Raw genomic sequence first — 1,082,960 nt, 5'->3', positions numbered from 1 at the left:
TGAGATTATGTGTAAAAGTACTTTGCAAACCTTAAAGCACTATAGAATTTAGATTTGTGTTGCAGTAGCTGCTCTGCAGTTTTTATGGCATCTAGACATTTAAAATTAGAGCCACTCTACCTAGAAACTTCATTCCAAAAAGATCTCATCACGAGATCAAATGGAACATATTCCACACGAAGTTAAAGTGCAGCAAAAAGGAAAATGTTGCAACTTTTGCACTAAACAAGACAGAAATTAAAGGATTTAAATGATCTAGAGAACAGAAACATGAGTGCACACCTAAACAATGGGTATCCCAGGTTCCTCTTGCCTTCCAGTAGCCTCCAGATAAGTGGCTTTCTTTCATCTTCTGTCCTAACTTATGGTTCATATTCTGTAATCTATACCATTATAGTGACTTCATTGTTAGCATTATGTAACTCAAAATTAAATTGTAATTGTGGATCTGGAACTGTAATCATGTAATCCATGGGATAAGCCCATGTAGCCCCCTAAAAACATCACTAGGTAATTCATGACCTAAATCAGCTAAATTTTTATGGAAGCCTTTTCTCCTTAAAAGTCCCATTAACTGTCCCAGTAGTGAAAGGAAAAGCAGAGGAAACACTCATAACACCACATTGCAAATAGAAGAAAAAAGGGTATGGAATCCTTAAATACTATCAGAATATTCACTCCATGAGGACAGGAATTATGTCTTATCTAAAGTCTATATCATCTTTAGCATGTTATACCATACTCTGCCTACAATTCACATTTAAATTTATTGAATTCCACTGACCATTAGCACTGCATGAGTCCCAGGAATGCTGATCCCAAAGGGCACCCAGTTTGTAATACAGACTTGGTCTCCAGAAAGAGGCTTTTCCTGACCTGGAAACTCAGTGAGCTCTTTGTCCCCTTTGCACCCTTTTTGGGCATTTATTAACTTATTTCTTTGTGTCTTAAATTATCTTTTCACATAGATACATCTTCGCTCCCCAACTAGACTATAAAGATCCTTGAGGGCAAGGAGTATATCTCACATTTCTTTATATTTTCCACAAATTCTATCCTAATAGGTCTTCAATAAGTATTGATTGATTCAACTGAAATCTGGGCTTTTCTATATGCATCTAGGATTTGGAGGAAGCCACAAAACTATTTGGGGCTGAAGAGAGAGAGAGAGAGAGAGAGAGAGAGAGAGAGAGAGAGAGAGAGAGAATCATGCCAATTTTCATTATATTTCATATAGCCACATTACTTTTGGGATCTCTTTATGGGACCTCTACATTCAGAGTAAAATATTTCATATATCAACAAAACATACATGAATAAGTGTTAAGTTTCTCATCATTCTAAATAGTAATGACAGTTCCATTGATTAGAGCCTGTGGCCTGACTAATTATTTGGTAAATGAAAACAGGACTGTCAAAATTACACATGGTCAGAGCACAGCTATAGTAAGATTGACTGGAAAAATAATATACATTTTTTTTCCAGTGGCAGTGGTGGTGTGCAGTAGCTTAAATGTGTTTTTCATTGTTGGAAAGGTCTGATTTCTTTCATACGGATATTGTTAGTAGGTTGGTGGTAGTGGGGGTAGCATAGAATTAAGATGACAGAAGATGAAACCATAGTAGAAAAGATACTACAAAAACATTTTAAGTTTCCCTTGTTAAAGATTTTGGCCCCATTGGCTCTTTGAAGCATGGATGGGGTTAGTATTTGGGGTCTCCTAGTTCATTTTATTGAAATAGAAGTGCCCCCCAAAGTTAGGAGTATTCTGGTTTTTGGCTGTCTCTTTTCTTTTTGAGAATGCATACCACACATGTTAAAAATGGATCTTGAGGAAATTATCCATAGTGGTTTTGAGGCTTTGAATAAGGGAACGACAATGAGGAAATTGCATATGCACCCTGATTCACTTTAAACATTGATTGAATTCCTTGATTACAGAAATCAGTGAAAAAGAGAGACAATTTTCACATTTTCCTTCAGAGTTTTTGAATCTTGATAATTTTTATTCCAAACTCTTAGCATTGGATGGGCCACGACCTTGCTTATAAAAATATCTACGTGAACTCTCGCTGATATAGTTTGTTATAGAAAAGACTACTATTCTTCACATGTGTGATTTTGGCATGACATTACTATTCAAAGTTCATTATATGAAAATAAAAGCAAAAGTCATCATGAAAATTGGCAGATTTTAAGACTTGAAATTAAAACCATTCTTTTTCTTTTTACAATTATTTCTTTAAAATTTATTTATTCACAAGCCCATTGATTTAAAAAAACTGTAAAAACAAATTGAGATATATAGTACATAACTACAATGGAGTATCACTGAGCCTTAGAAATGATGACTGCAAAGAATGAACTGAAGCATGAAAAGACATTTATAAATTGATGTACATAAGCAAATGTAAGATATAGTAGTAAACAGAAGTAGTAAGTTGTAAGTAAATATAAACTGATGTAAATAAGCAGAACCAGGAAAACAAAATACAGAAAGCTACACAAAGAAAAATAGTTAAGAAGCAACACACACAAAAAGAAAGAATGCCACATAATGGTAATGATCCAGTTTATCATGGAAGAAAAAAAGGAGGAGGGACCATTTTTCCCTTCATTAGAAGTAGGGGACTATGGTTGGGGAGCATTGCACATGCTATCATAGCTTTAGGTGATGTGTTTGTTTAGTTTTGTTAAACTTTTTGTTTCCTCTTTCTTTCATATATTTTTTTTTTGTTACAAGAGCTGTTTCTCTGGAAATTATGTTGCATTAAGAAATGTGCTTCAGAATCTCTCTGCTTCTATCTATCTGTCTCTGTCTCTTTGTCTCTCTTTCCCTCCCTCTAGCTCCCCCTCTTTTCCTCCTTCCCCCAACACTGTCAATCACATCTTGTAGATTTTCTGGCATAACTCCAATTACAAAAAAAGTAAAGTATTTCTTTAAAACATTGTTCTACAAAAGGACTAACTCAGATGATATGCTCTGGTTTGGGGTACAGAAAATGTGATTACCACACCCAAGGTAAACTTTTTAAAAAATAAAAATTGAACTTACTTCATATTGGGCTTTAAGAGAGAAGGGACAAAAGAAAAGAGGTGAAGAGAGGTGGGGGGGGAGAGAGAAAGGAGAGAGAGAGAGAGAGAGAGAGAGAGAGAGAGAGAGAGAGAGAGAGAGAGAGGAGAGGGAGAGGGAGAGAGGAGAGAGAGGAGAGAGAGAGAGAGAGAGAGAGAGAGAGAGAGAGAGAGAGAGAGAGAGAGAGAGAGAGAGAGAGAGAGAGTCAATTTCCCTGACTCTCAGCACTTCTAAAAGGAGTTAGGTGAAAACGTTCACCAAATTGGCCAACTGAGCAGTACCAAAGTAATCACTGTCCTTTGAAAAATTTCAGGACACACAAGTAGTTTTTAATCTCGTTGAATAAATAATAGCACATGTAAAAATCACATACAGCTTTCCATCCCCCTCCCCCCAAATCAGCTCTGTGAAATCACCTAGTGATTATTTGGGGTTTTTTGGATTTGAACAGACCGGGTGGGTGGGATGGCCAGAACATTCATAATCTGATTTGTAATCCTTGTAATTGAAAAATCAGTTTAAAGGACAATGACAAAATTAGTCACCCTATTATGGTTTGTCATAATGCATTCCCAGGAACCTTTTAGCAGAGGTAGGGCAGCAAGCAAACAAAGGACCAAAGTTTAAAATAACAGACAGGGACCAATTATGAAAAATAGATAGTGATTATGTAACTTTTGTTTTAAGTTTTGAGATGCTGCTTTAACTGCCAAGCACACACGTAAGAGCTCACATTGATTTAGTGATTTACAGTTTTTAGAAAGTGCTTTCCTCCCAATTCTCTGACATAGGTAATGCATAATAGGATGAGAGGAGTTGAAGTGAAGATAAATATCCATCCAATTGAATGCCTATTTTAACAGATGAGTAAGCTGAGGCTCAAAGAAGTGGTGCAAGGTCACATAGCTCACATTACAATAGCTTCCTAATTGATTTTCCTGTTCCAAGTTTCTCCCCTTTATAACCCATTCTCTACACAGCTGTCAAATTGTTCTGCCTAAAGCACAGATCTGACCAATGTCATTCCCTGCTCCAGAAAATGCAATGGCACCTAATTGCCTGTAAGAGAAAACATACTCCTCTGTTCAGCATTGAAAGTCCCTCACAGTCTGGCTCCGGACTATCTATCTCCAGGCTTATTGCACATTATTCCCCTTCATGCATTCTGTCTCCTGCAAATTTGCCTACCTGTTGTTCCTGATGCAGAATATTCCAATTCCTATGTCTTTTTTTCCCAGGTTGTCTTTTACACCCAGAATGCCTTCCCCTAGAATCCTTTATTTCCTTTAGGGCTTAGCTCACGTGCCACTTCCTCTGTGAAACATATCTTCATTCTCCTTGTTGCCCTGACCCCAGAAATTATTTTGTATTTACCAAGAATATATTTAGTATTTACCTATCCAAGGACATATTCCAATCATACAATGTAAACTCCTTGAGGGCAGAGACTGTTTCATTTTGGTTTTGTATCTGCGGAGTTTAGCACATAGTTGGGACTTAAATCTATGTTGAATGAATGAAGAGTTAGAATCTAGATAATTCTCTCTTGTTTTCTGAGTCCAAATCCAGTTCTTTATCCAGTATGTGAATCACCTGTCATGCTTATACTGTACTTCTCCCTCTATTCATGCTGTACTGATATAAATGTCCCCTTAAATTAAATACAACAGCAGCAACAAAAAAACAATCCTACAAACTGAGGAAATATAGAATTAAAAGTTCTGATCTACAGGTTTCTACTTTTCACCAGTATGTTCAGACCACATCAAGGTCAAGCAAGTCTTAATAACTGACAGGATTTACTACATGAAGCAAGGAAGGACCAGAGAGTCTAGCTTGGGGGTGGGGGGGGGGGGGGAAGATGGCAGTTGCCAGACAGATACTCTCAAAATGGTGGATGATTGATGATGATGATGATGATGATAGCCAACATTTATGTAGTGTTTCAAAGTTTGCAAAGCTCTCTACAACTATTATCTCAGATTTTTCACAACAATCCTAGTAGATAGATATCATTATGGTCCCCATTGTATAGATGAGAAAATCGAGTCTGAGAGGTGTAAAGTGATTTGCCCAGACTCACACAGCTAGTAATTATTGGAGGACAGATTTGAATTCAGATTTCCTGACTTCAGGGCCAGCACTCTATCCACTCCACTCATTTCTCCTTCTCTACACCCCCATGCATTCCCTTCTGAAAAAGAGACATTGTCCCTTTTTGGGAATCTTGTTACTAAATGCAAAAATGGAAAGTCTCAAGTTCCAATTTTTGCTGATCTGTGAAGTCTTCCCTGACCATCTTCTCTCTGGATTTCTACAGAAATGATTACTTCGTGGCTACTTCCAAATTATGCTGCCTTTACTCTGGCTTCTTTCTCAACCTCCTCACTTCCCTCCCACTAGAACTTCTGTACCCTCTAATAACTCATTTTCATTTATACACATTCTTTCTCTTGTGCCTTACACTTTTTGTGTAAGGCACAGTGTCCAGTACACATAGAGTGTTGGACTTGGAGTCAGGAAGACCTCATTTCAAATTCTGCCTCACTAACTATGTGACTTGGGCAAGTCACTTAACCTTTAACTGCCTCAGTCTCCTCATCTATAACATGGAAGCCATCATAGCACCTATTCCCAAGGTTGTTATGAAGATCAAATGAGATAACAGACATACATTTTTAGCATTTTGAAAACCTTAAAACATTATGTGAATGCTAGCGATTACTGCTAACTTGTTCAACCTTCTTCTCTGGACTTCTTTAAAAGCAAAATCCAGCCGGGTAGCCTGGCACTTTGGGCTATCCAAACATAAAATGCATGTTGTCATTTCTGGACATCAGCATCTCCACCAGGGATTGTGTCCTAATGAAAACAGACTCTACCAGGAGATATGGTTCAGATCCCACCTCCATATCTAAATAGCTGTGTGACTTTGGGTAAGTTACTTCAATCTCTGTTTCCTTTTCTGTCTAGTAGGTTTGATAATACCTGATAAATACCACAAGTTTTCTGGTAAAGATCAAAAAAAGTAACAGACATGAGAGTATTTGAAAAGGATAAAGCAATATAAAGATCATGGGCTCTTTCTGCATTTCATAAAAATGAACAGGTGTGTAGCAAGAAAATAGAATCAATCTGATGTCACATTACACTTTTAGCTATTGAATCTCTAACCATAAGCAAAGGTAGAATCAGTGTTTCTTTTTGCATTTAACAGGTTTATGGACACTTCCCTCCTCCTAAAAGCAGAACCTGTTTGTTTTTCTGATTTAATTGTCTTGTGGCACTATGGCAATTTTCCTCATTAGCAACTAATATAAGTTGTGAGAGATACATAGGTACTATCTTTCAGAAGAGCTCAAAGTGTTTGGTCAATATAAAGTAATCTCATTGCCTTGGGTGGAAATTTTTGCCATCTGTAAAAACAAACATCTCAGTACCTGTTCCCTGGGTGTGTTATAAGGACTGACGTAACAATGTTTATAAAATCCTTTAAGTTCATTGGAAGGAAGATTCTATATAAATACTAGCATTATTATTGTTGTTATCCTTACTGTTACCATCTGTCTGAGGTTAATGGTAACAATTACTAACAGCATCTAGAAGATGTAGAAACTGAAGCACAGAAAAATGCAGGCATTTGTTTTTAAGATTTTGGATCATTATGTAACCATAGGAATTCTGATACTAGGACGTAGAAAGACCCATGATAAGTTTAGTAAAAGGGGAAAAGATGATGATGATGATGATGATGATGATGATGATGATGATGATGATGATGATGATGATGATGATGAACAAAACAATTTATTAAGTTCAATTTCAACCAGGAACTGGGCTAAGTCCTGGAGGTATAAGTAAAAGCAAGTAAGACAGGCTCTGCCCTCAAGGAACTTACATCATAATAGAGAAATACACCACATAAAAGGGAGCTAGAAGGGAGGTGAGGCACACCTGTGGTTTAGAAATAGCTGGGAAGTGATGTGGAGGTGTACTTGTAGGCAAAATAAGGCAAAAAGCTCGTCTATCAGAACCCAGTATCCTAGGCCAGAGTCCAAGGTTCTGGTGGGAAGGAGGTGAGGAGGATGAGAAAGATGCTGGAGTGGAGGCAGCATAGTTTGAGAGTAGCCATGAGGTAAAGATATTGCCAAACAGAAAATTTAGCAATATGGGAACAGACAAGACCAGTCCACCTTTTATTAGTCAAAAATGTATTCTGGAGTTAGAGAACAGAATTCAAATACTGCTTCCAGTGCTTACAGCTGAGTGACCCTGGGCAAGGCGCTTAATCTCCTTAGGCCTCTGTCTTTCTCATCAGTAATAAATAGCTAGCATTTACATCAACAATCAATCAATATTTATTAAGTGTTTACTATGTATAAGGCACTGTGCTAAGCACTTGAAAATAATATGCATTACCTCATTTGCTCCTTGCAACAGCTCTTAGTACTACTGTTATCCTCATTTTACAAATGAAGAAATCCAAGTTGACAATGTAAGTGACTTTCTCAGCATCACAAAGCTAGTATCAGAGAGAGAACAAACTCAGGTCTTCCCAATTCCAAGTCTAATATTCTGTCCACTGGGCTACCTAGCTGCCTCAATAAAATGTGAAGGCTGGATCAGATGTCCTCTGAGGACCCTTCCAGCTCTAAATTTACAACGCTATGGTCCTACCTCAAACTTAAGCAAGGATTTATGTGGACTCAATATGGTAATTGACTGAAATCAAGAGGTTCCTAAGAACAGGTTGACTGGAAGTTGTTGTGACTGATGACATTCATCTACTGCATTACTGAATACGTAGTTCAGACCCTTCAGACACCATCTGACAACAAAGCCACAAAGCCTCAGGAAACAAATAGATTAGCCATGGTTGTTGCAGCATTGAGATGATTTTGCTGGCACTGCCTCCCCAAATTCCCCTGAGATCATAACAGGAACTTTGGAATGTTTGCAGTTTCAGTAGAATGGCCACAGAAATTGACTTGGCCAGTGTTAGAAAAATGTCATAACAGTGACTGACCTTATTTCAGAAGCATGCTGCTCTTACCATTGCCACAGGGTGAACTTGTGAGGAACCACAGTGAAGATAAAAAATGCAAGATACAAATGGCATCTGAGCAAAAATATCTACACAATACAAAAGAAGGAAAATCTTGTGTACCACAGACCCAATCTATCATCCTGTTGGGGGTCTCAAGTGATTTGGGATGTAAAGCTAATCACAGTACAAAGAATTACACCAGACATCTGAAAGGATGCCACGATCCCAGGGTGCCCATATTAAGTGTGAAACTTTTAGATTGGTATCCAAAATGAATCTGTGTCTAGACAACTGAAAAAACACCAGGTCAAGACTCAATCAATTAAGTGTCTGTGGCTGTTTTGAGGATGCTACAGGGAAAAGAGACCTGGCTCTGGAATCAGAAAATCTAAGTTTAGCTTCCACCTCTGATCAACACTACCTAGCTCTCTTTGAGCAGGTCACTTAACTTCCGTGGGCCTACATTTCCTTAACTATAAAATAAGGCATTTGGATTTGATAGCCTCTGAGGTCCCTGCCTTCTCTAGAGCTATGATCCTGTGATTATGTGGGAATAAGAAGTTAATGTAAATGGAGGAAAAATGAGTTATCTGTACCACAGTAAAATCCATCTTGCTCTATAGATATCAACAAAGCACTTAAAGAAATTAATTCATACTGTTCACTGAAAGGTCAAATACTGAAAGTGAAATACTTTGGCCACATAATGAGAACACAGAACTCACTGAAAAAGACCCTGATGTTGGGGAAGATTGAAGACAAAATCAAAAGGGGATGGCAGAGGATGAGATGAATTTTTTTGTTGTTGTTTAGTTGATTTCTTGTTGTTTTAGTTGTTATGTCTAACTCTTTGTGACCTCCTTTGGGGGTTTCTTGGCAAAGAACAGGAGTGAATTGCCATTTCCTTCTCTAGAAGGATATGGGGTCTTTCTCTATTATGATGTCAGCTCCCTGAAGGCAGAGACTGCCTTGTTTGTTTTTATTTATATCTCCATTTTTCCAGATGAGGAAACTAAGGTAAACAGGGTTAAGTGACTTGCCCAGGGTCACACAGCTAGTGTGAGTTCAAAGTTGAACTCAGATATTCCTGACTCTAGGCCCAGCACTCTATACATTGCACTACCTCACTACCCCTGTGAGATGGACAGATAGTGTCATAAAAGCAATGAACATGAGCTTTGACAGAATTCAAGAGACAGTGGAGGTTAGAAGAGCCTGGTACTGTGGTTCATGGGGTCATGAAGAGTCAGATACAAATGAATGACTGAATAACAACAAAAGGTGCTTGGACTAGATGGTCTCTGAGGTCTCTTCCAATTTCAGAGCTACAAAATATGAAAGTCTATTATTCTATAGCGTACACATTGCAGGAAGTGATTTCCTTCATTTTCTGTGGGAACAGCAGCATTGAGTGATGCTATAACACCAGCCAACCTGGTTTTTCCGGCTCTGAAGCTGTCAAATCAAGGCTACAAAAATCTGGTTTATTGCAGCTCATACCAACCTACTAGTACTGTAGATGTGGCTTTAGAATCAGCCCTGTCTAAAATTAACAATTAAAATGGAGATAAAATTTTCTTACTTCCTAATATATTCCTTTGTGGGCATCATGTCCTATTAAGGAGAAAACAACTCATTTAAAAAAAATAAGTTTGGGGGATTTATTTTGGTTTGACAACTTTATATATTCAGTAGGCACTGAACTTTGTGGGCTCCTTCCTTTCCTTGGAATGTTGACTTAGAAGGCCACCTGTCTCCGATTTTCTGAACACTTTTCCAAATTCAGGACCTAAAAGCCCTACCCTTGGGAAGCCATCCACCATATGGCTAACATTCTGGGTCCTTCATCTTGCCTAGTCCTGTCTAAAAAATCCCAGAAAGAGATAAATTAGTAAGAACAGAAATATCCCCATTAATTTTCTTAAATTACAGGGCAAAATGAAAGAGTTGGATACAAATATTGCACTCCAATGTCTCAAAACATCTGTGACAGACCCAGGAAAGACTCAGAAATGAAACTGATTAGAAGCCAAAGTAAAATTTCTCAGATGGATTTGTTTTCCTAACCTTACTAGGGAAGATTAAATATTAGCAAAAAAATAAAAAAATAAAAATTTCAATGAAGGGGAAAAAATGGCTATTTCAAATATATGTTCAATTTACATGAAGCTTTACATCAATTCATTCCTTAGGTTTACAATATATAGGATTCCTTTCATTTCAATTTTATTGGCAATATAAGAAAAAAAAAATCAACATTTACCAAATGAAAAAAAAATGTTGGAAGGGAAAGAATTGCTTTTCCCCAGCTAGAGAGGAAATCTTTCCATCTTTTATAATAACAAGAGGGTTAAAAATAAATTTTTAAAAATTAAAAAAAATGTTGTCCTTTCAATTCTGTTGATGAAATGTGAAGTCCACCTTTCACCATTAATGTAATTCTTTATGCCTTGTTCAATTCTGTCACCTTTTTTAAACACTCGAGAATGGCATAAATGTTTTCTTGTCAAGTCTTTTCCTTTTGCTTCTGTATGGAAAGATTGTATTTCCATTGGAGAGTAATTGTATGTATTTTATTTCCATTGGAAAGTAACAGTAGGTATTTTATTTCCTGTTTGCGAGGAGGACCAAAAAGAAAAAAAAGCCAAAGAACTGATCTATGAGCCTTTTGGTAAAGACATTTTTCCTCTTTCCACTACCTAACTCCATCCCCCTTTTTAAAAATGAATGATAAATCCTAATGGAAATAGAAACTGCTTCTGCCTTATTTCAGATACGGAAATTGTCCCTGCTCTGAAAAGCTGCCCATGCCCATGAGGAAGCTATACCCTTCCTGCAAATCCCGATGGTAACGACTTCAGTCATACATTCTGCCAGCCAGCACAAGTCTGAGGGTTAAACAAGCAATTTGCTCTCTTCCTGACATACATATGGAAAGACAATACTACACTATGGCTCATAAAAAAATATTTTAATTGGTGATGATTTCCAGACAACTATGTCAAAATTAACTTGCAGTCCATGCCCACTGGCTTAAATTTCATTCATTTGGAGTCCAATTATTTGCCTCGGAAGGGGAAACATTTCCTTCTATACACACTGGTTTCGACATCCAAAGCCATTGCTAAAAATTAGTCTCAACACCCCAGCAGGCTGCCTCAAAAGCCAAGCCCAAATCCATCACTGTATTGATGTCAGTAACAAATAGGCGGCTTTAAAAACTTTATTTTGAAGAGCAACATTTGTAGCCATCCCATATGTCACTGGAAACACACTACTGAAGCCTCAGAGCCCTGACTTGTTAAGTTATTTAAAACCATAACCTGAGACATTAACAAACACTACTAGATAGCTTGTTTTCATGCTTCTTGAAGATTGTTTTAAGTATTTCATCCATCAGCTCCTCCCAAAGTTCATTTATGTATGTGTTCTACTCTTATCTAAATCTAAAGTCCCAGACACACTCAGAGGTGGCCTTCCTATATATCCCTTACTGAGATAAACATTGCACATATTAGGATATAACTACCACCCACACACACATGGCTGATAGGATGATGTTGATGACTAACTACATCAGATCAAGTTATAGGCTATTGTAAAGAGTGCTGGATTTGGCCTCAGAACACCTAGGTTTGAGTCCTGATACTGTGTGACCACGGGAAGTCACTTAACCTTTATGAGCCTCAGTTTACAATTAATTCTAAATTGGAGATGCTAACACATTACCTACCTTAAAGGGTTCTTGGGAACCCTTTTCTGGGCCTTAAAATGCTATGCAAATGTGAGCTATTATCACATCCCTAACTTACAGTTGTATTAATTATGGCCTAGAACTTCTACCCTTCTTAGTCATGCAACAGGCATTAAACTAGCACGTCTCAAAACAGTATTAAGGGTGAGTGGGTGTCAGACATGACTTCAAATACACAGACCATTTTTTTAAATCTAAAGGTAAAAATGTTTCATCTAGTTCTGGGGCTCTGCATCCTATCTTTCATCACCATGTACTCTAAGTCAGTATTAAATATACTGGAAATTCTCTGTTGTGTTCAGGGCTAAAGGCAGGAATTTTGCACTGATGAAACCTCCAAAATACTAGGGAGAAGAGTTCTTCCAGCTGAGGCTGGATACCCCCAAATTAGACAATGTACCCAAATGCCCCAGGGTGGTTAAAGGTTCAGGCTGTTTCTAGTAGATGGAAAATGCCTGTTGTGTCACTGAGAAGTCCTGGATAGCCTAAGCACCAGCTAAATATATTATCCTGAGCTAGACTAGTGAATTTAATTGACCAAAATTCCACCAATCATGCCTCAAAGGAAGGTCACACCTGCCATACTACTGGCCTGTGAAGACAGAGATTATAATCCAACAGTACAGAAAAAAGATTTAAGATGATAACAACCTACAAGAAACAACTGTACACTTTGGAGATCTTCATATCAGGGCCCAGATTCTTGCCTGCTTTCCCAGATCCTCCAAAATCTGACCCCCATTTTCCCTCCCCACCCACCTTGTTTCCTGATTAGAGGAAACTGAAGGTGGGAAGGTGAGAAAGGGCAGGCTAGTCCACCGAATTGGAATCAGGAAGGCCTGAGTTCAAATCCAGTTTTAGACACTTACTAGGTGTGGGACACTGCTCAATTTATTTAACCACTGCTTGTCTCAATTTCCTTATATGTAAAATTAGGATAATAATAGCACCTATCTCCCAGAGTTGTTGTGAGGATATAAATGAGATGATACTTGTCAAGCACCTGACAAAATCTTAAAGCACTATATGAATGCCAGATATTATCGTTATTGTCACAGATTTATCTGGATAAAAAAAATTCCCTAATATCCCGATGTAATAGATCCCTCACTTCATAAGATGTCTGGAATTACCACCATTATAGAGAAGATAGACAAGGCAGGTTACTATTGCCAGAGGGCCAACTGTTAAAATCTTAAATCTTACCAATATAAGGAAAGAAGGTTTAGGGGTAGGAAGAGGAACTGGTTTAAATTAGCATAGTTTAGTCTTCAAGAAGACCTAATTGGGTCATCTTGGATGGATCAAGATGTTTAATGGTCATGATTTGATGGAATGAGCATTGAACTAGGTATAAAAAAGACTTGAGTTTCAGAAAGAGTTACAGCTACTGATCTTGCCACCAAAGGTAGGCTCCACAAAATGCTGATAAAGAAGCACAAGACATATGCTCCAGTCAATTCTTTAAGATAAATTTAGTTGACGATGAGAAGATCCCAGAATGCAAGACTCTATATGGGAAAAGAGCTCAGGCTATGGGGAAGGAGGCAAAGAAAATATAGCATACCCATCTGACAATGTCCCATTTTAATTAATTATTCTTGCTAATTAGGTGCTGAACCAAGTTTTACTAATGATTGGATCCTCTAAATTTTGGTAGTCTGGGTCAAAGTCAAGTTGCTCCAATTTGACTTTTAGTTCTGGTTCTGGCCTCTGTAAGTTACTAACCATGATACCATAAAAAGTCATGCAGCCTCTTTGAGTATCAGTTTACTCGTCTGTTAAATGAAGGTCATACCTACTCTGTCTTGTTCACAAAGATGATATAAACTGATGGGGGATTTTGGTAACTGGCTGATAAGTTGCTAGAAAGCAGAGACTATATTTTATACTCCTTTGTATCCTTTACGCTGTCTATCACAGTGATTTATAAATAGTAGACACTCAATAAATTTCTATTGATTGATTAACAAATAGTTAAGTTCAGGTTTTGTGTGTGTAGCAAGGGAGCTTGAATCCTAGGGTCAGACCCTTTAAAATTACCTACTGGATTTGGAGGAGGTTGGTACTTGATTTAATCTAGAACAACAATGGTATGCCCAGGCTAGGAGTTTGAAGATGCTTGGGAAGGATGGAGACTCTTAAGACAAAAGACCAGAATTCAACACACAGGAAGCCTCATTCTAAAAAAGAAATCAAAGAAACGACAAGCTAGCGTGCATGATGATGTGGCCAATTGAGTAGGGACACTGTTGATGTAAGTGATTCTTTTTGCTCCCTCCTCCTCATGATGGTCTGTGCTGTCATGACTTTATGAAACCTGCTATATGGAGAAGTGCTGGTAGCCCCCTCGAGTCAAAGGCGGTATTGGCTTCTTAAGAAATCAGTAATTAACAATGTCAAAGCTTTAAGTTTGCTTTTTTGTTCCTTCCTCAAGACTCATTTCTAATCCTTCACTTCCCACTCTACTCTACCCCTACCTTCCTTTACAGATTCCTTCCTTCTATATAGTCCACACTGACTTCATTGATAGATAAATTTCCAGATGTCAGGCTTAATATTCTTCTACCTCAAATAGGATAATATACATAAAGTTGTTTGCAAACATTAAAGTGGAGCATAAATGCTAGCTACTATTATTACTAAGATTACTACAATAGTTTCCTGTGGCTGGCCTCCCTGCCCCAAATTTTTGCTCCCCAGCTAATCTCCTTAACACTGATAGATTAAGCTTCCTAAAATTGATTTCATCATGTCACACTCCTGCTCAAGACTCTACAATAGCTCCCTCTGTCTGATTCTCCAGGCTCTCCATAATCTAGCACCACCAGGTACCCTCCATCCCAATCAGGTGTGTTTTTTCACCATGCCTTCTCCACGCTCTACTCTCATGCCTATCCTCATACTCTTTCCATTGAACCAGAAAGCCCTTTCTTTCAATGCAGATCCTACTGATAACAGTTTCTAAAGGTTCAAATCCATCTCCTCCAAAAAAAACCCTAACTACTCCACCCCACATTAATTTCTTCCTTCTTTGAATTCCAATTGTACTCACAACCAGTACCACAGAGTAGTCTTTAAATATCTCCCTAACCAGATTTTGGATTTCTTGAAGGTCAGAACCTCTTATTCCTTTTTTGTCTGTCTCAGCATTTTGCATTGGGCATTCAATAAATTGATTTGGAATAAATTGATATGGAACAACCTGGAAGAAGAAAGGAGTAAGGTCAAGAATATCCATCAGCTGCAAAACGAAATGAGCAGAACTAGAACACTGTACACAGCAACAGCAATATTGTACATTGATCGACTGTGAATAACTTAGCTATTCTCAGTAATCCAATGATCAAGACAATTCTGAAGGACTTAAATGATGAAAATTGCTATCCATCTCCAGAGAAAGAAAAGATGGAGTCTGAATGCATTTGGAAGCACACATTTTTTAACTTTGTTTTTCTTGGGTTTTTTTGTCTGTTTTCTTTCACAACATGACTAATTTGGAAATACGTTTTGCATGACTGCACATGTATAACCTATATCAAATTGCTTGCCTTCTCAATGAGAGGGGAGGGAAGGGAAGAAGGGAGAGAGTTTGGAATGCAAAATTAAAGAAAAAACAAAATGTTAAAAATTTTTATGTGTAATTGTGAAATAAAATATTAAATTATATATATGCATATATACATACATACATATATATATCAAATGACCAAATAAATTTTCTTTTAAAACTTAAAAAATGTATATGTATCCATCAGTCATGTTAGGTAAACTGATACTATCCCTATCCTCTAACATTTTAGTTTTATGATAATAATGGAAATGAGAAGTGATATGGATTTAAAGATCAAGGACTGACTTGTACTCAAGTAAAACTAGTTTTAAGTTCTACCTCTGACATACAAATCAATCCAAACATTTACTATGGGTCAGGCATTGTGTCTAGATTAGAGAAGTGAACTAAACTTGCCCAGGGTCACACAGATATTATGTATCTCAGAAGGATCTCGAGCTCCGTTCTTTTGGGTCTCGTGGCAGTCTCCCAATTCATTATACTACCCCTCTCCCAACAGAAGAATACAAAAACAAAATCAAAACAATCCTTCTCTGCCCTCAAGGAGTCTACTCTCTAACGGAGAAGGAGGAAGAACATGTCACTTAATCTTTCAGTATCCCAGTCATCCAAGACTCCCAATTTCAGAAGAGCTTTCTCTCTAAACCAGTGGAGGGAGTTTCTACACCTGAATGGAGTTCCCCTTACTGATGAAATCACAGATTTGGATCAAGTAAAAATGGAAAACCATGCTGCACATATTTATGAAGGAACATACTGCAAACCTTCAACACATTGAGGAAGGTCATGGCAAGAACAGAGTTCCCAAATGCATTTTTTCCTGAAGGAAAGCACAGTAAGGGTTGAGACTAAATGAGTGGAATAACTAGAGAAGTAAGATCTTTTCATATTAGTAGATTATAGATAAAAAAGCAGGACTAGAACAAGGGTATAGAAGGAAAAGAGAAATGGTTTGGAACTGAAGACTATTGTTGGGATTTTGAAATAGAGGAATCTGGCAACTCCTCTCTGTCTTAGCCAAGGATATTTTAAAAAGATGAAATGTGGATCTCAAGGAATTCCCATTTCCATCCTCCACTATCAACTATACCAACCAAAGTAGGCACTGAATAGCTCAAGTCAAAAAGAGCTTTAAGAAAAGGGGGCAAAATTGGCAAACTACCCATATACCCAATCTTCCTTTAGCATTTCATTCCCACTCTCTAGATTACTAAAGGCAAATGTTTATTGAAAAAGTAAAAAATGTGAAAGTTCATAGGCTGACTGGGCTAACTGGAAGGCTCTGTTATGGGTTTGTTGTTGTTATAATTTTTAATGGAATTTAGTTTATACTAGAGAAAAAGGAAAATAATCAACAAACTGTTTCTGGTTGACCTGATTTATTTGTGTGGGAAAGAAGGATCAGTAACCACCGGTGGTTACACTATACATTGCTGGCACTGAATAGATATGCTGTATTACCATTCAAATATATATACACATCATTACTGTGAACATTACTGGTTCCTTGGTGATTCAATGTTTCTTTTAAATTGTTGTGTGTGATTGGAATTGAAGCGCAGAGTCTAAATAATTGGGCTAAGGATTTGAGATATTTAACATAAAGCAGTTCAACACATTTCCAGTACCTGGTTTTTCTTTTTTCCCAGAAATGCTAAATGCATCATCTATTCTTATTTACATTCCAGAGTAACTAAAGAGATCATCTTCATATGTTTTATATCTGTATTTTTAGGATTCCTACCTATGCCTTCTCTTGGAACCATCTGTGACAGCTACCTATGGGGAATGGGGTTTGGAGGAAGGGGAGGGAGGAATATCCTAAGACCAAGACAGCTAACTATCTCTTCTAGTTGACCACAAACCCTCCTCTGTGGACCCACAAATATTCTGTAACTCATGAAGCATTTATTTCTACAGCATTCCTGGTAGTTCCAGTGCTTAGCACAGCACCTAAAACATACTAAGTAACTAAGAAGTACTTGCTGACTGACTAGTAGTCTAAAGAAGAAAGTGTCCTAACCTAGAAGAACTAACCCAGAGTTGCTGTCTTCCTTTTCTCACTGCTGACTGTTCCTCCTTTCCTCACGTCATTTGGGTTTCCCTGATATATGGAAGTCAAAAAGTAGGAGGGTTGGTGTCAGTTTTGGTTTTTTTTTAACACGCTCTGAATTTTCAAAAATAAACCTCAAATTACATTTCCAGGTAGGCTGAGTGGGCAGTGGTTTGAAAACAAAGCATATGCCAGACAGAATGCTTCTGACTCTCCAGACATCCAGATAAAATGAGGATTATTATAGGTTTTCAGGATTTGCCCAGGGTCTTGAATCTGGGACTAGTCTTCTACAGCTTCTTCATGATTCTAAGAATGGGAAGATAAGGAAGGTCTGTCAGGGGACCTGTTTTCTGCCCATTCTCCACCCCCTAGACCCAAGTCCTGTAGCTCTGAGTGAAAAATAGGAGAGAATAAGAAACAGCTCCACCCTCTGGTTCTGCTGCCCCTGCCCTGCATGCCCCTTTTCTTGGAGAAGGTTCAAATCACCTTGCCTATTCCTTCTTCCTCTGTGACTGAAGCAATGGCCAAAGAGCTAATCTGGGGGTACTTGATGGCCTTTTCCTTTAGGTTTAGGCTACCTAATGTAATCTCTCACTTTCCTCTTCCAAACAAACAAATAACCCACACCTCCAAATCCTTTTAAACCTTTCTCCTCAGCTTGCACCTGATCTCTAATCACTTTCCAAACAAAGGGCTTGTAAAAACTGGAAAACTTCTAGGCAGAGTCATCTGACAAGGCTCTAAACTGGACAGGGTGAATTAAAACTGTGTAGATAGAGTTTTCTCCCCACCCCTCCCTTTCTTTCTTTCTTTTTTTTTTAACTCTTTTCAGATGGAAGTCTTTCTTTCCCCTTAGACTTGGTTGGAGGCACACTGAACTAATTTTAAAATGAGGATGTTTAAAAAAAAAGACATTAACCAAAAATGACAAATGTGTGTGCATATGTGCAAAGATGTGTGTGTGTGCACGCATGCGTGCATGTATATAAGGTATAATGATTTTCAGGAGAATTTGCCGTCCAAGGTTCAGGGTCTCTGCATAATGAACCATTTTTTGGCAATAGAAATAAAGGAAAACCCATTCAGTTCTCATTGAAGGGCTACTGTATCACACGTAAAATTTGCTGTGATGTCTTGCAAGGTGACTAAATGTTGGGTTCTAGGTATCCTTAATCCTGGCTATTACTACTCAGGGGACAGTGGTTTTTATTAGCTCTCAAAAATAGTTGTTTTCCAAGAAGGACATTGCAATGAGAAGACCAACTTTGCTCATCAAAACAGGAAGAAGGGAGACAGAGAAAGGAGAGAGGAGTAATTGGAAATTAAGAAAAGACCTAGAGAAGGAGGTGAAAGGTAGAGCCAGAGACAAAGGAAAGTTAGGCAACTTGGCATCCTAGTAGTCACAGTAGATTTAACATCAAAGGATATGGGTTCAAATCCAAGACTCTCTTCCTCTATCTCCTTTAGACCTCTGCTTGTTGTAGCAGCAGCAGCAGCAGACACAACAAGAAAAAGAAACTGAATTAGATTAGAAATTCTTAACTTTTTTGTGTCATGGACCCCCTTTGGCAGTTTGGTGAAGACAATAACCCCTTCTCAGAATATTTTCAAATGCATAAAGTAAATTACATAGGATCACAAAAGAAATCAGTTCTGGAGGTCAGAGCAGTTTTATGCCATTAAAGCTTAAAACTACATCAAGACTTCTAGGATACCCTAAATTAAATTACAGTTACGAAAATATTTTTTTAAAAAACAAGTTAAGGGACCCCAAGTTAAGAACCTCTGAACTAGATCATCACCAATATCCATTTTAGCTCCTCTCCCATAATTCTCCTATGTACTTCCAGAGACCATAGAAACAAAGCAGCATAGACCATGGTGAGGTATTTAAGCAGAACTGACAAGTGACTGGAGATCTGGAACATAATAATTGTATACTGGGAGTGATCTGCGCTTCGCAAATAATGTAAACAGGAGAAAGAAGCCGAGAAAAATGAAGCCCAACTGCACAGTTAAGCATATGGTGTGTGGTTGATATGTTAGCTGATTTTTATCTTCTAAGAAAGCTTCTGGCTTTAAACATTGCTACACAATGAACTCTGAAGATTTCTGAAAAGCAAGAATAGGATGGTTTCACCCAGTCATTCTCTAAAGTGCTTACCTGGCATTCACCTTTATTGACTGTTTTGAGATTAAGATTTAGAATGCAGCCCAGTTCTTCCTAGTAGGAATCAAATGAAGTCAATTTAGAAGTAATCCAGATGCTGGGCACCAGATGCTCAGGTAAATCAAGGACATGTGACTATATAACTATTTGCTGCCAGTACTATGAACCTTGGGGTCTGACCAAACCACAACTTTGCCCCCTTACTATGACCCTAATTATCAAGCTAATAAGCATTAATATTAATTTGGAAGAACAACACATGTACACAATCCAGAGGCTCAAAACTTACAGGAAAAAAAAGTTAGTAGGAATATTCATTAAGGAAGCTGTATGACTCATTCAAGGCACTAAGATTCAGAAAATGTGCTTTTCTTACCAAGTGATTTTAGATAGGCAATTCAATTAAGACAGGGACTCACAGGTATTGTGACATCTCTACACTTTCAATATTTGCTAGTTTATTTACATTGCACCCATTATAAGAATAAGAGCTATGAATAATATTTAAAAGTAGCATAATCTTCTTGTCAGACTTAAATTAATTCGAGGGCCAACCCCTTCAGGAAGCCTTTCTTGATTCCCCACTGGCTTCTGCTTTTCCCCATCCTTTTTGTATATATGTGTCTATGTTTATATATATTATACATAGATATATTAATACACACATATACATGTGTATACATATATACACATACATACATATATATATACTTCTCTGTGTGTATATGTGTATAGTATGTGTGTATGTGTGATATAATGTCTGTAAAGCACCTAGCAGAGTGCCTGGTGCACGGTAGACAATTAATGCTTCTTCCCTTCCCCCTGTGTTTAATTATCTGTGACAGTACCTAATTTTGAGATTGATTGGTGTTGGATCCCCCATTGAGAGCAGGGGTCTCTCTTTTATATTTGTAGCTCCAGCACCTAACATAGTACCTGACACATAGTAGGCAATTAATACATGTTTGTTAAATAACTGAGTAACAAACTAATGTAGTTTAGGCTTAACTTCTGGTCTCTAAAAAGCTTTCTCCTCAAAACAATTTATAGGATCAGAGCACTTGTTATTTTGTAAACAGGTCTGTGATTCAATGAAAAGGTAGACATCTCGGAATCAAGGAACCTGGATTCTAGTTTTTGCTCTGCTACAACTAGCCATGTGATCTTTGAGCAAGTCATTTCATCTCTGTGTATATTAGTTTCCTGAATTATTAAATACATTTGCTTTTGATAATCTAGCTCTGACATTCCATTATTCTAAGCTATATATATATATATATATATATATATATATATATATATATATGTATATATATGTGTGTGTGTGTGTGTGTATATATATATATATAATATAAATTACTGAAAGGGAGAGTGCCACTCAAATCCTCAAAATGAAGGATGCAAGAAAAAATGTTTTTTTTAATTTCTGTTTATATTTGAGAAAATGATTTACTATTCCTCAAAAATTGGCTTCAATAGATACTAGAGATTAAATGCTGCATAAATAATCATGAAAATAATGAAACTGGGAAATTAGCTAACTTTGTCTACTAATTGAGTTTATCCATTCTTGGGAACTCAGATGAATGCTCCATGTGAACTTTATTTTCACTCCTGACTCCACCTGAAACCAAGACAAAGTATCTGATCTCTTAAAGCCAATGTTTTCCCAGCCAACATAATGGAGTTAATAGAGCTAATTTTTGTTCCTAGGGCTATAAGAGAAAACCAGTTAGCTTGTTTTGATAACTAAAAGCACTAAGAAGGGCTAAATCACAATAATAGCTCTAATTTACGTACTACTTTAAGTACTTTCTCACCTGTGAGTCAGGTAATCTACCTATTATAATCTCTATTTTACAGAATAGGAAAAGTAAAGTGATTTGCCCAAGGTCACGTATTATTAGAGCCAGAACTCAAACACCAGTCTCCAAACCAGCACCTGTGATTTAGGTTATTTAGTATTGCTTCTTTAGCACTAAGACAGTTGATCTCACTGAGTTGCTACCAATATTTGATAAGTGCATAGGACTAAAGACCCAGAGTACAAATTATTTTATTTAATTTTTTAAAAGAACTCAAACCAGAACTTTCAAACAATTTACAAAACCAGGACTCAAAACCTCATCCATCTTCTATTCCACTGTTTTATACATAGAGGATGATATATAAGAGGATCTATTCCTTTTCCAAGCAAGTCCCTCCACTCGTGCCTTTGATACATCAAAGACTCATTTTCAATCTTTCTGCCTTTATGGGCATCCAATATCCTTTATGACCAATCCAATGCATACAAACATTCAAATAAATCTCTGATTTTTAAAAAATGAAAACAGAACAAGAATGCAAACATTTCATTTGACCCTTTATAACCCTCCCAAGCTATATTCATATATCTCTCCTACCTTCATAATTAATCTTCTAGAAAAAGTGTCCTACACTTGATGCTTCTAAGTCTTCATCTTTCACTTAATCTTCAATTCCTTGTAATCAGGTTTTTAATTCCACCATAAGGAGGAATGGTACTACTCTCTTCAAGGTCACTGATTACTACTATACCACCAAGTCTGAATAACCTATTCTTAGTCCCCAACCTCTCTGTCCTTTTCTGTTATACTACTGAACACTACCATCCTTCTGTTTACCCTTTCATGATTCTGCTCTCTGATGGGTCTCCAACTTTCAGAGATATCCCCCAAGTCTTTGGTTTTGGCCATATTTTCTTCTCTCTTCATATTCATTCTCACATGACTTCAATTTTCACTGCCAGACAGATGACTCCAAAAACTATATCTGTTGCCAGACTCTTCCCCTGAATCTCATTCTTATCTCATCTACATCTAGCCCCTAGACCCTCAGTCTTCCTGTATTATCCTATGGCTCCCCCACATTCAAATCCAAATTCCCAAAATTCAAAAATATGAAGAAAAATTCATATCCAAAGCTGAACACATCTAACCAAAAAAAATTGCCAACTTTTCAGTTCCCCTTCTTTTTATGAATAGTTCTACCCCCATCCCCTCCCAAGTCACCCATATTGGAAAGCTTATAGTTATCTCTGACTTTTTCTTCTTCCTCAGTCCCACATCTAATCAGTGCCAAGTCATATAGAGACTGCCTCCATAACATCTTCCATATCTACTCCCCTCCCTTCACTCCCAAGGATTCCATTTTCATCTTCATGCCAGTGATCACCAAATCTGTAGGTCCATGCCCAAATTACTCCCCTGGACTCTCACCCCACACCTACAACTAACTAGTTTCCCATTGAACATCATCACGACACTGTCTCATTGGTATTTCAAACTTAATACATCCAAAGCATGTCTACCATAAATTTTTCCTCTCCCCTTGCATAGCTACCAACTCTCACCCTTACTATCGTAATATCTTCCTAAGTCTCCTTGCCTCTAGTCTCTCCTCTTTGCTAATGTATCCCTGGCCTAAGTAGTTGCTAAAGGAAGCTTCTTATTGTACAGGACTGAGCATAGCCCTCCCCTACCTCAAAACCTTCACTGTTTCCCATTGCCTATAGAACAAAATGCCAGCTCTTTAGCCTTGTTTTTAAAGCTTTAAACAGTCTGGCTCCTACTTTGCTTAATCTCATTTCACTTTACTCTTCTTCGTGCATTTGTGCTTCTGGCCCACCAGCTACAAGCTCTTTCGACAGCATCTTGTTCCGCACTCTCCATCCTCAGTACCCTTTCTTGCAAAGGCATAGCGGGAACACTCTTCCTCCTTATCTTTACATATTTAAGTTCTTCTCTTCCTTTAAAGCCCAGCTTAAATACCACTTCCTCTACACTAGTGATTGATTCTTAAACTGTGGTCTGAGGACTCCTGGGGGGTCCCTGAGATCGTTTCAAGAGGTCCTCAAGGCCAAAAATATTTTCATAGTAATCCTACAATACCCTAACTCCTAATACAACAAAATATCAATAAATATCACTAGGGCGTGTGAGAGCTGAATATTAAATTTTCAGTGTGAATCTTTATAGCTCATAAACTTGCAAATGCCACAAATCAGGATCTGATTTATTGTTTTGTTGCTTGTCTAGATTAAAGTGATGGAGAAGGTATTCATAATGCAGATTAAATAAGTGTGTCATGTCTACATTTTTTCTGAGAGCCAGTTGTTAAACATTTACCAACACAACATACCCCTGGATGTAACCCACACAAACAAAAGTTCTTTTGGGTCCTCAATAATTTTTAAGCATGTAACAGAGTCCTGAGACCAAAAAGTTTGAGAACCGCTGCTCTACACTTTGAAGCTTCCCTCGATTCACTCAAATATTTTCTCCCCCTAAATTTTTCTAGAGTATTCTGCTGCCCCTCCTTTGCCTTCATCATATTCACACTTGTCTGAGAGTTATATTAAATTGTAAACTCTCACATGCAGGAAATATGCCATATTTTATCATTACATCCCCAACATCTGAACATAGTACCTTGCATATAGGAGGTGAATTATAAATGTTTATTTAGTTAGAATTGAATAGACCTTCAAAATAACCAAGTCAGGTAGGTAGATGGTCAGGATGACCCTGTTTGAGTGAAATGAGAACTGAGCTCAATCAAGCCCAAATGACTCCCTAAAAAGCAGAGGAACCAGTATAGAACCAGGGAAAACTCTGCTTGTTTATGAGTGTCAGAGTCCCCTGAAGCTAAAACAAGTGTCTTCCCTAGGAGGGCCTCACTACAATAATTCATTCTTATTTGGAAAAGAATTGAAGGAAAGATTGACAAATTCATCAAAAATGCCATTTATGCTCAGTCAAGCTCAGTTTTTTTTTTCCCTGACCCAAGTAAAATGGATGCTTCCTTCTAAATATGTGTGAGTCCTTCTTTGGAACTCCTGCAATAAAGACAGCCAGAAAGAGTGATAATAAGAGTCATGATACCACCAAATTTCCTTTTTCCAGTCAACCAATGCCACCACAAATTTAATGGTGCTTGAGACTGTTTTACTCTTCTATCTCAGATTATCACCACCACCATTACTACTCCCAAACCAATTGGGAAACTGTATTCTCTTCTGTCTCGCTTTTCTCCCCCAAACTGTAGACGTGGTCTCATACCCCATACCAGCTTTTCCAAAGTTATAATTGACCAAAGTGCAGAAATATATGTCAAAGACTCTGAAGAATGTGAATGGTTGACCCAACAGACCATAATGGATGCTTTGAAACTCTTATGGTCTATCATAGAAATCCTCTTTCACTTGCGGAGTGTTGTTTGTCCTCCATTCTTTAAGAGGACCGTGACATCAGGAAGGAGATGTCATGACTTGTAAGTGGATTGGACTTTAGTGAGGGAGGGCTCTGCAAAGTTACCAGTCACACTCTCTCCTCTGGAGCCATCTGAGTCCAGTGGCAAGATATAGATCAGGATGACTGGAGATGACCCCCATTTCTAGGCCTATGGCATGTCCACATAACTGCAGTCAGGTACAGACCATCCCTAGGTTCTTTGCTCTCAGCACAATTCCCAAATGGTCTCGAATAAAGCAAAAGGAGAAAACATCTCTTGTCTTTGTTGCTCAGGTAATTATGCCAGTCATCTTTACCCAGGAGCTATGATGATAAGGTTCACACCACTAATAATAGAAGACCATGACAAGTCCAAACAATGAGCAGAAACGTTCCATAGGACAGAGCCCAGGCACACTCCTTGTAAGCTAGATTATTGTTTTTGTCCAGTTGCTGTCTTCTGCAAACTCATAACTCCATAAAACCAAATATGTTTGTTCCATTCAATCGGTGTCATAAATTCAATGTGATTTGTAAACCCAAAAGAGTTTATAAACTGCATTAAAAATTCCTATTAGAAATGAGAGCAGGGCAGCTAGGCAGCCCTGGAGTCAGGAGGACCCAAGTTCAAAGCCAGCCTCAGACACTTACCAGCTATGTGACCCTGGGCAAGTCACTCAACCCAATTGCCTCCAAAAAACAAAATAAAATGTCACTTTAAAAAAAAAGAAACAAAAGCAAAGTAGGCAAAAGTCTATAGCATTTTGAAATCAGCATGTAGACCTCAACCCACTATGTCCTTTAATTAGTCTTCCTCAAAGTCTATATTCTTTCTTTTCGATCTTAACTAGATTTGTTGTATATCCATGTTCCAAAATTTGACCTTATATGGATGATATAGTGGAAAAGAGTGCTGAACTTGGAACCAGGAACCAGGAGAGAACTGGTTTCTCACCCCACTTCTGTGCTTAACTATCTATGTGACTTTAGGGAAGTTACCAGACCTCTCTTCATTTAATTTCATCAACTGTAAAATAAAGGGACTATATTACTTGATCTCTAAGGGGCCTTCTGGCTCAAAATCTCATGAGCTCTCACCCTTGATGACTCATTTTCTTATTATTTGCCCCAAGGAAAGGTGGTCATTCATTCAAACATTTGTTAAATGTTTTCTATGTATAGCACCATGCTAGGCACAGAGGAAAGTGCAAATTTAGATAAGACAGAGTCTCTACTCTCCTGGAATTCAGAGTCGACATGGTTCCACAAGACTGTAGTTAAATCTCAGGAGGAGTTATGGAGAAAGACAGGCTAAAGATGGTGACCATTTCCCTGAGAAATATTTACAATGTAGAGATAGGCCTACTCTCAACACAGACAACATGATACAAGATAAACTTAATGCCTGTACTTAATTTCTCCTCTGATTATTGCTCCATATTACCAGATAATGAACCATATTACAGTTGTTGGGTTTTTTTAATGACTGGCAGAAAACAAGTAACAATTTCCTCTCCTTTGCTGTTGTTCTCTATGCACATGAATGTAACAATATACGTATAATGTATATATGTATATATAATATGTATGTATGCATATTTGTATAAGTAATTAGAGTTGTAGGTGCATATGAAATGCATATATGTGGAGTTTTGGGGAGGAGGGGGAAGGGTTGCTCATTATTGCTTCTTACACTGTGACTCAGTTAAAAAAATATCCTTTCCCTCCTGACATCTTTAGAAGTTTCTCTTTAATGGTGAGTAATATGGGGAAATCCCCCACAAATCTGTCTTTTCAGGTGGCTTTCTTCTGCCCAGTAGGCATCAGAAAACCATAAGGGCAGCAATCAGGGGCTATCGTTCCTCTGCAGAGAGATCACTGATCTATAGGAAAGACAGAACTGCTCTTTTTTCCCCAAGTGCTTTTGAAAGTAAAATGTCTAGTTGCTTGAGGGGAGGGGAGAGGTACCAAAATTCAGAAAATTAGGAGGAGGGTGTGAATAAATAAAGTCTAGAAATGCCAAGGCGAATCATGAGAAAAGCATGGTGGATCAGAGAGAATAACCACAAAAATAAATAGAAGAAAGCAGTTTGTACCTCTTCTGACCCAACCCTGGGCTGCTTGTGGAAATTCAATAGCAGTGAGACCTTGATAAAGATAGTATGTAGTTGTTCAGAGATTCCAATGTCCTCAGTGAATTGAGGAGCTCAGGTTATTTGGGGGAGAATGAAAAAAATCTGTTTTTGAATGTTTTTCCTTTTCCACTGCTGTGTAGATTTGCAGCTAACCCACTAACCCCCTGGCCAGTTGTGTCACCTGTTACAAATGATCATGAATAATGAAAGCCTGCTTCTCTTATCTCCTCCCTGACCTTTTTTTTTGCTTAGTTCTTTAGAAAATGGTTATGTCCACAGAACACTGTGGTAGACATTGGGGAAGGAGTCTTCCAGGGTCTGATCAGCATGGGTGCTTGCTCTCCTATGAATACCACAAAACTCTTAATACCATGGTCCATAGTTAGGCCATTTATATGGCATGGAGCACTAGTCTTGAAGTCAGGAAGACTTGAGTTCAAATCTTGCCTTGAATATTTATGAGCTATGTGACCCTTGAGCAAGTCATTTAACCTATTTATGTCAGTTTCCTAGTCTATAAAATGGGCATAATAACAGCGCCTACTTCACAGAGTCAAATGAGGTAATACTTGTGAAACGTTTAGCAAACCTTAAAGCGCTATACAAATGTGAACTGTCATTATTAGTAGAGAGCCTTTGTGAGTTACTGTAGCCCCATAATTTCATTGCATGGTAGCCAAATCTCTGGAAATGAGATGAGCCTCTCCAAAATTAGCTAGGCTGGTCTTTGGACAAAAGCTATAACATCTTATCATCAATCCTTTACTCAAAGTTATCTCCCATTGGTAGGACCTGCCAAAGCTTTTGTTGTACTGGAACAGTCTTCTAGAACCCAGGGTCACCTCTATAATGATGAAGCAAGACTTTAATGGGGGAGGGGGAGGGTAAGATAAAAATAATACTCCAGTTCACATCACAGCTCCTGAGGTAGCTATCACAGACAGTCTCTGGGAGATGATCTGATTGGTTTAGAAGGAAAGTTTTCCACAGAGAAGCATTTGACAAGCAAACTGGTAGACTTGTACATAAGCAATCTTTCGGAAAGCAGCTATAACAGGCCATTAAGCTATGATCTCTCTGAAATGTTAACCTGGTGAAGGAATCCCTTTATTTCCAAGTAGCTCATATCTCCAGAATTTGGAGGAATTGTGTAAGAAAAATGTAAGGGAAAATCAAGTCAGGAAGTATCCTAGCCAATCCTACTGTTCCATGCTCCTCTCTGTTTCTCTGTGTTCCTGCCAGCTCTGAAATGCATAAGGGTTTCTGTTTTCAGAAATAAATCCTTCACATTTCCTCTCTCTTTCCTTCACTGAGAAGATAAATTCCTTTAGGGTGATTTTTCTGGGCTGAATCTCTCGAGCTCCATGTTACAGAGGCTTTGCATCACACAACGATTTGTAATATCCCTTGGTCAAGGAAGTAATAAAGAAAATTCACCAATTTATAAAACATCTCTCCCAACAGCACTTCTATAAAAACACAGAAAACAGAGTCCAATCAAGTCTAACTTTGGAGGCTAGCACTTATATGTCAAAGAAAGTGAAGGGTTTCTAATCACGGCACATCCTCCATTCATGTTAGACTCATCCAGTCAATCTTGGAGAAGTATTTTCTTGAGCATCTGTCAGATTTGTTCATGTTTTGGTCATTTTTTTCCAATTGAATTTAAGATACTAATGGCAGCCAATGTAAGGCAAATTACCCTCATCATTTATGTTTAAGGTCCCCTGTGGCTCAAAGCTGCAGAGCCATAATGGGAAACAGAAATCATGTCTTTGATTTTAATAGCAGGAAGGTAGCCCTTTGTTGCACTTCAGCATACACACATAAAATCAACTGGTATGGAAGGAAGCTGAAAAAGTCAAGCAAGCCATTCCTCTGCCTTCAAAGAACGAGGAACAAATCTAACTTATTTTCCTATGGGCAGGTGCCATCCATTTGTGAAAAATTTCCAGGGAAGGCTATTCCACAAACTCCTTCAGAAATCAAGGTCAATGCTCCCCTTCAAAAAATTCTTCCTTAAATCTAACCTAAATCCTTCATGCTTTTTTCCATTAAAGTCCATTTCCTCTTTCTATGACCTTAGTAGAAACAAAGAACAGCTGGTCACCATACACTGTATAATAATCTTTCCTAATTTGGAAGGCTGTTATTAAGTCATACTCTAGTCTTCTCTTCTTGAGACGAAATAATCCCACTTCTTTCAACCATTCTTCATAGGTCCAATTTTCCAACCCTTTAATCATCATCATTAATTTTCTAAATACTCTCAAGTTTTCTATGTTGCAGAACCCAGGTCACCTTTGGAATTTCTTCTTCTGATATAAGAAGCTCTGAATTTTTTCCCTTACTTTCACATTGCATGTTATCTGGGAAGAATGATATTTAGTCATTAGCAGCTATTAAGAATTATATCAAGTTCCTTTAGCAGATTAGTTAACAAAGTACTGAGGGGAGAAGCTGCATGCCAGGTAAATAAGAGGGAGGAGGTTTGGAGATCAATAAAGATTTGGAGAATGGGTATTTGACTGCTGGTAAAAGTAGAATCTGGTGAAGTACCACCAGAAAAATATTAGGCTATATATCAGATTACATGCCATCTTGAGGAGGGGGAAAAATTTGGAACTCAAAATCTTATAAAAGTCAATGTTGAAAACAAAAAATAAATTGAAAGAAAGAAAAAATAAACAAGAAACAAAAAAAGAAAAATATTAGGCTATTGGGTGCAAGTGAACAATAAAACGGAGGAAAGAACAAAGGCAAAGAAATGAAAACACTACATTCTACGATTTTGCTCAAGGCACCCCTCAGTCACACTCTAAGGGCCAGTACTAGGCGAAATTGTGAAATAGGCAACATTTGTCTTAGGTACCCTCAGTCTCCTTTTTCTGCAACCTTTCTCCCTCTTCTCACCTCCTGCTACTTTTTCTGAGGATATTTACAATTTAAGCCTTATTTCTCATTGTGGAATGAGAGGTCTGTCCCCTGTTAAATATCAAAGTATGAGGAGATAGGAGAGGCTGCCAGTTTGTTAGAGTGGACTGAGAACTGATACTGCAGCCAGCAAGATCTGGGATCAAGCTCTCTCTCCAACTCATACTGCTGTGTAACCCTGGGCAAGTCCCTCAAGCTCTCAGTCACTACAGCCATAGATGTGAAACTCAAGGTTGCTACAGCAAAACTACCAAGTGTGTCTGGAACCAGATTAAAATGTAATTAGGAAATATCTAACAAAAATAAATTAAAACACAATATAATATAGATAATGTTAATTTGTGGTTTTCTAAGTAAATATGTGGCCTACAGGGACCTGTTTCAGTTTGACACCATTGCAGTTTGGTCAACTCTTTAAAACTATAATTTCTAGGGAAATCAGTGACCTGCAACAATAAGACATTTCTTCACTAACTGTCCTCTCCCAACGAAATCACAGGCCTAGACCTCCCCTAACTGTTGAGGGGTTGGGAGAGAGGAAAAGAGGAGGAGTGCTGCTGATTGTGAAAGGAAACCTTTTCAAATCATATCACAGAGGTGAGACCAAGTCTGGACAGTATTATGGACAGTTAGATGGTACAGATAATAAGAGTGTTGGCTTGGTATCAGGAAGACCTGAGTTCAAATCCGGCCTAGACACTTCCTAGCTATGTGACCCTGGGCAAGTCACTTCACTCTATTTGCCCTAGTTTCCTCATCTATAAAATGAGCTAGAGAAGGAAATGACAAACTGCTCCAGTATTTTTGCCAAGAAAACCCCAAATGAGGTCATGAAGAGCTGGACAGGACTGAACAACAGGGACAAACAATGTTATTCCTATTTTGAGCACTGGTGGCAGCCGGGTAGTAAAGCTCAGTCTCATTAAGCTACTTATGCTTCCTCTTCTGCTTCAATGAATCATTACCACTTTATTTTCTAGTCTTTTCTTAAAGCTATTTTCTATTCAATAACTGCAGCCTGAGAAGTGACTGCTGGGATGTGAAATGATCCTCTGTCGGGAGCGTTAAGTTGAGCAAGGTAAGTGGACTATTCTCCAACAGCAAAAGCCCCAGTGCCTTAGAACTGACTGTATGATTTAGCAATGCTGCTGCATCAGCAGGTTTGCCTCTCTCGCAAAAACTATCTCAAAATGCCATCCAAGAATGAAAGGGGCAGGGGAAAGGCTCAGTGTTGACTGTTGTCTCTCTAATCTCAGAAAGAAAGGCATCAGGGAGATGTGACGGAACAGAGTTGGGCACCAAGAACTGTGGTGTGGGCTACATGATTCTCCACCACTTGTTAACTTACATCATGTCCTGAGGCAAATTACTCCTTTAATATTCTACTTATTTTTCACTTGTCTATGCCTCAATTTCCCCACCTGTAAAATATATAAAGTCTTCCTCACAGAGATGTTAGGAGAATTCGTGAGGTAATGTCTAAGTGCTTGGAGCTCCTTGGCAGAAAGGCGCTATATAATTACTATTTAGTATTTACGCTGCCCTTCATGTTTGCCAAGTGCTTTATGATCATTCCTCAGGAGCTACTCCTCAGAGCCAGCCTATGAAATCAGTCTTCTACGTGACTCTCCATATAAAGGAGGAGGAAACTGAGGCAGAGTGAGGCAGAATACATATGCATAGAGGTCACTAAAAGAGCAGCAGAAATTTGAAATCAGCCACTGCCAAGCTCTCAGTAGCCCGGAGCCAGACCCAATCCCCCACTGCATATACCACTCTTATCATCTCTGAACACTGAGCTGAGGCAATACTGTTTTGATAAGAACAGTGAAGGAGAGGTTCAGAGGCAACTAAAGATGCTGTTGAACAACTCAGTGGTCATTAGAAACCTAAATTCTAAGTTCAGCATTCCTAACTTTTTCTGTAAAGTTGGCAAGTATCCAGACTCCAGTCTCCACATTTATATATATTTATTCAGCACTTACTATGTGCCAGGCACTACGCTAAGCACATTACAATTATTATTCCATCTGATCCTCACAACCCTGGGAGAGAGGTACTATTATTGTTCCAGTTTTACAGATGAGGAAACTGAGGCACACAGAGTTTAAAATGACTTGCTCAGGGTCTCACAGCTAGTAAGTATCTGAGCCTGGAGCTTGAACTCAGACTGGACGCTCTATCCACTGCCACCTAAACTTCCCTCTTCTGCTGAGAGAATGTGTATAAAGGAGGAGGGCTGCCAAACGTGGAATCACTAGACTTGAGTTCTTCCCAACTCAGCTACCTGTGGGACCTTAAAGTCACTTAAACTCTCTGGGCCTCAGTTGTCTCATCTGAAAATGGGGGAGCTGTGGGGTTGTGGGACTAGACAATCTCTGTCATTCCTTCTGGCCCTACATGCGTGATTCTAAGAGCCTCGTACCATGGAGTCAGTCTCAGCTTTTCCTTGATTGTGTGTACATGAGTACCTTAGGTTTTGTTTGTTTTTAAAGAAGTACCTGCCACTTCCAACAACTCCGCCACCCCCTTGCAACTCCAGGTTCTTTTTCAGACAGTTCAACAGCTTAGTCCCCAAACATGGAGAGAGACTCCCTCATCCCCCAAAAGATACAAAGAATGGGTTATTATTCAGGAGGCTGCCCTGCCCTGGAGATGGCTCTTTCCTCTTAAGAAATGGTATAAAAGAAAAGAATATTGGACTTAGGGTCAGGAGAGCACTGGAATTTAGATCCCACTTCGAATACTCGCTGGCTTTGTGACTATGAATATCACCTAAACTCTCTGAGTCCAGTTTCCTCATCTAGAAAATGGGAATAATACTGTCCATAGCACCCACCTCCCAGAGTTGCTGTGAGGGTGGCATGAGATAATAATATCAAGACTTTGTAAACTTTAAGGCACTATACAGATGGCAGCTGTTATTATAGTATCTTCTTCAATCCATGTACTTTAGCCATCTCCTTCTATTTCAGTGCTTTTTATCTGACAGAAACATCTTCTGGCTTCAAAGTCTGACCTCCCCCCAAAAAACCAAAGTATAAAGGCATCACAGTAACCGAAATGCAGTTAGTTGTACACAGAGATAGATAACACTTGCACAGATTTCTACTCCCATTTTCCCAACACCCTCAGACACACCAACATCTACACACTATAATAATACATCCTATTCCCAATTTGGGAGAACTATCTGGAAAACAGAGGAGTGCTAAAAACTTTCAACAATAGTCCTGGTCCCAAATTAAACTGCTGGGGAGGAGACCTCTGAGAAGCAATGGTAATAAGCTTGTTTTGGCTGGCCCTCCAGTGGGTGAAAGGGCATGAAGCCTGGGGCATCAACGACTGAGTCGTCTAGCCCATACAACAGACTATGCACCTCAGGGTCAGTTCATGGCAGTTCTTAACCTAATGTCCCTTAACTTTAAAAAGAATAACTATCTGAATATATTCATTTCCTTTGTAATCCTACATATTTTATTTTATATATTTAAAATTGTGATTATAAGAAGGGGTCTATAAGCTTGATCAGACTGCAAAAAAAGTTAAGAACCCCTGGCTCAAGTTCAGTCAATAAACGTTAAGTACCTCGTCTATACCAGGCATTGTGCCATGAGCTGGAGATACAGAGAAAAGCAAAAGACAGTCCACATTCTCAAGGAGCTCATAGTCTAATGGAAGAAACAACATGTACAAACAAGATACAGACAGGATAAATGGGATACAATCAACAGAGAAAATCACTAAAATTAATAAAGACTGGGAAAGACTTCTTGTAAATGGGCCTTTACCTGAGACTTAAAGGAAGCCAGGAGGCACAGATGGCCAAGGCTAAAGTGTTAAGTATCTTCGTCATGCCCCACTTTCTCTTCTACTTTTTCCCAGCACACTCTCCTCTACCCATCCCCTCCAGCTGCTCAGTGGTCCCACACTGACCCCTGACCCAAGAACCCTTCATGGTAATATTCCTATAGTCCTGAATGGCACTCCCAGTTCAGTATCTTTCCCTTATCAATAGGATATTTCTGTCCTGTGTTCTATTACTTAAGGGTCCTACTCTCTGATAACTAATTTCCCAAATTAATGTGAGATGAAGCCCTATACCAGAAATGACCAAGGACAAGAATTTTACATACTGATGGAAAAGATGTTTTGTGAGAGGAGGATTTTCAGTGCCCTCCATCACATTTGTAGATTAACTGCCTGTTCTCTATACACATTGGGTTTCCTTGATATATTTTATGACAGAGGTTCTTAATAAAACTTTTTTTGTTTCATGAAACCTATGAATTCCTTCTCAAAATAATGTTTTAAATGCATAAAACAAAATACCTAAGATTACAAAGGAAACAATTATATCGCAATATAATTATCATTTTTTAAAGTTCATGGAGTCCAAGTGCAAAATTCCTATAATCTATGGGAGAGTCACCAGGGAAATATCTAACCCTATAGCAGGTGAATTGCAATGTATATTCTAAATATAACAAGGAAAAAAATTATCTCAATGGAAAAGAATAAAAGTCTCACACATAATAGCTTCTCAGAGTTAAAATGCATTTAAAAAAACCAAAACTTTCCTATCCTAGGGGGCTCCATGCTGAGCAAAACTGTAAAGTCTTCAAAATTTGTTTCCAGTACCATCCCCCCCAACCTTCCCCTTTCCAAATCCCTTTCCTCCCTCCCCATATTCAGATGCTCATTACTTTTTGCTATTTCCCTCTCTTTTCTCCTCTATAAAAATCTACTTTGAGGGAATCAGTTATTTTACACATTCCTGGGAACTCAACTCAGTGAGTTAGAGAGAAGCAGAGACCATTTCACTCAATACACTTGTGAGCCCTAGGCAACTTTTGGAAAATATGTTCCCTATAAGTTACTTTCCACCAAAGGCTTTCAACCTTCCATATAACATGTGCAACTTGGATTTATCACAAAATAAATAGCATTAAAGGGATAATTTTCCAGCATTAAGAAGATATGTATTTAGAAAAAGCATTAAGAATATATGTATTTAGAAAAAGCATTATTAAAACAGTATTGTTCCATCCCCTCACCCCCCAACTTCTTTGCATGTAATACTCTAGCAAATGCCTGTCTTTTCTACCCCTATTTCCAGGTGTAGCTAGATGTTATATTATCAGAGTTAGAAGTCTCCTGGCTGGAAGTTTAAAGGGGAAGCCAGAAGCACCGGGGTCAAAAGGCTGCAAAACCACACTCTGTGTCTTCTAGGCTATTTCGTGTGTGTGTGTGTGTGTGTGTGTGTGTGTGTGTGTGTGTGTGTGTGGAGGGAAGAGAGAGGGGTAGGGGAGGCGCGGGTGGGAGGTGGGAGACAGGGACAAGGACAGGGAGCAAAAGAGAGCTCCTAAGTGTCAGCATCAGTGTTTTAGGGAGGGGAATGGAGAATAGAAGCAGAAATACATGACTGTTATTCCTGGTTATCAACAACTCAGACAACATTCCTCAGACTCTAGTATCTCAACACCTACAATTTGTGTAGGGAGTCCTCTGGGCCAGATGACACTGGCGTCAGATGGTGAATGTCTAATACATTTGCACTTGAAGACAATTTTTCATTGCAAAATGAAAGACTTTTCCTCTTGGTAAAGAAGCTTGCTAGCAGCAGCCACCACAATGGGAGGGGTATGCGTTGAGGGACCTTCCTTGTTCCTACCCGCCAAAACAACAAGCACCAGCTAAGCAGTCACCTTCTTGGCCCACCTCAAAGGCCTTCGACGCTGCCCAGGATCCTAGAATGAATGTTTTGAATACAGCATAGTCTTGTGGGGAAAGCGTCAGAGGGATTTGGCAGACAGGTTCTAGTCTCACCTCTGACACTAACTACTAGTGTTACCTTGGGCCAGTCTCAAACATTCTGCAAAATAACGACATTAAACCAGACGACCTTTAAGCTGCCTTTCACTTATGAAATTCTATAAGCTATCTGAATGATTTGGGACATCTTGTCTCAGTCTTGGAAACCGACTTGACAATTCTAAGGGATATTTTCTCCACCCTAAAGCCTCTCCAGAAATAATACAGTAAGATTTTAAGTGAATAGTAATGCATATATCCATGTTTCAGTTTATAGTATATCTATAATGGTTTATAGGGTTTATATTATATTAAACAAGAGTGCTCTAAATGAACACTGTCAATTTCTATGAATACATGCTTCTCAAGCAATAGAAAATCTCAGAAACTGATAGTTTCATATACTTATGAAAAAATATTTAAGAAAATCAACATCTATTTTTCTGTCTTACTTTGTACATGGAAATGCCCAGTTATTGGTGTTGGTTAAGTCCAAAATTTTAAAAATCATTTTTTTAAAGTAAAATATATACTTCACTTCAGGCTTAACTCAAGGACTGGCTACATGGTACAATGGATTTGGAGTTAGATGACTGAATTAGAATCTCTGCTATTTAACCTTTGTATGACCTTGGACAAGTTACTTCCTCTCTCCGGGCCTTAGTTTCCTCATCTGCAAAATTAGGAGGTTGGTGTAAGTGACCTCTAAAGTTTCTCTCAGTTCCATACTAATAATTCTAACAAGTGTCATAGTACCAAAAAAAAAAAATCACCGATTCAATTTCCCTCAAGAATAAAAATAACAGTTTTTGATCTGCTCCAAGAACATGACTGAAAGGATCTCCTTTGGAGAGGGCTGGGGGGAGCTTTGGAGCAAAATTCATCTCACAAATGTTTTACATGGCTTTAAGAATGAAAAATTTCTACCCAACTATTACCCCATCCAGAAACTCACATACATGTGCTTTCTCTCAGAATACTTATCACTTGAAAAACTGCCCTACTATATTTAGCATAAAATAAATATATCAGCTGAAACATATGTACATGGAAAATGTTCTGAAAATGACAACTCCTCATGAACATGAGCTTACCCCAGTGGGAAAAAAAGTGTATTCAGATGACTAGATACCAGGTTATGTCTTCATTGTTTCTGAAGACGGACCAGGGAAGCCTCCAAAGAAGGGACAAAGCATGAAGTATGTTTTAACTGCTGTGATAATTTGCTAGGAAAGGATGTGAAGGGTATAGCTTTCCTTGCTGTAGCATGCCATGTGTTACTGAATTAAATTACTGCCATGCAGTCTTCTAGTGGAGGAATGTGTAAACAGGCTATATATCCTTGCATCAGTTCCCCAGAATGTTGCACAACACAAAATGCCTCTCGATGTGTCATTTCCTTCTTGGCTATCTTCCCGGCTCCTGACAGTCAGTCAACAAAAAAAAAAAAGAAAGAAAGAAAGAAAAAAAAAACCTCTGAAAGAGATTTAAAGCTGTTCTACTCATGAGCACATTCCACCAACACCAGACATAACCTCCACCACCACCTCTGGCCTCCTCCTCCTCCCATTCTCCTCTTGGGGAGAAGCAGGGGTGGAATGAAGGCACGTGGGCAGGGATGGGGGCAGGGAGTGTCCTAAGAACTATTATTACAGTAAGTCTAAAAGACAAAACTCCCCACCCCTTAAAAAAAAAAACACCTTTCAAACATTACTACATGTTTTATAAGTTGGTTGGTCAAATGGTTAACATCCATTCCAGATAAACTCCTATTCATCTGTGTTGACTACGGAGTACATAAAGAGTATAGTATTTGATCATGCTCAAGATACATTTGTGCACATCACAGGTAGTGGCAGCAAAGAAGTCAGGAAGAGTTCTATAAGTCAAGGAAATCAAGGTCCTTTCTGCTAACATCTTTCATTCAAAACTAAAGAACCAATGTCTTCAGAGGTCTAGTCCAAAGCTTGTAATAAGATTTCCAAACTGTTCCAGCAAACAGAATGACTCCGGATGCTGAACCTGTTTTAGTCATACCATCTGCCCTTGGTAGCTTCTTTAATCCCTTCAACCAACATATTTTGACTCACTCTCTATCTTACCTCACATGTGGACAGCATTTAAATAAGCATCCATCAGTGATGAGCAACCAAATGTCATGGAGCCAGTCCCTCACTGAAAAATCTAAAAATATTCATCTCCCTCATCCCACAGGACTCCTAGAGGATCTGAGTACCACAAAAAGAAAGGAAGGACTATGGCTGAGCTTCTACAGATATTATCGGAAATAAGGAGTAGAAATTCCTTAACCCTCAATTGCCTGCATTCCCTACCTATCACAATCATAGTCACAAGAATGAAATTAAATTGAGATAAATGTAAATTTCTACCCTTAGATGCAAAAAGTCAACTACAAGATATCACACACACACACACACACACACACACACACACATATTTATAAAGAATGAGAAAAAGGTAATGTGGAAAATATTTTAAATTGCAAATTCAATATGAATTAACAGATGTGACATGGTAGCAAAAAATGCCAGAGATTTTAAAGCACATTAATAGATGCACAAAATTTGAAACAAGAAAAAGATAGTTCCTCTATATTCTGCAATGATTTTAAAATGTGGTTTTCATATTTTTAGGATATCAATCAGCTAGATCCTGTCTAGAGGAGAGTGCCCAGTATGGTAAAAGAACTAGAAATCATTCCACACGAAGACATTTTAAAGGAACTGAGAATGTTTAGACTAGAAACCAAAAAACCTAGGGAAGATGTGATAACCATCTTCACTTGACATTGAAGGAGAGGATTAGACCTGTTCTGCTAGGTCCCAAATGGGAAAACTGGAGGCAATAGGTTAGAAGCTGCAAAGAAGGAGATTTCAATGCCACATAAGGAAAAATGTCTAACATTTAGAAATGTCTTAAAATGGAAGGGGCTGCCAATGAGATAGTAAGTTTTCAACCACAGAAGGCCTTCTAAGAAGTAAAGGCTTGTTTCAGATAGGAGTAGAGAGGATCCCACCTTCTACAAGAAGTCCTCCTTAATCTTAGTGTCTTCCAATGAGATTTCCTTCAATTTACTTTGTATATATCTTGATAGTACATAGCTGTTGACATGCTGTCTCCCCCCATTAAATTGTAAGCTTCTTGAGAGCAGGAACTGTTTTTGCCTGTCTTTGTACGCACAGAACCTAGCATTTCCTAAGTGCTTGATATGGACTATTGTCTCGACTTCCACAACTGAGATTCTATGAAGGGAGATACATTGTAGAAAAATGAGATGATGCTTTGTTCGAACTATTCTGTCTCAGAACTCAATACTTAAAACAGTAAACCTTACTTCTCTTTCTGAAAACGCCTCCAGAATAGAGAGTAGAGAAAATTTCTGAGGAGTTAAGTAAATAATCAAAGACCAAGGGAGCTGGGCATGCAAGGGAATGAAAAAAATAACACACAGCGTCAGCTGAAATACTCAAGCTTCTCCCCCTAGCAGTACAAGCCAGTGGACTAAGGCAGTCCTAACTATAAAAACAATACCAAATACTTACCCTCCCAGGTGGCCTCCCACTCCCCTAAACTCTAGACCCATTTGAAAGTAGGGAAGACAGCCAAGCAGAAGCAATGTGGCAGCCTAAGCCTGGGACCATCGGCCTGAAGGAACAGAAAGAAGAGAAGGAAAAGAAGCATTTGAAGGGTTTCATATCTTCGATACAGATAGTACCTGGGGAGCAGAAAAAGAATAAAGAGACACAGCAGGGAGGAAGGTATAAAGAACAAGGGTTTTCTTTCTCCTTTGGCAAGAAACATGATTCGGCTCCCCAAGGTATACATAAGAACTCTCAGATTCTCACTTGTCTATGCTGGAGATTGTGTCTGTAAATATGTAGGAAAAAGGCATTTTCTAAACTAGAAGGTATAAAAAGAATAAAATTTCCAGGCTAGTCCATTCAAGAATGTACCACACTATGCAGCCAGATTAATTGCTTCACATTTTTGTGGTCTAATGACCACCCCTGTATATAGAAAAACAAATTTAAATTTGCAATGTTCAGTATATACCTTTTCCCTAAAAAAATCAATCAAGTCTAGTTCTTCAAATATAAAGTGGCATTAATAGGGCAAGAAGTGGCCATAAGTATTTGTTAAATAAATGAAAAAAATGGCCTCCACATTGATTACAATGATATATAACCTACCCAAAATGAATTTGATCTGCTCCAAAGATATTCAAATCAAAATAAGGCCACCATGACTGAAAATGATATTTCTAAACTCAAGTGGAAAGGGGAGGAAAAGAGGTGGAGCTATGACTTATTCCCTCCCACAAAGCAAGGAAAGGTATGTTAAAATGAAATTTGGAATATAAGTAGTTAAAAGAAATTAAAGGTGAAGGCAGAAAAGGAGGGTTGGAACTTTTTTCTTAATATCTCCTATATCACCAACAGAGGCAATATTCTCAAGCGATTCTGTTATTTCTTGCCTAGAAGATCAAATGTAATGCCCTCTTTTTGGCATTTAAAGTTATTCATAACTCTGCCCCTTCCTATCACCCCAGTTTTCTTACTCCTTATTCCCTTCCACCTACTTTACAACTACATAGACCTATTTGCAGTGTCCCAAATAAGATGCTCCATTTTCCATCTCAGTACCTTTATACTGGCTGCCTCCCATGTGTGGAATGAGCTTCCTATCTCACCACATCTGTCTCCCGGCTTCCTTGAAGCTTCATGATAAGACCTACCTTCTACAGGAATGTGTTTTTGCATTTCTTTATATCCCTAGCAATTAGCAGAGTGTCTGGCACATAGTAGGTGCTTAACAAATATGTGTTGAAATGACTGACTAGTTCATGAAGTCAGGAAAACCTGAGTTAAAAATCTGCCCCTGACATGAAATAATTCCGCAATCCTAAAAAGCCATTTTCTCTCTACATGCCTCAGGCAAGAAAGTCTCTAGTACTTAACTTATGTCATAGATGAACTGTTAATATGAAGGAATGGTACATGTTCCCATATGGGGAGTTCTCTCACGCTGACAAAACCCTTTATGAAAGATCCTAAGTAGTATATTTATGTCTACTACGAATTCTGCTACCCTTCTCTGGGAGCACCACAAACTATAGATTCTGCTAATAAGCTTCTCCTTCCTTATGTGAATCCTTTAAATTAGAGAGGTGAAACCAGGTGTTAAGCAGATAGCAAACTGCTAACAGAAACTGATATCTGACCAAGTAAGTTGTCCTTGGTGACATTATTGATGCCACCACTGAAAATGTCATCTGCAGGAAAGTACATGCTATTGATTCTCTCAAGTTAACTCGTCAACATAAGGTCAAAAAGTCTTGCCCGAAAACAAGACTTACAAATTTGAGATCTTCGGCATGATGTCATGTCTTAAAATGATAAGCTGGCAAAGAAAGTAAATGACATTCTGTAAAGATGTGCACCGTTTTCATGTTTATGCTACTTAAGATGAAGGTCCTAATAAGTCATCGGCTGTGTTCCTTTAAAGGGAAGTTTTATAACTGAGATGAATCACAACTGCAAAAGATCAAAGTCAAAAAACATCAATGATGCCATGGGGTACTTTTTAATCTTGTAATGAGTGATGATCATGTGCTCTTATGAAGTTAGTCCAACTGCCAATGCCAGATGTGTATATTAAGAAAAGGAGTTATTTGTGAAGTGACAACACCGGTTCAGCTGCCAGGGACAGAAAACATAGAAAGATGAAGCCCTTCAGATTTCTGAATAAAAAGATCTCAACAGATGTGACAATAGGCCAAACCTCAGAGAGGAGGCATTGTTTGGCTGAAGTAGCCCCAACTGCAGGGAATTTGGTCCTTGTTATTTTGTTTTGTTATAACAGAATCATAATTAGCATCTGTTTCACCTTACTTTCCCCAGGCCACGTGGATGCAGGCTTACGGCATTATTTATATCACTGATCAGTGTCACTTACTAATGTGCAGAAATTGGAACTGACGTCTCACTAGGAGAAACAAGCACTTGTGTAAAACCCGCAGTCTACTTTACAGAGTTATTTGCCTTTTAAAAGTGACATCCCATCAAGAGAATTTGAGGGCTTACTATAAAGAAACCTCCAAAATGACAAGACATTTCACCTGTCATATACAAAACTTCTGATTAAAAAGAAAATCCATACCAACTAAAACCTAACTCTCCAATTCTCTACTTAGACAAAAGCTGGATGGACGAGCTGGTAGGAAAAAGAACAAGTCTTCAACAGATAGTCAAGCCATTTTAGGTAAGAGTGACATTCCATTAACACTAAGTCAGGAAAGCAAAATCCTCAGTTGGTTCAACCCATCACAATGAACTAGTTTCTGTGGCAAAATTTTGCACTGAAAAAATGAAAATTCTGCATTTTTAAGAAATCTGAAACTTTCTCATCAGTGGACTCATTCTCTAGTTCTCTCTCGGGAAATTTCTTGTTAAAGGTTTTTCCACATTCTTTGCAAGAGAGAACTACAAAATTAGACAATATGAATTTTGGAGGGCTCCAGTTCACTTAACTTAACACTAGATGAACTCTCTCTAAAATAAAATACTGCTTAAGTCATGGTAGAAAAATGTAAATGACTCTTCATCTTAAGACACCTGCCCTCTTTGAAATTAAAGAAAAAGAGCAAGGAGAAAGCAGAATACCAAGCATGTTTGATGTCTACCAAAGCTAAGGTTGGTAGGAAAAGGAAGACAGAAAAGAATGGATGCAGTGCTGAGTAATCCAGTTGAAAAAGCTGGTCCTGTTCAAGGTGACTTCTGATGGAGTTACCAGGAAATTTGTTCTGAATTTGCTGAGTCTTCAATTTCCACTTCCTGTTCCCCTCCTGAAAAGTACTCCATGACATCATAAACAGGATATCTAGTTACCCATAGACACTTCTTGGATTTCCATGAAATATCATTCAGGAATGTTGGAGCAGGAATTTAGTCAACCAAAAACTTTGGTACCTCATCCCATTTCTGGGTCATGGCTAATCTTAAACATAAGTTCATCCCAAAGTGACTGCTTCACACACCCAAACCTTATTTTCTCCAATAGAGCATTTTTCAGTTTGAAAGTATCGGTGTTCTTGATAAACATCAACTAATTAATTCCCACAACAAATTAGGACTGTGAGTTTAAAGTTGGAAAGGGTCACTGCTAGGTGGTCTACTTCGCCCCCTTCATTTCTATAAAATAATACTACTACTCTCATTTCACAGAGAAGCTAAGTGAATTTCCCAGGGCAACAAAATAATATTGAAAAGCAATCATTGTTGATGGAACTGTTAACTGATCCAACCATTTTGGAGAGCATCTGAAATTATGCCCAATGAGTTATAAAAGTATGTATATATAACCTCTGACCCAGAAATACCACTATTAGATCTTTTCCCCAAGGTGATCAAGGAAAAAAAAACCCTATATATTCAAAAATATTTATAGCAGCTCTCTGTGGTAGTAAAGAACTAAAAATTGAAGGGATGCCTGTCAATTGGAGAATGGCTGAATAAATTGTATTATATGACGGTGATGTAATACTAGTATGCTACAAGAAATGACCGGTTTGATTTTAGGAAAACATGGAAAGTCTTGCTTGGAATAATGAAAAGTGAAATGAGCAGAGCTAAGAGAACATTGTATATAGCTATACGTAGTAACAGTGTATTATTCAAAGAGTAAATGTGAATGACTAAGCTATTCTGAGTTATATAAAAATTAACTACAAAGGACCTATGAAGGAAGATGTATCCACCTCCAGAGAAAGAAGCGATATATCAAACTATGTACTTTATAGTTTCTCATATATATCTGTGTCAAATGTTGGCTTTTTCTAGTGAAGAGTTGGGAGAGAGGGAAGGAAACAGCTTGGAAATCAAATTAATCAAAAAAAATTTTAAAAGGCAGTCACATAAATATGACCTCCTGTGTTATTCCTCCTAAGTGATCAGTTCCTTACCAGGTCACAGTACCTTCTCATCTTTTGTGATGTCTTCAGGAAAACTGATTCCAGTTAAAGGCATACCTATCTTTGCTTGTATTTATCTTCTCAGTACTCCTAACTACCAACACACATGCACTTATCCCTTATATTTTTGTTCCCAAACCAAGATAGAAAGCCTGAGATCAGTAAGAAACACTTTTTTCAAAAGATACGTGTTATTTAATTAAGGACAAATACTTAAAAGAGCAAGTGTCACGCTTTATGCATTTTACAAGTGAACTTCCCTGCCTCTCCAGGACTTCAGGGGTTGGATAAAATGCGCAAATTGGTACTCTCCAACACAGGTGGTCATCTTTGACTGCAAAGTCAGGGAAAGCCTCAAGTCCATTCAGATAAGAATCCTGAAACTATCCTTTCTGCATCTCCATGGGCTAACCTCCTTTATAAGTCTAACAACCTCAGGCTCCTACAGATGTGTGGGTCATCCACCTCCGAATAGGAGGATCCCAAGCTGAAAAGGCAGAGCTAGCACTGACCCAACTTTGTGAACTTGGAAGGACGCCATGCACATGAAAGGAGGAGAAAACAAAAACCTCAAAGACTCAGTTTTGAAGGAGGAAACCTCCCCAGCCCAGGCAAGCAGACAGCCTTCATGGAGAGAGGGCAGCCATAGGAGGAGAGGTATGTGGTTGTTCTCACAACTCAAGGAGATGCTACGTGGTCCTAGCAGAGACAGGACCTTGCTAGCCTTTGTCTCCCCATTTTAGACGAAGGAAATGTGGTCAGTTTTTGCCATCTACGCAGGTGTGCTGCTCTGCGTCAAATAATTCTTCCAACTGTACCTCTGCCACAAATTAAACTCGTTAAGAACAATGGCTCTATCTCACGCGTATTTGCTCATCAAAAGCAGAGTAGTGAAAATGATGCTTCCACTGACATGATTTTTTAATGTGGTTTGTACATCGAATAATCTTTAATCTCTAAATTTATTTAAATATAGGTAGGCCAAGTTTGTTCTAATCAGTTTGTCTGAGGAGTTTTGAAAAAAATCTGCTTTAATTTAGAGTAAGGAAAAAAATGCATATTGGCCCATGTGGAGTATGTGCAAGATATAAAAATGATTGCTGGTTAAAGCTGCCGGATGCCCAGACAGACAAATAAACCAAGACAGATTAAACCAAATCAGACTATATCTGTTAGCAGAAGCTATCTATAACAATTACTGGAACAAGACCAAACAACTGTGTTGTAACAATCAAGCAAGTTATCATTTGCAAATAAATTTTTTATAATTAAGGAGTGTGCTCTTTATAAAGGGAATGAGTGGGCGAATAGAAGAGTTAAAACACATTCTTAGGCCATGGGAAACATATACAAGTGCTTTCGACTGAGCCCAAGATTTTTTAACGGTTTGTTGTTTTCCACCTTGGGTCTTGGGGATCTAGCCCTTTCATTATTATGAAATACACATATTGAAGTTCTTATAAAACTTACTTTCAGCTAAAGAATGACTATGAATTCTCTTCCCAGTGTCTCAGAAGCATTAGTAGTCTTGTGGCAAAAGATGGGTCTGTAATTTCATTTCCCACTAAGTGGGAATTTTTTCTAATAACTGAAGTTAGATGGAACTAGTGTACTTGGTAAAGAAATCATACATCCAAAACTATGTTGCTCATTCAGAAGTGTACATTTTCCACGTATCTATATGTACTATCGTTTCATTCAACAGAAAGACAAGTACTTACTTCTTGGTTCCCGAGGCCCATCTACTGTAACTTTAATAGCTCTGTGGTAGGTGGCAACTTGGGGAGGATTTGTGAAGACAGTTATTGTCAGGGTGAAACTCTTTCCTACAGAGGCAAAGACAGAATAATCCATAATAAATACAAGAAATAAGCAATTATCAATTTTAATGCAGTTATGAAGGTTTTCAAAATATAATTTTTCTCATCTCTGAAGAGACATTATACAGTAGAAATAGCAGAATTTAGAATCAAAGGACCTTGGTCCCCAGATCAGAATCCCAGCTCTTCCACATTAGGCATTTTGCTTAACCTCCCTTCCCCTCTATTTCTTCATCTGTAAAATGAGGAGGTTGTACTAGGTAGAGGACCTCTGTGCTCTAAAACAAACCTACAGTCTGTATGAAAATGTACTCCCATAGTCCAAACCCAAGACAAAGCATTTCTAATTCTCAAAACCCTCTCTCTTCCTGCAATTTTAAACAGTCACTTGACTTGTCTGTCGATGTAACCCCAGCCTCAGCATTAGACATGACTGCCTTGATCCACCGTGCAACATTAAGAGTAAGGCAGTTCCAGGTTTTAAAAGTGCTGAGCAGTAGCAATAGTGGTAATAAAAACAAAAGCCACAGTCCACTCTTGGAGTTTTCTCTTCCTTTCGGTTTTCTGTAACATCAGGAACGCATCCAAACCCAGACAATTTTAGAAGCCTTTATTTAGGTTTGGGTCACAACCCTATGAGAGAACAATAGTAAATCATCGTTGATTATGTTATTTACTTCACATGGCTTTAACATTTCATTTGCTTAACTGCACTACAATAAGAAGATGAAAGAGTCAAGTTCTTATGGGAATCATTTTAACAGGGAGCTAGTGTCTCCTGTCCTGGCCTTAATGTGCCTGTGGTATGATGATGATTTCACCATTACTGGAACAAAGTTTTCCTCCACCCCCAACTACAATCCCCCTCTTACATATGTCCCCACTATTAAGTCTTGAAACAATTCTCTGACAGTGGCTTATTGTGTGCCAGATATATGTGGCATCCCCCAAATGTACATTTGAATTTTAACTTTTAGGAGGGAGACCCCATACTTTGTTGAAATATCACAACTGATGATTCAGATTCCTGGGCAGAAGGTGATGAAAAGAAGGAAAGAAAAGACAGGGGAAATTGCGATATGAGCTTTGAATGTATGTTCTCCCTGTAAGAAGACACCAGCCTCTGTTATGCAGACTCACTGACAGTTGTAATCTGTTAGATATGCAACGGTTAGTAATGTCAGATAGTCAAAACTGCAAACTGTTACAAGACAGGAAAGGGTAGGCGTATAAGAGTGACTCAATAAAACATTCAGCAATCTGAGGCCTCGCTGCCCACTGACATGGCTTCTGGACTAGAACCTTTTAAAAAGTTGCTGCTGCTTCCTCTTCTTTTTTTTTTTTTTTTTTTTTTTGACCAGTGACTCTTTCCCTTCATTGAGCTCTGAGAGCATTAAATCAAAACACAAAGCTTAAACAATATGTAGCAATGCAAAACTTAATGCAATCTTTTCAAAGCCTAATATGGAACAGGTTATATATAAGGTTTAATGCAGAACAGGTCTTTGGCTGTCAAGTCTAGTGACTGGGTTTTCTTTTCAAACCAGGCCGTGGAGGTTCCTAAAATCTGTTTAAGACACACATCATTTGTTACTGAGCATGTGGCTTTAGGTCTCTTAGGCTATATTTTTCCAATGGCCAAGAAATTGAAGGAGAATATTCCTTGGAATATTAAAGAACTTTTTAAGAGGTAGAGAGCCCAGTTCAGTGTGTTTTAATGAATAAATGCAAAAATCTAGAGCAAGGTGATGAAGACACCTACTTTTAAAGTATATCCTTCAATACATCACATTTCAAGTGACTGTCAATTAGGAAATATATGCTTTAAATAATTCAAACTATCTTTCTCCAAACTAAAGTCCAGTTGATATGATTTAAGAGAGAAATAGGATAGAAAGAGATCAGAGATGATCTTAAAATACATATATATATATATATATATATATATATATATATATATATATATATATATATATATATATATATATATATATACATACACACACACACATAAATTTCCTTAATGTTCAGTGTTTAAAAATTGGAAATTTGGTAGTTGAATGAAAGGATTGAGATTAGTTTTCCAATATAGAAAAACCCATATAAATGTGGATCTCTGAGATAAAACTGATTTTATCTGGTGAAATAAATTTAGAGTTAAAAAGACCTCGGTGGTCAAGTCCAATCCTGACGGTTTACAGATGAGGAAAGAGAAAAGTTAAGGGATTTGTCTGATGTCACATGAGGTAGCACAGCTAGATTCTGAATCCAGACTTTTGACTTCAAATTCAAAAATCTTTATACTTCACCATCCTGGCTCATATCAATGTTTCAAGTGGACCAGATGTGCAATTTCTAAACATTAGCAATATCTGATGGCTTTTGGAGAAAGATAGTATTTGTTTCTACAACATTGATCTCAAAAGTCTACAGACACACTACTGGGCATATACCCTAAAAAGATAAAAGCCAGAAAGAAAGGTTCCATATACTGCAAAATATTCATGGCAAAAAACTGGAAACAATGTAGAGATGCTATTGACTGGGGAATAGCTGAGCAAGTGCTGTATTTTATAAACATGTAATGGAATATTATTGTCCTGGAAGCAATGGCAAATATGAGGAATTCAGCTAAACATGGGGATGACTTATATGAAGAGATGCAAAATAAGGTGAACGAAGTGAACAACATAGGCAATGTTTACAATAACGTCAAAGACAAGAATACTAAAAGGAAATGGAGTCTGAGTAATCAGACTAACCAAACTTGATCCTGGAGGACAGATAATGAAATTGACTTCTATCTTTTAAAAAATAATAGGAGTCATGGTATAGTAACAATAGAAACAGTAATAATTGCAACATGTATATAAAGCTTTACAAATATCATCTCATCTGTTCTGTACATCAAAACTCGTAGGTAGGTGTTAGTATTATCTTCGTTTTATAAATGCAGAAACAGAGGCAGATGGAGGTCAAGTGACTTGCCATGGGTAATAAAAATACCTGTCTTGACACAGGTCTTCCTGATTCCAGGTCTAGCACTCTATCTCCAGAGGGGAGAGAAAGGATTTATAGGGGCAGACTGTCACATACTAAATAAACATGGTTACTCAGTTGTGACAATTATTATTTTCCTTTTTCGCAAGGGAGGAGAGGTGGGAAATTTATCCAAAAAAGCTGTCACGTGAAAACAAAAGGCATAAATAAAACATTTTTAAAAGGCTAGGGATGTGCCCCAAGTAATCTTATATTCTATTATTAACTGATTATAGGCATCAACTGCAAACTTAGCTAAGCTTGTTTTGAACCTATTTATATTTTGAAACCATCTTAAGAATAAAAAGCATTATTTCCTCCCCTAATTCAGAGGCAACATTCTATGCAAGAGAATCTACACCATTCCAGATATTTACTCTATGATTTAAAAATTAATGTAAATTTTCAAAGTGGAACCAATTTCCTATAACGTCCCAATTTATCCTTCTCAAATAAAGATGTGGGTAGTGTTTCTGGGAAAGAAATAAGCATTTAAATTACAACTGTTCCAAAATCAAATTCCAAAGAACAAGATGTGCTTCACATTTAATTTTTTTTTAAGGAGATTCCTCCTACTCCTTGCTGGTCTTTTGAAAAGATATGTAGGTAATACCAAAGACAAACCCAAGGAACATCAACCAACACAGAAATTAATACTCTACTTCAAAATAATGGGCATTTCATAAGTTATATTTTTATGTTGATATTTATGCTTTCCTCAAACATAGTATTGCTTTATTTCCTGGATATCTTTCATCCCAAAAGAAGCATCTTTTCCACACGTCCTTTTTTATTAATCTTTGACATTCTCTTTAAAAATATATGTTCTTTTATTCTTGGAAACTAACAACTAATTTTAGAGTTGATTCACTAATTTCATCACTCAGAGACTTATTTGGGGGTTACTTCTGAACTATGTCCTCAAGTCCTACATTTTCAGTTGTAACCACCAGAGACTAGCATTGACAATCATTATGGTAGCCTGAGGGACTGTCAGACATGACAGGGAGAGAATGCTGTTTTAGAGCAAGAAATACCCTTCTATTTTGGCTCTGTTCTGTCTTAGACTAATACAGTATTTTATACACATATAGTAGGCTCTTTAAAATGTTTATTGACTTGAATTTAAAGTTGTGTTTGACATGAAAAAGAGTATGAGTTTTGCTGGGACTTTTTAAAAATCCCATTGATCTTATGCAAATGTAAAGACAGAAAAAAGAACATGCAGGGAGTGACCAGTCATGACTGGAGAAGGTTAATATTAAATGCATCTTGGCAGAGAGATGATGGAGGTACTAAACTAGTACAGAATGAGACAAAAATTTTCTGACACAGCCAAAGTGTTAATTGGTTTTGCTTAATTAAATGTAACTGTTATGAGGTATGGGTAGTAACTACCAGTGTTTAATGACAGAGAAAGGAAGGAAGAAGGAAAAAAGGAAGGAAGGAAGGAAGGAAGGAAGGAAGGAAGGAAGGAAGGAAGGAAGGAAGGAAGGAAGGAAGGAAGGAAAAAGATTGTAGCAATAAAAAATTGTTTAAAATACACAGAAGAAAACAAAAAGAAATTCAGGAGGCAGAGCGATTTTGTTACTACTCTCTTAAATTTAAGTACACCTAAAAATAACTGCACTAACAAGTTCAAAGTTTCATATACAATCCTCTTTCGTTGTTCCTGGAATATCAAAATATTCATGTTTGTTGAATTCATGATGAAAAAAGAAAAATGTTAAAAGAAAAGAAAAGCATGACCTGAAACTATGTGCATTTCTCAACCACAGGTGTACAGGAGAGGTTTCACTGAAGCCATTATCTAACCAATATCTGATGCAAAACAAGTCCAAAAGCATTAGGCATCAGTACAGTTTTGCATGGCCCAATTATAATAGTTACATGACTCTCTGTAATGTGTTGTCATGAAGTAGACTTGGTTATCTTTCCCAAACTGAAGGAAAAGTACAATATAGCCCTGGAAAATTCTGGCCATTTCTTTAAGAGCAGAGAAAAAAAAAATTATACATATATATGTATATATATATACGTATACATATATACATATATATGTATACACACACATATATATATGAATATATATATGTGTGTATATATATATATTTATATGTATGTATGTATATGTGAGGGGTCAGAATTAGAAAGATATGGTGGTAGCAGAGTATTGAGTTAATTTTCACAACTTAAGAAAAATCTAGTTCACAGGCTAATAGATCTAGAAATGGAAAGGACCTCAAAGATGTTCTAGGACGGCTCCTTTATTTTAGAGATTAAGATGCATGATTATCAAAGAGGAAACTGGAAAAAAAATGTGCGATAAACCAGGTCAGGTACAAAGAGATGCAGGTTAGAGAGTTTCCTGTCACTGAAAAACAACTTACTCATTTTAAAAACAATGTTTGATTCATCTTATCAATATTCTCTTCATGATATTTTTCCTCCTGACTTCTGTTTGCTGTTAACTGTTTCCTTTAATATATTGTAGGTACAGATATAATAATCTATTATTAGTGTTCTCTCTCTCTCTCTCTCTCTCTCTCTCTCTCTCTTTCTCTCTCTCTCTCCCTCCCTCTCTCTCTCGTAGAAGTTTCTAAGACAAGTCTGGACCAATTTCTCCATCCTGCCTCTGGCAGCAGACTGTAGCATTTCAGATCCTCCACCAAGTCCCGGCTGCTTCAAAGGAAAAGCCCTACTTTCTTCAGTTAAGATCATAAGAAATATAGGGGGAGGGGGTCAGCTCTGTTTGGACATAATTACACTTCATCAAAAGAAGCTTTCTTCATCTTCCATGCGTGAAAAGTCTGCAAGCAGTTAAGTCTGTCTTTTTTTTTTTTAAATATAAAAATTGCTATTTGGGAAACCAGCCAAAACTCAGAAAGCCAATATAGTAAAACAGTGCACACCCTTTGTTTCTCTTTGAAGTTTCTTAAATAAATACGTTGAGGGTTTACAAAGTACACTATCACTTTGCCATAGTTTCTACTCAAATTGATCAGAGAAAACTTCTGCAGAGTCTATATAATACAAAAGGCACTATAAATGAAAACACTAGCCTGAATATGAAAAGTAAAATAAAAACTGTGTTGATTCCTTAAATACTAAACTCTATTTCCTCTCTTTTAATAGAAAAGAATATTTCATAGGACTCAAATGATATTGAGAACACACAGGGAGTCCAGCATATTCTTATATGTGCTTATTAGAGAAAAGAAATACTGTACTGTACTTTTAATGTGAGGCTGTGCTAGTGACTGAGTCAAAGAGATTTTAAAACCAATCATTCGATAGTAAGATAAAAGAGTTCTTTTTTTTAAAAAATGAAGCTAACAAACATGATGCAGAAATAACACCTTTTGCTTTGATTCAGTGCAGAGATCCAGCTTCATTTTATTTCAAATGACCTTTCTGTGACAGTATCTCATTATCATGCATAATTGTTCTTTAAAAAAAAAAGTTTAAAAGTACAACTTCTTGGCCATGTTCCTAGAAAGTAAACTAAAACTACTCATCGGAAACAGCCCTTCTTGAATCTCCCTTATCAAGCTTTTACAATAGTAATAATGTGACATCTGATCCAAACTTAAGAGCAGTTAGTTTGGACTTTGTTTAAAAACTGGAGCCTCTCATTTCCTATGATCCACTATTCTGTTCCGGCTACTCCAGAAGAGAATTTGCATGTTTTTTAAACTGAATTTGCAGCACACAGTGGGGTTGTTTTTTCTTTCCTTATAAGAGGGCTTAAAATGAAAATATTTGTTTAAATAAACAAGTAAATACATTAAACCTAATAGGGAGATGATATATAGGATTGTCTCGGGAGAATCCTGTGAAAACTGAAGAGTTGGTTTCCTTAGAGACATCCTTTCCATCATTAACTCCAATTATGAAGCAGCTGCAAAAAGGCTAAAAGGAAATTATTTTCTATTTACCATCTTTTAAAAGGCTTCCTACAATTTCAGTATAGATTTCAGATGAGAGGAAATCCTTAAATACCAAAGGGACATTCAGAGTCATGACCATTTATCAGGCTCACCAATTCCACAGTCATGCTGAAGTAAAGCAAGTTGATGCATTAAAGGTTTATGCTTGATCCAATTTTTTTTTAAAAATCCTACTGCAAAGGTAAATGCCAGTCACTGATGGAAGGAGAAGGCAAGTGCTTAGAGCCTTAAATAGAATGGGGGCAACTGGGGTTTTGCACACAGGATGTCAAATTTAGAAAATCCTAAAAATACTTATAGATCTAGAGTAACTTGGCAAGAAGAATCAGTTAAAAGCAGGAAGCTAACAGATGATCTGCTTCCCACTTCCACTCCACATCCAAGATGACCTCCTTCCCATCTCTGACCTGCCTGCTTCTTTCTCCTTGTCAATGGACTCCCCAACCGTGGCTTCTCTGTGGCCCCAAGTTTCTACCTCTTCCTCCAGTGGCTTCTAGGATCTTGGCTTTAAAAACAGATTTAAGGGTTCATTTCATGCTCGTTATCCTGAGGTACAGTTTGTGCTGCCCCAGGTACAAAAATTAGTAGTTATGTCTCTGCCTGTGCATTCTTACTTTGAGAGTAAACAATGATCATGTTACTTTGCTGTCTCTACAGAACAGGGATTCTTAACCTGGGAAATGTAAGCTTATTTTAAAAAATGTTTTGATAAATGTATTCAGTATAACTGATTTCCTTATATATTCTACTTTATTCATTTAAAAACACTGTTCTGAGAAGTTGATAGACTTTACCAGATTACCAAAGGAGTTCATGATAGAAAAAAGGTTAAAAACCCTTGTTACAGAATCATATTCCAACTCCAGCTCTCAATCTATGCTGCTATGACACAATAAATAAAGAATATAATGACTAATTGTTACAACTTAAGAAAAATTGGGCCTCCATCAAGAAACTAAAAATATGTATTTCTCTTTCCCCTTTGCCACTCAATGAACTCCATTATCTGACTCCCTATAACCTAGAACTTGAACCTACGAAAACTTCCTTCCCCTGTATCTCACCCTCATGTACACAACAAATTTAGCAACAAGTTCCTCTGAAAATTTTTTCAAATTTTCAAACTTATGAAACAAATCCAAAAGATTAAAGGAGTCAAAAAGATAATGAATGTTACCTGGACTAGGTCTTCAAATAAAACATGAGCCACCCCTATTGGGGAAAAGAGGCTGTTGCTTTATTTACAAAAAAGTTTATATGTATTTTATTTCAGGATTCTAGTGTTTTGATTCCACCACCACCACCATCATCATCATCACCACCACCATCATCATGACCATAGCTGATTTTATATAGTGCTTTATGGTTTGCGAAGTGTTCTAACATATATTATCTTAAAAGCCTCACCTCTTCCACTCCGGCCCACAAATCTCAGGTCATTGAATCTTGCTACTTGGTTTTTCATGACAGCAGATGCATTTCGGAGCTCAGCAGAATAATTTTCGTCATTACCAGCCATGACGGTGACCACAGTCCCATCTGGTACTTCTCCTAGAGCCACCACCTACAAAAATTAGGAAATGAACAACAAAAATAGTGCATCAGGCAAGGTCTAAAATATGTGAGTCACTCTTCTTAACTGTAGTTTTTATCAAAGGCCTGTCAATACCGTGGCACAGTTGTGGCCAACTATAATGAAGCCTGGTACACCTAAGCAAAGATGCCACTTCAAATAAACCCATATTTCAGGGTTCACCCATTTCAAAGTTGGACTAAAAGAAAGTTTCCTTTATTTCTCTGCAGAATTCTTCAAAAAAGATACGTATATTTTATGAACTCTCCATGCTAAAATCATCCCTAGGAAACATGCCACAATAGGAAAGCTAGTGCCTACATGAACAGGTTGCATGCCACTGGCTATCTGCAATCCACAAAGGTTTCAGTTATGATCTAATCAGGGTCACTGACTAAAGAAATTCTAGCCAGCGCATCACTTAGCTGAAAGACATTCAGCCGAAACATTATGGTTCTTGACTGTAACTCTGGACACCTATCAGTTCATTTCAGCTACTTATTTTGTGTTGCTTCCTCATCTTCACATACAGTCAAAAACCCAAAATCTTAGCAAGTACCTATGATAAGCATTATGTCAGGGGTTGAGGAAGTGTAAGATACAGTTTCTGCCCATAAGAAGCTAACAAGTCAAGTTGAGGAGATAAAATGTAGAAACATTAAAAGGTAGTTAATAATATAAGGCAGTAAATGATACATTTAGGCAACTAGGTGGAACATTGGAAGACCCGAGTTCAAATCCAGTCTCAGACACTTACTAGCTGTGTGACCCTGGGAAATTAATTTCAACTCTTGTTTGTCTCAGTTTCCTCATCTGTAAAGTGGGAATAATAATGGCACCTGCCTCTCAAGGTTGTTATGAGGATCAAATGAGATAATGATAATCAAAAAGCATTTAGTACAATGTTTGGAACACAGTATGCACTATGTAAATGTTAGCTATTATTATTATTAACAATGATTATTATAAGTAGCAATAAGGTGGTGGGAACAGTAAACGTGCCTCCAACAGCATTACCATCTGTTTGCTATCTTGGGATGATTTTTGAGGGCTCTTTGTTCTTCAGCTTCCACAATTAGTCTGTGGCTAGTCACCGTTGTTTGTAAACTCAGTATATTCTATGACTCCTCCCTTTTCCTCATCTTCCACATCCAGACAGTCACCAAGTCCTGTTAATTCTCCCTCCATAGCATCTCTCATTTCTGTCCTCCTAGTCCCTCCCCTTCCATTACCACTGCCTTATTCAGGCCCATCATGCCTAGCCCATCCCAACAGTCTCTTAACTAATATATATCTACAGTCCTTCCTCTCTCTAATCCATTTTACATAACAGTGCTAGATTAATATTCCTAATTCACAACTCTGAGCATATGACTCATCAATACGAAAATATTAAATGATTCCCATTAGACCACTGAATAAAGACAACACTTGGTCTTGAATTCAAGGATCTGGCTCCAACCAACTATCCCCATCCTTACCTCACATTACAATTCATGTGCTCTTCATGCCACCTAAATCAGACAGATTCAAATATTCTGTAGTCTCCCACCCTCCCACCCTACCTTCACTCACAGTATTCTCTAAACTAAGGATGCCTTAGGCGCCCCCAATCTTAAGCATCCTTAAAGGTCCAGCTCAGTTTCTACATCCTCCATGATGTTTTTCCTGATTTGCTCAGTGAAAAGGATCTTCTAAGAAAGGGTTTATATGCTTCAAAAAAACTGCCAAACGGGTCCATGACACACAAAAAAGGTTAAGAACCTCTGCATTAGACAGAATAAAAATATCTTTATCACGTGCACTTTTTTTTAAAGACTATATATAATCCATTACCAAGTCCTATTACTTTATAATAACACAGTTCCATTCATTTCTCTTAACTCTTCCCCCCAAATTCCTGTCCAGACTCTGTGAACACATTCAGATTATTTCAACCTTTTCTTCAGAGGGCTTCCAGACTGTCTCACTGAAATCATCAAATATTCTCCTGCAAGATTACACATACACCAACATGTGCCATATGTGGTATGAGTGCCTTGTGTGATAATTTACTTGTGTAAATTGATTATGGATCTATTCATATTTATCCAATGGCTCCCCATTGCCTAGAATAGACTCTAATCTAGAGGATTTAAGGTTCTAAAACAACCACCATTTCTGGCTTCTTCCTTTTACCTGCAGCCTTTATACTAGTCACCAAAACTTGTTGTGCTTACTAACTCCTAAACCATTTTGATCTCTTCTCATTCACACAAACTACTCATCATATTTAAAAGACCTTGCTCTCTTTTCTAGTATTAGAATTCAAATCATGATCCATATCCTCTTAAAGCCTTCCCTTCTTTAAGCTATAATCTTAAAATAACCTCCTGACTTCAAATTATCCTCAATTCAATGTACATAAATCCATTCCCCTCTGAGAACCATGTAATTCAATTCAACAAATATTTAATTAATCAATAAGCATGTATTTCTTGGGTGAGAAAGGCAATCGGGGTTAAGTGATTTGACCGGAGTCACACAGCTACTAAGTGTTTGAGGTCAAATTTAAACTCAGATCCTTCCAACTCAAGGGCGGGTGCAACACCTCCACTGCACCGTTTTGCCGTCCCCCAACAAGCCTCAATTGAGCACCTTCTTTGTGCCAGGCACTCTACTAGGTGCCAGGGAATAAAAAGACAAAAATGAAACAGACTTTTCCCTCAAAAAGCTTTCATTCTACTGGGGGAAACAACAAGCACACAGAAAAGTAGATACAGGCTATATACAAAGGGAATAAAACATAATTTCAGTGGGAGAAGTATTCACAGCTGGGACAAACTAAAAAAGACTTCCAAAGGAAGTGGGGCTAGAACTGAATTTTGAAGGTAGCTATGGATAATAGTAGGCAGAAGTGAAGAGGGAGTGTATTCAGCCATGCTACTCAATCTATGAAAAACATAGAGGTGAGAGATTCGAAGTTGCGTGTGAGAAGAGCAATTAGGTGAGTTTGGCTAAAATGTAGTGTGTATAAAGGGCAGTAATGTATAGTAACTCAGAAAAGGGAGGCAACCAGAGAAGACTGTATTTAACCTAAATACAATAGAGCTAATTAAATACCTAAAATAGCTTTGGGAGCAGGAAAGGGATATCTTGTACACTAACTTAGCATCTGTGTACAAGATGGAATGTAGAGAGACTTGAAACTGGGAGATCAATAAGAAGGCTACTACAATAGTCCATGCAAGAGGTTATGAGAGCCTGAACTAAGATGGGCATCAGGGCTGGAGGACCCACATATAAACAGAAAAAAGGGGACAAGTGGAAGAGATGTGCAACTAGAATCAAGAGAACTGATTCAAAATGTGGGGCGAGGAAGAATGAGGAGTTAAGAATGACTCTAAGGTTTTGAACTTTGGTGACTAGAAGGATGGGGATACCCTCAAAAGAAATAAGGACAATTAGAAGAAGTGTGGGTGTGAAGAGAATAATGATGAGTCCTGATTAAGACATTCTGAGGCTGATACCTATGCTGTTGGAAATGTACACTAGTGATGTGTATTTAGAACTTAGCAGAGAAATTAAGGATGGATATGATCTCACGGAAATGATCACCGAATTCATGAAAGTCAAATCAAGATTTCACCACGAGACTAGTGATTTATTAAACACCTGTTAGGGACAAGACAATTTATTAAGCACTAGGGATATAAAAACAGAGATATGAAATAGATTCTATTCTCAAGCATCTTATTGGGGAGGAAGAAAGTTAGTTTAAGGAAAAAATAAACTATGACACAAGATAGAAGGAAAAGCACAATGTATTTGGAATTGGAGAACCTAGAATTGAATCTCTGCTATCACCATGGGCCAGAGGTTACTTAACCTCACTAGAACTCAATGTCTTCATCTGTTAAATGGAGATGGAGTAGAAAAATCTCTAATCTCCTTTCCAGTTCTTAATCTTATGATCCTGTGAGATATTAATAGCTGATGATATTGCATAGTTTATGAGCAGGGAGTATTAAGAAATGATTCATGAAAGATATGACTGTGTAAGCTGTGCCCTGAAGAATGGTTGGGACTTTGAAGATGATGAGGATTGGGGAGAGAATGTAAGGAAGATAGACATTTCAGGCATTAGAGGACAGCCTGGGAGGTGAGAGGTAAAGGAGGGAAATGTTGTAGAAGTTCCAGGAGAACAATCTCTTTTCTGTAGCCAAAGATAACAACAAAGAACTATACAGTAAAGCACCAGAACCAGCTATGACCTTCCTTTTTCTGGTGATCAATTCCTCATTGGAAGGCCATTATTCTATCTTATTCTTTAATTTGGAGAGCACAGATTCATGAAGACTTTACTTACATACATTCTATGTGTGTCTTATTATGCAAGAACATAAATTATGTCTGTGTTTGTGTGACCTGACAACCCACTAAATGATATATTTCTTGGTGGCAGATCATCTTCCAAAAACAGAGACCTTTCTGGTGCCAAATAAGGCTTAATATTCTCCCTAGGCACTCAGTAAACTTTGGCACTGCTGCTACCATCAAGGATGATGGGGGTGATAGCCGCTGGCACCATCATTTTCCTAATTTGTATACATATTGCCAAGCTTCTAAATATCTTGCAATGTCCAGAAAAGAACTGACTACATTTTTCAATTTTCATTTGAATATTTGGGCCTTCTGCAAATACCACCTGGAGGGGATAGGGGTTGACTTAATCCTCTGTGGTTTTCTTGGTTAGAGGGACAGGGATAAAGGCTTGATATGTGATTTCATTGATATAGGGAACTCCCAGGTGAGGAAATTCTCTCTTCAAAGACAAGTTAGTACCTACCTGCTCTGCTAACTCACAGTCTTAGAGAACTGAGAACTTAAATGACTTGCCAGATGTCATACAGTCACTTGTGCCTGTGCCACAGGTAAGAAGTCTTCCTACCTTCATGGATGGCTCTCTGTCTACTAAAGCCCACTGACTCTCATTCTTTGTCGTGCAGAGAGCAAACTGCATTTGTAACTAATAAAACCATTGTTAAGGGAAAAGAAAAGGTGTAAAGACTGTATAGTATTAAGGATCAAAACACTGGAATTTTAATTCCAGCTCTGCCACTGATTTGTTATGAGACCTCAGGCAAGTCACTTGATCTTTAGGGGCCTCAGTTTTCCAACCTATAAAATGGGAATAATAAGACATTCCCTCCACCTATTAGGGATTAATAAAATAACATCTGTAAAATGTTTTGACTCCCTAGAAGAAAGATGTTATATAAATACAGAGAGGATAATTATGACATTGCACTCTGGGTAAGACTTGGAGGGCTAATGTTGTATTCTAACCAAAGTCCAATTTGCACTAAATATAGCCTCTTGGTATAACCATCCCTTGAGGCTTCAACTTGGTATGTTATTCTTTGCTTTATATCCTGGGATAGTCTATAGAGTTGCTGAGAGGTATGGAATGGCTGCTGGGTTTCACCCCAGACCTGGCTGCATTTCAGAGGGAAGTAAAGTAATTTCCCCAAATATAAGGTTTTTCAAGAACTCTGAGACATTATTATTATACTGCATATTTTTAACATAATGGATTTTTTTTAGTTAGAACAGGAAAATTGATTCAATATGGGAATATATAAAAGTAAGGATTCCCTAACAGTAATATATATAAATTCATTTTGCTTTGCCTAAGCATTATAGTAATGACCACATTAATCATTGGTAAGATTTATATTGTTTTGTACAAAACAAATAATATAATTACAGATTTTAAGTCTTCTCTAACTTAAACTTACCTAAAATAGGCAAATTTGCCTGAAAACTGCCAACTAATAAGATTTACTGCAGACTTTTCCCTACATGGCTAAAATTTAGATTGATGGTCAAATATAATGTCTGTTCTAGTATATTTTTTTATCTAGTATTATTTTTAAGAGACTACCTAATTATTCCTCAAGATTTTAAAAAGGATATTTGACTTTACATAAGTCATAAAGCTTTAGTGCATATGTAAATATATATATATCTGAGTCTAAACAAACATCCCCCACTGACACCCTCAACTATTTGAGAGTAACTATTTCATCAAAAAGACAGCCAAAACAAGAGTCTATTTCAACTGCATCCACTGTAAGTCATCAAAAATGTATTCTGATGAATGAATTGAAGCACTTCTTTTATGAGTTAGGAGCAAGTATGGAGCCTGAGCTTGTCCTGCAGATTTATCAGTCAATCAGTTATTGAGGAGTATTATCTAAAAATACTACTATGGGACAAAGAGTAGTTTGAAATAAAAACTTTTATGATGAATAAAATGCTTTTAAGAACCAAATCCACATATGAAGGGCAAAGAAGGGAGTGACACTCTGTCCTGGAGATTGTAAGGAGGTTAACTAACTTTTGTTCTTAGCTCACCTCAAGGTAGCAAAGTGCTGAGATGAAATAACAAATAGCTTGAACACGCTAAGGTAAAAGAAGGCTGCCCTCCATACACTAGTCTGAAATTCAACATGGAATTCGGTGAATGAAACTATAAACTCCTTCATATGAAGGAGAAACAATGAATGAGGTAATAGCCCAGGCCCTTACATTTTTTTGTACATGACTGTTCATTCAGGTTCATATGGTCTTAGTAAATGAAAATAAAAATTGTCCATGAAATTTCCATGATTAGAATGCTGTTTTTAGCTAATCAATTACTCTTCCTGGTCCACATCATTTAGCACAGTGTGTGGTAACAATGCCGAAATGCAGTTCTTAACAATACAGAAACTGACTGAGGCCTATTAGCTATAGTCTGTATACTTCAAAATATGAATTACTAGTACCAAAAAGAAATATTCTCATGAAATCAAAGGCTTTATTTCAAAATAATTTAAAGCAAAATACCCCAAAGCTTTCACAAATGTTCCAGCTACTTTCAAAGTTCAGGCCTAGAATTTAGGAACAGTCAACTGAATTCCAGAAACAAAAAGTAAAACAAATATGATGTGCCACTTTATAACTTTTAAAATGCATTTCACAGAGTAGAATAATTTTATGGAAAAGATTTTGATTCAAGCTGGCAATGTGTGTACCAGGCATCAACTCAAATGAAAATGTCTAAAGATTGGCAATCTGTGATTTTAAAAGCGTTACCTTGGTAGTAAGGCCAAGTTGGGGGGGGGGGGGGGGCGGGGGAAACTATATAAAATATCTATAGTAGCCATTTTACAAATATTCTTATTCTGATCTTTTAAAAATATTTATTTTCCTAGCTGTCCAAAGGTATATTTATTCTGCTTAACTTATCAATAAGGTATTTTTTTAATCCAAATTTAAACTATTAACTCACAGAAAGTAACACAAAAATATTGCATTTAAAGGCAAAAAATGAAAAGGTTTCTTCTCTGGCTCTACAATTTGAAATTTACATAACTTTGGCATAAGAATTCACATCTTTTTTCATAAACTACATTTTTGGTTTAGGTGCATGATATGTGAAAGGCCTGAATATGGGAATGCAAATATTCAGGAAAAATACAACAGAACAGGGTCAGGTACAGTTTTTTAAGATAAAAAAGAGTGTCCAGTCATGTTGAAAAATGATTTTGAAATGGAAATGCTCAGTCATTTTGAAACCCTCTTTTTGAGAAATACTGAAAGGCATCATTTAAAATGTCAAATTAACTATGTGCGATATGTCATATCTAAAAGTGTCTGTTACTTTGAGTTTTCTGGAAAAGCATTTTAGTGAGAACCCTAAAAAATATAGTCCAATGTACACTAACACAAAGCAGCAAAGTACTGCTTTGTATATAAAAAATACATCTGGAATTAGAGTTTCTACACTGTACTTCAGCTTGAAGCTATCTAGAAAAACAGAGCAATGAATTCTGAAAACTGGACTTTACAATGGATACATGGACAGACTACTGTGCTGTGATGGGCAGCTAATTTAAAGTGTTTGCTCTCCGTTATTTCTGCATAGTATTAACTAAAGGGTTGAATTTGGAAGTCGCTTACAAAGTGCCCTGAACTAATAAGTCAGACTATTTTAAGCTTTCAGTAAGATGGCCCAGAAAGAAAAGTTAAAAATATTTATCTCCATTTCCTTGACACCTGGGCTGACTGAACATTTCAAAACTGCAAAGTTTGGTTTAAAAAAAAAAGGATCCCTTCCCACATGCTGATAAATAATGTTTGTCTTCTTTGCCTACTAGTCTTATTTTTTCCATTATATATTTCTAATCCATTTAAATTTTGAAAATATTATATAACGATTGTCCTCAAAAGTCTTTCCTTAGCTTACAAGCATGATAAGATTCATTGCCAATATCACTTGGTAAGTGACATCCCAGCTTAATAGATGAAGGGAGATAGAGTCTATTGCAGTTTCGTACAATTAAATTCTTTGATGAAAAAAACCTGAATGATCTACCCATCTTTTGTGAGCATTAAAAAACAACAATCCAAAGTACAGGGATACAACAACTTCATATTTCCTTCCAAATACTACCACCAAATTGTTGTCTCCAAAGAAGTTGATTCATTTTAGGCCTTCAAATTTGCCTGGATGTGTTTACTCCCTCATCACAGGTAAATTCTGCCATACTGAAAAAGCGTACTGCAATGTCTCTTGCAATAAACTTAGCTCTTCTCTGAATGACTAGAAAAACAGTTTTTATCTGCACAGCATTCAGATGGAAACTTAAAATATTTGGCAAAATTCTGGATGCTTCCCGATACCTGGATGTTTGAGGTCAAACATCCACATTTTAGGCAGAATTGTTGTTTATATTCAGATGTTTGCCATTCTATAAATGCATAGGGAAGTGAGATACGAAGAGAAGGGTAAGTAATTTTTATTTCAATTAATTCAATTTAGTACTGTTACTGTGTTGTCTGTAAATTCAACTTACTATTCAAGAATATCTTATCCCCTTAAAAAACAAATAAAAAACCCTAGTTCATAGTTAACTATATCCCTGGACAATAAATATGATTAACAGCACAGAGTAAAAAGTAATTATAATAAATAAGTAAAGTGTTGGGGGAAAAATCATCACATTCAGTGAAAAAAGTATCTACGTAAAATATTTTGTTTAGCTACCTGTAGCTACTTTTGAGGGGTTCAAACACTTATCTCTTAAATTATATCATTTCTGTGTTAGAAAAAATAGCATTCTATCCAAAGCATATGTGTATATATTTATGTTTATACATACATGTATGCAATATCTTATCAGCATTAAGTTGCATAAGGTAATACCCTGAGATTAATTTACTATCCCTGATCTTTCATTTAGTGTACCAAACTCTTTATGGATCTCCAAATATCGGACAAATATGGTCAAGCATCCAGATGTTTCTAAATGTGCAGATTTCTGGAATCAGAGAGCATATGTAGCCTAATCACTGGACTTACAAAGTTTTACTTCAGATGCTTGGTGTATCTGACACTGCATATCCATCTTTTTATCTTATATTTCTAATAAATTTAAATTTTACAACTCTTTAACATGTTACCTTCGAATCTAATGAGAATTCTGGGCCTTTTGAGTTGGCAGATTAAATACTTATTATTATTCACAAATATTCCAAGATTTTCATTTTTTCAGGACACAAAATGCTAATCATTAAAAATGACTAATTAATAAGGGAAGATGGCAAAGACTAAAAACAATTTGATGAGCCAGTTGCAAAGTGAAACTTGCCCCCAAGTGCAGCATCCCTTTCCCATAATACTCATTCCGATTTCTGTACTGATACTAACAATATAAAAAAAACCTATCTAGATAACCAGTGCTTTTAATTGACCTGGAATTTTCTTTCTTTCTACTTCCACCCACACACTGCATCTGAATTGTTGAGTGGGGGAAAAGTGATCAAGGACTAGTAGCTGCGATTGGCCTGTGGGAGTTTTGGCACCAGCCCCACTACGGGAATAACTGGCATAACCTCCTCCTTTTTTCATTCCCGGAACTTTCCTTACTTACCCCAATCTCTATTGACAGTACCAACCCAAGGGACCCAAATCCAACCTGTACAAGTTCTGCTAATGAGGGGTGGTGACGATTAGTATAGCCTTTGGGAGAAAAAAATGCTTCGGTCTAGTTTACGTTTTGGTTTTGCAACTCAGAAATCTAGGCCCCAGGGGTGACAACATTTGTTTTTTCTTTCAGGATCTCCTCTTTATCTTGAACAAGTCCCCAGGTTATCCCACTGCCTGGGAAGGTGCTTCATTCCTGCCTCCACAATTTTTGGGCAGCCCCTGCTTGTCCCGGAGCCTTCATCTGGGCTGCTTCACTCCGTGTTGCAACAGGCTGAGGACCACACACTCCTCAACCTGACAGGGTGTTTTCCCGAACCCAAACTCACCCCTAGAACTGATATTCTAACCCAGATAACGGTATTTGCTAGGCGAACTACCAGGAGCGACAGGGGGAAGACGGAGAGAAGACAGATTGGTAAAGCAGTTAACTTGGACTTCTCCCGCTGTTGCCGGGTCCAGTTCCCCTAGTTCTTCAAGTTCGTATCTCTTCCCGCAAAAAAGGTGAGGGGGTACTAACCCACCAGCTTAACTCACACGGCTTGCTGGAACTTAAAGCGATGTAAAGAGAAAATGGGAATGAGAATAAAGGAAGCAAAGCTGTTTTTTAAAGGCTATACTGAGTTTTGTTCCAAACTTTTAAAGTTAGAAGTAAAATTTTCAAGTGATTTCTCCCTCCCCACCAACTTTCCCAGACTGAGCTCTAAGAAGAAAGAAGAAAATTGGGACGGGGGCGTTCAGTACGTGAGGATCTCTGTTTAGTCCAGTGGCACCTCGGGGGTGTAGAAATGGAACTCACTCCGAATCAGTGCGGACGGAGCCCGGGCACACATATAGCCCCTTTGGGGGCCAGATCCTCGCCCGCCCAGCCCACTCTCGGCCCTGGAATACCTCAGAAGGCTCCCCTCTCCAGCTCTTCCACTTCCCCCTTGAACCCCACAGGAAGACAGGAGTTTTTCTGGACAGCTGCAGAGAGCCTCCAACAGCCGCCCCGCCTATCTCTTCCCAGCCTCAGGGACTGAGCGAAGCCCGTCGAGAGTCTAGAAAAGCCGGCATCCTTAGCTTGACCTCCAGGGCTTTCCTGCCCTGGGGCCCAGCTGCCCAACTAGCCCAATGCCAGATCCTCTAAACCTCCTCGGGTAATAATGGGTTTCGATGCTCTCGGGCAGAGTCCCTGGGCATCGACAGAGAGCCCAGCCCGGGTAATGATTTCCCCCGGAGACCCTCTGGCATGATAAAAGAGATGGCACTGAGAGGTGGAGGCGAAAGAGAGAAAGAGAATACTCTAAGTGGCTTCGACTCTTAGTTTTTCCTTAAATCAAATAAGAGACTATAAAAACTGTGCTGAAGGAGAGGGGGCAAATAGAGCCTATATCCCTCGCCGCCACTGCGTGCGAACACAGATGGAAGTCTGGGCAAGGGAGGGGGAGCAGTAGAAACTGAGCACTGGGGGAGTGGGTTGGAAGCGAAGAGGTGACGAACGGAACCGTGGAGAGGACACTGGTCCCGGGATGCTATGAGAGTTAAGGACGGTGAACGAGGGAAGGCTGGCGGTGTCGGGGCTTATAGCGCCTAAGTGATTGGAAGAAAGTTACCAGGGGCTGAGCGAGGAGTAGGACTAAAGCAAAGGCAGAGAAGCAGGGAGGACTACTGCTGGAGAATGAGGGGGTGAAGTGGTAAATGAAAAGGTTGAAGGGGGAAGAGGTCAAAGAAAGAAGGTGGGACAGAAGGTAAGGGGGGGGGGGGGGGAACTAGACATTTGGAAAGGTGGCTTAGAGTCTAAAGAGGTGCACTAAACTACCCTGGCGGCAGAGAAGGGAAAGTGGAGCTGGGATGAAGGGAGAAGGGATTAAAAAGGTGCATCATTGCGAAGTTAGGGGAGCGAGCCAGCCGGGAGCTGGAAAGCACCATGCCCTTTTTCAGTTCGGATTAGAAGAAAGGTACACACGGGGGTGAGGGATTCTTGGTTAAAATGGGAGAGTCAGATCTCTTCGGGAAGGCGTTGGGGCAACCCTTACATTTGTGATAACTGGTAAGGGATCAAGACAGAAGAATGCATCGCCCCCTTCCTCTGAGGGAATCTGGGGGAGCCGGCTTCCTCACACAAACACACACACACGAACAGGCATACGCACACTCACTGCCTGGTGATGGGGAGTTCAGACGGGCTGCGGTACTGGGTGAGCAGGAGGGTGGAGGCAAGGGTCAGAAGGGCAAGGCGGCAGAGAGAATCGGCAGCCCCTTCCTTACCTTGAACGCCACGGGCAGGGTCTTGTTACAACGCCAGTGAGAGGGCAGGACGGAGCACAGGAAGTTGGGGCTGTCCGTGCGGACTAGTTCAGCGGGGTGGTCAGCGATGATTTCTACCATGGTGCGGTTGTCGTGCGGCGGGCGCAGCCTGGGCACCGCGGCCGCCGCCGCCGCCGCTGCTGCCGCCGCCGCCGCCGCAGCCGCCGCCGCCGCGGCCGCCGCCTCCTGCTGCTGCTGCTGTTGCTGCTGCTGTTGCTGCTGCTGCTGCTGGGCAGCCACTACCGGGCTCACGTCGCTCATCTTGCCGGGTTGCAGGCTGCTGGAGGGGGGGCTGAACCGCCGACTGGTGCTCGGATCTACGGGAATACGCATCACAACAGCCACAAGTTAGCGAAGTGGCCGGGGGGGAGGGGAAGCCGGGTGAAAAAGAAGGGAGAAAAGGAAACCAGGAGGGAGAGAACGAGGGGAGGGGGAGAAATGAGGGGTGTAGGCAATGGGGTGGAGGAGATAAACGAGATCAAGTTCGATGGAGCCAAAGGCCAGGAAGAGTCTGACACTAGGCGTGGGGAGGGGGTGGGGGAGGGGGAGAGTGGAGGTGCTGATCAGTTCGGATTGGCGGGGTGGGGAGAAGAGGACGAGCAGTTCTTTTCCGGAGTCTTTGGAAAAACCGAGGGTGGCAGCCGAGAAGGGGCGCGTGGGTGTGTGTGGCGGCTGGGGGGAGCTTGTGGTTGGAATGGGTTTAAATGGGGTCCCCTCGGACGCCTGGGTTCCTGGTCCTCCCTGGAGCCCCCCTTTCCCCAAGTCCAGTTCTGCAGACGGCTTCTTGTTCAGCAGCGCCCAGCTGGAAACAGCATAGCCCCGGGACTGCCTGCTGCCGCTGCTGCGGCCGCGGCTCTTCGCACAGCTGCCCAGCTGCAGCCCTCTCCTCCGCCTCCGCCTCCTCCTCCTCTTCCTTCGCCGCCTCCTGTTGCCGCTGCCGCAGATGCTCCCCCCTTGTGTTCTAGCTCACTCAGATTACGGCTGCCGCCGCCGCCGCTACCCTCCGCAGCTTCAGGCCTCCTCCACTCTTTCTCTCCTTCTCCCCCCTCCTCTTCTCTCTCGCTCACCACCACCTCCTTGCTTCTAAGTGCAAGAGTTTCTTTTCCTTATGATTTTCAAGGTGCCGGGAGGTAAGTTGAGTCGCAGACGATCTCTAGTCCTAACTTTGCATTGTTGCTGTACTGCTGCTGTCCACCAGCGGGGGAGAAACACCAAGGAGGACGAGACTGTCTGTGCCGCAGGTTCGGGATACCGAGCCGGTTTGGGTGTCGGTAGATGTGAGAATGGCTCCCAGAGAGAGAGAGGGTACCTCTACTTGTCCTCTTCCGGTCTCCCCTAAAAGACCGGGGAGAGCTTTCCTAACCAAATGTATTTAGGAAGCCCAAGAGGTGGTGGCTTGATCCGACAGCAGTGAACTTTTCGTTTTTCTCAAAGTCTTTCTGCTGACTTCTTAATCTGTCTCTCGCTCTTCACCCCCGCCACCCTACCCCACCCCCACCACAGCCAAAAAGGCTTGAGGGAGAAAAAAAGTTCTTATTTATTTGTTTTTAAAGCGGAAAAGGGAGTGGGGGTTGAAATATTGGTCAGAAGAATAATTAAAAGAGAAAAAAAGCGTGACTGATGACAGAGGATAAGAAATAAACTTTTTTTCTTACACACTCAACCTTGTGACTGCCAAAGAAGAAGGAAGGATTAAAAACAGTTGGAAAACTGTCAGCTTGGTGGTTAAAATAGGTCGCAAAAAACTTGCGGGGGGGGGGTGTGCGCAAATAGGCAGTTCCCGGTGCGTTTTCAGCCCCTCAAATCTCTGCTGAGTCTAAAAATGAATAAATTAAAAATCCCCCCATAACTTTCTCCCCCCCAAATTCAGCGGGTGTAATTTATTTATTTGTATATCAGAGTTTAAAGGGGGGGAGAAGCTACTTTGGATCCCCCAAAAAATGTGGTCGAAAGGATGAAGGAGCGAGAAAAAATGCCTCAGTTTTTGTCCTAAAATGTGGTTTTTGGAGGCTGGGATTTCTAATGATTAGGTTTTTGTGGTTTATATAGACAGGACTCTCTGGCTAAGGCGATCATTATGCTGATGAGAGTCAGAAGCACGTGGGTGTCTCCAGCCAGCCCTCATACTCCGTAGCCTTCAAAATAAATACAGCGATGTGCTTCGCCCACAGAAGCAGGGTGGGGGTGGGGGAAATGGGAGGGGGAGAGAAGAATCTTTTGGCATCAATTTCACCCACAGGAAGGGGGCGGGGGGGGGGGGGGGTGAGAGAAGGACCGTTTTCTCCCTTTGCTCGATTGTTACTGCTGCTCTCCCGGCTTTTCATGAACATTTTCCTCTTAACAACTTGAAGATCTTGTTTTTCACAAAATGAAAATCATGAGTTGCCGGCGGAGTTTCTGAGACTCCAAGTGAGGATCCGACACAATCTACATTTCCTTAAGTGAATGAAAATTCTGCATCATTCCTTAGACTTTAAAGATAAAGTGTAACTGTTTTCTCAAAAAAATAAAAAAGCTTGCTGAAAATAATTTACATACCCAATAGTAATTTTTTAAAAATATGTAAACACCTCCCCCATATCGATAACAACCTATGAAAATCTTCCTGGTAATTTCTAAGGCTTCGCTTCAATTTACTGCTCCAGTTAAAAGGTTGGATTGTGTTTAGGCTAGAGGGGTCTGCGTTTGAAAGGTGTTGGGGTGGTGGGGGAAATGCAGAAAGCGTAAGTGAGGGGCATTGGGCTCTTGGTGGTGTTGACTTTGAAACTAGTTTCAAGCCCGAGATAAACTCCGAGGTCTATTTTTAAAGATACACGGAAACAAGAATCGCCCCAGTCCTGGAGGACCAAAAGAGAGCCTAAGAAAGAAGTGTGTGTGTGTGTGTGTGGTGTGTGTGTGTGTGTGTGTGTGTGTGTGTACGCAAATCAAAGGAATGAGCTTCCTCGGACCCAGATTGCACATACCAAAAAAAAAAAATTCCTCCTCTTTGGGGATATTTTTTTCCCTTTCTTCCCTGTCTATCCCTAATTTCTCCTTTCTTTTTTCCATTTTTGTTTTACTCTTTTTACTAATTTATTCTTTGTGCATCCGCCTCTCGACCCTAAACCATACACACAGATACATATACACATGCAAGCACAAACTTCCTTCCCTTTCCCCTCCCTTTTTCTTTCTCTGCCTTCCTACAGTTGCTACTGTCGCTGACAAGTTCTCCAAAAAGAAGGATACAAAAGCAACAACTTTCGGAAACAACCCCCTTTTTCCCATTGCCCCCCCACTCCGATCGCCATCCGTAAGTCAGTTCTCCCCCACCCTCCAAGCCTTGGCGGGCGCAAGTTTGTGGGATTATCCGAGTCGAGTTTATTATGCATCGAATTGTTTGTACGTCTGTATGTACGGTTTTTGTTTTGTTTTTTGTTTTTTAATAATCTTTTTAGTCACAGGGGAGAGCTCTAATTCTGGGCACTGTTCACTATTTGCAAACACCGCGGTCAATTTTCCCCTTGCCTGAGGCTGCTGTCCTGGAAGAGGAAATTCTATTTTTTTTTTTTCAAAAACCAAAAGATACCTCTCAGTTTGTCACTGTCCCTTACCCCGTTCCCCACCTTTTTGGGGGATGAGGAAAGGACCAGACAATACCATTCCCTACATTGGCAGAGATCTCTTGGTATCAATCAAAATGAAATTGCGCCAGGGATGCAAAATGCAAAAGAGGGGAGGCGTTGCAGGAAGTGAAATTATTCCTCTGGTTTAAGGGAAATAGGAAGCTTAATAACCAACAAGCCAGATGAAAACCATGCCTTCTCCACCCTGATGTCCTTGCCCAGGAGAACTACTGAATTAGAAAAAGGTGAAGGAGAATTTCAACACCCATTTTCAAATATGGGAAAGCTGAACTTTTCTTTTTGTAAAAGAAGATTTAGATCAGTTGGAAAGTTTAACCAATAACATTCAGGACTTTCCCTCTCCTTTTCCTTCAGTGTTTTACCTTTCAATATACTTTATATGTCAAAGATAGAATAGGAGTATTGGAATAAATAGTAGAAGTCGCTAAGGTATAATTTTACCCTATTTACAAATAAAACTCATGGAAGAGAGAGAGGGCAGTTATGGAGAATTTAGTGAATGTCAAAATTATTTATTTTAATTAGTCACATCCGGTAGCTGAGTTTTATAGACACCTTCCCTGTCTTCCCCCTATTTCACATTTCTGTAGAGGGAATATAATCAGCTATTGGAAGGTACTTGTCTCGATCTCTTAAAATATCCTACAGTTATTTATAATGTGGAAATGAAATTTTCCACTGAATACTCTAACAAAGTTTCAGGTATCTGGCACTGGTGATTTTTCAGGCTCCTTGCAAAAATATCCTGCTGAACATTTACACTTTCAACTGGAACTGAGTGAAGCCTGGAACGGATCTCTTGGCTCAAAGCATTATTTTTAAAAGAAGAAAAAAATTTAGAAACCCCTGAATAAAACCTCCCCTGGTAATAAAAGGCACATATGAAAACAGTATGGAATTTTAAATATAAATGTACATATATAGTTATAGTTATAAATTTTATGATCTCACAATTTGGTTATGATTTTCTCTTCTCAGAAAACATAAGGTACACAACTTTCCTTAGATTCTTCTTAGAGAATACTCATTTTCTTGATTCTACTTAATGGGGTCAGAAAGCAAATAACCTTAGTAGAAATGTAGCAGCATTGAAAATTATGTTCCAGAATAGGATGTCAGTGGAAAGATAATCCTCTTACAATTAGTACAAATGTCTACCAATGATACCGAGTGATTCTGCTATTCTAACTTTACAATGAAAAAAGTGAGGTATGAAGAGATCGGATTATTTGTCTATTCAAGTAAAACAATCCCAGAAATGGTAATAGATCACATCTCTGCATCCAGCTTGTTGGTCCTAAACTCTTGACAGCATTTTATATTTTTTGTGATGTGAATTTCATCATCAAAATGGCAGACCATAAAAAGTCAACTTCAATGGCTTTCCAAATAAAGTAAATCTTTAAAGCATTTTTCAAGGGATCAGCTAATAAAAACTTACAGTTCCTAAGTGGAAAAACCCTTCAGTACAATGGAAAATTACAGATGTGTTAATGGGGCCTAAAACTCTGCATGTATCAAATGGGAAGGCTTTGTAAACAGGAATTCACTTACAGGGCTTTACTTTGTACTGGATGGTGTGATTGTAGTATGGTCATAAAACACCTTCACTAAGTGTGCTTGTAATATTTGTATCATTACAAACTCTTATATTAATTAATAGCTCACATTTATACAGCCCTTTGAGGTTTGCAAAGCACTTTCCATATGTTAACTCATTTGATCTTCACAACAACCCTGAAAAGTAGGTTATATTGTATTGTCCCCATTTGACTGAGGTCAAGAGAGGATAAGTGACTTGGTAAAGGTCTCCCAGCAAGTAGGTATCAACATCAGTATTTGAACTCAGGGCTTCCAGATTAGAACTTCAGTACTGTATCCATTGTGCCACCTAGCTCCCACAAAGAGAAAACACCTCAGGCCCACAGCAGAATGTGACAGCAGTAAAGATCAGGTATTTGATATGATTAATCAATCAGTCAACAACAATTTATTAAGTACCTACTATGTGCCAGGTTTTAGGAATATAAATTTGAGGTAGTCCCTGCACTGAAGGAGTTTATATTTTTACTAATATACACAATCTCTGTCTGCAGTCTGCATAAAATACCCATTTAAAAATGAAGAATTTGGAACATGAATTAATTATTTGGTGCATGATTCCAAAATTCATTCTTGACTGATATTTTTCACTGTTTGCCAGTTCTTTTGAATGTCTGTGTATACTATAGAACTTTCATTTTTTAAAATTAAGAAACTGGGAGAAATGAAGAGAAGAAATTTGGATATTATTTGAAAGTAAGGAACAGGGCTCTTTGCTGGATACCTTTATCAATCAATCAGTCAGCAAGCATCTATTAAATTTATTCTGTATTCCAAGAATTGTGCTAGGTAATGAGGATAAAACTCAATAATGAAAGAGTCCCTGCCCTCAAAGAGCTTAATTCAGAGGTAAGGTTATGAGGGGAAAGGACAGTAAATCTTACCAATGCTTTTACTAGTACATAGACTTCTCACTAGCTTCATCCTCACTAAATAACAATAGCTCACATTTCTATAACACTTAAAGGTTTGTATACTGCTTTATATGAATTATCTCAATTCAGCCTTGTGACAACTCTGTGAGTTAGATGCTACTATCATAGTCCACATTTTACAACTAAGGGAAATAAGAATCAGAGAGGTTAAGTTACCTGCAGAGTCACACAGCTAGGAAATTGCTGAGCCAGGATCTGAATGCAGTTGTTTTCTACTCCAAGTCCAAACCTCTTTGACATCATGTGTATAGGTCATGTTGTATATTTTAATTAATTTTTCCACTTACTCTTTCTCTGGATTATTTTTAACAGCTAATTTTTTCAAGGCCCATCTGTAGTTATAATAAGAAATAAAATATCTGTAGTGGGAGACTCAGGATTGTAATACTGCTCTCAGTTAGTTATCCTGTTATTTTATCCAGTGGTCCATGGTGATCTTTTATAATAAAAGCATGCAGTGTTATTATTAAGGTAGATATGAACTTTAATTATTGTACTTTATCATCAAGTTGGACACTTGTTTAGTTGATCTCTAAGTATGGTGCTCAAAAAATTGTAAACTTTGCATTACCCTAAAAGAGCAACACACTCAAAGGTACCCTGTTGGCATGACAAAGTTCATGCAGTTTCCAAAAGCGTATCATCTTTCATCAGTTAGTGGAGGGAAAATAATAGCAATACACTTTTATAGCACTTTAAAGTGGGCAGATCACTTTCCATACATGGTAATACTGATCAGTACTAATTGTATAGTATACAAAATCAGCTCTGTGGTTGGCAGCATTCCAAGGTACTACAGCAATGCTGGAAGGGTGCTGAAATATTGAAGCAGTATTTTGTGAAGCTCTGCAATCAAACCGTGAAGCGTTGCCTCAAATCGAAGGTTTCTTTTGCTATTCCTTACAGCATGATAAGGGTCCATCATCATCATATGCCATAATTTGTTTGGTAATTTCCCGATTAATCAGCACCTCCTCAGTTTACATAGTATGAAGAGGATGGTTTCTGAGAAACCTGGGAAGACTGCATGAATCAATGCAAAGTGGCATGTGCAGGACCTGGAGAACAATTTAGGCAATAATGACAGTGTAAACAAAACAACTTTGAAAGACTTTAAAATTCTGATCGATATAATCACCAAATGCAGTTCTGGAGGATGGATGAGAAGGAATGCTCTCTGCTTCTTGAGAGAATTGGTGGAGTCTATTGCAGAATGAGATATATTTTTACATGGCCATTGTGGGGATTTGTTTTGTTTGACTATGCATCTTTGTTACAAGGGTTTTGTCTTTGTTTATCTTTTTTTCCCATGGTAGGCGAGGGGTGATGGAAGGAGGGAAAATAAATTCTGCTAATTGAAAAAATAAAATGAAAATGAAAAAAAAGAAGGCTCCCTGAATTTTCCTCTATTCAGTATATTGTCACTACCCAAAGGATTGAATTGTTTCTCCTCCTTAGAGATTTTGACTATAGTCTGACCTCTTTATTATCTCCTGTGATCTTTCTTCAGAATGAGTCATACACATCATAACTCTTTCAGGCAGAATGTAAAATCCACTTTACTACAGGGTAAGTAATATATTGGTAAGCAAGATTCAAACACAGTTTAGTCTACTAGAATTTGGTATGCCTTCACATATAAATTCATCTCCTTGCTCCAACCCCAGTGAAGGCAAAGAGTTATCTAAACTTTTTATTTCACCCAGTACTGTGCTCTGCACAAAATAGGGGTTTAATAATTTTGATTGAGTTTTTGAACCTGTCTCATACTTGAGTTAACTAGACCTCTTAGCCTCAGTCCTTGGGGCTACCAAGGTGTCTTTGGAAAGCATTTTTAATTAGAGGTCAAAACTGCTTGCCTTTCAACTCCTCAAGGTGGTGGTGGTCCTTCTAGGGTGGCATTCACAAACTCTTCCACAAGGTTCTTTTCTTAAGCTCCCCCTGTTTAGGTTAAGTTCCAGAATAATTTTCCTCCTTCCTCCCTAGCCTTCATTAAGTCCCACAAACAAAAATTTTTTGCTATAATTTTCTGGCCTTGAATTATCTTCCTGAAGCTCCTTTTTTTTTTAAATTAAAAAGACTTTTCTTCAGATTATCTCTATCAAGTCATGTTTTCTTCAAAGCCACATTTCTTGCCATAGAGTTTTATCTCTCTGACCTCAAGACCTCTACACCATTATTCTATCTTTATTCAGCCAACTCTGGGTCATTATAAAATCATCTTCTTCAAAAATTTCATTTATGTATCACATGTGCAAAATAATTTTTGCCTCACTCAGTAAAACACAGGTAATTAATTGCTGTTAGGATAAGGAAGGTCCTTGCATTTGAATTTCCTTTAGACTTGGCTTTCTGCATTCTGTTAATGCCTACACAAGAACTCACCATACTAAAAAGTAACTTAAATCTCTTCTGCCAGCTTTCTGTTGGACCTAGTTTTTGTCAAAGGATCTTTATCCTCAACTGACCTCAGTGATGTACTTAGACTGTACATTCTCACAGGAGAAGAGACAGAGAATATTAAACATAGGGTTTGATTATAAACATCACTATTTTCTACCCAGTGGGCCTCATATAGTTCTGACAGATGAAAGATCAGGAATAATGGAGCCAAAACACCACCAGTGGGAAAGAAAGTGTTAGGACCAGAAGAATAAGTTGCTACTTCTAAAAGAAGAGAGGAGGGAGGATCAGAGAATGGTGCTGTGGAAAGAGCAGTGACTTTAGAGTCAGAGGATTTGGGTTCAAATAATGCCTCTGATACTTTCTAAATCATTTAATCTCCCTAGGCCTCAGTTATCTCATTTGCAAAATTAGTATTTGCAAAAAATAAATAAATGAATAAAATCACTTAGTGGACCAGATGGCTTCTAGTTCACTTCTAGCTGACCATATAGTGCTGGGTATGATTGTGCTGTTAGAGTAAGTAGGACTGTCTTCCATGGTGCCTTTTCAGTTATTCAATGATCCATCCATTCTCACCTCAGGAATCTAACTCAGATTAACAAATGGTTTATTCCTCTAAAGAATATAATTTATTGAGTTTTGGCTGGGGTGGAGTGGGTGTCTTCCTATTAACTTTCAGTCTATTACTGACTAGTTGTAGTACTTCAAACCTTAAGGTCGAATTTTCTTCCAAGGAATGAATGAGTGAATTATATGAGTGGTGATTGTGAAGGTAACTTTGTTGAACTGAATAACAGTTAAATAGCTGAAATATGAAAATTAAGTGAAGCATACAGCAACTATAAATTTTAACTAAATTGTTTGCCAGTGCCATGGAAGATATGTTACATAGAGTTCAAGTAGAACAGTTCCTCCTAGAAAAGTGGTAAAATCTTTGGATTTAAGATCTGGATTGTTTTCTTTGTAACTTCAAATCTCTAGAACTTTGCACAGGGTCTGGTACATTAATCGGTGATTAATAACTACTGGTTCATTAATTGATTCGGAACAAGAAAAACTCATTTTCAATCCTGTTTCAGCTATTTCCACCTTATGAGGCTGGGTAAGTCATTGAACTTGTCTGGTCCTTGGTTTCCTCATAATCAGTGTGAGAGAACTGGCTAGCTGACCTCAAAGATCTCTTCTAGCTCTAAAATGTTATTCCTAAAAATATAAATAAATAAATAAAACTATGCTCCTTTAGGTTGAGTCTTTTGACAGAACACAAAGTAAAATGGAGATTTGTTAAGTGTTTAATTTACTTGAAGGAAGCCTATTCATAAACTGCAGACATTCGGGGGAAACTTTTTTCCAGTCACCTAGATTTGCAAGCCGAGTAGCATCCTTGACTCAACACTCTTCCATACTCCACATAGACAAGTAGTTGCTAAAAACTTGTTTCTGTCTCTACATCTCTCCAATCTTTTTCTCCAACCTGGTTTAGGCCTTCGTGACTCACTTGGACTTTTGCAATAGCCTACTAACTGGTTCCCTTTCCTTAAACTGAGGCCACCACCATCTTCCCTGAAACTCATATTTGGCCCTTCATTCACACTCACCCCACATATCTAATCAGTTACCAAACCCTGCCTTTACAACATATCTCAAATACTTTCTTTTGTCTTTACTCCCACAGCTACCATCTTAGTTTAGGACTTCATAACCTGTCACCTGGATTTTTGTAATAGCTTCTCAGTTGTCTCTCTACCTCAAGTCTCCCTCATTTTAAATTCATTTTCTACATAGCCAACAATATGATTTTCTGAAAGTACAGGTCTGACCATGTAACCAACACTCCACTTGAAACTCCAATGACTTCCTATAATTTCTATAGTCTAATATAAATCCCTCTGTTTGCCATTTAAAGCACCTCACAGGTTGGCCCTATTTTGCTTTTCCTGCTTTATTACACATGACTCCCCTACATGCACTTTAAATTTCAACTTAAGTTGCCTCCATGGCTCTTCTTCACCCCAGCATACTTCAGCTCTTATTTTTGTAGTTTTGTCCCCATGCTTGCATTAGCTCCATGAGGCCTTTACTGGGGCCCCTAGCTACTGATCCTTTTTTTCCTTTACCACCAAAGTTACCTTGAATATGTTTTATATATACTACAGATATGCATACAGATCAAATATATGCTCTTTGAGAGCAAGCAGTGTTTTTATCACCAGTGTTAGACACCTAGAAGGTTATTAATAAATGATTACTGATTGACTGAATTATATAGTCTAGAGGTCTACACTACTAATTTAAAATCTTGACCAAAAACCTGTTTCTGGTTATTCAGGAATATGACATTGTTATATATTCTGAAATGTTCATGGATAATTAGCAAATTATTATAAACAGAGAAAAAAGGTAAGAAAAAATGGGCAATTTCTGCTGGGGATGGAAGCTCAATTCCATGTGGACAGTCTCGGGTGGGTAAAGGTGGGAACTTCTAAATCTTAGAGTTCTCATGAGGCCCCCCATAAACACCAGGGAATCGAGGAGTGAGACCGAGCAATCTCGTGTATTTCCGCCTCTTCCCGTGAGAAACGTGATGGGAGGAGCATCCCCCTCGAGACTGTCCCGGATCTGGGCACACCTATTGTTATCTAACAGGCACGGCATTCAGGTGCAAACTATGAGGCAGGAGAGCTTAATTACGGTCAGGAAAGCCTGAAGGCACTCTTAGCTCGGGAGGGGTCGTTACAGGACAGAAGGCTCCGTTTTTCCTCTCTTCGCTCCCCCCTCCCCCTCTCTCCCCACTTACACTTCTACTTCCAATCTCTTATTGTAAGATCTTTGCCTCCTTGGGAGATTCCTCGCTCCCTCCTAAGGAAGAATTCCCCCTGCACTTGTAACCAGGACCCTGAATAAAAGCCTAACCCTTGTTCGACTCCGTAAAGTCTCTTCTCTCATACATTTATCCGGTTTGGCCAGCCAAAGACCTGCGATACAGGTAAGGTAAGACTCGGGTAGCCCTCAGGCCTCTAGGCCTGGCAAATTTCTATAGTGAAAAGGTTGATAATATTACTGAAATAACATTTTTTGATCACTTATAGGTCTGTCCTCAACTGTACTTTAGAAAACCCAATCTAATTCTGCCTGCAAAACCATCCTTGCCATCAAAAAACTTATATTCCTTTGGGAGAGAACATTATTCATACAAAATATATGCTAAGTAATTTCTGGGTCCAAGAAACTAACAACTGCAGGGATTAGGATGTACCTCCTGTAGGAGCTGGCACCTCAGGTGAGCTTTGACAGGGGCCAGGGGAAGCAGAGGTGAAGGATGGACTTTAAGTATGGGGGACAGCACAGAGATCAAAGATGGAATATCATGTACTGGGAATAGCATATAGGCCACTTGCACTGAAACTTAGAGAGCGTGAAGAAGAAATACACACCAAGTAGTGGGATAAGGAATGAGACATTAGCAATTGGGGGAATAGAATTTCTGCTTCATTTTGTTCTGGAAATTGAATCAGCAAATCAACAATTGTAAATGTCAATAAAAAAGTCTTATTGTTTATTTGCTGGTTGCACTTCATATTTAGATCAAAGTAGGAAGAAGAAGGTTATCAACTTGAATCATTCAACAATGGAGATTTGTTTTAAAAAAAAAGTTTACTAGAATAGCCCTTGGTTTTCTCATTGTCTCTGGATGATTGAGGTTCACAGAAGGATAGAAAGAAGAATAAAACATAGAACTGAAAAGAACTTTAGAAATTATTTAGTCCAAGCCCCCTTATCTTGCAACTCAGGAAACTGAGGGCCAGAGAAATAGAGCAACTTGCCCAAGGTCACATAGGTTGTAAGTAGCAGAGTCAAGATTCAGGTTCCAGGGCTCTTTCTCCTACAATATATGAGAATGACGATGTAGGAAGTGGGGTATACGTGGTTGGAGAGTGGGGACTAAGGAAAGATGGTAAGAAAGAGAAAAAAATGAAGGGTAAAAGAAGAGAAAAGGAATTATCTGGACTAGCTCACCTCCCTGCAGAAATGGGGGGGGGGAGGTATCATGAGGGCATAAAGCTGTCAAAGGAAGTAGAATATCCCATCCTTGAGAGTCCCTCCACCTTCATCTAGTGATGAACATTTGGCCAAAATCAAGCATCAGTTTATCTAGTTAGAATTGAAACCTGATGTGATTTTTTTTCTTAAGTCTTGACCCATCTAGGTCAGATAAATTGCATTCTGGGAAACTGATTTCTGGTTTGTTTGTTGGGACCACAGAAAATCCAATGACAATTGAATTAAGTTTTCTTTAAAAAAAAAAAACCCACAAAAAACAAACGAAAAAACTTTTGTGTAGGGTTGTCATTATTAGACATGAAGAACTATTGAAGTCCAATCTTGTTTCCTTAACATACAAAGTCTAGCCTCAACATGCGAGATCAAAGAAATAGTCATCAGTTAATGATGGACAATGGCAATTGGGTAAAAGTATCTCATATGATGCTAATCTATGATGTTAATAACAAAGAATAATATAGACTATTGAATACAGATTTTGGATCTGATTTGATATCTTTTTTTCACAAATAAAATTTAATTCAACAAACATATTAAATACTACTAAGTACAAAGCACTTTTTTTTAAGAGTTGTGCTCTTTATGGAGAATCTATGGCTATGTGAATGTGCAAATCTCAGGATGATACAAGTTTTTGCAAAACCATTGAGATGAGTGTGATTGAATGAACAATCAAGAGTACAAGCATAATCCATCTCATTTCATCACAATGCAGGAAATTTAATGAAAATTAAGAAGACTGCTAATAGTTATTGTTTAGAACTCATGTATACTTGTCCTTTCATTTTTATCTAAAAATATAACCCAAGTCATAATTGACTACTATGAAAATGTCTATGGCTCAGTTTTAATTACAGTCTTTAGACTGTAATTCCATGCAAGGTATAAGTAACTACAATGTTTTTAGAAAATGATACTGAGTTCACAAAATAGCTGAATAAATTTGAAAGCCCAAATCCCTTTTCTGTGTCAGATACTAAGTTGTCCTAAATAGATGTGTGTGTGTGCGTGTGTGTGCGTGTTCATCCTTCATTGCCGAAGAACACCATGCCATCAGAGAAATAATGACATAACTTGCACTTGACTTTGTTTTGAGTGAGGGAGGGCTGTGGAGGTCACCAGCCTCACTTCTCCTCCAGAGCATTCTGAATCCAGTGACCAGATATTCATCAGGATGACTGGAGATGACTCAGGATGAGGCAATTGGGGTTAAGTGACTTGCCGAAGGTTACACAGCTAGTGAGCATCAAGTGTCTGAGGTGAGATTTGAATTCAGGTCCTCCTGACTCCTGCACTGATGCTCTATCCATTGCACCACCTAGCTGCCCCTAAATAGATGAAAGGTACCAATGAGAAGCTATTCACGTGAAGAATCCTGACTGTCAGATGCAAACAGTTAGTGATTTTCTATGGGCCAGAATATTCTTGAAAGAGGGAAACAATTCACCATGATCAGAGAGGCTAAGCCTTGGTAATGGAGATATATCCTGGGATCAGGTTCACAATTACCTACTATCTCAGCTTGTCAGAGAAAGACCTTAAAAGTTTCATTAGACCAAAAATACCAGCTCTTAAACTATATTATATGGCAGTAATTATCAAAACAATCTGGTACTGACTAAGAAATAGAAAGGTAGATCACTGAAACAGAGTAGACATACAATTTACAGCAGCAAATGACTATAAGAACCTTTTATTTGACAAGTACAAAGACTTAAGTTTTAGGGATAAGAATTCATTATTTGATAAAAATTGTTGGGAAAGCTGGAAAGCAGTTTGGCAGAAATTGGGCATAGACCAATATCTTACACCATTTACCAAGGTCAAAATGGATGCATGAACTAAATATAAAGGGAGCTATTACAAGAAAATCTGAAGAACATGGAATATATTACTTATCAGACTTATGGATAAGCAAACAATTTGTGAAAAAAAAGAGATAAGGAGAACTGGGAAATGTGAAATGGATAATTTTGATTTCATTTAATTAAAAGGTTTTTGTACAAATAAAGCCAATCTTAATCCAAGATCAAAAACCAAGATCAGAAAAAAAAACCCCAGAAAATTGGCATGGGGGGAGGGGGAGTAAGGTTTTTATAGACAGTTTCTCAGTTAAAAGTCTCATATTTCAAATACACAAAGAACATTGTCAAATCTATAAAAATATGAGTCATTCCCCAATTGATAAAGGATCAAAGGATAAGAAGAGACAAGAAGAAATGATTTATAATCCCAAGAAAAAATGCCCTAAATCATTGTTGATTAGAGAAATACAAATTAAAACAACATTGAGCTATTATTTCACACCTATTAGATTGGCTAAAATAATAGAAGTGACAAATGTTGAAGGGGATGTGAAAAACTTGGGACACTAATTTACTGTTGGTGGAACTGTAAACTAATCCAACCATTATGGAGAGAAATTTAGAATTATACCCCAAAAGTTATAAAACTGCCTATACCTTTTGACTTAGCAATAATACTCCTACTAGGTCTCTTTCCCAAAATGATTAGGGAAAAAGGAAAAGAACCTATATGTTCCAAAATATTTATAGCAACTCTCTTTGTGATGACAAACTGGAAATTTCAAGGATGCCCATCAATTGGGAAATGGTTAAACAAATTGTGTTATATAATTATGATGGATTGCTACTGTACTATGAGAAATTATGAGCTTGATAGTTTTAGCAAAAAGCATAGAAAGATTTGCATGAAAAACTGAAAAGTGAAAAAAGCAGAACCTAGAGCACATTGTATACAGTACCAGCAATATTATTTTAAGAACAACTTTGAGCAACTGAGTCATTTTGACTATCATAAACACCCAAATTAATTACAAAGGATCTATGAAGGAAGACGCTATCTGCATTCAGAGAAAAAACTGATAAACGGAAGTATGTATAGCATGGTTTTACACATATACACATGTACACACATACAGACATATTTGTGTCTAATAGTAGCCCTTTCTAGTGTGGGAGTGGGGGAAGCAAGGGGGAATAAAAGAAAGTTACATGATAACTTTATTATATATTTAAAAGGAAAAGCAAGTAGTAGATAACTGATATGCAGTTTCATGTGCAATCCTCTTTATTTCTATTCTACTTTGTTATGGAAATGCTTGTTTTATTTCTTAAGTTCAGAATTTTTTTAAAAAAGAGTTACCTGCTCAAACAATCTCATAGCAGCACTATTTATAATGAAAAACAGGAAGCCATCTAAATGGAGTAATGGTTAAATAAATTATGAAACAATGCAATTAAAACTACCGTGTTTAAGGAATATAAAGAAATTTGGAAAGGATCTCTATAAAGTAATTTGAAGAAGGAAAAAAAAGTAGAACTAGAAAAATTCATACTGTAATATATACAAGAAAAAGTGAATGAGGATATATGGCAAGGGGCAGGGGGGAAGACTCCTAAAATAAACTTTGAGGGAGTGACTGAAAAGTAATGTTTTAAGCACTGAAATGCATATACATAAATGTAAAGTTACAAAGCAAGTATAATTATTTGTATTAACATGTTTGTAATAAGCTATTTTAAAAGATAGGTGCATTTATGTAACAATAATAGATCTTACCACTTTTCCTAATTATTCATATATCTTTGGAGTCAGTTCTTCCTTTAGTTCTGAGAAACAGCTATTTGGCTATATTCTGCCCTGACCTTGTGATATCTTGACTATTGTGTTCAATTTAGGGCACCAGATTTAGGAGAGCTTTGATAAACATCTAATGAACAGGGAACCCTCATGAGGAGGGTGTCATGATAATGAAGGGACTGGAGATTATTCTATAGAAGGATAGATTGAAGGAATTGTGGATGTTAACTAAAAGAAAAGACTTAGAAAAGAAGGGAGAGGAGTATAGAAGTCAAAAAGGAGCACAAAGATGATTGGGACTTGGAGTCAAGAGACCTTGAGTTCTAGTTCCTGTTCCATGTAACCTCAGGCAAGAAATATAACCTCTTTGAATCTCAGTTTCCTTATCTATAAAATGGGGGTTTGTACTACTTATCTCATGGTTTGTTGGGGAACAACATTTTGAAAACCTTAAAGTGCCATATAAATGTGAGTTGTTAAATTAAATTGGGCAGGTAGTATGTGGCAAAATAATTGGAAACCTTGAGTCAAGAAAATCATCCTGGTTGTGTTAGGCATTGAAGAGTTAGTATAGATTCTTGAGTGGGTAGTATGATTTTTTATCTATGTCCTGGTTTACAAGTAGCAACAAAGGAATAAAAGAATATTCTCATGTCTCTTGGAAGGCCCTCTTCCTCCTACACCTCATCCCTGTGGATGTTCTTATTGATAGGCACATGAGATATTACATATAGCTCTATCCACACCCAGCATTAAAAGAGTGACTCTTTATTCTCTGACATCATGTTTAAGCAAACATAAAATCCTGACAAAATTGGGGGAAAACAGGCTTACTATTCATATTTCCCAGGTAGGAAAACCAAAGTATTACTGGTTAAAAAACAACACCAACAACACCATCCCTCCCCAATAATAACAACATGCTTCTAGCTGAAGCACTATTTAATTAAAGTCTAGGGAGAAACTGAGTCATAAGCGGATTGATTTAACCCAGGATGAATATCAGAGTTATGGCAAAATATGGAATAAATGCCTGTCTTTCTCCAGTATTTCCATTCCTTTCTGATACAGTGAATTTCCAGAACGTGTAAGTTATTTTGAATGCTATTAAAATAAAATTTACTCTCCTACTCAATTCATAGACTCTCACAATGAATACATGCTCAAAACTCAACATGGTTAACTGTTTAACTAATGGTAATTCTCACTAGGGTTGAAAATAAAAGAAGAATTTGGTCAACAGTATGCATGTGGAAAGTATCTGCTTTTGTGTATGTGTAACAAGTTTGTTTGGTTGTAACTTCTTTTTCAGAAGAAACAGAAATACAGATGATTGGTTTCTGATTCTATAATTTAGAAAAGGCAGAAGAGGTGCCTTTTTTTTAGTGTCTACATGCCTTTTAAAAGACTGTATTTTGTATGAAGAGTGAATCGGAAAGGGGAGAGACCTGAGGCAGGAAGACCAATTGCAGAAATGTAGAGAGGCTTTTGAAATAATCCAGATGAGAGGTGAGGAGGGTGTCAACAAGAGATGGTGGTTGTATGAGTAGAGAGAAGGAGACAGGTATGAACAATATTATAAAGGTAGAAAGGACAAGACATATCAACTGATTTTAATTTAATTAAAATAATTCAATTAGTTAAAATACTTTGCCAATTGACTATACTTAGAGCTTTCTACAATATTTAGCTTTTTAAAGTAGTTTGTTGGTGTTTGATTCATTTTTCAATCAGGTCTGTCTCTTTGTGACTTCATTTAGGGTTTTCTTGGCAAAGATAGTACCATTTTCTTCTCTAGTTCATTTTACAGATGAGGAAACTGAAGCAAACAGGATTAAGTGACTTGCATAGGTAGTAAGAGTCTGAAATCAGATTCTAACTCAGGAAGACTAGTCTTCCTGACATCAGGCCAGCACTCTTTCTGTACCACATAGCTGCCCATGTTCAATTCACTAGATGCATCTTTTTAAATAAACAAAATAATTTACATGATTAAATGTTTACAAGGGAGTTTGGCAAGAAATAATCCTACTGGTATCACTGCAAAAGTGAACTTTCACCAGGAAAAAGCAAAACAAAACACACAGACATAAATAAAACCCTCTTGAGTTTAATTCCAGTGTTGATATTATTTTTCTTTCTGTATCAAACAACTACATAATTCAATAAATCACCTGTAATGTTGAGGTAAGGTTAATGGTGGGTGAGGGGAAAAGTTAAAGATCTTTCCAATACATTAATAGACCTCAATACTTTTTGTTAATTTCTATTAAGGCACTGGGTCAGAGGGTATGCCCTCTGACTCTGAAAAGTGTATAAATACTCTGAAGTGAGGTTTTACTTTGGGGCTTACTCATTGGAAGTGGTTGTTTGGCCAGATGAGACTCTGGGTGGCTACTAAGGTTCCCCTCACACTGCCCCCCAGCTTTGAAAACCCAGATGTTGGTGTTTCTCTCTCTGGTAACTATGTATATATGCAATGGTCAGACAGTTGGATCTGTCTGTTGATCTATGATATATGTCCTATGGTCAGACAGTTGGAAATCCTGTCTGTTGGTCTTTATTTCTCTGCACTTTCTCTGAAGTCCAGGGTGCTGACTTTTTCCCCTGAACTAAGTGAATGATATATGTGCTTGATTCAAGGAGATTGTTGACCCCTCAAAAGTTGCTTTCCTTTCAGAAAAACAGATCTAAGAACCAGTACAGAAGGCCCTCTTGTGTATGCTGGGGTCCTTGCTATTAAGTCACCTCAAATCAAAGTTTACAGAACTTGACAAAAGTCTCTAAAAAGGAAGAGAACCAAGATATTTTAGCTCTAAGTATAGTACTCATTCTAATATATCACACTGAGTCCCTAATACCAGTCTCACTATTTTTAAGATGTTAAGATGGCTTATAGTGCATATAATTGAGCAAATGTTTTGGATGTATTTTTGATTTTCTATGGTTTCACAAGTCCAAATATGTTTTATTTTCTCCAGCTTTGACAAAAATCTGGATTGAATCTAGAAGATTCATTTTTTAAAAAAGCTTTAACTTTTTCTACTTTTTTTCAATCAATCTTCCAACAAGCATTTAAGCGCTTTTTTATATGCCAGGTACTTTGCAAGGTACTGAGGATACAAAGACAAAAATTGGACTTCCTGCCTTCAAGGAGCTTATATTTGGTTGATAAAAATGTGTACATGTAAAAGTATATATGAACAATGTAAAATATAAAATAATTTTAAGAGGGAGGGCACTTGTAATTGGGAGGATCAAGAAATATATCATGCAGAAGGTAGTGCTTAAACTGAGCTTTGAGAGGAATTATGGATTCTAAGAGGCAGAGGTAAGAAGGGGTTCATTTCAGGCATAGGAAACAGCCAGTACTAGAAGCATGGAGACAGAAAGAAGACAGAGTGTCATGGATGAGGAGTGGAAGGCCAATCTGGTTGGACAGTGCAGTGCATAAAGGGGGAAAATATGATAAGGCTGAATGGGGAAGTTACAACAAGGTTGTGAAGAATTTTAAATGCCAAGTAGAGGAGTTTGGACTTGATTCTAAAGGCAATAAGTAGTTCTTGGAGTTAATTGAATATATAATCAGACCTATGCTTTGGATTCATTTTGGCAACAGTATAAAGAGTTGAGTGGAAAGAGGAGAGACCTGAGGCAGAAAGACCAATTGCAGAAATGTAGAGACTTTTGAAGGTATATAAAGGCAGAGCGGACAAGACGTGTCAATTGATAAGATACATGGGATGAAAGAGAGTAAGGAGTCAAGAATGACGCTGAGGCTATGAATCTGGATAACTAGAAGTGGTGGTACTCGCAATATAAACTAGGGAGTTAGGAAGAAAAGTGAGTTTTGCAGGAAAAGATAATGAGTTCCATTTTGGACATGATGAATTTGAGATGTCTACTAGACATCTGGTTCAAAACATCAGCTATGTAACTTGTGATGAAGAGATGTGAGGGTTGGATATGTAGGTCTGGGAGTAATCTGTATAGAAATGATAATTAAACTCATAGGAGCTTATGTAGTTACAAAGAGAAAGAACACAGACAGAGAAAAGATAAGAGGCCCCAAGACAAAGCCTTGGGGAACACCCACCATTAGCAAGTAATATATATGAACCTTGAAAGGAGACTGAAGAGCAGTCAGATGAATGGTGAAGAACCAAGACAAGGTAATTTCATAAAAACCCTGGAGAGGAAAGAGAATCCAAGAGAAAAGAATTTTCAACAGTGACAAATGCTACAAAAAAATTGAAAAGGATCAAAATTTGAGAAAAAGCTGTTAGATTTGGCAATTAAAATCTTTGGTACCTTTGAACAGAGTAGTTTCAATTGACTGATGAGGTTGGAAACCAGATTGCAAAGGATTGAGGAAATTAAATGGGAGGAATGGAAAGACAACTAGAGTAAACAATCCTGCAAAAGGGACATATATGATGGTGGCTTAAGGGGATGGCAGGATTAAATGAGGTTTTTTTAAGGATGGACTAGATATAGTAGACCTCAGCAGAGAGAGTAAAGGCAAAGGCTTGAGAAAAGAAGAGAAATGTGGGGACATTCGCTATGGAGAATGGAACAGGAAATTGATTAGGAAGGACTGCCTTGAAACAGGTCTCAAAGTGAGATGACATTATTCTGTGGAAATCATTCATTATTGTCAAATGATATGGCTCTTGAAAAGTCCAATAGCACAGTTACAATGGATTGGTCATGGGAAGGATGCCACACTTACAACTTTAGACTTGGAAGAGGCTTAAGAGATCATCAAGTCCAACCCCCTGAAAACTTAGAGTCAGGAGATCTAAGACCTGGCTTCAAATTCCAGGATCAACACTAGTTCAGTGACTGAATAAGCTCAAGTGACTCCCAAGCTCTTTGAGAGAGTTTTTTCATCTGCTAGTTGGATAGAATACTGGACTCAGGAAGACAACATCAAATCTAGTCTTAGATGCTTCCTAGCTTTGTAATCCTAGGCAAGTCATATAACCTCTATTTGCCTCATTTCCTCACCTGTAACGAGGATAATAATAGCACCTACCTTGCAGGGTTGTTGTGGGGATCAATTGAGATAATTATTGTAGAGCACTTAACACAGTGTCTGGCGCATAGTAAGCACTATATAAATGTTAAAACAATTATGCAGTGTTATAACAATAACAACTAAAATACTGCATACAAGAAAAAGCAGCATTTTATTCACAGATATCTCTGCTGGCTCCCAAAACTGAAATTTGAAAAATGAATGGATGACTTTAGTGTGATATATAAGAAAATATAACTAATAATATTGTCAGCATTATAGTTTTTAACTTTTCTTTGCAGAAGTTTACCATTCATTTATAATAATCCCCTCTAAGAAATGTGGCACAAAACGTTTCAGGGCAAAGCTAAACTTTATATAGCACTCTTCTTAGTGGCATTGTTAAAATTATAAAACTGGAAGAAAAATAGAAATTTTGAACATTTCTGTTGCTTTGCACTTCCATCACTAAGAAAAAAGAATGCAATTAAATTGTAATTCCAGATAATAATCAGCAATTTTGATGAAGCCTCTTTTAGAACTTTTTTTTGGTCTTAATCCACTCAATCAGATCACCTTTGAATTACTATTACATGAAAAACATATGTGGCTTCTATGGTTTGAGCATATTGAGAATTTTTATATGTTACTCAATTCTTTGGAATTCTCCATTTGAAGACTGGGCTGTTTTAAACTTGTAGAGGACAAATTCTCCAAAGGTTTACATTGGGGTGGAGAATTTCTCTCCTCCCTTTGACCTCTTTCCAAAAACAGAACAACAGTCCCTTATGTGAACTATGTCTGTCCTTTGCACATTCATTAAAGAAGCCTGTAAGTCTCATCAAAGGAATATATGAGAAGACTACTACTTTTTTCTTTTTGCTGAAGAAATATGCATTTTCCCAGTGCAGAGAGAATAATTCATTTCAGTATTTTTTTTCTATCTTCTTTAATTCCAGTGATTGGTTCTGTTAGTTAGAATGTGGTGTTAGTAAAGTCCAGGCTGTAAATTGGATCCTTCAGGATGAACCAGTTTACTGAAAAATATCTATCTACCAACAAGTCCAGACAATCACTAAGTTACAAACAAGTATAATCTAGAAGTTTGCTTTTAAACTAGCTGTTAGAACTTAGAAAGCATTCCCCCATGGAACCATGCTATAAATGACAGTTAGATTTGATAGAAACTGGCTTACATAAGTCTATCCATAAATGACAGTAGCAATAGTAGTTTCTTTTCTTCTTCTTCTTTTTTTTATGAGGAAATTCAATCCAAGTTCCAGCTGGGAACTTGGGACATCAAACACATATTTCCTCATTCCCTCCACACTATAATCCTAACCCCTAAGACAGAATCTTTTGTCTTTTCCTAAAGCTATCCCAGCAACAGAAGAGGATTCCTTCTCTTCCCTACAACTCTCCCTATGGGCAAGAGGCAAGTCCCAGAGAAGTTGAAAGGTGAGGCAAAGTGTTATAAATATCAATTCTTGTTGTGGGATCCATGTAAGAAATACTCATGAGTCAGTTGTTCTATCTTGAGGATTTGTTAAATGCCTATTTTGTGTCCATTATGAGTCACCTAGGTGGCACAATAATGGACTACGACTGGAGTCAGGAAGACTTGAATTCAAATCTAGCCTCAGATGCTTACTAACCATGTAGTCCTGGGTAAGTCACTTAACCCTGTTTGCCTCTCAGTTTCCTCTGTAAAATGAGCTGGAGAAGGAAGAGGCAAGCCATCCCAGTATCTTTGCCAAGAAAACACTGAATTAGGGTCACAATGAGTCAGACATGACTGAAAATGACTAAACAGCAAACATGTGTCCATTACTGTTCTAGACACTATAGTAGATAAAGAGAAATATAAGACATAGTGTTCCCTGTATTAAAGTAATTTGAGATCTAGCTTGGGAGACAGAAGTTTATATAATATGATCATTAAACAATATAATTACATCTAATGTGAATTTATATTATAGTAGCTATAATTGCTATAGTACTCCAAAGAAGGGAAAAATCAGTGAGGTAATATATATCATATACTTAACTAACCTAAAAGTGCTACATAAATGTTTATAACTATAAAAATAGTAATCATGACAATAATGAAAGAGAACATGGAACACTAGGTAGAGAACTAGCTTCCTGGTCAATAAAACCTGGGTTCAGTTCCGTTTCTGATATACATTGCCTGAGAGACCCTGGGTAATTTGTTTAACCTCTCAGTGTCCTGCACAACTCTATAAGAATATAAATTGCAGAAGAGTGGCTGATTTGAATTATTAGAGGAGCTTCCTTGTCAAAGTGAGTTGCCTACACCAATGAAATCACAAGCTAACACCAAATAATAAGAAGAAATGAGGAAGATAATGGCAGTGATGAAGACTGGAATAGTTATAGAAGGCTATACTGTGAAGATGAGACTTAACAAAAGTTGTAAAGGATGTATAGGATTTGCGTAGATGGGAAGGAAAAGAGACAACATTTCAGATGGAGGAAGAATATGTGAAAAGGCACAGAGGAAGACTTGCTCATGCCATTTTGTCAGGAGTAGTATGGAAGAGGGAAAAATAGTGAAAAGGCTGGCCTGACTATAGCAGAAGGTTCATAGATCAAAAGGAGTGGGAAATAAAATTGGATAGTAGTGTCAAATGCAGCATGGAGATCTTAGTGATTGATTATGGATAGCTTGGTACAAAACCAATACAATATACTGAAGAAAATCAGAAACATCTCAATGGACATCTTCTATTGCTGGGAAAACATTAGGTCAGTTTGTTAAATAGGCTTAGGTCCTATACCAAGATCTTATAGTTTTTTTTATTTTTTCCTAGGTATTTAGAATTGTTAAGAAGACGAATGTCTTATAAATGTAGTCTTTGTATCATCTTTGTATCATCATCAAAGTATCATCTTTGTTATAAAATAACAGTAAGGCAGCAAAAAGTCACTGCTGTCTATGTGGTAAAATTAATTTTTTAAAAAATCTGACCTACATTTATGCCTTTCTCACAAAGAATGATTAAATACTATCTGTCATTTCCAAGATTTTTACAACTCACTGGAAACGATGTGTATGTCATGGTATTATTTGAAAGCATTCTGTAAAAGCTATAAAGACATAGAAATATTAATGTGTACTTAGCCAACTCTGGTGAAATTGCTTTAAATATGTTTAAAAATCTCAAAGTCTTCTTTTGGTTTAAAATTATTTGTTCTTCATGACCCTTTTAAAAATCAGTTTTGGGCTTATGAAACTGAGATATCTGCAACTCCACATTCAATAACAGAGAAACCAGCTAAGAAAGTTTGGTTTTGTTTTGTTAGGTTTAAAGAGGAGCTGTAGATTAGTAGTTATTTAAACTTTCTTTTCTAAAAGTCAAACCAACAAGGAAAATTCTAATTGAGAAAATAAAGTTCTAGGGTGGGGGTAGAGCCTAGTGTTACATATGACATAATTGGAATTAGTCAACAGATAATTAATATAATGCATTTAAATGGGCCAACCAGCCCAGCTGCTCCTGGAACTTTCAGTTTTTTCCCATTGCTATTGGAAGATTTCCTTTCTTCTTTTCCTTAGGATGCAGATTCTAAAGTCATTTTGTGGTGGGGGGGTGAAGTGATGGAGTCTGTAATATTGGGAAGAAAAGGGAAGATGAGGGGAAAGATCAAGGAGGAGGGGAAACAAAAGATTGTGGTGGACCTTACAGTTTTGGTCTTACTCCCACTATTCTCCCAGTCATGGCCTTAATGATTAGTAAAAGAAAGGAAAATGGAAGGAAAAGAAGTGAAAATCTTTTTTACTACTCTTCATGTGGCTTCACCAAATCAAGGATTCTTGCCTCCTTTTTTCAAATTTCTTATTGCCTTTCTTTTCCCAGATGCTGGCCCAAAAAGATATCCCTAGCATCTAGTTGTAAAGATAAAATAAGAATGTAAACATGTATGCATATATAGACACAAAGAGACACATGTATATGTATGTATATGAATATGTATCCATTTAAACTTGCAAACCTAAAAGCATCATACGAATGTGAATTATTATTATCATTATCATCATTATCATTTTTTTATTGCCAGGGTCCAAACTCAGTTCCCAATCTATCAGAATACCTGCCCCAGGCCAATAAATCTACCTCTAGCTACCTGGAAAAGGGAGAGAAAGTCTCTCTGATACTGACTGGGAGAAGGGTTGGAATTAAAAGAAGGAATTCCTGTGTCTGCTGCCAGGATTGAGGGAAGAGAGGGTGGAAGAGGGCAATAGTAGTGCTGAGATATGTTCCTGGCTTCCCAAGTTGAAACTTTAAATTCATGTTATTTTCTATGCAGACATTGTTATACATGGTGGTTAGACTATATATTCCTATTAGTACTTTATTTCATCTACATTACAGATTAAATAGGCTTTTGTGGGCTAACCTAGCACTCTAACCACCATGTATAATATTGTTTCTATGAGAAACTCTGTTCCAAGTTCCAAATAACCAACTTACAAATGAATTTTTGGAATATAACCCATTTGTAAGTTGGAACTTCCTAACCATGTTTTATGTCTTTGTTTTTAATTCTTATTATATTTTATCTTTCTCAATTACATGTAAAACATTTTTAACATTTGTTTTCTAAAATTTTGAGTTCCAAATTCTTTCCTTCCTTCCCTCCATCCTCTCCCCTCTCCTTGAGAAGGCAAACAATTTGACATAGCTTATACATGAGAAGTCATTAAAACATATTACCATCTCAGACACATTGCAAAAGAAAACACAGACAAAAATATAATAAAAATTTTAAAAAGTTTTAAAAAGCATGTTTTGATCTGCATTCAGATTCCATCAATTCTTTCTCTGGAAGTGGATAGCATTTTTCATCATAAGTCCTTAGGAATTGTCTTGGGTCATTGAATTACTGAGAATAGCTATGTCATTCATAGTTGATCACAGTAAAATATTGCTATTACTGTGTACAAAATTCTTCTGCTTCTTCTCACTTCACTTTGCACCAGTTCATAAATGTCTTCCTAGGTTTTTCTGAAACCATCTTGCTTTTCATTTCTTATAGCACAATAGTATTCCATTATAATCGTATAACAACTTGTTCAGTCATTTCCCATTTGATGGGCATATCCTCAATTTCTAATTCTTTTCCACCACAAAAAGAGTACTGTACGTTTTTTTGTGCACATAGGTCATTTTCCTTTTCTGTTAATCTCTATGGAATACAAACCTAGTAGTGGTATTACTGAGTCAAACAAAGAGTAGGCCCTTTTGTAATGCTTTGGGCATAGTTCCAAATTACTCTCCAGAATGACTGGATAAGTTCAGAACTCCACCAAGAGTACATTAGTACTCAATTTTTCCACATCCCTTCCAACATTTTTCATTTTCCTTTTCTGTCATTGTAGGCAATCTGATAGTATTTCTTATACGTTTAGGCATTCTTTAATATTTGCAGTGCATTTCCTGTCTCCCCAACTAGATTCTAAACTCATCAAGGGCAGGAGCTATTTTATAACTATGGTGATCCATCATGGCAGTCATTTAGCTTTCCTGGGCCTCAGGTTAAGGGAAATGGCATGACAAGATGTGTTAGAAATATTAACTTGATATCTGTGTGGAGGATGGATAGTGGGGAGATCAATTAGGCGGCCTTTGCAAGAGGTGATGAGGACCTAAACTAGCATAGTGGTCTTATGAATTGAAATTATGAGAAGGATTTGAAATATGTTGTGCTTGTCAACTGGTTATATTGAAGTGGAGGAGCGAGAAGAAAAAGTGAAAAATGGTTCCAAGCTTGTAAGAGCAGATTATAAAATATATTAAAAATGATAAAACCGTTGATGGAACTAGGAAAGTTTAGAGAATAGGCAGGTTAAGAAGGAAAATCCTCAGTATTCTGCTATGTAGAGAAAAGAGCAGGAGAGGCAGAAGGAATGGAATATCCTTCTAATTGATAAATACAATTGTTAACTAAATATAAATACTATGCAATAAACATTTATTATGTGCCTATTATTTACAGGACATTTAGAACCCACTTATCAGAGAAATAGTATAGATTAAGTTAGGTTGAGAAAAATCCTGAACTTGACTCTGAAGTTACTAAGAAAGTTGAGGAAAATCTGTTGGGGGTATTTTTCATAATAAATTGGCCTGACTCAAAGAAAAGGATTCAGTTTAAGTTGCAAAGAAATACTTGACTCAAGTCTGAAGATAAAAGATTAATAAGTTACTGAAAAATTAAGGACTAGTTAGAAAGGTGTCAACATAGAGGTAGTTATTCATTTCCTTAAAATCTTTCTTTTTATGTATAATATTTTAACACAGCATGCTTGAATGCTGTAAATAGTTAGTTGCTTTGGTAAAGAGCTATTTGTTTAAAAGTTTATAAGAGGACAATTATCTGAAGGATCATGCTAACAATTTTCTTTCAGTTAACCACATCAATGCCTGCATCCTGGCTAATCAAACCTAAGGCCATATAATAAAGTTGCCACTGCTCACCTGGTGGCAGTATACTCTAATTGGTGGAAAAATGCTTAAGAAGGAAGAAAATAAACAGCCTCATATAGTGCTGGATTTGCAAAAGTAAATCTTTAAAAAGAGAGTTTTATCATATTAGTGCAAAAGTATTGATAATCTATTTGTAATTCTTATACTTGGTGATATTTTTATTTATTGTGATTTCTTCACAAAGGAGGCTAATTCTGTGCAATGTTTTAGCAAATCAAATTGCTTACCTAAATCTATTTCCCCGCATATTGTGTACTTTAAATATATAACAAAGAATCCAAATCTCATCAATATGGGTACTTACCCAAATGGCTCAAATCACAAACCAATCACAACTTTTCATTCTATGTAACTCATATCTGTCTCCTCCCATAAACCTTCTACCCAATGAGCTACAGGCTTTCCTTTGCATCTTTCAAAATTATGTGGGTACCAGTGTAGTACTTGGGCTCTCCATTTGTTTTTCTTCCTTTAACTTCTCCTAGAGAACGTATGGTTGCCTCTTCTTGTACAAAAGTCATTATTGGCTACATGACACCTAGTTACATCCACTGTACACCTTCCGTTGCCCTTTGATTCACCTCTTATTTTGATTCCTAGGAGATTATTTCTATTCCATGATTCATAGCATTATGTGAAGAACACTGGTGTTAATAAGTTGGATTTTTCCTTCAGAGCATCTTAGTGTCATTGAAGTCACTGCACAAGCTCTTGCTATTATCTTCTTAGTCATTTCTAGGTGTAGTTCATTGTTCATTTTTAATGTCTGTCAGATATTTATTGATGAAAAATACTATGGATCATCTATCTAATAGCTTTTTTTTTTTTTTTTTTTTTGGACAACAGCAATTTTGGAGACTTGGATTTAGAGGTGGAATAGATCTCTGAATCTAGTCCAACTCATATTACAGATGAGGAAACATGCTAACAGAGAAGAAATGTTCTGCATGTCCTAAGTATCAGTCAGGACTCAAACTCGGATCCTCTGTCCCTAAAGTTTATACGTTTAATACCACACCACCCTGAATTTTAATGTATAGAACATGCTCTGTTAAACTTAAGGCACTGTATGTGTCAATTGTTTTTATTCCTGTGGCTGTTGTTACAAGGAGTTTATAGACTCTCTCCTTCCATCTCCAAAACTCTCTGTTTATTTTGGACTAGTCTGGAAAACTAGGGACTAGTCATAGTTAGATTTTTTCCTGTGTACATTGTTGAATTGAACTATTTTTAAGCAGTGGGGTGTCTCACTATGGAGGCTTCATTCAACCAGCACAAAGTTAGCTACAAACAGGAACATTTTGAAGACCTTACATCTATAGGTAATCTCTCTTCCATTTTGACTCTGCTTTGGATATCCTCTATGACAATGGTAAACATCTTTAGTGTGCATATGTGCATATGCCTCACTTGTTATTTAAAATTAGATAATTACTGAATTATTGCAGTCCTAAATATGCATTGGAAACCCCTTGTTGGAAGAAAGATTTTTTAAAGCTGTATTTTGCTCTTCCAAGACAAATAGTTTTTGATAATTTAACTAACAGCCAACTGATTGGGATCTTTCAATCACTATATTTTTCAGTTACTTTTGTGATTATGAAGATAGTCTCCTGTAGAAAATAATTTTTTAGAGCCCTTCATATTTTCATCAAGAATAGTCTCAATACACGAATTTCATCATCATCATCACAATAACTAACATTACTTTTGAAGCTTTCATACATTATTTTATTTATTGGTCACAACAGTCCTTGGAAGTACATACTCCAGGCATTATAATGCCCGTTTTATAAATGAGACAAGTGCAGAGAAGTTAAGTGAATTACCCTAGTAAGTGTCAAATTGCTCTAGTAAGTGTCAAAGGTAAAATTGGAACCCGAGACTCTTCTGACTCTAAATCTGACACTCCCCTGTATACCATGCTACCACTCAAATTTGATAGAAATATCTATAAAGATGAAAAGGTAAGTATTTTGACCGATACTTACCAATATTCTCACAATCATTTTAAGGCAGTAAGATTATCTCTGATTCCCCCCCAAGTCATTTGACATCTCCCTTTCTTTCCAAAGCTTGAGAATTGTTTTCCATAATGCTTTCAAAACTATGTATACCCCAGGATGGATCTGTGTGTGTGTGTGTGTGTGTGTGTGTGTGTGTGTGTGTGTGTGTATGTTTACTCTGTTTGTTCGAGTTAGTCTTCCCATCTGCATCTTTGGTATTATTTCCACCTCCTAAAACAGCAAACTGAGGACTGACATGTTAGAGTTTAAAACTTATGACCTCCTTGTCATTAAGAATAAAATCGTTAATGAAATGCTGATGGATCTGTTCCGTTCTTTGTCTATTTGTTATACTCTTTCAAATTTTATTTATAAATGCTCTTGAGATAATCTAGGTAATTGAGTTTCATATCAAGCTTTTTGCAGGCTCCTTTTCCTCTTTAATGCTCTTCTACTTATAAACTTTTACTACCCTCCTCTTTGAGATTTTGCAAATGAGTCTCTTCTAAATTGACAGTGCTTTTGAATGTGTATATTTCTCCATTTGGGAAGGAAATAAAGGATCTGCTGGTGAGGTGATTTCTAGATTCCTCACTGTAACTACTTTCACTGCTTAAACTTTGGTTCAAAACTGTGATGTCTTTTTAAAAAAATTTTTTGAAAATTGATAGCTGTTTGGAATAGGTAATGTTGGAATTTTTCTCATTGCAAGCCAAAACTTCAGATCTTTTTTTTAAATCATTTTTTCTAAATGGATATTGATTCTGACCTTTGCTATAACAAATTGATAGTATAACTGTACATGATATATAAGAATAAGGCTTCTGAATAATGTGCAAGCCATTGATATGTTTTGTTTCTTAATTCTGAAGTATATTTTCCAACATGTTTTTTGCTCTTCTGGCTTTTCTGACTTCCTTTAAGTCTCAACTAAAATCTCACGTTCTACAGGCAGCCTTTCCCTCTTAATTTCAGTACCTTTCCTTTCCTGTTTATATTCTTTTTTATCCTGTACATAGCTTGTTTGTAGATATTTGTTTGCTTTTTGACTCCCCAATTTGATGGTGAGCTCCTTGAGGGCAGGGACTATTTTTTGCCTCTTTTTGTATGCCCAGCACTTAGCATAATGCATGGCATATAACCAGCACTTAATAAATCCCACCTTTACAGTTAAATACCAAGAAGTAAAGTAGTTTGAAGAATCTCATTGAGTTCTTCATAGGATTCTCTTCTTCATCATCTGCCAAAAAATGTTGGCTGGTACATAAACTGCAATTATTTTCATGATAATCTTTCTGCTTATGTTTATCATGAAAACTGAAAAGTAAAATGGCCAAATATCTTATGAAATGATTTTCCTTCTTATTTGAACACAATTTCGCCAACCCTTTTATTTTTCCCCTCCAAGAAGAATTTGTTAGCTTTTTTCCTTATGTTTTTTTACTTCCTTTACAGTGAAATTGTCCATATTGATAAGGTTAAGTTTCTCCGTGCTATTGTATATGTTGCATGTTATATAATAGGAAAATTTTTTTTTTAAAGATCATAATTTCTAAGCAAAATTTAAGCAATGAAAGAATTTAGATCAAAGAGTCAGAAGTCACCTCAGTCAACAATGTTTGCAGATGGGCTGAATGTTATGATTCTTATTACATGCCTCTTTTCTACCACTCCAATATCATTGCTTCAAAAATTGAAAGGAGTCATACACAACCAAGGGGCCTCTGTGTGTATGTGTGTGTGTGTGTGTGTGTTTGATGAGTTGTCAGAGAAAAATAATTTATTTCCTAATGCTTAGCTTATTATTGATAAGACTTTCTGTATTTAGCTAGGCTGGTTGTTTAACAGCACATACAAACTATTTCTGTGACTATATTCAGAATCTTTCAGCTGTCAGAGCTTGTGCTTGACTGATAATAGTTTTTAAGAATCCAGAGTAACTTCTATACTACCATAAAGACATTGAAGAGGGACATTTATGGAAGATTTAACTAAGTAAGGCAGTAATATTGATATTTGATAGCTCTTAAGGAGCTACAACTAGTTATATAGCATAAATAGGATACAGAATATTATTATGGAATATTTGATATAGCATGCTGTAAAATGTTAAATTTCTGTCTTACAATTTAGTATTCAAACTTCATTTGTGGATTTTTGGTTCTTGGTTTTTACTTTCTTATTTTTTTAGACTTCCTATTTTCATCTTAATATTCATAGTAAGCATTAATATAATTTACACATGTGAATGACTTTAAGTCATATGCCCAAAACTTTTAACTTTCAATCATGAAATAATGCCCTTTTTATATATGAGAAATTTGACTTTTGAAAGGGAAAGAAATTAAACTTTTGTGCAAAAAAAAAACTAAATCAATTTGTAAAAAATATATGTACTGCCCTTTTCATATCTAAATAGCTTTGTTGTAAAAAGGAGAAAAAAAAGAATTTGTTTATAATACAAGTTGCAAAACTCAAGTGTGAAGAAACAGTTTTCCAATGAATTGTGAGAAGAGACTGTTAAGAAGACTGGATAAAAAAGTAAGAGGATCTGTTTGATGAAAGAGAAATGATGGACGATACAGGATATTATGACATCATTCCTTATAACTATTTTTTAGAGTTTGAGAGATTAAAACTCACAAAGTTGTAAATTAAATAAGCATTTGGAGACTATGAGATGATTAAATGGAGATAGCTGGTTTTATAACTAACTGAAAGGCTGATTTTGGGTGACAAGGAAGGCCTCACTTCAAATCCTACTTCAGACACTAGTTATGTGACCCTAGGCAAGTCACTTAACCTCTCTCAATTTCAGTTTCTTCAACGGTAAAATGAGATAAAACTAATACCTCCTAGGACTGTTGTGAGGTTCAAATGAGATGTAAAGCATTTTGCAAATCTTAAATTATTATTTTGTTAGTTTTATATCATAAGGGAAAGATGAGTTGCTGAGTACAAGAAAGTTCTGATTTGAGCCACTAAAAGTGTTAAGTCAGCAGGAGAAGAATGGAAGAATTAGGTTAATGAATCTGAAGTGAGGAAGTTAGCAGAAAAAAAGTGGATGAACTAGCTGGAAGGAGCTGAGTGAAGAAGACCAGACAATATGCAGAAAGGAAGACTTCACTTCCAAGCTGGATGATGCTGATTGATTGCTATTTCTGTCTGGATAGGGAGAATGAGAAGGGAAAAGATTAGTTTTGCATCTGCTTTACTGTAAGAAAAACTAATAACTGATTTATAATATAGAATCCATTTGAGTGAAGAACTGGGTGGATTTATTTGCATTGTCCAGAGAGCCAACTTGAGAAAATTGATTTGGGCTTTGTTTTGTTATAATTAAATAGTGAAATCTGATTCTGCAATGCAGAAGACCTGGCCGAGCTTGTCTTCATCATCTAGAGAACCAACCTGAGTAGTCTTTCACTTCTTTGCATTAAGAATTACCATTACCATTTACATTACCATATTAAATTACCAATCACATTACCATAATGTAACAGTTCCTCAGAACTCTTTTATGAGTGATTATTAATTTAAAAAACTTGCCATTATTTCATCAATTTGAAAAGAGGAATGGATTCACTCAGTAGTAGAACAGTGAAGATCAGAAGGAGAACAGTTGTCAGAGAAGCAGCTTCACGTGATGAAGATTGTTTCTGAAGGGACCAAGGTCTACTGTTCAGGGTTGTGAGTTGCCCCAAACACAAGGATTGTCCTCACTCTTGAATTTCCCGGCTCACTCTTCCTCACTGATATTTAATGCCTTGGTGGGAGAGTATGATCTAGGTTTATATGTGGACTATATGTGGATTATTATTGTATTTACCATATAGTAACTATGATATTATATAACTATTTGTGCATTTGCCTTATTAAGTAAATGTTTCATGTTTAAGAATTCATGGGTTGTATCATTATAACTGATTTTATGTAGATGGGAGTTATACCAGTGTGGACTCAGTAGAGCAAAAAGTAGGTGGAGTTTTCCCTCTTCCCAAAGACTTGCCCCTAGGACTCTGAGAGTGTGTATGAGTTGTAGTCTTGTGGTAGTTCTCCTTTTTTTGGGAGACCTGTCAGTGTGAGGAAAGATTGGAGTAAGTCAGCTCAGAGAACCCCATAACAACTTCACAACAACAACAAAAAATATTTTGCTTAATCATACAATTTTATAACTGCAAAAAAGCAATTCCTAAGGGATCATCTATTCTAATCCTTTTTTTTTTCAGAACAGGGAACTGGGGCCCATGGAGATTAAATGAAACTCAAGGTCATATAGTCTGCTTGTGGGTTCTGAGGGCAAGCCAAAAATTTATTTAGAATGGTGTTATCCTCATTTGAGGAATGAAAAACTGAGTTTTCTGTTGAACTACCATATTGCACTTCTTTTTAAGTTTAGAAGCTTCATTAAATTTTTACTATAGTGTTCATTAGTTAAGTACCTGTCAATTGATTGATTTTCAAAAGATACACTTTTTAAAATGGGAAGTTCTTCAATTCTTCAAAATATTAATGGTTTCATTGGTATGGGTATTTGCTCTACTGATTTAAATCATAATTGCTCTCTGCATTACTAGATGGTCTTCATGATTTGCTGTGGTCAAATGTCCAACCTTTTGCTGATAAACCTCTCTAAAATTAGTTGGGTGGGCCCTTAGGCAATATATGTGAAGTATATTACTAATCATGAACCCAAACCCTTTCCAGTTTGGTGGGACTGACAAAACTTGTCCTTTGGTAGTTTGGGGAAGGGGAGGACTTCAATGAAAATTAAATGGAAATATAAATGAATATGTAAAATGGAATATTAACATGTGACACTTGTGTTTAAGATGCATCAATATGGCTAAGAAACCAAAGAAGTTTTTAGGAATTACAAACTAATATTCCAACTTTTTTTTGTGTTGTACTGATTTATATGGGGATTTTGTCTGAGGCCTCATTAATACCCAAACAAACAAACTGACCTGACTGGCAAAAAGTAAATAAACATGCAAGAAGTGCAGCAATTTTTAAAATTAATATTCCATGAGATTGGGGAACCAAGGTTAATGTATAAGAGGACATGACTGCATTTAAATCCTTCACTATTGCACAACAGGGTATTTAATTTCTTGTTTCTACAGTTTTTGCCTGTCCTTTGCACTTCTATTTCCCTGACTGTTCTCCTATCCTTTACAATCTCTAATTAATGCCCTTACTATCCTTTTTTCCTTTTTCTCTTCACAGACTCCTCATAATAAGTTCTTAGGGACTGGTTCTTTCCACAGCCTGACTCACACTTCTCAAAGTTGTTTCTTAATTCAGGCAACTGCCTTTCTATACCTTTTATCTATCTGGAGTGAATGTCTCCTACTGGTTCCTTAGCTTCTCTACAAAGTGAAATGGCTGATGGTGATGGGGAGAAATTCTCTCCCCCTAGAGTTCAGGGATTTCACTCCGCAAGTGCTCTGAGCCTTGACTGCTAAGATTTGATGGGCTTAGCTATTTAAAGCTCCTAGAGGTTTGACTAATTAGCTTTGTCAGGCAAATTTCTTCTTCCCTGAATTACAGATGCATTCCTACCTCAAAAGGAGACCTGATAACTTTATGATTAGATGAGAAAGAGATCTCTATAGTTAATTTAATATCTCATGACTATTAACTGATGTCGGGGTAGGGCCTCCCTTCCTGATATTTTATAAATAGATTATATATATATATACATATATATATATACATATATATATATGTGGCCTATATGTATATATATATATGATCTCTATATCTCTCTCTCTGTCTACCTATCTACCTACCTATCTATCTATCTATCTATCTAATCTATCTAACTACAGTTTTAGAGAGTTGCGTGAAGCTAAATAACTTGTCTTTGGTCAAAAAAACAGCTAATAACTGAAACCAGGTCTTTCTCACTATAGGTGTAATAATCTGCCTTCTAACTCCAATTATCTTTCTTTGCATTATTCTTATTCTATTAAATTAATTCTGCCAAAAGTACTAAATGACACCTAAAGTATTAGCAGAAAATTCTTAACTGAAGCCCAGATTTGACATCCCCTTCATAGATTTGGTTGCATTTGGAATAGGCTTTTTAAACATGGTGTACAATGAAATATTTCTCAGTTCCTTTTCTTAAAAGAGAAATGAATAAATTGGCATACCTCCTCTGAGAAGTTGCCAATCTCCATTTTAATGTTTCTTGAGTACTGCAAGTGGTGCTTCTCGGTTGGTCCTAGCTGTAGCAAATTAGACAAAAACTTATGGTCCTACTAGACCAATATGTCCACATACATAGACAGGCTTTTAAATTTCAACTTCCTAGAGGGCAAGGGCCATATTTGTTTAATTTGCTTTATAAAGTCTTGCACAATTAGGCATGCAATATATTCTTTTAATTATATTGAGGATGGTGAGGTTACTGCTGCAAGGTTGGAATTTTTGTTTAAATGAAATAAAAAGGCTTTTATCCATTGCCAATCAAGGTATTAGGCTACTACTCTTTTTCTGACACATCATGTTACTCTTTACCATGGTATTGCAGTGAATATTCCTTCTTGGCTTGCATATATTCTTTTTGTATTATTCTTTGGTTTCCATTTAATTTACAATTATGATAAGAGCAAATGAGCTTATAATTCTATGTTCTACCACTGTACTTACCCACTTAAACATTGGGACTATAAGAAAACAGTATGCTTTTAATTCAGATGATTTCCAGGGAATGGTTGATAAACACAAATGTCATAGGAACATTACATTTTGAACTAACAGGAACCATATAACTTACTCAAATTCCTTTATTTTACAGATAAAGAAACTGAGGCTCTAAAATGTTCAACGAATTGTCCATGGTTGCACAGTAAGATCTCTTACTACCTAGTAAGTATGAGAGCAGGCATTCTAAGCCAGGTCTTTTAACTCCAGATTTACTACTCCTTTAATTACACTACTATTCCAAGTTAAATAACTTGCTTGTTGTTACATATTGGTACCTTTGAGCTAGTACCCAGAAAGTTTCTGAGTCATTTTCTTGCTTCACTGTAGGTATAGCATTTATTTCAGAGTAAAGTGAATTTATATCAAGAAATTTTTTTGTATAGGCCATTTCTGAAGCATTTATGAAACAAAAGCTACTACAGTATGTACATGCTGAATATTTTTTTTCTGCATACAGTCTCTGAAAGTTAGATTGACTTCCTGATTGCTTAAGTTTGTGTCTAAAAGACTGGTATTTGCAGACCTAGTTTTGACATACATAATGCAGTTTGAACTTTTAATGCTTTGGCCATTCTACTATTGCTTTTAGTCTAAGTTTGGGCTGTTAATAGAGCCTTATGGGGGATCTTCTATAACTGGAAATGGTTTCTGTGTAAGGAGGTATTTGTTAACACTGTTGGTAGTACTAAGTTGAGTATGTAACTTCAGGGTCTACTCTTTGGTCCTCTTTGCTTTTAAGCATCACAGAACTCGAGAATGTGAAGAGGTCCCAATTCTGTTTTGTAGATGAGGTGGTTGAATCCTAAAACAGCTTAAGTACCTTGCCCAAGGTCATATAGCATTTTTATTGGCAAAGCTGAGGATCCTTCTCAGTGAGAGAAATCTGTATCTAAAACAAAGTCTAATACTTGAAATTGATATGTTTCAGCTTAGAGACTGCAAATGCTACATTTCACTATGATTCAGATACTCAATGCCAGAAAATTAAAATAAATTAGATACAGCCAAGTTCTCTAATTTTCACATTCAACTTTTTTTGGTTACTACTTAAACATTGAAGAAAGTAAAGGTAGAAAAGAAAAAAATAGCAAAAAACCAAATATGTATACATACACGTGTATGTATATATACACATATACATATGTCTACATAGAGGTATGTACACATTTTGTCTCACATGTATATGTACATACATGCACACACACCCCTGAAAGGCTTCCTAAAAAACAAGACAGTCGCACATCATCAAAGGGTAAAAGTACTTGTAGGACAACATCATTTGCAGGTCATCTGAAATGAATTGTCTACATTGGCATCTGCTTTGACTTGCTGGCAGAAACAAAAAAACCACTCCATCACACTGCAGACGGCTCCTTATTAGTTGTGGCTTCTGCAGTGGCTCCGACTCTTCTTTGGAGCATGGAGGACTTCTTTTATTACATAATCTGGACACTTTTTTTTTAAAGCAGACATTTTAACTTAAATATGTGCAATTTCTCTTTGCACCAGTGCTTCTATATTGAAGTTATTATGCCAAAGGAATGTAAAAGTCTTCAGAAACAATGCTTCATTTTTCTTTAATGACTTTGTCGACAGGACGGAGACATTTTTGTGGTATGATGAATTCACTTGGTCTCCTGTTGTGTATTCCCCACATGCTCTGGAAATCACTTTTTCTGAGACCAGTAGTAACCAATGCCTTAACTTCAGCAAGAACTTCACTGTTTTACCTTGTTGTACTTAAATGACACCCCAGTAGCATTTATATTCTGGGATAATTGATGTTAATGATATGGTATTTAGTGGAAAAATTTTTTTCTGACCCTCTAGGTTCCACAGTCCTGTAAAACTGCAAGCAAATCATGACTATTCTAAAGTAAAACTTACTCTCCTCTCCCCATCCCAGAAAATTATGGCTTTAGCAGGCTACAGGAGGTAGAAACACAGCTCATAAATGACTTACATTCCAAGACCTTCTAGAATTCTGGCAATATCACAAATTTCATACCATGTTTTACTGTGTGATTTCTTTAACTTCCACTATTCTGTATATATGATTTCCTCCTGAAGTTCTCACTTTTAAAAACTTCTTTTGTATATAAGATAATAGGAACATTGATTTAGAGCTGGAAGGGGCCTCAATAATCATCTCTTCTAACTTCCTTATTTTACAAATGAAAGAACTAAAGCCCAGAGAGAGGAAGTGCCTTATCTAGGGTTCCCCAAGTAGTAGGCAGCAGAGCTAGGATTTGGACCCAACTTCTCTGACTCTTGAGATAAGTGATTATCAATAACCAATAATTTGGGGAGACCTAGAGTTCTCCCCTTCTAAAGTCCTAATTTTAAAAGTTCAGTCTCTTAAATTACATTGTTGATAATGAGATTGGACTTTCTTGTTCTGGGGACTAGCCATTGTGTTCTGCTCAGACTTAGGTGGGGCATTCTTTGAAGAGATGGCCCAAGGTTCGGGGGTGGTCTTTGTATAGAGATAGTTTCTGGTCCAAAGATGACTGGACTTTCAGCCCCTCATTTTAATATAGCCCACCTCCCATTGTGTTATGAAATCAGAGTTGATTTACACTTCTCTTTCAAAAGACCATATAAGCCCAGAACCCTCCACCATGATTGTCTTTGGCCCAAGAGAGACCATCCTTTTATTACTAACATGCTGCCATTACAAATAAAATGATGAAATTATCCAGAAACTATATCTCTTGAAACTTTTTAATCATCACATTCTAAATTCTCCATGATTTTCATGATCCACTGCCTCTATTTGCATGTAAATCTTAAAGATCTGGATCGTGAGGTTCTAATCATTGACTAGTTGTGTTACCTTTAGCAAATCATTTCTGTGGGACTCAAGTTGTTTATCTGTAAAATGAGATAGCTGGACTAAATGGGGATGCAAAAATGAGTATGACACTGACAGTATCTAATTTAAAAAAAACTTAGCCTGCAAAAACATTTTATCGTTCCTTTTCACCACATTTGTTAATGTCATAATAAAGTTGTATTTACTCTCCAAGTCAAGAATATTTAAACATGAAAGCCTCTTTTCCAAAGTCAAATGGTAACTGGGGCATGAGAGGGAAGAGTACAGATGGAAAAGAGTACATGAGGGAAAGGTTCTTACTCCTAAAGTTCTGTTTCAGATTAAGTGAATTTCCAGTGTTGGAAGTATCTCAAACCCCCAGTGTACATCCCAAAGAAATACCTACTTCATCTGCATGGAGCTCTAACAAATTTCCTGGGAGCAAAGTTGAGAAGTCTCCAGAGAGACAGTGTCATGGGAAAGAGCACAGCTATCAACTAGTATTTCTGGGGCCTGTGGAAAACACTGCAAAACCTACTGAGGGCAAGCAGTATGAAATGCTCTCTCAACTTCTAAAACTCACCCTCAAGTAGGGTAGGGGTGAAGACCTCAGATATTAGGACATGAAACTTTGTATGGTTAAAAGAGAGATGGTAGGACACCACCTCAAGGATGGTACTGCTGGGAAGGAGCTCACTTAGATGTGTAGGTGTCATTTAAGCATTCTATTTTGGCTAATGATTCCTGCTAACTAGGAACTAAGTAAACTTCACCTGCTGAAATAGTACAACCGCTGTCAGCCCTCTCTAAATTTCAGGGCCCTCGGGACAAAGTCCTGGTCAAACTTGCCCTAGTAATAGATCTGGGGATGAGACCTACAGGTCTCTTTAAATCAAGAAACGCTGTCAAATCTCATTTAATGAAATGTTCATTAAAATGTTTTGGTTTAAGATGACTTCTTTACATCTATCTTGATTTCAGCTAGTTGCCTCAACTTCACATACAGGGTAACACCCTTTGTTACCTTTCTGTAGATTCTACAATCTATATTGTACAATCTACAATTGTACAAATTGTACAGTTCTACAATTGAGTCTCCAGATTGTTGCTATACTGGAAATTCCTTATTCTTATGATCACCCTGGTATTTGGCATAAACTGAAATATTGTGAAACCACTAAAAGTAAAATACAAAAATGAAGTCTTAACCATATGTGTAGGAAGTGAATGATATTGCACATGAAACAACAGGATTATTATAGAAACGGAAATCAGAAACACTAGTCTACACCCTGCTCCTTACTTTCAGAAGAGGAAATTGAGGCAGACTAGTGACTTGCATAAGGTTACGTTGACAGTGATGACAGAAGGATGAAAAGGAAAGCTAGTTTCTTTCATTTCAGTGTTAAATTTCCTTCTACTGTATGAGGCTTCCTCCTTACTATGTATTTATGTAAAAAATTAATCTGGAACACATATCACTGGGAGATAACTGTAGAATAGTAATGCCAAAAAGAAAAGAGTCACAGTATTTCATCATGTGTAACATTGTAACTATGAGTATCATTGTATCATTGTTGAAATTTAGGCTACATGTGCAGGAGGGCTACAAACATGATTATCCTTCTTTCTAGGCAGCATGGAGGAAAAAAAAATTAAAAACCAGTTTCAAAAAGACGAGTTAATTTTAAACAACATAGAAGAGTAAAAGGAACCCGACTGATTATTTCTAATTTACCTATGTGTTTATGTGATTGGGACTGATGATTTGGGAAACAGTTTGTGTACAATTTTTCATTCTAAACCTCAGGTCATACTCAAGGACAAAACTAAGAAAAGCACACATGAGGACAGATTATCCAGCAAAATTTTCGTATAGAACCAAGCTCCCAAAGGCAGTACTATGTATGTTAAATATTAATTACGTAAAAAAAAATTTTGGGGAAAATGTTGAGGCTATCGAAGCGAATGGTGCAGTAGCCAGAAACTGTGTGGAGAGGATTGGTGGCCCAGAATTGCGGGTAGTTTGGGGGTTGGCTGTCAGAAATTCCCCCCACCCCCATTCTACCATGCCACACCCACTTCTACTTCCCCATTTTAGCTCCAGGGCAAGGCAGGTGGGGGAAGCGTGGATTTAGCGGCATAAGGTTTGTTAGAGACCCTTCATTTTTCCACAGGAAACTGAGGGGAGGCAGGTACTGAACCCAGGCCCTCCTCAGTTCTAGTCATTACACCTCGTTTTACCCTAGGCGCAGCCAGCAGGAGTTTTCTGTACTCTCAGCCTCAGTCTACCCTCGGGTCCCAGGCCCCTGAGTCCAGCCTGGATCCCTATCCTTCGACGCTCAGCACTGCGCCTGGCACACAGCTGGCGTTTAATACATGCTTACTGATTTGAGTCACAAGAATCTTAATCAATTCCTCTAATTCCTCGAAAACTCACGGCCCTTCCTTAGGGGCCCACGCCCAAACACTTCCATCCTCTCCATTCCCGCAGCCACCTCCCGGAGAATCTAACCCCCCCGCCCACCACCGCACAGTCGGGGCGGGCTCCACATGAGCGTGGCCACAGGCGGCGGGTTCCAGCCCTCACACCGCCCCCGCCCCTCCCTCCCAGGCCCGCCCCCCGCCTCCAGGAGCGTGGCGGAAGTAGCTCCAGAGATAGCAGCGAACGCCCGTTGGCGGAAGGCGCATGCGCCCGCGCCTCAGTGCTCTCTAGGTCTGTGGCTTGGGGGAGTCCTAAGTCGTTCCCTTTTGCTTCTGCCCCCTCCCCCCCACAGTCTAAACCGCGCACCTCCCCCCCCATCAGAGCAGAGATTACGCCATCTTGTTCCCCCCATCCACCCCCTCACGACCTCGGTCGCCCCCCTTTCCTTTGCTACACTCCCCTCCCCCCCACCCCCCGGAAGAGTGTCCTGGACGGCCGCGGCGGGAACAGAACCAGCTTCGGCCGTCCCCACCTCCGCGGCGCAGGACTCGCAGCTGTCCGTCTTTCCGTCCGCCCCTCCAAGGGTTCATTAAAGCAGAGGTTGGAGGGGGAGGGAGCCTGTGGCGAGGAGATGCGGAGGGAGGGGGATGGGAGGTTGGAGGGAGGTGGGGGGTGAGGGGTGGGGGGAGGACGTTGGTGGTGACCCGGGAGGGAGGCGGAGTGAGGCACGTCTCGCGACCTCCCGGAGCAGCGGCCGCCGGGGTGGGGGGGGCGAGGGGCGAGGAGCGGCGCGGGCCCCGGGCTGGCAAGCGGGCGCCGGGCTTCGCGGGGAGCTTTGCACCGCCCCCTTCTCCCCCTGCCCCGGAGGCTCGCGCCGCCCCCTTTCCGCCCCTCCCCCCGTTCGGGGCACCTCGAGTCTCCCCGTCCCCTGCGCCCGGGGATGCTCACGTGGGAGCGAGGACTGCCCTGTGGGTGTGCTGGCACCGAGCATCTGCCCTGGACCCAGAAGCGGGACCGACGGGCCCGTCTGGACCAGGGGGAGTCGTAGTTGGCAACGGCCCTAGCTCTTGATTAGTGAAGAGACCTTGCCCGGGCGAGGAAGGTAGTTATGTAAATAGAGAGCTGGAAGGGGACCCCTTGATTTTACAGACGAGGAAAGTGAGGCCAGAGGGATTTAATGACTTGCCCAGGGTCGCGAAGGTCATAGTAAGTGGCAGAGGTAACAATTGCACCCAGGTCCCTTGACTGCCAAGTCCTGTGCCCTTTTTGTCTTCGGGTGAGAAGTTTGTGAAAATTTGGACTCCCTTAATTTTTTCAGTGCCTTAAGCAGACATTTATTACAATTGTACTGTATGCCAAGTACAGTGCTTTAGGTTCTGATTTCACAAACCTGCCCTGCCTTCAAGGAGTTTGCATTCCAAGGGGGAGGGGCAAATGAGTATATACAAAAGTATAAAAGTATATTATAAAAGTATAATTTGAGACTAGAGGAGGGCAGCTGGGAAGAGATCTAGAAAGGCTTCTTTTGGAAGCAAATGAGGGACTTTGCCTGTGGGAGGTGAAGGAATGCATTCCAGGCCTGGGAACATCCATTACCAAGACAGGTAGAGATGGAATATCCTTTTGTAAGAGTATCAAGAAGGCTTGTTTGTAGGGAGCGTAGAATGTGGCAAGTGAAGTGATTGTGCAGTAAACAAGGTTGGAGAGATAGGTTGTGATCAAGTTATGAAGGGTTTTAAAATCTGAATAGAGAAGTTTATATTTGATCCTAGAGGCAGTTGGGAACTGATTGGAGTTCGATGAGTGACAAAGTTAGACCTGCACTTAAGGAATATCACTTTGCTGAAAGTGAGTATAGATTGGAAAGTCTTCAGGCAGAGAGAGCAATAAGTTGTTATAACGATCCCTGCTAGGAGTGATAAGAACTTGAACTAGGTCTTGTGATTGTCTCTTTTAATTAGTGTGTCTTTACACCCTTATCCAAATGCAGATACTTACTCCTCTGGCTTTATTAGGTTGACTGTGGCATGACTGCAAAAGGAAATTTGTAACCCTTCTGTCTAATAATTGAACTTTGATTAGTCATCAGAGGACAGACATATCACTGGACCCATACTCATGTAGTTCAACAATAGTAAGTAACCAACTTTATGCAAATCACTGTGCTAGATTCTAGGGGATACCAGCACAAAAAGGGAGCTCCCTGACCTCAAGATGTCATTATACTGGAAAGCTTTACAGCTTGGTTCTACACTGTTCGCATCTTGTGGTCTGTTCCATAGTCTTCTAAAAATTAATAAATGCTTACTGATTTGATTCACAAGAATTTTAATCAATACCCCCACACTCCAAGGTGTAAGAGTAGGACTTGAGTGGTAGAATAATAGTGCATTATGTTTTATAGAATTCTTTGCCAATATTAGCATAGTGAAGTGGAAAGCACATTGGACCAGGAGTCAGAGGACTTGAGTTCAAATTCTAACTCTGTTACTCTTGGAGTGGTCTTGGGCATTTAACCTGTCTGGTTTCAGTTTTCTCATCTATAAAAAGGAGGCCTGGATTTAGATTACTTCTAGGGTCATATCCAGCCCTAAATGTATGATCTTATAAACTTGTTTGATCTTTGTAACAGTTCTGTGACATATGTAGTACACGTATCATTATTCACATACTACAAAAAATTAGACTTGGAGAAAATGTGATTTCTCCAAGGTCTCAGGGCTGTTTGGGTACTGGGACCAGGTCATCTAACTGACTACAAGCATTTATCAAGTTGCACTGTGTCCTAGGCACTTTAAGTGCTGGGGATACAAAGAAAGGCAAAACCTTTGTCTCTGTCCTCAAAGAGCTAACAATAAAATGTATGTACAAAATTATATAAAGCAGATGAAGGGTAACTTCAGAGTGAAGAAAAGGGGGATGTGTGGGTGGGGGTAAGGACCCAGAAAGACCTCCTGAAACTAGTGGAATTTGAGCTGAGTCTTGGAGAAGCCCAGGAAGGTGAGAAGGTGGAGGTGGGGAAGGGAGCATTTCAGACATAGGGGACAACCAGTGACAAGGTAAGAGTGGGGAGATGGAGTATTGTGTGTGACGAACAGCAAGGAGACCAGTGTAGCTGGATCACAGAATAAGTGAAGGGGAGAATAAAGTCTAAGAATACAGGAGAGGTAGGAAGGGGTCAGGTTGTGATTGGCTTTAAATGCCAAACAGAGGATTTTATATTTGATCCTGGAGATGATAGGGAGCCAGTGGAGTTTATTGGGCAAGGGGAAGGTGTGATATGATCGGACCTGCACTTTAGTTAGATGACTTTGGCTGCTGAGTGGAAGATGGATTAGATTGGAGTGGGCAGAGACTTGAGGCAGGGAGACCAACCAGTAGGCTGCTGCAGTACTCCAGGTTGGAAGTGATGATATCCTGAGCTAGGGTTATGGCTGTCTGAGTGGAGAGAAGGGAATGCATGCAGTAGATGTTGTGAGTGAAGAAATGACAAGATTGATAACTTATTGACTATGTGGGATGTGTGAGTGAGTTGAGAATGATACTGAGGTTGTCATTGGTGACAACCATAAGCTTGGGTGTGATTAGGAGGATGGTTGTGCTCTCTATAGTAAGCAATAGGAAAGTTGGGAAGAGGAGAGAGATTTTTGGGGAAAGAAAATGAGTTTTGTTGTGGATATATTTGAGTTTGAGATGCAGATGCGATATCCAGTTTGAGATGTTCAAAAGCTGATGTGAAACTGGAGCTCAGGAGAGAGACTAAGGCTGGATGAGTAGATCTGGGAATCATCCACAGAGAGATGATTGGTGAACCTATAGGAGCTGATGAGATCACCAGGTGAGGCAGGATAGAAAGAAAAGAGAAGTAGCTCCAGGACACAGAGCCTTGGGAATCATCTACTATGATAGGGCATGACATGAATGAAGATGTAGCAAAGGAGATTGAGAAGGAGCAGTCAGAGAAGTGGGATGAGAAACAGGAGAGAAAACAATGTCATGAAAACCTAGAGATTTTCAGGCAGAAGAGGGTGATTAACAATGTCCAAGGCTGCAAAGACGTCAAGAAGGATGAGTACTGAGAACTGGCCATTAGCTTTGACATTTAAGAAATTATTGGTAACTCTGGAGAAGAATTATAGTTCAGAGTTGGGTTGTTTTTTTTTTTTTGCATTAAAAATTCCATTGTTAATGCATCCTCTATACTGATCAGACTGCTTCTGAAATACTGTATTCAGTTCTAAACCTGCATTAAAAGACAGATGATAAACTGAAGTGTCCAGAAATCGTGAGGAACCTGAAATACTTTGTCATATGAGGTGAACAGTTGATGAATCAATGTTTATTTTGCATAGGAGACTAATGGTTCCTAAGGGCCCTTCTACCTTTGATGATCCTGTTCTATTAAAGCAAGGCAGGGAATGGAGCATGATGGCTCCTTTCAAATATTTGAAAGACATTATGTAGAAGAGAAATGATTAGACTTACTCTGTAGCTTCTGGGGAAAGAACTAAGACCACACATTATCAGGGGACAGATGTAGCTCAATATAAAGATTCCTCCAGCAAGTAGAGATGTTGAGAAATGACAGTGTATGATTTGTGGGCACTGCCTGTCTCTGGTTGAATTTATGCAGAGGCTTGATAACTTTTAGGAATATTGTGTGTGTGTACACGTGCATTACGTATACATACACTCATATACACATGTGTAGATGGTCTACATAGGTCAGGTTATCTATCCTATCTATCTGCAGGGGATGATAAGTTGGATTAGATGACTTTTAAAGGCCTTTCTCCTTCAAGATCTGTTATAATGAAATTACAAAATTCTTGCTAAGTCTTTAGAAAATTTCCTGCCTTAGGTGATAGTGATAGTTTCTTAGTAATTAGTTATAAATTTTTTCTCATTCAAATATGACAGTTCAAATTATGTAGTGATGTTTTCTGTGATTTATAAATAGATAAATTGTGGAACAATATGGTTGTGACTTACTTTCCTAAGGTCATGCAACAAATTAATGCCAGATTTAGAAGTTAGCTTAGGTGTTCTGTAAAGTCTCTTCCAGATCCAAATCCAGTGATCCTTATGAATTATTTATTGTGTCACCTTTATTCATTCCTTAGTTTCTACCAAAAACCTGAAATGAAAAGCAAGAGCTATTTCATCAAGACACTGCTTTTTGCCTGTCTTGGAGATTCCTTCAGAGAGATCAGGAATCTCAGACTCATGAAATTAGAGGGCACATTAGAGGCTATCTAGTTCACCTTGCATCTGAACAAGAATATTCTCCATAATATATCTACAAGTGGTCATTTAATAAGTGAGATAGAATCTCCTGAGGCAATTCCATTTTGGAATAGCTCTAATTTTTAGGTTTTTCCTCTTGTCTGTTCAGTTTCAAAGTGAGGGTTCTGAAGAACAGATGTTCACACTCTTGTATTTTTTTAATTTAAAATTTTTATATTAATTTTCCCATTTCCATTGCCACACTCATCTTTAAAGTTGGTGTGATTGATTATATAGTCCTTGAAGGTGGGGAACCTGTGGCGTCAAGCCACATGTGGTCCTCTAGGTCCTCAAGTGTGGCCCTTTGACTGAATCCAAACTTCACAGTAAAAATTCCCTTAATAAAAGGATTTGTTCTGTAAAACTTGAATTCAGTCAAAAGACTGCTATTAAGGACCTAGAAGGCCACATGGGGCTGTGAGGCTGCAGGTTCCTCTCCTTTGTATAAATAATAGACTTAGATTACCAGAAGAGACCTTAATGATAATCTAGATCATGCCTCATTTTATAGATACAATTACATACTGTAGTTAGTTATGGACAGAGCCAGGAACCAAACCTAGATCTCCTGACTCCTAGACAGTGATATCACAAATCTATTCTGTGTTCCAGACACTAGACTAGGTATTTTGAAGGATACATAGTTGTGAGAGAGTTTAGTTTCTTCTCTCAAGGAATTTATGGCTTAATAGGAGAAATAAGATACATGCATAAATAACTACTGCAAAAGCATTTTTAATGTCTTACTTGGAATTCAGTTTAACAAACATCTATTAAGTCTGTAGTTTGTTCAAGTCTCTGTGGTAAGAAGGAATAAAGATAGATACATATAGACCATTCTCTTTAAGTAGCAATGTTACAGCATAGTTGGTTAAAAAAAAAAAAAGACCATTTTAAACTTGTACAATTTTTGAAGAGACTTGGAACATCTAGACCATTTCCTAAAAATCATTTTCAATTCTAGGGGAAACACTCATTTTAATTAAATGTTCAGTGTTTATTATAGGTAGCAGATAAGTTTTAGGTTCAATTTATGATATAAGTAGGGGTGTATTTTTTATGTCATGAATGTATACTACATAGTAATTTTGGGTCCCTTGTACAAGCATTGTATACAGTTCATTTATTCCCATTTTCTGTGACTTAATAATTTTATTAGTTTAAAAGATATAAACTTGTGGTGGTATATTTGCTCTTTTGAAATTTGGTTATAATATATGATTTATTTGATATCCTTGGTGAGGAGTAAAACACTCAGTTATAACGTTCCTACAGGAAGATAGAATTTGCTTCATGGCAATCTCCTTTATGATGTGGTTTCTGACAGTGATTGTGGTGGAAATTAGTACTGCTTGTATAAGGCATTGTACCTGACTATAAGTAATTTAGAGTATAGTTGGAGAACATTTGATTCTGATTATTTAGCTCCTATAGAAGATGGGAGGAATTGTAGCTTTTTTTGGCAGGGAGAGTGACTTGTTATATAGAAATTAACGAGTAACTCCCCTTCCCTCTCTCTACAAACATCAAACTCCTTCTCCAAAATCTCTAAAATAAAAGTAAATATACAACACTTGAAGGAGGAAAGGTGTGGCTTGTGTGGATATGACAACTTAAAACTTTCTAACTGTTTATTCATTTAAATGAGCATGTTTCATTTCCACCCATTTAGACCGGAATGTGATTTTTCACACTGTGAAGTCATTCACTAAAGCATCTTATTTGATGTTTAAAGAGTTAATACCTTTATCTGTATCCTCAATGAAGGATACCTAATCAAATATCAGGTGTTATCTGTATCCTCTAATGAAGAGGGCACATTCCATTGGCATTTTTTTAAAGAAACTTCAGAGGCAACAGTAAGAACAACTTAGGAATAGTTGAATTTCATCTGTACCATTCTCCAGAAAGGGATTCTTTTTTCCATTGATTATTTTGATGAACAGAAGCACATATAATTTGGGACCCTTAGTCTTGATCATTAGTTCTATGCCCTAGAACACTTGTATTAGAAACTCCATTGTTCAAAAATCTGCGCTGAGGTACCTTTGCCAGGTGTTTCTGCTTAGCATTGTGACTCTTACTTTTTGGGAGACAGTTCTGGAAACACTTTTACATCTTGGATGTTTGGTGGCTCTTTCAATGAAAGTGTGGACATGAAGAAAAGGAATGCTCATAATCTGATCTATGGATCATGAGTCTTCATTCTTTCTGAGCAAATGTTGGCAGCTCCTCAGTTTTAAGTCCAGTGGCAACTTCTTCAGAGTCATTAGTAAAGCCCTGTAAAATGAAGGATGTTGGAAGAACCAGATGATAGTGATGTCCCCGTTCTAGTAGCCTTTGGAAAGCTATTGCTGCATAACCTTTTTAGAAGGCAAGTGTAATTCAGTGGAATGAATATTGGATTTTAAGTTGGAAGAACTAGGTTCTAGTCTTGGCCCTACCAATAATCAGGTGTTTCACCTTGAGAAAGCCATTGCTTCTCTTTGGGCTTCAGTTTCTTTGTCCATGAAAAGAGCTGTCTTCACCAGAAAAGAAAAAAAAGGGAGAGTTATTCCATCTCCCTGTATGACTTCAGAGGTTCTTTCTAGCACTAGAATCTATGAAGTGAAATGCTTGATTTCTGCTAAGTGGAATTACCCATTTTTTGACCAGCCCTGCAAACTTCCTGACCTTCTCTCAGATCTAGATTACATCAAGGAAACCTTGGTTGAGGAACAAATGAGAGTCCGACAGATTGCTCATCTTCCAATCATGCTCTCTTCTGCCTGTTTCAAATAAGCCCCTCATTCTTGCAGGACCTGGGCATTTCTGATTGCACTAAAATTATAATAGATGTCATACTTTTCTTAAATATATCCAGTAAGATCCCAGAATTTTAAAAATAAGATGCTTTACATAGAAACATTTTAAATGTTTTAAGATAGTTTTTATATATAAACAACTATTCTCACATCTTCTACTTTTTAACACTATAAAATACCCTTTTAAGCATGGTCAAATATTGACTATTTTAGCCTAATATGAAACTCTGTGGTCTTATAATGTTTGCAGTCTCAGAAATTACAGCAGTTTGGAGTTGGAAGAGACCACAGACCCCAGTAGACCAATTTGTGACTATATAAGAATCTTCTATCAAATAATAAACATTTATCAAGTGTGCCCTATGTGTCAGGCACTTTGTTAAACTCTGGGGATACAGAAAGAAGCAAAAAACAACCCCTGCCTTGAAGGAATTTACAACATAAAGACAACATGCAAACACATATACACAAAGAAAGCTATATAAAGGATAAATAGGAAATAATTAACAGAGGGAAGGCACTAGAATTAACTGGGATTGACGTTTATATTGCAACAAGTGTTCATTCAACCTTTGCTTGAAAACCTCCAGTGAGGGAAAACCTAATACTTTCTGAGGCAGCCCATTTCACTTTTGCATAGTTAGCTTGAATAATTAGGAATTATTTAGATTCTTTTATTAGAATTATTATTTCTCTTACATCAAGCCTAAACCTGTGTCTCTGCAACTTTCACCAGTTTCTCCTAATTCTTCTCTCCTTGGCTAAAGATACCAAGTTGAATTCAGCCTTTTAAATACTTGTTCGTATCCCCACTGAGTCTTATCTTTGCCACCCTAAAGATCCCTCCAGATGATCCTCATGTAACATAGTCTAAGGCCACCATTCTATATGATGTCCAGACTTGTTAATATCATCTTTAAAATGTATTACTGAGAACTAATCACGATACTGTCAATATAGTTTGATCAAGGCAAAGTGCAGTGGCATTTCCTCTTGTGTGCTCAATACTTCTCTTGGTGGAACATCAGCTTTTCTTAACTTATTTGCTGCCGTGAAATGATTTATGACTTAAACTGAATTTCCAGACAAGCAGAACCCCCATATCTTTTTTCAGTGACCTGTTACCTAGCTATAACTTCTCCATCTTCAACTTTTGAAGTTAATTTTTTTTCTCATTCCATTGCTTTTATTTGTTAAGATCTTTCTGGACCCAGGCTGTTTTGTCCATTGTATTACTGTTTCCTTCCAATTATGTCATTTTAAAATTTTATAAACAGATTATATTTGTCTTCATTCAGATGATGAATAACATTATTAGATAGCCCAGGGCCCAAGAGAAACTCCACTAGAGATATTCCTTAAAGTTTAAATTGAACCATATTCTTTAAGTGTAGTCATTCAACCAGTTTTGAATCCTGATTGTACTGTAGTCTCGCGCACATCCACTTCCTTCATGACCACAAGAATAATAAGAGAGAAATAGATACTTTGTTGAAATATAGGTAACTGTTTTTTAGTATTCTCCTTATAGCACCAGTCTAAATTTAGGAAATGAGATTAGTCTGATGTTAAAGGACCTTGATGAAGCCAGTACACTTCTGTTATCACTGTTTCCTTTTCTTAGATGTTCATTAACTATCCCTTTAATAATAGAGAGTTTTGCTAGAAATTGGGCAGCTAGATGCTGCAGTGAGTAAGAACTACAGGCTTGGGGGCTTGGAGTCAGGAAGACCTGAGTTCAAATGCAGCCTCAGACACTTACTTGTTGTGTGACCCTGGGCAAGTCACTTAACCTTGTTTGCCTCAGTTTCCCCATCTGTAAAATGAGCTGGGGAAGGAGATGGCAAATCACTCCAGTATTTTTACCAAGAAAACCCCAAAATGGGATCACAGGGAGTTATACACAACTGAAACGATTCAACAGAAACCATCCCTTTAATAATATAGAGTTTTATCAGAAATCAAAGCTAAATTCATTTGGCTTATAGTTTTCTGATTGTGCTCTTTCTCATTTTTTAATTGAGACAAAATTTATGTTTTTCTAGCACTGTGGAACTTCCACTAATCTTGTAAAATCTTTCAGACTATCACAGATAGCTCTGGAATCATATCCCTTAGTCCTTTTGTTACTTTGGGCTGTAGATCATCTCTGTAATCTGAACTCATCAGAGGTAATTAGGTTCTCTCTTAACATTTCGTTACTTATTTTGACTGTCAACTCCCTTTCTGCCATTTTTGTTCTATTCTTTCCATTCTCACCATACCCTTCAACAACAGGCATCTTATTCCCTTATCTTTTTTTAATTTTTGTTCACTGGCACTAAATGGGCCTTCTTGGTTCTTAGTGTTTGTTACTAACTTCAGATTATTCTGAACTTTCAGCAGTCCTGAAACTATTCTTTTTACAAGACCATGCCAGGCTTTTATATTCACTTTTCATTACCTACCCTTAATGCCATTTTCATTGTATGTCTTTATAAAATCTTAGGATCAGAGATTTAGAGCTAGAGAGACCTTGAGAAATCATTTAGAACAAATACCCCCTAACCCATTTTATAGATGAGGGAACAATCCCACTTAAGACCAGGGAAGTGAAATGATTTTTCCAGGGTCACAAGGTTGCAAAAAGCAGAGCTAGATAGATTTGGACCCAGGTCCTCTGACTCTTAATGCAGCACTCTGTGCATCCAGATTCTTCTCTTTTGACAATTCCTCTTTTTTCTCAGTGGAATTGTTTCACTTCTTGGCTTCAAATTGTAATTTTGAAAGCCTATCCCTGTTTTCTTAGAGAATTTTAGTCCAAAGGTCACGCTAATTCTTCTTTGAACCCTTTGAAATAAGCTCTTCTCAAATTTAGGGAGCTGATTGTGCCCAGCTTTCCTTTTTTTTTTTTCCTTTTCCCTCTCATTTTCAAAGATAGAAGAATGATCAATTTCTTCTAAAATTCCTATAATTTCCATTCCAGAAACTGGTCCCTACTTCAGAAATAGTTTGTGGTATAGTTGATAAGATTGCCAAATTTGGTGTCAGATAACCCAGGTTCAAATTGCAATTCTCAGTTTTTATATGACTTTGTGTGAGTCATTTCTCTGGACCTTAGCTTCTTCCCCTGTAAAATGAAAGATCAGTGGTATCAAACTGAAGTGGAAATGGGTTCATATATATAAGAATTCCTGCAGGGCTGTATGTTGACTTAATTTTTAAAAATGTAGGTGTTATCTTTGCTTTATTGTATTTTTATTTGTTTTGATAAATATTTTCCAAATACATTTTAATTTAGTTTGCGCTCAGGAGTATTGTGGGCTGTGTGTGCCTGCTATGTGATTGACACCTCTGGACTAGATAACCTCTACGATTTACCTCCAGTTCAAATCTGTAATCTGAACTTCCTTATTGGTTGTATATCAGTTATAATGGGGAATTAAGTGTTGTATGAAAGTACTGGAAAGAGTACTGTACTTAGAGTCTTGATAAAACTGGGTTTGAACTTTGATTCAAAACACCAGTGTATGAGCATGGGCTTTTTGAACCTCAGTGTCCCTATCTTTAAAATGAGGATAATAATATTTGTAATACTTTCTCTGTGAGGTGCTGTTGGATTAAATAAGATGATATATGTAAAAGTCCTTTGTATATCTTAAAGTGTTATATAAATGTCAGCTATTGTTATCATTATAGGCATAAGACATGTATCCTACTGTAATATTAATTGTACTTATTTTCTTCAAAAATAATCCATGTTTTTCTTATACTTTTAATTTTCTCCTTATACTTTTAATTTCTCATCCCTGTCTGACTTTAACCACCTTTAATCAAAAAGCTTCTGTCAGTTCAGTTCAATAGGTATTTGAGTGGTTTACATTTGAGTTAGCAATGTGCTAAATTCTAGGACTGGGGTAAGATAGAAAAGAAGACTAAAAGTATACCCTGGAAGAACACAGGATATTTTTTCTGGAAATAATATAGGAAGAAAAAATGAATTGTACACTCCTTATTATCACAGCTCAGTAAAGAGAGATCATATTGTGGGCTGGAGTTGCCAGAGAAGGCTTCATGGAAGAGGTTAACAGGCCACTAATGAAGAAATTATAGCTGTGGGGAAGAGAAGGAATAAAAATTGACAATGTGTAGCAGATTTGAGGTACAGTTAAGAAATTTTCCTTAGTCAAGTGGAGTAGGCTTGATAGGTGGGGATAGATTGTAGAAAGACTTGAATCTCAGGTTTAGAAGTTTGATTTTTATTCTTTGGTTAGTGTTGGACTACTGGATATTTTTGAGTAGGGGTGGGACTTGATTAAAGTGGTGTCTTGGTAAAGTCAATCTAAAATCATTTTATAAGGGTGGTTGGAGCGGAGAGACCAGATAAGTTATTTTTGTAGTAAGATACAGGACTAGAGTGTTTTCAGTGCAAATGGAAAGGAAAAAATGGAGTTGAATGATAGTTGTTTCAAAGGAAAAAGTTACAGGACTTGGTGACTGAATATAAAGGATACAGGAGAGCAAGAGTCAAAGATGAGCCTAGGTTATTGATAGGTAAAATGTTGCCATGAATGTTAATTGCCGTACTTAGAAATAGGTGAATTAAAAAGGGAAGATGGCTTGGTAAGGGGAAATGGGTTAAAATAAAAAGCCTCAAAGGTGTGTTTGTCACCAAAGGAGAGAGTTTGGATAGGTATGCAAAAAGGGCGAGATGGGGATATTTTAAGATGAGAAATATAAGTAATGGTGCAAGTGAATGTGTAGGATATGGGTGAAAACAATAGTTTTCCTGTACAACAAGATCTTTAGATATTGTTTTAAAATAGTGCTTCTACTAATTCCATTAGGAGAGTTGGTATTTTTTTGGGGGGATCATTTGGGGGTCATCACAAGTTAACTATTTAATTCCCTCCAATTTTTATACCTATAGTTACAGTCTATGAGTGATGGGGCTGATATATTTTAAAATGCATTGTTTTTCAAGTGCTTTCATATTTATTATGTAATTTTATCCTTAGTAGATTTGTGAATTAAGGAAAACTCAACAGCTATTAATTTTTATCTATAATCTAATCATAATCTCAACTTTTTTGGCTTATACGTGAATTTAAAATTCTGAGCCCATTTCATAGAATGTCTAGCAACTTTTGACTGGCTTCACCTTCTACTTATATGGTCAATTAAGAAAGACTACCTTATTAGTGTGACTATAGGCTGCTCTTAAATATAAGGTACATGCCTAAAATGATACATATATTGAAGAAAAACAAATACAGGTATGTTACCTCAACATGCATTGAGAAATGACACAAAACTATTGTGTAAAAAATATTTTTCATGGAAGGGTTTTGCTTTCCAAATTTCTTTCAGTTAAGTACAGATGTTTGATTTATTTTTGTATCATTACTTTTTGTTGTACTCTAAAATCAATTTTGAACATGCCAGATTTGGGAATGGGGTCAACTGTGACATATTTAGACTGATTAAATAATTTTAATATTTTCATAAGAATAAAACCCAGGAGGATGAATGTGTTCAACATAATTCCAAAACCAAAGAAGTTATTTTTGAATTACTGTTATGTTTATCCATATTACTGCTCCCTCCTGTTATATTTGAATTCTTCAGAAAATCATCTTGGATCTGCTTATTTATAATGGTGATGATTTTTGTTCTGTGTAATGTAAGGTCTTATTCTAGAGACTGGGTTCAAATTAGGCAGTAGTGCTTCACTGAAGTATTAACTATCCACAAGTAGATTTTTTGTTACAGTTGTAATAATTTATGTGTATCACATATTTATTGCTGTGATGAGATCTATTTTACGGGGATGGAAACCTTTATGCTTATATTCAATAATTCATTAAACTAAAATTGTTACTACTGTTCTGGCCATGAGTAGATATTATAAAAGGGTTCATCTTGACCACTCAGTGATATGGATTGCTTGCTAGGATTTTTGCAATAGGGCAGGTGTATTGCAAGCCTGAATTATTTTTAGTTGTCCATGAAATATAACTAGGAAGTAATAATTATATTAATAGTTGGCATTTATGTAGCACTGAGATTTACTGAGTTCTTTACAGTGGATTCCTTTCTTTTTCAGAAGTTTTTTGAAGAAAGAATATTTTGATTATCAGACATTTGGCATAATTATTAAAAAATCACATGTAAAGTTCAAGTTATGTTAAGAAGGGACTCTTTTATTACAACAGAAAACTAGAACCATTATGTAGGTCTACAGAATTAATTTACTTCAAGAGTGGTTCATATGTTCATGCCACCTTAAAAGAAAAAATAATGACATCCTGTATGCATTATTTCTTAATAAGTGGGTGGGAAGATGGATTTGACCTATTTTTTATTGTTGTTAAAGAGAAGTAGAAAATGGCTGTAACTAGAAAAATCAGGGTCCTAATATATTTTAAGTTTAAAAATTTCTTTATGATTACTTGTCTTTGTTCCAGGCTACATTAATTATCAAAAATAGAGTGGCCAATTAAATGCAGTCACGTATTCAGAGTATGTTTGATAAATCAACTGCTCAGATAGTCTAAATTTAATAAAATAAAATTATTTTACTGCAATATTTTCAGTGTAAAAGCCATCTCTTTCAAAATTCAGTTCTTTTAAATTAGAATACAAATGCTAGATTTTCTTCAGAGGAAAAATTACAAATGTGACATAGATAAAATATTTTTATAATGACTGGTTTTAAGTAGTGTTGATCAGAACTGATCTGCTTAGTAGGGTTCATATTTAAACTACTGCATGTTGAAGTAATCTGTGCCCCAATCTGCACATCTGAATTCAGTTTGCAGAATATGGCAAACAGCTGCATTTCAATTGGAAAGCTATAACAACTGTAGGACATTAACCCGTTGAGAAGATTACAGTAGGTTTTCAGTTCCATGTTAACTGTATTTATTAGAGAAAATTGACTTGAGTGCTTCTGATTTTGACTGACTTTTTTTTAATGTCTTGAAGAAAGGAAATAAAGCATTCGTGTGATAGGACTTTGATGTGTAAATAAGTTAATATACAAAGAAACTAATTATCACAAACATCAAGCAAAACTATAGTCCAGGGAAATAATTATTTTAAAGAGTTTGATGAGCTATTGGCTCATATTGTCAAGAAAATACTATACACCTGTTTGATTTGTAAGTTAAATAATTTGTGAAGGATGACCATAGTTTCAAGAAAGTATTATTGGATCCTTTCCTTTCACCATCAGTGGTTCTAATGTGAAACACTTGTACCAAAAAGTTGTGGTTTTGTCAAAAGTATCAGTGAGTAAGCATTTATTAGGCACTTACTCTGTACCAGACACCATCAAGTGCTGGGGATACAAAGAAAAACTAAAACATAGTCTCTGCTCTTGTAGAGCACAAAATCTAACGGGAAAGACAACATGTGAATAACTGTGTACATACAAAATTATATACAGGATATGAAAGGTAATCTCAGAGTGAAGAAAAGGGGGATGTGTATGTGGGGGGAAAGAACTGGAAGTCCTGAAACTGGTGGAATTTGAGTTGAGAAGCCCAGGAAGGTAAGGAGGTGGAGATGGGGAGAGGAGCATTCCAGGCATGGGGGACAACTAGTGAAAAGGCAGAGAATGGGCAAATGGAGTGTTGTGTGTGAGAAACAGCAAGGAGACCAGTGTGGCTAGATCATAGAGTAAGTGAAGGGGAGAATAAAGTCTAAGAATACAGGAGAGGTAGGAAGGGGTCAGGTTGTGATTGGCTTTAAATGCCAAACAGAGGATTTTATATTTGATCCTGGAGATGATAGGGAGCCAGTGGAGTTTATTGGGCAAGGGGAAGGTGTGACATGATCAAACCTGCACTTTAGGAAGATGACTTTGGCTGCTGAGTGAAAGATGGCTTAGATTGGAGTGGGGAGAGATGTGAGGTGGGAAGACCAACCAGCAGGCTGTTACAATAGTTCAGGTTAGAAGTAATGATACCTTGAGCTAGGGTTGTGTCTATCTGAGTGGAGAGAAGGGAATGCATGCAATAGATGTTGTGAATGAAGAAATGACAAGATTGATAACTTATTGGCTATGTGGGATGTGTGAGCGAGTTGAGAATGATATTGAGGTTGTCATGGGTGACAACCATATGCTTGATTGTGAGTAGGAGGATGGTTGTGCCCTCTATAGCGAGCAATAGGAAAATTGGGAAGAGGAGAGAGACTTTTGGGGAAAGAAAATGAGTTTTGTTGTGGATATATTTGAGTTTGAGATGCAGATGCAATATCGGGTTTGAGATGTTCAAAAGTTGATATGAAACTGGAGCTCAGGAGAGAGACTAGGGCTGGATGAGTAGATCTATGATAGGACATGACATGAATGAAGATGTAGCAAAGGAGATTGAGAAGGAGCAGTCAGAGAAGTAGGATGAGAAACAGGAGAGAAAATGTCGTGAAAACCTAGAGATTATAAGGCAGAAGAGTGTGATTGACAATGTCCAAGGCTGCAGAGAGGTCAAGAAGGATGAAGACTGAGAAAAGGCCATTAGCTTTGACATTTAAAAGATCATTGGTAACGTTAGAGAAAGCAATTTTAATTGAATAATATAAGAAGGCAGATTGCAGAGAATTTAGAAGAGAGTGAGTGGCCCTGAAGTAGAGCACTGAGTTTAGATAGCTTTTCTAAGGAATTTATCTGAGAAGGTGAAGACATTTGAATGATAGTAGATGGATGGAGCAAGGTTTATTTTATGGATGTGGGAGACATAGGCATGCTTGTAGATAGGTAAGAAGAGAGGGAGAGATTGAAGATTAGAAAGTGACTGGGGAGTTGCTTTGAATTGGATCCACCTGCACAAATGATCCTGTTCGATCCTGTCTTCTCCAACAGAATGCCACTTCTATTGTTACCTTCTCTCAGTTATCTTCAATCTCTGTGTACTGCCTTCTCATTTATCTTAAATCTCTCTATTCCCAGCTGCCTAGAAACGGATCCACATCTCCCCCATCCCCAAAAAACCCTCACTTAATCCTTTCATCTCTGTTAACTATCATGCTATATCTTTTCTGCCCTTTGTGGGTCAATACCCAACTAAAACAGGTACTTCCATTTCTCTCACTCACTTCTTAACCTCTTACAATCCAACTGCAGACCTTATAATTTCACTGAAATTATTCTCACCAAAGTTACCAGTGATCTCCTAGTTGCCAAATTTAATATCCTTTTCTCAGTCCTTATTCTTCGGTGCTCTGCAACCTTTGACACTGTCAGTGACCTTTTTCTCTTTGATATTCTTCTTCTCTCTAGGTTTTTACAACATCATTTTCTCTTGGTCTAAGAGACCTCTCTTTCCTTTTCTGGATCTTTATCCAGGTCATGCTCACTAACCCCCGGGGTTAGTGTTCTACGTGGCACTGTCCTGGGCCCTCTTCTCCCTTTATACTACTTTGTGATCTCTTCATTTCCTATGGATTCTATCCTGATGATTCTAAAATTTGCCTCTCTAGTCTTAACCTCTCTGCTGATGTTCATTCTCATATCTCTAGTGCTTTTCAGACATCTTGAACTGGACATCTAGTAGACATCTTGAATTTAGTATGTCCCAAATGGAATTCATTATCTTTCTCCCCCAAAACCTCTTCCCCCTTCCAAACTTCCCTATTACTGTCAAGGACACCTCCCAGTTCTCCAGGCTCAAAACTTAGATGCTTCCTTCCCCATATCCAATTTCTTGGCAAAGCCCGTTGATTTCCCATTTGCAGTGTCTCTCAAATAGTCCCATTCTGTCTGGTACTGCCACCATTCTGATATAGGCTTTCATCACCTCATGCCTTGACTATTGCAGTAAGATTGGGCTGCCTTCCACAAGTTTCTCCTCACTACATTCATCCTCTATTCAGCCATCAAAATGATTTTCCTAGATTTCCTAGAGTGCAGGAATGATCGTGTCATTTCCATACTCAATAAACCAACCTTCTGTTTGACATTTAGAATTCTTCATAAAGCTCCCTCTCTCCCTCCTTCACCCCATTCCCCTTTCTTCTTATACCTTAAAAACATACACATCAAGTGACTGTGTAAGCTGCCATGGGTTTAATAATAATAATTAATAATAATCTATATTCATCTTCATATAGATGACTCTTAAACCTTTAGATCCAGCCTTGTTCTCTGTACTGAGCTATACCTGCACATTACCAGCTATCAATTGAATATTCCAGACTAGATATCTCTTAAGCAGTTAAACTCATATGATAAAACTCATCTTTCTCTCAATCTCCTTCCAGGTTTTGAATTTAACTTATTCTGTATAGGACACTTGGATTTTTCCATTGCTTTAGGTACATAGTATTAGAATTATCCTAGACATCTCACTCTCACCCCCACATATACAGTCTGTTTCCAGATCATATCATTTCTACCTCCACAATATCTCTTACATCCTTCCCCTTTTCTCTGCTCACATGCTCACTATCTCATCACCTCTTGCCTGGACTGTTGCAATAACCTCTTGATTAATCTCCTCAATTCAAGTCTTTGCCCTCTCCAATCCATCTGCCACACAGCTATCAAATAATTTTCCTACAGTGGAGATCTAACATTTTCACTTCCTTACTCAATAAATTCCATTGGTTTCCTATAGCTTTTAGGATCAAATACAAACTTCCTATTTATCTTTTAAATCCCCTTTACAACTTGGCCCCATCTTGTCTTTTCACTCTTACTACTTCCCTTCCTCCACTTTATACTCTGGCCAAAACTGGCCTTGGATTTTATTTTGTTTTATTTTATTTTATTTTTTTTTACTGTTTTCCACACATGATGTACCATCTCGATGCTCTCATGTTATTGTACTGTCTCCTGTGCCTAGAATATACTCTCACCTGAACTCTACAGATTGTTAGAATCCCTAGTGTCTTTTAAAACTCTCCATAGTTGATTCCTCCAAATAATTACCCTGTATTTATTTTGTATATTCTAATCAGGCCTCAGATCCTTACTAGCTGTGTGACTTTGTCCAAGTCACTTAATTTTTTTAGTGCCTCAGTTTCTTCCTCTGTTGAATGAAGATAATAGCATATACTTCTTGTTGGTTGGATTGTTGTGATGATAAAATGAGGTAATATTTGTAAAGTGCTTTGTAAACCTTAAAATCATCATATACAAATATTATTCTCAGAGCAGTGTTTTTAAATGTAGATATAGTTATGAAAATATAAAAAACCCCAAATAATCAAAGCAGGTTAGTGGATCCTAGATTAAGAACTCCTGCCCTAAGATTTTGACACTGTAGCATCTTGGTGGAGGTAGGGGAAGGGGAAAACAAGTCAAGGCCTCCTGAAGAAGCTGAATCATGAGGGAAACTGGGAATTCTAAGAGGCAGAGAGGTAAGGATGGAGAATTCTTCAGGCATGAGAGCAGCTAGTCCAAAGTCACAGAGCGGGTAAATAGAGTGTGTAAAACAGCAAGTAGATCAGTTTGGATGGACCAGAAGAGTGGGGCCAGAGTTATATTTGATCCTGCAGGAAATAGGGAGTTATCAGAGTCAGAGTAAGCGGCAGAGGGGGGTCAATGGCATGGTCATTTCTAGATGTTAGGAAAAAACATTTTGTCACCTGAGTGGAGGGTAGATTGGAGTGGAAAAGATTTGATGCAGAAAGACTAATTAAAAGTTTATTGTAGTATTCCAGGTGGGAGGTTATGGATCTCTTATTAGGGTTGTGGCTGTGTGAGTAGAGAGAATATAAAGAAGAGACGCTGTAAAGTAGAAACAACAGGATTTGGCATCTGATGTGATATAAACTCTCTTTATCAATACAGATAGCAAGTAAGTGCTCTGCCAGAATTGCATTTCTTACCTACATGAATTTTGTATCAAATTCTGAAGGGATATTTGCTTTCTTGAATGAATATTGTAGTTATAATCATTTATTGTGTAAAATAGGACAGACTAATTTTCTTGTGTTGATTTTGTAGATTTTTGTAGATTATACTAAGTAGGATATTTAAAATAATTCATGCTTTATTAAAAGTTTTTCAACTGCTGCCATTCTTCATATGCTTTTATTTACAATTAAAACACTTTTGCAAGCTTTGTTTTTTCTTTTTGTTTATATAGATGAATAATACTGCAGCTAGCCCCATGACAGCTATTGCTTCCTCAAGTAGTGGAAGAGCCACAGGGAAATCTACAAGTTTTGCTCTTGAACTGCAGAGTATGATGTAAGTATTGTATCCACATAAACTTGAAACTATTTAGAAAGTGTTCTTGGGAAGGACATAGATCTAACAAAAATAAAGTATTGAAAAATAAGTTTGGAAATGATTAAGAAAGAAAACCATGCTGTATAGTCTTTATTAGTACATTTAAAATAAATTTCTAGCAGGATAAAACTGCATATCTATAATATTCCTTTATATGATTATAATGAGCACTTGGTTCTACTTTGAAAAAGTTAATATAAGTGATTAATGTTGACAGACTGTGACTTGTAAGTGGTTTCAACATTTAAAAGACTTTGCTTTACTTTTTCAACAAATAAATGCATGTTATAGGTTCTGCATTTATGAGAAAGTTCAGATATTTTTGAAGCTGTTGAAATTGAAACCATTCAAATCCATGATTACAAAAGATAAAGAAATGTTTGGTTTTTAAATGGCATCTGAATCATAAAAAACTTGATTAATCCAAAATTTTTAATTATGATAATATTGCTAGATATCAGAGCTTAGAATTTTGATTAAGAAGACTCTAATCCGTCTTTGAGAAGTTGCCTAATTGGGAAGGTCCCTTTCCTAAGGTTCTGTTTTATTTGATTACTATTGCATTGCCACCTGCCTTGGCCAAGGCAAGTAATTCCTGATTTGGTGGTAGGGAAGCTTATTTCTCTTAAACGTTTGTCTGCCGACGCATCATTTTGTTTGATCTTTGGAAAGAGGACAAAATCTTCTTTTCCTGTGTATAATTTTTCATAATTTTTCAGTTCAAAGAGAATGTTTCTTCCTCAAAATGAAATGGTTTCCCTTGAAGACTTCATGTTGTCAATTCAATTGATAGCTTAATTATAGAGTTCATGTATTGATTATTAATTAAACATAAAGTGAATTTAGGATTTGTTCAGAATTTTCTAGTTGATTGTACCTGGACCTGGTATTATAATGATATATACATTCTTGGGGTAATTTTTGAGCAGTTTTGGTGCTTAGTGAGGCAATTAGGTGGTGCAGTGGATACGGTGCTGGGCCGGGAGTCAGGAAGGCCTGAATTCAAATGTGGCCTCAGATACTTACTGTCAGTGTTGCCCTTGGCAAATCACTTCACCTCTGTTTTCCTTTGTTTCCTCAGTTGTTAAATGGGGATAATAAAGCAGTCACCTTGCAGGGTTGTTGTAAAGATCAAAGGAGATAAATATTTGTATGCCTCTTAATGCTGTCTAAGGCGCTCTGTACGTATATTTCTTTCTACCCTTCCTCCCTTAATGAAAGTATTCTTGGAGAGTTTTTTACAGTTATGGCTTAATTGCATTTCTAACATTGCTACTGTAGCATTATTACAGTTCTGATTCATAGCACTAATATGTAAAAATTCTAGGTCATTCATTTATTTCAGGCCCCATTTAAGGTTCATGAAGTCTTAAGATAGGCCTTTTAAAGAATAGTGTACCTTTTAACGCAGAACTCAGCTTAATTGTGTTTTTCTAACTAGAAAAACAGGAGGAAAAGCAACCCACAAAAGTTGTATTTTATATTATTTCCTTCGACTGATGAGCAGCATTTAGATCTGCTTTCAGTAACTGAAGCAATTTAGTGTTAAGACAGGGCATTGAACCAGTTGGCCTGTGTGACCTTGTTTTATATTCTAGGATTGTATGATGTAGAAGTAAATTCTGGTGTTTGGGAAAATGTGTATAACATGAGCTACTAAAGGGTATAGACATTGTGGTGAAGGGATAGCTTTACTTTTGATATGGGTATCTCACTTTAAAGATACACACAAAAGAGGTCATTGGAAGTAGTGGATAGTGAGCTGGCTTCAGAAACAACAAGACCTGCATTCAGGTTTTGCCTCTGGTATACTGTCTGTGTGACCCTGTGCAAATTGCTCTGAGACTATATTATGGAAAGGAAGTTCCTCACTGAAAGATTTCCACATGGACAAAGTCATAGGACTGGTAAAAGAAAAAAATACACACTTACACATATCTTTCCCCCAGTTCTATTTAGTTATGTTTGAAAAATGAGAAAGAATTAGGGGACCTAAAAGAAGAGACTATATAGGCTCTGTATTTGAAACATTTGGTGGCTAGAGAACCAGCAGATGGTAAAAACCAAATTAAAACTTGACGTTCCAGAAAATTTTAATTATAAGTTTTTTAATCATTGGAGATTTTTTTTCAAAAAAAAAAAAACCTGCTCTATGAATCAGAATCATTCTACATGATGTTAGTTCTGTTTTTCTTTTTGGTATTAACAGGTATTTTGTTGTGGGTTTTACAGCATCAAATGTCTTAAATCCTCACGAAGTTGGGGCTAAGAATTTCCCTTCCTAGTCATTGCATCTAAAAAAGCTTTAGGGAAGAAATTCTAGAAATAAAGGATTTCTACACTGTTCTATATCTACGGGCACCTGGTTGACACGTTCTTGTGTATCTTCTTGTATAAGTTTTCTCACTCACTGCCCCTCTACTATATAGAAATTCTGAGATCTTAAAGTAACTCTAAATAATTTTAGAGAATGTGAAGTCCTTTGAAATTAGGTAATGAATTTGAGACTTTAAGATGTTAGATTGTTGGAGGAGTGAGCTGGAATCCTCATGCTGTTTATTTTAATTGCTGTATTTTTGTAGTGTTTATAGATAGGAATCATTAGAAAAAGTTAAATATTTTGAAAATAAGAATAAAGATGAAAATATACTAGCTGGGTAAGAGGTGTTTGATTTGAATGATGTATTTTTAAGGTAATAGACATTTATATATTTAGTGGTCCTGTTTAGTTCTGGGCTATATCAGAGTGTACCTAGAAGAGGTAAGGGGAAACTAATTGTTGCTGTGGGAGTGAGGTTGAATGACCCTGGAATGTTTTAGCTTGAAGAAGAAAAGACTTGGAGAAGGAATAAGAGGGGCATATGATAGCTATGGTTAGGTATTTGAAGAAGTACTGTGTTCTGCTTAGTTTTAGAGGGTTGATTTGCAGTAGAAGTTGTAGAAAGGCAAATCTCAGTTCAACAAAAGGACAAGCTCTCTAATAATTAGAACTGTTCAGAAGTAGATTGGACAGAATGTAGTGGTCTCCCTATCACTCCCACTGGAAGTCTGTAAGTAGGGCTGGAGTTTCACTTGTAAAGGATGCTTTACATGTATAAAAAGTCCGTCTTAACAGATTCTGAGATTCTGTGTATTATTTAAGTGTCCCATGATTTTAGAAATGGAACATAGCTGTAGAGCTGGAGGAGATCTCAGAGGTCAGTCTAAACCCCTTCATTTTACAAGCCTTGAGGTCCAGAAAGGTGAAGTGCTTGACTGAGGTCACATGGAGAGTAAGTGACGGAGCCTAACTTCCAACCTAAATCTTAACTTTCAGAATCCAGTACTTTTTCCATTGTCCTAGGGAAAACTTTGGGTAAATCTGTAAAAGCATAACTTTTGGTAATACATTTAGTGCTGAAAATGACGTCCAGCTATTTTTAGAATAAGTTTTAAAATGTCATTGAGTTTTATAAAGTAATTTATAATTTTAGAGTGGAAGTTTGCCACATCCTGGTTTTAAAAGAAGCAAGTAAATGAAGGCTTGAATTTCAGTTGATAAATTAGGGAATGATTATTATATGAGACATTACATATTCACATTATCTTTTTATCTTAATCTAAGGGTTTAAATATTGAATTTGCTCTATAAAATCTATAATAGATAGATAGACATTTTAGTAGATTAGTACCAGATAGAGATGAGAGACTAACAAAGAGTCTGAATATTTAGTGGTCATAGTTTTTGAGATGTCAAATTGGCAACGTTATTTCTTTTTCCCATTTTTCTTTTTCCCATTTTTTATTAGTGAAGAGCACTTTGAGAGAAAATGCCTATTTGCTCATAAAATTTGTGTTACTGGAATGCCACCCAAAGCATAGTCTAAAAAACAAATACCTTTTGATAGAAAAAAGGAGGGGAGTTTAGAGTGGAGATTTGAAGGACACAAGTGTGACTTGTTTGTTTATACATCTTGATTTTTAATTTAGAATTTATAGGACACAATATGAATTGATTCAGTGTAGTTTTCTCAACCTAAGTAACTCTAAAGCCCACAGTGGACAGTAATTAAAGTATGTACATTTAGGAGTTTCTGATCAAAGATCACAACTTTTGCAGGTGAAGGTATCAAAAAAGAAAGTAACCAAATCACTGGGAAAAATATTAATATTTAACAGTTTGGTAAATAATGTGGTTTTAAAAGGAACTGTATTATCTTGAAATTATAGTCCATTCCGACTTGAGGAAAATTATTTCTGATAAATTAAAAATTGACTATCCCATTGGGATCATAAAATCATGGAGTATTTGAACCAAAAGGGTCTTTTAGAGGTAATGTTCAGTCTTTTCCTTTTACAGTTGAGGAAACTAAGACCAGTTACTTGTCATCATGCAGTAAGTTAGAATGCAGATGAGAATCTGAATTTTCTTACCCCTCTTTCTCTGCTATTAGTAGGAAAGTATTGTTTGACCTTTACTGTTAAAATGAAACCTAGAGAAATCATGTATGTATAAAGTGAATATACTTTAAAAAATTTCTTGTGTATTTTATGTTTGTGTGTTTGACTCACTTAAGGGTGTACTGCTGAGGGAACAAGTTTAATAATGAGGCAAGCATCATTGGTAATATTTCTTTCTGAATGTGGGTAATGCATGTAAACAATACTGTAGAATGCTTAAAACATGAAACAGTTGCGGAAAAAGCACTAGCAGAGAGAGAAGACCTGGGTTCTAACTCTGTGTCTGCTGTTAAAACCTTATCTAGTAATGTGACCCCTGTCAGGTCATTTCACTTTTTTGGGCCCGAGTTTGCTCCTCTGTAAAATGAGCTTATACATATATCAATGTTTCCCAAACTATACTTTTTGGCATAGGGTTATGGTGGAGACAAAGCCCTCTTTGGGTTTCCTCAGTTTTTTTATTTGTAAAGTGAAATGGATGGCCTAGATGATCTCTGAATTTCTTTCTAGCTCAAGTATATGTGATTCTAGAGACTGATGGAATATTGGGATAAAATACATTAATACCTGAATGGATCTGTGATTTCATCCATGTAGGCAATTCCTCCAGCAAATTGTGCACCCCATCCATGCCTGCCCATCCCATGTAGCTATTGACTTTGTCTTCTTGTAAGTTCAACTTGGGAAGTCTGTACAAGGTGGACGGTTTTCTTGCCTTATCTTGATGTCGTTTAGATAGCAGCAGAACATATAGGTCGCCACACACCATCCCTCCATCTCACTATGTGATTGGGCTATCATTTTTTTCCTTTTCTAAAAAAATATATTTTATAACCGCTTCTCCTTTGTAAGTCTGATATGTAATATCGTGCAGCTTGCTCTTATCTGTCATGGGCCTCTTCATTGGCCTTTGGGTCATCTTAAACTCTTGTTTCTTCAGAAATTGTGGTGTTCTATGATACACAGCCAGAACAACACCACTGGAAGAGTATCAGTATTAGAAGATGAGCCCTTTGTTTCAGGGGAACGCTTGGAGTTAAAAGAACTCTAGTAATTCAGCCTACTTTGGGGCAAAATAGAAGTGTAACAATAATAACTCAGATGGTGCTTCAAGTTCGATTGTTGCCATTTGTTTTTACATTGCATTTACATTTGGATACAGTATCCCCCACACCTGTGGGAGTTGGACCTGTCCTCTGTGGAGCAGAAAACTTACTTTAATACATCTGCATCTGAGAAAGTCTATGACATTCTGACTTCTTAGTCCCTTTGTCTTTCTACCAAGAAGAGGGAGGGGGTATCTTTCATTTTCTGTTCTTTGGGACCAAGACTGATTTTTACAGTTATTTGGAGTTTGGCTGCATTTTAATGTTCCTTTCACTTACATTATTGACATAACACTCTGAGGTTACAAATTATATTCATTCAGTAGTCTTGTGAATTAGTTGTGTAAGTATTACACATTTCAGTTTTCTAGATGGAGGAAAGTGGTTTATACGCCTAGTCAAAGTTTCAGGTGCGATTCGAATCCGGTTCTTTCTGTTCAAAGCATGTTATTCTGTAATTTATGCCGTGCTGCCTCTCTCCACCCTCCCCATGATAGAATATTTGTGATGCTTATACTTTAGAGGGAAAATTGTTACCCAGAACCGAAATATTCTCATTTAAAGCGTTGTATAAAACACCAAGTTTGAGAAACATTGACCTCCTAAGGTCATAAAGTTCTATAGACACAGTTTTTGTCTGTGTATTTTCTATTTTTTTTTATATGTGACCTCTAGTCATAAAGTTTTATGATATATGATTTTTTTCTCTAATATAATAATAATAGCTGATATTTACATAACACTTGAAGGTTTGCGAAATGCTTTACAAAATGATGTCATTTGCTCCTCGCACAGTTCTGTGAGGTGGGTACTGTGCTATTGTTGTGATTTTATAGCTAGGAAACGGAGGATTAGAAAGAAGTGGATGACTTGTCTGTGTCACAAGCCAGGAAGTATCAGAGGAAAGATTCAAATACAAGTTTTTATTACTCCAAGGTCATCATTCTCTACTATGCCATAGTTACTGGAAATATGTTGTTTTGAGATGGGGCTTCAGAACTTCCTGTAGTTATACTAAAAGATAAGTTTATTTTACACTTAAGTTCACCTTTGTTATTGACACCTATTATTATCTCTGACTAAAGAAATTGATTACAAGCCTTATGGTAGCTGGGGCTGTCATCTTTGTACATTTTCTAATCTTTAGCATAATAATTTGCATATAACAGGTACTCAGTACATGTTTTAATTAAATGAAATAAGAACTGACCAAATTGTTATAGAAGAATTTGTAACTAAGAGGAAAAAACCTGTGTACTTACTCAAAGTCAGATCTTGAAATAAGAGGAAAGTGAAACACATATAAATCATTTGGATAATTCAACATTGTAGGTAAAGCAGAGATAATAATATTTATATTGCCTGTTTTTGTAAGGATCTATTGAGATAATGCATCCAGACTTGGCTAAGCTAGTCTTTGGAACTATACTTAATGCCTTCCCAATTTGATAGAACCTCCAAGAACTTGCAGGCATAGCCTTTGATAATCTGAGTTCATCTCCATCCCATGGTGAAGCATTAGGCCGGGATTTTAGTAGAGGCATAATTAATTATACAATATAAAGAGTACTGCACTATTATGAGCTAATAACATATTTATGTAGCATTCAGCACTTACAAAGTGCTTTCATCTTAAAAATCACATGAAGTAGTGCAAATATTTTCTTCATGAAAAAACTGAAGCTCAGAGCTTCAATGGCTTGTTCAAGTTTTACAGTGCAGAAATTGGGATTTCAACTCAGGTCTCTTGATTGTAAACTTTTTTTTAATAGTTGATGCTTTAAAAATAATTACTTCCTAATGCCCCTCTCCCTCTTCTCTCCCAATAATCTTTCCTAGTAGTGAATAAGTACAAGTGAGGAAAACAAATCACTACTTGACAATACCTGAAATACATATCTCATTCCACTCTGCTGACAGGTGGGAATCATGACTTTTATTTTAGTCAAGTAATTAGACACCCAATGGTGGCTTGCCCATAGTAGGCCCTCAGTAAATATTTGCTGAATGAGTACTCTGTTTGTTTCAACAATTGTACATAGGAGACCTACTGCATATTTTAATGGAATTACTTATTTCACCCAGTCTACCTTTTGAAGATATTTTGAGTTCCTCGTTGCTGAGGAAAGGTATTGAATGATAAAACAGTATGTAAATTCAGGCTGTTGGGCTTTGTGTTGTTCGGGTACTTTTTTAGTTTCCATGAAATACTTCTTTGTGGTACATGATGTAGGTATTGTTATTATTGTTATAACATTGTATGGCATGTGAAAGAACTATTCAAGTTATCGCCTATATTCAGAAAGTTACTTATTTCAAAAAAAGACACCTTTTTAAAAAAGTTTAAAGCCTAATTAGGCCTTCCAAAGTGAATTCTAATTTGACTGATTCAAGTAAGATAAACCTAAAATTCACATAGCAAGTTGTCATGAGTCTCCCTTACCCCTCCTTTTTTGCCTTGAAATATATAGGAAACACTAAAATCCTGGAAAAGGAAATAACTGCTAACTTTCAGGTGTGAGGAACAGTATTGTATTATGAAGTTATACCCTAACTATATTGTCAAATCACAAATACTGGGCTTGGAGTTGGGAAGAGTTTGACTTGAATTAAGCCTCTGACACTAACTATATGGTCACAGGTACATGATGACCTCATTGGATCTCATATTCTCATCTATAAAACTGGGATCATAGTACCTAACTCTTAGAGTTATTTATGAAGCTCAAAATGCACTGAGGTATGTAAAATACCACCTTACAGTGGTCTGTAAAAATCAGCTATTATTTTTTTATTCACTAAAAAGAATGTGACTGTGGGAGATATTAAGTATCTGTATGATTTTCTGTTGGGAGTACTTGATGAACTTCCATTTTTATGTAGTAAATTTTCATTTTGGAATATTTTCAATAGAAATTTAAAAACATTTTGTAGGACTGAATTTTGCTAATATTATAATTTGATGATTTAAATCTGTCACTAGGCTCTTGTACTTACTGCATAGGCTAACTTTCATTCTCTTCACTTATTTAAAAAAATGTATTTTTAAAAAACTTTGAGTTCCAAATTCTCTCCTTCCCTCAAGCCCTTTCCCACCCATTGAAAAAATAAGCAACATGAAATCAATTTTATGTGATCCTCACTCATTTTTTTTAAAAAATAGGTTTTTATTTTGTGGTATGTTTTTATTCAAACTGAGTCTTTCTTTTTTTTAGATTGTGACTGGGAAACTCTTTTCAGGAACCTGAAAAATAAAATTGCATGTATTTGAATGATGATATTTTTAAGTCTGTTTACATTTATGTGATTCTCCATCACTTTTTTTGTTTAAAAACCTTTGTGTTTTCTCTTAGAGCGGGTTTCTCCTTTTCTTTTTGATGTGAACATGTTTACAGGTAAACTTGTTTTAGAAGTGAAGAACTGAACCTTTGTATATCCTATTACTTACATTTAATTTTTAGAATATTTTTATCCTATTTCTTTTAAAGAAAATCAGGCTATATAAAACTTTGAATTTGCCACTTGAACGTAGTTAAAGAAAGATTTTATAAAAGTGAATATAGAATATTTGCTCATCATAACCTTTAAGGGCTATTTAAATGCTAACTCTCATAACTGGTCACCTTAATTACTCATATTCTTTGGCATTATTAGTTACCAAAACATTCAATGAACATTATTTATGGACTGTGGTCCAGAGAATCATTTAAACATAAATAAGTATGACATCAGCATAGGAAGGTTGAGTCTTTCCTGGCATATTGGACATGGAAAGGTTCAGTTCAATATGGCAGAAATAGCAGTGTTTAGCCTGAAGAAGAAAAGACTTGTGGGGGATATGATAATAGTTTTTAAATTTTGGAAGGACTCTCACGTGGAATATGGTTAGACTTGTTCTACTTGATGCCAGAGGGTAAAACTAGAGAGCAATCAGTGGAAATTACAAAGAAGTAAATATAAGTTTTATCTTGTATAAAAATTATGTTATAAAAATTATATCTTATATAAAATTTATAACAGAGTTATCTAAATGGGAATGGACTGTTTCATGAGGTAATACATTCTCCTTCCATAGAGATATTTGAACAAAGTTTGAAAAATCTGGCATATTGTTGGAGGATTTTTATTCAGATATAGGTTGGACCAGAGGACGTTTTACATTTATTCCATTTCTGAAATTCTGAAAAGCTTTGTATTTGAATTTATGGATTGGGTTGAAGTTTAATAGGATTATTCAGCAAGTGATTATTAGCTAGAAAAAATTGAGATTAGGCTGTTTCCAAGGTACTTCTGCCAGGGAGGAAGAACGTTTAATAATTGTTGATAGGGATAGATTATGAAGAATGCTAAAAGAACATCAGAAGAATGGGAATTAGGCAGAAGTCCATGCTTTTGGCACTGCCTAAAAAAAGTCTCCCACTTTATTCCTTTGTGTGTTTGTTTTCTTGTCGGCTCTGGTTTGTCTCTGTTTCTCTGGTTTGAATTACTTTGCAGCTCTAGCCATGTTGTTACTGTCTCTCCAGAAACTCTCTCCTCTTCACTCTTTCTGTTATTATATTAATATGGTTATGGTATCAGTAAACTTGATTTAGTAAAACCTTCCTTTTCACATATTGTATGTTCAAAGTGATACTTGTGAGGTGGTCTTGGTCAGAGGAACAGGCATATCCATAGGTAATCACTCAGGAACACTGATAAATGGAGATTAGGGAAGTGTTTGGAACAATTAGGCAAGGGAATAAAATAGAGGTAAGGAGTCAAAAGCTGTCTTGATAGTGTATGGTGAGTGGTAGGCCAGTTAAGATTAAGAAGATGTAGAGATAGTGTCTTCTATTAAGGTTTAAAAGCATATGTCCTTATGTCCTTAAATGAGAAAAAAAAGGTGATTTTCATGGTTAGGAGAATTGATCAAGTAGGGATTAATGTGTTTACATGATCAATTTTTGTAAGGATTAATGTGTTTACATGATCAGTTTTGTATATATATTATAATTCAAAAATACTGCAATTTAAAAAATTCTCTAATTTATTTTTAAATTATAAATGAATAGTCATTACTATAATAGATTATCCTTTTGAAGATAACACTAGCTAAGATATTCCATATAGTGTCCTGAAGAATTGAATTTTAAAGAAAATGCAGTAAGAGAATCAGATGGCTGAAGAACATTACACATTTTATCACTTGTTATGATATATGAATATACACCTGTTATGTATATGAATGCTTTCAACTACTTTGATTTCCTCATTGTTTTCTTTTTTTTCCTAAGAAACTAAATTGGTTTTTGTTTTGTTTTAAGGTATTAAAGAGCAATGGATTTTTAGTTAGAGGACTTTGAATGGTTTCTTTGTTGGTTGCTCCTGGTGTGACTACAACTATTACTTAGTATGGGCTTCAGTTTTCTTTTTCTTTTCTTGATGTAAATAGTTTCTTTTTACCTTTTCTTAACTTTCACATTTATAAAATGAGTGGCTTAGATTAGATGACCTCTGAGGTTCCTTCCAGCTCTAAAACCTATGAAATCCTAGTATATATAAAGAGGTTTTGATTTTTGAATTTTTGTCCAATGTTTACTTTAGAAAGATTGTAAAACATATGATGACGGACATATATGAATAGGGGAAATTATAGTGAATTTGTTTTTTTTTTCCCAAGTGAAATATCACGAGACATTTGAAATTATATTTTTTGTTTCAATTACTAATATTTTTAAATGGCTTCAAAGATGAAAATCTCTTTCTTTCATTTTAATTTTGTTTTTATGCTTATGTTTTATAAAGTCCTGCATTTTTTTAGCCTTTTGGAACTGGCTTATCAGATGTGCTTTTCTGTAAAAGATGACCAGAAAAATGATCTTCAATTTAGAAATTTCATTTCAAATAATATTGTTGTCCAAGTAACATCAGTAATATAACCAGGGAGTAAGGTGGTTAACCAGTTTGTAATTTGTAGGTAGAAGAATTTTCTAAATTGTATTTAATATTTATATACCATATTTGACCGCAAAATGTTTCTGAGACTTCCATTTATGAAAATAACTGATTTAATCTCCATAAGAAGATAAGTGAAGAATACAAAGCAAAAGCTAAAAAGAGAACTGATGAGCTTTTATTTGTAGGCAGGAAAAATATTGTTTCTTAGTCAAATGCCATACCAAAATGTGTATAGAAATACAAATATAAATACACATATTCATATACAGAGTAATATCTTCACTTATTTGACATTTTCAAGGATTATTAATATATGCATATATTTCCTGGATAACTAAAACTTAGCCTTTCCTCCATGCCATCAGAGGTCATTGAGGATTATGGGGTTATTTACTGTTGTCTTAAGTGGTCCCATATCTGATGGTGTTTTGAGTTCCTTTTTTGTACTTTATGTATTTTTTATTAGGCCACCCACATGTCATTCACTAATTTTTATTGATATTAGTATATGCTGTAGCCCCTGTACAGTTTGCTGCTTATGAATTGCTATGGCCTAGGAATAAGATAACTAAACTTAAAAAATAACAACCAAGTTCCCCCAAATAAAATGTAAAATATACACATATGTATATTTTATGTTACTGTCACTAATAGCTCCCATTCTACAATAAAGCCTACCTTATAATAAAAAACAAAATAAAAAAAGTAAAGTTAAGCTAAAGAAACCAACATATTGACTTTGGTTGCCAGTGTATGCCTCATCCTGCCCTCGTTTGTCATCAGTTCTCTGAAGTCATGGCTGGTTATTCTATTGATTTAAATTCTTTTGTCATCTAATATTCTCTTCCTAGACATTATTGGGATCATTGTGTATTATATTGCCTTGTCAGCTTACTTGCTTCATTCCATATCAGTTAAAATAAGCCTTTCCTAATTTTTATGATTTTATTGTATTTGACATTTAGGTACAATAAAAAAATCAGAGCTTTGTTAAACTAAGACTAAGTAGACTCTTAAGTAAAAGTCTGAGGAATTCTTCTAGGAGTCAGATATGTGAGCTGTGGTTCATTTCTTTTAGGTTTTTTAGGCTTTTCTGGTTCTTGACTGTATTTTAGTAATATGAGCTTGCTAGGTAAGTTACCTACATATGCGTGAGGTATTACATGGTTTCTAATTTAAAAATTGGTTGTGTTCTAAACATTTATTGGTCAGTGTGGAGCTCAGAATGAATTTTCTCATAGAAATAATGTCATTAATGGTGGTCAGGTTCCCAGGCCAGACCAACAAAGCCTATATAACCATAGCCACACCTAACTTCCACTTATAACAATTTTTCTGAGATAATGAATTTTGATTTCTTATTTCATCCCCCGTCTACTGTCAGATGGCTAAGACTTTCCTGGAAGCTGTATTTGAGAGCAGTAGGTCTTGGGGAAAATTTGTTAAACATAAGTAGTAAGTTAATAATCAGGGAAGGATTCTTTCTGTTTCTTTCTACATCAACATCAGCTAAAAGACCTTTCTGTGTTTATATTTGTATGGAAAAAGTATCTTTTTGGGTTTATTATTATTATTTGGGTTAGTTATTCTGAATTAGAAAATATAGGGCAGAGGAAAAAGCAAACTATGGTAGATATTTAATGAATACTAATGTAAAAATACTGAATAAAATGTTAGCAAAATTGGTTCAGCAGTATTTTAAAAATATTTTATTCTATTAGCAAGTTGGATTTATATCAGGAATTCAGGGTTGGTTCTGTATAAGAGAAACTAGAAATATAATAAGACATATTAACTGAAACCACATGATTATTTTTATAGATGTAAAAAAGTCTTTTTATAAAATAACACCCATTTATGTTAAAAACATTAAAATGCATAGGAATAAATGCTTTTCCTTTATATGGTATATTATATTTTTTTTAAAAACCAAGAGCCAAAATGGAAAAACATTGGATGGCTTTCCAGTAAGATTAGGGATAAATAAAGCACTCTTATTTGATAAAGTACTAGAAAATCTAGCTGTAGATATAAGATTGGAAAAAGGAAATGAGGGAATAAGCACAGGCAAAACAGATAATTATTGCTTTTTGCAGATACAATGATTTACTTAGAGGATCCTAGATATTAACTAAAATTAATTGAAATGATTACATCAGTAAGGAGCAGGATAAAAAAAATCCATAAAGTGACTAACTTTCCTTTATATTACCAGCAAAACCAGAAGAAAGTGATAGAAGAGAAATTCCATTTAAAATAACTTGAGAATATGTAAATTTTTTGTGAGTCCCACTACAAGGATATATATTACACATATTTATAATATATTTGTGAATTATATGAATCCAACTATAAAACATTGTATAGAAATAAATAATAATAGTGGTTAGTATTTATATAACACTTTAAGGTTTGTAAAGCTCTTTACATAGATTTTCTCATTTGATCCTCACAACCACTCTGAGACATAGAAGCTATTATCCCTATTTTGTAGATGAAGGAACTGAGGCAGATAGAGGTTAAATGACTTGCCTGTAGTGACACAGCTTGTAAATGTCTGAGACAAGATTTAAACTCAGGTCTTCTGACTCCAGGGCTGGCACTCTATCTGCTACGCTACTTAGTGTCCCTTGCTATCTTAAGGAAGACTTAAATACTGGGAAAGATAATTGCTCATGATTTGGCTAACATATTAGAAATGATAAAACTGAATTAATTTATAGATTCAGTGTCATGTTAATCAATATGTTTGTCTCCTAAGAATTAACTAAATAACATCAGAATTCATCTGGAAGAACATAAGATCAAGAATATCCAGAGAAATAATGGAGAAAAAAAGAAAAAAGAAAACCAGGACAGAAGGTGGGAGGGAGGCTTTTAGTATCATTTTATACTGTATTGTAAAGCAGTAGTCATCATAATTATTTGGTACTGTTTAAAAAAAAGAAAAGTTGATTAGTTGAATGTGCCAGGCAAATAAGATCTGGAAGCAATTGAGTACAGTAATATATAGTGTTTATTAAACTCAAGGACACCAACTATTTGGGTAATGATAAACTGTTTTAGAAAAACTAGAAAATAATCTGGCAGGAATTAGGTTTAGACCAATATTTTACAGCGTATGCCACACTCAGCTCCAAAGTAATGTAGATACAAATTAAAGGTGGAAAGGAGATATCCTTCACTATTATGAACAAGAGAAGCATTATTATCCAAATAAAAGATAAAATCATAGGAAATAAGTTGGACGATTTTAATTACATAAATTGTAAAATTTTTGCACAAAAATCAGTGTAGTCAGCAGTTAACTTGGAAAAAATATTTGCAGTATGTTTTCTGATAAAACTCTGTTCTCCAGGATACTTAAGGAATGGATACAAATATCTGTTAGGGAATGGTTCTTTTTCTTGTATAAAAGGTCAAAAGATATTATAGACAGCATTCACAAAAATGAATAATTTTGAACAACACACCAGAGGGGATCAGAAGGTAACAGAGACAAGTGAACAGTATTGGAACTATTATTTTAAATTTAATGCATTCTTTAAAAAACCTCTGTACATAATAGAGATTCATGGTTTCATATAAATCTTCATTTTCCCTTCTTTGTTCATGGGTTCTGTTCCTCCGATGAGTGAGATCCTGGCTAGTATTGCCTTTTCTTGAGGAGGCCTACTAGGCACACTTGATTTATTACCAAGTCACTCATTTTCCTTTTGGGTCTTCATTTTGCCATTAAATATATAGCAAATGCAATCACATTTTCCTGGAGAAACTTGTCTGGATCCCTTTTTTGCCCATTTTACATCTGACATTGTATTCTACTTGTTTGTGTAGATACTCCTGCCTCTACTTCCCAGTAAACTCTCTATTTCTTGGGGGCAGGTGGTAGATCACTTTTTAGCTTTGTGTTCCTCAAGCCTTGTATAGTACCTTGCACGTGCAAAGCACATAAATTGTTGGATTTAATTTAGTTAGGTAAGTCTTGGATAAATATCTCAAAATAATCATTTTAATTAAGTTGAACGTATATGTACATTTATATATTGAGAATGTCTATAGTGATGTGATTTACTTCTCCAGTAAGAAATATGTTAACTCATTGATGGTTGGACAGGTATTTCACATAAGAGTACTAAGTTAAGTGAGTGCTGTGTAGACAGTGTAATACTGTCTAGTTTTTCCCTTTCCCACACCTCCCATACCACAAAACCGAGGAACATTTTGTGTTTTTTCTTTCTTTCATGTGTTACTTTTGACCAAGTAGTTCATTACCCAGTGACTGTCTTACTAGTGATGAATGTCTTCATATCTGTCTGGACTGATTGGTTGGTTTCTGGTTAGTAGATATGGTTTGTTACTGGGATAGTATCTGAACCCATTCCACCTTAGTAGGAATGACCAAAGTATATTTGCCAGCATAGCTTTGAGAACCTAGAGTTAACTCTGTCCCATGATGAGATATTAGAGTAGAACTTTTATGGAAGTCAGCAGTGTGGGATTCATTCCTGAATAGGCTTAGTATGTGCAATCAGACCATTGACTTATTTTATCAGAGGTGAAAATCAACAACAATTTGAAAGAAAGAGTAAAGATGAGAAGATGCTGCAGGCACTTACAACAATTTCAACCTGAATTATTCAAACAAACTATTCATGCTCAAAAATGGGAAATAGATATAAGAAAAGACATTGACAGAAATTTCTAGGAAATGGTGATAGTCTAATGTAAAGCAATTTGAGCTAAAAAACAAAACATGGCAACAAAAATGACTTGGTAAGCAAATACTTGCTTTCTTTCTAAGAGGAGAGACATGGTGGATAAGGATCATATTAGCTTAGAATGCAAACTGTTTTGCAAAATAGTATGGGGGATGGTAGTAGAAAATTAACAGCTGTGTTGCTTTAGAAACTTGCAAAATTGTAATGGGGAAAATGAATCTACAGAAAACTTGTTACGATATTCAAGTAAGTCAGATCACAGATAAAACTTAAAGGAAAAGAACAGGTGAAAAATGAAACAAATCTGTCAACATTTTCATAACAACATATTCCGTCATTTATTAGAATGAAAGGACCACATTTGAGTTAACATCTTAATATTTGATGTTTGAAAAAAATGAACTATATGAAAACTATATGAAAAAAATGAATATATGAAAACAAGAAAAGCAGTTAGATTATAACAAAGACACAGAGAAGAATCTGGTCACAACATGATTTTGAATGCCTTGAGGAGGCAATTCATCTTCAAAACATCTAAAGAAAGAGAAGGTAGAGAATGATTTTTAAAAATCAATAAACTAATATTTAAGTGCCTACTGTTTGCTAGGCCCTTTGTTGCAGGTACTGTGGATATACAAAGAAAGGCAAAAAAAAAAAAAAGCTCTTGCTTTTAAGAAACTCACTGTCTAATGGGTTAGACAACATGCTGACAGCTATATACACAACATACATATAGGACAAATTCTGGATAATAGTCTCAGAGGGAAGGCATTAAGATTAAGTAGGACTGAGAAAGACTTCTTGCAGAAGGTGAAACTTTAGTTGAGACTTGAAAGAAGTAATGGAAGTCAGGAGAGAGAGTTGTAAGCATGGGAGACAGTTATCAAAACTAAGAATAAGGAGATGAGTGTTCTGTAAAAGAAACAGCAAGGAGGCCAGTATCATAAGAAGACTAGAAATGTAGGAATGGGTCATGTTATAAAGGGTTTTAAAAGTCAAGTCAATAAACATATTATTTTTTCAATAAACATTTATGAAGCACCTGTCATGTGGTAGCATTTTACTAAGTTCTGGAGCTACAAACACAAATAAAAACAGAGTCTCTGATGTCAAAGAGCTTGCAGTTTAATTGGAGAAGGCAGTGCACAAAAGGGAACTGAAAAGTCATGGAAGTAGGAGCATGTTGGAGAAGTCCACAGAAGTCCAAAAAGCATTGTAGCTGATTGTAAATGAGGAGAAGCCTGCTATGCTCCTTTCTTAATTAGAAACTTGTTAGCCTATGGTTTTTGCCCTAAGCAGAGGGTATGAATGAGATGTGAATACTAAAGATTTTGTTATTACAGAGAAAATTTTACATTTGATCCTCGAGGTAGTGGGAGCTATTGGAGTGTATTGAAAAGTGGAGTAATACTTTCAGATTTGTACTTTTCAGTAATATTATTTTAATAGTTGACTGGAGGATGGATCAAAGTGAGGAGAGGCTTGAGGGGAATCTAGGCAGCAAATTATTACAATAGTCAGTGCATGTTATGATAAAGACCTGGAGCAGAGTGTTAGCAGTCAGATGAAAGAAGAGGTTATATATGAGACATATTTTGAAGATGGACTTAATAGGACTTAACTGTTTGAATATGAGAGTGGTGAGAGACTGAGGAACTGGGATGACACCTAGGTTGTGAGCCTTTACTGGGGAAGGGGTGGAAACACAAACAGTAAAAAAGGAAGTTAGGCAGAGGGGAATGTTTGGAGTGGGGAAGAAGATGATGAATTCAGTTTTTAACAAGTTGAATTTAAGATGGCTATAGAATGTCTAGTTTGTGATATCTAGTAGACAGTTGAAGATGTGAGACTGAAGGTCAAAGAGAAAATTGGGTTAGACAAGTATATCTTGAGTCATCTGCATAGAGGTGATAATTGAAACCATAGCAGCTGATGAGATCACCAAGTGAAATAGTATAAAAGGAGAAAAAAGAAGACCTGGAAGGCAGCCTTAGAGTACCCCTGTGGTTAGTAAGTATGAAAGTGATAAAGATCCAACTAAGGAGACAGCAGGAAAAATAAGATAGGTAAGAGGAGTACAAGAACAGAGCAGTGTCATGAGTTCTAGAGAGAAGAGGTTTTCAAGGAGCAGAGGGTATTAAGACAGCATCAGAGGCTGTAAAAAGACAAGAATTCAATCGTAGATGGTATTGTTCCCCAGAAAAGGTGATCGAGAGTACATCAGTAGCACCAAATCCACTTTCTTACTTTATAACCTTTATAAAATCTTTATGGGAATGAGTTACTTATTTAGCAAAGGTATTTTTGATGAAAACATGAGGAAAGGGAAGGAATGGAACAAGCATTTATTAAGTGTCTACTGTATGCCCAGGTACTGTAAATGCTTTATTTCATTTGATCCGAGAATTCTGAGGTAAATATTATTATTCCCACTTTGTAGATGACAAAACTGAGGCAATATGTAGTTAAGTGACTTTCCTAAGGTCAAATAGCTAGTAAGCTTCTGAGGTAGCATTTGAACTCAGAACTTCCTGAGGCCAGACCCAGTAACTCTGTCCATTGTACAAAGAGTAAGGTTTTTGCAAATTTTCTGTAGCAGATCAGATCTTCACTGATAAACGTTTGCCTGAAAGGAGTAGAGAATACTCTAGATCCCTCTGTGTTTATTGTCTTGAGTGTACAAAAGCATTTGACTCAGCAGAGCAAAATTCAGCCTCTTCTAACAAGATGTGTCTTATGCATATCTTGAGATAGGATTCAATGGTAAATGAAGTCTCAAAGGTACCTTTGTTTAGTGATTCTTTGATTATCAAATACGTATGGAGATGGAGAACACACTTTTAAAAAAGGCATTCGTGACTTCACCACTTGGAAAGATGTTGTCTGCAGCATCTGAATTCAAGAGGGCTCCTTATCCTGTACATAGTGAATTTCTCCATATACTCCTGTTTGTAGTTGACTTGTCAACTTCTTGAGGGTTTTAGACAGATTAGCAGCAGCTTAAGGTCTTAGGCACCAGAAGCTGTTGATCTAATGCACCCATATTTTATAAAATATTAATCTTCCTCTGTAATTGCCTTTTTAAAAAAAGTTTAGATTAGTTTTTCCCTTTTTTTATTTATGTAGTTATTTGACAGCTTTCCATGTGGCTTTGAATCCTCCTAGACTTTTACTTGAAATGATTATTTCTGAAAAACTAACTTTTTATGTAAAAGAAGATGTAGAAGGAGTTAAGTGTACATAAAAAAGAACTTTTGACAGCCTTTAATTGATTTTGTGGTTTATTTGGAGGGAACAATAAGTTAAGGAACCATTTTTTTTTTTTGGTTGACCTTTTTTATATTATGACCAGATGTTCTGTTTATCTGACTTCAGAGTTTTTTAGATAAGTTTAAACTACAATATTAAAGTTTCTTTGATGAAATATACTCCGATAAAACAAAACGATGATGATAGGTCCTGAAAGCTACCTGTGTTTTTAAGAATATGAACCCTATAGTACATTGTCTAATGGCATCCTGATTAAGTAGCAGATGACTGGTTTGCATTAATCACAAATACCCCAGAGCATAACTTAAATAAATTAAGTGACTAAGTTCTGAATTTAAAAGTTCAGAAGAATAATCTGACATTTGCCTGAGTTCATATTTTAATAGTCAAATTCAGAAAAGCTCAAGGTAAAAAACTCAATCTGTGATTCTAAATCTGGGTTCAAGTTTCACCTCTGACACAATAATGGTTAGGTGTTCTTGGGCAAGTCACTGAACTTCTTAGTGCGTCTGCCAACTTTCTGAGCATAGTAGGTCACATCTGTGTTGGTAGAAGAAATTCTTCACTAAGAATTTCCTACATGGATAAAATCATAGATATGCTTTAAAAAATATGTACAGTTGAGGCAGAGTGGTGTATTAGAAGGACATTAGATTAGAATGAGACTCCAGGGGTTCAGGCTATGATGTTGCCCTTAGTAGCTGTATGTTTGTAGGTAAATTGTTTAACTTGTCTGAGCCTTCATTTTCTTATCTGTAGAATAGAGTATTTGCACTATGTGTATCATATTTTTTGTGAGGAAAACATTTTGTAAACTATAAGAACAAGTTACTATTTTCACTCTAATAATAATTGAGACCAGATGACTGGCAAAGATTTCTAAATATATTTTTAAATTTAGTAATTAATTGTGAACAACTTTTAGTAGATTAAAAACAATGCTAGAACCCAAATGAGAGGAGCAGAAAAGAAAAAGGCTTGGTTTGGTACAAATGGCTGGACTGATTTCTAGTCCTGCCCCTGGTAGTTATTGGGCACTGGCAGAGGTATCCCTTATTTACTTATGAGGCAGGATTCTTAACCTGGCATCTAGGAACTTGTCAATTTGATTATACGGTTATTCCTTCCACACAGTGACTTCCCTCATCTCACTTTTGATATCCCACAGGTCAGCATAATAAATTAAATGGGAATTTTTTAGGAGTTTTACGCAAGCTGCAGATGACACACAGAGGCTATCAGACAACACAGAAAAAGTTTGGAAACTCAGAAATGCATAAAATATATGTGTAGTATTATATAATATCAGCATAGTTTATCTTTTAATAATGTAATATTCAGACTTCTTGTCTGGTATGAAGGAAGAAAAAAATTTACATGGATTTTCCAGATTGTGAGGCGCTGTGACCCTAACCCCTATGATATGGAAGGGATAACTTGGTTTTTTTAATAGTCATATGTGCTGAAAAAACCTTTTTCTGAGAAAAGGGTCCATAAGTTTCACCAGAATGCAAAAGGGAAATATGAGAACAAAAAAGATTAAGAACCCATTCCTGCATATGAGGAAGCTAAGATAAACAGAGGTTAAATGATTCACGCAGGTAGAATGTGACAGAAGTGGTATTTGAATTCTCATCCTTTGACTCCAAGTCCATTATGTTTTCCATTTTAAGAATTATCTTTTGATTGAAATTAGTAGGAGCCCTTTGGTCATTCAGGAGAAAATGGGATTCGAAATAGCTAATACAGCATGGAATTTAAATAAAGAAAGGATGAAGAGAAAGGACATGATCAGTGCAGCTTTAGCAATGTACATCGAGGTAGCAGGTCCTGATTCCTTTAAACATATACCCCTTGAATGGAAAAATATGTCTGCTTCAGGTTACAGAAAGAACAGAATGATACCAAAGTCTAGTAACCTATTGTGTAGCAGCCCAATGGCTTAAAATTAGACATTTTGATTTTCTCTGATTATATATTCATCAAATTCCCTTTTAGGCCTTACACTGTATTTTTCTTAATACACCTGGCAGAACAATGATTAGTAACCAGATTTTCAAATCTGATAGTCTGACACATGATAGCAAAATATTGATATCATCTACAGGTAAAGAGTAAATGCATTTTAGGGATGGGGAATAAGGCTATAAAAGTAAGAAGAGTATACTGTTTAAGGTAACAGACATGAAAAACATCATTTTCTGTGTGATTGAAGGAAAACTGTCAGTTGTCCTCTTGAGGTCAGTATGAAAAGACCTAATAATGAAAGTATGACTTTAATGACTTCCTTATTGGGCTAACATTAAGTATATTATTGATAAAAACAGTTCTTATTTATATAGTGTTTTGGGGTTTGTAAAATACTTTATTGACAATAACTGACTGAGATGGTGTTGTCATTTTCATTTCACATATGAGAAAACTGAGGCATAAGAAGTTAAGTGATTTGCTGTGGGTCACCCAGCTGGTGTCAGAGATGAGAACTGAGCCCACATCCCTGACTCCGTTTCAAGTACATTCTCTGCTGTGCTATGCTGCTTCATGTGAAGGTCCCTCATCTTTTTAAACTGGAACTTAGAATAGAGTTTTAGCATGATAGTTTTCTAAACTTAACATTTGTCTGTCCAATTACTATGATTTACTTTGTCTCTAGTAATTGAGGGAAAAGTCAAGAGTAGGAAACTGTGATTGTAAAATATCCAATAATGCCTAAAACATTTTTCTCCCTTTGAAAATCAGTTCAAAATAAATTACTTAAATGGTTTCCTATTTCAAAGCATAATTTGGGGCATAAAGAAAGTCTTTGTTGTACCTACTTTTTAGCATTGCTATGGAAAAAGTTTCCTATACCTTTAAAATGATACCATGTTTTTAACCCAATGTTAATGACTAAGACAGAATCTTTCCACTTAAACCTTTTCCCAGCTTTTTTAAGGTTGCTGGAAGCATTGCCACTTTCTTTTTGAACTTTAGAATCAAACTGTAGAATCAGAAATCACAGTCAGAAAAGGCCTCAGAAGAGATCCAGGCCAATGTCCTTGTCTTAGAGACAGACATCCAGCCCAGCAGATGGAGACCACGTGACTCACCCAACTGAGTTCTCTCAGCAGTAAGCTTCAGATGCAGGATTTGAATCTGTCAGCTTGTTAAGTCTTCATTCCATATTGTTTAATTTTTTTAAAAAGCCTATTTCATGCACTACCCAGTTAGAACGTTAGCTGATGTGTGTTTGTGTGTGTGTGTGTGTGTGTGTGTCTATGTGCGTGTGTATGTGCGTGTGTGGTTTCCTAGTTTTCACTCCTGCTTTTTTCCATTAACAATACACTTAATTATATCAATGAACTTAGTGACAGGTTAGACTAATGAATATCCAAATCATTCTTCAGTCTGTACTGTATGCACGTTGGCACACATAGAGTTTTAAATCACAAGGTCCCTTACCTTCAAAATTCACTTCAGTGGTCCCTGGTTAAATTTAAGGCTGTGTGCCTGTGTTGGGGGGAGGGGGCAGATGGGTGACTGTGGGAGAGAACGTGTAGAGTGGAAAGAAAACTAGATTTGGAGTTGTAACTTGGGCTCAAACCCTGATTCTGCTACGTAATTATGTAACCTTGATGAGGTCATTTCATTTGTCTGGTTTTTAATTTCCTCATCTATAAAACAAAATGTAAAAACTAACATACAAGTTCCCTTCCAGCTTCAAAATAAAATGAAAAACTTCTTCTCCTATGGCTCTGTTTACCTCTTAGTACATTCTTCCTTTGTTGATGGGGCTATTTATACACCTATTTTCTCTCTCTTTCATGGTCCTTACATGTGTTGCTTAAAACTTTGAAAACACTTGGAAAAATTTGTCTCTCTGTTCATTAATTTGATGGTGTAGGTATGTTTGTCTGCATGTATTTTCAGTCAAGATATTCATTTACCTAAAGTAAGGTCTTAAATATAGATACATATATGCGAATGTGTGCATGTTATGCATATAAACACATACATACATCTTTATATACATGTGATATACATATTAACATCCTTTAGTGAATATGTTTATATTTGAATACATTTGCTTATGCAATATACATATGTAAATATGAGTAAAATAATGAAGTAAATTAAATTTTTTTTAAACTAACATAAGAATTTGCACATTCAAAGGAGTTGTACACTTCAAAGTAGTAACCTTTGGAAGGTGTACATATGTTCTAACAATGATTCCTTTGATTACAGCATTTTGGGAACTTTGGTGTTGCATTCTAAGCCTGAAACAGATAATATTTTTATTGGTGACTTTGTCCTTTGAAAGTGAATTGAAAAATTAATTTGGATCTAGGTCTTATAAAGAAGGTACGATCAAACTGGGCAATGCTGGTTTTAGACAAAAATGAAGTATAATTGTGAAAAAAAGTCATTTCTTTATGTGGCTTATGAACAGCTGGTGGGAATTCTAAAAGAGATGTTTGAAACATTTCCACCAGTGGCTTTATTTCTGGAAAATATGGATATCCTGAGAGACAGCATGCCAGACTTGGGTTCAGGTTCTCCTCTGACCTACAGTAACTGTGTCCCTCTGTGCAAGCTAAAACCTCAGTGCCTTGTCTATTCTCTAAGAATGTAAGTTTCATAATAGTTGATGAATTGCTTTGGTAGAGGACATTTCTTTACCATAGGGTTCCCTATAGTGGTGAAATTATATTGCTTCCACCAATCAACAAAAACCTTCTAAGTTTCTAAGTTGTTTTCTTTGAAAGAGACAATGCTCATTTGGATATATAATTTTGGGTGTATTCTTTTAAATTCTAATCAGTCTCACTGTTCTACAGCAACATCTAGATATAGCAACAGCTATATCTACGTATTCTATACTGTCTGTGAATTTCCTTGTTTAGTATATATTTATGTGCAGCCCAAGTTTGTGAATGGATTGTTTTAAACATTCTTACATTCTTTTGTTTATTGTTTTGTAGCAAGAACACATGTTCTCATAATTCTGTTCTATATGCTGGTGTAGATTAAACGACAAGAACCAATTTCACTTAAAATGTACATGAAATATAGAATTAATAAAACCTATAAAACTGACCCACCACATATACAAGTTTCTGTGGGAAAATGCAGTTTTGGAAGCCAGAAGTCTACCTCTACTAGGGCTCTTGGCCATGGTACTGGGAACTCCTCTTACTACTTTTCTTGTTTGGTAGTAGGAATTAAGACTCCCTCAACTCATATCAGTGGTGGTGGCTTGGAATGGGGCCACTGATGGGGAATTTTGGCAGAGGAGAAGTAATGAAGGGTAGGAGTTACAGAGGTTCAGTGGTGAAGATTTGCATTGGAGACTCTGGAATAAGTAGCAGGAATAGAGGCTATTAGGTAGGGATGTGTCAAGTCCATCGGTCAATAAGCATTTAAAACTAGTTATTTTATGCCAGTTACTGTTTTTCAATGGGAATACAAAGGTTCCAAGATAAACAATGTGAGATTTGGGTCATCTGAAAGTATAGACTACAGGGAATACCTTTTAGTTCTGGAATAGTTCACTAGTTATTCCTTTGTTTTTCTCCTTTTAGTCCTATGGACTGGCTTTCCTGTTATCTTTTCACTGCCACCATCTATGATTTCTGACGAAGACTTTTCCCTTTTCCTTGTATGTTGTGAAATACAATGTGGTCTTACAGATTCTCCCCTTCTCTTACTGTATTTTCCCTTTAATCTTTTTTTCTTATGGTTTTTATTAGCAACAAGAAGGCTAAAAGGTTCTTTATTATTCACCATACTATAAAATAAGAGAATTTGAGAGTTAAAAGGGATCTTAGTGACTCTAGTGCAATCCATATATAAGAAGGAATCCCTGCTGAAATATACTCAGCAAGTAGTTACTCTGCCCATGCTTAAAGACTTCCAACCAGGGGAAACCCAGCACTTCTCTAGGTAGTCCATTTCACTTTTGAATGGCTCTCACTGTTGGAAAGTAAATTGAGCCTTAATTTGTTCCGCTGCAACTTCAACCCATTGCTCCTATTTCTGCGTTCTGAAACAAAAAGAAACTAATCTGTCTGGTCCCTTGAGGATATCTGCCATGTTCCCCCTAATAAATCTTTTCTTCTCCAAGCTAAACATTCTCAGTTAATTAAGGATACGACATGAAACATATGACTGACATGGCATGGACTTAAGGCTATTCATTCTGGTTACCCTGCTCTGGACATTCGGCAGCTTACTATTATCTTTATATTGTGGTGCCCAGACCTGAATAAAATACCCTAGATGAGGTCTGACAAAGTCGCCTTTTACTGAAAATTATACTCCTCAGTGCAACCCAAGGATACAGTAGTTTTTTAGCTGCTACATCATACTACTGATTAATATTGGGCTTGCAGTTCACTAAAATCCCTGGATCTTTTCCAGCACAAATTCTATCTGTGACTTCCCCAATTTATACTTTTGAAATTGATTTTTTTTTTGTACTTGAGTAAGACTTTACATTTTTCCTTATTGAATTTAATCTTCTTAGATTCAGCCCAGCGCTTTACTGTCCTTTTGGATTTAGTCATCCCCCGTGTTAGCTATCTTTACCAGTTTTGTGCCATCTGTAAATTTTATGAACACGTTGACTACTCCTTTATCCGAGCCATTGATGGAATTGTTAAACAACATAGCACCAAGCACAGATCGCTGTGGGGTAATTCAATGGAGACTTCTACCACATTGACATTAAACTATCAATCACTCATTGAATCTGGCCCATGCAAATAGTTCTAAATCCCTTATCACCTCGACACTCATTTTTCTTTTTCCATATATTGGCAAAGATTGTAGTTAGTATACAAAAGTAAGCCCAGAATCAAATCACATTGGACATTTCAGCATTGCTAGAGCTCTATCTATGATCATAGGATTGTGGCAGTCAAGGTTTTGCCATTGGAGAGGGCAAGGAAGATAGCAAGAGGATAGAATTGGTAATTATTTTTATAGTTAGTTATTTTAATAAAATTTATTAGCTTTAAGATTTATTAATGCATAAAAAGCTAATATAAAGCAGAAATTGTGCCATGAATACATTTGTACTTGGAAACTCCATAGAATTATTCCAGGATAATTTGTAATGGGCCACAGATTATCATGTGATAGTGTGTGGAAGGCAGGATATTTAGCACAAACCATATCAAGTTAATTTAGACAGTTATGATGTGTAGACTTCTTTGGATCAATAATATATCTATAGATATTTCTTAGAAGGTAGACATTGAATTTTTAAAAAATTTGTTACTTTTCATTCAGGTGTTTCTCATCCTGTTGGATTGTCTATCCCTCCTGCTTCTCCTTTCTAATACTTTTAATTTGTCCATGTCACTCTTCATTAAGGAGAGGAGGATGGAGGGAAGAGAGAGGAAGTGAAACCCCAAAATATTTGTTCCTTAGAAATAGTTCTTGCAAATGTTTAGTGAGAGAAAGATATGGAAACTAGTGGATTTCATTGATCTATTCTCTGTCTTCCTTATTGTCAGGCATAAATGAGAGTTAAGTATATCAGATCACATAATATCCCATTAAATTAAAATTGGAATATATTTCTTTACTTTCTATGTTTTCAGTCAAGACAACAAGTATTTATTACCTGTCCAGTTTGTACTAAGCACCTGGCTAAGAGATGGGAATATAAAGAAAGGCAGACATCAGACCCTGCTCAAGGGACTCTCTTTTTTTTGTCCAGTGGGGTGGGGGATGACAACCTGCAAACAACTACATACAGCATAAATTGGAGATAATCAACTGGGAGAAGACACTAGCATTAAAGGGCATTGGAAAAGTCTTCTTCTAGAAGGTGGAATTTAATCTGCTACCTTAAAGAAGCCAGGGAAATTAAGAGGTAGAGAAAGAGGGAGAGAATTACAGAGATGGAGGATAACCAGTAAAAATGGGAGTTGGAAGTTGGGGTGTCATGGGGGAAGATGACCAATGAGGCCAGTGTCATTGGGATTGCAGAGTATATGGAGGGAAGGTGTAGAAAGACTGGAAATATAGGAAGGGGCCCTTTAAAAGGGCTTTAAAAGTCAAGTAGGATTTTATAGTTGAACTTGGAGGCAATAGAGAATCACTTGAATTCAATGACTAGAGAAGTGACATGGTCAGATCTATGTTTTAGGAAGACCACTTTAACATGTGATGAACTGGAATGTTTAATCAATGGACTTGTGGCAGGCTATTGCAGTACAGGTGTGAGATGATGAGAACCTCAGCCAAGTTGGTGGAAGAGTCAAAGGAGAGAAGGGCCTATGTTCAAGAGGTATTTTGAAGCTAGTATCAACAAGCCTTGCAAACTGATTCGAGAGGATATAGGAGTAGGAGTGGGCAGTGAGAGAGAATGAGTAGTTGGAGTGACAAATTGTGAACCTGAGTGACTAAGAGTATGGGGGTACTCTTAACAGTAATATGGAAATTAGGAAAAGAGAAGGAAAGATGATTTTAATTTTGGACGTGTGTGTGCGTGTGTGTGTGTGTGTGTGTGTGTGTGTGTGTGTGTGTGTGTGTGATAGTTTCAAGGTCGAGTGATAATGTTGTAGGGGCAATGTAGTCTTAGAAGAAAGAGCAGTGGGCATGAGTCAAAAGACCTGAGTTTAAAGATTGACTGAAATTTCCTAACTGTGTGACCATGGGAAAATTATTCAACCTTTCTAAGTTTGTTTTTTAACCCATGAAAGGGGATAATAATACTTATACTACGTACTTTAAAAGATTATTGTAGGGAAATGGCTTTGTAAGCCTTAAAACATCATCATAAATGTGAGTTGTGATTGCCATTGTGGCAAGAGATTGGGGGGGTACTAGTCTTATTTAATAAAGAATTACAAATTATTTGTGTTACTCTAGAAGCACTTTGAAATATAAAAGGTAATATTACTCGTTTTAAACTAATGGTCTTAATTTTTAAATGTTAATTTAAGTTTAATCCTGAATTCATTGATTAAATGAGAAGAGAGTTCACTTTTCCTTTTCTTAAAAAAATGCAAGCCAGATAAAGCACAAAGCTTTTAAAGTACCACTTTCTAATTTATATTTGATTTTTGTGTCTGTATTTTCTCTTAATTTTTTACTTAATTTTTTGACTCAATGGTCTGCTTAGTTGAATTCTCACAGAGTGATGCCCAATTACTTCATAAAATTTTTATCTGACTTGAGTGTTTAATAAATATTTGGTAACCATTAACATTCAGATATTTTATTTGAACTCAAATTTGTATCAAATGGAAGAAGAAAAGGTACTTTTTTTTAAAGGATAGAACAAAATTTTTTATCTTACATAAATACTTCCCAAAGCCCAATGCTATGAACTGTATAATTTTGGTATAATTTATTTGCTATAAAGTCGCAGTTCTCATTTGCAATAGTCTCCAACAATCAGTGTAGAAAAAGTAATTTTACCTATTCATAATTACCTGAAATCTATGTCCTGATAGCTAACACAGCTTTCTTAATTTGAAATGGGCTGTACTGAGCTCCTATTTCAAGTTTATGTGGTCATACTTTAAGTATTAAATAGTAAGTACAGTCTTATTCTATTAAACTTTTTATTAACAATTTCAGCATCCTATGAGAAGATTTGCTTTTGATTTTTACCCTTCTTTCAGTAATACATCTGGAAATGCTCAACAGTTGTTTGCCATATTTGAGAGAACAGTCTGCAATGAAAGTATAACCTCTTTAGAGGTGAGGTTCAAATTAACTAACATTGAGCCATAATGTAAGGAAGCATAATATTGTGAATTATTGTTTGGCAAATATAAGTAATGTCAGCATTAGCTGCTAAAGTAATTTGAAATGTACCACTTGCAGAAAGCTAAAGAGATATGCTATACAAAACTTTCTCTGTGAGTTCTCTAAATGTAGCTAGAGTGCTGTTTAGTTTGTTCGGTAAGGGCTGTAAATTCTGTAAGTTTAAGCTTGATATGTTTGTAAGTTACATGATTAATATCTAACTCAAGTATGAAAGAGATGTTTGGAGCTTGAAGGTGTGGGCATTGTCACACTTAAAGCTAGGACATGTTTAAATGTACATATTTCTGAATGCATTTTTATTTCCAATCATACCAATCCTTTAGACTAAACCAAGTTTTCACAAATAGGATCATTGAGTAGTATGGTCAGTTAGTACTCTTAAAAAACAAAATGAAAACAAAACAACCAAGGATAGAGGAGGTGTATTTGTTTTTAGCCTTTTTTTTCATGGCTTTTCAGAGGTGTATCATATTATAAATACATTAGAAATGTTTTGCTCTGAGGATATGTAGCATTCCTATAAAGGTTAAATCAATAAAAATGATTTGGCCACATTCCTAAGCATGGCTAGAACAGGTAGCCCGTTGTTTTAGGTACCCTTGAGTTTCTGGATCGGATCATTATGGCGCAGCAAAAAGGACTTACTAAATGCTGCTTGCTTCATGCAGACATTCTAGAAGATGCTATCAGCCTTAAAAAAAAGTCAGGCAGATTTTTCTCGGCTTCTAGAACATTTCAAAACATCCTTGTACATATTATGTCTTTCATGTCATATTTTGTATTCTCTAGTAAATCATTTAAGGATTTTTATTTTTGGCTACCAGAGTGCTGAGGATTCTTCCATAATTGATAAGAAACAGGTATGTACAGGACAAGATGTAATACATAAGACTTTGAAGCCTATTTAGAATGAGTGATAATTTTAAAACTGATGAAGTATATAATTCCATAGCAGCCAAATTTAGCAGTTAGATGCTTTTAGTCCTATGGGTATATAAGAAAATGCAGTAGTCATTCAGCAATGATAATTTTGTTGTTTTGGGCAGCTAAAAAGTCCAGCATGAATTTTCAAAGTATGTTTTCGTAGGTTTATTGGAAAAATGTCTGTGTCCGTGTGCACTTAGAATACCCTGTACTGAAGCAACTACAGAATGTTCGTCTTGCAATATGGAGCTCCATTTTGTGTATTTGGTTTCAAATAAATGTTAGTGTTTTATTGTTGATTTTTCTGCATTCAATGGTTTTAAGACCAAACTAATTTTTTTTTAGGATTACTGTTTAAAAAATACTGCCTCCATTCCAGCTAGTAGTAATAATTAATGAATGTATTTCTAAGATTTTTAAGATAGAACATTTTTAAAACTTAAAGTAAGGGTAACAACTACTAGTGATTATTGTTTATATTTTCTAATTATGAAAACTCAGTGACTTAACTGTTTACTTTTTTTGAGTATACACTCAATCTTAATCATATGTGTTAATTAGTTATATTAAGACAGTCTCTTACTATGTATGGTGTATATAGACTTTACATTATATCACATTTTATTGTACACACAAAATTGTATTTATTGGAGCACATTTTCCTTAATATTTCATATTTGAATGATAAGCTAGAAAACAGGGTTAAATTGTTTCCTCAGAAGATATTTTTGCACATGTATATATATATATATGTATATATATATGCATTTATATGTTTATAAGGACCTATTTGAACTTTTTAACATTCTTAATAACATAAACTTAGATTTTTATTTTTAAAATTTTGAAATAATATTAATTAAAAGTAGGTTGCTTTATACATAGACTACTATATAAAAATTCAGACGAAAATTATTTTTGAAAAAAATGAAAAGAGAAACTTCAGTTCATAATCACCGTGCAACTGTGTGACTTTAAATATGCTTTTTAAGATGTTTGAAATATATAAATTTATCTTTTTTTGTAGTCATATTGAATGCAATAAATAATTTTGTTGTCTTACCTTTTAAATCTCAGGCATGCTTTTGTGAATGGAAAGAACATTTCCTTCTCTTAATTATTACTGAAGTAAACCAACTCATTGTATACTTGTTTAGTACCTACTGTGAGCAAAGAAATCTAATGGGCTCTACTGATTTACCCTATCAAATTAACATTTCTTTTAATGAAGTTGATGGTATCAATAAATATGTCAAAAAGTATTAGTCTGTGTCTTTTGAATTTTTAAACAACTTAAAAAATTGGGAAAATGTGAATATTTATGTCTGTTATAGCTATCTTTATAGAGTAATGCTAGCAAGTAATGCTACAACACAGGTAGATTAAAAAGGTGAGATTAAGATGTGATGAACAGGGAAGTGAATGTGTGTGTGTGTTTGTGTGTTTGTGTGTATATGTACGACTTAGAAAGTTTGTATGCCTTTTATATGTACTTATTTTGACAACTATTACTGAGGAACTTACAGAAATTAAAGAACAGCTTCACTAAATTGCTTTCCTTTGTAAAAACAATATAGCGTCTTCATTGTTAGGAAATTGTTGTTTTCAGGTCATTTTCTCAATGAAAATTTTATAAAATCTAATATTTCAGTGCTGGACATTTAAATCCTTTGACGTTCAACACTGTAGGGATGGTATGTCATACTACTGGAGTTATCACTTTTTTAAGAACCATTTTTCAAAAACAGATTATCAAGATAAAAGGTAACATATGTTACTAGTAGATTTATGGTTGAGGTAAAACTTGTTTATGAAGTAAAGTTGAAATTTACTCTTTACCCGTAATATTTTTGCTATTTCTTAAGGAGTTTTTATATGAAACCATTTTTATAATACAGTTATTCATACTGATGAAAGGAATTTGTTTAGTTCTGGACATCAAAGAGGCCATTTTCTAGGAACAAATTACTTCAAAATTAAATAAAAGCTACATTTGTTTTTTTCATGATGCATTGAAATACTTTGTAGAACTGACTAGATGTACAGTGTAGTAAAAATTTTAAAGCATAAGTTCACTACTGAGTTTATAAACTCTAGCCTGTGTTCATGATTTTAAATGCTAAATTTTAGAGTAGTTAGCATGCTGAATCTGTAGTGAGGAAGATCTAGGTTCGAACCCTACCTCATACTCTACTTAGCTTTGTGACCACGGGCTAGACATTTGATCTCTCTGAGCTTGTTTCCTCATCTGTAAAATGGAGTTAATAATAACTGACATTTATGTAAGACTTTAAAATTTTATACACATTATCTCATTTGAGCCTCACAATAACCCTGTGGAGCATATATTACAGATTTTATTTTCTATGTTTTACAATTGAAGAAACTGAGACTCTGAGGTTCTGTGTTCCATGCAGTAGTACCAATAAACTTATTATTACGAGGCTCAAATGAGATATATAAAGTGTTTTGCAAATTTTACAGCACAATATATATGTAATTTATTATTATTTAAATTTGGGTTCATTTTTAAATAGATATAATTTGAAAGATGATTCATTTTGGAATTTTCAGATGATTAGAGGAAATATAAAGTTTTTTTAAATAGTTAAAATGAAGTATAAGTTAACATTCTCACATGGCATCAGAATATAATTAAAAAAAATTATTTGTAATATATGTCTCTGGGGCCTATCATGTTTTGTATATGTGAATGTGAATGCAAATAGAAAACATATACGTTAAGAATCAAACTAGGTTGGAACTTAGGGCTGATATTATTAATCATTTTCATTAGACTCATGCAGTTAGTCTTGTCAAGTACAATAACTTATTTTATCTAAAATCTCCGTAATATATTATTGTCATTACTACCTCTGAGAGGGAGAGAATGCATTTGAATTTAGGCATTGTAGTTGTTCAAGAATGTTTTTCCTAGTAAGTTCCTACTGTTAGTCAATATTTTCATAGGCTGATAGTTCTCTAAGATATGGTTAACTTGTATAATTTAGTAAAAGAACTAGAAGAACTCACGTGTTTACTCATAAATTATTCTTAGTTTACAGATAGGAGCCCAGGTTCTTTAGCTGTAATGTAGATATGTAACACACATATGTAGCACATACATGTGTTAAACTGTGAATAAAAATTTTAAGCTAGACTGATACAGAAGAAGTTCAAGCTGAATATACTTGGCAAGATGTTTTCTTTTAGCTTATGAAATGTACTAATATTACATTTTTCTGAGAAAATCTCACCTCATATCTCTTTTCAAAACAAAATATATGTGCCTTTTGTTGATTTTACTGTTGATTGTCATTGTTATTTGGCAATATTTTCCCCCTAGAAAACAATAAAACATTATATGGCTGTCAACTTTTCTGTCTTTCTCTTTTACCTAACCACAAAGTGGATTTAGATGTTGGGTATCTGACCACAAAGGATAAGTAAACAATGGTTTGGCATACTCATGGTTCACATAAATTCAAGAGAAAATTAAAATATATATCTTAAGACCTTGAATTTTTAACTTTTCCTTTTTATTTGAATAAATTTTGATGAGATTAGTTGGATGGTTCTAATAGATTAGCTTTTAAAAACAGTAAAAATATTCATTTCACTGAGTTTAAGATGAAAACTCTTTACTTTGTAACACAAAGGTTATCTCTCTTGTTGAAATTGAAGACTATTATTAAGTTCTACCTATCAAATGAATACAATTTACTAAAATGTAGATGGCAACTATTAGAGATAAGATAGCCTTTAAAGTTTTGGCCAAAATATTCCTAAATAACTTTCCTGAGAGCAAATGTAACTGGGAAAATTTTTCAAGTCAGAGTAATATAAAAGATACTTAAAACTTGATATTATAGTATAGTTACTTTTAAATCTGCATATCTAAAAGATACAACATCTGAGGATGTTACTTAGAAGTTTATTTGGGATAATTTAAATGTGAAAATAATTTTTCCAAAATAAATTACTGTGTTGGTTGTCTCTTTTAGACAGCTACTATCACACTTAAGATACCTGGTTGTGTGATAAAGGTTGACTCCTTGTGCTAATGAGAATTAAAAAGTACATATAGTCTAGGAAACTGCTATGTAAAGAACCATTCTTAAAAATTGAGTAGTTAGTTACACAGTAGTAACTATTTTAACTCATTTAAAATGCATGTGTGTGGTCATCTGCTTCAAAATATATTAGGTGATAACATTTATTTGTAGAAAGAGAACACTTTCATGAAAGGAAATGTATTCTTAGTTTTAACACCTCCATTGAAAATGAACACCTAAGGTATTTGATATCCTGCTTAACATTTCTTGTTACTCCATCCTTCAGTTTCTCATCCTTCATTAAGCAGTATAAAGAAACAAGAATATAAAATATTCTAAACATTAAAAAATATTGTACTAAAGATAACCAAATAGCTGTTCTCTCTCTTAATAAGTTTCTTTTAAGGACCATATGGTAATGATGGAGTATGTATAGTTTATTTTGTGGGTATTTGCTTTTGAGAGGACAAAAATTGTGGTTGACTTCCTTAAGCTTGATGAAATTCACATGGAATAGTGTTTCCTCGTTATTTTTCATATTGTAATGCATCTGTCATAATAAAGCAAGTTTTAATTCCTCCTAGGCCAACTGAAGTCCAAAATCTGTTTTTCAAATACAATAGAATATATCAAGATAGATATTTTCAGCATATGAAACTTCATTTTTATAGGGTTTGTGTTTTCCATAAAACCTGAAATGTTTTTTTTTTTACACTCCTGAGGCATCTCAATTAGAAATATTTCTTTAGTGTGTCGTAAACATTGTAGTTCATTGTAATTCTTACTGAAGTGCATTCTTTTGCTTATTTTCTTTGGGAAGGGTGAAGTATCCTATCTATGAGAGAAGCTATAGTATTAATTATTGTAGGAGAAAAAATGTAGTACATTTAAAATTCCTTATTGGAAACCACAGCCTAAATAACTATAGTGTTGCTGACATGCAGTAATACATTTTACAAAGTGAATGACCATTAATTCTTAAGAATTACATTTATATTTAAGAAATAGCAAATTTTAAAATGTTAGTGCTCTCAGAAAAAAAAAGTTTTTGGCAAGTTCACTTGAGTCCTTAGGTATTGGACGCTTTAACAAAAGTGAGACAAATGAATTATTTATGTCTAATATATCAGCTTGTCTGATAATACAGTTATTCAAATCAGCTATTTTTGTAAATGTTGCTCCTTAAGACTGTTTGGTTAAAAACATATGAAATCTCATAGCTTTTTAAGGAAATTTTGCATTACTTTGTTATTTAGTTACTGAATTTCAATTTCTAGTACACAAGTTAGTGCAGCACGGAAGCTTCATATTTGTACAGTTTGGCAAGGAATTTGAGGTGTTACCCTATTTTGACTTCTGTTTTCAAGTATGCACTGGTGCATCATTAATCATAGGAAATGCAAAAATAAATAATTCAGTCCCATTGGATTTTTCATGTGAATACTTACCTTTTCCTTTTTTTGTATATACAGTTGAGGTATTTAGGTAACCCCTAACCTTTTGCTTCAACAAAGAGGTACAGTATAAAAATATTACCACAGTTTTCATATGAGCAGCCCTTTTTAAGAAAACCTCTAGATGGATATTTATTGAAAAAAGAAAAGTTGTGATACATTAGCTCAGCCCCAATACTATATTTTAGACCACCAGTGTATAAAATTAAAAGCACATGAATTTTGAAGCACTAGAAAAGGTTTGTAATTGATTAGCGCTGCTTGAAAGAATTGAAGTGTAGTAAGTTTTGATTTGTGAATGGTTCTATTCAATAAAGATTAATCCTATGTGTTTGATAAAATCTTAGTGCCTCCAATGAGATAGTTTTTTTTTCCTCTGCAGTTTATTTAACCATCAAATATTTCAGTGTTCTTTTAACTAACTGGAACATTTTCTATCTTACTGAATTTAATTTTAGCATGACTGATTTAAACAAGTCAGACTATCAGTGATTAGCTCAAAGGAAGTACTTGAATAGATCATATTTTGTCCTTTTAAAAACAGTTAGAATGTATTATGATGTAATCATGCATATTTCATGCCTTTCATGTCAGAGTCTATCATAAGCTATACACTAAAGTGAAGAAAAAGGAATACTGACTCTTTCAAAGTATATCTAGTAAGATCTTTCATAAATATGATATGTATTTATAAAATTGAGTTTAATTGTTACAGTTAAAATACCTTATAGTGTAACCTCCTGGGAATTGTATTAATAGTCATTTTCCCCGTCTTAGTAGACCACGAAAATGCATATTTGCATTTTCACTTCCTTTCCCTGAATTTTGGAATGTAGTATTCTAATTAGCATGAAAGCTATGAGACTTTTTAGCTGTTAAAATTTCAAACTGAAAAGTTATTTAGTGCATTATGGAAGATGGACAGAAATCAATGTTCACTTCCTTTGGTTCGATTATAGTCAGTTATAAAAACTATAATATTTTATTCTTTTAAAGAGCTTCTTTTCAGAAATATGCGTTAGAAGTATTGCATTTAATCTTCCATCATTATTGTTCAAGTTGCTATTGCATAGCATTTGTGTTGCTTGTAAGTAGCTGATAGACTTTGAATAAGGAGATTCTGGATTGTATTTGAAATAAATAGCATATTACCAGTTATCTGAAAAAGTGGTACTATCCATCCTGAAAACATTCTGCAACTTTTAAAATGTGAAATGAATCAATTGATTAGGCCTATGCTATTGCGTTATCTTGAAAAGAGCATGGAATGCTTATTAAACAAGGGTATACAATTCTTGATAACTCAAGAAATCATTCTGGTGATTTTAGAATTTGGAGGTACAAGTGAACTTATTAGTACTTAAATAGATTTGAGAATGTAGAAATTCATCTAAAAAATATAGTGATAGTTATATATAATTGCCCCACCTACACTTCTAGCCTTCTATAATTCTTTTGGCGTATTAGTACATTGGAAAACTTAAAAAACAACAACAGCAGCAAACCTCAAGAACTCCAAAAACAAAACAGAGCCCAAGTTATAGAAGATGAAGGAAAACTTGGTTAACATTTAATCTCCTTTACCCCTAAAATAATATAGAATCCTCCAAGTAATACAGTGCCTCCCTTTATCTTTTATTTTCATTGTTTTGAAAGTATTAAATGTATGCTTGAAACATGATGAAGAAATAATTATTACTTCAAATGGTGAACAAAATGACTCTGTATTCAATTAAAAAAAATTAACAACAAAAAATCCAAACCTTCTCTTTAATAAATATAATAAATATTTTTTGAGATTAGCCCTAATTTTATTTTTCAGATGGCAAAATATATATGTAGTTCTTTGTAAAGTCTGTAGAGGCTATCAGTATTATTAATAATATTAAAATGTTGCTCAGAATAGAATTAGAATAGTGATTCCAACATATTTAATGTGCTTTAAAAAAGATTTGAAATAGGTACATGAAGCAATTAAGACCTGTATATTATTATTTTAACCAAGTAAATATTTGTTGGTCTCTTTTGGAAGCAAAAGAAGTTCCCATTTATGAAAGCCATATTGTCTCCTATGAACCTGAGGATATGATTACTCTGAACTTGTTAACATTCATTATTGTAATAGTTTTCTGTCGTAGAAATGTTAGCTTCTCTCCACTTCAAAGGATCATTTCCTATACCATCACTGTGAGATTTTATGTACTATAACTCAGTAAAACTCCTTTAGACATTAACTATGCCATAGTTTAGAAGTTTTGTAAAACATATAAAATCATTTTCCCCATCCTTTTAAGATCAAGCTTTTTTTTTTTTAAAGGGATTTAATTTTCACTCACTGACCCACACCAGGACTGATCCTTAAGTAGTAGCCAGTTAAAATGTGTGAAGTAGGAGGAGTGAAGGAAACTCCAATCATTAGTTATGTTACAAAGCAAAGCTAATCCAGGCATACACAGTGAAAAGATGTCTAGTATCTTTCCCTTTTCTTCTTTTTCAAAGATAGTGAAAAAAAAAACACCAGTTGTAAACTCTTCTTAGTTGGAACATCATGGACATCATAAAGAAAATCTTGTAAGTTTTTAGATACTTTATCAGACTGTGTCAGATGATGAAGTAATTTGCGGACATTATCAAGTATAATCTTGTTAACATGTCGGATTATAATTAAATGTTAATGGGAAACTGACATTTTATCACATCTTAAATTCATGCCAGTTATATAGACTGCTTAAATGATACATTATCATGATTTTCTATGTAATCCTAATGGCACTAATGGCATTTTACTTGAGACTGAAAGATAATCACTTTGACAGATCTGAGAATTTAAGATTTAAAGTTCAGTGTTCACTGTTGTCTATTGTAAATACCAATATACTTTAATGTATGTAGTGCATGTATGTGGAGAGTTAAACATGTGGAGAATTATTTACATGTTTGCATGGAGGTATTTTTTTTAAGACATCTGTGTTTACTGTTCTGAATATCTAAGCCAATATTTAGCGACATTCTGTTATACAGAGCTCTTAAAACTGCTACTATAATTCAAGCATTATTTTGTATGGCTTTTCCTTTCTTCTCCTTTATAATCATACATCCCCCTTATATTCATGCAGCTATGTAAACTATACGTATGCCTTGATTATTCTTATATAAAATTGTAGAGTATCTGTGCCAATATTTCTAGAGTCATTTTTGTTAAAGGATGAATGCAGATTAATGATACTGGCTAAACTGATAACTGTTGAACAGGAGTTAATTCCCTGTTTAAAGTATATTATAAACATAGTAGTTTCAGATCATGTATTAGCAGAATATTTTTGGTAAAAAATGCATTTTTTTGAAAATTTGATCAAATACTAGTTCCTGTCAGAGGACAGATAATTCTCGGTCATCTGATTAGCATGTTAGTTTTAGTGGCTAATGTTAGTTAAATGCATTAGGTAAGATATAAAAGTATTCTAATATTTTATATAATGTCTTTTTCAGTTCAGTAGTTGTAGACAACTTTTCATCTTGTTCTAAGGAACTTCCTATCTTCTAATTTGAATCATTAGTCAGTGAATTAGATAAGTGGCAAAAGGGTATGCCTATTGCCAAATGCAAAGATTTACAGTGATAATTTTTCTTTCCAGCTTTCCATGTAACAAAGTACATTACATGTTTACTTATCTTTTGTATCCTCATACATTATCCCTAAAATCAAATATCTTATTTAAGAAACAGACCTTTCTACTTAACAGGTTCATATTTTGATAACAAGCAAAATTACTTTTAGAACTTAAAAATATTGATAACACTTACCCCAAAAGAAGTTTTGCTGACATGGTGTTACAGTGCTGAAGAGGCTGTTTGATGCCATAGTCCCTCTTTTTTTTTCAGATAGAATTTGTACCCTCTGGTGTAAATACTGCTTGCCTCCTTAAACTGAAAATACAAACCATAGCCAAACCTTGTTTTAGTTTTACAGTATGCCTGGAGTGCATAGATTTTATATTTGTTTTTTTCTGTCAAGAAATTATGTAGCTGGTAACATGTGAAAAGCAAAGAAACAAAACAAAAAAGAGAATGAGCAAATATTTGAAGGACCTACTATTACTGCATAGACTGTGGTTAGAAAACACTCACTGACTCTGTTGGTCTCGGTGGCTGGTAGTGACCTGCGGAGATTAACCATTTAAAAACCAGAGACTTCTTGCTGTCCTCCTGGAGAAAGTTTGCACCGCACTTGTGGTTCTGTGGTTGTTTGTGAGGCGAATGAAGCATTCACACAATCCAAAAAAGCAAAAGCTTTAAAACTCCTTTTTTTTTTGCAAGCACTATTACTGGAGAGACAGAATCATGTGGTTTGTGACCTCACAGTACTCAAAGTAAAGTGGGACTGCCTACCACTGTGGCTTTTTTCCTTTTCTTTTTCTTTCTTTTTTCCCTTTTTTTTTTTTTTTGACAAAAGGTCTGTGGTAAGGCCCTTCCTGGCATCCAGAAGGATATAGCTTTTTAATTTTGTGACTCATGGGGATTTGGAGAGAGTACAAATGCTGAAGGAGCCCAAACTCCTGTACAGTAAAAGCATATGTAGAGCAGAACTCTATTTCTACTCTGCAGTTCAGGTTTTTCCCCCTCTTTTGCCTCTTCTCTTTAGTTCATTATTGTGTCTGTGGAAAAGTGAGCAAAATTGGCACAAGTGACTGTGTGAAATTCTGAACAACAGTGATGATTTACAATAATTTACATCTTTGGACTGTATCACAATCTAGGGTCTGCTTCATATTTGCTGGGTGGCTGGATTCCTTCTGTTTTTCTTTTTCTTCTTGTCTTCTTGGACTTATGAATCTGTAACTCATTGTAAGAAGTTTTACCTTTCCTAAGGTCTGGTAGCAGACTTGCTGGGCTGTGTTTTGTGCTGTAATTGGCTGTCATGGAAGTGTTAGTCTAGGGATTCTTTTACAAATATTAAATCACGTCTGTCTAGCTTATGTATCATCAAAACTATATGGCAGCTTCCTAAAAAGAAAATTAAATATAATTAAACATCTCTTTTCATATGATGCACAGTATCTTACTTATCACTTCTGAATAGTTTGAAGATTGTATAAATTGTGAAATTTAAATAAAATGAGACGGTTTAGAGAACAGAACTGATCACTTTAAAAGTTTGATTGTTTATATTAGCTTCTTTAATGATTTTGACAAATATAATTGACTAACTTGTTGCTTTCTTCTTTATTCTACTATTAACTTTAATAGATTCTTTCACAGAAAATCTTCTACATATATAGGGTAAAATATTGATGTTGTCATTTAGATTGTATAATGCCGGATTTTATAGACTTAGGATGGAGTGGGTTAACAGAAGCTGTATTTTTTTGTTTATAATAGAGGCTTTGAAATAAATTACAAAATGCTGTGTGTAGTAAGGAATAATGCACACAGACAGAGTGTGTTAGTCGTCTCGATTTGCTAACTCTGATTCAGAACAAAATTGGAAACATCTTTGGGAAACTATCTCCTTTTTGCCCCTTTGGACATGTATGTGTAGAACTCATTTTCTTATTAGGATGATTATATATCATAGGCAGTGAATTTTATATTTATGAATAGGGCTTCCTGTTTTCATCAGTTGAGAGAGATGGGGTATTTTTCAGCAAAAATTGTAAAACTGAGCAGTCCAATTTTCTAGGCATTTTTCACCATTTATTCATGCCACTCTGAATTTGCATGTCTCTAGTTGTTAGACTTCTTCCTAGTGTGATTTTAACTAGGAGTGGCATAAAGTTAATGCTGAGAGAGTGGGTGGAGACTGTGATCTGCAGTACATTTTTTAGGTGTATAGTGAATGGGGTGAGGTCTGGGGAAATACATGTGAATAATATAGTTAACTGTAGCTAAATATATAATAAATCTATATACTCTTTTAGAGGAGACCATTATCTGTTCAATCACCTTAAAGGGTATAAACACATTCTTGAGATTTGGTTATGGAAATGTGATTTCAGCATTTCAAAGAACATTTTAAGTGCATAATGTGTGCAATACTGTGATATAAGACATATTCAAAAACACAAAATGGGAAAATGTTAGAATCAGTTTTTTTTTGGTTTGTTTTTGGTTCCACATTTGTATTTCTCTTTTCATAATAAACTAACCAAGTTAGGAAACCAGAAGCATTTTAAACTGTTTAAAGTAGGGTTCTTATGCCTATATGTGTGTTTTATTTGAAAGAAGAAAACTTTAATTTCTCATAGAGTTGTTCATAAAAAGAACAAAAGAAAAAAATTAATTATCCTATTAGCATAAGCAAAGTATAGTGGTATAATCTAGGCAGCTAATAGTGATAAAAACTTTTTTAAGGTTTTGTTATAATTTGTGAATTTCTAATTGAAATTCTAAACGTTTTTCCCATGTGATAATGACACAGTCTGGTGATTAGATAACTTTAACTGTTGCATTATGCTAAGTAATTTGTTTTGAACAAATTTTTTATTTCTCTATCAGGATTGGATGTTCTCTGATATTCTCATGCAACTTAAAACATTGATTTACTTTGGAACAAACAACAAAAACTACCGAACTCTTTGTTGCCTTCCCTCTTTCCTTCTTCTTCTCCCTTCCTTATTTCCTCCCTCATACATTTATAATTTGGACCCTTACACTGGTATAATCTTCAGTCCTAGGTAAAGTTGATGATTATTGAAAAATATACTTATCATGTCATGTGATTGCTTGCATAATTTTCCTTGTAATGACCTAGGCTAATACCAGTACTATTCATCAAAATCTAATAGATGCTTGTTAAGTATTTGTTGAATATATCTCTTTGATAATTTCATTTTTGCATGAGGCCCATTAAACTCTGCAAAGGATAAAACAGTACCAAGTCATGCTTTAATATATTTTGGGCATGTTGTGCTTATTGTACTTGTATGTGCTTTCTTTAAATTAATATATATCTTCTTTGGATCAACTTATTCCATTGTGATCAGTTTTTAAAGACAGCAGTTATTTGTATAATTTGGCAATTAATGACTTGCTTCACTGGGAAAATTTTACTAAATGTAATAATGAAGAGATGAATTCTGAAAAGAGTCACTGTGCAAATAAATCTCTTGATTGCAGATTTATATCCATGAAGTATTATGTTTAAAATCAGAACTGAAAACCACAGTTCAATTTTATTTAAAAAAAAAACAAAAACCCTCTTCCTCTGGGAATATTTTGGTAACTGGTATGCTTAAGTAGCAAGTTTAGATCTACTGTATAAATTATATACTTTAATTTTACGGACATGAAGTATAGCTTTGAATTTGAAGTAAATCACAAAAAAGTAAAGACGTTGGTGTCACTCTCTTCTATTCCCTTGAGTCTGTTACATGTTTTTTTTCAGAATTAGATGGGTTGCATTTTTCTTTTAAAAAAACAAAACATTTGGAAGTAATAGAATATTATATATCATAATGTTTAAATGCTAAGTATACCTATGCTTATTGCTATTTTAGCTGTGTTTTTGGTTGCAGCTGATTATCCCTGTGAAAAGATACTACATTTTAATAGTGTAGTTTTACATGGTAACACTGTGGGATGCAGTATATTGCTATACCTTAAGAGAGCCTCCCGATCTTTTATAAAATTGAAAGGAACATCAGAAACGTATAATTTGGGAATTTTACAAACAGAAGCTTTTGTTTTAATGAAGCAAGCATTTATTTATTTGGTTAATAGCAAATTTGGATCTACGGTTTAATTTATCACTGGCATTTCTAAATTTATCATTTCCACATAGTTTGTATGGTGATATTTGTCTAGTATGATTTGATGTGTTCGAATTTTTTTTTCTGCAATACCATTTTGTGCCTTGTAATAGTGGCTTTAAATAATTCAGTTATTTCATGTTATTCAAACACTAAATATAAATATGTTTTAATTGATATTTTCATTTTGGAAGAGTAGAAACAAAGAAGCTTTCAATTTTCCTATATTAAGTCTTTTAAAATGTCATCCATAGATCATTTATGGAAACTTTTGATTTGATGGGCCATATTTCTTGCTTTGTTGATCTGCAGTAATACTAATAGATACAACTCTAAAGCTTTATTGATGTAACTAGATTTATAGATATATCACTTTATTCCCTCCCCAGTTTTCAGTCTGTTCAGTCCCCTGTTTTTGTCCTTTCTCAGGTATATTATGAAGAAATTGGAGACTAGTTAACATTTTTAGTAGTTCACTCAAATTCAAACATGCATTTTTGCTGTGTATTGTTTTAACATTTTATTAAGTACTGAAGTACACCTTTTAAAAATTGACTAAATTATAGGTGAAGGTGACATTAATCGTCATAATAAGTAGTTGGCATAAATTATAATCATTAGCAATGTTGTGTACCTCATTTTGCCTTAAAATATTAAGACTCATTTGTCAGATAGTATTAGGAAAGGACACATTTTAATGAACATAAAATACATATGCCCAATTTTTCTTAACATGCTAATACTTAAAATTGATGGTAGATACTTTTTATTGACTTGAACACTTCATTTATCATTTTATTAACACTTTATTGACCAACACTTCCTTTTATTTGACTTTTCCTCTGCTGGTTATTAAGTGTGCAGGATAGCCCAAACTTCTTAAAAGTAGGTGTAAAATCTGTGCTCCTTATAATTAGAATACTTTTTACTACTTCTTTAATTTTCTAAAACATAAAAAAAGAAAACTTGCAGAAAATATGGGAAACTTGTCTCATATAACAGCTGAGGATGTGGCTAGGCTTTAGCAGGAAACTACTACCCACAATGCAATGTTACATACACTACCACTTAATAAAATTTATTTCAAACATGCTACTGACAAAACCAAAGAAAATAATATCATAACTATGCTAGTTAACATACTAAATATATCTAGGGAAAAGTGAAACTAATGTTTCTTTCTGTAGCCTTTGTCCTTATTGACCATAATAACTGAATCTCTGGGCCATCATAGTACACTGGAGCCTAGTTTAGCTCTGTCTTTTAGGGTCATGTTGTAGATCTGGTTTTTAGTTGAGACTCTTATAATGAGGTACTTTTGGTACTTACTAAACCCTCTTGGATAGGGGCCAAGAAGGCCCTGCTTTTTAGTAAATTCTATGTGGCAAGTTGTGTTGTGGTGCGGTTCTGGTGTGGTTGAAACATTGTATTATATTTTGTCTTATTCGCTGAGAAATGTTTGAATTTAAAAAGCTTGTGTTCCTTTAAATGTTTTTTTTTGCATTAATTTCTTGCTAATTTGGGGGACTGTGAACTTACACTGAGACATATATATATATATATATATATATGTATATGTATTTCTCTCTCTTATTATTTGCTTGATTTCTACTTTTATTTACATTTTAGTTTACCTGTTTCCAGTTTAGTTGAGGTCCTCTCACTCCATTTTCCTTTCTGCGTCTCTCAAGAGAGATAATAGTAGGCCAGAATGTTTCTGCTAAAATGTAGCTAGAAAAGATATTAATGTAGCCCTTTAAAAAACTGGGTGTAGTACATTTCTAAGTAGCATCATTTTGTAAAAGTTTACATAGGGTTGATTCTGATAAACTTTGTGATTTGGTAGAACTTGAGATTTAAAGGAAGTAAAGTAAGCTCAATTTTTGAATATAAGTATTATATAATTTTTGAATGTACTGTATATACATTTTATCAGGGGATCAAAAAGAACTTTAAGGTTATGAAATGACCCTATAGGCCATTCCAGCATAAAAATCAAAAATGTTTTATTTGCATAGAGGCTACATTCCTTGCTTCTCATTGTTTTCAAATGAATGTGTATTAAGGATGATTCTCTTAACAGTAGAAAATTTTTGAAGTATTTTCTTTAGTTAGAGAACGCTTATCAAGAACAGCTGTAGGACTATGGATCCTATCCATGGACTCATGGTGGTCTGTTGAACAACGTTCTTCAACTTTGACAGGTGAGACAGAGACTCTCCAGTGCCACTGCTTTTGGATGAATCTAGCTGTGGTTGGAGAAAGTGCATCTTGCCAAAATATATGGGTGAGACCACACACAGTCTTTAAAATAGTTATTGTAAGCTTATTTTTAGGCAATATATGTCTTGACAGTCCTTTTATTTGCATGCCAGTTTCATTTCTGCTTATAGTTTTTTTTTTCATTTGTTTTAGTAATGGCAATTGCAGATTTAGGTCTGTATTTGTAAAACTCTTACACATTTTGCAGAAAATACTCTGTTTTCAGTCATAATCAAGTTTATAAAATAGACACTTTAAAATTCAAGCAGTAGTATAGTAAATTCATGGTGTTGTGCATTTGTCAGTGTTTCTGTTCAGTTGAAGTGCTTATTTTCCAAATTAGTTCAACAACACAAAATTGTTCCAGGTTAAAGAATTCAGGAGTGAGCTTTTTAACATGTATATCTTTAATTATATCACTTTTGATATGTTCTGGGATAGCCATTACTCTTTGGGTGTGTATATTTAAAAATATTGCCAAAAGCAAACCTTGATAAAGGAATTTTTAGTTTATTTAATAACAACTAATATTGGAATTCATTTGCTTAAAAAGCTAACTTTTCGATATGTGTATATAGTTTATGGCAGGTACCCAATTTGGAGATGGGTGATTCAGAAAATATGCTTAATTAGGTTGATTCATGATGCCAAATGAATAATTTGATAGATTTTTAAAGTAACTATTGAAGCTTAATAAACATTTTCTTCAAATCACATTCACAAATATGTAACAAAATATGATAATTTGTCTGAATTATTAGTATTAGAAAGGCATAGATATAAAGGTATTATCACTAAGCTTTTTGAGATCCAGCTGGTTACTAGACTTGAGCCTTTTCACTTTAATATCAATGATTTGAATGTTTCTCAGGTAGACTTTGACTGTAAATTGTAACCAAATGTTTGGTCTATGGGAGACAAGATTAAAGTTTCAGTTCTGTTCCTAGTTGACAGTAAATACTAATGAATACCTTCTTAGGTGGTTTCATAGTGAGAACATGATCTGAATAGATGTATGGAGATTAAATTTTCCTATATTTTGTAAATTTCATATTTTGCTATTTCTGAGTGAAACAGAAAGTGTTTAAAAAACTTATTTTGATGAAGCCTTTGCAATATCTGTTAAGCAAGGCCAGATAAAATAAGAATAGCATAGATAGCATGTGCATGATGTCTTAAAAAAAGTTCTCAAAAATTAGTATTATTTGTAGACTCTTCATATTAGATTATAGTCTTAGCTTTTTCAGTCTTGACTAACTTGAAAATATCAATATGAAAGACATGCATCATAGGACATTTTTTAAAATGTAGTTTTGTTACTTAAAGTAGCTGTAGCAACTTAACTTAGGCACACCCTTATTCACTAAAGATCTTTAGAAGATCTGTTCATAAGTACTTATAATTTTATAAACTGTTCTTTACTGAAAGGACATTTAAAATTTTGGGTCCAAACATTTCTTAGAAATTTGTTTTTAGTGTTGATTTGCATTGCCGATGTAGGTTTGGTAAGTAGAAAATGGATATCAGTCTACTTTTATCCAAAGTAAAAATTCAGAATTTACGGATTCCAAATGAATAATAATATTGAATTTTATCTGAATTAGTTTATTCATATACTTTAGTGAACACTAGTGTTATGTAATTAGCATGTATTTTTTTTGGTAAACTTTTTAAAAAAGATCCCTAAAATTTCAGAAAATTTAATCATTTCAGGCAATAAATATACCTAGAAATTGTATTACACTGTATTTGAATTTTCAGAAATTATGAAAATGCAATTTGAGTTATCAAGATTTTTTACCAATGGTATTTTGTGGAATAATGGAAAGCATCACAGTCTCAAAGTTTGAAGAGACTTCACAGGCCTTCTAATATAGTCCATATAGAAGATTCTTAATAATAATTTTTTCTATAGTATACCCAGCAAATGGTCATTTAGCTTTTGCTTGAAGACCTGGGATCTATTACAGCAGCAAACATTTTTAGATAACTTTAACTGTGGGAAAATGTTTTCTTGTATATAACCTAAATTTGGCTCTTTCCAGCTCTGTACCATTGTACCCTCTGAGGCCAAACAGAATTATGAAATCACAATAGGGCCAGTCTTTTTCCTTTTCCATATTGCAAACCTTTTAGATACTTGAATATAGCTCTCATGGCCCTCCTAAATCATTAATTCATTCATTCAAAAAGCATTTATTGAGTATGCACTATGTGTTTGTTAGGCACTGTCTTCTCTTTTCCTCACTAAACATCCTCAGTTCCTTCAAGCAGTCCTCTTACAGTAAAATATAGAGACCCTTTACCATCTTGGTTGCTCTTGTCTGGACACTCTCTAGTTTATCTGCACTCTTCCTCAAATGTGTTGTCCAGATTGGAGCACAGTGTGCTGCATGTGCTCTGATCAAGCAGAATATACTGAGACTTTCAGCTCTTTTATTCCCAGACTCAGTGCTTTTTAAAAGTACATCTAAAATTATATTAACTTTCTTAGCTGCCCCTTTACATTGTTGATTCATATAGATCCTTCTTTCCACTAAAACCCCAAGACTCTTTTTACATGAACTATTCTTTAGTTATGCCTCTTGTATTTGTGAAGCTGATTTTTTTCAATCTAAGTGAAAGACGTTTCTTTTTATCCCTGTAAGATTTCATTATATATGATTCAGTCCAATGTTGTAGCCTGTCAAAATATTTTAAAATCCTGACTTGGTCTTTTTAGCATATTAACTTTCCTGCCTAGAACACTGGTTTTGTAGTCAGGAAAAGACCAAATTTTAATCTGTCTGTAGAGCTAACTAATTGTGTGGCCCTGTTAAAATTACTAAATCTCTGAGTCTCTTTTTCCTCATCTATGAAATAAGGACAGCATTATTTGCACTTCCTACCTCATAGGGTTGTAAGCCATAAAACTCTAAATTTATCATTTTTTATTAGGTTAAGTGGTTCTAAATTTCTGTGTCTAAGAATTGCATGTTGTTTATCAAAGCTGGGTCCTATCCCCAAGGTCATTCTTACCTCTTGTTAGTAGCACAAAAGATTTAATGCCCAGAGTTAAGTTTCTGGTAATGGTAGAGGGAAGTTTTCTGATTTCCCTTCCATGTATGAGGAATCCTATGGAATTCATGTGAAAAGTAAAGATAACAAAATCATGAATTCTTCACAGTATTATTTATTCTCCTGTTGGATATATAGGACTATTAGAAATAACATAAACCAAATTACTTGTATGACCCATATTTATTTATTCTGTGATGATGGCTGAACTGTGGGGAAAAATAATTTTCAGTATTTTTTTTCCAGTAGCAAATAGTGAAACCAGTAGGGAGTAATTGGAATTTTCAAAAGCCAATATGGTTGTTAAAGCAGATTCATTTTTATTTTGAGACAAAAACCCAATGGTAGTATTAGAGTAATAGGTTAGTTATAGTATCATATGACTTAGAACTAGAAAAAATGTTGGAGGTCATCTAGTCTAATGTTAGTCTAATTTTATAGGTGAGGAAAGTCACACCCAGAATGCTGAGTTTATACAGGTAGTAAATAGCAGAATTGTGATTCAAACTCAGGCTTTCTGACTCCATCCCCAGGGCTGTTTACAATTCAGTTTTCCAAAAGTCACTTGTGTAGCAACCTCAACTGTCTAAAATATTGCTAGAAACCACAAGTAAGTTAAAAAGTCTTATGAGTGGTCAAAATAGATACTATGATGTTCATGCGCTTTATTCAGAGGAGAAATACCTCAATAATGCCAGATGAATGATGTGGTATGGCAATTTTGTTCTGCAGTAACTTTGACCTAAAAAAGTCCGATGTCTTAATCAGATAGAACACCACATTTTTATGTTTTGTTTAAGGTTAGGAAGTTAAGTTCTAGCTAAATTCATAAGGTCACATTTTTAAAAAATACATTTTTATTTATAGCTTGTGTTTTTCTGTTACCTGCATTTCCCACTGTAGTCCACCCTCTCTACCCCACAATAATTCTTTGTAATAAAGAAAAAAGAAGGAAAAAAGCTTCAGCAAACTAAATAATACAGCAAAAAAGTCTGCTATCATATGAACGGTTCCACCCCTAAATTTAGTGATTGTAATATTATGTAATTTTTGTTTTTGTTTTTCTTTCCAGTTTCATTGTTACGCTAATTTTGTATGTTTTCCTGGTTCTCTATATTTCACTTTGTATAGGTCTTCCCATACTTCTTGATATTCATATCTATCATATCTTGTAGCATAGTAATTTTAAGCTGTTAAATCTTAAAGCTAAAGTTTCAGTTCAGCCCAGATTAGTTAGGTTTTTGAAAGAGCTAGAATTAAAGTCAATTTGTAGATATTTGTTGTTCCACTGGACCCAACTTTTTGTGACCCCGTTTGAAGTTTTCTTGGCAAAGATTCTGGAGTGATTTGCCATTTCTTTCTCCAGTTCATTTTATGGATGAGGAAATTGAGGCAAGCAGGGTTAAGTGACTTGCCCAGGTTCAGAGAGCGTGTAAGTATCTGAGGCTAGATTTGAACTCAGGTCTTCTTGACTCCAGGACTGGCACCCTATCTACTCTGCCACCTAGTTTCTCCAGTTTGTAGATAAAGTTCCTTCTAATTTATTAAGATTTTTTTATTCTGTAATTATCTAAGGGGGAAATTTAGAGACCAGTCTGTTCTTATCTTGTTACCCTGCATGCCTTCTATAATTAGGTATAAAGACCTAAGGAAATGCTCTGTAGTTTGTACAACCTTTGAAAATTATTAAGTAGGCAAATTTGCTACATATATAAGTTTGGAACTCTGTGAATGCCATATTCATATAGTGATGCATTTTGAATTATTTTTGGTGATCTTTATTTGAGATATCTTTGGTATCTTTATATGAAGTGATTCTCACTTTAATGCAAACAATGAGAGTAACTTTTATGGTTAATTATCCATAGTTAATCCTAATGAAAATGTAGGCAATGCTTAGGAAGAAACTTTTAGAATATTTAAATAAAGGTTACTTGGTATGAAAATTGAAAGGATTATCCAAAAATATTGAATTTTGGAATGTACTGAGAATCACATTCAGTTCTCTTTCTGTATAGTGAGATACACTGGTTCTCTTACCCTCTTCATATTTGTTGGTAGCCCATGATCCAGTTGGGTAGAGATAGGACAATAGGAAGAAACCCTTGCTTCACTTGGAAAATCACTCTCTGTCAGTATGTCTCTGGTATACACACATACACATACATACATACATATACATATTATGTGCATGAAATGCATACAAATAATCTGTGAACATTGTGTGTACTTATTATACATGTAACTTGAGTAAAGTATGATCTTTTTGAGTATCAGTTTCATCATCTGTAAAATGAAGGGATTAATTTAAGGTCCTTTCTGGTTCTAAATAAAATATTTTCTTATACATGGTTGCTAGTGCATAGTAGACGTTTAATAAATGATTGTTGATTTATTGATAGTACGCCAGTAGATTTGTGATATTGTCAATGTGAATACTCTCCCAATGATGCTGATCATAAACTATCCTTGTCTAATAATAATCACAATACCTACTATGTGCTAGTCACTGTGCTAAGTGCTGAAAAAATATTATCTTATTTGATTTTCTCAGCTACCCTGGAGGTAGGTGCTATTATTTACTACCATTTTGCATTTGAGAAAACTGAGGCAAAAGAAGTTAAGTAACTTGCCCAGCTAGGGTCACACAGCTAATAAGAATCTGAGGGTGAATTTGAACTCCACTCCACTATGCCACCTGAGGGCAAGGGTATGAAATCAAATGAAACAAACATGAACATGAAAGTGGACAAATGGAATTTACTTACAAATGAGATCAAAGTGCCCTACAAGATACCATTTTTTTCTACAATCTGGTTCACTGCTAAAATCATTTTAATCGGTCAAAAAGCAAAGTCAAATGTCACAGCAACCCTAGGGAATTCGCTATTGAAACTTTTAGTTAATTTTCAGAAGACTCAAGAATACAAAAATTTTCAGTAATCCATGAAATGTGCATCAGTTTACTAGCATTTACCACTACTATCCACTCTTAATATTTTACGTCTTAAGCTTCTTCAATTCAGTAATTCAATTTTATTTCACATTTATTAGTATCTACAGTCAATCAGCTGTATATAATAGACTAATAAAAACATTATAATAGTTCTATAAGAAGTTTCTCTTCATTAATATGAGAACTGCTTCTCCGAAGGTGCGAATTATAACTCAGCCATGCTTTCTCAACCTGTGTAACATTTTTTCACTTGCTTCCATAAATCCTCTAAAGGAAGTCTTCCCAACTTTTTGCAAGAATACCAATGGAGTGTGTGGGCTGTCCATCCAAGTTTTAACTTTATGAGGTGTCTACCTCCTTTTCCCATTAAATTGTAAGAGATTCTTGACAGGAAAGACAGAATTTATTCTACTTATTTTCATTTCAAAAGAAGCCATAGCACAAAGAATGGAAAGATAGACAGAACCAGGAAGACTGGGTTATAGTATTATCTCTTAATACATATTCTCTAACACATAGTAGAATCCTGGGAAGTCACTTAACCTCTTAAAGCTTTAAAAGGCAATTCTTTAACATGTCCATTACAGAAAAGATGCTGATTTGCACTGGTAGTTTCTCATCTTAAGAATGTCCTTAACCAATGAAATTACAAGACTAGTCCCTCTCCTTTGGATAATGAAATGAGGCAGCTAGGTGACACGGTGGAGAGAGTGCTGGGTGTGGAGACAGGAAGACTTGAGTTCAAATGTGGCCTCAGACACTTACTATTGTGTAACCCTGGGTAAGTCTGTTTGCCTCAGTTTCCTCAGCTGTAGAATGGGGATAATAACAATTATGCCTCTCAAAGTTGGTTGTAGGGATCAAATCAGATAATGTTTTTAAAGTGCTTAGCACAGTGACTAGGACTAGGACTCCCTCTCTTCTGACCCTTCGTGTTAAGGACATTTTATTGCTTTGTGAGGTCTCTTTGTGTGGCTTTGAAGTCACTTCTGGTAGTAGTCCATGTTAGAGTTTTAGGAAAAATGATGCTAACCTTTTACACAACTGGAATGCTTGGAATAGTAAGTTGCATATTTACAAGCTAAATATGATAAATAGTTGGGAAAAACCCTCTATAAATTTGTTTATATTTTATGTTCATTTACATAAATAATAATAATAATTGCTAGCATTTCTATAGTGCCCACTATGTGCCAAGCACTGTGCTGAACCCTTTACAAATATTATCTCATTTAGTTCTGTTATTCCCATTTTAAAGTTGAGAAAATTGAAGCAAACAGGTTTAAGTGATTGGACTAGGGTCACACATCTACTAAGTGTCTCTGACTGGATTTGGACTTAGGTGTTCTGTGATACAATGTGATTTATTCTTGAATATCAAAGTAATTTATGTTTTTTTAAAATTAATTACTTAAAACAAATACAATCCATCATTACCTTCAATCAGAGTGTTTTTGGGGGAGGGTTAGGGAGAGGAAAGGGACAAAATTGTAATTTGGAAGGGTAGCTTGAGAAAAGTAGATTTTTATCTCTTACATATACATGGTGAAGCCAATTTAAATTTTTTCTTTAAGTGGTTAGATCAACAACAAAAAAAGACATGATTGAACACTGCAGTGACTTCTTATGCTCTTGGGAAAATATTTACAAATTACAGTATTTTCCATTTAAAGCATTCTCTTTGCTCACTTATGACTGCCTTTTCATTTCTCCTCAGTTCTTTATTTCTCATCCTTTGTAACTTGAGATATCTCTATCTGTCAGGCTACCTAAATTCTTTTTTGAATATGTGCAATCAACTCTGCCTCTCTGAGAAAGAATTATATAATATGGGTTTTAGGTCACCAGAGAGAAAAATGGTGGAGTGTTATTGGTTGCTTTTTTAATTTCTGTCTGGTTTAAGCCACTTTGATAATATTGTACAGAAATTAATATCTGGTACTTCCTTGCACTTTTAAGAATTTCTTGACAGCAAGACATGTAATCTGTAAGTTCATGTCAAATTTTTTATTTGTACTTTTTGATTTTACAGAACCTACATAAATTTGTATAGTTCTATATAAGAACTTACTAGTTTCTGAAACATTTATTGAATAAATTTATCAAATCTTTGATTAGTTGCTAAATGAATGGCAGAGACTTAGAATGGAAGAATTGGAAGGATTTGGTCATTGATTATGGTATTTATGTAGTAAAAGATAATTTTGAATGAAAGAATGTTGGTGCCTTTAAAAGTATTTAATGTACATTTCACATAGATGTGAGATATATATGTGTATATGCATATGTGCGTGTTTGTGTGTACATATATATATATACACAATATGTATATATATATATATGTATATATATAAAGCTTGTTAAAAGAGGAAACAGTTTGATATAGTACATAGAATATTGGACTAGAAATCTGGAAACCTTGCTTGTAGTTTTAACTCTACTGCTTATTTGTGGGCAACTCACTTAAAATTTCTGGACCTCATTTTTCTTATCTTTTAGATAAAAAATGAAATAATTATTCCTTCCCTATCTACTTTATACATTTGTTATGCGGATAGAAAGAGGCTAGGTATAAAGTAGCACTTAAAGTAACATTACAGATTTTTATGTATATTTTTATGGTGACATTAAAGAGATTGCTAAATTTACAAATGCCTAATGTCAAATTTTATTGTTTATTTGCACTTTTATTTGTAGGACCTCTGCATGTTTATGTACATAGTAGGTTTTCAAATATTTGTTGAATAAATTCATTTATTCAATATTTAATTAGCTATGAGGTGTATGGGAAACACTTAGAAAGGAAGTATCCATTGATTCCTTCAGCATAACTTACTGTCTTTACAATAGCACAATAGGCATAACTTGTATATGGACTGTCAGGTTATTGAAAAAGCCTTGTTACATGTGATATTTTAAAAATGGTTTTATTGGTAATTAAAACAATTTGGTTTTACTATGTTGTGATTTCCCCAGTTAGAAAAAACTATCGTATTTTCATCTTTACATTTTGAGGAAAGGCCCATACCAATCATACTTTGCTCTTTACACTTTGCTCACCATTCTTTAGTGGTGTTCTTTCTCTGCCCTTGTGACCCTCTTAATTCATTGATGAAATCGGTCAGGAACTTCTGTTTTTGATGTAGGCCCAGATCATCCTTTATTATCCTGACTTTATTATCATACTGCCATGTGAGTATTCCCCTAATGTCCCCCCACCAACCTTTTTAGTTCTTTTATATGTTTGCTTTTCCCGTTAGTATGTAAATTCCTGAGGGCAGGGGCTATCTTTTTTCTTTTTTTGACTTTTGTATTTGAACTCTCAGCGCTTAGCACAGTACCTGGCACATAGTAAGTACTCAGTATGAGTTCGTTGACTTAACTTCACATAATAGCTTGTTCTGCATCTGTCTGGTGTTTATATATTTATGTATTTTATTTATATAATTTATATATTTATCATATACTGTGTATTATAGCTATCCTTATTTGTGTTTTATCTCTCCACTGTAATTTAAGCTCCATGAGATCAGGGATTTTATCTTCTATAAACTGTTTCCCCCATACTGCTTAATGCTAACCTCTGCATACAATAGATATATGAATGTTTTGAATGAATGCATGAATTTAGTGACATCCTTTGAGATAACTGAGGCAACTTGAATAACAAAAATGGACATTTAAAATCATTGTTACAATTTTATTTATTAAAAATAGCAAAATAGGAAATTTGAATTAAAGGAAATGGAAAATAGCTAAGTCTTTTCTCTAATTTCTATGATTCTTATCTTCGTAGTATTCCATATAAATGAGTGAATTCACCTTTCTTTAAAATTAATGAACAAATTCCTGAGTGGGCATTCCCATTTTTAAGCCTACAGAGTCAGGTCTAACTAGAGATTTCATATAAGCTTCTTCCTGATTCCTCATTTGGAAGATTCCCTAGGGTAGTGGAAATTTAGTACTCTTTTTTCCTTTCTTGCCAGATTTCAATTCAGCATTAGATAATAATTGTTATTGTCTCTATTCCTAGAGTATTCTGCAGCTGAGTAAAAATGCTCTAAGCATCTTGGATGCCATCTTTCTTACTGTTGGTTCCATTGGTCTTCCTAGGCCAGCCTAGACTTGTACTGAACTCTCTAAAGTGAGTTTAGGCCCCAAATTAGGTGTCTAGGTTGGTTATCTGATCTGGGAAGCCCTCAGGTACAGTTGTCTCAGTGTTTAAAAAATTGACTTATGGATACCTGGTAGCCATAGCCAGGCTAGAAATTTCCTGCCACCCTTTTGGCAGTCCTTAGCGTATGCCAAATTGTCATAGTATTGTTGAAGTAATTTATTAATTAATTTTTATTTTTTTTAAAGTTGAAGAATTTTAATAAACTATGTTGACTTTCTTATTTCGAACATATTTTTTAGCACAGACTTGTCAGTTAAAACATTTATATGTCTTCTGCTTCAATCATATTTTCCCTTTTGGCTTTGTCTATTTTTCTGAAAACTTGTATGATCATGAAGGGGAAAGATCTGTTTCAGAGTGACAGTGATCTCTTTGAGACTACAGCTATTTGCTGATGAACATGAATAATGAATCCAGTGAAGTAGTTATTCAAATTCACATTGCTTATTGCTATTGGTCTGGAACAAATTAACAGATTTTACAAAATTGTAAGTAAGAGTAGTGAGAAGTTAATGATATGGTTGCCCTAGAGCCACACTTCTTAAACTGTGGGTCATGGCCCCATACGGGCAAAACATTTGGCAACAGTGAAAGGTTTCTGAACGTGCAATGACCAAAAATTAATTCAAAATCAAACATGTCATGAATATGAAGTGTTTACGACATCATTGCATTCTACATTTACTGCAGTTTGCACTGTGCATGCCCTCACTCCATGCAAAGCCAAGGAACCCCTGTGAAAACGGAAAAGGGATCCTGAATCTCGTGAAAAAGATTTCAGAAGCTCTTCCCTAGAGGATTCATTGTTCTCATTAATGGGCCTGCCTGTGCTCAGTCTGTCTCTACAGTATTTGCTTCTTTCCAGTTTCTTGCCAACTCTTCACACTCATAAGGGGACTGGGGATTGTGTTTTCTGTACCCATTGTCTGTCTTTGACTAACTGATGTTAGTATCATTTACAATGCATGTAACTGTTTGCTTATAGTCCACAAGTCTTGCAGCTAAGTTTCACGTTCTGTGCCCTTCTTTGTGGTCATTTTATTGAACATTATCCATATATAGTCATAGGTTTCATACTGTATTTCCTCATTATGTCTTGTGCCCTCAGAATGCAGTGTTTTGTAGTTTTACAGTTCTTTTGGGGGAAAAAAGACATTTCAACTGAAGCTAATATATAACTGTTAGAAACTGGATAACTGCTATCACTTTGTAAGCTACTGTTAGTGGCTTTGGGGGCTAATTGTTAGTTAATATGCTGAAGTCATTTTTCAAAAGAACATGTATCATCTGCCATCAAGTTTTAGTAAGAGAATGAAGACTGCTTTGACATACGTTCTCAAATTGTACTGCGTGAGAAGTTTGCTTGTATGTTAGGTTATTATTTTCATAACCCAATTTTTGTATTTTTCTGATAGTATTTGACTTCTGAAAGGCTATTTGAATTTTATATTTTCAGTCTATGTTTCTATTTTCTGTTATGGTTAGCAATTGTGTTCATCCTTTGTTTTCGAAGAGGACTGTGACATCAGAGAAATGATGTTACAACTTGCACTTGACTTTGTTTTGAGCGAGGGAGGGCTGTGTAAGGTCACCAGCCTCACTTTCTCCTCTTGAGTCATCTGGATCCAATGACCAGATGTTCATCAGTATGACTGGAGATGGCCTTTTCTAAGGCCTTTTCAGGTACTCACTTAAAGTGAGGTAATGTCCATTCAGTGAATAGGACTCTTTAAAAGGTAGTCAGAGGGGTAGCCCCTTTAATAGAAAAGAAAAAAATAAATCGATAACTCAATCTTTAAGGGCCAGGAGCCTCATGGTTGTTATTTGAAGAGAAACTGTTACTATTGACATTCACTCCAAGCCAGGATGGTCCAAAACCAGCCTCTGAGTGGAGGTTGGGCAGAGACACCCTTTGCTGTTCAATCCATGGGCTTCAGAGTGCACAGGGTCCAAGGATTTAGGGGAGACAATAAGGAAGGAGAGAAGGAAAGCGAAGGGAACAGAAGGAAGGGGAAGGGAACAGAAGAGAAGGGATGATTAGCAATAGGCTTTTGAAGGATGGCATTTATTAGCAATCTTTAGAAGGTGGCTGATAGTCACTGTCAGATGGCATAATATATGCTAGATATGTGTGTCTCTCCACTGGGGTTTCTAGAAAGAGTTTTGACCTTGTATCTTTCTGTAAGGTTGTGACCTAATCAGGATCAACATATGTCATCTACTGAAGTTACCTATTGGTATCCCATGAAGGTCATTCTTTGTTTTTTCTATCCTTTCTCAGCTTTATATCCCTAGACCTAAATATAATGTGAAGTAAATGTGGGAAAAAATAGAATTAACTTCTCTTCATCTGTAGCCTTCTTGCTTCTGCAGAATGAAATCCTTCTGGAATTTTTACTTCCTTTTTAAGCCTCATGATGAATGTACTCAGAAGTACTAATCCTATTTTTTTTCTTTCTCAGATAACGATTAAAGGTTGGGCTTCCTCTTCTTTGTAAAGAAAAGCATGGCAATATCACTTACTTAATTTCTATTTAATCTTTGCATTGTCTGTATCCATGTTTCAGAGTGTGTGTGTGTGTGTGTGTGTGTGTGTGTGTGTGTGTGTGTGTGTGTATTTGGGCTCTGTCCTGGACCTTCTACTTTCTCTAAACTCTCTTTGGGTGATTTCATTAGCCTCCTGTAGGTTCAATTATTATCTTTATACAGGGAATTCAATTCAGAATACCTGAATTTGGATCCTGAACCTGCTGTATGACCTTGGGCAAGTTATTTAAACTCTCTAGATATCAGGGAGTTTAAGCCCCCATGGTCTTTTTAAACTCTGAATCTGATTATGTCATCCTATGACTTACAGTTCTACATATCCAATTCTTAAGTCTCTCCTGAAATCCAGTCCTATATCACAGATTTCCTGCTAGACTTCTCTACCTCTGTTCCATAAGCATCTCAAACTCAGTATCTATAAAACGATGCATTATTTTGCCTCTTAAATACACCCTTCTAATTTCTTTTTTTATTAAGAGAATCGCCTTTTTTTGCAAATTTGCATTCTGCAAGTCTTCTTCAACCCCTTTTCTCTCTCAATCAGTAATAAACATTTATTGGCGTACTAAGTGCCAAGCATTTTGCTAAGCCTTGGGGTTACAAAAAAAAAAAAAAAGGCAGTTCTATTCTCAAGGAACTTAAAGTCTAATGAGGAGACAACATGCAAATAAATATATACAAAGCAAGGTATATACAGATTGAATAGGAAAGAACTAACAAAGAGAAGGCACCAGAATTAAGAGGTATTGCAGAAAGCTTCGAATAAAGGATGACATTTTAGTTGGGACTTAAAGGAAGGTCAACAGTTAGAGTCGAGGAAGGGAGAGTATTCTAGCCATGGGGGATAGCCAGAGAAAATGCCTGGAGCTAAGAGATGGAGTGTCTTGTTCATGGAACAGCCAGGAAGCTAGTGTCCCTGGATTGAAAAGTACATATCAGAGAGCAAGGTGTAAGAAGATGAGAAAAGTAGGAAGGGGGCTAGGTATTTGCTGCTGTAGGCAGTAGGAGCCACTGGAATTATATTGAGTAATGTGTGTGTGACATGAATAAACTTGTTCATTAGGAGAATTACATTAGTGACTTAATGGAGGATGGGTTGGAGCAGGAAGAGACTTGAGACAGACAGACAACCAGCAGGCTATTGAAATAGTTCAAGGTGATGAGGACCTGCACTGGAGTGATGGCAGTGTCAGAGGAGAAAATGAGGCATATTTGAGAGATAGTGCAAAGGTGAAATCAATGGATCTTGGCCACAGATTGGATATGATAGATGAGATGTAATGAGGAGTTTAGGATGACTTCTAGGTTGTAAGCCTGAGGGATTGGGAGGATAGTGTTACTCTCCTCAGTAACAGGAAATGTATATGGAATGTTTTAGGAAGAATAGTACCTCTGATGTGATTGCATGCTGAACCCTTTTCAGAAAGGGCTGCTCATCTGTCTTTGGTGGACATCTTTCACCCAACTTTATCTGTGGCTCCAAGAAGCTATAGTATGCACAATGGCTTCACTTTGGTAAACTGTTTTGGCAGATGAGTAAACCTTCAGTGGGTTAGGGAGATGTATATCCCAAGCATGCGAAGACTTCTTTTGGTAGAGTGAGCGAATGGAAACAGTTTGTTCCAGTGGCCATGAAAGTAGCTGAAACAGGTACTGAGTAGCTTAGAGCCAAACTTTGAAGGCATCAGGGTCATCCACTGCATCCTGTGCCATCACCAATCATCTTGACTTTTGTCTTGCCACTGGATTTCTGTGACTCTGGAAGAGAGAGTGAGACTGATGTCTGTGCAAATTCGCCTTGTTTAAATCCATTTCACCTGTGATGTCATTGGTCCACTTTGAAAATGGACAAATAACAATAGGGAAAGTCCTGTGAGAGGATTTAGGGGGAAAGGTAAAGAGTTATATTTTTGAACATATTAGATATGTCTAAAAGACAGTTGGAGATGAGAGATTGGAGGTCAGCAGAGAGTTTGGGGCAGGATATTATCAGGAGCATCATCAGCATAGAGATGGTAATTAAATGAGCTGATAAGGTCATCAAGTGAAATTGTATATGGAGAGAAGAGGGCCCAGGATAGAATCCTAAGGGTCACCTACACTTAGCGGGCATGAGCTGGAAAAGGATCCAATAAAGAAGACAGAGAAGGAACAGTCAGATAGGTAGAAGGAGAACCAGAAGACCTGGTGTCCCAAAAACCTACAAAGAAGAGTATTCAAGGAGGAGAGAGTGATCAACAGTGTCAAAGGCTGCAGAGAAGTAGAGGAGAATGAAGATTGAGAAAAGGTCACTGAATCTGACAATTAAGAGATCATTGGTAACTTTGGAGAGAGCAGTTTTGGTGGGATGACAAGGTTGGAAGCCAGATTTTAAGTGATTAAGAAGAGAGTGAGAGAAGAGAAAGTGGAAGCACCTATTATAGATGACTTTTTCAAGTGTCTTCTTCTTCTATAATATTAACTATAAAGGGAGAAGAGATATATAAGGAAGGGTTAACTGGGAGTTTTTTTCTCTCTCTTCTCATATTTATTAGTTGCTACCTCTTGGTCAATTCTGCATCAATAGCTTTTGCATCCACCCAAATCACTGAATTTCCGTTGGCCACAGTTTTCTTGTCTATAAATGAGGCAGTTGGCTTCTGTTGTCCCTTCTAACAACCAGCAGGCTATTGAAATAGTTCAAGGGTGAGGTGATGAGGACCTGCACTGGAGTGATGGCAGTGTCAGAGGAGAAAATGAATATGGGGTTTTCTTGGCAAAGAAAGTGTAGTGGTTTGCAATTTCCTTCTCCAGTGGATTAAGACAAAAGAGGTTAAGTGACTTGCCCAGTGTTATTCAGTGTCTGAGTCTGAATTTGAGGTCAGGTCTTTCTGACTCTAGGCCCAGCATTCTATCCACTGAGCCACCTACCTGGTTCCTCGTGTAATTTAGAATAAGCCAAATAGAAAGCAGTGATTTCGGGGTTGGGGGTAGAGGCACATAGAAACTTAAGTAGGTAGCCAGTGGAGTGGGACTTGGAGAAGCTGGGGGCTGACCCTGACCACCAATGATACCAGAACACACTTTCAGCAAAAGTCCTGGACCAATGTCTCCCCTGCATCTCCCTATCCCAGCCCTTGCTGAGTCCCTAGACCCCATTTCCTCCATGCACTTTTTAATTGGGGGTATCTGCTCGGCTTGACCAAAGACTCTAGGGCCCTCCCCACATACACCCTTGGGTAGAGGCAAGGACCCCTCCAGCACTTTGTGCTCTGGGACAGTTGGGGGGTGGGGGTGGTAGATGAGGGGCAGGAAGTAGAGTTGGCAGCTGAAAGCCTAGGAGTTCCGTGTGAGTGGAGATGAGAGTTGAGCCTTTATCAGTTTGTCTGGATCCTGCCATCTCAACACCTATTCCATCTCCTCCTCAATCTCAGTCACTCAGTCCCTGCCCCAGTATCTCTCCTCCCTAATTCCCAAGGCTGAACATGACTCCCAGCCTAACCTCCTTCCTACCCCCATCCTTGGGGCAAGAAGCTTGATCTCTGATGCATCTCTGAAGCATTTTGTACACACCTTTAGGGTTTGGGTTATTTTAGGGAAGTGATACCAGGCCTTCCTGTGATAGGTCTAGAGGTGGGGACCTTCTTGGGATTAACAGGGAGGTTCAACAAAGTCATCTCCCTCCCATCCCAGAATTGACCTGGGGGAAGCTGGTAAATCTTGTGCTGTCCCAACCCCACTCCGTAAAATCAGTGGGCCCCCACAACTCCAAGCTCTGACTGTCCCAAACCAACTAGGACCATTCTTGAACAACACTTCAGATTCCTTAGACCCCTAAGATAGCCCAGGAGCATGATGGCCAGACTGATCCTCAACGGCACAGATGGACAGGCTAGCCCTTTGGGGAAAGAGCCAAGGAACAGATCAGAGGTGGGCTTGAAAAGCTAAGCTCTTGGGGTGAAGGATAGAGGAAGGCTGCACAGCCTATAAAAGTAGGAGCACCCTCAGCCTTTGGGAATGGTAATAAAATTTTACAAAAGATATTGTAAGCTTTCTGGACATTACTTTTTAGGTACTAAAAGAAAAGAATACATATTTCTCAGCTCTGCCTGGCACTTTTGCGAAAATTGACCATATACTAAAGCATAAAAATCTCATAAAGTTACAGAAAAGCAGAAATATTAAATTTTTTTTTACTGATAATGCAATAAAATTTTATTTAGTATAGAATCTTTCAAGAAAGGAATAAAAGTTAGAGACTAATCTTATGAATTGGCAGATCAAAGGATAACTCACAAAAATAATAGAAATTCATCAGAGAAAAATGAGAATAATGAGATTAACTTCTAGTCTACAGCTAAAACACTCCTTAAGGAAAACCTTATGTCTCCTAACATTTTCTTCAATTGAAGAAGATAAACAGATCACTGATTGACCATGCAACTAAAAAACTCAGTAAATCAGAAAACTCCAACACCAAAGGCACAATTCTGAAAATCAAATATTTTTATTTTTAAACATTTTTTAAGGTTTTGAGTTCCAAATTAAATCAGATATAGGTTATACATGTGCAATTATGTAAAACATTTCCATATTAATCATTTTGTGTAAGAAGAGTCGAATAAAAGAAAAAAATGAAAAAAGAAAGTGAACTATATCATGCTTCAGTCTATATTCAGGGAATATCAATTCTTTCTCTGGAGGCAGATAGTATGCTTCATCATTAGTTCTTTGGAATTGTCTTGGATCATTGTATTGCTGAGAGTAGCTAAGTCATTCGCAGTTCTTCACTGAACAGTATTGCTGTTCCTATGTACAATGTTCTCCTGGTTCTTTTCACTTCACTGTGGATCAGTTTACGTCAGTCTTTCCAGGTTTTTCTGAAATCATCTTGCTTGTCATTTCTTGCAGCACATTAATATTCCATTACAATCATATAGCACAACTTGTTTAACCATTCCCCAATTGATGGGTATCTCTTTGATTTCCAATTCTTAGCCAGTATAAAAACAGCTGATATAATTATTTTTGTAGAAATAGATCCTTTTTCCTTTTTTTGGATGTCTTTGGGGTATAGACCCAGCAATGGTATTATTGCTAAATCAGAAGGTATGCACAGTTTTATAGCCCTTTGGGCATAGTTCCCAACTGCTCTCCAGAATGGTTGGATTAGTTCACAATTCCACTACCAGTGCATTATTGTCTTAGTTTTCTCACCTCCCATCCAACATCCAACATTTTCCTTGTTTATCATTTTAGCTGTGCTGATAGTTGTGAGGTGGTACCTCAGAATTGTCTTAATTTGCATTTTTCTGACCAATAGTAATTTAGAGAATTTTTTCATATGACTATACATAGCTTTGATTTCTTTGAAAACTTATTGTTCATATCCTTTGAACATTTATCAATTAAGGAATGACTTGTATTCTTATAAATTTGACTCAGTTCTCCATATATTTTAGAAGTGAGGCCTTTATCAGAGACATTGACTGTAAAATTTTTTTCTCAGCTTTCTGCTTCGCTTTTAATCTTGGTTGCATTGGTTTTGTTTGTGCATTAAAACCTTTTTAATTTTATATAATCAAAATTGCATATTTTACATTTGTAATGCTCTCTATATCTTCTTTGGTCCTAAATTCTTCCTTTATGTATAAATCTGGCAGATAAACTATTCCATACTCTCTTAATTTGCTTATGGTATCACCTTCTGTGTGTGTAAATCATGGATCCCTTTTCAAAACCTTATCTTGTTATATGGTGTGAAATGTTGGTCTGCCATACTCTTTTCTAGTTTTCCTATCAGTTTTTGTCAAATAATGAGGTTTTGTTCCAGAAGCTTGGATCTTTGGATTTATCATATACTAGATTACTATAGTCATTTACTATAATGTAATTTGTATCTGATCTATTCCAGTGATTCAGTACTCTATTTCTTAGCCAGTACCAGTTTGTTTTAATACTTCCATTTATAATGCAATTTGATAGCTAGTATAACTAAATCACCCTTATTTTTGCATTTCTTCCCACTGATTCCCTTGATATCCTTGAACTTTTTGTTCTTTCAGATGAATTTTGTTATTTTTTTCTAGCTCTAAAAAATATTATCTTTGTAGTTTGATTGGTATGGCACTGAGTAGATTAATTTAGGTAAAATTGTCATTTTTATTGTATTGGCTCGGCCTACCCTTGAACAATTAATATTTTTCTAGTTGTTTAGATCTGATTTCATTTGTGAAGTGTTTTATAGTTGAGTTCATATAGGTCCTTGGTTTGTCTTGGCAGGTAAATTTCTAAGTGTTTTATATTTTCTACAATTATATTAAGTGGAATTTTTTTTTTCTATCTTTTGCTGCTATGACATTGTTGGTAATATATAGAAATGTTGGTAATTTATGTGGATTTTTTTTGTATCTTGCAACATTGTTAAAATTGTTAATAATTTCAAGTAGTTTTTTAGAGGTGATAATGGGCCTCCTTGCTTCACCCCTGATTGTACTGGGGCAGCTTGTAACTTGTCCCCATTACAGATAATGCTTGCTGATGGTTTTAGATAAATATTACTTGTCATTTTAAGGTAAATTGCATTTATTCCTATGATTTGTAGCATTTTTAATAGGAGTGGGTGCTGTATTTTGTCAGAAGCTTTTTCTGCTTCTATTGAGATAATCATAGGATTTCTGTTGGTTTTGTTATTGATATGGTCAGTTATGCTGATAGTTTTCCTAATACTGAATTAGCCCTGCCTTCCTGGCATATATATCCCATCTTGTCATAGTATATAATCATTGTGATATATTGTTGTAATCTATTTGTTAGTATTTTATTTAAAATTTTTGCATCAGTATTTTTTAGGGACATTGGTCTATAATTTTCTTTCTTTCGCCTCTTTCTGGTTTGGGTATCAGCACCATATTTGCATTATAAAAGGATTTTGGTAGGACTCCTTTGCTTATTTTTCCAAATAGTTTATGTAGTTGGGATTTTAATTGTTCTTTAGATGTTTGGTAGAATTAGCTTGTGAATCCATCTGGTCCTGGATATTTTTCCTTTGGAAGTTTATTGATGGATTGTTTAATTTCTTTTTTTTAAGATTGGTTTCTTCAAGTATTGTATTTCTTCTAACTAACTAACAGTTTGGGTAATTTATATTTTTGTAGATATTCATCCATATAATTTTGATTGTCAGATTTATTGGCATACAGTTGGCCAAAATAGCTCTTAGTTATTGTTTTAATTTCTTCTTCATTGATGGTGAATTTACCCTGATTTTCAGTTTTGATACTGATAATTTGGTTGTCTTCTTTACTTTTTTAAATCAAATTAACCAGTGGTTTATCTGTTTTATTGGTTTTTCCATAAAACAAGTTTCTAGTTTTATTTATTCAGTGACTTTCTTATATTCAATTTTTATTAGTCTCACCTTCGATTTCCAAGATTTCCATTTTGGGGTTTAGTTGGAGATTTTTAATTTGTTCTTTTTCTAGTTTTTTTGGGGGGAGAGGTGCATGCCCAATTCATTGATCTGCTTTTCTTTATTGATGTAGCAAATAAAGTTATAAAATTTCCACTAATTACCACTTTATGCATCCCATAAATTTTGGTATTTTGTGTCATCATTTTTTTTCATGAAATTATCTATTGTTTCTATGATTTGACCTTTGATCCACTTGTTTTTTAGGATTATTTTAATTTGCAATTAATTTTTTATCTTTCTGTTGTCTGTTGAATGTAATTTGTGTTATATTATGATCTGAAAAGACTGTTTACGATTTCTCCTTTTCCACATGTAGTTGTGAGGCTTTTATGTCCTAATACATGGCCAGTTTTTGTGTGTGTGCCTTGTACTGCTGAAAAAAGATATACTCCTTTATATACCATTCAGTTTTCTCCCTAGATCTATCATATCTAACTTCCCAGAATTTTATTGACCTCCTTAATTTCTTTCTTATTTTTTTGTTAGATTTATCCAGTTCTGAGAGGAGAAAGTTGAGGTCCCCCAGTAGTATAGTTTCATTATGTATTTCCTCCTGTGACTCATTCAGCTTCTCCTTCAGAAATTTAAATACTATACCATTTGGTGCATACATGTTTAGTATTGATATGACTTCATTGTTTGTGGTACCTTTCAGCAAGATGTAGTTTCCTTCTTTATCTCTTTTAATTATGTCTGTTTTTGCTTTTGCTGTTTCTGAGATCATGATTGCTCTCCCTGCTTTCTTTGCTTCAGCAGAAGTATAATAGATTCTGCTCCAGCACCTTACCCTGTGTTTATCTCTGCTTTAAATGTGTTTCTTGTAAACAACATATTGTAGGATTCTGATTTTAAATCTAGTCTGCTATCCACTTCTGTTTTATGAGTGAGTTCATCCCACTCACATTTATAGTTACAATATCTGTATATTTCCCTTTATGCTATTTTTTGCTTATTTATCACTCTCTTATCCAGCCCCCCCCCATCCTTTCCCTCCTCAGAAGTGTTTTACTTCTGATCATTGTCTTCCCCAGTATACCCTTACTTTTATAAGTCTCCTCTCTCCCTTCTATTATTCCTGTCCCCTTTTACTTCCTTAAAGGGTTAGATTGACTTCTATATCCACCCAAGTGTGTATGTTATTCCTTCTTTGAGCCAATTTTGATGAAGTAAGATTTAAGTTTTGCCTATCACCCTCAACCCCTTTCAGTCTCCCCCTCTCCTTCCAATTTTCTTTCTCACCCCTTTATTTTGTTTTTTTTGGGGTATTATGCCATCAAAGTCACTTTATATTCACACCCTTTGTCAACACATATTCCTTCTAATTGATCTTATAATACTAAAGTTCTTAAGAGTTACAAATATTATCTTGCCATGTAGAAATAGAATTAGTTTGACCTTATTGAATTTCTTATGTTTTCTCTTGCTTCTTTTTTACCTTTTTGTGTTTCCCTTGAGTCTTATATTTGGAGGTCAATTTTTTTATTCAGTTTTGGTCTTTTAATTAGAAATGCTTGAAAATCCTCTACTTTGTTAAATGTCCATTCTCCACCCCACCCCCCCCACTCAAATATTATATTCAGTTTTGCTGGGTAGATGTTATTTGGTTATAATCCAATTCCTTTGACTTTTGGTATTCCAAGCTCTGCGTACTTAATATAGAAGCTGCCAAATCCTGTGTAATCCTGACTGTAGCTACATGATATTTGAATTGTTTCTTTTTGGCTCCTTGCAATAATTTCTCCTTGATCTATGAGTTATGGAGTTTGTCTGTTATGTTCCTGGGGGTTTTCATTTTGGAATCTCTTTTGGGTGGTGATTGGTGGTTTTTTTCACTTTTTATTTTGTCCTCTGGTTCTAATATATCAGAGCAGTTTTCTTTGCTTAATTTCTTGAAAGATGTTGTCTGGGTTTTTTTTTTTTTAATCATGACTTTCAAGTAGTCTGGTAGTTTTTATATTATGTCTCCTGGATCTGTTTTCTAGCTCAGTTGTTTTTCCAATGAGAAATTTAACATTTTCTTGTATTTTTTCCTTTGGTTTTTTTTTTTTTTTAATCATATCTTGATGTCTCATAGGATTATTAGTGTCCACTTGTTCAATTCTAATTTCTAAGGAATTATTTTCTTCAAAGTGCTTTTGTCATTTCTTTTTCATTTGGCAAGTTCTGTTTTTTAAGGAGTTATTTTCCTCAGTAAATATTTTGTACATCTTTTCACATGCTATTGACTCTTTTTTCATGATTCTCTTGCATGACTCTCATTTGTTCCCCAGTTTTTCTTCAGCTTCTCTAATTTGCTTTTTAAAGGCCTTTTAAAGCTCTTCTTGCAATGCTTTTTTGGGCTTGAGACCAAATTAGATTTTTCTTTGAGACTTCACTTGTAGCCATTTTGACATTATTGCCCTCTTGTAAATTTATGCCTTGATCCTCTGTATGTCTGTAGCAGTGTTCTAAAGTCAAGGTCTTTTGTTTGTTTGTTTTTTGCTAATTTTTTCACCCTTTTTTTGTTACTTGATGTTTTTATGTGGGAATTGAGCTCTGGTCCTGTATTATCCCAAGCTTTTTGTGCTATGGCTCTGGGTTTTACCTCTGACTTTTACTGGGCTTCAGGGCTGATCTGTTTGCTTTCTCTGTAGGGTAGGTTTCCCTTCTGGATTGTACTGGGTGGATGGAGCCTTCCTGTTGGCTTCTCCTGGGTATGGAGTTTAGCTGCTAGTCTGCTCCAGGATTAGGGCTTTGCTATTGGGCCGCTATGGAAACAGAGTCTCTCTTATGGTAGGCCCCAGGGGTGGGGTCCCCCTGTTGCCAACCCCAAGGCAGAGCTTAAATACTGGTCAGCAGTGGGGTTAATTCCTATCTTATAGTTTAAACTGGGTGTAGGATTGCTAGAGTGCGCCTTGCTAAGCTGCACATACTGTTCACTTGCCTAGAGAGCTGATGGCTTGCAGTGGAGCAGGACCTGGCTAGTGAATTCTCCCAGACTTAGAGTCTTGTTGTAGACCCCCTCCTGTGAGGCTGGTTGCTGTTGCTCTTGGACTTTGTTCCCTTCCCATTCCAGTGAGACAGACCTCTTCTGCTGGGCTGGTAAGCTGCTTCTGTGCTCCTAGATCAATTTTAAGGTGCTTTTCTAGTTGTTTGCAGGGGAATTTTGGAGGGCTTTAGAGGTTTCCTTCCTCACCCTACAATTTGGGCATTGGAAAATCAAACATTAACAACATTGAAAGGAAAAAAAATAACGCAGAGATTGTTTTTAAGAAAAAAAATTTATAAAGTTAGTCTTTTCAAAAAATGGGGAACAAAACATTATCGATATAAAAATGGGAGTATTTGCAACTGAAGATCAGATAAAGGAAGCTATTACAAATTATTTTACCCAAAAGAATTATTTTGCTAAGAAGATTTATAACTTGCATGAAAAAATATAAGTAATATATATTTAGGAAAATATATATTAGAAAAATTAGTATTAGAACAATTAAAAAACAAGAAATAGGCTATTAACAAGTCGTAAATGAACTGTCCTTCCCCTTTACAAGAAAAAAAGAAACCAGGGACCAGATGGTTTATTAAATGATAATATGAAACTTTTAAAGAACAGTTAATCCCAATATTATGTATATTGTTTTTTAAAAAGAAAAGAGATCTTACCAAATATAATCTTGATTCTTAAACTAGGAATTGACAAAACAGAGAGAGGAAAATATAGACCAATTTCTATTCTGAATATCTAAGTTTTAGAAATGGTAGTTATCCTAGTAAGGAGAAAAATATTAATGGAATAAACATAGGCAAAGAAAAAATAGAGCTTACTTTTTGCAAATGATATAATGGTCTCTCTAGAGAACTCTAGAGGTTCAACTAAAAATTATCTGAAATGTACTCATTTCAGCAGAACATATACTGAAATTGGAAAAATACAGAGATTGGCATGACCCCTTCAGAAAGATGTTATATAAATTTGTGTAGAATGTCTTATTTTTTGGTATTTAATAAAAGGTTAAAAAATTTTAAAATCAATTGAAGCAATAGCTTTAGCAATGTAGTAAGTTATAAAATATACCCACATGAATCATGAGAATTTCTGTGTATGACTTCTGTATTTTGTCAAAGGCACTAACTTCCATCCCTTATATCCAAAGGTTTATAATCTCAGTGTTATCCTTTCACTCAGCATTATCTCAGAATTATCCATTCTCTTACTCTACATATTCAGTAAGTTGTCAAATTTTGACGTTTTTACCTCTGTAATATCATTTACTTCTGACCTCTTTTCTTTACTCAGCAGGTCCTCATCACTTCTCATCTAGATGATTGCAACAGCCTCAATTCATATCCCTGTCTCAAGTTTCTCTACAACCCAGTTCATCCTACATGTTGCTGTCAAAATAAATTTTTTAAGTGCAGATTTGTTCATGTGATTCCTTAATCAATTTCAGTGGCTTCTCTTTACCTCTTAGATAAAATAAAAACCTGTTTGTTTAGCTTTTAAATCCCTCCACAATCTGGCCCCAACCTATTTTTTCTGCGTCATTGGAAATTTATCTTCTTCCCTTTGCCCTGTGAATCAGCCAAACTGTCCTTTTCTCAGTTTTTCATAAAACCACTCATAAAGTCTCCCTTCTCTTTGCACTTGTACTGGCTATCCCACATGCTCTTAATGCACTCCTTCCTTACCTATGCTTTATTTAGTTCTCTTTAAGGCTATAAGTTCCTTTTGGGTAGAGTTTATTTTATTTTTTTGTACCCTTTGCCTGGGACCCCAAGCACCTAATGCTTTCTGATTACCAACAAAACTCAGTAGAATAAAATGTAAAGAGACATTTTGTTCATTATTATCTGTAGTATGCATAAAATATTTGGGAATCTACTTAACATGAAATATGTTGGGATTACGAGAAAACAACTACAAAGTCTTTTAAGAAAGAAATATCTAAATAATTGGTAAAATGGTATCACTGGTAAGGAGACCATGCCAGTATAATAAAAGGCATGGTAGGGGCAGCTTGGTGGTAGGGTGCTGGCCAAGGGGGTAGAAAGAATCAATTTCAGATTTCTCCTCAGAAACTTACTAGCTGAATGTTTTAGAAAAGTCCCTTAACCTCTCTCTGCCTTAGTTTCCTCGTTTGTGAAATAGTCATAATAATAGCACCTACCTTTGAAGATTGTTGTGAGGATAAAATGAAATATTTGTAAAACATTATACAAATGCTAGCTGTCATTAAAAATGGCAATAATATTCAAATTAATTTTCTAATTCAGTGCCATACCAACTAAGAATAACTGATAAAATTCATCTAGAGGAGTAAAAAGGTCAGGAATCTCAAGGAAAATAACAAAAATGTTAAGAATGAAGGGAGCTTTGCTGGACCACTGGACACCAAACTCTACTGCTGTGTTGTAATCATTAAAACTGTTTGGCACAGGTCAATAAAAAAAGAGTAGTACATGATGTAGGAAACAAATTAACATAGTTTTTGATAAACACACATCTCCTTTCTCCTGGAATATGTATTAACCCTTCAGAGGAAACTTATACAATTAGGTACACAATGACATGTCACACCATATACTCAGATAAGCATTAAGAGGATATATTGTTTAGATAAAATGATTAGATAATGAATTAAAGTATCAAGGAAGGCAAAACTTTTTGCACAGGGATAGAAAACTGATTAATAATCAAAAAATGAGATAGAGGATCATAGGAGAGAAAGTGGTCTGTTTTGCTTACATTAAATTATATACTTTTTGCACAACTATCATGTAGTTTATTAGAAGGCAAATAGAGGAAAAACATTTTTCAGCATTTTTCTCTGCTAAAGGTGTCATATCCAAGATAAATAAGAAAGGAATTCAAATACGTAACAAGAGCTATTCCCTAGTAGAAAAATGATCAAAGGATATGAATTTGTAATTCTCAAAGGACAAATTCTAAGATTTCAATATATGTATACATAAAAAAATGCTTCAAATTACTGACAATTAAAGAAATGCAAATTGAAACAAACTCTGTGGTTCCATCTCACACTTGTCAGTTTGGCGAAGATGACAATAAGGGAAATTATTATTTATAGAAGAACAGTGGGAAAACTGGCACAATAATGTACTGTTGAGGGAACTGTGAATTAGTTAAAGTTATTCTTGAAAGCAGCATGGAACTGTATCCCCCCACAAAGTCACTTGCAATGCCTTTGACCCAGAAATTGTACTCATAAACGTATTTCCCAAAGAGATCAAAGAAAAGGAGAGTCATCTACCCACACAAAATTTTTTGTTACAGTTCTTTTTGTTATGCAAAGAAATAGAAGACAAAGGAGTACCCTTTAATTATGGAATGGCTGAACAAAATGTTATAATGTAATGTTTTTCCTAAGAAATGACAAGTGATGGTTTCAGAAAAACCTGGGAAGACTTATATGAATTGATGCAGGATGAAATGTGTAGAACTGCATGTCTATAATTCCAACATTATAAAGAAAACTTTGTAAGATTTAATAATTCTGATCAGTTCTGTGACCAACCAAGATTCTAGAGGACTCAGGATGAAGCTTACTACCCACTTACTGATAGAAACATGGTGAATTAAATGTGCAGAATGAAATTTACACATTCTGGGCACGGCCAATATGGAAATTTGTTTTGCCTGAGTTTGATTATTTGTTATAAGGTGATTTTTTTTAATTGGGGCAATGGTGGGAGGAAGAGGTTGGATAGGGATAGAATTACATAAAAAACAAAAATAGATGACATTTGTATAGGACTTTGAGATTTGCAGAGCGCTTTGAATGAGTAATCACATTGGTTTCTCCCAATAACCTATGGGGTAGGTTCTATTATCATGCCAGTTTTACAGATAATGAAAGTGAAGGTGAGAGAGAAAAAAGAGAAGAGTCATTGGAGAATTAAAAAAAAAAAATACAGAAGAGAATAGAAGGAAAGCCAGAAGGAAATATAGACAGTGTGAATTGCTTTGAAGGACTTGTGTGTTTTAATTCAATATGTATTTAAAAGAAAATGGAAGTTGCACTTAAAAGTTTTAAATTTATATGTAAAAGCACTCTTTTTTCTTGTTCTTATTTGTATACATAAATACTTTTTTAAAATTTAGTGGTGTTTTGAATAAAACAGTTAAATTGAAAACAAAAACATTTACAATCTGACTCCATTCTGTTTTTCCTGTTCATTTGCAAATTACATAACCTGTGCACTTTAGCCAAACTGACCTGCTCACATCTTATATACAATATTAAGTCTCCCCCATCCATGCCTTTGCACTGGCTAGTCCTCTGTTCCTGGAATGTTTTCCTTCCTCACTTATGCCCCATAAAATGTGAATCTTTTTCTAAGCTCTATTTGAGTTCTATCTTCTCTCCGGCCTTTCTTTACTCTCCCAGTTTTTACTATTCTATCTGGAGTTACTTTGTATTTATTTTGCATCTTTTTTTTGTATTTACTTATTGTTAAACATTGTATTCTTGTCTCTGACAGAATGTAAGCTTCTTTGGGGCAGGGCCTTTTTAGTTTTTGTATGGTCACCTTCTGAAGCTATAGTGCTTGGCAAATAGCAAACAATAAATGCTTGTTGAATCCAATTTTTATGTTAGCTGCTAGACGTTTATTTAGTTGTACTATGTGCCAGGCAGTGTGCTAAGTGCTGAAGATACAAACACGAAAAATAAAGACAGCTCTTGCCCTCATGGCTTACAGTCTTATGGGGGAAGACAAAAACAAAAAAGAAACTAAAAAGGGAAAGGGTAAAGAAAGTACCCAAGTGGTGGGACATAATAGAGAAGAACAAAGGAGTGCATGGGGGTAAATGAAGTATGGCAGGCTTGGGTACCCTCCTTAAAGGAAGATTCTGGGAGGAGCCCTTGCTCCACCAACCAACCAGAGGGTGATTAATGTTAAACACTGAAAGAATTGTGTGGATGACAGAAATGGGTTGCACATATATCTGTTTCTCTTTCAAATATAATTGGTGAAAATACTGTACTGATAAAATGAAAGCCAGTCATTGTAATTGATCCTTTGTGTTATTATAAGTATTGGGCCCTTTTATGAGATTCATCAATGAATATCATGCTGTCTTGTTTATAGTGGTTTTGTCAATCTAAAAACATAAGATCATAGATTGAAAGATGGAGGTATTTTAGCAGTCATCTAATCCAACCTTGTCATTTTGTAAACAAAGAAATAGGCGCAGAAGGGTTAAGTAACTTGGTCAGGGTCATATAGGTAATAAGAAAGCAGGATAGGAAAGGCTATTAGAATCTCTAGGTCTTCCTTTCTCAAGGATCTCTCCTGGACACTCTTCTGTTCTATTTCTATACTCCTTCTCTTAGTGATCTTAATAGCTTCCAGGGGTCAGTGATCATATCTATTTAGATAGCTCCCATATCTTTATGTCTGGCCCTAGTCTCTCTCCTGATATAACCCCAATCTATATCATCAGCTCTTTGTTGGATATATATCACATGTCACATAGATATCTCAAATTCAACTGTCCAAACCACTCATTATCTTTTGCCACATGGTCCTCCTTATCCCACAGGTGACTTCCTCCCTGCGCCAACGTGACTTTCCTTCATTCCCTTCATGGCTGTACTTATTCTGACTCTTTGGACTTAGACTTAAAATTTGTTTTTAATTTATTTTTAATTTTCAGCATTCACCTCCATAAGTTTTTGAGTTTCACATTTTGTTCTCATCTCTCTCCTTCCTTAACCCCAATACAATGTGCAAACCAATATAGGCTCAACACGTGCATTCATATCAGACCCATGTTCACATCAGGCATGGTGTACATAAGAACTAGAACCAGTGGGAGAAACCATGAGAAAAAAGAAACACACACACACACACACACACACACACACACGTTCACATACACAAAAGGAGAGAGAAAATGATTTTGATCTGCATTCATACTCCATGCTTCTTTTTCTGGGTGTGGACAGCACTTTCCATCAGAAGTCTTTTGGAGTTGTCTTAGATCCTTGCATTGCTAAAAAGAGATGAGTCTGTCACTTAGTCATCACACAATGTGGCTGTTACTGTATGCAGTGTTCTCTTTATTCTGCTCATGTCACTCAGCTTCAGTTCATAGAAGTGTTTCCAGGCCTCTCTGAAGTCTGCCTGCTCATCATTTCTTATAGCGTAATAGTATTCCATTACATTCATATACCGTGACTTGTTCAACCATTCCCTGGTTGACGGGTATCCTCTCAATTTCCAGTTCTTTGCCTCCACAAAAAGAGCTGTTATAAGTATTTTTGTACATGTGGGTTCTTTTCCCATTTGTGTGATTTCTTTGGGATACAGGCTTAGAAGTGGTATTGCTGGGTCAAAGGGTATGAACAGTTTCATAGAACTTTGCACATAGTTCCAAATTACTCCCCAGAATCGTTGAATCAACTAACAACTTCACGAACAATGCATTAGTGTTCCAATTTTCCCACATCTTTTCTAGCATTTATCATTTTCCTGTTTTGTCATGTTAGCCAATCTGATAGGTGTGATGTGGTACCTCAGAGTTGTTTTGATTTTCTTTTCTCTAATCAGTGGTGATTTAGAGCATGTTTTCATATGACTATTGATAGCTTTAATTTCTTCCTCTGAAAACTTTCTGTTCATATCCTTTGACCATTTATCAATTGGGGAATGACTTGTATTCTTAAAAATGTGACTCTCTATATTTTAGACATGAGGCCTTTATCAGAGGCAATAGTTGTAAAAATTCTTTCCCAGTTTTTTGCTTCCTCCTAATCTTGGTTGCATTGGCTTTCTTTGTGCAAAACTTTTCAATTTAATGTAATCAAAATTATCCATTTTGCATTTCATAATGTTCTCTATTTCTTGTTTGGTAATAAATTCTTCTGTTCTCCATAAATTTGACAGGTAAACTATTTCTTGCTCTCCCAGTTTGCTTATAGTATCAGCCTTTATATCTAAATTCTGTGCCCATTTTGACTTCATTTTGGTATATGGTACAAGTTTTCCAGTTTTTCTAGCAGTTTTTGTCAAATTATGAGTTCTTGTTCCAGAAGCTGGGGTTTTTGAATTTATCAAACAGTAGATTGCTATTGTCATTAACTACTATGTCTTATGTACCTAACCTGTTCTACTGCTTCACCACTCTACTTCTTAGCCAGTACCAAGTAATTTTGTTGATTCCTGCTTTATAATACAATTCAAGAGCTGATATGGCTGGGTCACCTTCCCTAGCATTTGTTTTCATTAATTCCCTTGATGTTCTGGACCTTTTGTTCTTCTTGATGAATGATGTTACTGTGTTTTTCTAGCTCTATGAAATAAATTTTTTAGCCTGATTGGTATGGCACTGAATAAGTAATTTAATTTAGGTAGAACTGTAATGTAATTTTTATTGTATTAGTTCAACCTATCCATGAGCAACTGATGTTTTCCCAATTATTTAGATTTGACTTATTTGGGTGAAAAGACTTTTGTAATTGTGTTTATATAGCTCCTGGGTTTGTCTTGACAGGTAAACTCTCAAATATTTTATTATGTCTACAGTAACTTTAAATGGCATTTATCTATCTTTTGCTGTTGGACTTTGTTAGTAACATGTAGAAATGCTAATGATTGCTGTGGGCTTATTTTATATCCTGCAACTTTGTTAAAGTTGTTTCTTATTTCAAGTAGCTTTTTACTTGATTCTCTAGGATTCTCTAAGACCATCATATCATCTGCAAAGAGTGATAGCTTTGTTTCTTCTTTGCCTATTCTGATTCCTTCAGTTTCTTTTTCTTCTCTTATTGCTAAAGCTAACATTTCTAGTACCATATTGAATAATAGTGGTGATAATAGACATCCTTGTTTCACCCCTGACCTTATTTGAAATGTTTCTAGCTTATTTCCATTACATATAATGTTTGCTGATGGTTTTAGGTAGATACTACTTATCATTTTAAGGAAGACTCCATTTATTTCTATGCTCTGTAGAGTGTTGTTCATAGAAATGGATGTTATATTTTGTCAAAAACTTTTCCTGCATCTATTGAGATAATCATATGGTTTCTGTTAGTTTTATTGTTGATATGATCAGTTACACTGATAGTTTTCCTAATATTGAACCAGCCCTGCATTCCTGGTATAAATCCTACCTGATAGTGTGTTATTCTCATGACAAGTTGTTGTAATCTTTTTGCTAATATTTTATTTAAAATTTTTGCATCCATATTCGTTAAGGAAGTTAGTCTATAATTTTTTTTCTCTGTTTTGACCCTTCCTGGTTTAGGTTTCAGTACCATGGACTTAGATTTTAATACCATTTTCACTGCCAGTACTTCCTATCTCTTCCCTTCTTTTCTGCTCCTTTTTGCGTATTGTATAGTGTGACTCTGATGACAGGGTCTGTTTTTCTTTTTGCTTGTATTTTGTCTTCCTAAAGCCTGCCCATTAATAAATGCTATTTCCTTATCTTGGCTTTTGTCTTCCTTCTCACCCATGTCTTTTCAAAAGTGTCCTTCATTTTTGCATTTAGTGTTTTTAAGAAAGGTTTTAGGAGTGTTAAATATTTTTCATAATGAGAGTTACCAAGTCCAATTTTCACATTCACTAATCCTCCATCCTCCATGTTTCCATTTATTTCACATTTAAAAAAATAATTAAAAAAAAGCCAAAAACAAACTTTGAATCTATTGGGAGAAGGGGAAAATGTAGGAAATATTTTAAATAAAGATAAAGGATGTTACACACTGGATTCTCACGAGAACTTTTTGTAGTAAAGCAGAATCATAATCAGGCAAATCCACCTTGATTTATATATAGAGTTGCTGAATTTATGTAAATTCCAACTGACTCTACTTTAAGGTGTTTTTTTTTTTAATCTACAAGGTGATCTAAGGGCATAGACCACTATTATCTTTAATATTAATGATGGAGTTTAAAATAAATGGTTCTTAAAATGTATTGTAGGTATTTTGTATGATGCATCTATGTCTTATCACCAAAAGACAGTCCTATCTGTTATTTGGCCCTTCTGTTTTTCTGCAAACATGTCTCTCTAATTTGGTGACTTCCATGAATATTTGCAGCATATTTGCTTTCTTAATTTAGATTAAAAAAGAAAACCCAATGTTAATTAAAGCTTAATGACACATCCTAGGATAAAAAATTGTTAGTTGCCTTTCTTGTAAAGGAGATAGCAAAATAGTGCAGTGGATAAGAGCGGTGGGCCCAGAGTCAGAAAGACTTAAGTTCAGAGTTGGCCTCAGACCCTTACTATGTAACCCCAAGGAAGTCATTTAGCCTTAGTCTGCCTCACTTTTCTCAGCGGTAAAGTGGGGATTATAATAGCACCTACCATGTTATGGGTTTCAGCTCTGCTTAAATTGGGTAGTATATTGAATCATATGCCCTTTTTAGGTAGATTTATGACATTCCAAAGCTAAGTGAAATGGAATGTTTTCTTCTTACTATATTCCTTATCTATCTTAATTTACTATTTGCCAAGTTTACTTATAAAATAATAATTATATTAATGGTTATGAAGATTAAATTTGATACAGTATTTATAAAGTTCTTAATACAGTGCCTATTAGTAGGTACTTGATGATGTTTGCTTCCCCTCCCTTTTCCTCTTAATAATGTTTATGATAATCACTCATAGTAGGGTAATTAATTTTTCATTCTCAGTATCAGTTTTCTATTTTTCTTTTGTGCTTATTTACTATTTGGAACAAATGTAAGAGGTATCTTTTATTATAATATGGGAGGAGTACCAACCCTTATGTTAATTGAGATCATTAACTTTCTATCAATCTTTTTTTGACTTAGTTTGATTAATATCCAGATTACCATAATAATAAACCATATTATGGGTTTTAGCTCTACTTAAATTGGGCAGTATGTTGAATCATGTGCCCTTTTTAGGTAGATTTATATTTCAAAGCTAAGTGAAATGAAATGTTTGCTACTTTTTATATCCCTTATCTATCTTAATATTTTTATTATTTGCCAAGTTTACTTGTAATTTTGTTATGTTTATTTCTAGTCTTGACCTTACTTTCATTCCAATTAAAAAGTATGTGTTAGAAACAGAGGAAGTCATCTTGAGTATCTCCTTTGTGATTTGTTGTTAGCCCTGTTTGTCTTAAGACTTCTGACATCCAGACCAAATTAGACTGTCTGTGTAAAGTATAATGTAAATGTCAGTTATTGTTATTACTCATTTGCAAAACTATGAATAGTTACAAAATTAAATAGAATTAGTCTCTCAACTTTTTCCTTTAGTAATTTTATATTTCATAAAGGTACGTCTTATAGGAGAAATTACATTAGTAATGTATCTCACACAATAGAGATTGTGTGACTGTATATATTTTGTGCTTCTGTGATACTGATAGTGAGAAGGAGGTGATGTTTCAGATAGCTGTTTCCCATTTATGATATATAGTAATCAGGAATTTAAGCCCTTTAGTTTCAAGGTAAAAGGAGGACAGTGCTGTACTCCCAAAGTAATACTATTGCTATCTCCCCCACAAGGTTTCCAAATTATAAATCCTATATTGCTTGGCTGAAGGGAATTTGAAAGTAATTTGGGGGAAGTAGTAAATGGCACCAATTAGCTTTTTATTTTATATGCTTGCAAATTACTGTTGTCTTTAATAAATAACTTTCATCTTCTCTGGACAGATTAAGCTACTCTGTTGATATTATATAGAAAAGGAATAAAAAAATGATGTGAATGTGGAGGGTGAGGTAGGTGTAGGAAATAATAGTAATAATGCAATGTAGCATTTATGTAGCACTATATAAATATACAATAATACCATGTAGCATTTATCTAGCACTTTTAGCTTTGCAAAGTATTTTATATTTTTTTCTTATTTATCCTTATTTTATGGATGAGAAAATAGGTTGAGGAAGATTATTTGATCTGCCCAGAGTTAGGTATCTAATAAATGTCTGGGGTAGTTTTTGAACTCAGGTCTTCTTGACCCCTGGTCTAATGCTGCCTGCATTGAACCACTGAGCTGTGTAAATATTTTTCTTCATTTTCTTATCAGAATCAGTCTCTATAGGAAATGGATACAAATATGGTATTTCAAGTCATATATGTAGCATGTAAAATGGAATGTGTCAGTATTTTAAGAATAAGAAATAGCAGTTTTAGAAGTAGCAGCAGGGGGTACAGTAGATAAAGCACTAGATCTGGAATTAGGAAGATTTGAATTCAAATCTAGCCTTAGACATATACTAGTCATACAACCCTGGGCGAGTCACTTCATTGTTATGTGCCTCAGTTTCCTCATATGTAAAATGAGGATAATAATAGCACCTAATTCTCAGGGTTGTTGTGAGGATCAGTTTAGATAATATATATAGACCACCTAGCACAGTACCTGGCAGATAGTGGGTGATTAATAAATGTTTTTATTATTATTGTTATTACTATTATTATTAACTAATTATGAAATGTGAAATAAGAAAAACAATAATTGCTCTCACCACATTTTTTATATATACATATATATATATATATATATATATATATATATGTTGGACATATAAAAAATTAACTGTAATAGTTTTGGTCAAAAATTGAAACCTGTTGAACTCTTAAATTATATTTGGGACAGTAAATATAAGGAGATTTCATTCACGAATTTTCATTCATGCTTTGATATCTTAGTCAATAGAGAAATGCATCACCAAATTTCCATCTTTTCTCCTTGGTCTGTAGCCCAAACTTCTGATATATATTCTTCATAATAATTTCTTTAGTGTGGTATGTTTTCAAATATTTCACTGCAAAAGACTAGGAAATAAAAACTTCCTTTCAAGAGATTAATTGGTGCAAACATAATCTTGCATGCATAATATATTCAAAGCCTGTATTCAGAGAGAAGTTATAATTTGTGTTGGATTGCTGAAGGGACCACACAAATTTTATGTGGTTCTTTCATGCCTGTGTGAGACACTGTTGATTCTTTTTTTTCTTGAAGACTTATTATTTCTAAATGCAGGAATTAAAAATCCTTAGTTTATCATGCTTCATTTATTTAAAATTTTCTTAAACAGGCTTGACAATATATTAGTATACTAGAAATTTTTACTCTATTGTTCATGTAACTTAATTTTTAGTCCCTTAGTTACCACTAAGTTTTGAACACTGAGAAACTTAGTTTCCTAGAAGGAATAAAGGACTTTTTATTTAATATTTACCACATCAAACAAGGGACCTTTGCCAATTTCTCCTTGACTTGAAGAAGATAACCTATGTGGGCTTTGAAAATAAAGGAACTAAGAATGAATATACATAGGAAGGCTTCAGTGAAGATGCAAAAGGAACAAACTGGCAGAAAGAATGAAGTTGCCATGGAGTTTTATATATTTTTTTATCCTGTGCGTAACATCTTGATCTATGTGTTGATCAAGTCTAGCGTCCAGGTTATTTGTTATGTTTTATAAGGAATAAATAAAAAATAATTTTGAAGCACCTTACTGTAAGTCAAACACTGTTCTAAGCACCATGTATACTGGGAAAGGTAAAAGTAGTCTCTTCCCCAAAGGAACTCACTCTCTGAGGGGGGATGCAACATTTTGTTTGTATATTTGTTATATTGTTACTTTGTTATATTTGCATTTGTTATATTGCATTTCGACATAAATATCATAAAATTCTGAGTCAAATAAGACGTCTGAGGTTTATGAAGGGACAGAGGGGGAATAAACATTTTTAAAAGCACATGCTGTGTGTTAGGCACTATACTGAGTGCTTTATAAATATTATCTCCATGTGAGCAATCTATCTTTTTTACCTTGCAAAGATGCCTACCAGTCAATCAGAAATATTTAGTGAGATTTTACTCTCTTGTAAACTCTGTTGGAAATTTTTTAGAGACATAGCTATGTGCTATGGGGCATTACAGAAGTATGCAATGGAAGCTACTTCTGCTGCCAACCTCCCAGTGTTCTTTAGAAGGAAACTTACTAATTCTTTCATTTCTCTAGCTTTTATGCCATTAGTGATGCAAAAGCAGCAATATCTCTTACTTTGTTAGCCATGTCAAGATGTGTCCTTTCAGTAACTTTTCAGTCTTGTTTACCTTGTAGGGTAAAGATGAGAGTTGTCTTTTGCTAGTAGTGTTTTTATGCTTTTGTAATAGCATTCCTTAGAATAGTTTTCTTAAATTCTTTTCGCGTTTAATGGACAGAGAAGAGATGATTGTTTTTTTTGCAGGTAGCTCATTTCTACCATATTATTAAAGGGACTGTATATTTTAATGAGGTTTTGGCATTTTTTCATAAAGAGGCTTAGTAAAATTGCAAGTTTAATAGAACCTAAAGTCTGGGTATAGTAGAACCTTAGCATGTTGCAAGGTTGTTGATGATTTGATAAAAAGTACTTAACATATCAGGGGCAGGTAAGTAGCACAGAGGATAGAACACTGGGCCTGGAGTCAGAAAGCACAGAGTTCATTTGTGACCTCAGACACTGGGCAAGTTATATAGTCCCTGTAAGCACAGACCTGGAGAAGCAAATGACAAAGCACTCTAGTATCTTTGCCAAGAAAACCCCATGGACCATCAGTCCATGAGGTCACAAAGAGTTGAACATGAGTGACACAACAGCAACTCAACATATCACAAACTTTGTTGAAGACCAATCTTAATATTTTTTTTAACTTTTAGAGTTTGAAAAATTAACCCTGTTTCTTTTTATCTACCGCACTAGTGAATAAGTGAATAGTAAGTTGTCAATAAATATTTCTTAAGCATATGCCAAGCTAAGTACTGACCATACAAAGAATACATATGCTAAGCACTGAGGATATGTATGACATTCCCTCCCTTAAAGTAGTTCACAATGTAATACAATACATAAAAAGAAGCTGAAAATCTGGATGAAAGGGATGGGAGTTGAGGCCTGGGTATGATGAAGTCCTGTAGCAGGACTTGGGAATGATCTGAAAGTTGTTTCCATCTTGAAGAATGCTGAGTTTCTAAAGATCATGAAATCCAGGAGATCTTCAGGATGGGAAAAGATGAGGTGGATACTTTCGTTGCCCTTCTCAAACAGAAGATCTGGAGGAGTCCCTTATGGAAAATGTCCTTTAAAAAATTACTAAGGGTACATTTCCCCATTTTTTTAAAGTTAAGATGCTAGGTTTAGTATTGCTATGTTTACTTATAATTAGTTGATCAATGCTAATGCTGGGAAAAACTGTACAGTGATAGGTTGTTTCCCTTTGGGGTCTTCTTCTCCTCTCTTCTCTATATCCTTATCCTTTATTATTTTCAGGCTACTAAATATGTAAGAGATTTAATTTACATTTCAATCCCATCCAGTCCATTAAGAATTTTTTAGGTGCCTACTCTGTGCAGTGCACTATGGGTACAAAGACAAAGGGAGCAACAGTCCTTCTTTCAGTGAGTTTACATTTTCTCAAGGGTGTTTGTTCAGGGCCAATCTCTGATGCATATTGGCTCTGTGACCATGAGCAAACCACTTAACCTCTTAGTAACCACCAATCAGCTCTAATAGTTGTAGCACACAGTTGCAGGGTGCAGGAGGCAAAGGTCTTGTATTTGGAGTCACAGGATCAGAGTTTGAGTCCAAGGTCTATGATTTACCACCTGTGTGACCCTGGACAAGTTACTTCACTTCCCTTGGCCTTAGTTTCCTTGTTTGTAAAATGAGAAGGTTGACCTAGATGATCTCAGAGGTCCGTTCTAGCTTTATATCTTTGATCGATTCCTGATTCTGCTTCCAGTTCTTTCCTGTACATCTCCAGCACAGCTGCCACAATATTTCTAAGTCACAGGTATGACCGTGGAACTCCCCTGTCAAAGCATTTTGTGTGGCTCTATGTTAACTGTAGGATAAAAATATAATCTCAGTCTTACAAACTGGCCACAATCTGCTTCCAGCCTACATTTTTGGGCTCGTTTCACACAAGTATCCTTTATAGCCTTGCAGTCAAATTGTCCATGTTGTTTCCCAAATGTGGCATTACATCTCTCAACATTTTGCCTTTGGAAAGGTTTTCTGTAATGTACTCCATTTTCACCTCCGTCCCTTAGGATCTTTGTTTTCCTTCTGAAATGAACTCAAGTGCCACCAAAGTACCTTTACTGATGTCCCCTTAGTTATTAGTAGTTTTTCTTTTGCTCCTTGAGGGAAAGATCTATTTTTCATTTTGTCTTTGTGTCCCAACGTTTAATACCATACATTGTACGTAATATGCACTTAATAAATGTTTATTGAATTGGCTCCTGAGTGCAGCATTCCAGAAAATGTCACTCAGAAAAAAAGATTGATTGGATGTATGGAATGAGGAAGATTACAGAGTCTTGGAGGTCTCTGGGACTGCTTAGTTTGAAATGTCCAATAGGTAGTTGGCAATATGGGACTATCATATAGAGGGAGAGACTACATAGAAAATAGATAATTGTTAAACACATGGGAGCTGCTGTGGTTTTCAGTATACAGAGAATGTAGAGGAAGAAGGGACAAGGGCCTTGTGCAATACCTCTGGTAAGGGATATGATATAGATCAGGGCTTCTTAAATTTTTTTCCACTTGTGATCCCTTTTCACCCAATAAATTTTTATGCAACCCTGGGTATATAGGTATATAAAGTAGGTATACAAATCAAACATTTACTGATAATAAATCATAAATTTATTTTAAAACAATTCTTTGTTGTTGTACATGTAAATTTACTATTTATTAAAGATGAAAGCAAATTTGCATCCTAGTGAGATGGATGTACTTGTCTATTTTTACATAAAGAATTAAGTCCTGGCAGAATATTTGATAATGCAGGAGGTAGAGCATCCCTAATGTTTTCCAGAGTAGATTGATACTTTGACTTTATAATCATCAGTGCTGAGAATGTCACTTCATATAAATACATAGTACAAAGTGGCAGAAGTATGTTTAGGGCCATTTCAGAAATTGTTGGAAATTCTGTCCTAATCCCAAGCCAAAATTTCATTTTTACAATTTTTTAGGAAATTCAAGTTTTAAGCCTATGTTATTGATAACTTGGCAAATTCTTCTTGAACTTTTAATGGCAGATGACTGATATTTTTTATTTTAATTGAGTGTGGTTTATGAACTCAACTTAGTTTTTTAGATTCAGAATTTGAAGGGAAGTATTTCTGAAACTGTGTCTGTAGGTATTTCAGATGATTAATTATAACTCTTACAGTTAAATCTTTCGGAAGATTATTTTCAATTACAAAATCATCTTCTACTTTTAAAGAACCATTTTCTACCTTATTCCATATGTTAACTTTTTTAGTAAGCTTTCAATTTTATCTCTTAACATAAACGTTACAATTTTTCCTTGGAGCAGTATGTTTAAATCATTGAGTTTTTCAAAAATAAGCAACAAATAACAGTTTTGAAAGCCATAAGTTGTTATGAAAAAAATTAACAAAATCAGATTTTTGCTTGGTCAAAAATATAGCAAGTTCACCTTTTAACTTCAATAATCTGTTTAGACTTTGCCCTCTTGAGAGCATCTAGTAATGCATGTAGTAATAAACTTTTGTAATTGGAGTTCATGTCTTTCCAAAGGTTTGAAAACAAATGACTGTTAAGGGTGTGACTCTTAATGAACTTAATGATTTTGATAGTATCATGAAACACATCTAACTGGTGATATTTTTTTGGCTATAAATGCTTTCTGATGGATCATGCAGTGAGTGAAAGCGATTGCTAATTGCCCCCAGCTTTAAATTTTGCTATAAATCCTCCATTCTCACCCATCATTGTTCCAGCATAATCTGGTACAGATTCCAGTGTAATTTTTCCATTGTAAATCTTCATTTGTGAAAAGTTCATTGACTTTAAGATATACATATATATATATCTTCCCTCTTGTGTGTCCTTTCCAAAGGATAACGGAACAATATTTCCTCATGTATGCTTCCTTCTTAAACATACCTTACATAAAATAATAACTGTGCCATATTAGAAATATCAGTTGTTTAATCTAACTGAATTACCAACATTGGGCTCCCCTTCAGCCTGGTAATAAGCTGCTGGAATTGGTTATTACTAATTTCAGAAATTCTTTTGGAAACAGTATCATTTGGTGAAGAAATTTTACAAATTTCATCCCATTACTTTTTCCCATGAACTGTTTCTGATATTTTAATAGCAATAGGTAACAAGAGATCTTTTCTTATCATGTAGGGCTTTTTGTTTTTTTCAATTAAATAATTAAATATATTTTTATTAATTTAATTAATATGAATTAAATTTATTAAATTTTGTAAGATACAAGTGAATACTTTTTGTTGACAGCGACAAATTTCTCAAAATATTGTTTTTATTATTTGAAGATTTTAAAAGTTATTCAAAATATCCCTTTGGTTTATTGTAGTATATTGCATGCTTGGTATTAAGATAACATTTTAGTTTGGCTGGTTTCATGCTCTCTGCAGCCAGAACTTCATTACAAATTAAGCAAAGAGATTTTTCCACACCATTATCCTTATTAGAAGTAAATCCATCTTGCAAAAATGATTTGACATGTTTTATTTTTCTTGTCAATTTAGGTGTGCTACAACCTGATAGTGAAGGCTGTGCTGCATTGTCATCAATATTTTTACCTCTTCTGTCTAAATTTAGCCACTTATCCATAACTGAAAAGTATTTTTATCCTAAAATATAAATATTGCTAATAATTTCTCAAATAAATACTAGCTTTAGTGTATGAAGTTACATTTGTTTGTCCTTAATTTTAAAAATTGATGTACATACTTACATACTTATCCAGTGATAATGGTGCAGAAATATAATTAAAGGGCTTTTGTCTTTATTTGCTACAATTAAACACTTATGTTTCTGTAAAAGCAAGCAACAGCATTTTAAAAAATGAAATATTCTCACACAATACAATCCAAAGATATATTAATTTGATACTTACATGCTGAAGAATGATAGGAAAATATCAAGTCTTGATTTTCCATAATTAAACTATTATGTTTCTGTAAGAGCAGAATACTTTGTATGCACAGTAAAAACACTGCAATTCATAGCATACAATAGTCTTGAATCTGAAACAAGGTGTTTTTGGCCACCTTCATTGATAGTGCATGGCATGGTGCAGTTCAAAGAGCACGTTATGTGTTCCAAACCAAGCCTGCAATGAAATTATGAGCTACAACATGGGAAAGTATTGCCAGAAACACCTCCAATTCATTATGCATTTGATTTTGAATTAATTTTTGATCATTGCGTGTTCAGAAACCTTATACTGTTGCCAAATATTTTGTGACCTCCACATTCAGTTATACAGCTCTGTATAGGGTCATGACCCAGAGTTTAAGAAGTGCTGAAACTAGATGATGAACCAGCAAGGTGAACAGAGAAGGGGCAGTCAGAAGGAGAACCAGGAAAGAGGTGTTCAGTCATTTCAGTTGTGTCTGACCCTTTGTGCCCCTTATGGGGTTTTATTGGTAAAGATACTGGAATGGTTTGCCATTTTCTTCTCCATATGAGGAGCTGAGGCAAACAGGGTTAAGTGACTTGCTCAGGGTCACACAGGTAGTAAGTGTTTGAGGCCAAAATGAACTCAGGAAGATTCCTGTCACAAAAACCCAGAGAGGAGAGTATCCAGCAGGAGGTGTCCAACAGTGTCAAAAGTTGAGGAGAAAGACTAAGAAAAGACCTTTATATTTGACAAGAAATCAGTGGTGACTTTGAAGAGAGCCATTTCAGTTCATTGATCAAGTTGGAATCCAGCTTACAAAGGGGTGAAGAGGAAGTGAGAAGAGAAGAAATGGAAGCAACTAATGTATATAATTCTAAGAGTTTGGCTGAGAGAGTGAAGAGAGGTATAGAGCAATAGCCTGAAGGGATGGTAGGGTCAAATGAAGATTGTTTTAAGGATTGGGGAGATTTTGATGTGTTTGAAGACAGTGGAAATGAAACCAGTAGATTGAAAAAAGTTAAAAGATTTGAGAGAGGGAGAGGAGAAAGGGAAAGTCAGGAAGAAAGGATGATTGAAGTTATGATCTATTAGAGTTTGAGTGGGTAGGGATAGGATAAAGTATGCATATAAAAGTCTTGGTATTGGCCAGGAGAAGGACATTGTCAAACTGGGAATGATGGTATGTGATTTTGAGGTGAAAAAAATGGGAGAAGAGGAACTTTGCATCTATTGTCCTTAATTTTCTTAGCAGTGTAAGAAAAGCCCTTTTTCTTATTTGAGGAAGAAAAAGGAAAGAGAAGTATGAGATACTTGAGGAAGGAAGAAAAGATTTGGAATATCTTCTGTTGTGAGTGAAATTAGAAACTTAATCAGGAAGGAACAAAAGACTTGCCTCCCTTCATTGTGGTCCCAGTTGAAGTTAGGTAACAATTTATAATGTATCTAGTATAATACTTTAAGTCCTGTACTGTAGATAGGTTGTAGAGACAGTAGATTATTTTATACATGTATATATGTATATATGTGTATGTGTGTGTGTGTGCGTATATGCACACACACACACACACACACTCCGATGTACTTTTCTCTCTGGTATTGACTTTTCACCCCAAACTATTCTCACACTAGCAGGTTTAAGTTCCCAATGACAGATTACTGCCACACACTAAATTCAACTTACATGACACAGTGAATAGAGCACTGGGTCTGCAGTCAAGAAGATATAAATTGAAATCCAGCTTTAGACACTTATTAGCTGTGTGACTGTGGGCAAATCACTTAACCTCTGCCTCAGTTTTCTCAACTGTAAAATGCACTTACTTTGAAGGGTTGTTGTGAGGATAATTTTCTTTAGACTTTAAAATTTGTTGCCAAATTTGAAGGAAAAATAAGTAGCATCACAATGGAAGTAGAGGGAGTAGAAAAACAATCCTGTTTTCCTAATCCAGTGCCTATACCTATCCATCATATCATGAAATCATAGATCTGGAGTTGGAGTTACCTTAGAGATCATCTAATTTAGTTCTCAGAATTTTCAGATGAGGAAACTGAGGATCAAAGAGGTTATAAATAGCTTGCTCATTATTACCTAGGCACATATCAGAAGCCATATTTTAATCTAGGTGTTTTAACTTTAGAGTCAGTTCATTTTTCATTTTATAGTATATCTTTTACTTTATCTTTTCCTCTCCTTTTTCAACATGATATAGAGCAGGCTTGCACAACATACAGTTTATCAGGTGGCCCGTGAAAAATGTAGGCAATGTAAAAGAAAGTAAAGATGTAACAAGTGCTTTGTCCATGCTCTGCGTAACTGGCCTTCACTGGTCATTATTGTGTCCATCATGTAACTTGGTGGGTGAGTTGCCACTGTGGACTCTCTCCTGTTTGTCATGTGATCACCCGCAGCCAAATATTGTCAGTTGGTGTCTAGTCTGAGAAGAGCATGAATCATTTCTTTTCACTGTGTTTTTGGTCAGTACTGGTATTAAACAGGGGCAAAGTAGTGCAGCCAGGCACCAAAACAGCTGATGCCCACTATGTGATGAGTGGCTACAATATGAGTGTTTCTTCCCCTCCTGCACTGCACAGCCACCCTCCAAGTTACATGAATGTCTGGCAATGTCAGACACTTGGTTCAGTATTTCTTTGTATGTGAGCAGTTGCTGTGGTGATTTTTTGGTTCCAACCTTAAGGTTTTTGGGGTGATTTTATAAAATGGATGATAAAAGGAAATGGAAGATCGAATCAGAACATAGAGTGATTAATCTGAAGTGGGCAAATAGATTCTTGTTTACTTATACAAGAGACAAAATATCATGCCCTGTTTGCAGAGAAATAATTTCTGTTCCAAAGGAATACAGTAATCTTTGTCACCATTTCGAATCAGAACATCCTGACTTAAGCAAATTGGGCATCAATGGGAAAACAAACTAAAGCATCAAATTGTTGAAAAATCTCAGAGAGGAACAATTGTTTTTCCAGAAAGTAAGTTCAGAAATTCAGAAAATGAAGCTAATGTTAGTTTTCAGATATCTAAAGAAATCGATTTCAAACATGATTCCAGAGTATAATAAACTGACTGCCGGCGAGAAGTGTAATACATCCCATTAATGAATGTAAACAGTAAGAAAACCTGAAAATTGTATTAAAACTTGCATCACTTAGCAAAGTAATTTTTTTTTTAACATTAATGTGATTTCATGATAAAAATCTTAAGTAATGAATGTAATTAATTGATATTAATTGAAATTTCCCTTTTTAAAATATGATTTATTTGCAAAGTAGTATAATCATTATTTATACCTTTACTTGAAAAGTGAGCTTCTTAAAAACTATCTGTAGCCCAAGATTAGCCAATTTTAATTTTGTCCTTTACTTACTTGGTCAAGTTGTGCAGGTCTGATATAGAGAATAATGTTGGACTTTGAGCCAGTATACATGGGTTCTCATCCTTTCTTTCACACTGTGATCTCTATGAACTTCCTCATCTGAAAAATTGGAGTAGTAATGATTTTGTACTGCCTAAATGATGGAAATATTGTGAGGAAAGCCTTTCAAAATGTTAAAGCATCATATAAATGAGTCATGTTATTCCTATGGTTTTCATGCTGTACTTATCTTGTAGTGTATTTAGATTTTAATTTCAGCTTCTAATATATATCCAGATCTTTAAATACACACTGGAGAAAGGGAGCTAGTACAACGGTTGCCTGCTCCTCTTGGGGAGAAAAGGTATCTGATTCGGTGACACCGGCATCCTTGCTGTTCCATTATCAAGCTTCTTGGTCTGTTGGCTCCAGGCATTTTCTCTGGCTGTACTCCATACCTAGAATACTCACTCTATCCTCAGCTCTACCTCCTGTCTTCCCTGGCTTTCTTCAAGTCTCAACTAAAACCCCACCTTCTACAGAAAAACCTTTCCCAGTTCCTCTTAATTTAGTGCCTTCCCTGTTAATTATTTCCCATTCATTCTCTGTTATAGCTTTTTCACACATATTTATTTCCTTAGATTTAGTTTCCCATTAGATTATAAGCTCCTTGAGGACAGAGACTCTTTTGGCTCTTTGTATATAGCTCTTATTAACTGTTTAGCATAGCACTTTTAAGTGCTTAAAATGCGTATTGACTGATTGTTATTTGCCTGAAACTTTTAAATAGCATTTTTTTCCCAATTACTTGTAAAGATAATTTTTAGCATTAATTTTTAAATAAAAGTTTGAGTTCCAAATTTTTTCCATCCCTCCTACCTAAGATACTAAGCAATTTAAAATAGGTTATATGTGTGCAATCATGTAAACATATTTCCATATCATTCATGTTGTGAAAGAGGAAACAGTGCAAAAAGGAAAAACCTATAAAAAAAATAAAGTGAAAATATTCTGCTTTTATCTGCATACAGATTCTATCAGTTCTTTTTATGTACATTGATAGCATTTTTCATCATGAGAATTTTGTAATTGTCTTGGATCATTATATTTCTGAGAAGAGCTAAGTCAATAATAGTTGATCATGATTCTGCTCATTTCACTTTTATTTGTCTGAAACTTCAAAGGAAAGGAAATTTGCTAAATGTCAACAACACTTTATTAACTTTGAAAATCACTTTATAATTAATCCCCCTTTTCCATCCTTGTTCTTAGCACAGTACTTGGCATATAGTAAGTGTTTAATAAATGTTTATTGAAATGAATGAAGAAAACCAGCATGCTTAAGAGTTCATATTGAATTGATATTGGAATTTTGTCCTTAATTAGTATTTTCCTTTAAGTCAGAGATGATGATACAACAATACCTGCTTCCTCTAAATATCAATTTCTCAATTTTGTAAATGTCAATTAATAAAGTACAGAGTTAACTTTGATGCGTAGACACTCTTCTGTACTTTGAATCAGGATGACCTAGGTTCAGATTAGCCTGTGACATTTAATAGTTTGTATAACCATGGGAAATTCACTTATTTAAACTTTGGTTTTCTCATCTATAGAATGACTGGATTGATTAAAATAAGAATAGTAACACTTAAAAAACTACTCATGCTTGTTGTCTGTTGTCATGTTAAATGAGACAATGCTGACCCTAAATTGCTTTGAAACCTTTAAAGCATTGTGTAAATGTACATCATTGTAGTTGAAGGCCTCCTAAAACAAAAATCATTACACCTAAGTTTTTTCTCAATGTGGCAACCGACAACTTTCCATTCGTATTTTCCTCCTAATCCCTTTTAAAAGGTTAAATAACACTACTCAGGACTTTTTATGGATTGAACACTTACCTGTTATAGCTTTGATTTCACTGATACAGAGAATATGCTTTTATATCATTAGTGCCTTATATTTTGTTCCTACAACTATGAAATTTGTAGGATACAAAGAAGCCATTACTGTGCCCCAATTGCGTCAAACTCTTTTTTTCCAAATGGAAAAACTAGGCAAATAAGATGCAGGATTTTCTATTAATGCTGTGGAGTCAAGGTTATATAGCAAGGAACAGGTTAGACATCATGACATCTGACAAAAAGTAGGGCAAAAAAAAAAAAAGACTCAGTGCATAGGTATTGTTCAGAACATTGCCTAAGTCTTCTGAACATTCAAAGTTTAGAATAATGTGAACTTGTAAAATTGCTGATGACAACAGTGTTTTCCCAAGCCATTGTTTCCCCAAAACCGAGTTTATAGAAGATGCAAGTACACTCTTTGTCTTAGTGTAACCTGTTAAAATGGACTGTGATAGAATGATTACCAGAATACCTCTCCTAAGTAGTTGAGATGTCATTACTTCCAGAATACATTATTGGTTCTGTAAATATGATTCTGTAGTCAAAATGAGTATTCTACTGGTAACAGTTCTGGAAAGCCTCAAATAATCAGCAGTGTAAAGCTCACTGTACAAAAGTATCACTTAAAGCACACACATACACACAAAGGTGGTTGATGAACTGTATCAGAGATACACTGAATTTTCAGTTCCTCTTCAGATATACTAGAAGTTTTAGCCATGGTCACATAAGCAAACCATGGCTAGCACATAAAGGGCTTTGGGTCTTTTAATGCCCACCCAGAGTGGGCAGGCTCTCAATCTGGAAGTTTCCACCTAATAGACATTCCCCATTTGGCCCCTTGGAAACCTCCACCACAGTACACTACATAGACTTAAGTTTATTTACCTCAGGAGAAGGAATGGTTTAGTCAACTCACTGGAGATAAATTTGTGGTTCCAGGGAGTCTAGGTGTTGTGGAGCAGGTTTTTAAAACATGATACCACCATGTCAATTTGCTTATTTTGTTTAGAGCTATTTGGTGATATAGAAATTTTGTCAATAATACTAGAAACTCTACTTTAGAAATACCATTTTGCATAAGGAGAATCAGTTTTATTAAGAGTTTAGAATGCAATTCCCACAATACAATCTTCAATAAATGTTTTCTAAATGTTATATTCAAAACTTTCTTTCAAAGTTGAAAACCTTTATCTAAAGCATTAAAAATGGTTGGTTAGCATCTTATTTTAAAGAGACAATCTGGTGAATTGATGGAAATCTATATGTCCCATCAAACTAAATGAGATGGATAGGCACTAAATTCTGTTAAATTCAATGACAGAGCTCACTGTGTTGTTATTCTGGTTCCAACCAAAGCCCAGACTGGGCACCAGTATTGCTGCATTTTACATGGCTTGATTAAAAAAGAGGAGGTTCCTATTGACCAAATTCTCTCTTACAAAATGGGCATATTTCCCAGAACAAATATGATACTTCTACACTAATCAGGATGGAGCCTTATCCTGCAATGGGACCTACATTTTGGTCTTTTTACCACATCATTGCTGTTTTCTAGTTGGACAAAAATAGATATAGAGTAAACCAACCCAAAAAGTCAATTACAGGGTTTTATAGTGATGTACTGTGAAAAATTTGGTCGTGTTTTTCATTATACAGAATGTTCTTTCCGAAGACATAAACAGAAAAGGCACATATGTTTGATTTTAAAAATAACTTTGCTTAGCTCTTTAAAATGCTAGAGACATTTTAGATACTTTCAAATGATCAGCATTATAATTATATGATAAAACTTCTGTCTAAAGGAAGATCTTGTTTATAATTTATTTTTAACCCATGTTTGGTAGAAAATGAATGCTTTGAAAAATTTTTTCTGCAGTGCTGAAGATCTGATAATTTCATCTTTTTCATTTCTTTCTAGGAAGCAAATGTTAAGTTTATCATACCACTTTGGAGGGAAGTAGTTGTTAATTTGCAAGTATTAGTATATAAAATATAGGAAATCTAAGCCATTTGCTTTGCTGAATATTTTAATACCATGTCTATTGCAAGATAGAATTATATTTTATTCAATCATAATTAATAGATATCAAACCAAGAAACATCAGTATGAAGTAATTAGAATAATTATAAATTAAACTAAATTCTTAAATTCTTTTTAGTCAAAGCCACACACAGCTTTGAAAAGAATGAATTAGAAAAATTTTTAAAGATTCTTTTCATCAAAAAGATACTTTGATCTTTTGCAATTTAAAATTTTTCCATTAATAGTCATTAACTATTGTTTTCTTCTAGTTATTCCCTATCTTCTCTTTTTGTTAGAAACTGTAGACATGGATATGCTTACTCAACTTCTTTGACATAGTCAATTTTCAGTTGTTTACTGGCAGGTTATGGGCATATATGGACATATTGGTGCATATCTTACTTCCAGCAAAAAAAAAAAAATGTCAATCAGTTACTATGTCCAAAACACTGTGCTAGACATTGGTGAAGCATTGATAAAATGTACAATGCCTGGCTTCCCTTTTTGGAAATGATGTTATTTTTGTCCTCATAGAAATTTTTTTTTCTACTTTTGTTATACTTTGGTTTTCAAATATTGGAATAATGTGATCATTATGCTTTTATTTTTAATTAGCCATATAATATAGTTTGTTGCACAATGGGAGCCAGAAAAAGAAGACTTTTAATAACAAAACACCTGAAAAGGAAGACTGACTTTTTCTTTAGTCTCCCTATCAGATCTTAACTTTTCTCTTGATTTTCACTATCGCCTCCTGTCACATTCTTTAGCACTAATCTTTTATGCCACCATTTGGTACTTTCATGCCCTTTTTTTTTTTCTTTTTTTGCTGTCTTTTTATGTACGATATAAAACCTGAGTTCATCTCTTGCTTAGATACTTACTAGCTTTGGGATCCTGGGCAGATTACTTAATCTCTCTCATCCTTAGTTTCCTTATTGATGAAATGAAGGCAGTAGGACGTACTTTGTGAGGATCGAATGAGATACATGCAAAGTGCTTTACAAACTAATGCTTATATACATGCTATCTATTAGTAACTCATTGCTCTTAAAGTTGGATTATTTTGAATGAAAAAGCCTTTCAACTTCAGATTGGTAATTAATTACAAATTATAAACATCATTTGACTTTTAAATGCTATATTTGCAGAAAATGTATAGAGCACTATTATAACCCATTATTGTATGACTTTCATGATATTTGGGCACATATTCAGTGATTTACAAAGTGTCATGATGCTTATTTCTTGGCGATATTTCTTGCACCTGTCTTTTACCATTCTGATGGCAATTTCCCTATTTTGAACCAGAATTACCCTGTGTTTGGACTATTTCAATAATCTGTAAAACATTCAGCTCATAACCTTGCCTTTAATTTCTTCCCTGATGTTCTCCTTTTCCCATATCTGTTTTATATACGGCTACCAGATAAATCTTCCTATAGCAGCTCTTTGATATGGCAACTGCCTACGGGAAAAGTTCCTTTTTTTTATTCTAATATTCAGAATCCTTTCTAGAAAGTACTTCAAAGAATATAGCACTTCTATAAAGTACTTTTAAGAATTATAGAAAAGTGAGTAGTTATTATTACTATTATTGTATCCTGGTCATTTTCAGTTGATCTTCCACCAGACTTTCCTAGCCCCCATATCCTGTGCGCCATTCAAAGTGAAATTATATGTTCATACATATAATTCACAAAAGATTCTTAGGTTGTCTGTGCCACTAGTCTGCTTTGTTTGGTAATTGAGAATTGACTATCAGTTCATTATAAAACATATTTTTAGCAACAATATCTGTTTGCACACTGTAATTTTATTTGGGACTCTGTTGCTAGTAGAATGCAGATGACCTGTCTTTACAGATCCTTTTCAGTTCCATATTTGTGTTACTCTCTCATTGACAAAGTAATGTTGAGTTTTTCTATTCATATTATCAGGAACATTGCAAAATCTGCAGTTTATGGCAGTTTTTTAAAGTGGGTGGGAAAAGCAGTATTATAACTTTATCTAATTTAATTTTTTATCCTTTATTTAATGCTAAAAAAGTGAGCATTACTATGAATCATTTTTCTATACCAAATGCATTTTCTGAGTGTATATAATAAAACCTGCTACTTTCAAAATTGACCTGCTTGTCTGTGCTTACTTTTGAAGCTCTTTCACCTGTGTGCATTTTTGAAAAATGTTTCAGCCATCCTCCTATTTCTTCTTTTTTTTTTGTTCCTTCTTAGTCCATTGTTACCCCCATGGGCATGTCCCATTGCCCCTTTTAAAAGCAGGAGAAAAAACAAACCCTGGTATATAATACAGTTGTCCTTTCCACACTGCAGGAGTTAGGTGTGTGGCACCTCTGCAATCTGGAAAATTGACACAAAAGTTTTTGGCTGTCCCTTCCATAATGAGAAAAGAAGTCTGAATTATTGTGGAATTAAAAGATAAAATATTGCTATTATACAACACTATACATAAATGTTATGCATTTTTTAGCTTCTAAGTTTTTTATGTGCCATCTGCTGATGTCTGCAGCTGTGTATTGTGTATTGTCTACAGCTTCTGCAAAACTCCCCCTAAATTCCCATTTGATTAATTATGCCGACCCACAATCTGTCGAGACTGCAATGGGGAAAGTCAAGATGTGGAAGAGATAACTGTAATATAATAAGTGATCATAGTCAAGCAAAGCAAATCCACAACATAGTCATGTCCAAAAATTTATGTGTTCTTTCATAACATGAGTCCTGTTATGGTAACATTTTTCATACTATATCTTCTACAGACTTCATTAGTTATTTCTTTAATGAAAATTTTAAAGTTTTCCTAAGTTGTTTGATTTTATAACTTTGTTGTCATCTTTTCTTTTATTGCAGAGTTGTATTTTTTATTTTTTTTATTTTTTGCAGTTGTATTTTTTTATTTTTTCATTTTTATTTTCAGTTTCAAATTCTCTCCCTTTACCTCTTCTACCACTCTTTTGAGAATGAAAGCAATACAATACCCTTTTTTTTTGACATTTTTGCCAATGATAGGTGTAAGGTTGAGCTTCTGTGTTTAAAATATTCTTATCAATAATTTTTCATAGGTTGTTAATAGTTTTCATTTCTTCTTTTCATAACTTTATGTATACATATCCTTCAATCACTTGTCTCTCTGCTAGGGATAGATTTATATTTTATCAAATAAGCTTAATGATGCAAAGACTGCCTATATCTCCCCATTTTTAAATATCTTTTCCTCCTGTTTAGCTGTTTAGATATTATTTATACAAAGCCATTTCATAACATAGAAATTGTTTACCTTTGTCTTTAACAGGCAACTATGTTCCACTCTCTGTATACTCATTCCACTTTGCCCTCAAAAAGTCCCATTAATTTATGCAGGAAAAAGATATAGCTAAGTAGTACAGTAAATGGAGTATGAGTTTTTGAGTTTTCATTTTTGTTTCTTGTTCAGTCATCCAATCATGTCTGATACTTCATGACCCCATGGACCATATCACACCAGACCTTTCTGTCCTCAACTATCTCTCAAACTCTGTTATGTTCATTGTTTCTGTGACGTATACTAAGCACAGATAATTCTTCCTTTTTCAAAGAGTTGAGTACCTCCATCACTCTGTCTTCTTCTCACAGTTGGGGCAGGTAGGCGGTGCATCTAGATATAGCACCAGAACTGTCATCAGGAGTATAGGATTTCACATAATGGCTTCAGACCTTTAAGAGCTGTGTGACCCGAGGTAAGTTACTTAACCCTCTGTGCCTTGGTCATCTCATCTGCGAAATGCGCTGGAGAAGGAAATGGCAAGCCGCTCTAGTATCTTTGCCAAGAAAACCCTGAATGGAGTCACACACAATCACACATGACTGAACAATGACTCCATAACCACTTCTCCCATTCTGCCCTTCAGCATTCGTGCTGGCGCTCCCTCAAACACTCTGCAGTCTGGTTCTTTTATCTACCTGAATCCCATGATATGTTCCTCCCTCCCAAGTCAGTCACACGTTCTGGATCTCACCATTACTCTCAAGCATTCACATCCTTCAGAAATTCTGACATTCCTCTAGTTGACCACAAACTTCTATCCGTTTTACCCGTCTGGATTCTGTGCCTTCAGTGAGACCCCCAGACCCTCATTACTCATATTGCACATGCTCTGCCTTCGCCTTCCTCCCTTTCCAATCTTTACTCTGTAGTTAAGCAGCACGACTACACAATGTCTTCTGCCCTTCTGTTGAATCCTTCACATGTACCTCTTATCCTCTCATTGCTCATCCCTTGCCAGATTCCAGTCCAGGATTACTTTCACTTCAGCTCCTGCTACAAGCTGGTAAATAAGGCTGATGGAAGATAACGTCCCAATACCGTGCTGTCTGGGTACACTACAAATTTGTTATCTAAACTCAATTGGCCTTTCCTTGCAGTGAGAGAATTCTTTATGCCTTCTCAGTGGGGATGGGTGGGGAGAGAGGAAAGAAGAGAAGTTGGAACTCAGAGTTTTAGGAAGAAATGTTGAGAATTGTTTTTGCATACAACTGGGAAATTAGAATTACAAGTAATGGGGTATAGAAATTTATCTTGCCCCACAAGACAAAAGAGAAGATGGGGATAAGGGAAAAGAGGGGTGTTGGAAGGGAGGGCAGATTGGTGGAAGGGGTGATCAGAATGCTTAGTGTTTTGGGGTGGGGAGAGGGGAGAGATGGGGAGAAAATTTGGAACTCAAAATTATGTGGAAATGAATGTTGAAAACTAAAAATAAATAAACATTTTTTTAAAAAAATGATAATTCTTTATTCTTCCATAATTAAGTTCCCATCTCATTCCCCAAAGAAACTATTCTGAACTTTCTCTTCTCAAGCCTCCCTAACTTCCCACCAACCTCAGTCTCCCAACCCAAAACCTAATTCCTTATTTCCCTGAGAAAGCTGAAGCCTTCTTTTCAACTTCCTTTCTTCAAAATATCCTGATACCTGTCTCAGCTCTTCCTTGCTTTCCTGTAGTCTCTGATAATGTGTCCTTTATCCTTGACAAGACCAACACCATGATGGGTGCTCTTCATATCATTCCCTCCTGCCTTCTTCAGAGGGTTGCCCCTCAATTCTTCCTTCTTTTTCCTCTCCAATCTTCAATTACTCAACAAACGTTTATTAATTATTACTCAATAAACATTTCTTAATTATTATGAGGCAGATAGCATGCTAACCACTGGGGATTAGGAAGAAAGGCAAAGTAGTTCCTATCCTCGAAAAGTGTACATTCTAATGAGGAAGGCAAGATGGAAATAGGTATATACACCAAATATTTGGAGGGGCATCTTAGCAGAGAAGCCTTTTGCAGATAGAGGGACCAGGAAACATCTCCTGAAGGTTTTGAGATGAGTGTCTCTTTGTTTAATGGATCCTTTCCTCCTGCCTTCAACATGCCCAAGTCTTAAACATCCTTAAAAAGCCCACACTAGACCTACCAGTCCTTCATGCTACTGCTATTACCTTATATCTCTCCTCCCTTTCTCAATCAGAGGTCTAGGGGGAAAAAAGTCTGTTCTTGCTACTTTTATGTCCTCTTCCCTTCCTACCTCAAAACGTTTTGATGAAATTGGCTTCCAACATCATCATTCAACTGAAAACTTATCTCTAAAGTTATCAGTGATTTCTTTATTAAATCTGACATCCTTTTCCTCAGATCCTACCCTTCTTAACTTTGCCAGTGCTGTTCATATGTTCCTTCTGGGTTTTCTTTCCTATCTGGCGTTTCATTCTCTCCTATTTTCCCTTGTACCCATTTAACTGCTCTTCAGTTTCCTTTGCTGACTTTTCATTTATATTATTCCCTCCGTCTCTAAATGTGGGTTGGATTTGCCATGGTTCTGTCTTGGATCCTCTCTTTTTCTCCCTCTATACTCTTTCTTTCGATCTTATTAATTTCTCAAAGATCTTTATATGTAGCCCTAGTCTCTCCCAAGAGCTGCAATCCTACAACACCAGTTACCCACTGAAAAATTCAAACTTTAGGTTTCCTAAATCCAATATGTTGAAAACAGAACTAATCTTTCCCCCAAAAACTCATCCATTTTTCAAACTTCTCTATTTTTGTCACAGGCACCACCTCTAAATTAGGGTTAACAAGTTCCCTAAGTCTTCTAGGTTTGCAACCTCAGTACTATCCTCAATTTCTTACTCTCTCTTACCCATATAACTAATCACTTGCTGAATTTTTCCACTGTGGATTCCTTTCTGGTATCAGCTGGACTCCTCATTTTCCCTAATTCCACTCATCTAATCAGCTGCCAACTCTTATTGTTTCTACCTCCACAGGATCTCTCACATCTGATCCATTTTCATTACTTGCACATGTACCACTATCATCACCTCTTGTCAAAACTATTAGGCAAGATATCTTAACATATACAAAACTGAAATCTTTTATCTTTCCCCCAAACTCTTTACCCTTACAAACTTCCTTTCTGCCAAAGGCACTGCCATCCTTCCAATCTCTCAAATTTGTAACTTTAGTCTTATTCTCAATTTCTCATTCTTCTTATCCTATATATACAAGGAACCAAATCTTCTCAAGTCTACCTTTATAAGAACCCTACTCATATCAGAACCCTGTTCTTGATTTACACAGTTACCATTTTATTTCACATCAACCAGATTTTTGCAACTGCTTCCAATTTGGTCTCCTTATCTCAAGTCCCTCCCCATTTCAGTCCATCTTTCAAGCAGCTGCCAATGTAATTTTTCTTTAGTGCAGATCTGACTATGTCACCTCCCTACTCAATAAATTCTAGTGGCTCCCTATTACCTTGAGAATAAAATATAAACAGTTCTTTTGAGCTTTTAAAATCCTTCAAAACCTGGCCCCAATCTATCTTTCCAGCATCATTAAACATTACTTCCCTTTCTATAATCCCCAGGATTAAATGTGTTTGGCATTAGAGGTCTTTAACCAAGAGGTCTCCTTTCCAATCTAGTTACACCTTACTGGGCCTTCACAACATATGACCCAGGGCTGCTTGTGGCATGCCAAAGGATTCCAGGTAGTCCATGAAAAATGCAGATGTAGAAAAAAAGTAAAGATGTAATGAGTACTTTGTCCATGCCCCACTTAAGCCACCTTCCACTAGTCACTCTTGTGTCCAACATATAACTTGGCAGGTGGGTTGCCACTGTGTACTCTTTCCGGTTTGTCATGTGATCCACCACAACTCTGAGAAAGAGCATGAATCATATCTTTTCACTGTGCTTTCAGTCATTACTGGTGTTAAACCGGGAACAAAGTGAGTTCAGCCAGGTACCAAAGCAGCTGATGCCCACTATGTGATGAGTGTCTACAACATGAGGACTTCTTCCCCTCCCTCACTGCACAGTCACCCTGAAAAGTTACATGAATGTCTGGCACTCTCTCCTAAGTCAGACACTTGGTTCATTATTTCTTTGTGTGTGAGCAGTTGCTGTGGAGATTTTTTTGGTTCCAACATTAAAGTTTTTGGGGGTGACTTTGTAAGATAGATGATAAAAAGAAGTGAAAGATCAAATCAGAACATAGAGTGTTTAATCTGGCGTAGACAAATAGATACTTGTTCACTTAACACAAGAGACAAAATGTTGTGCCTGATTTGCTGAGAAGTAATTTCTGTTCCAAAGGAATACAATCTTTGTCACCATTTTGAATCAAAACATCCTGATTTAAGCAAATTGGACACCAGTGAAAAACAAATTAAGGTCTCCAAACTGTTGAAAAATCTCAGTGGGGAACAATGGTTTTTTAAGAAGGTAAACTCAGAAAATGAAGTGGCTACTAAGATTAGTTTTCAGATTCCTAAAGAAATTGATTTCCAACATGATTCCAGAGTACAATAAACTGACTGCTGACAAGAAGTGTAATACATCCCATTAACAAAATGTAAACAGTAAAAAAAAAATCTGCAAATTGTATTAAAACTTGTGCCACTTAGCAAATTCTTGTAAATGTGATTTCATGATAAAAATCTTAAGTAAAAAGTGTAATTAATTGATATTAATTAAAATTTCTTTCTTTTAAAATGTGATTTATTTGCAAAATAGTTTAATCATTAGTTATACCTGGAAAGTACTTGGAAAGTGAACCTCTAAAAACCTATCTGTGACCTGAAGAAAGTTAGCCTATTTCAAATTTGGTCCCTATCTACTGCCAAGTAGTGCAGGTCATTCTTACACACTTCTCCCTATCCTTCCTTTCCTGTTCATTCCAGGAATATCTGCCTCTTTGCTGTTCCTCAAACAAGGCAATCCATATCTTGACTACAGGTATTTTCAATAGCTGTATTCTCCAAGCCTAGAATGCCTTCCTTTCTCATCTTCACTTCCTTTAAGCTCCAGATAAAAACTTACCTTCTGAGGAAGCCTTTCCCAATCCCTCTTAATTCTAGTGACTTCCTACTGTTGATTATAACGTATGTAGCTTGTTTGTACATAGTTATTTGCATGTTATCTCCCCCACTGAATTAGGAATTCCTTGAGGGCAGGAACTGCCTTTTCCCTTTCTTTGTATCCCCAGTACTGAGAATAATGTCTGGCTCGTAGAAGGCATTTAATAAATGTTATTGAATCTCATACTTTCCAAGGAAACCAAACTGGATTCCTCTCTATTCCACAGACATGATACCATTTCCTATCTCCTTTGCACTGGTTTTCCCTTGGGTCTGGACTGAATTCCCTTCTCACTTCTATTCTACTTTATAGAATCTTTTTCTTCCTTCAAGATGCAAGCCCAAAACCACCTTCTGCATAAAGTATTTCCTGAATTCACCCTCCCAATCTTTTTATTTTAAATAACTTTTTATTTGTTCTTTTTTATCTTTTTAAGATTAGTTCATTTATTTTTAGTTTTAAACATTTGTTTCCACAAAGTTTTGAGTTCCAGATTTTCTCCCTGTCTCTCACCTCCCCCCCAATCCAATAGAGCATGCATTCTGATTATCCCTTCCCCGAGTCTGCTCTTCCTTTTATCACCCCTCCTTTTATCCCTTCCTCCCTTACTTTCTTCTAGGGCAAGATAGATTTCTATCCCCTATTGCCTATATATCTTATTTCCCAGTTGCATGTGAAAACAATTTTTAACATTTGTTTTTGAAACTCTGAACTCCAAATTCTCTTCATTCTTCCTTCCCCACCCACTCTCATTGAGAAGGCTGGCAATTCAATATTGGTTATACATGGGTGATTAGGCAAAACACTTCCATACCAGTCATGTTGTGTAAGACTAACCATATTTCCCTCCATTCTATACTCTCCCCCCCCACTTTTTCTATTTTCAACTTTGACTCTCTTTTTAAAAGTATTTGCTTCTGAGTACCCCCTTCCCCAACTTGTCCTCTTATTAGCGCCCACCTTTGTCCCATTCCTCTTTACTTTATTGTAGGGTAAGATACCCAATTGAATGTGTATATTATTCCTTCCTTAAGCCAAGCCCAGTGACTCACTCATTCTCTCTCACTTTCCCCTTTTTCCCTCCACCGTGAAACCTTTTTCTTGCATCTTTTTTATGTAAGATAGTGTACCCCATTCTATCTTTCCCTTTCTCCTTCTCCTAATATATTCCTTTCTTACCCCTTAATTTTATTTTTTAGACATCATCACTTCATATTCAACTCACTGTGTGCCATCTATCTGTCTGTCTGTCTGTCTGTCTGTCTGTCTGTCTGTCTATATCCTCCGACTCCCCTAATACTAAGCAAGGTCCCATGACTTACAAATATCATCTTTCCATGCAGGAATGTAAACAGTTCAGATTTAACAAGTCTCTTATGCTTTCTCTTTCCTGTTTACCTTTTTATGCTTCTCTTGATTCTTGTACCTGAAAGTCAAATTTTCTATTCATCGCTGGTCTTTTCAGCAAGAATGCTTGAAAGTCCTCTATTTCATTGAATGCCCATTTTTTTCTCTAGAAGGATTATACTCAGTTTTGCTGGGTAGCTGATTCTTGGTTTTAATCCTATTTCCTTTGACCTCCAGAATATCATATTCCAAGCCCTTAGATCATTTAATGTAGAAGTTGCTATATCTTGTATTATCCTGATTGTATTACCACAAAACTCAAACTGTTTCTTTCTGACTGCTTGAAATACTTTTACCTTGACCTGGGAACTCTGGAATTTGGCTACAATATTCCTTTTGGGATCTTTTTTTCAAGAAGCAATAGGTGGATTCTTTGAATTTCTATTTTACCCTCTGGTTCTAGAATATCAGGGCAGTTTTCCTTGATAATCTCCTGGAAGATGATGCCTAGACTTTTTCTTTTTTTTATCATGGCTTTCAGATAGTACAATAATTTTTAAATTTTCTCTTCTGGATCTATTTTCCAGGTCAGTGGTTTTTCCAAAGTGATATTTCGCATTGTCTTTTTTTTTTCATTCTCTTGATTCTGCTTTATAATTTCTTGATTTCTCATGAAGTCATTAGCTTCTATTTGTACCATTCTAATTTTGAAGCAATTTTCTTTTTTTATACTTTTTTATTAATTTGTTTTCAGTTTTCAACAATCACTTCCATAAGTTTCAAATTTCCTCCCCCTCCTTGCTGTCTCCCTCCCTAAGACGGCATGCAATCTTATATGGGTTTTACACATACATTCTTATTAAACACATTTTCACATTAGTCATGTTGCATAGAAGAATTAAAATGAATGGAAGAAATCGTGAGAAAAACCAAACCAAAACAAAACATAGCAACAGAGAAAATAGTCTGCTTCATTATGCGTTCGAATTCCATAGTTCTTTTCTCTGGATGTGGATGACACTTCACATCAAGAGTCCTTTGGATATGTTTTAGGTCCTTGCATTGTTGTGAAGGACTAAGTCTATCAGAAATAGTGCTCGCACACTGTGGCTGTTACTGTAATGTTCTCCTGGTTCTGTTCAGTTCATTCAGAATCAGTTCATATAAGTTTTTCCGGATTTTTCTGAAATCCACCTGTCCATCATTTCTTATAGTACAGTAGTTTTCCATTACATTCATATACCACAACTTGTTCAGCCATTGCCCAATTGATGGGTATTCCCTTGATTTCTAGTTCTTGGCCACCACAAAAAGAGCTGCTACAAATATTTTTGTACATGTGGGACCTTTTCCCATGTTTATGTTCTCTTTGGGATACAGCCCTAGAAGCAATATTGAAGGGTAAAGGGGTATGCACATTTTTATAATCCTTTGGGTATAGTTCCAAATGGCTCTCCAGAATGGTTGGATCAGCTCACAGCTCCACCAACAATGAATTAGTGTTTTAACTCTCCCACTTCTTCTCCAACATTTATCATCTTCCTGTGTTGTCATGTTAGCCCATCTCATAGGTGTGATGTAGTACCTCCGAGTTGTCTTGATTTGCATCTCTAATCAATAGTGATTTAAAGCATTTTCTCATATGACAATAATGGAATTATTTTCTTCAGTGAACTTTTGGACCTCCTTTTCCATTTGTCCAGCCCTGCTTTTTAAGGCATTCTTCCCCTCATTAGCTTTTGGACCTCTTTTGCCATTTGGGCTAGTCTATTTTTTAAAGTGTTATTTTCTTCAGTATTTTTTTATGTGTGTCTCCTTTAGCAGGCTATTAACTCATTTTTTCATGATTTTCTTGCATCATTCTCATTTCTCTTCCCAGTTTTTCTTCTCCTTCTCTTACTTGCTGTTCAAAATTCTTTTTGAGCTCTTCCATGACTTGTGACCAATTCATATTTTTCTTGGAGGCTTTTGATGTAGGAGCTTTGGTTTTGTTTTCTTCTGGTTGCATGTTTTGATCTTCTTTGTCACCAAAGTAAGGTTCTATAGTCAACATGTCCAAAACTGAACTCATTATCTTACTGCCTGAATTGTCCTTCCATCCAGACTTCCCTCACTGTCAAGGACACCACCATCCTCCAAGTCCCTTAGGCTCCTAGACTAGGTCTCATCCTTGACTCTTCACAACCTCTCATCTCCCATATCCAAACTGTTGTTAAGACTGGCTAATTTCACCATTTGAACACTCTGAAATATACACCATTTTTCTTTGACAGTGTTACTACCCCAGCGCAAGCACTCATCACTTGACATTTATAAAAGTTTACTGATTGCCTGACACAAATCTCTCCCCATTCCAGTTCATCTTCAATTCAACTGCCAGAAGGATTTACCTCAATAAATTCCAGGGGTACCCAATCAACTCCAAATACTAAATCCTCTGTTTGGTATTCACAGGTCTTCATTCTACCACCCTTCTAGGCTTCACAGTCCCACCTTCAGCGCCATGGCCTCATCTAGTCATCTTTTCACTGACACAAAGGTTCTGATATTGACAAACAAGACACTTCATTTCTCAGCTCTGGACATTTTCTAGAGGATGAAGATTATTCTTGCATTATTTGAATGCTCTTTCCATTTTATTTGAAGATCTTTCTCTTGAAGAACTTGTTGTTTCTCAGTTGAATAATTTAACCATTATGAGTTTGCAGCTATAGGTTTTTGGTTTGTTTTTGTTTTGTTTTGCTGGAGGTAATCTGTCAGTTCCTTCAATTGGAATTTCATTTTCTGTGTTGATGAGTTTTAGGCACTTCTCTTCTATTGTTTCCTTCATTATGTTGTTAAGTGTTTTTGTTCTGTCATGTTCTTCTGGGAGACCACTGATCCTTAGGTTGTCTCTGCATGTCCTATTTATGAATTCAGTATGTTTTGCTTACATACTTGAGCATATTTTCTTTTGCTTTTATTTTTTCTTGTTTCTCTTCTTCTAGGTTGTCCTTCACTTCTGTGTATTTGTGCCTCCATTTTTGTGTTTCTGTCATGAAGCTTTCTGTTGCAGATTTTAGTTTTTCTATTCCATTTGTTGTTCTATGCAGTTTCATAAATCTCGATTCTATTAAACCATTCAAGAACAGTGTATCCTTGTCAAATCCCATAGGGTCCTCTTTCTTGTCAAGTGTTGAATCTTTTTCCTTTATTTTACAGTGTTTATTCAGACACCCGAATTCATTTGCTAGTCTTTAAGTGATACTTACTTCTGCTGATTTGTTGACTGATTTGTTCAGGTTCAAGGTCTTTGGGTTTTCTTTTACCTTGTAGTTTGGGTTTCAAAGTGTCCCAGTCACCTAGCACTTTAGTTAGTTCACAGTTTACCAACCTAGGTCTCTGCCTCAGTTGATTTTGGAAAGGTCAGAACTGACCCCAAATGGATACTAAACTCTAACCTTCAGGCTTGGTGGAATGCTCTACAGCTTCTCCAGCCCTTCCCTCCTTCTTACCAATGCATGGCTTCCTGTTTTGGTGACTTTTCCCCCTTCCTTTGTTCCTCAGTTTTCTGGGATAGCACCAGTAGTTCAGAGTCTGCTTTCCATGGCACCAGTACTTCAGGATTGATCAAAAAGAGAGAAAAAAAATCTGACAAACCATTGAAAACCTTTCTTTAATAAAAAAAAATATTAATTATTTATAGCAATTGTGAAATTTCCCACAAACGTTTTGTTTAGAAGAGAATAAGTGCCCAAAGAGTTATAAAACTGGGTTTACTCTATGACCAAGCAATATTCAAGGTAATCAGGAAAAAAGTAAGAGAAACTATGTTCTCTCAAATATTTATAGCAACTCTTTCTGTGGTGGCAAAGAACTGGAAATTGAGGGGATGCCCATCAAATGGGGAATGGCTTAACAAGTTCTGGTATATGATTGTGATGGGATACTACTGTGCTGTAAGAAATGATGAGTAACATGGACAGCCTGGCATGAAATAATAAAAAGTGAAATGAGCAGAATCAATAGAACAAGGTATATAGTAACAGGAATAGTGGTCAAAGAAAATCTGTGAATGATTAAATTATTATGAATATTACAAATACTCAAATCAGCTACAAAGGACCTATGAAGGAAGATGCTCTCCACCTCCAGAGAAAGAAGTGATAAATAGAAGTATGGTTTTATATATGTATACATAAACATACATACATGTGTGTATTGTATACACACGCACATATATGGATACCTGATCAGATGGTGGCCATTCTCTAGGGCAGGGTGAGGAACGGGGAGGGAGACAGTTTGGACCTTAAAATGTAAAATTAATTTATCAATTAGTTGAACCAAGGTTTGTATATTATAGGACCAAAAGGCCCTGACAGCAAAATTTAAATGGCTTCCCCTGTTTAGCACATAGTCTCAGAATGAAATTTTTAGTTACTTTATGATACAGTTTGCAAATTATCCCCCTTTGATCTTTGTGACACTCTATTCATGACTTCTGAGTTCCCTTTTGCCGTCTTACTTCCTGCTACTGTTACTTTATGTTGCCTATTTATAAACTTAGTAACTATACTAATCAGAAGGTGTTGGGTGGTCAGGAGGATCAGAACAAAATTCAATTTTAACATATCATAGGTACAAAAGTATTTATAGCATGCCTTTTTGTGGTGGTAAAGAATGGGAAATTGAAGGGATGCCCATCAACTGGGGAATGACTTGTTGTATATGATTATGATGGTGTTATACTATTGTGCCATAAGAAATGATGAAGGGGATATTTTCAGAAAAACCTAAGAAGACATATATGATCTGATAGAAAGTGAAGTGAACAGAACCAGGAGAATTTTCTACAGGGGAAAAAAGTAATTTTGTAAAAATAATCAGCTGTAAAAGACTTAGCTACTGTGATCAATACAATGATCCATGACAATTCCAAAGGACTCATAATGAAAAACTGTATGCACCGCCATACAGAGAAGTGATGGACTCTGAGTGCAGATTGAAGTTTTCTTTTTGGCTTTGTTTTTCTTGCTTTTTGTTTCAAAGATAATATGGAAATATGTTATGTATGCCCCACATGTATAAGGGGTATTGATCTCTGACTTAGTCCAACTTCACAGAAAAACAATTTCAAGCTCCACCCGCATTATTATTAAAATCTTACCTCAGTGATACTATTAATTGGCCTAGATTGCTAAGAAATCAAAGAAAGAGGGAAAGGAACCATATGTGCAAAAGTATTCATAGTAACATTTTATGTTGTAGCAAAACACTGGAAATAAAAAGATTGTCCATCAATTGGGGAATGATTAAGCAAGGTATCATGGGTACAGTAGGATATTATTGAGTGGTTTGTCCTTCATTCTGAATGAGGACCATGACATCAGGGAGATAATGCCATGACTTGCAAGTAAATTGGATTTAAGTCAGGGAGGGTGCAAAGTCACCAGCCTCACTCTGTCCTCTAGAGCAATCTGGGTCCAGTGGCCAGATATAGATCAGGACTACTGGAGATGGCCCAGGATGCAGTGGGTAATCTTGACCTTTTTAAGCTAAAGGCAAGGGCTGTTTAAGAAGTGAGCCAAGGGGTGACCCCTTTATTCAGAAAAAAAAAAAAAAATCAAACTGGGAGGGGAAAACCCTCAGGGTTCCTGACCAAAAGAGAAACAATTGCTATTTACCTTCACTCTGAGCCATCAAGGACCAAACAGTAACCATTAAGTGATTCTTGGGTAGGCCAATCAGTGATCAATATAGGGACATTTTGGCTAGTAAGTACTGGTTCCATATAGCTTGAAATGCCTAATACCCTGAGAAAACTTCACCTGAAGGCCAAAACCCTAGGGATGTGATAACTCAAACTAATTTCTTAATGATCAACAAATTCCCACTTATTCATAAACCTCTCCATTGCAGGGATTTTGAACTCCTGGCAATCATGATTCAAACCCTATTCTCCATCCCCTGTAACCTAACCTTCTCACAATGACCCCCTCTAAAACTACCTGCCCTCTAACACTAAGCTCTCTAAAACATCTGCTCCATAGAGTACAACCTTAATTTCACCTTAAATGGTAAGCTTTTCAATTACAGTTAAGGTTATCACTGCCCTACTTATCTAATTCTCATCCTCAATTCTTTGTTCTTACTTAACCCACTATACTCCATATGTTGACAAGTCCTGTAGACTACCTTCATAACATCTCCCTGTAAAACTCTTTCTTTTCCCTGATAACTATCAGCACCTTGGTGCAGACTCTCTTCCTAAGACCTAGATTATTCCAATAGTTTTTTATCTGTTTCCTTGCCTAACTTTTTCCCTACACTGCTCTGTCTTCCTCTCAACTGATCTTCTTAAAATGAAGGTCTGCCTATTAAGGTTTAGGGGTGCTGGGACTCCAAAATAACTACCTGGATCCTGCCTGAATGAATTCGACCCAAGCCTTCTTTCAGCCAGAGACAAAGTTTATTAGAACACTGATCAAGGTGGGCATTATTCTAAAAATCTGTCATGTTGGCCAGACTCTTAAGGAATCTGAGCATTTGTATCGCTATTGTAAGCTGGCCAGATTGAATCTGAGCCCTTTCCTAGAAACAAGATGGATCTTATATACATAAAGACTGTTGGAAGGATCTAGGAGTGGCCATGTGGCCTAGGGTGACTGAAGGGAGTCTAGGGAAGATGTTGATGGGAATGGCCAGTAGACTGAAATGACTGGAAGTTGAACTCCTGGATCAAGAGAATGGGCTCTAGATAGTATCAAGGGTGGGAAGTATCTGGGGCAACCTGGAGGTAACACACAATGGAGGGCTGGACAACAGAGAATTGGGAGATTAGGTGTAGGCTACAATGAAAGGCCAGTTGAGCAGATTACGGGGATGCCTCAGGTGAACACCAGAAGCTTGACCATTTGGGAAAGTTCAAGAAGAGTTCAAGAGGGTTTCCAGAGCCTGTATCCCATCATGACCATATGACCACCGCCCCACTCAATTCGCTGTTATCTGTAAAATCAAATATAAAATCCATTCTCATTCAAAGCCCTTTGTAATCTGCCCCTCCCTCTAACTTTTCCAGTCTTCTTAAATCTTAATCAGTTCCTTATACTCTATAATCCAGTGATACAGGGCTTCTTGCTGTATCTCCCACACAACACTCCAAGCATATGGCAGGTGCTCACACAGAGGTGATACAGGACACTTTCAAAGTTTCTGAAGAACTTTGAAATTGAATATGAGACATGGGAGACATTGGTATAGGACTCTCTAGTGTGGCGCGTTTGTACCAAAGAAGACAGGTTGCTCTATGAACAAAGCAGAATTGCAGCAGCTCAGAAGAAACATGAGATGGGTAAATTTAGAGCCATCGCCACTCCAAATGTTCATATGGCTTATTTATGCCCAACCTGTTGTAGAGCCTTCTAAGCTCATATTGTTCTAATCAGCCACAGTTGGTCACACTGTACCTTGACCCTGACAACAACCAACTATCTGCTGGGCATTGGGCTAAGCCCTGGGACTACAAAGGAAGGCAAAAAACAGCCTCTTCTGGGCAAGAACTCTTAGTTCAGTGGAGGAGACAACGTGCAAGTAACTATGTAGAAACATTTTATTTACTAGATAAATTGGAAGTCATCACTAGTGTGAAGGTTCTAACTTGAAGTGAGATCCAGAAAAACTTCTCGCTGGTGAGATTTTAGCTAGGATTTGAAGGAATTGAGGAAAGCTAGAAGGCTAACATAACAAGGGAGGAATATTATTGAGTCATACAGTGGAAGGATGGATTCAGAGTAGCCTCGGAAGACTTAAATGAGTGGAAAGCAATTAGACTCAGGAAAACATTCTATACAACTCATCACATTGTTAAAGAAAACAGCTTTGAAAGATTTATTTCTTATCTATGAAAACTGAATAGCCATGATTCTGGATTTCAAATGATGAATCATTGAGTGATGTACTTTCTGATATAGTCGATATGTAGTTTTATTTTCTTGACTTCACTCATTTATTGCAAAGAGACCATGTTTTTATGATGAGGAGAATTACTTGTGCATGGGGTAATAACATTTATGCCAAAAGAAACAAAAAATAGAGCATTAGAGAAAAATAAACACAGAAGAGAGCAGAATGAAGTTCAGAAAGAGACACAGATGGGACAGTATTGGAACAACAGTGTGATATTTATTATGTACTCAAAAAAACAAATTGCATAATTGTGATTCATTGTTTCTTACACTATTCTTTTTTTTCCTGTTCTTTGTATATACGAATGATCATGTCTGTTGATGTGAAATGTCCAAGTAGGCAAGACTGGAGTTCAGAGAGATAATAATTAAATCCACAAGAGCTGATAGAGTATCAGTGAAATTTCACACGAGACATCTCATACTCAGCATGTCAAAATTAAAACTCAATATCGTTTCCCATGAACTCTCCCTCTTCCATACTTCTCACTTGGGCTCAAGGTACAGATATGCTTCTACTCTCTCAGGTTCATCACTGAATTGTCTCTTTGCTTGCTTCTTCTCTCACCCCACATTGCTAGTTACTTGCCATATCTTGCCATTTATACTTCCACAAATCTCTTGCAACAGTCCCCTTCATGCACACAACTCTCACTCCAGTCCACATCATCTCAACCTCTCACTTAGAGAGTCACAACAAGAGTTTCTTCATTGCTCTCCCTTCTTGGAGGCTCTCCCTGATGCAGTTCAGCCTACTATTAAAATACTTTTCCTTTAACTAAGATTTGACCATGTCACTTTCCTACCCAGAAAAATCAGTGGCTTTTTATTGTTTCTAGGATCAAATATCAACTCCTTTATTTGTCTTTTAAAGTCCTTTACAGTCTGATCCCAACCTATTTTTCCAGTCTCAGTAAGGTGTTACTCTGCCTCCCACAGCCTATGATCCAACCAGACTCAACTTCACCTATTCTCCTCTATCTCCTGTTACCATGCCTTTCTACTTGCTGTCCCACAGACCAGGAATGTATTTCCTCCTTCTCTCTGGTTCAGACAATCCCCTTAAGTGAAAGCTCATGCACGAGCTTCTCCATTAAGGCCTTTCTGATTTCCCTAACCAGGGCCCTTCTTCCCCAAACTATTTTGCATTTAACTGTATTTTTTATACTAAGGTATTTTTTCACTTTATATTCATGTTGTGTAATATTTTTTATGGCCACAAGGTGGCGCAGTGAGTGCTAAGCCGGAAGTCAGAAAAGCTCTTCCTGAGTTCATTTCTGGTCTCAGACACTTATTAATTGTGTGAACCTGGGCAAATCACTTAACCCTGTTTGCCTCAGTTTCCATATCTGTACAGTGAGCTGGAGTAGGAAATGTCAAATCCCTCCAGTATTCTTGCCAAGAAAACCCCAAAGGGGGTGAAACAACTGAGCAGCTACACAATAACCATGATGTTTCTCTATGTTCTTACTTCACTCTTACCATTTGGAATGGAAGCGAGCTTCTTGGGAGTCAGGTTGTTTCCCTATCTGTACTTGTGTCCCATGTTTTAGCACAATACACGGCATGTGCCAGGCATTTGATTCACACTTGCTCACTGATTTCCCCAGATCTTGTAACTTGCTCTTGATAACGCTAAGTAATAGTTTATATTTTTGTGGGGCTTTAAAGTTTAGAAAGTCCATAAATGATCGGACAGACTATAAATACAGAGCTGAAAAAGACCCAAGATGTCATCTAATCCAAACCCCCCTATTTACAAATGAGAGAACGAAGAGAGGTTAAATTGTTTGCCCAGATTCACGCAAGTCAGGTGGCAGATCTGGGAGTCATCAAACCCATAGCATCATTGGATCTTGGCTCAAGAGTGGGGTGGGGTGGAGCAGGAGCTGTCTAGCTATCTAGGCTCTCTAGCATTCTCCACTTATTTCATAAGAGTGACTTGTCTGTGGTCATGTGGGCAATGGAGCTGGAATACATGCTCAGATCTTCTGACTCTGAATCTATGCTTTTTTCCATTGAACCATGCTGCTTCTCCTAAACTGATCCTTACTGATTTATGGCTTATTTCATTCCTATCAAGTGGGGAATGGAGATAAAGCAAGAAAGAAGCACATTTATACCAAGAATAAATAAATACTTTCCTTATGCTTTGTGTACTTGACATAAAATAGGATACATTTTAAAATGATTGATACTGATAAGATGTATATGAAGGTTAAATCAAGTCAACAAACATTTAATAAGTACCTACTATGTGCCAGACATTGTGTTAGGCTCTGAATAGATTTTATTTTAAAATTTTAACTTTATATGTATAGGTGTGTGTGTGCATGTATGTGTATGTATAAATATATATATATGTATATATATATACACACACATAGATGTCTTTCTCTCCATATGTATATATATATATGTACCTTTCTTCCATCAGAAAAAATTTATGAGAAGACAAAAGAATGTTCAGATTTATACCTTATAAGTCTTATGTTATGAACTTATTTTTTCCAGCTGTTTGTATGTTTATGTAGTTTTTTTGTTTTGTATGCTTTTTATTGAAAGATTCAGAAAAGTTGAGGTATTTTTTTTATTTTGTGCTGTCACTTCGTCTCCAAACTGTAGCTTCAAATGATCCATATGAGATGGTAGATTATGAGATAAATCAGCAAGCATTTATTAAGTACCTAAAATATACTAGGAGCTAGGAATACTAATAACAAAACAGATCTTGCTCTCAAGGAGCTTCTTCTGTCTTAATGATGAATATAATTATAGTGATCATAGAGAAGTGTTTTGTAAAAATTTACTATTAACTCACATGACAAATGTGGCAGTATATCTTGTATACTTGTCTGATTTCATTGATTAGCAGCAAATGTAGCATAAGTGACAGAAGGAGCTTGATGACTGTTATATGTCTGCTTGCTCTTTGGACCTGTGATGATCACGTTTATATTTAATAATAAATAATATATTTAATATTTAAATAATATCTGTATGAACTATAGAAAAGTAGCGGTCTTATGGAAGGGGTTTGAATAGTGATTTTGCTCTACCCCTATATCTAATTTTTCTTCTTTTTAACCCTCTACCTCACCCTCTTCCTCCTCTTCTTTACCCTACTCCCTGTTCTACTCCTATAGTCTTCTGCTTCCTTCTTCTCCCTCTCCCTCTCTTTATTCCTCCTCTGTCCTCCGTTGCTCTTTCCCAAATCTATGATTCTTTGAATCCAACCTGAATTCCTTCAGGAAGAGTTCATGCCATATAGACCCAGTGGGACCACTTTCATTACTTTTAATTTTATATTAACTTATTAACTCTACATAGTTTATTTCCTATGGAGCACCAGCTCCTAAGGTTAGAGACTGTCCTGTTTTGTCTGTGTATCCCTTCCAAGCCCATTATATTACATATAGCAATAAGAATAAAAATAGCTAGCACATATATAGCACTTTAAAGTTTACAAATAAACTTTAAAAATATATAATTTTATACTTTCAACCTTTTGAGAGAGTTGTTATTATCTCCATTTTATAGAAGGGAAAATTGAGGGACAGAGAGGTTAAATGACTTACCTGGGTTCACTTAGTGTTGGATTTCAACTTAGAGGACTTCCAGAGTACAGGTTCAGTGCTGTGCACACTGTGGTATTTTGTTGTGCTGCCTTGATGCATATATATAGTAGACATTTAATGAATTGATTTTAAATGAAGAAATAAGTGAATGAAGGCTCTATTATTACACAACCTTTCATAAGTTTGATCTTCTTGGAAAAAGGTTCTTCTTTTATGATAAATGAAGTAAGACATTTTAAAGAAATATCCAAAATATAGATATTTTTGTATATATGATATTTTACCTTTTCAAATAAAAGTATTAGAGTTCACATGTAATGAGTTGAGTATTTACTTAGTCTTTGTCATTTTCTCCTAAATAAAATATATTGATATACTCTTTTTTTCCTCAATTATTCTTTCAACTACCTTAATCCATGTGTGAAATGAGGATAATATAAAGAAATAGAATATTCTGAGATTCTTAGAAAATGATGTATTATGTATAGCACAAAATATCAGTGCTAAATTTTTTGAGTAGTAAACTATATGTGTGTGGTGGCAGAACCACACAGCAGGAAACATTCTTTCACTGTGCCATAGTTTATTCTGTACATGTCATAAAGTACTGTGGATCTGATAATAATCCCATTGAGAGAATTTCAGGCTACTTAGGGGGGGAGTACTTACATATGGGTAATGACAACATCTTCAAGCAGTCTATACAATGTATACAGAAGAGCCATAGAAATAGCTGATGGTAGTAGATTTTATATTTCATATATGTATGTAGATATGTATATATTATATATTACTTCAATACATATTTGAAACTTTATTTCCAAGGTTCCTATATTGAACCTTTGTAATTTTTAAAAAATATAAAATTTATTTTCAGTTTAAAACATTCACTTCCACAAGATTTTGAATTCCCAATTTTCTCCCCATCTCTCCCCACCCCCTATCCCAGGACAGCATGCACCCCATCCACACTTTCCCTCAGTCTGTCCTCTCTATAACCCTCCCCCTCCTCCTCCCCCTCCCCTTTATTTTCCTAGAGGTCAGAATATATTTCTGTATCCCATTGTCTGTACATCTTATTTCCCAGTTGCATGGAAAAACAATTTTTAACATTCATTTTTAAAGCTTTGAGTTCCACATTCTCTCCCTTCCTCCCTCCTCACCAACCCTCATTGAGAAAGCAAGCAATACATACATGCGTAGTTATGCAAAACACTTCCATAATAGTCATGTTGCAAAAAACTAACTACATTTCCCTCTATCCTGATCTGCCCTCCATTTATTTCATATACTTCCATGAGCTATCTCCCCACAATAGTGTTTGCTTCTGATTACCCCTTCCCCCAAATTCCTGTTCCTTCTGTTTTTCACCCTCTCCTATCCCCTTCCCCCCTGCCTTCCTGTAAGGTAAGATAGATTTCCATACCAATTTAATGTGTGCTATTCCCTCCACATAAGGCTCCCTTATTCACTTTCACTTGCCCCTTCTTCCCTTCCATTGTAAAAGCTCTTTCTTGCCTCTTTTATGTGAGAAGATTTGCTACATTCTACCTCTCTCTTTCTCTCCCAATACATGCTTCTCAACAGCTAATTTTAATTTTTAGTTATTCTCCCTTCATATTCAGCTCACCCTGTGTGCTCTCTCTCTCTGCATACATATATATACATATATATGTATATAAACAAACACACATATATACCTATACACATATATAATACACACACACGCACATACACACATTTATATTCCCTCTAACTACCCTAATACTAAGAAAAGTCTCATGAGTTACAAATAGCACCTTTCCATGTAGGAATGTAAACAGTTCAACTTTAATGAGTCCTTTATGGCTTCTCTTTCCTGTTTACTTTTTCATGTTTCTTTTGACTCTTGTATTTGGAAGTAAGATTTTCTATTCATCTCTGGTCTTTTCAACAAGAATACTTGAAATTCCTCTTTCATTGAATGACCATTTTTTCCCCCTGAAGTGTTATACTCAGTTTTGCTGGGTAGGTGATTCTTGGTTTTAGTCCTAGGTCCTTTGACCTCTGGGATAGCATATTCTAAGTCCCCCTGATCCTTTAGTGTAGAAGCTGCTAAATCCTGTGTTATCCTGATTTTATTTCCACAATACTTGAATTGTTTCTTTCTGGCTACTTGTAATATTTTCTTCTTTACCTAGGAACTCTCAAATTTGCCTACAATATTTCTAGGAGTTTTCTTTTTGGGATCTCTTTCAGAAGCTGATTGGTAGATTTTATCCATTTCTATTTTACCCTCTGCTTCTAGAATATCAGGACATTTTTGCATGAAAATTTCTTGTAAGATGATGTCTAGGCTCTTTTTTTGGTCATGGTTCTCAGGAAGACCAATAATTTTTAAATGATCTCTAATGGATTTATTTTCCAGGTCAGTGAATTTTTCAGTGAGACATTTCACATTGTCTCCTATTTTTTCATTCTTTTGGTTATGTTTTATAATTTCTTGATTTCTCATAAAGTCATTAGCTTCCATTTGTTCCATTCTAATTTTTAAAGTGTGTGGGTTTTCTTCAGTGAGCTTTTGGACCTGCTTTTCCATTTGACCAATTCTGCACCTCTTTTGCCATTTGGGTTAATCTATTTTTAAAAGTGTTATTTTCTTCAGCATTTTTTTTTTTGGCTTTCCTGTTGTATAAGCAAGCTGTGAGCTCATTTTTCATGATTTTCTTGCATCATTCTCATTTCTCTTCTCAATTTTTCCTCTACTTCTCTTAATTTTCAAGATCCTTTTTGAACTGTTCTATGTCTTGAGACCATTTCATATTTTTCTTGGAGGCTTTGGATGTAGGAGGCTTGACCTTCCTTCTCTTGTATGCTTTGATGTTCTTTGTCCAAAGACAATACTTTTTACCAAGAAAGTAACCTTCTATAATCTTATCCCCCCCCCCCTTTGGTCATTTTCCCAGACAATTACTTGACCTTTGAGCTCCTTGTTAAGTGGAGGGTACCTTGCCCCAAGTTTCAGGGGCTTTATGTAGCTAGTTGCAGAGATATCTCCAGGGACCTGTAAATTCTCAGCTCCTCCAAAGTGGTATGATCAAAGGAGAGGTGTTTACTCTTTTTCCTGTCCTGCACTCTGGTCTGTAAGCAACCACAAGCATTCTTTTTTGCCCTGAATCTTTGAGTAGGATTCCTTCTCCACAGCTGCCACAAGCTCTGCCAAGCCAGTGCTCTTCCTTGCCCCAGGGCCACCACTCAGGATTGGGAACCCAGATAAACTGCTGAATTCCTCCACTGTCTGTGGGAGAAGAGTTCTAGAAGCTGCTACCGCCCTGGGGCTGGTGCCAGGGCTAGGGCCAGACCAAGTTCCTCTCATCCAGGTGAAAAAGCTTTCCCACTGACCTGTGAAGTTGTCTTTGGTGCTTGTGGGTTGAGAAGTCTGGAAACTGAGGCACAGTGATTCAGCTCCCTAAAGTCTGCTCTAGTTCTGTCTGTGCTGGTGCTGCTGTTGGGCCATGCACAGGCCTGAGCCCAATGCAATAGACCCCTCCTATCAATCATCTAGATTGTCTTGGGCTGGAAATGTGTTTCACTCTGTAATTTTGTGGCTTATGCTATTCTTGAATTTGTTCAGTCATTTTTAACAGGTATTTTGAGGGGTTTGTTGCAGAGCTCCACCATCTTGGCTCTGCCTACCCAGACATCCCCAAAGAGATTTTTAAAAAAGAAGAGAAGTATCTACTTATACAAAATATTTATAGCAACTTTTTTCATAATGGCTAAAGACTGAAAACCAGGGCAATATCCATTAATTGTGGAATGGCTAAAGAAATTATGGCTTATGAATGTAGTGGAAAATTCTTCTGCCATTAGAAATGATAAAATGGATAGTTTCAGAGGAAATTGTGAAGATTTCTGCAGACTGATACAGAGTTAATTGAACAGATCTAGAATAATGTTATAGAGAAAAACAACTATGAAAGACTTTATGACTGATGCAGTGATAAACCATTAACCTAGAGTACTAAGACGAGATATGCCACTTATTTCTTGTCAGAGAGTTTGTGCACTTAAAGTTCAAAAGGAGACCGACGTTTTTGGACATGACCAGTGTGAGAATTTGTTGTGTTTAGTCATGCATATTTGTTATATGAATATTTTATTTTATTTTTATTGCTGAAGAGGAGGGGCTAAAAGGATAGGAAAAGAAAGCTTCCTATCAAACTTCTTTCATGACACAAATATTGCCTTGATACCTAAACCAAAGGGAGAGGAAACAAAAATAAAACTGTGGATCCATATTTCTAGTGAATATGGATGTAAAGTGTTCAGTAAATATTGGTAGAGAGATTATAGCGAGAAAGATTATACAGTATGATCAGGATGGATTTGTTTTTATTTACTTTTAATTATTTTTTAAAAATTAGTTTAATTTTAGTCAGCAATACAGAGATGTTTCAATGTTAGAAAAAAGTGTAAATGTAGTAGGCCATAGTAATAAGAAAAAAAATCCATGATTATATCACTAAATGTCTGACTGTTAAAAGTCTAAACGAACAGGAATAAAGAGACTTTTACAAGTTAGTATGGTAATTAGTATCTATCTAAAGCCTACTGGTTCTATCTGAAGCACATTTTTAGACATTGTAAATGTGTTGTTTTGCTTGATTATAACTATTAATTACAATGGATAATTATACTTTATTTAGAGGAGAAACATACCGGAAGAGAAAGGGTTATGATAATGATAACTGTAATGCCTTAAAAAAGAAAGGAAGGAAAAGAATGTCAATTAAACATTTTTTAAAACACAGCATGATGAAGTTCAGAATGGAATATGCACAAGCAGGAAATTTTAAGTGCTAATTTTTAAATTTCATATGTATTTAACAGCCTTATATAATAATGATACATCTTTCCATATTCAACCATTTTCCTTTACATATGGAAATATTCATATTTGCCTACTTCATAATACATTTTCAGATAAAGAAGGGAAGCAGAAAGGAAAATGAACATATGAGAATTTGGAAAATTATCCTTAGAAAGTGAGATAAAGCTGACTATTAAGTAATTTATTTTATCATATTCCTCATATATTTATTATATATTCCTCCCATCAAGAGGGCATGTTCATGAGAGCAAGTCTGGTACAGTGGAAAGAGTGGTGCCTCTGGATTCAGTCTTCTTCTGACATTATCTCATGGCCTTAGACAAGTCATTTAATGGGTGGTTGGAGAGAGAGCCTCTGAAATTTCTTTATAACTCTAGCACTATGGTCTTATGATCTTTTCGAACTACAGAGCACTGTGACTATATTAAATAGTGAATGAAAGTGAACAGGACGTAAAAAGTGCCAAGTTGTTTTATAGCTTGATATTTTGGAGAGGATTATGGCTATGCTTATGGCTGTTAATGTTTCTGGTTTTTGGAAGTCTGGCAACTTCACTGAGATATTTCTCAATAAGTAGGTTTTCAAGGAATTGAGGATAATAAATTTTCAAAGATTTCATCATCATTTAATCATCTTTGAAAAAATTTTACTGTATAACTTCACTTATAAATATAATAAAAATACAGCAATATCTATATTCTTTCATGCTCCATCATTGTAGAGGTGGCAGCTAATTTTGTAAAATGCTTCTCTTGTTTTTGAGGCATATCACTCATTAGGCAAATTTTCTTCCAAGCCAGAAATTCCCCTTTTAACTATGCTCAAATGATTTTTAAAAAAAAAAATAGTTTTATTTTATTTTCAGTTTCAGTTCTTTTCTACTTTTCTCCCCTCCCACACCAATTGAGAAGACAAATAAAGCCTATATCACATATGTATATATACATACATACACATGTATATATAGTCATGAAAAACAAATTCCCATATTAGTCATGTACTTCTTTTCCCTTCCACCTAAAAAAAGAAAAAGAAATAAGAGAAAATACACTTCAGTCTACAATATGAATCAATCACTGTCTAAGATGGATAGCGTGTTTCATCATGAGTCCTTTGGGATTGTACTTACTCATTATGTTGATTAGTTACTGATCCTTTCAGAGTTTATTATCTTTACAATATTGTTATTCTATGAATTGTTCTCCTAGTTCTGCATCAGTTCATACAGGTCTTCTCAGGTTTTTCTGAAACCATCATTTCTTAAAACACAGTAGTATTTTATAACCTTCATATACCATTCCTTGTTCCCCTCTTCTCCATTTGAAGGGCATTCCATCAGTTTCCAATTCTTTGCCACCACAAGAAGAGTTACTATAAATATTTTTGCACGTATAGGTCTTTTTCCTCTTTTTTTCATCTTTTCGGGGCATAGTCTAGGAGTATAATCTCTGATCAAAAGATATTTACAGTTTTGTAGCTTTAAGGGCTTAATTCCACAGTGCTTTCCAGAATAATGGGACTCCTTCATAGCTCCACCAGTAGTGTACTTATTTGCCACATCCCCTCCAGCATTTGTCATTTACCTTTTTTGTCATCTTATTCAATCTGAAGGATGCAAGATAATATCTCGGAACTGTTTTAATTTATAATTCTCTGGTTATTAGTGTTTAGAGCATTTTTTCCATATAATTCTTGATAGTTTTGATTTTCTCCTCTGAAAATTGCCTACTTATATCCTTTGACTGTTTATCAATTGGAGAATAGATCTTGGTTTTAGAAATGAAACTTTATCAGATAAGCTTACCATAATAATTTCCCCTCAATTTCCTGCTTTTGTTTTTTGATATTAGCTACATTGGTTTATGCAAAACCTTTTTTGTTCTACAACTTTGAAGAAATAGTTTAGAATGATAGCCTATATGACCACCACCCCCATGTTTTAATGTCTACTGCTGATTTGTTAGTAGACGTAGAGTGTCTTTTCCTCTTTCCTACACTTTTTCCTCCAGTGTCACGATCAAACTTGTTTTGTTTTCTGTCTAAGCAAATGCATTTATTATATTCTTTTTTATCTCTGTGAGCCATTATACATTTAGTAGCCTAGCAGGGATTGCCTTTTTATTTTGAACTGTAATTGTGGCCTTATATTTTAAGCTCCTGTGGGACAGGAAAACTGTATTTGTTTCAGAATTCTCAACTGTTCCTTGTACAATTTGCACCTTGTCCATGTATTGTCTTGTATCACAGACAGTGATAGTGGTTGCAATATTTGGAATATTAGTATTTTGATTACAGTTTTTCTGAAAGTTTCTATCCTTCACAGCTAATTTTTTTTTTTTTTGGCAGGGGGAGGTATTTTATATCAGACTAAAATGGTAGCAACAAAATCCTAGGATTTAAAAGCTTGTGTAACTGGAAAAAAGTGTTCTCTTTAATAGTTAGCCTTTACTTTTTCTACCACATCCATTTGGAAAATAAAATCTATTATCTTTTTTTTGTACAGCTTTAAAGAAGTAGTTTAGAATAATAGGCTATGCAGGCGCCACTTCTGTGTTTTAATGTCTACTAGAAGTTTAATTTTATCAAAGATGTGATTTGCTGAATGCTTTGGTGTATACAAAGTAGATTATATCTGTGGATGGTTAGTTCTCTCTAAAATCAAATTTTAAGGAGTATTTGTAGATGTGGGATGTTTTAAGGAAATAATATTTTTGGTTGCAACTTAACTGAAGTTATTTATAAAATAAAGGTAGACTGTTAAACCATCAGTGTTTTTATTTTTACACTAGTGATTTTAGTTTTGTAGACCTTCTTTTTAGATTAAATCTATACCCAAGAGGAGTTTCAATTTGATTTACATAGGCAGAAAGCCTTTCGTGTTTTTTTTTTTCTTGCTTGCCCAAATCTTTGGCAGTTTTTAAAAATTCTGAAGAGTATTCTAATCAAGAGTTTTATGCTATCTTGGGTCATAGCTGCTTTTTAATCTGTTTATAATTTAATAGTCCTAATTGTCCACAATGTCTTATGTTTTGAACAAATACTTTTTTGAGAGTGTTTTGAGAATATTTGGGTTTAATTTATGGTTCCCAAAGCTACAAGTTTTGTAGAGAGTATCCTCCAAATGTTTTTTTTTAAAATTTCTAGAATCATGTTCATTTCATTCCTTGCTCTACTGTTTATTTCTCTATACTCCTCAACCACCCCACCAGCAACCTTTTCAACTTACAGATGCCTCTGCCCTGTAACCTTCTCTTCTGGTTGATGAGTTGTTGGTTTGAACTACCATTTCATGAGGGAGGCAGGCAGTCCAGGCTTGCTTCATTTCTGGTTCTACTCCTAACTCTGGACTTTTCTCCTTTATCAGAAGCCTCAAGGGATGGAAGTATTATTCCCATTTCATGAGTCTTTGAATCTGCAGGTTTCCTACCCCTAGTTTGAGGCATGATCCTTAAGAAAGAAATCTACCCTGTAAACCCCAAGATATCTTCCTACCTTTCTGAAGAGAAAGGAGAGAGAGAGAGAGAGAGAGAGAGAGAGACAGAGAGAGAGAGAGAGAGTGCAAGAGAGGGAGGGAGGGAGAGAGAGAGAAGAAGGAGGAGGAGGAGGAGGAAGAGAAGGAGGAGGAGGAGGAGAAAAAGAGGAAGAGAAAAAGAAGAATAATGAAGATGAGTTATATTGTCCAATTGACCAGTTCTAGTGGGGCAGCTTCTAGTGGGGCTGCTTCTACTACTCACAAGGTTGTTCTTTATTCTCCAAGAGGACCACGACATCAGGTAGGTGATGCCATGACACACTGAATTGTGAGTTTGACCATGTGGCTCTCCTCCTCCAAAAACTCTTATACTTCCCTGTGGCCTTTCAGATAAAGTACAAATTGTTTTGTTTAGCTTTTAATTTCCATCTTATTTTGATTTCTGTCAAGCTTTCAAGATTTATTATAGCTGATTGTATTTCATTTCCTCTATAATCTAGCCAAATTATTCTTCCTGTTGTTCCTGCAGTTGACATGTCACCACCAATGAGCGTATTTTTGGATAGGATGTTCCTCATTCCTGGAATGTGCCCCATCTCTACTTCCACCTCTTAGAATTCCTTGTTTCCCTTCAATTTTTAGCTGAAGTGCCACCTCCTACATTATACACCACTTTTTTGTGCCTCTCCCATAAATTACTTTATATAAATTTTGTTTCTACATTTTTGCCTATATATTTTCTCCTCTGATAGAATATAAGATCACTGAGAGCAGGAACTTTTTTTTTTTTTTTTATCCCCAGCTCTTTTGTCTTTGTATACCTAATGTCTAGGATAGGATCTGACATGTTGTCAGATTTTAATAAATCCTTTTTGATTTATATTTCCCCTTCACATTTTCTGTGTGTCAGTCAAACTGGCATACTTGCAATTCCTTATCCGGCACATTCTGTCTCCATTCTTCATACCTTTTCACAGACTTTTCTGTGCCTAAAGTGTAATACCTCCTTATATATGAAGTGTCTATATAAAATACCTCTGCTACCTCTGAGAATTCTTAGCTAGTGCTCCATTTACTACCCACGCCAGTTACTTTTCACTTAATTAGCATATATTTTGTATTTTCCTAAATTTTCTCAGTAGATTGTTAACTCTTTGAGGTAAAGATTTCTTTCTTTTCTTTCTTTCTTTCTTTCTTTCTTTCTTTCTTTCTTTCTTTCTTTCTTTCTTTCTTTCTTTCTTTCTTTCTTCCTTCTTTCCTTCCTTCCTTCCTTCCTTCCTTCCTTCCTTCCTTCCTTCCTTCCTTCCTTCCTTCCTTTCTTTCTTTCTTTCTTTTCCTTTCTTTCTTTTCCTTTCTTTCTTTTCCTTTCTTTCTCTTCTCTTCTCTTTTCTCAGTATCTAGTATGGTGCTTGGCACATAGTAATTTATTTTAAAATGCCTGTGACTGAATGAAATAACTATTCTTACTATGATTAATGTTGTCTTGAATGAGGAAGTAACAGTGTACAATTTAAGAAACTTGTTATCACTAATGTATGAGAAGGTATAGAAACATGTACAAAATTTAGTTCTCCAAAATCATAGAGCCTGTGGTTAGTGGGCAAAGAGAAGCAAAGATATTTTAGACCTAAACTGACTTTAATACAGGAGCATAGTACCTTAGTGGTATAACCCTTACTAAGTTTTGTGGAAAACTTAAATAGAAAAACAGGCATATGAAAGTCTTTGATTCTGATTTCATCTAGGCAAAAGACTAAATAAAAGGAAGTAGAAGCAATTGAGATTCTTTATTACTTGTTTCTTGTTTGGAAATTGAACTATGCATATAGGAAATAATGATGACATTGGAAACTTTTCATGGATTCACATCTATTTAAATGATAAGTCAAGCTTTTGTAAAATTTTCCATGATTCGCTTAAAAAAGGCATGTTTCTGAATAAATTAGGACACATTTAAACATTTTAAGTTTGTCCCACTTCAGCAGTATCCTGGGTTTTTAATATCTAGAAATGAGTTGGTTAAGATAGTTGACAATATCTTGGAATAGAAGAAACAGACTGTCAGACTTGTGTGTTAGTTCTAGCACTGCCAAATACTAGTTGTCTAACCCAAATTAAACCATTTCAGTTCTCAGCCTTAATTTGTCTTTTCATCTGAAAAGTGGAAATAATACCTCTTGTAGTTATTTCATATGCCTGTCATAGACATTTGTTGCAATGAAATTGATAAAAATACTTTGAAAAAGGGTTAATAGCGTTCTGAAAATAGTACGTATTGGTGAATGAAGGCTGACTCATCCACTAGGAGAGAACGCATTAAATGGCTTAGATATCACAGTCACTTTTCATTAAATGTTAAAATAACATCCCAAAACTTGGGAAAATGTGATGTCTTGAAATTAATTTAGATCTGAGATCTACATATTTGTACAGTATAACAAGTGTTTAGAATGTGTGTATTCATACACATATACAACCTATGTGACTATCAGCTGATTTGGAACTCATTAATACTTGGCCACCAGGTGAAACAATGGATAGAGCCTAGAGTCAATTAGACCTAAGTTCAAATCCAGCCTCAAACACTTATATGATCTTGGGCAAGTCATTTAACCTGTTTACCTCAGTTTCTTCAACTCTGCAATGGGGATAGTAACAGCACCTATCTTGTAGGAGCTTTGTGAGGATCAAATAAGGTAAGCACTGTGTGCTTATCACAGTGTTGTAAGTGCTATATAAATGTTTATTCCTGCTCTCTCTCCCTATTCTACGTGTGATTATGTCTATTGAAAAATTATTTTTTTTTCATTTACAAGCAAAGCATTGCTAATTATGTTGTCTTATAGAATCAGAATTAATAGCAGTCTCTCTTGCTTTTAGATTCATTAGACTATGGATAATTTTCTCTATCGTCTTTCTGTGCTTTGAATTTTTTTTTACTTGATTGGTGATTTACCTTATATATGGAAATACTCATTTCCTTTTAATTTTCTTGGTCACCTAAAAATAAAGCTTGAGTAGGTTAGTAGATATGTGTAGTAGACTAGTTGTAAAAGAAGATAGTGAACAATTTGACCCTCTGCAGAATATGGAACAAGTTCCTTCAAAGAGTATTCTTTGGCAAGGTATTTAAAAATTTTTGTACTTATAATCCCATGTTTTACTTAACTAAGCGTGGCTATATCCTGTAAAAATAAAATATTAAAAGATAATAGACATTATATCCTTAGTATTTTTGGATTTTGGCATGTCTTTTTGTAGTGAATTACTCTAATTGAGTTGTAATGATAATAATAGTTTAAATACCTGTATAATGCTTTAGTATTAAAATAATATCATTACATTACAATAACTCTGAAGTACATGGGATGAGTATTATCTGATGAGGAAATCAATTTCTAGGTCAAATAGATAGTAAATGATAGAACACTTTCAAACTAAGGTCTTACTTCAGTTCTAGTCCTCATTCCACTATAACAACACTGTTTTTAAGACTGAAGTTTGTGCTTTTGAGCAGGTACCCTCACAAGTAGAAAAGATTGTGTATTTTCTTCCATTTAAACACCACAAATCAGTTAAGTATGCCTTACTCCACAAAATCTGGTAAATATGGACTAGGTATCAAAAAATTAGTATATGTCATGCGTGTTTTTTTGCCTTATTGGTCAAGAACAGTTTTCACCATCTCTGCAACCCAATAATAAAGTTGTTTTTTAAACATTAACATTTACTGTGCAGTTATTGGTAGGATCATTTAGATGGAGATGGGAAAATATTTTTGGTGTGCTATATTGGCAATTAATATGATTTTTAAACATGAATTGCATAGTTTTATTATTATTATAATTAGAGAGCAGCTACATGACCACATGGATAGAGCACTAGGCATGGAATCAGGAAGACTCTTCTTAAGTTCAAATCCAGTCTCAGACACTTATTAGCTTGGGAAAGTCACTTAAATCTATTTTTGTTGTTGTTGTTGTTACTTAACTCTGTTTGACTCAGTCTCTTCACCTGTAAAATGAGCTGGAGAAAAATGTAAACAGCTCCAGTATTTTTGGCAGAAAACACTGAAAGGGGTCACAAAGAGTTGGAAATGACTGAAAAACGACTAAACAACAACAGTTATTATAAATAGCAGTGTTTGAGTTTTCTTTGAAAAGAGTTTTCAATCACATATATGTTTCAGCTTGTTAAATTCATATTGTAAAGCTACTGTTGTTTCCCAATGCTTGGGGATATCCTGCCTGTGTAATTATAGGTTTATGTAGCAAATATGCAGACGTGATTATTAGCAATAGCATGAATAATTGTACTAGTTGCCTGATTTGTGGTTAGACTGTCTAGATGCAAAATTTGGGGGATTGGGGAGCAACCCTAAACAATAAACAAATATTGCCACTGCTAACGTTTACAAAAAAAGACATCACATTTCAACTTATGTAACATTTGTGTTAAAATTCAAAAAGTTGCTTTTGAGTGAGTTTTTTTGTTACTCCTTTTTTTCTCATTCATTTTTGTTTTTCTTATCTTTTCACTGTTGCTTTCTCTTTTTCTGTTTTCTTTTTCTTACTTTTTGTTCTGATACATTGAGATGTAGTTATGAGTAAATTCAGGTTAAACATTTGAGAGAATTGGAAGTTTCCTCTGATGTTTAGAAAACAGAAAACAATTTGAAAAATTGTTGTTTTCTGTATAGAATGATATCAGAATGCAGAAGCAAGAGGAAACTCCTAGCGATCATGTAATCCAGCACTTAAGTTTTCTGAGGCTCAGTTGTCATGCACATAAATAAATATGACGTTTTCTAGATAATAAGGATAATGTTAGTGACAAGAATACAACTAGAATACAGGTTTTCAGATTCTCATTCTAGTGTTCTTCCTATTATAGTTGTGTTCAGTAATATTGGTTAAATTACTCAGAATGAAAATAAATGATCTGAATAATAGTTCAAAAATAGTTCTGTCTAGTACCAATTAGGAGATACTAGTATTTTTAATTTTTATCTCTTAATTTATTTGCCATTATTTTTATTTTTAAAAATAATATTTTTCCCAATTACATATAAAAACAATTTTTAGCATTTGTTTTTAAAAAAGTTTTGATTTCCAAATTCTGTCCTCCTCTTGCTCCTCTACTTCTTCCCTGAGACAGTGAGCAGTCTGATTTAGATTATATATGTACAATCATATAAATATGTTTCCATATTAGTCATTTTGTTGAAGAAAACTTGAGTCAAAAAAAAAAGGGAAAGTGAAAAATAGTATGCTTCAGGTGGTATTCAGATGGCATTAGTTCTTCCTCTGGAGACAGCATTTTTCATCATGAATCTTTTGGGAATGTCTTGGATAATTTTATTAATTGACTAGCTAAGTCATTTACAGTTCATCATCCTATGATATTGCTATTACAGTTTACATTGCATACAGTGTTCTCCTGCTTCTGCTCACTTTACTCTGCATCATTTCATATAAATCTTTCCAGGTTTTTCAGAAATAATCTTGCTCATTTCTTATTTCTTTTTTTCTTCTATACTTATTTGTTTTATTAGTTTTTAAAAACTTATTTAGTTATTTTTAGTTTTCAACATTCACTTCCAAAGACTTTTGTGTTTTATTCTCTGCCTCCTTCTCTTTTCCCCTCCTGAAGATGGCATGCACCCTGATATAGGCTCTACATATGCATTCTTATTATACCTATTTTCACATTGGTGTTACTGCAAAGAAGAATTAGAACGAATGGGAGGAACCATGGGAAAGAAAAAGCAAAACAAAAAACAGAGAGAGCAAATAGTAGACTTTGATCTGCATTCAGAGTTCATAGTTCTTTCTCTGGATGTGGGTAGCATTTTCCATCATGAGTCTTTTGGAGTTGTCTTAGATCCTTGCATTGCTGAAAAGAGCAAAGTCTATCCTATCACATGATGTGGCTGTTACTGTGTACAGTGTTCCCCTGCTTCTGCTCTCCTCACTCAGCATCAGTTCATATATGTCTTTCCAGGTTTTTCTGAAGTCTACCTGTTCATCATTTCTTAATAGCATCATTGCATTCATATACCACAACTTGTTCAGTCATTCCCCAATTGGTAGGTGTCCCTTCAGTTTCAAATTCTTTTCCACCAAAAAAAGAGCTGCTATAAATGTTTTTGTACATGTGAGTCCTTTTTCCATTTTTATGATCTCTTTAGGATTCAGCCCTAGAAGTGGTATTACTGGGTCAAAGGGTATATACATTTTATAGGCCTTTGGGCATAGTTCCAAATTTGCTCTCCAGAATGGTTAGATTAGTTCACAACTCCATCATATTTCTTATAGCACAATAATATTCCATTGCAGTCATATGCCATAACTTGTTAAGCCATTCCCCTATTAATGGACATCCCTTCAGTTTACAATTCTTGGCTCTATCAATTCAAAAAAAATTTATTAAACATCTATGGTAGGTGCATGTATAAATACTCTGCTAGGTACTGAGGATGTAGTCAAGTGGATCTCTGTTCTTATGGATTCAAGAGTTCCTTCTAATGATATCAACTCATGCCTCCCAATCCTGTATGACTGTCATAGATTCACCATAAGGTGTCCAGAGACCTTCCTAGCTTTCCCTGGACTTTACAGCCCTTCAGGTGTCCATTTGTTGTGCTTATTATTTTGTTATTTCTTGCTATTTGACTGCACATCTTCTCTTTTAATCATTTAGCTTTCTGTCATTCAGGTTCCTAGTGATGACTTTTACCCTGGTCTTCTCTAGGGTTTTCTCCCTGGTTCAGCATTGCCTTTTATTTTTTTTTTCAATTCTTTGTAGGCAATTATATTTAATGTCCTATTGTCACATAGCAACATGGTGAGACTGTTAGATAAATAAAGCATTTGTTAAATGCTTACTATGGGCCCAGAACTGTGCTATATTTATATTAAAAAGATATATGTTTTCTTTTATGGGGGTCAGTAAAGAAGTTGTGCAATTTCCCTAAAGTCATCCAACCCACTTTCTTCCTCCTGTTCAACTCTTTGCCCAACCTTTTATACATCTATACTTTCAGTCCTGTATTTAAATATTGATGGATAAGTTCTTAATCTGGGGTCCAAAGAAGCCCAAAGGTGTATAAATAGATTTGAACAGACCTGGGAACTTTAATGAAATAAAAAAAATACATTTATTTGTCCCTAACTGAAATTTGGCATTCCTTTATTGTTCCTGTATATAGCTTATTTATACATAGTGTTGCATGTTGTCCTCCCCATTAGACCCTAAGCTCCTGGAGAGCAGGGACTATTTTTTAAAAACTTTTTTCTATATCCCTAGTGCTTATCAAAGTACATGAACATAGGAGGCACTTAAATGTTTATTGATTGACTGAGTTATGAATATATACAATAAATATTATTCTGAGATATGGTCTGTGGGCTTTATTAAACTGCCAAAGGTATCTATGACTCAAAAAAATGTTAAAAACTATAGGCTTTTGAACCATGTGCATATGGATATCAGAGCAATGACTGTTTTTCATTTATTTGACCTGTGCTCTGTGGATCGACAGAACAAATTTCTTTGAGTGATTATTGATCTTTTTAATATGCAGTGAAAAAATATACATACAAATATTAGTAACAAGAGAGTATTCTTTTAAAAATTTGTTTATTTTTAGTTTTCAACATTTACTTCCATAAGTTTTAAATTTTCTCCCTCCCCCCTCCCCAAGACAGCATACAATCTGATAATAGACTCTACATATACATTCCTATTAAACATATTTTCACATTAGTCATGTTGTAAAGAAGAATTAGAACCAATGGGAAAAACCATGAGAAAGAAGAAACAAACAAAAAGAAAAAAAGAGAGGAAGAGCAAATAATATGCTACAATCTGCATTCAGACTCTGTAGTTCTTTTTTTGGTTGTACGCAGCATTTTTCATCATGAGTCCATTGGAGTTGTCTTAGATCCTTGCATTGCTAAGAAGAGATAAGACTATCAAAGTTAGTCATCACACAATATGACTGTTACTGTGTACAATGTTCTCCTGGTAATGCTCACTTCAGTCAGCACCAGTTCATATATATCTTTCCAGGTTTTTCTGAAGTCTGCCTGTTCATCATTTCTTAATAGCACAATAGTATTCCATTACATTCATACACCATAACTTGTTCAGCCATTTGTTCCCCAACTAATGGGCATCCCCTCAATTTCTAATTCTTTGCCACCACAAAAAGAACTGCTATAAATATTTTTGTACATGTGAGTCCTTTTCCCATTTTTTAGCATCTCTTTGGGATACAGCCCTAGAAGTTGTATTGCTTAGTCAAAGGGTAGCATATTTTTATAGCCCTTTAGAATAGTTCCTAATCACTATCCAGAGTGGTTAGATCAGCTGATAACTCCACCAATAATAAATTAGTGTTCCAGCTTTCCCACATCTTCTTCAACATTTATCACTTTCCTGTTTTCTCATGTAATCTAATCTGATAGGTGTGATATGGTACCTAACAGTTGTTTTGATTTGCGTATCTCTAACCAATAGTGATTTAGAGCATTTTTTCATATGACTATAGATAGTTTTAATTTCTTTCTCTGAAAACTGTCTGTTCATATCCTTTGACCATTTATCAACTGGGGAATGACTTGTATTCTTGTAAATCTGACTCAGTTCTCTCTATATTTTAGAAATGAGGCCTTTATCAGAGACGTTAGTTGTAAAAATTCTTTCCCAATTGTAGCAGAGAGCATTCTTAGGAAAATTTGTGAATTAGCAAAAAAAATCTTTTTATGAAATTTATCTGATAAAGGTTTGATTTTTCAAGATATACACAGAATTAATACAAATATATAAAACCAAGCCATTCTAAAATGGATAAATGGTCAAAAGATATGAACAGCAGCGTTTGGCTGAATATTGCTTTGTACTTGAGTCAAGAAGAAATGCATTTAGATTCTTCCTTAGATACTTATTAGCTCTGTTCCCCTAGGGAAGTCAATTAATCTTTGCCACATTTACCCCATCTTTAAGGTGAAGTGATTGACCTTGATGGCTTCTGAAGTCCCTTCTAACTTGAAAGCATATGACCCTCAGAACAATAGTATGAAAGTTACCTCACCTCACTAATAATTATAGAAATGCAAATTGAAGTAGCCTGGTGTTTTCATCTCACACCCAAAACATTTTACTGTTTTGAAATAAGAACATTCAGACCTTACATTTTGTACAAATCAAGAAATGATTTAGAGGTTTGGATTTATTGGAAAAATTCTTAACCTTCTCGAGTAGGTCAAGCTTTTTGAGTTTACTTGAGCACAGCATTCACTTAATTGATTTAGCTTTCTTACTGAATTAATGATTGGTTATATATTTTAAAATTAAAAATGCTGCCTATGACAACTGATTTGTAAACCAGTTTTCTAAGAGTCCCATCCATTGATAGACACATTTTTTGTTTATTCATTCACTCACTCACTCATCTATTTATCTTCCTATTTATATTAGCTGTTGGTGTATTTATTTTTTAATATTAAAATTTTTTCCCCAATTGCATATAAAAACTATTTTTCACATTTATTTAAAAAAAAAAATTTGAGTTTCAAATTTTCTCCCTGCCTCTCTCCCCTCCCCTTTCCCTGAGACAGTAAACAATTTGATATACATATGCAATTATGTAAAACATTTCTATATTAGTCATGTTGTGAAAGAAAACACAAACCAACACTCTCACGCCTACTTACCCCCACACACAAATAAATAAAGTGAAAAATAGTATGCTTTGATATGCATTAAGACTCCCACCAGTTCTTTCTCTGGGGGTGGAGAGCTTTTTTCATGAGTCTTCTGAGATGGTCTGGGATCACTGTATTGCTGAAAGTAGCCAGGTCTCTCACAGCTGATCATTGCACAGTGTTACTGTTGCTGTTTACAGTGTTCTCCTGGTTTTGCTCCCTTCACTTTGTGTCAGTTCATGTAAGTCTTTACAGGTTCTTCTGAAACCATCTTGCTTGTTATTTCTTATAATGCAATAATATTGCAGCAATTCCCCAGTTGATGGGCATCTCCTCAATTTCCAGCTCCTTGCCACCACAAAAAGAGCTGCTGTAAATATTTTTGTACATATAGGTCACATAGGTCACCCTCCTCCAGCCTTTTTAAAAAATCTCTTTGGAATACACACCTAGTAGTGGTATTTTATAGGTCAAAGGGGTATGCACAGTTTTATCACCCTTTGGGCATAGTTCCAAATTGTTCTCCATAATGGTTGTTTCAGTTCATAACTCCACCCAGAATACATTAGTGTCCCAGTTTTCTCATATTCCTTCCAACATTTATCATTTTCCTTTCCTGTCATATTAGTCAATCTGATATTTTCCCAGTGGTTTAGATCTGACTTTATTTGTGTGAAATGTGTTTTGTAATTGTATTTATGTAGTTACTGGGTTTGTCTTGGAGGGTAGATGCCCAAATATTTTCTATTTTCTACAGTCATTTTAAGTGAAATTTCTCCATCTTCTAATACTGGACTTTGATGGTAATATATAGAAATGCTGATGATTTATGTGGATTTATTTTATATCTTGCAATTTTGCTGAAGTTGTTAATTATTTCAATTAACTCAATGTGAGTCATCATTGAGAATTGGTAGATAAAAATGCTAATGTGATGTTAGCTTGCATCCAGTGAGACTGTGTGAAAGATGAAGAAAGTGATGGTTTCATTGTATTCTCTCCTGATTAGATTACATCTGAAGAATTGTTCAGTTCTGGGCAGTGTAAATTAAGGAGAATGTAGGCGAGATGGAGTATGTCCTAAGGTGGACAACCTGTGTAGTGTGGGGACCTAAAAGTAATTGATATTTGAGGCTAGGTTGCAAATACAGGGAATGTGAACCTGAAGAAGAGAGAATGTAGGTGTTGGACATTATAATGGTCTTCAAGTATTTTAAGGCCTATCATTTGGGAAAGTCTTATTTTGCTTTTCCATAGAGGGCAGAACTGGGAGGAATGAATGGAAGTTGCAGGATAAGTTTCTGTTCCAGTGAGGAAAACTCTAAACAATTAGATCTGTCCCAAAGAGAGAGGGCTGACTCCTTAAGTAATCAGTTCCCTTTTACTGGAGCCTTTAAGCAGCATGTTTATTTTGAAGATTATGTAAATAAAATTGAATAGTTTTTAGCAATGCATTTTATTTTCACACTGCCTAAAATTCCTTGTTATGAGAGATTCAGAGAGAAAACTTAGTCATTAGGGATATTATAAACAGAGTTCCTGATGTAGTCTTTTCCTGATCACTCTAGATGACATCTGAAATGACTTCCATCTTTGTGATTGTGTGAAATAAGTACACATGAAAATAGTTTTTAGAAAATGTTTTCTTTTGAAAACTATTTCCACACAATAAGCTCTGAGTAGATGTTATTTTTATCATTATGCATTTTTTTCACAAGTGAATTCAGGATAATGCAACTATAACCACAAAGTTAATCTTGCCCCTAAAAGCTTAAAAGCTTTATTTAGTTTTCTCATTTTGCTTTGACTCTTGAATACTTGAAATTTCTTAGAAGTGTTGTTTGGAGTTAGCTAGTTATGGGAGCACTGGATACCAAATTTTGGTTTTTGAAAAAATCATTGGATTGGGAAAAAACTTTCAAATGAAGGTTCAGTCTAAGTCAATTATGTATCAATTAAGTGCCTACCATGTTTAGATATAGATGCTATATAGATACTTGAATAGATATAAAATTTGATGAAGTCCTTTATGAAGCTTGTGTTCTAGGAAGGGCATAGAACGTCTACAATAAAAAAAAAAAAAAGCTTTTTTTCTTTCAGTTTCATTCATCTCTGCTTGGATTCAGGGTATCTGTTTTGATATTTGATTGGGAAGTTTTACTCTTTTTGATTTTCTAGCTTTTTAAAATTCTGCGTGTAATTCTTTGATTTTTTTTCTCTCCTTTTATTGATGAAAGTGTTAGAGATAACAAAAATTTCCCCAGAATACTGTTTGGGTTGCATCCCACAAGTTTTGATATGTTGTTTCATTATTGTCATTCTCTTTAAGGAAATAATTGATTGTTGCTATAATTGGTTCTTTTACCCACTTGTTCTTTAATATTGTTATTTTCCAATTTTTAATCTTTCTCTAAAGGTCCTTTATTGAATATAATTTTTATTGTACTGTGATCGATAAATATTCATTAATCTTTCTGTTTTTCTGCATTTGTTTGTGAGGGTTGCCAGTTTGTGTAAAGGTGCCATGCACAGCTGAGAAATAGATAATGCTCCTTTATATTTCCATTCTGTGGCCTTCAGGGGTCTATCATGTTAACTTTTCTAAAATTCTGTTCAGGTGTTTAATTTTTTTTTTTTTTGGCTAGATATGTTAGACAGCAGTACCCACTATTATGGTTTTACTATCTATTATTCTGTGTAACTCATTTCACTTTTTTCTTTATCACTTTATAGAAGATCATTTTATTTATATTTAATATTGCTATTAATTCATTTTCTGTTTTTTTCACCAAAAATGTAGTTTTTCTGCTTATTTCTTTTAATTAGATCTATTTTTGCTTTTGCTTTGTGTGTGATTATGATTGCTACTCTTGTCTTTTGTATTTCAGCTTAGTTATAATTGGTTCTAACTCTCCTCTTATTGAACTTTGTGTATTTTTCAGTTTCATCTATGTTTCTTGTAAACAACATATTGTTGGATTCAGGTTTCTAATCCATTCTGCTGTCCTATTCCATTTTGTAGGTTAGTTTGTCCCATTCACACAGTTATGCTTACTAATTTTTTATTTCCCTCCATCCTAATCTCTGATTCTAAGATAGCTGGAGAATTTTATTTTTATTATGTCTTGAAAAATATTACCTTAACTCCTTTTTTGTTTATAGCTTTCATAGAATGATTCTTAAATTTTTCTCCAGGACCTGTTGTTTTTCTTATAAGATGCTTCCTATCTTCATAGTCATCATCTCATCTTTTTATCATCATCATCTTTTCTTCCTCCTTGTCTTTTGATTTTATTATTTCTTGATGTCTCGTGTATTCATTAACTTCTTTTGGGTTGGTTTTTATTTTCTTTGAGTTATTTTCTTGGTAAAGTTTTGACACTCTTGTTTCAAACTATTAATTCTGTCTTCATCTTTCTTCTTTTGTTCTTTGACCTCTCCATTTTTTCCTTTATCATTCTCTTTGAGATTTAAACTAACTTTAGCTCTTTTTTAACTCTTGCTTTAGCTCTTGTAGTAATTCTTGTTGGACTTACTCTAAGTTGTATTTTTTTCTGAGGTTTGCTTTATAGATGTTTTTGAGTCATTCTTTTAGGTGTGAACCTTGAACTTCCCTGTCATCGTTGTTAGCCCATTCTTGTGGTCTTGAATTCCTGACTTTGAAATTTATATTAGTATAGGGTTCTGCACACTTGGGAAAGGTATCTCGTATGAGTTACTGTCCTCTACTTCCTTCTATTGCTTTCATAGCTCAGACTGGTGGCCTGTAAGCTTCGAGTGCTCTAAGAGTGATGTGATCTGGTTCTGTTTACTGACTTCCTGATGTGAGCTCTCTGTGCTCCTGACCCACATTTGCGTGTATCAACTTGTCCCTGCATGGGAATTTCAATTGAATACTGCTGCTGTTGGACTCTGCCACTGTAAGCTTTCTAGGAAGCTCTGCAAGTTCAGAACAACTGAATTGTAGCCTCCCTCTTGGCATGGGACCACTGCCCCAGATATTCTCTTTCCAGTCTCTCTTTCTCTCCCTTTTCCTCTCCTTCTGTGCATATAGAGTATCATACTCTTACCTGCAGGTGTTCTGCCCAAAGGAATATAAATTTTTATCACTGAAACCTCACAAGATATCTTGGGTTTTACAGGCTAGATTTCTTTCTTAAGGACCATGCCTTAAACCGTAATCACTCTGACTGTCATTGAGTGACCAGTAATAGGTTCCAGACCAAGCCTCCCTTGGTTCTCACATTGTTCTAGCTCAGATGGCTCAAAGTGAGTGTAAATAACTATTGTTTCTATTTTGGCCAGAATCCCTGAGAGTCTTCCCCTCCCAGATTGATTTTGGGGTTTTGGTTTTTTGGCTATTAGAGGAAGTCATTCTTTGCCTCATTTCTTACCTAGCCTTAACATCTGGGGCCACCTCCAGCTATCCTGATCTATATCTTGGATGGCTCCAGAGGAGAAAATGAGGCTGGTGACTTTGCACAGCCTTCCCTTTCTTAAAATCTAATTGACTTGCAAGTCTTGGCATCTCCTTCCTGATGTCATGGTCCTCTTTAAGAATGAAGGAAAAACAGCAACAACAATAACCACACTATATTCAAGGCTGCTACTGAGTCCCACACAAGTATTCTACTTCATAGACTTGTTCCTTGCTCAGCATACAACTTATGACCTTTTCTCTCCACCCTGGATCTTTGACACAGAGCTACCAGATTGTCCCTGTTCCTGCACCCTGTCTTAGTTGCAGAATCCCCGGGATCATTTTCTGTATCACTGCTTTCTTCGCTAGTGCTCACTCTCAGCTCTCCTTCAGTCTCTGGATGCTAGAATGCTCTCTATAGAGTACTTCTAGTCATACCTCTTGCTCCATATCCACTCTCTCTATGTCCCTCAGCTGGAAAAATGACTCACTGTGATTTTTGCTTGGCTTTTCTGATCCAAATTTAGTCTGGTGTGGTTACTAGATCTTTGTTGAGGAGATTAGGGGTGCTAGACTGTACTACTTTCTTTTGGTCTTCTATCTTGACTCTGCAGCCCTCCCAGTGGTTATCCTGGTGGGGTACAGACTCTGGGAACCCCTTTGAACTCTCCATGAATCTTCCCACTCAGGCATTTGCCTGAGGCCACAAACCTTTCATTATCCCTTTGTCCAGTTGCCTCTCACTGCTTCTCACCCTTGATTCTATCAAAACACCCTTAACCTAGCCTAGCTCTCCATTTCTCCACTGTCTGTTACCTCCCGGATTGCCTCTAGCTGTTTCCCACCCTTGATCACATCAGAATTGTACTGTCTAGGTGCTGACCTCTAGTCACCCCCAGTCCCATCAAGATCCTCCTTAGACTCCTCAAGACTCTCCCTAAACTCCTCCCATCACCCCAGATTATTTGGTCACCCCTAGATCCCTCCCACAGTCTTTCTGTATATAAGCTCCATCCTGCCTCCATGAAGGCGCTCAGATTCTGTAGAGCTTCTTAAGAGTCAGTCCACCATGGCAGATCCTAAATAAACTTTATGATATTTTTGGCTAAAAGAAGATTTGAGTCGAATTTATTCAAGCAGGACCCAAGTTGTTGGTATTTTGGGGTCCCAAGCATGGCAAACCTCAACAATCCTTTTTGACTTCTCTGTAGCCTTTGACACTTGGTTGCCTTCTCCTCCTTAATGCCCTCTTCTAACTAGGTTTTTGTGACAGTAATCCCTTGTGGTTCTCTGTCTGTCTGACTATTCCTTCTTGGTCTTCTTTGCTAGATATTTATCTAGGGCATACTCAATCTGTTGGGGTCTCTCTTCTCTCTGTACACCAGAGATTAGCAAAATTCTTAGGACCCCCAGGGTTTTGCCCCTCCCTTTCAGCCTCCCATTCCCACCACCTCCCCAGCCAATCTCCCACAGTCCTTCCTGCTGCTCCCCAGTCTCCCCCAGCATCTCCTGTTTCCCATTCCCACCACTTCCCCAGCTCCTATCCCCACTCAATCTCCCCCAGCACCTCCTGTTTCCCATGCCCCCCATTTGTGGCCACTCCCCTTTCCCGTTGGTTTCTCTTCCCTTTTCCTCTAGCCCAACACCCCTCACTTCTTACCTCCTTCACCTTCCACATCTCCTACCCTTCATCCCATCTCCTCCCATGGCCTCTCCTCCCTCAGTAACTCCTGCTCAGATCCCAGTCAGGATTCTTGCAGATGTTGCTCCCTCTGCAACCCCTCCCCCTGAGGTGACACCCACTCAAATCTCAGGCCCTGCCTTCACAGCAGTATCTTCTGTATCTCTCCCTGTGACTCCTATCCTTCCTTAGGTGCCAGCTGGTCTTTCCTCTTCCCCTGGTCTTGAAGTCTAATCCAGTTCAGTCAGCATTCCCCAGCCCCTCCCTCACAAGAAGTGGGACTTCCTGTCTCCCTCCCCAAGCTTTGGTCCCCACAGCTCCATTACCAAAATTTAACTCATGGGCCAACTTTTTGTATGATCTGCAAGCTATGAATGCTTTTTTTCTTTCAATTATCCTCTCTATGCTGATGATTGCCAAATCTTATCTAGCCCTAACCTTTCTGCTGAACTCCAAGCTCATATCTCCAACTTCCTATTAAATATTTCAAACTGGAAGTCCAACAGATATCCTAAAATCAGCATATACAAATAAGTTCATTATCTTTCATTCCAATTCTTACCCCCTTCCAAATTTCCTTATTATTGTCTAGGCTTTCATCATCTTCCCTGTTATTCAGACTTATGCCTTAGGTCTTAGATGTCATCCTCAACTCTTCACTGTTCTCTCAACTTCTCTCCCTTCTCTCTATATCCAATCTATTCCTAAATCTTATGGAATTTTATATTTGTAGTTTATAGAGTTTATCCCTTGAATATGCCCTTTCTTCTCCTCTGATAATCAGTTAACATTTATTTTTTTATTTTTTGTGTGTGTGTTTATTCTTTTTAATTAATTTATTTATTTAACTTTTAACATTCATTTTCACAGAATTTTTGGGATCCAAATTTTCTCCCTCCTTATCCCTTCCCCCCACCCCAAAACACCGAGCATTCCAATTGCCCCCATCACCACTCTGCTCTCTCCTCCATTATTCCTCTCTGCCCTTGTCTCCATCCTCTCCTCTGTCCTGTTGGGCCAAATAACTTTCTATACCCCTTTACCTGTATTTCTTATTTCCTAGCGGCAAGAACAGTACTCGACAGTTGTTCCTAAAACTTTGAGTTCCAACTTCTTTTCCTCCCTCCCTCCCTCCCCACCCCCTCCCTTTGGAAGGCAAGCAATTCAATATAGGCCAAATCTGTGTAGTTTTGCAAATGACTTCCATAATAGTCGTGTTGTATAAGACTAACTATATTTCCCTCCATCCTATCCTGCCTCCAATTACTTCTATTCTCTCTTTTGATCCTGTCCCTCCCCATGAGTGTCGACCTCAAATTGCACCCTCCTCCCCATGCCCTCCTTTCCATCGTCCCCCCCACCCTGTTTATCCCCTTATCCCCCACTTTCCTGTATTGTAAGATAGGTTTTCATACCAAAATGAGTGTGCATTTTATTCCTTCCTTTAGTGGAATGTGATGAGAGTAAACTTTATGTTTTTCTCTCACCTCCCCTCTTTTTCCCCAAACTAAAAAAGTCTTTTGCTTGCCTCTTTTATGAGAGATAATTTGCCCCATTCCATTTCTCCCTTTCTCCTCCCAATATATTTCTCTCTCACTGCTTGATTTCATTTTTTTTAAAGATATGATCCCATCCTATTCAATTCACTCTGTGCACTCTGTCTCTATGTGTGTGTGCGTGTGCATGTGTGTGTGTGTAATCCCACCCAGTACACAGATACTGAATAGTTTCAAGAGTTACTAATATTGTCTTTCCATGTAGGGATGTAAACAGTTCAACTTTTATAAGTCCTGTATGACTTCTCTTTGCTGTTTACCTTTTCCTGCTTCTCTTCATTCTTGTGTTTGAAAGTCATATTTTCTTTTCAGCTCTGGTCTTTTCATCAAGAATGCTTGAAAGTCCTCTATTTCATTGAAAGACCAATTTTTCCCCTGAAATATTATACTCAGTTTTGCTGGGTAGGTAATTCTTGGTTTTAGTCCTAGTTCCTTTGACTTCTGGAATATCCTATTCCATGCCCTTCGATCCCTTAATGTAGAAGCTGCTAGACCTTGTGTTATCCTGATTGCATTTCCACAATACTTGAATTGTTTCTTTCTAGCTGCTTGCAATATTTTCTCCTTGACCTGGGAACTCTGGAATTTGGCCACAATATTCCTAGGAGTTTCTCTTTTTGGATCTTTTTCAGGTGATGATCGGTGGATTCTTTCAATATTTATTTTGCCCTCTGGTTCTAGAATCTCAGGGCAGTTTTCCTTGATAATTTCATGAAAGATGATGTCTAGGCTCTTTTTTTGATCATGGCTTTCAGGTAGTCCCATAATTGTTAACTTGTCTCTCCTGGATCTATTTTCCAGGTCAGTTGTTTTTCCAATGAGATATTTCACATTATCTTCCATTTTTTCATTCTTTTGGTTTTGTTTTGTGATTTCTTGGTTTCTCATAAAGTCATTAGCCTCCATCTGTTCCATTCTAATTTTGAAAGAACTATTTTCTTCAGTGAGCTTTTGAACCTCCTTTTCCATTTGGCTAATTCTGCTTTTGAAAGCATTCTTCTCCTCATTGGCTTCTTGAACCTCCTTTGCCAGTTGAGTCAGCCTATTTTTCAAGGTGTTATTTTCTTCAGCATTTTTTTGGGTCTTCTTTAGCAGGGTGCTGATCTGCTGCTCATACTTTGCTTGCATGTCTTTCATTGCTCTTCCCAGTTTTTCCTCAACCTCTCTAACATAATTTTAAAAATTTTCTGAGCTCTTTTTGAGCTTTTCCATGGTCTGATCCCATTGAGTGGGCTGGGATACAGAAGTCCTGACTTCCGTGTCTTTCCCTGATGGTGAGCACCTCTCTTTCTCATCAGAAAGGAGGAGAGGAGAAACCTGCTCACCAAGAAAGTAACCCTCTATAGTCTTGGTTTTTTTCCCTTTTCTGGGCATTTTCCCAGCCAGTGACTTGACCTCTGAATATTCTCCTCATACCCACCTCGCCTCCAGATCCTCCCAGCCAGCGCTTGGGGTCTGAGACTCAAATGCTGCTTCCCAGCCTCAGGGCTTTGGGTGGGGGCAGGGCTGCTATTCAGTGTGAGATCAAGTTCAGCTGCCCAGGTTGGGGCAGGGCCGCCTCACAGGCTCAGTTCCCTCAGGGGGTTTATGTAGAGACCTTCAACAATGGATCCAGACTCCTGCCTGCTAGGGGAGTCCCGGTCTGCTCCCACCTCCGCTGGTGCCTCCGGAGGGGGCCTGAGTCATGGGGGTTCCCCATTCCCCTCTCGACCCGCCAAAGAGACCCTCTCACCGACCCTTGTCACCTGTGGGTGGAGACACCCGTGTGGCTGCTGGAGATTCTGTCCCTGAAGCCTGCTCGGATCTGCTCTCTGCTGGGATCTGCTCCTCTCGGCATCGGGTGGCCGTGGCAGGGCTGTGCTCGGCTCCCAGTCCGCGGCACGAAGAACCTTTTGTGAGAGGTTTTCAGGCTCTCTGGAACAGAAATCTTATCTGCTCCGCTGTTATGTGGCTTCTCCTGCTCCCGAATTTATTGGCAGGTCTTTTCTACAGATATTTCATGGGCTGTGGGTTCAGAGCTAGCGTATTTGTGTGTTTCTACTCCGCCGTCTTGGCTCTGCCCCCCCCCCCCCCCCCCCCGCAGTTAACATTTATTAAATTCCTGCTATAACAATGCTAAGTCTTTGGCAAAAGATTGTCCTTACCCACAAGAAGTTTACCTTCCAGTGGCAAGGACAACATGTAAACAAATATATACAAAGCCAACTATATACAGGGCAGCTAGGTGGCTCTGTGAATAAAGGACTGGGCCTGAAGTCAGGAACACTCACCTTCCTGAGTTTGGATCTAATCTCAGACACTTACTAAATATGTGACACAAGGCAAGTCACCTAACCCTGTTTGCCTTAGTTTCTTCATCTGTAAAATGAGCTGGAGAAGGAAATGGTAAACCACTCCAGTATCTTTGCCAAGAAAACCCCAAATGTGGTCTCTAAGAGTCGAACATGACTGAAACAACTGAACAACCACCAAAGCTATATATAGGATAAATGAATTAATTAACAGAAGGAAGATACTAGAATTCAGAGGGGTTAGGAAAGGCTTCCTGTAGAAAGTGGGACATAAGTTGATACTTAAAGGAAGCTAGGGAGGTCAGTAGTCTCAGAGGAGGAGAGATTCATAGTGGACAGCTGGTGAGAATGCTTGGAACCCAGAGAAGGAATCTTGTTTATGGAACATCCAGGAGGACAGTGTCCCTATAGTAAAGAGTATATGTTAGGGAGCAAAGTATAAGAAGATTGTAAAGTTAGGAGGGGGTTGGGTTAGGAAAGGCTTTGAATACTCAACAGAGCATTTTGTATTTGATCCTGCAGGTAATAGGGAACCACCGGTTTATTAAGTAAGGGGTGATATGATTGAACATGCACTTTAGGAAAGTCACTTTAGTGGCTTATTGGACAATGTATTGGAGTGGGGAGAGATTTGAGGCAGGCAGACCCACCAGCAGGCTATTGCAATAATGAGGGTGTGAAGTGATGAGGGCTTGCACTAAAGTGGTGGCATTGTCAGAGGAGAGAAGGTAGCATATCCCAGAGATGTTGCAAAGATGAATTTGACAGGCATTGGTAACAGATTGGATATGGAATTGTGTGGACTTTATGAGAAATCCAGAATAGCTCCTAGGTTGTGAGCCAGAGGAACTGGGAGAATGTTGTTGGCTTATACAGTAATAGGGAAAGTAAGGGGGAGAAAGGGTGTGAAGGATGGGAAATATTTCTACCTTACTGGTGCAAACCTTTGTCACCTCCTGTCTGAACTACTGCAGTAGCTAAGTAGTTGGTTTCCATTCTTGAAGTCTTTCTCTACTTCAGTCCATCCTCAACTCAGTTGCCAAAATTAATTAAAATTCCTAAATTAATTTATAAATTCATACTTTATATTTATATATAATGTTTATTAATTTACATATTATTTTTATATTTGTAAATAAATTAAAATTCCTAAATCTCAGATCTGACCTTATCATCCCCACCTCTGCATCCCTTTCACCTCCAGAATCTAATATAAAATCCTCTGTTTAGTCCTCAAAGCCTTTCACAACCTTGCTCTGCCCTCCACCTTTCTAATGCTTTTATATATACCTCACACACCTCAGACTTTCTGCCCCCCAGCCCCCCATTTCTCACCAAGTACTGTTATTGTACTCTAATGACTGTGACATTGGCTTTCTTGCTTTTTCTTGAAAATAATACTCCATCACCCAAATCCAAGCGTTTTCATTGGTTGTTCCTCATACATGGAATATTCTTCTTCCTCAACTTTGCTTCTTCACTTCCTTCAAGTCCAAGCTATAATTCTATCTTCTACACTAAGTCTTTCATAATCCCCTTAATACTAGTGCCTTCCTTCAGTGGATTATCTCTCATTTATTCTGCCTATAGCTTGTTTGTACATAGTTGTTTACATGCTGTCACCATGTTGTTTCTTTGAGAACAGAGACTGTCTTTTTGCCTCTTTTTGCATCTGTTTCTTAGCCTGGTATACAGTAAGGTTTCACAAATGCTTATGGCTTATTGATTTTTTCTTTTTTTTTCTTCTGTCAGCCAAGTAGCTTGATTATTTTCAGAATATAGTGTTAAGAGATTTTGAACTGGAAGATACCTGAGAAATCTTCTTCAGTCCCCTAGTTTCTTAAACCAGAGAGCAGGTGTAGAGGGCTTAATTGACTTGTCCAGTCCCACTGTACTAAAAAGTGACATTGGATGCCATTGGAGGTCTTCTTGATTCTACATTTGGTACTCATTCTAATGTACCATACAGTAAAAGCTTGATTTACTAGAAATGGGACTGTCAAAAATCACTCGTTTCCTTTTGGAGACTCATACAATAATACATATAACATATTTTGTAAACATTTAGCATCATCTTGAAGAGCTAGCCTTGGAGTCAGTAAGCTCTGATTCCATTACTGCATTCAAAGCATCATATCTCAGTGATCCTTGGGAAGTCACTTGACTTCTTAGTCAACCATGAAACTGTCTTAGAGTTCCAGTTATAGATGATTGCTGATCTTTATTGGTGGAGGGAGTTTCTGTAGGGAGTTTTGTATATGTCTGAAATTAGAGGTATGGACCTTTTCTCTGGTGCCTCCACCCCCTTAAAAGTCACCCCACTGTAGAAACCTAAGATTTTTATGTGGTAGTAAGGTTATAATTTGTTTTTTTCTTCAAATCAGTGTTTCAAATCATTGATTTTTAATTGACTATAAAAATGAAAGTCTTTTTATTAGTCCCTCAAGCTCTACTATCAATGACTCATGTGTCTCTGAAAAATTCTTGAAGCAGATCTCACAAATTTGAGTTTAAAGAAAATAGACATTCATCATGTACTTTTCTAATTATTGTAATATATTATGAGAAATTGCTTCTTTCAGCCTTTTGAGAGTTTTACCATTTGATGATATCATTAATTTTCAAGCCACTATCTACTTTTCTTCTTAAGCTTTCCTTTTTGTGAAATTTAGACTTCAGGAATGTCGACATTAAATATAAATATTCCTGCTTTGCCTTGCCAAGTATTTCAGATTTGTGTTCTAAATGCTGATTGTGTGGTGAGTATAGTTGTTTTTGCCAGGACCACGAGATTTCTTTTTACTGTTGTGTGAAGAATGTCCCTTAATTGTTGATATCTCTTATTATATGTTAGATACTTTTCACTTTCCTTCAAATGTGATCACATGCTGTTGTATCATGTTACATTCATTTTTTTCATTGACTGTTTTACTCGTGATTTTCTGAAGTCTAAATGAGCAGTACTGAAAGTGAATTTATAAAAACTTAATTACATTGCTTTAATCATTTTTGTTTTAGAAGGAAATATCCAGGCTTCTTTTACTTTTGTGTAATTAACTTTTTGTTTTTTGACTTTTATCTCAAAGAAGTAGCCTAAAGGGTCAGATTTTCAAAACCTGCTTCTGTATTTGCATAAGCATATTGGTTGGTAAAAACTGGATAACTAGACTTGTACACAAGTTGTATAAAACAGTGTATGTTAACTAATAAGCAGTGCCAAAATGAAATTAATACTTTAATCTCTCAGTAGTCCAAACTCTTTTAGAAAATCAGTGATAAGTAATGATTCCTTTTTAAATGGATACCAGAGAAATAAATTAACTTTGTTTCTGAAGAAACATTTTTTGAGATTTTTTAACTCAGAGCAGCTTTAGTTTCCCAAATTACAGTTTTGTTGACCAATTGTCTATTATGTGGACTGTTTGCCTTTGCATATTTTGAATTGGGGAAAATAGCCAAGTTACTTCATTTATAAATATGGCTTATTGTACATGTAGTTTGAATAGATATATTTTTGTGAGTAAATTAAATGTTTATGAATTAGAAAAATTCATAGCCCTTTTTTCCTCTCAGAATAAGTATGGACAGGTGTTCCAAATAGAATTTTTTGCATCCCTATCTCTCATGCCATTGGATCACCATCTTGCCCTGTGGCATCTCAGTTTTAAATGTGGGTTTCCTTTAAGAAAAAATAGCCATATGGGGAAAATTAATTTCTGTTCACAGTTTTCATTTTATACTTTAAATGAATTGAATGGTAATCTTGCTTTGTTATTTAGGTAAAAAACTGAGCTCACATCTGTTGTGTAGATGGTATGGGAATTTACATGGTCCACTTTAATGTATTCCTTATTTAATTAAGTAGATATATTTCTAGAAAATTGAGTTTAAAGTTAATTTTTGTTAAACTGGTTTCCAATAGGAATGAAGTCTCAAAGAATTGAAAAATATATAATATGGCAGCAAAATTCATTACAAAAAAAATTACATTTTACAATGTAGGATCATAAGACCATAGGATCATAGAAACAATTTTAGAGTTGGAAGGGACTGTGCAATTCAGTCTCCTTATTTTATGTCAGATTCCATATTTAATGGCAAAATACTCTTTGTTAATAATATGGGTGAATTTCATTTTATATATCTTAGTTAGCAATGTCAATGTTAGGGGAATATGCATGTAAGATGACCATAAATTTCATTAATATGCATTTTGCAGTTTGGTATGTAAGAAATCTAATTATAGTATTCCTCCCCCCCTTCTACTTTAATAAGGTTATTTTATAGTCTCCCTCATTTTTTCCCTAAATAAATATAAGTGGATATATCGGGGAAAAAAGTAATTATGGTTTTTCCTACTCTCTTCTCTTTAGCTTAAAAATAAAACAAAGGAACAGAAATAAAAACTCGCATTTACTAGAACTCTTAAGTTTTGCAAGACACTTTACTTACCTTAAGTGCATTTTTATTAATTTGTTATCTCAGGTAACTAGCATGTTTGAAAATATGATTCTCAGAACTCTGTTTTGTTTATGTATTGAAAATGAATTAAAGTGCATGAAGTAAAAAAGATCTTTCATAAAACTTTCACTTACGGATCAAGTCTGTTTCTTCATCTCCCATTATAATTTTAAACAAAGTGTTCATTAAATATTTTTGAAAGAATAAATGGATGAATAATATGTTGAGGTCCTGTAGAACCTTTTCATGTATACACATTTATTTTGCCTTGTTATATATTATTAAAAAGATATAATACTTTACAAATAAAAATGATGACTTTTCTGATCTGTTTATGCAAATGCAATCTCTCCTGACATCTAGTTTGACATCCTCAGTTTCCTTTTGACATTTTCAGCAGCATAGACTTAGACTAGATTATCTTAAATGATACATCTTAAACTCAATATGACTAAAACTGAACATGTTATTTTTCTCTCAAAACCCTGTTCTCTTCCTAACTTCCTATTATTCTTAAGGGCGCTACTCACCTATGTGTCATCCTCAAGTTTTCATTCTCACTCTCCATTTCCCATATGCTGCTAAGTCATGTTGATTGTACCCTAGCAGCATCTCTTTGCCTTTTCTCTCCTGCTACTAATACCAAAATCATTCTGACAAAGATTCACATCACTTCATACTGGACTGTTGAAATAATCTCCCCAACTGCTGGTTGGTCTTCTTGCCGGAAGTTTCTCCTTAGTCCAGTTAATCATCTATTTAACTACCAAAGTGATCTTCTTAAAGAGCGGATCTGAGCATGTTACCACCCTGTTCAGTCAGCTCCATTAGCTCTCTAATATCTCCAGGATCAAATATGAAATTTTCAGTTTGTCTTTTAAAACCATTCACAGCCTTGACCCATCCCAACTTTACACTATTTTTGTCCATCTCTCCTCTACATACTCTGCTACTTGACAATCCAGTGACACTCTGGCTCACCTTGCTGTTCTTTTTACATGAAACTCTATCTCCCCACTAGGGATATTTTCACTATTCATCCACATCCTCATCTCTACCTTCTGGCTTCCCTGGTTTCATTCAAGTCACAGCTAAAATCCCATCTGCTGCAAGAAGCCCTTCTCAATCCTTCTTAATGCTAGTGTCTTGCCTTTGAGATCCTCCCGAGTTTATCATGTATAGTTCTTGTTTGTACATCCTTGTTTATATCTATTGTGTACATAGTGATGTGCATGCTGTTTCCTCAATTAGATTGTGAATTTCTTGAGGACCAGGACTTTTTTGGCCCTTCTTTTTCTCCTCAGCTTAGTATCTGGTACCTAGTAGATGCTCATTAAATGTTTTTTGAGTCAATATTGACTAAAAACTGACCAAAAAATGATCCTGTGTTGTTGTAGTTGTTTTGATTCATTTCAAATTTCCTTGGTGTGTATTTCGATGACTTTTTTAATATGTTCCTCTAAACTTCCGTGTAGTATCAATTCATTGAAGGCCTTTTTGATATTCTTTTAATATTTCTGAAGTACTCACATAACACTCCAAGGCTTCTCTCTGTCTTATTATTTAACCCTGACTGAATTACCTGCTTTTCCTATAATAGTTATTCTGGCTAATAATTCATTTTATACCACATCTCTAATGTAGGTCATTACTGGTAATCTACTTCAGCCTTTTTTTTATAACCATCAAAAATCTTTCCTTATCTTTTGTATTACTTACAATTTCACTTTTCTTGAGATCATTGTGTCCTACAATTCATACCACATGACATCATTTGTGAGATATTGATGTCAAAATGAAGAATTTTGTGGTAGCCAACATCATAGGGTAATTGAAAGTTTTGAAGAGTTTATCACATGCAGTCTATTATGATCTCTTCCTACTAACTCAGTTTTATTCCTAGATTTTTGTCTATCTTCATTGCTTGTCCAAGATTATATGTAAATGGGCTAACCAAATAGTAATTGTTTCTCTTTTACCCAGGAACCCTGAGGTCTTCCCCTCCCAGTGATTTTTTTTTTTTATTTAAGGGGCCATTCCTTAAGTAACTTAAAGATGCCTATTCATCGAATGGGTGTATCTCACTCAAAGTGAGATTGTGATAAGACCTTAGCCTGAAAGGGCCAGGGTCTCACATTGCATCCTGGGCCATCTCCAGTCATCCTGATGAATATCAAGCCACTGGATCCAGATGGCTCAGGAGAAGAAAAAGAGGTTGGTGACCTTGCACAGCCCTCCCTCATTCAAATCAAAGTCAACTGCAAGTCATGTCATTATTTTGATGTCGTGGTCCTCCTCGAGAACAAAAGGCAAACAGCAAGAAGATAGGCTTCTTGTCACCTGTAATACAACCAATCCTTTTTCATCCACTTTGATTTCCATTGTGAGCAGTTAAAATGATTCTTATTTAATTATTGAAAACTTTATTTTGGAAGCTATTGTAGGGTTGGAGGTAATCAATACAATAAACATTTGGAGAAACTCATCAATAGGAAAAAAAATTTTTACTTGGATATTGTACAGTACCTATATATAGTATTCTGTCAGAATGAAAAACACCTTTGAAAAACATATCTATCCACATAAGACTTTTTTTTAATACTTAACAAGTTGTTGAAAAAGTTGTACCCATGTCTCTGAGTCTTTTATGATTTTGATGTTGATATATGAGATGATGGCAGTTTGCTCTATGAAGCCAAATACTTTCTTAAAATTAGCATGCTAATGCTAATTAATGCTAATGAAGCTACTGTGGTAGATGGTCATTCATTTTAAAAGCATTTATTGAGTGCTTACTATATACAATGTACCTCCACTAAAGTCCTTCAGTGCTTCTTTATGACTTTGAAGTGATTCTGGATTCTCAAAAGCTATGCCAATAAAGCATTAGTTCTGAGAGATTCTGCCAGCCTGTAAAGGCATCAGGTCCCATCCAATCCAACAGGTAAAATGTAGCAGTACTCCAGATGATGCCTAAGCAAGGCAGAGTATAGCAGCACTTTTGCCTTCTTTGTTTTGGATCTTATGCCTTTCCTAATGTACACTCTGAACTCATTAGTTTTTTTGGCTGTCATAGTCATACCAATGACTCATACTGAGCTTCTTTTCCATTAACAGCTCTTGGTCTTTTTCTGACAACTGAAATCTAGTCACCTTATCTGTATTGTACTTGGGAAGTTTAGGTCTATCTAGAATAGGAAGAATTGGTAATTGTGTCAATCTAACCACAGTGCCCACAGTTTTTAATAGACACCTAATAAAAATCTAGTTAATTTCTATTCTTACTATCCCAGTAGGATTTTCTTGGAGATGTTAACCAGAAACCATAACCCAGTAAGACATGGGTAGTAACTTGATTTATTATAAGGGAAAGGCCCATGCATGTGGGAACTCCTCATGCCTAGGAGCCTACCCTACAGACAATGCCATGAATATTTATTGGCTACCACAAAAAAGGGAGGTCTCAGGAAGGACTGGAGGGCAATCCCCTCCCAAAAAAGAGGTGTTATGGGATAAAGAAGGGGGAGTAAAGATGGGGGAGGGAGAAGGAACAGGAGGGATTGGCAACATTGAGCCATAGAATGATGGTGTTCTACTTATATGAAAGGGTGCCATTTGCACAGTTTATCAGTCTGGACAGACTGGCTGGAGATAGACTTGTAGTTGATAGCTTCAGAGGCACTGAAAATATAAGAGTTCAGTTGCAAAAGATCACTTATGTTAGTTTAGGGGCTTCATCTCTAGAAAATAGGGCAACTCAAGAAAACAAGTTCAGAAATACAAGAAGTCAAAATGTTACTGAGAAGCTAAGATGATGTGGCAAAGAGTGGGACAAGCAGAAAGTTGTTTGTTAAATTAGAGTTAAAGAGTGAGCAAAGAGATACCAGTCCCTTCTTGATTATTAGTTAATGTGTATATCGAAACTATGGACCTAAGTGGATCTTTTCCAGGTACAAGACTACAGTTTCTATAGGCTGAAAACAGTGAATGAAATCCTCTGAAGTTCTTGACAAATGAAAAGTAAATGAGTTAATAATCAAGTTGTCTCTTCATCCAGGCAGGTAAGAGTTTAGTATTTTGTTTTGTTGCTTAGGCTTTAGTTCTCTACTTGGTTTTTTTTGATCCTTGGTGACTGCAGTTGACGTGTGTGTGTGTGAGTACACATATATATATGTGAACTGAGCACAAATGCTGAACTTTATTTTTTATCTGAAGATTTGATGTACTGAAGAAGTCTATTGAAAATTTGGTAGATAGCTTTTAAGAATGAATCTCTTGTGTTTGGGCCTTTATTCTTACAAATACTGAAATTCAGATGGCTGTTTATATGGGGTTTTGATTGCCTAAGATAACAGTGCAACTGCAAATCGTATTTATAAATGATTGCTTAGTAGTTAATCAAGCATGTATTAAATTCTGTTTCAGGCGTTGTGCTAATTCAGGATTAAAAGGCAATAGAAAATAGCCACTGCCATTAAGGAACTTACAGTCTAATGATGGAGACAACATGTAGGCACATGGGTATGTAGACAATACAAGCTAGGTACAAGGGTGATTTTAGAAGAGAAGGTGCTTCTAGCTTGGGGATTCTGGGAGGGAGGGTGGTGGGAATAGGCTTTTGTAGAAGGTTGCGTTTGAGTTCAGACTGGAAGGAAACCAGGGTTATAAGAGGTCGAAGAGTAAGAAGACTGAAAATGTAGAAAGGTGGAAGATTCTGAAGAGCTTTAATGTCGTATATTTCATCCTTATTAGGGAGTTATTGAAGTTCAGTGAGTCGTGGTGGGAGGGAAATATGACATGGTCAGACCTATGTTTAAGAAAAATCATTCTGGCCATTTTGTGGACGTCGGGGGAGTAGCGCCACAGCTGCGGGCGGACGGAGCCGGGAGGAGTGGGAAAAACCCAGTCGAGAGGTGGGAGTCGGATCCCCGCCTGTTAAACCGCAGCACCTGAGATGCATCGTGACTCTTGTCCACTGGATTGTAAGGTTTATGTAGGTAACCTTGGTAACAATGGCAACAAGACTGAATTGGAGCGAGCTTTTGGATATTATGGACCACTCCGAAGTGTGTGGGTTGCAAGAAATCCTCCCGGCTTTGCTTTCGTTGAATTTGAAGATCCCAGAGATGCAGCTGATGCTGTTAGAGAACTAGATGGAAGAACACTTTGTGGCTGCCGAGTAAGGGTGGAACTGTCGAATGGTGAGAAAAGAAGTCGTAATCGTGGTCCACCACCTTCTTGGGGTCGTCGCCCAAGGGATGATTATCGGAGAAGAAGCCCTTCACCCTGACGCAGGTCACCACGAAGAAGAAGCTTTTCTCGTAGCCGGAGCAGGTCCCTTTCAAGAGATAGAAGAAGAAAGAGATCCTTGTCACGGGAGAGAAATCATAAGCCTTCTCGTTCCTTTTCCAGGTCTCATAGTCACTCTAGGTCAAATGAAAGGAAATAGAACATCTGACCTTCAAGAGGAGTGGTGTACAGGAAGTAGCCCTTCATTTGACAGGAGCATGTACAGAACATTACAAGTTTTGTTTGAGCCTTCATAAGCTCAGTGCATTTTAAAAATGTTTTAGCTGTTAAAATTTGTTTATTGCCTTGTAACGGTGACACATGTAAAGATGTGTATCTCTCTGGTTTGAAACAGATCATATAAGGCATGTAATACCAAGAATTTGTTACTTTACAATGTTCCCTTAAACAAAATTTTAATTTCTTTTGATTACTATTCAGTTTATTTTGCATCACTTTGCAAATAAACCTGTAAAACCTGCAGTGGCAAAAAAAAAAAAATCATTCTGTGTCAGTTATGTGGAGGTTTGATTGGATAGCTAGCATTTATATAATGCATTAGGGTTTGCAAAGTACTTTACGTGTATAAAGTGTATAAAAAGTCTTAATGTTCTTTTAAAGCTTAGCTTTTAAACTTTACACACACTTTGTTACTTTAATTGAACTTCATGGCAATTTTATAATTTAGGTGCCTTTACTCCCATTTTACCAATAAGGAAACTGATGCTAAAAAAAAAGATTAAATGACTTGCCCCAGGTCATAAGGATAGAATATGAACTCAGGTCTTCCTGACTCCAGGTCCAGTACTCTTCTTACCAACCACATTTAACTACCTCCCAGCTGGAGTGGGAAGAGACTGCAGACAGACTAACTTTTGAGAAGGCTTCTGACAGAGTGTAAACAAAAATGTCCTGAATTAAGGTGGTGTGTTGTGTGTGTGTGTGTGTGTGTGTGTGTGTGTAGAGATGGGGGTAATACATATCAGAGATATTGTGTAAATAGAAGTAACAAGAAAGTTTTTTTTAAAAGTCTGTATATTGCCATCTGAAATAAGTGTTATCAGAAAGTATGGTGTATACCTAAGTGAGATTTTTATATGGGGATCCTTGTTTTATGTTGAATAGACCACTGGTTTTAGAGACAGAGGTCGCTGTTCATTCATATTCTACTCTTCACGACCCCATTTGGGGTTTTCTTGGCAGATACTGGTTTGCCATTTCCTTCTTCAGCTCATCTTACAGGTGAGGAAATAGGCAAACAGTGTTAAGTGACTTGCTCATGGTGACATAGCTTTTAAGCTATGTCTGAAGTCAGATTTGAACTTAGATCTCCAGGTTTGGCATTCTGTCCACGTTGTGCACAGTAACAGTTATTGTATGGTAAAGAATTGTGAATGCCTTAGCTATTCTCAACAATACAGTGATCCAAGACAGTCTCAAAAAACTAATGATGAAGCATACTATCTGCCTCCAGAGAAACAATTGATATTGATTGAATACAGATTGAAACATGCCATTTTTCACTTTCTTTCATTCTTTTTCTTTTATTAGAGTCTTCTTATACAAAATATTAATATGTAAATGTTTTAGAAGATTGCACGTGTATAACCTATATCTGATTGCTTACCGTCTCAACGAGGGAGAAGGGAAGGGAGGAAGGGATAGAATTGGAAACTCAAAACTTTAAAAAAATGTCAAAAATGCTTTAATATATAATTAGGGGGAAATAAAATATGTAAAACAATAAAGAAAAAAAAGAAACTGAAGTTAATAAAAAAAATTTAAGTGATTTGCCCATGGTTTGACTTGTAGTGTCTAAGACTGAGACTCAACAAGCTGAAGTTATAATAGTGATTGCTCTCTGCAAGTCAGATAATTAATTACTTTAAATATTCCTTATTATACCTTATTAGTGTTTATTTGAATACTGTGAATAAGTTCACTTACCTTGGTGTAGTGTACTTTCCAGGGATGTACACATTGACAATGAAGTTGATACACGAGTTGTCAGAGCCAGGTCAGTGTTTGGGAGGCTCCAAAAAAAAGTTTGAGAGAAGAGGTGTTAGACTGACTACCAAACTGAAGATCTGCAGAGCCATTGTGTTGACCTCATTGTTGTATACCTGTGAAACATGGACAGTCTACCAGTGCCATGCCAGGAAACCGAATCACTTCCATTTGAACTGTCTTAGGAAGATTCTGGAGATCACCTGACAGAATAAGGTACCAGACACTGAGGTCCTTGCTTGAACTAAACTACTAAGCATTCAAACTATCCTTCAGAGAGCACAACTCTGTTGGGCTGGCCACATTGTTCGAATGAAAAATGTAAGCCTGCCAAAAAGGCTATTTTATGGAGAACTCACATAGGGCAGGTGGTCACGTGGTGGTCAGAAGAAATATTACAAGGACACACTCAAGGTCTCTCTCAAAAACTTTGGATTTGGTTGTGGGACATGGGAGACACTGGCACAAGACCACTCAGCATGGCATACCCACATCAGAAAAGGTGCTTTGCTCTATGATGAAAGCAGAATTGAAACACGCAAAGGAAATGTAGGATGCGCAAATTTGGAGTAACCACCCCAAATGTTCACATGAACTTTCTGTGCCCGATCTGTGGTAGAACATTCCAACTTGTATTGGTCTGATCAGCCACAGTCATATACACTGAAACTTCTCTTTATCATGGTGATGTCATTTTGGTCCTCTTTGAGAACGAAGGACAACGACTAACTAACTAACTATGTGGAACCAAGATGTAAAAATCATCACACCAAGGAGAGTATTTTGTGTCCTGGAGGCTGTAGAAAGCCACTGGAATTTGTTGATTAAGGGGAGTGACCTTGTCAAATCTGAGGAAAATCATTTTAGTGGCTCAATGGAGGTTTGAATTGGAGTGAGCAGAGATTTGGAGCAGTTAGACCCACCAGAAAGCCATTGCAATAATCCATGTGATGAAGGATTCCTTATGAGTGGTCAGAGGCAAGGAGGAGGTATATTCAAGAAATGTTTGCAAGCCTTTCCCAACCACTCTTACTTCTTATGCCTTCCCTCCCTTATTTCTTATTTATCCATATATAGCTTATTTCTACATATTTGTTCACTTGTTGTCATCTCTATTAGAATGTGAACTCCTTGAGTTCAGGGACTGTCTTTTGCACCCCCCTGTTTGTCTCTGTCTTCTCTTTTAATTTTTATCCCCACTGATTAGCACAGTGTGTGGTATATAGGTTCTTAATAAATGTAGTTTGTTTTTGAATGGACAGATCATCAAAAGAATAGCAGAAAAGGAGTAACTAGATGGGAAGAATTAGGAGAATGATATCTCTGAAGCCAGATGAGGAGAAAATATATAGTAAGATGAGATGGTCAATATTGTCAAAACCTCAAGAGAATTTTAGAGGATGAAGACCGGGAAAAGAGCTTTTTAAGAGCTCATTAGTGAATGTTGTGAGAGTTTTGTCAGTAGGATGATAATGATAAAGCTTAGATGCAAGGAGCTGAAGAAAGAGTAGTTTGTGATAGGTGGAGGTATCAGTTTTGGCAGTTTTTTCTTTCTTTTCTAGACGATTGAGATTAACTGACTTGTCCAGAGTCACACAGCTAGTAAGTGTCTGAGGTCGGATTTCAACTCAGGTCCTCCTGACTCCAGGGCCAGTGCTCTGTTCTCTACACCACTTAGTTGGCCCTTGGCAGTTTTTTCAAGAAGATTAGTAGTGAAAGGAGATAGATGAAACTGCTGGATGGAGTAAAATGGTTAATGGAAAACATTTTTTAGGATTGATGAAACCTCAATATGTTTATAGGCAGAGGGGAAAGACAGAAGAGGAAGGCTGAAGATTTATGAGAGGGGTGGATAAGGTGCAGAAGAATGCAAGACTTGAATTAAGGATACAGATAAAGTGATTATTCTTAGTGAGAAGAAATACCTCCCCTTCTGTGAATGAAGAGAAAGATTATGGAGTTTAGAACTCAGTGGATTATTATAAATAATCTAGTCTAACTCCTTTACCTTTGCAGTTGTTAGGATTGAGGCTTAGCGATTTTTTAAAAATTTAAAACTATATTTTTTGTTTTGTTAAATGTTTTCCCATTGCATGTAAAATTTTTAACGTTAATTTTAAAAAATTTTGAGTTTCAAATTCTCTACTTCCTACCTGTCTCTTCTCCTTGAGAAAAACAATTTGACATTGATTGTACATGTGAAGTCTTTCAAAGCAAATATCCATATTAGCTATGTTGCAGAAGAAAACAGACAAAAACCGCAAGAAAAATAAAGTAAAAAAAAGTGTGCTTCAGTCTACATTCAGAATTCATTAGTTCTGTTTCAGAAGAAGCGTAGCCTCTTTCATCACGAGTCCTGTGGAATTATCTTGGATCATTTTATTGCTGAGAATAGCTAAATCATTCACAGTTCATCATCATACAGTATTGTAATACTGTGTACAATGTTCTCCTGATTTCTGTTCATTTCACATAAATTTTTACAGGTTTTTCTGAATTCATCCTGCTGGTTTTCCCGTAAGAACTGATTTGGCTGCATCCCATAAGTTTTTGATATGTCGTCTCATTAGTTGTCACTCTCTTTGGTGAAATTATTGTTTGACTCATTCATTACTTAGGATTAGATTATTTAGTTTCCAGTTAATTTTTAATGTCTTTCCATGGCCCTTTATTACTTGTAATTTTATTGCATCATGATCTGAAAAGAATATATTTAATGTTTCTGCCTTTCTGCATTTGATTGTGATGTTTTTGTGCCTTAATACACAGTCACTTTTTGTGTAGGTACCATGCACCACTGAGAAAAAGGTATATTCTTTTCTATCCTCGTTCAGTTTTCTTCAGAGGTTTATTATATCTAACTTTTCTAAAGTTCTATTCACCTTCTTAACTTCTTTCTTGTTTATTTTGTGGTTAGATTTACCTAGTTCTGAGAGTGAGAGGTAGAGATCCCCCTCTGGTATAGTTTTGCTATCTCTATTTCTTCCTGTAACTTACTTAACTTCTTCTCTAAGAATTTAGTTGCATATATGTGCCATATTGACATTCCTCTGTTGTCTATGGTACCTTCTATCAAGATGTAGTTTCTTTCCTTATCTCTTTCAGTTAGGTCTACTTTTACTTTTGCTTTGTCTGAGGTCAAAATTGCTATCCCTGCTTTTCTTTTGTTTCAGGTGAGGCATAGTAGATTCTGCTCCAGCCTTTTACCTTTAGTCTGGGTGTATCTCTGTGCTTCCAATGTGTTTCTTATAAACAAGATATTGTAGGATTCTGGTTTTTAACCCATTCTGCTCTCTACTCTCATTTTATGGGTGAGTTTGTCCATTCACATTCACAGTTATGATTGCTCATTGTGTATTTCCCTCCCTCCTATTTTTCCCCCATATGTACTTTTCTCTGTCCTTTCACCTTGTCCCTCCTTACCAGTGTTTTTCTTCTGATCACCACCTCCCTCAGTCTTCCTTTCTATCACCCACTCCCTTTTCTTTCTCCTTTCCTCTTCTACTTTTGCCTTCTCTTCTGTCAGTTCCCTATCCCCTTCCCTTTTCTTTCTCCTTTCCCTCCCACTTCCCTACAGGGTAGGATAAATTTCTATATCCAACTGAGTATGTATATTATTCCTTCCTTTAGCTAAATCTGAAGAAAGTAAGATTCAAACAGTGTTCACCCCCTCCCTTGTTCCTCTCTACTGTAATAGGTCTTTTGAGCCTCCTCATGTGATATAATTTGTCCTATTCTGCCTGCCCCTTTACTTTTCTCCCAGTACAATCCTTAATTCACCCTTTCCCTTAATTTTTTTATATTATCACATCAAAGTCAACTTATACCAACACTCTCTGTCTGTCTGTCTGCCTGTCTGTCTGTCTGTCTATCTGTCTGTCTGTCTGTCTGTCTATCTATCTATCTATCTATCTATCTATCTATCTATCTATCTATCTATCTATCCCTTCTACCTGCCCTAATATAACTCTTAAGAGTTACAAGTATCATCTTCCCACGTGGGGATGTAAACAATTTAACCTTTTTGAATACCATGTTTTTGTTTTTTTTTTTTCTGCTTACCTTCTCTTGAATCTTGTATTTGGCTTGTATTTGAAGATCAGACTTTTTGTTCATCTCTGGCCTTTTCATCAGGAAAGTTTGAAAGTCCCCTGTTAAATGTCCATCTTTTCTCCTGAACAGTTAGCTCAGTTTTGCTGCATAGTTGATTCTTGGTTGGAATCCAAATTCTTTTACCTTCCAGAATATCATATTCCAAACCCTCCAGTCCTTTAACATAGAAGCTGTAAAGTCCTTTGTAATCCTGATTGTGATTCATTAATATTTAAATTGTTCTTTCTGGCTGCTTGCAGTATTTTCTTCTTGACCTGATAATTCTGGAATTTGGCTATAATATTCCTTGGAGTTTTCATTTTGGGATCTGTTTCAGAAGGTGATTTCAGGAGGTGGATTCTTTCAGTGACTATTTTACCCCCTGATTCTAGGATATCAGGGCAGTTTTCCTTGATAATTTCTTGAAAGTTTTTGTCCACGGTCTTTTTCTGATCATTGCTTTCAGGCAGTTCAATAAATAATTCTTAAATTATCTCTCCTGGAGCTATCTCCAGAATAGTTGTGTTTCCAATGAGATATTTTACATTTTCTCCTATTTTTCCATTCTTTTGATTTTGTTTTTACTGATCCTTAATCTCTTAGAGAATCATTAGCTTCCACTTGCCCAATTCTGATTTTTAAGGAATTTTTTTTTTTCAGTTCACTTTTGTACCTTCTTTTCCATTTGGCCAATTATACTTTTTAGGGAGTTGCTTGCTTCTGTGGATTTTTCCCCCTATTTGGCCAATTAAGGAACTGTTTTCTTCCATCAATTTTTGTGCTTCCTTTTCCAAGTTGTTGACTTTTTTCATAATTCTTTTGTATAACTCTCATTTCTTTTCCCAGTTTTTCTTCTACCTGTCTTACTTGATTTTTAAAATTCTTTTTGAACTTTTCCAAAAGGACTTTTTGGCCTTGAGACCAATTCATAATCCCCTTTCAGGGCTTTACATGTAGGCATTTTGACATTGTTGTTCTCTTCTGAGTTTGTGTTTTTGATCTTCCCTGTTGCTATAGTAGCTTTCTGTGGTTAGATCTTTTTTTTTTTTTTTTTTTTTTACTCATTTTAAAGAGTTGAGCTCTATTCCTGGGGCCCAGGGGCTACTGCCTCAAGCTTCTTGTACTGGAGGCCAGGGGCCTGGTCACTGACTTTCTGTACTGGTACCTCTAGGACATGACACCTTGCTCGTTGCACCATAGTGACCTGGCCTAGTTGTGCCTATTGTGCTGTGGATTCTGGGGCTGGCAGCTTGGCTGCTGTGCTAGGACAGGAGGCCTCACAGCTGGCCTGCTTTGCCACTGGTCTGCTGAGCCAGGCCCACTGGGTCTGATGTGTGCTGTGGCTAAGAGCTTTCCCTTGGCTTGCCCATGCACTGCCTACTCTGGGCTGTGCTTCCCTTTTACCCAAGTGAGACAGACCTTTCCTGAAATCCTTTTAAGTTTTCTTGGTGCTGTTTCATTCTGTCTTTTTCTTGGTTCTGTTGCTCCAGAATTGTTTTAGAGGCTTGATTTCACATTATTTCCCAAGGAAAGTAAGGAGAGCTCAGGCAACTTCCTGGCTTTTCTTTGCCATCTTGGCTCTGCCCCTTATGTTTTTTTTTTCCCCTAGAGTTTCCTGTTTTCCTTCCTTCCTTTCCTTTTGGCTACATTAGTTCGTGTGTGTGTGTGTGTGTGTGTGTGTGTGTGTGTGTGTGTACATGTTCTCACACACAAATGCTTTTTAATTTTATGTGATCAAAATCATTCATTTTACTTCATATGATTCTCTCTGTCTCTTGTTTGGTCATAAACTCTTTCTGTTTCCATAGATATGATAGGTGCATTTTTCCATGCTCTCCTAATTAATGTCACCATTAATATCTCAGTAATTTATCTGTTTATTGATATTTTATTATTTGCCCAAAGTCCCTAAGGTGCCATAGCCAAGAGTTGAACTAGATTCCTATCATTCCAGCTCCAAAGGGCTTGCTAGTACATTATGTCTGTTTCTCATGATGAGAGGAGAGGGTATGATATAAAGCTTTCGGAAATGGAGGGATGAGAGCAGAGGGAGTTCAGGTTGAATGTCCTCAGTCATCTTTATGAAGTAGCCATCTTTTATCTATCATCAGTGTGAGGAGAGAAAAGATGTGGAAGAGTTGCTATAAGAAGTGAGAGAATCAAACAAAATGAAAGTTTGTCAGTACACCTGTAGCTTCATACCATGAACATGTAGTTGATAACCTAAAATAGAGATTTTGTCTATTTACAGCTATTCTAGAATAGTAGTAGGAAGAACATCCATGGGGATGAAGATTCATGAGTCATGAGAAAGGCTAAGGATAGTAGGAGTTGAATGAATGAATAAATGAATTTAATGAATAGCGTTTATTAAGCACTTATGCCAAACACTGTGCTATCTTGCTGAGGTATTCTCTTGGATCACCCTGGGTGTAGAGTCAGATGAGGGAAAAGTGAAGCACATGCTGTGGTAGAACTGGAATAGATCAAGGGATCTGAGTTTAGCATAAGGGGGAAAATTGGGTTTAATGTAAGTGAGCAAATGGATAAGGTGGAAGGACAAGAGATGAACAACATTGCATTGTGGCAACTACCATTAAATTTCTCCAACCTGGGATAGTCTGAAACATTGACCTAGGGTTTTGTCAGATGTATGGTCCTTTTCCACTTGATCAAAGGCCTGTAAGAATTAGATCTGGAACTTGTAAGAAAACCTTAAGAACAAAAAAAACCACCAAATCTGTCATTTAATACTCTATATCCTTTCCTCTCACCCTAAAGTAATCACACTTACAATCACTTCCTAACATAATATACACTTAATTATGGGAATGTCTATTGGAATTCGTTTTTTGATAAAGCCTTTTTGAATTAAGACAAGTGTGATGGTAGACATAATTCCTTTGTTTTCCTGGCTGAAAACAGCACTAGTACATGCTACCTAGAGAATATCCAGAGAATTAATATGAAATATTTATTTTATCTGTGGATTCTTTAGTTTAATTTTATGTATTTAGAATTTCTGGTCAGTATTCTTCCATTATTTCTTACATTTTGGTGTTTAGGATTTTTTACTTTTTCTGTTCTTCTGGGGAGGCAAGCTCTTAATCCTTAAATTGTCTCTACATTTACTGTCTTTGAGATAAATGTACTTATCTTGTGTAGAGATAATTGTACTTATCTTGCTTTTTGCTCTTCCAGATTATTCTTCATTTTAACATATTCCCAATTAGTTTTTGTCTCTATTTTTTGGTGGGGAGAGACTCAGTATCTGAATTTATGTTTTTCCATTCTGCTAATTATTTCTACTGTGCTGTCTTTAAAGGTCCCTATTTCTTGAACTTTTGGGGAACATTTTGCTCTCTCTTTTCAACCCACTGTATTCTCTCTTTTATTAGTTGTTTGTTCAGTTTTTCTTTCAATATTTATTTAAAGATGTTGATAGTTATTTAAATAACTTGCTGGCCACCTTCCCTTCTGTTTTAATATTTTTTCTGCAAAATTGTCTGCTTGTACTCTAGATTTTTAACTGAGCTTTCTTCCTCTTGAGATTGTTACTGCTAGTCTTTGTTTATTATATTCTCCTATTAATCGCTTTCTGACTATGTCTCCTTTGATTGTGACTTGGGGACTGAACCTCAAAGTTTTCAACGTAGTATCACATCAGGGAATTAACTTTTCACCCACTTTAGTCCCTGTGCCAAATGTTTTCTAAGGATGGCAGAACTAGTTCCAGCTAGATGTCAGTTCTCTTTCCTTCAGGCCCAGTGCAGTTTCACATTCTGGTGTTCTGTCCCAGTTCACTCTCTTATTTACTTTTCTGACTGAATGCTACCACTCCAAGTGGAACATCCTCTTACCTTCCTATACTTATTTTTCCCTTCTTGATGAGGAGTATGGCATATTTGATGCTTGCTGTGACTGAATAGTAGAGTGAGGGCACAGACAGAGAGTATGTAGCAGCAGAGACTTTCAACAGCTGGCCAGTTGCTAAGTATATCCAGTTAGGTGGATCAGGTTGTATCCCATGCTAGGGTATGGGACCTATTGGAAGGAGTAGTTAGTGAATACATTAGGTGTCAGTGTTCTCTGCTGTTAATTCATAAAACTGACTCTTAGGGTTCTTCATAGTTTTGCCTAATAAGAAAGCCGTAATTTTTGCTCCATCTCTGGTGTATAATTCCTCTTCTGGGGAGAATTTGAGTTAATGAGGAACAGTGAAAATGTCTAGTCCTCCGTCTTGTTCACATGCAGGAATATAGGGTTGGATTGTAGAATATCAAAGCAAAGTAATACTTGTTTTTTGTTTTGTTCATTGACATCAAAGGTAACGCTTATTTGGTTACATGGCTTTTTATAAATTTTTAGTAGAATACATATGAAACATAAAAGTATTTTTCTGAAGTCGATAGCCTGGCAATTGCTTGGGAAATTTATTTTTCTGTGTAAATAATCCAAATAACTGGGGTATCATTTCTTATTTGCTCATGTGATTTTGAGCTTCTTGAAGAACAGGGATACTGTCATTTTTTCATCTTTCCATCTTCAATGTTTTAGCATCATACTTCATAAAAAGTTGAGTGTTGAGATGGATTGTTGAAGTGCTACTTAGATTGATAGATCAGAACTACTTTCATATTTGCACCTGTAGTTTTGTTACATTTTTAAAGTGGCAGTTTTTCATTTTAAGAAAATGTTTGCCATGTGTAGTATATTCTTTTTGTTTTGAGAACATATATTTTGTAAATGAACTACTTTAATATTCCAATGTAAGCAGATCAATAGATGTTTTCTTGTTAGTAACAGTATTGAATTGTGGCTCTTTTGCCAAAACCGTGGTATAAGTTTGAACATTGAGCAAAATATGTCTTTCAGTTTAAAAAAATTACAGTATCTTTAAATGCGTTTAAATATCTTTAAAATGTAATGTTTGTCTTTTTGAAGAAAAAAGAAAAAAAATTAGAAGCAGTTGTCATCATTTTACAATTGATACAGTTTTGTTATGGTAGAAGAATAGAGCCAGAAAAATAATTACTGGTGTAATGCTACAGTTTTTTTTCTCAGTTATATGGGAAAAGAAACAGTAAAACATTGTGTGAATTGGCTAGAATGTGAAAATGTAGTTTTATAAAAAGTTTTCACTAAAATATTTTCAGTAGTTCTTATTTTTCCTAGTATTTGTTAGAACTTTTGTTACTTAGATATATCTTAACATCTTGAAATTGAATTTACACACAGTATTTTGCATATCTTTTTTATGAATTATTGTTAGGTGCTTCATTTTTGCCAAGTGATACTTTGTATTCAATGACTATGCTTTTATAAATCAGTTTTTCCACCTAATTTGTAAATGGCATTAAAGGAATAATATTAGTGGTTCTTTTAATATGGCTCAAGTGGTATGAACAGATGTCTAGTGCATACTTATTTTTTTATGCTGAAAAGTAATCACCTTGAATGAATCAATCATCAAATATAGAGATTTTGTAGCAGAATTTTTTTCATCCTGAGAATGTTGACTTTTTTACCATGCTCTCAGTATGTTCCCTTTCTAAATGCTATCAGTCAAGGCATTTTCCTGTTCTATAAAATTTATACATTTCCTTAATTTTTAGACTGTTCTCTGATTTTTTTTTTCCTGCCACACAAACCGTGTGTGGTCAGAACTTTAATTTTTTTTTTAACAGATTGTTGTAGGAAGCATATTTCTTGTTTCTGAACTGTTCTATGCTTGGGTGGTCACTCAATTGCTGGATATTGTAGCTTTGCTTACTCATTTATACATGACTTTATTGTTTAAATCTCTTCCTGTAGTTAATTGCTTTCATTCTCTTGGCATTTTATTAAAATCAGTTTTTATAAGCTCAGAAGTCTTTGGGTGTTATTAAGATGACGTTTACATTTTACTATGTGGGAACCAATACTTAAAGAACAAATTATGTAAATTCAAATTTTTAGGACCTTCTAAATTTAGTACCATTTATAGTGGTTTCCTTGATATAGTCATCTAGCTTTTTATTAAATACTTTATGATGAAAACATTACAATTGAGTATCAAAATATAAATATTTTTAACCTTGATGTCACAGGAATTAGTGGTGAGATCTTGAACTTATAGGGGTTAATAATTTTGTTAATTATTTAGTCTTAAAATAGTATTTGTTATATTAGCATCCATTTTCTTTGACTCATATGAATACACACTCTTTTTTAATTCAATTTTTTAAAACTATAAAATAACATTTTTTTCCCTCCTGCTCCAATGTTCTCCTCCATTAGGGTGGTGGTATGGGGTTTAGGGGAGATAAACAAAACCATTTTAACAAGTAATCATCATCAAACAAAGCAAATTCCCACATTGGCCAAGTCAAAAAAATGTGTATTTGAGCCACCACTTCAATCAGGATATAGATAGCATTCTTTTTCATTGTTTCTCTATAATCGTCTCTATATGATCATCATTGTATTGGTCAGAGCTCTTCAGTCTTTCAAAATTGTTCCATTTTTACAGTGGTGATGTTATAGTATAACATTTTCTACTGCTTCCGCTCATTTCCCTATAGATCGTTTCATAGAAAGGTTCTCTGATTTCTCTGAAACCATTTCTTTCATCATTTCATATGGCAAAATAGTATTCCATTACATTTTATGCCTCATATTTTATTTAGCCATTCCACAATTGATGTACTTTCCCTTTAGTTTCCAGTTCTTTGCTGCCACATAAAAATAGATTATATTATATTATAAATATTTTGAATATTTGTGATATTTTCCTCTTTTTAAAAAAAATCTGTGATATATATATATATATATATATTTCTGGGTCATACTGTATCTTTGGTAATTATCTGTGCAAAGTTCCAAATTACTTTCCATAATGGATGTACTTATTCACACAGCTCCACCAACTACATCAAAGTACATGACTATATCTTTTCTCCCAATTTCTCCAATACTTGCTCTTGTTTTTTGTTAATTATGTCAATCTGATGAGTATAAGATAGAGTTGCTTTAATATGCATTTTTCAAATTATTTGGAGCATATTTCTTGTGACTATAGCTATCTTAGATTTCTTTCTATGAGAACTGTCTGTTCATATACTTTGACTATCTATAAATTAAAGTATCACTACCTATTTATAAATGACTTGATAAGTTAACACAGTTGATATTGTTGTCCAATTTTAAGCTATTTTGCATTTTAACTTAGAGGATAAGTTCAGTCTTGAAAATAGACCAGAAAAATCATAATATGGACATAAACAGAAACCAGTAACAATTTTTAAATGTTTGGATGAACTTCCACTATGACAGCAGTAATGTTACATAACAGGAAAAAAGCTTTACCTTTCTTTGTTGATATCATAAGACCATAAGATTTAGAGATGGAATGGTCCTCAGCAAATCGAGTTTAGCCTTTTATTATACACAAGAAGGAACTAAGGTCCAAAGATATTAAACGGCTTCCTTAGAATGTTGAAAGTAGTGACTGTAATATTTGAATTTGGAAATTACCTGCCAGAGTTAAATGTATTATAAAAATGATTGACTTTCTGGGCACATTTCCATGAATTATATTCATCAATGTGTATTTGAATTAAGATCATAGTCCAAACATATCATGAAGCCTAATTTATGTATCATTTGGCATAGCAAAAAAATGAAACATTTGCTATAATCATTTGTGATGAGTGATGTTTTCAGATGATCCAGAGCTAGAATTTAATCTTAATTTATAGAAATCTGGACATTTAACTCCTTTAGAACTGGAAAAGAGTTTTTGTTTATTGCTTTACTTCCCGAATCAGATGATATATAGCTAATGAATTAATGAATACATATAAGTTACTGTTCTAGGTAGTATGGAGAATAGTATACTAGCTCTGCTTTCAAAAAGATTACAGTTTAGTTGAGAAAAATAAGAAATGTACCCATGAAAAATATCTAACTTAACATATGTTGAAAGCCAAATACATAATTTGATATAGAAAATTGCTAGAAGAATGACATAACTCTAGGTTGCTGTTGTTGTTGATGATGATGAAGAAGTGAAGGAATAGTAATTATTTGTTGTTGTTGTGGAAAGATCCACATGTGGGAATTTCTTTCTATCTGTTTGGATGGAGATCATGTATTCTGCATATGACTTACTAGGTAGTTGCCTGAGATACCCAAAGTTGTAGTGATTTCCTCAGCTTAAGTCACATAGCTAACTGAAACAATAACATATCACATTGTGATAACAAAAGTAGAAGCCTCTTATCAATTTTAGGCAGGAGCTTCATACTTCTTTTGTCAATGGTGCAATCATCTCTAAAGTCACACAATAATATCTTGCCAACTAGTACAAAGCAATCATAAAAAAACAAAAAACTAACAACCCTATATATCCCTAAGACTAGATTAGGTGCAATCAAACTTGAAATTGAGGAGTTGCTAAAATACGAAGAGGGAAAAGTTTAAAACCCTGAAGATATTGGAAATCTTTACACTTCAGAAATTATACCCCAAAATGAAAGAAAAGGGAAAAAAAACACTGATGTTTAAAATGATTTTAAAAGGCAGTAAACATACTTAGACTCAAGTTCCAAAGAAGTCTTTTTTGTTTGATAGCATAAATGCAATTAGCAGACCAATTATACTAAAACAGTTTGGCTTTAAAAAATTTCTTATATTCTTTAACCAACTCAAATGAATACCTTTTCCAACAATATTTGAAAGGAAGTGTAAAACCTTTTCAGGATATTCATATAGTAGTGTATGGTTCTGCATAGTGCAGTTTACATTGTTGTAGTAAGAAGCATAGAAAGATTAATGCAGAGCTGCCAAGAAGTGAATCTAAGGACAGATATCAAAAGTACCAGAGAAAGATCAACTTAAAAGATCTACTAAAGATCTGTGCAAAGCCATCAGATGATTAATAGCAATAGAAACTGGTATAAGTGGGAAATTTGAGTACCATGTTTCCAGGGATGTGCTGATGAATATTTAACAACTGGCTCCTCCCTGAAAACAAATGGCAGGACATACTTTAAAGGTTAATCTGAATTATTAATATTTTTTCTCATTCCCTTCTTAAGTCTAGACAATTAACAAAATAAATCAAGCGCTGAGTTTTAGTGTTTGCCAATTTTAGAGGTATAAATGCTTACAGTGGAAATTTAACAATAAGCTCTTTGAACTGGTCTTGCCACACACTAATATATTGCCCAATTAAAGCCATCAAAAAAGAAACTAGGGCAAAGGAATGCAGAAAATAAAAGCTCTTCAGAAATTCTAGATTCATTAATTAGTCATTTACTTTTTGAGTAAAAGTCAATACATTAAGATGATATAAGGAGTCAATGTAGAACAAAATAGAAAAATAAACAGGTCAGCATCAATAAAAAAAAAAATTTTAATACAGAGACCTGAAAAGAAATCAGAGGTGAGAGAAAACAGTGAGAGAAGAATGTGAAAAATTTCTTTTCTTTGTATTTGTATGATGTACAATACAATGAAAGCAGAAGTTCGATCAAATGAGAACTAGAAAGCTTGTGAGCTACTAATATAATGAAGGACAGGAAAGCTATATTAAATGACAACAGAATCTGAGATTTATAACTGAATGTGACATCTGGTCTACTCTTAGTTCTTGGACTATACAGCATCAGATGGCAAGCCAGATTTGACCTGTGGGCTGTAGTTTGCCAACTTTTGGGTTAGACAATGTCATTTAGTTTTAAACTTTTGAATTTTAGCAACTTAAAAAAATAACTGGGAACATAAAATTTTACTGAATAAATATATAATATTGTAAACTTAGTGGTACCTGAAGAAATATCACCCTAGTAGTTGGCATGTGCAAGGTGGGTCATGCCACTGGTGTCTCCTCAACCATGTTCTTCTTTTAGACTCCAGTGGATGCATCTCAGAACCACGAACCTAAGAGTCCTGAGAATAGTGGTACCTTCCAAACCACTAGACTTGATTTCTAGCCTGGCTCTTGCAGCTATCATCCAGGGAAGCAGCCTCTTAGGAAGAGGTGTGTCATTTGTATGTTCCCAGAGTCCTTGGGACCTGTCATGTTTCAAAATGAGAAAAAAGGGGATTAATGAAAATGACATGAAGCAATTATGGGGGAGAGGGGCAGAGCCAAGATGATGGAATGAGAGCTCCTACTCACCTAAGCTCTAGGACAAACTCCTTCAGATACCTCTAGAAAGAGAATCTGAACAAATTTTAGAGTGGCAGAATCCAGTAGGAGACAGATGGTGGCAGATTTCCAACCCAGGACAGACTGGAGGGTTGATGCGAAGGATCTTTTGCATGGGGCTGGAGGAGCGCACAGTTCACAGGCTGTACCAGTGTGGACCCTGTCATAGTAAAGCTGAGCAAGAAGCCCCGGGCAATATGGAACAACCATTGCACTGCAGAATCTCAAACGTATCATCCCAGGACCAGAGTCCAGAGGAAGTCAGCGAGAGAGAACCGTAGAACCTCAGGCAACTGCAACAGTCACTCCTGAGACTATGAGTCCACACATTTAATGTCTGTAAGTCACCTACTTGAACTTGCGGGAGCCAAGAAGGGCTAGTGATCTGTAATTGCTATCTCCTCCCCATGTAGACCTTGAAAAGCCCACAGAATATTTCCCCAGGAAAAGTCCTGGAACAGTTGGATCAGCTGAAGGGGTAAACAGTCTCTTAGCCCATGAGGCTAGGAAAATCACAAAGGAGGTCCCTCTTGCTGTAGCTGAAAGGACCAGTGCAGGATTGGAGCTTTCCCATACAGCCCCACCTCCGCGAACCAGATGGAGGTCCTGAGCCACAGCGGGGTGGAGGTTGCAATTGTCAACACCAGGACCCCAGGTGTGCTTCAGCACCCCAGGGAAATCAGGAAGACATTAGTGCAGATGGATTCACCAACCACTGAGCTTGCCTATGCTCTAGCTCAGCAGAGGAGACCTCCTGTGGCCAGACCACCCCTCCCCCACACTTAAAGCAGCTAGCTCCAGGGTAACTCTGGGAAACTCAGAAAGACTTCACCTAGCCTCTGTTTTTCAACACCAGCCAACTCAGCACCAGGTAAGCTGCAGCATTTTACGTTCTAGCTGAAAGAAGCAGAAGCTACAACACACAAAGCCTCAAGTTCTAGGCACAAGAACTGTGGGACAGAGCCCCCTGTGCCCCAGCAGCAGAGATCTACTTTAAAAGCCAGGAAAAGGGTGATCATCATGAGCAAGAAGCCAACCAGAAAAAAAAGACCATAGAATCTTTCTGTGGGGACAAGGACCAAAACACGAATACCAAAGAGGTCAGCATTGAGACTGTACTCCCATCTGAAACTTCAGAAGGGAATATGAACTGGTCTCAAGTTTAAAGAGCATTCTTGGAAGAGCTCAAGAAGGATTTTAAAAGCCAAATTAGAGAAATAGAAGAAAAACTGGCAGTGATTTTAAAAATATGAAAAAAGAATTCACCGAAGAGAATAGTTTCTTAAAAAGGAAAACTGGACAAATGGAAGTACAAAACCTAACTGGAGAAAATAACTTCTTAAAAGGAACAATTGGACAGACAGAAAGGAAGATGCAAAAGTTAACTGAAGGAAAAAATCTATTAAGAATTAGAAATGGGCAAGTAGAAGCTAATGACTTGATGAGACATCAAGAATCAGTCAAACTAAAGAATGGAAAAAATAGAAGAAAATGTAAAATATCTCATAGGAAAATGACATGAAGCAGTCAGGTAATAATTGTTTCATTCTTTGTACTAGGAGATCCTAGCGTAGTAAACCACATGCCAGTTACTGTGCTAGGATCTCCTAGTACAAAAAATGAAACAGTTCCAATTTGTAAGGAGCTTACATTCTAATGGGGTAGACAATACAGTAAATATGTATATGTATCATATACATAAGTATGCACAATATGTATGTATGTATGTACAATGTACAAGTATATACATAATATAAAATACATACAAGTATAAATATAAAGTATAATTTGGGAGAAATGGAATAGCAGTTGCCAGGATCAGGATAGGGATCATGTAGAAGATGGTAATTGACCTGCATCTTGAAAGAAGAGGGAGACTCTGTAAAGTGGAAGAAGATGGAAAACAATTTTACAGAAATTATTTTTAGACTAGCAACTTACATCATATACCATATTAAGCTGAAAATGTATACAAGGCCTGAATATAAAAGGTCACAACATAAAATAATTAGGGGGGAAAACCTAGTCAAGTCCCATTTAGAGTTATAATGAGTGAAAATGTTCTTAACTGAAGAAAATCATTTAATGTGATATAGGTTCACTTCAATTCAGTAAACATTTATTAAATGCTTTTTATATGCTAGGCCCTGTACTTAGTGCTGGGGGTACAAATAAGAAAAAAGCAAGATAGTCTCTGTCTTCAAGGAGCTTATAGTCTGCTGGAGGGGACAACACCAGGAAACATCTTGTTCTGTAGAGAGTTGAGACCAAGCAGGGCTGCAAATGAAAAGCCAAATAAGCTGTGCAGTTCAGGTTCTGCACTCTGTAAATTAAGGTTTTTGGTGGAATTGAGTACTCTACCTTCTAGTCCTTCAATCCTAAAGGAGGTAATCACAAAAGATCAAATAGATAGTTTTAATTACATGAAGCTGAAAATCTTTGCCACAGGCAAAATCATTGATTCTAGAATTATTAGGGAAAGCATCAATTTGAACAAAAAAACCCCTGTTTCTGATAAGAGTCTAATATTTATGCTTTATAGGGAATTAAGATAAGTATGTATAAACAAGAGCCATTCCACCATGGGTAAGTGGTCAAAGAATGTGGACCAATGGATTTCAGAAAAAATCCAGATTTTTAATATTTATATGAAAAATTACATCAAATCATTCATAATGGACATACAGAAAAGAACTCTGAAGTTTCATGTCACAACTAGCAAATTGATAATGATGACCTAAGACAGAGGTGTCAAACTCAGATGAGGACCACTCATTCATACATAAGTATCCCTGTGGGCCACAGATTGATTTAGTTTTTAAATGGAATATCAATATTTTATTACATCACAATTACCTTTTAAACTAAAGCCTCACTTGGGAGTGTTATGGACTGCATATAGCTCACAAGTATGTTACACACCTGTAGCCTAAGTTACGAATAGTCAGTGTTGGAGGCATTTTGTAAAAATAGGAACATATCAACTGTTGTTGTAGCTATGAATTGGCCAACTTATCCTGAAAATCATTTTGGAATTTTACTAAAAAGTGCCTAACGTCCATACTCTTTGACCCACAAATTCAACTGTGAGATATATGCTTTATTAAATCCCATCCAATCTAAAATTTGTAGCAGGACTTTTTGTGATGATACAGAAATGAAAACCGATTAGATACACACCAATTGGAAAATGACTAAACAAATTGTTTTATGCTTTACATATTACTCTGTTGAAAGCAGGGATAAATATGAAGAATTCAGAGAAGCATTGGATGACTTACATGAACTGGTGCAGATTAAAGTAAGCAGAACCAGGAAAACAGTGCTACAACAATGTTAATACAAAGAGCAAAAAATTGAAACTGAATTCTGTGTAATTATAATGACCACAAAGCTTCAACCTAGCGATTAGTTGGGAAAACACACATATTAAACTCTTTACAGAAGTGGGGGCCTGTGAGTGTGAAATACTAAACTGATAAAAGTGATTGTTTGTACTAATTGTTTTATTTCCTCTTTTTTTTTTTTTGTTCTTTGTTTCAAGAGATAACTCACTGGTTAGGAGAGTGGGAAGGGATATGGTTGGAAGTCAAGTTAATATAAAGACAAAATATATCAATAAAATTAGATTAAATTTTTAAACATATTCTAGAATTTTGTCAGAAATCTAAATTAAGCTCATGGTTCTGCAGATTTCCCTTTCTTATCTCCCCCCCCGCATTCCATACCTGCATCATTTTCCAATCTTGTGCTCTCCTGTTCTCCATGATCTTTGATATGTACTTCATGGTATTTTTACAATTACATAAAAGATTTTTTTCAGTACTTAAGAATGTAATTTATCTAGGTCATTTAAACAATTAATTTGTTGAAGTTCTCTCAGGACTCTCTTAATAGATACTTTCTTATTTTGGCTGTCAACTCTGTAGCCTATCTTGTTAAAACTCTTTTCTACTCCAAAGATCACTTTCCTTGGCAAAGAAAACATGCAAAATATGAATGAAGTATCTCTTTCTTCAGTCTGTAGTTATTTTCCTCCCATTCACCCTGAGCGCTGTCGCTTCTTTGTACTTTTTCTTTCCCAAATTAACTGTACTAGTTTTCATTGAGAGTGGATGAATAATGTAAGTATTTTTTATCAGTCTGGGACACTTTAGAAGGATTAACCAAGCTTAGTTTGAGATATTTCTTGGCAATATGAAGGCAATGAATGAAGAATGAGAAAAAAACAGAGATGGGAGAACTCCAAAGACCAAGTGCAACTGTTTCAAAATATTTCATAGGAATGACCCTCTTCCCAAGAAGAAGACAGGACATACCTCTTCTCTCCTGTAACATAAGATGTTCTACTCTTAGGGCTCAGAAATCAGGCAGGATTATCAATAGGATACTGTAGCTACAAGATGAGTTAAGCAAGCTTTTGTGGGTTTTCCTGGGAGCACAACCACCATTGAGATTATTATTTCTATGGGAAAATGTGTTCAGACTTCCAAATACCATACATAGAAATAAACTTTTGAAACAGCCAACAAACATTTCTTAAATGTTCACTATGGGATTTTCTTTTCTTTTCTTTTTTTTAAAATTTTCTAGCACAGGGTGACTTTTAGACAAGTACCGCTGGTCTCCATTTCCCAACTCTAAAATAGATGCATGTGAACTAGAGATGAGAGGTAATTGAACCCACTGTGCTAAGTGAGAGGCCCAATGTACAGTGTGCTAAAATGCAAACTCTACATATAATTACATATAATTAATTTCCTTATCATTCATTGATTCACTGAGCCATCCATTCAGCATACACGGATTAAGTTTCTGTTGTAGGATGCTAAAGATAGAGACCAGGAAAAAATGAGAGGGTAAGAGGGAGAGAGATGAGAAAAACAGGGAAAAGAGACAAAAATATGGAAAATAAGTCAATATAGTTCAGTAAACTTTTAAGCTATTAAATGACTGCTTTGTCCTGATGGTTCTTGACTTCATGAAACTTTCAGTCTCTAAACACACAAAATAAGAAAACAAATACACAGAAGAGATGGGATAGAGTTAGAAAGAATGAAAAAGTGTTTTAGGAAAAAGAAGACAAGAGAGTGATACTGAAGTTAACAAAATTGTTAAGTAAAACAAGCAGAAGGAAAAGGAGGGAGGGAAGGAGAGAGATGCAAAAAGAAAACAGAAATAGACTGAGTTGTCTTATGTTTTTGAGGTAAATACTCGAGCCTTCCACTTTTTGAGAAAAATAATGGTGATGCTGCTAACTAGTGTGTTAGAACTAATAGCTTTTGAACAATTTGCTTTTATTTCAAAGTTTAAAAAAAAATTGTCTCTATCAATTTATTAGCTATGCCTCAAAATCTTTTTAGCATTCAAAACCTCTTTGTTACCTTATTGCAGTGCCTAAATGTTACATTTAGTATGTGTGCCAGTATGTATGCAATTATTCAGCCTTCTCAATAAAATCTAGTTTGTCTAGCTATGTTCTAGTAGTGATAATGTGTACTATAGGGAAAAAATAAAAACATAAATCCTTAAAGATTCAACAAGACAAAATTAAACATTGTTAATCTAGACTGTCAGTTCCATTTGAATAGAATAACCATGTCAGCCTATCAAAAATGAAAAGAAATTGTGCTTTGAGCAACAATCCTTTGGTCAATTCCATGAAGTAGTTTGCATAAGAAAACTAAAATTTAACTGTGGGTAAAATTGTTGTAACTTAAATGGGAAGTTCTTTCCGATTCATTAATAGGCCCATGTAACCTGCTTAAATCACATGGAAGCCTGAGTCTCATGTGGCGGGAGGAACTTGCTGAATGAGTAGAGCAGAAAGGGTGGAGCAGAGCTGGGAGAAGGTGAGTGAGAGTGGTTGGGCTGAAGGAGAGAGGACACAGACAGGCACAGTTAGTGTTGTGTGTGTTTGCTTGTGGGAAGGCCCCAGCAGGAGTGGGAACGCTTGGGAATGGCTTTGTCCCTTGTAGTACTAATGTGTATTGATCTCTTGGTTACTATAACAGATTTGGCTTTCTGGTATTGGGATTTAGCTTTCTAGTGTCTGAATAAATGTCTTTCTTCCTTTCTTCTGCCTTCTATATGGAGAGTCTGTTATACTTCGTGATTTAGTACTATGCCGGTATATTCATAGTCACCGCCAGTGCTGTGAATATTGCCTTGGCAATACAATTGTATAGGCTCCAAACTTCCCACTTTTGGACTACAGTCAAGAACTTTACAATCTGATAGGATGAGTACACGGAAACCTAGAAAGTTGATAAGCATTTTTTACCACCTACTATATGCTGAGCATGGGGCAGGGCAGGGAGTACAAAGAAAAGCAAATAATAGGACATGGTGTCAAGGAGCTGACAGTCAAAAGAGTAATACAGTGGAATGTTAGCTCCTTGAGGGCAGTTTTTGACTGTGTATCTCCAGCACATTTTGTGTGTCTCTGTGTTTGTGTGTGTGTGTGTGTGTGTGTGTGTGTGTATGATGCTTAATAAATGTACATTTGTTTGGAAAAATATAAAAGAACTTAAAAAATATGGAAGTTTTATTAGTATTAAAAAGAATTAAATACTAGTATATACTTAGTCTCTTCAACCTACAAATATTATGGCTAAGGATATATTGACATCTACTGTCTACAAAGGATTAAATACTCTACAGTTAACATACAGAGTAAAAGCCCTGTCCTACTGTGCTAGCTACTCATTGGCTAGTTCAGGACAGACTTTACCCCATATACCTTTATTAGAAGAGACTTGGGTCCATGATATTTATTCAGTGTTTGAAATTCAGTATGATCTCATGAATTTCTCTGTTACATTATTTCCTCCATCAGGTCACATGATACTTGCTTTCCTCTTTGTTGTCTTTATAGCCCCACCAATTTAGTGCTTTGCACATAGTGGGTAATTAATTAAATTTATATGGTTTTTTGTATAACACGTTGTATGAGAAGCAGCCTGTACTGTGCATAGAGATGGCCTTTTAGTCAGTAAGATCCAGGTCTCAGCCAAGTCCTAGTTCTCATACTTGGTGTGTGACCCTGGTCAAGTTATTTAACCTCTCTTCTAGCCCTAGATAGCCCCCTCAGGCTATAGTATGTAGAATAGTTGGGCATCTACCTTGATAGCGGAAATTTTTATGAACGGAATACCCTACACCAGTGAAATAATAGGTTCATATCCTCCCTTTCCCCCACCTACTCTTAATTTGTTATATTAATTTTTAATGCTTTAAAAGCATGGAAATGTATTTTTTAAAAACTATTCTTTCAGAATCCCTATTCAAATGAACTTTGATGTGTTGATATTTATATTTTTGAGTGGATCTGTGACCTCATTTCTTTGGTTGTTCTCTCTAGTAATTTAGGTCACAACGCTTGCGTGCCCATTCTGTGTGACTCTTGTACAAATCCTTTCAAAATAAATTCACCACAGGGCATTCATCAGGTAGGCTGAAGGGCCTCTTTGCTTTCTTTTTGACATCCTGAGGATACTAATTCTGTACTCTGGTTGTAGTATTGTATCACAAAAGCAACACGTACTCCAAAGAGGTTGTTGCTCTGTTTGCCCTTCGAAGAGGACTATGACATCAGGGAAATGTTGACATGACTTGCAGGTGACTTTGGTTTCAATAAGGGAAGGATGTGCAAGGTCACCAGCCTCACTTTCTCCTCCAGAGTCATCTGGTTCCAGTGACCAGATATTCATCAGGATGACTGGAGATGGCCCAGAATGCATTATCTGACATAACACATATCTTATCCAGCAAATTAGTTTCACCTATTCATTCTTCCTGTCCCCATCCCTATAACTCTGGTGAGCACCAATTTCTTCTTGATACTCTTGCTTTTACTATATATCATATAGCAATTAGCCCTTCACAGTATTCATAGGATCATAGATCTACAGCTAGAAAGGATATTAAAGGCCATACAGCTCAACTTCCTAATTTTACATATGGGAAATTGAGATCCAGAGAGGTTGAGTGATTTGCCTAAGGCCACACAAGTAGTGAATGTCTTTCCATAAAATAGATATGTTTTCACATTGGTTCACATGTAAAAGTTTGATCTGTCTAATAAGACTGCCAATCTTCTTTAGAACAGGAACCATATTATTTACACTCTTTTTCTGACCAATTTATAAACATTTGTTGAGGACCTGTGCCTCCTCTTGCAAGTGTGCTTTGAGCCATGGACACATAAACAAAAATGAAACAGTTTCTGCCCTTAAGGAGCCTCCTAAGGAAGACAGTACTATAAACATAAATAAATATAAAATCAATTTAAAATATGTATAATCGTATTTATCATATTTATATAAATATGTTTAAGAGTGCCAGGAGGCTGTACTAACAAGGCGGGGAGGATAAGATAAGGTAACACATGGGTGGTGGCACTTGAGCATGTGGCCCTGATAGGAGGGCCAGACCATGGGCATCAGGAATTAAAGTTTTTTGTCCTAAAGGACCTCTAAAGTTCCTTTCAGATCTGAGATTCTGTAATTGTGTGATTCTCTGATAAGACTTGTTAACATATTGGGATATATGAGCTAAAAGAAAAGCAGTAAAATTCTAGTGATTATTATATTTAAAATTTGGGTGATTGAGAAAATGATGGTATCATTGAGTATCCATTTTTACCTCATTTTATTATTCTTTGGCTAAAAATACATTGGAACAGTGTTTCATTTCTCGTCACCTCATACCTGGATTGCTGCAATAACCATATATTAGTCAAACCATCAATCAATAAATACTTCTTAAAGTGCACGTGTTCAATACTAGCTCTTTGAGGGAAAAAGAAGATCCATGGCCCCTGTCTCAGAGGGGCTTAAAGTCCTTAAAGAGATAAGACTAATAGCACAGTAGCAAAGAGTTTAATATTTATAGCCAGAGAAATATCAAATTGTGTGCTTAAGATTTTAGCTTCGATGCAGAAGGAATAGCCATGAAACAAGTCAGGCTTTTATGGAGGAAGCTGGGATTTAGGTCGGACTTTGAAGTTGAGGTAAAATTCGTGTAATGATGATGATAATAATAGTATTTACATAGTGCTTTACGGTTTGCAGAGTGTTTTTAAATATGTCATTTTGTCCTCACAGCAACCCTGTAAAGTAGATGCTACTGACATCTTGTTTTACAGGTGAGGAAACCGAGGCAGGTGGAAATTAAATTACTTGCCCAGAGTCACACAGATGTATTTGAGGTCAGACTTGAACGCTTCTGGATGCTAGGCTCAGTGCTGTATTCACTGGACCACCTAGCTTGTTGTAAAATCAGAGAAGAGATCCTCAGTTTTCTAAGTGGGAAGAATAATGAGAGGCAATAATAAGAAGTGTGAAGGAGACTATGGCTCCATGGGGCAGTAAGGAATCTGGCTTGATTAGACTTTGTCTTTGAAGACTTTATATGGGTACATTAGGTAGATTAGGTCAAATTGAATATGAAAATTACCATTAGTATAAATATAGCCTTAAAGCTTTTCTGATGCAGATACTCAATCAATTTACAAATATGCAAGCAGTGTAAGTACTTCTTACATATTCAGTCCTCCTAGGAAATCCTATACTTTAATATAAATTTGATTTTGGTTAATGATCTTAGCCTCCATTACACATAGTTGTTATATCTATCAAATTAGAGGGTTTGATCTCTAATGTTTTTTCTTGCTGTTATGTCCTATGACTCTTTTAAAATGAATCATCAATTTAAGTAGTTTTTTAATATGTTTTATGTGCTGCGATATATAGTGCATGATTAGTTTTTCCTTTCCAAAACCAGATAGCTCCACAGAAAAAGTATATGCTGAAAATGCAGAGCAGTGGTTTTCATTCTTGGTTTTTAGTGTACTGGGGTATCTCTAGTTATCTCAGAAGGTATAGTGAAATATGTATACTGGAAGTAGAATTAATTTAAAATTTATTTCTGTTTAAAAGAATCCATACTTGCCATCTACCACTTTAACGAGGAAACATTGGTAACCCTTAAGCAAAAACAATAGTGTAACTACTTCAAAAAGTTTGGGAATCAGTGATCTAAAATAATGACTTGATTTACATTGTGATATATTAAAAGTATTATTAAGATATGAAAAGAGTTAAATATTTAAAACTGAATAGTTATAGTTATGCAGTGGTAATTTCAAACAACAAAAAACAACCTCATCAAACACAATCTCTTAGAAACTAAGCTCAGGACAAAACTTTTCTAAAGTTTGAGAACATTAATGTTTTAGTTGGAACTGATGTAAAAGAAGTATTATTTTAAAGGAAAATGAAGTCTACAGCTATCTGGTTGAGAAGGTCTTTCAATTACAGTGGCGTCCATGAATCTTGGATCTAAATGAAAATTTGGCTATAAGTTCTCCACATCCTCCTCTCTATTTCCCTCTGAATAAGAAACAGCATGTGTGAAATGCATTTACTATAATCCATTCCATACTGGGTAATAAAAATACTGTTAAAAATTATTAGAATTGATATAAAATTATACTTATTATATTCTTTTTACTTTTAGCTGAGTTTCTTTTTTTTTAAAAAAGCTTATGTAAACCCAATAGAATGTGATGATATTTTAAATTATTTTTCAAAACATGAATATGGAATAAGTAACATTGTAGATAATCACATTCCAATGGTCCTATAACTTCCTCTATTTGGCCTAATATGAAACATTATTCACTGAAAATGAAAAATACTCTTCCTGAGAGAGGGCAACTCAAGCAATTAAAATGAAATATGGATACCTTTAAGTTGAGCATTTAATGAAGAATTTAGTGAGATTATCTGTGTTTTACATTTCCCATATTAAAACTTAAGGAACAAAAAATATAATAATTTATGCATAGAGGAGAGCTAAATCAATGAAGCAAGTATCTGGTTTTTTTATTAAAGGATTTTAAAAGGAAATTGATAACTATTGTAAAACTATTAATATCTTTTGAACCAGAAATGTTCAAACTATATTAGTAAATACACTGGAGATAGCTGTAAAATGAAATATTACTATATTATCTAAATTTATGGGTCACCAAAGGCATTTACAGTATTTGATTGGTAAAAAAAACTGAGTTATATTGATAATTATTTTTTTACTTGTAAAGAAGACTTTTTTTTAAGTTAAAGGACAAAATTTTCATAGAGAAACCTGTTTAGTCAGATTTTTCAGGAAATTGAAATTGAAGACAACAGCACAGTATATGTAACAGTTTAATCCAAATTTAAAATGTTGGTTCTACTTTTTAAGTGTTTTAACTGCAAATTTAAGAAAATTTATTCTCCTTTGACTTTTATTGGGAGAATGATTCTGTTGTAGCACGTAATTGTTTTTACAAATAAAAATTTAATATATCCTATGGAACATTTCTTTATATTCAAATGAGAGACCTTTGCATATTTGAATCAGGAGTGTATATGTCCTATCATGAATTTCACATTTCTCAAATGCGAAAAATAACATCATATTGTATATTTTATAAGGGCAGACCATTTTAATCAAAATTCTACTTAAACTTTAATGAAGATCTAAAACATGATCAGTGTAAAGTCATTTCCTTGTAAATGACTACTTAGTTAAAACTGTAGATTATTGTTTAATTGGTTTAGTTTGACCACTAGATGCCTAATCTTCACTGATGAATAGTTTCCTTGTGCACTAGGGAGATTATTGTATCTTGTCTCTGTCTCTCTGTCTTTGTCTCTGCCTGCCCTCTCTCTCTCTCTCTCTCTCTCTCTCTCTCTCTCTCTCTCTCTCTCTCTCTCTATCTATCTATCTATCTATCTCTCACCGTACATATATTTGTGTGTATGTGTATACATATACACACATATTTATACACGCATATATGTACATATATACCTGTTTTCTCTTAATCATAAGTAGCTAGAACAGAACCACCAAAGCTCTCAAAAATTTGTGTTGTTTCCTATTTTGCTATGCCTCTCAGATTTTTAGAAGATTGTGAAATGGGAGACTTTAGCTTTTTATTTAAAAATTAGCTTCATTTTACTTATCCTTATTTTTTGTCTGAAAAAAAAAACACCATACTCTACAAATACTTATACATTTAGGAAGTATGTGTTATTAATTTTTTTGGAAACCTACAAATATTTCCTTTCCATCCATCACTGGCTTTTCATTTTCTCCTGTCTTCAACCCAAAGTAATGAATCATAGAAATTATTATTGAGATGTCAAGATGATCTAATCTAATATATCTTACTGACTCTCCTGCATATGCCTATCTGGTTTGAAACTGGATTATGGTATTTAAGAAACAAACTGCCTGCCTTTGACTGTGACAGAAAAATCCTTGTCAGTTAAGCCACAGACTCATGTAAATAAGGCTCTGGTCTTAAAGCAACATATAATGTTCAAGTGATCTTTGAAAATCTAGTTCAAAGCTATATATTTCATAAAAGGAAAACATTTTTGGAAATATAATTTTTTAATGATGTTGATAGATAAAGATACTCCTTTTTTTAGGGTTCAGAGTATGAAAAATAGCCAAACAGAAACAGAAAGATGTGTTTTACTAGAAGTGTAAAATAGCATCAAAAATGGTATTACTGTGAGAACACAGAATCATCAGAGGAATAACGAAGTTACTAAACATATTGATTTTGGCATTTGGGAATAGTTCATCTATTTAACAATCGCGATGAGAAATAATGTTTTTATTGTATCTTTTGGAGTATCAGATATTTTCACAATAGGAAAATTAGAAGTCAAGCAAATTATCTTAATGCAGTTTAGAAATATGTAGGGAAAATTAATTTTATTATGAAATGCCCCAACATAAATCTTATTATCCAAACTTTTCAATTGAAACTGTACCATATTGCTCTATTAAATAGATTCAGTTATAGTTGGTATATAATTCATGGCAAATTAATATTAAAATGAGAAAAATAGATTATTTCTCCTGTATGATATATACTCATTCAGTAAAGCACTTCAGTAAACATGCTCCTCAATAGTACATATAGAATTACCCCTTTTAAAGTCGTATGAAAAATAAGTACATTGTAGATTGTTTTAGGGATTTAAAATTTTCAATGGATAATATTATCTGTTACTTATAATAATATAGTGTGATTGAATTTTTTTGAGATTTTATCTGTAGCATTCTCTATTCCAAAAATAGAATTGAATGTATATAGCTAGAAGTAAAATATGTAATTTTAAAGAAAAAATATAATTCTAAAATAATTTATAGTATTTATCTTTTAAGCTAATGTAGTACACACACATATTAGCAACCTCAATAATAATATTTTGTTGTAAAGGTATTGCCACGAGAACCTGATTAATACTTATTCTTTACTTCTGCTAAGAATATAGTGCTCCATGCTGGAAAGTTTAAGTGTAATACATATAATAAAAAGTTGCGTTTGAATAATAAAATTATAAATTTCTTTTTAATTTATCATGACAGATTTCTCAATAACATTACTTCATAATAACCTAAAGACCATATTATATAGAAATGAAAAGAAAAACTATTTTGTAGATTCAAATAAACCAGTTATAAATGCAACAACAAACCCAAAATCATAGTCATTGGCCTGAAAGTATAAAATTATATATTTTGGCTTGGAAATTTGAATTCTTTTGATATGTTATTATTATGTAATAGTGAAGATATGGTTAATTTATTGCTATAAGGCTTGTCACAGATTCATTAAGTTAATAGTTTATAGATGAATTTCACAGCCTCATTAAAAAATTCGTGAGAGACTGGTAACTTGTAGGAAAGTGTTGTTTCTTGAGAATATAAATGATAATTGACTGACTTGTTCAGTGTATCCTAGTTGCTTTAGTCTTGTTAATGGAGAAGTTGCCTGAAATTTTTATTTCACTATTCAGTCATGTAAGGCTATTGTTATTTCTAGTGTTTAATTAAAAATTATATTTTTCAAATTTAGTTTTTGTCTGGTAATTTTAACCATAATGCTGAGATTGTCAAAGTAAAATATTATGGTTATTTTATTTACATTAATTTTAGTAAATATTTGAAGGGTAAATTTAATTATAATGTTCCTGCATAATATTATAGCATAAACCTACATTTTCATATAAACATATTTGCTAAACAGTGTTCTCTTTTGTAGTTTAAGCAGAGAAAAATAAAGCTAAAGTTTTGTTTTTCAAATACACATTTTTCATCTTAATACAATATTAATATCATTTCTCATCAGTGAATGCTCTATTATTGACTTTTGATACACTTTAAGAATTTTTATTTAAATCCTAGGTTTTCCTATTCTAATATTTTTCATTTTTCTTATATTATATCTGAAACAAATACAAATTGTTTGATTCATATAAATTCAAATGAGCATTAAGTAAGCACCTACCATGTGCAGGACATCTTGAATACAAAGACAAAAGTGAAAGAGTCCTCAAGGAGCTTACATTCTACTGGATAGAAAGCATTGTAATTTGTAATTAATTTATAATACAAATAAGTTATTATAAATGATAGAAGGCACTAAGGATTTTTTTTGAGTTTCACTAGTATTCCTTTGTGTTTGTATCACCTGTTCCTGATACATCGTAGGTACTTACTAAATATGAATTTATTAATTAATTTTTTTGTAGGCTTGTCTGCAAGTGTTAAATTCTTTATCACCTTCCATTGCAGAGCTTATGACTCCTGCACGGGATATAGACATATATCTCCTGTTCCCATAGCTCTTTCATTTGTGAAGATAAAATGACATATGGGATCTTTGATTATTTATCTAACTTCAGTTCATTAAATCTTGAGTTAAAGTATGTTCTCAATATGAAAGGTTTTGGTATCTAAGTTTTGTCTCTGAGTATCATTTTGATCAATGTACATTGTGTTTCATGGAAACAGACACTTTATGAAAATAATAGTATGCAGTACAGAGCAATCTGACCTGTGCCTTTGGAATGATATTTTCTGTTTTATACATGTTTATTCATTTGTTCCTTTTTAATTGATTCATTTTGGTTTGTTTTTTTTTTTTTTTGCATCACTGACATTTTCCCCATCTACTGTACCACTTTCACTCCCACATAGCTCTTCATCCAGCTTACCTCCTCCTTATAACAAAGAACATAATTAAGCAAACCTAACTGACTGAATGCTGATGGCTTCAAAAAAATTACACATACCTGTTTTCATTCATATCTTTACTGAAAGGCATCTTAAATGTTTTTCCCTCTTCTTTAGAAGCAAGATTGATCATTGCAAATAGTTGCCATTTACTGTTGTTTCATTAACACCATTGCAGTTGTTGTGAATGTTACATCTCTTTGTTTTCTTTTCTTTATGCTTCACTTCATAAAAATCTTCCCATGTTTTTCTGATTTTTTTCATATTTGATGCTTTGTAGAATGTGTTCATATTCCCTTATGTTCATATGCCACAATTTTTTCAGTCATTTACCCATTGAGATGACGCCTTTGTTTTCTTTGTCTTTCCCTTCTTTTTGGCTACCCCAAATAGAGTAATATTAGAATATTGAGTAAGACCTTTCCTTCTTGATGATATCTTTTCTAACAGAGTGATTGGTTAAATTATCCAAGATTTTAAAAAGATAAATAATAATATCATGGAATTCTTGGAGAAATATTCCTAAATCTTTATTGGAATTGTAAATGCAGTGTGGTTAAATTTGAATTTTTTAAACATTTTCAAGCAGTTAAAAATTAAATCTCACTCTTTTAATAAACAAAAAATAAATAAGTCTAGTGAATAACTAAGAAGCTAATTATAGACTTGAAAGGTAATTTTAACATCTTATGCATTATAATTTACTCTTCAGTTTTTTAGAAATATAGTTTTTTAGAATTTATTTGGCACTTAGCCAAGTTTAGACTTCTAAACTTGGCCAATTTATGCTTTGGGAAGTAATGTAATGTAGGAAAAATATCTTTAGTACAACAATAAGAGGTTTAAAATTCAAAATGCTGAAACATTTTAACAATCTTGAATTTTTGTTCTGCAAATTTAAGCAAGAAGTTTTATGAAAATGGGGACAGAAAAGCAAGTCTTTGGTGTCAAAATGTTTGCTTCATAACTTTCCTACTCAATTGACTTACATTTTGCTTGATAGTGTTTTTTAGATGGTATTCCTGCAGGTATTTCTTATTAGCATGTATCTTCTTAAAATAGTAAAAGAACAGTAAAAATACATCACACACACACACTTATATGTTGGGTAGGTATGCGTGGTAAAATGGCTTATAAAAAGTAGTTTCCATGATTCATGAACAATAGCCACTTTTTAAAAAACTGCATTTTTTTCGGAGTATCCAAATAATTGGTTTACATTGTGAACTAATTGCTTGTCAGATTTCTGTTTTTAAAAAATTTAGTCATTTTTGAATTATGTTAGGACTGGAAAGAAGAAATCCAAATCAGAGTACCATTTTTTTCTTCTTGTTTCCTTAGTGATTCTTTGAATACTATTTTAATAAATATTTATTGAGTGCCTCAAAGGTTATTTTCAAAAATATCTTTCACTCAGCCTAACATTTGCTTTTAACTGTGTCAAAACTGTCAGGATCTTAACATGTGGAAATAGGAACATTAAATGAAAATACCGACCCTGCAAGCTTTCATATTATAAGAATCGTCACTATGGCCAGAGGGTCCCTCACCAGCCATCATCCTGAATTGAACACAATTGGTGTTTTTGTATGCTTGCTTTTTTCCCTATCTCTTGAGTACCTGTGAGCATGCAAAACCCAGGGGATAGTATTATCTGTGTCTGAAATTTGCCATCTCAGTGGGTGGTTCCTTGATGGCACCTTATCTATAAAATAAATGCTTTAGTTAGCTTTTGATCTTTGTCATGTAAATTTAAATCCAATTTATAGGAAGAAGATTGGCTGTTTATCTGCATTTTTTTGTTTTCTTGAAGTATTTCCTTGTAATGTTCCTATTTCCAGCAATAAATTTTAAACCTTTTTTTTTCAGGAATCCATGATTCCAGAAAAAATTAACTGCACACATTATCTTTGAGGAGTCAGGAAAAATGTGATTTGTATGCTTAATGTTATCCAGAAAGCATAATATTCTGAAAAAATAATATGCCCAGATTATTTCAAATTAAACTCTCTATTGGAAGAGGATATCTAAGGTGAAAGATGTTTGTGTAATGCTAAACATAACCAAAGAAACTGTGGTTTTTAGCAAAGGTACCATTGCTCTATTTTATCGGGTGCCAGAAGTTGCATAATGAAAGTCTTTCAGTTAGAGAAAATATAAGTAAAAAACCCAAAAATGCCACCCAGCTGGTAGAGATCTTCCTAATTTTTACCTGATTGTATTTCTGAAGAAATATGGCAGAACCATCGTAAATTTTCAACATGAACTGCATTTTTGTTGCCAATTTCCATATCCTTTAAAAAGTGCTGAAGCGTGCATTTGCTATTTATGTTTGCAGTAGACTGAGTACACTTTTACTATTTGTGGTTTTAGAAATTGGAAACAACCAAACAGTGGTGCTATGGTCTAAAAAAATAAATTTTAAACAGCTGTGGGACAGTATTTTTAGAATGGTAGAAGCCTTTCTAAAGCAGTATAACTGCTTTCTGATGAAAATATTACTATGGATGTAATTCAAAAGTTAATTGTCTATTGTCTTTTCTTGTATTGTTGTTTAAATGAATGTAAATCAAAATGTTGTTCATACAAAGAAATTATTTATCTAAACATCCTGTTATAAATTCTTTAGAGAATATATACCCATATGGGACTCTGAATAAATAAATATATCTAAATTTTTTTTTGTTATTCTGAATTTGACAAGCAAGAAAAACATGAACATTTACATGTACGTATATGAGCAGAAAAATAAGATCATATAGAAAAACAGGAATCTGTTTTGAAGAGCTTGGCATTTTAAAAAAATGTATATAAAAATTTCAATTCATTGGTGCCAAAGCTCTCCTTCTTGTCTAGATCTCTTCTCAGAACTTCCTTCAGGTATCTTCTGTGGATTTTTTGTAAAGATTTCATTCATGCTCAACTTTCACCCCTTCTGTGCCAACCCCCTCCCCGCTTTTGCATGACTGTCATAATTCCTCTCTCCTTCCCTCTAACAAACAATATACCCCCCTCAACTCTCCCCCCACCCCACGTATAACAATTAAGCCTAGTCAAATAAAAGAAATCCACTCGTTGACCATGTCCAAATTGTGTCTCACTCCTTTAGTTGATAATTTTCTCAGGAGGTATGGCATGCTTCATCATCTGTTCTCTGAAGTCATGGTTGATCTTTGTATTGATTAGAATATTTAAACATTTCAGCTTTTTAAAAATGTTATAATCATTGTATAAATTTTCCTCCTGCTTCTCCTTACTTCATGTTGCATTAGTTCATAGAAGTCTTGCCAGGCTTCTCTGAATTGAACCCTTCAGCCACTTTTTATAGTGCAATACTATTCTGTTCTGTTAATGTGCCATATTATTTTGAGCCATTCCTCAGTGGATGAGCATTCTTAGTTTTCAGTTCTTTACTACAGAAAAAAATGCTGCTATGAATGTTTGTATATATTAGTCACTTTGCTTATTAAAAAAAAATTCTTTAGGTTGTATGCCTTTGACCAGTAGGTCAAAGAGTATGAACAGTTCAGTGACTTTTTGGATATAGTTTCAAAGTACTTCCAGAAGAGTGTGACCAATTTACATATCTACTACTAGTACATTTGTGTCCCTGTCTGTCTAGATTCCCTCCAACAATAGTAATTTTCTGAGTAATTCTCCCCCTGCCCCAATCTGATGGGTCTGACCTAGAGCCTCAAATATATTTTGTTTTGCATTTCTCTTAATATTTGTCATTTGGAGCATTTTTATATGACTATGGACAATTTGTTCATATCTTTTGACCTATGAAGCAATGGCATTTGTGTGTGTACATATATGTATACATATATATGGTATGTATATATGTATATAATATATATTTACGTATCATATATATGTGGGTGTGTGTATATATATGTATATATATATGTATATGTGCGAGTGTATATCTCAGTTCCCTATATAGCTTGGATATGATACCTTTATCAGAAAACCTTTTTGCAAAGATATTTTTCTTACGTTACTGTTTACATTCTAATTTTACCTGTAATGATTTTGATTATGAAAAAAATTAATTTAATCATTATTATCTTCTGTGATGTTGTCTATGGCAGATAGGTGGGTAAGTGAATAGAGCACTGCGCCTGGAGTTAGGGAGTTAGGAAGATCTGAGTTCAGTTGTGTGACCCTGGGCAAGTCATTTAACTTTGTCTCAGTTTCCTCATCTGTGAAATGAACTGGGAGAAAGAAATGGCAAGCTGCTCCAGTACCCAAGAAAACCCCAGATAGGATCATGAACAATTGGACTGGACCGAAAAGTAACTCAACAACAGCAACAACAACAGTCTTTAAGAACTCTTCCCCTATCTGTAGTCTTTCGCTGATCTCTTATTTGTTTATGATGAACCTTTTTTGGCAATCAATCAATAAACATTTGTGAAGTACCTCCTATGTGCCAGGCAGTGCTCTAAGTTCTGGTCAAGTATTCATATCTCGGTCAAGTATCCATACAAGTAACTAAGTATCCATTTCGAGCTTGTTGGAGTATTGGTGTTCATCTAAACCAAATTTCTGCTACACTATTTTTCTTGTTTTCCCGGTAGTCTTTGTCAAATATTAAGTCCTAAACCTTATGATTTAGTGGCTTTGGGTTTATTGAAACTTTGCTTCTATGTTTATTTCCTTCTGTGTGGTGTGTTCCTAATCTGTTTCACTGATCAACTTTATTGGTTTGTGTTTTATTTTTCTTTTTAAAAAACTAATTCCAATTAATTTTGGTGCTTAATGAAGTACAATATTGTTTGAGATCTGGTTCTACTAGGTCCCCCTCCCACGTTTTCTCATTATTTCCTCTGGAAATTCTTGAACTTCATTTCCTCCAGATCATTTTTGATATGATTTTTTCTAGTCCCAAAACATGTAGTTGGTGTGGCAATGAATAAATAAGCACAAGACGTTACTTTCCCCTGCATTTACTTAGATCTGTCTTTTTTTCTCAAAGGAGTGTTTTGCACTTGTAGTCATAACTCTGTGAATGTCTTGGTAGATGGACTCTCAGTTATTTTATACATTCCATATTTATTTTTGAGTAAAATGTTTCTTTCTCTTCCTGTTTGGTTTTATTGATAGCATTATGAAAAATGTAGATAATTGTATGATTTTTAATTTATGTCCTACTTTGATGCAATTATTATTTCAATTAATTTTAAGTTTTTCCAATTACCCCATTATATAATTTGTAAAACATGATAATTTTGTTTCCTTTTTGCCTTTGCTTATTGCCTTTGTTTCTTTTAAATGTTATAGTTAGTATTTTATCAAATATCAGTAGTGACAATGAGGATCTCTGCTTTATTCTTGATCTTATTATAAAGGCCTCTAGTATTTATGTTTTATAATTAATTCTACCTATTTTAGACAGACAGTATAATATTAAGGAAAGGTGAAATTATTCCTTTGCTCCTAATAATTTATTAGACATGGATGTCTTATTTTGTTGCAGACTTTTACTGCATCTATTAATTTATTCATGCGCTTCTTACTATTTTATTGTTCATGTAGTCTATTTTCTTTACGCTCTTCCTAATAGTGAACCAACCCTCCATCTTGGTGTATATCTTGTATAATGTTTTGCTTTAGCTTTTTTTTCTAATGAATTATTCAAAATGTTTGCACTAGTATTCATTAGGGATATTGATCTACAGTTTTCTTTCTGGCTTTCTTTGCTTTGATGTAAAGATATTATTTATTTCGTAGACAAATTTTGGTATTGTCCCTTCTTTCTCTTTTTTTTAAACTAGTTTACGTAATTGTGATTTTCACTGTTCTTTAGATGTTTGCTGATAAATTAGCTTGTAAATCTAATTATCCTTTTATCCCTTTCCCCCTTGGAAATTTATTAATAGCTTATTCACTTTTTAAAAATAAGATACATTTATTTAAATTATTTTTTCTTGTTCTGTTATACTGTATATTTAATTTAATTTTTTGATAAATATTCATTCATTGGATTTGTTTACCAATCTGAAGTGCAGCACTGTCTCACTGGTCTAGTTCTACTGCTTGAAACCCATGGAGACTTTGACCTGCTTCATTTCTGACCTAGTTGGGTTCACCCCTCTTTAGGTAGTCTAGTGGCCCTTCTTTTTTGGAAGCTCACCACACTACAGTGAGGGTGGACGTAGTTTGGACACTCAATCAACTTTAGCTATATTGTAGCTCAGAACTCTTAAAGTCAAGCTACCCTTCATCACAGCCTCTCCCAGTAGGAGGGATTGTAGATGTAGGCCACCATGCCTAGTTTGCTATGTAATTTTACAAACTATTTTATACAATATGATTTCCTTCATTTTCTCTTTATTTCTTGTGAATTCTCCTGTTATAGTTTTGTTAGTGCCAGTTTGATTTTCTCTCTTAAAAAAAATTAATGTAGCTACATCTTCTCAGTTTTATTAATTAAAAAAAAACCTAGTTGTCACTTTTATTAGTAAATTAGTTTTAAGCTTTCAATTTTGTTAATCTCTGATTTTCACCATTTGTGATTAAGGTTTTTTTGATTTGTTGTTTTTGTAGTTTTTTTGAAACTTCATATAAAATTTATTGACCTGTACTTTTTCTCTATTGCTTCAAAGTATCTAGAGATATAAAATTTGTTGTCTTCTTCTGATTATTCACTTATGTGTATAAGTGCGTATATGTAAAAATGTGTGCATGTATGTATTTAAAAATATACCCTATGTTCTGCGTTTGGATTTTAGGGCCAGAATTAGGCTCTGCCTCCTTTCATTCTCAGGGCAGGTAAAGGGTACAGTGGATAGGGTCCCAGACCTGGAATCAGAAAGAGCAAAGTTCAAATTTGATCTCAGATTCTTACTAGTAGTGTGACCTTGGGCAAGTCATTTAAGCTCTGCCTATATAAAACTGGAGAAGAAAACGGCAAACTACCCCAGTATCTTTGCCAAGAAAACTCCACGGATAGTTGGTCCATGGGGTCACAAAGAGTTGGACACAATTGAATAACTAAATAACAATAGCCTTTCATTCTTTTGACTGGGATGGTTCGGTCCATTTTATATTGACCTTGATTTTAAGTACCTTTGCCTCCCCTCATGTGTCTTCTCTTAGGGCTTGGCATGCTTCATTCTTCCTAGTTAGAATTCTCTTCTCTTGTCCCAAGTCTGGGCCCTATTGAAAGCCTCCAAGTTCTTGGAACTTTGGTGTCTTCAGTCCCCATCCATTCTTTCAGTCTGAGCACGGATATGATCTTCTACTCCTTTGACAGAGATGCTTCTTTAAGCTTCTAGTCTCACCTGCACTCATGTTGTCTTTTCTTGAACAGATTAATAGGTAGCTCTTTGTAGCTCCCTTTTTGTTCAGTCCTAGGCTGATTAAGGTTTACTGATAAATTTCTTTAGATTCCTTGATCATTAAGGATATGTTGCTTTTTTTTTTTTTTTGGTATCATTAGAGCATATATAATTGGAGTACATATGGGAGATCTGCTTCCTCTGTGACCTCTCACAGTTATTTTAACCAGTAGTCAAGAAATAGAATGAATGCTATGAATAGACTTTTATTTGAAGTAGGTATCTGGGCTGGTTGAAAGGGATGGCAAGGAGGAGTCTGATTGGAAGACTTCAGAAGTATATCCTTATTGTTATTACATAGTCAGATTTAGGTTTCATTTTTATACAGTGCAGCTATCTCTTCAGTCAGAAAATTAAATGATGGATGATGCTTTTTAGTTATTAAAGTTTATTGATACATATACTTGTAATTTATTTAGAGATGAACAACCTCCAATTTAGCAAGTTAATAATAGATATTTACTTAACAATTTCTCCCCACTGAGTTAGGAATGTAATTAGGAATGAAAATGAAGAAATATTAAAATAAAAGCTTACCAAGTTTTTACCCCTTTTCATTAAGCATACTTATTAAAATCTTTCTATGTAGAAGGCAATATACTAGGTGCTTCAAGGAGTTTAAAAAATTTAGGTACAACATAGTTCCTGCCTTCACAGTACTTACATTTTAGTATAGGTAAAAATTCTTGGTCTGATACATGGGGAAAAGGATTCCCTGAAATAATAAAGAAAAACTTTAAGAGGGAAGTAGCACTTGCAGATTGAGTAGACTTATCATGCCAGGGAGAAGTCTAAGAAGAACATTCTGATCATAGGAAACATCAAAGACACAGAAGTGAGAAAGTGAAGGGACATAAGGAATGTTTAGGAGCCCATTTGGCGGCAGTGTCGTATAACATGGAGAGAAGGGAATAGCATAAGGCAGAGTATTAGAGTGGTTTCAGATTGTGAAAGGATTTGAATATCAGGAAAGTAATCTGATCTTTACTTGGTGTACAACAATGGAGCCACTAAAGGTCTTCACACAATCATATCTCTTTGTTTAAAGAAAATGTCTGGCCACAGCAGAGTGGAAGATTCATTGGAGAGAAGAAAGAATGGAGAAAGGAGGACATGTTGAGACGCTATGAGGGAGAAATCTAAGTGAATATTAATGACAGTTAATATTTGGCCGGTGTCAGTGGGAATAGAGAGATGGAGCAGAAGTGGGTTTGATAATTTATCACAGGGAAAGAAGCCACTTCTACCTGCACTCTTGATTGATTTTCTCCTGTCTTTTTAAGCAACTTGCCCTTTCTGTTGTCTATACTATTTCACTAATATTCAGAAATTTCTTATCTACTGGCTACTTCATGCTTCCTATACAGATGCTCAGGTCTCATTTTCAAAAACACCTTACTTTTTTGACCATCTTTAGTGGTTATCATCCGATGTCTCTCCTTTTCTTCATGGCCAAACTTCTTGAGAATTCTGTCTTCACTCAATGACTCCACTTCTACTCCTCTCAGTCTGTTTTAAATGCTCTGAAATCTAGCTTTTGACTTCAGTGTTCCCCTGAAACTTCTTTCCAAAGTTAGGAATGATCTTTTAATTTCTAAATCTAATCCTTTTCTTCTGCAGTTTTGAGCACTTGTCATTCATCCCCTTCTTGACGTTCTCTTTTCCCTAAGTTTTGGTCACACCATTTTTTCCTGGTTGCTCTCTTTCTGTTTACCCTTTCTTTTTTAGTCTTTATCCTGATCATGCCCACTCACCATGGATGTACGCTAAGTCTCTGTCCTGGGCCCTCTTTTTTTTCTTAATTGGTAATCTCATCATCTCCTATAGGTTAAATGATCTCTATCCAGATGACTTCCACATCTATATATTTGACTTTAATCTCTCTCGAGTTTTATTCTTGCATGACCTTTTGGACATTTTGAACTGCATATTTCAAGCTTAACATACCCAAAGCAAAACTCAACTTTCTTCGTGCTCTTCTAACCTTACAATCAAACACAATTGAGTTTTTGTTATGCTTGACTCCGAATTCTCATTCCCCCATTTTATCGTAACATTTTGTTGTTTATACCTTTTCAGCATCTCTTACATATCCATTTCTCTCCATTCATATAGCTGCCATCCTCAGGCATTTCCAGATCCTCATCACTTCTAGCCTAGAGCATCCCACAGTTTCTTGTTGTGCCCCTTCTTCAAGTCTCTCTACACTCCAGTCTATCCTTGTAAAGGTAATTTAAATGGAAAATCTTTCAAATTCATTAAAAGTCCCATGCAACCTGCCTGGGTCACATGGAAGCATGAGTTACATGAGTCTGAGTCACAGGAGCCTATGGTGGGAGGAGTTTGCTGAATGGGTGGAAGAGGAAGAGGTACAGCTGGAGTAGAGCTGAGAGGAATTTAGTCATGAGAGTAGTCAGAGCTAGGAAGGATGCAGGCTGCTGGCTAGTGTGAGCGATTTTGTGATTGTCTGTGATTTTGTTTAAGGGAGCCTGCTTGGGATTTGTTTAATGGACTTGCTTTGTGGGAAGCCTAGGAGGTGGAAGGCTTGGAGATAGTGTTACTCTCTCCATTGTTATTATGTATAGATTTTTGTTGCAGTGATGGGTTTGGATCTGAATAAATGTTTTAGTTCTGCTTTTGGTTCTACCTCTGTGTGTTATTTTGTGATTCAGAATTGCACCATGATATTCATGGCCATGGTAGGTGCTGTGAATATCGCGTTGGTGCTGTAATCCTCCATTCATCTGTCAAGGTAATTTTTCTTTTCTTTTTTTTAATAATTAATTTTTAGTTTTCAACATTCACTTCCATAAGATTTTGAGTTTTAAATTTTCTCCCCCTCCTCAAGAAGATGTGCAATCTGATATAGACTTGATTTATATATTCATATTAAACATTATCACATTAGTCATGAAGTAAAAAAGAATTAGAACAAATGGGAGGAAACATGAGGAAGAAGAAACAAAACAAAACAAAAGGAGGGCAAATAGTACACTTCCATCTCCATTCAGACTCTAGAGTTCTTTCTCTGGGTGTGGATTGCATTTTCCATCATGAGTCTTGGAGTTGTCTTAGATCCTTGTGTTGCTGAGAAGGGCTAAGTCTGTCAGTCAGTCATGGCACAATGTGGCTGTTACTGTATGCAATGTTCTCCTGGTTCTGCTCACTTCACTCAGCATCAGTTCCTGTAAGTCTTTACAGGTTTTTCTGAAGTCTGCCTGTTTGTCATTCCTTACAGCACAATAGTATCATACACCACAACTTGTTCAGCCGTTCTCCAATTTATGGACAGCAGCTCAATTTCCTATTCTTTGCCTTCACAAAAAGAACTGCTGTAAATGTTTTTGTACATGTGGGTTCTTTTCCCATTTTTATGAACTCTTTGGGATACAGCCCTAGAAGTGGTATTGCTGGGTCAGAAGATATGCAGAGTTTTATAGCCTTTTTGGCATAGTTCCAAATTTCTCTCCAGAATGGTTAAATTAGTTCACAACTTCACCAGCAGTGCAGTAGTGTTCTAATTTTCCCACATCTTCTCTAAGATTTATCATTTTCCTGTTTTGTCATGTTAGCCAATCTGATACATATGATGTGGTACCTCAGAATCATTTTGATTTGCATTTCTCTGATCAGGAGTGATTTAGAGCATTTTTTCATATGACTATAGATAGTTTTAATTTCTTCATCACAGAACTGCTTTTTCCTATCCTTTGACCATTTGTCAATTGGGGAATGACTTATATTCTTATAAATTTAACTCAGTTCTCTATGTACTTTAGAAATGAGGCCTTTGTCAGTGACGCTAACTGTAAAAATTGTTTTCTAGCTTTCTGCTTCCCTTCTAAACTTGATTGCATTGGCTTTGTGTGTACAAACTTTTCATTTTAATGTAGTTAAAATCATCCATTTTGTATTTCATAATGTTCTTTATTTCTTGATCGGTCATAAATTCTTCCCTTCTTCGTAGGTAAACCATTGACAGATAAAAACTATTCTTTGCTCTCCCACTTTGCTCATGTTATCAGTCTTTATGTCTAAATCATGTACCCATTTTGACTTTATCTTGGTATAGGGTGTAAGATGTTGGTCTATGCCTTATTTCTGTCATGCTATTTTTCAGTTTTCCCGGTAGTTTTTGCTAAATAGTGATCTCTTATCCCAGAAACTGTAGTCTTTGGATTTATCAAATAGTAGATTACTGTAGTCATTAACTATTATGTCTTGTGTACCTAACCTATTCCACTGATCCACCACTCTATTTCTTAGTATCAAATAGTTTTGATGATTGCTGCTTTATAATACAATTTATGATTTGGTACATCTAAGCTATCTTCTCTTGCATTTCTTTTCATTAATTCCCTTGATGTTCTGGACCTTTTCTTCTTCCAGGTGAATTTTGTTATTGTTTTTTCTAGCTCTATAAAATAAGTATTTGGCAGTTTGATTGGTATGGCACTGAATAACTTACGTAGAATTGTCATTTTTATCACATATTTTCCCAATTATTTAGATCTGACATTATTTGTGTGGAAAGTCTTTTGTAATTGTGTTCATATAGTTCCTGGATTTGTTTTGGCAGGTAGACTCCCAAATATTTTATAATGTCTGCAGTACCTTTAAATGGAATTTCCCTTCCTCTGTCTTGCTGTTGGACTTTGTTAGTAATATATAGAAGTGGCAATGATTTATCCTGCAACTTTCCTAAAGTTGTTTATTATTTCAAGTAGTTTTTTACTTGATTCTCTAGGATTCTCTAAGTATACCATCATATTATATTCATAGAGTGATATCTTTGTTTCTTTATTGCCTATTCTAATTCCTTCAAATTCTTTTTCTTCTCTTATTGCTAAAGCTAGTATTTCTAGTACAATATTGAATAGCAATGGACATCCTTGTTTCACCTCCAGTTTTATTGGACCAAGATGATTTTTCTAAGGTTTAAGTCTGGTCATGTCACCCCTCTATTCAGTGACCCCCTGTTCCCTTCAGCAACAAATATAAACATTTATTTGGCATTTAGTGTTCTTTGTCCCCTGACCTCTTCCTCTTTTTTCAGTCTTCCACTTCCATGCCCTAAATAATCCTGCTATGCTGGACTACTTCATGTTCCTTGACTTTTCTTTCTAGACCCTATACTTTTGTACTGGCTATCTCCATACCTGAAATAATTCCTTTGCTCATCTTTGCCTCCTAGCTACCTTCAACACTTATAAAAGCCAGGAGGCTTTTTTTGATCTCCCCCACTTCTCTCACTTCAAGAGCTTTTCCTCTGCAATTGCTTTCATTTCCTTTGTATACTTTGCACCTACAACGTTATTTACATGTCTCTTTTTTTGTTGTTGTTGTTATTAGCGGGCAAAGGTAATGTCTTTGCCTTTCTCTATGTCCCTAGCACTCAGTAGAGCAATTAGCACTTATTAAATGCTTCATAAATGCCTGGTGAATGACTGACTTTATCAATTTAAAACCATAGAATATATATATTTTAACTCACTTTCTTCTGTATAAATTGAAAAGTCTTACACTATAAAATACTAACAGGTAGCATTCTGGTTCTGCTACTGTAGGACTTGGGTAAATCCTTCTCACTGTCCTTTTGTTTTTTCATCTTTTAAACGATTTCATTTTTATAAAGTGAACAAGTTTGTAGCATATGCCAGGTGTGAAGGTAACATTGTTAAAAGGAGACATGATTCATGCCTTTATGAACATTCTATCCTAGTAGAGGGGACATTTTATGTAGAGGGGAGAAAACCCCATAATAATTTAGTATCTGACTCAGTGTCTAGAAGGAGTCAAAGAGAGTGTGTAGCACTAGAATTTCTAGGAGGAAAGATCATTTCAGCATTGTGGAGTGAAAAGAGAATTAGAAAGAGGCAGAAGACATTTGTTTGAATACCACATCTGCTACTTACTATAACAATAGTGATTCTTTATGATCTATTAAAATATCATCTTCTTTGTTCGTTATTTGGTGTTTTCTAGTATCTACCTCCTAGCAAGTTTTTTTCTTCAAAGAAAATATTTATGATATTGAGGTATGAGGCATCTATATAATTCGCCAGTCTTTGTTCTCTCATTCCATTTTCATGAATCATGCTTTACCATGTATTTCTTGTGTTTTCTCCTAGCTTTTCAATGAAATGACTACATATTGGAGTGCATGTTGATTTGTTTTGGAGAGTTTTATAATTTCTTTTGAGAATTTATTTGCTACTTTATCCTTAGCAATTGATGTTGTGCATATGAAACTTATTTTTATGATGCTCTGTGAGTAGGAGGCAAGTGACATGACTGCTGCTAGAGAAGATACTCATCTTCTTCAGCCTTCTCACTTTGTAAGCTGCCTTTGACATCATGTTTCAGCAGTTTTCTCATGCTGGAAGAGCCCTCCACCTCGGGGCCCCTTTCTCTTATTGAGTATTTCCTCCTGTAACCTCAATTTTAAGAAACCCACCCCTAGGCCATCTATCTTCACTCCTCAATTTCTTTATGAACCTAACTCCTGGCTCTCTAGCCTGCTTTCTCCACTATGAAAGATCTCTTCTGTCCCATTGTGGTTTTTAGATTCTTTTTATGTGTTGTCTCCTAGAATGTTGTCTTCTTGAGGACAGGAACTGCCTTTTTGCTTCTGTTTTTCTTCTTAGCATTTAGTATAGTACAGTTCTTGGCATATAATAAGTACTTAATGTTTTTTAGACAAAAGCAAAGAAGATGAGCATGATGGGTAGGAGCAGGTGGCAAAACATAATTGGGAAGTCTTAAAAATTGGAGGACTCATTAAGGAATTGTTTAATCGGAAGAGAAGATGATCTCCTCATTCATATAGCTAGAATCAAAGATGAAAGGTTGACAGCCAGAGTGCTCCATTGCTATTAGGCTGACTTGCAGTGAACTTTGGGGAGAATGTGGACAAGAGCCTACCTGACTTTAAGCCTAGTGCTTGATCCAGTGAGCCACCTACCTACTTGGGAAGCATGCTGTACTTGAAAGAATGCGCAATTTTTGAGTCAAGGGAATGAGGTTTGAATTCTGATTATGATTTGATCGCCGTATGACTACTTTTGGACCTCGGTTTTCATTTCTGGAAAGTGGAGTATTGGAAGAGTATCAACTAGATAATTTCAGTGTTCCCTTCCATCTTCAAATTTATGATCCTTTGACCTGAGTCTAAAAGTCATTTTTCCAGTAATATGCTTATTATAGGTGCTTAACAAATATTTATTGCTAATTTTAGAAACAAGTTAAATATCAGATACTTGCTTATTTTTCCCATATTCTCATATTTTTCCATATTGCCTATAATTTATGGGTAATAATTTACAAATCTGAAATGGTAATTGAGTAATCAGGGTTTTGATTAACAGGATTTTTCCTGTTATTTTTTTCTGTTTTTCTGTCTCAATAGAACATGTTCATTGGGTAACACTGAGGTCATATGGTGAATAAAGGAATTTTTCTATGGAAATAATTTCTATTTCACATTTATTTAAGGTAGCTGATACTCTAGGTGTTGTCTGGCACATCAAAGAAATCACAGTTACTACTTAGTGGCTCTCCAATCAAAATAAAATAATTATGTTATTCTTGTTCAAGAAAGGGGTCTCAAACCTAAGGTCTTTGGTTTGTCCCACAAATAATTTCTTCTGGAAAGAGTACTGTTTTCTTTGGTGCTGAGAACTTCCTCTCTGATTTTCTAAGTTTTGACCAGTTAAAATGTATTTGGGTGGTCCTGTAGCCTGGGGGTTTGAGAAAGGAACTCTCTACTTTTCCTGAGAAATAACAACTACAGTTCTCCTTATTCATACCCCACCTTTTAATTTCTGTTATAGTTTTAACCCAATAACTGGAATTAGCACTGGCTTTTTGAGGGCCCCTCTTTAAAAGGATCCATGTTATATTGCAATCTTGGTTTGATGATGAAGTTTAGAAAAGTTTTTTTTCTTCTTCATATCAAATTCCTGTTTTTAGAAGCACTTTCTTGAAAGGCTTTATTAAAAGTTTAAGGTCTGAATCTTAACATTGTTTTTTCCTTTTTTTAAATTGAGATGCGTACCAGGAGAAAATATTGCATTTTTTGCTTGTATTTTCTAAATTTTAAAAAGTTTTAATTTTGAAACTAGTAGTTATCAACAGAGAAAAAATTTCAATATACAAAAAGTCAAGCAAAATTGGAAAATATACCGTGAACTTATGTTATATGCAATTTTTAGAGACATATTTAAGAAGGTAATATTAAAATTGCTGTATTTGTGTATTCTTATAAGATTTTTAGATTTAATTCTCCATCTAACTTTTTCCTTGTATTATCAGATGTTTCAATTTAAAAATCAAATTATTTTCTGTCGGTGAAATTTCCTCAATAAATACAATTATTTATTGGATAATTTTCACAAGGTATTCAAATCACTTTTGTTTTATCTTTAATGTTTCTAAATGGAGAAATACTTCAATAGTTACTGGAAGTTATATGATAGGCCAAGTTGCATCTATAAAAAGCCTCTTGGACTAGGAGTAAGATCAACTTGATGTTTTTAGCACCAAATCTGCATTGACTAGGTTTATGACTTTAGGCAACTCAGTTTCCTTATTTGTGAAGTGAAGTGTTTGGACTAGCTCATAGCTAACTAAATAAGTTTTTTTCTACGTCTTTGAATCTGTGATTCTATGTTAGGATTGATATTTTGGAATTTTCTTCTCATGATGTCTTTAAAAGTAGGATTGATGTTCATTTGTGAAGTTGGTTTAGATTTACCCTTGCCTAGAGATAGTTTCTTTTATCCACTTAATAATTTCACTGTGAGAGTTATAATACAAACAGGAGTTTTCTTGACTTCATGGAGCTTATATTATAATAAGGATGGTGAAATATATCCAAATAGCTGTGGTATGAAATAGAATTTTAAGCAAAGAATAACCTTTCTGATTGGAGGGGATTTGGAAAGACTTAATGGAAGAGATGGCCTTTCAGACCACCTTCCAAGGAGTGATAACTTGCAGAAATGGAGTTCATTTCAGATATAAGGAGCAATGTGTATAAAAGTTTGGTAATAGGAGAGTGTAGATGTATTCACAGTATGAGTAGCAGTCTGTAGTGTTGGAATAGCCTTCCCTTCTACTATACCACTCAACTTGTCCTAGCACCAGCTAGCTGCCTCTTTCTTTTAGGAAATAGTTGCCTTGAATGTAACTCAAATCATCTTACTACAGTTTGTTTTCTCCTATTATTTTTTCTAAGTTCATGTACAGAAATCCTTTACCATGTAATAGAATTTGTTTTACATTAATACAGTGCTAAAGAGTTTGAACTTTATTCATTATGTTTGGTGTAAACAGGAAGAACAGTGGAGTGGTGTGATTAGATGGTTAATCTGGCAATGTTTTCTAGGTGATTTTTGTAAAGTTCTTAGTCGTTTTCAGTCATATTTAACTCTTTACAACCCCATTGGGTTTGTTTTTTTTTTTCACATGGGGTAGTTTGTTATTTCCTTCTCCAGCACGTTTTATAAGTGAGGAAATGGAGGCAAACAGGGTTACACAGCTAGTAAGTGTCTGAGGCCAGGTTTGAACTCAAGAAGTGAGACTTTCTGATTCCAGGCCCAGAACTCTATCCACTGCTAAAGCAGATACTTAAATGCTTATTCTCTTCCTTCCCTTTTAAGATGGATTGGAAAAGATATTGAGTTGTAGAGTGAGGTAATGAGTGCCTGGACTAGGTGGTAGCAATGGAAGTGGAAAAAACCGCTTAAATGTGGAATCAAGAGGTTTTAGTAGCTTATGCTGTATGTATATGAGAACAAGGGAGTAGTAAGAGCCAATGGTGACAACGTTTTAGGATAAGAGTAACTAAGAGAAATGATAGTACCCTTAACAAAAATCAAAAAGTCGTGAAGTGGACCAGGTTTTGCAAGTGGATGGAAGGGAATTTGCTTGAGATTAAAGAACTGACCAATTTGGTTGATTAATTCTAGAGTCTGTTTTCAGTTATCTGACAATGCAAATCCATGTCTAGGTGACTTAATGGATAGAGTACTGGCCCCGGCATCAAGAAGTCTCATTTATCTTCCTCAGTTTAAATCTGGCCTCATACTTACTAGTTGTGTGCCTCTGGACAAGTCACTTCACCCTGTTTGCCTCAGTTCCCTCATTTGTAAAATGAGCTGGAGAAGGAAATGGCAAACCACTCCAGTATCTTTGGCAAGAAAACCCCATACAAGTTCACAAAGAGTCAGATGCAACTGAAAAATGACTGAACAGTTACATCTCTAAGACTCTTTGAACTCCTCTTCCCCAGTGTCAGCATCTATAACAATGTTTATATAGTCCTTCTTTTCCATTTATTCCATTGAAACTATGTCATTCTGTTGCCTTTAGCAACAGCAGTAATTTTAATTCTAATTACATTAATTTTAATTAACTCTTAGAAATTTGTCTATTTCTTGTCTCTCTTTGTAATAAAATGTTTTTGGTAACCCAAATATGGAGACTTTTGACCAAGATTGATAGAATTGTGTGTGTGTGTGTGTTTAAATATCTGGGTATTTGATTAGTGTAAGTAGGATATAGAAGTACTAAAAACCCATTTTTCTCATCTTACCACTCAGTTGGCCCTCACTTGAAACCTCTTCTCTAACCAAATAATTTTTCCCAATTATACCATGAAAGTGGAAGACATCTTACCTTCCCTCATGAGGTTCTTTCTAACTGAAATCACTTTCTCTTTTCTGCATGTTTACTTAAGATTTTCTTTTGTTTCAAGGTCCAGGTCGTCATACTTTCTTAGGGGGCCTTCTTTGGTCCCCTGTTCCCAGTCGTTATACGCCCTTCTGTGAGAATTCTCTTAATCTAGAGTCTTCTCTTATTCATTTGGCCACCATCACATAATACTTTATAGCATCATTTGTCTTTGTACGTATGTGTCCTGTCTCCTTTATATTATAAAGAAGAGGTAGTGTGTTATGATTGTCTTTGAATAAACAGAACTGTTATTTGTTTGCTTTGTTGTCATTGTAGATTCAGTTTGAAATAAAAATTCGAATTAAAGAGTCCCACTCTGCACCAGCATCAGTGGCCTAGTAGCTCATCATCTATGTAGTAACTACCACCAACCTGTCCTTTTGAAAAATGTTGGGTTTTATTTGAAGTACTTTATTTGTTTATTTAGCACCTAAAAAGCAACAAGATGTTTGTCTGTTTTGAAACTGCTAAAATATTTCCATCTTATCCTCACCTGTTGTTCCTTAAAAACGACCAAGTCTCAGCCTCTTTCTTTCTTTGGAACTTTCCTCAGCGCCAGGCGCCTATTACTGCCTTATTAACCTGGAACATCTTTCTGCCATATTGGCCACTTTCTCCCATTTGTGAGTTCCACCTGGCACCTCCATTTTAGGTAGAGGCCTAGGCTGGCTAATTGTCTAATCTGCTTTGCCTTTCTTGCTCTGCTTCTGATTGTCTGTTCTTCACCCTCCCCAACATGGTACCTATCTACCTTTCATACATCCCCTCCTCCCCCCTTATGGGTTTTTAAGCTCCCTTTTGTGTTTTGTCTTTCTTCGTCAGAATGTAAGCTCCTTGTGGGTAGAATTGTCTTTGTTTTTATTTGTATCACAAGAACTTAGCGCTGTGCCTAGCACGTTATGAGCACCTAATAAATGCTTCTTGCCTTGCCCTGCAAATATAATAGACATTGAATTTGGGAAACCAGTTTTCAGCAACAGCTTTTTGACTTTTCATCAAAATTTTGATAACAAAATAAAAATACAGAGCACCCTTCTGAACTTGTATAGCCTTGGGTTTTCATGGAAATAGTATAACATATTAGAGGATATTTTTCTTATATCAAGGTGAAATTTATTCTTTGCAGTATTCATTCATTGTTTCTAGATCAGCCCTCAGGAGTCAAACAGAACAAGTCTCCACTTCTTCTTAATAGACTTAATATAAGCCTTTTAAGTACTAGAAGATATCTTTCATGGTGCTTCCCTCCACAACACTCTTCTGTTCTTTAGACTAAACACCTCTAGTTCTTTTAACTTTTATTCACATACTAATGTGTCTCATCTATTTCATATCCTTGACATCCTCCTCTAGACAGATTCCATCTTGTCAAAATCCATCCTAAAATATGGCAACCAGAAGTTAGTACCTTATTTAAAAAGTATGATCCAACCAGCGCAGAACATAGAGGAACTATCATTTGTATAGTCTTTGGATACCAAGCATTTTTTAATGAAATCTAAGACAGTTTTTTGTTTTGTTTTGTTTTGTTTTGTTTTTTGCTACCATGTCATTTACTATTGGCTTGTTAGATAAAAGGGAATTCTTATGTAATTTATATGGGATTCCACTACTGTTCCTCAGGTGGATATCACATTCTCATGTGTATTAAATGTATTGGTCTTGTCCCTGTAAGCTTAACTCTTAGGAGCCTAGAGCAGGTAAAGGTTATACAAGTTCTAGGTGACCCACTGAGGTGAGGATGATTCCTGTTGGCAAAGCTGGTAAGGAGGGGACAGACCCACATTTAAGGTATTACTTGGAAGGAATTCCCTTTTCTGTGTCCTTAGCTTATTTATACTTCTGTTTATCTCTCAGAGTAGGGGTTTTAATTTATTTTACACTGAAAATTTCTCCCCACTCAGGTTCTCTTGCTTATAAAACATTAGCTGCATGAAGAGTATTATCTTCATATACCCCCGGTGATTTTGTGACCTGGAAGATAATCAATGTCTGCCACTCCTCTATCTTTGTCAAGACCCAAATCCTCCTCAAACCCCTGTGTGTAATGTTAGGATTAACAATTACTTGTGGCTGTCAGATTTTGTTTTATATCATATGTAACAAACTGTGGCCACAAGCAGAAAGCAAAAGGGAGAGGTAATTTGCTGAATATTTGCAGAAGCAGAAATCATCTCCTTTTTAAAAAAAAAAACAAAAACAAAACTCCTTCCCTTTTCTTTGTAAAGAAGTAGGATGGTAAATGGGGAAAAATATAAGCTTTAATGTGAGAAATATATAATTAATAATCATAATAGTGGATGTGACTTAAATGAATTTACCCTTAAAATGGTAGAAGATAGCTGACTGAATTAGAAAGCACTATCAAACTGGATATTATTCACAAGAAACACAAATGAGACTTAAAGATTCACAGAGTTAAAGTGAAAGATTGAAATGGAATTTATTACTCTTCAGGACTCAGAAGTGGGGAACTTGTGGCCCTCTACGTCTTTGACCACATCCAGACTTCACAGAACAAATCCCCTTAATACAAAGATTTGTTCTGTGAAACTTGGACTTAGTCAAGAGGCTATACCCAAGGACCTAGAAGGCCACAGATTCCTCACTCTTGCTTCAGTTTACCTCAAAAAAAACCATGGAAAATGGTTATGATCTCAGATAATGCAGTATTAAATAGAGCCATAGTTAAATTAAACTGGGAAATTGCATTGTTGACAAAAATATCTATCTGTCTGTCTATCTATATCTATGTATATCTACACACACACACGCGCACGCGCACACATGTCAAATGGCATAGCATCTATATTGTTAAAAGAAAAGTTATGTGGGCTACAGGGAGAAATAGAGAGCAAAACAGTAATTGTTTGGGACAGTAATATGTACCTTTCAGATGTAGACAAAACTAACCAAAAAATGAGCAAGAAAGAAATTATAGACTTGAATAGAATTTTAGAAAAGATAAATGTGATAGCTCTTTGGCAGTTAGTAAATGAGGACCGAAAAAACTGTACTTCTTACTGAGTTGTGCATGCTTCCTTTACAAAAATTGGCTTCCTGCAAAGGCATAAATTCCTTTAAAACAAATGGAGGAAAGCAGCAATATTAAACACATCCTTTACTGATCATAAGGCAGTGAAAATATCATTAAAAAAGAACATCCAAAGAAAAGTTTTTGATTTAAATGCTGAATAATTTAATCCTAAAGAATTTTTGGTCAAATAATGAATCATAGAAAGATTACATAATTTCATTAAAAAATTACAATAATGATGCAGCATACCAGAAATTTTGACATGCAGCCAAAAAGCCCTTAGGGCAAAATTTAAGAAAAAGAATAGATCAACAAACTTTAAAAAAAAATAAAAACCATGTAATTAGAATAGAAATTTTGAAATTCAAAGATGAGATAAAAATTCAATCTAAATAAAATGAGGAGCTGTTTTTGTTGGCAAAAAAAATAAAACAGGCCTTTAGATAATCTGATTCAACCAAAAAGAGGACAATTAAATTGTAAAAATCAAAAATGAAAAGTGAGAGTTCATAATAAAGGAAAAGGGAAAATGGTATTTTTAAACTATTTCACCCAATTATGTGCCAATAAAACTGAAAAATGAAATATATGAAAATGTGTATGTACCAAGATTAATAGGACAGGAAATTTAGACTCTAAATAATTCAGTCTTCACAAGAGAAGCAGCATGATATAGTATAGAAAACTGGCCTTGATGCCAGGAAGACCTAGATCCAAGTTCTACTTGTGACATATACTGCATATGTGATCCTGGGCAACTTGTTTATCTTTACAGTACTCTAGGTAATTCTCTAAGATTGTAGATTACAGAGAAGTATCTTCACTAGTAGAGTAATTACTCACCAGAATTCACTACATCAATGAAATCACAGATCCTCTCTCTATTTCTATCCTAGTCTTAGAATATAATTGAATAAGCTATAAATTGAACTGCCAAGGGCTGGTGGTGGGATGGTCCAAACTCAGGACCAGGTGTATATTTAAAAGTGAATTCTAGTATTAGAAAAGTAAATAAAATCCCCTATTAGACTATTGTAACAGTCTTCTAATTGGCTTACATGGCTCAAGTTTCTTATTACTGGGCTTCCCACACACTGCTGCTAAAGTTATCTTCCTCTTAAGCAGAAATCTGACCAAGCAATTACCTCTTCAGTCACCTCCAGTGACTTCTTTTTGTTTCTAGCCTAATTTGTTAACTCTTTTTAGCTTTTAAAGCATTGTCTGAACCCAGCCTTTCTTTCCAGCCTCATTGGGCATTTCTGCCCTTATGATCTGCAGTGTAGTAAAACTTGCATGTTCTCTGTTCCTCATGCATGATACTCTATCTCAGTGTTTTTGCACAAGCCTTCCCACCTTCTTAGAATGCATTCCCTCCTTCCCTCTGCAGCATACAGTCTGTCTTCTTTTCATCTCAAGCATATTATTCTCTCTCTATCCTTTATTTATCCCCCAACTGTTAGTGACCTTCTTCCCAAACTACACTGTATTTAACTACTCTGTGTGTGTTTGTGTGTGTGCACACCTGTGCATGTCACACACCTATATATCTCTCTCCACCGCTAGTAAGTAATCTCCTAAAGGAATAAGAAAAAGCAAAGAGGAAACAAAATTATGATTTTTTTTGGTAGATGGTATATATTTATTTAGAGAACCCTAGAAATTCAACTAAAATTCATAATTTCAGTCCCCAAAGGAAAGCTTCAGTACAGTTAAAGGACATAAAATAAAGTTACATAAATTATCACTCTTTATATATATTACAAACAAAGCCCAGTAGGAAGACATAGCGAAATTGCATTTAAAATAACAATAGCATTTCTAAAACAGTTAAGAGTGCACCTAGTGGAACACACAACTACAAAACACTTTACAGAAATAGAACCAAATCATTGGTGTCATTTATTCTTGCTTGCACCATATCAGTGCTTAAAAAAAAAAAAAAAGACAGTACTTCCTAAATTAATTTCCTTATTTATTGTTATCCATCAGACCACCAAAGCAATACTTTATAGAGGTTGAAAAAATAATAAAATTCATCTGAATGAATAAAAAGTTAAGAATCTCAAAGGAAATAACGGAAAAAAGGTGGGAATAAGATGGCCTAAACATTCTAGACCTCAAACTACAATCATCAAAATTATTTGGTACTGGTTAAGAAAACATAAAGGCTTAACACTGAAACAGATTACATAAGATTACATACATAAAATTCAGAAGGGAATGCATAAAATAGCATAGATTTCATTAAACTTGAAGACCCTAAATTCTGGGGTAAAGTATCCCTATTTGACAAAAAGTGCTGGAAAAACTAGAAATTGATCTGGCAGAAATTATGTATAGACCAACCTCTCACAAAATATGTCACAATAAGCTTCAAACAGATACATAACCTAGATGGAAAAGTTCATTTCTTTTTTTTACAGAACAAATCCTTTTATTTTTTTTTTTTAAATATTAGTATTTTATTTGTTTTGGCAAAGCAGGTACATCCCAATGAACAAACACACCAAGTGTTCTCCCCCCAAAAGAGTTTTAAAAAAAACTAGCTGAAAGAGTGGTTTTGGCTGATAGTGTACATCTCTTTCTTTTTTTCTTTCTTTTTTTTTTTCAAGAGAAAATTGTTGGCTTTATTCTGCATTCTGATGCCTTAGTTCTTTCTTTGGATGTGGATGGCATTTTGTATCATGAGTCTTTTGGAAATGTTTTAGGTCCTTGCATTGCTGTGAAGGGTTAAATTTATCAGAAACAGTCCTGATACACTGTGACAGTTAATGTGTGTAATGTTCTCCTGGTTTTGGTCACTTCACTCAGCGTCAGTTCAGATAAGTCCTTTCAGGCCTCTCTGAAGTCTTCCTGTTCATCATTTCTTTTTTTCACTCTCAATAATACATTTATTCACTCCAAATGCCTTAGCATCCAAATTTGTAAAGGAAATCCAAGCTACAAGAAGACATATATAGTAACACAATAGTGATGGGAGCCCTTTATCAGTTTTAGATAAGTCTAACAGAAAGATGATCATAAGGGAAAATATGGAACTGAAAAAATTGCTAGAGAAATTTAGAGGTTAAAGAGTTCTGACATCTTCTAAATGGTAATGTAAAAGAATATACATACTCCCTAGTATCACAAAAAGCTTTTTATAAAAATTGATCATGTACAAGGGCGTAGAGGTATTAAAAACCCATACAAAAAGGCAGAAATAGTTAATCTATCCTTTATAGACTATAACATAATAAAAATAGTCATTGGTTCAGGAACCACAAACAAAAAATACAAACCAAAATGAAGACTTGAAAATGAGATCCTAAATAATTAAAGTTCCCTTTGGAGGCCCTGGAGGCAGGGACCTTAACTTCTTCTGACATTATGCCTTGTTATTTCTCATCTGAAAGGATGGGGGGAAGACACCTGTTCACCAAGAAAATAACCTTCTATGGTCATATTTTTTTCCCTTTTTGGGGCATTTTTCCAGGCAGTTACTTGACTTCTGAGTTTCCTCTCCACAACCACCTCACTTCTAGTTCCACCAAGCCAGCACTAGGGGCTGAGATTCAGAAGAGCTGCTCCAATCCTGCAGGGATTTAGGGAGAGGCAGGGCTGCTATTCAGTGTGAGATTAAGATCACCTGCTCAGGTGGGGGCAGGGCCACCACACGGGGCTCAGATCCCTCAAGGGCTTTATGATGAGACCTTCAACAATGGATGCGGGCTACTGCCTGCCTTGGGAGCCTCCTTCCACTGTTGATTCCACTGCTGCCACCTGAGGAGGACTGAGTTACAGGGACACCCTACTCCCTTCTCAGCCAGCAGAAAAGACCCTCTCACTGACCTTTAGGGCCTTTGGGTTGAGGGTTCTGCACTGCTGCTGGAGATTCTGTCCCTGAGGCCTGCTCAGTTCTGCTCCTCCTGGTACCACGTGGCCAAGGCTGGGCTGGGCTCTGCTCCACGTCCGGTGCGACAGACCTCTCCTGTTGGTCTTTCAGGTCACTCTGCGCTGGAAATCTCCTCCACTCCCTTGATCTGTGGCTTCTGCTGCTCTAGAATTTGTTGAGTGCTCTTCTTTATGGGTATTTTATGGGCTGTGGAGTAAGAGCTAGTGTATGTACGTCTTTCTACTCCGCCATCTTGGCTCCACCCCTGAAAAGTTCATTTCTTAACCAAATTAAAGGTATGAAGAAGGAGATATATTTTATAACTCTGGATAAGGTAAGAGTTTTTGCCCAAAGAAAGTATGGAAAAGATCACAGAAGACAGAATGGAGAGTTTTCATTAATTTTTTTCACAAATTAATGTGTACAAAGTGAGAAAAGAAACAGTTAATTGAAGTCTTTTAGTAAGTTTCTGTGGTAATGATCTGATATCCAAGATATAGAGATAAGTGATCAGATGTATAAGAACCAGAAGGTTGAAGGATATTAAAAGGCATACCTACAAAGAAAAAATAAAACTATCAACAATCTTATGAAAAAATGTTTCATAGATCTAAGTTCAGAGAACACTGAAAATTTTGAATTTTCACTTTATTCAGAGAATAATGCAGCCTCCTTTTTGGACAATATATATTTGGAAAGAACTATAGCACATCTTTTCTTAGAAGTGCTCTACTTAGGGAGCCAACTTAACTTAGGAGGGATTTTCACTGAGGCAACAAAGCACAGTTTTAAACAGAAAATTTGGACCAATTTGAACCAGTTTTGTTGCTTAAGTAACAACTTGAGCTAAAAATGTGCAGTCATTTTGATTTATCTGTATTTCACCTCTTCACACTAAATTTTCTACTGAAAGGTAAAATTTAGATCACCCAGATGGATTTTCAGGTGAGAATAAGTAGATACCTATAATCAAAAATCCTATAAAAAATTCTGTTAAACCTCATGCTAAGGGATCATCTTTCTTTTCTTTCATCAACTTGCTTATTTTGTGTTCATTATGGTTTATGAAAACAGACTCAATATTTATTGCATGTATAAACTTAAATATTTTGTGTATATAAAGTAATTGAAGGGGAGTATAGTGTTGTAGCAGAGCGTGATGAGGTGTCAGCATTATAGTTAGGGCAACTCTAAGATCAGTTGTGTGACTCTGAACAAGTCATTTACCTTCTTGGTCCCTCCGTTTCTTGTTTTGTAAAGTGGTTGAACTAGTTGATTTTCTATATCCCACACAGATCTAAAATTTTATGGTCTATTTCAGAAAATAAGCAGTTTTTCATCATACTTATTTGCAGGAGTTATAGACTTTTGACCTAAAATATGAAAATGGCATATTTGGACAGAAATTGGAATGATTATATGACATTGGTAATTGTTCACTAAGGAATGTGCCAGTCACCTCATATTAGGACTTGGATAGTATTGAAAATATCTCATCATCCATAGTAATGAATCTCTTGAACATTTAGAGAAAGTGTATAACTAGGAGCAAAATTTAGTCTTCTGCAACATGAGCGCAGGCAGCCTTAGTTTGGAAGTAATTTCATAATTGAAGAATGAACCCACCAGCAAAGACGTATATGACAATGTGAATAGAACCAGATGTTACTAGACATCCAGGTACTCAACAGTTTAGGGATTGAAAGTGGTAGTACTAAGATAATAGTAATATAAGAATGTGAGCTCCTTGAAGGCAGGAACCATGTTTTTACTATTCTTTGATTCCCGGTTCTTAACATAGTGCCTTATATGTAGTAGGAGCTTAAATGCTTGTTGACTTACTGGCTTATAGGATTTCTTTACTTCTTGAGGTCTAATTATCTTGAGTAGGTGGTCCTCTACCTTTTATCCTGAAAAAAATTCTTTCATATGCCATTGTTCACTTTTGCTTGATTCATCGTGTGAAATAGGATGTCTTTTACTTTTTAACATAGCCAACTGGCATTTATTAGAGGCTTACTATATACATCTTTTCCCCCAATAATGTCATGTCCTATTCTTTGTGACCCTGTATGGGTTTTTTTTTGGCAAAGATACTGTAGTGGTTTGCCATTTCCTTCTCCAGCAGATAAAAGCAAACAGAAGTTAAATGACTCACCCAGGGTCTCATAGCTTGTGAGTGTCTGAAGTTGGATTTGAATTCAGGTCTTCCAGATTCCAGGCCCAGCATTCTATCCACTGATCCACCCACTTAACTACTTCTTTCTATTTACTAGTATGCTTATAAATACCTGTTTCTTTTTCTCTCTCATTTTACAATTACTATTTACTAGTAATTGTAAATAAAGAGATAAGAAGAAACTGTGGCTGTCCTCTAGGACTTTTTGAGGGAAATAACAGGTATCGTTGTCAATAGATACAAAAGAAGATATAAGGACTTATGATTCCATTGGGATAGGGAACTATATTGGATTAATGAAGCTCTTATCCCTGTAAGCCTGAACAATTCTGAATGACAGGTTCTATTATTATCCATATTTTACTGAGGAAGAAACTGAAGCAAAGAAGTTAAGTAACTTTCCCAGGTTCACACACCTAGTGTTTATGTGAGGTAGTATTCAGACTTAGGTCCAGATCTCTCTCTCTCTCTCTCTTTCTCTCTCTCTCACTCCCCAAATTCTCTAAGCACAATGAATTTCTATTTCATTCTAGATATTCTAAGGAGCCACTGGATTTTATTGAGCAGGGGATTAGATTAGATTGGAGAGGTGAGGAGAAACTTGAGAAAAATGAGATTAATAGTAGTATCCTTTCATTTTACTTCAGAAAAAAAATAAGATTTTTATGGGAATTTATGTCTTCTTTTGTTCCGTGGATCCATCATGTCATTTAGAAGGTCACAACTGTGCTGTATGTTGGCCCTCTGGGATTATGGTTGATCACTGGATTCGAGTTCTGAAGTTTTTCCTAAAGCGTTGTTTTTCAATTATCATATAAATTGTTCCTCTGGTTCCACTTCCTTCCTTCTGTGTCAGTCCACAGGAACCATCACAACTTTCTCCGCAATACCCCTTTTCTTCATTTCTGTTTTATTTATATACCATGATTATTTCAGTTATTTTTCTAATTGATTAGGGTTTTCCAGTTTGCTGTAGTAAAACTTACGCTTTGCTTTATGTGGTAGTTTCCTCAGTTTCTTTGTGCTCTTTGGGCTTGCCTAGTAGTTGCTATCACTAGATTAAAGGGTGTGAACTGTTTAGTTATATTTTGGGCATAGTTCCAAATGACATTGCAAAATGTCTGGACCAATTAACAGCTCCACCAAAATTGTATGACTGTTTCTGTTTTCCAACATTTGTCTGTTTTGATTTGCTATATTTGCCAATATAATGACTGTGGGGTGGAACCTCAAAATTGCTTTTAATTTGCATTCTTCTAATTAGTAGGGATTTATCATCATATGCCTGATGATAGCTTAGATTTTTTTTCCTTTAGAAACTGACTTTTCATATTTCTGCTCATATATTTTTTGGAAACTGGCTTTTTTTTTTTTTTATTTTTTATTTTATTTATTTTTTTTTTATTTAGCTTTTAACATTCATTTTCACAAAATTTTGGGTTACAAATTTTTCCCCTTTTCTCCCCTCCCCCCCCAAACGCCAAGCATTCTAATTGCCCCTATGACCAATCTGCTCTCTCTTCTATCATCCCTCTCTGCCCTTGTCTCTGTCTTCTCTTTTGTCCTGTAGGGCCAGATAGCTTTCTATACCCCTTTACCTGTATTTCTTATTTCCTAGTGGTAAGAACATTACAGTTGATCCTAACACTTTGAGTTCCAACTTCTTTAGCTCCCTCCCTCTCCACCCCTTCCCTTTGGAAGGCAAGCAATTCAATATAGGCCAAATCTGTGTAGTTTTGCAAATGACTTCCATAATAGTTGTGTTGTATAGGACTAACTATATTTCCCTCCATCCTATCCTGTCCCCCATTACTTCTATTCTCTTTTGATCCTATCCCTCCCCATGAGTGTTGACCTCAAATTGCACTCTCCTCCCCATGCCCTCCCTTCTATCATCCCCCCCCACTCTGCTTATCCCCTTATCCTCCACTTTCCTGTATTGTAAGATAGGTTTTCATACCAAAATGAGTAGGCATTTTATTCTTTCCTTTAGTGGAATGTGATGAGAGTAGACTTCATGTTGTTCTCTCACCTCCCCTCTTTATCCCTCCACTAATGAGTCTTTTGCTTGCCTCTTTTATGAGAGATAATTTGCCCCATTCAATTCTCCCTTTCTCCTCCCAATATCTTTCTCTCTCACTGCTTGATTTCATTTTTTTTGAGATATGATCCCATCCTCTTCAATTCACTCTGTGCACTCTGTCTCTATGTGTGTGTGCGTGTGTGCATGTGTGTGTGTGTAATCCCACCCAGTACCCAGATACTGAAATGTTTCAAGAGTTACAAATATTGTCTTTCCATGTAGGAATGTAAACAGTTCAACTTTAGTAAGTCCCTTATGACTTCTCTTTGCTGTTCACCTTTTCATGGTTCTCTTCATTCTTGTGTTTGGAAGTCAAATTTTCTTTTCAGCTCTGGTCTTTTCATCAAGAATGCTTGAAAATCCTCTATTTCATTGAAAGACCAATTTTTCCCCTGAAGTATTATACTCAGTTTTGCTGGGTAGGTGATTCTTGGTTTTAGTCCTAGTTCCTTTGACTTCTGGAATATCCTATTCCATGCCCTTCGATCCCTTAATGTAGAAGCTGCTAGATCTTGTGTTATCCTGATTGTATTTCCACAATACTTGAATTGTTTCTTTCTAGCTGCTTGCAATATTTTCTCTTTCACCTGGGAGTTCTGGAATTTGGCCACAATGTTCCTAGGAGTTTCTCTTTTTGGATCTCTTTCATGTGGTGTTCTGTGGATTCCTTGAATATTTATTTTGCCCTCTGGTTCTAGAATCTCAGGGCAGTTTTCCTTGATAATTTCATGAAAGATGATGTCTAGGCTCTTTTTCTGATCATGGCTTTCAGGTAGGCCCATAATTTTTAAATTGTCTCTCCTGGCTCTATTTTCCAGGTCAGTTGTTTTTCCAATGAGATATTTCACATTATCTTCCATTTTTTCATTCTTTTGGTTTTGTTTTGTGATTTCTTGGTTTCTCATAAAGTCATTAGCCTCCATCTGTTCCATTCTAATTTTGAAAGAACTATTTTCTTCAGTGAGCTTTTGAATCTCCTTTTCCATTTGGCTAATTCTGCTTTTGAAAGCATTCTTCTCCTCATTGGCTTTTTGAACCTCTTTTGCCAATTGAGTTAGGCTAGTTTTCAAGGTGTTATTTTCTTCAACATTTTTTTGGGTCTCCTTTAGCAGGGAGCTGATTTGCTGTTCATGCTTTGACTTCATGTCTCTCATTTCTCTTCCCAGCTTTTCCTCCACCTCTCTAACTTGATTTTCAAAATTCTTTTTGAGCTCTTCCATGGCCTGTGCCCATTGAGTGGGCTGGGACACAGAAGCCTTGATTTCTGTGTCTTTGCCTGATGGTAAGCATTGTTCTTCCTCATCAGAAAGGAAGGGAGGAAATGCCTGTTCACCAAGAAAGTAGCCTTCTATAGTCTTATTTCTTTTCCCTTTTCTGGGCATTTTCCCAGCCAGTGACTTGACCTCTGAATATTTTCCTCACACCCACCTCACCTCCTGATCCTCCCAGCCAGTGTTTGGGGTCTGAGATTCAAATGCTGCTTCCAGCCTCAGGGCTTTGGGCGGGGGCAGGGCTGCTATTCAGTGTGAGATTAAATTCAGATGCTCAGGTGAGGGCAGGGCTGCCTCTCAGGCTCAGTTCCCTCAGGGAGTTTATGCACAGACCTTCAACAATGGATCCAGGCTCCTGCCTGCTTGGGGAGCCCTGGTCTGCCACTGCCCCTCAGCTTCTGTCTCCCGAGGGGGCCCGAGCCATGGGGGCACCCCACTCCCCGCTCGACCCGCCAAAGGGACTCTCTCACCGACCCCCGTCACCTGTGGATGGAGGTACTTGTGCGGCCGCTGGAGATCCCGTCCCTGAAGCCCGCTGGGATCTGTTCCTCTCGGTGCCGCGGCCACGGCAGGGCTGTACTCAGCTCCCAGTCCCGGCGCCCAGTCCGCAGCACGAAGGTCCTTTTACGAGAGGTTTGCAGGTCTCTCCGGAACAGAAATCTCCCTCGCTCCAATGTTCTGTGGCCTCTGGGTGCAGAATTCGCCGTGAGTTACTTCTTTGTAGTTGTTCTATGGGTTGTGGGTTCGGAGCTATGTGTATGTGCGTCTTTCTACTACGCCATCTTGGCTCCCGGTCGGAAACTGGCTTTTTTTTTAAAGAATTAATTTGAATCAGTTTTTATATATCTTAGAAATTATACTATTATCAGAGGAACATTGCTGAAATGGTTTTCTTTCTGTTAAACTATTGACTTTGTAATTTTAGTTGTATTTTAAATATAAAACTTAAAAAAAATCATTCAATTAAAATTGACCATTTAATCTGTAATCCTCTATACCTTGTTTCATCAGGAATTCTTCTCCTGGCTATTTCTATAGAAGGTAATTTCCTCTTTGCTCTTTAATTCATTTATGATTTGACTTTTTAAAAATCTGTCATGTGTCTGTTTAGTGCCTATGTCCTTATTTAGATAGCTAGGTGGCTCAGTGGATACAGTGTTTGATATGGAAACAGAAAAACTTTAGTGTAAATCTTGTCTTAGGTACTTCCTACTAATGTAACTCTGGCAAGTTGCACCTTCTCTCAGCCTCTGGTAGCTAATTTAAAATATACATATATATATGTACATACACACACACACATATACGTATATGTATTTATATACATTGTACTTTTTCCAATTACATATTAAAACAGTTTTTATCATTCATTTAAAATTTTTTTGAGTTCCTAATTACATCATTTTAAAAGTGAGGGTGATAAGAGATTTACTTCATAGGGTTGTTCAAGGATTGAATGAGGAAATAAATTTAAAGTGCTCTGCAAACCTTATAGTGCAGAACTATATAAATGCTAACTCTCACTTCTTTGACTTCTTTCATTGTATCCATTTTGGATTTGACTTCTCTACCTTGGCCCTGTGCTAGCCTCCCTCATATTCTTGTTCTCCTACTATTCACCTTTTTTTGGGGAATTGTCTTTGAACATTAGATTATAACCATCTTGTGGGCAGGGATAGTCTTTATTTTTTTTGTATTTAGATTATTACAGTGTCTAGTATATATCCATATATATGATATTTAATAAATTTAAATTTATTGACTTATTATTGTTGTTGTTATATGGTATGGCATATTAGTCTCTACATGTTTTCTGCCATACTGTAGCAAAACTGTTTCTCAGTAGTTTTTGTTGAATAATGTGTTCTCATTCTAGTATCCGAGGTCTTTGGACTTATCAGATATTATTAATCAATTAGTAAGTATTTATTAAGTGCTTTCCCTGTACTAGTTACTATGCTAAGTTAGCACTGGTGATAAAAAACAGTTCTTTCCCTCAAGGACCTCACATTCTAATGGGGGAGATAAATCCAACTAAGTTCTACAAAGAAGATATTTACAGGATGAACTGGAGGTTCATCAAAAATAAGTTTCTTTTCATTAAGTCAATAAAAAAATGGCTTACCTGTTTTTTTTTTAAACATCAAAACTCTAAACATTTTAGATTTTGTCTAAGTAATAACACAAATATATAGTCTGTTACATGTTTTCTTTGGGGGGGGGAATTTCTTTTTTTAAATTTTATTTATTTTTAGTTTCCACAAGATTTTGAGTTCCAAAGTTTCTCCCCATCTCTTCCCTCCCCCCACCCCAAGATCGTGCATTCTGACTACCTCTTCCCCCAATCTGCCCTCCCTTCTGTCACACCCCTCCCTTCTCTTATCCCCATTTCCTCTTTTTTCTTGTAGGGCAAGATAGATTTCTGTACCCCATTACCTGTATTTCTTATTTCCCAGTTGCATGTAAAAGCTATATTTAACATCCATTTTTAAAACTTTGAGTGCCAACTTCTCTCCCTTCCTCCCTCCCCACGCATCCCCACTGAGAAGGCAAGCAATTCAATATAGGTTATACATGTGTAGTTATGCAAAAGACTTCCATAAAAGTCATATGAAAGACTAACTATATTTACCTCCACCCTATCCTGCCTCTTATTTATTCTATTCTCTCTTTTGACCTTGTCCCTCCCCAAAAGTGTTTACTTCCAATTACCCCCTCCTCCCATTTGCCTTCCCTTCTGTCATTCCCCTCACACCCCACTTATCCCCTTCTCCCCCACTTTGCTGTAGTGTAAGATAGATTTTCATACCAAATTGAGTGTGCATGTTATTCCCTCCTTAAGCCAAATGTGATGAGAGTAAGCTTCACTTTTTTCCCTCTCACCTCCCTGCTCTTCCCATCCTTTGAAAAAGCTTTTTCTTGCCTGTTTCATGAGAGATGATTTGCCCTATTCCATTTCTCCCTTTTTCCTCCTGATATATTCCTCTCACCCCTTAATTTTATTTTTTTTAGATATCATCCCTTCCTATTCAACTCACCCTGTGCCCTCTGTCAATATGTATATAATCCCTCCAACTACCAAAATACTGAGGAAAGTCTCAAGAGTTATAAATATTATCTTTCCATGCAGGAATGTAAACAGTTCAACTTTACTAGGACCCTTATGATTTCTCTTTCCTGTTTACCTTTTCATGCTTCTCTTGATTCTTGTGTTTGAAAGTTAAATTTTCTGTTCAGCTCTGGTCTTTTCATCAAGAATGTTTGTAAGTCCTCTATTTCATTGAATGATCATTTTTTCCCCTAAGTATTATTCTCAGTTTTGTTAGGTAGGTGATTCTTGGTTTTAATCCTAGTTCCTTTGACTTCTGGAATATTATATTCCAAGCCCTCTAATCCTTTAATATAGAAGTTGCTAGATCTTGTGTTATCCTGATTGTATTTCCACAATTCTTGAATTGTTTCTTTCTGGTGGCCTACAATATTTTATCCTTAACTTGTGAACTCTGGAATTTGGCTGAAATATTCCTAGGATTTTTTCTTTTTGAATTTCTTTCGGGAGGCAGTTGGTGAATTCTTTCAATATTTATTTTACCCTCTGGTTCTAGAATATCAGGGCAGTTTTCCTTGATAATTTCAAGAAAGATGATGTATAGGCTACTTTTTTTTGATCATGGCTTTTAGGTAGTCTCATAATTTTTAAATTTTCTCTCCTGGATCTGTGTTCCAGGTCAGTTGTTTTTCCAATGAGATATTTCACAGTGTCTGCTATTTTTTCATTCCTTTGGTTCGTTTTATAATTTCTTGATTTTTCATAAAGTCATTAGCCTCCATCTGTTCCATTGTAATCTTTCAGGAATTTTTTTCTTCAGTGAGCTATTGGATCTCCTTTTCCACATGGCCATTTCTGCTTTTTAGGGCATTCTTTTCATTATTAACTTTTCGGATCTCTTTTGCCATTTGGATTAGTCTATTTTTTAAAGTATTATGTTCTTCAGCATTTTTTTGAGTCACTTTTAGCAAACTTTTGACTTGCTTATCATGATTTTCTTATGTCACTCTCGTTTCTCTTCCCAATTTTTTCCATGCTTCTCTTACTTGATTTTCAAAATCCTTTTTGAGCTCTTCCATGGCCTCAAATCAATTCGTATTTTTCTTGGAGACTTTTGATGGAGGTGCTTCAACTTTGCTTTCTTTTGTTTGCATGCTTTGGTCCTCCTTGTCACCAAAGTAAGATTATATCATCTGATTCTTTTTCTGGTTGTTGCTCATTTCCCCAGCCTTGACTTGACTTTAAATCTCTTTGTCATGGTAGTTCTCTGTTTCTGGTGGGGGGGGGGGGTGTACTGTCAGCTGCTTGATCCCCTCACAATCTGTGGGACCTAGAGCTTCAGAAACAGTCCCTGTCTCTGCACCTGCTGCTGCTATGGCTGCAGCAGTTTCCTTTGTCCCCTCCCCCCTCAGCTGCCCTGGGGCTGGAGCTGGACTATTCCACTCTCCTGTACTGGTCCCACAGGCTTTTTCCACTGACCTTCCAATTTTTCCTCCGCGTTTTGGGGTCCTGAAGTCTGGAAATGCCACTGGTACGAGTGATTCAGTCTTCCCTAGGCCTGCTCAGGTCTAGGCCTGCTCAGGTCTGGGCTGGCTCAGACACGATGGACTGGGACCTGCCCCCAGCATGGCACAATAGACGCTTCCTGGCGACCTTCCAGGCTGTCTTGGGCTGGAGATTTGCTTCACTCCATCATTCTGTGGGTTCTGCAACTCTAGAATTTGTTTAGAGCCATTTTTTACAAGTAGTTGACTGGGCTTGGGGGCAGCGCTTTAGAAAGTGCGTACTGTTATTTCTCCCATCCTGTTTCATGTTTTCTCAACAATCTTCAATTTCATGGTGTGAAAGAAATTTCAAACTGAAAATTACCTTAATGCTCCATGGTATTTTATAGATGAGGAAAATGAGGCTCAGGGCACTCAAGCAATTTAGTGGAAAGCAAAAAAGACATTGAAAATTTAGGCCAATGCCTATAACCTCAATCATACTCTTCATACTTAGTGTATGATCAGTTGTTTTTTTGGTGAACAAATTGTTCACTTTTTAACTGATTCTCTTTTTTTATATTAATGGTTTCCAGGATAATTAACTGTAGTGAAAAAATGGGCCAGGTGTTGTTTGATATTGATGAATTGAGGATTCTATTCACTGATTTTGATTTGGTAGATGCTATTAAGCACTAGCTGCATGCAGGGCATATTATGCTAGAAGCTAGAGATACAAAAATAAATGGAGTGAGGCAAAGATTGCTTCAAAGGAATTTTAATGTTCTTTAATAAAATATAGACCTATTTATCTTTGGCCAAAATGAATATTAATTTTATAATTTACACACACATGTAATTATGTGTTATGATACTTTGAAAAAATTGGAAGGGAAATGGGGTTCTCTTGAAATTAAACAAAATGATGTCCCAATTCCAGAACGGTTCTCGATTCCTTTTTCATAATCCAAAAAAAAAACTTTATAATTTATTTTACAGCTCTTTATGCTGTGAATTTCATAGCAGGATTGGTTCCAGTGTTCATCACCTTGCTATTAGTTCTCACAAATTTGTGTTCCTCTACATAGAGCAGGCTGAAGCTTCAGTTAAAACTAGGTGTACTTTTTTCTTCATAAAAGTGAATAATATTTTTCATTTTTAAAATGCTTCTTTTCCTTCTGCAGCTTATGCCTATTCTTAGAATGCTTAAAATGTTCAACCTATGTTCTATCCTTGGATAGAATTTTATTTTTGATTTATTCACCACAAATTCTTTCTGTCTTGGCATACTAATATTTTTAGGGCATTCCCTGCTGAACTGTACCCATACACTTAAAATCTACAGTAACATGGTTCTTGCAGATTTGCATATGTGGAGCAACATTCACGTGTGTGTGTGTGTGTGTGATTCTTTCCATTTATATTGTTGTAGACATTGTATATATTGTTTTCTTGGCTTTGTTTATTCAACATCAGTTCATATTTTTCTCCCTGTGCTTCTCTGTGTTCATCACATTAATACTTTCTGAGGGCACAGTAATATTTCACCACATTCATATATCGCAGTTTGTTTAGTGTTTCCCGAATAGATGATTGTCTATTTTGTTTCCATTTTTTTTACTCTTACACACACACACACACACACACACACACACACACACTAAATGTTGCTGTAAATATTTTTCTGTATTTCTTATTAATTGCTTATGTAGGGAATAAGCCCTGTATTGGAATCTCTGAGTGGGAATATTTAAGTCACTTTATGCATAATACCAAATTTCTTTCCAGAATGGTTGTACCAATTTACTGTTTCATCAACAATGCATTAGTGTAGCTGTATTGAATATTTTCAGTTGAATACTGAAATTTGAAATTGAAAATTGAATATTTTCATCTTTTGTCATTTTTGTTAATTTGAAGGGTATAAAGTGAAACCTCAGGATGATTTTGCTTTGCCTTTCTTACATTAGTAATTTGAAGCATTATTTTCCTGTGGTTGGGTTTACCTTATAATTCTTTTGAGAACTATTTGTTCATATCCCTTGACCATTTATCTATTGGAAAATAGTTTAATTTTTTTCTTTAAAGACCTTTTGTTGAATATAATTTGTAATACATTTTGGTAGTAATATGTTTACCATTTCTGCTTTTGTGAGATTCAATTGGATCTTTTGTAAATTAATATGGATGAGACTGTATTTGACTCTTTGTCAGTACTTACCATTACCACGGTGCTTGTTACATTAAATGCTTGCTAATTGATTACCCAACTCTCCAATCAAATAAGAAGTGTACTTCTGGAATAGGTAGAGAAGAAACAAAAGGGTAACAGGAAAAGTTTCATTTTTATTGATATAATAATTGGATAGAAAGTGTGTATATGGGTGTGTACATATATCTAATAACATAATATTTGTGTCTGTATCTAATAAGATAATACTTGACCATTAATATCAATATTACTGTTAAGATAACTACAGAAGATAGATATTTTGAAGACCTGGGCTCAGTTCAGCATCTTTTACTTACTATCAAAATAACATTCTGAATGACCTTATCTAGTTACCAGATGTTATCATGCCTAAAAAGGAAACTATATACAGAAAATAGTACTGGATTTGAGCCAAGGAAGATCTATGTTTAAATAATGCCTAGACATCTAGTGACTTTATGATCTTAAAATCATTAATTTTACTTTTTTTGACTCTTTTTTTTTATAAAATGGAGATAAATAATCATATAATGCCTATCTCCTTTGGATAATTAGAGAGAATTCAGTGTAATTAGATACAAGAATATGTGCTCAGTGAGTATTTTAGTATTTTTATTAGATTGCATAATTATAGGTAATAATGACATTAATTTATCATTAAATTTTAATTCTTTCAATGTGATCTTGTTTTATAAAATTTATTTTTAAGAGAAGAATACACAAAGATTTTGTGGTATATTTTTTTCCCTCAGTCTAAATTTATTACTTTGGTGTTGGAACACAAGCAGCATATGTCGTTTACTGAAGATGGATGTGTAGAATCTCCAACTGTTGACTTTCTTGTCCATCTTTTCAGGGTATGAATATATTTTCCTATGTCCATGTTTTATTTTTCATTTACACTCCACCCATAGGGCTGTGCATATTTTTTCTGAAAATATTTTTTTATGAATTGAACATAGAACTTACACACTAGGTTTTCAAAGTCCTTGGAAAAATGCACCTCAGCATGTATTAATTGCTCTTCTGAAACAGCAGCAAATCATTTAAAAATGTATGCAGCATCAAAGTCAAGTACTGTGAGAATGAATTTTACTATCAATGTGTTTTTTTCCCCTACTGATTTCAGAAATCATAGTATGCTTTATTAAGAAGTGAGAGAAAAGTCAGCTAAACAATCCAATACATTGATATAATCTGATGTTAGAGCCAACATTCCACATTTGTGGAACTCCTCCTTCAAAAGAACTGGGCAAAGTATCTTTTCCTATCTCTTCAGTGCTAAACTTGTTCTTCATAAATTCACAGCATTACTTTGATAATTTTATAGCTGTTCTTTTCATTTGCACTGATGTAGTGATTATATATATATATATATATTATATACATATAAAATTTCTTGCTTTTGTTCACTTTCATTCCAGTCTTTCCATGCTTCTCTATATTCATCATGTTCATCATTTTTTATGTTGAATTCCATTGCATTAGTGTACCACAATTTGTTTCACCTTTCCCCGGTAGATGGGCACCTACTTTGTTTCTAATTCTTTGCCACCATAAAAGTGATGCATACATCATATACATAATACAAACTGTTATTGTGCTGTAAGAATTTACAAATGTTATAAGTGCAGAAAAGCATGGAAAGATCTACATGAACTGATGCAGAGTGTAACAGGCAGAGATAAAAATATATACGAAATGAATATAAGAATGTATGCAGAAGGAATATCCATAGAAATAATCAAAATATTTCAGAATTATAAGGAACATGCATAAACTGAAAGAAATTATGTGTATGAGAAGTCAGTCTCAGACCATTTCCAGAGATGAAATGCCCACAAGTATATATTGCACATTTTTTTTCAGAATTTTTAAATGAATTGATAACTTATGCTAATTTCTTCCTTTCCTTTTTTGCTTAACCTTAAAAATACTATTTTTATTTTATATTTGATGAGTTTCTTGGAAATAGAGGAGGTTGAAAACTAGTAGTGTTTTTTAAAAAATTCAAAAATATCAATAAAAACTTATTTTGGAAAAAAAATATTGCTACAACATTTGGTGTATCTGGTGCTTTTCTTTTTAATCAATGATATCCTTGTAGAATATGGCTACTATCATACTCTTTGGGTTAAAGAGTGTGAGACACTTTATTTGCATAATGCAAAATTGCTTTTCAGAGTGGGTGTGCCAGTACAGTGCTCCATCATCATTTTGTTTCTTTCTACATCGTGTTAGCATTGATTATTCCATTATTTGTCATTTTTGCCAATTTCTGAGTATGAGGCAAAACTTGAGGATTGCTTTTTGATTTACAATTTTCTTATGGTTAGTGACTTGGAGCATCATTTCATGTGTTTCTAATAGTTTACAGTTGTTCTTATGAGAACTGTTTGTTGTTTTTATCACTTAACTTTGTGAATTGTTTTGCTCTTATATATTTGATAGATGTCTTTATATCTTGAATATCAAACCTTTATAAATGATCAATGAATGAGTATTTATTAAATACAACCATGTGATAAGAACTGGTAGATACTGAAAGTAAAAGTACAAAGAATGAAACAATTCGTACTCACATATTTGATATTTGATAAAACATTTTTTGCAATTTAATCCCAACCTTCCTATCTTAGAGGCATCAATTTTATTTATGCAAAGGCTTCTCAATTTCATGTAATAAAAATTATTCATTTAATCTTTCTGTAATTGCTTCTATCCCTTATTTAAGAATTCATGTCCCATTTGCTTCTCTCTTGTTTCTCTCTCTCTCTCTCTCTCTCTCTCTCTCTCTCTCTCTCTCTCTCTCCCCTTTTCTCCTCCCTGCTCTCTCTGTAGTAGTGTCTTTAATAATCAGAACACATAATTATTTTCAATTTTTATGGTATATAGTATAAAATATTTGTCTAAAATGGAATTTATGCTAGACCACTGTCCAGTTTTGTTAGCAATTCTTTTCAAATAGGGAATTCTTTCCTAGTTAATTTAAATTTGGGGGTTTAGGGGGAGGAGCCAAGATGGCGGAGTAGAAAAATACACATATGCTAGCTCTGAACCCACAGCCCATAAAATACCTGTAAAGAAGAACTCTCAACAAATTCGGGAGCAGCAGAAGCCACAGAACAATGGAGTGGAGGAGATTTCTGTTCCAGAGAGACCTGAAAAACTGACACGAAAGGTCCGTCGTGCACAGGACCTGGAGCAGAGCCCAGCCCTGCCTTGGTGGTGCAGCACCGAGTGGGGTAGATCCAAGCAGGCTTCAGGGAAAGAATCTCCAGCAGTCTCGCAGGTCCCTCCACCCACAGGTGCCAAAGATCAGTGAGAGGGTCTTCTCCGGTCACTGAGAGGGGAGCAGGGTGTCCCCATAACTCAGGCCCCCTTGGGAGACAGCAGCAGAGGCAGCAGCTGACAGGGGCTCCCAAAACAGGCAGGAGCTTGGATCCATTGTTGAAGGTCTCCTCATAAACCCCCTGAGGGAACCAAGCACTGTGTGTGGCCCTACCCCCACCTGAGCACCTGAACTTAATCTCACACTGAATAGCAGCCCTGCCCCCACTGACAGCCCTGAGGCTGGGGAGCAGCATTTGAATCTCAGACCCCAAGCACTGGCTGGGCGGATCTGGAGGGGAGATGGGTGTGGAGAGGACACTCAAAAGTCAAGTAACTGGCTGGGAAAATGCCCAGAAAAGGGGGGGAAAAAAATAAGACCATAGAAGGTTACTTTCTTGGTGAACAGATATCTCCTCCCTTCCTTTCTGATGAGGAAGAACAATGCTTACCATCAGGGAAAGACATAGAAATCAAGGCTTCTGTATCCCAAACATCCAAAATAAATATCCAATGCGCTCAGGCCATGGAAGAGCTCAAAAAGGATTTTGAAAATCAAGTTAGAGAGGTGGAGGAAAAACTGGGAAGAGAAATGAGAGAGATGCAAGAAAAGCATGAAAAGCAGGTCAACATCTTGCTAAAGGAGACCCAAAAAAATGCTGAAGTAAATAACACCTTGAAAAATAGGTTAACTCAATTGGCAAAAGAGGTCCAAAGGGCCAATGAGGAAAAGAATGCTTTAAAAAGCAGAATTAGTCAAATGGAAAAGGAGGTTCAAAAGCTCACTGAAGAAAATAGTTCTTTCAAAATTAGAATGGAACAGATGGAGGCTAATGACTTTATGAGAAATCACAAAAGAAAACCAAAAGAATGAAAAAAATGGAAGATAAAGTGAAATATCTCATTGGAAAAACAACTGACCTGGAAAATAGATCCAGGAGAGACAATTTCAAAATTATGGGACTACCTGAAAGCCATGATCAAAAAAAGAGCCTAGACATCATCTTTCATGAAATTATCAAGGAAAACTGCCCTGAGATTCTAGAACCAGAGGGCAAAATAAGTATTCAAGGAATCCACCAATCACCACCTGAAAGAGATCCAAAAAGAGAAACTCCTAGGAACACTGTGGCCAAATTCCAGAGTTCCCTGGTCAAGGAGAAAATATTACAAGGAGCTAGAAAGAAACAATTCAAGTATTGTGGAAATACAATCAGGATAACACAAGATCTAGCAGCCTCTACATTAAGGGATCGAAGGGTGTGGAATATGATATTCCAGAAGTCAAAGGAACTAGGACTAAAACCAAGAATCACCTACCCAGCAAAACTGAGTATAATACTTTAGGGGGGAAAATGGTTTTTCAATGAAATAGAGGACTTTCAAGCGTTCTTGATGAAAAGACCAGAGCTGAAAAGAAAATTTGACTTTCAAACACAAGAATGAAGAGAAGCATGAAAAGATTAACAGCAAAGAGAAGTCATAAGGGACTTACTAAAGTTGAACTGTTTACATTTCTACATGGAAAGACAATATTTGTAACTGTTGGAACTTTTCAGTATCTGGGTAGTGGGTAGGATTACACACACACACACACACACACACACACACACACACACACACACATACACACACATGGAGACAGAGAGCACAGAGTGAATTGAATAGGATGGGATCATATCTTAAAAAAAATGAAATTAAGCGGTGAGAGAGAACTATATTGGGAGGAGAAAGGGAGAAATGGAATGGGACAAATTATCTCTCATAAAAGAGGCAAGCAAAAGACTTTTTAGTGGAGGGAAAAAGAGTGGAGGTGAGAGAAAAACATGAAGTTTACTCTCATCACATTCCACTAAACGAAGGAATAAAATGCACACTCATTTTGGTATGAAAACCTATCTTATAATACAGGAAAGTGGGGGAAAAGGGGATAAGCATAGTGGGGGGGAGGATGGAAGGGAGGGCAATGGGAGGAAGGAGCAATTTGAAGTCAACACTCCTGGGGAGGCACATGATCCAAAGAGAGAATAGAAGCAATGGGGGGCAGGATAGGATGGAGGGAAATATAGTTAGTCTTACACAACATGACTATTATGGAAGTCATTTGCAAAACTACACACATATGGCCTATATTGAATTGCTTGCCTTCCAAAGGGAATGGGTGGGGAGGGAGAGATGAAGAGAAGTTGGAACTCAAAGTTTTAGGAACACCTGTCAAGTTCTGTTCTTGCTACTAGGAAATAAGAAATACAGGTAAAGGGGTATAGAAAGTTTTCTGGTCCTACAGGACAAAAGAGAAGATGGGGACAAGGGAAGGGAGGGATGATAGAAGAGAGGGCAGATTGGTGATAGGGGCAATTAGAATGCTTGGTGTTTTGGGGTGGGGGAAGGAGACAAATGGGTAGAAAATTTGGAACCCAAAGTTCTGTGAAAATGTATGTTAAATGTTAAATAAATAAATTTTAAAAAAAATTAAAAAAATTTTTAAAATTTTAAAAAAAGAAGAAAATTTCAAAAAAAATAAATCAATTTTGGGGTTTATCAATTTTTGGGATTATTGTGTTCCATATTTTAGAGTCTTTCCATCAATGTAACCTTGTCATTTTTGGAGTTCTATTTTTTGAGGGTTTTTTTCCTGATCTTCTAGACATTTCTACTAAAGTATCCAATATGAAATGTCAAGTAGCAATGCATATGTTTTATTCTTTTTAATTTCGAAAAATTTAATTTGGGGCAACAAATTATATTAACATATGTAAATATATAACATACATATATTTTATATATACACAGTTATGTTTCATTCATACATATGAAAGGAATGCATCTATATACATACATATGTGTATATATAAACATATATATGAATTCCATATTTATTATAAATATATATGTATTTATATACACATACACACACACATACACAGAGAGAGAAACAAACACACATAGAAAAAGAGACTGATTTTCTTTTGGGCAATTTAATATTCTTATACTTTTCTTCAGCTTTTATGGTTCACTATAGGTAGTTTTTGGCTAAGATTAATTATTTTTAAGTTTTATTTGCTTTTTCAATTAAAAAAACTTTTCTATATTCCATATCATTTATATATTTTTCAAAGATATCCTTACCTCAAAATATATATAGAACGTATACTACATTCTTTTCTTGGCAGCATGGCAAGGAAGGAAGGCAAGCTGAAGGAGAAAACACCACCCCCACTTTTTAATGTAGTCTGCTTTTTAACGTAGTTTGCTTTTCCTTCTATCAAATAGCTATTTAGTGTTATTGAATTATATTATTCATAACTATCTTGGAAGAACTAGGACTATAGTTAAAGAAAATAGCCTCTTTGAGTGCAACATTGAGTTGTGTCCCTTTGTATAGGGAGAGTCAGGAACTAATAAAGAATGTTTTTTAATAACATTTTTCTTAAAAGTATAAACTTTTAATGCCAGAAAAGTATGTTCTTTTTAATCTAGGAGTATTTATTTTCTTACATGTATTATGATAAACAAGGTTCACAATTTCCAAACCCAAGAAATAGTACCAAGAAATAGCCTTGTCTTGATTTTATATCTTAGAATTCACTTTTTTTTTTTTTTAATCTTTGCTTGCCCTTTCCTGTGAACCATTCTTCTTTAGGAGTATATGTCAGGGAAAGGCAGGGCAGGACTAGGTTGTAACAAAACATTTTGTATTTGAGCCTAGAAGCAATAGGGAACCACTTGAGTTTATTGAACAGGTCCAAGGTGGTGTGTAACATGGTGAGACCTGGGCTTTAGGAAACATCTGTCACTTTAGTGGATGAATGGAGGGTATATTGGAGTGGGGAGAGATTTGAGGCAGGCAGATCCACGATCTGGTTTTTACAGTAGTCCAAGAGTGAGGTGATGAGGGCACGTACTACAGAGTGGTAGCAACATCAGAGGAGAAAACAGAGCATATGAGAATTTATTTTGGACATAGTGAGTTTAAGATTTTATGGGATATTCAATTCCAGCTGTCTGAAAGGCAGTTGGAATTGTGAGATTGGAGGTCAACATAGTGGTTAGAGAAGGATAGATAGATTTGAGAATCATCAGCATTAAAATGATAATGAAATCCATGGGAGCTGTTGAGATCCCCAAGTAGTGTATAGCAGGAGAAGAGAAGAGGGCCCTGGACGGAACCTGTGAGACATCTGTAGTTAGAGGAGTAGTCTCCATGGAGGTCCAGAAGAGAGAGCAATGCCCTGAAAAACTAAACAGATAGTGTCTAGGACAAGAGGGCAATCGAACAGCATCAGAGGCTGCAGAGAAGTAGAGAAGAATGAAGACTGAGAAAAGGCTTTTGGATCTGGTTACTTTAGAGACTGTAGCTTTAGGGGAATGATAAGTTTGGAAGCAGGATTGTAAGGAGTTAAGAAGAGAATGAGAAGAGAGAAAGCAGAGGTACCTCTTGGAGGTGGCCTTTTCAGGGCATTTAGCCACAGCAGATGGAAGAGATACAGAATGATTGTTAGCAGTGGTGGAAGTTGACCGCTGACCTTTTTTGAAACTTGACACTGGCTTGATTTGGATTTTCATTCAAACTCTAGTCATAGTTTGGTCTGTTTTAATTTAAATAAATTTGTTCCCTTAGCAGCATATTATTGATATCTTTTTTTTGTTGTTTCTCATTCATCCCATACATACTTTAAGTGCCTAGGCACCGTGCTAATACCCGACTCTCAGGGAGTTTATATTCTGTTGTGGGAAGACAACCTCGGTATAGATAAGCAAAAGTAGCATATATACAAACTAAATACAAGGTAATTTCTGGGACACATGAGAAAGGTCTGTGTACAACAAGTTACACACAGGATAAAATGGAAATATAATCAACAGAAGGAAGGTGCCAGAATTAAGAGATCATGAAAGTCTTCATGTAGAAGTTAGGATTTTAACTGGGATTTGAAGTAATCCAGGAGGCAGAGATGAGGAAGGAGAGAATTCTAACTCTTGATAGCTACTTGAAAATGCATGGAGTTGGGAGATTGAATTTCTTGTTAGAGGAGCAGCAAGAAGGTTAGTGTCACTGGATCAAAGAGTACGTGCGGGTGTTGAAAAGTGGGAGTAAGACTTTCCAGAAGATTGGAAGGTGGGACAAGACCAGATTATGAAGGGCTTTGCACACCATGCAGAAGGCTTTATTATATTTGATCCTGGAGGTGATAGAGAGCACTGGAGTTTATTGAATAAGGGGATGACATAATTGGACCTGTACTTTAGGAAAATCACTTTAGTGGCTGGCTGGAGAATAGATTGGAATGGGGAAAGACTTGAGGCAGGCAGAGCCACCAGCAGGCTATTGTAGTTCAGGTGTGAGGTGATGAGGGCCTGCAGTAGAGGTGTGGTAATGTCCGAGAAGAGAAGGGGTATTATTGGAGAGGTGTTGCAAAGGTAAAATTGGCAGGTTTTGACAACAAACTGGATATGGGAGTTGAGACATAGTGAGGGATCCAGGATGACTCTTAGCTTGTTAGTTTCAGAGACTGGGAGGATAGTCTTGCCCTGTAAGGTAATAAGGAACTTTAGAAGTGGGGAATGTTTAGGGCAAATATGATGTTTTTTGGTTTGGATATGTTGAGTTTAAGATGTCTTTAGGATATATAATGTGAAATTTCCAAAGGCAGTTGGAGATGTGAGACTGGAGGTCAGCAAAGAAGAGAGACCTAGATAAGTAAATTTGAGAAACCTCAGCATAGAGATGGTAAGAAGCTGATGGGTTCATACAGTGAAAGAGTATGGCAGGAAAAGAGAAGAGGACCTGGACAGATATTATATAGTAATCTAATGATAATATGAGAAGTGATAGAGAGCTGAGTTTAGAATTAAGAAGACTCAGTTTCAAGTTTTGCTTTTTAACTGTCAGCAAGTCACTTAACCTCTCACTGTCACAGACTCTAAGGCATTAGGTTATAGATGAATTTTCTGTCTTTATGGGTTGAAATAGTTTTGAGAGTTTGCCCACATTAGCAAAATCACAGATCTAGGACCTTCTCTCCCTCCCTCAGGGATTACTAAAATTTAGGGTAAACATGTCACAAGTCAAAATGTGGGCCTTGTCACAATAGGTCAAAATAAGGTAGCCAGTAAATCAATTTTACTTTAGAACAAATTGAGATGAGTCTGGCTAGGATTTTTAGAAAATTTAACTGGCTACGTGCTTTAAAAGTCATAGCCCCTTTTTAGACAACACATGAATTAACTTGCCCTCTTTGCTTTGCTACAAGTCATTTTGTAATCACTCATATTTTTAAAACTCAGGTGTAGTGAAGTATGTTGTACCAACAGAGTTTGACAATGTTTCTAACTTTACCTTCTTCCTATTTGACTCTTTAGAGGAGAGGATCTCTGGGTACACTTTGTTAAGATGTTTCTCTGCATGTTTCTATGCTACTTTGTTAAATGGCAACCCTCATTATACACTTATTACAGTTATAGTAACACTCTCTTTTTTAGACCTGTAATTTATTTGGGGCCCTGTTCTAACAAGAATAGATGGATGAGATGATTTCAAAATCCCCTTCTAAGTAGTAGCCTGTAAGTTTCTTATAGGCAAAGACATCTTCATAGCTTCATCATCTAGTACATAGAAAATGCTTCACAAAATAATTGAATTAACTTTAATCTTTTATCCTTATAATTTATCATGTTATAAAGTTGTTAAAAATGAGTCAGGATTGACTCTGAAAGGATTTGATTTCATTTCTGCCAACTTAGAAACATCATCTCTCCCCACACAAAATGTAGATGTATAGATTTACCATTGGAGTGGGAGATGAGGGAACCTTTAATAAATAATCTTGCCTAATACTTCCAGATAGCTGAAAACCTAAATCATGCCAAACAAAGAACCTGTCAGTTTACTTCTTAAGATCTTCAGGAATACAGACTACAACTTTCCTTAGGACCTCAGTCTATCAATTCCTCCCTGGGTTAATTAAAATTTTTCCTGTTCTAATTTAGTCCTATTTCTCATATGTGTTTCATATTAAAGAATTTTACTCTTTATTGTGCATAGATGGAATAATTCAGTCACCTCTTATCTCTTCTTTATGTTAAATTGTAGCTAAGGACCTAGTTACTTAGACAAGATTTCTGCGGTGAGGTTTTCAATATTTATCCTAACCCCCCTTAATTTGCATCTTTTTTTGGTCTTTTTCAGTTGCTCTTCTTTTTCTGTTTCTTTAATTAAATGTAGTGACCCCACTTGAATACAGCATTCTAATAAGAGTTTTAGTGTTTTTCCTTTTCTCAGCCTTTACTAGGCTTAATCCCTTCACTTAAATTAAGTGCTGTACAAACTGTAATTGTGGGTAGCTCAGTAACTATTTTGGATCAATTAGTTATATAATGCTAGGATAACACATTGAATATAATGTCAGCATTAAGTTAAGGCTAAGTTTTAATTTTGTCTGGTTCTTTGCTTTCACTGGTTTATAGATGTCCCAGTGAGGAAACTTCCTCTACTATGCAATCTATACAGATTGGCAACTGTTCTGCAATTTAAAGTCTAAGTAGAGTGTCTGATTTTAGACACTTACTGACTATGTGACCCTGTACAAGTCACTTAACCCTGTTTGACTCAGTTCCTCATCTATAAAATGAGCTGGAGAGGGAAATGATAAACCATTCCAGTATCTTTGCCAAGAAAACCCCAAATGAGATCATGAAGAGTCTGACACAACTGAAAATGACTGAACAACAAAAATAAATTTTTTGATTCATTAAGAGGTTCAGTAAATTGTCCTGAGTCACATGAACTGTGTATTGAAGGCATGGGACTTGAAACCCCATGATAATTTGAAGTTTTCCCTATTCCAAGCATAGCTCTTTATCCTATAAACTGTTTTCCCCTCATAGGTTAGTTAATATGTAGCAAAGACATTAAAATAATTATCATGTAGTATATATTGTATTAGATTGTATAAAGCAGAAGTGGCATGGATGCCCGAATGTAGGAATATTCCTAACAATTTGAGAATTAAATTGGGAGGTGTGTGGAGTGGAGGAGGAAGGTACGTAGATCAAAGGTTGACTGATCTAGAGATATTTTAGAGTTCAAAGAAACACATTTACTGTGTTGACAAAGCCTCATAATAATTTTTTAAAACCCTGAAAAGTAGGATTTTTAATTTCATTGTCAAGACATTGAGCTTTAATGTAATTCGTTCCTCTGGTATAAGATGGGGTGATTGATTTAAAAGTTTTATGTCTCAGGGCTTCCTCAATATGAAAATTAAGTGAAAATACATAGCATATAATTAGTCTAATTCTTTAACTCAGGAATTAAAATGTGATGGAACAACTCCCTAGAATACTGTCAAACTGAAGGTTCTTATTCCTCTCTAGTGAATACTTTAAGGGAACCAAAATTTTCTCATCATTAGACTGTGGCTTTGGAATGGCTGCCTAGCTTTGCAACCTTATTTTTTGCTGTAGGTTCCCAATAGTGAGTCTTTAGATTGTACTTGACAAATGTGAAGTTTGGGGTCAAATTATAAAGATCTCTGAATGGCAAAATAAACCATTTGATTTTGTCTTAGAGGCAGGATAAGCAATAAGCCTTTTTAGAGATAGAATCCACATTTTAATAATATTATTGTAGTAGTTCTATTTAGGACAGATTGGAGAGGAAGGATCTGGGTGGCAGGAAAAGTAGGAAACTGTTCCAGTAATCTAGGCATAATGGGATGAGAGTTTAGGTTTGCAGGTGGCAGCAGAAATAGGGGGTGGGGAAGGAAATGGTCAGATCAGGTAAATTTCTAGGAGAAATTTTTAGAGAGGGTATTAAGGAGGAGAATGAATCAAAAAATGACACCAAGGTTTCAAGTCTGAATGAATTGCAATGGACACTTTTAACTTCAAAATTCTTTGCATTATTCTGATTCTTTTTGGTCTTCTGGGTTCTTGTATGAAGGTTTATCATGTTGGCTTTGTTCTTTATTCTTAGAGTATTCTTATACTTCCACTTATATATTTGTGCAGCTTCCAACTTTTCTTAGTGCTCTCTTATTTATCATTTCATTGTATTTCATTTCATGAGAAAAGAGTTCTTCAATTATCTTTAAAAGATTAGATTCCACTTGCAACTCCTCAGTCACAGATTCAATTCCTCAACTTTCTTTTCATGAGTAAAATCATTGATCTAAGGTCTGAGGGAGGAATAAAGATATCTGGTAGATGAAAAGTGAAAAAGGTAGGATGAGATATTTAAAGATCCAGAAGACTGAAAAGAATATGGTGCTGGAAATGCAACATGGACTTTTCTTTTGGAAATACATAAATTATCTTTAGTATTTGTATGTGTACAGTGTGATTATCATACATCAAGGCTTCAAATTGGGCTTACATTTTTCAGACATATATGAATAGCAAATTAGATCAGTAACAGATACTTCTGTATTGGTGAAAAGTTCTTTAAGTCACACTTTTCATTTACTTAATTAACCTTTATAAAAATTTCCTAAGTAAAATGAAGACAGTAATGATATCTGGAACCAACCTTATGCATGGTTAGTTATGTCAGGACCAGAATACAGTGCTGAAGTTTCCCAGAGAATATTAGTTTGAGCATGGCACTAGGGTATAGGTACCAGATAGTACCAAACTTATGATCATTCTTTGGAGATTTAAACTTTTTAGGACTTCCTTATATTTTCCTACACTCAGCAATTCAGTATTTTCCCGATATCACTCTAGATCTAAAAAGAACGTATTTAATGTTGCTGTGACCTAGAGTGACCATGAATCTACATGGAATATATAGTATATCTATCTAGTTATCATAATTTATCCTTGTTTCAGAGGTTCCTAGACACTGCAATGGCATCTAGCGTTATTTTTGTTTCAGAAATGAGGAAATATGTTAACTGATTAAGAAAGCTTTTTTTCATCTTCCGAAGGAAGTTGATGCTCAGATCCATAATAGCATCGGGATTCTACATCTTTGGTCTTTCTGTCCTAATTCCAAAGCATACCATCTTTAATCAGGTCATCATACCCACCTCCTTCCCACAGGAAACTTGGATATACCACCAGGAATCATCCTAGGCTCTGATAGGTGAGCTTTTGTTTTAATATATTTTCACCCCCTCTCTCTTCCTTTTCCCCCATTCTGTTCCCCTCTTGTTATATTGAAAGTAATATGTCTCTTACACATATTTTCTTTGCTTCTCTGAACAGTCTTGTTAATTTTATTTCCTTTACTTATTTCACATTGTATTCACATTGATTTTTGATTCTTCTCTCATTTTAAATCAAAAAGTCTTTCTAGATATTTTTTCAGTTTCAATTCATTAGTAAGTCTTCATTTCAGGCAGTTAGGAAAGTCATCATAATTCACTAACATTCGTAAAAAAAAGTTGTTTTTACCAGCTAAAACAATATTTTTAGTTTCAAGTTTTGCTGTGCTTGCAGAAACCATGTATGTTGTGCTCATTCATTTTAATGGAAAATCTTTACATTCAGCCTCTAGACGTAGTACTTACATAGAACTTTTGGTCTTTTAATTTTAGATTTATTTTTAAATAAGCATTTGATCAGACATTTAAAAAATCCCCTTGCCTACTATGAAGTCTTCCTCCAAGTTCATGTGTAAAAATATGACTAGATAATCTTAAAGTCTAAAATATTTCTAAATCCTGTGGTCTTATGAAAGGGACTTTATTGTGAAGTCCATCTTGGTGTTTCATTACCTCAACTAAGTAGATCAGAATCCAAATTGAAACTTTCTTGTGCTACATTGTTTTCTATAGTGAATGGTCATACTGAATCTCCATGTCTTAAATGATATATATATATATATACGTATATGTAAGATACATATACATATATATATGTATAGATATATGTGTGTGTGTATATATATATATATATATATATATATTCTTTCAAGAAAAGTAGGAACGTGTTGGTGGTCATGGAAATTCAGTTTTAAGTTAGAAGAACATGTCATGCTGTGATATCTAAGTTCAGTATGTGCACCATAAACAGGGCTTTTATCCTGGTTCCCTGGGAAAGTTTCTTGTCATTTAGCTTATCCCTACACATGTTCTCTTTCCTACTAGCTAGGACTAGTTGCGGATAATTTTGACAATCAATATATGAAGTTTTTCTACTGTCTGTTCAGTCAGCCAAAAAGCCAACCTGACCATCCTTTTTAGCACTGATGTATCTCCATGGAGAGAAGGGGAGAGGAGAAAGAGAAGAGGGAGAAGGAGAAGAGAGAGGGGGAGGGCAAATAAATGGTTGTTTTTTTGTCAGTCCTGGCTCTGATTGAATGTAAATAGTAACTGTTTTTCTTTTGGCCAGCATCCCTCAGGGTCTTCTCCTCGCAGTTTGATATTTTTAAAGAGGCCATCCCTTGACTAACTTCTTAAAGAGACCTATTCATTGAATGGGTATTGCCTCACTCAAAGTGAGAACCTGAAAAGACATTAGCTTAAGAGGGCCAAAGTCTCCCATTGCAAACTGGAGTCATCTCCAGACATTCTGAACAAAATCTGGCCATGGGACTCATGTGGCTATGGAGGAGAAAGTGAGGGTGGTGACTTTGCACAGCCCTCCCTCACTCAAATCAAAGTCAATTTCAAGTCATGTCATCATCTCTCTGATATCATGGTCCTCTTTGAGAATGAATGACAACTGCTCCACCCCCCAAACACACACACACACAAACACACACAAAAACAATGCATCTCCAAGACTTTTCTTAGCTGTCAGTAATGCATGTTACCTCAGCGCTCTCAATACCTGGGCAATTACCTTATTTGCTTTCACTCATGGCTTCATATGTAATATCTTTGCTTGAAATGTGAAAATTTTTTTTGTTAAATCAGTTAAGGTGGATACATCTTATACATTGGCAAATATAGTACTACTTAAAATTAAAACAGTATTCTACAACTCTATTTCTTTTCTCCAATGACTGTCTCATAAATCAGATCGTTGGACTAGACATTCTTTTGATTGCTCATAACCCAGAAATATTTTTGAATGTTTGACAAAAATTAATTCAGCCATTTTTGAGAAATATGGGAATTTAGAGAAAAGTGGTGAGACATTTTGGCATATATTTTAAAATTTGCATTTTGCAATGGCATACTTGGAATTTCAAATTCACCTTTACCTCCTGCCCCAACCTATCCACTGACTTCTAATCTCACACCTTCAATTGCCTTTCAGACATCTCAAACTGGATGTCCAGTAGACATCTTAAACTCAATACCACCAAAACAAAATTCATTATCTTTCTCCCTAACCCCATTCTCCATCTTTCCCCCATCTTTTCTGTTACTGTGAATGGCAACAACATCCTATCAGACTCGCAAGTTAGGAATCATCCTGGATCCTTCGCTATGTCTCAACTCCCATATCCAGTCTGTTGCCCAAGCCTGCCAATTTCACCTTTGCAACATCTCTCCAATAATGCCCCTTCTTTCCTCTGACAGTGCCACCATTCTCCTGCAGACCCTCATCACCTCACACCTAGATTATTGCAGTACCCTGTTAATGTGTCTGTCTGCTTCAAGTGTCTCCTCACTCCAATCCATCCTCCATCTAGCCACTAAAGTGATTTTCCTAAAATGAAGATCTGATCATGTTGCCTAACTATTCAGTAAGCTCCAGTGGTTCACTCTTGTTCCCAGGAGCAAATACTAAATCTTCTAGTTAGTATTCAAAGCCTTCATAACCTGGTCCCCTTCTCTTTTCCAGTATTCTTACACCTTATTTCCAGATATACACTCTTTTATGAAGTGACACTTTTATGCAGTCTCCTGGCTGATCTATGAAAAACTCACTTCCATCTCTTAATTTGGGGCATTTTCTCCGGCTGTTGTACTTACCTTGTACAATCTTTCTTCTCTGCTCAGTCTGCTGACCATCCTGGTTCCCTTTAAGTCTCCCTTCCCCAGCCGTGTTAATTCCAGTGTCTTACCCGTTATTATTTCCTATTTATTCTGTATTTAGTTTGTTTTGCGTATATTTGTTTGCATAGTGTTTTCGACATTAATCTATAATCTAAGCTCCTTGAGGTTAGGGACTATCTTTTGCCTCTCTTTTTATCCCAGATGCTTAATACTGTGCCTGAAATATGTAGCAGGTGCTTAATAAATATTGATTTATTAATTTCATCATTTTCCCAAGTTCCATTCAACAGCATGTGAATAGGAACAAAGCCATTGGATGGTGGGAGTAATAGATCTCTATCCAGAATCCATCAATTAGCAAGCCCTTTAACATGCTAGGCACTATGTTAAGTAAGTCAGTTTTTTCCTTCAAGATGCTTAAATTCTAAAGGAGACCATGTGTATACACATAGGTAAATGCAAGACACATACAAAGCAAAAGCAGTGAAACCTTGAATGAGAAGACACTAATAGCTAGAGGGAAAAAAAGAAATGCTTCCTTTAGAAGATTGCATTTAAGTTGATTTTTGAATAAAACTATACCATATCTCATATAAGGCCAATGTAAGAGATGAGCCAAGAATTTATCTCCCTCCTTCTCTCCTTTTCTTCCACTTCCCTTCTCACTTCCTCTTCCTCTCCTTTGGGAACAGGGCAAGAGATATACTTCTGTTGTCACTTTTGGAGTGAAATGGCCATACCTGTGATTATGCCAGTGCAGTGAAATAAATCCCTGTTTAGGAAATTCCATCTACTTGTGCAGATTTACTATTATGGAACTTATCACATGAGATCCTTGTCTGAAGTAGTGAGAAATTGGTTGGTTGGTTGTTGTGCTTCATCTTTGAAGAGGACCAAAATGATATTACCATTGTAAAGTGAAATTTCAGTGTGGCTAATCAGCTGTGGCTAATCAGACCAATATGAGCTTGGAATGCTCTGCCACAGGTTGGGCACAGATAGCCCATGTGAATATTTGGAGTGGATATCCTGCATTTACTTTGTGCTGTCTCAATTCTGCTTTGCTCAAAGAGCACAGCACCTTTTCTTACGTGGTCATGCCATGCTGAGTGGTCCTGTGCCAGCATCTCCCATGCTGCACAGTCAAATTCAAGTTGAGAGAGGCCTTGAGAGTGTCCTTGTATTGCTTCTTCTGGCCACCCTGTGATGTCCTGCCCCTTGCGAGTTCTCCATAAAATAGTCTTTTTGGCAAGCATACATTTTGCATTCGAATGACGGGGCCAGCCCATCAGAGTTGCACTCTCTGAAGCATCGTTTGAATACTTGGCAGTTCAGCTCGAGCAAGGACTTCAGTGTCTGCTACCTTATCCTGCCAGGTGATCCTCAGAATCTTCCTAAGACAGTTCAAGTAGAAGCAATTCAATTTCCTGGCATGATGCTGGTAGACTGTCCATGTTTCACAAGCATGTAACAATGAGGTCAGCACAACGACTCTGTAGACCTTCAATTTGGTAGTCAGTCTAATACCTCTTTTCCCCCCAACCTTTCTGTGGAGCCTTCCACAGAAGCTAGCTCTGGCAGTGTGTGCATCAACCTCATTGTCAATGTGTACATCCCTGAAAAGTATACTACCAAGGTAAGTGAACTTATCCACAGCATTCAAAACTTCTCCATCTGTTGTAACTGATGGTTCCACGTATGGATGATGTGGTAGTGGCTGACGGAATACCTATGTTTTTTGGGGGTTAATTATTAGGCCAAAATTAGCATAGGCAGCAGAGAATTGATCCATACTTTGTTGCATCTCAACTTCAGAGGTTGCATTGAGTGCACAATCATCTGTAAACAGAAAATCATGCACCAACACTCTCTCCACTTTGGTCTTGGCTTGTAACCTTTTCAAATTGAAGAACTTATCATCAATATGGTAGTTGACCTTCATGCCGTGTTCATCCTCATTGAAAGCATTTGTTAACATGGCTAAAAACTGAAAGTATTTGTCAGCATGGCTGAAAACATGAGAAATTAAACAGCGAGAAATTAAAGGGCTGATGAAAGAATCATAATAAATATTATTAAAGTCCTGGGTAATTCTTATCTTTGATTTACAAGTATAAATATAAATGAACTGAGGCATCAATATCACACAATCTTATTTAGTATGGAATTTGTTATATTCCAGGTTTATTCTTTCCTTCTAGTCATTATTGGAAGTACCAGAAGGACCTGTTTGACCCATAGCACTCTTGTGTGGTATGGACTCCCAAATTCTTACATTATGTTTTAAAATGTTATTATCTCCAATAAATGCTATGGTAGCCTGAAAAGTCTCTGGTTTGGGGGATGTAACTTTTATGGTAGGATGTCTTTGTTCTTGAGATGCCCCCTTCTACTACTTCGTAGCTCTACCCTTCTTCTTGTCTTGAGCCCTTTCCCCCATTTCTTAAGTGGAATCATCTTTGCTGGAAACTCCATCTCTTTATGTCACACTGCTAATTGATGGCCATCTCTCCTATTGCTGCTGAAGGAGATCCCTATTCTCCCATACTTTCCTTTAAAAAGCAAACAATTCCCCCTCCCCCCAAAGATACACTAAAAAAACAAATTTTGATCCTTTATAATTTAGCCTTACCCCTACTGTATCTTATAGCGTAATAATTCAACAGACTGAATAACCAGACAGAGGTGTGATCAAGTAACCAGCAAGGCAAGAGATGCCTAATAATTATAACACAATTTGCTGAGCTAGAAGATCATCTAGTAAGATGTACAAGGCCAAACCATTTCCATCCTGTCCTAGTTAGTATCAAATTGTATTTATGGAGATAGTGATCTGGATTGATCCCTGAATCTACTTCGCTTGCCCTATTCTTAATAACCCCTGGATATCTAAAGGACTGTCTTTTGTGTGTGATAAAATGGGTCAAAAATAAGTAGCCCTATGACCAACATTGGTTGGTTTGCTGCTTCTATGGAAATTACCATTAATTTAGCAAACTTGACTGAGTGCATTTGTTGTTTCTTTTTGCTAGTGATAAAAAAAGAAAAACAAAACAACTACTATCTTTAAGGAACTTACTTTCAGATGAAAACAGATCATGTGCACAAATAAGATTATACAGTAATATTTACAGAAGGCCAAGTAATTTTGTGGTTATATAGGGTATAGCAAATACTAGCAACTGGGTGCACCAAAACTGATCCTCCTTCAGAAGGTGGTACCAGAGCTGAGCTTTGAAGGAAATTGGTAATTCTCCTACATAAAGGGAAGGAAAGAAGGCATTTTGAGCCTGAGGGGACAGCCTGTGCAATGGGATGAGGGATGAGATGCTATATCCCCAAAATAATCTCTAATGGATCTGGAAAAATGTCTTTGCAGTTGTTGGTATTAGTGAATTACTTTCTTCAGTGTTCCTGTACATTGTGTATATTGTGTATATTGCAAGGGTCTGGTGCCTCAGACAAACTGAGACCTGAGAAAGACCTTAGCTTAAAAAGGTCAAGGTCTCCTACTGCATCTAGGGCCATCTCCAGTCATCCTATTCTATATTTGGTCACTGAACCCAGATGACTCTGTAGGAGAATGTGATGCTGTGACCTTGCACAGCCCTCCCTCACATCAATTCAGTTCGCTTGCATGTCATGGTCTCCCTGGTGTCATGGTCCTCTGAGAATCAAGGATAAACAGTAACAACAAGGGTCTAGTACTTGTGAGATAATTAACTGTTGTTTAATTGAATTAAATGACTGTGTTCGCTTGACAGAGCCTAAGATTCCAAAAAATTTCTGAATTTTCTAATTTTGAAGGTAAAGAATTGTAGTGTGAAAAGTTTTTAATGTCATAATTTAGGGAGTAATAGAAATGTGCCTGACTTAGGCAATTTGTTCAGCACAAATTTTAATCTGCTGAATTTTATAAGGCAAAAGATAAAGTACAACAAAAACAACTGAGTCTAGACATTACCAAAGACTATCATTTGCTGAGCCTGAGATAATAGACTCCAAAATTCTGGAGGTGTTTCTTAGAGACTTTGGGATGACCTAATCATTCATGTTATTACATTGTTGAAATTATAGAACTAGAAAAAAAATCTGAGTTTTTTTACCTCTATAAAGTTAACACATGCATTCCTTTTAAAGGAGGAAGCGCACTTGGTTGCATTGTCTGTGATGTAACAACTTGGCTTTGGAAAGATAAAGAGAAGGATTTGTGTTAATATTTTTGAACCAAAAATTATTACATTTAATAATAGAAAAATAATTATAATAATATTTCAGGCTCCTTATGGTGGTAGCTTTTAGAAGAATATAGACCCCCATTGTAGAAGTAGGTTACAAGTACTTGTTAATTGTTCATTATGATCCAGGTACTGTGGTAAGGGCCTGGAATACTAATACAAGAAGAAAGAGGACAGTCTGTGCCCTCTTACACTGTAATAGAGGAAGATGACATATAGAGGAAACTGAAAGGGGTCTGTGAAGGAAGTAGAAGAAGTCTGGAGAGTCAGGATTGCAGCCTAGAGAGGAATGGAGGCATGGCAGAACTGAGCAAAATAAGAAGGAAAGTAAACTTAAGTTTATGTAAAAAATGGGCATCTAGGTGGCACAGTGGATAAAGTGCTGGTCCTAGAGTTCAAATGTGGTCTCAGACACTTAATATGTGTGACTTAAAGTGGGACCCTGGGCAAGTCATTTAATCCTATTTGCCTCAGGTTCTTTGTCTGTAAAATGAACTGGAGAGGGAAATGGCTCTCTACTTCAGTATATCTGCCAAGAAAATCCTAAATGGCTTCATAGAGAGTTGGACATGACTGAAAAATGACTGAACAAAAACAACATATAGAAAATAATTATATATTTTATAGAAAAATTATATAGAAAGCAAACTTAATCTAATGTGGGTAGGAGAGATGAAATTTGTCAAACCTGTAGTAAACCAATCACTTGGAAAATAGCATGAGAATATTTTTCCATCCTTCAAAATTTTATTATTTAGTTTAAGCATTTTTTTCTTTTTAACATTTGATTTCCAAACTCTCTACCTTTCTCCTACCCCTCTCCGACCCACTGAGAAACCAAGCAGTATAATATCAACTATGTATGTAAAACCATGAAAAACACACTTCCATAATAGCAGTATTTTTAAGAAGCAAGACAAGTAAAGAAAGTGAGAAAATTATGCTTCCTTTTGCACTCAGAGTTCATCTAAGCTTTTGTTCATCATGACTCCTTTGGCATTGTTTTGGATCAGTATATTGATCAGAATAGTCAAGTCTTTCATCATTGATCATCATTATAACATTGTTGTTATCGTACAGAATGATTTCTTGGTTCTTCTCACTTTACTTTGCATCAGTTCATATAGGTATTGCCATGTTTTTCTGAAACTACTCCCCTCATCATTTCCCGCAACACAATAATGTTCTATTGTAATCATATGCCATGACTTGTTCAGCCGTTTTCCAGTTGATGAGCATCCCCTTGATTTCCAATTTTTTGCCACCACAAAAAGAGCTGCTGTAAATATTTTTGCATACATAGATCCCATTTCGCCCTCTAGTATAAACACTGTTCCTTGAGCACCTATTTTATGTGAGAAAATTTTCCTCATCCTCAACCTCCCTCTGAGTGCTGCTCTCTCACCCCCCCTTCATTTTTTAAGGTCATTTCAACATTCCAACATAATCAGATGATATCCCATCTCTGTCTATGTAAATGCATTTTAATTGTAATGATGATAAAGTTCTTAGAAATTACACGTATCATCTTCTCATATGGGAATTTAGACAATTTACATTTATTGAATCCTTTCAGATTACTCTTTCATGTTTACCTTTTATGCTTCTTTTGAGTCTTGTGTTTATCAAATTTGTCATTTAGCTATGGTCTTTTCATTAGGAATTCTTGAAAGTCTTTTATTTCATTAAGCATTCATTCCCCTCCCTCCCAAGTTTTGCTGGGTAGGTCATTCTTGGTTGTAATCCTGGCTCCTTTGCCCCCCTGAATATCATATTCAAAGCCCTTTGCTCTGTTAATATGGAAGCCACTAAATTTTGTGTGATCTTGACTGTGGCTCTACAGTTTTGAATTGTTTCTTTCTGGCTGTTTGAAATATTTTTTTCTTTGACTTAGAAGTTTTGATATTTGGTGATAATATTCCTGGGAGTTTTTATTTTAGGATTTCTTTTAGGAAGTGATCAATGGGTTCTTTATATTTCTCTTTTACCCTTGGTTCTAAGATATTGAAGCAGTTTTCCTTGATAATTTCTTGAAATATAATGTCTAGGTGCTTTCTTTGATTATGGCTTTTTGGCCGTGCAACAATTCTTAAATTATCTCCTCGATCTATTTTCTAGGTCAGTTTTTTTTCCAATGTGGTAGTTCACATTATCTTCTATTTTTAAAAATTCTTTTGACTTTGTTTTTTTTGCTTTTTGATATTTCATGGAGTCATTAGCTTCCACTTGCTCAGTCCTAATTTTTAAAGAATTATTTTCTTCAGTGTGATTTTGTACCTCTTTTTCTATTTTGCCAATTCTGCTTTTTAAGGAGCTCTTTTGTTCAGTGAATTTTTGTGCCTCTTTTATCCTTAGGTTAATTCTGTATTTTTAGAGTGTTATTTTCTTGTGTGTCTGTGTGTGTGCGTGCGTGTGTGTGAGTACATGTACTTTTCACCAAACTGCCAATTTTCTTTTCATATTTTTCTTGTATCGCTCTCATCTTTTCCTGATCTTTTCTCTATGACTCTTACCTTTTTAAAATTCTTACAGAAGTTATTGTTAGGCTTATTTGCAATTAGCATTTTTCTTTGAGACTTTATTTGGACTGTTTTCACATTGTTATCTTCTTCTGAGTTTGTCTCAGTTTTTCTTGCCACTTACGTGGCTATTTATAATAAGATTCTTTGTTGTTTGTTCACTTTTTCAGTCTATTTCTTGACTTTGAACTTTGTGTCAAAATTGGACTCTGCTCATCTGGGGCTGGGACAGCATTGTGCTAAGCTTTAGGTTTTTTTGTGCTGCTGTTTTTCGAGCTACTTCTTGGGGTCTGCAAGTTTTGGGTGTTTTCAAGGCAGTATGGAATAGGTGGGGTCACTACTCACCTGTGTCATACCAGGAAGGACCCTTGGTCCCCTGTAACTGTAAGCTCTAGCACTTCCTTTGCCTTGGAACTGTGACCAGGGCCCCTGCTCCCTTGTAATTGACAACCAAATGCTCCATTTTCACCCTGGTACTGTTACCTTAAACTGAGCATAAGCAATAGAGTTGCCAGTCAGTGCCACCTGTAAAGGGTCCCCTGTAATCTTTCTCTGGCCAGTTGTTGGACCCTTTTACTGTCTCTGAGCTGAGAGTTTTTGAAGTTGCTGTTGCTGCCACTCTGTGCTTGGGCTCTGGACAGAGCTTCCACCCTAATGTCACAAATTTTTCCTACCAACCTCCTAAATTTTCTTAGGTCAGGAAAGTATCTCACCATGATCTTTTGTTGACTCAGCTGCTCCAAAATTTGGTTTGAGGCATGACTTTATACTTGTTTGGTGGGGAATGTGAAGAGAGTTCATCTGGGTTGCCACTAATTTGCCATCTTGGCTCTAGTGTTCTCAAGAATATATATTTTTTAGTAATCTAATAGTAATAAGAACCTTGATCATGTGTGTCCTCTCCTACTTCTCCAGTGACAGTGGCAGAATCTTGGAAAAGAGAGCAGACGTTGTTAAGAATCACATTTGTTAGACTATTTATTAACTGACTATTGGTCTTTAAATATGAGAATCTTCTTTTAGTGACCAAATGGATGTATGTCTGGAGGAGTTTCATCTAATCAATTTTGACAGTTTGGCTGAACCAGAAGAAAGAATGCTAAATGAAGAAATAAATCACAGGTTCTCCTTAGAAAGACAAAGAAAGGAACTCTTAAGTAAACAAAGACAGTAGCCAACTTTATTTCATTAGAAATTTGGTCATCTTCTATTGCAATACTGATAAAAAATACTTGTTAAAAAACTACCATGAAAATGGTTTTGCTTGTTAACAGTTTCACCAGCAATGCACTAGTGTTCACATCCTCTCACAACTCATCCAGTGTTGACTATTCATACCTTTTATTGTTTTTGCCAATTTGCGGAGAAATTGGAGAAATCTTAGTATCTTTTTGAATTGCATTTCTCTAATTAATGGGTTAGATCATTCTTTCATATATTCTTAGTAGTTTGTAATTTTTCCTTTAAGGGTTATTTATTGATATCCATTGAGAATGTTCTTATTGGAGAATGCCTTTTGACCTTCTATACTTCTATGTCTTTATTATGTGTTCTTTCTATTTGACTTGTATTTTTCTGGGAGATCTGTCATCCTTAACTTGTTGCTATGTATGCAGCAACTTGTCTTTGAAATCAATATTTGCTTGATATTATATTTTCTTTATATTTATTGGTTTTTGCTTCTCTTCTTCTTTATTACCTTTCTGTTCTGTGTAGCAGAATTCCCAGTCCATTGTTATCTTTTGTTTTTCTGGTCAGTTTTTGCACCATACATTGAATTGTTTTCTATTCTGTTGATTATTTCTGCTATAGAGGCCAACTTAGCTCTTGCAATTCTTATTTCATTCTTAAATCATTCAAGAACATCTTCATATGATCCTAGTCTCTCTTTGGAATACACAGGGTCCTTTGCCTCATCAAGTGTTGATTTATTTTCCTGTCTTCTAATATTTATTCTTAAGTGTTTGGAGTAATTTACATGATATGGAGACCATCCATTCTGTTAGCTAAATCTGTTTATCTATTTGTGTTCAAAATCTTTAACTGAGTTTTCTTCTTCCCAAGATATTTGGTGATTTAAGTCTTTTTTCCCCTTATACAATGTGTCCCAAAGTTCTTAGTACAGTCTCAAGTTTTAATAATAATAGTAATAAATATTAATAATAATAAGCTTTAAGCCTTAAAAGCTTCAAGTTTCAATAGATTAAAGCCACACTAAGACTTTTGGGATACCGTCTATCCTTTGTCACTTGGTTTATGACTTCAGCTGTGCAGATGGCTGAAATTGCTTTGTCTCTAACACGTAACATTTATTTTGGAAGGGTTTGAGAGGTCAGAAGTTTTTGAAAAAGCATCTAATCCTCCATTTGCTTGGTTGTGACTTGGAACTGTTTATGTATCTAAGACATCAAACCTATATAAGAAAAAATGCCATTTTTTTCATTCAGTTATTACCCTTCTTATCCTTGATGCATTAATTTTGTTTGTGCAGAAGCTTTTATGTTTCTTCTAACCAAAGTTGTCTATTCTGTCTTTTGTGATTGCTTCTATTCCTTATTTTTTTAAATATACATCTCCTGTGTAGGGAGAAAGTCACTTATCCATTTACACTATATTGTGGAATATGATGCAAAGTGTTTACTTAAGCCTAATTTCTACCAAACTATTTTCTTAGCAATTTTTAACAAATAGGGAGTTCTTTCCTAAGTAATTTATGTTTTTCCATTTTATCAACAGTGGTTTACTGAGTTCTAGTGTTTCTTTTTCTCTATTGTCTAGTCTGTTCCATTAATCTTCTTTGTTTTTTAACCATTACCAACTGGTTTTTCATAGCTTTATATAGTATAGTTTGAAGTCTAGAAGTACTATTCCCCTTTAACCTATACTTAAAAAATTTTTCCCCTTAATTTTAAATCTTTTATTTCTCCAAATGAATTTAATGATTATTATTCTGTTGAACACTGTATAGTGTCCATTTGATAACTTGATGTGTATAGTATTAAAACTGTAAATTGGTTTTAGTTGTATTTCCATTTTTATTACATTGGTACTTTAAAAGAATTAGTACAAAAGTTATTACCAAAAAGTAAGAAAGAAAGCACTACCAGTATCCTTTTATTAGTCCAGGTACCTGAAAAGCAAAGAATAATGTATAGGAGGAAGTATATAAGAAATTTCATTTAAATTCAATTAAAATTTTTTAAATACTGTTAAATAGACTAGGGCAATATATAAAAAAATTTCATTATGACCAAATTGTATTTATGTCAGCAATGCAAAGGTGACGCGTCATTTGGAAAATACTCAACATAGTCATTAAAAATGAAAAAAATCTAGAACCACATAATTATCTTCTAAATAATAATATTAAATATTTAATTCTGAAAAATATTTGACAAAGAATAAAACTCATGATAAAACACTATCAAGTTTAGGCATATAAGGCCCTTTAAAAAATCTAAAGCAAATTTCATATGAAATCAGGATACACTAGAAATCTTCTCCTTAAATAGAGTAGAAAAACAAGGATGCCTATTATAGCCGCTATTATTTGATAGAGTTCTTGAAATGCTAGCAGTAACAAGCAAAAGAAATTATAGGTAAAGAGGAGATAAACTGTCTTTGGGTTTGCATGATGAATTTCCTTAGGAAATTCTAAAGAATCATCAGAGATGCTGAGATAACTAATATTTCCAGCGAGGTTGTAAACCCACAAAAATTAGCAGCATTTCTGTTTACTATCAAAACCCAAGAGACAATAATAGAAAGAGAAATAGCCATTCAAAACTACACATTGCATAAAATACCTGGGGATTAATCTACCAAAGTTTGTAAAATACTTACATAAAGTTGATTACAAATTGATTCATTCTTTCATTGACATAATAATAATTTAATTCTTTGATAGGAAGGAATAAAAGAGAGGAACTGTTTTCTAAACCTGATTAAGACCAATAAGAAGTGTTTTGGGAGGGATTTGGAGGGGTTTCCCATCTGTTGAAGTGTATTACTTGGAGCCCATGAGTTCAAGGGGCTAAAATTGGTGACTTTCAAGGGCAGCCCTGGGATTCTATGATTATATTTTAATGGACAGGAAAAGTCTCATTATAAATGCAAGGTTCATTCTTGAAATTATTGCCAGTTATTGCTTTTTGCAGTAAGACCATTGACTAGTCAGACAAAGAATCAGAATTAGTACATGGTTAAGAGAAAGAATAGTAATGAGAAAAAGACATAGCGTAACATTGAAACAACTCAGTGTTGAATTATTTAAACAAGTAATTGATGGTGAAAATGAATAATGGACAAGAGAAATATACTGGACACTAATTATATTAATTTTATACAAAAAGTTAACCAATGTAAATTAGTTTCTATAACAAGGAGGCCAAAACTGATTTGAATAGATCTCCAAGAGTATCTTAGTCAGCAAATACTTATTTGCCAAGCAGGGATAGAGGTAGTCTCAAAAAACAACATTGATTTAGAATATTAACTCATTTGCACACTTATATTCTTAGTTAGAGTTTATTTTGCTTGGTACTAATACCTCCCTAAATATACCTTTCCTTCTCTGATTTCCCTGTTGAGTATTTCTGTCACTTAAATGTGTGATCCTATTAAGGTTTATATACAAATGAGAAAGATTTTCAGAATATGGGCTCTTCAGTGAGCCCATTGCCCAATAAGCTGGGTGATCATTGATTATTTGGTGGTCATTTGTTGTGGTAAGAGATATTGTGGTGTAGTGAATAGAGAGCTAAAAAGCTTTGTATTTAAATCAGACCTCTTGTACTTACTGTCTGTGTGACTTAAATATTGTGTTATAAACAACTTTCTGAGATGATAATTTGTAGAGATGACTGACGTGCATTGATAGAGGGGAGTTTCCTCACCTGGGATTTCCCTATGCCAATAAAATCACAAGTCTAGTTCCTGTCTTTGATGTGGTCTATTCCAGTGGTATCAAACTCAAATAAAAATGGGCCCCTAGGTTCTTTGTTGACTTAGAAAACCTCAAATTAACATTATTGATGGTGGATTGTATTTTTATTTATCTTATTTGACATTTCTTAAGTACATTTTAATCTGGTTCTAGCAACAATGAATTTAGCATTTCTGGTATATGTTATAGAGGGTATGTTTTGTGTTTGGGGGGCTTAAAATACAGGAAAATGGAACAACTGATACCAAACCTCTATCCAGGTGATGGTAGAAGATGGTGTGACTTGCAAATATAAAGGATTTATATTTTAAAAACAAATGTACCTGTTTCGGAGAAAGAATTTAGTTCACCCCTCTTTCCTTTCATTCTCCATTAGAACATTTGAAAATAGGAGAGGATAGCTAATAGGAAAGGAAAAGTGGTGAGATAAAGGAGGGAGGGAAGGAGAGAGAAAGAGAGACAGAGCTAGAGAAAGAAAAGAAAAAAAAACGAATAGCAGGAGGAAGGGGAGGAGGAGGTGAAGGATCAAGAAAAGGAGGAGGAGGAAGAAGATTTAATCTATGGCTTTGATCAAGACAGACCTCTTTGTATCTGACATGGGGTAAGATTTTTTCCCCCTGAAAGCACTGTGCAGACAGGCTGAGAAGTGGTTCAGAAAGGAGTTTAAGGTTACAGAATAAAACAAGAACTGATAATATTACTGATAATTTTGTTTCTGAGATGGTCTCTGGAGAAGTCACCACTACCATAGGAATACAGAAATAATAAATACTAGGAGAAAATGAATATGCAATAGCTTTAATTTTGAAAAGTGAACACTAATATATTTAATTTGATGTTAAAATTGAAAAAACTATGAAATGACTTTGGGGAAGGTACCATACTACTTTAAATAGTAACATAAAATGGTTTGCCATATGTGATATTTCATAATTTAACAGATTATATTACAGCATGATTTTTGATGCATTTGCAATTGAGAACTATGTAAGAAGTGTAAGGGTAAATGTAAAATAATGGGTTCCATTGTTGGTGATTTAATGAACATCAGTAAGCATGCCAGTAGAGTCTACTCATTAGAGTTGAAAAAGAATTTTGGATCCAACTTTCTGCATTTTATGGATGAACAAACTAACTTTGCTTGCTCTGTTGAGAGGGTTGTTCTGAGATGCACTCCCAGCTTTCGTGTTTTGCAGGTATTGATGTGAGAAGTTATTTGCTAGTAGAGAGGCAACCCTTCTGAGCTGCCTATGTTTTTCTCTGCTTCGTAAGTAATTTCTTGTCAGCATCTCTTACTATACACCCTCAGAAAGTACTCTAAATGTGGAAAAAAAATTTAATATGTAGAGAATTTTTAAAAGTTAGATGGACAAAAGACTTTGGGTAAATAAGTCCATCTCAGAATGAGGAAGAAAGATTATTTTCACTAAAACGTCTTGTGACTCTGCATTCATCAAGAGAAAACAAATGAATGAAAAAGCATTTATTAAGTACGTATTATGTACAAAGCAATTTGCTAAGTTCTGGAGATACAAATTAAAGTGGGATATAGCTCTTAAGTAGCTCACATTCTAATAGGGTAGGAATCATTTTTTTTTAAATTTTGTATTTAACTTTCAAAAATTCAGTTTTATTTTATGTTGAATTCATAATTCTTCTCCTCCTCCTTCCCCACCTTATATGGTTGCAAATATGAAATGTCATATAAAGCAAATAACTCTATTAGCCATTTAAAAAGTTAAAAAAGAAGAATTTAGAAAGAGAAAATATTCTTCATTTTGTCGTCTGAGCTCATCTTTTTTATCTGGATGTGAATTGCATTTTTCATCATGAGTCCTATGGAATTGCGATGGGTTATTGTTTTGATGAGAATTACTGAGTTTTTCAGAGTTCATTATCTTTACAATATTGTTGTGACTGTATAAATTGTTCTGATTCAGTTCATGTCAGTATCTTAGTCTTCTCAGTTTTCTTTCTGAAACCATGCTCTTCATTTTTTACAGTGCATTTCTCTGATGTCATGGTCTTCTTCAAAAATGAAGGATGAACACAGATAGACAATAGTGCAATATCTTACAATCATTTCTTACAGCAAAATTTTTTACAGTCATTCATATTCTTATACCATAGTTTATTCAGCTAATCTCCAGTTGACAGACATCCTCTCAGATTCTATTTCTTTGAACCATAAAAAAGAATTGCTATAAACATTTTTGTACATACAGGTCTTTCCCCTCTTTCTTTAATTTTTTTTAGGGTATAGATGTTAAGAGCATTACTGCTAGTTCAAACAGTGAGTACTGTTTAATAGACTTTTTTGCCATAGTTCCAAATTGTTCTCCAGAATGGTTGGACTAGTTCATAGTTCCATCAATAGTACATTAGCTATCTGTTTTTTTCCCCGCAAATCCTCAAGCACATAATTTTAAAAAATGTTATCTTAGACAATCCAATAAGTATAAAGTGGTACCTTGGAGTTGTTTTAATTTACATTGCTTTAATGATTAGTGATAGAGCATTTTTTTCATACTACCTATTGAGAGCTCTGATTTCTTCCTCTGAAAACTGTCTGTTTATATCCCTTGACCATTTATCAACTGATGAATGGTCCTTATTTTTATAAATTTGACTCAGTTCCCTATATATCTAAGAAATGAGACCTTTATCAGAGAAATTTTCTATGAATAATTTTTTCTAGTTTCCTTATTTTCTTCCAATTTTGGCTGCATTGGTGTTATTTGTATAAAAACTTTTAAAATTTGTATAAACAAAGTTATACATCTTATCTCTTTTATATCAATGTTATCAGTAATTTTTTCAAGGTTAATTATTTTGATTATTTTTTTCTTCTTTTTTATGTTTATTTTTAGTTTTCAACATTCATTTGCACAAAATTATGAGTTCCAAATTTTCTCCCCATCTCTCCCCTCCTTCCACCCCAAAATGCCATTCATTCTGATTACCCCTTCCTCCAATCTGCCCTCCCTTCTATCACAACCCTCCCTTCCCTTATCCCCATCTTCTCTCTTTTCTTGTAGGGCAAATTAGATTTCTATACCCCATTGCCTATATTTCTTATTTGCAGGTTGCACGCAAAAAATAATTTTCAACCTTCATTCCTAAAACTTTGAGTTCCAACTTCTCTCCCTACCTCCTTCCCCACCCATCCCCACTGAGAAGGTAAGCAATTTAATATAGGCTATATATGTGTAGTTTTGCAAAAGACTTCCATAATAGTCATGTTGTAAAAGACTATGTTTCCCTCCATCCTATCCTGCCCCTTATTTATTGCATTCACTCTTTTGACCTTGTCCCTCCCCAAAAGTATTTACTTATAACTACTCCTTCTTCCTATTTCCCCTCCCTTCTATCATCTCCCCCACCCCACTTATCCCCTTCTCCCCTGTTATTCCCTCCTTAAACCAAATGTGATGAGAGAAAGCTTCATTTTTTCCCTCTCACCTCCCCCTTTGCCCTCCATTGAAAAAAGCTTTTTCTTGCCTCTTTCGTGAGAGACAGCCTACCCCATTCCATTTCTCCCTTTCTCCTCCCAATATATTTCTCTGTCACCCCTTGATTTTATTTTTTTAGATATCATCCCTTCCTATTTAACTCACCTTGTGCTCTCTATCCATCCATCCATCCATCCATCCATCCATCCATCCATCCATCCATCCGTCTATCTATCTATCTATCTATCTATCTATCTATCTATCTATCTATCTATCATGTATCTATCTATCTATATCTGTCTGTCTGTCTGTATCTGTCTATCTATCTATCTGTGTGTATAAACCCTACAACTACTCAAATATTGAGAAAAGTTTCAAGAGTTGCAAATATTATCTTTCCATATAGGAATGTAAACAATTCAACTTTAGTTCAGTCCCTTATGATTTCTCTTTCCTGTTTACCTTTTCATGCTTCTCTTGATTGTTGAGTTTGAAAGTCAAATTTTCTGTTCAGTTCTGGTATTTTCATCAAGAATTCTTGACAGTCTATATCATTGAATGACCATTTTTTTCCCCTGAAGTATTATACTCAGTGTTTCTGTATAGGTGATTGTTGGTTTTAATCCTAGTTCCTTTGACTTCTGGAATATCATATTCCAAGACCTGCAATCCCTTAATGAAGAAGCTGCTAGATCTTGTGTTATCCTGATTGTATTTCCACAATACTTGAATTGTTTCTTTCTAACTGCTTGCAATATTTTCTTCTTGACCTGGGAATCCTGAAATTTGGCTACAATATTCCTAGGAGTTTCTCTTTTTGGATCTCTTTCAGGAGGTGATTGGTGGATTCTTTCAATATTTATTTCACCTTTAGGTTCTAGAATGTCAGGGCAGTTTTCCTTAATAATTTCATGAAAGATGATGTCAAGGCTCTTTTTTTGGTCATGGTTTCAGATAGTCCAATAATTTTTCAGTTGTTTCTCCTGGATCTTTTTTCCAGGTCAGTTGTTTTTCCAATGAGATATTTCACATTATCTTCTATTTTTTCATTCTTTTGGTTTTGTTTTGCAATTTCCTGGTTTCTCATAAAGTCATTAGCTTCCATCTGCTCCATTGTAATTTTTAAAGAACTGTTTTCTTCAGTGAGCTTTTGGACCTCCTTTTCCATTTGTCTAATTCTGCTTTATAAAGCATTTTTCTCCTCACTGGTTTTTGGACCTCTTTTGCAAATTGAGTTAGCCTATTTTTAAAGGTGTTATTTTCTTCAATATTTTTTGGGGTCTCCTTTAGCAGGCTCTTGACTCACTTTTCATGATTGTCTTGCATTGCTCTCATTTCTCAATTTTCCCTCCACCTCTCTTACTTGATTTTCAAAATCCTTTTTGAGTACTTCCATGGCCTAAGACCACTGCACATTCATTTTGGAGGTTTTGGATGCAGAAGCCTTGCCTTTTACGTCTTCGTCTGATGGTATACATTGTTCTATCTCATCTGAAAGAGTGGGAGAAAATTTTTTTCCCTTTTTTGGGCATTGTCCCAGCCAATTACTTGACTTTTGAGTCCTTTGTCAAGAGGAGGGTATACTCTGGGGACTTGTAAGTTCTCAGTTCCTCCAAGATTGCACAATCAAGGGAGAGGAATTTACTCCTCTCCTGGCCTTTGCTCTTGTCTGTTCTGCCCAGAATCTGTGAGTACAGTTCCCTCTCCACAACTGCCTCTAGCTCCACCACACCAGCACTCTTCCTCAACCTAAGAGAGCCACTCAGGGCTGAGATCTAGATCAGCTGCTAAATTCCCCCAGGGGCTTTAGGCTGAGGGCTCCAAAAATGATGCTGCTGCTGCAGTGGCTGCTGCCAGTGAGGCCAGACTCCCCCACCCCCTCCCCATTCCCTTCACACACAGGTGAAAGAGCTTTTTCACTTACCTTTGAAGCTGTGTTTGGTGTTTGTGGGTTCAGAGATCTGGGAACCACAACTGGAATTCTGCCCCCTGAAGCCTGTTCTGATCCCGTCCCTGCTATGGCGTGTCCAAGGCCTGGCTGCTCTCTACTCTGTGCCTGATGCGATAGGCCTTTCCTATCGGCCTTCCAGGCTATCTTGGGCTGGAAATCTCTTTCACTCTGTTGTTTTATGGCTTCTGCTGCTTTAGAATTTGTTTAGAGTCATTTTTTACAGGTATTTTGTGGGCTTTGGAGGGCAGCTTCTACAGGTCCATCCTTCTACTCCGCCATCTTGGCTCTGCCTCTGATTGGTTTTTTTTTTTTTGACTCTCTAGAGTTCTCTAAGTAAACCATCAGATCATCTGCAAAAAGTGAGTTTTGTTTCTTCTTTGCCTATACTCATCTCTTCTTTGTCTCTTTTTTAGTCATGAATTTTTCCATTTACAGAGACCTAACAGGTAATGTCTGTGCTCCACTAATTTGCTTATGATATCACCCTTTATGACTAAATCATGTACTCATTTTGAATTTATCTTGGTATAAGGTATAGTAGAAAATAGGATGAAAAGAAATGGTATGAAGGGAAATGTACAATTAGTAATCATAACTGTGAATGTAAATGGGATGAATAAATTGACAGGATGAATGAATTAGAAATCAGAATCTAATAGTATGTTGTATGCTAGAAATACCCTTGAAAAAGAAACACACACATACACACATACATACACACACTTAAAATAAGGGACTGGAACTGAATCTATAGTGCTTCACATGAAGTAAAAAAAGGCAAAAGTAGCAATCATAATCTCACATAAAGCAAAAGCAAAACTAGACCTAATTCAAAGAGATAAACAGGGAAACTGCATCTTGCTAAAAAGGAACCATGGACAGTGAAGTAATATCATACTAAACTTATATGCTCCAAATGGTAAAACACTCTATTTTTTCTTGAGCATTCAAATTTTTACAGGAAAAGTTCAGTTAATTACAGGAGAAAAGAGTAAAACTGTACTAGTGAGACCTCAACATTCCTTTCAGAGATAGAGAAATATAGCCATTAAGTAAATAATTAAGAAGGTAAGGAGATGAATAGAATCTTAGAAAAATTAGATATGCTATATCTCTGGAGAAATTTAATGAGAACAGAAAGAGGTATGCTTTTTTCTCAGCTGTATATGGCACCTTGACAGAAATTGATCATGTGTTACAGCATAAAAAAACCTTACAACCAAATGCAGAAAAATAGAAATATTAAATACAGCCTTTTCAAGTTGCATTCAGTAAAGGACTATTGAAGCATAGATTAAAAATTAATTACTGATTATATGACCTTATCTTCAAAAATGAGTGGATTAAAGAATAAATTCTAGAAATAACCAACAATATCATTAAAGAGAATAACAATGAGACCCCATATCAAAATTTATCAGATGCAGCCAAAACAGGACTTAAGGGAAAATTTATATCTTTTTTAAAAGTGTCCATCAACAAAAGAGAGAAAGAGCAGTTCAATTAATTAACCATGGAACTCAAAAAATAGAAAAAGAACAGATTAAAAACCACAAATGAGTATCAAAATGAAAATCCTGTATATCCATGGAGTGATGAATAAATGTGCACAATGTTGTACAGAATGAATGATACTTTCTTCACTTTCTTTTTCTTTTCTTTTTTGTCTGGCTTCTTTTGAAAAATACCTAAGATGGAAAGATAAGTTACGTGTTTTCATCATAGGTATATTTTGCTGATATTGCTTGCTTGCTTTTACAAGAGGAGGGAGAGGTGCCATAGGGTGGAATAGAATTTGGAACTCAGAATATAAAAAAAATGAATTAAAAGTTTTTTAAATGTAATTGAGAAATATTTAGCAAAATAGATAAAAATACATTTAGAAAATATTAAACAGTCATAGCAGTAATGGACATCCTTTGCTTTATTTATCCTTTACTTACTGGAAAAGCTTCTAGCTTATTCACATCATAAATGTTTACTCCAGGTTTTAGTTAGGTACTACTTATCATTGTAAGGAAAGTTCTGTTTATTCTTATTCTTTGTATTATTTTTTAAGGAATAGGTATGTTGTCATTTTGTCAGAAGCCTTTCCTGTATCTATTATAATAATCATGATTTTGATTGTTTTTGTTATAATATGATGTTATGCTTATAGTTTTTCTAATGTTGAACCAGCCCTATGTTCCTAGTATAAATTCAGCCAGGTCAAGTTGTATGATCTTTGTAATATAGTGCTCTTGCATCCTTGAAAATTTTTACATCTGTAGTCTCTGGTTTTTATTCTCAGGTTTGACTGTCTCTGGTTTTGTCATAAAGGCCCTATTTATGTCATTGGATGAATTTGACAGGATCTCTTCTTTAATCCTTTTTTCAAATAGTTCATGTAGTATTGGAATTATTCCTGAAATGTCTGATAGAATTCACATGTAAATCTATTTGGTCCTGGGAATTTTTTCTTAGGGAGTTCATTTAGGCCTTATTCTTTTTTTTGTAATCTGAAGTTACTTAAGTATTTCCTCCTATTAATCTGGGCAGTTTGTATTTTTGTAAATATTCATTTATTCAGTGTAGATGGTCAGTTTTGTTGGCATGTAGTAGCCAAATTGTTCTTAATCATTATTTTTGTTTTTCATTGGTTGTGAATTTACATTTAAAATTTTTTATACCAATAATTTGATCATTTTTCTTTCTTTTTCTTAATTCAATTAGCTAGTGGTTTATCTATTTTTTTTCTCAAAAGCAATTTCTAGTTTTATTTATTAATTCAAATTTTTTACTTTTGATTTTGTTAATCTCTTTAATTTTTAATATTTCCATTTTGGTGTTTGGTTGGGGGGTTTTAATTTTTCTTTTTCCAAAGTTTTCTTTTTTTTTAACTTGCATGCCTAATTCATTGACCTGCTCTTTCTCCTTTTTATTAATGAAAGAATTTAGATATAAATTTCCCTCTAAATATTGCTTTGGCTACATCCTATAAATTTTCTTATGTTGTCTTATTGTTGTCATCTTTTATCAAATTATTGATCATTTCTATAACTTCTTCCTTGATTTATACATTCTTTATTATTATTTGATTTTTAATTTTTATTCTTTTTTTAAAGACCTTTTATTGAATGTAATTTTTATTGTATTATCATCACTAAAAGATGAATTTAGTGTTTTTGCTGTCTTCCATTTATTTATGAGATTTTTGTGCCAAATACGTCATCAGTTTTTGTGATTATGTCATGTATAGCTTAGAAATAACTGGGTATACTACATTCTGTTCCAATTCAGTATTCTCTTGAGGCTTATCATATCTAAGTTTTCTGAAGGTCTATTCAGATCCTTAATGTCTTCATTGTTTATTTTTTGGGGGGTTCCATTTATCTGGATGCAAGTGGAATAAATTGAGAGTCCCATTACTATTATAGTTTTATTCTTTCCTTTTATAAACTCATTTTTCTTTTCCTTTAACAATTTAGTGCCTATATGTTCATATTCATTCTCTATGGTACTTTTCAGCAAAATATAGTTTCTCTGTTTATCTCTTTTAATTAATTATATTTTTGTTTTTTTGTCTGAGATCATAATTACTATTGCTGCCTTTTTTAATTATGCTGAAGCATAATAGATTCTGCTCCAGTCCCTTAATTTATCTTTGTGTGTATCTTTCTGTTTCAAGTGAGTTTCTTGTAAACAATATATTGTTGAGTTCTGGTTTTGAATCCATTATACCATACTATTCCATTTTATGAGTGAGTTCACTCCATTCATATTTACAATTATGATGAGTAGCTATATATTTTCTTCAGTCCTTTTTAATACTCATCCTCTTCTTCTCCCTTACTTCCTCTTTATGAATCTCTTTTGCTTCTATTGTCTTCTTTAATCTCCTTCCCTTTTATTCCCTCTTTTTTCTTAAACTTCTTCATTTCTATTTTCTTGTTTGATAAGATGTCTTCTTCAATTGAGTTCTGTGTTTATGTTTTTTCTTTCCTCCTTTAACCAGTTCAGATGAGTGATTTTCAAATGTCCTTCCCTCTCCTCCCCTCCCACACTGTCACCTCTTTTTGGTATAAATTTCTTTTTGTGCACTTCACTTACGTGAGATAATTTTCCCCTTATTCTCTTCTCTCTTCCTTCCTCTTCCTGTGCATATTTCCCCACCCATTCCATTTTTCTTTTCAGATTTTCCAAACACAACAGAATTACATCCAGGCTGTCTACCTAATTAGACTCACTCTAAAACATATAAAATTAAGTTCTGAGGGGTTTACATATATCATCTCCCCATACAGTTTAACCTTGTTTGTTCCCTTATAATTTCTCACTCCTGTTTACTTTTTTTATACTTCTCTTTGTTTGTATGTTAAGTTTTCTATTCAACTCTGATCTTTTCCTCAGGAATGCTTTAAAGTCCTATATTTCAGTAATTACTTTTTTCCCCTTTCCTTTACAGCATTACTCAGTTTTTGCCAGGCCTAGAGGCCTGAGGGCTACCCGAGTCTTACCTTACCTCGCAGGTCTTCGGCTGGCCAAACCGGATAAACGTATGAGAGAAGAGACTTTCTGGAGTCGAACAAGGGTTAGGCTTCATTCAGGGTCTCGGTTACATGTGCAGGGGGAACTCTTCCTTAGGAGGGAGAGAGAAATCTCCCAAGGAGGCAAAGATCTTACAGTGAGAGATTGGAAGCAGAAGTGGAAGTGGGGAGAGAGGGGAGAGGGAAGAGCGAAGAGAGAAGGAAGAGGGGCCTTCTGTCCTCAAAGGGCCCCTCAGTACTAAGAGAGCCTTCGGGCTTTCCTGACCCTACTTAAGCTCTCCTGCCTCATAGTTTGCACCTGAATACCGTGCCTGTTAGATTACAATAGGTGTGCCCAGATCCGGGCCAGTCTCGAGGGCGGGGATGCTCTCTCCCATCACGTTTCTCACGGGAAGAGGCGGAAATACACGAGATAGCTCGGTCTCACTCCTCGATTCCCTGCTGTTTCCTGGGGGGCCTCATGAGAACTCTAAGATTTAGAAGTTCCCACCTTTACCCGCCCGAGACTGTCCACATGGAATTGAGCTTCCACCCCCAACAAGTTTTTCTGGGAAGGTTATTCTTGTTGTAAGTTTAGCTCCTGCACCTTCTAGAATATCATATTCTAAATTCTTCTCTTCTTTTTAGTTGTACTTGTTAAATTTTGTGTGATCCTGATTGTGATTCTTTGGAACTTGAATGTTTTCTCTCTTCCTGCTTGCCTTAGGTCTTCATCCTTAAAAGGAGAGGGTGGGAGTAGGTGACCTTTCAAGTCCCTTTTAGTTCCAAATTTTTGATCCTCTGAGCCTAACTGTAGGAGATTGCCTGCTGACTCCTAGAGGTTGACAGCCTGCACCAGTGGAAGCAGTACCTACCACACAGAGCCCAGGGATCCTTTCAGCACTGGAGAACACTGTAGGGAAATTCCTCTGTCATCATAGTGTTGGAAGAAAAGAAATAGGGAAAGTAATTCAGAAGCTATTACAGTTTAATTTTCAAATGTTAATGATTGATTTTTAAAATTGTTTTAATTCTCCATTTGCCATCCTTAAACCTATCCAGAGAACTTTTTTTTTAAAGAGGGGGAAAAAACAGTTCAGCAAAACTCAGGAGTTGATGAGTCCTGTGTGGGTATGATCTGCATTTATGGTACTCACCTGCAGAAAACAGAAGGATGTACATACGTGCAGCCCTTCTTTGTGGCCAAGTTTGATCGTCATAATTACATAGAGTACAGTTTCTCTTTAGTTGTTGTTCTTCTTTCTGTTTGTACCATAGTTGATCTGTATATTGTTTCCTTGTTTTTCTTACTGTCCTTTACCTTAGTTTATATATCTTCCTCTGCCTCCTTGTACTCTGCAGATTCACGTGGTCATATGATCATTGGAGATCTTAAACCTGAAGGGATCTTGGAGTCCATTATGTCTAACTGCTACCTTTTATAGACAAGGAGATGAGGCCCAGGGAGCCTAAAATAGTAAGTGTCAGAGATAGAATTTGAATCGACGCCTTCTGGTCCTCTGACTCTGGAACCATTGCTCATTCTTCTGTATCCTGCCGATACTACATCCTTTCTTGTGCACAACAGTACTCTATTATATTACTGTCCCGTGATTTGTTTGGGTATCTACTGACTGGTGTCTGTTTCATTTCCAGTTCTTTGCTTACTCCCCTGCCCCAGAATGCTGCTAAAATGTTATGGTGTACATTCTGCCTTTATTTCTACCTTTGACCTGTTTGGAGTACATTCATACAAGTTGAATCTCTGGACCAAGGAGCATGAACATTTTATTTTCTTCACAGAATTCCAAATGCTCTCCAGAATAGTTTGACTAATTATGTCACAGCTTTGCATTAAATGTGTTTGCACTCATTCTTCCAATATTGGCTATTTTCTTCTTTGATTATCTCTGCCAACTTGTCTGGTATGGGATGAAACCTCAAAATTGTTTTGATTTGCACTTCTCTTATCATTAGTTACAATTACAGTTAAAGTAGCATTGTGGAAATGTGACTGGAATGGGGACGGCTCACTGAGGCAGAATCTTCATGACTTGCAAATTGATTGGATGTAGTAAGTGGGAGAGAAAAATGAAGAGTTGGTTCAGAGTATGACTAAGGACCCTGAGGGCCCCATAGCAAGAGAACATTTTAAGATTACTTAGAAAGGTAGTCTAGAGACAGGAAATGTGAGTTCATGTTCTGGTAATTCTTTTAAATGAGATGTATTTATTTGCTCAAGTTTCATAACTTTTTTGTACTGGGGGGTGAGATAATCTCTAGGTTACTTTCTACCTTTGACATTCTGTTTTCTGTAATTTCTATAAGGATGAAAACACACACCCAGGGAAGTAAGTAGTTCTATAATTTTATGATTTGTCAACATATACTATGTAAATGTTTGCTATTGCTTATGCTACCTTGCACTTTCATGGTACTTTATACTTTTCCAATTGTTTCCCATTATTTAAAAATTATTGATATTAGTTCTGATAGGAGTTCTGACTTGGAATATCTTTTTAAAGATTTTTGGGGATAATTGTCAACAGACTTCAGTTACATAAATTATTTTTTGAATGAAATTTTATGACATATACTTTGCATTTTGGATGTGAATACAGGAATTATTTGTCCTTAGAACAGTGTATAGAACTCCTTCCACTAAGAAATCTATCTAGATGGTTCACTGAGTAGACTGCTAGACCTCAAGTCAGGAAGAGCTGAGTTCAAATATGGCTTCGTATTCTTACTAGCTCTGTTACTCCGGACAAGTCACTTAAACTCTGCATGCTTCAGTTGTCTTCTCTGTAAAATGTGGATAATAATAGCACCTCCCTCCCAGGGTTGTTGTGAGGATCAGAGGAGATCATATTTGTACGTGTTTGTCCTTCATTGCCAAAGAAGACCATGCCATCAGAGAAATAATGACATGACTTGCACTTGACTTTGTTTTGAGTGAGTGAGGGCTGTGCAGGTCAGCAGCCTCACTTCTCCTCCAGAGCCATCTGAATCCAGTGACCAGATATTCATCAGGATGACTGGAGATGACCCAGGATGAGGCAGTTGGGGTTAAGTGACTTGCCCAAGGTCTCACAGCTAGTGAGTGTCAAATGTCTAAGATGAGATTTGAACTCAGGTCCTCCTGACTCCTGCACTGGTGCTCTATCCACTGCACCACCTAGCTGCCCAGATCACATCTGTAAAACATTTAGCATAGTAGTGCCTGGCACATAGCAGATATTTAATAAATACTGGTCCTCTTGTTCTGTGATTTAGTAAGTTAAGAGATTTGTCTGAAGCATAAACAAGTTAAGTGACTTGCTTTGACTCAGTCAGCTAGTTAAGTTTTAGAGACCAGGTTTGAAATTATATCTTCCCACTATCCACTACATAGGATACTCTTAGATTTAGAGCTGGAATATACCTTAAAGGTCATTAATACCTGTGCCCTCATTTTGCAGAACAGGAATGGGAGTCATAGAAGTGTTCCCCAGGATTACACAGGTCTTAATTCAGGTCTTCCTATTACATTCTCCCCACTAGTAGTAGTTAACTAAATAAATATAAGATGGTGTGATAATAGGATAGAGAGTATGGGGTTTGAGCAATGAAGGTCAGAGGTATGAAGCTGGGTGTAACTCACTGGAATAGAAGTTAAGATTTTGAATAATTTCTCTGACTGGCTTTAAAATGTGCAGTTTTGAGATGCACAATTTAAAATGATACCCATTTTCTAGAATAGGTAGATACCCATTTTCTAGAATCCACTATAAAGTAAAAGGATAAGACTGAGATATTTTAAGCTTTTTCAAAAACAGGTTTTAAAACCATTAAATTTTCTTTAAAAAAAACTGAATTTTAAGAAGCTAAAACAATGATTCTTATATTCAATCTAAATATCTGTCAAGCAGTCTCTAAACTTTTTAATGGAGTTATTCAAATTGTTGGAAATACAACCTATTAGAAATTCTAAAACCTGATAAACAAAGTTAAAGTTTTTGATGATTTAAAAAATATCAGGTATCAAATTTGGGCCAGATGACTCCATTTTTCATAGTAAAGTATTCTAAGTTGCATTCTTTTTGGGTGTTAATGTATTGTGATTAGATTAATCTAGATCAAGTGCAAGTGATGATATCTCTTCAGTTCCTTACACATGTAGCTGGGCTTTAACTAGATTATCATCATGCCACATTCTTTTTCCACAAGAACCATGAAAAACTATGGTATCAATAAATCATGAGGTTATTTTTTATCAAAAAATTGGCAAACTATCTTTAGCAGTTATTTAGTAATGCCAAAAATTCATCTGATTAGTAATAAGATTTGTAGATCGTTCCAAAATACTTTTTAAAAGGAAATTGCCAAAATTTTTTATGTGAAAAAACAAAACAAAACTTTTCTCAGACTTGTTTATGATTATTATCATGAAATCAGGTCCTGAAGTATCTTTTTCTTTAATACTTAAAAAAAAAATGCATGTGTTCAGAGTTTGCTAGGTTAACAAATAAGTGCTGGAGGATTGGAATTGATTTAAATGTCTCTTAAAACAAAGATTAGCAATTTTTAAAAAAAATACGTTCAGTCTACTACTGAAATTGAAAGGAAAGCAAGGAAAATGGGAAAACATGAACTTGCATGGTTTTATTGAAGAAACTGTCTCTTTAAATGTGGTTCACAGATTAACTTAAGAAATGTTTGCATTGAACATTCTGACTAACCTAGAGAGCTCAGGAAGGATGCAGCAGTTTTGTTAGTTAAAAAACACTATACAAATGTTGAGGGTGTCTGCATGACATTAGTGAATTGAAAGCATTTTGTTATCCTGTGATAAGGGCTAGACCAGGTGGCTCTATTCTGTGGCTTAGGATGTGGGTTTCTTTGGTCCTGCTTGCCCCAGACACAGGGGAAACAAGTTAAGTATGCAAAATGAGCAGTATTTTAAATTTCACTGTAGTTAGGTAATGATCTCACATAAGTATTGACCTTGTAACTTCCCCTGCTGGTCATTTTCAATAAGTTAACAGGGACTTAGGAAGCATTGTGCTATTCTGTATCGAGGATACAGAAAGAAACAGGAAATTGTTCCTGCCTTCAAGGATCTTAAATTCTACTTCATGGGGGGAAGTGCAATTGTGACACCTATTTTTGTTATGATAGTTTGCATATATTTCTAGTATGTTGTTAGTAATCTATAGCAAACAAAATATGTTTTTTCTATAATTAGGTTCTTTGTTACATATGTGTTCTATGAATTGAAATATGCCCATTTTCAGGTGGCTATGCCTGTAATGAAGCATCCCCAAATACTTTCAAACTAAATACTGTCTTTGGCATGTACCAGGTATTCTTATTGCCACTACTCAAGAAATCAAGAGGTTTATTATGTTTAGATACTTTGAAACTTAAGCTATGAATCATCTAATCACAAGTATAATGCAAAGAGCCCTTGACTCTGAGTGTCCAGAGGTCTGGATCTCACCTGGATATTTACCTGCTATATGATATTGGACAGATCATTGAACTCCAGAGGCTTACCTTCCCTGTCTGTAAAATCAAGGTGTGGCCTAGAGAGCATGCCTCCTACTATCCTTCCAGTCCTAAATTCCCATATTTTAGATAGATGAATCAGAGCAGAAGTTCCTACTTTAGTCACCTTTTCTGCTTCATACAAGGGGCATGTTCCCCCCAACTCATTTTGCTTCTTAAACTGTGAGTTGCAACCCCATATGGGGTAGCAAGTGCTAAAAGAGTCTTGAGTGCACAAAGTTTAAGAAGCCCTGAATTAGGGTCTCCTTATTAACTCTAGTTCCAAAGTCAGGGCCTCATTTCCAACTTGAATTATCTCCATAGCCACTTGAACTCCCAAGTTATTTGTTCACCATAACCTTGGCTCTAGACCTCCTAGACTAGATCAGTTTGAACGAGATGCTTCTGAGAGATAACAATGTAATCCTAAGAGTAATAAATTTAGAGACAAGGTCTGTATTTGCGATCTGACTGTTCTATTATTTGCTATCATGGGATCTTGGACAAGTCATTTAACTTCTTTGAGCCTCACATTTCTCTTGTATAAAATGGGGATAACACTACTTCTTTGAGTTGGTGTGGAAAAAGTATTTTGGAAACCTATCTCCTGATTATCTAGTTTGTTTTTTTTTTCATTGCTATACTATATTGACTGCTTACTTTAGCACTTTCTATTACTCTAATTCATTTTCTCACATCACTCAGATGTTTCCTTAATAGCCCTTAGTTGACCTATTCTTAGTCAATGTCATACTTATTTTCCTCTCTGGTCACTTTCCTCCTCCTCTAGATGCCATTTATGCTTTCCTTGGAAAAGTCTGCATTTTCATTGCCCTAGGTACTTCAGTCTTCTCCAGATACATCATAAAATTAATATCCATAACACTTGTACTTGCATTAATAAGCATAGGATAATTTTTTAGGGGAAAAGAACACAATTACAGTACAGAATAATGGGAGAGCAGAAATCATTTACTGCAATGTCTATTTGTAAATGACTACATATGTGCCACTGAGCCACAGTGATTAACCCATTCAAGACCATTTGAAAAATATCTTTTGAAAAGGAGCTATTAACAATACAAAATATCAACTTAAATTTTGACTTGAATTATTCACAATAAATAAAATGGTTTACCCAAAAGACTTTAAGAGATTTACTTCAATGATTTTGAAAGACATGTGAACTCCTTTCAAAATAAGGTTTATTTACTTGGTGTAGATCCAATTAGAGATAATAGCTCTCAGGATTTTGAATGACCCTATATGGTTCTTTTCATCTGAGCATATTTCTCTACTTGGGCCTGTAATATGTTCATCAATAAAATCTACACACACTTAATAACTTTCTTTTTTATCTCTGATATTATTATGATCTAGTTTTAATATGGCCATTTCATCTCAAAATGAATAAGAAATAACAATTCTGAACACATTTTGTATGAGCTTTTAAAAGCATAAATAATTACTTAAATATAAGATTCTTTAACATGGCATTTCAATACTTTTAAATTATACTGTTGTAGCACCAATGCAATACCCACAGCAGCCGCTATGGATGTGCATCCAGGGTAAATTCACAAAATAGAAACCCACTTCCTCCAAGACAGAACCAAAATACTTATTCAGATACCAGAAAGCCAATTTCACCATGGTAACAAAGGAATTTGTACACATTGTCAATGAAGGGAGCACCACCATGCCCAAGGCTTTCCTCTGTCAGGCTCCCCACAAACAAGCTTTCTTCAACAAAATCACTCCCTCTCAAACTACGTTCTCTCTCTCTCTCTCCCCCTCTCTCCCCCTCTCTCCCCCTCTTCCCCTCTCTCTCTCTCTCTGTCTCTGTCTCTCTCTCTCTCTCTCCCCTCTACCACTACTGCTCTACCCATTTGGCAAGCTCCTCCCACCATCCCATGTGACTCAGGCTATGGGCTGGGTCAAAGCTCAAAGACGCATGTCTATTAAGGGGCAGGGAAGATCTTTAAATTCCCTTGCTATTACAAATGTCAAGCAAAAATGACATTTCTACCAAGTTTAAATTACTGATAAAATTAAACTGAAGATTTCAGTTAAAAAATAAATTCAAGTTTACCCCCACTGCCTTTTTCTCTTTTTATCTCCAGCAATATCTGGCACATTGTAGGTACTTAATAAATGCTTTTGGATGGTTTAATTGATTGAAATGATTTAATTGAGCTCCTGTTATAAAACTAAGAGTTTGTCCTAGTTGTTGGTCCCTTTTCAGACTTTTTTTTACATTGTAAAATGAATCATCATTGACCTTTTCCCAAAGATGGCCATGGGCCCTAAAGGCCCCTAATGTCACTCCAGGCCCTAAATTCTTATAATCCCAGAGTACTTAACCTGAGGTTGGTGATCTTATTTTAAAACATATTTTGATTGTTATATTTCAGTGTAATTTGTTCCCTTTGTAATTCTGTATATTTTATTTTATGTATTTTAAAACATTATTCTAAAAGGGCTTTGCTAGACTGCCGAAAGGGTCCATGATCCACAAAAAAGGATAAGAATCCCTGTTCTAATATACCACCGTTGCATCTAATGCCTGCTCAAGGTTTTTTTTCAATGTATACTTTTTATGATATTAGAAAATGGGGAAAAGCTTTAAATATAAATAAATATTTGAAGTATGAATATTTAAGTCATTTGCCTGAAAATAGACATATATATGGTCTGTGATAAACCCAGAGTAAACTAGTTTATTCAACAATTGTTGTATTTTAGGAAACTTGACTATTTTTGTTATGAAAGTGTTGTTGTTATTAATGATTTATGGATCATTCATTTCACTTTTTTGTTCTGTGTTGGGGGTTGGGAGTGTTGTTCCCACTGTACATATATTGTAGCCTATGTAAATGTTTGTTCTAGCTTTATGGCTAAATCAAGCTTGTACATGTTATTTAAATGACTTTCCAAGAAACAATAGAATGTAGATCATTAGAAATTACTTTTAAGCATCATCTAGCACTAGCTTTCTTAAGTAAAAACTCTTACCAATTAATTTACTTTTATAGAAAGTAAGGAATCTTAAATCTGTGTTTTTTTAGAAAATTTGTTTCCTAGCGGGAACTGAATTTATTTTTATAAGTTGCATATATGATGCTTATACACAGTTCCAGCTTAGGTAAAACATTTAATCTTTCCGGGTATCTGTTTCCTCATCTGTGAAATGTGGGATTGGATTAAATAACTACTTAGGTTGTTTCTAGTGCTGAAAAACACGATGAATATAAATTTTGTAAATATTATGATGAACTGTGATTCAGTCCCTGCCCTCCAGGATTTTGCCATAAACTGTACTCATTTCATTTTTCCAGTGATGGACGAATTCAGGAATTAAATAAAATGCATTATTTACAAGCAACTGTATGAGTAAATTTTGTGTGGTAGAGGTGATTCATGCACGTTGCGTGTTTAGACAGGGTGGGGTTAGGGAAAATTCCCCATCTCATTTAGTGAGGGTGAGGACTAGACATAATGGAGAAGGTAGGGCTTTGGAAGCTGTTTTAATTGTGGGCCCTGGAGCTGGTGCCACGGCTTGTGCCCTTACTTCTTTAGAAATGCCTTTTGAGTTACCTTTATCAAAACAAATGGATGCAGTTGGTTTTTTTTAAATTACAGTGTAACTTCGCTAGTATGACCATAGTTATCTGTATTTTTATTTCTCATTTTTTATTATTTTAATTATAAAAAATTCATCCTTGGGAAAATGTGAAAAATATGCATATTAAGATATACAAAGATGACTTGTTCACAGCTACACCAACCTTGTCCATTCAGTGCTAGAATTCTCAAAGGTGATATAATAAAGAAGGACCAAAGGACAGGACAGATCTGGATTCTAGGCCCAGCTCTTGTTCATTCTTCAATCTTATATATCTATCATTGTATCCAAGAATTATTCATTATAGGTATTCAACTAATTGAAATGAATGAGTGTGCAGTTGAGTAAGACACCTGCCAGTTACTGAAATGTTTTTTTTTATTTTTTTTATTTTTTTATTTTACTTATTTTATTTTATTTTTTATTTTTTTTAATGTTTAACAATTGCTGCCATACAATTGAGATTTTATCCCCCCCACCTACCCCCCACTACCCCCCTCCCTCCCCACGACTGCATACAATTCTGTATAGATTCTATATATACTTTCCTGTTGAGTATATTTTCACTATAGTCATGCTGTGTAGTCAGACTAAAATAAATGAAAGAAATCATATAACAAATCAGAACATGATACACAAACACATACACATACACAAACATGATCTGCTACATTTTGTGAGTGACTTCCATATTTCTTTCTCTGAGTGTGGAAGGCATTTTGCCTTGAGAACCACCTTTGGGATTTTTTTTTTTTTATAAGAAGTTTTTGCGTTATTACAAAATTCCAAGTCTACCAGAAAAAACTCTCACACACTGTGGTTGTTGCTGTGCATAAAGTTCTCCTGGTTCTGCTCCTTTCACTCAGCATCAGGTCATATAAGTCCTTCCAGGCCTCTCTGAAGTCTTCTTGTTCATCATTTCTTATGGCACAATAGTACTCCATTACATTCATATACCATAATTTATTCAGCCATTCCCCAATTGATGGACATCCCCTTGACTTCCAGTTTTTGGCAACTACATAGAGTGCTGCTATAAATATTTTTGTACATGTGGGACCCTTTCCCATTTTTATGATCTCTTGGGGATATAGTCCTAGTGGGGATATAGTCCTAGTAGCGATATTGCTGGGTCAAAGGGTATGCACATTTTTGTAGCCCTTTGGGCATAGTTCCAAATTGCTCTCCAGAATGGTTGGATGCGCTCTCAGCTCTACCAACAATGAATTAGTGTTCCAACTCTCCCACATCCTCTCCAGCATTTATCATTTTCTTGTTCTGTCATGTTTGCCAATCTTATAGGTGTGATGTGGTACCTCAGAGTTGTTTTGATTTGCATCTCTCTAATCAATAGTGATTTAGAGCATTTTTTCATATGATTATAGATAGCTTTAATTTCTTCCTCTGAAAATTGCCTGTTCATATCCTTTGACCATTTATCAATTGGGGAATGACTTGTATGATTATACATTTGGGTCAGTTCTCTATATATTCTAGAAATGAGGCCTTTATCCCTGAGCTTAGCTGTAAAAATTCTTTCCCAATTTACTACATCCCTCTGGATTTTGGTTGTATTGGGTTTGGTTGTGCAAAAACTTCTCAGTTTAATGTAATCAAAGTTATCCATTTTGCATTTCATAATGCATTCTATCTCTCCTTTAGTAAAGAATTCTTCCCTTCTCCATAGATCTGATAAATACACTATTCCTTGCTTCTCCAGTTTATTCATGGTATCGATCTTTATACCTAAATCATGTACCCATTTGGACTTTATTCTTGTGTACGGTGTCAGGTATGGGTCTATGCCTAATTTCCGCCACACTGTTATCCAGTTTTCCCAGCCATTTTTGTCAAACAATGAGTTCTTATCCCAGAAGCTGGGGTTGAAATGTTTTTTAAAGCACAAATCAAATACATAGCAGCAAAAACAACAACAAATCCACAATTAAAAAGCAAAAACAAACACCAGCATAAACTTTTTTTTTTCCCCTTGGCCTGTGACCCAACATGTTCTTGCTCAGTCAGCCAACAAGTATTCATTAAGCACTTGGTATGTACCAGATAGTGTACTAGACCTGGGGATACAAGTATGAAGAATTAAACAGTTTGCATTCTAATGTGGGAAAGAATAAGCACATATATGAGTACATACAGTATACATATTAAGTATTATATTGTTCAGTGGTTAGAGTTCTGGCCTTCAGTTGGGAAGAACCAAGCTCAAATTCAGCTCCAGACACTTACTAGTTCGGTGACCCTAGGCAAGTCACTTACCCTCTGTTTGCTTTAGTTTGATAAATTATAAAATGCGGATAACACTAGCATCAACCTCACAAGGCTCTTGTGTGGATCAAATGAAGTAATATCATAGCACTGTACCTGAAACACATTAAGTGCTATGTCAGTGCTTAATCACTTCCTATTGCCCTTATATGTAACACAGTTAAATACAAGTTACTTTTAGAAAGGATCCTAACAGCTGGGGATCAGCAAAGGCATCATTCATCAATAGAGAGATCCAATTAAGGACGAAATGTATTCCTGTTGATGAGGAATGCACGTCCCTTGCCCCTTTTCCCAAAAGAATTTGGTGTCTGTTTTTTGAGGTGGGAGATGATGAGATTCAAATAGAGAGGATAGTGAGAAGTACATTATCTCAGGTACCACTTAAAGGCACTTTAGGAGACAGAGATTCTAACAGACTGGTCAATGAAATACCAAACTGTTGGGATGCAAGGTCATCTGAAAAGAATCTAGTAAAGGTGTTTATTGGTAGTAACACATCACAAAACAACACAACACACCAAACACAACACACTGTGCAGGTTCCTTTGCCTCTGAAGGGATATACAGCTTAAGGGTGGGTGGCAGTCTCTCAAGGGAGATAAGTCCTTATCAGAGATGCCCATCAAGGGAAACCCCAGCTTAAAGAAGATGCCCTAGTAAGGGGGATGCCCCTTAGCTAGGAGAGGCTGGGGCTTATTGTAAAGTAAAGCCTGCCAAGGGCTGGAAGATATGTGACTGAGGAGTTTAGGGCGTTATCTATTCCGTTGCTCACCCCAGGGCCTCATTAAGTGGTGCTTGAGATAATGGATTCTCACTGACCACTCTGTTAGAATCTCATCAAGTAGATCTTTTTTTTTTTTCTTTTTTGCTATCTCTATAAGCTTCCTATATTATGGCTAGTGTGAAAATGTGGTTCTGAAAATTTATGAATTTTATTACTCTGGATTTTTCTGTGTTGTATTGAAATCACTGCAAATAGATTAGACAGAGAACTTCTAAAATCAGACTTTTCAAAGAGAACATAAATGTCGGTGAAGAATAGGACTCAATTAAAAAAAATGTTGTAGCTAATGACAATGACATTTTTCTTCATACCAGTGCCAGGTTTATAGATAATCAACATTCATAGAGGATACAATTATAACATTCTAAATTTATGTATGAAGAGAAGAGGAAAGCTAGAGAAATAATTTAATTCCTTTCATAATTATTTGTGAAACTCCCTGCCTAATAGGAAAACCGAGTTTCTTTGATGAAAAATATTCTGTATGTTTTATTTAACTTTTTAAAAGTAGACAAAAGATTACAAAAGCCACTGAGTATAGATTGTGCTCAGTTCCTTATGAAGGAAAAACCCCAGAGACTGAGTTAATGAATAATTAATGATCAGTTTATTAATTGTGCTAGCTAATAACCAACAAATTGATAGTCAGTGGCTTCTCTTGGTGACCAAAGATGGAGACACTGAATGTCTTAATTTTATTTTTTGAAAAGGAATGCCCCTGAAAGGAGAAATCAACTCTGATTGGTGGACATTTAATAAGGAGATGGGCTAGGAGTTCTCAGCTTCTCTGCTGATCATGAGACTAGGCTACCTCCAGCAATCTGGAAATGAGAATCCATCTCCACTCAGATCACTCTAATTGGTTTTCTCCTTCATAAGCTGCTTCACCTTAAATTCTAACGGGAGGGTTGTTAGGACCAGTCTTTTTTCCTTAGGTCAAAAACTAGTCCAGACTGGATTCTGTTTACACTTTAAACAGAAGTAAAGTCTCTTAGTCCACCCCAGAGAGTGGAGCATATTCTCTGAGGATTAGGGACATCTCATCAATCAGCCATGTGTGACACTTGAGAGACTGGCTGATCTACTGGAGCTAGACTCTAAATGAGGAAATAAAGGAGAAAAAAACCCTGGATCCTAGTTTAATAATTGGTTATTAATATAATAGCAAAATAACAGTTTCTCTCATTGCTAAATGTTTAGATAAAATGTTCTCCTTTTGGGATATTTTCTTGCCTTTCTCATTCAATTCTTTTTAATAGGTAAGTTCTAACAAGCTTTTATTTATTTCATTTTTGATCTCTAGGAAAACAAACACTTTCCAGGAATATTAATTCAAAGTGAAATCATTCATCAGACATTTCCAGGTCCATTTATCGGATGATCTGTCAAGTCTTGACATTTTTTTGGCAGTTGTTATTTTGAATTCACAGCTGTAGATCCAGATCTGAACACTACTGAATCTGAATACTACTGAATTAGGAAAGACATTGTATGTAAAACCTGAGACTGACTTGGTACCACATATATCCTTAATACTGGTTTTAAGATCAGAAGACCTGAATTTGAAACTTCATAAAATTATATTTAGAGAGATGGAGCAAAACCTAGCAGTCATATGAATGAATGAATGAACAGGCATTTATTAAGTACTTACTACATGCCAGATGCTATGTTAAATGCTGGGAATGCAAATAAAAGCAAGAAAGATAATCACTTTCCTTATGGAGATTACATTCTAATGAAGGAAGACACCACAATAAAGGAAGCTAGAAAGTATATGCATGGTAGCTTGATTTGGAAATGACCTAAAAGTGGAATGGGAACCATATTTGGGACCAGAAAATGGAAAAGCTCTGGCATCAGAAGTCAGGATACTGGGGGCAAATTCCAAGTTCCAATGGGAGAGGGATGAAGAGTGACAGAGTACAGGTAGAATGATTTGAAAGTGGTCAAGGAGACTTAATCTTATTCCCTATTTTTTTACACATAAGGAAACTGAGGCCTGGAGAGATTAAGTGACTTGCCCAAGGTTGCATGAGTACCAAGTGTCAGAGTTTAATTTGAATCCATGTCCTTTGACTAGAAGTCTAAAGTTCTTATTATCTGTCCAACCTTGGACAAATCATTTAACTTATCTAAGCCTCAGTTTCTCATCTCTTAACTGGAGATAATAACTTATACTTCCCACTTCATGAGAATTTTATAAGGTTATAAGGTTATTTTATAAGGTTTATGCTTCATAAACCTTAAAGTGCCACAGAAATGTGAATTATTACTTATATCTTTATTTCAAGATCCACATTACACTTGTATGCAGTACAATGATTTAATATTTCAGTAGGTTTAAGCATCCATAGCCAAACCCCAATTCTAAATACCTGTAAGTCATCTGCTATTTGAGGGATAGATGTCTCATTAGAAAATTATATTTGGATTGGGTCAAATTTATTTCCTCTTCTTAAGCTTGGAAATAGTAATAATCCTCAGACTGTCTGGATTGATATAAAAAGTGCCAAAGAAACCCCTTGGGGATTACAAATAGGAGATTTCCTTTCCAACATACCTCTAGCCACTGACTATGAAGGATGAAAATATAAAAGGAAGGAGAACCCAAATGCCATCTAAAGGCTGTTTCTAAATTTGTCATTTCTTGTCCTGTGTCTCTAGATAAATATTTCACTTTGAATATTCTAAGTCACATACAACTGAAAGTCATAGTTCATTGGCAATGGTCTTATTATGAAATGATAATATAACTTTACTTCCTCTTCTGATAATGTATCTGAGTTGTACTACAATTTATATGATTTTACAAAAGAATCATGGAGTTGGAAAGGGTTTTAGAGTCCTTGTAGTCCATACTATATATCCATGTAAGAATTGACTCGAATATTTTCATCAATTAATCAAGCTTTGTTTGTGATGTCTTTGGAGGAGGGAAAACTGTTGCTTTCTCAGGTGTACTATTCTACTTTTAGATAGCTCTGAGAGGAAAATGTCTTTTCATTTACCTGAAATCTGCCTTTCTGCAACATCTACCCACTGTTCTTAGTTTTTCTGTCTTGTGCTAAGCAGGGAAAGGTCTAATTCCTTTTCCATATGGGTAACCCGTCAAGGAGATGATTATCATATCCTCTGTAAATCATATTTTGTCAGATCTAAATATCCCCACAGCCTTTAGCCAAACTTCATATGGAATAATTTCAAGGATTCTCACCATTCTGGCTGTCTTTTTTTTTTTTTTTGATACATTCCAATTCAATAATATTCTGTATTTCTATTCAGAAATGAGCTAAACTTAAAGCAATTTCAGCTGTCTAGGATACCCAGAATTCAAAAGAAGGTTAAAAAAACCAAACAAACCAAAAAAATAGGAACTCACTGACCCTGAACTTACTTAGCACTTCTCTGCCATCCCCACACTAACTGCTGTGAGGCTTCACTAACACATCCAGTGACCTGCAACAAAAAGCCAACCCTACACCCCACTCCCTCTTTCTTCTTTCCAGAGTTATGGAGACCCCAGCTCCAGGCTGTGGAAGTTTTATTGGGCAGTGACACATAACGTAAATGTAGGTGTTAGCCTTTCGGGCCTGCTGAGGGGTATGGGGGGCACAATCCTGTAGCAGTGCTGCAAATCTCATGGTACTCCCATAGCAAAGCTTTGAACTGCTATTGCCAGGGTGGACAACCCTTTTATTAAGCCTGAAGAAAAGAACACAATATCCAGCTGGGGCCAGTTCTGGTCATTCAAAAGTCACTTGGGGCAGAGAGTTCATCTCAGCTAGTGAGCTATGAATTGCCTAGCATGGGAAAAGGCTGAGATGTTTTGAAAGGAAACCATTTTAAGAGGGGATAGAGTAAGAAAGTAATAAGGAGAAATGGGGAGCAAAGACTGATATTACCAAAGATCTCAGGAAGAAGAAAACTTCCTTGAACACAAGCAGATAAATTAACAAGGAAAACATTAACAACAGAAAGAATTATGACCTCCAGATCTGGTTAATGAGTTCAATCATCTCTGAATAAATACTATAGAACAAAGGAGAATAATCGATACTTTATGAGATAAGGAACCTTGCAGAATGTGAAGAGAACATCCCAGCACACTTTTTTCACTGTTCACTTCAAAGAGGTTAGCAGAGGGCAAGAAAGGAAATTAGATTCTCCTGTAAGGTTACTCGCCATTTAATAGCAAATGCTTTTCTAAATGGATGATCCTGTGGTAAGCCAAAAATCAGTAGCAAAGTAACGAATGACAGGTTTTGCACACACACACACACACACACACACACAATTTTTGTATCTTAGCAAAGTTTATTGAAAAATGTTTAGTCACAAATAACAGAGCTCCTGGTTTTTGTTTGATTACCTCTGTGAGAGTTGTTCTTAACTGGATTATGGGATTCTCATGCCCTCTTTCAACTGGTGACAAAAGCAGCCATGAAACATGTTCACTGGACACATTTTGTAGAATGATAGCAACATGACTTCCTGTTTTCCCCTTATCTACAAAAAAAGCCCAGTCTGTGATGGAGGCAGGTGTTTCTACATTGTTTTTTCTGCTTCCCAAGGATTCTGAGACAATGATGTGTTGTAATACAAGGTGTCTCCAAATCTTTTCCTTTATTATCTGTAAGCATTATAATTCACTTTGGGTTTGAAGGAAGAAAAAAAAAAAAGGAATCAGGGAGAATCTGATTCAACCTATAGCTGACCCTGCAAATGAGACTCCCCCTCTGGAGTTCTTCCTCCTCTTTCACCCTTCCTTCATAGTTGGGATCTCTACGGATGTTGGCCCTCTACTGTACCTCTGCCATTAATACCTTGTTCCCCCTGATGTATCCATAGCATCCTGGATCCTTGCCTTTCTTCAGTAAAGACCCAATAGTAATTTAAAAATAATCTCTGGACAAATAGAACTTTTTTTCCAGGTGCTTCTCTTAGAGAAAGCAGAAATTTAGTTCATGTTCTAGTATCAAGCTTTTTCTGTAAAAATAACTTTATTAAAATAACAGACTAATTGCTCACTAGTTGCTAGGTATAAGTCGGAAGGATTCAATATGGATCAAGAAAAAAAGATACAAACAAACTATGGTGTGAATGAAATAACTTACTCAGTAAATTTCAAGTGTCGGTTATTTCTTTTTTTTTTTGAACAGTAGAGAGCTAATGTAATATAGTTTAAAGAAATAATGCAATGCAGCTCAAAAGACCTAGGTTCTAATGTCTGTCCTTCTGTTAACTGATGAGTATGATCTCTATGTTTAATACCTTTTATACCCTGGTCTGTCAAATGGGAAAAAAGTCACATGATGTCTTGTGCAAAACCACTGCCTTCTTATTCAGTTTCTCTTACTCACTGCCTTGTTACAAATCATAGAACACCTGATTATCCAAAAAAAACAAAAACCCAACCCACATCTCATGACAGTGTGTGATCCAAAGGAGGCATGATAAGTACGTTAATAATGACTTCATATTACAGTTAAAAAAATAGTACCTTTTGATCAGGAAAGGAGTTTGGTTGTTAGTACAACCAGAATGATGCATAACAGATAGTAGCTTAAGTACTAAACAATTTCCCACACAATGTTAAAAGAATTCTTACTAAGATCTCCAGTGTGTTGGATTATGTGTCGGATTTAAAGGGGTATTCAGATCAAAGCAGCACAAAAGTAAAGGCTTACTTTCTCTTACTGTCTTTGACATGCTCTACATCTAAAATGGTCTAAGCCCTAAAGCTCAGTCTTGGGCTTTCTTTTCTTAGTATATACCCTCACTCTTTTGGTGATCTTAGGTCCCAAGAGTGTGTTCATCATCTCTGTACAAATGACTCAGATGGCTATATTTAGCTCTTGTCTCACTCCTGAGCTGTAGTCTCGCATTACCCACTTCTTATTACGCATTTCCAAGTGGGCATCCCATATGTTAAACATAACTTGTCCAAAAGAGAACCCATCTCCTGCCAAAACCACCCCTCTTCCTAATATCTCTCATTCCTTTAGAAAACATCGCCATTCTTCTAATCACTCAGTAACACAGCCTGAATTGTCCTCTGTTCCTCTCACTCTTCATATCAGAGTACTTGCTAAGTCTTGAGGATTCCACCTCTTCCATCTATCAGATTGTCTAAGGTGTTAGAAAAGGATAAATGCTGGAGTGGATGTGGAAGAATAGACACAGTGATGCAGTGTTGATGAAGTTGTGAAGTACCCAACCATTCTGGAGAACAATTTGGACTTAGACCCAAAGGACTATAAAACTATGCATATCCTTCAACCCAGAAATAATGTTTTTGTTCACCCTTCGTTTTCTAAGTGGACCAATGGCACTACAGTGTGTTGTAATGTGATGTCTTATCTTGTGTGTGATTTAGATTTAAATGAGGCAGAGTTGCACAAAGTAGTCAGCCTCACTCTCTCTTCATTGGCATCCAGTGGCAAGACAAATTTAAGATGACTGGTGATAGACCAGGATGTATTGGGTGACCCTAGCATCTTCAATGCCTGACCAAGCTCTAAGTGCTCCACAGTGCCTGCGTCAGCACCTTCATGGCTATTGGAACTACTCTCATCCACCCATTCCATTGGGGAAGTCTTCGCATGCTTGGGGTAGACACCCCTCTAATTCACTGATGGGTTTGAGGATTAGCAATGTCACTACTGAATCTGTACCCCAAAGAGTTCATTAAAAAAAACCCATATATTAAAAAATAGTTATAGAAACTCTTTTTATTGGGGGCAAAGAATTGGAAACTTAGGGGATATCCATCAGCTGTGGAATTACTGAACAAGTTATGGTATATGAGCATGATGGAATAGTACTGTGCTATAAGAAATGATGAAGGGGATAGTTTCATTAAACCTGGGAAGACTTAAATGAACTGATGCAAAATGAAGTGAGCCAAACTAGGAGAACAATAAGTACAGCAACAGTACTATATTGTTAAGATAATCAGTTGTGAAAGATTTAGTAACACTGATCAATACATTTAGCCCCCACATTCCCAAAGGACTCAGGATGAAAAATGCTGCCCACCTCCAGAAAGAAAACTGATAGATGTGGAATGCAAATTGAAGCATATATGTTTTTTCTTTCTCTATTTTTCTTGCTTTTTTCTAGATCATATCCAATGTGGAAATGTGTTTTATTTGACTGTGTAGGTACAATGTGTCATGTTTTTTGCCTTCTCCCTGGGGGTGGGGGGACCTAGGGTGAAGGGAGGTAGAAAATCTGAAACTAAAAATTAAGAAATATTAATTTTTAAAAATGTAAGCAGTTAATCTTTGTTTAGTTCCTTATGATCATTTGCCTTTACATTTTTATGTTTTTCTTAACTACTGTGTTTGAACATCAGAATTTCTACATAGCTATGGTCTTTTCATCTGGAATGCTTGGATAGCCTGTTTTTCTTTAAAGGTACACTTTTTTTCTTCTATAGCATTTCACTCAGTTTTGCCGGACAAATTATTCTTAGCTGTAAACCTGTATCCTTTGCCTTCTGGAATATCATATTCCAAGCTCTCTGTGTAGTGGTAGCTGTGAAGTAATGTGTGATTTTGATTGTAACTCCCTGGTATTTGAATTCCTTCTTTTTCACTTGCTTACTGTATTTTTTCTTTTACTGGAAGTTTTGGCTTTTGCCTGTGATGTTCTTGAGAGTTTTCATTTTGAGATGTCTTTCAGGAGATGATTAGCGGATTCTTTATTAACTTTCTCTTCTCTTTCTAAGAGATCTGGGTAGTTTTCTTTTATTATTTCTTGAAATATAATGTGCTAGCTCTTTTTTTTGGTCATGGTGTTCAGATAGTCTAATGATTCTTAAATTTTTCTCTTGAATCTGTTTTCCAATTCAGTTGTTTTTGCTATTAAATACAACTTTTTTTTCCCAGTCTTTTGACTTTGTTTTAATATTTCTTGTTGTCTCATTGAGTATTTTGATCTATTCCAATTTTCAGGAAAGTTGTGGCTTGGGCAAAGTTTTATAAAACCAAGCTGTTAATTTCTTTTCCCCTGTCATTTGTTTTCCAACTTTCCCCTAAAATGTTCTCATTTCACTGATAAATAAAACCATTTAAAAACTTTTCTTTCATCTCTTCCAGGAATTTGAGTTGAATTTGTTTTCTGCACTTTTCTCTGAGGCTTTGCTTTTAGAGTCATTCTCTTTTCATGGGTTTGTGTTTCAAATTGGAGTTGTTCTTTTTTGAGTTTGTGTCTTGAACATTCTTGTCATTGTAATGGTTCTTGGGAGTAGGGGGTTCTTTTTTTGTCTTCTTTTCCTTCCAGACTTATTAATGACTTTGGACTTGATGTTAACAGCTGTTTCTGCTTTCTTGGGCTACTGGCATTGTGTTCTTTTATCATTTCATTAACAGCATAGGCTGTAATGCTTTCATTGCTCCCCAAGTGGTCAAATTCAAAGCAAAAGTTTGATCACTGTCCCCCTCAGTCTGAGCTCTTGCAAATTTCTGACTTAGGTTTCTGGTCTGAGACTGCTGGATTCAGCCTCTATCAGCCAGCTAAGAAGGAAAAAGTTATGCTTGTTCAGTGACAGAATTGTGGGCTTCCCTTTGGTCTTAGATTCCTGCCTTGGTTATTCCTATGTAGACTTCTGACTTTCCATCCAGGATCTGAGGCATGCCACTGATGCTTCCTTCTGAACTTATCTAGGGCCTGTAGCTGCTCCCTCCATGCTACTCCTCAGTGCAGACCACTCTGGATATGTGACCCAGCCCAGAGTAGTGGGTAGCAGAGCTACCACTTGGCACCTGTTGCCACACCTTACATGTGGAGCCCAAGCATGGGTCTGGGACTCCCTCTTGTGTTGATGCAGCCCCTTCCTGACTGTTGTGGCACTCCATGTTATACACTTATGTCTAGACCTCTTCCCCATCATTCACAGATCTCTCTATCTGTCTCTCCATGTCAGCTTGGGCTGGACAGATGAGTCATTGTGGCTTTTTTAAAAATTTCCCCATCAGTATTTGGGCTGATTAATTTCCTAGATTTGCTTGGAGGAGGTATGTCTTGCTGCCAGTCAGGTATATTGCCTCTACCTCTGGGCAAATTTGCTCTAGTTGTGTTTTTAATAATCTTCATAGTACCTACCTCATTGGGTTGTTATGAATGTCAGATGAAATAATGAAAACTTCATTCACAAATATTGAGGCATCACATGTCAGCTTTTATTCTTTGCACATTATTTAACCTCAGAAATGCTATTTTATGATTTTTCTTCATTTCAGTTCATTTTCATTTGGAAGTGGTACCCGCCAAAACTGGTAGATAACATGGAACAGGATTTCTTCAGCTGCTCTTCTTAGAGAAGTTTTTTGGTGATAATTGCATAATATGTGTTAAAGAATCTCTGAAACCTTCAGTCTATTTTTCTTTCCCTAATTCTGTAGTTTACCATGTCTAAAATTTTGTAAGCAGTTGTCTAGGGACTTTGATGTCTTTTTGCAAAGTATGAGCAGAACTGATCTAATATTGGTTGGTTTCAGGACCTGCCAAACTGGTGTTGTAGATGGGTAGGGGTATCTTGTAAACGTATTTGTGACTGGAGCAAATGTGGTTTGGAAAACCATTTTGATAAAATCATGGTTGAGCTGAGCTAAGCTAGTTCCAGGGATTGGAGACAAATGTTTTGGTGCAGAGTTTGATCATAATGTCTTAATGTTATTGATTAGAAAGGAAATACTATGAGTACCTGTGCCACTACCATCACCACTGTCACCCCATCATCACTGCTACTACTGCCATTACTATTACAGCCCATAATAGCTACCATTTATATAACGTTTTAGAATTTTTTAACTTATTCATATTATTGCACTTGATCATCTCAACAGTGCTGAGGTAAACAATTCCAACATTCTCATTTATTTTTTGTACAGTTCACATGATCATCTGCTGTTATGTTTAAGGGGAGGGTGCTTCTCTTCAGTATATAGGGCTTGCCTTACAAATGGCTGTTGTGAGGGAAGTTGGTAAAGCTTAAAGCATACTTTAAATTTTAATTGCTGTCATCAATATTTAGCTCTAAGAAAATAAAAGCAACTTTTTGTAGTGGAGAGAGTGCTGGATTTGGAGTTAGATAACTAGAATTCAAATCCTTGCTTTTCCGCTTACTGTCTCTGTGACCCTTTGTGAGTCCCCTAGCTGTTCTTGGCATCAGTTTCTCCATCTGGATAATGAGGTGGTTAAATTAGATTGTCCATAAGTGTGTAGAATGATAGAATTCAAGTCAGGAAGGTTCAAAAACTTACTACCTGTGTGAACATGTGCAAGTCACTTACCCTATTTATGCCTCATAGAGCTGTTGTCAGGTGATCCACTGAGATGTTTATTAAAAGCATTCCTAAGTATTTGTCCTATAAAAAAATTCTCCAGGAAAGTGACTCCTGGGAATAATGGGAAAGGCATTGAATTTATATCAGAAGACCTAGGTTTGAATGCCTCCTCTGATTACTCTACCACTTGTGTAGGCAAGTCCCGTTACCTCCAAGAATTTGATGATCTCTCAGGTCCCTACTAGCTCTAAACTTAATGAAAGAGAGAAGGAAAGCATGTATTAAACCCTTACTATGTGCCAGACACTGTGATAAGTGTGGAGGATATAAAGATATGCCAAAAGAAGGAGCTTGCATTCTAATAATGAGAGCATGAAAGTATCTGGTATATGGACATGATTTTGAGCTCTGGAGAAAGTACAGAATAAGGCTGGAATGAGAATGAGAGCAGCCTGCCTTTGGCCTCCTCATAAAATGAAGGCTCCAGGAGGAACTCACCAACAGGAAAAGGGTCAGGCTTGGCCTTGTGGAGGAATATACCAAGTGCATCAGACTGGGAGTAAGAGTGTTGAGCCAGCTGCAGAGGGGTCAAGAACAGGGCCGACCAGGGAATGACAATGATTCCCGTGATCAGTTTTGCCCCATTGGCTAGCTTATCACTAGTATAACTAACCTCAGGTAGAGGATGAAGCTGCTAAGATTCCCTGATGGCAAAGGAATTGGGAGTGGAGTTGTTCCCTGGTTACTGGCTGTTGATCCCTTCAGCATTAAAAACCTTGATCCATGGGGTCTCCTGCTGCAGGGAGCAGAAAGTCTGGAATTAAGGGACTGTTTTGTGGTCTGTCTTCTCTTGCTATGGGTCAGATTTTAAAAGTTTTTGCACCTAAAGTGAGCTGAAGCTTCTGTCATTATCTTGGTTGGGCCAGAAAACCTGAACTTCCATCGGCTGTGCAGTGGCTGTTGGGAGTCTAAACTGATCACAGTTAATACGCTTAAATACAAAGGACAACTAGGTACAGTGAATAGAGCACTGGCCCCGGAGTCAGGAGGATCTGAGTTCAAATCCTGCCTCAGATACTTGACACTTATTTACTAGCTTGTAACCTTGGGCAAGTCACTTCACCTGTATTGCCTTGCCTTCCCCTCCCCCTCAAAAAACGAAAAGGGAACATTTACTGTGTTCTTTATTAGGCTACTAGTTCACTGCTGTAGGTTGCTTACAGTTTCAAAATATAATCATGGTGGTATTGCTCATATTTGTTTGATTTGTTTGTTAATAACAAGCTAGATGCTCTTATTTACAATAAAATTTTGAAACTATTAGTTTGTGATTTCAGAAACCTTTTTTCTTAATTGAATGTGCAGATTGTGGTGGTATTTTATTCTTCTATTAAGTGGAAATGATAACCATTCCCACTTTGTAATGTAAAACATATGAAAATAATATGAGGAATAATTTCAGGATAGCATTCTACTGTAGTCAACATCTGTGAGTTATTTAGCATATTCTTTTTCATTAACACGCATGGAAGAATTTATATCAGTGACATCTCCTGGCTGAATTTGTATGTATTTGTCAGTCTGCATATAATATTCATATCATTCATTTTAACTAAAATAGCGAGCATTGTGATAACCAGACATTAATCTATGGTATTGCTAAATTATATTAACTGGAATTCATTTCATCTGTCCTTTATTTTTGATATTATTTCTTATCTGTATTCCTTATATTGTTTGCATTATGTGATTGGTAAGATTGTTTAAGCATATAAATTTAATATTTTTTATATATTTAATACAGTGTTTATTGAATAATTTGTTTCTGTCATTCCATTCTCTTATGTTGTTCTGTACTGTATTCTTAATAGTTAATGTGGAATACTTTTTTAGTGCGATGATTTAATCCAAAAGAGGATTTAATACTAAAACATCCTTTTTGATAATGTTAGAGAGATATCTGTTAGGCATTGAAGCCTAGGAATTATTTGACAAAATCATTACATCAGCAACACTTGTCATTTAAAAGGCTATTGATTGCTTGTGGGAGGAAAATAAGAGATGGTCTGTCTTCTCTATGCCAATTAGCCAAGAGGCTAAAATGAACCAGGCTGATCCTAGAACAAAGAATGTGTTAGGAAAATAAGCATTTATGTCAGAATTGAAAGAGATGAGCTAAAGCATCAGTACAACTGTCAACCAGTCAACTGAAGCTCCTTCACTAGCAAGAAATAGTGTATTTGTTTATATCCCTACCATCTCTACCTCAACATGTACAAAACAGAACTCATTTTTTCCTGTAGAACCACCCCTCTTTCAAACTTCCCTGTCAGGGACACCACAGTCTTTCCATTTACCCAGGTTTTCCAGCCTTGTGGTCAGAATCCTTACTTTCTCTGACCCCATATATCCAATCAGATGCCAGATGTCTCATATCTGTCCCCTTGTTTCTCCTCATATGGCCACCAGCCATCTCTCTTGTGGGCCATTGGCAATGGCTTCCTAATTGATCACCCTGTTTCAAGGCTCTCCCGACTTCAGTTTCTCCTCCACACAAACACTAAATTAAAATTTCTAAAACATTGGTCTGATGTGTCACTAACCTGTTACCTGATTAAGCTCCAATAGCATTTCCTCTGTGATCAAAAATCAATACTTTTGTGACATTTAAAGCCTTCTACAAACTGCTTTCTCTTATTTTTCCAGCCCTCTTCTATATTATTCCCCTTCATTCACTCTTAGTTTAGCCACACTGGCCTTCTTGCTATTCCTTTGAATGACACTCCACCTTCACCTCTGCTTCTTATAATCTCAAGTTTTCTTCAAAGTTCAACCCAATCTGTGTTCTACATTTGGTACTTTTATATATCTCCCCAGCTGCTAATGTATCTCCCCAAAATCAATAGTATTTCTTTTGTATGTAATTAATTATTTACATGTTATCCACTCCACTAATAGAATATAGAATCCTTAAGGACAAGGGGCAATTCATTTTTCTCTTTGTATGCTGAGCACTTAGCACAGTTGCTGGGATGAGTAGCCACTTAATAAATGTTTTTGATTGGACTTTCTCCACATATCAAATTATGTTTTTTGTTTCTTCCTAAAAGCAAAAAAACCACTATTTGTCATATAGGATGGCTCAGGGAGTGAGAGGGAGAAAATGGGATACTATGGTGATGTAAGAAACAGAAAACATGAATAAAAATTATTTTGAAAAAATAAATATTTTATTGATTAATTGGTTAATTGATCCAGAGGCAGCATAAGAAGTTTATTAACTGCATTGAAAGAGAGCATTTCCACACTAGAAATTTCCTATTCTAATAATGAAGTCACAGATGCCCCACCCCCTCAAATGTCCTAGTCATTGCATTGAGTTATAATGATACAAAGAAAGGTATGTATATCATCCATATAATATAATTATCATTGACATCATCATAATAATATTTGACATTTTAATAATGATTTAAAGTGTAAGATGCTCTTTGACCTACATTATCTTATTTGATCTTGAGAACCAAATGCTAAGGTCAAAAGAGCATTAGAAGCATTAGGATCATAGACCTCAAGAACTGGAAGGACTTTTTAAGATAATTTAGTCCTCTCTGCTCATTTTATAGCCGAGGAAATGAGAGAGTCATTTTAAATGACATCTTGAATTTCTCCTCCTCCAGGATCTGTGATCCTGTTATTCTGTGATCTGATTTGGTTCATTGGCATGAAACTGTGGAATTCAGAATGTAAACTTCCTCCTCCAGTATATATCAGACACTCACCTGTAACTTATAGTCTTGGAGATGCAGAGAACCTGACAAGTTAATTGACTTCCAAGGGTCATGCATTTTCTTAGTAACAGAGCCAGATCTTGAATATAGGTTTTCTTGATTACAGAGCTGACTTTCTCTGCACTATGCCCAGTTATTCCCACCTTTGTGTAAATTAAAAAATCCCTTTGCAGTGTGTATGAACATTTCAGCGTGATAGTTTAATCCCGATGAAATTGTTGTTAAAAGCTCTGTATCTCCAAAAGAGTTTATTGCTTTGAACTATTTAATTTTTGTGACTGGTGAGTAGTTTCTTATCTGAATATCTTATTAATTTTTCTTTAGTTCAGTTTATGATTCTATTCTTTTAATCAGTTCTTATTTTCAAGGTTAACTTTTTAAAAAGGCAGTGAAATGTAATAGTACTATTTGTGGTTTTGGCTTGTGTGTAACAAGTTAGTTTTAATGGATTATTTTATCAGAGCTGGCATGTAGCATTAATATTTGTGTTTGAGTATTCTGAGATTATTATTAGATAACTCATATATTGAGTCTGGGTTCAGTGGTTTCATTTAGGATTGAAATATGTCCTATTAAACTGTTAAGCAAAAAAAAAAAAGAAAGAGAGATAGTTCCAGTTTATACCTAAGCTGACTTCAATCACATAGTAAGTCAGGCAGAACACTTGAGAAAGTCAATAGTGAAATTTTTTTCCTCCACTACTATGGCTCACAAGGCTTGTATAGGGGCTTTCTCTTGGACTCCCAAAATGCATTTCTATTTCTGACTTAACATTATAGACCTTCAGAAATGGAAATAACCTTAGGAAATAATCACCCTCATATAGCAGATGTAACACAGAAGTTTTTGGTACACAGAAGCCCAGAAAGGTTGAGTAACTTGCACAGAATCACACAGTTAATTAGGGGTAAAATCTTAACTAGGGTCTATATTTCCTTCCTCTCTAAACAGTATTCCTTTTTTTAAAATTTTCTTTTAGTCTTAATCATTTATTTCCACAAGATTTTGAGTTCCAAATTTTCTCCCCATCTCTGCCCTCTCCCCACCTGAAGATAGCATGCATTCTGATTATTCCTTCCCTCAGTCTGCCCTGCCCTCTGTCATGTTCCCTTGCCCTCACTTTCTTGTAGGGAAAGATAGGTTTCTATATTTCATTGCTTACGTATCTTATTTCCCAGTTGCATGTAAAAGCAATTTTTAATATTTGTTTTTAAAACTTTGAGTTCCAAATTCTTTCCTTTCTTCTCTCTCTACCCACCCTCATTGAGAAGGCAAGCAATTCAATATAGGTTATACAGGTACAGTTATGCAAAACACTTCCATAATAGTCATGTTGTGAAAGACTAATTATATTTCCCTCCATCCTATTCTGCTACTCCGTTTATTCTATTCTCTTCTTTGACCTTGTTCCTTTTCAAAAGTGTTTGCTTCTGACTGTCCCCTGTACCAGTCTACCCTCTGTTCTATCATTCCCCCCCATCCCCTTCCTTCTGATTTCCTGTTGGATAAAATATCAAATTGAGTGTGCATGTTATTCCTTCCTTGAGCCAAATGTGATGAGAGTAAGCTTCACTTTCTCCCCTCTCCCCTCCCCCTCGCCCCGTCCATTGTAAAAGCTTTTTCTTGCCTCTTTTATGTGAGATAATTTACCCCATTCTATCTCTCCCTTTCTCCTCCCAATATATTTCTCTCTTACCCCTTAATTTTATTTCTTAGATATCATCACTTTGTATTCAGCTCACTCTGTGCCCTCTGTCTTTCTGTTTCTCTGTCTCTGTCTCCATATATATTCCCTCCAACTACCCTAATACTGAGAAAGGTCTCATGAGTTACAAATATCATTTTTCTGTGTAGGAATGTAAACAGTTCCACTTTAATAAGTCTCTTATGATTTCTCTCTCCTGTTTACCTTTTCATGCTTCTCTTGATTCTTGTGTTTCAAAGTCATATTTTCTATTCAGCTCAGGTCTTTTCATCAAGAATGCTTGAAATTCCTCTATTTCATTGAATGTCCATTTTCCCCCCTGAAGTATATTGTACTCAGTTTTGCTAGGTGATTTGTGGTTTTAATCCTATTTCTTTTGACCTCTGGAATATCGTATCTCAAGCTCTTCAGTCCCTTAATGTAGAAGCTGCTAGATCTTGTGTTATCCTGATTATGTTTCCATAGTACTTGAATTGGTTCTTTCTGACTGCTTGCAATATTTTCTCCTTGACCTGAGAACTCTGGATTTTGACTACAATATGCCTATGAGTTTTCCTTTTGGTATGTCTTTCAAGAGGTGGACTCTTTGAATTCCTATTTTACCCTCTGGTTTTAGAATATCAGGACAATTTCCCTTGATAATTTCTTAAAGGATGGTGTCTATGGTCTTTTTTTTCAACCTGGCTTTCAGGCAGTACAATAATTTTTTAAACTATCTCTCCTGGATGTGTTTTCCAGGTCTGTTGTGTTTCCAGTGATATATTTCATGTTTTCTTCTATTTTTTTATTCTTTTGGTTCTGTTTTATAATTTCTTGATTTCTCATAAAGTCATTAGCTTCCATTTGCTCCGTTCTAAATTTTTAAGGAATTACTTTCTTCAGTGACCTTTTGGACCTCCTTTTCCATTTGACCAATCCTGCTTTTTTAAAGACATTCTTCTCCTCCTTGGCTTTTTGGATCTCTTCTGCCATCGGGGTTAATCTATTTTTGAAAGTAATATTTTCTTCAGCATTTTTTGGGGTCTCCTTTAGCAAGCTGTTGACTTGTTTTTCATGATTTTCTTGCATCATTCTGATTTTTCTTCCCAATATTTTCCCTACTTCTCCTGATTTTCAAAATCCTTTTTGAGCTCTTCCAGGACCTGTGACCAATTTATATTTTTCTTGGAAGCTTTGGATGTAAAAGGTTTGACTTTGTTGTCAAATCACAGCTGCCAGTGGTTCAGTCCCCTGGGGCCTGCTCTGGGTTTGCTAGGTCCCAGTCTGTGCTAGTGAGGCCTGCACTGGACTGAGCTCCTCTCACAGCCTGGTGGAATAGATCTTTCCTTCCAGGTTGTCTTAGACTAGAGATTTGTTGCACTCTGTCTTTTTGTGAGTTCTGCTGTTCTAGAATTTGTTTAGAGTCATTTTTTTTTTACAGTTATTTGAAGTGGTTTGAGGGAGAGATCTGGTGAGTCCTTGGTTTTACTCCACCATTTGGGCTCTACTCCCTCTTGAGTTTCTTCTTAACCATTGTGTAAAAAACTCACTTTAGTATTTTTTTGGAATAGCATTATTCGGACTGTTCCTTTTTGAGCCATAAATGATTTCTGTTCATGCAAGCCATCTCCTTTTTTTTTTTTCATTAGACCAGAAGTATCCCAGCTATTAGAGTATGAAGATCCTTTTGTAACATCAAAAATTTTGCTACATGACAGTGCTGTCTGATCTTGCTATTCACTGAGCAAGGAAATACATGATAACAGAAAGCTACTATGGATTCAGGAATGCTTTAAAATGAATTTTCATTTTATCCATTGTATTATACATATAAATATTAATATGTTTTGTCTAAGAAATATAATACTCTTTAAATTATATTTTCTTATTTATTTACAGTGAGCTATTCAGAGGTGATGTTTTGCAGCTTTCAGAGAGATTGGAAGTATAATTGATGCAATGAAAGTTTCAGCCCTAGAACTAATTCTATTCAAACTTTTTTGGGATTGATATTTCAAAGCAACAAGTATGGAAAATCCACCTTCTCAAATTTATGTTTTGGAAAAAGGCATCATGTTATTAAAGCTATAATAAATAGCTTTGGGTACTCAAGAATAATGTTTAGCCAGAAATCAGAAAGTTCTTTTGTATAAAGACTCATTTTAAAACCTTTTTTCCTACCAGATGCACTCATAAAGCATAAGTAATATAAAGTCAGCTAGTTGAAACCCAATATCTGCATTTTGTGGAAGCTAAAAATATTTGAAAACAACAGTGTTTGGTGAAAATATTGATTCTCGTGCTCCTTGTAGTTACTCTTTAGCCATCTAGGTAGTTCGTTAACTGCTTCATTAGAATATTCTGTCACATTAGAAGTCATTTTTGGTTCTTCTGTTTGATCAAGATTGTAAAGACTCCTCATCAAGGAAATCATATAACTGATTGTGCCTGGTCTCAGGGAACTCCTTATTGACATAATTGAGATTAAAAGTAGTTTAAAATTTTTTAATTCTGTTACCTATGTCATATTTTCTTCTCCTATTTTATGTTTTCTGCCCAAGCCTATCATGAGGTGAAGGTAATTTTTTAAGCATAAAGATAGGCTAAGAGGAGGCAAATCTATTTCTCTGTACTAATGACATGATGATTTATCTGCAAAAATCTAAGGAAATGAGCAAAGGAACTGATTGAAACAATTAATGGCTTTAAAAGTAGCAGTGTAGGAATAAAAACCCAGAAAAATAATCAACAACATTCCCTTATAGCGGTAACAAAACTGAGAAGGGCATAACAGAAAAGGAAATTCCATTCATAATAATACTAGTGACATTAGCTTATATATTCATTGGTATACCATTCAGACATCTAAGGTGATACTTTATAGAGCTACACAAAATAATAATGTCTTTGAAAGGACAAAAAAATCTAGAATATGAAGGGAAATGATGTAAAATAAGTTTTAAAATAATAAAATAAGTTTTAAAAAAGGGAAAAGTACTTCTAGACTTCAGACTATATGGTAAAAAATCATCAAAACTGTATCCTTAAAAAAAATACAAAAGGACACCAATAAAAAGGCTTAAACCAGGAAGAATAAAAAGTAATTGATTTTAGTAAACCAATTTCTGATAAATTCCAAAATATAAGTTACTAAGAATAGAGCCCCCATTTAACAAAAATTGCTGAGAGATTGCAAATCAGTCTGACAATTAACTTGAGATCACAATCTCATGCCATATGCCTCAGTAATCAAAATAGATACATTTTGAATATTAAAGATTATATGAATAAAGTATTAGATGAAAGTCATACCATACACCTGTCGTGGTTATGGTTAAGGGCTGAATTCTTAACTAAGCATGGAAGATAAAAATAAAATTTTTATCACATGAAATTGATCAAAATTGCAGTTCATCAAAAGCAAAAATGCTTTTTTATTAGTAGAATTACTACAGTTAGCATAAAAAAAGGAAACATTAGACTGGAAAAAAAAATCTTTGTATCCACATCTCTGATAAGGATCTGATGTCCAAGATAAATTGATAGTTAATAAATATTGTTCAGCCTTTTTTTAGTTGTTTCTGACTATTTGTGACCCCATTTAGGGTTTTCTTGGCAAAGATACCAGCTTGGTTTGCCATTTCCTTCTCCAGTTCATTTAATAGGTGAGGGAAGTGAGGCAAACAGAGTTAAGTGACTTGGCCAGGGTTGCTAAGCAAGTAAGTGTCTGAAGCTGGATTTGAACTCAGTAAGATGAGTCTTTTTTGATTCCAGACTGAGCACTCTGTCCACTGGCCCACCTAGCTGTGACACGCACGCACACACACTCACACACATACACACACGCGCGCATGCACACACACACACACACACACACACACACACACACACACACACACACACCCATTCCCCAGTTCATACGTCTTCAAAGGGTACAAATAGAGTTCTCAAAAGAAGAATGATGAGCAGTTGTTCAGAACCATGTAAGAGTGCTCCAAATGACTAAGAGAAGTACAGACCAAAATAACTCTAAGGATGTGCTGTTTTGTATCCTTATGTTTAGTCTTTTCACTTCTAAACAATTAAAAACTTAAGGCTGTTTTCTGATAATCATTCTCTTAAAAGTTTCATTGATGTCTTTTTTTTATAACAATACAAAGAGGTCTCCAACCTGTAATCTACCCCAGTGAACCTTCCCTTGTAATAAGCAAAACAACGCAACCAGCAGACCACAGCAACCATGTCCCTCACCTCTAAAATAGGAGAGAGCTGTATTTCCTCATCTCTTTGGGAGCAGGATTAGTTATTACAGTTACAAAGCTTTTGGATTTGTCCTTTTCTTTTACATTATTGTACTTACTGTGTAAAATATTTTCCTCATTCTACTTATTTTTCTCTGTTAGTTTATGCAAATCTACCCATGTTTCTCTTGTTTCCTTGTATTTGTAATTTTTATTGCCTAATAATATACCACATATTCATATGCCCACAATTTGTTCATATATTTCCTAGCTAATAGAGTTGAATATTTTAATATATACTTTTTTTGGTACCACAGAAAGTGCTGCTATGATTATTTTCCTATACGAGATCTTTTTTGTATCTTTCTGAATGTGACCTGCTTTCATTATTTTGACAGCAGTGAGATGTCTCAAAGAGCACAAATAATTTAGTGACTTTTCTTAGATTAAATTTGCATTAAATAGCCATTTGTAGGCCAAGTTACTTCACAGAGTTAGTGTAAGAAAAGTGATACACAAACTATAAGTGCGAATTATCAGGCTGGCCACCTAACCATCATTTCATAGTACTATTTCTATGAAAATATATTTTCCAGCTTTCCAAACAGCTGATTTGGAAATGAACTTTAAGAACATAAATTGATGACTCTCTTTATATATTTTAGCATTTTCTCTTTTTTTGTGTTTCCCAGGTAATCATTACAATAATAGAACAATAATATAATCACATTTGTATATCCTTTTAAGATTTACAAATTCTTGTTTTCACAATAATCCTGTGAGATAGGTAAAACATTTCAAACATACTAGTCCCAGGGATACAGAAACAGCAACAGTCCCTGCTCTCAAAGAACTTTTACTCAACTGAATGAATGTGGCACATACACAGATAACTAAGTACAAGATACGTATGAAATGATGCTAAATACTTTCAACAGTTGGGGAGATCAAGAAAAGCTTCATATATGGAAAGAAGATAAGACAGGTGAGGAGAGAATGCATTCCATTCAAGTTCTTTGTGTTAAATATACCCTTCAGTTTGTTTGTGTTAAATGGTATAAAATGTAATTTTTGTGAGCTATTCCTTTTTTAAAGTTAAAAGTTTTAACATTTAAAAATCAACCCTAATTTCCTTCACCTATTTCCAATGTGTCAGAGAAACATGGAGTTTCTTTATGATTCTTCCTCAAAGCTGCTTCTTCCTTGATCTTACCCATATTAATTAACTCCTGACTTGTGCTTGGGACCCTTTTCTTTCCTTATCCACCAGGTTCCTGTTTGGAGAATGAATTGGAGAAGCAGGTAGTCATTGCCACAGTTAGGCACTCAGAAGTCATTGGGAGTTCCATTGTCCCATGGGACTCCAAGGAGAAGAACGAGGAGAGAACTGCAGGAGGACTCTTTGGTGCAGGGTGATCACTTCTCACCCTATAAAAACGGACTTCGCAGTCCGTGGTCTGTACGCGCCAGCCCTCCACACGGGCGCACAAAGTTTTCTTGGCTTTTGCTAACTTCAGAAACCCGTGAAATCACGGAATAAATTTTTTTTTGGTAAAAATTTAGTGGACTGTGACTAAGCACCTTTTAATAGAAGGTGCTGGCATTTTAATTCCAGAGGTCTGACTGTTTACGGATGGTTATATTTTATAAGGTGCTTTGTCAGAGTTCACAAGATATTTATGGCCAATCTTTTTTTAGTGACTTTTTCATTAAGAAAACTCATGAGAATTTCCTGAGCTACAGAGTAGTCTCCTGATCACATAGGAGGATTACCTAAAAGAGACTTCTATTAGGTTCTATTAATAGTCTTTTTGGCACCATTGTACATTGTAAGGGAAGGGTGAAAGAGACTCAAAAAGAAGACAAAAAAAATGACTAGAAAAATTATTAAACTATTAGACAAAATTCATAAATCTTTTTAAGAACATGTTTAGAAATTCAGAGAATGTAAAATATATCAGTTTTTGGTCCTTTGCTATTTTATTACTGATTTAGATAAAGATTTCAATGACATATTCATAAAATTTACTATTGACTCAAAGTAGGGTGACTAACTGACACATTAGATGACAGATAAGAACCAGAAATATACTGGAACAATGGGCCAGGTTTAATAAGATAAAATTGAATAGAAATAAAGGTGAAGATGTAAAATTGGGTTCAAAAAAATCAATTTCACAAGTAAAAGATGGAGTGACGGAGAGAAATATAGTTAAGACATTTGTAAAATAGCAGATATTTAAGTAAATTTCAAGTTCATATGAATCAGTAGTTTTTTTCTTTTTTTTCTTTTTTGGCAGTCAAAAAGTTAATAGGATCTTAGGACACATTGGATTGCATTGTGTCCAGCAGAAGGGAATCGATTCAGTGCATACTTGGACCATTCATTGTGTTCAGTTCTTGAATGAAGAACATTTATAAACGAGTTGTCTAGGGAGGAGCCACCTGGGTACTCAAGGGCTTAGAAATACAGTTCAGAGAATAAGTTAAAGAAACTGGGTAATGTTTAGCTTGGAGAAGAGAAAATTTAGGGGGAGATGATAACTGTCTTTAAGTATTTGCTGAGCTGTCACATGGAAGAAGGACAAGATTTCTCCTGCTTGACCTAGAGGGTAGAAGTAAGATAATGGATAGAAGCAACTGAAAGTTAGATCTTTGGCTTAATGTAAGGAAAAGTTTTGTAATGATATCCAGAATTGGAATGATCTTACTTAAAAAGTAATGTTCATCTTCAGTGGAGGTCTGCAAGTCATGGCTGGATGCCCACTTACGGGATTCCTTTTTCGGGTATTTTTTTGGGGGACCATTTGTTCTCTGAGATTCCTTCCCATTCAAAATTCTTTAATCCTCTCATGCAAAAATTAGTAAAATTAATGTTTACTGACTTGTAAAAAGAGAGGAGAGTAAAAAGAGTGTGAGGAAAGGCAGAAAAGGTCCTGCCTTTCTACTTGGTAAGATCTGGAACATGTGGAAGAACAAAGTATGAACATTATATAAGTAAAAAAGTATTGTAAAGAAAGACTTCCATATATTTTAGCTGTAACTTTCCTTCCTTAGTTTATATTTATCAATAAAAATTGATTATTTAGGATGATAATTTGTCTGCTAGAATGTAGCAGTATAGATTAGATTCATGTTCCTAAAATTTTAGAAACACAGCCAGTTAGTCAGTAAACATTTTGAGTGCCTACTATATACTAGGTGCTGTGCTTAAGTTCTGGAGATAGGGAGAAAGACAAAAGAAAGTCTGTCTCTAACCTTCAAGGAGCTCACAATCTAATGGGATAAGACAACGTGAAAAGAAGTAAGCGTTGGGGGCAGTGGAGAGGAAAGAAAGGTGCCCTGCAGGGGATTGCAACCTGGTAGGAAATGATAAGAGAGATGCCTTGAGTTCCTCAAGTGAAGGAAGAGCTCTCTAGTATGTGCCCTCTACCCTCTCTAATCAGAAGGAAGGAGGTATCCCAGGGATAGGGGTACTAAGGAGGTGTGAGTTTCAAAAACTTTAGGCTTCTTTTGATCACCACCACCTCCATTATCACCTACTTTCTGTCACTTCTCAATCATGAAACATAAAATTAAACCAATGTGGTCAACCATTTATCTGTAAATCAAGGAACCTCTGAAGTAGATGAATCTTGGACTTGTCAACACATTTTGCATATGATTCATGTTTATCTCTTTCTGTTTTCTCTTTTGCCCCCACCAACAAACAGATGTTACTATATCACTTTCCTTCTTCATGGAATAATTGACTAGAATGACCTTTTCGGACTACAGAATCCAATTTTCTAAAACATTTGCAGAATGCTGTTGCTTACCATCTTTTCATTTTAAAAATATATATCATAAAATCTTCTACATTTGTAAGCTGTGCTATAGTTTCCCCATTTATCACAGGAGTTATTTTTTTTTTCAAAACTTTCCATAAGTTAAAAAAAAAAAACCCTCAGTACTTTTGTGTTATTTTTTCTTTTTAGCTAATTCTCCCACTTACCTGTCCTGAAGAGGCTATCAATCTCCCTGTTAGTATTTATAAGATGGTGATAACTTTATCCCTTACTTTTCCATGTAGCAGTGTTAACAATTATTAATAATGCCTATCAAAGACTTTGATTACCTCAAATAACAAGAATTCTGATGAAAAAAAGATTTGCTGCTGTAGTCAAGGTTTTGACTTCAGCCTCCTTTTGTACTATATAGGTAACTGTGCTGTTCCATATAATTATAAATGACATTTATATAATGCTTGAGGGCAGCTGAGTGGCACAGTGGATAGGAAGACTCATCTTCCTGAGTTCAGATCTGGCCTCAGACACTTACTAGCCATGTGACCCTGGGCAAATAACTAAACCCTGTTTGCCTCAGTTTTCCTATCTGTAAAATGAACTAGAAAAGGAAATCACAAACCGCTCCAGTATCTATGTCAAAAAAACTCCAAATGGGGTCACGGAGAATTGGACACAACTGAAACAACTAAACTACAGCAAAATATAATGCCTGACAATTACAAGTGCTTTATACATATTATCTCATTTGGTCATTATTATCATCATTATACAGATTAGGAAACAGTTCAAGTTTAAAATGACTTGCTACCTAGTTAAGTGATAGGGACAGAATTTCAATCCAAGTCTTCCTAATTTCAAGAGAACTGCATTTGCGTCCCAGTCCTGACACTTAGTAACTCTGTGACTATGGGCAAGTCATTTAATGTGACCTTAACCTCTATTTCCTCATGTGTGAAAATGGTGGGTTAATATTACTAACTTTACTTTCTCTGTGTGGTCATTGTGAGGAAGTGCTTTGTAAATACTAAGTGTTATAGGAGTGTGACTTGTTATTATCATCACAACATTTCTGTGGTATTTAATTCTATGTTTCCTTGTTTGAAAGTATGTTTGTTGCAATTTTTCAGGATAGTGTTCAGGATAATCCCTTTTATAACTAGAAATGGATGACCTTTTTTTTGTCCCCACAGATAGTGTTACTTTTTTTTTTTTATAGGTAAAAGAGAGGAAGGTTCAAGCCCTGGAAGTGTTATGGACAGATAATTACATAATCCTGCATTGAATCTTTCCTCAGTCCTTTGAATATTCTGATCGCTACATAAATCAGTCAATAAGTATGCATTAAAGCCCCTGATATGTGTGCTTCCATCCTATTGGGAGTACATGTGAACATGTAAGTAAGTACAAAGTATATGCAAAGAAAATACAGAGTAATTTTGTTTGAAAGATATTGGCCAACAAAGAACTGGATTTCTGTGAAAGGAGTAATATAGAATAAATGGACAATATTTTGTAGACATGTTTGTTTCCTTCATACTTTTCTCTCATTTAATAAAATATTTAAGCAGGATAGAAAGGAAGAGATACAAGGGCCAGTGAAATTGAGGCAGTGGTGTTTATCAGCTGCATTAAGAGACTCAAGCCTTCTTTTGTATAGTTTTATTTTCATGGTGTGACCAGAGGCTTAGGAAACACAAAGAAAAAAGTAGATTTTGAGAATTTGTTTTGCTGAGTTTCATATCCTCAATATATCACCCTTCTGGATTTCCCTTTAATTGTCTCAGCTAGAACCAAATTATGCAGCTTATTAATCATCCAAGATTTAAAGGAGAATTTTGCCAAAATCATGATGATTAGAATCTAAGGACTTAGATTTGTTGACATATATAACTTATAACATGTACATACTTTTTAAGAACAATGACAATTCTTGATCTTTAAAAGAAAGGGCAGCATTTTTAAGTAGTACACTGAAAGAGGAATCAAGCATTGGAAGAAGTTACTGATTTTAATAAACCTTGATTTTTAAATCCCTAGTAGGATGTACCTAAATTTCTGGAGGCATTGATATATTACTAATACTAAATTTGTCAAATGCTTTGAAACAAATGAATAAAATATATTATAGAATAATAAGGTAATACCTGTCTTCTAGTTCATCATCACTTGACTTTACCAAGGGTACCACTTATTTTCTATCTTTTGTTATGTAAACCAGCCATCTGATAATGCACAAGTATACTCAGAGTTCTTTAACTAATGTATCAGACTTTATCTCTCATATCATTACTAGGGAGCCTTTAATTGTCAAATACTAGCATATACCATAAATCTTCATTAGGAAATTCCTTGTGAATTTTTTTTGCTGAAAAGTAGTTACTGTGCAGTGTGTGTAAAGCAGCTGTTTGCTTAAGTTTTTTTTTAAAAAAAGCACATTTTAATTTGCTTTAAAAATATCCACTGGCACTGGTTCTCATTATAGATGTGCGGTTGTAACATTTCATTTTTTAAATGTGTATCTTTTTTTTTTCAGATCTAAAGGAGTCCAAAGAAACCATCTAAAACTTTAAAAATAACCACGAAACTTACAGTGCTTTTGGTTTTTAAAAATCCTTAAGGGAAGACATTTTTTTGTCTAGGACTTAAGCTTCACGCCGGGTGGCCCATTTAAAACAAGCCCTGCACACAGCCACATTATTAAATGGGAATTGGTTTAAATGGGCCACCTTGTAAATCAGATTTTTTAAAATGGATATTTACTTCTTCATAGGCAGAGTGATCTGGATATAAGTTTTCAGTTACTCTTATTTAGGAAATATCCCCCAAATTCAAATCTGTGCACTCAGGTGACATTGAAATGGGCAAATCTCAAATTCAGAGAAATGCAAAACCTTATGAATTCAAAATCTGAAAATTGAGGTTTGACCCTCTTTGAAAATTTAGCCAACATTTTATGCCAATCTTCTATTCCAAATATTTTTTTATGGATGAGATACAAACAATTGAAAATGGAAACTTTTAATATAAACAGTAATACAATTGTGGCACCTCCTTTACTGGAAATCTTTAAAAACACACTAATACTTATTCGTTTAGAGTAGTTTAGGGTCAGTAGTCCTTAATATTTTTCATCCCAGTTTCCAAACCCAACATCATTCATACAGAACGAAAAAAATATCTGTGCCAGAAACAAGGCTGCAGAGATTGTGAGAATAATAGTACCACCATTGTGTAGTTTCAACTGTTTAATGCAATTGCGTACTTTCCTGAACTATGATTTTGTCTATCTAAAGTTGATACTAAGACTCATGCACAAGCTCAATTAGTCACACATGGCAAGCATTTTCCCTTTCCAGTAATCACCAAATTATATTGATTAAGTCCACAACAGATTTGTTACATAATCTCAATTGGTCCCTCAATGCAGCAAGGCAGTCCTTTTATGCCTCTGAATGCTTTGCTGTCCCGCTCACCACAGTCATTCTCCCAAACTTTTTCAACCTTCTGTAAAACTTTTATGGCACCCCCACACACACTTTACCAGCTCAAAACTTTGCCTCATATTTCACTAAAAACATTAAGACCATTTGCCTAGATTGCCGTTTCCCATCTCCTCTTCATTTTAAGTTACTCAGATACTTTCCATCTCCTCCTTCACCCCTGTCTCAATGAAGAGATGACCCATGTCCTTGCTAAGATAAACCCCTCTATGTGCAAAAGTGATCCCATCCCATCACTTCTTCTCCAGCAGATTGCTGTCTCTGTCATTCCCATTTTCTCACTTATCCTCAATCTTTCCTGGTCTACTAGCCACTTCTTACTGCTTATATACATGCTGATGTCCCCCTTATCCTCAAAAAAAGTCATTTGAACTATCCATCCCTGAAAGCTTTCTTCTCGTCTCTTCTCCCTTTTGAGGCTAAACTTCTTGAGAAGACCATCCACCATCAATACCTCTGCTTCCTTTCCTCCTACTCTCTTCTTAGCTCTTTTTAGTTTAACTTCTGAACTCACCATTCATTTGAAACTACTCTCCCTAAAATTACCATTGAGCTCTTAATTGCCAAATATAATGACTTTTCTCAATTCTCGAACTTCTCCACCTCTGTGCTGCCTTTGACACTGTTGATCAGCCTCTTCTTGACACTTTCATCTTTACCCTTTAGTGATGTTGTTCTCTCCTGGTTCTTTTCCTTACCCTTCTGACCACTTCTCAATCTCCTTTACTCAGTCTTCATCCAGATCTCTACCACTAACCATGAATGCTCTTCTCCTCTCTCTCTATACCATTTCACTTAGTGATCTCATCAGCTTCCATAGAATCTATTATCTTCTCTGTGCTAATGATGATCTGCCTTCTTATTCAGCCCTTACAGCTTTCATCAGTGTATTGGACATTTTGAACTGGATGTCCTATAGAAATCTTCCAGTCAGTATGTGGAAAATGCTACTCCCCCTCCCCTCCAAGTGTTCCTCATTTCTTTATTTTCCTTTTACCGGCAAGGATACCCCAGTCTTCCCAGTCACCTAGGCTTGCAACTTAGGTTTTATCTTCAGCTCCTCACTTCCTCTCCCTCTGCATATCCAAACTGTGACCAAGCCCTGTGATTTTCTTTTAACATTTCTCATATATGTTCTTTTATTTCCTCTGACAGTGCTACCACCCTCATTTGGCCCTCATCGCCTCATGGGTGGATTATTGCAATAGCTTTGTGGTTTGTCTCCCTGTCTCAATTTTCTCCCCATTCTACTCCATCCTTAACTTCACTCTCATTGATAGTTTGAACATGTCATGACCTTATTCTATAAATTCCAGTGTTCTCTGTCACCTCTGTTTGGTGTTTAAAGCCATTCATAGCCTGACTCCTTTTTCCTTTTTAGTCTTCTTGTACCTTCCACCCTCTGCCATGTATTCCAGAGATACTGTGCTTCCGTGATGTTCCTGCCATAAGATATTGTATCTCCTGCCTCCGGGTATTTTCATGTTCCTCATGCCTGAAATTCTCTCCCTACTCAAACCTGCTTCCTGACTTAGCTGAGTATCTCCAGGACCTAGCCAAAAATCTCATTTTCTATCAGAAGCCTTTCCTGGTCCCCTTAATCCTTACTGCCTTGCCTCTGTTGATTATCTCCAATTTGTCCTGTATATATCCTTTTTGTAAGTAATTGTTTGCATGTTCTCTCCCTCCATTAGATTGTGACCTCCTTGACAGTATGGACTATCTCTTGTTTTTCTTTGTATTCTTAGCACTTAGCACAGTATCTGACATATAGTACATGCTTGATGACTTCTCTGGCTATACTGTATTGATGTTGCAGAAAACCTTAATTTCCTAGGCTCTCTCTCAAGTGCTATTAATTAATTTGAAATAATTATTGTATTATAAATGATCTCCAGTGATTATTTGATACTTTCTCCTTTTTCTAGAGAACCTTCCTGTAATTAATTGGGATATTAACTGATTATCACATGAAACAATAATTCAGTGTTTCTTGGAGTTCAGTTTCCCACTTGTGTATTTATCCTTAGATTGCCTTTGAATGTAAAAAATACCCCCCAAAAATGAGTCTTTACCGAGGAAAGACTAGAAAAGGTTCAGTAAATAGTGTAGCATGAAAAGGACTGGAGGAAATAAGTAAAAGGCACTGATAAGCTGGAGGACTTTTGGAGGAGGGGCCCCCAGTATTGTAAAGAGACTTAAATGAGTGCTGTATGGCCCTCAGTGGAATGAACTAACTGGAGATTTTTAGCTTGGAGAAGGGAGGTATGAGAGCTTTCTTCAAGTAGTGTAAGCTGTTTGAGGGTAGGAAATGATTCATTTTTGTCTTTGTATCTCCTGGGCCAAGCATGATTCCTGGCAGGGTCTTAAATACTTGTTGATTGATTGCTTAAAGTTAAAATCAGCTGAAAGAGGGATTAATTTGTTCTTTTTGACTCTAGAGGTCAGAACTAAGAGCAATGGTAGAAATTGTGAAGGAGCAAATTTAAGATAGGATTCATTAAAGGAAAAAACTAACAAATAATCAGGGTGGAATGTCATGTGTCAGGGAAGCTCTATGCCAAGGTTATATGACTGCTTTTCAAGAATGTTTAGAAAGAATTCTTTTTCTTGTATGAGTTGCATCATGGTCTCTCAGGTCCCTTCCAACTTGCAATTCCTGTATAGCTGATTTATTTGTGTATGTCTTGCCTTTTCAATTAGATTGCAAGTTCCTAAAAGATTGGGATTTCTTTTTCTAGAGAAGTGCAGTTTTAGACAGCCAGCAAGTGATAAATTGTTGTTGAAAAGGGAATAGCTCTTCATATCTGAGAAAGTTTCATATTAAAACAAGGCTTGAAACAAATTCAGAACATTCTTTTTGTTTTTTAATTCTAAATGTAAATATCATTTGGATAATATTAGTTTTTTCCAGCTATAAGTTTCACTTTCTAGGAGAAGAGGGTTAGTTGGACTATCCTCAGTTGCTTTATCTTCCAGGGATGATGTAATTGTCCTAATGTGGAACCTACCTCTGCTGAAAACTGATAGATCTTCATCTTCCCATTTTCCTGTGTCAGTGTTTGTCCCTACTGATTTCTTATTTGTGCCACTGGAAAGATACAGTGTTGACCCAAGGAAGTAGCACGGGATCTGAAAATGACAGTGACCCTAGTTGGTATGGATGTGGTTCCAGCTGTAGTACCAGTAGTGTTAATATTCATCTCTTGGTGGGAGGCAGATTCCTATCTCTTTATTAGCATTGTCATACCTTGAACAATAAAGTAGAAATGGCTTCAAACATTGGAAATCAGGAGTCACACTATCCATAGATGGTCTGGATCAGTCTTTTGGAAGAATATAAAGAAGCTTTTATGATATGCTTATTTTTACAAATATATTTTCATGTCCATACAACAGAAAGCATGATTCAGCATTAGAAAATCTTATGTGTTAGGACCATGCATCCTATCTTTTCCTTATCTGAAGATAATGTTTCAGAGACTTAGAGGTAAGGAGGAAGTAAATTCTAACTGTTGAAGTGACATGCATTTAAATAGGCAAAAATAGACTCTCAAGTTGGCAAGCAGCTAGTAGTCCAATTTGACTGGAATTTCAAGCTCATAAAGGGGCATAGTAGGAAATAAGGCTGAAAAAGAACTTGGGATCCAGATTGTGGATGGCTTTAAAATGCCACTGGTTTGTGTGTTAGTTCCCTAAGTTGTTCATTTTCGGGTAGATCCATAGTCCCACAGAATAGAATAATATTGAATTGCATCTTCAAACTGGTCCCTGGCAATACTGAAGATGACAGAATTGTTCCCAAGGATGAAGCAAACAAACAAACAAGAACGTAATTATAACAGTTTTGACTTATCAGGCCCCAAAGAGTTTTGCCATATATCTGGCTAGATGTCTACTGAATCCACTCAGTGAAATTATTTGTGGAGATAAGCTCCAGTATTAGAGCTGTAGCTGAGTATGGTTGTCCTTCCTGAGAACCTAGACAAGTAATGGTTGGTGAGGCACCACAAATTGAGACCTGTTGCCTATACGGTTACTACTTCTCCCCCAACATCCAAGTTGCTTCCCTTCAGTCCAAATGGTAGATTACAAATTTTGAAAGTGTAAATCCTTCTCTGTTTTTCAGTTTACCTCATGTAGACCTCATTTAAGAACTGAAGTATCTCATAGGTCCAGTTACTGCTCAGATCCCATTTCTCTAATTTGCTCATTTCTCTTCAAGCTTTGGGTGACTTTAACCCACAAGAAGTTGAACCTACCTCTTTCATTTCACTCTAGAGTTTGACTCATACACTTGAGCAAGGGTGTAATAATCCCGTCATGCCTAATTTCTCCTTCATGATGTTCCTAGTTTTCTTGAGGGTTACATAGTTCTAGACTGCTTCTCATTTTTCCCTCGCTTCCATTCCTTTGTTTTCTGTCTTGGGACTCAACTAGGGGTGTTACTCATGCTGGACACCAAAAATACAAGAACATCTGAAAATCCTTGGGTACTATTGTAACCAGAATTGCTTGATGCACTGGAAAGATTTCTGGATTTCTAGACCTGCATTTGGATCCTGCTGCTGCTGCTTACAACCTGTGTGACCTTGAGAAAGTAGTTTAACCATTTAGGGCCTCAATTTTCTCACCTGTAAAGTGAAGGGATTTATTTGAATGGCCTTATAATGTCCTTTCAATCCCTGTCTGTGATCTAAGATGGCATTCTAGAATTAAGTATACTACAAGAAGAAATAGCTGAATTAATTTGATACAGGAGCCATCTTAACTATATTTGTGTGTATGTGTATATACACATATATTCATATATGCACACATATATCTGTATTATAGATATGAGTGAAATATAAATATACAGAAATGTATATGCAAATATACATTTCACTCTTCATTTTAAGGAAGGGATGAGGAGAAAAGGGAACAATTCTCCACATGTTTCTGTTTAAACCTTAAAAAGAAGCTTCCCAATCCTTCTTCCCCCTGGAAAAAGGAAAAAGTTGACATAGACCCAAAGGACCTGGTGTCATGCCATACATTTGAGGGTAAGTTAGCCTTCGCTGGCATGACTCAGATCTTTCATTCCCTTATGCCAGTATGGAACATTCAGAAGCCTTTGCTGTGACTGGGCATAGCGATGGAGCCAGCCTAATTAACTACTAGTTTTCTTCACTCAGGAAGCTCTCATCTGACATCTTCTGTGGCAACAAGAGAAATTGAAAATGTTCTTCTATTTTTCTCAGCCTGTTACCACTCTGTTCAGTCAGGGCACATCTGGCTTCTGATTGAGAAAAGAAAGAGAATGAGAGACATGTTTAGTGGCTGCACCATGAATAAAAACATTCATTTTAATTTCAGCATGACAAGTACTTTTAACATGTGCATTATTTTTTTGCTCTAGTTCATTAAATGGTTAAAGTATTTTTGAAGAGTAGTATACTGTTCTTACAAATGGAGAAATGTGAGAATACTTAATACTTTGAGATGCTTATTCTTTATGTATAAAAATGAAGTATAATATAGTTAATCCACATGCAGCAAGTCTTTGGTAGGAATCATATGTGTTTTCATTTATCAGGTAGATGCTTTGGCTTTCAAAGTGCTGAGCAGCTCAGTTTATTCATTCACTAAACAAATCATGAAGCACCTATTACGTACAAGACGCAGTGGAAAATGTTAGGAATATAGAGAGAAAATGAAAACCAGTCCTTTCATTCAAGGAAATTACTTTCTAGTGGCATGTGTGTGGTATTCAGTTGTTTGTTTTTTGCTATACTGTTTTGGTAAATCAGTTTACTTTTTAAATTACAGGAATGGCCTTTTTGTGTGTTTGTCAGTTAGAGGAAATGAGTAGAGGCATTGTTTTTTTTTTTCTTTTCACAACTGGCCACTTCAACCAAATCGTACACCTCACTGAGACAGGCCAAGGACCTCATTTCTGATATCTTTCAGGTTGTCTATTACAGATCTGAATATATAGTAGTAGCTTATTCTTTGTAATACTACTTGTTTTATTCATTAAAACCATGCAAAATATGTGGTGTTACAGTGGGAAAAACTGATGTGCATGTGATCTTATTATATATCTCTTTAGCTTGCTAAAGAGGGGAGGGATGCTATGAGAACACAGATAATACTATTTATATTAGAACCCTTATGGGGTCCCAGAAGAAAGGATACTTTGTAAGACATAGTAAAAATATATATGTGTCTGATATGTGTTCATCATTTTCATCTTTGGGCTCTAGAATGACCATAGAGCTGTATTTATTTAATACATTCATTTTTAGGTGCCAACTTTTCCATCAGGCCTCCTTTGCTACCATCCTTTACTGATGGGGTAACTAAAATAATTATTGACTATGGTTAGGGCATTTACCCCAGATCACAAGGCATTGTTCATGCAGAGCTAAAGGAAAAGCTTTTAACCTCCGAATGTCTCTACCACTTTCTATATAGGAGATTGAAACTTCAAACCAGAGGTACAGCATGGAAGAATTCCATAAAAATACAGATTAACACTATCCATTAGTACATGAGTTAGAGGACATCACTGTGATTTAAACTTAAAATTTATATTCTCCCTTGGTTGATAAAAAGAAACTCCTTCTGATGTGATTTTTTTCTACAGTTTCCCTGAAGTTTAATTAGTGTTTCTTTCCTTTTTACAAAAATTAATTTAAAAGGGGAGGGGAATAGGAGAGTAAGGGGATGAGAGCCTCCTTCTTATTCTTGATATTTTGATTAGCCAAATTCAGTGTAAATTACAGGAACATTGCTGTTGGAGAGATTTTAGGATAAAGTCATTCAAACAAAATTTTCAGATGTGGATGTGGTACCCTTCCAAGGTCTATGCTTTTGTTATTGTTTTTAGCAAATGGGTCAAAACTACTTTAGTTTTCAAACAACAATATTTTTGAAATCTGTTTTCCTCGTTCCAAAGATTCTGCCAAATTTTTCTTAAATACAGTCTTCGAAGGGGAAAACACGTGAGGGTTGTTAACTATGAATATGTGTTTGTGATTGTTAAGAAAAGTGAATTACTTGTAATAGATTAAACCAAGATTTCTCTGTTGTACATTATCTTTATAATGTGTACTACAAAGTGTTTTGATGCAACACCATTATTGTAACCTGCTCTTCATTTATGTTGTCCCATTTCTTTGGAACCTATAATACATTATTGTGCGCTATTACATTTTAGCATATTATAAAATTGTCCATTTGGAAAACAAAAAGAAAAAGTGGCATCCATGTGAAAGAAGCAAGGAAATATTTTGTCCAAGTAATTTCCTTTAACAAAATAAAAGAATATCTTGCAAATGTAATGAAAGATAACTAGCTAGAAAGATAATTACAAGATAGAAAGCAATTAAGTGCTTACTATGCGTCTGGCTTTGTGTCATTTCGGCTCTTGAGGAGTTTATATTGTTGTGGAGGAAGATAAAACATAAAAGAGAGGAAAAGTTGGGAGGGGACATTCCTTAGAGGAAGGGCTTGGCAGCAACTATGGAGGGGAGTCAGACCAGTATGGTATGTTGTGGAACATAATGGAGGGGGAGCTACAAGTGGAGAATGTAAAGTGTGGCTGGACCTTCTCATGATATGGCTGTTCCAGGTGTGGATCCTCTAATTATTGAATCATCATCCTGGTGGCCACAGGGTTCTCGAGTGAGGCAGCATATTTAGAGGTGAAGCAGACCAGTATGGTGGTAGAAAGCTGTTGATTGCACTTTAAACCATTTTTATTTACTCAGTTTCTCCCTACTACTTTCTGTCTTTCGCTTCTTATCTCCCTTAACCTCTTAAAGCCATCATATATATACATATACACACACACACACACATACATATACATATAAAGTAGAATCAAATCCTGTGAATTTGAAGGACTATTGAATAATTTGTTGTGAGCACAATTTCAATGTGAAACCAATAGCTGTATTTAATTTGTACCATGTCACACATTGTTATTGATTCACTCATTGTCCAAAATACATTTTGACAGGCAAATGTAACCTTATACTCTTTACAAGTTTTGGGGGCAAATGTTAGAAATGAGAAGAATTTGTATTATGGATTGACCTTTATTCACTAGAACTAACCCCAAGGCAGGCATGCTGTGATCCTAGTTTGCCATTCATCCATATTGGGGCATCTTGGCAATTAAGATGAGTTAGAATGCACGTCTAATCCTATAATTTTGTACCCTCAATTAGGAGAGGACATTGTGAAATCAAGGAAATCCTCACTTTATATAAACCCTTTATTCTTACAGCACAGTGCTAGATCCATAGTTCTTACTCTGTTACTCTGTATTTCAAAGTCCCTGGTAGGTTCCACGTACAAAGGTAGAATAGAAACTTAGAAGACCTTGTGGGAAGTGAGTTGTGGTTTTAAAGTGGTTTGTTAATGCATTGGCCTTCTATTCCCTGCAAAGTGTAAAGACAAAGCAGAAATTTTCTCAGACTTTGCTCTTGCCTTCTTCAAACCTTCAGGCTATTATCTGTAGTGAATTTGAGCTTACTTTATGTGCTCAGTGTCCTCCACTGAAGATGAAGGACTCGTATACTTAGTAAAGATAAACTATTCCCAAATGATTGGTATTACTTTGGGCATAATTTTTAGATTATAAAACCTATAGCACAATCAGATTAAAAAACTTTTCTGTCATTTCTACCCAGAAATATTTTTGTAATTTTTTTGTTTGTTTGGAGGTTTTTACATTGATATCAGTTAATATAATAATTTTCCAAATTGATCAGGACATCCGAGATTTCTGTGACGCTTGTAAAAGCAAAGTCTCCCAGGAAACTGCAATACTAGGAAACGCTTAAGATTTCATTAGCTTTGGTTTTACACCTCATCAGTACCCATTATCCCTCCGATTAGAGAGCTGAAGGGCAGAACAAAGAACTCTTTTCTCCTAAAGGTGAAAAAAAAATGTGTCTTTAATGAAATAAAGGAATTTCAATCATTCTACATTAAAAAAAAAAAAAACCAGAGCTGAGTAGAAAATTTGACAAACAAGCAAAGGAATCAAGAGAAACATATAAATATGAGTGATCAATCATAAGGGAGTAAAAATGGTTAAATTACTGCTTACTTTCTTATAAAGGGGGGATGGTACATGTATCCCCTCAGAATACCATGATCAGAAGTCATAGAAAGAGTCTAATTAGAAAGTCTAGGAAGGATTCTGCTATGTTTTGTTAATATTAAAAGAAGAATGTGAAGAGAGAAGAAAAGAGAAATGCTGTAAGAGAAGGGAAGGGAAAGGAAAGATGAGTAAAATAATCTCACATATGTAGGATACACAAATAGAAGTTTATTTGACAAAGAAGATGGAGGATGAACTTGAACCTCATTCTTTGTGTTTGTCAAAGAAAGAAAGAACACATACACACACAAATACAAAAATATAGTTGGGTACAGAGATACATTTTATCCAGTAGGGAAACAGGAGAGAAAAGAGTTAAAGGAAAGGGGCAAGAATAGAAGGGCTTGTAGATAGTCATTAGAAGCAAACAAACTTAAAGAGCAGAAAAGAAAACAAAGAGAAGGAAAAGCATAAAAGAATAGAATAGAGGGAAATGCACAATTAATTTTAATAGCTGTGAATATTGATAGGATGAACTCACTCATGAAATAGAAGAGGACAGTAAAATGGATTAGAAACTAAAATCCAACAATGTGTTGTTAACAAGAAACATAATTGAAGCAGAAAAATACACACATAGTTAAAATAAGGCCCTGGAGGAGAATCTATTATACATACTTTAGCTGAAATAAAAAAGGCAGGGATAGTAATCATGATCTCAAAGAAAACGACAATAAAAAATATGCCTAATTAAAACTACATATTGCTGAAAGGTCCCATAGATAAATAATTAATATAAGTAAGTATTAGATATATGCAACAAAGTGATAAAACATTTTAATTCCTAAACAAAAACATACCAAATTCTTTTTATGATACAAATATGATACTGATACCTAAACCAGGAAGAGTCAAAACAGAGAAAGAAAATTATAGACCAATATCCCTAATGAATATAAATGCAGACATTTTAAATAAAATATTATCTAAATGATTACAACAACTTGTAATACACTTTGACCAGGTAGGATTTATATTGGGAATGCAGGGCTAGTTCAATGTTAGGAAAACTATCAGCATAACTGATCATATCAATAGCAAAGCTAACAGAAACTGTGTGATTATCTTAATAGATGCAGAAAAAGTGTTTGACAAAATCCAACACTCATTCCTATTAAAAAACACTAGAGAGCATAGAAATAAATGGAGCCTTCCTTAAAATGATAAGTAACATCTACCTAAAATCATCAGCAAGCATTATTTGTAATGGGGATAAGCTAGAAACATTTTAAATAAGGTTAGGGCTGAAATAAGGATGCCTATTATTACCACTGTTACTCAATATTGTACTAGAAATGTTAGCTTTAGCAATAAGAGAAGAAAAAGAAATTGAAGGAATTAGAATAGGTAAAGAAGAAACTAAGCTATCTTTCTTTGCAGATACATGATAATGTACTTAAAAATTGTAGAGAATCAAGTAAAAAACTACTTGAAATAATAGACAAAAACAATTTAATTACCTGGAGAAGTAGAGAATAAAACTATAATAGAGGAGATCCCAATTTACCTCCCTCTGACTATAATTAAAAAGAAAAGAAAGAAATGAAGAACATGAATACAATTTTGGAAAATTAAGATATGATAGCTTTCTGGAAACTGTTGAGTGGGAATACAAAGGATTAGTCCTATATGCAGCTATGCATGGAACCTTATGTATTAGGGTATAAAAATCTATCCAGAAAATTCAGAAAAACAGAAATATTAAATGCATCCTTTACTGACCACAATGCAACAAAACTTACATTCAATAAATGACCTTTGACATACAGATTAAAAATTAATTAAAATTAAATAACTTTATTCTAAATGATGTGTGGAACTTCCAGAAAGAGATAGACAAATTCTACTTAAAATAATTGCAGATGGCATTAAATACCTGCAAGTCTACTTTGTTAGACACACACAGAAAATATGTAAACACAGTTATAAAATACTCTATCCAAATAAAGACAAATGTAAATAATTCGAGAAATTGCTGTTGAATAGGCTGAGATAATAAGAAATAACAATGCTAACTAAATTAATGTACTTATTCAGTGCCATATCAATCAAATTACCAAAGACTTACTTGATGGGGTTAGAAAAAATAATAAAATTAATCTATAGAAACAAAAGTCAAGAATATCAAGGGAATCAATGAAAATAAAACAAGATTAGCTATACCAGATATCAAACTATATTATAGATTCTTAGTCATCAAAACAAAAATCTGTTACCAAGAAGAAATAGAAAGGTTGATCAAAGGAACAGATTAGTTATACAGTACACAGAAGCAAACAAGCTCAGTAAGCCCTATATTTGATAAATCTAATAGTGTCAATTTTGGGGGCAAGAACTCACTGTTTAACAAAAAGTGGTGGGAAAACTGACATGCAGTCTGGTGGGAACTAGGTATAGACCAGCATTTCACAAGACATGTTCCAAATGGGTATATGATTTAGACTTAAATGGTGACAATATAAACAGATTACAGGAGCATGATAGAAACTACATATTAAATCTGTGGATGGAGAAGTGTTCGTTACCAAACAATAGATAGAGTTTTATAAGAAGTAAAATGGACAATTTTGGCTACATAAAATTAGAATAATGTTATACAAACAAATCAATGTTGTTAAAATTAGGAGTGAAACAGGAAGTTGGGATATAAATCTTTGCAGCAGGATTCTCTGATAAAGGTCTCATTTCTGAGATATAAAGGGAGCCCATTCAAATTTCTAAGACCATTTCTCACTTGATTAAAAGATATGAATAAATTTTTCGGGGGAAGAAATGCAAAGTATCAGTAGCCATGAGGCAAAAAATGGTCTAAATCACTACTAGTTAGAGAAATAAAAACAACTCTGAAGTACTATGTCAAACCCATTAGATTGTCAAATTTAACAAAAATGGGAAATGACTTGCTGGAGGGGCTATAGGAAAATAGATATATTAATGTGCTGTTCGTGGATCTGTGATCTAGGTCAGCCATTCTGTCTCTATCTTCAACAAGTAGCTTTATCTTCACCAGTCTTGTGAACATTATTTACCATTTCCAAAAGAAATTTGGAGTTATTTTGATTTTAGATGGATTCAGATGGCTCTGGAGGAGAAGTGAGGCTGCTGACTTGCACAGCCCTCCCTCACTCAAAACAAAGTCAAGTGCAAGTCATGTCATCATTTCTCTGATGGCGTGGTCATCTTTCTCAACAAAGAATGAACACACACAATTTAGAGGCTTATTGAGTATATTTTTTTAATGAGATTTCTTTAAATATCTACATAAATTGATACTTTTAGATACTAAAATTCAGAATTAATAAAATATAATTCAAATTACCATCTCAGACTTTCAAGGGTAGTCTAATAAATGCAGGGTGCACATTCTGTATTAAAAATTATGTTATATATTGTTGTATTTTGATGTCCTCATTTCTCATCACTTTTTCATTGTGTTCTTTGGAGAACAAACTGAAAATTCTTTTCTTTTGGACTATTCAATTCCTTTGTTCCTTAGGAAAATTGTTGAGGCTGTAAATAAATTTTTCTCTGTTTTACTCATAATGAAAATGACTGATCATTGTCCAGTCTGCGTATTCTAGAAAGGCAATTGTCTTGTATACTTCCTGATTCAAACTGAAGCTTTTTGTTGAGGAGCAAATGGAATGTATTATGTTGTATGAATGGATTAGATTATACATTTTTCCTTTTGGCAAGCATAGCCGTTTGTAAAATTAATGTTTGAATTGCTTAATGGGAATTATAACAGCTTTGTACAATTTGCCCGTATTTTAAAATTTACAAGTTGATTTGGTAGACGTGTTTTATGTGAAAATGAAGCCATTTTATGGTTTATGGAATAAAATGAATCCTAGAAATTCATTCACATGATATGAGATGTTATGTACAGAAATAATAGTACTATATTAATTAATACCAGGTGGTTTTTCTTAAAAGGCATTTTATTTTATTTTTAAAATTTATTTATTTTAACTTTTCGACATTCATTTCCACAAAATTTTGAGTTCCATATTTTCTCCCCATCTCTCCCCTCCCCCCCAAATGCCATGCATTCTGATTGCCCCTTCCACCAATGTGCCCTCCCTTCTAACACCCCTCCCTTCCCTTCTCCCCATCTTCTCTCTTGTCCTGTAGGGCAAGATGAATTTCTATACCCCATTACCTGTATTTTTTATTTCCCAGTTGTATGCAAAAACAATTCTCAACAATTTTTAACATTCATTTTTAAAACTTTGAGTTTTAACTTCTCTCCCTTCCTCCCTCCCCACCCATCCCCACTGAGAAGGCAAACAATTCAATATAGGCTATGTATGTGTAGTTTTACAAAAGATTTCCATAATAGTCATGTTGTGTAAGACAAACTCTATTTCCCTCCATCCTATCCTGCCCCCCATTTCTTCTATTCTCTCTTTTACCTTGTCCCTCCCCAAGAGTGTTTACTTCTAATTGCTCCCTCCTCCCATTTGCCTTCCCTTCCATCATCCCTCCCATCCTGCTTAAATCCATCCCTTCTCCCCTACTTTAAAAGGTATTTTAAATAAGTATAAATTAAATTAAAATTTTGGTATGAGAATGCTTCGTTTTAGCTCAGTGATGACTTTCTGGGTCCATGTTAGGCAATCTGAAATATGTGTTAAAGGATGATGAAATTACATTGCTTCATTTTTTTCTTTTTATTCCTCCTAGAAGTTTAGTAGCAACAGTAGTAGTTTAAGTATCTTGAATAACATTAATTCTTAAGAGAGGAATCTGTGACTTGCTATTTTTTTTTCTGGAAATAATTTGCACTTTCTATGAGAGTAGAAATATTTGAATATTATCTGGCCCCAGAAATCTATTAACATCAAAATTCAGAATAGCAGTAATATCATTCCATTACTCTATAGCCCACTACTAGCTTGGCATTTTTAATATCTTAAAAATTGCTTGCACATCACACATGCAAAAACTGGAATAATATCATGAAAAAAATGCCCCTATAAAGTAAATATTTTAAAAATTGCAATTTATTATTTAGTTGTGTTAAAAAACAAATTAATTAACAGTTGAATGAAAATGTTTACTAGCAATTCTATGATTAGAATTCAGTGTTGTGTATTTAGTAAAAAGTCAACCTTAATCAGAAGACTTGGGATCAGTTTTTGCCTTTGACACATACTGATTGTGTCATGAATGAATGAAACATGGGAAGTCACTTGACTTCTCAATACTCCCAGGAAACTCTCTAAAGTTGGAAATTGCAGCACAGTTGCTCATCTGCATTGTCAGAGGGGGTTTACCAATGAAAATCCAATGAAATACCAATGAAATCGCAGATCTATATCCTTCTGCTCCCACCCTTCAAAAAAAAAGTTACCACCTGAGTTTAAATAAACTTGATCATGGCATGCCAATTTCAGCTTTCTAGTGTTGATAAAATGAAGGGCTAGCTCATTTTACTTCCTGACCAGCTCCTCACTTAGCTGCCTCCTCTCTTGCAATGATTATTCTCTCCCCTCCTCTTCCTTCCTCCAGCCACAGCCTTAGCCTTTGCCCTCTAGACCTCTCAGTTCTGCCAGGAACTAGGCTTCCATAACTTCTTTGCACCATGCCATGCATATTTTGCCCTCACGTTTCTATGTATTCCCACTGTTCATAGCACTTAATGTTCTGTCTGTTTGTCTTTTCACTAGTCAAATGTGTTGAGTAGTAAGACTTTTCGGAGTATAGCACATCATAGATCAGTTATTTGGCTGTATTAGGCCAAGTTTGATCTTTGTAGATTGACCCTCAAGAATCCCTAGGTTAAAAGTAGAGGGAAGAGACATGAAGTCAGCGGGGGCTTCCTAATCTTGAGCAAAATTTTTATGGTCCAGAAAGGTTGTCTGATAGTGGAGGGGAAACCTAGATAGAGCTGGTGAAATAAATACAAGATTGTGAGGAAAAGTACATTGTGTACTATTAAGTAGATGTCAGACTTTGCATCAAATATTGCTTATAAGTATATGTCATCAGATGAACAATTTTAAAACCCTTTGCCTAAAAATTCATTTTTGTCTTGGTTACTTATTATCCTTTGGGATTCATCTCCTATTTCCTACTAGAAGTCAGTGGAAAACAATTTTATTCTCATTGTTTGCTTACAGTTTGTTCTTCATTTTTGAAGAGGACCATGACATCAGGAAGGTGATGTTATAACATGCAAGTGAACTGGATTTAAGTGAGGAAGGGTTGTGCAGTCACTAGCCTCACTTTCTCCTCCAGAGCCATCTGGATCCAGTGGCCAGATATAGATCAGGAAAACTTGGAGATGGCCCAGGATGCAGTGGGGACCTTGGCCTTTTCAGACTACAGTCTTTAACAGGACTCAGTTTGACTGAGGCAATGTCCTTTCAGTGATCAAAGGAAGGAATACAGCTTCTGTTCTACAAGACTGACTTGTCACATTTGTCATATTTTATAGTGTCTTTAATTTGCTTCCCTTCAAAATGCAGAAATAAGTTTTGAGAGACTTTTTGGCAAGTGTTTTAAATTATATGTGCATTAACTGTCCTCTTAATAGTGCCAAGTTATTAATATTATTTGTTAGAGCATTGTGTTAAATACCCTTCCAAAAGGAAACCATGAAAAAGAATAGAATGCATAGTCATGATTCCAGACAAAGAAATAAATCTTAGATCATTCATGAGACTTGAATAGTCTCCAAATTAAGAGCAGACTGACTAGCACAGAGGGTGATGCTCTTTGTCCAGAGAAGAACCTAGGCTATAAGAAGAGAAGCCACACCAAGAGACCAAGAGAACACAAATTGGGTAACCAAGAGAACAATGACTAGCACAGACTCTGAAGTCAGAGTTAAGGAGGAAGATGAAGGGGGGTGAAGTATGGATTGTGAAAGGCTTCATGAAGGTGCTGCTTAGGGTAAGTCTTGAAGTAAACAGAGAATTCTTTGAGTCAGAGTTGGGGAGTACTGTGGAGGTTGAAGCTGGAAAGTTAGAATCGTTAAGCATGGCTATGCCATGAAATGTGGGAATGGGAAGTTGGAAAGGAAGGTTGGGTCCTGATTGTGAAGCTTGTTTTCCATGTGCTCACTGGAAGTATATTCAGGACAGCAGCAGTAAGTTGTTACTGTTCTCTTCTTCTCCTATTCCTTCTCTGTGTTTCACATAGACAGAGTCCTCCCCTTCCCTTTTCCCACTCCTCACTGCATTAATGATGGGTCTTTGAGGGAACACGTTGTTATTCCTATTGTTGTTCTATCTCACTGGATTTGAAGAATGCTGAGCCTGCAACTTCAAGATTAGTTACTATAGCTGGAGTAATTACTTCTTTTGCCTCTGTATCTATCCTCTAGGATTAGATTATTTATTTTCCGATTAATTTTTGACCTATGCTTCTATAGTCCTTTATTAAATGTAATTTTTGCTGCACTATGGTCTGAAAAGGGTGCATTTAATATTTCTGCTCTTCTGTATGTGGTTGTGAGGTTTTTATGCCCTAATACACTGTCAGTTTTTGTGAGGGTGCCATGGACAGGTGAGAAAAAAAAAGTATGTTCCTTTCTATTCCCTTTCAGTTTTCTCCAAGGGCTATCGTATCTGAAATTTCTAAGGTTCTGTTCTTCTCCTTGACTTCTTATTTATTTTATTATTATATTTATCTAGTTTTGAGAAAGGAAAGTTGAAGTCCCCCACTAGTGTAGTTTTACTGTAAATTTCTTCCTGTGTTTCATTTAACTTTTCCTTTAAGAATTTGGATGCTATACCATTTGGTGCATATGTGTTTACTATTGATTTTACTTCATTATCTATGGTTTCTTTTGGCAAGATGTAGTTTCTCTTATAACTTTTCCTTTTTGTTTCCCTGTTGGCTAAGATAGATTTCTATTACTAATTGTATGTGTGTGTGCATGGGGGGGTGGCAGAGTTGTACATTTCCCTCTTTGAACCCTCTTCTGTAAAAACTCCTTTATGTGAGATAATTTCTCCCATTCTTTCTCTCCCTTTTCCCTCCTCCCAAGGCATACATGTCTCATCTATCCATTTTTTTCATTATCTGAACATTATCAGCTCACTTCCACATCTTATTTCTATGTAAAATTCTTCTAACTGCCCTCAGTCCTTATTAGAAAGGTAAAAATTTAACTTGTATTGAGACCTTTATGATTTCTCTTTCATGTTTGCCTTGTTATGCTTTTCTTGAAGCTTGCATTTGAAAGTCAAATTTTCTATTCCACACTAGTCTTTTCATCTGTAATACTTTAAAGTCCTCTAGTTCATCGTGTCTATTTTTTCCCCCTAAAGGATTATACTCAGTTTGCGGGGTAGCTTGTTCTTGGTTTTGATACCAGCTTCTTTCCTTCCAGAATATTATATTCCAAACCCTCCACTCCTTTAATATGGTAGCTACTAACTCTTGTATGATCTAGAATGGGGCTTCTCAGGATTTGAATGGTCTCTTTCTGACTGCTTTGACCTTGGAGCTCTGAAATTTGGTGATAATTCAGGGAATTTTCAGTTTTGTTGATTAGTGAATTCCTTCAATTTCTATTTTACCTGTGGTTCTAAGATAGCAAAGCAGTTTTCCTTGCCAGTTTCTTGAAATAGGATATCCAGACTCTTTCTTTTATCGTGACTTGCAGGTAGTCCAATAATTCTTAAGTTATCTCCCCTCAATCTGTTTTTTTTCAAGTGAGTTATTTTTCTGACATTTCACATTTTCTTGTATTTTTTTCATTCTTTTGATTTCATTTTATTGCTTCTTGAGGTCCCATGGAGTCATCAACTTTCACTTGCCCAGTTCTAATTTTTAAGGAATTACTTTCTTTAATGAGCTTTTGTACCTTTTTATTCCATTTCCTCAATTTAGCTTTTTTAAGAAATTATTTTCATGTGCATACCTTTTAACCCATCAATACCACTTCTAGGACTGTATCTCAAAGAGATCGTAAAAATGGGGAGGACCACATGTATAAAAATATTTATAGTAGCAAACTTTGTGGTAGCCAAGAACTGGAAATTTGGGGATGCCCATCAATTGGGGAATGGCTGAACAAGTTGTGCTATATGAATGTAATGGAATACTATTGTGCTATAAGAAATGATGAACAGGCAGAATTGAGAAAAACCTGGAAAGACTTATATGAACTGATGCTGAGTGAAGTGAGCAGAAAGAGGGGAATATTATATACAGTAACAGCCACAGTGTGCAAGGACTGTTTTTGATAGACTTAGTCCTTCACAACAAATTTCCAAAGGACTCATGATGCAAAATGCCATTCACATCCAGAGAAAGAACTGTGGAGTTGCAATGCAGAATGAAGCAGACTGTTTTCTCTTTTGTTATGTTTTGTTTTGTTTTTCTCATGGTTCCTCCCATTCATTTTAATTCTTCTATGCAACATGACTAATATGAAAATGTGTTTAATAAGAATGTTTGTATAGAGCCCATATGAGATTGCAGGCTGTGATGGAGGGGAAGAGGGGAAGGAGGGGGAGAAAATTTAAACTTAGGGGAGCAATTGTTGAAAACTGAAAAAAAAAATTAATAAATTTTGGGAAAAAACATCAAAAAAATAAAAGAAAACACACAAAAAGAACCAAATTATTTTCATCAGTGAGGTTTTATATGTCTTAGTTTTATACCATTTGACCAATTTTGTTTTTTAAGGTGGTTTTCTACTGCCTCTTTTACCAAGCTGATAATTGTCTTTTCACAATTTTCTTCCTTTGCTTACATTTCTTTACCTAAAATTTCCTCTACCACTCTTAATTGATTTTAAAAATCATTTTTAGTTCATCCAGGAATTCTTATTGGGCTTATTTCCAGTTTACTTTTTTCTTTTGAGACTTTGTTTATTGCTCCTTTAATTTCATTGTCTTATACTGAATTTGTATCTTGAACTTCCCTTGTCATCATAGTAGCTTTTTTATGGTCAAGTTCTTTTTGTTGGTATTGGGGGGGAGGAGCCAAGATGACAGAGTAGAAAGATACACATATGCTAGCTCCAAACTCACAGCCCATAAAATACCTGTAAAGAAGAACTCCCAACAAATTCGGGAGCAGCAGAAGCCACAGAACAAGTGAGTGGAGGAGATTTCTGTTCCAGAGAGACCTGAAAAGCTGACACAAAAAGTCCGTCGCGCACAGGACCTGGAGCAGAGCCCAGCCCTGCCTTGGCCACTCGGCACTGAGAGGAGCAGATCCGAGCAGGCTTCAGGGACAGAATCTTGAGCTGCAGCGCAGGTCCCCCCCACCCACAGGTGCCAGAGGTCAGTGAGAGGGTCTTTTCAGCTCGCCAAGAGGGGAGTGGAGTGTCCCCATAACTCAGGCCCTCTTGGGAGGCAGCAGCAGAGGCAGCAGCTGACAGGGGCTCCCAGAGCAGGCAAGAGCTTGGATCCATTGTTGAAGGTCTCCTCATAAACCCCCTGAGGGAAATGAGCCTTGTGTAGTGTCCCTGCCCCACCCGAGCACCTGAATTTAATCTCACACTGAATAGCAGCCCTGCCCCCACTGAAAGCCCTGAGGCTGGGGAGCAGCATTTGAATCTCAGACCCCAATTGCTGGCTGGGCAGATCTGGAGGCGAGATGGGTGTGGAGAGGACTCTCGGAAGTCAAATAACTGGCTGGGAAAATCTCCAGAAAAGGGGGAAAAAAAATAAGACCATAGAAGGTTACTTTCTTGGTGAACAGATATCTCCTCCCTTCCTTTCTGATGAGGAAGAACAATGCTTACCCTCAGGGAAAGACATAGAAGTCAAGGCTTCTGTATCCCAAACATCCAAGATAAATATTCAGTGGGCTCAGGCCATGGAAGAGCTCAAAAAGGGTTTTGAAAATCAAGTTAGAGAGGTGGAGGAAAAGCTGGGAAGAGAAATGAGAGAGATGCAAGAAAAGCATGAAAAGCAGGTCAACACCTTGCTAAAGGAGACCCCAAAAAATGCTGAAGAAAATAACACCTTGAAAAATAGGCTAACTCAATTGGCAAAAGAGGTTCAAAAAGCCAATGAGGAGAAGAATGCTTTCAAAAGCAGAATTAGCCAAATGGAAAAGGAGGTTCAAAAGCTCACTGAAGAAAATAGTTCTTTAAAAAGTAGAATGGAACAGATGGAGGCTAATGACTTTATGAGAAACCAAGAAATCACAAAACAAAACCAAAAGAATGAAAAAATGGAAGATAATGTGAAATATCTCATTGGAAAAACAACTGACCTGGAAAATAGATCCAGGAGAGACAATTTCAAAATTATGGGACTACCTGAAAGCCATGATCAAAAAAAGAGCCTAGACATCATCTTTCATGAAATTATCAAGGAAAACTGCCCTGAAATTCTAGAACCAGAGGGCAAAATAAGTATTCAAGGAATCCACCAATCACCGCCTGAAAGAGATCCAAAAAGAGAAACTCCTAGGAACATTGTGGCCAAATTCCAGAGTTCCCTGGTCAAGAAGAAAATATTGCAAGCAGCTAGAAAGAAACAATTCAAGCATTGTGGAAATACAATCAGGATAACACAAGATCTAGCAGCTTCTACATTAAGGGATCAAAGGGTGTGGAATATGATAATCCAGAAGTCAAAGGAACTAGGACTAAAACCAAGAACCCAGCAAAACTGAGTATAATACTTTAGGGGAGAAAATGGTCTTTCAATGAAATAGAGGACTTTCAAGCATTCTTACTGAAAAGACCAGAGCTGAAAAGAAAATTTGACCTTCAAACACAAGAATGAAGAGAAGCATGAAAAGGTAAACAGCAAAGAGAAGTCATAAGGGACTTACTAAAGTTGAACCGTTTACATTCCTTTTTGTTGTTATTGTTTCCTCATTTTTCCTACCTATTTCTCGATTTTGAACCATATGTTAAAGTTGGGTTTTGTTCCTGATGTGCTGTTGGTGAGGACACTGTCTCTAGATTCAGGATGTTTTGCACTGCTGTTTTCAGAGCCAGTTCTGGGCATTTGTAAGTTTTTGGTGCTATCAAGGTGATGTGATTTGGAGAGAGTATGGCCTCTGTTCTTTTTGTCTGTACTTCCTTATCCAGGAGAGCCCCTGATACCTTGGGATTGCAAGGTTCCTCAGAGTCTCTGATTCTTTGGAACCAAATGGGATATTCCTTCTCAAAAGTTTCTGCTCCATCTTGATCAATAGTCATCCTTTCAACCCTTGAACTATGACCCAGAAGTATAGGTACAGGCAATTGAGGTACCAAACGACATCTGGTCCTATGTCTGATACTAGCCAGTTCCCCTTACTGTCTTTATTTTGAGAGTGGCCAAAGCTGTTGTTGCTCCTGTCACCATTTCCTGATCCTACCATGAGTGTTAGATCCAGTGAGCTTTGGGTCAGTTTCCACACTAATGCTACACATCTCTGTTTCCAACCTCTTAAGTTGTCTTGGGCTAGAAAAATGTTGGTTCTTTTGTTGGTTCTCCCACTCTAGATTTCAATTTAGGGCCTTATTTTAAGATTGTTTGGAGGGGAATGTTGGGAAAGCTCAGCTGAGTGTTTCTCTACTCAGCTATCTTTGTCTCTGTAATGGAAACTGAAAAGAGAAAGGGATGATGTTTTCACTGTTTTGCTTGTATAACAGTAAGATAGCTCAGTGCCTCCACCCCAGGCCTTTTTCTTCCAGGATCGGGAAGGTGAACAAGCTTAGTTGACTTGATGTCAAATAAGCAGTGGTAGACAAAATCGGATCTTAGTCAAAATGGCTTCCTTCTCGTATTACCATTCACAGTGCAACCAAACAGTGTATCCCAGCTCAGACAAATATACTTGAATATCTTTGATGATTATACAAGGAAAAAATGCCAAGGCCCATTTTTACCTCCCATTTCACTAATTGAATCTCACACCTATTAAGAATATTCAGTTTACTTCAAGCACTGACCACCCAAAGCAATTACTATACCAACACAGGTCACAGTGATTGAGTTACCTGCTCTGCAGTCTTTGTGTTTCCTGGTCTTCCTAAATACCCCCAACGAATCACAATTATTCAGTCATTTGCTTCCCTTTCCCTCTCACCTTTTGAAGGTGAGAGCTGTGGAGAAAACTTTCTTGTGTTATATAGATGGTCTACTGTGGGTTTCTGTTTTCCTAGCCTCATAGCATCTCAGTACTCTGCCATTTTTTCATAAGCCCTTTCCAGGTGTTTTTTAACAAAATGGAAACACCAAGCATTCAGATTTGAGATAAGTCAGTTATTTATTTAGGGCTTTGTTTTATTTTGTTTTTTGCTGCATTACCTCATGATGAATTGGAATATTGCTTTTATGAGAGGCATTCTTGTGTAGTGGATAGAACCCTGGACTTGAAGTTGGGAAGATGTACTTTCTAATTCTGTCTCAAATACCTATGTCACATTACCTATGTGGTGATGGGCAAGTTAGCTATTTTCTTTAAGCATCAGTTTCTTCATCTTTGAAATGAGAATAAGAATATTTGTACTTTTCAACAAAGCAGGGCTGTTGCAAAGATAAAATCATATAGTGTCTGTAAAATACTTTGCAAACATATAAAGTATTATTATTGTTGAATTCGTAACCTTAGTTTAATGATTATCTTTTGATATTTCCTCAACCTCAGGGATATATATTCTGAAAATCCTCCAAAGATGTCAAAACAAAATTTATCCCTTTTTTTATTTTGTTTTATTTTTTATTTTTTGAACTGTTCCAATAATAATTTTATTTATTTATTTATTATTTTGTTTTCAGTGTTCTACAATCACTTCCATATATCTTAGATTTTTCCCCCTCCCTCCCCATACTTCCCCCCTACATCCCCATTTCCTCTCCGAGATGGCATGCAATCTTATATAAGTTCTACACAATACATTCCTATTAAATATATTTTCATCTTAGTCACATTGTGTAGAAGAATTAAAATGAATGGGAGAGACCATAAAACAAATCGGAACATAATACAGGAGAAAATGGTCTGCTTCATTCTGTGATCCAATTCCATAGTTCTTTCTCTGGATGTGGAAGGTGTTTTGCCTCAAGAGTCCACTGGAATTTTTTAGGTCCTTCCTTGCATTGTTATGAAGGACTAAGTCTACCAGAAAAATTCTTCACACACTGTGGTTGTTGCTGTGTACAAGTTCTCTTGGTTCTGCTCCTTTCACTGAGCATCAGTTCATATAAATCCTTCCAAGCCTCTCTGAAGTCTTCCTGTTCATCATTCTTAAAGCACAATAGTATTCCATTACATTCATATGCCACAACTTGTTCAGCCATTTCCCAGTAGATGGGCATCCCCTTGGTTTCCAGTTTTTATCTACCACAAAGAGAGCTGTAATAAATATTTTTGTACCCATGGAACTCTTTCCCATTTTTATGATCTATTTGGGATACAGTCCTAGAAGCGGTATTGCTGGGTCAAATGGTATGTACATTGTTGTAGTCCTTTGGGCATAGTTCCAAATTGCTCTGCAGAATGGTTGAATCAACTCACAGCTCCACCAACAATGAATTAGTGTTCCTTCTGATTTTGTCATGTTAGCCAGTCTGATAGGTGTGATGTGGTACGTTGGAGTTGTTTTTATTTGCATCTCTCTTATCAATAGTGATTTAGATTGTTTTGTTTTCAGGAACCATTTTAAAAGAAAATGTCTATTGGACTGAAAGCTCCAGCATTTGATAATTTACCTTATCTAATGTTTTTATTACTCCAAGTATCTAAAATAGAATTATATACAAGATAAATGATTAATAAATTGTTGTTGTGATACTTTGTTGGAGAAAACCAAGTGAGCAAGGATAAATTGTCACTACCCTGTTCCAAACAAGTTTGAATTTGCTATATGCTCATGATACCTGTGATGATCCCTTCTTAACTGTCAAACTTATCAGTCATACATATTCATTTAATGAGGTCATTCTTTCCTTTTTGCATGAAGTAGGCAAAATCATATGGTTGTATGTGGTTGGAAGTAGTGTAAATTCAAGAGTAGTGATAATTTACATGTGTTTATGACCATTTCATTGCCCTAAGCAGCCAAACATAACCAAACTTCTCCAGTTTTTTCCTCCCCTAAACACAGTGGGTAATTTGGGTTGGTCAAATATTGGATCATGATGACATAAACAGTATGATGTCTGTGTTTGCATGTGCTGTCTAGTGCCAGAGTGGATGACTAGAATGCATATTAGGCCTCAAGCCTGGTATTCACTCTAATTATAATTATGAGAAATATCTTGGAACTATAGTGATAGTTACCATATAAATATCCAGTCAAACATGTGGGCAGAGGAAAAAGAAAAGCTGTTTCTTTTAGAAGGAAAAGTCATCCAGGGCCTTGTACCAAGTGATAGTCACATACTGTCCATTCCAAAGTAATGTCAATTACCTGAGGTAGGAAAAAGACTGAAAAGCCAGAACTAATAAAAAAAAAAAGTAACTAGCAACCAAGACCACACCAATTATTTAACCACAGCATCCAGAATAATTTAACCACATTAGAGTTTGTAGCCAGCAGTAAGTACTGAAATGTTGGAAGCAACTAAAGCATCCAAAAAGACACACACATGGAACTAAAGAAATGTCTCTTTGTCCTTACTTTTCTGTTTGGTTCCTGGATGCCCTATGGGAAAGATCTGCTTGGGAGACTTGTATTCTTGGGGGCTGGTGTGGAACTGGTTGTTGATTCTGCCTGTTGCAGATTATCACCAAACAGTCAACCCTTATTTTTCTCCCTTGTAATTCCTGTGATTAAAAAATAAATTACATCTTTCTCCATTATCCTTTTTTTATTGAATTATTTTATTTGCTTTTGGTGTTTGACAATCAGTTCCATGTATCTTAGATTTTTTTTCTACTCCCTCCCCCTCATTCCTCCCTTCCTCTCCACTCCCTCCCTGAGACAGCATGCAATCTCATATAGGTTCTATATGTACATTCCTATTAAATGCATTTTGCATAGAAGAATTAAAATAAATAGGAGAAACTATAAAACAAAACAAAACATAATACAAAAGAAAACGGTCTGCTTCTATCTGCAATCCAATTCCATAGTTCTTTCTCTGGATGTGGAAGGCGTTTTGCCTCAAGAGTCCATTAAAATTTTTAAGTCCATGCATTTCAGTGAAGTACTAAGTCTACCAGAAGAATTCCTCACACACTGTGATTGTTGCCATGTACAAAGTTCTGGTTCTGCTTCTTTCACTCAGCCTCAGTTCATATAAGTCCTTCCAGGCCTCTCTGAAGTCTTTCTGTTCATCATTTCTTATGGCACAGTAGTATTCCATTACGTTCATATACCACAACTTGTTCAGCCATTCCCCAATTGATGGGCATCCCCTTGGTTTCCAGTTTTTGGCCACCACAAAGAGAGCTGTGCTATAAATACCTTTGTACATGTGAGACCCTTTCCCATTTCTATACGATCTCTTTGGAATAGAGTCCCATAAGCAATATTGCTGGGTCAAAGGGTATGCACATTTTTGTAACCCTTTGGGCATAGTTCCAAATTGCTCTCCAGAATGGTTGGATCAGCTCATAGCTCCACCAACAGTGAATTAATGTTCCAAGTCTCCCACATCTCCTCCAGCATTTATCATCTTCCTGTTTTGTCATGTTAGCCAATCTGATAGGAGTGATATGGTACCTCAGAGTTGTTTTGATTTGCTTCTCTCTAATCAATAATGATTTATAGCATTTTTTCATATGATTATAGATACTTTTAATTTCTTCCTCTGAAAATTCTCTGTTCATATCCTTTGACCATTTATCAATTGGGGAATGACTTGTATTCTTGTACATTTGACTCAGTTTTCTATATATTTTAGAAATGTTTCTCCATTATCCTTAATCAAGGCCTTCACATTTTGAAAATGGGTTATTAGGGAACAGTGGTGTGTTCCATTAAGCATGCATAATAGCAATTTCACAAAACATAATGCTAACACTCCAGGAAACGTTTCCATTCTTTTTTCTCTTTATGGGGCTATGAAATGTTTACTTGGAAAATGCTCTTATATGTATACATGATTTGATATAGGGATTAGACCTTGTGATTTCATCATTATAGGGAACCGATAGATGAGGACACTCCTTCTTGTAAGGCAAATCAGCCCATGCTTTGTAATTTACATCCCTAGAGAGCATTCAGTGATTTGCCTAAGGTTACACATCCAGTAGGAATCAGAAATGCAACTTGAACCCAGGGCTTCCTGGCTTAAAAGCCATCTCTTTCTTCACTATGCCATGCTATCTCTTATATAGACCTATGAGGAAATAAAATTGATTAACTCTCCTATCTCATTTTGCACTAATTTTCTTTCATATCCATTTATCTTTTCTCTTAATTTCATATTAATTACAACATTTACAATTAAATAGTTATCCTCATGGTCATGCCTTAAATCAGAGTAGTTGAAAAACCTGGGGACTGATAGATAATTAGTGTTATAAAATAGAATCAAAGGACATTTTTCTTTTGGTCCAGACTTTTTATGATTTCACCCATGTGATCAGCTCACTACAGACTAATGCAGATCTATCATTTATTTCCTCTTGTAGAGATTCACCTATTAATAAATTATATCTCTCCCATCCTTTCACTCCATGTACACTACATCCATTCTAGTCCAGTCCCATATCACCTGTCATCTGGACCTTTGCAAGACTCTCCATGCCTTGATTCAGTCTTCTCTGCTTCTAAGTGATATTGCTAGAATCCATGTCTGCTCCTGTCACTCCCATGATCAGCTTATTCCAGTGGTTCTCTGTTATCACTCGAACAAATATAAGATCATCTATTTTAAACTTCTTCACAACTTGGCTTCAACTTGTTTGTCAAGCATTTTTACCCACTATTACTCCTACTGCCCTTTACACATTCTTTAAGATACATTACATTATTTTTGTATATTGTATGTGGCATTAATTTTTCCAACCAAACTTTCCTTCTTGCTGTTGGGCACAAATGGCCATATCCTCTGCCTTCCCATGCCAAATCCTATTTTTCATCCACAATATATGTTCCAGTCCCTCAATCCCTCAGTTTTCTCTGAGACTAACTCTCCTAAACAAGCAACTCACCCTTTTTTCCCCATCTTGACTCTTTGGTAAAGCAGTTCAGTTCTCCACTCTCCTCTTCTCTTGAGTTACTAGACTTCTTAATATATTTTCAGTTGTTCTCTATCAAGCCTCAACCTTGGACCACTCACACTATCTTCTGCCTTACTTCCTATACATGTGTTGCTGAATGAAAGTGGAGAAAATCATGTACCCATTCTGATTGGGTGCACTACAGATTTATGGCACACAACTTATCTGGTCTCTCACTGCTGCTAAACAGTCTTATTATATTTCCCTTCTCAACTAACTATGCTACTTTCCACAGCATCTCTTCTAAACCTTTTAATCCCTTCTCAAACTTCCCTTGGCTCCCCATCCCCCTACTCTTTCAAGTTCAAAACTTGCTTTCTGTTTTACTGAAAAAATTGAGGCCATTCACCATGAGCTACCTCTTCTCCCTTTTTTCATCTCATATCACTCCTATGCCTCTGCCACTATCTCTTCTTTCATACCTGTCTCACATGGTGACTTAAAAAGTGTAACCCATTTACCTACTCAAGCAAATTCCATCCCATCTTTTCCAGCAAATTGACTCATTTTTGTCATTCCATCTCTGTCACTTATTTTCAATCCTTCCTTGTCTTCTGGCTCTTTTCCTGTTATTTACAAACAGGCCCATGTTTCCTCGCATCCTCATAAACCTCCACTTAGTCCTTCTGTCCCCATTAATGATTGTGCTATATATCTTCCCCTTTGTTGCCAAACTGTTTTAAAAAGCCTTATGTGATAGGTGCCTCCACTTTCTCTCCTCTCATTCTCTTTTTAACCCCTTACGTTCTGACTTCAGACCTCATCATTTCATTCAGGTTGCTCTCTGCAGAGTAATCAATGATCTCTTAATTGCCATACTCAAAGGCCTTTTTTTCAGTCTCATTCTCCTTGACCTTTTGATACCCTTTGACAATGTTGATCACCCTCTTTAGGCTTTTCTAAAGTAGCATTGGTACTAGAGCAAGCATTGGCCAAGGAGAATAGTTAATTCAGTAGTTTTGATGGCAGAACTCAAGATGGCAACTTCCTAATCAAAAAAACAAAAGGTGTGCATTTCCAAATACTCCGTGTCAGTTCTGAGAAAATATTCCAAGTTCACCAGCTACTTCTTCCTGGTTATGCATCCTAACAAATGGTAGTGATCCGTTGAAACCATTTTCATTTGCACCTGGTCTTCTTCAAACCAGTTGGAAGCACTTTTAACCTTTGTTTCCATCATCAGTCAGTTCCATGGTCTATGTATAGTATAATTTCATTTCTTAGAAAAGTGCCCAAGGAAGGGCGAATAAAGAAAGAAAAATTCAATTCAACAAATAATTATGAAGCATCTAAACTCTGCTAGGTGATAGGGATATGAAAAGTGATAAGACTTTGGCCTTCAAAGCTTACACGTCTGCAGGAAGAGGGTAGATATGAGATATATACAGCTAAGTATGATACAAGGCAGGAACTGATGAAGACAAAATGCTGTACAGAATTTTCAGGGAAAAGTCACTTTCCAATGAGGTGAAGGGGAGGTCAGAGAGGGCTGTAGTCTAATGGGTCTAATGTAGTCTAATTCTAGAGTTTACTAAATGATAGGTGATATAATTTATTGGAGTCATGAGAAAGAAGACTATATAATGACACAAAAACTGCTATAACATGGGGTAGATGACTAGGGTATTTAGGGGAGGGATTTGTCTTTAAACTCAGCCTACAGATACCTGAGTGACCTTGGAAAAGCCATCTTTTGACCTTTAGTTTCCTTATCTGAAAAATGAGGTTAATAATCTCTAAGGCTGTTTTCAGATTCTTTGATCTTTAAATATTTATTCAAATATTAAATTTAAAATATTTATTTTTTTATTTGTTTTCTTTGGTTCATCACCCACCTAAGCAAATTTTATATAGGTTAGTTGAATAATCTTTGTGAATTGCTGTGGCCAACAAAATTCCATCACCTGCAGCCTGATTCTCTAGTACTGAGCTTCCCCAAACTTAGCTTGTTTGATCCTTGCAAAACAAATAAGTGGATTGATATGAAGCCTTTCTGATTTTGTGCTACCAATGACAATTTTTCCTCTGCTAGCATAGCATAGCCTTCAAGAACTGAGTGTTAACCTCCACACCACAATGAAATATTGGAGTGACATTTCAATAGAGTATTATGGTTTCATTTTGTCAACAGGATTTGATTTGTAAAAACGTGATTTGCATGCAACTTTTGAGAAACACACTGCATAAAGCAAGCTACATATGTACACGACATGTTTTGTGTAGCAAAATCATTTCTAGCACATGGTTGATACCGAGTGCTTTATTTAACTGATTACAAATAAATCTCTTACAGTAAATATAGCCTATCACTCATTGGAGGGAAAAGTGTTATTGACTTACAGCTGAACTTTTCATTATTTTTTCGATCACATAACAATTTACTCTTTACCTCTGCCCACCCTTTCCCATTTTAGACACCTTATAGAATACCCACAAGGTCAGTTCAAGTGCTAGTCCAAACATTCCATTCCATTTTGATTTTCTTTAAAGGGTGAACAGAGTGGTTCTTCATTAAATTGGCCCCAAAATGATAAAGAGACATAGCCCTATATTGTCCTGAAGTTGAATTTAACAATTATTTTATTAAATACCTAATACTTACAGAGTCCTAGAATAGTTGGTAAAAGAGAACAAAAGATTAAATAAGTGAAGACCCCTATCCTCATGGGATAAAACACACATACAGCTATCATACAAAATATGTAATAATTACAGAAGAGAACGAAGCCTCCTCCATGGATCCAAGGGAAGTAAAAAGTATTCCTTACTTAAGAGACCAAGGAAAATGTTTTGAAGGAGATAGCATTTGACTTGTGCCTTGATAAGTAGAATTTCAATCAGCAGATATGAGAACTGGGGTAAGGGTATTCTGTGTTTGGAGACCAGTGTCCATGCAAAGGCATGGAAGTGGGACAGTAGAACTCTTTTGCAGTGCAGGAAGGTAGGGCCAAGTTCCATTTGGCTGAAGCTTACAATAATACATAGAATGGAATAACATCACAAAGCTGCAAAGGTAGGGTAACAGCAGACTGAGGAGGGTGTTCAATATTAGGCTGTGGAATTTTGTTTTTTCCAGATGTGGACAGACTTTAGACCAGACTTTGCACAAGTATTTTACACCTGACCAGGACCCAACCCCAATCCAGTTATGCCCTTTATCCTTGGGATTGACTAGCTCCCATTGAAGGTTGGAAATGCATGGAAGAGTAGAAACACGTTTCATGAAGTTACCTAATTATGGCATTTACATTTATTCTAAAATTGAAAACAGTTATTTTAAATATAGGCAGAATTTGGGAATGTATAAAATGTGGATATCAGTTTTTTTAAGTGCAGGTTTTGCTTATTACTTAAAATGTCTTGGTTTAGTACATGGGAAGTATCCATTAAATATGTCTTCTTTCTAGATTAATTTTTATGTGTAATAATATAAACTGCCTTAAAAGCATATTTCTCTACTTTAACAGGTGTTTATTTAAAGGTCATCTTCCAATTTGTGTCTATGTTTTGGCACATACACGCAATTCTAATTTAAACCCACAGTGTTCTGTAGCAATTTCCTTTGTAAAAATGCTGAACTGGTTAGTCTTAAGTTCTTATAGAGTATTGGAACACAAACCAATGATTTCATTCAGTATGTGGAATCCCATTTCTAAATAGAAGCACACAAGTAAAAGAAAGGAGTCTCATCTTACCTTATAAATGGTGTCAGATTTTTAGGCATCTGTCTTCCACTCAGTAAGTGAGAAGCAGTATTAGAGTGTTAGGCTAAAAGAAGTGGTCATTAAGCCATTTGGCACATGGGTTAACTTGAGATGATGCTCCCTAGAACTGAGGATGAGTATCTAAGAATTAAGGGTGATCACAGTGCTTTTGCTATGTATCCAGAGTCCAAGTCTCCTCTGGCTTCACTTCTTTGCCATCAACTATTGCCACTAGAATCACAGCCCTTCCTTCTGTGTCTAAAATTAGAGGAAGTATGGTGGAGCATCAAGGATAGAAGCAGAAGTAGTACAGGCTATGTGCCAGTTCAAGAAAGCATACTGGAATAGTGATGAAGAAATACAGAAGAAATAGCCAAAAACCATTGTCAGTCTGAGAAGAGAAGCAGGCAAAGGTGCCAGCAATAGGAAAAATCCACTGGACAGATACTTCAGATTGTCCACTATGGCAATCAGTAGATTAGCAAGTCAACTGTATTATTTTCAATACTAGGTTAACTAGGGCTGCATTTCAGTGATTGGTAGGAAATCAGTGATTTCAAATACTTTCTGTGGCTTAAAAATGCTGAACACATTTGCACAGAAAAAAATGAAGCAACTGTGGCTAGGTATAGCAGTTTTCATTTTTATTTTGCCAAAACCACCATGCCAATATCTAGCTTTCCATGTGTGGGGAAGAAATTGGCAGAAGTAATGTGGGAAAAATCATGGGAGAACAAAAGCTGAAATATCAACAATCTTTTATAAATTAACTGAACACACATAATCATTCTCTCATTCATGCATTGAGCAAATATTTATTTCTTACTGTGTACAAAGCACCATACCCTGTACTAGAAGAGAAAAAAATTTCAGAGGCACAAAATTTAGATTAAATAGAAGCTCTCTAGCTTCAGGAGTTTATATTCTGTTAGTATATATAAAGGACAGACACTTATGAGTGGTTGTTCCCCACAAGTATCTATGCGATCTTTTCTATAATTTCTATTGTTTTGAGTTATCTGAGCCACTGAGAAGTTAGGAGACTTGTCCAGAGTCACCCAACCTGGATGGGTCAAAGGCAGGATCTGAGCCGTGCTGTCTATGCTTTTTGCTGCTGATATTCAAATTTTTTGTGTGAGTCAAATGACTTTTGCCTTTGCCCATAAGGTCCCCATACCTTTAAATCCTTCCCTAATCAAGTCTGTTTCTTTTAAGGTTTAATCAGTTTTAATTGTTGGTGATCCTTCCCTCTACTTATACTTTTGTATATACTTATATGTTTACATTTTGTGCCTTCTCCTCTGTCTTCCAGTAGAATGAACAACAGCTATTTTTTTCTCTTTAGTGTTTGTGTCCTTAATGCCTTGTACATAAGGAGATATTACTTGTTGGACTGGACTGTAGGTAACACGTTTCCTGAACCAATACTAAACGAATAAATAACTAAAACTACTCAGCTTATGCAGGTTGATGTCTTCGGGGAAGAACAGTATGCCATTTTAGGATGTGTAAATTAAGTTCAAGATGAATGAAAACTGTCTAATATCTTGTACATCTCAAGTGCTTCCTAAGGCTGAAGTTGTTGAATTGCTTCATGTGTTATGATGTTAATCGGCTGGTTTCCAACCCTCTCACCCCAAAACAAAGCAAAACCCTCTATTTTTCAAATTCCTTTGTGTTTATTTTATTTTAATAGTTGTTTTTGTTTGTTTCTAGGTTTTCTTTAGGAGATGCTAGAAGGCCACTTCATGAAACAGCAGTTTTGGTAGAAGATATTGTTCATACCCAGTTGATTAATTTGGTAAGAATATATATTGCCCTGTACAGAATTTTATTTCACTCACCACATACAACTCTCCATGAATCCTTCTTTCCCCTTCTCTTTTTACTGTGTTAGCTCTATTCATCAAAAGTAGCTTTCTTCAACTGGGTGCTAAGAAAAAAAAAGCATTTTTGTTATCTAATTAAAATAATTACTCTTAAGGTTTAACTTTTCCTAACGTAGTTGCATTTCCAAAGAAGAAGATGCTGAACCAAATGAAGATGTGGAGGCAAGGCAGCAGGTGGTCCAGAAGAGAGAGGGCTAGGACTGGGGTTAGGAAGATCTGAGTTCAGTTCTAACCTCAGACACTTAATTGTATGACCCTAGGCAAGTCACTTAACATCTACAGACAGATCTTGCTTTACATAAATGTACCAGTTCTTCAACCTCTACGTAAAGCCTTTACATAGTGTGAATTTGCTCATGGACTTGAAGAAAAGATGGTTGGAGGGGGAAGCTATAAGGGTCAGGCCAACCATGTGGGGGCCTGCTCAGCCATGTGAGAACAGGACTAGAAGCAAAAGGAAGAAGAGGTGTTGGGGACATGTGGAAGAGGGGACAGACACATAGTACCCCAGTGGGGACAGACATAAGATAGACACATGGGGACCTGACCTGTGGGTGGAACAGGGCAAAGATGCTGAATTTGAGATCAGGATACCTGAATTCAAAGGCAGTATGGTATACTGGACAGGATGCTGTCCCTGGATTCCCAGGCCTGGGATTCAAATGTCAGCTTGTCCCTTGTCAGCTCTGTGACCTTGAGTAAGTCACTTTTATTCTCTAGGCTTGCATTTCCTAGTCCATAAAATACAAGATATAAATTATATTATATTATAAAATATAAATTCATATAAAATAAGAGGGCTGGACTATATAGCCTTTGAGGAATTTTCAAGTTCTCAACCTACATTCCCATAATTTTCTGTGATCTATATTTGATATTTACTATCTGTATGATCAGAGATATGTCGCAACTTCTCTGAGTCTCAGTTTCCTCATCTGTAAAACAGTGATACCTACCTACCACTCAGGGTTGTTGTGAGGAAAGCACCAGGTAAATCTGCAAGTGTTCTATTAGTATGAACTATCATTATTTATTTAAATTGCATTTTTAAAAAATCAAATAAACTCTAGTTATTCAATTTATCATTCAGAAAAATCATAGCTCAATTTATTTTTCTTCAAGATTGATTTAAAACTAATTTTTTATTGTTTTTATGAGCTTTCAACAAGATATTAATGCCTGTTATTATCAAGTAGGAAGTTAATTCTTTTCCACAATTCCTGTAAATAATTTTGGTCTTGGAGTCATTAAGGTTTTATCTGACCCATATTATACAGGTTAAGTTAAAGATTTCAATTACTCTCACGAACTTCAAGGTTAACCTGGTTCCCTGATCTTTTAAAAAAATGTATATAATCAAGCTATGATAACCTTATTGTTATTGATCAGTAAGCTGACAGAAATATGAGAAACACTTGTTCTTTGATTTTTTCTTTAAGTTGAAGTTTAGGTGAACCAATAATCTTAACAAACTGACTATTGTTTGAAAACTTTTATTCTCTGACTTGGCAATCACCTTAGAACATTTATTGACTTGGATGATCTTCATGTCTTCATACTCTTTTATTTGGGGATTTGGGGCTTTTTTTTGCCAGCATGTAAATAGGACCTTGACTACTGTTTCAGGAAGATTTACAGAAGACAAGCATTAATTACAATATAGAAATAGGAGCAACTATTATCCAATCACAGTGTAATGAAAAGACAAATGAACTTGGACTTGAATTCCAACATGGGCTCTGCTACATGCTGCCTGAATGACACTTCATCAAGATGCTTCTTCCCTCTAGAGTTTCCTGGACTGTAATATTTGGCATTTGGATGTTCTGGTTCCTTCCATCAGGGATGATCCTTGGATCATATTTTACAGTTCTTCCTTCCAGCCTTTTCTCTATATGTGGCTTGTACTTGGACACATGCACACATGCACACACACACACAAACATACATGTACACACAGATTTTCTCTATAGGTAAACTTTCCTTCCTGAAAAGTCCTTTGTTGAGGCATAGTTGGACTTATAATAGACTTATGCTATAGAATTATCAAACCTTCCCTGGGGAAGTAGTTGATTAGCATCTCCTTATCTCATTAGGACAATCAATCAGTAAACATTTATTAAGCGCCTACTATGTGCCAAGCACTGTGCTAAGTGCTGAGGATACAAAAATTGGCCAGAAACATGTTGCTGCCCTCAAGGAGCAAGTAATATACTGGCCAAAGGATTCATTAAAGGCATGATAAATAAGGAAAGTTTGGCTGAAAATGGCTAACAACCCTGTCTTTGATATTTTTTGAGCAAGGGTCAGTAATGGAGAATTGTGTTTTAAGAATATCAATTTGGTAGCTGTGAAGAGGATAGATTGGAAAGGAAAGGGATTTGAGGCAGAGGAGACTATCGCAGTATTTTAGGTACTAGCCTGAATGAAGGTTGTGATTCTGCGAGTATAAAGTAAAGGAGGGAAATGATAGGTATTAAAGAGGTAGAGTTAATAGGCCTCTGAATGCATATGGAGAGAAGGAAGAAAAAAGAGTTGAAGATGACCTTCCCTAAAGTTGGGAATCTGGATGATTTAGAAAGATAGAAGTACCTTTGAGAGCATCAGGGAAGTTAGGAAGAAGGATGCATTTTTGAGGGGCAAATGAATTCTGTTGTAGATATATTGAGTTTCAGATACCTATAGCACATTCATGTGGAAATTTCAAGCAGGTAACTGGTTGAATTTGAGGTCTGAAGAAATATGAAGACTGGATAAGTGGATTTAGGAATCATTTGCACACAGAGTAAACCCATAGAATTTGTTGAGATAGCAAAGAAATAAGATTGCAGAGAAAAAGGGCCAGAACAGTGCACTGGGGACACTTATGATTATCAGGCATGACATGGATGATGACTGAATAAGTGAGACTGAGAAGGAACCATCAGACAGTTATAAAGAAGACCAGGAGAAAGAAGTGTTAGAAAAACTCAATAAGGAGAGGATAGCCAATATGAAAAAGTAGTCATATTATACTCTGCAGTGGTCAAGAAAGATGAGGACTGAGAAAAGGACTCTGGAATTTACAATAGAAGAAGCATTAATTAGGAAGAGGAAGCATCTACTACATGTCAGGCACTGTGCTAAATGTTTTACAAATATTATCTCTTTAATCCTCACATCCTTCCCTAACTGAAAAATGGTCAAAGGATATGAACAGGCAGTTTTCAGAGGAAGAAATTAAACTATCTATAGTCACATGAAAAAATGCTCTAAATCACTCCTGACTAGAGAAATGCAAATCAAATCAACTCTGAGGTACCACATCACACCTGTCAGATTGGCTAACATGACAAGACAGGAAAATGAAAAATGTTGGAGAAGATGTAGGAAAATTGAAACACTAATGCATTGTTGATGGCATTGTGAACTGATCCAACCATTCTGGAGAGCAGTTTGGAGCTATGCCTAAAGGGCTATAAAACTGCATACCCTTTGACCCAGAAATACCACTTATAGGTCTGTATCCTAAAGAGATCATAAAAAATGGAAAAGTACTTATTTGTACAAAAATATTTATAGCAGTTCTTTTTGTGGTGACCAGTAATTGGAAACTGAGGGAATGCCATTCAGTTAGGGAATGGCTGAACAAGTTGTGGTATATAAATGTAATGGAATACTATTGTTCCATAAGAAAAATCCTGGAAAGACTTACATGAACTGACACTGAGTGAAATGAGCAGAACTAGGAGAATACACAGTAACAGCCACACTGTGCGATGACTGACTTTGATAGACTTAGCTCTTCTCAGCAATGCAAGGATCTGAGACAACTCCAGAAGTCCCACGGTGGAAAATGCTATCCACATCCAGAGAAAGAATGCAGATAGAAGCATACTATTTGCTGTCTTTTTTTTGTTGCTTGTTTCTTCTTTTTCATGGTTCCTCCCACTGATTCTAATAAATGATTTGTAATTTTTTAAAAAAGAATAATAGCTTCTAACAACCTAATCTCAAATCATTTAAAGTCAGTTCACCATTGATTGAGAAACACTGGAGGGGTTTTGTTGGATGGTGTAATAAACAAATACCCATAATTATATTTTTCAGAAAAATCCTTACATCCCTGATAGGTGTTATTATATTGTGTGCAGGTAGATAGATAGGAAGGAAGGAAGGAAGGAAGAAAGAAAAAGAAATATATCTTCATTGGTGGAAGGAGGAGCCACAATGATGAAATCAATTATTTCTCATTATATTAGAATATTTTTTAAAGTATTTTACATAGAATAATAGGATTTCCAACTATAATAATCTTTGAGACACCTTCTAGTTCAATCTCATCTTACAGAAAAGGAAACTGAAGCCCAGGGAGGTGTAAATGAGTTGACCAACATCGCATAGTAAATTTTAGAGGCAAGAGAACCCAAGTCTCATTGCTTCTTTCTACTTCGTGTATTTCTAGGATGTCAGATTGCTCAAGGTAGTTTAAGAAGTCATAACATTTATGTGGATAAAGTAAATAAACACACATATAATCATGTAGTAGATTTAGAGCTGGAAGGTATCTTAGTGGCCTAGTTCAACTTCTTCACTTTACAAATTAGGAAAAAGAAGGTCTAAAGAGATTGTCACTTATCTAAGATACCATAGGTAATGTCAGAGCTAAGATTTGAATCCAGGTCCTTGGACTTTATCTAAATCAAATGTTTTTTCTATTTTTTTCTTACTCTCAAATGTTGTAAATAAGTAACAACACTTAATTTTAATTTAAATCATGGTGACCTTAAGATGTTACCTCTTTAAAGTACAAAATAGATTTTAAACAATTTTTGTGTGTTTTACAAATAAAGCTGAGGATACACAAACTGCTTTGTGAGCTTCTCAGTTTTGCTCAAGAGTTCTTTTAAGGGAAGTGAAAATCACTTTATTGACTCATTGTTTGACATAGAATGGAATAATTAAATTATAGACTTATATTCTGTGAAGTCTCTTTGTACATTCTGTACATTCGCATTTATTGTTGGAACATTATCTTTTATCATTAAATATAGTCTCTCATCTTCATCTGATTGTTCCTTTTGTTATGTCAATTTTGAAAATGAAACTAAGGTACTAAGGAAAACCACATTTAGGGGGCAGAGCCCAGATGGCAGACTAAAAGCAGGGACCTGCTTGAGCTCTTCCCCGAAATCCCTGCAAATACCTGCAAAAAATGACTCTAAATAAATTCTAGACCTGCAGAACCCACAAAGAAGAGGAGTGAGGCAAATCTCCAGCCCAGGACAACCTGGAAGGTCAACAGGAAGTGTCTGTCGCACTGAACTGGGAGTGAAGTATGGGATGGGTCTCGCCAACACAGACAGGGCCAGAGTAGGCCTCAGGGGACTGAATTGTTGGCAGCTGTGGCAGTTTCCAGACTTCTCAAATTACAAATGCCAAAGACAGCATCAAAGGTCAGTGGGGAAGACTCTATTAGACCTGAGTGATGGAGGGGCAGGTTCCTATTGGGGTCCAAGTCCAGCCCCAGGGCTGAGGAGGAAGTGGTTCTGGCGGCAGCAGCAGCTTCTGGAGCTCTGGGCCCAAAGATGGTGGGGGATGGAACAGCTGATACAAAACTCTCAGGGGAAAGTACACCCACCTCCACCCCTACTTGAAGCAGAGTCCTACCTTGACAGAGAGTTAGAATGTCAAATATTGGGCTGGGAAGATGAGCAGACAGAGGAAAAAGAATCAGACTATAGAATCATATTTTGATGACAAAAAAGATCAAAACACAACCAGAAGACAATAAAATCAAAGCTCCTACATCCAAAGTCTCCAAGAAAAATGAATTGGTCGCAGGCCAAGGAAGAGCTCAAAAAGGATTTTGAAAATCAAGTAAGAGAAGGAGAGGGGAGATTGGGAAGAGAAATGAGAGTGATGTAAGAAAATCATGAAAAATGAGTTAACAGCTTGCTAAAGGAGACCCAAAAAAATAATGAAGAAAATAACACCTTCAAAAATAGACTAACCCAAATGGAGAGGTCCAAAGCCAATGAGGAGAAGAATGCCTTAAAAAGCAGAATTGGGCAAATGTAAAAGGAAGTCCAAAAGCTCACTGTAGAAAATAATTCCTTCAAAAGTAGAATGAAGCAAATAGAAGATAATGACTTTATGAGAAATCAAGAAATTGTAAAACAGAACCAAAAGAATAAAAAAATAGAAAAAAAATGTGAAATATCTCTTTGGGAAAACCAATGACCTGGAAAATAGACCCAGGAGAGAGAATTTAAAAATTAATGGACTGCCTGAAAGCCATAATCAAAAAAAGAGTATAGACATTATCTTTCTAGAAATTATCAAGGATATGCCTTCATATTCCAGAACCAGAGGCTAAAATAGAAATGGAGAAAAATCTATCACCTCCTGAAAGAGATCCTGAAAGGAAAACTCCTAGGAATATTGTAGCCTAATTCTAGAGTTCCCAAGTCAAGGAGAAAATATTGCAAGCAGCCAGAAAGAAACAATTTAAGTATTGTGGAAATACAATCAGGATAACACAAAATCTAGCAGCTTCTACATTAAGGGATCGATGGACTTGGAATATGATATTCTGGAGATAAGAGGCGGTAAGATTAAAACCAAGAATCACCTACTCACCAAACTGAGTATAATACTTCAGGGGAAAAAATGGAATTTCAATGAAATTGTGGACTTTCAAGCATTCTTGATGAAAAGACCAGAGTTGAATAGAAAATTTGGCTTTCAGATTCAAGAATCAAGAGAAAAATCAAAAGGTAAACAGGAAAGAGAAATCATAGGGGACTTATTAAAGTTGAACTGTTTACATTCCTACATGGAAAGATGATATTTATTACTCAGGAGACTTTGCTTAGTATTAGGGTAGTTGGAGTATAGATAGATAGATAGATAGATAGATAGATAGATAGATAGATAGATAGATAGATAGATAGATAGATAGATAGATAGATAGATAGCACAGGATGAGTTGAATGTGAAAGGATGATATGTAAAAATAAAATTAACAGATGAGAGAGGAATATATTGGGAGAAGGAGAAAGGGAGAGATAGAATGGGGTAAATTATCTCACATAAAAGAGGCAAGAAAAAGGTTTCACAATGGAGAGGAAAAGGGGGGAGGTGAGAAGGAATGAGTGAACTTCACTTAAGGAGGGAATAACATACACACTCAATTGGGTATCTTACCCTACAGGAAAGTAAGCGTGGGGGTGGGGGAGGGCATAACAGTGGGAGGATAGAGGAGAAGGCAAATTGGGCCACAGGGTAGTCAGAAGCAAACACTTTTGAAAAGGGACAAGGTCAAAGTTCAAATAGAATCAGTGGGGGCAGGATAGGCTGGAGGGAGATATTGTTGATCTTTCACAAAATGACTGTTATGGACTTGTTTTGTGTGACTACACAGGTGTAACCTATATTGAATTGATTTCCTTCTCTGTGACGGTGGATGGGGAGGGAAGAAGGAACAGAATTTGTAACTCAGAATTTTAAAAACTAATGTTAAAAATCGTTTTCCCATGCAACTAGGAAGTGAGATGTGTGGGTAATGGGTATAGAGGTCTATCTTGCCCTACAGGAAGGTAAGGGTGAGGAGGTGCCTGGAGGAAGAAGTGATCAGAATGCATGCCATATTGGGGTGGGGGGAGAGAATTTGGAACTCAAAATCTTTTATGAGCGTTCAAAGCTAAAAATAAAGAAATTAATTTAAGAAATGAAAAAAACCATGATTCTGAGGGAAAAAAAGAAAAACCATATTTATTAGAAATGGCATAAAATAAAAAGTAGTAGACTAGGAGGCAGAAGACCTGGGTTCTAGCTCAGATTTTACCACTACTGGCTATGATTTTTAAAAAATCATTCAGATATTCTGGGTCATAGTTAACTTCTCTCTGAAATAAGGGGATAGAATTATTTCACCTTGATAGTGCTTTCACCTCTAATGATTTCACTATAAATCTTGTAAAAATGAATACATCAGAGAACTAGATTCCTGTTTTCTTTTTTCTTCACATCTGAATTAGGCAGAATTTTTTCATAACACATTTGTTCCACAGTTGAATCTAAGAGACTTCTTTTTTCCCTGCCTAATGTGAAGTCAAAGTATATTACTTCTCTAGTAGGAGTTCATTTGCAAGAAAATGTAGCAGTTGATCAAGTCCAGATTTAAGCTTCTGAATTCCAAAAGAAGTTGCCTATTTGATTACTTTTGATGGCAAGCTCTTCATATTTGGGAAGCTATTGCTTTAGTTCTCAAGGTTTAACCCTATAATGTACAGGCCCAGTTGTAATCATCTTTTCTTTTTAAGGTCAGTGCTGCACATCATTTTACATTAGCTCTGGGGACACTGTGCAACTTGAGTATCCTAAAAATTATAAACAAATGTGTATAAAGCTTTGGTATATTCAGGTTAATCCATTATCAAATGACCAAATATTATACTATGTCTGTCAGCTATTATTAGTATTTGTAATTATTTCTATTAGAAAACTAGTATTCTCAGTACTGTATTTTCTTCCGAGGTACATCTCACCATGCTGAATATACTGGTGATGTGTTGTTCTAGTAATACATGTCAGACCATGTCCAGCACAGTAGGAGATACATACATGTCAGCTCTTGAGAAATATATTTTAAACATTAGTCTTGGGGAAAGAAAGTGAGAAATATGACATTAATTTTCTGGACTCAATGAAAACTGTTTTGAGTACCTGATAGTCATTGCTGGAAAGAGCAACCATTAATTAAATAAGTGATCATATGCTTTATAAAAAATATTACCAGAAAACTAATTTAATCATTGCTTTATAATGGACGTTTTAGTTGTGATGTTCATTGAGAGGCAGCATGATGTGATAAATAGAGTGCTGAACTAGAAGAAAGACCTGGGTTCAAATCCCATTTCAGATACTTACTAATTATATGATCATGGACAAGTCACTTAACCCTCCCTTAGCCTTAGTTTCCTCATCTATGAAGTGGGGATAATATTCTCTATAGAATGTGCTCACAAGGTTGTTGTGAGTTGAAATGAGGTCATTCAATTCAATTAAATAGGGATGTAATAAATGTATATAAAGCATATGCAAACTAAGGCAATATAGAAATGATAGTCATTATTTTTTTATTGACTAATGGATACTAGTTATGGTATGTCCCTTCTTCTTCCCTGTTGGGTAATATGAACGCACTGTGTTTGCCTGCATGTTCTTCCCTCCTTGAACAAGTTGAGATTTGAGTGAGATTCAAGTATTGCTCACTCTCCCCTTTCTCCTCTCTACTGCATAAGCTTTTCCTTTTATGTCACATTTATGTGAGATAATTCTCCCCTGTTCTTTTCTCCCCCCTTCTCCCAGTGTATCTCTCTTTTTCTTCCCTTCTTCTTTTGAAATCATCTCAACATAGTAGAATCACACACATGGCCTCTGTATAAGAAGACTGCCTCTCACAGCCCTAGCCATGATAATGTCTTGAGGGGTTACATGTATTATCTTTTCATATAGGAATAGAAACAATATAGCCTTGTTTAATCCCTTATGATTTTTATGCTTCTCTTGAGTCCTGTGTTTGAATGCCACATTTTCTGTTCTGCTCTGATTTTTTAACCAGGATGCTTGAAAGTCTTCTCTTTTATTAAATATCGATTTTTTCCTCCCATAAGATTATGCTTAGCTTTGATAGGTAGGTTATTCTTGGTTGTAATCCTAGCTCCTTTGTGTTCTGGAATACTTACTCCTAGGTATCCATTCCTTTTTAATGAGAGTTCCTAAATTTTGTGTGATCCTGGCTATGCCTTCATGGTTTTTTTAATTGTACCCTTTTGTCTGCTTATAATATTTTATCCTTAACCAGGGAATGCTGGATTTTGGCCTCAATATTTCTGAAAGTTTTCATATTGGGATTTCACTTAGGAGGTGACCAGTGGATTCTTTCATTTTCTACTTTTTCCTCTGGTTTTATCATATCTGGGTAGTTTTCATTTATTATTTCTTGAAATATGATATCTAGGATCTTTTTTTTTGTTGATGTACATGCCATTCTTTTTAAAAACAAAACATATTTCCACATTAGTCATGTTGTGAAAGAAGAATCAGAATGAAAGGGAAAAACCTTGAGAAAGGAAAAAAAGAGAAAGTTCCATCATGAGTCCTTTGGAATTGTCTTAGATTATTGTAGTGCTGAGAAAAGCTAAGTTTTTCAAATTTAATTCTTGCACAGTGTTGCTGTTACTGTGTACAGTGTTCTCCTGGTTCTGCTCATTTCACATAGTTCATGTAAGTTTTTTCCATGGTTTCCTGAAATCTGTTTGCTCATCATTTCTTGTAGAATAATAGTATTCTATTACATTCATATACCTCAACTTGTTCAGCCATTCCCCAATTGATGGGCATCCCCTCAATTTCCAATTCTTGACCACTACAAAAACAACTGCTATGAACATTTTTGTACATATGGGTCCTTTTACCATTTTTATGATCTCTTTAGGATACAGACCTAGTATTGGTATTGATGGAACAAAGCGTATGCATAGTTTTATAGCCCTTTGGGCATAGTTCCAAATTGCTTTCCAGGATGGTTGGATAAAAAGGTGGAAGATTTTTTGGGTTTGTTTTGTTTTTTTGAGGCAATTGGAATGACTTTCCCAAGATCACACAGATAGAAAGCGTATAAGGTCAAATTTTAACTTAGGCCCTCCTGACTCTAGGACCAGTGCTCTATCCAGTGTACCACCTAGCTGTCCCCCAATCATTCTTAAATTATCTCTCCTCAGTCTTTTCTCTAGGTCATTTTCCTATGAGATATTTCACATTTCCTTCAATCTTTTGTCAGGCTTTTGACTTTGTTTTACTGTTTCTTGATGCCTGCTCATTTTGGAAGAGTTATTTTCTTCAGTGAGGTTTTGTATCTCTTGTTACCATTTGACTGATTCTGATTTTTAAGGAGTTACTTGCTTCAATATTTTATGCCTTTTATCAAGCTTAATTTTCTTTCTTAGATCTCATTTTTCTCCCAGTTTTTCCTCTATCATTACAAAGTCTTTTCCCCCCTCCTTTTTAAAATCTCTTTGTTTAGTGCCTCTAGGAATTCCTATTGGTTGTATGTCTAATCTGCATTTTTCTTTGAGCCTTTACTTATAGATGTTTTCAAGTCACTGTCTTTTTCTGTATTTGTGTCTTGAACTTTCTTCTTACCATATTAGCTTTTTATTTCCATGTTCCTTTTTGTTGACACATCTTTCCAGTCTATTTATTGATTTTGGACTTTATGTCGTATTGGGCTTTGCTCCTCTCTGGGGGTGGGGGATGTCTGGTCTGAGCTTTTATCTTGTATGTTCTTTTGCTACTTTCACAGCTCAGTCTGGGACCCTCTGAGTTTTTGGTACTTCCAAATCGGTATGATTCAGGGAGAGATCTGTTCATTGCTCTCTTGGTCAGTATTCTGTAAATTCCTGACCCAGTCTGAGTCTGTTGGCTTGTGCATAGTTGAGTGTCTGTAGAGTGCTGCTGGACACAATCACAGTTAGCCTTCTTGGAGGTTGTTTGGGTTTAGAGTGAATGAACTGCTGACTATCTCTTGGTGCTGGTCTCCTGCCCTGATTTATTCTACTGTAGGCTTATATGTGAGGCTAAATGTCAGAACTGAGTCCCTATTATGCTCTTTGCCCCAGAGCCATACAACTGTGATTCTGGAACTTGTTCTTTGCTCTTTACAAAGATAGGGCCTCTGCTTCCTTAGGATTCTGACCTCTCGTTTTTATCATGCCATATGACCCAGAACTGACTAATGGGAAATCACGCTGCCAAATGGCACCTATTTTTGCTTTCAATGCTAGCAGTCCCTAGGGATCTCTTTCTGCCTATGTTTTCAGTCCCTTTACTGCCCCTAAGCACTAGGCTGATTCTGCCTGCTGCTGCTAGGCTGCACTCCTGGCCAGTGCTAACCTGAGTGTTCTCAGAGCTTCCCTTCTGTCTTCCTAGGCTATCTGTGTCTGGACAAATGACTCACTCTGACTTTTTCACATCTTTCCCAGTCAGATTTTCTAGGTCACATTTTCTAGGTCATTGTCAAGAAGGATATGAAGCTAAGAAATAATTTCTACCTCTCACTTCTGCCATCTTGACTTTTACCCATCAATAGTGGATATTTTAAAATATTGAATTATAGGTAGCCCCATAATTATTTTTAATATTGCTGTCACCTACCTCATATCTGTCACCCTGTCCATCATATCTGTAACCCTAGAATGTTTCTGTAAGATTTGAGAAGAAAATATGGGGGGGGGGGGAAGTTTTTCAGCAGTTATGCTTATTACAGAAGTTCTCAAAGGAGGGGAGTGGGGTAAGGAGTTGAGTTAATGTTCATAGATTATATACTATATATAAAACATTAGAAGCAAAATGTGTTAGGGACTAATCTCCATCTCTCCAAGGGCTTATAATCAAGTTGGTATCTAACCATAATGTTAAGTTCTTCCTCTGGTATTTACTATTATTACTCCTATGGAGAGAAGAGGTAGATCTCAGATCCATATTAGACATAGGTGGATTGAGCCCATATTAGAGTAATTTTTGTCACCATCTGCTTTTTGTTATAACCTAAGAAGGCCAGGTTATACCCTAGCTTCTTCCCATTTCCTGTATACTAAAAGCACAAAAATACCCCTAACCAGAGATCCCTATTTTTCAGAACACAAACAGGATCAGCTCCTTGACTTCTGAATCTCAAGAAGTAAAAGAAATCCTAGAGAGTTACATCATCTCACACAAAATAATGAATAATGATATAGACCACTATGATCAAAGTTACTTTTTCTATTCTTCTCCAGATCACCAACACAGTTCATGAACTTTTTTCAGTATAAATGTTTTTCTTCAACACCCCCCTAATTGCATCTGAGGCTAACATTAGAGTCAGGTACAATTGGAAGGGTTCGAATAAAAAAGGGTTCACATACCCTAAATCCAGAGGGATGCTTTGTAATTTTTTTTAAAGAGGGTGGGAGACCACTTAAGTTTGGGAACCTCTGCTCTATACCATCTAGCTTCCTGTATATTTTACAAATGAAAAAACCAAGATTAGGCCTGAGATTACACAGCCAGCTATTGGAATTAGACAAATGTCATTCAGAGTCTATACTGTTGTTAATATAGGTAGGCACTTAAACTGGGTAATACACATCTGAAAGAGTCCAAGTTGAATTGAGAATCTTTATCCTTGGTGAGATCTTTCAAGTTCTTATATTTGCAGTTGGCTTCTTGCTGGTTTAATCAAGCCTGAGAGCATTATAGAACCTCCCAAAAACTTTCCTTAAGCAATCAGAAGAGTTTGGTCTAGCCACCCATATAGGAAAAGAACAATGTCCATTGTCTAAATCATGGTGTGAAGTTGTAATGAACAAATGTGGCTCATTGATCAGTATATATGTGTATGTAATTAGGAACACATTTTATGAATGACCGAAAACTATTAGATGACCTGTGTGCTGCACTTTATCCTGGAAATCTCAAGAGAAAAAAAAGAAGGTCTCTAACACAGTCTGTAGACAGACACCTTTTTAAAGACATGTATATGGATAAGAGACGCATTAAATGGACAGACACGGTAAGGTGGTGATTTGTGTCACTGAGGGGAATCCTCACATGGATGAGATTTTAGATGCATTTAACTAATTGTACAGCAATCATATAAACATAAATCCTGGGCTGAGTCTGATCAGTGGTCCATGTAATCTGTTTTTCTGTTTTCATTCACTCTTTCATTCATCCATTAAACATTTATCTTATATTTAGATATTATCTTCTATGGGCTAAGATATTGTTCCTCTTTTTAAGTGCAAATACCCCAAGAAGAGGGCATGATAGCATATCATTCGTTATCATCCATTGATACCTTACTGTGCATTAGTTTATCTGATCATTTTCTTTATTACTAGCTAATTTAATATGCAAATTAAAGAATGGAAGATTTGATGGGTGGTCACTCACAGTAACTATTTTGTTAAAGAATGACTATTGCCCTTTAAGTTATGAAATTCAAGAGGTTAGGTACCTATACCTAAACATGTATCTCTAACCTATTTTAAGTCTGCCATCCATTAATTTATCTAAGCCCTTCTCAAATCTCTGTTTTGAAAGCGTAACAGTTCTTATTCCTTTGAAGTACCTGTTGTACAATAGAATGCTAATTTTTATTTATCGTAAATGTAAATATTTTCTATGTTGATCCTGTCACTGGCCTATGTAATTTTTTTCAATTGTAAGGAACCTCATCATCATCATCATTATTACTTTTATATCTTCCTCACATGGGAGTCTCCTTTTCCCAATTCTATTTAATGTCCATTTATAAATCATTTCTGGTTTAGAGTAGTTCTGATCATAATATTCCAAGTACAAATGCACAGTGATCTTTTTTTCTTGATACCTTCTGTTTTTGCATTATATTAAATTCTAAACCCATCCCTCTCTGTCCACTGCAAATTTGGAAAAGTAGGAAGGGACCAGGTTATAATGGGCTTTAAATGCCAAACAAATGACTTTATATTTAACACTGAATTTAATTACCATCTCTATGATGACGATTCTCAAATCTCCTTGGTCTGCCCCAACCTTGCCACTCACCTGCAGTCTCACATTTCCGATTGCTTTTCAAACATCTCAAACTGGATATTCAGTGCACATCTGAAATTCAACGTATCCAAAAGAAAACTCAATTTTCTCTACCCCTAAAGATTCCCCCCCTCCTACTTTCCCTGTTTTTGTAGGGGACACCATCATCCTCCCACTTCCTCAGTCTTGCCATCAGAGAGTCATCCGCAATTTCAACTACCTCTCTCCACTCCCCTCCCATATCCAGACTGTTGCAGTGACCTGTTAGTTTTACCTGTACTACATCTCTTGAATTTGCCACTTTTTTTCCTTTGGCATTTGCCACTACTTTAGTGCAGGTTCTCATTACCTCATGCTTAGATTGTTGCAGTAGTCTTCTGGTGAGTCTGCTTGTCTGAAGTCTCTCCCTGCTCCTGTCCATCCTCCATTCAGCCACCAAAGTAATTTTCCTAAAGTGCAGATCCTACTATGTCCTCTTCCTACTCAGTAAATTCCAGTGACTCTGTATTGCTTCCAGGATCAAATGCAAAATCTTTTGTTTGACATTCAAAGCCTTTTATAACCTAGCCTCTTCCTGTCTTTCCAGACTTCTTATACCTTACTCTTCACTGTGTACTCTTTAATTTAATGACACTGGCCTCCTAGCTATTCCATTGAGAAGATGATCCATATTTTGGCTCTGGGCATTTTCTCTGGCTGTCCCCTGTGCCTGGACTGCTCTCCCTCCTCAATTCTTCTGCCTACTGATTTCTCTGATTTCCTTTATGCTCCAACTAAAATTTCATGTTTTACAGGAAGTCTTTCCCAATGCCTCTTAATTCTAATGCCTTCCCTTGGTTAATTATTTCCTGTTTACTCAGTATATAGCATACCTTGTTTGTTTGCATGTTTTCTCCTCCATTAGCTCCTTGAGTACAAGGACTATCTTTTTCCGTTTTTTGTATCCCCATTATTTAGCATGGGCTCATGGAAAGCCCTTAGTAAATGTTAATTGTTTGACTGATGACAGTTGAAACCCTGGGAACTGATGAGATCACCAAGGGTGACAGTATAAAGGAAGAAGAAGAGAGGGCTCCGAACAGAGGCTTGGTAGACCCCTAAAATGAATGAGTGTGACGCGGATGAAAATCCCTCAAAGGATGCTGAGAAGTGGGGAGATAAAGGGAAAGAGAAGCAGGAGAGGGCAACATCACAAAAACTTGCCCAATAGAGAGTATCTAGGACAGCGGTGGGGAACCTATAGCCTCAAGGCCACATGTGGCCCTCTAGGTCCTCAAGTGTCACCCTTTGACTGAATCCAAACCTCAGTTTGTCCTATGAAGTTTGGATTCAGTCAAAGGCTGCACTTGAGGATCTAGTGGGCCACATGTGGCCTCGAGGCCTCAGGTTCCTCACCTCTGATCTAGGAGATAGCTGATAGGGTCAAAGGCTACAAAGAAATTAGAAAGGATCACTTCATATTTCATTTCTATACATATTCAAACCCAAATTTATGAATTAAAAAGCATTTATTTTCAATCTTTTGTCAAAATTAACATCTTATTCCTCTTCTAATTCACTTAGTTCTAGTGATTTCTTTAGACCAGTGTACTTAGTCTGACAGAGATTATTGCCTTTACAGTCTTGTCCTGTGATATTCTGTAGTTTTAGAAAATAAACAAAGAATTATTTTAAATAAATGGTGAGGTCTTGTCTTAGCTATCTGGTGGCAGAAATGTCCTGTGAAATACACATTCATTCTTCTTCAACAGTTCTATGTAATAGTCACTTATGCTACATCAGCAATAGCTTATAAGTGGGCTTTAAAACAGTAATGAAGTTTCCTGTGTATGACATTAGTTAAAAGAGTTATCAAAATAAGACAAAATTAATATAATTTATGATTATATTTTTAAAAAGGAGGTGGAGATACCACGGGACCTAATGAATCATAGCATGGAAACAATCTTCTAGCTAACTAAACTTCCAGATATTATAGTAAGTCAGAGAGACAAAGACAGAGAAAGTGAGAGAGAGAGATGTATCTCAGTAAATCAGAACACATTCTGTATTCACATGAATGGAATAAAGGAGTTCACAAAAACCTTCTGGGGAAAAAACTCTGGAATATTTTCTCTCTTCCTACTGTGGGGTAAAATGAGTACTACATGAGTAGTTAAACCAGATTAACATACCTGCCTTGAAACAACTCATAGTGGACCCACAATATATAAAACAGAATGATAGTAAAGATAGTTGTGTGTTACTTCTGAGTTTCCTTTCTTATTGGTGTTATTAGAAAAAAAAAACATTCTTTTTGGAAGCACTAATTATTGAGTATGTTTTCTTCTTTCCTTTGTGCTTTGTGTGTCATATATTATATGAATGTGGCATAAAATCAGATAATTTTTAAATTATATATTTTTTGTTCTTACATCAATCTTTTTCTGCTTATATTCATCCTTCTTTCCTTCCCCAGATAGCCATCACTTATAACAGATAATTAGAAAGGTAAAAAAAAGATCAGTAAAACTAGCACATCAATTGGGTCCAACAGTATATGTAACGTTCCCCTATCAATGGTTCCCAACGTATGCAAAGAAGAAGGGGAGGTGCTTTTTAAGAACTGCTTTGGTCAATATGGTTCCACAGCATTCAGTTTCAAGTTTTGTTTTTTAACATTTTCTCTTTTATCATTATATACTGACTGTCCCAAAAGTCTTAGTGCAGTTGTAGGCTATTAAAATTTAAGTTTTAGGTTAATCTGTATATTTCTTCCATGCATCTGCTTACTTTATATAAGTGAATTTAAGGTTTTCAATACTTATTTAAATAATTAATTTTCATTTTTCTTGTGGAGTAATAATCTCACAATTTGTTGATATATTCCCCAATAGATGGGCACTGACTTTGCCTCTAGTTCTTTGTTACTCTAAGAAGTATTTCAAATGAGTATTTTGGTATTTCTGGAATTATTCTTTCTTTGCTTTCCTTGGTGGTAGAAAGTAGTATGGAATTTTAGGATTTTTCTTAGCATAATTCCAAATTGTTTTTAAGAATGTTTAGACCCATCTACACACATATTTTACTGTGCCTATCTCAGTGCCTGGCTTGTGATAAACTCTTAATTAATGCTTATTGACTAACTCTTTTTTCTATAACTCCTCTAACATTTTACTAGTGGCAGAAAGAATCATAAGAACATAGATTTAGAATTGGAAGAGACCTTAGAAGCCATGTAGTTCAACGTTGTCATTTTACAGATGAGAAAGCTAAGAGCCAGGGAGATTAAATGATGTATCCAATGGCAGAGGCAGTATTTGAAACTTCAAGAGCCAGTGTTTTTCCACGGTACCAGGCCTGCACAACCCTCGGCCCCTCTACAGTTTTCCTGGGTTACCTGAAATCCTTTGGTATGCCTGCAGGCCACTTACGGCCCCAGGCCACAGTCCTTCCTGACTAGTGTTTATATAGGAATTTTAAAGTGTGCCAAATGTTTTAGATATCACCTCATTTGGTCACAGCGTTAACTCTGTAAGGTAGTTGTTAATTTTTATCTCCATTTTACAGCTGAACAAACTGAGGCTGAGAGAGGTTTGATGACTTGCCCAGAGTCACATCCTTAAGCTACTACATGTCTGGAGAGATTCAAACTCACTCTAAGATCAGCACTATTTATTCCACCATTTTTGGAGTTGTTTGGATTTATTTCTTTGTTATTTTGATTGAGAGCAAATTTTCACATTTTTATAGATAGCTTGTAATTTTTATTTTTGTGAGTTTGTTCCTATCCTTTGATTTCTCCACTGTTTCTACCTTTTACCCTGCTACCTGTTTGATCATTGTTTGTTTGATAGTGTAATGAATAAACAGGTGGACTTGGTGCTGAGAAGACCTGAGATTAGATCCTACCTAAGACACTTACTGGCTTTGTCACCTTGGGCAAATTGTTTAACCTTCACCTCAGTTTCCTCATTAGTAAAATGGTGGCAGTAATCGCGCCTATCTCAAAGGTTTATTGTCAGGATCAAATGAGATTTCTTATGTAAAACATTGTCCAGATCTTAAAAGTGCTATATAAATGATAAATATTAGCCACCCTCATTTTCTCATTTCCCCCCCATTTCTTTGTCTCCCCAGTGTCTGGGACATAGTAGGTGCTAAATTAATGCCAGTTGACTGACTGTCTCATTCCTAACCACATCATTCCCCCAACAGTGAATATTTTCCAAGACTCTGTTCTGGACTCTCCCCTCCCCTCCCCTCCCCTTCCCTTTTCCCTTCCCTTCCCTTCCCTTCCCTTCCCTTCTCTTCTCCTCCCCTTCTCTCTTCTCCTCTGTCTCTCCCCCTCCTCTACCACCCTCTTCCCTTCCCTTTTCCTTCCTCTCCTCCCTTCCCCTTTCCTTTCCTTGACTTCTCTTCTCTTTTCTCTTTTGTTCCTCTCCCACTGAACTCTTACTGAACTTCTCAGCTCTGGGAGTTTTATTATCATCGCTCTGCAGATGACTAAGATCTATATATCCATCCCCACTATCTCCTGAGTTCCAATCTTGTGTTATTAACAGCCTATTGGATATTTAAACTAAATGTCCTAGAAACATCTCACTCTCAACATATGCAAAGAGAACTCCTTATCTTTCCTTCCAAATGTCCCCTTTTTAATGAACTTTCCTATTCTTTTTTTCCAGTCTCCCAGATTTGTAACTTCAGCATTATATCTGACTCATCAGTCTCCCTCACATCTGCATATCTAGTCAGTTGCCGAATTTTCCCATTATGAACTCAACAACATCTCCAGCATCTGACTCCTTTTCTCTACTCACATGGCTGCCACCTCTTGCCTGAACCAATTTGATGACCTCTTAATTCATATCCTTGCCTCAAAGCTATCCTTCGTCCACGTGATTACCCAAGTGATTGTCTTTCAACATATTCTACCACATTACTTTCTACTCAGCAAAATGGCTCCCTATTGCCTCAAGGATAGAATATCAACTCCTCTGCTTGGTTTTACACACCTTGACAATTTGACCCCCACCTACATTCCTAGTCTCATCACATACTCTTCTGCATACATTATAAAACTGGACAAACTGGCCTTTGATGTGTTCCTCACATGTATAACTTCATCCCCCATCTCCTTGCCTTTACCTCAGTAGTCCTCCCTGCCACTCAGAAGAGTTCCCTTTTGCCTTACAGAATCCCTAACTCCTTCAGTATGTAGCTCAAGCCTCATCTTATAGAATATTTTTCCTGATTCCCCCCAACTACTACTGCCCTCCCTCATTAAATGCATTGTATTTAACTTCCTTATATTTATTTTGTTTTTATCCCATACACATATTCGTTTTATATGTTCACTGATGTTGTACAGGTCATCTCCCCCAAAGTATTGTAAGTTCCTTGAGAACAGGAATTTTTGATTCTTTGTATTTGTATCGTCAAATTGTATCATGGTGCCTGGTACTGTGTAGGTTTGGTTGATCGCTTATCTATGGTATTATGGCTCTTGGTCTTGTATATTTGTATTAGTTCCTGAAATACCTTGCATGTCAAAACATCTTCAGAGCTGTTCAACTCAAAAAAAACCTTTTTCTACACAGTCCAGAGCTTTCTTTTTTATTCTGTTTATATCAGTTTTGTTAGTATGAAAGCTTTTCAATTTCATATACTCAAAATTATATCTTTTTTTGTTTTGTGGTTGCCTATATCTCTTGTTTAGTTAAGAATGATCCCCTTAACTGTATCTATGAAAGTCGGTGGATCTGGTTATTTTCTCATTTTTTTGTGGTATGTTTTTTCATATGCTTCTTAATAGTTTGCTGTTCCTTGGAGAACTAGTTGTTCATATCCTCTAACCACATATCTATTAAGGAATAACTACAGTATAATATGTATAGTATAGTATGTATCATATATTATGTATAATACTACTTATTTTATGTAGATACCAAACCTTTATTAGTGAAATTTCATACAAAGATTTTTTTCCCCATTCAACCATATCCCTTCCTTTCCTAAGTACATTGATGTTCAGAAGCTTTTCCATTTCATTTCATCCAAGTTATCTGTTTATCTTTTCTTAAACTTGTTTCTATCCCTTGTTTAGTTAAAACTATATTTCCTACCCATAATTGTGAAAAGTTCTCTTCTAATTTTGTACAGTTTTTAATATTATGGTCATTTAATCATTTAGGCTGTACATAGAATATGGTATAAAGTGTTAGTCCAAGCCTAAGTTTTATCAGATTGCTTTCAGTTTTCCCCGTGTTTCTAATCAAATAGGGAGTTCTTTCCTAAGAAATTTATGTTTTTGTATTTGTTAAGTAATGGGTTACTGGATTTCAATATTTCTGATTCTCCCTATCTTGTCCCATTGATCTTCCTCTCTGTTTTTAAATAATAAAGGTTAAAGCACAGGCAACTATGTGGCCCATTGGATAGAGTCAGGAAGACCTGAATTTGAATCTTGTCACAGGTACTAGCTATGTGACCCTGGACAAATCACTTACCTCCTTAGTACCTCACTTTCCTCATCTGTAAAAATGGAATAATTATAGTACCTACCTTATAGGGTTGTTGTGATGATCAGATGAGTTAACATATGCAGAGTGTTTGAAATCTTAAAGAGATTTGTAAATGCTAAACAATATGAGATGGTTTTGAATATTGCTCTGTTATTAATATACTTTGAGGTCTGGAAATGCTATTTTCCTTCATCTCTCCCTCTTCACATTATTTCCCTTGATATTCTAGATCTTTTATTTTTACAAGTGAATTTTGTTATTATGCTATGATAAGGCATCGGAGTAGGATTTGACTGGAGAAGGTAATGCTTTTACAGTTTTTCTGCACTGGAAAGTCTGTATCAGAAATGACCGTCTGCCATAATTCTACCCTATTTTTCTTGCCCTATTCCTGCCCTCAGTTCAGTACTTTACTCGTAAAAATAATTCATTAAATATTTGCAAATTTGAATAAATATAGTTTGATATTTGTATTTTTATGGGAAAAGTATGCTATAGAAATTTAGAAAATAATATGTTTAGGAATCTAAAAAAGTAGATATTTATCCAGGTATTAAATTTGGAAAGCATTTAATTGAATAATTTTTATGGCAATATAGTTACATAGTAATATGATTCATTAATGTTTTCATAACTAAATTATATTATTCCCTGTGATATTTTAATTTATCCATTGTCATTAATTACTTCTTTAGAATAAGTAATATTTTTGAAACTTCAAATGGTATTGTAGCTAATACCCAAGAATTATATATAGGGAGCAGTTCCTCATGAATAGTGATATCAAAGTGAGAAATTTTGGGGTTTTCTATATCAAAGTAAGTAGAAAGTGAAATCAGGACCTTTAAATTGAATTTGCCAAGTACAAAAAGTTTTAGTAATTGCCTCCTGAAAATGATTTATCTTTATTTAGAAAGTAAATGGCTTTGAATAAGTTGAATAATAATACAGTAACATGTCATTTAGGACAAGACTTCTTGTCAGGCAACCACAACTCTTCAGCACAGAACCAAGAACCAGGGAGCAAGCCAAAAGGACCTGAGGAGCCAAAATAAATATTTCAAAGTCTTTTGAAAAAGCTCTGACTCCTCCCCGTCACCTACTCCTCAACCTCTAACTCAGAACCTTTTTGCTCTTAATTTAAATATGTTTTAAATAGCTTGGTCATCAGTTTTCTTAGCTTGCTATACAAAGTAACAGATTAAAGGTCCATGCATATTAAAGGGTTGTGATGGAGAAAGAAAGCAGGCTTGGAATGTGCTACTTCTAAGGCAAACTGAAGGCAGCGATAGCAAATGGCAGGGGAAGAGACCTTGGTGAAACAAAAACTCCTCTTTTTTCCCTCTAACATAAGTGTTAACTCTGGTGATGTTATTGGCTAAAAATCAGGTATACCATAGTGTCACACAAATTAATTCAGTAGACAGATCACAAATATAGCAGAAAAATACAGTGTGGGTATAAATTGACTTCATAATATGAGCAACAAAGAATTATACAAAGTAGTATAATTATTGTCACTATATAACCAGAAAAAGATATGGATTAGATTTATAGTGAGAACAAAGAGATAACTAAAGTATAGTCTGTGAGCTCCATTACTATTTATACAATGTCAAGAGATCTAAAGGAAGCCCCAGAATATTTTGAGATCTCTTTGTGCAAGATTTATGGAAGGACATGGACAAGAGTAGCACAGATTGAAAAGGTGTGGTTAGGCTGTGATCTGCACTGGTGCAGTTAGTACTCCCATTAATAAAATCACTAATCTGTACAAGATTTGATTAAAAAAAAAAAACGTTTATAGAGCTAGAAAAAATAATAACACTCATTTGTAAGAAAGAAAAGTCAAGAATATCAAAGGAATTAATGAAAAGAAATGCAAGGGAATATGGCCTACCCATACCAGATTTAAAACTGTATTTATTATAAAGCAGCAGTCACCAAAACTGTTTGGTACTGACTGAGGAATACAGTGGTGGATCAGTAGAATAGGTTAAGTACATAAGACAAAGTAGTCAAAGACTATATAGTAATCTACTGTTCAGTAAACCTAAATACTCCAGCTTCTAGGATAAGAACTCATTATTTGACAAAAGCTACTGGGAAAACTGGAAAATAGTATAACAGAAACTAGGCATAGACCAATAGCTTACACTATATACCAAGATAAGGTCAAAATGGGTACATGATTTGAACATAAAGGATGATACCATTAGCAGATAACAAGAGCAAGAAATAGTTTGCCTGTCAGATCTGTGGAGAAGGGAAAAATTTATGACCAAACAAGAGAAAGAGAACATTATAAATGCAAAATGGATAATTCTGATTATATTAAATTAAAAGGGTTTTGTATAAATAAAACCAATGCAACCAAGATTAGAAGGGAAGCAGAAATCTGGGAAACAAATTTTTCAGCCAGTGTCGCTGATAAAGTCCTCTTTTCTAAAATATGTAGAGAACTGAGTCAAATTTATCAGAATACAAATCATTCCCCAATTGGCTAATATGACAAAACAAGCAAAATGATAAATGTTGAAGATGTGGGAAAATTGGAATGCTAATGCATTATTAGTGGAGTTGTGAACTGACCCAGTAATTCTGGAACTATGCCCAAAGGGCTATAAAAGTATGAGACCTTTTGATTCAGCAATGCCAATACTATGTATGATGATCTCAAAGAGATCATCAAAAATGGGAAAGGACTTATTTGTACAAAAATATTTATAGCAGCTCTTTCTGTAGTGGCAGAGAATTGGAAATTGAGGAGATGCCCATCAGTTGGAGAATGGCTGAACAAGTTGTGGTATATGAATGTTATGGAATACTATTTTGCTGTAAGAAATGATGAGCAGGTGGATTTCAGAAAAAACTGGAAAAACTTACATGAATTGATGCTGAATGACATCAACAGAACCAGGAGAACATTGTACATAGTAACAGCAACATTGTACAAAGACTAACTTTGATAGACTTATCTCTTCTCAGCAATACAGTGATCTAAGACAATTTCAAAAGTCTTGGGATAGAAAATGTTATCCACATTCAGAGAAAAAATCTATGGAGTCTGAATGCAGATCAAAGCATACTATTTTCTCTTTTTTTCCTTTTCTCGTGGTTTTTCTCTTTTATTCTGATTCTTTTTTCCTAAAATGACTAGTATGGAAATATGTTTAATATGATTGTACATTGTATAGTCTATATCTGATTGCATGCTGTCTTTGGGAGGGTGGAGTGGAAGTGGGGGAAAAATTTGGAATTCAAAATCTTACAAAACTGAACATTGAAAAGTATTTTGACATGACATTAGAAAAAATAAAATACTATTAAGTGGGAAAAATAATTAAAAAATAAAAAACCAGCAATTTTGATCATCCTTGGAATTTCATTATGTCATAGAATAATATAATAATTCTGTGTTCAAGGCACTCTGTTGAAAAGAGAGTTGTGTGGTGTATTTTAGAATATGTTCACCAAAACTAATTAAATTTTTTTTTTAAAAAATTGAAATCCTGGCAGCTGAAGAGGTTTACTTCGCTAACTAAAATTTAAGTTCCGTAGAATATGCCTCAGCTAGATGGAGTGTCATAGTATTTTATATATCCATCCTGATTTTACTTCAAAGAATGATATTTAGATAACTATTCTTTCAGAAATGATCTGCCTGGCAGATTTCACATAGTACTCAGTTAATTTCTTATGTTCTTATCAAACATGGGAATTTGCATGGTATAATTGAAAGATTGCTTGCTTTGGGGATTTTGTTTGAGCCTTAAATGTGACCCTGATCAAGTTATATCTTCCTCTGTAAGTAATTCTTATAAAATAATTCATCAGTAATAATTCTTATATTACTTGTCAGATATTTTCTAACTGCTTTATAGTTATTATATAGTTATATCTGTTTCTACAAAATATCTTCATATATTATGAGCTCCATGAGTATGGGGACTATGTTTTAGCTCAACTTCATATCTCCCGAGCACCTGCACCTGGCACAATGTTCTGAGCCATATTAAGCTCTTAAAAATATTTATTAAATTAATTAATAAATGAAATAGAGTTTGAGAAAGGTTCTGGAACCTTTATGTGAAAAGTACTGTTTTTATTAAGTATATCTACACTACCAATGAGAAGGTTAGACTATATCTGTAAGGTCCCTTTCTGGACTGTTGCCTTGTGATTCTGTGAGCCAAGGCACACAGAAAAAGAAATATGGGCTGTGACTGCCCCAGCGTAGCCACAACAAATGCTAATGTATTCTTTGTGCTTATTATAATATCTCATAATTTTACCTACATCCTCACTTAGCACAACTGAAGTTTCTGATTTATGGTTTCGTGTGTTGAGAAGATTGAATGGACAATAATGAACAGAAGGAAGAGCTTGAAAAAGAGGTGACATGGAGAAAGATGAAAATAGTTGGAAAGAAGTGGCAGGGCCTTTAAAACATAAGGCAATAGAATGACTGAATATTATATTTGTAAAAAGAATAGTCAGCCATTTTATAACAGGAAATGTGTTCATCTTGCTTTAAGATATGTCTAGATTAGAAATAAAACACTCTAAGAACAGGGCAGGAGTTTATCAGATCCTAAAAAGACAGTGTAAATACAGAGGTGGCTTCTGAGTCAAGACCAATCTTCTTTCAGATACTGCTTCTGATACCTACTGGAAAGTGCCTCAGTCAGCTCTCTAAGACAAATGCACTTCTGCATTTTTAGAGGAAATGTCCACATTAAAAACTTCCTCTACAGGTAAAATCACCCATCTAGATGTCTTGCTTTCCTCCTTTCAAAAAGGAAATCAATTCTGGAAGAAATTATTTTAGTAGATTGTAGAATCACTTCAGATTTGTGTTATTTTTAAAATATAATTCAGGCAGTCAGTTGGTAAACATTTCTTAAGTCTAGTAGCAAAAGCTGCGAATGGTGTGAGTGGTCCAAGGTTGAGGCTTGATAGGGTACAATCAGCAAAATGAGAAGGGGACTGAAGAGAAAAGAACAGTGTCCCCCAGTGGGTCAAGATGGGGAAAAGCGTAGAAAGTGGCGAGTGCTTTGGTGACGGCATGGGAGAGAATTGTGGGGTCAAGGGTTTGGAGGTCATGATATGGATGAAGAGTAGGATTGTTTAAGAGGAGACAGAGTAAAGCCAGTAGATTATGGTCAGTTAAGGGGATTTTAGAATTTTTGAACATGGAAGTGGTGCACTTGTGGGTGATGGCAGAGAGCAAGGGTATGACCATCTTTATGTGTGGCTGAGATAAGGTAGATTTAGCACTCTTGTGAGTATTTAAATCATCTAGTGCTACTACTAAAATATCTAAAATTTTAAATTATTTTGACTCAGAGGGCGAAGTTTTCATCTGAGAAAGAGCCCTGCTAATTGCCTGAGAAGTTGAGAAATGTGATAAGGTGGGTGAGAATCCTGATCAGTGGAACAAGAGGCCAGGTTACAGACACACTGAACAGCATCAAGAGTTCATAAAAAGTCAAGAGTGATGTACTTATTGCACTATGATTCTCCAGCCTTCGGTTCTATCACTGACCCATTTCCCTCCACCTACACACTCCTTACTCCCAACATCCGGGCTGAAAACTTGGACCTCTAAAACCGTCTGAATTGCCCTGTTCCTTCCTTACCCATTCCAATGCTGGCTTTAAGTTTCCCTGCTGTGAAACCTGCCCCACACAGAGGTCCATTGTTAGTGTATGTATTTTACATCCTTACCCCCAACATCCTGGCTCCATTCTTAGAACCTTAAGTTGTCTAAATTGCCCTATTAACGAAGTTAAATCCTGGGGCTTGAAAAGCCAATCCAAAAAAAATCCTCATGTGTTCTCATCCTGATACTCTGATTGAAATTATTTGTACATCAGTGAAACAAGAACAAAACGCTGAATCAAAGCATTTTTCCCACAAATTATATAGCAGTGTTTATACAGCTTCTTGAGTTGTATTCTTAAATGGCTTTCAGTGAGTCCTGGGAAATTTGTATTTTATTGATGACACTCTTTTTTTACGTAGTTGCTTTTCCTGTCATAAGTGTGTTTTTGATACACCGATTCTGTGATTTATTTTCCTTGTCCAAACATGACACTAATTCTGTGCATACTGTAGATACACTTGAAAGACTAGATGGCATAAATTGATGAGAAAATATCTGACTTGATATTTGGGAAACAGTAGATGAGTGACTGGACATGGTTAAGGAAGAGAGGTGGTCTATGAGGGTAGGATAGAAGCTATGTATGGAGTGCTCTTAATTCCCTCTACCTCTGGGGAAAAGGGGACCAGTCTGCACCAGTACAATCTTCCCATTGCCTCTGCCCCTCTCCTACATGGATGAGAAACGTTAGCAGCAAGGCTGGGGCAGTAGCATCTCAGGATGGCCTTCCCAAGGCCCAGCCCTGGCACAAGACTTTCTGTTTGCCAGGAGTCCAGCAACACTGATCCCCTCCCCACTTCCACTGGGACAAATAGGTGAGAATGATTAAGTGCCTGCATTCCCACCTTTGCCCATCAAACAATATTTCTTGTAGATAGTGAACTTTATTTTTCATCTACCACTCACTACTATCCCTATGACTAACAGTTTCTGACCACTTATTTCTCACCCTGTCCCTGTATTACTTTTATCACCTGCCCCATAACAAAACACTATCTTTAATTAATTATTTTCTCATTCCAATCCTGCTTAACTGTCCCATCTGTGCCTCACTCTAGTCCCACCCATTCTTTCTACTGTGAGCTCTGGAATCCCTTTTTCAAACTTAGCATCTTTGTCTCATTCTTCTTTGATCTACTGGTCCTCACTGGCTCCTCCCTGACACTTCTCTATTCCTGGAATTCTTTTCTACTACTGACTGTCCCTTCCCACTACTGTGTTTTCCTATACTTCCTCTGTCATCTGCTCTCAAATCCCTCTACCCATTTTCCCTTTGCTACTCATCCATCTGAGGTCTGGCAAAACCTCAGATCTGAATTATTCCCACCATCTGCCTCCTGTACTCCTATTTATACGCTGTAGAGTAGAGCTGGAATAAGTCACACAGCCATGTCGACCAAGTATATCTTAAATTTATATTATCAAGTTGGCCCCTCACTGCAGCAAGTTAGTCTTTTTATTCTTTCCTAATTTACTCTTTATTTCGCTTTCCACAAAAGCTTTTCCAAACCTTGTCTTCTCTTAAATCTCCCTTATTTCAACTTCCCGCCTCTGTCTCAGCTGAAAACTTTACCTACTTTACTAAGAGAATCAAGGCCATCTGACATGTACTCCTTCTTCCTTTCATCCCAAACTTGCAGCATCATTCTGTACTCTCTCCTCTCCCCTAGTTTTTGACAACAACCGGCCTTTCTCTTTACCAATCCCAATCCCCATACATGTGGCCTCAATCCCTGATTGCAACTTTAGTTGTCCCCTGGTTCCTAATGTTCATCCTCTTCATAGCTACTGGTTCTATCCCCATTGAATTCAAACATGCCCAAAGTTCCTTCATGCTTAAAATGTCTTTTCTAGATTGTACTATTCCTTTACCCTGTCTTCCTGTAGCTCTCCTCCCTTTCTTAGCCATACTCCTATGAAAAAAATAAAACTCTCCCTGCCCCTACTTCCCTTCCTCTGACGCATTCCTTAGCCTTTTGACTTCTGACTTCATGTCTCAAATGAAACTGCTCTTTCCAAAGTTACCAGTGATCTCTTAGTTGTCTTTTTTCATTCCTCATCCTTATTTACCCATTTGCTGAATTTGGTTCTTTTATCCACCATCTCTTCTTGGATATTCTTTCCTCTTTGAATTTCCATGACACTACTTTTTTCTGGTTTTCCTCTAACCATTTATTTAAGTCACTGGTTAGTGTTTGGCCACTCTGTAGCAATCTCTTTTTGATGCTGATTTATCATCTGGGTCATTCTATTTAAATGTGAGTGTTCTTCAAGGTTCTGTCCGAAATCCTTTCTTCATTCTCTGCACTCTCTCCTGGTGATGGAATTAACATCTTTGAGATTAATCATCTCTGCTGATATTTCCAAGTTACACATGTGAATGAATGGATAAATGAAAAAGAAATTTGCAAACATGTAATACATTCATATAAAGCATATATGTAGCACATTTCAAAGCACTCTTTAGCATTGAGGACACAAATAGAAAAGCTAGACACTTATTATTCTCATGAAGCTCATTCTAATAGGGGGAGACAACACATATACGAGATTTTTGGTGTTAAGTTGGGTAGAAAGTCACATTGTTTGTTAGGGTGCTGGAGGAAAATGAATAACATTGTATCTTTAATACTATTTCAACTGATAAAAATAGATCAGTTTCTTATGTTGAACCATTTGATAGTGCCAAGATTTTTGATAATGTTTTCTTTTCTTCAGTAACTGTAACTGCTGAGGACTCAAAGGTCACAGTACATGCATTAATTGTTGCCAAGTCATATCTTCATTAAGAATGAATACCTTGGATGCCGACTGTTGGGCTTTAAGGTGATTCAGTCCTTCATCACCAATTGCCTATTACACATTTCAAACTGATTATCCTACAAGTATATCAAACTCAGTATATCCAAAACAGAACTGATTACTTTTGTCCATAATCATACTCCTCTTCCAAACTTCTGCAGCTCTTTAAGAAGGTCCTCCATTCTTCCATGCTCCCAGGTTTATAACCTTGGTGTTATGCTATCCATTCTCCTTCATTCCACATATTGAATAAATTACTACCTCCCCAACATCTCTCACATTTAATACTTCTCTTTACGCACCTACCCTTTTATTTCTAGCCATTGTCACCTCTTACCTAGATTACTGCAACAGCCACTTAATTAGTCCCACTGCCTTAAGTCTTTCTCTCTATCCTCCATGGAATTGCCAGAATGACCTCCTATTGCCTGTAGAATCAAATATATATATATATATTTTCCTCTACTAGGCACAGTGCTCATTACTGGGCATGCAAAAGGAGACAAAGTCCTTGTCCTCAAAGAGTTTATAATCTGATGGGGGAAAGAAACAACATGCAAAGCAACCTATATACAGGATAAAGAGAAGATAATTAACCTAGGGAAGGCATCAGAATGAAGAAATTTGGCGAAAATTTTCCTATAGAAGATGGGATTTTAGTTGGAACTTAAAGGAAGCCAAGAAGGTCAGTAGTTGGAGCAGAGGAGGGAGAGTATTTGGAGCATGAAAGACAGCCAGAGAGAATGCGTGGAACTGAGAGATGGAATGTCTTATTTATGGAACAGCCAGGAGGCTAGTGTTACTGGATCAAAGAGTACATATTGAGGAGAAAGGTATAAGAAGACTAAAAAGGTAAGAGTGGACTAGATAATAAGGGCTGTGAACACCAAAGAACCATTTTGTATTTGATTCTAGAGAGCCAGGCAGTTGACATGGTCAGACCTGTGCTTTAAGAAAATCACTATAGGGGTTAAATGGAGATGAACTAGAGTGGGGAGAAACTTGAGACAGGTGGACTTAACTAGCAAGCTATTGTAATAGTCCAGGCATGTAGTGCTAAGGGGCTACACTAGAGTGGTGACAGTGTCAGAGGAGAGAAAAGGGCAATTTCAAGAGATGTTACAAAAGTGAAATCGATAGGCCTTGGCAACAGCGTGGATGGGATGGGGGGGGGGGGGGCAGAGTTGAGAAATAGTGAGGAATCCAGAATGACTTCTAGGTTTCAACCTGAGGGGCTGGAAGGATGGTGTTGCCCTCTACAGTTACAGGGAAGGTTAGGTGGGGGGAGAAGGAAAGATAATGAGTTCTGTTTTGGCTATACTGAGTGTAAGATGTCTAGTGGACATTCACTGAGATATCTGAAGAACAATTGGAGATGTGAGATTGGAAGTCAGCAGAAAGATTGAGGCAGTGAGAAATCATCAGCATAGAGCTTGTAATTAAGTCCATGGGATCTGATGAAATCACCAAGTGAAATAATATAGAAGGAGAAGAGAAGAGCCCATGTTTTGAATGAGAGTCCAACAAAGGAGGCTGAAAAGAAGCAGTCAGATCAGTAGGAGGAAACCAGAGGAGACAAGTGTTTATGAAAAGTATCAAGGAGGAAAGAGTCATCAACTATGTCATAGGGTGCAGAGAGGTCAAAGAAAAGGAGCCACTATATTTGAGCCTGCATACTGGACACATGATTTCAGGAATTTTCATGTGGCAGAGGAACAGAAAGAAAAAATTCTCCTTTAACGAAAATCCTTTGTTTTTCTTAAAGAAATGATGTAAGTTAAATTTGTTTTGTTTTATTATCATAAATAACATCCAAATATTATATCAGGTAGGATTTGGGGACAGCAAATCATTTTACTAACATTTGTTTTTTCTTATCCCTCTAGAACCGATAACATAAATATACTTACTTTTAGTAAAAGAAAACCTGCCCATTCCACATTGGTTCTCATTTTAAGGGCCTCTTATTTATAGGGAAAAGTTTAAAATACATTACCTACCTTTATCCTTTTTCCAAGTTCATTATTTTGGAAAATAATTCATTTTTATGTTTGACTTAAGCTAAGTGATGGCATTTCTCTGGAATGAGCCTATGTTTAATACCAAAAGGAAATTATACACATTCTTTAAACTGAAAATTATTCTTTATGCCTCTTATAGCTGATTCACGGAAGATTTGTAGCTTTGAATAATCACCTTATCTGATTTCAAACACTTGATGGTTTTAAAGCAGCATTTTTTTAAGAGGAAGATTGGCTTGTTAACTGAATTATGCAGTTATAAGTAAATGTGGTCACAGCTGCTTTTGGTTTCTTGGCTAATCCACCTGATTGGAAACAACAGGTTTTTGACAGTTTTCCATTCCTTACACTGACACCTAGTGTTCACTATTCCTGAGATCTCAACTATTAAATTTTTGTTATTAATAAATAAGAGGATAAATTTAAAAAAATTATTCTTAGAGCAGAGAGCTTGTCACCAGATCAAAGACATACATTAGTAATGCAGGTGCTAACAGAATTTTTAGAATCTCTCCTATGTCCAGTTGGCATGCCTTCTTTTCAAATTCAATAAAACTTAAAGAATCTTATAATTTTAGAACTAAAAGGAATTTTAGGGATCATCTAGTCTAAACTTTGTTCATTCTTTTGTGCAGTGGAAAATGTGACTGGCTTGTCACTTCAAAAACAGTCTTTAAGAAGAGTAAAAAATTCACCCTGTTGAAAACCCCAGTACTTTTACATTTCATCATTTAATTTAAGTGAATTGAATTGTTCTCCATTTTTTCTAACCTTGAGTTATAGAGATAACCAAATCATATGTTGCCATGCAAATGGTAACATTTTGCCTTTACTGAATGTTTTGTAATGAGTCAAAACTAATTACTTCTGATTCTTGAAAACAATGATATTGTAATGTGATGAATTTATCTCCATTATAGTGACTGAGGATCACTTAAGTCCTTATATTTTTATTTTATATATATTTGCTTCTACAGTCAACAGGAAGTCACTGGATTTTGCTGAGGAGAGAGTGACAAGGTCACATCCATACTTAAGGAAAATTTTACTTTGGTTGTTATGTTGAGGATGGAAAGAAAGACTTAAATCACCCCAAGACATAGATAAACTCTAGGTTAATAGGAATTAAGTGAAACTAGACCATTCTAGAGGAATATAACAAATCTGTAATGCACTTAAAACAGAAAATCAGGGTGTTGATAGAAGTTCCCTGATCTGTTTTTTCATTTCTTATATTCATTAAAATGAGTTAAAATATTAGTAAAATTTAAATCTTTAATTTTTCATGAAGATTATACCATAGATTTTATAAAAGTGTAGTCTGTCAGGTATTTCAGGAATCAGTGCAGAAACCTATTCAGTTTCTATGTATGGCATCACATTGTAGAATCAGAGGCTCATTTTAAGACTGAAGGGGCCTCAGAGGCCATTCAGTCCAACCCTCGCCTTTTATAGATAAGAAAACTAAAGCCTGTGGAGCTTGGATGACTTGCCTGAGTACTGCGTTATTTTTTTTAACACACATAAGTATGGTAAAGAAAGAGAATTTGAATTCAGATCCTCTAATTCTAGAGCTAGTACTCCTTCTAGTAAACTACACTGAATGGTCTTCCCCATACTTGTAGTTGTGTTTTCTATTAACTTATTTTTATGGGGGATAAGGGGATACCAGAGTCAGTAACGACTTATTGAAATTAGTCATTCAACCTATTAGCATTTATTAAAATCCTGCTGTATATCAGGTTCTATACTAGGTCCTGGTTTAACCAAATCTATTTTAATAATAGTCATTTGGAATAGTAGAGCTAATTCCAAAAATCAGAAATAAGCAAATATAACTCTAAGATGGTTGATTTTTAATTTGCAGAGTTTCTCATCCAGAGACAATCAGACAAACTGAGACCTGGGAAAGACCTTAATTTAGAAAGGCCAGGGTCATCCACATCCTGGGTCATTGCCAGTTATTTTGACTTTGGTGACTCTGGAAGAGAGAGAGTGGGTAAAGCTGATGACTGCAGCCTTGCCTCACTTAAATCCATTTCACCACAGGTTGACATCATCCTATGATATCACAGGCCCTTTTCAAAAGTGAAGGATAGACAATTATAATAGTGTGGCACATAGTTGATGCCTAATTAATTGCTTCTTAATCAATTAATGTTATTTCATCATGGCAACTTCTTTGGTAAGTTGAAAAGTCAGAAAATAACTTTGGACTCCCTTCCTAGCTAAATGGTATTATATTTAGGATTCAGATCTATACACATTTTCTGCTGAAAGGAATAAAAATCTCACTGACAAATACTCAATGACAGAGTGACTAGGTATCTGCACAGACACCCTGTTCCTCTACAGATGTGAACTCTGTCCTTTTAACACATATCCCTGTATTTAACTGTCGGCAGCTCATTGTCCTGTTGAACGTAGTTGAGGAAAATGTAAAATTGCTGTGTTTTCTTTATATTTAACAAAATTTATAGAGGCATTTACAGAGATAATATTTTGTAGCAAATACAAATCAATCGGCTTCTTTTGGGGGGTAAGTTAAAACAAAAGAAAGTTATTCCTTTGAAATGAACACGCTAAAAGTAAGTGAAAGTTGTTACATTTGTTTTTCCTTAACTGCAGGTACAAAAGTTGACTATCACCACTAGGGCAGCACTTCTTGGTTTCATGTTTTCTCAAGCCTGAAAGTAAAATATTGTGCAGCTACTGCAGCTTCGTAATACAGAGCCAGTGAAGTAGAGTTTGTGTGTTCATTGGTTCAGATAGAGCATAGAGTAGATTAAATCACAGGCCCCCAAATAAAACTGCATGTCTAGGAAGTCTAATGTAACAAAGTTAGATCGTACAGTGGCTAACAGTGTTATCTCTGAACATCGCTGTTAGAAAGGATTTGTGTAGTGCAACATGATCATTATATTGAACCTCGTACAAGAATGATTGCTTCTGTTGTCGTTCCTTAACTACTTTTCAGGAACCACAAAGGTGGAGCAAAAGTTCTTTGCCCTCATTCATTTTCTCAAAATGATTGTGTTTGGAATTGGTTTAACTATATGCATACATGTGTGTGTTTACGTATATGTAAAATTACTGCTAAATCTAGTTTCTTACATCTTATTTCTTGAAAGATAAATGTAAAATATAGAAGTCAAAATGAACCACAGTGTTATTTTTATCTTTAGAGTAATGGAAATTTTACATTGGATTTAAATTTTGGAGAGGTGGGGATTTTATCCACTCAAAAAAGTTATATAGAGATATTTGTGCTAAAAATCTGAGATTCACTTCAGGCCTCTATCTGCTAAATTTGGAACAAGTAGAATTTATGAATGAATGAAGCATTTATTAAGTACCTCCTGTGTACAAAATGGGCCGCAAAATTGGTTGTGTAGTGGGTAGAGCCCCGGGCCTGGAGTCACAAAGACGTAGTAAGTTCAAACCTGATCTTAAGCAGTCTCCTTGTGACCCTGAGGAAGTCACTTAACCCTGTTTGCCTCAGTTTCCTCATCTGTAAAATGAGCTTGAAAAAGAAATGGCAAATCACTCCAGTATCTTTGCCAAGAAAACCCCAAAAAGAGTCCTTGAAGAGTTGGACACACCAAAAAAACAACTAAAAACAAAAATATACAAAACATTGTTTTGGGATACAGATAGAAAAGTAAGACAGCTTGTGTTCTCAATGAGCTCCCATTCTGATGGATGAGACAACGTGTAGGTAAGGTTTTAGCTGCTAAGTCAGATAGAAAGATCTCATGATCTTCAAGTGCAGGAGCAAAGCTGATGTTAATGCCTCTTCTTTCATGTCATTTCCGCTGATGAAATCATATCACTTTCTGACATTGAAGCATTTCACAATGCCAGGGACTTTAATGGGGAGAACTTTCTTTCCTGGGTCTTCAGTAGTTGTGGCTGCAGCCCTACAGGAGCAGTGGCCAGGCTGCATCTCCACAGGGGCTTCCCAGGACACTTTCCAAGGCTCTTGGGTTCAGGGTCCTGGGCTGTCTCCATCCAGACCTGAGGAGAAAGGGTAGTCAAGGTCCTGACATTTTCTCCCTCCTATGTCTCACTCAAGGTTCCTTGCTGCATTAGCCAGTCTGGCCTGCCTGTGGGTAGCAATTAGTTTGTAGTGGGTGGGGGATGTCTACTTCTTTTACTGCAGGAGCTGCTTCCCCAGATGGTGATACTGAGGACTGGGCTGGAAATAGTACTTATGTTCCAGGTGCATGTGTAGGGTGAAGAAAGGGAGGGTACAGCAGAAAGTATTACTTGTATTGTTTTACTTCCAATAAGAGGAAACATTTTGTCCACCTTTTAAAGAGAAAGAAGGTGAGGACCCAAGAGATTGAGTTACTTGAAATCACACTTACTCTGGGATTTGCAATTCATTTCTCTCTTGGTACAGTATAAAGTACCCTGACTCCAGAGGCAAAAAACCTGATTCACTCCTGCTTCTCACACTTATTATCTGTGTAATTTTGTAAGTCACTTTCTCTGAACCTCAGTTTCCTCATTGGTAAAATGAGAGGAAAAGGAACTGGATCTTTTATTTCATTGTTATCAGGAACTCTCAGGTGAAGAAATGCCCTTTACCAGTGCAGGTCAGCACTTTCTCTGTAACCTACCCTTAGAATATAAGAGGTGTCTTACCCAGTGTGACACAGAAGTGGGACCTGAATTCAGCTCTTCCTGACTCCATAGCCAGCTCTCTAAGCACCACAGGTAGGGCTATCTCTCCATAAAGTGAGAACACTGGACTAAATTTCTAAGGGCTTTTCCTCCTCTGAAATAGTTTGAATTGGAGGATCTGGGTTCAGATGTCAGCACTATTGCTTATTAGTCATGTAACCTAAGGTAGATCACTAGCTTTCAGTGTAGATGACCTCCAACTGTGGTTCTGATCATCTTCTTGATAACAAGAATGAAAGAGCACTTGCAGGCATGAAACAAGACCTGGCAAAGGGACTCTCTCTGCCTCTGAAATGAGATGATTTCAGTTTAACCCCACCTTTCATATATGCTTCCCATGGAGCTTTGGACAAGTCACTTAATTTCCCTGGCTAACATGAGAGGATTGGACTAGATGACCTTTAAGGGCCCTCACCACTCTAGGGATGTGGTCCTATCCTTGTGCTCAGCTTAAACTGAGAGCAAAAAACAAACTGGAAAACTCTTGAATTAGTAAAAAATTATCACTTTTAGTAGAATATCCATCATCTAAGTATAATAACTGTTAAGATGAGCTATTTAAAAGTTGTCATTTTTCTTTAATTTTCTTTAATCTTTATTTACATAGTATCCAGAAATGAAAAACAATCATATTCAAATATTTTCACTAACTTTTCACTAATTTTAAAGAATTCCTTTTCTTATCTCTTTCTTTCACTTCCATTTTCCACCCTTCTATATATTTCCTTGAGCCTTTAACTCTTACTGACATCGTTATGCATATTTGAACTTCTCTTAAACTAAATTTTAAAAGTTATTTTATTGTTTATGCAAAACATTTGAAAATGTTGTAGTAACTGCCTATTGGGTAGCTTATCAGGAAAAAAATCATGTTGGAACTTAGATACGTAAAAGCTTATGATTATTCTCTAACATTTACTGACTACCCAACAGATTAACTTTATTTTATTCTTTATCTGTCACAAAAATTTCTCATTCTAGAATTTTTTGAAAGTTTCAGATTACAAAAAGGAGTATTTTCTCCCCCAAAATTCCATTAGAGATTCCTTGTATAAATGTAATTATTTCTGAGTTGTTGCTATTCACCTTTATGTCAATTTTGTTTTAAGTCATGAATTGCCTAAACAAAAGTAAATTTTTACACATCATGTAAGCCTTATTCCTGTGTCTGATTTCCAGAGCCATTTTTTGTTTTATTTATTAGAACCTAAATCTGCCACTGTAAGCATTGTATTATTTTAGTAGATGGAAATATTCTTGCTATTAGCATACAGGCCATTCAGAGATTTTACACACTATATATAATGTCCCAGAAATATCTCATTTATTTAGCAAACAGTTATTAAGTACATGTGTTCTGGGAATTTTGCTAGGTGTGTGATAGAGGCTTTGTTCTTGCTACTCAAGGTAGCTGCATAAATAACTGTAGTACAAGAGAAGGTGATAAATACAAAAAAGAGATCCATGAAAAATGCTATTAAAAATCTAAAAGATATCTGTTTTATCAGGAGATGGGATTGTGGGGACAAAGGGAAAAGAAGGTGTGTTAGACAAGATGGTGGTATTATTTGAATCAGGCCTCAAGCAGAAGACCTTTAAAAGATGACGTTGGAGAGGAGGGAAAGGAGTAATCTATTTCTAGGATAGGAACAGATGAGTAAAATCATGGAAAGGGAGAGAACAGAATAAGAAAGTAGACAGGTAATCGCATAGTTAATTGGAGTAGGTAAATTTCAGCAAGGAATAGTACAAGGTAAGATTGGTCAGACAGGTTGGAACCAGATTGTGGAAATGCTTTGCATGCAAGATTCAAGAGTTTATATTTTATTCAGTAGGCAATGGGGAGTCAATCAGGGTTTGTGTTGTTATTTCTTACTACATCTGATACATACTACCTGTATGACCCTGGGCAAGTCACTAAACCTACCCAGAGAATTATAAGGTAGCACTAGGTGGTTTCCGAGAGCCCATCTTGCTGAATATCTGTCATCCTATAAACTGATGATCATAAATGTTTAATAGGCAGAGTACTCAGTGGTGTGGAGGGGGAGTTGGAGAGGAGGTTGGATTTAAAAAGACCACTAGGGGGCTGTTATAATGTTTTAGGCAAAAAGAACAGGAGTTTGGACTCTGGATGGTTGTACTGAGAATGCATAGGAGGGACCAGATAATAAAAGATAAGTTACCCTTTTGGGTAGGTTGTAGTGACACAGCACAGGATGTACTTATGGCATTGCTGTTGTTTTTCCTTTCCCCCAAATTTCCACCTTTCAATCTCCATCTAAATTATAGGGCAGTCCAAAAGCCTGAGTATAGTTTTATAATATTAAGGCTTGTATGATACTTGTATAATGATACCTAGTAATACTAAAAAAAAAAAAAAATGCCTTTTACAAATTATCTCCATCTGTACTTACTTCTACTTATTTGCATTCTCCTAACACTTATTAAGTGTTTACTGTGCACCGAACATTGTGCTTTCATTATATATGTATATATACCCTTTGCTAATGCCAGCTATAACCCTCTCACAGCTTAGTAAATGGTCTTCATGAGTTACTGTGGTTGAATAAAAACTGCCTGGTGTACAGACTTCTGGTGATGAACCTTTTTACATTTAACTAGGCTAGTTCTCAGATAACAAATATATAATTCATACTTTACTCAAAGTCCCTTTTATCTTACGGTAAAATATACCAGTTAGCAAACATTTATTAAGTGCTTACTATGTCTCAGACCCTGTATTAAATACTCAGGATACAAAAAAATGCAAAAAATATGGTCACATTCTAATGGAGGAGACAGCGTCCAAAAAAATCTTACATACAAGATACATACAGTGCTAATAAAAGATAATATCAGAGGTAAGGTCCTAGTAGGGTTGACAGAAATGCTCAAGACACAAAGCCAGAAGAAGAAAATGGCTTGCAAGACATTTACGAGCAAACTCTCAAAGAAAAACAATAGTTTGGACTGAAATTCCACTCCAGTTCCTAGAAGAGATGATGTAAGAATTTTTTAAAAGAACTATTAAAAAATATCATTGAAATGAGAGTGGTAGGGGGAAAATTGAAAAAAACATGAGAGCTATGGAGGAAAGAATTGGAAAAGGAATTAATAGTTTGACACAAAAGGTAGAAAACTATTGAAGCAACAACCTCCCTAAAAAGTGGAAGGGAGCAATTAGAATCCAGTGATTCCATAAGACAAGATTAAATATTAAAACTAAGTCAGAGGTAGGAAAAATAGAAGAAAATTTGATACACATCACAGCAAAAACAAATGACTTGGACAACAGTTTGAGAAGAAAGAAAATTAAGAACCATTGCACTACCTGAATTCCATAACAACACCAAAGAGTCTTAGACATCTTATTTCAAGAAGTAGTTAGAGAAAACAGCCGAGATCTAGAACCAGGAGCCAAAGAGGAAATATAAAGAATTCATTGGTCACCTCTGAAAGAAACCCCAAAATGAAAACTCCTAGAAATATTTTAGCCAAAATACAGAGCTCCCAGATCAAAGAAAAAAATACTAAAAGTAACCAGAAAGAAGCAATTTAAGTGGTGAAAAGCTTTAGTAAGAATCACACACAATTTAGCAATTTAGCAGCCACTTGAAGGAGTGGTGAATTTGGTATATGACATTCTAGAAGGCAAAGGATATAGGCCTACAGCTAAGAATAATTTACCCAGCAAAACTGAGTATAACTCTATAGAGGAAAAAATGGTATCTCTGATGAAATAGATGACTTTTAAACATTCCAAATGAAACTACCAGAATCATGTAAAAACTTTGAAGCTCAAACACAGAAGTAAAAGAAATATAAAAAGGGAAATACAAATGAACAATGATAAAGAGCTAAGTAGGTATAAACTGCTTAAATTCTAATTTTATGATACATTGTTTGCCCTCTGAACCGTATCATTCCAGGTTCCCATTGGAAGTCTAGTTAGACAAGGCCTGGGAGTGTTTCTGTTATGTCTTCATGATCTTAAGAGAAAAATGGAAAGAGAAAAGGGAAGAGGAGTATACTTGAGGGGGAAAGGGAAAATTATGGCCCATAATCAGGGAATACAAGTAGGCATACCTAATGCTCCCACAGTTGTTATCTGTTTTGTCATTATAGAAGTACTATTCACTTTTCTGTATATCAGTTCATAAGTATCTTCCCAGGTTTTTCCGAGCCCAATAGTATATCACATTAATATACCAGGACTTTTTCATCCATTCCCCAATTTATAGGCACCATCTCAGATTCCCATTATAAGCCACCTCAAAAAGAGCCAGAAATGGTTTTGTAATCTACCCTCCCTTTAATTCATGCTTATCTTTTCTCCCCTTTCCTTCCAATTTCTCTATTGAATGAGATGTACTCCTGTACCCAGATATTTGTGTATGTATAGTCTTCCTTTTTTGACTAGTTCACTTGAAAATGTGATTCAAGTGTCAGCTACTTCCCCTCATCCTCTTGTTTTTGTATAAGATGCCCAATTGTATAGGCATAATAATCCACCAGGATTCCAGAGGACTAATGATGAAATCTGTTGCCCTCCTTGAGTCTGGATTTTTTTTTTTTTTTACACATAGCCAATGTGGAAATTTGTGTGGTTGGACTGTGCATATTGTAATGGGTTTTGTTTTCAATGCACCGGTAAGAAGAAAAGAAGGAAGATTTTTGGTAAATCAAAAACATATATATGTATATGTGTGTGTGTTTTAAAGGAGGCTATTGCAGTAGTCCAGGCAAGAGGTGATAAGGAGCAGGTACTAAGGAAGCAACTGCAAGAATGGAGAGAAGGGAATGGATGTCAAGCATTATACCAAGGCTGGGAGCATGGGTAACTAAGAGTATGGTGATACACTCAGCACTAATAGGTAAGTTGAGAAGAGAGCAGAATTTGGCAGAAAAGTAAACACATTCTGTTTTGGACACGTTGAGTATTTGAAATAGCTATAGGACATCCGGTTTGAAATGTCTAAGAGGCAAGACTGGCACTCTGAAGAGAAATAAAGACTAGTTATAGAGATGTAGTAATCATTTGCACAGAGATGAGAATTGGAACATGAAATTTAACATGTTTGGAGGAGTCAGTCCTGAACCTAATGTGTTGGGCTCTTTGTATTTCCCCTCGTATCTTTTTTGTTTCTGACTCCTCCCTTGGATATCTCCATTTAAGTCACAAGCCCTTCCCTTTTGGACCTTCACATAAACATGCCAAATGAAAGGACCTGTTAGTCTGAGCAGTGACTAGTTCCTCTAATTGTTCTTTAAAGCCCTTTTAGTCCAGCAGTGGATTAAATGGTCTTGACGTAGCCAAAATGTTATTTACCTATGATTTTCTTAATTGATAGTTTTACCTCATTAGCTTATATATTGTACAGTGGCTTATTAAAATTAAACACTGTAATAAAAAGTACTTGATACTTTAAAATAAAGCATTTATCCAAGTTATACTTACCTAATTCTTTCACAGTTTTTAAATGTTTTGAGAAAGATTTATTATTTGTTCTTAATGAGTATAACACATTACAGGTGCTTGATTTTTTAAAATAATCTGTGTAAAAGTGATACATGTGACTTGGTAATGCTTTGTCAAAGTATGTCCTTTAGCTGGATGCCAATCCAGGTATTATAATGCAAGCACTGAGAGATTTTAGAAAGTCTTTTCTTTTCTCATAGTTGTATTCCCTCACCTCAGATCAGTTTCTCTGAGAGAGACTATTCTCCTCCTAGATTTGAGTGACCAGCACTCCCGCTGCTACATACTCCATTGGAGAACTGACAAGTGTTGATGGTGGCATTATGCCAGTTGCCAGTGTACCTTTTTGGTATTTCCTTCTCTGTGTTCCACATCTGCCTTTGGTAATTTTCTTTTCCATTGGTGATGTTGGCTCTTATGTCTTTCATACAGTGACTAGTAGAGGGGATGGCATTTGAGAGGCCTCTCTGTGTGTTTGGGGAGTGTTTGCCTTCTGTTTCTCTTTCAGTAGTCCTTCTTCAAGACAAATTCTTACATCACTTGCCCTTTCCTCCAACAACAACCATTTTTTTCGTTTTAACTATGATCAAGCAGACATATCAACAAAAAGAAAAGTTGAAGTAACAATATGTTTACCAGAAGGAGAAGTGAGTAGAGCCAGGAAAAGCAGAAAGTAGATTTTTAGCTACAGCTGCTATGACTACCTAATCAAAGCTGACTGTTCTGAGGCTTTCTCTTTAGGGGCAGTATCCTGAGAGGGTGTAATGAATCCAGTATGGCATCAAAGTTACATTAGTAGAAAATAAAATAAATAATTATGCATTCAGTTACCCAGTCTTTTACCTCAACCAGCACATTTCAAATCAGGGCAAAGAAAAAACATGTATGTTATAATTTATGTGTGAAAACTGGCCCATGTCCAAATGGTCCACCCACCTGCAAATTAGCTGATGAGATCTGCCTAAGTGCAAAGAATGGCTTGATTCAGGATTTAAAAATAATGGCTGTCATGAAAAACTACTTTTATTGTATTGAAAAATAATGAATACAAAGCAGTTAAATTTTTACATAGCATAATAAAAGTCTCTTGATTTTTTAACCTAATGTGTTCAGTAATTTATCATTTCAAAATGGGTCAATTAAAATGTGAGGTTTAAAAATGGATTAAATAGGTATGTGGTAGTAGTGGTGATGATGGTGGTGGTAAGCCATAAAAGAGGCTGTTAGACTTATCTAGTCATGAAGTGATAATATTAAGCAAGAAGAAGAATGAATATTTTGGAACTATTTTTAGTGAAGAATGGCTGAGGCTCCATGATTGATATAGGAAAAAGTGAATAAACAATTCATAGCCTAATTTAAAATTTTTTCAGATAATAAGCTTTTATTTTCATTTGCATGAGACCCCCATAAAAAAAGCAAAAAGGAAAATTTTAAAACCCTAGTAGCAAATAGTCAAGCAAAACAAATTCTTATCGTGACTAAACCCAAAAATAATGTTTTATTCTATAACTTGAGTAAATGATTCAGAGTTTGATCTTGGATAATTGCATGAAAGGTAGAATCAAAATATAGGAAAATTGGGAGAGAGTTCATTTATGGAGGAAGACAATGGATTTAGCTTTTTCTATTGGTTTTCTGTTTAAGGAAGCAATAAGTAAAATCATTTGCATAAGAGGAATCCTTGAGGTGCAGTGGGAAGATCCCTAGATTTGGAGTGAGAAAAGTGGAGTTCAGATCCTGGTTGTCACTTAATATCTTTGTGACCTTTGCAAACCTCAGATCCTTAGTTTCCTTATCTTCAAAATAAAGGAGTTGGACTAATTCTCACTTCTAAGGTGCCTTCTAATTCTAAATCTATGATCCTGTCCTTTATGTTGAACCCCCATGTATTTGAGGGAGGAAGGAAAAAATATCAATCCTTATCTATGGAAAGCTTCTGATAAGACTGTCTCTGGGATTATTGGTGGTGCTAGGTGTCTCTCAGAAAGTCATCTTCTGCCTGGATGTATTATGCAATGGAGTACGTCCCATCTCTCTACTTCCCCCTATTTTCTTCTACTTTTTTCTTTATTCTTTCTTCTCATATCTCCTATATAAATTCAGTATTTTAGAACCTTATTCACCAAGAATATGATATTTATTTGAAATGAATGAAGGATAAGGTAAATTGCACAGCTTATTCATTGTTTATGTGGTGAACTTTTCCCCATAATTTTCCCATTGCATTATGGGTAACTTTTATGCAAGTAAATTCAATTTATGTCTTAAAAGCACTTTGGGAGTGCTTTATCCTACATTTTTAGGCATATTTCACATTACTGCCTTTTACGTAATCTATGTTCCATCCAAACTGGCGTGCTTGCTGTTCTTTGAATTGGATGTTCCATCTCCGGCCTCTGTGTCTTTACATTGGCTGTCCTCCAATCCTGGAGTGCTCCCTCTTCACTTATCTCTTAGAGTCCATAGCTTCCTTTATGTCTCAGCTATAAGAAGCCTTTACACATCCCCTGTAGCTATTAAGTTGTTATTGCTCTCTCCTCCTCTTCCTGTCCCCAGTCTTATGTAAGCTTCTTGAAAATAGGGATCATGGGAGGAAGGCAGTTGTCTTTGTATTGTCAGGACATAGTCTATGCCCTTCATATAGTTGGTCCTTAATAACTGCTGTTAGATTGGAGCAGGAGGATAGGGTTTGGAGAATAAGGTGTCAAATTCAAATTAATAGGTTATTACAGTTCCAGAAAAGTTTGGGGTATTGTTTCATAAAATTGTGGTAAAGTTGAAACAAATTATGATGCTTCCTTCCTCTTTAAAGTATCAGATCTTCAACTGATGAGGATTTATTAAATATCTACTCTATATTGAACACTTGGAGATACAAAGATACAAAAATGAAACTATTGTGTGAGATAGACTTTAAGGAAAGAGTGATATAGTAGAAAAACTAATGAATCTCCAGTCAGTAGATCTGGGTTCAAATCTTAACATTACTACTTATGTATATTAGGACAAATTACGGGCATACCTTAGAGATTTTGCTGGTTTGGTTCTAGACCACTGCAATAAAGCAAGTGACATGAATTTTTTGGTTTCCTAGTGCATGTAAAAGCTGTAGTCTATTAATTGTGCAATATTATACTTTAAAAAAATGACAATGTATACACTTTAATTCAAAAGAGTTTATTACTTTAAAAAGTGCTAACCATCATCTGAATCTTCAGTAAGTCATAATCTTTTTGCTGGTGGAGAGTCTTGCTTTGATCGATGTTGATGGCTGCTGACAGGGTGGTGGTTGCTGCAGGTTGGGGTGGCTGTGGCAATTTCTTAAAATAAGAAAACAACGAAGTTTGTCTCAGTTGACTCCTTTCACTTAAGCGATTAGAGGCTATTGTGGGGTTATTAGTTGGCCTAATTTCAATATTGTTGTGTCTGAGTGAACAGAGAGGATCAGCGAAAGGGAGAGAGATGAGGAACAGCCTTTGGGTGAAGCAGTCAGGCCATATTTATAGATTAAGTTCGCCATCTTGTATGGGTATGGTTCATGGTGCCCCAAAACAATTAGAATAGTAACATCAAAGATCACTGTGACAGCTATGATAATAATGAAACAGTTTGAAATATTGTAAAAACTACTAAAATGTGACACAGAAACATGATATGAGCACATGCTGTTGAAAAAAATGGCATCAGTATACTTGCTTCACACAGGGTTGCCACAAATTTTCAGTTTGTAAAAGATGCAGTATCTGTGAAGCACAATAAAACAATGTATGCCTGTACTTTCAGTACTTAATATTCCTTCTTCATTTTAAAATGAGAGCATTGGAAATGTTCTTTAGGGTCTTTTCTAGTTCTAAGTTTTATGATCTTAATCAACCTATAGCTATATTCAAGTTCTTGGCTTTGTTCCCTTCATCATTTTTAAGGCAGTGATTTAGAAGAAGACACAGATGTCATGTTCATCAAATTTGTGGAAGACAGGAAGCTGGGAGAGGCAGTAAATAATACATAGGCTCAAAATCATAAAAGATCTCAAGAGGCTGAAATGATGGGCCAAATACAATAAAACAAAATTTAATGGGGATATATGTATAATCCTGCACTGAGGTTCAAAAAAGCAACTGTATAAATGACAGGCATTTGGATTTCTGTTTTAAAAAATGACAGCACTGGGAGATAGGGAAAATGATCGTATATGTGGGTGGGGAAAAAAACCTATGAGTTTTAGGCAACTTTAAGGCAACTCAAAAGTATGATATGGTTGCTTAAAAAAATGTAATCCTAAACTAATGCAATTGAAGTATGATGGCTAGAATAATTAAGAACCATGCTCCAAAGAGGGCAGCTTGTGTTTTAGAAGATGCTGAGTTCCCTCTTACTGTAAGTCTGCTGGTCATCTTGTAGAACAGATTCACACTTGAGCTTAAGGTTGCCTTTCTTTGTCTTTGAGGCCTCATCTAACTAGAAGACTTCATGATTCTCTTTTCCTTTTTTCAATCAGAAGAAAGAACTCACCAGTAGGGGAGGAAGACTGATCCCGGGGACTATTGAGTCTCCATCTCATCTGCCACAGGAGGGTAGGGTCCTCCTCACTTTGACAGCAGAAAGCAGCTAATAATGAAAGGGATCATTTTGAATTTAATTAAATGGCTGTGTGTGATCACTATGACATTATATCATTTTTCTCTATTTTAAAAACTTGAAGCCTTTTTTTCCCCTTAAGAGTCTGTGATAGCTTGTTCATCTGTGTAAGCTGCCACCTGAAAAATTCCAAATTTCTGTCAAAATCATTCCTACCCTCACCTTGACCCAGGAACAGCTTTCAGGGAGAACATCCCATCTGGTTGCCATTACCTGTAGGATATGTAGTTTGTCTGTGTCTTTTGGAGGTTAACTCTTAATGTTAAACAAAGGAAGCTGATCAAAACCAGCTGTAAAACATTTTCATAGTTCATATTTTATACAGTAAGTATTGAGTTACCATTCACATGACTACATGTCTGATACAAAAAAATAAGGTAAATCATTTCCTTTTTTAAAAATTAGACCAATACTGATTTTATAGTTAAAATATATTTAATTACTTCTTTATTCAGCAGAAAAAGTTCATGCTGTTGATATCACTGTACATGTTTTTAATACACCTCAGAAAATAATAGCTCGTTTATTGACTTTATGTGCCACTATTAATACATTTTTGGATTCAGTTAAAATATAAACAGAAGGTTAAAATACAGTTTTCGTATTTTAAATTAGGTGGTTAGAAGGTGCATAAACTTGCCAGCTAAACATGTAAAAGACCATTAAGATTATTACATAGAATAATTACATGAAAATTGGAAATTACTCTAGGAAAACCTAGTTTGGCAAAGTGCCTCTATTATAAGGCTAGATGCATAAAAATATGGATATTCCAAATCATTGTTACTTGTGATAAATGACTTAATGAATTTTGAAATGAGGTAGGATTTGTTATTCTCTAAATTTGGATTATTATTTTAATTTTTATTTTGAACCCAACAAGCACCAAATAGAATGATCATTTGCATATACATGGGAGACAAAGAAAAGGTTACTTATAACAAAGAATGGGTTAATGGTTTTCAAATGGAGAAAATATTTGTTGACATCATACTTGAGGAAAATTCTGCTGTGAACTGAAAAGAAGTAGTTCATGTTAATTTAGGGCAATCACTCAAGAAAATGTTAAATAATTAAAATAGATTCTTCTGCCTGTTATTTGTATTTATTTTAAAAGCAACAATTTTGAAAGAAGAAAGGGTCACATGAATTCATAACAACTGATATTTTTCAAAGACCCATAGCACCATTACTGGTGCATGGAATTTCATGCCTTGCTAAAGCTCCAGATAATATGATGACTCAGGCATAACAATCTAGTAAAAAAAAAGAAATAAGTACTTTTTTTCAGAGGAAATATTTTGAAATTCAGTAGATGTTTTGGGAATGATTAGTACTGTTTTGTTCACACTGTTCTTGCAGGAAAAGACTGAATATTGCTCACAGGCAGACAGGCCAAGGGCGATTGTGATCCATGGGACCAGACACAAGAGCCTTGGTGAGACATTAGGTTTTAGGGAGTCATTGTGGATGATTTTGCCATTCTCCTCTTCTATTGCGAAGTAAAAGTAGCTGATAGTAGCATAAGTAATTTTTAAATTAATACAACAGAAGGAATTTTCATTTCAATAATTAGTTTCTTGTTCAGTTCAGAAAGATATTGATAATCATACGAACATACTGATAAGACAAAAAATTGTTTTATAATCTTAGACATGACAAGTCCCAGCATTTCATAGGAATATGGTTTAAACAGCATTTCTTAAGTGTATTTTAACACTAAAAGTGAAGTTAAGTTGCATGAAGTTTAACTTTATGTAATTTTTTTTAAACAGTGCACCTATTTCTAAGTAAAAGTACTCTTCACTGAAAAACTTTTGTCTTTATAAGTTAGTCAACAAGTGTTAATTAAGTATTAGCACTGTACTGGGCTCTAGGGATATAACTACAAAGAATCAAAAAATCCCTACTCTCAAATTGCTTAAATTTTAATTGAGGAGACAAGTGTATGTTAAAATATAAACAGAATGAATATAAAGAAAATAAATAGAAACTAGCAAATGTAAGATGTTTCAGAAAAGAAGATAGATCAGGAAGTGCTTTACATAGGAGATGCTACTTCAGCTCTTAAAGGAAGAGAGATATTCAGAGAGCAGAAGTATGGGAGTGCAAAGCCTAGGTTTGGCGTATGGAATGTCACATATGAGAAACAATGAAAAGGCTAATTTGGCTGGACTGCAGAGGGTAAGAAGGAGACTAATTTAAAAGTTAAGCAGAAGAGTTTACCTTCTATCCTAGAAGTAACTATACTTAACAAAGTCACTTTGTCCATTGTGTGGAGGATGAACTGGAATGGAGAGAGAGGCTTGAGGCAGGGTACCAATTAGTTATTGCAATAACAGGTGAGAAGTGATGAGAACTTGAACTAAGGTGGTATTTGTGTGGATAGAGTAAGTAATGGATATGTGGGTTGTAGAGGTAGAGATGTCAAGGTTTGGCTCCTGTGTACATATATTGAACAAGGGGAGTGAAGAGGTGAAAATAGCAATGAGGTTATGAACTTTGGAGATTGAAAGAATGGCAGTCCTCTCAACAGAAATGGGAAAGTCGGGAAGACAGGAGGGTTTGGAGGAAAAGATAAAGAATTTGGACATTTGTTAGATGTCTAGTTTGAAATGTCCTATTGGCCTTTAGTGATACAGGAGGGAGACTGGATGGATATCTGTGAATCATCTGCATAGAGAAGATCATTAAACCCTTGGGTGCTAATGATTTCACCAAGAGAAACAGAGTAGAAACAGAAAGGAAGGCCTAGGACATAAACTTGAGAAATATCCATAGTTAGGGAGTATGAAATGGATGATGAATCAGCAAAAGATTCAGAAAAAGAGAAGTCAGACAGATGGGGAAGGACAGGAAAGAGTAATGTCATGAAAATGCAGGTAGTAGAAACAGTCCAGGAGTAGTCAGCAGTGAGAAATGCAGCAGATTGGTTGAGAATGATGAGGACTGAGAGCTGACAATTAAGAGACTACACTGGACATGGCTTGCAGAAACAAATAAATATAGGAACTTAGTTTTGGATAAGTTCAAAAACTCTAGCTCCTGGGGTAAAGAATCACTATTTGACAAAAATTCAGCAGAAAAACTGGAAAGTAGTCTTAACAGAAATTAGGTTTAGACCAAATTTTCTTGCCATTTACCTAGTTAAACTCCAAATGGTTATATATCCTAACTATAAAAATTATTTATACAAATTTTAAGAGAAAGTAAGAAATTAACTTTGATATCTGTGAGAAAGGGAAGAGTTCTTATTCAAAAAAGGACTAGAGAGGATAGGAAAGTCCATAAAGTGGACAATTTTAATTACATAAAATTTAAAACTTTTTGTTCAAAGTCATTACAGCTAAGATTATATAAAGGAACAACAAAGGGTGTAGTTTCAGAGGAGACTTGGGAAAACAAGAATTGGTGCAAATTATGAATTGGTGCAGAGTGACGTGACCGGGACCAGGAGAACAATTTATATTGTAGCAAAAGCATTTTTTTAAAAAAATGAGCTGAGTTGAACTCCAATCAACATAACGATCAACCATAATTCCAGAGAACTTATGATGAAGAATGCTATAGACCTCCTGACAGAGATGTAGTGGATTAAATATGCAGAATGAGACACACTTTTGAACATGACCAATATGGTAATTTGTTTTACTTGACTATTTGTTGCAAGGATTTTTTTCTTTTTGAGGAAAAAAGGAGGAAAGGAAGAAAAATAAAACCCATTCATTGAAGAATAAAATAAACCTTAATTTATAAAAAAGATCTTCGGTAACTTTGGAGAAAGCCGTTTTTATTGAGTGAGGTCAGAAACCAGATTATAAAGGGTTAAGGAGTGAATGAAAGGAAAGAAAGTGAATGCAATGAGTATAGATAGCTTTTTCTTCAAGTTTTGCTGAGAAAAGAACTATAGGAGGATAGCTTGAGGGGATAGGAGGGCTTGGTGATAGTTTTTTTATTTTTTTAAGTTTCAGAGAGACTTGGGTATGTTTGAAGTAAGTAAGAAACCAGTAGATAAGACAAGATTGAAGAATTGAGAGAAAAGAGAGGTTGCTGTCTTCAGAAAAAGACAGGAGGGGATGGGATCAAGAACACATGTAGAGGAGTTGGCCTTGGCAAGGATAAGAACAACATTATTTTCAGAAGAGAATAGAGGTTGATGTCTTGGGATTTTATGATAAAGAGAATGGGAGGAAGGAGGGCTCACATCAAATGGCTTCACTTTGTTCAACAAAGAGATGAGTTCCTCAGCTGAGAGATATGGGAGGTGAAAGGGGAGATGTATGGGAGACCTGAGGAAAGATGAGAAGGTTTGAAATAGCTTCTGTGGGAAGTAGAATGGAGAATCAGCTAGAGAGGATTAAAAGGACTACCTTGTGAAGGACCGGCTGAAGTTGGATACTGTGAATTTATAATGTACCTGGTCAGGATGGTTCTGTAACTTCCTCCAGCTTTCTTCTGCTGTCTGTGAGTAGGAGTATATGGCAAATGATGGAAATAATCTAAGACTGAAATTTGCAAGAGATGAGTAGCAATAGGACAGAAGGGCAAAGGGATTTGAGAAGACAGTGTAGAGTTTAAATGGCTAACTGCTCAAAATTGGAAATAGAGGAAAGTGAAGTCAGAACAGAGTTAATGTCCTAAGAAGGTACTGAGGTGTAGAGAGACTGATGGTCTTAATGAAAGTAAAGAATAGGTGTCAGGGAGGGGTGAGGCATAGAGAAATATGAAATAATAAGAAGTTATGATCAGATAGAGGAATGTCAGGGTTTCTAATTAAGGAAGTGGAATATTTTGTGGGTAATGGTGATATCTCGTATGTGACCATCCCCTTAGGTGACTAAGTTTGAATGAAGGAGTAGTTCATGGAAAGGAAACTGAGAAATCCAAAGATTAGTGAGTTTGAGGGAACATTAGTGTGAATGTTTTGAAGCCCCCAGTGGAGAGGTGGCAGGAGTTGGTTAGAGGGTAATAAAATGGGTGCTCAGCTCCTTGAGAAAGGAAAGAAGAATGTCCTGGGGGCCAATCAATAAAACTGCCACCTCAATGTGTAAGGAGAGTTTGTTAACTGAGAGTCTAGAAGTGGCATTAGGGAGCAAAGAGTATTGCAACATTCCTTCCAGGATCACTTATTGAGGTTCTGAGAGAACACATAGCCGGTCTTGGAGGGTGTGGCCCAGGGAGATGCTGGGTCTCTGTGAGAGCTTTCAGATGGAAGGAGCATGACCACAATGTAGGGAAACATATTCACACTAGAGTGGGAATGTCAGAGGGGCATAGTGGAAGGGCTGGTTGTGGTTTGTAGTGAGACACAGGGAGGACAGGGCTAAGGAGAAAGTTTAGGAGGTGAGGGTAGCATAGAATTTGCTAAAATATGATGACTGATTAATACAAAGAAGTGATTGATTAATACAAAGAGAAACAAGATGTGGGAAGTTTTCAGCTTTTGGGGTAGAACAGTAGGAGACGAGTAGTTATAAAGCTTGCAGCCCTTGAGGAGCGTTGCAGAATGTGTTAGTTGCTTTGGCCTAGGCTTAACTAGTCATTGCACTAGCTCCTGCTCCTGCTGCCTCTCCCTTCTTCCCTCTCCAGGGTGACTGAGGAAGGGGCAAGGCCAAGGTAGGGGGTGTTTGGCGGGGAGAGGTAATTGGACTTGGTACCTCCTTTATTGTCCAGGCCTAGATCTGGTTTGGACTCTCTTGCTGCTGCTACAGTTGGTGTTGCTCCTCCTCCTCCTCTTCATTATTGTAAATGAGTGTTTTGTCAAAGGAAAAACAGTGCTTCATGCTAGTTGATCTTTGAATTCTTAAATTTTAAAGTTAAATTGATCCAAATAAAAGATTGCAGGAGAGCCTGATATTCTGAGAAAATAGTTCCTAACCGTGTAAGTTAGGAGACAGGGACCATAGGACTTTTAAATTCTATGCTTAGTGGATCTGTATTTCCATGTATTTAGGACTCCCCTGTAGTAAATTGTAGTTTGCACGTTAGTGAACCCTTTCAAGTCTGGCTCCCACTATCCTTTGAGTGTTTTGTATCTGTCACACACTCCAACTCTCTACTCCCTCCCAAGGACACACAAAACTATAATGCTGTAGTTTTCTCCATTGTCATTACACTAGGTACTGCAGAAAAAATTTACACCCTCCGCTAAATCTTTGACTTCCAGCACCTCTCTCCCCTCCCGTCTTTCTGTTATATGTCTTTATCTTTCTCCTATCTTTTCTAACCCTGAACTGGAAGAACATAAACTATTTTGTAAACTTCTGTGCTCATCTACATCCTCCTCCTTCCAAAGCTACAAGGTCCTAATTGTTGTCTTTTGTGATTTTAGTGATTCCTGGCTGGTTGTTGAAGGCTTTCCTCAGGTGGAGATCTGTACCTTGATGAAATTACTGTGACTACAGGGCCATATCTTCAGCTTTGGATGTTTAGACCCCAGCTGTTATCAGTTTTTAAAAAACAAAAACAAAAATACCCAGTAACCTTAGGTACCATCTAATCCAAGGCCTTTCCTTTGACAGATGAAGAACTTGTCCAAAGTCATACAGGCATTAAGTGTCAGAGCTAAGGTTCCAACTGAGACCTTTCCACTTAGCAGATGTTCTTTCTACTCAGTCCACACTGCCAAACCCTAAGAGACTGATTTATAAACTGGAATACCAAATTGTTGATTTTCTGTGGGATATATACTCAACCTGAAAATCAAGACTAGTCAACTAAAAAGGGCACCCCCCCCCCCAGGTGGAAACTTGCATTCAGAAGACCAAATTATAGATCAGTGTATTGTTTCATGAATCTAGAATTAAAGTGACAAACTTGAGGATTTTTCTGTCAAGTCTCTTCAATCAAGCCTAAACATACAATAGTATAAATAGTGCAATATTACAATACAAATAATACAGTAATCCAAATAATGAAAGTTTGGAGGCCAGCTAATTGATACTTACATTTTATAGATTAGAGTGTTTGACACTTGTCCATGTCCCCTCATAAGATGGCTGGAAGAGATCCACCTACTGTATTCAAACCTTTTCTTATTTCCTCTTGACAATCTGAGCAGCAGAACATATGAATTGTCAGTTAGCCCTTACTCTTGCCATGTGACCATCACATCTTTTTCAGTTATTCATTTTCTTCATGACGTTCTTTGCTCCAATTCCTTTTTTTTTTTTTATTGTAGGCTGTTCGCACCCATCATGCACCTCTTCACTGCCTTTTACATCATACTTATTTTTAGTAACTGATGCCTGGTGCAAAGTAGGTGTTTAATATATGCTTATTGGATCGAACCTTGTTCTCTTTTCTGAACTGGATGAAGTTTTTTCCTTCCCTTTCCTGGTCCTTAACTCTTGGTTTAGGTGTATGTGTTCCTGCTTTGAGAACTACAGCTCTTTACCCACTCCTTATTGTGGGGCTGAATTCTCACACAAATAGTTCAGGAAACTAAAATCACCATTGCCAACTTTCTTTGAACTATACATGTTGGTCTCAATGGAAATTAGGCTAAGAAAGTGCAGCTATATCAATGGAAATTATTATTGAATGATGCTGTATATTTTCACTTTTTTTGATGAATTGAGTAGTGAAATATAGGATTTTAATGGTTACTATATCTTGAATCAACCTTAATTTATTTCCTATACAAAGTAGTTTTACATTTTAAAAAAATCTTCATAATATTTTCAGCAAACCTGGACTAATTGTGTTTCATGTAAATTTTAGGAGAGCACTGAGGATTTTTTGTTTTAGTCTGTTGTACTGTAGATTTGGTTGTGTTGAATGTAATTTATTTCTTAATCATTTAAAAATTGCAGTAATATGGTCTTCCACATACATTATCTCTCTCCCTTAATCTCTTAATACAAAAATAAGTATCATTCTCATTTCACATGCAAAAATACTGTTTAGTTTATCAGCTGTTGCTAATGATATTGGTTAAGCTGTGTTTATCCTGTATGCCAAGTGTTAGTGAAAAGAGTGTCTTGCCACATAGACTTCACATCTATACTGTGTCATTAAGGAATGCCACTTTTCCACAGAGTTGTAAGGAAAGTGCTCGGTAGCCTGCCAGGTATTATGTTAAATGCCTTGTTGGTGTCTGTGTGACTCATCATTGTTTATTCCGCGTGATAGTTCTGCATAAATGAATTTCAGTTGTGATCATTTCACATTTGAAACTGTTGTAGTTTATTGCATGTTACTAAGTTTCTTAAAATTATACTTCATTTTATTCATAAGACTTTCTTTTCAATCTTCTGCATTTTCCCTCTTTTGAGTTCACATTGTGACTGACAGGTTTTGAATGTTGATGTCCTGTTTTCCTCACTTAGTCTTCATTTCAGTGCTTCATTTGAGTTCCTTAAAAGCATAATTTCTCTCCTAAGCCTAACATAATTAAAAGTTTCTTTATCTACCTATGAAGAATACTTATGAAAATCATCATGTGTCCAAGGCTCATACCCATTTTATAGACATTAACTAATGCCTCCTCTTTTCAAGGATGTTGACCCTCAGTAGCTAGGAAAGGGGGTGTTGTGATTAACCACATTCTCAAATCACCTGAAGGTTAGGAAAGGTCCTTGTACAAAGGTTATAGCGAATCTGAGCTAACAAAATCCTTCCAAATGCACTCAGTTATATTGTTTGAATTTTCAGTTTCTTATTTGCAGAAACATGGCATGTTACCACCCACAAATCTGCAGTCTAGGAACCAGACCATCAACCACAGTTTCAACATGTGTTTAAACAAACCTAATGAAAATAAAAAGCTAAAGTTGACTCTGAAGACTTGAGCTAAGCAGAATAAATAAGAAGAAAAGTAAAATCTTTCCTCCAAACATCACCCAGGTAGAAAGCTGAAAGCTTCAGAAATTCTTGGGCAGTGGCAAGTGCCTGAGCAGTGTCTAACTGGATTTGAGTGCTTGGGGTGTCTTTCATCCATGGTATTGACTTTCCAACTGTAGTAAAAATCATAGTTTACCTAACCTTTACCCCCTAGGAAATAGTGATACTTCCTGGACTTAAAGAAGTTTCTGCCCCTGCCTGCTTTGTAACTCTTGATAGTTACAATAAACTTGTGAAAATTTCTTTTTCTTTTTTTCTTCCTTTTTTTAAAGACAGTTTTTGAATGTAGATCTGCTTGATTGAGTTTTTCCCCTGTCTTCTAGGCTCACTATGGTGTTTGGGTTTTTGTGTTTTTTTTGTTTTGTTTTGTTTTGTTTTAAGTTGAGGTTTCCCAGATGCTACTTATTGTAATAATCAAGTCCCTTAAGTTACTTTTCATTCACTTGCTTAACATGAAACTTAGTATCTTTTTCATTCCTAATATTGTCTACCAGAAGATATGCTGATTTTGTAACTATGTACTGGTTATCTCTTGGTGCACCAGTTTCTTTCCATATTCTAATTTCTAAAGCGAGAAACTGAGAGAGATTAATGGAAAAACTCTTGATTTCCTTTCATGGGCCTTATAACAGTTTTTCATTTTAACAATGAGATGAAAAAAAAGCAAATATGTTAGTACTAAATGGCAAAGAGAATTTAAATAGAATAGGAAGTTTGTTCTACAGCTCAGATTTTTGTGGCCTCAGCATCTGCCCTATTTCCTGTGACTTCAGTGGTCATTTTGAACTCAGTGATATGGGCCGTTTGCCATATACTGATAGTGACACTTGCTTCCGTGTCATCACTCCAGTTTGTAGAAAGAAATTACTTCCATTTTGGGATCAAAGGATTTCATTTTCCCAGCTGTTGACCATGCCATGTTAGCCCTCCAGCAGGAATGTGTACCTCTGAACACTGAAATAAGAACAGATTTAATCCCTAGAGTTTCCAGATAGGATTCTGGGTGGTCTGGGGAGATCAGTAATTCCTTTCACAATCTGACAATTTCTAGATATGGTTTTACATGTTGGAGTTATAATCTTGACAGTGAAAGCTTATTAGAAAACATTGACCTATTTGATTATCATTTTTAATTATACTAAAATAAGAGAATTTACTTGTTTGGCACTTTTTATTTTTCATAGTGCTTTCCTCATCTCTACCTCCCCCCCTAAAAAAACGTTCTGTGAGGATCTGTGATGAGAAAGTTTACATATTCAATTTAAATGACTTGCCTGGAGACACAAAGCTAGTAAGTGAAATTACTAGTTTTGAATGCAGATCTTCTAACTCATAGTTTAAGTTCTTTTTCCTGTACCATATCATACCTCGTTATTCTAAAGTTTGCAGATTATATGATGATAATGCACTGCTCTCATTTAAATCTAATGAGTCATTTATTGCTTGGGTGAAAAATGGGCCCTCCCATAGCCCCATGATGGGGATGGACATAGAATTTAGACATACCTTGAGGAGATTAGATGTAGTAATGACCTTGCTATATGAGACTTCATTATTTGGTTGCTCTGTGGAGGTGACCATGTGTTTTCCTTTTAAAAATTTGTTCTTGGGGGCGGAGTAGAAAGACACACATGCTAGCTCTTATCCATAGCCCATAAAATACCTGTAAAGAAGAACTCTCAACAAATTCTAGAGAAGCAAAAGCCACAGAACAATGGAGTGGAGGACATTTCTATCCCAGAAAGACCTGAAAGACCGACAGGAAAGGTCTGTCATGCACCGGATGTGGAGCAGAGCCTAGCCCTGCCTTGGCCATGTAGCACTGAAAGGAGTAGATCTGAGCAGGCTTCAGGGACAGAATCTCCAGTGACAGCGCAGATCCCTCAAATCACAAGGGCCAAAGGTCAATGAGAGGGTCTTTTCAGCTGGCCAAGAAGGGAGCAGGGTGTCCCTATCACTCAGGCATCCTCAGGAGGCAGCAGTAAAGGCAGCAGTGGACTGGGCTCCCAAAGCAGGCAGCAGCCTGCATCCATTGTTGAAGGTCTCATTGTAAACCCCTGAGGGAACTGAGCCCTGTGTGGCAGCCCTGCCCTCTCCTGAGCAGCTGATCTTAATCTCACACTGAATAGCAGCCCTGCGCCCACCTAAAACCCCTGAGGCTTTTGAGCAATTCATCTGAATCTCAGCCCCCAGTACTGGCTTGGAAGAACTGGAGGCCAGGTAGTTATGGAGAGGAAACTCAGAAGTCAAATAACTGGCTGGGAAAATACCCAAAAAAGGGAGAAAAAATAAGACCATAGAAGGCTACTTTCTTGGGGAACAGATGTCTCCCCCCATCCTTTTGGATGAGGAAGAACAAGGCATACTGTCAGAGGAAGTTAACGCCTCTACCTCCAGGGTCTCCAAAGGGAACTTAGACTGGGCTCAGGCAATAGAAGAGCTTAAAAAACAAGTTAACAGCTTACTAAAGGAGAACCAAAAAAATGCTGAGGAAAATAACAACTTTAAAAAGAGGCTAACTCAATTGGAAAAAAGGTCCAAAAAGCCAATGAGGGGAAGGAGATTTTAAAAAGCAGAATTAGCCAAATGGAAGAGAAGGTTCAAAAGCTCACTGAAAAAAATCATTCATTGAAAGAGAGAATGGAGTTCAGGGAAATGAATGACTTTGAGTTAAACCAAGAGGTTAGTAAACAAAACCAAAAATTTGAAAAAATAGAAGATAATGTGAAGCATCTCGTTGGAAAAACAACTGTCCTAGAAAATTACAGAAAATTACATATTTGGCCCAAATATATGGACTAATGGATGAGCTCCATAGATTGTACATCTAATTGTATGTAAAAGTCTGTATGACAACCATCATTTATTCACTTTTTTCCCCTGTGTATATAGTTCATATACACTCATTTGCGTGATCATGGTTCTCTTTCAGAAGGCTTTATGGCATTCCAGGGTTTGATGCAACCAATGCAATATATCTACAAATGGGAACATCTGGAGAATCTCACCATCTCTAGAGACATCCTCTTTGATTTGGACTGTCCTGGCCCTTCTTCATTGCCTTTCACCTCTGGTGTGCAGGAGAATTAGAGATTTGCAGAACTTGAGAGTTGAAAGGAAATTCAGTAGTCATTTAGTTCAATCCTTACTCAAAGACATTTCCATTATAACACACTTGACAAATGGTTATCCAGTCTCTGTGTAAAGATCTCCAAGAAGGAGGATTCCAGCACCTCTGAAGGCAGCCATTACAATTTCAGATTCTTAAATTCAAGGTGCTTTACTACAAAAATGCAGTGAACATGTGCTAAGTGAGTGGCAGAAATTATAAGGAATTAAGAGGCATAAAAAGTCACCATGGCCATACAGACCTAAAAAAGTTAAGAATGTATTTCCCAGGTTTCTTCCAAATGTCATCAAAAGGGCTTGAAACTAAACAGGAAGGGCTAGAGAGAAGACTGCTTGTACATATCGTCAAAGCTACGTAAGGAACAGCTTCAAAGAAGGAAGAAGAATAGCAGCTGAGAAACTCAGAAATCCATAGGAGATAAAAACCAACAAAGAAGCTAGCAATAACACTTACGGCCACAAGCGCCTACAGATAGATGCTCCAAACTTAGGTACCCAACAAAGAGACCTAGAGGTCATTTCCAAAGGGCAAATTTGACCTCACAGACATGACTGAGACTTGGTGAGATGAAACTCACGACTGGACCATAGCTCTAGAAGGGCATAACTTATTCAAAAGAAATCAAGAAGGCAGGGTTTGGTAGCATTATATACTCATGTGAAGACACCCCAAAACAAGAGGGAAAAGCACTGAAAAGAATACTTGGACTAAAGTTAAATAAGGGAGAAACAGAAATTGTTTCTGTCATTGATGTATAGAGACCTCCCTGGGTGAGGTATTATCACAAGCCCAGCACAGAGGTGTGGCATAGGACTGATGGGATCACTAATTAACCAGTTATTTTCAGTACTTCTCTCTCTCTTTGCCAAAAACAGAGTGGTTTCTTCCCTGGCCTTAATAATAATTTCATCCTTCATAAGATAAATGAACCAACAAAGAGAAATTCTATTCTGGATCCAATTGTCATGAGGGAGGATCTAGTGGCTAGGATAGAAATGATGGGGACTTTGGAGAAAAAGTAACCACTCCATCCTAGAAGAGGAAGGCAGGCATAGTCTGACATATATCCTAGAGTATGAGAAAACATTTCATTGGGTTCAAAGGAAAGGATCCTATGATCTAAAAGTGCTTTAGGGAGAAGTCAGATTAAGAGATGCCAAAAAAATGAAATTCTAAATCCATAAATGGAAATAATTTCCAATGAGAAGGAAAAATAGGATTTGTCTGAAGACACTAAGGCAGATGTAAAAAAAAAACCCAAACTCCAAAACTTTTGTTTTTTAAAAAAGAGAAATGTACAGTGGATGGAAGCAAAGTCGTATAAAGGAAGATAAAATTAAGAGTGTTACATGGTCCTGTAAAAATAATATAAGAAACACTAAAGCTCAGAATCATTGAAGCTGGTATGAGAAGCTGAGGACCACAAAAAAGGCTTTAAAGCACAGAGGAAAACATGAAGTTCAGAAAAGGACACATAAAGGGCAATTTTGATACTACCTTGTGTTAAATTTAATATATTGTTTAAAACTGTATAAAACAGATTTTGCAGGTTCATATATGTTCCTTTGTTTTGTTCCTAATTTTGTATAATGAAATATTTGTATTAGTGTATTGTTAATGTATTTTTGCTTAATTCGAAGATCTTTCCCACCCATTAATAAGCCCATGTGATCTGCTTAAATCACATGGAAGCCAGGTCACATTGATGAACTGGTGGAACAGGAAGGGTAGAGCAGAGCTGGGAGGAAGTTGGTGAGAGTAGTTAGAGGGAGGAGAGAAGACAGTCAGAAATGAATAGTAATAGAAAAGCAGGTTGGATTGCATTTGGAAAATTTTGTAGTGCTTAAACTGATTCTCATTTTGTTAATTCTAGTATAGCTGTATTTGTCTATTATATTGTATGTCTATGAGACATGCTATACTATAGTCTTAAATAATTGAATAACAACAACTTTGTAAATAATGAAACTGTTTACAAATATAAGATATCTTCCTCATTCCTTACCTTTTTACATCAGTGTCTTGTCTTTCCAAGTAAATTGTAAGCTCTCTCCTCCCTATGTCTTCACATGCTTTTTAATGCATTCAGGAACTTGCATAGACTCAATATATTATTTCTCACAAGAGCCTGCCTTTACTGTTCTACTGGAAAGAATTTGGGAAAAAAGTTTAATTAAATATAATGTTCCATTATATGTACATTTTCAGAACTCATAGGAAAGCATTAATCTGCTTTTTGTCAGCCCCTTCTTGCAAAAGAAACTCAATTATTAATGATTTCTTTGGATTCTATGGTTATTATATTGAAAGTTGAAGATCCAGTCAACTTTTATAATATGAACTATATAATTTGAGTGGCAGAAGTTTTAGCCATGATATGTAAATTCTCATTTGTAGTACTTATAGGCTTAAAAATATTTTTTCATAATGATTCCATAAGATATTTGTTGTAGATATTATTGTCTCTATTTTATAATTGCAGAAACTGAGGCTCAGTTTAGGTTAAGCAACTTGCCCAAATTTTCACAATTAATATGTGTCAGAGCAAGTCATTTTCCAGACCCAACTCTGACTCACTTCACCATGGTGACTTTCAGTTAGTTCGGTGCAGTGTTGTTGAATACATCATGAAGTGTACAAAAGAAGAATCTGTGCTGCTGAATAGATCAGACTCTGACTCCAGTTTGAAATGAAGTATGTGTGTGTGTGTGTGTGTGCGCACGCATGTGTGTGTCTGCACAGGCATGTATGTGTAAACAATATATACATAAGCAGTGGAAGATTTTCTTACTTTGCACTTATAAAAGGAATGAGGATCTTGCCTGGTAATGCTGTTTGTGTAAGGGCTTTGGGGCATTCATGAGTAGTGTAGCACCTTTATTTTAACAACCTGTGGGTGCTCATATGGCAAATTATCACCCCAGTGGATTCCCTTCATTTTGAATTTGAGCTCTTGCCAAGAAAAACACCTTGATGATAGAAAGCTGGCTGAGGCACAATTGATTTTGGATTACAACCCTGAATTTAACAGCTCAGGTCAATGGATGCTTTTTCCCCCAAGAAACCATACTTATAAGTCTATTAGAATTCAGCTTAAAAAGATTAGTCTAATCAATTAGTTAACATGTTTATGCAATGGACTTTTTATAAAATCTTACATGTAGATTCATTAAGAGTTGAGAAGTATTTGTAACTTGTAATTCTGTCAGACTTCATTTAGTGTTTTTAGTATAAGAAGCTCCTAGTTTAAGGATGAGTTGTATTTAAATCCAAGTTGTCAGTTTAGAGCTCAGTTCATAGAGTCAGCATTTTAAATGGCAATTAATTCCCCAAACCAGCCAGGTGAAACCTGTTTAATTCAATGTGGTCTACCTGTACAGTATTAACTTGACTCCTGGATCCTTGTATTTTTAAAGTATTTTTAAAATAGATTCTTGTGAATCTAAATGAATTTCTGATATATGTAATTTTGAGCACTTCAGCAAAGTAAAGTACAAAAGTATATGATATGGTGAAAATATTTTTGGGTAGAGATACTCTCCCTTAGATAGCACCATCCATTAGACAGCTCTTATCCATTCCTGGGGTCAGCTCCTCTCACCTGTTCAATTTTTTTGTTTCTTCCAGTTCCCCCAAAAAATCTTAAAGATTTTCCTAAAAGCTTCAAGATTCCCTCACTCACCAGACATATTTTTGTTTGTGACAGTGAGGGCTATCCAAAGGAGTGTCAAGGAGAAAGGACAGTATTACACCATACCCAGAAGCTTTCCTAAACCTTCCCTTCTTCAGGCACCTGCTCCTTTTCAGGAGATGATGTGGCCTTATAAACTTCACTGTCTTAAATTCCATCTCCTCCCCAGGTACACTATCAAATCATTTTAGCATCATCCACCATCTTTTTCCTGTGCTCCAGCCTCAGAAGGTGAGGTGGCCTTGCTAATGCCAACCCTTCTGCTTATTCCCTTGATTTCATTCTTAACACAAACTTGCCTTTTTGACCTTTCCCCCTTTTCCCCCTAATTTGTAGCCTCTCCTTATTTACTGACTCCTTCTTTGATGCTATGCCCAGATCTCCCTTGTCCTTAAGAAACCTTCACTTGATACTGTCATCCCTCCAGGCTGCTGTCCTATATCTTTTTTCCCCTTCTACAGCAAAATTCCTCCAAAACAGAATAGCAGAAAACAGCAACAAATTATTTATATGCATTGCCTCTGCTTTCCTACTTCCCACCCCCTTACAATCTGGTTTCCACAGGGCATCACTTGGCTGAAACTGCTTTCTTGAAAGTTACCTGTGACCTCCTAGTTTTTAAATCCAATGGCCTTTTCTCATCTTTCTTTTCCTCTCTGCGGTGTTTGAAACTCTTGACTACCTGCGCCTTTTTTTGGATACCCTCTTCTTCCTGGGCTTTTACCAACACTGCTGTGTAGCGCTTCTTCCCTTATGTGTCACACTCATCCTTCTGAGTCTACTTTGTTAGGTCATCTCTGTCCTGACCTTTTAGTATGAGTGAATTCCAGAGCTCTGTCCTGGCTCTTCTTTCTTAATATTTCTCCCTTGACATTCCCATGAATTTGACTAGCTCTAAGCAGCTGCAGTTCATTCAACTAGCTTCTCTATGCAAACACTCACAAACCTGTGTATTTAGGTCTCATATCTCTCCTGAGCTCCAGTCCTGCTTCTCCAAATGCCTGCTAGACATCTTTACCTGAATGTGCTATAGGCGTCTCAAACTCAACATGTATAAAGCAGAATTAATCTTTACCCTTAAGGCTACCTCTCTTTCTAATTTCTATCACTGAGGTTCACAAAATGAATTATCCCTCCTTCTTCCCTCTTTACTAATCTTGAGCCAATAATTACTTACCAAAGCTTCTTTTTTCATTTAGGATAAAATCCAAACTATTCTCTTTGGCATTTAAAGGCATTCCTTCCTGATCTGACTCTTGTATATCTTTCCACACTAATTATATATTATTTCCTCTCATGTATTCTACATGTCATACAAACTAGCCCATATAAAACATATCATCTCCTGTCTCCATGCCTTTAGAGAATCTGTCCCCTAAGCTCATCCTCTTCACCTGTACTTCTTAGAACGCTGAACTCACTTAAGGGCTCAGGTCAGTTCTCCCGCCTTCAAGAGGCAATCGATTATCCCTCCTTGTAAGCCTGCCACCCATCACTTTGTACATGTTTATGTGTGTATTTACATATATGTGTGTGTCTAGGTGTAGTTATTATTAACTGTATACATGTTATATACTTCCTTCAGCCCTCCCTGGATAAAAGCATAACTCTACAGGGACCAGAGCTGGTGTGCTTTTGTATTTGAATCCTTAGTGTTTGGCATATTATAGGCACCTAATAAATATTCATTAATTGATTGATTACCATGATTGTATTTATGGGTACTCTGTAAGTCAGGTGCTGGTAAACCTTTGACCGCCTGGATTTATAAATCTGTTAAATCAAATTGTATTCTTCTGGCTAATGTTAATGTTTTCATTGCTCTTATTTTTCTCTGTGTTATATAGATGGAAGGTAACTCATAGCATTTAGACTTGGAAGGAACCTCAGAGATGGTAGTCCAACCTTCCTAGTATACAGAGAATGCGCCTAAGGCACAGGCCCCTTACGGGACTAGCCAGCATCACCAAGTAGTACTTAAATGGACTTAAATCTGTGGTTCCTGAATCTATATCTGGTTCCTTTTCTAAATCTAAATAATTACTTGAAAAATACATCAGCACAAGGAGATTATTTACAGCGTGAGACAGAAGCAAAGATGGCAATCAAAGAAGGATACGCGAGAACTGTATGCTCTCCATTATTCAGTTTCTTTCGGAGTGACCCATGTCTATCAGGTGTATTTTTCCAAGAGAAATAGTCTAAGAGTCGTTAGTGTTGTGTTAGACAGCTTACAGGCAAATTGCCCACTGAGTTTTCCCAGTCCCTACTAAAGAAATATTTGAAAGGATAACAAACTACATCAGAAATCATCCTGTAGTCTGAATACTTAATGTAAAAATGTCTAAAAGGTTTATAGTCAATTTATATCCCTTCTTACCCTCAGAGAATAAAGGATTTTTTTCATAAGTAGTCATGAAAAAGAGTACACTTCTGAAATTGTAAATAACACCCCTAGCCTTACTTTGAGAGCTTCAAGTTATCCATAAGTTTCTTGGCAACTATTTTTGAAGTTTAGAAAAAGTGCTAAAATAATGAAAAATGTGCATTTGACAGTTAACTTGAAGTTCACTTGCAGTATCCAGTTCTCTTCAGATGGACTGTTGACTCCTCAATATAATATACATGACCTTCTTGAGACTCATTTTCCTCATTTCCTTGAGATTATACTTATTGTTACTACTTGCATTACATATTTCACAGGGTTTCTGTGACTAGTGAATAAAATAGCATGTGTCTTGTGAGAGCTGTTGTTTATGACTGTCATATACTTTATCCAGAGATTACCCCTTTTTGAGATCAGTCTTCTTGAGAAGTCTCATTAAATTCTACACTCCACAGAATGTCCAGGAGGAAGGGTGATGGATATCCCTTTGAGTTAATTCTTTGTGGTGAGAGGATTCATTTAGAATGTTCTCAAAAGAGTAGGTGATTTTTGGACAGCCCTATCTACTGATCTTCTACATACCTTTACATTTGGTTGATGAGGAGTAGTTGAATCAAACTTGGTTAAGCAGGTTGATGTCATGTGTAAATCTTACATTTTCCTGTTCACACTGGTGTGAAACATATGACTTTTGTGAATATTTGTGTCCCAGGTTATCTTAATACATCATCAGCATAATATACATAGAAAGAACCTGTAACTGGGAGGCAGAGGATCTCTTTTCTAAATCATTCTATGCTACTTATCTATGTGACTTTAGGTGAGTCAAATTACTTCTCTAAGCTAATTTCTGCACCTGTGAAAAGAGCCTGAGAGGTCAGATGATTCATTTAAGGTCACAAGTAGTAAGTAACAGCACCATTATATACATAACCAGTTCTTTTATTTCTAAATCCATTGCTTTTGCCACCATTTTCAAGATGAGCAACTCCATAAGGGAAGAGACCTTTTGTATCTACACTGAATTTCTCCTAGTACCTAGTACCTACACCTGAAATACTCAGGGTACAATAGGTGCATAACAAAATTGAATGGATGAAAGAGTGAATGAATGAAACCATCACTTACTCTCTAGTTTAGCCTATTTGTCCAAATTCCTCAAGGCAAAAAGCATTGATGGTCAGAATTTTTTAAAAATGACCATGCCTTAAACAAATTTTATTCTCATTTAAGTAATAAACTGTTGTTATTCTCCTTCAGGTACTTATAAGTTGGGGCAAGCTACTTAACTTCTCTCTGCCTCAGTTTTCCATCTATAAAATGGGGATTAATAATAGCACTTACCTCACAGGATTGTTGTGGGGATCAACTGAAATAACATTCATAAACCACTTTGTAAACTTCAAAATACTGTATAAATGCTAGTTTTTATCTGCCCCATTATTCTTCAAATCTATGCACAAGCTACTCACCAGTAGCTTCAGGTACTTAGTGTGATTTTAGCATGCAGTCCTGATTGCAAAAAGTGAGTAAGTTCCAAAGAACAGTAACAAGTGGCAAATACCTCACATGATAAGCAATTTTAGTCCTTGGAGTGTCATTGCAAAATATAGGCTGTTTTGAAAACTCTTATGGATCCAAGTTGAAACTGTGCAATTTATCAGCATCTGTGTGCTGTAAGCTTTATACAGTTAACTGGCATTGGGATCAGGACACAGAGATGATATTTTCCTAAAAACCACCCATGCACATTTCATTATCTAATATATTTATATCTGCTTAATGTTGACAAGTGGCAAGCCAAATCTCTACAACCAATCGCCTCGTATTAATAGCAGCCTTCCTGATATTGACAGTGTTGTAGCTTGTATCTTAAAGCTAAGATTGCATGATCAAAAAAAACCAATCCTCCATTTTAAGTATTTTACATTTCTTGATACTTTATCAAATAAAAAAAATTAACAGCAATTCATTTTAAAGAGACACAGAGAGTTTTGGGTGCGGTAGAAAGTTGCCACATTTAGAGTCAGAAGATCTGAGCTTGAATCATTCTTCTGCCTTGTCCTTCTTTTCGGACCTTGGACAAATGGGTAAATCTCTATGGACCTCAGTTTCTTCATCTGTAAAATGAGATGTTTAGACTAGATCACCCCTAGGGTCCTTGCTAGCCCCAAATCAGTCATTAATAATAGCACTTGATAGTTAATCCTCTATGTTCAAGGGTTAATTTATGGATTGTAATATTATTATATACTGCAAATGCATAAGGAATATAAAAGAAAATCAAAGAAATCTAAGAGAGATGAACTATATGAAACAAGTTATTATTGTATTTGAATCAGAACAGTTAGGTATTGTATAATAGTTGCAATTTTACAAAGTTTAAGCATTGAGAACTAAATGTTTGCTCCTTTTAAGAAAAATTTTTTCTGTTTATTTACCTGTATGTTATAAGATTTCTGCATATAGTTCTGAAAATCGGCAATTCAAGCATTGAGCTCTTCTCTAAACTCATCTTTCCCTCCCTTTCTGCCCTCTTCTCTTCCTCCCTTTCTTAGATTTTATTAAATATATGTGCTATTACATGTTGTAGTTATATGATAAATAAAACTATTGATAGCTGATATTTGAATAGTGATATAAGGTTTGCAGAGTGATTTACATGCATTATCTCATTTGATAAGTCAGAGTGGTATGACAAATTCAAGGTGGGAAAGATCAATGATAAGGAAAGCCTTCATGAAGGAGATGATCAGGAGCTTAAAGGAGGGATGAGATTTCAAGTCAGAGAATGAGGAGGAGAGGAGTTGCCTTTAGAGACATAGAAGGTGGCATGCACAGATGCAGGTGAAGGTGCCTTGCAGTCAGCGGGAAATGTAATGCCTGGAACACTAGTTTGGGGCCAAAGTTGTTGGGTCCCTGAACACCAAGCACAGGAGGTTGTATTTCACTCCATAAACAATGAACTTTGTGAATCTGTGTGAGATAATGAGTTAGACCCTGTGACTAGGAAAGTCAGGTTCCCTGCTGCTAAAGGACAGATTGGATGGTGACAGACACAGGGACATTTGGGTGAGGAAGTTATTAGAAGAGTTGAGACAGGGAGTAATGAGGAGCTGAACTCAGGTGGTTTCAGGGAAAGTGGGAAGGATCAGAGGTAAAGCAGCAATAATTGACACACGAATGAGTATGGAGATAAGAGGAAGAGTCAAAGATGGCTCCGGTTTTAGGTCTGGGGTGCCTGTGGCAATGATAGTCTTTTAAAATAGGAAATTTAGGAAAAGGGGCCAGTTTGTGGCAAGTGAGGATAAATTCTTTGGCTTGGGACATGTTGCGTTTGAGGTTCTAGGGAGCATCCTGACATAGATGTGGCAGCTAGGTGCTACAGTCAATCCATAGACGTTTATTAAGCACCTACTGTGAACCAGACACTGTGCTGGGGCTATTAAAAAAAAAAGCAAAAGGACAGTCCCTGCCATCAAGGAGCTTAAGTGGATAGAGTGATGAGCCTGGATTCAGGAAGATCTGAGTTCAAATTCAGCCTCGGACACAATAGCTTTATAACCCTCGGCAAATATCTTAACTTCCGTTTGCCTCACGTTCTTCATCAATAAAATGGTGATGATAACATCACCTCTCAGAGCTGTTGTAAGAACTAAATGCAATAATGTTTGTAAAGCATTATGTAAGTGTTTACTACTGCTGCTCTTGTAGTTACCATCATTATGTCCAGAAGACAGTTAGAAATACAAACTAGGATCCAGGGGAGAGAGGTCAAGGTATTAGACATGGATACAGACATTGGGAGTCAACCACATATGGAAGGAATTGAATCCAGAGCAGTAGCTGGAACCACCAAGAAAGGGGTGAGAGAGAGAAGAAAAGAAAGTTGAAGACATCTATAACCTTAAGAGCTCCCCGCTTTGGAGAAGGGAGAAGAAGAACAGGAACTCCTCCCTAGCCTTTGAAAGGGGCAGCCAGGTGGCACAGTGTACCGCGGAATTACTGCTTGACCTAGACCACGCCACTTTTCTTGGCCACAGTCTCCTTAGCTTAAAAGAGAACTGTATTTGTGCTACTTGTGAGGATCAAATGCGATCATGAAAGGGTGACCTTCCACATATACAAATGGATTGTGTTCATGAAGAACATGGAAATGGATGGTGTTATTATCTTCTCACAGCCCTGCACCGGAGCTGTTTCGTGTTACAGAGGCCACCCTTGCTCATGAAAGGTCACACCAGCAAAGGACAAAGTCTGGCAGATTCTACCAGAACCAAAAAGCTTTAAATATGGGCCTGGCAGTGGACTCCTCATCTGTTTTCCATGGGCCTGCCTAGCTGTGTTTGGAGAGGCTGCTTAGCTGGGATAATGTCTTTGGTCACCGCAGCTGGTGAAACTAGTCTGCTCAGGACAGAAGCTGTGGCCTGTGTCAGTGGAAGGGGAGAGGAACCCAGACCAATGAAAATCACGGATCCTTTGAAGTATTATTGTTGAACTCCTACTGTAGCCATTTGCAGAACCATAAAATCATAGAAAAAATATGAAATCTTAGAGTGTTTTCCTGGAAATTTAATAAGACCAAATTGGTCTTCCCCATGGATTGTTTGCCCCCATTTCTTGGCTGCTCAGTTGAGCTATTTAATCTCTGAGGAAAATGAATAGCACTGTTTTTGCAGCGAGGATAAAGTTTTGAAAGCTGAATATTCCAGTGTTGCCACTTTAAGTTTAGGCCCAAGCAAGTTTTTAACTCTTCACCTTTCAGTGAGATTTGTAGAGGCAGCCAGGTTGTGGTAGATCGTTGGGTCTGGAGTCAGGAAGGACTTGAGTTCAAATCCAGCTTCAGATATTTACTGGCTGTATGACTGCGCAAGTCATTTAATTTTCGTCTATCTTAGTTTCCTCGATTGTAAAATGGGCATAATGAATAGCACCTACTTTCCAGGGTTGTTGTGAGGGTCAAATGAGAGAATATCTGTAAAGTGCATAATACGGTTCCTGACACATAGAAGGCCTTTAATAAATGCTACTTTAGCCATATTATAAAGAAGAGAGATGAATTCATCAGAAGAAAGACATGTTACATTATAATAAGTACAAAGTTTATACATCCTTCTAAGTTCATGTATTACGTTCCTCTGTCACCTCCATAGTCAGTATGATCTTTTTTAACAGGATGGATTTTTTTTCCTCCTCAAATTATCACACAGGATTTTTGGTACTTGGAACACGGTCCTCCTTCTTAGGTTGACAGGGATTGGGAAGGCTTCTTAGGAAGGAAGAATATTTGGTTTTTCTTAGCAGTATTTGTGAATGGCTCACCAAGAAGTTTATTGAGGTACTTCGAAATAGTATCAACATGGACTAAAAATGTAGGAAGACGTAGGGAGTTTTTTACCAGTGAAGTTTCATTCCATTTTCTTCCCTTTTTTCATCCTTTGGGGTTTTTTTAAGCTTACTACATATTTGCCTTGTGTTGGACTGTTATTTATGTATCCTTTTCTATTCTATACTTCTAATATTATTTTCATTATCCATCATCAAAAATTGATGGTGATTCATGAGGATCATTGAGAGAAACAGTAGACACCTACGCTTGCTCACACTAAATAGTTTCCACAGGAGGCCAAGACATTGAAAAATGCAGCAAATTAGATAGAAAAAAAATGAGATTGTCTAGACATTTGAATTCTGATCTTATAAAGCAGTGATCATCTAATATTTGTTCTGGGAGAAGAGAGGAAAATATTTTCACATGACAAACATGGTATGCTTATGCATTGCTTTGAGAAAAATAATGAAATAACTATCTGAAGTTAAGGAAAAATTAGTGTGTGCTTATTAGCAAAAAGATTCTGTCAAAATTAGCTGTAGTTTCCTATAATTATCTGTTTTTGGAAAGTCAAATAATTCTTTAAAAAATTTATAAGCAACTTTCAAGCATTATATGTGGTTTTGTTTGCTCAACTGCTTTTTTTCCTCTTTTTATTTGCTATTAAAAGAATGGTTTCCTGGGTAGGGGATATGAAGGGATTTATTCAGAAATGAAGGTGGTATAAAAAAATATATCAGAAAAATATTTTTAAATAATTATATGTTCAATAAAGATGGGTCAACATACATTTTATATACTTTAATTAAGGTTGCTATTAAATGAATAACATTTTTGAAATTAGAGAGATTTTAGCAGTTGTCTGTAATCACTTCACTTTAACAAATACTTATAAAGTCAGTGCCACTCTGTGCAGAGCAACTCCTCTCATTTTCAGTCAAGTGATCTTTGAGCTCCACCATGTCATCGCTTTTCAGGTTCTCTTCCCAGGTGTTAGAAGGCCTTTGATAATGGATATGATGGTCATCTCAATTATGAGGTTTTCATCCTGAGCAAGTGGCCACCTTCAACATACCCCATGCCATTTTTCTTTCACCATTAAAGTTCCTAGTTCTCTTCTCTCCCAAATATGTTTTACTAAAACCCCAAAAGCCATAACAGATTAAAAAGACTCAGTGCCTTTAATGTTATTACCTAACAGTTGGACTCAATTTGGTACATCTAGTAAATTTTACTCAAGCATAACTAAGGCAAATCCTATGTGGCTAATAAAGTTGTGGTTGTATTAGCCATACAAATTTAGAGGTTTTGTAGTAAATTAATGAAAACAGTTCAATATTAAAAAAATTACAAAGCTAGTGATATATATTAATGTAACAGGAAGCTATGCCTCTGTGTAGACTTCATCATGAAGAAATCTAAAGCATCAGTTGCTATTCTCCCACAGCCTTTTGTGTTTTGATAGCTTATCTTTTCCTTTTCTCTTTCTTTTTGAACCTTCCACTCATTGGCAGAGAGAGCTGTTAACTGATCATTAAGCATGGACTGTTTGGGATAGTTTATGTCTGTACTCACCATGACTTTTACATATGGGTATTTATTAAGATAGGGATACTAGGACTTGAGTACTGTTTTCCTCTTGTCTCTTGACTTAATATAATTTAATAGATTTTATTTCATTACTTTTTTAGTTACAACAGGGAGAATATTATTTTCACCATCTTTATTTTTTTCTTTGCTTTTCTGTGGTATAAAAGGGATCTTTTCCCTCCATGCAAAAGTGAAATGAAATAGCCCATTCCAATACATGACCTTGGGAAAAGACTGCTAATTTTTAAAATATATTGTAAAGAATTTCTAAGTCCAAATACAATTTTTCCACAAGCATATTTAATTTCAATTTGGAATCCTGTTCTATTTGGGGAAAGATGTTAAGATTTTAATAATCATTTTAATATTCATTGAATTATCATAATGAAATTAATGATAATTTATATAAATTATTCAAAGTCCTTTTTGACAAAAAGGAAATGTGTTCACTTTGAAGCCACTGTTCTCAGATATGTGCAGAATATTTTCCCTTTTTATCCATGCACGGAAATATTACTAGCTTAATGTTCATAATAAAAGCTGAAGATTGAAAAGCGGACTTGGTACCTTGTGCTGAGTAAACAGTAACATTTTAGTTTATATACATAAAGTGTCGTACGCACATGACTATGACAAAATCTGCTGCCAAACACAATCCAAGAAGCCAGCGTGGTCATCTTCTTATTGGAAATGGCCTGCTGAATGCTAATGTGAACAGAGTGGCCAATAGCAAACAAGTGACAAAATGGGACCATGTTTCTATCTTCCCTCCCTGATCAGATTTTTGAGGAGATAGGTGTATAGAGGCCTGACTACCTCACAAATAATAGCCTCTCTATATCGTTTGACAAGAAGCTGCTAATTGCTAAAGACAACTGAATAAGTTAGCATCACTTCCAGAGGTGGAGGCAGAGGTGGGGTGAGAAGCATAAGCATCATGAAAAACAAATCCTTGCTCAGGAGACTCCATTGAAATGGACGTGCATGGCAGACTGGCAGCTTGCTGCGAGAGCTGAACGCAGGCTACCAGTAACAGTGACAAAGGCCTGACTATCACACTCTTCTAGGAATTAGGAGGCACAAAGAGTATTTCATAGGGACATGAAGAGAATATTCTGGTTTTGTTTTCCTGTCAGTGTAAAGAATAATTGTGTGCCTAAAGTATGTATTGGTGGTATGTATTTAGTATAGACCTGCTGCTTAGAGTGTCTGGGATGATGATCTTGGGCAAAGAACAGAAGGTGGAAATAACCAGTTCTCATTTTGCTTCTGTTTTCTCTGTCAAAGAAATGGTTCTTTGTAAAAGGGCATAGAACTTTCCCCCAAAAAAAATTTAACAGGGATTTGGAAGCTATGATGAGTGAACAAACAAGAGAGCATTTAGCTACTCTCAGAAAATTTAAGTTACCAGACCTGAATTAACTCCTGCAACCCAGGACGCTGAAAGAACCAGTGAATGTGATCAAACCCATATTATCCCAATTTTAAGACAAATCATGGCCAACTCTTTGTTACTCCATTTCGGGTTTTCTTTGCAAAGACACTAGAGTAGTTTGCCATTTCCTACTCCAGCTCATTTTACAGATGAAGAAACTGCAGCAAACAGAGTTAAGTGACTTTGCCAGGGTCACACAAATGTCTGAGGACAGATTTGAACTTTGACTCCAGGCCTGGCCTTCCATCCACTACATCACTTGTGAGTCTTATCCATGTTGTTTTAGAAATATTTGGAGGAGCTTCCCAGTGTCCTCAATGATTTCCTGCAGACCTTTTATATTTCTTGGATTCTAGTGCATCAGTAGGCCAGTCCATCCATCTTCCCTCAGGCTTGCTACATGGACAGCCCTACTCTTTTTTCAATTATATATTTCCCAGATAATAGTCCTTATACCACTTTTTTCATGAATGGGCATTACTGAAAATATTTTGCAAACTCTTTACATCTAATGGGCATTTCTCCATTGTCCTTTGTATCACCTTCATCTGTGATTCTTCAGACTATGGTGTTTCATGATTCATAAAGTAGTACTGGTAGAATATTATATAAGAAAGGTTGGATTTTTGTATTAGAAACAGCTTGAGAAAATTGAAGACACTCTCTTTCCCCAGATATAATCAAACCTGCTTTCTTCTTCCTATTCAAGTCTAGGCTCTGCTGATATATTAATTCAGTGAACTGACTATCCAACTAAATATCACAGAATGGACAATAATCATTTTCCATCAGTTTGATTTTTCTCATGGATTATTAGGTAGCTCTTTTTTGAGTGTTCATGGGTCTGGAGAGTTGGCAAGTATACATCTTTATTTTAGGTTTTGTTTATATATTGATAATTAGAACATAATTATCTCTGTTGGCATTGATCAGAGAATCTTGTATGATTTTAACAGTCCCTGTCACACATTCTGTAGTCTAGCCTTGCTAGCCTGTCTGCTGTTCCTGTCTTCCTGGATCCTCAAGCCTGGAATGCCAGTCTTCCTTCCCTTTCCCTTTTGGAATCCCTGTTTGTCTTCAAGACTCAACTCAATCATCCTCTTGTATATGAAGTCTTTCATGACAACCCCCAGAACCCCGCCAAACTATTTAGAGTTTCAGTTGACATCTAGGCCCAGGCTCCAGCCATACTTCACTTTATTACCTGTCCTTCTCTTTACCAACTGCCCTTCTCCGCTGCCATAATCAAATCAGCTATAACCCCATTCACCATCCCTGTAACTTTCCAAATCACAGTTTCCCTCCCCAGCCACCACTGTTTTTATGTGTTGTGCCCCCCATTAGAACTTAAAGTTCTTGAGGATAAAGAGTGTCTGTACATTTGTATTTGTATCCCTAGCATTGAGCATACAGTTTGGTATAGAATAAGTGCTTCATAAATGCTTTTTCATTCATTGTATTTAATTAGTGTCTATTATGTATATACTTTATACTTCTGTATAAAATATTGTCTTCGTTTTATAATGTAAACTTCTTGAGGAAAAGAAGTATTTTCCTTTTGTGTTTGCATTCCTAGTCCTTAGCCACTAGTATTTGTTTGATGAATACTTGCTCCTCCATGAGGAAAGGACTCCTGTGTGTAGGAGAGCCTTTGAAGCTGCATGTTGTTTCACCAAGCAAACTTTTTTTTTTTTTAAGTAATCAGAATATCATAAGCACAGTAAGATCTTCTGTCTAATCATTTCTAAGATTCTGAAGGTGTGGTCTGTTATAAAGCATAATTAATAAATTCTGTACCCTTCCCTTCTCATATTTTCATCATTAAGTATATAATCTCACACATTTTATAAAGATTAGACAATATACATGTTTTTATAGTTATTGGTATTCTCTAAGTTTTTTTTTCTTCCAGTTTTGGTAATAATATTTTCTGTTCTTTTTTCTGTTCTCATTAGTTTATTCCCTTCCTTGATATATCTTATACATAGCCCCCAAATCCTAAGATACTTTGCAGAGTATAAGTGATCAAAATTTATATACCTTTGAACAGAGCACCCATATGTAAGGGTATGACTAGAGAGTTATACCAGAGAGAGAAGCACCAACCTCTGGGTTTTCAAAGTTGGGGGTCGGCCTTAGTGACTGACCAGAGTCTCATCTGGCCAAACAAATGCTTCCAATGAGTAAGTCCCAAAATAAAACCTCACCTCAGAGTATTTATACACTTTTCAGAGCCTGAGGGCATCACAACCCTTGAGAACCAGTGCACTAGAAATTAACAAAAGGTGTGGGTCTCCTCAAATCAAGCTTCCCTTTAGGGGTGTGGGGAAGATCTTTAACTCTCTAATTAACATTACAGTGAGCCCTGCAAAGCAATCCACCTCCCTCTTTTCTGTAAATTGTAGTTGTTTCTGTTCTGACTATAAACTCTTGAGCATCTTCCCCTCCTGGATTGACTCTTTTGTAAAGGCAAATCTTTTCCTCCATTCTTACCTAGCCTTTAATTACTGAGTGGATGTTGCTTCAAACAAATTGAGACCTGGGACAGACTAACTTAAAAAGGTCAAGGTCTCCCACTACATCCAGGGCCATCACCAGTTGTCCTACTTGTGTCTTGCCACTGGACTCCAGTGATTCTGGAGGAGAGTCATGATGACTTTGCCCAGCTCTGCCTCTCTCAAACCCAACTCACTGGCAAGTCAAGATATCACCTTCATGATGTCATTGGTCCTCTTTGAGAATTAAGGATCAATAACAACAATATCTTATACAGTACCTCTCATATTTTCAAATTTCTTTTACTGTCAGTATCAGTTCTTCCTTGCGTACATAGTCCTATCCAATTGTTGGTTCCCAGTTTTATCTTCATAAGTTTCATTTCTATTTGCTCATTATAAAATATGAGAAAAGCATGAAGTGTTTTCTTCTAAATGCAGTACTTCCATTGTCTTGTCACTAATTATGAAAGTAGAATGTTCTAGAAATGGTAACAAATCTATTCCATTTTTCATGTTTTTGTTGTCTTCTTTCCAGTTCCATCTGTAATCTTGGGTTTAATAATCTTTGATTTACCTAGCTTAGTTCTATCTAATGCCTAATTTTGTTTCGACTTGTTTTTGCATCTATTGACTTTCAGCATTTAGTGTAGTGATACTCTCCTATCTGTTTGGCAAGATCAAGGGTTTGCTATCTAAGAGCATTTGTGGATTCTCTTGGCCTCTTTGGCCCTATAAGTATGAAACTTATATCGGGAATAATGATAATCCAGAGAGATATAACATTTTCCCGTTTCTCTCTTTCTTTTCTTTTCTTTTTTTTATGTCAACAGCTTGTTTAAAGAGGTAAGGCTGAAACTGTTGCAATCATATGCCATCTTCTCATCTCATTCATATTTGGTAGTGAGTTTAACTTTCAAATCGTTGAGGGGCTTCCTATAAACATTTAGCTGATTTCACACTGGCTTCCACATCCGTAATCAATTATTTTGTGACAGTTAAGATATAGTCAATTTCATGTTTTGTCTTATTGTTCATTGTTTGACATGTACCAATGCCAGTCTGTCTGATTTATGAAGAAAGTATGTTTAAAGAAAGTGTGAGTCTCCATGGTTATCTATAAACTGTTGAACTGTCTTTTTTCTTTTCTCTGAACCATATTTTTCAATGTACACTTGTATATTTCTTAAGTGTCTGCTATGTGCCAGGCCCTCACTACAAGGTGAAGTGAGCCACCCTGACATGATGTTTCTTATTGCCTTTGGATGTATGATGAAACAACTCCACCAACTTGCATTTGCCTTTTTTTAAGGAACAGCTGTTATCCATTCTCCCATTTAACTGCAATCACTTCATATTCTCTGGTTTCATTTATAGCTAGAATATCAACACTACTGATTCATTTCTTTGATGATACATAAAATTGATGGTTATTGGACAAAGATTTCATATTCAGAGCTTCACTATTTAAATTAATTTTTATAAATGGTCTAAAAACTCATTCTTAGCACCATCTGCTGCTTTTTCCACCAGGTCACTATCGTCAGTGCAGAAGAAGAAGAGATGTGCATAGTACTGAGGGGCATTTGATATTTATCTTGAACTTTCTAGTCATGACAGTCCATGAAGTAGTCACTTAGATGTGTACCTGCCAGTGATGAATCTTTCCACACCTAGAGAGGTTTGATACATGAAAAGTAGTGTCAGTATGAAACCGTAAGCCTTCCAGCTTAGCAGAGTCAGAGGGAACTTGTGCTCTGCTAGCATAGTCCTTAAGTCAAGGTCATTTCCATGCCTTGATGACACCTTGTATTACGACTTTTGTCAGGGTGAAATGAATAGCTTTTAAAAATATCTTTTGCCTCTACTTTGTCACTTTTTTCCCTCTCAAATTCAGGCTTTATATCACTTTGTCTTGGCTGCCCCATGAGAGAATATTGATATAATTTAAAAATCATGTAACTCATAATTTTTGAAAAATCAAATAAGCATTTTCTGTTTTTGCTTTAGATGAAGTTAATTTTAAATAAGTAATTTAAATTTCTTCTGAACAAATACTTTAGTGAGATAACTGTAAATATTAGTGACTTCTCCTTTTAAAGGATCAACAATTAAGGCAGAAGAGCAGACTTTGAGTTTATCATCCTAAGTATTCCCTCTATCGGTATACATTACAGAGCCTCCCTTCATAATTTCTTATCCTGTGTATTTTGTGTTTCTGTCTTTATATAACCCCTCAGTAGAAACAGCAAGATGTCATAGACTTTCTTCTGATTCTTTTCAGTAGTCTGTGGAAACAATTAACAATTTTGAAATGTTACCTATGAAATATGAATATCACAACTTTTTGAAAACAGCAATGTAAAACTACTCATTTTGATCTCAAAAAGGGAAAGTTACCTATGAATAGTGAGTAATATTTGTAGAATATCTTAAATGTTCTTAAATTACTAATTAGAATTCTTTAGTGTTCCATCAATGATTAGTTTAAGTCAGATTATTAGGTAAAAGACACAATTGCCAATTTGTCATGACATAAATTTTACTTTTGACATGAGGTAGACATTACTCATAAACCACTCAGTTGACTGTGAAAAACTTATGCATACATTTTCTTCAGGCAAAAAAGCTATCTGTGTGCTAAATAAATGTTTGATGAAATCTTCAGTGTTTATAATATATTAGGCTGTGTGCTAGGAGAGATACAAAGCCCAGTTACAGTAGTAGCTCTCATGCAGCTTATAGCCTTACAGGGAACAAAAAGGCAAATAAAAATGACTAACACAAAGTACTACATGATAAATGTGTCATAGAAGAACAAAAGAAAGTGCTTTGTGAAATTTCAGTGGAAAAAGATCATTTTCAAATGTTAGGGATTAGATTGTGATTAAGTGCCTACAGCTATAATTTTTCTTTAAATATATCTTAGAGGCATCAGGTTAGAGTTTCCAGTTTATTTCTGATACTCATCAGAGATAGTGGAAAGGATATCATTTTTACATTTAACTGTGAATTAATCAAATTCTTAATGTCATTTTCAATCTGTGGATAAAAGCTGTGTCTCTGATTATATCCATTATAGTAAGGAATTTCCCTCCCCCATTTTCTTTTTCAAAAATTAACTAAGTCCTTGGTTTGATAGCTTTGTTTGCCCATAAAGGAACATTCATAAAAAGTTTTCAGAGATGGTAAAAGCTCCCTTAAAAATTCTCTTTATGTGCTCATATGAGTCATACCCATTTCATGTCACCTTAAATTGGTTATATCATCAGTTAATTTCTTGGAGAATTTTTGTGTGACTTGCTTTGAAGTGCCTTTCTTGAAATGTCTCAGTTGTTAGTCTCAGGAGCCCTTCCCTTTCAAAAGGCAGTGACAGTAATATCAACAACCGTGTGAGAATTGGTGAGAACAGCTCTTGCTTCAGCTCCCAGGATTTTGTGTGCCTATGTGTACACCTCTCAGCCACCTAAAAGCATATCTTTGCTGGCAACAAGTGGCATGGACCTTCTTGCCGTCCTTGAACACCACAGTCCACCTCTGAACTTCATGCCTTTTCCCCTCTTCCTGAATTGTTCTCCCTGCTCACTTCCATCTTTTGGCTTCCTTCAAGACTTAGCACTAATCCCACCTCTTACAAGAGGCCTTTCCTGATGTCCCTTCCTTCCAGTCCCTTCCCTCTGGGATTAATTCCCATCTGTCTCATATTTTGTGGGTACATAATTGTTTGGCTGTTGTCTCTCCCATTGGAATGTGAGCTCCTTATGGCAGAGACTGTGTCTTTGCCTTTCTTTGTATCCCCAGCACATTTCCTTTTGCATAGTGAGTGCTTAATAAATACTTGTTAAGTAGTTGACTATATAGAGAAAGAAGGAAAGGCACTGGAAAGAAAATAAGAATTAACTGTCTCCTTTCAGATATCTCAAAGATAGAAAAATGGTTTGTGACCTATAAAATTGGAGGGCTTAGACTAGATGATTTCTAAGACCCTTTCTAGTTTTAAAGCTGAGTAGTACAGTAGAAAAAAAAAATACTGGCCTTAGAGTTAGAGGATCAGAGTTCAAATACTCTGTTACTTAGTGCCTGTGTGCTTGGGAAAGTGGAAACTTGGGAAAGCTTAAACTCAAGGGGGTTGAACAGGATTGCTTCTGAGATCCCTTCCTATTCTAAATGTGGTCATATATCATAAAATCAGAGTACTACGAGAAATTATGAGCAAGGGGAGCACAGCTTTTCTACCTCAGTGTGAGTGGAACATACAGTCAGTCAACCAACAAGTATTTATTAAAAGCCTGCAGTGTGCCAGGTAGTGCTGATGTGCTAAACTCTGTGGATGCGAAGAAAACAAAAGGTGCCTGCTCTCAAGGAGCCAGTAGGATAATGGAGGGAAGAGAGAAGATAGCCTTCTTGCTTGGCTTCACAGATGAGTAGGGGAGAGTTCATTGCTGTTCATATCCTCTTTCCAATCAGATTCTTGGATTCCCATCTGCCTGCTTTGGATAATGACACTGGTCAACTCATGGGAGCCCTATTGCTCTCTACCCTAAGGAACAGTGCCTCCCCTGCTTCCCTTTCTGTCTACATTAGCTTCTCCCTGGATGTGCTCTGCTCTCAGCCCCAGACACTCTTTCTTCAAGTTCTTCATGCCACAGGATCTTGTCCCCAGCCCCCAAATCTCCTGTGATCTTTCAAACTCCATCATCTTCTGGTCCAAGGTGAAACAGCAGGTGAAACAGAAGTACAGTTCCTAAGTTCCAAGCTGCAGTGGTTTGCAACTATTGCCTATGTGAATTTTAGCCAGAGAGGTATTACGCTCATCTTTGTACTCCCAGCACAGGCACACAGTAGGCACTTAATAAATATTTGTGGATTAACTGACTGATAGTTTTCCAATACAGTTGTGTTTACAGAAATTGTTTTCGTACTGGATTTATAGTCAGGCGAATTTAATTTGAATCCTGTCTTTGACACTTAGTTGTGTGCCTTGAACGAATCATGCTCTAAGACTTTAATTTCTTTGTTTCTAAAATGAGATTAAATGTGATACCATATCATAGACACAGTATATAATAGTATATGACTATATCACAGATATAGTATCATAGCCCAGAGGCCTTAGTGAACCTAGTGGTTCCTTTAAAGAATATCTGTTGTCTAAATATATAGAGTTAGGTCCTGTAGGCCCTGTTTAATGCTTCTCTGAGTCTTAGCAGCACTTTAAATTAAAACTGTTTTAATATGGTTGGAATTTTTTTAAATGAACCAGAAATTGTTTTGGCAAAAAAAAAAAAAATCAGCTGAAAATCTTATTTTTTTGAAAAGTGACTTAAAATACCCTTTACCAATTTAGCTGTGTCCTATAAAGTGTCTTGAAACTTTTCTTCCCCTTTTTCTGTTATGGATATCTTTCTTGGTCTAGCACTTTTTGGATCTTCTGATCCCAAGAGATAAATATTAAAAACCTGGATTCTCGATCAAGTTCTATATAACAAGATGTGACCTTGGGCAGGCACTGCACCATTTTGGACCTCCTTTAGTCATTTGTAAATTCGGAGGATTAGACTGCATGGTCTCTCAGGTCATACTTCCATCTCTAAAATTTTATGATTCATTTGTTTTACAGAAAAGCCTTGTGACTCTCAGTTCTACAAAAGTAGCTCAACATTAGAACGTATTCTCCAGTAAATAGCAATGTTGTAATTACATGCATCCTGTTTGGCATCCAGCACACAAAGCCCTTTATAGACTTTAAAGTGCTACGTAAAAATGAGTTGTTATTATTGGAATTATTGAGCATTTGGTAACAAATAAAAGCAGTCATTCTGGAATCCAGATTTCCCAGCTTCCTTGTCTAAAGTTCGAGACCATCTACTATGGATTGTTTCCATTTATGACATGTGTTATGTCTTCTTCATGGTCCCTCTGCCCTGACATCTGATTCCAGGGAACTGAGCCCTTTAGTTTTACATATCTGGAGTCTAATTTGATAAAGTCTATATACAATACATATTGGTTTTCCTATGCAAGCAGTCTTTGGATACAGGATTTGAATAAGCACTACTTTTTTTTGACAACCTGAGGAAGAAGCATATACAAATGATCACAGTTCTTCATGAGACAGATTGGAAACTGACAGAAACTAGTCTCCTTTGTGCAGTTAGTAATTACACTGCCGTAATCCTAATTTGCAGCTGTCTTTGGCTTTCAAATGTGTTTTTAATTCTAGGAGGGGAAACTGGAATAGTTATCCATGTCACCTGCTGATTTGCATCCCCTGGTAAACATTGTGGTAGAATAAGTTAGCAGTGGGTTCCACCACCCTTTCCCTGCTCTTCCCTCCCCCGACAAAGTGCACATTTGGCACCCGTGAGTCACCTCACTGCACCCCACTCACAGCTCCTTTTCTCCCCTTGTCACTATCACCTTCAGAAATTTCACCAAGTTGTTAGAATCTTTTTTGGTACCTGACTCTCTGAATAGAAAATGTAAACCTCTTTAGTTTCAGATGGAGGTTCTGGAATTATCTGCCTTTAACCTCACTTTCTTCTACTGTTAAATTGAGGATCAAAATAGCACTTACCTCCCAGGTTTGTTGTAAGGATTAAATGAAATAATAAAGAGCTAAGCACAGCGTCTAGCTGATAGTAGGACTATATAAATGCCAGTTATTGTTATTATCATCGTCATTGTCATAATTATTATCTACCCGAGCAGAAGAGCTAGTAACTTTTGATTTGTTTTAATGATTAGGGGGGCTGACAAGAGGAAATTCTATTCTGGAACTGATTCTCACTGATAGCAACTCACTGGTTGCTGGGTTGAGAATTCACTACCAACTTTTATTTTTAAAAGACACCTATGTGATGGAAACAAGGACAGATGATAGAGAATGAATAAAGAAGTGTGGCATAGTACTGTAAGAATAGTGTCCAAAGTGCTAGAGCTCAGAATAAGCTGATGCTAATAATAATATCAAAGGACCATAAGAAGAGTGTTTTTAGCTCCACTAGGGAAGAGAAGAGGATCAGTGAAGTGATAAGGCTGTTTCTTGGGATAAATGGGCAAGAACTGCAAACAGAAAAGGCTGAGATGTTCATCACTAGTTTTACTTCTGTTTTCTCTTCTAAAGAAAATAGCCTTTGTACTAGAAAGGACCAAACAAAAATGGCTAAAGAAGAGTTGGTGACCACTTTTCATGAGGAGATAGTAAGACAGTGCATGCTGCCCCTTTTATGAATTAATGTGACCTAAGCGAAACCACATCCTTGGGTACTGAAAGAACTGGTGGGTGTGAGTTCTGAGCCATTTTCAGGGATATTTGAAAGATCACAGAGAACAAAATTGGAGAGGGGCTCAATGTGCCAATTTAAAAAAAATGGGCTGGGGAGGAGAATAGTCTGCATAGTATAGACAAGTGAGTTAAATTCAATTTCTGACAGAATTCTAGAACATATACAACATATTCTTAAGCATTGGTTAGTGAACATCTAGTAAATGAAGTGATAGTCACAGGAACTATCTTAATTTCAGCAAAAACAGGTCTAACTCTGGCTCCAATTTTGATCGTCACTAAGTTGTTAGATCAGGGAAATGTCTTAGGGGTATTTTGCCTAGACTTTCTATCTCCTTGTTCTTGTGGAGAAGATGGAGAAAGATGGACAGTTACACAATCAGATAGAGTTGAACCTTGCTTAAAAATGGTTTGATGTCAGCTTGCCAAAGCTCATCTCATCCTCTTCTCATTTTTGTCAGTTTACGTGGTACAAGGGCAGACCTCAGGGTGCATTTTATTTGGTTGGAAGGTCTGTGGGGCCTCCTGCCTGATATCTCCTTCTGCTCCATATAATTTGCTCCCTATTCCAGTCCTGGGATAGCAGTGCAGCAGCAACTGCCCTTGCTCCTGTTTTCTCTTTGTTCTTCTCTGTGCTTAGTCATAGGCCAGAAAAGAGCAAGTCTTGGCAGTCACAACAGCAGTAGCAGCTTATTTGTCTTCTCCCTGACTAAATCTCTATGATCCATTTCAATATTACTAAGTCACAGTAACTCCTTGTGTTATGAAAGACTCATAATTTGGAGTCAGGAGGCCTGGATAGGGAATTTTGAATTGACTTACCCTCCTTTTGTGATTTCAGATGATCCTTCTACTTCTCAGGCCCACAGTTTGTTCCTCCTCTGTATAATGGGGGGATTAGCTGAGGTCTAAGGTTCCTTCTGGCTCTGAATCCTATGGCTTCTCATCTCAGCTCCTAGGAATAAATACATGGCAGTGGCACATATTCTTCCATCCCTTTCTATCCTTTCCCTGGGCAGGCACATGCAGATTTCAAAAGTCATGAGGCAGCTAGTGAATAGAGCACTGAACCTGGAGTCACCAAGTCCTGAGTTCAAATTATCCTCAGGAACTTCCCAGTTATATGACTCTGGACAAGTCATTTAATTTCTACCTGCTTCTGTTTCATTATCTATAAAATAGGGATAATAATAGCATCTATAGGGCAGCTGGAAGACACAATGGATAGAGTACCAGACCTGGAATCAGGAAGACTCATCTTCCTGGTTCATATCCAGACTGTAGACACTTACTAGCTGTGTGACCCTGGGCAAGTCACTTAACCCTGTTTGCTTCAGTTTCCTTATGTGTAAAATAATCTGGAGAAAGAAATGGCAAACCACTCCAGTATCTGCCAAGAGAACTCCAAATGGGGTCACAAAGAGTTGGACACAACTTAAATGACTCAGCACCAGCGATAGCATCTACTTTATAGGGTTGTTGTAAGTTCAAAATGAGATCAGATTTTTTATTCTGTAAACTTTAAAGTGCTACATAAATGTTAGCTGTTATTTTGACAGTACCAGCTATGGTCCCTCTACTGGCTTCCTATTTTTATGTTTTTATTGTGGTTTTTTGGCTTATTTGTGTCTGTTTTGTCATCTTTCTAGACATTTTTATTCTTTCATTCTTTCGTATTTCTTGCTTCTACCCATATAAAAATAGTTCCACCTTTCAAACAAGGTATCAGAGGCCCAAATTCTCCCAGTACTAAAATCAATCCAAGTTCCCTAAACTGTGTGCTTCTCTGCTTTCTGCAAAAGCCCCAAGGAAGATAATTCTCCCTTTTACTGCTTAGGTTATACCCCCACATTAGATCTCTGATGAGTTCTTGTTTAACATCTCAGTTCTCTTTCCCTCTCTTTGCTTTATATCCCCATTTTCTGACGCATAGTAGGTGCGTAATAAATGCTTCTTGACTAAGTGATTGATTGCAAAAAGCTTGTTGTTACAACACTAACACCACCTTAACCCTGTCCCTGCTGCACCTTTCATTGGCTGATAGTATCACATAGCCCTCAGATACCTTTAAAATACCACCTTTTTCAAGACACTTTCCTGATCCCCACTAATGCTAGTGCTTTTCCTTTTTCCGTTTGTCCTATGTATGTGTACATTATATACATAATTTGTGCATAGTTGTTCGCATCTCCTCTACTCCATGAAACTGAGTTCCTTGAGAGCAAGGCCTGGTTTGTTTCTTTTGTTGTTGTTGTTTTTGGGTTTTTTTGGGGTGGGAGGGAATGGGGGAGTTGTCTTGTTTTGCTTTGGGTGTTGTTTCTTGTTTTGCCTTTCTTTATTTCTCCAGTGTGGGGCACAGTGCTTGGGACATAAGAGGTACTTAAAAAATGCTTGTTGTCCCATCTGACTTTGGGAAACAAATCTGAGTCAGGACTCTTTCTTCTTAGTCCATCCCTACCAAATATCATTATTAACAGCAAAAACCAACAAGATAACTCCAGTCTCCAGTAAAAAAACAAAATTTTAAGAGTAGGAGGTAGGATTAGAGTCATAGAAATTAGATCTAAAAGAGACATTAGAGATTACCCTGCCAACTCCCTCATTTTACAGCTGATAAAAGTGAGACCAAGAGAGGGGAAGTGATTTGATTAGGATCATGAAGGTAATAACTGACAGAGGCAGCTTTTAAACCCAGGTCCTGTGCCTCAAGGAGAGAGAGAAAGAGAGAGAGACTATCATTGACATATGTGCATATTCTTGGTAAACAAACAATCTGTACCATGAGTTTGTACTTTTTAGTCCACAGGAACCCTGTAGAACAGTGTTACAAATACTGTGCACACACAGAAGAACCAAACGTGAACTTCTGTTCTCCAGAGTCAAACAATCTACATTACATGATTAATGAAAAAGGAACAAAAATTAACAGCACTTAAAATTTGCTGATTTAAATGAATTTATATGCAGGAATAACAAAGAGATCCTTTAGGGATTTAGTCACACCATTAGATGGAAATAATAGTCTAAATGCTCTGAAACCTTGCTCTAACCTAATCCTTGGGGTTTATGCCACTGAACCATGTCACAGCCACAACCGCACCATAATGGGTTTTCACAGCTGGACTTCTCCCTCCTAGAGGTGAAGAAGGATTCTGAGGACACAGAATGTTTATGTCTCTTTGATGTATTTTTTTGTGTGAGAAAATTTAGTCGTGACAAGCCAAAGGGTGAGTGGTAAGCATCAGAGAGGTAAGTTTAGAAAAAATCTCATCTGAGTTCCAGTGTTTATTTATTACATTATTGTGAAGTATCTGTAAGATTCTCCCCACTCACCTCTTCCTCCCGCTCATCCCTGTTTGTTGTGTCTCCCCATTCCAGGGCAGCACATGGCTACAGCTATGATTTCTATCTCCCTTTCCTCTTGGTCCCTTCTATCCCTAGGTCCTGGACACTTTGTCCTATGGTAAGGTGAGGGGTGGGGAGGAAGGTCATTCAGAGGATGAAAGAGAAGAGAGTAGTGAGAAACTACATAGTGGCATAAATTACAAAAGTAAGTTTGTGTTTTTTGTAATCATTCTACATGAGTGTTTTTAGTCAAATATAATCAAGTGTTTCTCATACACTAAGCTAGAAGGTTAGTATGGAGCCTTTGTGTTTTTTGTGTTTGGTCCTCATCAAAATCAAGCAAGGGGTGAAATGAAATCAGTCTTCTTACATATGAAAAACCAGTCATGGGTTCTACCACAAAATAACTCTGTCTCTCCAGTCTTTTGCCTATTAAGTTTTCATGAAGATTTTCGTTTTGGCCAGTAGCTTTAAGTGTTGGCTAAGATAAAATGTTTTTTGTTCTCAGCTTAATGAGAAAGAAGCCTGCCTACCTAGTTTGGAAAAGTAGTGCAAATTTGGGGGCCTGGTAAAAGATTTTGGGACCTGAGACCTTTTTTTTATTGATTCGTTTTGGTTTTCTGTTCGTTTGGTTTTCTTCTTTATGTCAGTCATTTTCTAATATACTTCCCTTACCCATGCACCTGTGCGTGCACACACACCCATGTACGTGCACCACATACATACACACACACACACACACACACACACACTCTCTCTCCCTCACCATTGAACCTTCCCTTTTAACAAAGGGAAAACAATCAAGTGTTTTCAGTCAATATTTTATTGAATGACAAAACAACTAAATTTGGTGGCATATGCAGCATCTACACCTTTAGCCTCCCATCTTTTTATTGAAGGGAGGCCTGAGTGACATATCCTCTGTTCTCTGGAACCAGTATTATTCATTGAAATTTATCTGATTCCAGTTTTTTTACTATTATTTTTCTTTACATTATTGCAGCCATCATCTGTTATTGTTTTGCTCTAGTTTCTTCATTTTGCATTAATTTTGTATAAGCAGCTCAAGACTTCTTTTAAAAAAATCATCTAGAAGGATTATGGTATTTCATATTTACTTTACACTTTAAGTTTTACAAAATATTTCCCCAGCATTCACCCTCTAAAGCAAACAGCGCTTTTTTACAGATGAGGCTCAAAAATTAACTGATTTTCCCAGTCACACAGCTAGTAAGTATCAGATTTGTACTTGAACCCAGGCCTGCAGATTTTAAGATTAGTGTTCTTTTCATTGTATCAGGCTGCCTCTTCCTGGATCTATGTAAATCCGTTATTATTCATAGCTAAATGGTGCATTATATAAGCAGAATAAAAGTGAAATTCCTTCTTTAGAGGTGTTGTTCCATTTTAAATAGAAGGCACTGTACCATGAATTCTTTCCCTGGAGTCCACACGTGAGAACTGAATTTCAGTGTAATTGACTTTCTTTGTAATCTGTGTATTTCATTTCATACATTTAAAACATTATCCTCAGGAGTCTGTGAACTTCACCAAACTGCCGAAAAGGTGCCTTTCACAAAAAAAGGTTAAGTACCCCAATGTTTCATTTTTAATACCCACATACTTTTACCTTAATTTCAACTTCTGAATATATTATTAAGATGTATTTTTGCTTACTTTTAAAACTTGGATACTTTTGGACTTGAAAGCTGCTTGTAAATAACTCGTATACAAAACAAGATAAAAGAAAACACTCAAATGATTCTTGTTTGTTCTTCTCCTAATTTCACATTTAAATAGAGTAACTGGAGAATTAGTCCCATGTCTAGCTCGCTTTCTTCTTACAGTAAATACATAGTCGGTGTTTATAGGGCCTGTCCATAAGCTTTGCAGGCTTCCATTGGCTGTGGTTTGGTAATTCTTTTAGAAATACATAAATAAAAATGGATTCTTTGAATCATGTGATGCTGATAATTATAGCTTTATCGTACTTCTTCAAAATTCTGCTTAACTGTATTTGACTTACCCTTCCAAAAAGAGGAATTTAAATGAGGCTCTAAAAATGCTAGAAACAGCTTTTATCAATTTACATAGTGTACTTGTTTTGTTTCAGATATCTAAAACAGTGAAATGCCAGTCAGCTAAGAAGTGGATGACATAGTAGAAGAAACTGAAATGACTTTTTACATTTACAGAATGCTGCATTTTAACTATATTACATCTCACCATTTTCTTTCATGTGTTCTCTCTCCCTTTCTCTTTTCCTTTCTTTCCAAAGTATTTGTTAAGCCCTTACTGTGTGTAAGAAATGTATTTGGTACTAGATATACAAAAATACATTTGTCACAAATGTAACTCTTATGAAGCTTACAGTTTAATGTGGAGATAGAAGAGTGTAAAATAATCACCATGCAAAGAAGGGTAACAGAAGTTCAAAGAAGTGTTGGCAAAATGCCCAGAGACATTGAAGGAGATGTCACTTATCTCTGTTTCACAAACCAGACTGTTCACAATCCCTCATTCTCTTCCTGTCTTGTCAGGTCTCTGTGCCTTTCCCTATATCATTCCCATGCCTAGAATGGTCTGGTGCTTCCTTGCTTACTTCAAAGCCCAACTCAGATGTCACCTCCTCCATGAAGCCTCCACCACCCCCTTCAACTAGAAGCAGTCTGCCTCTCCTCAGACTTTTCAGCATTCTGTCTGGCTCTCTCTATCACATTACCTCTGTCTGGTACTTAAGGTACTCCTCTGGTTGTTTGTTATACACCTCTCTTATCCCCTCCTGTTAGATTGTGAACTATTTAAGGCCAGGGCCTCTGGCTTACTTAAAGAGTAAGAGAGGAATTGGCATATCCATTACTGTGTTATAAATCAGCACTACAGTTCTTGGTGAGAGCATTTCAGTCAAGTGCCCTAAGACTCCAGTCATCATTTTCTCACTTCCTAAATCAAAACACTCCCCATTTGCCACTACTCATTATGGTTATCTTTTTCTTTTGGAACATAAACTCAGCAGGGAATGTCCTTCTTACATGTATTTGTATTTCCAACATTTGGCACATAGTAATTGCATGATAAGTGCTTTTTCATTCATTCATTTTTGTGGCCATTTAGGAACCTTCCATTTGCCACCATCTCTCAGCAACTTATAGGATCATAGATTTAGAGCTGCACAGAACCTTAGAGGTTGTCCAATCCAAAACACTCATTTTATAGATCAAGAAACTGAGGTTCAGAACAAAGTCGCACAGCTAGGAAATGGTAGAGGCAGAATTTGAGCCCAATTTTTACTAATTTTAAGTCTAGCACTCTATGAATCATGCCATGCTGCTTCTTTCCTCCTTTAGGATTCAATCCATTCATCTTTATCACTATATCCATACTCTCATAGCAGATATTTGCTACCTCTAAGTAGCTACCTTTCTCCTTTCTCAAGGTGCTTCGTACCTGATTCACATATTTTACTGTCTATTCTAACCCCTGTTAGGGGATTCTCTAAGAATTCTCATCCTTGAGGATTTAAATATTAATGTTGATTAGTGGCATCAAACTCAAATAGAAAGAGATCCATCCCTGTGGTCTGCATACTAACTTGGAAAACTACAAATTAACATTATCTTATATTTTTAAATTTTATTTTATTAACTATTTCCCAATTATATTTCTAATCTGACAGTTATTATAGTAGCTTGGAGCCCCAGGAAGTGAGTTTGACCCCTCTGATGTTGATGGCCCTTTGAAAGTCCTAAATTCTCAGTTTACCCACTCATTTAGCCTCTGTGACCTTCATTTCATCAGACTTATGCCACCCACAGGGGTAGTCATACCTTGGACCTCACGATCATGCCAAGCTATACCAACTCTATGATCTGAAACACAGTAATTTTCTTTTCTGATGTTAATTTCTTGTCATTTTATATTTTTCCTATCTCATTCTTTTGAAAATTACTTTTCTTCAACTCAACCTCAGTAGGCAGTAATAGTTTATTAAGCACCTACTATGTGCTGAAGCACTGGGGATACAAATACAGGAAGGGAAGGGGAGGGAAGGGAAGGGGAGGAAGGAAGGAAGGAAGGAAGGAAGGAAGGAAGGAAGGAAGGAAGGAAGGAAGGAAGGAAGGAAGGAAGGAAGGAGGGAGAGAAAGTTTTAATCTAATGGGGAAAAACAATACATGAAAGGTAGCTGAAAAACTTTAGGAAGTAGGGGAGGAAGGTACCCAATGTGAGAGCATGGTAAAGAAATCTGAGGAGTCCCAAAGTAGTAGAGCCAGGTGAGAAATGAGATATCTGTGTTGAATCCCTTCTTAAATGGACATTTTTCAGAGTTCAGCCATTGTGGAGAAGTCAGAAGAATCCCATAGTGGTACAACTGGAATGGAAACCTTGTCTGCCCTCTTCTCCCAGACCATCAGTGCTACTCTGACTTTACTCTCCTATCTCCATAGTCTTGACACTATAGTATATGATGTGAACCACTCTTTACATTGATTTTCTTGCCCTCTTGTAGTAGGATTCTTTATTCTCCAACTATGGTTTATTCCCATCATCCAGCCTTAACTGTTTCTAATCCTGAGCTGCTAATTGCTAATGGAAAGAGTCATGCACCTGAGGATCAAGTCTAGTACAAACTAGTGATATCTAATCTCAGCTTGACCCTCACTACTTGGTGGCAGTCATTTTTATTATTTTCAGATTTTCTGTTTCATTCTCTTCAATGACATTTCCAAATCTCTTTCTCTTTACTTAAGTTTACAACACCGCCCTAGATTTCTTCACAACAGATGGCTTTGTCTTTAATATTAGGGACATCTACCTTGAGTTTACTTGTCCTTCATTCTCCACACTTCGTTATGTTTCTTCATTATCCCCAATTAACCAGTCAATCAGTCAACAAAGACAAGAATAATCCAACCCTCAAGGAACTTACATGTTGTCAGAACAACTTTTACTTGCATGCATATTTGCAAAATAAACACAAGGTCATGAGGTAAGAAAACCATTAGCAGATGGGAGATCTGTTGAGCAAAATTTTGGAGGAATCGAGGGATTCTAAAGGCACAGTTGTGAGAAAAGAGTCCATGTCAGACATAAAGGACAGCTAGTACAAAGACTTAGAAATAGGAGTTGGCATTTTCTTGGTCTGCAGCAGCAAGAAATCCCTTTTGGCTGGACTATAGAAAGAAAGTGGTACTATAGGGTTACACTGGAAACTTAAGTTGAAGGCAGACTACAAAGGAATTAATGTTTTATTTCAGAGGAAGAGACACTGGAGTTTATGAAGTACTCTAGTGGCATAATCAGAATTGCACTGTAGGAAAATCATATTAGTAAATGTATGGAGAATGAATTGGAGTTGAGAGAGACTTGAAGCAGGCTTTTGTAGTAGTCTAAGTGGAAGATGATAAGGATCTGAACTCCAGTAATGGCTATGTGAGTAGAGGAGAAGGAGGTAGATGCATGTGAAGAAGGAACCAATAAGATTTGGCAAAGTATTAGATAGATGTGGTAAGGGAAAGTGAGGTTGCAAACTTGGGAGCCTGGAAAAAATTGAACCCTCCACAGGAGTAGGGAGGTTGAAAAGAAGAATGAATTTTGGTGGAAAGATAATAAATTCTGTTTGGGACGTGTTGAATTTCAGGTGCTCATGTGAAACCTGAAAAAATATAGGGCAGATTCATGTCAGTATATATTCATAGGCACAGAAAACACACATACGTACATATATATATATATATACACATATATATACATACATACATATACACACACAATTTGGAAATATAAGTTAAGGTCCTTCAACCTTAGGTTGCTTTCATTTGCAGTGACATCTAGTTTGGTTTAAAGTTTAGGTGTGACAAACTAGATGTATGATCAAAAAACCATAAAACTCAGGCCTTTTGCCTTCAGGCAACCTCATGGCTGTGTCATCTAAAGCAGCTCTGTTTTTAAGGACCCCCAGAGATGGGGATTATACAAACTCCTGCGAGAGATAGTGTTTTAATCACTCTGACAGTGAAAAAACAATTTCTTCTTTCTCTGCACTTTAAGTCCATTCTTACATATTAATTCATTTCATAATCCTCAAAGCATTATAGAAGTATCAGCTTGTATTATATTTTACTTTTTTATACATTTTAATGTCCTTTGACAGGTACATGTGTTTGAACATGTAAACAAAAGTACATGAAAATGAACAAACAAGCAAAAAGAAAGAAATTGTAAATAATAGAGGAGTAGGTTGGTAGAGCCTGAGGAACTGGACTTGGAGTCAGAAAGGTGTAGCTTCACACATCACATCAGACTCTTAGGAGTTCTGTGACCCAGAACAAGCCATTGAACATTTCTGTGCCTCTCTTTTTTCTTAATTTATTTATTTTCAGTTTTCAATATTCACTTACATAAGATTTTGAGTTCCAAATTTTCTCCCCATCTCTCCCCTCCACCCCCTTCAAGACATCTTGCATTCAGATCACCCCTTCCCCAATCTGCCCTCCCTTCTCTCTGTGCCTCTTTTTCTCCATCTGTAAAAATGAAGAAGTTGGATTCAGTATTCTCTGGGTTTGCTTGCAGCTCTGAATCCATGATCCTAGGATCCTATAATCATCTACGTGTCTGTACGCTTTGGTTATTTACTAATTTTTAAACCCCAAACAAAATGTATATATTGCATTTAACATGGTTAGACCCAAAGCCTCCTGCTTGTTTCCAAAACCTCTTTTGAGCTTCCTTTTCCTGTGTATTTAGCATGCATTTGTTGCTGTTATTATTGTCTTTAATTATATAGTTGTTAATTATACAGTAATGTGTATTTTTTTTGGTTTTGTTTTCTTTATTCAGCATCATATCAAGTAAGTTTTCCTACATATCTTGCAGTCTTCATATGTTTTTTTCACGAGACCCAGTAATGTCCCATTGCATTCATATACCACAGTTTATTCTATCGTTATTCAGTCATTGGGTATCTGTTATTTTGGGGGAGTGGGGAAGAGGAATTGTAGGATTTTTATTGCCTTATAAATACTATTACTAGTTAGGTGTGGTTTTTTTTTTTTTTAACACATCAGTCTCTTTTTTTCCCCTTTCAGTAACTTGATTAGGTTATCATCTGAGTAGTGGTACCCCTGTGTCCAAGAGTATGAACATTTTTATAACTCCTGTTTTATAATTACATATTGCTTTGCAGAAACCCAAATCATAGCTCCACTAGAAACAGGATATTAGCATATCTATTAAACACACTGGTATACTAGTATCAAATTTTATTATCTTTGCCATTTAGGTGAATATTAGAATCTTAGAGTAGTTTTCATTTATATTTTTCTAATTATTAGAGATATTGAACTTTTTTTAATGTGGTTAATCATTTTGACCACTAATCAGTTGGAGAAGCTCTTACTTGAATAAACATGAGTAAATTAAGGGTTTTACATGTACAATTTTTATTACAGATATTTAACACATGCACTTTAATTTTTCTCTCCACTTTTTCTTTCTTTTCACATTCTGGGCATAGTTGTTTTTGTTTTGCAAAAATATGATTTTTTTAGGTTATATAACTTATATGTCCTAAAATGTTATCAAAGTCATAGTTGGTTAAGGACTTATCCCATCTTCACTATTTGAAAGATATAAAAGTTTGTTATTCTATAGTTTTTTAATGATCCTTTTTATATTTAAGTCATTGTCCCACAAGTGCCATATGATTATGATAGAATACTATTGTGCTATAAGAAGTGAGAAGGTGAATGATTTCAGAAAAACCTGGGAAGACTTACATGAACTGATGCAGAGTAAATAACCAGAACCAGAACAATTTATATGGTAACAACAATATTGCAATGATGGTAAACTGTGAAAAACTTAGCTATTTTGACCAGTACAATGATCTATTACAGTTCCAAAGAACTCATAATGAAGAATGTTGTCCACCTCCAGATAACTGATGAACTTTGAATGCAAGTTGAAGTATAATTTTTTTCAATTTGCTTTCCTTTTCTTTTTTTTTCCAACAGGGATAATATGGAAATATGTTTAATATATTTTTACATGTATATAACGGTGTCATATCACATGCCTTCTCAATGTGTGGGGAGGAGAGAATTTGGAACTCAGTTTTTTAAAATGTTTAAATAAATAATAAAATTTTAGAAATTAAATGAAAAATGAATTAAGAAAAAATAAATCATTATTTTTAGGTCAGAGTTATTGTGATTTGTGATATATTTAGAATCATATAGCTAGTTAGTGCCCATGCTGAAAGGAGAAACCAAGCCTATGATTCCCAGACAAGTTTTCTCTTCATTATATCCCACTTTCTTTTTGCTAGATCTAGATTCTATTTGTAGTATAAATCCAAGTCAGTTCTTTAGGAAAATGTGATTAAAATGAACTCAGTAGACTTGGAATTCCTTATACCACTTTACTAAAATATCCTGAGCTATTATTTTGTAGAATAGTAGCATTTCTTTGCTTGCAAAGAAGCTTCTCTTAATCGTTGTTGGGATGACATGGCTGAATTTTTTTCAGACTTTTGAAGGCCCTGGATTTTAAGCTCTATTACAGCACTCTCCCAGTTAACTGCTAAAATAGGATAAGTCCCTGATACATAGAAGAATTTTTTGTTTGAGTCTATGAGTATTTCATTTTCTCTCTCTGAGCATTGGTTTCTTCATCTCCAAAAATATGGGAATGTACTAGTGCTATCTTCCTCACAGGAAAGCTCTTTGTGAATCTTAAAGTACTATGCCTACCAGTGAAAGAGGGGTGATTTGAACCCAGAACTTCTTTTTAAATTATTTTTTTTTCTGCATCCATTTCCACAAAATTTTGAGTTCCAAATTGTCTCCCCATCTTTCCCCTGGCCCCCACCCCGAGATAGCATGCATTCTGATTACCCCTTCCCCCGGTCTGCCCTTCCTTTTATCATTCCCCCCCCCCTTCTTATCCCCTTCTCTTTTACTTCTTTGAAGGGCAAGATAGATTTCTATACCCCATTGCCTGTATTTCTTATTTCCCAGTTGCATGTAAAACCAGTTTTTTACATTTGTTTTTAAAACTTTGAGTTCCAAATTCTCTCCTTTCTTCCCTCCTCACCCACCCTCATTGAGAAAGCAAGTAATTCAGTAATATTGATAATACATGTGTAGTTAGGCAGAACACTTCCATAAGAGTCATGTTGTGAAAGACTATATTTCCCTCCATCCTATCCCATCCTCCAATTATTCTATTTTCTCCTTTGACCCTATCCCTTTTCAAAAGTGTTTGCTTCTGACTACCCTCTACCCCAATCTGCCCTCTCTTCTGTCATCCACGCTGTTATCTCTTTCCCTTCTACTTTCCTCCATGGTAAGATACCCAGTTGAATGTGTATGTTATTCATCCCTTAAGCCAGATCCTGTGAGAGTAAGTTTTACTCATTCCTTCTCACCTCCCCCGTCTTCTTCTTCATTGTGAAACCTTTTTCTTGCCTCTTTTATGTGAGATAATTTACCCCATTCTAGCTCTCCCTTTCTCCTTCTCCCAATATATTCCTCTCTCACCCCTTAAAATTATTTTTTAGATATCATCCCTTCATATTCAACTCACCCTGTGTCATCTAGCTAGCTAGCTAGCTAATTGATCTATCTCCTCCAACTACCCTAATACTAAGAAAGGTCTGATGAGTTACAAATATCATCTTTCCATGTAGGAATGTAAACAGTTCAACTTCAATAAGTCCTTTGTGATTTCTGTTTCCTGTTTACCTTTTCATATTTCTCTTGATTCTTGTATGTGAAAGTCAGATTTTCTATTCAGTTCTGGTGTTTTCATCAAGAATTCTTGAAAGTCCTATATTTCATTGAATGTTCATGTTTTCCCTTGAAGGATTATATTCAGTTTTGCTGGGTAGGTTTTTCTTCATTTTAATCCTAATTCCTCTGACATTCGGAATATCATATTCCAAGCCCTTTGATCCCTTAATGTGGAGCTACTAGCTTGTGTGTTATCCTGATTGTATTTCCACAGTACTAGAATTGTTTTTTCTGGCTGCTTGCAATATTTTCTCCTTGACCTGTGAGCCCTGGAATTTGGCTCCAATATTCCTAGGAGTTTTTCTTTTGGCATCTCTTTCCAGAGGCAATTGGTAGATTCTTTCCATTTCTGTTTTACCCTTTGGTTCTAGAATATCTGAGCAGTTTTCCTTGATAATTTCTTGAAAGATGATGTCTAGGCTCTTTTTTTGATCATGACTTTCAGGTAGTCTAGTAATTTTAAAATTATCTCTCCTGGCTCTATTTTCCAGATCAGTGATTTTTTCCAGTGAGATATTTCACATTGTCTTCTATTTTTTCATTCTTTTAGTTCTGTTTTATAATTTCTTGATTTCTCATAAAGTCATTACCTTCCATCTACTCCATTCTAATTTCATAGGTATTTTCTTCAGGGAGCTTTTGGACCTCCTTTTCCATCTAGTCAATTCTGCTTTTTAAGGCATTCTTCTCCTCATTGGCTTTTTGGACTTCTTTTGCCATTTGGGTTAGTCCATTTCCTCAGCTGCTGCTGCCCAGGGCTGTGACTTGACCAAGAGCTTCTCTTTCACCCAGATCCCACAGAATTTTCCTGCTGACTTTTTTGGCATTGGTGGGTTGAGAAGTCTGGAAACTGCCACAGCTGACAATGAATCAGTCCTCTCTGGCCTGTGTGTGCTACTGTGGCCCACACGGGAATGCACTCAGCTCCCTGCGCTGTGTAATATTTCCTTCCTGTTGACTTTTCAGGTTGTCTTCAGCTGGGGATTTTTTTACTCTGTCTTTTTTTGGGGTCTGTACCTCTAGGATTTGCTTAGAGTCATTGTTTGCAGGTATTTGGAGGGCTTGGAGGTGAGCTCAGGGAAGTTCCTGCTTTTACTCCTCCATCTTGGTTACATCCCTGAACCTAGAAATTCTTATAGTAAATTCAGCTTGGTATGCCATGCTGACTCTCCTGGCTACTAGGATACATGCTGGATTTCATACTTAGGAACTTAGAAATCATACTCAAAACTTTCATTTAGTCTGTGCTTAATACTTCTTACCATACATCTGGAAAAGTATAACTTGCCCTCAACTCTCTTTCTAGGTTCTTTCCTCTTATTAGACTCGTCTGGCAAAATATGTCTCAAATTTCTGCATCAGCTGCTAATTTAGAGGGTACTTTTTGTTTGGGTAGGAAAGTAAGTGAATAGTTGATTTTGGTAAATTCTTTCTAGCTACCTTTATCAAGATGTGAATCCTACACCAGATGATTCAGGGGTATGCGTGGGTGTGGATGTGGGTGTGTCTGTCTGTCCTTTAGCTTGCAGCTCTAAAGTAAAGATTTTAAATATGCTTGTAGAATTGGAATTTTTGTTTGTTAGTGAACATTTTTCTTAGCCTTTAGCTAAACATTTACTGAAATGTGGGTATTGCCATTTGTTCATTTTGAAAACAATGGAAAAATTATTAAGCAAAAAGCTGAATTTCAACAAAGTGAATTGCAATCACTGTGGAATAAATACTTCTTTTTGCCAAATCCATAATTTGCTAAAGTTGCTAAAGGAATTACTGTAAGGTTACTATTAAATATACCTTAATTCATCTAGCCAAGAAAGTTAACTTCATAAAGTCATTAAACTAGTGATTAAGCTTAAAATATCATTTTCCCCCGTCGTTGCTTGTTAAGCATTTTAATACAATTACAGCATATACTGCTTTCTTTGTAATGTACAGAATTGTAAAATGTTATAATTCTTCATTAATTATTAACAGAAATATTCTCCTGGGCCTGTACCTCTAATCTCCTATTTTTAAGCATATGAAACTTGACAGTAAATAGTTCTCAGAATACTGCTTCTAACAGTTTTACATGGTATCAATGGAATAATAATGATAATTGATAAATAATAACAGCAGCTAGCATTTGTATAGCCCTTACCCTGTGCCAGACCCTGTCTCTTTTGATCTTCACAACAGCCCTGGGTGGGGCAACTGCTGCCTCATTTTACCAGTGTGGAAATTGCCCAGAGTCTAAGGCCAAATTTGAATGCAGCTCTTCCTGATTCAAGGTATGCTCCATTCACTTCACTCCCTATTCCAAGGCCAGTTGTTTTAAGTTTATAATGTCTTTTTTTTTTCTGCATCAAATGCATTAATACAAGGATTGACAACTTTTCAAGAGATGGATGCCAAGCTTCTTTCTTGATGTGATAGTACAGAACTTTGATGGCAGTGCCCTGGAGTAAGCAAGGGATACACAATAACCCTCTTTTGTTTAAAAAAATGTAAATAATCCCTGGAAATTTGAGTTTTTGCATCACTCATACCTTAATATGAATTAGTTTAATCAGATAGATAATTAAATTGTAATACTTGTGATAGACTATAGGAGGTTATTCTGAGTGCTGGGCACATTGTCTGGGGTGGGAATGGGGTGAGAAAGAGCTGTGTGAGATGTAGGGGTGATGATTTTGGAATGGTTCATAAAGAAGAGCCCATCGTCTAGAAGAAGGAGCACTGAATTTAGAGTCATCAAACCAGACTGAAAATAGCACTTATTAGCTATTAGATTGTGAACAAATTGTTTTACCTTTCTGAGACATCTTTAAGTTGTGATAGTACCCATCTGACATTGTGAGGACTAAATGAGATATGTAAAGCATTTTGTAAATCTTAATGTGCTATGTAAATTAGGTTATTATCTTTATTATCCCTAGTTTTGACACTTAATAGCTATGTGATCATGAGTAAGTCACTTAGCTTCTCTGAACCTCAGTTTCTTCAAATGTAAAATGAGGATAATAATATTCATACTACCTTCTTCATTAGGTTTTTTAAAATATTGTTGAATCATGAGTTATGATTCAGGGCACTGAAACGAAGTGTGCAGTTTTGCTCATGTCCTCATATGTTCCTGACATATATTACTTATGCCTGTACTAACTTAAATATTTCACACACATATACATGCATAAAGGCAGCCAGGTGACAGTGTGGGCTAAGAGCTGGAGTTGGAGGCCTTAATTTCCAGTCCTTCAAATACTTAACAGCTATGTGACCTTGGGCACGTTATTTAATGTCTCTTTCTGTTTTGTCCTTTGTAAATTGGGGATGGTGATGGCGCCAGGTTTGCTGTGAAGTTTTTCCGAGATAACATGTGTAAAGTGCCTTGTCAACCTTAAAGCACTATGTAAATAAATGCTAGTGATGGTGATGGTGATGGTAATTGATGATGATGATGATGGTGGTGGTGATGGTGATGATGATGGTGGTGGTGATGGTGATGATGATGGTGGTGGTGATGGTAATTGATGATGATGATGATGGTGGTGGTGATGGTGATGATGATGGTGGTGGTGATGGTAATTGATGATGGTGATGATGATGGTGGTGGTGATGGTAATGATGACGGTGGTGGTGATGGTGATGATGATGGTGGTGGTGATGGTAATGGTGATGATGATGATGGTGGTGGTGGTGGTGATGATGATGGTGGTGGTGATGGTAATTGATGATGATGATGATGGTGGTGGTGATGGTAATTGATGATGATGATGATGCCGGTGGTGAGGGTGATGATGATGGTGGTGGTGATGGTGATGATGATGGTGGTGGTGATGGTGATGATGATGCTGGTGGTGATGGTAATTGATGATGATGATGATGGTGGTGGTGGTGGTGATGGTAATTGATGATGATGATGATGGTGGTGGTGATGGTAATTGATGATGATGATGATGCCGGTGGTGAGGGTGATGATGATGGTGGTGGTGATGGTGAGGATGATGATAGAAAGCCAGGCTTAAAGCCAAGAAAGACTTTGGTTCAAGTCCTGGCTCTCCCTCTAACACGTACTGGCTTTGTGACTCTGGGCAGGTCACTCGTAGTGCTCTAGACGATTCTCTACGATTATAAATCTCAGGGATAGGGCTGTTTTGCATTGATAGAGGGAAGTTCCTGTGTCAGTTAGTCAATAATCATTTATCAAACACTGTTTTATGCCAGGCATTATGTTAGGTGCGTATGATGCACATGCACATGTAAAGAATTCATCGTTCCCTGTTTTCAAGGCGCTTGCTGTTTAATGAGGAAGATAGTAAGTAGAAGTATTAAAAGAGATATCAATAAAAATAAATATATGATCATTTATGTCAGGAGGGCCCTAACAACTGGGCAGGGCAGGGCAGGAATTCATATATCCGGTTCCTCTCCTCTAGAAACGCATAACCATATTTGAAAGCATGATTAATAAGCTATTATTTTTATGTTGGTTTATTAGCCATTTTCATTCTCATGCTTACCATTTCACTCCTCCACTCAAAAATTTTCAGTGACTACTAAGTAAAGCTCAAACTCCTTTGCCCAAGATTCAGAGCTTTCCGAAATCCAGCACCCCATCTTGCTTTTTAGTCTTATCTAATGTTATTGTCCACCTCGGTCAAACTGGAACGTCCCCTAAACAGCCACAGCATCTTCATGCTTTCATCCCCTTGTTCCCAGTGTTCTCTGTCTTCCTTCTCATCATCAGCTGTGGAATTCCTCCCCGTTTTTTCAAGCACAGGTTAAGGCCACCTCCTGCAGGCATTTCCCTTGACTCTTTGCCTCCAGCCTCCACTCTTGGGTCCGGAATGGCCTCAGACCTCACATAACCATTTATGGACTATTGTAGTTATAACAGTCTTATTATAGTCATAAATTCTGTAGTTGTATGATATTAGTAACATGGTCACGTGGATTCAGAGATAGCCATATAGCACATGTATATGTAATCACATACGATTATAGTTATTTGTGTTTTTGTTTTATGTCCCTATTAGATAGTAGGCTCTCTAAGAGCAAAGATTAGTTAAACTTTTAATATCCCCTGAGAGCTGTGCACAGAATACTGCACACAGAAAGTGATGTTTATTAAAGGAATACTGAATGCCAGTGTAGTAGATCCTGCCAGTCAAGATGTTGTAAAATAAAGAAATTTAAATATGAACGGTAAGAAATGATGTTTTAAATTTTGAGAAGCTATTTTGAGTCATGTAGTTACAACACCTTAATAGAAAGGATGACACCTCATTTATATAGTGCTTTCCAATGTTCATAACATCACCCTATGTATTAGGAAATGTTTCTTGACATTTCTACCTCCTGGGACTCTGTGTGTGGCCAAAAAGATTGATGCACAACTTATATTCCTTTCCAGACTGATTGCATGAATTGTGCACAGGGATAGAAATATTTTTGTTCAAAAAGCATGTGTACCTAAAAGCAATCCCAGTCTTCAAAAAAAAAAATCCCTATTCAAAACTCTCTCTCTCTCTGTGTCTCTTCCTATATCTCTTTTTTTAACCTTTCTTTCAAGATTTCTTTTTAAATGACTGATGGTTAAAAATAAATTTCTATATATAGATAGAATCATGTTTTTGTGCCAACCACAGTAGCCAGGAAAGCGAGTGCTATAGCTGACACCCTGAGAGCTTAATCTATTTTGTAGTTTGTATATGTGGAAGGAGAATGAGTCTGAGTTGGAAAAATAACTTAAACACTTGTGGAGTAGTGTTTGTTCATCAGAGATATTTTATTTGGTCTCATATAAATGGTAAGATAACCAAAAACATTGAACCCTCTTTTAAAGAGCTTTTCATCAGGATATTGTTGAGTGTGTGTGTTAGATGTATTACTTTCAGAAAGATGCATTCAGGGATAGCTTTTGAATATAAATATTTTTACAGTAATTTCAGATTGGATAGAGTGGGTTTGGTACAATCAGCATGGTATGATCAAATTTGGAAGAAATTACAGATGCATTTTTATAGCATTTTCTCCAGCATCTTGATTTTTTTCAGATGGAAGTATAAGCATTTTATGTTCCCTCAAACTAATCAGAATAAGAAACTGATTTTGCCTTTGCCAGAAAAATAGAACTATCATTTTTCACATTCTTATATTTTCCAGGTCAGTTTCAAGTAAGATTATATTTCTAGGACTTCTGAATTCCTGAAAACTCTAGTCTCTGTAGCAAGAAAGGCCCAAGTGAGCATTTGGGGGTGGGAGGAATCTGTAACTTTTTATGCAGTATGTTTTGTGTTGTGCATTCCAGATACAGTTAACTTTCTGTGTGCGTGTGATTAGTGTGGAAAGAAATTAATGCAGTCCAGTATTATGATTTATGGACTGAATCCTTTGCCCACTGAAGACTTGCCAAAACTAAAAGTACTTTTTTTCCTTTGGATATTAGAAACAGCTACTGTTTTTGTTGATCTTTTTAACTTCTGAATAGGCCTATTTCAAGTCATACCAGCATGGGAGCTCAGATTAATAATATACTTATTCAACGAGTGATACTGAGTGAAACCATTGCTCATATGGGTATGAAGGATAAAATTTCATAAAATTATTTTCAGGTGCATTAATGTAATTTAGGAAGCTGAGCGTCAAGATTTTTTTTGCATGAAAGAAATCAAAGATTTCTGTTTATTGTATCATGTTGCAGGTGTGCTCATAAGTTTAATCTAATTGCATTTTTTGGCATCCTAAAACACAGGGCGTTTGGCTTTTAAATTCTTTAATGTATTTGCTGAATATCCCCAAAGGTTTTTCATTCTTGGTACATTTTGAAGTTAGAATTTGTCTTTCCTGAGACATCCTGCCTGCTTTGTGTTTACCTTTAATTTTATCTTAACCTAATAAGTAAAGCACATGTTGTAGAAGTGGATTCCACATTTCCCTCTTGTTTTTAGTTGCAGCAAGCAGCTGAAGTTTCACAGTTACGAGGAGCCAGAGTGATTTCTGCGGAAGATCTTCTTTTTCTGATGCGCAAAGACAAGGTAAATACAAAAATGATCTTCTCACTAAAGTATGACTTCTGAAGGAGGTTACCGATGGTAAGTATAGTGTTCTGGGCCTTGTTATACCTGAAGTACAAAATGCGCTTATTGTTAGTTGATTAATTTGTTAGCTAATGTTGTTCGTTAATTCTTCTTTCATGAACACTTCTGGAAAAACTGAATTGAGTTTTAATCATCTGGTCACTTGTCCTTTAAAGTCATGTTTACTCAGCACCAACGCCAGATTTGGTAGGCAGCTCTTAATGACTGTGTTATTACTAGCTATGAGACAACTTTTCTCATAATACTATCATCCTTATCATTATTGTCACTGACCCTCTTATAATAATTAACTATATAATAAAAAAGTGCATTCTTTTGGTGCTGATGCACTGGCAATGAAATCGTGAAAAGCAGACAATCAGTGGTCAGTGTCTTGAATGTGTAGATGTCTGTAGTATCTTCTTTGGTAATGGGATATCCTGGAAACAATGCTGAATTTATAGTCAAAGTACCTTGACCCAGTTCTTAGTGTTTTTACTCTTTGTGTGAGTTTGGACTTAGCTCTCCGATCCTCAACTTCCTCCTATGTAAAATAAGAGACTAGATGATATCTGAGGTCCCTCCCAGCTGAAAAATCCTTGTTCTTATGATCTTGATTTTAATCTCTTTAAGATAATTTTATCTCATTTTTAATTATGATAATAAATTATGTAAACTTTGAATAATTCAAAGATATACTCATGTGTGATTTTAATACTTTGAAATAAGCCTCTAAGTCAGTTGACCCACTGAAAAATACCCTAGTGTTATGACTTCAAATAAAGCATTTTGTCTAAAACACTGAACTATATGAATTCTTATTGAACAATCATAGTGCACTAAAATGGGTATGTTTCTAATAAAAATTTTTACCTTTTGGAGAACCTGGGTTACTCCTTGTGTTTTTCCCAGGTTTCTCTTTTTTCCTTGCTCATCTGCTGTTCAGCCACCTTTTTATATGTAAGCCACCTTTCTTCTAGAACAGTGTACCCTTTTGGTTAGTCTGATTAACATCCTTTTTCATGTTCTGTCGTATTCAACAAAACTTTTCATTTGAGGTAACTAAAGATCAAATTAGACTAGACCTTTCACACAATGTTTTACCTGTGTTTGTGAGAAATGTGTGAAATTATCACATAATCTGATTTGAATCTAAATTTAATTCAACATACATTTAATCTATGGGGAAGCTGGGTGGTCCCATGGATAGAATGTTGGACCTGGAGTCAGAAAGACTTATCTTCCTGAGTTCAAATGTGACTTCAGACACTTACTAGCTGTGTGACCCTGGGTAAGTCACTTCACCTTGTTTGCCTCAGTTTCCTTATCTGTGAAATGAGCTGGAGAAGGAAATAGGAAACCATTTCCATTTCTTTGCCAAGAAAACCCAGAAGGGTCACAGAGAGTCAGACATGACTGAAAAGCAGCTAAACAAAAATTTATGCTATGCCTCCTACTGCTTGTGTAGTAAGTACTCTCTTGGTGACTATTGGGTTACAAAGGATAGACCAAGAGAGGGCCCCTCCCCCCAAGGTTCTCATAGCCTATTTCAGAGAGCTAGATTTGGGGAAGCTTAGCAATCATTTCAAGCTCCTGAGGGTTTGGTACAGACCACATAGCACTGAGTCCTTCTGAGGCAGGAAGGAATTGTCCCAGAGAATTCTTGAATACCACAGAGCTGGGCATATAGGGGATGCTTAGTCTTTGAAGTTCTAGCTTTGTGTGTTAGATACTATAGATTGTAAGTGCTGGGAACATATTGATTAATTTGTGCTAATGGAATTCAGTATAAAGCAAAGGTTACCATGGGATATGAGATTAGTTGGAAGATTTCTAGAAGGAGCTAAACCTTAAAAGAAAAATATGTTTAGTATCGTAGAAAAGATGAGAGGAAATCTTTTGGGTAAGGGAAACAGCATTAGTGGAGATGAAGTCATAACTGGGGTTTGTGTAGAAAGCAGGCAGGACATCTGTCTCAGTGGAATGAAGATACCATTCTGGGAAGTAGCAAGATGTGAGTCTAGATAGGGAAAGGCATGTTGGTCCATAGGGTGTTTATACATTTTTCTCCCACCTGATCTCAAGGGAGAAATACTTCTTTCTTATTATAAAGTCAAGTCACAGCATCTTGTTGCTGCAAGGGATCTTGGGATTGGCCTTTGGTATGCTTAACCAGGTTCATTCACTTGGGTTATATCACCAGGTTTACCCATGCTCCATAAGGAAGTCTCCCAATCAGCAAAAAGCTTTTGGTTCTCCAAAACACCTTGTAAATAGTAACAACAACATCTGACATTTATTTACCTGGCATTTTAAGGTTCAGGTTATCAAACATTTGAGTGCAAGGCATTCTGATTCCTCATAAGAACCCTACAAGTTAGGGTCGTACAAGCACAATTTCCCCCTTTTTACAGATCAGGAAACTGAGCTTCAGAGAAGTTAAGTGATGTGCACATGGCCATATAGCTAAAAAGTTTTAGAGACAAGATTCAGATCCAGATCTCTCCAGACTGCTTATCCTATCCATCACTCCTTCTTTACTAAGCTGCCTCACTGACCACTCTCTAAGTGACCACTCTTTCTCTCACCAAGGAAGAGCATCCAGAATTCTGGCAATCTTACAGTCAAAGAATACTTATTTCCAAGGTAAATCAATTAATACAGAGATATTCCCCATCAAATGCTTTTCCACACTTCTCATTACAATAAATCTTACAATAATGCTAAATTTCTCAAAACAATCAAATTTAGTTGCTGCCAGAGTCCAAGTCTACTGGTAGCATTAAATATATTTTTTTTAAGGTTGGTGCATTCTACACAGTTATATACAATTTAAATGGAGAAGGCAGTACACAGTGTTCCTCTAACTGCTCAATTCACTAGCAAATCATGACATCACCTTCCTGATAGCACTATCCTCTTCGAGAACCAAGGACAAACAACAAACTGTTAGTAGTAGTAATAGCTGTGCCACTGGGTACCAAACTTGTCAGTTCCAGCTGAGCAACACAGTTCTTTCCTTCCTTCCCTTCTTCCTTCGTTCCTTCTTTCTTTCTTTCCTTCCTTCTTTCCTTCCTTCCTGCCTGCCTTCCTTCCTTCCTCTCCCTTCTTTCCCTCCTCTCCCCTTTATCTACATAGGGAATGATACCCTTACCTGCAGGCGCTCTGTCCAGAAGAATATAAATTTTGATCCCTGAAACCTCGAAAGATATCTTGGGGTTTACAGAGTAAATTTCCTTTTTATGGACCATGCCTTAAACCCAAATCACTCTGGCTCTCATTGATTGGCTAACAGTAGGTCCCAGCCCAAGCCTCACTTGGTCATTGTTTGACTCAGAATGAGTGTAAATAGCAATTGTTTCTGTTTTGGCCAGAAACCCTGAAAGTCTTCCCCTTCCAGATTGAACTTTTATTTTTGACTAGGTAGATTCTTTGCCTCATACTATACCTAGCCTTAATCACTGAATGAGCATTGCTTCACACAAACTGAGACCTGGGAAAGCCCTTAGCTTAAAAAGGCCAAGGACTCTCACTGCATCCTGGGCCATCTCCAAACATACTGATTTGTATGTTGCCAGTGGACCCAGATGATTCCAGAGGAGAGAATGAGACTGATGACTTTACACAGCCCTTCCTCACTTAAATCCAGTTCACTTGCAAGTCATGACATCACTTTCCTGAAGTCATGGTCCTCTTCATAAAGGAAAGACAAAACAAGAACAGTGGACTGTGTCCTTCCACTGCCCAAGAAGAGTGTACTGGTCTTCTGAGCATTGAAGTTCAGGGGCAGGGCAAGGATAGTGGTCAAATTTTCTTATACTTCTTCTAGAAGATTAATGATGTTGGTACCTCTGGAATCCCCTCTTTGTGCTTCATGCCCTGGAAAGATCTCCAAAAGTGTATAACATTCCTTCCTTCTACCTTAAAAATCTTCACCACCAAGGTATGAGTTGTTGGAATTGTATAGCTCTTCACAATTGGAATAGTGGAGCAACTACTTTATGCCACATCCATGCCAAAGAATCTGGGAGTTGCTGCCATGTCTCTTTTATAAAACAGGAGGACACAACATCATCCAGGCATCATTGGATCATAAAAGGAATACTGAATGTGAAAACTACAAGTTCTTATCCCATCACTCACTAACCAGACACATCGTTTAAATATCTAGGAGCCTTTGTTCCCTCACATGAGAAAACTGGAGTTTTTGTAACACCTGCCCTTCTCCTAGGAATGCTCTAAGGATTGTTTAAGGTAATATGTATGAAAGCACTTTGTAAATTCTAAAGCACTGTGTTATTTTAACATTGGCGGTCATAAACAGAAGTCCCTTCATCACCGTGTAAGGATTGGGTGCCAAAGATGATGCTTCTATAACCACACACAGGGTGTCTGTACCTTGTACTGAGCCAGGTGATAACTAGTGATATAGCTCTAAAAAGAAGACCATTAGTTAACCAGCCATAATCGAGAAAATACTACATAGGTATAGCCAAAGATTTTGCACACTGACATACAGTGCTATGTAGTTTTTACTACACTTACCCTTTCAGCGGATATATCCTCTAAATGTCCAGGAAAAATGGATTCAAGACAACCAGCATTTTCTTCTCAGGGATTTATATTTTTAATATATAAAGTTCATTTAACATATTCTTTAAGTTTGCATATGCCTATGTAGATCAAAAATACGTTTCAAGCAAGATTATTACCAGCCTGTTGTCATGTCATAATTTTAGCCTGTATTGTTCTTTCTCCTGTTCCTTCTCACAGACTATACCGCTAAAATGAAAGAGTCTGAGAGTACCCCATTGTTCTGTCCTGTGTGGGTATATCCTCCAGTGATGCAGCTTGTACCCCACCCATGCCCGCCCACCTTTGTGATTCTAATCCACGTTTCCCCATTACTTCATAACAGGAAGTCCATTCAGCACCAGAATGAGACCTCAATTTCTCTTTATTTATACTGAAGCTCATGGATTGCCCATTGGTTTTCCCTTTATTCTTACACAGTGACCAGCCCATCTTAGCCAGTCTTACTTACATTTCCTTGATGATATGCTACTTCCCCTATCTGATTCCCTGTTTGTAATGTCTGATAACCTGTTTGCACTCACCACACCCCTCTTCCCAGCCCTTTGGGTGATCATCAGAGAATAGTATCTATGATTCTAACCCAGTATCATCAACTAGAATCTTTTCTAAGTTATAGTTGGAGCAGAAAAAGGTTCTTGGTGACAAAGAAAATAAAATCCTAAGTTAAATATAGTGATTAAAGACAGTTTTTCTAAGAAATTCGTTGACTATATTTTTATAAGTAATTTCCTTGAACCTTAGAGGTACAAGCAGGAACAGAATAGAATTAATTCATAATAAAAATTATTCTATCCTTACTTGAAGTTCTTAAACAAGGGCTGCATGATTACTCCTCAGATAAATTATAGAAGGAATCTTTTTAGGGGGTATGAACTGGATTAGATGGGCCCTCAGATTTCTTAGAACCCTGAAATTCTGCTGTTCTACATATCTCTGTTAATGTCTGTAATGTATAATATAGTAACATTCCATTATGTTCATGTACCATAATTTGTTTAAGCATTCTCTTATTGATGGGAATTTAATTCATTTCCATTCTTTACTGCCACACACAAAAAAATGTTTTGTTGTATATTTGGACTTTATTCTTATCAATTACTTGCTTGGGTTATAAGCCCAAAATGGAATCTCTAGAGGACAAATATTTTAGTCAATTTATTTGCATAATTTCAAATTGTTTTCCAAAGTGATTGTGCTGATTCACAGTTCCACCAATAATACACTTGTGTGACTATTCCACAAGCTCCCCATATTGATTATTCCCATCTTTTGTCATTTTTGCCAATTTTCAGAGTGCAAGGTAAAACCTTGGGGTTGTTTTGAATTGCATTTTTATTATTATTTCATATTTGGAGCATTCTTTAACGTGGTTCTTAATAGTTTGTAATTCTTCATATCCTTTGCTCATCTATTGGGTACTTGCTTTTGGGTAGAGACATATCTGTGTTAATTGTTTATATATTTTGATACCAACCATTATCAGAGAAATTTGATATAAAAGTAGTTTTTTTCCCATTTGATCATTTTCCTTCTTATCCTTAGGTAGATTTTCTTTGTATAGTTTCATATAATAAAAGTTATTTGTTTTATCTTTTCTAATTGCCTCTATTCCTTGTTTTTTTAAGAATACATCTCTTACTCATAGCTATGAAAGGTATATGATCTCTTTCTCTTCTCATTTTTTATAATACAGTCTTTAATATAATAAGATCATGAATCTAATTAGAATATATTGTGGAATGTGGCAAGGTATTGAACCAAACATAATTTCTTCCAATCTGCTTTCTAGTTTTTCCAGTATTTTTAAAAATAAAATAGGAAGTTCTTTCCTAAGTAATTTATGTTTTCTGGGCTTATCAAACACTGATTTATTGAGTTATGTTACTTTAGATTCTCCTTTGTGTAGTTGTTTCATTGATCTACCTCTCTTTTTAAACTAATACCAGATGGATTTGATGATGGTTGTTTTATAATGTATTTTGAGATCTAGAATGATCTATATGCTAGAAGTGAAGTCCCCCTTTATCCTTACCTCTTTTCATTATTTCCCTTAGTATTCTAGAGCTTTAATTTTCCCAAATCGATTTCGTTATTTCATTGAGTTCTATAAAATACCCTTTTGATAATTTAATTGGTATAACATTAAAACTAAATTAATGTTGATAGTATTGTTGTTTTTATTATGTTGGCATGGCCCATCCATGAGGACTAGCTGTTCCTCCAACTTTTAAAGTTGTTCTTTATTTCTTAAAGGAGCACTTTGTAAGCTTGAGTCCCACATGTTTTATCCATTTTGTAGTTATTTAGAGTGAGATTTCTCATTCTGTTATTACCTCTTGGATTTTATTATTACTATGTAGAAATGATATTGATTTGGGGGAGTTTATTTTGTAGCTTATAACTTTGCTGAACCTATTGTCTCAAATTTTTTCTTTGCTTATTTCCTGGTATTTTCTAAGTAAACCATCATATCATTAACACTTAAGGATAGATGAAATTTTAATGGTTATTTTTCATCCTTTTACATTATGTATAATGAGCCAGGTACATTACTGTAAATGATTATTTCATGCAGGTTCATTAATTTTATTTATCTTAATCATTTTAATGGTTTTTGCCAACATTTCATTTTCTTATTTATTTACTAAACACCTTGCACATAGCAAGCATATAATAATTACTTTAATTGAACTGAATAGTTTATAACCATTAATATAACACTTTGTATAATCTTTCCTAATTGGTTTATATTTTTCTTTAATAGAAAAAGCTTAAGAGATTGCTGAAATACATGTTTTTCCGAGACTACAAATCTAAGATTGTCAAAGGTATAGAGGAGGATGATCTTCTGGAAGGTAATTATATATACACCCTATGAATGTATGCACATACATACTCCCCCATACACATATACACATAATAACAAGTAGCATTTAATTGCTCTTTATAGTTTCAAAGTGCTTTATATACATTATCTTATTTGATTGATTTGTGCACATATTTTTGAATATAATGTGTATGTGGTATGTATGTATATACTGTACTATAAGAACCTTCAAAATACTGAGTTAGCAGTTTAAACTTAATATTTTCTGATTAAATGACTTCAGAAAAGGAAATATTTTCATTCTTCCTGTAAATGATAAGTGAACTGCTTAGTGTCAGAATTTCATCCAACTAGGAAATTGGTATTTATTGACAGGAGAATTGATCTCAGTATGTGTAATATTAGTGTGTCATCTATGATGAACGAAAATGCATACATGCAAACCTCTGAAATTCTTTGAATTTCATCTTGAATAGACATTTGTTAGCCTAGTATCAATGGTACTGGACATATTTTATGAAATAACTAGATTCTAAAGTCATTTAATTCTGATGTATGACTGCTATACTCTTCTAGTGCTGTTTAAAGGAATATGTAAGGTATAATTTTTTTATTTAACTTTCTTCCTACTAACTCAATTCCATTTTAAAGACTCCAATCTGACAATCTGAATTTAAGTCCTGGCTCCACTATTTACTACCAATGTGACCTTTAACTCTTAGATATTTCTGGGGAACACTTTTAGATGCAACACATTTAGATTTACTTGATTTTTTCTTGGTTTTATTGAACTTCAACTGAAGGAGTATTGTGTTGTCAAAATATTAATATAACATATTTTGTACAGAGTTAAAAATTCTTATTTTAAAGTTTTGATGTAAAGGGACTTAGCCTTAACCTGATCACAGTTCTGACCATGAGTTCAAATCTAATGCTCCTTCTACTATATTATATTTCCTTCTCTGAGTGTCAGTTTCCTCTTCTGTAGAATGAAAAGATGAGATTCAACTATCTTTAAGATCCCTTTCATCTAGCATACTGTGATTCTCTAAGCTTAATCATTTGAAAATAGATATATCTAATAGACATGTTTCTAATGATAACAGTTCTTAAAGTCATTTTACTATTATAGATTTAAAGCTTGAAGGGATCTTATAGGTCATGTAGTTGGAGGATCATGAATCTGCAGCTGGAAGGGACCAGAGATTAAAAGGAATTTAGTCCAACCCTCTTATATCACAGATGAAGAAATGGAGGGAGGGGGAGGTTGAGAAAGCTCACCTGCAGTCACACAGCTAGTAATGACTAGGGAGACAGATCTCTGATACTAGGACTAGAACCAGATCTTCTGATTCCTAAGTCTGCTGTGTTTTCCATTATACTGCATTGCTCCATATCTGGTTTACTAATTTTAGGATAAAGGCAAAAATTATTTCATACTTTCAGGATTCTCTTGTTTATAGGCTTCCATCTTATCAGTGCTCAAAGTTTTTGTCAGATGAGTTTATACGATCAACCCTTCCTTCAAGAATATATGTGTGTGCATGTATGTATGTATGTATATGTATATGTGTATATATATTTCATATATACACACATCTATATCAAAGAGAAGTTGTAAAAATTATCAATTAAGTAATTAGTTTTGATCAAGATAATATTAATGAAGGATTTGAGCAATTTTTTGCTTTTTTTATTAATCTAAACTGACATAATACATGAGGAATTATTTCTTTGTTGAGGCAAGTTGAACATCAGGTAGCAACATTATGTACGTCATGTAAATTAACTGTTTTGAAAATGATTAGATCATCTCATACTCTGGAAGAAATCATTTACTAGCAACCTTCACTTCATAAAACTAATTCTTCTTTGGCTACAAGATCATTCTTTTTTGTTTTCATTTTGTTATCGAATAATTTATTTTTAGAGGGCGTACTTCTTTAAAAATTAGATTTTATTGATGCCTTTTGTCTTGACATCAGTCATTTCTTCTCCCTCCCCATTCAGATGGAATTCCAACTCATCACTTTAAAAGAAAAAACTTACACAAAAACATCTGTACTTGACATGTATTCAGTGTTTTGTTCTAGTCCCCCACCTTTTTGCTATGAAGGAGAATTATTCAATGTTCAACTTCCTTTAAAAAGAGAATTTTTAGATCAAATTCCTTCACAAGGGCACACTCTCTCTTACCAACACTCTCCAATAAATAACATACAATATAAACAACTTTATTTATATAACACATAGAGTGTTCTCTCCGTGGCTCTGGGACTCACCTGCTTCTGAGAGCCTCCCAATTTGTCAGCTCCAGCTGTCTGGTATCTGTGAAGCAGGCAATCAGTGAATCTCCAAGTAACCTTGTCACTAAAGTGCCAGTTACTTCATTCTCCTCTCCCTCTTTTCCAATGTGCTTCATCATTCACATTGGCTACTAGTTATCTCAGTATCCTTTGTTTTTCAAAATTTGTGCCATAACTAGTCTCAGAAAAATGAATGTATTTCTTTCTCAAGGAACTATGTAGGAAAGTCTCATTCAGTTGAACTATACCATGATCATTTAAACATGATTAGGAGGGTGATGCTAAACCTGGCACTTCAGTGCTAATCATTCTTGGAAATGGGGAGGGAAGGAAATGCTGAACCAATTAATAGAGTAATAAAGACATGAAAATTTTTAATTTATTTAAGAAAACTTTTCTTTTTATGGCATCTTTTTCATATTAAAATTAGTATGCCAATCAAAAGTTAAATTTGTCTGTTAATTCTAACAAAGTATTTAATCTCTCTAATTGGCAACATTTTGTTAGCCATCATTTTGGGTAATAAAACATACTTGAAAATAATAACTGCTTCCTTTACCCTCCCCTCTCTTCCTTTCTTCTCTACCCTATCCTATCCTCTGCCATCCTCTCCTTTTCCTTCCCTTCTCTTTTCTTTCCCCTCCCTTCTGCTCCCCTCTCTGCCCAATCTCTGTGTCTTGTCCTAGACTGCAAGCACAGCCACCAGCGATCAGTCACTGATTGGCCCAGTCTCACAGCTTGTCAGCGCAGAAACTTTAACTTGCTCTGTTTTTCCAATCTGAGCCTGTTGTCCACTCCTTAAGCATCCTGGTGGTTCACTGGTACCCACCGCATGATGCCAGAGTTAATGCAGATATCTGATTTTCTTTAGCCCTACTGCAGGTCAGAATTCTCAAGCTCAAACAATCCACCAGCTTCAGTATGTCCAGCAAGGGGTGGAGGTGCAAGGTTCAGTGAGGGGAATACATAATTATATAATGCTCCTGTGTTTAGCAGTTGAACAAATATTATGTCATCCGACCCTTACAACAACCTGTGAGGTGGGTGCTATATTATCATCATTTTGCAAACAGCGATTAAATGACTTTCCCAAGAGTTACACAACTAGGGTGTATCTGAGGCTCAATTTGAGTTCAGGTCTTCCTAATTCCAGGCCCAGCATTTTGTTGTCCACTAAGCCACCTTGTTATACCTGTAGCAGACCCCAGGCATGTGCCACTATGTTTCTTTCTCCACCTATTCTCCCCTCATCTCCAACCTCTCTACCCCACCTTTTAAAAATAATTCTGATATATATATAATCTTAGGACTTTGGGCCTTACACAGGGACCTTACAGGTCATTTCATTAAGCATTCTTCTCTTTTGATAGAAGAAAAAAATAGACACTCAGACAGATGTTATGACTTATCTAAGGATCAGATTATTTAGTAACAGACTAGTAGCAGAAGATATTGAGGTATCCAGTGTTCTTCTGACTTCTAGTTCTGTGTTCTTTCTATTCCTATTCGTTTATATTAGTTTTCCTGTCAATTAATCTGACATTCCAGTAAGATGTAAGTTTCTTGAGAGTTGAGACTAGTTCTGTTTTTAATGCCCCTAGAATGCTGTTTTGTGCCCAGCAAACACCTAACATGTTTTTTAATCAGATTGAATTATTTAGAACTATTAAAATATAACTGGATTCCATTCCAATTTCTTAGAAGTGTTCTTTATCCCCTTTAGAATAAATTTGTTGGGGGTTTTTTATGTCTGATTCTTCATGACCTCATTTGGGGTTTTCTTGGCAGAGATACTGGCATAGTTTGCCATTTCCAGCTCATTTACATATGAGGAAACTAAGGCGAAGAGGGTTAAGTGACTTGCCAGGGTCCCACAGCTAGTAAGTTTCTGAGACCAGATTTGAACTTAAGTTTTCCTTAAGCAGACCCAGCAATCTATTCACTGCACCACCACCTTAAAAATAAATTAGATACATACAAAACTTCCCTTGCTTCAGGTTTTATCCCTTTTAATTCTCCCAGGAGCTTTCCTGTTCCTCTCATTCCCTTACACTTTTTTTAAACATCTTTTCTCTTCTAGAGTAAAAATCTGTTATAGACTGAGTAGAGATAGATCCATTGCTGATTCTCCTCTAAAGCTATCACATTCAGTTTTGTCTTTCCTCATTGTCACCACTTGTAAATTAGATATACAGTGAATCTTTTAACTTAGGAGTCTTACAAAGAGATATTAACATATACCAACTAACCTCTGAGATCACTGTTTAAGATGGAGATTGTCAACTTCTTAACTTTTAACTGCTAAGTAATGAAGCCTTAGAGCTGAAAGGGACCTTAGAGATCATGGAGTTCAGTCCCCTTCTTCAAGTCCCACCTTACTCATTGCTTTATAAAATATTAACAGGACAGCACATGGAAGCGATGTGAGCCAGTCTTTAAGATAAATGCATCCTTGGGTAATGCCATGGAAAAAACTGAAGATTAGAAACGCAGGATTTTCTTTTTTTCTGCAAATATAACTTCTTTTGACTTTGAAGCAGAATAGGTCAGATCTTTTCAGTTTAAAAAACAATTCATGAATCTGGTGAATGCCGATAATTTTTGAACACCAGATATAACAGATCTCACATTTATCAGCCATGGACAGAAATTTTTAAAATACGTTTGAATGAATGAATTTATTCCAGATCACAGGTGGATCAGTCATGGATTTACGTTGTAAAGGAAAAAACACCAGGCTTAGTTGAAGGAAAAATTAGGGACCGAATCTTACCCCAGACCAACTTTGTGACCATTGGGGCAATTCACTTAGCCTCTCAGAGACTCAATTTCCTAATTTACAAATAGGAATATTACTTGTCATATCCCTAATACATGGTTGTTATGAGGAAAGTGCTTTATTAATCATTAAGGTTCATTACAAATGCTGCCTCTTATTCTTTTTTAATTCACACAAGAGTAGAGTTAGAAAGGCTTACTTAAAAATCATTTCCCCTTATCTTACAGATTTTGGATGTCCTTTTTAATCCTGGACACTTAGTAAGTAGAGGACCATCTTTATCTTAGTATTCATATTATCTTGCCCAGCCAAAAAACAAGTTTGACACAATCTTAAATTTTAAAATTTGTCTCTTTTTTTTTCAAGTTTTTGCCACATTCATTTAATTTTCTCCTATATTGCTGCTTTCTACAGCAGCAGAAAAAGGTTAAGAGACCAAAATCCAAATGATAATTTTCACTAATTTTCTCAGCTGTGAGGCCTGAAGTGGGCTTCAATTTCCTCATCTATAAAATGAATGGAACCAGCATAAAGCACTGGTAGGATACAACTCCCTGGGGTCTCTTCTGGTTCTGCATCTATGATCCAATGTCCCTGAGTCTTAAAGCTAGTGAAGTATTACAGAAACAGTTGGACTGCCCAGCATGGATTAGACAGCTCAAATCTGAAGACAGGTGGGGCTACATTTTTTATTGCCTTCATGTTCTTGTAGATTCTTCATATATATACAGGCTAACAGGGAGCTTTACTAGTGAAGACTTTTCTGTAAGTAAGAATTGGTAAGAACTGACTCACATTTGGACAAAATAATAGCAGCAATAAAAAAACAAGGAGCAAAGTATTCTGCAGACCTGTGCAGTATAATATTTTTCTTGCCCCTGTAAGGTAAGTAAGCAGGTCATGTTGTCACCATTCATAGAAGAGAACCCACAATACCAAGTGATTTTCCCAAGGTAAGAGTGTTCTTGATTCCCCTTCACTGATTTAGGAGAAAGACAAGAACATTCTCCTTTTTAAAATTCATTTGATTTGATTCCAAAAGAATTATGTACAAATTCCACATGGAATAATTGATTTTGTTTTCCAGAGTCGCTGACAAAATTATCTTTGTTTTCTTATTTACATGAAGACAAATTCAGCAGCAGTAGCAATGTCAACAAAAGGCAGAAAATCGCCCAGGACTTTCTCCACTCTATCGATCAGACAGGAGAACTCTTGGCTATGTTTGAAGATGATGAGATTGATGACATTAAGCAAGAAAGAATGGAGGTACGGTACTTTCTCTCTTCTTCCTCCTTTTCTCCAGTCTGTTGTAGTATATGATTGGCCTAACAGTATTTTTTCTTACCCTCCTTTTACTGATTTCTTTCTTAATCTTTGTATTGTCATTAATTTTACATATTCCATCCTGAAGGAAAAGTAATGATTTCCCTTTGCTTATCTTCTTCAAAGCAAAAAATGGCCTCCAAGAGTATTTAAAATGCATTCTGTCAACTACTGCTTAATATTCCTTTCTTGTGGTCATATGAGCAATGTGGCTAGCTCTGTATTTAATTAGCAGAGTATTTCTGCCTACTCTTGCCATATAGATAGACAGACAGACAGACAGACAGATAGATAGATAGATAGATAAATAGATAGATAGAGGTAGATGTGTAGGCCTTCCCATTTCGGTGTGTAGACATTTCCTCTGCCCATGTATCCATTCGTGTGTCTGTTCCTATAGCATGGTTGAAGATTATATTTACAAAGTCATATGTATATGCATGTACAGCTCAGAAGTACTGACATTGTGTTTATTTTTCCTTGATACTTCTATTTTGCTCATATCTTATTTTTAGACTGCATCAAAAAAACTTCGGGTTTCCTTTTTCCTCCCATTGTGATCTTTTCTGCCATGGCAGTAGGAATTGTCTCCATCTGGCATTCTCTCCTTTGCTCTTTTCTTCTGTTATTCTTGCTACTCCTCAATTCTCCTTTTATTTATAACCTTCTCCTTTTTCCTCTAACCTGCGATCTGCTCATATTTGCTTCTCACTTTGCCCTTCCCCTTTTCACCTTTTTTCCTTACTTTTTCTCTAAGTCATTCTTTCACATTTTCCTAGATGAAAAATAACTACATTTTTATCTTTCTTTAATCATAGGAGACATCTCCTGCTGATCTTGAAGAAAAAATTTCTTGTATCAATGGCCTTTTTGTCAATGAAACAAGTTTATCCATTTTTCCATTAAAAAACAGATATTATGTAAAAGTTAATGTAAAGAAGTCATAATATATTAGAGGCAGAAAGGACCTTTCCATTTTCCTACCCCTACCCCCATTTTGCAAATGATATAACTTAGACTTAGAGAGGTAAAATGATTTACCTGTGGTAACACAGAAAAAAAAGTCATGGGTTCAGGAGTTATGGCTTCCATCCTGTTCTTTTTTCCTAAAAAATGTATTGACTCTCTTGTCACTGTGAATATAGTATGCATTGCAGTTCATTAATGACCACTTTTTAAATATATATCTACTTTTTTAACCTAATAGTTAAAAAAAGATAAATTTGATCACTTTAGGTATAGGCCTATGTGATAAAAAATTAATGTTCAGACAGCATTTGATATTGGGCACTCAGCCATCTTTCTCTGATTTATATAGTTATATTGCTGTAACTTCAAGTTAGTGATAGCTGTTTGCTAGCAGCAGTTCTGAACATCAACCTATCTCCAGAATTGAAGGCTTGATTCTGTTCTCTTGATGGCTGCTCAGTTTCCTCACCTGTAAAATGGACTGATAACATTCCTTTTCTCTATCTCAGGGGAATTTCATCATGGTTAATTTTGTTGGTACATCTTACAGATATGAGAAATATTAATTCTTATTGCTATTATTATAATTTTGCTTTCAAGAAATCACTAATTCTGCCCTGCTTTTTTAAGTGGGAAAACAAGGTAATGCCAGCCCTCCAAAGGATGGGTGGCTATTGTGTTAAGTTGCCTACTTTATCATAGTTTCTCCATGCAGTGGAATATAATTATCCCATGTTAAGTTTTGGAGGAAGTCCAATAGACATACATGCTTTATAAACTTTAACAACCTTCTTTAAAGAATTAGTATGCTTAGATCATGAACTGTGATCTAAAGGCAGTGTTCCTTTTAGGTATCAATTACCTCAGAAATGTGTGGTTATCTTGGTTTTGGACAACTGCAAATGGTTTTAGTTCCACTTTGCCTTGGGCCAAAAACATGCTAAGTTGTCCAAAGCAGATGATAAACACATATTTCTGATGTCATTATGTCCTAAACAGGATATGATTGTTTAGTGGCATGGTTTCATTTGTGATGCATTATCCAGAAAGAAAATATTGTTTATGCTTTATTTTTAAAACATTTTTTTAAAATTATATTTTCAAGCCAGCAAAATGTGTCATGAGCTTCTGCACTACTTTACATTCGTTTTTCACTCCTGTGTATTGAGGAATATTTAGCACGACTTGTGAGCATTAGTGAAATTGAACAAATAGCTTTTCAGTTTTGCCTGGAAAATCTCTATTAACCAAACCCATTGCCTGGAAGGGCGTCCCACCACAACCAGAGAAAGAACAGATCCTGAGATCCCCATAGCAAACACTGAACTCCTGATAATGGTCCTGTTATTCTGGAAAATGATGAGTCAACAAGGTGCCAGTAAACTCATAGCAGTGCTGAGATTTACAAGGTAGAAAGACCAAGAATGTACTCATAAGGTACTTTGCCTTGGTGTATAGCTAATGCATGCATGCATGCACATACATGCACAAACACGCATGCACACACACATATTATGGACAGTGTAACCAGCATATTCATGACCATCTTAAATAGTTAGAAAACTAATTCAGCTCTGTGAAGGCCACACAAATTAGATGGGTCACTTCACGAAACTTTGCTTTGTTATTGTAAAAACCTTTCTTGCCTGGATGACAAAGAGTAGCCTTGAGATGCTCCTTGTCCAAATAACAAACACTGTAGCTGGGGGGTGGGGGTAGGGGAAAGCTGAACTTGTAGACATAACTTTACTGTAGACAGTAAAGTGGAACCGTTAAAGGCCTAAGACATTGCCTGCTTCTAATTTGACAGGTTACAGTTTCAAGAGTAAACCACAACTGTGGCTGTCCATATGAAACCACTTTGGGTTCATAGATGGCAGCCTTTTGCTTTTAAAGTGCAGTGGAATAATCAGTTCTGGCATCACTCAGTGATTTAATTTTCCTTTAAGCATCACTTATGGTTGCAGAAACTTTGTTTACTACATTCTCCCCTAGACTGCATGAACACAGTGCAGATCTGCAAACAGAGCTTATTCTTGTTTTTCTTTTTTCTCTTTTTTGGTCTTTTATGATAGAATTTAGAAGAGGAAAAAAATTGCTATAGAAGTAAAAACTCACAAGAGAGCCTAGATTTTGCAGGGTTTAGTGAAGATATGCTGAACCAACTAAGGCTTCTCTGTTACTTTCTGTCCATTTATATGAAGGATGAATTTTCTGTGTGCTCCTCATAATTTACTGTTATTACCTCACTAAGTTTTTATTATTAAACACCCAATGATTTTAGACATGAGTAAGATTTATTAATTTTCATTCAACAAACATTAATAAGCTTTTATTTGTGCAGTGCACTATTTTAGGCACTGGGGAAACAGAGTCTAATAAAGGAGATTATAGATACCCCCAAATAAAGTACAAAATAGAATATAAATGGTAAGCGTTTGAGAGATCTGAGGAGAGGAAGTCAACTTCAGGCTGAGAGGATTAGGCTTCTAGATGCATTGTTCCCCTCCTTAGAACGTGAGTTCCTGGAGAGCATGTCCTACATTTCTATTCTTACTCTCAGCACAGTGCTTTGTAAACAGTAAGTACTTAATAAATGCCTTATGCATTCATGCATAGGAAAAGGTGATATTTCAGCTGAATTGTAAAGGACAGATAAGGCTTCATCAGCTAGAGATGGTTTTTTGAATGTTCATCGTTATCACTGAAAGTTTTTGGAGCATACACCTCCCCAGTATATGTGTACATATGTGTGTATATATGTATATGATTATTTATAAAATATATACATATATGCTAGTAAACCACCATTCTTTCTCTATTATAAACCTCACAAAAATAGAAATTTTTCAAAAAGAAGACTGAAATAAGATTTTTAAAATAATTATTTATTTGTTAATGGTACAAAAAGTAGATGACTAAAATTATCAGTAATGCTGTTTCTAAAAACAGCATTGTTCTCACTAATGAGAACAATGTAAATATACTTCATTATTTTTTAAATCTTGGTTCAGTACTTAATGATAGAGCTATTTGAAGATCTAGTTCTAAATTCAATTTATTTTGATATTAGTTTTAATTGTTGTCATCACTGAAAAAAGGACATCTCAAAGAGATGTAGGTTTCCAGTGAAAGAAGCAGTTACTAAACTATGGTACTCATTTTTCAAATCCATTTATCAAGAATGCAAAAAATTTTTGTTATATTCCAGTTAGTAAATTTCCATTTTCCTTGGTGTCAACTAGTTCTTGCAAGTTAAACTAGTCAAAAAATTGTTTCTAGTTTTGGAGTTTTTTTAAAGGGTAAAGATGTGGAAGTTTTTATAGATGACCCACTTTATTTTAAGCAAAAGAAAAAGAAGTGATGGCTTTTAAGAAAAAAGAAGAATATTATCATTGTTTATTACCTGAAGGCACAATATACACTTAAGGCAATAGAGGAGCATATTTCAAGTAATTGTGACAATTTCAGGGTTTTGTTGTTGTTGTTGTTTCCCTCAGCAATGATTAGATTGTCATTGTTTTTGTCTAGTTAATGTGACTGATGAAGAGCTTATTCTGGGAATGTCTCCCAGCTGCAAGTCTCTTCCCACTCCAGTCTGCCTACCACTTATCTATCACAGGGATCTCCCTAATGCATACAACTGACCAGGTCATACTCTATTCAGCAGATTATAGTGGCTCCTAACATCCAGGATCAAATATAAATCCTATGTTTGACATTAAAGCTCTTCATAACATGGCCCTTTATGCCTAAAGACCCTCAACGTACTTTATGATCTGGTGACACCAGTCTCCTGGCATTTTCTTGCCCAAGATCCTCCATCTCCAGATTCCGAGCATTTTCACTGTCTGTCCTTCATGCCTGGAATGCTCTCCCTCTTTATTTCTGCCTCCTTGCTTTCCTCTGAAATAATCTTCAACTTGTCCTTTAAATGTCCTTGTCTATTACATAGTTGTTTGCATGTTGTCTCCCTTATTAGATTGCAAGCTCTTGGAGCTGGAACGGTTTTTGCCTTTCTTTGTAATGCCTAGAGCCAGAGCCCACTGTAGCACCTAAGATAAAACAGACAGTTAAGTATTGTTGACTTGTTTTCAGTCATGCTGACTGGGTCCACTACAAGTTTCCTCAAAATGCTCAAACGTATGTTATCTCCTTGACTGATTCAGGAGTTCTCTATAGTGATGCAGGTTGCAATCCATCCATTCCTGCCCAGCTTGTGGCCCTTTCATCTAGGTGCTCCCCAAAGTTCACCACAAGGGATCTACAGAATACATTGAAAGCCTTCTTCACCCTCACAACATGACAAGGCTATAGCCTTTTCATACCATTCCTTGACATCATCCACACTCCTAGTCTTTCAGCCTGGCTTCTGGCCCTACCACTCCCTTGAAACTCCTCTTTCCATGACTATCACCAGTCTCTTAATTGCTAAATCCAGTGGTCTTTTCTTAGTTCTTATCCTTCTTGTCTTCTCAGTGGTGTTTACTTATCAGTGTTGAGTATCTCTTCCTTCTGGATGCTCTCTCCTCCCTAGGTTTTCATGTTACTCTTCTTCTGGTTCTCCTCCTACCTATCTAACCATCCCCTCAATCTCCTTTACTGGATCACCATTCATCCTCCCCATCCCACCCCAACTTCGTATCTGAGGCTCAGTCTCAGGCATCTCTCTGCATACTCTCTCTCGATGCTTCCCAAATCTAAACGTCAGTTCTGTTATTTCTTCTGGGATCCAGTCTTGCATCACCAAATCCCTACCAGATATCTCTGTGTAGGTGCACTCAAGTCACTCTCCTCATCTCCTTCCCACTGAATCATAGGCTGCCCTGAGACTTTGGCCTCTGATAAGTGGACTTTTGCCTTATTTTGCCCAGAAGGGGGCCTCTTTCACTTCCCAGCCATGCAGTGTGTGTATGTACCCTACATACTTCTAGCTCCCCTTTGTGCATTGCCCACCATTCCTCATTAGAATGTAAGCTCCTTGAAGACATTGTTTTCTTGTATGTTATCCCCAGCAGTTAGCAGTTAGCAATTCCCAATATAGAGTAAGTACTTAATAAATATTTTTTTTATTCAATCAAGTCCCTTAGGAATCTCAGACTCAGAATGTCCAGAAGAGAATTTATATTCCTCTCCCCACTAAATAAATGAATAAATAAATGAATAAAATCCCACCCTCTTCCTAATTTTTCTTTTTTTGCTGAAGGAACCACCATCCTTCCAGACGGACAGGTTTATAACCTCAGAATTATCCTTGAATCTTTACTTTTTCTTCCCTGCCACCACAGTAGGTGGTCAAGTCTTTTTGATTTCACTCCCCTAACATCTCACACAACCATCCCCTTTCTTCTACTCACATGACAAGTGAGGTGAGTTCATGTCTCATCCCTTCTCACCTTCTACTTTTGTAGTTGCATCTTAATTCTCCCTGCCTCTGACTTCTCCATATCAAGTCCATCTTTCGTACAGCTGCCAAATTGATATTCCTAAAGTACAGATCTGACTGTATTACTTCCCTGTTCAAAAAGCTTCTCTGACTCCCTCTCACCTCCAGGGTTTGGGATTTAAAGTACTTCCCCCTCTTTCTCCAGCCTGTCTTTCCTGACTGATTTTGCATTACTCATTCTCACACATATTCCCTATACTTGCTTTTCCCTAAATGTAGCATTTCATTTCTTATCTCTGTCTTTTCACAGACTTTCCCCCCATTCCTAGAACACTCCCTGCATACTTCTCTGCCCCTTAGAATCCCTGGCTCCTTTCAAAACTCCAGTCAAGTACTACTGTACAACTGTAACGTTAAGGGAATTTAAAGATCTTCCCTGCCCCTTAATAGACCCATGTGACCTGCTTTTAGTTTTGGCCCAGCCCACAGCCTGGATCACATTGGAGCCCATAGTAGGAGGAGCTTGCTGAATGGGTGGAGCAGGAAGTGAGAGTGAAGCAGAGCTGAGGCAGAAAGCAGGTAGCATGAGTGAGAAAGAGAGGAATTTTGCCTAGGGGAGCTTGTTTGTGGGGAGGCTTAAGGGAGGGAAGACTTGGGGATATTGGTGCTCCCTAGATTGGTGATGTGTATAAACTTGTTACTATGGTGGATTTGGCTTTCTCGTATCTGAATACATATCCTGGTTTCATCTTTGAGAAAGAGTTATTTATATTTGTGAATTTACCCTGGAAATATGCCTGCATATCCATAGAGGCTGCTATGGCTATTGCATTGGCATTACAACATCCTACAGCAGACTTTACTGAACCCTCTGGTTTTTAGTGCTTCCACCATATCTGTCATTTTGTATGCTTTGTATTGATTTACCTATGTGTGTGTTGATGGGACTTGTTTCATTTTGTATCCCCAGTGCCTAGCACAGTGCTTGGCCCACAGTAGATGCTCACTGAATGCTTGAATTGAATCCTCAAAGAAAAACTATTATATTTACTGTGGGCTGAATGTTAATTATATTTTATAATTTTCTCATGTTTTTGACTATTAGTATTCTATATGCAGTTACTCACCAGCACCTAGAATACATCTAAGTTATAGGATTTAGAAGAGTCTAGAAGAGGCTTTGGTGATCTAGTTCAGCTCCTTCCTTTTAGAAATAAGGAAACTCAAGCTGAGAAAAGAAGACAGGTAATTTTTGTTGTTGTCCAGTTGTGTGTGACTCTTTGTGACCCCATTTGGAATTTTCTTGACAAAGATACTGGAGTGGTTTGCCTTTTCCTTCTCCAGATCATTTTACAGATGAGGAAACTGAGACAAAGGAAGTTCAGTGACTTGCCCAGGGCCACATAGCTAGCAAGAGTCTGAGCCTGAATTTGAATTCAATTCTTGCCACCTCTCGATCCAGCCCTCTGTCCACTGCACCACCTAACTGCCCCACAGAGGTAATAGGCAAACTCATTGTTCACTTGTGTGTTGAAAAGATTCAATGCAGTATAGTTGGAGGCATGCTGGATGTGGAGTCAGGAGAGACCTGGGTTTGAATCATATTTCTTAATTCCTATCCAAGTAATCATGAACAGGTCAATCAATGTACCTCTTTGAGCTGAATTTCCTCACTTATAAAATGGAGGTAATAATGCTATAGTAGCTTCTTCAAGAAGCTATAGTACTACTGTAGTAAACAGCTACTATTGTGAAGCTGAAATGAGGTCTTTGTAAGGCATTTTATATATTTTAAAACACTATGTAAAGCCAGCTATTATTACATGCATTAAAGAAGCAACAATGAGACTTGAACCTTGGTCCTCTAACTACAAATCCAGTTCCTTTCCTACTCAACCACATTACATTCAATACAAGACTAATTCAAAAAACTTTTATTGAATACCTGCATTTACCTACATTAACATATCTCAAACTTTTTGATCTCAAGACTCCTTTATATTCTCTAAGGTTATTGAGGACCCCAAAGAGCTTTTGTTTTATGTATTTTATCTGTCAGTATTTGCAATATTAAAAATTAAAGTCTATACATTTAAAAATATTTATTTAAATATTCATTTAAAAGTAACAATAATGAACCTATTACATGCCCCAAAACTATATATATTTTTTATTTAAAAAAAGCAAACTTTTCCAAAACAACAAAAAAAATGTAGTGAAAAGAGTGGCATCATTTTACATATTTTTGCAAAATTCTATAGTGCCTGATCTAATAGAAGACAGCTGAATTCTCCTATCTGCTTCTGCATTCAGTTCTATTGCAATATGTTGTTTTGGTTCAATTATATGAAGAAAATGTGACCTCACACAGTGATGTACTTGGAAAAGGGAGGAGTATTTCAATGGCAGATATTTATTTGTTTGTTTTGAGTTTTCAACATTCATTTCCAAAAGATTTTGAGTTCCAAATTTTCTCCCCATCTCTCCCCTCCCCCACCCCAAGACACTGTGCGTTCTGTTTATCCTTTCCTCCAATCTACCCTCTCTTCTATCACACCCCTCCCTTCCCTTATCCCAATCTTCTCTCTTTTCTTGTAGGGCATGGTAGATTTCTATACCCCATTACCTGTATTTCTTATTTCCCAGTTGCATGCAAAAACAATTCTCAGTATTTGTTCCTAAATCTTTGAGTTCCAACTTCTCTCCCTTCCTCCCTCCCCACACATCCCCACTGAGAAGACAAGCAATTCAGTGTAGGCTATACATGTGTACATGTGTAGTTATGCAAAAGACTTCCATGTAGTCATGTTGTGAAAGACTAACTATATTTCTCTCCACCCTATCCTGTCTCCCATTTATTCTATTCTCTCTTTTGTCCTTGTCCCTCCCCAAAAATGTTTACTTCTAATTACTCCCTCCTCCTATTTGACCTTCCTTCTATCATCCCCCCACAGCCCACTTATCTCCTCCCTACTTTCCTATAGTGTCAGATTTTCGTACCAAACTGAGTGTGCATGTTATTACCTCCTTAAGCCAAATGTGATGAGAGTAAGCTTCACTTTTTCCCTTTCACATTCCTCGTTTCCCTCTTCATTGAAAAAGCTTTTTCTTGCCTCTTTTATGGGAGATAATTTGCCCTATTCAATTTCTCCCTTTTTCCTCCTAATATACTCCTCTCTCACCACTTAATTTTATTTTTTTGGATATCACCCCTTCCTATTCAACTCATCCTGTGCCCTCTGTCTATATGTATATAATCCCTCCAACTACTCAAATACTGAGGGAAGTCTCAAGAGTTACAAATATTATCTTTCCATGTAGGAATGTAAGCAGTTCAACTTTAGTAAGTCCCTTATGACTTCTCTTTGCTGTTTACCTTTTCATGCTTCTCTTGATTCTTGTGTTTGAAAGTCATATTTTCTATTCAGCTCTGGTCTTTTCATCAAGAATGCTTGAAAGTCCTCTATTTCTTTGAATGACCATTTTTTCCTCCTGAAGTATTATATTCAGTTTTTCTGGGTAGGTGATTCTTGGTTTTAATCCTAGTTGCTTTGACTTCTGGAATAGAATATTCCAAGCCTTTCTATCCCTTAATGTGGATAATAATAACAATAATCTTGTGTTATCCTGATTGTATTTCCACAATACTCAAAATGTTTCTTTCTGGCTGCTTGCAATATTTTCTTCTTGACCTGAGAACTCTGGAATTTGGCTACAATATTCCTAGGAGATTTTTTTTCAGATTTATTTCAGGAGATGATCAGTGGATTCCTTCAGTATTTATTTTACCCTTTGGTTCTAGAATATCAGGGCAGTTTTCCTTCATAATTTCATGAAAGATGATATCTAGGCTCTTTTTTTGATCGTGGCTTTCAGGTAGTTCCATAATCTTTAAATTGTCTCTCCTGGATCTATTTTCGAGGTCCAATGAAATACTTCACGTTGTCTTCAATTTTTTCATTCTTTTGGTTTTGTTTTGCAATTTCTTGGTTTCTCATAAAGTCATTAGTTTTCATCTGCTCCATTCTGATTTTTAAAGAACTATTTTCTTCAGTGAGCTTCTGAACTTCCTTTTCCATTTGGCTAATTCTGATTTTTAAAGCATTTTTCTCCTCATTGGCTTTTTGAACCTTTTTTGCCATGTGGGTTAGTCTATTTTTAAAGGTGTTAATTTGCTTCAGTATTTTTTGGGGTCTCCTTTAGCAAGCTGTTGACTCACTTTTCATGATTTTCTTACATTGCTCTCATATCTCTTCCCAGTTTTTCCTCCACCTCTCTTGTTTGATTTACAAAATCTCTTGAGCTCTTCCATGGCCTGAGATCATTGCAAATCTATTTTGGAGGTTTTAGATGAAGAATCCTTGACTTTGTTGTCTTTCTCTAATGGTATGCTTTGTTTCTTTCTCATCCAAAAGGGTGGAGGAAAATACCTGCTCATCAAGAAAGTAACCTTCTATAGTCTTATTTTTTCCCCTTTTTTGGGCATTTTCCCAGCCAGTTACTTGACTTTTGAGTCCTTTGTCAAATGGAGGGTATACTCTAGGGACCTGTAGGTTCTCAGTTCTTCCAAGGTGGCATAATCAAGGGAGAGGAGTTTACTCCTCTCCTGGCCTATGCTCTGGTCTGAGAGCAACCACAAGCTGTATTAGCTGACCTTCCTAAGTTGGTGTCATCTGCAAATTTAATGAGCGTGACATCTATGCTTTTATCTAAGTCATTGATAAAAATGTTAAAAAGCACAGGCTCAAAAGCTGATCCTTGGTGTCATCCAGGGAGATCTATCTTTGTACTGAAATTTTTAAATCCTGTAGGAACTTGCTCTCTGATGGTAGAACTTCTGAAATATTATAGATAAACCATGGATTTCCAACATCAGATGATTAAGCACTAGAGGAGGATTTCAGCATAGATCAATAGTTCTCAAAAGCATGGTCCAAGGGGGATTCCCAAGAGCCTTTTAGGGGTTCTCTAGATACACTTTTTTCATATTAATATTAAGAAATATTTGCCTAGGCACAGCCAAGATGGTGGAGTAGAAGAACATATCTATGCTAGCTCTCCCCAAAAATCCCACAAAATACCAGTAAAAATGATTCTAAACAAATTCTGGAGCAGCAGATGCCACAAAATGACAGAGTGAAAGAGATTTCCAGCCCAAGGCAGCCTGGAAGGCTAACAGGAAAGGTCTGTTGCACCAGGCTCAGAGCGGAGTGCAACCACAGAGCACAGCACAGCCTTGGTCATGCAGCACTGCAGGGACAGAACTAGAGCAGGCTTCAGGGCATGGAATCCTGGGTAGCAGCTGCTGTTCCCAGATTCTTCAATCCACAAACACCAGAGACAGCTTCAAAGGTCAGTGAGAAAGCTCTTTCACCTGGGTGAGAAGGGAATAAGGTCCTGCCCTAGCTCTGGCTCCAGGCAACTGCAGCTTCCACTTTTGGAGCCCTCAGCCTAAAGACCCTGGGGGAATCAGGAAGCTGATGTGAATCTCAGCCCTGAATGGAGGCCCTGGGATGAGGAGGAGCACTGGCATGGTACAGCTGGAAGCAGTTGTGAAGATGGAACCCTTCTTGCACATCCTGGGCAGAAGAGCTTGTGGTTGCTCTCAGACCAGAGCATAGGCCAGGAGAGGAGTAAACTCCTCTCCCTTGATTGTGCCACCTTGGAAGAACTGAGAACCTACAGGTCCCTAGAGTATACCCTCCATTTGACAAAGGACTCAAAAGTCAAGTAATGCCCAAAATTTGAGCAGTGACTAAAGTCTTTTAATAAAGTATCTTATCATTTTGGGGAGAATTAGAGAAATGCAGATTTAGACAATTAGATGGATTCAGAACTAGTCAGATAGTCAGACTAAAAAAGATTTATCATTCAATTTCAGAATCCAAATGCAAAAAGACCAGTAGAAGATTCAGTTGAAGCCAGTAAGGTGAAATTCATCAGATACAAATGTAAAAATCATATTCTTGGATACCAAAATGAATTCCACAAGAATAAGATGGGGGAAGAATAGTTAGGCAACAGTTGTCTGAAAAAGTTCTGAAAGTTTTAGTGGACTGCAGGATCAATTTTCTTCTTGTCTACTCAGCTTTACAGATTTTTTTTTCCTGCATATCTGCCCTGCCCTTCCTTTCCAAGAAGTTGGTTTGTGATAAAATGTGGTAACTTATTAAAGACTCTCAGGATGTTCCTCAGATTTGATTTGTGCCCCCAGTTATCCATCTTGAAACAAAATGATAGTAAACAGAAGTTTTTAAATAGCATTTCTTCTGTAATTTTTAACAGATTTATGTGAAATTTGCTGTGTGGCACCACCACATGTGGCATTGTACAAAAACCTGTGTCTGACAAGCCAATGTGTTTTAATTGTGGTACATATTGTGTTTATAAGTGATAAGGGAAATAGTTAAAAAAAAAGCAAATGTACCCTGGTAATACCCACTTTTGTTTCATTATAGTCATCAAAAGCAGCTTATATGTGGTATTGAGTAATATGTTATGCTAAACTAACTTACAACCTCAAAACTAGACTTTCTTCTCCCAACCTGTCATGTGGAAAGGTAGGTAGATCTTCATCCTTCCCTTACAAGGCTATCCCAAAATATAGCACACAACCAGAGTATCCATTTTTAAGATGTTCGTATATCACTGGCCCTGCTTATCACTATGGGGATGTATCCACCTATTTTAAAATTGTCTTACAAAAGAAAGATTTCAAAGTTGCGGAGTTTTTAAATATCTGCTTTTGTCTGTCTATGTAAGATGTAAGAAGAAATAGTCCTCACTCTTTCTTAATCTTAACTCCTTGCTATATTCTAGCCAAAACCTTCTTCCTGATCTTCTCCTGGGAGTTCCAGCTCTATTTCAGTGTGAGTTAGGTGTGGGATCAAAGTGTTTCTAGCCAAAGGCCAAGGCTGATATTTTTAGAATCTGCAGCTCAGAACTTTGTCTCTAGCCCCTGGCATTTAGAAGGCTGGGCTTTGGGTCTTTTTTTGCACTAAAGGAGCATCTCTGATGCTCTTGAAGTTTTCAGTGGTTCCGGGTCCTTTTGTGGTCCTATCCTCACCTGTTACTCCGTCAGTGAAGAGGTACCCTTCCCTTCATTTATTCAAAGATTTCTGTCCCTGGATTTCAAGCTTTCTTGCAGTGAATGACCTAACAGAAGCTTCCTTTACCTCCTAGACATTTTTATGACTCTGACTCCTTCAAAATCCTATCTTGCCTTTGCTTTGTTCCTTTCTGTCTCAATTAGTTTGATTTAAGAAGGTTCACTAGCTGTTAGTTAAACCTGGTTCTCCCCTTTAGGTGAAACTTATGTTTTCAACCTCTTTATTTAAATTGGCACCAGGTCCCCAGTATCTGAAACTGTCAGTCAGACTTCGTGTCTCATGAACCAGAGATTTTACATGTTTTATGCTCTTATAGACATGCTTGAAAGTCTTATCTCTTTAGCCAGAATAATTGTAAATATTTCATCTTTATAAATCTTACTCTTTGTCATTAATCTCAATGCATGAAACTGTTATGTCGGAAGTAAGGTATCTATATTACCCTACAACTTCACCACATTAAGGAACCCTTGTACCCCGGAAGGCAGCATCAGCTGAAAAATCACTTCTCAGCATAGACACAAGTCCTCTCTTCCTATGTCAGTGCCCTACTTCCTAGAGGCTGAGGCATGCCTTGATCTCTGTGTATGTACGTGTGTTACTTTGCAGCCTAGAGTCCCTGAAGGTGTTTCTAGACACTGCCTACCCAGAGTGGTACAGCCACTCTGGGCTATGGCAACAAAACTGATTGCTCAGCTTTTACACAAAAAGTTCTACCTTCAACACAGAGTGTCAAAGGCTCAGATTCTCCCATAGACCAGAAATCAGTCCTGATACCCTACACACCAGATATGTCTTTATATCCCTAGAATTTAGCACAGCATCTGGTATGGAGTACCACAATAGACACTTACTAATGCTTGTTGGTTGATGGATTAATCGTGCATCTCTCCTTCCCTGTCACTCCCCTCATCCTACTCTTGGCATTCCTTATTTGTAGGTTTTACATGAGAAAAAATGCTTTTTACATGCAGTAGTAAGTGGCAGGTCATTCCCCCATTTCTCTAATTAACGAAGAGTTCTAGTCCCACAGTTACTCTCCTACTCACCTTCTTCCATCCCTCCCTTCTGCTGCCTTGGACCTTCCTCTGGCTATCCAGAGGCCTCTCTCACAAGCCAGGCTACATTTTTTCTCCTAGGTTCCTCCTCCCTCCACCCTGTTATTTGACATTAGAAATCCTATTTCTTGAATTCTGCTGATCTGATTAAGATTAAAGTCACTTATACTTAGGTATGAATTAGGCTTAACATTCCAAAGGGACATTTGCATTTTCAAAGAAGAACATGCTAATTCATATTTTTCTCTAGCGTATATATGAAAGGAGGTGCCTCCTCTCCGATTTTGGACTGTTAGAATCATCTCCTGACCTCCCTGAGAGCTGCCTTCTCCCACATCCACTAAAATAGGCTGCCGTGGATAAAAAATATGGAATCAATGTTACAGACTCGTGCTGTTCGCCACCGTCTGCTCCTATCCCATGCCCATATAAATACCTTTCTTGCCTTTGCAAGGAACTCAGTGCCCCCATGGGATTTGATAAAGCAAAGAGGAGAACTGTTCAGAGAGAGGGCATGGGCTGGCACAGCTCAGTGCAAATATTCGGAACAAATCCTGAATCCACACATGCTGAAGGCCTTCTGTTCCAGAATAGCAGTGATAAATGCTTGTCTGACTTTTCCAGGAGAAGTTGTTTATCATTGGATCAATCAATACTACCCTTTCCAAATATTTCAATTTGTTTTTCTTAATGATACCTCCACTACTAAATATACAGTTCTGGGTTTTTCTCAGATATCAATCCACTAGCATGTTTATAGAAACACCTTGGCAGGGAGCAGTTTAAAAATATCTAATTTGGGAATACCACAGGAATGACCACCAATTTACATTTCACATTTATAGTTCTCAAATTGTGGTGGTTGTAATAACCAAAATATTTTTCCGTGAATACTTGATGGCTCACATTTCTCCATTCTTTTCCTCTCTCACCCACATTCCCCAGAGGAGGCAGGCAGGTTATGGTTAGATAGTCAGATTTTTCTTTATCTTTGTTATTTTCATCTCAACATTTTGGCACTTCTAAATAGGAACAAAAGTGTGTTCTGAGCCAAGCTTTTTGTATTTTTTTAATATTTCAACATATTTAATGTAATTTAGCTCATTTACAAATAAGCTCTCACTTACTACTGATAGTTTTATCCTGTTCATTCATTTACTTTTCTGATAGAACCTGCTTTTAGGCCTGTTGTTACTGTTCCTGCTGCTATGTAGCAATAAATACGTCATCTATTAGCAAATTAAATCAGTTTTGTTAACCAGGTATTTTTTATTTAGAATTTGAGAACCGTGGCCTCTCTCTTACACTTTGTGTAGTAAGCATACATGTTGTAGTGAGAAGAACCCTGTCCAGGGACACAGAAGACCCAGGTCCACAAGCTGGCTTTCCCCCTGACTCTGAGACCTTGGCCAAAGCCAGAAACTTGCCACATTTCATCAGTTTCTGAACATGTAAAGCAAAACATTTGGTTAAAATGGTTTTTTTTCCTAAGGTTTCTTCTAGCCATATAACATTTTCATACTTGAATTTTTTTTTCTTAAATGATTGATTATCCCTAAACCTTTAATATTCTGATCTATATAAATTCCTGTGAATTTTCTCAGTAGTTGACAGTTCTTTAATTGTTATTCTCCTCAAACTATAATAGATATTCTCTTCAAAAAATCAACTTTAAAATGATGACCTTAGAGTAGATGAGTCTTTAAGGTCCCTTCTGGTTCAAAATCCCATGATCCTATATATCATTATTTTGTTCACATTAAGTGTAATTGTGACTAATGTATTTGGGGGAAGATTTGGAGTTTGTTTTGCAGATACCATAAATGAAGGCATTATTTCCAACTCAAAAAGTATTTACATAAAGAATTTTTCAGTGGCATGATATACTTTTATGAGCAACTTGTATAAAAAATTCTTTATTGTCATATCCTGTTATTTTCTAGTTATTGATTGCTTTGATAGCTCCAGGAACTTTCTACAGAAATTGACTTTTCTGTAATCATATTAAAGTTTTTTTTTCTTCTCATAGCCACATTGCTTCAATTTTGACATTTCAGACTTCCAAAATACTCGGAATTCCAGTACTTTTTAAAGAAGTGGCACAATCACTCCAGGTGTATTTTGGCTGTTGGAAATTCCAGTAGATTTGCTTTTGCTTCTTACAGAAACATTTTATTTTTCTTATACTGGATTTCCAGGGGTAAACCTTGAAATCCAATACAATTCTTTATATTTGTATCTAGTTGTAACATCCCAAAGCTGACCAGTGGTCACCTTAATAAAAGGATTTGTTCTGTAAAAATGTACTCAGTCAAAAGGCCGCATCCAAGGATCTATCTAGAAAGCCACATATGGTCTTGAGGCCACGGGTTCTCTACCCTTAACTGAAAAAAATGCTAAAGAGCACCTGGTGATTTTAGTGTTACCCACCCCTCTGCAGAGCTTTTTCCTGGTCATTTCCTCCCATACTCTGTACCATGAAATTCTGTTCTGCAGTTCTCTGAGCTGGTTCCCTGGTCCTAGTCTTCTTCTACCATGCATGTCTGTCCCCTTCTTTCCATGCTGAAGAACTGGCTTTCATTCACTTCTTATTGCTGCTACTGATACAAAATAAAGTGCTTTGCATATTCCAGGTCACATAATTTTTTTTATATTGATCAGAACCTGAATACTTAAGTCATTTATAATGACTCGTTTTTTTAAAATTTTGTATCTCTGAGAGCCCTGGTCATTTTATAGAATTAAAATCCTTAAATATAATCATAGTTCCATTAAAATGGTAAATTATTTTTATACCTTTATTTTTCATTCAGTCAATGCTGACTCTTCCTTTGTTCATTTGCTTTGTCACTCATTCAGCCAACATTTATTAAGTGTCTACTGTATGCCCTGTGCTATAAGAAGGTAAAGCTAAATAAGAAATGACCCCTTACCCTTATGGATTTTATGGTCCAGTAGAAGATATGATGATCTAAGATAATCTGCTCTTTGCTTTCTTTTGCCCCTCAGTGAGGTCCCATCTAGTGCATGTTCCAGAGTAGAGAGTTAGACTCCTGAAAGGAAGGAAAGAGGATGGGGATGTCATCTTGACTTTGAAATTTGACAGCAAACTTTGAATTCTCTAAATAATAATCAAATGACATAAAATATCAAAGAGTTTTAGCCATTTTGTTATTTTTCTCTACTTGCTTTAGTCAAGACCAATAATTTCATTGACATGAGATACTCTCAATATGGAAAAAATCTCTCTATTCATGTAGATCAGTATCTCATCTGTACTTTAGAAACTTAAGGAGGGAAAAGGAAGGGCTGATGGAAGCAAAATCAAGATGGAGGAACAAAAGGAAGTAAGGAGATGAGCGGCTGTTCACAAATTCCTACAAATTGACTCAGAAATGCACCAGACTAAATTCTGATGAGGAAATCCTTAGAGTTCCAGCAAGTTCTTTGTCTAGACCAGGAGTATAGGGAAATAGAGAGGGAGACTGCAGACACTAGGACCAGGGTTAGGCCAGGAGCCCAACCCCAAAAAGCCCTCTAGTACCCAGGAAGAGGCTGTGTACCAGGGCAGGAGGGGAGTCCAGACCCAGACCAGGATATTCTCAGACTATACCAGGGCATTATGACAGGGACAGGTGCAAACTGGCATTTTCTTCCCCGCATCTGTGAGTCACAGATCCAGGGTAGACCAAGAAGGGGATTTGTGATCTGGGGTGAGGAATGGGGAAGGAGTTTGTTTCCTGGGTAGGGAGGATGTGGATAGTGTACAAAGAAAGGAAGAAGTTCAGAAACAGTTTATTTTGGACCTCAGACTCATAGTAGGGACTCAATTCCATTTCCTAGTTTAGCCTACGGAGGCAAGAATCCTAGACCATAAATGAGCCTATAGTTCTGCCATTTTGAACCAGCAGAGTTTTCCAACTGGTTGATAGAGAATAAATTTTACAGCAGTGTACTCTTGCATAAACCCAAACCTAGGTCAGGAACTTCGAGAACTCAGGCCTGGGGGGCAGCAATCATACTTTTTCCTGGATCAGACCACTTTGGGAACACTGAAAACTTGCAAGTTTCCAGCCCATCTCTGAGATTCTGGAGCAACACTGCACATATCCCTAAGAAAACAACAACAGGACCAGCCCAGACCTTCCCTCCAGAAGTACCACTAAGTCCAGCCACCTAACATCAAATCTAAAGTCAGGAAATAGGGAATGAGAAGAAAACAAACAAAAAAACAAAAAACCCACCATGATAAGCTATTATGTATGGGGTTAGATAGGGATGTTTAAGACCCAAATGCACAAGATGAGAATGACTCCAAGACATCTTCAAGCAGTACCTCAGAGAAAAACACAGCTTAACATAAGCTCAGCTGGAATTTCTGGCAGAGATGAAAACAAAGCGTTTTAAAATATTTTTTTAAATGGAATGAGAGCTCTAAAAAAAAATTAGAAAAGAATTGAAATTTATGGAAGAAAGAATTTAGGAAGGGAATCAACAAAACCTTGTCCAAGCAGCAAACGCCCTGAAAAATTAGAATAGAAGCCAATTGCTTAATAATGAATGAGAAATATTAAAAGAAAGTCAACAATCTGAAAAAATAGAATAAAATGTAAAACCACAACAAAAACAGTGGACCTGGAAAACAGCTAGAGGAAAATAAATTAGGATTTATTAGCACTGAATGCTATAAACCCCCCCTCCTCAAAAGACATAATTTATAAAGAAGTATTAAAAGAAAACTACATAGTAGAGGACAAAGAAGAAATAGAAAGTATCCACTGGTCACCTACTAAAAGAAACCCCAAAATGAAATTCCCAGGAATATCATAGTCAAAATCCAGCTCTTCCAGGTCAAAGAAGAAAATACTGCAGGCAGTCAGAAAGCAAGAATTCACGTACCAAGTCAGGATCATACAAAGTTTAGCAGCTACTGTTATAAAGGCGCAGAGAAAATGCAATGCAGTGTTCCATAAGGGAAAGAAGATGGGCTTGCAACAAAGGATAATTTACCAAGCAAAACTGAGTATACAGTGCTTAAGATCTTTAATAAAATAGCTTCCAAGCTTTTGTGATAAAAAAGATCAGAGCTGTAGAAAAACTTCAAACACAGGAGTAAAGAGAAACATGAAAAGATAAACATGAATAAACAAATATTAAGGATTAGACAAGGATAAACTGCTTTCTTTCAAACATTGGGAGATGATGTATGTGTCCACTTGAACCCTATCTTCATCAGAGTTCATTGAGGGAATCCAATTAAATCAATTCTGGGATGGGTTGCATTAAATCTTGATCTTAAGAAAATGATAGAAAGAAAAGGAAAGGCTCGTACATTGGGAGGAGGGTAGAAAGGGAAAAGAAGATTAGAGGAAATAATCTCTTCTAATCAGGGTGCATAATAGACATTTAAACAAACAAAGGGGAGGGAACAGGGGAGAATATCTTACACTTATATGTCCCTTTCATCTGAACTAGTGAAAAAGAGTGAAGAATATACACAGAGAGACTCACACATACAGAATTGGATATAGAAAGACATTTCACTGAAAATGGAAATAGAAAAAAAGAGAAGAAGAAGGGATGGAGATTTAGGAGGAAAATGGGATAAAAGAGAGATTAGTCCCAAGCAAAACAAATTCTAAGAATGTATAAAAATATTTATAGGTCTTTTTGAGGTGACAAAGAAAACGAATTTGAGGGAGCACCCATAAATTGGGGGACAGATGAACAAGTTATGGTATGTAACTGGGAATGGCAAACTGTTGTGCTGAACTCTTATCAGTGTGATGACTGACTAAGATTCTAGAGAACTCATGATGAAACATGCTACCCAGCTCCAGATAGAGATGTGAAGGACTCAGAATGTAGGAGATAAGTATGGTTTTTGGTAATGGTCAATGTGGAAATTTGTTTTGATTGACTATACATATTCATAATGAGATTGTTTTTCTTGTATTACCTATGGGGAGTGGAAGACTGATTGAGAAGGGGAGAATGTAGGTCTGGGCTGATTAAAAGAAATGAAACATATTTTTAATTAAAATAAATGCATAGGGTTGCCTGAGAGTTGAAGTGATTTGCCCAGGGTTATACAGCTAGTCTATATCAGGGGCAAGACTTGAATCTAGGGTTTTGATCCAAAGGGCAGCATCCTTCCATGCTATTATCTTTACAGAAACTTCCAATGAATCTTAATTTGAAATGTCCTAACTGAAACATTAGCTATGCCTAGCTACCTCAATTAGTGGGAAAAGTTCATTGGTTTTGATTAGAGGACAAAGAAAAAAAGAATACAGCACGGCTTGTGTTATGAAAAACTGCCATGGAAATACTCAGACTTCCAAAAACCAAAATATCATTCTACATGTTAGAAACAGAAAACTTACTTCACAACAGAAACCATTAAAATGTTCGTGAAAATCATTTAAAATGACTTAATTTATGAAAAATTTTATTTAAATGAGGAACTTTTCAGAACTTCTCTGTTCTTTAAAACATGGCTTCCTATAGAATATTGACACTACTGTAGAAATGGAAGCCATGAAAATATGTGTGCATATGTGTGTGTGTATGTGTGATTATGAGTGGCTGAATTTTTTTGTTCTAGATAGTGGTTCACTGTGCAATGTTGCTTCATATATCTGGCACCACAAGTATCAGATAATAGGTACCACAGTTGAATCTCAGTTAAAATTGTTCTTTGAGTCTATAAAATCCAGGTCCTTACAAGCAGTACAATGAAAATGACCTGAATATCTGTTTTTAAAAAATAACTTTCACTGAAAAAACAAATGAAGTAACAATTTGGGGGAGTTAGCAGTTTTCACATTTCACATGACATTTTGAAATAGAAAATGCAGTCCTTCAATTGTGTCTTTATAGTGCTGTTGAAACTGTTCAAATGAATAGAAGACATTTATGAAGACTTGCAATGATAATTTAAAGTTAATGGTGGATGGGGAGATTTTCCCCACTCATTAACAGATCTCAATACCTTTTATTAATTTCTGTTGATGCGCTGGGTCAGAGGGTCCTGCCTCTGACTCTGAAAAGTGTGTAAATACTCTGAGGTGAGGTTTTGTTTTGGAGCTTACTCACTGGAAGTATTTGTTTGGCCAGATAAGACTCTGGGTAGCAGCTAAGGAGCCCCCTGACTTTGAAAACCTAGATGTTGGTGCTTCCCTCTCTGGTAACTATATGTGTATAGACAGTTGAATCTGTTGATGATCATGTTGATCTGTGATGAATGTACTGTTTATGGTCAGACATAAGCCCTCTCTGTTGGTTTTTATTTCTCTATATTGTCTCTGAAGTTCAGGGTGCTGAGTTTTTCCCCTAAACTAAGTGAATGATATATGTGCTTGATTAAAGTTGATTGTTGACCCCTCAAAAGTTGCTTTCCTTTTAGAAAAGCAAATCTCAAAACCTGTACAGCAGGCCCTCCTGTGTATGTGTATTTGCTGATACAAGCCTTGGATTTTAATTTAATGTCACCAAAGAGAGGTAGGTAGTCTTTGTCAGTGACCTGAAATTCATTCCCTTATAATTCTCAGCCAACTTTAGGATTCATCAGATCATTTAACAGATTTTCTTATCAATGTCAGATAGTATTACTTAAAATAATTTCATCCACTTTTATGAGGTACCTACCCTGTCACATATAAACGATGACAGGATAGCTGTTATTATAGCAGGGTATTATTTAGTGAATTGTGGGTTCTCTGAGGCTATAGAAATTTGTAAGAAAAATTGCAAACCATTTAGAATACACAACAAATAACATTTCAATCCCATTTCTTCTGGAACTATTATGATTTTAGGCTAAAGGCATAACATTTTAAATTAATTAGAGAATATATTTTGCTGAAAATGGATCAACAGTAATTGTTATCTCATGTCCAATTCTAATGACATTGTTATAGATAACAGCAAAGAAGCGTTGGATTTCCCTGATTTGGTGAAGGTATAGAGTGGTTTCATATTTTAGATTTTAAAGGAGATATAGACGGATAGAATGGTGGGCCTAGAGTCAGAAAGACTCACCTTCCTGAGTTCACATCTGACCTCAAACACTTACTAGTTGTGTGACCCTGGAGAATTCACTTCACTCTATTTGCCTCGGTTTCCTCATGTGTAAAGTGATCTGGAGAAGGAAATAGCAAACTACTCCAGTATCTTTGCCAAGAAAACCCCAAATGGGGTCATGAAGAGTCAGGCACGACTGAGCAATAGACTACCTTTAGGTTTTAATAAATCCAACATCAAGCATTCAATCTTTGGCTATACTATATGGACTCCGAATTCTGGCCAATTATCTTACAAATTCACATTGTTCATATATTTTTTTTAAATAGGAAATGTTTTGTATATGTACAAATCAGCATGTATCCTACCATGATACTAAAAAAAAAAAAAATTCAAAGTATATGCCCTGATGACAGTGAGTCAGCAGCATCATCTTTGTCTCTTTAGGGCAATTATAATCTTATTGTACTCACTTGTACAGTACTAAGCATTTTTGATTATTTTTACTTTGATATCTCTTCTCCATATTTCCTCCCAGTATGAAAGAAGTACAGAACACACTGACCATGTCTTACGTGATATACCTTGTTCCACATTTTTAAACTAATACTCTCATTATCAGTCCACTGGAGTTAACATTAGTCATTGCAATAATCTGATTTCTCATATTTTATGTTGGGTTTTCCTTCACATTATATATACATATATATGTAGATAAATAGTTATAAAGAGAAAAAATTTCTAGGTCTGTGTTCTTTGCTCTGTATCAGTTAGTAGACAACTTCTTTTAATCTTATGAATTCTTCCTATTAATTATTTCTTAGGGCATAATAATATTAATATATCACAGTTCAACTACTCTTCATACAATGCCCCCTCCCCCCTTCTTTTTTGCTATCGTAAAATATCCTGCTGCACATATTTTGGTATATATGAGAACTTTGCCACTGTCTTTGACCTCCTTGGATTATATGCCTAGTAGTTATATCACTAGGTTAGCAATTTAATCACATTTTAATAATATGATTTTATCACATTTTAATTGTATCACATTTTAATAATGATTTTATCCAGCGTGATGAGTTCTTTACTAACTGGCTCTTCTGCATAGTTGTATAATACCATGGCAATTGAGGTTCATGACAATGATAAGGTCCTCAAGGGCTTTCTGAGCCATCAGAGATTAAATTATGTTCAAGAGATATGTATTTATGTATGTGCCTGTGTAGGTACATAAAATATGCTAATCCTTTTATGCTTCTCAGTCAGTACATGACAGATAATGGTGATTTTCTACTAAACAAAATATGTGATACACGAGACTGTCTCTTTGCATCTCGGTTATCTCCTCTGTGGAATGAGGGCTTTGCACTAGAGGACCCTGAGGTCTTTTACAGCTCTAGTCTATGACTTTATGACCAAATCCATTAACCATGTAGCATAACATTTTATTGTAAGGTTATGCAAATGTATATGATCAGTATCATAATAGCTGCTTGATCACTTGGAACTATTCTATACTCAGTTTCCTTTCCTAAGGGCAAACAAAGTTCCCTTTTCCATGGGGTAAAGTGGTTGGGCTGGTTGACATCTCAGGCTTACTATCTCAAAAATCATCTATTACACTGATGATTTTTGAAATATCTATAAAGGATGTTTTGATTGAAAACAAATGCATTTGACTATGACTTACATTGCTTGACAGGAAAACTCAGCAGTCATCTTTTTCTACCAGAACTACATATCTTAAAATATTATTTATTACTGTCATTAGCTGGCTCAGTTTCCTTGTGGGAATTTAAATGATTTTTCTAAAGTTATCTGGAAAATCATTTGATGAAAAGTCACTAACAAAAGGAAGTAAAAACAAAAAAAAAGTCACACTAAGTTTAAGTAAAGAACCTTAAGAACAATGAGAGAAACACAAAATAATAAAAATTGATCTCTTGAATGAAATATTTTTGCTGATAATTTCTAAAGGTTTCAACAAAACTTTTCTTCAAACATTGTTTTAAATGTTTTCTTACTTAAGGAAATACCTAAATATTTTATTATTTTTTTCAATATACTTGACAGATTTGATTCTGCATTCTTGTCAAGTACATTGGAATCCCATACCAACTTTAATTTGCCAGGATCAGTGTTTGTTTTGTTTTCCCACATGATGCTTTCTTTGAAGTGTTATAAGTTTATTGCTTGCATTGTTTTACGTTGCTTACAAATCTTATTGCTTTTTAATTGTGGAGAGGATAGGCTTTGCTTGTTTGTTTTCACTAGTTAACAGACTAGACTATCAGTAATACTTATACCAAGAAATCTATAAGATTTGCTCCATATCTGGCCCCACCAAACTTTCATTATCCAAGGGAGGGGGAGGGGGGAACTAGTTTTCCTTTAATCTTTTGTAATTGTAATTTTGAAACTGACAATTCAATTTTCTCTCCCTTTGAAAAAAATACTTTAAGCCTGTTTGCAGAGCACTTTGCTGTGCACAACAGAAAATTAAGTAATATTTACTTGCCTCTATGGAGGGTTTAGTAGAGAGGTCAGCACACCTATTTTTGTCTTACCACTGAACTGCGATGGCTGAAGGAGAGAGTGAGGCCGACGACTTGGCCCAGCTCTGCCTCACTTAAATCCAATTTATGTGCAAGTCAAGGCATCACCCCCATGATATCATTGGTCCTCTGAGAACCAAGGTCAACCAACAATAAGTACAATACAATAACCACAATACTATGGAAACTTGATAAGTCCTTAAGTGACCATTCCATCCTGAAGAAGGAAAGGACATTACTGATTGGGTCATTTAGGAAGTGACTTTAAAACTGAGCTTCACAGATTGGCTGGGAGGGAAAGGGGAAGAGAAGGGAATAAGCATGTATATAATGCCTTCTGTGTGCCAGGCACTGTAGTAAGTGCTTGCAAATATATCATTTGAGCCTCAAAAACCTATGAGGTAGGTGCTGTTAAAGTTGAGGAAACTGAGGCAATCCAAGGTTAAGTGATTTACTCAGATTCACACAGCTAATAGGTGTCTGAGGCCAGTTTTGATCTCAGGTCTTCCAGACTCTAGACCCAGTGCGCTATTTTCCTAGCCATCTTTCTTTTGGGGGAAGGAAATGGAAAGGCAAAGAGTGGGATATCTTAGATTATCAGATCTTCTACTAAGCTATAAAATCCATCAGAGTAAAGAATCATGTCTTCTCACAGCACAAGACACACACAATAGACATCTTAATGTTGGTTGATTGACTATCTCCCTTTAATATTTGGATCCCCAGGGCATAGCACAGTGTTTAATAAATGCTTTCCATTCATTCATTCAAAAAATTAATCAGCAAATCATTTAACTGCTTTTTGAAGCCTCTACATGGTTAACTTATCTTTAAGAACAGTATGGCCACTGCTTACTTGCATGTTGCTGAGCCATACTGTTCTTTCTTCTTGCCTGAATTCCTCCTCATCTATTTTTGCCTGTGGGAGAAGACATAGGCTTTTTCTTTTTCTTTCCAGCCTATCTAAAAAAGAACATACAACACATCTTTTAGTTGTCTTAGTAATTTTACTATTAAATACTACAGGAAGGTACACAGGGAATTAAAATAACCAATAGAGGGGAAATTATACAAGGGTATAAAGGTCTTAACAGTTAGCCCCTGTTTTGCAAGCCAGTGTCAGAAAACTAGGGCTTCATCTTTCTTAGGTACTCCTCTGTTATCTGACAGAACTTTTCTTCCTAAGTCTTATTAATGCAGCAGAGTGCACCCAAAATTTGTAGTCTCCTTTCCATCATTCTGACTGAGAGTTCTCCTGGACTTTGTTCAGTTCTCTACTCGGAGAAAGAAACAGAACCATATTACTTTGTTCAGTCTGTAATAATCACTTTGTAACATCATAGACCATAGAGGGGATCACAGATGGTGAGAGGATGGCTCTGGGTCTACACAGAGTTTATTTAGAGGACCTGGGTAGGATGGGGTTTCTAGATTCTCAAGCTCCATATTAAGCATACTTCTTTTCCCTTACCCCCATTCCCCCATGTTTCAGTGAAAAATATGAGATATTTAAACACCTTAGCAGGGGGAGGGGGAGACAAAAGAGGGGAAAATATGTTGTCATACTCACTGGCATTCCACTTTTCACTTTTTCCTTATATAGAAAGATATTCTGTTGCTCCTACTCCTCTTATCTTTAGCTTAAACATAGAAAATTTGAATACCTCATTTCTTAGACCCAAAACAGTGGTGCATTAGGACTGGTTTAAAGTAAGTTCAGTTGTAAGGACTTATGCACACTCAAGTAGTCCTCATTTTATTAACAGTTTGGTAATATAATTCACCAAACTAAAAACTCAAAAGACATTCCTTTAGTGGCTCCTCATTGCCTATAAGACAGAATACCAGTTCTTCATCATGATGTTCCAGGTCTTCCACAATGATGACAACCTGCCTTTGTATGTTATTTTACACTAACCCCATTTATGCCGTTTGTCAAATTAGACAACTTAGCCATTTTCGATATCTTTTTGCTACATCCTGCTTCTGTGCATTGGTTTATATCAGTGAATCTTAATGGTCTATGGACCTCTGTGGTCCCCTAGACCCTTTTAGGGGGCCCATGAAAGCACTAATAATACTAAGATATGGTTTTCCTATTTAAAATACTCCTCCTCTTTTTCTAACTATGTATCTATGTGAGGCCAGATTTTTTACATATACTTCACCCAGCACAACATATCACAACAGACTGAATGCAGAAGCAAAATGGAGAGTGTAGCTTTCTCCTATTAATCCAGACATTGAAGAGATTTGCAAAATATATAAAACAGTACCACTCTCCTGACTAAACTTTGCTTTGAAAAATAGTTATTTTTCCATAAAAAATATCTTGTTTATGTTAATATGTAATGTATTCATTATCATATTTTTAAATGAATTAATAATTTTTTAAAATCTTTCATTTCTAATAGGGTAAATATCAGTAGATATAACTCACATGAACAAAATCTCTTTGGAATCCTCAGTAATTTTTTAAAGGTGTAAAAAGTCCTCAATAATGCTAGCCTTGTAGACACGCAGAAAGAGTAGGCTGGATGTGCCATCAAAAGTAATTCCTATGCTTATGCTTGCAATGGTTTAACATCTCTCCCTGTTGAAATCCTTCTCTTCCTTTAAGATCCAGCTCAGGTAATACCTCCTCCATAGAGCTTTTTCCACCCCACATCAAGAGATTCCTTCTTCCCCAATGTCCCATATCTCTCTATTTGACTTTTTGCATTTTTATTTATAGTTACTTGTTTACATGTTATCTCTCCATTAATAATGTTCTGAGAGTCTTGAGAATGCTCAATCAATCCTTGATAGAATGACTTTCTTTGGTGTCTAATTAAACTTTGTTATAAGTTTAAGGGTACAAGGTGCTTGAAACCATGGTCAAAATGAGCTTTAGTGATTCTATATTCCCACTGCCTCTATTGTGAAGTCAATTTAGTTGATTTAAATTAAGAAACTTCCTCCTCCTCCTTGAAGTGTTAGGAAATAAGAATTGGGAATCATTGTTATAAACACCACAATTGAATATATTTTAATCATTATTCATATTTACATGTAAAGAAATCCCTCTGGTTTCTAGAAAGAAAAGGTTGCAAAGTACTTATGACATTTAGAAATGAATTATTAATACAGTATGACTCAAACAACATGTTATTTTTGTAAGCACATTGGTCAATGAAAGGGGTTTATTTAGTCTTTTAAGTTTATCTGGTGTGATTGGCTTATACTTTCTTTATCCCACTTTACTTTGTCTGAAAGTTTATATTCTAGAATATAAATCTTAGTTCTCTCATCCAGCCTTATATGTGTGTTAAGTTGTTTTAGTTCTTGTTAATGATTTCTAATACAAAAATTCAAAGATATACAATCTACATAACAGTGTGCTGGGTACCAGGCAGATTAGACAAAGTCTCTGACCTCAAGAAGGTTTAAGCCCAGTCCAGTGAAATTACGTCAGTGTAAATAATCATAATGTACATACTAAGTGTTTTAAACAACTAATCCAAGTCCTTTCCAAGGTCTGATGAGAAAGAATGTTACCAAGCCCTAACAAATAGATTCAGATTGATTTCTTGGTGTATCATTGTATTGTAATTTTTCCAAGCTAAGTACTCCCACCACCATCATAGATTGAAACTTTTCTCTAGTTGCACATACCGAAAAAAATAAATAATTTTTAAAAGACTATCCCTGTGACAAATTTCATAATAATCCTCTTGAAATGTAGATAGATTGGTCCTTGAATTAAATATATCCAGTATGTCATCAGACATATATTCAAAGCTTTTCTGACCTGCCAGAGTTTATGCTTTACTGGTAGAAACCAGAGTTGATAAGCTTTCCCACATTGAAGCATTGGAGCATTTAATTCTATATGGCAAAGAAGAATTTCTAACTGCCTTGGGGAATTATTCTTCAGGACTTTAAGGGAGTTCTTACCGCTGTAACAAAAGCTGTTTGAATACACATTCACAAGTGAATGCACACATATACATGGACCAGGACTGTAAACCCCATGAGATTCAGTCATATCCAACTGTTCATGAGCCTGGGCACCATACTGCCCATGAGATTTTCTTAGTAAGGATATTGGAGTGATTGGCCATTTCCTTCTCCCATGGATTAGGGTAAACCCAGGGTCTCATAAGTGTCTGAGGCTGGATTTGAACTCAGGTCTTCCTGATTCCAAGCCCAGTACTCTATAAACTAAGCCATCTAACTGCCCAAAACCCCACGGGGGAGAGACTTCTTATCTGGGTTTTATATATTCCAAGAAGAGCTTTGCAACCAAGCACTTAAATGTTTGTTGTCATCATTGAATAAATTTCTAGGTACTTCATTTCTGGGTGTCTAGAACTTTTATTTTCTCCTTTCCTTTTTCCCTGAACTAGTGAACTAGTTATTTCCCAATAACAAACTAAAAGTCCAAACCTTGTATTCTGAGATTTTTTGGTAGTACAGTTATGACTGAAGGAATGGTCGCAGTCATAAGACAAGTATTCTTTGTTTTATGTTTTGCTCTGAGAACCATTTAAATTTGAAGAATATTGTTCGCAAAAAACTTGCATTATCAAAATATTAGGGGACTATACTCTATTTATTGAACTTGTAATTTTGTATTCATTTATGTTTTTGAGTGTTTTAAAGTTCAGTTTGAGATCTGAATACAAATATTGGTTAGCAAAGGAAATAGGGCCTATCTCATTTAATTTTTCTTAAGTGTATATTTTGCTTAACATAGTGAGTGCATTTTTTTCAATTATGAAGTATTTTCATTATTTTTTCAGTTATTAAGTATTTTCACCCTTCTATTCCATTTACTCAACCCCAGGAAAATAAAAACAACCCTTGTACCAAATAAGTATAGTCAAATAAAACAAATTCCCATGTTGTCCATGTGTCAAAATGTGTCTCGTTCTATAGAATAGGTCATTATCTCTCTGTCAACAGGTGGGTAACATTCTTTATCATCAGCCTTATGGAATCATTGTTGATCACTGTGCTGATTAGAATTCTTAAGTCTTTCTAAGCTGTTCATTTTGGCAGTGTTGATTTTCTTGTATAACTTGTTCTCCTAGTTCTACTCACTTAGCTCTGCCTCAGCTCTCTCTGAAATCATCTCTTTCATTGTATCCCATTATATTCACATACCATAGTTTGTTCAGCCATTCCTTAGTTGATGGACACCCCCTTAGCTTTCATTTCTTTGCCACTACAAAAGGAGCTACTATAAAATTTTTTGCATATATAGAGCTTTTCTCTCTGAACTTGCAATTAGGAAGACCTGGGTTTGAATCTTACTTCTGACTTAAGTGACCCTAGGGAAATCACTTAACCCTTCTGAGTCTCAGCTTCTTCATCTGTCTGGTGAGAATGGAGTGAGCTAATGCAAAGTGCAATAAAAAAGTATAATATGAATAAATTCCATTATAGAACATTGCAAGATTATAAATAAAATAGGAAATTAAGTATAAGATGAAATATTTAGTAAATTAGAGTTCAACAAGTTTGGAGTATTGGTGTGAAGGACTTTGGGAGTGGAGAAGGTCTAGGAAAAGACAGGTTCAAGTTTCAGAAAGTATAATTATTCATGCCTCAAATTTGGGAGATGTTTTGAGTAATAAATTGCTGCCATCTGACAATATCAATCACCAAAGGTACTGTCACTGGTTTCTTAATCTTCTCACTTTGCATCAGAAGGAACATCTGCTTACAAATATGTTGCCTATCACTGAGTTTATTCTCTAGAGGTAAAATTAAAAATTATCTGAACTGGTTGACCCACTGTCAACTGAGTTTGAACATGGTGTAGATGAAACTGCTGATCTTTTTATCAGAATCCCTTTCTTATGTTCATGAACTCATGAGAGTGGGCACTGCTATTTTATTTCCATCAATCCAACCCTAGAAGTAATGTTTAACTCGTTTTCATTCTTTCTCCTTTCTATGCAGTATCCACTTCCTCTGTACTGCCATAGACTTTGGCTAGAAAGCCATGATCTTTTGCGATATTGTCCTTAACAGACTCTGCCTTCATTCTTATCCCCTCCAAATTCTCCCCCCTGCTGCTGTTCCTCTCCTTGCAGCTCTGTGGTTACTTCCCTGTGAAGCAAATCCAAAAACCTCACCCTACACCTCAAAGCACAGGGTGCCCTGGACTGCCTCCTTTCCCTCATCTCTTCTAGAAATTCGTCACGCCTTCCTCAGACCTTCTATGGGACATCTACTCTCCACGCTTTGACTTGGAAATTGGAACTAATTCATGACCATTTACTTTTAAAACAGATTATAAGATATTTACTCATTAGCAAATGCTGAAGAAACTTCGGGTATTGACATCTAAGAGGTTGGGATCTATCAGCAAATATCTGAAAAGAAGTTGTTTTGTTGAATAGCACCATAATTGCATGTTTCATGTTCGCCTGTCCCAGGAGGACTCTGAAATGTGTCTTTTCTTGAAGGCAAAGAGAAAGACACTATTACAATGCCTTTGGGATGGCTAGACTGGACTTGAGTAACATATTAGCTGCCAGGACTTTTTTAGGAAGTTCATGTTACTTATGAAGACTTGGAAAAAAGTTCTTAGGACCAAAGTCACTGGCACCGTCAAATGGTTTAGCATTGGAAATAAATACAATTTTTTAAAATGGAAATGGCATTAAAAATGCATTCTTTCAGCTTTTTTGTAGCACCCTAAGATTCATTTGGTCTTCTCATCTAATTTATAGCTGAAACTTTCTGCTCAAGTTGTCTCCTCCATTAAACTATGACAGCAGGGTCTGTTTAGCTTTTCTCTTTTCCCCAGTACTGAATGCTGTATTTTGTACACAGTAAGCCCTGAAAAAATGCCTTTTCATTCATTCCTTATGCAAAAAAACTTGTTCGCCTCTAGGCCCATGTCCTATAATTTATAAATATCTTTTTCTGTATTGTGATCAAATAACCACTCCTTTGAAATGGTATATTATCTTATTTTGTATTAGGAATGAAAAGATAGTGAATTACTATTTTTGAACATGGGTATCTTTCAGCATTTTTTCTTCTTGAGGGTAGTTGACATAGTGTAGCCTAGTAAAACTTTAGAAGGTAGAAGTAGAAGCAACCTAAAAAGTCATTTGGGTCAATTCCTTCATTGTACAGTCTGGGAAACTGAGATTCAAAGAGGTGGATTGAGTTGCTCAAAATTGTAATTAGGTAGCTAGTAATAAATTGTTAGGGGAAAAAATAGAACCCAGATCTCACTTCTGGTCTAGTACTCTTTGGCACACAGCCTCTAAGAAATCAGGGTCAACCAGATCACAAATGACTATTTGACCTTTGTCATCCACTTGTGTTTAAATGGAAATGTGGTGTTGGGGGAGGTTACTCAATGGCTATTCTAGTCTCATGATAATTCTACTTGGGTAACTCCATCTTACTGTCTTCTGTCTGGTTTTCTTTCATGACTAAGTCTTGGCATGATCAGAAGCTCATTTTGTTCCTTTTGTCTTGTCTGAACTCAGGCTTTAGCTAGAGCTGCCTGTGTGGCAAGATTCTGTTGATGAATGTGCTCACTTCTGACTCATGAAAACAACTCAGTACAATTAGGATAAAAGAAACGTCAACTTCCAAATGATTAAGAACATTCCCTTTAGGGGACAAACAATTCAGTTATATTTTGTTTTCTTTCTAATCTTGATTCAGATGGCAACCAGTTGTAAGAAGTCTATTTTTATCCTAATGTATTCACTTGAAATTTTCACTAGACTGGTGACCTCATGTCACTGATAAATGATATGACGCCTCTTCATTATTCAGGCATATTTTGATTTTTCCCCTGTTTTTTCAAAATGTGTGACTAAGATTTAGTGTGAGACACAGTTTTCAAGGTCACAGTCCGTTACTACTGCTTCTTCCAAAGTTTGTGATGCAGCAACATTTTGATTTGATCTCTGGCCAATTTCTAAGGAAATAACAATCATTCTTTGTTAATGGTACTTATCGTATATTCAGGAAAGCTTTAGAAAGCATTTTACCAAAAAGAAACTGCTTGAAAAGAGCATTTAAAAATATTTCATTTTAAAGATTGGAACAGACTCAATTGGTTGTTCCAGTTGATCTTCTTGTCATTTATTATATGGTTACTTTGATAACCTATCAAGTTATACACACACACACACACACACACACACACACACACACACACACACACACAATCAGTTAATCAATAAGAGGTAAAAGTCTGGCTCGCCAAAATATAATTTTTCTTTTATCTGAAATTAGGGATGGAAGAAAAGTGACACAGAAAGACAAGAAAAGTGAGGGCCCATTTTATTGAACCAGGAAAATGGAAGCATACTCTTGCTTCCAACATACTATTGCTTTCAACTTCAAGAAAACTCCATGAAATGAATTGTACAACCATGTTATATCCATATTTTGTCCTAGGCTCAGATCTGTTTTACAAAGAAAAAAAAATGTGGAATCTTTAAAAACAACCAAAAAACCCTCTTTTCCCCCCTAAAAGTTCATTTAAGACACTCATGACAGTAACCATTCACATTTTTATGATGTTATAAAGCCTTGAAAAATATATGAAAGTCTAGCTGAGCATTTTTAGAGGCAGTATGTTTTAGGGAGAATTGACTGAAATCTTAGTCTCATTGTCACAACAGCTGAAATCAGAGAGTAGCAATTAAGGAAATCCCAAAAAGGACTTTCTCTGGTTTTGTAGTTATTTCATTTCCATTGTAGTTTTTTACAATCTGTCAATCCATGGAGAAAAAAAATGAAAGAGAATTTAACCTGCCAATAAGGCTCAGCATTTTTGTGATTATATTTTAAATGTTCTAATAACTCACTTAAACAAAAAGTTTACTAGTTGTAGCCAAGTTCTAGCAAGTGACCACTTTGAACTACTTAAATATTTCTTCTGGGCTATAATACAGTGTTATACAAATGAAATACAAAAGGAAAGGCTGTAGTTTTATACTTGGAGTTCAAGAAAACTCCATGAAATGAATTGTGCAACCATATTATATCCATATTTTCCAGGCAATGTTCTGGAGTTTTACCCTAAGTGACCAAAATATTTAACTGTATCCATGGACATTTTGCTATATTCAAAAGTTATGTAGGTTCAGCTGATCTAAAAATTGTGTAAACCTGTGAGAACTTTTAAGAATGTGATTCAGGAGGCTTAAAGGTCTTACATGTATTAACCTGGTATGTGAAGTTTTTGATGTACAGCCAAAGAAAAACCACAGAAAAGGGTTACAGCATCCTCCATCAGGAACGTAAAAGGAGATCATTTTCCATTTCTTTAAATTCACTAGTCTGGTCATAAATACACATAACCTCTTGTATTATTTGCTAGTTTGGATACCAAAAACATGCTTGCAATTTTTGGTAAACATTAATCAAAATTAGTAATAATTTTTAATATGTAGATTTTTCAACTAAACATGGTATTAGCATATGTAGTATTAACATATCATTGAAAAAGTGAGATTTTTTTCCAAGAATGTAAAATATATTCTCACTGTATTTTGTTGTACAATCCAGTTGTGCTCCTCATATGATAAATGCAAATAAGGAATCTTAATATATAATATGCTAACATATATTATATATTAGTATGTAATATATATAAATAAATATGCATATAATGCTTATAAAGCATTTTCCCATTGGGAAAAAACCCAGGTATATTATAACAAATTCCTGATGAAACAATAATAAAAATATGCCAGGCATTGATTTATTTAGTTCAAGTATACTTATACTATGAGATTTCTTTTCATTCTCTCTAATACAACTGTTTCTCTAGAAGACTTTATTTGAATATACCATCATATATTTTAAAAACTTAAGCATGTTTGGTATATTGAAAAAACAAAAGCCACTTCTTTGTGATAAATAATGAACAATATACATTTTTATTCTTCAGGTTGAAATATAGACACTGTTCAGTATGTTGAATTTCCTTAGATATTTTAGAATGCATTCTGCCTCCTGTTCATTTGGAAGTCCTATTTCAAGAGTAATTCAGAATTAGAATCTGAGGTATATGTTCCTTAGAAGTTGATAATTGTGCCCCTTCTGCTTCCACTGTCACATACATATGCTTTTTTTTTTTTTACTGTGAAAATGTAACTGGGGCTATAATGTTATTATATTCTACTACTTTTCAAACTCCCTTGGTTTCCTTGTGTATCTTATAGTCAGTAGCCAACTATTAGGAAGCATTAATGTGTATCTTAATGCTCTGTATTCAGTATCCTGCCAAACTTATTCAAGTTCAGCCCTATCATATGTGTACTTTGCATTCTTTGTGTTGTAATTACTTATTAAATAGCTGGATCACATTTTAAAAGAAGAACATGCAAACAAGTCCTGAAAGCATTAATTGTTATCATTGTTCTTGTCAGTCCTTCAAAGATGTGTGATTGAGTAACTCTGCACCAAGGATGGGGTACTCCCTCCCAAGATGCCAATCACTACCCCTCTATCATTTAGCAAATTGTCTTCAAGAATCCTTGTGGTCTCACCTTTTGTCATTCTTCAAGTCAGCCTGTTCATGAGCTTCCCTGAACTTATCTAGTCTGTTCCTCCCATAGCAGGCATGTAGTTAATTATATGACCCTTTAAGTTCTTTATTTCATTCTTATTTAAAGGGGGTAGAAGTCCTAGGTCACTTCCTCTGTCTTCTTCCCTCTATACTTTATGTTCTACTGTATGCATGGAATTACCATTTGATCAAAATGTAAATATTTGTCTTTAGTATTGGAATCCTTCCCTTTACTGTCAGCTAAACTGCTCGCAACAAAGCCAGTAGGTTGAATTTGTGCTTGGGTGTAGAGATGAAGTGGGGAGAGAAACTCACTTCATTCATTCATTCATTCACTGAACAATACTTATTAAGCATGTGCTTCAGAGACAGAATGTCATGGAAAGTATCAGCTGATGTCAGGATTGGAATTTAGCCTCTGATAGTGCTGTCATGATCATGAGCAAGACATTTAACCTCTATAGATTCAGTTTCTTCATCTTTAAAATGGAAATGATATCTGCCTTCCATAGAGTGGAAGATTTCATTAAATTTAATGGATTTGGTCCTTACAGTGAAGCTTAAAGTGAATTAGGAATTTAAGTGGCAGTGCATAGTATCATTTACTATAGTCCTGACAATATCAGGAGTGGGGGGAGTTAGGAAGAAAGAAATAGACTATATCCCTGTATTGAAAATGAAATGTCCATCCTTCTCTCTTGGAAGACAGTGCTTCATGTGCTTTAAAAAGTTATACAAAGAAAATATTTGGTAGATCTTAGGACACTATGGAAACATGAGGAGAGCATTCTTGGGGGACAGGTCAGCATGAGCATGGCAGCCATAGAGAGCAGTGAGGAGGCCAGCCTGACCAGAGCAAAAGGAAGTTTATTGGGTTGCATGGCTAAGATGGGTCAGATTCAACAAGATCTTTGAAAGCCAGACACAAGCACTTGGATTTGAGGTTGCCATTATAGATAATTGAGCTGAGAATTGAAATGGTGAAAGTTTGGTGTGCTGGAGAGCATGAGACTTAGAGGCCAAATGTCTGAGTTCTGGTCCTGAGTCTGCCATTAATTAGCTGTATGACTTTAACTACGTCATTTAGAGTCTCTGGGATTCTGGTTTCTTATATATCCAAATGCAGAGTTTATAGCAGATAGGTTTTAATGGAACTTCGAGCTCTCACATCCCTTGATTCAGTGTTGAAGGAAGATAAGTGATAACTGGAATGGACTGGATGAGCATTGATTGGGGAGAACAGCTAGGAAGCTGTTAAAATGGTTCAGGTATAAGACAGTGTTAGAATGGAGATAAAGGGACAAATCTGAGAGACCTTTTGAAGGAGCATAACCATACTTTGCGATCCCTAATTAGCAAAAGGGTGAACAGACACTCTATTATTGAGTGAAATTTTATTCCATATTTGGGCGGGACAGAACACAGTACAATGGAAAAAACATTGAAAATTGACTTCTGAGCCTAACCCTGGCACTAACAAGAGGTATGTACTGGAACAAGTGGCTTGCCTTTCCAGGTTCTCAGTGTCCTCATCTGTAAAATGCAGATGTTGAACTAGATGCTCCTTGGGGTCCTTTTCAGTGCTATCATTCTACTTGCTCTGTGAGCATTTCTAGTTGGTGTTGTTGTCTACAAATGAGTAGACTCTTGTTGATGGACCATAGCAAATACACAAATGATTGGAGAAGCTGGAAACTGTAGCACTTAACGCTATTGCTAAATTCTAAATTCATTTACTAGTATTTGGCTTTCAGATGCTCTAAAATAGCTGAATGCATTTCCTTCTAACACTAAACAGTTGATAAAGCTTAACTACTGGCATTCTGCCTTTTCTGTAGCAAAAGGACTTCATGTTTCAAAGGTAGTATCTTTTAAGGGAGATCAGAATAAAATTTTTATTTCATCCTAGGTAGTAAAGGATAACAGATAATCAGCCTTCATCTTTGTTTGAAAGCCATACTTTTATGATTCTTCAATGCTGAGGAAAGATAAATGTCATATGTTTTCAGAAATCTACAGAAGATATGCCAGCACATATCTTCTATAACCCTGAAGCATGCTTCAGTGAAAGCATGAAGATTATTTAAATGGAACTGCATGCTCCATAAGTAATTCGGCTTCATCCTTGAGACTAGCTGTTGGAAGGGGTCAAAGAGAGTAGAGATTGCTGAAAACATTTTTCTCCAAGATAAGCATCCCCAAAGTTGAATCATTGGGGGTCAAAACTGATAATTGAAAACAAAGCAAATTATAGTTGCTACTTCATTCCTTAGGATATGAATCCCTGTGTCCATATGGTAACAGCCCAGAAAATGAATTTGAAATAGACATGGAAATTGCGCACCCTAACTTGTTTTACAGTAATCAGGGGAACCTGTAACTTTTTGGTAGAGAATTAAGAGTATCTAATAATTTGACTTTTAATCTAATCCAAACAGATTTCAGAATATTGTGATGCATTTTGAAAATTTCTAGGTTATGGGATTAAAAAAAAAGTTATGGATACTATCTGGGACTCTCTATATTAACACATTGATGGTTATTGGTATCCAGTCTTTTAGTGATTTCTTTTCTTTTGGTTATGCCCCTTTTTGATGGCCTGAAAGCATTTTGTTGATGCCTGATGGAACCAGTATAGCAAGAAGTGGGAGGAAGTAACAGATTCATTTAAAAACAATACCTTAGGATCATAGATGTAGAGGTAGGGGGAGATTTAGAGGCCCCCTAATCTAGTCTTTTCATTCTACAGCTGAGGAGAGTTAAGTGTCTTCCCCATGGTCACATAGAAAGCAAACAGCAGAACCAGGATTCCAATCAGGGTCCTCTGAGTTCACATGCAACCTTCTTTCCACTCACTGCACACTGCCTTATGTAACCCAGACTTGCAAGCAACAAGAATAGGAAGGATAACAAAAACAGGTTTTTATCATTTAATATTTATAACATTCCCTATAGACACTATCAAAATATGCACTCATTGAATCTGGCTTCTAACACTTTAAGAGAAAGTCAAGATATAACAGATGTGCTGTTCAGAATAAGGATGTGCATGGCAGATATGGTGCTGGTGGTGGTGGTTGTTTGTCTCAAAAAGGACCTTGACATCAGGGAGGTGATGAAGTGAATTGGCTTTAAGGGAGAGAGGGCTGTGCAAAGTCACCAGCCTCACTTTCTGCTCCAGAGCATCTGGGTCCAATGCTAAGATGTAGATCAGGAATAGATACAGTGAGAGGCCTTGGCCTTTTTAAGCTAAGGTTTTTAACAGGTCTCAGTTTGACTGAGACAACACCCACTCAGTGACTGAGGCTAGGTAAGAAATGAGGCAGAGAAGGGTCTCTTTTACCTAATCAAAAAATAAAAAATCATTCTGGGAGGGGAAGACCCTCAGGGTTGCTGGCCAAAACAGAAACAATTGCTATTTATACTCACTCTGAGCCAGTCGGGGCCCAAATTGTGACCAAATGGGGCTTGACCTGGGACCTATTGTTGGACAATCAATGAGTGCCAGAGTGATTTGGGTTTAAGGCATGATCCTTAAGAAACAAATCTAGCCTGTAAACCTCAAGGTATTTTGTGAGGTTTCAGAGATTAAAATTTACATTCCTTTAATATTGAAGAAGTTAGCCTGAATCAAGAAGGGTTCATACAGTCATCAATTTAAAGCGGAAAGGGTTCTTAGAAGACTGAATCCAGCCTCTTCATTTGGCATATGAGAAAACTGAGTCATAGAGACCTTAAGTGACTTGCTCAAAATGGCATAGCTAGCAGGTATCTGAAGAAAGATTTTTAATCGAGATCTTCCTAATTCCATGTGCCTTATTATGCAGTGCTGCCTGCCTTTTCTTATAAGTTTGAAAGTAGTAAAAAAAAAAAAAATAGAAATAAAGAAGTTTTATGAAATACAAATCATAGTTCATTTTTATCATCAAGACTGTACTTTCGACCTAAATACTTATACTGAGTTATATCATATTACCAAAAACATTCACTATCCATTATGTCCACAGAATCATTTCCATCTAATCATTTTCTTTAGACATGGAAAAAATCAGTATGGGATTAACTGAAAGATAAGGGGTTGTTTGGCCTCAAAAAGGCTCATGGGGACATGATAACTATCTTTGAATATTGAAAGGCTTTCACATGGAAGAGGGATTAAACTTGCTCTTCTTGGCCCAGAGGCAAAAGTTGCAATGGGTAGAAGCCAATGAGCAAACATTTATTGTCGACTTTGTGCCAGTGCTTAGGAATACAAGCAAAAAAAAAAAATTCTTAGCCAGGTGCTAGGAATACAAAGACACAAATGGAACAGTCCCTCCTCTCAGCATGCTGTAAGGAAAGATTGAGAGCTGTTCAAAAATGGAATAGACTGGCTCAGGAAATAATAGGTTCTCTCCCTTACTATAGATCTTGATGCAAAGACTAAATGACCACTTGTTGAGTGTGTTGTAAATGGCATTTGTATTCAGGTACAGGTCAGACTCCATGGCTTCAGAGACTCCTTCCAAATCTGAGATTCTGTGATTCTGAATCTGGGAAGCCATGGCAGATGCCTTCTGTGACTTGGCAAAATGTCAGGTATTTGTATGGTGGCTACTGTGAATAACTGCAGTAAAAATACTAAAACTTTAACTATTTGAGTCATATAAGTGGTCAGCCCTCTGACACTCCTAGAATTTTGACTTACTACTCCAGTATAGCCTCTTGGACCCTGAAACTTTGCAGTAGAAATCAGCAAGTACTCATGGATGCCCTGGTACCCTGGTAAGCTGGGGTTTTGGTTTATACTTATTCTCCTCCCAATTTAAGTATCTCTGTAATCCTAGCTAAAGGTTGTCCTTCTCCCTTTCTTGAAGTCTATCTAGACATTGGAACATGAGGTGCTTGCATTTTCATAAGCTATGATTGAAATAGACAACAACAGTATAATATTCAGACACTTGGATTGTTTTCTTCTTATATTGATGTCAGTCTTTGTAATTTCTCAGATTTCTTGACACAAGTTACATGACAACTCAGACAATAAGACCCAGTATATAACTCTCTAAAAATTCTTAACCAGAATAGTTTTCAACATATCTGATAAATATGAAGTAAACCTTGGAAGTACATTATACTAAAATACATTTTTATTTGAAATTAAAATCTAGGTTACAATCATCACTCAGCATCAATATCCTAAAATTTCTGTGAACATCTAAGCATCATGGCATATGAATAAATGTTTTAGTGCAATGTGGCATATGAAAAGTTATGATTAGAATCATCAGTTTTGATAATTTAGCAAGATTATATGTTGGACTAATTGTTCCTTATGATATGCCTTAAGACAAGCCCACTTATCTGCTTTCATCTTTTTTATTCAAGGTTTATGACCATGTGGAATAATTATAGATATTTAATGAATGTCTTTTAAATGAATAGATGAAAGTAACTACCTCTTCTAGTACTTCAGTTAAAATGAATTTGGGATGCTAACAGTTGTCACAAATGATGGAGGAACCTGATCTGAGTATAGATATCAAACTTTGGATTAATAATAACTCTGATTTACTATTTTCCTGAGATTTTTATTATGTTTTGTTTTACCATTTCTTAGAGATTTTTATGAAATGTAGGTTGGAATGATGTGGGAAATATATGGAATATGAGCCCAAAATGGCAGATATGAGGCAGACTTCCTTACTGTTTCAATGATGATAAGAGTAATATTACTTTATGGGGTTTTGGCTTGAAACATACTCATGCTACCTGCCATACTTAAACATAGGCACCGTGCTAAGTGTTTAACAAATATCATCGCATTTGATCCTCACAAAAGCTGTGGGAGGTAAGTGCCATTATTATCTCCATTTTAGAGTTGAGGAATCTGAGGCAGCAGAGGTTAAGAGACGTGCCCAGGATCACCCAGCTAGTAAGTGTCTGAGGCCAAATTTGAACTCAGGTTTTCCTGACTCCGTGCTCAGCATGCTGTCTACTAGAGTCTAGTTCTTTTTTTACTTGACCATGCCTGAAATAACGTCCTCTGTATTGTGAAGAATTGAAGGTTGACAACACCAGATATAGCTTGAATTACACACAAATCATAACCTCCACTCTGTGCCTGGAAAAACTCTATCTGCCATCATTATTTTTTTTCTTTTCTAAGAGGAGTTTGGGCATGGTAAATAATAGTCTTTTGTAGCTCTTGGGTATTTTCCAAAACAGTAGTGTCTGAAATTTGATGGACTTAGAAATAATACATATAGGTAAAGGTAATGCAGTCTCAGCTAATGTTTCTATAGCGAGGGACAAAGAATCCTTGAGTGTTGCATTAGTTTCTTTTAATCATCCTTGAGTCCAGATATCATGTTAGAACATAGAAGGAATTGTGATTAGGAGCTGGATTTCTTAGAAAATAGAGAAAAGCACGACTTGGCGTCAGTATCCCGAGTCAGTCTGATGGTGATGTGTGTCTCTGAAATGAGAGTCAAATGGGAGCTGTGGCAGAAAAAATTAGTAAGCGATGACAGCCCTCATTGTTGTTGTGACCTCCAGTACTAAGCTAGTGAAGAACCTTGGGCAGCTCCATCCTCTCTTTCTAAAGCATTATACTTTCCTACTACCTACTCCTTGGGACTGATATGTTAAGACAGTGATGTACATCAAGAACTTTTCGCTACCCAAAGAAAAACCTGCTTATCATTGTTATAGTGAAATTGCCCTGTAGTAATTTAAGGACTTAGGGTACAGTGATGGGGAGGGATATCTTTATTGAAGCTTCACTTGAAATCTTCAAAAGAAAGTTATACCAAATGGCTGATAAAATTTCTAGACAAGTTATTGGTTTGAGTGCAGGAAATGACCAACTAAAGGAAAGATTTAACCTAAGAAAAAGAATAGATTTGTGAGTATACAAAATTACATATACACAGACATACATATATACATATATAATCATTCTTTTATAGATAACATACCTTATAGTATATAGATATATGTTCTGTATATCCTACATTACACATTATATGGAATTTTATGTATAATATACACATATTGGTGTTTATATAGATGATATAGATTACATTTAACCATTATGGCACAATCAAAATTTTTATGCTATATAGCTAAACATTCTGAATTATCAGTTTATAATCTCAAGAGCAGCAAAGTTAGGTAAAACAAGCATTAAAGTTGGAGTCATGAGACTTGTGTTCAAATCCCAGTTCTGACATTTGCCAGCTATGTGATCTTAGTCAAGTCACTTGACAGTTTTCTGTTTCTTCAGCTGTAAAAATGGGGATAACATTTGCTACTACCTGTTTCACAGAAAGAGATAACTTTGTAAACTTTAAAATTATATGTAACTTTGTTGTCATCAACAGGAAACTCAATACTGTAGTACACAATATCCTGGTAGAATGGGCAGTTGGTATTATTGTCTGTGTTTTATGGCTGGATGGACTCCAAGCATAGTCTTGCAGAAGTTCCAGAATATTAGTCCCTTAACAGACCCAGAAATTAAGTATATGTACAACTCTGACTCTCAGACTTCATGAAGACTTCCAACATAAGTTGTCTTTCCAAACTAGAACACTCTATGGATTGATTTTATTGAAGTGGTTGAGATGTATAGATGGTTGAAATAAAATGGGTACCCAGGAGAAATGGTGGTCACCGCAGCAACCACAGGTCATTAGCGTTTTCTGACTGTTTAGCTTATTACCAACATACCGGTTGAACTTTAGATGGCACACTATCATTTTTCCTGTTTCCAGGCATATCTGTGGAATCAAGACGGTTTCCAAAGTCAAACAAAAAAAAAAATCCAGTAAAAAAATTAAAGAAATCCTTGAGAGAAGCTGTGGTGATGGTACTTATGTGCTCCAATGACAGTGATAAAGAGAACTTGTCCAGTACCTTTCCAGAGCAAAGTAAAGCTACAATCTCAGGGAGTGTTTTCTTTTCATTGGCTGATAAGTCAGACCAAATAACAGCGGCATGTCTCATTTCAAAATGCCTTTCTTAACCATGGAAGCGGAAGTGGTCATCTTCTTTCCCACCATACTATGAGTGAATTATAATTATCCTACCTCTTGCGGGACAGTGAAGTAGCAAACATCTGCTAAATGGCATCCAAAAAAACCCCACAAATGAAACTGTACCAGGCTGTGAATCATACCTGGACTCTGATGAAAGGAACTGCACTGTGTTTACCTTTTTCTTTGTTTTCTTCCTGGTTTAAAAATGTGGATTTGTTAGCTCTGGCTCTGAGTTCTAACGAAGGGAAAATATAGGGATACCATTGGCTGACTCCCATTTCAAAATTGGAAAATTATACCATCAGAACCAATGGACAGCAGTAGTCACCAAACAGCTGCATCTTCATTCCACTGTGTTTCACACTGCCTCCCCTACCCTGTAGTCTTCTTCTACTTCTTAAACAGAAGGGCACAGGTAGAACGAATCCAGATTTTAAGCTTTACTTTGCTCTTCTCCTTTAGTAACAGTAAATATAAACTGATTTTAGCTAACAATCTAAACAGAGGGGTCCAGAAATGAACCCTAATATTTCATCTGCCATCCTTAAGAAAGGGAGTGAAAAATAATATACCCGCTATTGTTTATCATGGAAATTATTGGGTTCTACTAACTAGAATTAGATGGACAACCAAGTCAAAAGAACCCCTTTGGAGAAAACTACATGTTAATATTGTAAATAAGAATCTATTTTTCTTTTTAAAAGCTTTTTAAATTTGCAGTTTTGCAAATTGTACTTAGCAAACTGAAATGTAGATGGCACCTAACTTCAAAGGAATCCTGTATAATCCATTACCTCCATAAAATATTGCTGCTATAACATTTTAAATAATTCTTTAACTTCTTTTTTAGAGAGCAGAAAGACAGACTCGAATGATGGATGCAGCTCAATATGCAGAATTTTGTGAAAGTCGACAGTTAAGTTTCTGTAAGTAATGTATAATAGATATCTAACCCTGTGCTTGGTAATAGATGGATGATAATATATTAATATTTGCTACTGTGTTTATTACCCTATTACATAGACTAGACACCCAGGGATGTCAGAACTCCAACAAATCATTTGGTCACCTTCAGCAATATCTGAAAATCACATCCACCATGTTTGAGAATGTTATCCCCAATGTATCACTAGATTGCCAAAGACTTGGAGCCTATGGTCATCTGTATTTTGTGCTTTTTTCTTTCTCAAGTGTAAGCTCCATAAAGGCATAGAATATGTCTTAGTGAATCTCCCTAGGCTTAGCATAGCACTGTACACACAGTAGGTCCTTTGTAAGTTATTGTTTAATTCATAAATGAAGTGAATGAAAGAAAAGGAAGGGATAAAGGAAGGAACAAATGAATAATTGAAAGAAGAAAGAAAGAAAAAGATAAAGCACAGGTCCTTCTAAAGTATGAGCATATATTGCTTTAAGATCAGAAAACAATTGATTTTTCTTCATATTCCCATCTTTATTTATCTTTATACTTTTTTCACATCAGCTTTTTCTATTTTATTCCAGTGTTGCCATACATGCCATTGGTTCATGCTGTGCTATCAGAGCATAGTCAGTTCCTTTGAAAGCATCTAAAATTAGCTAATATACTATTAAGCTTTCCCCTTTGTTTTTTGCCCACAGACATGGCTAAGCATCTTTCCAATTTCACCAAGTAACCTCCTACTGTGGAACTTATTCAGCATTAGCCAAATTTGTTAGTCCATGTCATGGAAACATTAATAACATAGAGGAAGAATTAGAACTTTCCCAGCACTGAACACCAACTTACTAGAAGAACTTGTGGCGCGTGACAAAAATCATTCTAAATTAATGAGCTAGATCATGTAGCAAAACATCAGTGCAGCGACAGTTCAATGATGACTAAGGCTCTGGGTTAAAGGTCAAAGAGAGCATGTGATGAAAGGTCCTTCTAAAAACATGACAAAATAGCACATGACCCAACACTAAAGGATTATAAACAATGGTGTCTTTAAATGAGAAGCAATTGTGTAGTTGACAATAATGAAGTATTTATTTGGAGCAATGAGTGCTTCATTTATGTGTCATAAAGTGCAAATAAATGACACATCACCATTAGTATCTTATGTAAATGTCAGCAAAATGTAGGAAAAACATGTTTTGGGAACAAGCATTTCTTTTTTTCTAATTCAATACACTCTCCTATCTGACTTATAATTTGGCATCCTACAACTGTGAAGCCCTGAGTCAGTAGCACTTCAGATTATGGCAATTTTAGCAAGTGAGAGATTTTTTATAATGCCATTTTTAAACCCAAAAATTATAATGAAGGCTTGGTACAGGTATAAATCTTACATTTATAAAATAGCATTGAAATGCTACTGAGCTATATTTTTAACAATCACATTTGGAGTTTAATTCACTAGAGAAATTAATCTACCATTACATATGGCTAGTAGATTAGAAATCCAGAACTTACAAAGTGCCATACATAGAGTGAGTGTTTAATAAATGTTTGTTAGAATTAATTGGATTTTGCCTGTCATTAGAAATTAAAGTATGAGTAAACAATTTTTAAAATATAATAAGAGTATTAAACTATAATGCTGAAATACCAGTTTTTAGAAAAGGAAACTCATTTATTAAATAATGGTATAAAACTGAATGCTGTGTTTATTGTCTCTTGAATTAGATTGGGTTTTGTCTGTGTGTAGGTCTTTTAAAAATATTTATTTGGTACTCATGGGCATGTCACATTTGTGTAAACCTGGGTGAGAGAATCTGTGCTGCCCTCTTAACATGTTGTGGTTATGAATGCTCTTATCCAAGTATGTTAGGAAATCCAGAAACACTTCCCATGGAAGAGATGGACATATTCCTTTCCCTGTCTTTTTGATACATCAAATTGTAAGAACTGGCATCCTATCAAACATATTTTCCTTGAATCTCTGATCGAAATTTTGACTCATTGCGCTCTGCATTGGGAAGGTCAGCCTTCCATGAAACCTTTGGCCTCTAAGGGTATAGTATAGAAATTAATCAAGGACAACCCCCCCCCCCCCCCATATCTCTAGTTGTTATACTTAGGTAAATAAGGGGAAATTTTGATAGTTGAGGGAAGATCAGATATTTCTTTTATTATATACCTTTATAGATATTTCTTCCATTATTCCTCCTCCTACACCTTCCCTAGAGGTCTTTCTGTTTTTAAAATCTTCTGCATTTACATCTTTTGCTACCCAGGCCATTTTTATAGAGGGCATGGTAAAAAGTTGCTTATTTGCCATCTACTGCATCTGTATGCATACTTGGAACTTTATCCCTACATTAAAGAGTCATAGAACTCAAGAGTTAGTAGGGTTCTCAATAGTTATCAAATCCAACTCCTACCCAAAGTTTCAGTCTTGTCTACAATATTCTCTACTAGTAGATCTAAAATCTTGAAGATCTCTAGCAATAGGGACCTCACAGTATCTGGTGATAGTTATGCATTTCCCCAACCACTCTATTATTTGAGCAGCTAGGTGGTGATCAATAGAGTGCCAGGCCTGGAGTCAGAAAGACCATCTTCCTAAGTTCCAGTCCCACCTCAGACACTTACTAGCCTGGGCAAATCACTTAATCCCGTTTGCCTCACTTTGTTTCCTCAGTGGTAAAATGAGCTGAAGAAGGAAATGGCAAACCCTCCCAGTATTTCTGCCAGGAATACCCCAAATGTGCTCACAAAGAGTTGAACATGACTGAAAACAACTCAACTTGTTCCTTATAATGAGCCCAAATCTTCCTACTTATTTTTTCTACCCATCGGGCCTAATTTTGCCTCTTGGAACCAGGCATAACACATCTTGTAACGTGACTACCATTCCAATATTTATACCCCCTTCTTGTTTGTTGTCATTCTTTGGTTCTCATCCCTTGTTCCTTCGACTAGTCCTTATGATATAGCTTCAACTTACTTCATCAACCAGATCATCACATTCTGTACATGCTACAGATTGTCAATAGCTGTTCTGAAATCTGCCCCCCAGAACTAGCCAGAATACTGCAGATATAGTCTGACCAAGACAGAGTTCAAGGGGATTATCACCTCCCTTCTTCTGGATAGCATGCTTCTATTAATGCATGCTCTGGTACATACAGTCCATGAGACTATGGGCAGGCTGTCAAAACCTTCTTCTTCCCATTCCACCCCACACCCCACAAAACAGACAATGTTAGTTTTGAGGGCAAATTTATCATGCAGCCTATTCATATTGCACTTGAAGTTCACAAGATCCCTGAAGTCTTTTCACATAGACTAATTTTTATATCTATATCTCTTTTTATGTGTATACCTGAGTTTCAAAAAAATTCCATTCCAGGACTTTACCATCTCCTCATTTATTTGCATTGCTCCAGCATGTCAAGATCTTTTTGAATTCCACTTCTGTCATCAGATATATTAAAAGCTCCCTCCCAGCTTCCCATCACATACAATACCATCAGGGACAAGCCAACTCAGTGGTACAAATTTTTAAAATAATAGAACTAATGAGAGAGTCCTCAAGTATTCCACTAAGGACCTCCTTCAGGTTGGCATGGACCCACTAATTCATCTTCTTCAGATCCAGTCATTCAACTAGTTCCTAACCCATCAATAACTACTATAATCTAATCAATTTTTCTTTATCTTTTCTTTTGTGAAAGACTTTAAATGCTTTGGTAAAATCCATATATATGTCCATAATGTTCTCCTGTTCTAATAACTTTTTTTAAAGGAAAATGAGGTTAGTCTCACATGAATCATTCTTAGTAAACTCATGTTATCCCTTAGTGGTCCCTGGCTACTCCTGTTCTAAGAGGTTTTCAAAGGATACCTTTAATAACCCATTCTAGAATTTTATCTGGAATTAATATTAAACTCACTGACTTATAGTTTAAAGTATATGCCTCTTTTTTTGAATATAAGAATAATATTTGCCCACTTTCAGCTCTATGCTTATTCTCTAGTTCACCACATGTCCTCAAAGCTCACTTAAAGGATTCAGTAATCACATTTACAGGTTCTTTCAGTATGCTGTGATGTAACTTATTGAGATCAAGTGTCTTAGACTCACTAAAGGCCTGTTTCCATTGCCTCACTTATCTTGGGATGCAGTTCCCTGCTATTGAGCACAGCCAAGATGTCAAAGTAACAGAAAGTGCAGCTCAGTTCCTCCCACAAAATTCTTCCACAAAGATCTTGAAAATTTACCAGACTTGAGTCTTTATTGAGAAATATAAGGGGAAAAAAATCACATTGAATCATTTGTCCGTTCCAAGTTTGCATAGAAAGACAGACAGAGAGGTCTGTAGATAGTGGTAACAGGGTGTGGCCCAGGTCACTCTTCCAATATACATGAACTGAAAAAGGACTGTGGCTATGCATTAGAGCAAGAAGTGGTACCAGAGCCATAAAGAGGAATTCTGACTTTGTTTAGGCTCCAGGAACAAGTGCCAACTGTCAGCTCTATCACTCACTGTCATTGTGTCCCAGGTCACAGATCTAAGTGGTTCAGAGGAAAGATTTGCACCCAGGGGTAGCATGCCAAAGTGAAGAATGGTCATATCCCCAGGGTATGTACTGAGTGAGGAACAAGTTCAGAATCCTACAGTAGCCCTGTGGTTCTTACCCCAGGGAGTGAATGGAGTCTCAGCACTAACCACCAGCCCAATTTGAAGCCTACAGAAAAATAGCCACAGTAGAAATGTCAGACCAAAGAGGAAACTGGAGTTTTATCACTGTGAACTGGCACAACTATATAGTTGTCTTATAGTAGGTAAGTCTAGTAGGTGTTGGCCATAGAATTCAGGGAAAAATGCTTCCCTGAGCATTAGAGTTAACCAAATAGAAGGTAATAACTCCATGAGACAACAAGAAATGTTAGAAACAAAGTCAAAAGACTGAAAAAAATAGAAGTGTGAAGTACCTAACAGCAAAAAACAGACAAGGGAAAGACAACTTAAGAATCATTAGACTACCTGAAAGCCATGACCCTCCCCCCCTAAAAAGAAAGCCTAGAAATCATAGAATCATAAAACTGTCTGGACCTCTTAGAATCAGAGAGCAAAGCAGAAATAGAAATAATATACTAATCACCTACTAAAAGAACCCACAAAATGAAAACTCCCAAGAATTTTATGGCCAACACCTATAGTTTCCAGGTCAAAAAAAAGTTCCACAAGCAGCCAAAAAGGACTGATTTAAGAGCCAAGGAGCCATGTAGTCAATATCTCAAGATTTAGCACCTATCATACCATAGGAGTGGAAAGCTTGAAATATGGTGCTTTAGAAGACAAAAGATAGTGCATAATAACCTAGAAGAAATTGCCCCAAACTGAGTATTGCGCAAAACCACAAAAGAGGAAGTGAACCTTTAATTTCCTGTTGTTCAAATCTAGCCTATCCTTCCCAGTTGGAAAATTATCCTCTTTGATAAAGAAAACAGGGAAAAAATAAAAATTGAGTAATTCTATTATCTATTATCATCTTCCTGTCCAGTCAGAGCAGGGACATACTGTCTTTTCATTTATATTTCTGTTGCCTCTAGTGTCAAAATCCTTTTTTTACTAGACTCAGTTCATTTTAGACTGCAGCTTTCCTGGCACTATTCTTGCCATTCTTTTGTATTTGTCCTCAGTTCCTTGTTCTCACCTCAGTGTCTTGTTTGTAGCCTTTTAAAACCTAACTTTCTTGTTAAAGATCTTATAAAACCTCAGTCTTTTTTGAAGCTATCTTTTCTTCTTTATTTGAATCTATTTCAGTATTGTCACTGGAACTTCATTCATGAGGGTCTGCCATTCCTGTTTGAGCTTGTTTCCCCTTTAGAGTCTCAGACTATGGGATCACCCCATCTTATCATTGAACTTATTAACATCCATACTTTTAAAGTCTAGGTACATAGATGAGGCTTTAAGAAAGTGACAGGAATAAATTTTCAAAGAAGAAAAGAGAAGGCATATCAGGAGGAGAGTAAGGAATGGATTATAAACAAGTCAGGTGAGGGTTAAGGTATGGAAGGAATATTGGAATGACAAGAGTCAGATAGTAGCAAGTCAATAATGCTTTGTGCATAGTGTGCCTTGAAGAGAGTTTTAGACAAAGAAGAGTAGAAAGGAAGGGAGAACAAGCCCCAACCAATTGAATTAGCTTCCTTATTAGTGATTGTGATAAAAAGATATTGTGCAGACCATGTTTAGTCTGTTCATTAAAATGCTTGAGAGAATTATTTGTAATTACTTAATCTTTGCATTGTTGCACAGTTAACAAGATTAGTCCATATACATGCATTCATTCATCAGATGCTAAATACTCAATGCAGAATCTTGAAAAGGCAACCTTCTTGGAGCTTACAGTATAGCAGTGAGATAAGACACAAATATGGAGAACAATAATACAAAATATTGTTGGTAATTGCACAGTAAAGAGTTTCTAAGCAAAGTATCATGTAAAGTCTGAATCAAGTCATTTCCAACTGGGAAAAAAGTGGCATTTCAATTCAGTGATGAAGAGGAAGCACGGAATTTGAGAAATAGTGAACAAGATGAGCAAGAAAATACAGCACATGTTCAGAGGACAAAGATTGTTTTAGCTCGATGGAAGCATAAGAAAGATTTTTCTAGTCAAGCAAAGAGGCAAAAGACAACCATCATTGTGAAGTTCTTACTGTGTGCCAGGCATTGTGCTAAGCACTGGGGAATAATAAAAGCAAAAGCAAGACAGTCATTGCCCTCAAAGAGCTTACCCTCTAAAGGGGGAAAGCAACACATAAAAAGAAGCTGAAAAACAAGGGTCGTTTGGCTGAGCATGATGGCAAAGTCTCTAGAGTCAGCAGCACAGATGGGGAGTGGGTGAGGAATGAAATATGACCAGCCTCAGCCCATCACCAAAATGGAGGCCCATAACTCAATGGATGAAATAAGGAGGCCAGCATGGTGGACAGTCCAGGCATCAGGCACTGAGGGACACTAGTGGTGATTCCAAGAGTGGATTGAGAGAGAGAGTGGAAGATCAAATGGACTTGCAAGTAGCACAAGACTGAGTTCATACTTAGAATTGAAAGGTTCCCCATCCCATTCACCATTCCAACCATCTATGCAGTACCTGCTTTATTTACTTATAGTCCTTCATTCTTAAAAAAAAAAAAAATTTATTGATAGCTTTTCTCGTTGCCTAAATTTCCTTGTTTTCTTCTCCCTTTCCCTTTCAAAGAGTCATCCTATATGCATCCCTTTATTTTAATTTGCCTTTATCTGCAGTGTGTGTTGCTCTCCTCAAGAGCTCAGTCCTATAAAAATTAGAATGATGCAGGAAAGACAAAAATGATCGAGGTTCTTCTTAAAGAAGAAAAATTTTAACTTATTAATTCTATAACTCGGGTGAATCTAATTGAATGCTCAACTAATTCCTACCCTTCCCCATCCACCCCCTCCTACAACAAACTCTCTAGGGGCCTGTCACATAATGCCTATTGTTATATTACTGCCATCAGTCAGGGAAAAAAGTTTGCTTACTGCCTTTTACTGACTGAGGCAATTGATGCCTTTTAAATCTAAGTTCAAAAGTATTCCACAGATGTTAAACAAGTGTTCATGAGCAGTTGCAGCATACTGACTAAATGGAATGGCTGCATGTCAGGGAATATCCAGATGATTGGTGACTTTAGGGAGATAGCTTTAAAAGGAATTATAATAATTTCTACCATACTTGTCAGTTTTGGATGCTTACTTCTGTAGCAAGACTTAACGTCTTGTGTGATTTATTTAAATGAAAGCTGTGTCCTTTGTGGAATCCATGAAGACTCTATAAGGATCAAAGACCTACATTTTGAATTATAGTTTTATATTTTATAGACCTGAATCTAGATTCATCAGAAAAGTGAGCAGTGTGTTTTTTTAGCAATCATTATTTCATGGATTCAATAATGTCTTACTATCAAGTCTTTTTCTTCTGGTGTACTAGTTAAAATAATAATCAGAATACTAGTAGTTAGGGAATATAGCCTTATGAAATTAAATGGAAGAAGTTTATAATCTCAGCATAGAAAGCCAGGTTCAGATGAAAGTCTTCAACTAATGTGTATCAAGCACTCAGGATGTTCAAGGGACTCTGTTAGATATTGAGAGAGATACAAAAAGAGGCTTAAGTTATGGGCATAATCCTCAACAAGCTTAAAATTTCATTGACTGTAAGTGCAGTGTGTTTTATGTTCCATACCAAATTAGTATCTTACACAAGGTATCCTCTAGGGATTCAGAGTTGAGAAAGAATACTGAGACCTTGAGAAGTCAAGGAGATAAAACTCTACCTGGGTCCATAATAATGGATAAGATTCAGATAAAGCAAAGAAGTTGTAGAGAACATTCTAAAGGGGGAGTGGAAGAGGGAACGGTGTTAACAAACAGAGATAAGTACATAAAGCAAGTAGACTTGTACTTTTGAATCAGTTGGGAAATAGTGAATAATGGAATTAGAAGAGTCAGCTAGAAGAAAATTTTGAACGTCAAAGTGAAGAATTTGGACTTTATCCTATAGAAAGAGTAAATGAACACTAATTTAGACATTTTGAAATTTTTCACAATATGGCCTGCCCTGGAATGCCCTTTCTTCTACCACAAATTCTTTCCCACCAAATTGAATGTTGAATGAAGGAACGAATGTGACTAGTCATCATTTACACTGAGGTAATATACACAGTACACAAATAGTTTAGTAAACCACATTAGTTGCCAAACAGTGTCTGCAATGAAACTGGGCTACATATCACAGGACCCAAACAGCTGACTACTGATACATTTCTTAGCAAGTGTGTTGCCCTCTGAAATATGGGCAAATATGGGCTCTTTGGGATTAGAGTCTCTGCACATTGGCTGATGTCCAAAACACTAAGTTTCATCTTCATTACATCATTCCATATGAAATTCTCAAGCAAAGTACTTGTTTTTCAATGTTGAAGTTGGTGTGTAGTATGGAGTCATTAAAAATTAAATTCTGATTATCTCAATAGATACAGAAAAAGCTTTTGACAAAACACAATCCCCATTTCTATTGAAAACACTGGAAAGCATAGGAATAAATGGAACTTTCCATAAAATAATAAGCAGTATCTACCTAAAACCATCAGCAAGCATTATATGCAATGGGGATAAGCTAGATGCATTTCCAGTAAGATCAGAGGAGAAACAATGATGTCCATTATCATCACTGTTATTCAATATGGTATTAGAAATGCTAGCTGTAGCAATAAGAGAAGAAAAAGAAATTGAAGAAATTAGAATAGGCAAAGAAGAAACTAAGTTATCACTCTTTGCAGATGATATGATGATATACTTAGAGAATCCCAGAGAATGAAGTAAAAAACTACCTGAAATAATAAACAACTTTGGCAGATTTGCAGGTTATAAAATAAACCCACATAAATCATCTGCATTTCTCTATGTTACTAACAAAGCCCACCAGCAAGACATAGAAAGAGAAATCCCATTTAAAGCTAGGGTAGACAATATAAAATACCTGGGAGTCTACCTGACAAAACAACCCAGAGACTATATTTATACAATTACAAAACACTTTTCCCACAAATAAAGTCAGATATAAGTAAGTGGATAAACATCAGTTGCTCATGGGTGGGCAGAGCCAATATAATAAAAGTGACAATTCTACCTAAATTAATTTACTTATTCAGTGCCATATCAATAAAACTGTCAGATAATTATTTTCTAGAGCTAGAAAAAATAATATCAAAATTCATCTGGAAGAACAAAAGATTCAGAATATCAAGGGAACTAATGAGGAGAAATGCTAGGGAAGGTGATCTAGCCCTACCAGATCTCAAAATGTGTTATAAAGCAGCAATCATCAAAGGCACTTGGTACTGGCTAAGAAAGGGAAGGGTGGACCAGTGGAATTGGTTAGGTACTCAAGACACAGTAGTCAATGAAGATAGCAATCTACTGTTTGATAAACCCAAGGACCTCAACTTCTGAGATAAGAACTCACTGTTTAACAAAAATTGCTGGGAAAACTGGATAACGGTGTGGTGGAAATAGGGCATAGACCAATGCCTGACACTGTACACAAGAATAAAGTTCAAGTGGATTACATGATCTAGGTATAAAAATTGATGCTATAAGCAATTTCAGGGAGCAAGGAATAGTGTATTTGTCAGATTTATGGAGAATGGAGAAATTTCTGACCAACATTATAAAGTGTAAAATGGATGATTCCGATAACATTAAATTGAAAAGTTTTTGCACAAACAAACCCAATATAACCAAGATTAGAAGGGAAGCAGAAAACGGGGAAAGAATTTTTGCAGCTAGTGTCTGTGATAAAGGCCTCATTTCTAAAATTTGCAAGAATACAGGTCATTTCCCAGTTGATAAATGGTCAAAGAATATGAATAGCCAGTTTTCAGAGGAAGAAATTAAAGCTGTCTATAGTCATATGAAAAAAATGCTCTAAATCACTGTTGATTAGAGGGATGCAAATCAAAACAGCTCTGAGGTAACACATCACACCTATCAGATTGGTTAACATGACAAAACAGGAAGATGATAAATGTTGGAGAAGATGTGGGAGAGTTGGAACACTAATTCATTGTTAGTGGAGCTGTGAACTGATCCAACCATTTGGGGGAGCAATTTGGAATTATGCCCAAAGGGCTACAAAAATGTGTATACCCTTTGATCCAGCAATATCAATTCTGGGGCTCTATCCCAAAGAGATCATCAAATGGGAAAGGGTCCCACATGTACAAAAAATATTTATAGCAGCTCTCTTTGTTGTGGCCAAAAACTGGAAATCAAGGGGGTGCCCATCAATTGGGGAATGGCTGAACAAGTTGTGGTATATGAATGTAATGGATATTATTGTGCTATAAGAAATGATGAGCAGGAAGACTTCAGAGAGGCCTGGAAAGACTTATATGAACTGATGCTGAGTGAAAGGAGTAGAACCAGGAGAACTTTGTACATAGCAGCAACCACAGTGTGTGAGGAATTTTTCTGGGGGACTTAGTACTTCATTGAAATACATGGACTTAAAAAATTCCCAATGGACTCGAGGCAAAACGCCTCCCAAATCTAGAGAAAGAACTATGGAATTGTATTGCAGATAGAAACAGACTATTTCCTTTTGTATTATGCTTTGTTTTGTTTTGTTTTATGATTTCTACCATTCATTTTAATTTTTCTATGCAACATGCATTTAATAGGAATGTATGTGTAGAACCTATATAAGATTGCACACTGTTTTGGGAAGGGAAGGGGAGGGAGGGAAAAAATTCTAAGATCTATGGAAGTGATTGTAGAACACTGAAAACAAATAAAATAATTAAAAACAATAACAACAAAACAAGTTAAATTCTGTGCTCTGCTATTTTTATTGAGCAGCCAAAAAAGCTTCCAAGTTCCGAGATTGGTTGGATTGTAGCAGTATGGAGATCAAACCAAATGTTATTGCCATGGAGATTCTAGCCTATTTAGCATATGAGACTGTGGCCCAGGTAAGACAATATATTTCTCTTTATGTGGATCTAGGGAAAAACTTGAACAAGTTTTCTAGGGTAAAACCCTATGCAAGAAATAATGTAATTTCTAACTACTCTATAACTTTTTGTTAGATCTTGATGCAGCCAACATATTTTTACCTGCTGTCTTAATTGCAAAAGGATGTAAAAATGGTTCTGAAGGAGGAAATATTAGTAGAGGTGGGCTCACATACTCCCACCTTAAATTGAATCTCCAAGAAAAGATTGATATTTATATTAGCTTGTTTGTGATAAAAAAGAAATAGACAATGAATTGGGGGATGGCTGAACAAGCTGTGGTATATGATTGTGATAGAATACTATTGTGCTATAAGAAATGATGAGCAGAATGGCTTCAGAAAAACCTGGGAAGACTTACTGTCTGGGAAGAGCTGATGCAAAATGTAGTGAACAGAACCGGGAGAACATTACATACCATAATAACATTATTTTAACAGTGATCAACTATAAAAGACTCAGCTATTTCTGATCAATACAGTAATCCAAGAAAATGCCGAAATACACATGATGAAAAATTTTATCTACCTCCAGAGAAAGAAGGAAAGAATTTTGAGTGCAGATTGAAGCATATTGTTTTTCACTTTGTTTTTCTGTTTTGTTTTGTTTTTTTGCAACATAAGTAATGTAGAAATATGTTTTGCATAACTTCACATGTATAATGGGAGAGAGGAGAGAATCTGGAACTCAACATTTTTAAAAATCAATGTTAAAAAATAAAATAATAAAATTTTAAAAGATTGAGAACTACTGGAAGATTTTAAGATGAAAGTGATAGAGTTTTCATTTGGGAGCCAACACTGGAAAGCAGAAATCTTTTTGGATCAATATTCTTCTCTGTTTAACTGTGACCTAAGGCCATCTACATGACTGCCTCCTGTGTCTAACTTCTCAACCATGAAACTGTGGGACTTGTAGGGAGCCTTTGCTGAAAACCAGATGATGCCTCATGAGAAATGAATCTTTATGAGTTGGTGAGAAGTATAAAAAGCACTTAACTGAATACAATGAGCACTCCTACTGGTATTTATGGTAATGTGGTCAGCCTCCCCCCTCACAGGATTGTAAAGAGAATCTATTGAAAGAATATATGTAGCTACTCAGCACAGCAGCAGCTCTTCTTTCCCCACAGCGGTCAGCTACGACCCCCGGTTCCCCAGCAACCATGTCGAAGGGACCCGCAGTTGGCATTGATCTTGGCACCACTTACTCCTGTGTGGGAGTCTTCCAACATGGGAAAGTGGAGATCATTGCTAATGACCAAGGAAACAGGACCACCCCCAGCTATGTCACCTTCACCGACACAGAACGTTTAATCGGTGATGCTGCAAAGAATCAAGTTGCAATGAACCCCACCAACACAGTTTTTGATGCCAAACGTCTGATTGGTCGCAGATTTGATGATGCAGTTGTACAGTCAGACATGAAGCACTGGCCTTTCACAGTGGTGAATGATGCAGGCAGGCCTAAGGTCCAAGTGGAGTACAAAGGGGAGACCAAAAGTTTCTATCCAGAGGAAGTGTCTTCTATGGTCTTGACCAAGATGAAAGAAATTGCTGAAGCTTATCTTGGGAAGACAGTCACAAATGTCGTCGTCACAGTACCAGCCTATTTCAACGATTCCCAACGTCAGGCCACTAAAGATGCTGGCACCATTGCTGGTCTCAATGTGCTCCGAATCATCAATGAGCCAACTGCTGCTGCTATTGCTTATGGCTTGGACAAAAAGGTTGGTGCCGAGAGAAGGGTGTTGATCTTTGACCTTGGAGGTGGTACTTTCGATGTCTCCATTCTTACCATTGAAGATGGCATCTTTGAGGTCAAGTCCACAGCTGGGGACACCCACTTGGGTGGGGAGGACTTTGACAACCGAATGGTCAACCATTTCATTGCCGAGTTCAAGTGAAAGCACAAGAAGGACATCAGTGAGAACAAGAGGGCTGTTCGCCGTCTTCGCACCGCTTGTGAACGTGCAAAACGCACCCTCTCTTCTAGTACCCAGGCCAGTATTGAGATTGACTCCCTCTATGAAGGTATCGACTTCTATACATCAATCACTTGAGCCCGTTTCGAAGAGCTGAATGCTGATCTCTTCCGTGGTACGCTGGACCCTGTGGAAAAGGCCTTAAGAGATGCCAGGCTAGATAAATCACAGATTCATGACATCGTCCTGGTGGGTGGTTCCACTCGAATTCCGAAAATCCAGAAGCTTTTGCAAGACTTCTTCAATGGCAAGGAGCTCAACAAGAGTATCAATCCTGATGAGGCTGTTGCTTATGGTGCAGCTGTTCAGGCTGCCATTTTGTCTGGAGATAAATCTGAGAACGTGCAGGACTTGTTGCTGTTGGATGTCACTCCTCTTTCTCTTGGAATTGAAACTGCTGGTGGAGTTATGATGGTTCTGATCAAACGTAATACCACCATCCCCACCAAGCAGACACAGACATTTACCACCTATTCGGACAACCAACCTGGTGTGCTTATTCAGGTTTATGAAGGTGAGAGGGCAATGACAAAGGATAACAACCTGCTTGGCAAATTTGAGCTCACAGGAATCCCTCCAGCACCCAGAGGTGTTCCTCAGATTGAAGTGACATTTGACATTGATGCAAATGGCATTCTCAATGTTTCTGCTGTGGATAAGAGCACAGGCAAGGAGAACAAGATCACCATCACCAATGATAAAGGACGTCTGAGCAAGGAAGACATTGAGCGTATGGTCCAGGAGGCTGAGAAATACAAGGCTGAGGATGAGAAGCAGAGAGACAAGGTGTCTTCCAAGAATTCTCTTGAATCTTATGCTTTCAACATGAAGGCTACAGTGGAGGATGAAAAACTGCAAGGCAAAATTGGTGATGAAGACAAACAGAAGATCCTTGACAAATGTAATGAAATAATCAGCTGGCTGGATAAGAACCAGACTGCTGAGAAGGAAGAATTTGAGCATCAGCAGAAAGAGTTGGAGAAGGTCTGCAACCCCATCATTACCAAGCTGTACCAGAGTGCAGGGGGCATGCCAGGAGGCATGCCTGGTGGATTCCCGGGGGGTGGAGCAGCCCCATCTGGAGGTGCTTCTTCTGGACCCACCATTGAAGAGGTGGACTAAACAACAGAAGAAAGAGCATTCCACACAGCTTTTCCAAAAATTGAAGGACTCAAAATTTGTAGCCAAGGCAGTGGCAGTTTAAAAGTAACATTTAAGCTACTGTATAAATCTGGGCATTCTGAATACTTGAATGTGTGCAGAGGGGAGAGAAGTGAACAACATTGCACTTTATCAGTACTGTAAACAAGTGGAAATGCAATTCTTGTCCTGGAGAATAAAAATTATTTAAAATTGGCACCATAAAAAAAAAAAAAAGAATATATGTAAAAGTGCTTTGTAAACCATACATGCCTTAACTATAAGCTTCTGAGGTCAGAAACTGTCATTTTTCATATGTGTACTTCACAGGTCTAGTATGGGATCATTCACCTAACAAGTAGCAGTTGAATAACATGTTGGTAGAGTGGAAAATTGTATTTGCTATTAAAGGAAACTTGTAGGCACAGTATTTGTCCTGGAGGACTAGAATCTAATAACAAAACATGAGAACAGTATAATATTCTATGCTTTCATCCTTCCTTCATCCAAGGATCCTAAATGATGCCTGATTTTTAAAGGCACATGACTTCAGACCTCAAATCTTCTATTAGTTATCAATCTCTTTGGATGTTGAGTTCATTTGTATTTGGTTGCTTCCCTAATTTTCATTATATTTTGCTGTTTCAGTAAAGCAAATTTTCTCTTTTGTTCCATTCAGTTTTCAACTATGCCTCTTGTTTGCCTTTCCCTGTGTTTTAACTAATCTTCTCTATCTAATCTTTTTAGCTACCTCCTTTTCTCTTTTTTAAAAATGCTTTTTAAATATCATCTCACTGAAACCTAAGCAACCTGAATCCTAAAAATGGTTATAATTTAAAAATCTATAAAAATTGTAATTTTCTAAGATGATTCCTATACTTTTACTTCTTAGATATGGTTTTACAAGACCAGAAGTTAAGACGGCTTATTTTTGCCTTGGGACTTTTACCTACAATTTAGATGTACTGCCACCAGATGAGTGCTTGGTTATGGCATTATGGTCCGAATGAGCTAAACTTTCCATAGATGTAGCTGATTGAAAGAAATGAACATGCTTTTGGATTTAGAAATAATTTTCAAAAATTAAAATTAGAAATCCTCACTGAAACCAACTGAGAATAAATGCCAATAATACCACTTGTTGCATTTTTAAAGAATAATAATACTTAATGTTTACATGCTATGATAAAATTCAAAACAATACTTTACATACTTTGGGAATAAATCAATGAGAAATACATTTATTGGACACTTAAAACATACTAAACACAGGATTCTTCTCCTTAGATGCAGGTCAGGAAGCTATAGCCCATCAGCCAAAATTGGGCCACAATCTTTTTTTTTTTTTTTTTTTGGCCCATCAGTTAAATATGGTACAAAAACAGGCTTTGGGTCATGTTTGCTCTACAGGCCCTACTGCTAACACATGCCCTAAAATTCCTGGGTCCTTCATCAAGACCGCTTCTTTATTTCCCTGGATACATACCAGTCTAAGAGATATGGGAGACAGCCTATACAAACATAGAGAAGTAGGCAGGACCACCCCACACACACACACACACAGACACACACACTGCCCCAACCCAGAAGTTGGTACTTCCCTCTCTGGTAACTGTGTATGTATATAATGGCCAGACAGTTTTGGAAGTTCTGTTTGTTGACTTTTGATTTCCTCCATATTTTCTCTGAAATTTTGACTTTGATTTTCTCTGATACCTGTGCTTGGTTAAAGTGATTGGTAACTTCTCAAAAGCTGCCTTTACTTTTAGAGAAGCAGACCAAAGAACTTGTGATAGCAGGCCCCCCTGTGTATGTTGAGGTGCTTACTGATACACAGGGTCCAGTAGTTTTGTAGCTCCAACCAAGCTGGCCTGTTTCTTCTTCACACACAATGTTTCACCTCCTGCTTTCCTCCGTATGTTTGTATAGGCTGTCTCCCATATCTCTTAGACTCCCTCACTTCATTCCAAGCTCTACTAAAGCATCAGCTTCTACTTGAGTCCTTTCGTGAACCCACTAGCTGTTAGTGCTCCCCAATCCCTTGTATCAATTTATTGTATATTTGTTTGTGCTTATATGTATACAAGCTTTCTCTTTGATAAAATGTAAGCTTCTTGAGGGTGAAAGCTTTTTCTGTTTCTGTCTTTGTATCTTCAATACTTAGCACAGTATCTGGCACATAGCAAGTACCTAAAATATATTTGATGGTTGATTGATCAATTGGAGCATGTGTATAAAAATATTGCATGTGAATACAGTTTTCTAGAATACCGATTCCTAACTATGAGGGAATTTTAACGTTTCAGCCATGTGTAGTATAATCTATTCAATCTATTCAATTTAATGCAGCAAACATTTATGAAGCATTCATATGCTTCATGGTATGTACCAGTTCATGGGCTAAAAAAACATAACTAAAAACTATCCCTTCCCTTCACGTAGCTTCTATTCCCTTTCTACACCATTCATTAAATATGTCACCTTGAGTAAATTGCTTCATCTCTTTCCATTTTCTCACCTCTAAAATGAAAACAGCAACACTTTTTAAAATATATATTTTATGCATTTCATTATTTCCCAATTACATGTAAGAAAAATTTTCAACATTCCCTCGCTATAATTTTGAATTCCAAATTCTCTCCCTCCTTCCTCTGGCTTGAGAGGCAAGCAATTTATATCAATTGTACATGTGAAATCATGTAAAACATATCCATGTTGAAAAAGAAAACACAGACAAAAAAAGGAAGACAAAGAAAGTGAAAAAAGTACGTTTCATTACGTGCTCAGAGTTTGTCAGTTCTCTCTCTGGAGGCGGGTAGCGTTATGGGGAACAGCAACACTTATACTACATTGTACAGTGCATTGTACAATGGAGGCTTTGTAAACTTTAAAGTATGGACTGTCACTATTTTTATTATTTTGAACTCTATTTCTCCTGCCAAGAAAGTGGTATGTATTGCTAATAATTTAAGTATGTACATATATTTAATTTAAAAATGTATATATGTCTATGTTTCAATATAGATTTTAAAACTGAATGCATTGGGAGACTGAAGGGATAATTTTGTAAGACTCTTTGAGATCATTAGGAACACCACAGAGGACATGACGTTATGTCTTTTAGACTTCTGTAGAGCCTAGAGCAAAGATGAACTTAGAGCAAGTAGATAAATGGAACTGCAAGTAGTGTTCACGTTGGAATCTTTTTGTTGTGTGTGCATTTGTGTGTGTGTGTGATGATGATGATGATGATCCTGTAGCTTCAGTGGTCAGCTCCAGCTTCTAAGTTTGTTTTCTTCATTATTCTCTTCTAGTTGGTGGATCTGGCTCTTCTGGTTAGACAAGATATGGCACCCAAAGCAGGTGACCCATTCAGCCATGCCATTTCTGCTACTTTCATACAGTACCATGCTTCTGCTGAGGTAATGTTTAAATCTACTCAAACCCTACTCCAATACTCTATTGCAACAAAAAAAACCCCTGAGTTCTTTAAGACATTTTAAGCAGAATGTCAGAGGCAGCACAGTACAGAGGAAAGAATACTGGCTTGGAAGACCTGAGTTCAAGTCCTGATTCAGACACTTAGTATCTATGTTACCTTAGCCTCCCCAGGTCCTAGTTTTCTCATCTGTAAATGCTGGGAGGTCCAAGTTGGGCCTTAGTGTATGAGCCCAGCAGTAGACTGTCTGTTATCCATAGACCAGACTCGCTAACTTTACAGAAACTCATCACACAAGGTTGGCTACCAAGTGATGACATTATTTTGTTCACTGCAAATCATGAAACAGTTTGCTAAGATGACTTAGCAGGGGCTGAAATCTGTATTAGTGGAGAAAGTACCCCTATGGATGATGTCACAGTTCTTGTTGAGGAAAGTGAAGAAAAAACCAAATATATAATGTACAACACTGTACCAGAAAAATACAAAAGAAATAAAAGAATTCCCAAAAAGAACTTTCATTAGATAGGCAAAGACCTTTTTCCAGAATCTTATGGGAATACAAAGGTGATCCTATACAACCTCTGAGAGAAAGGCTTTGAGAGTGGGCCCAGGAATAAACTATATCTGTTATCCAAGGAACAGCCTAGCTTAGACCAGAGTGATTCAGCACCAAGGGTTGGATATAATGGTGATGGATTTCTTTGGTCACAAGAACACATGAAATCATTCACTAAGATGTGGATATGGTTATACTAGTGTTGATGGGGAAGTACCCATACATATGAAATCATGGATATTTTGAAGCATTAAAGTATAAAAAATGACATTTTATCTGGCTTATCAATAGTTGTCTTCCTTAACCATAGTAGTAGTGTTTTACATGCTTTCTTTATAAACCAGTATTTATATCCATCTTGTTTTACGAAAGATCTATTTTTCAGTGAAAATTACTTAGTCCATAGCTTCTCTTTCATTTTCCTGACTATTGAGCCTAGTGTCTAGGAAAGGAGAAGGAAGGTTCTGGAGGGTAATGACAAGAGAAAACCGGGTATTTCAGTGTCATTAAAGAATTTTATTATGTCTTTGGTCCTGTGTGCTTGTGTCTTGTCTACTATAAGTCTCAACCCTAATTGTTTCCAGAGAGCTTCCCATCCAGGGAAGTGGAGGGAGTCTACACTGGAGTCTTATATTTAGCAAATGGGCCATTTTCCACAGAAGTTAGTTAAAAGGGATAACTAAAAAACTAGGTCAGATTACTACGAAATTTGCTTTAAACAAGTAAGGAAAATCAGAATTATGACTTAACTGGCTTGGGTCCACTACCAAATTTATACTTACTAATTCCAACCGGGCCCTCATTGAAGAAGGGCATTCCTATTTGATTCTTCTAATTGATTCCATATCCCACTCACTACAGGGATTATCCCAAACCTTTTCTTTTTCTACATCAGCCTTACATCCTACTCCATACCTCAGCCTTCCCTGCTGAGTAACTTGCCTTATACTTCACCCCAAAACTCAGACCATTTGCCAAGAGGTCCCTCTTTGTCTCTCCTCATCTCACATCCCTTTGATATGATCCCCCACTGTGTTTTCCTTCACTCCAGTCTCTAATAATGAGGGAACCTTTCTTTTTGCCAAGTCCAAGTTTTCTGTATCCTTAATCCTATCCCTTCCTAAGTTCTCCATCATACCCCAATCTCTCTCTAAACTTAAGTCTTTTCCTATCTACTGGTTCTTTGCCTGCTGCCTAAAAACATATCCATCTTCCCCATTCTTAAAAAGCCCTAAATAGATACTACCATGACTGCCAGGTGTCATCTTGTATTTCTCTTCTCACTTATGAGCTAAACTCCTTGAGAAAACTATCTTCACAGTGTGATTCCACTTTGCCTCCTCTCATTCAATTTTATACCCTCTGCAATCTGGCTCATCATTCACCTGAAATGTTCTCTCCAAAGTTACCAATGATCTCTTTATTGCAAAACCAAATGACCCTTTATTGATCTTCATCCTTATTGACCACTGCAGCAGTTGATACCTTCTCCTTTGGATATTCTCTCCTTCCAGTGTTTCATGACTTTGTTTTCCTGGTTTTATTCCAATCTTTATGTCTTTTCCTGGATCTTCGTTCTACCTTCACAAACAATGGATGTCCTCCAAGGCTCCATCCTGGACGCTTTTCTCCTTTCATGCAGTATTTTTGTATTTGGTGACATTTCACACAGGCTGTATTTGGTCTATAGCAGTAATTACCAGATCCATTTATCCAGCCCTCACTTCGCTACTAAGTTTCAAACATTCATCTGCCTATTGGATTTTTCAAACTGAATATGCCAAAGGAATCTCAAACTCTATATATCCAAAACAGAACTCATTGTGTTCCCCTTCACTGTCCCACACCCCCCAAAAAAACTCACCCCTTTTCTTTCTCTATTTCTGTCAAGGTTACCACCAACCTGATATTCAGCCAGATTTGCAACCATCATGCCATCCTCAGCTCCTCACTCTCACTCACCCACACCTTTATATCTGACCACTTACCAAATCCATGTCTCCCACATATCCGTATTCTCAGGGTCACTATCCTACTTCAGGCCCTCATCACCTCTTCCCCAAACTATTATAACCAGTATCCTAATTATTCTCCCTACCTCAGGTCTCTCCCCATCCCAAGCCATCCTCCATATAACTGCCGAAGTGATTTACCTAAAGCTTACGTCTGACTCAGATAGTTCCTTTAGGATCAAGTATAAACTCCTGCATTTAGCATTTAAAACTCTTCATAATCTAGCCCCTTCCTATCTTCCTTTTCTTAACACACTATGATATTGAACATACATGCTGTTCATCTCCCACAGCCTTCCATAACTTGTCTCTGTGCCTCGGCATTAACCATCTCCTGTGCCTGGAGCACTTTCCCTCCTCAGCTCTGACTTTCTGAATCTCTGAGTTTCTTCAAGATTTCATTCTGATGCTTCCTCTGAGGTGACTTTGTCCTGTCCCACTAGCTACAGTGCCTTCCCTTCTGAGATCATTTTGCCTCCACTCTGTACATCTATATTTTATGTACTTAATTATTTACGGGTTGCCTTCCTCAATAGAATGTAAGCCCTTTGAGAACAGGGAATGTTTTTGCCATCTCTTTGTGTCCTCAGCCCTTAACTCAGTGCCTGGCACATAGAAAGAGCTTAATAAATGCTTGTTGATTGATTGATTGAACTTAAGAGAGTAATCTAGATTTATTTTCCGACTATACCATGTTTACTTATGTATGTATAATTTGATCTCCATCCTAGAGGAGAAACTTAAAGAGCTTGGGGAATGCATTTTTTCCCTTTAGGTTATCAGGGAGAATGATTTATTTATTGAAAAAATAGCAAAAGTAATATAGCAAAAATGTTTTATTACCTAAACTAATTTACAGATTTAATACTATATCAGTCAGGCTGTTTTATAGAATTAGACAAAATAAAACAATTCATTTGGAGGAACAAGAAAAAAATAGTAATGAAAGGGGAGGAGGGGAGGGCTACCTGACAATACCATATTTGAAATTGTACTATAAAACATTAATCATCAAAACTGTTTTGTGTTGGCTAACAAACTTATAAACTGACCAGTGAAATAAGCTAAGTAAGACCCGGAACCAATCATAGTATACTCATTTTGGTAAACCCAAAGATACTAACTATTGAGGTGAGAGCTCTCTAGTAATAAAAACTGCTGGGGAAATGGAAAGCAGATGGTAGAATTTAAGTTTAGATCAGCATCTTATACCATATACCACAGTAAGTTCCAGATGATTATATGACTAAATTATGAATAACCATATCAAAAAAATTTAGAGGAGAATGGAAGAAAATAGCTTGCACAATTATGGCTAAGGGAAGAAAGTTTTAACTAAGCAATAAATAGATTTGAATGTAGAAGCTAAATTGGATAATTTCAGTTATAAAAAAAATTACCAAGATTTTGCAGAAACAGTACATATAGAAATGGTGATAACAATAATTGTAGCTCACGTTTATATAGTGGTTACCATGTGCCAGACACTGTGCTAAGCCTTTTTCATTTGTCATCTCCATTGATTCTCATAACTCTGGGAGGTAGGTACTATTGTTGTCCCATTTTACAGATGAGGAAATTAAGGCAAAGAGATGATAAGTTATTTACATACCTAGTAAGCATCTAAGGCTAGTTTTGAACTCATATCTTCGTGACTCTAGCTTTGGTATTCTATTTACTGCTCCACCTAAAGAAAAGTGGTTAATTGTGTGTGTAGGAAATTTCTCTGAGGTGGCAGTTAGATGGCATTCAAATCCTGACTTCAAATCCTATCTGTATAACTTGGGTCTCTCCCTCAACTCCTCAAGTTCAGTTTCCTTATCAGTTAGATGGGAAATAATAATAGCACCCACATTACAGGGTTGTTGTGAGGAACTCATAAGATCATATATACAAAGCATTTTTCAAATTTAAAATTCTGTATAAAAGATATTTATATTTTTGTTATTATTATAGCTGTAATGGAGAATTGATACAAATGTATAAGAACCATTCCCTGTTAGTTAAATGATCAAACACTGAAAAGAAACTTTTCCAAAATGGAGATGTAAGCTGTACACAACCAAAGAATGGTCCAGATCAAAACTGAAAAAGAAATGTAAATTAAGATACTCTGAGGTTTCACATCACACCCCTCAGATTTATAAAGATTACAAATAATGAAAATACACTGATAGGAGAGCTGTGAATTAATCCAGCCAGGAGAGGAGACAATTAAGAATTGTTGAACCTTGAACTCTGTGACTTTGTGATAACCACTAATAGGCATAATAGTAAAGCTCCTATATGTAGAAAAAATTACTTGTATGTGCTATATGTATGTATCTATACCAGTATTTTTCTATGTATTTCATTTATACAGCTGTATTCCTTTTTTTAAAAAAAATTTGGGTCTCCATATCTTTCCCAGGCCTGAAGTGTAGGAGCAGTTACTCCTCTATTAATCAGTATAGGAACTTTGATCTGCTCCACTTCTCTCCTGGGCTGGTTTACCCCTTCTGAGGCAACCTAATGGCGCCTCAATCCCAGGGGCTCATCATCCTGATGTTGAATATATTTTGTATACCCAGCTGAATAACCCACTGCAGCTTAGAACTCCATCCTCCCCTGTTGCTAGGATTAGAGGAGTGCACCACCATACTTGGCCTATGAAAATACCAATAGCAGCACATTTTATGATAGCAAACTGAAAAGAAAGTGGTATCCACCAGTTGAAGAATAGCTGAACAAAATAGGCAACATAAATGTAATAAAACAATAAGAAATGATGCATACAAAGAATCTAGTGATTTGTGAAAGATGGAAAGTGAAGTAAAATTAGCCAAATAATTAGCCAAATTAGTGAAATTAGCCAAATAATGCCCCCATTATTATAAGGAAAAACAACAATGAAAGACTTTGGAACTCTTTTTAACATACTGCCCAATCATGATTTCTAAGGCCTTACTGGTGCCATATATTTCCTGCCCTCAGCAGAGAACAGACAGTAGACAATAGTTATGGAAGAAGGCATGCCTTTTCAGATGTGATCAATATATTGATTTGCTTTGCATGACTGTATTTGTTACTGAGGGTTTGGGCATGTAAGGTCATTGGGAAATGATGGTGACTTTTTTAGAAAAAAAAACTAAAACATTTTAAAAAGTAAATTTTGAAAATATTAAAGGATGGCAGAAGGGCTTCCTGGAGAAAGCAAAAAAGAAATGGCATATAATGAGGCCAAAGGGAAATATTCATCTCAGGCAAAAGGTTGGAAGGGACAAAGAAAAAGAAAGGAAAAAGAAAGACTCCTGAACAATTGGAGGTAAATAATAGATAAAGGTTCTTATGCAGAATTGGTTAGTCAATAACATTTATCAAATACCTACTGTGCTCAGCCACTGTGCTCAGCACTGGAGATAAAAAGAAAGCCAAAAAAAGTTCTTGTTGTCAGGGAACTCAGAGTCTAATGAAGGAAACAACCTGACAACAACTGTGCACAAACAGCTGCACTATTTCTGGAAAAAGCAACTTCCTGTGCTTCAAGAAAGTCTGATGGGGCTTCACCAACTCCCGGAGGAGGGAGATCTTCAAATATTCGTCAGAAAGAGGTGGAGAAAAATAATGGTAGTTGATGATTATCTGGAGCTAGCTAAAGCATTATATGGTGACCTGATGTAAAGCACAGGGAAGCCTACTGTCTTCCTACTCCATGGATACGGGAAAAGACAGCTTCCTAACAATTGTCAAGCAAGATGGTGACTGTCACTTCTGGTGATTCATGTGTGAACAAATGATTCCATCAGAATAATTGCTAAAAACAATAGCTAACATTTATATTGCATTTTAAAAAAACATTGCTAAGAAGTGTGAGGTCTGAGGTCCTGAATAAAAATAACTTAAGAGCCTGGGAATAGAGTATCTCGTATGATTTGCAGATTTGGGAAGGGACTCTCTGGCTAATAAGATGTCGGAGAATGAGGCTCTAGTTAAAATGTCTTAAAATTGAAAATGGAAGTAGAAGGGAAACATTTCCCACCGAGGCTTATCACATCTGGTACCACAGAGAACAGCGAAGATAAGCAAAGATATAGAAACAGCGTAGCTGAAAGAATATCAGGAGGTAGCTCCGAATTCATAAGGGACTGGAATCAAGATGACAGCCAGCAATAAAAATCATAATCTCAGAAGTCTACACATGCATGAGCAAATAAACATGGTAAACTAGAAGGTAACAAATTTGACCTTTCCAGTGTCACTGAAACTTGGAACAAGGTGTATGACTAAAATTTGGTTCTGGAAGAGTACAACTTATTCAGAAGTAACGGGATAGACAAAAGGTGGGGGAATGAAGCAGTATTGAATATTCAGTACATAAACTTAAGAGGAAAAAAAGAGAAAAGACTTCCCAGAGTCCAAGGAAACAAAACATAGCAGTAAAGCAGGGTGAAGCTCGTTGGAGGTTAGTAGGCATTAGTAGGCTAGTACAGACTTCATGGTTGGAGGAAATGATTAGGATCATATAGAGCTCAAAAGATAAGTCTAGAATTGGAAGGGACCTCAGAATCACCTAATCAAAGCTCCTCATTTTGCAGATTAGGAAACTGACATCAAGAAGTTAAATAATTTACTAAGGGTCACTTAGATGGTAAGTGGCAAACCAGGATTTGAATTCAGGTCCTCTGACTCCAAATCCAACACTCTTTCCATTGTAACACACTTCAGTTAGGAATGAGAAACAGATACCAACCCTGATATAAAAGCGTGATATTGTCTTATGCAGGACACTTCAGTTGTCTAAGTGTCTATTGATGTTCTCTCTGTCAAAAGCAGAGTAGCTGGTAAATTTATCATTTACCTTAGCTATAATTTCATCCTTTAACAAGGGGTGGAATTGAACAGGAGAACTGCTACTCTGAGTCTGATTCTGACCAATAAAGAAGAATGGATTGCTACAGTGAAAAGGATGGGAACTTTGGGACAAAGAGACCACTCCATCAAAGAATTTGTAATAGAGAGAAAAAAGGAAAGCTGTCTGACATGCAGCCTCCACTAGACATAAAACTTCAAAGTGAACCAACAGTCTAATACTTTGAAGGCAAGAGCCAGTTGAACAAGGATGGAGAGTTTGAAATGCTAAATTCTGAAGGGGAAGAGGAACATCAAGATATCAAAATAGAATGATATGGAAATGCAGGGAACTCATAAAGAAAGTCACTCAGATTTAAGAAAAGCATATGTGAAAAGTGGAAGCAAGTGACTATATGCTACAGAAACATGTTTGTTACAAGGGTGTTTTTATTTTCCTCTCAGCCAAGTTTAGAGTATGAAAGGGAACAGGAATGGGGGCAAGGGAGAAAATAAAACAAAGAAAGGGAAAAAAAGAAAAGAGATTCTGTAGGATTTTTTTAAATCTAGAGAACAGGAGAAAGTTTAGGAAGTAATATAGACAACCAGGACAGCTTTGAAAGCTATAGGCTGAATTTATTATATACTTCAAAAGAAAAGCAATCTTTACATATTAGAGACCTTTTGTGTCATGTGCAATCCTTTTTTCCTTTTCTACTTTGTATATGGAAATGTCCATTTCATTTGATGTTTGTTAATTTCAAAATAAAAATCATTAAAAAATAAAGTAAGATTGGAAGCAAAGGCAGTATAAAAGAGTAACATGGGCCTAGAATGAGCTGAGGCTAAGGACAAAGAAAAGAGGTGGTTCTTTTTTTAAAGTTTTTAAAATTTTGAGAGCAAGAAGATAATTTAAAAAGATATACTAACCTGCAGTGTGATGGAATGATGATAATACACAACACTTTAAAGGCCAAACTACATACTTCTACCTTCTTTACTAAGAGATGGGATCTTTGGAAAGATAAAAAGATATGTTAAACAAAAAGTGGAAATCCAAGATAAGTGAAGACATAGTTAGTACCTTGTAGCCCTCTATGTGTTCAGGCTCAGATGAACTTTACCACTAGTACTGAAAGAACTGGCAGCTGTGATTCAGTTAGTACTGGTGATCTTGCAAAGATCTCAAAAACAGGAGAGGTACTCCGGGAATGGAAAAATGCGAATGTTGCACCATTATTGTGTGGGGGAAAAGGAAGAGGGTAGACTCTCACATTATACACCAGTAAATCTGACTTCAATTTGTGATAAAATTCTCAAACACTTTATAATGGAAGTGTTTTGTGATCACTTAGGAGAGAAGCCATCGCTAAGAGCTAACATGGTGTCATCAAAAACAAGTCATGCCAGATTAACTTCATTTCCCTTATTGACAGGTAACTTAACTAGATTATTAAATCAAGAGGATATTTTAGCTGAAATATATTTGAATTTCACCATTCCTCTGTGATGTGCATTTTTGTCCTTGTATTGTCTCTGGGATAGGTAGCTTCCTTGTTTAACTTACAGATGACATGAAGCTTGAAGAAATAGCTGACACATAGGATGGGAGAATCTATATAAAATTACAAAAGGCTAAATTATAACAGGACAAATCCCTGTTACTTGGGATAACTATATTTAAAAAAATCAATTTCACAAATTAAAGATGGAGAAGGTTTGGACAGACAGTAGCTCTGGTGGAAAAGATCTGGAATTTTAGTGCATTCGGATTAGTTTGAGTATCAAAGGAGATATTGCATGTTAAGTGCTTTAATAAATGTTACCTAACATTATTATTAATTATCAAGTCCCATTAGAACAGGTACCACCTTTACATTTTTCCCAGCACATACCACAATTGTCTTCATACAATAGGCATATGTTATTTGTTGTTTTTGTTGTTAACTACCAGGGTTTTTGGATTTAATGTGAAAGTTTGTTTTTGTTGTTTTTTCTGTAATCCCCAACACAAATGTTCAAATTTGGGTTGATGGGGATATGGATATTCTTCATTACAGCATGTAGCATTGTGCCTAGCACATGCTAGGTGCTTTATTGTTTGTGGAATTGATTTGCATTGAGCTAATTAGTTTCTAACAGCTACGTTTGTTCTTGGAGAAATAGTAATGAATCTTTGCTCCTACCATGTCACCCTTTGCCTGCAGTCAATAAACTCTCATCTTTTTAGCAGTTTTAAGGGTTGCTTCTATTGTAGTAGATGCATCTGGAGTGTTGGAAACCTGCCTGCTTATGGAGCAACTAAATCCCCCTTCCTGACTGCTTCACATTAATTTTCCCTATTAGGCAAGGTGAAAGATGTGGCCAGAGGACCAAAAAACCCTCATGATCATGCCAAAGTTACCCTTAGTCTATGCCATGTCAACATCCCAGGACAAATTCCAGCTTGAGGATGGTTCCTGTGAGAAACTCAGCTATTCCCCAGGGTTTTTAAAACTATTTAAAACTATAAAGCAATACCTGCTCTTGCTACACTTTAAGAATGCCCCCGAACTGTTCAGGATGTTTATGCTCCTCAGAAAATCTGGTTGAGGAGAAATCCAAGAAAGGGATCAGATCCCTTTCAAATCTATTTTTTTCTTGGAAAGCATACTAGACATGTCTTAGTTGATGCATTTGAAGAGCACCCTAAATCTTGCCTGCTTATTTGAGTAGCATTCATTTTGGTGATGTTAAAAAACACAATTTTGATGTCGATAAACACCCCTTAAAATGCCTTTGATGTATGTATGCTCTATGAATAAATGCATAAGTATGTTTTTCATTAACATCATACCAATATGTTCTAACATTTATAATTGAAGAAATGTAGTGTACATAACATTCTCTACTTTGCATCCAAGAAAATGCTAAAGACAGACCTTCATTTTTCTCCTTTCTTGATTCTCCAAGGTGGCCAGTCAGGCATAAGCCAAGCTGCCCTAGGGAACTACCACAGCAACTGTTTCCAGCTACACAGCAGCTGATAAAAGCTTCCCTTTACAGGCTGATTTTCAAGGCATAGAGTGTGGGCTTTCTGAGAAGCAAGGGTGTAAGGATCAAGGAAGACTATAACTGAATCCCATTAGTAATGGAATACCCACCTCACTAAGGTTCTTCTTTGTCCTGGTTTTAAATTACTGTTGTTGACTGAGAGAATGTTATTCAGAGAACTAGAGTGCTTTTTCCCACTTGGACTCCAGTGCTAAGTGACTAGCATGAACCAGCCACCATAATCAAGTAAACATGTATTGGACTCCTATAGTATACTATCTACTGGACTAATCCCTGTTGATAGCCTCGTTGAAGAAAGAGGACATATACATAAAAGACTAAGTAATAGTATTAAATAAAATACACCTATTAATGATGATGATGAATTACCCCACTTGCTCTTCCTTGTGTACAACATTTCATTTCCTGTTTCTGTCTCTCTTTGCACAGTCCTGGAATATTTCCCAGTCCCAGAATATACTCCCTTCTCATTTCCACCTTCTCACTTCTAATCATAGCTTCCTTCAAAGTTCAGCTTGTTTGCCAACTCCTACAGGAAATATCGAGATTTTCTAGCCCATCTTCCCAATTGCTATGCCCTTTCTCCAAGAAATTACTTTGTACATATTTTATATTTAATATTCTGTGTACACATCATTTCCTTCCCTCTTCCCTCCCCCCCCCATACACTCACATACATGTCTTCAGAGATAAGGGAGACTGTTTTATTTTTCCATGAATACCCATAGAACCTAGCATAGTACCTAGCATAGAGTAGATGCTTAATAAATGCCTGTTGAATAATTAATAACAGCTCACCTTTATTTACTATAATCCTGTGAGAGTGAGACAGCAGGAATAGTAGTTTGCAGTGAGTCAAGAATACTTATCACACACAAGAGTCGGAACACATACCTTGACAATATTCCAAGTCAAAAAGCCTGCATGTGTGTTCACAGATTTAGAAATGAGAGTGGGATCTAGAAATCTGGGGGAGAATGGACTAGTATAACTGAAATGAAAGGTTCATAGGAATTTAAATTTTATTTCACATACAGTGGGCAGCTATTGGAAGTTTTTGATGGGAATGATGAGAAAATGATGTTATAAGAAATTTTATCTAGCAGGGTGTGGAATGAGATGTCTTAGGAGATGACAGGTTTCCCATCACTGGAGGTCTTCAAGCAAAGGCTAGGTTCAGACCACTTGTCAGGAATATCACAGAAGAAATTGCTTTTGGAGTACAGGTTCAGTTAGATGACCCCTGAAGTCTCTTCCATTTCTGACATTCTGAAAGTTTATGTTAGAGCAGTGAGATATTGGAGTCAAGCAGTTAGGAAGATTATTGCAGTAGTCTAGACATGAGGCTAAAAAGGACCAGTGCTAGTGGGATGATAGTAGAAATAGAAAGGGAAGGAAGTCTGCAAGGATCATTACAAAAAAAGTAATCAACAGGACTTGACAACAGAGTAGCTATTGAGAAAAAAAAAGTCAAGAATGTCCTGCATGTAAAAAGGATCTGAGGGGTAGAAGGGTGTTGGCATAGATAATCTCTAGACACCTTCCTGCTAGACAGCTGCCACTGCAGGATTTTAAGCCTGAATTACTTGTTGTTTTTCAGTCATTTCAGTCGTGTACAATTCTTTGTGACCCTATTTGATATTTTCTTGGCAAAGATACCAGAGTGGTTTGCCATTTCCTTCTCCGGCTCATTTTACAGATGAGGAAACTGAGGCAAACAGGGTAAAGTGACCTGCCTAGGGTCACATAGTAAGTGACTGAAACCAAGTTTGAACTCAGAAAGATGAGTCTTCTTGACTTCAGCCTCAGTATTCTATCCAACTGCACCATTGAAATCACTAGGAGAATAATATAACATGTACCATTGAAATAAGGAGGACAATATTGAAAAGGAGTTCAATTTTGGCAAGGGGCAAAGCTGAGGAAGTGAGTTCAACTTTAGACATACTGAATTTTAGGCAGTTCAAAGCCGTTTCAGGACTTTCACATAGAGATAGAGGGCCATCCTTCCCTTGAAACACTAACAGGAGTTTTAGAACAATCTTGATCTTTTCTCCAGACTTAAAAACTAACATCCGTAGACCTACCTAGGACATCATTTCCTGTTTTAAATAATAGGAATATCCTGAGAATACATATGAAAATAAATCATGTCTTTTCATTTTTAGATTAAATTACTATCAAATTCATAAATCATTTTACCAAATCTCCTTAAGCAGCCAGCTTGGTCTCTTGATTTTACAGCCACATCTCTTCGGGTCAAGTTCTGGCATGAAATGCAGCCCTGATTCCCCTGAAAACACGCCTCCTCCTACACCAACTGCTCCAACATCTGGACCACAACACCCAGGGAAAAACCCATCAGGGACTTTGGGGAATGGGAATGTTGGACAAGACTCGGCTAAAACGAAGCAAAGGAAGAGGAAAAAGGTCAGTTAAACCGAAGCAGTCCTGTGCATGGTCATTGCACTGAATTTGGAGTTAAAACACCTTGTTTCAAATCTCTCTTTTGTCACTTATTACCTGTAAGACCATAATCAAGTCATTTCCCTTTTATAGGCCTCAAATTCCTCAAGTATAAAACGAGAGGATGATTCCCTAGGCCTGAAATATCTCCATCCCATGACTTACTTACTGTTCACTGGGATTCTTAAAGCTCTTAGGCCTGCAAAGAGGATACTCTATTGTGTGCCATACTTGAGATTTTCTGAAGCAAAGTGTGCGATCTGAATGAATTTTTTAAGAATAATTGCTTCTTAAATACAAAACACTGTGTACAAAGTACTGGGGATAAAACAGAAATTTAATCTAGTTCCTGCTCTCAAAAAACTTATGTTCTGTTAGAGGGAGACCATGCCTATAGGAGAATTCAACTACAAATCAAATGGATAGGGTCCCATGATCCTTACAAAGCAGATGGTATTACATCTTCTTAAATGTCTTTTCTATTGATATAACCATACCAATTTCTTATGCTAAACTTTCTGACAATGCCTCTGACAATGACTCTGGTGGCAAGAATTTTCTTTTCTGGGTCTTCAGTAGCTATAACTGCTGAGAAAGTAAGGACTGCAGCCTCTGCAAAGGAAGCAACTCTACAAGGGATGCTTACCTCAACTGTGTCTATGGGGGCCAGGTTAGAAATGGGGCTAGTAGGTGGGGGAAAGAGGGAAAATTACTAGTCCAAGGGCTTTAAGGACTAACTGTCCTTCCACAGCAGAGTTAGTCTCCAGTTGTTGCTGATGATGGTGAGGGTGGTAGACCCATTCTCCACAAAGGACGCTGGCCTCAGTGATGGCTTTGAAGGCTGTACTAGAAGCAGGGTTACTGGTCAAAGTGGGAGTGGGTACTGCTACTCCTAGGCTGTGTCTACCAGCACCTCATGGAAGATTGGGATTTGAGATTCTTTGACTTGCCTGGCACATACTACTTCCTGTCTCTCCCAGAGAATGATTTGTTGTTAATACCCATTTACTCCTCCTTCTTCCTTTATAGAACTGTCTTTTGTGGTATGATCATGATAGTAAAAATCTCTAATATAAGTAAAATTCATTTTATTTTAGGTATATCTTCTTACTTTCCTCTCACTGCTAACAAAAATCTCTAATTAAAAAGAAATATTCACATTATTTTCAGATTCATAGAGTAATTAAAATCGATATAAAAGCTGTTGTGGAAGCAAACTCAGGAAGATCTGATAACTGATTGGCAGTATGGGTTTGGGAGGACAGGAGTTGAAGACCTGGGTGGCTAAAAGGTTGGTTGTGATGGCCCCAACAGAAATAAGGAAGTTTGGAGAAGGAGCATGTTGAAGGGGAAAGATAGCTAGTTCTCTTTCAGACTGTTGCCACAAAAGGAAGATATGATAGTAACTGTATTACCTATCTCACAAGTTGTTGTGAGGCTTAAATGAAATAATGTTATGTAAAATGCTTTGCAACTTTAACTCATATTAAATATCAGTTGCTATCAATGTTAGTAGTCACAACATTAGTAGTAATAATAATAGATGCCCAATAAAAGAGGCTAGGACTAGATGTATAGAGATAGTCATTGAACTCATGGTAGCTGATAATATTGCCAAAAGAGAAGGCATACAGAGTAGGAAAAAGCCCAGGGCAAAGCTTTGAGGAGACGATCACAGTTAGAAAATGAGACATAGAAGACATCAGACAAGGAGGCAAATGATTGTCACAAAAACCAGGGAGAAGTGTATCCAAGAGGAGGATCCCATACAGTAATGTCAGATACTACCAAGAAGGCAAGCAAGATGAGGACTGAAAATAGACTTTTAGATTTAGCAATGAAAGATCCTTGATAATCTAGGAAAGGACAGTGTCAGTTTGAGTGATAGTCAGAATCTAGATTACAAAGTGTTAAGAAGTCAGTGCTCAGTGGGAAGAAAAGAAATTGAAACCATGAGTGTAGATAGCTTTTTCTTGGCGTTCATCTGTGAAAGAACCAGTGTAAGATGAGAGTGAAGAGGAGATGGGGGAAAATGAAGGCTTTTTTAAGAAGAGAGAAATGTGGGCATGTTTGTTGGCATCAAGAAAGGAATTGGTAGAGCAGGAGAGGTTGAAGATGAGGGACAGACATACAGAAGGAAGAAATGATGATGGTGATGTTGATGACAATGGCGGTGGTGGTGAGGACAAACTGCCAGAGGATAAAGGAGGGAATGGGATGAGGATCACTAGTTGAAATGTTTTTCTTGATGAGGGGAATGGCCTCCGTTTTGTAAGATTTTGGTGCAAAGGAAGAGAGAATGGGGTTGTAGTCCAGAGATTTTGAAGAAGGAGCTCATGCAACAGGAGCTCAGGCATGTAGCATGAAAAACACTTGCCTCAATTAATTAATTTGTAAGGCCTTTTTATTTGCAATTAATGTATGTACACTCTTGAGACATCTTGAAAATAATCTTTTTCTATTTGATCCTTCAGTAGATTTGTAATCTCAGTAGTGTGAGTATTCATTTCCTCTACTAGTGAAAATGGCAATTCATCTATTCCTTTCCATCTTTTCAGTGTATGTCTTATATCTCTCCCAGTGCTGTGGGGTCCCTTTTCTGGTTCTTTTCACATTTATTGCATTCCGCTACAACTCTCAGGCTATAAATATATCGTTTCTTACTGTCTTTATGTGACCAGCCCACCTCCAGTCGTACGTATCCTCAGTGACATCTCTTCTGCCACTTTTCATTCTAAAGTCATTCTTGGTAGTATTCCGTGGCCTATTTATACCCATCGAGTCCATCCCTTGCTCTCTAGGTCACCTGCGATTTTGATTCTTTGGGGGTCATGGATTCCATATTTTACAGACACATAGCATTGCCACTAGGAGAATATTTTTGTAAAGGAGGTGGACTCTTTTTTGGTAGCTAACAACTTTTAAAAATGAGATTGAAACCTAAAATTTCAGATTTAGCAAAACAACTAATATGCAATTAGGTTACTACCATTAAATCAGCATTTTATATTGTACTGAAGAGGTGGTCACGTGTAGATTAGCACATGGTGTTATCAGTACAAAAATATAAAAAGCTTCCGGTTTTCATGCTGATTTTTATTATTCATCATGATACTGTTTGTCATTTTAATATTCACACATTCAGTTCAGCTGTTATTTAATGTGCCCTCTATGAACAAATCACATATGATTATGCATGCAGTGTTTGTTACTGTTCTGGCACTAATTATAAGAATTTTCCAATCCTTCATTAATAACTAGCATTTATATAGTGCTTAAGTTTTGCAAAGTGTTTTACATATGTTAATTCATTTGATACATTATTGTTCTTATTTTATAGGTGAGGAAACGGAGGCACAAAGCGATTAAATGATTTGCCCAGCTCGCATAGTTAATAACTCTCTAAGGCAGGGTTCGAATTTTTACCTATCTCCAAGTCTGGCTCTCTGTTATCTGGTTCCTTCTTGATTTTCCTCTATCTTTCATCTCCCCACTTTACAGACTGGGCAGATGGGCAAAGAGCATTAAGAACAATTTAATAGTAATCCCTAAATGTATATTTTTGGATCTACCACACCTGAGAAATATTCTGGTTTTACTTTAATTCTGACTGGACTGAAATATGTCACAAGACCTGCCCAAATTTTGAAACACCCCCTGAAAGTAGGAGCTGTTTCCCCCTATCATACAATAACAGAAGTCTAAAACGTTTAAAAAGCCATTTCCTGCGGCTCTCTCAGCAGGCCTCCTGTGATACCTTTCCATCTGAGTGCAAGTGGCTGCTGTTCATTCTTCTGCACTTTGACATTTGGTCCTAGGTGAAATATTAAGAGCATAAAAATAGCTTTTGGTGGGTCTGTTAGGAAGAGGTCATATAAAAGTCATCTTTGATTTGTTAATGGAACTTGGGGGGGGGGTATGGTGTGTGGCAGCAATGATGTGTGTCCTCAGGGGGAAAAAAAGTGGTCCATTTGATAAAGGTTTATTTTCATATTTTATGCACTGTAGGTCTGCTGTGTGTTTTTGATTTAGTAACATTTTCGGTGTTTTTCTGTTGCAGAGCACGGCAGCCTGTGGTATCGAGGCTCAAAGCGATGCCATCCAGCCCAGCCACATCAGAGAGGCCATTCGACGCTATGGCCACAAGATTGGCCCTGTTTCCCCATTCACAGTACGTAATAACAGAGTTATAAAAAGTTATATTTATAATCTGAAAGAACTTTGATTTTCAAGTGGTCAAATGAAGAAGCGCTGGAATTGTTGAGAGCAATTTGTGGCAACTGTAATTTTCTTGTATAAAAGTGGCATAATTCTCTTGGGAAAAAAACTTAGTCATTTTTGTCTCTTTTTGGAAGGACAAAAAAGTTTTTTTCTTTTAAATATTATTTTCTTTCAATTACAAATTATGTTTTTTGTGAGGCTCAAATTTTCTGTTTCTCAAAGCTTAGTTTTATAGGGAGTTTTCCCCAAAATTATATGTATCCAAATATTGCCTGAGATGCTTTATATTCTAAAATAAATCAGATTGGAGATAATCGCTCCTGTCAAATGTCCTATTCCCAAGTGATAGACTTCATCTTAGAAGAAGAAAAGATTTTTTTTTTTCTTGACCAACTTCAAACTAAGCTAAAGAGTACTCAAACTGTACACCTCTCAAGTTTAGACGAGGCACTTTTTTTGTTGAAAATTAAAGACTTGATAATTCATCCACTTAAAGAATAGTATTATTTTTAAGTCCATCTTGGGACTTTCTTCTTAACCTGCCATCTGGAGAAGACTTTGTTATGAGATTTCCCCTGTTTAGAAGAAACCATAAATTGAGGTAACTCATATAGAATCGGACCTACTGTCTCATAAGATCATTTTTCCATATTATTAACTAATATTTTTTTTCCTGTCTTGATCCAGTTAATTTATTATTCATTATACAAGTTCTTAATGTATTGATGAGAACAAGTTCTTTCACATATATAGCTACAATTGTTCTGCTACCTTGGTGATTCTAAATGTTTTTATTTATGTAACAGGGCTCTGTCCTATCCCTCCTAAACTCACAGTTGGTTTGCTTTTTGTGAGTGTGATACATCTTTTTTACATGGACAATTTATTTCTTGCTCTGGGCATAGTTTGAGATTCTCTTCACTGAACAGCGAAAAATGAAATTAAAACTCTGTGCTTCTGTTGCAAAAGGAGACCTGATTTAGGAAGAGCCGCAAAGACAGCTCTGCCAAAGCCCAAATAGAGATTTAGACAAACTCAGGATTGCTGGAAAGAGTACCTAAATAGTTGATGAAATTGAAGGAAAGATTGTAAGTAAAGATTAAAAATATAAAATTCATAGTTTGGCCAAATTATGACTAAGAGGTTGGTACGGTGGAACGAGTTGAAGGAAGAAAAGGGAAAACAACTAGCGATGATAATAATCTACAAGTAATTGAAGGGTATAGGAACCAAGGAGAGAAGAAGATTTTTGAGAGGTGACCTAAGATGGGAACTAGGAGTAATGGATGGAATTAAGTAAAAGAAAATACTAATATAAGGGGAAAACTTTCTAATCATGGAGTTGTTAAGACTGCCACAAAAGGGAGCGGTAGCAGTGGTCAGATTTAAAAAAAAACAAAAAAACAAAAAAAACAACTGAATTAGGGATTTAAGCAAACCTCATATATGTGACCTCATCATTTTTTTCCATTTCTGACCTAGACTAAATGATTCTCTGATTATTAGTTATAATTTCATCATGAGGTTGTTTCAGCACTAAGTACAAAGTTTTGTATCATAGGATTGGCATTTATTTGAAAAACATACTTAAATCTAGGTTCAGAGGTATTGAACCAATTTCTTTGGGCTTTTTAAAATGCCTAGTTAAGTGAAGTAATTTTAAATAGCTCACATCAAAGTATCCCAGTGGAAAATGGAATATTTACTCAGGAACCTGGGAAGTTCACCTATACTTATGTAACCTACAAAGGAGAAAGGAGCTGCTGGTGCTCCAAGATTTCTTCCTCTTCCCCTAACCCTGCTCGCTTAGTTACAGAACAAGATCTTTGGACAATGGGGTCTCAAGCTAGAAAGAATCTTAGAGAATTGTCCCTTCCACAGACTGTGCAACATCATGGTCTACAGTAAAGGGCGTGGTCCAGGATTCTCCTATTAGCTCTGACCCAGATTTGTGTGTGATCTTAAGTACGTTGCTTCCCTTCCCTCAAAATGAACAGAATGAGATTTCCAAAGTTCCTTTTGGCCTAACATTCTGTGACTTTCTTAAACCTGCCAATCACATCTGTAAAGTAGAAAGAGCAGTTCACTCCTGGCATCTGATGGCCAGCCATCTGAGCTCACATTGTTCTGATCAGCCACAGTTGGACATGCGTACCTTGACCCCAACCTAGTGACATCATTTTGATCCTCTTTGAGAACAAGGAACAACCAACCAATATGTGAAATCACAGGGCTGTTACGAAGGTTAAATACATTGAGATGTGTAAAGCTTCTTTTAAAACTACATAGTTCTGAAGTATTATTATAGCTGTATGACAACTCTAGAAGCTACGTAGGGTAAGCTTTGTGTCCATTTAGCAGATGAGGAAATTAAGGCCCACAGCACTTAAGTAGTTTGCCCATGGGTACACTACTAATTAGAATGATGGCATATACAGAACTAGGTCCATATTCAATTGACTCCCACCCCTGCTTTTTTTTTTTTTTAATACCAGAGAACTTCATCCTCCATGCTCAAACAAAATGACTATGTGCAAGCATCCTCATGCCTGTATATACAACACTACACACACACACACACGCACACACTCACATGCCTATTAGTGAAATAATATTCACATTTATTTTTGTTCTTTCTCCTAGACTTTCTGTCACAGTTTTCTGTGACCATCCTCATGATTATTTATGTAGTCATCCACACATATACATAATACAAATATATCTCATTAATATTCATCCATTTATAGTCACACACCTATGAATGAAACTATTTCCCCATTTCTTTTTTTCCCTTCATTTTGCTGCAAATACTCTGAATATTACATATTCCATGGTCTCTGACAGTCAGAATCAGCTCCATCAGGGAGTTTATGTGAAACAGCACAGTGGAGAGATGGAGGGAGAAGTTTGAGGCCTGATTTGTGCATCTACTAATTATGTGACCTTGGATAAGTGACTTTGCCTCTTTGGATCTCAGTTCCTCATCTGTAAAGTGGAGATGATAACATTTGCACAAAGGATAAAATCACTCTTACAGAAGATTGTTTTTAGTAGTAGATACTGAATGTAAAGGACTTTGCAAATGTCCCAGTACTCTATACTATACAATGCATTACATTGGCCTTTATCAGAGTTTTTGTTTCCTTTTGCTCTGTCATGGTAGTTGAATCCATGTGATGACATATTTTTTAATAGATTTTTGGATAGGAATTCAGTCAGTCAATAAACAATTATTAAATACCTACTATATGCCAGGATTGTGCTAAGCCCTGAGGACACAAAAAGAGTCCGAAGACAGACTCTGCTTTGAAGGAGCTCACAATCCAAGAGAAAAGACAGTTAGCAAACAAATGTGTGCAGACAAGCTGTATAGAGAGGAAGTGGGAAAAAATAAAGAGAAAGAGAAAAGATTTCGATAAAGAGTGGATGGGAAAGGCTTCCTACAGAAGATAGGATATTAGGTGTGTCTCAGAGCAAGTCAGGAAAGGGAGCAGGTGGAGGTGAGGAGGAAGAGCATTCAAGGCATGGGAAATACCCCAGAGCTGAGAGATGGAGTGTCTTGATCATGGAACAGCGTTGAATGGGATATGTCAGGTGGTAAGCTGTGTAAGAAGACCAGAAAGGTTATGAAGGGCTTTGAAAGCCCAGCAGAAACATTTTGTATTTGATCCCAGAGGCAATGGAGAACCACTCGAATTTATTGAGTAAGGGAGTGACATGGTCAGATATGTGTATTAGGGAAATCACTTTAGAGGCTGAAATGAGGATATATTGGAGTACAGAGAGATGAGGCAGGTAGGTCCACCATTAGGCTATTGCAATAGTCCAAGTGTGAGGAGGTGAATTAACTGTGAACAATATAGTTTAGCATGCAAACTGGGTCTGGTACTAAAAATAAGGCCTCTGTGAAAACTTGATTGTTCATTTCTGTGTAATGCTCTTAGTATCCAAATTATTACAATATGTTAGCAGCCATTAGAAAAAAATCCTATTACCAAAGGCAAGATACTTGGCATCTAGGACTTTAGCTCTACTGAGTAGGGGCCATCTAATTTTGCCATCCTAATCCTGCTAGATGAGGGCCCACACCTGAGTGGTGGTAGTGTCATAGAAAAGAAGGGGTCATATTCAAAAGACATTGTAAGGTAAAATTGAGAGGACTTGGCAACAAATTGGACATGGAGAGTGAGAAATAGGGAGGAGTCGAAGGTAATACTTAGGTTCCAAATCTAATGGACTGTGAGGATTGTGTTGTACTCTACAGAAATAGGGAAGGTAGGAGTGGGGAGAGGGTTTATGGAGAGAAATAAGTACCATTTTGGACATGTTAAGTTTAAGATGTTTATTAAAATCTAGTTCAAGATATCTGAAAGGCAATTAGAGATGTGAAATTTAGGGTCACCAGAGAGGTTGGGACATCTATCTGTCAATAGATTTGAAAATCATCAGCGGAGAGATGATAGTTAAATCCATAGAAACTGATAAGATCACCAAATGAAGTAGTACTGAGGGAGAAGAGAAGGACAGGACCTTGTGGGACAGCTGTGGTTATAAGATGTATCCTGGATGAGAATCCAGCAAAGGAGTCTAAGAAGGAGCAGTCAGATAGGTAGGAGAAGAACCAAAACCAAGTGGTGTCCTAAAAACCTAGAAAGGAAAGTATTAACAGGGAGAGGGTGTTCCACAGTGTCAAAGGCTGCAGAGAGAGCAAGGAGAGTGACAATTGAAAAACATTCAGAATTAAAGTCAAATCCACTTCTGTTCCTAAAACCATCTGTATATTTCCAAGGTTAGAGTTAGAAATCAATTTAGGGTTAAGATTAGGACTAATCTAACCTTAACCAGTACTCTCCTTTTTAATCCTATAAAATAAATACATTGAAAAAACATATCAATATATAAAATAAATATATAAAATAGTCATTTTTTTCCAAGTCAAAATTGTATCCTCTGGTATTACTGCCTGTATGGAGGGAAATCCTGAGTGGTAATATGATTTCCTCATCCTTTCCTCACAGGAACCTTGATTATAGAAGGTATTTTCTACAACTAACTCCCATTCAGAGTTTATTATTCTCAGGAGTAAAATTAATGGTGGCTCCATGGACTAATAATGTTTGAAGCATTCATAATTACTTTTTAGCTATAAAGGTCATGAAATGTGTTTTTGACATGAACTGAGTAAGGGTGTAGTTTAGAGCATTCAGGTATTCCAAGTGACTGCCCTCTATTGTTATGTACTACCTGGTTTCATATTTTCTTACAAAAGAGAAATTTGGAGAACAAAAAATGAGACTACATAAAATTTATAAAAGTTGTTCTAATTTCAATTAATGTATAATTATAGATTTATACCAAATTTTGAAAAAAATCTAGCATTCAGAGATTCCCTTGTATGCCAAATTTGTTAATAATTTCAGGGGGGAAAAAGATTGCGATTTTGAACTCACTTGACACTGAACTCACTTGTTCTTAAGAGTAAAAGAGTAAACTTGAGCCCACTAATATTAAACATTTTACTTTAACTTGTCTTTGATATTTGCAAATATTCCTGCCTATTACTGTTGAGTAGAGAGTGAAATGCTCACTATTTGCAACTTCTGCTATACAGTCTTGCCATATGGAGCATTCTTCTGAGTTCCTATTATTAAAAGACTGGTCCTGTGAGATATTCAGATGCTGTAGAGACTGACATCATTACCCATATCAGAAAGAAAGCAGCTCCTGATAGTAGCCCCAATAAAGGTACCAACTTATTTACCCCTCTGAGCCTACCTGTAGGAGACTTACAAAAGCAGACATGAGCCAAGTTTCTGAGTTTGTTATTTTTATGAAGACTTCTATAACATGAATTTGGAGATGGGTTTGTTGATAGGAGGAAGAGCAGGAGAGTGAGATAAAGCTCTGAGGGAAAGAATAGTACAATTCTGGGGAGTCCAGTTGCACAGTTGCCTTTTCCTTTGTGCGTGTGACTCTGAATAAAGTTATGTTTATTGGTCTGTGGTAGAATCTTCTTGCGCTCTTAGGCACAGAATACTCCAGAGGACTGGGGAGTGATATTCACTGTTATAGTGCTATCACCATATTGGAGAGAGACTCTTCCTTGACAAGCAGCTTCTGATCACTTCCCCATCTTCTTGGGCATTTCTGTATTGGAGTTCCAGGGATCCTGGCAGCTGGTGGTTGCAGAACCCTGACAAGGCACTCAAATGTCCACCCTATATACTTGTACCAATGTCCAAATTAATCTAGAAGTCACAAGTTACTGGTAAATTGAGAGGTTTTGTGGCCATGGTAATAGCTCTCCTACAGGTGGGTGTGAAATCTCATAAAATGGCTTGCTCAGTCTCAAAGTACATAGGTGGAGGAAATATCCCTATGAAGGAATATAAAATTTTTAGGAGTAGATAGCTGCCAGTGACAAAACCTTACTGCCAGGAGACACCTTCTTCATTAAGCAGGGAAAGATGGGGATACATTTCATGGCATGCCAAATCAAGTGAGAGACCCCTCTCATTGTTCTTCGCATATGTTGACTGCTTCTGAGTACTCATTAACAAGTACTGAGGCCCACGGCATTTCCAGGAGCAAATTTCCTGTCATCAGAAATTGACCTGGTGACTGGAAGTTTTGAGTTATTTCTCTCTCCCTGTATAGGTCACCAGACAGCAGCAATGGCAAATTCCTGCCAGAACTTGCTCATAAGAATAGATTGTGTAAACAGTCTGGCTGCCCAGGCCTGGATTGTACAGACCACCCCTGCTTGGCAGTATAGACAGGGTTTAAAATATAGCATTTTAGGTCATCAGATATGATCTGCCACAGTTTAAGTGAGTATTAAGCTATGATGATGGTGGTGATAACAAGTTACAATAGACAGCTTTTATATAGTGCCTGCTATGTGCCAGGCATTGTGCTGAAAACTTTACAAACATTATCTCATTTGATCCTCACAGCAGCTCTGCAAATTATCGCTATTATTATCACTATTTTGCACTTGAGGAAACTGAGGCAGAGGTTAAGTGATTTGTCTCAGATCAAACAGCTATTAACTGTCTGAGACTAGATTTGAACTCCAGTCTTCCTGACTGTAGGCCCATTGTTCTACCCACTGTGCCACCGAGCTAGCAGATATAATACACCAAAAGGTAATCTAATGATCAGTACATTAGACTGGTTGCATGCAATATTAGACAGTAAATATTAACCAATTATGGTGATAAGATCACTAAGCTATAATGCAGACAGACTATCCCACCTCTTACAGACTGCCCACCCTTGTCATCAGTTCTGAATGACAGCTGCTTATCCTGGTTTAGACGGTAGATATTATTCAGACATTTGTACTTTCTCATGTATATAGTTAGGCCAAAATCTTTGGAGTGATTATGGTTCTTGTTTAGAAGATACAGCAGTACTCTGGCACTTGATAAAAATCATCTGCTAACAAGAACATAGGGAAACCTCATCTTCTAGCCAGAGTCCTCTTTCATTTGGTCTCTGTACTAGACCTCCTCTATGATGGTGGAAAGACCTTTGGGGAACACAGGGATCCCAACTTTATTCCTCACTCAATATTCATAATCAGAGAGCTATCAAGCAAAATCACTTCTGTTTTTATATATTACATGTTATATGATTTTGACATATACATGAGAGAGAACTTTATTGAAGGAAGGTTTTTTAAGATAGCATTTTGTTCTATCAGATCATATTTTTTTAATACTCAACAAATAATAACCATAGTGGGAGCCTGATTTGTCTTACCTTTCAGTCACTTATGTCACTATAGAAAAGTGAGACTGCTTAGTTCTTTCTCATACTTTCATCAGAAATTCTCTTAACCTAGCTATGGATTATTCTCATAAATATTTTATAGAGATTGCAAAGTACAGATGGGTTAATGTTTTCTCAGTCACCTTTTTTTGGGTAATCACTATTTTTTTTCACAAGAATTTGATTTGTTGATCCTATCTCTATAACATATCTCAAATCCTTCCCCTTCTCCCCACTTACAGCTTCTGTCCCAATACAGGTACTCATCACTCCTTACCTGGACTATCCTCATAGCTTAGTCTTCCTGTTGTTTTGTTTTTATCATTGTATACACAGTGTTCGACACACAGCAGGTGCCAAATAGGTATTTATTTCATTTAGATAAAGTGAATCTCAAAAATTTGTTGTCAACATCCTCAAAATTGTGTGACCTTCATCAAGGAATTTCTATTTGTAGACTTGGTCTAATTTAGCTGATCTTCCCACCTTTTCTTTAGTGCCATTTCTGTTTCCTCATATTCCACATCAAGGACTGTGATGTTAGCGTACAAATGTACTGGTTCCACTTTCCCTGATTGAGAAAGAGTTTTTGCACATACATCTTGATGGAATTCTATTTGGCCTCCTTCCAGTTTCATCCTAATGATCCGGCTTAATTGCATCTCTCGCCATTTTCTTTTTATTCTTTTATTCTCCATCTCTGATATTTTATGAGGCAGTATTGCTCATAATCTTCCAACATCCTCACCCATAAGATTTTACAACTGATTTTATGCTGTGAACTACTGGTGTCCTTGGCTGATATCTCTCTCCAGCTGACAAGGAGAGCAAGTTGTTTTTTTGACTGAGGTGGCTTCTAGGGTGCTTTTAATCTCTTTATTATGACTGAGCTATACCAGATAAAATTTTTTATAAAATTTTGATATGCAGTCAGTGTTTGTTCTTTTATCTATTTCCCATTTCCTATGACTGTTTAAATAGATAATGTTTTAATTGCATGCCATAACTTCTTGTCATTTTTATTCTTCCAATTTCATCCTGATTTTGTTCTTTGTCCTAACAAGATGATGTTCTGACTATTCATATATAACTATATGGGAAATGAATCCCACTGTAGTAACCAATTATTTTCCATCTGTTAACACATAATTAGTTTCACGTTTTGTGATTTTATTTAGTGTTTACCATGTCCAGTGACTCCTGATTCTTTCCTAACAAAAGTATACAGGATACAAAGTATCCATCATATATAGGCACAAGACATATATAATTTACAAGCCTTTGGCTCTCATTTCTTCCTCCTGAACCATATTTTCCAACATATATATGTATTTTTTTTGCCATCCTCCCCTATATATGTCTTAGCATTGAAGTTATTACTAAATAATGAATTATATGGTGATTTTACTTGAACCATTTTGTTAAGTTTTTTGTTGAATTTTTCCTTTTTCTCCCTCTTTGCAGCAAATGTTGGCCCATAAACTCTGGCTATCTTCCTGGTAGACTTTTTGCAAATGCTTATTACCAAGTGTCCCATAAAACTATGCTTCTTATTTCTAACTCTCTTATTTACTTCTTCAAATGGAATGTGGAATCCATCCTTCCATTTAGCTGCAACTAAATCTTCTGATTTATTTTACAGTGATAATGTATTGATGATGTGATTCATGCAAGGCTTATTGCACAAGTCAGTAAGTTTAATTATTTTACTTAGTCCACTTTAAAAAAATATATTGTCATTTAGGTGTTCTAGTAGTTTGTCCACTCAGTTCCTAGACAAAGATCTCACATTTAAAGAATCCAGCAGCTAAATTAACATTTATGTACAATCTAAAAACTGATTTTTATCAACCTTTGACTCTCCTTTCCACCATCCCATCACCGTCACTGCAGAAGTGGAAAGGACTACACAAAACTAAGGGCCATTTTTTTTTTTTACCTTTTCATCATTTTATGGGTTTCCATGACCAAAGAAATTATCACCAAGTAGCTTGCCTACTGGTCTACCAACTTCTCTACACTTCTGTGTGTTGTCCTCCTTTTGTGTTTCCTCCCATTAGATTGTAAATTCCTTGAGGGCAGAGATTGTTTTTCTTTTTAGGTTCTTAGCACAGTACCCTGCCCAATGCAGGAACTTAATAAATGTTTATTGGACTGGATCTAGCTATTGCTCAAGAAGTGGACGTACTCTGTTGCCAGGACCATATTGAGAATCTTTTCAGCTTGGTTGAACTTCCCAGAGGACACATTCTGCTAACCTAACTTTCAAGAAAAGTCAACTCCACCTCTATAAGATGTCATTGAGTTTGTGGAGGCAGGGCTATATAATATGATGCATTGGAAGGCACAGTAATGCATTCGAAAGAGTACTGAATTCTGAGTCAGAGGACCCAAGTTTCAGTCCCAGCCACCTTACATAAAGCTGTATGAACTTGGGCAAGTGACTTAATTTCTTGGATTCCTGTTTGTTCATCTGTAAAATTAAGGAGTCAGACTAAATAACCTCTGAAAGTCCCTTTTAGTTCTTTATCTATGATTCTTCCCTAACGCAGGAAAAAAACTCCATACATTTGATGAACCTTAAAAATCATTTTAAGTATTGCCCATCATTTGAAACAGTAGAATTCCTTCATAGTTACATAGAAGGGGGAAAAAACTTGTATATTTTTTTCTTAAAGAAACATAAAGCATTTAACTCTTTAAAAAAAAATTTTAGCAAGAGATATAGGACTTTTTCAACAGATACTAAGATCTATAGTGCAATTCAGTATTAAGCAAGAAAAGAGTTACAAGGAATAAAAGATAGCCACTTTCTTAGATGAGTGTTATTTGAGACAAACTGCCTCTTTTATACCCCGTATACTCTTGGGCTTTAGGATTCCAGGTATTACCTTTTGATCATGACCTCTGAAATTGTTTATTTCCTGTTCATGTCTCTTTGTGTTTATCCTTAAATTTTTAGAGGTTCTCATCAAAAATATAACCTCAAAAGCTTATTGTTAGAAAAATTATTATCTGACTTAAAATGACAGTGTTCAGAGTAATATCACTTCACAGAGAAGAGTAAATAAAGCTTAGGACCACTCCTTGCTCTCAGGCCAGAATTTCTTCATTCCAGATAAATATTATCAAAGATTATCATCTATAGAAGTTCACTGCAGACTCATGTGATTACATAAAGCAGCAAAAACACCCAATCCAGTGATGTAATTTTTTCTCTATTTTGAATTCTTAGCTCAACTCAAAACTCTGTTTTGAGTGCATTTTATTAAAATGAAAAAATAAACCAGGAACCAGCTTGCTAACCAACTATGCCATTGATAACAAGATATAGAATATGAAGGAAGATGTGCCAGCCCAGAATGACTTTCATATGATTTCACATGGTTAGAATGTGCATATAGTTTTTGGCATATCCCCAAAATGGAAAATCTGTTTACTAGAGAACACATTGGCCTGTTGACCCTTGTTGGGATCAAGAGTCAAGAGCCCAGAGCCTAGAGTCAGACCCAGACACACTGGAACATTTGGGCAAGGAAGGGGAAGAGGTGTGCACTGACTGAATGAAAGAATGTTTGAGCTGGCTGGCTCGAAAAAATCATGTCAGCCAGCTGAACTTCTCTGCACTTTGGTCCTATAGTAGACCAGCTTTTACAGGTGCCAACAATTCCTAGCCCAGACTTAGTTTGGTAAGCCTGATCTAACCTATCCAGCTTCATTTAGATGACTGAATTGATAAAAGTTGGGGAGAAAAAAGATTGCATTTTTAGCATATTTGATTCAGCAGGTTATGAGTGTTTAAAAACTAAGTTTATATCTGTAGTACCTTGATATCTGTGTTTAATTTCACTGCTTTGAGTCTTGGGGCAGCCAGGTGGTACAGTGGACAGAGTGACACACCTGGAGTCAAGAGGACTCATCTTCTTGAGTTCAAATCTGGCCTCAGATACTTATGAGCTTGTGACTGAGCAAATCATTTATCCTTATGTGCCTCAATTTCCAACAAACTGCCACTCCAGTATCTTTTCCAAGAATACCCCAGACGTGGTCATGAAGAATTGGACACAAGTGAAAAATGACTCAACGACAACTTTGAGTCTGGAAAAGGATTCATGTCCTTTTAGAAAAATCTTTATATCAAGTTAAGCTCAGTTGATAGAAGCACCGAAGTCACAGGAATTCCACAAGACCAAGAACTGGAAGGAAGTTCTAGAGGCTGTCTTCTACAGTCCCTTCATTTTACAGATGAGGAAATTGAGGTCTAAAGAGATAGCGACCTGCCTTGGTGCTATAGGAAGTAAGGAGTAGAGATGGGATGTAAAGCCATATACTCTGACTGCTGTGTATTTCCATCCTACCACTCTACCTCTCTGCATCTAGGTGGCTTTATTCTGTACCCCTAACCCTGGCAAGCCTTCATAATAGTGGCAAGTTGGGGTCAAGAGAGAGCTGATTTTAAATCCTGCTACTTATAGCTAAGTCATCATGGACAAGTCACTTAACTTCTCAACCTCAATATCTTAATCTGTAAAAGGATATTAAGTCCTGTATTTCCTACCTCCAGAGGTTGTTCAAATGAGATAATGTATGCAACATAGTTTGGGAACCTTAAAGTGTTATATAAATGTCAGCTGTGGTTAATGACTATCTGCTTATAGATGAGTAAGAAAGATCAGAACAAGTCCATTAACACTACTAGAGAAAATTATTCAAATGGCATACTCTTTGACTAGTAGAATCACCTTTATATGGAAAAGGAATAATTAATTAACAAAATAATTAACAAGCTTTTATTAAATGCCTTCTATACTCTTTGCGCAATGTTCTTTCTAGGCATGGAGTATACAAATATACAAGTGAGATGGTCCCTGACTTGAAGGAGCTAACATGCTTACTATAAAGATAAAATTATGTTGATGAAAGAGTAAAGGCAAGATAGATGCAAAATAAGTCCAAGTACACAGTGATTTTTAGAGAGAGAAGGAGCACCAAAACTAAGAAAACTGGGAAAGATTTCTGGAAGGAAGCCACATCTGAACTAATCAATTCCAACCAGTAATAGCAAAAGTAGGAGAACCCACAAGTTATCAACCATAGTCCATGTGATCTAAGAGCAAAAAGAGAAATCACTATTAACATTTCTGTCCCTAAACCCAGAAATGATCCCTCCTACCTCCAATAGGTAGTATTTCTGTACCTTACATAAACTTTCACATTCTGTGTTTTGGTACTGCTTAAGTACATGCCACTGCCCTGACTGGATTAGAAGTTCCTAGAAGATTGGCTGTGATTTTTTTTTATTCTTAGCCTCTGTCACACATATGATATTGTTCAGTCATTTCAACCATGTCCTGTTCTTCATGACCCCAGTTGTGACTTTCTTGGCAAACATACTGCAGGCATTTACTATTTACTTCTCCAGCTCATTTTTCAGATGAGGAAACTGAGGCAGAGTTACATGACTTGCTCAGGCCAGGTTTGAACTCAGGAAGATGAATCATCCTGACTTCAGGCCCAGGCCTCTATTCACTGCTCCACCTAGCTACCCTTACATATGGTAGGCATCAATAAATGGTGGTTAAATCAGAATTGCAATGTCCTTGTTGGGGTTTTGTTGGAATATACAGACTTGGGTAACTAGAAGGGCAGTGATGTCTTCAACAGTCATAAAAAAGTTGAGGATTGAGGGAGATTTAGGAGAAAAGATGATAACTTCTATTTTGGACATGTTGAGTTTGAGATGCTAATGCAACATCAAGTTCAAAATGTCCAGAAGTCAATTACCAGACAAGTACTTTATACACTAATAAAGCACTGTACAAATGGAGATTTTTAGAGGGTAGCATGGTGTCTTAGAGAAAGCCCTCAACTTAGAGTTTGAAAGACTTGTGTTTGAATCTCAGCTCTAATACCTATGAATTTTGTGTTTGTGGATTGGCAAGCCACTTAGCCTCATTTAATCAGGTTGTGTGTAACATGAAGATAATATACTACCCATCTCACATGACTAATGTGAAAATGATGCTTTATAAACTGGAAACTGATATGTAATTTATATAATTTTTATGTATAACCATGAGGTTGATGACACATTCTTGAGAGATTACCATTGACTCTAATCCCATAAGCACTTATTAGCCACCTACTATTTGTAGCAGGCTGTATGGTACCATGCATAGGTTTAGCAGTCAGAGGATATAAGTTCATATCACTTCTGACACATATTGGCTGCAAGATACTGGGCAATTCACTTAAACTTCTGCTGTTAAAAGCAACTCTCAGAGTTGCAAAGAAGTTTCCAATCTGCATTGGTAGATGGACTTCTTCACCTAGGTATTCCCTGTGCCAGTGAAATCACAGGTCTAGTTCCTCTCCTTACTGCTTGTAAGCTATTATGTTTCTAGGAATGTAGAGATGAAAATGAAAGTCTCTGCCCTCAGGAAGCTTTCACATATCTTTAAAATTTCAATCACTTACAGATATTACTAAGATAAATCAGTACAGATATTGATTGGGAAAGTTCAGATTTTCTAAAATATGATAAACTTCCTTGCTGTACCTGGTTAGTACCAAAATGATTATCTTCCTAGAGTATGGCAAGAAATCTTTTTTATTAAAAATTTCAAGGCAATGTATTGTAAAAATAGAAATATCAGAAAAGGACAAAGGGAGCGTTGATTGGGGAGAATTCATTATTTATTACCTATACGAAAAAGACAGAACCATCTATGTGTGAACTTTCTGCCCTAAAATAATAGAAAAGTAAGCACTAAATTAAACAACTACTTCTGCAAAATACTTGGAAAGAGAATTAAACCAATTATCTCTGTAAAAGCTGAAGCTGGATATCATCACTGCTTTTTTGATGTATTAATATTTTTTTCCTGGTTGTTGACAGGCCAGTTTCATTCACAAAAATCACTTCTTCAAAGCCAGTGTGACAGGGCAATATGGTGGACAGATCATTGGATGTCATGGCAAAGGTTGGCAAAGGCTTGAATCTCAACTCTTATTTTTACTCTCTATAAAAGTATTCTGAAATCTTAGTTTCTTCATCTAGAAATGCTAGACAAAGTGATCTCTAGACTCTCTCCCAAACCTGAATCCCAGGGGTCTAAATTCAAGTTTATTCTGTGTATTTAATATAAAATAGTTCACAATTGTATGATCCTTTTATGGTTTGCAGAGTGTTCTCCTCCCAAGCCTCCAGTGATATACATACTGCTGGTATTATTGTCCCAGTTTTACAGAAGAGGAAACTGAGATCCAGAGTGGCCAAGTGAGTTAGCCCTAGCACTAGAAAGTGACAAAGCTGGGACTTCTAATTCTCTTCTGGTATTCTATGCCATGCTGATGAAAAAGTCACTGCCAACCTATTATTGTACTCTAGCAAGCACAGGCATTCTATACAAAAATCAAGTCTCAGTTTGGAGCTCTCTACCCTTCCCCACTGAGTCCCTCCTTTCAGATTTATGAAAGAAAACATTTCTTTCTGCAAAAGGTTTTTGTACACCCGCATCTGGAAGTGTTTATTTCAGTGGCATGTAAGCTATCTGTGGATTTAGTTAGCACCAGACCCCCTTTTGTGTACTGACTTAAAATTTTTATAAATGATCTTATTGAATGTATGCCAGGGTGCACGCACATGGTTTGGCTGATTGCTGCCTATATCCTTTACCTGCCAGTCACCTTTGATTTATATTCTTTCTCCCCCCTTTTGCCTTCCAAAAGTGGTGCCACTGAACTGTCCTTTAAATCATCTTATTGGGTAAATTACTCCAAGATGAGATGGTATGTTTTTGGCTGCCTACAGACAGCCGCATTTATATCACACTGCCCTTACCCACCTCCAGTTGAGTTGCTTAAGGAGGAGGATTGTACAAGTTATGTTGTCTGTCTCTTTATTCTAAATGAATCCCATCTGAAATGTTGTGCCAGCTAAAGATTAAAGAGATAAAGAATGATTCTTTGGCATGGGACTCAGTCCTGAGCCTTTAGTTTACAAAAGCTTCTATCCCTTGAACAGAATATGACTTATAAAGTTCTTTCTTCAGTTTGAAAGAACTCCGTAAATAAAATCTCTGCAACAAAACATATAAACTTTTTCAGGAGGATGGAGTTTTTGTAAGCTTTGCTAACGTGGGGAGTTTTATGATAGTTCCAGGAGAAAAGCAGGTGGCTTGGCAGTTATTTAAAAGGTTCACTTATTTGTGGTAGCGGTTTCAAGGGGTTTCATATTTCTAAAGGGAGAGACCAAAGAGCATATTGCTTAAGAGTGTCTGACACAATGATGTATCCTTTTGGGCTAAATTTCCAGGAGTTCGTTGGTCATTAAACATGCTGTTTGACTTGCTGCTGCAGTTTTCCAGCTGTCTCTATCGGGGGTAACCTTAACACTCAAAGAGAATTTAGTAATGAGGTAACAAATAGACGGTGCTGATAAAAAGTGGAATTGCCGAGATAATTTTAAAGTATTTTTTAAATTACTCAAACATGTCATCAAAGCACAGTTGGAAAAGAGTTGCTCTCTCTTCTTGTTGAGTATGTTGTGAGGAAAGTATTTATAAGAGGACTTGGTTGTGTTTGTTATGGTGGGGAGGCATTTAACATTGAGGATTACAGAGACATTAGTGTCATAGCGCATAACACATTACACAAATTGTAGTACACTGCGCAAGCTAGAGCACTTCTAGGCTTCCAAAGTATGACCTGGCTTTACCTAATGATGTTTGTACAAAATGGCCCAAGAAGCCCTGTTGTACAAAACAGCTGTCTAAGAAGGAGCTGGCTGCTGTCATGACTAAAAATCCACAACTGTCTTATGAACATCTGGACTCTAAGCAAAATAAGTTTGGGGTTTTTTTTTTTTTTGCTCCCATTGTTTAGTCAGTCCCAGGGGGTTACTTCACTGAACAAGACAGGTGATACTCGGATAATCAGAAATTTCATGACCAGTGGTATTGGTGCCCTGTTTAAAATTTCTTTTCATAGAGTTTTCACTAGGGTGAGGAGGCCAGGTCTCTTTCTCAGTTCTGACACACGCATATTTCCATCTCAAAGTGATCTAAAAGCCGCTGGCCTATACTTTAGTCACACACCCCACTCCTTTCGCTTATTTGGCCCTGGATTACCACTTCTCTCGGTCCTCTCCCTGGACTAAATTTCTCCCTCACCTTCCATGAGAATACAAGTTACACTGTTTGAGAGGTTACTGTGCCCTCTCCTAATGCAGCTGCACCCTTTTGAACTGTTCTCTGCACCACTTCACCCCTTTGCTCACGTGAAAGAATTCAGGCAGTCAGTCAGCTAGCATCTATTAAGCACTTACTGTGTGCTAAGCACTATATTGTAAATGCTGGAAATACAAATACAAGTAAGAAAAATCAATCGGTCAACATTTATTAAACACCTACTATGTGCCTGGCACCATACAAAGTGCTGTGAATACAAAAAGAGGTAAAAGTTAGTCTCTGTCCTCAAGGAGTTTACCATCTAATGGAGGAAGACAATACACAAATCTTGGGGAGAAGGGTTACTCAGCACAGAGCCATACCAGAAGAAGTCTAGAGTCAGCCTAGAGAGGAATGGAAATTCATGGAGGAGTCGTCCAATCAGATAAGACCTCAGGGCCCCAAAGTCCTTCCAGTGTGGGAATTCCAGGGCCAGAAGTAGTGTCTGGGAGGAAGAGCTGAGATATCGTGGAAGAAGGAAAAGGAATTAGAATTCCTGTTTACAGACCTGATCTTCAGTGTATATATGTAGTTACTCTGAAGGGAAATAATATTAATAATTTAATTTGGATAAGTATTTTACTCCTCATTTTAAAATACTGATTTCTGTGTAACAGAACCTGGCCTGACTCTCCAGGAAAGAATAATAAGATACAAATTTAAACTATCTAATTTAACTATTGTCTTCCTTCCTTCTGATGCCTTTTCCTAATTTTTGCTTTTAAATATAGAGAATGTACTATGTCCTTCCTCTCTCAGTAATCTTGGAAGCAGATTATTTACGTTAATTACCAGAGTTACTTTCTTAAAGTATTACGAAAGGACACACATGTTAGTGAGCTAAACCTAAGAGTCTAGGAATCTGACACTGATTTAGGATCATTTATATTTAGAGCTAGAGTAGACCTTTGGGATGATCTGGTCCAACCTTTTCATTTTACAGATGAGGAAACTAAGGCTAAGAGATATAAAGTGATTGCTCAAAGTTACACAGCTTGTAAGTAGCAGAGCTGGGATTTACTTGTTGTGTAACAGCTTTTGGTAAACCACCTAATCTTGTTTGCATCATGGTTTCCATTTGCCTAACATGAATAACGTTGTATTCATGGTAGAAAATATCAAAGTGTCTTGAGATCTGGTGAGTGGAGGAGGATTGCTTTCCAACCCTCACATCTCTTCTAAGCACATGGTGCTGAAAAATGTTCCTGGACATTGTGTGGACAAGTAAGACATGAGCAAAGGGCCATTTTACTTCCAGGGGTGGTGGTGATGGTGATGGAGATGGAGATGGTGGTAGTGATACTGACCACATCTGGGGAGTGAGGCTTATATGCAGGAAAGTCAGGATGAGAAGGCAAAAAGCCACAGAGGTTGTGGTTTGTAGAGTGTGGCTGCCAGCAAACTGCAACTTCTCCAGGGTTAAAGGCTAGGGAAGAAACCATGAGACGCTTTTGGGGAGGTTTGTTTTTAAGACACAAATAAAAAAGGTACTATCTCCAAGGAAGACAGAAATTTTGACTTGCAAAGTAAATGAGTGAGAAAAAGCATAGCTCAATAAAATTGTTTAAATTCAAATGAGATAATATTTGTGAACCCTTTGGTGCAATGCCTGGCATGTAATAAGTACCACATAAATGCTTATTTCCTTCCTTCTTCCCTAAGCTCACTTTAAATTAAATTTATAAAAATCCAAAGGGGTGAAAGGAATCTAAGGAATCACTTGGTTCATTCCCCTCCTTCCTTAAAGAAAGCCCTCTCTTCATTGATTCATGGGATTGGCAGCTAAAAGAGACCTTGGATGCCATCTAGATCAATCCCTTTGTTTTACAAAGGAAGAAATGGAGTCCTTGAATGGAGAAAGTGACTTGTCCAAGGTCACATAGGCATTAAGTAACAAAGCTGGAATTCAAAATACAGCTCTGACTTCCAATGAGTTGTTCTTTCTACTACAGTGCTTAACCATCTTAGTCCACAGGATCATAGAGTCAGAGTTGGAAGTGACCTTAGAGGCCATCTAGTTCAACTCCTTTATTGAACTCAAATAAGAAACTGAGCCCTATGGAGGTTAAGTTACTTGTCCAAAAAGATCACACAACTATTAAGTATAAGAACCAGGATGAGGATTCAGATCGTCAAAATCCAAATCCAGCATTCTTTCACTGTACAATACTTCTGGTTAAGATTTGCTTTAAAAAAAACACTTTGTCCATTCAAGGACTCAATTTCTTTCTTCCTTAAAATGGCCAGACTGAATCCTCACTTGGTTCAGGACATTTAATCCTTCAGGCTTAAATTTCAAGAGGTTTCTAACATTTCCCTGGACTACCTCAATAATTTGGGTCACACTGTACTTGTCCTGGATAAGTTAAAAAGGATTTTCTTCCACTTCCAAATTTATGAGAAGAATTATTTGTGTGTCTCTCACCTCTGCACATGTCACACTATTTCCCCAGAGTAGGCAGGTTCTAATACATAAAAAGAGACAGCTGCATACATTCAGGTGTCAGTTTGAAGCCCTAAACCAAAGAAAAGACACCAAGGAGAGCTTTACCCACTTTATTACAGTAGGTAAAGCATAGCACTTTGCATTTAGTATGTGCTTAATAGAGGTTTGTTTAGTTGAACTGAATCCAGCTTGTTTGATTATAACAGAATTTTCTTCAAATGAGTACATTATTAGACTCACATTCCCAACGCAAAGCCATTAAAGATTCATGTGTCAGTCAAAGAGTTGTATTAAATTATGTCTTAAGGTTTCTACCTGGTATAAGATTCTATGATTTTATGACGTGAAAGCTTGCCACTGCATTAGCAAGTGAAAATAAATGTTATGATCATAAGGGAAAGTGGGAGGTGCTAGGCAAACTACCTTCCATATCTAGAATGTGTTTGCATGTCATGTTTCAGTAGGTGGCTTGGACAATAGAAATATTGTCACATGATAATTCACCCGGCCTTCAGTGTTTGACACCCAGGCATTATCTTTGACCTTTCTCTCAACTGTCCAGTCACTTCAGAATCTCTAGATTTTAGAGCTAAAAGGAACCTCAGTAAGCCATCTACCCCAGTCAGTTACCACCAAAGGTGACCCATTCTAATCTTGTAGCTCTCTAATTGTTACATGTTTGTTTTTTTTTTTTAAATTAAGCCTAAATCTGCCTCCCTGCAATTTCCATTCATTGTTCCTGGTTCTACTCTTTGGGCTAAGCAGAAGCAGTCTAATTCACTTTCCATAATACAGCCCATTAAGTATTTGAAAATAGCTCTTATGTACCCCCAAATCTTCTCCAGGCTGTGTGTTACTAGTTCCAATATGGTGTGGATATAAGATCCTTCAGTATCCTGGTTATTAGTATTTAGGAGCTGGACAAACAACAACAACAAAATCCAGGGGAAAGAATTCTATAATCTCTATAAATAAGGCATTCCTGCAGTCTCAGAAAATCCTTTTTTTCTCATTTAAATTGTTTTCATTGTTTCTTTTTCTAGTGCAGAAAGCACTATGTTTCAATCCTTTTAGTGGATTTGTGATCTGAGTGGATTCCCTTTCCTCCTGTACAATTCTGGTCAGTTTCTTCCCCATACATCCAGAGCATTTGGGGGGAAGTTTCACTCCACACAATCAGCCATAAACAGGACCCTCTGAACCCTTTCTCATCTTTTCCGTCTGTTGAATTCTATACCTTTTTAAGCCTAACTCCTCCATATAGCCTTTCCTGTTCCTTCACTTTCTGGCCTCTTCCACCTCCAAGCTCACATAGCACTTTTTGTACCTCTCTGATGCACTCATCATATCAACTTCCCACTTCCTTTGGGTGGCAGTAGGCAAGTCAATTAACTTCTCTGAAGTATGGGAAGGGAATAGACCTCTATCTAACATTCTTTCCAGCTCTGAATCTATGGTCCTATGTTGTATTCATATTATAATTATTTGCATGTGTATCATCTCTCTGCTAGACTGTAAGCTTTGTGAGGGATGAAAATATGTCATATATGATCTTTGTATCACTCCCAGTCCTAGCATAGATCTCTCTGCATCCAGTCATCCTGACCTGTATCTCACCACTGGATCAAGATGGCTCTAGAGGAGAAAGTGAGGCTGGTGACTTTGCATAGCCCTGCCTCACTTAAATCCAATTGACTTGCAAGTTATAGCATTGCCTTCCTGATATCATGGTCCTCCTTGAAAACAAAGGACAAACAACAGCAACCATCACTCCCAGTTCTAGTATAGTACTTTGCATACAACAGGCACTTAATAAATGTTTGTCAAACTTATGGAACACTAGACTGGTAATGAGTTCAACTGGTAATTACACAGCATATATAGATATTTATGTAATATAATGACATATTGCAATGATTTATGTAATAAATACGTACACGTTCATTATACGGAATGATTATTAGATAGACAAGAGCTGAGGGAAAGATGTATGTAAAATACTGAGCATATTATAAATCCCAGGAAGGATAGGAACAGCTGCTACTGGGAGAAGGCTAAAAGGAAAAATATGCTTACTCTTCTTTAGTTATTTAAGAGCCATAGAATGTAGCTTGAGAACTGTTACTGATTGTGAAGTGATTGTGCATTGACTTGTGTGAGGCAGGTAAGTGGTCCACTGGATTAAAAAATACTGAATGTGGGGTCAAGAGGACCTAAGGTCAAATCCAGCCTCAAAGCCTTAACTAACTGTGTGACTCAGGGCAAATCCCTTAACCTGTGTTTGCCTCAGTGTTCTTATCCTGTAAAATGAAAATAATAATAGCACCTAGTGAGGATAAGATAATATTTATTAAAGTGCCCTGTAAACCATATATGCTATGTAAATACTAGGTCTTGTTAGTATTAATATCATGTCTGGAGAAGGAAGGAATGTGGCTGGAAAGCTAGCATTTATATTGGAGTAAGCTATATAGTTTGATTGGGGGGTATTCTGATATTAAAGGGCTTCAGCATGTAAGTGGATGAAAGGGAGTGATTGAGGGAGTTTGAGAAGAGTGGGAAAGTAAGTCTACAGGTGAATGAATTGGTGAATACCAGTACATGAGTCCTGACTATTTAGTGAACCCTGTTCTGGAAGAGACATTTTATAGAGACAAGTAGGATTTGGATCCTAGAAAACACAGACACACACATACACATACACACACACACACACACAAACACACACACGGTGGAAGGGGCAGTAGAGAAGACTGCCAGATAAATGTTGTCTCCTATAGTTTATCTGCATTTGTGTCGAATTCTTAGATGCTGTTAGCCCTTTGGGTTAGATTTTTTTCTTAGGAGAAAATGGGAGAGGGGAAGGGCACACAGTATGTATGACATACTCAGAATATTTCCATATTTTGTGTTTGCTGACATAGGCCCAAGCTTACCTCCATTATCAAGAGACATTAACAGTAGGGGAGAGCTAAATAAACATTCATTTTTCCTGCTATTATTGTTATTGTTTTTGTTACATATTATGTGCAATAATAATGATAATAATTATATAAGAATAGCAAGCTGAATAAGACAGACTTATGAAACTGACTCAATGATATCCTTGCAAGAGGCTTCAGACACCAGAAACAACCATTTGGGAAATAAGGTTAAAAGAAAAAAAAACAGCACCACAATGGAATGACTTGGATGTTAAGACATTTCCATTTGCCAGATGTTCTTTCAGTTATATAGACACAACCTAATTTGCTGGTCAATGAGCCTGTGTTGTTGGTAGACTTCTGTATCATTTCAGAGAAATTTTTATGAACGTATGCATTGCCATCAATTAGGAAAGCAGTCTAGACATCGTGTTTTCAAATTTGGTAGAGCTGGTTCGCTCTTGAATAACAGCCTCACATTCTACTGTGAAATATGTCAGGTTTTTATGTTAACTCTAATTGTTTCTCATTCTTAGAGGGTAACTTTTCTTTTGTATCATTAAGAAATAAATTTTTGAAATACAGTATTTTATTCCAGTCAGCTAAATTTAGGAAAATGGATACATGCGGTTTGAAGACGGGGATATACGTTTCCTTCTGAAAGGGTGGACAGGGAGGGAAATTCATCCTTTATTTGCCCTGTACCTCGCCAAAAGGATATTATAATCCTAGTTCCCATGGGAAGAATAGCCATATTTTCCCAGTGCTGGAGCAAAAATACACTTCACAGGAACTTTGAAGGAAACAGAGGTGAGAGGACCTGTGCAGAGATGGCAGCATGGAAGATGCAGTGTCACACAGAGAAAGCAACAAGTAAGCTAGTTTGTCTGGAGACTAGAATGCTTGATTTAAGAAGCATTGTAATGTGTAATCAGTTTGGAAACAATCAGCTACAGCCAGATTATGAAGGGTTTTAAAAACTACACAGAGGAGTCTGTATTTTATCCTAGGGAAAGGAAACTACTGACACTTCTTGAACTCAGGAGAGTGACATGGTGAGATCTGTGCTTTAGGAGTATCTGTTTGTCAGCTGTGTGGATGACAGCTTGGAGCGGGGAGAAGGTAGAACATGGAGACTGATTTAGAGATTATTTCAATAGTCCAGGTGAGAAGTGTTGTGGTATGAAATGAAGGAGACCTGCAAGAGATGTTATGGACGTAGACATGACAGTATTTGGAAACTGATTGGATATAGGGCATAAGAGAGAGAAGAGTTGAAAATGACCCCAAGGTTAGGATAGTATGCTCCATAGACATGGGGAAATTAGGGTAAATGCCTTTAGGAGGAAAGATAATTAGTTCTCTTGAAGACAGAAAAAATGATCAATAGGTGATATGGAACTGGAGCTCAGGAAAGAACTGGGAGATATCTGCATTTACATAGTAATTAAACACATGAGTATTGAGAGAGAGAGAGAGAGAGAGAGAGAGAGAGAGAGAGAGCGAGAGAGAGAGCAAGAGAGAGAGAGAGAGAAAGCCCTGAATGGGCTTTCTTCTGAGGGGTGTTCCAGGCAAGATGAATATGTAAGCCAAGGCAAGTAAGTGAAATGAGAATGAGATATTCAGGAATGTGAAGAGACAGATCTAGTGAGAGTGGAAGATGAGTTTTTGGGAAGTAATAAGAAATAAAGAGTATAGATTTAGTGCTTTAAATAATCATAAAGATCATTGTCTAACTCTTCTTTGATGGAGGGTCTTGAGAGGGGAAAGAAGGCCTTCATCAGTTAAAAGATCTGAGAAACAACACAATGCCTGGGCACTGTACAGCTAAATAAAGTCCATAAACAGTCTGTACCCTTGTTGTGATGGAAAGACCTGGGTAGAAATTCCAGGTGTATTTATCAGTCATGTGACATTAAGCAGTTTCTGAAGCATCAGGATAGGGCCACTTGACTTGTTGCCTTACAGAATTGGTGTAAGGATCATTCATTCCCTCAGCAAACACTTAAGTACATACTGTTTTGTATAAGCATATACCTAATTGAATGAGCATGAGAGGAGTTGAGGGAGCTACCTGGAATCCTGACTTCTGCCAGAGTTCCATTCTTTCTCCAAAAGTTCTTCACTTGTGGGGGCAGCCAGGTGGCTTAGTGAAAAGAACACCTGCCCTGTCAGTTCAAATCCATCCTCAGATATTTGACATACTTACTAGCTGTGTGACCTTAGGCAAGTCACCTAACCCCAATTGCCCTGCCTTCCCCCCTCCAAAAAAAAAAAAAAAACAAACAACAAAAAGTTCTTCACTTAAAAGAATCTTAGTCTCTATTGAATCTTTGTGAACCAAATCAGCAAAAAGAATCCAAGTCCAATTTGGTGAAGTGTTCCGCTTCCAAAGTCTTGTGCCAGTACTGCAGGAGCTGCAAAGTAATAACGTTGTAAAGGTGCCTCATAAACTCCAAAAGCCTCTCCAGAGTTCTGAGGTTTTGTAAGAAGACAGTGTGAAGGAATTTTAAAGCTAATCCCCATTTAAATATTGATCAAAGAAAATTGAGAGCTATACTTAAAGAGTGTTACTCACAACTGTTCTGTCCAGATTCTCTGTTCAGGAGGTTTTAACCTGTGGTCCATGAATTAATAATTGGTTTCCTTTGTAATCCTTTTTATTGTATTTATATATTTATTAAATATTCTGAGGAGTCCACAGGCTTTACCAGACTACCAAAGGGGCCAGCAATACAAAAAAAAAAAATTCTACCTTTTGGGACTGGAAGTGAGATTAATGCACATACATACACAAAGGAATGAATTGTAGAATTCATTAGAAAATCTGTCAATAGTTTCATAAAACCCATGCTACTGTAGTCCCTAGTACAGTGGCAGGCACATAGCAAGCTCTAGATTAATGCTCACCGAGTGGAAATGAACTATGTGAAGCCAACACAATTTTCCCCCATGCTACAAAGTGAGTCTAATGCAAGGAGCAGAGCTGCGTCGTTGGCAGCCCTTTTGAATGTTTTCCCCATAGCACCAGTGTAAAATATCAAACTACTGGCAGACAGGCAAGTTCCATGGATTCATGGGTGGTGGTGTGTGTGTGTGTGTGTGTGTGTGTGTGTGTGTGTGTGTGTGTGTGTGTGCGTGTGTGTCCATCTGCCTGTTTAGAATTGAAATCTAGTACCCAAGGCCTGGTTTTAAAAAAAATGAACTTTCTGGGCATCATATAATGTTTTTACCTAGTTAAATATCTGTTGCCCATATTGGGTGTTGGTGAGGTTTTTTCCTTGTGCCCAAGGCCTTCAGTGAGGAAAAACGTACCTCTTGGGGGGCTTCTGAAGTGATTCAGTTTTATTTTCCTGTTGAGATTGTATCTGTAACAAAAGCTATCTCCAAAAAAACAATGTAAACAACTTTTTTTTTTACTTGACATGGAGGAGAGAAAATTATGATCAACAGTGTGTGAATGTCTCTATGGCTTTTAGAAGAATGCAAAGTTTGCCAACCTATGTGACCAACATTATGTGGAATTATGAAAGCGGCCATGAGGGATCTCTTTCTTTGTTTTTATGTTGATGAGATAAAGTAGTATGATCATTGTGAACAGTGTGATAACCCTGAAAAAAATGTCAACTACAAACCAATGTAAATCAGAGTATCATGATTCAGCTCTTCGTTTCTGTTACTTCAACCCTCATTGGTAATAATAACATGTGGTGTTATAATTGGTTTCATGACTATGGCTTATGTTTGAAGGAGAATTATTTGGGGCTTTTGGCCACTCTGAATGCTGGGAGCCCAAACAGGCTAAAGGTCTTTGGGAAAAGAACAATCTATGGTCAGATCACAAGTGAGTGGGATCTTACAGAAGACCTCAGACTCCTGGTGTATACTCATCCAGTTTCCAAGACTAAATAGGCTAGTGTACAGCAGAATGAAAATTCATGTAGATGACAGTTGGATAAATTGCATGCTGATTTTTTATCCTCAACCCTCTTTTAGTCAAAAATCTGGGATATGAATATGATTTTTCTCTCTTATGTTTTTTTTAAACTTTGTTTAAAAGAATTAGATTAAATGAGGAGAGAATTTAGGCAAGCTAAGTAGAAAGTTAGAGGTTGGCAGTCAAGAGGTAGATAGGTGAAATATGGATGGGACAGAGTTGGAACTCAAGCCAGAGAAAAAAGAGTCAGGGGAGTTTGGAGAATCTAGTCTAAATCTAATCTCTAAATGATACTTTTCTTTCTTCTTCCTTCCTTTTTCTCTTCCTCTTTTCTTTAATGTGTGTGAGTATGTGTGTGTGTGTATTTCACACAGGGAGCATCTCACTAAACAAAGGGAAGGGTTGTTTTCAAAGAACTGTCCTTTTTACTTAGTCCCAAAATACACTTGGTTAGGATGGAATTCATCACTACTGCCTTCCTTGAGTTTAAGCTCCTTAAGAAGAAAGATCGTGCCTTAATACTCACATCTTTATATCTTCCACCAGTGCCTTGTACAAAGTAGCAAATCAATAAATGTTCAATGAATGAATAAATGAATGAATGATAAATGGAAAGACCTAAGGTAGGGAGTTGGAATACCCCTTAACCCAGTCATTTTTGCTGTTAACTTTTAGCAAGTCCTTTCGTCCTTTTCCCTCTTCATTACCCTCCTAAAACTTAACTCTCAACTATACCAGGATCTCTTACCCCACAGGTCAAGGAGATTTTTTTTTTTCTTTGATGAATGCTAAAGAAACACCACAAACACACATGTATATACTCAGAGATATCATGGTGGGGGTGGGCGAGGGGAGAAACAGAAAGAGGCAGAGACAGAGAGACAGAGACAGAGAGAGATACAGAGAGAGAGGGACATCACCTGAAAGCTTACAGGATGTCTTTTAAAGTGATTATATGCCAGAATAATTGTCTATAAAATCTTGTACTTCTCAATGTACTTCAGTTAAGCATTAGCTATCCTGTGTAAGTAGGGGAAGGGAAGAGGAGAATGTGTGGAGAACTCATTTTTTTCTCATATTAACCTGTACTTCTATTCTCATTTGTTCATGTTCCGGTGTACATTTGGGTACCTTTGGAAAAGTTATGTGGCACCTTCCCCAACATGCCTTTCATGATCCTCCCAAAAATGAATATAACTTCTCCTTCCTCAAATTTTACAAGAGTATTTTGTCTGCATCTCTTCTTTGCTTCTATCAGTCATGCTCTACCTTGCATCCTATATATTTGTGTATATCATAATATCTCCTAACAGAACTCTTGAAGGTAGCAATTGAGATTTGTCATTTTAGTATTCTGAATGCTCCCCAAGGAGTCTTGCCTATAGTAGGTGCTTACTAAATTTTTATTGAATATAATTGAATTATGACTGTGATTGAAGTACAATTTATAATTCTTGAAAGGTAATAGATATGGCATATTATAATTTATGACTTGTCTGCATTAAAGGATTAAAGCTATAGTCTATGATTTCTCAAACTAGATAGAGTTCTTATGAGTGTGGTAAAAGTAATGTGTACTCCATGGTTAGGTTAGGTTAATTTGTGTCCCTCCCCCCGCCAAAAAAAAGACAGCAGAATCAGAACCATCCTCAGGGAACTGAAGTTCTAACCTTATTTTAATGTTTAATGTAGATTCTCAGTTACCTCAGGCATAAAGAACCCCATCAATGAGCAGTTATGAAGGGTCTCATTTTGTTCCAATCTCAGACTGGCCTAAGTCAGGCCTGGCCAAGATCAGTGACATAATTTAATGCTTAAGGGAGCAGTGAGTGACAATATGCCCTTCATAGTTTAGGTCCTTTTAGCTATTGGTTTATTAGGAACTAACTTCAGCTAATCGTCTGTCTCATTACAACTGGTACATAATAGGTATTTAATAATTACTTGTAGAATCTTTTTTCAGTGAACTTCAGATAGAATAGCCCTAAGGAAACATGGGGGCAGCTAGGTGGCACAGTGGATAGAGTGTCAGGCCTGACATCAGAAAGATTCAAATCTGGCCTCATACACCTACTAGCTGTGTGACCCTGGGCAAGTCATTTAACCCCTTTTGCCTCAGTTTCCTCATCTTAAAATGAGCTGGAGGAGGAAATGACAAACCACTGCACTATCCTTGCCAAGAAAACCCCAAAATGGAATTATGAAGAAATGACTGAACAGCAGCAAAGGAATATACCATCCTGCCAGTACTCATTTATGTTTAATGTTCTGTTGGCTCTTGTAGAGGTGGATAAAATGCCTACTTTTTAATAGTTGAACAAAAGTATTGGGATCTAAGTTCATCCTGTGCAAGCTCACTAAAATCATTTCTGGGATAACTCCAGTAGGAGACAGGACAACAAGGAGGTATGTCCTATCCCATTCCTTTGTGATTTTATTTGAACAAAAGATCTAGTTGCTACTGTGCTTATAGTGAATGTTTTCTGGGGAAGCATAGCCCATAATAGCTCTGATAGCAATTAAATTCAGCATAAAGAATTCCTGGCATGTTGCAGGATCTATTTCATCAAAACATCAGCTTCAGACTTTGAGGTAAATTAAGATATCTACCAACACACACACACACACACACACACACACACACACACACACACACACACACACACAGTAAGAATTTTAAAGGACTTCAGAGGCCATCTAGGCTAACCCACACCTGAACAAGAGTCCCTGACAAGTAGGCAGAACCACGATGTTTATCAGTGACCTCCTCAAAACTGAGTATATCCCTTGCAGAGTAGTCATTTACCAAAGGAATTGTGGTACCAAACTTCAGTGTAGGGCAATGAGTAGTTAGTAATCCAATGAACATTTATTAAGGGCCTACTGTGTGCCAAGCATTTTGCTGGTCAGGTTCCAAGGGCATTTATTTGAAGGCTCAGTACAGATGAGAAAGGGTGTACTGTATATACCATGAAGTTGGTACAACCAGCTGTAACTTACATCATAACTAAACTCTAACCTGATGTTGCAGTTGGGCTATAAAATTCTTTTCTTCAGTCCCCAGAGATAAACCTGTTGAAGCCCTCTGTCTAGTTTAATTCTTGATTCTTCACTTGTGTTGTGAAAGGTTAAAGATCTTATATAAACGGTCCACTGGTAAGTAGCCCCATGTTCAATAAAGAGGCACCAAATTAGTGGTTCTGTCTCTTCAGATATACAAAGGGAAAAGAAAACAAAACAAATCTTGAGCTTTTAAAACTTTAAGCTCAACTTTGTTAAGTTCATTCTCTTTATCCTATGGGTTGATCTGTACTACCAGTGGCTAGAGAAGGGAAGGAGAGTCAATGAAATTTGTCTCCTGAACCCAAGGTTTTAGTTCTAAATAAGCCTCATCCCACCCCATAATTGTGTGAGAGCATCATACCATTCCATTCTTAAAGGGCAATGAGCCATCACCACTTAATATGCATAACTTTTTTTGGCTGTTTGTTTCCAAAGCAACTGCCCCCTGCAGTATTTGTTTCACTTAAAGTAATGCCTTAATAGAAGTAATTAGCAACATTAGGTGGGATCTGTTTTATATATGAACCAAGTATTAATGGCAGTAGCATTGTCAATGATGTTTTGATTTTAAGACTTTTAGGTGTGTATTGCAAAGATTGAGAAAAATTATTCCATGTACAAGTATAATCGATAAGGGATGTTATTTTTTCTTATTATTGATCCATAATCTGTCTCTCTGCAATTTATACTTCTGGGACCAAGCAAAACAAATCTAATCTATCTTCTGAGTGGCAGCCCTTCAAATACGCCAAGATATATCACATCCTTCCCAAGTCTCCTCATCTCCAGGTTAAACAATCCATTCTCTTCAACTGACTATCATATGATATGATGTCAGGGATCTTTTGACATACTAGTCACCCTCCTGAAGTAGTATAGCAATAGTATAGTATAGCAGTGTCTTTTCTAAAATGTAATCTAGCCAGAACACAAGGTTTCAGATGTGAGCTGACTAGGCAGAGTCAAGCAGGCTTCTCAACCCTGCCTTATTCCTGGGAGCTGCCTGTCTTAAGATAGTCTTAGATCACATTAGCTTCCTTGGCTGCCATTTCCCTGTTGAATCATATTGACCTTAAAGTTGACTAAAATCCTAAGATCTTTTTCAAACAAATGATTATCTTGATATGCCCCTGATATTTTATACTTAGGAAGTGGATTTTTTAACCTATATGTACATATATATGTATGTGTGTGTGTGTGTATATATATATATATATGTATATATATACATATATATATATATATAGTTTATGCATTTATGCCTATTAAGCCTCACCTTAATCATAATCTTTTTGGATCTTATCTCTATGATCTTATACATTAACCAACCCTCTTAGCTTTTTGTTGTCTGAAAATTTGATAATCATTCCATTAATGCCTTTATTCAAGTAAGTGATAAAAATGTTAATAAAAAAAATTTTAAAAAAAAAATCTCTAGGGCACTACACTGGAGACCTCTTTTTAAGCCGACTTTAAAACACTAATGATTACTCTTTGAGTTCAGCCATTCAACTTATATGTTATGTGATGCAGTCCGTATTTTGCACACACAAAAAATAATATATTATGTCAAACTCATTGATAATTTTTCAGTAAGCTATATCTGCAGTACTTCTCATGTCTACCAGCCTAGCCACCTTGTTTTTTTTTTTAAAAAAAGCAATAAAGAAAATAGGAGTAATTGGAAATTACTTGTTCTATAAGGAATTAATATTGGCTCTTTGTGATCACTGCTTCCTTATTATATGTTTACTAACTTTTCAATTCTAGGATTTTATCAAGAACTAAAGCAAAGCTAGCTGGACTATAGTTGAAGACTTCTTGCTCTTCCTTTTTTCGAAAATTGGAAAAGCATTTTGTTTTTCAGTCATGCAGAGTTTTTCACTGGCTATCCCCTATACCTGGAATGCTCTCCCTTCTCCTCTCTGCTTCCTGGCTTCCTTCAAGTCCCAGCTAAAATCCCGTCTTCTATGAGAATCCTTTTCCAATCCCTCCTCATTCTAGTATCTTTCATCTGTTGATTATTTACGCTATATAGAGTTGGTTTAAACAGAGTGTTTACATGTTTTCTCCCCAGTGACACTGCAAGCTCCTTAAGAGCAGGGACCCTCTTTTGCCTTACCTCATATCCCCAGTATCTGTGTCTGACACATAGTAGGCACAAAAAAAAATGTTTCTTGACTCTTACTTTTCTCCTTTTTCCTGATTTTTTAAAAACTTGCTTTGTGTGGAGCCTATAGCAGAGTCATCATTAGCTGGGAAACTCTTGCTTCCTCGTTTAGTGATAGCAGCTTACTGCTTTGTTTAATTTCTTGTTGTGGTGACATCAAACTTCCCTGATAGTCAGTAGCTTTTCAGCTCCAATTGTTCTGACATTGCATCCTATCAAGCATTGCTCTTTAAACTCAGCACTTAATCAGTGGTTCCCATCCTAGAATAGATCTGACAGATGGAATGATAACATTCTTAACTCACTATATGCCATATTTAATAGGCGCTTTACTTATCTTTCGAATAATAGCATTTGAAGGTTTACAAAAAAGGCTTTCCTCCCAAAAATTCTGTGAAGCAGATAGTGCAAGTACTATTATTCCCAATTTATAGAGAAGGAACATGAGACTCCAAGAAGTTAGGTGAATTTTCTAGGGGCAGACAGTTAGTATATGACAGAATCGTCTCTTGGGCTCTGATCTTCAAATTCTCAACTGCAGCAAACACACTTTCAACAAAAGATTCTTCTCAGACTGTTGATCTTTGTGAGTGGTCTCTTGTAGCAGTTGAATTAGGGAAGGGAAAAGCAAAGCAGGAGAAGAAATCTGGACCTTTTTTAACTGCTCCTGAGTCAAGTCTTCCCAGAATGGCTTCATTGTCTTGTTTACCGTGAATTCCTAGAATACGTGATGCATCTATATTCAAATGTGAGGCCAAGAGTAACTTCAGAAGGCAAAAATAAATGTTTGGGGGTTATAGATCCCTCTGTTCCTCTCTATTACTGTAAATAACTAGGAGCTCACAGCACTACTGCTTTCACTAGTGATTTTAAATTTGGAAATTTTGATTCAGTAGTTAATGAAGTAACATCTGAGGTTTGGAAGGTTCAGGGATACTTTTTTTTTTTTTTAGCCAGACTTTAATAAGTTAACATTTTTTTAACATTTAACTTTAATTGGGTGACTAATGTACTACCAAGTATGTTGGCTTAGTGGTTATCCCATTGTTTTTTTCTAAATCCATTTTGGCAAATAATCTATAGATTCTGGCTGACATAACTAGGGTAAAGCCCTGCTCTCCAAAAGAGTACTTCAGGGTCTATAATATCCTTACAGGAAAAACAAGATTTCAGTTTCCAATGTCTCATCCATAACCTGTACTAAATAATCCACATAGTCTTCCATTTATCCTCCTTTTTAGGCCCTGAGGTTGAGTCAACCTACTGGGATTTGAAGTTTTGACTCCAGAAAGTCTACATTGTTCAGACTTCAGGCATTGTTTGCAGTTTAGACATTAGCTTTCTATGCTAGAATATTTAAGCCATTTAGTAAAATGTGATTGGATCACAAAACTGACTCTCTGGAGACCTGCATCCTGTCCTAGACAGAGGATTCTATGAGTGATTTAGAAGCAGATCATTTCACTTTTCAGTGCCTTCGTTTTTCAGGTTGTAAAAATGTAGTAATATCCCCTTTCTGTCTACCAGAATACCATAAAGATGAATGAGAGAATATCTAAAAAGATTCTTGAATATAGAATGTGAAGTCTTGAAATCTGACTCAAGTTTTAGTACCCATCAGCTTCCCATTGGTGAGCTTTAGTGTTCTCACTAAAATGAGGGGTTAAGATAAGATGAGCACCAAGGTTCTTTCCAGCTCTGTCTATGAATTCATATATTCATTGTTTTTTAACATTTCAGATTTAAAGTAGAGAATGTAGTCAACTACCATGACATATAAATGACCTAGTAGTTGAGCACATTGTATAATTTCCAATAGCTTGTAACAGAGAATTGAAAAGTACTTGGAAATCATCATTGGGACTGCCTGTCCCCAGTGCACTCTGGAGAGACTTCAGGATTTTGCTTACCTTCTTCAAAATGAAGGAAGCCTCATTTGATCTATGGACACATATGGGAAATAGATGCAAATTCTCCTCAGATTCATTGAATTCTCTGGGACTGCTTCGTAATGTCTTCACATTATTTCTCAGTTATTTGAATGGAAAAGTTGAATTTCATGTTTCAAGGTGTGACGTTTTAAGGCATCAGTATCATGGTTTGGCTTTGAAATAAGTTTTTTGTCATCTATCCTTCACCTCTGGCTGTGACTTTCTATTGTATCTGTCTAAGTAGAGTCCCATTTCATTCTAAATGTACATGTTAGTGCATCCTTGCATTCATCTGTCTGCTGTCTAAGGCTATCTGTGTAGACTATGGCACAATTACTAGGGCACAACTCATGTTGCTTAAGCCATCTTAAAAGTACCAGTTCAAGCCATAAAGTTGCAAAAAGAATTGGAGAAAAGCAAAGACCCTGTGTAGACATACCAGGAATTGGGCAGCTAAAGAAATATTGCCCTTAAGAGCAGGCACCAGGAAAGCTATACATTATTTTTTCTTAGCTACCAAGCACCTTAGGTGTCATTGTGAGTATTAAGTAGAGTTCTGGATGTTGAATTGGGAAGATCTGGATCCAGGCTTGCCTCCTACATTTACTGGCATTGTGATCAAGCACAAGGCATTGAAATTTTCTCAATCTATTTCTGCATCTGTAAAACGACCATCACTAGTCATTTTGACTTTGGTCAAAATCATAATTGCTATACCTAACTCAGGGATTTACCCTAGTTCCATTGTGAATTTCATATGAGAAATTTCTTATGCAAAGTGCTTTCCAACTTCAAAATGCTGAATAAATTTCAGCTCTAACTACAGATTTTAAGTATTTTTTTAAAAAGTTTCCATAAATTCCAAGAATGTAAGGGGAGCATAATGTAATGGAAAGAGGCCAAGAGGTGTGTCAGAAGCCCTGACTTTGAATCAAACTGCGACTCTTGATACCTGTGTGATTATGAGCAAGTACCTTCTTCATGGGCCTCAATTTCCTGCTCCGTAACATCTCTAATGAGCTTCCAACTTGTATTCCCAAATTACCATTACTCAAAATATTTTTTATTCCTCTTTTGAAATTGCCTTCAAAATCTGTGGACCAATTGTCCACATCTCCTCACTGATAGCAAATTAGACAGGTTGCTAGACATAATATTACCATAGAGTTGTAGATTCAGTTGTTATATTTTTCTTTTTCATGGAAAAAATCCTCAAAATGCTGATACAGGCTATACCATGGTCCATTTTCTGCCTATATAAAGATACAGACTACATGCAAGAGAATATACAGGAAAGAATCAATAGCATTTCTCATTTTTGTTGTAGCAATAATAGGTCATTGCCATTCTCTGGATATTGTTGGCGCATTTCCATTACATCATCACCATTAAAAGTATTTATTACTTTTAATATACCATAAATTCACATAGTGGAAAAGTGAAATAAAAATATGCTGTGAACATTTTTAAAATAATTTTCAATTTTTATAGTGTAGATTGTTTTTAAACGTTATAAAAAAACTATTATTTTATTGCCCCATTAAACATTGTAGCAACAGATGCTTGTTACCCTGATTTCTCAGTCTGTTTATGGGGATGTTTTATCAAAATGGATATTTAAAATTTTATAAAGATCTAATCCTCTACTAAATTAGACTATAAATGACTAATTTGGAAAACTAGTACATTTTATTATTTTTCAAATATGGCTATACATATATTATAATAAGCAGCTGTTGGGAAGAAAGATTTCTGAGTTTCAGAAACATTGCTTTACAGGATCTATTAGTGTCTCTGTGAATATGTACATTCTTTCCTTATATAGTCCCTCACCAGCAATGGATTGTGGGTACAGTGCTAGATTTGGATCCTGAGGACTTGAGTATGAACCCTAGTACTGCTCTTTATTTACCTGTGTGACTTTGGGCAAGTCATTCCCATCTATGTGAAAAATGGGAGTAGAAGGAGATCAGACTAGATGTCATCTAAGGTCTCTACCAGCTGTAAATCTATGATCCTAAGGTAATTAATCTTTGCAGAGTTTTTATTTTACTTGTTTTTCTTAACCCTGCTCTCTCTTGCTTCTCCTCCTACCTGACTGTGCTTCCAAATTTTTATTGCTAAATCTTCCTGTTATTGCTCCAGGATAAGAGCGCATGGTGTGACCTAACTTAAGGCTGTGTTCAAGGATCACTTTTTTTTTACTCTAATCTCTAACTTGGTGATTTTTATAAACTCCCTTGGGTTCAATTATCTCTATAAAAGTAATTCCCAGATCTACTGATACAGGCCCTAATCTCTCTCCATGGCTGTTCTTCCATATCATCAAGAAGCTATGAAACATTTGGAATCAGATGTCCTAAAGGAATTTCAAACTTATTATGTCCAGAACAGAACTCATCTTTGCCCAAAAACCTCTTCCTTTTCACCAAACTCTCCCTTTACTTTCTCAAAAACTACCATCCCTGCACTTTCACTTCTGGCAGCCAGGATGGCAGAGTGATTGGTAATTGCTATCTCGCTCCCCTTATTGACCTTGATGAGCCCAGAGAATATCTCTGCAAGAAAAATCCTGGAACAGTGGGAGCAGCTGAAGGGGTAAACAGACTCTTAGCCCATGAGGCTAGGAAGATCACTAAGGAGGGTCCCTCTTGCTCTGACTGAAGGGACCAGTGCAGGATCAGAATTGTCCCAGACAGCCCCACCTCAACAAATTAGGAGAAGATCCTGAACCCCAGGGGGGGTGAAATCAGCAACTGCCAACACCAGGACCTCAGGCGTGCCTCAGCACCCCAAGGGAATCGGGAAGACACTAGCGTAGAAGGGATCAACAACCACTGAACTTGCCTATGCTCTGCCTCAGCAGAGGAGACCTCCTGTGGCCAGACCACCCCTCCTCCATACTTAATGAGCTAGCTCCAGGGTAACTGCAGGGAAACCCAAAAAGACCTCATCTGGCCTCTGCTTTCCAATACCAGCAAACTCAGCACCAGGTAAGCTACAGCATTTTACCTTCTAGCTGAAAGAACCAGAGGCTACAACACACAAAAACTCAAGTTTTAGGCACAAGAACTGTGGCACAGAGGGCCCCCCCTCCCATGCTGCAGATGCAGAGATCTACTTGTAAAGTCAGGAAAAGGGTGAATATCATGAGTAAGAAACAAAGAAGAAAAGAAAAGACCATGGAATCTTTCTATGGGGACAAGGATCAAAACACAAATGCCAAAGAGGTCAGCACTGAGGCTGTACTCCCATCTGAAACTTCAGAAGGGAATATGAACTGGTCTGAAGCACAAAGAGCCTCCTTGGGAGAGCTCAGGAAGAATTTTAAAAGCCAAAGTACAGAAATAGAAGAAAAAATGACCAATGACTTTAAAAATATGAAAAAAGAAATCACAGAAAAATTTAAAAGGACAATTGGACAAATGGGAAAGTAAGTACAAAACCTAACTGGAGAAAATAACTCCTAAAGAGGAAAAATTGGATGGATGGAAAAGGAGATGCAAAAGTTAAGGTAATGAAACCATGAGACATCAAGAATCAGTCAAACAGAATCTAAAAAATTAAAAGATAGAAGAAAATGTAAAATATCTCATTGGAAAAACAACTGACCTGGAAAATAAATCCAAGAGAGAAAATTTAAGGATTAATTGGTCTACCAGAAAGCCATGATGAAAGAAAAGAGCCTGGACAATATCATCCAAGGAATCATCAAGGAAAATTGCCCAGAAGTCCTACATTTAGAGGGCAAAATAGTCATTGAAAGAATCCACTGTTCACCTCCTGAAAGAGACCCCAAACTAAAAACACCAAGGAACATCATTGCCAAATTTTAGAACTATCAAGTGAAGGAGAAAATACTGCAGGCATCCAGAAAGAAACAATTCAGATACCAAGGAGCTACACTCAGGATCACAGGACCTTGCTGCTTCTACATTAAAAGATCAAAGGAATTAGAATACAATATTCCGTAAAGCAAAGGAGCTGGGACTACAACCAACTATTAATTACCCAGCAAAGTTGAGCATAATATTTCAGGCAAGGAGATGGACATTCAATGAAATAAGGGATTTCCAGACCTTCCTGGTGAAAAGGCTAGAACTCAATAGAAAAATTGATCTTCAAACGTAGGTCTCAAGAGAGGCATATAAAGGTAAATGGGGGGGAAAAAACCATGTTACTCAATTTGGGCAAACTGGTTACCTCCCTATAAGAGAAGATGATGCTTGTTAATCTTGAGAATTGTGTATTTATTATGAAATATAAAAGGGATATACATAGACAGAGGGAGTAGGTATAAATTAAGTAATGTGATGATAACAAATGTGACTTAAGGGTACAAAGGGATTACAATGGGAGATGTGAAAAGGAGGAGGCAGAAAAAAATAAATTCCATCACAGGAAAAGGTACAAAAATATATTGCAGTAAAGGGAAAGAGGGGAGGGAGATGAGTATTGTTTGAGAGGTACTTCCATCTGATTGGATTCAAAGAGGGTACAACAAAATCAATTAAGTATAGAAACACAGCTAGCTCTACAGGCAGCAGGAGGAAAAGAGGAAAAGAAGAAGGGAGGCTAAAAGGGAGTGAAGAAGTAGTAAGGGAAAAGGGGATTAGAAGGGAGGGGGACTGATAGAAGGAAGGGAAGACTAAGGGAGGCAATGGTCAAAAATTAAACCTGTTGTGGAGGGGAAGGGAGAAGGGAGAACTAAAAGCATAAACAAGGGGAAAGAGGATGGAGGGAAACAGTAATTATAACTGTGAATGTGAATGGGATGAACTCTTCCATAAAATGGAGATGGATAGCAGAATGGATTAAAAACCATAATCTAACAATATGTTGCTTATAAGAAACACATTTGAAATGGGGGCATACACACAGGGTAAAGGTAAAAGGATGGAGCAGAATATTTTGTGCTTGAGCTGATGTAAAAAAAGGAGGGATAGCAATCCTAATCTCAGACAAAGCAAAAGCAGAAATAAATCTAATCAAAAGAGATAAAGAAGGAAACTATATCCTGCTAAAAGGAACCATAGACAATGAAGCAATTTCATTACTGAACATATATGCTCCAAGTGGTATAGCATCCACGTTGTTAGAGGAGAAGTTAAGGGAGTTACAGGAAGAAATAGACAGCAAAACTGAACTTGATAAGTGTAACATCAAAATAAATAAGAAAGAAGTTAAGGAGGTGAATAAAACTCTGGATAAGGTAGATATAATAGATCTCTGGAAAAAATTGAATGGATATAGAAAGAAATGTACCTTTTTCTCAGTGGTACATGGCACATATACAAAAACTGACCATGTACTAGGCCATAAAAACCTCACAATGCAGTGCAGAAAGCCAGAGATAGTCAATCATGCTTCTCAGATCATAATGCAATAAAACTTATATGTAGTGAAAGGCCATGGAAATATAAACCAAAAACTAATTGGAAACTAAACAATCTAATCCTAAAGAATGAGTGGGTTAAACAACAATTATAGAAACAATCAATAACTTCATTCAAGAGAATGACAATGAGACAACCTACCAAATCTTATGGGATACTGCAAAAGCAGTTCTTAGGGGAAGTTGCATATCTTTGAATGCCCACATAAATAAAATTGCGAAAGAGGAGATCAGTGAATTGGGCATGCAGCTGAAAAAGCTAGAAAAAGAACAAATTGAAAATCCCCAACTGAATACCAAATTAGAAATACTGAAAACCAAAGGAGAGATTAATAAAATTGAAATTAAGAAAACTATTGAATAAATAAATAAAATTAAGAATTGATTTTATGAAAAAAACAATAAAATTGGTAAACCTTTTGTCAATTTGATTTAAAAAAGAAGAAAACCAAATTATCAATATCAGAAATGAAAAGGGTGACCTCACCTCCAAAGAGGAGGAAATTAAAACAATAATTAGAAATTACTTTGCCCAACTGTATGCCCATAAATTCAGCAATCTAAATGAGGTGGATGATTATTTTAAAAAATATAAATTGCCCAGATTAACAAAAGAGGAAGCTTGAGTACTTAAATAATCCCATCTCAGAAAAGGAAATTGAACAAGCCATCAATGAACTCCCTAAGAAAAAATCTCCAAGGCCAGATGGATTTACAAGTGAATTCTATCAAACATTTACAGAACAGTTAATTCTAATACTATATGGACTATTTGGGAAAATTGCCAAAGAAGGAGTCCTATCAAATTCTTTTTTATGATACAAATATGGTTCTGATACCTAAACCAGGAAGATCCAAAACAGAGAAAGAAAATTATAGACCAATTTCTCTAATGAATATAGATGCAAAATGTTAAATAAGATATTAGAAAAAAGAATACAATAACTTATCATGAGAATAATACATTATGATCGAGTAGGATTTATACCAGGAATGCAGGGCTGGTTCAACATTAGAAAAACTATTAGCATTATTGATCATATCAACAAAAAAACCTAGCAGAAACTATATGATTATCTCACTAGATGCAGAAAAAGCTTTTGGCAAAATACAGCACCCATTCCTATTGAAAACACTGGAAAACATAGGTATAAATGGAACTTACCATAAAATAATAAGCACTGTCTACCTAAAACCATCAGCAAGCATTATATACAATGGGGACAAGCTAGATGCATTTCCAATAAGATCAGAGGAGAAACAATGATGTCCATTATCACCACTGTTATTCAATATGGTATTAGAAATGCTAGCTGGAGCAATAAGAGAAGAAAAAGAAATTGAAGGAATTACAATAGGCAAAGAAGAAACTAAGTTATCACTCTTTGCAGATGATATGATGATATACTTAGAGAATCCCAGAGAGTCAAGTAAAAAACTACCTGAAATAATAAACAACTTTGGCAAATTTGCAGGTTACAAAATAAACCCACATAAATCATCTGCATTTCTGTATGTTACTAACAAAGCCCAACAGCAAAACATAGAAAGAGAAATCCTGTTTAAAGCTAGGGTAGACACTAAAAAATATCTGGGAGTCTACCTGTGAAAACAAACCCAGAGACTATATGAACACAATTACAAAGCACTTTTCACACAAATAAAGTCAGATCTAAGTAAGTGGAAAAACATCAATTGCTTGTGGGTAGGCTAAGCTAATATAATAACAATGACAATTCTACCTAAATTAATGTACTTATTCAGAGGCATACCAATCAAGCTACCAGATAATTATTTCTAGAGCTAGAAAAAATAATATCAAAATTCATCTGGAAGAGCAAGAGGTCCAGAATATCAAGGGAACTAATGAAAACAAGTGCTAGGGAAGGTGGTCTAGCCTACCACATCTCAGATTTTATTATAAAGTAGCAATCATCAAAACCATTTGGTATTATAAAGTAGCAATCATCAAAACCATTTGGTACTGTCTAAAAAAATAGAGGGGTAGAACTGTGGAATAGGGTAGGTACTTAAGACACAGTAGTCAATAAATATGGCAATCTACCATTTGATAAATCCAAGGACCCCAACTTTTGGGATAAGAACTCACTGTTTGACAAAAATTGCTGGGAAAACTGGATAACAGTGTGGTGGAACTGAGCATAGACCAATGCCTGACATTGTACACAAGAATAAAGTCCAAATGGGTACATGATCTGGGATAAAGATTGATACTATAAACAAATTAGGGGAGCAAGGAATAGTGTATTTGTCAAATTTATGGAGAATGGAGACATTTTTGACCCACCAAGAGATAGAGAACATTATGAAGTACAAAATGGATAATTTTGATTACATTAAATTGAAAAGATTTTGCACAAACAAACCCAATGCAACCAAGATTAGGAGGCAAGCAGCAAACTGGGAAAGAATTTTTGCAACTAGTGTCTGTGATAAAGGCCTCATTTATAAAATACATAAAGAGCTGAGTCAAATGTAAAACAATACAAGTCGTTCCCCAGTTGATAAATGGTCAAAGGATATAAACAGGAAATTTTCAGAGTAAGAAATTAAAGCTATCTATAATCATATGAAAAAATGCTCTAAATCACTATTGATTAGACAGATGCAAATCAAAACAACTCTGAGGTACCACATCACACCTATCAAATTGGCTAACATGACAAAACAGGAAGATGATAAATGTTGGAGAAGATGTGGGAGAGTTAGAACACTAATTCATTGTTGGTACACCTGTGAACTTATCCAACCATTCTGGAGAGTAATTTGGAACTATGCCCAAAGGGCTACAAAAATGTGTATACCCTTTGACCCAGCAATATCACTTCTGGGACTCCGTCCCAAAGAGATCATAGAAATGGGAAAGGGTCCCACATGTACAAAAATATTTATAGCAGCTCTCTTTGTGGTGACCAAAAACTGGAAATCAAGGAGATGTCCATCAGTTGGGGAATGGCTGAACAAGTTGTAATATATGAATGTAATGGAATACTATTGTTCTATGAGAAATGATGAATAGGAAGACTTCAGAGAAGCCTTTAAAGACTTATATGAACTGATGCTAAGTGAAAGGAGCAGAACCAGGAGAACTTTGTACACAGCAACAACTCCAGTGTGTGAGGAATTTTTCTAGTAGACTTAGTACTTCATTGAAATGCATGGACTTAAAAAATTTCCAATGGACTCTTGAGGCAAAATGTCTTCCATATCCAGAGAAAGAAGTATGGAATTGGATCACAAATAGAAACAGACCATTTTCTTTGGTATTGTGTTTTATTTTGTTTTATTATTTTCTCCTATTCATTTTAATTCTTCTATGCAACATGCATTTAATAGGAATGTATGTGTCGAACCTATATAACATTGTACACCATCTCATGGAAGGAGTGGACAGGGAGAGGGGAAAGAAGGGGAGGGAGTGGAAAAAAAATCTAAGATATATGAAAGTGACAGTCAAACACTGAAAACAAATAAAATAGTTCAGTTTAAAAAAAAAAAAGAAAAAAACACCATCCTTTCAGTCACCCGGGGTCTTAGCCTTTGGGCCATCCCAACTTCTCTGTTTGGCATTTAAAGGTCTTTACAACCTGGCCCTTCTTATCTTGCCAGTCTTTTAACTTTCTGCATACAAGTAGCCATACTGACTTGCTTACTGTACTCTGTCTCCTATCTCCATGATTTTGCACTGTCTATTACTCATGCCTAGAATGCTCTTATTTCCTAATCTCTGTCTCTTAGAATCTCTGGCTTCCTTTAAGACTCAGCTCAAACATTGTCTCCCTCAGTGGAGTCTGAATGTGCATTACTTCAGCCTAAGTGAGTTCCTGCAAAGACTTTGGCCTAAAGGGCCCAAGCTCTCCCAATGCATCCTGGGTCATCTCCAATCATCCTAATGAATATCAGGTCACTGGATTCAGATGACTCTGGAGGAGAAGTGAATCTGGTGACCTGCACAGCCCTCACTCACTCAAAACAAAGTCAAGTTCAAGTCATGTCATCATTTCTCTGGTGGCATGGTCTTCGTCAGCAATGGCACAAACACAACAATTGATATTGCCTTCACCTCTAAGACTACCTTCAGTCTACTCCACAGGTATCCTTTGTGTCCCTGGTTATTTATATGTTGCCTCCCTCATTAGAATGTCAAGTCTTTGACAACAGAAAATTCCTGTTTTTGCTCCTTCTTTGTATTCCCAGCACTAAGCATGGTAGATGTATAGTTGTTATTCAGTATTTTAGTTGTGTCTGACTCTTGTAAGGGTGTGACCCCACTTGTGGTTTTCTTGGTGGAGATACTAGAGTGGTTTGCCATTTCCTTCTCCTGCCCATTTTACAGATGAGGAAAGTAAGGCAAGCAGTAAGTGATTTGCCCAGGGACACACAGCTGGTAAATGTCAGAGTCTAGATTTGAACTCAGGAAAGCGAGTCTTCCTGACTCCAGGGCTGACTCTGTGCCACTTAGCTGTATAGTTGTACTCTGTTTCCTTTCTCTGCCCGCCATTGGAGTATAATAGTTGGTGGAGGAGAGTTTATTTTGTTCTTCTCAGACTGGTTTTCTGGTGAACATGTGAATGAACATGTTCATGGACAGAGTTTTAGACTTGAAGCTTAGAAGATGTGGAGACCATGGGTCCTTCACTTGATCCTAGAAAAATTAACCACCCTGAGTCAGTTTCATCATCTATAAAATGTTTATAATGATGCTATAAATTAGATCATTTATCCAAAGTTCTTTGCAAACCTTAAAGCGCTATATAAATGTCATTTTGTTGTTGTTGTTCATTTTTATTATTATTTCATATTGTTTCTCTCCTTCTGGTCAGTCTGACCTATTAGTCATTTCCCAAAGACACCATATCTCTCCATGCATTTGCAGAAACTTGGAATTTTTTTTCTTTCTCGCCTCTACCTTTTGGAGTTCTTGACCTCCTTCAAGTTTCATTTCAATATAATTTCCATAATTCCTCTTAGTAGTACTTTCTTTCTTAATTTACCTTTTATTAAACTTATTTGTGAATACCTGTATCCTTTCAGTACATTCTGCTCGTTGAGAGTAATGACTGTTCTGTCTTTGTCTTTGTATCCCTAACATCTAGTGCTGTACTTTGAATCTGGTAAACACTTTAAATGTTTGTTGAATTTAATTGAAATGCTGATTCAGTAAGCTAAAGTTAGATTCTCAGGAGAAAATGAATGGAAGGAAAAGAAAGTTGACTTATAAGGATAGCATCTTAATCCTAGTCCATTCATTAGGAAATCCATATGTACAACAGTTGTGCCAAGCTACAAGGAATTTTTGGTCCCAAAGTAGCCTGAAATCTCAGAATCATCATTTAGTTGCTCCATAAAAAGATTGAAGTAGAAGATAAGAATTCATAGTGAGTTAAAAAGGGAGATTTCTAATTGAGTAGGGAATAAGAGAAAGGTTCAATTAAGCTTGAAAGGTATAACTAAGAATAAATGAGAATGACAGACTTCCAGAACTAGAAAGGACTTCAGATGCCAACTAGTCCAACTTGTTTCTCAACAAGCATCCCCTCTACAATAAATCTAATAGGTAATCATCGAGTTTTGACTTAAAGATTTCTACTAAAGGAGAGCCCTCTGCCTCCAAGGGCAGCATATCCCATGTTGGGAAAAATCTGATAGGAAAGTTTTCCTTACATCAAGGCTAAATTTGTCACTTTACCACTTCCACTCATCAATTCTAGTTTAACCTCCTGGGGGCTAAGAAAAACAAGTCTAATCATTCTTCTATATGAAGTCCTTTAGAAACTTGAAGTCAGTTCTCATGTGCCACCTCAGTCTTCTTCAAATTAACCCAGTTCCTTCAAATGACTTTCATTTTTTTCTGGGGCCCTTCACTATTTTGCTTAGCTTCCTCCAGGAATTCTTCCATCATTCTTCCTAAAATATGACTCCCCAAATTAAGCACAGTATTCCAGATGTGTCCAGGACACGGTATAGCAAGTCAGTCATCACTCCTAGATACTGTGGCTCTCCCTATGCAGCATAAAAACCACATGACTTTTTTTGGCCGCCATATCATATTGATAACTCATTGAGTTATCAAAAGTCCCCAAATTTTTATCAAATGAACTACTCTCTAATTTTGTATCTGCCATCATGTACTAGTTAAGGTGATTTCCTGAGCCAAGTATAAACCTACTTAAATTATATCTTATTACATTGAACCCAATGTTGATTGAGATGTTTTGAGATCCTGTTTCTGTTAATCTAGTGTGTTAGTTATCTCATCTGGCTAGTTAACCTTTCCTTCCAAGTTGTACCTTGATGTTTTTCTGTAAAATCTTACTTGAAGCCTATTTCCCCATTTATTTTTTAAGTTTACTATTTTAGGATATTATTTTAAAAATATCTTCAAAATAAAGGAAGGGGGGAAAGCATTTTTACTTTTATCTCAGGAAAATCAAATCTACATCCTAAACCACCTGAAGGAGTCAGTGTGGTACAATTCCTCAGTTCCTCAGAGTAATGTATCTAGAGTCAAAGCCCTCAGCTCAGATATGGCTTCTGAAGCTTGCTGCTGCTTGTGTGACCTTGGACAAGTCATTTTATCCTGCCTGAGCCTTGAATTCCTCATCTCTAAAAAGGAAGAGTGGGGGAATGGAGAAATCAGAGCAGATGGCCTCCAAGCTCCCCTGCAATGTAGATATGAAATCCAATGACTTTTAGACCACATGGCTGTACCTGAGGCTCTGCTCGCACCCTGGTTTGTGCTGTTCTGGTTTCTTTTTGAATAATCATTGGGGAGATGAGGAGAGGCAGATAAAAACCTCCTTCCACTAATTCAAGTTAGCAATTCATTGGTAATTTGTCATCTTCAAGAATGACCTGGAGTACTGAGAAGTTAAGTGACTAGTCCATGGTTACATGACTAGTGGCCATCAGAAGCAGAACTGGAGCCAAAGGTTTACCCAATTCTAGATCTACTCCCTGACTGCCTCCTTGGAGTAATAAATGAACCTCTTGAAGTAATGTTGAGTCTGCAGCCTAAATATGTGAAATTGCATTAATAATGTCTACTCATGGGGAAGTTAATTAAAGGTTTGACTTTTATATACCTCACAATTAATCTACTCCTACCTTTAGACTATTAGGGACTGACTACATCTTTCTTCCCAAATGAGATAAAAATCATTTTTCTAGTTCTTTCATACTCAGTTCCCCTGCTCCTATCAACATAAGTGAAGGAGTTAATTGCATAAGCATTTCTACAGAGGCAACATGGTATAGGAGAAAAGAGCCTGGACTTGGATTCAGGAGATCTGGTTTAAAATCTCCACTCTGATAGTAGCTCTCCCTCCTCAGTCCTGCCTGGCCTTCCCTGGCTTCCTTTGAGTCTCAGATAAAATCCTGTTTTCTACAGGAAGTCCCTCCCAATCTCTTAATTCTAGTGTCTTCCTATTATTTCATTCAATTGCTTCCTACTTATACTTCCTACTTCCTTCCTGTATACAGTTTATGGATAAGATATTTGCCTATTTGTTGTCTTTCCCTTTAGATTGTGAGCTCCTTGAAGGCAAAGGTTATCTTTTGTGTCCCCAGTGTTTAGCCTGGTGCTTGGCACATAATAGTCTCTTCACAAATGTTGATTGATTGATTGATTAATAGATACCTTGGTGACCTCAGAAAAGTTACTTGGTGTATGGCCCTCACTCTTTTCATCTGGAAAATGAGAGGGTTAGGCTTGATTACTCCTAGGGAATATGACAACTGCAGATCCTCTGGCCTAACGTGGCTACACACACACACACACACACACACACACACACACACACACACACACACACACACACACACACACACACACACACACACACACTGGTGCAAATGTGCTGAGGTTGGCAGTAGTATATTTGGACAGCGTTACTTCTTCTGTTCACTAGTGAATTGGCATTGACTTTGCTCAGAACTCCTGGAATTGTAGCATAGGGTTGATGAGAGGATATCTGAATCCACAGGGTCTTAGTAAACCTCTTAGTGGTTTAAAGTTTTGGTTCTATGAAAGTTTGCCTCAGCCTCAATGAATCACCATAGCAATTAGCGTCAACTCAGCCACTCTTCCCAAAAGTCTCTTGATTTTAACTCCCCAGTCCTAGAATTGTGACTTACTGCCAGAAGAAAGTTGGCAGGAAGATACCCCTCGTGCTGCTGCCTCTTTAGGAAGGTAGTAAGGGCAATGAGCACTGAACTTAGAGTAAAGAGAAAAATCCTGACTTTCCTACTTTCCAGAGCATCCCCAGGCAAGTCCTTAATTTCTCTGTTCCTCGGTTTTCTCATCTTTAAAATGGAGTGATTGTATTTGCACTACTTCCTTATCTTACAGGATTTTTAGAATGGAAGTACTTATAAACCTTAAATCAGTAAACATGAATTATCTATTGTATGTCCATTATGTTTGAACCCATGGTAAATAACAGGTTTCTCTCTTTAATAAGGCTCAATCTGAATTGCCACTGTAGGACTGACAGTCTAGAATGTCCCAGGCATTGGAAATTGTTTCCACTGGACAGGGAGCGGGGCTACTTTGAAATGATTTGCTGCCCAGGCTTCCGCTTCACTCCAGGTGAGTGAAACAGTGTTGCCCCCCTTAAGTTTCATTAGCACTTCCCTCTAGACTGCCCTCTGGAGCTGGGCATAGACTTACTCAATTCAGAGACTCAGAAAAAATGTGTTTGGAATCAGAAGTTGAGAGTTCAAATCCCTGCTTCAGCCCTCTGTTTGTGTATCCATAAAATATAGGTATTGGGCTCGATGGTGTCTGAGTTTGCTTCCAGCTTTAAATCATTCTGGGATCCTTCTTTTTCTCTTCCCTTCTCTATTCTCTTTTCTCGTCTCTGTTTTCTCTTCTCCCTCTTTCCTTTCCTGTGTCTGGCTCCCCCACTGCTTCCTTCTTCTTTCCTCTTCCTTTTCTTTTCTTATTTCTTTCATTCCCACCCCCTACTCACCCAGCATTGCACATGAATCCCAGCCAGAAGCCGTGCAGGGTCATCCTCCCCTCTCAGCAGTAGCTGAATGTGAGAGGTGGAGAAGAGTCGGGTGGGCAGTGGTAGAACCAGTACCAGGCCACCCACTTGCAAGTTGTAATTCTCATCCCCCTCCTAGAAAGAGCTGCTCCTCGTGACTGCTGTCATGCCTTTGATAGGAGACCCTTTCACCTATTTCTTTGTACTTCCCTGAAGATTTAGACAGATTGTTACATCTTTTGAATTTAAAACACATTTGCACCCCAAACCATGAAGTCAGTATTGGGAGCGCAGAAAACTATTTTCTAACTTGGTTGTTGAATCTTCAAATTTTCCTGGGGTTGAGATCTATTTTCTGCCAGAAAGGCCTAAATACCTACTTCAAAGCAAACACTCTAACAAGAACTTGTAAAAAGGAAAGGGGAAAAAAACTCCTGTGGCTTCTTGTACACCAACTACTGTAGCTTTCACAAAACAACATTTGTGAGTTGAGTGTAAATGAATCTGAAACCTACAAATTAGATTTCCTTTGAAATACACATGGGTTTAAAACCTTAACGGGAAAAGAACTTGGCAAATCAAGTCTGACCATATACAGTAAAACCTCACTAATTTGCACTAATGACTGAGCAACCCATTGAGAATTACTGAGTTTTTGTGACTATGCTAGCATACTAACAAATAACCTTCTTCCCTTCACCGCCCCCCCCCCGACAAAAAAAGGCATGGGGCTAAGTTGGGGTTGGAAGGGTGGAGAGAAGAATCAAAGATCCAGCACCCCACAAGCATACTTTATGGTCCCCTGAAGAATGTACTTGAATGGTTACTGGAAAGTAACCCGATAGCTTAATAAGTGCCTTGCTATGGTACGTCTGCCCATTGGGGGGGTGGGGGGTGTGCCATGTCACACAAAGTGCTGAAGCCAACAGCTAATGTGCACTTAGGTAAGAGGCTTTCTTGGGAGTTTGGGGGTTTGTGGTTTTGCCGGGGTGTGAACCAATGAGATTGTACCATGTGTCATGTACATTCATTGTTGGCCTGCATGTTCGGGTCATGATATTGGATCAGATTTTGGGGGTGGGCTACTTATCACCCCCAAAAAGTTTTATGAAGGAAAATGAAGTGGAAAAAAATCAGCATTGTAATGTCAGAATCTTTCAGTAACTCATACAAATTGATTGTAGAAAAATATGCATTCAACACTGTCTTGAGAGGAAAGTCAGGTATTTAGTATCTATTTAACATATCTGCTTCTTAAAGTGTAAAGAAAGCCTGTTGCAAACGTGAGCTGTTATTCATTCAATTTCATGGAAAATCTTCTGCATATTCCTTTAGACCTAACCATAAAAAGTTCCCTTCTAAAATGTGAAAGGCAAGATTTTCCAGAGGAAAGAGTACTGATTTTGAACTCAGGATACCTGAGTTCAAGTTCAAGCTCTTCTAATTACTCCCTTTGTGACCTGGGGCAAGTCAGTGAACTTCTCTGGGACTCAATTTCCTCATTCATAAAACCAGGATGTTAGGTTCCTTCCCACCCCAGATTTATGGTTCTGTTTTATGAGATTATAGACTCTGAATCCACTGCTTTGTCTTCACACCCATAACTGGGTTGATGAAGCAGTTGGAGCCAAACTCCTCATCTTCAGTTTGTACCATAGACACCTGTCTGTGAGTAGGCCTTTTCAGTGCTCCTTTTAAATGAGAAAAAGGAAACATTTCTCTTCCAGTTGTCATTTTGACGTACGAATGGAAAGCAAAACGACAAGCCCCTCTCTCATTCATGCCACTTCATAAATTTATTCAAGTAACTTGCTAATGCAGCTGCTAGTTTCTTCTGTGTATGTTCCAGGGGTTATTTATACTTTGAGAAGAAACCTCATCTATTCAATGTGCTGTTTCCCTGACTTAAGAAGAGTCCATCATGGTGGTTTGTGTTTTATACTGCTTTAATTTACACTGTCTGGCCTGCCAGATGATGAGCTAATCTTTTCCCAATCCCATGAATAATTTAGAACTTCCAACACAACCACCACCAAATACTCTAGTACATTAAATAGCCAGGACCAGAGCCATCCCTGGAGTAAGAAAATTAAGACAACTGCCCCAGGTACTACACTATGTGGCTGGGAGAGAAATATGAGATTTGGCCATTGGGACTTAAAAATAAATAGAGATGGAAACAAACTAAAAAAGATCTAGAAACAAAAAACCCAACAATGAATCCATTGTCACCAAAGCTGGGTTTTCATCTTCCATCTCTCCTCCATTCTATTCATGCATGACTTTGCATTTTCTTGTCATGACTTATTTTCCCCTTTAAGACTGCCTGATCTTCCTCTAGAAAAAAAAAAAATGAATGAGTTAGGTAAGAGAAAGGACATGGTGTGTTTCCTGTCCCACACCTCCACCCCAGACCCAACAGAGTATCTCTCTGCATTCAGTGATTTTTATTTAGATATTTCCTTTTACTGATAGTTAGTCAGCTGGGTGGCAGAGTGGATAAAATGATGCATTTAAAGTCAGATCCAACGTCAGAAACTTACTAGCTCTATGACCCTGAGAGGTCACTTAGCTTCCCTTCCCCTCAGTTTCTTCATCTGTAAAATAGGGAAAATACTTAGTATCTCACAGGGTCATGAGGAACAAAGGAAATAGCCCTCAAAGCTCTTTGTAAATCTTAAAACGCTCTTCAAATACTGTCATTACTATTATCACTCATTAAATTCTTATTTTAAAATAGGCGATTGAATATTTATTTGCTTATCTAGTCATGTTATTTTGATTTATTAAGAAAGAAAGAACCAGTGTCAAAAGTTTGAACCCTAACATTCCTTCCCAGTCCAGTCTTTTGGAAAACGGGTCTCTCTCAGAATCATGATTGCTTTCCTCCCCAGCCTTGTTCTCTGATCCAGGAGCCATGGAAAGGATGCAGATAGAAGGTTAAGGAGAGAAGGACCAGTTCTGTTCCATATATGATCCACCAGAAGAGACTATCAGCCCCTGAAAATAGAAGTAGAAGAGTCTAAGAGGACTCCTCATGGTTAAGAGACAAAATCTTTTTTAACAAAAACTCAGGACATAGGGAGAGATGGAGGACATATTTTTCTCTACTTTGTAGGAAGCCCATCACAGAGTTGCTTACAAAGACTTAACTACCAAGTTACAGAAGGCAGGTGAGCTGCATATATGAGGGCAGATAGATAGGTGGCACAGTAGATAGTGCTGGACCAGGAGTCAGGAAGTCCAGAACTGAAATCTTTCCTCGGACACTTATTAGCTATGTGACCCTGGGCAGGTCACCCTCTGCCTCAGTTTCCCCATCAATAAAATAGGGATAATAAAACATCTACGTCCCAGGATTATTATGGGGATAAAATGAGATAATACTGTAAACTTTGCAAACCTTAAAGCACCATATGGATGCTACCTCTTGTTATCATTATTATCAGTGAACAGATTATCAGTACTATCAAAATTATATTTCCTTGAAGTAAGATTAAAACAAAATATCTGAAATTGAGACTGTCCTAGGAAAATCAAGGCATATGTTCATCTAACCTTGGTGACCAAACAAGTCCATAGAAAACTTAAGTTGTGAAGACAGTTGGGGGCCCCAGAAAAGGAGGAAAGGATCAGGGTGTAGATGGGGTCTCCCTCCAACTTTCTCTTCCATATTTATCCCCTAGATGAGAAACTATAAATGGCTCCAGGGAGAGGAGGGAGTGAATGCTACTTCTCTGATCTCTCAAGTACATTGCCGTAAAAGTGCTTGACCAAAACTGGAGGCCAGCAACATCAGCTCCACTACCTCTTCTCCATGGGGGCACTGCAGTGACTGTGGCACTCCCCGGGACCTGGAGTCAAAAAACCTAGATGTCAGTCCTACCTTCGACACTTACTACCTGGATAACGTTGATCAAATCTCTTATTTTCTGCGAGATTCAGTTTTCCCATCTGCAAAATAGAAATAATTATTGATACTACTTATCCTACAGGGTTCTTGCAAGGAAAGTATTCTGTAAACCAAAAAGTACTAAATAAATGTAGTTTATTATCATTACACCTCTTTACAGTCTCTCTTCTCTCCTCATTTTCTTCTTTTCTCTCTCACCTCATTCCTTCCTTTCTGTTCTCCCTCTTTTCTTTTCTCCTTTGCTGCATTCATTCTCTCTCCTGTTTTCTATGATCTTCTCATAGTGCAGTGCAAAGAACACTGAATTTGGATTCAGAAGTAGTGAGTTCAAATCCCAGCACAAGAAGAGTCACCGTCTGGGCTTCCAATTTTGAGTCTGTATATTGTGGGTGTTGGACTAGGTGGTGGTTTACTCCCAGCTCTAAATCCTTGGATCCTTCTCATCTCTCCTCTATGTTCTCTTTTCCCACCTCTCTCATTTCTTTTCTCCCTCTTTCCATTTATTGTCTCTGCCTCCCCATTTTTTTTCCTTTTTCCATCTTCTTTCTTTTCTCATTTCCTTCATTCCCACCAAATGCTCGACCAGAATTGCACACAAATCCTGGGCGATTTTGTTCTAAGGCATCCTCTCCTCTATACTCCAACTAAGTACATTATTAAAAGTTTACTCTATTAGAGGGTATGGTTAGGAAACACTTTAGCTAGCATGATAATTGCACAAGGACTATTTTCTGATTACAATTTCTGGTTGGTTTTATCTTGTTTTGTTTTTAATTCAAGCTTTTCTAGTTTCTTTGAGAGAAGTTTCATAATAGCTTTTCAGTAGACTGTTGTTCTTACTGAATGAACTTGCTGCCTTCTCTGTAACAGACTGATAGCATATCCTGAAGTCTATTCTTTGTTGAAATTCATTTCTTAATTTAGCTCAGCTGTTAGTAATAATTTTTTAAATATTCCTGCAACAAGAATCATTTGGCTAACTTTGTGCTTCAAAGATGCTTTAGAGAAATGCTTTAACAAAATTTTTCTCTTTAGCTTAGAAGTTTTGGGTTTCTTGTTTATTTCTAGTAAAATGAAATATCATCTCTTTAAAAAATCAAAATTATAGTAATGCCTTCCATTAATAATTAGCATTATCTTTATATGATTTGAAGTGCATTTTTCTAATCTTCTTTGGTCATTTTTTTCCATTCTTAAATTTAGGAAAATCAGTAAGACTCCATTAAAATAACCATTCTTTAAAATTTTTCCAAAGATAATCTAGCTACATTTTTTTGTATAACTATAAAATAACTGGGCCATTATTTATATAGAAATCATCCTCATTTCAATACTTAAGATTAAAAGAAAAAACAGAGGGGAGGTTGGACAGTTGTGGGTAGGGAAGAAGGGCTCAGAGTTCAAGAAGTCCAAGAGCAAAAAGGAACCATACTAAAGAACAGTATTGAGTTTTCACCTGAGGACTGACACTGTTCTCTGGCCTGTTTTTTCCTGTCTGCCGTCTCTGAGTGACCATGAAATCACAGTATTAACTGTGGCCAAAGAAAAGATCAGAGAGTGGTAAATTAATCCTGGTCCTTACTGAGACACAGGAGCGTCACTTCATAGCATTCTCAGCTTGCTAACATCCTATTCCAGATCCCTCACTGGGACATGGAAGTGATTCTAGGACCTCGGAGGCTGTACCAGCAGAACCCACTCTTGCAACAATGGGAGATAAGGTTTATGGAGCATTTTGCGCACCTTATAGTGCTGTAGAAATGCCAGGTACCATTATTATTTTTGTTTTATTATTATTAATATGGAGCTGGTAATGAATGACATGTCTGTCACCTAATGACTAGCCTAATTACATTCAGAGAGATTTGTCACTAGGTTGTCCATAGGGTGATGAATTCCCAAGTCATAGGATGATCAATATAAAGGTTTAAGAGTCCTCAGGATTAATCTAGTCCAACACTTTATTTTATAAGAGAAGAAGCTGAGATATAGAGATTAACCCAAGATCATGCATGTAATAAGTACCAGTACCATAATTTGAACCCATGTTCTCTGACTCCACTGTTCTTTTATAGAGCAGATATGATCTATGTTGATGGAAGGATTATCCACATAGTACAAAGATCTTTGTAGTACTAAAGTAAAAATGTTTTTGAAGTCTGATTTTTATGGTCATTATAATTCATGAATACATATACTATGGAGAAATGAGACAGAGATAGATGTCTTTTCAAAAATACTGTGTCTTAATGGAAATGCCTTGGCCTGTGAGGGATACTGTATGAATCTTCAGAAAGTGATAACTGAAATATACTCAGAAAAAAAAAGCATTTAACTATGTTGAATAATGTACATATTGAAATACATTTGGCCCTTGCCCTGTAGTCCATATTTATTGGATTAAATAACATGCACTTATTCTTAAAATATTTACCCAAGAATGACTCTGTATTGTAAGAAGCCACTGTGGTCTTTCCTGTAAATAACAAACATACCAAAGACTTCATATTACATTCATCTAAATGAATATTTAACTGGATAAGTAGTACATGTTATAAAAACAAAAGTCTTAAATTCATATTTATAAAAGCTTCATTATGTATCTGCATTAGAAGCCTACTCAAATATATGAGTTTAAATAACAAAATGGATCATCCAGGAAATAATATAAACTAGAAAAGATTGTGGTATCTTTTTCATTTTATTCTGGATGAAGGGAATCCTGTTTCCAAGGAAGAGATGGTGGTAGAGCAACATTAGTTCCACTGAATATTCACTGGGTATCCTTTGGTCAGATTCCACTGAAATCTCTACTGATTTCAGTAGAGAAATAATAATACCTGGCAGTTATATAGTACTCTAAATTTTGTAAAGTGCTTTATAGACATTATCTCACTGATAGTTGAGAAAAGGTAGTCATCTAAAATTTTCAGTATAGTGAACCAGAACACAATAATTCTTTTGAGTGGAATGGTAAGCATTTTGGTATATCTGTGACTTGTTTTAGAAAAACACCTAGAAATTTGGGAACATAACGATTTTCATGCATTGAACAATTTTGTATTAAAATTCATGAGAGAAAGGTTAACAGCAATACAAGAAGAAAGAACAACTAAATTATTTTTAAAAAAAAGAAAAAAGCAGGAGCTGCCTTTTTATTGGATCAATAAATTTAACCCATTAGCAAATGTTATCATAAATAATTGCTAGAAACCACAAATCAACAAAATTACAAATGAAAAAGAGAAATAATTAAGACAAAATAAGTTAAGAATGTCATTTTGGAATACCAGAGAACTTAAAGGAAATAGATGACTATCTTCAAAAATAGTAACAATCAAAATTGACCTGACAAGAAATCAGTCACACCAGTCTAAGAGGAAGAAATAAGACAAGATATACATAAATTTTCCCACAAATAATCACCTGTCTCACATAGATTCATAGGTGAATTCTCTAAAATTTTGCCTAAAACAAATCTCCATAGTACACAGATTATTCAGAATTACAGAAAAAGCTAGAATAGTACTCAGGACCTTTTATGGGGCAGATTTATTTTAAAACTTGGCAATGATACCACTAAAATAGGAAAATATAAACCCATTTTCTTAATGAAAATAGATGAAAAAATAATAAATCAAATATTAGCTAGCAGAATACAGCAATAATTTTTAAAATCTGGCATCATGACCCAGCAGATTTTATACCTGAAGGCAAATATGAGTCACACCATAAAATATATTAACATTAGCAAACTATAAACCAAAAAAACCAGAGGGAAAAGAAAAGGTTATTTTACTGGATTATCAAAAAATAAGACCTTTGACAGAATCCAATATTAATTCCTGACAAAAACAGATGAAAAAGAAGAAAATAGAAGATATTTTTCCTTGACTAAATGAAAGGTGCTAGCCAAGAGTCATTATAATATGCAAAAAAAAAAAATAAGCATTAGAAACATTCCTACTAAAAGGGATATAAAACAAAAGTACCTATTTTTGTCACTTCTTTGTGATACAAATAATTTCTAATATTAATTTCTAATTTCTAGTATTAGAAATACTAGCACTTGCACAGGACAGGAAAGAGTCAGGGATTAACAGGAAACAAAAACATCAAAATAGCACTATTTGCAGATGATAAATTCTTAAAGTCACAGAATATAAATTAAAGATTTGGAAATATAGCAACAAGCATTATTATAGCTATAAAGATCAAGAAAACATAAAAATAGAAACATCATTTATAATAACACTAAAAGCCATAAAAATAAATACTAATCCAAATACCAAGGGGTTTTAACTAGAAATGTATAAAATCCTAACACAATCTGTACTCTTATACCTATCAGGTTAACCAACCAAAATAATTATAAGCAAGACACCCAATATTGGGAGGGTTGCAGGTTGCTCATTCTAACAGAAAAGCAATCTAATAGTGCCCAGCAAAAATTGCAGAAATAATCACACCTTTTAATCTCATTATTCAGTTGTTGGAAATCTACCTTAAGAATATTATCAAAAGGGAAAAAAGAACTCTTTTCAAAGGTTTTTATAATGTTTGTTATTGTGGGGTGGAGGGAAACTAAATTAATGGCTAGCTAGCATTTATATAGCAGTTTAGGGATTGCAAAGTTTTTTCCATATGTTATCTCATTTGATCTTTGCAGTAGCCTTGGGAGGTAGGCGCTATTATCATCCCCATTTTACAGATAACAAAACTGAGGTCAAGAGATCTTGACTTGCCCAAGATCACACAGCTATGTAAGTATCTTAGGTAGGTGTTGACATTGTCTTCCTGATTCTAAGCCTAGGAATCTTTCCATAACACCAACTAAATACTGAACTATAAAGAATAGTTCAGTATTCATGGTGCATTAATGTAATGGATTACTATTATGTGATTCAGATTGAGCAATGTGGAATTTTTTTAAAAATCTGTAAGAACCTTTATTAAGTAATTCAAGGAGACAAAAGGAAAACCATCATATAAAAGGAAAAGTTAATCAGAATGAATAGTCAGGCAAAGAAACTTGATGGAGCCTTGGAACTAGCTGAAAAGTGGTAACATTTTTATATATTGAAATTCATTTTATTTAAAAGTAAGGGGTTGCAAACAAAAAAAAATTAAATGGCTAAGGAAGCTCAGGATTTTATGTGGCAAATAAATTTTCACGCTTAAAACCATCCAACCTAAAGAAAAGCCTTGAGACTTTCTTAGGAAGGACAGAAAAGTCAAATTTAAGAGAGAAGACTGCAAATGAAGACTAAAACTGATTAGTTTTCAGCTTTGTAGGCCCACAATAGCTTAATGTGATGTGATGATTTAAAAGTACATGCACAGAAGGGGTCAGATGTACACAAGCAAGGTTCTCACCTCTCCTTGGCTGTGCAAGTCTTTAAAAAAATATTTTAATAAGTTCTTTTGTAAAATCTTGGGATTTGGAATAGCCTTTGGAATAGTTAAAGTTGCTATAGCTGGCCTGGCTTTCAGTGTAAGGTGAGTCTTGTTGCTGAGATATTTTCTCTACTAGATTTCTATGTGACTCCAGTTCCACTTTATAACTCTCAAAAAACTTTGTACAGAGAACTGAAAACAAATTAATAATAACAGTAATAATAATAAAATGAAATTTAAAAGACCTTTGTACAACTCTTCAACTTTCCATCTCTCCACCCATTCACTCACAAAGTTCCTCAGACATCAAAGTTACTTATCTGTAACTTACAGATAATTCTTAATATAAAATCCCTAGACTGTATGGCAGAATTTCATGTTTATAATTTTCACTAACAAGTTCTCATAAGCCCATTTTTTTTTCACTAGTGTGTACTCTAGAGGATAATAATCTGAATGGTGCTATGTCTTAGTAGACATTTTTGGCAATTTCAAAATAAATAAATAAAAGCAAATACATCTAAGGTGAAGAATTCTATAGTGTATGGCTAAAGATCCTCTTCCCCTTACCCTGCAACATATTTCTCTTACAACATTGAGCTGTGATGTTTGGCATTCAGATAAGATACATGATATTATACAACAAAATGGGAAAAATTATCTTTTCCCTGTCATTTAATACCACAGGACCAAAGTTCAAAACCATGTCAAGTGCTAGAATATGCTGAATATTAAGGGACTAAATACCATTCTTTCCTTCTAAGCCCCCACTAAGATTATTGAGTTTTATTTTAAGTAACAATTAAGAACTTCCCTACAAAAGTCTGTCTTTGTTTGAGATCTTGCTGAACTAGTGCTGAACACCTAAGTATAAATTTTTATTTTATTTTATTTTTTATTAAATTATTTTGTTTTCAGTGTTCTACAATCACTTCCATATATCTTAGATTTTTTCCCCTCCCTCCCCACTCCCTCCCTGTGACAGTGTACAATTTTATATAGATTCTGCATATACATTCCTATTAAATACATTTTCACCTTATTCAGTTGCGTAGAAGAATTAAAATGAATGGGAGAAACCATAAAACAAAACAAAACACAGTACTAAAGAAAATGGTCTGCTTCATTCCACGTTCCAATTCCATAGTTCTTTCTCTGGATGTGGAAGACATTTTGCCTCAAGAGTCCATTGGGAATTTTTTAAGTCCTTTCATTACAATGAAGTACTAAGTCTACCAGAAAAATTCCTCAGAGTTCTCCTGGTTCTGCTCCTTTCACTCAGCATAAGTTCATATAAGTCTTTCCAGGCCTCTCTGAAGTCTTCCTGTTCATCATTTCTTATAGTACCTTAGTATTCCATTACATTCTTATACCACAATTTGTTCAACTATTTCCCAATTGATGGGCATCCCCTTGGTTTCCAGTTTTTGGCCACCACAAAGAGGGCTGCTATAAATATTTCTGTACATGTGGGACCCTTTCCCATTTCTGTGATCTCTTTGGAATAGAGTCCCAGAAGCAATATTGCTGTGTCAGAGGGTATACACATTTTTGTAGCCCATAGGGCATAATTCCAAATTGCTCTCCAGAATGTTTGGATCAGCTCACACTTCCACCAACAATGAATTAGTGTTCCAACTCTCCCTCATCTTCTCCAACATTTATCATCTTCCTGTTTTGTCATGTTAGCCAATCTTTAAGGCATGATGTGATATTTCAGAGTTGTTTTGATTTGCATCTCTCTAGTCGATAGTGATTTAGAGCATTTTTTCATATGACTATAGATAGCTTTAATTTCTTCCTCTGAAAACTGCCTTTGACCATTTATTAATTGGGAAATGACTTGTATTCTTGTAAATTTGACTCAGCTCTCTATATATTTGAGAAGTGAGGCCTTTATCACAGACACTAGTTGCAAAAATTCTTTCCCAGTTCTGCTTCCCTCTTAATCTTGGTTGCATTGGGTTTGTTTGTGCAAAAACTTTTCAATTGAATGTAATCAAAATTATCCATTTTGCACTTCATAATGTTCTCTATCTCTTATTGGGTCAGAAATTTCTCCATTCTCCATAAATCTGACAAATACACTATTCTTTGCTCCCCTAATTTATTTATAGTATCAATCTTTATACCTAGATCATGTATCCATTTGGAGTTTATTCTTGTGTACTGTATCAGGCATTGGTCTATGCACAGTTTCCACCACACTGTTATCCAGGTTTCCCAGCAATTTCAAACAGTGAGTTCTTATCCCAGAAACTGGGGTTTATCAAACAGTAGATTGCTATATTCTTTGACTACTGTGTCTTGAGTACCTAACCTATTCCTGTGGTCTGCCCCTCTGTTTCTTAGCTAAGTATAAATTAATACAACCTCAATTTTACTCTCATTTTGCTTAAGGACTGAAATGTCAGCTCCAAGCTCCACATAATCAATCCCTCTACCCCTGCCTCACCTCACAAAGCTAGCATAGTGGTTTTCTTCAGAAAGGACCAAATCCTAAAAGTAGGAAAGCTACACTGTCAGCCATAATAATGAGTGTTACTTTAGACTCTTTAAAATAACTAGAAAATATAAGGTTGGAATATTGCTATGGTGTAGAAAATGGTGAGTTGGTGGACTTAGAAAAATATGGAAAGACTTGGACTTTCAAAGGAAGATCTTATCCACCCTCAGAGAAGTAGTGGACAAACAAGTATATAGTATGGGCTTACATAGATGCATATAAATGTATATATGGCTATATATGAGTATGGGTATAGATACCTACATCTATGTATGTGTGTTTGTGTGTGTATTATGTAGGTTTATGTATTGTGTGTATATGTATATGTATGTCTATACATGCATACATACACACACATGCATACATGTGCTCAGTTGTAGCCTTGTTGGGGAAGGGTAGGGAGAAGGGAGGAAGAGGAAGAAAGGAACAAAGTAAAAAGTGTGCAGCAGAGAACAAAAGGAAACTTACAAGGAAGCAAAGAAAGATGGGCAACTCTGCACACAACGTGTAACGTTTATTAGATAGGCTTTCTTGAAGTAGAAATTTATTGTTATACATTTTGAATCCTCTCTTACATTCTGCCATGCACATGACAATGCTTTTTTTCATATTTTGTTTTTAAGTTTTAGTATTTAAGTTTATAATGTTCCTTTTCCTTTTCTTATTGTGTATTTTTTTTAGTATTTAAGTTTAAAATAAATTAATAAAAGAGGAAAATTTTAAAAAAAAAGAAATGACCAAGTCCTCCTCAGAGTCCTGAATTTAGGATATATAACCTGTAGAATGGGGTAAAGAAGAGGAGGAAGGATGATTTGTGCAGAAAGTAAGATGGGGACGGTTGATAATGGTAATGATAAAGGGCAATAAGCTTAATGACTCCAAATAACATCTTTGTTCTGCCATTTCTTAAGACACTGTGTAGTCTTGGGTTAAAAGGACTTGAAACTTTGGGATTCTGTTTCTTCACTTTCCTTTTTAAATAAGATTTTATTGATATCTTTTATGTTCACATTACCTAAATTTCTTAAAGTAGTTTGGCCTCCACCCCCTTACAGAAGCAATCCTTTGTAATAAGGGGGTGGAGGGGGGGTAGGGAGGGGAGAGCCAACCCAATCAAACTAGCCAACACATTAAAAAAAAATCTGTCATTATCTGCAGATACTTGTTTTCTAATCATAGTTGAGTTTAATAGTCCAAATTTAAAGTGAAAAATATAGTGCATGGCACATAGTAAGTGTTTAATAAATGCTTGTTGACTGACTGACAGAATCTGTTTTAAATTATCTGCTCCCTTTTATCTTCTTACACAATGGCAATTGATGACTTTTCTGGACATGTGTTATTAGAAAGCTATGTGTAAATCCTATATTCTTTTTCCATTGACTTTTTTCTTCCTTTCTGATTGATCTTCAATAGGCAGTTGCTCCTAGGGGGAAGCTTTGAGGGTCTCTGCCCAGTTGCCACTCTACCAGCACTAGCTGACACTATGTAAATAAACACTTGTTCCAGTTCATAGGATAGAGAGCTGGAAGGGTCCTTTAAAACCATATGATCCATCTCCTTCAATCCATAGATGAGGAAACTAAAGCCCAAATATATTGAATAACTTGACCAATATTACTCAGAAACTAATAGAACTGGGACTTGGACCTATGGTCCTGTAACATTTAATCTATAGCCCTTTCAACTATACCACAAATGTCTCTTTATATTTAAATAAGTATTTAAATGCTTAGATAAAATGAGGTCACGATAGATCTCTTTTGTAATTTGTGTTTTCCTGTAATTTTTTTATTTAAAATAAAACACACGTATAGTGGTATGGTTTGAACCAAGAAATAATTATTATTAAAGTAATTTATTTGCTTCATATGCTAGTATTAGAAATGTTTATGACTTGTTCTCTATTTTATACGTAGCTCTTATAGCCAGAAGGGAAGTAAGAGATCATCTCGGCTAAATCCCTCATGAGGAAAACTGAGGCCCATAAAGAGGAGATGAGTTTCCCAGTAACACACAGTTCGGTACCAGGACTGGAAGCCTGATCTTACAGACCCTTCCCCACTTCTTTCATTCACCATCCATGTCCCAAGAAGTTTAGTGGAATGTTCCATACCATCCTGCCACTGGAACAAGAAGCCCCAGCAAAAGTATTATTTCATGTTGTTGTTGCTATTTAGTCATTTTTCAGTCATGTCTGACCCGTTGCTTGGGGTTTTCTTGGCACAGATAACTAGAATCGTTTGCCATTTCCTTCTCCAGCTCATTTTACAGGTGGGGAAACTGAGGCAAATAGGGTTATGTGACTTGCCCAGGGTCACACAGGTAGTAAGTACCTGATGCCAGATTTGAATTCAGGTTTTCCTGACTCTAGAACCCTGTGTTCTGTTCACTGCACCACATTCCGAATAACTTCATCAGCAACCTTCACCTCTTAATTATGCACCTATAATAAATGAGGCATGAAAAAAGATATTCAAACTAGAACTGATTGTCCACATTGTATGCCCACTTCCAGAATCATCGTAGAGTCCAATTCTGAGTGTGTGCTTGAATTTTTAAGGATCTGCATGATATTGGGACCTAACTACAACCTCTCTTTTGCTTTGCCCACTCACACATCATCTAATTAAGAACACCTGCTGATACTTATTGACCTTTATCTCTTGGATACTGAATACATACAGGGTTTTCCTTGAAGGGCTATTCTCTGTGAAATCCCTTTCTGTTACACTCTAGTAAAACATGAGCTTGTTGACCTCCTAACTGAGCTCCTTGTCATTGTAAATGGTATGTTTGTGTACAAAATCTGTAGCAATGGGAACATTTTGTAGTTTGAAAAGGTTTGGTATTCTTCGCTTATTTGGTGTTTTTGTAATCAGTTCTAATATTCAAAAGCAGCAGAAAGATACTGCATTGAAGTTCCTGCTTTGCTGCGCACTCACAGTGAGACTTCAAGTGAATCACTTCCTTTCTCTGGGACTTGGTTTTCTTATGTGCAAAATGAGGGATTGTAGGATCCAAGTTGGAGGAGACCTTAGAGAGCATCTAGGCAATCCCTCATTTTGCAAATGTGGAAGGTAAGACCCAGAAAGAGAAAGTGACCTGCCCAGTGACATACAGAAGTAGCAGAGCTTGAATGTCTACCTCAAATCCTTTGACTCCAGATCCAGCCCTCTTGCCACCTTCCCTTCTCTATACCTGGTATCATTTGTATTAGTAAGCACCCCAGCATACACAGGGGCTTCTGCTATCACAGGTTCTTAGATCTGCATTCATAAAAGGAAAGACAACTTTTGAGGGGTTAACAGTCACTTTAATCAAGCACATGTATCATTCCTTTAACCAAGCACATATGTCATTCACCTAGTTTGGGGGAGTCAGCACCCTGAACTTCAAAGAAAATACAAAGAAATCAAAGATCAGCAGACATGGCTTCCTCCGCCTGACCATCATCAGACAGGTTCAACTGTCTGACCATAGTTACCAGAGAGGGAATTACAGACATCTGGGTTTTCCAAGGTGGGTTCAGGAGGAGGGAGGAAGACTCCTTAGCAGTTCCTGTGGTCAAATAAACACTTCCTGTCAGTAAGCCCCAAAGTAAAACCTCACCCTCAGAGTATTTATACCTTTTTTAGAACCAGAGGGCATCCCAACCCTTAAGAACCAAAGCCTCATTAACAAAATGTATGGGCCTTCCCACAAATCTTCCCCAATCAAACTCCCTTTAATGGGCAGGCCCATTAATGGGTAGGGAAGATCTTTCAGCACATTAACAATACTAATACATATACTGTTTCTAGTTAAAGAAACTCTTGTTTCTGTACAGTACTCTTGATTGATAAGGACAAGATTCAATCTGAGGCATTTGATTATACTAGAACAAAAACAGCAAAAGATCCCACTTTGCTTGCCAAGTAGTGTTTCACCTTTTGCCTTCCCTTTCTAGATGTGGAACCTAATTCTCAATTAAAAGGAAACTTCCCTGATAGGATACCTGCCAGAGGACTGATTGAACACAGATGCACATACATGCACAGTATGTGTGTATGCATGTATATGTGTGTATATTTTTTCACATATATGAGTGTATATGTGTGTATGTATATCTGTCAGCTAATAAATGGAGAATGTATTTCTCACGTACCTTTTCTCTGCCTCATGTATAACAGTTAAAGAGTATAGATGTTAGGAGATGTCTGTTACTGAAATGAGTTCAAGTTCTGAGCCATCTCTTTCCATTTGAAGACTAAGACTACTTCAGGTGCTATAGATACATATATGTATATAGCATCTGAAGTAGTCTGTTTTCAAATGGAATATATATATATATATATATATATACACATAAATATATATGTAGATATATACACATATATACATACACACTTACAGGGGATTGGGTGCAGACTTGTGTTTTCATTAATGAATAATTCACAGTGTGAAAAGCTCCTCTGTAATTTACCATCTTGGAATATAACCTGAAGGCAGACAAGTAAAATTACTTGCCTCCCATCAGACAACTAGAATGTGTCAAGCCCTGTATCCACAACATCACACTGCCTCTTAAAAATAATATTGTAATAATAATAATAGATGATATTTCTATAGTGCTTTAAGGTTTGGGCAGGTGCCATGATTATCCGCATTTTATAGATGAGAAAACTTGCCATGGTCACATATCCAGTGTCTTGAGATGGGATATGAAGCCAAATCTTCATGCCATATCCCCCGTTCTGTAGTTCTCTACCTACCATGTTCAATATAATCTCTTGAAGGACAAGAAATGTTTCACTTTCATAACTATATCCACAGAGCCTAGCATAGTACTGACTGACAGTGGATAATCAGTAAATGCTTGTTGATTAATTATGAATTTATTATCATGATTATGATTATTAAATGAATGATTGATTATAGCATAGTGACTCCTCAAGATCCCTAAGGTTCCTGTCAACTCAGACATTGTATGATTTGACTTAGAATGACTCATATATTAGTACCTTTAATGAGATACAGGGCTGAATCCTAGAATTTTAGAGCTGGAAGAAACCCTAGAGATGATCTAGTTCAACCTAGTTTTTGGAAATGAGGAAAAGCAAAGCATTTGAAAATGAGGCGACTTCTCCAATGGCTCTTGGCTAATAATTGGAGAATTTCTTCCTCATGTCCCTTTTCTCTGCCATGTGTATAACAGTTAAAGCATATAGATGTTTGGAGAGGATGTTACTTTCTGAAATGATTTCAAATTCTGTGATGTATATTTCCATTTGAAGACTTAGACTCTTTCAGGTGCGATAGTAACTATGACTTTACCACTGATTTGTATACTCTTGGAGAAAACCTGTTGGGATTGCTTGATGTCTCTGCCCCTATTTGAAAAACAAGAGAAATCATATTTTTCAAGATCTTGGATTTCTTCCATGGGAGCTACAGCAAATCAGTTCTTAATGTTATTTTTGAGAAGTTCTTCCTTACTGTGCCACTGTGAAGTCATGAACCAGTCTGACATCAAGGCCTGTTGCTGGGAGAATGCCTGTGATAGAATGAACAATGTCTGCATTGTAGGCATGAGGAGGAGAAAGAGGGGGTAAGTTATAAAGCAGAACATTTCTATTTACACAGCCATGTTTTAATAACCAGCAAAATTTTGGAAGAGGACTGGAAAAATAGTTAAAAGATAAATGGACTTATGTTTCAATGTTATGATTTTTCACCAAGCACAAAAGTCCATTTTTGCATTTTTTTTAAATCCTTGAAATTCAGTCAGGACCCTGGGAGGGTTGTTGGCATTCCTTGATCAACACATTTGTCAGGCTATTTTCTTTTTTTTTTTCAAGGTCCTTCTATGGTTCTATTAAGTACTAACCTCATTAGCAACACATTTGAGTGGAATAGTGAGATAGCCTTACTACACAAGAGTTCTGTATTTCAGGAGCCAGAGTATAACACTCTCAGGACAGAGAAAAGAAAGGGAAGAAATAAAGAAATATATCTCGAAAGGCAAGAGGATAGAAAAAGGGAGGAAAGAAAAGGGAAAAGGCAGGTAGGAAAAAAGAAAAGGAGGGAGGAGAGAAGGAAGGAAGAAAAGATGGAAGGATGGAAGTCTTTGCTCTAAAGAGGTGAAGCTTAAAATTATTAATCATCATACTGGAGCTTTTCATGTAAAAATTTACCATGGCTTAGAGAGTTGTCACACTTGTGGATTTCAAAATAAAAGTCACCAGTATAACCCTAAAAATGTTCTAAAACAAGTCCTATACTCCTCCTGTCTACACCCCCTTACCTGGCTTTGGACTGACCTATAAGGTATTTCTGTCACAAATAGCTTTTGCTAAAAGACACAGCACCACCCTCTTCTGGAGTAACACAAATAAAACATTCTAATTCAGGCCTGGCTCCCTTGAGAACAAACAGACTGTCAGTTGTGTTGAATTGTATGGAATATTTTTGCCTCTTTTACGAAGTCCACTTTTGGGACTTCATCAGATTAAAGTTAGAGCCATACAAACTTTGAAATGCCCAGACCCAAATTAACTCCAGCAAGATTCCAGAAGTGCTAGAAGCTGGCAAATTTAAATCATTTTTAACTCAGAACTTTTTTTCCTTTTTGGGGTTTATATCATTGCATAAGCTAAAACTGAAGAATAATTTATTATTGCTGACTTAGTTTCTTTGTGATTCCTAATTTGTACAAGTAAATTCATTACAACAATAGTGTTTCAGAGATATTCATCCATTGCAGGAAAGTTTTGCTGATCTAGTTATAAGGAATTGTACGCAAGGAATAATCCTGTATAACAAATGTGGGGAGTGAGAAGAACCTAATAGGCCTGGAGACCTAAGTTAATGTCTCAGAACAACTACTTACTAGCCAAGTAGCCTTGGACAAATCACTTAGCCTTCTTATTCCATGTATTCTTCCTCCATAAAATGAGAGGGTTTGACTGAATAAGGTCCAAGGTCTTTTCCAACTCTGACATTCTATGATTTTTTGGTCCCTGTCCATTCAATCATCACTCTCCATAAGGAAACCAAATATTTCAATTAGTACAATTTTAGATAGTGGAGGGAGGGTCCAGCTTGTGATTCAGGGGCTTACACTTCTTTTGTTCTGGAAAAGTGAGGCTGGTGACCTGCACAGCCCACCCTCACTCAAAACAAAGTCAAATGCAAGTCATGTCATCATTTCTCTGAAGTCATGGTCTTCTTCAGCAATGAAGGACCAACACAATCAAATAGTACTTGCTAATTGCTGTTACTTTTTCCCCATCTCAGGCTCCTCAGACTGCTAAATACAAATTATTAAAATTATAGTAATAATAATTCATATAACACTTCAACATTTTTGAAGGGCTTTACGTTCATTCTCTGATTTTATTTTCACAGCAACCCTGTGACGTAGGTAATATTATTATCACCATTTTACAGATGAGGAAACTGAGACTCAAAGAGGTTAAAAGACTTGCAAGAGGTCACTCAGTTTAGAAGTGCCAGAGACAGGATTTGAACCCAGATGCTGCAGTCTTCCAAGACCAGCACTCTTGCCATTGTACCATGCTGCTGACTGGTCACTAAACATGTATTAAGTTCCTACAATGTGTCATACACTATGCTAAGTGCTGGGGATAAAAAAAAAAAAAAGAGGCAAAAGACAGTCCTCTCACTGTTACAGTGTAATTTAAGGAAACAACATGTTAATGGATATGTACAAAAAAGCTAGATACAGGATAAATAAGAAATAAATAACAGAGGAAAGGCACTTGAGTCAAGAGGAGTTGGGAAAGGCTTCTTGTAGAAGATGGGACAAATTTTAGTTGGGACTTAAAAGAAGCCAGGGATGTCAGGTGGTGTCAAGGATAGGCAAACATAGCAGGTGTGGGGGACTGCCAGAGAAAATGCCCAGAGCCAATAGAGTATTTTGTTTGTAAAACAACCAGGAGGCCAGTGTAACTGGACAAAAGAATACATGGTGGGCAAAGTTGGGGGGAGCAAGGCTGTGAATGCCAAGTAGAACATTTTGTATTTGATCCTGGAGGCGATAGGAAGGCATTGGGGTTTATTGAGTAGGGGAGTGACATGATCAGACATGTACTTTCCAAAAATCACTTTGGTGGCTGAATGGAAGATGAATTAGAGTGGAGAGAGACTTGAGGCAGGCAGACCTAGCAAAAGGCTACCGCAGTAGTGCAGGTGGCAACATCTGATGAGAGAAGGGGACATTTTTGAGAGATGCTGAAAGGGGAAATGATGGACCTTATCAGTGGATTGAATGTTGGGGGGTGTCCAGAAGGACTTTTTGGGTGCAAGGCTGAGGGACTGATGATGGCGATGCCCTTCATAGTCATAGGCGCAGTAGGAAGAGGGGAGGGTTTAGCAAGAAAGATACTGAGTTCCATCAGTTTGAGATATCTGAAAAGCAGTTGGAGATGCAAGATTGGAAGTCAGCAGAGAGGTGGAGACGAGATGAGATCACTAACTAAAGTAGTACAAAGAGAGAAGAGAAGAGGGGGTCTGGAAAGAACATCTCCAGTTAGAGGGCATGATCTGAAAGAGAGGGCAGCAAATAAGTAGAAGGAGGATCAGGAGAGAGTGGTGCCCTGAAAGTCTAGAGAGAAGCCGTATCATGGAGGAGAGAGTGATCAGAGGCCACAGAGAGGTCAAGGCAAATGAGGATTGAGAAAAGCCATTAGATTTGGTGATTAAGAGATCATTGATCACTCTGGAGAAAGCAGTTTGGGTGGAATGATAAAATCAGAAGCTGGATTGTAAGGGTTTAAGAAGAGAGTAAGAGGAAAGTGGAAGCACCTATAGAAGATGGCTTTATCAAAGAGTTTAGCTACAAAGGGCAAATGAGATATAGAATTAGAGATAAAAGGATCAAGTGAGCATTTTTTTCAGGATGGAGGAGATATAGGCATGTTTCTGGGGGGGGTAAGAATAAGGTATTGAGAGGTAAGGGTAGTGAGTACAGTTTGGATGATCTAAAGGGATTCAGAATCACTGGGTGTGAAAGATAGGACCTGATGTGACAATGTTCATCATTGAGTAGAGGATGCCACTCCACTTCCCAAAGAGGCAGAGGATTGGGCTGGAGGCTAGTGCAGTGGGAGGTGGCAAGCACAGGGTCAGATGATCAGCTAGGATGTACAACTTTTCATTCCTCTGGTCCCTCCAAAGTAAGTGGAGGAGTGAAGCAAAGTAACCCACAACTAAAACTGAGAGGCAGGAGAAGACAAGATACTGTATGAGATCATGAGGAACTACGTATGCAGTGTTATTCAGAGGCACACAATAGCACTTCCTCTCTTGAGGTTCAAAGTATTTTTTGCACTTGTGAGAACATCACAGAGGATGAGTATTTGTTTCATTTCAGATTCTGCAGAATAGGAATTTGATTTATAGCAATGTATTTATTCATTTAAACAAAATCTCCTAGTCAGCCCTTTTAATTATATAATATTTTTGTTTGTGCAGAGTTGTTCCACAGCAAGGACTGTAAGCTGATGGGGTAAACTAAACAGAATAATTGGTCCAATTAAACCAAAAGAAATTCTGAGAAGTATCATGGTGTAATGTGAGGGCATGCTGGTCTTAAGAATCCAGAGCCTTGAGTTCAAATCCTAGCTGACACTTATTAGTTCTGTGACCTTGGGAATGTTCCTTACCTCTTTGTGCATCAGTTTCCTTATCCGTTAAAATAGTGATTTTATTAAATGCATTTCTGAGAGTTTGTAGGGAAAACACTATGTAAGTTTTAAAGCACTGTAGAAATGTGAACAACTACTAAAAAATGTCTTAAAAATCAGCACTTATAAACCTCACCATCTATACAGTCGTAATTTCAATATATAATAATACATTAAATCACAGTCTTTTTCCTGCTGGGGTATCTCTTTATATAGCTCCTTAAAGGCTAAGTTTTTCCAAATCTGAGATCATTAGAAGATAGGATACACAGCAGGGTGGAAGTAGAACTGTCTTTGGAGTCAAAGGATATGGATTCAAGATTTGGCTATACCAAATTGCTGCCTGTACCAGTTTATTCAAGCCATTTCCCTTCTCTGGACCTCAAGTTTACTTCTCTGTAAAATCAGAGGGAGGACTGGATGCCCTCTAAGTCCTTTCCAGCTCTCTGATTTCTGCGCTACACTCTCTTCGTTTGATGGTTCCTGTGCTGTGCATTTTTAAGATGAACATAAAAGTATTCAAAGAATCATAAGTAGTGCAGATGGAATATTAATTGCAAAAAATATAAAGGAATGAAATAATTTACAAAATTAATTACAAAATAATTTACAATAATTTACAAAAAACAAAACATAATTTACAAAACCACAAATTTACAAACTCCTGGTGAAGTTTTAACTTTTAATAAGGTCCTTTCTAGCTCTTCTATGATGCTATAATCTCCAAGATTCCTTACAGTTCTATTACTTATTTAGTTGTTTTGATTTAAGCTCTCAGTGAGATTCTGCTGGAAAAGAGAGCTACCATTGAAGAAACTCCCTCAGCCAGTGCAGATCAACTCAAAGAGCTGCCTGGATTAGTCAGAGGTTAAGTAACTTGGTCACAGTCTAAGCATTATGTATGTCATGTTATGATGTCTTATGTAAGTGTTAAATATGTTGCATTATGATGTTGCTTCATATACATGTTACATATGTTGAAATATGTTAAAGGCAAGATTGGAACCCAGGTCTTCCTGACTCTGAGGATGTCTCGTTTTCAACTACTCCATGATGTCTCCCAAGTACAATATATTTCTAATTACATATAAAGTAATTTTAGGGAGAGCTAGAACACTAACATGGTGCAGGAGACAGAGAGGTTAGAAAGGGGCCCATGAAGGAGGAGGTAACTTAAACTGAGCCTTGAGGGAGCTAGGAATTCCAAGAGGCAGGAGGGAGGGGAGAAAGCATCATAGGCATGGGAGGCAGCTTGTACAAAGGTGTCTGTGGAAGCAAGGGGTGGAATGTCACATATGCAGAAGAGCGAGGGGACCAAGGAAAGCAAGAAGGGTAAGCGTGGAGCCGCCAGGAAGGGCTCTAAGTGTCAGAGGAGCTGTCGTTATTACCTGGAGGTAATAGGGAATCACTGAAACTTCTTGAGCAGGGATGGAGACAGTGAGAACTGCACTAAACAAATATCAGTTTAGTAGCTATTACTTCTTCCCATCATCCCAATTCCTCTGTGAGATAATAGTTAAAATGCACCATCATCTCACTTTCCTCATCAGTTTCCTCATCTGTAAAATTAAGAAGTTAGAGTAGAAGATTTCTAAGAGTCCTTCCAGCTCTAATCTGAAAATCCCATAAAAATAGGAATACATAGTTCATTTTAGAGGGTTGTTGTGAGGGAAACACTTTGTCAATTCAAAGCACCATAGAAAGAGGAATTCTTATTCTGGAGCAGACTGTAATCTCCTGGAGGGCCAGAAGTATTTGATTTTACTTGATTTTCTTCCCAGCATTTAAAATATAAAGATGATTAATCAATGCTTGTTGACATGAATTATGAAACCTGGCAGCCTTTTCGTTATTGGCTTTGTGATATGGATGCTGATTGACTGGAATATATTTCCTTTCCCCTTACAAGAATGCCTCTAATGCTATTCCCATGAACGCCAACATTCCCATGACTTATTTATTGCAAACTTTATTATCCTTTATAAGAGCACCATGTTGAACTGTTAAATCAACAGAATCATCACCTTAGCTTTCAATTAGCATAGCACATCGTTAGGGAAAGCATAGCTGTGTTGGGAATGGCCTTTGTCAGAGGCTCCGGCATGCTTCCAAAGCTGTGCGTTTGCGCCCCTGTGTTACCAAGCTTAATTTATAAGGAGTTTGTTTAATTTACAAGAAAGTGCCTGGGTTGCTTCCTGTTGTTCATTAACTACCCCCCTCCCACTTCTCCCAAAGCTCCAGTATTTGGGAATAGCCAGGGCTGTTGCCATTCAAACCCATGAAATACAGTGTAACTGAAATGATCTAGGACAAGAGGGCAAATGTTAGGGAATTGGAAAAATAGAAAAACAGCACCGTATGAAATGTCAAACCACATTTTAGGGCCTTCTACTATATTTCCATAAATTCATGAGGGAATTATGTTGCAAATTCTTGAAACTGTTTATTTTCATTTTTGGCCTGATTTTCTAGCATTGAAGAAACCATGTCTAATGATCTTGAGCATTCTTAAAGAAAAAAAATTATATTTTACATAATGGCTTGCATGTGTGAGTTCCCTCTGGCAGAAGGACTATAATTAGTCTGTCGTCTCTAGGAGAAGAGACTATCTGTCTTAAAGATACAACAGCCACTTTGGGCTGCTAGAGCTGAGAGCAGAACGTTGTGATTTTAGATTGAGCCAAAAGATAAACAGCATCCCCTTTCACTGATTCATCTCTCTGCCTTTTCTGCTTCCTTGGTTAAAGTCAGAGCAGCAGAGGACAGCCGAGTACAAACAGTTTTCTTCCTTCCTCATTCAGCAAACCATGGAGAAAGATCTTGGCTTCTTGACATTAATAACTTTCCTTTGACTTGACTTGGAATTGTTTGGGCACCTTTTCAAAACTGAGGAAGGTACAATAAAAGGGGTCTGAACTTCCTGTTTTACTCATAAAGTAGCAGATTCAGCTATGGTCTACTTTCCTTTGGGACTGGCCATATTATTCCCTGGAGAACTGAGGATGTGGTATATTATTTCCTTAAACAACCTTCATTGAAGCTATTAAAAGACAATCAGCTTGAGTAGGAGTAGTGGCAGACAGGATGAAGGGTTTCAGTCGTCATACTAAGCAAGATTCATTTTGGTTGTAAATGCTTTGCTGCTGGGTAGTCACTGTGTCCACAATCAGATAATGGGAGGAAAAGACTTAACTGGAGTAAACAGTTCTCTCCCCTTACGTATTTTTGTGTATGTTATTTTTCCTCAATCTCTTTCCACAGTAGGATCTTAATAAATATTTTGTCATAGTAGATGATCAGTATTTGACTGGCATTTTGTCGCCAGTGCTGAGGATACTTAAAGGCATTGGGCTATGATGTTACTTTTTGTTTATTTTTGGCTTTGACTTTGATGACCCTAGTTGGATCTGACCCAGCAGTAATGCTGAATGTTATCCCTTGGTTGTTCTCTGATTGAAGTCCCTAATAGTCATGAAACTAGAATTATCAGAAGGATGAAATATGGTCCTTTTTCATGCAGTGAAGATTGACTGCAGCAGGACCTCACTGGCTGTCCCTTGTTACTGGAACTCTCTTCCTCATCTTCTCCTCCCAGCTTCCCAAGCTTCCTTCAAGTCTCAACTTTAACAAAAAACCTTTCCAAGTCCATCTTAATCTTAGTGCCTTCCTTCTCAGATTATATCCAATTTATCCTGTGTATATCTTTTTTTTAATACCTAGTTGTTTCCATTAGATTGTGAATCCAGTTCATTCTACTTGTTCAGATGCCACCAGACTCTTAATTTATGTTGTTGTCTTCCTTATTTCCTGTGAATATTTTTTTTCCTATACAGCCCTACATTTTAACAGTATGAGGACTGAGACTGGGCAGAGTCCATGGTACAGGTCAAGTCTTTTTCTTTCCCCAGGGCAGGCAAGATAAGGGGAAAACTCCAAACACATGGCATTTAGAAATGTGGAACAGTCTTGATCTTCAGAAATAGGTAGATTGGTAGGATAGCTGAAAAGACTCAGAGATAGGAAACCATGTCATAGATGAACAAAAGATCAAAACCAGAGATTAATAAGATGTGAGCAGAGAGCTGATGAGAGGTGAGATTCAGGTTTCAGGCATTGAGTATTCAGTGGCAAGAGACATGAGCTGGACGAAAAACATGAATATTACTTGTTGCATTTAAAAGCTACACAGGAGAATGCAAATTGTAAACTCATGCCAGCTTACCAAATTTCATGTCAGCTGAGGGAACTCCCCATGTCATTGATGCCCTCATTATCTCCAGGGAAAATTTGAAATAGAGGCCTTGCACACTCCCTTGTCAGCTGAAGCATCTCTACAAGGTGCCCCACTTCTCATTAAACTATAGGGAATTTAGACTAACTTTGTGAGTCCAAGTGGACTTGACTGTAAGGTCACCAGAATTTTCCAGAAATCATTTACTCTTGGACAAAGAGAAGCAGTGCATTAGGGCTCAAAAGACTTGGATTCCCTTCCCAGATTAGTGTCTAACTCATTGAAGCTTAGCCGAGTTGACCACTGTTTCTCAATCTTTTCCTCTCTAAGATCAGGGTTAGAATTAGACCTTAACTCACAGTCTCTTGACCTAATTCTCCTTAACTCACATAGGCGTAAGAACATATTTCTCAGTACACTTTGTGTCCTTCTCTCTCCCCCTCTCTCCTCCCCCCTGCCATCATTTTGATATTTGCAGGAAACAAACTAGGATAGAAATTTTTGCTCTACTTTGTCAATAGTTGGATTTTCATAAAACCCAGGAATAGCATGTAAAAATCCCCTTAGGTATTTCATCCTAGGAGGATCCAGAAGAACACACACACACACACACATACACACACACATTTTTGTAAGTATCATTTCTAAAATTAGAGGGTTGTACTAAGTGAAGGCCAAGGTTTCTTTCACCTCTAAATCTATGATCCTTTTTTCATATTTTATTCAGTTTGACTAATTTGAAGTTGAAAACAGGACCCTGGTATGATGATTGTTGAGAATTTTTTTTGTTGTTGTTGTTGAAATCCAGAAAGGGAAAGATCTGACTAATTTCTTAATTCTGCCCTGCTATGAAAAACACCAAGAGTATAGATTAGAAATGTACTTGAAAATTGACATAGTTTCTTTCAAGTTTTAATTCATATGTGAAGCATTTTGAAGGTCATCTTTCAACCTAAATTTTTTTCCCAAACAAAATCCCTTCAAAAGATCTACTTTTTATATTGATCTCTGAGAAAATTTAGTGGTTATAAACTTCCAAGCACATCATGTGCCCCTCGGCATAGAACCCTTTTCTACATTCCAGAATCCTCAGAGAACCAACCCCCAGCACTGTGTTCCACTTCCTATTCCCTGCAGCTCTTAGATTTCCCATTCTGGCTGGCCCCTTTCTAGTGTGGCTTGGTCTTCAGGGGCAGCTTACACACAAGGATGTCTTGGCAGCGATTCGAAATGTACCAGGAAATGAGTTAATAGAGTATAGACTCTAAGTCTCATAGCATTTTGGTCCTTCTAGGAGATGAGCAAAAAAGCTGTGACTTGACAGCAGCTAGATATCTTCATATTTACCTCTCCAAAGCAAAAGCATTGTGGGAAGCCTATTCATAAGGCTTAAACTAAGCTTAGTGTCCCCAGACTCTGACTGCCAAAGCAGCAAGAAGAATTCAAATAAGAAAGTTTTACAGTTCAGTCATGACCTTCCAAGTCTGATTCCTGTAGGAGTATATTTAGTCTTGCTAACCAGGGAGAGGACTTGGACCAAGCAGATAGGTTTATTTCGATTGCTTCTCCGGCACTGGTCCTGAGGGACAGTCTCAATGATCTAATAGGTCTTTTCCATCTCTAATATCTATAATTTTGGCTATTCTGTGGCAGCTTCTTATTGCTTTAAATAAACCATCTTAATTCAAAAAACATTTCTGGAACTGACCTGCATAATATATGTAAAGAAGTGTCCGTCCCTTCAAAGCACCTCCAGGGAATCTATGTAAGAATGAAGGAAACAAAGGAAACAGAAGGTAGCAGTGGGTGGGAATGGAGGAGGTGAGGAAATGACTCAAAGTCAGGGTACTACATATTTTATTTTATTGCTAAAGTTTAAGCCTCTCTAAATCATTTTTGTTCAAATTTCATTCTGGGCATACATGCATGAATTTTTGCATTCTGTTGATCTGGCTTCTTGGAAGCCACTCCTTATTAAATGATGATAGTTTTCAGCAGATTTTAGTCATCATCTCTCCCCAGTTCTTGGCCTCTCCTCCACTCCCCACCTCTGAATGTCTGAAGAGGAATTGGAATATGTAAGTTGCTTCAATTTTCCACCAGTGGTGGTCCTCAGTCCAGGTGTGTTGGGGAACTTATGCTTAGATAACAACTGTCTTCTCCCACATCTGGACAAATTACTAACACTATGAATTTGCTACTCTAAAGGTATAAACATATGCTCTCCATCATTATGCTTCAGATCATCCATCTGGTAAATATGCTAGGGTAGCCATCTTTTATTCTTCCACAGCTAGGGATTTCATTTCCTTATAGTTCTTCTGTAAACTGTATTTCATGTGACATGCTTGCTTTCTTCTATTTCTGTACTATTTGTGACTGGTTTTCTAGGCAAGGGGATAAAAGTTTGTTCATGTAAGTATCCCTCTGTCCATCTGTCCTCATGTTTGCCTTTAGTGCAGATTCTGTAGGAATGCTGAGCTTTTTTTTTTTTAATTCTGAGCCCAGATCCAGGTCTGCATAATCAGAAGCAAGTTAGATGAGAGCAGTGACCACAGCCAACTGGATTCACAACCACCCATCATTAGAACCACATAGATCATGAAACTTACTGCCAGAGCCTTTACTAGGAAATTTTTCATATGGGGCAAAAAAAAAAAAAAAAAATGGTTAGAGGTTAGGAGACATATTGCTGCAGCACTGAGGACAAATGCAGCTGAAGTTACACTACGAGAGGGAGTGGCCTGTCCCACCACCACCCCAGGAGACTGTGGCCCTTGCTATCATGTAGCTTGAAGAAGAAAGTGGGCCACAGCAGAGAGGTGTCATTTAGATAGACTCTGGAAATGGCAACCTAGGTGTGATTGTGCTGTATAAAAGAACAGCTGGATGGAGAACCTTAGTGCAGAAAGCTGATGCCATCACCCAGAGTCTCTCTTCAACATGTGCTAGTTACATCTGGACCTGCCACAGTTAAGCCGATCCTAGTAGTATGACGCTTGTTGGACTCACTTTTCCTGGGGGCTGATATCACAATCATTTTCCTGAGGCTTTGCTGCCGTGCCCCCAGGTCATAGTTCAAAGAAATTGTCTCACTAGTCCACATCTTTGTAAGCCATGAGTCCAGTTGCCAGCTAACATTTTGAGCTTTGAACCCTGAAAATTAAAACAAACCCAGATTAAGTCATACTCAACCAGTTACTTTTCTATAGAGAATTGTTGGTTTGTTACCAACTAGAATCTGGTCTCTATTATCAGTTGAATTGAGATTTAAAGCAAAAAATATAAAATGTTATGTCTCAATTCAGTTTGTCACTATTTCATGGGACACTCACTGCTGCCAAAGCTCATCTTTTTAACATCACTATTCTCTTGGTCATACCATGTGACTGCAAATCATGGAATAGCACAATCTAAGAAGATTTAAAATTGCAGATGACCTAAAGGGCATTCAGAAGATACATCAGAATTACAGATAGGCTGAAGTATATAACCATTGATGACTTACATGCATTCAGTGGCGTAAAAGACATCATGAAAGACTATCTGACTGGGAAAAAAAGTTGGACCAGTCCTAAAGTGAGAACATAGAATAGCAGATGGACAGCCCAGATGTTGGACCTGTGTTTGTGAGATGTTCAGAGAGTTTGGGAATGGTCTCCAGCATCCTGGGAAAGTCCTCTATCAAAGATTTATGGGAAAATATGGACAAGAATTGCATAGGATGTGAGAGGGCATGAATGGCTTGGGATTCATACTCAGTGTTTAGGTCATAGATTGAGCAAAGAAAATTCAGTTTGTTTGGGCTAAGAGATCATAGGTACAGAATGGAAGAGGGGGAAAGAACTGGAGGAATTACTTCAGGAAGTCAAAACAACCTGACTGCTTTAATAAGAACATTTGATGTAGCAGCAATAGTTGACCATCCATTTTTCAAACTTTCAGACTATGAAGAGAAAGATTCACAACTGTACAGCTGAATTTGAGTTGTCAGTATTGGTCCTATGATTATCATAAATGTATGAATGCTATGGTTTTCAACACCAAGATTCAAAATATTTTAATCACAACTATTCAGCCCCTGGAACTCAGATATCCTTGAGTAAGGTTGATTCACTCCTATTTCTAAAGATAAGCCTTAGGAAAACACAAGGACACAACAATCAGGCATTAGTGAATTCTTTACTCTTGAGTATTTCCAGTAATAATGATGAAAGACCTAAAGCAAGAGTAAGTCAGTACTTCATTAACACTTCAGGGATATGTACTTTGGTCATTGTTGGCATTCCCTCCTCTAATCAAGATGGTGACCCCTCCTTGACTTAGTAGATGATCTTTTAGACTTGCTGTGGTGAAAAAAAAAAATCCTCACCCTGTTGTCAATCTAGTGATGAGATTCTATAGATTCTATTAGGCTGATTCTTAGACAACAGTAATTCTTATAAGAGTATCCTTGAGTCTATAAACAAAAACTGTGTATAGCACTGGAAACTTAACTTTGTGCTCTGCCTGCAAGAACCCAGAGCTAGTTGGTTCCTTGCTCCAATGAGGCATGAAGGTCGGACTTATATAGAAGCAAGGGCAGAAGAGGTAGGGAGGAGAGAGAGAGACAGAGAGATATTCTGCTAAAGAAAAGGGATTTGCAAGGAGATCCATACAGCAGAAGGGGATTAGGAGCAAGAGAGAAAAGAGAAGGTAGGAAGGGGCATGGTAGTGTTCCCACTCATTGTAGTAGGTGGCACTGAACCCAAATTCCCTGAGCTTCTACCTTCCATATTCCTTTTTAAGCATTTTACCCTTGGCTTAAGAAAATAATAGTTCTTTTTCATTTGGTGGTTTATGTTTCCACCAATTCCAGCTCTTTTCTAGGCAATGCATCAATCAACAAGCATTATACTTTTTTTTTAACTTTCTTTATTTTTCTTGAGGTTTTTTGAGTGTTTTCTTTTGCAACATGGCTAATATGGAAATGTGCTTTGCATAATTCACATGTATAATCAATAATAGTGCTTGTCTTCTCAGGGGGTGGAGGATAGGCAAGAGACAGGGAGAGTATTTTTAAACATAAATTTTTTAAAAATTGGCATATAGTTGGAAAAATTCAATGAAATAAATAAATAATTTATTTCCAAAACTCAACAAACTGTAATGAAGGACTTGATAATGAAGGCACCATTCTAGAGATATAAAGAATGTAACAATCCCTAGTCACAAGGAGCTAACATTCTAATGGGGACAAGGAACAACAAATATATTTAAGTGTTTGTAGAATACACACACACACACACACACACACACACACACACGTATATAAAAAGAGAGAAGGAATAAATACAAAGTACGTTGAATATAAGCTGATGGGGGGAGAGGGGGAGAACAGGAAGGTCCTAAGCAGTTAGCTACTCTAGCAATGGTGTAGAAAAATGCCAGAATGGTCTCATTATGGTGACAGTGATGATGGAAAAATAGAAACATATATACTGGTATCCCTAACTCTACTCAGGAGAGAATTCAGGGCTTGTGAGTCTTCCTTGTCCAGTGCTCTTTTCAGGACCTGTACTGATTATTTTAAATGTATATACAGAAAAGGGAGGAGGTGTGGTTGTGATCTATTTAAATATGTTAAATGGATATGAAAAGCTGTGAGGTGGAAAAACTCGAGGATTTTCAGATATAATACCTACAATGATATGCAAACGCAAAGATCTGTGATTTTGTGGCAAGAGGAAGTCCCAGCATGGGAAGACAACTGCAATCTATTGTGTCTCAGTAGAGAAATCTCAGGGAGCTCCCTCAACCACACAGAGGTTAAATGACTTGCGCTGTAACACCTAGCTGTCTTTATGACTAGAACCATATGGATGTGTACATTCACATTAGTGCTTGCATCATCAGAAGGCTCAGAATAGGTTATATTGTGAGTTACCAATAAGTTGTTATTGATGCCTTTAGGTTGAAAGCTTACTTTTTGTTGTAAAGTTGATTAAATACATGTAGAAATTGGAAGCAGATTGGAAGGTTACTTATAAGTCTGCTACAGCCATTACTTAAAGAAACCTGCAGAGATGCTAAGGAGAGTTGCAGCTCAAACTGTTGATCACAAAAGAAAAAAGAAAGCTGGAGGTCTACATTTGGGCAGTAATGGAGGTGGGGGTGATTTACAAAAGAAGCCAACCACTAGGAAAATCCATAACTGGAAAAAGAATATTTCTAGTGTTTCATTCAGAGAACATTTACATGACAGGCCTCTCTCTCCCTCTCTTCCTCTCTTTCCCTCTTTCCCTCTTTCTGTCTCCCTCTCTAACACACACACACACGAGTTGTTTCATTTCTCTAATAAACTAGATATGAACATTTTTTTTCAAAATTATTTCTATAAATGTGTTAAAAGATACCAGCTCCTCTTCCCTATGTACCATTAGATGGGATATGCAGTCCTTAGATTCATTCTTTATCCGTAATCTACAGAGACTTACACTAATACCTGTCTAGTCCCATCAGATTATGGCAGCTCCTTCTGTGCCCTGAAAGGAGAAAGGGGGAAATAACAAAATTCTGTGAATATTTCAGAAATTTGTTATTCTAAGTCCAGATGAAAATGTGTTTCTATCTAGTCACATGGCAACTCCCATTCTGAGTCAAGTAGCAATAGGTAATGTCTAAACATGAGTTTGAATGTTATTTTCTCAATCTCTGTGCTCATTTAGTAAATATTTATGTAACGGCTAATCTAAGTTGTTACAACCAATCACTGTTGATTTCCTTTAACTCACAGAGATTTTGATTGTGACCAGACTGTAGTCCCAAGTCATTTACAGAAATTCCAAAATAATCTTCCCCGCAAGAAAGACAGTAGCATTTTATGCCTGGCAAAATGACTGTATCAGCAATTGAAAAAGTATATGGTGACTAGTTTGTTCCCCAAAATAAAATGCAAGGAACAAAGCATTAGGCTTTCATTGTGGCACTAGGTAGAGCTCCAGTTTCCACAGCACTGCCCTGATTTATGCCTGTGATTCAATCTGGTCGTTAATGTCAATTACCAAGAACAAGACACATTTATGTGATTTTTAGGGCTCTGTTTTTAAGCACACAGAAGCCAAGAAATTAAGAGCTACTGTAAGGCCAAACTCTGGCTTTGACATCAAAAACCATTCTTTATTGTTCTCAGCTACCTCCTCTTTCCATCCTCCCCCTAAAACAAACAAACAAAAAAATGTGGTTGAAAAGTCTCAAATCTTCAGAAAGTCCAGACTTCCTTTTCTCAGTATAAGAATCCTGCTTAGTATCTCCCCAATGTACATCACTACCTTCAATATCACCCCCTATTTCCTCAGTTCCTCCCTCCTAAAAGACTCTTTTGTTTTCATGGCATACTTCTTGGAAGGCTCTTACCACCCCTCCCTCCTTCCCCCTCCCCACTCTCCCCCCCCACCTTTGTGAATCTGTCTGTCTGCCTCTCTTTTTCTTTCTCTTTCTCTCTCTCTCCCTCCCTCCTCCTTTCTTTCTCTCTTCTCCTTTCTTTTTTTCTCTCATTCTCTTTTCTCTCTTCTCTTCTCTCATCTTTCTTGTCTTCTCTTTCTGCATTCCCTTCTATCTCTCCTCTGTCTCCATCTGTTTCTCTCTGTGTCTCTCTGTCTCTCTGTTTCTCACTGTCTGTCTCTGTCTCTCCCTGTCTATCTCTTTCTTTCTGTGTCTGTGTCTCTCTGTCTCTGTCTGTCTGCTTCTCTGTCTCTCTTTTTGTCTCTGTCTCTTTCTCTGTCTCTGTCTCTGTCTCTGTGTCTCTGTCTGTGTCTGTGTCTCTGTGTCTCTGTGTCTCTGTGTCTCTGTCTCTCTGTCTCTCTGTCTCTCTCTCTCTCTCTCTCTCTCTCTCTCTCTCTCTCTCTCTCTCTCTCTCTCTCTGTCTCTCTGTCTCTCTGTCTCTCTCTGTCTCTCTGTCTCTCGTCTGTACTGCATCTGACCTCACTATCTCTGTGGTTAGTTTGTGGGAGTGTTTGGGAAGTTGGTGCTTTGAGAGACCAGCGAACACCAACAACTTCAAACTAGCAGTAGCATTTGGCATGGAGTTGTAGGGAAGGACACTGGTTTCCACAACTGCAGCTGTAACTGAATATGAGGAGGCAGAGGTGGTAAGAAAGATAGGACTGGGGTTTTCTGGAAAGGAGAACTGTTTTTCTAAAACCAGCAGCATCATGTGTCATTATAGTGTGGGTAGTTCTTCAGAACTACCTGAAATCTGTGATAAGATTGCAGGTTCTGAGGGTCTGGAGGGAGAGGAGAGGGTAATTGGGGGAAGAAGTGTGGTATGGTAAAGCCTCTATTGGTCATTCAGTCATTGTGAGATCTAGCTTACAAATTACCCCAGAGAGATTCTCCAGAGGCCCAGACTACAACTAGCATACACATTCATAAATGTTTATGGTAAACCTCGGTCCCAGTAGGGGTAAAGGAGTATACAATTTTAGAAATATTTATGCTGAAAAACACATAATTTTACTAATCTATGGAACCTTTCTAGTGAAAACATGGCCTCCAGTACCTGATCAAATAAGATAATAATGACCTGGAGACTTTAAAGGCCGCCTAGTCAATTCCTGGGTATCCCCTTAAACAGCGGTCTCCAAATTTTTTGATCATGAACCTGTGGCATTACTTTTTTCTTCCTGATAGCTATGCTGGGAGAGAAGAGGTAGATATTTTCACTGGTGACTGTGTAGCTGATGCTATAGGTACCTGGTTAGGTTAGAACTTCCTGGGGCAAGGGGCGGGAGGGAGCAGGGCTGACACCCAGTTCAGGAGGGGAAAGTTTGGGACCTTGCACAGAAAGAATACAAAATTGGGGGGGAGTGTTAGACTATAATGCATGAAGGGCAGTTGTAGTTGTATTGGAGATGGGCCCAACAAATGACCATCACAGGATGGGTGAGAAACAACCTATCATGCTAGGTGCCACTAAGAAGACCACTGTCCTAAAGGGTACCCTTAGCATCAGCAGCCCTGTGTTCCAAACCCAGTTTTATCATTGACCTGTTGGTCACTTTAACTCACTGGGTCTCAATATCCTCATCTATAGAATTAAGGAAGTTGAACTAAATGATCTCTAAGACTTCTTTGTGCTCTAAAGTTATGTGATTATCTGTGTATTATAGAATTAGAAGACCAAGCTGAAAAGAACCTTGAATATTATCGTGGAGGCATGGTAGCACAATGGAATGAACACTAACTCTGGATCAAAGGACCTAGGTTCAAATGCTGTCTCTGATACTTACTACCTCTATGACCTTGAACAAGTCATTTAGTCTCCTTGGACCACTGTTTCTCCATTTGCAATGAGAGAATTGGATTAGATGGCCGCAGTGGTCTCAGTTTTACATCTGTGATTCTCATGATATCAGCCCAATATTCTTGCTAGATGAGTTAACTGAAGCCCAAACAGGTAAGATTATTTTCTCAAAGTCACACAGGTTACAAGTAGCAGGATTGAGATTCAAAGCCAGATTCCTTGATTCCAAATCCAGTATATAGTATCTTTGTTTTGGTGTTTCAGAGCCCATAGCATTGTAGGGGAATAGCTGTGTTATCCAAATGTCTATCTGAAATTCTTTTCAAAATGGGATACTAACTCAAAATGGCATGATAACATACTGTAGAAATGTTTCTTAGCAGTGTTCTTTTGGTTCCATCCCTGTCACTTGCCAATGACTGCCTTCTCAACAGAATCCTCCCTTGGACAAGAAACACAGTTAAGCAAAATAAATCAGTACCACATGTATGTTTGATAACATATAAATTTGCACCTCCAATCTAATGCCTGTTTGTGACGTCTTGTGAAGGGAAGGAAAGGGAAGGAAATAAACATTTATATAGCACCTATGTGATAGCATTTGTGCCAAGTGCTTTTTACAAACAATAATGATCATATTCACTTGCACAATGCCTACTATGTAGCCAGGCCCTGTGCCAAGTGCTTTTTACAGATATCTCCTTTTTGTCCTCACAACAACACTGGGAAGTAGGTGCTGTTATTATCTCCATTTTATGGTTGAGGAAACTGAGGCAAACAGCAGTCAAGTGACTTGTCCAGGGTTACCCAGTTAGGACGTGTCTGAGGCCAGATTTGAACTCAGGACTTCCTGGCTCTAGGCCAGGTGCTCTCTCCACTACGCCACCAGTTGCCTCTAAATTATTATGATACATCAATGAGTTGTTCAGAGTTCTGAAGTGGCTTCATAATTGTTTCTCTACAGTCATTGTGTAAATCATTCTCCTGGTTCTGCTTATTTTGTTGCGCTTTAGTTCATATGAACATTCCCAGGTTTCTCAGAATTCTTTATATTCAGCATTCCTGAAGGCTCACTTGTGTTCATTTATGTATCACCCCTTGGCTTGGCCATTCCCTGAGCCATACTTTGCTTTAGATTCTTTGCCATCACCAGAGATGCTACCAGGAATAGTCTAGTGTATATAATGACTTTTCTTTCTCTTCTTGACCTCCAGGGGTATATGCATTTGAGTGGTATCAGGAGGTCAAAGGATGAGTACAGTTTAGTTTTTCAAATATAATTTCAAATTATTTCCTAGAGCACTTGAACCAATTCAGTTTCACCAACTGTGTCATTAGTGACCATGTCTTCCCACAGACCCTCCAGTGTTTGCCATTATCATATTTTACCATCTTTGCCAATCTAAGTGTGAGATGAAATCTCAGAGTTGTTTGAATTTCCATTTTTACAGCATCCTTTTCATTGGGCTCGTGGCTCCAGGCTGTCATTGTGAGCCACTCGTGATGTCCCTACAACGTAGCAAGTGAAGTCATTTAGCTCCTAGCATGATTAATGTATGAAATTTAAGAATTCACCCATAGTCAGTGGAGTACCCTTGTGCTGCTCCCACACTGTAATGTGATAAACCTTCTTCTACTCTTATCCCACAGGAAGCATGATGAATGTGCCTGTCTGTCACCACATGCTCATCACACTAGCCTGGTGTAAGCACACACACAATCCAACTGCTCTTACGTCACTGGCATTCTTAAAAAATGATTTCTTATCTCCATATATCATCTAAGTTTTTTATGTATATAATTTTTTTTTTTAAATAAGGGCCATGACATAATGAAAAGCCTTTGAATGATTTATAACGAGGTAATCCGTCTCTCGCCATTCATTCCCTTCTCTTTAAATAATAGCAGAGTGCTGCTGCAGGACTGATCAACCACATGATTTCATAGTCTGACAGGTTTATTATTAAACTGATACCAGAGGGAAAAGATGATCTATAGCTAGTTACCTGTTTTTATAGGGGAAGCAAACATATATTTTAAGTGGTAATGCACATTGAATTTTAAACCCAAGGTACTTTTGAAGAGACATTAAAAACTCAGAACCCAGTGTTCTCAGCAGTTACTAAAATTCCTAGTGTCTCCTTTTGAAAGAGAAAGAGTTTATGTTAGGTCTCATAGCTAATAATTTCTACATGACTTCTTAAAAATGGAGCAGTGGCAGGTCCCATAAGATGGATATTGGACTTTGAGGTCACCTGTGAAGGAATTGCTTTTATTCTTTGTGCTGTGATACCCAGATCAGTATTCTTAATGAATCACTCAAATGTACTGCTGCCTTTCTCCCAAACGGTTTAAAGGTAGCAAAAATGAAGTAATTGCTATGCAAGTGGAGAGATGGCCTTCTGTAAGACCCAGTTAAAGACGCTGTATATGTGTGAGCAGTGGGAACTTCCAGCCTGGTGAGATACACAGCACTGAAATCCAGCCTCTTCCATAGTAGAGTAATTCAACTGCTTAGGAACCACATCAATAAAATAAAAAAGGAACAGAAAATGAAAAAGAGGGCAAAAGAAAGTTGATTCTTTCTAGAATAAATGTAACCTTTTTGAGTTAACTCCCATCTATTCATGTCATTAGAGAACAATTGCCTTCTTCTCTTGAGGATAAATTGTGTCTAAAATGTTTTTGTGCGTGGTTGCTTTATTCCTGTTGACTGCATCTGCCTCATAGTTCTGTCTTGTGTCTGCCAATCAACTTTGAAACAGCAGGGTGGTTATTATTGTTATTGTGTCATGTCCAACTCTTCCTGACCCCAGTTGGTGTTTTCTTGGCAGAGATACTAGAGTAGTTTGCTATTCCCTTCTCCAGCTCATTTTACAGATGAGGAAACTGAGGTTAATTGACTCTCCCAGTGTCACACAGCTAACCAGTGCCTGAGGCTGGATTTGAACTCAGGAGGATGATTCTTCCTGACTTCAAGCCCAGTGATCTATCCACTGCACCAACTAACAGTAAGGTGTGTGTGTGTGTGTGTGTTTGTATATGTGTGTGTATGTGTGTGTGTGTGCATGTGTGTGTGTGTGTATGTAAAACTAGCTATTGTCACCCTAATCCTTAGCTGTCCAAGACCTTATAGCTTGCAAAGGTTACTTGCTTGGTCTATTTATTTTACCGTTAGTCTTAGGTCCAGCACTCTGCTGGTGTATTCCTTGGGGTTCAAGTTCCATTTCTTTGACCACACGGTATGTTGGCATAGTTATTTGTTTATGTGGTATTTCTCCCTTCCTGATTATAGGATCTTAGATCTTGAACTGGATGAGACCTCAGACACTATCTAGTCCAATCACCTCTTCTTACAGATGGTGAAACTGAAGTCTACCAGGTATCACATGACTTGTCCAAGATGACATACATACACAGTGTCAGAGGGCCTCTCATTCTAAAACTAGTGCTATTTACACTATACCAAGCTGTTAGAACAAAGTGGATATTTACATTTTGGGGGATAACAACAGCATGCCTCACCCATAATAGGCGCTTCATAAATATGTATGGAGTTAAACTGAGCTGACAAGACCACTTTTGCATACTTATATTTCTATGCACAAATCAAACAGAAAACTGCAATCCTTCCATAGCATCATGCTGCAAGGTTAACAGTATATTTACTGTTGTTAAGTAGGAAAGTATAAAAGTATACAATCATGATAAGCATTCATTAAAAATGTCACCTTTATGATAACTTATGTTATTAGGTTTAATGCCCCTTGAGGTTTTCTGAGAAAAATCTAAGTATAAAGAAGTATTTATGTTGCAGATATTCTTCAATTTAGGTGTTTGATGTATTTCTGAAATTTTGTGTGAACTTTAGATTTCTGAAAGTTAAATCATGCTATAAATTCTTAATTGGACCTGAATATTAAAAGGAAATAATTTTGTTAAAAGTTAAATTCCTCAAACCACAATATTATGTAGTATTACTGAAGGGAGATGAAAAATATGTTGCATGTAAATAATCCCCTGAAATATTGCTTCTTATTCAGTCGTGGAAGATTTGCCCTTACATCATAATTTTTAAGATTTTACTGTCTTAGCTTTTAGGAAGAACCTGAATCTTTGGTGATACCATATAAGTATGTTTACACCAAGAAATGGAAATGAGGGCCTATATTCTCCATGTGCTCATTTCAACCTGGGTGGCTAAATGACTTATAACAGTCAATGCATGAAAATGGTCTAGATTGAATAAATTAGCAAAATCACAAAAGGAAACCACTGTAGGAAATAGTTTTACATGTGTAATCGCTGGAATACTCGAGTGAACGTGTCAGTCTGTACTGAATAAATAAATTTGTTTATAGACATGTTCTGTATTAGCTTCCACTCTTTCGCAGCACTTTGCCAAACAAAATCCCACTAGAAGTAGGATGTTCACACCCGAGTAGGAGTTTCTTGGATAAATATTTTTACTATATTGAGACCAAAACCACTTCTACAAATTTCAGACTTTGATTGAAATAGTATATTTCTTTTGGTTTTTTTCTTCCCATCTCCTCCACTGGCAGCCACTCACGCATTACCTTGCCTCCTCTTACCTCCCACTGCTATAGTGAACAAGAAGGAGGTTGGCTGCAAACAGAGAGGACCAGTCAGTCATGATTGCTGAGCAGTAATTGGACCAACCACACCCAGTTGCTTCCACTAGGAAATGCTTCCACTTGGGGAGTAGGGGTTTCAAGAAAATCCTCCATTTGCAAAACAGTTAGCATATGAAACATAGGAAGAAATATTTTCCTCTCTCCTCTTTACTTCTCTACTTGCCTCTTTAGATGATTCAATGATTCATTGAATAAATTTGAGAACAGATCATATAAACATCCTAGGGCCAATTCATTACAAAGTACTTGCTTACACTTTAAGTATCCCATCAAATCAATACATAAAAAAGAGAAGAATACTCAAGAATCTCCTGATAAGAGTTATGGAAATGAGAAGGCTGAAAGGTAAAGTTGGTCTCACCTTTTATCAAGCCATTTTGTCTGAGATACTCATTATGCATCGCTCAAAAGGATCCACTTTTCTAGTCTCAGAAGAGGTGTTGATTTCATCATAGACCTTCTGAACTTTAGTTTTAGCAATAATAATAACAATAATTGACATTTGTGTAATACTTTAAGATTTGCAATGCCTTTTTTCATGTATCATGTGACATGAGCCTCACAGGATAAGGAAAATGAGGTTGAGAGAGTTTAAGTGACTTGTCCAGAGTTAGATAGCTATTAAGTGTCTGAAGCAGGATTTGAACACAGGACTTCTCAACTCCAAATCCTACACCCTGTCTTCTACCAAAGGCAAACTGATTTAACAATAATTGTTCTCTCTTCATTATATCCAAATTAGCTTACATGCCTTGGTAGTGAGATGACCTGTGAGTCAGTTTTCAAACCACTTTACTTGTATTATCTCTCTGTAGCCTCACAATAGCCCTTTGAGATAGACACTACAGATATTTTTATTTCCATTATCCAGACAGGTAAATTGAAGCAAGCCAGAGATGGAATTTGAACCTAGGTCTTCCACACTCCAAGTCCAACATTCTACCCACAAATCCCATGTTGCCTTTTATTTTTTTGGTTTGGTTTGGTTTTTTGATATCGCATCTCCCCATTTCACTCTTGCTAGAAGTTAGGTGGTCACTCACAGCCCTAATCCTACTGCTGCTCTGTACCCTCCTTAGGGGGCCTCCCTGGGGCTCACCATACTGGTGCCAGACTTAGACACCCAATTGGCTTTAGGTCTCTTGCTTCTCAGAGCCTCTGGCTCTTCAGAGGCAACCTGAGCCACCTCTAAAACAGAAGATTATTTGTAGTCAAGACCTCTTTTATCCTTGAAATTGTAGGTACCTAACCATGCTGGAGAGCAATTTGGAATGATGCCCAAAGGGCTGTAAAAATGTACATACCCTTTGACCCAGAATACTACTTCTAGGCCTGTATCCCAAAGAGATCATAAAAATGGGAAAAGGACCCACATGCACAAAAATATTTATAGATGCTCTTTTTGTGATGGCCAAGAATTGGAAATTGAGTTGATATCCATCCATTGGGGAATGGCTAAACAAGTTGTAATGCAATACCACTATGCTCTAAGGAATGATGAACAGGCGACCTTCAGAAAAACCTGGAAAGACTTCTATGAACTGATACTGAGTGAAATGAGCAGAACCAGGAGAACATTGTACACAGTAACAACAGCATTTTGTGATGACTGACTTTGATAGACTTGGCCCTTCTCAGCAAGGCAGGGATCTAAGACAATTCCAAAAGATTCACCACAGAAAATGCTGTCCATTTCCAGAGAAAGAAATATAGAGTCTCAATGCAGATGGAAGCATACTATTTGCTCTCTTTCTCTCTCTCTCTCTCTCTCTCTCTCTCTCTCTCTCTCTCTCTCTCTCTCTCTCTCTCTTTGTTTGTTCCTTCTTTCTTGTGGTTCCTCACACTGGTTCTAATTCTTCTTTGCAGCATGACTAATATGAAAATAGGTTTAATATGAATGTATACGTAGAGCCTATATCAGACTGTATGCTATCTGGGGGAAGGGGAGGGAAGGAAAGAGGAAAATTTAGAACTCGAAATCTTATGAAAGTGAATGCTGAAAACTAAAAATAAATTATTTTTTAAAAAAGGAAAAAAATTGTAAGCACCTTTCATAATGTAGTCTTCAATGACAAAAGAGCTCTAATAGCAAGCAGCTACTCTGAGGTGGTTTGGCTTTCTTTCTAAGCAGTAGATAAGAAGGAATGCCCTGTGACCTCACCCCCAGCACCACCAGTTCTTGACTTGTCCTGTATCCTTGGCCAATTATATGATCTCTCTGTGGTTCATTTTCCTTATCTGGAAGAACAGGAAAAGAGTTAGGTAAGATGGCTGTACCAATTTTGAACACATGACAAGTTAGGTCTTCATTATCTCTAAACTAGTTCACATGGCTTGGTAGTGGGATGATCTGTAGCTCACAGTCACTGAAGAGCTATGGATTGATTTATAGGAAGCAGAATTCCATTACATACACACACACACACACACACACACATATATGTATATATTCCAGTATTTCAGGCATATTTCAGTAACCCTTACAATGAATTTCTTGAGACTTTACTAAATAGATTCCCTTTTTTATCCTTCACTTAGCAGTGCAGTACAGAAAAAGCATCCACTCCTGTCTGCCCCTTGTTCTTCCCTCTATTAAACTTCAATACTACCTAACCTGCCCGTGCATGATCGGAAAGAGGTGCAGAAAAAGGGGCCCTGGTTATTGGGAAGGGCATTGCAAAAATTTTAGCTGTGTGACTTCACACATGCTGCTTCAGATGTAAAATGGGATGATTAAACTAGGTGAACTTTATATCAACCCTTCCAACTCTCCATCCTGTGCTTCCCTTGGTAGGGACTTCTTTGTAGCTGAAAAGTAGTTCAGCAGCCCCGCCCCCCCTCTCCCCCCCATTTTTCTTCCCGGAGCTGGGAAGGCAGGGCAATTAGGGTTAGGTGACTTGCCCAAGGTCACATAGCTAGTAAGTGTCAAGTGTCTGAGGTCAAATTTGAGCTCAGGTCCTCCTGACTCTAGCGCCAGTGTTCTAGTCACTTGGTCACCCACCTAGCTGGCCCATCAGCACCACTTTCTTAAAGTTTTGTTGGAAATAGTGTTTGAATTGAAACTATGATATCATTGGAGTAGAGAACCCCCACTGAAGAAATTCCCTCTACTAGTGCAAATCATCACCTGCTTCCTGGAGCAATGACTTACCCAGGGTCACACAGCCTGCATATCTCAAAATAGAACCCAGGTCTTCCTGACTATGTGTACAGGCATGCCATACCATCCTTGCTTGAAATACAGATATTTCACCGCATGAAACCACCTATCTTAATGGATGAAAATAGGAACCTTCTAGAAATTTCATCTAAAGTCCATTCCTTACTTACAAGTCCCCTCTTAGAACTAATGTTGGAGAGCCTAGACATATTGCACAACAGAGTTGAACCCGGAAAAGATAGGAGAATAGGGGCTTATTGATACCCATCCATTTTCAGTCACTATTGGTTATTCTTTGTAGGATTATTTTCAGGAGCATTTTGTAAAATTCCAAGTAAATAATATTGGAAGCATCTGTCCATCGTTGGCTCCATTGGTCAAATGAAAATGGTCATTTTTATACAGTGGTTCAGTTTAAATTAATCTATTTTAGGACAAAGGAGCACTATGCTCTTTTATAGTATTAGAAAGTAAATAATTTAAATGACCAATGCCAGGCCTAGAGGCCTGAGGGCTACCCGAGTCTTACCTTACCTGTCCCAGGTCTTCGGTTGGCCAAACCAGATAAACGTATGAGAGAAGAGACTTTCCGGAGTCAAACAAGGGTTAGGCTTTATTCAGGGTCCTGGTTACAAGTGCAGGGGAAGCTCTTCCTTAGAAGGGAGAGAGAAATCTCCCAAGGAGGCAAAGATCTTACGGTAAGAGATTGGAAGTAGAAGTGTAAGTGGGGAGAGAGGGGGAGGGGAGAGCGAAGAGAGGAAAAACGGAGCCTTCTGTCCTGTCAGGGCCCCTCCGCGCTAAGAGCGCCTTCAGGCTTTCCTGACCCTAATGAAGCTCTCTGGCCGTGTAGTTTGCACCTGAATACCATGCCTGTTAGATAACAATAGGTGTGCCCAGATCCGGGACAGTCTCGAGGGCAGGGATGCTCCTCCCATCATGTTTCTCACGGGAAGAGGCGGAAATACACGAGATAGCTCAGTCTCACTCCTCGATTCCCTGGTGTTTCATGGGGGGCCTCATGAGAACTCTAAGATTTAGAGGTTCCCACCTTTACCCGCCCGAGACTGTCCACATGGAATTGAGCTTCCACCCCCAACAGACCAAGGGGAAAAATCTGTGCCTACTGAAGGAAAAACTATCTGTTACCTGAGGACCAAACTAGCCAAGTGTGAGCCCATGCTCAGAAAGTTGACCACCAGTCACAGCAGTGGCTGTGACCACGTAATGGGGCTGTGATCTGTATCAGGGGATACATCAGCCACATGAAGTCATAAATTCTGGAGGATGGAAATTCCAAATTTTCATTAAAATGAACAACTCATAATTAAACCTCTGGGAATAAGAACAGCCTATAGTTTGATGCCTGTCAAATACTCATTCACAAAATCCATCATCTGTGTGTTCCTCACCTCCAAGGATGAAGTGGTCCTTAGATAATACTTTGCAACCATTAAGCGTTTTATGGTTATGCCAGAAGAGACACGATTTGGCAACACTCTTCTCTCTTGCTTTTGACCAAGTCTGATATTTTCTGTCAAGATATTTCAGATGAGTTTTAGGAGTCAGCTTCTACAAGAAGCCCTGTAATGGCTCTGCTAATCAATTTGTATTGATTAGAGGTCTCACAGCACTTTATTCTCTAGGTGAAAATGAAATCACAGAGGAATTATTCAGTGAAAAGAACACTGTATTTGGAATCTAAGAATCTGAGTTTAAATCCTGTTCCAAACACTTATTACCTGAGTGACTCTGGGTAAGTCACTCACATTCTCTGAGCCTCCTCATCTCCTCAGTGTTGGGGCTGAACCAGATGACTTCTGAGCTCCCTCCCAGCTCTAGATCCTGACTCATCAGGGGAGTACTCACCCTAATGAAGTCACAGGTGGTTGAAATGACTCAAGGATGTTCAAGACACATTGATTCAATATGCAGGTGTGTTTGTTTATTGTCAAAGTCACAGGAAGTCAGAATGGTATAATAGAGGGTCAGCCTTGAAGCCAAAAAGACCAGGGTTCCATCTCCTGACACAAAGAAGCTGTGTGACCCAGGGCAGGTACCTTAACTTCTTAGAGGCCCAGGCAGTTCTCTAACACTGGAAGGTGCAGAACAGTTGCTAATCTACATTGGTAGAGAAAGCTCTTTAATAGAACCTCAACATATAGATGCATCATGGACCCAGACCTTCCCCACTCTCCCCCAAAAAATAGTCCAGGAGACTTTGTGATAACCAGGGATCCTTGGTCCACAGGTTTGGAATCCCCACTCTTCTTGACAGTGCACCGTGGAAGACTTCCAACCCTCACAAATTGGACCAGATTTTAAAAATCAATCTTCTAAACAAAACTGTCCATTTTAGAAAAAATCTTACAGTTTGTTTCTCAGCTTGAGTTTGAGGGGGGTGATTTCATTGAATAAAACAACACTTCATTCTTACTTCCTCATTGTGACACTCAATAGTGATTGTTCAAGGGTTTATTATCCAGGCAGGGGTTTCTCCAGGTCTTGTGCATCTCCATATCCCCCCCTCTTTGGAGTCCCTCACCATATAGGCTAATTTAGGGTTTGAGCCTGGCGCTTCTACCCAACAGGCCAAGACAAGGGAGGGGGGTGAACCTCCAACTACTACATTTCTGGCTTTGTGAGGTACTGTGCTTTAAAAAGTTGAAATCTACTTATTAAATGAAGGTTTAGGGATTATTTATATTTGAGTAAACCCTGCTTTCCCCATCTTTAATAACAACAGATAATTAAGATTTGACAGCACCAAATGATTCCTATTTACTGAAAGGAAAGCAGTCTCTGATACTGGGAGGACTCGTGCTTCAGAGATAGTAGAACCTGCAGTACCATGGCCTGTACTTTGGTTAACCTGGATATCTCCTGCAGTCGAATTAGCTGCCCCAAATGGAGCTGCCGTAGACTAACAAAGACCTTGCCTCCATTGGGTTATTGTTATTTCTGTCCTCCTCAGTTATCAGTGCTGTTGGGGCTGGGGATTATTTTTTAGGCTCTGTTATTACAAAAGGAGTTTGTGAAACCTTAATTTCTCCTCCCCCAGCACTGATTGCTGCCTATTTTCTTATTCTCCGTGGTTTGGTTTTTAATGCAATAGGCCTTAGCAATTCCATTGTTTGTTTTTCTTCTTTGCCTCTTATCATAGCCATCCAAGGCCTGAGTACCTTGAAAATAGAACTGAATAATGTTGTACCAGAGCCAGAATAATACAAGAGAAGTTTATTTTGTTAGCTCTTCCATAAAGTGTAGCTGTTTATCAGAACTGCATCATTTTTAGCAACTGGGTACTTGAATTTTAAAATTTTGGACCCAACCAAACAATTTGACAGTGTTGTTTTAGAAGACTTGGATACTGTCTCTCTGGCACACAAAGCAGTTTAGCTTGATTGATGCAAAAGTTTACACCATTGGCAGATAAACAGTGAGCAGAAGCCCAGAATTGATCCCAGTGGAAATCCAGAGCTGATCTCATTGTAAGCATTCTGGTACAGTGTTGCTCACCCGTGGCTTACCAGGTTGCTAATTTATTTCCTTCTAGCAGTAACTGCTTGTGGTCAGACTACATAGGCTGTGAGTGTTTAGTCCGAACCCCGTTCTCCTTAGGCTGTATTATATCTCAGCCATAGTTTGCATACTAGACACATATATAGACATTTACAAAATTGTTCAAGTATCATTTCATGTAGGTTAATATGTTTTAAAAAAACAAAATATCGCATAGCCCAATATATGTACAGACAAGACTTGAATTTTCCAATCTTTGCACATTTAGTGCTCTTTATAACATACACACACACAGAGCTTGCAATAATTGTGTACATCTGTGTTTTGGTTGTTTATAGCACAAGGAAGCTAAAGAAAATTTTGGCATTACTGACTTGAGATGAACATTATGAACTGTGTATATGTATGTATATAGATATACAAAACATACTGGTAAGAACTGTTTACATAAATGTAGCACTTCCATAATCCATAGTAGAAAGTAAACCAAAACTAAATTTCACAAGGATTTTTTTTTAAACAACACTGTGCATCTTTAGCTACTTAAGTTAATTGTGTATTTTTTATCTTCAAATAACTTGACCCATCCTTGCATGTGGCTTGACTGAGAAAGCTAGGGAAACAAGACAGGCCATTTTTTAATGACCACATCTTAGAATGGACATTTTTATGTCCTGAAAACTTCAAATCATCCCGGAATGACTTGTATGATAACCCAAAAACTGATATTTTCTTTAATAAAATAGGAAGAAAAAGTGAGGGTAGATGAGAACATCTTTAAAATGAGAGAACCCTTATGTTTTAGTGGCTATTGGTTATTTGAAATGGATTGAAAGCTAATGCTACATCTTTTTTTTTTTTTATTCTAGCAGCCATTGTCACATCCAAGAATGCTTCTATTCAGAGGGCCAGGCTCTTTCCACTATTCTTAAATAAGGTATTAACCACCTGACAACTGGTTCTCAGTGATTTTACAGGGTATATGGAAAACTGGAAAAACACAAAGACAAAAAATATGGAACAAGAAAAGATTACAGTTAACCATGTTACAGGTCATATGGTTCAGCTTACATACAGTCTTTCAAATATCAAGAGTCAGAGCAAAATTATCAGAAAGGAAGAGTCCCATGGTAATGTCACAAACAAGATATGCCTATTTGAATTTACATTTGCTAATGAAGTTCAGCCCTGGTTCTTTCTTTGATTGGGAAGGCTCAAGCTACCATTTCAGCTTCTTGTGCTCTAATTAAATCACTTGCCCACCCACGTTCACTAGGGCAAGACAGAGGGTCACATTTTAGCTTTTAAAGAACAATTGCCTTACTCTGATATGTTGCTCCCATGCTGCAGAAATTTACATTATTAAAACAAAACAGCATGTTTTTCATAGTACAGGCAATTCTCCACACTATTGGAGGGAAACAGAAGAAGACAAGGTCAGTTAAAAGCAGTTTTTCTAATGGAAAAACAGGAGATTTAGAGTCAGAGGACCAGCTCTGCCATTTACTACCTGAAGGACCTTTGGCACGTCATTGCTTGTCTCTGGGCCTGTTTCCTCATTTGAAAAACAAGTGGGGTTAGACTAGATGATCCTGGATCCTTCCCAACTTAAATCCTGTACTCGTCAGTTTTGTTGCCATAGAAAAGAGAAGGCCAAGTATAAACGGGGAAGGGGAAAGAGAGCAGAGTGTGTGTTGTTGTGAGTCCTGTCCTACTCTCTGTGACCCTGTGTGGGGTTTTCTTGGCAAAGATGTTGGAGTGGTTTGCCATTTCCTTCTCCAGCCATTTTACAGATGAGGAAACTGAGGCAAACAGTTCATTGACTTTCCCAGGGTCATGTGGCAAGTAAGTGTCTGAGGCTGCATTTGAACTCTGGAAAACGAGTCTTCCTGACTCCAGGCCTGACACTATCCACTGCACCACCTAGCTGCCCAGAGAGTATATTATGCCAGAGCTAAAATTCCCATCTGCAGCTCCTATTTAAATGTAATCTTAATTTGTTTTTTTGCTCTTGTTACTTTTTTTTGTTCAAGAAGAATGCTAGTAAACCTAGTAGAATTGAGGAATAAATGCGTTTTACAAATGAAATCCAATGGGTTCCCCAGTTCCCCAGTCCATCTACCTACAACACACTTCTTAAAACACAAAATCCTTTAAATCTATTCTTCATAGACTTCTCTTGCCCAGAAAGAGTTCCCAGCCTTCACTTCCAGCCAAACCTCATATTTTGAGCCTGGCACATACTTTTTCCCCACTCCTCTACCTTATTCTCCTATAAAAACCCTCTCTCTTGCATGTCTGAAACAGTGATGCAGTCAGCATCAACTGTACCAGCTCTGGTGGCCTACAAATCATTCCTATTGCAAGTCTGCTGCCCTTCATATCATTGGGAAGTTGACTCTTCTTCATGTGTTGGTGGAGTAAAGGCGGGGACTGGGCTTTTTATTTTTCTCTTACCACTAGATTTAGCCCAAATTGGCCAATTCTAAATACACCCATGCACAGCTACGTTATTTTCTCAGCCTTGAATCAGATTCTGAACACAGTTTTCCCTAAAATTTCAACCAGAAACACATGGTACATGCTTAACCCTTTTCAGGTCTTAAAGGCTGTATATAGTTTACATCTACATCACTATCACAGTAACTTTCAGCCAAAGTTATCAGCATCTTTGAAAATTATGCCCATTTATCTGGAAGTTGTAGAAGTTTGGAGAAGAGAAAGCATAATGAAATAATAGGAAAATGAAGAATAAAAACATACATTCCCTTACAGAATCAGCAGTTTAAAAGACTAAACTGCTATTCTAACCATGAAATCCTAATAGATAGGTCATAGGTCATAGATTTTGACCTGGAAAAGACCTGAAATGTAATTTAGAGCAACTCCATCATTTAACAAATGAGGAAACTGAGGCCAGGAGAGATTAAGTGACTTGCCCAAGGTTCCACAAGTAGAATGTAGCAGAACCAAGATTAAAAATTCAAACTCAGTATTCAGATTTGAACCCTGAGCCTAAATCCATTGCAATCTAATGAATCCTTCCTTATGTGCTCTGTAGAAACACCATTATTACCCAGAGAGCTGGAATTTGAGGACCTTAGAGTCCAACCCATGTTTCATTCTGTACATCTCTACACTTGTTCTGATGTAATTTTAGAAATTCGTTCACCTGTTTTTGTTTTCTCCTGTTAGAGTTACTAGCTCTCGTTAGTGGCTGTCACTTAGATTAAAAAGGCATTTAATGTTCTACTTTATCTCCCCCAGTTCCTCTTTTCGGGATCACTCCTGTAGATACTTTTTTAAGGGGACAGGTAATGGTCTTGGTAGTAGAACTTCATCAGTGAATTTGATATTCACTGGTAAATAATTTCTGTCCACTCACTTAGAGCGGCAGCTTCTCCCTACAAGATCATTTTGGAGAGCTGTCTGTGACACTGAGAAGTGACTGGCCCATGGTCACATATGCTTTGTTCATATGCTTTGGCAGCCTAAACACCCTCAAGTCCTACCATCTTGACCCTTATTTGTAGATGTAGCTTCTGCCCCCCAGCTCCAGACTACTTCTGGAAGTCTTCTATAGGTCTCTTTAGAAACCAGGCTCTTCCCTTAGCCAGGCATGCTAGAGTGACTTTCAAAGGTCCGGGGCTGTGGCTTATCATTGTTGTTTTTCTGTTCGTTGATCCCTTTCCAGTTCACTTAAGGGATCTCCTAAAGGGATGACCTGCCTGGCCCTGTTTTTACAAGTAGTTTAACACCTTGTTATTGGCCCTTTTTCTGTAATGAGTCCCTACTCTTTCAATGAGTAGTTGCCTCACAGAGCCAACACTTTCTATGATGCATTGGAATGTGTATGAATCATCCATAAATTCCTGTTTCACTGTGATATGTAATAATGTTGCTCCATGGTCAAATTGCCTTTGCTAGTTAGTAGCTCTGCTTCCTGTAATCTGCAGGCAAAAGAAAAATATTCAACAGATGGTCCATAACTAAGAAATGTTGGATGTAAATCATGTTATCTGGGTAAAGGCTACAAGCTATAGGTTTTCAACTCCATTTCTTTCCATCCCAACTTACTTTTCTCATCCCTTTTTGTTTGATGTTTGAAATACTTGTAGTTTTCTAGGAAACTCAGGAGTATCTGTTATACATCTTCATATCCTTTCCCAGTTATCGTATGAGGATGCAAGAGATGGATGAGTGCAAAAAAAATGAGCCCAGAGTAAATTTGGCAGATTAAAAATAAACCCGAAGAGCTTGAGCAGTGGTGCAGTGGAAGGGGCACCAGTTCCAATTCCAACTCTGTTATCCACTCCATGTTTTACATCTAGCTAATCACTTAAGCTCAGTTTCTTTAGTTGTAAAATGAGGGGTTTGGATACAGTGACTTTGAAAATTCCTTCCAACTGTTAATCTGCGATGTTTTGTTTTCTCTCATAGTGTAGGAAATCATTTGCACAAATAGTCAGACAATAACTGTTACTCAAATCTGGTGTTAACATCCTCATAGACATACTTTGTAAAAAGTGGAGTTCTTTAAAATGCTGAAAATAATATTTCCTTTAGCTCAACTCAAGATGAAAGCATATTCCTTGAGTATATACTAAATGGAGGACCGCTAGGGGGCACAGTAGATAGAGCGTGAAGCCTGGAGGCAGGAAGACCTGAGTTCAAATCCAGCCTCAGACACTTATTGGCTGTGTGACCCTGGGCAAGTCACTTAACCCTCTTTGCCTTAGTTCCCTCATCTGCAAAATGAACTGGAGAAGAAAACAGCAAATCACTCCAGTATCTTTAGAAAGAAAACCCCAAACAGGGTCATGAGGAGTCTGAAAGACTGAAAAGCAGTGTACTAAATAATGATGTGAGTGTACTGGTGAAGTGAGGTGAGGATACCAGCCTGGGAAATGAGATCTGAAAATTTGCCTTTGGATCAGTCTTCTGCAGTGAACTGTATTTTCAAGGCTGCATATCATAGTTTGCCCCATTCAACACTGAAATATTTCCAATCAATAGTATCTCCCTCCCATCAGGAGTGGTTCAGATGTAGACACAGAGAAATGTTTCACCAGCAGACTATGGAAGATACCCTTATGAATTTAGATAAAAATTAGCAACTACATGGATCCATGAGTGAAAAATCTTAAAAGCTAAAGCTGATTCTTCCTCCTTCCTGCCTCATGACTATTTTGCTCTGTTTGCCAACATTTAGAGATACTTAATATGCTTCTGAGCTTTATTTCTCCAGAATTATTATTGGATATACTAGTAACAGGGCACATCATTGCCACCCATTAGTAATAAAACTGTTGGTAGGATTAAATTTAAGAAACCACTTTATATAAACAAGCAAGTTGGTTGGCTGTGTGGACCAAATGTTTGATTAATTGTGTTAAGTATTAAACAGGGAGGAGGGGCTCCTAGTTGTTTTTTTGTTTTTCCCATTAAACCAACCTATGAAATTATTAAGAGGAAAGAGAATCAAAAGTGATTTGAGGAGTTTCATGGAAACTTATAAGACTACAGGGAAGAAACCTCACTGAAGGTGGAGAAGGATGACAAAATTGGGACCTAAGGAACTGTGAAACTCCATCCCCCAAAGCACATTTTCAACGGGTACAGTTTATCCATTCATACATCATTCAGCAAGCAGGAGATGTCTGAGGGGGGAAGGGGGGAAGTTGGGGCTTGAGGTGGGGGGTGTTAGAGATACTAAAAGTGAACCTCCCCTGCCCTCACAGAGTTTGCTTCCTATTATGATCTTAGCACTGTGAGGTTAAAAAAATGTGCTCCAGAACTCAAAACTAATGTGTACTCTGTCATATCATACATTTACAATTCCTCATTTTACAGATGAGAAAACTGAGGCACAGACAGGCTAAGCTTCTTGTCCAAGATCACACAGGTAGTAAGTGTCAGAAGCAGACTGGAAACCAAAGTCTTCCTCACTCCAAGTTATTCTATTTCCAGTAAATTACACTGTCCTACTTATCTGAATAAAATGTTTAAATCTGGTTTTGTAGCAAACATTTATGGTACAGAAATTCACAAATGGTAAAAAGGTATCATCTTCATCTTAAATAATTTATTCATAGTTTTTCAGTATGGGAAATACTCCAAAGATGAAGAAATTCTCATAATTCCCTTGTTTAGGCAAAGCAACATGTATATGTCTTGTAGTAGATGTGTGTAGATCTTGCATTATAAGGTTTTCCATTTCAGATTCCTAAAAGCTCTACCATACCAGAATGAAAACTGAGCTCACATCTAAACCCAACTGATTGATAGCAAACCCCTGGGCCCATAGTCATTACTTATCCAGATTCTAGGATAAAGGTCCAGGGCTGATTCAGATTCAGACTAGGCTATTGATTATACCAACATCTTTCAGTTTAATTTGATGCTAAAGGAAAGAAGTGGATTCTTAGAGCTGAAAGAGACTTAACAAGAATATAAATCATTGAGATTTATATAGCACTTTGAGATTTTTTATGAAGCATTTTTTTTCCATTTTTGATCCTCACATTAATCCTAGGAAGATAGATGCTATTATAAGCTCCATTTCACAGATGAGGAAACTCAGGCACAAAGAATTTAAGGTTCTTGCCAGTCATCAGACAACTAGAAACTGTTGAATTACAGGTTTTTTTGACTTCCAAGTCTACAGCTCCATCTACCACACTATGCTGTCTCTAAGAGAACTTCATTTTACAAAGGAAAAAACTAAAGCCTAGAGAAGAGGAATGACTTACTCAAAGCCAAATGGAGAATTGTTGACAGGGCTAAGACTAGAACTCATGTCTCATGACACCCAGTCCCGTTCTCTTCCCACCACTTCACACTGAGCAACACCCCAGGAGATCATTTTGTGAAACTACCTTCATACCCTCTATTTCCATGTTTTTGTCCTTTTCTCTCTTTATTTTAGAACCTAGCACCAATAGCATGTGATTTGGCTCATTTCAAGGTTGACATGATGATATATGAGAGTGGTATTGTTAGCTGTTGTTCCAAAGAGTGAATCCTACTGGACCATGTTAGAATCTTCATTCCAGTTCACACCTGTCAGACGGCATAAAGCTATAGGAGCATGAACTACAGTGGAAGACTCTTGGAAGAGATGTTCAGACAGCGACCTTTCCAGTGGCATGGGGAGCTCATTCACTAATGGCCAGTTTGGAAACTTTTAAACTTGATTATTTCTTAGGTGAACCCAGCCAAGCCAACATCTGCCTTTGAGCCAAAAACCCTTTCCTGAACAGGGCAGAATTCAGCCATTTACCTTTCATAGGAATCCAACTTTACACTCAGGTTCATTTATCTCGGTGTAAACTGCACAGGCATTTTAAATATTATGTTTATGTTAAAGGTTGTCACTGTGGTTGTAAAATTTAAAAATATCAAGGTCAGGGAGCTAAAAGTATTATTTTGGCATGATATTTGGCGGCCATGGTGGAAGGGGCAACTTCAAGGCCTGAGGCTCCCTTGCTTGTGGTTGTGGGGAGACACTTTATCCATTTCTGAAAGTTATTTGTGGCTCTCTCAGAAACTAATTTAACACTGTTCTTTAGTACACAGTCTTGAGGGTAAAGTTTGATCCTACTGGTCCACGTTATAAAATTCATTCCAGTCTAGAAATGGATGGAGTCTGGTATAAGAGAAGTGTAGAGCAAGGCCAGCGGAGAGCTCAAAGGAGTGAAAATGCAAACACATTCTGAGCTTCCACTTTCCTGATCAGTTCATCAGGAGTGAACTGCACACAGGGGCAGCCAACAGATGAGGGTTCAGCAAGCTCTGGGAGAAGACACAATATACTCCTAGTTAAACAAGCACAAAGTAAGGATTAATCACAATAGTTGGAAGGAGTGAGGTTAACCAAATGTTCTGGTAAGCTCGAAATTGTTTTTAGTTTTTGCACTTGCTGACAGTTCACCCAAAATGTATCAGCAATAGAGTCAGAGTTAGAAAGCACTGGACAAGCCATTTAGTTCCACCTCTGCCCCTAAAGCATCCTTAAGAGGTGGCCATCCAACCACTGCTAAAATTCTCCTAATGACAGGGAGGGCACTCAGTCTGTTAGTAGTCAGTCCATTTTAATCTTTGACGATTATCATTTTAATAAATTCTTCCTTACGTTGAGCTGAAATCTGTCACCCTGTAACTTCCCTCCTTCTGGCCCTAATTCTATTCCCTGGAGCTATATAAAGTATACTTAGTATACTTGGCTTACAAAGTACTACTCTTTCATGGGAAATCCCTTAAAATATTGGAATGTAGTTATTGTGCCTCCCTTAAGTTTTTTACTTGAGGCTAAGCATGCCCAGTTTCTTTAAACAATCCTGATGTGGTGTGGTTTTGTTTACCTCCTCGTTCTGGATTAGCTTTATTCAGTCAGTGTCCCTTTTAAAATTTGGTGGCCAGATCTGAGCACAGTACTATTGTGTTTGTCCTTCGGTGCCAAAGAAGAACATGCCATCAGAGAAATGATGACATGACTTGCACTTGACTTTGTTTTGAGTGAGGGAGGACTGTGCAGGTCACCAGCCTCGCTTCTCCTCCAGAGCCATCTGATTCCAATACTATAAATCTGGTCTGTCTGAGGAAGGGTGCATTGAAACTGTTGCCTCATTTATTCAGAACATTGTTTCTGGTAATGGAGATTAAGATTATATTGGGTCGGGTTTTTTGTTTTATCTTCTTTTTTTTTTTTGCAGCCACACCATGTTGCAGCCACACAACATCATTAGTTGTTGATCCACTAATCAATACTCTTAGGATCTAGCCACTCAACAAACTACAAATTCTGTATCAATGTCCAGCCCATATCTTCCTGTCTTTCCTAACAGAGTATCATGAGAGACTGTCAAGTGCCTTGCTGAAATCTTGGGATACTGAGTCTGTAACACTCCAGTGGTCTAACATCCTTGCCTTGGTCATTGTAGTATACTTCACGTCCTTCAGTCACGTGTAATGATTAAGGATGGAGCAGTCCCTCACTGTCACAGCCCTAAACCCCTGAGTGTCTGCCGGCCTCAGGACATTTCCTAGAGGCTGTTCATTTGTTTTTTCTCATTAACTTCTGATTCTGTAACACTCATTTGCTATCATTTATACCTTCTCCCTCAAAAGTGCAACATATGCAAAAAAAAATCCAAATCACCAGAGGTCTTACTTTAAGTATTTAAATTTTCAGGTGTTCCATATTATGGTTTGTGGTGGGATTTTAATTCTTAAGATTTGGGTTTTTTATTCTGGCTTACCTTGTTCTGAATCTGTGATTTCAGACCACTCACCTGAATAGTGTGCCTCTGTTTCTCTATTTCATCAATCGAAGGAAAAGTGATATTTCACTGTAATCTAGATTGGAAAAAAATGCTGACTTGTCATTTTAAATTTGAATTTATTATGTCTCTGCGTAGGCTTGGATTTACTACCTATTGTTTCCATTTCCTCTAATGAAAAGATTGAATCCTACCCTCTATATACAATCCATCATCTTATGAAAGATCAAAGTTTCTCCTGCTGTACAGAGCTCCTCTGAGCCCACTTTATTTGGGGTAAGGCAGGGGGTGGGAAAGAGAAAGCAAGAGGACTCGAGTAGTGTCTGTTTACATAGCTTTGGGCTGGGCCTATAAATTAGCCTTGGGAAGACTATAATGAGTCAGTGATTTATGGACTATTAAGATACTTGAGCTCGAAGTGATTCTTGAGCATGGTGAATAGAGAACATATGCCTATAAAGGACCAGCAGATGCAGCACAACATCCCTTCAACAGAGCTAGGCCCAGTCAATTAACAAAGCGGGATGTCGTATTTTTGCATATCTACAGCTTGCCTGAAATAGAAGCCCTAACCACTTGTTAACCACACTGATTTTTTTTTTAATAGACAAAGCAGTTGCTTATGGCTTCCCCACCAGAAATGTTCAGATTAAGCCCACTCTTAGACTGCAGCCAGGATGGTCCCCACAACAGGAAGGAGGTTCTGCTCTTCTCTGGCCTCCTTTTCCTTGCTGGAGCCGATGTGATAATTCATTGCAGCTTTTCTTTCTCTTTTGACAGAGTGCCTACCGCAGAAATGGAATGACTTTCTTAGCCTGCTAATGTGGACGTGGATATGACTGCGGCAACAGAAAGGGCAGCGTTCTGTTAAGATGATTCTTTTTTTTGCCCCATCGGTGGAGAGGAGACAGGAAGAAATACAGGTTGAGTTCCCCATCTGCAAGGGAGCCTGCTGGTTTGTTGTGACTATCAGCAGGCTGACTCCAGCTCTTTTTCAGCCCCCTCAATCATTACTCTTGTTTACCAGATGGAACATTGAGCTAATTAATGGCAGGATGTTTGGGATAGTGTGTAGGTGGACAAGAATGCAGATCACACAATTTTGAAATTTACAGTGGACTTACTGCTGTGGGCTCCCCTATCTAAAGAACCATAGTGTGTGTGTGTACGTGTGTGTGTGTGTGTGTGTTGAGTCTGCATATTTTCATTGATACATTTTGCAATCCAAATTTGGGACAAAAAAGAGAAGAAAACAGCTGCAACAACTTTTCTTTTTTAACATTTATATATGACGTCTCCATTTTTAAAACATGAATACCTATGTTGGGAATAGTAATGTGCAGACCTTGCTCGTCCATCTGACCCTGGCCTTTCTTGACTCTTACTTTCTCTTCCATCAATCTCTCTGCTGTCATAATGACTTCATTTCTCTTGCCTCCTTTCTTCCCTCCTACATTTCTTCTGACCATTCTTCCTATTTTTCTCTTTTATAACATTTATTCTCACTCTCCTCTCAAATCAACAGCTTAGAAAATGGTACCATTTCAGGACTCACCAAGGCCAGGGGATATTAGAGAAGGAAAATTAGTCATACAGGTGTGGGATACAGACCTTGAAAGACCTGTCCAGAGGGCTTGACTTTATCCGTTTATATCTGTTTCCTACCAGTGGCTCTATATTTTACCCTTCACTTACATGCTTTCTAAACTAGGAAAAATTGTTATATACTGAAAAAATAACTTTGGTTCCACATCAGTTTGTAACACTTGTAATTCTTTTCGATTGCACTTGTTACTGATACCCATAGAACCTGGATAAGAGGAAATTTAGTCCTCAATTATGCATTTTTCGCAGTTCTGTATGTATCATTGTTCTATACACTTCCAAGAAACCTTTGTGAAGAATGAATAAAAGCGAGAAATAAAATCCTTTATCATTGCCTCCTTGTGACCGAATACTTAAACTGTTCCACAATAATCACATATGGGATTGCCCCATGTTATTCTTGTTAGTTCACTCTCCTTTACCTGCTGAGTGTCTGTACTTCTGGAAAAAATCTGAATGTCAGGAACATAGTAGGATATATAATATAGTAAGATTTCCAAAGGGTTTTGATGTTACATCTGTGCTTGTTGAAATGTATGATTAAACTTTTCTTTTTATCATCATTCTTATTTTTCTTGGCGTCCGTAATCATGGAAAATTATAAGCTTGCAGTAAACATCCTAACTTTTAAAAGGACAGCATTTATTGTATTTGGTTTCAATCTGCCAGGCTTATAAAGGGAATAAAATTTTCAGGGGCTATTTTTTTTGCATCAAAATTCCTTTTCTAGATATATCACTCCTTTCCTCCCCACCACCACCACTTTTTACATTTAAAAGCATGAATGAGACAGAAAATGTAAGTTTGAGTTTTTTTTTTTTCATTTTGTTTTACCTGATCTACTTGAAATCCAGAGAATGAAGACTCAACACACATTTCTCTCAGAAATATGACAGATCCATGTTTTTGTTGGTCTGGCGTATGTTTGTCTATCTTGAACAGCCTGACAGGTAATTATTTATAAAATCTGGTTTTGCCCAGTAAGTCCATATAATAACCTTTCACTTTTCAACATAAACCAGTGAGCTGAATTTAGAATAAAACAAGGCAGTTTATGTCTACCCTCGACCAGCCTAGATATTCCCACAATTGCTCAATATTAATTTTTTAAATTCTTAATTTTTTTCTTTTCTATACTTGGTTCTTTTTCTTTTATACTTACATACTTTATAGAATCAAAATATTATTTACTTAAGCAATGACACAATAAAAGAAAATGATAATTTAATTTTTCATTAAGAAAAAGTTGGGGGAAATGGAACTTTTCAGAAAATTGTTTTCTCTAGATTAAATTATTATATAATGTGGTGATATTTTCTAATTGAAAGGGACCTTAGAGATCATAGGAGATAAGGTGGGGTAACAGAAATCACTAGATTTAGATCCTACATCTGGTTCTATTACTTAGGGCATCTAGGTTGTGCAGCATTTAAAGTACCAGGCTTGGAGTGAAGAAGACTCATCTTTCTAAGTTCAAATTTGCCCTCAGACACTTAGTAGGTGTGTGACCCTGGACAAGTCACTTCACCCTGTTTGCCACAGTTTCCTCATCTGGAAAAATGAGCTGGAGAAGGGTCTCTGCCAAGAAAGTCCCAAATGGAGTCACAGTCAGACACAACTGAAAATGACTCAACAACAGCAGCTGCACTTCAGTTTCCTCATCTGTTGAATGTGAGATGAAGCAGCTGGACTGGAAGATCTCAAACCTCGCCCTCAGCTCTATCCATCTAAGATTTTTGTCCAGGCCAACCCCTTAATTGTACTGATGAGGCTCCTACTTACTCCCTTTGTGACTTCTAGTCAGGTCCCTTCACATTCCAGGACCTCAGTTTATTAATTTATAAATTGAGGAGGTTGGACTAGATCAGGGGTGGGGAACCTGCAGCCTTCTAGGTGCTCGAGTCCAAACTTCACAGAACAAATTCCCTTAAAAGAATTTGTTTTTGTAAAACTTGCACTCAGTCAAAAGGCCATACCTGAGGACCTAGAAGGCCAAAAGTTTCCTTGAGGCTGTAGGCTCCCCACTTCTGGACTAGATAGTCTCTAAGGGCCCTTTTAGCACTGGATCCTTGAAACAGTAAGTAACCTAAACAGGGTCACAAAATGAGTTAGTAACAGAGCCTAGCATCCTAACTTCCAGTCCAATCATCTTCTCACAACACCACCTCAGTGCTTCAAAGGCCCTCCGTATCAATCTTCCCTCCACCAACAGAGATCTCATAATACCTCCACATCATGGTAGCCAGTGGTCTTCAGGAGATCCTATAGCTGAAAAATTCATGCCCCAGCAGACATTTTCTGCATTAATCATTTGTGATTGGGGTTTGGAGTGTTGTTTTTGTTAGAGTTTGAATTTCCATTGTTTTGTTTTGTTAATAGACTTAGGATTTTATGTATGGGAAGCCCCTAGTGAGAAAGCCCAGGAAAGACCTCCCTTCCCAATGTAAGTCAGCACATGCTCTGTGACATGTAATATGTCATTTGAGACACTGATATGTTAAATGACTTGCCCATGGTCACATAGCCAGTATGTGTCAGAGATAAGACTTGAACCCAGGTCTTTGTGAACCCAAGACCAGTTTGTCTATCCATTAAATCATATTACTCCTTTAAAAAAAAAAACATGTCAATCAGAGTCCAGATTGATGCTTTTTTTTGACACAAAAAATACAGGAATTTATCTTACATGACCATATATGTTTGTAACAGGAGATTTATTTCTTTTGCTATCTCAGTGCAGGGGGATGGGGTAGAGAAGGAGAAGGGAAGCTAAGAGTACAGATCTGAAAACAAAATTGAATTTTTTAAAAAGTTGTTTTAAATTATGTCAAGCACACAGATGAACGCAGAAATGTATTTCACTCAACAAGGAAACAGAAATGAGAGCTAGAGGGAGAATATTTAGAGGAAGGGCTCAATGCTAAGCAAAATAAACTTTAAGGATGTATAAAAATATTTATAGCTCTTTTTCAAGCAGCAAGAATTGGAATCTGAGGGGGTGACCATATGTTAAGGAAGGAATGAATGGGTTATGGTAATAAATGTGATGGGACACTATCATGCTGTAATGTGATGAAAGGGATGTCTTCAGAGAAACCTGGGAAGATTTGCATGAACTGATGCAGAGTAAGATGAACAGAATCAGAACAATTAATACAACAACAATATGGTAAAGACAAACAATTCTGAAAGACTTAGGAATTCTGATCAACATAGGGACCAACCAGAGTTTCAGAGAACTAATAATGAAGCAAGCTAGCCATCTCCCAATAGAGAGATGGAAGCCTCAGAGTACGGAGTGAGACATATATGTAGATGTAATATTTATATGTATAATTTTCTTTTAGATATGGTCAATTCAGAAATTTGTTTTGCTTGATTAAACATATGAAACTGTTTTTCTTCCAGTCTCATGAGGACAGGAAGGATAGATTTTTCTGGATTAAAAAAGCAAAATTTAATTTTTAAAAAATGTCAACACTACATAAATGTTTCTTTTTTATGATAGAGTCTCCATTCGAGCAATATATTTAAAGTCCCCCAAAAGTATGACGCATGTCATGACTTAATCCTATTGCACAATAATAACCTTTCAATGAAATTGAGAGGCTTTCTATTTCAAAAGTATTGATATTAACTATTCAGCCTATTTTCTTCTAGGCAATAATCTTAACTTCTCAGGCCCAGATATTCACATGCAAGTTATGTCATCATTTTTCTGATTGCATGGTCCTCTTCAGCAATGAAGGACGAATACAACAACAGTCTAACTTCTAAATACCTCTTTCCTTGGACTGTGTGCATTCTATATTTGCTCTAAAAAAAAATAGAAAGTAATAGCTTTACATCATGAATTTATAGATCTTAGAAGTCAGTTAATATAGTGCTCTCATTTTAAAAGTGAAAATACTGAAGAGGACTGGAATAGTGACTTGATATGACTTTATGTAAGTAGTGAGTGTCCTTGCCAGAGTACAAACCCAAATTTTCTAATTCCAGATCTAAGCGTCTTTCTCCTGCACTTCACTGCCTCTCCATGTCCTAAGATATACCCTGTCTACTGTCATGAGTTAGTTCCCCCATGGGAAATGCAATGTTAGGTGAAGCAATACTACATGAAACCATTATTTCCATGGGGCAAATGCTATAAATAAGTAATCACCTGGATGATATCAATAGCAACATTTCAGGACTTTACAGTGGAGTTTGGTTAGAATACATCAAGGATAGTCGATAGTCAACAAACAATTATTAAGAGCCTACTATATGCCAGACACTATGCTAAGCACATATGAAAAGGAAAGATAGTCCCCGCCCTCAAAGAGCTTACAGTCTAATGGATATTGTTGCAAGATGAGAGTCTGACAACGTTATGCAGAATATCATTTGTTAGGACTGTTCGTAGAGGAATTCAATCATATTCTCACATGACCTTCTGTTTCTGAGGGATCTTTTCTATACCTTAGTATTTACGTCCACTTTAGTAATCTAACATTTTGTGATGGTACAATAGATAACATTTCCACGAATGTCCTACTGCCTCAGTGAGGTGTGGAGATGACCAAGGGCTCTCAAAGTTTCATGCCATCTGTAGCCCAACCTGTGTTTAAGTCCTATGAAGATGGAAAGTCTTAAAGAACAGGGTTCTTAATCTAGGGTCCATGAACCACTAAGGGGGTCTGTGGCTAGATTTCATGAATTTGTACAGGAAAAAATATATATCCTTATTTCAGTATAATTGTTTTATTTTGTAATCATAGTTTATGACATGCATTTATTTTTGTTTTTATTCTTTTTTATTCTTATTAATATATGCATTTAAAAGCATGACTCTAAGGAGGGATTCACAAATTTCACCAGACTGCAAAGGAGGTCAGTGGCACAAAGCAGGTTAAGAACCCTTGATTTTGAACATGGCCTTAGCGATGAACTGTGTATACCTAATCTGAGACTCACACTAGCTAAGCTTGGAGACACTCATCTCTGGGAGCGTAGCCACCAAATAATAAATGGGTTTCTTTTGTTTTGATGCGACTCATGAAGTACCATCTGCTAAGTTGTAGAGAGGTCAGAAGCTATACCAGTGGAAATGGTACCCACACTATTAAAATCAGTCATCTCATTAAATTCTAAAGAAAAACTATTTAGAAATAGTCTGCCTGTTTCAATATCAGTTTTTATTTGAAAACCATCAAGTAAACAAATTTTTTTTAGAGTTAGTGGGTATGTCTAGTATCTATGTGGTGAAATCTCTGCATTTACCGAATAATAAACAGTGTTTACTGCTTTTTACCAAGCAAAAGACAAATAAGCAAAAGTGACGATTCATGACCAGACAGAAAATAAGCTTGTTTGCCTAGAAATTCAAGAGTCCAAATTTTCAAAATTTTCACACAGTCCCCAATCAGACACTTCACTCTACTTCGTACTGATCTTTGGTCAAAGTTAAATCACTATAGAGAAGTCATTCTCCCCCATGCATGCTTGGAATTCAGATGGAACCTTCCTAGGTTGCATTAAAATTCTACCATCAGCCATGTATACATCTCATAAAATAATTTTATAGCTTCCCGTAGAACTCATGCAGAATGTTTCATAGCACATAAACACTTCTACAAATAATTTCAGAATACATACTGGCATCTGTCACAACCAAAGCTCCCATGTAAAGCCTATTCTATTACAGTTTATTTTTTTTTTCAGAGAGTCTTCTTATATGGAATCCAAAGTTAAGCTGTTTGTACTTTTACCTTCCAATAGCAAAGGGTGACCATGCAGCTGTTTAAATCAAGCAGCCTGCTTTCAAGGGAAGGCTTTCTCCAGAGGGCGTCAAGCCAACCTTAAACAACAAAACCATCCCTGCAGGAATTGAATATAAATATGACAGTTAAATAAGGGCCATATGCCCTTAAAAACTTAAGATATTAAAAAGTCAGATCTCCTAAAGTCACTCTCTACTGTTGGGGGTTTTAAAAAAAAAACTTTTGCCTTTGTTTTGTTGAAAAAAATATTAAACATTGAAGCTGTCATACGCCATGGAAATGCTGGCAACCGAAGCACATTTTAGAGCAACAGATTTTGCAAGGACAACAAAAAGTGTCCTAATTCAAAATTCTGTCTTAAAAATAAATATTGTACTTAAGGCAGTGCCACTTTCTGACATGTCTTCCATTGATTACTTATAACAAAGAAGGACAATTAAGTAAACCAAATCAATACACTGTTCATCTCTGTCAATGTATATCTCATTGCCCCACAGTAGCCTACCACCTCCAAACCAAAAGGTGGGAGATCTCTTTTATAATTAGTTTTTTGGAGCCAAGAGCAGTCCTTAACATCAAATCTATGATGGTCATCATGTACATTTTTCTCTTGGTTCTATTTACTTCATACTACATCAACCTATATGTCTTCCAAAGTTTCTTTAAATTCCATGTTTGCTATTTTTCATTGCATAATAATACTCCATTACAGCCAGATTTTGATGACAGTTTTGTTCAACTATTGACGAGCACCTACTTTGTTTCCATATTTTTGGCTATGTGCCACAATCCATTCCTGGAAACCACTTCATTTTCTTACAGAGCATTTCCAGACAATATGCTAATGATCCTTTTTGTGCTTCTTAACCCTGCAGTGTTCATATAATAACATTTTTGAGCAGAAAATGCAAGAGAGTGAGGAAAATTAAGAATGAAAATGAACCAAATAAGTGTGTGTGTGTGTGTGTGTGTGTGTATCCATCCCATAAGTTTTAAATTGAATAATGGTCTTGATTCTTATCAAAATACCAATGAAATATGGTATCAACACAATAAATTTGATTTGGGTATATTGATATTTCAAGAATAAAGGATTTCTAGGATTTGATCTAATTGTATGTTTGCCTAGAAGTACCAGAAGATTTTATTAATGTAAACCTTTCCTTTTTTTTTTTTAATCTGGACCAGCATGGTACAGTGAAAAAGAATTCTTTGGAATCAGAGGAGTTGGATGCAAATGCTAGCTCTACCACTTCCTGTCTCTGTGATTTAAAACAAGTCACTTAACCTTTCTGAGCCTCAGTTTCCTCAGCTGTAAAATGAGATTAGATTAGATGATTGATAAGATCCCTTTTAATCCTAAATCTGTGATGTTTTGGTTTCACTGGGGTAGGGAAATTCAAATGTGGAAATTCCATCTCCTACAGCAACAACTACTACTAGCAATAATAATAATAATAAATAATAATATATCACAATAAATAGTGATAATTTATATGGGCAGCTAGGTAGCATAGTATATAGAACTTGGGATCTAGAAGACTCATCTTTAAGAGTTCAAATCCCACTTCAGGTAATTACTAGCTGTGTGACTCTGGGCAAGTCACTTAACCCTGGTTGCCTCAGTTTCCTCATCTATAAAATGAGTTGGAGAAGGACATGGCAAACCATTCGAGTATCTTTGCCAAGAAAACCCCAAATGGGATCAGGAAGATTCAGATGTGACTGAAAATCAATTGAAAACATCATTTATCTATATAGCACTTTTGGTAAAGCACTGTATATATTTTATTTCGTTTGATCCTCATAGAACAACCTGGTGAAGCAAGTGCTATTATTATCCTCATTTTACAGATGGTCAATTTATAAACTTTAAAGTGCTATATGTTAACTACTCTATAACTTAAAGACATAGAGAGAATTGCCTGGCTGTGCTGAGAAGTTAAGTAGCCAGCACAGGATCATCCAGCCAATATGTATTAGAAGCATGAGTCTTCTGGACTCCGAAGCTGGCCCTTTACCCCACTGTGCAATGTCGAACTGCTGCAAGAAAATTTTAGTTTGATTTATTATTTCTCCTCTACTGCCTGGTCTCATAGCATAATGGTTCAATAAGTATAATGGACACCCACACATTTAAATGTTAAAACCCTTCATTAAAAAAAAATTTGAAAAGTAAACTGTCTTGAGGGTGAAAATGGAAAAAAATCTTTCCTTTCTAAAGACAGGATTTCTCTTAATGGCTCTGATTGCCCTTGATCATCTTGTCCTATTGCTTTAAGGATATTTGAGCATATCATAAAACTACCGATGTCTTATTTTCATATACTGCAAGGGTTCTCCTTAGGAATGGGAGCTATATCCTCTGTTGATTTTGTATCAACCTCATCAGCAGAAAATTGGCCACTGAATGATGAATAGTTTTAGCCACATCAACTCATGAGGTACTATCTGCTAAGGATGCCATGGTCTATGATGGGGGAGGCAGTATCCCAGTTATCACAAATAGTTTGAAAGCACCTTGCATTGTGCTGTGTATACTAAGTGACTAAAAAAGGTCACAGTGGTACATGGTGTAAAGAAAAACCTGGAAAGACTTCAGAATTGTCATCTATTCAGTGACCAATCATGACTTCAAAAAACTAATGGTGAATGATAGTTCATTAGTGTTTAATAGGTCATTAGTCTTGGTCAAGAGGTGGTGGATTAGCAGAACAGAATGAGGTATGTATTTTCCTACATAGCTCATGTGTTGATTTGTTTTGTTTTCATGGTACTTTTTTTTCCCCACAAGCAAGGGCTTTATGAGAGCCAAGGTGATAGAGAGGTGTCAGTGGGGGAGGGAGCAGTGATATTTTAAAGATAAAACACCAATTAAAAAATATCTAACAGGTGGTAAACTAGCATCTCAAAAGATCCCATCTTCCTTAGCTGGGAACCAAGGAAGTTCCTTAACAGCTCATTCCCTAATGACCACGCCTTCCTGGGGTAGATGAGAGAGAAATGAGGACAGGAGTGTGGAACCTGTAGCCTCAAGGTCACAAATGGCCCTCTAGGTCCCCAAGGGCTGCCCTTTGACTGAATCGAAACTTCACAGAACTAATCCCCTTAAGAAAAGAATTTGTTCTGTAAAACTTGAAGTCACTCAAAAGGCCTCATTCAAAGACCTAGAAGGCCACATGTGGTCTCAAGGCCACAGGTTCCACACCCCTGAACTAGGATAATGAAAAAAAAAATGGGGAAGAGGGCCAAGAGTCAGTTCAATAGAGGAAAGGAAAAAGAGGCCTGACCTTCTCTTATCTTTTCTTTCTCCAATCCATGATAACTACTCCTTTAGTTTAACTTTTTGCCTATCCTAGTAAGTACAAGGTATTATTATTAGTATTAAGATTTCTTAATATTCCTCACCCCCAAGGAATGTCTCCTGTTTCAGATTGGAGGAAAAAATAAGGGAGAGGGCAATGCCTCTTTATACTATACTAGCAATGGGTACTGGTAGTCAGGTTTCCAGAGAAACTTGTAGAATTTTTTTTAAGTATTTGTCTTGTTTCTTAGAGATGTAAACGGGAAGAGAGAGAGAGAGAATTTGAAATGTATTCAACAGAATAAGAGCTATAGGTGATTTTTATTCTTCACTCACTTGACCTTAAAAAGGCTATAGAATAATGCTTTGGCTCATCTTGACACATCTCCTTGAGGGAATGAGTTGGCGATCCTTCTGTGATTTCCATTCCTATAATCGTGGACAGGTCACTTAGCCTCACTGGTTCCCAGTTACCTTATCTATAAAATGGGGATTAAAAAATACATGCTAACAATAACAAAAATCTGGAGGGAATAAGAGAAAGAAAAGTATCACTCAAATACAAAGTGAATAAAGTATCTGTAAGTCAGTCTACCAGAGCCTTTCCTCTGAGCTTACTTTCTATATGTATATATCATGCATATACAGTTTTTTTGCCTCGTCTCTCTCATTAGAATGTGAGTTCCCTGAGGTAAGAGCTTTTCTTTATGTCCCCAACACTCAGTACATGTGTGTGGCATATGGTAAGTACTAAAAAAAATCTTGTTAACTAACTACTATAGACAACTACAAAATATTTCTTTTTCTTTAAAGGAACAACTTAAATAATTGGAAGGATATTCAGTGTACATGGCTTGGTCATGCCAACATAATAAACATGGCAATACTATGAAAATTAATTTACAAATTTAGTGCTGAACTGATCAAACCAGAAAGGGTGATACTTTACAGAGCCCCTTAACATAATAACAGTATAAACTGATGTGGAGGAACAAAATATCTCAAATATGAAATTAATGACAAAAAAGTATGTTGAAAGAGGAATAGAACTTCCAATAGTACTCAAACTATATTACAAAACAATAACCATTAAAATTATTTGATACTGGTTAAAAATAGAGAAGTATATCAATGAACAGACTAGACAACAAAGAATTAGAAACAATCAAACTCAATAACTCATTTTATTAAGATCCCAAAACATAAATTACCTATGAAAGAACTCTCTCTTTGACAGCATTTGCTGAGGAAACTTGGAAGTAGTCTGGAAGAAATTTGGTTAATTTTTCACCCACCCCAAGACCAACATTCTATACCACATACACAATAAGTTCAAGATGGCTATGTCACCTAAACATTAAATATCATATTACAAAAATTAGGAGAGGATGATATCAGGGACTTCTTATGGGTATGCCTAGGAGGTAGATTCTTAACCAGATAAGAAAGAGACAATTATAAAAGATAAAATAGGTCCTTAAATGAATACATAAAAATGAAAAGCTTTAATACAAACAAAATGCAACTGAGATTAAAAGGGAAATAATTTGCTAGGAAAAATTCCTTGCATCAAATATTTTGGATAAAGTTCTAATATGCAAGTTATATAGGTAATTGACAGAAAGCTGTTTCGCCAATAGAAAAGTGTTCAAACCTTTTTTCAAAAAAATAATTGCAAACTGTTAACAACCAAAAGAGAAGATGCTCCAAATTCAAACAACTTTGAAGTTTTCTGTATACTCAGCAAATTGGCAAAGATGACAAAAAAAAGAAATAGTTAATGTTTGGGGTGTTTGAAGCTTGAAGTAATGTGCCTGGATAAATTGGTCTAACCATTCTGGAAAGTAATTTGGAATAATATGAAAAAAAGAAGCGACTGAAATGTTTCTACCCTTTAGCCCAAAGGTATATACCCTAAAGAATCTGGTGACCAAAAAAAATCTATATCCCAGTACTAAATATACCCCGAAAGTCATTAAACTTTGTATACCCTTTGACCCAGTGATGCCACTACTAGGCATATTACCCCCAAAGAGATGAAAGAAAGAGGGAAAGGACTGATATGTACACAAACAGTCATAGCACCATATCATGCTGCAAATTATAGTGACCAAGTTTGCTGCCAAAAAAAGATCTGGGAAGAGCATCTCCCTTTCTTTCCAGAGATTTTTTTTTAATATGTTGGTCAGTTGTGTTGAATTTGTGTTTTTTCCTCTTCTTCATTTTTTGTTTATAAAGGAAGGCTGTCTGAGAAAGGGAAGAGGGGGAGGCAATTAAGGAATTTAAGGATGTTAAAAATTGAAAACTATCGATAAAAATTCCAGTCATTGCCACGTACTATCATTTAATCTCTCAGTCCACAAGCCACTCTCTAAGACAATAAATGTGGTAGCAAAGAATGTGGTGATCTGCCTGGGCAGAGTAGTTTCTCATTGAGATAGTCTCTACAATGAACTCTCATATTAATTAGGAGAATGCATGTGCTGACATTCACCGTTGATCATCAATTATAAGAATGTGCAAGGAACAGAGTGTCTAGCTCAGATACGGCCAGACCAGACCTGTTCCGCATGGCCTCAGGACTCTGCTGACTTTCATATCCTTTGGTAAGCTTAGCAAAGATAATTACCATGATTGTAGTCTTTGACTGGTTTGTGCCAAATCTGGAAACTGAGGCCCCTCAGGGATAATTCAGGTAGCAACACAATCAAATACAGCAACGTAAGGTAAACAGACTCTAGGCACCTTTGAATACATCAAGCATGAGTAGGTCAGATAGAGAGGCACTCAGGGACTCATAAAATTGCTGTGATATCAGAGTATCCTGGTCACTTTTCCATGTCTGGTGCAATGGGCCATTCAAGGCCTGAGGGTTCAAATAAACGATCTATTTAATAAAAACATCCATATGCCCCCAGGTAAAAACAGTTCCCAAAGCAGTAAAAAGCAGGAAAATAAGAGCCAGTAAAAGCCACTGGCAAGGAAATTAAAAGCAGTTGGCAAGGAGGTTCCCTGGGGTCCTGAGAACTCTCCACCAAAGTCCTAAAAACCACCTTTATATCCTTCTTGCCCAAAGGGACCACAGCTGGGTTTCAGAGCAATCCAACTGAGTCAAAGTTAACTTTAAATGCCCAAGTCCTGTGCCATAATTTCTTTGCTCACAACAAGCCCAGCTAGTTTTGTGGGAAGTTGGGGTATTAACTCATACATCCCCAGTTCCACCAGTATCCTAGCCCACAACACAGGATCTGTATTCATGAAATCACCAGTCATTCTAGCACTTCCTGTCATAACATATACAGTTTAATCATTAACCATATTTTGGATTCTTGTTCATTTTAGGAGAAAAGATCCCATAGTATTGATCTCACCCTAGATTCTCCGCCTCCCCCATTCCCAAGAATTTAAGTTGAGTTGGAACACAGAACTATCTCCCTACCCCCTAGATGAAGATATCCTTGAGGTGACCACAAGAAATAGTCTGTGTGACCATCCTCACTTCTCTCTGAGCTATGAATGCTGGGGTGTCCTTGAGGATCCAGAATTGGAATGTTCATTCTTCTAAAAAGTCACCCGTGACAAGCATAAAATGCGTGCCCTGATGCTAAACAGATTCCATTTTGGAAAGACCATTTTGAATGACATTTGAAAGGTGAATCACATTTGCAATATTAAAAACTCTTTAAAAATCCACCTTAAAAAATATCCCACCTGAGTTTGTACAGGTTGGACAAGAAAATATAGAATCTATTTTTAATATGTTATTTTGAATATGACTAACCAACATGTGGCCAAAACATTGAGTGATTCATCAGTGTAATAAAAAGATACGTACTTATAAAGCAATAATATTTACTTTAAAGGAATGAAAATTGTATCAATGAAATCATAGCCATGCTAGAGTGAGGTTATTTTTGAGAATCCTAAGTAACAGCATTGGATTTAAAGTCAAGGAGCCTGGGTTTTCATTTTGGTTCTGCCGTTGAATACTTATAATACCTGGGACATATTACATTTCCTGAGCCTAAGTTTCCTCATCTGAAAAATAAGAGAATTGGATTAAAGAAACTCTTAAATTCTGTTCTGATTCTAAATTGATGAGGATATCATTTGCAAATGGAAGAACCCTTTGGATTATCTAGTCCAGCCTTCTCATTTTAAAGATGGAGAAACTGAGATTCAGAAGGGAAAAGGGAGTTGCCCAGGATAGTAGAGTTGGAATTCAAAATTTGTCTCAATTTTCAAGAACTAAATTTAGAGTCAAAAGACTTCTGAGAAGAAAGAGCTGACGCTGAATATTCAGAAATTTTTCTTTAACCAACATTGTATTCAAAATTCTTGTTTCAATCTTTATAGTGTTTTATTCAAGAATGTTGCAATTGGCTACCACTGGGGGCTCCAGACTCCCATGGGCAAGTAGGCTTTGCTCTCTCAGGGTTCCATGCTACTTAGCTTAGATTTAATATTGTTTTTTTCTTCAACATAAAATATCACCTTGATTTTTTTTAAACTTATGTCTTATAATGGGAAAAATTTATGATCTTTCTAAAGTTAGAAAGTTTAGCTTTTCCTGAAGTTTTATTGCTTTGAATATTTGAAGCATTTCAATCCCAGACAATAAATATTACAGATTATTGTTTTCATATGGATAGGATATTTCTTCTTGTTTTTCTTATTTTACTTTTACCAGTAAATGACACCCCCAAATTTATAGACACTTAAAAACAAAATAGCTCAGCTTTGCCTGAATTATACAACAAGGTAGTTGGGTAAAGAGGGGAGCAAGACATAGTAGTTTAATTAAATTGAGAGATTCTTGTTGGTTTTTGGATCTCAAAACTTAATCTGTTCAAGTATTTTTTTTTTTTAAATTTCTTAGTAAGCTGAAAGAGATAGTTAGACTAAGTGATATGTTTTTATGTAATTTTCACAGAGGCTAAAATGGTCAGCCAGCTAAATTCAGTTCAATAAACATTTACTTAAGTTCCTACCCTGTGCAAAACCTTGCTAGAGACTAAGGATGTAAAGACAGATGGAAGTTAGGCCCTGTCCTCAGAAAGCTCACAGTGTGATGTCAGGCAGGGGAAATACAACTTGTGTTCAGATCATTATAACTCAAGGTGGTAGAAAGAGCTAAGAATAAAATATAGCTAAGAAAAATGCTTTGAGAAATTTGGGGAAGGGGTTTGGGAGGAGAATAAGGGTTTCTTTTCAGTTTCTTCATCAATAAAATGGAGATAATCATAGTACCTACCCCAAGAGTTGTTGTGCGGTTCAAATGAAATAATACATATAGAAGACTTTACAAAACCTAAAGTACTACAGGGATACTACTTATTGTTATTATCCTTCAAGGAAGACAGAGGAATTTAAATTGAATCTAAAATTGGATTATGAAGGAAGAAAAGACCCTAGGATCACAGGATTTAAAACTTCAAGAAAGTGTAGTGATCATCTCTATTGAATCCTCTTTTTTAATAGAAGAGGCACTGAAAGAATGGAAATGACTTGCCCAAGGTCACATGGGTAGTAAGTAGCAGACTCTCCTGTTCCAGATTCAGGGTTTTCTCCCCCCCACCAAAAAAAAAGATTCAGTGAGGGAAGAAGGGTATGGAGTCTATTCCAAGGTAGGGGGATAGTGTGAACAAAGGAAGGGAAATGAGGCCAGGACAAAAACTGAGCAGAGAAACAGGGGGAAAGAGATATTCTGGGTTTGCAAAATGGAATCCAAGACAATAAATGAAGATAAAATTAGAGAATGAGGTTAGAGACACACTGTGGAGGGTCATAAATGTCAGAGGGTGGAGTTTAAACTTTTTGTTGTTCACTCATATCTGATTCTTCATTGACCCCATTTGGGGTTTTCTTGGCAGAGTTACTGGAGGAGTTTGTCATTGTCCTTCTCGAGATCATTTTACATATGAGGAAACTGAGGCCAACAAGGTTAAATGACTTGCCCAGACTCTATCCACTGTGCCACCCAGCTAGTTTTAAACTTTATTTGGTAGGCAATGAGAACTATGGAAGTTTTCTTAATAGATGAGTAACATAATCTTGGTAGTTCATTTGAAAAATTACTCAGATAAATGTGTGGAAGATAAATCAGAAAGAGAGTAGACTGGAAACAGGAAGACTAGAAGAATATTACAGTGTTCTAGGCAAGATGATATGGAGGTCTAATCTAGAGTAATTGAAATGGGAGAGGAGAGGACACAGTTCATCAGTGAGTACCTCCTGAAATTCTCTCTCTGTCTGTTTTTGTCTCTGTCTGTCTCTGTCTCTCTCTCTGTCTCTCTCTCTGTCTCTCTGTCTCTCTCTCTGTCTCTCTCTGTCTCTCTCTCTGTCTCTCTCTGTCTCTCTCTCTGTCTCTGTCTCTCTCTCTCTCTCTCTCTCTCTCTCTCTCTCTCTCTCTGATTCCATGACTCTGTATTTTCTTTCTGACCAAATCTATTTTACTATTTTCTCTCTCCATTTTTCACCTATGTGAGTGCTTGTCCAGGAATCCATCCTGTAACCCATATATCTTCTGTAATGTTCCCATATCTCCCCTTGCTTTGGTCTTGTCAGGGCAATTCTTTGTTGGCTACATATCACATATAAAATCTAGAGCTACAATCCTGACTCACACTGACACTGTTGAATTGGTCTCCCAAAGCATGGCCTTGAGGAGCTGGGGGTATTTCTAATGTGGTACTTCATGAGCTCCCGCTTATGCACTCCTCCCCCATCCCCATGATTATCAACTAATATTGGTTAGTCATCTAGGCTTAATTAGCTTTCAAAAAGGGATATTGTATAGTGAGAACAACTGGTTTTTGCTCTACCACCCAAAAAATTCTGCAACACATTTTTCTACTCATACATACAAAGTGAAAGAAAGGAGGCTCAAGCTTAGAAAATGCATATGGCAAAGAGGTAATTCACAAATCCGGGAAAGCCTTTGTCTGGAGTCCTCGAGATGTTTCCCTTAGGTTTGATACAGCTTTTACACTGGGATCTTGAGAGCCTTTAGCATTGGGGATGCCCCGTGGTAGAAGGAAAAGCCACCTTCTTCACCACAAAGACTGACCAGTTCCAGCCCTGGGAAATCCTACCCATCTCCTCTGACAGTGACATTGACTGCCTCCATCTTGACCTCTGAGGCAAGTCACTTTCCCTCTCTCAAAAGTGAGAGCTGGTCCCAAAAGGTCCAACATCCCATGATTTGAGGGCACATTCCCAGTCTACGTGCCAGCCATGAGTAACCTAGAGGAAAGACCAGCTCAGCGGAAGTCAGACCTTCTAGAAATGCCTTTCTGCAGAGACATGTATGTTTTTCTTAAGAGACCCTCATCCAAGCTTTTTTTTTCTTTTTAAATAGTGTTTTAATGATGGGTTTGGGAAGTTATGTTATTTGTCCTACCTTTTTTAGAAACTCAGAAATAGCAGTGCTTTCAGGACGAACTGTGCACTTCTCCAGTCAGTAAACACTGATTTTTGTTTCTCTTGCCTAGCCCGGAGTACGCCCAGCCATCTCAGCACTTCCTGTTTACTTCCTTGTCCTGGATCCTAGAGGGTGAGAGTACCACTCTGGAAATAGGTTTTCTCCCTTTTCATCAGTCAGCTGCTTTTCAGTCCAGGTGACTTGTTTGGCAGCCCCTGGGATGGTGAAAAAATAATGCCAACTAAATCTGTTGCTTGTCATTTGGGATGGGAGAACAGTGTAAAATTGTTGGTTAAAAAGAATGTTCACTTCTGTGACAAAATTGATTTCCAACTAATATGTTGTCAGACTTTTACCCCGGAAATTTCAGATGGTTTTTCAAACTCTGCTCAAGGTTGGAAAATGGAAGACAAGATCACATAATGATGGACCACGACCTTTTTGCTTTAAAGATACACAAGTACTCATAATAGAAGATATGTTATGACTAATGTAAAAATATGTTTAATATGAATGTATATGTATAGCCTCTGTCAGACTGCATACTGTCTAGGGGAGGAAGGGGAAGAAAATTTTGACCTCAAAATCTTATGAAAGTGAATGTTGAAAACTAAAAAAAAATTAATTCATTAAAAATTAAAATTAAATTTTACAAAAATTAGTTATTTTCATATTATCTCTTCCCCTTAGGCAGTGAGCTCTTTGAAAGCAGGCATGGTCTTTTGTCTCTCTTTATCTCCCAAGCATTTAGCATAATGCCTGGCATGTAGTAGACATTTAATAAAGGCACTGACTGACTGATGACCCCCCCCCCCCCAAAAAGAAAAGAAGGCATGTTATACCTGCTTCTAATAGGAGGAAATTGGGATTCACGGGAATGAATGACTAATAACCTCCCCCCCAAGAATTTTTCCCACATAGTTAGCCAAATGGAGATACCTCTGGAGTTATCAAAGCCCCTCTCTTAAAAGCTCAAATACACCTTTAATGGTAAATTAGCTCTAACTATCAATCATTCACACTTTACGGTGAAATGCTTGAATTAGACAATGCCCAAAGCTACTAGGAGAAGAGTCAGCTCAGTCCTGAAGAGACATGGTGGACCCTGCCTTTGACCATACCAGCAGGTTAGCATGAGGCAGGATGAGGAAAAGCAAGCAGACACAATAGATGTGGATTCTCCAACACCTCCCACATGACTTCCTGATCTAATATGGACTCTCTGGCTTGGAATCCCTCTTTTAGCGACTGACCATTCTTAGAACCTGGAATTTTGCATAGAGCTAGACCCCTGCCTTATTTTTGGTTTATACTTACTTCCCAACTTGGGAATACCACTTAACCCTTTACCTAAAGTGAAAGAATGAACGTAGACGTAGGCAAAGAGCCCAGGCCATATAACCTTAAAAGTGGGGGAAGCCCTAAGGCTTCTCCCCATTCAGTATTATCTCTTATCAGGCACAGTGAGGGACAGTGTCACAGCAAGGACTAAACGGCCAAAGAGAATGGGTGGAACAGAACAGCTGAGGCCAAAGAAGGCTTCAGTTTTTGAAGATGTCTCCCATTCTGGCCACTGGACAAGATTTTTAAAAAATTAATTAATAAAAATCAATAGTAATTAATAATAAATACTAATTAATAGAGTAATCAATAGTCATCAATAGATTCATAATTAAGAAATAATAATGAATTAAAAATAAATACAGTTTAGAAAGTCAGATAAAAAGGCTTTTCCTAATCAGAACCAGAAGCAAGAACGTCTCCCATGTGCCCATCTCTCTAAGGCCCTGCCATTCATTCCGTGCCATCTTGAGTCTCAGAAGCAGGCTCCCAGACCCTGTGCCAGAAAAGGGATAGACCAGAAAGGCAGCCTGAGACTTCCATTTTCAGATATGGCCAGTGAGTGGGAAGGCTTCCAAGTTCCCATAGTTCAGCTATCCTCCTTGCACAGCTGCCACGTACTAGCTAGGACCTAGTCCTAACAAACAGGTTAGTGGTCATGATTTGTGTTTGCTTTATCTAAATGAGGAAGGGCAGGAAATAAAGTGGAATGACAACTCCCTGGCTGACTGGATGAAGGGCACGCATACTGTGTGGGTTAGTCCTGTTTCTGGTTTTTAGGTTGGGCTTTTTTTTTTTTTTCTGGGATGATCTGATCCCTAGATACAGGTTTAAATCTCTTCTGGTAATCCAAAAAATGTCCTCTAATAGAGATGTGGTGAGATATCACAGAAGGAACACAGCATTGGATCCTGCTTTGAGTTTCTGCTTTGTTATTACATGGTTAAACGTGACCTTGGACCAATTGCTTAACCTCTTTAAATTTCAGTCTCCCCTTCTGTGGAATAAATCAATCAACAAGGATTTAGTAAGTGCCTACTATATGTGCTGTGTTAGGCACTGGGGAGGCACAGTCAGAAATGAAATAGTCTTTGCCCTCAAGGAGACTGTTGTTTGTTATTCAGTCATATCTGACCCTTGGTGACCACATTTGGGGTTTTCTTGGCAAAGGTACTGGAAGGGTTTGCCATTTCCTTCTCCAGCTCATTTTACAGAGGAGGAAACTGAGGCAAACAGAGTAAAGTGACTGGTCCAGGGTCACATAGCTAGGAAGTGTCTGAGGCTGGATTTGAACTCAGATCTTCCCAACTCCAGGCCCCTTGTCCTATTCACTGTGCCACCTAGCTGCCCCATCAAACATTTGTTGTTCAGTTGTGTCCGACTCTTTGTGACCCTATTTTCTTCACATAGAAACTGGAGTGATTTGCTATTTCCTTTTCTAGCTCATTTTACAAAGGAAGAAACTGAGACAAACAGGGTTAAATGACTTGCTATCAAAATATACATGTATAAGTAGATTTGAAATAAATACAAGGTCCAATGAATTTAACAAGCATTTGTTAAACAGCACAGGCTCACCTTCAAGCCAAGAAGACCTGGGTTCAAGTCTTGATTCTTTTTCTATGTACTAGATACTAGGGATATGAAGACAGAAAAAACCCAACAATGACAAAAATGAAATAGATTCTTGCCTTCAAGCAACTTGTATTGTAACAGCAACCCCAATGGCATATCTAGCACAGGTTCTTGTATCTTCTTAACTAGGAAAGATAGCTATTGAAGAGTCAACAATCCTTTTTAATTACATTCAGAAAATACAGAGAAAATATAAGCAGAGAAATAAAGAATAACAGAAAGGGCTCTACTGCCTGAATCAAAGCAATATTGTTATATACTTTCCATACAGCCCTGGATCAACAGAGTCTTTACATCTGAGCAGTTGGGGGGTGGGGTCTGAACGTATGGCCACTCGGAGTCTCAACCAGGGAATCACAAGACTCTTCTCATAAGTGAACCCCCAATGTAAAATACCAACCTCCCAGTATATATAACAAGGACATGGCACCTGACTGGCTCAGAATCAGGAGCCAAGAAACCCAAATGACTCAGGACAGCTGTGAACTATCAGGGTTCAAAGGAGATTGAGCCTTCAGAGGCTCACAATTGAGACTGAGCCTGGGAAACTGAACTCAAAAAAGAAAGCAACAAAAAATTCCACTTTGCTGTTATAGCGTTCTGTCAGGGGAAATAACATATAAAGAGATACAAAATGAAGACAAGATTTTTTCAGAAGATAAACTAACACTAGAAGTTGGAAGACCTTTAATATATAGATAAAGTAAATTCAAAATAAAAGCAGTGTGGGCTGGGGAGGAGGGGGGAAGCTGCTTAAAGCTATATGGAATCAGAAAAGTTCTCAGCTTACATGAGCTGAGTTTTGAAGGAAGCTAGAGAAAAAGAGGTGATAACTCTGAACTATTTCCTTTCCAAGATTAGTGTGAAGTAAGTACTTTGTAAATTGTAAAGCACTCTAAAAATATGAAATGTTATTATTAGAAAAAAATGAGGTATGGTCCCTAAGACTTCCCGTGAGACTTTTTGCCCCTTAGAAAAAGATCTCAAAGGGGAAAGATTACAGTTTGGTGTATTGGAAATAGCTCTGGATTTAGAGTCAGAAGATCAGCACTTGACTTCTAGAGTTCTGGATTTAAAGCTAGATGAGACCTTAGAAGCCATGAGTCCATCTCATGGTATCTATGTGGAACTGAGGCCTAGGGAGGTCACATGACTTGCCCAATCAGTCCTCCAACTCTTCCCTGGCCATGTCCCTCACTACCTGTTAGGCTAAACCACACCTCCTCTTTGAGGCTCATTTTCCCCTGCTACAAAAATAAGAGTTTGGACTAAAAAACATGATCTCTAACCTCCCTTCCCACTCTAAATGCCCTGATTCTCTGAAGCATGAAATCACTGAGAACCTCAGGTCATCCTCATCAGTATCCTTGGTTTTGTTCAAAGGCATCTTAAGGCCAGATGGAGGGGAGCCAGGAAGCCAATTCCTAAAAGTGAGTTGTTTACACCCTTCTTGGTGGACCCTTTAACTTTCAGTATTCTGGTGAGTGAGGAGGGGTGATGATTGGAGTAAGAACCCAGAGAACTTTCCTGGGATGGCAAAAGTAACAGTAACAAAGTCAGGAATTACTTTAGTGACCCAAGTTGTTCCTCCAAGGAACAAATGTTTCTTTCTTTCCTTCCTTCCTTCCTTCTTTCTTTCCTTTCTCCTTCCTTTCTTTCTTTCCTTCTTTCTTTATTTCTTTCTTTTTTCACTCCTTCCTTCCTTTTTCTCTCCCTTCCTCCTTTTCTTTCTTCCTCCATCCCTTCCTTCCTTTCAATAGTATTTTATTTTTTTCTAATTACATGTAAAGATAGTTTTCAACATTCATTTTTTATAAGATTTTGAGTTTCAAACTTTTGTCCCTCCCTTCCTTCCCCACTCAAGATGGTAAGCAATCTGATATAGATTATACATGTGCACTTATGTAAACATATTTCCACATTAGAGATGTTTTGAAAGAAAAAACAGAACAGAAAGGAAAAGTCAAAAAAACAAAACAAAAAAACCCCAAATTGAAAATAGTACACTTTAATCTGCATTCAGACTCCATAGTTCTTTCTCTGGATGTGGACAGCATTTTCTGTAATGAGTCTTTTGGAATTGTCTTGGATCATTGTATTGTTGGGAAGAGCTAAGTCTACCACAGTTGATCATTACACAATGTTGCTGTAACTGTGTACAATGTTCTCCTGGTTCTGCTCACTTCACTCTGTATCAGTTATGTAAGTCTTTCCAGGTTTTTCTGAAATCTACTTGCTCCTCATTTCTTACAGCTCAATAGTATTCCATTACATTCATATATCATAATTGAGAAAAAGTTTTCAAAGCTGTGTACCCTTCACTTTTTCTATGCATTTAAGGTTCTCTCCCTGGGGCCGGGTTGACATGATTGGTAACTGAATGTAAATTGGTGGACTTAGTCCACTATGTCCAGCATCATCTTAGTCCTCACACAACTTTAACATCCCATTCAATCATCTACTCAATGGGGGCAGGGGGGAAGGGTAAAAGCATTTATGAAATGCCTAATATGTTCCAGGAACTGTGGAGAGCACTTTAAAATATTATCTCACAACAGCTTTGGAAGGTATTATTATCCCTATTTTACAGATGAGGAAACTGAGGTAGACAGAGGTTAAATGACTTGTCCAGCATCACACATCTAGTAAGAGTCTGAGGTTGGATTTGAATTCAGGTCTTCTTATCTCTTCAGGGAACAGAGTGCTAGGCCTGGAGTCAGGAAAACCTGAGTTAAAATCCAACTCCAGATATTTACTAGCTCTGTGACCCAGCTCAAGTCACTTAACCCTGTTTGCTCCAGTTTCTTAATCTGTAAAATGAGCTGGAGAAGGAAATAACAAATCACTTCAGTATAAAAATACTTGGCAAAGGCCAAGAAAACTCCAAATGGGGTCATAAAGAGTCGAACTTGGCTGAAATGACTGAACAATGTCCTATCTCAAGGTCAGTGAACTAAACACCATATCCTCTGGTTGCTAGGCCTTCTTGCCCTCTGCCTCCTGAGATACCTAATGCTTCCATCCTCTTGCCATGGACTCAGTTATCAAATCAACAGCACTATTGCTTCTAGAAAGGTCTTGCCAATTGAATGCCCTTTACATCAACTCATTATCCCTGTGACTCCTCAGACCAAAGTTCCCTGACTACCACTGGTCTATAAATGCTATTTCTAAGTTTCTTAAGGACAGAGACTGCTATTCTTTTTGTGTTTGTGTCCCTAACACAAAGTACAGTGCCCAGCACATAGGAGCATTTCATAATTTTTTTTGTTCACTCACTCTAGAAGGAGCCTTAACGGCTATCTAGTTCAACCCACTCAGTTTTATTTTTCTGGATGTGGAATTGAGGCCCAGAGAGGTTAAGTCACTTGCCCAAAGTCACACAGCCTTGCATTTGAATCCAGGTTCATCTTCTCTCTTTTACTTGGGTCCCAAACCTTCTCTATTTTCCAGGGGACATCCTTGACCTTAAAATATTCTCATTTACCTCCTAAGGCACTACACATCTCAGGAAGCAAACTGGGCTTTGTCAGTACAAATTCCCCATCAGAGATCTGGAAAGAAACCTAGAGTACCCATGACATCTATATACATAGAAATTATCTGCATGTAGTATTCCATAGTGGGTATGGAGTCAGCCTCAGAGGCAGCTAAATGGTACAGTAGAGAAAGTGCAGGGCCTGGAGACAAGGAAAGCTGAGTTCGTATTCCACCTCAGATACTTAACTAACTTAACCCAAGCAAGTCACTCAATCTTTGTCTCAGTTTCCTCATCTGTAAAATAGGCATACATAATATCACCTGCTTCTCAAGGCTGTTGTGAGGATCAAATGACATCATATTCTAGACCCAAATCTCAAGCTAGGGTCAAAAATATTCATGAACATAAAGTCTGATGCCTTATTCTAAGACTTGCACCTCTGCCTAACTTGCGCCATGTTAAGCATCTGCAGTGTGCCAAGGAGCATCAGTGCTATTTTTAAACACCATTTTTTGGCAAGGCAGTAGCTGGCCGTTGGGGGCTTGGAGGAGAGGACAATCCTATAGAATCTTAATGACAAGACTGAATGATTCTTTGAAATGTGGTTGTGATTCTCTGGCTTATTTACTGGTGATATCATTGGTGCCAAGAAACAGGAAACAGTAGATTCACTCATTGAACAGCGTGTCTTAGAGATAAACCAGAAGAGGGATAGAAATGCATCTTAAGTGTGGTTTATGTGATCAGACCTCCTGTAGGGTTGCATATGTCATTGCATAGGGTAAGCCATGTACCCACCATTTGCCCGTCTTTGTGAGACTGAGTCATGGGAGGGGATATTATTTCCATGTGTTTTTTATCAAATTCAGTCTTCCCACAAGATTGATTTTTTTTTTTTTTGCATTTATTAGTTCTCTTCCCTCTTACAGAGAGGTTGTTTTATTGTTATTTTTTTTCCTTGCTGTAATCTCTATTTAGAAGATTATCCAAATCTATTTATATGCCCAAGGAAAATACACTCACTCTATAATTTTCTTATAAAACAGTAAGTAAGGAGTGGATATGGAAGATGTCTCAGGGGAAGGAGAGTTCAAAAGTCTTTTTCTTTTGTCACTTTCACTTTAGAATAATCAAAAAGGCAGACATAGCCAAGAAGAGATCATGGCCACTCTTGACTCAACTACAGGGCACCCATGGGTCACTAGACTTGGAGTGAGGAACACCTCAGCTCAAAACTGGTCTCAGACACTTATTAGCTGTGTGACCCTGGGCAAGTCACTGAACCTCATTGGACCTCAGTTTCCTTTTCTGTTAAGTGAAGTGGTTGGCCTTGATGACCTTCTAAAGGTCCTTCTAGCCATAAACCTGTGATCTTAGTATCCTTTTTTCCCCCACTGGTATGATTGGCAAATGCCAAAGAGGCTATTAAAAAATAGTAGGGAGAGATAACAATCTCATCTTGTTTTGTAAATGGTGAGCAGACATGAGGCAGTGCATAGAGCACTAGGCCTGGAGATAGGAAGACCTGAGTTCAAAACCAACCTCAGATTTTTATTAGCTGTGAGACCAGGTCACCACGGTCTGCCTCAACTACAAAATAGGGATGATAAAGCACCTCCCTCCTTGTGTTGTTGTGAGGATCAAATGACATAATTTTTTCAAAGTACTTAGCATAGTACCTAGTATATAGTAGGCATCTAATAAATGCTATTCTCTGTCTCTCTTCTTTCCCTATAGTGGCACAGCTTGTAAGTGTCAGAGCCTAACTTCAAATTCAAGTTTCCTAATGTCAAATTCAGCATGCTTTCACCACTCAAAAAGTCTATTGCCTCGTTGTCTTGGGCCTTGTCTATGAGAATGAACCTCAGCTCATTCTCCTTTGATAAATAAACAAAATACTCATGTTTAAGTGTTTGATTAAATGATTTTTGCTTGCTAGGAGGTACTAAAGCAGAGACTTCATGTCTCTGTACTCCAAGCCCCATGTCCTTTCTACTCTCTACACATCCTTGACAAGCATGCTGAGAGCCACCTTTGTTCATATCTATTCTTCTCCTCTCCAACCATCCTCCAGGCCCTATCTTCAGTATGCACAAATTCTGATTATACATGGAGTTACTTAATTTGAGCTAGCAGGCAAGGCTAGACAGAAGTCATGGTCAACTTTACAAAGCCTGTCACTAGGCAAGCAGACACAATCAGAACATCTTATTAGCAAAGGGCAGACTAGATTAGGTTAGGGAATTAACTTCAGTAATTTGACAAGCCAGCTGGGAAAGTTTCAGGAACATTGTGAGTGAGGCACCAGGAAAAACTATTGTTTCCATGACTGAATTCTCTCATTCTGGATATTCCAGTTGATATGAACCTTGAGCAGTCTTAGAACTAAAACTCTCTTAGGATCCGAGGAATAACCCTTCTGTGGTGGAATATACTTCCCTATTCATGATTATAACTCCTGAGCCCTACTGAAACATTTTTTATCTACACAAAATCAGGTATTTTACAAATCTATAAAGCCCAACATAATTAACTCTTAAAAGTAAAATATTTACATAACAATCAGGCAAAAGCAAGAATCACCACAGTTAAAATAAAGCAGAAAGTGTAAAAAAAACTATGACAAATTTGCACAACACACTAAAAAGCAAAGACATCACCTTGCTGACAAAATTCCATGTAGTCAAAGCTATGGTTTTTCCAGTACCAATATATGACTGTGAGAGTTATACTATAAAGAAAGACCAATGCCACAGAATCAATGCTTTTGAACTGTGGTGCTGGAGAAGACTTTTGAGAGTCCCATGGAAAGCATAGAGATTGAATCAATCAATACAAGAAATAAATTCAAGATATTCACTAGAAGGACAAATACTGAAACTGAAACTTAAATACTTTGACCACATAATGAGAAGACAGGAATCATTGGAAAAGACTCTGATGTTGGAAAGATTGAAGACAAAAGGAAAAGGGAATACCAGAAAATGAAATGGACAGATAGTGTCATGGAAGCAAAGAACATGAGCGTGGACAGACTTCAAGAGATAGTGAAGGATAGAAGGGCCTGGCTTTCTATAATTCTTGAGGTCATGAAGAGTTAGATGCGATAGAACTACAAAAGGAATAGTCAGTGTGTAACAGTCCACATGTAAATATGAATTACACTCTCCTACCAGTATACACAACATCTGCAGGAAAAAGTGCTAGACATGTATTTATAGAAATCTAGCCCAAGTGCTTTTGGACAACCCACGACTCAGGGTTGTAGACCTCCATGTCCTTAGTGCCTTCATGAACAATCTGCACCATGCAAAGCTTCTTTTCTTCTAATTACTTCTCTTTTGGTCCTCACCATTTTTCTTCTGGGAAAACCACCCAGTCTTCAGTGATGAGATCTTTTAACTCACAACTACCTTGAAAAGTCACCATCTATTATAATGATAAGCAACACCCTTAAGTCAGAGAACTGTCTAGCTTTTTATGTTGGCTCTATGGGCAATGCAGACAAGCCCAGCTAAATAGCTATATATCCTCAACAGGATACTGACAGCTTCAATTGGCATTCAGGGTATAGCAGCTGAAAAATTTGTATTTTTATATGCTTCCCCACCCCACCCTCAACTATATCTAAAACTGTAGCAGAGTTCACCTATCCTCCAATTAAATGGCTCCTGGTCTTTATTTGCCAGTCAACCAGCAGCTTTCCAAGTACAGAAGCTCAAGCTTTCTTGTCAGCTGGCTGCTTCTGATAGCATCTTCTCATTCATTTCCTAATACCTTCTTACTGTTCCTGCTCCTACTCTTACTTGGTTCTAAAAACATCTATTGGTTTCTTCAGTGTTTTTAATGGCTCAAATCCAGCACTTAGTATAATACCAGGTCCATATGTACTTGATAAGTATTGATTGATTGATTCATCAGATCTAAAATATTCTGGAGTTCAGTGACTTATCTTTCCCATATGAGATAAAAATTTTAAAATCTACCTTTTTGTTACTTATTAAACCAAGTCTTTATTTAATCATCCCAGAGTCTTCAGTTATTTGATTTATTTCTTTGTGAATTTTAAACTCAAACTCTAAAAACAATCATATGCAAATGATTTGGAGACCATAATACCTTGCAACCTCAGTCATTTCTCTGTCCTCAAAGAGGTCATCTAGGTTCCCTGCTTGGTCCTCCTCTCAGTCTGTGTCTCACATTGAACAAAAAAACCCAAACAAACCTGTTTCCTTCCAATTGAATTGTATCAGTGCTTTTTTGTGAACAAATGTTCTTTCTCTGCCACTTTCAGTCACTAAGCTATTAACATACAAAAGAGGTAGTATTTTAAATCCTTTCACAGATTGATATAATGCATTTTCTTTATGTAAAAGTCAATTTGTTGTCCCCCAGTCCATTTTCTATCCCTTTCAATAACTGAGCTACTCCTATATGAAAAGGGCCACCATACCTTTTTCAGAGGTAAGCACCCTGTGGTTTTTTCCCAGACCCTGAATGTAATTTGAAAAAGCTCTTAGTGAAATGATGGCATGGGGAAGAGAAGGGTAGAATTTGTTCATGTCCAGTCTCAGAAGTTGAAACGACAAAGTCCCATAACTATAGTTCTGAAGAGAGTAGAAGGGTTCGAGCGAAGTGGTCCCATTCCTCAAGGGACAATGAAGTCAGCTTCAAAACAAACTCTGGCATCCCTAGTTCCCAGTCCTCTCCCTCGAACCCTCAACCTTCAGTGGCAAGATGCAGTTATGGGGGAGTGCTAAAGTTACAAGCTGCTCTAAACACTACTCAATAAGGAATCGTCCATGAAAATGAACCCCAGGCGGTTAGGAACCTTGTTGCTGTGCAGAAACCATAAGGTTTACATCCAAGAATGTGTTGCCTGTTTGAGGACTGCCTTTCTTCTGTGAGATGGGTGGCAATGGCATGCATCTCAAATGAGCATTTGTCTCTTGCAGTAGTCTGTGGCTGGGGCATATCTAATCAGGTTTAGCAACCATTCATCCCCAGCTGTCAGCTCTCTCCAAATCAGAACATTATCTGCAACCGCACATGTCTAAAATATAAGGTTGGGGCTTAGAGTTTTGGATCTTGAACTTCTTGGTGACCTTTCTGTGGTGGACTCTGGTTTTCCCTTTTCCTATGGGCCTATATACAACAGTAGCTAAGATGATGCAGGGATTAAAACAGCTAATTGCGGATTTACAACACTGCCAGCTAGCCTCCAATCAGTTTCCAGTGGAAGTGTTGCATACATTCTGGTGGCCTTTGCCTGGGCTTTTCATTGTGTGTTTTGTGTTAACCTCCCTGCATAATCCCTCCCCCCCAAACCCTCATCTCTTCCCTGAAAACTATGATAAGATTACTCCATGTAGGCTAACACCTTGTACAAAACTGAAATCCTTGTACAAAACTGAAATCCAGTGGAGTTTATTTGGTCATTGATTAATATATTCAATGCAATTGGAATCATATCATATTAGGGAGGCAATGTGGTACAATGGAAAGACCCCTGACTAGATTCAGAGGGTCTAGGTTCAGGTTGCACATCTGCTACTCAGTACTTGTGTGACCTTGCAAAAAGATCATTTAACCAGCCTGGGCCTTGGTTTTCTTATCTGTAAAATGAGGGAGTTAAGCTAATTGACCTCTGACTGCACTTTTAGCTCTGGATCTAGCATTGCATGCACCAGGAATGAGCAATGCTGCCTAGATCCATGCTGCCAGCATGACCCTGGGTAAGTCACTTAATTCTCAGACCCTCAGCCAACTCTAAGACTCAGTTGTTGAACCATTAGAGACAAAGTTAAGAGAAGAAAAGGGAGATGAAAGAAGAGGGGGAGAGAGTAGAAAGTCAATATTCAATGTAAATCAGCTATGAGGCACTTATTTAGAGTGTTTAACCATCTAAACTCTTCTGCTACAGTCTTCTCATTCTCCTCCGTGATCTAGCTACGTTGACTAGATGTTGTTCCTCACATGTGACATTCTGTCTCCTGCCACCATACTTCTTTGCTGCTGGCCCTACATCTATGATGCTCTGCCCCCTCACATCTACCTCTTGATTTCCTTATTCAAGACTCAGCTCAAGTCCCACTTTTTCTAGGAGACCTTTCCCAGTCCCCACAGCTACTTTCCCCTCTGAAATCACCTTCCATCTACTCTGAGTATATCTAGTGTCCCTGAGTTCAAATCCAGCTTCAGACACTTTGTAGCTGTGTGACCCTGGGCAAGTCACTTGTGGAGATCAAAATAGATAATAATTGTAAAGCACTCAGCTCAGTATCTGGCACGTAGTAGGTGCTTAATGGTTCTTTTGTTTTGTTCCTTCCTTCCTGAAGTCTCAGTTTCTTCAGTGGTAAAATGGGGATACTAATCCTTGTAATAAATAGCTACCTCGAAGGGTCATAGAAGGGACCTTAAAGATCATCTAGCCCAGTTCTCTCATTGTAGAGATGAACAAACAGAGGACTGGCTTTTCGGTGATTTAATCAAAGTTATACAGTCAGGAAACACCATAGGCAGATTTTGGAGTCAATGGTGTTGGTTTTTTTTTAATTTCTCACCCCCTACCCCACCTCACTTCACCCCATACCACACTGACTTCAGGAGTGAATCCTGCCTGATTTCCTGGCCTAGAAATAGTCTGTATACTTCCATGGCCACCCGCACTCCTCTCTGTCTCCATACACTAGGGGATCACAGTAGATGTCCACTTAAGCATGAAAGGAATGTTTTTGTTTTGTTTCTAAAGGTGGAATAAGCCTAAGGGTGGTATTCCCTGCCATTCAGGAGGGCAAAGACCCATATGAAAAGAATATTTGGAAAAATGCAAAAAGCTGACCTAAGGTTACTCAGCAAATTGCATTTCTATTTTGTGGGGAGGGTGAGTGAATACTGTAATAATGAAAGGGGAGAAGTGGTTACCAGATCCAGGGGTGGAGAACATGTGGCCTGGAGGCTACATGAGGCCTTCTAGGTCCTTGGGTCGGGCCTTTTGACGGAGTCCAAGTTTTACAGAACAAATCCTTTAATTAAGGGGATTTGTTCTGTGAAGTCTGGATTCAGTCAAAGGCCATACTTGAGGACCTAGAGGGCCACAGGTGACCTTGAGGCTGCAGATTCCCCACCCCCGTACCAGGCTATTCTATAGAGGACAAGGAAAGAAAAATTGGTAGTCTTCTATGTTCATGTTGTGCCTCCTCTCCCTGACCTCCCACTCCCATCCCTAGTAGAATGTAAGTTCTTTGAGAGCAGAGACTGTTAGTTTTGGGGTGTTTTTCCATTTTTGTTTTGGCGTTGCAGGTATGTAATAGTGATAATAATGATGTTTGCTAACATTTATATGGTGTCTTATGGTTTGCAAAATACTTGACATATAGTAACTTTTTATCTTCTCAACCACACAGGTCAATAGGTACTATTATAATCCCATTTTGCAGATGAGTCGATAGAGGCAGACAAAGGTTATTGTTGTTTTGTTGGTTTTAATTGTGTCCAACTCTTTGTGACCTCTTTCGGGGTTTTCTTGGCAAAAATCCTGAAGCGATTTGCCATTTCCTTCTCCAGCTCATTTTACAGATGAGGAAACTGGCCAACAGGGTTAAATGACTTGCTCAGGGTCACACAGCTAGTAAATGTCTGAGTCCAGTTTTGAACAAAGGTTAAGATGATTCTAATAACAATCTGCTCCAATGGTGTTGAGATGCAGAAGACCAAAGGCAACAGTGAATTCTTGAAATTGTAAAGAGTCTTGGTGAATGAGTCACTCTACAACACTGCCTGGGGGCAAGAGAAGAGAAAAATGTCAACTCTTTCCTTTGGCCCTCTGTCTTTTTCATTTCCAGATGTGATGGAGAAAAATGTATGGTTTCTTCTCAGCTTGGGGTGGTCAGGTTCTCCTTGGCACAGTAGAATGTTCTAGAAAAGAGCATTTGTGTTCCACTCATAAATGTAAAAGTTCACTTCAAAGACCCTTTGAGGCTTCAGGCTGGTTTTGTCTGTGAATGGAAAGGCTGTGTTTCTCTATGCAGTCATCTAAGGGAAAGAGGCATAGGCTGAGAAAACTGGGGAACCTGAATCCCAGAGCAGTTTGGTATTTATTAGGGAAATAGTGTGAAGTCTAGCCTTCAAAGATTAAAAAAAAATTTGGAGCCATCTATATGTCCCCCATGATTTAGAGCAGGGTTCATCCTTGGAGAGTCTAAGACTAGTGACCACATTTAGTCTAATGAAATGATTAAGCCTGAGGGCATTGTTTTTGTCCTTTAATTTCGAAGAGGACCCAATATGTCAAGGGTAATTGTTCTCATCTGCCCATTTCTGTCTCTGAGGCCCCCATCTGTTACCTCAACCCCATTTATCCTGTCTGATTTTACCAGGGTGTGACCACGGTATGTGTGTGTTCATCCTTCGTTGCCAAAGAAGACCATGCCATCAGAGAAATGATGATATGACTTGCACTTGACTTTGTTTTGAGTGAGGGAGGGCTGTGCAGGTCATCAGCCTCACTTTCTCCTCCTGAGCCATCTGGATCCAGTGACCAGATATATGCCAAGGGTGGATGCGCAGCCCTGAAAAGAGGTGTATGGGGCATTCAGGTAGGGCTAGCACCTCTGGTGTGAGGACTTGATGAGCCCTTTTCAGGGCTACTCATCCACCCTTGGCATCTATTTGGCACTTAGCTCTCATCTGTGGCTCCAAGAAGAAGTGAGGGCATTAGTTAGTAATGGAGTCAGTATTGTTTGTTCTAAGGAGCTTAGATACTGGGACTGAGAACCTACGTGTGAGGACATTTGAGTCTTCTTAGTCAAGATTCTGAATGAGGCAACGTATTTCTCCCTCCTTTGCTAAAAGAGCTATATCAGAAGAAAGTCCATACCAAGGGATTTTGGTGAAGTCTAGGAAATGGGAATAATGTCTTTACTTTGAGTGAATAAGTCATTTTGACTATTATAAATACCCAAATTAACTATGTTGACATATGAAGAAAGACACTGTTTGCATCCAGAGAAAGAACTGACAAATAACAGTATATGTAAAATAATTTTACATCTATATATCTATTTGTGTCTAATAGTAGCTATCTCAAGGGTGGGGGGAGGGAAGAAAAAAACAGAAATTTTACAGGATAACTTTTTGAAAAGAAATAGCAAGTTGTACATAGTCAACCTGCAGTTTCATGCACAATCATCTTTTTTATTATACTATGTTAGGGAAATGTTTGTTTTATTCCATAAATTAAAATAAAATAAGGAAATAAAGAAAAACAATAATGTCTTTAAAAGCATAAAATAAAATGCATAGGATTACAATTATATTGAAACAGTTAACAAAATTTTAAAAACAAGTTTACCAAATTCAGGTTAAGAACCTCTGATTTATATATGGGTTTTCAGCTAAAAGAGCATGGTAACTCTCATTCTTCCCTTAAGTAAGAGAGGTACCTGAAGATTTCAGCAGGACCGGCAATAGAGGCAGTGGAGTAGTGATTTGTGGAGCAACTCTGAGCTCAACAGTTGACTAGCATCCAGTGAGAAGCGTCTGGCAGAGTAGCAGCTGAGGGAGTTGACATGTCCAAGTAGAACAACCTCTGGCGAAGCTCCATCTGGAAGAGCTGCATTTGGTCGAGACTGCGCTTCCAATCAAGTAGCACTCAATTTTAAGGCAATGTGTCACAGGCTATTAGAGTTGGAAGAACTTCAGTGGTGATCTAGCCCAATCATAGCTGAAAATGAATTTTTAATATTTCCTCCTCCCCTCCCCCACTCAGTCCTTCAAGTGGATGTGAGAAAGCTCCCAGGATGAGCCCCATTTCACCCTTCTGCCTTCCTAGACTGCCCTGACAAGTACAAGTAAGCTGACTTCACTTACAAACAGAATTCTGGGAACCCAAGCCCTTCTCTGACCAAGGGCAGAGGAGGAAGGGGATGGGCCAAAATGTATACTTACATTTATATGAACCGTGTACATTATACATGGTTACCCAGCTTTTGCTTAAAGACTGTAAATGAGGGAACCTACTGCTTCCCAGGGCATTATACTTTTGGTTGGCTCTAGTGGATGGAATGTTTTTCCTTATATCAAACCCAAATTTACTTTTTGCAAATTCTACCCATTGCCCCTGGTTCTGCCATCTGAGGATTAGCCAACAAAGCTCATCCTTCTTTCTACATGGAATCCCCTGGAATATGGCTGTCATGAGCCCCCTAACTCAAGTTTTCTCTTCTCCAGGTTAAATATTCCTATTTTCCTTCCTTCCTTCCTTTTCTTTCTTTCTTTCTTTCTTTTTCTTTCTTTCTTTCTTTTTCTTTCTTTCTTTCTTTTTCTTTCTTTCTTTCTTTTTTTCTTTCTTTCTTTCTTTCTTTCTTTCTTTCTTTCTTTCTTTCTTTCTTTCTTTCTTTCTTTCTCTTCCTTCCTTTCTCCTTCCTTCCTTTCTCCTTCCTTCCTTCCTTCCTTTCTTGACAATTGGGGTTAAGTGACCTGTCCAGGGTCACTTAGTTCTTTCAATTAATCCTCATATGTCATTAACTCATGGATCTTAACCATATAGATTATCTTCCTCTAGATGGTGTGTGTGTGTATGTGTATTTGTATGTAATAATATATACAATATTCCACATTCCTAGTGTTCCACCTCTGCAAAGTGAAGAGAGAGGGATGTTTTCTTTTTTATTATTATAAAAAAAATGTCAATCAGCAAAAATCTTCCTTCTTTCACTCTCCTCACCTACCCAATCATGAAAGAAAGAAAACAAAATCCCTTTTGCAAACATGTATCCTTAAGTAAAACAAATTTCTACATTGCCCAGGTCCCTCTCCCCACTCCCAAGTATGCCTCATTTTGCACTTTGAGTGTTTCTTCTCTCCACAAGGAGATGGGTGGCATTTTTGCATCATTAATCTTCTGGAATTGTGTTTGATCATTACATTAATCAAAGTTCCAAAGTCTTTCAAAATTGACTTTACAATATTGTTACAATTATTCACATTGTTCTCCTGGTTCTGTTCAATTCACATCAGTTCACATCAGTCTTTCCAGAATTCTCTGCAATCATTTCATTTGTCATTTCTTGCAGAACAATAATATTTCATCACATTCCTACCCCACTACTTGTTTAGCCATTCTCTGATGGATGAGTGCTGCATCAATTTCTCTTATCAATGTCCTTCCTAAAATGTTGGGGACAGAACTGAACCTAAAATTCCATCTGTGTTCTGATAAGGACAGAGTATGGCAGGATTATCATGTCCTTATTCCCAGAAATCATATCTCTCCCTGAAGTTTTAGATTACATTAACTTTCTTGGTTTCCTTATCACACTGTTGACTCATACTGAGTTTGCAATTCACAAAAACTCCAAGTTTTTTTCAAACTGCTGTCTAACTATGCCTATTGTTCTGTGAACTAAATTAATCCCCACATTTTTCTCTATTAATAAAAAAACCCCACAACATATTATACTGGATTTGGCCCAATATCTTTTTGAATCTAGCTTCTTTCATCCACTGTTATAGTTCTCTCTCTCACCTTTGTGTCATTTGTTAATTTGATGACAATATCATCTATGCCTTTATTCAGGTTATTGAAAATAATGTTAAGTAGCACAGAGCCCAGCAGAAATCCCTGGAACATTCTACTTAGAGGTCAGTTGCCATACTGACCCTGAACCACTAATGACCACTCTTTGGGGTTAGTCATTTAACTTAGTTCTTTATCCTTCCTAAAAAGTGGCACCCCAAACTGAACACGATGACTCACTTAAATCCAATTCACTTCGAAAACGGAAGAACAGTAAGAAAACCCACTCAAATGTGTTCTGATCAGGGCAGAGGACAAGACAGTCTTAGAGGACTATCGACACCCTAAGGACACCCTTAACGTTACTGTCCTTAGCGTTACCTTAGTCTCATCATAGCTTGATGACATTCAGATAGGAATAGTCCTGAGATGGGTGGCTTTCTCTCTATTATATCTTCCTGTTGTCATTTTGTATTTAGTGGCCTATGGACAATTGCAAAGAGGAATGAAGTGATTGCCTTTTCCAATTCGGTAAAAGTGTTGGAGTGGAACTTCATCTCATATTGACTCACTGAAAGCAATTCCAGCAGAAGAAAGGATGACAGATTACATGCACGTCATTGTGTTACCATGTGGTTTTGATTTCTCCTGCTAGGTCTCTATATTTTAAGCATTTTTCTTTCCGCGTAGTTTGGAGGTTTTGAATATTCAATATGACCGAACGGAAGTGGGAAGGAAAAGTGAGACTCAGGCAAAGTGAAAGTTAAGCAGGGAAATTGTGAATAGAAGGAAACAAGTTCTTATATAACTCTGACTGTGTGCCAGGTACTGGGTTAAGTGCTTTACAAATATTATCTCATGTGATCTTCTCACAACCCTGTAAGGTAACTGGTATTATTATCTCAATTTTACAACTGAGGAAACTGAGGCTGCTCATTCATAAAAGTAGCAGCATATAAATGTTAGCTATCATTTGTAATTATTAAGTGACTTGTCCAGGGTCACACAGCTCATAAGAGTCTGAGACCAGGTTTGAACTCAGGTCTGCCTAACTTCAGGAGCCCAGCCCTCTATCTACTGCCTACTAAATGAGCTGTAAAGCACCAGGACCAACATGTACAAAAATATTTATAGCAGCTCTTTTTATGGTAGCCAAGAACTGGAAATTGAGGGGATACCCATCCATTGAGGAATGGCTAAACAAGTCGTGGCATATGAACGTAATGGAATACTATTGTGCTTTAAGAAATGAGGAGCAAGCAGACTTCAGAAGAAACTGGAACGACATATAAACTGTTGCTGAGTGAAGTGAGCCGAACCAGGAAAATATTGTACACAGTAACAGCCACATTGTGAGATAACTAACTTTGATAGACTTAGCTCTTCTCAGCACTGCGAGGATCTAAGACAACTCCAAAACACTCATGATGGAAAATGCTATTCACATCCAGAGAAAGAACCATGGAGTCTGAATGCAGATGAAAGCATACTGTTTGCTCTCCTTTTTTGTTTTGTTTTGCTTCTTCTTTCTCATGGTTCCTCCAGTTGGTTCTAAGTCTTCTTTACAACATGACTAATGTGAAAATATGTTTGCTATGAATGTATATGTAGAGCATATATCTGCCTGCATACTGTCTTGAGGAGGGAGGAGGAGAGAGAGCGGGAGAAAATTTAAAACTTAAAATCTTAAGGAAGTGAATGTTGAAAACTAAAAATAAATTAATTAATAAAAAAAAAATTTGGGAGCAAGAAAAAAATAATGAAGCACCAGGAGTTAAAGAAAGATTTCCTAGTGGCATTGCTGAAATGGACTGTGAGAATTGTGAAAGTAAACTGATTTTTCGATTCAATCTAATTCAACAAACATTTAATAAAAGCCAGGTATGTTCAGGCCACTATCCTAAGTTCTGAGGGATATACACAGGTGAACAATGATATGGTCTCTGACCTCACAAGGTTTACAATTTAGTTGCACCAGTGTTTTTATAGCATTTTTTTGGTTTTGTAACTTTAAAGATGTAAAGTGTGCCGGAAAGCATACAACCTATTCTTTCTGGAACTGTACTCCCAGAATTCTGACAGAAAGTCCAGTCACTTTCATTGTGTTCAGTTGGAAAGGAGAATGTGAATCTCATGGAAGGACAAGACACAAGCTAGAATACCTGGGGGAGATAGAGGGAAGAAATGATGGCACGGTGGACAGAGTGCCAAGCCTGGAGTCATGAAGATCTGAGTTCAAATCTAGCCATAGACACTGCTTAGCCGTATGATCCAGGGCAAGTCACTTCACCTGTTTCCCTTAGTTTCCTCAATTGAAAAATGAGCTGGAAAGGGAAATGGCAAACCACTCCAGTATCTTTGCCAAGAAAACCCCAAACGGGGTCACAAGAGTCAGACATGACTGAACAGCTACAATAAATGTAAAATACTTTTTACAAAACTTTTTTTCAAAGGTACTGTGGAGAACGTGGTAAAGGAGGAAGAATGCAAGACCTGGAATCAGGAGAGATGTTGGTCCAGATCTTTCCTTCAGCACGATTTAGCTGCTCTGATCAGTTGGGATAATGAATGCAAATCATTTTGCAAACCTTAGCAAATTATATCAATACCTGTAGTTAAGGTTCCTCATATACCTGCTGCTTGCTTTAGGGCTCCTTAGTTTCTATGCTAAAGGGAAACAATAGTTCTCCTTATAACCTTCTCAGGTTTTTATGCCAGCACCCTTCCCTGAGTGCCCTTGGTTTACATTCTCATTCCAAGAGATTCACTGGACCCAGTCCTGCTGCTGTGGACACTAGTCCAAGCTCTAGCTACAAGGGATTTAATACACTGAGTCACAGAGGTGGCAAGACACCCCTCCCCCCCCCCCCCCCCCGCCCAGAGGGGCTCATCACTCTTATCACTCCCGGATCTCACTGGGGGGGAGATGTGTGGTGGGTAAGTAGCAGGGGAGCATCCATCATTTCAGCTTTGGGTAATGGGTGGTGAGAATAGTTCTTGCTTGCCTTAACTTCTTAATATTTAACATGTGTTTTATTTATATGTCAATCATCAGCAAGCATTCATAAAGTGGGAGGGAAAGAGAAGGGAACAAGTGCTTATGTAGTGCCTACTATGTGCCAGGTACTGTGCTAAGCATCTTTACAAATGTGATCTCAATTTGATCTTCATATCAACACTAGAAAGTAGGTACTATCATTATCCCCATTTTACAGGTGGGAAACTGAGGCAATCAGAGGTTAAGTGACTTGCCCAGGGTCATACAGCTGTTGTTGTTCAGTCATTTCAATTGTGTCTGATTCTTTGTGACCCCATTTAGAATTCTTTTGGGCAAAAATGATGGAATGGTTTGCCATTTCCAATTGATAAATGGTCAAAGGATATGGACAGTTTTCCAATAAAAATATCAAAACAATTTAAAGTCATATAAAAAAAGGATTTAAATCATTATTGATTAGAGAGATGAAAATGAAGGCAACCTTGAGATATCATTTTACACCTATCAGATTGGCTAAAATGACTGAAGAGGAAAGTTACAAATGTTGGAGGGCATGTGGAAAAATTAGGACATTAATTCACTGCTGGTGGAACTCTAAACTGGTCCCTCCATTTTGGAGAGCAATCTGGAATTACATCCAAAGAATTATTAAACTGCCTATACCCTTTGACACACTAGGTCTATTTCCTTCTCCAGCTCATTTTATAGATAAGGTAACTGAGGCAAATAGGGTTAAAGTATTTTCACAGGGTCACACAGCCAGTAAATGTCTGAGGTGATATTTGAACTCAAGTATTCCTGATTCTAGGTCTAGCACTTTATCCAATGTGCCACCCAGTTGCCTCTCAGTGGCAAAGGGTCCTACTGTTCCTTGCTTTACTATGATGTATGATTAGTCCAGGCTTGGTCAAGAGAGACTCACTGGAAATGGAGGCTTGTAAATTGTGGTTGAAATAAACAATTACTCTTTGAGTGCTATAGATGTTTAAGAAATTAAGTTATGACACTTCAATTTCTTCTGATCACTGTGCTCAAATGTTTCACATTTAGAAGAAATCATAAGAAATTTCCCCAATGAAGGGTCTCTTCTGATGTCATGGTAGCTTCTTTATGTCATGGTAACAATAAGTCTCAAAAGCATTGAATGCAATTTCTGACAGATGAAAAGTCTACCAAACTGGACCTCAGGACCAGCCTAGATGTTTAAGAGAAACCCATTGCCAGATGTTTATGCACAACAACTCATGAAGAGTATCTAATAAGGCAGGAGGAAGTATGGGCTGTGTTACTGGAAGGATGATACATCATAGAGCTAGAGTAGAAATAAAGGGATTTCAGAGGAACCCTATTTCTTACAGATGTGGAAACTAAGACTAAGGAATTGAAGTTACTTGTCCAAGGTCACATAGCTAGTAAGCTGACAGAACCAGAATTCAGACACAGGTTCTATGCCTGCAAGCTCAAAATGTTCAATTACAACTTAGACAATTACAATTGTGAAGTCACAAATTCCTTAGGTCTTAAAATAAGTATAGGTTAGTAGAAGGGGAAGAGATCAAACTCATTAAAAAACTGAGGAAATTAATTTAAAAAACTAAATTATTAGCTACCCTGTAATTTTTGGTAAAAATAAATAAAGAGAAGAAAGTTGTTTTTTTTTCTTTTTTCACTTTTCTCGAATGATGGTTTTATAAAGACCTTGGGAGAAAGAAAAAAAAGCCAGTCTTCCAGCTCTAATCATTCCCAGATTCTGCCTTTCTTCACGTCTGTTTAGGCTTGGGCAGCATAAAACGGAGGATCGCTTTTCCCCAGGCACATCTGCCTCTGGCTCACCAGACATCCTGGCTGTGGAGGGACCATCGCCCCCGTTGTCATCAGGCAGCATCCCAGATGCAGGAGGGCAGGCGAAGGTCGAAGGCATCCAGGGGAGGCATGGTGAAGAGAAACCAAATCACAATTAAGAAAATGATGATTAGTTACAAGAGCACAGTGACCCAAGGCCCCCTCCTTCCAAGAGTGTGGGCCGGAGTTCCTGGCAGCCTTGCTCTGGGTTGCTCAGCTATCCAGTCTGGCACCAGGACTGCCACTTAGGGCCTTTGCTTTTCTCTCCCCCCTCGGGATCACGTTCCTCGACCCTCTAATTGCAATGCTCTACTAGTCCCTCAGAGCCACACCACTGAGGTCAGGGGATTGGCTGAAAGTGTGGAAAGTGATCTTTAAGAGAGTATCTTGTACTCATGTGGGGTGGAGGGCTTTGCTTCAGCTTCTGGGTCTGAGAGATGGGGAGTCTCCCTGGGTGGAATTCCCACAATTCAAACTTCCTGTACTCCACATCTCAGGTCTCTGGGGAGCTGGCCCAGTCAGCCTCCCTGCCTGTCTAAAGATCCTTCTTGGTGTCTAGGTCTCTGTGTCTGTGTGTGTCTCTCTCTCTGTCCCTCTCTCTGTCTCTGTCTCTCTCTTTCTCTTTCTGTCTCTGTCTCTCTCTCTCTGTCTCTCCCTCTCTCTCTCTGTCTCTCTGTCTCTGTCTATCTCTGTCTCTCTGTGTCTCTCTGTCTCTCTCTGTCTGTCTCTGTCTCTCTCTCTCTCTCTGTCTCTCTGTCTCGGTCTCTGTCTCTGTCTCTCTCTCTCCCTCCCTCCCTCCCTCTCTCTCTCTCTCTGTTTCTGTTCCCAGCATCTCTGACCACTGACCTCATGGCAAAATGCCAAGACCATGGGCTAGGGAAGTTGCTGAACTGGGGGACTACAGGAAATGATCAATTGGGAAATGTCTCTGATCTTCATTTCCTCCCACCACTGTGCCCCTTGTCCTCCTAAGACCAAAACTCAGTCTAACAAAATGGATGCACGTCCTGAAGATGCCCCAGATGCAGTCAAAACCCTCCTGTCTTTCCAGGAGCTGTCCGATTTGAGGACCTTTGGGCTCCTATGCTTCCAGCTCCAAGCAGACTGTCTTCTATGTTCAGTTACTTTTGCAATTGCCAACTTTCTGTTTGAAAATTAAAATACATAAGCCTTGCTCTACAAAGGACTTGGAAATGGCTTTTTTAGATGTCAAATATCTCCTACAAAACAAACATTTTGATGAGTTAGCGTAAATGAATCAGAAACAGACGGGTATGATTTCTCTGAAATACACAGGGGCTTCAGTGCAGAGGGGAAGGTGGGGCTGGGCCAAAATACATTTGGGGTTTTGTTGAATTCAAACTATGGGAGGAAAGGGGTTGAAGATTTTGACTGATCCAACCAACCCATCCAGCTACTTCCATCCCTTGTGTCAACTTGACAAGTCTGCTTTGTTCTTCCAAGGACTCAAGAACATCAGGGATTTGGAGATGCCGTCTCTTCTCAGATGCATTATTGGTAGAAAAAGGAGTATTTGTTTACAATGTGCTCCCCTCTCTGATATAGTGTAGGCCCATCCAAATAATGTTGTTTAGGGGTTGATACCCCACAAGTCGGGCATTGATATGCCATAGGATTAATCTGCAGGAAGAAAGCCTAATTGGTGGGTAGGAGTATACCCAAGAAAGCAGAAAGGCAGGAGGCAGAGATGATGAGGGAAAGCTAACTCAGTGGTTTCAGTAAAGATACAAGAATGTAAAAATACTCTATTATGGCTATGTGGCAGCCCTGGAATAGGCTGGTGGCTCACAAATCTGTTATAAATTAGCCTTCAAACCATAGGGGTGTTTCCACTAAGAATGAAAGTAGGGTTGGGTCAAAATGCATTTGGGTTTTTGTTGGACCTGAAATATGGAGGAAAGGGTTAATCATAACAACAGTAACCACTCACAGGGACTGCTTTTAGATTTGCAGAGCCGTTTCCTTATGATACCTCTGTAATGGAGGTATTGTTACAAGGACAGTGAAGTTTGACGTGGCCATCCCATGGAGTATGCTCAGAGTTGCCATTCCTGGTTATAGTTGACCATGTGGGGAATGTTGGGGACTGCTACCAGCTATGTGTCAGCCCAGCATTTTGAGGACTTAACATTTTGCTCTGATGTGGCAAGCCCTAAGTGGTCTCTTGGTTCTCTCCTCACTCTGTGGCCATGTTGAGGAGATAGGGGACTTCATCACACCAATGCAACCTTAGATATTGTCAGTCTAGGGGATATAATTGGGTTCAAGCTCACTTAGTCATTTGGTAGGGAAGACCCAAGCTTTTTATTCAAGGTTTGACCCCTTTCCCTTCAAATACCAGTTCCATAACAAATACCCACAGTAAATAGTGAATAAAACTCATTTTTCCAAAATAGTAGCAAAATAGAAATCAGAGAAGATATGCATAGGAAAATATACACCAGACAATACAGAGTGAAGGAGCTATCCCACTGGGTGCAAGATAACTTAACTCAACCAAGAGAGAGTTCTGGATCTCACCCAAGGGGAAACTCCCCAAAGTCTCTGAGGTAAGATAGCTAGGAACAGGGACACGACAGAGACTAGCAATTCTTTTCATATTTTCTCAATCGTTTCCTTCAACAGCCTGAAGTAGGATTGCCCTCTTCCATCTTCTTTCTTTTACTACTCAAAGAATACTGAAGAAAACTTGAAACTTGAAGAATCCCAAAGAGAATTAAAGAAGGATAGAACTGTCCCCGATTCTGCCTTGCCCTTCACACAGCTGGGCAGAGCATCAACCTCCACCAATAAGGAGAGAGTTCCATGTCAATGGACTTTGGGACAGGAGTTCCATTCATCTTGTAGGTGAGAAAATGGGTTTGAGAGATGAAATGATGATGTCAGTGATAAGTGTCAGAGCTGGAATTCAAGACTTTTGAAGACTCCTATCCATTCAACTGTATTCTTATATCTCTTATATCAGCTTGACTTCTCTTCCTACAACTTTTAGAACACTAAGATTTTAGGGGGGAAGAATGACTTCAAGTGGCTCTCCAAGGGCCTTGATACTAATTTTTATTTCCTCTAATTTTGCCTCACCAAATGCAAGCATCACCACCAAGTCTGCTGCTCTTTCAGGAATAGGACATGTCACCACCACCCACCCTACCTTTTAACAGAGATCCTGTTTGCATATTTGATACATTTATTGTTGTTGAGTTTTATCTTAAAGTTTCATGAAATAAAAAGGATCTTTTTTCCAGTTGAGTCCACTCTTAGCTCATGAATAACTTTTACCAAATAGTAATTAGATTTTTTTAAAATGAGGATCTGGCTTAATTCTTTGGTTGGTTCTTTCTATGAAGCTCGGGCTGTGGTCCTGCTAGGAAAATTTAAGTAATGATAGTTACTCATTGAAAGTCTCCAGTTTTAGAGCTGTGGGTAGCTTGAACTGTAGGATGAACTGGTACTGGTAAAGGAAGAGTTTTAGACATCTAAGTGCATACACACACTCACACACACACACGTGTGTGTGTGTGTATGTGTGTGTGGACAGGAGCCAAAGACTGTGAAAATGACAAAATAACCTCATTTAAAAACATGATTAGAATTGCTCCTTGAAGTTACTTCCTGGCTATAGACATTTATATTGCCAGGGCAATATTCACAGCACTGGTAGTGACTGAATATGCTGGTACAGTTCTCAGTCGCAAAGTATAAAAGACTGTCCATATAGAAGGCAAAAGAAAAACCTTTATTCAGACACCAGAAAGCCAAATCCCAAAACCAGAAAGCAAAATCAGTCATATTAGTCAAGAAATCAATACACATTATCACTGCAGGGGGCAAAGCCATTCTCAAGCCTCCCCTCCCTGCTGGGGCCTTTCCACAAACAAACACTCACAATACTAACTGGTTGCCTGCCTGTGTCCTTTCGCTTTCTGTCTTAACTGCTCTTAATAACTTCCTCTCAGTTCTGCTCCATCCTTCCTGTTCTACCCATTTAGCAAGCTCTTCCCATGAGTAGGTCACACAGGTCTATTAATGAATGGGAAAGATCTTCCCATTTAAATTACCATTACAACAGTCACCTCACAGAAGTATGGAATCAAACCCACATCTGATTATAAAAGCCATCTACAATACCCCCTACAGTTCTGCCTAGCGAGAGAGGATCATAAACTCCCAGATTTAGTGCTGAAAGAGACCATAGAGATCATTTAGTTCAATCTTCTCATTTTATAGCATGGAAACTGAATTACAGAGTGGAAGAAATGACTCATCCAAGGTCATACAGATAGTAAGTGCTGGAATATGAACTTAAGTCACCTGACTGCAAACACAACATTCTCTTTGTGGATTCAGGGAGTGTGTTATTCCTTGCCATAGGCTCCCAAATTTTAGAAGATTTAATGACATTGATTCAATCAGTCAGCAAACACTGATCAAGTGCCTGCTAGGTGCCAGACTCTGTTCTAAGCCTGGAGGTATAAAACCAAAACTGAAACAGTCCCTGGCCTTCAATGAGCTTGAATTTTGTGACCCCTGGATTTAGACCTAGAAGTGGCAGTAACCCTAAATTCAGTCTATTGGAATGTACACTCTCCACCTTCCCAGCTTGACAGATGAAGAAACAAAGACCAAAAAAAGTTCATATGGTTAGCAAGTAGCAGGGTGGGGATCCCCATGTCAGTAGGTCTTCCACCTCCCCTACCCCACAATGACAATCCATGTGGAAGTAATCAAGGGCTCACTCCATGTGCACGTGCATGCACACATGGGTGCTACTGTTAAGAGCTAAGCAAACTCCTGAGTTCTGTGTCTTTTTCAATCTTTGCTTTGCTTTCCTGGGCTCAATTAGAAATGGCTTAGCCACAATTAAAATGTGCTTCATGTATGTGGTTGACAGATTTATTGAGCTGATCTCATTATCTGCAGATAAAAGCAGCTAAATTTGGGGGGCAGGGGGCTGTTGATGAAAGTCTAATTGGGGTAACCCCATCCCCAAGCTCTAGAACTGCTGTAGGACTGACCTTTCAGCTTCCCAGTATGTCAAGGGAAAATACTTGTTGTCAAATTGGAGAAACTTCAGAGAAGACAGAACAATTAAGGGAAGAAAAATGCTCCCTGACTATGAAGGAAGATGAAAAAACCACCATCTGAATTGTCCAATGTGGTGGACATTATGGATGCAGGCACTGGTTATGGGGCCAAAGGGGACTGAAGGTGGGAAAAGCAGGAATGACCGTGAAGAGTGGGGAAAAAGTCAGGGCAAAGTGTGGTAAAGTGGAAAAAGCTCTGGCTTTGTATGTGGTCAGAGAACCTGGGTTCGAATCCTGCCTTTGCTATTTCCTACCAGTGTGTCCTTGGAAAAATGACTTGATTTCCCTGGGCCTCCCTGATGACTTTGCACAGCTCTGCCTCACTTAAATCCAACTGGCTTGCAAGTCAAGAGCCTCCTGATGTCATTAGTTCTCTTTGAGAATGAAGGACGAACAACAACAATGTGGTTGGACTAGATGGTTTCTGAGGTCTCTCCGATGTCTAAGTCTATGAAATGGGTGTGTGTGTATGTGTGTGTATGTGTGTGTGTGCATGTATATACAGACATATAGATGTGTGTACATATGCACATATATGTATGTATGTGTGTGTATATACATACATAGATAGTATATAGGTATATGTATACACACATATCTCTATATAGATGAATAACTGTAATTCAATATAATTGTTTTTCTTTGTAATCTTTTGGTTTTTTATTTCATATTAAAAAAAACAATATTCTGGTATGGGGGTACATTAGCTTCCCCTTTAAAGAAGGTCCATGACACACAAAAAAGGTTAATAGCCCCTAATTTAGAAAGAGAAGAGACCTCATAGGCCATTTAGTCCAATTCCTTATTTTACAGAGGAGGAAACTGACGTCCAGGGAGGCTGACTTGCCCCAAATCACACAAGTATTCAGAGGTAGTATTCAGAGACAGAATTGGAATTCAGGTGCTCTAACTCCAAGACAGTTCTTTTTCTAAATGTGTGTGCAGACTACCATCCCCAAAGGGAATCTGAGGCTAGATTTTGGTCCCTCAAAGTGTGAAGGGAATTATGATTTTCATATTAATCTATATGATATGTGTATTGAATATACTAATGGATTAGATTTTTCAAAGTTGCCTCCTTGGCTTGGGAGTCAGAATTAACAATGCAATTTGAAATGATCAAACAAACCTTTAACAATGCTCACAATCACCGCATTTTTTGCCTGTGTGATCAAAGACCTGTTCCCGATGCAGAACTCTGGTCCTGTGACCCACCAAGTAAAGACTCCTAAGGAGTAGAGCAATGTTACTCACATGGATTCTAGAACTGTTGTATAGTCTTCCACTTGTGGGCCTGTCATGGGAAACCACTCAAACTCTGGGAAACAATTGTTTCTAATCCTCTCCCTTCCCACTTGTGATTTATGTAAACTCTGTCTTCACTTCAGCAAGGTGGAATTCGGATCAAGATAATTCCCAATTTACAAATCTGTTCCTCATAATGAAACTAATTAATTAAATGGGTACCTGATTACAGGTACTCTGTCTCTAGCCTGCTGTTTTGTTATCCTCAGGTTAAAGACCAGTTCAGTAAAATTCTGTTAACAAAAGATATAGCTTAAGAATGAGTACTAGCAATCAACTGTAAAAGATTTACTAACTTTGATCAATACAATGATCTACCACACTTCTAAAGGACTCATTATGAAAAATGCTATAGAGAACTGATGGACTCAGACCACAGATTGAACCATTTTTTTCTCTTCTTTTTTTTCTTCCTGGAATATGACTAATGTGGAAATGTTTGCATGATTTCATATGCATAATGGATATTGTAATTCTTGTCTTCTTAATGGGTCAGGGAGGGGTAGAGAGAGGGAGAGAATTTGGAACTGAAAATAAAAATAAAATTTGAAAAATGAATGAGTACTAGCAGTATGATGGATGAAGAATAAAAAGGATCTCTGATCAATTTGTAGGGTGAGAGATGAGGGTAACTCCATGGATGGAGTCCATCTTTATTTTCAATAATTCCTCTGTAAACATGATTCAGCCTAGATATGTGGCAATCAAGTAGTTCTTTAACTTTTCCAGTCTCTCCTTGATCCACATATGAAGTAAGAGAAAAGGAAGGATTGGTCATTGGATAATTTTTTTTTTTAATGTGACCCAAGCATGGGAACTAACCCTTTCTGCCCTTTTCAGTTCCATGATTTAGCCTTGCTTCTATCCACTTATGTCACCAAGTTCTCCAAAAACCCTTTCTGGGGACCATGCTCTGCAATGACCCTCATAAACACTGCTATCCCTAGTCACTACTCCTTTGTATACACTCTGTTGTTGCTTCTGTGTTCATGCTGTTGTCTCCCAATACAATGTAAGACTCTTGAGGGCAAGGATAACTTGGTTTCTGTCTTTGAATCCCCAACACTCAACATAGTGCCTGGCACATAATGGACGCTTTATAAATGTATAATGAACGAAGATGTGAATGCATGAATGAATGACTTCTAACTGAGGAGAAGCTGAACACCTCACAGTCCACCAGGATTATTCTTTTCTCTAGAAGCAGAATTAAGACTAGGAGTAGTGAAGGCAGGCAGCTGCCTAGGGCAAAGCATGCAATGAGGTAGGTAGATATGATAAGGGAAGCTTTATAAGTTTCCTTCCTTCCTTCCTTCTTTCCTTCCTTCCTTCCTTCCTTCCTTCCTTCCTTCCTTCCTTCCTTCCTTCCTTCCTTCCTTCCTTCCTTCCTTCCTTCCTTCCTTCCTTTCTTCCTTCTTTCCTTCCTTCCTCTCCTCCTTCCCTCCTTTCCCTCTTCCTTCCTTCCTTCCTCTCTTCTTCCTTCCTTTTCTCCTTGCTTCCTTCTTTCCTCCCTCCCTCCCTTCCTCTTTTCTTTCTGTCCTCCCTTCCTTCCACAATTATTTCTGAAGCACCTACTGAGGATACAAAAAGACAGAGACAAAAGTTTCTGCCCTCAGGGTGCTTATATTCTATTGGAGAAAACACTTAGTAAAAATACACAGATTCCTCAACACAAAATCCTCAAACTGTAAGTAAGAAATCAAATCCCTTGTGTAACTTTAGCCTCAAAGCTTCTGGTGGACATATACAAGGTATAATTGTTAAACCTTACATGGGACAGCAGGGCAATTGCTGGTCAACATTTCCTCACCAGGAATTCTCTGCACCAAAGAAATCACAGTGGACATCAGAATGGAACAGAAATGTAGGGCACTAAACACCTCATCCTAAAGCAGCCCACAGGCTTGCTTTAAAGCTCCTAGCTTCTCTGCAGGAAAATCCTCTCTTTGCTCCCATCCCAAATACATCTTGAAGCATTTTGAATATCAAGAACAGTCTGCATGTAAATTTCAGAGGTTGTCTGTTTGTTCTATTTGCAGGGGGGCCTCCGAACCATGACACAACAGGAAATCTAGAGAGACAGAATAATGGACATGGACGACTGCTAAAGGGACAATGAGGTCCCTGGGCTGTCAGCCTTGGCTCCCTTAGGCGCATGTTTAGAGTTCCAGGGCGGCAATTTGTTGTGCTGCTCTCTCTTGTTTTCCTTAAATGCCACCATTTTTTCTTTTGGAGACTTGGTTTCAAAGAACCATATTTTTACCATTCATGTATGCAATGAGCACAAGCGTTGATTTTCAAAGAGAGGTTGTAGGATGTTATGAGTCTTTTCCCTCATATGCTAAAGATTATTTCTGGATGTTCTGCCACATGAAGTCTGGGTTGGGAAGGAAGCAATGCCACTTCTTTTTATTTTTTTTTATTAATTTTATTTATTTTCAGTGTTCTGCAATCACTACCATATAACTTAGATTTTTCCCCCTCCCTCACTGAGGCAGCATACAATTTTATATAGGTTCTATACATACATTCCTATTAAATATATTTTCACTATAGCCATGTTGTGTAGAAGAATTAAAATGAATGGGAGAAATTATATAACAAACAAATTATATAATACAAAAGAAAATGATCTGCTACATTCTGTGATTGAATTCCAAAGTTATTTCTCTGGGCGTGGAAGGCATTTTGCTTTGAAAGACCATTGGGAATTTTTTTAAGTCCTTGCATTGCAATGAAGTTCCAAGTCCACCAGAAAATACTCTCACACACTGTCGTCATTACTGTGCAAAAAGTTCTCCTGGTTCTGCTCCTTTCACTCAGCATCAGATCATATAAGTTTTTCCAGACCTCTCTAAAGTCTTCCTGTTCATCATTTCTTATAGCACAATAGTATTCCATTACATTCATATAACATAATTTATTCAGTCATTCCCCAACTGATGGGTATCCCCTTGATTTCCAGTTTTTGGCCACCACAAAGAGTGCTGCTATAAATATTTTTGTACATGTGGAACCCTTTCCCATTTTTATAATCTCTTGGGGATACAGTCCTAGAAGCTATATTGCTGGGTCAAAGGGTATGCACATTTTTGTAGCCCTTTGGGCATAGTTCCAGATTGATCTCCAGAATGGTTGGATCAGCTCACAGCTCCACCAACAATTCCAACTCTCCCACATCTTCTCCAACACTTGTCATCTTCCTATTTTGTCATGTTAGCCAATCTGATAGATGCGATGTGGTATCTCAGAGTTGTTTTCATTTGCATCTCTCTAGTCAATAGTGATTTAGAGCATTTTTTCTTATGACTACAGATAGCTTTAATTTCTTTCTCTGAAAACTGCCTTTGACCATTTATTAATTTGGAAATTATTTACATTCTTGTAAATTTGACTCAGCTCTCTATATATTTTAGAAATGAGGCCTTAATCACAGATACTAGTTGCAAAAATTCTTTCCCAGTTTTCTGTTTCCCTCCTAATCTTGGTTGTATTGGATTTGGTTGTACAAAAACGTTTCAGTTTTATGTAATCAAAATTATGCATTTTGCACTTCATAATGTACTTTGTATATTATGCACTTTGTGCATAATTTTTCACCTTCTATCTCTTTAGTCAAAAATTCTTCCCTTCCTCAGAAATCTGATAAATACACTATTCCTTGCTCCACAAATTTGTTTATAGTATCAATCTTTATTGTATGCATTTGGACTTTATTCTTATGTACAGTGTCAGGCATTAGTCTATGCCTAGCTTCTGCCACACTTTTATCCAGGTTTCCTAACAATTTTTGTTAAACAGTAAATTCTTATCCCAGAAACTGGGTTTATCAAACAGTAGATTGCTGTATTCTTTGACTACTGTGTCTTGAGTACCTAGCATATTCCACTTGTCTACCCTTCTGTTTCTTAGCCAGTACCAAGTGGTTTTGATAGTTGCTGCTTTATAATACAGTTTGAGATCTGGTAGAGCTAGGTCACCTTTTGTAGCATTACTTTTCATTAGTTCCTTTGCTGTTCTGGACCTCTTGTTCTTCCAGATGAATTTTGATATTATTTTTTCCAACACTAGAAATAATTATCAGATCATTTGATTGGTATGACACTAAATAAGTAAATTAATTTAGGTAGAATTGTCATTTTTATTATATTGGCTCAGCCCACCCATGAGCAACTGAAGTTTTTCCACTTACTTAGATCTGACTTTATTTGTGCAAAAAGTGTCTTGCAATGGTATTTATATAATCCCTGGATTTGTTTTGGCAGGTAGACTCCCAAATATTTTATAGTGTCTACCCTAGCTTTAAGTGGGATTTCTCTTTCTATCTCTTGCTGTTGGGCTTTGTTAGTAATATATAGAAATGCAGATTTATGTGGATTTATTTTGTGACCTGCAACTTTGCCAAAGTTGTTTATTATTTCAAGTAGTTTTTTACTTAAATCTCTGGGATTCTCTAAGTATATCATCATATCATCTGCAAAGAGTGATAACTTAGTTTCTTCTTTGCCTATTCTAATTCCTTCAATTTCTTTATCTTCTGTTATTGCTATAGCTAACATTTCTAGTACCATATTGAATAATGGTGATTATAATGGACATCCTTGTTTCACCTGATCTTATTGGAGATGCATCTAGCTTATCTCCATTGCATATAATGCTTGCTGAAGGTTTTAAAAAGATACTGCTTATTATTTTATGGAAAGTTCCCTTTATTCCTATGTTCTCCAGTGTTTTTAATAGGAATGGGTGTTGTATTTTGTCAAAACCTTTTTCTGCACCTATTAAAATAATCATGTAGTTTCTGTTAGGTTGTTGTTGATATGATCAATAATGCTAATAGGTTTCCTAATAATGAACCAGTCTTGCATTCCTGGTATGAATCCTACCTGATCATAATGTATTATTCTCTTGATAAGTTGCTGTATTCTTTTTGCTAAAATCTTATTTAAAATTTTAGCATCTATATTCATTAGAGAAATTGGCCTATAAGTTTCTTTCTCTGTTTTGTCTCTCCCTGGTTTAGGTACCAAAATCATATTTGTATCACAAAAAGAATTTGGGAGGACTCCTTCTTCCCCAGTTTTCACAAATAGTCTACATAGTATCGGAATTAACTGTTCTGTAAATGTTTGATAGAATTCGCTTGTAAATCCATCTGGCCCTGGAGAATTTTTCCTAGGGAGTTCATTGATGGCTTGTTCAATTTCTTTTTTCTGAGATGAGGTTGTTTAAGTGTTCAACTTTCTCTTCTGTTAATCTGGGCAATTTATGTTTTTTAAAATAATCATACATCTCATTTAGATTGTTGAATTTATGGGTATAAAGTTGGACAAAGTAATTTCTAATTATTGTTTTAATTTCCTCCTCATTGGAGATGAGTTCACCCCTTTCATTTTTAATATTGGTAATTTGGTTTTCTTCTTTCCTTTTTTTAAATCAAGTTGACCAAAGGTTTATCAATTTTATTGTTTTTTTTATAAAACCAACTCTTTGTTTTATCTCTTAGTTCAATTGTTTTCCTAATTTCAATTTTAATACTCTCTCCTTTGGTTTTCAGTATTTCTAATTTCATATTTACTTGAGGATTTTCAATTTGTTCTTTTTCAAGTTTTTTCAGCTACATGCCCAATTTATTGATCTCCTCTTTCTCTATTTTATTCATGTAGGCATTCACAGATATAAAGCTTCCCCTAAGAACTGCTTTTGCAGTATCCCATAAGATTTGGTAGGTTGTATCATTATTGTCATTCTCTTGAATGAAGTTGTTGATTGTTTCTATGATTTGTTGTTTAACCCACTCCTTCTTTAGGATTAGATTGTTTAGTTTCCAATTAATTTTTGGTCTATCTTTCCATGGTCTTTTATTACATATGATTTTTATTGCATTATGATCTGAGAAGGATGCATTGACTATCTCTGCCTTTCTGATTGTGAGGTTTTCATGCCCTAGTACATCGTCAGTTTTTGTATATGTGCCATATACTGCTGAGAAAAAGGTGTATTTCTTTCTATCCCCATTCAATTTTCTCCAGAGATCTATCATATCTACCTTATCCAGTGTTTTATTCACCTCCTTAACTTCTTTCTTGTTTATTTTAAGATGAGATTTATCAAGTTCAGAGAGTGGGAGGTTGAGGTCCCCCACTAGCATAGTTTTGCTGTCTATTTCTTCCTGCAACTCCCCCAACCTCTCCTCTAAGAATCTGGATGCTATTCCGCTTGGAGCATACATGTTTAGTAATGATATTGCTTCATTATCTATGGTGCCTTTTAGAAGTATGTACTTTCCTTCCTTATCTCTTTTGATTAGATCTATTTATGCTTTTGCTTTATCTGAGATTTGGATTGCTACCTCTGCTACCTCTTTCTTACATCAGCTGAAGCACAATATATTCTGCTTCAGTCTTTGACCTTTATCCTGTGTGTATCTCCCCATTTCAAATGTGTTTCTTGTAAACAACATATTGTTGGATTATGGCTTTTAATCCATTCTTCTATCTGTCTCCATTTTATGGGAGAATTCATCCCATTTACATTCACAGTTATGATTACTATCTCTTTCTTTCCCACCAGTTGTGCTTTTAATACTTCCTTCTCCCTTTCCCTCCACAGTTTTAATTTTTTACCACCACCTCCTGCACTCTTCCCTTCCTTCTTTCAGCCCCCATCCCTTTTACTGCCCTATACCCTTACTACTTCTTCCCTCCCTTTTAGCCTCCCCTCACCTCTCTTTTCCCCTTCCCCTCCTACTGTCCATAAAGCTAGTTAGATTTATATGCTTAAGTTTGTTTTTCCCTCCTTGAACCAAATCAGACGAGAGTACCTCTCAAACAATGCTCATCTCCCTCAACTCTTTCCCTCTACTGTAATATAATTTTGTACTTCTTCCTGTGATGTATTTTCTGCTTCCTCCTTTTCACATCTGCTGTTAAAATCCCTTCACATGCTTAAATCACATTTTTATCATCACATAATTTACTTTACCCATTCCCTCTATCTCTGTATATCCCTTTTATATTTTATATTAGATATACAATTCTCAAGATTAAAGAGTATCATATTCCCTCATAGGGAGGTAAACAGTTTGCCCAAATTGAGTAACAAATTTTCTTTTCCCCTGTTTACCTTTTTATGCTTCTCTTGAGACCTGCATTTGAAGATCGAATTTTCTATCGAGTTCTGACCTTTTCATCAGGAAGGTCTGGAAATCCCTTATTTCATTGAATGTCCATCTCCTTGCCTGAACTGTTATGCTGAACTTTACTGGGTAATTGATCCTTGGTTGTAGTCCCAGCTCCTTTGCCTTGTGAAATATCATATTCCAATTCCTTCGATCTTTTAATGTAAAAGCTGCAAGGTCCTGTGTGATCCTGACTGTAGCTCCTTGATATTTGAATGGTTTCTTTCTAGCTGCTTGTAGTATTTTCTCCTTCACTTGATAGTTCTGGAATTTGGCAACAATATTTCTTGGTGTTTTGAGTTTGGGATCCCTTTCGGGAGGTGAATGGTGGATTCTTTCAGTGACTATTCTGCCTTCTAGATCTAGCACTTCTGGGCAGTTGTCCTTCATGATTTCTTGAAAGATATTGTCCAGACTTTTTTTCATCATGGCTTTCTGGTAGGCCAATAATTCTTAAATTTTCTCTCCTGGATCTATTTTCTAGGTCAGTTGTTTTTCCAATTAGACATTTTACATTTTCTTCTATCTTTTCATTCTTTAGATTTTGTTTGACTGATTCTTGATGTCTCATAGAGTCATTAGCTTCTACTTGTCCAATTCTAATTTTTATCAAATTGTTTTCTTCAGCTAACTTTTGCATCTCCTTTTCCATCTGTCCAATTATTCCTATTAAGGAATTATTTTCTCCAGTTAGTTTTTGTACTTCCTTTTCCATTTGTTCAATTTTCCTTTTTAAAGAGCTGTTCTCTTCAGTGTATTCTTTTTCATACTTTTAAAATCATTGGCCATTTTTTCCTCTGTTTCCTTCTTCAACTGTTCCAGGAGAGCCCTTTGTACATGCAAGCAATTTATAGTCCTTTCTGAAGTTTCAGAACTCATTTTTCTGAGTTCAGATCTGGCCTTAGACACTAGTTGTGTGACCCTGGGCAAGTCACTCAATCCTTTTGCCTGTTTCCTCCTGTATAAAATTAGTTGGAGAAGAAAATGGTAAACCACTCCAATATTTTTCCCAAGAAAACCCCAAAGTACAGTCTCAATGCTGACCTCTTTGGCATTCATGTTTTGGTCCTTGTCCCCATAGAGATTCTATGGTCCTTTCCTTCCTCCTTTGCTTCTTGCTCATGATGTTGATGCTTTGTGTGTTGTGGTCTCTGGTTCTATCAGCTAGATGCTAAAGAACTTGGTGCTGAGCTGGCTGGTGTGAGAAAGCAAAGGCAAGTGAAATCTGTTTCAACAACAAGGTCTGGATTAGCCCTGGAGCTAGCTTGTTAAGTGTGCGGGAGGGGTGGTTTGGTCATGGGAGATCTCCTCAGCTGAGTTAGAGCAAAGGCAAACTCAGCACTTGGTGATCCCAGATCCTGTAGTGTTTTCCCTTTTCCCCTGGAGCACTTAGGCACTCCTGTGTCCTAGTGTGAGGCTCCACCTCCCCTGGAGCTTTGGTTGTCTGGGACAACTCCATTCCTCTGTCACAGTAAGGGGAATATTCCTTAGCGATCTTCCTAGCCTCACGTGCTAAGAGACTGTTTGCCCCTTCTGCTGATCCCACTGATCCAGGATTTTTCTAGGGAAATATTTTATGGTTCTTTCAAGGTCAACAAGGGGAGAGGGAGAGAGAATTTACCAATCACTCTGCCATTTTGGCTCATGGAAGTTCAAGTAGGTGACTTACAGATGTTTAATCTGAGGGCTGAAAATCTTGGGTGCAGCTGCTGCAGATACCTGGGACTCCTTCTGTGGCTCTCACTCGCTTGGCTCTGCTCGACTCTCATACTGAGCTGCTATCCTGCTGTGCTGCAACCTCCTCAGACCGCTCCAGGGCTTTCCTGTTCAGTTGTGCTGCAGCAGGGATGCTGTGCTGTGCACTGTATGATCCTCTACCCTCATGGAACAGATTCTTCCTGTCGATCTTCCAGTCTGTCCTGAGCTGTGAAACTGCCACAGTCTATCTCCTATTGGATTCTGCACCTCCAAAACTTGGTCAGATTCTCTTTTTAGAGGTATCTGAAGGAGTTTGTGTAAGAGCTTAGGTGAGTAGCTGCTCTCACTCTGTCATCTTGGCTCCACTACCAACAATGCCACTTCTTGCAAACATAAGGATAATTCTTTACCCTTCATCCACTGTTTACTTTTTCCACAATCCTCTTGCCCAGATGCAATGAATTTTATTTTATTTTGCTTTTTTTTCCCCATGAAGTTAAATGGAGGATATGACATTTAAATCTGGTTTTGTAAATTCATAGGTTACCTAGTTTTCATTTACTAGTGAGTATTACTCGAAAGAGAAGAGCACTTTATTGCAATTCAGTTCAATATGTACTTATTTAGCAACTACTATAAGTAAAACCCCTGTGGGAAAGACAAAGTTTAATCAGGAATGGGGAACCATTTGTTGTGTGAAGTTTAGATACGTTCAATGGGCTTCACTTGAGGACCTAGAGGGACACATGTGGACTTGAGGCTGCAGGCTCCCCACCCCTGCTTTAGATAATCCAATTCAATAACCATTTATGAAGACCTTATTAAGTGCAAGTCTTTGTGCTTGATACTGTTTGTTTTGGGGAAAAAAACCCAATCCTTATCGTCAAGGAGCATCCATTCTACTGGTAAGATAAGATAGAGTCCCTGCCCTCATGAAGCTTACAATGTAGTAGAGAGATGGATCACATACACAACAAACTGTGGTCCAAAACAATGAAATAAGTGTTACACCCTCCTTCTTGGATCCTGGTAGAGATAATCCAGGACCCAGAGGCCAAGATTATTTCTAGATATCCTAGGAATTTCAGCATTCTTTGCTTCTAACACAGCTCCCACAGCCATTAACTACAGGAAAAGTCCTTGAAAAGATGTCCACCATCCTTACCATCCCTGACTCCATCAATGCTACCAATGGAACAGGCAGCACAACTTAGTTGAAGCAGAATCCAACGAAAGGTGGTCCATGGTAGTCAAACCACTGTCATCACCTTGACCACCATGTATCACCTTCACCTGGATTCTACTGGAGATAGCTCAGGAAGAGAGTCAAAAGCACTGGAAATTGCAATGCCTCATCTTTCCCTCCTCAGCTAGGTGGTGCAGTGGATAGAGCCCTGGGCTTGGGAGCCTAGAAGCTCATTTTCCTGAGTTCAAATCTGGCCTCAGACACTAGGTGTGTGACCCTGGGCAAGTCATTTAATCCTGTTTGCCTCAGTTTCCTCATGTATGAAATAAGTTGGAGAAGAAAATGGCAAACCACTCCAGTATTTTTCCCAAGAAAACCCCAAAATTGGGTCATGAAGAGTTGGACACGACTGAAATGAATGAACAACCTCCCTTGCTTCCTTGCTTCCAGTCTGGCACTGAAGTCATTGTCCTGGGGAGCAACCCTTGTGGAGGTTCCCCTTGTCAGCTGTCTCTTCAGTTGCTGCCATCTCCTCTCCCCTATTTTTTAGCAGCTTCAGCTACTGAAGACCTAGAAAATCAAGTTCACCATGAAAATCCTTGGAAATGTCAACATTTGGATTAAGATAATATTTTATATAAACAAATGACACTAAAGAAGATGTATTACCATCTACTTTACTGCTATATCCTAAGAATCAGTGAGACCCAAACTCAATTTTTCCTAACTCCACACCCAATGCTCTACACTGTGCAATATTTACACACAGGGAGCACTGAATAAATTCATTCGTTGATTCACTGGTCCAGGCAAGGAAACTGAATACTCCTTGTTTCCCAGTGTCACTTTTGGGTTCTCTCCCTACCTCTCTGATCCCTTCTCCTCTTTGAAGTTCATGCTATTCATTTCAACTTCCTAATCAAAATCCTGGTAGCTATTGTCTATAGATTTCCAGATCAATCCCCTTTCTTATGCATATGGTACATGACTCACAACTTTTCTGTCTTCCTCAAGTTCTCCTTTCATATTTGGGGACTTCAACATACATATTAATTCTCCTGCAAACCCTGTAACATCTCAGAACCAGTGGGAGAAACCATGATAAAGAAGAAACAAACTAAAAGAAGAAAAAGAGAGCAAATAATATGCTTCTACCTGCATTTAGTTCTTTTTCTGAATGTGGACAGCATTTTCCATCATGAGACCTTTGGAGTTGTCTTAGATCCTTGCGTTGCTAAGAAGAGATAAGTCTATCCAAGTTAGTCATCGCACAACGTCATTATTATGTGTACAACATTCTCCTGGTTCTGCTCATTTCACTCAGCATCAGTTAGTTCATACACGTCTTTCCAGGTTTTTCTGAAGTCTGCTTGCTCATCATTTCTTATAGCACAGTATTATTCCATTACACTCATATACCACAATTTGTTCAACCATTCCCCAATTGATGGGTATCCCCTCGATTTCCAGTTCTTTGCTACCACAAAAAGAGCTGCTATAAATATTTTTATACATGTGGGTCCTCTTCCTATTTGTACGATTTCTTTGGGATGTAGCCCTAAAAGTGGTATTGCTGGGTCAAAGGGCATGCACATTTTGTATCCCTTTGGGCAGAGTTCCAAATTGCTCTCCAGAATGGTTGGATCAATTCACAACTCTACCAACAGTGCATTGATGTTCCAATTTTCCCACACCTTCTCCAGCATTTATTATTTTCCTATTTTGTCATGTTTGCTGATCTGATGGGTATGATTTAGTACCTCAGAGTTGTTTTGATTTGCATTTCTCTAATCAATAGTGATTTAGAGCATTTTTTCATATGACTATAGACAGCTTTAATTTCTTTATCAGAGAACTGACTGTTCATTTCCTTTAACCATTTATCAATTGGGGAATGACTTGTATTCGTATAAATTTGACTGAGTTCTCTATGTATTTTAGAAATGAGGCCTTTATCAGAGACACTGATTGTAAAAATTGTTTCCAACTTTCTGCTTCCCTCCTAATTTTGGTTGCACTGGCTTTGTTTGTGCAAAAACTTTTCAATTTAATATAATCAAAATGATCCATTATGCATTTCATAATGTTCTCCATCTCTTGTTTGGTCATAAATTCTTCCCTTCTCCATAGATCTGACAGGTAATCTATTCCTTCCTCTCCCAGTTTGCTTGTAGCATCAGCCTTTATAACTAAATCATGTACCCATAGCCTTTGACATTATTTTGATCCTCCTTTCATTGTACTCTCTTTTCTCTAGTTTTTCAGGACATCAGTTTCTCCTGGTTCTCCTTTTATTGATCTGATCACTCTTTCTCACTCTCCTTTGCTAGATCCTCATCCAAACCATGTTCTCTAACCATAGGTGTCCCTCAGGGTTCTGACCTGGGCCCCCTTCTCTCATCTTTCCATATAGCCCCCATGGATTTTACTACCATCTTTATGTTGATAGTTACCTATCCTGCCTCAAACTTTCTGCTGACCTCTAGACTTGCATCTCCAACTGCCTTTCAGACATCTCAAATTGAATATCCAGTAGACATCTTAAACTCAAAATGTCCAAAACTCATTATTTTTCTCCCTAAACCCTACTTTTCTCTCACCTTTCCTATCACTATAGAGTATAAAATCGTCTTCCTAGGGTCCTCAGACTCACAACCTAGGAATCATCCTAGACTCCTCACTATCCCCATTCCCTAAATACAATCTGTTGCCAAGATCTATTTCACCTTTGTAACATCTCTCATGTACTCCCCCTTCTCTCCTTTGACACTATCCCCACTTTGCTATAGGCCCTTGTCACTTCATACTTGAATTATTGCAATAGCCTGCTGGTAGGTCTGCCTTCCTTAACTATCTCCCCACTCCAGACCATCCCCTATTTATCCAGGAAAGTGATTTTCCTAAATCACACATCTAATCATGTCACTCCTGTCCTCAATAAGTGCCAGTAGTTCCCAATTGTCCTTGGGAATAAATATAAAATGTTCTGTTGGCATTAATAGTCCTTCATAACCTAGTACTCTATCTTTCCAGTCTTCTTATACCTTACTCCCTCATACAGACTCTGATCCAATGCCATGGTCTCCTGGCCATTCCAAGGACAAGATATTCCATCTCTGGACTCCAAGTATTTGCACTAGCTGTATCTCATGCTTGAAATACTCTCCCTCTTCATCTGTGCCTCCTGGTTTCCCTGACTTTCTTCAAGTTCCAGCTAAAATCTCACTTTCTATGGGAAGCCTTTTCTGATTCTCCTTTAATACTAGTGCATTCTCTTTGTTGATTATCCCCAATTTCCCTTGTCAATATCTTGTTTGTAGTTAGTATTTTGCATGTTGCATTCCCCATTAGTCTGTGAACTCCCTGAGAGTGGGGCCTTTCTTTGTATATAGTGCTTGGACCATCTTTCAGTCAATTTTCTGTCATGTCTGACTCTTTGTGACTCCAGTTGGGGTTTTCTTGGCAAAGATACTGGAATGGTTTGCATTTTCCTTCTCCAGCTCATTTACAGATGAGGAAACTGAGGCAAAGAGGGTTAAGTGACTTGTTCACATAGCCAGTAAATGTCTGAGGCTGGATTTGAACTCAGAAACAGGAGTCTTCCTGACTTCAGTCCTGACATTCTCTCTACTGCACTATCTAGCTACCTGACACATAGTAAGTTCTTAAAAAATGTGTCTTGACTGGCTATCTAACTCAATGTCATGCTGCCTCTGACATTTCATGAATTTGCTAGTTGTTATTTTCTATTGCGGGCATGAGCTGGTGTGTAGTCTGACCCATGAAGGAGAGCAAAAACACACCATGTGGTAAGGTTTTGTTGAGTGGTTTTAGGATAGAATCACTGGAGGAAAAACAAGGCATCCCATTAAGTATTATGTTACTGTGGCCCTGGAAGAAAGCTACGTCTGGTGGTCAGTGGAATAGACGAGAACATAGGAGTCTTGGAGCTATTCCTAGTTCTTTGACTCATTCAGTGGCTATAGTCAAGATTAGCTCCTTATGTCTACAACAGGGCCCTTAAGCACAGCGAGGATCAATATCATGAAGAGATACTGACATTGTTCACAAATTCATCTTTTACCAAGTGTACGGTACAAAAATACCTATAGCAGCTCTTTTTGTGTTGGCAAAAAACTTGGAAATCAAGGGGATGCCCATCAGTTTGGAAATGGCTGAACAAGTTGATCCTGATGGAATACTATTGTACTATAAGAAATAATGAGCAGGGTGGTTTCAGAAAAACCTGGGATGACCTACATGAACTGATGCAAAGTGAAGTGAGTAGAACCAGGAGAATGTTGTACATAGTAACAGCCATGTTGTATGATGACAAACTGTGAAAGACTTAGCCTCTCTGATCAAGACAATGACCCAAGACAATCCCAAAGTAGCCATGATGAAAAAGTGGAGCTATCTATCTCCAGACTCTGAATGCAAACTGAAGCATACTTTTTGCTACTCTCTTTACTTTTATTGTTTTATTTTGTTTATATTTCATTTTGCAACATGGCTAACATGGAGATAGGTTTTGCATGACTTCACATGTGTGCTGTCATTGTTCAGTTGTGTCCGACTCTTTGTTACCCCATTTGGGGTTTTCTTGGCAAAGACACTGGGTGATTTGCCATTTCCTTCTTCAGTTCATTTTATTTTATTTTATTTTATTTATTTAACTTTTAACATTCATTTTCACAAAACTTTGGGTTCCACATTTTCTCCCCTTTTGTCCCCTTCCCCCACCCCAAAACACTGAGCATTCTAATTGCCCCTATCACCAGTCTGCCCTCTCTTCTATCATCCCTCCCTTCTCTTGTCTCCATCTTCTCTTTTGTCCTGTAAGGCCAAATAACTTTCTCTACCCCTTTACCTGTATTTCTTATTTCCTAGTGGCAAGAGCAGTACTCGACAGTTGTTCCTAAAACTTTGAGTTCCAACTTCTCTTCATCCCTCCTTCCCTACCCATTCCCTTTGGGAGGGCAAGCAATTCAATACAGGCCATATCTGTGTAGTTTTGCAAATGACTTCCATAATAGTTGTGTTATATAAGACTAACTATATTTCCCTCCATCCTATCCTGCCCCCCATTGCTTCTATTCTCTCTTGATCCTGTCCCTCTCCAAGAGTGTTGACTTCAAATTGCTCCCTCCTCTCATTGTCCTCCCTTCCATCATCCCCCCACCCTGCTTCTCCCCTTCTCCCCAACTTTCCTGTATTGTAAGATGGGTTTTCATACCAAAATAAGTGTGCATTTTATTCCTTCCTTTAGTCAAATGTGATGAGAGTAAACTTCATGTTTTTCTCTCACCTCCCCTCTTTTTCCCTCCAATAAAAAGTCTTTTGCTTGCCTCTTTTATGAGAGATAATTTGCCCCATTCCATTTCTCCCTTTCTCCTCCCAATATATTTCTCTCTCACTGCTTAATTTCATTTTTTTAAGATATGATCCCGGCTCAGATTCAATCCAGCTCAGACTCTGTCTAGCTGAGATTCTATCTGGCCCACTTTTGAATACAAGCATTACAAATGCTTAGGCTCCTTAAGAGGCAACCCAATTTGGCAAATCTTTAATAAACTTTGTTTTCTTTGGCTTTAAGAAGGCTTGAGTTGAATTCATTTGAGCACGACCCAGACTGTCGGTATTTTAGGGTCCCTGATCACCTCTCAACCTCATCATTTATGGTTCCCTGACTGGGAAAGCTGCTAATCTCAAGTTCTTCTGCTCAAACTGGAAGGTATGTAAGCCTCCCCCTCTCTCCTACTTGCTCTCCAAGCACCTTGGAAGTGAATTTTCGGACCTGGCTTCAGGTTCCAATATCAGGCAAAGTCTCTGAACTTTCTGGGCGCTAGAGAGTTAGAGACTCAGGTTGTTGGTCCAGTGGCTGTGTTTGGACCTGGGCATACCCTCCAAAGCACAATTCTCTGAACTTTTCTGGGAGCTAGGAGGTTAGAGAAACATCAGTTAAGTGGGTGCCCAATTCTCTGGATTTCCTGGACACAAGGAAATCAGGGAAAACTCGATTATTTTTGTCCTCTTGTTTTTTTCTCAAGGCTTACTTCCACGTCCTCCTTCAAGGAGGGGGGGGGGGGGACTTCCAGCCCCAAAGGGAAAAAAAATGGGTCAAAATTCATCAATTCCAAGGAATTTGCCTTTGGGCTGTCTTTTACAAAATTGGAAAAATTTTAACTTCTCTAAAGACCTTAAAAAGAAAAAGTTGATATTCTTTTGCAACACACTTTGGCCTCAGTATCACCTGGAGGACAACGAAGTGTGGCCCATATTTGGGACCTTACAATGTAATATCCTTTTACAATTACAATTATATTGCCTCCAAAAGGGAAAATGGATAGAAATACCTTACATAAGGGCCTTTGTCGAACTCTCTCAGGACCCCATTCTCAGAACAGATTGTAAGATGCTTGTAGCTAGAGCCATCCCACAAAACGAAAATGGATGTGAATTGGATGTTTTGAATGACCCCCTGTTTATGGCTTCTAGGGTCTTGACTTCACCTCCTTCTCTACCTCCGTTACTGCCATCCCAACCCTCTCCCCCTCCCCAACCCCTCCTGAGCCCTCCTCCAGCTCCCCAACCTCCTACTGCTCCCCCACCCCCCCTGAGTCCTTCCACCTCCCCCTCAGCCACCTTTACCCCAACCTTTCCTTTACCCCAACCCCCCCCCCCCCAATTCCTGCCTTATTTGCCTATCCTGTATCTCCTCCCATGCCTCCCTACCCCTCGGTAACCCCTGATCAGTTCCCAGCCACTGGGTTTGCTGCTGTGCCTCCCTCTGCAGCCCCTCTTGCTGGGGCAACACTCACTCAGGTCTCAGACCCCACCCCCATGGTAGTCTTTACAGTATCACTGCCCATAACCCACCCCTCCTTGGGGACTTTACCTCAGGCCCCAACTATGGGACTTGCTGGGGTGCCTCCCTCTGCAGCCCCTCTTGTTGGGGCAACATTCACTCAGGCCTTAGGTCCCACTCCCGTGGCATTCTCTGGGGCATCTCCCACTTTGATCCCTACTCTTCCTCAGGCACTAGCATATCTTTCCCCTTGCCAGCCAGATCCCCTGGCCCTGCAGCCTAATCCAGTTCAGCAGGCATTCCCCAGCCCCTCCCTCACAAGAAATGGGACTTCCTATCTCCTTCCACAAGCCCCTGTCCCCACTGGGCTGTCTGGGCTGTTTCTCTTGAGAGAAGTGCTACCCCACCCAGTGGGACAACCAGGATGCGTGTTCCATTCTCTCTTTTGAATCTCACCCAGATTATAGAGAAACTGGGGAGATACTCGGAAGACTCCACTACGTTTACTGAGGGCTTTAGGGACATATCCCTACAATTTGAACTTTCTTGGAAGGATCTGCATATTCTTTTCTCTGTCTGTTGTACCATTGAGGAGAAGGGGAGAATTTGGGAACATGCCCAAAAGTTTGGGGATCATATGGCTAGCAATAATCCCATACAATACCCCCCAGGAACAGCTGCTGCTCCCACCAGTGACCCCAAATAGGACTACCAAAAGAGTGAGGACAGGGGAGAGACTTTATGGTAATTTGCCTGTTAGAAGGCCTAAAAACTGCATTTCAAAAACAAGGAAATTTTCAAAAATTAGGGAAATTACTCAGGGAGAAAAGGAAAACCCTGCCCTTTTTCAAAACCTTCTAGTAGAAGCTATTAAAAAGCATACAAATTTGGATCCTGACTCTACAGAAGGGGCAGTAATCCTTAGCATGTATTTTATTAATCAGTCTGCCCCAGATATTCGGAGGAAACTGCAGAAATTGGCAATGGGACCCCAAACACCTCAGGCCCAGTTACTGGAGACTGCCTTTGGAGTCTTTAACAATGGAAGTCTAGTTGCAGCAGAGGAAAGGGAATGAAGGAGAAGGGCCAGGGCCAGGGAGGATGCTCAATTCTTGGCTGCTGCCTTGTCCAGGAAAAGACCCAGGGCGCACCCCTCCAGGGTACCCCCTTGGAGGAAGGCTGGCTACTTGGGCAGTGGGTAAACCTGCTTTCGTTGCCAGAAGGAGGGTCACTGGTCCAAGGAGTGCCCCTCCAGGGCACCCCCCCCCAGAGGGAGCCCCAGGAACCAACGCCTGTGGAACCGTGTCCATGTGACCAGGAGAGACACTGAAGGAAAGATTGTCCCTCAGATTGGAAAAGTGGTGGAGCTGCTCTCCAGTACCCTGTCCTCCAGTCTTCTCAAGATTTGGAACATCGGGAAAGCCTGGGTGCTGGCAGTGCTCCCACTTTCTCCAGCTCTCTCGCCAAGCCCTGGGCAAAAACGAAGGCTGAAGGTAAGGTTACCCACTTTAACATGGCTAAGTTCTCTGCTTTAACCAGTCACTCTGGCCCTACCCGTCCCTTAACCCCTCGGGTCATAGGCATTGAAGGGGAAACTAAGGAATGTCTCCAGACAAACCCCTTCCCCAGCCTACTTGAGAATCTGTTGTTTAAACACTCCTTCCTTATGCCCTCCTCTGACCCTGCCCCCTTGTTGGGAAGGGACCTGATGGTGAAATTGGGGAGCCAATTTTCTTTAGTTAAACCTCCCATCTCCCTTTTGCCTCTGTTCACTACATCTTTCCCAGTTTACTTGAGAGTGTGGGAGAAAGTCAGGCCAAATATTTGGGACCCTGGAATTCCAGGGAGAGCTACTTCTGCCACCCCAGTCATTGTTAGTCTCGCAGACCCTAAAGTGCTCCGCCATCTCAGCCAGTATCTGATTAAGACTGAGACCTGGGAAGGACTACAACCTTTAATTGACAATTTCCTTAAGTATAGAATCTTTGTCCCTTGTTCATCTCCTTGCAACCCTGCAACTCTTCCCACAAAAAGGCCTAATGGAGAATACTCACAATTTATTTTTGCTTTTGAAAGTACTTTTCATGGGGAATCAAGTCCATATCAGCTAACATGGACAGTCTTGCCCCAAGGGATTTGAGATAACCCTCATTTATTTGGCCAGGCTTTGGGAAGGGATTTAAGGCACCTGAAACTAACAGGCAGTAGTTTAATTCAGTATGTGCATGATATTCTTATTTGTAGCCCCACCCAGGAGGCTTCTTGTGCTGCTGCCACAGAAGCCCTTAATTTCTTAGGCATTCGAGGCTATGGGGTCTTTTTGAACAAAGTTCAGATAGCATAACAGTCCATAAGGTATCTGGGCCATGAACTCACACCCTCCTCTCTCTCCTTAACCTCTGAGAGAAAAAGGACAATCCTGTCTTTCCCTGTTCAAGTGTTTTTAGATTTTGTAGACTCTGGCTTCCTAATTTTGATTTTATTGCTAAACCCCTTTACAACCCTACTCAGGGCACTGACTCAGACCAGGCTAAAGTTTTTGTGACTCTGAAAACTAATTTGACCACCACCCCATCACTAGACTTACCCAGTCTGGGAAAACCTTTCACTCTGTATGCTGATGTAAGGAGAGGACTAGCTTTGGGAGTCTTAACCCATTACTTAGGACCTGACCCCAGGCCAGTTGATGTTTTTATTTACTCAAAATATGCTTTCCTTGTTCTGCGTGCCTATGGAGCAATCTGGAAAGAAAGGGAATACCTGACAGCAAAAAACTCCCCTATCAAACATGCCCTTCTATGTTTTGGCCTTGCCACAGTCATCTTTGATTCTCTCCAGAGAAATTATCTTTTATGCCAGGGAAGTTGTCTCTTTATACTCCTTTTGTACCTGTTTGGTGTGTGTTTGCCTAACCTCCTTGCCAGGTTTGTCTTTTCCAGAGTGCAAGCCATCAACTTCCAGATGACAGCCCAGGCTATATACCAACCTCCGTCTGAATCCAAGGTCTCTACTCCATCCCACTGGACCTGGCACCACCCAGGTTCTAAACCCTTGAACAGGACCCATCAAGGCAGAGACAGCTCTATGCCCCTTGCCAGCAGGAAGAAGTTTCAGAAACTGAGATCTTCTCCCTTCACCCCAAAAGAGTTTGGGTTCAATCTGTTTGAGGGGGGAATGATGGGGTTCAGACTCTGGGAGCCTCCTTGAGCTCCCCTACAATCTTCCCACTTAATCTGTCCTTTCTTACTCAAATCTAATCTTTCCATTTGTTCTGGCAGTCTCAGGAAGCCCTTGGGCTTTTCATTATCATTTCAGGTCTCTGTTGCACTCCCCACCCTTGATCCCATCAAAACCCCATTCCCATACTGCCCCTATCAAGATCTCTGGATTGCCCCACCTGCTTCCCACCCAAACCCTCCATTGTCTGATATCTCCTGATAGCCTCCATCTGTTTCCAGCCTTTGACCCTCCTTGGACTTCTCCTCAAGGACCCTTCCTAAACTCCTCCTCCCATCCCCCTGGACTACCAGACCCCCCCCCCCCACACACACACACACATCCCTCCTATACTCTTTACTGTATTTAAGTTCTATCTTGCCTCCATGAAGGTGCTCAGATGCAATCCAGCTCAGACTCTGTCTAGCTGAGATTCTGTCTGGCCCGCTTGTGAATACAAGCATTACAAATGCTTAGGCTCCTTAAGAGGCAACCCAATTTGGCGAATCTTTAATAAACTTTGTTTTCTTTGGCTTAAAAGAAAAAAAAAAGATGTGATCCCATCCTATTCAATTCACTCTGTGCTCTCTGTCTCTGTGTGTGTGTGCATGTGCGTGTGTATGTGTATGTGTATGTGTGTGTGTGTGTATGTGTGTGTGTGTAATCCCACCAACTACGCAGATACTGAAAAGTTTCAAGAGTTACAAATATTGTCTTTCCATGTAGGAATGTAAACAGTTCAACTTTAGTAAGTCCCTTATGACTTCTCTTTGCTGTTCACCTTTTCACGCTTCTCTTCATTCTTGTGTTTGAAAGTCAAATTTTCTTTTCAGCTCTGGTCTTTTCATCAAGAATGCTTGAAAGTCCCCAATTTCATTGAAAGACCATTTTTTTCCCCTGAAGTATTATACTCACTTTTGCTGGGTAGGTGATTCTTGGTTTTAGTCCTAGTTCCTTTGACTTCTGGAATATCATATTCCATGCCCTTCAATCCCTTAATGTAGAAGCTGCTAGATCTTGTGTTATCCTGATTGTATTTCCACAATACTTGAATTGTTTCTTTTTAGCTGCTTGCAATATTTTCTCCTTGACCAGGGAACTGTAGAATTTGGCCACAATGTTCCTACGAGTTTTCTCTTTTTGGATCTCTTTCAGGAGGTGATCAGTGAATTCTTTCAATATTCATTTTGCCCTCTGGTTCTAGAATATCAGGGCAGTTTTCCTAGATAATTTCATGAAAGATGATGTCTAGGCTCTTTTTTTGATCATGGCTTTCAGGTAGTCCCATAATTTTTAAATTGTCTCTCTTGGACCTATTTTTCAGATCAGTTGTTTTTCCAGTGAGATATTTCACATTATCTTCCATTTTGTCATTCTTTTGGTTTTGTTTTGTGATTTCTTGGTTTCTCATAAAGTCATTAGCCTCCATCGGTTCCATTCTAATTTTGAAAGAACTCTTTTTTTTAGTGAGCTTCTGAACCTCCTTTTCCATTTGGCTAATTCTGCTTTTGAAAGCATTCTTCTCCTCATTGGCTTTTTGAACCTCTTTTGCCAATTGAGTTAGCCTATTTTTCAAGGTGTTATTTTCTTCAGCATTTTTTGGGGTCTCCTTTAGCAAGGTGTTGACCTGCTTTTCATGCTTTTCTTGCATCTCTCTCTCTTCCCAGTTTTTCCTCCACCTCTCTAACTTGATTTTCAAAATCCTTTTTGAGCTCTTCCATGGCCTGAACCCGTTGAATATTTATTTTGGATGTTTGGTATACAGAAGCCTTGACTTTTATGTCTTTCCCTGATGGTAAGCATTGTTCTTCCTCATCTGAAAGGATGGGAGGAGACATCTGTTCACCAAGAAAGTAACCTTCTATGGTCTTATTTTTTTTTTCCCCCTTTTCTGGGCATTTTCCCAGCCAGTTACTTGACTTCTGAGTGTCCTCTCCACACCCACCTTGCCTCCAGTTCTGCCCAGCTAGTGCTTGGGGTCTGAGATTCAAATGTTGCTTCCCAGCCTCAGGGCTTTCTGTGGAGGTGGGGCTGCTATTCAGTGTGAGATTAAGTTCAGGTGCTCAGGTGGGGGCAGGGCTGCCACACCGGGCTCAGTTCCCTCAGGGAGTTTACTCCAGACCTTCAACAATGGATCCCAGCTCCTGCCTGCTTTGGGAGCCCTTGTCTGCTGCTGCCTCCACTGCTGCCTCCCGAGCGGGCCTAGATTATGGAGACACCCCACTCCCCTCTCGGCCAGCCACAAAGACCCTCTCACTGACCTTTGGCTCCTGTGGGTGCAGGGACCTGCACTGCTGCTGGAGATTCTGTCCCTGAAGCCTACTCGGATCTGCTCCTCTCAGTGCCACGTGGCCAAGGCAGTGTTGAGCTCTGCTCCGCGTCCGGTGCATGACGGACCTTTTGTGTCAGTTTTTCAGGTCTCTCTGGAACAGAAATCTCCTCCGCTCCATTGTTCTGTGGCTTCTGCTGTTCCAGAATTTGTTGGGAGTTCTTCTTTACAGGTATTTTATGGGCTGTGGGTTCAGAGCTAGCACATGTGTATCTTTCTACTCCACCATCTTGGCTCCTCCCCCTTCAGCTCATTTTACAGAAGATGTTAAATGACTTGCCCAGGGTCATATAGCTAGGAAATGTCTGAGGCCATATTTGAACTCAGAAAGATGAGTCTCCCTAACTCCAGGCCCTGCACTCTATCCACTGAACCACCTTGTCACCCCTTTACTTATTTTATCAATATCAAATTGTTTACCTTCTTAAGGAGGGGCAAAGGAGAAGAATGGGCAAGAATTTGGAACTGAAATATTTTTAAAATGATTATTAAAATTTTTTTACATGTAATTGGGAAATACTGAACAAAATATATAAAAATAATTTTAAAAAGTGTAAGGACCAAAATTAAAGCTCTTCTCATTGCTGTTGAGTTTTCTTAAGTCATTTGAATTTTCAAGTTTGTACAAGATCTTCTGATTTACTGTATTTGATACTGTGGGTGTTTCCTTAGAGAGTCTATAGTCTTCTCTACAGAGATGAGGAGCAGTCATTGGACAGCTCTTTGAAAATTGTTACCCAGGATATTCAGAATCATAGGCCCTTGCTGCCTTATATGTCCAGGTTCAAACAGAGCAAACAGAAGTACTTTTGTAATTTCCATTTTGTACATGGTGCCATAACTCAGGTAGGGCAACTTGGACTTTTTCTCAGGCCACCAAAATTTGCTGGGCACAGTAAAATTTCACAATGGTGTGTAATTGTTACATTTTGAAAACATTCCTACTCTTCCCGTAGCACAGAAATAAGCTTAATTCCTGTGTACTTAGTTCTGACTTGTGGTTTTATTGGCACAGGGAATTCCCTGTGAGGAAATTTCCTTTACCAAGGCAGATGAACAACAGTTGAGCAATTTATAGTCTTAAAGACTTGCGCAGGTCACAAAGCCCGGTATGTGTGAGAATAAGAACTGGAACCCAGGTCTTCCTGACTCCTAGATCAGCTTTTTGTCCTTGTCTCCATACTACTTCCCAGTAGCTTCCCATCAGCAAGAATAATAAGTTTGAGTTGGAAGCTTCCAGACGGTACACTTTCACATGTGTGGTCTTTTAGTTCCAGTGAGTTTTTCCTCCACCTGGACCCATTTTACTCTCTTTTGTCTCAAGATGGCAGTCTCCTCAACGCTAGCTTCAGAAACCTGGTGGTATCCTAATGGCTTTCCCAGGAGTATCCCAGGGTCTTTGTCTCCCCTTTCACTGAGAGCTGCCTCATGTGTCTTGCCACCTCATGCCTTATCCCTACTGAATTCTTCTTAATTACTTCTTTTAGGATTTACAATGTGGGCAAGCATTTCAGCCCTCAGAATATGAGCTTTTTCATCTGTCAAATGGGTACAATAATGTTTTCACTGCTTATTTATGAGGGTTGCTATGATAAAGGTTTTTGGAATACTAAAAATGGGTAGGCCATTATTGCCCTCTTTTTGATTCCTGCTTGTGTCCCATCATCTCTGGTGAGAAGATTTCTAGGAAGTTGGGGAAAAAGGGGCATGGGTAAGATATTGTTGAGGTTTGGAGGGAACTACTAATTTAGTAATTACATTTGACAATCACTTTCCATTTTTCAAAGTGCTTAAACATGTATTGTCTCCTTTGGTTCTCAAGCAGCCTTATAAGACAGGGAAACATGAATTATAATTATTTTTAAAACTTCTGTTGCCATCTTTTACTATTATATTACCTACACTTCCTATTCCCTTTCTTCCTCCTCCTTCCTCCAACTTCCCCTTCCTCCACCCAGAGAGCCATCCCTTATAGAATGAGAAAATTTTGCTGCTCCAAGCGCCCAGACTCCTAGGTATAGTTCTGATTGCTCTGTAAGGGATTTGAGGAGAAAGGATAAGTCAAGAGTGTGTGCTTGGTAGTTCATTTTTCAGACACTTCACTAACCAAAGCCACCAAGAAATGATGAAAGTGCCCATAAATTATAGGTCTAGAGCTGGAAGGAACTTTAGAAATAATCTAGTCGAACCCTCCCATTTCTCAGAGGGATCCAGAGAGGTACACAGAGTTTAGTTACATGACCTGGCTAGTTAAGCAACAAAGATGGAATTTGAATCCAGGCCTTGGACTTCAAATCCGGTGCTTTTTCACGATGTTATTCTATATCTGCTTTGTCTCATTATTCCAGCTGTTACTGTACTGCAACCCACACAAAGACAGACTGAGATATTAATGTAATAGCTATTTTGCTTCTCCTGGGACACAGTTTGGTATCAGAAAGAACAACGGGCCTGTAGTCAGGAAACCAAATGCAAATTCTGAGTCGGACAGCTTCCAGACTGTGGGCAAGCATTTCAGCTCTCAGAATGTCAGTTTCTTCATCTGCAAAATGGGTATAATAATGTTTTCACTGCTTATTTATGAGGGTTGCTATGAGGAAAGCATTTTTGAAAACTGAAAATTCTATAAATGTGTGGATCATTATTACCCTCTACCACCCCTTTGGTTTCTGCCTGTGCCCCATGACCTCTAGGAAGCTGAGGAGGGAAAGGCACATGTGAGACATTCGTAGGGTTTTATGGGGAACCAGTAATTAAACAAACCTGACACCATCTTACATTTGGCAATCACTTTTCTATTTTGCAAAGTGGTTTTACATGCATTGTCTCATTTGGTTTTCAAGCAGCCACATGAGGCAGACAAACAAGCAAATCACTTAACTTTTGTCACTGTCTTTTACTTTTATATGACCTCTACTTCCTATGATAAACTTCCCCTTCCTCTACCCAGAGAACCACCTTTTATAACAAAGAATCAAACATAAAAAGGAAAAAAATCACTTCAGCAAAACTAGTCCACACGTTATTTATGCCTAAGAACACATTGTGGAGGTCAGGGGCATCGCATCCCAACAACCAAGAAAATCCATGTAAAAAGTTTTTAGTCTTCCCTTTGTACCAGAGAAGAAGTTTGAATTTTTTTTCTTTCTTTTATAGGATGCTTACAGTATTCAAAGAGAAAATATGTTGATATTATACAATACTGTACATATATTTATGCATTTCTGAGTTTCTAACTCTTTTTTGTGTCATCTGTGGCTTCCCCCAAGTTCTCATTTAACTTTTTATGCCCACCGGTGATAGAGCAAAGTCACAATGGGGAAAGTTGTGATGTGGAAGGGATAACTGGATATGCATATTTGGCATCCAAGTCTGCTACTTTTGCAAAGAAGGAAAGGAGGGAGTATTCTTACATCTCTTCATTGTGATCAAGTTTGGTCATTGTGATTACACAAGATTCAGTTTCAATTTTGGGGGGAGAGGGGTGTTTCCATTTCCATGTTTTTAACCATGATATAGATTTCCTGGTTTTACTTTATTTTGCATCAGTCCAAAAAATATACCCCAACTCTGCATTCTCCATTCTCCATATTCCTTTTTGCTTAGGAAGCAGCTATAGCCCATTACCTTCTTATATCAAGTATTATTACCCAGTTTTATAGGAGTGGAAAGTAGGGCCAGAAAGATAAAGTGGTTAATATTACCTGATATAATAGTTAGTGGCAAACTCATAGTCAGAAGCTTGGTCTCCTACTGTTTGATCTCTTGTCCTTTCCACTATGCTCAAGGCCACTGATGAATGAATAAACCAAATATTGTTATAATCTGGCATGAAATGGACAAAACCCAGAAAACAACAACAGTGACAATAACACCAGAATAAATTTCACTAGGTCTCAGTTTCCTCATTTGTAGTAGAAAGATATTTATGAAAATGATCTCAAAGTTTCTCCGTAGTCCTGACAGTCTATAACTTTTAATTAACTGAACAACAAATCAAAACTCAAATGATTTTATTTTTGTGTCTGTATAACACCTAGGGTACCTCCAAACTCACAACTTGGTCCCTTGGACAGAGCTATCCGAGGTCCCAGGAATTCTGCAGGTTAGTTGTTCAGGTATGTCTGACTTTTTGTGATCTCGTTTGGGGTTTTCTTGGCAAAGATACTGGAGTGGTTTGGCATTCCCTTCTCCAGCTCGTTTTACAGATGAGGAATCTGAGGCAAGCAGGACTCAGTGACTTGTCCAGAGTCACACAGCTAGTAAGTGCCTGAGGTCAGATTTGAACTCAGGAAAAGAGGTCTTCCTGACTCTAAGCCCAGCACTCTATCCACTGTGCCATCTAGCTTACCTACCTCACTCCCTGCACATTGTGGATTAGAATTCACTTAAAATCCTATTGATGGTGGAACAGGAGGATTCTATTTGTCTATGTAAGATATCACTCACTAATAGTATTACCATCATTAAAATGCATGGTTCAGTCTCTGGAGGAGTTTACCTTATAGGTCATAGGATTTAGAGACAGAAGGGACCTGGGAGATCGTCCAACAAACTAAGGAACTGAAGCCCTAAAAAGCAAAGCAATTTATACAAGATCACATAGCTTGTAAACAGCATAGTCAGGCTTTGAAAGCAGGTCTCCTTATTCTAAATCCACCTTGATTCTGTGCTGCCTCTCTCTGCTTCTAGTAGAGTAGAGCCGTGAGCCTGCCAGGACACTAGGCTAAAACCAATACACTCCTCAAAGCTTGTTTGGGTCATGCCTGATAATCTGCCATTCTCACTACTGGCCACAGAACTGTGGGTGTTTCCTGGTCAATAACTCCCTGCTTCACTCCTCAAAGCTATCCTGGGCCAGCTCTGGTTATCTGGCAGCAGAGTTATCATTAACATCCACCTCAGCAGGTGGGGACCACAAACGTCAGGGGCTCTAGCCAGCTCAACGAGACAAAAACTGTTGCATCCTCCCACATCCAAGAGTCAGCAAAAGATTCATCTAACTCAGGTCTTACCTTCTCTTATTGGCCTTGGAACAGGCTGCCTCCATTCTATAGTGCTGCCCCAGGGCTGGTCCTACAAAAGAGTATCCCTTGAAGCACTCTCCACTTTCTCCCCCTTCTTTCAGGTAAAAGGTCATTCATTCTTGCTTATGTGGGTGTGTTTTTTATGGGCAATCTTTTTTCCCCCTCTATTATTATTATTATTACTGTACCTTTAGGATCTGTGTTCTTTTCATAGGTTAGTATCTTCTGGCTTTCATCCTCCCCCACTGACCACTCTTTCCCTTCTGCACTGCTGTTCAAATATACCTTTGTAAATGTTCGTTTCATTACAAATAAACTAAAGCAGCCATGCCTCCTTTTCTGGAACCAAGAGTACACACTCAGTCTATGGCACAGAAGGACTGAGTCATCTCCCTCTGAAAAATCTGACTTGTGGATTTAAGGGAGCCATCTCACAGGGGGCAGGGGGAGGAGAACAGCTCCCATAGAGGCTAATTCTGTCCCTATACTTCCTCAGCCTTCATCTGGTACAGATTGGAGGTCTAACCATCTGTGATGTGGCAGGATGAGATATCTCAAAGTAGGCCAGAAGAAGATTCAAAATGAATAATCACCAAGACTCAGCACGCTTTCATCACTCAGTTTATGACAAGGTCATGAGAAGAGGGGAACAGATATGCCCATGTAAGATAGCATTGTGTTCACATGGGTTGTCTAGATAAATAGGTAGGCTCATGGGTGGCATGGATAGATATCTCCCAGATCTGATTCACCTCTTTCCAAGGAAGGCAATGATTTCTACCTTGAGGGGAGCAGGAAAAGGGTTATAGCTGCATGCTTTCTCCTTCCTTTACCCATCTCCAGATGGGCTATCAGACTAGATTTATATCTATCTGTTCCCTCTCAAATATTGTTAGTCTAGTGCTGTAAGAAGTTTGGAACAGAAGCCACTTCCATTTTCACCCCAGGATGGGAAGAATAGATTTTTTTAAATTTATACTTGCCAGCTTAAATTCTTCCCACTGAATGCTAATTACACAAAAGACCATCACAGACAGTGTATAGTGAATAAATTAATTTATCCAAACAAACAGCAAACAGAAAGAAAGGTTCCACAAATTAGAATATATTAGAAAATATGTAAGAGCTGATGGACTCTTCATGTAGGAGTAGCATGAGACCTCATCTCATATCAAGAGGGAGGACCCAATCTCACCTAAGGGATAGTTTCCAAAGATTCTAGAGAGGCAAGCTAGAAATGAGAGACATGTTGAGCAGCTGACTTGCCCTATCTGTCATTTGTCTCCCCTGATGAATCTCTAGCACCAGATATGTTTTTTTCCTAAGAATCCCTGCCCTTTATGCAAGCATGTAGTGTGATTAGCTTCTCTTAGCTAATCACAGCTGTGTGATTATACAAAATGTCCCAGGGTTGGTTGGAAGCCTGGTTATATATCATTTACCTGGATCAGAGATTCCCAAACTTCTTTGGCCTACAGCCCCTTTTTCAAAAAAATTGTGTAGAGGCCCCTGGAAATCGACTTTCTTTAATCCTTTAGCAGTTTTTTTTTTTTTAGAAATTTCCACCATTTCAAAAAATATAATTTTTTTTAAAAATGATACATCTTAAATTTAACAATTTATTGTAAATTTGTGGGGTTTTTTTCTACCCCACAATTTTGATGATGCAATATTACATTAAATGACCATACAGTACCATATTGCAAAAGAGTCATTACAGGCACATATTCCTGCCAATGTATGCTGGACTTCCCAACAATGTGCAACTTGCTGATCTGCCAACACTGGCTTGTTAAGACCTGTGGGCAGATTTGACCCCTGACTGGTTATAACTTGCATTTTGTGTGTTTATTTGGAAAATAATGTAATCACTATGACTTCAACTATGTTACACAACAGAGGAAATACGTATGGGCAGTTTTTCAAAATTTTCTTATCTCTTCTTTCCTAATGTTTCCACTATCCCCTTATTTTTATTCACCCCCCCCCCTTTCAATTGCACCCAAGGCTATTGCCTCCACCCTGGATTGTTCCAGCACCCCCCAGGTGTGGTATTGCCCACTTTGGGAGCCTGTAAATCAAGCATTTGATAAGGTTGCTCATGGTATTCTCATGGGCAAGATAGAGAGATGTGACCTCTATAATAGCACTGCTGGATTGGGCCCAAAGGATGGTCATTAATGATTCAATATTATTTTGAAATGTCTCCACTAGAATATTGGCACTATGTTGTTTAAGTATAGTTCTCAACGATTTGGATAAAGCAGTCAGTATATCTATCAAATTTGCAGATGCATGGTATAATGGAAAGAATACTGTCTCTAGAATTGGTATTCAGGTTCAAATCCCACCTCTGATGCTTACTACTGTGTGATCTTTGGCAAGTCATTTTCACCTCTGTACCTCAATTTCCTCACCTGCAAAATGAGAGGGTTGGCCTCTGAGGTCCCACTTGAGTTCCAAACCTATGAACCTATGATTCTAACACACAAGGTTGGGAAGGATAGCTAAAATTTGTGTGATAATGACAGTATCCAAAAAGATCTTGGCAGGTGAAATGGTTGGATCAAATCTTTTTTTTTAAATGAAATTTAACAAGGAAAAATATAAAGTCTTACACTTTAGTTCAAAAAATTGACTTTATCAATACAAAGTAGGTTTGTGGAGAAATGAGTAATGACTAGAGAGCAACTTATGTGAACACCTGATGGTTTTAGTGAAAGCTCAGGTGTAAGGCAATAAGGTGACAAAGAAGATAGAGTGCTGGCTCTGGAGCTAGCAAGACCTGAGTTTAAATCAAGTATCACAATCTTCCTAGTTGTGTGACCCTGGACAAGTCACATAACTTCTGATTGCCTTGGTTTCCTCATCTGTAAAGTGGGAACAATAATAATACCTACTTCCAAAGGATGTTGTGAGGATCAGATGAGATAATATTTGTAGAAAGCACTTAGCATGGTGTCTTGCACAAAGTAGGTAACATCTAAACGATGTCTATGAAATGACAGTTTTATTGGTTTTTTTTTAAAGGCTGCTACTAGGAAGATGTGAGCCCAGAACATACTGGCCAGACTACATATTATGATCATTTTAAGGTCATGGTGCAGAGAATTCAGAGGAGAGCAATTCATCTGGTAAAATGCTATGAGATCCTATCGTATGAGGAACCTTTGGGGGAAATGGGGCTTTTTAGCTTAGAGTCTTCAGATTATCACAAAGAGTGAAGTATGAATCAAACCATTTATCCAGGAAAACAGAAAACAGAAATAGGGGTTCTACAGATTAGCATATATTTGAAAATGCAGAAAAAAGATTTATGGGAGACATGACATCTGTCTTCAAAAATATGAAGAGAGATTATACTTATTTTAATTTTCCTCAAAGGGAAAAAAATCTGGAACAATGGGTCACAGTTGTAGAGAAATCAATTTCAGCTTGATATATGAAATTTCACCTTTCCCACAGTTAAAGCAATTGAGAAGTGGAATGGAGTTCTTAAGTTGGTAGTGAGCTTCCCATCACTACAGGCCCCCAACTGTTGGCTTCATGACTGCTTGTCAGGAATGCTGTAGGAAGGATTCCTTTTCAGGAGCAAATTGGACCCTAAATGGCCTTCCAAATCTAAGTTTCTGTGATTCTGTGAATTGGAACCTGAAGGATCAAATTGACTAAATACGATCTACAGGGTCTCCTCTCAGGGTGGGGTGACATCTCTCAAGATGTCATCAGCTTTAGAAATCTTGGCAATCGCCAAGTGGAAATTGTGAGCTTATGTTCCTAATGGACACTGAGCTGAGCGCTCTCTGTAGCTGTCAGGGATTCAGGAAATACCAAGATAGATGGATAAATATACTCTGTATCAGAAATGTGTAGAGGACTTATTATGACTCCTCGTGGCTGAATGGCATCTTGGACATTTGATTCCTATGGAACATTGAGCCTGGCAGAAATGAATAAATAAATAGTGTGGGGTCAACTTGCTCGCCACTGGAGGCTGATCATGAGCAGCCTTTCGAACAGCCTTCTGTTGAAGTTAGCAACTTATGGGGCACTGCATCTTGGATGTGGAAACTGAGCTCATTGCTAGACACAGAGACACAGAATTTCAAAGTGAAAAGTAACCTCAGCGTCCATGTAATCCAATGCGATTCTGAAAAAACACCCTTTCTATAACATACCAGACAAGTGGTCATCTAGCCTTTGTTTGAAGACCTCAAGTTAGGGGGAACTCACTACCCCCAAGGCAACCCATTTCACTTTTAGATAGCTGTAATTGTTAGGGGGGTAGCTAGGTGGCACAATGAATAGAGTGTCAGGTCTGGAGTCAGAAAGATTCATCTTCCTGAGTTCAAATCTGGTCTCAGACACTTACTAGCTGGATGACACAGGGCAAGTCACTTCACCCTGTTTGCCTCAGTTTCCTCATTTGTAAAATGAGCTGGAGATGGAAATGGCAAACCACTCCAATATCTTTGCCAAGAAAACCCCAAATGGGATCACAGAGAGTCAGACAAGATTGAAAAACAACTGAACAGCAGCTTCTTGACTCCAGGACCAGTACTTTATCCATTATATCACCTAGCTGTCCCAAAGAGAAAAGCACAGAATCACAGCTTTTATGAAGCTTTTTATTTGCTAAGCCCTGTGGATGTAAGACAAAAGTGAAACATTTCCTGCCTTCAAGGAGACTACATTCTAACAGGGGATTTAAAATACGTTTGTATGTATGTATATGTGTATATATGTATGCATATATATGTGTGTGTGTGTGTGTAAATACTTTGTCTCCTCAATTACAATGTCAGTTCCTTGAGGGGAAGGATTGCTTTACTTTTGCTCTTGTATCCCCACCATCTTACAGTGTGATGAGCACTTTTCTGGTTCATGTGCCCAATTCTAGTGATCCCAAGAGTGCTTGAAAAGTAGGTTTTCACTAAATGAAAAGAAGCCTTATATCAGCCCCTGGAATGACCTCTTTGGCTCCCTCCCTCCTAGATTTAGACCCAGAAAGATCTTTCAAGGTCATCTAGTTCAACCCCCTTGTTTTTACAACTGAAAAAATCAAGAACCAGAGATGTTAAGCAACTTGGCAAAGACCAAATAAGTAGTAAATGATGGAGCTAGAATTTGAACCCAGGACATTTGACTCCTGGGTAAGCGCTCTTTTCAGGGTTGCTTCCCAGAAAGAAACCAATCCTTGTCCTCTTTCTGATCTAAAAGATCCCTTTGTAAGATCAGTTTTGATGGACCTTTTACAGATTCTGATATGCTTCACTCTTGGGTTTACCACTGCATACTATTACTAAAAATAATAGCTGCATTTATGAGATATTCCATCTTTGGACTCCAATCATTTGCACTGGTTGTCTCCTGTGCCTGGAAGACTCTCCCTCCTCATCTCTGCCTCCTGGGTTTCCTGGTTTCCTTTAAGTTCCAGCTAAAATCCTGTCTTCTATAAGTCTTTCCTGATCTCTTTTAATGTCAATGCCTTCCTTCAGTTGATTATCACCAATTTATCATGTACATATGTGTTTGAACATCTTTCTTTCTTTCTATCTTTTTTCTTTCTTTCTATCTTTTTCTATCTTTCATCTACCTTTCTTTCTATTTATCTATTTTTCTATTTTTCTATCTTTCTATCCATCCATCTATCTATCTATCTATCTATCTATCTATCTATCTATCTATCTATCTATCTATCTATCTATCTATCTTTTTTGTACCTGCTTGTTTTATGTTTTTTCCTCCATTAAACTCTAAGCTTCTTGAGAGCAGGAACTTTTCTTTGTATCGCCAGCACCTAGCAAGGTGGTAGCACATACAGAGTAGGTGCCTAATAAACGTTTATTGACCAACTGACTGCTTTAGTATACAAAGTGCTTTCTTTCCAACAATCCTATGAAGTAGGTAGAGCAAGTAATATTTTCTTGCCATTTTAAAGATGAGAAAACCAAGGCTCAAATAAGTGTGTTGCCTATGATCTCTCAGCTAGAAAATGTAGAAGAGCTAAGGAGTGGAACTCAGTTCTCCTTGATGCAAAGGCAGTGCTTTTTCTATTACACCATACTGTATTGATATTTGCTCAAAGTCATGAACATTACTGAGACCTATTGGATATTCAGAATTGTGTGAGATTTAACAGGACACACAGAAAACTGTCTTTCAAATAGCTTGCTATCTAGCTGGGGAAACAAAACAGACAAGAGTAAAATAATTAGATAATCAATCAATAAACATTTAAGTGCATACTATGTATCAGGCACCATGCTAAATGCTGTGGTTACAAAAAGAAGTAAAAGACAACCCCTGCTCACAAGGAGCTCACAATTTAATAGGGGAGACAACATGCAAACACATAAAAAGTGAGCTGTATGCAGGATTAATAGGAAATAATTACAAGTTTTTAAAATGTAGCATTTGAGTGCCAACACAAATGAAGTTACAGAATATAAGTCTAGTTCCAAGAAGAAAGTTCTGGCAGCATCTTTGAAATAAGTGTACAGTCTCTAAAGGGTACAACTTTGAAGGGGATAAATACAGTCAAGTCCACTCCTGGTCTTATACTTGAAGACTTTCCTGTTGGAAAGACCTTGCTTCATTCTTCTCCTAGCTCCAGTCTTGTCTCCCAAGAATTCCTCTCCATCATTTTTCAGCAGTCATCTCATCCTGGAAGATCCTTGCACCCCTGAGGTCCCTTTCTCTGATTGGTTGATTTCTCCTAGAACTTCCATTTTAAAGAATTGTCCAAGCCTACCTTTCCGGGCTCTGCTCCTGACGCTGAACTTCTATCTCTATGCCCCCTTCCCTTCCCTCCACTCTTTTTTCTCTTTTAAACTTCTTTTAATGTGTTTACACTCATTAGGATATAAGTTTCTTGAGGACAGGAATTATCTTGCATTTTGTTTGTATGTGAATGCTAGTGCTTAGCACAGTGCCAGGCATACAGTAAACTCTTAATTAATGTTTGTTGACTACTGGCATTGCCTACAAAAAAAACAGGGTGACCTCATGCCTACTTAAGACAGCTTTTGTTATTTGTCCTTTGTTCTTGAAGAGGACCATGACATCAGTAAGGTGACTTGTAAGTGAAGGATTTAAGTGAAGCAGGGCTGTACAAGGTCACCAGCCTCACTCTCTTCTCTGAAGTCATCTAGGATATATTCGTCTGATTGGACAAATGGAGATGGCCCCCTTCCCCCCCCCCCCCCCCCCCCCATGCAGTGAGCAATCTTGACCTTTTTAAGCTAAGGTCTGAGGTCTCAGTTTGTCTGAGACAATACCCATTCAATGATTAAGGCTAGGTAAGAAATGAGGCAAAGAATGTCTTTTATATTCTTTTTACATTTCTACATATAAAAAAAAAATCTTTTACATAGTCAAAAACAAAACCCAAAAAACCAAAATCAATCTGGGAGGGGAAGACCCTCAGGGTTTCTGGCCAAAACAGAAACAATTTCTATTTACATTCACTCTGAGCTGCTGGAGCCCAAACCATGACCAAGTGAGGCTTAGACTAGGACCTATTTTGGGCAGTGCTTCTTCCTTCTTGGCCTACTACACCATGCATGGGAAGTGGGAGATTGGGGTGGGGCAGAAGTACAGAGATGAGAAATATAAGGCCATATATAAGGAACCTTAAGATCAACAACAGGAAATGAATTTAAGCTGCAGGCACAGGGAATCAGGGACTAGCTGTAAGAAAGACTTTTGAAGAATGGGACAGATGCCCATGTGTCTGAGATGGTGTCTGATGGGGATTGACTATGGATGGGGTCAGCTGGACTCAGTGAGCTCTTTGTAGTTTCTTCCAGGCCCAGAATTCCAAGATTCCATATTCTAAGTGATGAATAGGAAACACACAGGTCCTTGTGTGGATCTGGCTCCACTTGGTATCTGGCTAAACATTCACCACTGATTTAATCTCATTGAGATGGTCTGAACACAAAACATATTGAAGGCCTAGAGAGACTTGGTCAAGTGAAACTTTGCTATTAAGACCAAGGACCTTCTGAACACTCTCGCTCACCAGACCCTCCAGAATTCTTTGTTTCCATACACAGCTGAAGTTTTCTGCTCTCACGCAAATCCTACTTTCTTCTTTCCTTCCTTTCTCTCCATGCTGTTTTTGGTGGTGTCTGTTGGAGGCTGGACAGCTGTATTCCAAGGATTTCCCTCTGGTATAGAGCACAGAGCCCTTCTGTCTCGGTGAGGAATGCAGTAGCACATCAGAGTACAGTGGCCCAGAAGGAGCCCAGCTCCCCTTATAAACTTTTTATAGCTTAGGAAAATAAACATGCGGTTTCAGGTCTTCGCATAGATGGTGCTTGCTGAGTTAGAGCTTGCTTTACAGAAGTAAGAAAGAAAATATTGGGAAGGCTAATAAATTTCTGAGCCAGCCAAGGGACAGTGTTCCAGAAATCTCAGAGAGGATTTGATGGCTTAGGAGATAAAATAATAAGTTATCGCCAGAGCCATCATTCAGTTCAACGTCAGCCTGGAAATGGGCTGTCCTGGGAGACATCTCTAAGGAAGAATAAGAGTGGCCTGTGTTTAAAAGGAAGGAGCCTTAAACCTGAAAGGAGATTTGAAAATGTTCTATTCTAGGGTTTCTTAACCTTTTTTTTGGTGTATCCTGAAACCTTCTGGCAGCCTGATCAAGCTCATGGACCCCTTCCTAGATTAATTTTTTTATTGTTTAGTCATTTTCCAGTCATGTCTGAATCTCCCTAACATCTCTATAACCCTTTTTGAGGTTTTCTTGGCAAAGACACTGGAGTGGTTTGCCATTTCCTTCTCCAGCTCATTTTATAGGTGAGGAAACTGAGGCAAACAGGGTGAAGGCCAGGGTCACACATTAGTAAGTATATCAGGCCACATTTGAACTCAGGTCTTCCTGGCTCCCGACCTGGTGCTTAATCCACTGAACCACCTAGCTGCCCCCTTTCCCTTCATATACACACTTTATATGTCAGAGAAAAATTACAGGAAAAATTGTAGTTGCAGTTGGAAAGCTTTGGAATTGGGAGTGGACTAATATCGTGTTCTTCAGTTACTAAATATTCCAAAACAATTGTTCATCCAGATATTTTCAAATACTGGAATTGTTTGCACTAGCGATCTGGGTAAAGGACTGAGATTTACTGCCTTCTTCCTGATGTTTGTCATCCTGTAGAGAGAGCTGTCACGGCACCGGAGGTATGTCCAAGCATCTTGGTTTCCTCTTCTTATCTTGGTTTCTTTGGCATTCTGTCTATCTATAGCCACCTAGCTGCCCTTAGAATATTTTTTAAAATTCATGATCAAAAGAAATACTCAATTTTAGTCAGAGATTGGTGAAAATAAAGATATAATTTTTTTCCTACCCAAGGTCACAGAACCCTTGAAATATATCCATGGACCCCAATTTAAAAACCCCTGCTCTATTCTAAGCTACTTGTATCAAAAAACTGAGACTCAGATGCATTCAGTGATTCTCCCAAGTTTACCCAGTTTGATAGTGGCACAGCTGGTTCTAGAGCCCAGTCTTCCTGACACCATGCTGCTTTTCTCTCAAGCCAGCATTCTTTTAGATATTAAAAATACTGTCATTTAGGATGGTTTAAATTTTTGTTTATTTTCTTCTGAACTTAAGAAATAAAATAAGCTTTTCCATAGCATAGTAGAATAGGGGAAAAGATGGTTGTATATGGAACTGCAAAGCTATTATGCACAACTTGTTGTACTTTTAAAATATATAACAAAATTATCATATAACTTTCTTTTTTTCCTCCCCCCTGCCCTAGAGCTGGCTATCATTAGACACAAATATATGTGCGTATACACACATATATGTATATGTGTGTGTATATATACATACATGTACACATATATATGTAAAACCATATTGTTTTTAATACTGAAAAGAAAGCATTTAGTATCTTTAAAAAATTCTTGTGAAACACCATGTGGCATGCAAATGTACATGGGAAGAAACACGTTTTACCTACTACTGGGATAGGGAGTTGCTCTCAAGCAGGTGACGATGTCTTGTGCTTTCCTAATATAACTTGTCATATGGTCTGCATGGAGGTCACTTACATCCATTTTTTTCAGCATCAAATAAAGAAGAGAACTTTGCATATTTTAAACATATGTTTCTAGTTCTTGGATATTTTGATATGTTTTGTCATCCAAATTCTTTCTTCTTTCATCAATGTCAGGAAGAAGGGAAGAAAGGACAGAGCCCATGTTGGATATATAGAGGCATGATTGTTCCAAAAGAAAATGGGGTGTTTATGGCTTCAGGGATAAGTGTTATTTTTAAATCCTTGGGGAATCTTAAAGGAAAAAAAGGGGATGCTTGGCACCACCCATGGTGATGAGCAGCCCTGGCTAAGGTGATTCCAGACCAGAGCTTCTCAGCTTTGAGGAACATCTGTAAATGGCAAAGCACAGTCAAGAAGCTTCATCGAAAAGTCTTTGTGAAGCACTTTTTGTGGATACTGGGAAGTATGATAATATATAATACTGGGAAATTGAAAGTCAGTGAGAATTTGGGAGTAAAGGGAAGGAAGAATGGGATATCCTCACATCTAACTTTCTTCTGTAGAATTATTATGGAAGACAAATATTGGTACAGAGGAGGGCAAGGAAAAAAATCAATCAATCAACTAACACAAGTAATGCACAAGGATTTATTAAGCAGCTACTACGTACAGTGTACTATACTAGGTACTAGGATTCCTCCCAAAAGTGAAATGATTCTTGTTCTCAAGGGGGTTACATTTTATTTGGGCAATCAACATGTAGATATATAACTATATGCAAAATAGATATAAGGTGGTTTAGGGTAGAGGGCACTACAACATGGGGGGATCAGAGAAGACTTCATGGAGGAAGAGGAATCTTTGAGTTGGGTTTTAAAGAAAACTAGGGATTCTAAGTGATATGGGTGAGGCGGGCGTCCCTTCTAGGCATGGTCAATGACCAGTTCAAAGGCATGGAGATGGGAAAGGGAGATGGGAAAGGGAGTGTCATGAAAAATAGGAAGAAAGCAAGGTTGTTGTTGTTCAGTCGTTTCAGTCCCCATTTTGGGTTTTCATGACACAGGTACTGGAGTGGTTTGCCATTTCTTTCTCTAGCTCATTTTCCGTGAAGATGTGTTTTCCTGATTCCAAGCCTGGCACAATATACACTGAGCCACCTAGCTGCCCACCTAGCTGGGGTGATAATTAGAAATCACAGAATTTCAGAATTAGAAGGGATCTTGATGCCCATCTAACCAAACATCTGTCAAAAAGAAAACAACAAAGAACTGAAGCTACAGAGCTGAAAAGAACCTCAGAGGTCAGCTAGTTCCACCCCCTCATTTTATAGACCAGGAAACTGAGATCTAGAGAGGTCCTCCCTTGGCAGTCCCCAAGCAGTAAACATCAGAGGTGGGACTTGAAGCCAGCTCCTCTGTCCAGCACCTGTTCTCCTTTCCCCACCCCACATAGCCTCAGCCTACCTGATGTTGTTGCGTTTGTCCTTTGTTCTCATCATCAAGATGATGACATGTCTTGCAGTTGACTTTGATTTGGGTGAAGGAGGGCTGTGCAAGGTCACCAGGCTCACTTTCTACCTGATGTAACCTGATGACACGTTGTCATCCAGTCTTTCTTTGAAGTCCTCCAGTGAGAAGGAGCTCAGCATCTCTGAAGACAGTTTACTCCATGTTTGGATAGCTTTAATATTGGAGTTCAGAACCTAGGGTCTATGAACTTAAAAAAATCAATAACTGTATTTCAATATAATCACTTACCTTTGCAATTGTTTGTATTTTGTTTTATGCATTTAAAAACATTATTTTAATAACAGTCCAAAGACTGCACCAGATTGTCAAAAGCATATATGGAACAAAAAGTTAAGAACCCCTGCTTTCATAGTTAGGATTCCCCACCCCCAACACTGTGCCTAAATTTATTTCTTTTCAAATTTCACCAAACAGATCAAGTCTAATTATCTTCCAGGTGACTGCCCTTCAAATACTTGAAGTTAGTCTTCATGTTTCCACTAAGGTTCCCCTCCTCCAAGCTAAGCATTCCCACTTCCTTCGTCTGATCCTCACAGGACACGGACTCTCAGCTCTTCCCACCCTGGTTGTGCTCCTGCTTTAGTTTATTAATATCCTTTCTGAAACGTGGCTCCCAGAACTAAACACAGGACTCTGTGTGGTGTGACTAGGCAAGAGTACAGTGGGACTTTCACCTCCATAGTCCTGGACACTTTCTCTTAATACAACCTAATCCCTACCCACTAGGTACATGGTGCCATCCTCTTCCAAGCTTCTATTCCCAAAGCTCAGTTAGAAGGCATTTGTTGTTGTTGTTGTTTTTAATAGGACTTCTAATTTCATCAGTTTAGGGAACCATTTGACTCTTCTAGCAATGCAGAACCCCACCTTTTCCTCAATTTATATTCTAAGAGATTTGCCTGGGGCAATGAGGTTAAGTGACTTGTCCAGGTTACATGGGAGACATGGCAATGGACCACCCACCATGGTGTGTTTGCATCAAAGAAGGCACTATGCTCTATGAACAGAATTTCAGTAGCTCCAAAGAAACATGAGATGCACAAATTTAGAGACATTTCCACTCCAAATATTCATATGGAATATTTGTACCAGACCTGTGGTAGAACATTCCAAGCTCATATTGCTCTGATCAGCCACAGTCGGATACACTGTAACTTGACCCTAAAATAGTGATGTCATTTTGGTCTTCTTCAAGAACAAAGGACAGCAACTAACCAACCTATATAGACAGTATATATTAGAGGATTATGTGATTTGAACTCAGGTCTTTCTTGACTCCACAGACAATTCTTTCCTTATTACTCCATGCCATTAGATGTCGTATCAACAACAAAGATCTTATATTATGTTAATGGATAACTTTCCTTTCTAAGGTTATCTTCCATTTACTATATATAACTTGTGTGTATTTATTTACATGTTGCATTTCTCATGTAACCTCCTTGAGGACAGGAACAGTTTATTATTTCCTTTGTATCCACTGCTCTTAGCACAGTGCTTGGCACACAGTAAGTACTTAATAAATGCTGGTTGATTCATTGATTGATTGGACTGAGTTTCTCCAAAAAAACAGAGAAGCCAACCCTGTGGCCCAGAAAAATACCCATCACTAAGCTCAAAAACAATAATAATAATTGCTAGCATTTATACAATGCTACAAGGTTTGCAAAGTGCTTTACAAACACCATCACAACGGCCCTGGGGAGAAGGGTTTGGAGCTGTTATTATCTCCATTCTATAAAGGAGAAAACTGAGGCACAGAGCAATTAAGTGACTTTCCCACGGTCATACAGCTAGTAAGTGTCTGAGGCTGGATATGATCTTGGTCTTCCTGACTCCTAGTGCAGCACCCAACGCATTGGGTCACCTAGCCTTACACTAGTGTGCTTTCCATATACAACATGGCACTCAGCCCTTTTACTGATCTCAGCTTGGGTCATGGAGAATGTCTCTTCCTTAAAGAAGCCTCTGCTTAGCTTTCCTAGCAGAAAAGGAGCCCGGATTTCTGAAAAACAGGGAGGACTTAAGTCAGGAAAACAAAGGCCATTCATTCTTCCTTTCCCCAGGCCAGCTATTTATCAGGCAATGGCAACAGTCAGCTGGAGCACCTGATTTAATCTCTGCTTTGTCTCTGTGTGCAGGTCTAAGCTGCCTCCCTCCTGGCTCTGACCAGTATTTATTCCCCTGGCCTGTCCGTCAAGCCAGAACACCTCAGCGCATCTGGGCAGCCTCTGAAAGTCGGCACACTCCCCTCTTGGAGGGCCGCCATCATTCCTTCCTAGAGCTGTGATGTTTTAGAAATACCTACTTGGAGAGAACTTCGCAGTGCAATTAATCTCTAAATCTAGGGCTGTTCAGTATTTGCTTTAGCTACTTGGGAAGGTGAACAGCGGAAGCAGCAGAAGCTGACATTAATAAAATGCTTTATGATCTAGAAGGTACTGTCTATACATTATCTCATTTTTTTCCCTCATGACACCTCTGTGAGCTTAGGTTATTGTCATTTGCATTTTACAGATGAAGCAGCTGAGGCTCAGAGACCTCAAGGAACTTGCTTAAGGGTCACACAGCTGGAAAGTATCTAAGCTGAAACTTGAACCCAGATCTTTCTCATTTCCAAGTTTCATATTTTATCCACTGAATTACACTGCTTCTCAGGTATTTTCTGGCAAAGTGAGATCAACCCATTATGGGAAGTTGAGAAATGAGGAATGAGTCAGAGAGATAGCTGGGAATCTGGAGAGGGCTTTAGAAGGTCAGAGATATTTGCAGATAGAATGCATGATTTAGGATGCACAGACATGCAGGCAAAACATGGTTGGGACTGGGGCTTGGAGGTTTATGAGCAGATGATTGACATTATGTGAAAGAGACTTATACTCTCTGTCTAAGGGGCAGGACCAGGAACGTTTGGTAGAAGTTTCAAAGAAGTGAGTTTCAGCTTAATGTCAGGAAAAACTTTCCAATAACTAGAGCTCCCTAAAGGTAGAATGCACTGTCTGGAGAAGCAATGTGTTACTCTTCATCAGAAGTCTTCAGGCAAAATTGCTAGATCACCATTCACTGGGTATTTTGGAGAAGAGTTTCTTATTCAGATGGGGGTTGGATTATGAAATCATGGAGGTTACTTTTGACTCTGAGATTATGTATTTTCTATTGCAATCCTGAATGCATTTAATTTAATAGATGGATAGATAGATAGTTGGATAGAAAAAGAGAAGACGGATGATAGGGAAGAAAGAAAGAGAAGGAAGAAAAGGGACAAGAAGGAAGGAAGGAAAGAAAGAAGGGAAGGAGGGAAGAAAAGAGGAAGGAAAGCAGGGAGGAAAGGGAGCAAAGAAAGAAGGAAGGAATGAAGAGAGGGAGGTCTGTATTGTCTTTGTCCTTTTGTAACCCCAGCAAACACTTAAGAAATAATTGTGGAAGGGAAAACAGAAAGGAGGAAAGAAGGAAGGAAGAAGGGAAGGAGAGAGGGAAAGAGAGAAAAAAGGAGAGGAACAAAGTAACAAAAGAGGGGATGAAGATAGATATTTAGATAGATAAGGAGAATCTATTAAACAGTTCCTGGGTGTGGGACACTGGGCTAAGCATATAACAATGAAGTCAGCACAATGGCTCTGTAGACCTTCAGTTAGTAGTCAGTCTAATACCTCTTCTCTCCCAAACCTTTCTTCAGAGCCTCCCAAACACTGAACTAGCTCTGGCAATGCATGCATCAAGCTCATTGTCAATGTGTACATCCCTGGAAAGTATAATACCAAGGTAAGTGAACTTATCCACAGCATTCAAAACTTCTCCATTTGTTGTAACCAATGGTTCCACGTATGGATGGTGTGCTGGTGGAGCACCTGTGTATTTTTGGTGTTAATTATTCTAATAGATCTGGTAGAAAGGGATGCTGGAACCAGAAAGAGTCAGAGAAGAGTTTGGGGGAGTCTGGAGAGAGTTGAGATAAAAGTGAAATGAAGAAGAGTCAGGGTGGGTGTTATGTACTGAAGAGAGCAGCGCCCCAGGGCAGAGGTTTCCCCAGCAGCAATGCAGCTCAGCCATAAAGAGGAGATGTAAATTATCTCATGAAAGATCATTTCCTAGTGCACATCTTTTTCGGCTTCCTGTCCCCACTGTCTAGCACAGTCATAGATGGTTGTTGTCCTTCATTCTTGAAGAGCACCAAAATGACATCATCATGATAAAGTCAAATTTCAGGGTGTCCGACTATGGCTGATCAGACTAATATGAGCTCAGAATGCTCTAAGAATGTGTACTTGGGGTGGGTACTCCAATTTTGCTCATTTTGTGTTTCCTTTGAGCCATTTCAATTCTGCTTTGTAGATAGAGGACAGCACCCTTTCTGATGTAGGCATGCCATGCTGAGCAGTCTTGTGTCAGTGTCTCCTATATCACACAATCAATTCCAAAGTTCTTGAGAGAGACCTTGAGAGTGTCCTTGTATCTCTTCTTCTGACCACCATGTGATCACCTGCCCCATGTGACTTCTCCATAAAATAGTCTTTTTGGAAGCATATGTTTGGCATTCAAAAAACATGGCCAGCCCATTGAAGTTGCACTCTCTGAAGCATAGTTTGAATGCTGGCAGTTTAGTTCAAGCAAGGACCTCAGTGTCTGGTACCTTATCCTGCCAGGTGATCTTCAGAATCTTCCTAAGACAGTTGAAATGGAAGCGATTCAGTTTCCTGGCTTCCTAGATTCACTTTCACTAACTACTGAAGACTTGTGCATCACATGACCTTCTCATCACCAACACTGTTTTCCATTTACCTAAATGCAATAAAACTTCATGAATGCAACCTCACAGCACCACACTGGCATCTAATAGACTACATGATTATAAGAAGAAGAGTGAAGCAAGATGTGAGTGACAAAGGCAATGTGTGGTGCAGAGTGCTGGACTGATCATAGACTTATCCTTTCCAAGCTAAATATTCACATTCATCAGAAGTGCTGCCCCCAAGGCAAAATGACGACTGGAAGAATTAATGTCAACAAATTAGAGCTCTTCTCTGAGCATGAATATTTTGTTGCTTACTTAGAGGAAAAGTAGAGCCAACAAACAGTTGGCAACAGTGGAGCAGAAAAGGAATGGGCAGCTTTCAGAGATTTGCTGTATAGCACTGCATTTGTTCATCTGGGTCAGAACCCTTGCAGACACCAAGACTGGTTTGATAAAAATGATGGGGAAATTCAGAAGGTGCTAAATGAAAAATGCAAATTCCACAGGATTTACCAGCAGAATAGTTCATCCATCTCTAATAAGGTAGCATTTAATTCCATCAAAATAAAGTACAAACAAAGCACAGTCATAGTAGGTACTTAATAAATGCTTGTTGAATTAAACTGAATTGGCCGGCAGTGGGGCTGTATTTAACTGCTGAGAGGCAATGCTGAAGGAACTGTCTGGAGACGTTGCATACAATTTCTATGTTGGATTAAGTAAAATGAAAAATAGAAAAAAATGAGGCCTGATACTAAGCAAGGCAACTTTGGATCATTTGCACTGGTAGAAGGGAAAAGCCATGGAGGATCATGGGAAAGATTGGCATCAGATTTTGGAATACATGGGGAAGGGAAGGAGGTATGACAGACACTTCCAGGGCTGGAATTTGTGATAGGGGAAGAGCTGGAATTTGGTCTCTCTGTATCCCTTGTCAGTTCCTTGTTTCTTAGTTGGAGTCTAGAGATTTAAGGGACTTAGAAGCTACCTAGTCCAACTCAATCATTTTTCAGCTGAAGAACCAGAAAGACTAAGTAACTTTCCTAAGGTCACACAACCACAATGTTGCAGAGCCCGAGACTCAAACTCAGATCCTCTTGTTCAAAACTGTTCTTTTCTCCTGTACTGAACTGTCTTTCTGAATTCATTATCTTTCTATTCAAACCAATTCCTTTCCCAAACTTCTCCATTTATGTTGATAGCACTGCCATTCTTCTAGTACCCCAGGTTCAAAAGCTAATATTTATTGTTTTTAGTATTGTTATTATTATTAAGATGCAGCTTAAACATCACCTTCCATAGGAACCTTTCCTGAAACTCTTAAATGCTAGCCCTCTCCCTCCCAAACTACCTTCTACTTAACTACTTCTATTTCTACTCATCCTCTGTCTTTACTCTGCCTCTGTTCATATATACTTCTTGTCCCCCTTGCCATTAGAATGCTAAGTCCTTATGAGTAAGGATTTTTTTTTCATTTATTGTATTTGCATTCCCAGTGCCTGGCAGAGTGCCAGGTACACAGTAGACACTTAATAGATAATTGGTAATTAGATGATTGGTTGGTTGATAGTTGAACCTCCTTGTTTTAAGAAGACCCAACAAGGGACTGGTTTGCTGTTGGGGAACTGACTTCAAAGATAGTCAGGTTCTGTTTCTGCATCTATATTCTTCCACTATTCCCTGGTCACCAAAGGGAAATTCCTAAAACAAAGCTTTGGTGTGACATGTCCAGGGCCTCCTCAAAATATGGTCCTCTAGTAAAGGTAGCAAATGTACAATCTGGGTATTGAGTATTGGACAACTGTTTATTTCCTGTATCATAGAAGATGACTGGGACAAGAAAGACCTATAGGCACATATTAAGAAATATATAAAACATCTCAAGTAGTCCATTTCATTAATTATACATCCCCTAAAAAGTTAGGAGCCTTTATGTTACTGCTGATCATTCACCTTGGATCTACACTTATACAAATAATTCGCGAGGCCCAGGTTCTCCTGGACAATTAGGTCATGACTTTCTCCAGGCACAAGAGCATCCTGGTAGAAGTCATCTTCTTTTCTGAGTATCAAGGAGATCCTCCTTCCCCTGGTACTTTGATGACTAAATCTCCGACTCAGAAATTCTCAATCTATGAACTTATTGCTAAATTAAGAAATGTCCATTTCTCATATGACTGGTTGACAACCTGTGCTCAAGAAAGGAAACTGAAAGATAGAAAAAGACAGAGGTGAATGAGAGAAAGATACAGAAAGAGGAAAGAAAAAAGAAAGGAAATGAGGAAGGAAAAAAGGAAGGAAAGAAGGGAAGGTGGAAGGAAGGACAGGAGGGAGGGAAAAGAGGGAAGAAGGGGAAAGGGAGAAAGAGAAGGAAGGAGGGAGGGAGGGAGAGAAAGAGAGAGAGAGAGAGAAAGAGAGCTCAGTCCCAGCCTCAGACCCACTTAAGCAAATATGTCTACCACAGACATGTGCTTATGGAGCAAACCATCATTGTGGGTAGAAGGAAGTGAGGAGGAAGAAAAAACCTCCCCACTCCCATCTTGCTGGAAGTCTAAGGGAGCCAAAGCATGCATTAAAATATTAAAGATTTCCACAACTTTAATATACAACAGAGGGAAGAGATTTCCCCTACAGGAGTCAGTCCCCTCATGATCAGTTGCCAGGTGTCTTTAAGACAATGCCTCAGTCACTGGAAAATAATCAGAAGGTGCCTGTGTGATCCCATCAAGGTACATGTTCCTCAGCAAGGGGCCAGATCACGTGCTCCACTCCAGAGAAGTGCCCCAGCCCAGCATCACAGGGGCTCCCCAGGCATGCCTGCTACATTCAAATGAAGAAATTGCAGCCTAACAAGGTTAAGTGACCTCGCCAACATCACACAGATAATAAATGGCAGAGTTGGGATTTTAACTCACTTTTTCAGACTGCGAATCCAAGCATGATTTCTATGGCTCCAGCCAATTAGTATTCTCCCAGAAGGCAATGTGGATGTAGTGGAGGGAAGATGGAGTTAGACAACAGGAAACCTAGGCTCAATTCTTGAATCAACACCTTCCTGTCTTTCAGGGTAGCCCTGAACAGGCCACTTCCTCACTTGGTATCTCAGTTTCCATGTCTGAATTGGAAAAAGTTGTTATTAGATATTAGAATTATTCTATCTTAGAAAATGCTTTCAGTCTGTGACATTGATAGCTCACAAACAGGGAAACTGAGTCATGAGGACACAAAATGGTTTACTATGTATCCAGAAACTATTAGGATCTGATCTGGGACTGGAACCTGGGAATTCTTGGCTCCTAGTGCTGGCCTGGGCCTAGGAGCACAGAATGAGTCAGACACCCCTGAGCTCATTTTCTCACATGGTTGAAGTTCCAGTGTAAGGGAATTTGGCGCCCAAAGGGGAGTTCTCTTTGGAAAGGCATAGCTGATCCTGACATGGAAATTCTGAATGACTGGAGCTTCCCTGGAGGGCTGGTGTGCTTTGCTTGGAGGAAAGCTAGCTGCCAATAAGCGATTTGCAGCATGTTCATACGTGTACTACATTTTCATAATTTCATGTTGCAACCAAAGCCCTGGTAATGGGAAATGCAGAGGCGTCTACCTCCCCCATCTACTGAGTGTGGAGAAGGTGGGAGCAGGGGCAGCTGTGAGCTGGGGAAGTCCTAGCTTCCTGCTTGTCCCTCACTAGAGGGTCATATTGTACTTTAAGGACTTGAAAACCAATATGCTATAATGATTATTATCATTATCATCATTATTGCCTTTTCTCCCAGTGGTCTCATAGATTTTCTTTCCTGTCAATCATTTATTAAGCACCTACTATGTGCCGGCTACGTACCAGTTACTAAACTAAGCAGTACGGATACAAAATAACGTAAAAATCAAACTTTGCTTTCATACAACTCACAGTCTAATACCTTTAAACCCAAAACACTCTGGCTCTCACTGATTGGCCAATAATAGTTCCCAGCCCAAACCTCACTTGGTCATTGTTTGGACTCTGATGACTCAGAGTGAGTGTAAGTAGCAAGAAACCCTGGGGTTCTTCCCCTTCCAGATTGAATTTTTGAGTAGACAAGCTGGGCCATTTTTCGATTCAATTCTTACCTAGCTTTAAGTCACTGAATGGGTGTTGCCTCAGACAAACTGAGACCTGGGAAAGACCTTAGCTTAAAAAGACCAAGGCCTCCCCCTGTATCTGAAGCCATCTCCAATCATCCTGATCTATGTCTTGCCACTGGACCCTGATGACCTGGAGGACACAGTGAGGCTGATGACTTTACACAGCCCTGCCTCTCTTAAATCTGCAAGTCAAGACAGGGTCCTCTTAGAGAACGAAGGATGAATAACATTTAGATGGAGATACCCACAGGAAATTGAATTCAAAATGTCTAGTCTTGTTGTTATTCAGTTATTGTTGTCAAGGATGAACAACCACAACAGTCTAAGGGGGATGAGATACAAGACACACATAATTATGTACAATATACGATATACACGAAATAAATTGCTGATAATCAACAGAGGGAAGGCACTCCATTAAGGAGGATCAGGAGAGATTTCTTGAAGAAGACAGGATTTTAGCTGCGATTTGAAGGCAGTCATGGAAGCCAGGAGGTAGAGAGGAGCATGGAGAGAATTTCAGGCATGAGGAAGAGCTGGTGAGAATGCCTAGAGTCAGGACATCGAGTGTCTTGTTCATGGAAAAGCTAGGAGGCCAGTGTTGGTGGATTGCAGAGTATGTGTAGACTGGCAAGGTATAAGAAGAACAGAAAGTTAGGAGAATGCCAGACTTCAGATTGCAAAGATGAAAATTTTCTATTTTATCCTGAAGGTGATAGGGAATCTCAAGAGTTTACTGAGTAGGGAAATATGGAGATCAGAGTTATAGATGCACTGAATCTATTATATTTTTTCCATTCCCATTGCTGTCACCCTAGTCCAAGCCCTCATCACCTCATGATTCAGCTACCATAATATTTTCCTAATTGGTTTCCCTGCTTCCCTCTTCTCCTTTGTGCTATATATGTCTTATTTTTAGTGATCCTTTTTGTTTTTAAATCACATTTATTTCAGAATATACCCTCCCTCCTTCTCCTACCCATAGTCAATCCCTTTTATTAAAAAGAAAATTGAAAAAAAGGGAGAAAAACACAGGTTGGCAAAACAACCAATATGTTACTGTGTGACAATATATGCAATATTCCACACTCATAATCCCCTTTTGCAAGGAAGGGAAAGAGATGCATTTTCTCTACACTGAGCTCTCTTTTTTTAACAACACTACTTTATACACATAAATCTCCTGTTCAGGAACCTTTAATAAGCTCCCTATTGCCTATAAAATTCTTCACTTTTCCACCAGAGCTTAGAGATGGCAGGGCCAGTGGGACAGGTAGCTGTCCAACTGATACTTATTCAAGAGAAGCTTGAAGTTTGAAGTCTCAGTTATTCTTCAGTCATTTTTCAGTCATGTCCAACTCTGTATGACCCCATTTGTGGTTTTCTTGATAGAGATACCGGAATGGTTTGCCATTTCCTTCTCCAGCTCATTTTACAGATGGGGAAACTGAGGCAAACATGGTTAAATGACTTGTCCAGGGTCACACAGCTAGGAAGTGTCTGAGACTAAGCTTGAACTCAGGAAGATGAATGTTCCTGACTCCAGGTCTGGCACTCTATCCACTGCGCCATCTAGCTGCCCCAAATACCCAAGATTACTGATGCAAAATTGTCTCAGAATCTTTGTTAGGCCTCCTGCCTCCTCATTTTCTTTTCTGAAATTTTTACCTAACTCTAGATATGTTCCTTCAACTCTCATTGGGACTTCTGATGCCTAACCTCTGGCCCCTCTGCTCAACACTCCCTTATCTCTGCTTCTGAGAGGCAGTGCAGGGTCTCTCATAGCTTCACGGCTCAGACTCTAATGGAGTAACTAACCCAGTGATAGATGGGACCCTTCTGGTTGAAACTTTTCCCTATTCAGTAAGTCTCAACTTGCTCTACTGGGGGCCCCCATTCCCATGGCAGGACTGATATCCCACCCCTTCTTAGGAGGGAGTCTGGGCAGAATATTGCAAATGCTACATGGATTGGCCTGTGGCGATGGAAAGAATATTTTATTTGGAGTCCAAGGACTTAGTTTCAATCAAATCTCAAAAAAGTTTTCTTTTTTACTATAAATGACCAGTCTTAAGACATTTCATTCTTTGGGCCTCAGTTCCCTTATTTGTAAAATGAAGACATTGGACTAGAAAATAATGATGATGATGATGACGATCACTAGAATTCATATAGTACTTTAAGGGTTTATAAAGAACTTTGCATATGTTATCTCATTTAATTTCCACAACAGCTTTATGAGGTAGGTAAATCTGTGGTCTTATAAATTGTGAATCAAATAAATAATTGTGATTTTCCTGTGCTCAACAACTGAAATGAACTGGGTCTTGACTGTCCCCCTGAAAAGAAGTAAAAGATTTGGCTTGTGCTCCAACAGTCTAAGGGATCACTTAAAAATTAAATTCATTGGGGGTAGCTAGGCAGCACAGTGGATAGAGCACTGGTCCTGGAGCTGGGAGGATCTGAGTTCAAATCCAGCCTCAGAGACTTACTAGTTGTGTAACCCTGGGCAAATCACTTAATCCTGATTGCCTAAGGGGAAAAAATGAGTTCATTGTTTGAACTAGAGCAAGGGCGGGGAACCTGTGGCCTCAAGGTCTCATGTGGCCCTCTAGGTCCTCAAGTGCTGCCTTTTGACTGAGTCTAAGTTTTACAGAACAAATCCTTTAATTGAGGGGGTTTGTTCTGTGAAGTTTGGTTTCAGTCAAAGGGTTGCCCTTGAGGACCTAGAGGGCCACATGAGACCTTGAGGCCACAGGTTCCCCACCCCTGAACTGGACGAAAAAACAGTTGCCAAGAGCCTAAGGGTAGAGATGGTCTATTGAATTAAAATTTAAAACAGAAAAACTCGCCATCTTTGATAGAATATTCAGGATGGAAAAATAAACCAATCAATTTGTTTGACATAAAAGGTCTTTGAAACATGCCAAAGTATTCCTTTTAAAGTGTTTTATTAGTTGAAAAAGCACTTGGGAAGGCCTTGCATTTAATTGCTTTTCAAATCACTGACAAGACCAAAATTCTTTGCACAGTCATAGAATTTGCAAAACAAAGAAATTGACTGATGTCTGTGCTCTAGAAAAATTAGCACACAAGAAAAAAATAATAAGACATACCTATTTAGCTTTAATAGATCTCCATCTCTAGCCCAAACCCATCACTGTCATAAATTAGAGGAAAGAGGTTGTCATATCCTATTCTAAGTGGCAATTCCATTCTGACTGCTCTGAAGGCAGCCAATGTCTTGGATAATCACCAGATGAATGCTGAAATCTGGAGGTCATTGAGGGCTGCTTCAGATGTTTCTCATATGTCTCAGTGTTGCCCTTGTGGACCAAGGTCTCATGAACCCAGGAGGATACTCTTTGTCTCAGTGGCGGTTTTTCCACACGTGCTCAAGGCTGTAGCTTTCCTGAAGTTTCAGATGCCTTCTGTAGTGAAGAATAGGGGGTAGGGGCTGGGTTCACTACTCCCTTGTCACTGACAAAGCAATCTCCACCCAAAATTTCTCTGCCCATATGACCTGTCTCTAGAATGCCTCTCTGATGTGGTCACATTGAAGCAGTCCTATCTCAGTTTTAAATGCCCCATTTAGGGTAATGAATATTTGCTTACTATGTGCTGAGTACATTACAAGTATGTACTCATCTGATGCTCACAATAACCCTGGGGGATAGGGGTTATTACAGTTATCCCTTTCACATCATGACTTTCCCCATCAAAGTTTTGATATATCACATGTTGACATAAAAAATTAAATGGGAATTTGGGGGGAGTTTCTCAGAAGCTGAAGATTACATGTGAAAGCCAGCAGATAACACAGGAAAAGTTTAGAAACTCAAAAATGGATAAAATATATGTATAGTATTAAATAATATCAATCCAAATTTTACAATAAGGTACTGTAAACACTCCATGAAAGAAAGAGAAAAAATCCTACTTCTGATGTGTCACCCATGTAATTTTATCAGGTTCTGGTGAAGAATTTAGATATTTAGAATTTAGAAATTTCCCCCTCTGTCCACAATATACAGCTATCCCTTCCACATTACGATTTTCCCCATCATGTTTTCTATATATCATGGGTTGGCTTAAGAAATTAATTGAGAATTTTGGGGGAATTTTCTGGAAGTCGAAGACAACACATGAAGGCCAACCTATGACATAGAAAAAGTTTAGAAGCCTAGAAATGTATAAAATATACATATAATATTATATAATATCAACATATTTTATCTTTTAATACCATAATTCATACTCCTGCTCTGGTATGAAGGGAGAGTCAAAAAATTTTACATGGATTTTTCAGATCATGGGGGCATAGTACCCCTAACTCCCACCATGTGAAAGGGATAATTGTAGTTTGGATTGGGAAACATGGACAGTGATGCCTATGGTCTCTCCCAGGTCCAAAATCTTATGAAGTTGCATCCTTGTGTTATGATAGCTTCTCAAAGGGTACTCAAGTGGAGACCCCAAAAAACGATTTTGTCTAGTGAGGCCAATGTCTGTATTGGGAAGACGGGATGGAATAAGTCACATTCAGGCAGCTTCGGGTTCTTCTTGTTTTTTACTGTGAGAATTCCCATGACTGTGACTCAAGGGTCAGGATTTGCAGAAAGTGAAAAACTGGAAACTAGATGAATCACTGAAGAAGGTGCTTTTCCAGGACCCCTCTCCCTACTTGGAGATCTGCTCTCTCATGTGAGTTTTTAAATTGCTTTTTGTTTCGCAAGGAAAATCCTTTGGCTTCCATCAGAAGCCAAATAAGAATCTGATGCTGATGATTTATTTTGTCTAGATAGGAGATAAAACAGCCAATTCTTTGGTTCCCTCTCTCTGATGTGGGTGGAGGGGTGTTTTGATTTTTGTGTGTGGGGGGGGTAGGGAACTAAAGAGAAACAGAGACAAAGGGAGAGAGGGAGAGAGGAGAGAGAGATGAAGGCAGATGGGTCAGAAACTGAATGATTGAGAGAGAGAGATAGAGAAGAAAAAGAAAGAGTGAGAGAGAAGAGACAGAAAGAGGGAGTAGGGAGAGACAAAGGGGGAGAGAGTGAAGCAGAGAAGAGAGCAAGAGACAGACAGAAAGGGAGCCTGCCAGGATGATAGACAAAGGAGGGGAAGAGAAGGAGAGGCCCAGAGATAGAGGAGGAAGAGAGAGTCAAAGGGGGAGAGAAGAAAGACAAAGAGGGTGAGGAGAGAGTCCCAGGGGGAGGAGTGGAGAGAAAAAGAAGAGAGGAGAGGAATCTACAGAAACAAATGAAAAAGACCAAATGGTCCAAACAGGAATGAACATAGAATGAAATGATAAAATGAGATGAAAGAACGTGTGAAAATAAGAAGAAAACGAACTGAGAAAATGAAGAGAATGAATGGAGAGAGGAAACAGAAGGAAAACACAGAAAAAGTCATCATCTTCCCCCCCCCCGCCCCCGCCCGCCCCTGCCCCCACCTCGCTCTACCCCTCCCCCCTCCCCCCCCCCCCATTTGCGTGCTCCAAGTTTTACTCCAACATATGGGCCCAATTCAGGTGAACAGAAATGTTGCATCGCTCTAGTTAAAAATTATTGCTTTGGATAATGAAATCTTTGTCATTGGAAACCCAAAAAAGGCAGTTCAGCCCGTGACTTATGGGGAGAGTGGTGATGGAAATCAATTAATCATCTCATTTTCCCCGAATTGGAAGGGGAGGACAAACTTGATTCATAACGGGGGCTGCACGTCAGGCTGCTCTGCGTAAGGCCAAGCAGGCGGCTGGAGCCCTTCCTCTGACTGCCAAGGGAGCAAGTGGGAGGATGCTGAGTAAGGCAGATGGATTGACTTTTAGAGAGAAGAGGGGAGCAGAGCGATAAGGAGGCTTGTTTGCACACTTCAGCTAGGGGTTTTTTTCCTTCAGATTTTCATGAGCTGTCAAAACACTCACAGGGACATGCACTGTTCCACCGCATCTGTTTCTACAGAGAAAATCCCATCATCATAACTCCTTAAGATGAGTTGTATTTAATAAGACAGAGGGAGAGAGAGGGAGAGGGAGAGAGGAAGAGGGGGAGGGGGAGAGGGGAAGGGGAGGAAGGAAAGGGGGAGAGAGGGAGAGGGAGAGGGAGGGGAAGAGGGAGAGGGAGGGGGAGAGGGAGAGGGAGGGGGAGAGGGAGGGGAGAGGGGGGAGGGGGAGGGGAGTGGGGGAGGGAGAGGGAGGGGGAGAGAGGGAGAGAGGAAGAGAGGGAGAGGGAGCTCGAGCCTGAAACTCACACCCGCATCAAAAATCTCTCCTACTAAGTAACCTGACCTACACGTTGAGAACAATGATGCCTTGCATTTCTCTGCCTAGAGGGATTCTCATCTGAGAACACGTAGTGCTTCGGAGATCATAATTCACAGATCTTCATGTTCTATTGAGTAGACACATGTCATGGTGCCCAAGATGCGCTCTCCAGATTCTCGCACACATATGGGCCTCCAGGAAAAAAGGTTTGAAGCTCTCTGTGGGTTAGCACCCATTTAAAACTGTAGCTCACAAGCCTCCATCAATATGTTTCCATTTACTACTTTAAAACAAGACATTTAATTAATCAGATTGCAAGTGACAAGACCCCCACCCCTTTTGCACCAATGGGTTATACCCTTGCACAGGTTACTACCATAAGATCAGTGGGGAAAGGCATACATGCAAAGAACATGTGTAACTATCTATCATATCTGGAGTCTGTCTGCCGAATAGTATAGTTAAAAGAGCACCAGGTTTGGAGCTAAAAGACCTGGATTTGATGAGGAGGAGGAGGAGGAGGAGGATGATGGTGGTGGTGGTGGTGGTGATGGTGATGAAGACGAGGACTTGCTGTGTGACCCTGTGCAAGTCATTTAACCACTTTGCCTCAGTTTCCTTATCTGTAAAATGGGGATCATAACAGCACCTACCTCCCAGGATTGCTGTAAAGATCCAATGAGATAACAACTGTAAAGTGCTTAGCACAGTAACTGGCATGTCAGCATTATGATGATGACATTCATTTTGCTTATAAGGTAAGGCATAAAATTGACACACCGTATATTTTTAAACAAATTCCCAGCAATCAAGCAGCTTGACATTTCCATATAACTCTTGCTTTGAGAAACCATTTACTCTCAAGTAGGTGTAACTTTATGATAAGTCAAGTCATTTAAAAATGAATCTTAATATTATTTGTTAGATGCAGATGTATTGGATAGGTTTTTGATCATAGAAAATTTATTTCTGTATCCAAATCTATGATTTCATCAGTATAGGGAATTCACGTTTGGGAATTACTTCTGCTAACGTGCATCAGTAACTTATCTGTGGGCAGCTAGATGGTACTGTGGATAGAGTGCTGAGCCTGGAGTATGGAAGATCAGAGTTCAAATCCAGCCTCAGACACTTACTGGCTGTGTGGCCCTGGGCAAGACAATTAACCCTGTTTGCCTCGGTTTCTTCATCTGTAAAATGAATTGGAGAAAGAAATGGCAAAGCACTCCCATATCTCTGCCAAGAAAACCCCGAATGGGGTCACAAAGAATTGTTCATGATTAAATAACAGTAACTTATTTCTAACTTACAGATATAGAAACATTTGTTGTCCTGACTTATTACTAAATCACACAGCTAGTTTGTATCAGGCATGTAATGATTCTGGACTTACTTCCCAAAACCACATATGTACTCACTAGCTAGGTCCCCAGAGCTTGACCATTGACATCTTTCCTTCAGGATTCCAGGGGTAACCCTGAAGGGCAGGGGAGTTTTTCCAATGCCAGTAACTCATGCCCACATTCCATTGCATTCTCCCCACTATTGATCACCAGTGATTTCTGCCCCAATATCATTTGCCAATGTCAACATTTCTCCAGGATCATTAATTTAAAGTTTATTACTCTAGGCCCAGAATCACCTAGCTGCTGGCAGATAAGTTACTGATGCACACCAGCAGAAGTAATTTCCATACATTAATTCTCTGGACTCATGAAATCATAGATCTGGATTCAGAAATAAATTTCCTATGATCAAGAACCTCTCCAATACATCTGCAACTAACAGATGATATTAAGATTCATTTTTAAATGGCTTGGCTTATTATAAAGTTATATAATTTAAGTTGGTATTTCCCATGATATCAATAAGCATTTTATATCAAATAGTTTAGGGGCAGCTTGGTGGTACAGTGGATAGAGAATTGGGCCTGGAGTCAAGCAGCCCTGAGTTCAAATCTGACCATAGACATTTACTTCCTGTATGACCCTGAGGATACTGGTTACTTTACTTGTTTGCCTCAGTTTTCTCATATGTAATATGGGGATAACAATAGCACCTACCTCCCAGGGTTGTTGCAAGGATCAAATGACAGTAATTGTAAAGTGCTCAGCATAGTGTCTAACACAAAGTAAATGATACATAAATGTTAGCTTTTACTATATTATTGCGGTGGTTGGTGGTTGTTCATCCTTCATTTTTTAAGAGAACCCATGACATCAAGAGGTGATGCCTTGACTTTTGAGTGAATTGAAGTTAAGTGAGGCAGAATCACACAAAGTTATCAGCTTCATTCTCTCTTCCAGAGTCACCAAAATCCAGTGGCCAGACAAAGGTCAAAATGACTGGCCATGGCCTGGGATACAGTACATGAGCTGGGCATCTTTGCCATCTGACCAAGTTCTCAGTGCTTCACAGAGCCTGCTTCAGCCACCTTTGCGACTATCAGAACAAATTGTTCTCATTCATCCATTCTGCTAGGGAAGTCTTTGCATACTTGGGGCAGACTCTGTTATGCTTATCATTATTTTTACTAAAAATATAAAACAAGAACCAAGATGCACAAACATCCCTTCATCCCCAAATTGGCACATCCATCCCTCTACCACCTGAGTTCCTGGCTGTTGGGAACATTCAACCTACTAGGTTCACGTCCATGTGTGGTATAGCTGCTGGACAAAATATTCCTTGCCATATATTTCAACTTACAACATGTCTTTCCTTGGTCTCTACCAGGAAAAGACAGAGGCCAGATTTCTCCATCTGGAAGGGGAGCAAGGAGGTGGTCTTTTGTACACCTTCTCAGTATTGGCCCAGAAGCCAGTGAAAAGGCTTTTCTTCTCCTCTACCACCCCACAAAATAGATAGGAAATATTCACAGATCTCCCTGTATGCTCTGAAGAGGAGGAGGCAGGGCTCCTCTCATTATATGTCATCACACACTTCCAGAATGGAAGCCACCAAACCCACCTTGTGAGTTGGCAGCAGGTAGGGGTCTCTGCACATGATCTATGACCTGGACCTCCATTGACTAGTCAAATCCATTTCATATGTAATTATGTTTGTTGTTTAGTTGTGTCTGACTCTTTGTGACCCTGTGGATCTTAGCTTGCTGGTACTATTCATAGGGTTTTCTTTGCAAAGATACTGGAGTGGTTTGCCATTTCCTTCTATAGCAGAAGGCAAACAGAGGTTAGGTGACTTGTCTAGGGTCACACAGCTAGTGTATGTCTGAAGCTGGATTTGAACTTAGGTCTTCCTGATTCTCGGCCCAGTTCTCTATCCAAGGAGACACTTAGCTACCTCCATATAGAAGTACTTGTAGAATGAAACTATAGTAAGCCTTCATTAATTCACACACTTGGAGAAAAGACCAGTGAAATGTGTATGAAGCAGAAATCATGAAGTACTTTTAAAGAAATACAATATTATACTTTATAGCCCCCTGAATTATTGAAAACAAAATATTTCCAAAGAGTCTATTTTGGGGTATGTGAATGATTCAGTAGAAACTGGCATCTTCTATCTGCACACATAGAAGTGTGCTAAAGCCCTCAATTCTTTGATCAACATTCATTCAACAAATGTTTATTAAGTTCTTATTGTAGAGACTATATATACATATATATAATGTAATTTATAGTATTTTATATAATACCATATATGTAATATATTGACTATATTAGGAAAAGTAAAAAATGCATTTATCATCTTGTAAGACTACATCTGCCTGGAGTTGATGTTTCGGATGTGATGTTTTAGGATAATGTTGATTAACTGAAGAGTGTTTAAGGAAGATGATGAAGACCTTGAGGGCATGCTAAACAAGGATAACTTAAAGAAACTGGGAAATTTTAACCCGAAGAAAAGAAGATATTGGGGGATGGGTGTGTTTGTGTGTGTATGTGTATTGTGTGTGTGTGTGTGAGTGTGTGAGTGTGCTCAAACACATAGAGTAGTTGTCTTTAATATTTGAAGTTTTATCATATGGAAGAGAGGGCACTTGGTGTCATAGTGGATAAGGTGCCGGGCCTGGGTTCAGGAAGATGCATCTTCATGAGTTCAAATCTGACCTCAGACACTTACTAGATGTATGACCCTGGGCAAGTTGCTTAACCCTGTTTGCCTTAGTTTCCTCATCTGTAAAATGAGTTGGAGAAGGAAATGGCAAACCCCTCCATTATCTTTGCCATGAAAATTCCAAATGGGGTCATAGAGAGTCAGACATGACTGAAATGACTGAGCCACAAATGGAAGAGAGCTTAGCATTGTTCTGTTTGACTAAGAAGACTAATTTGGAATAGGAATTGGAAGTTGCAAAGAGACCAATTTAAAATAATTAAATTAAAATTAAAAATAATTAAAAGCAGAATGGGTTGCCCGGGGAAGCAGTGACTTCCACCTCCCTTGACGTCTGCAGGCAAATATGCCTGAGGGCCACATGTTGGGGATGCTGTTACAGGGGATTCTTGATTAGGTACAGTTTGGACTGGGTACCCTTCAATTCCCTTCCCATAATGAGGTACTGTGATTCTTACTTAGCTTTGCTACATCTTAGTGGCATGGTCTTAGATAAGTCCTTTCCCTTCTCTGGGCCTTCATTTTCTCCTCTGGAAAATGATATAGTTTGGGCTTAATGGTCCCCAAGACCCTTTCCAATCCTGACATTATATGAATTTATGAAGGGATTTCCAAGTATGTTATAAAACCCAGACTCCATGTAGGGAAGTTGGTGCAGGAATTCACTGATTGTTTGGGGGGCTTAAAAGGTGATAAGGCTTTTTGCCACATGGAGATATGGACATGTCTTTTGGCATCTCTGCAAGGCAAACTTCAAAGATAAACACTTTATATAGTGTTTACTAGGTGTGAAGCACTGTGATGAGTGTTGGGGGCGCACATTGAGAAATAAGACAGTCCCTGCTCTCATTGAGCTCGTATTCTAAGGAGCTGCAGGTCATATGAAAAGGTCCCATGGTCCTTATTGTGCAACAGCAAAACCATGTCAGTTTCTGATGTAGCACCATTTGACACGACCAAGATCTTTGGTGACAAAAACTTTCTTTTCTAGGTCTTCAACAGATGTGGCATTGCTATGCCAAAGGTCCAGGGTCCTCGGCTGTCCCCGTAAATTAATGATGGTGGTTTGACTTGGCCAACACGTGCTGCTTCCTTTTTCTCTCTCCCTGTTCTGCCTGTCCTCTGGGTGGAAATCAGTTGGCTCCTGGTGGGAATGGCCCTTTCTCCATAGGGCTGCATCCTCAGATGATGACTGTGATGATGGTTGCTGATCAGAGAATAAATTACTTGACTCCCACTGGTGTGGGATGGGCTGTTTCAGGAGAAATGGTCCCCTTTGGTCTAGATTATAAAAGGAAACTTCTAGGCATTTTCAATCTCTTTCCTTTCTGCCTTTTGTCTGACAAGATCCTGAGAATCCGGCAAAGGCAAAGAGCAGAACCAAGAGTCAGAGGGTAGGAGAGGTTAATAATGACTGATGGGCAAATGTGTTCATCCGTGAGGCAGGTAGTTGTCGCAGTGGATACAGTGCTAGGGCTGGAGACAAGTGACCTGAGTTCAAATCCTCTCTCAAATATTTACAAGTGTGACCCTGAGCAAGTCCCTGAAGCTCTGCTGCAACTATAAAATGGAGATAATAATAGCAACTTGCGTCTCAGGGTTGTTGTGATGATTAAATGGGATAATATTTGTAAAGCACTTAGCACAGTGCCTAGCATATAGCAGGAGTTTCATAAATGCTTATTTTCTTCTCTGTGAGTCAAGAAGAGATTTCTGGACAATATTCAGTTCCTTTTTGGAGATACAATGGTCTAACCTCTCAGTCTTGTGGGAATTGTTGAAGGGGAGGGAGGAGAAGACAGACAGGGACAGAGAGACAAAGACAGAGAGAGACAGAGACAGAGACAGAGAGAGACAGAGACAGAAAGAGAGAGAGGGACAGAGAGAGAGAGAAACAGAAACTGAGACAGGAAGACAGAGTGACATAGAGGGAGAGAGAGAAACAGAGACAGAGAGAAGAGACACAGAGAGAGATAGAGAGACACAGACATAGAGACACAGAGAGAGACAGAGAGAGAAACAGAGAGAGATAGAGGCTGGAAGGCCAAGTGGTGAGAGTTTCTGAGGGTTACCTCTCTAACGGCACCAAATTTTAGAGTCCCCAAATCAATCTTTCTAACCATAAAAGGGGACCTCTCTGCACAGTACCATATTTAGGGCTTATAAGAGATCTCAAATTCAAGAATTTGGATCCAGTCATCTAATGAGAACGGAGGAATTTCCCGAGAAGTGTGTCCATTCATAAGAGAAGGGTTTCAAGTCAATGGCTCCCATTTTGCCAGCTGCCTGACCATGAAGAAGTCACTTCACTTCTCTGGGATTCCATTTTATGGGATCTAGGGACCCATCTCTACCTGAATCTATGGAAACTTAGCCATTCAGAGAGTATTCCAATACACACCTTTGGGGATAGATATTGTGGTAATAGTGTGAATAGGGTGAGCCTTGAAGTCAAGACCATCTAGGTTTAACTCCTCCATATGGCCCACACTGACAACAGGATCCCCGGGAGTTCATGTAACCTCTCAAGGCCTAGGAGACTCTAAAGATTCTAAATCATAACTGGCTCAGTGATCTATAGACAGTTTCTATACTCAGGTGTTCTCACATTAATAAAATCAGAAGTCTTTCTCTCCCACACCCAATTCTGGGTATGAGGCAAAGAGTGTTTTGGGATGATTCATCCCCAGGATTGGATCCAGAACCATTTTCCAGTCCCATATTCTGGACCAAGTCTGGGCCATAAGCATGGACTTACTGCTGTGACAAACTTCCCATTTTACTCCATGGACTCTTCTGTTTCTGTTTCATGTAAATATTTTGTCCAAATTCTTCAAACTTGGTTATTTGCATGAACGGTCAGGGATGGAGGGTGGGGAGTGGTGCTAATCTTTTTTTGTGATAAAAGACAGGTACAATAGAAAGAATGTTGGATTTGGAAACAGGAGAACTGAGTTTGAATCTCATTCAGAGCAGCTAGCTGGTACAGTGAATAGAGTGTTAAGCTTAGAGTCAGAGAGACCTGAGTTCAAATCCCTTCTCAGATACTACTGGTATGATGCTGGGCAAGTCACTTAATGAAATTTGCCTCAGTTTTCTCATTTGTAAAATAGGGATATGGCAGCAACAACTGGCTTGAAGCTCATCTGGGTAAGGTTTGGATCCACACTGGTGGATCTTAGTCCATTACCTGAAGAACCATTAGTTGGGGAATCATAAGACTATAGGTTTAGAAGTGAAAAATACCTTAGAGATCATCTTTACTCCTGATACCCTCTCATTTCACAGATGAGGAAACTGAAGCCCTAAGAAAGTGATTTGCCCAAAGGCACAAACATAGACCAAAGCAGAGTCTGGATTTAAACCCAGGTTCCCTGTCAAAGTTCTGTATAATATAATAAGATGAACCATACATGGCGGCCCTCAAAGTGGTTTTGTCATCAGAGCAAGGCATGGTGCGTATGGACAAGAGATGACTCACAGCTGGCTTAGGGTAACTACACCAGAACTGAATGGGAAGCAAGCTGCTTTCTCTCTCTGGGCCTCAGTTTCCCATTCCATAAAATGAGGGAATAGGGCTAAATGGTTTTTAATGTTCCTTTCAGCTCAAAAATATAATCCTATTATACCCTATTAATCTCTATTAAATTAAATATAATTGTAAACATAATCTTATTATGCCCTATTAATCCCTAAAGGGTCTTTCTCATTTTTTCTTATTGAGAGACAAGAATGGGAGTGGGAAGAGGGGTGTGTGTGGAAATATGTTCCTGGGGAAGAGCTTCTATGAATAAGAAGACTGAGAGGACAATTTTGGTAGCTCCCTCCCCCTTCCACCCCCCAGAGAAGAGCTGCCTGGATCTGCTTGTAATGGAATCTGACAGTTCGGTACCCCCCCTGCAGCAGGGAAGTGTCAGACAAAGCATATGAAAACAAACGACCCAAATGAAAGCTATTTCTGCCCAGATTGTTGGCACATTCTCTAGACCCCAGGCAGGTTATCTGAGCTGGTATTTGCTGCCAAGGAATTCCCATTCCCTGTCCTACCTCCAGGGATCTCAGAACATGATTATGGATGCAGTAAACTTCAAAAATGGGGGGATGTAGGAGAAAGGCCACTCACACCAGGAAATAATAGAGCCATTGTCTGGGTCTGATCCCTACTTCTAAGAGGGTTTATGGTTTGGTGTTTCCTTTCCCCCACCCCCAATCTGCCCACTAGCCCCATCCAATTTCTTGTTTGGGCCAGAGAGGTTGGGAAGTAGGATGCTTGAGTTTTAGCCTTATAGATCCTTGATTGTCTTAGAGGCAAAGACTAGGCACTTGACATGGCAGATCCTTTTGCTTTGGTCAGGTGTAGATAAAAGGAGACCATAGATCTAGATGTGGAAGGTATCTTAGAAGTCATCCAGTCTAGCCCCTTCATTTTACAGATAAGGAAACTGAGGCTGAGAACTCTTAGTACTTTGCACAAAGTTATACAAATAGTAAGTAGCAGAACTGGGATTAGAACTCAGGTCTTATAATTTCAGGGCAGCTAGGATAGATTCCTTTTCCTGAGTTCAAATCTGGCCTCAGAAACTTAGTAGTTGCGTGACCCTGGGCAAGTTACTTAACCTTGTTTCCCTCAATTTCCTCATCTGTAAAGGAAATGGCAAACTACTTCGGTGCTTATTTCTGCCAAGAAAACCCCAAATGAGGTTCACAAAGAGTAGAAAAGGATGGAATAATAACTTAGAATTCCAAGTTCAGCACTCCAAACTCAATGTTCTTTCTACTTCATTCCAGGGAAGGGGCAGAGAGAAAGAATGAGATAGACAGAGAATAGAGACAGAGTTGGAGAAAGGGGACAGACAGAACACAAGAAATAAAAGAAGAAAAAGACCCAAACTGTCATAGGAAACACTTAAAAATCCTCAGGAGCCAGGAGATTGTGTGTGTGTGTGTGCGTGTGTGTGTGTATGTGTATATGTGTGTGTGTTGAAGCAAAGCTGTTGGGGTACAGCAATCTTGAGCCACAGAAATGTAGACACCATGACATCTGGGGAACCCTTTGCTCTCCTCAGACGCCTCTTTTTCACCTGCTAATGATGCCTCACACTGAAGTGATTTGGGTCTCCTATTGCCTTCCAGAGAGGAGGGAAATTTGCTCCAAATTGTCTTCCTACATTAAATTTTCTAAAAATGAAGACCAGGAGCCTCAGACAGCTGTGCTCACAATCAGTTTCCAAAAGGGGTTTATGATTTAAGACAGGGCCAGGCTAAGTGCTGAAGATGGGGCAGAGGAAATGGTGCTTATCAATTCAATAAAGCCTCAGTAGGGCAGAGTTCACTTTTGTGGAACTGGTGAAAATTGGGAGGAGGGGCAGGCGGAGGCCTACTTAGGATACTACCAGCAGTAAGCATTAATAAAGTGTCTTAAGGTTTGCAATATGTTGTATGTCAGTCAATCAACAAGCATTTATTAAGCACCTGCCAGTCACTGGGCATACACAGGGATACAAAGAAAGGCAAAAACACAGTCTCTGTCCTCAAGAAGCTCACCGTCTAATGAGGAAGGCTAATTTGATTTTTATAACAACCCTGTAAAATAGGTGCTGTTATGATGCCCATTTTACAGATGAGGAAACTATAACTAGATGAGGTTGTGACTTTCCCAGGATCACACAATATGGGTCTGGGGCAAGATTTGAACTGGAATCCTTCTAGACTCCTGCGTATTATCCACCCCGCCATCTAGTCACCTATAAAGGATTACGAATTAATACCATATGAAAGATTTCTGGCAGTGTGTTTTACTTTCTTAAGAGAACAAACTATTTTCTGGTACTTTAGAGTCAGCTAGGGAGCAAAGTAGTTACAGTGCTGGACCTCGAGTCAGGTAGACCTGAGTTCAAATCCTGCCTCAAATATTTACTAGCTATGTGATCTGATCTTAACTTCTATTTTCTCAGTTTCTTCAACTGCCAAGTTGGAATAATAATAGCACTTCCCTCCCAAGGTTGTTGTAAGGATTAAGATAATATTTGTAAACAGAACCTTAAAGCATTATATAAATGCTTGCCGTTATTACAAGAAGAATGTGTAAGCAATGGGTATGCTAATTCTAAATCTTTCTTCAATAACTCAGCAGAAGAGAGCCCTAAGCACCTCTATTGGCCAATACTTAGGTCCCAAAAGCCCCATGAAGGAAATAGTGTAAATTTTTATGATCCCTATTTTACAGAGAACAAGTTTAGGTTCTGTTTGTATTCACAGGCAATAAAATGGAATTTCTTTAAAGATATTCTGTCATTCAGACTGCTTACAAGTTAAGGATTTGTTTGCATTTTGTTGAAAAGAATCAGGTTGTTCTGTAAAGTAGACTTGTAGGAATATTAGAAGACCCACACTGAGTTAGTTCTAAGATCTCCCCAGGCCAATGTTCTCTGATAGGTGTGATCTGCCTAGTGGGGTGAACTGAAGCTTTGGGACTAAATGAGACTGTCCAGGCAGAGGGTACAGAGACAGATGGGAACAGGGCCTAGAATGCAACCTTGAAGAAAACCCACTTAAGGAGACAGAAAGAGGCTGACGGAGCTAGCATCTGTCTTTTAATATACCAAGATCTCTGATACCTCCTCCAGGGGTGGGGAACCTGCAGCCTCGAGGTCACATGTGGCCAAGTGCATGACTCTGAATCCAGTGAATTCAGTCAAAGGCCATGAGTCCTCGAGTTTGCAGGTTTCCCACCCTTGTTCTATAACCTCAGCCGAATTTAGGCAACCTTGTGCCATTTCCCCCTTGTTAGTTATAGCTTTGCTTGGACTTTGTAAAGATGGCCTACAGCCTGTATACACTGTGATCTTATGGTCTCCCACAAGGTCCTCTGATTCTATTGTTGTGGTTTGTCCTTAGTTCTTGAAGAGGAACATGAGATCAGGAAGATGATACCATGACATGCAAGTGAATTGGATTTAAGTGAGGGAGGACTGTGCAAAGTCACCAGCCTCACTCTCTCCTCCAGAGCCATCTGGACCCAGTGGCTAGATATAGATCAGAATAACTGGAGATGGCCCTCAGCTCTGGTTCTAGGTTCATTGTAGAAGTCTCCCACAAAAAGGGGACAATGGGATTAGGTTTTCTCTCTCATGCTATGGCTTATTGGAGTACAGATTTAGGGATTTCTCTAAAACAATGCTGAGATATGGCTCATGCCTAGGGGTTTCACAAAAAAAATCTCTTGTGGATATTCACCACAGAAAATTCCTAAAACTTAAATGGCTCCAAAATTCAGATAAAACATAAATCAATAACCTACCATTTCCATTTGTGCTCTCCAAAAAAGTAAAAGAAACTTTATAGGACTACTGAGCAGATATTTGACATACTCAGACCTGCTATCTTGTGAGCACACCTCACAAGGTCCATAATTCCTGGCCATCCCAGGCAGGACTTGGACTCTCTTTAATCCTTCCATCACAGAATCCTCTTAGCAGCTGGCAATACTTTTTCTTCTATGAAGTAGCACTTTTTCAAGAATCTCATCCCTCTGGGAAATTAAAACCTTACTCTGAATCTTCCAAATTCTCAAGTTCACCAGGTAATCACCAAGTCTGAAAACACCCATTTTTCAGGATTTCTAGATGCTGACCTATGTACAGGGAATAAAATGGAAATGAGAATAAAGGTGGCTAAGGCCTCCATCACCCAGGCAACTACATGTCTTCTTGTCATTTGTAGACATCATTGCTAAAAGATCCTCTCCTCTACTCCCCATTTTCCTCTACCCCCTCCCACATTTCCCACCTCTTCCCTACCTCTTTGCTAGAAGTCCTAGGGAGAGAAAGCATTGGACGTATTGTAAAAGAGGAACAGTGCAGGGTGGCCAGACCTGGTGGAGCAGGCCTGTCATCCCAGCTCCTGGAGAGTCTGAGACTGGAGCATCCCTTGAGGCTGGGAGTTCTGAGTTTCAGGGGTTTATACTGATTAGGTCTCCTCACTGAGTTCAACCTTGATATGATGACTCATTGGGAGCAGAGGGCCATGAGGCTGCCCAAAAGGGGGGCAATTTGCCCCAGGTCAGACACAGAACAGATCAAAAGTTCTTATGCCAATCAGTAGTGCCAATGGGCCCTTGAGTAAGTAGCTTCTTCACTTCCATCCCAGGAGAGAGAATGATATTAGCTAATATTTACACAGTACTTACCAGCAAACTATTTTGCTAATCTCTTTTGAATTAGTATGTCATTTGCTCCTGTGTCAACAGTCCTGTGGGGTAGGTGCTATCATCACCCCCATTTTATAAAGAAGGAAACTGAGACAGAGGTCACACAGCTAATAAATGTCTGAGGTGAATTTTAACTTGGGTTTTCATGACTCTAGACACAGTATACTATCCATTGTACCACTAGCTACCTCACAAAGTGTACATTCTTCAGCATTGACCAGGAATGCATGAGAAATGTCCCTTCCAACAAAGGTTCCAAGTCTGTAATGTCATCAAGTGGATTGGGGGACTCAATTGATCAATAGTCCCCTGGCCAAGCCCCTATTATAATAGCCTTAAGTCCTCCACAAGGAGAGATTGTTTAGTGGTCTTTATTAGCTTTATTTTTTTGGAAAAAAGGTGAGTGAGGGATGATCTCTTATGAAGATGGAAAGTAAAAACCCAACCCTTGCCATTTTCTCAGCCAGCACAAATCTCTAAAGAGTTGTTTGGATGCCTATATGAGTTCATCTTATGAAAATGATCCCTAATTTGACCCTGAAAATATGCTAGAATGTGCTTTGCTTTTCCCTTAAAAATTTTTTTAGAGGGGATGAAATAAATTCATTATTTCCTCTGGGGCAGATCATTTTGGCAGATGTATAAAGCATCTGCTATCCACACAGCAAAGGAAAAGAAGGGAAAGGACTTGTATTTCCTCGAGCCATAATATAATGATCAAGTGCAGCTTTAGGCAAACCTCTGAACCTCAGTTTCTTCATTTGTAAAACAGAGATAACTTGTGGTATTTACCACATAGGATTGTTGTGGAAAGAAAAAGGAAGGAAGGAAGAAAGAAAGAAAATGAAAGAAAGAAAGAAAGAAAGAAAGAAAGAAAGAAAGAAAGAAAGAAAGAAAGAAAGAAAGAAAGAAAGGAAGGAAGGAAGGAAGGAAGGAAGGAAGGAAGGAAGGAAGGAAGGAAGGAAGGAAGGAAGGAAAGAAGGAAGGAAGGAAGGAAGAAGGAAGAAAGAAAGGGTACTTTTCCCCTCCATTTTTCAGGATGAGTCCTGGGCCAGAATTATATCTTTCTTTCCCTAAATATTGTTGGTCTAGAAGAATGATTGCTTTTACAAATTCAGAACCAAAGCTTGTGCCCTGGTTGCTGTGTCTTAGCTACGCTGGCAAATTTAGCGTCTTTGCATCAGTAACAGTTAAAAAAAAAAACAGTCAAAAATAGTGAATAGTGAGTAAACCTGTATTTCCAAGCAGAACAGGAAATAGACATTGGAGAAGTCCTACAGATTAGAATACACCAGAAAATATATGAGTGAATTCGTTCTTTAACTGATAGAAAGATGAAATTTCAACTCAGGCTAAGAGAGAGACTTTAATCCCACCCAAGAGAAATTCTCCAAAGGCTCCAGGGCAGTAAATTGGAAATCACAGATATGTTGGAGAGCCAGCTTCTCCTACATGCCTGCAGCTTCCAAAGCCTTTCTCTCTCTCAAAAAGTAATAAGCTTCAGTACCAACTCTCCGCATAGTCTCCAGCTTCTCTCAGTATTCTCTGTACTATTTCAGTCATGTTTACATGCAGCATATAGCACAGAGATGTCCCTCTTCCATCCAGCTTGGTGGGGGAGTGGGGGAGAGATAACCACCATTAATTGGGGTCTGTTTTACTCCAATGCCTTCAACTGTAGAAGATGTCTCTGCCTTGGACAGGCCACTGTCCTGACTGGGGTATTCTGGCCAGCCTGAAGCTAGACTGGAACAGGAAGAAAACTGACTAGTACTCAGGCAGGGAAAATGATCTTCCTGTGTGCTCTGAAGATATGTCTTTTCTAAAAGTTTTGAGATGGACAACTACAGAAATAACTATACCAGAAAAGGCCTAACGCCTGTCTGCTTCAGTTTCCGTCTGGCCTCTACTGCTGAATGCTTTAGAGAAAGAAGAAAACTCTCCAGAGGTACCTTTTGGTGCAATGTTACATCCAAAGCCTCAGATGCTCATGGGCCAGTTGAGACACTAGCTCTGGAGGTCTTTTTCTGGCTGAATGTTTTCCCTGCTTGAGTTCAGTCTTTCACCCATGGCAGACCAACTCCACTTGGAGGCCAGCAACTTCATACCTTCCCCTCCCCACCCTAGCTCAATTTTCCTGTTGCCTTCTCCTTTTTGCCTCTTCTGCAGTTCAAAAATAACTCTATTCCAGGTGCTGGCTCTCAGGGCTGGATAATTGGAATATGTCCTGAGGATTCTGTGGAGAGAGGTTTCTCAGTGACCCTAGGATTGTATTTGGTTTGAGTTTAGCAGTCAGAAGCTTCTCCCCCTCCTTGTAATTTGTCTCTGCCTTCTTTTTCAACTCATGTGTTTTTACTTTGGTTCAAGTCTGGGACAGGTGCGGAGAGGTAAATGTGAGTACAAAGTAGGGTGTGGGTGTGTGTGTGTGTGTGTGTGTGTGTGTGTGTGTGTAGGGTGGCAGAGAGAAGAGAGAAGTAAAATCTATAGGAAACTGAGCAGAGAGGAGTCAGTGATGTGAGAAGACAGTTGTTATGGGAAAGTGGGGGCCTTTTCTGCATGAGAGGGTGTGATGCCAATGTGATACCCACAGCAGCCACTAAGAATATATATACATGCATATTTTCAGGACAAATTCACAAAATATAAATTCTCTTCCTCAAAGATGAAACCAAAATATTTATTCAGATACCAGAAAGCCAAATCCATCATAGTAACAAGGAAGTCTATACACATTATCAATGCAGGGAGCATGGTCATCCCTATGCCTGCCCTCTATCAGGTTTCCCCACAAACAAGCTCCCATATGCAAAATCACTCCCTCTCTAGTTCACGTTAGCTGCTCCACTCTGCTCTGCCTGCTCTCTCTCCCAGCTCCAACTCATTGTCTCTCAGCTCCACCTTTCCAGTTCCACCCATTAGGCAAGCTTTCTCCCACCATGGGCTTCATGTGACTCTAAGCAGGTCACATGGGCCTATTAAGGGGCAGGGAAGGTCTTCAAATTTCTTTAACATTACAGAGGGGAGGACAAATCCAGTCCCTTATAATATGAAGGGAGTTGATCATTTGGAGAAGGAGGAGGAAAGGGAGGAGTAGATACGGGACAAGTGTGGAAGGAGGTGAATTTGAAAAGAAAAATAAAGTCTTTCATACTAAGGAAGTCTCCTTAGGGGATCTCCTAGATGATAACTGGGTATACTTCTGGCATATTGCAGGTATAAGCCATATGAACTAGGGAAATCCTATGAGCCCAGGGAAACAATTTGATAACTATTCTAAGCTCTATATCCAAAGTATTTTTATGGCAAAGTGAAATTCCTGTGGCTTTCCTGATAGGACTCCCTCTTCTTCCCCTATCCTTCCATTTCTATACTCTTTCCATTGTATTCCAATCCAGGAGATGTCCCTCCTTTTTATTGCAAGAGTGGGGTTGATTTTGAAAACCAATCAAATCACCTCAACCAAAGTAAATGAAAAGATGCCCCACCCTGATACATTTACGAAGTGGGATGATTATCTCCATCAGTCAGTCAAAGACTTTAGACTAAGCATGAAAAATTTTGGAAAATCACTAAATTTGCTGCAGTAACAGCACTGGAGGTGTTTTGGATTGGCTGAGGAAACTTGGTCATACCCTCCAGACCCATATAAAATCAGAAAACTAGCTCACAACTCTACAGATTCAAACAAATGAAGAGGAGAGTATTCCAGCTAAACCCTTGAGAAGGAATTGATTGAAGGATGGGGGAGGGACAGAATTCTGAGACTATATCTCTGTGTCTGTCTTCTAGCCATGTCCCCACTCTTGATTAGAAGTCCTCTTGAACATCAGAGGTCTACAAGACTGTAAATTTTCCCATCAATGTCCTAGCAGCATCCCTGGATCAGCTGACAGAACAGTCGGCATCAAAAATCAAAGACAGCCTGAACACAGATTCAAGGCTTTATGGAGAGCCTTGCAGAAACAGTACACTATATCTAAGGAGATCATTGTAAATTTTTAAAAATTTAACTTTCTCCAATTAATTCAATTAATAAACCTTTGTTTCTCCCTATCTCCCCCCCATTCACAGGGGAAAAAAGTATAACAAATATGCATAGTCAAGAAAAACAAATTCCCACATTGACCACATCTAAAAATGTATTTCTTGTGCTGCATCTTGAGTCCATCACCACTATCAGGAAGTGGGTAACATACTTCAGCATCAGTCCTCTGGAATTATGGTTGTTTATTGAATTGATCAGGGTTCTTAAAGCACAGTTCATTTTCGTTGTCTTATTTATCCTTGTTATTCAGTCATTTCAGGCTCTTCATGACCCCATTTGGGGTTTTCTTGGCAATGATATTGGAATGGTTTGTGATTTCTTTCTCCAGCTCATTTTACAGATGAGGAAACTGAGGCAAACAGGGTTAAGTGACTTGCCCAGGATCACACAGTTAGTAACTGTTTGAGGCCAGATTTGAACTCTTGAAGATCATTCTTCCTGATTCCAAGCCCAGGGCTCTATCCACTGAGTCACTCAGCTGTCCAAAATTGGAATAACTAGACTAAAGTTGGAATAAATAGACTGTAAAATTCATCAAGGGCAAGGCTGATAATATAGAAAAGATATGAAGGTGTTAGTGAACTCAATATGAGTCAACATATTGTTACAGCCAACAAACCTAACATGATCAAGCCAAGATGGTGGAGTAGAAAGATGCACATACTCTAGCTCTTCCCCCACAGTCCATAAAATACCTGTAAAAAATGACTCTCAACAAATTTTAGAGCAGCAGAAGCCACAGAATGACAGAGTGAAAGGGATTTCCAGCCAAAGGTAACCTGGAAAGCTGACAGGAAAGGTCTATCCCATGGGACACTGAGAGAAACAGAGTCCAGCCCTGGCTGCGTGGCACTGGGAGGAACAGGAGGAACAGGACAAAAACAGGCCTCTGGAGCAGAATTCCCAGCAGGGAGAGCCTCAGATCCCTCAACCCATGAGTGCCAAAGAAAGGTCAAAGTCAATGAGATGGTGTTCCCAACTGGGCGAGGGGTGAGCAAGGTCCCCCTCAGCACTGGCCCCAGGTGATGGTGGCAGGAGTGGCAGCAGCTGCAGCGTCCATCTGTGAAGCACTCGGCCTAAAGCCCCTGGGGGAATTGAGCAGCTGATCATCACCTCAACCCTGGGCATGGTCCTGGGGGAGGAGGAGCACTACAACCCTCCTCTTGACAAAGGATTCAGAAGTCAAGTAACTGATTGGGAAATTGTCCAAAAAAGAGGGAAAAAAATAAGACCATAGAAGATAATTTTCTTGGTGAATAGGTATTTCCTTCCATCCTTTTGGATGAGGAAGACCAATGCATACTGTCAGAGGAAGGCAAGGCTTCTTCATCTGGTGCCTCCAAAATGAATATACAATGGGCTCAGGCCATGGACAAGCTTGAAAAGTGAGTCAACACCTTGCTAAAGGAGACCCAAAAAAATGCTAAAGAAAATAACACCTTTAAAAATAAGCCAACTCAATTGGAAAAAGTGGTCCAAAAAGCCAATGAGGAGAAGAAGACTTTAAAAAACAGAATTAGGCAAATGGAAAAGGAGGTTCAAAAGCTCACTGAAGAAAATAGTTCTTTAAAAATGAGAGTGGAGCTGAGGGAAGCTAATGACTTTATGGTAAACCAAGAAATTACAAAACAAAACCAAAAGAATGAAAACATAGAAGATAATGTGAAATATCTCATTGGAAAAACAACTGACCTGGAAAATAGATCCAGGAGAGACAACTTAAAAATTATGGGACTACCTGAAAGCCATGATCAAAAAAAGAGCCTAGACATTATTTTTCATGAAATTATCAAGGAAAGCTGCCTTGATATTCTAAAATCAGAGGGCAAAATAAATATTGAAAGAATCCACAGATCACCTCCTGAAAGAGACCCAAAAAGAGAAATTCCTAGGAATATTGTGGACAAATTCCAGAGTTCCCAGGTCAAGGAAAAAATATTACATGCAGCTAGAAAGAAACAATTTGAGTATTGTGGAAATACAGTCAGGATAACACAGGATCTGGCAGCTTCTACGTTAAGGGATTGAAGGAGTTGGAATATGATATTTCAGAAGTCAAAGGAACTGGGATTAAAACCAAGAATCACCTACCCAGCAAAACTGAGTATAATACTTCAAGGGAAAAAACAGTCATTCAGTGATATAGAGGTCTTTCAAGCATTCTTGATGAAAAGACCAGAACTAAAGAGAAAATTTGACTTTCAAACACAAGAATCAAGAGAAGCATGAAAAGGTAAACAGTAAAGAGAAATCATAAAGGACTTCCTAAAGCTGAACTGTTTACATTCCCACATGGAAAGATAACATTTGTAACTCTTGAGACTTTTCTCAGTATTTGGGTAGGTGGAGGGATTACACACACACACACACACACACACACACACACACACACACACACATACACACACACACACACACACACAGAACAGGTTGAGTTGAATCAGAAGGGATGATGTCCATAAAAAAATAAAATTAAAGGGTAAGAGAGGAATATATTGGGAGGAGAAAGGGAGAAATGGAATGGGGCAAACTATCACTCATAAAAGAGATAAGAAAAATCTTTTTCAATGGAGGAGAAAAGGGAGGAGGTGAGAGGGGAAAAGTGAAGCTTACTCTCTTCACATGGCTTAAAGAGGGAAAAACATGCTCACTAAATTTGGTATGAAAATCTATCTCACACTACAGGAAAGTCAGAGAGAAGGGGACAAGTGGGGTGAGGGGGATGATAGAAGGGAGGGCAAATGGGAGAAGGGAGTAATTAGAAGTAAACACTTTGGAGAAGGGATAAGGCCAAAAGAGAACTGAATAAAAGGGGAGACAGGATAGTATGGAGAGAAATAGCTAGTGTTATACACCATGACTATTATGGAAGTCTTTTGCAAAACGACACATATATAGCCTGTATTGAATTGCTTTCCTTCTCAGTGGGGATGGGGGGAGGGGATAGATGGGGAGAAAAATTGGAGCTCAAAATTTTGTGGAAATGAATGTTGTAATCTAAAAATAAACAAATAAAAATAAGGAACTATTGATGAAAAAACAAAAAAACAAACAAACAAAAAGCCTAATATGATCTTAGGAGGTGTTATCCAGGAATGAGAAGGTGAAGGTCTTCCTCTGTTCTGCCCTGGTAGGGTCACATCTGGGAGTATTGTGCTCAGTTAGGGGTGCAATATTCAGAAAGACCATCCATTGATAATCTGGAGAATCAATCAATAAACATTTATTAAACATCCATCATGTGTCCAAAGGAGGGACACCAAGATAAGGAAGTGAATAATAAGACTGAGATTCCAAGTCAGGTCTCTCCTAACTCTTTCCACTAAACCACACATTATTGAGGATGCTATAGAAAAAAATCACTGGGCAAGGGGCTAGATAAGATGCCCTCTGAGGTATCTTCAGACTCTGAGATTCTGTCAATCTATGTGTACTATCAGATGCCCACAACCTTCATGGGGCTCTTTTTGAACTTTTTTGGCGGGGGGAGGTACCTCTGATCTCATTATAGTTGATAGAATTTCACTGGATTCTCTGATTCCTTCTAGGCTAGAACTTCTTTCCTCTTCCTCCCAAGTGTGGACCCTAGTTCTAGATGGCTGTAGTATGGCAGGTGTGTAGGAGAAAGATTGAAGAGGATTCTTTGACATTTTCTAAGTAAGAAAACCAAAAAACAGAGAGGTAGGCTAATTGCCTCTGATCCCTGACATGACACAGCCAGGAGCTGAGCCCAGAAATTATAACCTTCACATTTGTGCTTAGCCCACTAGACAGGCCAGAGTGACCTGGTCTCCAACCTCTGAGGCATATTTAAAAGCAGGACCAGAGAAAAACCACGAAACTATGAAAGCAAGGAGAAAAGATGACCTAGACAATTCTGAAACTGTTTTCAAACTACTGGTCAGTCATCCAAAAATGGAGAGAAAAAAACCCAAGACACTAAAAGCTTAGAATGTTAGAGGTGAAGGAAGCCTTTAAGGCTATCTGGTATACCTCTCCCCCTCCTACTTTGCAGGCATCTTGTCATCTACCCTGCGAAATATGGGAAAGGTCCTTCCTCCTTCACTTTCTCATCCTATTTCACACCTATTCTTGTTGTTCTGGGAATGATAAATCCGTGCTACTATTGATACTAGAATCCTGGCTATTTCTTCTTCTCTGGGTTTTTGTGACAATGCTCTCTCTCAGCTCTCCGCTTACCTTGTCTCATTACTTCTTCTCAGCCTTATTGCTGATTTATCTCTTAGCCTCTAAGTATGGAAGAACCCCCAAAGCTCTGTCTTGGGCCTTCTCTTCTCTTTCTGTACACTCTTTTGTTGACCTCAGTGGTTTCTACAAATTCTATTATCCTTAAGTAGATGATTCCCAGATCTATGTTCAGCTCTGGCCCCTCCTCTGAGTACCAGTCCCATTTTTTGAAGCACCTATTGATCATTATTTTGGAGGCAGCTAGGTGGCTCAGTGGATAGAGCATTGGATCCAAAGTCAGAAAGATGTGATTTCGAGTCCAGCCCCAGACCCTTTTTAGCAGTGTCAACCAGCCCGAACCAACCTCTAACCTGTGGATGGTCAGAGCCTAATAGAGCAGGCTAGAGACAGGAGAGTCAGGAATCAAACAGAAGTTTAATTTCAAAGTGACAGAAATGACTTTCAAGCAAGGAAGGGATCTAGACACATGTGCTGGAGCCCATCCCTAGTAGGGGGGATAGGATCTTGTGTGGCTACACCTCAATTATACCAGTGGCTATGTGGTGGGCTGTAGCCCTGATGATGAGGGGTTACAGCAACAGTGAGACAAGTTTGATTCATAGAAGTTCATGACCGGAACATGGATACTTGTCAGAGATTGTCTGATGTTTTTCCAAGCTCAAAGAACACCTGGTGCTGGTCAAAGCAATGTGATAATTATGTGATTTTGCCAAATGGTAAGATTATCCAGAGGTGAGCGCAAAGGTTGTTGTTACACCAAGCTGAGGGCACAGCTTGCTTGCTGGGCCTTAGCTCTGGAAAACAGGGTGTTTCCTAATATCACACTGTGTGACCCTGGGCAGGTCACTTAATCTCTATTTGTCTTAATCCACTGCAGAAGAAAATGGCAAACCACTCCAGTATATTTGCCAAGAAAACTCCACAAAGGGGGTAACAACAAATCAGACAAACTGAACAACAACAACATGGGACGTTTTGAATTTGATTTCCTGTAGGCATCTCCAACTGACTCTCAAAGAGGACTGGTGACTTCAGGAGGATATCTTGACTTGTGAGTGAATCGGATTTAAGTGAGTCAGAGCTGTGCAAAGTCATCAGCCTCACTGTCTCCTCCAGAGTTGTCGGAGTCCTGCGGCAAGACAAAGGTCCGGATCTCCGAATGAACATGCCAAAGAGAGAATGTAATATTCTGCTTCTTGATCCACCCTTCTTACTAACTTTCCTGTTTCTACAAAGAGCATCAAAATCTTGCTCTCAGGTTTGCACCTTCAGATTTGACTTGAAGGACTAGGACTCTCCTGTCCTACGTCATCCACTCAGTTCCCAAGTTTTGCCAATTCCACATCCACAATATCTTTCATGTGCATAACCTTCTCTCCACTCACACAAGCCCTTATCACCTCTTACCTAGACTGCGGTGATTGCCTCCTAATTATTTTCCCTGCTTCATCTTTCCCCCTGTAATCCATGTTCCACATTACTGCCAAAGAATTTCTATAACCACGGTCTAACCATATCACTTCCCCTCTTAGTAAGTGTATTGATAATGCATTTTTGCTTATAGTTAATATAATTTTGCTTCTTAATGGAAAGATCTTCCCCACCCATTAATGGGCCTGCCCATTAAGGGGAGTTTGATTAGGGAAGATTTGTAGGAAGGCCCACACCTTTTGTTAATTTTTTAATGAGGCACTGGTTCTCAAGGGTTGTGATGCCCTCTGACTCTAAAATATATATAAATACTCTGAGATGAGATTTTACTTTGGGGCTTACTCTTTGGAAGTGTTTGTAGAGACTCTGGGTAGCTGCTAAGGAGCCCCTGTTTTGAAAACCCAGATGTTGGTGCTTTCCTCTCTGGTAATTACGGATGTGTGTAATGGTCAGACAGTTGGATCTGTCTGTTGGTTTAGGATGTATATGTTGCTTATGTCAGACAGTTGGAAGTCATGTCTGTTGATTTTGAATTCTCTGTATTTTCTCCGAAGTTCAAGGTGCTGACTTTTCCCCCTAAACTAAGTGAATGATACATGTGCTTGATTAAAATGATTGTTGACCCCTCAAAGTTGTTTTCCTTTTAGAAAAGCAGATCAAAGAACCTGCACAACAGGCCCTCCTCTGTATGTCAGGGTCTTTGCTTTTACAGTAAGCTCCAGTGACTCTCTGTTGCTGAGTAACGGTTGGACTAGATGACCAGAGAGACTAGATGACCAGAGAAGATCCTTTCAATTCAGAGATTCTACAATCCTTTGTTTCAGAATGACTCACTAGCAACATAGGAGAATAGCTTTAGAGCTGGAAGGGACCAAAAGGTATCAAAAATGGGACTCCCAAGTACCCAGAACTAGACTAAAATAAAATTGGGAAATATTTAATGAAATAAATAAAAATACAATAGAACAAGGATGTTAATATATGGTTTTCTTTTTTATACATTCTTTTATTTTTTTTCCCAATTACATGTAAAGACAATTTTTAACATCCATTTTTAAAGCATATTTGAATTCCACATTTTTTCCCCATCTCCCTCACCTCCCCATTCCCCAAGACGGTAAACAATTTGATATAGGTTATATGTGTGTAATCTTGTAAAATATAGCTCTATAAAATATGGTTTTCTAAGTCAATATGTAGGCAGCTAGGTGGCACAATAGATAGAGTTCCAGGCCTGGAGTTAGAAATACTCACCTTCCTGAGTTCAAATTTGGCCTCCAACACTTACCAGTTATATTACCCCAGGCAAGTCACTTAATCCAGTTAGCCTCAGTTTCCTCATCTGGAAAATGAACTGGAGAAGGAAATGCAAACTACTCCAGTATCTTTGCCATGAAAATTCCAAATAGGGTCATAGAGAGTCAGATACGATTAAAAAATGACTGAAGCACAAAAGTCAACATGCCTGCTCGGATCCTTAGGTATGATGGTTTCTATTTTAGTTTGCTATCAATCCCTTAGAGGCTGTCAAGTACAGTCCCATTATTTTACAAGTCAGGAAACTGAGGCCTAGAGAAGTTAGCTGACTTGTCCTTGGTCACTGACCTGGGACTGGAAGTCAGAATCGCTGTCTCCAAATCCAGCATCTTTTCCACCATACCAGGTTGAAAAGTCCTTGGAGTAGAACCAGAGCTTACGACACTGACCTTAAAGAAATAATGATTGAGTTGGTACAAACCAACATGGCATCATGAGGTCAGCACAGTTTTGTGTGTGGGCTGTTTCTGTTTTTGTTTTACAACTGAAAGACATCAGAATGACAGGAAGCACAGACTATAGCCAGCTCTGTGGTACAAAGGCATTAAATTGGGCTTCCCACTGAATGATACAAAAAATTCTCCAAAGACAAACACCAGGCCTAGGAACTGGTGGTGATAATGTTCATCCATCCCTTCTTCTCCACTCACATAGATTGCCACCACCCTAGTTCAGGCCTTTGTCATCTGTCATCTGCATAATTGGTCTCCCTCAGACTTCTCCCTTCTCCAACCCATCCTCCACATAATTTCCAAACTGATATTCCTAAAGCACATAGTTCAAGAAGCTTCAAGGGCCCTTGCCTTTAGGGTAAGATACCAATTCCTCTGTTTAGACATTTTATACTCTTCACAATCTGGCTCTAACCCATTTTTCCTGATAGATTTCACATTGTTAACCCATTCTATCCAAAGTGGCCTATTTGTTGTCCAGTGTATGAAATCTTCCATCTCCAACCTCCATGCCTTTGCCAATGGCTGTTCCCATACTTAGAATAGGAAAGCTTGGTGGTATCATAGGGCACAGAGTGCTGGGCCTGGAGTCAAGAAGACTCATCTTTCTGAGTTCAAATCTGGCCTCAGACACTGACTAGCTATGTGATCCTGGTCAAGTCACTTAACCCTGTTTGCCTCAGTTTCCTCATCTGTAAAATGAGTGAGGAAGACGATGGCAAACCATTCTAGTATTTTTGCCAATAAAACTCCAGAATGGGGTCATAAAGAGTCAGAAATGACTGAAACACCTCAACAAAAGCACACACACACAAAATTCAATTTTAAGTTCATATTTTTCTCTCTCACTGCTTTTTTTCTTTCCAAAACATACTCTCTGGTCTCAGTTTCCTCATCCATAAAATGAGATATTGGGACTAAATGACTTCTAAGATCTCTTTTCGTTTCATATTTATGATTTTCATTAGCATCACTCATTATTCTAGACTGAGTTCCTGCCAAATGAGCCAATTGAAAATGGGATGCATAGACTTTATCTACTGGTATTTTCTTCAGGAATCTAGGTGGCACAGTGAATAGAGCTCTAGGCCTGGAACCAGGAAGGTCTGAGTTCAAATCTAGCCTCAGATGCATACAGTATGACCCTGGGCAAATGTCTTAAGCCCTGTCTGTCTCAACTTCTTCAGTTGTAAAATGGGAATAATAATAGCACCCACCTCCCAGAATTAAGGCCAAATGATATAATAATTGTAAAAGTACCTGGCACATAGTAGGCACCTAATAAATGTTTATTGAATTGAAAATAAATAGCCACCTATTACACAAATGCATAAATAAAATCAACCATGTTATTGCTCAGTCATTTCCCACTCTTCATGACTCCATTTGGGGTTTTCTTGGTAGAGATACTGGAGTAGTTTGCCATTGCCTTCTCCAGCTCATTTTACAAATGAGGAAACTGGAGCAAACAGGGTTAAGAGACTTGCCCAGGGTCACACTGGTATAAATGACTGAGGTCAGATTTGAACTCAGGTCTTCCTGACTTCAGGCCTGGTGCTCTCTCCACTTCACCTCCTAGCTGCCCCAAGGTCATCCCCAAGGTAAAAATCTTCCCAAATGGGTTTACTTGGACTGCCAGTGTTTTTCAGAGTACACGTTTGTCTCAAGCAAGGTCTATCATAAGAGAAATTGGACAAATAATAATTCTAGGTGAGGGATAGGTACAAAATTTGACCTCAACTTGACAACAGAATACTTGAGTGTTAACCATGCCTATGTCACATACTGATTATGTGACTATGGGTAAGTCATTTTAACCTTTCATTGCCTGAGACAACTCTCAAAGACTGTAAGTTGCAATAAAGTCTCCAGACTGCATTGACAGAGGAAATTGCCTCACCCAAAGTTCCCTCCACTAATTAAATCATAGATCTAATTAAAAGAAAATTCTAGAGTCCTCACCAGAATTTTCCAGATATTTCTGTTCTTTCTAATATAGATAAGACTATGCCAAACAAATGATCTCAGAAATCCAACCAATTCTAGATGAGATTCTAGCTTACCACATGATTTTTGTGCCCCCTTCCCACACCCAACAGCTTCCCTGACCATAGTACTCTACAATTTGCAATATGCTATAGTGTGCTTTATCTTATAGGAGCCCAGGAAGACAAGTGGGGCAGGGATCAGTATTCTTGTTGACAAATGGGGAAGTCTTAGAGACTGGCCTAAAGTTATACAATGAGCTCATGTTAAACGTGGCCCCCAAACAGTCAACAAAGAAAGACTCTGAAAGGCTACTGTTTGAGACTGGCTTTTTCCACTCTTTCTTCTTCTCCATCCCCCATTTTTTTTAAACTTGGTTCTTCCCTATGCACTTTTTTGTGAAACCAGAAAGTCATTTTCCCTAAAAAGAAAACCTTTGGAACTAAATCCTTAGATGAGAACTAGGAAAAATTAAGAAGTCAGCAATATTTGTCTTTTGTTCCCTTTTTCCCATCTTAGCATCCTTTCCCAATGCTCTCAGCAATAATCCCTCTCCCCCTCCCTGTCGTTTTTCCTTTTCCTGCCTCAGCAACAATTAGAAAAAGGGCTTGACAGGTTTATTGCATCTCAGTCCACACTTCATTCACTAATTACCTTATGTCACTGGGAATGAGATACCAGAGTCTCTAGTTTCAGTGATTCATGGTATCAAAGGATTTAGAACTGGAAAATACCTTAGAGACCAGTTAACCTACACTCCCCCCAGCCCTGTTTTTAGAGAGGAAGCTGGGTGGCACAATGGATAGAGCAATGAGCCTGGAGTCAGGAAGATCTAAGTTCAAATCCTACCTCAGATGCTTACTTGTTGTGTGATGCTGAGCAAGTCACTCTACCTCAATTTGGAAATTGAGGCACGAAGCCACTTACCCAGGGTCACACAGTTAGGAAGTGTGTGATTTGAATTCAAGAAGATGAGTCTTCCCGATTCAAAGCTCAGTGCTCTATCCGTTGTACCACCTAGTTTTCTCATGGTACACATAGTGGTGGTAGGTGGGTGGTGATTATTGTCCTTCATTCTTGAAGGACCAAAATGATGTCACTATGTTAAAGTCAAGGCATACTGTGTCTGACTGTGACTGATCAAACCAATATGAGCTTAGAAAGCTCTACCACAGGCTGGGCATGAACAGTCCATGTGAACATTTGGGGCAGATTCTTTAAATCTGTGCATCTCACGCTTCTTTTGAGCTACTTCAATTCTGCTTTACTCATAGAGGACAGACAGCATCTTCTCTGATGAGAGCATGCCACACTGGGCAGTCCTGTGCCAGGGTCTCCCATGTAATGCAATCAATTCCAAAGCTCTTAAGAGAGACCCTGAGAGTACCCTGAATTGCTTTTTCTGACCACCATGTGAGTACTTACCTTGTGTGGGCTCTCTATAAAGTAGTCTTTTAGGCAAGCCTACATTTGGCATTTGAACAACATGGCCAGCCCATTGGAGTTGTATTCTCTGCAGTAGAGTTTGAATGTCTAGTAAGGCCTCTATAAATGTTTTTATTATGAAAACACAGAAACCTAGGGAAGCTAAAGAGTCATAGCACCCCAAAGGCTAGCTAGTCTACCTCTCTCATTTTATAGATGAGGAATGTGACACCCAGAGGTATTAAATGCAAGATCACACAGGTAGTATCAGAGATGGGATTTGAACTTGGATCCTCCAACTTGAAAAGGCATGTTCTTTCCTCCATACCAAACTGTGAAATGACTTCGGTGGGTGTGAAGCTGCTCTGATTATAGCATGAGTTAATTGATGTTCTCCTCATCCCTCTAGATCCAACCAGCCCTAGGCGTATGACTATATTTCATCCTATCTTGTTGGACACCGTGGTACCAAGGTGTTAACCATCCTAGGCATCTTGCCATCTGTCCTCCTACTCTGCTCACCTTCTACCTTTGGTTCAGGGAACAAAATTTAGCAGTCATTGTCACTAGAAAGGACATGACAACTTACTGCAATATGATTTTAATCACAGTCCCTGTGACTGCCCAAACCAAAGGTCCACCCTGGCCACCATTCCATCATATATGCCTTGTATCTCCCTAGTGGACTGTAAGGTCCTTGAGGGCAGGAGCATCTCATTTTTTGTCCTTGCAGTCTCAGTGCCTGGCTGAAGAAATACATTATTTGTTGACTGATTGATTGCCTTGCTAGAGGCCGCACAGGTAGAAGTGCCAAGATTCAAATCCAGAACTTCCATGACCCTGACAGTACTGAGTATATGCTGAGAGGAAGGAGGAGGGAGAGGTAGGGCTAAGACAGATTCCCAAATCCCCGGATAGTCTCTTGTGATCTTAATTTGTGGCTTTGTCTGATCAGACTTGTTTCTCTCCATGTACTCCTCGGGCTGTTTATTTGGGTAAAGGATATTCTCCTGGCTTTCATGTCTGAGTGGTTTCCTCCTGCGTTCAGTACCCTGTGAGGTCTTCTGCAGCACTCAAGGGTTTGAGGGGAGGGATGTTATTTTTATCCTATGTATAGGCAGCAGTTTGGGGAAGAGGCAAAGAAGGCTGTCAGCTATGCCCACAGCCATTCTGCAAAAGCGGCAGAAAGCCCCATAGATCTTGCTAAAACTTTCCGCAGATTTCCTTTGACTTTGGCTAATAAGATTTTTCCTCCAGAAGGAACTTTCCATTGTTTGTTTTAAAAGTGAAATGGGCATTTTTTCCAACCACAGAGATGATGCTAAAGGAGCCTGTAATTTCTAAGGATCCAGGACTATAACTTAAAAATAACAAGGGAAGGAAAACGACTTTCCAATTAAAACTGGTCTCTTTCTCCTCTATCTTTGTCTTGTTTTTCCATCTTGGGGTATCAGACATTTCTTTTCTTCCTCTTTTTACTCTAGGTTGCAATTCTTTCTCCTCCTATAATTTTTTCAGCTAAAGAAAAAGGCAAAGTGGGGCTAATGGGCCTGGCTATCAGGCTAGGGATACAATGGACTAATGGGTCTGATTATTAGGCCAGGAGTACAATAGGATCAAGATGTCTGGTTATAATACTAGGGTTACAATGGAGTTAACTGGAACCGGTCCCTGGTAGGGGTACAATGAACTGATGTTGGTCCTGGAATCTGAAAGGCCACATTTTCTAGGCCATTTAAGGCTAAAAAACCTGTCCCCACCAGGTTCTGATACTGTCGATGAATTTACAAAGAACTTGAGAGCTGAGCTGGACTTGGCACTCAGGCTCATTACTGGTCCTTATTTCAACTTCCCGCCTTCACAGCCCTTGGCTGGAAAGTTTATGAGGACTGGCTTATTCTTGGGCACTTAGTCTGCCAAGGAGATTGGAACCAGGGAGTCTGTAAGTGCAAGCTTTTTTGTACCTTGGAGTAATTATATCTGAGTTACGGGAGGTTTGTGGTGAGAGTGGCTCTTGTTTCCAATGGCCTGACTCTCTTTCCATCTGTAGACCTACATTTCTAGTCATTGCTACTATGAAGTAGATGAATGCATGCCAGTCCATAATCCAATATGGAATTGCCTTTCTCCTTTGGTCTCCTCTTTGGAAATGAGTGGATTTTTTTTTACGTGGCAGTAGTACATTTTTACATTTCCCCTTAATGATTATGAAGAATTGGACATAGAACAAGGAATCATGTGGGAAGTAATAAAACGAGCATGGGACTGAAAGGCAAGAAACCTGAGTCCAAATACTGGCTCTGGCACTTATCAATTGCGGGGCCCTGGGCAAGTCACATTGCCTTGCTCAGCCTATTTTTTTTTGTCTTCTCTAACATGGGGATAACAAAACTTTTGCTACCCACCTCCTAGGGCTTGTGAGATTAAAGCATTCTAACGATATTAAAGCGCTATGTGAATGCAAGCTATTATTGCTCTATTTCCCTTAAATAATTGCAAAAAATGAATATAGAATAAGAAGCAGTGTGAGGTAGTGGAAAGAGTACTGACCAGGAGACCTGAATTCTAATGGGTCGTGTGACCTTGGGCAAATGACTTCCCCATTTCTGGACCTCGATTTTTCTCATCTGCAAAATAAATAGACTAAACAAAATGATCTCTCAGGTCCCTTCTGTAATGAGAAAGTGGGAAAAAAGCATGGTTCTGAGTGACTGCTCTGAGTTTCTGTAATCAGAGGACTGATCATCTGCAAAATAAGAGGCAACATGGGCTAGTGGGAAAAGCAAGTTGGAATGAGACCCAGGCATTCTCAGATACTTGACCTGTGGGTGGATTTGTTCTACTTGTCTATGTCTATTTGTTAAAAGAGGGAACTTCTATTTAGGGGTAGAGGAATGATTTAATGGGCACTAAGAGATGCAGAGGAAAGGAAAGGAAAGGAAAGGAAAGGAAAGGAAAGGAAAGGAAAGGAAAGGAAAGGAAAGGAAAGGAAAGGAAAGGAAAGGAAAGGAAAGGAAAGGAAAGGAAAGGAAAGGAAAGGAAAAGAAAGGAAAGGAAAGGGAAGGGAAGGGAAGGGAAGGGAAGGGAAAGGAAAGGGAAAGTGGAAGAAAGAAAGAGGGAAAGAAAGAAAGGAAGGAAGGAAGAAAGAGCAAAAGAAGAAAAAAGGAAGGAAAGAAAGAAGGGAGGGAGGGAAGGAAGGAGAAAAAGAAAGAGAGAAAGGTAGGAAGGGAGGGAGAGATGCAGATGCAGAGACAAAAAGAAGGAAGAAAAAAGAAAGAAAGGAAAGAAGGAAGGAAGGAGGGAAGGAGAAAGGAAGAGAAAGAAAAAAGAAATGAAGGAAGGAAAGAGAGAGGGAGAAAAGGATAGAGAAAGAAAAGGAGGGAAGAAGAAAGGGAAGGAGTAAAGAAGAAAAAGGGAGGAAGAAAACAAGCATTTATGTAGCAGATCCTATATACCAGGCACTATGCTAAGTGCTTCTTACAAATATTATCTCATTTGATCCTCCCTCAGAACAACCATGAGAGTCAAGTACTAAGGTTAAGGTGAAGGACACAAAGCTGCCCTCAAAAAGGTGAGAGGAGCTGCTGAACTGGCTGAGTTCTCAGTAAGCTAGCCTTGGGATTTCACTTTCCTTCTAGAGGGGCCTTGTTCAAAATGTCCCACACACTGCCCGCCCTGCCCCCCCCCCCCCTTACTTGGTGGTGGAATGCAAAGATGATTGTCTCAGACATGACTTTCACTACGAAGTCTCTCTTCCATTCCAATTTTCCATTACTACTACTACTACTACTACTACTACTACTACTACTACTACTACTACTACTACTACTACTACTACACCACACACACACACACACACACACACACACACACACACACACACACACACTCTTGCTTGGACAAAGAAACCAAATCAATACCACCATTGTTTCTGGAAAGGGTGCATCAAGTGGTTCCCCTAAGGATCAATTCATCATCCCTGTTATTCTTTAGACAGTCCCTTCTTGGGCTATTTAGTACTTCCACATACTATTTTCTCTTTTTATTAGAATGAAAACTCTTTGAAGACACTCACTTTCATATTTGAATCCCCAGCACTTAGAATAACCATGTAGTCAGAGCTGAAGAAATGCTTTTTCATTCATTCTTTCAGTCATTCATTCATTCTGCCAAATCATCTTATTTGTTGGCATTTCATCCTGAATATTTTCCAAACTGCATTCTTCTTTGTGCCTGAACTCCCAAAGTAAATGCCTACTAATAAGACAAGAAGAAATTCTCTTCCAAAGATGATCATTGTATGAAAACTAAAACACAAACCCCTAAAAATGTTGGGGGGAGAGGAGGAGATAGAAAAAGGAGAATTGGATTGTCTGGCTTTTTGTTATTATTTGTCATTGATAGAAACGGAAAGTAGAAAAACAAGCCAAAAATATACTGAGTTGAACTTAGCTGGACACAGAGAAGTATAGTGAATTCAATTCTTCAGCATGATTAGAGCCTGGAATGCCCTGGCTGATAGGGAGCTACCACAGGCATCACACTGGGATTGTTACAAAATCAGTATATAGACTCATTGAAGGCAGGGGATGTTAGCACACAGTATGAATGTTTCTTTATTGATTGACTGACTGATCATAGGCTTTGGAGCTAGAAGGGTGTTAGAGATCATCTTGTCTAACCCCCATTGACAGAGAAGGAAACTGAGGCTCAGAGTTATGAAATGTCTGGCCCAAGATTAAAAGAACTGGATCTTGAACTCAGGTACCTAAGCTTTGTTTTAGAAAATTTCTCTGGAGTTTTACTTCAGAATAGGAAACAAATCTGAGAGGGAGAGATACTTGACCCTCCCTTACATTAATCTATGTCTGTGTAATCCAGGACCATATTCTCTGTTGAGAAGGAGCTCACTGAGTCCCAGTCACATCTTGGGAAAGCAGTTTTCCAAAGCCAGAGTTTTTTTCCTCTGCAGTATCCATTTTCAAAGATTTAGAACAGAATAAAATAGATTGAAGATAGATAACTGGATGGATAGATGGATGGATGGACAAATAGATGAATAAATGGATGGATGGATAGAGAGCTGGATGGATAGCTAGGGGGATGGATAAATGGATGAACAGAGATAGATAAATGGACAGAAATAGATGAATAAATAGATGGATAGATAAGTAGATAGATAAATGTATGGATCGATAGATAGAAAGAAAGATACAGCATTTATTAAACTTATGATTCGCTAATCACTGTTCTAAACTCTTACATTTTAATAGGGGAAGATAATAGATAAATAGATACTAGAAGGGGGAGCAGTTCCCCCAAAAGAAGATGGCAGAAATTGCCCATGGCATGATGGCCAAATGAGGCAAAAGGTTCACTTACTGGGGCAGGATATGAGAGCTAAGAATGGAGTCCAAGTTTCTCGTTGGGTAGACATGGTTGGAGAGTAGGGGACCATCATATAACACTTCCAAGTCTATGGTCTGGAATTTAATCCTCGTTGCATAGCTCAGAAGGAACTTCAGAGTTTTACCATGACTGGTCATTAGGAAAATAGATACCTGTCTGGTGATTTCATGGAAAACTGGTTCAGGAACAGTTCTAGAAGAGATAATAGGCAAAGAAGAATGCACTGACACTTCCCTAGCAATATCCTTGTGCTATCAGAGGTATATCTCTGCTTAACACGGCCATTAGGCTGCAACATCCCAGGAGACAGAGGAATTTGTCCTTTCAAAAGGAAGAAGCAATGATTCAGTTCCACTCCCAGGTAAGATCCCCTTTTGCTGTGCTCTTAGGAGGATAATCCACTGGAAGGAAATTTCAAAGTCATCTATAGCAACTGACTCCTTTTACAAGTGAGGGAATTAGTCTAGAGAGTTTATGATACAGGCAAAAATAAAGGAAGTGGAAACCAAGATGATAGATTTTGAATCAGAAGGGAGCTCAGAGATCAAGTCAAAATCATTCACTTCACAGATAAGGAAAGAATTCAAAAATTTAGAACTGGAAAGGAGCTAAGAGCATCCTGTCCACCCAAGGATATTGTGGGGATTATAACTGCTCAATCTGCAAGAAAAACCACTGAAGCAGATCTCTGAGCCAATGGTACTTTATTAAAAGATCCATGGTCCCCTCTTATGAAGTGGACCTCAGATATGAAACGTCCCCTTCTTCCAGGGCTTTATTTTTATAAGGCTTGATACCAGATTTGATATTTGAACCCTCTAGAGGGGCTATACAAGGTATAAAATCCTATTGGTTGATAGACCTTGCTTTGTCCACCAAAAATGATGCATCTGCTAGAAATGGTATGTCAGCCACGTAGATCATAAATTGGGCAAATCATGGGGCATTTCCACTGATTAAGTTGTCATAAGATGGTCACCTGCTCTAGTTGAACAAAAAAGAGTGGTCCAAAAGTACAACAATAAGTTGGGAAACTTTCCATGTAATTGAGTCACCTCTATTATGCTAGGCTTGGTCTCCATAACAAGGAAAAACAAGGCTGGAGGGCCTCTAGTTAGTTTCTTATGACTAAGCAAGTGAACTTAAAATCTGCAGTTCACAACTCTGGGGCCTAATAAATAGAACCTATAATCATTAGCCTTATGGAATTATGTTAAAGTGATTAATACTGATTGGAATAGAGCAGGGGTTCAAATGAATCATATCTCACTGTATGCTGATAAATGTTTAACAACCAGCTCTCTTGAGTCCATCCAAAATGACTCTTCAGATTCCTGAATCCTACTCTTTTTATACATGAAGAAACTGAGGTAAACAGGGTTAAGTGACTTGGCTAGGGTCACACAGCTAGTAAGTGTCTAAGGTCAGATTTGAACTCATGAAGATAAGTCTTCCTGGCTGCAAGTCCAGCACTCTGTCCTTTGTGTCATCTAGCACAAAAGAAGTAACGCACCACGATGAATGGTTTCCATAAATTCAGTGCTTCTTCAGCAGCAAGAGCCAGTTCTGAGAACAGGGCCTGCCAGTAGATATATTTTTTAACGGTCTTATTCCTGCCATATCAATATCAATGGCATGTTATTTCTACTGGATAGGTACCAGAGCTGAGTTTCTTTGAATTGTACGCAATTTTGAAAGCTTGTCAGTGATTGAAGGGAGCAGCAAAAAACAGATTATAAGGAAGAAAAACAACTTGGTTAAATGCATTTTGGCTTCTTCACAGGGTTAGTACAATCTGTCTTTCTTTCCTATTTATTAGAGGAGTGACAACTCCAGTGTCAAAAAGACCCCAGAAATTTTTGTGAAAGTGATGGAAATTTTACTTCTTGGGTTATAAGATAAGTTATATGGCTGGTGGGGGAGCTTGATAGTTAACACCTGTTGAGGAAATCAGCACCTGCTCTGCAACTTGTAATCTTCAAGAGTTGGGTGTATTTGGGGGGTGGGAGAAAGGGAAAGTAGGTGACTTAGTGGATAGAGCACTAGCCTATAAGTCAGGAGGATCTGAGTTCAAATCCAGTCTCAGAAACTAGCTATGTGACCCTGGGGAAATCGCTTAAGCCCAATTGCCTCAAAGACATAAAAAGGAGTTGTTGCTTTTTTTTTTCTTTCTTTCTTTTTAGTTTTCAGACACTTCCACAAGATTTTGAGTTCCAAATTTTCTTCCCAGTTGTCCTCTCCACTCACCTCAAGATAGCATGCATTCTGATTACTCTTTTTCCCAATCAGTCCTCCCTTCTATCACACACCTCCCTTCTCTTATCCCCAGCTCCTCTATTTTCTTGTAGGGTAAGATAGATTTCTATATCCCATTGCCTGTGTATCTTATTTCCTAGTTGTATGTAAAAACAATTTTTAACCTTTGTTTTTATAACTTTGAGTTCCAAATTCACTCCCTTCCTCCCTCCTCACCCACCCCCACTGAGAAGGCAAGCAATTTAGTATAGGTTATATATGTGTAGTTATGCAAAACGCTTCCATAACAGTCATGTTGTGAAAGTTTATATTTCCCTCCATCTTATCCTGCCCCCCATGTACTCTATTCTCTCTTTTAACCCTATCCCTCCTCAAATTTATTTACTTCTAATTACCCCCTCCTCCCTTTTGCCTTCCCTTCTATCTTCCCCCACCCCACTCCCCTCCTGCTTATCCCCTTCCTCCCTACTTTCCTGTAGTGTAAGATAGATTTTCACACTAAATTGGGTGAACATGTATTCCCTCCTTAAGCCAAATGCTATGAGAGTAAGGTTCACTCTTTTCCTCTCACTCTTTTCCTTCAATACCTCCCCGCCTTCCCCTCCATTGAAAAAGCTTTTTCTTGCCTCTTTTATGTGATAATTTGCCCCATTCTATTTGTCCCTTTCTCCTCCAAATATATTCCTCTCTTACCCCTTAATTTTATTTTTTTCAATATCAACCCTTCCTATTCAACTCACCCTGTGCCCTCTGTCTATACGTATATAATCCCTCCAACTAATCTAATACTGAGAATAGTCTCAAGAGTTACAAATATGGTCTTTCCATGTAGGAATGTAAACAGTTCAACTTTAGGAAGTGCCTTATGATTTTCCTTTCCTGACCATTTTTTCCCCTGAAGTATTATACTCAGTTTTGCTGGGTAGGTGATTCTTGGTTTTAATCTCAGTTCCTTTGACTTCTGGAATATCATACTCCAAGCCCTTTGATCCCTTAATGTTTACCTTTTCGTGCTTCTCTTGATTCTTGAGTTTGAAAGCCAAATTTTTTATTCAGCTCTGGTCTTTTCAACAAGGATACTTGAAAGTCCTCTATTTCATTGAATGGCCATTTTTCCCCCTGAAGTATTATACTCAGTTTTGGAATATCATACTCCAAGCCCTTTGATCCCTTAATGTAGAAAGCTTCTAGATCTTTTTATCCTGATTGCATTTCCACAATACTTGAATTGTTTCTTTCTGGCTGCTTGCAATATTTTATCCTTGACCTGGGAGCTCTAGAATTGGGCTACAATATTCCTAGGAGTTTTCCTTTTAGGATTTCTTTCAGGTGGTGATCTGTGGATTCTTTTAATATCTATTTCACCCTCTGGTTCCACTTTGTTGTTTTCTTCTGCTTGTATATTTTGGTCTTCTTTGTCACCAAAGTAAGATTCTACAGCCCTATTCTTTTTCCAGTTTTTGCTCATTTCCCCAGCCATTTACTTGACTTTTGAGCTCTTTGACAAAGTAGTTCTTTTCTTCCAGTGAGGATGTGTATGGGGGGTACTGTCAGTTGCTCTATCCCCCCAAAATCTGTGGGCCTAGAGCTCCAGAAACAGTTGCTGCCACTGCCACTTCCCCTGCCCCTGCTGGTGCTGCTGCAGGCTCCTCCTCCACAGGCTCCTGCACCCCTTCTGCTATTCTGGGGCTAGGGCTCTGACCATTCTACTCTCTCACACAGGTCCCATGGGTTTTTCCCACTGACCTTCCAATTTGTCCTCAGCATTTTGGGGTTGTGAAGACTGGAAACCTGCACAGGTGCTGAGATTCAGTCCCCCTAGGCCTGCTCAGGTCCCATTTGTGCCCGTTTGGCCCACACTGAACTGTGCTCTGCTCCCAGAATGTGTGATAGACGCTTTCTGGCAACCTTCCAGATGGTCTTAGGCTGGAGATTTGCTTCACTCCATCATTCTGTGGGTTCTGCAGCTCCAGAATTTGTTTATAGTCATTTGTACAGGTATTTGGCTGAGTTTGTGGGGAGAGCACTAGGAAGTCTGTGCTGCTATTCCATCACCTTGGCTCGGCTCCCCCCCCCACCCCAGTTGTGTGTTTCTGGAGGGGAAAGAAAGCTGGGGAGACTGAGATGTTAATTGACTTAGTCACATAGTCAATATATGACAGAGGCAGGGCTTGAACTTGAGTCTTCATTACTATGAGCTAGGTTTTCTATCCACTACTGACATTGATCTCTAGTTATCCAATATCAAAGTTTTCCTCTGAGGCTATGAATCAAAGGAATGATTTTTCTCTCCACTCATATCCTCATTTCTCCATTACAGGATTTAGTGCTTGAAGAGACTTCCCTGATCCTTCATGTTACAATTAATACCCAACGAGAAAAACAGACATGTTCACATCTAAGTTCACACTTCCAATCCAAATCCGGAACTTCTTTCAGGAGTCCTCAATGATTAGAAACCTCACTCTGAGGGGTTATTTGTTTTGCCTGGGACAGTGGCAAAAGTGTTGAACTGAAGTCAAAAGAGAAGTTCGGGTCCTGAATCTGCCATTTTCTAAATGTGTGATGTGGGGCAAGGATCTTTCTCTTTCTAAGTGTCAGTTTCCTCATCTATAAAACCATAGGGTTGGGCTAGATGCTCCCTAAGGTCTCTTCTAGTTCTAAACCTAGGATCATTGGTTTCCATTCCCACATGACCATTTTCATTTTCCCCTAAATGAACTCATAAAACTCAAACTCTCATAAATAAACTTTATGATAGGTTCTCTCCCCTTGGGAAGGTGGATGAAGAGGAAACCATTTGTTTGCTTCATAGGCCCATGGACAAATCACTTCACCTTTGAGTGAAGAAATCTTGAAGCAAGATTGACCCTTGGACATGTCACTTACCCTTCATGAGCCTCAGTTTCCTTATCTGTAAAATGGTACTACTATAACTGCACTATTTGCCTTACAGAGGTGTTGTGAGGAATACTTTAATATATGTATATACATCTATGCATGTGTATTTACATGCACACTCAATGCACTACAAAGTGTGACCTGTTAATATGCAGATTTTCCGTTTGCATATTAGAAATCGATCTAAATTCAAAATTCAGTTATTTTCCTTTCTGTGGTAAGCAGGCTAGCTCACTCCCGCTGTTAGGAGTAAAATAAGACCAGGTGGTTTCCACGGAAACTCTCAGAAGGTAGAGTTCTTCTTTCACCAAAGAAGTTGTCTCTGCCAAAAGAAATCTGAAATGGAATTTCAAAGTTCTGGATATTTCTGCAAGGAACTCAGAAGCAGGACAACTCTGGCAGCATTTCAGAGATGGTGTTTGCAGAATTCCAGAGTTGGAAAGGACCCCAAAATACCATCTAGTCCAATCCCATACCTTATAGAACCGTATCCCTGATGAGTGATTGTCCTGCCTTCTTGGAATACTTTCGGTGATAGAGAGCTCACTACCTTTAGACTAGAGGCATTTCCTTACACTTATATATAACCCTAATTGTTAGGAAATTTTTCCATATATATATTATATATATACATATATATATATATATTTAGAAAGAGAGAGAGAGCGAGAGAGAGAGAGAGAGAGAGAGAGAGAGAGAGAGAAAGAGAGAGAGAGAGAGAGAGAGGGAGAGAGAGAGAGAGAGAGAGAGAGACAGAGAGAGAGAGACAGAGAGAGAGAGAGCAGAGACTGGTCTCTGCAACCTTTACCCATCTCTTTCAATTCTACTTGCCTACATCAAGAAAAGCAAACCTCACCTCTCTTCTTTCAATAAGCATTCAGTGAGAGCCTACTGTGTGCCAGGCTCTGTGCTAGGCACTTGGGACACAGAGAAAAATCAATTCAATGTTTATCCTCAAGGATTTTTTAACTTCTTTCCTTTGGCGTTTAAAGTCCTTCATAACCTGGCTGTAGCCAAGCTGACCTTTTTACTGTCCATCTGTCACCTTGGCAGTGGATGTTCTCAATCACTGTCCACTTTCTGTTCTTTCAAGTCTTAGTTACCTTCAAGATTCAAGGCTGCCTTCTTCATAAACCTTTTCCTGCTGCTCCTCTTTCCCTGCCTCCCCCAAGATGTCAATGCCTCTCCTCTAGCATACGCTGACCCTACCTCGTATGTTGATTTATATTTACACCCATACCCACATGCACACACATTCAGTGATAGAATGTAGGTTTCTGGAGAACAGGAGTTATATCATTTTTGTCTCTGTATCTTCAGAGTCTGTTACAGTACTTAGCATACCATAGGTATCTAATAAATACTTATTGGTTGAATAATTCTATTGAGACAAACAACATCTTGTTGTTGAGTTGTTTTTCCATTGTGTCCAACTCTGTGTGACCCCGTTTGGGGTTTTCTTGGCAAAGATACAGAAGTTGTCTGCCATTTCCTTCTCTAGCTCATTTTACAGATGAGGAAACTGAGGCATTGTTATTTCCTTCATAATGAATTCACTTCCCTGGGCTTCAGTTTCCTCATCTGTGAAAAAGGAAGGTTATTTTTTAGCTCTAAATCTGTGACAAAATGATATGGCCCCTGCTCTCAAGGAGATTACAATCTAGTAAAATGTAGACTACCTCTCTCTAGTAGGATATGTGTGTGTGTGTGTGTGTATGTATACAAATGAAGAAACTAAACAAAGGGGGAAAAGAGAGAGACAGAGACATACATACACGTACACACACACACACACACAGAAAGAGAGAGAAGAGATAAGGCCACAGAAGATGAGTTCACTGAACGTGAGGACAGAATGTTATAATTCTCATGTTCTGTTTTTTTATTCTCATTTTCTTGATTCAGAGGGAGACGAGGAATCGGGTATGTATGTGTGTGGGGAGGGGATGTGTGGAGCTGTCAGGAACAAATGTGAGGAGCAAAACACAGCTCCCATTTGCTTACAATTAAATATGGCATTTTAGTCAATCAGTCCATTTCTTTACAGAAATAGAATACCAGGGTCCAGCCCTCCAAAAAATGGCAAAGAATGGAGGATTTGTCTGCAGCCCCCTCTGCCCCTCTCCGTCATGTAGAGCCCCACCCATGCCTCAGCTACCCCATCCAGGCCTGCCTTCTGGACCTAGAGTCCCTTAATCTGCATTCTCACCCACCCCCCACCCTTGTTAGCAGAATGTGCCCTGGGCCCCTTTGAAAATGATCTCACTTTCCTGCTGACACAGTAACACTAGTGTGGAAGAAAGAGAATTTTATTTGACATCAGAAGCCTCAGGTCCAATCCTGGCTGGGACACTTACTAGCTGTATTACCTTGGGCAAACTGCCTTCCCTCTTTGGGAGTCAGTTTCCTCTTCCATAAATCGAGGTGGGGGTGTTGCATTGGCCCTAAAGTCCTTCTAGTTCTAAATCTGTATTTCTATAACTAATAATGACATAGACGGTTCACTCCTCTGAGTCAGTTAGCGTATTCTGCCATAAATTGTAAGTTTATCTTTTCCTGTCCTATCTGCCCAACTAGACTTAAGTAGGTCAGTCCTTTATGCCAAGAACTGATTTCTTCCTCCTCTCTGAAACAGTGTTGACATCTTTCTTTTCCTTCAAAACCCAGCTCAAGGGCTAGTTCATAGAATTGTAGATTCAAAGCTGGAAGGGACCTTAGGAACCATCCAGGGATGGGGAACCTGTGGCCTCAAGGCCACACGTGATCCTCTAGGTCCTCAAGTGCAGCCCTTTGATGGAATTCCTAAAGTGTCCTAAAGGGGTCACATGTAGCCTCGAGGTTTTCCACCCCTGATCTCTCTCTCCCTCCCCCCACCCCAATCTACTGTTGAAGAAATAAAGGTTGTAAAAAGACAGGTGACTTGTTGAGGGTCCCAGAAACAAATGTCACTGGGGGGGATTTGAAACCAATTCCTCTTTTACAGGCTCTAGCACAGATTCCCTACACTAGAAGCTGCCTGCAAAGAATCAAATTAAAATGTAATTGAGAGATATTTAACAAAATCAAAATACAATAAAACATAGATGACATTAAAATTTAAAAGTAAGTGAATAGCTGGCCTTTAAGTATGGTTTAATGGCTGCAGTTTCTAATGAGTTTGGCACCTCTGCCCTATAGGACTGAAACGACTGAACAACAACCCTACACCATGCTGTAGGCAGCCAAGGGCAGCTAGGGTGGTACAGTGGGTAGAGTGCAGACTCATCTTCCTACAATCTGGTCTCAGAAATTTACTATCTGTGTGACCCTGGGCAAGTCACTTAACTCTGTTTGCCTCAGTTTCCTCATCTGTAAAATGAGCTGGAGAAGAAAATAGCAAAGTACTCCAGTATCTTTGCCAAGAAAATCCCAAATGGGGTCGTGAAGAATTGGACATGACTAAAACAACTGAATTAGGCAGCTAGGTGGTATATAGTGACTAGAGCACCGGACCTGAGTTCAAATCCACCTTCAGATACTTTCTAGTTACGTGATTCTGGACAAGGCACTTAACCTCTATCTTCCTCAAGTTCCTCAACTGAAAAACGGAGATCATGAAAATCAAAAGAGTTAATATTCGTAAAGTATTTTGTAAACTTTAAAGTGATATATAAATACTCCTTAGTATAATTACCCATAAGGCCTTCCCTAATCCCAACAGTAACCATTCTACTTGTAGACAGCTCTAATTATCAGAAAGCTCTTCCTGATATCAAACCTGAATGTGCTCTTTAGTCCAGCCTCTCATTTTACAGAGTAGGAAATTGAAATTCCAAGAAATTAAGTGGTTAACTGGAGGTTGTATAGATGATATGTCAAAGGTAAAATCTGAACTCAGGTGTGCTGTCTCTTGAGTCAGAACTCTGTTCCCTATTATACTTCCTCTCTTTCCAGTTCTAAATGGGCATTTCTGTTATGCTTCTTTCTTAACCATCTGCTTTTAGATTGTTGTGGAAGCTGTGAAAATGGTCTAGTTTGGGGGAGAGGGTGATACCCACTGGTAACCAACTGGCTGCCTCCCTGCAGGCTCCTTTAACAAGCTGGTTATAGAAGAAGGTCTCAGAGGCTTCTAAATTTAGGGCAAGCTTGAGGCTCTAGTCCACTGGAAAGAAAGGACTGAAAAGGCCCCTGGAAAGGACTAGGGACTAAGGACCAAGCAGCAGAGCTGGTTCCAGGGTCTGCTCTCCTCTTTCCTGTCTGGCTTCACACCTGCAGAGCAATGCTGATTTAATAAGGGCTGAAGGGGATTATCAAGTTGTGAACTTGTTTGCACCCAGCCAAGTCTTAATGAATGAGGACTTTTGTTCAGCAGCCTGAGTGTTTCTTGGAGAGATTACAAAGGGAAAAAGCAGTAAGTGAACAGCTTTTTTGGAAGAGGGGCTAATATTTGAATATTACATGATAAAATGGTGGACCCATAAAGTCTGGATTTTTTATTTTGCACTCTCTCTTTCTCTCTTCCTCTGTCTCTCCTTCCTCTCTTTTTCTTTTTCCCCTTCCTTCTCCTCTCTCTCTCTGTCTCTCTGTGTCTCTTTGGGTCTCTCTCTGTGTCTCTCTGTGTCTCTGTGTCTCTGTGTCTCTCTCTTTCTCTCTGTCTCTCTCTCTCCTCTCTCCCCTTTTCCTTCCCCCTCCCCAACTTACCCCACCACCACAGCCCATATTTTGGCCTTAACTAGTCCTGGCACTGCCCCTGCAGGCCCAAAAGGGTAACCCAGAGCTCAGTGATTCATTAGGTTGGTAAATGAAACAGAAAAGAGCTCTGGCTGCTAATCCAATGATTAATGGCCAGTGGAAGCCTGGGCTGGGAGGATAGGGCTGTTTGCCAAGGTCAGGGCCCACCTGAGCTGAATCCAGTTGGGGATTCAGTCTGAAGTTGAATCTTGAGCCAAGTGAGTTCCTTGTGGGGAATCTCATCAGGAATAGCTTTGGGGATTTAGGTGTGTTCAGCCTTTTAAAAAATATTAAATATAAAAGAGAGGGAAGATTTCTATAAGCTGATGGTGGCCAGAAGCAAGCAGAACAATAGATGTAATTATTACAATAATATAAATGAAAAGAACACTAAAAGAAAGTTGAATGACATGTAATCACCATGACCAATTTCAGCCCTGGTGAAGAGATGAAGGGACTAGTTATGTCCTTTCCTGGTTAGGTGTGGAGGATATTATATATATATATATATATAATTACCATTACCAAACAATTACCAAACAACTACCTAAAGCCCTCCAAGAAAGGGGCTCCCTACCAAGGCAATTGATTCCACTTTCAAGAGTTCTGTCTAATCCCCCACTCTTCCCCCACCTTCACTGCCACCCCACCCCATCCCCACCTCCGTTTGTTTCCAAGTCATCTTTTGTAACCATATCTCTCTGTTTACCTATATGGCCATCATCCAGCTTTAGGCCCTCATTATCTCTGTACCAGCCTGAATTGGAATCTCTGCCCCCAGTCTCTAACCCATGCCAAAGAGAAATTGCTAGATTGCAAGTCTGATCATGTTATCCCCAGCTCAAACACCTTTATTGTTTCACGTCCAACTCTCTATGACCCCATCTGGGATTTTTTTGGACAAAGATGCTGGAGTGGCTTGGCATTTCCTTCTCCAGCAGAACCATTTTTGTTAGGCAATCAGAGGTTAAATGACTTACCCAGGGTCACACAGGAAGTGCCTGAAGCTGGAATTGAACTCAGGCTTTCCTGACTCCAGGCCCAGTGCTGTATGCACTGAGCCACCAGCTGCTCTAACATCCTTAATAGCTCTTTAATAAAATAAATACTTTTTTGGCATTGAAAGTCCTTCACAACCTGACTCTAATATTCACTTCCAGACTGGTAATATATCACTCCCTCCCTCACACTTTACATTCCAGTCAAACTGGAATCCCCATTTCCTCTTCCCTATATATAACACTCCATCTCTGGCCTCCTTGTCATTGTCCAGGCTTCTTTCCCCATGCCTGGACCCATCTCTCTTCACCTTACCTCTTACAATCATTGGCTCTCCCCAATGCTTAGCACAAAGGGAAATTTCCAAAATGAGGCCTTTCCTGATTGTCCTAAGGACACACAGCTATATCTCTATTAATTTTGCTTAAGTTTTGTGTGTGTGTGTGTGTGTGTGTGTGTGTGTGTGTGTGTGTTGCAAGAAGGCACTCACTGGGCTGGGTGGATGGGTGGTGGTACATTCAGAAATGACTGTGATTAATAATAATAGTCATTATGGAGCACTTAATTTGCTCAGCATACATCTAATTTGATAATATTTAATAGTAAGAAAGAAGGAAGAAGGAAGGAAGGAAAGAAGGAAGGAAGGAAGGAAGGAAGGAAGGAAGGAAGGAAGGAAGGAAGGAAGGAAGGAAGGAAGGAAGGAAAAAAAAAGGAAGGAAGGCAAGAACAAAGGAAGGACAGAAAGAAGGACAGAAAGTAATGGAAAGAGGACTAGATTTGGAATCAAATGACCTGGATTCAAATCCTGGTTCTGTTTCTGTGTTACTTTAAACTAGTGGTACTTAATCTGGGTCCCATGAACCCTCAAGGGGTCTTTGGATAGATTTCAGGGTTTGTGATTTGTATAGGAAAATAATTTACATCTTTATTGTCATCAACCTTTAACTGAAAATTTAGTTTTTCCTTCAATTATTTAAAAGAATTGCTCTGAGTAGGCACACACAGGCTTCACTAGAATCCATGCCACAAAAAATATTAAGAACCCCTGCTTTAGATATTTCAGTTCAGTTCACTCCAACAAATAATTCTTATGTATCCACTATGTGCAAGGTAGTGGGCTAAGTGACAGTGTTGTAGGATCACAGAACTAATTTCAGTGGTCAAAGAGATGATTGAACTCTACTGCCTATTCCCCTACATTTAGCAGTTAATGCCTTTTATATGGATAGCTATGGGATAAACCTTCTGACACCCCCCCCACAAGGGGAGGGGTGAAAACAAAACCCAATACAACTAGAATATATAGTTGTTCAGTCATTTTTAGTTTTTGTCTGACTCTTCATGACCCCATTTGGGGTTTACTTGGCAAAGATACTGAAGTGATTTGCCATTTCTTTCTCCATCTCATTTTATAGATGAGGAAACTGAGACCAACAGGGTTAAGTGACTTGTCCAGGGTTACATAGTATCTGAGGTCAGATTTAACTCATGAAACTGACTTTGGGTCCAGCACTCTGTTCACTGTCCCACCTAGCTCTATTACAGTAAGATGTATTGAAGAATATAAATTATTGCAGAGATGACTAGCATCCATCCAGGTCTGGGATGGATAATGCTTGGAATTCCAGTGTTGCTCTTAGTTCCTTTGGTCATGAAGTCAGTCAAATGGCATTTATTAAACACCTACTACATGCCAGGCATTTGCTAAGCATTAGGGATATCAAGAAAGGCAAAAAATAGTCCCTGTTCTCAAGGATCATGATTGTGAAATCTATTGGGGGAAACAACATGCAAGCAACTATATACAAGCAGGTTTTATACAGGATAAATTGAAGGTCATTTTAGTTGGAAAGCACTAAGATTACGATGGATTGGGGAAGTCTTCTTGTAGAAGGCAGGATTTTAGCTGAGATCTGAGGGAAGGCAAGGAAGTCAGGAGGCAGAGATGAGGAGACAGAGCCTTCCAGGCATGGGGGGCAACTAGTGAAAATGTAGAGCTGGGAGATGGATTTTCAGGTTTGAGGAACAACAAGGAAGTTAGTTTCACTGAAGAGTATTTGGTCTTGCTCGAGCTTTCGTTACCCCAATACGAGTGCCTGCCATCTATGTGAAGGTTAAAGGATGTCTTTGGCAAAAATGCACTTTGAGGCTAGACTGGTCCTGCTCATGCAGTGAAAAGTCCCACTACTGATGTCAGTTCTTATCAAGGAGGCTCTCTGCTTTTCAAAGGTTCTTCCAGAGTTATGAATGCTAATTGGCCAAGTGCCTAAAATTGTAGACTGTCTTTTCAAAGGCTAACTTGCTGGAGCGCTGAGCCTAGCCTGCAGACAATACTTTCTATATTCATGATTAGTCTCTGACCCTCAGCAGCCTCAGATGTAGGCGCCTATTGTCTGGGGGAAAACCTATGATGGACTGGTTCTCATAATTAAGCTAAGAATGATATATGGTCCACGACACTGACAGGTAGCAGCTATTTATCTCAGGGTAGGCAGTCTGCTCAACTCGGTCACTAATAAAGAGCCTGAGAACAATTTTGACAGAATGACTATTACTTTAGAGTGGGGAGGGCAAAACCTTTTTTATTGCAGAAATTAGATGAAAAGGAAAAAAAAAACCTTATGCACTTTTGACAAGCAAATTTATGAGGCTGCAAGTAGCCATGCTTCCAAGAAAACTAGTAACCTTTAACATGCAAGCCAAAAGAAAAAAAAGGCTACAATGAACCATACTTAATACAAAAAGGTCCTTCTACTTAGGAGACTCCCAAAATAGGAGTTTCATTTTCCCAAAGTAGACAATAATTAACAATAAACATAATAATAACAATAATATTTCATGTTTGAGCCATTGCAGCCTTACTTCAATGAAGGAGATATGTCTACTTCAAAACCACCTCAAGCAGTGAGGTGGGTCATAGCAGTCAAAATAAGGCACTGGCTGATGGAAATAGACTGCCCAGGACAAATGTATGTACGAAGACAGGAGCAGAACAGCCTCTTTTTTTTTTTCTTTCAAATTTATTAATTTATTTATTTTCAGTTTTCAATATTCACTTCCATAAGTTTTAAATTTTCTCCCCCTACTTCCCCAAGATAGCATGCAGTTTTATATGGGCTCTACACATACATTCCTACTAAATATATTTTCACATTACTCATGTTGCATAGAAGAATTATAATGAATGGGAGAAACCATGAGAAAAACAAAACAAAAGAGAAAATAGTCTGCTTCATTCAGTGTTCTGAATCTGTAGTTCTTTCTCTAGATGTGGATGGCATTTTGCATCATGAGTCCTTTGGAAATGTTTTAGATGCTTGCATTGCTGAGAAGCGCTAATTCCATCAAAATCGGTCCTCGCACACTGTGGCTGTTACTGTGTATAATGTTCTCTTGGTTCTGCTTGCTTCACTTGGCATCAGTTCATATAAATCTGTCCAGGTTTTTCTGAAGTCTGCCTGTTCATCATTTCTTATAGCAAAATAGTATTTCATTACATTCATATACCATAGCTTTTTCGGCCATTCCCCTCAGAACAATCTTTATCCTTAAAGAGTTTATATTATACTAGGGGTAGATGGGATGGGTAGGATATAGTATATGCACATATAAACAAATGGAAAATATTCTCTCTCTCTCTCTCTCTCTCTCTCTCTCTCTCTCCCCCCCCCCCTCCTTGTGTATCTCTCTTTTTCACTGTCTCTGCTTGTCTGTCTATTTCTGCCTGTCTGTCTTTCTCTGTCACTGTCTCTGTCTCCCTGTCTGTCTGTCTTGGCCTATCTGCTTATCTTTGTCTGTCCATTTCTGCCTATCTCTCTCTGTCTCTATCTTTCTGTCTGTCTCTATCTGTCTGCCTGTCTTTCCCTGAGTTAATTGGAACAAAGCACTCACAGTGAGGAGACTCCCTCTACCAACACACACCGTCTACTTCATAGCAACTTGTAGCCTTGGACAGTGCCATGGAATCCCAGAGTTAAGTGACTTGGCAGGGCCGTAGTAGAATATGTTTGAGATGGGACATGAACATAGATCTTTCTGACGCTGAGACCAGCTCTATTCACTTCACTCTTCATATTAATGACACTATTGGGGATAAATCAGAAATATTTGAGGACTGATGAAATGCTCTTTTAAAAAGGATAAGGGGTAGACACAAGATGGTGGATTAAAGACAGCAAGTCAGTCAAACTCTCCCAACATTCCCCCTAAACAACTTCAACATAGTGATACAATCAAATTTTGGAGTGACAGAGCCAATAAAAAGTCAAGATGAGACACCTTTCTGGCCTAAGAAAACTTAGGCAGTTCATAGGAGAAGTCTGTGATACCAGAATGGAGGCTTGTCCAGAGGGCCCACCTTTGGGAGTTCTCAGCCCAGGGATTGTAAGAGGATCTGACAACTGGTCAGAAAAATTACAGGGGACCCACTGCTGACACTGGGTACAGATGGCACTGATTGGCAACTGTATTTCTTATATACATGTCTGGGACATAGTTCCAGGACAGACATGAGCTCTTGGGGTCAGCCTCAAGGGAGAAGGGGCCCTGGTCAGAGTTTTGGCTAGTTCTTGTTGCTGCAGGGGAGCAGGAGACCTGACTGGGTAAAGTGTACAGAGCAGAAGACAGTGACCACACCTCTTCCCAGATCACCTACCTTGGAAGCACATATTACTACCTTGGAAGCACTGAAAACTTGTATATCCCCAGAACTAGTTCTGAAAGCAGGAGTAGGAAAAAGTCAAAGCTTGAAACAGTGCCTTCCCACTCCCAGGTGAGCAAACCCCAACTTTAACATAAAGTTCAAAGTCAAGAAATAGTCTCAGAAAATGAGCAAATGGTGAAAAAAATAATTTGATCATAAAAAGTTACTACAATGGCAGAGAAGACTAAGACACAAACTCAGAAGAAGAAAATAGCATGAAAACAGTTACAACAAAAACCTCAAAGGAAAAATGTTAATTGGACACATGCCCAACAGGAATTCCTAGAAGATTTTAAAAAGAGAAAGAGAGAGATAAGAATGGTAGAGGAAAAATTGGGAAAAGAAATTATAGTGATGCAAGAAAATTATGAAAAGAATTAACAGCTTGGTAGAAGAGGCATAAACAAATTGAAGAAAGTAATACTTAAAAAACAGAATTGGCCTAATGGTAAAAGAGGTACAAAAATGCATTGAAGAAAAGAATTCCTTAAAAAGCAGAATTGCCTTAATGGAAAAAGAAGTACAAAATTCACTGAAGAAAAGAACTTAAAAATCAGAAATGGCTAAATGGAAAAGGAAGTACAAAAACTCGCTTAAGAAAATAATTCCTTAAAAATTAGTATTGGGCAAGTGAAAGCTAATGACTCAATGAGACATCAAGAAACAATAAAGACAAAGCCAAAAGAAGAAAAGAAAAAAATGTGAAATATGTCACTGGATAAACAACTGACATGAAAAGTAGATCGAGGAGGGATAATTTAAGAATTATTGGGCTACCTGAAAACCATAATCAAAGAAAGAGCCTAGACATCATATTTCAAGAAATTAAAAAAGAAAACTGCCTTGATATATTAGATCCAGAGGGTAAAATAGAAGTTGAAAGAATCCATCAATCACCTTCTGAAAGAAATCCCAAAAGGAAAATTTCCAGGAATACTATAGCCAAATTTCTGAACTCCCAGGTCAAAGAGACAATGTTGCCAGTAGTCAGAAAAAAAATTCAAAAACTATGGAGCCACAGTCAGGATTACATAAGATTTAATAGGTTCCATGTTAAATGAGTGGAGGTCTTAGAATATGACATTCCAGAAGGCAAAGGAGCTAGGATTACAACCAAGAATAATGTACCCAGCAAAACTAACTATCATATTTCAGGGGAAAAAATGAATATTTAGTGAAAGAGAGGAATTTCAAACATTCTTGATGAAAAGACCAGAGCTGAATAGAAAATGTGAAATTTAAACACAAGACTCAAGAGAAACATGAAAAGGTAAACATGAAAGAGGTATCATAAGGATCTCAATAAGGTTAAACTGTTTATATTCCTATATGGGAAGATGATTCATGTAATTTCTAAAAACTTTATTATTACTAGGGTAGTTAAAATGAATTTACATAGAGGGCATAGGTGTGAGTTGATTATATTGGAATGATCTACAAAAAAAAATTGAGAGGAGAGAAAGAGCAATCCATTGAGAGAAAGAGGAAGGGAGAAGTAGAACAGGGAAATTCTTCTCATATAAAAGAGGTGTGCAAGAGCTTTTACAGTGGAGGGGGAAATGAGGCAGATAATGTTTGAACTCTCCTTAGAATTGGTTCAAAGAGAGAAGAATATACATATGTATGTACGTATGTATGTATGTATGTACACACACTTAGGTGTGTATAGAAATTTGTATTACCCAATAGGAAATTAGGAGGGGAAGGGGAAAAGTGGGGGATTATAAAAGAAAGGACAGATTGAGGGAGGCAGCCATTAGAAGCAAAATAGACTTGAGGAGGAACAGTTTACAAAGAGAGAGAAAAGAAGAAACAAAGCAAAATGGAATAGGGAAATACATAGTAATCATAGCTATGAATGTGAATGGGATGAGTTCATCCATAAAACAGAAGTAGATACCATAATGGATTAGAAACCAGAATCCAGCAATACATTGTTCACAAGAGCTACACCTGAAACAGAAACACACAGAAGTCTGGAGCAGAATCTAATATGCTTCAGCTGAAGGAAAAATGGCTGCCGTAGTAATCATGATCTCGGGTAAAGAAAAAGCCAAAATATACCTACTTAAAAGAGATAATCAGAGAAATTACATTTTGCTAAAAGGTGCCATAAACAATGAAGTAATATCAAAAATTTTTATAGCAAGTTTCTCTGACAAAGTTCTCATTTCTCAAATACTTAGAGAATTGAGTCAAATTTAAAAGAGTCATTCCTCAATTTGATCAATGGTCAAAGTATATGAATATTATTGTTGTTGTTGGGTTTGTCCTTCATTCTTGAAGAGGACCATGACATCAAGATGATGACATGACTTGCAGTTGACTTTGATTTGAGTGAGGGAGGGCTGTGCAAGGTTGCCAGCCTCACTTTTTCCTCCTGAGCCATCCGGGTCCAGTGGCCTGATATTCATCAGAATGACTGGAGATGATCCAGGATGCAATGTGAGACCCTGGCCCTTTCAGGCTTAGGTCTTATTACAATTAGGCAGTTTTCAGAAGGAGAAATCAAAGCTATCTATAATCATATAAAAAAATACTCTAAATCTCTATTGATTAGAGAAATGCAAATTAAAACAGCTTTAAGGTACCACCTCATACCTATCAGAAATGACAAATGCTGAATTGTTGGTGAAATAGTGAATTGGTCTAGCCATTCTAGAGAACAATTCGGAACTAGGACCAAAGGGCTATAACACTGTGAATACCCTTTGAGTCAGCAATACCACTACTAGGTCTATATCCCAAAAAGATCAAAGGAAAGGAAAAGAACCTATACATACAAAAATATTTATATAAGCCTTTTTGTGTTGGCAAAGAATTGCAAATTGAAAGGATGTCCATCAATTGGGGAATAGCTGAACAAGTTATGACATATGATTGTTCTGAAGTACTATTGTGCAATAAGGAATCATGAGGGGTGGGGTTTCAGAAAAACAAGTCAAGATTTACATGAACTTTTGCAAAGTGAAGTGAGAACTGGGAGATCATTGTGCATAGTAACAACACTGTTTTAATGATGATCAACTGTGAAAGACTTAGCTACTCTGATTAACACAATGGTCCAAGACAATTCCAAAGGACCCATGATAAAAAAAAATTCTATCCACTTCCAGAGAGGCAGATGATGAATTTGGTGTGTAAATTGAAGCACAATTTTCTCACTTTACTTTTTGCAATATGGCTAATGTGGTAACATGTTTTGCATGATTTCACATGTGTAACTGATATCATATTGTTTGCTTTCTTAGTGGCTGGAGGAAGGATGGGAGGGAGAAAGAGAATTTGAAACTCAAAATTTAAAAAGAAAAGTGTGTTAAAAATAAATAATAAAAATTTTAAAAAAAACTTTAGTTACATATAAAAAGAAGATAGGTATCTAATAAAAATTGTAGCAGTTTTATATATAATTAAGAAAGAAATACTACAATCAATAGTGGTAGTTTCCAAAAAAAGAAAAAGCAAACCATGTAAAAGTCTGTCTAATACAGGGGGTTCTTAACCTTTCTGGGTCATGGACTCTTTTGGCACTCTTGTGAACCCTTTGGATTGTGTCTTAGAACAGTGTTTTTAAATGCATAAAATAAAATACTCAGAGAAACCAGTCATATTGAAATATAATCATCAAAATATTTTTCTAAATAAAAGTTCATGGGACCCAGGTGAAAAACTCCTGCTCTAATCCATCTCTTTGTTTTCAAGCAAGAATGTACTTAAACATTATGATGCAGAAGCAAACAAAACCTTGGGGCCTTCAAAACCAAAGAAAATTTACTGAGGGAAGGACTAAAAACCTTGGGTAGTTTCCGTGCATTACTTCATGGTTCTCACTGTCAGAGAGTTTGTCCTTTTCAAAATGCACCAACAATTCAGAACCATGGCCTGGAGAAGTATCTTCATTACACCTGACCATACAAAAATGAGAGTAGCTCTTCCCAGACCTGGCAAAGACATTTTCTCACCTTTGAACCTGGATTCTCATCATTCCATTTGCTTCAGTTCCTTCAACTCATTGTGGTAGAGGAGAAGCACTGGTGACTGGTGTTGACTCAAAGACCTGGTCCTTCCTGGACTTTGAGATTCTGACCTGAGTCCTTCCTCTTTAGAAAGTTCCATTAAAGACTTCACAGAGGAGGTGAGACTTAGGATCAATACATTATAAGATCATAGATTTAAAGTTTGAAGGGAGCTTAGAGGTTATCAGATCTAAACCCTCCTTTTACACATGAAGAAAAAGAGTCACAGGGAAATTAAGTGAATTACCCGAGGTCATACAGGTAGCATCTGAGGTAGAATGTGAACCCATGTCTTTCTGGCTCTAGGTCCAGTGCGCTATCCGCTGTCCACTATACTTGAAGCGGGAGGAGTTCAGGGAGTTTCAGGCAGAGGCCAAGGCATGGACAAAGACCAAGAGGCAGGAATCCACATGATAGACTTGGGAAACAAAGCATCATTCATATTCATTGGAGTGGAAGTTTCATGTCCTGTGAGATAAATTTGGAGCTGCTGATTGGGGCCCCATTGAGAATGGCATTCAGTAATAAAAGTATCAAGTTTAGACTCATTTTGTAGACAATGGGGGGGTCATTGAAGGCCTTTTATTTTAAAGATATAAACTATTGTATCAAGAATACTAATGTGTTGTGGTTATGCAGTATTGGCTCTATTTCTACCTCATATAACCAAATTTGTGGGCAAAACTAGAAAAAACGCAAGCTATATATACCATCCTAAGTCAAGATTTTCATGAATTGTTCTTATTTGGATATGGATTTGGCCTGGGTTCTTTGATAGGTCCCCCAAAGATGCATAAATGTATACAGGATATGGAACACCTCCATCAGGCACCTTACGTGAGAAAGGAAATCCCTAGGAATTTGTCAACATTGTGTTCCCTATGGGAGCAGTTATCAAACCTTGGAGCTTGGCTTTTATTTTTATGAGGTTGTCAGGTTTATTCAAAGTTTTTATGGAGTGAGATAGATCTTTCTACCTATTTGGTGGCTGAGAAGTCTTTTCTGCCTGTCCTTTCTTTACAGGACTTCCATTGAAAGGCTCTGGGTGGTCTCATACCATTCTCCAAACTATGCTGAGACTTGTCTCAGTCACTGTGGTCCCATATGTCCACAGTAATGATAAGAGTGTGTCAGGCATTGAGTCTTTCCATTGTGGTTTGGTTCTGTTATGATTGCTGGGAGTGGGATCATGTAACCAGGACCGGATGGCCCTTCCAGAAGTCTGAGTAAAAATAACTCTGTGTAACCAATGAACCACTGGTGAGCACCACAGCTTTGGCCCATTGTTTGTAAAGGGTAGAGTTTCAATGCTTCCTTGCAGGGGTGGGAGGATCTCAAAATAATAAAGTTTAGGATTTTTTATTGCCCCCTCCACCCCACCCAGAAAGGTTTCTCAAGCCTGCTGAGTCAGTATAATCGGACAGATGACCTTGCAAGGGTAAGCCCTCTGGTGGGAATGCTCTTACTTTGGTTTCCTGAGGAAGGCAAGAAGGAACTCATTGGACCTGGAGGTTTCTTGGCCAATTCAGTGTAACCGTGGAGATGACACATCTGTTCCTCTTCCCTCTACTGGACCCTGTTTCCCTATCACAGCTATTTCAGTTACCTCCTGAGCAAGAATCCTTAAAGTAACTTCAAATTTGGCATCCTCCTCATGACTGAACTATCTTTAAATCCTGCTGTTTATTTCATGATATATCAATCCCTTCCTCTCCAGTCTTCCTGGATGAGTTCTAATTGACTACCTTCTGGACTTCTGAACATACTTTGTCATAGTTCCTTTCTGTGATTAGTCCTGTAATGGGCCTAGAGCACTTAGCCCCATCAATCAATCAATCAATCAATCATTCAGTCAATCAGTATTTATCAAGCATCAACTACGTGCCAGGCACCTTGCTAAGTTCTGAGGATACAAAAAGAGGCAAAAGATAATGCCCTCAAGAAGCTCACAATCCAATGGGGGGAGATATGTAAACAATATATGCCAAGCAAGCTACATATAGCATAAACAGAAGATAATTGATGGAAGAAAGGCACTGGAATTAAGAGGGGTAGGGGAAGGCTTCCTGTGGAAGGTGATATAATAGTTAGAACTTAATGAAAGCCAGGGACGTCAGTACCTTGACACATTGTTTTGCTTTAGTTGATCACTTGTTTTCAGAAAACATCCTTTTTTTTTTTTTTGCTTAGAAAAATAAATTATGAGCCAAAAGCCTGTAGTTGATATTCTGTTAATTGGTGAACAATTCCACAAATTTAATGAATTAAAACTTTTACTTGACTTATTTTCTTCCTCTTACACTCTTAATTGAAGTTTTCCCCAAAGTTCCAGTTCAGATGGTGAGTCTACTTTCTTTGTATATGCTCCCAATGCAATGTCAAGACTCCGTGATACTCCTCCTGTTGGAGGCTCTCCTTTGCCTAAAGATTAAGGTAAAAACTCCTTATCTGGGCCTTCAAAACCTTCTGAGCATTCTAGTTCCAAACTGCATTTCTAATGTTTTATCTCCCATCATCTCCCTATTGTGTACCTTACACTCTGGGTTCAGATCTTGCCTCTGGGATTCACTATCTGGGTGACCCTGGACAAATCATAGAAACTTTCTGGACTTCAGTTTTCTCATCTGTAAAATGAGAGCTTTGGCCTCTAATGTTCAATTCATTCCAGCATTTGATCTATGATCTAGTCCTTTCCTCTCCTCTCCTCTCCTCTCCTCTCCTCTCCTCTCCTCTCCTCTCCTCTCCTCTCCTCTCCTCTCCTCTCCTTCCTTCCTTCCTTCCTTCCTTCCTTCCTTCCTTCCTTCCTTCCTTCCTTCCTTCCTTCCTTCCTTCCTTCCTTTCCTTTCCTTTCCTTTCCTACCAGAACTGGCCAGTTGAGCAACATAGCTTTCTTTTCTTTTTCTTTCTTTCTTTCTTCCTTCCTTTCTTTCTTTCCTTCCTCCTTTATTTCATTCTTTTTCTTTCTCTCTCCCTTCCTTCCTTTCTCTCTTTCTTTCTTCCTTTCTCTCTCACTCTCTTTCTCTCTTTTTCTTTCTCCTTCTCTTCCTTCTTTTCTTCCTCCCTCCCTCTCTCTCTTCCTTCCTTTCTTTCTTTCTTTTCTCTCTGTCCACATAGGGTATCATATTCTGACCAGTAGGTGATCTGCCCAAAGGAATGTAAATTTTGATCTCTGAAACCCTGTTATTCTTAAGGGCCAAGCCTTAAACTCAAATCACTCTGGCTTTCATTGATTGGCCAACAATAGGTCTCAGGCCAAGTGGGCCCTGATTGGCTCAGAACGAATGTAAATAGCAACTGTGTCTGTTTTGGCCAGAAACTCTAAGGGTCTTCCCCTCCCAGATTGTTGTTTTTTTGGGGTTTTTTTTGCCTAGGTCTTAAGATTCAGGATAGTAGCCTTGGGTGCAATTGGGGGGTGTTTAATAAAAATAAGGGGGTGGTGGAAGCATAAGGAAAAAAGATAAGAAAATTTTGAAATGCTGTTCAGACATGTTTCATTTGTTGTATAACAGAGATAAAGTCATAGTGATTACGTTCTTTTCCAGATAAACACACAAGATGCAAGTTATAACCATCAGTGGTCAAGTCTGTCCACAAGCCTTAGCAAGCAAATGTTGGCAGGTGAGCATGTTGTATATTGTTGGGTAGTCCAGCATGCATTGGCAGAAATATGTGCATATAATGACTTGTTTGCAATATGAAACTATATGATTACATAATGCAATAACGCATCATCAAAATTTCAATGCAAGAACCCCCCTCAAATTTAAAATAAATTATCAGAGTTGAGATGTTTTATTTAAAAAATATTTTATATTTTTTGAAATGATACAAATTTTTTAAAAAACCACTAAGGGAGCAAAGAAAGTAGATTTTGAGAGTGATGCTGAGTAATTTTTTTTAAATGGGGCGATATGTCAAATAAATTTGAGAAACCTCTGGACTAGGTAAAGAGGTCTCATTTCTTACCTAGCCTTAATCACTGAATGGTCATTGCCTCCGTCAAACTAGGACCTGTTAAAAGACCCTAACTTAAAAAATCCAAGGTCTTCCACCCTGCATCCAGAACCATTTCCAGTCGTCCTGATCTGTATCTCACTGTTGGACCTAGATGACTCTGGAGGTGAAAGTGAGGCTGGTGACTTTGTACAAGCCCTCCCTCACTTAAATCCAATTCACTTGCATGTCATGGCATCATCTCTCTGATGTCATGATCCTCTTCAAGAACGAAGGACACACAAGATACAGCCCCTGTCCTCATCCAAAGACTTGAACTCTCCTTTGTAACTGAGCCCCACATAGTTGTGAAACAACTTCCCTCCACCCTTTTTTGGTGTCAGCAAGAAAACTTGGTAAATTATTATCTTTTAAAGCAATAGGGAAAGATGAACATAACAGAGATTTATGGCTTCATATACAGGTGTGTGCATATGCATATCTTGGTGTGTATAGACACGCATATTTATATATGTATGTGTATATACATACATGTATACATTTATGTGTATATATTTATATGTATATATTTACATATATATGTTTTTATAGGTGTGTACATATAGGTATACATACATATATACATACACAGAGTAAGCTTTTACTTAAAACTGAACTAAGGTGTTCGGTACATGAAAGATCTCAAATTAATATTTTACCTTATTATTACATTATAGGGTCATCTCCAAACATTTTTTAAAAATTTTTTGTTCACAGTTGTGGCCCAGTTGTTTTCAGTCATGTCCAACTCTTCATAACCTCCTTTGGGGTTTTCTTGGCGAAGATACTGGAGTGGTTTGCCATTTCCTTTTCCAGCTCATTTTACAGATGAGATAACTGAGGTAAACAGGGTTAAGTGACTTGCTCAGGGTCACACAGCTAATTAGTGTCTGAAACCAGATTTGAATTCAGGTCTTCCTGACTTCAGCATTCTATCCACTGAGCCAGTAGCTTCCTTTATTCACAGTATCTGTGAACTTTTTATACAAAATATTGAAGTTGGTAGATTACCATTTCAATTTTATTTTTGTAGAATGAGACAATTCAAGTGAAGTTAATATGCATTTATTAAGTTCTTATTGTGTGTCAGGTTCTGTGCTAAATATTGGGAACAAAATAGAGGCAAAAATAAAGAAGGTTCCTGCTTTCAAGGAGCTTATCTTCTAATGAGGCAAGACAAAACATAAAATGAAGATGTAAAGAAAGATGTGGCATAGGTACCCCTAGGGGCATACTCATGAGGGCGTGGTGGAGAAAGAAGGGCCCAGAGAGTCATGAAAAAGAAAACATGGCTGGATCAGGGGTCCTTCTTAAAATGGAGGTTCTTGGTGGGAAGCAAGAAAGCTATGTCTAGTAGGATTTAAAACACCTTTTAAAGTATGTTCTGTGGGTATTCAAAATTAGTTGTATGAGTCAAAATGCAAACTGTGGGTTTTCAGAAATTCACATTGTTAATATTGAAATACAATTCAACAAATATCAAATGCCTACTCTGAATCAGGACAAATTGGGTTGTCAGGATAGGTTTCTAGTTGGAGGAGTGAACTGGGCAACAAGATTATTTCTATAATTGTTCACTTGCTTTCCCCTTCCATGTTCAAATTATCCCTTCATACACCCAATAAACAGATGTGTCTTAGCTATGCCTCCCAGCTTTGTGCCATCTGTAAATCTTCTCAGCATGCCATCTTTGTCTTTAATCCAAGCCATTCACAAGAATGTTAAGTAGCCCAGGACTAAACACAGAACCCTGGGGCATTTCACTAAGACTAACACTGACCTAGTAATAGGTGTGACCATTCAGCCAGTCTGAATCCATTGAATTGTACTCCCTCATGTCTTTCCATCTTTGCCACAAAAATGATATCACAAGAAATTTTCTCAATTACTTTGTTAAAATTGAGGTATGGTATATCTGCAGTATTCTTTGATCTACCCATTTAGCAGAATCTGTCAAAAATGGAAATCAGGTTAGTCCAGTCACATCTTGTCCTTACAGAAGCAATGCCAGCTCTGTGATCAATAATTCCTGTACTCTAGGTTCACTAGCCATCTCTTTGATATTTTATTCTAAAATTGTGTCAGGAATCAAAGCCAAACTTGTGGAGCTATAGTTTGTTGAATCCATTCTCTTAGCTTTTTTTCTAGAAAATTGAGGCATTTGTCCTTCCATTTTGTGATATTTCTCCACTTCTCAATGATCTTTCCAAGATCATGACAGTTGCTGAGAAATTACATCTATCAGCTCTCTTAGTAATGATTTCAGTGATTTGACTGTTCTTTGCAAAGAGATGATAATTGAAACAGAGACAGACAGAGATAGAAATAGAGACAGAAAGACAGAGAAACAGAAAAACAGAGACAGACAAAGAGATAGAGACAGAATCAAACAGAGAGAGAATGAAGAGGAGAGGAAGGAAGAAAGAAAAGGAGGAGACAAGAAGAGAGGAAAAGGAGAAGGGAATTAAAGCATTTTTCCCGCCCCACCTTTTCATTCCCTAAAGATCTCAGTTCTTTTTTTTTTTAATTTACTTATTTAAGTTTTCAACATTCATTTCCGCAAAATTTTGAGTTCCAAATTGTCTCCCCATTTGTCCCCTCCCCCCACCCCAAAACGCTGAATATTCTAATTGCCCCTATCACCAATCTTCCCTCTCTTCTATCATCCCTCCCTTCCCTTGTCCCCATCTTCTCTTTTGTCCTGTAGGGCAAGATAACTTTCTATACCCCATTATCTGTATTTCTTATTTTCTAGTTGCAAGAACAATACTGAACAGTTGTTCCTAAAACTTTGAGTTCCAACTTCTCTTCATCCCTCCCTCCCCACCCATTCCCTTTGGGAAGCCAAGCAATCCAGTATAGGCTATATCTGTGTAGTTTTGCAAATGACTTCCATAATAGTCATGTTGTATAAGACTAACTATATTTCCCTTCTTCCTATCCTGCCCCCCATTGCTTCTATTCTCTCTTTTGATCCTGTCCCTCCCCAAGAGCGTTGACTTCAAATTGCTCCCTCCTCCCATTGCCCTCCCTTCCATCATCCCCCCACCCTGCTTATCCCCTTCTCCCCCACTTTCCTGTATTGGAAGATAGGTTTTCATACCAAAATGAGTGTGCATTTTATTCCTTCCTTGAGTCAAGTGTGATGAGAGTAAACTTCATGTTTTTCTCTCACCTCCCCTCTTTTCCCCTCCACTAAAAAGTCTTTTACTTGCCTCTTTTATGAGAGATAATTTGCCCCATTCCATTTCTCCCTTTCTCCTCCCAATATATTTCTCTCTCACCACTTAATTTCATTTTTTTAAGATATGATCCCATCCTATTCAATTCACTGTGTGCTCTCTCTCTCTCTCTCTCTCTCTCTCTCTCTCTCTCCTTCTCTCTCTCTCTCTCTCTCTCTCTCTCTCACTCTGTGTGTGTGTGTGTGTGTGTGTGTGTATGTGTGTAATCCCACCAACTACCCAGATACTGAAAAAAGTTTCAAGAGTTACAAATATTGTCTTTCCATGTAGGAATGTAAACAGTTCAACTTTAGTAAAGTCCCTTATGATTTCTCTTTGCTATTTACTTTTTCATGCTTCTCTTCATTCTTGTGTTTGAAGGTCAAATTTTCTTTTCAGCTCTGGTCTTTTCATCAAGAATGCTTGAAAGTCCTCTATTTCATTGAAAGACCATTTTTTCCCCTGAAGTATTATACTCACTTTTGCTGGGTAGGTGATTCTTGGTTTTAGTCCTAGTTCCTTTGACTTCTGCAAAATAATATTCCACGCCTTTCAATCCCTTAATGTAGAAGCTGCTAGATCTTATGTTATCCTGATTGTATTTCCACAATACTTGAATTGTTTCTTTCTAGCTGCTTGCAATATTTTCTCCTTGACCAGGGAACTCTGGAATTTGGCCACAATGTTCATAGAAGTTTCTCTTTTTGGATCTCTTTCAGGAGGTGATCAGTGAATTCTTTCAATATTCATTTTGCCCCCTGGTTCCAGAATATCAGGGCAGTTTTCCTAGATAATTTCATGAAAGATGATGTCTAGGCTCTTTTTTTGATCATGGCTTTCAGGTAGTCCCATAATTTTAAAATTATCTCTCCTGGATCTATTTTCCAGATCAGTTGTTTTTCCAATGAGATATTTCACATTATCTTCCATTTTTTTTTCATTCTTTTGGTTTTGTTTTGTGATTTCTTGGTTTCTCATAAAATCATTAGCCTCCATCTGTTCCATTCTAATTTTGAAAGAACTATTTTCTTCAGTGAGCTTTTGAACCTCCTTTTCCATTTGGCTGATTCTGCTTTTGAAAGCATTCTTCTCCTCATTGGCTTTTTGAACCTCTTTTTTCAGTTGAGTTAGCCTATTTTTCAAGGTGTTATTTTCTTCAGCATTTTTTGGGTCTCCTTTAGCAAGGTATTGACCTGCTTTTCATGCTTTTCTTGTATCTCTCTCATTTCTATTCCCAGTTTTTCCTCCATCTCTCTTACTTGATTTTCAAAATCCTTTTTGAGCTCTTCCATGGCCTGAGACCATTGAATATTTATTTTGGATGTTTGGGATACAGAAGCCTTGACTTTTATGTCTTTCCCTGATGGTAAGCATTATGCTTCCTCATCTGAAAGGATGAGAGGAGATACCTGTTCACCAAGAAAGTGACCTTCTATTGTCTTATTTTTTTTCCCTTTTTTGGGCATTTTCCCAACCAGTTACTTGACTTTTGGGTCCTTTGTCAAGAGTAGGGTATACTCTGGGAATCTGAAAAATCTCAGTTCCTCCAAGGTGGCACAATGAAGTGTGTACACTGGTCTGGGAACAGGGAGAGATTTTTGTGCCCAGAATCGTAGCAGAGTTTCCTCTCCACAGCTACTTAGCCTCCAGTTCTGCCAAGCCAGCACTGGGGGGATGGAATTCTGTCAAGCTGTGGGGGCAGGGCAGCCATTCAATGGAAGACAAAGACCAGCTCCCTCAGGGCCTCTACACAGGCCCGAGGTAATAATTGGCTCCTCAGTGCCCCCAGGGGTTTTACAATCCAACAATGGATGTGGGCCGCTGTAGGGGCTGAGGTGGGAACCTCCACTGACCACCCCATGTGGCGTCTGTGGCTGCTGCCTGAGGCTGGAGCTATGGGAAAGCCCTTCTCCCTTCCCCCAGCTGAAAAAACCCCATCACTGACCTATGGTGCCTGTGGGTTAAGGGATCTGCAAACCTGCTGCTGCTGGGACTGGGGATTCCACAACTGGAGATTCTGCCCCCTCTGCTGTTCAGGAGCCATGCCTGGCCAAGGCTGGGCTGGGCTCCGCTCTGCATCCTTCCGGTGCAACAGATGTTTCCCGTGAGCCTTTCAGGTCACCCTGGGCTGGAAATCTCCTCCATTCTGTTGTTCTCCACTTCTGCTGCTCCAAAATTTGTTGAGAGTCCCTCTCTACAGGTATTTTATGGGCTGTGTGGAGAGAGAGTGCATTTTTGTGTCCTTCTACTCCGCCATCTTGGCTCCACCCCAAAATCTTAGTTCTTTTTTGCAAGAAGGCCTTGGGAGTATTTGGTACACAGAGTAAGGCCTCAAGCTTCAGCCCTTCTATCATAGGTTTAAACCCTGAAAACTTTGCTCAGAGTAGATTGGACATACTTTTCGAGAAAGAAATATAGTTGTCTTTTCCACATAGAAACTTTCCCCATTGCGGTTTTAATATATCATGGGTCAGCATAAGAAATTAAATGGGAATTTGGGGGGAGTTTTGAGGAAGCTGCAGATGACATGTGAAGGCCAGCAGATGACACAGAGTCTGTGGCCAAACACTTAACCCAAATTTTATAATAAGGTACTGCAAACACCACATAAAAGAAAAAGAAAAAAATTCAAGCTTCTTTTCTGGTACAAAGGGAGAACCAAAAATTTTACATGGATTTTCCAGATCACCCTTAAACCCCACATTTCCATGTGAAAGTTATAACTCTATTCATATTCAGCATAAATCTATCTTCAAGTCTTGTGGTCCTGGGATTCCTTTTTTCATTCCACCCATTTGACTGATGGGAATACCGAGGCCATAGAGGAAAAATAATTTATTGAATATATTGCATCATAAATCTGAGAACTAGATTACCTAGTTCAATTCCCTGTTTTATAGATGAAGAAACTGAGACCTAGAGAAGGAAAGAAATTTAGAGAATCTGTGAGTCATAGACTATCAACACCAAAATGGTCCATTTACATTAAGGGTTCTTAACCATGTTTGTGTCATGGACCCCTTTGTCAGTCTGGTGAAGCCAATGGACCCCTTCTCATAATAAAGTTTTTAAATACATAAAATATAATGCATAGAATTACAAAGAAACCCAGTATATTGAAATAAAGATATAATTTTTTTCCCTTCTAAGTTTTGGGCCCTCTAAAATCTAGCTATGGATCCCTGACATCTGATCTAAACTCTTCATCTTTTTTTAATATATAAATTTATTTATTTTCAGTTTTCAACATTCACCTCCACAAAATTTTGAATTTCAAATTGTCTCCCCATCTCTCCCTTACCCCAACCCCAGCACAGCATGTATTCTGATTGCCTTTTCTTCCAATCTGCCCTCCCTTCTATCACACCCTGCCCCTTCTATTTTTCTGTAGGGTAAGATAGATTTCTGTATTCCATTTAAGCTCCTCATCTTATGGGTGAGGAAAATGAGAACAGGACACCCAGATGGGACAAGTGACTTGCCCATGAATATGCACAATTATATAGAATACTGAAACCTATATCTAACATGCTCTAATTCTGTCAGATGCTCATTCCACATCACCTGCACAATATGGTACGATGGAAAGCTAGGTGGTGGTGGTATTTGTCCTTCATTTTTAAAGATGACCAATGTCACTGAATTTGAAGTCAAAGGTGACCTGGGTTCAAATGTCAGCTTTATCATAATGTGACTTTGGGCAAATCTGGGTTTCGGTTTATCTTTTTCAAAATAATAGGGTTGGTCTGAATGGTTTTTAAGGTCTTTCACAGCTCTACAGCTAAGATTTTATGAATCCATTGTGTCAGAGCTCAGGACATCCTGGCATTCTCCAGTAACAGAAAAAGCACCAGATGAATTTTCCTTAGTTCTCAACGTTCTTTGACTCACATTGGTCAGCTAGAGAATGGAGTTGGTAGAAATATGACAAAACCAGTGTTAAAAAAAATTCTGCTTTGAACATTAAACTTCACTGGAGAAAGACTAGAAACCACTATGCTGTCTGCCAAGCCCAAATAATCATCTGATGGGAGAGAGAGGCCCTCCTTTGGTCACTATCCACATTCCCAGAGGGCTTTGTCAGACAATTACAAGAATCTAGCGATAATCTTCTTCTATTTACATCTTTCAGTCTCCATTTCCCAGTTTGTCCAGAACTTGCCCTCATTAAATACTCTAAGCACACGCCTTCTCCACGCGCCCTGCCAACCCGGCTTTTCGGCACATGTGAGTGTCTCCCGCTGCCTGATTCTATTACATGGATCAAAGTCATAGCTCATGGTGGGGTTTCTGTGTCAGCTTCCAAGGCATCAAAGAAAATAAGCAAGAGTCATTCAATTTGGGAAAGCAAAATGTCCCTGGTGGGCGGGAAGACCAGGCTGAGCCCTTTGTTGCAAGGAAGGTGACAATCCAAGGGCCAAGAAGGGTGTGACCCCAGAGAGCAGGTTGTGGTTAGCACCCATATGTCACAGCTAGTGGTCCACTGATTGCGTGATCTGGGGAAAATCTGGAGGCCACGTCTGGTGTCAATGTCACAATTGGTCCCAGCTGAGAGGTTTGGAGCAGTTATTAGGGCTGGGAGTGAAAAGCTGCCTTCAAGATGATCTCCTGTTTAAAGTTCTTGGGGGTCAGCCCTCCCAAATCCCATCCCTGACTTTACCTCTCTCTTAGTTCCTCTCCCCCAAGACATACTTATATATCCTTCAGTGAGTTTTTCTTTTTCTTTTCTTTTTGTTTTTAGCAAGAAAAGGATAATGGAAATTATTGGTTAAATAGAGTCACAGGACATAAGAGTAAAAGATAAAGTGAACTGAAATTTTCAGTATTAGTTGCTTGAAAGAGAGATATTATGGCATGGTGAATAGGGAGACTCAGAACAAGAGGGAGCTGAGTTCAAGTCTCACCTATAACAAATACTGTCTGGGGGACCTTTTTTGTCGTTCAACCATTTTCCAGTCATGTCTGACTTTCCATGACCCCATTGGGGGTTTTCTTGGCAAGATTACTGGAGTGATTTGCCATTTCCTTCTCCAGCTCATTTTACAGATGAAGAAACTGAGGCAAATAGGGTTAAGTGACTTGCTCAGGGTCACACAGGTAGTATCTGAGGCTAGACTGAACTCAGGAAAATGAGTCTTCCTGACTTCAGACCTGGCACTCTATCCACTGCTCCACCTGCATGCCCTCTGATGTACCCCAAGTGTTACTTAACCTTCTAGGCAACTCCTTATGACTAAGTTTCAGAAAAGGCACTGACTTACATTGGTAGAGAGAGTTTCCTCACCTGGGCATTCCTTGTATCAATGAAATTAAAGATGGAGTCCCTACTTCTATTCATATCATTTTTTTAAAAGGCATTTCATTCTACACCTGAGCATAAATCCCAGGGATTAGAATATTTTTGGAATTTCACTTATGAAAACTTGTTTGAGGGTTGGGGCTATATTTCCATGCCCTTTCTAATTATCTCCTTATGATTCCATATATTCATGAATATGTCATATCACCATCCCACAACTTTCCATTTCATTTTTTTTGTAACTCAAAGCTTAAAGTCCATTTGCATGGGACTCTTATTATTGGTGGTGATTGAGCGTTCAATGCTCCATGCCTACATGGGAGGCAACTTTGGTGAAAGACTAGGAGAAGAGAAATCCTGGTCCTCTGGCTTCTAGCTTCCAGAGAAAAGATACATGGTTCCACACTCTCTTCAGGTTGCTAAAAGAAGAAAGACTTTGGGATGAAGATGTAGAGGAGTCAGAATCTCAATCATGTCCCCATTCTCAGCTTATTATGCAAAAACTTCTCCCTGGGTGAGATCCGGGACTCTCTCAGATAAGCTGAGAAAACTTGCTTCCAATGGGACATTTTGTTCATATGTGTATTGTCTGGTATATATTCTCATCCCAATACCTTTTAAAGTTTCCATTTGCTCTTAATTTGGATAAATGAGTTTATTTGCTATGTGCATTCATTGTGGAACTGGTGTTTGGTGGGAAAGAGAGTCAAACCTTGGATGTATAGCTTAAAGCATTCCTTCCCCATTAAGGGGTAGTGATTAGGAACTCAGTTTGAAGTTAAAATTTATTTTCCCTAAACTAACAATATTTAGAGGGTTAGATAAATAAAATTCTAGCACCAGTATCACTTTTCTTTGAGGAGAACAGAAGGGCCATCTCTGTCCCCAATCTCCTTCCTGTCCTTTCCTCCTGGAAAGCCATATCCAGACAGACCCATATGGACACATATAATCTATAAAGGCAATAAAATACAACACAGCACATATCCTTATATATTCATTCACTCAGCACATATTTACTATCTAACAAGCTTAAGGTGTTTGTTTCTGGATTGCATTAATCCTGTCTTTCAAGGGTTGGATTCTGGACATAGTGACCATTCAGCACCTCTTTGTTACTAATCCATGGCACAGAATGTGGTACAGCAGAGAGAGTGTTGTGTTTAGGGTCAAAGGACCTAGATTTGAATTCTGATTCTATCATCTACTACCTGTGTGATCTTGAGGGTAACTGAGGTCTAAAACCCTTCAGTAAGTTAGGGAGGTGTCTACCCCAAGCATATGAAGACTCCCTCTGACAGAAGAAGGCCCATGAGAACAATTTGTTCCAGTGGCCATGAAGGTAACTGAAGCAGGTGCTATTGTCAGACATCAAAAACGCCGAGGACATCCATAACATCTGGAGCCATCACCAGTCATCTTGATTCTGTCCTGCCACTGAACGCAGATGACTTTAGAAGAGAGAGTGAGATCCATGACTTTGCACAGCTCTGTCTTACATAAATCCAATTTATGCAAGGGTCAGAAGACATCACCCACAACATTTTACAATTTTTTATCTTCCTCCAAGTCCTGTGGCAACAGGCAAGTGACAAAGCAACAGATGCAGATACACTGGGAACCATAGTCACAGCCCTGCACACAGGAGACCCAGACCATGGAGTTGTCTTCTCATTGGACTGAAGCAATAGTGGGATTCAGCAGCCCCCTGGTATCTGAAAACCTTTTTGTAAGGATTGCACTGCTCATCTCCTGGTTTGATGAAGGAGCTAGAAAAGGTACCTAAAAAAAATTTTCTGATCTTAAGCAAGCCTTTTAACTTCTCTGGGCTTTGGTTTCTTTTTTGGTAAAATTAGGGGATAAAACCAAATGATCTTTTAGATTCCATCAAGCTCTACATCATGATGCCATGTGACAAAATACTCCCTTTCTCAAAAGCACTGTACAGGGGAGGTGGGAAGGGATGGAGGTGGGAGAGCAGAAATAGCTTTCAGATAAAGGTGGGAAGTTTCTATGTTGAAATATGATCAAGGAATCTTAAAATCTTTTAAAATCTGTAATGGAAAATCCTAACACTAAAAGCTTCCTTTTCTATCTTATTGTGATTTGGGTGACCTTGGGTTCTCTAGGCCTTTGCTAGTGGATCTTAAAATCTGTCAGGTCAAGTGAGGTGCTGTAGCCAGCTCTAACCTTCCAAGAGCCTGTTATTAGATTTTCAATGAGGAAAACAGGGAGGTCCACCTCTGGCCCCAACTACCTGCTTCCCCTCCTGGAAGGAATCAAAGAAATCAGAAATCAGCAATCACTATAAATCAGGGCTTGATTTCTTTTGTTGATTTCTAAACTTAAGAAAGTATTAATATTACAAATTAAATTTAAAAGTATATGTGCATACAATTATTCTCTGGGAAAGCCTGATTGTTAATCATTTACCAACAACCTCCTATGTGATCATCCGTTGAGCTCCTCAGTAGTACAGTAGAAGGTTGGGAAAAGAAGTTATCACCAGACTGGAGGCCTTGTGACTATAGCTAATAATAATTATTATTAATAATAAATGTATGTAGTATTTTAATATTCTCAAAGGGCTTTACATCCATTATTTCATTTAAACCACATGACATCCCTGGCAGATTCCATCAACTTGGAAAGGTTTTGAGGAAGGCTTAGTAAAAGATAGTATGTTCTAAGCATTGTTCTTAAATTACATATTTATACATTTCATCCTAACATCTTTGGTTACAATAGAAGTTAATCTGGCAACTTTTAAATGAATTCATTTTTTTATTAGAGTCCATCTTATAAAAAGTATTTTGTTATTAATTCCTTAGTGGATATCATCCTCCTAATGGGGGAATGAATAATGCCAAAGTATAAAAATTAGATTCTAATTTTCTGTCTGTATCAGAGTTTTATATATGTGTACATATATGTAAGTATGTATGTATGTATGTATGTGTGTATGTATAGCAACATAACAATTGGCTAATCTAAAATTGTAAATCCCCTGGTCTAAAAGGTTCCAACTTTGATTTTCTAGTAATAGACATAAGGTTTGAGATAACTCTCATTATCTGACCTGATTGCTGGCAAAGTAAGTCTAAAATTGTGTTGAGACCAATTTTTGTAGGAAATTTTTAGCAGAGAAGAGAATTTCAAAGTGACCTGAGCCAGAGAGGAACTGCTCTAAGGCTACAACTGAACACAGGTCTGTATCAGATGGAGACACATCTATGAATTTTATTTGGCTGTTTACTTCCCTTTGTGCCTTTTATCTGTAAGGTCTACTTATCAAAAGGGATTGTTCTGTTTGATTTTGTGAAAGCGACCCTCTCCATCTTTCCCTTTTTCTCCCTCGCATTGTCTCCCCTCATATGTCCCATAGTTAGAAACCCTTGATGAAGTGTTTGTCATATTAGGCAGTGACTTGCTAAAGAGACCACACCTCTTAATAGAATCAAATGGGAGAATGAGAGAAATTATTATTAATAACCAATAATTTGAGGAGATTCAGAGCTCTCCTTCTCTTCCAAAGTCCTCATTTTAAAAGTTCAGTCTCTTGAAGGACATTACTGATAATGAGATTGAATTAACTCTCCTCAACTTTGACCAGACCCCACCCAACTTTACAAGGAATTTAATCCAAGGTGGGGAAAGCACATTTTGTTCTACTCAGATTTGAGTGGAGACAGATCCTTTTGTCTAGATAGCCTAAGGCTGAGCATGGTTTCTCTGTCTAACGGTGACATGATATCACTCTCAGTCCCTCATTGAACACCTACTCTTTGAAGGGCATGTAAACTGTGAGCCTGTAACCATAATCATCTTTGTTCTAAAAGAGCCAGCCAAATGACCATCCTTTTATTAAATAACATGCTAGCCTTGTTAATAAAATGATTAAATTATCCAGGAAAAAAGATATTATATTCCCCATCCAGAGACCAGTCCACTTGAGTTCCGAGGATTCATTGCCAGCTCAGGCATAGAGTGATAAATCTGTTGGGGTGAAGGAGAATGAAGCATTAAGGATAATGTTGAGACTGGATGGAAGACGGTGCTTTGAACAGATATAGGGTAGTTTAGAAGAGGTTTGAGTGTGAGGGGTAACTTTGAGATGTCTCTGAATATCCATATCCAATAGACAGTTGGTAATGTGGGACTGAAGCTCAGGGACAGACTGGGGCTGGATATGTAGACTGAGAGTCATCTACATGGAAATTATAATTGAACTCATGGGAATTGATGAGGTCAATAAGAGAGAGAGTGGAAAGAGAGTGATGGAGCCCAGGAGAATCTTAGGAAACATCTACAGTTAAGAGAGTGTGATATGGAAGATGAACCATCAAAAGAGATGGAGAAGGAACAGACAGAGAGATGGGAGGTGAACCAGGTGGGAGAAATGTCACAAAAACCTAGAGAGGTGAGACTGTCCAGGAGGAAGGGCCAACAATGGTCACTGATCAATAATAAATATAGAAGACAGATCAAAACAGGATGAAGACCAAGAAAAGCTCATCAGATTAAACAATTAAGAGACTGTTGTTCATGGCAGAGAAAGCAATTTCAATTGAGTAATGAAGTCTGAAGAAGGAAGACACAGCCAATGATATCAATTTTCTCTATAAAGTAAAAGATAAAGTTCTCAACTTAGAGGATGAGGGAAGCAGATGGTGTAGAAGACTTGAGGGGAGAAGATAAGGTTTGGATCTAGTTAAGGAACTGGTGAGGAAGGAACAAAAGACCTACCTTTGCTACAGTGAGGTTCCAGGTGAGATAGGATAATATAAATAGTATATAATGTCCTTAGTATAGTTGTGTGATTTGTTCAGCAGTAACATGAATAGGATCAGAGGAGGCAGATAATGGGAATAATGAAGGGCCAGGGTTTGGCATGGGATGAGCAGTGATAGGACAAGAGTCTAAGGGATTCCAGGGTAGAAGACAGCGTGGAGAATCAGTTAATAATGGGATCAAGATTGGGAAAGGAGGAAATTGAAATCCAAATTGAAGTAGTAACTTGAGAAAACACTGAAGAATCCCTAGGAAAGGAATTGAGTATATAATTTTCTTGACTTCTTACTTCATTCTGCATCAATTCATATGTCTTTCTATGATTTTCTATATTCATCACTCTTCAGCTAGCATCTATATAGGTTTTGAAACCTTAAGGTTTTCAAAGAGCTTCATATATGCTAACAACCCTGGGAATTTACTAATCCCCTTTAATAGATGAGGGAACTGAGTCTGAGAGAGATGACATGACTTGTCTTGGATCACACAGCTAACCAATGTCTGAGGCAAGATTCCAATTCAGGTCTGTTGACTCTAGCACTCTATATACCAAACCACTTCACTGCCACTTAGTTTTGGATTTGGAAAAGTTGGATTCAAAGCCCACCTCTGATGCTTGCCAATTGTATGACCTTAGTACAGTTGTTTAAACTCCCCATGGCTTGGTTTCCTCATAGGTAAAATGAAAGGGTTGGATTAGACAGTCTCTGAAGTCCTTTCCTATGATATGCTAATTAGTAGAAGACTTGATACTAGAATCTAAGGCAAATTGTCCCTGTAGGGAGGCTGTTGAGGCCACCAAAGCTTGTCTGCTTCAGCGCTGGGCTGAGGACCATTCCTGCGAAATCTAGAAAGAGCTATGAATTGTAGAGAACCAAGACAGAAGATTGAAAGAAGAGGGGAGAAATTCCATCACCTTCTTTGGTACAAAGGTCAATGAGGGATGAGATGATTCTGTTTGGCAGAACTGCAACAATTCCAGAGCTTTGGGGCTTGCTGCTTATCTCCTGCGGCCATCAAAGTTAGGGAGAAAAGAAATTACTTTCCTTTTAGATTTGTGCTATCTACATACCTATGCTACATTGCACATGGATTGAGATAATGCCATGACTTGACTAGGGCAGCCTCTGACTCCGCCTGCTTCCATGTCTGTCTGCAAGGCATCCCTGCCTATCAAGGGACCTGTGTGTAAAGGAGTGACTGGCTCTCCATTAACTGCAAATGGTACAGAATTATGTGGCAGTGGGAATGTTTAGAGTCATCAGTGTGTGGTTTCTGAGAGGGAGCCAATGTCTCCCCAAGTCAGTTGGCTAGCCCTGGAAAGATTTCTTCTTTTATTTCAGAATCCTAGAAGGTCCCAACTAGAGAGAACCTTAAAGCCTGTAGCAGTGGCAATGATAAGACCTCTGAATTTGGAGTCAGAACTCCCATGTTCTTTTTTAACGGTTCAATTCAATCCAACTAGCATTTATGGAAGACTAATATTGGACTAGCATGGTGCTAGGTACCCATGATACAAAGGTAAAAAAATAAAACAGTCCCTGCCTTACATTCTACAGGTAGAATCAGCATGTGTACAGATAGGTAAAGACAGCAAAAATACGACAGAAATGAAAGTAATTTGGAGGGGTAGGAGAGCATTCACAACTAAGGGAAATAAGAAAGGTTTCTCATAGAAGGTGTCACTTGATCTGAGCCTCGAAGGGAGCTGGGAGTTCTAAAAGGCAGGAACAAGGAAAGAGAGCATTCCAAGAATAGGAAACAGTTCATGCAAAGGTCTAGAAGCCAGAGATGGAGTGTTGTGTGTGGGAGAGACAAAGTAGGTCAATTTGTCTGGAATGAAAAATGCAGAAAGAGGACTAAGATAATTATCTTAAAGAAGTTGGGTTCTAAAGGGTTTTAAATGTCAGACACAAATGTTTGCATTTTGGGGAGAGAAGCAGAGATGGAGAGGGAGAGAGAGACAGAGACAGAGAAAAAGATAGACAGAGACAAAGACCCAATGACAGAAACAGAGACAGAGAGGGAAAGAGGGAGAGACAGACAGAGAGGGACAGAGAGAGAGAGGCAGAGATGGAGAGACAGAGACAAAGAAAGACAGAGTCAGAGGAGAGAGAGAGACTCTTTATGAACCCATTTGGGGTTTTCTTGGCAAAGACACTGGAGTGGTTTGTCATTTCCTTCTCCAGATCATTTTACAGATGAGGCAACCAAGGCAAACAGGGTTAAGTGACTTACCCAGGGTCACACAGCTAGTGTCTGCCACCAGATTTGAACTCAGATCTTCTGAACTCCAAGCCCTGCACACTATCCACTTTGCTACCTAGTTGTCCAACAACAAACAGTGGAGATGGGCATAGATATTCTCTAAGGCGCCATTGCATCCTATAATCCTGTGAACTTATCATCTTGGCAAGTTGAGATCATTCTAAAGAGGCTCTTGATGTCCAGGAAGATCATAGTTAGGTGGTTTGGTTTCCAGGGAGCTGTTTACCCAATGTGAACAAAAGACATTCATCTCTTCCTGTCCATGGAGACCAAGAGTAGAACAGGTCATTATTGCTCTCAAGTCAACTCAATGAACACTTAAGTTCTCTATCTGCCAGTCACCAGGCTAGGTGCTGAGGATGCAAGAACAAAGGTTGAAACATCCCTACTCACAAGGAGCTTGTATATTAAGGGAAGAAAAACAACAGCAAGAAATATATAAATAAGTTATCCCTTCCACATGATGGGAGTTAAGGGCGTGGTGGTGCTTCCATGATCTGGAAAATCCCTTTTTTGGCCTTCCCTTCATACTAGATAAGAAGTCCAAATTTATTCTTTTTCCTTATGGGGTAGTTATACTATCTTATTTTAAAATTTGGGTTGTTTGGTCATGGGTTCTGTGTCATTTATAGGCTGTCTTGTTTCATCTTGAAGGTTCTGCAAAACTCCCCCCAAAATTCCCATTTAATTTCTTATTCCAACCCTGATATATTGAAACCGCCATGGGTAAAGTTACAACATGGAAGTGGTAACTGCATAAGAAGAACTAGGCATATGATTTCATTGGTATAGAAGAATAGTATTAGGCTCAAACAAAAATAGGGCCACAAAATCTTACAGAGGGATCCCTGCTGCTGTTTATTGACTTAGAAAACCACATATTAACATTATCTATGTTCTATTATATTTTTATTAATTTTACTAAATATCTCCCTTTTACATTTTAATCTGATTCTGGCCCCACTCAGTAGTGTGGCTAGCCAGCAACAGGCCATGTGTTTGACAATTCTGATGGTACAGAACCCCCCAGGGTCCCTTTACCAATGAAGGTTGTGTTTTACAGTCTTAGACAATTGTTGGGACAGTTTGGTGGTACAGTGGATACAACTCTCATCCCGGAGTCAAGAAGACCTGAGTTCAAATTCAGCCTCAGATATGTATTAGATGGGTGACCCTGGGCAAGTCACTTAACCCTAATGAGAGAGAGAGAGAGAGAGAGAGAGAGAGAGAGAGAGAGAGAGAGAGAGAGAGAGAGAGAGAGAGAGAGAGAATTGTCTAGAACAGTTCTAGACAATGGTTGGCCCAAGGTTATACAGTCAGTATGCCTAGATCTTCAGGCTTCAAGGGGGCTCTTCAGGCATCATTCAAGGCTGCTTCTTATATTCAAGTTCTGACTCTGATATACTCAACTAATGGAAAACAAGCCAAAATACTCTCCATAAAAAGGAATTAGTGGGGTAGGTCTAACAGGAGAAATGGGGAGGGTGGAGGAAGCAGGAAAGCCCTCTCAGTTCTGTGCCTGTCCTTGGAACTGCCTTGAGGACCTTTGATTGAGCTAATTCTCCCAATAATGGCCATGGTGGGTGGAAGTGGTTGGCTTGCTTTTCCCCACCCAGATCTCACCTAACTCCCCAGGAGTCTCAGCTTGCCTCCTTCCTGGAAGAAGTCCTTAGAGGAATCCATTGCTTCTGACTCACCAACCTTTACTCCTTGAGATTTAATTAATTGATTTTTTCCCCCACCTATGACATAAGAATGAATGCCAAGGGCAGAGAAGGCTGGGCAGCCCTGAGCATTGGCAGGGCCTTCCCCAAGCATGGACACTCTGCTTTGCCAGGGCAATCACCCAAGGCAGCCTCACAGAGCAAAGCTGTCTCTTGGCCTCCTCCTGGGGCAACCACATTCTGACTTTGTGGTTCCTCATTGGCCCACTGATAATTCCTTGTGCTTCGGGAAAATCATGAGGAAGATTGTGTCTACTATCCTTCTTCCCTCCCCCATGATCCCATCTGTCCTTAATGAATTTCTTAAAACATGTCTGTGTCATCAATCCAAGCCACATCAAATTGTTATTTTTTTAAATTAGATTTCTTAAAATGGTAGTAGGTGTGTCATATGTGTATAGCTTTTAAAATGTACCCATGGGTTTCCAGACAGTGGGCAAAATGGATTAAGATAAGAATGAAAAGATTCTCCAGTGTTGACTCTTGGCTCCAGGCCCAGACAATAGGGAATCTCAGGGTCCCCTCCACTCTTAGCCCCTATTCTTCCCTGTTCCATTCCCCAAACACAGGGCAGAAGGAACATCTGGATGCCAAAACCCAGGCAGAGTTTGGAGTTTCCAGACAGATGCCTTCCAGGCTGATGCAAGGGAGGGGGGCGTAGCACATCTGTGGCTGGGTTGGGTGAGGGAAGCAGGGGCTTCTCTTGAAACTGCTCCTTTCCTTTTCCTAATTTCTTTCTCTTTTTGAGCTCTCCCCCTCACCCCCTCACATACAATAGTGTTTTCATGTGTCAGAAATGTTCCCTTCCCCCAGCCTTTCATTACAAATGACAAGTGGAGCTTAGTGGAGCCATGTGTGGAATCTTTACAGAACCTTCTCTGAGTGCCCAGGCAGCCTCCAAATGAGCATGAAGGAATTAATTTGCACTTTGGTCTCACTCTGGGATAATGAGAATTTCCCCTTCTGACTGTTCTGGCTACAAATCAAGAGCTTTGTGAATATTAAGGGAGGCATGCAGCTGAAAACGAGCGAAAATTACCCACCCAGATGTCTGAGCCTCACCTTTCTTGCAGGTACTTCTACCTGGTTTGTGTGCTTCTCCATCAAACCAGCCTCTCCTCCATCTCTGATGAGTGCCATGTGGATGTTACAATAAGAAGTCAGGGGAGTCATTAAAGGCTGGTGAGATGTTGGAATGGATTATAAGAGAAGGGTATGAATTCAATGAAGAGGAGGACGATTTGAAAGAACAGAATGGAAATGTTTGTCAGCTGGCACACATCATTTTGACAAATCAGGGCATGGGCAGCAATATGGGAAAGGAACGAGTCCTAGATTTGGAGCTGGATTCTAGTTCCAACCTTTACAATTGGTGACTTGGAGCTCATCAAAGGGAGCTTAATAAGCATCTAGTTTAATCAGCTCATGAATCATAAAAAGAAACTGAGGACCAGAGAGGGAAGATGGTTTGCCCAAAATCATAGGTCTAGTAAACCAACATCTTTGGGACTCAAACCCAGGTATCCTGATTTGAACTTCTGTTGCTGCTGAGTCATTTTTCAGTCATGTCTGACTCTTTGTGACTCCATTTGGGTCTTTCTTAATAAAGATGCTGGAATGGTTTGCCATTTCCTTCTCCAGCTTATTTGACAGATGGGCTGTGTGACCCTGGGCAAGTCACTTCATCCTGTTTGCCTGAGTTTCCTCATCTGTAAAATGAGCTGGAGAAGGAAATGGGAAACTACTCCAGTATCTTTGCCAAGAAAACTTGAAACAGATTCATAAAGTCAGTCATGACCAAAATGACTAATAATAATAACATGAGAAAAGATCTTAGATTTCCAGCCCACAGATTAAAATACATTCAACCTGAGTTCAGATTCTACCTCAGACACTTACTAGCTGTGTCTATGGTAAATCACTTCAGCTCTCTAAGCCTCAGTTTCCTCATCTATAAAATGGAGTTAATAATAATAGCACTTATCTTCCAGAATTGAGAATCAAATGATCCTTGTAGGGGATTTCATAAATATTAAAAGGCTACATAAAGCTATAATTATTATTTTCATAAAGACTAACAGCTACAATATAGGAAGAATATTGATATAAAAGAGAAATGACATTCAAAAGACAAAATTCAAAAAAGGAGCCAGACAAAATACAAAAACCCAAAACTCAACTTTGGATGGCTAGACACAAAAAGCACATGTAAGCTAGAAATTCTAAACTTGGGGTTAATCTGCTTTCAGAAGTATTACTTAGATTTGGTAAAATAGAATTCAAAACTGACGTATGGTTCTAGGATGGGTCAACCATATTCAAAGGGAACAGAATCGAATAGCGTCGCAAATTATGATGAGAAGTCACTGGTGGAAATCCAGGACCTGGAGGTGGGAAGCATGGTAGAGAGCAGTTTGGAGAAGATAAATGGAGAGAGGATCTACCCTGACTCCAGCTAACTTCTCTGTCCTCCCAGGACCAGAAACTGAGCTCCTAACTCTGGAGCTTCCTTCCTTAGACCTTGTTGTCCTGACGAGCAATGTCCAATGTGCCCCACTATATCTAAGTGAGCTCCAACCACACTTCCATTTACTGCCTGGCTATCTTCTCTCCAACTGTCTTACAGTCATGAACATACATTCCAAAGTTCCCCCCACTCTATTTACTCATCTAGAACCATGCTCAAATCAATACTGCCTTTGCTACTGGAAAGAGTATGTCAATCTACTTCCCTATGGGCCCATTCACTATCCTCATAAATTTTCCAAACCAAAACACCCTTTGCTGGTTTCCTCCTCTCTCCTCCCCTCCCTTCCCCTTCTCTCTCCTCTCCCTTCCTCTCCTCTTCTCTCTTCTCCTTTATAACAAAGAATTTTAAGAAAGAGAAGTCAGGCTTGGTGGTATATACCTGTACTCTGCTACTGGGAAAGCGGAGACTGATGGACTGATGTGAGCTGCCAATCACATATCTTCACAAAGAGTATGGTGAGTCCTCAGAAATGGTGGTGGGAGGCATTACATTATCTAAGGAGGGATGAACCAGTGTGGGTTAGATCCTGCACCAATCAAAAGTGGAATTGGACCCATGAAAAACCACAGCACTTCCAGCTTTGGTGAGAGAGAGAGACAGAGAGACAGACAGAGAGACAGACAGAGACAGAGACAGAGAGGAAGGAAAAAAGGAAGAAAAAAAAGAAAGCAATTCAAGAAAAAAAAAATGGACAATTGGTATGGAACAGAAGAACATTTTTTAATTGTTTACTATGTGCCAAACGCTGTATTAAGCCCTAGAGCTAAATAAAGAAAAGTAAATCAATTCCTGCTCTCAAGGAGCTCACATTTCAATTAGGGGAGACAAATATTACATCAAATGAATCTCACAGTGAAGACAATATCCCATCCTCATGTCCCTTTATCTTTATGAAGAAGAGAGGGAGGTACCTTATCTCTTTCTTTCTCCGGGGCCAAAATTCTTGATCATAATTAAACAGAATTCACCTATTGGATTTCTAGAACATCTCTGGAAGATGGAAATAAAGTCAGCAAATGGAGGATTAATATTTAAAATCTAGCGTCATCATTTAAAATACTCTCAAGGCCACAAAAACTCAGTATGAAGCAGGGATGGGGAATCTGTGGTCTTTGACTGAATCCAAACTTCACAGAACAAATCCTTTTATGAAGGCGATCTGTTCTGTGAAGTTTGGGTTCAGTCAAAGGGCTGCACTCGAGGACCTAGAGGGCCACATATGGGCTTGAGGATATGGATTCCTCACTCCTGGGATAATGTGAGGATGATTTTTCAAAAGGTTTCTTAGCTCAACCGAGTAAAAGAGGAGCACGAATAAGGATAGCTCTTTGGGGGTGAATGGAACAACAGTAATGGATAACAGGAGAGAGAGCCAAACTACTCAAAACACACAATTTGCTGGTGTTTTCTTTACCAACAAGAACATCTTTTGGACTGAAGGAAGACAAAGCAACACTGGTTACAAGATCAGTGGGTCCTCCACAAGAGTCCTATTCCAGTAACTCATGATGGTTGGGGTTGACCTTGGGTCCTTGAAGGCTTTCCAGTGGAGTTCAAACCCCAACAGGATCTTTCATTCTGGAAAAGTTTTTAAATAAGGTCCAGACAACAGATTGTTTTCTAAGAACTTGCTTGTATAGGATACTAATCAGGAAAGCCAAATCAACTTGAAGTTAAAGAAATGAGATCATTATTTGGGACCTTAGCTGCCTCTTCCTGTGGATGGTATAGATGTAACAATAACAAAAATACTGGCGTGAGACTAGTTTGCACTTATATAACTTTAGGATTTGCAAACCACTCAACAAATATTATTTTGTTTGGCTTTTACGATAATCCTGGGAAGCAGGTACCATTACTATTTCCATTTTACATATCAGGAAACTGAGGCAGACAACGGTTAGGTGACTTGCCCAGGGTCACATGACTACCAAGTGTTTTAGGTTACATTTGAACTCAGGTCTTTCTAACTCCAGGTTCATCACTCCATTGTTGAGATTTGTTGTTGTTCAGTTGCATCCAACTCTTTGTGACCCAATCTTTCATGTTAAGGTTTTCTTGGCAAAGACATGGAGTACTTTGTCATTTCCTTTTACAGATGCCGAAACTGTTGCAAACAGGGTTAAGTGACTTGCCCAGTGCCACATAGTAAGTATCTGAGGCTGGATTTGAACTCAAACTCCAGGCAGATTTGAACCCCTGACTCTAAACCCTATACTCTATCCACTGTGCCACATTGTTGTCATCAGTTGAGATAGTTAAGGATAACTCCCTTGAGCCTGAGTGCTTTTCAACCAATTTACATTCTATTGAGGATGAGTGATTAAGTCTCAGATGATTTTCTTGGTCAAAGATTATTAAGTCATTCCAAATTGCACTAAAATTGTACTACTAAAGTAAAAGGGGGCAGAGGGTAATTTTGTCACAAATTCCAATAATCTCCCCCCCAAAAAAAACCCCAAAGTACAGCTAAGAAAAAACCTGGGGATGGGGGTGGTGTAGGAGAGCCTGGGGCATGAACGGAATTCAGACAGCTTTGCAGAGTTATAACTAGGTGTTCTCTGCACTTAGAACAAACCTTATAGACCCTCAGTAGGGGGAAGCCAGCATAGCTTCCTAAGAGAAATAGAGACCCTTGGATAATACAAGGCTTCCAATTTTAATTAATTGTTATTTATAACTAGGTGCTAAGGGACTCCATAACTATAGCTGGAAAAGAACAGAGACCTAGAATTAGTTATCAGGGAAAGGAGTAGAACTCAGGTCTCTACCATTCAGCCAGGTTTGAGAAATTTGACCTACCTGTTAGGAATTGGGATGGGAGAAGAGAATGAAATAAGCATTTATGGAGTGTCTACTATGCGTCAAGCACTGTGCTAAGTGCATTACAAATATTATCTCATTTGATCCTCACAACAACCCTATGAGGTAGGTGCTGTGATTATCCCTATTTTACAATTGGGGAAACTGAGGCAAATAGAGTTTAAGTGACTCACTATGGGTACATAGCTAGTGTTTGAGACTGGATTTGAACTCAGGTCTTCCTAACTCCAGGTCCAGTGTTCTATCTACTGTACCACCTTCACATACAAGTGAAAGCCCTTCCAGAGCATCCACCTTTGGTCTCATGATTTGGTAAAACAGGATGGTTGAGGTTGGAGGTGGGAGTAGTGCAGAGAAGGATTTCCTTCCAGGCTCACTCTACATTCCAGCTCATCACCACCCTACCAATTTCTACCTCTGCCTTCTTCCTTCAGAAGGATTTAATTGCTGTTACTGCATCTCCTTAAATTTCCCACCCTTGGCAAACCTCCAGTTGACCCATTCTAGTTATTTCTTTGTCCTAGGTAGTGTATCAGCAACCACACTAGCACACAGGGTGGGTTGCTACCAAAGGTGCTTTGATCTGCTTTTCTAAAGGAAAGACAACTTTAAAGGGGTCAACAATCTTACTTTAATTATAGATAAGTAGAAAGAAGGGGGTATAGAAGATACAAGCAGAGAAATTAGCACAGACATTCAACAGAAAGGGCTCCAACTGTCTGAACAAAGTAATACAACCACCTACATACATCACCAAATGGGGAGAGCACCAACATCTGAGTAATCAGGGAGCTCTTAACAAATAGCTACTCAGAGTCCCATTCGGGGAATCAAAAAGTTCTTCTCACTGAGTGAGCCTCCAAAGCAAAATACCAGCCTCCCAGTAGATATAGTTTTCAACTAATAGGCTCAGAGTCAGAAGACATCATGACCCATGTGACTCAGCATAACTGTGAATTACCCAGGTTGTCCTTCAGATGTTTACAATTTGACCTGAGCCTAGGAAACTGAACTCCAGAAAACAACAAAAACAAAACCAAAAAATCCCGCTTTGCCTCCACCTATAGGTAGTCAATAATGAGTACCTTGAAAAGTCAGAAACATATTACTGCTGCACATGCTTTTACCCACTTAGCCTGAGAGAAGCAGTGATAGGTCTTTCAACCATATGGACCCAGGTAGAGGATGGATTCACATAACCCTGCACTGAGCAAAAGAGCATGGAGGATTACACAGATAATACCTAACTCCTACCGAGTTCCAGGACCTCTGGACCTTCTCTAACAAGAAGAGGGTGCTCCTGGGCAACACCAGCTTTTTGGAGAGAAGAGCGTCAAGGTCTTGTCCCCAGATCAGTAGGAGCACTGTGGGACAGGGAGAAACATAAGCACAGACTTTGCCCTTTGGTGCCACTTGGAGTTATTGGGGTCTGTGGCTACTGAGCAACTTCAGCCCAGCCTGCTTTGGGGTGGCATTAGCCATTAGGATGTCTTGTTTCACATGGAGCTCAATTTACCTTTTTTGTAACTTCTGGAAATTTACCAACCCCCAATACACAATCAAAGTTGGGAAGAACTTCAGTTACAATCCAGCCCCTAAAGAATCCCCATTAAATAATAATTGACAACCCTGATAATTGGGTGTCTAGCCTCTGCTGAAGACCTTCAAGAAGGAGAAAAGTAGCCCATTCTACTAGCTCTAAAAGTTAGGAAATTATTTTTTCCTTGGTATCTGGCCTAAATTTGCCTCTTTGTAAATGCCACCTATTGCTGCTGTTTCTTTCTTCTGAGGCCAAGCAAGTCCCTTCTCTGCATGATAGCCCTTCAAATGTTGCAAGACATTGATCACATCCCCCCTCACCTCTACCTCCCCAGTCTTCTCTTCCACCTTCTCTTGGGATCATCTGGTTGAGGCCCTACCACTGCCTCTCTGATGCCAAATGAGTAAGAAGATTTGGAACAGCAATGTATCTCTGCCTTTCTTGGTCAACTGGGCCTTTGCCCAATGGTGCAGAACTTGCATGGGGCAAGAAATTTAAAGGGGCACTAATAACAACCCCAGGCTAAATACCCCTGGTTCCTTCAATCTGTCCTCATATAACATGGATCCTCATATGATACACATGTCACATCAAGTCTAGGCCCCGTAGGACATTTGCCATATGAAACTTGTTACATGAACATCAAAGCCCAGATGTTGGCAAAGAACCAGCTCCCATCGGAGGAGGACCTAGTGGGGGCTGGGGGAGGAGTAGGATGGACAGATAAGAATTGGCCATCCTATCCCTGCTGCTCAACATAGCCGGCTATACTTTAAAGAACATATCCCAGTCTGTGGTTTGAAAATATTAACATATTTAGAAGGGGAGAGGGGTGGTGGACTTGGATGATGGCTGCAGGGATTTCCGCAGAATAAAGTCCAGGGAGCCTCCATGGCCCCAATCCCTTTAGTCAGAGCATTGGAATGATCAATAAATCGACACTGGCTGTGACCTCAGAGTCTGGGGATGTTTGTGAAGCACAAGTAGCGATTTTTAGGTAAGATGAAACAAGTGAGGCCAGGGGCTTTGAAGCCAAACCCAAAAATGGATGTGAAATGTTCAGGGGAGCCAAAGTGGAGATTTCATTACAAGGCTGATGTCATGACTGACTTGAATTCAACTCAGTAATCTGGTCATCTGGTCACAATTTTGAGTTATGGCTAAAGTACAGTCTTCAATTTGCATGCCAGAGAGGGAGGATGAGCCTGGGGAAAGGGAGGAGAGGAGAGGGGAGGAGAGGAGAGGAGAGAGAGAGAAAGAAAGAACAGGGGAAGAGAGGGAAACAAAAGGGAGGGGAAGTGGGAACAGGAAAGGGGAGGAGAGAAAAAAGGAGAAAAGGGTAGGGGAGAAGAGACAGGAGTTGTGGGTGTCAAGCCCAGACAAAAACTTGGATCAACAAGGTGTTCAATAAATAAAAAAAGGTATTTATTCGGGGTCAAGGAATTGCAATCCAGAACAGCAATGTACTGTCTTACTTAGACAGGGAAGTTCAGTGCGGGGAGGAGAGGGCTTCCAAACAGAAGTTATATACACTCAGTGGGGCTACTAGGTAGATAGATGGAACAGTGTGTGCGTCATAAGTTATTTATTATAGGATGATAGCGCTTTCCTGAAAAAAACCACAGGATCATTTTAGACCACTTCTAGACAACAGAGGCAACCCACTGACCATGCCCCTAACCAGGGTCACTTGTAGGGTCAACAGAATAGCTGAACGGCAGGGAGGGAGGGGTTGCAGAAGTGTCCTTGGAGCACAGGGGCAGTTAGAAACTGCTGGACTCAGCAGAGATTCCCAAGAGTTTACCTTCAGGGTAGGGAGTGCTGGCCAGAACTGAGTAGGGATCCCAGAAGTTTCCCATGGGGGTGAGAGAGTGCTGAAGAGAGAAGCTGACAAAAGAAGGAGTGGAGATAAAAAGGACAGAGAAAATAGGTGAGAGGAGAAGTCTAAAGAGGAGGACTGAGAGGAGAGGGGTTGAAAGGATAGAGACAGAAAGGAGAGATAAAAAAGGAGGAGGGAGACATGGGATGGGCAGAAGAGTAGGCAGAAGAGAGAGATTGCAAACTTTGTGTTTCCTCCAATGCTTTTAATAATGCCTTTAGTAATTTAACCTTAATGAATATTTGTTTAATTGAATTAATTGAAAGAACAGGAGATGATAAAAAGAAAAAGAAGAAAAAAAAGGAGAAAAGGGAAAGAGAATCAGCACTTGGCACTTGCCAAGATTGGGATAAGGGACTTCTGTCTTTGAAACAGACTTTGTCTCACCTAACGGGTGGCATAGAACTATAGGAACAAGGAAGCTGGGATGCCCCAATTTTTTTTTCTTTTGAGAGGTACTTTTTATTTTCTCATGAGAGGGAGCCCTGGGCTTGGAATCGGGAAAACTGGAATTCAGATACTCCCTTAATGCTTATATGACCTTAGACAACTCACAACCTCTCTGACCTATAGTCTCCTCATTAGTACAATGGGAAAGATAACACCTACAGTATCTGCTTCATAGGGCTGTCAAGGAGCTGAAATGAGATGATGTACTGTATATTAAATGCTTCTAATACTCTAAAGTGCTTACACAGATCAAGATTTGTTAACAATGACAAACATTTATCAAGCCCCTAGTTAGGGAGAGGGACTGATGACATCAAAGTCCCCAATTGTGGTGGCAGACAAAAGTCCTATTCCTAGCTGAACTATTCTCCCTGGAAACCCTGGAATCTATGAAAACTCCAGGCGGAGTTGGTGGAGGTGGCACTCCAGTGATGAGTCTGAGATGGGGGCAGCGACCCCTTATCAATCAAGGAAGTATATTAGTAGGTCTCAATTTATTGCTTGAGGTTTTGTTGTTTAGTTGTTTCAGACATATCCAACTTTTCCCTATTCCATTTGGAGTTTTCTTGGGAGAGATACTGGAGTAGTTTGCCATTTCCTTCTCTAGCTCATTTGACAGATGAGGAAACTGAGGCAAACAGTGACTTGCCCAGGGTCACACAGCCAGTAAGTGGCTGAGGTCAGATTTGAACTCAAGAAGATGAGTATTCCTGTTTCCAAGCTCACTGCACCACAACTGCTTGAAGATCCCTGTCCTAAGGCATGACATTGGAGACTGGATTATAAGCCCACGATTTTAGAACAAAATCTCACTAATAATACTTAGAATTTACAAAGCCCTTTCCCCGCTTATCTCATTTGATGTCCACTATGACCCTCTGAGGTAGGTGATATTTTTATTCCCATTTTACAGATAAGGAAATTGAGACAGACTAAAGCTAATGGGTTTACCCAGCATCACACAACTAGCAAGTGTCTGAGGCCAGCTTAATTCACTCTTCCATACTCCAAGCCTGACTCTCTATCCATGACATCTAGCTGTCTCACTAAAGGAGTGAGAGCTGCTCCCACTTCTGATTCTTTCTAATTGGTGGTTCAGGGTGTTTGAATGGGAGAACTAGAAACATTTACTAAATGCCTGGCTTGGAAGGGATACCACCCAAGTACTGCTTTACAAAGCATCCCTCATCTGCGGTGCTTGAGTTCCACTTAAGAAAATTCAAAGTTATCCAGGCCCTGACCTTTACCAAACCACAAGGATGACCCAGCAACCACAGGGCTGGAATGGGAGAGCTGGACCGGCCAGATCAGCGTGTTTGCATAGACTTGAAACAGCAGCATGCCCCAGTGGGATCCGTATGGGAAAGAGCAGCCTATGGGTCAGGTGGCTGGGCGTAAATCGGAACCACTGCAGAGTTGTTTGGATAATAGGAAGGCAAAGAAAAACCTTGGTAGGAGACGGAATAATAGGACCCAGCTGAGTTTGCTACTGCCTGGAAATGAAAAGATGTTTTAAACAGAACAAAACACATATACACAAACACCGCCCCCCCCAAAATGTTAGAAACTTCTAGCAATTTATGTGAAAATAAATAGTTGCTTTTTGGAGTCGTTAGCAGGGGAGAAAGGCTGGGGAAACAGCTGGAGATAGTACTGTTGGCTGGCCTCCAGCTGTGCTGTTCTTAGAGGGGAGGGGGACTGGTATTGGTTTCCTCTTCGTCCTTTCTAGGTCTGTTCAGGTTTGTGCTGGAGCTAACCAGGCCCAGGTCATGAGTTTCATCATCTCGTGGTGTTGGGGGGAGGGGGAAAAGAGGATGGTTAGATGCACAGACTGAACTTTAAATGTAGCCAGCCGTCATGTGTCAGCCACTATCTCTTGATATAAAAAGGAACATAGAAGAGTGAGTGGATGAATCAGAGTAAAGCAGGCGTGGGGAACCTGCAACCTTGAGGCCACATGTGGCCTGCTAGGTCCTTGGGTGTGGCCTTTTGACTGAGTCCAGGTTTTGAGGAACAAATCCTTTAATGAAGGGGATTTATTCTGTGAAGTTTGGATTTAGTCAAAGGGCTGTGCTTGAGGACCTAGAGGGCCACATGTGGCCTCAAGGTCATAGGTTCTTCACCCCTGAATTAGACCAATATGAGTTTGGGAGGCTCTGCCACAGGTCAGGCACAAATAATCCATATGAACATTTGGAGTAGAGAATTTGGAGTGCAAATCTCATGTTTCTTTTGAGCTATTGCAACTCTGTTTTACTCATAGAACACAGTATCTTCTTTGATGAGGGAGCACCATACTATGGGTTTCAATCATACTATGATTCTGTGCCAGTGTCTGCCATGTCTCACAATTGATTCCAGAGCTCTTCAGAGAGACCTTAAGGGTGTCCTTGTATCACTCTGACTCCCAACTTTATGTTACTGTTGAGTACATCATCAACCTCCCAGTCACTCAGGCTTATAATGTCAGGTCCATCCTCAACTCTTCGCTTGTACTTACCTCATATATCTGCTCTGTCATCAAATCTTGGTGTTCCTACCTTGAATAAACATCCCTTTCTTTCTACTTATACTATCACAGGTCTTCTCTAGGCCCCTACCTAGACTAATAGAATAGACCAATTGCTCTCCCCATCACAAGATTTTCCCCATTATAATCCATCCCTTTATGGAAGATGTTCTGAGTATGTGTGTAGATTATTTTAATAAACATTGTATAGGGTTAAGAAAATGGACCCGTAGAAAGGGTCCCACATGTATAAAAATATTTGTAGCAGCCCTCTTTGTGGTGGCCAAAAATTGGAAATCAAGGGGATGCCCATCCATTGGAGAATGGCTGAATAAATTATGGTATATAAATGTAATGGAATACTATTGAGCTATAAGAAATGATGAACAGGAAGACTTCAGAGAGGCCTGGAAAGACTTATATGATCTGATGCTGAGCAAAAGGAGCAGAACCAAGAGAACTTTATACACAGCAACAACCACAGTGTGCAAGGATTTTTTTTGATAGACTTAAAACTTCATTGCAATGCAAGGACCTAAAAAATTCCCAATGGTCTCTTAAGGCAAAATGCCTTCCACATCCAGAGAAAGAACTATGGAATTCAACTGCAGAATGTAGCAGATCATTTTCTTTTGTATTATTCTTTGGTTTGTTATATGATTTCTCCCATTCATTTTAATTCTTCTATACAACATGACTATGGTGAAAATGTATTTAAGAGGAATGTATGTGTAGAACCTATATAAAATTGTATACTGTCTCAGGGAGGGAGAGGGGAGGAAAAAAAATCTGTTATATGGTAGTGATTGTAGAACACTGAAAATAAAATTTAAAAAAGAAAAGAAAATGGACCCATAGGTTCAGTTATTGAAGTGATTGCCTTTTGAGCTTAGTCAACTTAGGTGAGTAAAAACATTGAGATTTTGAGAGGCAGAGTAGGCGTCTATCACTGGGTCCAAACTTTTTGCATTTCCAGATCTTTAACTCTGGTCGTCCTGCCCCATTCTGCCTACTCTGCCTCCTAACTGGGTTGAGGCCTCAGGAGTAGAAAAATATATTAACCGGTGATTGAAACTTTCTTTCCAATCCCACCCTAAACCTTTTCTTTGGAAGTTCTCATTTCCCTCCTTCATCCCCTCACAGCCCCAAAAAACCTTACCTTTATTTTCATTCTATCTATCTCATTTATTCCAGTCTCAAGGAGATGGAGCTGGTTAAAAAAGACAAGGAGGAGGAAGAAAAAGAGGCAGAGAAAGAAGCAAAGGAGTAAGAAACATAAGAGAAAAGGAAGAGATAACAAAGGAGAAGGTAAATTAGAGGAGGGAAAAACCTGGGAATACATTTCACCTGAAAACTGGAAAATTCTTATAGCTCTAGGACAGGGTAATGAGAGTTTTTATTCTTGGCTCAAGCTCTGTGGCCAAATAGATAAACTCAAGATCTCTCTGTTTACACAGATGTTGTTGCTGATGCCATCTCCTGGTTTGTCAAATGAATTGAGAAGATGCCTGATAAAAATGAACATATCAGATTAAAAGAGTAATTTGCTAGGGGAGATAGATTCCCAAGCACCTTGGGGGCTAAGGAAAAGGAAGAGCATCTTTATACATCCATCTTTTCCCCTATCGATGAATTCAATGTTGTGGTGGAAAGATCACCAGGCAATGAAGCAGGAAATCTGGGGTTTAGCGTTGGCTCTTTCATTCACCAGTTGAGTGACTTTGGGTGAATCACCTTTATGGACCACATAGGATCATAGATTTAGAATTGGAAAGGGCCTCTGAAGTCTTCTCTCAAACTTATTATTTTATTTATAAGGAAACTGAGACCAGAAAAGAGAAGCAGCTGACTCAGAGCCACACAGGTGTTAAGCAGCAGGGATCAAAATTGAATTCAGGTCCTTTGACTCCAAATTCAATAATCTTTCCTCTGTTGTCTTTCAGTACTGTCTGATTCTTTGTGACCCCATGTGGAGTTCTGTTTTTATTTTTTTCCTTTGGCAAAGATACTGGAGTGGTTTGACATTTCTTTCTTCAGCTCATTTTACAGATGAAGAAACTAAGGCAAACTGGTTTAAGTGACTTGCCCAGGGTCACACACTTAGTAAGTGTCTGAGGCCGGATTTGACCTTGAGAAGGTGAATCTTCCTGACTCCCATCCAGGCATTCTAGCCACTGAACCATGTAGCTGCCCGTTATTTCTTCTGTACCAGGTTCAATTTCCTCATATGTAAAGAGGATTTGGATGTCTAATGTCTCTATTGGATCTCAAACAAACAGACAAACAAACAAAACTTTATTACTGTAAGGCCTAACATGTACTCCCTGCGTGGGGATTGATGTTCTGGGCCTTTCCTAATCTTTCCCTCAAATCAAAACTTAACTTGACCTACTTCCTGCCCATCCCCTTTCTTCTTGGGATTCGACAAATTAATTGGTATTAATATGATTGTAATATATTTGCACATTAGCCAAGAATCCCAGAAAATAGCACTTTAACTTTTAAAGGTGACTATTAGTGGTGGGAATTCCAGACAGCACAGCTTAGAATGTGGAGAGATGGTCTTGGGGAAAAGGATTTTTTATCTCCCTTCAAAGTCATGCTGCAAGGTTTAGGGTTAGGCCAACCCTAGGGATTCTGCAGTCAAAGATGGAAGAATCTTCTCTCCTAGAACCACACAAGAGAGAATATTCAGACCTGATTTCTGCTCCCCACCCCCACCTCCTCATGTAGCTTTTCAACAGACTAGCCAAAGTCCTGATACCTTTCCTGAGAGACACACTCACAGGAAATGATCTACTGTGTGATTTGCCTGCCTGGGGGCTGACTCCTTCACAGACACCAAAAGGTTTTATGAGATTTGCACCAGAGGCACCTGAATGTCTAGGGATTTGAGGGTGAGACCACAAAGTCAGTCTCCCCCACCCCGACCTGGCACATCAAGGCAAGTCCTTTCTGCCTGTAGATCTCCTTGCCAGCTAATACCCTGAAATGTTCCCTAACCAGGAAGGAAGTCTCCTTGCTGTTAAGCATCCCAGAATTCTGGCCTGGCTCCTATGAAGGAAAGTTGTCTCCAGATGATTTCATCCACTCAGATGATAAAAGATTTGCACACACCAAACCTACCACTCCTACCAGATAATCTGAAAGAGAGTGTGGTCAATCAACCAGTGGAAGGATACTTCCCAATCTCTTAATTTAGGACAACTGGTCAGGTTAGAGGGGCCAGCTAAGGCGCGCAGAGGTTAGAGCACTAGGCTTGGAATTGGAAAGACCCATCTCCCTGAGTTCACATCCAGCTTCAGACACTAGCTGTGTGACCCTGGGAGAGTCACTTAGCCCTGCTGCTTCAGTTTCCTCATCTGTAAAAAAAACAACTGGACAAGAAAATGGTAAGCAACTGGTATCTTTGTGAAGGTAAACTCCAAATGCTGTCACAGAGAGCCAGACACAACTGAACAGCAGCACCAGCTCAGCTTAGCTGTACTCAGAAATGATCCCCGCTCTCAAGAAGCCCGTAGCAGCTGAGAAATTCAAACGCATATATGGAAAGATAAAATCGAAGGCTCAACAAGCATTTATTAAGCACCTACTATGTACCAGGTACCATGCTAGACTTTGGGAATACCAAAATGAGAAGGAGGCTGGGGAAGGGGGTGCAGCGGAGGGAACTCAGGCCTGGAGTCAGAAAAACTTGAGGGCAAATCCAGAACCAAACATGTGCTGACTACATGACCTTGGACAAGTCACTTAATACGTTTGCCTCAGTTTTCTCAACTGTAAAACAGGGAAAATAGAAGCACTTACCTGAAAAGTTTGTGATGAGAATCAAATGAGACATTTGTAAATGAGATAGCATTTATAAAGCATTCATCAACAGTGCACGGCGCGTACTCTGTTGTATAATATTTATTGGCTATATAGTTCTTTAATAATAATTCCTTTCCCCGCTATTTTTTCTGTTTTTCTAGTCTCTGGAAAAGAGGTGGGTTTCTTCTTCACCAAGATTCAACTCCTACTTTGAACACTTGATTCCGTTCTCTCCCACCTTGTCTAGGAGGTTGCTCTACTGCCATTCTCAATCTCCCTCCCTTTCTCTCTCTCTCTCTCTCTGTAATCTTCATTGACTCATTATCTACTGGCCCCTTCCCTGTTGCCTTCAAGCATGTCTACAAGTCCCTCGTCCTTAAAAATTCCTGATTGGATCCCACCATCACTGATAACTAGCTTCCTATACCACTTCTCCCTTTCTCAGTCAAACTCCTTGAGAAAGCTGCCTGTACTTGTTCAATTGTTTTGATCCTGTCCTGCTCCATTTGGGATTTTCTTGGCAAAGACACTGGAATGGTTTTCCATTTCCACCTCATTTTGCAGATGAGGAAACTGAGACCAACAGGGTTAAGTAACTTGGCCAGGGTCACACAGCTAGGAAGTGTCTGAGGCCAGATTTGAACTCAGGAAGAGGAATACTTTCTTCCTGACTCAGGCCCAGCACTCTATCCACTGTGCCACCTCTCCCAACTGTTAATGCCCTCCCTCCTGTAACCACCTTATATTCATTTTGTATACACTTCTATGTATACATATTGTCTCCCCTGTTAGAACACAAACTCTTTGAGAGGAATAATTACCCTTTTGACTTTGTATCCCCCAGTGTTTAGCCCAGGTACTTGGTACATAATAAATTCTGAGTGAATACTTTTTGATTCCCCAGAAAACATCGCTCTTTTCCAGCCATCACTCCCCTATATATGTTGTCTCTCCCTAGCAGAATGTCAACTCCCTGAAATCACGTACTGTCTCATTTTTTGTACTCCTAGTGACTAACAAATAAGTCCTTACATACTTTTTCCTTCACCTATTCATGCCTTAGCTCATCATCCATTCATTCCTGTACTAGTTGAAGTAGATTTCCCTTCCAACTCTAACATTCTGTGATTCTCAGGGAGTGTCAGTGAAAACACATCTGAACTAGAACAGAGAATGATTAAAAACAGAAAACAGAAGCACATATTTTTTTTGGTCTCAAAATCACAAAATCTCAGAGCTTGAAGGAACCTTACAGTAGACCCAACTTCTTGTAGATCCAGCATTCCTTCGGCATCATACTTGACAAGGGGTCCTCCATACTTAATGAGCTTTGGTGAGAGGGAACACAACCTCCCAAGGCATCCCATTCCAGTTAGGAACAGCATTCGTGGTTAGAAGTTTTTCTTATATCAAGTCTAAATCTGCTTTGCTATACCTCCTACCCATTGTTATTAATTCTGCCCTCTGCAGCTAAGCAGCACAAACTTAATTTGTCCTCCCTTCAGGCCTTCAAACACTGATCATTTTTTTTCTCTGAATTTTCTCTTTGGGGTACAAGATTAGTAGCAATATTGCTGGGTCAAAAGGTATTACTATTTAGTGATTTGAGGGGACTCACTTCCAAATGGCTTTCCAGAATGGTCTGCCAACAATACATCAGTGTTTTTGACTTCCCATGGGTCTTCTGACAGTGGTCATTTTCCTGTTTTTGCCATCTTTGCCAGCCTTATGGGCGTGACATAGAACCATAAATTCCTTTGCATTTCTATCAGGGCTTGGAATATATTTTTTAATATGAATGTCAATCACTTGCATTTCTTCTTTTGAGATTTGTCTATTCATATTCTTCCACCATTTTTCAATTAGAGTATTTGGCTTTTATTTTAATTTTGATCCAGGGAACACTGGTCCTACTCATGCTTGCCAGATGAAAGGATTTGTTTCAGGAAACAGACATCTTCTAGGGTCCAGTGTGGTCAGGTATACTGGAGGCTTGCTATCCATTCATGGAACTTGCATCCAACACATTTAGACAATTCCAGTTTTTTGAACAGGACTTCTTATTATCATCCAAGAGACTTCCATGTATCTAGTTCTTAGGTTTTCATCATTAATATTACACTTGAACTCAGGAGAGAAACCATCCAGAAGGACACTTGTTTGTCCTCCTGAACTTTGACCCAGAAGAGTAAGTTGGCTGACCATACTTACTTACCATTCCAGTTTGGGGACCTGGAGACTATCTAGATATTGAATTGAGGATGAATCAATATGTGGTGAACTTAAACCCTATGAAAGGGCTGGCACCACCTTGTATAATTTCTCAGCCAAGGAACTAAATGGATTAATTATAGGAGACAACTTCATTACTAATGGCTTCCATGGAAACCAGATTTCCATACAAGTAGGGTGTGCCTTTGAGCGTTGGCGTTGGATATAGACAGCTTAGAGACCTAATCAGTGGCTTTCCAACACATTATATACCTGAGCCTTGGGTTCAAATCCCAGCAGACTTCTGGTGCCTGTGGTTGATTCAATGTTTCCTGTGTTTCAGACAGGTGTCACCAGTAGGCCAAGCCAGTTCTGAGGTTTGCTGGGAAGATTGTCTTCCTCTTTTGAACTTGTCAAATACCTACTGGCTACCCACACCGCAATCATATTCAATTAATAAAAGAGATCAATAGGAGAGTTAAGAAAGAATGGGTTTAATAATGTTCAATTATTTTTCAGTTATGCCCAACTCTTTGGGACCTTATTTGGGGTTTTCTTGGCAAAAATAGTGGGGTGGTTTGTCATTCCCTTTTTCCAACTCACATAGATGAGGAAACTGAGGCAAACAGGTTTAAGCAACTTGCCCAAGGTCTCACAGTTCGTCAATGTCTGAGGCCAAATTTGAACTTAAGTCTTCCCACCTAGCTGCCCCAGGGTTTAATAATACCAAAATGTTGGTGTCATTGTTCTTGTTTAATGGAGAAGGGAATTAACTTAAAGGGCCTAGTTCCGGGTATATTACTTTTTAAAAAATGGTTCTATTATTGGCTTTTCAAACTACCACAGTCATTCCCCTCCACACTACCAACCATAACAAAAACATTTAAACACAATAAAAAGAGCAGAAATCATTCTTTGCTATTCATCCAAGTTCAGCCATTTTTATCACTTGCATTATTGTAGGCATCATGTATATTTTCTCTTTGTTCAAGTCTCTTCATCATGTATCACTTTATGACTTCCCATGGTTCTCTGAATTCCTCATATTTGTTATTCCTTAGGCATAATAATATTCAATTGTATCCTTAGGAAGCTAGTAGATAGAGCACTGGGCCTTCATTCAAGTAAACCTGAGTTCAAGTGTGACTTCACATACTTACTAGCTGTATGACCCTGGGCAAGTCATTAACTTATTTCTAACTCTGTTTTCTCAACTGTAAAATGGAGATCACAACAGGACCCAGCTCCCAGGGTTGTTTTGAGTGTCAAATGTGTTTAGTATAGTACCTGGCACTTAGTAGGCACTTCATAAATGCCTGCTTCCTTCTTTCCATTTTACTAAGAATTTGTTCATCCATTCCTCAGTCAAAGGGCATTCCTTCTGTTCCTACCACAATCCCTATTTCCTTTAAGACAGATTTTGGGGGAGCCAAGATGGTGGAGTAGAAAGACGCACATACACTAGCTCTTATCTCACAGTCCATAAAATAACTGTAAAGAAGAACCCTCAACAAATTCTAGAGCAGCAGAAGTCACAGAATAGTGGACTGGAGGAGATTTTTAGCCCAGTGTGACCTGAAAGATTGACGGGAAAGGTCTGTCCTACCAGACCCAGAGCAAAGCCTTGGCCACAAGGCACTGGCAGGAGCAGAACTGAGCAGGCTTCAGGGACAGAATCTCCAGCAGCAGTGCAGATCCGTCAACCCACAGGCACCAAAGATCAGTGAGAGGGTCTTCTTGGCTAGCCAAGAAGGAAGCAGGGTGTCCCCATAACTCAGGCCTCCTCAGGTGGCAGGAGTACAGGCAGCAGCAGATGGGGCTCCCAAAGCAGGCAGTACCCAGCATCCATTGTTGAAGGTGTCATCTTAAACACCCTGAGGAAACTGAGCTCTGTGTGGTGGCCCTGCCCCCTCCTGAGCAGCTGATCTTAATCTCACACTGAATAGCAGCCCTGACCTGCTTAAAGCCCCTGAGGGTTTGGAGCAGCTCATCTGAATCACAGCCCCCAGTGCTGGCTTGGCAGAACTGGAGGTGAGGTGGTTGTGCAAAGGAAACCCGGAAGTCAAGTAAATGGCTGGGAAAAATGCTCAAAAAAGGGGGGGAAAAGCAAGCCTATAGAAGTTTACTTTCTTGGGGAACAAGTGTCTCCCTCCATCCTTTTGGATGAGGAAGAACAAGGCATACTATCAGAGGAAGTCAAGGCCTCTGCCTCCAGGGCCTCCAAAGGGAACTTAAACTGGGCTCAGGCAATAGAAGACCTTAAAAAACAAGTTAGCAGCTTACTAAAGGAGAACCAAAAAAATGCTGAGGACAATAACAGCTTTAAAAAGAGGCTAACAATTGGAAAAAGAGGTCCAAAAAGCCAATGAGGATAACGAGGTTTTAAAAAGCAGAATTAGCCAAATGGAGGTGAAGGTTCAAAAGCTCACTGAACAAAATAATTCATAGAAAGAGAGAATTGAGTTCAGGGAAATGAATGACTATGAGTTAAACCAAGACTTTAGTAAACAAAACCACAAATTTAAAAAAATAGAAGATATTGTGAAATATCTCATTGGAAAAACAACTGATCTGGAAAATAGATTCAGGAGAAACAATTTAAAAATTATGGTACTACCTGAAAACCATGTTCAAGAAAAGAGCCTAGATGTTATCTTCCATGAAATTATCAAGGAAAACTCCTCTGATACTCTAAAACCAGAGGGCAAAATAAATATTGAAAGAATTCACCAGTCACCTCCTGAGAGAGACCTGAACAGAGAAACTCCTAGGAATATTGTGGTCAAATTTCAGAGTTCCCAGATCAAGGAGAAAATACTGCAAGCAGCTAGAAAGAAACAATTTGAGTATTGTGAAAATACAATCAGGATAACACAGGATCTGGCAGCTTCAACATTAAGGGACCAAAGGGCTTGGAATGGGATATTTCAGAAGTCAAAAGAACTGGGATTGAAACCAAGAATCACCTACCCAGCAAATCTGAGTATAATACTTCAAGAGAATAAATGGTCATTCAATGATATAGAGGACTTTCAATCATTCATACTGAGGAAAAGACCAGATCTGTATAGAAAATTTGACTTCCCAAGACAAGAATCAAGAGAAACATGAAAAGGTAAACAGGAAAGAAAAATCACAAAAGACTTTCTAAAGCTGAACTGTTTACATTACTACATGGAAAGAAAATATTTATAACTCTTGAATCTTTTCTCAGTATTTGGGTAGAGGGAGAGATTGTACATACACACACACATACACACACACATACACATATATAGATAGAGAGTACAGGGTGTGTTGAATCAGAAGAGATAATATCCACACAAAAATAAAATAAAATAAAAATTAAGGCGTGAAGGAGGAAAATACCAGGAAGAGAAAGGGAGAAATGGAACAGGGCAGGCTATAACTCATAAAAGAGATAAGAAAAATCTTGTTGAATGGAGGAGAAAAGGGAGAAGGGGAGAGGGGAAAAAGGAAGCTATTCTTTCCACATGTGGCTGAAGGAGGAAATAACATGCTCACTAAATTTGATATGAAAATTTATATCACACCACAGGAAAGTAGGAGAGGAGGTGACAAGTGGGGTGAGGGGAATGTTAGAAGGGAGGGTAAATGGGAGAAGGGAGTCACTAGAAATAAACACTTTCAAGAAGGGACAAGGTCAATTGTGGAGGAAAAAATAAGGGGAGATAGAGTAGGACAGAGGGTAATATAATTAGTATTACACAACAGGATTATTACAGAAGTCTTTTGCAAAGGAATACATATTTAGTCTGTATTGAATTGCTTCCCTTCTCAGTGGGGCTGGGGAGGGGGGGGGGAGGGAGAGAAGTTGGAATTCAAAGTATTAGAAACGAATGTTGTGGATTTTTATTGCATATAATTGGGAAATAAGAAATACAGGGAATGGGGCATAGAAATTTATCTTACCCTACAAGAAAAGAGAAATGATTGGGATAAGGGAAGGGTGGGGTGTGATAGAAGGGAGGGTACCTCAAGGGAAGAAGTAATCAGAATGCAAGGTATTAGGAAGCAGGGGGAGGGGAGTGATGGGGAGAAAAATTGGACATGTTACAAAGTGAGGTAAAAGAAATTAGTATTAAAACAATTGACTGAATTAATTACTGAGAATAAATCAATGACATCTTTAGTTTGGGGAAAAGAATTTTAGTCTAAATTTCCTAGAGGAAGGTAAGCTTGGGTAAAATTTGGCATTGATGGAAAAGTTAAGGTTTTAATGGCAAATTTGATTTTATGATTGCTATTTAATCAGGAAATAGAACATGTATAGAAAGGCATGTAAGCCACTTAAGACTTGCCTCAAAAGATGTTCCTTAGCCAAAGTGAAATTATAATCATATTTGAAACCTGGTTATTGGAACTTGCCATTTTTAGATGTTATGGGACTATTAAGTGACTGTTCTTCTGAGTCTAACTCCAGGTATGGATAGCAAGCAAGGCTGTCTGAGCCTCAAATCCATGATGCCAGTAAGCTGGTGAGATGCTGGTATGAACTTCAAAAGGTGATCTCAAGGGAAGGGTAGGAAAGTGACTATTCAGCCTGGGCTGAGGCAGGATTCTCCTGACACCTGGCAGACTTTAAGCCTGACTGAATACAAGTGGACAATCTAATCCTACCCGGAATTGACATGAAGTTGGGGAGATATTGTTTCCCTGCTATGTCCCTACTCTTGGTGGCAATTTCCTATAGTCAAAAAGTTTGTAAGCTTAATACCAGACCTATTAAATTATAGATTATTGGTAGATGAACATCCAAGGTTAAGTCTAAAATTAAGCTATTAGGCATAGGACTTTAGACCAACAGCAATAAGTTGTTATAATACTGTGGAGACAATTAGGTCAAGAGCTTGTGAAGTTAGCAACGTAACTATTATTTGTGTCTCAGGTGGTTAATGTTTAAAAACAAAATTTTCTTTTGTGGTCCATATGGTAAATGCTTTAAAAAGAAGTATCACCTGACTAAAAGCTTGAATTGTTTTATCTGTTATAAACTGTGTTAAAAATGAAAAATAAAATTATATAAAAGAAAAAAAAGACAGATTTTGAATGACACCTTCTACACAAAACCTTTCTAGATTAAATCCGACTCATCCCCAGCTGCTAGTACCTTTCTTTCCAAAACTACCTTGTATTCCATTTCTATATATTCAGTATAGATATAAAACAGGGTAGGGCTACTGAGGGCCCAGTTCTCAAAGTATGCATAGGGTTCTGCCAGCTGCTAGCCCACATGGAACCTTGAGGAAATTGCTTTCAAAAATTTGTGATGACAAATAGTGGAGGGCCTGGTTCTCTGCTTCAGAGCATGCTCAGGTTTTCTATGGCTGTTTCTGACTTGATTACTGAAAATCCTTTTCCTTTGTTCAAGAGCCAGTACTTAGTGTGTGTGTGTGTGTGTGTGTGTGTGTGTGTGTGTGTGTGTGTGTATGTGTGTGTGTGTATATATATATATATAGATATAGATATAGATATATAGATAGATAGATATGTATGTATGTATGTATGTATATAAAAGGTGCTAACTAATCAATTCAGTCTCTCTCTTTCCACTAGGGTTGGGGTTGGAAAATATGCTATATACATCTCTGGGTAGGGAGAGAGTTTTCAGTTCCTTCCCATATATGTAGTCTGAAGTGTGACCCAATTAAATAATTAAGAATGGTCTTGCTGTCACTTATCTTCCTAGCGTGTCCACTCTTTTCTGGTTATAGATGGTGGAGGATTGAGGATGGAATAACCTTGTAATCTTCAAAAGGTCAGAAGAGTCAAAAGAGTTGCCAGCAGCCAAACCTACTGCTGTGATGTGCCAACACAGCTTTGGAGAGTGAATGGATTGATTCAGAGCAATAGGGAATTAACCTGGTAGTTGAGAGTCTCATGGAGCAACTTAGTCCAACTCCAGTATTGCATTGGAAATGAACTTAATGGGATAGATGCATTGAAGCAACCAATTTAAGTTTGAGACCACTCTCCCCAGGGACTGAGAATTGTGAAAAAAGAGTCAGTAGCATGGGAAAAGGTATACACAAATTTACTGAGGAAAATGACTCCCTAAAAAATGAAATTGGCCAAATGAGAAAGGAAGTACAAAAGCTCATTGAAGAAAATAATTTCTTAAAAATTAGAATTGAAAAAGTAGAAACTATGAGATATCAAGATACAATAAAAACAAAATCAAAAAAATAAAAAAGAAGAAAATGTGAAATTTCCCATTGAAAAAACAACTGACCTAGAAAAAAGATCTTGGAGAGATATTATTTGAAAGCCATTATAAAAAAATTCCTGGACATCTTTCAATAAATTATCAAAGAAAACTTAATACAGGCAGGCAAAGTAGAAATTTAAAGAATCCAACAATCACCACCTGAAAGAGATCACAAAATGAAAACTCTCAGGAACATCGTAGTCAAATTCCAGAGCTCACAGATCAAAGAAAACATATTGCAAGCAGTCAAAAAGAAACACTTCAAATATTGTGGAACTACAGTCAGGTTTACACAGGATTTGGCAGCTTCCACATTAAAAAATTGAAGGGCTGAGAATATGAAGGCAAATGAGTTAGGATTATAATCTACCCAGTAAAATTGAATATAATATTTCAGTGAGGGAAATAGTCATTTAACAAAATAGAGGACTTTCAAACATTTCTAATTGAAAGACCAGAGCTGAATAAAAAATTTGACCTCCAAATAGAAGACTCAAAAGAAACATAAAAAGGTAAAAAAAGAAGCAAGAAAGAAAACAAAAAATTCAATAAGATTAAACTTTATGCTTCTAAATGGCAATCTAATATTTGTAACTCTTAGAACTTTATTACTATAAGAGCAATTATAAGGAGTATATGTAGACAGAGGGTGTAGATATAAGGTGACTTTGATGAGATAATACCCCAAAAAAACAAAATAAAGGGGTGAGAAAGAAAATTGCACTGGAAGAAGGAGGGGAAAATTGAATGGGGTAAATTATCCCATATGAAAAGCATGAAAGAACTATTATAATGGAGGGGAATATGAGGGGGCAGGAAAAACTTAAACTTTACTCTCATTAAAATTGGTTCAAAGAGGGAATAACATACTCAGTTGGATAGAAAATTCTCTTACTCTATAAGGAAGTAAAAAGAGATGGGAATAATAGAAAGGGGAGGGGAGACTGATAAAAACGAGAGCATATTGGGGAAGGTGGTGATCAGAAATAAAACTTGTGAGGAGGGACAGGGTGAGATATAAGAGAGGGAGGATAGACAAGTGAAAAATAGCCTGGAGGAAAATACGCAGTTAGTTATCAGAACTATAAATGTGAATGAGATGAACTCACCCACAAAACAGAAGTGGATAGCAGAATGGATTAAAAACCAGAATCTTACAATATGTTGTTTATAACAAACACATTTGAAGCAGAGAATTACACACAGGGTAAAGGTAAGAGGCTAGAGCAGAATCTATTAAGCTTCAGCTGAAGTAAAGAAAGCAGGAGTAGCAATCATGATTTCTGACAAAGCAAAAGCAAAAATAGGTCTAGTTAAAAGAACTCTTATCTTGTTGAAAGGTACCATGAGCAATGAAGTCACATAATACTAAGTATATATTTACCAAGTGATATAGCAGCTAATTTTTTTTTAAGAAGTTGAATGAGTTTCAGGAGGAAATAGATAATAAAACTATACTTGTGAGAGACCTCAACTTCCCCCTCTCAGAACTAGATACATCTAACCAAAAAACAAACTAGAAAGAAGTTAAGGAGATGAATAAAATTCTGGAAAAGTTAGATATGATAGCTCTCTAGAGGAAATTGAATGGGAATAGAAAGGAATATACCTTTTCACAGGAGTATATAGCACCTACACAAAAACTGACCATGTATTATGACACAAAAATGTCACAATCAAATGCAGAAAAGCAGAAATAATAAATGCTTTCTTTTCAGATCACAATGCAATAAAAATTACATTCAATAAAGAACAACGGAAAGAGAGATTAAAAATTAATTAGAAATTAAATAATCTAATCCTAAAAAACAAGTGGGTCAAAGAACAAATCATAGAAACAATCCATAATTTCATTAAAGAAATAAGACAACATAACAAAATTTATGGGATGCAGTAGAAGCAGTACTTAGGGGAAACTTTATATTTCTAATTGCTTACGTTAATAAAACAGATCAATGAATTGGCATGCAATTTAAAAAAAAAACTAGGAAAAGAACAAATTAAAATCCCCAGATTAACACCAAATTGGAAATACTGAAAATCAAAGGAGAGGTTAATAAAATTGAAAGTAAGAAAAACATTGAACTAATAAATAAAACTAGAATCTGGTTTTATGAAAAAAAACAATAAAATAGATAAACCATTGGTTAATTTGATTTTAAAAAGGAAATTAAAAAACAAATTACTGGTATCAAAAATGAAATGGTTGAATTTACCACCAATGAAAAGGAGATTAAGATGATTGTTAGGAGCTATTTTGCCCAGTTATAAGCTAGAAGCCTTCCCAATACAATCAGGAGTGAAGCAAGGATACCCATTATCACCACTATTATTTAACATTGTACCAGAAATGTTAACTATATCTGTAAGAGAAGAAAAAGAAATTAAGGGAATTAGACTAGGCAATGAGGAAACAAAGCTACCACTCTTTGCAGATGATATGATGTTATACTATGGAATCAATTAAAAAGATATTTGAAATTATTAACAACTTTAGCAAAGTTGTAGGACACAAAAAACTCCCCACATAAACCATCAGCATTTCTATATATTACTAATGATGTCCCAGTGGTGAAAGACAGAAAGAGAAATTCCATTTAAAATAACTATAGATAATATAAAATACTTGGGAGTCTACCTGATGAAACAAACCCAGGAGCTACATGAACATAACTATAAAATATTTTTCACACAAATAAAATCAGATCTAAACAACCAGAAAAATATTATTTGTTCATGGATGGACTGAGCCAATATAATAAAAATGACAACTCTACCTAAATTGATCTATTTATTCAGTATCAGACCAGCCAAACTACAAAAAAATTATTTTACAGAGCTAGAAAAAATAATAACAAAATTAATTTGGAATAACAAAAACTCAAGGAGATCAAGGAGATCAATGGAGAAAAATGAGAAACATGGTCTAGCCATACTAGATCTCAAACTGTATCAAAAAGTGATAATTATCAAAATAACCTGGTACTGGGTAAGAAATAGAGTGGTGGTTCAGTGGAATAGATTAGACACAAATTATATCATAGCAGATGACCATAGTAATCTACTATATGATAAATGCAAAGATCCAAGCTTTTGGAACAAAAACTCATTATTTGACAGTAATTGCTGTGAAAATTATAAAACAGTATGGCAGAAACTAAGTATAGACCAACATCTCATACCAAATGCCAAGATAAGATCAAAATAGGCACATGATTTACACATAAAGGTGATACTATAAGCAAATTAAGAGAACATGGAATAGTCTATCTGTTAGATTTATAGATAAGGGAAGAAATTAGGACTAAAAAAATACAGAGAGCATTACAAAATGTAAAATAGATGATTTTGACTATATAAAATTAAAATCTTTTTGCTCAGACAAAACCAATGCAACAAAAATTACAAGGAAAGTAGAAAGCTGGAAGAAAAATTTTGAAACAAATGTCTCTGATAAAGATGTCAAACCTATCTATAGTCATATGAAAAAATAGTCTAAATTGCTAGATCAGAGAAATGCAAATTAAAACAACTCTGAGGCACCACCTCATATCTATCAGAATGGTTAATAAGACAAAAAAAGAAAATGTTGGATGCTGGAGGAGATGTCAGGAAACTGGGACACTAATGCATTGTTGATGGAGTTGTGAACTGATCCAACCATTCCGGAGAGCAATTTGGAGAGCCAAAGGGCTATAAAACTGTTCATAGCCTCTGATCCAGCAATACCACTGCTAGGTCTATACCCCAAAGACATCCCCCAAAAATGGAAAGGACCTATTTGGACAAAAATATTTATAGCAGCTCTTTTTGTGGTGGCTAAGAACTGGAAATCAAAGGGATGTCCATGAACTGGGGAATGGCTAAACAAACTGTGGTATATAATTATAATGGGATATTATTGTGCTATAAGAAATGATAAGCAAGATGATTTCAGAAAAACCTGGAAAGACTAACATGAACTGATGCTGAGTGAAGTGAACAGAAGCAGGAAAACACTGTATACAGTAACAGCAATATTGTTATATAACATGCGCTTTCCTAAGTCAGTATGCAAGGATCCTTATGTACAGTTTAGAGGGCTTCCGCTTCTATTTGGGGCAGCTAGGTGTTGCCATCAAGAGAACAGTGGCCTTGGAATTAGGAAGGCTCATCCTCCTGAGTTCATATTTCTCCTCAGACACTAGCTGGGAAGAAGAAGTAGGTAAAGAAAAAAATCAATGAAAATAGGATTAAAGAAAGAAAAATAAAAAAGTTAGCTGGTCATAAGTGAGGTTAATGAAAATATATATTTTTTTATTTCCCCCTTTAGACCCCAGGTTAAGAATTCCTGATCTGACTCAACCCCATTCATAGTGTACATTAAATAAATGATTCATTGCCTGAATTAATATATTTTATGAGAGAAGAAATATAAAGCCAGAAAGGAAATATGATTAGCCCAAATCAAGGTGCTGGTTGATAACCCACCTTGACTTAGAACAAGTTCTTCCACCTTCTTCTTCTTTATGAGCCATAGATGGGCATACTTTGGAAGTATCCCCATCTCAAAAAATAGCTGAGGAATGGGAGTAATGGCGAGAGTTCATGTTTATTTTCTATCTTAATGACATTATGGATGTGAAAACCCTGTGATTACACACATTGAGTGTTCGAATTTATAGATGCCAAGGGAAGAGGTTGTGAGAGAGTTAAATGTTCATAAAGGATAGGGATAATTAGTAGAAAACATAGATTGCATAGTTTAATATTTGAGCAGTATGTCATTTCCTAGACTAGATTGAAACTGGATTGGATTCTCTGCAGCAGTACCACTCTCTTGATTCCATTTCAGGACTCCACTGTCACAAATCTTTTAAAGAGTAGCCCTTCCTCCCTGTGGAGTGTACAAAGAATAGTAATGTAGAATAAGTTAGATAAAAATTCTCATTATACCTTTTTAAAACTATATAATATCACAAAGATGTTTATTTTCATTCTTTTCTTCTTAATTTTTATTATTTGGGGCTCAGGGTCATTCCTTCTACAACTTTTGGTCAACTGGAAGCCAGTTTTTTATTAATATTAATCTTACTTGACTAAAATAATGAAATGAGAGAAAACTGTTTGACATACCTTAGACAGAAGCCAAAGGGGAGACAAAGTGATTTAATCGTTTGTTAACTCCCCTAGCTAACTGTGGAGGAAAGGATTCTCCCAACAAGGAATCTTCTTGGTTATCTTATTGATGTAAGATTTTTTTCTCCTTCAATCAACCTATTTGTGAACTATATATAAATATACGTGTGTACATATATAAATATATATGTATACATATATATGTATATACACAGACACACACATGTATATGCTTTAATGTGTAACTTGGGGGCAGCTAGATGCTGTTATGCATAAAGCACAGGGCCTGGAGTCAAAAGGATCTGAGTTCAAATGTGGCCTCAGATACTTACTAGCTGTGTGACCCTGGGCAAGTCACTTAACCCTGATTGCCTAAAAAAAAAATCTCTCACCTGATTCAGTTCACTTATAAAGCCTGTTTAACTAGGTTAATTGATGATGATTCTGTTTAAGTTTTTATAATATTAAAGGAAGCAAGGGATTATGAATCTACTTTTTCTTTTAACTTTTATGGCCAAGAGGAATGTATGAGATTATAATATGTAAAAGAATTATTTCTCTGTCACTCTGATGTAATTTTGCCTATAAGAGGTCTTGTTAGAATACTAATCTTTGCTCAGATTTTTTTTTTTGTCTAAGATTTGAACCTATGCTTACACATAATAATAAAACCTAGGCTTTTCTAACCACTATAATTTCTGCTTTGTGGTAGTCTTATTTCAGCAGCAGTTACCTACCACAGAAACTCAGAGAAGAAATAATTTTCCCATAACAGAGACAACATAAATGTAGCAGAAAGCAATTTGGACATAGAGTCGGATAGGAATACAACTCTGACACTGCCTAAGTGATCTTGAGTGAGTTATAAAGACTGAGACTTTATTGACTCATCCTCAAAGTAGACATAATAATATTTGCACTACCTACTGCACAGGGTGGTTGTGTGGAAAGTGCCATAGAAACCCAAAGTGCCACACAAATGTGAGTTATCAATAGGGAAATACAGTTCTGTCACTTCAGCAGTAGATAGCCACTTACTCATGTAGTTATTAGTGCCCCTAAAAATGGAGATTGCTGAAGTCCTCAGAAGATGGATTTTAATGAATGAGATGATTGTAATTAGCCGATTGATGATTCTTATAAATGGCGTTTCTAAAGTGCTCAAAAACCATTTTTAATCTTAAGTTTCCTACAAATGGTCTATCATTCTTATTTACATTATTAGGAACTCAGGGCCTCCATCTGGAAATCACCCTGTCCATGTTTTAGATGAGGAGCCTGAATTCCCAAGAAATCAAATGACTTTCTCTAGGTCCTATGCTTTTTTCATGTAATAGCCGATCCTGTGTTTTTTCCACTGTAATAATTGGCATTTACATGTTACTTTAAGGTTTACAAAGTACTTTACAAATGTTATTTCATTTGATCCTTATGACAACCCTGGGAGATAGGTGCTATTGTTAAAACGATCATTGTTGTTGTTTTCTCCATTTTACAGATGAGGAAACTAAGGAAGAGGTTAAGTGACTTGCCCGAGGTCACAGGGCTAGGAAGTGTCTGAGGCTTCATTTGGCCCCAGTTCTTCCTAACTCCAAGGTTCTAAGTTCTGTGGTTGGCACTGTACCAACCAGCAACACTACATAATTATACTATCTTACTTGAGATCCATAAACTTGTTTTAAAAATATTTTGATAACTGTGCTTTAATATAATTTATTTCCCCTGTGATCTTAAGTAATTTATTTTATGCATTTTAAAGCATTATTCTGAGGCATCAATGGGCTTCACCAGACTGCCAAGGTGGTCCATAACACACATACTCAAAAACATTGAGAACCCCTAATCTAATAAAAAAGAGGAGCTCTGAAATGAGTAAAAATAAACCAGGATAGCAGGTCCTGTTCCATAGATGTGGAGTTGGAGAATTTTCTCTGACTAATCCCCATGCCTGAAATGCTCTCCTTTCTCTGCTCCAACTACTGACCTCTCTGGCTTCCTTTAAGATCCAACTAAGTCCTCTATAAGTCCTCTCCTTCTATAGGAAGCCTCTCCCAAACCCTCCTAATTCTGTGCCTTCCCTCTTTTTTATTTCTTATATATTCAGTATAAAGCTTGTTTTGTAATATTTGTAAGTTCTTTGAGGACAGAATCTGTCTTTTGCCTCTTTTTGTACCCCCAGCATTTAACACACAGCAGGCACATAAGTGTTTATTGAATTGAATTGTATCTAGTCCAACCCATTCATTTTACAGATCAGGAAACTGAGGCCCAGAGAAATGAAATGACTTGCCTAAAATCCTACAGGTAGCAGAGCTAAAATTCAAATCTCTGTCTCTAAATCCAGGATTCTTTTCCCTCCCTACCCACCTCTCCCAAATTCCAAATGAATGACATTCCAGATTAATGAGGCTTTGTTACATTTGGCTTCTAGGAGGGATCCTTTAAATATAAGCATCATTATGGCTTCAGAAAGCAAGAAATGACAAAGAATGAATTTTGTCAGATCCAGAATCTGATGCCAAGTCTCCAAATTCAAGATCATTTCATTTTTTCTTTGCAGAAACATCTTTCTTTTTTATCAGGCAGGGTGATTTCCAACTCCAGCTATCAGTAACCCTGGAGTAGGTATACTGCAGATCATCTCCCAACAAACCTGAGACCTCAGCAGAAAAGTAGGCAGAGACAGGAGATAATCCCATGGAATTTTCACAGCAGTTGACTCATCCCAAACTGGAAGGATGGAGAGAGAATTAAATTCTCAGCCTGGGCTTTCTTTCTTTGTCACTGATCTCTGACGCAATCAAAGAAGGTTCTTACCTTTTAAGCTGATAGAGAGACAGAGAGTCTATCTGTTGCCACAGCAGGTTTAAAATTGCAGTCAAAGCTGAGAAACAGCTTTTTAACTAATCAGATATTGAAATAGCGCCTGTCAGATCCTGATGGATGAAAAACAACCTAGTCTCTACCCTCAAAAAGCTTTTAATCTATTGGGGAAACAGGACACAAATAAAAGAGCATGATACAAAGGTAAGTAACGTAATCAATAAGGTGCTTTATGACTTGGTTCCTTTATCAGGTGAGATTATTTCAAGTGAGATTGCTACTAAAGGTGTAAAGTAGATATGAACCATTCTTGCACTGGCTGTTAAATCAATAGAAGGTCTAAATTAGGTATTAATTGAAAGAAAATACAGGAAATATCTTGTGGTTGAAAAAGGTACTCACTCATAACCTGTGGGGCATTGGATAAAATAACAAACCAGGCCTGACTTGGAATCCCACATTCCAAAGGCAGGCCAGCCTATTGATGGAGAAGCTCCAGCCAAGCCCCAGAGAGGGGATCCCCTCAGGGTGGGTGGTAGAAGGAAGGGTTTCCATCTCCTTCCTTCCTCCTTGATCAGAAGAAAACCTTGTGACCTTCAAAAAGTCCGAAATTTCAGGCTTCCCATCACATTGAGAAAAAGCAGCCTCAGAAATCTAAGGAACCCAACCCTTGGAGTCGGAAGAGAGATACTTCCATATAGAGGAGCCCTATAATGAAAGAAAAGAACTTCCAGAAACTAGGATCTATGTCACATCTGCTTTGTAAAATTGAGGAAGAAAGCAAGGAACGGCAGGAGATAAAAACAAAGGAAAAGAGGGAGGAAGGAAAGAAGGGAAGAGGGAAGGAAGTGTGGAAAGAAGGAAACAAGTAATTACTAGGTGCCTACTACATATGCCAAGCACTATGGTAAACACTTCACAGCTGTTATTTCATTTGATCTTTATAATGATATATCTGTATCTATTGTTACAATTGTATATCCTTAGGACAGCACTGGGCAGATAGATGACACAGTGGATAGAGTACAGAGCCTGGAGTCAGGAAGACTCATTTTCCTGAGTTTAAATTCAGCCTCAGACACTTACTAGCTGTGTGACCCTGGGCAAGTCACGTAACTTTGTTTGTCTCAGTTTCATCTTGCAAAATGAGAAGAAAATGGCAAACCACTCCAGTATCTTTGCCAAGAAAACCCCAAATGGGGTCACAAAGAGTCAGACATGATTGAAAAGTGGCTGAACAGCAACAGCGGGGCAACATTAACATAAGGCAAAGCAAGACTATGAGTCTGCTCAGCCACTTTCCTTATTTGGGAAGTTGAGAAATAAGGACACAATGTCAGATGATTTGGGAGAGAATGTATTAACTTGGGGGACAGAGGTCTAAAGACTTGCCACAGATCAGATTTGTTCCTGGATGTTTTCCCTGCAGTTGATCTTATCAGTTATCTTGGTAGGAAATCTCAAAAAAGAATAGAGACCTCCTTCAAGAGAGAAATCAATAAGGTTCATCCAATCCTTACCAGCCTCAGGGTGGGAAGAGGGCTCTATATTTATACAATCTTGTGGCTCCATTTCTCTGGCCTCCAAGAATACTTTTTCTGGGGAGAAGATGTTTCTCCCAAACTCATATGGGCTACCTCATCCATAGGCTCAAATCGGACACATCTGCTGCCTCAGTAAAGCAGGAGGTAAGGGAATGCAGATGGTAGCCAAGGAGTGAGAAAGGAGGGGATCACACAGGATCTTTTCTCTAGGGCTGGGAGGGGCTGAGAAGTTACCTGGTCCAGCCCCATCACTTTACTGATGAGGAAACTGAGAATCACAGAATGTCAATGAACATTTCTGAAGTGCCTACTATGTACCAGGTTCTGGGGAAACAAAGGAAGCCAAAAGCAGTCCCTGCCCTATCTAGTTGATGGGAAAATGGGACCTGGACCCTTAAAAGACTCTGAACTTTCCCCCACACAACTCAGCCCCTGAACTTTCCCACCTTGGCATTTTTACTGAGACATCTGGCCCATCCCAGTCTACCTAGAGAGTCAATAATCCTTTTAACTGTCCTTTCACTTTCCAACTCTCCCACCACTTAACTCCTTTCCTTGTTTGCCCCTGGGTCACCCTAGGCTACTTACCACTCCTTAATCCCATCAAGATTTTTTCACTGACTCTTATTCGCTTTTTCTATATAAAAGTAAATGGTTTCTCTTCTGACCGCAACTCATTTCCCTGATGGCATGGTCCTCTTTGAAAACAAAGGACAAATACAACCTCTGAGTACTGGGAGCTGCCTGAATGCGGACTCAGTCAGTTGGGTAACTCAGCTCATCCTCTCATCCTCTCTTTTTCCCTCTCCCTCTCCCTCTCTCTCTCCTCTCCAAAGGAATGACAGAATGACTGCTCACTTAACTTGGGGTTTACTGGCTAGATTCCTTGATTTCTTCCTTCCTCACTTCCTCCCTGCCTTCCTTCCTTCCTTCCTTCCTTCCTTCCTTCCTTCCTTCCTTCCTTCCTTCCTTCCTTCCCTCTTTCCTTCCTTCCTTCCCAAAGACCAAAATTTAACCCCATCTCACTTTGGACAACCCTAAGGGTCTCCCCCTCCCAGTTTGATTTGTTTTTAATTAAAGGGGCCATCCCCTGACTCACTCATTACCTCACTCAAAGTGAAAATCTGGAAATGCCTTAGCCTAAAAGGGTCAGGGTCTGCCATCTCCAGTTGTCCTGATGAATATCAGGCCACTGGACCCAGATGGCTCTGGAGGAAAAAGTGAGGCTGGTGACCTTACACAGCCCTCCCTCCCTCAAAACAAAGTCAAGTGCAAGTCATGTCATCATTTCCTTGATATCGTGGTCCTCTTTGAAGGGCAAGAAACTATCATTTGAACCCCCATTAAGTCCCAGATTTACTAGGAAAGACAGGATAAATTGGAGATTATCTCAAAGGTAAGGTGCTATCATTAATGGGGATGGGGAATGGTTTCTTGTGAGGTACCCAGGTGGTAAATTCGAGGGAAAATACTCCAGGTATGAGGGACACAAAATGTCAGGAGATGAAAGAGTAAGATCAGTGCTACTACATCGTAGATGAAGTAACTTGTCTCAGATTGGGCTGACTCCAGGCAACTGTGGAGACGATAGATAGACAATGTCTCCCCCTATTCCACAGAGAAATCCCCATTCCACCCTGCCCATCTTTCTTCCCAGGATTTCCCTTTCCCTCTCTCCTTTCTGGGAAGATGCACTTCTTACTTGGGCACAGTCTGTAAGAGGAAAAACTCTCCTCCCGCTCTCCCCTATGCGTAACAATCCCAATGTTACCTTTTCTTCACCCACCCCACACTCCTTGTTTAGAAGAAATCCCTATTAGAACTACTCTAGAAAGAGCACAGGACCTAAATCCCTTCAGTTGGCTTTAGAGGCCCTTAGCAACTCTGAGAATCCATTCCTTTGGCACGTAGAGTAACAAATGTCCCCACCCACTCAACTGAATTTATCTTGATTCTTATATTATCTTTACATCATGAATTACAAAACTGATTTGAGGGTTCATTTTGGCTGTTTACCTGGGTTGGGACTGTTTGCCTCAGCTTACCCCCAGGCTGTGGTTGGCCAGAGTGCCAAATATTCTCATTATGGCTCCTTCAGGCTTGTTCTAGCACCTCACTTGGGTTCTGGGCTGCATCTATACAGGGCTGATTGTCAGTTAAGAAGTTAAGAAGCATTTATTCAAGTGTTAAGCAACGGGTTAGGCCCTGGGAATACAAAACCATCCCTCCCATTCCCCCAGAAACACAACAACCAGAAAACAGTCCTTCCTTTAGAGAGTTCACAAGTATAGGGAGACACTCACACATCTCATGAACATATATAGGCTTATACAAAATAGATAAAAGGTGCTTTTCTCCAGAGCCAGAGTATAAATTCACTTCCTAGAACAGTTTCCCCACTTATGGAGAACACTTAAAGGGCCAGTGAATTAAGTTGCTTTGTCTGTGGAAGGAAATACCCAGACCTCTTCTACTCTGGAAAGCAAAGAAGAGAAGAGGAGGAAAACCCAACTATTTTTAATTAAGGAAAACAAAATACCTTGAAAGAAAAATGCTCAAGAAATGAAATTGTCTGCACCCTACCAAAATCTATTCCTTTTTTCCTTCAGCAGCATTTTTACAACCCTGATAATGACCGTGACTCATTCCTTAGCTTGAAGAAGAAAACAGAAAGGGGGAGAGGAGGGAAGGAATCCAGACATTAACATTCTTTTAATGTCTACCAATCCCCAAACACACATTTTAAGCAGAATTCCTCTGGCTTCCCAGAATGTCTTAACTTTATGATTTCATGACTCATTAGAAAGCAGAATTTGGAACCCTATAGGATGGGGCAGCACTAAACACATTTATGGATACCCAAGGACTATAGGAACGGAGGAAGCACCCTAAAATAACAAAAAAGAGTTTGAGTTGCAAAAGACTTTATCTGTCACCTAGGCCAACCTTTTCATTTGAAAGGTGAGAAAAATGAAGCATTGAGAAGAGATAAGACTCTCGATTTCTTTTTCTTTCTTCTCTTATTTTTTGCTTTTCTCCTTTCCTCCTTTCTTTTCTTTCCTATCTCCTTCCCTTTCCTCCTTTTTATTTTCTCCACTTTTTCCTTCCCAATCCTTTTCTTCCTCCTTCCTTTCCCTTCCTCATTACTTTCTTTTTTCTTCTTTTCTTCCCATCTTCTCCCTTCTTTCCCCCTCACTCTTCTCCCTTTTTCCCTTTCCTTTTTCCTTTCCTCTTCTCCTCTCCTTTTCTTCTTTTCCTCCTTCCTTTCTGCTTTCTTCTCTTCCCTTCCCTTCTGCCTTTCCTTTTTTATTTGCTTCTTCCTTCCCTTCTTTTCCTCCCCCTTCCATTCCTTTTTCCCTTTGCTTTCCTCTCTCTTCTTCCTCTCCTTTATCTTTCCTCCTTCTCCCCTCCCCTGACCTCATTTTTCTTTCATTTCCCTTCATTCCTTTTCCTCCTATGGTATCAGTAATACTTCTCCACCTCCAGCTTTCCTTTGAAACCTCAGTGTAGAAGAGTTAACAGAGGTCATGTCAGTCTAAAATAGCCTGGTTCCCCTTACAAGCTGGGTTGCCTTAGGTCACCAGGATACAATTCCCTTCCCCTGTCCTACAAAGCCCCGGTTCACAAAAATCCCCAATCTCTGCCAAGGCTCCTTGCAATGTAGAACAGACTTACCTGTTTTTATGCATTACTTAACTAATTATTTTTAAAAACAGCAGCCAACTTGGAACAGTAGGTTTTTCTTCGAGAAAGGACTTTTCTTCCTTCTCTTTTTCTTTCTTCGCCCCCTCCCCTTCTCTTCCTCACTCTTTACCCCTTCTTCGGGCCCACCCGGCCTCCTTCCTCCTTCCCCCCAGTGCTTGCCTTGGCATTTCAAATTGGTTTTCGATATCTGACACCTCTTGAAAGTGTAGTTTGGCAAACAAGTCCTGAAATCCACTCCAGCCCTCCAGGCCTGCATTGGGGGCTGCTGTGAAAACACCTGGACATCCCTCTGGCTGGATAAAAACCAGATCCCCTTTTTAACAAAAATAACAACCTGCCCTCCCCTCCACTGCAACTCCTTGAAAACGGAACTGATAGAAAGCCCCCGTTACTTTAAAAGCAGGTGGTCCAGGTACACAGGGGTAGGCACTGACAATGCGCGTGAAATCTCAAGAAAGGGGATTCTGTTGTCAGAAGCCCAGCTGTGCCTTGTACCCCATCCTTCCTCTTGCTCTCTTCTCCATACTGTGTCCTCTGCCAATCAGGGGCCCTCCCTACACTGCAAAACTTCTGTACCCTCCTCAAGGCCAGCCAGATGGTCAGCCTCAATAGAGAAATTCCTGGTAATTACAAAAGAAATCTCTGAAGGCTGTTCTTAACTTTTTTGTGTAATAGACTCCTTTGACAATTTGGAGGAGCATGTGAACCCCTTCTCCAAATGTTTTTAAATGCATAAAATAAAACACAGGATTACAAAGGAAACCAATTATATTGAAATAGAGTTGTCCAAATATTTTTAAAACATGTTCTGGGACCCGGAAAACTGATCCAACCCTATAGTCCATGTTCCCTTCTGCCCCAGGAACAGAGTCCATTCTGCAGGGTTGGATTTTCAACTGTTCCATATAAAGTAACAAAGAACTTGTTGAAAAACCATTTTTTTTAAAATGAAAATTGGTTTACCAAATCCATAAAACCTCATTGTCCACTGGAGAAATGAGCCATAGGAGTAAACTCACCGTGCTGGACAGACGGAGAAACGGACACATGCTCATAGTCTCAGACATGCAGAGTTGTAATCACACAGACAATCATATACAATCATACACACATGCTTGCCAAACCCCAACTCTGGGTTATGTCACTAGTCACATTTTCTGTTTCTAGTCTCACTGCTAAAAACTACCTGTCTGAGGGCTCCTCGGTCTCTTTGTTGTATCATCTAACAATCATCTCCTGCCCACTAAGTGTGGTGTTTCCCAGGGCCCTATCTTGGACCCTTTTCTCTTTTCCTTCTGTAGTCTCTCTCTTATTAATCTCATCAGCATCCACGGATTCAGTTATCTTCTCTATGCAGATGACTCTCAAATCCATATATAAAACCTCAATATATTTTGTTTGCACATAGATGCTTTCATATTGTTTCCTCCATCAGAATGTTAAGTTCCTTGAGGTTAGGAAATGTGTTTTTGCTTTTCTTTGTATCCCCAGGGACTTAATAAGTATAAGAACAGCTTGTTGATTAACCAACAATCTGAACTCCGGTCTCCTATCTGCAATTGTCTGACGAACATCTCTACCTAGATGTACCATTGGCATCTCAAGCTCAATGTGTCCAAAACAAAACCGGTTATCTTTCTCCTTAAATCTACCACACCTCTAGACTTCCCTATTTATGTCTAAGGGATACCCTTTCTTCTAATCACCTTGGGATTGCAACCTCAGAATTACTTACTTCTCTTCCCCCTTATCTTACCAGTTGCCAAATCTTAAAATTAAATGCAATCTACCTCAAAGGTAACAACCTTTTGGTGTTTCAGGCAATTCTCTAAAACAACTATAAATTCCTGAGAAACCATGGACTTTCATTAATAGGGAATTTCCACACAGAGGACTCTCCCACACCAATGGAATTGTAGATCTGGTCCCTATCCTATTTCAAAAGTATTGGTAATTTTTAAAAATGACAAATGTAAAAAACATTAATCAAGTTAATTCAGCTAACGTTTATGAAACACTTACTCTGTGCCAGATACCAGGATACAAAGCCGGAAACAGGACTGTCTTTGAGAAGCTCACTTTGCCGTAAGACTGTAAGATATTGGCTTATGAACATCGTCATTATCCTTTCACTGCATGAAGAAGTCAAACATTGCCATATCCATTTTATAGATGGAAAAATTAAGGCGCAGAGTATTGAAGTTGTTTTAAAAAATATGACTTTGAAAGGACCACAGTTAAATACCATCTCTGTATTTTCATAGCTTAGTTTGTTAGAACTTGGTGATGATGGGCCCAAGGTTATGAATTCAACCCCTAAGGTGACCAGTTAATTTTTTTTCTGTTCTATGATTGTACCCTTGATCCTGGCTGTTCATCTTACACACACAAATATCTGCCTTTCCTAGATTTTAAGGAAGACTGGGTGAAAGAATGTAGATGGATCAGTGAAAAGCCATCTTTACTATTAGAGAAATAATTCCAAATCAATACATTCTCAGTCAGTAGTGCCATCTTTTATAGGAAGGACAAACATTAAAAACCATGTTAATTGTAGTCTCAAGGGTTTGTCTGATGTCTCATATGTGTGGCAAAGGCAGATCCCCTAGGGTTGGCCTAACAGCACAGTAGGCTGAAGGTCCTCAAAGGCTCCATTTTGGTGTACAGTCATTTCAGCCACTCGTAACCAATTTGGAATTTTCTTGGCAGAGATACTGGAGTGGTTTGCCATTTCTTTCTCTAGTTTATTTTACAGATGAGGAAACGAAGGCAAACAAAGTTAAGTGACTTGCCCAGGGTCATACAGCTAGGAAATACCTAAGGCTGGATTTGAACTTGGGAAGATGAGTCTTCCTGACTTTCAGAACTGGCACTCTATCCACTGTATTCCACTGTACCAACTATCTGCCCCTAAAGGCTCCATACCCATTTGTAAAATATCTTTCCTACCAACCTAATGGTGCTAGAAAATCCATCCATTAAAACCATTTACTTGAGCTAAAGTTATTAAAAGTACGTGTTAAAAGGCAACTCTATTACTCATAAGCAGTGAGAGTAAGCCAAATGGTGGGGAAGAGGAAAAGAGCCCAAAGCTGTGAGACTCAGGACAAGCCCCTAGACCCAGTCTGGATATTGGTAGGAGAAATGAAATGGGACCACAGGGTTTATGCTCTCAGCTTTCACTTTATATGATCCGTAAGATAAGACTTGCAAGATAGTTATAGCCATTGGGAGGTTAAACCCAATCTGGTCAAGGGTTGTAAGCCTAGGGTGTCCTGACGCAATGTCAGAGGTTGAGCTTCTGTAGCAGAATTTCTTTGGGGCTCTCTGGAGGTAGTTCTGGTGCCAATGCTGCAAGGACCCCAGAGGTAGGATATGAGTAAAGCAACAAGTAAATTTATTCAGCACTCACAACCAGGAGGAGATTGAGAAGAAGAAGGGATGCTAGGGAATTAGAGTGAATTGTGCTTGAGTAGAGAGTGATACTAGAAATTTGGCCATGTCGGGGACTATAAAGGGGACAGGGAAGTTCCCTCTTTTCTTGACCCTTAGGGAACTAAGGGCCACACATCTGGAGTTTGATACTGAGTCATCCCACGAAGGTAGGTATGCTTCTCTGCTTAAGGAGGCTCAAATGGCAAAGAATAGCTAGAATGATCCAAGGCTGAGGCTTGACTAGGAATAATCAGTGATATGATAAGGAGGCTATAAGGATTCAAGAGAGATCAATGTGGAGATAAATTGGTTCACCAAGGGAATAGGGAGAAAAGGATGGAGTGGCTGGTGCAGGGGAGATGGCCTGGGAGAGAACTGAGGGGCCAAGGAATTAGAGGTTAAGGTGTCATCAAAGAGTAGGGTTTTGTAAGGGAAGGCAGAGGGAGAGAAGAAAAGTTAATAGATTATAACCAGATAAGGAGATTTTGGAATTCTTAAACATAGAGGTAATACATTTGTGGGTGTAGGCTAGATCCAGGGTATGATCATCCTTGCGTGTGGCTGAAGTGGAGGAGTGGGATATGAATTGAACAAGAATTACATTTCCATTTGTTTAGAGCACTGGCTTATCACTCTCTCTTGCAAGATCACCAGAAAACTGTGAGGAAGGATCTCTCCATTTTTATCTCTTTGGTTAGTCAGGCCCATAGTCATGCCATTTAGGCACACAAAAAGGTCCTTCACATGAAGATGCCTTTTTGTTCCCACCTCATTCACAACTCTATTACCAGTCTTGCCTCATATTTAAGTTGGAACAAGTAAACTCCAATTGTGTAGCTAGGACCAGGGCCATGCAAATTACTTCGATAATCTTCCAATATGTACTTAGCAACACTGGCAGGGATTGGTTGGTTGATTGGTTATTGTCCTTCATGTTTGAAGATCGAAATGACATCACCAAAATGTCCAGGTCAAGGTATAGTGTGTCTAACAGTGACTACGGAGACCAACAGGAATGGTTGGAAGATGGAACTAACAACCTTAACTCTGCATTCCTATTGCTATGTCTGGGTTCTAGTGTTCCCTGTACATTCATCATTATTAAATTCCATACTGAGAGATTTGATCAGTCATTCTAGCCTTTCATAATATTTGGAGCCTGTATCTGCCATCCAGAGTATTAGACAATTAATATACAAGCAAGTCTTGATTAGTGCCAATAAGGAAGCCCATGAACAGCACTTGCATTATTTGAATTTGTGCAGCATTCTTCCACTGGACTGGAACCAATGGCCATATTTTACATAATTATAACTGGGAATAGTGCAAATGAATACATGACCACTTCACAATATTCATTGATCACACTAATTGGGACCTAGCTATGGTAGCAATGGAAAAGTATATTATTATTTAATTTATTTACATATATTTATTATATTCATATATATTAATGATATATTACTTCATATTAACAGTATTAGGAAAAGTACTTGGAGTCAGGAGAGATCTGGCTTTGAATTCTGCTTTTGATGTTTGCAATCTGTGTGACTACAGGCAAGTCACTTAACTGCTCTGAACCAACCATATTTCTTCTTCCATAAAATGAGAAATGAGATAGGTAACTGAATAGGGTTATTGTAAGGATCAAATGAGACAATGTATGGGAAATATGTGAAACCAGCTTCTGCAAGCTCTATATCCTTCAAATATTTTGTAAACATGCTATCTATGACTGTATTGGTCTTGAAAAAAAATGTTCAACAGAATAGGTATTTCTATATGCTTCTCTGCTAATAAGTGTTAGATCATAATTACTTTGGGGAGTGGCAATGAGATAAAAAAATGGACATATAAGTAGTCACCCCCTCCGTTATGTCCAGCTCTAAGAGAGTAAATACAATATGTGAAGATTTGGCAAGTTACCTCTGAAAGAATGCTGACTTTGAATTCCAGAAATGAAGTCAGTGATCTGATCTGTTACTTTTTATAAATATGTATTGAACTGATTGGGCTGAGCGCTGTCTGAGATGAAATCCTCTTTCAAATAAAAAAGGATGTCATTTTATGAAAAGATCATAAAGTCAATCTGGTTTAGGGCCAATGCATACTTTAGATGGTGCAGTAGATAGAGCACAGGCCCTGGAGTCAGGAGGACCTGAGTTCAAATCCAGCCTCAGACACTCAGTGGCCAGAGTATGGGACTTGGAGTCAAAAAGACCTGAGTGCCAATCCTGCCTCAAATACCTTCTAACTGTGGAACTCTGAGCAGCTTCCTTAAGCTTTCTGTGTCTCAGTTTTCTCATCTGTAAAATGGGGCTAATAATAGCACTTTGAAGATCGAATGAGTTAATGTATGTAAAGTGCTTTGTAAACCTTAAAGCACTATAGTTACTATTTTTATTTATAATTATTATTATTAATATTCTTTTTGAGAGTTGATCATAAAGTACTAATGTCTTAATTAAAGCTGTTCTTTTCTTTTTGTTCTAAGTTTGCAGAAACAAATTATATATTATAGATTTAGAGCAAGAAGGAGCCTTAGGTATATAGTCACAGAATCATAGACCTAAAGTTAGATGGGACCTCAGAGGCCATTGAGCTCAACCTCTTCATTTTACAGAAGAGTAAACAGAGACCTATGAAAGTTAAGAGACATGCCCAAAGTTACGCAAGTAGAAGCATCTGACTCGAACCAGAAACAGTGCTCTTTCCACTGTACCACAGAAGAGGAAATGAGAATGGATAGATCCAGGTAATGAAAGGAGCGTTAGGATTTGAACCCAGGACTTCTGCCTATACACTCAGCAGCACTTTTCCCACTGACCTACATTGGTCAATACTGTTGAGTATAGCCATGTACTTTAACAATCTGTTGACTATGCCAACTAGCTACCTGAGAGCTGCAAAGGGCTAGCGTAGGAATGGGTTAGAATTAGCTTTTGACTATCTCAGAACTGGCCAAATTCTATAAGCAAGCCAGACTGGTCCAAATCTAACCTTTTAAAGATCTTCACAAGCTGGCCCAAGCCAGTCTTATTATATAATGCTCCCCTTCATAAATTCTACAGTTCAGGAGAAATTTGTATGCTGTGGATACGTTCATTTAGCTTGGTGGTATACTTTCCTGGGATGTACACAGAGATAATGAGATTAACACATGCATTGCCAGAGCTAGCGCAGTGTTTGGGAGACTCTGAAAGAAAGTTTGAGAAAGAAAAGGTATTAGGCTGCCCACCAAACTGCAGGTCTACAGACCGTTGTGCTGACCTCATTGTTAAATGCCTGTGAAACCTGAATCAGGCCAAGAAATTGAATTGCTTTCATTTCAGTTGTCCTGGGAAGATTCTGAAGGTCACCTGATAGTATAAGGTACCAGACACTGAGATCCTTCCTCGAACTAAACTGCCAGGCATTCAAACTCTACTGCAGAGAGAGGGACCCTAATGAACTAACAACATTGTTCAAATGCCAAACATACGTTTGCCTAAAAGACTATTTTACAGACAGCTCACACAAGCCCAGTGCTTAGACAAATAAGAAAGCAACATCTAAAATAGGCACACAAGTTCTTGTGTACTTTAACTTATTTTAGCCTCACAGTGGGCCTGGATAGCAGAGAGAGGTCAGAAGAAGCAATATAAGGACATTCTCAAAGTCTCTCTGAAGACTTTTGGTATTGATTGTGAGACATGGGAGACACTGGCCCAGGACTGCCCAGCATGGTGTGCCCACGTTGAAGAATGCTCACTGAGCAAAGCAGAAATGCAGTAGCTCAAAGGAAATGTGAGATGTGCAAATTTAAAGACATCTCTGCTTCAAACGTTCATGTGGACTGTTTGTCCTGTGGTAGCACCTTCTGAGCTCATGTTGGCTTGATCAGCCACAATCAGACCCGCTGTACTTCAACATCAACAAGGTGATGGCATTTTGGTCCTCTTTGTGCATCAAAGACAACAGAATTAAAGGGAACCCAAGTTCAGCCAACCTGGCCTTGCTGCTGTTTTTCACACAAACCCCTCCATCTCTCATTTCTCTACCTTTGCTCCAGCCATTTCCAATGCTAGAACTATTCCTCCCTCACCTCTGGCTCTCAGGATCCCTAGTTCACTCCTAGACTCCCTTTACGCTCCACCCTCTCCAAGTGGTCTTTCCTCATCTCTCTTTTCTTGGCTGCTAATATCTACTCCAAATTACATTGCAATACTCTTGTATGGACTTACAAATACACACACTGTCTCCTCTGGTTTGAATGTAAGTTTCCTGCAAGCAGGGTCTCCTAAGAACCCCCATGGGGGCATCAGAGGAAGGCTTTAAGAGGGAACGGTGCTAACCTTTAGTAGCAACCATGGTAGCACACTGGGTGGGTGGCTACCAAAGGTTCTTTGACCCGCTTTTCTGAAGGAAAGACAGCTTTAAAGGGGTCAACAATCTTGCAGAGAAGTAGAAAGAAGTAAATATGGAAAATACAAGCAGAGAAAACAGCACAGAGATTCAACAAACAGGGCCCCAACTTTCTGAACAAAGTGATACAACATAGCTAAGGGTTTACCTGGATGAAGATTCCGCAGAAGAGCCTGAGAAGGAATAGTCAGGAAGAAAACCGAGAGAGATGAGTGTCATGAAAACTCAAAGAGGAGAGGTTATTTAGTAGGAAGTTATAAATAGTATACAGGAAAAATGTTGATAAGAATATGCCGTATGCAAATTTTGGACAATAAAGAGAAATAGCATTTATTTATTTATCTTTCTTTGCCTCTTCTACTAACCCAGAAGTTGTGCATACACCACCAGGCCAGGAGAGCACCAACATCTGTGTAGTTGGGGAGCTCTTAACAAACGGCTGCTCCAAGTCCCATCCAGGGTCCTTCTCATGAGCAAGCCCCCAAAGCAAAATACCAGCCTCCTGGTATAGATAGTTTTCACCTAAGAGACTCAGAGCCAGAAGGCATCACAACCCATGTGACTCAGAATAGCTGTGAATTACCAAGGTTATCCCTCTGATGTTTACAATTTAGCCTGAACCTGGGAAATTAAACTCCAGAAAAAAACAACAAAATCCCACCTGAAAGAAATTGTGAAATCAGTGAAGTTTTTCCCACACATATACCAGTAGAGATGAGTTTTAAACCATGAAACTCCTCTTCTTCTGGTGTAGTGGACCTGGATTTGAATTTTGCCTCTAACTTTTCCTAGCTAAGGGATTCTAAGCAAGTTAATCTCTCTGAACCTCAGTTTTTTCATCTGTAAAAAGGGGATGGGCATACCTACCATCCAGGCTGACTGTGAAGCTTAAATTAAGTATCCAAACCACTTTGCAAAAGTTGAACTGCCATCTAAGTGCTGTCTATTAATATTTTTATTTTGTGTACCTATTTTAGATGACATTCCTTTCTTATTTGTCTAAAAGGTTGGCAGGCATTGTCGATATCTTCTGTTCTGACCTCATTTTATGGATAAGGATTAGCTGGCCAGTCCTTAAGACACTGTCAGCTTGTATGGATAGTTGAAAGTCAAGAAAATTGAAAGTCCTTGAAGGCCATCTAGGGCAGTTTGAGGATGCTGGGTACGGGGAGGGAAGGAAGGTAGAGGGCAAGAACTGAAAGGCAGTCTCACCAAAAGCAGACTTCTCCACTTCCCAGCTTGTCTCAGATTGTCCACACCAATGATTTCCTAACATTCCAGCACATCTACCCATTAGATGGATTTGAAGCACAGTTTGGTCTGGATCAAGATTTAAAGAGATTTCCAAGCAATTCCAGGCCTTAGGAATGATAGATGGAAAAGGGAGGCATAGAGAATAATGAGAGGGGTCTCATCTCTCACGTTGGGAAAAAAAAAGAGGCTGCTAGATGGCATACTGCTGGGCCTGGAGGCAGGAAGACCTGAGTTCAAATCCAGTCTCACTTACTAGTTATGTGACCCTGAGTAAGTCACTTAATCCTTTTTGCCTCAGTTTCCTCATCTGTAAAATGAACTGGAGATGCAAGTCACTCGATTATCTTTGCCAAGAAAACCCAAATGGGGTCACAATGAGTCAGACAGGACTGAGACAATTGAATAGTAACAGGAGGTGAAATAGTGGATAAAGTCTGAAGTCAGAAAGACCTGAGTTCAAATCCAGTCTGACAGTCCCTAGTCGTGTGACCCTAGGCAGTTGCCTTGGTTTCTGCAACTGTAAAATGGGGATAATAGCAGCACCATCCCCTAGGGTTATTGTGAAGAACAGATGAGAGACTATTTGTAAAAAGCACTTAACCCAGTGCCTGGCACATAGTAGGGGCTACTATATAAACGTTTATTCCCTTTCCTTCTCTGTTGGCTTTGCAAGACTCCACAGCTAATAATGTTTACTGACTTCAAGGTCAGTGGGACAGTCTTTGGTCAGAGATGGATTTGGAGAGTAAACATGAGATTATAAGAACCTTAAGAGTATGGTCTGTGTGATATCTACTCTGTAACCACCCCCTCCCCACTCCACTCTCTAACATTCTTTGACTCTAAACCCATGTTCCAAGCACAAGAATTTACATAGATAGATAGATAGATAGATAGATAGATAGATAGATAGATAGATAGATAGATAGACGTCTATATCTATGTGTGTGTGTATATATATATATTTGCAGTTCAGGCAGGTGGTGCCATACTATACAGAGTGCCAGGCCTGGAGTCAGGGAGACTTGCCTTTGTGAGTTCAAATCTGACCTCAGACACTTACTGTGTGACCCTGGGCAAGTCACTTAACCCTGTTTGCCTCTGTTTCCTCAGCTTGCAAAACAAACTGGAAAAGGAGATGACAAACCACTCCAGTATCTCTGCCAAGAAAGTCCCAAGTGAGGTCATGAAGAATTTCAGTCATGACTGAAAAACAACTGAACAGGAACAATTTGCAATACCTTGAATATAGTAGGCATCCAATAAATTGTTGTACAATAAACTTAAATCTGTTGAATTAGTAGGATTATAATATAAAAAGTCAGAGAGGATTGTAGAGAACATCTAACCTAATCTCTTCATTTTTATAGAGGCAGAAACTTGGCCCATTAAGGTGAAGTTCCTAAGGATACTAAGGCAGTAAATACAGAGCCAAGACTTGAACTTGGATCCTCTGACTCCATTCTGGTTATTTTTTTTACAAAGCTCTTAAGCTGGAAAGGCCTTTAGAGGTTAATTAGTTGTAGGATTCCAGATCGCAGGAGGGACTGTAAAGGCTCTTTAGTCCAATTTCCTCATTGAGACTCAAGGAGGTCAGTGACTCACCCAAGGTCACATTGGTAGGAAGTGATAGCTGGGATTCAAACCCAAATCCTTTGGCTGTCTTGCCAGGTCACTCTGTGACCTTCTTCACAATATACTGAACATCTCATACTGAAATGAATTGAAAAGTACCTGTCTCTCCCCGCCAACCCTTCATCTACCCATTAGGTAGCAGCTTCTTAAACATTCTCAGTTGGAGAATACCTGGGCCAGAAAGGCCGCAAGTTGGGACAATCTGTCCATTACCTTGAATTTCCCAGTTGTCAAGATCTAACATCTTTGGCTTGGAAACATCAAGTTAGGTTTGGAAAAGAAAGTGGTGAGCGCCATTTGTGTCTGGCAAAAGGCATAATATTTCCATGGCTCCAGACCCATGTTCCAAGCACTTGGATTTCCATATAGACATATCTATTTGCAGATAATTTGTCTGACTCCTTATTATCCCCGTAATTGTGCTAAATAGTGCTGTGTAGGCAGGCAGCAGCATACCAACACACTTGCCAAATAGATGGACACGTCAGGTCTAACCCTGCCCCCTCTCTCTCTTCTTCCCCCCACCCCCGCCACTGTCCCCTCTTCTCTCCAAAAACAGGTCTCTTGGAGGAAAAAGGTAAAACCACAAATTAAAGTAGAAACGATTTCTTTTACAAAATAAGTTATTTAAAGAAAAGCCAGATGGTCCAAATCGACACTTTCCCTTGGTCATCATGTCTGAAAAGATTGTATGTGTGTGAAATATTTTTTTTCCCATTCCCATGGAGACCATTCTTTAAAACGGCAACATTTCTCTAAGTGACTGTGATGCCTCTGTACTTCCCCTGGCAGGATCAGGGGCTATGACAGCATTCTCTACGTGCTCCCAGCAAACAAAGCCCACATCATCTTTCCCTTCCCAAACAGTTTTTCAACTCTGATGCTAAATATATCAGATGTCTCCGTATGCAGCAATGACTCATTCAGCTGGTGTCATTATAAAATGAGGTACTTTGTCTATGAGTGGACTTCTCAAGGTAACTAAAGAAGAACCAAATAGCTATTTATTCATCTTGATCGCTCTGGATGGAAAGCTTTCCAAAGTTTATTACATGCATCCACACCTTCCTAAATAGAATGCACCAAGTATAATTTAACCTTTTCAGGATGACTCAGCGTCATTATGATGAACATTAATTATTTAACTGGGCTGTAACACAGACATGCCTTTGAAGATGATTTAGATAAGCACGGTCGTTTGCAATTATGCTAAATGAGCCCAGATTTCTGAGACTTTGTCAATCTTCCTTATCCTCTTTCTACTGTCACTTTCACTATTGTCAGCATGCTGAGAGGCTAATATTAGTGGCAAGGGGTGGAGAGACAGAAGTCCCAGGATATCACCAGGTTTTTATGCTTTTATACCCTAGAGGGTAGGCCAGAGCCAGCTGGGTCTTATCTCACTCAAAGTGAGAACCTGAAAAGGTCTTAAGCTAAAAGGGCCAGGGGCTCCCATTGCATAGTGGGCCATCTCCAGCTGTCTTGATGAATATCTGGCCACTGGACCCAGATGGCTCTGGAGGAGAAAGTAAGGCTGGTGACCTTGCACAACCCTCCCTCACTCAGAACAAAGTCAAGGCAAGTCATCATTCCCTGATGTCATGGTGCTCTCCGAGAATGAAGGACAAACACACACAATGGGGGACAGTAAGATGCCCTGACACACTATGAGATGTGGACTGCTGAATGACTACAGATGTTCTCAATATCCCCCTAAACTTTGATACTCCAAGACAAAATTCCAGTTGGTCTGCCTTGGTTATGTCCCTCAACAACTCTTAATATATCTGAAGAGAGCCAGCATGACCCCTCTAAGTTATTTCTTTACTTTGTGCTAATAAACAGACAGACAGGTAGATAGATAAATAAATAGATGGATAGACAGACACAGACAGACAGATAGATAGATAGATAGATAGATAGATAGATAGATAGATAGATAGATAGATAGATAGATAGATAAAAACTTCAAGTAATTCTCAAATGGAATGCCTCCCCATTCTCACTATCATCTAGGTTGTCTTCCTTTGGTCACACTCCAACTTGTAAAAATGTCCTTCCTATAATGTGGCACCTCTAAATGGATATAGTACTCCAATGTGGTCTGATCAGAGCCAAGTAGAGTATGAGTAGGGGCTCCCTTACTGTAGACACTTCTGTCAATACTGTCCAAGATTGTCTTAGCTTTTTCTTTTATTACCATGTCATATTATCTACTCATTGTACTTGCAATTCACTAAAACCTCCAGAGCTGCTTTACATTATAAAAATGTTCATCAGAGCAGGGCCAAGAGCAGCACCCCTTTTCACTCCACTACAGTTTTTCTTTTCTTTTTTTTTTAAAATAATTTATTTGTTTTCAGTTTTCAACAATCACTTCCATAAGTTTTAAATTTTTCCCCCTCCCCTCCACTAGAGTTTTTTAGTCCACAACTCTACCAACAGTGCATTAGTGTCCCAATTTTTCCATTTGCCCTCCAACATTCCTTTTCTGTCATATTAGCCAGTCTGATTGGTGTGAGGTAGTACCTCAGAGCTGTTTTAATTTACATTTCTCTAATCAGTAGTGATGTAGAATATATTTTCATATGACTATAGATTTGATTTCTTCTTCTGAAAACTACCTGTTCATATTCTTTGATGATTTGTCAATTGGGAAATGACTTGTATTCTTATAAATTTAACTCAGTTCTCCGAGTATTTGAGAAACAAGGCTTTTATTAAGGAAACTTGCTGTAAAAAATTTTCCCCGCCTTTCCTGCTTCCATTCTAATGTTGGCTACACTGATTTTGTTTGCGCAAAACCTGTTTAATTTGATGTAACCAAAATTATCCACTTTACATCCTGTGATGCTCTCTCTCTCTTCATTCTTCAAATCCTGCTTTACAGAGTTTAGATAGATGAATGAACGAAAGAATAAAGTATTTACTAGGCACTTACTTAGTATTTATTAAGCAGTTACTTACAAATCACAGTCCTAAGTGCTGGTGATACAAATAGAAAAGTAGGACAGTCCCTACTCTTGAGGTACTCACATTCTGATGGAAGAGATAATACTTATTGAAAGGTTTAACTGCAGATCAGATAGAAAGGTTCCATAGTTCTTAGGGTACAGTGGTGAAATAGAGGGTAATGCCTCTGCTTTAATGTCTTTTCCGTTGGTAAAGTCATCAGTTTCTGTTGTTGAACCATTTGACAACACCAAGAAATTTTGGGGAAAGCTTTTCCCCCCCAGGTTTTTAGTAGCTGTGATTGTTGCACCTGCAGGAGCAGTTGGTGGACTACCTCTTCTTAGGGGCAGCTTCCCAGGATGATGACTGAAGAGGCTACACTGGCAGCCTTACTATTCTCAAGGCTGTTAGGTTTAGGGTACCGGGAAATAGTCCTGGGACAAGTTGCTTTGCTAATATCTTTTATATTTAATGTTCTGTGAATTATTGCAGAGATAGAATAATCCTTCATAAAGGAAAAAGGACCTATTTAAACAAAAATATTTATAGTAGTTCTTCTTTTGTGGTCACCAATAATTGGAAATTGAGGGGACGTCCATCATTTGGGGAATGGCTAAGCAGATGGTGGCATAGAACTGTAATGGAATGTTATTGTGCTTTAAGAAATAAAGAGCAGGACAATTTCAGGAAAAAAAATGGAAAGATTTACATAAACTGATGCAGAGTGAAGTGAGCAGACCAGGAGAACATTATACCCAGTAATGAAAAATATTGTATGACAATCAGTTAATGAATGACTTAGCTATTTTCAGTAATACAATGATCCAAGAGAATACTATAGGATTCATGATGAAAAATTCTAGCTGCCTCCTGAAAAAGAACTGAAAGAGTCTGAATGCAGATTGAAGCATGCTATTTTTCAGTTTCTTTCCTTTTTTTGGTTCCAGTTTTCTTCCACAAAATGACTAATATGGAAATATGTTTTACATGATCGCACCTGTATAACTCATATCCAGTTCTTACCATCTCAGGGCAGGGTTAGGGGAGAGAAAGAAGGATAGAATTTGGAACTCAAAACTTCAAAAAAAACCCCAAATGTAAAAAATTATTTTACATATAATTGGGGGAAATAATAAAATATTATTTTTAAAAAATAAAGAAAAATTTTTTAAAAATCCTCCACCTTGTATATGCTGCCCTACCTAGTTTCAACTCTCTTCCAGGATAATCTCCTCACTTCTAAATTCACCACCATGCTGTTGATTCAGGTCTTGATTGACTCCACCTCCCTCAGCTTCCTCTCCTCTAGGTTTGGAGGGCTGGAGGGTAGAGTACCAAACTTTTCTCCCAATACTTTCCTTTAAAAAGGATGGAAATGGGACTCTCAGATGATTCCACCTTGTATCTGCAATCCTTCCTGGTTTCAACTCCACAGAACAAGATGCCCCTGTACCCAGTGTCCCATCCTGCCTCTGCTTCCCTGCCCCCTCCCTCTGTGTTGTCTCCTCCTTTATATTTTTATTAATTAATAATTAATTTAATTTATTAATTAATAAAAGGTAATTGAATATAATTTATATATTTATTTATAAATATATATTTATAATTTATATAATTAATATATAAAAGATAATCTACTAATTAATTATCTTCTTATTAATTTTTATATTAATTGTATCCCCAGCACTTAGCTCAGTGCCAGGTACATTGTAGACACTTAATAAATGTTTATTGGATTGTGGATAAAGTAATTGCCTTTTGAAGTTGAATATAGTATTAGAATAGTGTTGTAGTGGTTGCTGTTGTTTTTAGTATTATTATTATGATTATTAATGTTCTATATTCCAATCTGGTGAAGGCAGCAACAAAGAAAATACAGTTAATGGTTAGTCTGCTAAAAGAAAAAATGGTGCTATAAATATTTTTGTACATATAAATCCTTTCCTGCTTTCTTTGATCTCTTTGGAATATAAGCATATTAGTGTTATCACTGGATCAAAAGGTATGTCTAATGACTTTTGAAGGATTGTTTCAAACTCTTTTCCAGATTAGTTAAACCACTTCCAAGCTCCACAAAAAGTCTATTAGTGTACCTATCCTCCTATGATCCCTACAACAACCATCATTTACCACTTTGGTCATCTTTGATAGCCTCAGAGTTGATTTAATTTGATTATTTTTTATTATTAGTGATTTGGAGCATCTTTTTTTCACATGGTTGTTGATAGTGTGTTTTTCTTCTTTTGAGAACTGCCATTTTGCATCCTTTGGCCACTTATTTGTTAAAATTCTCCTACCTTCTAAGAGGTGACATCAGGAGAGAAGTCAGGAATTTATCATGCATCCTACTTCCAACAGAAACAGATGAGAGACCTCTAGAAGACATGCAGTTAGTTGAAGTCTACTGTTACAGCCATATCCTTTCTCCACGTCAGTTTGTGATCTTTTGTCAGCAACTCCTCATCCATTTCTTCCATCTGTATAGGTGGTTTCTAGTATATTCCTATTATGATATCACTTCTATTTCCCCCTCTTATTTTTTAACTTGACCCAAATGCTCTCCCTCATACCCTTCCCTCTGGTTTATGGATTTTCCTCTTGCTATAGATCTTTTTGATGCAGTGTATTCAGTTATCCTTTTTCCTAGGTTATACTTGTAAACATCATATACTCTTCTATTGCTGTATTTTAGTCATGAGATATAGTACATTATAGCAAGTGTTGGTAGCATCTTTGTAACCTAAAGGCCATATATATATATACACACACACACACATACACGTATGTATGTATGCATAAACAATTGTTTCTGTTTTAGTCAGAAACCTTGAGCGTCTTCCCCTCCAAGATCTGTTCTTAAAGAGGTCATTCTTTACCTCATATTTTTAAAGCCTTAGTCACTGAATGGGTGCTGCCTCAGTCAGAATGAGACCTGTTAAAGATCTTACCTTGAAAAGGCTAAGTTCCCCACTGCATCCTGGGCCATCTCCAGTCATCCTGACCCATATCTGGCCACTAGACCCAGATGGCTCAGGAGAAGAAAGTGAGGCTGATGACTTTGCACAGCTCTCCCTCACTTAAGTCCAATTCACTTGCATGTCATGGCGTCACCTCCCTGACGTCATGGTCCTCTTCTAGAACAAAGGACAAACAACAAAAGCCTTCCTATATAAATGCTGGAAACTGTGAATTTTATTTATGCCCCCTCTTTTATTTGTTATTTTTATTATCACAGGTTACCGTTTTTCTTCTACCTTTATCAGTTGAGCTAGATTTGTATGAGAACAATGAGTGAAATTAAATGTCAGGAGAAACCTCCTAACAATTAGTAACATTTCCTACTTGTATGCCTCACTACCTTGCACTCTATATTTGTGCCCATTCTTTCCAAGGATATTATATGTATTTGTTGGAAAGTGCACCCCAAGTTTGGAGGGAGGGGATTTCTTACATCTACTGTATTTAGGATATTGTCTTAGTAAATTGCCAAGAGAAAACTATGTCTACTGGCTGACCATTAATGGGAACCACACTGGTGGGGACTCATAAAATAAAGTAGTAAGTGTATAACTCCACCACTGAGTAACCCTAACACTTAAGGAAGCAATTTACCTCGAAGATATCCCTCCTAACCCATGAATGTGAGTGCCAAGTTAGGAGGAATACCTTGGAGGGGGTAAAAAGATATAAAAAGTCTTGTGAAAACAATAGGGATATTGGTTGGGTAAAATATTCCCTCCTCTTCCAAATTAGGCTTTTTAAAAACATGTCATCTGATCTAAAGAAGCAAAAAAAGGATAGTTGGAGGTTTATGTTAGGGAACTACCCTGACAAAAATCAAGGAAATATATACAGTCTGGTAGTTGAACTCTGACTCATGAAATGCCTTCACTTTTTCCTCAAAGAATCATTGTCCAACTAGCCCCAGCTTTTCCAAATCCTTTATTTCTCTCTCATTGGGATCTGGTGCTTTCTATAGTCTTATGAAGGTCTAAGATGCTGTAACAGAAACCATGTTCATCTGGCTCTTTCCTCCACATTCATTTGAACAGGCTGCCTTGTCAACACAGAACACAATGTCAATGGTTCCCTTGGTGATGAGTCCTAGTGGTAAGAGAGTAATGTCTTGGCTGTAACCTTGGGTGCTGAGCTCTGGTGGAATGGTGCAAATCCTTATGGCATTCCAGTTTCTTTCTTCACATCTTTGAGTTTTGAAGTCATGAAGGAAATCACTGTGGGAATCAGCTGGAGAAAGTCTGTTTACATTTAAAAAACTGTTGAACTACTGTTGGAAAACTGAAAATCAGAAAAAGCTGTCAATGGCTTCATCTGTTCTTAAGTGACTTCAGAAGCTTTTCCAGCTTTGGCATTTCTGAATGTGTCTTCCTCATGTCAAAATTTAGCATTTTCAAATGAAAGTGGAAATTTAAATAGCTTAAAGACCTAAAGAACAAATTCTCAATGATAAATTGCATGTAAATGGTGCTAAGCTGACCTAATACATGGCAAATTATGATTGCAGCAAAATCAGTAAATAGTCTTTGACCATAAATACAGCAAAAGGAAGCAAACTGAGGCTTATGTGGGTAGTGTAGTATGGTAGAAAAACATTAAAAGCATCAATGTTCCCCTCCCTGTATTATTTTATATAGTTCTAGAAATATTAGCAATGGTTGATACAACAAGAAATTGCAGCATAAACATTAGCAAAAGAGAAATAAAATGATCTTTATATACAAATGACATAATGGCATCTATAGAAAACCTCAGGGAATCAGCAAAGAAACTAATGGAGATAATAACTTTGATAAAGTAGCATGGATCAAAATAAATCCACATAATCATTTCTATTTAGAAAAAAAAAACAAAACCAAGAGAAAATGATAGAATTCTCTCTCAAAATAGCTACAAAATGCATAAAATATTTAGGATACTGAGATACAATCAAGACATAAATGCAATTATAATATTCTCTTTATATAAAGACATTAGAGAGAGAAATAATTGGAGGGATAGTCATTGCTCATGATTGGGCTATGCCAATATATTAAAATTATGGTTTTCCTAACTATTTATAGATTTAATATAACAAGCCACCAGAAGAATAATTTATAGAATTATATAAAACAATAATAAACAAATTATGTAAAAACAATAAAAAATTATATATAAAAATAGAAACAATAAAAAACAAATTATATAAAACAATAACAAAAATAAAAACAAGAACAAAAGATCAATAATAAGGGAAAACAGGAGTACAAGGAGAATCACATGTCTAGACCTCAAACTATATTATAAAGTAGTAATCATTAAAACTAATTGGTACTGAATAAAAATAGAAAACTGGATATGAGTAGAATAGAGCAGGTAAACAAGAACCAGAAACTATTGATCCTGGTCACACAGTTTTTAATAAACTCAACAACAGAAACTAGTTAGGGAAGGACTACGTCCCCAAGGACTTCTGAGAAAACTGAAAAAAGTAGTTTGGCCAAAAATGAGGTTTGCTGTATCATACATCACAGTAAGTTCCAAATGACATATGACATAAATGACATACTTTTTTAAAACAGAGAAAAGTGGAAGGAAAGACTGTCTTTTTTTTTTTTTTAAGTTTCTATTTCTATCCTCAAGGCTTAACACAGAGCCTGACAAATAGTAAGTCAGGCTTACTTAATAAATGCTTCTTGATTTGATTTGACAACAAATGAGAGAAAATTCTTCAAGCACAAATAGAATAGGGTTTGAGTCCTAATTCTATTATTAATGGTATTACCTTGGACAGATTATTTAGTTTTTCTAAGCTTCAGTTTCCTTTACTGTTAAATATATATGACATTGATGCTGTGCCTAACAAGGAAGCAAATGTTCCCATATATCAGAGATGTATAGGCAGAACTAGAATGCCCCTCTTCATGTCTTGGGGAGAGTGCAATGTCACCTTTGTGAAGATAGGATGGCTAGGGTTGGGTGAAAAGATAACTCCCTTACACCCTATCTTCAAGGGAGGTGTTGGGCTTGGAATCATATCTTTCATAGCCTAGATGTTTGCAGCCTAGGGCCACAATTCTTCTTTTGAGTTTAGGATAAAAACCACTTTCCCTGGGAATGCTTGGGGCTAAGTAGGAATAATTTTGCCCCAAACCTAAAGTTTAATAGCTTAATCTTGACCATCTTAGTTGCCTTTCCACCAAATTATTTATTATATAAAAGACAATTACAGACAGTGAACAAACATTTATCAATCAAAAAAATAATAACTGGGGAAGTCACACAGATTAAACTATAGAGGTGGGGGAGCTCTGCAGTTTAGGAAACAGGAACTCTCTACTCAATCAAGGACAGAATCATTTCACTTTTAGCAGTCACTGAGGTTGCAGGTTCTGGGAATCAGCACATATGTTGGAGTGCTCAGTTTTTCCTCACAGGCCAGCAACTAGAGGGGTCTCCTGTTCCCCAATGAAAGCCTTTTCTTTCTCTCTCACCTCTTGCTTTTCTATCATTCAATCAGAAGTCACATCTCCCTGCATGTATGCAGTATTAAAAGACGAGCCTTAGGGGAATCAACAAGCCCTTCTGGGGGTGGAGGAGAAACGTGTAGGGAGAATAATATTGCCACTACCTATGGCCTACCAGATTTACATAGAATATCAAATGAGATAATGCATATAAAAGACTTCATGAAAGGCAGTACATTATATCCTAAAAAAAGCAACAGACTCTAGGTTTAAGAAGCAGCTCTGGGTTTTTTTGTAGCCATGTCACCAACCTGATGATCCCAAGATCATCACTTAACCTCTCTGAACCTCATAGAATCTTAAGAGTGGAAGGAACCTCACAGACATAGTTCATTTCATAGGTCATCAAGAAATTTCTGACAAGTGAGGTTATCCAGTCTTGAGTTCTAGTGAGGAGAAGCCACAACCTACTTTTCAATACTTTTAATGGGTAGGAAGCTTTCTTACAAAAAGTGGACTCATTCATTATTACTGGCTCTGTCTTCTAGACCCAAGCAAAATTAGTCTAGCCCAAAAGTTCTTAACCTTTTTAGTGTGGTGGCATAGTGGATAGATTGCCCAGCCTGAAAGTCAGGAAGACTCATCTTCCTGAGTCCAAATCTGGCCTCAGATACTTATTAGCTGTGTGACCCTGGTCAAGTCACTTAACACTGTTTGTCTGTTTCCTCATCTATAAAATGAGCTAGAGAAAGAAATGGCAAACCATTATAGTATCTTCACTAAGAAAACCCCAAATGGGGTCATGAAGAGTTAGACATGATGGAACAATGAGGACCCCTTTAGAAGACTGGTGAAGCCTATGGACCCCCATCTGAGAACAATTTTTTTAAATGTTTATTTATTTTGTTCTGAACTTAAGAAATAAAGCATGCATTTCATACTTTAGTAGAATAGATAAAAAGATTATTGTACATGAAACTAAAATTGTATTATGTACAACTTAGTATTCCTTTTAAATATATAATAAAGTTATCATGTAACTTTCTTTTATTCTTTTTTTTTTCCTCCCCCAAGATGGCTACTATTAGACACATATATGTATACATGTAAAACTGTTCTATACATATTTCTATTTATTAATTCTTTCTCTGGATGCAGAGATATAATGTTTTAAATGTATTTTTTTGCCTTCAGAAGCCTAAACTTTCTCATCTGCTAAACTAGAATAATAATATTTGCACAGCCTTCCTCCCAGGGTTGTATGAATCTAGCAAAACAATGTATGTAAAGAGCTTTATAAATTTCTGACTATAAAAATCAGCCATCATCTTCCTCTTCTTTCTTCTCCTCCTCTACTAAAGCCCTACTCCATCACTACGCAAGTGTCTTACTATGGTGGAGGTGACCCTGAGTTCTTGAGTCTAAGTTCTATCAAGCCATAGTCTTTGAGTATATAGGCTAGTTGAATGAATGAATGAAAGAGCGTTTGTTAAATGCAAAACACCTTACTTAGCTCTAGAGAAGCAAATAGAAAAGTGAGAGAGTCCCTGCTCTTAGGGAGCTCACAATCTGGGGGCAGGGGGGTAGAAAAAACACATAGGGAAGGTTCCAGTTGCAAGTCTGAAAGTCGGATGGAAAGATCCCATGGTTCTTCAGGTGGAATAGCAAAGCAGATGTCAATGCCTCTTCTTGAATTTAATTTCCACTGAAAACCATATCAAACTGTGGTGTTAAACTATTTGATAGTGCCAAGGCCTTTGGAGGTGAGAAGTTTCTTTTCTTCAGTCTTTGATGATTTTCAAGATGATGGCTACAGGAGCTGGGCTGGAGGCAGGATCAGTGGTTTAGGGGGTGCTTCACCCCCAAGGCTCTTGGGCGTACTTAAGTTGGTGGCAATTGGTTGGCACTTTGTGTGATGGTGGTGGGGAATGTGAGCCCCTTCTCCACACTGATTTCTTCCCTCAGTGAGAACTGCCAGCTCAGGCTGGAAGCAAGGCTTGTGGTCTGGGATTCTTGGGTTCTCAGCAGCGTTCTTGTTATCTAGACACCACCAGCTTAGCTAAGTGCTCCAAGAATTTTCTTTTTTTTTTTTTAATTTACTTATTTAACTTTTAACATTCATTTTCACAAAATTTTGGGTTCCAAATTTTCTCCCCATTTGTCCCCTCCCCCATCCCCAAACACCAAGCATTCTGATTGCCCCTATCACCAATCTGCCCTCTCTTCTAACATCCCTCCCTTCCCTTGTCCCCATCTTCTCTTTTGTCCTGTAGGGCCAGATAACTTTCTACACCCCATTATCTGTATTTCTTATTTCCTAGTTGCAAGAACAATACTGAACAGTTGTTCCTAAAACTTTGACTTCCAACTTCTCTTCATCCCTCCCTCCCCACCCCTTCCCTTTGGGAGGGCAAGCAATTCAATACAGGCCATATCTGTGTAGTTTTGCAAATGACTTCCATAATAGTCATGTTGTGTAAGACTAACTATATTTCCCTCCATCCTATCCTGCCCCCCATTGCTTCTATTCTCTCTTTTAATCCTGTCCCTCCCCAAGAGTGTTGACTTCAGATTGCTCCCTCCTCCCCATGCCCTCCCTTCCATCATCTCCCCACCCTGCTTATCCCCTTCTCCCCCACTTTCCTGTATTGGAAGATAGGTTTTCATACCAAAATGAGTGTGTATTTTGTTCCTTCCTTGAGTCAAGTGTGATGAGAGTAAACTTCATGTTTTTCTCTCACCTCCCCTCTTTTCCCCTCCACTAAAAAGTCTTTTGCCTGCCTCTTTTATGAGAGATAATTTGCCCCATTCCATTTCTCCCCTTCTCCTCCCAATATATTTCTCTCACCACTTAATTTCATTTTTTTTAAAGATATGATCCCGTCCTATTCTATTCACTCTGTGCTCTCTGTCTCTGTGTGTACATGCACATGCGCATGTATGTGTGTGTGTGTGTGTGTGTGTGTGTGTGTGTGTGTGTGTATGTAATCCCACCAACTACCCAGATACTGAAAAGTTTCAAGAGTTACAAATACTGTCTTTCCATGTAGGAATGTAAACAGTTCAACTTTAGTAAAGTCCCTTATGACTTCTCTTTGCTGTTCACCTTTTCATGCTTCTCTTCATTCTTGTGTTTGAAAGTCAAATTTTCTTTTCAGCTCTGGTCTTTTCATCAAGAATGCTTGAAAGTCCCCAATTTCATTGAAAGACCATTTTTTTCCCTGAAGTATTATACTCACTTTTGCTGGGTAGGTGATTCTTGGTTTTAGTCCTAGTTCCTTTGACTTCTGGAATATCCTATTCCACGCCCTTCAATCCCTTAATGTAGAAGCTGCTAGATCTTGTGTTATCCTGATTGTATTTCCACAATACTTGAATTGTTTCTTTCTAGCTGCTTGCAATATTTTCTCCTTGACCAGGGAACTCTGGAATTTGGCCACAATGTTCCTAGGAGTTTCTCTTTTTGGATTTCTTTCAGGCAGTGATCTGTGGATTCCTTGAATACTTATTTTGCCCTCTGGTTCTAGAATCTCAGGGCAGTTTTCCTTGATAATTTCATGAAAGATGATGTCTAGGCTCTTTTTTTGATCATGGCTTTCAGGTAGGCCCATAATTTTTAAATTGTCTCTCCTGGATCTATTTTCCAGGTCAGTTGTTTTTCCAATGAGATATTTCACATTATCTTCCATTTTGTCATTCTTTTGGTTTTGTTTTGTGATTTCTTGGTTTCTCATAAAGTCATTAGCCTCCATCTGTTCCATTCTAATTTTGAAAGAACTGTTGTCTTCAGTGAGCTTTTGAACCTCCTTTTCCATTTGGCTAATTCTTCTTTTTAAAGCATTCTTCTCCTCATTGACTTTTTGAACCTCTTTTGCCAATTGAGTTAGCCTATTTTTCAAGGTGTTATCTTCTTCAACATGTTTTTGGGTCTCCTTTAGCAGGGAGCTGATCTGCTTTTCATGCTTTTCTTTCATCTCTCTCATTTCTCTTCCCAGTTTTTCCTCCACCTCTCTAACTTGATTTTCAAAATCCTTTTTGAGCTCTTCCATGGCCTGAGCCCATGGAATATTTATTCTGGATGTTTGGGATACAGAAGCCTCGACTTCTGTGTCTTTCCTTGATGGTAAGCATTGTTCTTCCTCATCTGAAAGGAAGGGAGGAGATACCTGTTCACCAAGAAAGTAGCCTTCTATGGTCTTATTTTTTTTACCTTTTCTGAGCATTTTCCCAGCAAGTGACTTGACTTCTGAGTGTTCTCTCCACCCCCACCTCACCTCCAGATCTGCCCAGCCAGCACTTGGGGTCTGAGATTCAAATTCTGCTTCCCAGCCTCAGGGCTTTCTGCAGAGGCGGGGCTGCTATTCAGTGTGAGATTAAGTTTAGGTGCTCAGGTGGGGGCAAGTCGGGCTGCCACATGGGGCTCAGTTCCCTTAGGGGGTTTACTCAAGACCTTCAACAATGGATCCAAGATCCTGCCTGCTTTGGGAGCCCTTGTCCCCTGCCGCCTCCGCTGCCGCATCCTCTGCTGCCTCCCGAGGGGGCCTGAGTTATGGGGACACGTCACTCCCCTCTCAACCAGCCGAAGAGACCCTCTCACTGACCTTTGGCACCTGTGGGTGGAGGGATCTGCACTGCTGCTGGAGATTCTGTCCCTGAAGCCTGCTCGGATCTGCTCCTCTCAGTGCTGAGTGGCCAAGGCAGGGCTGGGCTCTGCTCCGGATCCAGTGCGCAATGGACCTTTCAGGTCAGGTTTTTAGGTTTCTCTGGAACAGAAATCTCCTCTACTCCATTGTTCTGTGGCTTCTGCTGCTCCCGAATTTGTTGGGAGTTCTTCTTTACAGGTATTTTATGGGCTGTGGGTTTCGGAGCTAGCATATGTGTGTCTTTCTACTCCACCATCTTGGCTCTCTGTCCTCCAAGAATTTTCAATGGCTGTCCACCATGCCTGGACTCCTCTCCCTCCTCATCTCTGCCTCTTGGTTTTCCTGGTTTCCTTCAAGTCTTAACTAAAGTCCTACCTTCAGCAAGAAGCCCGTCCCATTCTCCATAATCTTAATGTCTTTCCTCTAAGAAAACCCCCATTTATCCTGTCTCTAGCTTGTTTGTACCTAGTTGTTTGCCTGGCATCTCCTGCATTACACTGTGAGATCCTTGCCAGCAGGGACTGGGTTTTTTTTTTGTATAACTAGCTGCTTATTAATATGAATAATGAATCCCTCTTTAGTGATAGCATTATTCAAATTTGTTCTGCTTATTTCCATTGGGCTGGAACCAATTACCATAATTTAAATAATTATAGTATAAAAGAATAAGAAGTCTAAAACATAAGACCACTTCAAGGAATCCCCTTGGCACAGTATCTGGCACATAGATGCTTAATACCATTTGACTAAGTGTGGAGAACACCATTACTAGAAGTTTAGCCAAGTGGGTTACAAATTTTTGGTGGGGGGCTGTGGGAGGTAGGGAGGAGGAGACTGACTACAGTGCCTTATGTAAACTAAGATGTGGATGAACTTGTAATTTGAACCAGCAGTCAACACCAGCATTGAAGTCACATGGTTTGCCTCATCTGGCTATGACCAGATTACTTTTAAGGTTCCCTGTAGTACTAAAGTTATGATCCTAAGTGTTGAAGTATCATCAGTCAGCATTTATTAAGCACCTACTCTTTGCAGAAGGATACTAAGGGGAATAAGTTGTAATGCCTTTCCTTGATGGTTCTTATAGTGTCATTGGAGAGATAGAGACACAATGAATCTTCCCACTTGAAGGAGAAGGCTCAGGCCAACCCTGTGATTGTCTCACCCCAGTCAGCACTTCAGACTCCGAATTTTCTCTGCCATGTCCCTGAAATGGCTACCTTCTTTTTCTCCCTTCCCAGCTACCTTTCAGCTTCCTTTCAAGTGTCTTCCCCATTACAACATAAACAACCTAAGACCAGGGATTGTCCTACTTACTGATTGAATTTGTATACATAGCCCTTACCATACTGCCTGAAATACAGTCGGTGCTTAATAAATGCTCTTTGACTGACTAAAGTCAGTCTATGGCAAGTATTAGGAAGGAAGAGAGACCTCCAAAGACTGGGATGACTGGAGATAGTTTTGTGGAGAATAAGACTTGAATTGAGCAGGACAGAACGAAGACAAAGGAAGAGGAGTCAAGGTCACCTCATGAATTGGGAGTCTGACCTCAAAGTCTTGGCATCTTCTCTTTGGTTCTAACCACCTGAAAACAGAGTCTTCTCCATTTCATTTGCATGAGACTTTATGATGTAATCCACAAGAGACTGTCCTGGAGGTCTGTCAGCATGAGAAAATCTTCTTCCTGACATCTAATAACAGGAAAGGAAATTAAATATGAGAAATCTCCATACAAAGACATTGTTTCTCCCTCCCCAAAGGAAATCGCCTACAAAAGTGTAGTCGAGTGTGCATTTTATCCATTTCCACATAAAAGCTTGCCAGAGATGCTTTTTGATGAGTCCTTAATCCTTTCAGTAACAGGAAAGGGGAATGAGGGAGGCAAGGTCTTCATAGTAATGGCATTAACTCAGGACTTAGGTATTTTGAGGACATGCTGGATTTCTTTTACCTGGGTCTTAATTTTTTCTTCAGAGACTCTAACAGAAATCTGCCCCCCTGGATTCCAGAAATAGTCTGCCAAGACAGAGTCTAGAAATTAAAAACCTATTTTAGCCTTGTCAACGAATAGGCCAAGACCTACTTGCTTTCTACTTAGCTTTTCTTGTAAAGTAAGATTTATTTTGTCCTTTACTTTTGATTTTTAGAAAGAGAAATGTAGTAGAGTGGAAAGAGTGGTCCACTTGGAGTGAAAGGAGACCAGAGTTCAAATCCTGGCTTGGCAATTAGCTATCTGTGTGAACTTAGGAGGTCATGTTCCCTCTCTGGCTTCAGTTTCTTCATTAGTAAAATAAAGCAATTAGATGAAATAGTGTTTAAGGTCCCTTCAACTCAAAATCTACGGTCTGTGATTAAGAATCTTTGTTATTGTTCAGTCATTTTTCAGTCATGTCTCACTCTTTGGGACCCCATTTGGAGTTTTCTTGGCAAAGATACTGGAGTGGTTTGCCCTTTCCTTCTCCAGCTCATTTTACAGATGAGGAAACTGAGCTAAACAGGGTGAAGTGACTTGGTCAGGGTTACACAGGAAGTAAATATCTGAAGTCAGATTTGAACTCAGGAAGATGAGTAGTCTTGATTCCAGGCCTGGCACTCAATCCACTGTGCCACCAAGCTGCCCATAACAAAACTTGAAGAAGGAGAATAAAGTGTTCTATACAGTATTTGTCTAACATCCTCATACCAATGTCCTGTTTTCTCTTCCTTTCTGGCTTGGCTTGGCTCCAGACTCAGCATATATCTATCCAGGACACTATGGGTCCTAGTAAAACCAAGGTCTTTAACAGTATTCTAGACTATGATGCTGAGCCCGTACTACATTGGCCTTATCTTTGCACTGAGCAAGTTGCTGTTAGGCATACACAGAAAGTACATGAAGCTTGGTTCCTGCCTTCAGGGAGTTTATAGTCTAGTCAGATTGGGGAAACTAGATAAGCACAGCATGGAGCTATAGAAAGCATGTTGGATTTAGAATCAGAAGACTGGTTTAAATCTTGCCTTGTGAGACCTAGGGCAAGTTATTTTTTCTCAACTACAAGTTGAAGACCTCTAAGTTCCCATCTGTCTCTAAATCTGAGATCCTACATCTATCACACAAATAAAGGAAAATTCAGGATGATATATAATTTGATATTTAGCTCACTATTGGCTGAATGGAAAGAATGGCATGGAAGGGGGGGGAGAGAGGTGAAGAAAATACAACAGAGAGACAAAGGCAGAGATGGAGACATACAGACAGAACAGAGGGAGACAGACAGAGAGATGGGGGGGGGAAGGGGAGCAGAGAGAGGAGAAACAGAGGGGAAGAGACACAGAGATAGACAGATAGGACAGAGGAAAGACATAGAAAAAGAGACACACAGAAAGAGAGAGACAGAGACAGAGACTGTAAAGGTAGAATTGACAAGACCTACAGAATGCAAGTATCAAAGTACATCTTCTGGGGTAGTACCTTACTATTTCCCTTTGATCATACCAAATGAGCCCCTGACTATTCTGCAGCAGAAAGTCTGTTCAAGAAAGGTATTTGGGGGAGGTAAAAAAGCACTGAGAACTGGTGGGGTGTATTGGAAAGTCCTGGAATGTTCTAGCCTGGATGCCTCTGTATGATCCTGGGCAAGTGACTTTACTTCTGGGTTACCTTATTTGTAAAATGAAGAGCCCACCACTGACACTGTCAGCTCCACAGAGTGGTCATGAGAAAAGGGTTTTATTCACTTAAAAATTCTCCATGAACGAATTTTGTTTCTACGTCACCTACACTGACAATCATATCCATCCATCATATCCATCTCTCCTAGAAGAGCTTTGTAAGCTCTTACTCTCTGATTGCCTCTCCTCTGACACTTGGACCCCTCTAATTGGTATCCCTGCCTCAAATCTCATCTCACTCCAATCCATCATCTCTACCCAACTGTCAAAGTGATTTTCCTAAAGTGTAGCTAGACCTGCTTGTGTCACCCCTTCACTTCTACTCAGTAAACTCCAGTGACCCCTTATTACCTCTAGGATCAAATATAAAGCCTTTGTGTGTGGGGGGGGCATTTAAAGTTCTTCATGGTAAGCTGACCCCTCCCTACATTTCCAATTTTATTCCTACTCACCTTCAAGTCATGTATGATCCAGCCTGCTTACTTTTTGATCCTTACATATGAAAAGCTACCTCTCACTTGAACTTTTGCATTGGCTCTCCCCCCATGCCCAGAATGTTCTCCCTTCTCACATCTTTTAGAATTTCTGGTTCCTTTAAGACTCAGCTTAAACACTATCTTCATCAGAAAATTTTTCCTAGTCTCCCCAGTATCGGGGTGGGGGGGGGGGGGAACCTGTGGCCGCAAGGCCACATGTGGCTCTCCAGGTCCTTAAGTGCATCCCTTTGGCTGGATTCCATCAAGGGGCCGCACTTGACAACCTAGAGGGCCACATGTGGCTTCGAAACCACAGGTTCCCTACCCCTGGTAGAACCATCTTCTTTAAGGTTACCTTCCATTTCCTCTGTATATGTCTTATGTGTCCCTAGTTATTTACACGTTGTCTCCCCAGTAGAATGTCTCCGCATCAAGAGCAGAGGCCATTTTGTTTTTCAGGGCTTAGTATAGTTACTGGAACATAATAGCTTAATAAATAAGCTTGAACAAGCTTAATACTTTTTTAAACAAACTGATTAAATCTCTCCATGAATATGGGCTATTATTAACCCATCTCCCTATAAGGCCAACCCCAAGGAAGGTCAGTTAAATACAAACTCAAAAGAGATTGAGTGGACCCTGGAATAATGCCTTGACCATATTGGACACTTAATGCATGTGTGATAATAATAACATTATATCTAGCATTTATAAAAAGACCCATTATGTACCAGTTACAGTGCTAGGTGCTTTACAAACATTGTTATCATTTGATTTTCATATCAACCCTTCGAGGTGGGTGCTATTGTTATCCCCATTTCACAGTTGAAAAGACTAAGGCAAATAGAGATTAAGTGACTTGCTCAAGGTCACACAGTTAGTAAGTGTATGAAGCTGGATTTAAACTTAGGCCTTCCTGATTCCAAGTCCAGTCCTTTATCCATCAGGCCACCCAGGTGCCTTTAGGTGGTTCAATGGCTAGAACTGAATTGAGTTGTGTGTGGCGCAGAGGTTGACTTATGAAGTGATCAAATGCTCTTTGGAGGGAGGTAGGAGAATATTTTTCTGGAGTAGACTGATCCTGTTGAAGTAGTTTGGCTTGCATATCTGTCTTCCAGGAAACACTACAAAGGCCAGGATGATCTTTGCAGGCCCCACGTAACCCTCTGGAGTGGGGCGTGAGGGGAAAGGCTGAAGAAAGACTGACATCAAAGTTCTAGTCTTGAAATGGAATTCTGTGTTCAAATATCCTAAACTCTGTCTTTCTTCTTTTGCTAATGACCTTGGCAAAGTCATTTGTCTCTCTGAGTTCATTTCCACTACTTTGGTTAATAACACAACAGGACAGCACGTCATTTACTAGTATTATTTGGGAATTTTTCCGATACTGAAGCTTACTGCTTTAAGTGCCAAAATTTCTTTTACTTTAACCATTTTTGATGGAAATCTTTCTTAAAAGTATTATGCACATACCTGACTTCTTAAACGGAATAAGCTCAAAATAAATGCATACCCGTCCTGCATATAAAAGGTCACATCATGAAAAAATTAGAAGAGAACAAGAGGAGGTACCTGTCACCACTTTGGCTGGAGGGAGAAATTTTAACCAAATAGGGGATAGAAGAAACCGTAACAGACAAAACACATCATTTCAACTATGTAAAACTGAAAAAGCTTTTGTGCAAATAAAATTGATGATAGAATGAGAAGAGGAACTACAGAGTGGAAAAAATACTTGCATCAAATATAACTAGAAAACAGTCGGGTATCTAAAGAATTGACGAGGTGCTATAATAGAACACTACTCTTTCTTAGTCTGTTTCCTCATCTATAAAATGTGAGTAATACTAACTACCTCCTAGAGTTCTTCTGAGGGTCAAATTACATGATCTATATGAAGTGTTCTGCAAACCTTAAAATGCTACATAGCTTAGGTGTTACTACAAAACCAACACTCGTTCCCTAAAAGAAAAGTGGTCAAAGCAAAGGACGAGTAAAGTATAAGAAGAATTACAAACTAGAAATGACCATTTGAAAATAAGCTCTAAACTACTAATAGAAACGCGAATGAAAACAACTCTGAAGAACTCCGAAGATTGCTGCCCCTGCACCATATATATTAACAAAATTTGTTTTAAAAAGGAACAAGTCAATGTTGGAGGGTCTGTGGAAAGATAGGCACTCTAATACATTGTTGGTAAAGCTATGAATTGGGTCCAACTATTCTAAAAGCAGTTTGAAATCATTCAAGAAAAGAGAACATGGGATGTCATTAAACCCTTTCCCAATGATTCTGGGACATCATGATAAGTATTGTGAAGTGGTTTTTCCCCTTTTTTTGTATCCTGGACACTTTTGACACTCTAGTGAAGCCCATTTGAGCCTGTTTCTTGGAATTATGTTTCTAGACGTAGAAAAGAAAATCCACAAGTTTATCAGAGAAACCAATAATATTGAAATACAATTAATAAGGTATTTTTTAAAAGTTCATGAATATTAGGTTAACAACCTCTGGACTGTAGTAGAAAGAATGATGGGCTTGAAAATCTAGGAGGGACCTGGTTTCAAATTCTCCCTGTGACAAACCATCTACCCTCTCTGAGCCTCGGTGTCTCATCTGTAAAATGGAAGTAATAATACATGTAGTATTCACCTCACAGGGCTATTAGGAGGATCTAAGAGAGTGATGCATATGAAGCTCTGTAGCTATATCAACCATCACTGTATTGCACTATAATTCAGTAGTTTTTTAAGTGTCCTTCCTCATTGTTGAGCTATCAGCTCTCACTTCTGCATGTGCCCACACTTTCACAGCTTGGCCACATCAAAAAGGGTTTTGTAGTCCGGAGCCGATTCAAGCCAGTCTGCTCATTTAGGTTTGGTACTGGAACTAGACAAGATATTCGTAGACCATCTAACAGTCTATAACCAGACATTTACTTCTATAGAGCATGGAAAAGATATCCAGCAAAGATCCATCACTGATTCAGTTGGGCACAGTTTTGCTGCTTCTGTGATGGTCATGGTAGTCTGCTGGTCAAGAGTCTAAGAGGGGAACTCATTGTTCCTCCTGCATCAGCTTTTAGACTTTTCACCAGGAAGCAATGTCAATGGTTTGAGCTTTAGTGGTCTGAGCCAATTAAATCTCAAGGAGAGTTTCAATATCTTTTAAGGAAAAACTAGCCTAGTTTACATGGGGTGCAGAGAGAGGAACTTAGGAAAAGCTAGGCCAGCCTAAGTGGCCTGACATATATTGCTCCTATCACAAAGGGGTATGATGGGCATAACTTCTTGGCCACAGTGGCAAGTTGTTATATTGGGGTGTTAAAGGACTGAGACTTTGGGAAAATGGATGGATCCAGACCAATGGTCAGCTTCCTAGAATTCCCTGGAGTTTGCTTCTTAATCAAATATAGATTTGACTTATCATTCTGAATCTTTGCACTAAAAAATGGCTTTCCTACTCATCTTAGACCCTTGAGTCTCAGTTCTCCACAGATGCTCTGGTACCAATTCAGCCTGGTTTCTTGTTATATATTTACCCTCCTTCCAACTTCATTTCGCTCTTCTTCTGTTCCGGTCCAAGACTGTTTTTCTGCCCTTGAGTATATCATCTGTGATCTGGTCTTAGGTGAACTAGGATAACCTTCATTATGTTTGTCTCTTACTGTTCTTCCATAGGATCATGGGACCATAGATTTAGAACTGGAGGGGACTTTAAAGCAATCTAGTACAAACAAATGAGAAAAATGAGGTTGAGAGTTTAAAGTGACTCACCTAACGTCATTCCATAATAAATGACAGAGGTGAGATTTGAACTCAGGTCTTTGAGTCCAAATCCAGTGTTCTTTCTTATCATAACACACTGTCATTTTTATTTCTAAGATTCTGTTTCTAAGCTGATCAGATCTAGAAAGAGGAAAAGTAGCCTTATTAGAAAAACATGTAAATTAAAGGTTTCTTAACTCTGAATGAAATCGTAAAAAAATTTTCTTATGGAGTAAAGTGGCAGCACTTTAGGAAACTAGCTTTGTGGTGATCCATTTCAGGGGCTGACATGTCTTTTCCATTTATTCCTTGTTCCTTGGCTCTGGATGGTTGAGGCTGTGTGAAATCCATTCTTCAAATATATGGGGTGTTATTGTATGATCTCCAGCTGTATTCAGAACCCTGCTAGAATAATGTATTTTTTTCTGGGTGCCACTTCTTAGAAAGGGCACGGACAAGGTGGAGAGCTTCTTGATAAAGTCTCTGAGGATGATACAATTTGAAACTCAGAATCCTAGGATTGATTTAAATAACCAGGGGTACTTAGTGTGGATAGAAGACTTTGGGAGTAGGCATAATGTCTTTAAGTTTTGGAGTGGTTTTTATGTGAACATGGGATTAATTTTGCTTAGTTCCTGAGAGTAGCAATAAATGAAAATTGTAGAGAGGTATATATGCATATTTTTAAAGCAAAACTTTGGAATAATTAGAACAGCCCAAAAGTGGAATGGCATGCCTCACAAAGTAGTGAGCTCCCCATCTCAGAGGGACTTCAAGTGGAGGCTTACCAGGTATGTTGTAAAGATCTCCATTCAGATGTGAGTTGAACTGACTTCAGATATCCCTCTTGTGCTCTATCTATGACTTATGAGTTGACATGACTCAGTGGCCTATTATGTCTAATGAACTATAAAGTCAAAATGATCTCATAAGACTTACGGAAATGTTCATAAAATACTTCCTTGGATCAAATCAATGCTTGGAAAGTTCAGCCCACCATCCATCCCCCTGCCACGCGAACAGTTCTTGAGTTAAGAAAAAAAAGTTTCCTGTGACTTCTGTTAACTTTCCGCCTGTCCCCCTCTGTCCGGCTCTCATTCAAGTTATGTCTGGAATATTTCACTTCAGCCTTGAGAAGAGAAATTGTGTGTTCCACAGCGTGTGAGTCCTGGATGAATAGATTCAGTCGTTCCAACTGTTTATTCCTTTCTTAGCAATAATGTTTAGGTTCATGAAAGATTTCCAAGATATATATAATTTCTCATGCTGAGCAAGGACTCCTTCATTGATTTCTGCTGCTGCTGTCGCTACTGCTCACTCTGGGGATGTTATGATACCAGCCGTTTCCACAGCTCTTGAGATAGGTGCTTTTCAATGTCCTCATTATGCATCTCTTATTTTTCCACATAAGTAATTCAGCTGTAAAAATCTGCCCCTGGGTCCACTTGGCAGATGAGGACCATGCAGGGGTGCTGGTGACTTGGTTTTTAAATTTTTTAAGAGATTTGTTAAAAAAATTAAATGAATAAGAGGAAAAGAATGATGGAATCCACCTGACAAAATTGCATTGTGTGGGGAATGGGAATGAGTAGAAGTTAATGGAATTGACTCATGCGTATATATGTGAATGTGTGTTTCTCCCTGGCAACTCAAAGCTAGCTTTGTTTATCGAACTGAAATTTTCTAGGCTATTAGGTGGTGATGTGACTTTGTACCTTTCAATATCCCGTTTTAAATCCACACATGCACATGTTCACATGAGTTCACAAACAGACTCATAAGTAAAAACCAACTGAGAGATTTCAATTAGGAAAAGTTTGTGGCAATTAACTTTAAATGAACATTTTCATGAGTTGCCCCTCTCCCTCCCCCTCTGCCAACCTTCCTTCCTTTGTGTGCATAATTAGTAAGACTGTACACCTAAATGAATCTACTCTCCATAGGTGGAATGGGAACAGGATTTTTTTTGGCACTGGGATCTAAGTCATAAAAACTTTGAGGAAAGCTGAGACCTCAGGGCAAAAATCATGGACAGCAGGTGACTGATATTCCTTACCAGACAACCCAAAGTTGAGGAGTCTTACATTCTCAGCTTTCGCTCTGGGATTTGGAATCACATATGAGTAGGTGTGGCAGAGTGAGGGGGCAAAAAGAAGGCACTCTGAATGGTGTTTCCTCCCCCATTTAGTGACATTAATAGTACTTACCTCAGATAGAATATAGGCTTCTTAAAGGGAGAAAGATTTTGTTTCTGCCTGTATTTCTAGAACTGAGCACACCATGCCTGGCACAGGGTGGGCAAATAATGCCAACCTCTTATTGGTTGACCAGTTAATGGATTGATAGCCAGTTCAAATAAAGATGAAAATGTTTATGTGTTGGATCAACTTGGCCTAAATTCTCATTTAACCCATTAGAAATTCAATCTGCCACCCAGGAGAATTCAAGCTCTTTGAGGACAGACCTTTTCATTTTTGCTTTTGTCTCCCCAGTGCCTAGCTATATAGTTGGTGCTTATTAAATGATTGCTGTGCGAAAGAATCAAGGCTAGGAGTACCCAGGACAGCTCCAAGCCAATGGTTGGGGCAGAGGATAGCAGGGGGAGAGCTGGGATCTGGGGTACATACCAGATTTGAAACAGTAAGGACGAGGGGGCAGTGGTGACTATTAGAAAAACCCTATGTTATAAGATTTAGAGCAGGAAAGAGCGGTTGAAATAAAATCCAACATCCTTATTTTATAAAGAAAGAAATGAAGTCCCAAGGAAAGGAAGTGATTTGCCCATGATTTGTCACATACAAGTAGTAAGTAACAAAACTGGGATTCAGACCAAGGTTCTCTGACTCCAAATGCAGAGTTCTTTCCACTACAAGACCTAGGTTATAATACCAACTCTACTGACTCCTGTCTGGGTATTCTTGGGCAGATCATTTCCTCTCCTTTTTCCTCCTCTTTAAAGTGAGGGAGGGAGACTAGATGACTTCCAAAATCCCTTTCCAAGATCCAGACTAGTAAATGTCTGAGCCCTGATTTGAACTTAGCTCCTCCTGACTTCAGGGTCAGGCCTCTACCCACTGTGCCACCTAGCTGCCCCATGGCTGATTTCTTGAGCTCAAAAATTCTTAGTTGCTGTGGGTTACGCGAACTAATATGGTGAACCCCTGGGAGTAAGGGGCTACTAGGCTACCTAAGGAGGGGTGAACCTGCTCAAGTTGGAAATGAGCAGGTCAAAGTCTCCTGTGCTGATGAGAGTAGTGCTGCCCATGATTAGTCCCCGATTTCAAGCTTGGGGATAGAGGGAGCTGTTGTTTTTGTTGTTGAGTTGTTTCAGTTATGTCCAACTCTTCATGACCTCATTTATGTTTTCTTGGCAAAGATACTGAAATAGTTTTGCCATTTCCTTCTCTGGCTCATTTTACAGATAAGGAAATTGAGGCAAACTGGGGCAAGTGACTTGCCCAGGGTCACACAGCAAGTGTCTGAAGCTATATTTGAACTCAGATCTTTCCAACTCCAGACCTGGTACTCTGTCCTTTACACCACCTACCTACCCCTAGAGGGAGACCCAGCCTTTAAAAAAAAAAAAAAGACATAAATCAAATTTTAAAATCTTTTAAACTTGTTAAAGCACATAGTTATTTAATATTTATATCTGACCATGTGGCTCCAATTCTACTGGTTTCTTATTGCCTCTAGGATAAAATATAGACTCCTCTCTTTAGATTTTAAACTCCTATACAATCTGGCACCCATGTATCTTTCCAGGTTCATTGGACTTCCCGCACTCAGCAATTTAGTTGAACCTTCCTTCTGTCTCTTGCTTGCACATAATGCTCTCTGTTCCCTGACTCCATACCTTTATATTAGGGGCAGCTAATGACTAGTGGCGCAATGGATAGAGTGCCAGGCCTGGAGTTAGGAAGACTGATTTTCCTGAGTTCAAATTTGACTTTAATAATTGTGGGCAAGTCACTTACCTCTGCCTCAGTTTCCTTATCTGTAAAATGAGCTAGAGAAGAAAATGGCAAACCACTCTGGTATTTTTGCCAAGATAACCCCAAATGGGGTCTCAAAGAGTGAGATATGATTGAATCAACTGAACAACAAATATCTTTATAATGGCCATCTCTTGTACCTGGAATGTGCTCTTTCCTTACCTCTATTTCATCAAATTCAGTTCAAGTGCCATTTATTTCTTGAAATCTTTCCTGACACCCTCTTGCTAACTCTTAGTGTGTTTTCTCCCAAACACATTTGTATTTATAAACTTTATATCTATGCTTTTTATATTTTTAAATATACTTGTCATCTTCTCCATTAGGATATCAGCTCATTCCACGTAGGACTTGTCTCAACCTTTGTACCTATATCTTCAGCCCTAACTTAGTGCCTCATAGTGGGTATTTAACAAATAGTCACTGATTAATTTAAGTGGCGGAGACAGATTTGAACTTAGGTCTTCAGACTCTCCATCCAGGACTCTCCTCCCTTCCAAGGCTACCTTGCTGCTACTTTCTCTTCCTTTACAGGAAGGGTAAAGTGATGGGGGGAGCAAGTGGAAAGCAAGAAGATGGAGAAGACAAGTCAAATGGGAACAAGAAGTACAGAGCCCATATCTCTGAGGAAGATGGCCCTATGATATTGTATTTTAAAAAGAAATTCTGAAAGCTACCTAGTCTTCCCTTCAGCATTTTGTTCTCCGTAGAAAGGAAGCTTTCTCCAACCCCATGCTCCACCATCCTTCGTGTCCCTGGGAATCTCTACACTATGCCTTTGCGATAGACCAAGTAGGGACAGGGGCCACATTCAGTTTCCTTGTCATTCAGGCAATTCCCATTTAATTTAACATTCCACCCACCTGATACTCTGACAGTTCCTTAAAAAAACACCCCTGATACTGTTCTCCCCCAAATTAAAGTACCAGTTCTTGACCCATCCCTTAAAATACCAAATAGAACCCTGCCAACTTTTCTGCTTTACTGATGTGCAAGTACCATCTAGTGGCCAAAAGGGTCACTACAGGCCTCTACAGGTTTTCTAATCAAAAATGCTGCGTGGGAGGCTGTTCCACGACTCACATCCCCTTTCCTGAAAATTGGTCCCTCATCTCCATTCTGTTTCCCTAGAGGATTTTCATGGAAATAGTGCTTTTTTTCCTTTAAAGTAAAGGCTGTCCAAATGACTAAAAGACAAAATGGATTAAATGTAATGCTACCTACTAACTGTCTGAATCCATAAAATGGGTATAATATACCTCTTCAATAAACCTCAAAGTGTTGTTGTTTGGAAAGTCCTCTCTGAACCTTACAATGCCATATAAAGGTGAGCTGTTATCATCATAGAGTCTTCTTGATCTAATTTTTTAAAATAATAATGGAGAACCTAAATCACTGGAAATTCCACAGACTTTATTGAAGGACTGATGAAGTACCTGAAGTCAGCTAAGTGCCTCCTCTATGGCAGACTCTCTGCAAAGCACTAAAGGAAAGCAGTAAAATTGGGAATAAGGTATTGGAAATATATCCTTTATTTAAATGGAAACAAAAAGAGACTGATTTTTAAAATTCAAAATTTTAAATTCAAATTTAAAAGTGAATAAGCATTTATATAATACCTACTATGTGCCTAATTCACAAATGCTATCTCATTTGATCTTCACAACAACCTTGGAAAGTAGTTGTTATTATTATCCTCATTTTACAGTGGAAGAAACTGAGGCAAACAGGTAAAATGACTTGCCCAGGGTCACAAAACTATTATCTGAGACTGGATTTTTAACTCATTCAGTTCTTCCTGATTCTAAGCCCATCAGTTTATTTACTGTGCCATTGGCTGCCCCAGAAGTCACTAGACAAGTATATAACTTATCTATGAGCACTTAATAAGTGTTTGCTTGATTGATTGATTTTGGTGAGAAGTCTCTATAAGAATGTATCACTTTTCTTTTCTATCTTATTGTCTTAACATCAACTTTCTTAGGAATCGTTCATATGGGTATAAAGAGAACTGGGTCCCACTTGTCTTTAACTCCATAGCTGAGGTCACAACGTACGTGAAAGAAACAAATTTTAAAATTCTGAAGTGTGTGGAGATTCGCAATAGGCTACTCACACTAGCTGTGTGACCTTGGACAAGTCACTTATCTGTGAAGGAAGGACTGTGCCTGGATGATCTTTTCCCAATCCAAGTCCAATGACCTTACCTCTTAAACAGAGGACCTTTCCTCTCTTCCCCCTACCCCATGCCCTACAGTAAATCAAGTCTGAATTCTTCCCCATGGGTCATTGGAAGACTCCCTGGTTAAGGTCACTAAGCTGTCCTCAAATTAGTTCCCAGTATGTGAATATATTGAAAATGTGAACCATAACATTAACACTTTAAAAAGAAAAAAACCCTAAAAAAATACCCTAAGAGCCTGATGTCAGGTCGAGCCAAGGGTCATAAATCAATGTCTGTAAATTTATAAACAGTTCATAAATTTAAGTGCTTTTTGGAGAGTTGTTTGTTATTGTGTCAGGGCTGGGACAGGGGTAAGTGGGAGCAGGAATGGTACTCATTCTCTCTTCCAGTCATGGGTCATGCCCAGCTGCTTCCACACAGTAGAAGGGGCAGGGAAAATGGACTCCATTTGGATAAAACACTGCCATACCATGGTTGTTGTTCTTACAAGACAGGAACTGTGCCTAGGAATGAGGTGAGTTGGTTTGGATGAAGGGTGATCTGACCCCCAAATCTAAACGAAATCTTAAATCTAAGACCTTTGGGTTTCCTCCTCTTTCTCTGTAAAATCTCATCCTGTTCTTTCCAGTTCATTAGAAAGACAGAATTCCTACGAGAATAGAGAACAAAGGTCTTCTATATAAGAAGCTCCATCCTGTACCCCACCAAGCTTTCAGTGGGCAGCCACATGTCCAAATGTCCCAGTCCACATGGGTGAAGCTGATCCAGATGTAGGGATAACCATGACTATTTTACATAAGTAGGCAAACATTTGGCATAACTTCTGAACCAATAGCTGTGTAACCATGGTGTTAAACTTGGAAGACCTGAGTTTGAATACTGGCTCATACACTTATTAACTGTGTGACCATGGGTAAGTTACTTAAGCTCACTCTATTTCCTCATCTGTAAAATGGTATCCATTTCATCAAATGAGACCAGTTTCATGCGTTTTCACTGCTTGTCCCCCATACCTGGAATGCTTTTCTTCCTCTACCTTCTGATTTCCCTGGATTCCTTCAAGTCTCAGCCAAAACCTCATCTTCTGCAAGGTCTTTCCTGATTACACCTAGTGTTTTACCTCTGAAATTATCTCCAGTTTATCCTGTCTATATCTATCTCATTCATATCAAATCATTTGCATGTTGTTTTCCCCACTAGATTGTAAGCTCCCTGAGACAGGAATTATGTTATCCCTAGTATTTAGCACAGTGCCTGGTACATAGTAGGTACTTACTAATTGCTTGTTGGTTTGATAGTAATGGGGCAAAGTACATAAGGCTTTGCAAACCTTAAAGAGATATATAAATGCTACCTATTTAGCCTTTCTGAACCTCATTTTCCTCAACTGTAAAATGGGGGTTCACAGGGTTCACATTGTTGAACAAAACCTTAAGAGATCGGACCTGGGGGTAGAGACTTGGTCCCATTATCTCCCGGGCATAGGGAACTTCCAGTGGGGAAACTCTCTCTACCAACGCAGGTCTCTTAGGGGCTATTATTATCCTCATTTTACAGATGAGGAAACTGAAGTAGACAGAAGTTAAGACCCAAGCTACGAGTAAGGATGTGAAACTGGATTTGAACTCAGTTTTTCCTGAGATTTAGGCCTAGTGCTCCTCCCTTGGTGCCACCTAGCCAGATATCAAGTGTAGATGAGCTCCTAATTTCCTCCACAAAAGCAAAGATTCATAAACACACATTGACACATATTTTAAACATATAACTAACTCGTAACCAAAGACTCGCAGTAGCTCATAAGCAGATAATATATGAGACCCTCCAAGGATTCAGAGAAGTTCTCCATCTCTGTTATACTCTCCCAGGAGGAGACAGTGAGACTAGTGATCTTGCACAGCCCTCCTTCACTTAAATCCAGTTCACTTGCAAGTCATGGCACCTCCCTGATGTCATGGTTCTCAGAACAAAGGATAAACATCTTTCTCTTCAGCTTAGAGAGTTGCTTAGGACACTGAGAGTTGCTTAGGGCACTGAGAAGTTAATTGATTTGTCCCTAGTAATACAGCCAATATGGGGAGGGTGAGGAGGACTCGAATCCAGGTCCTCTGGTCTCTGAGGCCAGCTCTCTTATCTACTATCCCACAGTGCCTCTGACTCTAACAGAGTCATTTTAAAAAGAAAACTAAACCTTAGAGAAGGGAAGAGATTTACTTAAGGTCACAGAAATGCAATTAATAGAACCCAAATTCTCTCGGTTGCTGTCAGAGAATCCAGGGCTTAGAACCACCACACACCTAGGCTATTCCCTAATTGTTGTGTCCCAAGAAAGTGCTTTTGGAAACCATTAAGTCCCAAATCAGGAGTTCTTAACCTGGAGTCCATAGACATAAATTTCAGGGGAGGGGAGGGGTGTGAACTTGGATAGAAAAAAAAATTACACCTTTATTTCAATATAATTGGTTTCCTTTGTAACACTATGTGGTTTTTCTCCTATACATTTCATTATTCGGAGGCATCCATAGGCTGTGCCACACTGCCAAAAAAGTCTATGAAACAAATTTTTAAAAAGTCTCGAACACCAACTTAAAAAAACAGACATTGACCCTCATTGGTACAGGGCGTTTCTCTCCCAGGAGTTCTCAATAAATGCAGCTCTGGGTCTAGCATTCCCTCCTTCCCCTCCCTATCCCCCCAAGGACCATTAAAATATGAGCTATTATTATCTGGATAAGTAGTAACTGGGCAAGCTGCAGAAGAGAAAACCAACTCAACTCAAGGCATCGTGTGGGGGCTAAGGGGTGGGAGGAGAAGAAGAATTTGGAAAGGTTTCCTCAAATAGCTGTGACCTTCCCTCCCTACCCTGCAACCTCCCACAATTCAATTCAGCAAATGTCTATCAAGCATCAATAATGTTAAAGACACTGCATAACATGTTAAGAATCCAAAGGGGAGGGGCGGAGCCAAGATGGCGAAGTAGAAAGATGCACATACACATAGCTCCGAACACACAAACCACAGAACGGCTAGAGGGGACCAAGCCAGGGCGAATTTTGCACCCAGAGAGCACGGAGTATTGGAGCAAGGGAGATTCCTGCTCCGGAGAGACCTGCGGACCTCTCGCGGGAGGTCCTTCACGCCGCGGACTGGGCACCGGGACGGGGAGCGGAGTGCGGCCCTGCCACGGCTGCGACATTGAGGGGAGGAGATCCGAGAGGGCTATGGGGACGGGATCTCCAGCGGCCACGCGGGTCCCCCCACCCACAGAGGGACCTGCAAACCTCTCACAAAAGGTCCGTCGCGCTGCAGACGCAGAGCCCAGCCTGGACCTGCGGCGGCGGCAGCGGCGGCGGTGGCGGCCACAGCTCCAAGAGGCACAGATCTGAGAGGGCTCCAGAGGCGGGATCTTCAGCGGCGGCACGGGCCCCCCCCACCAACAGGTGACTGACGGGGGTGGGTGAGAGAGTCTCTTTGGCGGGTTGAGAGGGGAGTGGGGTGCCCCCAAGGCTCGGGCCCCCCCAGGAGGTGGGGGCTGAGAGGCGGCTGTGGACGGGGGCTCCCCAAACGGGCAGGAGCCTGGATCCATTGTGGAAGGTCTGTGCATAAACCCCCAGAGGGAACTATGCCTGAGAGGCGGCCCTGCCCCTGACCACCTGAACTTAATTCTCACACTGAATAGCAGCCCTGCCCCCACCAAAAATCCTAAGGCGGGAAGCAGCATTTGAATCTCAGTCCCCAAACGCTGGCTGGGAGGACCAGGAGGCGAGGTGGGTGTGAGGAGAACATTCAGAGGTCAGGCCACTGGTTGGAGAAAATGCCAAGAAAAGGGAAAAGAAATAAAACTATTGAAGGGTACTTTACCGGAGAAAAGACACTTCCTCCCTTCCTTTCTGATGGGGAGGAACAATGCTTGCCATCAGGCAAAGACACAGAAATCGAGGATTCTGTGTCCCAGCCCACCCAATGGGCTCGGGCCATGGAAGAGCTCAAGAGGAATTTTGAAAATCAAGTTAGAGAGGTGGAGGAAAGACTGGGAAGGGAAATGAGAGGGATGAGGGAGAAGCATGAAAAGCAGATCAGCTCCCTGCTAAAGGAGAACCAAAAAAATCTTGAAGAAATTGGCACCTTGAGAACTAGCCTAACTCAGCTGGCAAGGGAGGTGCAAGGGGCCAATGAGGAGAAGAATGCTTTCAAAAGCAGAATTAACCAAATGGAAAAGGAGATTCAAAAGCTCACTGAAGAAAATAGATCTTTCAAAACTGGAATGGTACGGATGGACGCTAAGGACTTTTCGAGAAAGACAGATATCTCAGAACATACCGCGCAGATTCGAAAAATGGAAGATAATGTGAAATATCTTATTGGAAAAACAACTGACCTGGAAAATAGAATCAGGAGAGACAATGTAAAAATTCTGGGACTACCTGAAAACCATGATCAAAAGAAGAGCCTAGACATCATCTTCCATGAAATTATCAAGGAAAACTGCCCTGAGATTCTAGAACCAGAAGGCAAAATAAATATTCAAGGAATTCGCAGAACACCGCATGAAAGAGATCCAAAAAGAGAAACTCCTAGGAGCATTGTGGCCAAACTCCAGAATTCCCAGGTGAAAGAGAAAATATTGCAAGCAGCTAGAAAGAAACAATTCAAGTATTGTGGAAATACAATAAGGATAACACAAGATCTGGCACCCTCTACATTGAGGGATAGAAGGGAATGGAATAGGATATTCCAGAAGTCAAAGGAACTAGGACTGAAGCCAAGAATCACCTACCCAGCAAAACTGAGTATAATACTTCAGGAGAAAAAATGGTCTTTCAATGAAATAGAAGACTTTCAAATTTTCCTGATGAAAAGACCAGAGCTGGAAAGAAAATTTGACTTTCTAACACAAGAATGAAGAGAACCATGAAAAGGCGAACAGCAAAGAGAAATCATAAGGGACTTACTAAAGTTGAACTGTTTACATTCCTACATGGAAAGACAATATTTATAACTCTTGAAACATTTCAGTATCTGGGCACTGGGTGGGAGTACACACACACACACACATGCACACACGCACACATACATAGAGACAGAGTGTACAGAGTGAATTGAAGAGGATGGGATCATATATTAAAAAAAAAAAAATGAAATCAAGCAGTGAGAGAGAAATATTGGGAGGAGAAAGGGAGAAGTTATATGGGGCAAATTATCTCTCATAAAAGAGGCAAGCAAAAGACTTATTAGTGGTGGGATAAAGAGGGGAGGCAAGAGAAAAACATGAGGTCTACTCTCATCACATTCCACTAAAGGAAAGAATATAATGCACACTCATTTTGATAGGAAAACCTATCTCATAATACAGGAGAGTGGGGGACAGGGGCACAAGTAGGGTTGGGGGGAGGATGGAGGGGAGGGCATGGGGAGGAGAATGCAATACGAGGTCGACACTCATGGGGAGGGAAAGGACCATAAGAAAATAGAAGTAATGGGGGACAGGATAGGATGGAGGGAAATATAATTAGTCCTATACAACACAACTAGTATGGAAATCATTTGCAAAACTAAACAGATATGGCCTATATTGAATTGCCTGTCTTTCAAGGGGAAGGGGTGGAGAGGGAGGGAGCTAAGGAGGTTAGAACTCAAAGTGTTAGGACCAAATGTAATGTTCTTACCACTGGGTAACAAGAAATACAGGTTAAGGGGTCAAGAAAGCTATCTGGTCCTACAGGACAAAAGAGAAGTCGGAGACAAGGGCAGGGAGGGAGGATAGAGGAGAGAGCAGATAGGTCACAGGGGCAATTAGAAAGCTTGGGTTTGGGGGGGGGAGGGGAGAAAAGGGGAGAAAATTTGTAACCCAAAATTGTGTGAAAATAAATGTTAAAAATTAATTAAAAAAAAATTACTTTAACCAAGCAAAAAAAAAAAAAAGAATCCAAAGGGGAAAAAAAGTGATCCCTGCCCTCAAGGAACTGTCCTCCTTTAGGGAAGATAGACACACAGATACATAGAGAGGTAAATAGGCAAGGATCAGGTTTTAAAAAGAAATAGAGGAATATGGTGGGAGCAAAGAAAGATGTAGACAAAATCTTCCAGGACAGAAATTCTTATTGGGGCATCTGTAAATTTGCTTTAAAAAAAAATACACTGTATATTGATATAATTGGTTTCCTTTAGAATCTTATGGATTTTATTTTGTCTTACTTTTTTGTGTTTTGAGACAAGGTCTCCTGATCTCACCCAGGCTGGAGGTGCAAAGGCCATTCATGGGGCTGATCCTAGGACCGATCAGTTTCCCACCTGGGCTGTTCACTTCTCTTTAGGCAGCCTAGCACCCTCACCCCAGGAGCTCACTCCACTCACACTTAGTACAGACCCTCAATCAACTTTAGACTTACTATAGCTCAAAATTTCTGAACTCAGGCGACCCTTCCCAGTAGCAGGGATTATAAGTATGTGCCATCACACCTGTTTTACCTATTGAAAAGCATTATTATCTGAATGGGGGCCACATTAAAAATGCAGTTTAAGAACTGTGACACTTTGAGGAGGGAGAGTTCCCTTTCATTAGGGAGGATCAGAGAAAGTTTCAAGGAAAAGGGTGCACCTAAGGAAGACTCTGAAAGGAGGACTTCAGCCTTTGGGGAGCAGTGGCTAGTGTACCAACAGGATAGAAAGGAAAAGTGAGAAGGGGTCTCAGTAGAGACCTGAACCATCCCAGAGCCAGGCACATTCAAAGAAAGGGACCGCCACACCTCCCAGGCCTAAAATTTGGTTTCCATAGAAACAGTTCCTCCCTTTTCACTGTCATGCTGTCCAAACTTTGCCACCCAGCAGATGAGACCTGCTTCCTAGATGCCCTCACTACTGTTTCCACTTCATTTAGTATACATATAGGGCTCTGAGGTAAGGAGAAATCAAAACAAGGTCCTCTGCTGAAGTGTCTGTAAAGTAAGTGTTGGTTGGATCCAGCAGTGGTGAATGGTTCAGTCAGTACATAGATATTACCACCACCACAGCCTCTACCACCTCCCCTAGTTGTAAGAAAAAGTATACCAAGTAACAAGCCTTTTGTGTGAATGAAAGAGCATTCTGTATTTGGAATTCTACTTCAATTCATCAGAGCAATCCTTAGCAGTGATCCTGGGACCAGCAGAAGGCTGCCCAGGAGACATGACATGTTGTGCCCAGTTGGAAGCAGATCCAGGGGAAGCATCACTGTGTCACTACTAAAAGACATTAGCAACCTGGTAGCATCACGGGCATGAGCTGCCCATCCACATAAATGCCCTAGCCACTGATTTCTCCTAGGCATGTGTCCTTCATGTCTACTCTGGTCATATATGTTCTATATATGGTTCCTTTATGTAAGTGTGCTGTCCATATATGTATTCTTCTGTTTGCTCCTTCACACATGTTCCCTAAGCATGTCTACTCTTTCCAAAGAGGATGTAAGCCCCAAGTGTCAAATTCTCAGCCTATAGTTGATTGGAAACCAGATCAAAATGTAATTGGGAAATATTTCAAGAGATAAATAAAAATATTACATAAGACCATTGTAATTTGTGGTTTGCTATGTCAATATACAGTTCACACAGATCTGTTTTCATTTGAGTTTGCCACCATCGGTAACTCCTAAGGACACAGCAAATTAGGAAAGAACTCAGAGAAAATCTAGTTACCATTCCTTTTACAAGAAGGGGAAACTGAGGAAATATGACTTACCCTCAGTGGAATATCAGGTCATTTTTCATGTATTTTTTAAAACTCTGTCTTTGTATCTACTGCCTGTTGACTAGCATGGAGCAGGCACTTAGATGTTTATTGATTCGAACGAAGTTTTCATGCTCGATGTCGAACAAAGAATAAATAAATAAAAGAATCTGAATTCAAATTCAGGTCTTTTGGTTCTAACCAAACCCCAGTGAGTGTACTTTCCACCTCAACAGCAGATCCCTATGCTCTTAGAAATTATTCAGGACACCCTTAAAGAGCTCATCTTCTATTCCATTTTTCTATTCTATTTTATATTATGTATAATATGTATATGATAATATATTTTTATTACATTATGGATTATATCTATTGATATTTACCATATCAAAAATTAGAATGTCTTAATATATCATAAAAATGGTTTTGACCTTGTGAACCTCCACAAAGGAGACCTCTTGAGACCACACTTTGAAAACTACTTCACTATACTATGAGCCCTTAATGCAATGAATAATACTTACTTTATAACATCCAAGACTCCCAGAAAAGCTACTCCAGGATTGAGGTATTCTATCAGTCAGTATCTACTTAAAAACTGTACCTTCTGAGCCCCCATTGATATGTTTCCATTTACTAGTAAGCCAGAGGACATAACTAGTTCAAATTAGGGGCATGAATGAAATAGTATAGGTAAAAGAGTAACAATGTAACATTTCTCTCATTAACCAATGGCATACTCTCTAACAAAGGCATACATAATCAGAGGGAAGGGTGGATATGCTGAGGGAACATATGTTTGGTGCTCAAAGAGGACCAAAATGACATCAGTCTGTTGGAGGCAAGATACAGTGTATCCGACTGTGACTGATCAAACTAATACAGTCTTGAAAGACTCTATCACAGGTCAGGCACAAATAGTTCATATGAATATTTAGACTGGAGATGTCTCTAAATTTGCACATCTCATATTTCTTTTGAGCTTCTGCAACTCTGCTTTGTTCAGAGTACAGCAACTTCTTTGATGTGGGCACGCCATGTTGGGTGGTCCTTTGCCAGTGTTTTCCAGGATGTACAATTGGTTCTAAAGTTCTTCAGAAAGACATTAAGGGTGTCCTTGTAACGCTTCTTCTTCTGACTCTGTGAGTGGTTGTCTTATGTGAGTTCTCCATAAAATAGTCTTTTAGGTAAATGTACATTTGTCATTTGAACAGTGAGTTCAATGTAACTCAGTCTATCTGAGTTACACTTTTTGCAGTAGAGTTTGAATGGGAATACGTAATCAGGCAGTTGGACTATATGACCCTAAGGTCCCTTCCAGTACGAAATTTCTGATCCTATGACAACTGTCTCTAGACTCTTTTCTGATGCTACATCCCGATGCTATAATCTTAGCAAAAATAAGATTAGTGGTGGCACTTGTTAAAATTTTTAAAGCGTTTGTCAAAAATGTCAGAAATATTCTTCCTTTCCCAGTACTTAAAAGAAGATAGGATAATTGCTTTAGAGAAACCTAAGAGATCACTGAGGGCTTCTTCACCCCTTTTGTTCTCTGAGGCTCCTGATTATTTAGTATTTGGCAAAGGGCCATCTAGTTTATGTAGGTGCTGTGTGCAATCAGAAATGCCCTGGGGGGGAAATCCCTCTACCAAGTCTCCCTCTGCAGTTTAGCACTCAAAGGGAATTTTGTTTATTTGAAGAATGGGTATTAAATATGTCAGCTATAGGAAGTAAAATGTAAAGGACTCAATTCTGCATTTGGTTCCATATGTGTAAATCCCACTGATGGAGAACAGAATGTGGCCAGAGAGGGAAAACACAGTCCTAAGTCTAACGGCATGAAATCATATACTTGATTAATATTATTTGACATTCTAATTGACAGAGAATCATGGAACTTCAGAGCTGGAATGGACCTTGGAGATCATGTTTTTCTTTAAAAAGAAAAAAAATAAAATAAAAAAACTTCAACAATTGTCACATTCCTCCTTAAAAAAAACATTCTGAGGACAAGTTGAGTAAACATTTTTTATTCCTTCTTGGATCAACTCTTTCCAGCTTAAGAATTTATATAATCTTGGCTTTCCCCAAAAGGGAGAAGCTTGACTATGGAGCTATGAAAAGAGCAAGATGCTAAGCCAGAATTCAGGAAGCTGTGCCCATTTCTAGTCATGAAGAAACTATGGAGAATATAGAAACAATAAAGTTACTGACTTGCTTTCGCTGTTGGACACTAACTTAAGGGCAGAAAGGACCAGACTCATGTGGGTACAATAAAGAAAAGAGTTTAACTGAGTAGAACATGACCTCATTTTGTAAAGAATGGACTGTCTAGATAACGTATGAGTATTGTGCTATTTTGCTGGATCTGAGACCTCATCCATGAGTTAGCCCATCTAAGCCTTCTCCTCCAGTGACTTTTGTTCATGTCCTATAAAACCTCTTCTGGAGATTCATTGAAGGTGATGGAGGCCTCCCTTTAGGTCTTTTGTCATTGCATGGATAAAGATAGCAGCTAGATAATACAATGGATCGAGTGCTGGTCCTAAGTTCAAATCTGGTTTCAGGTACTAACTGTGATCCTGGCAAATCACTTAACGTCTGTCTCAGTTTCCTCAACTGTAAAATGGAGATAATATCTCCTGCAATTGTTGTGAGAATCAAATGTGATAATATTTGTAAAGTTCTTAGAACAGCGTCTAGCATATTGTAGGCATTTAATAAGTGCTTATTTGCTTCCTTCCTTCATACATGTTTTACTATTTTTCTCCAAAAGCCTCATTTTTATTTCTTATGGCATACCATCACACTCTTTCCCCAATTAATGGGCACCCACTATTTGTAGTTCTTTGTTTGCCTTGGTACTTTGTTGAAACTTTAATTCTTTTGAGACTGTGTATTTTCTGCTTTGTAGGCATGTATCATTGCTAGAAAAATATTGGTATTAAAAAGATGAGACTCTGTTTCAGTTTGATCAATAGCCCTCTGATTATAAAGTTCAAGTGAGACATAAAAATGAGAGAAGTAAATTCACCAAAGATGCTTACCACCATCATAGAGGATGTCTAGCAAAGTTCAAATGGAAAAGGCATTCTCTCTAGTTGGTGAGGTCCTCTAGATGTCTATGGGCAACATTGTGCTGATTTAAACAAATTGCAGAGTATTGCAGAGCCTCCTAAATGAGATCCACAATCACTCAAAAGGTTGGAGCCCTAACTATCCATACAAGAAAAATCAAATGCCAAAGAAAACCCAGCTGTGTGACCCTGGGCAAGTCACCTAACCTTGTTTGCCTCAGTTTCTTCCTCAGTAAAATGAACTGGAATAGGAAATAGCAAAACTCTCCAGGATCTTTGTCAAGAAAACCCCGAATGGGGTCACAAAGATTTAGACACATCCAAAAAATGGCTGAACAGCAGCAAGGTTCCAAAAGATAGGCAAAAACAATCTCTGCCATTAAGTAACTTTCCTGCTAATGGAAGAATGGTTATTTTCCTGGGGTTTTTTCTACCTTCATCCAAATCCCCAACAGATACATACATACCACTTTTATCTTTTTGAGTTTCTCTTTCCCAAACTAGGTGGGAAGCTTGGATATGATTGGAGTGCCTGCCATGTCAAGTATAGATACCTGTGCTCACAGATGTCATCCACCCGTTGTTCCCAAGTGGGACAGATTCCCTTCATCCATGCAATCTTCCCTTACCTGTTTGGGAAGAAGAGGCAGAAACTGGCAAGATTTCTGGCAGCTTTTCCTGATGTGTTCACATAAGGTTGTTTGTTTTTAATAGGATCATAGGAATTAGAGTTAGAAGGGACTTTAGAAACCATCTCCAGGGGTTCTTCATTCTTTTATGTTATGGACCTCTTTATCAGCCTGACAAAGCTTACGGACCCTATCTCAGAACAATGTTTTAAAATGCAAACAATTTCATACATATGTATGATTATAAAAGAGATGAGAGGTTAGTGAGAATAAAGATGGAATCTTTTCCCCACCCAAATTTATAGCCCCCCTGAAAGTTATCCATAGATCCCTAGGAGGTTCATGGACCCCAGGTTAAGAATCCCTGATTTAGAACAACCATCTCATTTAACAGAAAAGGAAACTGAGGCCCAGAGCATAAAAGTAATTTGTTCAGGGGCAATTGAAATTCTCTACATCTTTGTAAACTTGGCCATCCTAAACTTCTACACGTTACCTCCAGTTTGAACATTCTAGAATTCTAGGATTCTCTATTCCAGGGAATTTTCAGGGTTTTGGGGGCTCCCCCTTCCCAGGTTTTCTCTTAGCTATACTATGGTTCTTTTGTTTTGATTATTGGAATGCCTTCTCATGAAGACTTACCTTTACTTGCTAATGAAAAAATTCATTCATTCATTCATCAAGCATTTCTGAAGCACCTTTCATTCATGTACTTATTCACCTCTCCAACACTTTAATGACTGATTGAATCACTATGGGCAATCCAAATTGATGTCAGATTGAAACCATTTTAGGAGTCACTGTGGGCAAAAACTTTTATCACTTCCCTGAACTCAGTTTTTCCAGTCTTTGTCTAATAATGGACATACGGGCTGTTGTGAGGTCCAGATTCAAACTCTTTGTGCCTTGGTCAGACCTAGTTCTCTGCTGGTATGACTTTGAAGAATCCAAGGTCATTCCCAAGCCAAGACAAACCATCCATTGAAGGAGAACAAGGATTATAGAGGAGGACAGCTTCCCAGAATTTCCTAGAAAAGCTTTTTAACCTTGGCCATGCCTTGTTTGAATTAAAGAGAGCTCTCTCTCTCATCTCTCCATACATATTATATTGCAATATCATATCATATATCTTATCATACTATATCACACCATATCATATCATACCATGTCACATTATGCCATATTATGTAATGTCATGTCATATCACATCACATCACATATGATATTATTACTGTATTTATTTATTATTATATTATATTATATCCAGCTCTGCTTTCTAGGAGAATGCAAATGTCCTAGAGGCCTACATAGTCTGATAAAAACCAAAGAACGAGAATGAAAGATTCTCCCTACCCCCATAGGGCAAGGGAGTTGCTTTAGTCTGTTTTGAGTTTGTATCCCCTGAACCTAGCACGGTTGTTGGCACATCTCTCTCCTCTTCTTCCACGTAACTGGCATTTACGTTGTACTTTATTTGGCAAAGCAATGGCTTGAATAGCATTTTATATGCCTCCTCTCATTTGGTTCTCACAAGAACCTTAAGTGGTAGATGTTATTATCTCCTCATTTTACGGATGAGGAAATTGAGAAAGGTTAAGTGTTTTGGTCAGTGTCACGCAGCTTATAAGTGTCTGAGACTTCCTGACTCCAAGTCTGGTGCTCTGTTGATTATATGATGCTGCATTTTCATGTGCTTAAGTGAACATTTTTGAAGCACATGGTAAATAGTTCAAAAATTCTTGATTAAATGAATGAATTTCTAGATGGATGGATGAATGAATGAATGACTTTTTCATTGGCATGCAAAAGCAAGTCCTCATGAGGAAACCTGAGAGCTACTAGAAGAGAGAACTGGAGAATCCTTGAACATCAGAATTATGAGGGACCTTACAATTCCTCATTTTTACCATGGAGGAAAATAAGGCTCAGAGAGAAGAAGTTCACAGTTGGTTCATGCAAGAGCCAGGACCAGAGAAAGCCCAGTAGTCTTCTGACTTCTGGCTTGATGCACGTTCCATTTTCTCATAGTTCCTTTGGGAATCAAAGTCTTGATAGAAATGAGAGACTTGTGGGAACGGAGATGAATTGGACACAGATCCTCTGAGCCTGCTCAGCGATCAGAGACCGTCTGAGAATTTGATCTAACTTTAAGCTCTGCAGCACACCAAGGTTACCTCTCATCCTCACATGCCTGCTGTTCCAGTGTAGACATAACTCATGATGGAAGAAGAAGTGAGTCAAAGAGAAACAGTGTCCAGGAGCAGGGAGGCAGCAGACAGGCTAACCACAGGCAAGCCCCAGGGGGCCAATTCTAGCTACCCACACAATTGCTGAGGGAGCCTTCCAGGAAGTCAGATCTCTTTGGCCTGGGAAAAGACAGACAGACAAACAGACAGATGGGGGAAGGGGGAGAGAGACAAAGAGACAGAGAAAGAGGAAGAAAGGGAAAGGGGAGAAAGAGAAAGGAAAGGAGAGAAAGATGGAAGAAGGGAGAGAAGGAGGGAGAGAAACAGACATACACACACAGAGAGAAAGAGACAGAGTTGGGGGAAGCATCTGGACCCTGGGACTGAAATCTCTCAAAGGGAAAAAGAAGAAGATGAAAAGGGAGGATTAAGCTGGGGGAAGGTCAACAAGGGAATTCAGTAGAAAAGTACTATTTACAAACTAGCTAACTGTTCATCCTCACCAGGAAACTCAATTTCATTCCTTGGTGATTCTGACTATAATGAGGAAAAGGGCAGCGATGGAGGGAGATTTATCTTGGTCAAGTCAAACTTTATTTTTACTCCTGTTGAGTTGTCCCCTTTCCCTTGATAGAGAATGCCTTTGCAAGAGCTGTTTGAGTGTTTTAGGTGAGGAAGGAGAGACCCAGAGAAATTAAGTGACCTGTCCAAAGCCTCATGGTGGAAGAATCTGTACTGGAAAATAGGTTTTTGTTTGTTTGTTTGTTTTTTAACAAAATACACACTTGTCAGTCAATCAATCAAGAAGCACTTAATAAGCTCCTACTGTGTACCAGACATCATGTATACAAAGCCCTCAAAGGGTTATTCTCTCAGGGAAGGTACCATGTACATGGCTATAAGATAAGATGAACACAAGGTAATTTAGCATCTGGGGAGGTTAGGAATGGCTTGCTGTAACAAGTGACATTTGATCTCAATTTTCAGGGCAATGAGGGATCTGAAGAGGTAGTGGTAACGATGAAGAGCATTTCAGGCACTGGGAGCAAGTGGTGTAAAAGCTATGAAGTACAAATGGGCTGTGTGTGAAGAATAGCCAGAAGATCAGTTTGGTTATTCTGAAGAGCTCATGAAGGGAAAATAGTCTGGAAAGGTAAGTAGAGGTCAAGTTGTAAAGGGGTTTTTCATGGTAAAGAATAGAGTTTGCATTTGATCCTAGAAGTAACAGGAGTTTAGCATGCACTGGACCTGGAATCAGGAAGACCTGAATTAAAATCCAGCCTCAGACACATCCTAGTTTTGTGACTCTGGGCAAGTCACTTAAGGTCTGTCTGCCTCAGACTTGTTATATGTAAAAAATGGGGACAATAATAACATCGACCTCCCAGGGTTGTTCTGAGGACAAAATGAGATGATACAGGCAAAGTGCTTTGCAAACCTTGAATCTTTATATAAATGCTAGTTATTATTGTCTAGAAGAATGCAATGATTAGACCCTTGCTTTAGGAAAATTAGCTTTGTGCAGGATGAATTGGAAATGGGAGTGACTTGAGGTGAGGAATTGACTTTGGAGGCTCTTGCAGTAGTCCAGGAGATAGATGGTGGGGAATTAAAACAGATTAGTCACCATGTGGGTAGAAAGTAGGGGCCAGATGCAAAAGAGGGTTTAATAAGAGGGTTTGATAAGAGTAGGCAACAACTGGGGAGAGGGAGAGCGAGGAATAAAAGACAACTCCAAAGTTGTGAACTTGGATGAATGAAAAGATAGTGGTATACTTAAAAGAATTAGGGAATTTTGAAAGACAAGGAAAGATAATGAGTCCCATTTTTCCTGTGTTGAGTTTGAGATGCCTCTGAGGCATCTAGTTCAAAATGTACAATAGGCAGCTGGAGGTGTAGGACTGGAGCTCGGAGACAGACTGGGACTGGAGATAGACAGAGACAGAGATATATGTATGTACATACACACAGAAATAGATAAGTAGGTAAATAGAGATGAGTGTGTGTGTGCAGAGAGAGAGATAAGTGAGTAGAGATATATGTATATATGTATATATATATATATACATATATACAACACACATAGATAAGTAGGTAGAGATATATGTACACACATATAGATAGACAAGTAGGTAGATAGATACACACATATATACAAACATAGATATATAAATATATGCACACATGTATATGTATAGATAGATATACACATAGCTGGCTAGATAGATAGACAGATAGACAGACAGACAGACAGACAGACAGACAGATAGATAGATAGATAGATAGATAGACAGAGAGATAGACAGATAGACAGATGGATAGACGAATGGATAGACAGACAGACAGATAGATAGATCTGGGAGTCCATATGTCATAGACTGTATGTTATAGCATAGAGATGAGAATTATACCCTTATACCCATGGATCAGATTCCTTCATTAAGAGGGAGTGTAAAAATGAGTATAGAGAAGTTTTAGAGTATGTCTACAAGTTAGCGGAAGGGACACGGATGTATTCAGCGAAGGAGATGAGTAGGGGCAGCCAGGCAGGTGAGAAGAGAACCAGGGACAGTAGTGTCCCATGAGGAGAGATTATCTGGGAGATCCTCTGCTGGTCAACAGTGTCCAAGGCAGCAGAGGCGTCCGGAAGGATGAAAATTGAGAAAAGGCCATCTGACGTAGCAATTAAGGGATCACTGGTAACTTTGGAGAGAGCAGGATCAGTTGAGTGATGAGGTTGAAAGCTAGACTGTGTTATGATACACCGCCTCTGTTTCAGAGCATGATGTCATTCATGAGATTATGTCAAACTTCGTATCCCATTTCATACGCTCCTCTCCAACTATCTCCTCCACAACCTTTCTTTCCCTTCCTCCCTGCCCTCCTCCTGCCACCTCACCTGCTGCCAGCTTCTAGTTCTGGAACTATGATCATATCAGCTCTACCACTGTTCCAGAATGAGATGCTAACCTAGTCCCCTAGAGCCAAACCCACCATCCCAGTAAATCCCCAGTGATTTGTCCTTGTTCCTCCCTGGACACCATGCCTCTGTGTGTTGTTCCTTCCTTTAGAATGAAAGGTCCTTGAGGGCAGAGACTGTCTTTGCTTTTTAAAGTTATTTTCTTGTGCTTTTACAGCACATAGTAAATCCTTAATAAATGATTTTTTCATCTATTCAAGGCTGATAGCATGGATTTCTTAGCTTTGTTCTTTCGTAAGTCTATAGCTTAAAAACTGGTAGGAGACTACCAGTACAAGAGACCTAAGTTTGCCCCCAGAGCTGAGTTTCTCACTGGAAACCACAGCTGTAAAAGGAAAGAAGGGAGATAGAGGAGCACTGCTTGCACCCAGAACTTCAGCTTCTGCCTCTCCTTCCCTCTTACTCCCAGTGAGGTCTCAGTGGCCTCTCTAGATGACTCTGGATTTTTCTTTGTTGCTCAGTCGTTTCAGTTTTGTCTAACTCTTCTTGGAGTTTCCTTGGCAAAGATACTGAAATGGTTTGCCATTTCCTTCTCCAGCTCGTTTTATGGATGAGGAAACTGAGACAAACAAGGTTGAGTGACTTGCCCAAAGTCACACAGCTAGTAAATATCTGAGGCCAGATTTGAATCCAGGAAGATGAGTCTTTCTAACTCTAGGTCTGGCACTCTATCCACTGTCCCACCTAGCTGCTCAAGGTCTAGCTATGTAGGATTACTGTTAACATATTTTGCTCGGAAAAAAAGGGGAAAAAATATTCAGAATGTGTCCCACCTATATCTCCAACTAGCATATAGTAGGCACTTAATAAATACTTTTGATTTGATTAATTGATGAGAGATCTGGAGTAGCAGAGGAAAATTCTCAAGTACCTTGTACAAGGACCCATTTTAGATAGAAAATTATTGCCATATACAGCACAAGAAAGAAGTTTTCAAATAGCTGACAATTATTAGTAACATTTATTTATTCATGAAGGGCCCCAGGGAGTGGAGGAGATGAATAAAAGGTAAAATGTTAAGGGTGACAAAAGAAGGAAGGATGAGTGCGTATTGCTTTGCATGCTTTGTCTGATTGATAGCCTTCCCAGCATTGATCCAGATACACCAAGAGGAAATAATAATAATAATCATAGTACTTATATAATGCTTTAAGGTTTGCAGAGTGCTTTATCATTACTACATCATTTTATCTTCACAATAGCCCTGGGAGATAAGTGCTATTATTACCCCACAAATAAGGAAACTGAGACAGGGAGAGGTTAAATGACTTGCCCAAGGTCACATAGCTAAATATCTGAGACTGGATTTAAACTTCAGGTTCAGTGCCCTATCCACTGTGCCACTTACCTGCCTATCCCATGGAACCTTGACTTCAGCTCTGCCATCCTCTGCCAATTTCTAATTTTCTTTTTCTTGTTTATCTGCTGTATATGGTAATTCACACCAAAAATGGCCCCTCTCATAATCCCAAGTTTCCTTCAAGATTAGATTCCTTGATCCCCAGTTCTTAACTCCTTCTCTCTGCCTCCAAAGAAATTAATGTGTGTGTGTATGCATGTATATATGTGTGTGTGTATAGTATGTATATATATGTGTGTGTAGTATGTATATATGTGTGTATATGTATATACATATACATATTCATATGTATATATACATATGTGTATCTATATGCATATACAAACATAGGTTTATGTATATTGTATATACTTAGGTGTGTAATTATTTCATTCTCTGAGAAAACATAAGCTCCTTGAGACCAGGGACTATTGTGTTTTTGTCTTTGTGTCCCCAGCCACTAGCACAATGTCTGGCAGAAAGTAAGTGCTTAATAAAGTCTTGTTGACTGATCGCTGACATGGATGTGAGAGTGACCAGCATATGAATAAATATGGAAGTCCTGAGTCACTCCAAATGCGTCTGTTACATGTTCTTTAGAGTGCCACGAGGTCAAATAGAAACCAGAATTTCAGCCAAGCTGGGTGTGTATGTAATTATTTCTCACCACCAGCCCCCCCTCTATCGCCCTTGTCTTTGGCAATTTCAAAACATTCTCATTTAGTCGTCTTAACAAAGGAATGGTCTCTTGGAAAGTCCCGTTGCTCCTGGCATATACAAAGTCTAATTGGATGGAATACCTCAAAGGATTGGATCTCCAACTCCAAACTGATGAGATTTCTTTTAATCTGTAGTTTTGGATTGAGGCCTAGTAGGGCACTACAGAGAGCAAGTCAATCTAAAAAAAAAACAAAAACATTTATTAAGCGACTACCATGTGCTAGGTATTCACGAAAGGCTGGAGATGCAAATAAATCCTCACAAAGCTTACAATTTAATAGGGGGAGACAACACACAAAAGAAAATTGGAAGGTGAGGGGGACTTAGGGGTGGCCTATATAAAGGAAAATTTGGGAAGGAGTCTAGTGCTCCATCCTCCAATAGGAGAGGACAGTTAGACTACAGAAGTTGGAAAGATGTTGAGTCTCCAAAGCTGAGTTAACAGCCTAATTATATGATTTCTGGTGATCAGCTATCCTGGGTAGAGCACCATGCTCTGAAAAGTTCAAACCAAGTAGGGCTGCAGATGGAAAGCTACAAGTTAGGGTAGAAATTGCTCCAAGGATGTCTACAACAGCAATGAGTAAGAAACGGATAAAATAATTGGAGTGTCTACTTTGGTCAGACCAGGTGTATTTAACCTCATCTGTCACAGTGTTTCCCAACCGGTGCATTGAAACCCTTCTCCAAAGATTGATTTAAGGTGGTGGATTATATTTATCTTTCAATCAACCAATCAGCATTTATTTAAGTGCTTACTAAATGCCAGACATTGAGCTAAGCGTTGATCAATGAGCCCAGCATGATCAAAATGCCACTAAAGCAATTCCTCCTATGGAAGAAGCTGGGAAACCAACTTCCAGGAGAGTTATGATGGTGTCTGATGGGAGTGCTTAGAGAGACTTTGGAGTATGCAGAGATATTCTGTAACTGGTTTTGATATGCTAAGAGCATATTAAATAGTAGCCTACTTGATTGGTTGGAGTGGAAAAACAGGAGCTGGGAGTGCCTTCCAAAAGCGCATTCTTGGCCTCTTCTTCCTTTCTCTTGATTCAGTTTTATCTCTTTGGCCAAATTCTTCTGCCAGATAGCACTTGGTGAAAGATAATGCTATAAGGGAAAAAAGCCTAGGTCTTCTCCCAAGTCAAACACTGACATGCGGCCCCATGGATGTGGGTTTTCTTTTTTTGTTCTTGTTTTTGTTTTTCCTAGCTTGTCATTTATTGATTTGTTTTAGGTAGTTCTTCCTTCTCCTTCTCTTTCTCCTTCTCCTCCTTCCTCTTCTCTCTCTCTTTCTCCTTCTCTTTCTGTCTCTCTGCCCATTTGGGGAGTCATACCATTAATGTAATTATACAAAGGAATACAATTTTTGGTCACTTACACTCCAAAAGGTATCTTGGAGTTTGGGGGCTAGATTTTTTCCTCTATTTATTTTGTCATTTTTTTTTTCAGAAATCTGGGATAATAAACTTTTGTCTCCTATAGTTTTCCATTTATGATTTCTTGAAATATAGCTCTGAAAAAACAGGCCGCTGTGATTCAAATGGAGCTACTTGACTATGTCTTTAAACCCAACTTAACTCTGGCTTTCATTGATTGACCAATAATATAGGTCCCAGCCCAAGCCTCTCTTACTCATTATTTAGGTTTTGATGGTTCAGCGTTGAGTATAAGTAGCAATTGTTTTCTGTTCTGACCAGAAACTCTGAGGGTCTTCTCCCCCCAGATGAATTCTTTGTGACTGCAAACTGGTCCATGTTTGGTCTCAATTCTTACCTAGCCCTTAATCACTGAATGGGTGTTGCCTTGGACAAACTGAGACCTAGAAAAGACCTTAGTTTACAAAGGTCTGAGTCTCTCACTGCGTACTGGGCTATGCCAGTCATCTTGACTTACTTCTTGCCCCTAGACTCTGATGACTCTGGAGGACGGTGAGGCTGATTACTTTGCACAGCTCTGCCTCACTTAAACCCAATTCACTTGTAGTCAAAACATGACCTTCCTGATGTCATTTGTCCTCTTTGAGAATGAAAAATGAATAACACCAACAAAGTTTTAAGTAAAGAGCCTGGGAAGCTATGACATGGTGAATTTTAAAATGTCAGGAGAATGAACCACGCAAGGGAGTATGACAGTGAAATACATGCTGGGTTTTTCAGCCAGACCAAAACTGATACTTTCAAGAATTGAGGAATGACCTCCCAAACTTAACCAGTAATGATGACAAATTTGGATGTAAACTTGGTGGGACCAATGTAACATACAAACTGTGCTAAGACTGAGAGTATTCTCCCTAGAGACTTAATAGTCTAGGGAAGAAAGTTTGTGTTTCGCTATTTGCTATAAATCAGAAGCCAATATTCCTTAGTAAAAGCTAATTGATGTTAATTGATAAATGTAACTGAGATACTATTAATATAAGATAGCAATGGGGGAGGGGGAAAGGGGAAAAAATACCCAGAATAAAGGCTTGAGCCAATAGCATTAAATAGAAATTCCAGCCCCTCAAGGATATCCCTAGAACCTTGAAAAGGAGATATAGTACTCCTACTATGGGAGATCAGAACCTGCTCACTCCACAAAGAAAAGCAAATTCCTGCTCCCAAGGATTTCACATTCTAATAGGGGAGGCTGTGTCTACAAAATATATAAAGAGTAGATGGAAAGCAATTACAGAGAGAAGGTACTAACGATGGGAGCTGGAGGGAGGCCTCCTGAAGAAGGTGGCATTTGAGCTGAGTCTCAAAGGAAGCCAGGAGGCAGAGGTGAGGAGGAAAAGTATTCCAGGCATGAAGGACAGCCACCAACTCAGCAGATGGAATATTCTGTACAAAGAATAGTGTTCTTGCCAAAGAACGGTCAATACTGATGGATCAAAGATTGAATGTAGGGCAGTAAAATATTAAGAAGACTACAAAGGGCCAAGTTGTAAAGGATTTTAAAAGCCGAACAAAGGATTTAATCTTTGATTCTGGAGCCACTGGAGTTTATTGAGTAGGGGGATAGCAGGTCAGACTTGTGCTCTGACAACTCAGTAGAGAATGGATTAGAATAGGGGCAGCTAGGTAGTGCAGTGGTTAGCTCTGGAGTCAGGAAGTCTCATCTTCCTGAGTTCAAATCTGGCCTCAGACACTTACTAGCTGTGTAACCCTGGGCAAGCCACTTAACCCTGTTTGCCTCAGTTTCCTCATCAGTAAAATGAACTTGAGAAGGAAATGGTAAACCAGTCCAGTATCTTTGCCAAGAAAACCCCAAATGAGGTGATAAAGGGTCAGATATGAATGAACAATAACTACTACCCCGTGGATTAGAATGGAGACTTGAGATAGGAATAGCAACCCCAAGGTTATTACAATAGCCCTGGCAGGAGGTAATGAGGGCCCTGTCACCAGGATAGGGGTTATGTGAATAGACAGTAAGACAAATATAGGCGATATGGACAAGACACAAACAATAAAACATGGCAAGAATTGAATACACGGACTGAGTATGAGAGAAGAGTTGAGAATGACCCTGAGGTTGTGAGCTTAGATGACTGAGACTATGGTGGTGACCTCAACAGAGTAGGAAAAAGAAGGCAGTTTAGAAGAGAGATGGATTGGGGGGTGGGGGCAGGGAGAGGGAAAGAAGAAAATGAGATCTGTTTTGTACATGTTGTATTTGCTGTGTTGGAGATGGTTATGGGACATCCAATTAGAGGTGTCCAAAAGGTGATGGGAAACTGGGGTTGGAAGAGTAATTAGGGCTGGATATATAGACCTGAGAATCATCTCTATAGAGATGATGATAAACTCTTGAGCTGATGAGATAGGAATGAAGAAAGGATGTATTAGAGAAAGATGGCTGAATAGCGTGAGAAGAAGAAGAAAAAAAATGGTCTCCATTTTTTCAGAGAAAAGGTCCTCAGTTGGCAGAGTGGTGATAAGGGTTGCTCCATACTATAAAACTATAAGCTTCATGAGGGCTGGAAATTTGAATTATCTAAATCATATCTCTCTTAGTATCTAGTACAGAACTCTACACTCAGTTGCTTAGTGAATGTTTGTTGTATGATAGTTTTAGAGCTAGAAAAGATACGAGAGGCCAGAAAGTCCAAGCTCATCATTTTACAACAAATTGGGGTCCAAAATCACATAGAAGATAAGTGGCATAAAGTATTCATTACCTCAACTTGATAAAATCCAAGCTCTTTCACTGTTTTTGTCCTTGTATCCTAGTGATTAGCCCCGTGCCTTGCAAGTGGTGGGCACTTAATGAATGCTTGTTCATTGACTGATTGATTGACTGTTGGAAACCACCAGTTGGAGTTATTCCAGGGTAGGCTGACCAGTATATTGAAGGGAATGGAGAACAAACCATACAAAGATTGGTTGAAGGAACTGGGGCCATTTAGCCGGGAGAGAAGACTTAGAATGGACATGATTTTTACCTCTAGTATTTGAAAAGTTATCATACAGAATAGTAGAATGTAAACTCCTTGTGAGTAGAGAATGTTTCATTTTTTATACTCATATCCTCAGCACCCAGCACATAGTAGGCCCTTTAAAAATACTCACTAATTGATTGATGAACTTCTTCCTATTCCTCACAAAAGACAATCCAATTTATTATTTTATATTGAGTCTTCTTGTGTGCTCTGCTGTGCACATGTAAAGATTTTTTTCCTTTTCTTTTGTATTTAAATCTGATTTAAAAAAATGAAAAAAAAGACAATTCATTTCCCAACTCAGTGTCTTTGTGCTGGATGTCTCTAATGCCTTGGAAAACTGTCCCCACCTTACCTTCATTTCCTGGTTTCCTTGGCTTCCTTGAAGACTCAGGTCAACTCCTAGCTTCTATAAGAAAGGTTCTTATAGTAAAAGTAATGAGTAAAGAAAAAGTCCTCCTCTTCTCTTATCCTCCTACCCCCACCAATGTCTTCTTAGATTACCTACCAACCTTACAGTATATCTTGTAGGTACATAGTTGTTTATATGTTGCCTCCCCCCATTAAAATGCGAGCTAGCTCCTTGAGGATAGGAACCATGTTTTTTTGCATGTCTTTCTATCCCCGGTGTCTTAGCACGGTGCCCAGAACATGTAAGTGGTTAATAAATGCTTGTTGATTGGCAAACTGACTGTTAGTACCTGTACTTGGCCCCAAAGGACAGAGCTATATCCTCACAAACAGGGTTATCCAAAAGTGAAATGAGTGTCTTTGGGAGGTGATGGGTTCCACCTATGGTAGGTTTTTATTTGGAGGCTGTGAAAAAACACTTTATTATGTTGTTCAAAAAACATTATTAATTATTATGTTGTTTACATAGCTTTATGTGGCTAGAGATTGACCTCAGTGACTCTCCAGAAATGCCAGAGAAGGCGGCAAAGAATGTTTTGAGTCCTCCCCACCCAGGTCCTGGATTTAACTTCAAACATTTGTGTGGTAGTCTACTCACTCAGGTTTTGTTTTGTGTCCGCCTAAACTTGTGTTTTGGCTTCACCCAGATATTATTGAATGTTTATACTTACCTGCTAATATATATCTCAAGCAAACTGCCTATGTTACAGTTCATGTGTCCTTGTTTGAGCTCTATGTAATGTAAACCTCACAGAGCCTTGAGGAAAGGGAACCACACCCTTTTCTGGATCATCCTCCTTTACCAAGTGACCTAATAAAATTCTTCCTAAAACTTTTTTGGATTGTGTAGTTTGTTTTTAACTAGCAAGGTTGAATGATCAACTATTGGTTGTGTTATAGAAAGGATTCTTGGTCAGGTCTAGGTTGGACTAATGGCCTCTCATGTTTGTCTTAACCCTGGTATTTTGTGGTTTGGTAATGGTAGAAAGAGGGAAGATGGCCAGGGTGTGCGTGTGTGTGTGTGTGTGTGTGTCTGTGTGTGTGTGTGTCTGTGTCTGTGTCTGTGTCTGTGTGTGTGTCTGTGTCTGTGTGTGTCTGTGTCTGTGTGTGTGTCTGTGTGTGTCTGTGTGTGTATCTGTGTGTCTGTGTGTGTGTGAGTTCCAGTCCATTGCAGCTCAAAGATTTCTCCAGATGATGTAGGCCAGCCAATGATGCTAAAGAACACAGTATTTGTCACATTTTAGCTAGCACAAGGGAACACCTGTAGTTTAACTTGAGATACTCAATGTGGCATAAAGGAAATCTGGGGGAAGGACAAGGGAAGAGAGGGCCAGGACACATTCAGATGTCCAAAAGGGCAGAATTCATCCAGATCTCCAAAGGATCAGGATACATCCAAAAGGGTACTTGGGCTTCAAGTTAGATGATCTTCTGACCACAGCAGGTAGAGAGGATTGAAGATCATGTGAGAAATGCCCTCCTATTTACCACTATACCAGTGGTGCGTAAATGCCTGGTTGTCTCATAACTTGAAGAGATGGGGGAGTGCCAAGGAACAGTAAGGTTCCACATAGGATGATCTGATTAGTTTTCTACTTCTGATATCACAAGCAGTGACATGCCTGCCAATTGATGAGGTTGCTTGGGCATAGAAGTTCTATCATGGAAGGTTCAAAGGATAGAAAATTCCAAAACAGTGGAAAATGTGCTTGCTGATAGGAGAGGTCATGACTAGATCAGGGTCATTTTGTTGCAAGAAAAGCTGATCCAGAACAAAAGCAGATTTTTGGAACTAGAACATGCAAATGGGCAAATACTTTAACCAGAGGGCAGTATAGTAGAAAGAGTTCTGACTCAAGAGTCAAAAGGTTGGGGTTCAAATCCTACCTCAGATATGCTTCCTGTGTGACCTTGGACAAGTCATTTCTCCGAGTTCTCAGTTTCCTTATCTATAAAATAGTTGGATTAGAAATGGCCTCTAAATCCTTTCTGCTCTAGATCTGTGATTCCATGGTAATGTGGTTGATGGGAGACTGCTTCTTACCCATTATCCTCTCCTGATGCCGATGTCTCCTGACAATTCCACAAGGGCACCACTAAGTTTCAGAATATTTGGAAACACTCAACCATGGGCATTGGAAGAGCAGTGAGCTGTGGGTGGTCTGGAGTCTAACTAGAACAAGACAGTAAGGAAAGAAGGAAAAGGAAAAACGAGACTGAAGAAAAGGAAATTTTTCCAAATGGTGAGTTAGTTCTGTTTGGCTGCAGAATACCCTCTCAAGGGAATATGGTAGAAGCCCCATTATTTGAGTCATTTGAAGCCTGGCTGGAAAAAAGTCATGAAGGATGTAGTACAGACAAAATGTTCGTTTGAATTTGGTGGGCAAAGAGGTCTGTTTGGAGGGTCATTACGATGATTCACTGAGCAGTCCCCTCTGCTCTCAGCTGAGACCAAGTGGGGCCATGAAGAATGTGTTACAAGTAGGTGGCCAGTCCTCCTCTTGGGTTATGATAAAAATGAGTGTGTTTGCATGTCTTTATGTCACTCTGTAGGTGAGATTCATTGAAGGAAGGTGTTTTCCAAGTCATGAACCTCTTCCTCTATGACTCTCCTTTCCTTTCAGGTTGGCGTGGCTATTTGGAAAAGTTAGTGTTCACACTCATAATAAATTTTACATTTCTCGCTGAGACTTTGTTTTGTGGAAAAAAAGAGAAGTAAGATTCCATTTTAGTTTTCAAGGTGGAAAAAAAACCCTCTTTTCTTTTTGATTATGAAGTAGTCCTACACAGCTTGATTTGACTGTCACTCTTTTTATAAAATCTCTTTGCTTTTTTTCTTCCTAGAAAGTGTTGGTTGACAAGAGACTTTTCTTTTCTCTCTGGGCCCTCAGTTTCCTCAACTACAAAATGAGGGGGTTGGATCTCTAAGGTCCTTTTCAGCTCTGACTCCTGGGATGATTTTGTGAAACTAGGCCATTTTGCATCAACCAAATACGAGTTCAAACCTTTTGTTTGTTGGTCTTTTCAGTGTGGTTTGACTTGGAAAGTTGTAAGTCAGAAGCTATACTTATAAACTATGTTAAAAGATTCTGATGTTATCAGTGCCTGACAGGGTGTCTGTACACATTATGGAGGTCTGTTAAATACTTGTTGACTGAGTAATTGTTATTTATGACATAGCCTAAGTGTAATAGAGAGAATAGTCTACTTAGCAACCCAAGTGTAGAAGAGAACTTAACCATGACCTTGACAATTTAATAATTTTGTATGTAAATGAACTTAGATGTGGGCCCAAAATAGAAGAGATATTTTACTTCTCTTTCTAAAAAAATTATAAAATGGAATATTACCTCCTCCTGAGTGGGGACAAAAAAATAGTTATATGGAAATTTTTATAGAACTCATTTTCAGGATTAAGAGATATTCTCTAAGTTCTTTTGAATAAAGCAAACAGAAATAAATCTGTAATCTGGTCCTGTGTTGCCTCAAAGCCTATTACTCTCTCTATATATATGGCAGCTAAGTGATGCAGTGGATAGAGCACCAGTGCAGGAGTCAGGAGGACTTGAGTTCAAATCTCACCTCAGACACTAGCTGTGTGACCTTGGGCAAGTCACTTAACCCCAATTGCCTCATCCTGGGTCATCTCCAGTCATCCTGACAAATATCTGGTCACTGGATTCAAATGGCTCTGGAGGAGAAGTGAGGCTGGTGACCTGCACAGCCCTCCCTCACTCAAACAAAGTCAAGTGCAAGTCATGTCATCATTTCTCTGATGGCATGGTCTTCTTCAGCAATGAAGGATGAACACATACACATTACTCTGTATAAACTCATGGAAGATTTTGACTTAAATGTAAATAGAAGACATCATCCACTGCATCTCAGGCCATCACTAGTCATCTTGACTTTTGTCTTACCACTGGACTTTCATGACTCTGAGAGAGAGAGAGTGAGGCTGATGACTTTGCATATAAAACTCTGCCTCACCTAAATCCAGTTGACTCACAATTCATCACCCATGATGTCCTCTTCAAAAATGAAGGACAAACAACAACAACAACAAGTACTGAGAATGCTAGACTTGGAGTCATGAAGGCTTGGGTTCTAATCTCTCTTCGGGAATTTACCAAATGGTGCCTATATTCTCATAATGATAATTTAAGGTTAATAGAGGGAAGAGTTAAAGATCTTCCCTGCCCATTAATAGGCATCAATACCTTTTGTTAATTTCTATTGAGACACTGGATCAGAGGGTCTTGCCTTCCAGCTCTGAAAAGTGTATAAAATACTGTGAGGTGAGATTTTGTTTTGGGGCTTAGTTTTTGGAAGAAGGTTTGCGTACCAGATGAGTCTCTGGGCAGCGGGTAAGGACCCCCCTGGCTTTGAAAACCCAGATGTTGGTGCTTCTCTCTCTGGTAACTTTGTATGTATGGTCAGAGAGTTGGATCTGTCTGTTGATCTGTGATGTATGTATTACTTATGGTCAGACAGTTGGAAGCCCTGTCTCTTGGTTTTTATTTCTCTGCATTTTCTGTGAAGTTCAGGGTGCTGACTTTTTCCCCTGAACTAAGTGAATGATATATTTGATTGATTAAAGTAGATTGCTGACCCCCTCAAAATTTTCTTTCCTTTCAGAAAAGCAGATCTAAGAACTGTACAGCAGGCCCTCTTGTGTATGTTGGGGTCCTTGCTGATACAGGTGCCTAGTTTATAAAGACGCTGTAGGGATCAAGGAGAAGAAAACCCACAAGGGCATTTCAGAAACATGAAGGTGCTATATATATATATATATATATATATATATATATATATATATATAAACACTATAGATGGAACTTTGCAAACTTTAAAGTTCTAGATGAATTCCAGTTGCTGTAATAATTATCATTATTAGTCTCTAGACCTTTTAGATATCAGTACCTGTAAACCACCCACCATCCTTGAAAGCAGCAAAAAATCTAATTGGAAACTAAGCCATTGTTGGGGGTGTAAGCTCAGTTCCATGTGGACAGTCTCGGGCGGGTAAAGGTGAGGACTTCTAAACCTTAGAGTTCTCATGAGGCCCCCCAGGGAACAGCAGGGAATTGAGGTATGAGACCGGGCTATCTCGTGCATTTCCACCTCTTCCCGTGGGAAACATGCTGGGAGAGAGCATCCCTGCCCTCGAGATTGGCCCGGGGTCTGAGCACACCTATTGTTGTCTAACAGGCACGGTATTCAGGTGCAAACTATGCGGCGGGAGAGCTTAAGTAGGGTCAGGAAAGCCTGAAGGTGCTCTTAGCGCTGAGGGGCCCTTAGAGGACAGAAGGCCCCTCTTCCCTCTCTCCTCTCTTCTTTCTTCCCTCTCCCCTCTCTCCCCACTTCCACTTCCACTTCCATTCTCTTACTGTAAGATCTTTGCCTCCTTGGGAGATTTCTCTCTCCTAAGGAAGAATTCCCCCTGCACATGTAACCAAGACCCTGAATAAAGCCTAACCCTTGTTCGACTCTGGAAAGTCTCTTCTCTCATACGTTTATCCAGTTTGGCCAGCCGAAGACCTGCGATAGGTAAGGTAAGACTCGGGTAGCCCTTAGGCCTCTAGGCCTGCCAAGCCATTTCTAAAATGGTTTCATGTATTTTGTACATTCCTATTTATATGTTTTCTTCCCAACTGAGGGGAGAAATTGTTTTTGTTTTTTCATTGTATTTACAGAGTTTAGCACAGTGCTTGGCATGTAGAAGACTTGTTAATAACCATAACTAGCATTTATCTATTTAGCTTTAACATTTACAAACCATTTTCAATCCTCATGACAACCCTGGGAGGTAGGTGCTTTTATTATCCCCATTTTACAGATGAGATCATTAAAGCAGATAGAGATTCAGTGATTTGCCCAGGATCAGAATGGATTTGAACTCAGGTCTTCCTGATTCCAGGTCAGTATTCTATCCACTTTGCCACCACCTGCTTATGCAATCGTTGATTGGTCAATATTTTTTTCTTTTAGAAGTAGACAGGCATCACAGGCAATGTAGTGTAGTTAGCTAAAGGGATCAGGGCCTTTCCACTCCCTATAGAAAGAAGCTACTTGAATATCTAGTATTGTGAATGTCAAACCCGGCTGAATCTTAGTCACAGTCAGTCAAAGTTCCTACAGTGTGTCACTCTTTTCCCAATTCCTCTTAATAATAATAGCCTTCCTATCCTATTTATTCTATATCTAGCTTGTTGCTATATCTTTGTTCCCATGGTGTCATCCCCTCACCCCCCACCCCTTGCCATTAGATGATGAACTCTGTGAAGTCAGGGATTGTCTTTTGGCTCTTTTTTTTTTTTTTTAATCTCCAGAACTTAGTCCAGTGCTTGGCATTAGTAGGTGCTCAATGAATGTTTGATTGATTGCTAAATACTAGAGATATAAAGAAAGGGGGAAAATTAGTCTCTGCTTTCAAGGAGATGCGTAAGGGGGAAACAATATACAAACTCTATTGAGACAAAACAAAGAATTTGATTTTGATTTGTGTGAATAGTGAATTCTCTGAGGTGGTCCCAAGTATCCAAATTTGCACTATGTCTGATAGCAGCCATCTTTGGTTGGGGGTGGGGAGGGGGGGTTGAAGAAGAGAAAAGAAAGAAAAAAAGACATTTACATGATAATTTTATTATATATTTAAATGAAATAGCAAGTTGTACATAATAAACTTGTAGTTTCGTGTGTAAACATCTTTTAAATTATTATTATACTGTCATAAAAATGCTTGTTTTATTCCATAAATTACAAAATAAAATTTAAAAATCCAATAAAAGACACAAAGTTATAATGATGCAAAATATGGTCATTGGTTTCAGCCCAATAGAAATGTGCAGTGTGATCCACCTCCCAGCCATTGGGAGCAACTTTCCTCCTTGGATTTGACTCCACCATAATCATGCCCCTGGAAAAGGTCAACACTGGAGAATTAATCATCGTGAAGACTTCTACTAGCTTTGGTACCTACCTTTTATCAGTGCCTTCAGGAGCCTCTGTACTTCTGATTGGAAGAATGGAGGATGGATCTGAAAATGCCTCCATTTAAAGAGAGCCTTCAGTCTATTCATTTCCTATCAGCTTCATTTCTTTTTTACTTTAATCATCATGCCACCTCTGGGAAGGTATCTTCTTTCCCCACCCCATCCCCAGTACTCTTCAGTTTACTTTTGTGTGTACAACACACATTAAAATTTAATCTGCATTATTAACATTTTCAGTGGCTGCTAGGTAGTATAATGGATAGAGTGTTGGTTCTGGAGTTAGAAAGACTCATCTTCCTGAGTTCAAATCTGGCCTCAGACACTTACTAGCTGTGAGACCCTGGGCAAGTCAATAATTCTGTTTATCTTAGTTTCCTCATCTGTAAAATGAGTTGGAGAAGGAAATGGCAACCACTCCAGTGTCTTTGCCAAGAAAACCACAAATGGAGTCACAAAGAGTCAGACACGAGTAAAACAACTGAACAATAAAAATTATCATGTGCCTATCACTGGATCACAGAATTAGACTCAAAAGGCCCTTAAGTGTTACTTGGTCCATCCTCCTCATTTTATGATGTCTTGAGAACGTCTTGTCCAAGGCCACATAGGGAATAAATATCAAAGCTCAGGTTTGAACCTGAGTTCTTTAATCCTAAAACCAAAGCTCTTTCCACTGTACCCTGTACATATCAATGAATCATCAAGCATTACTGATATATTCATATAACTTTTGCTAGATCTCTCTTAGGAGCTTAGCATGTCATGGTTATTGGTACTAATATCTTGGATTATAAAGTTCTTGAAGACATATTAGTGAAAAAAATAATAGAAGTCAGTTGAGGGACTGTAGAACTAGATATGACCAAACATTCTCCCAATTTAAAAAAAAAAAAAAGACAAGAGGAAGAAATTTTCCATCTATAGGCTGGTGACCTTGACTTTCACTTTTGGCAAAATTCTAGAATGTATTATTAGAGCAGTGACTTGTGAGCCTTTAAAAAAGGAAGCAGTTGTTACTAGAAACTAGTATTTGGTTCTTCAAGAGCAATTATGCCAGATAAATCTCTTTTCATTTCCTAATAGGGTTACTAGACTAGTGGGCCTGGGGAACGCTCTAAACAGTATACAGTTTATTCATCCATATAACGAGGATAATCATTGTAGCTTCCCTTCCAAGGCTAATTGTCCAACTACTATTCTCACTGGTAGGTTGGGTACCCAGAGGGTACATCACTATTTCTATCTTCAGGATTCTTCTGAGGAATCAGGTGGTTTTCTAGTACTGTTGCTCATGAGCCCCCACCAGTGTATTCCTCATTGATTATCCAGTTGATATTAATTAATCAATCAGACTTAAATCACTTATAATTAAGAATAATTATTAAGATAAGATAGCAAGAACAGTTGATATAAAACACTTCTGTGTTATATGTTATATAACACTTATATGTGTGTATATATATATATATGTATATATATATATATATATATATATATATATATATATATATATATATATACATATATACATACCATAACACTTATATGTTATATAAGAAGTCTGGAACTCAGTCTCCTACAAGTATATACTGGATGTGGGGTAAAGTCAGCTTAAGCTTAGAGAGCATATGTCAAAAGAGTAACTCACAATTCCTAAAATCTTTTTTTCTTCCTTCCTGAATTCTTCTTGAAGTTCTCCTTAGGTGTATGGCTTTCCTTTGTGCTCTGAGGGTCAGGGTCCATGCAGAGTCCTGAAACTATCTTTCCTTATTGAGAAAGAAAGGAAGAGAAAAAGAGGAGAGGGGAGGGAAAGGTAGAGAAAGGAAGGAAAGAAAAGAGGAGGGAAGGAGAGGTAAGGATAGAGAAGAGAAGGAAAAGGAGAGGAAGAAAGTGAAGAAAAAAGGAGAAGAAAGAAGAGAAAGACAGAGAAAAGGGAAGAAAAGAGGAGGGGAGTGAATGGAAGGGCAGAAAAGGAGGGAAAAAGAAGAAGGGAAGGACAGAAGGAAAGAGTAGAGAAAAGAAGAGGGGAGAAGAGAAAAAAAGGAAAGGAAAGAAAAGAAAAGAAAAACTAACATGATCTTAGATTACATTGAACAGCAGGGTGTCCAGAAGGAGGGAGGAAATAGTGGTACTCAATTCCTCTCTGGTCAAACTACTTCAGGAATACTGAATTCAGTTCTAAGGACCACATCTTAGGAGGAATATTGACAGAAAGGAGTGTGTCCAGAGAACAGTTACCACGTTGGTAAGAAGACTGAAAATGGTGTTATATCTTGACTTCAGGAACTGGGGAAGTTTAGCCTAGAAAAAAGAATATCTAAGAGGAACACAATATCTGTCTTCAAATATTTAAAAGACTGTCTTGTGGAAGAGAGAATTATCTTCTTTAATCCCAGGAAGGCAGGACTAGAAGAGTTGGATGGATATTTCAGATTTCAGCTTAATGTGAAGAAGTTGGGTTGCTATCATAGGATAATTGTATTATATATTTAGAGCTAGAACTGACTTTAGAGGTCATTGAGTCCAACCCTCGCATTTTACAGATGAGGAAAATGAGACCCAGAAAAGTTAAATGTCGGAAGTAGGATTCTGACACAGAATTTCCCTACTCAACTTTGATACTCTATCCACCATCCAGAAGTAACTGATGCCACAGTGGATAGAGCACTAGTCCCGAAGTCAGGAAGACCTCAATTCAAATCTGGCCTCAGATATTGTGAGTTGTGTGACTTTGGACAAGTCACTTAACCTCTGTCTGCTTCAGTTTTCTTACACAGTGTCTGGCATATAGTAGGTATTCCCTTTACCTACACCAACTTGCCTCCTCGAATTTCCAAACAATCTGAGCTTCTCCCAAGTGAAATGAATTGATTCAGAACTTAATGCATTTCCCATTACTGGAATTCTTCAAGTGGATGCTAGGCCATCTCTTATTTGGAGATGTTGCCAAAGGGACTCCCATTCAGGTATAGGCCTCTGTAGTTCAGTATGTTTCGTCCCTCCCTCCTCACCCACTAGTGCCTCGCATGATGTCTTACATTTGGGCTTTTGGTCCGATTTGTGATTTCATCAGTGCGGAGAACTCCTAGTATGAAAACTCTTTCCACTAATACAGGTCAGCAACCCTGTAAGTTATAGTCTTAAAATATTACCTGGGGGCCCTAAGACATGCTGAGATTTACCTGTGGTTGTGAAGCTAGTATGTATCAATCAATAGGCATTTATTAAAATGAAACAATCCCTGCCCTCAAGGAGATCATAGCAGGATTTGAAACCAAGTCATCTTGGCTCCAATTAGTTTTTCTGTCCATCACACCGTATGACCTCTGTCACACAGCCATAGGAAGTGCTTAACGTTGTTGTTGAGTCATTTCAGTCATAAACAATTCTCCATGATCCCATTAGGAATTTTTTTGGCAGAGATACTGGAGTGGTTTGTCATTTCCTTCTCCAGTTCCTTTTATAGATGAGGAAACAGGCAAAATAGATCGAAGAAACTTACCCAGGATCACACAGTTGTTAAGTGACTGAGGCTGGATTTGAATCCAGGAAGATGAGTGTTCCTGACTCCAAGTCTGGCACTCTATCTACTGTACTGCCTAGATGCCCATGAAGACCTCCAGGGCTGGAGAATTCCCTGTCCCCCACTGCAGCTCATTCCATGTTCAAACAGCTCTAATCATGGGAGGAGAGACAATGGTAATACATAGAAAATCATCTTCAAAGTCAAGAAGACCTATTCTCACCTCCCAACACTTTTTGGATTCTTGACCCTGGACAAGTCACTTACCCTCTGAGTGTCCCAGCCAACTCTCTGAGACTATAAGTTACAACATCCTCATACATACGAGTTTTCTCCCTAGGAGTTCCCTCTCTTAGGCAACTGGATGGCACAATGGATAGAACACTGGGTCTGGGGTCAAGAAGGCCTGAGTTTATATCTGGCCTCAGATAACTTGCTAGCTGTGTGATCCTTGGCAAGTCACTTACTTCCACTTGCCTCAGTTTTCTCAACTGTAAAATGGGAATAATAATAGCATCTACATGGCAGGGTTGTTATGATAATCAAATCAAATAATATTTAATAAGATGCATGGCACATAGTAGCAGCTTTGTAACTGCTTATTCCCTTTTCCCCATCAATGAAGCCATAGACTGAGTATGAAAAAATCAGGAAGGAAATTTGATTCAATATTCAACAAACATTTACCAGGTGCCTACAATGTGAAAGGCTTAAATAAGTTTTATAAAATTACTTATTCTCTTTCTCCCTATCAATGAAATCACAAGACTGGTATTAAAAAGTCAGGTAGGAAATTTGTTTCAACATTCAACCAACATTTACCAGTTGATAAAAGACAAGGGGCTGGGAAATGAGGAGGGATATAAAATTGAATGCAATGAGGTCCATGTCCTCCAGAAACTTACAATCAAATCAGTGGCTTTGGAGGATGGTTAGGTTTTGGATTGTTGTGTTTGTCCTTCACTCTCGAAGAGGACCATGACATCAGGGAGATGATGACATGACTTGCAGTTGACTTGGATCCCAGTGAGGGAGGGCTGTGCAAGGTGATCAGCCTCACTTTCTCCTCCAGAGCCATCTGCGTCCAGTGACCAGATATTTCTCAGGATGATGGGAGATGGCCTAGGATGCAATGGGAAACTGGCAGGTTGTAGATAGAATGAGGGGAGAGGAGAGGGAATTCCAGATGACAGGAAGATATGATATAAGAGATGAAAGCTGGATTTTATATGGCAGAAATGGAGAGGGAGAAATGATGAAAAGACTTATTGAAGTCAAAGAGTACACACTAAGCTGTTGTAAAACATAAAGCTGGCTCAGAGGGGCAGAGATAAATGAAGGAGGGCCTGGTAAGTCATTCAGAGAGAAATTTAGACCTGATGCAATCAAATGTCTTTCTTTATAATATCTGTTACCTTGGGCCCTATACCACCTCCTGCAAGTTATCCAAGGTGGTTTGGAAAGCAGAATTCTACCCAGAAGTTGGCATTCTGCAACTGGCAACACAGACTATGCTGTTTTCCACCAGTCTTTTCTACCTCTTGCCTTTCCTCCTTCCACCAGGGTGAAGACATTTCTTTCCTGTGGCTGCCAACATACCTAGAATTTGCTGGCAGCTGGTTCTGCTAATGTGTCATTTTTGGAACATGCTAGGGATCTCGTCCGAATCCATTCCATCTGGGTTGAGGACATTCCAACCATGTTCCCCTCTGGATTTTTATTTAAGCTTCTGGCTGCGTCTCAGGGTGACCTGCACCCCTGTTCCTTGGGTCTCACTAACCAGTCAGGCATGGGGCAGCAGTCACACTTTTGGCAATGAAAGGAGGAGTGGGTGGGGGCAGGTCTGGGGTAAAGCATTTCTGCCCTGCTATTCCAACTTCACAGGAGAGGCAACCAAGGTAGGACTAAGAAATTTGGTCACTGGCTAGTTCAATATCAGCAAACATTAATCATCATATTTATTATTGATAACTGTATTTTTTAAACCTGACCTTTGATTTCATTAGTGTAGGCTCCAAAGCAGATCAAGGGTAAAGGGAATAAGGGAAGGGGCATTTCTACAGTGCCTGCACCCAAGTACCCAAGAGCTCAGCACTTTCTCTGCAAAAGTCCTAGAGAGTTGCCCAGGGCCGCTGACTTACCCAAAGTAATTGAGCTAATATGTGGTAGAAATGGAATTTAAACCTAGGTCTTCCAAACTCTAAGACCAGCTCTCAGTCCACTACACTATTTACATGGGTTATTTTCACCTATTAAAATATAAGCTTCTGAGAACAGGGACCATTTTGGTTCTGTGTGTGTATCCCCAGCAATTAGCAGGGTGCTTTGCATATAATGATCATCTGATCAATTATTATTCATTCACTCATTCATTCATTTCAGTCATGTTTCATATTCCCTTTATAATCAAAACTGCACGTTAACATAATAATGTGGTCTCGTAGTAATAATGTGCTGTGATCTGAGCTAGGAGCTGAAAAAGACACCAAGATTAATAATATAAGGAGTTCTCAATGTATAGTATAATAGTAATAGGAGCAGTAGTAGTAGTAGTAACAATGTCATTATATTCTCATACATAGCATAAATTCCTTGAAGGCATGGACCATATCCTACTGCTATGAAGTAGAATAATAATCATTATTAGATAATTATGCAGTAGTTTAATTCTATATTACTATTGATAACATGTGTTATGATTTATTACATATAATCAATATATTGTATAATTATGTCTACAATGATATATATTCCACATAAAATGATATATAGTCTGTATCAGTATTAGTAATATCTTTATCTATTATATAATGGTAAATATATAATTATACATAAACATATGTTATATTATATATCAATATTAATAATATGTTTATCTGCTATACAATATTTTATTATATAATTATAATTCTATGATTATATAATAATCCATATTCAAGGAGAACAATATGCTGTTATATTATTGATATATTCCAATATACCATGTTGTATAGACAACATAATTATATTATTAGGGTATTCTTGTTGCCTTTGAATACCAATTACTATATAATTATACGAGTACAATTATGTATAATTATAACACATTATATTATGGCTGTTATAATAAAGTCATTATTGTATAATTATATATCAACATAATTTTATAATAATATTATCGAATATTGGATGTTATTATTATCCTACTTAAACACAGAATTTAATTTCCTTCACTATCATTGTTATTAACATTATTATCATTGCTGGCATGGGGGAATAGATGACTGACGCTGGAGTCGGGAAGACCCGGGAGAAAGTCCCACCTCTGACATATACCATATGACCCTCTCATTAACATCTTGGTGCCCCAGGCAACACTAAAAGGGAACAAGCATGTATAAAATGCCTACTATGTGCCAGGCACCATGCTAAGTGTTTTACAAATATTATCTGATTTGATCTAAGACTATAAGTTACAGACTAGTTGCATGTGTGCATGGGTAGAAGGAGTTTTCATACTGGAAATATCAGGTACACACAAAGTCCCAAGTCTTAAATAAAATGATAATAACAGGGTTAATAGCAATCAGAACTTCCCTGTGCAGTAGGCTGGCAACAGGTATATGCTGTTGGATTTATTGGATGCAAGGAAAGCATTCCAGTATTCTCACTGCACTTGTCTCTATTTTAGGTAGTACTTAAGTAAAGCACAAATATAAAATGGAGACAAACATTTCAATAAAAGCAATGTAATTTTATGGCATTTTCAGGTTTCTTGTTCAATAATTTAGTCAATAATAAGCTACTCTTTCCGCTTCTGAAACTTTTTGGCACACCCTTTCTGCCCATCAGTTAATATATTTATGTTTTCTTGTAAGTGTTTATGTGGGCTGATTTTTTGAGTGATACAAGCTGTGAATGCTTTGTCTCAAGTACATAAACCCGTAATTGACCACATTTGAAGAGGTCACTGGTGTACTTATCTTTTGGTCAGATTAAATCTCCTTACTACTAGTTTGTGATTCCCCATCAAGCTCCATTGACACAACATGTTCTTCCAAGGAGAACGTTTGAAACTCCTAATGGTTCTGCCTAGTCTCAAATCCAGATCACTCCCGAATAGAACTGACGGTGCAGTAGATAGGGCACTAAATTTGAAGTCAGAAAACTGAATTCAAATATAGCCTCAGACCCTGAGGAAGTACTTAACCTTGTTTGCCTCAGTTTCCTCATCTGTAAAATGAGCTGAAGAAGGAAATAGCAAACCACTCCAAGATCTTTGCCAAGAACACCTAAAATTAGATCATGAAGAGTTTAGGGACAGTTGGTGGCCCAGTGGATAGAGTGCCAGACCTTGAGCCAGGAAGACTGATCTTCCTAAGGTCAAATCTAGCCTCAGAATTTACCAGCTGTATTACCCTGAGCAAGTCATTTAACCCTACTTGCCTCAGTTTCCTCCTCTGTAAAATGAGTGGGAGAAGGAAATGGCAAATCATTCCAGTATCTTTGCCAAGAAAATCCCAAATGGGGTCATGGAGAGTCAGAGACAACTGAAAGGACTCAACAACAAAATAATTTTTAAGTCAAAGAGGAAGTCATACCAAATGTTTAATCACTTGATGTATACGGATGACATTGAACTCTATTACTACACTGAAAAGCATGTTCAAATCTACTTCATCCCATAGAACCTTTCCCCAGTGATATCAAAATATCATTTGACCTCAATAAATGTAAAATTCTTAATGTGCATCAAAACACAATAGAGAATTAAGACTTTGAGCTTGAATCTGGAGGTCAAATTGAGCTAATGGATGAAGGGCATACTTGTCAATATCTTCATCTTCTACTACAAGGCTCATTAACCATAGCACTATCAAAGGGGGAAGCTGAGACTACATAACGTTGAGATTATTTTACATTCTGACATTCTGAAGTCAAAGTTTAACAGGAAGAGCCAAGTGACAGCAATTAGCACCCATGCAGTCCCAGTCTTAACACCTACTTTTTGCCACAGTAATATGAACAACAATTCATTTAAAAGGAGTCCAAACAAAAACCCCATACAATGTGAATAAAGCACAGGGCTCATCATCCCAAACCATCTATAGAAATACAAAGACTTCCTCATCAAGAAGAAGGAAGCCTTTTCAGAGATATTATGAGAACACATGATTAATAGGTTCAAGATTTATACAAATACTTTTGGAACAAAGAAACCTGATTTCACAAATCAATAGCAAAGGCTGAAAATAGGGACAAAACACTTGCCTTGCTGGCTATATAGAAAAGTGGTTTATGTCCAGATGGAGCCTATGAAGTGGCTAAGATCCAAGAGTGAAATCATGACATTTTACATTGGAGGGGGCCACAGAACCCAACCAATAAGAGGTTAAACAAAGAAGCATTGAACAAATGGCTGAGTTACACAAATTTGTTTATAGAAAGAAGAGTTTGTGAGTAGCCATTTAAGAATAGTTCTTTGCCACCGAAAATCACAGAAGGCTCATGCTTAAAGAACCCAGACATTGACTATTATAGATCATGCAGTGGAACATTGAAAATGTATTGCGGGTTGCAAAAGTTTATTGTTTATCAGATACTTAGAAGGACATATAATCAAATAGCTAGAATTGTGCACCAGAAGTTTGTTATCCTTTATAAACTAGTGGAGTAAAATTCACTGTATCATATAAGTGTTGTTGAGTCTTGTCCAACTCTTTGTGACCCCATTTGAGGTTTTCTTGGTTTCCTTCTCCAGTTTATTTTACAGAGGAGGAAGCTGAGGCAAACAAGGCTAAGTGACTTGCTCAGGGTCACCAGCTAGTAAATGTCTAAGGAAAGTGAGGCAAGTAGGGTTAAATGACCTGCCCAGGGTCACACAGCTAGTAAGTATCTGAAGCCATATTTGAACTCAGGTCTTCCTGACTCCAGGCCCAGCATTCTATCCACGGAGCCAGCTAGCTGCCTTGTAAAAATAGAAACTCCAAAATATCCTTGAGAATTCAGCAAATAAACTGGTAAAACTAAAACATTATTACAGAAAGAACCGTTACCTATAACTGCCCAGTCACGATATGGGTCCATAAAAAAATTAAGAATATGTTTTTAATAGATACTACCATATTGAATATTTGCAACCTCCAAACTAAATGAAATGGGGGAAAAAATGTCAAAATCTAGAGACCTAGAGGATGAAATTAAAGCCATATGGAAACAGGATGAGATACATTTCATTCCTATTCATGCCTTTTCCTATTACAGTTGTTCTGAAGACACTTTCTGTAAGTCTACCAAAAATGACTTTATATCCCAATACTCTTATTCAGTTACAAAAAGCAATCATTGAATCCATTTGCAAAATAGTTCTGCAAAACACTAAATATTAAAGAATAGTAGCAAGATAGTGACTTTTCCTTGGAATGGTTCTATAGAAACGTGATCAAAAAAGGTAAGAATGATTTAAAAAGTACTAGTACTAGCAATAATAAGTTTAGTAAAACCTCATTTGCTGAAGTGCCTTATTCATAGCTTATTCATGTACTGAAAATATATAAAATAGACCCAAGCATAAAGATAATGATAGAGTATTTGATGTTCACACGGAAAACTATTCTTTACTTTAAAAAGCTGCCGACATAATAATATCAAGGACAATTAGAGTCAATTGTAACAATTTTCAGGGAGACAGTTTAAACCCATTTTGGTTCTGCCTAGGAATAAGTCCATTATCATTTCTACTTAATGAAATTAAGTCTGGTTGCCAAATTAAAGAGGAAATTGACCCTAAGTATCTTATTGGTCACTTGGAGTACAATCCTATAAATACAATATAATCCTACCAAAAATAATGTTAAACAGCTCCTTCCTTTCATGCAGTCTTTCCTCAATGATATCAAAATGTCACTTGGACTAGACAAGAATAAAGTTCCTAAAATGCTCCAAGGGCTGATGGCAGCTGAGGGCTTTTGAATCCAGAGATCCAGATGAATCAATGAGTGAAGATGATATAAATACCTAAGCCTCCTTCTGACAAGCCACATGAAACATAAAACTATCAAGGAGAAAGCTGGAGCTGAATGTGGTATGAAACTTATTGGTATACTGAGGCAAAGCTCAAGGAGAACACATTTGAAGTGATCAGCACCTAGGTAATCCCAACTCTCCTATTCACTTTAAGACCAGTAAAATGAACCATAACAGATTGGTGACAATGGTTATCTTTGATTTACTCATGATCCTGTTGGATAGGACTCTCCATTATAGGTTAATGCTGGCTCTTGGTTTTAGATAGTTTTGCCCTATTAAGAAAAGGTAAATTTATTCCACTGAAAGGGATTTAGAAGCCTACGATGACCACGTAAAGTTAAGCAGGAGTGACAAGGACTTTCTAACCCTAGGTCACCTCAATTGAGAACCCTGAGATAGAGATCATTTGTCAGCTGACTATTTCAGCGAATGCCTAGTAGCTGGCAGCGTCGAAAAGAACAGAGGAAAAAAGGCAGACAGCCACCAACACGCAACAGTTAGAGATTTTTCCTTCAGCCTCCAAGGCCCTCTGGGTCTGCAATAAAAAAAAGAATAGGAAAATGAAAACAAAGAAATTATTGGCCTCTATTTCCAATCATTTCTTCCATGTTCCTGTTTTTCACATAGAGCTGTGATTGGCAACACACCACTTGGGCTTTGAACCTCCCCTCAAAAAATTGTTGTGGTCTACAATTTATTGTCAAGCAGTATCACTGGGGAAAAAATGGTTTGTTAAAAAGATGGCTTTTTGTGTAGCGAAGCAGCTTGGGATTACTGAAAATGCTGCACAGTTTTTCCAAGTACAAGTGTTCTCCTTTTCCTATTCAATTCTGGATCCAGCTCATTGTCCATCTTCAATGCCAGTCAGAGGTCTGTATCAACTTAACAAACTGTCGATCCAGTGTCAAATGCCATCTGTTAGTCATTTGATTTTTCCTTTGTGGATTATGGGACTAAATTTGTTTGAGTAACTATGGATTTCTGGTTTTCCTGTGTGACCCTGGACAAGTCATTCAGCCTGTTTGCCTCAGTTTCCTCACTTGTAGAATGAGCTGGAGAAGGAAATGGCAAACCAGCTCAGTATCTTTGTCATGAAAACACCAACAACTGAAACAACTCAACATCCAAAAAAAGGCAAACTATGACTGATGAGTCAAATCCAGGCTGCCATCTCTTTTTGTATAGACTGTAAGTTAAGAATGGTTATTACATTTTTGTAGACCCCTGACCTAAGAAAAAGAAGATTTAGAATCCAATCCTGGTTCTACTATTTCTAAGCTTTGTAACATTGGGAAACTTATTTTATGTTCACTGGACTTACATTTCTTCACATCTTAAATAAGAAGGTTGGATTGGATAAGAGCTCTACGATCTTATAAAATTCCAAATCCAATCATGATATAATTTTTATGCAATATTATTTCAAAAGAAAATCTCACTATAGGTTTTTATTTAATAGAAAAATGTAGCCTGTGCCACATAATTCAGCAGTAATGACATACTGTCTCATATTACTTTTCAATTGTTTAGTGCATTGGCTGTCTCCCTCCACTAGACTGCCTGTTCCAAAGGAACAGAGAACATATTCTTTTTCTGGATCTCATTTTGCCCTCTCCACCTCATCCTTCCATCAGTGTCTAGAGCAATCCTGGGCATATAGTAAATGTTTAAACCCTTCTCATTGATTGAAAAAGAAACCAGTTAAAGAAAATTGGCAGAGTCCACAATCCAGCCTGTAGTTCCATTGGAAATATGACCACAGGAAGGGTAACAGAATAGGGAGAAGACACATGTAAACCCATATTCACTTGCAGGCTGCTTCCAAGACTTTGTATTGAGAAACAGGAAAGCCCAGACCCAGAGTTGTCTATATTTATAACTACAGGTTGGAAACAGCAGAATTTAGGGCATCAGGCTTGGTCATTCGGACAGAGCCTTAAGCAGGTTTGGACATGACATAAAGCTCTGTTGCCATCTTGTGGCCAAGGGGCTAATGAGATGCTCCTGTCTAGTGTCCAGAAGTCTCAGAAAGATTTTTCTCAGGAAATGAAGGTAGAGACTCCACAAAATCTTTACCCCTAAATTTATCCTTCCCCTAAACTCACCCCTTCTTCTAAGCCTCCCTATTTATGTTGAGGCACTTTTAACTCATATTTATAATCTTGGAGTCATGTTTCACTTGTCTCACATCCCATGTCTAATCAGTTCCCAAATCTTGTCAATGCCTCCTCTTATATCTATCTCCTTCTCTTTATTCACCCAGCCACACCCTGATTCTGGCTTTAATCTCCAGGCACTCTAACAATAACTTCTTAATTGGTTTTCCCACTTTCAGTCTCAAATCATCCTCAGCATAGCTGCTACAATAATCTTCCTCAGTTCTTACCATGTCATTCCCTTGCTCAAGAATCTTCACTGGCTCCCTATTAACTCCAAAATTAAATTCAAACTCCTTATTTTGATATTGTACCTTTCACAGTTTGGATCCAATCTACTTTTCCAGACTAATTCACGTTTCTGTCCTTTACACACTCTACTTTTCACATACTACCCTCCGAACTCATTACCCCATCTCCCTATTTTTTGACCCCATTTTTCTGGTTTGGTTTTGTTTTTTGCATAGGCCATTCCATGTTTGTAGAATACATTTCTTCCTTTTCTCTTTTTCTTAGAATCTCTGACTCCTTTCAAGGCTCAACTCAGGCCTCCTCTTATGGTAAGCTTTTATTTGTCCTCATCTCTGGTTGTGAGAGACTTCTGTCTCCTCAGATGATCTTGAGGGTTTTTTTAATCCTAAATTCCTTCTCTCTGTATATGTGATATGGTGGACACAGTCGCTTCTCTTTCAGACCTGTTACCCAAGTACCTCACAGCTATTGGAGGTGCCTTCTCCCTCCCATCATCTCCAAACACTTGGCGTGTCCTTCTGTTTTAAACTCCCAGGGACTAGCACCCCAATCACATTTAAACACATCACATGAATAATTTTTGCAAAGGAATATTTACTGCATTGATGTAACAAGAATAAACAAATATTTTCCCCCACACCTCAGGGCCATAGCAAGGAAAGAGATTAGACTCACAATTTAACTCAGTTCCTACATAGCATTGGCCCCATCAAGTCCAAAGCTAGCATCAGCTTCCAGATTCTGCTGGACTGAATGCAATATCTGGCCTGAGTTCCTGACCTCTGAAGATGATGATGATTCTTGTTTCTAGCCCAGATCAGAGACAAACTCCTCTCCTTGCAACTAAAATAGGAAAAAAAAAAGGAACACAAAACCAAAGATAAGTGTTATTTCTCAGAGATCATATGACTTCTGGAGGGAAAGAAGGAAGACCTAAGGCCCTCCCCACTTACCACATGATCTTACTCACTGTTAAGGGGTCACCTTGTTCCCTCAGATAAAAATTCTACAAAGGCCAACACAGAATGCCCTCACATGCTCCAGGCCTCCTTCATCTCCAGGAAACAGATCCTTAACATCTCTAAGGGATGACGCTATCTTAAAATGATGGTGTGTCTACAAATGTTCCATGTTTCCATTACATATCCATGTCGTATCACCCAGAAGAATAGAAGTTCCTTGAGAGTAGGAATTATTTGTGACTTGGCTCTGTTCTCACTACTTACACAATGCCTTTGGCATCCTAAGCCCTTAAATGGATTTTAGAAGAACTCTCTTGAAAACACAGTTGCTCTTTGTGACTTATGGCAATAAATTTTTGGCAAATATATACATATATACATATGTACACACATGCATGTATATGTATGTATATGTGTGTATGTCCATATATATACCTCTATGTGTGTATATATACATATATATGTAAACTTCAAACCTATCCTCTCTAACCTCCATCATTCAACCAATATGGCAGGCTGAAAGGATCACTGCTCTTGAAATCAGGTGACTTCATTCTGCTACTTACTTGCAATGAAATTTTGTAACATTGCTCCTGTTTTCCTTTCTTATCTATAAAATGAGAGAGTTGGATCAGTCATTTACTGATTCAATTAACAAATATTTATTAATAAATATTTATTAAATTCTTTCCAGCACCTTGTACCTTAAATGATGTGGGAAGTGGGGGGCAGGGAAAGGGAAGCAAACTTGAGATGTCTATCAGCACAGAATCTAGTAGCAGTATTGGACGAAAATACAGATAAAGTATAATCGATAACTTTATGTCATAAGAGAGACAGCCAGCCTTAGAGACAGGAATACCTGGACTCACAACCTACCTTAACACAATCTGGTTATACAACCTTAAACAATGATTTGATTTCTTGGTGCCCTAAGCAACTAAGACTATATAAGTAGTAGAACTGAGCAGCTAGGTGGTACAGTGGATAGAGCACTGGACCTGAAGTCAGAAAGACTCATCTTCCTGAGTTCAAATCTGACCTTAGACATTTACTATCCATGTGACCTTGGGCAAGTCACTTTACCCTGTATGCCTCAGTTTCTTCATCTGTAAAAAGGATAGAGAAGAAAATGACAAGCTGCTGTAGTATCTTTGCCAAGAAAACCTCCTAAATGGAATCACAAGGAGTCTGCTACTTTTTTTAAAAATTGCAATTATAATAGGATTGAAAAGGGACAATGAGAGTCTGGTTATTACAAGTGTTCACAGTGCTCTGCCTGAGCATGCATAGTTTCCAGTCTTACCACCTGAAGAACAGAAAATTTTTGAAGGAAAATTCAGTTTCCATTCAGCAACTAATTGAAAGACTCTTCTTCTTCTGGTGTTAAGGGGACAGGAGACTGTCAGAAGAGCCAAATGCTAGGGCATGTAGTGAATTGCGCAACAAGGCACACAGGCACTAACCAGAAACCTCTAGCTGAACATGACCTTTACCAAGAGGCCAAAGCATGGCCAAGGAATTGGCTTAGCTCTGGATCTGCTCCAGTTGTGTGGACTTCCATACACATACAAACACCTTACGTTGGATTCTTAAGCTAGCTACTTGACCTTGGGCAAATTCTCCTCTTGGGACCCCACTTCTTCCTGGGTAAAATGAGGGTGTTAGACTCAGCCACCTTGGAGTTCCCTCCTGCTCTAAATCTATGATCCTTACAAGGTGTAGAAGTGAGGATGGAGAAACCCAGAGCTTGTTAGCAGCATCGGGGAAACTGAGGAGACTGTTTTTCTCTTTGTGGAAAAGGAGACTGGGCCTGGGGAAACGATCAATTTCATTTTCCAGAAAGTCACCCTAGGGGCCTGGAATTTGCAGTATTTATTGTCATTATTTCAGCTCTGGGGCAAGACATTTATTGCCTATGACAGCAGAAACAAAATGTCCTGCCTTGGGGCTGCCTGCCAACAGGCAGAAATTCCCCCTCCTCACTCTTCCCTTGGCCCCTTTCTCCCTTCAGCACCCCTACCCACTTCCCTTCACTCTCCTTCTGCAGCCCCATTCCTGATACAAGGCTTCACTGTCTACATACCTTGTCTAATCCCCTTCACCCACCGTCACTACCCTCCTAACCCGGTTCAGGTGCAGCAAAGTCTTTTTCTTCTCCCAGTGTGATCTACTCCTTCCATGCAATTCAATGAAGCCAATATTTACGAAAATGCCTACTATGTGCAAGGCTCTGGGGGAGATGGAAAGTTTAGATAACATATGATCCCTGCTTACATTAAGCTACCCTGCTGATGGGCCCCATGACTGGGAAGACTCAGATACTACTCGGAAAGTTGCATAGAGTCACTGAATAGGAGAAATAGAATGGACCTTGAAAAATAATCTAGCCCAAAATGCTAGGTAGCACAGTGGTTAGATTGCTACAGCCTCAGAAACTTACTAGCTGTGTGGTCCTGGTCAAGTCACTCAACCACTCAGTTAAGCCTCCGTTTCCTCAAGTAAAATGATTGGTTGTGAAAATCAAACGAGATAATAATTAGGAAGAATTTAGCACAATGCCTGGCACATAGCAAGTGCTTTGTAAATGTTAGTTGATATTTTTGTTAGCATTAAAGCATTTAGCACAGTGCTGGGCACATAGTAGTAATAAATAAATGCTTTTTCTCTTTTCTTGTGAAAAAGGAAACTGACTCCCAGTGAGGTGAAATTACTTTCCCAAACATACCAGGCTAGTAAATAGCAGATTTATACCCAGGCCATAAAATGACAGGATCATAAGAGAGAAAAATGAGGCCCAGAGAGGTTAAATTAGGTGCCCAGTGCTTCCACAACCAGAAAGCGGCAAAGTCTGAATCTGAACCTAGTTCTTCTGACTCTAAGATGAATTCTCTTTCCATGGATTCATGCCACATTTCTTCAAATCTATTTTGTAACTCTGTGATTCAGGAGACTTACCCTCTAGTTTAGGGAACAAGAGACTGGGTGGTTTTTTAATTTCACCCCACCCTGTAATCAGCATTACAAGATCAGACTACACCTTAAGGATCTTCCCAGCATCAAGAAGTTATGATAGAAGACTGGAAGGCAGGGCTAGTATATTAAGTGGTTGTTTATATTATGTGATTTGAGGGGCCTCAAATGGCTCCCTCCCCCCCACAAATGATTGATTCAGTCAATCTGTTGCTGTTGCCTGAAATTTCACAGAGTGTAGATTTGCATTGGTCCAAATTCTGCCTCAGACACCAGTTGTGTTTACCCTAGTCAAGTCACATTAACCTCTCTGAGCCTCAGTCTCCCCAACTGTAAAATGTGGACAACAATACTCATTGTACCTACCTTGAATGGGGTGCTGGTGAGGGTCAGATGAGATCTTGTGTGAAATTGTCTCCAAATTTTAAGGCACTATATAAATTTCAGCTATTATTAACTGGAATAGTCATTAACACTTCACAGGGCTTAACCATGTCCATGGAGTGAGGCTGCATGCCCCGTACGAGTGTAATGAAATGTTATTCAGCAGTAAGAAATAATGAGCATCAGGAATTTAGAAAAACAGAGGAAGATCCGCTTGAACGGAGGAGGGGTGAAATAGGACTAAGAGAACAATATATACAGTAACGGCAACAGTGCAAATGAAAGTAAACCCCCCCCAAAAAAAAGACCCCCCCAAAGTAATGGAAATGCCTATGTGGTTGCCGGAGAAATGATTCTTGAAGTGTCCCTCACAAAGAGAGGTGGGGGACTCTGAGGACAGGCTATGGTGCGTACATCGTCAGACATACTTCTGTGTCAAATACTTTTGTTTAATTGGTTTGCTTTGCCTTAAGGGAAAGTGCAGTGGAAGACAGGGTAGGAGAGGGCGAGGTGGGAATTAATGGGATGAAGACAAAAGACGCCAATATGGTAACTCTGAAACTGAAACAAATGAAACAAACGAAGGAGTTGAAACAGAGCAGAAGTGTCCAACTTAGAACTCAGTGGTGCAAAATCCTTGTGGGTAGCCAGACTCGGATTAAAATGTCATTGGAAAATGTTTAACAAAATAAATAAGAAACAGTACAACCTAGATAATGATAATTTGTGGCTTTCTAAGTCAATGTGTGGGCCATACGGACACCTTTCTCTCTGAGTATGATACCACTGGATTAAAGGACCTTTGAGGTACCTTCCCACTGTAACGTTATAAATATTTGTAAATTCAAAAATCAGATACTTTCCAAGGTAGGGGTTAACAGATATTGAACTTTTGATGTAGAAAAAGAGAGAGTTTGAGTCTAGGCCAGTACAGAATACTGCAGTAAGGATCCTTGCCCGGTCAGGGTCAACATTAGTCCCTATCACCCTAAAGAAGGAGGAACTAGTGCTAGAAAGGGGTTGGTGAGGATGGCAGGGGTAGTTTCAAAGGCAAACTTTACAATTTTGCCAAAAGGTTCAACTTTCCTTTCTTTGTATGCTTCATATACCCTCGAAGCAGACCGACAGATGAGGAAGGTCTTTAGGCTGCCCCTAAGGATTCTGAGTTCTAAATCCAAGATGTCCTAGGCTATCATTGAGATTGCACACATTCCATGAAAGCAAGGACGTGTGCCTTCGTCATCTTTTGTATCTCCCCACACACCACACACTTATCACAGTAATCTGAACTTCTGTGTGTGTGTGTGCATGTGTGTAAACAGAGTTAAGTGACTTGCCCAGGGTCACACACCTAAGTAGATGTCTGAGGCCAGATTTGAACCTGGCTTTTCCTGCCTCCAGACCCAGTGCTCTCTCCACTGCACCACCCAGCTACCTTAGACAGGGCCTGAGAGGTTATCAGATCCAATCCCTTATATAATAATGATAATAAACAGCAGCAATAGTTTAGATAGGGCTTGAAATTGATCAAATCCTGTAACAGATTTTTTTTTTAACAGAAAAGACTGTGACCTATGAAGGATAAATGATTCGCCCAAGGTCACGCAGGCAGTCAGAGGCAGAGCCAAGATATAGACACTAGTTTCTGACTCCAGAGCCAGCATGCTATCAGCTGCCTCTCTAGGACCCTTTCGAGGGCAGGGACATTACGACATGGTAGAAAAACTGTTGGTTTTGGAATCACAGGACATCAATTTAAATCCTAACCCCATCACTTACTACCTAAGCAACTAGATGGCGCAGAGGATGGAGCACTTAACCTAGAGTCAGGAAGACCAGAGTTCAAATCTAGCCTCAGAAAATTACTACTTGTGAGAACCTGGACAATTCACTTTGCCTCTGTCTGCCTATCTGTAAAATGGGAATAATGATAGTGCCCACCTCCCAGGGTTGTTGTGAAGATAAAATGAGATAGCAGCTGTACAACACTTTGTAAACCTTGAACTGCTATATAAATGATACATGACACCGAGTCATCACTTAACCTCTCTGGGTCTCAGTTTCCTTATCTGTAAAATGGGAAGATGATTCAGATGATCTTTAAGATCTCTTTCAGTTCTAAACCTATGATCTTATAGCCCAAGTACACCGATAATAGCTGGATGGTTCAGTGGGTAGAGCTCTGAACCTAGAGTCAGGAAGAACTGAGCTAAAATCTGGCCTCAGACACTTACTAGTTATGTGACCTTGGGCAAGTCTTTTAACCTCTGTTTGCCTTAATCTACTGGAGAAGGGAATGACAAACCACTCCAGTATCTTTGCCAAGAAATTCCCATGGATAATACCATCTATGAAGTCATGAAGAGCCAGACATGACTGAACAAATACTCACTCTCAGTCAAATATACTTTCTGTAGGATTGGGGTGAGGTGGGAAAAAATGCCTTACATGGAGTTCTCTGACCTCTCTTTTCAAATCATAAATCTTAGAGAGGGGGCCAGCTAGGTGGGGCAGTGGACAGAGTGCTGAGCCTGGAGTCAGGAAGACTCATCTCACTGAGTTCAAATCCGGCCTTAGACACTTAGTAGCTGTGTGACTCTGGGTAAATCACTTAACCCTGTTTACCTCAGTTTCCTTATCTGTTAAATGAATGGGAGAAGGAAATGGAAAACTACTCCAGCAGTTTTGTAGACCTAGATGGGGTTGTGAAGAGTCGACTAAAAGATTGAACAACAACTGAGGGTCTTAGGGAAGGAGACTGAGAACATCCAGTGCAATCCTCTCCCTTTACAGATGGGCAAACCAAGGCCCAGAGAAGGAGAGTAGCTTACCCAAAGTCACAAAAGGAAGTAAGTAGAAGAGTCCCAGGGTTTGGGGTCACAAGGCTCTTTACAGAGAAACAATGACTTGGGAAGTAATTACACAACCAGGGGAGTAATAGAAACTTAGAACAAACACGCAGTTGGAGTGTAAGACCCTTAAACTAGACCACACAGACTTCCATCTGCAGTTCTACTTTCTCCCATCTCACACTCCCCCTTTTCCTCACCCTGCCAGCCCCCCTGCCCCCACCAGCCCACACTGGAGCCAAGAGAGCACACATCGGAATGGCCAGCACAGTGCTAAATGTGTCTCCCAGAGGCCACAAATGTCTCTTGTGGTGACTTAAGACTTTAAAAACTGCCCAGGGAGCTGGGGCCCAGCTCACTCCTGCTTCCCATTAGGATAAACACATCCCTTCAGTTTAGGAACCAAACACACCTTTCCAGAAATAGCCTGCCTACCAGGGGAAAGATACTTCATTTGCCGGGCTCCCCACAGGCATATCATTACTGTCTAATCTCTTTTATCCACCCTGCTTTCCCCTTCTAGAATTCAAACTGCATCTTTAAATTGTTTAAATAGCAGTTTTGTGATCTCTGATGATGTGATACTGGAATCTTAGGTGGACAAATCAAGAGGCGAAAGCCTGCTTTGGAAAAAAAAGACTGAGAAGCAACAATCTCCCTGAGAAAGAGAGGGGCAGCATTCTGTGATGGAAACATTTATTAAGTACCTACTATTTACTACACATAGACATGTATTAAGTACCTACTATGTGCCAGGTACAAGAAGCTAGATTCGAAGCCTAGTTCAGCTACTGAGTGTGACCTTGTGGGACTTGTCCTCCTTGACATTCAGTTTTCTCAGCTGTAAAATAAAGGGGTTAGCCTAAAATAGGGATTCTTAACCTCTTTTGTGTCATGGACCCTTTTTGCAAGTCTATGAACCCCTTCTCAGAATAATATTTTTAAACACATAGGGTTAGAGTTTGTAACCCACAGGATTTGAAAGGAAACCAATTAAAATTGAAATATACTTATCAAAATATAGTTCCAAGTTTACAAATCCCCTGAAATCTATCCACAGATCCTTCCAAGGGATGGTTAAGAATTTCTGGTCTAGATCAGCTCTGAAGTTCCTTCCAACTCTTACGTTCTAGGGTCCTATAAGAAAGACAAGAAAAATACTTGACAAAAAAAATTTAACAGTCCTGGTTTTCAAAATGGATTCATGACTAGTTTCCTTGATATGATATTCACATAGCCACATACTCTCTAGTTTAAGGCCACAGGTCAATGTGTATTAGGCAAAGCCTGAAGAGAAAGCTGCTGCATAAAGAACAACATTTAGAGCTATCCTTCCATGGATACCCACTAGCATCTGATGAAATAAATTAAAGAATATTAGACTAGAAGTTGGGAGACTCAGATGTCAATTCTGCCACCAATAGCTTGCATTTAGTTTATTTTTTTCTTTTTGGAGGCAATCAGGTTAAATGCACTGCCCAGGGTCACACAAATAGTAAGTTTCTGAGGCCAAATTTGAACTCATTTGGTCCTCCTGACTCCAGGGAAGGTGCTTTATCCACTGCACCAGCTAGCATTTGTAAAGTATTTTAAGGTTTGCAAAGCACTTCTTAGATGTTAATTCCTTTGTTTCTCATAGCAGCTCTGTGAGGTAAGGTGCTATTGTGATCCTCAATGTACACATGGGGAAACTGAGGCTGAGAGAGTTTAAGTGACTATCCCAGGGTCACACAGCTAGTCTGAGGCAGAATTCAAACTCAGGTCTCCCTGCCTCCAAGCCGTGTACCCTGTCGCAGCTGGTGGTAAAGTGGATGAGTCATGGAGACATGAGTTCAAATCTGACCTCAGATACTTACTACTTAGGTGGCCCTGGGCAAGTCCTTTAACCACTAGTTGCCTCAGTTTTCTCAGTGGTAAAATGAGAATAGCAATAAAATCTACCTCGCAGGGTCATTTTGAGGCTGAAACAAGGTATTTCTAAGAAGTGCTTTGCACGGTATCTGGCACATAGTAATAGCTACAAAAATTCTTATTACCTATCTTTCCATGCCACCTTTTATCCACTGTGCCCTCTAGGTGCCTGACTTAGTATGTGGTCTTGGACAAGTCCCTTCTCCACCCCACCCCCAGCTTCAGTTTTCTCATCTGTAAAATGAACTCAATGATCTCTGAGGTCCCTTTCATCTTTATCATTTCATTCTACTATAAGGAAAATGTGTTTAGTATGGAAAAATATTGGAAGGGTCCAAGGCAGGAGTAGGGAACCTGAGACCTCGAGGCCACCTGTGGCCCTCTAGATCCTCAAGTTCAGCCCTTTGACTGAATCCAAACTTCACAGAACAAATTCCCTTCATAAAAGGACTTGTTCAGTAAAACCTGGACTCAGTCAAAAGGCTGTACCCAAGGACCTAGAGGGCCTCATGTGGCCTCAAGACCACAGGTCCCCCACCCCTGGCCTCAAACTTGTATTTGGGAAGCCACTTGAAGGGCTCTATTTAGCTGAGGGCCAGTCCTAGGCAAGATTGTGAAGTTGGCAGAGTTTGCCTGGGGTGCCCCAAATTTCCTTCTTTCTGGATTCTCCTCTTCCTTCTCTCCTGCTGACTCACATCATGCTCTCTTCTCTCTTCTCCCCAATTAAAACTAGCTTTCAGATATTTTATTCACTAAGGGATAAATGACTGATGACAGCTACTAATGTCCTCTCCTGTGGAAATTTGTCTTAAACTGGGTAGGGGAATGGAAAAGGCTGGAAGCCAGTCAGAAGAACTGAGTTTGATTCAACTCAATTTAATTAAGCAAGTTTACCATGGACACTGCCATGTACGGGACAGAAGGTTTGGAAAAATCACTCCATTCTCTTTGAGCTTAGAGTTTCTCGTCTGCAAAATACAGTGAATCAAACCTGCCTGCCCAAACCCAAGGCGGCTGCAAAGATCCATGATATAATCTAGGCAAAAGTACTCAGTTGGTGGGAGTTGTTAAACTAAAGAACTCACTATTTTCAGGACAGCCTCCATTTGTTGGAGGAAGATTTGGTGAAATGAGACAACCTTCCATGTCCCCTGAAGTTCCATCACTAGGCAGTTTCTGATTCTGCTTACCAGTAGGCCCTACTTTGGACATTAGCTCACCTTGGGGGTGGGAGGACTGGATACACTGACCTGGGAAATTAAAAACCAGTCAGGGCTATTTCAAGTTTAGAAAACACATGAGGAAATGAGGCCAGAAGCTCAAGCTCCAGGACCCATACATCTTGTTTAGGGAAAAACAGGTGAGGCCAAGGGAAAAGAAAGCTGGCAAAGGAGGGACAGACCCCCTTTTGCTGTTTCAGTTTTTTTTTCTGACTCTTTCTGACCCTTTTGGAGGATTTCTTGGTAAAGATACTGGAGTGGTTTGCTGTTTCTTTCTCTGGCTCATTTTACAGATGAGGAAACTGAGGCAAATAGAATTAAGTAACTTACTCAGGGTCACACAGTTAGTGTCTGAGACCAAATCTGAACTCAGGAAAATGAGTCTTCCTGACACCAGGCCCTGCACTCTTACCAGAGCTTGCTATTAGCTGAATCAGATGAGTCCCTAGCACACAAGCGAGGAAACTGGGGTCCAAAGAGGCTTAAATAACTTGCTCAAGATTAATATAAGAAAGGCAGAATTTGAACCCAAGTGCTCTGACTTCAGTCAAGTCTCTTTCCCCTGAGGTCTAATGTCCCTTTGCTATGAATTGCTTCTTTTCCTCCATCCTCTCTAACCCTCAGTCCTACCCTTCCTCCCTCCACCCCTCCCACCCCGCCACCAACTCTGCCCAACGGTTCCTTCAGAGGCCAAAATACCAGCTCACCAAATATGCTCGAGTTTGAGCTATCATATTTTCTTTTGGATTTCTGGAGTGTAAAGAAATCCGTGCTCACTATTATCCTAGGAAAATTTCAATCATCGAAATGAAACAGAACAGAAGCAGAAAAAAAGGTCTGGTTTTAATGAAGAACATTCAAGGAAAGATGGGTTTTTCTGTGGGAGCCCTGTGTCAGCTTGTGTGTAGTTACACATTATGGTGCATGTGCTGGGGGGAGGTCTTGATTGTGCATACATGTCCTGGAACATGCATGCACAGGCCGATTCATGCATGTAGACATAGCCATATGCCCAGCCATTCAAAGCCTCCATCCGGTCACAATCAAGAGGGAAAAAGAAATCTGCATTTCATTGTGGATGTTGTAAAAATAATCATAGAGAAGACCGAGGGAGAATTGAAAATGGGAGCTGTTGACTTGCCGCCTGGGTGTGGGACTTTTCTCTACTGAAATGCTTCGAAAGCTGTAAACTATAAGTCAAAATGTCTTCAAGAGGATGTCGCTTCTAGTTACTGTGATCTGACTTCTGAGGAGTCCCTCCCTGCCTTTGCCAGGGAGAGGAGATGGGATGGGGGGGAGGAAGGGGGAGTACGCAGAGCTGGGGAATTAAGGGAGTCAGGGGAAGGTTGCGCTAGCTCGCTCTTAAAGGAGGCTTTGTTTTTAATTATCCTAGCCTTGGAAACTAGCGAAACCCTTCTGCTTTCTGGCATTTGGGGCTCTGATAAAATCCTCCCCGTTGCGGACTGCTCCCTGAAGCAATAGGGTACAGTAGGACGATCACTAGCTTTGGCGCCGAGGGGCCGGGGTTCAAATTCCACCTCTGACACTATTTGAGTGACCTTGGGCAAATTGTTTCACATCTCCGTTACTTCATCTGGAAAGTGAGGGAGTTGGACTGGATGGCCTCCGAGGTGCCTTCTAGAGCCCTGCTCCTCTGACTTTCCCTTATAGTGTCTGCCTATAGCTTCCTGCCCCCTACATCTTGTTCTTATTGCCTCTCTACCGCCTTTCACCCAGTTAAATGATTCTCCATGCTCAGTGCCCCCGTAGGACTTGATTTTATTTTCAGACTGAACAGGATCCCTATTCTGTCTTCCTGCCCCCTTCTCCGGGAACAATTTGGGTTCAGTCACAAAAAAACCCCCTCATTTTCGTCTTATTTCATTACCGTCAAGTTTTGACTCCCTACCCAGGGGAGAAGAAAGGGACTTGTGGATGCAGCTTAAAAAGCAAGCAAACAAACAAACAAACGAAACAGCTTTTAGTGTGAACGCTGAACCTTACTATACTTGCAAAAAAGAAAAAGGAAAAAACTCGACACCAGAGGCATTTGCTGAAAAGCGATTCAGTCCGGAATGTTTCCTTTCTGAAGGCTCTACCGCCCCCAAGGAGACCAGTAGGTGGTCATCATTGATGGACTTTAAAATGCAGATTTAGCCTAAGTGAGCTGGTGCCAAACCTTCCCCAGCTCCCTGGTGAGGTCCAAAATAAATTCACACCTCCTCATTTCTGTCCCATTAATCAATCAGCTCCAGACACTGGCCAGCACACAGACCGGGGCCAGTTGGATGGAGACAGAGAATACATGTTTTCAGATATTTTAAAATTAATTTTATTTCCTGTCCATATTTTTAATTTTGCTTCCTTTGCCAAAATGCAACTGTGCTGTACATCTTGTCAGGAAAACTATAAATTCCATCGCTGAAACAACACAAAATTCCTCTATTTGTCCTTAGCTGGAGTGGGGGGAAGCCTAAATAGCAAGAAGCTAAAATAGTTTGGAGGAAACCATGGAACATACCGGTCATGAGCAGACGATTCATTTATTCATTATTGTTCTTTTTACAACTTCTTCTTTTATTTGCAGGCTATTTATCCTGGGTTCCTCAGCTCTACTGATTAAGCAAGACCACAGAAGGCAGTAGAAAAGGCATACGCTTAGTGAAAAAGAATGTAAAAAATAAAGCTCATTGTTCAAGAGAGAGTCCCTCATTTAACACACAGTCCTCATAACTGTGACTAGGCTAAGGTTCCTGCCAGCTCTGAACCCTGTGATCCAATTAGCTGGTTTTCTAATTCTCAACAATTTACAAGATACCAGTTTGGGAGAGGCTAATAGAGGCAGGAACCCTAGTTGCAGTAAATGGTGGCAATTGACAGCTTGATATAAAAGAGAAGACAAAACTATAAAACGCAGACAGAAAAATTCAAAAAGCACAGCAATCTGGGGTCACTTAGTGCAAGACTAAGCTCCTAAAACCTCAATATTTCCTGAGACGATCCTCACGTAATAGCAAAATATTATAGTTGTAGGGCACAGTATAATATCCTAAAGAAAAAATTAAACTGTGTTGATTATCCTTATTTAAAGAAGGCAGGAAAATGTTTTTGCCCATTTTAAGAAATATTTTCATTTAAAAATGGTTAAAGTGAAAAAGCTATAGTACTTAGAGGGAATAAGTTTCAGTTGTTTGGAAAATTCACTTGTGTAACACTTTATTTCCAAATGAAATCAAGAAAGAGTCTCTGTAATAAACGTTTTCAGAATATCTCAGAGTAAATGGAATTGGAAATTCCTATAGCTCTGTAACTTTGAAATGACCACAGCCTGTATCCTAGGCACCCTGGGAAATATCTTTGCCTGATAAGGTCTTAAATGACTATACCTTTGTTTGGCATCTGGGTGTCTAGAGACTAGTATTTACTATCTGTAGGGCTACAGGTTAGTCATGCTTCTTTGAATGAATGAGGGAATGAATGAAAATGTATTTATTAAATGCTTATTATATGCTAAGCACTAGAGATTCAATACAAAAACAAAGATAGTTCGTGCCTTCAAGCAATTTACATTCTAATGGGAGAAACAGCATACATAGCATTTCTTTATATTTGTAGTTGCTAAATTGTATATGAGTCTCACTGTGGGACCACCCTTGTGTGATTCCTTTGTACTCAAACTCTTTCTTTCTGTCTGTATGAAATATTGTTTCTTTGACTTGGATGCTTTGAATTTTGACTGTGATATTTCTAAGTTTTCATTCTGAAGTTTTTTTCAGAGGACAATAGTGAGTTCTCACTATTTTCACTTCACATTCTGGTCCTAAGAGATCCAAGGAGTTTTCTTTCATGATTTCTTGAAATATGACATCCAGGCTCTTTTTTTGGGGTCAGAGCTTTCAGGTAGTTCAGTGATTTTAAATTGTCCCTTCTTGATCTGTTTTCCAGATTATTTGTTTTTGATATGAGGTACCTTACATTTTCTTCTATTTTTTAAAGTCTTTTCCCTTTGTTTTCCCATTTCTTGTTGTCTCATGGAGTCATTAGCTTTTCCAGTCAGAGAGAATCTATTTCTTGGGTATGGTTTTGTACCTCTTTTGCCAAGCTTTTAATTAATTCTCTTTCCAAATCTTTCCTCCATAACTCTCTTTGCTTTTCCAATTTTTTCATCTATCTCTCTCATTTCATTTACAATGTCATTTTAAATTCATTTAAAAAAACACACGTAATTCTTCCAGGAATTCTGATGGATCTTAGGGAGATGTATTTTTCTTGGGACTTTGGTTGTAGGCATTTTGAATTTATTCTCCTCTTCTGGGTTTGTGTCTTGCATATCCCAGCCCTCATATCTCTTTATTTATTTATTTTGTTTGGTCATTCTTCCAACCATCTGCACTGCTTTCCTGGGTAGGAGTCTATGATCTTCTAATGGGCAGAAATATACATATATACACACATATATATGCGTGTGTATGCAACATATGTCATAACTTATACATATGTGTCTATATACATATATGGGCATGGGCATGTTCCTATTGTACACATATAGATATGTTATACATATATACACATGTTGTCTCTTTCATTGCAATGTAAACTTCTAGAGGTCAGGTACCATTTTGCTTTGGTCCTGGGTCTCTAGCATGTCGTATAATGCCTGACATAAAGTTAGTACTTTATGATAAATTTATTGATTAATCCCCCAGCTGCTAGTGTCCTTTATTTCCTTAATTTCCTTTATTTCCTCATTTCCCTTATGTCTATATTGTATATACTTATTTATGTACCTGTTGCTTCCCCTGATAGAATATAAACTCCTCGAGGGCAGGTATTATTTCATTGTTCCTTGTATTCCCAATTCCTAGAACATATTTTTGTTCAGTCATTTCAGTCTGACTCTTTGTTACCCTATTTGGGGTGTTCTTGGCAAACTACTAGAATAATTTGCTGTTTCCTTCTCCAACTCATTTTATAAATGAGGAACTAAGGCAAACAGAGTTAAGTGACTTGCCCAGGGTCACACAGGTACTAAGTGTCTGAGACCGGATTTGAACTCAAGGGGATGAGTCCTCCTGACTCTAAGCCCAGTGCTCTACCCACTATGCCAACTAGCTGCCTCCCCTAGCAAATATATGCTAATAGTATGTATAAATATGCAAATAGTATGCATAAATTCTTGTTGATTAATTGATCATTAGTCCTCTTCTTCAAAAAAGGGAGGGAGTTATATTTTTCTCATCTCCCTTTGAGGTCAACCTTAGTTACAATAATAGCCTTCTGTCCTAGGAAGGATTGTCAAGGGTAAGAATTGTTCTATTTAGCTCCAGAGGGAAGAATGAGAGCCAATGAGTTGAAGTTGAAAAAAAAAAACAAATTTAGGCTGAATGACAAGGAAAATTTTATGCCAATTAGAGATATATCAGAGTGGAATTGTCTTTTTGGAAGAGTGGTTTCCCCCTCACTAGAGCTCCTCAGAGGCTCAATAACTACTTTATTCAAATGTTTGGGTTGGTTTTTTTTTAAGATCACAGACTCTTTCTAATATCTCCCCACCCCGAGAGTCCTCTCTATTTGCAAAGAAAAGGTAAGTAAGATCCCTTTTCAAGGATGTTGTTCCCATGCTCTACATGTTCTACATGCGTAACAACCAAACTAGACTACCCAAGACTAGTTCAATCCTTCCCATCCCTATGTCATTGCTCATACGACCATGAGCCAAAGGACCTCAGTGAGAATCCAGTCCAACCCCCTTATTTTACAGGTAAAGAAACTGAGATTCAGGGAGTCATTTAATAATTACTTGCACATGGTTACCTAATTACTAAGTGTCAGAGGTGATACTTGAACCCAGGTCTCCCAGATCCAGCACTCTATCCATTACACACATTGATCATCTTGTCCCCTAGGCCTAGAATGCCCTTCCCAGCTTTCATCTCCACCTGTTGATACCTTACCCATCATCATTCAAAGCTCTGCTCAAGCATGGCTACTGCCATGAAACTCTCTCCCAGCACCCACATGCACATACACAGCTGAAAGTGTTCTCTTCTGGCTCAGAACTCATGGTATATTGTTCATACTTCTCATTTTCTAATGTGAAATAGCAATCTATGTTCATGCCTTCTCTCTTCTACTATATTGTAAAGGTATTTAGGGTATGGGATGCTTAGCATTTAGATGTCTAGCTTTCCCTCCCCCCCCCCCGCCCCCCCCCCCCCCCCCCCCCCCGCCTTGCATTGTGTATGTACTTTAGTGATTATTTCAACAAACATTTATCTTAAACTCCTACTTTGTGCCAGACACTGGAGAGTTTTGTTTCATTTTGGTTTGTTGGTTGTGAATAGGACCTGTGATGTTACTTGTATGGGGAACTCCCAGTAGTTCCCTGGAACTGAAGTGGCCAGGTAGCACAGTAGAGAGCGTGTTGGCCCTGAAACCAAGAAGACTTGACTTGGTAACTATCAGCTGTAAACCTGGGTGAGTCACTTAACCTTTGCCTACCTCAATTTCCTCAACTGTAAATTGGATAATAACAGCACCTGCCTCAAAGGGTTATTGTGAGGATCAAATGAGATAATTTGTAAAATGTTTAGCACAGTGCCTGGCATATAGTCAATTTTATTTGTATATACATATACACACAATATACATGAGTGTATGCATGCATATATATTTACACATATGTATACATGCGCACATGTATGTGTACATGTGTGTATACAGAGAGATGTGTTCCCTTCCTTCTGCACTTCCTGGTGAGGAAGCTCATATATATGTGTATATACATACATACACACATATATACATACACATTTTATATATATGTATATATACATACACATATATACGTACACACACATATACAGTAGAACCTTGGTTTATGAGTAACCTGGTTTATGTATTCTTTGCTGGATGAGGAAAAAATTTTGCAAAATTCTCTTGCAGGATGAACAAAAATTCACAGTACCAACATCATGTTTGGACTTGAATGACTCGCAAAGGGATGACACTCAACTAGGGTAATAGGTTAGTTGTTTTTTTTGCTTTAATCACTTTTTAAAGTACAACTCCAAATCAAAGTAACTATCTTTTAAGAGCTCCACCTCCCTAAAAAAGTCAAAAACAAGTGTCATTAGATAGATTCCTAGTTAGAAGCGAACTTAAAGAAAAAAATCAATCAAAACATGAGTTAAAACATGAAAGTGATTCTAAAAAACAAAAAATAAATGAAGGCAGTAGTGTTCGTCTTACTTTTAGCAACAGTAGCACAGGAGAGATTACTCCCCACGTTGAAACCCCTGGTGTTCTCATAGAAGGAGATTCTCCTTCCAAGAAATAACCCTTCCTCCTCCTCTTCCTCCCTCTCATCTCCCTCAGGCCAGCCACGACTCTTCTCAAAGGTAAAGTGCAGGTTAATTTATTCTATTTTTGCTTTACGTTGTGTACTAATCATTGCTACTGTATTTCAGGCACATTAGGGACAAAAAACTTACTTAAAATGGTAAATAATTATTTTTATATGAATATTTTGAGGGATGTGGTACAGATTATACTATTTTATATTATTTCCTATGGGAAAATTCACTTTGCAATACAAACAAATCCCCTGATGAACAGAATCTCAGAACGAATTAAATTTGTAAACCAAGGTCTACTGCATATGTATACATATGCACACATATATGTTTATTCCCTTCCTTCCCTGCTTGTTTATGAGGAAATTCCTTCTACCAATACAGATCAACATGGTTCTGCAACTTGCAGCCTTAGAGAGTGACCTGGGACATTGAGAAGTAAAGTGACCACTTGCCCAAGGTCACATAAATAGAATGTGTTAGAGAGGACACTTGAACCCAGACGTGGTAAGAGCAATATTCTATGGTCCTACCCTAAACAAACTCAGCTGTGTTCGTCCTTCATTTTCGAAGAAGACCATGACATCAGAGAAATGAAGACATGACTTGCACTTAACTTTGTTTCGATTGAGGGAATGCTGTGCAAGGTCACCAGCCTCACTTCTCCTCCTGGGTCATTTGGATCCAGTGACCAGATATTCATCAGGATGATTGGAGATGACCCAGGATGCACTGGGAGACCTTGGCCTATTCAGGTACTCACTTAAAGTGAGGTAATGCCCATTCAGTGAATAGGTCTCTTTAAGAAGTAAACAGGGAATGGCCCCTTTAATGAGCAAAAGAAAGGAAAAAAAATAAGTAAATGGAGCTGGGAGAGAAAGAGCAACAGTTACTGTTGATAATCATTCTGAAGCCAGAAGTGTCTCAAAAAGAGCCCTCAAATGGACAAGATAAATTTGTGTTCAGTTTTTCCTTAAAGGTTAATGGTTAGTTGCTTTAAGGCACTAAAGACTCAGGCCATTGATATAGCTTCCTGGAGCCCTTAGTACAAAAACCAAGGCATGAATAATCCCATGGTCCCTCCCTCAGACTTCTGATTGGCAGGTCCACGTCATGGCCAATACCAGCCCAGGCAAGCTGAGCTCCGTTGAATCAATGCCGCTTCCTTGCTGAACATCCTGTCCCTGCTATAGCTAAGCAAATTCACTTTTGTTAGTTGCCAGCTATTCCATAAAAGTCTCATTTCGTTCCAATCTCAAACCAGAGGCTGTAGGACCGGCCTGAATCAGTTCTAGCCTACTGTATCAAGTCTTCCTAACCCTGTGGTCTGTACCATGCAGAGGAGATACAAATTAAACAATCCCTGTCTTCAAGGAACTTACATTTTACCAGGAGGAAACAATGTGTACACTGATAAGTAAATACAAAGTCATTTTGGTGGTGGGAGGGCACTAGTAACTAGGGGCATCAGGTTAGACCTTGGCTGGAAGGAGGCACTTGAGTCAAATCTTAAAAGAAATTAGAAATTCTAAGAAGAGATGACTAGTAGGTGAATCCTACACATGGGGGTTAGCTTGGGTCAAGATGGAATGTCGTATGTGTAGGTGGCAGAAGTACATCATCCCAGTCACTGAGGCTTGAAACCTTGAAATGAATTTTCCGTTCATTCTCCCTCTCACCTTCCATATCTAATCTATTGCTAAATCATGTCAATTTCATCCTCATATCCCTTGTATAAGCACCCTTCTCTAATACTACCACTACTGGCCAAGGTTTCCCACTGCATCAGGGACCATCTACAGTCATCCTGATCTGTTTCTGGACACTGGACCCAGACAACTCCTGAGGAGAAAGTGAGGCTGGTGACTTTGCACAGCCCCCCTCACTTAAATCCAATTCACTTTTAAATCCTGGTACACCTTGCTGATGTCACAGTCTTCTTCAAGTGCAAAAGATAATACAATAACAACAACCCTGGTAGAGGCCCTCACTGTTGCAATCGCCTGCAGGTTGCTCTCCTAGCCTCATTTTCTCTCCACACCAGTCTACTTCTGCTCAGCGATCCAAGTAATTTTCATAAAATCCAGATCTGATCATGCCATCCCCCTACTCAGTAAACTCTAGTCAGTCCCTATTATCTTCAGGATCAAATACTCAATCTTCTTTTTGGCTTTTAACATTCTTTCCACATAACCTAGCCCTTTTCTACAGAGCTACATGTGGTAGCCTGGCCTAGGATAAATATTGGGTGCATTTACGGATCTAGTGGAGGATTTTCCATTTGGGACTCTAGCTGTCAGATATCTTAGTTTGGGGATCTATTAGAAAAAATATAGCAATTTTCCTCATCTCTTTTGTTTCAGGCTTTAATTATACAGGTTTTCTGAAATGTGTTTCCTCACAAGTAAAACTGGTTTCTTTGTGATAACTTGCTTGTCTGAAAGCATATATGCTGTTATCCATTATATGTCTGTACCCAACGAATACTGCGTCTGGAAGCTTTATGAATGTGCACATCCCTAAAATCTTAGCAGTTTGCCTAGAGCACTGTATGATAGCTCTTTTTTTTTTTCATTTTTCCTTTTAAACAGATCTGGAATGCTTTCCTTTATTTGTAACATGTCCAGATAGCTTGCACAAGACTTTCGTTGACTGCAGGTCCATCGGATATGGTTTATCTGCTGGCCTAGAAGTGCCAAGTAATCAACCCAAAGTGTTGAATCTCCTTGGGAGAATGAGATACCTCTTTGAGGGCCTTTCTGAGTGGGAGGACTTCTCTGAATTTAAACTAACCCTAGTGAAGATAGAAACTCCACTCGGATTACTCTTGAGGTAAAGGAATCCATTAGGGAAATCTTGGGTACTCTTTGGTAAGGGAACTCAGATCAGATTTTCTTGAACCCCCAAGGAGCATGTCTATGAAACAAGAATCCCCAGGAGAAAATTTGGAGTACCTTATGTAGAAAGGGACACCTAAAGCTTTTTCCAGACTAAGGAAAGAGTTTTTACCTAGGATAATTTGGTTTTTTATCTGAAGGGTTAAAGGATAATTTCCAGTTAAGCCTCAGTCTCTAATCCCCATGAAGAGAACACTACATACTCTAAAACAGAGATGGGGAACCTGCTAGATGATTAAGTGTGGTCTTTGGATTGAATCCAAATTTTACAGACCAATAATTTGGATTCAGTCCAAAGGCCACATTTAAGGATCTAAAAAGCCACTTATGGCCTCTAGGTCCCAGGTTCCCCACCCCTGCTTTAGAATCTCAGTAAGGACTTATCTTTCCTACTGAGAAAGGAAGCTTTATTTTCTTTTCCCTTTTGTTAGTCAATGATTAAACTCATCCTGCATGTGTGGGTTAAGAATAGACAGAATTTTTGATGGGAGGAGAAGTTGAGTGCCCCAGTAGCCCTTTACCCAGAACCGGTTTGTTGTGGCATTGGATGTCCAAATGAGCCCAAAACAGAGGAGTTCCTCAGTGGGAGAGGGAGAAAAAGAATGTTCCAATCACCCAAATAACAATGCATCAGCGTGACTATACAAGTGCCAAGCCAAATGGGTTTGATTCCTCACCTGAAGGGACCTCAGATGTCTAATCCCTGTGAGGAGAGCCACAATGCTCTGAGGAGCTCTGTTAGGCCCAGGCTTTCCCTCTGAGAAGGGAGATTTAAATTTCTGTACTTTTTTTTTCTTTTTCTTTGTTGTTTTTGGTTGGAAAAGGTCTTTTGAAAACACCAAGTCAGGCAGTAACCTATTATAATTTTGTAAAATGATATCTGTTTGTTAAATGGCATGACCATTTATTTGGAAATCTAGAAGAATATTAATTACTGAATTGGATTGTGAACTGTGCGACATAGACTTTTCACCAAAACCTTTTCATACAAGACATTGGTGAAGCATTCAAAAAAGATAATGCTGAACCTTCCCAAGTCACTAAACATACTACACAGTATCTGGGACAATGGATCTTGCCAAAAATACCCCATTAAATTTTCAGAGGACAGCAAATCTTAAACTAGGAAACTGGGGGAAGAACGTAAAGGTGGGAGTCATTTGAATCAATCAATCACTCCTACCCCAATTAAAGTAACTAAGAAGATGCTTTTGGAGCAGCTAGGTAGTATATAGTGTATAGAGAGCTAGGTTTTAACTCAGGTCTCATTGACTCAAAATCTAGCCTCAAACATTTGCTAGCTATGTGACCCTCAGAAATTTAACCACTGCTGCCTCAGTTTTCCCAACTGTAATAATAGCACCTACCTTGCAAGATTATAAGGATTAAATCAGATAATAGGGCAGCAAAGTGATATAAGGCATAGAGCACCTGGCCTAGGATCAGAAAGATTCATTCTCCTGAGTTCAAATCTGGTCTCAGACACTTACTAGCTGTGTGACCCTGGGCAAGTCACTTAACCCTGTTTGCCTCAACTTTCTCATCTGTAAAATGAGCTAGAGAAGCAAATGGCAAACCATTCCAGTGTCTTTGCCAAGAAAATTCTAAATGGCATCACAAAGAAACAGACATGAATGAACAACAGTAGTACAGTGCCTGACACATAGTATGCCCTCATAAATGCTTGTTTGCCTTGCCCCCACGTCTTGATACTTTTATTAGGCTAGAACACCTCTTTTAAATCAATGAATGAATCAAAGCATTCAACTAGATGTGGGGGAAAGTCTTTAACCAATCTGGGAGGAGTGAAAGTCACAGGACAAAATGAGATGTTACTGAGCAGAAAGTATATTAGGACTGGTTGAAGAGTTGGTCATGCCCTGAGGTACTTGAATTAAAATCAGTATTCTGATTGAGAATCCAGGATTCCAATAGCATGCTGCAATGGGTAAAGCAGTTCCGTTCAAACTCTTAAGAAGGAATCACTTTGGGGGGGAGAAGGAGAGAGGTAAGGTAAGAGAGGAGTCTTGTCTCTTCCCCACCTCCTTTGACCAGAAAAAAATCTTACAAATTTCAAAAGGTCAGGAAGATTTGTGGTTCCTGTCAGTGATAGGAAGCATCCCTATAATCTCCTTTATAACCCCTATAAAAATAATCCCTATAACTGCTTAACAACAGTGTCTACAACAAGGCCAACTGGACCCAGTGAAGAAAGACAGCTTTGAGACTCAACAAAAAATCCAATGGAAAGTTACACCCAAGAGAATCTTCATGAGAACTCCATAAAGGGAGAAAAGACCTTCTAGCAGTTACACACAGTGAGTTACCCCTTTGCTTTACGTGTTCTCTAGGGTGAGCCCACCTTCCCCTGGACTCTGTATATACTTAAGGTTCAGTGTGCCCCAGTTTGAGGGATGTTTTGTACCAGCTGTTCATATTATGCCACATTAGCAAATACCTGTTTCTAAAAACTAATTAAATCAGAATGGCTAATTAAGAAGAATTTCAGTGGAGGAAAGCCCTGCCACTATAAACCTCATTAAGTAATTAATCCCCCTCTAGGGACTGTTAATTAGTAATGCACTATGAGAGTAGAGAAGTGTAAAGAGTGATAATGGGCTTAACCTACTCTCATGGAAACAGCTATAGGAAAACTCAGAATATAATGCTTAATTTAGTCTATTGCCTATATATTGGATAAAGTTGTTCTTGAAGAGGATCATGACATCAGAAAGGTGATGCTGTGACTTGCAAGTGAATTGGATTTAAGTGAGGGAGAACTGTGCAAAATCACCAGCCTCACTTTCTCTCCAGAGCCATCTGGGTCCAGTGGCAAGATATAGATCAGGACAACTGGGGGTGGCCCCATAGGACAGGGATCTCCAGGAATTTCCCAAATGAACTGAAAATGAATAGGGGATCACCCTGGTGGGTATTGGTGAGGGCTAGCACTGGAATGCCACCTTTGGATTCTAGAAGTAACATCTAGAGATTTTCTCATCTAGAGAAAATCCAATCTACTATTCCCAGTGTGGACGGGGAAAGTAAGCCCAGAGACTGGTCATATTATAATAAAGAAAGAAAACCCTGTGTGACTGAGAAGAATTCAAGGGAATTAAGTACAAATGCAATGATTTATTAAAATTCAGGCACTAGAGTCTTTCCAGTGAAATGATGATGTTCTGAAAGGCTGGAACCAAGAAAGGGGAAATGGTGAGAGAATTTTTACTCATGGAAACAACAGGGCAACTCAGAATGTAGGATTAATTTTAATCTCTTTCCCATAGGAGTTGGGGTCTCCTTCAGGAATTTCCCAGATCCAGAAGAAGGCAATTGTCAGATCGTCCACCATGTGCATTTCCTTAAGGTTTGCAAGTCATTGACATAAGCCTTAGGGATGCTAAGCTATCGCATGCCATATGTTCCCAAGCAAATGTTTGAGTTAAACCTTTAAGTGAAGCTTTATAACTGCTCTCTGGAGTGTGTCGTCCCTCATCAAAAAAACATGGACAGATGTGCATGACTGAGTGCAGGGAAAGACATGCCCAAATCCAAGATGAAGGTGTGGACCACTGGAAACATCTGTCAGCTTAGCAGGAGTGTTGAGCCACAACGTATGAGAACACAGGGATTTTTTGTGGTTTTCTTAAGTTTAATGATTTTTTAAAAATCATGCTTATTTCCTTAAAATCCCTCTGCACAGACATACAAACACACATACATATGCACACACATCATTAAACTCTTCCTTGTAACAACAACCCTGCCTCCCAAAAAAACCCAGTTAAGTAAAACTGACAGTTTTAAAAATACATCTGCTATTATATGCACATCTGCCCTCACCCACGTGGTCTTCCACCTCTCCACAAAGAGGAGGAAAGTGTATTTCATCATCTGTTCTCCAAGACCAAGATCGATATTTGCAATGAACCAAGCTATCATCAAGTGTTTATTAAGTACCTAATAGGTGCCAACCGCTGTTCTAGGGTCCAGAGATACAATGAATGAAACAAATCCTACTGGCAAGGGGCTTCTGGCCTAAGGAACATGAATTCTGCTTCTTTTTAATGTTATTTTCATATCTATTATCAACCTAAAAGCATCTATTTCTGTTCGTTCCTTTCAGTCACGTCGGACTCTTCATGACTCCCCTCGGGGTTTTCTTGACAAAGATACTGGAGTGCTTTGCCATTTCCTTCTCCAGTTCATTTCCAGATGAGGAAATGGAGGCAAAAAGAGATCAAAGTAACTTGCCCAAGGTGACATACCTAGCAAATTCTGAGGTCACATTTGAACTCAGATCTTCCTGACATCAGACCCAGTCCTGTGTCCACTGAGCCACCTAGCAGCCTCCTTAATTTGCATTAGCTACATCTTACATAAGGGTCTTTCTTATGAGACAGAGGAAGGCATCATAGGCTCTTGAACAAGAAATGTGAAACATGCACTCTTGTCAGGTCAACACCTTTTTATTTTTTTAAACCATCCCTTAGGATGAGTTATTTCTTGGGAAAATTTCCACAGATGACTTTTTCATCCATTTTACTTTTCTTCTTGTTACTTCCCATTTCTTTCCAAACTTTTTTTTTAGTCATTTTTTTCCTGACTTTTATTTCTAGATTCTGGGATTGCAAATGTCTGTAGCATAAACTCTTTGTGGGCAGCCAGGTGGGGCAATGAAATAAATCATTAGGTCTGGAATCAGGAAGACCTTAGTCCAAGTCTGGCCTCAGACACTTACTGGCTTCGTGATCCTAGACAAGTCATTTAATCTGCCTCGGTTTCCTCATTTGTAAAATGAGAGTAATAACAGCACCTACCTCCTAGGACTGTTGTGAGGTTCAAATTAGATCATAACTGTAAAGCACTTAGCACAGTGCCAGGCATTGTAAATGTCAGCTATTACTACTATTATTATGTGATGGCTGAAGGATTTTTTAGAGGAGCAGAAGAGAGAAAGAAGGGAGGGAATATTTCACACCAGTCCTTAAGCTGAAGCATTACTACTGGGGGTAGCCACCGATCCCAGGGGAGAGGACAAGAGAGAAATAGCCTTCAATTGAAGCAGATGACAATGAACAAAGCCATAATTAGAATTTGTGTGTGTGTGTGTGTGTGTGTGTGTGTGTGTGTGCCTGGGGTAAGTACCACAAATCACTGCAGGTCAAATGGAATTTAGTATTAAAATGATGGGATAGAGAATGGACCTGTGACTGCATTGGTTTAGGACCTCCCCCCTGCCCCAAGTGAGGAAACTATTAAGGCAAGTCAACACCTCCATGACAACTTTTAAGGTTTTACAGAGTTGCCTAAAGCATTGAGAGTTTTAGTGACTGGTCCAATGTCCGATAGCCAATATGTGTCAGAGATGGGACTTTGACTCTTTTGTCTGTCTTGTTGTTTGTCCTTTGCTTTCAAAGAAGACAAGTGATGGGTGATGCGTGATGCCTTGAGGCAGACTGGCACAAAGTCATCAGCTTTATTCTCTCTTCCAAAATGGCAAGATAAAAGTCAAGATGACTGGCGATGGCCTGGGATGCAGTGGATGACCTCGGTATCTTCTGTGTCTGAGCAAGCTCTAAGTTCTCCATAGTGTCTGCTTCAGCCACCTTCCTGGCCATTGGAACAAATGGTTTTCAACTGCCCATTCTGCTGGGGGAGGTCTTCACATGCCTGGGGTAGACACCCCCTAGTTCACCGATGGGTTTGAGGCCCTTTGGTTACCTTCAACCTGGGTTAGTCCTTCTGCTGAGATGGTTCTACCCAGGGTGTGGATGCTGAGCATGCTACTGGAACAGTGCCTCTTAGGGGTACAGGTATGGGGTGAGGAACAAGTTAGCTCTAGTCACCACAATCTTGTAGTTTCCTATATTAACAAATGATTCTGGCCAAGTAGGTGCTAGGCTCTGTTTTTTTCTATGTTGCTGAACAATTGCAAATATTTTCAGTGCCCCCCCCGCCCCACAACTTTAGCACCCTGGGACAAAGACCTAATTGCCTCACCATCGTTAGAACTCTGTCACTGAAGCTAGCCATTTAGAAGACTTTTTTTTCTTTTTTATTAAAGAGGTTCTAAAATACTTTGGAGGAAAACTGAGGTGCCCTAGAGGAATTTAAAGGTAAAACCAGCTCCTCTGTCTCTGGTGCCATAAACTTACCATTCCCTGGAGGCAAGAGCTTGTACTACATGACCTCTAAAAGTCTCTCCACTGTTAGGATTCTGTGACTCTGTGCTTCAAGGGTTGATTGAACAACAGGTTGACAACCCTGGCCTCACACTTGCCTTCTGGAGTTCCCAAGAGGCTGGGCTGAGACATTGGCATTCTTCACACCTCCCTGCCTTCCTCCCCAGGCAAGAGAAGGATTAGTCATAAACTATTAATTAACAGTCCCCAGAGCAGGGATTAATTACTTAATGGGGCTTGCTGTGGCAGAGCTGCTTCCTTTACCACAATCCTTTTTAATTGCCCTTAGCAGGTAAACCACAAATCACTCAAGATGGTTGGATGACCCGATGACTTCATTCCAGCTTGAGCTACAGAAAACTGGTGAGTAAGAGCCTCCTGGTAACACAGCCTTCTGGGAGCAGCTCTCCCAATGGAGCCAAGCTTCAGCGAGTTCCCCAAAGCCTCCACTTTCTCAAGAGAAAGAATTCTATTTGGTGGCATTAAATGAGTCAAAATCGGTTTGTTATCTTTGTCTCTTCACTTAAATCAGGCTCTCATCTACTATCTATCAATTGACTTATCAATAAACGTTGATTAAGGCCTACTATATATAGGGTAGTTAGGAGGAACGGTAGATAGAGCACTGGACTTAGAGTCAGAAAGAACTGGATTCAAATGTGATCTCAGACACTAGCTGTGTGACCCTGAAGCAACTCATTCATCCTATTTGCCTCAATTTCCTCATCTGTAAAATGAGAAGGAAATGGCAAGCCATTCTAGTATCTTTGCCAAGAAATCCTGAAATGAGGTCACGGAGAGTGGACATGACTGAAACAACTCAACAAAAAGGGCTTATTATGGTTCAGGTAATGTGTTAAGTGCTTGGGTTGAAATGGAACAGTCCCTGACATTACTTAAGTAGCTTACATTCTGTAGGGAAAACAACATGTACTTTAGTTGATGCTCAGGCCCTACTGGGCACCATTGGTTGGCACAAAGATACAGAAAGAGGCAATAGGAAGGAAGCCCAGAGAAGATGAAATAGGGGGCCGCAGTGACAAACTTTGCCTTTGCCACAGTTGTTTTGTAGAGTGTAGTGGAAAGAGCACAGGATTTGGAAAACCATTAGGAGACCTGGATTTAAATTCCTGTTCTGTCACTTACTGTCATAGTGACTTTGACCGTTCTTGGGGTCTAGATTTTCTTTTTTTTAATTCATAAAAATATCAGGACTGGACTATGTGTATGATCTATAAGATTCTTTTCAGTTCTTGATCCTGTGATAAAATTAGGTAATATTTGCCAAAAAAAAAAAAAAGGGGGGGGGGGAGGTGGGGGCACAGTACCTGGCAA

General features: G+C 37.5%; 2 protein-coding genes, 2 long non-coding RNA genes, 1 other non-coding gene and 2 pseudogenes across 18 annotated transcripts in view; 4 read left to right on the top strand and 3 right to left on the bottom strand.

The window, feature by feature from the left end:
* RUNX2 (RUNX family transcription factor 2) overlaps positions 1-67,973 on the bottom strand; it is a 172,755-nt gene extending 104,782 nt beyond the window's left edge. For both annotated transcript variants that reach the window (XM_072642321.1, XM_072642322.1), the window contains exons 1-3: positions 66,448-67,973; positions 54,017-54,173; positions 45,522-45,626 (exon numbers count right to left, since the gene is read on the bottom strand). In XM_072642321.1, coding sequence (XP_072498422.1) covers positions 45,522-45,626; positions 54,017-54,173; positions 66,448-66,819 — 634 coding nt within the window. In that variant the 5' untranslated portion in view covers positions 66,820-67,973. The remainder of the gene's footprint in view (positions 1-45,521; positions 45,627-54,016; positions 54,174-66,447) is intronic.
* Positions 67,974-108,351: 40,378 nt separating this feature from the next.
* Positions 108,352-762,745, top strand: SUPT3H (SPT3 homolog, SAGA and STAGA complex component). 13 transcript variants are annotated; one of them, XM_072642332.1, is made up of 13 exons: positions 108,352-108,506; positions 128,380-128,483; positions 460,349-460,433; positions 563,197-563,283; positions 570,686-570,776; positions 576,963-577,102; positions 621,682-621,757; positions 633,201-633,313; positions 639,794-639,901; positions 652,615-652,800; positions 656,897-657,007; positions 752,166-752,233; positions 761,358-762,745. In XM_072642332.1, exons 2-12 carry the CDS (start codon positions 128,380-128,382, stop codon positions 752,226-752,228), a joined length of 1,164 nt encoding a protein of 387 aa, XP_072498433.1. In that variant the 5' UTR covers positions 108,352-108,506; the 3' UTR covers positions 752,229-752,233; positions 761,358-762,745. The 13 variants fall into 13 exon arrangements, with proteins under 13 accessions (XP_072498433.1, XP_072498425.1, XP_072498434.1 ...); XM_072642324.1 differs by lacking the exon at positions 752,166-752,233 and adding an exon at positions 671,732-727,509; XM_072642329.1 differs by having other exon boundaries at positions 108,454-108,815.
* LOC140530564 (U6 spliceosomal RNA) lies at positions 198,280-198,383 on the top strand. Its single transcript, XR_011975999.1, has one exon. It is a non-coding gene; the product is annotated as a U6 spliceosomal RNA (small nuclear RNA).
* LOC140526259 (serine/arginine-rich splicing factor 3 pseudogene) lies at positions 279,967-282,084 on the top strand (annotated as a pseudogene).
* On the bottom strand, positions 505,461-517,863 carry LOC140526262 (uncharacterized). The gene is made up of 4 exons (XR_011974300.1): positions 517,288-517,863; positions 513,885-513,989; positions 506,812-506,907; positions 505,461-505,619 (listed from the first exon to the last, which is right to left on the bottom strand). It is a non-coding gene; the product is annotated as an uncharacterized lncRNA (long non-coding RNA).
* LOC140526263 (uncharacterized) lies at positions 526,958-566,572 on the bottom strand. Its single transcript, XR_011974301.1, has 3 exons — positions 566,480-566,572; positions 543,951-544,083; positions 526,958-527,108 (listed from the first exon to the last, which is right to left on the bottom strand). It is a non-coding gene; the product is annotated as an uncharacterized lncRNA (long non-coding RNA).
* On the top strand, positions 634,499-636,734 carry LOC140526255 (heat shock cognate 71 kDa protein pseudogene; annotated as a pseudogene).
* Positions 762,746-1,082,960: the final 320,215 nt, after the last annotated feature.

This window comes from Notamacropus eugenii, chromosome 2 (genome assembly GCF_028372415.1).
Source record: "Notamacropus eugenii isolate mMacEug1 chromosome 2, mMacEug1.pri_v2, whole genome shotgun sequence".
In the NCBI taxonomy this organism is placed as follows: Eukaryota; Metazoa; Chordata; class Mammalia; order Diprotodontia; family Macropodidae; genus Notamacropus; species Notamacropus eugenii.
This window is presented reverse-complemented; position numbering and strand designations above follow the sequence as displayed.

Bases quoted from the DNA above. Each gene is read 5' to 3' on its own strand.
- SUPT3H (XM_072642324.1), top strand. From the start codon at position 128,380: ATGAATAATACTGCAGCTAGCCCCATGACAGCTATTGCTTCCTCAAGT. The intron at 128,484-460,348 runs GTAAGTATTGTA...GTTTGTTTCTAG, and splicing joins CTTGAACTGCAGAGTATGAT to GTTTTCTTTAGGAGATGCTA. The intron at 652,801-656,896 runs GTCAGTTAAACC...TTTCTGTTGCAG, and splicing joins AGCAAAGGAAGAGGAAAAAG to AGCACGGCAGCCTGTGGTAT.